We start from the raw sequence: 1,153,433 nt of genomic DNA, 5'->3' as shown, positions 1-1,153,433 counted from the left end.
TTTCAATGCTGAGAAAGAGAGGTGTGGTAGCTGTGTTAGTCCACTCTTAAAGGTTAGAAATCAAACAAAATAAAACATGGAAAAGAAAATAAGATGATACCTTTTTTATTGGACATAACTTAATACATTTCTTGATTAGCTTTTGAAGGTTGCCCTTCTTCGTCAATGCTGAGAAATAAATGTTAACCCAAAATAATATAAGGGGACAGCCTGTTTAGGGGTCCTTTTACTAAGGAGTGGAGGAGTGGCCTAGTGGTTAGGGTGGTGGACTTTGGTCCTGGGCAACTAAGGAACTGACTTCAATTCCCACTTCAGGCACAGACAGCTCCTTGTGACTCTGGGCAAGTCACTTAACCCTCCATTGCCCCATGTAAGCCGCATTGAGCCTGCCATGAGTGGGAAAGCACGGGGTACAAATGTAACAAAAAAAAAGGTGTGCTAATGGATTTAGCGCATGCTAACAATTTGCGCGTGTAAAATGCCACACAGCCCATAGTATACCTATGGGCTGCATGTTCTTTAATGCACAGTAATTCATTAGCATGCAATAAATCTATTAGCACACATTATAAAGAAAAAAAAAGTACCGCTTCTCGGACTAATGCTGTCTTTTGAAATGAATGTCGTCCAACGGTAATAGGATGCATTCTGCATATGTAAATGATGCTGAAACTTGGGCATCAAAAATAATGCCTGCTAAGTGCTGCTTTATAAACAGCGCTCCAAACAGCATTTAATTCTGGGATCCACAAAGATTTACACAAACCGAACCCTGGTGTTAGCCCCCATGCACAGATCCCCCAAATTCTATAACACAGCATGCAAATCCTAAAAACATCCCCGACCCGCCCATGCCCCTCCCATGGTCACGCCCCCTTTTTGGATCCATAGTGAACGCTCTTTCACGAAAGAATGCATGTGCAAAGATGCCTGCATGTGCATCTATTGGGAAAGAGCATGGACTATGTTCAAATAGCACACACTCTTTTAAGGATAGCACATACAATATCCCCCGGATTCTGTATATCGCGCCTAGTGTTCTGTTCCAAAATCCAAGCATATTCTATAACAATGCGAGTAACTTAATTGGCTTGACAAGATAATCAGTGTTGATAACAGCACTTAACAAGCAATAATGAGCACTCAATTGCAATAATTAGCATTTACATGCACAACTCGCTAACAGGCAGATGATCAAAAGCCCCGCGCTGTTCCAAACAGTGCTGGAAAAGCGCAGGGCACTATTAGACCTATGATCAGAGATAATGCATGCAAATTTAAGCAGCACAATTATCTCTGATCATGGGGTAGAAGTGCAGGAGAATTGTGCCTGAGCATGCGCTCAGCACAATCCTCCCACATTTGTTTGACAGGTCTGGGCTGGAGACCAATGAAAAGAGAAGGACGTCCATCTTTAAATCGGAAGATGGACGTCCTCAACTGCCCTGTTGCAGAGATGGCCAAATTTCAAGGGGGTGTCGGAGGTATAGCGACAGGGCAGTTGAGGACATCCAAATTTTTGCCGTTTCTGCAATGAGCAGTTAAGGACATCCAAAATTGGATGTTTCTATGAGAAAGAAATCTTTCTCACAGAATCATCCAATTTTGGACGTCTTTAACTGCCCATTGCAGAAACGGTGAAAATTTGGACGTCCTCAACTGCCCTGTCACAGAAACGTCCAAATTTTGGACGTCCTCAAATGCCCTCGCTGGCAGGTTTGCTGTAGGGGGGAATGGGGGCTTGTCAGCATGTAAATGCATGCTGGACAGGGCTCACCATTCCTCCCCAATGATCTGCAAACCCTAACGCCAGCTCGGAGCTGGTGTAGGGTTTGTCGCAACCAGCAACCTAATCTTTGGCACGCTGGACGCTGATCACTTAACCTCCATTGCCTGCTGCATTGAGCCTGCCATGAATGGGAAAGTGCGGGGTACAAATGTAACTAAAATAAAAATAAATAAATCATTGGTGATGAATGCGCTAAGCCCTGTTTAGCATGCATTAGCATGCTACTTGTGCAAAGAGCCCTCGAGCACATTGTTTCATGCTCTCGAGGGCTCTGATGATGGGGCGGTAGCAAACACTGGCGCTAGTATGTCGCTAACAGCCTCTATCGCCGGCGTTTGCTTTTGATCATCTGCCTGTAAGCGTATTCTGTAATGCAGAGCACATAAATTCTAATGCATGCAGCCAAAAGGGGTGTGGTTATGGGCGGGAAAATGAGCATTTTGTGGGCATTCCAAAATTTACACACACTGTTATAGAATATGCCCCTCTGTACCTAAATCTACATGGCACTATCTATGCCATCTTTTCCTTGGTGTAAATCAATACATGTAGTTCTAGACGTTGGGATATCAACTAAGCGTATTCTATATACCACGCCTAAATCTAGGTACCACTTAAAGAATACGCTTAGGCAGAAACTTGTTCCAGGCAGATTTTTCATGTGCCATATATAGAATCTTGCCCTATGCACATCGTGTGCACTCTTAAAAGACATTCACTATCACCCACACACAAAACAAATGAAGATGAAACGAAAACTTTCTGTGGCTTCTGGCTTTAGGCTTCCTCTTTGAAATGAAGCAATAAGGGTGATACCATCTGGAGGCATGAAACAATCACCACCTTTCTGGTTATTGCTTAAGTATTAGAAGTTATTCTCTTAAAGGTTAAGTAGTGCCGTAGCGAGGGTGCCTGACACCCGGGGCGGGTCGCCGCTGCACCCCCCCCCGGGTGCAGAGCACGGAGCCCCCCCCTCTGGAGCGCACCCCCCCCGAAATGCACCCTACCTTTCAGCGGGGGGCAGGACGGAGGGCCAATCTGCCCCCAGTGCATGTCACTGGGAGCTGCGTCAGCTCTGCTGCTTCCCTGCTTTCTCTGCCCCGGAATAGGAAGTAAACTGTTCCGGGGTAGAAAGAACAGGGAACCAGCGAGCCGACACCCCCCCCCCCCAGCGCGTGCACCCGGGGTGGACCTCCCCACCGCCCCCCCTTCCTACGCCACTGAGGTTAAATATATATTGATCTATCCTTATAGGAAAATCATTTATAGTAAATACCAATGACATCAGAATTTCACTAAGATTTTTTTTGGAGATGCTTCTTCTAACTGATTTTCTTATAAAGACGGATCAGAATGTGTATTATCCCTTTTTCTATATTATATTCTTGGACCGAATAACATTTGAATAATCGGATACCTGGTACCTCTGATATAATTTATTTACGTGAACGTTTGAAGCCCAACGGTTCTTTTGTCAGTGTCTCTGAATAATAAAATTATACAATAGAAACTCTACTAGTTATTTAGCAGTTTGAGTTAGAGATGCCTACAGTTGCTTGTCTCTTTGACTATTAAGAATCTTTTGATTTTAGACCCTAGAGACAGGTCTTTGACTAATCCTTTGATAGGTATTTTCAAGGGCACCCCGGTTAGTCTTTGTTAGCTAATTGGTACTCCACTTTGCAATCTGTCCTCCCCCAAAAGACCAAAGGTCACCAATTCAGTTAATCTAACAGAGTTAATGAGTTATTTAACATCTCTGCTGGTTCCTGATGAAGTGTTAATCTGAGCTCTCTGATCTCTGTTTAGCATTTAGAGAAAACTTGAAGGAAGTATTTTTGAAGCTGGAGAATTGTTGGGACTATCCAGCAAATTCCTAGGGGTACATGCAGAAAGCAATGCTGTAGAGCTGTACCCTGTCTGACAGGCAGATGATCAAAAGCAAACGCCGGCGCTAGAGGCTGTTAGCGCCATACCAGCGCTGGCGTTTGCTACCGACCCATGATCAGAGCCCTCGAGCGCGTGAAACAATGCGCTCTAGGGCTCTTAGCGCAAGTAACATGCAAATGCATGCTAAACAGGGCTCTTAGCGCAAGTAGCATGCAAATGCATGCTAATCAGCGCTTAACGCATTCATCCCCAGTGAACAGCGACCAGCACGTCAAAGATTGGGTCGCTGGCCGCAACAAACCCTACGCCAGCTCAAAGCTGGCGTTAGGGTTTGCAGATCATTGGGGAGGAATGGTGAGCCCTGTCCAGCAGGCCCCCATTCCCCCCAACAATGCAAACCACCACCCCCCCTGACGATCCCACCCCCCTCAAAGGTTCAGGGAGGGCTGGAGATCCGGTGGGTCTCCAGCCCCCCCAACCCCCAGCAAATGGTCCCTGGTGGTCCAGTGGGTGCCGACCAAGCCCTCCCCCAGCGACAGGGGGGCTGGAGGTCCGCTGGACCGCTGGTCCCCCCTCCCCAACCCAACCCTCAGCCTTGACAAGGGTCCCTGTGTAATGGACCTGTCACTCCATCCGCCGTCCGCCCCTCAACCTTGGTTAGAGGAGGGATGCAGCCTGCCTCCCTCCTCTTCCTTCGACACCGCAAAATGGTGGTGCCCAGCCCTGCTCAGTGCATCCCGGGATGCGCTGGGCAGGGCTGGGCGCATCAAAGGAAGAGGAGGAAGGCAGGCTGCGTCCCTCCTCCCAACCAAGGTAGGGGGGTGGGCAGGCAGAGAGGGAGGGTGGGTGGTGGATGGAATAACAGGTCCATCACACAGGGACCCTTGTCAATGCTGGGGGTTGGGTTGTGGAGGGGGACTGGCGGTCCAGCGGACCTCCAGCCCCCCTGTCGCTGGGGGAGGGGGCTTGGTCGGCGCCCACTGGACCCACCGGATCTCCAGCCCTCCATGAACCTGAGGGGGGGATCGTCGGGGGAACCGGAGGTCCGCCGGACCTCCAGCCCCCATTGCTCAGGGCAGGGGTAGTCAGGGCCTGGTGGTCCCATAGACCTCCAGCCCCTGTGTTTCACAGGTTTGGGCTTTTGGTAGCCCAGACCTGTCAAACAAGTGTGGGAGGATTATGCTGAGTGCATGCTCAGGCACAATTCTCCCGCACTTCTACCCCATGATCAGAGATAATTGCGCTGCTTAAATTTGCATGCATTATCTCTGATCATAGGTCCAATAGCGCCCCGCGCTGTTCCAGCGCTATTTTAGAGTGCCGTTTGGAACAGCGCGGGGCTTTTGATCATCTGGGCATGAGTGTGTAGCTTCTACTGCAAAATTAGTGTAAAAATATATGTTGATGTTGCAGTAATCAATGAGCATGAAAATTGCTGCTGTGTTAAAAAAGTGTATACTGTCAGAAAAGAGGATGGGATTTGATTTACTGCCTTTTTTTGAGTTGCAATCAAAGCAGTTTGCATTACATTACATGTAATGCTTATAGTATATACAGGTACCTGGAGCAATGGAGGGGTAAGTGATTTGCGCAGGGTCACAAGGAGTTGCCATATGAATTAAACCCAATTCCCCTGGTTCTCAGACTGCTGCACTAACCATTAGGGTATTCCTCCACTCTGGAAAAGTAGTGCATATTTTGCCAATAATCTATAGTTTATTGCTAAAATGTCCCCCTTCCTGTCAGTGCATGAGCATTGATTGACTTATATACTGACAGGAAGGGGAACATTAAAAAAAAAAAAATGTTGCCGGATCTATATTCTCCCCAACACCACAAAATTGCCTGGTAGTCTCGTGAATCCCCTTCCCTCTCTCTCCTGCATCAGAACCCTACCTACAATACACAAAAAATCCTGGTAGTCTAGTGACCCCCTACCTGTTATGTTATGCCAGGTGTTGAAGTCCGTCTATACCTTTATAGTTCAAGGGTGCCATACTTTGTATTGTTTTTGAATATTTTTACTGCTGTAATTGCCTATTGCTCATGTTTGATCTATTCTCACTGTACACCGCCTTGAGTGAACTCCTTCAAAAAGGTGGTAAATAAATCCTAATCCTAATCCTAACGATGGATTCCACAAGACAAGAGCCAGACCAATTCATCAGGGAATTATAAACAAGTTATCAAATGGAATACCCTCCCCAGACCTATCCGATCAATCAGGAACTATCTACCCTTCCGGAAATCACTGAAAACCCATCTGTTCAAGCAAGCCTACCCAAATGAACCAAACTAATCCTATGAAGCCATTTACCCAACACTTGCACATCTTTACTTATCTATATCTTTTATTATTCTCTATACTTAATTTATATTTCCTCTATCAAGTTTCACTATCAATAATCTGTAAACCCTATTACTATGTAAGCTGCATTGAACCTGCTTTGAGTGGGAAAGCAAGGGGTACAAATGTAATAATAAGAATAATTATATATATATATATATATATATATAAAAGGTAAGCAAATCACATAGGGGTCTTTTTAACAGGTGCACTGAAAAATAGCTTGCAGTAGTGTAGGCATGTGTTTTGGACGCATGCAGATCCATTTTTCAGCGCACTAGTAAAAAAAATGCCTTTTTTTACTCAAAATGGACATGTGGCAAAATGAAAATTGCCATGCATCCATTTTGAGTCTGAGACCTTACCGCTACCCATTCACTTAGCGGTAAGGTCTCACACGTTAACCGGGTGGTAATCATCAATGCATGTACAATGCCAATTACCGTCCGGTTAGCACCGTGTGCCAGAAAATAAAATATATTTTCCAGCACGCGTTGTGGATGCACGTAAAAAATGAAATGACTACCCGGGTCACGTGGTAGCCGGGTGGTAGTTCTGAATTAGTGCACGTTGGGCACAAGTTGGTGCCTACATGGCTTAGTAAAAGGGCCCCATAGTTAAACAATTGAGAGACCAAATTTGTGAAAGAGAAAAGTTTTAAAATTCCTTCTGAACAAAAAATAATGTCCACAAAATCTTAAAGAAAAAGGAAGCTGATTCCACAGCTTGGCCATTTGATACTGAATGTAATAGAAGTGTTGTCTAATTGATTCTAATTTCTTAAACATTGGAAATCTTTAAAAAAAGATTTCAAGTTTTTTATATTTCATAGCTAACCCCTGCAATAGGGTTACTAGATCCAGTGTGTTTTTTCTAGCAAAAAATGTGCAGGTACTCAAATGCCAGGCTGCCCTTCAGGGGTGGGGTGTTCACTGATGGACCCACCCCACAATAGCCAGGCAACCAGTCACAGAATGTATGACAAGGCAGAATTGGTGTGTAGAGCCTGAGCTCTTTCATTAAAACGTGGGGACCATGGGTCAAATTTAGCAGACAATGGAAAAGGTGCCGGTACTCAGTACCCGCAAGTACCCCCTCAAAAAACAGCCCTGACTAGATCTGACAGGTAGAGGTGATCTTCACAGATCAAAAATTCTGAAAATTGTAACATAGTTTAAACTGTATTGTGTGGCTACAGGAAGCTAGTGAAGTTTGGAATTTAAGTGAATCATATTTAGTCTAATAGCTGCATTCTGAACTAATTGTAAACAATTAATAAGTGATTTAGAACAAACAACTAGGATGAGATTACAATAGTCAAGTCTTGATAATACTAATGACTGCACTAGGACCTAAACACCTCAGGTTTAAAATACTTTCTGGTGGTTCTTAATTTTCTTAATATGAAAAAAGATGTTTTTATAACTGATTATAAACAGCACTGCACGGTCAGTAAATGATCTACTTCCAACCCCAGAATTTTGGATTGAAGATCCAGAGGGAAATTGTTCCCTTTTAGGCCTCAATGCTCAAAGCTTACCATGCTTGCAATGATTTAAACTGGTTGCACGTTATTCAGCATATAATACACAAAGGGGTTCTGCGTCGTTTTTAATATTTGCGGTAGCAGCGACTGATAATTCAATGTAAATCTATTACAACGATCTCATTAGTATCAAAATGAACATTCCGTGTGATGCATATGAAAGAGCACCTACCTTTAGTATTCAAAATGTTCCGGCAGGTCTGGAGCTGTCATTCCATGAGGACAGGTCATAAGTCCCTGGCAGAAACAAAGCAGCAACATTCCATGCCACTAATCCCAGGGCAAGCAGTGGCTTCCCCCATGTCTGTCTCAATAGTAGACTATGGACTTTTCCTCCAGGAACTTATCCAAACCTTTTGTAAATCCAGATACACTAACTGCCATTACCACATCTTCCAGCAACGAGTTCCAGAGCTTAACTCTTCTTTGAGTGAAAAAAACATTTTCTCCTGTTTGTTTTAAAAGTATTTCCAAATAATTCCGTTGAATGTCGCCTGGTCTTTGTACTTTTTGAATGAGTGAAAAATTGACTTCCACCTGTTCCACACCACTCAGGATTTTGTAGACTTCAATCATATCCTCCCTCCCCCCCCCACCCCTCAGCTGTCTCTATTCCAAACTGAACAGCCATTACCTCTTTAGCCTTTCCTCATATGAGAGGAGTTCCATTCCTTTTATAATTTTGGTTGTTCTTCTTTGAATCTTTTCTAATTCCGCTATATCTTTTTTGAGATACAGTGACCAGAATTGAATGCAATGCTCAATGGGAGATCACATCATGAAGCGATACAGAGGCATTATAATATTCTTGGTCTTATTTTGCATTCCTTTCCTAATATTTCCTAGCATCCTGTTTGCTTTTTTGGCTGCCGCCTCAAACTGGGCAGAAGATTTCAGCGTATTGCCTACAATGACACCTAGATCTTTTTCTTGGGTGCTGACTCCTAAGGTGGACCCTAGTATCAGGTAACTAATTGTGTCACTTAAAAAAAAAATCTTTTGTAAGAGATGCTTAATTTGATAACTTATTATGCTTGCTTTCTGCTCCCTTAAAAACTCTCTGATTGCCCCTGATATAAAGTCTTTGACCATTGGACTTTGTCATGTACTAAAGTCTCTGATGCCCTCTTAAAAATGAAAAGTTAAAAATTAAGGGCCCGATGTTCAAAGTGATTTAAGCAGGCAGGAGATATTCAGGGCTAGACGCACTAAACCTTAACGACCCTCTAACAACCCTTTAACGAAGGAAATTCCTAACCGTTGCATGCATTAAAGGCCTTTTTCCTACGAAGCAAGCAGCTAACGAAAACGGAATGCAAAGGAGAAACTACCATTGAAATGTGGACAATTCGGAATGCACTAACCATACCGATGATTGCAACGAATCATTTACCGTCAGAAATTTTACGTGTGCTCAGACCTGTCGTTAAGGCCCCCTGCACCATAAAAATCCAAGCCAGCATGTTTAAAAAGAAAAGTGAGATACAAACACAAACACCTGGCTTTCCGCTTTGCCCTGCATCATTACAAAACAAAACATACTGCTTCTCCCTGCAGCTTAAAAATCCTGTCTCTCCCCTTCTCCAACAGCCAATTTTCCCAGTACTGTAAACAAACTGCAAAGAGGTCTTTTGTTACAAAAGGGGATTTACGAAGGTCGTTCTTTTTAGAGTTATCTTCAACTGCACTCTTCTGCTAGATCAGACAGCTAAAAGGCTTGCAGGTCGGGATCCCCCCCTCGCATGCCCCAGTCTGACGTAAGCAACCTACCTAGGTTTATTAGGTTTGTGGCTGCTCTGCGCATGCTTAAGGAGCAAATTAACGATGGGGATAACGTACGCTTGATACATTGTACTTTTCAATACCGCACCGAACATTTCTGAGCTGTTTTTTTGTGCATTCTTTGTTGTTTCAAATTCGTTAAGCACTTTTACGATTTAGATTTTTTAACGTTTGGTTGATGCATCTAGCCCTCAGTGACACTAAAGAGGGCAGGGCCAATGACTATCATCTCTGACCACCCATGTCAAAAGCGGGCAGGTCAATGGCAGTACAGGAGGCAGCACTGGGGAGGAGCCATGCTTTTCAGATGCCTGCAATATTTATTACTGGGACCCGTATAAATATAAGTACATAAGTAATGCCACACTGGGAAAAGACCAAGGGTCCATCGAGCCCAGCATCCTGTCCATGACAGTGGCCAATCCAGGCCAAGGGCACCTGGCAAGCTTCCCAAACGTACAAACATTCTATACATGTTATTCCTGGAATTGTGGATTTTTCCCTAGTCCATTTAGTAGTGGTTTATGGACTTGTCCTTTAGGAAACCGTCTAACCCCTTTTTAAACTCTGCCAAGCTAACTGCCTTCACCACATTCTCCGGAAATGAATTCCAGAGTTTAATTATATCCTAACTTTGGCTGGCCTAGCTATGAGGGTCCCGACATTGAATATCTGCCAGGACGTGTAAAACTATTTTTTGTATTTAGCTCCCAAATCCCTCAAAAAGCCCCGTCCTTTCTTCCCCTCCCCCCATCCAGAAAACGACTGGATTTGTGTGTGCAATTTAAGTCGCGCAATTTAGAATCCAGGAGTTTATGTCCAATAAATATAGATGTTTGATCACTTTTGAAAACAGAATTTATAAAATTAACCAGCAGAGGTCAGCAAAATCATGAAAAAAAAGACGTACTCATCAAGGTTGAAGTAATATTTTGTTTTATTTTTCTCTGTCACATCAGTAGGTGAACAACCTCACCCCCAAAACAAGATACATAATTTACAGGTTTGAGGAAAGAAAATATTGTGTCCTATACATTAAATTGTATCTTGCTTTGGACTAACCTGCTCTTACTTCTATCCTTTCCTTTGTTTTATTTGCTTATGAACTTGCACATGATACTGTGTGGACAATAGGGCTGGTAAAAAGCATTTTTGCCTCCCTACAAAGTGTAAAAAAAATTGCTGCCTCTTCCCCCCCCCCCCAACACTGAACTGTTCACCTGCTCAATGTCTATTGATTCACATGCAGCAGAAGTATAGTACTGCACTTGTACAAGTCAATGTGAGACCTAAGTCTCCCATAACATGCCTGTGAAAGAAAGAGAGAGAGAGAGAGAGAGAGAGAGAGAGAGAGAGAGAGAGAGAGAGAGAGAGAGAGAGAGAGAGAGAGAGAGAGAGTGTTGAGGAAGCACAAGTGGTTCACACATGCACTCTTTTTGCAAACAGTCTCAAAAGAGTGTGTGGTATAATCTGCAAATGAATTTTCAAGTTTTTTAAAACTCGTTTTCATATGATAACAACATGCAAGGATACGGAATATGTTGTTGACATTTACCATATCATTACAAATGAATGCCCACCCCTACTATTTATGCGTTCCAGGGAGGAATTCCAGACATTAAGCATGAAAATGAATGGACATAATTGCCTATATAGCCTGCCTTCAACTCAGCTGCAGCAGAGCTGGAAGCATGTGCCAAGAATTGATGTGGAATAGGTACAGGGGTGCAAATCAGAGACAAGCCAAAGGAACAGGGTAGAAACTAAATGGTTTATTCTAGGAGCCACACACAGGTGCATGTCATGGACTGAGCCTGGAGAAAGGCAGTAGGACTCAGAAACCAGGGCCCTGATGTTCAGAACTCTGGCACTATAGTGAACAGCGCCCACCTCATATGGCAGGAACAGCGCAAAAATGTAGCTCCCCAATGTTCAACGATAATAACATGCAGTTCACATGTGAGCCGTGAGACTGAAAGTAAGGAGGAAGAATGTGCCTGGCACTTGTGTACAAGAGTTTCACGGTAAGCACAGCTCTTGTGTACATGCGCTGTTCTATTGCGCCTTTAAATATAAGCTTTTTAAATGTTTCAATGTTTTTTTTCACTTGGAAAGGCTTATATTTAAGTGCAGAAAACAGGTGCCGGTGTGTGCTTTCACTTTTGGGTTTGCCTAGACTTGCACACATTTGTTTCTCAGTACCAGTGCTTAGAGGCTTGCACGGGCTTCCTTCTGCTTCCAAAACAAATCAAAACCAGCAGATTTTAAACAGAAAATCATAAGAAATCTTCTCGTCAAACCCCCCAATGCCAGTTCCAAGCTGGCGGTAGGTTTTCAGGGTTAAGAGCAGAGTTTGTTTGTGTGCTGCTCTCTGAGCACTGGGAGGGCAAAGCAAATGATCTCATTAACATCCACTTGACTACATTTAAATATGATTTGTGGCCATCTTTGGCATACATGTTGTTTTCTGCACTAAAGCTCTCTGAATATTCTACGCAGATTAAGGCTGGCACTAATCATCCCTAACGCCGGAGCTAGGTTCTGAGCATCGGGGCCCAGGTGCAGGAGGTGATGATCATATAGTCTTTACTCTGGCAAAAGAGTCCACATAGATCCCAGGGGTTGTTCCCATATTGAGGTGTATGAGCTAGCGCTATATAAATGCTATTAGTAGTAGTAGTAGTAGATAAATCCTCCCTCTGCAGAGCTTAGGAGAGAAGCGCTAGGGGGTGACGGGGTGGCTAGGGGTAGGATTTATATGCCGTCATCTACTATGTTACTATGTTAGAGTGTGCAAGAATGAAGATATGGAATTGTTTGAAATTTGAAAAATCCTATAGATCAGCAACTCAAATTTAGCCCCTCAGCCACAGAGCCACACAAACACTGATTGCGAGTATATTTTTTTTAAATGCTTGCTGTACCTTTTAAAAGAATATGTATATTCAGCACCACTATCCAAATAGGCTAGCCCATGGCAGCTATCCATATGATATAGCAGCTGTAGCTCTACTGCAAAATTTGCGCTCCACAACTTTCCCACAATGCTATAAGCAATGAGTATTGCAAATAACTCTTGTTAAAATCGAGCAGTAATCTACAGTTCATTGCTAAATGTCATCTTTCTATCAGTGCCTGAGCAGTGATTGTCTCAGGCACTAGACTACCAGGGACCATTGTAGAAAGCAATCTGGGGCAGGGTGGTCAGGTTGGAGGGAGACAGGAGACGCTATTAGGTATCCATTCCTCTCAACCAATTCTTCTATGCTGCTATGGACCTGGAAAAAAGTTTGCTGCTGCTGCACAATCCGTGTTAAAAACTTTTTTTTTAATTGCATGACTGTGGTTAGGGTGGTGGACTTTGGTCCTGGGGAACTGAGGAACTGAGTTCGATTCCCACTTCAGGCACAGGCAGCTCCTTGTGACTCTGGGCAAGTCACTTAACCCTCCATTGCCCCAGGTACAAATAAGTACCTGTATACAATATCTAAGCCGCAATGAGCCTGCCACGAGTGGGAAAGTGCGGGGTACAAATGTAACAAAAATAAAAAAAAATAAAAGATTTGATAATGAGCACATTACAATGCATTTTGTTGGCTTCTGCATGAGTTAACACCCACTGTCAGTGGCGTAGCAGGGGGGGGGCTGCCACCCGGGGCGGGGCGGTTCACCATTGCACCCCCCCTGGGTGCAGCACAATGACACCCCCTCCCCCCGACCAGCTCCTGCACCCTACCTTTAAAAAGAATATCGGGAGGCGAGGCGTAGTGCCTCGTGCCTGCCCTGCACGTAAAAGAATTGTAGACCGTAAGGCCTTCTCTGGCTCTGTCTGTCCCACCCTTGCGGAAATAGGAAGTTGCGTCAGCGGAGGGCAGGACAGATAGAGCGAGGGAAGACCCGACGGTCCACATTTCTTTTACATGCAGGGCCGGCGCGAGGTGCTGCGGCTCGCCTCCCCCCCCCTGCTACGCCACTGCCCACTGTAAAACCCACTTTCTGTATTGCTTGGCCAGTAAAACCCAAAGTATAACCGCAGTAATGCTTTCTGCACAGGCTTCTCTGCAACATCACACTTCCCTTTTTATACTCATACCCTGCCATCTATTGGTAGAAACTGATAATGTCTCCTTACAAACGATACCTCATTGTTATTATTTATTTTATTTATTTATTGCATTTGTATCCCACCTTTTCCCACCTATTTGTAGGCTCAAAGTGGCTTACAGAGTGTGGTTATGACATAATCATTTCGTGTTAACAGGTACATTTCTTATAGTTAGAATGTTGGCAAGAGAAGATAAGCATAGTCGTTTCATGATGACAAGTACCATTCTTGCTGTTTAGAGATTGGGTAGGGGGAGGATAGGCGGGAAGTGTTAGGTAAGTTAGAGGTGAGCTGTGGTAATTGTGTTAGCTGTACCACAAAGGGACACATTGTATTATGTGGTTTCTTCTTAATGATGCTTCATTTCTCTATGAATTCCTTTGTAGGGAATATAAACAACATTTTCTGAGCTTTATACTCAGGAAAAATGGTGAAGGCTATAGACATGCTGTGCAGTGACTGTGGCACTGTGAGAGACAGCTTATCTTGCTGTTGGAGATATGGAACACCTAGAGCCCTGAGCAGAGCTGCAGGAATAGTGAGGATCTGTGTGTTACAGAGATACTTGTGTCATAGCATATGGTTACAGAGAATGGTGCATTGTAAAGGCAGCCAGCCCCTATACTCAAGTGGCCTAGTGGTTAGGGTGGTGGACCTTGGTCCTGGGGAAGTGAGGAACTGAGTTCAATTCCCAGCACAGGCAGCTCCTTGTGACTCTGGGCAAGTCACTTAACCCTCTATTGCCCCATGTAAGCCGCATTGAGCCTGCCATGAGTGGGAAAGCGCGGGGTACAAATGTAACAAAAACAAACTCACAAACCTGAAGATGTAGGGCCTGAAGTGTGCCCACTAATTTTGCTCTCTTGCTCCCTGTCTTCCGCATGTAAGCTTCCCAGCCTCCCAAACTGTAGTGTAGCCAATTCTATATCCGCCGTATCACTGAATAAGAACTCTTGCCATTTTCATTGAAGCCATTCCTGCACCTCCATTTTTAGTACTAGACTCCTGTTTGGATTTTCTCCCTTGTCTTCTTGCCAGTGCCCCGTCACCATGGCATAATCTGAAATCCTGATTGGATATATCCATAACATATTCCAGCTTCCCAGGAGGCCCTTTCTTACAAAAATATAGTACAATCTAGACTAAGAATCCTAACAATGTGTAATCCCCACATCTTGGGTTCATCTCCCTCCATGCATTAAAAAAGAGGGAAAGTTATCAACATGGCCTACTGTTAAGATGGTTATTTTACCACAAGTCATGATATTTTAGCACATAAGAATAGCCATACTGGGTCAGACCAATGGTGCATATAGCCCAGTATCCTGTTTCTAACAGTGGCCAATCCAGAAACCTAAACAGTAGCAACATTCCATGCTACCAATCCCAGGGACAAGCAGTGGCTTCCCCATGTCTTTCTCAATAGTAGCAACAACAAGGAAACAGCAGAAGATACCCCCTGAAAGAACCAACCAGAACAAAAACACACAAGAAAGGGTGAATGATCAAATAAGTTCCAACACAGGGGTATTTATTAAAATAAACTCAAAACACATATGTATAGGAAAGATTCAACGCAGTCCTGAGTTTCAGTGTTCGTGCGTGCATCAGGAGTCTGAATACTTCAAAAGGTGAATCTAAATGTAATACACCAGATGCAGTCAATTAATTAATGCAACAATTGACTACCAAGAAGAAATCCTTAATCACTGGGAATAGCATAAACCGTACACCATGGTTTACATGAACCTCCAGAAATTTGTCCTAACCTTTTTAAAACCAAGATATGCTAAGCGCTGTTACCACATCATCCAGCATCATTTTCCTGATTGGATTATTTAATTCCCCCCCTTCAAATTCTATGTCGCTATCTCACAACCTTGTAAACCCATATAGACTTATCATCATCAACCTGCTACCCACTTTCCTTGGAATACATTGAACAACCCTAAAGGAGCATCTCACAACTTGTTTTCTACACATATCTCTCTCATCATTCATTTCCTTCCCTCCTTCATCCCATCTATTCCAACACCACAACAACTTCCCTTCCCTTTCTCATCCTCCTCTACCCCCTTACCCTCTCACTTATATTCATGCTTTTTACGACCACTTTCCCCTCTTCAAGGCACACATTTCCCACTCCCACATCATTCTAGCCACTCAAATCCCCCGATTCACAGCCAAACACAAGTATTACATATAACCAAGCATCAGCTATGAAATACCACTTCTGATTTTTTTTAATTAGTGATGTCAATTCCATAAACACTAACCAGTCAATATACAGTCCATGGTGGTCAGTGTTTGTAGTGTATGTAGGTCAGTGTATGTAGGTCCCAGTATAAGTGTTTTTGGCCATGTTCCAATCCCCCTTCTGATCCTCCCTCCTACCCCTCTCCCCAGAACAGCATACCCCGTCCAGATCGCCTTGTCACTCCTCTGAAAAAACATTTGGTGCAATCCTGAGTTCCCCCATACTTGTAGGCTCCTCCAGGCCTACCTTGATGGTCCTTGGTGGTCCAGAGGGGAAAATGGGTAGGAATGATGCCCACTCACTCCTGCCTGTTCAAAGTGGCTGCGGTGACTTCTTGCAGCAGCCTTGCTTTGCTACCCAAATACTGTGAGGCTGCTGCTAGAGGTTGCAGCAGCTATTTTGAAAAGGCTTCCATGCCAGGCATGAGCAATTGGCCATTGCTCCTGCCTGTATGCCCCACTGAACCACCAGGGACCATCAAGGTCTCATGCCTGCATTGGATTTTCTTCAGAAGGTGGGAGTGGGAATCGGGATGGGGGTTCTACAGTTCCAAGGGGTGGGAGGGGGAATTGAAAGGGAGGTATGCTGTTCCGGGGAGGAGGGTGGGCAGGAGGCTGGATCAAAAAGGGGTTATGCTGTTCTGGGGGTAAGAAGGGGGATCAGAAGGGGAGGAACAGCTTGAATTCCTCTGCTGTTAAACAGAGGTAAACCATTCACTGGGAAATATTCAGATCAGTTCCCGGTTACTTCCACAGCTAAAATTAGGACAGTCTTTTTGCTGTCCTAACTTAGCCACTTACAGTTAGTGGTCTGAATATGGCTGCTAGCCAGCTCTGTTCAAGCTCTGCCCACAGACCACCTGGGCATGAACTGGACAATGCAAGGATGGATTTGTGGTGATATTCAATGGCACTCTCTAATTAAGCGCCACTGAATATCAGAGCTGAGGTGGACATAGGTGATTTAGCTGGATAGGAGTCTCTCCTGCCCGGTTAAATTGCTTTCATATCAGGTGGTGAGTCTCTTCTTGACTGCATCACCTCTCCAAAGTACTCTCAAGGGGATCCACAGTTTGCTACAGTATTCTCAGGGCTTAGTGACATTTCAGGTCTCTGCTTAGGTGCCTTGTGCTCTGGCTTTCCTGGAGTCTGCCTCTTCAGAGTCACTTGTTTCAGGTTTCCGCCTCATTGTTCTCTTGCTCTGCCCTTTGTTTTCTCACTGCTGAATATTCCCTGGGCACCTCTGATCTGAATTTGAATCCTTTTTCCCTTTGATCTGCTTTGACTCTCTGAGGGTTAATTTTTGTTACAGATCCCATCTCCCCTTGGCCTAATTGACCTGAGCACTAGTTCCTACCACAGACCAACCAATCCTTTCTCCAACAACTTCCGCTTATATATGCAATAGTCCTTTATGTTTCCTAATCCTCTCAGGCCAAGATGCATCAACCGTACGTAAAAAAATCTAAAACGTTAAAGAAGTTACCGAATGTAAAAAAACGAAGAATGCACAAAGGATAGGGAATGCAAATGAGCTGTTCGTTGCAGCTCACTTGCATTCATTAACCATTCGGTAAAAACGTGCGTAATCGGCCCGAAAGGCATGCGCAGAGCAGCCAAGCGTTATGCTGGCTGCTCTGCGCATGTCCCAAAACATCAAAACAAAAACAAAAAACCCCAAAACACGTGTGTTTCGGGAGGGGGCAAAGGCGCTTGTCAGGAGCGTCCTTTATGAGTGTCCTTGCCCTCCCCCACCGCCCGAGGTCGCTGCTGCTCTCCACTTGCCAAAAATCCAAAGTTTAAGCTGCCCCAGCTCGCCCCTCCCTTCCTCTCTTCTCTTTCTTCCCAGTTCCGCCGCCCTCCCTGAAGTCATCGCCGCCGTTCCCCCCCCTCCACCGGTGCCCCCCTCCTTGTTACCGGGCCGTGCAGTGCCTCTCACCTCTGTGTGAGGGCGCTGCACGGGGAAGAACAGCTGATCGTCTCCTCTGCAGTGTTCGACATCCCTCCTCCCTCCTGGGCCCATCCTCATCTGGTTACGTCAGAGGAGGGCGGGCCCAGGAGGGAGGAGGGACGTCGGACACTGCAGAGGAGACGATCAGCTGTTCTTCTCCATGCAGCGCCCTCACACAGAGGTGAGAGGCGCTGCACGGCCCGGTAACAAGGAGGGGGGCACCGGTGGAGGGGGGAACGGCGGCAACGACTTCAGGGAGGGCGGCGGGGGCGGGGCGGAGAATAGCAGGAGGCGGAACTGGGAAGAGAAGAGAGGAAGGGAGGGGTGAGCCGGGGCAGCTTAAACTTTGGATTTTTGGCAAGCGGGGAGCAGTGGTGACTTTGGGCGGTGGGGGGGGGGGGCAAGGACGCTCATAAAGGACGCTCCTGACGAGCGCCTTTGCCCCATCCCGATCCTTTTTTTTCTCCTCTTTTTTTAAAATGCAGGGGGAGCGGGGAGCAGCAGGGACCTTGGGCGTCAATAAAGGACACTCCTGACGCCCTTTTTTTCCCCCTCCCCGATTTTTTTAAATTACATTTTGGCAGCTGGGCAGCTCTAACGAGAGGTACAGACCTCCGTTAGATTTCCTGCGTTTTTCCTGCGTTAAGGCAATCGGACAATGTTAGTGCATCTTGTTACAATAGGGTTGGTACATGAATTGCTCATCTGCATTCCATTTTCATTAGCTGCTACCTACGTCAGAAAAAGGCCTTTAATGCATGTCACGGTTTAAAACTTGTTCGTTAAAGGGTTGTTAAAGTTTAGTGCATCTGGGCCTCAGTGCTGAGATCCAGGAAGATTCAAAATGCCATATTATCATATTGTCAAACTTTTAATTGGTGTGCTTTTCTCAAAATGTGATTAGTTTATTGAAACCTTAGCAGCTTCAGTATCAATGCCTTTAGAGCACATTAATATCTGCTCATAAGAATAGCCATACTCCCAATGGACCCTTTCAATTTCATATTGTGGAAGTGCTTCAGTTTCTGGAAAGCAGGAAACAAAATAATTTGGGCACTAACTTGAGGTGTCTTTTCTGACATTCCAAATATACAGATATTAGATCTGCAGGTTTTTTTCCCCCCAGTTGCTCACCCTATCTGCTAACATTTCCAACTACTTCTTTCACATTTCCTGGGCTTTTTCTTATAGGCCCACTCCTTTTCCAACTAAGAACTTTTAGTTTTCACTGATTCTATTCTACCTGAAATACATTCCCACTTTCCATCAGTTTTTTTTTCTTTTTTTTAAATCTAGATCTCCTTCAGCACTCTATCTCACACCCTCTCATTGGTAGACCCAGATTCAATTGTTATTACAGCCTGCCCTGCGCGAGGTGAGTCTCTTGAATTGTGTGCACTGTGCTTCCTCACAGACTTCTGGGCTTTCATTGCATAAAGGGCTATTATAGTTAATGTTTGAAATCTCAATGCAGCACCAAATTCAGTGTTGGGGGTATTTAACTTGTGTTGCTGAGTTGGAGAATTCAGAGATTCCCCCCTCTCCCAACTCCTCTGGAAGTTCCTTTTCCCTCTTCTTCATCTTCCTCCTCATTACTATTCCTTCTCCTCCTCTTCTCTTTCATCTTGTGATTCTGGAGCAGCTGTTAGAATGAAGACAGGTTTTATGGAAGGGATACACAGCAGGGCTTGGCAAGTTGGCAGAGAGGAGTAAAAGCACAAATTAACATATGGAGGAGGGGTAGCCTAATGGGTAGTGCAGTGGACTCAGAATCAGGTTTGATTCCCACTGCAGCACCTTGTGATTCTAGACAAGTTACATAACCTTCCATTCCCCCAGGTACAAAATAAGTACTTGTATATAACATGTAAATTGCTTATTTATTACACTTGATATACTGCTAAGGGTCTGCAGGTATACATCTAAGCGGTTAATATAAGCTAAAACAAGCAGGAGAGATTAAGGGAAGGAGAGGGTATATGGTGAGATATTTTTCTCAGGGATCATACTGTGATTGTTTGCAGCTGGTACATTTACAGTCAGGTGAATCTTGGGCACTTACCATAGGCATGTATTATAATCTGGCAGCTTCAATGATGTGGAAGGCTGTGCATGTTGTTAATTCCTAGCAAGAAAGGCTTTTGAAATATAACAGATTGTATATCTTTGACCAAAGGAGCATTAAGCTGCTGCTCTGCATATGTGGGTATAGTTTCTTTAGATGGATGTGTAGCTGAAACATTTACAGTCAGATGAATCATGGGTACTGTGATACAGTGGCTTAGCTAAACAAAAACAGAACCTTGCTTTTGGGCTGTGCTCTATATACATTATAGATTTCTCTCTCTTTTTGGGAGATACTCCTCACATCACTAGTGCGGAAGATCTCACAGTTCTGGACAGTTTTAGAAGATATCACTTGCTATATCTGGTAGTAACACTAGAGGTCTCTGCATTCTCTTTGTATTTTGCATAGTACATGAAATAAGGCATTTCTATATCTCCAGTGCTGCACTACATGTAGATTCTGGTTTATTGAAGTTTCCAGTTCATTTTATTGTATGCATTCTTCTAGTACTAATTTGTGGAGGACTAGTCTAGTGGTTAGTGAAGCAGCCTGAAAAGCTGGGGAACTGTGTTCAATTCCCACTACAGCTTTGTGACTCTGGGCAAGTCATTTAACCCTCCATTTCCCCAGGTACAACATAAGTACCTGTATACTATATGTAAACCACTTTGATTATAACTACAGAAAGGCTGTATATCAAGTCCCATTCCTTTTATATTTGATGAGGGTCTGTCCATATTCTGACCTAAATTGAAGTATTCTGCTAGCTAGTACTTTCTGTGTAGGGATCTATATCATTCCAGATTGTGTTGTTTTTTCCCCAATTAGAGAGATACTAGTAAAAAAAGGCCTGTTTCCGAAACCAATGAAACGGGCGCTAGCATGTGGCTGGGTCGTGGGTAATCCTTCCAGCTGGGCCGCAGCTTGTCCTGTTCACCCACGTCCCAGATGGTGACGGGCACGTTGTTTTCCGGCTCCTCTGACTCCATGTCAAGCGAACCAAAATATAGTCTGTGCTATTGGCCCTCTGGCACTCTTCAGTACTGGCATTAGGCATTTAAAAATTTCTCCCCCCCCCCCCCCCGGTCTATTTTTGCAGATATCCACAGCAGGAATAGTCTTCTCTCGTTCCAGCGGTGGTTCTGTGCTCTCCGTGCTGCACAGATAATGAGCCATTCTGCTGGGGAATGCTCCTCCCTTATTGTCACGTAGTTTCCTCTGATTGGTCCATCTTACGTTGCCTAGTGTTGCCTGGGAATGGTGTTGTGATGGTCCTTTGTGTTTCAGAATGTTGAGGGTGTTTTTTCTGATTGGTCTGTCATGCGAGGGCGGGGCAGAAAGACATGGTCAGTGTTGTGGCTTCACCACCATGAATCCATGAACCCTTCAGTGAGTGACTGAGTGACTTCAGAACGTTGTCTTCAGAATGTTGAGTGTGAGTTTTATTATAGTAGATTAGTGTTCTATTTACTGGGGTAATATTTGCAGTTTTATACTGAGGGCGGGGCGGTCCACCCCAGGTGCACACTGCAGGAGGGGTGCAGGGAGGAGCTATGCGGCTGTTGGCTTCACTGGTTCCCTGCTCCCTCTGCTGTTACTTCCTGTTCTGAGCCGGAGGGGGGGGGGGGCTTGGAGGTTATGCACCGGGTGGGGGGGGGGGGGGGAATGGATGACGCTGCACCCAGTGGAACACAGTGGCAATCCGCCCCGGGTGGCAGCTGACCAAGGAATGCCACTGAATATTTGTAATGCTCCTTTTTGTAGGCTTTATGACCAACTGCAGAGGGGTGTACAATAATGGGAAGTTGCCCTAATCGCCAAACAGTCCTGCACCCTTAGGGTTACCATATTTACAGAGACCAAAAAAGAGGATACAAAAAAATAAAAATGGTTGCTACCTTTGCTAAAGAAATATTTAATTGTAGCAAATATGTCAATAGCTTTACGTTAATGAATACACATCAAACAGTGACTGACTTACAGTATAGCAGTAGACAAAAATCTATTTATCAAGCATACTTATCAAAAGAGTGGATATCCCTCAACAATTTTGGCTGTCTTCTGAGATACATGTAAAAGTATTTGCAAGACATATGCTTTAAGTTGTGCTCATAGACACCCTGTATAAGAGGATTGGGGAGGCTAAGCCTCCCCTGCTCAACCATGACTTTCTCCTCCTCCCTGTCAACACTTGCTCATTTGCCAAGTCACTGCCATCCACCCACTCACTTCTTTGCTTACTGTCCTGCCCTGTAGAACATCAATGATACCTAATTTTCTCATACCTCACACTAAACACTATCTGCTTTTGTCTTACTTAGATTGTAAACCGCACTGAACCCTGGAAAGGGGATATTAGCGGTATACAAGAATTGATTTGAATTTTTCTTCTAAAAAGTCCAAATTGGTATTTTCAAAATCTATTTTGCAGCCATTTATCTATGCAATTTGTCTGCAGTGCATCCAAACTACAAGGGGGCGTGTCAGTGGTGTTTCAAAGATGGGATTAGGGCATGTCTAAGGATGTTTTACAGCCATAATGGAACAAAACAGGCCTAAAACTAAGATGTTTTGGTCTAGACCTGTTTTAAAAATGAATAAGACACAAAAGGTGCCCTAAATGACCAGATGACCAATGGAGGTCATCTGGTCATTTGGAGGTCATCTCTCCTTTTCTGCTCATATCCAGCAGATTGCCAAGACCTGTCGTTTCTTTCTTTACAACATCCGTAAAATCCGCCCCTTTCTTTCCGAGCACTCTACCAAAACCCTCATCCACACCCTTGTCACCTCTCGTTTAGACTACTGCAATCTGCTTCTTGCTGGCCTTCCACTTAGTCACCTCTCCCCTCTCCAGTCGGTTCAAAACTCTGCTGCCCGTCTCATCTTCCGCCAGGGTCGCTCTACTCATACTACCCCTCTCCTCAAGACCCTTCACTGGCTCCCTATCCGTTTTCGCATCCTGTTCAAACTTCTTCTACTAACCTATAAATGTACTCACTCTGCTGCTCCCCAGTATCTCTCCACACTCGTCCTTCCCTACACCCCTTCCCATGCAATCCGCTCCATGGATAAATCCTTCTTATCTGTTCCCTTCTCCACTACTGCCAACTCCAGACTTCGCGCCTGCTGTCTCGCTGCACCCTACGCCTGGAATAAACTTCCTGAGCCCCTACGTCTTGCCCCATCCTTGGCCACCTTTAAATCTAGACTGAAAGCCCACCTCTTTAACATTGCTTTTGACTCGTAACCACTTGTAACCACTCGCCTCCACCTACCCTCCTCTCTTCCTTCCCGTTCACATTAATTGATTTGATTTGCTTACTTTATTTTTTGTCTATTAGATTGTAAGCTCTTTGAGCAAGGACTGTCTTTCTTCTATGTTTGTGCAGCGCTGCGTATGCCTTGTAGCACTATAGAAATGCTAAATAGTAGTAGTGGAGGGAATCGAGTGACCCCAATACCCCTCCCAGTGGTCACTGACCCTCTCCCACCCCCAAACATGTGAATAAAAATAAGACTTACCAATCTCTATGACAGCCTAAGATGTTAAAGTCAGGTCTATTAGAGCAGCATGCAGGTCCCTGGAGTAGTGTAGTGGTTGGTGCAGTACTTGGTGGAGGACGCACATCCCTATCTCTCTCTACCTCTCACACTTGTGGTGGAAATTATGACCCCTCCCAAGTCACCAAAACCCTACTGTACCCACAAAAGGGTACCCACTTTATCCATAAGGACTGTTGTAGTGGTGTACAATGGGAAAGGGAAAGCGGACTTGATATACCACCTTTCTGTGGTTTTCGCAACTACATTCAAAGCAGTTTACATAGTATATACAGGTAGTTATTTGTACCTGAAGCAATGGAAGGTTAAGTGACTTGCCCAGCGTCACAAGGAGCTGCAGTGGGAATCGAACCCAGTTCCCCAGGATTAAAGTCCACTGCACTAACCACTAGGCTGCTTCTCCACAGGGATGCAGCAGGGGCTTGATATACCAGTGGTGCAGTCTAAACAATTCCACCTACTGGACTTAAAACAGCTTGTCTCTTGAGAAACCGCAGCGGCAATTTTTGTCCAACTATAAAGGTAATGCCTTTCTGAGTTTTTAAATTGTTTGTATAACTGTGTTTGCATTTCTGTTTCTCCTTTCTACACAACTTAAAGCAAATATGAACCAGATTGTTGTCTGACATATTTACTGTTACAAAGCAAATTATAGAAGGAGAAGTAATGGAAAACTAAATTTATTGGAACTAGAGAATTCTGTAAGGTGTCAAAAATAGTTGAAATTATGTAAAAATCATCAAGAATTAACACCACATTTGAAATGTTCTGCATTGTTAAATTAGGATGATTATGTACTTTTTATCTTTCATACAAGTCTAATTTGTCTTTCATAAATGAAGTTGTGTCCATATAATGATTTTCTTGTGGTACTTCCTGTGCACAGTTGTTTAATTCAGTAAGCCACAACGTCAGAGGTTTAAAATTGTGCTTTGAATTGTATGTAGTTAAGCGAGCCAGTCCAGTGTACATCCACTGTTGTTGTGGACTCTGTGACTGTCTCCAAAAGGCCTTTGCTATATTATAATTATAACCTTTTTGAGTTTTCTTTCCCTTGACCTCTCCCAGGGATGGGAGAAAAGTGCCAGGTGTGTTGCTTGCCTTGGTGAGATCCCCCAAGCAAACAAGCCAGGACTGGAAACTTCTCTAGGAGGCCAAAAAAGGCTGTTACAGTTCATAGGAGCCAACTTTTCAAAATTATTTGGGGTGCTAAGCCCAGTGGAAATAACCCTTCCCTAGACACATACAAGGAAATTTCTAAATATTGGGTGTGCTCAAGCACCCACAGAGTCGGCTTCTATGTTACAGTTCATACACACTCCTTCTTGAATAACTGAGACCACACGCTAAATGCACTCTGAACCACTTTTTTGTTTTACTGATATACTTCAATTCAAGCCAACCAGGTATTTCTTCAACAGAGGCAGGCAATAAACTTATGTACAAGTATAGATGTGCCAATTCCTCAATGCAGACAATCTTAACTCCACAGAGAAACCTGACTGTTGTTCACAGATCACATTTCTACTACTAAATACATCTAGTGTCAGTGCTGATTATAATAAGGGAACCACACTTTGGTGATCTCTCTCTTGTACCTGGGACTCTACAGATGGTCAGTCTCCTGATGGCAAGAGAAAAGCTGGGGGGGGGGGGGGGGGGGGTCCTCTGGTGTCTGCCAGGGCAATGCTCTATGGTGGTGTAAAGGTTCCTTTCCTAAGCGTTGGGTAAAATACATAGCTGGATGCCAAGCCAGTAAAAATGGTAAAAGTCAAGCAGCTTTCTTCCTTTCCTCCTAATTCTATTAAGTGGTCAGGGGCTCTTCGATGCCCCTGGTTTATCCAGACTGTAGGACAGTATCTGTGCGATGACTGAAACCGGACAGCCTTAATCCAGCTAACAATTGTTGTGCTGCTGTTGGCTCAAAGGCAAATAGGTCTGAGGACTTCCCTAGCTGTGAAGGTCCTGGCGGGAGGGACAAACAAAAAACAAAAGGTTTGAATTTTGTTCTAGGTTTTATAGCCCTGCAAAGTTCCCGCCAAGAAAAGACTCATTTTATTATAATAACTGACTCCTTTACTCGAATATTGTGTTCAATTCTGGTCGCCGCATCTCAAAAAAGATATAGTGGCATTAGAAAAGGTACAGAGAAGGGCGACAAAAATGATAAAGGGAATGGGACGACTTCCCTATGAGGAAACGCTGAAGCATTTAGGGCTCTTCAGCTTGGAGAAGAGACGGCTGAGGGGAGATATAATAGAGGTCTATTAAATAATGAATAGAGTGGAACGGGTAGGTGTGAATCATTTGTTTACTCTTTCCAAAAATACTAGGACTAGGGGGCATGCGATGAAGCTACAAAGTAGTAATTTTAATACGAATCAGAGAAATCTTTTCTTCACTCAAAGTGTAATTAAACTTTGGAATTTGTTGCCAGAGAATGTGGTAAAGGCGGTTAGCTTAGCGGGGTTTAAAAGGATCTGGGCGGCTTCCTAAAGGAAAAGTCCATAGACCATTATTAAATTGACTTGGGGAAAATCCACTGCTTATTTCTGGGATAAGCAACATAAAATGTATTGAGCTTTTTTGGGAGCTTGCCAGGTATTTGTGACCTGGATTGGCCACTGTTGGAAACAGGATGCTGGGCTTGATGGACCTTTGGTCTGTCCCAGTGTGGCAATACTTATGTACTCCTTCCTCCTAATAGGAAAAAGAAAAGGAAAGAGAGAGAATCAGAGCTGTAATTCTGTCTGTGACAGGTGATGTTACTGTATACATAATTTGTTCTCTAAGGTGTCCTTTTACAAAGACACGCTAGCGTGCGCTAAAAACGCTAGTGTGCATTTCTGAAAGACCCCCTAACTGACTGGGTCTGTGAGAATTTTTCCAGCACCATCAGGAATGGTGTAGCATGGACAACATTTGAAAATGCTAGTTTTCTTTTATTTCACGGTTAGGAAAATAGACAAGGTAAAAACAAAAGTTTAGTGTGAAAAGGTCAGCCAAGATTGCAGAAAAGGTTGCATTGATGAAAAATTCATGGAGCCAAACAGCTATGTTGAAAATGCTAAAAAAAAAACTATCTATAAAAATCTAATGAGACGGAGGAGAAAAGACAAGGAAGCTTGATTCAAAAGGACAAAATCTGTGCTCATTTTTTTCCATCACAGAAGAAATATCTGAATGTTGTCATGCACAAAAACAAACTGAAGGTCTCTGCAAGGTGGCTGTATGGGAAATTCTACATCTGGAAATGACTTCTAGCCGTTGCAGAAATTCTCTGGAAGGTGTTCCATGTTACTGCTATTGGATGACATCACCCGTGTGTGTGTCACTGGTCTTTCTACTGCTTCCTCCCAGCGTGTTAAATAGTTCTCCAGAACGTCGGTCTCTTAAAAAAAAACGGTTCAGCGGGAAGTACATTTTTAAAACTGACATTTTTTATCGTGATTTTAACATGGTTCAGTTGTTTTCTTTTATTCATTTTTATGATTACCCCTTGTATTTTATGATCAGGGTGTTCCATGTTGCTGCTACTGGATGGAGGAGAAGGAAAAGTGGGAACTAAGGCCACGGTTTCCAGAAACTGGAACACACAATGTCTTGAACTGAAACAAGATTTTATTGAAAATCAAAAGCGACTCAACACTCTTTAGAAAGACCATTGGTCGTGTAAAGGTACTCAATGCTGGTACTGTTACACGACCAAAGGTCTTTCTAAAGACCTTCTCTGTGCTTATTACGATTCTCATGATTTCAGTTGTTAGACGTTTTGATTCTATTTTAAAGACAGACTCCTGATGCAGGCCCTTCGGTCGAAACACAACGTTGTGTTGAGTCGCTTTTAATTTTCAATAAAATCTTGTTTCAATTAAAGACATTGTGTGTTCCAGTCTCTGGAAACCATGGCCTTAGTTCCCACTTTTCCTTCTCCTTGAGATACCTCTGTGGGACCTTCTGAGCTCTCCACACACGTGGATTCTCTTTGGCTGCTCCTGGATGACATCACCCATGTGTGTGACTGCTCACCTTAGGGCCCTTTTTACCAAACTGTGGTAAAAGGGGGCCTCCGGTGGCATCTGTATGTGTTTTTGATGCACACCGAGGCCCCCTTTTACCGCAGCGAGTAAAAGGCTGGGTTAAAAAAAAACGGTTATGCGGTAAGTGAACCACTTGCTGAGTGGCCATTGGGCTCCTGCACTAACCTGGCGGTAACTGGGCAACGCACGGCACTGCCCAATTACCACTGGGTAAGCCCTGGTGCTACAAAAATACAAAATATTTTTGTAGCACTGGAAATGGTGTGCACTGAGAGTGGGAACTAGTGCCAAGCTCCTGTGGTAGCTCATTGCCGTGTGCCAACCCTTTAGTAAAAGGGTCCCTTAGAGAATTAAGTACTATTGGGACAATTCTATAACTTGGTGCCATGATTTAGGAGCCAAAACAGGTTGCACTTAGTGCCAATTCTATAATTACTTCAGGGCATATAGAATACTAAAATAAAGACATATTGGAACAACAAAAATTATGCATGCCCACTTATGGTAGGTCAATGACTGGCATAAGTTTGAGCACCTCAGTGTGCCATGCTACCTGCACAACTGACAGTATTCTAAAAGTTGTGCTTTTGTTTCCAACACACCCATGGCTCGCCCATGCTCCACCCAATGTATATCCCATCCCCCTTGCAGTTAACATGCTAAATAAGTAGATATTTTATAGAATAGCGCTTAGCACTTATGTACATAAGAGCTAGCATTTTATAAAGTACATGAGTATTAGGCATGTAGAATCATAGATATTCTGATTCTTCAAAAAAAATATGTAAAACTCAATGTTTCAATTGATAATCTTCTGTATTTCCAAAAGAGAAGAAAAAAAAAAAGGAGCAAGAAACAAAACCCAACAAAATACAAGACAGGTGAATGACATCTTTTGCCCAAGGCAGTTTATGTTTATGATTCTTGCACATGGCCAGTATTTGTAAGATTTAAATTATGAATTCCTTGTTAGTTTATAGAATAAGATAGCATATGGGAATATTGCAAAATACAGTATATATTTTCATAAAATAATCATTAAATAGTATTGCATCTCTTTCACACTGACTTTAAGGAGAAAAAAATACTCTCTTTAACCTAACTGCATATCATATTGCTGCAATGATAATATAGCCCATTTGATATAGGATTGAGATCTTCAGTTCAATATCACTTGAGGCTCATTTTCATCAACAAAATGAGGCCAATTTTATCCACTAAACTTTAGATTTTGTTTAGAGCAAAACCAACAGATAAAACAAGCAATTACTGAAATGTTGCTTTCATTCTGCGCAACGTGTCTTGAATTCTTCTAGAATGTTTTTCTGCTGTTATCTGATAGAAGTTGGTATTGTTCTCAGCAGCCAAGGCAGATATGTCTGCTTCACTGAAATGAGCAAACCTTTTTTTGAGATAATACTGAAGCTCAGGATCTGGAGTCAATGAATAGGGAAGTTCTTGAAAAGCATGAACTTGACTCACAACCTTTGCAATATTCCTTCATGAAAAAAATAGAAAGGAAAGGTTAGGCTTATGTTGAATTCTCAGTAATAAAATATATAGACATTGATATTCAGCAGCACTTATCCAGTGGTACATGGATCACATCCTATGGCTGCCTTATATTCACATATTCAGTGCCAGAATCTGGGTATAGCCTGGGTATAAATTTAAACAACACAGTGTTTGAAGTCAACGCTGACTGCACTATTTAGATAACAGGAGGAGGGGCACTGAATTATTTTGGATGCCAAACTGATTTTGTGCTGTAGTGGTTTTTTTTATTTACTCACCTGATCATAGCCCCCAAAAGCTAGTCACAAGATTGTGATTATCAAAGCTAATTTTATCTATTTATGTAGCAAAACTTGATGAACAGTAACAGGAAGTGGAAAATAGACCAGGCTTACAAATGAGGAGATTTCTAAGGATGGTAAAACATTTATTGGTGAAGACTCGACACAGAACTGTTTCGGCGGTTAGCCTGCTTCAGGAGTCTTCATATAGTGTATGTAAAAACATCAAAAGGTGAACGATGGTTGATAAGAGACAGCTTGCTGACGCTGCACTTCTTAATTCTCTACAAAGGTCTTTTTCAAGACCAGATTTTCTCATTAACTTTTATCACAGTATAAAGGCAAAGGAAAAAGCCTCAGAGCCCGACCTCTAGCCCGAAAAGGGGGGGGGGCAGAGAGTCAAAATTCCCCCCCCCCCCTTGCCTCCAAGGGGGAGCCTGGCTTGGGCCCAGCGCCGGCAAGCTTCTTCCTACTTCAGTCTGTCCTCTCCTGCTCCTGTGTGCCGCCCAGGACCCAGATGATTGCATTACTGCAATATTGCGTTAATGCAATCATCTGGGTCCCGACTTCCAGCACGAGCAGGAGAGAACAGACCAAGGAGGTTGGATGAAAACAGGAGATGGGAATGACGTCAAAAGGTTGAAGCCAATTAGGTTAGTCTCTCTTTTGCCTTCCCTGCGCAGCAGTCATCCCACAACAAAGGAAACAAACCTATGAGCTGCTGTATCCACATTGTGGTTCTTTATTACTCAGTAGCATTTTTATTTGATCCCACTTATATTTTCAAACATGCCAGCTTGTGCAGTGGGCAGGGGCGGTGCTGTGATTGGGAAGGGGGCACGGCAGTCCAGTTCTGCCCCAGGCCCAGCTGTGTCTCTTCGGTGGCCTTGCCTCCAGCATTAAATTTTAGCAAATTTTTATGGGCAATTACTTCATAAAACCTCCCCATGAATGATTCACACTCAGCTCTCTGCAATGCAGAAATTACAGTGAAAAAAATCATTAGAAACATAACATCTGTTTTAACTGAAGATTCGGTCCCAGCGACAGTGTCCAGCGTTTCGCTGCACTGCTGCTTCAGGGGTTACAGGGATCAATCTTAGCAATCACTGCTGTAGTCAGTTCTTCATTCTACACCCTTCATCGTATTTGCTATGTTCTCCCCTTTCTCCTATCCTCCGCTATTCACACTCTGCTCCTTGCACTGGTCAAGCTTTCTGCGATCCATGACTGGCTTTGGTCTCACAGGCGCCGAACACTTCTGAGATTTCTGGGATTCGCCAATTATTACAGGTAGTTCAATCAGGTAGTACCTTTGTCGACTCTCACTCGGAAGGAGGCGAATCTTTGAGTCTGGCCAACGGAGGCGGTAGCTGCATTTGATCGCCTGAAGCAGGCCTTCATGACTGCCCTAATTTTTCAACAACCAGATCCAAAAAAGCATTTTGTCGTTGAGGTAGATGACTCCAACATAGGGGCCAGCACCATCTTATCCCAGGATGATGCTAACGTTAAACTGCTCCCCTTGTGCTTACTTTTGCTGTAAGATCTGGCACCACTTACTCGAGGGAGCCAAGTACCAATTCATCGTACTGCTGTACCTCCAAGAAGCATGTTGACTTAACCCACAACAAGCCCAATGGTCCTTGTTCTTCACCCACTTTTATTTTCAGCTGCTCTTTAGGCATGCTGAGAAGAACAGCAAGGCAGAAACATTGTCTTGATCTATGGAAACCACAGAGGAGACGTCTGACCTCCAGCATGTCAGCGTTTCGCTGCACTGCTGCTTCAGGGGTTACAGGGATCAATCTTAGCAATCACTGCTGTAGTGAGTTCTTCATTCTTCACCCTACACCCTGCCCAGGTCCTGACCGCTACTACTGTGCCAGTTCCCCCGGCAAAACAATAGTGCCCAGATGACTCTGGAAGGCCATACTTAAGTGGGGGCAAGACTCTAAAATCACCAGACACCCTGGGATTCGAGGCACCACCAAACTGATATCCTGCTCTTATTGGTGGCCTAGTCTGAGGAAGGATGCAAAATAATTTGTCATGGCCTGTCCAGTTTCTGCACACCAGAAACTATCTCATGCCCATCCATGGGCCCTTCTGCAACTGCTTCCAACACCTGAGAAACCTTGGACACATCTTGTGATGGACATAGTCACGGATCTCCCTCTCTCTGACAGGTTCTCCACAATCTGGGTGGTGGTGGACCATTTCTCAAAGATGGCTCACTTTGTGCATCTCTATGGATTCCCATCAGCCACAGCACTGGCCCATCATTTTCTGAAGGAGATTTTCCACCTTCACGGGCTGTCTGAGTCCATTGTCTCTGACCAAGGGGTCCAGTTTACCTACAGGTTCTGTTGGAGACTCAATAGTGCACTTCATGTTAAACTAGACTTCTCATCTGGATACCACCCACAGACTAATGGTCAAACTGAGAGAATCAACTACATTTTGAAAGCCTTCTTGTGTGTCTATGTCTCCACCTTACATGATGACCGGACATGGCTGCTACCCTGAGCAGAATTCTGTCAAAATAATCACGCAAGTCCACAGGAGCCTCTCCCTTCTGGATAGTGTTTGGTCAATAGCCTCACGTCTATCTTAGTACGCCTTGCCACAGATGTTCCTGCAGTCAAGGAGACAATCACTTCCCTCTCCCAGATTTGGAAGACAACACATCTCTTAATCCAGGTTGCCCAGAGGTACAAGCAGAAGGCTGACAACAGAAGACGTCCTGCTCCCCGCTTCTGTATAGAAGACTTGGTCTGGCTTTCTACATGGAATCTATGCCTCAAAATCCCATCGGTCCAGTTTGGTCCCTGGTTCATCGGTCCAAATCCGGTGCTCCATCAGGGGGGGGTCCAGTCACCTACCAGCTGAAACTGCCTGCTAACCTACAGATTCACAACACCTTCCATGTTTCCCTGTTGAAGACAACCAAGGCTCCTCCTATACCTCTACCAGTCGACTTAGTCCCCAATGCAGAATATGAGGTCCAGAGTTGCAATACCTCATTGCCTGGAAAGGCAACAGACCAGAAGAAAATTCCTCGGAGCCAGGTGACCAGGTCCATGCCCCAGCCCATTTCCACCGGCGTTATCCATGGAAACCTAGACCTCATATGGAGAGGACAGGGGCCTTGAGGGGGAGGTACTGTCATGGCCACTGCCATGTCCAGACTGTGGAGAGGACTACAATCCAGTTGTGTGGCCACTCTGAGGCCAGTGTCTCTTGGGTAGGGGTCCACATAGCTACTTGGGGGCACTGGGTTCTCAGCATCGCAGGATGACATTGTGGTGGCTTGGGTCATAGGCGTGCATATGTACCCCCCACCTCCACATCCTTTTATGCAGGATGACTGCCTCCAGTGCACTCTGACGACATCTGTGCATTTGATGATTTAAGCCAGTCAGCCCTCACCTCATTGCCTTCGCAATGTTCTAACTTGCCTGATCTGTGTGTTGCTTGGTCTCCAGGAGCCTTGGTTCCAGTCTCAGTCCCTGACATTCCTGCTCCAGTTCTTGTCAAGCCCAGCCCATCTTGGTTCCAGACTCAGTTCCTGCTACTCCTGCTCCAGCCCCAGCTCTGACTGCGGAGCAGGTGGGGGAAAGAGGGGGTGGTGGTTGGGAAGCGAGGATAGGGGAGGGCAGACTTATACGGTCTGTACCAGAGCCGGTGCTGGGAGGCGGGACTGGTGGTTGGGAGGCGGGAAATACTGCTGGGCAGACTTATATGGTCTGTGCCCTGAAAAGGACAGGTACAAATTCAATTCAAGGTAAGGTATACACATATGAGTTTGTCTTGGGCAGACTGGATGGACCATGCAGGTCTTTTTCTGCCGTCATCTACTATGTTACTATGTTACTATGTTCCAACTCCAGTTCCAGCCAAGCCTGCCTTGGTCCCCTTACTGAGGCCTGTGGCTCCTGCTCCAGTTCCAGATGTTCACCTGGTTGCCTGTGTTTGCCTTCAGCTCATCTGTGTCTCCAGTGACACATCTGCCATTAGCCTGAGCCTCCTGGTCCTCAGGTTAGGAACTCAATGGTGGCCTAAGAACAACAGGCTGCAGAATCCTCTTCTTCAACACTGTCAGAACATGGACATGTTCATTCTACATTATGCTGTTGTGTGGTAGAACATATAACTGCAGATGTACAAAACCAACACAGTGCAAGCAGTTCTGGATATTCACCCTAGAGACTGAAGAACCAAACAGGTTAAATCAAAAACTTGAGTGGAATAGTTTCTACTACAGAGATTGTGGTAATATTGAAAGTCAGTCTACAAGTCGAATAGAAGAGCTTCTAGTAGAGGAATTAAGATAATGCCATGTATGCATTGCACACATGATATGCTATCATATCATGGGTCAATTTAAACATTTAAAATGCTCCTCAGCCATGTTTTGAAAGGAAACTGACACCATATTGATGTGGTTCAATTTTCAAGTGAACAGTAAGTTTGACACATAGTTTTTTAAATGGTTAAAAGCAAGAAAGTAGTGGTTTAAGTTTATCTTTTTGTTATTCAGTGAATGCAGTGATCACTAAGATTGGTTCCTGTAATCCACTGTCACTGGGATCGAGTCTTCAGTTAAAGCAGATAAGCTATGTTTCTGTTTCTAATGACTTTTTCACTGTAATTTCTACATTGCACACAGCTGAGTGTGAATCATTCATGAGAGCTTTTTATGTCTATGAAGTAATTGCCCATAAAGCCTAGCTAAAATTTACTGCTGGAGGTGGGGCTCTGAGGCTTTTCCCTCCGGCTTAGTGTTTAATTTTCACTTTAGCTCTGTCACTGCATTGTTGTATTGAGAATGAATATGGGTAAATTAATAAGCTCTGTCTATCTTGCTTGATGATATTGTGAGAGTTTTGTTGGTAGACAACCCAGCCAAACCAGCTTTAACTTGGAACAGCAGACTAAGATAAAGATTAGAAATGGAGAGGGAATAATACTGAGCCTTTTGGAAAGCCACACTGAAGAGAAACCAGCTCAGATTCCTCACCCTAAGAATACTCAAGAAAATACCACCCCAGTCTATCCTAAGTACCATGTCTCTTTAATGACAAATGATAAAGGCATCAAAGGCCAGGGACAAGTCCCAAAAAAATCAACAGCATATCTTTACTCTTGTCCAAGCCACAATTGAATATCACTCAGGGGTACTAACACAGTGTTCATCCCATGATAACTCCAGAATCCTGATTGTCTTAAGCTAAAGCCACTCCCCTTTTCCAAAACTCCTCTAGTTGCTTATACACAAACTTTTCAGTAAACTTTCCCATAAATGGGAGCTCGATAGATTGCTCATTACTTTTAAGGACTAGCTACACCATTGTCTTATTTCATACCACTGGAAACTGTCTCTTGCTTAGTGATGCATTCACAATCTGCAAGAGTAAAGTAGAGGTTGTATAAATTTGCCTTTCACAATATGAGGGTGCATACATACTTTCACTTCCAGTGAACGGAGGTGTCTCTTGGGGCAGGGTTGAGGACAGGTTTGCGTTTATGTGCATATGTTTGAGAAATCAAACATCTGTATTTAATTTGTCACAGAAAAACTGTGCACAACAAATAGTAGATATAAATGTGTGCTCACAGCTTTCCAGGGATATTTTTCAAAGTGAAAGTATGAGCATGCTTTTGCTTTTGACAATCTGGCAGGTCTGCACAGTGAAAAGTACCTGCATAATAACTAATGCAGACAATTATAATATCCCTGAACTGCATTAAGTTGATTCATTATTTTACTGAACTTAGGGGGTCTTTTACTAAAGCTTAGTTTGAGTTATCTGCAGCAGGGCCCATTTTATTCCTATGGGTCCAGCTGCAGATAACACAAGCTAAGCTTTAGTAAAAGACCCCCTTAAAAAAAACAAACAACAACAACAAACCAGGAATATTACCTCAGTTTAGTCCACTTAAAAGTACCATTGACCATAGTAAATCCCCCAGTTTCAAGCTGCTGGATGTGCATTGCTAGCAAATGGGCTGAAGGAATTGTGGGCAGTGTTTTAAATTTATCACCTTTCATCAAACACAAGCTGTCACTTTTCAGAAACACCTATTATAATTTACAAAGGAAAATGAATACAGAACATGTTAGAACAGAAATTACATAGAAAATGATCGTTTTGTTTCTTTCAGTTATATATTTAAAAAAAGGAACCTTTCAAACAATAAATTATTTTATATTAAACACGAAAAATGAAACCTCAAAAAAGCAGTGGATACAAATTTTTCAAAATCGTTTACAATATTCAGCAGCCTTTCTATATGTTTAAATTAAAATTTGGCTAAATAATTGTAGTGGTGTGGATGCTACTAAGAAAAATAACTGGACACATCTCGAATGCTTATGAAGAATGATGCATAGAAAAGGGAAGTGATCATTACAGCTCCATTCTTGAAGGGGCACAAGTACCAGTTGAAATATTTAACTTGCTTTTGATTCAAGTACTTTGCCTGATATTTTGAAAAAGTGCTATTTTTATATAGGTTGTCTAGTAGTTTCTGAGTTATTTTTGTTAATTGGTTTATTGATGGGAATTGTAGGAGGTGAAAGGCTTTTTTGTTATGGCTTTTCTAACATTAAAATTAGAAGCTGTCTGCAGGATTAGCGATCCACTTTGCAATCACTTCATAGGCTAGCTCACTAATCAGGGGGTTGGATTAAACTGAATTACTTGATATTGGTAGGAAGGGAAGCATAGTGAAGTGATAAATTGCTAATAATTTGTGAAAATAGAACACTTACATAAATATCAGTGGGAAGCTTGATTAGTAAAAGGGGCCCTTGGTTAGAAATGGTATGTGTGGGAGACGACAAAGTGTAGTGATAAATAGAGTTCATTATGAGTAAAGGAGTTTTCCCAGTCATATGCAAATTGTTCGCTAGCCTGGTTCTTTTCAACATTTTCATAACCAATATTGTAGAAGGGCAATCAGGAAAGGTTCATCTCTTGGTAGATGACACCAAAATCTGCAAAAAGGTATACACCCTAGAAGATATGGGAAATATGAGGCAGAATCTAACAAAGTTTGAAGAATGGATAAGAGCTTGGCAGCTAAGATTTAATGTTTGGCTACAAGCACCCATGAGAACAGTACAGTAGAGGGGGTGTTCTTCTGTACACAAAATAAGAGTTGGATCTGGAATTGATTATATCTGATAATATTAACATACTCCAAAAGGTTGATAAGGCAACAGCAAAATCCAGAAGAATGTTTGAGTGCGTAGGGAGAAGAATAGCCAGCAGGAAAAAAAAAGAGGTAATAATACATTTGTATACATCTCTGGTGAGTCCTTATTTGGGGTATTATGTACAATTCTGGAGCCACAACTTTCAAAAGGATATAAACTGGATATAGTTAGTTCAGACAACAGCTATTAAAATAGTCAGTGGTATTTATCATAAAGCACAAACACTCTTCAGTATATGGGGACAGACTCCGAAGCTTACTGCACCCTGAATTCTAAGAAGCTCACAGATATATTATAGGCTTCTTAGCACATGCTAATATCTGTTAGTGCATGCTAAGCTCTAGTAAAAGGGCCTCTAAATGATCTACACATTAATACCAAGGAGGAAAAGGCAGGATGGGGAGGTATGATAGAGACATAGAGGGAGATGCCAAGTTGGAGATTTTGGGACAGTGCTGCATTTCCTAGTGCATTATGGGACTTGCAGCACTTATTTCAATAGGCAGGCTCAGGCACTAAAAATCCCACGCTGCTTTGGAATGTAAGTTCAAAACTAAGACTGGCCAAAGGCTCCAGTCTGAAGCTGGGTAGCTTGGCATATTTGGGATAATGCTATAAACCTTTATCTAGATATAAAATGATTTTTAAGTGGAAAAGGCCTTTTATAAAATAAGTTCATGCTTAAAAGTAAAAGAGGTGCAGGCCAGTGCATATTTATAGAATGGATGTGCTCAGGGGAGGAGTTAGAGCAAAGCATGGGCAGAGTCACAATTCATGAACATAAAGTATACATTAACATTTCAGTGGTGTTCCTAGCTTGTTTGTCACCCGGGCGGGTCATCGCTGCACCCCCCTCCCCGGTGCGTCACCCTCCCCCCCAGGGTGCGCCACACCCCCAAAGCGCATCACCTGACATTTCCTCTCAGCAAGGGTGTGCGCGGAGTAGGTACGTGGCTGTCGGCTCTGCCAGTCCCAGAACAGGAAGGAACGTTAGAGGAGGCAGGGGACCGGTACAGCTGACAGCTGTGTGCCTGCTCAGCGCACCCGCTTGATGCCTGCACCTATGGCAGACCGCCCCCATTGCCCCACCCTTGGTACACTACTATAACATGTACAACTGTGTGTCTTCAATCTTTCTGCAGGATTTGTGCCTATGTGTCTTATACAATAGGCTCCAAATAGGGACCTTCCTGCTCAATTAACCTAGGTGTTCTATTATAAAATTACCCTCTTAAAAACTTTGACGATATAAACACACAGGAGGCAGGCTTCTTGCAACAGAAAGAAAGCTCTGGAACAGGGGTGGGGGAGGGGGTCATAGGATGAATATAAAAGGGGATAGACTAGGAAACTATTTCTTTACAGAAAAAAAAAACAGTAAATTAATGGAACAGCCTCCCTATGGATGTGGCAAAGACACAGATAGGAGATAATTCTATATAGATCCCCTAAAGTTAGGGACTGGGATGATGTGTGCTAAGCATGAATTCTATAATGACAATTGCACTCACAATCGCTTTGACAAAATATTAGAGAAAGTCCATAGTTGCACACCTAAGTTGAAGCACCTATGACAGCTCAATAGCTGGTGTAAATGCACACACTTAAATATAGGCAGTTAAGTACCTAACTGCTAAAATTCTATAAGATATGTGCATAAGTGCATATTCTGTAAGATATGTGCATAAGTGCTAGGTATGGCCCCAACCTGTCCATACCCCCTTGCAATTACACTCCATGGATTTTGCGTGTGCAATTTGCAGAATCCTAACAGAGAAGTTATGCATGTAACTGCTAATTAGTGCAAATTAGCGGCAACATAAATTATAACCAATAATTGGTAGTTAATGCTAATTAGCAGCTAATTATATTAAGTGATACAAATTTACATGCTAAGCATAAAATTGGGCATGACGTTTATAAAATTAGGGGGATAGTATCTGAATTCAGGAAGCATGGGACAAGAACAGAGGTTTTCTTAGAGAGAGGAAGGGATTGCAGAGCTGTGCCATTGGATAGGTAGTTCTCAACCTAGTACTTAGGACATCCACAATGAATATGCTTGGAATAGATTTCCATACACTATCTCTATTGTATACAAATCTCTCTCATACACAGTGCTTTTTTTGTGCCGGTACGCATCGGTACAGTGTACCGGCACCTTTTTTCACCTGTTCTAACTTACAGCTGCACTGGTGCTCTCTCTCGCCGCTGCCTCCGCCACCAACGATTGCTGTCCTGAGCTTTTCTCCCTCCCGCCGCCTGCCTGCCTACATACCTACGTGTTCCGTTTTTTTTTTCTCTTCGGCAGACTAACAAGAGGCAGGGTTCCACATTCAGGTGCCTGCCCTGCGTCGGCTCACGAGTCCTTTCTCTCCTCTGCGCCCCTGCGGAAACAGGAAGTTGCAGCAAAGGGGCGGGACACTGCAGAGAGAAAGAAGCACTGTAGAGCCGACGCAGGGGAGAAGTATAGCGATGCTGGTAAGGGAGGGATGGGGTGCAAAAGAAAGACATGGGGAGGAGGGAGGAAATTTTCACCTGACCTGGGCATGGGGTGGGAGCGCAGGACAGAGACATGCTGGACTCTGGACTCACAATGGAGATTAAAAAAAGCGGAAGATGGCCGACGGGGTGAGCCTGAGCCCATCACACTGGCTCTTTCAAAAAAGATATATTAGAAATAAGGAGCTGCCTATGCCTGGTCAATCTGTAAAAACTTTAAAGCTGTTCCAGTTGGATAGGCTGTGCCTTCAAAGGTGGAGCAGATAAGATTTTTTTTTAAACTTATTGGACACCTTTTTAATTTATTTGAAAGCTTCCCAAAGAAACAGCAGTTATAAACTCTGTATTTTGTGCTCATTTTTCTACACTGTCCTATACAATACAGATGGCAAAACTTTTATGAGACTAGCCTGTTTCTTGATGGGTTCATCTTAACTATTGTTGTAATATGCCTTGGGAAGCCTGTCATTATAAATATTGGAAGTAAAATTAAACTCTCCATTTATTGGGACACTTGGAATCACATCTTCATCTGGACATGGAGTAAGAGGAAAGCAGGGGAGAGAGAATTGCTGGACGTGGATGGAGGGGAGGGCAAGGGAGAGAGGAGAATCGCTGGACATGGAGGGGAGGGCAGGGGGAGAGGAGACATGCTGGACATGGGTAGGGGAGAGAGGAGAATCACTGGGCATGGGTGGCTGGAGGGGGGACAGGGGGAGAGGAGGGTTGCTGGACATGGATGGAGGAGAGGGCAGGGAGAGAGAAGAAATGCTGGACATGGATGGAGGGGAGGGAAGAGTGAGGAAGGAGATGAGATGAGGGAAAAGGAAGAGAGGAGAAAAACTGCACATGGATGAAGAAAATAGGCAGAAGCTGGATCCACTGGACAGTCAAGTCTGCGGAGTAGGACCCAGCTTTTACTTACGGATGTAGGGCAAGAAATGAAGAAGAAAGGTGGAAAGTAAAGAAATAAATGGAAAGGAAGCCCTGGAAACGGAGTTAAGAGGACAGATAGCAGCAGAATCAGATACTAGGCCAGCATGATCAGAAAAACAGTCATCAGACAACAAAGGTAGAAAAAAATCATTTTATTTTCATTTTAGTGTCTGGAATATGTCCTATTTGAGAATTTACATCTGCTGTTACAGGTCTAGTATCCCACGGGGGATACTGGACCTGTAACACCTTACAGAAATTATTTATAATGAATAAAAATCACAATATTTTTTTCTCCTATACTAGTATAATATTTTCAACGATGTATGTTTATATGCGCCATGGCTGGTATAAGGGGTGTGGTTAATGTGGGTGTGGCTATAATAGGGGTGGAGCCATATGTGGTGACCCCGTCCACAATGAGTACCAGCACCTTTTTTTCTACAAAAAAAGCACTACTCATACATCTTCATTGTGGATATTCTGGAAACCTGACAGGCTGGGTATGTCCAGAGGCCTGGGCTGAGAATCACTGCTGTATGATCTTATTCTGCCTTCATGCTCTTTTTTTGTAGTTTTTGTACTTAAAAAATATATATATATTTTATCAAGATTTTGGCTTGAATATGTTATTCCACTTTCTCTAATTTTTGTATGTCTTATATATAAAAAAAGGGCATTTCAAAAACTACCCAATGTATAAATGTTTATGCGAGAGGTCTCTTGGTCATATTGAGGGCTGGCATTGCTGCAGCAGGAGCAAATGAGCAGCGCTCCCTCTCCACCAGACCCCAGGAAATGGGGTCATGGAGTGTAAGGTGTTGAAACTGTGTATATTGGGGAGGAGGAATAGTCTCTTTGACCCTTCTGCCATTAAGGAAGGAGTCTTTGGGTCTGGGGGGGGGAGAGTAGAAAACACCTGGTGGGTGCATGCCCACCACAGAAATCGAAAGGGGGACTGTATCGGGAGTGAGTCCTACAGGGGTTCTTCTGTCAAGGGGGCCGCCACAGGAGGGGGTGATGCTGTCTTGGGAGGGGGGTTGCTGACAATTTTACAAAGTTGCTACTAGGTCTATGTGTTTAGGGAGAGGGGCAGGAAGCTTCATTTGTTTTCCCCATGTGTAGTTTTGTCATATTGCTGCTCCTTCTGGATGTGGAAAATCTGGGACATGCAGACCTACTTTTATTTTACAAGAGGATCTATGTTTAGCAAAGTTTCTTGTAAAATGTTGTAAGAATGGCACACATCTTGACTTCCATGTGTGATTTCTCCTCTCCACATCTTTTCTAAGATGATGATCTGTGTGTATCAGGATAGCATAATCATAAAAATGGTACATTATAAAATGTATTAACACAGATAGCTTTATGTCTAATGTATAGAACACTAATTACAATGATCTAGAGACATTAAAAATGCTATACCTCAACAGCCTTGAGCTCTTTCAAAATTTCAGATACTTTTGAAGGTATATTTTTCCAGACCTTTAAAGAGTGAAAATAAGTTTAGGTAATACTTTGTGAGGTAAACTCATGTATGTGTCATAAAATGCTATATGGTCTTGAAAAAAGGAACAAAATGTTATAACTTACAGGTAACTGTCGGACTATCAAGTTTTCCAAGCCTTTCAAGATTTGAATAGCTGTGGCAAAATTTCTTTGCTTATAACAACATTTTGCAATAAGAAGGAATTTTGCTAGTAAATTTGCCTGTAACTAGAAAAAAAAAGGTTTAAATTACATATTTTAAAAATATATTCCTAGAGATTGTGTTGAGGGACAGAGAAGAAAGTTTATTAATAAAATAAAAGTTCTTGTTACTGATACCTCTACAAAAGTATTAAGCACAAAAGTTATTCACCTGCAGCTATATACAACACCAAACAAATTACATTGGCACGTAATGCACCTTTTGGAGAAAATTTCATACTCTTAAGTTATTTAGAAATGGTACTTAGATGAGATTTATGTAAACAGTAGTAAGAATACACTAAAAGTTATACAACAGCTGTCTGAATGGTACACTGGTGAGGAGCAGAAAGCAGTGTACCTTTCATGTAAATACTAGTGTGAAAGGCCCGTTTCAGAGAGGAATGAAACGGGCGCTAGCACCGCTTCCCCCCCTCCCCGATGTCTGCGCTGCCACTGTCCCCCTCGCCCTCACCAAGTCGCCGCCGCTACTCCCCCCTCTCCGTGCGGCCAGCAACTGTCTCCATCCACAGAGGCGGCACGGCGGTCCAAAATCTTCAAAATCAGCATCAGGTGTTGTGTGTGTGGCGAAGGGAGAGGCAGAGATGCAAGTCCCTGGTGTTGCTTTAAATGTAAAGGGAGGGTTGCCAGATGGGAAAATTTTTCCCAGCCCAAAACCAGCCCTAAACCCGCCTGAAGTCAAACCCCGCCTCCCAGGTCACTAACCCCACCTCCCTCGACACTAGCCCCACCTCTTACATCACTAACCCCACCCCTTATGTCACTACCCCAACCTCTTACGTCACCAAACCCCGCCCCTGGCGTCACCCCTGACGTCATTAACCCCGCCCCGATGTCAACCCTGCCCCTGAAAAGCTTCTATTGGATCAAATTGGACCAATAGAAGGCCCGGAAAAGCTTCTATTGGACCAAATTGGACCAATAGAAGCCCGGAAAAAAGCACCCAAACCCGCACAGCGGCCATGGGGAAACAGCCCAAAAAACTGCACCCTGCGGCCGCCGAAAATTTCCTGCCGCCGCTCGCGGAAACCCGCCCAACTGGGCGGGAATACCGCCCACCTGGCAACCGCGGGAGGGAGTGGTTGACCTTCCCTGCACTAATTTTCTCTGACACTGCAACTGAGAGGAAGCAGGGGGGGAGGGGAGCAGGCCCAGCAACACAGTCAGCAGGAGAGCAGCAGATTGGAGCTTGGGCTTTGAGATCCTCAGCCATGCCCTGACAATACAGCAGGGGGTGGGGGGGGGGGGGGGAGGGGAGCAGATCGCAGCTTGCTGGCTATGTTTCCCTACTCCTTACTCCTGCCTGTGATTCATGAAACCGGATATCTACACCACCATGCAAAACGGAAGTGAGGCTTCATTAGAACATTGGTGGTGCCTTTTATATATATACATGTTAAAGGCCTGTGTAGATCACACAGCTATGGTGTTAGCTGTGTGCATCCCACCAGAAGAGTGTCAGGGTAGTGAACCCATACCTGACCTCCTAGCAGAGACATTACCATAGGGATCTACACAACAAGTTGTAGTGGGAGAGCATTTAACCCCCACTCAGAAACAGCAGCTAGAAGCAGTACTACAAATGTATGTTGATGTGTTTTCTACTAAACCAGGAATTACTCATTTGGCTAATCACAATGTAGGCACTGGTGATCATAAACCACTGAAGCAGAGTGCCTATTGAATATCTACTAAGGTGGAGAAGCAAATGAAGCAGGAGACTGATGAGATGCTAGCCCTAGGTGTCATAAAAAAAAATCTCATATCACAGTCCCTGAGCTTCTCCTGTAGTGCTTGTTCCTAAGAAAGATGCAACAATCCGCTTCTGTATGGAGTACAAGAGGCTTAACATATCTGACACCTATCCGATTTTCAGGATGGATGAGTTGCTAGACGACTTAGCTGAAGCCCAGTACCTGACCACAGTGGACCTTAGTTGAAAGTACTGGCAGATTCCCCTAACAGGTGCTGCTCAGGAGCGATCAGCATTCATTACCCCATTTGGCCTTTATAAATGTACTGTGATTTATTTATTTATTGAATTTGTATCCCACATTTTCCCACCTCTTTGCAGGCTCAATGTGGCTTATAATATATCAGGAATGGTAGAGATAGATTAGGAAATAGACATTTCGTGTAGCAGAAGGATGTTGGGTAGCATTATAGTAAGAAATCATGATAGTAATAAAAGAAGCAGATATTATAAGACAATTCTGAATATATATGGAGGAGTTGTGTATATTCACATTTGTTGGTCTTTTTGGTATGCCTTATTAAAGAGATGGGTCTTCAGTAATTTACGGAAGTTCGTCAATTCGTAAATCGTGTTTAAGTTGCGCGGCAGTGCGTTCCATATCTGTGTACTCAAGTAGGAGATGTTTGACGCATGCATTAGTTTGTATTTTAGACCTTTGCAGCTGGGGAAGTGAAGACTAAGGAATGTGTGGGATGATTTTTTAGCATTCCTGGGTGGTAAGTCTATCAGGTCTGACATGTAGGCTGGGGCATCTCCGTGAATAATTTTGTGCCTTTTGGAATGAAAAATTCCCCTGGTACATTCCAGTACTTGGTGAATTAGCTGTTAGATGGAGTCCAGGAGCATGCTGGGGCTTATCTTGATGACACTGCTGTGTATAGTCAGACTGGGATGATCACCTGATCCATTTAAGCTGGGTGTTAGATTGGATCAGGGAGGCCCGCCTGATCATCAAGCCCAGCAAATGTCAGATGGGGATGGCAGAAGTGCAATACTTAAGGAAGCTATACCTTAGCCAGGTAAGGTGGAAGCTATACAGAACTGGCCTACACCCCAAACCAAAGAGCAAGTATTGGCCTTTCTTGGGACAGCAGGGTATTACAGAAAGTTTGTGCCTCACTATAGCACTATAGCCAAGCCACTGACTGACCTGACTAAAAAGAGATTGCCCCAAATCATTACCTGGTTGCCAGAGTGTGAAGCAGCCTTCCAAGCATTCAAGACTGCATTGGCTACAGCTCCAGTACTCGTTGCACCTGATTACCAACAAAGGTTTGTGGTACAGACTGATGCCTCAAAATATGGTATTGGGGCTGTACTCAGTCAAGTGACTAGCAGAGGGAAGGAGCACCCCATTGTTTATCTAAGTTGCAAGATCCTTGACAGGGAGATAGCATATGCCACTATTGAATGTTTGGCCTTAGTGTGGGCCTGTAAGAAAATGTAACCATACCTGTATGGGCAAGACTTTACTGCTATCACAGATCACAATCCATTGGTCTGGCTTAAAAGAGTCTCAGGAGAGAATGGGAAGCTACTGCAGTGGAGCCTGTCCCTGCAGATGTACAGCTTCACCATACAGCACCAGAAGGGCAGTGAACATGGCAATGCTGATGGACTGTCCAGGAAGGAACAGCCAGTACTGCCCTGACACTGGACTGTCAAAATCTGACCAGCGGACTGAAGAGGCCTCAGTCCGGGGTCTCTCTTAAAGGGGGAAGGTGTGGTGAAACAGGGGGTTTTCAAGCCTAATTGTAATATTTTTATACAGTGCATGTCTCTTGTTTGGCCAGAAGGTGGTGATTGTTCTGTGTTTTAAAGCTGTTGCAGAGAAAGCCGTTTTCTTTTTCAGTTTAGCCCTGTGGAAAGGCAACCTGCAGTGCCATTGGTCAGATACTTTAAAAATTGGTGCTATCACCTCTGATTAGTCCTGGAGTTCAAATCCAGCGAAGAGGTACTAGATTTTCCCCAGTCTCAGACAGGGAGTGCAGAGAATAAACATCTCTGCCCTGAGGCCCTGTTCAAGAATTGTGAGCAGCTATTTTTCTGAAATTCCCCAGGTGCTACCCAGGTAGTGACAAAGTGCTTAGATAGTTTTAATATTGAACCTTATTCCCTGTTATTGCTTGTTGCTTTCCACTTGTTTTATATTGTCCACTGTTCTATTTCTGTGTTAAAGACATTAGTTTATTAACTCTGATGTCTTGGACTGACTAAGAATCCTGGTGGTTTGTGTTTTGGGGTTGTGAATGCTTTCTACGAACTGTGGGATCCCTGAGAGTGTGGCCCCAATATCCTAGAAATCATCGGGGAATAACTTGAGTGGGAGACTCACCCAGAGACAAGTGGGACCTAGTCAGTGGGAGGAGGGTGTCAGTATTGAGCACATGCACAAGTGCTGGGGACAGACCCTCCAGGAAGCCACAGGGTTAGACCCAGGTGGGTGATAGGTGTTTCGTGACAGCCGCTTTTTGTCCATTTTTCTTTGAAAATGAGCCCCCTTAATCTCTTATCTATTTTAATGCATATTCATCAATCTAATTAGTTTTTGTTATTTATGTTCATCTTTATTAGGAATATACATTGGGGTAGGTATTCGGCTAGTGGCAGTCAGCGTTTTTTTAAAAAGCTGACCATGGCAGGCTAAATCAGCCCCAGATATTCAGTTCCAAGCCATATGAGCAGACTTATACGGTCTGTGCCAGAGCCGGTGGTTGGGAGGCGGGGATAGTGCTGGGTAGACTTATACGGTCTGTGCCAGAACCGGTGGTGGGAGGCGGGGCTGGTGGTTGGGAGGCGGGGATAGTGCTGGGCAGACTTATACGGTCTGTGCCCTGAAGAGGACAGGTACAAATCAAGGTAGGGTACACACAAAAAGTAGCACATATGAGTTTATCTTGTTGGGCAGACTGGATGGACCGTGCAGGTCTTTTTCTGCCGTCATCTACTATGTTACTATCCAGCTTATAATCGAAAGACAAAAACGCCTATATTGCGACCTAAATCGGGAGATAGGCGTTTATCTCCCAAAAACGAATAACGCGGTATAATCGAAAGCCGAACTTGGACGTTTTCAACTGCACTCCATCGCGGAAGCGTACAAAGTTGACGGGGGCGTGTCGAAGGCGGAACTGGGGCGTGGTTATCGGCCGATCAGAGATGGGCGCCTTTCGCCGATAATGGGAAAAAATATGCGTTTTAGCGAGAATTTAGGGCACTTTTCCTGGACCCTGTTTTTCCACGAATAAGGCCCCAAAAAGTGCCCTAAATGACCAGATAACCACTGGAGGGAATCGGGGATGACCTCCCCTGACTCCCCCAGTGGTCACAAACCCCCTCCCACCACAAAATATGCCGTTTCACAACTGTTTATTTTCACCCTCAAATGTCATACCCACCTCCCTGGCAGCAGTATGCAGGTCACTGGAGCAGTTATTAGGGGGTGCAGTGGACTTCAGGCAGGTGGACCCAGGCCCGTCCCTCCCCTACCTGTTACAATTGTGCTGCTTAATGCTTATTAGTCGTCCAACCCCCCCAAACCCACTGTACCCACATGTAGGTGCCCCCCTTCACCCCTTAGGGCTATAGTAATGGTGTAGACTTGTGGGCAGTGGGTTTTGAGGGGGATTTGGGGGGCTCAACACACAAGGGAAGGGTGTTATGCACCTGGGAGCTCTTTTACCTTTTTTTTTGTTTTTGTAAAAGTGTCCCCTAGGGTGCCCGGTTGATGTCCTGGCATGTGAGGGGGACCACTGCACCTCGAATCCTGGCCCGTCCCACGAACAAATGCCTTGCATTTATTCGTTTTTGAGCTGGGCGCTTTCATTTTCCATTATCGCTGAAAAACAAAAACGCCCAGCTCACAAATTGTCGAATAAAACATGGACTCTATTTTTTTCGAAAATACGGTTCGGTCCGTCCCTTCACGGACCCGTTCTCGGAGATAAACGCCAATGGAGATAGACGTTTTCGTTCAATTATGCCCCTCCACGTGAGCTCTGGCACTGAATATCTGGGGTTAAATGGTACTGCCCTGGCCACAGGAACTTATGCAGTACCTGGCCGATATTCAGCCAGGGTCTGCATAAGACAGTTATGCAGGCCCCATCTGAATATCGACCAGGACCCGCATAACCTTAAAAAAAATTTTCCCTCCCCTTGAGACCTCTAAACCTTCTGAAGCAGCCCATTTCCTTCCCTACCTAACTCCCCTACGATCTTGATAGGCCCCATCAGGCCTACCTGTAGCTCTGGTGGTTCAGTGGTAAGTGAAGGAGACAGGAGTGAAGCCTTCTACAAATAGCTGCTGTGATCTTTTGTGGTAGCTCGTGGTACTGAATATTGCCAGTACTTGCATAACCTCCGGCTCCTTCCCAGTGCCGCCCATTGTATTACCCCACTTTTAACATGGGTGGCCAGAGACAATATTCAGTGGCACTGCCTGGTTTGGTGGCTCATCACGATTTAAGCTGGCCAGAGCCTCTCCAGCCTGCTTAAATCGCTCTAAATATCGGCCGGATTGTTTCTAGTCTATGGTGAACTGAAGTCATGTGACCAGCATCTGGATAGATTCTACACATATTTTTTATCAAAATTTTTATGTGATTTTGTTAGATGGCATGATTTGATGTTTATATATATATATCTGCTTTTTTGTGGAGGTTGCAGGTGCTTTTTTTGTGGAGAGTTATCAGGTCTATATATTTGTTTTTATTTAATTTGTGTGGTGTTGTAGGATGGCATGATTTCATATTGCCACTTTATTTTTACAAGTGTTCCCCGTTTTTAAGGCATGGATTGCCTTTTTGTGGCTTTTCAAGTCACCTAATCTTTTACCTTCTTAGGCCATAACGTACCTAAGTTATATGTACTAACAAGGTTGGTTGATGACTATAAGCTGAAGGTGCTATTTGTGGTGAGTTCTTGTTTTAATTTTGTTTTTGAGAATGAAACAAAATTTCTTACTAAATGCTATCATTGTTTTCGTTCCTGTGATACATGCTGTTCAACCATTGCATAGTTCCTTATGTTTTGACAGTTCAAAATTTTCTGCTTTTTAAATTTTATAGGGCCCTTTACCAAGCTGCGGCAAAAGGGGGCCTGCGCTGGCATCAGCGTGTGTTTTTCATGTGCGCCGAGGCCCCCTTTTACCGCAGCGGGTAAAAGGGAAGTCTCTCTTTCCTGCAGGAAATGGCTGTGCGGCAAGTAAAGCACTTGTTGCGTGGCCATTTCGTGAGGAAGTACTTACCGCCACCCACTGAGGTGGCAGTAAGGGCTCCCACACTAACCTGAAGGTAACCGGGCAGTGCACAGCACTGGCTGATTACCTCTGGGTGCACTCCAGCACTACAAAAATATATGACGGTGCACTAGGGGTGGGAAGTACCACCGGGCTGCTGTGGTATTCCAGAGGTACTTCCTGTGCAGTAAAAGAGGCCCTTAGTCTTTTTAATTTAATGTAAAAATGTTTCTATGTACATTCATTTATTACTTTGCAATTCCTATATCATTTCTTTCTTTGGGTTCTTAATTACTGTTAAGTATATTTTATACTGACTGTAATCTTTTCTTTGACCCTAATCCAGCCCATATCCGAGTGAAACATGTCCAACTTAGGATTTAAGTTTTATGCTTGCCAGTGATTTATTTTGTTGATATGCAATATATTGTTGAGTTTATCAATTGGTTTTTGGTGATCTACTCTGTTTTTGCAGCAGTTGTCTGTGGATCCCTGCCTCTCTGGTTGTGCTGTTGCACTTAATACATGTTATCATAATATCCAAACCTGTTTGAATACCATTTAGCAACAGTGCAAGAAAATATTTAATTATGGATAACTACATGCCTGTAATTCACCTGTAATGCTCAGTTTCTCACATTCAGTTTAAAAATATGAAATACATAGCAATAGGAATATATATGATGCAAACCTTAGAAGTATGACTTGTCACAATTTCAGCAGCAACCCATTTACTGACATTGTCTTCATATCTTAAAATTTGTATAAGATAATTATCTTGGATGCAGTCTTGCACAAAGAGGCTATACACTTCAGCTGGTAATGCCTCACTACGAACAGTTCTGTGGAAAGGATAGATATATGATCCAGCAATGAAGACATTTTTTTGAAATTTTTTTCTTTTATACGCATCTGATATATTTGCTGCCCTGAAGAACTGTCAGGACTTACAACTCCAGACCTCCCAATAAATTTCCCAAGGTAAATGTAGGGGCTGCTTCTGTGCATCATTGGGAAAACAGCTGTGCATTGCTTTGCATGCACATTTGTATAGAATTAGTTCATTATAATAGCTTTGCATACAATTTTCATGCATGTCTCCCTGAACTCTGTGTTCTGTAAACCGGCTAGAATCAGTGTAAAACTCACGTTGCTGGCACATTAGGTTTTGTGCATCTGCTCATATGTCACAAAAAAGGTGTCCTAAATGATGAGATGACCACTGGAGGAATTAAGGTATGGCCCTCCCTTACTCCCCCAATGGTCACTGACCCCTCCCATCCCCAAATATGTGAAAGAAATAGTACTTATCTGCATCTATGACAGCTTCAGATGTTATGGCCAGTCCTATTAGAGCAGCAAGCAGGTCTCTGGAATAGCCTAATGGTCGATGCAATGGACTGTAGAGAAGGGGACCCAGGCCCACATCCTCCTCTAACTGGTACACATATGGTGGAAAGTGTGAGCCCTCTATAACCAACTTACTTATAGGTGACACCTGCAGGCATAAGGGCTATTGTACTGGTGTAAGTAGGTTTTTGGAGGGCTCACCATACAATATAAGGGGGTAACCGTGAGATGTGTAACTGGGACCTTTTATGTGAAGTACACTGTGGTGCCCCCTAGGGTGCTCCACTGCTCTTCTGGGAGGTCTTTATGGCCAGTCTACTAAGAATATTGGCCCTCCCATACATCCCAATTGCTTGCTTTTGTGCGTTTTTCTCTTGGACTTTTTTTTTTTTTAATGGGCTTAAAAGACAGACACACTGAGCACAACTACATCTAGCAAATGGCCATTTTTGAAACAAAAAGTACATACATAAGTACATAAGAATTGCCACACTGGGACAGACCAAAGATCTATCAAGCCCAGCATCCTGTTTCCAACAATGGCCAGTCCAGGTCACAAGATCCTAAAACAGTACAATACATTTTATGCTGCTTATCCTAGAAATAAGCAGTGGATTTTCCACAAGTCCATTTTAATAATGGTCTATGGACTTTTCCTTCAGGAAGCCATCCAAACATTTTTTAAACCCTGCTAAGCTGACTGCTTTTACTACATTCTCTGGCAAAGAATTCCAGAGTTTAATTACACGCTGAGTGAAGTAAGATTTTCTACAATTCATTTAAAATTTTCTACTTTGTAGCTTCATTGTGTGGCCCCTAATCTTAGTAGTTTTGGAAGTAAACAAGTGATTCATGTCTACCCGTTCCACTTCACTCATTATCTTATAGACCTCTCTCATATCTCCCCTCAGCCAAAATCAGATTTAGATGTCATATCAAAAATGCTCCTCAATATTTCTTTTCTTCAGTAGTGGCTTTGTTCTTGTAACCCTTCCATACAGGTCATAAAAATGGAGTAATTTTTGAAACTGATAGTCAACATTTTCCCCAGTCTCAGCCATAGGCCTGTGATTCATTTCAAAGCTTAGACCTCACAGTAATAATCTTTAGCATTTTCCTTAACTCATAGCTACTGACTTCAAAGGGGGAAAATTGATCTTGGTAAATACCAAACTATTTCCGCTTTACAATGATGTACCTAATAATGCCTCAAGGTATATTCAAACACACTGAATTTTTCTAATAGCCTTCCCCCAATCTATAACCTATGAATAACTTTATCCCAGGGTTCGTTCAGCAGCTCCTTGTTTGGCATGTGTACACCTTTGTCTCATACAACAGAAACAGCCTGATTCTTCATTCAGGAGTATTCTAATCACCTCAATTAGTATTTAAGATGGAGTAGCTTAATGGTTAGAGCAGTGGGTTACGAACCAGGGAAGACCAATTCAGATCCCATTGTGGCTCCTTGTGATCTTAGGCAAGTCACTAAACCCTCCATTGCCTCCAAAACAGGCTCTGTAAGCTCTCCAGAGACAGCAAAAAACCTGCTGTACCTTAGTGCAACTCACTTTGAGTTACAACTGAAAAAGGTCAAAAGCTAAACTCAGAATTTCATCCCTCTCATCCCCTTTACCATGGGCTTGTGAAAGAAATGGAACTAATTTGGCTTCGCTATGATAATGGGTGTGAAGTTTTCTGCAATAAAGACTTATTGGTTTCTTATTATTTACTACTTTTTAAATATTTTAAATAACTGCTCATTCATGCTGAAACTGCAGATCAGTGAAATAAATTCCTAGCTTTATTACATTCTGAACTGTACTTTCTAGATAGCAGACTATGAAAAATGTACAAGGATGTAATAATTTTCATAAGGCATTGTAAGAACATAAATTGCCTGGAAAAGCATAAAACTAATCAAGCATTTAAATTTTCTTACCTTTGAAAACTGAGCTCCAGACAGGGGCGGCCCATGGCAATCTGCTACCCGAGACAGGGATGAAATAGCACCCCAGCATCATGCCCCCCCCCCCAGCCACAGTCTAGCATCTCCCCCCCCCCCCCCCCACAAGCCTACCTTCTTTTTTTGTTGCTGTTATTTTCATAAATCGGAGGTGGCAGCGATCCCCATATGCTGGCCTGCTTGCGCGAGGTGGGCCACAGTAGAGGAGACATCAATGATGGTGGCAGGACAGTGTACGGAGATCGCTCCTGCTGCTGACTTTTGAAAAACCAAGAAAAGGAGGTAGGCTGTGGAGGGGAGTTGAGGAAGGAAGGAGTAAAGATGCCTCTCCATAATTAGTGCCGCCTGAGGCCCCCGCCTCAGTTGGCCTAATGGTAGAGCCACCACTGGTGCCAGATATTTTATTGAAAATTCCAACATAAAACAAAACAATATTTCAGACCACAACAAATTGCTTTATATATTCATCCAACTTACATTTTTTTTCACATTTTCTTAGGGGCCCTTTTACTACAGGGTTTCTGCATGGCAACCCAGAACTACCACCGGCCCAATGTGGTAGTTCCACCTCCAGCGTGCACCATTTCCAGTGCTAGTGGAAATATTTAAAAAATATTTCTGCAGGTTACCCAGCGGTAATCGGGAAGCTTCATGCGGCCATTTCACTTTTGGTTATTTTCACCTGCTGCGATAAAAGGGGCCCTGGCGTGTGGCAAAAATGGCCACTGCCACTAGTGCAGGGCCCCTTTTACCGTAACTTAGTAAAAGGGCCCCTTAGACTCTAAGTTTAGAAATCATACATCTTGGTGCTACCCATGGCATGTCCACATATTGTTTTCTTTCACTTTTAGACATAATCTTTTTGTGAGCAAATTGTTTATCCTTGAATTTTAAAAGTATTAATTGTATATATTTCATTATAAAAGAGCATCAGTCAATTATTACATCACAATATAAACTTACTTTGTGGCAGTGGTGGCTCTGTCTTTAACACCAAGAGACCTTGAATTTAAAAAGTGTACTGGATGGCATTTTTGGAACATTTTCTAAACACAAAAGTCATGTATTAGATTCTTTGAAGACTGGGTCTCATATACTTCCCTAAGATTACTAGAAGGTATCTGTATATATATTGAGAAAAAAAACAATTTGCAATTAGGCTGACAGATAAAAATCAAATATCATAAACTAATAAGTGTTCCCGGAAAAGAGGGGAATAGACAATTGGATAATATCATCCGATGATGCCAACACAAGCATGTTTACAGTCCGATCGATATTCAAAGTGATTTAAAAGGGCAGAACCTCCTGCCTATTTAAATTGATTGTGCCCACCCAGCTGCCAATATTCAGAGACACTTATTCAGACAGTTATACTCATGTCCTTTTGCTGTCCAAATGGCTGCTGTGCGATCTGTAGTGGCAGTCTCGTGAGACTGCTGCTGGAGGTCGCAGCAGCCATTTTGAGATTAGAGCTGGCATGTGCAAATTAGGAAAAAAATATTTGTAATAAGTGTGGTCACTAGATGGAGGTGTAGAGAGGGAGCCATTCACTTCCTGCTACTCCACCTGGGGTTTTATTTTTATTTTTTTTTAACAGGCTATGTCCTTCACAAAATGATGAGCCAGGCATGGGGCTCAACATTCATGTTGCTGAAGCCACAAATTCATATGTTTCTGGCTGCAGCAATCCACAAAAGTTACCATGGGATTCACCAAACTATGGTACTCAGGTAGCTTAGTATGGTGACTTGTGGTAAAACAGTACCAGTAATGTAATATTTTACTACAACTTAGTAAATAGGGACCTATGCTACTTATTTTTATTTCAATAAATGGTTAATAGGTTTTACCTCTTGTAAAAGTGTAAGTTGATTAGAAAGTTGCAGTACACTGTATTCATTTATGAAATAAGAATCTCTTTCATAGACTTTCACATAGGATCTTGAAAATCCTTCTATAAATTTGGGGTAGCATGGCCTTGATAGAGCAGATGCAATGGTATACTTCTTTTTCTTCTGATGTGGTAAAAGGGAATCATTTTCGTTGAAGTGTATCCAGTTAAAGCTCTGTGAAATGAAAAATCAAACCAAATGGATTCAGTTTCAACAGACTGAATCTATTCATATTAATATGTTATATTCAAATAATTTATCTGATTAACTTTGGGAGTTAACTGGATAACACATGATTGTTACATTTCCCGGGCCTTTCATTTCTTTTAATTTAATCAAACAACTCACTGCTGAGTTAAAATTGAACCTGTTAAGTTAGGAGGATTAAGGAGTATGCTAGGGACATGCCCGTAAGTTAACTGAGTAGCACCAATTATTCAGTGCTAGAAAATTAATGCTAGCTGGTTAAGTCTGCCAATATAGATTGCAGCTTCAATTTAACCAGATAAAGATAATCAATTCATTTTAATCTGCAGTAGTCAGTAGCAATGACTTCACCAGGTATCTGATTGAATAGCCACGCAAAGATAGCTGCCAGAAAAGTTTTCTGGTTATTTTTAATCAAAATAGCCTGTTGAATATTACCCTTTATATATCCTTTTTAATCTTCTGGAAAAGATCTTAAGGTAGGCCCAGAAAATTAATAGTTTTCTTTATACTGCTTAATCTACTATTGCAAGAATCTCCTTATACTTAAAGGGGTGAATTCCATATATGAGGCTGCAAAAAGATATCTAATATAATAAAACGCACCCTCAACGTTCTGAGGACAACGTTCTGTGAAGCCTTGAAGCCTGAAGCCTTGAAGCCTGAAGCCTTGAAGCCATCTGACGTCACTCCCAGGCTGAAGGGTTCGCGCCGGATTCGTGGTATGAAGCCTTCAAGCCAGCCAGCCGTCTTTGCCCCGCCCTCGCCTCAAACCAAACAAATCCGGAAGCGAAGCGTCAGGGAAGGAGGCGGCGCTCCCGACGTCTAGCCTTCCCTTCGCTGTGTTCCGCCTTCAAAAGAAGGCGGGAGACAGCGAAGGGAAAGCAAGACGTCGGGAGTGCCGCCTCCTTCCCTGAAGTTTCGCTGCACGAACCGCCACGGAGGTAAAATTAAAACGAAGAAGAAAAAAAAAAGGGATGCATGGATGCGAAGGGGGGGACATGGATGCGAAGGGGGGGTGGAGAAGAGGGCGGGCCAGGCTGGGACATGGGAGAGAGAGGAGCATGGATGCGAGGGGGGGGGGTCATGAAAGGGAGAGAGGGGACTTGCTGGAAAAGGATGAATGGAGGCGGCAGGGGACAGAGGAGCATGGATGGGCATGGAATGGGAGGGCAGGGCTCAGGGATAGAGGGGAATTACTGGAAATGGATGAATGAAGGGGCCAGGGGACAGAGGAGCATGGATGGGCATGGATTGGGAGGGCAGGACTAAGGGAGAGAGGGAAATTGCTGGATAGGGATGAATAGAGGGGACAGATGGGCATGGATGGATATGGATTGCATGGCAGGCCTCAGGTAGAGAGGGCAATTGCTGGATAGGGAAAAATGGAGGGGCCAGGTGACAGATGAGCATGGATTGGAAGGGCAGGACTCAGGGAGAGGGAAATTGCTGGATAGGGATGAATGGAGGGGACAGATGGCCATAGATGGATATGGATTGCAGGGCAGGCCTCAGGCAGAGAGGGAAAATGCTGGATAGAGAAAAATGGAGGGGCCAGGTGACAGAGGAGCATGGATGGGCATGGATTGGAAGGGCAGGACTCAGGGAGAGGGGAATTGCTGGATAGGGATGAATGGAGGGGACAGATGGGCATGGATGGATATGGATTGCAGGGCAGGCCTCAGGCAGAGAGGGGAAATGCTGGATAGGGAAAAATGGAGGGGCCAGGTGACAGAGGAGCATGGATGGGCATGGATTGGAAGAGCAGGACTCAGGGAGAGGGGAATTGCTGGATAGGGATGAATGGAGGGGACAGATGGGCATGGATGGATATGGATTGCAGGGCAGGCCTCAGGCAGAGAGGGGAAATGCTGGATAGGGATGAATGGAGGGGCCAGGTGACAGAGGAGCATGGATGGGCATGGATTGGAAGGGCAGGACTCAGGGAGAGGGGAATTGCTGGATAGGGATGAATGGAGGGGACAGATGGGCATGGATGGATATGGATTGCAGAGCAGGCCTCAGGCAGAGAGGGGAAATGCTGGATAGGGAAAAATGGAGGGGCCAGGTGACAGAGGAGCATAGATGGGCATGGATTGGAAGAGCAGGACTCAGGGAGAGGGGAATTGCTGGATAGGGATGAATGGAGGGGTCAGATGGGCATGGATGGATATGGATTGCAGGGCAGGCCTCAGGCAGAGAGGGGAAATGCTGGATAGGGATGAATGGAGGGGGCAGGTGACAGAGAAACATGGATGGCCATGGATTGGGAGGGCAGGGCTCAGGGAGAGAGGGGAATTGCTGGAAAAGGATGAATGGAGGGGGCAGGGGACAGATGGCCATGGATTGGGAGGGCACGGCTCACACTCTCTCTCTCATATACAATGTCTTTCTGACACTCACTCTCACACACTCTGTCTCACACTGTATCACATTCACTCTCTATGTGCCACACAGTCACTCACACACTCGCTTGGTCTCATACACACACTCTCTCTCACACTGTGTCTCACATACACACTTGCACACACTCTCATTCTCACACACACACTCTCTCACAAACACACTCACACCCAGACTCACTCTCTCTCTCACACACTCACACTTTCACTCTGACTCTCAAACAGTCACTCTCACATACACTCTCCCAAACATACACACTCCAAGGAAAACCTTGCTAGCGCCCGTTTCATTTGTGTCAGAAACGGGCCTTTTTTACTAGTTCTATAATAGTTTATTATGTTTAGAATTTAATATACCTCTCAAACTAGCTGGCAGACCTGAGCAGTGTACATAAAATAATACAAAGTCAAAAGCAAAGTGGGAAAGGAACTCCAATGTAAGATAGGAAAGATACTCAACATTCTAATATATAAGCTAGGATTGGAAGCAGCACAAAAAAGAGGGATGAAGTGGCAAGGAGGGGAAGGGGAAAAGGAACAGAAAGGTAGAAAGTCAGTGATAACTATGTGAGTATGTCCAACATCATGTGGTCATGTTGCAAGCTTGGTGATAAAGTCAAGTTTTTAGTGCAGCCTTGAAATTTTTGAAAGATGGTTCAGCCCTGATTGAGAGTGGGTGAGAGGTTCAGAAAAAAGGGACAGCAAAGAAGAAGGCATGGTGATGGGTGGATTCAAGTTGGGCAGATTTTGGACCTGGGAGTACTACGCAGAAATTGTTAATGGAGTGAAGTAAGTGAACTGGAGAACAGGGAATAGTCAAAGATGCCAGATAGTCAGGAATACCCAATCTAAAGGCCCTGAAAGTAAGTGTGAGAAGTTTGAAAATGATTCGCTGTTCTATTGGTAACCAATGGAATTTTTGCAAAACGGAGGTGACGTGATCAAATTTCTTGGAATGGCAGATCAGTTTAATAGCGGTGTTTTGGACTGACTGGAGTTTCTTTAAGTTAACGTGAGAGCAACTGAGATAGATAATATTACAGTAGTCTAGTCTTGAGACTAGGAAGGATAAGATCCGGGAATGGAAAGTGTTCTGATCAAAGTAACGGCGTATAGAACATAGTTGGGGGAGCACATAGAAACTGGTTTTAGATAGGTATGATACTTGAGAGGAAAAAGTATGATACTTGAGGGGAAAAAGTCAAATGGGAATCCAGGATGACCCCTAAGTATAGGAAAGAATCAACTGGTGAGATGGGTGTACCAAAAAGAGTCAGGGTAAATGTGGGGATAAGACGACTACCTGAAAAACAACAAGACATGGGTTTTTGTTTAACTATAGTCTGCTCTGTCCTGAAGAAGACTACGCTAGATCCCCGAGTTCCTGCAAACTATCGGCCAGTTTCAAATTTATGCTTTCTAAGATATTAGAAAAGGTAGTTTATCTGCAATTATCCTCATTCTCTGATAAAACTCTCACTTTCCACCCAAGTCAGTCTGGTTTCTGGGCTCACCATATTATGGAAATTGTTATGATATCAGTTCTTTCTGAAATATATTCCCATCTGGATAAGCATAAAACAGTCCTAACCATTTCTGTTGATCTCTCTGCTGCCTTTGACCTGATTGATCCCAATTTGTTACTCTCACAACTTTCCTTTCTTGGCATTTCTGAGGTAGTCTTCACTTGGTTCCAATCTTTTCTTACTAACTGGTCCTATAGGGTTCTAACCTCTGGATCTTCTACTTTGCCACATTTACTATCTTGTGATGTTCCTCAGGGTTCAGTACTGCCACTCCTCCTCTTCAGCATTCCTGAGTCCACTTGCTGCTCTCATACAATCCATTGGTGTCTCCTTTCATTTTTATGCTGATTGACATCCTGCTTCTATTTCCCATGAGCTCATCTAATTCTGTTCTAAGGCCACTGCAAAACTGTCTATTCTATAGGCAGTGCTTAAAGTAAGGCACAGTTTATAGAATAGAGCTTAAGCCCGGGGATTGCACCTAATTTTATTCGCGGCCATTTGCCCTATTTCCATGCCCTTTTTACTCATGCAGAAAATTTAGGCACAGATTCCACACCTAAATTTTCATGCATAAGTTCTAATTAAATCTAATTAGTGCCAATAATTGCTTGTTAAAAAGCCAATTATTGGTGCTAATTAGCTCATTATTCAATTAAAAATGCACACACAAATTGGGTGTGTGCCCAAATTTGCACATGCAATATTTGGCAACTTTTATAGAATTAGGGGGAATATGTATGGCTTACTTGTACTAAACAAAGCATAGCATATCTCAATATCAATTGTGATGGTTATGTTAAAAGGCTCTATTTACCTGGGTAAATCAGAGCTGTTTATCAATAATAAAGTCTCTTTGTAGAGAGCAGGATAAATCAGCAATACAAGTGGGTGAAATTATCTGATGGCAGTGGATTGGAACTAGAGAGTTGCAGGGGGACAGAAATCCAACCCGTCCCCATTCATCCCCGTAGGGAATCTAACCCATCCCCGCCCATCCCCGTGGGGAATATAACCCATCTCCGCCCATCCCCACGGGGAATCTTACCCGTCCCTGCCCATCCCTGCAAGAATTTAAGCTGTCCTCACCCACAAGAACTTAATGGTACATTAAAAAAATTCCCGTCAGCTCTCTCAGTCTCTGGGTTTGAGCCGCAGCACTGCAGGCAAGGAAGGAAGTTGGAACACTCTGGTGTGCACATATAAGACTTCTCTGATTCACTGGCACTGTGTGCTAAGAGATCACCACATGCATGCGCCAGTAGGTCAGGTGACATCTGATGCTCATGCTTATGTCACAGCTGAGGTCTGCGCATCAGCCCGGAAGCAGAGAGGATTAATAGTAATAGTAAATGACAGCAGATAAAAACCGGATCAGACTATCCAGTCTGCCCAATAGTCACAATCATTATCAATTCATGATTAAATCAACAATGACTGTGATATTATATATGTGATTATGGTCTTTCTGTGGTGTTTCTGGGACATAGACCATAGAAGTCCGCCTGGCCCTATCCTTATGTTCCAACTGCTGGAGTTGCCCTCAAAGCCCACTCCAGCCTATTCATCTTCTCATTTGCGGGACACAGACTGTAAAAGTCTGAGCAGAACTGTCCTCATGTTCCAACCACTAAAGTTGCTGTCTAAACCCTTTCCAGCCCATCCAAAACCAGATTGCCATATATGAGACACAGACCGTACAGGTCTCCCGGTATCGGTTCTAGTTCATCACAGCCAGAGTCACCATGTAAGTGTCACACGACACATCCACACACATGCAGCCATTTAAGTTTAGGTTTTTTATAACTTCCATTTTCTAAATAGAGATCCTCTGTGTTCATCCCATGCCTTTTTGAATTTCGTCACCATTTGTATGTCTACCACCTCCTTAATGGAGGCTTTCCACACCTGTGCTGTTAAAGCAAGGAGGAGGAGGAGACAGCACTCAAAGAACTTGGTACTCGGTAGGTGAGAGGCTGGCGCAAGTGCAGCATACACTTCCATGGGAACCGCACAGGAACTGCTTCCGTCCCCACGGGAACCCCAAAGGAACTGCTTCCGTCCCCACGGGATCCCCGCAGAACTGCTTCCGTCCCCACGGGAATCCCGCGGGATTCCCGCAAACCCCGTTCCCGTGCAAGTCTCTAATTGGAACACCTCTTTCAGAGATAAGAAAGATCCAGATATCTTTCTAAGCATGCATGGGAGCTGCTGTGCAGGCACCTCTGTGTTGCTCACTTAAGTGTAGCTGCGTACGCCTTGTAGCGCTATAGAAATGCTAAATAGTAGTAGTAGTAGTAATAGAGATGTGCAGACAGAAAAATTTGTGTGTTATTTATGGGATGTTGGTTTTGATCAGAGTCTAAGAATTTTTTGAGATGGGATGTATGCCATCAACAGGGCATACTCTTTCTGAAGAATGCATACTCCTTGCAAAACAGCATGCTCTATTGACAGCATACGAAAAAAAATGTATGCTTTTTTTTCTGTGATATAAATGATATCATGATATAAAATGACAAGAGAAATATTGTTGATATTCCTTGTCATTTCAAATGAATTCACATCCCTTAAGTACAACCTCCACTCATTTTCTTCAGCTTTCCCCCCTTATCATCCTCTATTACCTTCCTCATCCCCACAGTGATCTTTTTTTCTTCCTTCCTTCCCTGCACAGAACACTAATATCCTTTTCCTCCACCCAAAAAAAAGAACAAAATATATTACTGAGAATATATGACTGGTCAAAAATATACTTTAATTGTTATAAAGTAAAATAATTTGCATTATTTAGTATACAAATCTATGCAAACATGCCACAGAATTGCTGCACACATTTTTAGAAATTTGTTTTGGGAGGGGGGTTAGTCATCAAGGTGTTTTATGGCAAATAACATGCTTTATTTGCCAAATAACACTTGTTAAGAGGCACTAACAAGCATTCTATTACCGTAGCATACATTAGTTTAAATTACTATGGTGAGAGGAAGTGAATGGTATAGCGCTAAGCCTGTTATGTCAGAGGCTGAGTCAGAGAGGCGGGGCTCAAGCAAGGAGGTGTTAAATTCCCTGAGCCAGAACAGTTCAGGGAGGTCCCAAAGCGAGAGGCTTACCAGGGTGAGACCCTGAGGCAAGAGGGCTCTGGATGGGAAGGATCTTTGCCCTTAGAACCTTCTTTTTCAGAGACCTCTTGACTCGGAGTCTGAGCCTGGGAAGCCTCTTGCTTTGAGACCTCCTTGAACTGTTCTGGCCAGGGCCGGTCTTAGGCAGAGGCGACCAAGGCGGCCGCCTAGGGCCCCGCGCCTAAGGGGGCCCCACTCTGCCTCCGCTCCGACCTCCGCTCGCCTCGGACCATCCGTCCGCATCATTCATGATGACCCCGCGGCTCGGCCACTCCACTTCTAGGGAGGGGAGGTTTCATGATAGCATTGTGCTTATTATTTCAATCAGTTTTTTTGTACAAGTTTAGCTTCATTTGTCTTTATTTGAAATTTCATAAATAAAAAAAATTTCTAAAAATGGAATAATCTTATCAATGGGGTGGAGCTAGGATGGGGGCGGAGCTAGGGCGGGGCTAGGATGGGGCCCTACCAAATTGGTCTGCACAGGGCCCCGCACTTGCTAAGACCGGCCCTGGTTCTGGCTCAGGGAATTTAACCACCTCCTTGCTGAGCCCCATTCTTCTAACTCAGCCTCTGACATGACTATTACTACTACTACTTAACATTTCTAGAGCGCTACTAGGGTTACGCAGCGCTGTACAGTTTAACAAAGAAGGGCAGTCCCTGCTCAAAGGAGCTTACAAGCTAAAGGACGAAATGTCAAGTTTGGGCAGTCTAGATTTCTGAATAGAGGTATGGTGGTTAGGAGCCGAAGGCGACATTGAAGAGGTGGGCTTTGAGCAAGGATTTGAAGATAGGAAGGGAGGAGGCCTGGCGAATGGGCTCAGGGAGTTTATTCCTGGCATGGGGTGAGGCGAGGCAGAAAGAGCGGAGCCTGGAGTTGGCAGTGGTGGAGAAGGGTACTGAAAGGAGGGATTTGTCTTGATAGCAGAGGTTACAGGTAGGAACGTAGGGGGAGATGAGGGTAGAGAGGTAGGGAGGGGCTAAACTGCAACCTCAGTGAGGGAGTGTTTTTTGGGACACCTACTGCTATACCATTCACTCCCTTACACATGGGTTATGTAGTAATGAGAAGCAACGTATGAAAATGCATTCAAAACAGCTCATTACTATGTTCACCACAAGACACGTTATTCCTGGAAAAATACTGCCAGCAAAAAGCAAAAAAAATGGGGTCTACTCCGGATGGGGAAAGCTCTTCAGGGAGTCATAGAATAAGCATAAAGGAAGCAGTTTGCATGGTTTTATCATAATTGTCTTCCTCATGTACTGCAGGAGTCAATAACTAGTTGGTGACTCCCATGGTACATTTAAGATGCGGTAAAAGCATGACTTTCACTGCACCTTAATAACTCTTGTCACAAAATTGTATAACTTTGCTATAGAATCTATCCCCTGAGATGACATAGGAAAGAGAAGGCTGTGGTGATAACCCTGAATTGCAGTAGGTGCAGATCTATTTTAAAACTGTGCATAATAAAGGTGTCATAGTAGAAAACACAAACCTTTCTGGATATATTATCTTCAGACAACTTTGTGCAAAGTGAGTGTAAAGATTTTGTATCTTCATCATCCTTCTGTTGAACAAAGCTGAGACAAGAAGTAAACTCATGTTTTCTGCTAGCAATGTCTTGAAGCAACGATAACAGCTGTTCACCATGATTATCTTTTGGAATTTGCTAAAAAGAAATTCACAGTGATAATATGTAACATACTATTGTTGTACTGTGAGCTAGTAGTGTACAAGCTTTGCCATTTTTAAAGACCTATTTTAAATAGGTCATGCATGTGAATTTTTACTTTTTATAATTCCTAGAGCCAGAAAAATGAATAACCCAATTTGTTGGGTTATTCATTTTTCTGGATCTAGGAATTATAAAAAGTATTGCTGGCTTGAACTGATCAGATGAACTCAACTCTGAGACGATCTGGCCCCCTCCTCCTCTTTCACAGGCAGATGATCAAAAGCAAACGCCAGCGCTAGAGGCTGCTAGCGCCATACTAGTGCTGGTGTTTGCTACCACCCCATGATCAGAGCCCTCGAGCACGTGAAACAAGGCACTTGAGGGCTCTTAGCACAAGTAGCATGCAAATACATGCTAAACAGGGCTTTTAGCACAAGTAGCCTGCAAATGCATTCTAATCAGCGCTTAACGAATTCATCCCCAATGATCAGCGTCCAGCACGCCAAAGATTGGGTCGCTGTCTGCGACAAACCCTACGCCAGCTCCGAGCTGGCGTTAGGGTTTGTAGATCATTGGGGAGGAATGGTGAGCCCTGTCCAGCATGCATTTGCATGCTGGCAGGCCCCCATTCCCCCCTACAGCAAACCTGCCAGCGAGGGCAGTTGAGGACGTCCAAAATTTGGACGTTTCTGTGACGGGCAGTTAAGGACGTCCAAAATTGGATGTTTCTATGAGAAAGACGTCTTTCTCATAGAAATATCCAATTTTGGACGTCCTTAACTGCCCATTGCAGAAACATCCACATTTTGGACGTCCTCAACTGCCTCGTCGCTATACCTCTGACACCCCCTTGAAATTTGGCCATCCCTGCAACAGGGCAGTTGAGGATGTCCATCTTCCGATTTAAAGATGGATATCCTTCTCTTTTCATTGGTCTCCAGCCCAGATCTGTGAAACAAGTGTGGGAGGATTGTGCTGAGCGCACGCTCAGGCACAATTCTCCCGCACTTCTACCCCTTAATCAGAGATAATTACGCTGCTTAAATTTGCATGCATTATCTCTGATCATAGGTCTAATAGCGCCCCGCGCTGTTCCAGTGCTATTTTAGAGCGCTGTTTGGGGGGAATGTTTGGAACAGCGCGGGGCTTTTGATCATCTGCCTGTCAGAGCAGTGTTGGCTGAGACAAAAGAACTGTTGAGTGGTCATCCACTACCTAACAAAAGAAGACTGGGTTGGTACAGCAGAGTTAATTACTTCAAAAGAACCTGGGTGTTACAAAAGACCCTGAAACTCCCAAACAATAGCCGTCTTCAAGCACATTTTGGGAGGTATATCTCAGTGCCATTTTTTAAAGTGCTGACCCTTGCTGGCTAAATTAGCACTGGATATTTAATGCAGTGCCATATCCAGACACCGGCACTGAATATCTGGTGCTAACTTAAGTTGTACTGGCCTCCGGCACTTATGTGGGCTCCAGCTGAACATCAGCTGGGATCTGCATTACTTCTGTATTCCAGTCTACCCCCCCCCATCGATTATAATACTTCCATCCTGACCCCCCCTGCCAACTGCAACCCACCTCCTGAACTTCCCCTGAGATGCTCCCCCCAAAGATTAGCCCACCCCGAGATTCCCCTCTGCTAGATGCCCGTGAGATTTGCCCTGAGAAAGACACCTCCAGATAGCCTCCTCCCTCTCTAGACCAGTCCCCCCCAGGACCTAACTATTATACCTGGTGGTCCAGAGGGGGTCTTCCAGGCAGGAGCATCCCCATTCACTCCTGCCCCTAGTGGCCGCATGGCTTAAAATGGCAGCCGTGAGCTCTCTAGTGGAAGTATCATGGTACTACTGATAGAGGTCAGCCATCCATATAAGGGCTTCCTATGCCCTTATATGGAAGGCTGACATGTAGCAGTAGTTCCGTGATACTACAGCTAGAGATTGCAGCGACCATCATAAGCTATGCGGCCACTAGGGGCAGGAGCAAGTGGGGATCACTCCTGCCTGGAAGACCCCCCTCTAGACCACCAGGGATAATAGGTAGGCCTGGGAGGTGCCTTTTTGGGGTTGGTCCTGCGGAGGCCACCTCAGGGAGGGGGCATCTCAGGCAGTCAGAAGGCAGGTCACAATTGGGCAGGGGGGGAGCAACATCATTGGCTGCTACCTGGAAATTATGTGGGTGCCAGCCAATATTCAGTGCCAGCATCCACATAGCTAGGCAACCAAAGTTAGAACTGTATTTATATGGTCCTAATTGTTTGCTTAGCTATGCAGGCACTGGCACTGAATATTGCCAAAACCTGCATAGTTCCCGGCTCCTCCCCAACTCTGTCTCCAAAATGCCCTTCTCCTGATCACTTTTAAAATGGCAGGCCAGAGCCGATATTCGGCGGCACTGCCTGGTTAGGTGCTACTGAATATTGGCAGCTGACCCGCTGAGCATGATTTAAGCAGGCAGTAAGTGCTCCCCCTAAAATGGATGCATTGCAAGTGCTTCACTTGCTGCACGGCCATTTCTTGAAAAAAAAAAAACCCCGCTGTGGTAAAAGGGGGCCTTAAGCGCGTGTCAAAAACATCCAATTTGCCGTAGCTTAGTAAAAGGACCCCAATGTCCTTTGCCTGTATTTCCACCATTTAAATGAGCTTTTCTTGAGGTCCAAAGTTCATGTTTTTCCTGATTTTTCTAGAGATACATAAAAGCAATGCCAGGAATTCCTAGCACGGTGGTCCAGAGCATGAGTTTTGTGTTGTGATTTCCCTGTCAATGTGCTTTAAATTATGAATCTAAAAAATATTTTTTTCTTTGACTCAAAACAGCTCTTGGATTTTGATTGTGCTAAAGAAGAATTGAGAGTTCACATTTAAACCCTCACTGCAAGGACTGGCTGGATAAACTGATCAAGAATTAGTGAAGTCTTTGCCGATTTATTTTCTATTTCAATTTAGTAATTTCCTTATTTCTTTACTCATTATTTCCTATTATTAGTAGCAGTGCTTTTTTTGTGCCGGTACGCAACGGTACGGCGTACCGGCACCTTTTTTTTTTGCTCCCCCCGCCCCGTGCGTCCATGTCCCCCACGTAGTGCCAGCCCCCATTTCCGGCCGCTGCTGCTTCTCCTGTTGAGCAGCAGCGGCCGCTACACAAAGAAAAAGATTTTTAAAAAAAACTTCAAACCTGGCTGAAACGCGGCACCCCGGCACTGTAGACAGCCATTAGGCATTGGCTGTTGCCCCGCAGCCGCTCCTCCTCTTGCCTCTACGTCACTACGCTCCTCCGGGGTTTTCCTCCAGGGGCAGTGACGTAGAGGCAAGAGGAGGAGCGGCTGCGGGGCAACAGCCAATGCCTAATTGCTGTCTACAGTGCCGGGGTGCCGCGTTTCAGCCAGGTTTCAATTTTTTTTTTTAATCTTCTTTTTCTTTGTGTAGCGGCCGCTGCTGCTCAACAGGAGAAGCAGCAGCGGCCGGAAATAGGGGCTGGTGCCGCGTGCGTCGCGACTTCGCGCCGTTCGCGGGAAACTTGGCAGGGAGAGGGAATCCAACAGAGGGAAGGATTGGGGAGAGAGAGAAAGAGGGAAACCAACAGAGGGAAGGATTGGGGAGAGAGAGAAAGAGGGAAACCAACAGAGGGAAGGATTGGGGAGAGAGAGGGAAACCAACAGAGGGAAGGATGGGGAGAGAGAGGGAAAAACAGATGGAAGGATTGGGGAGAGAGGGGAAAAACAGATGGAAGGATGGGGAGAGAGAGGGAAAAACACAGATGTAAGGATTGGGGAGAGAGAGGGGAAAACAGATGGAAGGATGGGGAAAGAGAGAGGGAAAACAGATGGAAGGATGGGGAGAGAGAGGGAAAAACACAGATGGAAGGATTGGGGAGAGAGGGAAAAACAGATGGAAGGATGGGGAAAGAGAGGGAAAACAGATGGAAGGATGGGGAGAGAGAGAGGGAAAACGGAAGGATAGGGAGAGAAAGAGGGAAGACGCTGGATGGAAGAATGCAGAAAGAAATAGGGGAGACACTGGAAGGATGGGGAGAGAAAGCAGAGCTGCTGGATGGAAAAGGGGAATAGAGAAAGACTGGAGAATAAGAGGAAGGGGCATGGGGAGAATAAGGGTGAGGAAAAGATGAAAAGCCACAGGTAGATGAAGGAAATTAAAGAATGGATAGTAAGAATGAATTAAATCTGGTCAGAGAGAGAGCCTGAAAAATATTGAAGAAAGCAATGAAAAAGGAGACAAAAATGACAAATGGCACAGAAGAGTTAAGCGAAAACAAAGAAAGGAGAATCACAGACTGGGACCAATATGGAAAGAAAAACAGTCACCAGACAACAAAGGTAGAAAAAAATCATTTTATTTTCATTTTAGTGTTTGTAATATGTCCAATTTGAGAATTTACATTGGCTGTCTTATTTTGCACTGGGTATACTGGAGCTGTAAGAGCTTACAGAGATTATTTATAATGAAAAAAAATCACGTTATTTTTTTCTCCTATAGTACTGTAATATTTTCAATGATGTCTGTTTATATGCGCCATGGCTGGTATAGGGGGTGTGGTTAATGTGGGTGTGGCTATCATTGGGGTGGAGCCATGTGTGGTGACCCCGCCCATAATGAGTACCGGCACCTTTTTTTCTACAAAAAAAGCACTGATTAGTAGACATAGTTATATTGATATTTCAGATCAGATGTTGTTCTTAAAAACTTACCCCCCCCCCCCCCGTTTACTAAGCCGCGCTAGCTGCTGGCGATACGCTAATGCCGACACAACCCTTTCACTTTGAATGGGCTGCGTCGGCATTGTCGTGTGGCAGCCATTAGCACGGCTTAGTAAACAGGGGGTTATTTTCTTTAATTGCCTATGTTGCAGTAAATGTTTCAGTGATTATTATTCGAAAAGTTCAAGAATTAAAATTAAAAAAAAGAGAAAAAAATAAAGACCAATTTTCTGACAGTTATCTGGGTAACTTTCCAGCTTATTTTCGAAGGAGAAGGGTGCCCATCTTCCAACACAAATCGGGAGATGGCCGGCCTTCTCCTAAGGCCGGCCAAATCGGTATAATCGAAAGTCGATTTCCGGCTTCAACTGCTTTTCATTGCAGGGACGGCCAAAGTTCAAGGAGGCGTGTCGGCAGTGTACCGAAGGTGGGACAGGGGCGTGGTTAAGAGATGGCCGTCCTCAGCCGATAATGGAAAAAAGAAGGGCGGCCCTGACAAGCATTTGGCCGACTTTACTTAGTCCCTTTTTGTTCACGACCAAGCCTTGAAAAGGTGCCCGAACTGACCAGATGACCACCTCCCCTTACTCCCCCAGTAGTCACCAACCCCCTCCCACCCCCCAAAAAAACATTTTTTTGCCAGCCTCAAATGACATACCCAGCTCTATCACAGCAGTATGCAGGTCCCTGGAGCAGTTTTTAGTGGGTACTGCAGTGCAATTCAGGCAAGCGGACCCAGGCCCCCCCCCCACTACCTGTTACACTTGTGGTAAATGGAAGCCCTCCAAAACCCACCCAAAACCTACTGTACCCACATCTAGGTGCCCCCCGTTACCCTTTAAGGGCTATGGTAGTGGTGTACAATTGTGGAGAGTGGGTTTTGGGGGGGTTTGGGGGGCTCAGCACACAAGGTATGGGAGCTATGCACTTGGGAGCAATTTGTGAAGTCCACTGCAGTGCCCCCTAGGGTGCCTGGTTGGTGTCCTGGCATGTGAGGGGGACAAGTGCACTACAAATGCTGGCTCCTCCCATGACCAAATGGCTTGGATTTGGCCGGTATTGAGATGGCTGCCATTAGTTTCCATTATTGGCGAAAACCAATGTCAGCCATCTCTAAGGGCGGCGATCTCTAAGGGCGGCCTAAATATTGAGATTTGGCCGGCGCCGACCGTATTATTGAAATGAAAGATGGCCGGCCATCTTGTTTCGATAATATGGTCGGGTACGCCGCTTTACAGGGCCGTCATTAGAGATGGGCGCCCTCGTTCGATTATGCCCCTCTCTAGCTGGTCAGCACTGATCTGCTAAAGTTCATCTGCACCCCAGGAACACCCCCTTCGCTGCTTCTTTTATTTGGGTAAATCTTGTGATTTTCCTAGACAAATCTTATCCAGTGAGACAAGGGAAACTTCAAATGAAGAAGTTTGTCACCTATTGGGAAAACATTTCCAACAATACAATGAGCATGCAGGATTGTTGAAGATAAAATTTAAATAAGGAATGAGTTAATAGTGCAACTTTAAAAAAACCCCCTTTTTTCCTCAATTTCTGCATGAAGTAATAGTTACCGTGGAATATATAAACTTTTCCACTATATCTAGGAGATCAGGGTTTGCAGTAAAGTCTACAGTACAGCAGTCTTCAATCCAGGCTTGCAGTAGATAGAGTGTTCGATTATATATTTTGGCAAAGGTAGATGAAGAATCCAAGTTTTCACTATAGATTGAAAAAAGAAAATAGATTGCAACTTAGAAACATCTTTCTACTTTATTAACATAAACAGATTGATTTATGAATGCATTTTATGACTGTATTCTTCAAATATGTCTTGTATTTATAATTAAAATAGTATGTTTAATAACGCTGAATACTAGACATAGACTAGAAAACTGCAACATGAGATTGTGATCCATGTGTATTTCCCTGTGGGTAGGGTAATGGATTGATGGATGGAAGCAATCTAATACAATTATATTAAAAGTTGCCACAGGATAATTTTATTTTGTTACCATCCCTCTTCCTGAGCACAGTGACCATCCTACAAAGTACTAATTTGTTATAGTTGTAGCCCGAGTACCTTGGACTGGACACTGAATTTAGGTGAAGCTTGACAAAAATACTAAACTTGCTCAATCTATTCAAAACAGATGTGGGGAATTTTTAAACTAATTTCAACCAGAGTGATGTTAACAAGGACGTTATTTTATTTGGTTTCCCCAAGTAATTTGTGACAGAATTAACTCAGATAAAAGGGATGCTGATGTATTAAAGTGCAAGAGCTGGTACTTGCACAAATACTAATACATACAGTACAATAAGTGAAGAAATAATCAATAAATAATTTTTTTACATATAGATAGAATAAATAGCTAAAACTTTGTTAAAATTAAGCTCAGCTGAACATTTATATAAACAAACTTTTGGTTAATATGTTCTTTTCAAAAGCTAAAGGGCTTAGCAACAACTCAGAAGAAACAACTTAGTTTTTGAGAACAGCATCTACAGGACAAAGAGTCAGGTAAATAAATATATGTGTTTATCTGTTAATGCTTATGTAAAGCTATTTAACTTTTACTTGTGCTTCAAATATAGAAATTGATTCTTTGCATTTCCCCCTCCTATACAGAGGAAGATTACCCCCAGATTCTATATAGGCTGCCCAAGGTTGGGTGCTCAAATGTAGGCACGGAGCCCAGATGCACACACAAATTAATTAGCCAATTGGGTGCTATCAACCAATTATCAACATTAATTGGTACCTTATTGGCACTAATTTGGATTTATGTATGCATCTGCCTATGAGCTATTCTATAATGCTGCACACCCAAAGTGTTTCATGTTCAACTCAAAAGGGGGTGTGGCTATGGGCAGGTCTGGGGCATTCCAACTATTTAGGCACAGTGTTATAGAATACCGGGGTTATACACTCAACTTGCACGCCAGGATTTACACCAGGTTTTATCCGGCATAAGTCCTCATGCCCAAAGTTGGGTGTGGCTCTAAGTACTATTCTAAAAAGGGTACCCAGCCTGGTGCACCCTTTACAGAATAGGGCTCAGTACTGATTTTTCCCGGCCCCTTTATTTGAGCACCATTTAGTGTGTCTGAAGATATCTAAAGAACTCTCAGTGCTAACCTCAGAAAGATTTGTATTTGTTTACACCGGAGTCTGCAAATGCCTCTCTGGTACTATGTAAGCCACATTGAGCCTACAAATAGGTGGGAAAATGTGGGATACAAATGTAACAAATAAAATAAATACATAATTTTCTCTCTCTCTCACTTTCTGTGAAAAGTCTTATCTGTAGTCTTCTTCATGTATTTGCTCTTCTTCTTTCTTGCAGTGGAGATCAAGGTCTTTTTCCTTTTCTCCTTTCTTTCTGTAGTATCTACTAACCAGACTGTAAATAACTGAATAAAAAAATACTAACTCCCTTTTCTTTAATTATCAAGTTCTTTCTAGATGACATAAAAAAACATTACCAATTTTAGTGGGCATCACCTCTGCAGCTTTCTAAAGTTAGTTTTGGGAGCGTATGTTTTCTGGTGTACCTGGAATTTGTCCTGTCAGTCAATGGCTTTCTGTTTTCTTTTCTTTTTATATATTTGTGAAATTTTGAAAATTGCTTAGATATGGGATTTCCCAGAATTTGGAGATTCATCAAATCATTAGTACACATAAATATTATCCCTGTCTAGGTTTTCCCTAGTCTATCACTTTATTCCTTATTCTAGAAGGACTTGTCCCTGTAGTTTTCACACACACTTTCACCTAGGCTATCCTTGACACATAATCCAAGGCCTTTTCAGCCAGACATCATTTGTAGTTTCCAGATTCAAGATGTGTTTTCTCAAATCCGTCTCACCCAATATTTTGCCTAAGCACTATTCTGTAAATATGCACCCATCTTGCACAGTGTATATTTGCATGGGGGTGTTTCCAATGGTGGAACATGGGCTGGACATAGGTGGAGTTCCCACTTATGCATATAGCTCATATAATACTGTAAGTTATGCCTGTCACTGCCGCATTAAGGTGTTTGTATTTACACCAGCTCTATGGCTGGCATAAGAGCATATAGCTAAATGTCAGTAGGAATGTTGATAGCATTATATAATGGAATCTAAGTTTTGTCTTAAGATAGGCTTCTACTGTGTATCACTGGGGCATCTAAATGGAGGTGCCCATTTATAGAATTGCCCTCTAGGGATACACACTGGCTGAAATTGTAGCTAGAATAAAGCCATGAACATTTATGCCTACTTGGGAGGTGACATAAATGCTTGAATAAAAATCTTGACTCTACCCCAGAACAGGACTACATGCGGGTAACATAGAGCTACCTGCCTTCTTGGCCCTACATGCATTTTTATATGTAACCTATAGAGTAACTTTTTAAAAGCCATTTTAAGTTCAGAAAAAAATAAAGTTACCAAATGTGAATATATTAATGGCTTTTACGAAAGATGCTTGCACATTTCCATTCCACCCCAGTTCTGCTCAAACTATATTCCTGGGACCCCTTATGTACGTTATCTTCCGGATTCTATATATGGGACCCAAAGTTGCGTGGCCAACTTTGATCACGTTTCCGAGATGCGTGCGTAAATAAATTGGATAATGAGCTCTGAACCATCAATAATTAGGTGCTAACAACCAATTATTGATGTTAATTGGCACTTATAAAAATTCACGTGCTATTGTATAAGGCACGGCACCTAACTCCCATGTCGCATATCTCAAAAGGGGATGTGGTCATTGGCATGTCAGAAGTGTTCCAAAAAATTGCATACAGAATTATAGAATACTGCCTTAACTGTGTCTAACTTGGGTGCTGGCATTTACACAAGGTTTCAGCAGGCATAAGTCTGGTGCCCAAAGGATTAGACACAGGATCCACGCTAAATGTTATACTATTCAAGACCAGAGGGAGGAGGACAGCAGGACGAGAAATATCATTGAAGTAAATTTTATTCTTCAAGACCCCAATGATATTTCTGATCCTGTTGTCTTTTGTTGCAAGAGCTCTGCTTATCACACTACTCCCCCTTCTGGTATCCATTGATGTAGTAGCATATAGTCCTCTCCCATTCTATATACGGCTCCTGTTTCAGTGTCATTTACTGAATCTGGCCCTAAGTGTATAAATATGCCCCATCTTGTCAGCACGTATATTTTTATGCATATCTTTGACAGTGCAGTTTTATAAGAGCAATGATCTTCATGTAAAACATGATTCATATGTATAAAAAAAACCTAATAAAATTGTCCTCAAAGGTCTTAAGTCCAAATCTTTCCCCAGCTCTACCCTGGAAATACTCTGCTCATCGGGGGTAGTCACAAACCCCAAGATTCTATATATGCACCTTATTTTCTGCATGGAAATCGAAGCGTATTCTATAACAATGCACGTAACTTAATTGTTTAACTAGTTAATCAGTGCTGTTAACTGGATGTTAACAAGCAATTATCAGCACTAATTGGCATTAATCAAGATTTATGAGCACAACTCACTAAGCATATTCTGTAATATGGTGTGCGTACATTCTAAGCTGTATAGTTGAAAAGGGGGCATGGCCATGGGTTGGGCATGGGTGTTTCTAAAATCTATGTGTGTTGTCATAGAATACACCCGCTCTGCGCCTAATTTAGGTATCAGGATTTATGTCAAGTAAAACATGGCATAAATGGAAACAACTAGATTTGGTCATGTAGAGAGGCACTCAGTGTATTCTATACTGCATGAAAATTTAAGCCTATTCTATAAAATTTAGACATACTATACAGAACACGCCTAGGCATATTTTTTTCCATGTGGAATTTTCAGGCATCATATATAGAATCTAGCCCAAAATGGCATTGTATACTGTATATACTTTTACCCATATATACAATAAACAATTTTATAGAAAGTTATTTCTGATTTTTATGCATTTGATGGGGTTTATAGAACATTGCTCCTCACCCTTAAGAAAAGTCCCCCTCTAGCTAACCTGGGCCACCTTAAGAGCACACCTCCTCCCTTGATTCCACCCCGGGAAGGAAGTGTGCCAGAAGGGGTGGTGTCAAGACCCGGGAGTTTAAAAGGCAGGACCAGGATGAGGTTAAGAAGGCCCAGGGAATGAAAAACTGAAGCCCCAGCATACATCTTCCACTTCTAGCTGTTATGATCTGATTGAGGTACGCCAATATTTTATTTGAAGAACTGTGAACCTTGTTCTGAGGTCTGGCTGGAGCCAGACCTGGAAATACAAAGCAAGGAAGAGAGAAACTACAAACTGTGTTTAGGCTGTGGCTGTCACAGGCCATAGAATGTGTTTTGGGCCCTGTTGGCCACAGGACCATGCAAAATCTTTTCCCCCTCTTAAGAATTTACCTTTTTTCTAGGCCTGTGAAGGAATAGGCCTCAGATTTAAGTTAAGAAAGCACTTATTTCATGTTTACAATCTTGTCCGGCTGTGTTATTGACATGGCTACTCCATAACCCTTGCCCAGGGTCTCACAATGCATATGAATGCCGTTTAAAAATTACCTCCCAGTTCCCAACTGAATTTTAGTTTTTAGATCTCAGTTTTAATGGGTCATTACTTTCTAGTCAGAGAGTTTGAACCATTTAACCCCATCAAATAAAAAACACACAGATTCTAGATGGGGCTTTGGATTATGATCTAAAGTTTTTATTTTATAGCCAACCTCTAGTAGATGCTAACCAAGAATTGGAATTGGTGATGTCATACTTACCTTGATAAAGCACGCTTGGCTCTTTCAATAAGAAACTGCAAAAAACCTTGCTGTGTACAAAAATAACGGAAAGTGTAGAGGAACTGTTGTACATAACCTTCTAAAATAGCTGTTCTGTGAAATGTAAGAATAATTTGCATGTTAAAGTAAAAAAAAAAGAATTAGTTTCATTTTCATCCATTTGTTTCTTTTAGTGCTATTCTTATATATATTTTATTCATTGCAAATTGCTCTGAAATAATTTTTTTTTCATCTAGCGCGGTATATCAAGTTCTAATAAACTTAAACCTATACCTAATATGTACTATGTGAAAACATCTCTCATGCATATTCAGTGTTGATATCTTCAGAACAATTTAGGCTGTTATATTCTTAGCAATGAGTTGAGATCCACTGGAGTAAAGAAGTAACATTTAGCCAAAAGGGTAGTAAACATTTATCACTATCATGTTAACCAAGATCCTTATGCAATACTAAATGTATATTTTCTTATCTATTTCCACTATTCATGATGTAATGTAAGCCACATTGCGCCTGCAAAAAGGTGGGAAAATGTGGGATACAAATGCAATAAATAAATAAATAAACATTCCAAGGCCATAAATAAACATTTCCTAGTAGAGTAACTGCATAGCAATCACAAGTGCCCAGAGACTGTACTCAGATGCTTATGCTTCAGCCACTGGACTATTACTTCCAAATACTTGTTGAGAGGAGGTGGACATCGTCAGCAAAGAAGAACAGGCTTGATCCTAGTGACTCAACCTAGGTGGCTAATGGGCTCAGGAATAAGTTTGAAAGCATGGGACCTATTTACTACTAACACATATTAACAATGTTAGCATGTGCTAATATGATAATGCACTCTAGTAAATCTAGTCGTTAACAGGGAATATTTTATATTTTAACAGGGCACTTATATTTATATGCATCTAATGTGCATAAATCTACATAATTCTGTAATTGATAAGCATAGCTGCATACATATGCGCATAAATGTTAATATTCTGCCTAACCGCTATTCTGTAACAGTGTGCCTAAGTGGCATATCATGTAAATACAAATGGTGCATACACAGGGTCAGAGTACGGGCAGGACATAAGCAGGTGATTTACAGAATTCCAAATGTTATTGCATTCCCACCACATTTAGGTGCCTGCAGTTATGCCAGCTCTATAGCATCAATACCAGGTTAGGCTAGTATTTTATAATGGAACCTCAATGCCCAGGTGTCATTATAGTAAAAACTTCTCACTGCATGGCATCAAGGTACCTAAATGGAGGCACCCAGTTATGGAATTGCCCTCATATTGGTGATATGGCAGAGCCTTTGAGAAATATTGTGGGAATTTTCCATATCCTGACCTGAACCTCTTCATTCCTCTTTCCGTGTCCTTTTTAAAATTGGACTCCAAGTACAGTGGAAGAATACTGATCTTTGTCAAAATAAATACGCCAATGTGTATTACTTGTTTTCAAACACAGTTGAAAGAACTGGAAAACACAAATGGGGCCGATATTCAGACCGCAGGAGTTAGACCGGCTAACGCGGACCCCAGATATTCAATGCCAGGCTGTTTCCGGTGACCAGCATTGAATATCCGGTTAGTTTTGGCTGGTTTAAGGATAACTGGCTATGTCAATATTCAGACTTTGCCAGTCATCTTTACACAGGCCAGATATAGCTATGTGGTTTAAGTTAGGACAACCCTTTGCTGGACTACATATATTTGTATAGCTATGCAGACAGTTGTTGAATATTGCCAACTATCTGTAGAGTAAGGCAGAATACCCACACACTATCTCAGCATTACTTGGATAGTGCCAGGATAGGCTGTAAGAATATTCAGTGGTACTATCTGGACAGTGCCACTAAATGTTGATGAATAGGGCACTTCCTCGTAGAAGGAAGATAACCAATAGGACACTGTCATACCAGGGTACAAATTATATCACAGTGACAGGGTGGATTGAATTGGTGGAGAGGTAGCATTATACGTTAAGGAGGCCTTGAAACAAATAGACTAAAAATTCTGCAAGACACAAAACACACCCTGGAATCCCTATGGATAGAAATTCCATGTGTAAAAGGGAAAAGGATAGCAATAGGAGTGTACTACCCTTCACTTGGCTGGGATGAACACACAGATGCAGAAATGTTATCAGAAATTAGGGAGGCTAACAAACTGGGGAACACAATAATAACGGGTGATTTCAATTACCCGGATATTGGCTGGGTAAATGTAACATCAAGAGGTAAAATTCCTTGATTAAAATCAAGGGCTGCTTTATGGAGCAGCTGGTCCAGGAACCAATAAGAGGGAGCACAATTCTAGACCTAATCCTTAGTGGAGTGCATGATCTGGTAAGGGAGGTAATGGTGTTGGGGCCACTTGATAACAGTGATCATAACATGATCAGATTTGATATAATCTCTGGAGTAAGTACACACAGGAAATCCAATAAGTTAGCATTTAACTTTCAAAAAGGAGACTACAATAAAATGAGGAGAATGGTAAAAGAAAAACAAAAAAACCTTCTTTTTGTTGGAGGGATAAAGAAGCCTGAGGTGGTGACTTTGGAAAGCATATGGTCTGCACTTCGAAAGTTGGAAATTTCTGTCAGTGAATCTACACAAGTACTGAGAATCTTTATCTAAAGGACTGGAAGGGACTAAACAAGAGTTTGCCATATAGATGAAGGATGTTAAACAGGAATTGAAAACTGTAATTAAAGATAAATTGATTTTACATCAGAAGATAGAACAATTTTCAACCGCAGGCTCAATTTGTGTTTACAGAAGTTTCCTAAGCCCTTGGGAATGTCTCCGACTGATGTCTTTAGAAGATATCTTATAGAAGTTTAAAAATTTTCAACAGAGAATATGCTTCTTGTGAACAGAATTTACTTTTTACCATCTAAAAGTCACCAAAGGAGAAAGAACAAGGGCAAGAAATTCAGGATAAAAACCAAGGACAGTTAAATATATCCGAGATATTGGAGTCATTTTTATCTGAAGATACTGATAGAGCTACATTAATAATATCTTTCGGATTTGAACAGGATTTGAATACAATAATAAACTTTTTTTTTCATAACTGCCAAGTGCTGTTTTATGGTAGTAAAATACGGATATACCCTGATATTGCTAAACAAATTTAGGTTCGCAGTAAAATGTTTTTGGCTATGAAACAGGAAGTATTATTAATGGGAGATACTTTCTTACTTGCATATCCTTGTAAATGTTTAATTAAATATCTTGGGGCAAAATATGTATTTTATGTTCCTGACCAGCTAAGAGCTTTACTTGATTTATAAATGACAGTATTATATAATTTGTTGATGCCCTTCAGGGTTTTGAAGTTTGAAGATTAAGCGGCTTTCCAGTAATAGGATTGCTATTAAGAAGACTTGGTTTAGATCATGTTATTGCTTATACTTGACACTATTTCTTTTAAAGGAACTCCTTATCCTTTAATTAAGTTCACTCCCCCAGATTTGTGGTGGTTCTTCACATGTATTTTTGTTTGGAATATATTCTTACCTGTATTGCCAGTTCCAATGTTGTTTGTAAATTATTCATGGAAGTTATAAATAAAGGAAAAAACAATTCTAAAGAACAAAATTACAGATACATAGGTATGGATTAACGAGATACAGCCAACATGGATTTAGTCAAGGGAAATCTTGCCTCACCAATCTTACGTTTCTTTGAAGGGGTGAATAAACATGTGGATAAAGGTGAGCTGGTTGATATTGTGTATCTGGATTTTCAAAAGGCACCTCATGAAAGACTCCTGAGGAAATTAGAAAGTCATGTGATAGGAGGTAATATCCTATTGTGGATTAAAAACTGGTTAAAAGATAGAAAACAGACAGTAGGGTTAAATGGTCAGTATTCTCAATGGAGAAGAGTAGATAGTGGGGTCTGTGCTGTGACCGCTGATTTTTAACATATTTATAAATGATCTACAAATGGGAATATCTAGAGAGGTAAAGAAATTTACGGATCACACAAAAGGGCCCTTTTACAAAGGTATGGGAGGGCTAATGCGTGGGTAGCATGCGCCCAATTCGCATTACCGCCGGGGTAGCATGCGCGTCTGGCAGTAATTCTGAATTTGGCACACGCCAAATCCTGCGGTAGAAAATAATTTTCTATTTTCTACCACAGGGAGTGTTCCCAGCGGTAACTGGCAGCGAGCGCATGGCTAGTTTTAATATTTGCGCAGGCCTACTTCCCGGCCCATTAAAAAATAGCCTTCTTCTTAGCTGTTGTAAAAAATGGCCCAGTGCGTGCTTAAAAGACATGCCCAAACTACAACAGGCCACTTTTTACCATGGGTTTGTAAAATGATGCCAAAATTAGTCAAAATTGTTAAATCACAAGAGGATTGTGAAAAATTGCATGAGGACCTTATGAGACTGGGAGACCGGGTATCCAAATGGCAGATGGCATTTAATGTGATCAAGTTCAAATTGATACATGTGGGAAAGAGGAACCCAAATTATAGCTACGTAATGCAGTGTTCCACATTAGGAATCACTGCCCAAGAAAAGGATCTAGGTGACATCTTTGATATGTTGAAACCCTTTGCTCAGTGTGCAGCGGCGGCTAAGAAAGTAAATAAAATGTTAGGAATTATTAGGAAAGAATATAAAACAAAGATGAGATTGTCATAATGCTTTTGTATCACTCCATGATACAACTGCTCTTCGAATACTGTGTGCAATTCTGGTCACCGCATCTCAAAAAAAGATACAGTACAATTAGAAAAGGCACAGAGAAGGCAGCAAAAATGATAGAGGATGGGATGTCTTCCCTATGAGGAAAGGCTAAAGCGGCTAGGGCTGTTCAGTTTGGAGAAAAGACAGCTGAGGAGAGATATGATAGACGTCTATAAAATAATGAGTGGAGTGGAACGGGTTTATGTGAATCACTTGTTTACTCTTTCCAAAAATACTAGGACTAGTGGTCACGCAATGAAGATACAAAGTAGTAAATTTAAAACAAATTGGAGAAAATATTTCTTCAATCAACGTGTAATTAAAATCTGGAATTCGTTGCCAGAGAATTTGGTAAAAACAGTTAGATTAGCGAGGTTTAAAAAAGGTTTGGATACCTTCCTAAAAGTAAAGTCCATAAGCTATTATTAAGATGGACTTGGGGAAACTCCACTGCTTATTTCTAGGATAAGCAGCATAAAATGTATTGTACTGTTTTGGGATCTTGCCAGGTACTTGTAACCTAGATTGGCCACTGCTGGAAACAGGATGCTGGGCTTGATGGATCTTCGGTCTGTCCCAGTATGGCAGCACTTAAGTACTTATGTACTAATGCTGAACTATCCTTCTATAAACATGTTCATTTTAAGAGGCGGTGGGAGAGTTCCTTTACAGTTCTGGCAAGATCTGGAATGGCCTTCCCGTTCTGATTAGAACATTATCTTCTTATCTGCTTTTTTGAAAGACTTTAAAGAGCTACCTATTCCAAAAATTCTTGCTAAAATAAGTGTTAATGGATAATCTATATAGAGTTGTTTGTAGCTCACAACTGAATGCGTTGATCCTTCTGCCCAGTGTGTGGTAGCAGCCAAAAAAGCAAACAGAAAGCTAGGAATTATTAGGAAAGGGATAGAAAATAAGACAAAGAATATTATAATGCCTATGTATCACTCCATGGTGTGACCACACCTTGAGTACTGTATGTAATTCTGGTCACCATATCTTAAACAAGATATAGCAGAATTAGAAAAGGTTCAAAGAAGGGAGACCAAAATGATTAAGAGGATGGAATTCCTCTCATATGAGGACAGGCTTAAGAGGTTAGGATTCATCAGCTTGGAAAAGAGATGGCTGAGGGGGGATAAGATAGAGGTCTACAGAATACTAAGTGGTGTAGAATGGGTTAATGTAAATCGATTTTTTTTACTCTTCCAAAAAATAAAAAGACTAGGGGACACTCAAGGAAGTTATATGGTACTATTTTTAAAATGAACAGGAGAAAATATTTTTTTAACTCAATGAATAGTTAAGCTCTGGAACTCACTGCCAGAAAATGTGTTATCAGCGGTTAGTGTATCTGGGTTTAAAAAAAAGGTTTGGACAAATTCCTGGATGAAGTCTATAGTTTGCTATTGAGATAGACATATGGAAAGCCACTTGCTACTATTTGGGATTCTGTCAGGCACTTGTGATCTGAATTTTTCTGACCCAGTATAGATATGTTATGCTAAAGCCACTTTGAACCCTTGAGGACTAGGAGGGCTATAAAACCTCCGAATAGAATATTCTGTCAGAAAAGTAGACACCTACTTTTCAATATAGAACAGGCTTAAAATAGGCACCATATACAACAACTGCAATAGGTTCCCTGTTATAGAATTACCCTCTGAAAGCGTAAAGTACGTTGTGTAGATCAGTGAAACAAATCCTCCTTTAATACATTTTGAATTGCATGTTCTGACAGTAGGGTATGAAAAATGTACCAAATGTATGAAACATAAGTTACAAGTATTTTTGGTAGAAAACCAATGTCACTGACATGCATTTCATCTTTTGTACAATATATTGTACCTGGTGTACAAATATGCCATTAATCCTAAAGGTGTCCCTGCTTGTAGAATCTTTGATTTGGTGTGCTTGTCACCTTTATGCTCTCTCACGTTGCAGAAAGTCAGTAGTGATTTCTCTTCAAAATGGTTGTACTCCATTTCACATCGTGTTGACATATTAATTACTATAGGAAGTGCACATTGGTCAAGTCCCCACTGCTCTGCGTCTGTTACCTATTTAAAAAGTTAAAAATATTATATTGCAGATATAGAATTGTTTCCTACCTGTAATACATGTTTTCCATTGACAGTATGATTGATTAGACTAGGGGCAGACTGACAGTGATACGTGCCCCTGGGCAAATAAGGGTCAAAGGCCCCTAACCACCTATCAAAAGTGATTAAACTAGATGGAGGCTAGAGGAGAGTGGGCCCCTTACTGATGGACCCTCAAGTGCTGCTCTACTGTTCCAATTGTCAGTCCATCCCTGGATCAGAAACAGAAGTGGGTGATGTCAGAATGGAACAGTCTTCCCAGAGCTCAGAACTGATATAAAGTCTCTCTCACACACAGGGGTATCCTCAGTCCCTCAGGTCCCAGTGATCAAATTCCTCACGCTGTTCTGAACAGCGTCGAAAAATTTGCTCCAGAACAGCGCGGGGAATTAAAGCCCTGATGATCAAAACTAATAGCATGCAAATTTATGTGCGCTATTAGTTTTGATCATCCTGTGGGAGGATTGCACCTGGGAGTGACAACTTCTACTGAGCCTGTCAGCTGTCTGGTTCTGAATGGCCGAGATGTAACTGGCTTGAATTTGTATGTGACTGTAAATCACAAATTTACAGTCACATATATGACATAAGCGAAGGGAACCTGTTCCCCTGTTAGCAGAAATACACAGAGAAGTTGCTGCAATGTCTGTGCTGACAGAATAAGAGGATGTTCAATGTACTGTCCAGTTGGAGTCTCTTTGAAAGCATAGGAGGCAGGAGACAGCTGTGTAGATCTGTGCTTAGGAATAACACTTTAAACTACAGTATATCTATGTTGAGGTGATTGCGCTTGTCTAGCACTTTAGAAAGAACTTTTAAGGGTTTCTTCACTTCAGGCCTGTGCAAGCATACAGAAGATGACAGTGAGGATTCCTGACACTTCTGCTTTGCGGCTGGGCTCTTTGAGATTGTCAAGGATGATCTACTACAGTGCATAGAGTCAACCAATTTCCACATAGATTATCTCCTTTCCTCTTTCTGGACAAGCAGGAGTCTGTTCTCTACCTAAAAGCAATTGTAGACTCAGGTGGTCCTTTTGGATTCAAAGAGACATCACAATCAGGGATGATTTAACCATTCATGGGGCCCTAGGCAAACTTTTATGGATGGGCCCTCCCCAGTCCAGCAGCATTCTTTTCCTTCACTTTCCACCTTAGCAGCCCCCCCCCCCCCCCCACCACACACACACCCAGTCCAGTAGCACAGCTTCCTTATCCACATGCCGGTCTAGCAAAACAAGGGGGCAAAATAGTGCAAATTTGTGGGATTGAGTTGTCCATGGCTCTGTCAGTCCCATCCCTTCAGACCTGATTTCCTGTTTGAGGGTTGGGACCAGCAGGACCATCGGTGGCACTGGACATCAGGTCTGCACTTTTACACCATTTTTTGTTTTGTCAGGATGCAGCAGGGCTTGTGGGAGTGTCTTCAGCAACAGACTGGCTAAAGCAAAAAGTAGGGCTTTGAACTAAACTTGCTGGGGTTGGGTAATAAAAGCCCCAAAGCCATAAATAACCATCAGGAAGGTAGGACATCAAATGCCCCTATGGAAGGGGAAATAAAGAGTAAAACCTGGAAAACCATGTATACCAATGCCCGCAGTATGGGAAACAAACTTCTAGATCTAGAGGCAACAATGATTGAAGCAGATTTGGATTTAGTGGCGGTCACGGAGACGTGGTTCATAGAGAACCATGACACAAGATTGCTATGAAAGGAGAAGTAGTACTGATAGGTAATTTTAATATGTTGGATTCAATTGGGGCGTTCCTGCTTCGGGGTCGTCTAGAAGCAAAGGGATCTTGGATTCCCTACAGGAAGAATTGTTTCAGCAGTGGGTAACATAACCGATGTGGGATGGAGCTATTCTGGACCTGGTGCTTACAAACGGAGAGAATGTTTTTGATGTCACAGTGGGAGACCATTTGGCATCTAGTGATCACTGAATGGTGTGGCTCAATATTAAGACAGAGCTTATTCGAGATTGAAGGTCCTGGATTTCAAAAGAACTAACTTTGCCGAGATGGGGGAATTTCTCAAGGATGAGTTAGCAGGATGGGAACAGCTGAAGGAAGTAGAACAGCAGTGGACAAGACTGAAAGGAGCTATTTTAAAGGCAGCTAACATTTACGTTAATAAATTACATAAAGGAAAGAGGAAAAGAAGGCCGCTTTGGTTCTTGAATGTAGTAGCCAAAAAGGTAAAGGAAAGGAGATTAGCACTCAGAAAGAAGACAGGCAAGAATACCTGGATAAGCTGTCAGGAAAGCAAAGAGGCAAATGGAAGAAAAGATAGCTAATACAGTAAGATTGGGGAATAAGACGTTTTTCAGATATGTAAGCGACAGGAGGAAATGCCAAACTAGCATTGTGAGGCTCAAAGCAGAAGGGGAAGAATACATGGAAGCTGATGAGGATAAAGCTGAACTGCTTAACAATTATTTCTGTTCTGTGTTCATGGTTGAAAGGCCAGGGGTAGGACTGCAGAATACAAATGCAAAAGGGGTTGGATATATAATAGACCAAGACCCGTTCTCAGAGGACAGTGTTCATGAGGAGCTAGCTAAACTAAACTGAGCCAAAGCAATGGGACCTGATGGGATACATCAAAGGGTGCTCAAGGAACTCGGAGAGGTTCTAGCGGCTCCGTTGACTGACCTCTTCAATGCTTTCTTAGAGTCTGGTGTGGTCCCGGAGGACTGGAGAAGGGCGGATGTGGTCCCTTTACACAAGAGTAGAAGTACATTTCTTTGGAATGAGAAGCATCAAATGCATCAGTCTCCATGGGTCCCACTCCATTGATAACATCCTTATATTCAGAGCAAGTTCCATTTACTACTACCCTCTGTTTCCTTCCATTCAACCAATTTTTAACCCAGTCAATTACTCTAGGTCCCATACTGAGGGAACTCAGTTTACTTATGAGTAACCTGTGCAGAACCGTGTCAAAGGCCTTGCTGAAATCCAAAAACACTACATCAGACCCGCTCCCATGACCAAACGTTTTGGTCACCCAGTAAAAAAAAATCAATCAGATTTGTCTGACATGACCTGCCTCTAGTGAAGCCATGACGACTCGGGTCCTACATTCCATTCAGTTTGAGAAACCTCACAATTCTCCACTTTAGAAGCGTTTCCATTATTTTAGTCACCACCAGGTCAGACTGACAGGTATGTAATTCCCAACCTCCTCTTTACTTCCAAGGCCACTGGCACTTCAAGGACACCAGTGACCTTGGTGCTTTGGTGTTCTTGATGCAATGTCAGATGATGTGCACTGTCTATGTGCCTGGCCTTCATCTGACATTCATTGTAGAAGTTGAGGAAGAATCCATCCTCTTCTTTAGGAAGGACTCATATGATGATCAGTCTATGGCTTCTATCGATGCTCAGAGTTGAGGGTAAATAGTGCACTTGATAGCTGCTACCAATGTATCCCAGTATCTGATGTATCTCTGGGACCCATGGAGACTGGCACATTTGATGCTTCTCGGTCCAAAGAAATGTGCTTGCATTGCTTTTTTAAAGTAAGAAGGTTTCTTTTAAACACTGATGAACATAATTTACAACAGGAGGGATCATTTTCTGTCCCACTTATGGATTTCCCTAATGAACCTGGTCCTGTTACGGGTGCCAGGGAATTTTTCTCTTGGATATCTCATCCAGAAATATAGCCACTAGAAAGCCAAATGACTTGATTTTGAAAATACCCAACAGGAGCCAGAGGCCCTCACTGAGGCCTACATGGGCAATGTGAAAAAAAAAATAAAGGTAACTTGGAAAAAATTGAAAACCTAGGGGTTGATTTTCAAAATGATGTATTTATTTTTGTTAATCACCTTTATTAAAGTTTTAGGAACCAACGTACAAAGTCAAATAAGCACACATAAACAACGCTAAAATAAAACATCCCCAACTACCTCCCACAAGTGGTTAAGAGAGTCCAAAAAGCAAATGACTACCCATTATAACACAGAAAATAACAATACTGGAAAGGTGGTGCCTAGCTCCAAGTATCAAGATTGCAAGGTACTTAATAGTCCACTTTGTAATCTGGCTGTCAAAGAATCTAGGAATGGAGGTCACACTTTGATAAAGTGAGCTATCTTTTTTTGCGTAGTTCCCATAATTGAGAGGTGCTCCATACGGAGCGAATGCTGCACTTGGGTTCTCCAAAATGACAGGGGAAGAGGCTCAGGATGAAGCCACTGCTGCAAAATGCTACATTTCGCCATCAGACAACATTTCTCACAAATAACACCTGCTCCTCACTGGGCAAGTCCAAGTCATCATCTAGATCCAACAAACACAACTTTGCAGACTTCGGCACAGTATGTTGAACAAGTTGCTCAATATGGGTCCAAAGCTCATCCCAAAAATTGGCAATTTCCGAACAAGACCACTAACAATGGTACCTTCTTACTCATGTAACCCTTAGTTTGTTTGAGATTTACTATAGAGTGAGCCCTGAACAGCAAGTTATTTAGGGAGTGACTGGAGGACCCGGGAGGAGCTCAGAAGTTATAAAAGGGAAGTTGAAGGGGAAAGGATTGTCCTTGGTTGCCTGAGATCTGAGCTACCTACAGTCCCCTGCCAAGTGACCCACTGCAATAAAGGGGGGTCCTGTAGTGCCAAACCCAGTGGATTGGGTTCACAAAGAGTAAGCTGTCACATTGCATCAGCCATTTGAGGAGCAAGAAACTCAGCAGATTGAGGAGTCCGGCTGTAACCGGGGCTTGGGTGGAATGCAGTCTACCCATAGCTAAGGTGAGACTTTTGGGGTGGCACCCGAAAGGACAAGATACTTATAAGGAGTCTAGCTCGGATAGTATTGAAGTACATCGGGAGAGCGAAATCCGTTCTGGGGTTTAATCAGGTCATAGGTCAGGCATAAGGATTTTGCACATGTATTAATCCAGAAAGGATATTGTTTTGTGATTATCTTGGAAAGTACTACTACTACTTATCATTTCTATAGCACTACTAGACGTATGCAGCGATGTACATTGGACATGAAGAGACAGTCCCTGCTGGACAGAGCTTACAATCTAATTAGGACAGACAAACAGGACAAATAAGGGAAAGCAATTGTGAGTGCAAATGCAGTGGAAATCATCAGTTATCCAGTTCAATAAATGTTCCAGTTTTTCTTATCCTCTGTCATGTGTCTCCTGAGTGGATGAACTGATGGGACCCAGACATAAGTGAAGACCAGTCTCTTGAGCCCCCCTAACCCAGGATAGTAGGCTTGAGTTACACTCTTACTTAAGGCAATTTGGCGATCTAATAGGTCATATTTTATGCACTCAGATGGGACTCATATATAGTCAATATAGCACTTTATAATGAGTTTCTCGAAAGGAGACAGATTCAGTCAATTCCAATGCCCCAGACACTCCTTCCTATTCAAAACGATTTAAACGGCCAGGAAAGGCTCCTGGATATTTAAATTGCTTGTCTGGGGCTAACCAGGCATATTCAGTAGCATTTAACCAGATAGTGCCGCTGAATATTCCTGGTTAGCGCCCAAGACAAAGCCACCTATTTTGTAGGCAGTCCATGGGTAGAGTTGGCACTTATCCAGTTTAGTGCTGATATTCAAAACTTAACTGGTTAAGTTAACTCGTTACATAAGACTGCACAAAACACAGTCTTATCATTATCCGGTTAAATGCTGAATATCAAAACTGGATAACTTTTTCTGGCTACTTAAGCCTGGGTGTTCAATGCCAGTGTCCTGGCATTGAATATTCAGGAATAATGCTGGTGATAGTGAAATGAAATGCTGACGAAAGAAGGCTAAATATTTACTCCGTAAGACACCGACGGGGAATAAGTACTGCGTGACAGTGAAACTACATGAGAAAAACTTACAAACAGTGGGTTAGTGTTGAATGTAAAGAAAATTATTTTCCTCTATTTTGAGGAACTGAAAGAGCGCTTGAAAGTAAGACTGATGGTGGATGCAGTGAATAATTCCTAGGAGGAGACAATAAGATCTTTAGGGGTAATATTGGAAAGAGGGGACACTGGACAGAAAACACATGTTGAGAAAGACATATTTAAAACTGGCTGATTAAAAGACTTTGTCCTATTTGGAGAGGACAACTCTGTGGATATTAGTTCAATCAATGTTAGGTTACTGCAACACATTACATATGAGGCTACCTGGTAAGTTTATTAGACAGCTCCAAAGGGGTCTTTTTACTAAGCTGCAATAAGCACTAACACATGCTTACCACAGCTTAAAATGGCATATAGAGGGGTGTCCTGAGGCAAATGTGCACGTGCTACCCTATTTTTTTATTTTTTTAGCTGAGAGGGCAAATCTGGGGGTGGAGAATGGGCATTTCTGTGCTAATCAATAAGGGGTCTTTTTACTGAGCTGTGGTAAAAGGGGGCCTGCACTATCATCAGTGTGTGTTTTTGACATGTGTCGAGACCCTTTTTTACTGCAGCAGCTAAAAGTCTGTCTCTTTTTTTTTTAAGAAATGGCCCTGTGGTAAGTGAACTGGAACCCACACGTAACAGAGTCCAAGCACAAGGGCCACAAGGCTAAACTGAAACCCAAACAAACAGGAAGAAAAGGGAAAGGAACAGAACAAGGTCCCCTAAGAGAATACTAACCAGGCATCACATGCTGCACAAAACACAGCCACAAACGTAAGGTCAAAAGACCATGCACGCAGGCACAAACAATAACTAAAGGGTTAAAGGCAACCCCATGCAAAGAGATAGCTCACACTGAGCCTGAAAGCACAGTCAGACGAAAGAGCAATGCACAAAGGCTCAAACAGTAGAATCAGCAAGTAAAGGGTTAAAGGGAACCACACAGAGAGACAGCTCAGGAATGCACTAGAAACCACAGCTAAATGGAAAAGCAGCTCACACAGGTTCAAACAACAGATTCAGCAAGTAAAGGGTTAAAGGGAAACCACACAGAGTGTCAGCTCAGGGCTGTGCTAGAAACCACAGCTAAATGGAAGAGCAGCTCACACAGATTTAAGCAACACATTCAGCAAGTCAAGGATTAAAGGGAAACCACACAGAGAAACAGCTCACAGCTGTGCTAAAAAGCACAGCTAAATGGAAGAGCAAGTTCTCATAGAGTCAAACAGCAGATTCAGAAAGTAAAGGGTTAAAGGCTAACCATATAGAGAGAGAACTCACACTGTGCCTTAAGCACAGACAAACTGAAGATCAGAAGGTAAACTCACAGCTGAGGGAATTAACACTAGAGCGTCCTATATAAGAAGAGGTGGGCTTAAATAGGGTCTGACATCTGACATCATCTCCCTCAGATGTCAGTCCAATCCCTGACATAGCCAATCAGGATCAAGACCCTGTCACTACAATGTTTGTCCCAGTAGGATCACAACAGGCCATTAAATCAGAAAATGGAAAATCGGATATTTTCCGGCTGCAGTAGAACTAGCCTTAGCACAAGAGAATGCTAAGGCCACTTTTTCCCACAGCTCTGTAAAAGGGCCCCAAGTGATTCAGACATGACAGTTAGATTACTGAAGAGAGTTTTAAGCCTTTACTTGGAAAATTGAACAGACTCCCTGTGAAAAAGCAATATTTATTAAAGATTATGGTAATGACATTTACAGTTCTTCAGATTAAAAACTTGGTTATATGAAAAGATAATTATGATGAAATAAACCAGGCAAAAATTCGCTTTTCTCAAAGGGCCATCTTCTGGTAATTCCTACAGTGATTTCTAAAATGAGAAATAAACATGAGAAATGAAAATAAACCTACCTGTAGACATTTCTTAACCAGTTCAAGAAATAGAACCTTTGATTTCATTTCTTCAAGTTGGCCTTTCAGTTTGACCATTGTAGATCTTACCTCTGTAACTTAAAACACATTATATTTATCATTAAATTATATCCACAGGCAGCTATTTATATAAAATTAATAATAAAATTAAATTTCCTACTTACCTTTGTTTCTTCTTTCTTTCTGCATCAACTTTTGGTAAAATTTTACAGTCTTTCTGTAATTCTTTGTCTCAATCATTAGCTGTTGTTGAAGCTCCTAACAAAAAGTATATATATATACATATATTAAAAAAACATTGCCTGTTTAGAATGAAGCTCTGTATTTATGTAGCTTAGATTATACTAAAGAAAGAAACATTAACTATACAGTTATGGAAAATAAGAGCTGCAGAAAACAAATAAATTTTTCCACTGGCACAAAATGTGAAGAAAATCTTGATGAATCTGATTCTATGATTTTATTACAAAAGCTACAATTTCCTGAATAGCAAAATTATCAAGATTTTTAAGATTGTTCTAACAAATATAGTGCTATATATTCCAAAGTGCTTATGGAGATAGCAGTGGATGCTGATCACATAAATGATTTTAAAAAATGTTGGCAGATTAGATAACGTTTTACTATCCAAGTCCATAATAACAGGGAGCCCACCCATTATAGGTGCTGGTTATGGTGCCTTCTTTAAGCCTGTTCTATAAAGAAAAATAGGTATTCACTTTTCTTTATAGAATACTATAGCAAGAGGTTGAAAATGCATTTACATTTTAGGTGCCATCATTCCAGCCCTATAGCTGGTGTAAATGCTTACATCTAGATGCTAGCACAAATAAGTGTAAAGGATAGAACTCTATCATTTAAGCATGCACCTGTGTACTGTGATCATGCTCTGTCCAAAACACATGACCACTGGCAAAGTACATACAAGAAATCATGATGCATACTTTCTGCTAGTTAGAATTTTATACAAGGCTACTTACATTCATAAATGTCTAGCAACACCCATTTACATGCCTTTGTTACCTAAAACTAGGTGGCTCCTTATAGAGTTACCCCCTACCTGCCAGATTCTATACAGCACACCTAGCATTCCACTCGAAATCAAAGCATATTCCATAACAATGCACATAACTTAATTGGCTTAACAAGCTAATCAGCGTTGATAACAGCGCCTAACAAGCAATAATAAGCTCTAATTGGCAATAATTAGAATTTACACACACAACTCGCTAAGTGTATTCTGTAATGAACTGCACCTAAATTCTAATGCGCAAAGTTCAAACAGCCATGGTTATGGGCGGGGAAATGGGCATTTCGTGAGTGTTCCAAAATTTATGCACGTAGTTATAGAATATGGCCAAGTGCGTGTAAATCTACGTGCAGGGATTTATGTCACATTTTTGTTGGTGTAAATGGAGGTGCGTAGTTTTAGGCCCTGGGATATCAACTAAACGTATTCCATATACCATGCCTAAATCTAGGTGCTGCTTATAAGAACATGCTTAGCTGGAAATGTTTACCATGCGGATTTTTAGGTGCCTTATATAGAATCTGGCCCAATATGGCCAAAGTTATCTATGTTAAGCTGAGGTGGGACTTGGGGCACTCTGAGGCCAGGGAGATTAGAGAAATGAACCTAATATGCAAAAGGGCTTAATGGGGAAGGTGAGTCTCCTACATGGTTAAATCCCTCTGAGCTGGCCATCAGCTAATATTCATCAGCATTAAGCTGGTAGTGCCACTGAATATTGCCTCTGACCACCATGGCACTGTCCAGTTCATTCTAGGGCAGTCTGGGAGCAAAGCTTGGATGGAGTGGCATGTAACCAGTTAGCAGTGATACTCAGTCCGCTAACCAATTAAGTAAGTGTATAAAGCTAAATCAGCAAGAAGACTATTCTGACTTTACCTGCTGAGCTAACTTGGCATCAGTCTGAATATCATCTGGTGCATTGTTAATTTCCATGTAACAGCGCATACTGGGATACTCAATGCCAGAGCCTGGATATGGCCCGGGATTGAATATTCAGGCTTTATTCGGCCCATGGCTATCAGCTGCTTAAAAACGGCCCACCAGTGTTTCCATATATCCCATTTGCACTTTGCTTTATTTTAATTGATTCTGCTTTGTTGTGACCTCTGACTTGTCATTAGCTCTTATTTACATCAGTATGGAAGTAAGGATGGTAAATTCACCACTGTATTTTTTTTGCAGCATAGGAAGTGAAGGTAAGATTGCTGTTATACCCTCCTTGCTCCTTTTTAAACATATGTGAAATGCGAAACACCTTGGATTATTGGGCTTTCTACTAAAATTGTTCCTTCATTTCAGCAGTTTAAACCTGTAGGTGATACTCTGTAGGACCACCTTCAGGGTATGTACCTTTTGTTTCATATTTGCTTTGCCAGTGTACTTTTTTTTTTATTTATATACTTTGTAGTGTTTTATGCACTTCTTAGTGACTTTTAATTTCTAATATATAGTTCCTTTCTATATATGGAATGTGGAGTTTTTATTATTAATTTTTTATCATTATAATTTTTTAAATTTATGTTTATTGACAGATATTGATGCCCCTGATGCAGCCCTGTTTAAGGTGAAACAATATCTTGTAGGGCTTTTTTATGATTTGATTTTTATATGTGTGGTGAATAAATTGGACACTGCTTTTTCACCTATAATCCACTGATTACTGGCAAGAGTTGTAAAAACCTGGAAGTGCACTAGGTTTATTTCTGTTTTAAAAGATGTTAGCGGGGATCCAAAGCACCGTGTCATGGATATAGTAAAGGTCCTTTTGGATTTCTTTTGTAGCATGTATAATTCAGAAAGCCATGGATGGCTCCGCTCAGGAAAAGACTATTTGATGTCTTCTTGGCTTCCAAGTCTGACTTGTGAAATGGTAGATCAACTGAACGTGCAGAATCAGGCAAAATAAATTAAAAAAGCAAATTAAAGCTGGGGAAATTTTAAGACTCTGGGTTCCGATGGCTTCACTTTTGAATTTTAGCTCTGTGGCCCTCTGGAGGCTTATTATACAGCAGCTATACAAGGCTCTTTCCTCAAGTTCTAATGATGCTGCCATCACATTAATACAGAAACCAGGTAAAAACCCACAGGTGCAAGAGTCATATAGACACATTTCACTTCTCAATGCTGACATTTCGATCCTGGCAAAAATATTAGCAGAACATCTCTCAAACTATTTGGGGGAAGAACAGGTAGGCCTCGTTAGAGACCCACAGTCAGTTCTTGCTAGCAATGGAAAACTGCAAAGGAAACTCCAATTCAGCATTAGTAGTGGGCTTTGATGCAGACAAGGTCTTAGGGTTAGCTGGCCTTTTACAGATACTGACCCAGTTGGGCCTCCATGGTTGGTACTTATAGGCACTCCAAACACTTTACCATGAACTTTAGGCGTCTCTGCTTGTTAATAATATAAAGACAAAACTATTTCCTATCTATCAAAGCACAAGTCAGGACTATCCCTTGTTCTTTCTCCTTTTTTAGAGCCTCTGCTAAAGACATATTAAAATAGATCCTGCTATAACTGGAGTCTCTTTTGGTAATATCAAAATTAAGGCTCTGGAATTTGTGGATGACATCTTAGTTGTCCTTACCAGCCCACAGGCATTACTTACCAGAGTTTTAACACAGATGGAAATTTTTAGCAAGCTGTATAGGGATTCAAACTTAGGGTCCTGTTTACTAAGGTCTGCTAGCGTTTTTAGCGCATGCTAAAAATTAGCGCATGCTAACCATGTAGGCGCCCATAGGAATATTATGGGCATCTACGCAGTTAGTGTGCACCAATGCTTAGCGCAAGCTAAAAACGCTAGTGCGCCTCTAGTGTGGCTTAGTAAACAGGGTCCTTAATCTTCATAAGTCCTTATGAAGATTAAGGACCCTGTTTACTAAGCCACACTAGAGGCCTTAGCATTCCTGGTGCAGCATGAATTGAGAGACACCTGAAAAGGAGATTTTCCTCTGGAATGGTCTGAAGACTCCTTAAAATATTTAAGTGTAGAAATAACAACTAAATTTATCATGGCTTTTTTCACTCAATTTGTAATCATCATTTCAGGACACTAAGATCAAATTACAGACTTACTCTATATCCCTGTTGGGAAGCGTTAGTCTTGATAATATGCTAATTATTCCCAGGCGGTTATATTTTTTTCCAGATGCTTCCCGTATTTTTATCATCAAAGGATGAGAGGATAATAAGATGCTTTGGGATTAGTAAACGTAGGGTAAACGAACTAGATTGCCCCTATTTAAAGAAGCAACATCCAGGGATATGGGTGGTCTTGGCTTGCTTGCCATTTCAATGTAGCTAGTCAAATACGACATATAAATGATTTGTTTAGGGGCACAACACAATTTACTGTTACAACAACAGAAATTAGTTTGATCCCCCAAATTCACTTTATTTATATCTTGTATGCCCCAATAAAGATGCTTCCTAGCTGCTTTAAAGAATATGTTATCTAAAAACCACTGCATCAAGCTTGCAGAAGGCTATGTAAGCAACATTAGTTCTTGCCCACTACCACTGCTGCCCATTCAGGGTAAAACGTTTTTTCCTGGTATTGATAATGTGATTTTCAAGCCTTGCAGACATATTGGAATTCAATATTTATACCATGTGTTAGATGATGATGGCCATCTAAAGAGCTTCCAGACCTAGAGAACTAATTTTCAAATTTCCACCTGAGACATCTTTGCTTACATGCAGCTAAAAAATTATCCCTGGGATTCTATATATCGTGCCGAGATTTCCGCATGAAAATCAAAGCATATTCCATAACAATGTGCATAACTTAATTAGTTAACAAGCTAATCAATGCTAATAATTGAATGTTAACCAATTATCAGCACTAATTGGCATTAATTAGAATTTATGTGCATTACTTGCTAAGCATATTCTGTAACGTGGTGCATGTAAATACAAGTCACCGAGTTGAAAAGTGGGTGTGGTCATGGGCATGGAATGGGCGGGTTGTAGGCGTTTCTACAATCTACACGTGTTGTTATAGAATATACTCGCTCCGCACCTAATTTAGGTGTCAGGATTTATACCAGGCTTTATTTGGTGTAATTGACTGTGACTAAATTTAGTCACGTGGACTGGCACTCGGCTTATTCTATAAAGTACCTCTACATTAAAGTGTATTTTATAGAATACACTTCAATTCCTGGATAGAAATCTCAGCACGATTATAAATTAGGTATGAAATAGGAGCATCTGTCAACATTTTTAGAGGCTCTCTGTTACAGACTGACTCCCAACAAGACTAATAACTCCTTCACTTCAGAAATTATCCAAGCATCATTGTTAACATATAACTGACATACCGACTGTAATTTGGGTATTAGATACCAAACACAAAATTACGCATGCATAATAATTCTAAATAAAAACTAAAAATAATCAAAATTTGATACTATTTGGTTCAAATGATAACTAGCATATCTAATCGGGTATAAACAAATATTTCTTAAAACTGTGAACACTTACTAGTTTCTTGGCCCTTATGTTTGCTGTTTCATTTTCCTTCTGAATGCCAAGCTTATTTATGTAACTTTGAACATCTGGATGAAAACACTGAGCACCATAGAAAGCACTTCTCCAGCCAGGGTTGCATCTATAAATATCAGCCATACTGTAAAACATATCTTCTGTATGTTCTTCAATCACCGCTGTAAAATCTGGCCCGAGACAGAAACCCTCAGCTTGTAGCAAAGTCCATTTATCAGAGTGCTCTTTTGTTTCCGTTCTTAGTGGAGGATGTTGAGGTCTGCATTCCTTTTCACAGCTGTCTGACAATAACTTCTGCAAGTCCATTTCTTCAAAACGTGAATCAATAGTAGGTGTTATCTCAGTGTCAGATGTCATCTGTGTTTTTTGTCCTTGAAAAAGTAATGAAAAGCCATATGGAGCACACACAAACACTAAACTCATCCTCCCATTAGATTTAAATGCCCCGATTACAGACCACCTATATCTATGGAATGAGATACAACCTAAGAGGAATTTGGATGTCAGTTGTCAACCAGAGCCTACAGAGAAGATCCTTAGTTTCACTAACTTGTGTGCTATTTTACTTGCAGCTCTATTTACTGACAAAGCTACTGAATTGAAGTAAAACCAAACATGACATATATAAACTATAATTGGCAAGTTATAATGGTTAGAAAGCATGGATTTTCAAATACATGCATAGAGCTGTACCAAATATGAGTAAAGCGAATGCTACATACCTGTAGAAGGTATTCTCCGAGGACAGAAGGCTGATTGCTCTCACTGATGGGTGACGTCCACGGCAGCCCCTCCAATCGGAACACTTTACTAGCAAAGGCCTTTGCTAGTCCCCGCGCATGCGCGGCCGTCTTCCCGCCCGAGACCGGCTCGTGTTCGTCAGTCCCGTATGTAGCAAGACAAAACAAGGGAAGACACAACTCCAAAGGGGAGGCGGGCGGGTTTGTGAGAACAATCAGCCTGCTGTCCTCGGAGAATACCTTCTACAGGTATGTAACATTCGCTTTCTCCGAGGACAAGCAGGCTGCTTGTTCTCACTGACGGGGTATCCCTAGCCCCCAGGCTCACTCAAAACAACAACCATGGTCAATTGGGCCTCGCAAAGGCGAGGACATAACTGAGATTGCAGCCTGGAACAGAACAAACAGGGCCCTCGGGGGGTGGAGTTGGATCCTAAAGCCCAAACAGGTTCTGAAGAACTGACTGCCCGAACCGACTGTCGTGTCGGGTATCCTGCTGCAAGCAGTAATGAGATGTGAATGTGTGGACATATGACCACGTCGCAGCTTTGCAAATCTCTTCAATAGTGGCTGACTTCAAGTGGGCTACCGACGCTGCCATGGCTCTGACATTATGAGCCGTGACATGACCCTCAAGAGCCAGCCCAGCCTGGGCGTAAGTGAAGGAAATGCAATCTGCTAGCCAATTGGAAATGGTGCGTTTCCCCACAGCCACTCCCCTCCTATTGGGATCAAAAGAAACAAACAATTGGGCGGACTGTCTGTTGGGCTGTGTCCGCTCCAGATAGAAGGCCAATGCTCTCCTGCAGTCCAATGTGTGCAGCTGACGTTCAGCAGGGCAGGAATGAGGACGGGGAAAGAATGTTGGCAAGACAATTGACTGGTTCAGATGGAACTCCGACACAACCTTTGGCAAGAACTTAGGGTGAGTGCGGAGGACTACTCTGTTGTGATGAAATATGGTGTAATGGGCCTGGGCTACCAGGGCCTGAAGCTCACTGACTCTACGAGCTGAAGTAACTGCCACCAAGAAAATGACCTTCCAGGTCAAGTACTTCAGATGGCAGGAGTTCAGTGGCTCAAAAGGAGGTTTCATCAGCTGGGTGAGAACGACATTGAGATCCCATGACACTGTAGGAGGCTTGACAGGGGGCTTTGACAAAAGCAAACCTCTCATGAAGCGAACAACTAAAGGCTGTCCTGAGATCGGCTTACCTTCCACACGGTAATGGTATACACTGATTGCACTAAGGTGAACCCTTACAGAGTTGGTCTTGAGACCAGACTCAGACAGGTGCAGAAGGTATTCAAGCAGGGTCTGTGTAGGACAAGAGCGAGGATCCAGGGCCTTGCTGTCACACCAGACGGCAAACCTCCTCCATAGAAAGAAGTAACTCCTCTTAGTGGAATCTTTCCTGGAAGCAAGCAAGATTCGGGAGACACCCTCTGACAGACCCAAAGAGGCAAAGTCTACGCTCTCAACATCCAGGCCGTGAGAGCCAGGGACCGGAGGTTGGGATGCAGAAGTGCCCCTTCGTCCTGTGTGATGAGGGTCGGAAAAGACTCCAATCTCCACGGTTCTTCGGAGGACAACTCCAGAAGAAGGGGGAACCAGATCTGACGCGGCCAAAAAGGAGCAATCAGAATCATGGTGCCTCGGTCTTGCTTGAGTTTCAACAAAGTCTTCCCCACCAGAGGTATGGGAGGATAAGCATACAGCAGACCTTCCCCCCAGTCCAGGAGGAAGGCATCTGATGCCAGTCTGCCGTGGGCCTGAAGCCTGGAACAGAACTGAGGGACTTTGTGGTTGGCTCGAGATGCGAAGAGATCTACCAAGGGGGTGCCCCACACCTGGAAGATCTGCCGCACCACACGGGAATTGAGCGACCACTCGTGAGGTTGCATAATCCTGCTCAACCTGTCGGCCAGACTGTTGTTTACGCCTGCCAGATATGTGGCTTGGAGCACCATGCCGTGACGGCGAGCCCAGAGCCACATGCTGACGGCTTCCTGACACAGGGGGCGAGATCCGGTGCCCCCCTGCTTGTTGACGTAGTACATGGCAACCTGGTTGTCTGTCTGAATTTGGATAATTTGGTGGGACAGCCGATCTCTGAAAGCCTTCAGAGCGTTCCAGATCGCTCGCAACTCCAGAAGATTGATCTGCAGATCGCGTTCCTGGAGGGACCAGCTTCCTTGGGTGTGAAGCCCATCGACATGAGCTCCCCATCCCAGGAGAGACGCATCCGTGGTCAGCACTTTTTGTGGCTGAGGAATTTGGAAAGGACGTCCCAGAGTCAAATTGGATCAAATCGTCCACCAATACAGGGATTTGAGAAAACTCGTGGACAGGTGGATCACGTCTTCTAGATCCCCAGCAGCCTGAAACCACTGGGAAGCTAGGGTCCATTGAGCAGATCTCATTTGAAGGCGGGCCATGGGAGTCACATGTACTGTGGAGGCCATGTGGCCCAGCAATCTCAACATCTGCCGAGCTGTGATCTGCTGTGACGCTCGCACCCGCGAGACGAGGGACAACAAGTTGTTGGCTCTCGCCTCTGGGAGGTAGGCGCGAGCCGTCCGAGAATCCAGCAGAGCTCCTATGAATTCGAGTTTCTGCACTGGGAGAAGATGGGACTTTGGATAATTTATCACAAACCCCAGTAACTCCAGGAGGTGAATAGTCATCTGCATGGACTGCAGGGCTCCTGCCTCGGATGTGTTCTTCACCAGCCAATCGTCGAGATATGGGAACACGTGCACCCCCAGCCTGTGAAGTGCCGCTGCTACTACACCAAGCACTTTGTGAACACCCTGGGCGCAGAGGCAAGCCCAAAGGGTAGCACACAGTACTGGAAGTGACGTGTGCCCAGCTGAAATCGCAGATACTGCCTGTGAGCTGGCAGTATCGGGATGTGTGTGTAGGCATCCTTTAAGTCCAGAGAGCATAGCCAATCGTTTTCCTGAATCATGGGAAGAAGGGTGCCCAGGGAAAGCATCCTGAACTTTTCTTTGACCAGATATTTGTTCAGGGCCCTTAGGTCTAGCATGGGACGCATCCCCCCCGTTTTCTTTTCCACAAGAAGTACCTGGAATAGAATCCCAGCCCTTCTTGCCCGGATGGCACGGGCTCGACCGCATTGACGCTGAGAAGGGCGGAGAGTTCCTCTGCAAGTACCTGCTTGTGTTGGAAGCTGTAAGATTGAGCTCCCGGTGGACAATTTGGAGGTTTTGAGGCCAAATTGAGGGTGTATCCTTGCCGGACTATTTGGAGAACCCACTGATCGGAGGTTATGAGAGGCCACCTTTGGTGAAAAGCTTTCAACCTCCCTCCGACTGGTAGGTCGCCCGGCACTGACACTTGGATGTCGGCTATGCTCTGCTGGAGCCAGTCAAAAGCTCGTCCCTTGCTTTTGCTGGGGAGCCGAGGGGCCTTGCTGAGTCGCACGCTGCTGACGAGAGCGAGCGCGCTGGGGCTTAGCCTGGGCCGCAGGCTGTCGAGAAGGAGGATTGTACCTACGCTTGCCAGAAGAGTAGGGAACAGTCTTCCTTCCCCCGAAAAATCTTCTACCTGTAGAGGTAGATGCTGAAGGCTGCCGGCGGGAGAACTTGTCGAATGCGGTGTCCCGCTGGTGGAGCTGCTCTACCACCTGTTCGACCTTCTCTCCAAAAATATTATCCGCATGGCAAGGCGAGTCCGCAATCCGCTGCTGGATTCTATTCTCCAGGTCGGAGGCACGCAGCCATGAGAGTCTGCGCATCACCACACCTTGAGCAGCGGCCCTGGACGCAACATCAAAGGTGTCATACACCCCTCTGGCCAGGAATTTTCTGCACACCTTCAGCTGCCTGACCACCTCCTGAAAAGGCTTGGCTTGCTCAGGGGGGAGCGCATCCACCAAGCCCGCCAACTGCCGCACATTGTTCCGCATGTGTATGCTCGTGTAGAGCTGGTAGGACTGAATTTTGGCCACGAGCATAGAAGAATGGTAGGCCTTCCTCCCAAAGGAGTCTAAGGTTCTAGAGTCCTTGCCCAGGGGCGCCGAAGCATGCTCCCTAGAACTCTTAGCCTTCTTTAGGGCCAAATCCACAACTCCAGAGTCATGAGGCAACTGAGTGCGCATCAGCTCTGGGTCCCCATGGATCCGGTACTGGGACTCGATCTTCTTGGGAATGTGGGGATTAGTTAGAGGCTTGGTCCAGTTCGCCAGCAATGTCTTTTTGAGGACATGATGCATGGGTACTGTGGACGCTTCCTTAGGTGGAGAAGGATAGTCCAGGAGCTCAAACATTTCAGCCCTGGGCTCGTCCTCCACAACCACCGGGAAGGGGATGGCCGTAGACATCTCCCGGACAAAGGAAGCAAAAGACAGACTCTCGGGAGGAGAAAGCTGCCTCTCAGGAGAGGGAGTGGGATCGGAAGGAAGACCTTCAGACTCCTCGTCAGAGAAATATCTGGGGTCTTCTTCCTCTTCCCATGAGGCCTCACCCTCGGTGTCAGACACAAGTTCACGGACCTGTGTCTGCAACCTCGCCCGACTCGACTCCGTGGAGCCACGTCCACGATGGGGGTGTCGAGAGGTAGACTCCCTCACCCGCATCGGCGAAGCTCCCTCCGCCGACGTAGTCGGGGAGCCTTCCTGGGAGGCGACGGCAGCCGGTACCGCACGCGGCACCGACGCCGGAGACCTCACCTCGGGCGATGGACCAGCCGGCGCCACACTCGACGGTACCGGTGGCGCAAGCACCGCCGGTACCGGAGGGGTAGGGCGCAACAGCTCTCCCAGAATCTCTGGGAGAACGGCCCGGAGGCTCTCGTTCAGAGTGGCTGCAGAGAAAGGCATGGATGTCGATGCAGGCGTCGACGTCAGAACCTGTTCCGGGCATGGAGGCTGTTCCGGGCTGTCCAGAGTGGAGCGCATCGACACCTCCTGGACAGAGGGTGAGCGGTCCTCTCGGTGCCGATGCCTACTGGGTGCCACTCCCTCGGCGACCCAGAGCTCTCGGTGCCGACACGGGAAGGAGACCGGTGACGATGCTTCTTCGACTTCTTGGGACGAAGCATGTCACCGGAGCTTCCCGGCACCGACGAGGAGGACGTAGAATCCAACCGTCGCTTCCTCGGGGCCGAGGCCGAAGGAGGTCGGTCTCGGGGGGGCTGTACCGCAGGAGCCCTCAGGGTAGGGGGAGACCCACCCGAAGGCTCACCGCCACCAGCAGGGGAATGGAGAGCCCTCACCTGCACTCCAGACGAAGCACCACCGTCCGACGACATCAGCCGACGAGGTCCCGGTACCACCGACGTCGATGCAGCTGTCCGATGTCTCAGCGCCGATGCAGAGGGCCGATGCCTCGATGCACTCGATGCACTGGCGGCCGAGGATGAAGCTCTGGACGCTGAAGACGTCGATGCACTCGATACCCCCGGTGCCGATGCCGACGAAGAGCCCGAGAACAAAACGTTCCACTGGGCCAATCTCGCTACCTGAGTCCGCTTTTGTAAAAGGGAACACAGACTACAGGCCTGCGGGCGGTGCCCAGCCCCCAAGCACTGAAGACACGACGCGTGCCTGTCAGTGAGCGAGATGACCCGGGCGCACTGGGTGCACTTCTTGAAGCCGCTGGAAGACTTCGATGTCATGGGCGGAAAAATCACGCCGGCGAGATCAAAAGTCGAAATGGCGGAAAAGGCACCCGAAAAACAAGGGGAAGAAAACTTCGACCCGAGGCCTAAAAGCGGCCTACCCCGACGACGAAAGAAAACTTACCGGGGCAAAAAAGCTGGAAATAGCGGGGGGAAAAAAGACTAAAGAGTCTCTTTCCACACACAGAATGGATTTTTTTTTTTTTTTTGAAAACAACACGAAGAACGCGCGAGGTCGACTTTGCGGGGCACGACACGGCGAAAACATGACCGTACCGAGCGCGGACAAAAGAAGACTGACGAGCCGGTTCGGGCGGGAAGACGGCCTTTGCTAGTAAAGTGTTCCGATTGGAGGGGCTGCCGTGGACGTCACCCATCAGTGAGAACAAGCAGCCTGCTTGTCCTCGGAGAATGAAAAATAATATTCAGCCAAATAAAAATACTGAATACAAATAATGGGCATTGAGCTTTAACATAGCCAATAATTAAAGAAGCAACGTGAAATCAGAGAGCAAGTGCTTATTTCAAAGGATTGAGCACAGTAGCGCCCCGGATTATTTGTATTTGAATTTAAATCACTATTCAGCCGAATACGAATAATGAGTTCAGGGCACTATTAAGGGCTGAATTGAATATGAATATTTAGTACAGCCCTCATAGGAAATGTTGCAGAATTCCATGAAACACGTGGAGGGGCATAATCGAACAGGGAACCCAAGGTTTCCTGGGGCTGTCCTTGCAGGACAGCTCCGTGAAGGGGCGGGGAAACCCGTATTATCGAAACAAGATGGGCGTCCATCTTTCGTTTCGACAATACAGTCGGGGACGCCCAAATCTCAACATTTAGGTCGACCTTAGAGATGGTCGTCCCCGGTTTTTGGCGATAATGGAAACTGAGGACGCCCATCTTAGAAACGACCAAATCCAAGCCATTTGGTCATGGGAGGAGCCAGCATTTGTAGTGTGCTGGTCCCGCTCACATGCCAGGACATCAACCGGGCACCCTAGGGGGCACTGCAGTGGACTTCAGAAATTACTCCCAGGTGCATAGTTCTCTTACCTTGTGTGCTGAGCCCCCCAACCCCCCCCCAAACCCCCACTCCCCACAACAGTACACCACTACCATAGCCCTAAGGGGTGAAGGGGGTCACCTACATGTGGGTACAGTGGGTTTCTGGTGGGTTTTGAAGAGCTCACATTTACCACCACAAGTGTAACAGGTAGGGGGGATGGGCCTGGGTCCGCCTGGCTGAAGTGCACTGCACCCACTAAAACTGCTCCAGGGATCTGCATACTGCTGTCATGGAGCTGGGTATGACATTTGAGGCTGGCAAAAAAAAAAAAATTAAGTTTTTTTTTTAGGGTGGGAGGGGGTTGGTGACCACTGGGGGAGTAAGGGGAGGTCATCCCCGATTCCCTCTAGTGATCATCTGGTCAGTTCGGGCATGTTTTTGAGGCTTGGTCGCAAGAAAAAAATGGACCAAGTAAAGTCGCCCAAGTGCTCATCAGGGACGCCCTTCTTTTTTCCATTATCGGCCGAGGACGCCCATCTCTTAAGCACGCCCCAGTCCTACCTTCGCTACATTGCCAACACGCCCCCATGAACCTTGGTTGTCCCAGCGACGGAAAGCAGTTGAGGGTGCCCAAAATCGGCTTTTGATTATGCCGATTTGGGCGACCCTGAGAGGACGCCCATCTCCCGATTTGTGTCGGAAGATGGGCGCCCTTCTCTTTTGAAAATAAGTCTGATAGAGGCTGCTATTACCGCTGTGCTTATGGAAAGTGAGTTGTAGCTGTGTATATAGGGTATCTTTTTGGTGTATTGGCTATCTGATGTATCAAGGGTAGATTCCTTTTCAATTGCTAAGGTTTGATCAACAATGGAATTGTCCCAAAGAATATTTTGATTATGTGTGATTTTACCTTGCATGCGGGTGATCAGTAAAAGCCTAGGGTGTGGAGAGTTTTTTTTTTACATGCAAGTTTGTTTTAGATGCCAATTTGGCTTTTCCCAAATTGTTGCTACCCTTATGCATTCTGCAGGTCATATTCTGCACCTGTGGTATCTGAGTATTACTTTGGTCTCTGAAACTGTATGACAGAGCCCAGTTCAGTTCTTTCCCGCTTCTAACTCTCTCTAGATAAAGGCTAGTTCCAGGCAGAAGTCTCAGGCTGATTTGAGCCAGTATACAGTAGGGGAATAAACATGCTGTCCCTGATCTTTCACACACAAGCTGGAAGGCAGAAACTGCAGTATGTAACAAGTCCATAGTTTTCTTCAAACAGCAGTATCCAGGCTAGTTTGGTTTAACTTAGCTTAGTTCTGTGATGCACACAAAATGGTAGCCCAGGGCATGCCCTATAGGACTAAATGATCTACCAGAACACTTTGGAAATGATCAAGTGATGAATAGGGTGGTTAAAGGCAAAACCCCAAAATGGCAGAGTCAGAAAAGGAGGAAAGAGGTTTAGGAAGCAGTCTGAGAGTCCCAAAAAGGACTAGATGAATGGGACAGGGAGTAGAAGAGAGATACTCAACTTCATGGATAAGTATAGAAAGAGAAGCCTTGATAAATAAACTACTAATAGAAGATTAAAGCAAAAAATAGGTTTCACCTCTGTTGCCAAGCTGTCAATTGGGCATTATATTGATGATACTGGAAATAATAATAAGTTTTGAAAAACACTGAACAATAAGGTGAAAGGTGAAATAGAGGCTGGGGGTATGGGAGAACTTGAATGCACTTCCTGGACCCTGAGATGGAAGAGGTACAGATCATTGGTTACACTATAGAGGGAAAGGAAAGGAAGAGTTCCAGGGCTATGGGAGGAATGTGAATATGCTTGATATGGATGGGCCTCTGTATTGTGGGAATGGGGAGAGGTAACGTGGAGGGGCATAATCGAACGGGGCGCCCAAGTTTTCCTGATGGCGTCCTCGGGAAGTGGCGGGGAAACCCGTATTATCGAAACAAGCTGGGCGTCCATCTTTTGTTTCAATAATATGGTCGGGGATGCCCAAACCTTAACATTTAGGTCGACCTTAGAGATGGTCGTCCCCGGTTTTCAGCGATAATGGAAACCGAGGATGCCCATCTCAGAAATGACCAAATCCAAGCCATTTGATTGTGGGAGGAGCCAGCATTCGTAGTGCACTGGTCCCCCTGACATGCCAGGACACCAAACAGGCACCCTAGGGGGCACTGCAGTGGACTTCACAAATTGCTCCCAGCTGCATAGCTCCCTTACCTTGGGTGCTGAGCCCCCCAAAACCCACTTCCCACAACTGTACAACACTACCATAGCCCTAAGGGGTGAAGGGGGGGCACCTACATGTGGGTACAGTGAGTTTCTGGTGGGTTTTGAAGGGCTCACATTTACCAGAAGGGGGGGCACCTACATGTGGGTACAGTGAGTTTCTGGTGGGTTTTGAAGGGCTCACATTTACCACCACAAGTGTAACAGGTAGGGGGGGGGTGGGCCTGGGTCCGCCTGCCTGAAGTGCTCTGCACTGAGGTGCCCAGTAAAACTGCTCCAGGGACCTGCATACTGCTGTCAGGGAGCTGGGTATGACATTTGAGGCTGGCATAGAGACTGGCAACAAATATTTTTAAAGTGTTTTTTTTTTGGGTGGGAGGGGGTTAGTGACCACTGGGGGAGTAAGGTGAAGTCATCCCCGATTCCCTCCGGTGGTCATCTAGTCAAGTTCGGGCACCTTTTTGAGGCTTGGTCGCAAGAAAAAAATTGACCAATTCGGTCAAATGTTCGTCAGGGACGCCCTTCTTTTTTCCATTATCGTCTGAGGATGTCCATGTGTTAAGCACTCCCCAGTCCCGCCTTCGCTAAGTTTCCAACACGCTCCCAGGAACTTTGGTCGTCCCAGTGAGAGAAAGCAGTTGAGGACGCCCAAAATCAGCTTTTGATTATGCCGATTTGGGCGACCCTGGGAGAAGGACGCCCATCTCCCGATTTGTGTCGAAAGATGGGCGCCCTTCTCTTTCGAAAATAAGCCTGACAATAGGAAACATTAGTTTGATTAATGACTTAGGGGGGTCTTTTACATAGGCGCACTGGCATTTTTAGAGCACGTTAAAATAGGTGCGCGCTAAATGCTAAAGACACCCATAGAAATACATTGGCATCTTTAGCGTTTAGCGCACGCCTATTTTTAATGCGTGCTAAAAACGCCAGTGCGCCTATGTAAAAGATCCCCTAAGGAGGAGATTAAATTTGGTTCAATCAATGTGAGTGGGATAAACATACCATAGAAGTGGAGTCAATTCTATAGGGAGAAAAGGAATCTAAAACTGGGAGTTGGTTTTAGGAAACACAAACCTCTAATTGCTACAGAAATACAAACCTCTAGTGGTCTATAAGCATTTCCCTGTGGGCATCCTTGCAGCAAACAAAAGGGAGAAAAAAAGTTTTTGTTGTGGGTATCATATTTAATGGTCCAGATATAAGAAGGGCTATGGGATAGGGGGTGGTACACTGTGGTTACAGCCTTAGTATATGATCAAAAGTGCAAAAAGTCTATGGAACACAATTTAGTAAAGGTATATGTCCCCAATGCTGCTACTAGAGAATACTGGAGGAACTTACCAAGAAAATGTAGGGATTGGCAGAGAGGAACCTAATTATTGGGCAAGACTTTAACATTACTTTGCACCGCACTGTGAATAATAAGGTTTGTGGGAAGCATACAAGCAGTAGAAGCAGAGCTCAGCTACTGTATATATTGATTCTCTGTACTCAGCTTGGTGGATGTTTGGTATTATTATTATTATTACATTTGTATCCCACATTATCCCACCTTTTTGCAGGCTCAATGTGGGTTACAATTCATCGTGGATACTGGAAATAGAAAAGAATGTACATTTGGTTTTACAGCAAGTTTTGGGTACATGATGGTGAAATACATAATATTGGAAATAGAAAAGAGTATACATTTGTTTTAGCAGAAGTTTTGGTTACATGATGGTAAAATACATGATAGTGTTAAAGCCATAGACATTAGGTGCATGATAGTGTGAAAGCAGAAGACATTAAAGGACATTCCTGGGTATCTTAAAGAAAGTAGAGTTATGTGTGTTGTTCTTTATGATATATTTTGTCGAAGAGATAAGTTTTCAGGAGTTTGCGGAAATTGGTCACTTTGTAGACCGATTTCAGGTTACGTGGCAGTGAATTCCAGAGCTGTGTGCTTGTATAGGAAAAGGTTGATGAATGCATTGATTTGTATTTCAAGCCTTTACATTTGGGAGGATGAAGATTGAGGAATGTGCGGGAGGATTTTTTTGCATTTCTGGGTGGTAGTTCTATTAGGTCTGACATGTAGGCTGGGGCGTCGCCATGGATGATTTTATGGACCAAGGCACAGAGTTTGAACGTGATGCGTTCTTTGAGTGGTACCAGATGAACCCAATAGAAAGGGATTATACTTTCTACTCAGGGGTACCTTGTCCTACTCTAGGATTGATTATTAGTTAGTGGAGGAAAGTTTACTGCAGTGGGTAAGAGTTCTATTACCTGGACAGCCCATGCCCCGGTATGGTTTGAGATGGACATGGGGAAAGATAGATTTGAGGAAGGGAAATTAGAGTTTACTGAATGAATTCAGATGAATGATAATGGAGAAATGAGCCCAAATACTATTTAAGAAACTCTAAAGGTTGCAATATGGGGTAAGCTGATAGCAATAGCTGTAATAAGTGTTAAAGAACAGAAAGCTTGAGAGGGAACATAAAAAAGTGTTTGGCTCCAAGGAAACCTTACACTGCCAGAGAAGTAATCTTCTGCACGTGGAACCACGGGGGCTAAACTCCAAGCTTGAATGGTGCAACTTCAATTAAAAAGAGTTTACTGGCCAGGGGATAAAAAAAGTTTATTTCAGATGTGATTGGTTGGGCTGTTTTTTAGCATCTGATGTCATTTTATTTATTTATTGCATTTGTATCCCACATTTTCCCACCTCTTTGCAGGCTCAATGTGGCTTACATTACATCATGAATAGTCGAAATATATAAGAAAATATACATTTAGTATTGCATAAGGATCTTGGTTAACATGATAGTGATAAAGCAGGATAGTAGTATAACAAGCAAATATCGTAAGGCAAGTCTGGATATATGTGTAGGAGTTCACATTTGTTGATCTTCGTGGTATGCCTTGTTAAAGAGATAGGTCTTCAATAGTTTGTGGAAGTTAGTTAGTTCATAGATCGTTTTTAAGTTGCATGGCAGCTTATAAAAATGGGAGCCATTGAGATTGTGCCTGGAGTATTTGCATGTGGGTATACGGTTTGTTTTTAACGTTTTATTTTTGAGTAACTATTTGTGCTGTGATCCTTTTGTTTTGTTTGCAGTTTATAATCCACTTACCCTGAAGCAGCAAGTCAAAATGCTGCCCATTGTTGTTCCTTGAGTATCCTCAGAAGGTATCACAGCACATTTAAGTGTTGGTGTATTTTGCAACGTAGATAAAAAAAAAAAAAGATATGCAGTATGGGAGGTTTTTTCAACTGAGGATGACAGTTAGAGCTCTGTTGTTATAACAAGAACACTGTCTCGGGGAACTTGTTGAGGCCTTTTCTTCTCATTTGCATTTTTTTTATCTTGTCTTCTTCAATGCTGATTGCATGTATTAGTGTAAGTACTGAAGTTTATGTATACTCATGTTGTGAGGATTTTTATTAGACTTTTGTACATACAAATTTGATTCCTCTAGAAATCCCAATGTTGTGATGTATTTTGCAAAAAAAAAAAAATAATAATAATAGACCCTTGCTAGACAGTTGCCTCACCGAGTTCCACAAGTGAACGCTCGTGAAGAGCTGGTATGTTTGGATTTTGGCAGCGAGTATAGCGGCCTGATACACCTTCCTCCCAAAAGAGTCCAAGGTTCTAGATTCTCTGCCTGGGAGCGCCGAGGCATAGTCCCTAGTACTCTTGGCTCTTTTGAGAGCGGAGTCCACCACCATGGAATTGTGAGGTAGCTGAGACCTCATCAATCCAGGTTCCCCGTGGATCCAATATTGGGATTCAATCTTTTTCGGGATCACGGAATTAGACAGAAGGAACGACCAGTTTCGCATAAGGACTTCCTTCAGTACATTATGCAAAGGAGCCGTTGCAGCCTCGAGCATCTCAGACCTGGGCTCATCCTCAACCTCCACAGGGAAGGAAATAGCCGCTGCCATTTCCCGGACAAAGGAGGTGAAGGATAGACTCTCCGATGGAGAAAGTCTCCTTTCTAATGGAGGGGAAGGTTCATAAGGAATCCCATAGGACTCGTCAGAAGAAAAGTACCTGGGATCCTCCTCTTCCTCCCACGAACGCTCATCTTCAGTATCGGACAAAACATCCCTCAGAGCAGTCTGAAACCGAGCCTGCCTAGATGCCGAAGAACAGCGTCCTTGATGGCGGTGCCGAGAAGTCGACGCCCACCTGGACTCCGATGAAGCTTCCTCCACCAACGTCAAAGGGGAGTCGACCTGGGTGGCAGCCGATGCTGTAGGTGGCATCGAGGCCGGAGACCTTACCAAAGGCGAAAGGCCAGATACTGCTGTAGCAGACAGTATGGAAGGCGCAAGCACCCCCGACACTGAAGCAGACTGGCGCAGCAACCCTTCCAGAAGCTCTGGAATCACGGCCTTGATGCGCTCGTTGAGAGCCACCGTCGGACAAGGCTGCGGGGTTGGTAAAGGAGCCAGTGGCAGAATCTGCCGAGGCTCAGGAGCAGGTAGCGGGCTGCTAGACTGATGCATCGGCACCTCTTGAACAGAGGAGAGCGATCCTCTCGGCGCCGACACTTCTCGGGTGCCGAATCCCTCGATGCCTCTCAGCTCCCGGCACCGTGTGTCAAAGGAGAACGATGACGGTGCTTCTTCGACTTCACTCGATGCCCGTCGAGATTCCTCAGTACTGATGAGGAAGACGTGGAATCCTCAGGTTTCCTCGGGGCCGGGTCCAATGAAGGTCGGTCCCGGGGGGCCTGCATAACAGGAGGCCTCGAGACAGGTGGAGACCTACTCGATGCCTCACTGCTCCCACCATGAGATGGTCGTTCCACAGCCATTACCTTCGCTCCCGAAGTCGATGCCGCCGACCTCGTTACCGAAGTCGACGTCGAAGGACTGGACCGATCCCCAAAAAGCTTCTCGTTGGGCTTCTCGAGACACTTGGGTACGTTTCTTCATGCAAAGACACAGACTGCAAGCGGCTGGGCTATGGTCGGGCCCAAGGCACTGAATACACCAAGCTTGGGTGTCAGTACCCGAGATGGTCCGGTTGCACTGAGTACAACGTTTGAAGCCGCTGGGTGTCTTCGATGACATGGAAGGAAAAACGGCTTCGGTGAAATTAAACGATGCGATTGTGCCAAAAAAGTAAAGGGCACAAAAGGAGAAAATCCCGACCACGTGACCTAAGGCCGGCTGCGTCGAAACGAAAGAATACTTAGAAAGTGCCAAAAATACTGGGCTTTTTTTTTTTTTTTAAAGAAGAACGAATAGCTCAATAAAAGAAAACAAGAAATATAAAAAGAATTGTCAGACTCTCTTTCCTGGGCCAGCGAAGCAAACAGGAAAAAAACCTCTTCACCTCACCGCGGATAAGAAAAAACTGAGAGGGAACGCTCACGTGACGGGCGGGAAGTCGTGCGCACAGTTTGCGCGCCAGAAGGCTCTAGGAAAACTTTTTAAATTTTGCTGTAGAAAAATTTTGCCATTTCCTGGGCCGCCGTGGACACCGACCCACATGTGAGAACAAGCAGCCTGCTTGTCCTCGGAGAAATATATATACACCTTCTCAATATTTAATCACGGCAATCAGCAGTTTTTAAAAATGCCAGCCATTGTGATTAAAAATAATCCAGATATTCAGTGGCAGTACCCAGATTTTGGTCTAAATTGAATATATGGATTCAGTACTAATCAGTGGCATATACAGTTAGCAGTGATAAACAAGCCACTAACTGGATACCTAATTGGATAAAGTTAGCATAGCTTTTTTTGTCCTAAATTCATCCAGATTAGCAGTCTGAATATGTCTGTTAAACAGATAATCTCTGGCTCCACCCAAACTCCACTACCCCTTCCTCCAACACCCCAACATTGAGGCAGTCAGAGGAAATAGTAAATGACATTATTCAGTTAGTGTCACTGAATATTCCACTGCCTGGCACTTATCTGGCTAGCAGCACCTTCGAAGAAGATAAGCTTCTTTGAATATTGGTTCCCTAGTTTTCATAAATACCTGGATTTAAATTAAATGATTTTGGTGAGCCATCAGTCTGAAATGACACAACAGGCAGAGGGAAGGTAATGCACACAGAATCTTCATGTTGCACCAAATTTAGCTGTGTACAGTTTGACTGTTTTTCAATCTTTTTAGGTTTTCTTGTTTTTTTCCTAGCAGAAGTGTTATTTCTCTTTAAATTCTCTGAAGTATTGATCAGTGTAGAAATATCTTTGGATATCCTGAAATTGAGAAACGGAAAGAATAGTTAGCATGCTCATCAAATTTAATAGTGTTAATGTCAATATAATCTGAAATCTATATTCAAATTATTGAAGAGCTAAAAAGTATATGGCACATTATTTTCAAATGTGAATCAATAAGAAGTAATTAAGCACCATGAACATAAGCATTAAAACTCAGACTAAAATCCTTTTACTGCATGAGCCAGTAAAATTGCAACGTTCAACATAAACATCATTTAGGGACTTTTTTACCAAGAGGCAGTAAAAGGAGGCTTGCAGTGGTGTTGGAGTGTGGGTTGCTGCGTGCTGAAGCTACCTTTTACCATAGTGGGTTATCAATAGAAATCAAACAAAATAAAACATGGAAAAGAAAATAAGATGATACCTTTTTTATTGGACATAACTTAATACATTTCTTGATTAGCTTTCGAAGGTTGCCCTTCTTCGTCAAAGAGCATTTTCCAAGTCAGGGCAGTAAATGGTGAGCAGTAATTTACTGTAGAGCCCTTACTGCCTCTATTTAGGAGGTGGTGAGGGCTGTAGTGATAACCCAGAGGTAACTGAGCAGTGCACGGCGCTGCCTGATTACCACCGGGCATGTCTACTCCCTGCCCACTGGTGCTAGAAATAAAAACTATTTTCTAGCACCAGAAAAGGCATGTAGCAAAATTGGAACTACAGCTGGGCTCCTGGGTGAGTTCAGCGATAGGGCCATTTTGCTGCATCCTAGCCTGGCATCAGCCCTAATGCCCATTGATTAAGGGCCTCCTTAATGTGGCATGCAATAAATTTTAACAGTAACATGCACAAGATAAAAATCTGTCTAGTACATGCTAACTGCCTTTTGTAAAGCTGTGTACTAACCTGCTCAAAATGAAAGGGTGATTTAGTGCAGGGAATTTTCTGTCTTACAGTACAATGCAGAAGGGGCCTATGAGGCTCAAAGTCCCCCCCCCCCCTTCCAACCAACACCAAGAAAAAAGGTTCTCCCAGCTTTCATCTTCAAACTACATTGGCATCAAAGTAAGGGACTTCTGAAGCCCAATCTCTTCCATACTTCCACATCCATGGGAAAAGGGACATCTGAAACCCAATATTCCCCCTGTGCCACTTCCCCCCTCAAAAACAGTGCTAGCTGATATCATGCACTGAGATGCCCTAATACAGGAGATTTGAGGGCTGATACAATATAAGTGGTATAGATACTGAATAGTAGTAGGAGGACACATGATAGGGTTGTGTAATTTGTAAAACATTAGATTAAAAAATCATTTCTGCTTTAAAGCATATGGTCGTCCATGGAACGTTTCTAAGCTACTACGAGTGTCCTGGATGGGCTGTATAATACTGAGAGTAGAAACTGGAGACTGCTCAATTTCCAGGCTGTGAGAGTTAAAGAATTCAAGTCTGGATGAAGAAAACAGTTCTCTTGTTGAGTTCAAGGGTCAAGGACTTGATATACTACCTTTCTGTGGTACAACCAAAGTGGTTTACATATTCAGTGCAGGTACTTTTTCTGTCCCTACTAGGTTCACAATCTAAGTTTTGTACCTGGGGCAATGGAGGGTTAAGTAGCTTGCCTAGAGTCAAGAGGAGCTGCAGTGGGAATTGAACCCAGTTCCTCAGGATCTCAGCCCACTGCACTGTCCATTGGGCTCCTCCTCCTCCTCCTCCTATTATCAGCAAAGGGAATACAAGTAAACAGTGAAGAGGTAAAACTACTAAGCTGTTGAGAAGAGGGAACCAGTTTTGTCATAGACTGTAGGGCATTATGAGAAACATGGTGCTTCAGCTTTACTGGAACTTTTGCAGAACTCTCGATATGAAAGAAATGCGAGAATAAGCATAGAGGAACAACTCAATTCATGGAATTGGCAGGACATTTCACAACTATTCGTGGCGGTGGTGGAGGGAGTACAAATCAGGTAACAGAGAAACTTTGCTTTCACCTTGCTGGTAAAATAAAGATGATTCAAGGCATTCTCCATTTCTGAAAAAGGGAACTCAGAAGAGTTGCATCCAGAGATAACTTGCGAGAATGAAGCTCTCTGCTGAGTTTGTTGGCTAATTGATTCAGTGGACCAGAGATGTAGGTAGCCTGCATCTGGATGTGACTGGCTCTGAAAAAGTCCCAGATTCAAGTTCTTCTCAGAAGAGGTTGAGAGATCCTGGCACTCTTGCTTTTTTCACACAAAACATTGTCATTCAGGGGGTCTTTTACTAAAGTTTAGTTCGTTATCTGCAGCAGGGCCCATTTTATTCCTGTGGGCCCTGCTGCAGATAACTCGAGCTAAGCTTTAGTAAAAGACCCCATCAATGTCTGAATAAATACAGAGAGATCATGAAGAAAAACTCACAGGGTATAGAAGATTGAACTCAGACCTAAGTGGTTGATGTGATGAGTTGTCTTGTATCTTAATCACATTTCTTGTGAAAGTAGATTTTTGAGATGAGTTCTTCACCCTCAATTTGAGACATTTTCAGGACCAACAGGTATTGCTATAGCACACAGGGGGTGCCAACTGCTAGGTTGGATTTGTGAGTCCACTAGAGTAACATGGTGGAGCTGAGAGGGCAGTTAATATATCGAGAAAATAGGTTGGAGTGCTGATCCCACTGGAATTTGAGACCTAATTGAGTAAGTCACGTTTTTAATTGGGCTAAGGGGTTGACATAAATAGCCACTACCATGTGCCCCAGCTTCTCTGACGGTGACCTTATCTGCTGGCAGTATGACATGAAAGTGAGCTACCAGCATCTAGATCCTGTCCTCAGGAGGAAGAGCTTTGGATTGGATAGAGACCCAGATGTTGGTTGGATATACCGTGAATGTACTCCTGTGTTTTATGTTATAAGAAAGTACCTTGAGTAGAAATATTGACAGGAATATCTGACAACCTGCACTGGACATCTTCAGGCAAGCTGGAAGTTAGAAACCATGCCAGACATCTAATTGCAATTGCAGAAGCGAAAATTCTGGCAAAGGATTCTAAGATATCATGAGCTGTTCTGATAAGGTGAGACAAACTAATTGGCCTCTGCTAGTATAGAAGCTAATTGGGTTGAGCTTGTATAGAAAGAGCAGGTGAAAAAACCTGCACTTTCTGAAAGTTGATATTTATGTATTAAACCAGACGGAGCTGATGGGTAGCAATTCAAGCAAAGAGCCTAGCTCCTTGGATACTAAGCTTATACTGTCTGGGTCCCATATGTAGCAATCCAGTTTAAGATGGGCTGGAGAGGGCTTTGATGGAAACTCCAGTAATTTGGAACATGAGGACAGTGCCAGGCAGACTTTTACAGTCTGTGTCCTGCAACTGACAAGACAGATATACATTGGCTAAAGTAGGTTTCGACAGCAACTTCAGTAGTTGGAACCTAATGACAGGGCCAGGTGGACTTCTATGATCTATGCCCCAAAATGCTAAAGAGAGACAATGATCAAGTGAACGGCCATCGAGAGACAGAGCTGGGCCTGGGGCAAGGCCGCCATAGCTGTTGCCCCCCCCCCCCTTTGGACACAGCCACTGACCCCCACTTAGGATACAGATGTTGCTGCTGCCGCCCCTCGCTCACTCAGGCCACTACCGCCTGTCCCCTACATTCTAGCGTCAGTGCATCTGTTCCTCCCCAGCCTCCAAGGGGGCCCGGTGCTGGAGTTGGTCTCTCTCATGCTCCTGTGTGCTGGGACCAGGTTATTGCGTTAACGCAGTCACCCAGGTCCCGACAGGAGCAGGAGAGAGACAGACCCCGGCGCTGGGCCTCGTCCCCCCTCTCGGTAGCACTAATCAAGTATTTTATATCACATTCATTGTTGGTTTAATTATGACTTGAGAATAAGTGTGACTGTTGGACAGATATGTTTGCAAGTCTTTGGTCTAAGGAGCCAGGGAAGATGTGATAGAGGTCTATAAAATAATGAGTGGAATGGAAAGGGTGGGCATGAATCATTTGTTTACTCTTTCCAAAAATACTAGGACTAAGTGGCATGCAATGAAGCTATTAAGTACTAAATTTAAAACAAATCGAAGAAAATATTTCTTCATTCAATGTGTAATTAAACTCTGGAATTCGTTGCCAGAGAATGTGGTAAAAGTAGTTGCTTAGAGGATTTAAAAATAGGTTTGGATAATTTCCTAAAAGAAAAGTCCATAAGTTGTTATTAAGATAGACTTGGGAAAATCCACTGTTTATTTCTAGGATAAGCAGCACAAAATCTGTTTTACTCTTTTGGGATCTTGCCAGGTACTTGTGATATGGATTTGCCACTCTTGGAGACAGGATACTGGGCTTGATGGACTTATGGTCTGTCCCAATATGGCAATGCTTATGTTCTTATGGAAGGACCATTCAGGTCTTTATCTGCTGTCATTTACTATGTTACTATGGTATCTCAAGGGCAGCTAGGGAATTATCCTTTTTTAAAGATACTAAAATCTTTTTCATTCAGGCCTTCTCAGTGGTTTTGCAACAGAACTGACATGGCTAAAAAGATTAAAAAAGAGCTTCTTAAGCAAAGGATTCAATATACAATGCTTTTGTTTCCTGCACAATTTAGAGTCTATCATAATGGCAAGGAAAATATCTTTGATTCTGTGAAAGCTGCTGAACAATTTCACAAGTTGGTGGATATTATTTCCTGATGTCTGTCATGCTACTTAAGTTTGGAGGAAAGCTTTCCTGTGGGTATTGGCTGCAGGAGCAATTTTCTTCCTTGAATTTCCAGGTTCCTAGTCTGGCTCCATGACTCCCATACAGCTTCCTGTTGAGCTTTTGTACGTTTGTGTCTTGTGATTGTGCTTTTCTGTACTCACTGAAGTTCTTTCTGGTCTGTTTTAGAATTGTAAGCTACCAGAATCTTTTTGGTAAAGCAGAATATAAAATTTAATACATCATAACTGTAAATGTAAATTGTAAATGTCTAGGTACCCTTCTGAGAACAAGATTAGAGAAATTTCTTGAAGAAAAGTGTTTGAAATGCTGCTTTTCTTTGAATTATTTATTATTATTTATTTTATTTATCACATTTGATATACTGCTGAGGCCTTCACATAGGTATAAAGTGGTTAACAAGTACAATTTTCTATACAGGTACTAGTACTACCCCCAATGGCCTAACAATCTAAATAATATATATGGATTTAGTATTAACTTTGATCAATAATGACTTTTGTTCTTCATAATTTTCACAACTACACCAGTTACTTGGTCAGACCATCATCTGATCACTTTTTTTATTCAGTTGTCTGCTGCTTCTTATGCAGCTTCTACTTTGGCGAAGAAAGACTTTAAATATTCAGATCTGGACAAAGCTTTTCCTCTTTTTTCATTTTTTCCTTCAGATTTCTCAGAAAAATCTCTGGAGGATCAAGTGTCCCTTTGAAACTCTGCCCTCTCAGCTATATCAGGAAAGGCTGAAGTGGCTAGGGCTCTTCAGCTTGGAGAAAAGACAGCTGAGGGGAGATATGATAGAGGTATATAAAATACTGAGTGGAGTGAATCACTTGTTTACTCTTTCCAAAAATACTAGGACTAGAGAGCACGCAATGAATATATTAAGCAGTAAATTTAAAACAAACTAGAGAAAATATTTCTTCATTCAATGTGTAATTAAACTCTGGAATTAACTGCCAGAGAATGTGGCAGTTAGCTTAGCAGGGTTTTAAAAAAAGGGGTTGGATAGCTTCCTAAAAGAAAAGTCCATAAGCCATTATTAAGATGGACTTGGGGAAAAGCCACTGCTTATTTCTAGGATAAGCAGCATAAAATGTATTGTACTGTTTTGGGATCTTGCCAGGTACCTGTGAACTGGATTGGCCACTGTTGGAAACAGGATACTGGGCTTGATGGACCTTTGGTCTGTCCTAGTATGGCAACGCTTATGTTCTTATATATTGTACTTGGGGCAATGAAGGGCTAAGTGAATTGGATAATACGCTAGTTTTTCTAGAGGGATGAGTGTTTTTGTTGGAGAATATTATAACTAAATCCTCTCTAATTATGGGGCCTTGCACTATGATTAGCATGTGGGTTTCCCCGTGCACTGAGGCCACTTTTAGCATGGCTGTAAAATGGCTGCATTTCCATTTTACCCATTAATGGCCAGGCACTAATTTCCAAATTAGGATGTGAGCCCTTACGGATACCTATTTAGTAGGCAGAAAAGGCTTACGTGCTAACCATGCATTAATTGGTTCATGTGCGGCAAGGTAGCTGCACTAAATGACTAGCGCTGGGCATGCCTACCTCTCTGCCCTCAAACACGCCCCAGCGTGCGCAGATGCCAGAACTACCACAGGGAGCCAGAGAATGCACCACGGTACTGAATTTTGGCACATGGGAAGATGTGGTAGTGCATACCGCTGCTTAGTAAAAGGACCCCTATATTTGTTATCTGATTACTTTATTTTCCATCTATTGTTCTTTCTGTCTTTTTTCTCAATAATGGGGCTAAGTGATTATATGGCTTGGGGTTGGGTGTATCACTGCTGAGTGGGCCTCAGCCCAAAGTGGGTGGACCTTGCCCACCTGTGACTATACCACTGATTTCATGTATTTATTCATTGAAAATACTCATTAAACAGCAAGTTGGTGGATAAGACTGCTGCTGCAAATTAATTGGATAGATTTAAATAAAATTAGTCTCCTGTTATTTCTCTTCCACAGCTAAGCGTTTCTCAACTTCTGGTGCAAAGGCTTCTATGGTAGCAAATAGTGACCAGTCAAAAGAACAGTGGTGGATATAGATGTATGGGAAGTGATCACCTGATCATTGAGAGACAGGCTATTTTTAAAGTAGCCAAATGAGAAAAAGTAAGGAGACCTTCCTTGTGAGAAAGGATAATTAAAAAATATATACAGAACAAAAATTTTTCCTTAATTAAACTGGGATTTTTTTTCTGATATATGGACTGCTAATATAGTGCAATCCACTTAAGTGCAAGGGTCTGGGACCAAAGAAATACATGCAGTTAACCGAAGTGTGTACTTAACCGTTGTGACCCAAAGAAGCTTGACATCTGATAAACATATGTACAGTACTGTTTATTATACGTACAGTATACAGTCTCCGTTAACTGACGTTAGGCATACTTGAAGTAATCAATGATAGTCCTCTGTACACTATTGTGTCTGTGAGTTCCATAGACTACATCTGCCAGACGGTAAAAACTGTCATAGCACTGACATCCAGTGGCCTCCAGATAGGCCCGACAGTGTTGAGACTCTCCAGTGCTCTTGCAAAAGTGACAGGAAGTTGTTGAATTTCGTCAGCATGTGCCTCACTGCTCATTTCATCATCTGTTTCATCATTTATTTATTTGTTACTTTTGTATCCCACATTTTCCCACCTTTTTGCAGGATCAATGTGGCTTACATAGTACTGTTAACGGCGTTAACCGAATCTGGTCTGAAACAAATAAGGTATGAACAATACAAGGTGATATTGTAATAGAGTGAGGTACATGTAAGGTAGGTACAGTTGGGGGGCTAATTAGAGAGGGGGAGGAAGAGTCCAGTAGTGTCCATTACGGTCTTTGGTTACAATTGTGTCGCAGATATCCAGGTATTTTTATGTTGGGTCGGTGGGGTATGCTCTTCTGAACAGGTCTGTTTTTAGTGCTTTACGGAAGTTTAGATGGTCGAACATAGTTTTTACTGCTTTTGGTAGTGCGTTCCATAGTTGTGTACTTAAGTAGGAAAAGCTGGATGAATAGGTAGATTTGTATTTGAGTCCTTTGCTGTTTGGGTAGTGGAGGTTTAGGTATGCTGTTGTCAGTTGTTTGTAGATCGTAATCAACAGCTACGTAGTGATGAAACTCCTCTTCAGTAACACCGGCTGGGATGTCAATAGCCTGTTCATCTGATGCATTTGCAACAGCTGCATCTGTTTTGTCCCTCTCCACATCCTTAACAAAAGCTTGCCCGCTTGTAGCAGTTCACAATGGTTGCCTGTGTAACATGATTCCAGGCTTCTTTCTGCATATGTAGGGAATCCAACAGTGATAGATTACAAGCCAGTTCAACAGCACGTTTATCCTTGCAAGTCTGGTCATCCATAACGCTCATCAGACGATGTAGCACAAGAGCCTAATAACGTTGTTTGAAATTGGCTATTATGTCCTGATCCATAGGTTGGATCAGAGAGGTAGTGTTTGGTGGCAGGAAGACCACCTTGACGTTAGACAGCCTGACATCATCACTGTGTGCAGCACAATTATCACAAAGCAACAAAATCTGATGCTTTTGTGCCTGCATTCTACTTCTTTAGCCACTGCTTCCAAATTTCCCCAGTCATCCATGAATTTGCATTAGCCTCGTATGACACAGGAAGTCGCTTAACATTCTTGAAGCAACGGGGCTGTTTGTTCTTTCCAATGGTTCTAACTTCTCACCCCCATCCATATTGCAGTAAAGGAGGATCGTCAGTCGGTCCTTCGACGTTTTACTTCCTGTAGTTTCAGCTTGTTTGAATGCAAGTGTTCCATCAGGAATCACTCGCCAGTAGAGACCATTTTCATCAGCATTGAAAATGTCACAAGATGCAAACTTGTTCAAGATGGTAGGAAGAACTGAAAACCCAATTTTCAGCACCAAAGTCATCAGCGTCTTGTTTTTCCCATGCTGTTTCTTTAATTTTATGTTGTTCCTCTCCTTCCATCTTTCCAACCATCCAACAGTGGCTTTGAATTCAGTTAGTCCAAGACTTTCAGCTACCTGATTAGCTTTCTCCATAAGCAGTAGACCACTGACAGGAAACTGTCTGCTCCTGACTTGAGAAAACCACCGAAGAGCATCTTCTACATCCTCAACTTTTCCTGCCCGTTTTCGTTTCCTGTGTGGATTTGTATTGTTTTGCCAGTCTTCCAGAAGCTGATCTTTCTTTTTCTAATTTTTTAAGAAGTTCTATTCGTTCAGCCAGTGTTAAAGTCTTACAGTTGCGCGATGACGATGATGACGACTCCAGTGTACACTCTAACAACTTTCTTTCGCTTATTCTGCCTGTGGCAGTTAACCAATGAGATTTCAAATTTACCGCCCCTTTGTCACGTGCCAATTGGCTTCCATATTCCGTATGTGCGCTTTTGCGGAGTCTTTCCTGCAGAGCAGCGGTCTTAAACCATGCATATAAGTGAATCTTACACTTATCAGTAGTGCGCTAAACCGAAGTTTGTCCCCATAGAAATTGATGGCGCCAAAAATGGGACCGAATTACAGCATGTAGTTAAACAGAGCATGTGCTTATCCGACGTGCACTTAAATGGCGTGCACTGTATTGATGTTTCTTTATAAACAAAACATTTTTTATTTGATGTTTCAAATGCAGATTTCTCACTGATAGTGGTAATTCTCTAAAAACAACACGTGCCCTGGAGAAGAATGACAGAGTATGCGACAATGGAAGGGAGATACAGCTACAGCAAAGGTATACAAAGTAAAATGCCAACTGATGAGAAAAGATGCTACTTAATACAGGTTTTAAATATAAATATTGTAAATAACAAAAAACACTTACCCAACTGGTGAAAGAGTTTCCCCATTTACTACTGTGTAAAGATTCTCCAGTAATGGTTCATCCCAATAAAGGTCACAAAACTTCTCAGATACTGCACCACAAAATGTACCAAACTGAAGACCTTTTAAGGCAAAAATGTATTCACCTAATACAAAAATAAATAATGTAATATTAATTTCCTGCAGTCTACATTAGGGGTGGGCATCTGTGGCCCTTGAGGCACAAATGAATACATTTTCAGGATATCCCGAATGAACATGCATAAGATAGATCTGTATGCACACCATGTTAAAAATATGTCAATCTTCTCCATGCATATTCATTGAAGTTATTCTGAAAGCTTGACCACTACGTGGTCCTCAAGGGCTGGAATTGACCAATCCCGATCTAAACCAAATATATTATTACAGAGAAATATATCCCAAGATGTTATTATGATGGCTGCCCTCTACTCTCAATATTCAGTATGCTCATACTGGACTACAAAAAGCACACTAAGTGGGCCTTTACAAGATGCGCTAGCTTTAGCAAATGCTAAAAATAATCATGCACCGAACGCAAGAGATGCCCATACATTCCTATGGGCATCTCCAGTATTTAGTGTGTGCTAATGATTATCGTGAGCTAAAATCGCTAGTGTACCATTGAAAAAGGACCCCATAGCTTTAGTGTGTTAACAGCTACTGTATCTGCTCGTGTGCTATATGGCTGACACTGAAAGTTTCTCTTGATGAAGCATATATTGTGAAATGGACAGCTCAGTTGAGATAAAAAAAAAGGTTTTGCGACTTTGTATAGAAAGATAAGTGTATACTTGCAAGATTTACCCCCTTGTTTACTAAGCTGCGCTAGTGGCTGCCGTGCACTAATGGTGGAACACATGATGTGTGCTAGCAGTATCAAAACTGTGATGGAAGAGTAGCATATACTGGTGGAGACAGTAAAGTAAAGAATGTGGGATAGTGAATAAATAAAGGAAAGAAACAAAAAATGACAAATAATAATGTTAATGTAAAATGAAAATTTGCACAAACAATATAGGAGCTCAAAATCATGGACACACTTCAGGTGAGGAGGAGGAAAAAAGCCTCGAGGGCCTCCTAGGTTTTTTAATAAATAACCTTAAAGGAGCGGGACTTCCTCATCATAGGCAAAAACCTCCATTATGTAGTGTGTTAACTATAAACTTAATAAACAGCTTGCTTAATGAACTGCTCAAAACACTGAAAACATAACTTTGTCAGATGGTCTCTGCAAGATGTTACAGGATCTTGACCGTATGCAACAATGGAAGGGAGATACAGCTACAGCAAAGGTCCAGTTTTGTAATGTAAAATGAAAAGCCAGTGAGGAGCCACAAATTCCACCATTTTTCTACAATTTTATGCATCACTATTATTTTTAGACCACAATGGTTTTTTTTTTTTTAAAGATTTACTTCTGAAGACTTTGTCCACAAGGATTTTTTGGACACTCTTACCGAGGTTAGTACCCATATCACTTATCTAACATACATACACCTATGCTTTCAAAAATATACAAATCCATATATACATACATCATTTATATCTTCTTTGAATCCTGTTCATACAATGTTGTACATTAGCATGTTTTTTTCCTTTATTTATTTTTTAACCATATGTCATATTCTGCAGTATTTTGTCCTTTGTTTAGATTTTCTGTTGTCTATACCCTCTTTTTACTAATTTTATCACTTTATTGCAACTTTATTACACTTATACATTTACCTTTTATATGTTTCCTTTTGTTTAATTTTTAATTAAGATGTTTTTATCTCTTTCTGTATTTGTGTAGACTCCTGAAGAAAGCAATTTCAGTGTTGAAACATGGTACCATGTTGAGTCTTCTTTTAATAAATTTTATTTCTACATTGGGCATTCTTGGTCTGTTCCTTGAAGAGCCTGATTCTGTTCCCACTCTTCTCCTGCTCCTAAATTAAAAGCATAATCTATTTTGGAGCATAGAATATGCTCAAAATTTAGAAGCATAAATCTTTGTAAAATAAGGCCCAAAGCATATTCTGCAAAGTGGTGCAAGTAAATTCTAATGGGTGTTGCTGAAAAGGGGACGTGGCTATGGGCGTGGAATTGGTGGGTCCTGGGCACTCTGGAAAACTACGTGCAGGGTTATAGAATAAACCTGAAACCTGCTCCCCGCCTAACTTAGGTGCCGGTATTAACACCAAATTTTACTTGGCGTAAATGGCCGTGCCTAAAGTTAGGCGTTGTCATGGCCACTCAGTATATTTTATATAGGCTTACTCTATAATGTACACTTAAATTAATGTATATTTTATAGAATGCACTTAGGTGAATTTCATTTTGGCACCACATTTTTAGGCATGATATATGGAATCTAGTCCTAGATGGATAGATTTTCTTGTGTAACTCACCAAAGATTTTTTTACTTGGTAATTGTTTGTGATCTCTTCTGCTATTATTTGACTGGTGCTTAAAGTTGGGTGCCATTTGTCGAATAGTGCTTAGCGCTGGGATCCACTCCCAACTGTAGGAATCAGGATTTATACCAACAAACCCTGGTGTAAATCCTTGTGCCTAAATTAGGTGCGGATCTCCCAAATTCTATGCCACTGTAAATAAATCCTAGAAATGCCTCTGACCCACACATGCCCCTCCCATGGCCATGTCCCCTTTTCAAATCCACACGGAAAAGTTACATGCACGTTTTTATAGAATAGCAACTATAAAGATGCAGGTGTAAATTCCAAATTATTGCTTGATTTTTAATGCTGAATTATCAGTGCTAATTGGCTCATACTGCACGCTCAGTTTGAGCATGCGCTCAAATTTGTGAGCACTAAATATAGAATTAGGAGGATTATGAGGACTAAAATTAATCTGTTCCCATTTTACACAAAACTAATGGCCTGCCTATGCAGGGTCCATCTGTAAGAAGTCTAAAGTTGTTCCAGTTGGATAGGCAGTGCCTTAAAAGGTGGAGGACAAAAGATTTTGTAAAACTTATTTGACAGTTTTCATTTGAAAGCTTCCCATATGTAGATACAAGTATTATGAAATAAAAATTGAATAGCACTAAAACAGCTTCAAAAATTATTGTAGCTGGCAGAAACTGCAGTAACAAACTCTATTTTGTGCTCATTTTTCTACACTGTTCTATACAATACAAATGGCCAAATTTCAGTGAGGATATCCTGTTTTCTGATGGGTTCACGTCATCTTATCTGTTATTGTAATCTACATTGGAAAGCCTTATAATATACCACTGCATTCCACAAAAAATGTTATCTCCTGTTCTCAGTCTAACCTCCTTAGTCCCATGGGGTGCTGGCTCCCCTACCTTCTGCAGTCTATCTCCCCCCCACCCTGTTTCAAACTGGGGGCTCCTTACCGATGCTGTGGTTCTGAGATCTAAAAAGAAAAAAGATAAAGCTGTTGGTACAAAGCCACGTGCTGCAACACTGACAGTGAGGCTCTGCTGGAACTACAGCAGGACATTTGTCACAGGGCAAGGTTCTGGCAAGCCTCACTGTCAAGTGTTGCAAGCACAGGGCTCTGTACCAGCAGCTTTATCTTTTTAGAGCGTGCAGCGGTGGACACTAGACCACCAGAGTGACTGTAATGTGTAGTGGTGGCGGCTGTGGCGGGCAAAGGCAACTGGGCAGGGCCCCTGGACCCTCGGGTACTGCCCAGTTGCCCAAATGGTCAGTTCGCCCCTGCCACTGACAAAGAGGAGTCAAGAAGCATGCCCAAACTCTAGACTCCCTTTCAACCTTTAAAATGTTCCTGTCCTCACCTCAGTGATATTGGAATGAGGAATCTGTCTTATAGAATACAATGTAACATTCTCATAAACAATTACAAGATCATCAAAAATTTTCCAAAATATAAGAAGAGGGTTAAAAATGAAGGAAAAGGCCTCAAAAAGCTTCCAGGTACTTCCCTGCTGAGCTTTAGTTTGCTCAGAATTGTTATGTATCAGCTGCTTTACTAGAAACTGATTTAATTTCCTGTATTTGCAGTTTATTAGTATTTCTTTCAGATATTCATCTTTCCCTCAACTTTTCAATTTTTTTTTGTCTTGAAAGAAGTCGTGTTTCCTCTTTTTAAAAGTTCATTCCTGATGCTGGAATGCTATGGGTCACAAACCCCATTGTACAGACACTGTCACACTATACCTAAAATTGTGCCCAGAAAAAAAGAATCCCACCATCATTCCAAGCCTCTAGCAGACCTTCCACTGGGCTTTGCCTCATCTCGAGTCCATTCCAGGTTGCCCCTCTTTTTTCCCTTCTTTCCACCCTCTTCCTGCTGGCATCACTCCTCTAACTCTTCAGCCCCTCCACCACTAGTTCTTAATTTGCACAGCTCAGGGACATTTATCCCTTTCTGCAGGAAGGCTTGAAAAAGCTCTTGGGATTGCCTAAGGTATGTCTTGATAGCCATGATAAAAAAAAAAGACCACCCATTCCTGTAGAAGGAATAATGACAGTCCAGAGAAGTTGTCGTATAGTGTCCTGCAATTGCTAAGACCGACTCTGCAAACACTGTGGGAACAGCTGTGAGAGGCCAGAAGAAGGAGGAAGGAAAGGCAACTGGAAGAAGTACAGATTGCTAGTCCAGAGTTTGCGCTGCCTCAAGAGCACTGTGAGTTGAAATCTCAAGTGCAGATAATGATGCTGAGACTGAAAGTGTCAGGTCAGAAAGAGTGTAACCTGACCAACACTGAGGAGAATTGTCAATCTGACACCCCAGAGGTGTGGGTGACAGTTAAGGCTGCCCAGTTGTGGTGTGAGAGTTGTGGTCTGAGGTACTTCAGGGAGATGATGGCGGTGCTGTGGAGAGAAAAACAAACAGACATCACTGTGGATAGTGACTGTCCCCAGAGTCGAGCACCTGAGGATGCAGCTCCAGAGTGGGAGATGTTAGGCTGCCTGGCCAGGAGGGCAGGGCTCAACAGTGAGCAGGAAGTAAAAGCCCAGAGACGCGAAGAGTGGCCCATCCCAATGCTGGAGGCCAAATGAGTGAGATTTTTCTCACAAGCCCCAGCCATGTCTAAAACTAGTTTTAGCAGATGCACATTCCAAAAACTGACATATTCCAATCAATAAATAGAAATAAAACTGTCTACCTTTGTTGTCATAGATGCAAAGGGTGACCCATCCAGAAGAGTGATATCTACCACCCCAATAAGTGAAACTGAATGTCAGTGAGTGAGGTTTTTCTCACAGTGCATTCAATCTATAAATCTGAAATGGCGGTGAAGGGACTGAAGTCCAAGGAAGGGCTGCTGGCTACACTTATTGAAAAGTAATGCCTTTATGTGTCTTCATGGATGACATATTATAAATTTTAAACACAGTTTTATTTCAAATACTTAACATTAAACCACATACAAACCTATGGAGACAATTTAACTGTATTTAAAGATCCCTCATCTGGAAGTATCTCATGATTTAAACTTGATCACACAAATGTTTACTATAAAGACAACTATCTCAACACACAACAGATTCTGCAACAGTTTCTAAAACCCTGTATGACAGACTAAAATTAGATTAAACCTTTGGCGTCACCTCAGTAAGCCCAACACATAATCCCTCTCCCACAAAACACTATACAGAAACTTGTGCAAGAACACATTCAGAACCTTACCATACTTTAACAGTACTAGCTCCCAAGACTCAAAAAGGTACAACCTTACACATGAAAAGGCAGCACTGTAAATACTATACCATGCCCTAAAATACCAATACACTACCTATTGAAAAAACAAATACAAAACACACACGACTGCAACAAGATCTCTACACAGGTACCTCATGCTAGCAGAGTACTATACCTTATTGCAGTGATTCCCAAACTGGGTTCTGCAGAACCCTAGGGATCCTCAAAATCTCTTCCTTAAGAAATTAGATAGTAGAATCTGTTTGTATCAACATATAAACGGTTTACATAAACTGAGGGTTCATCGGTGTATGAAAATATATTTTAGGGGTTCTGCCACAGTAAAATGTTTGGGAATCACTGCCTTAGTTGGACACAAAAACCCATTGCTTTTTTTGTGCCGGTACGCAACGGTACGGCGTACCGGCACCTTTTTTTTGCCCGCCCCGCCCCCCCCCCCCCCTTGCGACACTCCGGGCGAGTCCTGCACTTAGTTTTTTTTTTTTTTTTTAAGACTCAGAACGTGCGAACGATGCAGCCGGCAGCGATTGAAAGAGGCTGTCTGGGCTGGCGTCTGCGTCGGAGCTTCCCTCACCCTCTGCGAGTCCCGCAAAACAGGAAGTTGTAACAACGAAGGCGGGACTCGCAGAGGGTGAGGGAAGCTCCGACGCAGACGCCAGCCCAGACAGCCTCTTTCAATCGCTGCCGGCTGCATCGTTCGCACGTTCTGAGTCTTAAAAAAAAAAAACTAAGTGCAGGACTTGCCCGGAGTGTCGCGGGGGGGGGGAACGATTGGGGAGAGAGGGAAAGAGGGAAAACAACAGAGGGAAGGATTGGGGAGAGAGAGAAAGAGGGAAAACAACAGAGGGAAGGATGGGGGAGAGAGAGAAAGAGGGAAACCAACAGAGGGAAGGATTGGGGAGAGAGAGAAAGAAGGAAACCAACAGAGGGAAGGATTGGGGAGAGAGAGAAAGAAGGAAACCAACAGAGGGAAGGATTGGGGAGAGAGGGAAAGAGGGAAACCAACAGAGGGAAGGATTGGGGAGAGAGGGAAACCAACAGAGGGAAGGATTGGGGAGAGAGAGAAAGGGGGAAACCAACAGAGGGAAGGATTGGGGAGAGAGGGAATGAGGGAAACCAACAGAGGGAAGAATTGGGGAAAGAGGGAAACCAACAGAGGGAAGGATTGGGGAAAGAGGGAAACCAACAGAGGGAAGGATTGGGGAGAGAGAGAAAGGGGGAAACCAACAGAGGGAAGGATTGGGGAAAGAGGGAAACCAACAGAGGGAAGGATTGGGGAGAGAGGGAAAGAGGGAAACCAACAGAGGGAAGGATTGGGGAGAGAGAAAAAGAGGGAAACCAACAGAGGGAAGGATTGGGGAGAGAGAGAAAGAGGGAAACCAACAGAGGGAAGGATTGGGGAGAGAGGGAAAGAGGGAAACCAACAGAAAGAAGGATTGGGGAGAGAGAGAGAAAGAGGGAAACCAACAGAGGGAAGGATTGGGGAGAGAGGGAAAGAGGGAAACCAACAGAGGGAAGGATTGGGGAGAGAGAGAGAAAGAGGGAAACCAACAGAGGGAAGGATCGGGGAGAGAGGGAAACCAACAGAGGGAAGGATTGGGGAGAGAGAGGGAAACCAACAGAGGGAAGGATGGGGAGAGAGAGGGAAAAACAGATGGAAGGATTGGGGAGAGAGGGGAAAAACAGATGGAAGGATTGGGGAGAGAGAGGGAAAACACAGATGGAAGGATTGGGGAGAGAGGGAAAAACAGATGGAAGGATGGGGAGAGAAAGAGGGAAGACGCTGGATGGAAGAGTGCAGAAAGAAATAGGGGAGACACTGGAAGGATGGGGAGAGAAAGCAGAGCTGCTGGATGGAAAAGGGGAATAGAGAAAGACTGGAGAATAAGAGGAAGGGACATGGGGAGAACAAGGGTGAGGAAAAGATGAAAAGCCACAGGTAGATGAAGGAAATTAAAGAATGGATAGTAAGAATGAATTAAATCTGGACAGAGAGAGAGCCTGAAAAATATTGAAGAAAGCAAAGAAAAAGGAGACAAAAATGACAAATGGCACAGAAGAGTTAAGCGAAAATAAAGGAAAGCAGAATCACAGACTGGGACCAATATGGAAAGAAAAACAGTCACCAGACAACAAAGGTAGAAAAAAATCATTTTATTTTCATTTTAGTGTTTGTAATATGTCCAATTTGAGAATTTACATTGGCTGTCTTATTTTGCACTGGGTATACTGGAGCTGTAAGAGCTTACAGAGATTATTTATCATGAAAAAAAATCACGTTATTTTTTTCTCCTATAGTACTATAATATTTTCAATGATGTCTGTTTATATGCGCCATGGCTGGTATAGGGGGTGTGGTTAATGTGGGTGTGGCTATCATAGGGGTGGAGCCATATGTGGTGACCCCGCCCATAATGAGTACTGGCACCTTTTTTTCTACAAAAAAAGCACTGCAAAAACCTCAAATAGACCCTCAACAAATATGAAACAAGGGACCACATATCAGTAATAGAGGTATGAAGACATGAAACTAAACTGGAAACATAAGGAAGTCAGATTCTGCACACAGCAATAATAAGAGACAGAAACAAATTGCAAGATACCAGATATGGGCATTTTTCAATGACATATTCCAATTAATAAATTCAGAATAAAATATTTTTTTCTTCCTCTGTTGTCTGAGAATTTTATTTTTCTATTCGTATTGGTTCCGGTGTCTCTTTTCTGCTTTTTTCCTGTCTCTGCAAGGTCTCCTGTCCTTTTGACTTTTCTTCTCTCTCCATGTCCTCCATCCATCTTTCCTCTACATTCCTATCCGTCCAGCATTTCCCCTCTGCATCCACCTCTATACCTCCCCTCCCTTCATGTTCAGTATCTGCCCTCTCAGTGTCCTTATCCTCTGTTTTCAGCATTTTTCCTCTTCATCCCTATCTTGACTTGTCCTGCAGTCTATATCTCTTCCTCTGTGATCAGCATCCCTCCCCCCCACCCCGTGTCCCTATTTCCTCTCTGTTCTGCTTTGCTCATGTCCCTTTCCCTATGTTTCCTCCATGCCCAATATCTCTTTTGTCTTCCTGTCCCTTCTCTCTTTTCCCTTCTTGTTTACTCTTTCCATAAATACTAGGACTACGGGGCACGCAATGAAGCTACAAAGTAGTAAATTTAAAATGTATCAGAGAAAATATTTCTTTACGCAATGTGTAATTAAACTCTGGAATTTGTTGCCAGAGAATGTAGTAAAAGAAGTTAGCTTAGCGGGATTTAAAAAAGGTTTGGATAGCTTCCTAAAAGAAAAGTCAATAAACCATTATTAAAATGACCTTGGGGAAAATCCACTGCTTATTTCTAGGACAATCAGCATAAAATGTATTGTACTGTTTTGTGATCTTGCGAGGTGCTTGTAACCTGGATTGGCCACTGTTGGAAACAGGATGCTGGGCTTGATGAACCTTCGGTCTGTCCAGCCCAAAACATGCCCAGATGGTGTCCCCTTGCCATATGGATGTAGTCCAGTTTAAACAGCCATATCCTGGTTTTATAAAATCATGATTTGGATGTCCATGTAATAAGAACATCTAAATACTGGCTTTCAGACATCCAAAACAGGAATACAGCTTCTAAAATAATCACCATAGTGTCTGAATATTTCTGCCATACATATAGCAACCATTGTGCATGCTGTCCCACATATACAGCTCCATTGCCTATCTAGATTGTTTCGCAGAATATACATGATGTTTAATTATTGTGGCTGCTGTTTTAAACAAACGCTTACTATAGTGATTAAATATAGACTTGCATCTCACTAGGAATAAAGTTCTTCAAATATTCTTTCATAATTGTTGCTCTTAAACCATGCATATATGTATATAAATTTTAAAATGTAGGCACACTCAAATGGCACTGAAATATAAAAACATGCGCTTACCCATAGCAAGGTCTTCTACACCATTCTCTAAATAACCATCAAATGCAAATTCTTCTTGTATTAGTTGCACTACTTTCTGTACAGATGAGCAAATTGTTCTTTTTTGTTGTGATGCCGGTTCTAAATCTGAGGAACACTTTATGTTTGCATCCATGGAAGATGAGTCCTCTGGAAAAGACATGGCAATACCCAGCTTCTCTTTCGTTACCTCAGCTGCTTTTCTGTTCATTTTACTGCTGTTATTAGTTGCATCACAAGATGAATCATTTTGTAAAACAATTATATTTTTTATGCTCTTCTCTTGTCTGGCAGTTGTTTGGTTAGAATAAGAATTATTTTTATAACTGATATCACAGGCATTGTTATGTAAAGAACATGACAGGACTTCAGGTGGATTACAGAGCCATTCACATGCATTTTCTGTGTGAAAATGTAAACTTAGTACTTGCTTTGGAAGTTTTTGCACCTCTCTCTTTGGGTCTTGTTTGAGAAGGAAATTATGTGGGAGAGGTGTATTGAGTAATGTAGAACAAACTGAGGAGCTTGAAGATGATGCTGTTGAAATAATCTCTTTTTGGTCAGACAAAGGATTTGAAATTGATGCAGAACAGGCTGTAAATGACAGAACATTGTTTGGAGTCTGTCCTTTCAATGATGAAATGAAGGAATTACTCATTGAACTTGCAGTTTGTTTCTCTTTCTGGGGTGGTGGAAGATGTGCAGCTTCAGAATGTTCCTTAACAGCATGGTTTTCAATGTCAGTCACAGATATTGATTCATTGTTTTTCACTTGTATTTCATTGTTTACAACTTCTCCAAATTGCTCAGAAGATGACATTTTAGAGTCCTCATGTTTGTTTCTAAAAAGAATAAGATATTTTATAAGGAAGCTGCTATTTAAATACATCTCAACTTATTCAATTGTTTATTGTAGAGCAAAAGCCTCTAATGGTACCTTCTGATATCTGTATTTTGCATTAGAATAATAGGTTTAAAATATGTTGCTGGAGAGGTAAATGTGGTTGGAAGTGTAGAAACTTCATTATTCAAAGAAGACTGACAGGGCACTGGTCCTTTAACAGCTATAATCCTCTTTTTATTAGTAACAGGTACAAATCCTACAAGTAAATACAAAACATGAAGTCAAAAACACACATATCAACATCAATGTGGCTTATCAAATGTTATTAAATCTTCTAATTAAAGAGAACTGATTATTATAGATCAGTGTTTCCCAAGTCCGGTCCTGGTGTACCCCTTACCAGTCAGATTTACAGGATATCTACAAGAGATTTGCATATAATGGAGGTAGTGTATGCAAATCAAGTACATGCATAGTCATTGTGGATATCCTGAAAACCTGATTGGCAAGGTATACTCCAGGACCGGACTTGGGAAACACTGTTATAGATTACAATCTGATATTTACCTACAATAGATTCCAAAGATCCTTCTTTGTTATGTTTATCTGACAGCTCTAAAGAAACACAGTCTGGAAGGGCTGCATCTTCATTCTCACGTGCCTAAGTTAAAAAGAAAAGCTACTTAACTCACAAATGAGAGGAAAAACACACAAAAATTACAAGAAAATCTGTAGCCTCAGGGGGCAGGATTAAGCCTTTGGTGAAACCTTAGGCAAACAAGTACATTGTTCTACCTGCCCTGCCCCAAGTAAACTCCCACCTCACTCTTCACCTCCAACCCTGCCCAGCATCATCCTTTTCTCTTTCCTCCCCTCCCCCATCCAGCATGCATCTTTTTTTCTCTCCCCTCCACTTTGGTCTAGCATCGCCGTTGGTGAGAAACTCTCATTAATTTGGTTTCTCACAAGCTAGCTCTTTGTCCTGAGTGGGCAGAAGGAGAGAAGGCACAGAAAATGTTACAGTCCATATGCCTCCTGCCCTGGTGACCATGGATGAGGCAATATTAGCTAACCCAGAGCAACAGCTACCTACCTTACTCCCAATGCAACAGTTTTGGTAGTCGCTGCCTTGTGTAAGAAAATTTATGTGTGTACTTGATAACATCAGATTGTAGCAATGTCGATGGCCCTACATAGCAATGTGACTTCATCAACATGTGTATATTGAAGAGGTCACATTGCTGTGTTGGGCTGTCGGTGTCGCTACAACATGATACCAAGTGTATGCATAAGTTACTTTACATACGGTGGGCACCACTGGAGCTGTCATACCAGGGAGCTTGGAAGTTAGCTACTGCAGAGATGCCAAGGGTGACCCATTCCAAAGAGAGATATTTACCACGAGTGACACTGAAGGCCAATAAGTGAGATATTTTCATGGGTCCTAGCCATAGAAACATGACGGCAGATAAGGGCCAAATGGCCCAGTCAGTCTGCCCATCCTCAGTAACTATGTTGAGCATATACTTTTTAAATATTGAGATATTCAAATTCTTTTTTCTACCGTTGATCTATGGTCAATTTATTCTTCTAATCATGTTGATCGCAGTCTCTACTTTCTCCTTTCCTCTGTTGTCTCTTAACTTTCTTTCTAGGGCCTACCTGTGCACTTGGCATTTCTTTTCTTTCATGACCACCATTCGTCTTCATTTTCCCTGTCCCTATCCTCCCATCTCCTCTCTCTCTATCCCTATTCTTACCCAGTTTATATCCCTTCCCTCTGTCCAAGCACTGCCCCTCAAAGCCCCTATCCCCTCATGTGTCCAGCATCACTCCTGTGTCTTTATCCCCCCTCCATGTGTCCAGTATCACTCCTCTGTGTCCTTATCTCCTTCCCCATTTTCAGCTTCACCTCTCGCTCTTCTATTCCTCCTGCATGCCCCCCCCCCCAAGGCCAGCATCTCTCCCTCTTTTTCCCTTCCTCCTGATCCCCCTTCCCTGGGGATCCAGCATGTGTCCCTCTCTCATCCCTTCCCTCCTGTCCCAAACCCTCCCCGTAGGTCCAGCATCTCTGCCTCTTCCTCCTTCACCAGAAACAAGAAATTGTGTCAGCGGAGGCAGAGGGACAGCTCTGGGCTGGCTGTAGGCGGTGTGCATTTAACCATGCTGGCTGCAAAGAAGTTTAAAGGATCATTGGGTGAAGGAAAGGGAGGAGGAAGAAATACCAGGACTGCAGGGGAAACGAAAAGACACTAGACCTGTTTGGGATGGGGGGAGGGGAGAATAGATGAAGAGATTCTGGAATTGAGGAGGTGGGATGAATAGAACAGTAGGGGGGGGGGGGGGAAGGAGACATATGAACCTTACAACCTATGAAACTTTGTAAGTCTAAGTGCTTTGAAAATGAGCCTCATGCTGAAACTAATAAAGTGTACATTTTTTTTAAAATGGGGCTGGATTAAGGTATTGCACTGGGTCCCCTGCCTTAAACTCTCCCTGTGTGGCCCAATTGCTTATAAAGCACGATTGACTATTACAACTACCACAACATAGAGATCATATAAAAATCATTAATATTTGCACATTGCATACCAATTTTCACAAAACTGATCTGATCCAAACATAATAGATTAAAGATTCTATAAAGGCCTCATAAGAAATTAACTCATGTGAGAAGAACTATCTGAGAATTATACAGAACACTTATGTGCCTTAATCATAAAATCATTTTATGAAATATAAATAATTTTATAGAAAAATTTAAAAATAGTTATCTGTAAACTCAGATAAGCCAAACAGACTGCATTTTGGACACACCCCCACCCCTGATATTCAAAGCTATTTAACTGGCCAGACATGGCCACTGACCAGTTAAATAGCATATCAGCACCTATCTCCTGCTACATATCCATGGTTAGAGGCCAGTAGCTAACTGGCTATATCGCACGACATAGCTGGTTAGGGGCAGATATTTAGCTCTTAACTGGTTAGGTTCAGTGGTTAAAATAGGCTGTATGAATAGCAGGCCTATCTTTAACTACAAAAAAGTTAACCAGTTAGTACAGAATATCAGTATAACCGGTTAACCTTTTAGCAGTTAAAAAATCCCTGGATATTCAATGCTGGTCACCGGAAATGGCCTGATATTGAACACCCGGGTTTAATGCCGGCAGTGGACATATATATGCCTCACAAAGGCCTCAAAACTATTCCAACAGAATAAAATGCAATGCAAATAGTATTATACACTGTTAACTGAAAAAGATAAAAGGTAATACCTGTTGATAGGCACATCTACTCAGCTGTGACCAGATCTCTTTGCTTTTTATACCTTGCCGAGATAGATATTTTTTGCATATCTGAAAGCAAAAATAAACTACCTTAGGAAAAGAACAGAAAATGTAATTAAACATAAAGATATAACAATTGTGGTACACTAGAGCTGTACCAATTAGCATATTTTACTATTTAGCCAAATACGAATAATGAAAAATATTATTTGACCAAATACGAATAATGAGCATTAGGCTTTAACGTAACAAATAATAAGAGAAGCAACGTGAAATCAGATCACATGTTTATTTCAGTAGGATTTAGCACAATAGAGCCCTGAATTATTCATATTCAAATTTAAATCACTATCTGTGATTTATAAATGACCTAGAGATGGGAGCAACTAGTGAGGTAATTAAATTTGCTGATGACACAAAGTTATTCAAAGTCGTTAAATCACAGGAGGATTGTGAAAAATTACAAAAGGACCATACGAGACTGGGAGACTGGGCATCTAAATGGCAGATGACGTTTAATGTGAGCAACTGCAAAATGATGCATGTGGGAAAGAGGATCCCGAATTATAGCTGCGTCATGCAAGGTTCCACGTTAGGAGTCACGGACCAAGAAAGGGATCTAGATGTCGTCGTTGATGATACGTTGAAACCTTCTGCTTAGTGTGCTGCTGTGGCTAAGAAAGCAAATAGAATGTTAAGTATTATTAGGAAAGGAATGGAAAACAAAAATGAGGATGTTATAATGCCTTTGTATCGCTCCATGGTGCGACCGCACCTCGAATATTGTGTTCAATTCTGGTCGCCGCATCTCAAAAAAGATATAGTGGAATTAGAAAGGGTGCAGAGAAGGGCAACGAAAATGATAAAGGGGATGGGACGACTTCCCTATGGGAAAGGGCTGAAGCAGCTGGGGATCTTCAGTTTGGAGAAGAGGCGGCTAAGGGGAGATATGATAGAGGTCTTGAAGCGTCTGTTTACGCTTTCCAAAAATACTAGGACTAGGGGGCATGTGAAGAAGCTACAATGTAGTAAATTTAAAATGAATCGGAGAAATATTTCTTCACTCAACGTGTAATTAAACTCTGGAATTCGTTGCCAGAGAATGTGGTAAAGGCGGTTAGCTTAGCAGAGTTTAAAAAAGGTTTGGACGGCTTCCTAAAGGAAAAGCCCACAGACCGTTATTCTGGGATAAGCAGTATAAAATGTTTTGTACATTTTTGGGATTTTGCCGGGTATTTGTGACCTGGATTGGCTACTGTTGGAAACAGGATGCTGGGCTCAATGGACCTTTGGTCTTTCCCAGTATGGCAATACTTATGTACTATTCGGCCAAACACGAATAATGTATTCGGGGGCCGAATCAAATATGAATATTCAGTATAGCCCTAGTAGTAACAGAACACATTGTGTTCATGACAGCTTTTCAAAGGTACACACAGCAGGCACTTCTATTCATTCTTAATAAATTACTTCTACTGCAAAGTGATAATTTAGGGGGAAACAAGAGCTTGGTTTCTGAACAGAAATGCAACACATATGGTGCTGTGCTATATTCCTATGGCTGAGATCTAAGATTCATGTTTATATTTTCTTGCTCTGGCACAGAAAGTCCCTTATAAATTCACACTTTTGTGTCCAGTTCATTCTGCTGGTTGATGAAGAATTGCCCAGCCAATAAAATGAATAGATAAAACCCTTTCTAAAATATGTGCAAGCTTACCTGTTAAAAATGTATATCAATATAACACAACAGAAAGCAAATCTGGACTCTAATATGAACTTCATAAGAGGAACAAGTTGTTTCATTAATTTATTTATTTAAAACGCATTATGTACCTGCTCCTTCAATCAAGTCCATTGAGGATGGTGTACAAGACCAAAAAAACAACAACAGAAAACGGATAAACTAAATCATATTAAAAGATAAAAATGATAAAAAGAATAAAACATCAACAAGAAGCAAAAACTACTTCAACCTTTTCAAAGAGCCAGAAAATTTTATCTTTCAAATGTTCAGTGCCAAAATATGTACCAGTATAAGGAAATAAACTAAAATCTCAAGTAATTTATTCCACCACTCCACTGCAATTATTCTAAAGGCCTTCCTAAGACAAATTTCCTTTTTATTACACCTTTAAAAGGATAAGCTAACAACATTTCTCTGAGAAGAGCATAAAAAGTGACTGATGTATATGCTAAAACAATAAAATAGGAGTCCAGGTTTTTATTACTTTTAAAGTCAGAACTAATAATTTAAAAACAGAACATTTTCTAACCAAGAGCCAGCATAGCTCCTGTAATAAAGGTAACACACTTGACCTTACTTGACCAGTTAACTATCTAGCAAACAAATTTTGCACAACCTGAAGTTTACTAGCTAACTAGCTACCAAACCCACATACAACCCAATACAATAATCTAAAGAGCTTAAAATCACTGACTGAAATACTGTTCTAAACAAACTTGGTTCTAAAAATGGCCATAATGTTTTTACTGTGCCCAATTTGCTATATACCTGCCAAATTATATACAAGGAAATACTTTATCTCTCGATTTAACCTGAAGACATATATTTTGCCATTCCATAACACTAAAACAAAGAACAGTAGATTTAGATAACAGTCCATTCTAATACACTCATTACAAACTAGAAAGGACCGACTGCTCCTGATAACCATCACTAGGTAGTAAAAAACTGAATATTATCTACATAAGCATAAAATGACATTGATCCCTCCTTCCTATGCTGACTTGAATCTCAAAATGGCTGTCGCGACCACCTGTGGCAGTCTCACGAGGCTGCCACAGGAAGTCATGGCAGCCATTTTGACTACAGAGCTAGCATGAGCAGGAGCAATCGGGGATGATTCCTGTCTCTACAAGAAAATTAGCCCACCATGGTTTGTAAGGTAGGCCAGGTGAGGCCCATTTTTATTTAGGGGCGGGGCAGAGTGGATCTCATTTTTGTTCAGAGGGGGATGGAGTAAGGCCAAAGTAGAACTTGCTTTTGTTCAATGGGGAGCAGAGTGGGGCTCACTTTTATTCAGGAGTGGGAGGATGTTGGTACCACTATTGGTTTCGGCTTCCGCTTCAGCTGAAAACAGAGGCGTATTTCAACTGCAGATTGTTTCAGTTGAAACAGAAAAAAAGAAAAACAGTTGCAGTCTCCCTCTAGTTGAGATCTGATATTGGGATGTAACAGTGTTCCCTGTTCTTGTACAGCTAGCATTGGAAAACCTAAGAACATATAAGAACATAAGCATTGCCATACTGGGACAGACTGAAGGTCCATCAAGCCCAGTATCCTGTTTCTAACAGTGGCCAATCCAGGTCACAATTACCTGGCAAGATCCCAGAACAGTAAAACAGATTTTATGCTGCTTATCCTAGAATATGCAGCGGATTTTCCCAAGTCCATCTTAATAATGGCTAATGGACTTTTCTTATAGGAAATTATTCAAACCTTTTTTAAACTTTGCTAAGCTAACTGCTTTTACCACATTCTCTAGCAATGAATTCCAGAGTTTAATTGCTCATTGAGTGAAGAAATATTTTCTCCAATTCATTTTAAATTTACTACTTAGAAGCTTCTTTCCATGCCCCCTAGTCCTAGTATTTTTGGAAACAGTAAACAAGTGATTCATATCTACCTGTTCCACTCCACTCAGTATTTTATAACTATATCATATCTCCCCTCAGCCATCTCTTCTCCAAGCTGAAGAGCCCTAGCCGCTTTAGCCTTTCCTCTTAGGGAAGTCGACCCAATCCCTTTATCATTTTTGTCGCCCTTTTCTGTTCCTTTTCTAATTCCACTATATCATTTTTGAGATGTGGTGACCAGAACTGCACACAGTATTCAAGATGCGGTCACACCATGGAGCGATACAAAGGCATTATAACAATATCAGTTTTCCATTCCTTTCCTAATAATTCCTAACATTTTATTTGCTTTCTTAGTCGCCGCAGCACAATGGGCTGAGGGTTTCAATGTATCAACAATGACACCCAGATGCTTTTCCTTGGCAGTGCATTGGAAAGTATTCAGAAGTCTCATTGGACTTCTCATGGAAAGATCCATCAGAAGACGGAATCTTACCTGCCTTGGCCAGTATTGCTCTATAAGAATCATGGTTCCTTGATCTTCTTTCAGTTTCAGAAGTCTTTGTTGCAAGGGAAATTGGAAGATAATATGCATACAGAACACGCTCTCCTCAATGAAGACAGAAGGAAGCATTCCGAGGTTAGTCTGCCATGTGTCCCATCCTGAGGAACTTAGTTGTTGAATGGAGTGGTCGACAGAATTATAGAGGGGGTGCCCCACTGTTGAAATATCTAATGGGTAACTTTGTCACCCACAGATCACTCATGTGGGAAAAGTACTTGACCAAAATTTTCTGTTAGCATGCTGTCCTTGCCTGTCAGATACGGCATATAACCTTGAGAAACATTCCATGAGAAATGGCACATTTCCACGATCTGATAGTTTCCCAATACAGGGCTTGTTCATGTAGAACATGGTTACCTGATTGTTTGAACTAGGATAACCTTGTTGGACAATCAATCAATCTCTGAAAGGCTTTAGAGCATTCCATATTGCCCTTATTTCTAGGAAGTTTATCTGATGTTTCTACTGAGCAGACCACACACCTTGTATATCAGCTCCCCAAACCAGTTTGGATACATCTGCTGCAAGAGTTTCTTGAATCTAAGCAATTTGGAAGAACATTTCTTTCATCAGATTGGAATGATCTGTTCACCAGGAGAGTGAATCCAGTAGTGGACTGGTGACAGATGTTATATTGAGAAAGTTCCCCAGTCAACAAGGTCCATTGGGCCTGCTTCAAATGAAGGTGTGTCAATGGAATTATGTGCATTTTGGAGGCCATGTATCCCAGCATTCTCAACATTTGTATAGTTGATACTTGCTGACTCTCCTGAATCGGGCTTTAAAGTTATAATCCTGATATCAAAAAACATAGGCTAGTTGGATATTTTGGACAACAACCGAAACAGTTTTGGTGACTGCCAACATAATTATGCAGTTTGCTGGTAAGACATCCACTGGGCATTTTTAGAGTCACTATCCAGTTATGTGCAGGTACAAAATTCCCAGTTAACCCTGGACAGGTGATTTAAATGGCCAGGAGCCTCTCCTGGCAGTTTAAATTGTTTTGAATATCGAGTCCTATATTAACATGCCAATAGCTAGCAATCAGTGGTCGTAGGAGCCAAATTTTACAAATGATTTGTGTGTGTTGGGTGGGGGGGGGGGGGCCTTGACTGGGTACAATGATGAAGTTTGCTCAGTTGGGGGTGTTCAGAGCTGGCCTCTATGCCTGTGGTATAAATTCTGCTCAAACAGCCCCTTGCAGTGAAGGGGGTCTGAGCAAGAAGGGTGCCTGTCAGCTATCAACCCAGAAGGAGTGGATCAGATCTAATGGCTGGTGGTTATCTTCAGGCTATAATAGTAGTAAGACTGAAAATCAGTGTAGGACCTATGAACTAGCATGCATTTACACATCCTCTGGTAGCTCCATCCTTTCCTCCCACAAAGACTTCCTGTTAATAAAATACAGTCACTGCATAGGTGGCAGCTTGCAGGGTCTATGACAATTTTCACCCTTATTGTTACTACTGTTGGCTCTCAGACCAGTCATGAGGAGGGCAGAGCAGATCCTGGATGGGTAACATTAGAAGACAGCATGATGACTACATCACTACTGGTTTAGTTTAGACCTGGGCACGAGGGTGGGCCAAAGGCTTCGAGAATTTTTACAAGGGATGTCCACGGTCACGTCTCAACATCTAGCTTACATAAAGCTTTATTATCGCTTCGTCCCCCCCGTAACTATGAGGCACTCAAAGGGGCATGGAGTAGAGAACTGGGGTATGAATTGAAGGGAGTAAACTTTGCAAAATTGATAAAAGACATCCCAAAGCAAGTAGGAGGGGCAGAGCTCCAATATAGGATAATACATAGGGGATATATATCACAAGCACAAGCAGCGAGAGCAGGTTGGATATCAGATGATCAATGTCCCAAGTGTAAAAGAGGGAGCAACACCTTTTTGTATGCATTTTGGAGATGTGACAGAGTTAAACAATTTTGGAGTTTATTTCATAAATATTTAGAGAAACTTTGTGGCCAAAGAATAACCCCTTCATGGAGAGGAGCACTATTAAATAAACAGGAGGCATATGGGATTTCAGATAAGCAGTTGCGTCTATTATTGTGCAAGGCCTATGCAGTGGGGAAAAAATGTATACTCAAACACTGGATGCAAGAGGAACCACCCTCTTATTGGTATTGGAGAAATCGATTCCACGAGTTAATGCTCTGGGAGGCTCGTGCAGCCCAGGGCACTCCAAAGAGAAGAAAGCTCTTTATTTCTGTTTGGAACAATTATCTGCAAAATATTTCTCAGAAAGCAAGAAGTGATGTGTTAAACAAAATATCTATATTATAGATGAAGGTACAAGGGCAATGGAAGTGTCAGTAAATTTAATTGGAAAGGAAGGGAGAGGTACCAACAAGATAGGGGTGCTAGCAGGCAGGAGGTGAAATAAACAACCAAATAGAAGGTCAGCTATGGAGTACCCTACAGCTTAAGATAGGGAAGGGGAGCGGAAGGGGAGTGAAGGGAGTAGATATCATGAAGTACAGAGATGAGCTTATAAGGTAAAGGGAGGGAAGGAGGGGACGTAGACTTAGAGAGGACAATATTAAACAAAGCACAATATGTGTTCATATTTGAACTCAATACTTTATTATGTAGTTTTTCTTTTAAAAAATAGGAGTACAATCATTTTGTTTAAAGTTACAAAGGTTGGGGGGGGGGGGGGAGAAAACTGTAAAACAACTTTGATGATAGAAGTTAAGGATTTACTCATTTAAGTATGTTATGTCAGGTAAATCATCATAGGTTGAATCTTGTGTATATGCATAACATGCTGCATCATCAATAAAAAATTGTTGAAATATAGAAGACAGCATGATGGAGAGGACCCAGGGCAGGAGGGATAGCAGCCAGGACGAGGTCATGGTTGGGTGGAAGGGTATGGGGGTAGAATTGGGAAGAGGTCATGGGACATTTGAAAGACAGGCTGGAGAGGAACCAGGAAGGGGCCCATGCATGAGATGGTAAGAGAGAGAAGCACTATTCCCTCTAAGCTGAGTGGAAGTTCACCACCTACAGTGGTGCAAATCAGGGGTGCTGTTTCCCTATCACATTTTCAATAGTGAAGGACAAGCAAGCTTTGCAGGACTCCAGAGAACTTGCTTGTCCAAGGTGATTGAAAACACTGTATTAGAGTGCCACACCCCACTGGCAGCAATGCAGTTGGAGGACTCCTGCTCAACTTAGAGGGAATAGTGAACCCTGGTAGGGGCCATGGTCAGTGAGAGGGTAGGAGGATGAGGATGCTGGAAGAGACCATGGGGTGAGGTATGATCAGGGCTACTGCTAGATATTAGCACATGGTTCCCATTTAAGGGAGGGGGGAATAGTTGGATTTTACCTGTTTGACCCAGAGACGCAGGTCAAAACATTGAGGACTTCCAGCAAAGGGAGAGAAGATCTTGGGCAGACAGAGCACAGCTGGAAGCAGGTCACCAAGTCCCACAAGATGAATCCTCCAACTCCACTTTCTATTCAGCTAAAGAATCGGTTCACAGCCCTGGAGGTAGAAGAGCTAGAAACATCTAAAAACAGGATGAAACCATGACCAAAACTGCCATCGCAGCCGGAAAATTTGCCCAAAGAAAGCGAAAGGTAGTGGTGGTTGGAGATTCACTTCTCAGGGGTACCGAAGCGCCCATCTGCCGGCCAGATATGTTGTCCAGAGAGGTGTGCTGTCTGCCTGGTGCCAAGATTCGCGATATTGTGGAAAGATTGCCTAGACTCATCAAGCCTACGGACAGGGGATGGGTATAAAAGGCCATGAAGCCATAATTAACCCCAAGGAAGGTAGGACATCTTATGCCTCTATAGAAGAAAATATAAAAGAGTAAAATCTAGAGAGCCTTGTATACCAATGCCCTTAGTTTGGGAAACAAACTTCTAGATCTTGAGGCTACAACGATGGAAGCGGACTTGGATTTAGTGGCGGTCACGGAGATGTGGTTCACGGAGAACCATGACTGGGATTTTGCTATACCTGGCTATAATCTATTCAGGAAGGACAGGGTAGAAAAAAAGGGTGGAGGTGTGGCATTATATGCTAAGAATGATATCCAAGTGACAGAACTGCAAGACATGTGGGGTAGGGAAGAAGCGCTGTGGGTTAAACTGGAAAGAGGGAAAGGAAAATTGTATCTATATCGAAGTGATATACAGACCACCCTCACAGTCAGAGGACATGGACAGGGACTTAATTGAAGACATCTGCAAGATAGCTAGGAAAGGGGAAGTACTACTGATAGGTGACTTCAATATGCAGGATGTTGATTGTGGTGTCCCGGCTGCAAGGTTGTCTAGAAGCAAAGAGATCTTAGATTCCCTACCTGAAGAATTGTTCCGGCAGTGGGTGGCAAAACCGATGCGGGATGGAGCGTTCTGGACCTGGTGCTTACGAATGGAGAGTACGTTTCTGACGTCAAGGTGACGGACCATTTGGCATCTAGTGATCATCGTATGGAATGGTTCAATATTAAAACAGAAGAGATGGCTCATTTGAGATTGCAGGTCCTGGATTTCAAAGGAACTAACTTTGTCGAGATGGGGAAATTTCTCCAGGAACAGTTAGTGGGATGGGAACAGCTGAAGGATGTAGAACAGCAATGGACAAGACTGAAAGGAGCTATATTAAAGGCAACTAACCTTTATGTTAGAAAATTACATAAAAGTAAGAGGAAAAGAAGGCCTCTCTGGTACTCAAATGTAGTAGCTGAAAAGATAAGGGGAAGGAGGCTAGCCTTTGCACGTTACAACACGTCTCAGAAAGATGAGGACAGGAGAGAATACCTAAATAAGCGAAGAGAAGCTGGAAAAGCTATCAGGAAAGCGAAGCGGCAAATGGAGGAAAAGACAGCTAATACGGTAAAATTGGGGGACAAGACCTTTTTCAGATATGTAAGTGACAAGAGGAAGGGCCATAATAGCATTGTAAGGCTCAAAGCTAAGGGAGAGAAATATGTGGAAGATGATAAGGATAAAGCTGAACTGCTTAACGATTATTTCAGCTCTGTGTTCACAAATGAAAGACCGGGGGTAGGGCTACAGAAAACAAAGGCTAAAGGCGATGGATGTATGGTAGACCAAGACCAGTTTACGGAGGACTGTGTTCGTGAGGAGCTCGCCAAACTAAAAGTAGACAGAGCAATGGGGCCTGATGGGATACACCCAAAGGTGCGTAAAGAACTTGGAGAAGTTCTGTTGGCTCCGCTGACAGACCTCTTCAATGCTTCCTTAGATACTGGAGTGGTCCCGGCGGACTGGAGAAGGGAGAATGTGGTTCCTTTGCACAAGAGTGGAAGTAAGGAGGAGGTTGGGAATTACAGACCTGTCAGTTTGACCTCGGTGGTGAGTAAGCTAATGGAAACGCTTCTAAAGAGGAGGATTGTGAGCTTTCTTGAACTACATGGAATGCAGGACCCGAGGCAGCATAGCTTCACTAGTGGCAGGTCATGTCAGACGAATCTGACTGTCTTCTTCGACTGGGTGACCAAACAGTTGGATGTGGGAGGGGCGCTTGATGTGGTATACTTGGATTTCAGCAAAGCCTTTGACACGGTTCCAAACAGGCGACTGATAAATAGAGTGCCCTCGGTATGGACCTAGAGTAATGGATTGGGTTAAAAATTGGTTGACTGATAGGAGACAGAGGGTAGTGGTAAATGGAGCTTGCTCTGAAGAAAAGGATGTTGTCAGTGGAGTACCGCAGGGATCGGTCCTAGGGCCGGCTCTTTTTAACATCTTTGTGCACGATATTGCGGAGGGGCTGTCTGGTAAGGTTTGTCTCTTTGCGGATGATACTAAACTCTGCAACAGGGTGGACACCCTGGAGGGTGTGAATGACATGAGGAAGGACCTAGTGAAGCTGGAGGAATGGACCGATATTTGGCAACTAAGGTTTAATCCCAAAAAATGCAGGGTCATGCAAAAATCCAAGGGAACGGTACAGTATAGGGGGTGAAGTGCTTCAGTGTGCGAAGGAAGAGCGGGCCTTGGGGGTGATTGTATTTGATAACCATAACGCTTTCAAACAGGTAGAAAAAGCGACGGCCAAAGCCAGAAGGATGCTTGGGTGCATAAAGAGAGGCATGACCAGCAGGAAAAAGGAGGTGATAGTGCCGTTGTATAAGTCTCTGGTGAGGCCCCATTTGGAGTACTGCGTGCACAGTTCTGGTGACTTCACCTACGGAAAGTTATAAACAGGATGGAGTCAGTCCAGAGGGCGGCTATGAAATTAGTAAGCAAAAATTATAGGGACAGGCTTATGAACCTCAACATGTATACACTGGAAGAGTGGAGGGAGAGCGGAGACATGATAGAAACGTTTAAATATCTTAAGGGCATTTATGTACAGGAATAGAGTCTTTTTCAAATGAAGGAGAGCTCTGGAATTACATGCTACAAAATGGTCTCTTCCCAAAAGATAAAGGAAATATCCTACTCACTCCTTTACCGAAAGACGAAAAGAAAAGCACAAGTGACTTAACCAACTACCGACCAGTAGCATCTATTCCCCTGATAACCAAACTTACGGAAGGCATAGTGATGAAACAGCTCACAAATCACCTAAACAAATATTCAATTCTTCATGAATCTCAGTCAGGATTTCGATTGAATTACAGCACAGAAACAGTACTAGTAACTTTAATGAATAAATTTAAACAAACAATTGCAACTGGCAAGAATATACTGCTCCTACAATTTGATATGTCCAGTGCCTTCGACATGGTTAACCATGGAATATTATTGCACATCCTGGAATACTTTGGAGTTGGAGGTAGTGTACTTAACTGGTTCAGAGGATTCCTGACAACAAGGTCATACCAAGTAACAACTAATGGGTCGACATCAACCCCATGGATACCTGAATGCGGAGTTCCCCAAGGATCGCCTCTCTCACCAACCCTCTTCAATCTAATGATGATACCCCTTAGCCAAACTACTAGACAATCAACATCTCAACCCATACATATATGCAGGCGATGTCACGATTTATATCCCATTCAAACATGACCTAAAGGAAATCACCAATGAAATCAACCAAAGCTTCCAAATCATGCATTCCTGGGCGGATGCATTTCAGCTAAAACTCAACGCAGAAAAAACACAATGTCTCATACTCACCTCACAACACAACACAAACAAATTCACCACCTTAACCACCCCAAACTTTTCCCTCCCCATCTCAAACAATCTGAAAATTCTGGGAGTTACTATTGACCTAAATCTTACACTTGAAAATCACGTGAAAATGAAAATGTTCCACTCCATGTGGAAACTCAAAAGAGTAAAACCTTTCTTTCCAAGAGCCATCTTTCGGAACCTAGTACAGTCAATGGTATTAAGTCACCTGGACTATTGCAATGCACTGTACGCTGGCTGTAAAGAACAAGTCATCAAGAAACTTCAAACAGCCCAGAACACCACAGCCAGACTCATATGTGGTAAAACAAAATATGAAAGTGCAAAACCCCTAAGAAAGAAACTACACTGGCTCCCTCTGAAAGAACGTTTCGCGTTCAAGATATGCACGATTGTTCATAAAATCATTTACGGAGATGCTCCGACCTACATGCTAGACCTCGTTGACCTACCACCCAGAAATGCTAAAAGATCTTCCCGCACCTTTCTCAATCTGCACTTCCCCAGCTGTAAGGGATTAAAATACAAATTAGCACATGCGACCAGTTTTTCTTACATAAGTACGCAGCTGTGAAATACACTTCCAACCCATTTGAGAACGATCACCGAATTAAGTCATTTCTGCAAATCTCTGAAAACTCATCTCTTTAACAGAGCCTACCACGAAAACCCATAACTATTATGCAACATCTACTCACTCAGAATGTATCTTTCTATAACTATCTAACCAAATCCTCCTGTTTCCTTGATTTCTTTGTAACACAAATTGTATTCTCTACCCTGGCATGGCGATGCCATAACAGGTCTTTGTAAGCCACATTGAGCCTGCAAATAGGTGGGAAAATGTGGGATACAAGTGCAATAAATAAATAAATAAATGAAGGGGCATATGACAAAGTTAAGAGGGAATAGGCTTAGGAGTAACCTAAGGAAGTATTATTTCACAGAAAGGGTGATGGAGGCATGGAATGGCCTCCCAGTGGAGGTGGTGGAGTCTAGGACTGTTCCAGAATGTAAAAAGGCATGGGATAAGCATGTGGGATCGCTTAGGAACAGGAGGTTACAGAGGATGGGCAGACTGGATGGGTCATTTGGCCTTTATCTGCAGTCATGTTTCTATGTTTCTTTTTTTTTTTTTAACTTTATTTTAGTGTATAGACAACTTAGAAATACAATCTTTGACATCACTTTATACATCCTAGAGATATCCCCTTTCCCTTCCCTCCTCCCCTCTCCCCCCCCCCCCCCTAGTCTCTTCATAGTTCTATGGATCTCTGTGGATGTTTCTATGTTTCTATGAAAAAACATGGATTTATTTAGGTTCACAGTGATAAGAACAGATTATGCAGAAAGAGCTACTAATATAAATACTCTAGGAAAGATGTATTAAAAGGTTTGCTCTAGTGTTTTATCCACTGAAACCACTCTAATATTCTCACTGATAAATGTACAACAACTTGAGCAAACATTTATCCATTAATCTTTCAGAAATTACATCAAAGTTATGTCTGTCAACTTAATTATCTAAAAATACTGTACTTAGGATCATTACTAATGTCAGAGAACTATATATTGGATCATATTAGTGGCTCCATGTACACTTGTCATTTATTTTTATTGGCTAAAAATAATTACCTGAAGTGCTTCAGCTACAGATGGCCTATCATTGGCATTCTTTTTTGCCATATTCAGAAGAAGTCTCTTTAATTTCTTAGGTAAAGAAAGCTTATGATCAGGTGAAGAATTATATTTTGCTGCTGTCCATAAAATGGCTGCTACACCATAAACACAGACCTGTTAAATTAAAATGTATACACATTATTTTGCAAATGTCTATAACACCCCCTCTCACACACAAATCCTACCCTATATTCATCTAGCTAGGTCTGTCATATTTACAAAAAGCTAATCGGATTGATTCAGTTAAGAATAAGAATAGCTATACTAGGTCAGACCAATGGTCCATCTAGCCCAATAACCTGTTTCCAACAGTGGCCAATCCAGGTCACAAGCACCTGGCAGAAACCCAAATAGTAGCAACATTTCATGCTACCAATTCCAGTGCTGCAGTGATTATTCCCATACATGGGGCCTGAATTCCTGGAGCTGCAGAGGAATTCTGTCAGAACTGTTACCTTATTTCAATGATTCTCAACCTAGTACTTGGGACCACTGTTAGAGGGAACAGTACTTGGGACACATCTAGTCAGTCAGCTTTTCAGGACACCCACAAAGAGAAAGTAAGGTTAAATGGCCATTTTTCTCAATGAAGGAGGGTGAATAGTGGAGTGTTGCAGGGTCAGGTGCTATTTAGCATATTTATAAATGATTTGGAAATTGGAACGACGAGTGAGGTGATACAGTGTGCAGATGACACAGAACTATTCAAAGTTGTTAAAACACATGTGGACTGTGAAAAATTGCAGGAAGATCTTATGAAATTGGAAGATTGGGCATCCAAATAGCAGACGAAGTTTAATGTGGACAAATAAAAAAGTGATGCATATTGGGAAGAACTATCCAAATCATAGTTACCTGATCCTAGGTCAGCACCCAAGAAAAAGATCTAGATGTCATTGTAGACAATTTGCTGAAATCTTCTGCTTAGTGTGCGCCGGTGGCCAAAAAAAGCAAACAGGTGCTAGGAATTATTAGGAAAGGGATTGCCAAATCGTTCATCTCACCTTGAGTGGAGTGGAGGAGTGGCCCAGTGGTTAGGGTGGTGGACTCTGGTCCTGGGGAACTGGGGAACTGAGTTTGATTCCCACTTCAGGCACAGGCAGCTCCTTGTGACTCTGGGCAAGTCACTTACCCCTCCATTGCCCCATGTAAGCCGCATTGAGCCTGCCATGAGTGGGCAAGTGCGGGGTACAATTGTAACAAAAAAAATATCTCAGGTTCAAAGAAGAGCGACCAAAATGATAAAGGGATGGAGCCCCTCTCACATGACTAATGACTAAATAGTTTAGGCCTTCTCAGCTTGGAAAAGAAAGGGCTGAAGGGAGGTCTACAATACCCTGAATGGTGTAGAACAAGTAAGTGAATTGATTTTTTACTCTTTCAAAAAGTACAAAGACTAGGGAACAGTCAATGAAGTTACAAGGAAATACTTTAAAAACAAATAGAAGGAAATATTTTTTCACTCAATAGTTTAGGAGGATGTGGTAACAGTAGTTAGTATATCTGGGTTTAAGTTTTGGGACAAGTTTCTGGAGGAAAAGATGTGTAGGAAGCCACTTCTCTCCCTGGGCTCATAGCATGGAATGTTGTTACTATTGGGATTTCTGCCAGATACTTGTGACCTGGATTGGACACTGTTGGAAACAGAATACTGGGCTAGATGAACCACTGATCTGACCCAGTATGGCTTTTCTTATGTTCATTGTGGATATCTTGGAACCTGACTGGCTGGGTGTGTCCTGAGGACTGGGTTGAATACCCCTGTGTTACTTTATTGATATGGCACCACATTTCATTAAGTCATACTTCTTTCTAACACACCTTTTACCATTAAAAACTATCCACTATGAACTACATTTTATAAAAAGACACCTAGGCTAAAAGACCAAAAATGTGGCCATTTTAAACCTATTTTATTAAGGCAACACAATGCCTTTTTAAAATAGGTTCCAATGTCCAGCCCTAATGAAACACAAATGCCAATACACAAATTTACACCTGCTCTGAAAAATATTTCATATTAAAATACACATTTTTACATAAAATACATGTTCACATCGCAGCTACTACTACTTATCACTTCTATAGCGCTACAAGGCATACGCAGCGCTGTACATCATACACGAAAAGACAGTCCCTGCTCAAAGAGCTCACAATCTAAATAGGACAAACAGGCAGAACAGCTAAGAGGTAAGGGATAAAAGGTACAGGGCAAGTGAGTCGTGGCGATGTCTTCTGGAACGCCTACATTCAGATGAAGTAAAATAGGGGCATTTTCTATGTGTGTACTTTTTATGCACACAAGTGGCTGCTCTATTTTATAAAAGCTCTCTTATATGCATAGAACATGTTTTACATGCAGGAAAAGCATTATAAAATTGTGGTCAGAGAGAGTGATATAAAGACTAGAGGCACAAGACTTATTGGAGGTAATTCTATAAAACATTTTTCCGGGTAAGACTTTGTTTGGAATGCATAAAAAGGCATTCATGCAATTACCTCAGAAATTACATATGCAAAAGTACATGATGTGAAAAGGAGGTGCATACTTTTACATGAACACCTGTATGTTTGCTCTGGGGTGGTCTTTGGGAGTCATAAAGTACACACTTTCTTTCTGAAATATGCACAGCGAAAATGTCCTTGGCTTCAATCTTGCCACAAACGTCTGCCATTTTACTCTTAACATTTTATAAAAACACATAGGGGTCAATATTCAAAAGGGTTTAACCAGGCACAAGAAGCTCCTTCCTTGTTAAACCCTGCTGAACTGGCTGGCCACCGATATTCAGCAGCACTTACCACTGAATAACTGCACTAACTGGCCATTCCCTAACTGGGTAGGTTAAGAGTAGTCTGGGGGCAGATCTTGGGCAGAGCCAGCACTTAGGCAGTTTACGATAATATTCAGTCCTCTAACTATTTAAGCAAATGCATGATGACAGCCAGAAAATAGGTCGTCCTATGCACCAAGTTATGCATATCAGCCGAAGCCTGGATAACTTCCAGGTCAATGCACATATCCAGATATTCAGTGCTGGGGCCGCACACGACCCAGGATTGAATATTCGGGGTTGGATCAGCTTGCGGCTGGGAGTGGTTTACAAGCTGCTTACTACTGAATACTACCCCCATAAGTGCCTCTATACAGTAGGCTAGAAATGAGCACCTTCTTGCCATCTCAACTTAGATTACCTGTTCTAAAATTACCCCCTCAAGGTCTTTGAGTGCTGATTTACATTAGGAATAAAGGTGAACTATACACTGTACAATAATTTACAACATAAACTTTCATTAAGTCTAACAGAAAAGGACTACACCCAAGGGAAGCTATAATGACCAGCATGATATACAACCATGCAAAATACTCCCAAAAAACCAAAATCGTCCAGAATTACCTTTTCAGTAACCAACCCTCGTTCTTCAAATTCAGGAGCCAAACAAAATGAATCGCAATATTCTAAGAAACAGAAAATATGGTGTTATTCTCAACCAACATGATGGAAACAAAGATGACAGACTGTTATCTTACCTGCATCTTCAGAAACAGAAAAGAGAACTTCTCCACTGGAGTCAATCATCACAGCATCCAGGTTTAAATAAACTGTAAATAAGCCAAAACAAAATGCTTCCTTGTAATTATTATTGCTTGAATCATGTGTGCTAGTAGTAGTTCTATTAAGTATTGTAATCACATTGACTAGCATCATACCTTCATCATAGCAGCAGTAAGACCATCTCTGCAATTTCATGGTTTTAATTTAAAGCACTGATCATAAAATGCCAACTATAGATTGGTCAAAAATGTTATCGGGTCAATATTCAGAAAGACATATGTTCACTGGTGGTCAAAGAATGCATAACTCCACTATCCATAGATTTTCAGACCTAATGTGGTGGGCTGAAAATCTGTCTAGCTGATCTGCCATTATCCATAAATTGGAGGGGCAGAGTTAGGATGGAGCAAGGATGGCAACCTGAATCTATCCATATGTGGAAGTTTCAGCTACTATACAAATAATTTATGTCTTGTTTAGGCCTGCTATCAAATAGTTAAAAGAGCAATTCTATAACTAGGCGCTCACAGTTACACACCTCTTGTGCACATAAATACAAAGCATTTACGCACAAAAGCACTCTAAATGTCTAGACTCATATTTGGGAAAGCAAAATACAAAAGTGCTAAACCCCTACGAGAAAAACTACACTGGCTCCCACTTAAAGAACGCATCACGTTCAAAATTTGCTCCCCAGTTCACAAAATCATTCACGGAGATGCACCAGCCTACATGTCAGACCTTATAGACTTACCACCCAGGAATGCCAAAAGATCATCCCGCACATTCCTTGATCTGCACTTCCCTAACTGCAAAGTTCTAAAATACAAATTAATGCACGCGTCAACCTTTACCTATTTAAGCACACAGTTATGGAACGCACTGCCGCGCAATTTAAAAATGATCTACGAACTAACGAACTTTCGCAAACTACTGAAGACCCATCTCTTTAACAAGGCTTACCACAAAGATCAACCAATGTGAATATACGTAACTCCTCCACACATATTCAGAACTGTCTTATAATATCTGCTTGTAATACTACTATCATGTCTTATCATTATCATGTTACCAAAAATTCTTCTCTAACACTAAATGTCCATTTTCTAAAATATTTCCATTACTCATGATGTATTGTAAGCCACATTGAGCCTGCAAAGAGGTGGGAAAATGTGGGATACAAATGCAATAAATAAATAAATAAATACATTCTATAAGGGTGTATGCCATTGTTATAACACATAACTTCAAGGGACCTACATGTGGGCAGAACATGGGTGGGACATGGGTGAGGCTCCCACTTACACATGTAGCTTACAGAATACACTAAGGAGGGAATTCCATAAACAGTGTTCAAAAATGGGCGCCAAAAAAAAAATCAGTGCTATTCTATAAAGGGTGAACTGATTCCAGCACCTAACTTTGTGCACCAGACTAAAGCCTGTTGAAACTTGGTGTAAATGTTGACGCCCATGTTAGGCATGCTGACCCAGAATACTGTAACTACACATGTCATTTTTTGGAATGCCCCTGGCACGCCCATGCCCTTCTCATAGCCACGTCCCCTTTGGGATACATGCTATAGGAGTTAGGTGTCCTGCTTTATAGAATAGTGTGCTTGCAGATTTGCGCACAAATTTTACTAAGTGCTAAGTAACATCAATAATTGGATGTGGCACCCAATTATTGATGGTTAAGAACTTGCTAGCCAATTAATTTGCACACACATGCGTTGTATCACTCCATGGTGCGACCGCACCTTGAGTATTGTGTTCAATTCTGGTCACTGCATCTCAAGAAAGATATAGTAGAACTGAAAAAGGTGCAGCGAAGGGCGACGAAAATGATAGCGGGGATGGGACGACTTCCCTATAGAAAGACTAAGGAGGCTAGGGCTTTTCAGCTTGGAGAAGAGACGGCTGAGGGGAGACATGATAGAGGTATATAAAATAATGAGTGGAGTGGAACAGGTGGATGTGAAGCGTCTGTTCACGCTTTCCAAAAATACTAGGACTAGGGGGCATGCGATGAAACTACAGTGTAGTAAATTTAAAACAAATCGGAGAAAATGTTTCTTCACCCAACGCATAATTAAACTCTGGAATTCGTTGCCGGAGAACGTGGTGAAGGCGGTTAGCTTAGCAGAGTTTAAAAAGGGGTTAGACGGTTTCCTAAAGGACAAGTCCATAAACCACTACTAAATGGACTTGGGAAAAATCCACAATTCCAGGAATAACATGTATAGAATGTTTGTACGTTTGGGAAGCTTGCCAGGTGCCCTTGGCCTGGATTGGCCGCTGTCGTGGACAGGATGCTGGGCTCGATGGACCCTTGGTCTTTTCCCAGTGTGGCATTACTTATGTACTTATATTTAAAGGACATGTTGCAATTCCCTAATCCTGACAATATACATAAGTGCGCAACTATGGAACGCACTGCCTAATGTTATAAAAACAATGCACAACCTAATAATCTTCCGAAAACTACTGAAAACCAACCTGTTCAAAAAAGCATACTACAATGATTCATCCTAAATACCAGACAACGAAATATCAACAAAACTAAACAAAGCCGAACCCCAACATTGGACTACCTTACCTATTCAGACATTTGTAACGCGCTATGCACCACCACCTTTTGTCCATACCCTAAATTAACTTTCTATATTTAACTGTCTAGTTACCTTTTACTTTACTTTATCATCTACGAACTTTAATGCAATACCAACTTGTAATTTATGTTATCATCCATGAATAACAATGCTACACCAACACTTTGTATCTCCCAGATCCGGAAAGGGTGACCGCCATTACAGCATAATGTAAATCATTCTTTCATCCATGAACATTACTACAATATCACCTTGTAATCTACCTTATAACGTTCATGTTATACCACTCTGTACTTTTCAGATCCGGAAGTGGCGACTGTCACTCCGACATTATGTAAGCCACATTGAGCCTGCAAATAGGAGGGAAAATGTGGGATACAAATGTAACAAATAAATAAAATACAGGTTTTGAAATTATATTATCTTCCTAAAGCTGTTAAAGAAGTCAGAGAGGAAATGCAATTGATGTAACAAATTCTCCAGACAGTTTAGACATCTCTCAATTTTTGGAATCATCACAGGATGTCATTATCAAGTAAGCTACTTTATTGATAGTACTTCAGTCAGAGGAACAGAAAGTGGCAATTCTGAGAGCTTATTTTCCTTAAAAAAAAAAAAAAAAAAGAATCTTTTATTCTGTGGGCACATAATTTCCTTACTTCCAGATGACTCTAAGCCAACACAATTATAAAGGAAAGCTTTTTTGCAATTAAAGTCTAAAGTGTTGGCACTAGGAGCTACGTTTTTTTTTTAAATTTCTTTGTACCTAGTGGACCATGAAAATAATCATTATATTTTTTGGACCCCTTACAGTTTGAGGGTTTCATGACTGGTTTCCCATTCAGAAGACAACTGCACTTTGGGCCCAAGGACCTCTGTGGAGCTTTTTACCAATTTCACAGATCCTTGGCACTGTCCCCTCATGGCTGAACTCATAGGGGACAGTTTTATAAAGACTTTTTGTGTGTATGTGCTAGTATACCCCTGTGTACAAGTACGTGAGAAGAAGGTGCACATTTTTACGCAACCTAGATGTATGGGGGAAGAGTTTGGGCAGAGCATGGGGAGAGTCAGAAAGCTTTATCTACATGTAAAGCCTCTTTTACATGAATAAAAAGGACTTTTATAAATTGTATGATGGCATTTGTGTATAAAAAGTATGTGCACGGAAAGTATGGCCCTATTTTACACAATTTGTATTTAGGCATTCCTAGAAACAGGGTTGAAATATATGTGTCTTTTATAACATATGTGTGCACATGTATAGAATGCACATACATATTTATACCAACTTTGAAACAGGTGTAAATGTGCATCAGCATCTGTGTGCTACAGGGGCTGATTCTAGGTGTCTATTTTATAAAGATATGTAGAAGGGCACTTTCGATATGATGTCTAAATCCAATTTTGGACGTTTTGCTGAAAACATCTAAAAATCAAGTAGTGAAAATGACCATTTCCTAGATGTTGTTGTGATTAGGACGTCTTTTTGGACCGTTTTCAAAAAAAAAGAAAAAATCCAAGTGAAAAACACAAAAACTCAAGCCATTGGGACATAGAAATAGCCAGCTTTCCTAGTAGACTCGAAACACAGCCATCCCAGCAGAGCAGTGGGGCATCCTAGGGAGCACTGCAATGGAGTTTACATAAAAGGTCCTTTGGTACACATCTCACCATTACCCCGTTATATTGTATGGTGGGTCCTTCAAAACCCATTAAAAACCTACTGTACCCAACTATACACCACTACAACAGTCCTTATGGCTGCAGGTGTACAATAGGGGTTTTTGTTTTGGAGGGGGGCTGACACTTTACACCACAAGTGTAATAGTTAAGAGTGGATTATTGACCTGTGTCCCCTTCTCTATGGTGCACTGCACCGACCACTAGGCTACTCCATAGAGGCTCGCATGTACTGTTTCATTTACATCTTTGCAGTGTGGGAGGGGGTCAGTGACCACTGAAGGAGTAAGGAGGTGTTATTCCTTTATTCCTGCAGTGGTCATCTGGTCATTTAGGGCACTTTTTTGTGGCTTATTCATTAATAAAATGTCTAGCTTATAGCCCTAGATATTTTTGTTTTCTTCCATTATGGAACACCCAGATCCCGCCCTTAAGACATTCCTGACATGCCCCCCCTTGTGATCTGAACGTACTTCTGATGGACTTCATAGAAAAATGTCTAAAAATTGGTTAGAAAATACCCATTTGGATATTTTTCTGAGAAAAACGACCAAATGCAGATTTATGCCACTTTTTGGACGTCTCTCTTTTGAAAATGAGCCCCATTGACACCAATATTGGCCTCATAAAATAGGCCTAAAATACGTGTCAGAGTGAAAATACGTCTACCTGTTCCAACACTATCCATATGGTGGAGGGAAGGAACAACAAAAACATCCATATAACAGCAATAGTAAGGCACTCTCCGGATAAGCAATATAGCCAATATTCAGGCTGCAGCAGTCAGCATTTTTTCAAACTCTGATCATCGCCGGATTAGCCTCAGATATTCAGTGCTTGGACATATCCGGGCACCAGTACTGAATATCAGGGGCTAAATCCAGTGGGGCTGGCTGCTGGAGCTTATGTGGGATCTACATTACTAGATTTTACTTTTTAAGTGGCCCTTATTCCCCTCATGGCCCCACAAAAGAGCCTCGATCCTTCCTATCCCCTCCCCCCAGCCTGTGAGAATCAAATCCCTCAGCCCCTCCCCCACAATGGCCCCCCAATTCCCACGGTCCAAACAGCCCCCCTCCCTGGCCTATCCAATCCTAGCAGGGGTGATGGGGGCAGCAGCAAAGCCCACTCGCTCCTGCACTTTGCAGCTGTCCTAAATTCACCCGCTTAGCTATGCAGGTCTCAGCACTGAATATTGCTAGCTCTCGCCTAACCAAGGTCTGCCAGGTAGCTCTTGCATAACCCCCAGCTCCTTCCCAACACCATCTGCTCACTTTTCTGGGACCATCCAGAGCCAATATTAAGTGGTACTGCCCAGTTTAATTCTGCTGAATATTGGGGGTTAGGTAGTCATAGGCGTTTTAAGCAGGCAGGAGCCTCTCCTGCCCACTTACATCACTTTGAATATCGGGGGAAAATGTTTAGTTATGGCCTTTCCTATAGTACAGCTAAACTAAATGAATAGCAGCAGCAACAGTTACTGCATTACATATGCATGGTTGGCTTTTAAAAGATAACTGCTGCCCCTGGATATTATTCTCAGTGTGTTCAACAACCTTCTTACTTTAGGAATGCTTCCTATTAATAAATCTAGTTTCATTCCTATGTACCAAGCTGAAAGTGTAATACAAAATAGATCACTGTCAGATTATCCTATCTATTCAAACCTTTTTTTTTAAAAATAAAATGTTCTATCCTATTTCCAAAGGACAGTGTCTACGGCGTAGTCCCAGGATACATGACAGACCTCATAAATCTACCAACCAGAAATAGAATCGGATCATCACGATCATACCTAAACTTACATTACCCAAATTGTAAAGGACTTAAATACAAAACAACTTACGCATCCACCTTCTCCTATGTGAGCACACAACTATGGAATGGACTCCCAAAAGCTGTAAAAACAATCCATAACCACCTAAACTTCAGAAAATCACTAAAAACCAACCTCTTCAAAAAGGCTTACCTCACCGATCCAACGTAAATCCCCACGTTCAGCAACACAGCTCAACCAATGATTGTACTGGACAATATACAATCTTCATGTCAATGTCATACGTCCTTCACAGTGCCTGACACACACCTACCTCATTTGACCACAATATAACCTTGTATTTGTTATCAACCGACTGGCGAATGCCTTTACGGTACTATGTAAGCCACATTGAGCCTGCAAATAGGTGGGAAAATGTGGGGTACAAATGTAACAAATAAATAAATAAAAATGCTCTGTAGAACAAATGCTATATTAAAGGTAATGAGACCTCTATTGTAGAATTCCATGATAGGCACTGTTTGACTATAGATTATACTTTTCCTCCCAATTTCTTTTTCTAACATACTTTATAATACAAACAAAATGATCATATTTTATTAAAATAATAATAATAATAATCTGGCATAGAACCAATTCATTACCAAAGTCTTATTTTTAATCTACATAGATGTTTCAGTCAACATTTTTCATCTTTCTGAGTAGATGTTCTTGTCTTTAAAAGATTAATATAATGGGTTCCATCCATTCTACTAATGTAGCATTGCCCAATGCTAAAAATGTGAAGAAAGATACTGTACTGGTGCATGGGTTAGAAGTAAAGGGCAAGACAAAACCTATACAGATGCAAGTTAGCACATCAAGAAGTGCAGGATAACAACTTGATGTGGGAGCACTGCATCAATGATCTTATAACCAGCATACCAAAAGTGAATTTCAAAATTATCCAGGGACATAAGATATTTTCATACACTTTGGGGTTGGGGGGTGTAATTCTAAAAAGTATTTCCATGGGTAAAAATGCTTTACATGCTGAAATACGCTTTCACAAAATCACCCTCCCGATATGTACATAAACTTGTGCATATACTGAGTTGGGGAAGGGTTAGTGTTTATGCACATAATTTACAAAATATGCATTATCCCACTCATTCTATAATTTTAGCACCTACATGTAAGCTCCATTTAAATGATAAGAATATAGAATACTAGCACTTATGTATGTGAATGTTACTAATCCTAAACTAATCCTATGAACCCTACTACCCAACACATATCCAGGTAACAACAATGACCTAGACTACTTCTCCCACCAAAATTCCCTATGCTTATCCTGTAACCCATCCCCCTCCCGCCTGCTCCACCCCTCTTCCAGTGCTCACCTACCTTTGCTCATACCTCTCCTACTCCCCTCACCCTTGTCCTTCTCTACCTACCTATCTCTTTTGTTATTCTACTATACTTAACTTTTATTTTCTTTATCAATATTCTGTAATCCCTATTACTATGTAAGCCGCATTGAACCTGCTTTGAGTGGGAAAGCGCAGGGTACAAATGTAATAATAAATAAAGTGCGCTGTATGTGCTCAGCGGTATTCTAGAATGTGAGCATGCAGGGTACATGACATGTAACTGCAAGAGGGAGATCACAGGGGGAGGTGCATGGGCAGGGCATGGATGGATCCCCTACTTATGCATTTAAGTTATAGAATACTGGGTATCACTGTTCTCTCTAAGCTGAGTGGATATCCTTTAACTGCATTGCTACCAGTAGGGGGTGGTGCTTCAATACTGTGTGTTAAATTGCTAGGGCCAGACAGAATCCCTGGAGTCCTGCAGAACTTGCCTACCCTTCACTATTAAAAATGATAGTGAAATAGCACCCCCCCCCCCCCCCCCCCCCCCCCCCCCCCCCCACTGGCAGGACTGTAGATGGAGGACTGCCGCTCAGCTTAGAGGGAACAGTGCTGGGCACCCAGCAGCCGATAAAAAAATTCTCACTCAGCACTCAGGATTTTGGTGCCCAAACTTGGGCAACCTCCTTTATAGAATTGCCCCATCCCCCTGGTTCTATAAATGTCGGCAACAATTGCATATGCAAATCTGGGTTTGCTCCCAATTTGTGCATGCAATTTAATTGAATGAGACTGGCAAAAGTCAATCATCAAAAAATGTATAAGGCTTCGATGACAGACTTCAAACAGAACAGTAGTAGAAGCTCAATTTTGTTTTGTAGTTTATTAATTTTATTTTATAATTTTATCATTTATAATTTGTAATTTATAAGGGGTGAAAAAGGGAGTTCAGTACAGGCTGAACCTTCAGCCGAGCACTACTTCAGTGAGTCACAACGCCACAAAAGCGGCTCATATGAGAAGCTCTATACATCGTAGCACACTCACTCAAACTTTCCACCCCAATTTTTCAATTTATCAACAAAAGTGAATAAGTGCCAATATCTAACTAAACACTACAAAAGCTCCATATGGGATTACTACTACTGTTCTGGTGTCAACCAAAAGCCTCAAGGAGGTGTCAAACAAACTTTTGATAACTGCCGGGCTCCCACCCCCAGCAAGCGCCATTTCCGGCACTACAAATACTTTTGTAGTGCTGGTGTGTACCCAGTGGTAATCAGTTACTGCCAGGTTAGAATGGGAGCCCTTTAGTGACGATAAGTGCTACCCCCCAAAATGGCTGCGCAGCAAGTGCGTCGCTTGCTGTATGGCCATTTCTTTAAAAAAAAAAAAAGCAAAACCTACTTTTTACCCACTGCAGCAAAAGGGGGCCTCGGTGTGCATCAAAAACATGTGCTGAAACCAGTACAGGCCCCCCCTTTTGCTGCAGCTTTGTAAAAAGGACCCCTAAATAAGTTGGAAAATTTGTTCATACAAAATAGCAGGTGTAAATGTGTCCTGATACTTTCTGTAGGATAATTTTCAAAGGGAAAATATGTGTGTGCTTTCTGTTTGAAAATTGGTGTAATTTATGAATATATTCAATACATAAATTAGGTGGCCTGTTATAAAATTTCTATCAATATATATTATTTACATTGTGACTTTTGAATAAAATCCGTTAAGTAGACAAGAGGTGGAAATTAAAGTGTACTAGCAGAAATAGTAGCTTAATCTTTCCTAGAAAGAGCTGGGAAATTCGAGTGACATCTAAACACGTAAAGCAAATAAAGCGCTATTCTACAAAATTCCAGAGAAAAATGTGTATGGAGTGAAAACGTTGAAGAAGGCAGGAGTGCGTTGGGGGCATTTAATGTGGCATCTCATTAGCAATTTATTAGCTCTTGGGAACAGATTAGTTCTTTTTACTTTTTAACTTTTGGGAACAGATTAGCTCTAAGTGTTTGCAGATCATCTTGAAGTAAATAAAATAAAAAGCATACAATATACCTAAGCCGTTTAAGGGAATATACATTAGTTTAAGTATTCCTATTCTCTTAGGCCTAGATGCACAAAACTCTAACGACCCTTTAATGACCCTCTAACGACAAAATTTGTGACCGTTGCATGCATTATAGGCCTTTTCTGAAGCCACTAGCAGATAACGAAAACGGAATGCAAACCAGAAACTACCACTGAAATGTGGACAATTCGTTATGCACTAACCACACCGACGATTCTAACGAATCTTTTAACGTGACAAATTTAGCGAGCTCTCAGACCTGTCGTTCAGGCCTCAGCTATCATCTCCCCGCTCCCTCCTGCACCTTAAAAATGCAAGCTGGCATGTAAAAAAAAAAAGTTATATAAAAACGCAAACCGGTAGCTCCCCACTTCCCCCTGCACTAACCAAAACAAAAAAAAAATTCAAATAGATTGGGAGGGGGCAAAGGCGCTCATCAGGAGCGTCCTGTATGGGCGCCCTTGCCCACCCCCCACCCCCCCGAGATCGCCGCTGTTCCCCGCTTCAGCCGGTTTTAATAAAAACAAATCTCCAAATTTTCTCATCCCCGGTCCCCCTCCCTTCCTGTGTTTCCTGTCCCTTGCTCCAGGGCTCCACCTCCCGCCATCCTCCGCCTCCGTCCCCTGGGATCGTCGCCGCCGCTCCCACCCTCCACCGGACCCACCCTCCACATTACCATCCCGTGCAGCGCCTCTCACCTGTATGCGAAGGTGCTGCATAGGATAAAACATCTGATCGCCAATTGCTTCTCCCTTCTCCGACGTCAGTCTGTTGTTCCTGGGCCCAATGGAGGGGGGGCCCAGGAACAACAGACTGACGTCGGAGAAGGGAGAAGCAATTGGCGATCAGATGTTTTATCCTGTGCAGCACCTTCGCATACAGGTGAGAGGCGCTGCACGGGACGGTAATGTGGAGGGGGGGTCCGGTGGAGGGTGGGAGCGGTGGCGACGATCCCAGGGGGCGGGGCACAGGGGCGGAGGATGACGGGAGGTGGAGCCCTGGAGCAAGGGACAGGAAACACAGGAAGGGAGGGGGACCGGGGATGAGAAAATTTTATCCAGCCACCTAAACCAGGATATTCAATGCTGGTGCCTGCATATGACCTAGTATTGAATATTTGGGGATAAAGCTGGTGGCAGCCCCAAAAAAACGCTGACTGTTGGTGGCTGAAGAAACAAGAAGGGACTATTTTAGACGTAGACTTTAGTGAAACACAGGATTTAGTATGAGAGATAATGGTGTTGGGGCCACCTGGCAATAGTGATCACAACATGATCAAATTTGGCTTAAAATAATTGGAGGGAGAACAGTAAGGAAATCTACTGCATTGGCATTTAATTCTCAAATGGGAGACTATGATAAAATGAGGAAAACGGTAAAGGAAAAAAATCTAAAAGTAGCTGCAAAGCTTAAAGAGTTTATATCAGGCATGGATATTGTTGAAAAATACCTTCTTGGAAGTCCAGATAGGCATTGCATGTATTAGAAATAAGTAAGGAAGGCCCAACTATGGCCAGCAGGATTAAAAGGGGAGGTGAAAGCAGCCATTATAACCAAAAGAACATCTTTCAAGACCAGGAAAAAAGGATCTTACAGAAGAAAACAGGAAACAGCATAAGCACTGGCAAATGAGATGTAACATGTTGATAAGGAAGGCAAATAGAGAACTTAAAAAGAAGCTTGCTATAGAGACAAAAACTCAAATACCCCATTGTGAACCCAGAAATATCACACTGTTAAATTGGCACTTGTCTTTGCATTGAATCTGCCTGTATTGTATTCAGAGTTGCCACAGGATGTGTGCAAACCTTAGCTGAACTATCTGAGAACTTTCTCAGGGAAGGCCAAGAAGCGAGTTTCCTACCGGTTTGCTACAGAAATTTGCAATTTACAGAGTAACTCAAGTTATTTGGATTATAAGTAATATGAATATAAAATATAAAATTGATTCTTTTGTCTTATCTGAAGACAAATGACTAAATATGCTGTCTCATGAATGGACAATTCACAATTGTCTTCTATTAACCAGCATATAAAGAACATTTCCTCCAGAAGTCTCTCAGAAATCTTTGTTGCAGAAACATTTGGGTGACCTTTTACTAAGCTGCAGCAGGGCTAATGCGCGGGTAGCACGCACTAATTCGACATTACCGCTGGGGTACCACAGGCGCCCTGTGATAGTTTCGAACTTAGCGCAAGCTGTTTCCAAAGAAAATAATTTTCTATTTTCTACCAAGGGGGGGGGGGGGGGGGGGGGGCGTTCCCAGCGGTAACTGGCAGTGCGGACACATTAACGTGAAGTATTTGATTACCGCTTAGCCCTTACCACCAAGTAAATAGGTAGCATTAAAGGCTCAGACAGTACATTGTTCCGCGTTACTTTTAATATTAGCACACGGCCATTTACCACCCCATTAAAAAAAGGCCTTTTTATCCACTGTGGTAAAAAATGGCCAGGGCTCGCTAATTTCATGCGTCCAAACTAGCACAAGCCACTTTATACCACCGCTAAGTGGTGCCATGACAAAACTATTGTTGTGTTTTGAATGCAATATATATAGTGACAGCTGAAGGGAAACAAAGGATTAAAAAAATACCCTCATGAACAGATCAGAACTGTGCATTTAAACTGCTAAGCTAAAGTAAAACAAAGAAGGATATATGGATAAGAAAGTCATAAAGTGGGTGAAAACATAAAAGACATTTTGACAAGATATCATTTGTTCTGTGAATTTTAAAGAAGTATTTGCTATAACGAATTTTGAATTAACAGAACTGAACATTTAAGGGCCCTTTTAACAAGCTGCAGTAAGCATCAACGCATGCTTACTGCACATTAAAATAGTGTACCACAATGTGCTAAAAAATAAAATTATTTTTTTTCACTAAGGGGGCGTTCTGGGGCAGAGAGTGGGCATGTCTGTGCTAAACAGTACAGCCAGGTTGCAGTGCATTAATTGATCAGCGCAGGATTAGCATATGAGCCCTTATGGCCTACAAAATAGGTGGCGGTAAGGGATCATGCACTAATTTCTTTTATGGCAATGTGCTAATGGCAAAATTAGTGAGTGGCCATTAATAGAAAAAAAATAGGAAAACTGGTCACCTTCCTGCAGCAGTAAAAACAGTCTTAGCGCCCGGGAAAGACTTACATACAGTAAGGGTGAACTAAGGTGACTTTTTACTGCAACTTGGTAAAAGGGCCCCTTAGAAATGGATTTCCTCTTTTAAAAACAATGGAAGCCTGCAGGAGGAGTTTCCTATTTGGTCAATGAGAAAGGCTTTTCCTTTGACTTCTCAGTGGTTTTAGGATCCAAATGACGTATGTTGATAAGAACTCTCTAATTAAGAGAAATGAGGGGACTGGGATGTTCTAGTCAAGGGTTCATTTAAATTTGAGGCTTGAACCGGAACAAAGTTCACATGTATACAGCAGGGGGCAATATAAACCCTGTACCAGAAGTAGAACTATGATACCTTCAGGAATCTTGTCCACAGGTATGGTAAGCCTAATTTCCTAGAACAGAACATGGGACCCTTTTACTAAACCATGCTGATTCCCGGCAGGGACAAAGGGGCGGGGGGGCAGGGGGACAAAATTCCCTGGGTCCGGCCTCCAAGGGGGGAGCCTGGGCCCAGTGCCAGCAAGCTTCTTCTTGCTGCCTGATTGCTTCTGGGTCTGTCCTCCCCTGCTCCTGCATGCCACCCAGGACCCAGATGATTGAATTAGCGTGATATGAGTAGGAGGATAGAATAGGAAGCAGCATGTTGGCGCCGGCTCCGGCTACCCCCCCTTGGAGGCAAACACAGAAAGGTAAGGGGGCGGCCATGAGTGGCAGTGTGAGTGCCGTGGGGGGGGGGGGTGGCTTGTGGCGGTCCAGTTCTGGTCCGGGCCCAACTATTTCTCTCAGCAGCCCCGATTCCCGGCATGGCAAATGCGATGCATATGCTGCACAGCAATCGCTAGCGCGGTTTAGTAAAAGGGGCCGATTATCAGGAAGATCGACAATCCCCCCCCCCCCGAAACTGCACACCTGCCATAAAAACCACTGCACAAGCCAGAGCAGCTCAAATTACAACAGGAAAAAGAAACAGCCTGAAAAACACCAAAAGAGATCCAACAAGAAGCAGATGGAGGAACATAAAAGAACCTCCAAAAATACAAATTAAAAATTATTATCTCCAAAGAGAAAAAAAGCACAGACATTCACTTTTCTGAGGCTGGTAAGAGGTGATATTCAGCAGCACTGCCCTGTTTAGTACCGCTGAATATCAGCAGTTTGGCAGGGACAGGCGATTTAAGCGGGCCAGAGCCTCTCCAGCCCGCTTAAATCGCTCTGAATATCGGCCCCAATAATGATAATAATTTGGATTTTTATCCTGCCTTTTCAAATAATGATCAAGGCAGTTTACAGCATTATTAATAATTCAGGTATAATAAGTCCCTTCTCAGAAGAACTTATACTATAAGTAGGTACCTGAGGTAACTGGGGATAAAGTAACTTGCCTAAGGTCACAGGGCATCCCATGGGGGATGTGGAATTTGAACCTTGCTCGCTCTGGTTCTCAGTCCATTGTTCTAACCATTAGGTCATTCCTCCTGCTCATTCAGTACCAATGATGGGATTCTGGTGCAATGGAATTTCATACACCACTGTCTGGGGATTTTTACTGAATTTAATAGACTATCCCTCACATTGCTCCTGGTCTGGTCCTTATGCCAATGGTCCTAAGACCAGAAGCCAGGTGCAAGGGCTCTTTTGAAACTCATATCATGGGCCCTAAATCCAGCCACCAGGCATCACCCTTAATGATGACCATGACTCACTCCTCCTAAAGACTATGAAGAGTATAATTTTTTAAAGTCCAAGAATCTTTGTGCCATATTAGGACTGGATTCACTGATATAGAAAAACAATAATATACTAAGAGACAGTGGCATACCTCGCATATTTGGCACCCACAGTGGATCATTTTTAACACCCCCATCATGCCAGTTCTCTTCTTGTTCAACCTTCCTCCCCCCACACACACAGTCTGGCAGCTCCTCCTTCTTTCAACCCCCCCCACCTGCGGTCTGAAGCTCCCCCCTGGTCTACCTTTAAATATGATTTTCTTCCCTCTAGAGGCAGTTGGCAGTGCTAGCAATTTAAATAACACTGCCTGCATCGTTCCTAGAGCATTCCCTTTGCCGCATTTTGCCCCAGTAAAAACTGGAAGTGACATCATAGGGGGTAGGATGTACCAAAGGAAAGGCTCCAAGAATGACATTCAGGCAGCGTTAACTGAATCACTACTGCTGCTGCTGGCTGCCTCTAAAAAGCCAAGTTTAAAGGTAGTTTGAGGGGAAGGTTTGAGAGAGGAGCGATCTGCCAGACCGTTGGGGGGGGGGGGGGGGGGGGTTGAGAAAGGGCATTGCTGGCAGATCAGAGGTTGAGAGCGAGAGAGAGAGGGGGGGGGGTTGGTTGCAGCCCCTTATTACCTACACTCGGGATGGACTGCATCTACTGCCCCACCCATGGTAAGCCACTGCTGAGAGATCCTGTCAGAAGACTAAGGAACTCCAGATACCAGCAGAGAGAACCAAGCAAACATGAGAGAGAAGCTCTGACACAGAAACAACAGGAAGACAGAGTGATGGAGGGAAAAACTTTATAACGCCTGACATGGCCTGAAGTAAAAAAAAAAGTATCAATGTGTTGAACAAATAAATGAAAGATATATAAAAATATATACATACATAAATAAAATCAAAATATGTGTATACAAGTATAAAATGGGATGCCAATCTCAAATTTAAAATGAACTTTCATCATGAACAAATTTCCTTTTTGGATCTTAAGATTATCAAGAACAAAAATAGTCTCAAAACCACCTTATATAGGAAACCCACAGACCGCAACACTCTGTTACATTACCATAGTTATCACCACCATTCACTCAAAGCCAACCTTCACCAGGCATGGTGGAAGAATCCACACCATGGCTCACCACACTACAACAAAGCTGTCATCAGTTTTCTCCAGAACAATGCTCCTGACACCAGAGCTCTTTCTTTGAGTGATGCTCCCCTAGAGTCAAATCAGCCAAGATTCTCTGGTGCTTCTGGGCATTTCTATTTTAAAGGTAAGCAAACCCACTCCCATAAGCCTTAAGCTTAGAAGGACACACAGCAAGAACTAGGAGGGAGAGGGAGATGCTGGGAGACTGGGGGGGGGGGGGGGGGGGGGAAGAGATGGAAACAGAGAACAATTCTCCTCTTATTCATCATATATTGGCTGTGGTGCCAAGGGGCATGCTGCCAGGTATCACTTTCAGATGGTCAAACCCCCTCCTAGTCATGGTCTCAGGAACAGCACCTCACCAAACAATGGTGTACAGGCCAGGTCTAGGGTTCCTGGGGAGAACTCCCCTTGCACCGACAGGTCCTTAGACCAATCCCTGATAGCACCTTTGGCCAACGACTTGACCGTGGAGATAAAGGCCATGGCCCATGCATGAGGGAATACTAAAACCAACTTTGAGACCTGTGCTGAAAAGAAAGTTTATTTATTGAGGTCACGACTCGTACTGTTATGACTAAACAGAAGGAAAAGACCTGTGTCTCTCATATGTCCTATTAGGAACAACCTTATAGGAACACCACCACCATTGGTCATAAAAACCCTCTGTATATTTTCAAATTATATTGCATAGCACAGGTTTCAAAGTTGGGTTTAGTATTGCTACATTGAGTTAATTCCTGTTTTTCCATTTTTTTGATTTTGTATCAAATATGAGAGAGTCAGGCCAAACAAACAAAACAAAAGAAATCTTCATTCTGCTGCACCAGTTCATTCGCACCATTTGCTGGAGGCAGAGAAATAATGGCAAGTTCTAGGGCTGCACCACACCTTATAATGGTGATGACATCACTAAATTGTCATTTTTATCTGTCTCCATCATCTGCACTGGTCTCACAGGATACGGACTTGCCAATTTTTCTCTGTACAGAAAGGTACACTAAATAGTAGAGTAAATAGTAGAGTACCACAGTGATCTGTACTGGGACTGATGCTTTTTAACATATTTATAAATATTTTGGAAATGAGAAAAAAGTGTGAGGTTATCAAAATTTGCAAATGACATCAAACTATTGTGAGAAATTTTAAGAGGTCCTTGGGAGCCTAGGCATTCAAATGGTTGATGAAATGTAATATGAAGTGCAAAGTAATGCACATAGGAAAGAATAACCCAAATTATAGTTACACAATGCTAGGTCCCACATTAGGAGTCACAACCCAGGAGAAGAATCTAGGCATCATCATGGATTATACACTGAAATCTTTTGTTCAATATATGGTGGCTGCCAAAAAAAGCAATCAATATTGAGAATAAATCAAGGATATCAGATTGTCTCCATATCACTCCATGGTGCAACCTCACCTTGGGTATTGTGTGCAATTGAGATTGCTGCATCTCAAGAAAGATACAGCAGAATTAGAAAAGGTACAGAGAAGGGCAACCAAAATAATAAAGGAGTTGGGAAGACTCTCCTATAAGGAAAAGCTAAAAAAGTTAGGGCTCTTCAGCCTAGATTGAGGTGAGATATGATAGAAGTCTATAATATCCAGAGCAGAGAGGAACAGAGAATATAAATCGAATGTTTGCTCTTTTACTCTGTCAAAAAATACAAAGACTAGGGGGACATGCTATGAAGTTACTATGTAATGCATTTTAAAGAAAAAGGCGATTTTTGTTTTCACTCAACGCACAGTTAAGCTTTGGAATTAATTATCGGACAATGTCATAAAAGCAGTTAGCATAGCCAAGTTTAGAAAAGGTTTGCACAAGTCCCTGAGAAAAAATTTCAACAGACCATTACCAAGATAGACCTGGGGAATAAGTACCTTGAAACCTAGATACTTTTTGGAATACTGACAGGTATTTGTGACCTGAATTGGCAACTACTGGAAGGAGGATTCTGGACTTGTTGGACCTTTGATCTGATCCAGTATGGTAATTCTTATGTTCTTATGTAGGGGGTCATAGAGGATGTGGGTGTCTAAGTAACCAGATGAAACATCAAGGGAGTGAGAGCATCTGGGGAGGAACAGTGAGGAATGAGAGTATCAAAAGGAATACGAGAGAACTAAATGAGGGAAATGAAGGGGTGTAGCAGAGTATGCGAGTTTCAATGAAGGGGAACAGCACTGGGAGACAGGGTGTTTCAATCCCTCTACTAGATGCCCTTTCTTTTTCCGCCGCCTTATCTTCTATCCCTTTGCTCTCTTCATCTTCTTTCCCTTTTTCCCGTCTTCTGTGCACTCTCCCACCTCTGTTACCCCAACTACCCTGATTTTACTCCGAGTTCCCTTTTTCATCTTCCTCCTCTAGGAACTCACCTCCTTTTTTTTCTTCTCCCACTCTCAAAATTTTTATGGCCCACCTCCCATTTTAGATCTATCATTAAAATTCCTTACCCCCAAAACAAATTGGTTAGGGGCACAGGGACAATTAAAGGGGAAGTGAGAGAATATTGGGATAGTGAAAGAGAGAGAAAGATAGGTAACGAGCACATGCAGAGAGAGGGATAGGGCTGAGTAGAAGGGAAGAGTTTGGTTTGGCCTTCCAATTAAAAAAGGAATTCCACTGTCCCAGTACTGTTAGCTTGATATTAATGAAGATATAAACTCAAAACAGCAAACACATTACCTGGGTAATTTATACATGTCTGCAGAGCATTTAAACATTCATGACATAAAGCCCACAGTTCATACTCCTTTAATGGCCTACCATACCATGACAAAAGATCTTTCAAAGAGATCCACTAAAATATAAACAGAAAAAGAAAGAGGAAATTAAGAAGCATAAACAATTCTATAAACAATATAAATGCACACAATTGTTAACTTAAAAATAGGCAAAGCAATTATTCCAACACAACACTAACAGTGTTAAAAATTTCCCCACTAATGCTCACCAATTATATTTTATGCAAGCAAGTGAAAGGCACATACATTTTATCCTGATATAATAAGCTAGAACTAGGGGATCAATCAATACCATTTTTCAAGATGGCACCACAGAGGCAGAAGCAAATGGAGATGGTTCTTCTCCCCTTAAGGAATCACTGCTTTAGGTGTACTTGTGTAGGGATTGGAGCAAGATGAGGCACATTTAGCTACTGTAAAAGGTGCAGCAGGGCTTCCAAGGGGAAGATGAGATTAAAAAAGGGGAACATTATTTTCTTCAGTTTTAGCCTTGATGCGGTGTCATGGGTTTGGAGCAGGCCACTATCCCATCAGAGACTGATGCCTATCTGGTAGCTATCCTATGATAAGAGGGCAACAGACCCTTTAAGACACTGAGCAAAAAAAGATTTAAGAAATCCATAAAATAAATTTTACATCTCATTGAGATGTAGTTAATTTCTGCATGGCCAGCAAAATTTTTTCACACATCCTTCTCCACAAAATTTTACATTAATAAGCTGCTTTTCAAGACCCTGCAGCTCATTAACGTAGAATTTAAATGAGCTTCCCTAAATTAATTCTTTGCAAGTACCGCACATGACCGGAAATTAAAACAAATGGAAAAAAAAAACTAAAAAATTCCATGGTCAATCTGGGCTTAGAATGTGGGAAAGTCTCTTTAGTAAAAGGACCCCTTGGACTGGTTATTGAAGTTCTGGATCTTTCTCCCACACATTGGACAGGGATAGAATCCTGATTTCAGTTAAGACATGGTCCGGAACAAGCACATATAATTAAAACGAAAACTAATACTCTAAAAGCTCTATTGTGCATACAATGTTGAGGTAGGAATTTGAGTGTCCAGGTCGAGATGTTCATAATTCTCCCAGTATGGCTCTGCCAAGCATTGGGCCTTTTGTTAAATACATACAAGGATGATAGCAATTACACATGTATTTGGTAGGGAGAAGTGACTTCAAGAATCTACATGTGCAGAAATAAGGCATCTTTTAGTATCCTCCATGTATAACTTCTGGTGCTTGTATGTGGAAGTATTCTGGATACGTATATAAAACCAACACCAAGTAAATAGCAAAGACCTGAAACGTAAACTTTTACATTTTAAATGCTAAGGGGTCCTTTACGAAGCTGCGGTAAAAGGGGGCCAGCAGGTGGCAAGCAGCATAGTTAGCTGCTGCTGGTGGTGCTGACCCCAGATATTCAATGCAGGTCTGTATCCAGCGACCAGCACTGAATATCTGGTGTTAAAAGATATGCCTCCTAATTAAACTGCCTATCTTAACCACTCAACTTAACTGGTTTGGCACTGAATATTGGTGCTTAGGTAGCTACATAGCCATCTTGCACCAAATATTAGTGCTTAGCTGGCTAAACATTTTTTAACCAGCCAGGAACCATTTGTGGCCAGTTAAATAGGGCTGAATATCGGCTGATATATGTTTATTCCCACTGTACAATGGGAAATACATATATGGGAGTCCTTTTACCAAGCTGTGGGAAAAGGGTCCTGAGCTAGAGGCGGGGGCTGGTTTTCTCACACGCCAGGGCTCTTTTTACCGCAATGGGTAAAAAGCTCCCAAACACACATGGCCATGTGGTAAGACAATTCTTACTGTGTGGCCATGCAGCGGGAAGCCCTTACCACCACTCACTGAGGTGGCAATAAAGGTTCCTGCGCTAACCTGGAAGTAACCGGGCAGTGCATGGCAATGCCCAATTGCCGCCAGGTTACTGCCACCCAAGCCATTTCCAGGGGATTTCTTTTTCCCCTGGAAATGCTGTATGCTGAGGGTGGGACTACCACTGGTGGCCGCATTGTGCCAGTGGTAGTCCCGGAAGAGCAAGGGGTAAGCCCGCGTTGGGCTTACTGCCACTCTGTAAAAGGGCCCCATAGGCTGTTATTTTAGTGACATGTGTAAATAGCAGCATTTACACATCTATATCACACACATGGAGTTCAACAACATGCAGAGATTTCAAAGGAATACACAGTTGCGGGGAAAAGTTTCCACGTTAGGCTTTATACCTGCTCAAAGGCACACCTAGTTTTTAAACAGTGCTCTTTTCAGAAAGGGCTTTACATGAGAGAATAATGGAGTCATTTGTCTTCATTCCATACAGTTTATTTCTGCCTCCAAAATGAAAACCATGTTAAAATTGTAGCCTCACTACTTAATCGGTGGCACTTTTATGTGTAGCTTTGTAAATTAGGGCACCTACACATGCAAGTAACAAAACTTGTCATTCTTCCACATGGAAGCTGCCAGGTCCATGCAATTCATTTTTTAAACATGCATTGACAGACTCGTTTCTAAAATACCACCACAACTGAGTATGTTCCAATCTGGACAGGACAGGATGCTGAGCTCGATGGACCCTTGGTCTTTTCCCAGTGTGGCATTACTTATGTACTTATGGATGTGTCATTTTTATCTCTATATTCTGTAAAATAAAGGACCCAAAAATTAAATATATATAAAACCGACCCCCCAAAAATCCCCTTTAAATCTGTGCATTCCAGGCTATATCCACAGGTAAACAGCAGCATTCCGAAATCACAATCTACAGATGGACATGATGCTATTTACATATGGATATGCACACAAAATTTCTAAAATAACCTCCAAAATCATCATCTTTCTTTCTTTTTAAGAACTGAGATGAACAACAATGTCACATAAAATACTGGACAGCTGGACAGCTTTGCTTTTGTGTCTGTTCAGCAAAGTAGAAAGAATAAAGCTGAGGTACTGAGGAGACTGCAATGCATGGGAATGGCGACACATCTTCAAAACTTTTACACTTAGTTCTCAGCTCTGGGAGAGCTGTTTTATTCAGAGACATGCAAAGATGTCATCCACTTGTCCGCCTGACTCAATCCTGCTTGTTGATGGAGAATAAGAAATTAGAAAAAATAAACTATGCAAAATGAAAGTAGTAGCACTTTCATTGCCATGCACCACATCATATTTAAGAGCTATTTTAAAATTATAAAATGAGACAATACTTAAAATGAACATGTCTCCATCTGACCTGTTTATATGACTTCAAAACATAAATAAGTTAAAATGCAATAATAAAATGAAATGTCATCTACACAAAAAGCAGAAAAGAAAGTTAAGTGGACCCATATGTGAATAAAAGAAATGGTGGAGCCTCAGAGCCAGAGGGGGAAACACTTTATTAGAAGCCTGCATCAGGAGTCATATGATTGAAAACTACCGTAAACAACTTGATACGTTGATGCAGTGGTAATTCTCAATTTAGATATTCTTTTGTATTGAGTTGTTTAAGGAAGCTTTTAATCATACAACCCCCTGATGCAAGCTATTTGCCGAAACACGGACCGTGTTAGGTCTTCTAATAAACTTGCTTCCTCTGGCTCTGAGTCTCCACCATTTCCTTTATTCCCATCTGCGCCAAATTCACTTTATCTTTTCTGCTGTTTGATTTCTGTTGTTTCCCTCTGACTTGCCTCTTCATCATTTACAACAAGGAATAGGATTAGTAGACTTTTCCTAGTGAATACTTTGTTCAAGCCAATGCACAAGTGAGCATTTCTCAGCAAGGAATCTTTGGACGTAAAATTACTGGATTATGTAGAATTAACATATCAATTCAACATAGGTCAACTGGAAAAGTGAATGCACAAAAGGTATATTTGCTACCTGTTCATTATCATTTATGAGTTCAGATTCTCTGGTTCCATCAAACCTTTGTTTATCACTACTTCTACTCAGCTGTGAAGAGTTATTTTGATGTGCTTTGCAATCCTTTCCACTAGTATCAGTGTTTAATAATGAAAACTTGCAGTTAATTTGAGATAAATTATCCCCTTTCAACAAAATGGAAGTCTGAGCACAGTCTCCTGGAGAAGTACAGTCTTTTCTTAACACCTCTGTCCCAGGAGGTAAATGATCTGCGACTTTGCCTATTACCTGAACAAGGGGAGTTTCAGGAGAAGCAAGGCAAAACTCATCTGTACCACAGCCAGAACAAAACTCTGGTTTTCCTTTCGGAACAGATGGAACTTTTCCCCTAAATATATTAGACAGCTGTGCACATTCGTGACTATCTATTATTTGTGAATTCGGGGAAAAGACCTGGCAAAGTTTTGGTTGACTTTTTGTCTGTAAACAAATATTGCAGAAATTATCATCCTTGCTACTGTCCAGAAAAGGTAAATCTGATGCGGATGGCCAACTCTTTTTAGTGAGCTCTCCATTATCTGATCCAGAGACAGTAGTCAAACTATAGCTTTCTTCTGTATATTTTACAGGATTCTTTGGAAAGGACTGTGGCTTACTGGTAAGACTTTTCCTCAGGAGCCTGCCAAAGTCATGGTCACATTGTCCAGTTTCCAAAACAGAGTCATTATGATTTTCATGAAATAATACAATTTTTTCCTCATTATAATGATTTGTAAACTTTGAAAGAAGTGGAGTTCTTTCATTATCTGTTTTAATTGCAATTTCATTTAAACCATATTTACACTTCCCATCTTCCAGGGTCAAACTGTTCAGACAGCCATTCAGGCACAATTTGGATGCACAATTTTCAGCAGCAAAAGGAATGCTCTCTGCTGTTTTTTCATCTCTTTGTGGTTTAACTTCTGTGTCAGCTTGATACTTTCTTCCTCTCCATGTGTTTTCACATTCATCTAGTTGAAGAAAATATGCATACCAATAAATCAACATAATTGTATCTTATTTGCATATAACTAAGCTGTCAGTTTTGTTTATTTTAAAGTGGAATATTACTGTAATCACTTTTTTTTTTATAAAAATGAATGTACAATTTGATGGAAAATAATGCAGTGAGAGTTACTCCCATTTCTATAGGATTACTAGGGGGTCCTTTTTCCAAGCTGTGATAAGCACTACAGCATGTTTACCACAGCTTGTAAGGGATTCTGGAGGATAGGAGACTTACTCAAATGGACATTTATTTACTCCACCCCCCCCCCCTTTTACCAAGCTGCGCCGCAATGCTGACACAGCCCATTTACAGTGAATTGGATCTGTCGGCAGTACTGCACGAGCAGCCACTAGTGCGGCTTTGTAAGATGGAGCCATAGAGAATAAATTGCAGCTGTTTTTGTTACTGTGAAAGGTTTGGGAGAATCTCCCAGGCCATCTGGTTCAAAAATTAGCATAGGAGTCAACTTTTCATAATTATTGGGGGTGCTAAGCCCAGTAGAAATAACCCCTCCCTGGAAACATACAAAGAATTTTCTCAATATTGGGGGTGCTCAAGCACCCACAGAGTCGGCTCCTATGAAAATTAGTACTGGAAATCAGATGACTCCCACCATGACGGACGGGTGGTTGGAAGTGAGCAAGTGATGCTAGAGTACATGGGAAGCTCGAAAAGGTGAGAAAGTTGTGGGCAACAGTGCTGCTGAGGCATAGGAATCAGAGTTTGCAAATGTGTGAGGGTATTGTGAAGCGCTGCGTACGACTGGTAGCGCTATAGAAATGATTTATAGTAGTAGTAGAGGAATGTGATGATGGGGGAGGGGAGAAAACTAAGGGAGCACCTTCCTTTCTGTTTGTACTGTTCCAGGACTGTATTCATATTCCAAGTGTGATGAGTTTTGTTTCTGATAGGATATTTAACCATTCATTTAGCATATTTGTATTGTACATAGTTACATTCTAGTTTAGGATATTGGATGTCAAAAAGGGTTCGGTTTGGGAATGGATAGCACCTTTGAAGCATTTGGTTGGAGAGAGGCTGTGGGGGGGGGGGGGGGGGGGGCATTATTTGTTTCTTTGGCTGATTGAAGATGATTGCCAATGTAAGTTGTTCTTGTCATCTTAAAACCCAATCAAAAATATGTTTTTAAAAAATGCACTTAAATAATGTTAGGCAGATAAAATTTATTTTCAGAGTCAAAAGAATTTACATAATCCAAGTTGAACTGAATTAATTACAGATAAGGTTTAAATAGATGTTCTTTCAAACTCCCAAATATAAACTAAACATCCACATAAGTATTAGGTTTACCTTGAAAAGCATTTATTGATTCAATAGAGAGCACTCTTCTTCCAACAGCAGATAAATTACAACAAATATTGCACGAGGAGGAACATTTCATTTTTTCTTCACATAACGATATAATGATCTGCAACCAAAAATGACAGATTAAACTAATTAGCTTGTTACTGAAAAGAAAAAATATTCAGCAGCCTCCTTTCTAAAAGGTCTCAGATGACTTCAGTTCACATACACAAGATTCATGCAAATACTTAAAATGTGAAATGCTGCACTTAGCTTCCTAAATTCCTATAGTCGGTATGGCTGCATATGATTATTTTACAGCTCTACTTACAAGAATAGAGGGTAATTTTATAATAGGGACCAAGGCTGTGAAGGCACCTACATGCACATTTTCAATCTATTTTTGAAGGCAACATATGCATCTGTGGGGCACTTTTACTAGATTGAGTTAAACAGGGACACAGCCAGAAATTGATTTTTTTTTTTGGGGGGGGGGGGGGCCCCAGGGGTGGACAAGCAATTTCTCTCAGTTCTGCCCCTCCCCAGCAGTACTGTCCTCCAGCTGAATCATACCTTCGCTAGCATAGATGTGATGTAAATTCTTCTACCTACTTTCTCTGCCAGAGCCCCTGCCCATACTGTCCAAGCAGCCAGCGAAGAAGCCAGCAGGGTGCCCCAGTTTCCAATGCCAGCACTTCCACCCATACTACGTTCAGTGCATGAACTGAGCATGTGCAGAAATGCCAGCACTGCTAGCTGGAGCACCCTGCCAATTTCCTGCTGCTCAGGCAGCATGGGCTGGGGGCTCCAGCAGAGAATGTTTGATTTGGACTTTTGGAAAAAAAACAAAATGTTCATCTGCTACTTTGTGCTGCTTTTTGGATGTTTTTGTCTTTTGAAAATGAGCCCCATAATACTGTAAGTTACTCATGTATCTACTGAATGTAGGCACAAGAATTTACATCACATCTATGGCTGACGTTAAGTGCTCACATCACCTATATTTAGGCACGGGCATTTGTACCATGTTAGTTGATGCAAATGGCCGCACCTACAGTTAGATGCGATTCCCGGGCGTAAGCGCTATGCTATAAACCATGCCTAACTATAAGCACGGTTTATAGAATAGCGCTTTTTTCAGTGCTGATTTAGAATTCAGTCCTTAGCGCTTACATGCGTAACTGGCAGTTGCATGCGTAAGTGCTAATATTCTATAACCTATGTATGCAATTGACGCCTAATTTAGGCAACCAGTTATAGACGAAGGGAACTAATGATTTCAAAATTAGGGTCAATATTAGCAGGCAAATAATATCTGATTAAAGATAACTAGCTATTTTAAAGCAAATATTAGTCTGACTTTCGCAGTTAAGTTGGACAGCTGAATAGGCAGTCCCAAAGATAATCAGATAGGTTATCCACTTAACTGCAGAACAGAGTTTTGTGCTCCAGATTTGATCTCCTAAAGTTACCTGGATAGCCCTGAATATTAGCACATTCAGGTTAACTTTTTGGGATACTTCCCTTCACAAATTATCTTGTGGTACTATAGGCATATTTAAGATCTTGGAAATCTTTACAGAATATATTTCTCTCATATGTGTACAATTTTTTTTTTTTTAATCTTGATTTAGAAAGCACCAAATATAAACAAAATGTGAGTTACCTCAATGTCAGGTCTATCTAAAGGATTCTCTTGCTGCATTTGCTCAAACAAATACTTCAACTCCTTGCAGAAATTTGGCTCCAGCTCGGGCTCTATTCCAAATTCACTTGTTGCTTTCAGTGTTGCACCCAGTGAGTAGATATGAGCCTATATAAAAATGAACATGACTCTTTATTTACACAATACTATGCAGGAATAAAGGAAACAGAGAATAAACAAGGCAGGATCTTTTAATAAAATGGGAAATACAATACAATTTATTTAAAAAAAAAAAGCTCAATGCCCATTATTCGTATTCATAGTCTGCTGAATAGTAAAATATGCTATTCAATACAGCTCTACTAATGGGTATACCTCTAAGCACTAAAGTAAGTCATCAGATCAGAATCACTAGAGCAATGGAGGCTCTTCTAAAGTCTGCATCACTGGGTGCAATTTGCAAAGCAGTGACCTGGTCCTTGCTTCATACATTTTCTTCACACTACTGCTTGGACCAAACTACAAAAAAAGGACAGTAGCATCTCAAGATGCTTTTAGTCAAGCTGTCTGTCTAAATGTGGAAACTCTCACACTGGTTTTTAAGTGAAGGCTGCTTCTAAATACAGAACAGAGTGTAAATTTTATTTTATTTTTATTACATTTGTACCCCGCGCTTTCCCACTCATGGCAGGCTCAATGCGGCTTACATATTGTATACAGGTACTTATTTGTACCTGGGGCAATGGAGGGTTAAGTGACTTGCCCAGAGTCACAAGGAGCTGCCTGTGCCTGAAGTGGGAATCGAACTCAGTTCCCCAGGACCAAAGTCCACCACCCTAACCACTAGGCCACTCCTCCACTGTTGCTACTATTTGAGATTCTGCATGGAATGTTGCTATTCCACTAGCAACATTCCATGTAGAAGTCGGCCCTTGCAGATCACCAATGTGGCCGCGCAGGCTTCTGCTTCTGTGAGTCTGACGTCCTGCATGTACGTGCAGGACGTCAGACTCAGAAACAGAAGCCTGCGTGGCTGCAAGGGCAGGCTTCTACATGGAATGTTGCTAGTGGAATAGCAACATTAACATTCCATCTAGAACCTCCAATAGTAGCAACATTCCACGTAGAATCTGAAATAGGGAAAGGGAACTGGGACTTGATATGCTGCCTTTCTGTGGGGTTTACATAGTATATACTGGTACTTATTTGTACCTGGGGCAATGGAGGGTTAAGTGACTTGCCCAGAGTCACAAGGAGCTGCCTGTGCCTGAAGTGGGAATCGAACTCAGTTCCTCAGGACCAAAGTCCACCACCCTAACCACTAGGCCACTCCTCCACTCCATGAGCTGCCCTAAGTTTGGGAGTCTCCCACCTATGCGCCTCACTTAGTCTTGCTTGTTGGCGGATAAAGCATCGTTGCAAACCCATAACAGATGTTTTCTGCAGACAGCAGGATTGATTAAGCACACAATTTCTCCTGCCCCTTGAAAGTTTACTTATATTCTTGATCTTGAAACAAACTGAGGAGCTGATGATTATTGCAATTGCCATCTACTCAAGATTAAAAGACTCTTTTAATCAAGAAACTTCAGACAGCTCAAAACACTGCAGGTCTTGTATGTAAAGTTCCTCATTATACTAAGGTAACTTCTCTCCTGACTAAATTACACTGACTCCCAATCAATGCCCGAATCTCCTTCAAAATATATGTATTTGTATATGAAAGTTTGTACGGTTTATCACCCAGCTACATGCAAAATTTGATAGAACTGCCTTTAGGAAATGTTTTTCCAATGTTTAGAGATTATCTCATCATTCACTTTCCGAGTTGCAAGAAGATCCACTGCAAATCAATTCACAATGCAAGATTCATCTATCAAAGTACAAAGATATGGAATTCTTTATCAAAACCACTAAGATTGTTACCAATTACCTTAAATTTTGTAAACTGTTAAAACCATTTTTATTTAATAAGTTCTTCACCAATGCTAGTAACTGTTAAACTCATTGGCACATTCGCTATCTTACTCATGTTATCTACAAATAGTGATATTAATTGCACAATTCTAATTATACTTCTACTCTGTTTATTAATTGTAATGCACTGTTATGAATGTTTAATGTTAGCCACATTGAATCTGAACTTGTTTGGGAAAATGCGGGATACAAATGTCATAAATAAATCAAATGAGACCACTGCGTGCAGGAAGACCACATATACTCCAAACTTTGGACCGTTTACTAAGCCGTCCTGGAGGTGTGCCGTTTTTAGCGCATGCTAAAAACGCTAGTGCGCCTGAGTAAATAGGGCCCTTTACGTTCTAAGTGCTAGAACAATTGTTCTGTCTCTGTGATGTGTGATGACATCACCCACTTATGTGCCTGATCAAACTTGCAGACTACAGAGAACATCCGTTACAGGTATGCATTGTCTGTTCTTAGACTTTCCTGAGTGCCAAGATGTTATTGAATACTGTTGTAAACCTGAATTGGCAAGTTTAAATTTAGGTGTGACTATTTTACAACAGGACAATTACAGGCGTACATGGGTGCACCTAAGTGCGTCGTGCAAAGCTTGTAACTTATAGTATTGTATTAATTGTGTGTAAACTGGAGACATGCCCTTGCCTCTCCCATGCTCCTTCTATGTGTACATTCCCTTGAAGTTATGCACTATCATATAGAATAGCAGATAGAGGTGTATTCTATATATGGCACCAAAAAAGGGCTATTCTATAAACCATGCTTAAAGTCAGGCATGGTATAAAGAATAGCACTTACATTCTGGAATCGCAACTAACTTTAGGCCGGTCATTTCCAACAACTGAAACATGGTGCCTAAATTAGGCGTGTATCCCCCTCATTTTATAACAATGTGCGTAAATGTTAGTAACACCTCTGTTCTGCCCTTGACCCTCCCATTTCCATGCCCCCTTTTTGAACTTGCACATAAAATTTAGTCGTGGATCCCGCATCTATATTTATGCACATATATTTCAATTAAATCCAATTAGTGCCAATAATTGGTTAACAAGTCAATAAGCACAAAGGAATCCTGTTGAGAAGGAATGGTTCCGTGGAATCTTAGTGGAGATTGGGTGGTGACGCTGGTAATTGGGAAACAAAATGGGAGCTGGGCAGACTTCTAGGGTCTATGCCCCAATTATGACTGAATAGATAGGGTTGCAAATTTTAAGGGGCTTCGACGTTAGCTCCAGAACTTAGTACAAGAACAGTGCTGGGTAGACAAATCAAACTCGGGTATACATATAAAGTATCACATACCATGTAAATGAGTTTATCTTGTTGGGCAGACTGGATGGACCATACAGGTCTTTATCTGCCGTCATTTACTATGTTACTATGTATTGGTGTTAATTAGCTTGTTATTCAATTAACTTGCATGCACAATTTTTAGTGACTTTTATAGAATTTGGGGTTACTGCACATACATGCACAAGTGTTGCCATTCTGTGCAGTTACATGCACATGGCGAATGTAACAGCATGTGCCCAATTACAGAATTGTCTTTCACATTTGTGTTTTACCTGTGTAAAATTGAAAATTGCTCTCTTAATGTGCACAAAAGTATGAGTGCTACTTTTATTTGCATGGAAAAAGGGGAAGATAGGTCAGAGAAATAAAAGTAAACATAGATGAGATTTTCAAATCCCCATAAATTGAACATAAATTGAACACCGATTTACATCTGTTGAAAAGTAAGTGCAAACCAGCTGAAAGAATGAGAGAGAGAAACTTTGGGTAGGAGATAACTGAAAAAGAAAATGGGTATAAAACCTTGCTGAGATGGTGCTGGACACCAGAATAGTTGGATAAGATATTTCCAGAAGAATAACAGATGCTGGAGAGGCTGTGGGCAGCAGGGAATGCTTTACTACACCTGGTGGAAATGCCCAAACATAAACCTGTTTTGGTGGGAGGTTAAGACCACAATATCAGAAATCTTCAAAATGGATACTGCCACGCTGGGTGAGACTGAAGGTCCACGTAGCCCAGTATCCTGCTTCCAACAGTGGCCAATGAAGGTCACAAGTACCTGGCAGAATCCTAAAGAGTAGCATGATTCCATGCTACTGATCTCAAGGATAAATAGTGTCTTTCCCTGTGTCTATCTTAATAGCAGTTTATGGACTTTTCCTCCAGAAATTTGTATAAACATTTCTGAAGTAAGCTCTGTAAACTGTAAGGCTGTTTACAGCTATTCTGCATGCTGTTTTAGATTCTTTAATTTGTAATTTTTTTTCAATTTGTATTTATTATCTTTTAATTACTTTTAGTTCTTTATCTTTTTTAGGACTGCATTTTGATTAAAATTTATAATTGTGGTTAATCACTCATTCAAAGGTATGTTAATTTTTTCCCCACTGCAGCTCCTTATGAATGGGCTGTTTCGGCATTAGTGCGTGGCAGCCGCTAGTGTGGCTTAGTAAACAGGGGGGTAACTGAGCCGCCTAGAGTCACAAGGAGCTGCAGTGAGGGGGAAAAAGTAACACTTTAATCGCACGATTAAAATTCAAATCTAAACCTTTTTTTTTAATCCAGATATGCTAACAGCTTTTACTACATTCTCCAGCAATGAGTTCTAGAGCTTAACTATTACTTGAATGAAAAAAATATTTTCCCCTATTTCTTTTAAAGTTATTACCATGCAACTTCATGGAGTGTCTTCTAGTCTTTGCACTTTTTTTTTTAATTTATGAGACGTCTTTAAGTGTATAAGTTAAAGGGCACATAACAGGTTACAAAATGCCACCATAACATTACAACATCTTGCCCATGATAACCAACACATGAAATGAGTAGTCCCTCCAACCCATACATAATAATATATGCAAGTTCAGCTTCAAAACTTTTTTGAATTTTTGTGAAAATAAAAGTATAACATCCCCTCCCCACCCCTCCCCCACCCTAATAGCTCAATAAAATTGGTTCATATTTACCTGTTCTACTCCACTCATGATTTTGTAGACCTGTATCATATCCACCCCCCCCCCCCCCCCAAGCCATCTCTTCTCCAAATTGAAGAATCCTAACCTCTTAAGCCTTTCTTCATATGAGAGGCATTCCATTCCCCTTTTCTAATTCAGCTATATCTTTTTTGAGATGTGGCAACCAGCATTGCACACAATAGTCAAGATGAGATTGCACCCTGAACTGATACAGAGACATTATCCACCGGATTCTATATAGCACACCTAGCGTTCCACGCAGAAATCCAAGCATATTCAGTAACAACATGCATAACTTAATTGGCTTAACAGGTCAATCAGCATTGTTAACAGCACTTAACAAGCAATAATGAGCACTAATTGGCAATAATTAGAATTTACACGCATAACTTGCTAAGCTCATTCTGTAACGCATGGCGCCTAAATTCTAATATGCACAGGCAAAAGGGGGTGTGGTTATAAGCAAGGAAATGGGCGTTTCACAGGCATTCCAAAATTTGTGTGTTATAGAATATGGCCCAATGCCCTTAAATCTATGCGCTGGGATTTACGCAACATTTTCATTGGTGTAAATAGAGGCACATAGTTTTAGGCACCAGGATATCAATTAAGCGTATTCTATATACCATGCTTAAATATAGGCGCCCCTTATAGAATACACTTAGGTGGAAATGTTTTCCGTGCAGATTTTCTAAGCGCCATATAAAGAATTTCCCCCCTATATGAGGGCTAACTTAAAGGTAATGCCTCCACTTACATAACTCATCAACAGAAGGCAGCACTGATGCGCTACACATGTTCACTTGTTCTTTGAAATCTCTTCCTTCACCTCAGTTGAAAAGAAGTGTGTGTGAAGAGTTTGTTTCGTTATTGCTTGTGAAATGGAAGCATTCAGGGCCCCTTTTACAAAGTGGCGGTAATCCCAAAACGGGGTTCCCGCTCGCTAAAAAGGAACTACTGCCAGGCTACCGCAGCAGCCCGGTGGTAGTTCCCATCCCCAGCACCATGTGTGTACCTGGCAGAAATCTTGCAGTGCTGTGCGCTGCCCAGTTACCGCCAGGTTAGCGCTGGAGCCCTTACCATCACCTCATTGGACAGCGGTAAGGGCCCCCCCCAAATGGCCGCACGGCAAGTGCTTTACTTGCCATGTGGCCATTTCCTGCAGAAAAGAAAGACCTACCTTTTACCCGGCTGCGGAAAAAAGGGGCCTCAGCGAGCGTCACAACCCTTTTGCCACAGCTTGGTAAAAGGGGCCCTCAGTGTTGAAAAGTCCCTCAAATTGTAATTCACTGTTGCATTCCAAACGTATCAGGAATTTCTCTTACATAGTAACATAGTAACATAGTAGATGACGGCAGAAAAAGACCTGCATGGTCCATCCAGTCTGCCCAAGACAAACTCATATGTGTATACATTACCTTGAATTTGTACCTGTCCTTTTCAGGGCACAGACCATATAAGTCTGCCCAGCAGTATTACCCGCCTCCCAACCACCAGTCCTGCCTCCCATCACCGGCTCTGGTACAGACCGTATAAGTCTGCCCTCCCCTATCCTCGCCTCCCAACCACCCCCCTCTTCCCCCCAACTGCTCCACCACCCAATTTCAGCTAAGCTTCTGAGGATCCATTCCTTCTGCACAGGATTCCTCTATGCATATCCCACGCATGTTTGAACTCCGTTACCGTTTTCATCTCCACCACCTCCCGCGGGAGGGCATTCCAAGCGTCCACCACCCTCTCCGTGAAAAAATACTTCCTGACATCTTTCCTGAGTCTGCCCCCCTTCAATCTCATTTCATGTCCTCTCGTTCTACCGCCTTCCCATCTCCGGAAAAGATTTGTTTGCGGATTAATACCTTTCAAATATTTGAACGTCTGTATCATATCACCCCTGTTCCTCCTTTCCTCCAGGGTGTACATGTTCAGGTCGGCAAGCCTCTCTTCATAAGTCTTGGAACGTAAATCCCATACCATCCTCGTAGCTTTCCTTTGCACCGCTTCCATTTTTTTAACATCCTTCGCAAGATACGGCCTCCAAAACTGAACACAATACTCCAGGTGGGGCCTCACCAACGTCTTATACAGGGGCATTAAAACCTCCTTTCTTCTGCTGATCACTCCTCTCTCTATACAGCCTAGCAATCTTCTAGCTACTGCCACCGCCTTGTCGCACTGTTTCGTCGCCTTCAAGTCCTCAGATACTATTACCCCAAGATCCCTCTCCCCGTCCGTGCCTATCAGACTCTCTCCGCCTAACACATACGTCTGCCTTGGATTTCTACTCCCTAAGTGCATCACTTTGCATTTCTTCGCATTGAATTTTAATTGCCAAACGTTAGACCATTCTTCTAGCTTCTTCAGATCTTTTTTCATGTTTTCCACACCCTCCGGGGTGTCCACTCTGTTGGAAATCTTGGTGTCATCCGCAAAAAGGCAAACTTTACCTTGTAACCCTTCGGCAATGTCACTCACAAATATATTGAACAGAATCGGCCCCAGCACCGATCCCTGAGGCACTCCACTACTCACCTTTCCCTCCTCCGAGCGAACTCCATTGACCACCACCCTCTGGCGTCTGTCCGTCAACCAGTTCCTAATCCAGTTCACCACTTCGGGTCCTATCTTCAGGCCGTCTAGTTTATTTAAGAGCCTCCTGTGGGGAACCGTGTCAAAAGCCTTGCTGAAATCTAAGTAGATGACGTCCATAGCACGTCCTTGATTTAATTCTCCGATTGTCCTTTATGACTTCATCAACCTTTCTCGTGTGAGACTCGTCTGTTGCTGTCCCGACTTGTCCACTTCATTTCTAATCAGACAAATCAGCCTTTCCTGGTCCACAATCTTTACATTTTTTGGTCCAGTGACGCACAGTATTCATATCAACACAGTCATCACCATAAGCAACCTGCATGCAATGGTGGATTTCAACTGGAGGGGCTTCTTCACAGTCAGAAATATTTTTTGTTTTATGTTCTCTCTCTTTTCTAATAATTCCTAACATTCTGAGCAGAAGATTTTACTGTATTGTCCATGATGACACCTCAAGCTTTTTCTTGGGTGGTAACTCTTAATGTGGAACCTAGCATAAGAAAGCAGAAAAGTAGAGAGCGTAAACACAAGCTTCAAGGCAGGAAGCGTTGATCAAATCACCTTTATTGATTTGATCAATACTTCCTGCGATGAAGCTGGTTTGTGATTTCTACTTTTCTGCTTTCTTTGGACTCTCCATAGAGGTGTTTTTCCTGTTTGATGCAGAACCTAGCACACGAAAAGAAGAATATAAGAGATGCCATACTGGAACAGACCAAAGGTTCATCAAGTCCAGTATTCTGTTTCCAACAGTGGCCAATCCAGATTACAAGTAACTGGCAAGATCCCACAACAGTAAAATAGATTTATGTTTCCCCCTCCCCCCAAGTCCATCTTAATAACTGCTTATAGACTTTTCTTTTAGGAAGGTATCCAAACCTTTTTTAAACCCTGCTAAGCTAACTGCTTTTACCACATTCTCTGGCAACAAACTCCAGAGTTTAATTACACATTGAGTGAATATTTTCTAAATTTGTTTCAAATTTACTACTTAATAGCCAGAGATGGGTAGTAAAGTGTTGCTACCCATCTCTAGCTATTAAGTAGTAAATTACAGTACTTAAGTACAATTTTCAGTACTTTTACTTGTAACGAGTTATATTTAAAAAAATACTTTTTACTTGTAATTCATTACAAATAAGCAGTACTTTTGTACTTAGTAACGAAGTACAAAGTTAAGAAAGTTTTTTTTTTTTTAAGTATTTTCCCTGCCTCTGCTTGAACCTGATTGGATACCGCAGGATCGGTATCCAGTTGGAAAATAAAAGGAATGCTGTCTGCCCCACCCTGTCCCCCACCAACGGGCCTCAGTGTGCCCTCACAGAGCCTACCTTTATACACCCTGGTTGTCTAGTGGCTATGCTGCTCTCCACGACACCACTGAATATTCAAAATGGCCACTGAGTCTTGGTGGACATTTTCAACACGTGGTGATATCGCAGAGAGCAGCAGTAGCAGGCAGGAAGGAGTGAGCTTCCTTCCTGTCTCGAAGAGGCCAGCTATGCTCAGCTGGTGAGGTAGGGGGTATAAAAAAAGGAAGCCCAGGGCCAACCAACCAGCCCAGCCAGCCAAGTCAAGCCAAGCCCAGTCAAGCCAGCCAGCCAAGTTCATCCGGTGAGTGGGGGTGGGCTGTTAAAAAGAGGAGGCCCGGGGACAACCAGTCAAGCCCAGCCTGCCAAGCTAGCCAAGCCCTCCAGTGAGTAGGGGGAGGGGGGTTGTAAAAAAAAAAAAAAAGGAAGCCCAGAGCCTGTAAAAAAATGCTGGATAAGACATGGGGGGTCTCCGGTATGTGTGCAGGGGGGAGAGTTTGTAAAAAAGGTGGATGGAGTATGGGTGCGGGGGGGGGGGGGGGGGCTGAAACATTACGAGAGCCGCCCGCAGCAGGACACCTTGAGAAAGAAAAGGAATGGCAGGAAATGTTGGATGCTACGGGGAGGGAGGGAAAGAAAGAAAGAAGCCCACAGTTCTGCCAATGTGCATTGTTTCTGTTTCTTTGGTTTTGCATGTACCATGGCTTTGTAAATGGAGCCCTTAGCTTTCTTTGTTTTCCAATAGGATTATTGATTTTCTTCTGCCCACTGCAATGTTCAGGGGTGCTTTTTTCTAGGAAGGATCTTGTGTAACCCCATGGAAGTTAGCTTTTATACATACTAGATTCTGTGGTCCAACCTGTTAAGAATACTTTTTAGTAAAAAAAAAAAAAAATAGTTTTAAGAGCTGTACTTTATTACTTTTACTTAAGGTTTTTTTTTTTTTGGATAAGACTCTCTCTTCAATCACTGGCTGACTACTTCCGCGACAAGGTGCAAAAGATCAACCTTGAGTTCACTACCAAGCCACCTCCTCCTCTTCACCCTTCAACCCTCTCCCTCAACCAACCAACCCAGACCTCCTTCTCCTCCTTTCCTGATATCTCCGAGGAGGAAACCGCCCGCCTTCTTTCCTCCTCAAAATGCACCACTTGTTCCTCTGATCCCATCCCCACCAACTTACTTAACACCATCTCTCCTACTATCACCCCCTCCATCTGTCATATCCTCAACCTCTCTCTCTCCACTGCAACTGTCCCCGACACCTTCAAGCATGCTGTAGTCACGCCACTCCTCAAAAAACCATCACTAGACCCTACCTGTCCCTCCAACTACCGCCCCATCTCCCTCCTACCCTTCCTCTCCAAGACACTTGAGCGCGCAGTCCACAGCCGCTGCCTTGATTTTCTCTCCTCTCATGCCATCCTTGATCCGCTTCAATCCGGTTTTCGCCCTCTTCACTCGACAGAAACAGCACTTTCTAAAGTCTGTAATGACCTGTTCCTTGCCAAATCCAGAGGCCACTACTCCATCCTCATCCTCCTGGATCTATCCGCCGCTTTTGACACTGTCAATCATGACTTACTTCTTGCCACACTGTCCTCATTTGGGTTCCAGGGCTCTGTCCTCTCCTGGTTCTCCTCCTATCTCTCCCACCGCACCTTCAAAGTTCACTCTCATGGATCTTCCTCCACCCCCATCCCCTTATCTGTTAGTGTTCCCCAGGGATCGGTCCTTGGACCCCTTCTCTTCTCAATCTACACCTCTTCCCTGGGCTCCCTGATCTCATCTCATGGTTTCCAGTATCATCTCTATGCTGATGACACCCAACTGTATCTCTCCACACCAGACATCACCGCGGAGACCCAGGCAAAGGTATCGGCCTGCTTATCCAACATTGCTGCCTGGATGTCCAACCGCCACCTGAAACTGAACATGTCCAAGACCGAGCTTATCGTCTTTCCACCAAAACCCACTTCTCCTCTTCCTCCACTTTCTATCTCAGTTGATAACACCCTCATCCTCCCTGTCTCATCTGCCCGCAACCTCGGAGTCATCTTTGACTCCTCCCTCTCCTTCTCTGTGCATATCCAGCAGATAGCCAAGACCTGTCGCTTCTTCCTCTTTAACATCAGCAAAATTCGCCCTTTCCTCTCTGAACACACCACCCGAACTCTCGTCCACGCTCTCATTACCTCTCGCCTGGACTACTGCAACTTACTCCTCACCGGCCTCCCACTTAGCCATCTATCCCCCCTTCAGTCTGTTCAGAACTCTGCTGCACGTCTCATATTCCGCCAGAACCGATATACTCATATCACCCCTCTCCTCAGGTCACTTCACTGGCTTCCGATCAGATACCGCATTCAATTCAAGCTTCTCCTTCTTACCTACAAATGCACTCAGTCTGCTGCCCCTCACTACCTCTCTACCCTCATCTCCCCTTATGTTCCCGCCCGTAACCTCCGTTCACAGGATAAATCCCTCCTCTCAGTACCCTTCTCCACCACCGCCAACTCCAGGCTCCGCTCATTCTGCCTCACCTCACCCTATGCTTGGAACAACCTTCCTGAACCCTTACGCCAAGCCCCCTCCCTGCCCGTCTTCAAGTCTTTGCTTAAAGCCCACCTCTTCAATGCTGCGTTCGGCACCTAACCCTTACCGTTCAGTGAATCCAGACTGCCCCAATTTGACTGCCCCTATCGGACCGACCGTTCACTTGTCTATTAGATTGTAAGCTCTTTGAGCAGGGACTGTCTCTCTTTGTTAAATTGTACAGCGCTGCGTAACCCTAGTAGCGCTCTAGAAATGTTAAGTAGTAGTAGTAGTAGTAGTACTTTCACTTCACTATTTTTGAAGCCAGTACTTTTACTTTTTTACTTAACTACTTTTAAAAAGTAACTAACCCATCTCTGTTAATAGCTTCATTGCATGCTCCCTAGTCTGAGTATTTTTGGAAAGAATAAACAAACGATTCGCGTCCACCCATTCCATTCTACTCATTATTTTATAGATTCTATCATATCTCCCCTCAGCCATCTCTTCTCCAAGCTGAAGAGCCCTAGCCACTTTAGCCTTTTCTCATAGGGAAGTCATCCCATCCCCTTTATCATTTTCATCACCCTTCTCTGTACCCTTTCTAATTCCACTATATCGTTTTTGAGATGCGGTGACCAGACCTGCACACAGTATTCAAGGTGTGGTCACACCATGGAGTAATACAAAGGCATTACAACATTCTCATTTTTGCTTTCCATTCCTTTCCTAATACTACCTAACATTCTATTTGCTTGGTATTATTAGGAAAGGAATAGAAAGCAAAAAGTGAGAATGGTATAATGCCTTTGTAACTATGATTTGGATTATTATTATACCTGCATATAATAAATGTAAACCACTTTGACTGTACCTCAGAAAGGCGCTAAATCAATCCCCTTACCCTTCTCAATAAGCATCAGTTTACATTTGTCCATATTAAATTTCATCACTCATTTTCACAATAATTTTGATGCCCAGTCTTTCAATCTCCTACAGTCCTCCCTCCTGCAATTTCTCACAGTCCATATGAGATTTAACAACTTGGAATAGTTTTATGTTAATTGCTAATTTAATCGTCTCATTTGTCATTCCCATTTCCAGATCATTTATAAATATGTTAAAAATAACTGATCCCAGTATAGTTCCTTGTGGATCTGTATTGGGAATACTGAGATAGAGCCCGAAGGCAGCTCTAGGAAACATAAGAAAGCAATAGAAGCTTAAAAGCTGTGAGATACGAGCTAGTCTTTTAGTGGAAACACAGGGACCCACCAACCAAAGAACACTAGCTAATGAGATTGAGGAAAATCCTACTGATGGAGAAGCTAACAGCCATGAAGCAAGAAGCCTATGGGAAATATGAAGAGCAATAGAGTACATTATTGAAATATATGAAGAGTGATGTGTTTTCCGTAATATACAGAGCAGGGGGAAAAGAGGAAATAGATAAAGAGGGAGGGGTTATGTGAGGATGGTAAAATTCTATTAGAGCAGTGGTCCTCAACCTTTCTTCTGTTGTGACATACCTGACAGACAATGTTTGCAACACATTGAACACTAAAATTCACAGCTGAACAAAAAAACTCCTAAATATTTCATTGTTCTTTAAAAGGGTGCAAGAGAAACAACATATTCTTAACTAGAATTTACTTTGTTTTATAAACTGTAGTTAAAATCAATGTTATTAAATTTTATTGTATCTCAAAGAAAATTTTATCTTCACTTACTTTATCAGTGAGAAATCTTGGATGGATTTGTTGCATAGAGTTTATCCATTAGGATTGAATGGTAGGCAAATTCACACTAAACTTACTGTCAACATCAATCAACTTTTACCCATTCTAGAGTCTATACAGAGCACAAAAGTATGATGTATCCCCTTACACCTTGTCATACAAAACAAATGTATATTCAGGAGTCAAGTGCCACTTCAGTAACAGCAACATAAAATCCACCTACTACTAGACACTGTGAAGTAACACAAAGCCCTGCAAATATGCTATTTAGAAACTATGGTGTCGTACTGGCCAGAAATGACTCCTGGCCAGTTAAATCACCTATTTGGGGCTAACTGCTAATTTTCAGCGGCACTTAACTAGTTCGTGCCACTGAAAGTAACTGGTTAGCACTAAACTAAAGAGTGGAGGAGTGGCCTAGTGGTTAGGGTGGTGGACATTGGTCCTGGGGAACTGAAGAACTGAGTTCGACTCCCGGCACAGGCAGCTCCTTGTGACTCTGGGCAAGTCATTTAACCCTCCATTGCCCCATGTAAGCCACATTGAGCCTGCCATGAGTGGGAAAGCGCAGGGTACAAATGTAACAAAAAAACCCCTAAAAACTAGCTATTTTGTGAGCATTCCGGAGCTGGAGTTGGTACTTAGCCGGTTAAATGCAGATATTCAGCACTTAACCAGTCATGTTAACTGCATACATAGGACCACATAAAACTCAGTCCTATCTTTATGCAGTATCCCATAACCAGTTAAGTGCTTAATATTGCACTTAAATGGTTATACATTAGCTGGCTCCAGAAACCCGGAAACTCAATACCGGTGCCCAGACATGGTTCAGCATTGAATTTCTGGATTTAATGCAGTCAGCAAAATGCTGATTGCCGCCGGCACAATATCAAGCCCTGCGTTGCAAACAGAATCTATGGACAGCAGGGGTGCAACACTTCTAATTGGGGCTGATGGAATTTTGAGTACCAACTCTCCAGTTCTCTGGTAACCCCAGCTTGCTGACAGATTATTAGGGAAAGCACAGGCTTGCTTCAATACCAAATATTTGATAACACACTTCCTACCTCTTCAGGACACACCAATGTGTCCCGACACACTGGTTGAGAACCACTGTATTAGAGGATATTGGATTTTCTCTTATATACAGTGGTGGAAATAAGTATTTGATCCCTTGCTGATTTTGTAAGTTTGCCCACTGACAAAGACATGAGCAGCCCATAATTGAAGGGTAGGTTATTGGTAACAGTGAGAGATAGCACATCACAAATTAAATCCGGAAAATCACATTGTGGAAAGTATATGAATTTATTTGCATTCTGCAGAGGGAAATAAGTATTTAATCCCTCTGGCAAACAAGACCTAATACTTGGTGGCAAAACCCTTGTTGGCAAGCACAGCGGTCAGACGTCTTCTGTAGTTGATGATGAGGTTTGCACACATGTCAGGAGGAATTTTGGTCCACTCCTCTTTGCAGATCATCTCTAAATCATTAAGAGTTCTGGGCTGTCGCTTGGCAACTCGCAGCTTCAGCTCCCTCCATAAGTTTTCAATGGGATTAAGGTCTGGTGACTGGCTAGGCCACTCCATGACCCTAATGTGCTTCTTCCTGAGCCACTCCTTTGTTGCCTTGGCTGTATGTTTTGGGTCATTGTCGTGCTGGAAGACCCAGCCACGACCCATTTTTAAGGCCCTGGCGGAGGGAAGGAGGTTGTCACTCAGAATTGTACGGTACATGGCCCCATCCATTCTCCCATTGATGCGGTGAAGTAGTCCTGTGCCCTTAGCAGAGAAACACCCCCAAAACATAACATTTCCACCTCCATGCTTGACAGTGGGGACGGTGTTCTTTGGGTCATAGGCAGCATTTCTCTTCCTCCAAACACGGCGAGTTGAGTTCATGCCAAAGAGCTCAATTTTTGTCTCATCTGACCACAGCACCTTCTCCCAATCACTCTCGGCATCATCCAGGTGTTCACTGGCAAACTTCAGACGGGCCGTCACATGTGCCTTCCAGAGCAGGGGGACCTTGCGGGCACTGCAGGATTGCAATCCGTTATGTCGTAATGTGTTACCAATGGTTTTCGTGGTGACAGTGGTCCCAGCTGCCTTGAGATCATTGACAAGTTCCCCCCTTGTAGTTGTAGGCTGATTTCTAACCTTCCTCATGATCAAGGATACCCCACGAGGTGAGATTTTGCGTGGAGCCCCAGATCTTTGTCGATTGACAGTCATTTTGTACTTCTTCCATTTTCTTACTATGGCACCAACAGTTGTCTCCTTCTCGCCCAGCGTCTTACTGATGGTTTTGTAGCCCATTCCAGCCTTGTGCAGGTGTATGATCTTGTCCCTGACATCCTTAGACAGCTCCTTGCTCTTGGCCATTTTGTAGAGGTTAGAGTCTGACTGATTCACTGAGTCTGTGGACAGGTGTCTTTCATACAGGTGACCATTGCCGACAGCTGTCTGTCATGCAGGTAACGAGTTGATTTGGAGCATCTACCTGGTCTGTAGGGGCCAGATCTCTTACTGGTTGGTGGGGGATCAAATACTTATTTCCCTCTGCAGAATGCAAATAAATTCATATACTTTCCACAATGTGATTTTCCGGATTTAATTTGTGATGTACTATCTCTCACTGTTACCAATAACCTACCCTTCAATTATGGGCTGCTCATGTCTTTGTCAGTGGGCAAACTTACAAAATCAGCAAGGGATCAAATACTTATTTCCACCACTGTACATCTTGATGTTGTATTGATAAAGTGATGCTTTATGAAAAGATAAATAACATATTTAGATGTGCCCTTGACTCAGAGTTGACTCCTGGTGACCATACAATGAGGGACCCCTCCTTGTGGTTTTCTTAGCATAATACAGGAGTAAATTACCATTGCCTTCTCTTGAGATATAGAGGGTTAAGTGACTTGCCTAGGGCCGCATGGAGCTGCTGTGGGATTTAAAGCTGGGCCCTCAGGTTCCCAGCCTGTTGCTAGATAGATTTCAATATATATTCTAGATAGCTAGATAGATAGATAGAAAGAAACAGGAAAGAAGTTTTCAAGCTTATGAGTACAAAGTATCTGTGGGCCTGCAAGCTCTGTGACCAGTATCAAAACTGTCCTAATTATTCAGATGCATGAACAGTATTGGTTAGATTTACTACAAGGCACTTTAGTCCTATGTCCATACTTTTCCCTGTGAATAGACCACAAAATTTTCAAAACAAATGTAACCACATACTTTCACTTTGAAAACTACCCGACAGAATTTATGCATGTGCTTCATTACTTTACTGTATATAAAATCTAATACTGTTTTTCACTAAATCAAATATAGCTTGTTTATTGAAATGTTTCAATTTGTTTTCAGTAAAAATATTATTGTTAGTATACTACGATCAATATCTTCATAAAGAATCAATATTACTCACCTCATAGGTGTTACCAGTTATATCAAACTCAGGAGGCACAAAAGCACCTTCAGGGTCATCTGCACAGAAAAACATAATTTAAATTAAGTGAAGTTACTCACCTGTAGCAGGTTTTCGAGGACAGCAGGGCACATATTCTCACATCTGGGTGTCGTCTCAGTGGAGATGCTCCTTGCTATTCTTTTCTTGAAGCCTTTGGGGCAATTGATCACACATGTGAGTGCCTTCTTGCCTACCACCACCACTTGAGTCCAGGGCAGTCTAATAAACTAGCTGACAGAATACAACTCCTAGGGCAGGAGAGCAGGGATGTGAGAACATATATCCTGCAGAACTTGGAGAACACCTGCTATAGGTGATTAACTTCACTTTCTCTGCAGACAAGCAGGATATTTTATACTCATATCTGAGAATCCTTAGCTACCAGGCTGTCCAAAACAAAAAAGGGGGAAATGAATCAGAACACGCTTGCAGCTAGCAAGGCCAAGAACATTTCTTTTTAAAGGCCTGGGGGGAGGAGTTGGATTCTAGACCCTGAACAAATGCTAAAGAACTGTTTGGCCAAACTGCTGTCACACCGGGACTGTTGCTCAACACAGTAATGAGATATGAATGTGTGGGCAGAAGACCACATTGAAGCTCTGCAAATTTCTATGGAGGCTGACCTCAGGTGGGCTATCAATGCAGCTATAGCTCTGACATGAGCTGTGACATGACTCTCCAGATTGCGCATAAGGAAAGGAGATGCAGTCTGCTAGCCAACTGGATAACGTGCATTTACCAATGTCAGACCTATCTTGTTGGGTTCAAGAGAAACAAAAAGCTGGGTGGACTGTCTATGAGCTTTAGTCCACTCCAGATAGTCCAAAGCTCTCATGCAGTCCAAAATGTGACATGAGCTTTCACTGGGTGGGCATGGGGTTTTGGGAGGAATGTTGGCAGAACAATTCACTAAATAATATGAAACTCTGACACCACCATAGGAAACAACTTAGAATGTGTACGGGTTGAAGAGACCACAGACCAGAAACAAAACTTTTCAGATCAAATACTTCATATGGCAGATGAGCAGCAACTCAAAAGGAGCTTTCATCAGTGGGGTGAGTACAACAGTGAGATCCCATGACACTATAGGGGGCTTGACGGGAAATTTAAATAACAGCAAACCCCTCATGAATTGAACTAAAGGCTGAGCAGAGATGGGTTTACCTTCCACACAGTGATGGTATGCACCAATTGCACAGAGATGAACCCTTATGGAGTTGGTCTCAAGGCCAGACTGAGAATGATGTAAAAGGTATTCAAGCAGTTTTCGTGTAGGACAGGAGAAAGGATGTAAGGCCCTGCCCTCCCAAAAGACTCATTCTGAGCCTCCCTCCCCAGGGGCACCGTGGATTGAGTATTGGAGCTCTTGGCTCTTTTGATAGTGGATTTGACAACTATGGATTAATGCGGAAGCCAGAGCTTCTCAAATCCAGGAGCCTTCTGAACTCTATACATGTAGTTGGCCTTCTTGTGAATGGGCTGCACAGAGAAGGGGGGGGGGGGGTCTCCCACTGCTTCATCATCTGTACTGTCCATAGGATGCTTTGTACGAGCACTGTCACAGCCTCCCTCAGTAGGGCTTCAAAGTCAAGAAAGTCAACCATCTTGGCCATGCATGACATCCAATTGAAATGGGATGGATTTAGCCACTACCTGGACAAAATCAGAAAAGGAAAGTTCCTCAGGAGGAAATCTTTTCCTTTCATGTGGTGGAGTGGGGTCTGATGGGATGCCAAGTGAGCCCTCTGAAAGCACCTCTTGCTCCTGATCAGACCTCCAGGAGTGGTCTCAATCAGACACATAGAAGTATTCCCGAGGACAACCTTGAGTCTCTACCAGTCCTGATCCACTGGCCTAGTGGACAGGCACTGGATGGAAGCATCAAGAGATGGAGGTTTTCCTGTGCCCTAAGGAAGCTTCCTCTCCTGATACACTGAACAACACAGTCTCCAGCAGTGCCAAGTCTGACACTCTTCATGGCACTGGCATTGATGCATGGTGAGCAGATGATGTATAAGCCTCCAGTATGGGTTGGGGCTCCATCAGGGCTCGCAAAGATGCCCTCGATGCATTGGCATCAAGCCAAGTGAGAAGGTGCCTAAACTCCTTCCAAGTCATGGCCTGCATCCGCTGTTTGAGGTCTGTATGTAAGTAAGCCTTGGGCCCAGCCACTCTCGGTATGGATGCTTCTCAGGTATAAATGATGTCAAAGCCCTGGTATTCCTAATGCCTTGCCACAGACCGATGCAGATGCTTCTTAGCCTCAGCCTGATTCATAGAGAAGCATCGATGAGGATGACATCAAATCCTTACATGTCCTTGGTGCAGGACTGGAGGACACTCAATGGGTTCTATCAATGCTCAATGTCAATGCAGTGGGATTTTGAAGCATTTCCAGTGTCCAATGCCACTTTGAGAACCATAGAAACCGATGCCTCCAATGCCAAAGTCATGGAACACTTCTTAAAACCACTGGGAGTTTTCTGAGACATTGGAGGAAAAATAGCCAAAGTGAAATCAAATAGCTCAGTTCTGATCAAACACGAGAAATTTATCTGACTGGGTGCTCAAGGCCTAAGAAGGCCAGAGGAGCTATGGAAAATGAAGACAATTTAGAAAAATGATGAAAACTCTAAGAAAATTAAGGAGGAAGAAAGGGAAGCCTGGTTCCACATGAAAGAGAAACAAACTAGCACTACTGAAGAAGAAAACCAGGCAAAGTCGCTGCAAGAGAAAAATCTAAAATGGCATGCTTGAGGGACAGCCAATAAAATGCCCTTTCAGCTCCGTGAAAGAAAATATACTGCCTTTGTCCGCACAGTGGCAGTGGACAGGAAGGCATAGGCATGCATGGTTGATGGTCCCAAAAGCTTTGAGAAAAGAATGCCGAGGAGTATCTCTGCTGAGGGCTCCATCGAATGACATCATCCAGATGTGAGTATATGGTGGTCCTGCTTGTCCTCGGAGAAAATGTAAAAACTGTTTTCTTCTTTTTATACGTATCATAACACCAGGTAACCCTAACCTAGAAACATTGGTTTTCACAGACTTGGAAACAATTTATTATTAATCAAATTTTATCATTGTTCATTTTTTTTTTTTTTTTAATTAGCATGATTTTGAAGGTAAATCTGACTGTACATGAAATAGCATATTACACTCAGCCTTGGTTATAACATGAAAGTAATAGGTCTGGCACAAAAAAGTGAGCAAAGCATGCAGAGTATGGATCAGTGTGAATGTGTACACCTATCTGTGTTTGTATCTGCACTGCAAATGTGTATGTGTGTGGGTGCGCGTATCTGTTTTGTTTGTGTGAGCGGGCTGGTATGAATACTACTACTACTACATATTTCTATAGCGCTACAAGGCATACGCAGCGCTGCACACCATACACAAATGTATAGGTACGTGTGTGTGTGTGTGTATGCATGTATGTATTCATATCTGGTTGGTTCTATGTGTCTGAGAGAGGAGGGCTGTTAGTTTTTGCATTGATCTAACTGATTAAATGAAATCATTTAAGTCTGTTCTGGCAGATGCACTTTGTTCCATGCTCAGAGCAACATTCCTGAATCATGCTTTTAGTGAAGAAACCAACACCTTTGGTTAAACCAGTGGTTCCCAAACTTTTTCAGATCATGGCACCCTTCGTGTCTGAGCAATTTTTCATGGCAACCCCCCTCCCCCCAGCCACACCGATCTCCACCCCCCCATCACATAGGTCTCCATCTTTTTTTCTGCACAAATATAACAGTGCTAGGGTGTCCTTATAACCAGCCCCTCCAAATGACACACTGATTACGATTTCTAACAAATTACTACTCCACCTATGAAAAGTTATTCCATTATTATACTTCCTCTGTGTACCTCTGTATGCTACACAAGCTGGCATGTTTAAAAGTACAAGTGAGATTAAATAAAAATGCTACCAGCAATAAAGAATGACAACGTGGATGCAGCAACTCGTAGGTTGGTTTGCTAGGTTTGCTTGCTTTGTTTTGAATGGAAAGGGGAAACAGAGACTGACCTATTGGCTTCAACTTTTTGACTTCATCCAATCTCCTGTTTTCATCCAACCTCCTTGGCAGAAAAAGCAAGTCCTGAAGGCCGTCCCCAGTGGCCACGACAAAAAAAAAAAAAAAAGCAAGCGCAGGGCCGCAGCAACTTTCAGGCATGCTCTGTCGGATCTGCTGGGTCCTCTGCCCCCTCTGATGTCAACTTCCAGATCCAGGGGCAGAGGACCAGCAGAACATGCTTGAAGGTTGTTGCAGTCCTGTGCTTGCTTTTTTGTTGTTGTTGTTGTTTTGCTGCCACTGCTGTCTGCAGTAGCGGTTCGACCGGTCGCAGGAGGGAGATCGAGATTTGCCACGGCGCACCAGGGTGCAGCGGTGCACAATTTGGGAACCGCTGGGTTAAACTCTTCTGTTAGTATACTCAGAGTCCCATGCAGTGTGAAATACAGCTGGCATGCACCTACCCAACTGCATTTTTCATTTGTGGAGGAGACAAAGAAAATAATATCCAAATATTTCTATCTACTAACTAGCTAGCTACTTACATGCATAAAGACTAATACCAGTTGCACATGCTATAACAGGACTTGCTTATCCACTCTTACTCTAGCTGAGATCATTTTCATGTACCTTTTTCTGACTTGATGGGCAATTTTTCCTTAAGTTAGACCCCCCCCCCCCCCTTTATTTTCTGTCTCCTGTTTCTCTATCTTATCCCATGCTCTATTGAGATGTTTTAATGTGTACTGTGTTAACACTGTAAGACACATGGCGGTGGGAGAATTCATCAAGTAGCGTTATGGCCTTAATGTGTGCTAAAGGAATTAGCGCTCACTAAATGTAAAAGCCCATTCTATACCTATGGGATTTCAGCATACACTAAAATTCCCATAACGCACATTAAGGTGCATTAAAGCCATAATGCTGCTTGATGAATTCCCTCCACACTATGCCATTATGTGTACTGTTATTTGAATATGTTTATTGCTGTGGTTGTTTGTTGCCTATGTTCAGCTTTTTCTTGCCATTCACTACCTTAGCTGAATTTCTCAAAAAAAAAAAAAAAAGGCAGTAAATTCTCTAATAAATAAAACAAACAATTACCATGCTTGCAAATATTTACTGGGATTTTCCTCCACATTCTATATAGTGCGACAGGAGTTGCGAGTGCAAATTAAGTCATATTCTACTTTGCTCACACAACTTAATTATCTTAACAAGCCAATCAGTACCAATAAAGCGAAGATACTTACCTGTAGCAGGTATTCTCCGAGGACAGCTAGCTGATTGTTCTCACATGTGGTTCGACGTTCGCATTGGCCAAGGAATCGGATGGCATTTTGCAAGCAAAATATAAAAAATGTTTTGCCAGAGTCTTCTGGCGCGCCTGCGCGGACTGATTTCCCGCCTGTCGCATGAACACGTTCCCTCAGTTAAATCAAAAGCATAAAAGGAAGCAAATAACTCCAAAGGGGAGGTGGGTGGGTTTGTGAGAACAATCAGCCTGCTGTCCTTGGAGAATACCTGCTACAGGTAAGTATCTTCGCTTTCTCCGAGGACAAGCAGGCTGCTTGTTCTCACATGTGGGGTATCCCTAGCAACCAGGCTCACTCAAAACAATGAACATTGTTCAATTGGGCCTCGCAACGGCGAGGACATAACTTAGATTGACCTGAAACCATAAACAACTAACTGAGAGTGGAGCCTGGAACAGAACAAAAATGGGTATAGGGGGGTGGAGTTGGATTCTAAACCCCGAACAGATTCTGCAGCACTGACTGCCCAAACCGACTGTCGCGTCGGGTATCCTGCTGAAGGCAGTAGTGAGATGTGAATGTGTGGACTGATGACCACGTTGCTGCCTTGCAAATCTCTTCAATGGAGGTTGACTTTAAGTGAGCCACTGACGCAGCCATGTATCTAACATTATGAGCCGTGACATGGCCCTCTAGAGTCAGCCCAGCTTGGGCATAAGTGAACAAAATGCAATCTACTAGCCAATTGGAGATTGTGCGTTTTCCAATGGCGACTCCCCTCCTGTTGGGATCGAAAGAAATAAACAACTGGGCGGACTGTCTGAAGGGCTTTGTCGGCTCCACGTAAAAGGCCAATGCTCTCTTGCAGTCCAAGTTATGCAAACTGCTTTCGCCAGGGCGGGTATGAGGACGGGGAAAGAATGTTGGCAAGACAACTGACTGGTTCAGATGGAATTCCGACACCACCTTTGGCAGGAACTTAGGATGCGTGCGGAGGACTACTCTGTTGTGATGAAATTTGATATAAGGTGCATGTATTACCAAGGCCTGAAGCTCACTGACCCTATGAGCTGAAGTAACAGCCACCAAGTAAAGGACCTTCCAGGTCAAGTACTTCAGATGGCAGGTATTCAGTGGCTCAAAAGGAGCTTTCATCAGCTGAGTGAGAACGATGTTGAGATCCCTTGACACTGGTGGAGGTTTGAAAGGGGGTTTTGACAAAAGCAAACCTCTCATGAAGCGAACAACTAAAGGCTGTCCATAACATACATAGTAACATAGTAGATGACGGCAGAAAAAGACCTGCACGGTCCATCCAGTCTGCCCAACAAGACAACTCATGTGTGCTACTTTTTGTGTATACCCTACTTTGATTTGTACCTATGCTCTTCAGGGCACAGACCGTATAAGTCTGCCCAGCAGCACGTGATGGTTTGAGGGAGGAAGTCGTGTCTTCCGTCTCTCTGGGACTCCCCCTCCCCTTTCGCGGTAAAACCGAGCGATAAAACGCACGAATTGTGCCCTTACCTACGCCTCCTGACGGGGACAATATATGGATCTCTTTGTGACCCGTGAAATGCGCCCAACACCTAGCAGGATGGGGAAAAAACCGCGGAGAAACAGCGCGGCTCGGAGGAATCCAAGATGGCGCCCGCTCCGATGCCCGATCCTCCTCCACAGTTCCACCCGACTCAACTGCAGCAAATAGTTGAAGCGGTTAAGACCGGGCTCGACCCCCAGTTTGCCAAACTGTTGGAACAAATAGCGGGGGTTGAATCCCGGCTGGGAGAGACAACACGCAGGACGGGAGAACTGGAGGTCCGGATGTCTGCAATGGAGGACTCCACAACCGAGAAGGATAAAATAATAGAAAGTTTACAACAAACTTTGAAAGCACAGGCGAAACACCTGGATGACATGGAAAACAGGTCGCGGAGATCTAATTTGAGGTTGAGCGGCATACCAGAAGCGATCCCTGACCGCTCGCTAACCAGCGTTCCAATTGCGTGGGAAAAGACTGAATTTGCATTATCGGACAGCATAGGCCCGCTGTACTTGGAACGGGCACATCGGCTGGGCAGGAAGGCCAACGCAGGGAACAGACCTAGAGCGGTGATTGTAAAAGTCCATAACTTCCTTCATAAGGAAGAAATCCTGCGAGGAGCAAGAACTAAATGGGACACTTTGACTTATGATGGCAACAGTGTAAAGATATTTCAGGATTACTCAGCGGCCTTACAAGAACGTCGGAAGGCTTTTGGGCCCCTGTGCCGGCATCTCGCCGGGACAAATCAGCAGTTTATGCTCTTGTATCCGGCACAGCTGAAAGTGTTGACCTCGGAGGGCTGGAAAACGTTTATGTCCCCTGAGGAGGCCCAAGAACTGTTGCGAGCAGAACCCTCTGCGAGCACGGGACAGAACGGATAAGCCGACCTCGGTTGTGAGGAGGAGACAGGACAGTTCTAGAGGAGATGGCCGACAGGGCCCCTGGAGGTACACTTATGTGGCATTGGGCTCTGGAACGCATGGTATGAATGTTAGAAATTATGAATGTTTATAGGTGTTGAGGCAAAAAGGGGGGGAGGGGGTGGTTAATGGGGATACAATGCACACAGCAGAAACATTGCCAATCCAAATGGAGCATGCCGAGGGTTGCTGTCTTAACACCCATAGAATGAGGGAGGGAGGAGAGACACAGGAGACATGACTGGGATTACAGACAAAGGTAAAGTAGGAGGGACTAAGGACAACTCGGAGGAGGGGGAGCACAGGAGGGAGGGAGGGGAGGAGAGGGAGGGGGAGTGGAAGTAGATGGGGGGAGGGCAAGGATGGAGAAAGGCAAATAATGCAAATTCACAGATCCTCTAAGCTCCAGAATTTGGGACAGATGTATGGAGCTATGACTGTAACGCGCCCACTGGTGGGTAAAGTTCTGAGGTATCAGGTGGGGGGGGGGGGGCGGGTGAGGCTGGGCACCCGAGCCCCTGATAACAGACATGTACACATACTGCACAATACACCATCTGGCGGGCAGGGATGACAAAGGTAACTAGATTTGTGTCCTGGAATGTGGGGGGCATCGCAACGCCGGTTAAACGGACAAAGATACTGCAGGCCTTGAAGAGGCATAAAGCCGATGTGGCCTGCCTTCAGGAGACAAGGCTTACGGCAGAGGAACATAAAAAGCTGCAGCGAGCATGGGTGGGGCAGGTGTTCTCCACCTCGGCGGAAGGACGGAAGAGGGGAGTGGCCATCCTAATTAAAAAAGGGTTGCCAGCAAAAGATGAATTAATAGCGGCGGATCCCCAGGGACGTTACGTGATGATTCACCTTTGGCTTCAAAACAGGGAATTTTTGGTGGTCTCACTGTATGGGCCGAATGACTACTCCGCCACTTTCTTCCAAACTATGATTAAGCACTGCTCCGCCCGGACGTCGCTAAAACTGATGATTTGTGGGGACTTTAATTTAATAGCAGACCTGGAAAGGGACACCACAAATCCGAGGGCGGAACCACAGAGAGGTAACAAGCAGAGAGCACTCCAGACATTTATGCGCACACTGAATCTCGTAGATTCTTGGAGGGCCCTGCACCCAGAAACTAGAGACTACACACACCTGTCAAGGGCACATGGGACAAGCTCTAGAATAGACTATGTGCTGATAGACAGCCTTGCTTTTCCTTGGGTGTGTGGATTGGGAATTGGGCCCACAGAGATATCAGATCATGCACTGGTGTGGGCGGAGTTGGAGGCCCCGGAACACTATCGGGGAGGAAGGGGCTGGAGGTACCCAGGATATTTACACGGGGACAAAGAATTTACACAATTCTTAGCAGCCCAGTGGAGGGAGTATGAGCGATTTAATAAGCAACATGCGGATTGTCCCCACCTCTACTGGATGGCCTCCAAAGTGGTCCTCCGGGGAGCCATAATACCGTTTGTGCAGGCCAGAAAGAAAAAGCGAGCCCAGGCGATCCTGCATCTGGAGTCCCAACTCTGGAAGGCCAAGTGGCAGTATATAAAAACCCCGTCTGCTGTAAATAAGGAGCAGTATCTAGCAGCCCAGGTGACACTTAACACGCTAATTCATAGCCAAACCAAACGATCTCTCCGATACTATAAGTGTAAGCTGCAGAGATTCGGTGACAAAACGGGCATGCTCCTAGCGCGATTGGTGCAAGCGGCAGGCCCTGGAAGAGTAATAACAGCAATGAAAGACCCCCAGGGAGTGATCAAAAATAATAGCGCGGATATAGGGAAGATTTTTCATGAGTATTTTAGTACACTTTATAAGAAGAGGATAGCAGCGGACCCGACTAGCTTGTCCAATTACTTGGAGCAAGTAGGGCTCCCGAAACTCCAGCAGCAACATATAGATATGTTAAATCAACCCATTAGAAGCAAAGAACTACAAGACACAATTAAATCCCTAGCTTTAAACTCTGCCCTGGGCCCGGATGGATTCATGGGAGAGTACTATAAATCATTGCCTAAAGTCGGGTTGGCGGCACTTGGGAACTATCTAGAACAAACGGTTGAGGAGAGGAGATTCCCCCCATATGCGAACGAAGCCCTGATCACGTTGATACCTAAACCAGGGAAAGATGAGGCGTGCCCAGGTTCCTACCGTCCTATCTCCTTGATTAATGTAGATGTGAAAATTTTAGCGCGGATAATGGCCGTACGCTTGGGGTACTTACTGCCGGAACTCATAGGTGAGGAGCAGGTGGGCTTCGTTCGGAATAGGCAGGCGGGCAGCAATGTTCGACGCCTTTTGCTGGCAATGGCACAGTGTCAGACTGAGCAGAGCGCAGCAATGATACTTAGTCTAGATGCCGAAAAGGCATTCGACAAGATAGATTGGGGGTATCTCTTTGGCCTCTTGAGCTATATGGGAGTGCAGGGTTGGTTTGGAGATGCATTGGCAGCGTTGTATAGGGACACCAAGGCAGCAGTCTTGGTGAACGGAGTGAGGGGAAAGCCCTTTCAAATTCATCAGGGGACGCGACAGGGGTGCTCACTGTCCCCCCTCCTCTTCATCTTAGCGATGGAGCCATTACTCCGCGCCCTGCGGGGGGATGGAGGGGTGAGAGGGGTACCCTTAAAGGGTGGTACACTTAAAGCCCTGGCCTTTGCAGATGACTTGCTTGTAGTGACCCAGGAGCCTGAACAATCAATACCCCGGATTCTGGAAGTGATCAGGGAATATGGGGAATACTCGGGTTACACACTTAACATTCAAAAGTCCAAGGCCCTAGAGATTCTACCTGGTGATAGCTTACAGCAAAAGATCCCATTACCAATAGAGTGGGAACAAGAGACAATCAAATATTTAGGAGTCAAAATACCTCGAGATCTCTCTCTAGTGTTCGCCTGGAATGTGAGAAAGTTGCTGAATGATACAAGAGACAGCTTGCAAATGTGGCAGGGCCTCCCCATATCACTACTGGGTAGAATAGCCTTATATAACATGGTAATAGTCCCCAAGTGGGTGTATGTGTTCCAGACCCTGCCACTATATTTGACCAAAGCCGATGAGCATCGACTAAACAAGATTTTACAGATCTTCTTGTGGAAAAAGAAAAAACCCAGAACGGCTATGTCTAACTTACACCTCCTGGTGGAATTTGGAGGCTTGGGCCTGCTGAGTCTGCGCTATATGACAATATCCAGCGGCCTGAGACACCTGAATGATTGGATGAGGCGCAAGCAATACTTTACTCCATCCAGCTTAGAACTATCAGAGATTGAACAGACACACATAAGCTACTAATTACACAAGAAAAGCACAGAAGAAGCTAACCTACTGGACAAAGCACAACTTTTGCCGGCGGCGCAGGCAATCTGGCACTGGCTTTGCCGACACCACCGATTTTCACCTCATACTACTCCATACCTCCCAATCTGCGGTAACCTGGAATTCCGGCCGGGTCAGCTTTACGAGGTGTTTGCCCGCTGGCGGGAGAAAGGGCTGGAGTATGTACTGCAGGCCATTGATGGAGATGGCAGACCGAAATCATGGGCAGCACTCCAGGCCCAATTCTCCCTCAGTTCGTTGGATTGGTTTCATTATTACCAACTAAAGCACTATATAGAGAGCCTCCCGCCGACGGCACTGGCGGAAGATGTCCAAGAGGAGCTAGGCTCAGCGCTTTCCTTGGGGGCGCAACACAAAGTGCCACTAACGTTCTATCATAGACACCTCAAGGACATGGCAAAGGAACCGGATTTTGAGAGACTGTCCAAATTGTGGACCGAGGAATTGGGGACGGAGATTACCGCAGTACTACTGAGGGAGCATCTTACTGACTATCGCAGACATACAGACCAAGCCAACTATTGGGAAGTACAATTTAAGTTTACTCTGAGAGCATATGTGCCTCCCAGGTGGGCATTCCACATGGGAGTATGGCCAGATGGGGCATGCCCCAAGTGCGCTGCAGAGGGCGCAACGCTGGGCCATATGTTTTGGAACTGTTCACGGATTCAGAAGCTTTGGAGAGATTTGGCTAAGCAGATGGCCCTTATTTGGAATGTAAACTGGCAGATGGATGCGCGACTTCTCTTTGGGTATCTGCAAATTTCTAGACCCATGCCAGGGGGGTGTCGAGCCTTTACCATGCGAGCAGTGATGGTGGCAAAGAAAACAATACTGTCGGCGTGGCTGTCCGCAGAGGGCCCAACGATAGCTCAGTGGAGAGGGCGGATGATCTCCCTGCTACGCACAGAACGAATGAGTCTGCGAACTCGGAGACCATCAAGCACCAGGACTTTTTGGAAATGCTGGACGCCATTTTGGCTCACACTGACACCCTATGCCAGAGGGCACATAATGAACATGTAAACTACACAGGCACCAGGCGCTGTTACAGCAGTTAGAGTAAGAGGACTGTGACTAAATGCTGCATTGGGGGGGGGGGAGGGGAGAACTGTAAAAAGTTACGGGAGAGTCATTCAGGTAGACTCGATAGCTGAGAACCATTTGTTGTTGGATGAAGGGTAACGAGTTATACCGGTCAAAACATTCAGTATACAGTGTTAGTTAACTATGCAGACTCATTTGTATGTTTAAAAATATTTTCTGCCTTCTCCAATAAAATTTATGGAACCATAAAGGGGGGGGAAGTGGGATATAAAATGATAAAAGAGTTGATGATAATGATTGGAGAATCAAAATGTGGAAGAATTTCTTTTTTTTTTTTTTTTCTTGTGATCTGAATTTGACTGTTTCCTAAATAATTGTATTGGCTGATTTCTTAAGTCATCAATAAAAATTATTGAAACATAAGTCTGCCCAACACTATCCCCGCCTCCCAACCACCAGCCCTGCCTCCCAACCACCGGCTCTGGCACAGACCATATAAGTCTGCCCAGCACTATCCCCGCCTCCTACCACCGGCTCTGGCACAGACTGAATAAGTCCAGAGATAGGCTTACCCTCTACATGAAGATGAAAAGCACTAATCGCACTAAGGTGAACTCTTACGGAGTTGGTCTTGAGATCAGACTCTGACAAGTGTAGAAGGTATTCAAGCAGGGTCTGTGTAGGACAAGAAATAGGATCTAGGGCCTTGCTGTCACACCACACGGCAAACTTCCTCCATTTGAAAGAGTAACACCTCTTCGTGGAATCTTTTCTGGAAGCAAGCAAGACTCAGGAGACACCCTCTGAAAGACCCAAGGAGGCGAATTCTAAGCTCTCAACATACAGGCCGTGAGAGCCAGAGACTGGAAGTTGGGATGTAGAAGCAGCCCCTCATTCTGAGTGATGAGGGTTGGAAAACACTCCAATCTCCACAGTTCTTCGGAGGACAACTCCAGAAGAAGAGGGAATCAAATCTGACGCAGCCAGAAGGGTGCAATCAGGATCATTGTTCCACAGTCTCGCTTGAGTTTCAGTAAAGTCTTCCCTACTAGAGGTATGGGAGGATACGCATACAGAAGGTCTGTCCCCCAATGTAGGAGAAAGGCATCTGACGCTAGTCTGTCATGGGCCTGAAGCCTGGAACAGAACTGAGGGACCTTGTGATTCGATAGAGTGGCAAAAAGATCCACCAAGGGGGTGCCCCATGCTCGGAAGATCTTGCGGACTATGCCCATGTTCAGTGACCACTTGCGAGGTTGCATTATCCTGCTCAACCTGTCAGCCAGACTGTTGTTTACGCCCGCCAGATAAGTGGCCTGGAGAAACATGCCGTGATGGCGAGCCCAAAGCCACATCTGGACGGCTTCCTGACACAGAGGGCAAGATCCAGTGCCCCCCTGCTTGTTGGTGTAAAACATGGCAACCTGATTGTCTGTCTGAACTAAGATTACTCGGTTGGATAGTCGATCTCTACTAGAAACACATCTGAATCAACACGAACGTACCTAAATCTGCACTACCCAAGCTGCAAAGGACTCAAATACAAATCAACTTACGCGTCCAGTTTTTCCTACATAAGCACACAAACTGTGGAACGCATTAACGAAAGCCTTGAAAACTACGAACGACCACATAAACTTCCGGAAAACACTAAAAACTAACCTGTTTAAAAAGGCATACCCTACCAATCTAACATAAATGCCTGATATCAGCAACACAACAAAACTAAAAGAACGTAATGGACATAAGACAACTCTTCCGTTGTACGATTCCCTAGTGTGGCTGGGCCAAATGAATTTTATCTTACCACAACATCACTTTGTATTTGTTTACACCAGAGTCTGTAACGCCTCTCCGGTACTATGTAAGCCACATTGAGCCTACAAATAGGTGGGAAAATGTGGGATATAAATGTAACAAATAAAATAAATAAAGCCTTTAGAGCGTTCCAGATTGCTCTTAATTCCAGGAGGTTGGTCTGCAGACCTTTTTCCTGAAAGGACCAGGCTCCCTGAGTGTGGAGCCCATCTACATGAGCTCCCCCACCCCAGGAGAGATGCATCCGTTGTCAGCACTTTTCGAAGCTGAGGAATTTGGAATGGTCGCCCCAACATCAAATTGGATTGAATCGTCCACCATTGAAGAGAATTCCGAAAGTTGGTGGACAGTTGGATTACATCCTCTAGACCCCCCGCAGCTTGAAACCACTGAGAAGCTAGGGTCCATTGAGTTGATCTCATATGTAGACGTGCCATGGGCGTTACATGAACTGTAGAGGTCATGTGCCCCAGAAGTCTCAACATCTGCAGAGCCGTGACCTGCTGAGATGCTCAAACCATGGACACCAGGGACAGAAGGCTGTCCGCCCTTGCCTTGGGGAGATAAGCTTGAGCTGTCTGAGTGTTCAGCAGAGCTCCAATGAATTCCAATTTTTGGACTGGGGTGAGATGGGACTTGGGATAATTTATGACAAACCCCAGTAGCTCCAGCACCTGTATAGTCATTCGCATGGACTCCAGAGAACCTTCCTTCGAGGTGCTCTTCACCAGCCAATCATCGAGATAAGGAAACACATGCACTCCGATGCTGCGACTACAGCTAAGCATTTTGTAAACACTCTGGGCGTAGACGCCAGGCCAAAAGGCAGTACATGGTACTGAAAGTGCTGTGTTCCCAGCCGAAATCGAAGATACTTTCTGTGAGCTGGAAGTATCGATATGTGTGTGTAAGAATCCTTTAAGTCCAGAGAGCATAGCCAATCGTTTTCCTGAATCATGGGAAGAAGGGTGCCTAGGGGAACCATCCTGAACTTTTCTCGGATAAGAAATTTGTTCAGGGCCCTTAGGTCTAGGATGGGATGCACCCCCCTCCGTTTTCTTTTGCACAAGGAAGTACCTGGAATAGAATCCCAGCCCTTCTTCCCCTGGTGGAACAGGTTCAACCATTTGGGCCTGTAGAAGGGCTGAGATTTCCTCTGCAAGTTTTGTTACATTTGTACCCCGCGCTTTCCCACTCGTGGCAGGCTCAATGCAGCTTACATGGGGCAATGGAGGGTTAAGTGACTTGCCCAGAGTCACAAGGAGCTGCCTATGCCTGAAGTGGGAATTGAACTCAGTTCCTCAGTTCCCCAGGACCAAAGTCCACCACCCTAACCACTAGGTCACTCCTCCACTCCAAGTACCTGCTTGTGCTGGGAGCTGTAGGACTGAACTCCCGGTGGGCAATTTGGAGGCTTGGATTCCAGATTGAGGGTGTATCCTAACCGAACAATTTGAAGAACCCACAGGTTGGAGGTTATAAGAGGCCACCTTTGGTGAAAAAACATTAACCTCTCCCCAACCGGCAAGTCGTCCGGCACAGACACGTTTACTGAGGCTATGCTAAACTGGAGCCATGTCCCTTGCTTTTGCTGGGGAGCCAGAATGGCCTTAGGTGCACACTGTTGACGAGAACGAGTATGCTGGGTCTGAGCCTGGGCAGGCTGCCGAGAAGCAGCAGTGTACCTACGCCTAGCATAGGAATAGGGAGCACTCCTCTTCCCTCCATAAAACCTCCTAGATGAGGAGGTAGTAGCAGAAAACACCCGGCGGGAGAGAGAATCCATAGCATCATTGTGCTTCTTGATCTGGTCAACTACATCCTCTACTTTCTCACCAAAAAGGTTATCCCCCCGGCAAGGAACATCTGCCATCCGCTGCTGGACTGAATGATCCAGGTCAGAGACACGCAGACATGAGAGTGTCTGTGCATCACTATACCTTGGGCAGTGATCCTGGATGCTACATCAAAAGTGTCGAATATACCCCTGGCCAGGAATTTTTGACACGCCTTCTAATGCCTGACCACCTGGCGAAAAAGCTTGGCCTGCTCCGGAGGGAGTGCATCAACCAAGCTGGACAGATGCGTCACCGAGTTCCGCAAGTGGATGCTCGTAAAGAGCTGGTATGTCTGGATTTTGGCAGCGAGCATAGCGGCCTGATACGCCTTCCTCCCAAAAGAGTCCAAGGTTCTAGATTCTCTGCTTGGGGGCGAAGACATAGTCCCTAGTGCTCTTGGCTCTTTTGAGGGCGGAGTTCACCACCATGGAATTGTGAGGTAGCTGAGACCTCATCAATCCAGGCTCACCGTGGATCCAATATTGGGATTCAGCTTTTTTTCGGGATCACGGGATTAGACAGAGGGAACGACCAGTTTCGCATAAGGACCTCCTTCAGTACATTATGCAAAGGAGCCATTGTTTCCTCTCTAGGCAGAGAAGGATAATCCAGGACCTCGAGCATCTCAGCCCTGGGTTCATCCTCAACCTCCATAGGGAAGGGAATGGCCGCAGCCATTTCCCGGACAAAGGAGGTAAAGGATAGTTTCTCCGGAGGAGAAAGTCTCCTTTCTGGTGGAGGGGAAGGTTCAGAGGGAATCCCATAGGACTCGTCAGAAGAAAAGTACCTGGGATTTTCCTCTTCCTCCCACAAACACTCATCTTCAGTATCGGACAAAACACCCCTCAAAGCAATCCGAAACTGAGCCTGCCTTGGTACTGATGAGGAGAACGTGCAATCCTCACGCCTCCTAGGGGCCGAGTCCGACGAAGGTCGGTCCCAGGGGGCCTGCATAGGAGGAAGCCTCGAGGCAAGTGGAGACCCACTCGATGCCTCACTGCTCCCAGCGCGAATTGTCTTTCAGCAGCCATTACCTTCGCTCCTGACATCGATGCTTCCCTCGATGTCGACGCCGCCGACCTCGGTACCGATGTCGAACGACTGGACCGAGCCCCAAAAAGCTTCTCTCGTTGGCCTTCTCGAGATGCTTGGGTCCATTTCTTCATATGAAGACACAGACTACAAGTGGCTGGGTTATGGTCGAGCCCAAGGCACCTGATACACCAGGCATGGGTATCGATACCTGAGATGGTCCGGTTGCACCGAGTACAACGTTTAAAGCCACTGGGAGTCTTCGATGACATGGAAGGAAAAACGGCTTCAGCGAAATCAAAAGACGCGATTGTGCCTGTTAAAAGAAAAAGGCACAAAAATAAGGGAAAAAAAGCCGGCTGCATCGAAAAAGAAAGGAAACTTCAAAAGGGAGAAAAACTAATTCAAGTAAAGGAACTCTACTTTTTTTTTTTTAGTTTCAGAAACAATAATAAAAGAAAAAAAAATCAAAAACAAAAAACAAAGACTCTCTCCTGGGCCTGAGAGGAACAGCAAAAAACACACTGCACCTCAACACGGAGAAAAAACAACTGAGGGAACGCGTTCACGCGACGGGCAGAAAATCAGTCCGTGCATGCGCGGAGAGCGGTGCACACGCGCCAGAAGACTCTGGCAAAACTTTTTTTATATTTTGCTTGCAAATTGCCGTCCAATTCCTGGGCCGATGCGGACGTCGACCCACATGTGAGAACAAGCAGCCTACTTGTCCTCGGAGAATTGTCACTTTGCTTTGGCATTAATTTGCATTTAGATACACAACTTGCTAAGCTTATTCTGTAAAGTGATGTGTGTAAATTCTAAGATACAGAACCAAAAAGGAGGTGTGGCCATAGGAGTAGAATGGGCGGTTCAAAAATCTATGCAAGCTCCTATAGAATACATCTGGTCCGCGCCTAACTTAGTCTCGCGGACCAGTGCTAGGTGTATTCTATAAACCACGCCTAACTTTAGGCATAACTTTAGGTATTTATAGAATACACCTAGGAATAAAAATTGGCACTGAAAAAAATTAAGACGCCATACATAGAATCTAGCCCTATATGTGTTAAATTGATTCCACAACGTCAAATGTTTATAATTGATATAAAAACTGTAACTTTAGGAATTTGTAAGGAACAGAAACACCCAGCAAATATTTTCTTCTTTCCATTCCCAAAGGAAAGAGGTGAGAGTTTATTAATCAAAGCTGTATTTCTTCAGAAAAACTGATTCCTCTAATGGCTGGCTAGATATTTGAAGACATACAACACAGTTTCCTTATATAACCTTAAAAAATTATACATGGCCTCTGAGGAACAGATACATAATTCCTCCAGACTTTTACTCCTCTGAATATTTTGTACATTATAGAATACAACTCTGTAGGAAAATCTACTAAAAAAAACTTATACAAAGTTACTGTCAATGTAATAGCTACCTGAAATAAACTATACTGATCATTATGTCTTTCAAACAATCAGTTTTTCAAAAATATAATGTCTACTTACCACTGAGTAGCTCCCTGAAGCATACGTTGCCATTGTTGTTAAAAGCCAAAGTATCAGGTGTAATACAAAGTGTTTGGAAGATCGCTGAGTGAGAGATGCTCTTCAGAGAATAGATACATTCGAGGCACACTGCCCAGATTTCCTGCTCAGAAAGGCTGCTGTCTCTCAGTGATAAAATATCAGCAAGAGACACATTTTCCTGTCAAGATATGCAGTTAATAGTTACTCTTTATTTTATGTCATTGGCAGAGAGTTATGTTGTATACTCTATATTGTATTCCCCCAATCTTTTCAACATTTTAAACTTTTCAGTACAAAGTTTTAAAAATTACAGTTAATAAGCTTTCTCCTCTCTTAACTCCAGCTCAGTTAGAATCCATGCTAGAGTCTTAGTACTACCCAGGGATTTCTGTTTGTCAAACCTGAAAAGAGCACCTTACAAGAACTTCCCAAAGTGGTCAGCCCTTTCACTGCTCCTAGTCTGGTCACTACAGCAATGGTGTTGAGGTTGGGAGTCATGCACCAGGGATACTTCCACAATCCATACAATACAATACAACAGTGCATAAATTGGCACTTAAACATTTGTCTTGTATTTCCATCCAAGACCCAATTTACAAAACCTGGGACATGCACATATTAGACCTAAGTGCATGCAAATGGCAAGGGGCCATGGCTTGGGCGAGACAAGGGTTTGGCAAGATCATAGGTATTTAATCCCCATTTCAGAAGATTGGCGTTGAGAGTTACACTTGCTCCCAAGCATGTGTAGGATTTAATGACCAGCTGCTATTGAGCAGCACTCTGCTGGAGGGATTAGAGGAATTGCCCACTTAATCTCTCAGTGGTTTTTGGCTCCCCAAATGCCAAACTGACAAGGTTAGTAGTCAGTGTCACAGCACCAGGATCATAATCGGATATGCTTCCACTCCAGCACATAACCGGCTATGTCGCCATTTTATAACATAACCGGTTATGTGATGGAACATAATTGGAAATATGCTGGCTTTTAATACGATACCTTATATATTTTTTCTGAAATGGATGGTTATACCGTCTGCATTTAATGCATAAACATCTATTTCTCTGTGTATTAGAACACCCTCTAGGTCAGCAGAAACTGGAAACATCCTAACCTGAACATCTTAATTCTGACTTCTGTATCCATTCTTAAATGGGGATGCACATGTGACTTGGCTCACAGGCACATAGGTGCCCTGCTCATTGCTGGGAGGGTCTATCTACTTTTACCGCCACAACTACAACCTGTATGGATAGCGCTATATATATATATATATATATATATATATATATATATAGTGCTATGGTGGTCATTTTAGAAGCACTATTCGTGCTTTAAATGTCCCAATCTCAGCACAATATAAGTTTAAGCAGACAAAACGTATAAGTCAATATTTTACAAAAGGACAGAACATGTTTAAAGCCACAAAAACATATAGGGTTGGCTGGTGCAAACTGTTTAGCACTGGTTCAAGGTGCAAAAAGATTTGCACCCCAGGGCAGTGCTAAATATTTTAGGATAACCTTTGGCACTGCTTCCAGGTGCAAAGCCTCTCCTGCCCACTTAAATCACTTTGAATATCGGCCAGAATGCATTTTGTCCTGGCACCACAAGCGGAGCTAGATGTTTTCTCCTGCAGGCAAATAGTGGACACCAGGGATACGGGCACGTGGACACTATGTATTTATCCTATGGGGACAGGGCATGATGGTTTTAACTTGTGTGAGCCATTGTCACCTTTAAGTACACATTTTCTTTCAGACATTTTACATTACCACATTTTGAGACACCACAGTTGATGTTTTTGAATTCCTTTAGGATGCCTTGGTCGGGGGGGGGGGGGGGTGGAATAGATGTTGATTTTATATTAGTCTTATATATTTATTACTGCAGTTGTAAAATATGTCATCTATAAACGTCTATATGCCGACATCCACAACTTTTCTAAAATGGCGCTGTATACATATAGTTAGATGTATTTCCATGTCAGCTTCCACAGCAAAGGGGTTTTGCAGATGCTGATTACAACACATGTAGGGGCAAAGCATGCACGTGTTTGCCTCTGAGGAGCGTTTTCTGCGCCATAGGCACCCTTTCAGAATGCTATGAATGTCAACGTTTACCATGGCATAGTTCTGTGAGATCTACATTTATGTTCTATATGTTTTTGATGCTTTTTAGACATCTTGGTGGAAGGGAGGGGGCAGAGATATCTTGATTTTACAGTATACTTATGGTGCTCATTTTCAAAGCACATAGACTTACAAAGTTACATGATAACCTATAAGTCTATGTGCGTTGAAAATGAGCCTCCACAACTATCCTGGTATTGCACATTATCGCAAAAACATTTATAATCCCACTTCCATGACTTATCTAAAATAGTGCTGTATATGTGTTCAACCTTCCATAGAGCTCTCATAATTGCCAATATAGAATTCATGCTTAGCATTTTAGGTAATCTGTTGAGAATTACCCTCCATGGGTTTTACCGGGCACAAGTCACAGTCAAATTGTCTCACTGTGCTTCTGCCAAAGCAATTGATATATCCAAGATCAGGCATGTTATCATGTGTCTTTTGGTCACTCAGGCAATCCTCTTTTGTCTAATTCCCTGCAAACAGACTAGTCCAAACCAGATAAGTGGCCACAAACAGTGCTCTTTCTGGCTCATGCTGCTCCCCAACTGATGTGCGCAGACTTGGACATTACGACCTAGTTTCTCTGCACTGCTGGCTATTGCCACATTCTGGGGGACTATGCCACCCTCTGTCCCACTTGTGAAGTCACCAGCCCACTTCGTTCCTGGGTTCACTTGTCATTACAATCCACCCCATCCTCCTTTCACAAAACCCCAATGCAGCAGCTGCTCCTGACACTGTATGAGGTGCGTGTTCTGGTCTGGCGATGTACAATACCTGCTTCTGCATAGGCATCACCTACCCTCTTAGCTTTGACGCATTATCTGGAGGTACTTGAGTGAGAAATTATACCTTTGAGGAATATCCCAGCTAAACTTCATTGGCTTTCAATTGACTGTGTCTTTTTCGCTCTGTGATTCTTGGCTGACCCCAGGTCTAATTCCACTCTCTCTCACTTGGTCCCTGGGCTTCCCCTCACTGTGGTGCTCTCTAAGCCTCAGATGGACACCTACTCAGATGTTAGACACACTTTTCCCATTTGTAAGCACCAGATCCAGCAGCACTCCTTCCCTTGTGGGCTCAACACCATTTCTCTGAGCAGAGTACAAAGGCATCAATAATGTCTCTATTTCTTTCCGATACTGTAGATGGGATTTTCAATCTGCATCTGGCAGGTTGAAATCTCTAAGGAACAGCACCTCCCTTTTCATTCCCAATTTTGGATACCTACAACCAGATCTTTGACAAGCTTCTCTTTTTGTATTGAAGGTCTGTAAGATGACACCAATGAGGTTCAATCTTCTCTTTTTAAGGTGCTCTATATCGCTTCTTCCTTTCCCCAGGCCCGCTGCATTTCAGTCACTTTAATATTGTTTCTCACACACAGAGCTATTCCTCCATCTCTATCCTTCCTAAATGGATAACAGCCTGGTATGGTTGTGTTCCATGGGAGTCACTGAACCTTGTACATCAGTGGTCATTGCTTTTCAGGTACAATTTAATGGCAGGATCATCTTTTGTATAGTTTTTGCTTAGTCTCCCCTTCTACTGGTTGTGGGAGATGTAAATGCTTAAGATGGTTATTTAAATTATTATTTTCTTCCCTGCTGCCACACCTTTGATTTTGCTTGCTTTGGGGGGGGGGGGTGGCTACATTTTAGAACAGACAATCGGAACAGAGATGTCCAGGTAAGACAATCTCAACTTCTAGTGGTATTTGAGAAAAGGATCTGCTATGTAGAGCCTGTCCTAAAACACATCAGACATTTTCTTCTTTCTCCCATTTTGTTTAATGTTTTCTTAATCATCTGGGAAGGTAAATTCAGTCAGAGGATTTATCTTATTACATCAGTGATTATGATGTTCAGCTAATTATCCCAGTGACTTCTTCAGTTACTGAAGCTTATCTTAAATTGAGGAATTGTTTTAATAAGATTTTGGATGGATGAAAGCTTTCGCTTTAAAGTTGAATGTTGAAGAGACAGTGTTATTATAGATTGGGAGTAGAAAACAGCCTATATTGGCAATCAACTCTGAGATAAATGGAACTGTTTTCCCTTTGAATACTTCAATTCACCGTCTTTGGATTTTTATTGACTCAAATTAAGAAATGAATGTTAGATAATACACTTAGAACTGTGTGATTTTCTGCAAAATCTGAAATTATTTTTCTACGAATGACTTACAAAAAATATCATAGCTTCACATACTTTCTCAATTAGGTTATTGTAATGTATAATATTTGGGACTGCCTATAATGTCTCTGAAGGGGCTCCAGATTTATATATATATATATATATATATAATTATTATTATTATTATTTACTCATAAAAATTAGTATAGTAAAGTGATAAAGAAAAACATTAAAATAAGTATGATAAGAACTTAATAAAGAGAAATAAAAATATCACTCAAATCCACTTGTATTGGATCAAAGACTTTCAGGGGCCCTTTTACTAAGCCGCATAAGTGCCTATGTACGCCCAACATGCACCAATTTGGAGTTACCGCCCGGCTACCACATGGCTCTTGTGGTAATTTCATTTTTGGCGCACGTCTGGAAAATAATTTTTAATTTCTGACAAAGGAGGGGTTGTTGTGATTATGAACACAGAGAAATACATAGAAAAGAGAGATAGACAAATCTCACATAATAAATTATTACAAAACACTTAACCAGGATCCAATGCAGGAATAACCACAATCCAGCACAGGAATACACAAAACAACTGAAAAATGTCATCTGCACATCACCAAAATGGATACAATCTCAGCTGTAAAATCTGAACCACATTCTACATGTTACATAAGATATAGAAACCTGAGAACATGGGCAGACTGATTATATCTGATACTGGCACACTCACAGAAAAAAATGTCTCTAACAGAAATGGATCCTCAAGCCCCTAGTGAAAGATACTAAAGAACACAGAATAGTCTACTGCCTGACACTCTCTTTGTCATAGTGGATGTGGAATCACTGTACAGCAACATCCCTCATGAAGGCAATACAACAAATTGTTACAAACACTAAAGACAACTTTTCTGGACCATGAACATAAAGCAGAAACTGATGTAAAACCAACTGAATTCACCCTATCCCACAACTACTTCCGCTTCAATAATGACATCTATTTACAAATACAGGAACAGCTACAGAAAAGAGATTGGTACCACAGTATACCAATCTTTTTTATGTCAGACTTGGCGCAGTCATTCATAAGACAGGGACAAAACAAGTCTTTTAGATATGACCAGTATATAGATAATATCCTCATAATTTGGAATAAAACCTTACCTGTTCAAATGTGTGTTGTTGACCATCCTCTTATTTGGTTAACAGGCCCTGCATGGTGCATTCTGGGTGGGATACAGCATCTAGGGTTAGATGCCGCCATATTTCAAGATGGTGTCACAGAGGCAGGAATGAATGCACATCACTCCTGCTGCGAGGTAGGAGGTCCATTAGACCATCACAGATTTTATTTTGTGTGTCAGGAGGAGAGGGGCCATCCACTAGACCAGGGGTTCTCCACTCAGGCCTCAGGAGACACCAAGCCAGGCAGATTTTCATCATATCCACAATGAATATACAAGAATAAATGTGCATGCACTGCCTCCACTGTATGCAAATTTATCTCATGCATATTCATTGTGGATATCATGAAAATCGGACTGGCTAGGTGTAGAACCCCTGCACTAGACCAATAGGGATTTTGTTTTGGTTGTCAGAGGGAGGGGGTCAGGGAGGTACAGGACACTTGTGAGGAAGGTGGTCAGGGGGCCTTCCACAGTGATCTAGTGAAGTACCGCATTTCATATTAAATCAGCCTCTTCTCCCACGCAGCATGACATAAAACCTTGCAGAACAGCATGATACAAGATATGCCAGCATCAAGTACAGGACCCTATAGTTACCCACATAGAAAAAGCATTCTGAACAAAAGGCTGCTTCTCTACGAATGCAGTATATGTGATCCAGTGCAACAAAAAAAAATGTGAAGAGGGATGCTACATCAGAGAATCAAGCTAAAATCCGAGGTCTCATATCATTCTTTATAAACATAACAACTCATATCACAGAAAACGATAGAATGGCAACTCAATAGGTGAACATTTCTTATAGGAATATCACTCCCATAATGGCCTTATAATATGGGAATTTACTTAAAGTAAACTTCAAGGGCACATAGAAAGGTAAAATTATGTATAATCATACCTGATAATTTTCTTTCCATTAATCATAGCTGATCAATCCATAGACTGGTGGGTTGTGTCCATCTACCAGCAGGTGGAGATAGAGAGCAAACTTTTGCCTCCCTATATGTGGTCATGTGCTGCCGGAAACTCCTCAGTATGTCGATATCAAAGCTCCATCCGCAGGACTCAGCACTTAGAGAATTACACCCACGAAGGGACACTCTGCCCAGCTCACCACCGCCGAAACGGGGGAGGGGAATTAACCCAGCTCATCCCCACACAAGTGGGGGAGGGGAATCCGTCCAGCTCATCCCCGCGGAGCGGGGGAGGGACACCACACCCGCCGATGCGGGGGGGATCTGGCTTATCCTGCAACCGCAACCGCGGGAGGAGCTGACTGACCCTAACACCGCCGAAGCGGGAGGGGTACAAAGCTGCCCTACAGCCGCACGAAGCGGGAGGGAGTGCCGGCAGAATTTATGTCTCAATCCAGCCCCGTAAAACGGGGGGGAGAGGAATGCAGCAGCTCACTGTAACACAAACTCGTCTCAACTCTTGAAGAATCCAAGTGAAAAAAAAACTTGAACACGAAGTCTTTCTGAAGTAACTGAAGACTAAACTTGCACCTGAAATGCAACCAGAATAAAAACAGTACAGATATCTGGGAGGGGCTATGGATTGATCAGCTATGATTAATGGAAAGAAAATTATCAGGTATGATTATACATAATTTTACCTTCCATATCATCAAGCTGATCAATCCATAGACTGGTGGGATGTACCGAAGCAGTACTCACCCAGGGCGGGACATTGAAATCCCTGACCTCAACACTGAAGCTCCAAACCGGGCCTCCGCCCGTGCAGCCACCGTCAAACGGTAATGCTTGGAGAATGTATGAGCCGAAGCCCAAGTTGCCGCCTTGCATATCTCTTCCAAGGAGACGGATCCGACCTCTGCCATCGAGGCCGCCTGAGCTCTCGTGGAGTGAGCCTTCAGCTGGATAGGCGGCACCTTCCCTGCGGCCACATAAGCCGCTGCAATGGCTTCCTTGACCCATCTTGCCACTGTAGGCTTAGCAGCCTGCAGACCCTTACGAGGACCTGCAAACAGGACAAACAGATGATCCGATTTCCGGAAATCATTGGTCACTTCCAAGTATCTGATGATGACTCGCCTCACATCCAGATATTTAAGAGCAGAGTACTCCTCTGGGTAGTCCTCCCTACGAAAGGAAGGGAGACAGAGCTGCTGATTCACATGGAAGCGAGAAACAATCTTGGGCAGGAAGGAAGGCACTGTGCGAATAGTCACTCCTGCCTCAGTGAACTGCAGAAAAGGCTCTCGACATGAGAGCGCCTGGAGCTCGGAAACTCTTCTGGCTGAAGTGATAGCCACCAAAAAGACTGCTTTCAACGTCAGGTCTTTCAGAGATGCCCTTGACAAGGGTTCAAAAGGCGGCTTCTGCAATGCTCTTAGCACCAGGTTGAGATTCCACGCAGGCACCACTGAGTGCAGAGGAGGGCGCAGATGATTAACTCCCTTGAGAAAGCGCACCACATCTGGCTGCGAAGCCAGGGAAGCACCCTTCAGGCGGCCCCTGAAGCAAGCCAGAGCCGCTACCTGGACTTTAAGGGAACTGAGCGACAGGCCTTTCTCCAGACCTTCTTGCAGGAATGCCAACACTGAAGAAATTGGAGCAGTGAAGGGAGAAAGTGAGCCTGCTTCACACCACGCTGCAAAGATACGCCAAACCCTGGCGTAAGCAGTAGAAGTAGAGCGCTTCCTCGCTCTTAGCATAGTGGCGATGACCATGTCTGAGAAGCCCTTCTTCCTCAGACGCTGCCGCTCAATAGCCAGGCCGTAAGACCAAAGGGGGAGGGATCCTCCATCACCACGGGACCCTGATGTAACAGGCCCTGCTCCACTGACAGCCGCAGAGGATCGTCGACTGAGAGCCTGATCAAGTCCGCATACCAGGGACGTCTGGGCCAATCCGGACCCACCAGGATTACCCTGCCGGGATGCTTTGCCACCCGGTCTAGCACCCTGCCCAACATGGGCCAGGGCGGGAACACATAGAGGAGCTCTTGTGTCGGCCACTGTTGGAGAAGAGCATCTACTCCCAGGGATCGAGGGTCCCGTCCTCTGCTGAAAAAGCGCGGCACTTGGCAATTGGCCGATGACGCCATCAGATCTAGGCTCGGCTGGCCCCAGCGCTTCGTGATGTCCAAGAACGCCTGAGCAGATAGTTGCCACTCTCCGGGCTCCAAGGTATGGCGACTGAGAAAGTCTGCCTTGACATTCATGACTCCGGCAATGTGGGCCGCTGAAAGCTGCTCCAGGTTCGCTTCCGCCCACTGGCAAAGATTCATAGCCTCCTTGGCTAGAGGGGCGCTCTTGGTACCTCCCTGGCGGTTGACATAGGCCACAGCCGTGGCATTGTCCAACAGGACCCGTACAGGCTTCAACACCAGTACCGGGATGAACTCCAAAAGCGCCAACCGAATGGCTCTGAGTTCCAGGAGGTTGATAGACCACTTTGCCTCTGCAGGAGACCAGAGCCCCTGCGCTGTCCTTCCCAAGCAGTGGGCTCCCCAGCCCGACAAAGAGGCGTCCGTCGTGACGACAATCCACTCTGGGGTCACCAGAGGCATTCCCGCAGACAACTTGTCTGTCTGCATCCACCAGCTCAGCGCCTTGCGCACTGCTGGGTCCAAGGGAAGGCGCACAGCATAATCCTCCGACATCGGAGTCCAGCGCCGCAGCAAAGAGTGTTGAAGTGGTCTCATATGAGCCCTGGCCCAGGGCACTACTTCCATCGTGGCCGTCATAGAGCCCAACAGCTGCACATAGTCCCAAGCCCGAAGAGGAGAGGCTACTAGGAACTGGTCCACTTGAGCCTGAAGTTTGACAATCCGATTGTCTGGCAGGAACACTCTGCCCACTTGGGTGTCGAATCGAACTCCCAGGTACTCCAGGGACTGAGTCGGGCGCAGCTGGCTCTTCTCCCAGTTGATGATCCATCCCAGGGAGCTCAAAAGAGCAACTACCCGGTTCACAGCTTTGCCGCACTCTGCATAAGAGGGGGCTCGGATCAACCAGTCGTCCAGATAAGGATGGACTTGTACCCCTTCCTTTCATAGGAAGGTCGCGATGACCACCATTACTTTGGAAAAGGTCCGCGGAGCAGTAGCCAACCCGAATGGGAGGGCTCTGAACTGGAAGTGTCGTCCCAGGACTGCAAAACGCAGAAAGCGTTGATGAGGAGGCCAGATGGGAATATGCAGGTACGCTTCCTTGATGTCCAAGGAGGCCAAGAACTCTCCTGCCTTCACTGCCGCTATAACAGAGCGGAGAGTCTCCATGCGAAAGTGCCGCACTTTCAAGGCCCGATTGACCCCTTTGAGGTCGAGGATAGGCCGGACAGAACCTCCTTTCTTTGGTACCACAAAGTAAATGGAGTAACGTCCTTTGCCAAGCTGACTTTCTGGCACCGGAACGACCGCACCCAGGCGGATCAGATTGTCCAAGGTCTGCTGCACTGCCACAGCTTTGACCGGAGACTTGCAGGGAGAGAGTACAAACCCGTCTTTTAAGGGTCGGCAGAACTCTAGCTTGTAGCCGTCTCTGATGACTTCCAGCACCCAAGCGTCTGAAGTTATTGTGGTCCACGCGCCCAGAAACGAGGACAGCCGTCCTCCAATCTGCACTGGGGCGTGGACCAAGGCCCCGTCATTGGGTCCGAGACCCTGGGGGAGGACCGGAGGGAGCACCTCCGGGACGGCGGTCTCTGCGAAAGGAATGCTGCTTGGGGGAGAAATTCCTCTTGAAGGAAGAGGAGGCAGAGGATCCCGACCTGCCCGGGCGGTACCGACGGGCTTCCTGAAACCGTCCTCTGGAGGTACCGGGACGAGTACTAGCCCGAGCCCTGACCTCTGGTAACTTCTTGCCCTTAGACGTGCCGAGATCGGTCACGATTTTGTCCAGCTCGACCCCAAAGAGCAGCTTGCCTTTAAAAGGCAATCTAGCCAGGCGGGATTTAGAGGCGTGGTCAGCAGACCAATGTTTCAGCCAAAGCCACCGCCGCGCAGAGACTGTCTGAGCCATGCCTTTAGCTGAGGCTCTCAAGACATCATACAGCAAGTCTGCCAAGTAGGCTAAGCCCGATTCCAGGGCCGGCCAATCAGCCCTCAAGGAAGGATCCGAGGGGGAAGCCCGCTGCACCATAGTCAGGCACGCCCTTGCCACATAGGAGCCGCAAACTGAGGCCTGCAAACTTAAAGCAGCTGCCTCAAAGGACGACCTTAAGGCCGCCTCCAATCTTCTGTCTTGGGCGTCCTTCAGGGCCGTGCCACCTTCCACCGGCAATGCCGTTTTCTTAGTCACCGCAGTGATTAAAGAATCCACGGTAGGCCACAGATAGGCCTCACGCTCACTTTCAGGCAAAGGATAGAGGCGGGACATAGCCCTAGCCACTTTAAGGCTCGCTTCCGGGACATCCCATTGAGCCGAAATTAAGGTGTGCATGGCATCATGCACGTGGAAGGTTCTAGGCGGGCGCTTCGTCCCCAGCATAATGGCAGAGCCAACAGGGGCTGAGGGAGAGACGTCCTCCGGAGAGGAAATCTTCAAAGTGTCCATGGCCTGTAACAACAGGTTGGGCAAATCCTCTGAGCTAAAAAGCCACGCTGCAGAGGGGTCATCTGCTCCATCCGAGCGGGGATCCGTCTCCTCCAAGGAATCCGCAAAGGACCGTTGGGAGACCTCAGACACGCTGCCCTCATCTACATCGGAGGAGACAAAGTCCTCCAAGGCCTGGGAATCAACCCGAGGACGTTTACCTCTGGGAACCTCAACCTCTTTACCAGACGAGGGAGCAGGGGCAGCGTTTTGCATGAGGAAAGCCTGATGCAGCAGCAAAACAAACTCGGGGGAGAAACCCCCCAGACTGTGCACTTCCGCAGCCTGGGCAACCGCCCTAGACGCACCCTCAACCGGCGCTCGCAAGAGCGGGGAAGAGACATGCTGCGCATCCAAAATGGCGTCCGGCGCGACACTCCGCGAAGGAGCCGCGCGGGAAGAGCGGCGCTTAACTTTAGCCGCTTTTGTGCCGTTGCCCAAATTAAGGGCGTTCATGGCATTAATGTCTCCAACCTCAAGGGCGGCCCACGAAGAAGCCGTCCGAGCCGCGTGGCCGGCCAAGATGGCGGAGGCGAGGAGCGGGGGATGGGCGTTTATGGCGGGAAAAACCGCCACGCCGGAGGAAGGACCGGGACATTCATCGGTCACTAAACTGTCACCCAACAAGGGCGAATCAGGCTGTAAAACCCCCGCATCCCCTCTAGAAGCGCTCAAGCGATCCGGGGAGCGACCCTTTGCGCCCTCGCCCTCCGACGCCATATGCCACGAGGAGAAGAATCGGGGAACCCCCTGCCCGCTATAAAAAGGTAAAAATTACCTGCTTGCCGCTCCGAGCTGTAACGAACTGGTGTCCCAGTGAGTAGCTGCAATGAACGTTTAAATAAACGTCGAAATAAACGCCTTTAAGGTCGTTTAAAATTTTTTTTTTTTTTTTTTTTTTTAACGGAGCCAGCGGGAGGGGGGAGAAAAGGAGGGACCTGGCACCACCAGGTTTGCACTTGCTCAAAAGAGCCCTCAACCCCAGGCACTCAACAAAACCTAAGAATTAGGCTTGGAGGCCTAGCCAGAGCTGCTGCTGTGTGTGACCACCACCTGCTGAGATAGAGAACATACTGAGGAGTTTCCGGCAGCACATGACCACATATAGGGAGGCAAAAGTTTGCTCTCTATCTCCACCTGCTGGTAGATGGACACAACCCACCAGTCTATGGATTGATCAGCTTGATGATATGGAAGGAAGACCTTTGAAATGAAGATGATCAAACACTCTGGAACACACGCAGGCTGCCTTTGAACTATAAATTGTTATTGTTACACAGGAGCGTACCAAGGGCGGGACAGGGTGCAGGCAGAAAGAGGGTGCACGGCGCAGGTCTGCTGTCAGCTCTGCCGGTCCCCTACCCCCTCTAATGTTACTTCCTGTTCCGGGGCAGGGGACCGGCAGAGCTGACAGCCACATGCCTGCTCCGCGCACCCCTTTGCTGGAAGGAAAGGTCAGGAGATGTGCTTTGGGGGGAGGGGGGAGTGTCGTGCACCTAGGGGGTTGATACGCCGGGGGTGGTGCAGCAGCAACCTGCCCCAGATGGCAAATGAGTTAGGAACGCCACTGTCATCACATCACCTCTGTCTTCCCCCCCCCCCCCCCCCTACATCCCCTTTCACTATGCATTCAACTTAAAACCTAGATGAGTCTGTCCCATTTAAATCCTGAATAGATAGTGAAACTTACTCCTACTTTAAAGCAAAATGTAGGAGGGTGTGAAGACAATCAAATGACATTTATACAAACAACTGCCTACTATACAGAATGGGAGTACTTTTTATTCTTTGTCATTTTATACCTTAGCATGCCCTTAAAAGGGTCTTTTCCACCACTCATTTTGTAAGGGCTCACACGTTAATCTCATACTGATCAGTTAGCATGTAGCAACGTAGCAGTGTTGATTACCATATAAACGCCCACTCTAAGCTCCCAGACGTGACCCCGCAGTAAGCCCTTTTAAGCTGCTTATCACAGTTTGGTAAAAGGACCCCTAAATACACCATTATCATAGACTATATGAATTCTCAGTGAAATTTTATCAGTGTGCAATGATCTGATAACATTTATTTTGGGAATTAGCTATGGATTTTACAGAATATAGTACTGAGAAAAAGGCAAAAACAATATACGAAAATATACATGAAAAATGCTATCATGTATCAGGATACAAAAACCACCTTTATGTATCAGGAAAAAAAGATAATAAAAACTCAAATGCTGTATATAGTTAAAAGGGTGATAGCCACTTATAAAGCAAAACCTCATTTTCACAATAAAATATTTTAGAGGTCCTTCTACTAAGCGGCGGTAAGCACTAACGCGTGATTACTGTACACTAAAATGCACTAAGGCATCTTATGGTAGTTCTGAAATCAACACACGCCAATCCCACAAAAAAAATATAAAATATTTTTAATGCAGGGGGCATGTTTGGGGGTGGAGAGCAGGCGTGCTCTAAGCTAATCGGCAAATTGCCGTGCACTGATTAGCGCGAGTTTAGCGCAGGAGCTCTTACCGCCTAGTAAAGAGGTGGTGGTAAGGGCTTCCACGCTAATTGAGAAATGTGGCCATGAATGGAAAAACAGAAATTGCGGCCATTTTCTGCCGCGCGAAAAGTGGCCTCAATGCACGCGAAACCCACGTGCTAAAAATAGCATGGCTAAGAAGAGACTCCTGTTATGGCCACATATGAGCCCTTGCCCATGGCACCAAATCCATTGATCCCAGACCATGGCCTTAGTAAAAGGGTCCCTTAATTATTTCATATTGTCCTTCTTTCCCTTTTTAAATGAAAGATCATTAACATGAAAATACATTCGATTTAATTTTGGGCAGACTTAGTTCAGTTCTGTACAGTTTTTACTGACAATCTGTATCCTTTTATACAAACCCAGTTTGAATATGTCTGCATTTGAAAACCAGGGGAAAGGAAATGGACAACTGATTAGGCATAGCTTGAACTCTGCATGTTAGGCTGCTGCCACCTAGTAACAACTTATAGAATGTCTTAATTGGAAGATACTGTGGCATATTCTGTTAATAAATAGTATGTATATTTTATTAATGTCACATTCCTCGTTATAAAAAAATCTTCTGCCAGATCTTCTTTTAGCTTTAAGAATCACTGTTATGCCTACATGTGATTCTGAATGTGACCAACAGAGCAGAATTCTGATTTACATAGATTTATGGCAATGGAAGTTTCTGGGAATCACAAAAATGTTTTAAACTAGTGCTTATGAATCTTTCTGTAATCACAGCCCTATATTTTGTGATCACAGAAAACATGCAACATCTCCCCCCGCCCTCCCAAAACCTACATTTGTTCCATGTGGCTGTGTCCAGCCCGTCTAATGCAGCGCAGACCAGTGATCCTTTTATTTTTGAGACCCCCAAATGCAAATTTTGTGACCCCATTTGGAGTTGGGATCCACACTTCAAGAAGCACTGCTTTAAAAATCACTTTATTAGGAATTAAGTATAAATGAAATGAGAAGAGAGGACCCCAATAACACACAAACACAAGTGCACAACTAAGGTAGAAGAACCTGATTAAATCATAAATGACATCCACCACAAAGCTGCTGTCGACTACAGATGAGCTGCCTACAGACTCACTGGGAGTTGCTGCACCCAACGTACTAGTGCTCAGCCACACAGCCACCACAAATCGCCATCTGAACCACCATACCTAATACAAGAAAGATTTGCTTGAGATGGATATCAATTCTTATGTTTTGAAAGTTCTTCAGGTCTTCCTTAGGAACAGTAGACCCACATGTGATGGGCAGTGACCAGTATGTCACCTCTGGAATATCAAACAAGGCATCTCTCTCCTCTATAGGAAGAGACTAAGGCTTATCCAAGGCCTTGCCACCTTTGCAGGTCACATTTAAAGCTTCTCACTCTGCCAACACCACCCCACATATAGCTTTATGGAGAAGGACAACTTATGGCCTCTATCCAGAACCAACTCTGCTCATCCTGATGGATGAGACCACCAGCCCAATAAAAAAAAATGACATCCTCTAGGTCTCCGCAGAGCGCAGATGGCCAGGTGCATCATTATAACAAAATCCAGGAAAAAAAAAACTCTTCTCCCCCACTCCTCCCCCCTTCTACCATTCAGGAAGCAAGTGCAGAGGCTCCAAAAACGCCTCTGCAGAAGGTCTGAGAGAACTAAGAAACTCCCCAGGAAACAGTGGGCACATAGTTGCCTGCCTTGAGAGAATCAGCAGATACCTTCCACCTAACTCCTGTGCAGAGCAGCCCTAGCATTCAGCCACTGTGGCTCCCCCAAAGTGGCATCACACTGGAGATAAGCCCCAGTTGAAAAATTGAGCTGCTAGTTGCCACAACCCCCAGAGCATCTACTATAGTCTGCCACCTTCCTCCTACCCAGCCCCAGCCCCTCCCAGCTGTGTCGCCTCAAGCTGTAATTACCTCCCTACAGTTGCCCTCAAAGTGCCAGGGAGCTCTTTATTATTATTGCTATTTTATGGCATACTCCTCTACAGGCCCAGAAAGGAAGGAAAAGACAGCACTGGAGGAATCCAAGCCTACCAGACCTGGAAGACATCTCCTGTTCTGAATTACCAACCCCATTTATTCCAATCAGGTCACTAAGGCAAAACCAAGAAGAAGCTGCTCTGGTCTACAGCCCCAAAAGGCCAACCCTAGGACTGCATCCTTTGGGGGGGGGGGGGGGGTTTAGATTCCGCTCCACCAAAGGAGCAGCTGTGTAGTCAGACCTTGAGTTTTGTGGGGGCCTGAGCCCAAACTGGGGGGCAGGGGAACAAATTTTTGCCCTGCTCTACACTCTTCAAACCCCTCCCCCACTATACCCATATAACTGAGCTGATGGGGGTCTTCAAGCTCCGCCAGAAGTACTCCTCTACCTGTGGCCTAGCCGTTGGCAGCACTTTCCTCTGGCTGCCGCTGTGTCCCCTCCACACCTGTGAGCATGCTCAGTTTTTGCAAAACTGAGCATGCACAGGAGAGGTCCGTCCCCCTGCACATGGTCAGTTTCACAAAAAACAAGCATGCTTGCCGGGGCACAGAAGTGGCTCAGGGAAAGCACCAACTGCCAGGTCTCTGGTAAAGGAGCTATGTCTTCCACTGGTGGGGCTTGGGGCTGAAGATGGTGCCTCAAGTTTTGTGGGGCCTGAACTCAAATTGGTGATGCTCAGGCTCCTCCAGACCAACACCACTACAAAGGAGACATGATGATCTGTCTTGACCTAATAAAGTCAGCCCTAGGACTGCTTCACTAGGAGACCTCCAAGCTCATTGCACCAGTCTATTCAAACATGCGTGGGATAAACATAAAGGAATCCTGTTCAGAAGGAAAGGATCCTCAGGAGCTTAACCGAGATTGGATAGCAGAGCCGGTAGTGGGAGGCGGGGCTGGAGGTTGGGAGGCAGGGATAGTGCGGGGCAGACTTATACAGTCTGTGCCAGAGCCAGTGGTGGGAGGCGGGACTGGAGGTTGGGAGGCAGGGATAGCGCTGGGCAGACTTATACGGTCTGTGCCAGAGCCGGTGGTGGGAGGCGGGGATAGTGCTGGGCAGACTTATACGGTCTGTGCCAGAGCCGGTGGTTGGGAGGCGGGGCAGACTTATACGGTCTGTGCCCTGAAGAGCACAGGTACAAATCAAAGTAGGGTATACACAAAAGTAGCACACATGAGTTGTCTTGTTGGGCAGACTGGATGGATCGTGCAGGTCTTTTTCTGCCGTCATCTACTATGTTACTATGTCTAGGATGTGTCTACCATCTGCTGGACATAGAGGATACTGGCAACTGCCTTGTCTATCCCACTCCTTTCAGCAGTGATGATGTCCCTGTAAAATTATGGTCCCCTGTTTCCATCTGTTAGCAGGATGGCATCAACTAATGAGTGTGGACTGGTCTGGCAGGATAATAAGGAAGCATAATTACACACGTGTTTATGCCCAACCATATGCTGTTCCCCCTCCCCCTATGACCAATCCCTGGACTCCCACAATTCCATAAGTAATAAATAAATAAATCCTCAAACTATACTCATGCTCTGCTGAAAAGAGAAGGGGGCAGCTAGCAGGAAATTTTTTGGTGGAACCAGGGCCCTTGTGCCCCTGCCCTCATTCCAAAACCTATTTCTTAAACGTTTTTTTTTTATATCTTTTATTAAAGCTACACATAGAAACATCTAGTTATTCTCTTCAATGCGCAAAAATATGGCACGCTTCATGAATTAAGACCTATTTTTGATGTGATCATGATTGCTGAGTTTATCAAAATCTTAAGGAAGTGTCTAGAAGTTAACTGAGAAGGATGCATGACTGAAGATTTGCCTCGGGAAGCTAATACCTTTGCACCAGCATGGGTTAGTTAGGACATAAGGCCCATATTATGCGATATTAAACGCCTAATAGGGGCCTGCACTACTGTGTCCGATTCTAGCATTTTAGAAACCCTTGGCCAAACCTGGTTAAAGTTCCTTGCTGGCTGGGGCCACTTGTCCAGCTCATCACTCACCTCATCTTCCAGTAGCGTAGGTAAAGGCTCGAAATCATACAGGTCCTGGTTGTCCCCCTCCTCCTCCTCCTCCTCCTCTCCCATAGTATTCATCACAGGTGACGTCCTCAACTTCCATCTCGTCCGAATGGAAAAGCAGGAGAAAGCTAAGCCCGCTCCTCATCGGTTACAATCATCTCCGCACATCCAAAGCTACTGAATGCTTCGAACTCTTCTTGTTTTTACAGGTTTAGTTGTAATATATTTCCCTCGGTCTCTGCCTCTCTGGGAAAGTTTGTTAAGTGTGCGATGTCATGGCAACAGGACAGCAACGCTCCCTTAGCTTAAGTACAGAGAAGCAGACTGCAGCCTCTCCTCGGCCGGCCAGGTAATAAACTCCTCCCACTCAGCTCAGCTCCCTCCACCGACCCCGGCTAGACGGGTGGGGGCGCATGCTGGCCACAGATCGGTCACTGCTCATTCAGACACACTGTGCTCTTGTGCTTTAAGGAGGAGCGGAGCTGGAGATGTCATCTGACTTTACAGTTAAAACAAAAACCTGCCTCACTCTCTGCCTAATCTCTTGGCATAATCTAACTTTGAAATTAGTTACTAAAGCATGCAAAGAAAAACATGTAACGTTGCATGGTCAAAACAAGGCTTCATTGCCTGCAACATTCCTAAGGTACCAAGCCCCACCTGCTGTTCAAAACGCACTCCTGAGTCCAAAATGACATCCAAATAGTAAAACTCCTCACAGAACCTAATCTGACCTTCCAAAAACTGCTGCAGGACATCCGGTCATGGAAGATGACCAGGAAGCCAACAGGTCCTAGTTTTTGCTACATTTAAAATGTATACTATCAGAACCAATCATCCATCATCTGTAAACAATTATTCAATGCAGATAAATCCACCACTTGGGGAGAAGAGTATCCCACCAATAAAATATCATCCATGTACACATCTCTGCCCTCACTGTAAAGCAGTAAGAAAGACTTGTACCACCATGTGCAGCCCCAGGGTCAGGCTGTCATCCCTCTGCTCCCCCTGCACAGGCTGCTGAAGAGCAAGTGCCTCTACCAAACCTCCAAGTGAGAGACATGTAACCCCAACTCAGCAAGAACCTAGCAATAAATTCAACTCTGGGATATCTCATCCAGAGCTGCTTTTGTTTATTTGGAATTATTTTCCACCTTTTTGAAGAGATTCATCCAAGGGTCCTTTTACTAAGGTGCGCTGAAAAATAGCCTGCGGTAGTGTAGACGCATGTTTTGGGCATGCGCAGAATCATTTTTCAGCGCACCTGCAAAAAATGCCTTTTTAAAATTTTTGCCGAAAATAGATGTGCAGCAAAATGAAAATTGCCGTGCGTCCATTTTGGCTCTAAGACCTTACCGCCAGCCATTAACCTAGCAGTAAAGTCTCACGCTGTAACCGGATGGTAATGACCTACGCGTGTCGAATGCCACTTGGAACGCTCCCAATACGCGCGTCTGAAAATAATTTTTTGGACGCGTGTCAAAAATGAAATTACCGCAAGATCCATGCGGTAGCTGAGTGGTAACTCTATTTTGGCATGCATTGGGTGCACGTAGACGCTTACACGTCTTAGTAAAAGGGCACCCCCAAGATGGTTCACAGCAAGGATGAGCTGAAATAGCCAATAAACCAATAACAACAGTAAAAATATTCAAACGACTGTACATATTATAACATAGTATGCTACTTATAATATTAACACAATATACACATTAAAACATCTAAATAGATGGCGTAGGATGAAAGCAGAGGTGGAACAAATAGACAGATAAGATAGAATAGCAGCAGTTAAATAGAAAATAAGATTGCCTAATTTAAGGGAAAATTGCATGTGGAGTCAGAAAAAGTATATAGATTTAAGTGCTGGGGATCAGATACGTATAGCTACCATAAACCCATAGGTGAAGGAAGTAGGTAAGATCCACATCCTCTGGATTGCTGGAAGTAGGTCTGGTGTTTTTAAGCTGGAAAGCATGGGATTTGGAGGATACGCATTTGCAAAAGTGTCTCCTGAACACTGGGTGAAAAAGAGACAAGGATTTGCACAGGAAATAAGCTGAAGTTGCATTGCGGGTAGTGGGAAAGTTTTTCCAAGAAATGGAATTCTGGGGGATGAAAACCCCAAACTGAGAACCAACATCCTCCCTCCCATCCTAAGGTTCTTCCTGCCCCCTGCTCACCCCTCTCAGCTGCAGCACACTGGAACTGGTGACAGGAACACAATCACCTGAAGAAACACCTTGGTCAGGCACAACCGTACCTGCACTGCTGCACCAATGAGACCTGAACAACAACACTTTGTTAAATCTTTGCTTGTATTTTTAATAAAGTTAGGGGTCCTTTTACTAAGGTGCAGTAAAAGGGTCCATGTGCTAGTGGTGGCTGCCATTTTTGCGGCACACTGAGGCCCTTTATAACGCAGTGCGCAAAAAGACCAAAAAAAGAAATGAGCGTGCAGAAAGATTGCACTTGCCGCGAAGCCATGTGGAGGGAGCACTTACTGCCACTCATAGAGGTGGCTGTAAGGGCTCCTGCGCTAACCCGGCAGTAACCCCCTGCGGAAATATTTTTCAAATACTTCCAGTAGCGCTGGAAATGCCACACACTGGGAGTGGAACTACCACTGGCACCTGCGGTGGGCCGGTGGTAGTTCTTGATTGCTGCATGGTAAGCCCGCGGTGGGCTTACCGATGCTTTGTAAAAGGGCCCTTTAGTGTCTTCCCCTTAGGGGCTAACTTTTCAGAGCCAGTTCTTGAGCACCCCCAATACTGAGCAAACTTTTTAACTATGTAATTTCTATTGGTTTTAGCACCTATGTGATTGGGGGCGCTAAACGCAATATAAGTGAATACTCCCTGGTCACAGTAAAGGAGTTTGCTCAGTATTGGGAGTAATGAAACACCCACAGAGCTGGCATCTTTGGTCTCCCCTACGTTTTAAGCTGTATCGAATGCAGACTTGCCTGTAGGTGAGTAAATGTCCAGTGGGACAGAGTGATGTTGCCAAAACGTTTGGTTTCAATATTGATAGGAAGATTGAGCGGTAGTCCTGGAAATAATATTGTGGGAGAAAGAGATGCACACTTTTGTGCTGTAGGGATTTCATCATAGGGGAATTGTCTTCATGAGCAGTAAAACTGTGAAATATTGTTACAGATGAGGTTCTTTCTATTCTGTTGTATTTGAGTAAATTAAGTGTGAGTTTAGTCCACCATCTGGTGAAGGAATTGTTGATTATTTATTTACGGGAGTGGAGCAGGAAATTTTATTTTTTTGCGTTAAGCTGGAAGGCACAGGGCAGTTGGGTTGGCAGGGTGGAGGGTGCCACTAGGCACCAGGGAAAATGGTTTGAACTGTGGGTTGGGGGGGTCCAGTCATCAGGGAAGGGAGGAAGGTTGCCACTAGACCACCAAGAGGCCAATGCAAGATATCCACTGCGTGTGTATTCATTTTAATGCAGTGAGTGGTCAGGGTTTCCACGCGAGTCAACATCCACTCTGAAACCCTTTCTGCATTGCTAGCCTGTAGTAAAATAATGTTAAATCCACAGTAACCACACAGGAAAGTTTCTGTACCAGCCCCTGGGAGATTAAGAGAGTGACCTCCCCTAATCTCTCCAGAGGAGCGTTGCTCAATAGGAGCCCTTTTCTGAAATATAGACACCCTAAGTACATTCAAGTATTTGAAAGGTATTAATCTGCAAATGAACCTTTTCCAGAGAGGGGAAGGCGGTAGAACGAGAGGACATGAAATGAGGTTGAAGAGGGGCAGACTCAAGAAAAATGTCATGAAGTATTTTTTCATGGAGAGAGTGGCGGATACTTGGAATGCCCTTCCGCGGCAGGTGGTGGAAATGAAAGCAGTAACGGAATTCAAACATACGTGGGATAAACATAAAGGAATCCTGTTCAGAAGGAATGGATCCTCAGAAGCTTAGCGGAGATTGGGTGGCAGAGCCGGTGGTGGGAGGCGGGGCTGGTGGTTGGGAGGCGGGGCTAGTGCTGGGCAAACTTATACGGTCTGTGCCGGGGCTAGTGGTTGGAGGCGGGGCTAGTGCTGGGCAGACTTCTACAGTCTATGCCTTGAAAATGGCAGATACAAATCAAGGTCAGGTATACACATAAAGTAGCACATATGAGTTTATCTTGTTGGGCAGACTGGATGGACCATGCAGGTCTTTTTCTGCTGTCATCTACTATGTAAGTAGCAAGTTTAAATAAATCTCCACATCGAGCTGTTAGGATATAGACATACATGTTTTAAAGCCTCCCTAGTTCCACCAAAAACATGCTCAGATTGTGCCCCATTGTCATTTGCATGTTCTTCAGTTTCAGACTTGTATATCAAGGCTTGGAAAGTTTGGAACTTAGACATTTATGCGTTATGTAGAGGTGAGCACTTTGGGGTCTATTACTAAGTCGCAGTAGCATTTTTAGCTCGTGGTAGAAATAAGCTGGCAGTAAACTCCGAGACGCCCATAGGAATATTATAGGTGTCTCGGCGTTTACCACCAACTGATTTACCATGAGCTAAAACACTACTGCAGCTTAGTAAAAGACCCCCCTTTATTTTTCAAATTTTAAAATATATGTATTTTATTTTTGTAAGCCACAACAAGTGAAATCCATAGTCTCTTGGTATACCACACTTCTAAATTAATAGTCAGAGTGGCTCACAATAAAAAAAAAATAATAAAATTAGAAAAGAGCACTAATATAAAAATAGAACAGACTTGATTCACACTTCCAGAATCAATCAAACAATCAAATCATTATCCTGCAGGCTCAGGGTGAAATCTACCCAGAACAATTAGCCAGCCCAAATACATTTTGGAAAAAATATGCTTTCAGCTTCCCCTTAAACTGCCTAAAAGACACTTCCTCCCTCAAAATCTGTGGGAGCTAGTTCCATAAAAATGGTGCTTGCCAAAAAAAATGCACTCTGATGAGTTACCTGCAAGCAGGCCCAGCTCATTTCAGGCAGGACCAGCAATTGCACTGAAGCAGGCCAAAGTCCTTACTGGGATAAAAGATTGAACCATAGATGCCAAGTATCCAGGTACTCCCTTATACAATACCTTATGTGCCAAAACCAAAACTTTATACAATATCCTATATTCAACAGGCAGCCAGTGATAACAGATATATATATGATCTCCCCACCCCACATCCCCCAACAGCATAATGGCTGCATTTTATAAGGTCCTTAACCTCTTTATGAGGTCACACGCTGTTGCCACATAAAACATATTGGCATAATCTAACTTTGATATTTCTAAAGCGTGCAAAAAAAAAAAAACCCATGTAATGTTGCATGGTCAAAACAAGGCTTCACTGCCCACAACATTCTCAAGGTACCAAACTCCAGTCGTACCACCTGCTGTTCAAAACGCATTCCTGAGTCCAAGATGATACCCAAATAAACTCCTCACACAACCTAATCTGGCCTTCCAAAAACTGCAGCAGGACATCCGGACGAGGAAGATGACCAGTAAGCCAACAGGCCCCTGTCTTTGCTACATTTAAAATTTATACTATCGGAACCAATCAGCCACCATCTGTAAACAATTATTCAATGCAGAAAAGTCCAGCACATGGGGAGAAGAGTATCCCCAGAGGCATAGCCAGGTTGTGATCTTAGGGGGAGCAGACCTTTATAAAATAGGCGCCGGTTGGTGTCAGCTAGACAGCAGTGTCTATGTTGTTGCTCAAGGACTGATTAATACAGGCTGTTTCTGTTGCATCCTGCCTATAAGGAAACAGTAAGTTACATCAGGAGGCAGGACACAGAAGAGGACCCTGGACTGGCCAGAACAGGCAACCTGTCTTCTTAACTACAAAGTAAAAATATTCAAATCATGACCATCACCTCAGGAATAGCACACACATTCCTTCCACTGCTAGACACCTTGTTTAAATCAGATGGGCTTTTGTTTGTGTGATGACTCTACAGGATGTGGAGACCACTAGTCTTCAGCATTTTTATTTTGGGTGACAAGGGCCACCAAAGCTGTAATTCCCTATTGAAAATGCAGGATCTAGCTCTGCTTCCCATCTGCTTCCCCTCCCGCCATGTTGCCATTATCCCCTCCCCCACCTTGAAGGGCCCTGGTAGTCTAGTGGCTGTGGCTTCTTCAGGGATAGGTAATAAACCCCCTCTTTCCTGCCCACCCGCTGCCTCTACTCTGTCTGACGCAGCGCCATGTTTACAAAATGGCTGCAGAGACTTCCCATTTTGTAAACACAGCGGTGCAACCAGGGAGAATTGCGACTGCAGTCACTAGACCACCAGGGCCCCATGGGGGCTGTAGTGTGCTGTGGCAGGCAACCGGGCAGAGCCTCTAGGCCCCCTAGAGCCTCTGGGCCCTCAGGTATTGCCCGGTTGCCCGAATGGTCAGTCCGCCCCTGGTTAGCACCCACTAATTTTTAGCATGTGCTAAAAACACTAGTGCACCTTAGTTAACAGGGTCCAAAGTTTTTAATTTTTGCTATTGTTTAGAGCTATGTTTTGTGGACTTCTGATGCAGGCACTATAGCCGCAACACGGCCTGTGTGGAGTCCTTTTCACGATTGTGTACTTTTCAATGTATTTTCATGCACACTGCTGTCAATAAAAGATTTTTAAGAGACCTTTCTGGCTACACACTGGCCCTTGGTCATCTCTGCTGTTTGGTTGCTGCTTTCTGACCAGTGGAGACTGGTCCTTCTTTTTTGCTTCTCTGAACATTTGTATGCTACACAGGTGGTTGTTCTAGTCTAGTTCATTTTAAAGCCACATAGGTGGCTGTGTTGTCTTCATAAAAAAGGCATTAAACTGGTGTCTTTTTTTGGAGTTCTCATATAGACTTTCATGTTATGAAATTAGCCCCAAGATATCACTATACATACCAACCTGTCAAGAAAGGTTTACAATCTGCCACTAGGTTTCCCTGTACAATTTATAGCAACAACAACAAAAATGAAACATTGACATCTAAATCAGAAATAGCCAGCAAAGCAAGCCTAGGGGTGTGGGCAGCAAGGGTGATATCTTGTGGTAATAGCATGCTGAGCATGCCTCACCGAATTATTTTCAATGCCACTGCATGTGTCTCTGTGTATCTTTGTGTCTCTATATGCATCTATTTATTAGTTAGGCTTTATTTTCCACCTTTTTGAAGAATTCGCCCAAGGAGGTACAAAGCAAAAATAAGCCAGACAGATGCAATACATGACTATAGCAGTAAAGATATTCAGTAACAGTACACATTACGCACAGTATGCTACTTACAAAGTTAACGCAATGCATATTGGAACATCTTAATAGGCAGCACTGGGAGTAAGACGAGGTGAAACATATGGAGGGGCATTTTCAAAAGATATGTTAGAAATTTCAAAAAGTAGCATATTTGGCAACAGTATAATAATGAGTGATTTCAATTACCCAAATATTGAGTGGTTAAATGCCACATCAGGGAGTAGTAGAGAGGTAAAATTCCTAGATGTAATAAGTGACTGCTTCTTGGAGCAACTGGTTCAGGAGACGACAAGAGGGGGAGCTATTTTAGATCTAGCCCTCAGGAGAATGCAAGACTTAGTACAAGAGGTAATGGTGTTGGGTCTGCTGATCAAATTTGACTTAATAACTAGAGTGCAGTCACTAAGGAAATCTACTGTAGCAGCATTTAATTTTTGAAAGGGAAACTATGATAAAATGAGTAAAATGTGTTTAAAAAAGCTGAAAGTCTCAACAGCAAAGGTTAGGAATTTAAATCAAACATGGGCATTGTTTAAAAATACCATTTTGGAAGCCCAGACTGGATGTATTCCACGTACTAATAACGGTGGAAAGAAGAGCAAACAACCACCAACATAGTTAAAGGGAGAAATGAAAGAGGCTATTAGAGCCAAAATAACATCTTTCAGAATATGGAAAAAAGATCCAAATGAAGAAAACAAGAAGAAACATAAGCACTGGCAAGCTAGATGCAAATCACTGATTAAAAAAAGGTTAAAAAAAAAAAAAGATAAACTTGTCTCAGAGGCAAAAACCTCATAGTAATAACTTTTTCAGATATATCAGAAGCAGAAAGCCTGTGAGAGAATCTGTGGGACTATTAGATCATCAAAGAGTAAAAGGGGCATTATGGGAGGACAGGTACATAACAGAGAGGCTGAATGTATTCTTTGCCTCAGTCTTTACTGAAGAAGATGTAAGATATTTGCCTGTATAAAACTAAAACAAGAAGAGAATCACACAGATCCACTTATCAATTCACTAAACAAAGGAGGAAAAAGGACCTCAGACTTTGCAAGATGTTGAAACTGCCACCCTACATTGTGGCTAATCAATACATCTTTAGCATCAACTCAATTAACATAGTAACATAGTAGATGACGGCAGAAAAAGACCTGCACGGTCCATCCAGTCTGCCCCACAAGATAACTCATATTTGCTGCTTTTTGTGTATACCCTACTTTGATTTGTACCTGTGCTCTTCAGGGCACAGACCGTATAAGTCTGCCCAGCACTATCCCCGCCTCCCAACCACCAGCCCCTCCTCCCAACCACCGGCTCTGGCACAGACCGTATAAGTCTGCCCAGCACTATCCTCACCTCCCAACCACCAGCTCTGCCTCCCAACCACCGGCTCTGGCACAGACAGTATAAGTCTGTCCAGCACTATCCCTGCCTCCCAACCACCAGTCCCGCTGCCCACCACCGGCTCTGACACAGACCGTATAAATCTGCCCAGCACTATCCCCGCCTCCCAACCACCAGCCCCGCCTCCCAACCACTGGCTCTGGCACAGACCGTATAAGTCTGCCCAGCACTATCCCTGCCTCCCACCACCGGCTCTGGCACAGACCGTATAAGTCTGCCCAGCACTATCCTCACCTCCCAACCACCAGCTCTGCCTCCCAACCACCGGCTCTGGCACAGACCGTTCAAGTCTGTCCAGCACTATCCCTGCCTCTCAACCACCAGTCCCGCTGCCCACCACCGGCTCTGGCACAGACCGTATAAGTCTGCCCAGCACTATCCTCACCTCCAAACCACCAGCTCTGCCTCCCAACCACCAGCTCTGGCACAGACCGTTCAAGTCTGTCCAGCACTATCCCTGCCTCCCAACCACCAGTCCCACTGCCCACCACCGGCTCTGGCACAGACCGTATAAGTCTGCCCAGTAGTATCCCCGCCTCCCAACCACAAGCCCCGCCTCCCGATCTTGACTAAGCTAAGCCCAAAAGGGCTATTGTAGTGGTGTACAGTTGGGGGTAGAGGGTTTTGGGTGGGATTTGGGGCGTTCAACAGACAAGATAAGGGAGCAGCGGTGAGATTTATACCTGGGAGCATTTATTTGAAGTCCACTGCAGTGCCCCCTAAGGTGCCCCATTGCTCTCCTGGGATGTCTGTCTGGCCAGTCTACTAAGAATGCTGGCTCCTCCTATATCCCAATGTCTTGATTTTGTGTGTTTTTCACTTGGACTTTTCTGTTTTTAAATGGACCAAAATGATAAACACACAGAGCACAAAAACATCTAGCAATTAGCCATTTTTGAAAAAAAAAAAAAAAAAAGATAGATGTTTTTCTGTTTTGAAAACGGCTACATTCCCCACATGAGTTTTGGATGTTTTTAGCAAAATGCCCACGGGGACAATATGCTGAAATCTTCTGCCCAGTGTGTGTCAGATGCCAAAAAAGCAAACAGTACTGTGGCGTAGCCAGACCTGACATTTTGGGTGGGCCCAGAGCTAATATGGGTGGGCACTATGTATATACGTATAAGTAGCATGTCTCAGGACACAGCTAGACTGTTTCCTCTAACAGCTTTCCATAGGAAATGTATTCAAATTCTGGTAGCACCTCAATAATAGCAACACAGAGTACCTTTAAAAAGGCAGCAGTCAATATGCACAACAGCAATATACATCCCATTGGAACAGGCAGACAAGTCAGACTCATAGATCCTGACACAAAGCACGCCAGCAGACTCTCTGACCTGCTCAGTCACAGGCAGAACACAGACCAAACTTAACAATTACAAAATAAAGGACCAAAAATTAAAATTTGTCCTGTAGTCCTTCCTACCCCCCCTCCCATCCATCTATCCCCATGGCCCAGCATCAGCCCTTCTCTTCCCCACCATCCTTCCCATAGCTAGGCAATAGCCCTATCCTACCCCCCACCCCTCCCTATAGCCCTGTCCTATCTCTACCCATTCCCTGCCCTTCCCAATCTCCCCCTCCCCCATCCTGAAGCACAACAGCATTAAATAAAAAACGTTTTGCTTTTTAAGGTCCTGGGCACTGAAGATTGCACCCCCACCCAGAAACCTGCCTACATTAAATATAAAACCTTTTTATTAATTTTAACTAGGCACTGAGCTCACCCCGACCCAGAAACCCACCAATATTAAAATTTAGTGTTGGTGGGTTTCTAGGTGAAGGTGGGCCCTGCCCCTTCATTGCCTAGGGGAAAATTTTTTTCCACCCCCACCCAGAAGCCCACCACACACTGTACATAATATATATATATTTTTTTAAATTATTTTACCTGGGCAGCTGGGCTTGAGTTTTCCAATTTCTTATGCACACCATACACTCAGTGTGCAGATTGTGCTCCGTATGCTGCTAGCTCCTGTGACTGTGGCCACGGAGGAGGGCTGAGGCCTGGGGGGGGGGGGGAAGGGGCTCAACTCAAGGCTGATCCAGCGAGCCAGTGAGGACCTAATAACTTCTCCAGCTACTGCTGGCATGTTGGAGGACACCCAGCCAGCCAAGCTGCACCACTGGCAGCGTCAGATTTTTTCTGTGCATGCCATGGGAGTACGGGGGAGGGGGGAAGCAAGCCAGGCACCCTGAGACCAATGGTCGGAACAGCCTGTGTACCAACATGTGAGCGGCGACGGCGAGCACGCACAAATGTTACTTATAAACCGCATCCACAATCCTTAGCTTTAGAAAGTATAATAGACTGCAGGCCAGCTCGGCTTGAGAACACAGAACTGCAGCAGTGGCGCTAGAACAGCCGACTTCCATTCCGACCTGGATTCTCACTAAAAAAAATTAAGGCAGTTACCGCAGGTAGGAGAGCTGCTGTCTGTTTTTGCTACCAGTGCCGGCTGCCTAAATTTATGTAGCTGCGCAGCGGCAGAACTGACAAGCAACTTCTAGCACCTAGAAGATCCTCCTGATTGGAGGATTAGGACAAAGTGGGTGGGTCTGAACCGAGATTGTAGCTATGCCCCTGGTATTGTGTGGAATTCTGGTTGCCATATATTACAAAATATACAGCAGAATTAGAAAATGCAAAGAAAGGTGACCAAAATGGTTAACTCCTCTCATATGACCAGCACTGGTCTCCGGCGCCGCCACATTGCCTGCCCTGCTCTCTCTTCCCCTCACGTCCGGCATGCTCAATTTCACTAAAAGGAGTGTGCCCGACGCGAGGGGAAGAGAGAGCAGGGCAGGCAATGCAGCGGCGCCACTGCAGACCACCGCTGGATGAAGTCTTCAGCTAGCAGGGGTTGGGGACCCCCACCAGCCAACCAGGAGCCCAGAGCAAATTTGGGGGGCCCAGGCCCCTGTAGTCCCACCTAGCTACGCCACTGCTATCAAGAGGAATCGTAATTGCTCTTAAAATGCATGGCATTCCTTTTATAGATGTATACAAAGTTTTCCTTCCTTTGAAGCATTTAGAGCTACCATAACATTTGATAACTTCTGAAAGAATAAATTTAGATTTGATTGCAAACCAGATGGTATGTGTGTGCGAGTGAGAAAGTATTACTATTGACTCTGTAAACAGAGTTCGCACACAAGTGGCTCAGTATGAATTCTTTTCCTTTTATGTAACAGAATTTACTTATGCTCCATCAATCTATGTAACCTATGTTCTGTGTACAGTTAAAAAAAAATCTTTGGTGTTTGTTTTAGTACCAATTATTATCATGTAATGAATTATATAAACTACTTCAGATCTTTTTTTTTTTTTAGTGTGTTGGATAGTAATATCAGCTTTTAGTCTACTTATGCATTTTATAATCACACACAGTACTTGCCAAAATGGTATTTTGAGAGATGTTCACGGTCTTTAATCTTTTATTTTTATATTTTTAAGCAAGCAGCAGAGATGTTCTATGTTATTTAGTGAAATAAGCTCAGTTAAGTGATAACCAACAGAGTAGCTGGATAGAAATTATACCTTTCTAGAGCTACTGGATGTGTTACAGTTTTGTGACTACCAATGTCCCTCCCTTATGCAGTAAAATAACAAAAAAAAAAGCATTTATACTTCTTAGAAACAATTGCAGAAGAGCAGAAAATGAGAAAGTGGATAACTGAACATGTCTATAGCTCTACAGACAGGCTTTACAAAGATTTTTTCCACAGATGGGGAGTCAGAGCTTCAAAATCCTATTAACACAATATTCAGCAGATGCAATAGCTCATAAGTACATAAGTATTGCCATACTGGGACAGACTGAAGGTCCATCAATTCCAGCATTCTGTTTTCAACAGTGGCCAATCCATGTCACAAGTACCTGGCAAGATCCCCAAAAAGTACAATATATTTTAAGCTGCTTATCCTAGAAATAAGCAGTGGATTTTCCCCAAGTCCATTTTAATAATGGTCTATGGACTTTTCCTTTTTTTAAACCCTGATAAGCTAACCACCTTTACCACATTCTCTGGCAACGAATTACAGAGTTTAATTACACGTTAAGTGAAGAAAAAATTTCTCTGATTTGTTTTAAATTTACTACTTTGTAACGTCATTGCATGCCCCCTAGTCCTAGTATTTTTGGAAAGAGTAAACAAGCGATTTACGTCTACCCGTTCCACTCCACTCATTATTTTATAGATCTCTATCATATCTCTCCTCAGCAGTCCTTTCTCCAAGCTGAAGAGCCCTAGCCGCTTCAGCCTTTCCTCATAGGGAAGTCGAAACAGGGGTGATATGATACAGACGTTCAAATATTTGAAAGGTATTAATCCGCAAACAAACCTTTTCCGGAGATGGGAAGATGGTAGAACGAGAGGACATGAAATGAGATTGAAGGGGGGCAGACTCAAGAAAAATGTCAGGAAGTATTTTTTCACGGAGAGAGTAGTGGATGCTTGGAATGCCCTCCCGCGGGAGGTGGTGGAAATGAAAACGGTAACGGAATTCAAACATGCGTGGGATAAGCATAAAGGAATCCTGTGCAGAAGGAATGGATCCTCAGGAGCTTAGTCAAGATCGGGAGGCGGGGATGGTGGTTGGGAGGTGGGGATAGTGCTGGGCAGACTTATACGGTCTGTGCCAGAGCCGGTGGTGGGAAGCGGGGCTGGTGGTTGGGAGGCGGGGATAGTGCTGGGCAGACTTATACGGTCTGTGCCCTGAAGAGCACAGGTACAAATCAAAGTAGGGTATACACAAAAAGTAGCACAGGTACAAATCAAAGTAGGGTATACACAAAAAGTAGCACATATGAGTTATCTTGTTGGGCAGACTGGATGGACCGTGCAGGTCTTTTTCTGCCGTCATCTACTATGTTACTATGTTACTATGTCCCATCCCCTTTATCATTTTCGGCCCCTTCTCTGCACCTTTTCTAGTTCCACTAAATCTTTTTTGAGATTTGGTGACCAGAATTGAACAAAATATTCAAGGTGCAGTCACACCATGGAGCAATACAAAGGCATTATAACGTCCTCGCTTTTCATTCTTTTCCTAATAATACCTAACATTTTCTATTTGCTTTCTTAGCCGCCGCAGCACACTGAGCAGAGGGTTTCAATGTATCATCAACGATGACACCTAGATCCCTTTCCTGTTGGTGACTCCTAACGCAGAACCTTGCATTATGTAGCTATAATTCGGGTTCCTCTTTCCCACATGCATCACTTTGCACTTGCTCACATTAAATATCATCTGCCTTTAGATGCCCAGTCTCCCAGTCTTACAAGGTCCTCTTGTAATTTTTCACAATCCCCTTGCGATTTAACAATTTACAATTCTCTTGCGATTAACAGCTCAGTTTAGGAATCTTGGTTAGGTTCCTACTTTAGGGACCTATTTTCCTACTTTAGGGATTGCACCTCAAATACTGTGTGCAATTCTGGTCACCACATCTCAAAAAAGATGTAGCAAACTTAGAAAAGATATAGAGAAGGGGGATGAAAATGATAAAGGAGATGGGATAACTTCCCTAGGGAAAGGCTAAAGTGGCTAGGGCTCTTCAGCTTGGAGAAGAAACAGCTGAGGGGAGTTATGATAGAGGTCTATAAAATACTGAGTGAAGTGGAACAGGTAGATGAGAATTGCTTGTATACTCTTTCCAAAAATACTAGGACTAGGGAGCATGCAATGAAGCTACTAAATAGTAAATTTAAAACAAACCGGAGAAAATATTTCTTCACTCAACATGTAATTTAACTCTGTAATTCGTTGCCAGAGAATGTGTTAAAAGCAGCAAGGTTTAAAAAAAGGTTTGGATAATTTCCTAAAAGAAAAGTTCAAAATCCACTTGGGAAAATGAAGTACTTGTTTCTAGGATAAGTATCAGAAAATCTGTTTTACTGTTCTGGGATCTTGCCAAGTTCTTGTGACCTGGATTAACAGGAAACTAGGCTTGATGGACCTTTTGGACTGTCCCTGTATGACGATGCTTATGTTCTTATTAAATGTTAGGCTGAAAATATGTTCATAAATTGATTTTTATGAACTTTGGGATCGATATTCAAAGCAATTTAGTGGACCGGAAATGGCTCCTGGCTGGTTAAATTGTTTGTTCAGGGCTGAACATCACCACAGATTGCTAAACTCAAAGCCAGCTATTTTGTGGAAGTCAGCACTTCTGTGGTTAAGAATCGATATTCAACACTTAATCACCTCAGCTTAATGGTCAAATCAGACCGCATAAAAGTTAGTCCTATTTTTATATGGTGATGGTTATGCAGTTGGACTAGGATGTACAAAAACAGAGTTCAAGTTGTTGAGTTGGGTGTAGTTAGGGGCTGGGTAAAATCCCTGTAGGATGAAAGGTACTCTTTTTTGGCACTCTTTATTTCATTCACTCACAAAATAGGCAGCAGTCTCTGTTTCAACTTGAACTTGCTTTACTAACAGTAAATTGAAAACGAGTTCATAAACTTTGTCAACTTCATCTGTACATGTCAGAGATTTTCAGAAGGTCAGCACAGCTTAATCTCCAAATGATACTGTATCAGGGCATTCATAAGTACATAAGTATTGCCACACTGGGACAGACCAAAAGTCCTTCAAGCCCAGTATCCTGTTTCCAATAGTGACCAATCCAGGTCACAAATACCTGGCAAGATCCCAAAAAGGTTCAGTACATTTTATGCTGCTTATCCCAGAAATAAGCAGTGGTGCCTGGTTGGTGTCCTGGCATATGAGGGGGACCAGTGCACTATGAATGCTGGCTCCTCCCATGACCAAATGCCTTGGATTTGGTCGTTTTTGAGATGGGTGTCCTAGGTTTCCATTATCGCCGAAAACTGGGGACGACCATCTCTAAGGTTAACCATCTCAACATTTAGGTCAACCATCTCTAAGGTCGACCTAAATGTTGAGATTTGGGCGTCCCCGACCTTATTATCAAAGCGAAAGATGGACACCTATCTTGTTTCGATAATATGGGTTTCCCCGCCCCTTCACTGGGATGTTCTTAGAGATGGTCGTCCCCGTTCGATTATGCCCCTCAAAGTGAGCCTCATAAACATTTCTTGTACATAACTTTTTTGTGAGACTCATATTTAGGTACAGAAAAACAAGACCAATGTGTTTTTACTTTCAGTTTTTTTTCTGACATGTGCATTGGCATAGTTTGACAGTTTCATTTGGGGGGCAAAGGGTGGGGCTTGGCACATTAGCATATTCATTTGCATACATACATCGTATACTTATTCATTATAGTTATTCAAAACACACGCACACACACACACGCCTAGAACACTGAATATGAAGAACACTCCTCCCCTCCACCCAAGAAAGCCAGACTCTACAAGCCAGACTCTACAAGCAGTGCAATACTGGTAAGAGAGAATAAAAAATGTTTTTTTCTCCTGTACTCTCCAAAATACAAAACAAAAATTAATAAATAAATGTACATTTCACAAAGCAGACACATCTCAAGCTTTAAAAAATATTAAATAAAAATATTTTTTTTCTTTTCTACCTTTGTTGTCTGAGCACTTTTATTTTTCTGATTGGGCAGGTCCCACTCTTTTCCACTTTCCATGTGTCAATCCTCTAAATTATTTTCCAGGTTGGCTTTTCCATTTTTGTCTCTCTTCTCCGGTTGTCTTCCTTTCCCATTCAATAACCAAGAAGTCCCACTCATCTTCTGCTCTGTTCCCCTTTCCACCAATCCATCTTCTGCTGCTTCTCCCTCCCCCACTCACACCCTCTAGTCCCATTCATCTTTTGCTCCCTCTCCCTCCCCCACCAAGTCCCATTCATCTTCTTCTCTGTTCCCCTTCCCCCACACCCCATCTCATCCATCTTCTGCTCCTTCTCTCTCCCACCCACCCCCTAGTCCCATTCATCTTCTGCTCCTACTCTCTCCCCCATACCCCCTAGTCCCATTCATCTTCTGCTCCCTCTCCCTCCCCCACCAAGACCCACTCATCTTCTTCTTTCCCCTTGCTCCCACACTCCTAGTCCCATCCATCTTCTGCTCCTTCTCCCTCCCACCCATCTCCCTAGTCCCATCCATCCATCTGCTCCCTCTCTCTCCCCCACACCCCCTAGTCCCCTTCATCTTTTTCTTCTCCATCTCCCTCTCTCTTACTCCCCCCCCCCCCCCCCAGTCTCATTTTTTTACCCTTCCTGCCCAGGCCTGTATCTTTCGATTTCTTTCGAGCCCCCCTACCCGCTGCCGCCGCCACCACCACCACAGCACTGGAGTCTTCCAGTGGTGCCCTGTATCCCCCCCCCCAGTCTTCCAAACCCCTGAGCTGATGGCAGCCTCAGTGAAAGCAGCACGCATGCTGCTTTAGACCTACCCCGGAAGTTCTTCTCTCTCCTACAGCTTCCCGCCTACGTGGGAACAGGAAGTTGAAGGAGAAAGAAAGGCTTCTGGGGCAGGTCTAAAGCAGTGTGCATGCTGCTTTCTCTCAGAGGCTGTCAGTGGCTCGGGGGATTGGAAGATGGTATGGTAGCTCTGCTCATTTGGGGGGTCACTGCCCCCTCTCGCCCTCCAAACTACACCCATGAGTGCATAATTTTCTTTCTAACAGTTCTCATGAGGGAAAGTCTATATATGGCACCTTAAAAATTGGTGCAATAAAAGCATGCAGATAATGTGATTCTATAAACTATGCCTAAGGTTAGGCATAGTTGATAGAATACGCTCACATGTTGATCTTGCACCTAAAAATTAGGCGCACCCATTTAGGCCACCTAAAACCAGGGCTAAATACCTGCGCTTAAGTTAGGCACAGATTGTATGTATTCTATAATAGTGTGCAAAGTTTTTTGAAATGCCCTCAACCTGTCCATTCCATGCCCATGGCCCTGCCTCCTTTTTGACTGTGCGCATTAGAATTTACGCACACCATATTATAGAATACACCTAGAAAGTTGTGTGCATAAATTCTAATTAAAACCAATTAGTGCTGTTAAGTGCCAATTATCAACACTGATTGGCTTGTTAAATAATTATGTGCAGAATTTGGTCATGCAGCCAAATTAGTGCACACAACTTAAGGCGCCATATATAGACTTTGGGAATATAAATATATTGTGCAAAAATAAAGAGAAAGTAAAGTTTTCAAACGTAGAATTGCTAGAGTGGAGGAGTGGCCTAGTGGCTGGTTCAAATCCCACTGCTGCACCTTGTCATCTTGGGCAAGTCACTCCATTGTGTCAGATACAAACCTAGATTATGAGCCCTCTAGGGACAGGGAAATACCCCAGTGTACCTGAATGTAACTCACCTTGAGCTACTACTAAAAGGTGTGAGGAAAATCCAATTAAATAAATAGATGCTGTGGGTTAGGTTTTCCACATATAAAGCCCATTTTACATGCAGCAAAGGCCTTTTTTAAAAAACTGTGTGGTAATATATGCAGTGCAACAAAATAGCACATACTTAGATGTACACAGTCCTCGGGATTCTGTATAGGTCATTCAAAGCTGGGTGTGCAATTTTGGGTGTGGATTGCAGATCAACACATAAACTAATTGGCTAAATATAATTGTTGGTGTTAACAAGCACTAATTGGCAATCATTAGTAGTTACGCCTGGATCTACCCTATGCCCTTATTCTATAAACTACAGCTCGTGATAAAGGAGAATTTGTAGGTTTATTGATCAAATCTGGCTGAATTTTATTAAAAAGCAAACATTATTTATTAGCTTGTGTAAATAGCTACAATTCTTTTGCCGTAGTTTAAAAATGAACCTTTACAGCCTTAGAGTATTAACATGTAGGTTTTAGATAGCTTACCAGGGCTTAAATTCTTTGCCATAGTTTAAAGTTAACTGTTGCAGCTTTAGGGGCCAATGTAGAGAGGGACGCAGCAGGGCCATGCATTGATGGCTGAGCACGCAGCTTTTACCTTGAGATTAATGAGGAAACTATTTCATAATAATGCAGTGCGCTAATGAGATGGAAATCCAAAGCATACAGAAATTTTGTGCTAATCAGGGAAAGCCTGATGGACATGTCTGCACAAAGGTTCTGTAATAAGGGCAGCTTCACTGTGCACATACCCAAGGAACATGAAAGTGTCAGTACATATCTGTGCGTGAAGTGTAATGTTCTGCAAATAAATATTAGACACAAAAATTTCTTGCACGTAAAATTTATGTGAAGCTAATATTTGTATACAGGCCAACATTCTGTACAGATGTGTTCTGGTACTTTCATTATCTTCAAACATACATACAGAGCTACTACCTTCCATTCTGTTTTTTAAAGTTGCAGGTACTTGCTATGGTTGCAGAAAAACAAAACTGGAGTAAATCCCCCAAACTGTATGAAATCCTCTCAACTAACCCTTCAATGCTGCCACAGACTTAGCAGTGATTCTCAGTTGTGCATGCATTAAAATACCCTGTTTACTTTCTGTACTGCAGAGAATACCTAATATCATCATTACTATTCATTTAATATACTGTGTGTCATGCAAGTTAAATTCTGTGCTGAACCTCTTTAGGCATGTGCGCTCAATAATGTTAATAGAAAAAAGCACCAGGAACCATTCAAGCGTAGAAAGTCAATAACTCTTATTAATTATTTATTTTGTTTATTGGGATTTCTTAACCGCCTTTATGAAGAGATTCACCCAAGGTGGTGTACAGTAGGTACAGTTTAACATCAAACTTGCAATTTTGTTAACAGCATAACAATAGTAAAATGTACAAGTATAAACATAAATATAATGAAAGAGGAAAACATGAAAACAGCAAATTGAAACCATGAAACAGGATAAAAAAATACATACAGTACTGAAATTCAATAACAGAGATATAATTGATAATAATTCTAATGAAACATCTAATAACACACATTGGAACATTCAAATAACATAGATATGATGCTACTGCTTTTCTACAGTACAGCTGAGGGGCCAAATGCAGATATATATAAGACTTGACACGGGTCCTATCATTAAAATTATCTACAGTACTTGAAGATTGGAAAGTAGTCAATGTAACACAATTTTAAAACAGGGTTCCAGGGGTGATCCAGCAAAATGGCAGACATAAATGTTTATGTTTATTCATTTATAAACCTGCCTTTATCCATGGCGGAGACAGAATAATATACATTAACATACATAATTAATACATATAATAAAAGCAATAGAGATGACAGCAAAACTGCAGCATCAGTCCAAGTAATAATGGGATCACAGCAAGCCATAGGCCTGACCAAATAGGTGGTGCTTCAGCATCAACTTGAAAGAAGAGACATTCCACTGCTGACTCAACATCAAAGGCAGTTATTCCATTTCCAGGGGCCAAAAATTGAAAACGTGCCATTGCTTGCTTGCCCAAGTCATAATGCTTGTAATTGGACACTTCAAGTGAACAAGCATGCAAAGACCACAGGTTTTGATGGCACATACCAGTGCAGATTGTCCTGCAAATAAAAAGACCAATCCTGATACAATCCGAGATGGACAAGTAAAAGCAGCTTGAATTTCATTTGCTGGGCCAGAGGCAGCCACACAATTTTTCAGGAAGGGGTCACATGTTCAGAAGAGGACAGTCCATACAATAATCTGACTGCAGAATTCTGCGCCACTTGCAATGCTTGTAAACAAGAGGCTGGTAGACCAAAGTAATTAATTTAAACCCCTAATTGTACAATTATTCCAATTTCTCAGTTCCATTCTAATTGTTTAATTTCCTTATTACATATTGTAATACTCAATCCTCATTTACTTTGTTATTACTACATAATGTATGTATTTATTTATTTACAACATTTGTATCCCTTTCGTATCACTTTTTGTACTGTTAGTTACAATAAGTTGTTAGCCACATTGAACCTGATCTATTGGGGTAATGTGGGATATAATTAAATAAATAATATTGCGGTAGTTCAAAATCAGTTAGCTTTTACATGCTAGCAGGTCATCTAAGTGCTATTCTGTAAATACCTCCTTCAATTATGTAGTGTGTATTTGCAAGGAGGGCTTACTTAGGGTGGAGTAGGTGTATGACCTAGGTAGGGCTCTCATTTATGCATAAATACTGCACATTATATGCCTGCAACTTATGCCGCTTTATGGCTGGTGTAATTGTGGGCACCTAAATGTTAGGTATGCCAGTGCTGGGCTACAATTGTAGTCTACAACAGGCCCAAGGCACCCTAGATTCTGTTATAGAATAGGCATCTACCATGTAGCCTTGAGGTGCCTAACTGGAGACATCTAGAATTTTCCTTTTATTGGTGACAAGCATTAAGTGATACACATTGGAAAGATAACACAAAAGGAAAGGGCTCTTAGTGTCATTATGGCATATACATTGAAATCTTCTGGTTACTGTGTGGTGGTAGCCAAAAAAGCAAAGAGAATGTTCAGAAGTATTTGGGAAAAGAATAGAGAATAAAACAAAGAATATCATCATGGAGATAATTTTGGGATTATATCCCTTTGTTTAAAGGATCCAGTTAGAGTTTTATAGTGTTTATTCCCATCTTGTAGGTTGTTCTGAACCCATTACATTGGTCAGCTTGTGATATCTGTGTGTAACAGTTTACATGTTTATATATTTATTAAGTTGTATATGACTGACCAGGTCCCTGCATTTTTGTGGTCTTCTGTGATTTACCCTTTATGAACACCTGTGTTCTGCTCTCAGTGCCTTTTGGAGCTCTGTGGTTACTGCCTGCCTCTGGCATGCTGGGAGGAGCAGAATCCCCACCCCCACTCTGATTGCTCTCTTGTGGTAAATTGAGAGAGATGCTAGTTGTACCTAGATCACAGATCCAACATGTAGAGGGCTTGAACTCTCCATGCTGAGGTAGTAAACTGCTGCTTGTTTTAGTAATCCTTAGTAATTTTCTCCTGTTGTGGCTGCTGCTGCTGTGCTGTAGTGGCTGAAGAGGTTATTGCTGTCTCTTGAGATCCTTCTCTCTCGGAGAGGGGCTAATCACAGACACAGGCTCATTCTGTATGTACAGAATCCCCACTCTGTCTCAACGCAACTGTAAAGTGATTGATTTTGGCTTGTCATCAACTGTATTAAATAATGAATTGGATTAAGGATTGGAGTCTATTCTTGATAACAAGCAGCCCCAGGTTTAACTGTCTGAACAGACTCAGTTCATAATACTGAGTTAAGGAACATACTCAGTACATAACACTGGGTTAAGGTCAGAAGATAGATCTTGTAGTTTGGTTGTACATAATATATTTTTTGTTTTATGTACAGAGGATAGAACTGGAACAATAAAGATAGTTGCACTTGTTTCCTGTTTCCCTTCCACCTCCCCTCCCCCACTACTATCTACCTCTCTCTCTCCTCTCTATCTTCTTTGTGATTGAGCTTCCTGGCTTATTTTTAAGTGGAATTCCTTTCTTACTTTTATGCTTAGCCTGTATACCACTCTGCTCTGTTCGTCAGTTTGAAAGGTATAGTACATTTTAATAAACTATAAACTATTGCACATTGAGTCTGTACTGTCTAAAATGTTCCTATTTTTCATGGAGGAGAGAGCATGAACAAGGCATTAAATACTGAGTGGGCCAGTGGCAGAGGCTGTGATTGGAGGGATACTTTCCTTAGAGCAATGAAAGTTTAGAAAACACCAGAAGCACAAGAACTGGCTTATGAGTACTAAGAAAGCGATCGATTACTGGGGCTAGTCTTATGGAGCCCATCTTGCCAGTTCTCTTCCCACAAGCTGTTGGAGGGAGATTTCACAACTCTCCTGTACACCCTCAGGAAGTTACTAATATATGCCTTTGAAGAATGATGGAAAGATGGAGGCTACCTTTTCTGTCTGCCTCTACCAGTAATGTAGATTTTCTGGGGAAGCAGCTTTGAAATTTTAAGAGCTCTAGAAGGAACAGAGGAGAATGCTGAGTGTCGCTTAGAATGGAAGTGAAAAATGGTGGGGGGGGGGGGGGGGGGAGGGAGTCAGGTCTTGTATGGCAGAATGGAAATGTTGAAGATTGAAGTATGGTATAAATTAAAGAACATGCACTTCTTCAGCCTCCCAAGGAACAAGTTTATTTCCATGTATGAAAAGTTGAAAAAAATATCTGGTGGAGGGCTTGAAGATGAAGTGTTTATACTAGTGTTTAATTGGGTGTATTATGTGCCAGGATCCATTTACCAGTGGAACAGCCCTTTCAACCTTAAGTCCACCACGTAGTTTCAGTGTAAGTGAACTATTAAAAACATCTAGAGAAGCGACCTTGAATAGAGCAACTCTGGTTTCTACCTTCAAATTAGATAGTGATTTGGTGCTAAACTTCTTCTTTGAGAATAGATTTTTCTTGTTCATGGTTTGGAGGTGAATGTATTTCCTGATCTTACTTCTATTACTCAATTAAAGTATAACAGGTTTCATGTTTTATGCCCTTAGGCCTTGGCATTAGGAGCTAATTTCTTTTTGAAGTTTCCCTGTGTGTTATTAAGCTTAACACAAATGCGTCTTTACTGACCTGATCAGATAAAGCTATTTTTTCAAAGTAAGACACCATAATGTCATTATTTTTTATGATTAGTGTAACTTAGAGATAGGTGGCATATTGGTTCTAAGCTGCAGCACTATTTTGTTGTTCTTGAACTGCCCCCCAGTTGTGAACTGGAGCTTTCATAGGCCTGTTGTATATTTATATTGTTTATTGCCTTGTTAAGAAATAATGCTTCTCTTTTTTGTACTTTTGGGGAGGGCCTTGCGAATATAATTCTTTTTATTTTGTTTTCATGTTGTCAAAAATAAAAGGGAAATCGTCACTTACAAATGTCGGTATGCAGGAAAGCAAACTCACAGACACAACCATTATATACAGCCAAGCTACAAGGTACCACCCCATTTGCTGTAATCTATAAAACAGGAATATACACCATAACACTCTTAAAACAATCTTTTAAACAAAATGGCTATTATACCAAAATCATCTCTAAGAAAATTGCATCCTCGCTCAAAACACCTAGGGAAAACCTACTACAAAGAAGGAAAGGAAAACAATGGAACACATGTACCACTTGTAGTATCATATAATCCAGAACCAGAAAATCTAGGGGAAATTATAAAAGCTCTTCAATCCCTGTTCCTGGAGGATAAATTAATAAAAAAAAATATTTCCAGCCCCTCCCAATTCTAACCTTCCACCAATCACCTAACCTGAAAGGAAACATTATAAGTAAACTCCAAACATGAATCTGGACTGAGTTCAGAAACACTGCACTGGAGGTCAAGACAGCATTCAAGGCAGATGCTGGAAAGTGAGCTCTGAGGACTCTCTGTGTTGGCCATTCAGTCCCATGTGTGTTAGCATGGGGATGAGGAAGGCAAAGAAGAAATGGAATTCCTCATCTTCAAGGTGGAACTCTCCAGCAGGTCAATTTACATTTGAGGTGTTTTGAGTCACTTCTGTTGTTGAGAGAAAGCTGCTTTTATGGCAGGTTCTAATGTGTCAGACCCAAGTGGTGAGGGTGCTTCATTGAGCCCCAGTCAGAGGATGACCCTGCTATGACCCAAGATTGCTTGAGCTGGAGTACAGCAGTCAGTCTTGGCAAAGCCTATGTTGGTGCAGCTGGGTTCTGGTGTTGAAGGCGCTCCTGCTGTTTTTTCTTCACTTCTGGATAGAGGCCCACCGAATGTTGGTTTTGGTTATAGCACCGAAACCAGCCTTAAATCATTTTTCTACCTGGTTTCGGTTTTGGCCATAAGGTTATTTAAAATTTTGGCCATGTTTTGGTTTTGGCCTGAAAATGACCATATATTTTTGGTGGAAACTGAAATTGTGTGTTTTGTTCTGTTTTTGTCTCCCCTCCCCAGATCCCTGACCATGAGTTACCCCTCCTCCTCACCCTTAGTGCCTCTCCCCCACCTGTAGGCCTCCCCTTGGGCCTGTCTTACAATCCCTGGCGGTCTAGGGGTATTGCTGGGGCAGGAGGGATTCCCCAGTTACTCCTGACCATTCTGGCTTTGCTTTCAAAATGGCTGCCATGACTGGGGCATCACTCCTGCCCTGATTACACCACTGCACCACCAGGGATTGTAAAGGCAGTGCTGGGGGGGGGGGGGGGGGGGGTTACTTTTGTATTCTTTTTTTGTACTGTGATTGCAAGTAATGCAAATATGATCATGCAAATTACTTTATATGCTAGAGTGCTCCAAATAAATGCTTTTGATACAAAATATTTGCAGGAATTTAAGTGTAAATTTGAGATCATCAGGTTTCAGCCAAAGCTGAAACTGAAAACTCAAGTTTGGTTGTATGAATATGAACCTGTGAGGGCTGCTGGAGATTGTCAGAGCTTGCAGTCTGCATCCCTCTGCTAAACCCACAGTATCCAAACAAGAATAAAATAATTTAAATAGTTATAGTTTGCTATACCACCTTTGCTGAGTAGCAGATCAAAGCGGTTAGCAATTAAAAATTTCAATTTTTATAGCAATCAGGGATCCTGCGAACTTGGGAAGGAGGGTTGCTGGGTTATGTCCTTCTGTCCCTAACCATAGTATGTTGGTCTTGTCTGGGTATACCTTTAGACTTTCATTTGCAAACACATGCGTTGACTACCTCATCCATCAGTGAGTAAACTGATTGCAGGTCCGACCATGGGAAAAGGAGAATGATGTCATTGGGCATAGGATAAATATTTGACCCCAAATGGTTCTGGCAGCATTTGTGGTCAAATATTTTCCTGTCAGTGGTGAACTGTTTGCATGATGAAATGTCCATATACATTTAGATTTTCTTTTGTCTAAAGAGGCATCTAATGCTCTTTCTGGATGTCCTAGGTATGTCTGTTCTAGCCAGCTTCAAACAACTTTCCTCTACTCTGTCTCTTTATTGTCTTTTCCCTTTGTTTCTTCTTTTATTCAATATCTTGTGAATGTTAATAAAGTTTCACCCCCCCCCCCCCAGAATTCCAAATAGAAGAACAATGTCACAAAACCTGCAAGATGCCACAATTTATTTTATTTTATTTAAAAATATAGAGCCACCACCATCCACCATACTGGGCACATAAGAATTCACATACATGATTATCAAACCAAAACAAACATGAGACAATAACAAACATACAGCTGTTTCAGAATAATGTTCTTATATTCCACTCTCCAGGGGGAATACAACGTATGGATGCGTATTGAACAAGCTTTAGTGGGGGGGCACTGCTAGGCTCACTTCTGTGACAATCTAGTGGTTTTGAATATGGACCATGCATTGCAGGTGCAGTATTCCCACTTTTAAGGCCATACTGTTATTCCTTATTATTGTCTTATTATGGTTTTTGGTTATTAAAATCTAATAAAAAGATTGTGAATTAAAGGCCATATGGACCAGACCTAAGTATGTACCTCCATACAGTATTCCAGAGTTGATGTTGCACTTGGAAATACAGAGGGAGGTCTGTAAGTCCTGGGGGGGGGGGGGGGGGGGGGGGGGAAGAAGAGACTGAACTACTGGAGGGGGGGGGGGGGGGAAGCATCTGTTAAAAGGATGGCATTTGTAAGCTTTGAGTCCTTAAAACAGTAATTTGAAACCACAAAACACACTATTTTGCCTACTGAAAATCACACAAACCTCCTGAGTACTAAAAATATAAAACAGAGATTAGGAATAATCCCTATTTGTCAGCCTATGCCAGTTCAGGGAACCCATACTGGAGTTGTATACATACCTCCTAATTCTATAATCTTGGGCGCACAATGTTGCGACTACTATGCAAAATTGCATGTGCAAGTCAGAGAAAAGCACCCAACTTAATTGTTTTATGTAGGCAGTAATTGGGGTTTAACTGTCAATAATGGACCCTTAAGTGGTGTAAATTGGCATAATTGGCACCAATTTGCAGTTATGTGCATAACTGCGCTTTGATGCTATTCTGTTAACTTAGGGGTAGACATTCAGCCGGCAGCGATCAGCATATTTTTAAACACTGACTGTGGCTGACTAATTTAGCCCCAGATATTTAGTGCCAGGTCATGTGCAGGCCCTGGCACTGAATATCAGGGCTAAATGGTGCTGCACTGACCACCAGAGCTTATGCAGATCCCAACCCATAATCAGCTGGGACCCAAATGAGATAGTTATGTGAGCCCTGGCTGATTGGACGGGACCCGTATACCTTTAAAAAAGTTCCCTCTCTCTCTGAGCCCCCCCCCAATGCAGCCCGTCTCTTTCCTTGCCCTCTCCCCATCCTGCGCCAGTAAGCACCCCCTGGTGTAGATAGGCCCCAGTCCAGGCAGGCCTACCTCTATCTCTTGTGGTCCAGTGGGGGTGTTGAAGGCAGAAGCACAACCCACTCCCTTCTGCCCCTTGCGGCTGCCTTCAGAAAATGGCTAGAGCAACTGCTCACAGATTCTCGTGATAGTGGAATGAAATATAGAGACAAGCAATGGCAACAGACAGAAGAAGCCCTACTTAAGTCCTTCCTCACTGTAACAATACAGAGAAATAATTACAAGGTGATATATCAGTGGTATTTAACACTAGTCAGGCCTGAGTAATATGTTCTCTAGAGCTACTGGTAGATGTTGGAAGCTATGATGGCACTGTAGAAAGGTTAAGGGCATTTAGGAATATAATCCTCCATTATAAAATGGATTACTAGAGATCATGACAGAACTCTCCAGAGTTACTGAGGGGAGGGTTCTGAGATTGTGGGTGGTAAAGGATCCAGCCCAAGGGGATGGGTTCCTGAGTAAGTTGCAGAGGGAAATGTTCCTGGCCGTTTAATGACAGTAGGGGAGTAGTTAGAGGTACTAAATGATGCTGTTGTTGGGGAGAAGCACAAGTGCTTTGGTTGCCTGAACCCCCGACGGGACCCTTGGAGGAGAGGGGGAGTCCTGGATAGGTTCAAGAAACTAAGGCAGACTAAGAAGGTGGACCAACCGTGACACGAAGGAGTGTTCCCAGGTGGGAAATAGGGGATACCAGCCTGGGAGCAGGAACAGGAAGGAGCCTGTTCCGAGCCAAAGGTGGTAGTCAGGAGAGGTGATCCTTTGGAAGAGGAGAGTGTGGACAGGCAGGGAGGTCTGATCCAAAAGAAGATTGCTTGCTGTACAAATGCTAGGCACAGCCATAGGTTGTAATACCCAGAAGGGTTGGTATGGTCAGGAGAATCTGTAATGTATCCATAGTTTAGGATAATATATCGTATTGGAATTGATACTCCATATCCATAAACGTGGCATCTGGATTTAAAGTTTGCATCTGATATCAAGTTGGATTACAATTGACTGTTTGTTTCATTTGAGAGGATTGAACTGCTGTTGCAGAATCTTCAGTAAAGTTCTGTTTGTTTGCATAACTCTCTGTACTGGAGTATTTTCTTTGAGAGTGAGTGAAGTTATTATTCCCAGACTGGTAAAGGAAAGAAGAAGAAAGTAAAAGAGAAATAAATGCCCTGCTCAAACCCTACGGCCTTCCAGATTTTTATTTGTCACTGGCCTGTGGTGCTCTGCTCAGTGTGTGTGTGATTAGTAAAGCTGCAGTGTTTTGGATTGGATTGTATTTCTTTATGGCCCTGGTCTTGGAGGTGCTGACCTATGACAAGCTAGCTGGTGCCCAGACTGTGCGTGGTGAGACCAGGGTAACAGGAAGATGATCCAGTCCTGAGTTGTGTATTATTGGGGTAGTCCATAAACCACTACTAAATGGACTTGGGAAAAATCCACAATTCAGGAATAACATGTATAGAATGTTTGTACGTTTGGGAAGCTCGCCAGGTGCCCTTGGCCTGGATTGGCCGCTGTCGTGGACAGGATGCTGGGCTCGATGGACCCTTGATCTTTTCTCAACATGGCATTACTTATGTACTTATATATGTACTTATGTACTTATCATGGGACGTGGGCATTTTTTGTTGGACAACAAGATTAAGACAGGGTTAGGGGATCAGAATACTACCTGACTGCAGCTAAATTTGAAATACCAGGTTGGAGGCAGGTGGCAATCCCCAAAGAAAATAGGTCACTTGTGTGACTATGGTAAATCAGAAACAAGGAATGCTTAACACGAGGCAAAAACATGATGGTAAATGTGGAGGCAAATTATAGAAAGGACACAACTCAGATTAAGGAGGTCCAAGTCAGTATGTCGCATATGGATGTCCATTTTTCATGTATTTTAGAACGAAATCTGATGACATACAGCCTGTTCTGAAATATATGAAAAATTAATATCCGTTTTACAAACTGAAACATCCAAACTATGAATAAGGCAAAACAAGGGACATGTATGTCACTGTGACAGCATAAGAACTTCCATATTATAAATGGCTATATAGAAATGTTGGAGTAACCTAATGATTAGAGCAGCTGGTGGAAACCAGAGGACCCTGGTTCAAATTTCACTGCTTCTTTTTGTGATTTTCTTACACTTTTTAAAAATTGAGAGCCCTTCAGAGACATAAAAATACCTACTATGACTTCCCTTACTCCATTCAATGGAGAACTGTTCAATTGGCTAGGGCTATTCAGCTTGGAGAAAAGACGGCTGAAGGGAGAAATGATAGAGGTCTATAAAATAATGAGTGGAGTGGAATGAGTAGACATGAATCACTTGTTTACTCTTTCCAAAAATACTAGGACTAGGGGGCACGCAATGAAGCTAGAGAGTAGTAAATTTAAAATGAGTTGTAGAAAATATTTCTTCATTCAATGTGTAATTAAAGTATGGAATTTGTTGCCAGAGAATGTAGTAAAAGCAGTTAGCTTAGTGGGGTTTAAAAAAGGTTTTGATGGCTTCCTAAAGGAAAAGTCCATAGACCATTATTAAAATGGACTTGGGGAAAATCCACTATTTCTAGAATAAGCAGCATAAAGGGGCCCTTTTACTAATCCGCGTAAGCGTCTACGCGCACCCAATGCACGCCAAAATGGAGTTACCATGTGGCTCTTGCGGTAATTTCATTTTTGGTGTGCATCCAATACGCGCATCCAAATAAATTTTTTTTATTTTCGGACACACATATTGGACATGCGCCAAGTGGCATTTGACGCCACACGTCCATTTTTGGCAAAAATTTTAAAAAGGCATTTTTTTTACAGGTGCGCTGAAAAATGATTCTGTGCGCACCAAAGACATGTGTCTACACTACCACCTGCCATTTTTCAGCAAGCCTTTGTAAAAGGGCCTCCAAAATGTATTGTACTGTTTTGGGATCTTGCCAGGTACTTGTGACTTGGATTGGCTACTATTGGTAACAGGATGCTGGGCTTGATGGACCTTCGGTCTTTCCCATTATGGCAATACTTATGTACTTTTTGTAACCTGGATGTGCCAAGTACCAGGTCTAAGTATGGACACCAGCAGCTGTTGGTGAGAATGCCAACACAGCCCTTTCACTTTGAATGGGCTGTGTCGGTATCACCATGTGTGGCAGCCGCTAGCACAGCTTTGTAAACAGGGGGGTAAGTATTTACAGTCCTCTACATTAAACAAAACAATGTAAGAGGTAGGATAAAAGTGGCTGTTCAGTGTTGAACTTGAAGTTCTCCTCAAGGTCTACCAGGTGGCAGTGGCATTCCTAGGCTGGCTGGCACCCGGGGCGGATCGCCGATGCGCCCCCCCCCCCCCCAGCGAAATTACACCCCCCCGGGTGCATTTTTACCTGCTTGGGGGGTGCCGCGCCTGTTGGCTCCGAGTCCGCTCGTTCCCTGGCTGCTGCTCCCTCTGTCCCGGAACAGGAAGTAACCTGTTCCGCGCAGAGGGAGCAGCAGGGAGGGAACGAGCGGACTCGGAGCCAACAGGCGTGCGGCACCACCCCAGCGGCATACACCCGGGGTGGACCGCCCCCACCGTCCCCTCCTTGGTACGCCACTGCCAGGTGGGTATTTTCCTCTACACCTTCCTTTATACCAGTGCTCATCCTGGAGAGATGGTAACTTCTTTTTCACACATTGAGAAGACTGATTCAGGTACTGTCAATGTAGTTGTTCTCTGGACATTAAAATGCCATTCTCCTTTAGTCCCTCTAAGTAGTGTGTGGAGTTATGAAATAGAGATTCACTTGCTTTCCTCCCCAAGAATGCAAGTGTAAAATAGCAAAATAGATGAAATAACCCACTGCATGGGAGGTGAGGGATGTGCTTAGGTCCCTTTCCACCTTAGCGTTGAGTTTTCTTAGATGTAAAGCAGGGATGCACCTGGCTAGAAGGTCCTTTTCATTATCCTGGATCTATTTTTCTTCCCAATAAATAGACAGTTATCTCTTCCCTTGGAACTTCCAGCTCCTATGTTGATGTTCTCCTTCTCTGTTTGTTTAATGTGAAGCTGAATCAAACCAAGCCACTTGAATTACCATCTTTGTTGAAGTGGCTGAGTTGGTCACAACAGATTGTAGCTCTCAGGCTGAGCTGTGCCTCAGCTGTGGGCTCAGACAACCTCTCCTACTTCCCTGGGTCTTTAGTAAAAGAAAGACCCTGGGTTCCTATAAGCAAGGCCCTTTTATAGTTCCTGCCAGTTTGGAAAGGGGATTCTTTGTTCCCTGGCAGTCTAGCCTCAAATATAACATATTGCAAGCTGGGCTTGACCTAGAGGCAGGGGCTTCAGAATTTTCCTCTTTGTGGACATATACAGCCATATTCTATATATATATGGTGCCTGAAAAATCCGAACAGAGCAAATTTCCGCTGAAGTGTATTCTATAAGTGGTGCCTAGATTTAGGTGTGGTATATAGAATATGCTTGGTTGATATCCCAGCACCTAGAGCTATGTGCATCCATTTACACCAAGGAAAAAGTGGAGTACATACCAGCACATAGATTTAGGTGCAGAGGGGCATATTCCATAACAGTGCACATAAATTTTGGAATTCCCACAAAAAGCCCATTAACATGCCCCTTTTGGATGCACGCATTAGAATTTAGGTGCACTGCATTACAGAATACACTTAGCGAGTTGTGCCCGTAATTTCTAATTATTTCCAATTAGTGCTCATTATTGCCTATTAAGTGCTGTTATCAACTCTGATTAGCTTGTTAAGCCAATTAAGTTACGTGCATTGTTAAAGAATACACTTGGATTTCAGTGCAGAATAATAGGCGTGATATATAGAGTCCGGGGGATAGGGCACACTTCTGAGGCTTCTGCTACATAAGCATCCTTCATTAATGTCATAACTATAATCTAGAAGCTTTGTACGGCCCTGGCCATGTATATCAGTTGCTTCTTTCCTGAGTAGCCATTGTCCATGCAGAAAACAATAGGTCATAAAAAAAAGAGCTTGTGGTTAACTGGCTGCGTTCAGTGACATTTTTGTTGGTATTATTTTTCTCAAAAGAGCAAATGTAAAACATCTAGGCTCTTTGACATTTGGAGCACATATTCAGCAGACACAGAACTGAAACTACTATTGTTGTATGTATTGAAGGATTTATCTATGATATGAGATCATGTACATTTATATTTAATTCTGGCTTCCAAATAGTACTTCTGAGCAAAATATAGCCTATGCAAACAAGGACGTTGGGTCTGATTTAATAAGCTTTCCTTTTTCATAAACACAGAATTTAAGAAAACCTTTAGTGCAGTGGTGCTATGGTTTTTAGGGTTAAGGGACCTTTATGAGGCTGGCAGAGAAAAAGGAATTCCTACAAAATGAAGTGCCTTTATAATGCTACCCCCTCCCAGCCTCAATCATCCCCCTCGGTTCACCTCTACCAGCCTCAATCATTTGCCTTGAGAGACTCAGTCATCTCATAGTCAAGTCTGCTCAAAGCTATACCCCCCCACAACAGACCGGTTGCCCCCTCCCCAGTTTGTCAGCACCACACTTACCTTTTCCTGATTCACGGTATCAGCCCTACTCCCATAACACCACTTCTGACACCATGAGAATCACTGTTTTGAGCTGTGCTGTGCCATGATGCTCATTTTATCAGAACCCACCTAGATGGTAGACTATAGCAGTGTGTGTGTGTGTATATATAGGAGGGGTATGTGAAGGATGAGGGCTTGACAAGTAGTTATACATACAGGTTTTAGGATACTAGCATTCATGCTCCTAATTGTGTAAGTTAGGCACGAGTATTTACACCAGTCATTGAGCTAGCATATGTGATCAGGCCTAAAGTAAAACCAAATCTAATGGAGGATATGAATTGCTTATGAAAACGTATGGGAAAAATCAATAGATTACATATACAAAAAATCCCACAGCTACCGTTTTCAACACAAGTTATTAACTTATTTAAAATTTTAAGTGAAATAAATGTGCTCATAAGCTTCCATTGAACTACCACAAACCAAATGGTCTTAACTCAGTCCACATGTTCTAATCATAGCACATTTATAAACAGTGCTTCAGAGTAAATACATTTTTTTAAAAATCTGAAAAAAAAAAAATCAAAACGTAGCATATAAATATAAATTGTCCTGGGTGAGTCCCTTGACAATTTATATTTGCAAGTTAACCCCCCTGTTTATAAAGCCATGTGGCAATGCCGACACAGCCCATTGAAAGTGAATCGGCTGTGTGGGCATTAGCATGGCTTAGTAAATGGGGGGGTAAGTTTTGATTTTTTTTACAGTTTTTAAAAAATTTATTTACACTGAAGCACTGTTTGGCACAGTCACAATTCTTTTTCTTTATTATAACCCCTCCCTGTTTACTATGTTGCAAAGTGAATGGGCTGTGTTGGCATCAGCACATGGCAGCCACTAACACGACTTAGTAAACAGGGGAGTAAATGTGCCATGTGGACTGAGTTAAGACCATTTGGTCTGTGGTAGTCCAAAGGAAGTTTAATGAGTGCATTTATTTCACTTAAAATTTTAAGTAAGTTACTAACTTGTGTTGAAAACGGTAGCTGTGGTATACACATGCCTAATGTTAGGTACATAACTACAGACTCACACTAGCATTCTATAATGACAGCTGTGCACACAACTTCCATTGTAAAATTTGCACTTAGCTGACATGCTATTGCCTAACTTTAGGCAGTCTATAGAGAATTATCCCCTATTCCTTGGATTTTATATAGGCTGCCAAAAGTTGGGTGCAGATCCCAGATGCATGCATAAACTAATTAGTCAATTAGGTTCTAACAATCAATTATTGGAGTTACTTGGTACTTAATTGGCAGTAATTAGGAGTTATCTCCTTAATTCTATAAAAGTGCTAAAAATGGCACGTTCAAATTTCAGCACAAACCCAAATTGTGCATTCAATTTATTTGAATAATGATCCAATTAGCACCAATAATTGGCTTTTTAATAAGCAATTATTGGTGCTAATTGAAATCGATTAACATGTATATGTGTAAATTTAGGTGCACGATCCATACCTAAATTTTATGCACGCCCCAGAAAGGGTGCACAGAAATGGAAGGGTCATGGGTTTTTTAGGGTGGAGTGTGAGCATGGATTCCAGTTATATGCGCAATTATAGAATAAAGAGGTTCCACGTGTAAATTTAGGTGTGGACATTTGCACCATATTTTCATTGGTGCAAGTGGATGCACCTAAATTTACACATGACTCCTGCACTTAAGTGCTATTCCATAAAAACACACACCTAACTTTTGGTGCAGCTTATAGAATAGCGCTTAAGCATTTCTTGGGTGCCAATGTTGTAGGCATGATTTATAGAATTCACCCTTATATGCGCATCTGCCCTATTATTGTATAATGCGCAGGCCTTAAATTCATAGCATGCAACTCTAAAGGGGCTGTGGTTATGGGAGGGGCAAATTTACAGAACACAGCTTCTAGACTAATATACAGATTGAATAGATATACTAGTGTTCCAACTCATCTAAACAAACTGCACTGGCTTCCCATAGCAGAAAAACTCAGGTTCAAAGCTGGCTGTTTAGTTTTTCAAATCCTATAGGGCTTCACCTCTGAACTGGTCCCCAAATTTAGACATCGTTAAGATCCGCACTAAGTGCCAATTCTATAAAAGTCACTTAGTGCTAAGCAACCTTTTCTGCTTAGTGCAGATTCCCATGCCCAAAGGATGTAAACCCCTGGTCTGATTGGTGGCAATTGGGCACACAAATTCAAGCATTTTCTATAACATCACGCCTAATTTCTGGAAGTGCCCCTGACCCTGTCCATTCAATTCAAATCAATTCTTGTATACCGCTAGTATCCCCTTTCCAGGGTTCAATGCAGCTTACATTCTAGGTGAGACAAAAGCAAATAGTGTTAGTGAGAACCATTAAAGACCATTGGATTAATGCATGAGACTAAAAACATGAAGGAAAGGATACTGGATGGTACTAGGAGGTAGACGTCTAGATGGATTGTTATGAAGTAGTCTTTGGGATGAGAAAGGTATTTAGCCTCTTCCTGAAGTTCAGGTAGTTGTTTTCTATTCTTTTTTTATTTTTTTTTATTTATACTTTATTCAAATTTACATTTATGCAATACAACATAAATCAATCAAGATAAAAATAAAGGAAATTCAGTCAAAACGGAAATTTTCCAACATTATATCGACCACAAATTTATGATCCAAGATCTAGGAAAATAACTAAAATCAAAAAGCAATCAGTTTAAGTGAACAGAGAGAGATGGCGAAAAATTGCAGCCGAATAGCGCTTAATACAGTGCCTTACAACATTAATCTTTAGAGGTAATAAATTCTTGTAGTTTTTCTGGGTCAAAGAAAATATATGATATAGAATCAATGGTGATAAGACATTTACAGGGAAACCTCAATTGAAAAGTTCCGCCTAAGCGGAGAACTATTTCTTTTAATAACAGGAAAACTTTTCTTCTTCTCTGGGTATCCTTGGAAAAGGCTGGGAAAATCTGTATTTTTGACCCAAGAAAAGTGGAGTTCATATGGCGAAAATAAAGTCTCAAGATGTTATTACGGTCTGTTTGCAGTGCAAATGTAACAAGCAGTGTGGTTCTCTCAGTTATGACCTCCATAGAACTTTCCAGGAAGTCAGTTAAATTTGTAGCAGCTTGAGGATTTTGAGGAATATCACCCGTTCTTGCACCAGAAATATATTGTACTCTTATAATAGGAGGGAATCCCTCAGAGGGGACGCCCAATATCTCATGCACATATTTCCTCAACATTTCCAGTGCTGGGATGAGTGGAGATTTAGGAAAGTTAAGAAGACGTAGATTATTTATGCGAATTTGGTTTTCAAGGAAATCTATTTTACGCTGCTGAAAGTTAAAACTTTTCATCAACATTTCTGTTGAAGATTTCACTGCTTTAAAGTCATTGTCCAAAACATTCATTTTAATTGTATGCTCTGCAACTTTAAAAGAAATATCTTTTTGAGTTTGCTTTACCTCTGCCAATTCTCCCGTTAGGATTCGGGCAATCTGTTGTACGTTGGAATTTAGGCCTTGTATCGCTTCCCATAAAACTTCTAAGGTGATAGCTGTAGGTTTTTTCAAATCTCCCAGCACGACAGAGGACGCGCTCAGATTCACTGCAGGCAGTACACTCGCCTGCATCGATGTTCCTTCTGGCGTTGAGGAAGCAGCGGGGTCTCCGCAAACAAGCGCAGGGGACCGACTTCCGGATACCTCACTCCGTTCCACCGCTGAATCCTGCCTCTCTCCTGGCCTTGGGGTACAGCCATTGGGGGAGGGCTCAACGAGGCTCCCTCAGCGCTCAGGTGTGTAAGATTTTCCGGACCACCCGTAGCGAAACCGCCAGCTCCCGGCGTCAGCAATCCCATCTCTGCCAGAGTCATCTGCCGCAACGGAGCTGGTTCCATCCTGCGCGCGGAGACAAGTGCACTGGGTTTACCCTTTCGCTTGCCCATAACGGCAAGCGAATCTCCGTGTGCAGGTTTCAATGGAGGGAGGAGAGAGCTCGGCGCACGTCCGTTCAGCTAGGCGCCATCTTGGATCTCGTTGTTTTCTATTCTGATGGGAATAGGTAGAGAGTTCCATATTTTGACTCCAAGAATGGGGAATAGAAAGCTGAAAATCTTCTGATTTCTAATTGTCTTTTGTAACAGTGATGTTAGCATCAGTTGTTATTTCAGTCTGTTAGACTGAACCAGACATAGCGAAGCAGTCTTCTTAGCACTTACTGAATCCGGTCCCTATATGTCTAAAGTTACAGTTCAAGTGAATATTTCCTGATTTGTCTCAAGTGGCACAAAAACGCAGGAAAGAGTTCTTGGCCATTTCGCTGGGAGTCCTGGCTTTGGGTGCTACATTTATTTTGAAATTTTCTGTGAGATATTATAATTCTTATCAGGGGAAAAATGTCTTGATTTTGAACCCAAACAACTGATTGAATTTTTTGTGGCCAGGGAAGAAATTGGTGTTATCACTAGTACTGTAGTTTTGCCTACAGAATGGCGTGTTCCGGCTAAAGGCAATTATAGCTCCTTGCTGATCCTTTGACAATGTTTTTTTTCCACCTAATTGTTTTTGTTGTTTCCTTTATCTTGTCTCTGATATATTGTGGACTAAATAATGAGATTGTTTCCTTAGTTTTGGTTTATATTTCTTTATTGTAGCATTCCAAGTTTATAGATTATTGTTTGATTGTATTGATAAAAGTATAAATTAAAAACAAAACAAAATGGCCATATCGTCAACCTAGAATGGGTGGCAGAGCTGGTGGTTGGGAGGCGGGGCTAGTGCTGGGCAGACTTATACGGTCTGTGCCGCGGCTGGTGGTGGGAGGCAGGGATAGTGCTGGGCAGACTTATAGGGTCTGTGCCAGAGCTGATGGTGGGAGGCGGGGATAGGGCTGGGCAGACTTATACGGTCTGTGCCAAAGCCGGTGGTGGGAGGCAGGGATAGTGCTGGGCAGACTTATACGGTCTGTGCCAGAGCTGGTGGTGGGAGGTGGGGATAGTGCTGGGCAGACTTATAGGGTCTGTGCCAGAGCTGGTGGTTGGGAGGCGGGGATAGGGCTGGGCAGACTTATACGGTCTGTGCCAAAGCCGGTGGTGGGAGGCAGGGATAGTGCTGGGCAGACTTATACGGTCTGTGCCAGAGCTGGTGGTGGGAGGCGGGGATAGTGCTGGGCAGACTTATAGGGTCTGTGCCAGAGCTGGCGGTTGGGAGGCGGGGATAGGGCTGGCCAGACTTATACGGTCTGTGCACTGAAGAGGACAGTACAAATAAAAAAGTAGCACATATGAATTTGTCTTCTTGGGCAGACTGGATGGACCATGCAGGTCTTTTTCTGCCGTCATCTACTATGTTTACTATATATGTGCTTTTGAATAAAAAAATTCTTAGGGGCTCATTTTCAAGCATTTAGACTTACAAAGTTCCATAAGTTACTACAGAACTTTGCAATAAGTGCTTTGAAAATACACCTCATATGTTTATGCATTTTGGGACATTTGTGAACATTTTAACACTCAAAGCTTTTTTTTTTTACTAAAAAATATTACACTTTAGTATATTTGCCTCTATTTCTTTTGGCCTCAGGCTCTTTTCAAACCACTGTAATTATAGTTGGCAGAGTGCAGCAGGCCATCTTTTACAAATGTGTCAGCTAGGAAATATGAGCCATGAAGATAGGGGTTAAGAATGATATCAAATTCCCTATCTAGAGACAACAATGATAGGACCTGAAAATGGAATTCTATATCATTGCCAGGCTATCAACTGTGATGAATGGAATACACTGTACAAGTTGTGCTTATCTAATCTCATGACAGGGAAGCAACTTTCCACAGCCACAAACACTTTCATTCCCTAAAAGTGCAATTAGTGTGGGGGCCATTGCCAAAAGGTGGGGGGGGGGGGGGGGTGGACATCTCTCATATCCCAAGCATGTCAAGCCCCCGAACCTTTACCATCATTTTCAGACTCACCCTCTAACACTCCATGATGAAACCCACCTACTCTATAACCCTGCATCAATCTTTAAAGATCCACCCCCTGACCTCTATCATAATCTTCTTAACCATCTCTTCTCCAAGTTAAAGAGCCTTTCCTCATAGAGGAGTCATACTATCCTCTGCATCAGGTTGGTCGCCCATTCCTAACTTTCTATTTCTATAGCTTCTACCATACACTGAGCAGAGGATTTCAATGTATTGTCCATGATGATACATAGATTCTTTTCTGGGTGGTGGTTCCTAATGGAATGTGGAATTTAATATCATGTAGCTATAGCACAGATTATTATTACCTATATGCATCACTATGCAGTTCACCCCAATAAGGGGGATGTTTATAAAGCTGTGTACCTGTGCTAATGACTTCCTCATACTAAAGCCAGCTGGTGCAGTAAAAATTCCATTCTAGCTGCTTAGCACAGGTACAGGCAGGATCTGAATAGGTCATGGGTGGAGATGAGGTATGGTCTGGTATGATATCTAATGTGTGGGACATCACCACATGATAAATGTCATGACTGCCGATAGCATAGCTACACTTAATACCACTTCGGTGACAGTAAGTACAGTCACACTATTAGCAGTCCTGTAGTGCAGACACGTCCAAAAAAGAACATCAACCCCCCCCCTTGTAACAGCATCCCCCTGATCAAGACCCCCCTCCACCCATACATCTCTCTGATCAAGGCCGCCTCCAACAAACTCCTCAAATCAAGCCCCTCACCTCAAGGACCACATCCTGTCTCTGTCTCCTTGTTTGGCAGATTAACCCATAGTAGCAGTTCTGCAAGACTACTGCTAGGGTTCAGAGCCACTCCTGCTCCATCCATTAGATGACCAGTGATACCTCTAGTTAGGTTCTGGTGGGTTTGGGAAGGTTTGGGAAGGTTTGGGAGGCGGGGGGAGGTCAGGATATGATCTTTGGAAGGGGTCTTGATTACTCTCTAATGTTAATTCTGAAGTATCATTCTTATTATCAATTTTGAAGTCACTCTTATCTTTAGTATGGAAACAAACAGAGCAGATCAGTAGTAGATATGAACAAATCTTTATTGTAGAGTTTCAACCTAATACAATGCCCGACACAGGCCGTGTTTCACCCGCAAAGGGGCTGCGTCAGGGGCTATGTGGTGTAAGTACTGATCTTCACCACCAAAAAATGAAATGGTGTATTTATTGATTTAAACCATAAAAGATGCTCTCCAGGAGATGGCAGCGTGCTCACACACACATCAATATTGCTGGCTCTATATATGGTGCCTAGATTTGAGTGCCCAAACTTGGGCGCATTTCCAAGATATGCGCGCAACTTAATTGGCTAACGAACTGTTCACCATCAATAATTGGATGCTAACAACCAAATAGGTGGGAAAATGTGGGATACAAGTGTAACAAATAAATAAATAAATTGGCACCAATTAAGATTTGCGGGCGCATCTGGCTGCACACTATTCTATAATATTGGGCACCTAAATCCCATAGTAAGGAGGTGTGGTCATGGGAGGTGCAAAGGCGGGTCAGGGTCATTCTGAAAAGTTGCAAACAGTGTTACAGAATAATAGGTCTCCATGCCCAACTTGGGCACCGTGATTTACACCAGGTTTCAGCAGCCGTAAATCTGGTACCCAGAGTTGGGTGCATGAATTGGTGCTATGGGCCAGATTCTATATTTGGCGCTTAACAAATCCGCTTGGAAAACATTTCTGCTTAAGCATATAAAATAAGCAACACCTCGATTTAGGCGTGATTATATAGAATACACTTAGTTGATATCCTAGCGCCTAAAACATGTGCATCCATTTACACCAATGAAACCATGGCATAAATCCTGGTGCATAGATTTAGGTGCAGAGGGCCATATTCTATAACAATGCACATACATTTTGGAATGCCCATGAAACGCGCACTTCCCCTCCCATAACCACACCCCTTTTGCCTACATGCATTAAAATTTAGACACTGTGTTACAGAATATGATTAGGATGTTGTGCATGTAAATTCTAATTATTGCCAATTAGTGCTCATTATTGCTTTTTAAGTGCTGTTAACAACACTGATTAACTTGATAAGCCAATTAAATTACGCACGCTGTTATAGAATATGCTTGGATTTTGGCACAGAACGGTAGGCATGATATATAGAATCTGGCGATAAGTGCTATTCTCTTCCCCCTCCCACTGCCCTCCTTGTTCCTTATGCCCTTCTCTCTTCTTCCCCAGCCCATACTGACATCAGCTCTAGCTTGTTTTTTGTTGTGTAAACCACTTAGTCGCCTGTTAAGATTCAATTGAGCGGTATATCAAGTGTACAGAACAAATAAATAAATACAAATAAATATAAAAAGTGCAAAGCCTTTATAGTATAGCAGTTAGCACCAATCTTTTCTGGCACCTTTTTGTGAGTTCAAAAATCAAAAATATCTGTTGAAGAGCAGAAATTACCTAGAAACTAATCACAAAACAAAATGCTCTACCCTATGGCCTTAGCCCAACTGCAGTGAAAAACAACTCCCTAATGGAGAAAAAAAAAAACACTGCAACAACAAAACAAAAAAAAAAACCCCAGAGGAAAATCATAAACAATTATGTTAATGCCAAAACTACTGAAAAAGATAATCATCAACTAAATAACATGTGCAGAGAGAAGAAAACATAAGGCTCCATTTACTTAGGTGCACCAAAAAATGGACCTGCGCTAGTGTAGACGCATGTATTGAATGCACGCAGGTCCATTTTTCAGCACACCTGCAAAAAAGGCCTTTTTTATGGTCGAAAATGGACGTGTGGCAAAATGAAAATTGACGTGCACCCATTTTGGACCTGAGACCTTACCGCCACCCATTGACTTAGCGTTAAAGTCCCACGCATTAACTGGGCGGTAATCATCAGCGTGCATACAATGCCAATTACTGCTCGGTTAGCGCCACGTGCTGGAAAATAAAAAAATATTTTCAGGAGCGCATAGTGGACGCACATCAAAAATGGCCATGGTAGCCAGGCGGTAGTTCAAAATTGATGCACACAGGACGCACGTATGTGCCTATGCGGCTTAGTAAAAGGGCCCCTAAGTGATTATGGGGCCCTTTTACTAAGATTCATAGGCGCGTACTTGCATCTTACGCATGTCAATTTTGAACTACCGCCTGGCTACCGTATGGCCCGGGCGGTAATTTCATATTTGGCACATGTCCGCTACGTGTGCTGGAAAATATTTTTTATTTTCTGGTGTGTGGCGCTGTGTGGTAATCAGCATTGTACACGTGCTGGCAATTACCGTCCGGTTAACTTGTGAGACCTTACCGCTAAGACAATGGGTGGCGATAAGGTCTCAGGCCCAAAATGGATACGCATCAATATTCATTTTTACTGCGCGCCCATTTTTGGCCAAAAAAAAGAGGCCTTTTTTGTAGGTGTGCTGAAAAATGGACCTGCGCATGTCCAATACACACATCTACACCAGCACAGGCCATTTTCGATGCACCTTAGTTAAAGGACCCCTTAGCTTCTTTACCCGGGTGGTTATCAAAAATTCAGCCAGAATAAGTTCTGATTACATCTGCTGTAACACCATGCCATTTCCTGTTTTTTTTTTTTTTTTTTTGCTGCAGTTGTTTTTCACTGCAGTTGGTTTCAGAGGTCTTATTGAAACCTGTGATAAAGGGGAAGACCATCTCTGTAGGCGCCCCAGGCTTTTGAAATTGTACATATGATGTCCTGGGTTAAGGCCATAGGTTAGAGCATTTTATTTATTTGTTATTTATATTTTACTCACACCTTTTTCAGTAGTAGCTCAAGGTGAGTTGCATTCAGGTGCTCTGGATATTTCTCTGTCCCAGGAGAGCTCACAATCTAAGTTTGTACCTGAGGCAATGGAGGGTTAAGTGACTTGCCCAAGATCACAAGGAGCAGCAGCGGGATTTGAACTGGCCACATCTGGATTGCAAGACCGGTGCTCTAACCACTAGGCCACTCCTCCAATTTTTGCAATTACCTTTTTGTGAGTGCCATTTACAGACTTCCCTCCTATGTGTGTACTTTTGTCTCCATGCATCATTTGCAGATATATGAACCACAACAAACACCATTTATCATTTCCAAAAACTTTTAATAAACAATTATCAGATGATAAAACCCAATATGGCCATTGTAAAACACTTTAAAATTGAAGATAAAAACAAAGGTACGATATTAATATCTTGCTTTTCAATAAATAATGAAATGATAAACTATGTCCTTTACTCAAAATGAAAAATCTCTCACTGGACTTAACTATAACAAGAATGATAGTTTCCACCAACTTGACTTATGGCAGTAGATGGTGAAACACGCCAATTTAAAAACTTACAACTAGTAACCAGATATATAGGGCTAGATTCTATTTATGGCACCTGAAAATTCTGCATGGAAAAAAATACGCCTGGGTGTATTTTGTAAAGTACACATATATTTTATAGAATAGGCTTAAATTTTGGCACAGTATATTGAATAATTCCAAGTGCCTCTCCACATGACCAAATATAGTCGTGGACATTTATGCCATGTTTTATTTGGCATAAATCCCGACACCTAAATTAGGCACAGAGTTGGTGTATTCTGTAACAATGCACATATTTATTTATTTATTTGTTACACTTGTATCCCACATTTGCCCACCTATTTGCAGGCTCAATGTGGCTTACATATTGCTGGAGGTGCGAATGCAGACTCCAGTGTAAACAAATGCAGAGTGATGTAGAGATAAGATAAGGTTCATGTGGTATAGCCACATAGGGACGTCGTACACGGAAGAGTTGTGGTGTGTCCATGATGTATTTTGATAATATTGTGTCCATACTGTATTTTGGTTTTATGAACAAATAAGTTTTTAGTGTTCTCTGGAAGTGTAGGTGGTCATATATAGTTTTTAGAAATGCCCATGCCCTGCCCATGAATACACCACCTTTTCAACTATGCCACTTACAATTTAGGTGCACCATGGTTCAGAATATACTTAGCGAGTTGTGTGTGTAAATCTTAATTAAAGCCAAATAGTGCTGATAATTGCCTGTTAACATCCGACAGTGCTGATTAGCTAGTTAACCAATTAAACTACATGCATTGTTATAGAATACGCTTCGATTTCCACATGGAAATTAAAGCGCCATGTATAGAATCCTGGGGATAGTGTTCACACTGTAATTTTCATAATAAGAAAGGAGTATTAAATTCTAATTGTTAAACAATGAACCAGATGTATTTAAATAAATGTATGTAAAGAAACTGGCATAGCAATCGATAAATTGACAACATCTAAATATTAATGGATCTTTATACTTATTGCTTAAAAAAAGCATGAAATTATCTTGGAAAATTTAGAATCAACCAATCGACACAAAATATCAAGCAATCCTTACAAGGAGCCCCTGCTGGAGCTATTCAAGAAACAGCAAACAAAAAAGAAGAAATAAACTCCGCAGCAGATACACAAAGAACCAAATTACGGAGGTGGCCAAAGGATTGGAGACTTGAGCCACAGGTGCAAATTGAAAGACCTTTACTGGATAACAACTGACCCTACATATTTGTGTTTCAGCAATGTTGCTGTGTTAACTTGTGGAAAAAGGCTACTGCGTGACTGCATTAAGGGATTTCGTGATAGTTTGCCTGTTTTCATGCATTGAACTGCATTCTACTGAATTGTTCAGAATTTTTCTGTCAGGGGCATGGTATAGGCAGAGAGTAGGCGTGGATGCTCTAACCAGCTAGTTCATTATACTTACCATTACACTTATTTAGGGGCCCTTTTACTAAGCTGCTTTAAGTGCTGAGGCATGCTTATCCCCGGATTCTATATAGTGTGCCAAGAGTTTTGCGTGGTTATGCACTTAAATCTAGGTGTATTCTATAACTATGCACGTAGATTGTTTTAACAAACTGTTAAGCATTAACAGCTCTTAACAAGCAATAACGAGCACTAATGGGCAAAAATTAGAATTTACGCATGTACATTGCTAAGCATATTCTGTAATGTACTGTGCCTAAATTCTAATGCACCCAGGCAAAAAAAGGGCATGGTTAAGGGCACGGAAATGGGCATTTTGTGGGCATTCCAAAATCTATGCGTGTTGGTATAAAATATAGGCTAGTGTGCGTAAATCTACGTGTGGGGATTTACGCCAGCTTTTCATTGACGTAAATGGATGCACGTAGATTTAGTCACATGAACTACGCCTGTGTATTCTAAATACCGAGCGTAGATTTAAGCACAGTATTTAGAATACGCTCAGGTGTGATTGCCTACTGCACATTAATTTTAGGCTCCAAATATAGAATTGGGCCCTTAATGCAGGAAGAATGGCCTAGTGCAGGGTGTGCTACAGCAATTATGCATTATTTTTTCCATTTGCACCTGCTATGCGAGTGGTATTTATTTATTTTCAACTTTGATGGGGCATGTCAGCGGTGGATAATGGGCATGGAGGCACTATTCTAATACACTGATATTACCAGTGCTGTAACTGGTTAGCGCATGCGTAACATGAAGGTGCGCTAAGCCCATTTAATAGTACAGCTTAGCAAAAGGGCCCCTTAACCAGTTAGCTAATGCAGAGTTAACATGGGACCACTTACTGCCTCCTAAATAGGAGACACTAAGGGGTCCTTTTATGAAGCTGTGGCAAAAGGGGGCCTACGCTGGTGCTGGCACTTGTTTTCGATGTGCACCGAGGCCCCCCTTTTACCTCAGTGACTAAAAAAGCAGGTTTCCCTTTTCTTAAAGAAATGGCCGTTCGGCAAGTGGCCATGTTGGGGGGGAAGCACTTACTGCCTCCCATTGAGGAGGCGGAAAAGGCTCCTGCGCTAACCTGGCGGTAACCACCGGGTACACACTGGTGCTACAAAAATTGAAATATTTTTGCAGCGCCGGAAATGGCACGCACTGGGGGAGAGAATTACTGCCAGGTGGTACTTCCCTTTTAGCAAGCGGTAAGCCCCAGATGGGCTTACTGCCACTTTGTGAAAGGGCCACTGAGTGCTTCTGAGAGCAGGTACCATGCATTAATCTGCAATAAAATAAGAGTAGCAGTGCCCTTTCTTAATACAGGGGTCAATAGTTAGCCAGGGGCATCAGCATTTTGCTTACCATTGCCAGCGTTATGCCCAGAAATTCAATGCCGTGCCATGTCTGGGTTTCAGCATTGAATTTCTAGGATTGCAGAGCAGGCTAAAGGGTAGCCAGTTAGGCATGATATTCAACACTTAACCGGCTATGGGGCACTGCATAAAGAAAGGACTGACTTTTATGTGCTCTTACCTATGTGGTGCTCTTGGGCGGTTAAGTGCTGATTATCAGCAACTAACCAGCCAAGTGCCAACTTCATCCCGGAAACACCCCCAAAATAGCCAGTTTTCAGTTTGGCGCTAATCAGACATTTTCAGTGGCAGTAGCACAGAAGAAGCAATTTAACCATCCAGGAGCCATTCCTGGCCAGTTAAATCACTTTGAATATCAACCCCCATATATATGTTTTGGGCTTGCTGCACATTATAATTCTGCTGTATAGTGCATTAGGCCCAAAAGATAATACATTGTTGTAGAAAGGCACCTTTGCTTAAAAAAAACATGATTAAATATAAACATTATGAAATTTTTAGCAAGAAATATAAGAAACCATTAATATTTAAATGTCATTTTTATAATTGGCGTACTTTCACCATCTACTTCTATAAGTCGGGCTGGTGGAAATTATTTTACTTTTTGCTATTGTTATGTTCAGTGAGGGATCTTCCATTTTGAGTAAAAGACATAGTTTATGTTGTTTTATATTGTTTTTTATTTTTTATATTCTTTTTCATGTCTCATATTCTTTTTTTTTTTTTCACAGTTTTCAGTTATTATCTATGAGCACTGTTTTCACGCTAGTGTTTTTAGCACACGCTGACCATGTAGACGCCCTTTGTAAACAGGGTCCTATGTTTGTTTCATTATTCATGGAAAATATTAGTATTGTACCTTTGTACTTATGATTTACAAATGTCAGATTTTATCATCTGCTTTTAACAAAATGGTTTATTAAGGGGACAGTATTCAAAGCGATTTAACAGGGCAAGAGAGCTTCCTGCTCTGTTAAATCACTTGTGCCTGCCTATCCATCAATATTCAACAGTGCTTACTAGGATTGTGCCACTGAATGTCAGCACTAACCATCTCTGCACTGTCCAATTAGTGCTGGGGCGGTCCGTGGGCAGAGCTTGGGTGAAGCCAGTAAACTGGTTACCGGTGATGTTCAGACAACCAGTTAAGTACACAAAAAATGTTGTCCTAACTTTATCCACCTAGCTAAGGGGCCCTTTTACTAAGACGTGTAGGGGCCTACGAGCATCCAACGTGCGCTAAATTGGAACTAGTGCCCGGCTCTGGCACGCCCCGGGTGGTAATTCCATTTTGTATGCTCATCCAAAGGACGCGCTAGAAGCGCTTACCTGACGGTAATTGGCAGTTTACGTGCACTGGTCACTTACTGCCCAATTAGCGCGCGAGACCTTACTGCTAAGTCAATGGGTGGCGGTAAGGTATCAGGCCAAAAATGGACACACGCTGGTTTTAATTTTGCTGCACGCCCATTTTTGGCCACAAGAAAAAAACATGACTTTTTTCCAGGCACGCTGAAAAAAAATGACCTGCATGCGTAGAAAACATGCGCCTACACCAGCACAGGCCACTTTTCAGCGTGCCTTAGTAAAAGGGCCCCAAAGTTTGCACTGGTCTGAATATCAACTGGTATGTTGTTAACCTCTGGTTGGTCACTGTGACCAGATATTCAGTGCCAGAGTCTGGCATGGTCCAGCATTGAATATCTGGACTTAATTCAGCTCAAACCCACTTGGAGTATTGTGTTCACTTTTGGAGGCTGTATCTTGCTAAATGACATAAAAAGATTTGAAGGAGTTCAGAGAATAGTGACGGAAATGGTATGGAGTTTGAGTTGCAAGATGTAGGAGGAGAGATTTGAGGATCTGAACATGTATACCCTGGAGGAAAGGAGAGACAGGGGTGATATGATAGAGGCATTCAAATATTTGAAAGGTATTGATCTACAAACAAACCTTTTCCAGAGACGGGAAGGTGGTAGAATTGGAGGACATGAATTGAGGCGGAAGGGGGGCCAACTCAGGAATAATGTCAAGAAGTACTTTTTCACAGGGAGGGTGGTAGATACCTGGAATGCTCTCCCGCAGGAGATGGTGGAGATGAAAACAGTAACAGAATTAAAAAATGTGTGGGATAAACACAAAAGAATCCTGTATGGAAAGCATGGAACCAGACAAGCTTAGCGGTAATTAGATGGCAACACCAGTAATTTGGAAGCAAAGCCAGTGCTGGGTAGACTTCTATGGTCTGACCATGGCTGAACAGATTCAGCTTCAGTAAGTGGAGAATAGGGGTAGATTGGATGGATCGTACAGGTCTTTATCTGCTGTCATCTACTCTGTTACTATATGTAACCTGTCAGTGGCTTTAAAACCGTTGATAACCTCAGGCTGAATACAATTTCCTCAAACTTTTTGGGCACTTTATATAAAGGAGCTAATTGCTGTGGGTCTTTTTGTAAGCTACTGCACTTGCCTCTCTTTTTTGGTATCCTTAGCAAATATTCAGAGAGAAACTATACAGATATCTTTAAGATTGCTTTACAATAAGTGGATAAGAATGTACCTGTGTACTTTGCCACTGTGTGGTTTGTGAAAATTTCCACCATAGGGGTGTGGTTACCACTGTGGGCTACTGTTAAAACATGTTAGTTTACTATGAACTCATGCTGTTTTACCACAGGTCCCATTTTAGGTAATGCATCCTATGGGCCTTTTCACTAGGATTGTAAACCCTTAACCTGTATATAGTGCATGCTATCAAGCTACTGAGTAATGCGTTAAAGCATTTTGCAGTACTTTGTCTGTTTGCACATGCTAACGTGCGGGTTACCTACTTTTGAAAAATATTTTTGAAAGGGGCATGTCATGGGTGGAGAGTTGGCATTCCTGCATTATCCAGCTAGTATGGTAGGATTAGTGCACGCTAACTGGATAATGCAAAGTTAATACGGGAGCACTTACTGCGCATAAATGGCAAATAAAAAATGCCATGTTAAATCTGGGCTTTGCACATGGTTAAATCCCATTTTAGAACATGTTAAGGGCTAGATTCTATATATGGCACCTAAAAAAAATCATCACTGAAAAATACCCGCATCTATAGAATACACCTTAATCAGAGATTCGTGTGTAAATTCAGGCACAGACATTTGTACCAATGAAAATGTGGTGCGAATACCCTGCCTAAATTTACATGTTGAGCACCATTATTCTGTAATTACATGCATAACTCAAAGCCATGCCCCCTTCCACCCTGAAATGCCTATGACCTTCTCATTTCTGCGCCCTTTTTTGGACCACATGTAACTTTTAGGCATGGATCCTGCGCCTAACGTTACGCATGTTGGGCTTGCTAAAAAGCCAATTAAATTGCACACGCAAATTGGAAATGCATTTAAATTTGCACATACAATTTTTGGTGACCTTTACAGAATCAGGGGGTAAGCCCAGATTTCAGTGCACTTTAGTAAAAGGGCCCCTAAGTCAATTAGGGGTCCTTTTACTAAGCTGTGGGAAAATCCACCCCCCCCCCCCCAAAAAAATGGCCACAGGGTGAGATAACTCTTTACCGCATAACCATGCAGTAGGGAGCCCTTACCACCACCCACTGAGATGGCGATAAGGGCTTCCACGCTAACCCATTATTGCCGGTTTATTGCCACGCAAGCAATTTCTGAGGTTTTTCTTTTCCCCCAGTATAGCACACATTACAATTGTCTACTAAAACAAATGCGTGAAACTAAAAAAAAAAAAAAAAACATTTGGGAAAAAATTGGGAAAAATGAAAACTAATCAAAAAGTCTTTCTGGTCTGCACACATCCCTAGCGTGCACGTCCCTCCCCATTTTAACTCTGTCCTGGAAACAACTCACAATAGACATGCTTTTACAGTTAAAATGACGTTTTGATTATTGCCCTATTTATAACCAAAATAGTATGCAAATATATAGGGAGCTCAACAACAAAAAGACATATTTCTCACATAGCACTCAGCTGCTGAGTTTACTGTGAACTTGTGATCTGAATGAACTTTTCTAAACTTCTACATTTTTCTATAAATATCCTAAACAGTACAGTTTTAAGATTGACATCTGCCTTGCAAATTTCATAAGCTATGCACTGCAACAAAAAGTTAATCAGGGCAACTCAGGGGTTTATTATATACTGTTTCCTGAAGATTTACTCCTGTGAATAATTTTTTACACAACTATTTCACATGAGATATGGATCTTGGAAAATGCCTCTTTATAAATGCATAGACTCCTAGCGTTCTGCTTGGTTAGATGACACAGACCTGTAGTGGGTTCTTTGAAATTATTGTGTTGTGACCTGTTTGCACCCCTGAGTTTCCAGAACAAGGGGAGGGCTCTCTCCTAACCAGTAAGGCAATGGTGGGAAGAGCCCTCTTTTTCAGGGAAACTGGAGTAAAACCCCAATCCCAATCTACTTTTTGATTTGTGCTCCCCTAGTTATTGTTTCAGACAGAAGGGGAAGGACGCTTTAGCTGACCAAGCAATTGTATCACAAAGATGCATATAGGGGGATACCTGGCCCAACGCCCACATAGGAGTTGTGGCTGACTAAGCCAATGTTCCACTGCTAAGAGAGGCGTGAAAGAGTAAGAAAAAAAGGGCAATATCTCTGGAACAGAAAAGAACAGCATAGAACCAATGATCCTGGACAAGAAGGAAATGATACAGCTGATGTCCCCTGGATTTGGGCAAGGAGGGCAAGAAGGCAACAAGGTACCACACATGTGACCATATCTGAGTTCAAAATGTCTCTACAAGGTATTCTGGGGAAAGAGTTACTGAGAGGAGGAGTTTCCAATTTGTAAGGGACTGGGAGAGTCCAAGCGTAACCTAAGTGACTTGGCTGTTCAGCATTTTTTCTACTCTGTCATTATTTGACTTTCAGTAAATGTTTGATTCAGAACAAAGCCTGGTCTGGTCTGATTTATTGGGAAGAGGAGAAGGTACAGAGACTGTGGATTTTAGTGCCAATAGTCCCACAACAAAGACCCAAAGAGTTAAATCTGCAAGCTAGTGTCACCTCCCTCCAATAGAAACTAGCCACTGTTACATAGGATTTCCTATTTGCTTAAATTGCACTCAGTGGGCTGACTGCTAATATTCAAGGGCACTTTATTAGGCAGTGCCGCTGAATATTGGTACTAATTGGCTATCTTAAGGTGTGCAGGAGAGGGGCATTCTGGGGATGGTGTTGGGGAGGAGCCAGAAGATATGTGGGTGTCAGCTATCTTCAGTGCCAATGCCCACTAAGCTTAGCAACTAAATAGGACCACTCAAAAGGCTGTCCTAACATCGGTCGCTTAGCTTTGCAGGCACCAGCACTGAATTTTGGTCAGCACATGCATAGCTTCTGGGAAGTGGCCTGCATCTTTCACCCCTGCTACCCTCCATCCTGACCTTCCCCCAACCTGACCCATTCCGATCCCACACCCAGCTCCCACAATAGGACAAGATCCTCCCCCCCCCCACTTCCCAGTAGGGTCCCCCCTCCAAGCCTACCTGACCATTCCTGGTAGTTCAGTGAGTCCTCAGGGCAGGTGCAAGTGGGGGGCATGTCTTTATCTGTTGTAGGTGCCAGGAGTGGGGATCGATCAGGGGCAGGTCTTGATATGTTGAGAGGCCTGGGTGGGGATCAGAACTGGGGGGGTAGGTAGGGGATGGGAATGTGATGGGGTGAGTGGGGGGACTTGATAGTACCTTATGCAGGACCTGGCTGCTATTTAGCCAGGGCCCGAATAACTGCCTTGTGTAAGTCCTGAATATTGGCCGAGACCAGCATAACAGCTAGCAGCCAACACATGCCTAAAGAGCCTTGGATATTCAGTGCCAGTCCCTGTATAGGTGCCAGCATTGAATATTGGGGCCTAATTCAGCCCATGGTGGTCAGCGTTTAAAAATACACTGACCACTACTGACTGAATGTTGACTCAGTATTCTTTTGTGTGAAATATATAGTTCAGTGTTTGGAATTCCCAATGACTCTCCTGTTTTCTGCTTCACTGAGACACAGGGAAGCAGGATTTGATATTATTCCTTTTGCTAATTTAGAGGCCTGCTGCTTAGGTACTGCAATAGCAATCACTTTCAAAATAAATGTTAAATATTAAAGAAAAAGTAGTACATTTTGCAAACAATGCAAAATATTGTATTTTAGTTGTGAGGCAGTTCAGGTATGTACAGCTTATACATAATAAAGCTTAGACTTTTTTTGCATCAGCTAAAGAAGCAGTCATGGAAAAGTTGTATAGCTGTCATTGTTGGAATAAAACACTCACCTAGTGCATTTCTCATATTAACTGTTAAACGACATACATATGATGAAATGGATATATTACACTGCTGTAGTTTACAATATATATTTCAAATTTACAAAAATACAGAAAAAAAATCTCTTCCACTCAGATACTGAGCATTAACCCTTTGAGTACTAACTCCCACCTGCAACAGTGCAGAACACATTCCTCATTACATGTATAGTTTGAAACATTCCAACAACTAGAGTTCTCATATTTATGTATACTATTTGGAAATACAGTATGATGTGTTATGAATAAGCTGCAAATAAAATCATGATTTCCTGAAGCATGTAAAGATTTTTACATAATGAGCTCGTTAAATGAAAAGACTGGCAATTCATTAAGGGAGTTGCATGACTAATCCTTAACTGTACCATCCTTTACCCAAGCCAATATGAAAGAACAGCAATGAGTTTGCTCTACAGTGCTGTGCTTCTCTTTGTTAATTAGGAACTGTGCTGTGACTGAAGAAAGGGAAGAGAGGATGGGGATGTCCAAGGTGTTGTTGCACTGGAAGATGTGCCATCAGGCTAGTGTTAACAAATCTGATGCAGGTGTCCCATGGAAACAGAAAGGAAAATAGATAGTTGCCTTTGGATATTAATGGGTTTGTGAGGAGCCCAAGGAAAGCCAGTGCTGCAGCCGCTCTAACCTCTGCTCTTCCTTCATTGCTGACTAGTGTGTGTGGGTGTGGGTGTGGGGGGGGGGGGGGGGGGAGTTCAACAGCACAGCTGCATCACCAGCATGCAGGCGCAGAACGTTTTTGCAAACAGATTCCAAGAGTGTATTCTATCATCTGAGGATAATGCTATTTGCCACTGGAACGTCACTGAGCTTCTGCTGCTACACAACCATGGTGAGGTGACCAAGGAGGAGAACTAGAGGCTGATATTGGTTTAGATGAAGTTTGTATGAGCAGAAAGAACAGGGACCAAGACAAATCAAGGGGACTTGGGGTTTTTGGATTCATGCTGTTGGATTTGAGCGGAGAGAGGTTAAGGATGCATCATACTGAATAGTGGGGAGGGAGGACAGATAACAGGCAGAAGCAGGGCCACCGAGAGACAAAGCTGGTCCCAGGGCAAACAATCTTCAGGGCTCCTCTGTCGCCCCCCCCCCTTGCCACCGCTACTGCTCCCCTCCTGCAGCAGCGAATGAGAGAGAGTGCTCTGCTGGCTACAGGTCCTTCTTCCTGCCACGTCCCGCCTCCTGTGAAGCAACTTCCTGTTTCCGCATAGGCAGGATGTGGCAAGAAGGACCTGTAGCCGGCAGAGCAGTCTCTTTTGATTGCTGGCGCGGGGCCCTCCTTGGAGACCAGGCCCGGGGAATCTTGCTCCCCCGCTGCCCCCTCTTGGCGGCCCTGGGCAGAGGGTGTGTTTAGAAAGAAAGGAAGGGGTATTTGGGGTGGGGAGGGAAATAAGCATACCTTAGAGTTCTCTTGGAGAGTTTCTAGATATTGACAAAAAAAGGAACAAAAGAGTGTAAAATCAAGGGAATGAAGCCCTTAACACACAGCGTGCACTAACAGGCTATGGCAGAACCCATGCATTACCTATTAAAAAAAATATTTTCTGGAGAGGGTGTGTCATGGGCAGAGAGTGGGCATTCCTGTGTTATCCAGTTCGCTCATTAGGATTAATGCATGCTAACTGGATAGCGTAGTTTTAACCTGGGAGCACCACGCACCTCCAAAATAGGAGGTGGTAGGTGCTCCTGCATTAATGTTTGCAGGTACCATGCTCTAATGGGAATATTAGCATATGACCTGCAAATATATACAAAACAAAAAAAGCCCTAAAACAGTGTCACATTAAATCTGGGCTTAGCAAGCAGGTAAATCCCACCTTAAAATATGGTAAACCCAGATTTAGCTGCACTTTACTAAAAGGGCTCCTAAATGAAAACAAACTAGCTTGGGGCAACTTTATCATAAACAAATAATAAAACCATAGACCAAACACACTTAAACAATACATAAACCACAGCATCAGCTTCATAGATATATAACTAAAAATATCCACAAATAGATCTAATGCCCAACATGTTTCCGCAATAAGCCTGCCTCAGGAAACTTGACCTTTATATGGCTGATGCTTAATAAGGACAGTCAATCAAAGTAGTAATATGTCAGGCAGTGGAACTCCTTAAGGGATGGCCCGTAAGCAAGGTATGCCAAGCACTTTCGAAGATCAAAGTTACATCACATTCACAAGGCTGAATTTCAGTAATCAACCCATCATAGAGTATAATTGACAAGAATCAAAAAAATCTTTATAGAATTCAGCAGTAAAATGTGGCACAAGCATTAAATTCACCCTTGTGGACAAGCCTGTTAAAGTGATGTACCCATGATCTTCAAAGGTAGCATACCTAAGAAAGGCTAGCTCCTAAAGGCTATATTATTACTTTGATTGGCTGTTCTTGTTGAGCTTCAACCATATGAAAGTCAAGTCCTCTGAAGCAGGCTTATTGCCAAAACATGGGTGCTTGATCTCTTTATGAACATTTTCAGTTATGTATGTATGCATATAAATTGATTCTTTAGATTGCAATTTTATTATTTGTTTATGAATTAAAGTTTTTCATACATTTTCATTTATTGATGCTGTAGACTGTTGCTCTTTTTATGTTTTTTTTTTGGCTATCCTATCTATGCTATATGGGCAGTCTCTATTTGTCTTTATGTCTCCTGATATAGAGACCCAACTCTGGACGTCTGGAAGAGCACCCAGGAGCTCCCAACCCTACTTTCTTCTTTTTTTTCATACAAGAAGAGCACAGAGTGGACAGTAGGAAGGAGGCTAAGGTCACAGCCAAGAGGAAGCTGTCCTCTTACTGCTGCTGCTACTCCCACACCTCCTTCTCTGATTTGTTCTGATCAGCAGCAAAAACCATGGAAAGATTTTCTCAGTTCTTGTTTGGATAGGGAGTGGAGGAAAGGGGGAGTGAAAAGAGCAGGGCTTTTTTTGAGGGGGTACTGAGTACCGGCACCTTTTCCAGTGTCTCCTAAAATTGACCCATGGATCACAAGTTTTAATGAAAGAGCTCAGGCTCAAGACTCCAATTCTGCCTTTGTCATAGATTCTGTGACTGGTTACAGGGGGCCTGGCTATTGTGGAGTGAGTCCCTCAGTGATCACTCCACCCCTAAAGGGTGGCCTGGCATTTGAGTACCCGCACCTTTTTTGCTAGAAAAATTGCACTGGAAAAGAGAGAGCATGAATGTGTGCATATGAAAGGAAGATGGGGAAATTGAGAGTAGGAAGAGAGATGGGAGAGTAAGGAAGGAAAGAGAAGAGCAAGATAGGCAGGAGTGACTGAGGACAGTGAGAGTTGACAGCAAGAGTTATGGGTTCCACATTCGTTCAGTTTGAATTTTCTTATCACCAAACTCCGTCCATTCCCTCATCTTGGCACTGGTAATCACAAGGTTGGATTACTGTAATTCCCTGTATGCTGGCCTCCCACTCCACTTTCTAAAGCGACTTCAATAAATTCAATCTACCGCAGTAAAACTCATACCTCGGGCACACCGTTTTGACTGAGTTACTCCTCTCCGTTTTGAATACAGGCTCCAAGTCTCCTACCGTATTAAACTCCTTATGCTGACCTTCAAATGCCAGAATCCTTCTGCTCCTGCATACCTACATAAACTCTTGATCCCTTACTCACTCTTTCTTTGATCCTCCTCAGATAATTTGCTTTCTGTTCTTTCACCAATGGCTCCCCACTTTCTCGCAAGGCAGCTTTTAGCTACCTGGGTCCCAGATCTTGGAACAATCTTCCCTCATCCCTTAGAGAAGACATGCCCCTTCAATCATTTAAAGCACTTTTGAAACCTTTCTTTTCTCTACTGTTTTTTTCATCTGATTCATAGATTTTCACTCTTTCCCCCCTTCCCAACCCACAGTTGTAAACCACTTAGTCATGTGTATAGGCTCAATTTGTGGTCTGTCAAGTGTCTGAAAATAAATAACAAAATAGAGAGGGCAATAATGTGTAGGATTAAGAAGGTGATTGAGTGTTTTGGGAGAAGTAAAAATGGAAAGAGAAAGGAGTAGGAGGAGGGAGTAAGAGTGAGAAGACAGGGGGAGGAAGGAGAGGATAGGAGAGGAAGCAAGGGACAAAGAGGATTGAGTAAGACAAGATGAGAGAAAAGAGTAGGGAGAGCAAAGATGGAGGATGGGAAAAAAGGGAAAGAAATAACCATGGATGGCAGGAGACAGAGATGGAGAAGGCCTTGGATTGGCAAGGTTGACAGGAAGAGAAAATAGTCAGTGGAAAGAAAGAAGGAGATAATTTGTTTTAATAGGACTATATTATAAATCACATACCCCCAGATTCTGTAAAGTCTTGCACACAAATTTCCAACTAATGCCCACATTTGGGCAGACAAGATATAGAATAGTGGCAGTTGTGTGCCTAACTTGTTAAATGACGTGCCAATTGGCTTTAAATACCAAAAACAGCCCTTAAGTGGCATTAGTTGGTGTTAATTGGCACTAATTTGTAGTTACATGCGAAATTACAGTTTGTTGCTATTCTATAATCTTAGCGCCTAAATGCTATAGCACGTAACTACACTGGGGGCGTATACATGGGTAGGTCATGGGCGTGTCTTGCAGTTGCATGCTAAGTATAGAATACGATGATTTACGTGCGCAACTGCCAACCATTCCTGACATGGCATAAGTGCTCGCGCCTAAAGTTAGGTGCACACATGCCAACTTACCCTTTTCTATAACAGCAATTTTGCATACAGTTGCCATTATAGAATTGGCATTTAGCGCCCATATTTTTTGTGCTCTTTCTTGAATCTGCTTCATTCTTCACAACTAAAATTAGCTCAAATTAAAGGTAAAGAGGGGAGGGGTGTAATTCTGAACATCTGCCTTAGGCAAAGATAAAGCTGATCATGGTTCTAAGTAGGAAAATACCAATTTTTTTTTCAGTTTGTTTTCCTATTCTACATTTTGTTCTCAAATTATTTGATTCTTTCCTTTCTCCTTGGAAAATGACTATTTTCATGCAATGCTAAGTGTAATCTGCAAAAACTCAGGATTAAATATTCAGTGGCAAGACAGTCATGTGACTTTAAACATCTAACAAATGTTTAGTGTTATATGGAATTTTAAAGGCACTATTCATATAAATGCTAACTTTGAAAATTCACAATAACTTTAAATATTTATAATTATAATATTTAAACATTTATAATTATAATATTTAAATATTTAGATCTGCTATTTACCTGCTGTTAAACTTGTGGAGCACTATTTTAGAAAGGATATAGAGTGGGGAATTCAGACATTCAGGTCAGGATATGGAGAATTCCCACAATATTTTATACTAGTAAAAAAGGCCCGTTTCTGACAGAAATGAAGCGGGCGCTAGCAAGGTTTTCCTCGATGTATGTTTGAGAGTGTGTGTGAAAGATGGAGTGTGTGTGTGAGATAGAGAATGAGAGAGAGACAGAGACTGTGTGTGTGTGTGTGTGTGTGTGTGTGTGTGTGTGTGAGAGAGAGAGAGAGTGTGAGAGACAGAGTGTCTGTGTGTGTGAGACTGTGTGTGTGTGTGACAGAGAGAGTGTGATAGACAGAGTGTGTCAGAGAGAGTGTATGTGAGAGACAGTGAGTGTGTGCCCCCCTCTCGCAGGTCCCCCACCCCCTCGCAGGGCCCCCTCCCCACCCCACCCCCACCTCTCTGGTCTCAGGACCCCCTTCCCACCTCCCTCTCACCTGCCCCCCCTCCAGCCATCCAGGTCCAGCGACCCTTCTCTCCCCCTGCCCCCCTGCAGCCACCCATGTCCAGTGACCCTCCCCCTGCCCCCCTCCAGCCACCCATGTCTAGCAACCCTCCCCTTCTCTTCCCCCCTGCCCCCACTCCAGCCACCCATGTCCAGTGACCCTCCCCTCCCCCCACGCATCAAACCCCCTCACCACCCACAGCTGCCACTGGTAACGCTGTCCGGCCGCTGCTGCTTCTCCTGTTGAGCAGCAGCAGCCGTTACAAAAAGAAAAAAAGCAATAAATGTTTTTTAACATCAAGCACGGTACCGCAGACAGCCGTCAGGCATTGGCTGTCGGCTCTGCAGCCGCTCCTCCTCTTGCTGCGCTCCTCCGGGGTCTTACTCTAGGGGCAGTGACGTGGAGGCGAGAGGAGGAGTGGCTGCAGAGCCGACAGCCAATGCCTGATGGTGATTTTAAAAAGCTGTACATGGTGAAAACACAGATGCAACACCCACTTCCCCACCAGGTGTGTGGGCGCAGCTTTTTAAAACTGATGCTTGATACTCCCCCAGCACCAGTTTCTCCCATGCCCCACGGGACTGGAACTCTCCCAATACCTCCGTGGCATCAGAATCTCCCAATCTCCTCACCTAATCCTCCAATACACCCATCCTGGTCTCCCAAGCATCTGATCCCCCTCCCTACTCAAACATCCAGCCTCCCCCACTGCACCCCCAAAACCATCCAATCTCCCCCTCCTTCCAAAGCACCCTATTCCCTCGGTGACTCCACCCCCCCCCCCCCCCGAAAGAAGACTGGCAGTAAGAACTCCCCTAATATTGTGTTAATACTGCTGGAATTGAGGCTTTCAAATAAGGCCAAGATTACTGCTTGGGGTAGTGGTAGTCATTTTGGACCCACAGTCTAAACATAGGGATTGCTCCTATATTATCAGATAACAGCCAGGGTGGATTTTTGTTTTGGGGGGGGAGGGGGTGACTTGGGAGGGTCTTTAGTGCACTCTTTTTTCTAGGGGAGGGGGACTCCTGGGGCAGGGCTGCCTTAGTGATTGCCGGGTCCTATGGGAACCAGTTTGTGGGGGGGCCATTGGCTCTGCCCACAGTCTGGCATTTCCACCTGTCTCTGAACCCTCCACCTGTAGAGGGCTCAGGGTAGTGGCAGAAATTTGCATAGGCCCTCTGCTGCCAATCCTGGAGCCTGCTCTCTGCTGTGTCCCCCCTCCATTGTGAAAGCAGGATGTTACATCAGAAGGGGGTAGAATGTAGCAGAGAGCAGATTCTGGAGTTGGTGGCAGATGGCCTATGCAAATTGTTGCCACTGGCCTCTACAGAGAAGCAAACATTTTAAGATGGGGGGAGGGGGTTCATAGACAGGGGAATATACTGGGGCAGGACTCATAGGAGCATGGGGCTTTATGTGAGCCCCCATCCCTGTTACTCTTGCTTAAGGCTGACCCTGCCTGGACACATCAGGTACTTTGGGGATGTGGGATTCTGGGGAGAACAGGGGCTGGATCTTGGCATTGACACCTGACCCTTAAAGCAGTTAGTTATTTGTGCCTGGGGGACAGGTGTAGATGTCGATATCTAGTTTCTTGTTTGTTTTTCTAAACAGCATGGATCCCCTTGTGAAATCAGGAATCCAAATTGATATGTTAGGCCTGCTCTGCCCCCAAACCATGCACCATTTTTGGACTGATAAATTTGGCTATTCAAACCAACATTTTCTACACAATTGCTGAAAATCTTTTAGGAAATGCACTTCTGTGCCTAGTACTGCTACTGATAACATAAGTGCTTTTGAATATTGTTCTATTAGTGCCTGGTATCCAGATGTTTAAGGTTATGTCAAAACCACTTGTCAAACATTCTGTAAAGGGAAAGAAAGAAATTGGGATTTAATATACCACCTTTCTGTGGTACAATCAAAGCAGTTTACATATTATATATAGGTACTTATTTTGTACCTGAGGCAATGGATAGTTAAGTGACTTGCTCAGAGTCAAGGAGCTGCAGTGGGAGTCAGAGAACCCTATTCACCTAAGATGTCCTGTACTGGTACAACATGAGGATTTCTTTTCAGAGCAGAACTCCCAGCTGGATATTAGTTTTGCCTACACACATAGACATGTGTAAATGACCACCTCATACAGAAAACCTGGGCCTTCCTTTATCTCACCACTTTTCACTACATTGGTCGCAGGATTAGATCATGAGATTGTAAATACAATCCTTTGCAAAGCAAAAAATGGCCTACTTTATAAGAAAATGACCGCAGTCCTCAAAGAGTTAATGATAAAAACTGCACTGCTTGAACAGATGTGCAAAGGTAACTGTGAAACAGCTTACAGATGTGTTCAAAAGGCATACTTTACAAAGTGGAAAACTCATTGAGGCAAATTGCTCTGAGTTTGCACAGTGTCACATACAATGGGCATGGAGTGCATACTCTGCAGAGACGTCAGAGTGAACCTCTACCAAAGCTACCATATAACCTTATACAAAGGGTCGTGTCACTTCACCTAGAACAGTCATGATTTTCATCAGTTCATAATGCTCTAGATTAATACTAGCAGGGTTTTCACAGCCTTTTACAATACTGCTTTTTTTTTTGTTCATTTACACAGGAAACACAAGAAAACAACAAATGATATAGCCTGACATATGTCATGCAAAATACAATCAATACAGCACCACGGATGTAACAGAGACATTACCAAGTACTTCTCTCCAGCAAGAATACAGGGACAATACATCACATGAACTCATAGTCCTTATGTGACTGGCAAATCTTCAGAGGCAGTATCGCTTTTGTAAAAAATTGTAATAAGAAAGGCTATAAAATGTGGTAAGTTTAGTTCTGTTACTTCAGTTCTGATTTAAAACTTATAATGCAGCAATATTTTACTACAAAAATTAAGTAAAGTTTAGGATACTACTATGGATATACAAAAAGCCTTAAAGCTGACCTTAGGTTTAGAAAACAAGAGAAAATGAGTTAAAAGCAAGCACATTTTAAAAACATACTTACTTAAAACAAAAGGATATTGCCTCTTAAAATCGGTATTCTAGCCCAAAGTTTTGAAAAGCTTTTTCTTTTAAATCTTTTATAAAAATACATTTTGTTTCCCTAAATACTGCTATACTTTTTTTTTCTTTTAATTTCCTCATCAATTGAACAGAAGAAGATGTGGTAACTCTAGAATTTGCTGATGTGCTACAAAAACATGTAATGTTAATGCATTAAAAAATTAAATTAAAAAATAATCCTCCATGAGGTTGATTGTGATTTCAGTTAGAAAGCATTCGTTCAAAGATTTTAACGGCCTGCAGTATCAACTACACGGTAGTTTCATTTTTCCAAGGGCCAGTTTTGATGTTTCCTGTACTATCTGAACTGTAGATCATGGCTTCATGCATGTTCCCCTTGAGTAGTCCATTGTGATTAGCTGTATTGAAAGGGTATGATTGTCTTCGTGGATGCATCTCAAAATGACTTGCTTGGTGCACCATGTCAGTGTCTGGCATTTTGGCACAGTTGTATATAACAGTACTTGCATCACTGCTTTCAGGCTGGTTGATGGTAGGATACAGATCACTTTTTGCACAGCAGGACCTCCTGTGTCCTGATTGACCATTGTGTGCACTGTTTGGACTATCTGTGTGTGAACTGTGGATACTCCCATCAATGCTAGAAGGAATATGATAAGCATATTCTCTTTCTGTAGCAGATCTGTGCCGACTGAAATAATGTGGTTTAGTTCTGCTCTTCAAGCACCTGTGAACATGCATGTTAGGTCTGAAAGCCCCTTCGTTGTGTACGTGAATATGTGTCTCATCATTAAGAAGCTGTTCACAGTGAATCTTTGCACAGCATGGTGTAACTGGAGAAAGGCAGTTGACATGGTTTTGGACAGTCTGTAGATTGGTGAGTTTGCAGTGTCCAGTGGGTGTATGGTTACAAGCAGATGATTTATTAGGACGTGGTGAATCCTGAAGAGACATTGTATGAATTTGCGCATCCCCGTTGACATTAACCTTAGGGCGGGCATTTACTTGTACCGAATAGGCATTCCTTTTGGATGGGCAACAAGACCACCAACAGTGCCAAACATCGTCTCGCTTTGCACAGTGATGTATCAAAACAAATAGGCCCAAAGTCACACAAAATGCTCCATAAAGGCAACTAAAAATCATATCTAGGAAGTGTCTTTGAGACACTGCAAGCGCCCCAAAGGCCCAAGTGGCAGCAAACAGAAATAGAGTGAATGCAGCAGCTCGAAGTTGAGCTTTAAACGAATGTTCATTTTCTAGTAGCGAAGCTGAAATCATTGAACATGTGGTCTGGGAAACTGACCCAGAGTCTGGAATATGGCTGTGGCCCATTTCTGAATTGGCCAACCTCTGTTGTTCTTCTGTCCTTTCCTTTAATTCGTACTTGCGTTCCGGATGACGCTTCAACTGAACGTATGTGCAAAGAAAGTAAATGCAGGTCACTAATACAATAAATGAGACTGGTCCGTAAAATGCACCAAGGCTGGGCTCCCAGGCCATCCAACAGCTGAAAAAGGCAAAAGGAAAAATCACAGTGGTAAACAATTATGGAAAAACTAAAGTGCATAACTACAATTGAGAAATGTCAATTATTTCAAGGCATTAGGGTGTAAAACATTTTATATAAAATGAGGTCCATAGTCAAAGGGCTTGTCTGGCTAACTTTTGGAGGTAGTTGCATGACCTCCAGTAGCTGAAATTTCACAACTCTGCCTGCCCGGAGGATAAATTTAAGCTTTCTACACAAATTTTATTTTGCCAAAGAAAGTGGAGCTGTGAGGTGTTCCTGGGGCATGGCTTCACTTTGGCTGGTCAGCTCTGCTATTCAATCTTAGCAGACCAAAGTTCTCCCGATGATTCTGGCCTGTCAAATGACAGATTTTAAGGTTAACCAGAGAGTTTTGTTCCTGTAAACTTCACACATTAGTGCTGAATATCCACATGCTTAACATAATTGTCTCGTTAGTTTTAACCGGATTCAGTCAGCTGTGTACTGGTCTCTGTGTCTTATACTGATGAACCATCATTAATCAACTAATTTCATAGGCAGAATGTATAATGTGGAAAGAGTCCAATTTATTAAACGTTACTGATAGCATGAATGAGACATCCAGGTCGAGACATCTTAATTTCCAGTAGTATTTTATGACAGGCAGAGCCTGTTCTAAAATACACAGAGAAATGGACATTTATGTGACAGTTACTTGTGGCAAGACACCCATTTTAGAATCATAAATGTCGATAATATCAATGGGTCAAAACAGGCATATAAAAGTTTATTTTATGAAATATCAAAATAAACATTTATATGCTGGAATATATCGCCTGATATGAAGTGCTATTTAACCAACCAGGTTAAATCCATCTTGCCCTGAATATTAGCGCTTAGCAGCTAGTCTGGTCATCGGCTATGTCATGCGACATAGCCAGTTAGCGTCAATATTCATAGGCTGACCGGCTAAGTTTAGCGGCCAGATAGACCCGCATAAATAGCAGACCTATATTTGGCTGCTATAACTTAGCCAGTCAGCTAATGAATATCGACGTACGGCGTCAGAAACAGCTGATCACGCCAGGAACTGCATTGAATGAAGGCGCTACTCCGGCCCCGAAGAATTAGATTCTCTTTGGCGGGGCCAGCAAACAACAAGGTATTTGAAGCGGCGGGGCGGGCGGCGACGGCGGGGGAGTGTTGGTGGCGGGAGGGGGGTTCAAGGGGATCGTCAGGGGGGTCGGCGGGAGGGGGGTGCAATGTGGCGTCGGCGCCTGGGGGGGGCGGCAGCGGGAGGGGGGCTAAACAGTGCCCCCCCACCTAGGGCTGTGGCCCCCGCTCCTCGCGAGATCTGGCTATGCCCCTGATGGGAGCTACCTCCCCTAATCCCTGTACTGGAGTGCTGCTCAATAGGAGCACTTTCATGAAATCTAGACATCCTGGGCAGGAGGTGTAAACCTTGATGTTGATCTTTTTGGACACAGACATGGATTCCTCTTCTGAAATGGAGAATATAGGTTTATTTCTTTGGACACACTCAGACCACATCCTGTTGCCAGATACATGTTTTAGGCACGTATTTCCCAGCTTTGTAGAACTGAGATTTAGACATTTATGTAAAATAAACATCTAAGTGCCAGTTTATGCATCCAAATAGTACTTCTGAAATAAGCACTTTAATGTATTTGATAAATGTAAGGTCAGGTACTTCCTGTATCTCACAAGACATAGAAAGTATAGAAGTGAAGGAGTTAATGGTGAGAAATTTGGTCAGACAGTTAGTTCACAGTAAATATTTTGTTTCTCTGTGTTAACAATATGGGAAGATGTTTGGCACCCGACCTCCCCCCAACCTCCCCCCACAAGTCAGTTTACACAGCAGCATTGCAGTTGAATTTTATTAATGAGCAGTAACCGCACAATTTTACCACCCTTTAGTAAAAGGACCCCTAAGTGTCTGACATTCCCCTCCCTTCCTATTTGTAAGAATAAGGAGTTAGCGTTTGAAAAATTATAATACTTACTATGGTGCATTTTCTTTACTCCCATAATTATTGATATTTGTTGCTGCTGTAATTCCACAGATAATTAAAGGAACCCCTCCTCCAATCAGATAAAATCTGTAAACCAAAAATATGACAATTATGACCTCTGATTAATAACAACCTTCAGTAACTTGTGCATATAGCAAGCTGAATGAGTGCAATAAAAGACCTTTTGTTAGGTTTGTAACATTTGCTTGCTATTGTTTAAATATAATCAAGTCAGCCAATATTTATAACTATTTAACGACCAGGTATGGCTCCTGGTCAGTTAAATAGCTTTAAGCCGGCTAAGTGCTAATATTCAGTATGAGATATCTGGCTATCTTAGCTGAATATTTCCGCTTAGCAGCTAGCCTGGTCACTGGCTACGCTGCGCGACATAGCTGGTTACCGCCAATATTCATTGGCTGACCAGCTAAGTTTAGCATCCAGATAGACCCACATAAATAGCAGGTTTATCTTTGGCTGCTATAACTTAGCCAGTCAGCAAATGAATATCAGCTTAATAGGCTATGTTTTTTTAGCATCCAAAAAACCCGCAGAAATTCAATGCTGGTTGCTGGATACAGCCCCGGCATTGAATTTCCAGGTTTGCTGCCAACCGCGGGAGTTAGTTGGGCTCCCTCCTGCGGTCTCACATCCATAATTCCAACATAGCATAGAGCTTCATCAGTATATAAACACAGAGGGGTCAATATTCAAAGTGATTTAACCGGGCAGGAGAAATCACCTGTGCAGAACTATTCTCTGATACTCAGTGGAAATTAACTGGATAGCGCAGATGAATGGCAGAGCTAACCACCTAAGCCCAAACCTGCTATCTAGAGAGTCTTTTACTAAGGCATGCTCACGTTTTTGGTGAGCGCTAAAATTGTTGGCGCGCTAAATTTTAGAGACACCCATACATTCCTATGGGCGTCTCTAACATTTAGCGTGCCCACAATTTTAGCATGCGCTAAAATTGTGAGCGTGCCTTAGTAAAAGACGCCCTTAGTGGGCTGTCTAGCGGTGGAGTTGTCATTTAACTAGTTAAGTGCCAATATTGTGCTATTAACCGTTTATGTTAGATGGCCAAATATGTCCGCATAAATAACTGTCCTATCTTTGGTCAATTTCACGTAACCAGTTAAGGCTGAATATTGACACTTAACTGGTTAAGTGCCGTCTGTCCACACATACCCAGATAGTCAATGCTGGTGCCTGGATATGGCTCAGCATTGAATATCTAAACACAAAGCTGGTGGTGATGAAAAAAACAAAAACAACGCTGACCACCGCCAGATGAATATTTACCCTAGAAGAGCTGACAACCCAGCCTAATGTTTGCTAGAAACATGTGGACGGATATATCATCATACATGTGCAGCCCACAGCAATGCTGCTCTTCTTGTAGCACAAATGGCTAGGACTCCAAGGATGCCACCATAGGGCACAGTGCACATGTGTGTGCCATTGCAGAATGCCTCTTTTCACAAGACGTTTCTAGCTGGGCTTCTAGGTTTGGCACTCTTCACTAGGAAGGCTCCTGCAGTTACTTGCGCAACATAAGAGGTGGTTGCCCTTGCCTGATGGCACTGGTGCCTCATCGAAAGCAGCAAGTACTGGAGTTGCCACAAGTGCCTTGTAGGTGTCTGCTAATTATACAATACCACCATCAGTTCCATTGGATTTTTCCCCTTAAGTTTAGTGCCACATAGGTTGGAAGCCTTCTCACGAATTTTGGATGGATGCAAACAAAGGAAGTGAGGCAATAAAGACGACAAGGATTCCAAGTGTTAAATATACAACCTTTAATCTTATCAGCAAGTCCGATTGTCTAACCCATAACAGATGTGGCTGTGTTTTGGCACGAGTGCTTGCATCAATAGAAAACAATAAAATATATATATAATAAAGATACAAATCATAACACCCATAGACTAAGACTGGCATACAAAAGATATATTATATAAAATATATAAATAAATGAATACATAAAAATGCATAAATACTTGTGTGCAAAACCATATATATATATAATTAAAAATGAGGACATAAATATTTAAATATGTGACAAAATATACAAATATATAAAAAATATATTAAAAAAGTGTGCTAAAATTACATGCAAACAAACATCAGTAGAAAATGAAAGCTATAATGATTAGCTAGTGATCACGAGTACACCATTAAAAAATGTATAAAAGCATGAATGGAGGAGCATAATCGAACAGGGCGCCCAAGTTTTCCTCAGGACGACCATGCAGGACGTCCCAGCGAAGGGGCGGAGAAACCTGTATTATCAAAACAAGATGGGCGGCCATCTTTCGTTTCGATAATATGGTTGGAGACGCCCAAATCTCAACATTTAGGTCGACCTTAGAGATGGTCGTCCTTAGAGATGGTCATCCCCAATTTTCGGCGATAATGGAAACTGAGGATGCCCATCTCAGAAATGACCAAATCCAAGCCATTTGGTCATGGGAGGAATCAGCATTCGTAGTGCACTGGTCCCCCTCACATGCCAGGACACCAACCGGGCACCCTAGGGGGCACTGCAGTGGACTTCAGAAAAAGCTCCCAGGTGCATAACTCCCTTACCTTATGTGCTGAGCCACCCAACCCCCCCCCCCCCAAAAAACCCACTCCCCACAACTGTACACCACTACTATAGCCCTTAGGGATGAAGGGGGGCACCTACAGTGGTGGAAATAAGTATTTGATCCCTTGCTGATTTTGTAAGTTTGCCCACTGACAAAGACATGAGCAGCCCATAATTGAAGGGTAGGTTATTGGTAACAGTGAGAGATAGCACATCACAAATTAAATCCGGAAAATCACATTGTGGAAAGTATATGAGTTTATTTGCATTCTGCAGAGGGAAATAAGTATTTGATCCCTCTGGCAAACAAGACCTAATACTTGGTGGCAAAACCCTTGTTGGCAAGCACAGCGGTCAGACGTCTTCTGTAGTTGATGATGAGGTTTGCACACATGTCAGGAGGAATTTTGGTCCACTCCTCTTTGCAGATCATCTCTAAATCATTAAGAGTTCTGGGCTGTCGCTTGGCAACTCGCAGCTTCAGCTCCCTCCATAAGTTTTCAATGGGATTAAGGTCTGGTGACTGGCTAGGCCACTCCATGACCCTAATGTGCTTCTTCCTGAGCCACTCCTTTGTTGCCTTGGCTGTATGTTTTGGGTCATTGTCGTGCTGGAAGACCCAGCCACGACCCATTTTTAAGGCCCTGGCGGAGGGAAGGAGGTTGTCACTCAGAATTGTACGGTACATGGCCCCATCCATTCTCCCATTGATGCGGTGAAGTAGTCCTGTGCCCTTAGCAGAGAAACACCCCCAAAACATAACATTTCCACCTCCATGCTTGACAGTGGGGACGGTGTTCTTTGGGTCATAGGCAGCATTTCTCTTCCTCCAAACACGGCGAGTTGAGTTCATGCCAAAGAGCTCAATTTTTGTCTCATCTGACCACAGCACCTTCTCCCAATCACTCTCGGCATCATCCAGGTGTTCACTGGCAAACTTCAGACGGGCCGTCACATGTGCCTTCCGGAGCAGGGGGACCTTGCGGGCACTGCAGGATTGCAATCCGTTATGTCGTAATGTGTTACCAATGGTTTTCGTGGTGACAGTGGTCCCAGCTGCCTTGAGATCATTGACAAGTTCCCCCCTTGTAGTTGTAGGCTGATTTCTAACCTTCCTCATGATCAAGGATACCCCACGAGGTGAGATTTTGCGTGGAGCCCCAGATCTTTGTCGATTGACAGTCATTTTGTACTTCTTCCATTTTCTTACTATGGCACCAACAGTTGTCTCCTTCTCGCCCAGCGTCTTACTGATGGTTTTGTAGCCCATTCCAGCCTTGTGCAGGTGTATGATCTTGTCCCTGACATCCTTAGACAGCTCCTTGCTCTTGGCCATTTTGTAGAGGTTAGAGTCTGACTGATTCACTGAGTCTGTGGACAGGTGTCTTTCATACAGGTGACCATTGCCGACAGCTGTCTGTCATGCAGGTAACGAGTTGATTTGGAGCATCTACCTGGTCTGTAGGGGCCAGATCTCTTACTGGTTGGTGGGGGATCAAATACTTATTTCCCTCTGCAGAATGCAAATAAATTCATATACTTTCCACAATGTGATTTTCCGGATTTAATTTGTGATGTGCTATCTCTCACTGTTACCAATAACCTACCCTTCAATTATGGGCTGCTCATGTCTTTGTCAGTGGGCAAACTTACAAAATCAGCAAGGGATCAAATACTTATTTCCACCACTGTAGATGTGGGTACAGTGGGTTTGTGGTGGGTTTTGAAGGGCTTGCATTTACCACCACAAGTGTAACAGGTAGGGGGGGATGGGCCTGGGTCCGCCTGCCTGAAGTGCACTGCAGTACCCACTAAAACTGCTCCAGGGACCTGCATACTGCTGTCATGGAGCTAGGTATGACATTTGAGACTGGCATAGAGGCTGGCAAAAAATATTTAAAAAGTTTTTTTTTAGGGTGGGAAGGGGTTGGTGACCACTGGGAGAGTAAGGGGAGGTCATCACCGATTCCCTCCGGTGGTCATCTGGTAGTTCTGGAACCTTTTTGAGGCTTGGTCATAAAAAAAATGGACCAAGTCGCCCAAGTGCTTGTGAGGGACGCCCTTCTTTTTTTCATTATCAGTCGAGGATGCCCATGTGTTAGGCACGCCCCAGTCCTGCCTTCGCTACGCTTCTGACACGCCCCCGTGAACTTTGGTCATCCCCGCGACGGAAAGCAGTTGAGGACACCCAAAATTGGCTTTCGATTATGCCGATTTGGGTGACCCTGTGAGAAGGACGCCCATCTTGCGATTTGTGTAGAAAGATGGGTGCCCTTCTCTTTCGAAAATAAGCCTGATATAGTACAAATAAATTTAATTGTGAGGTTTGGATTTTTTCCTCTTCTTTTGGACTATCTCCATATGGATGGATATATAGACACACTGATGGACATACTAACACCAACAGAAGGTATCAATTAAGCATAATGGACCTAAAAAGATTATTTCTTAACACAATGGAAACAGATGACCTTGTGCAGCTTGAATGGTGCTTGACCCCGCCACTGACATTGTTACAAGAAATGATTTATCTTGGGGGAAAGAGCTCTAGAACACTCACTACTGTTTATAATTTAAGAGCAGGCGCTGTATTTATAAGTTCTAGGATATTAATTTCTCCACCAATCACCAAAGGTGATAATTGCAATAAATTAAATAAATTAAGTATATATAAAAGATACCATATACTCAGAACACAAAGAGACCGTATTTTTAGCTTCAAAAAGGTTGATTTAATATACAATTGCACACGAGAGGTAGGTTTTTTAAGAGATCTTTACAGATAATCTGTGCTTAAGTAAGGCAAAGTAGCAGGTCTAGATCAAAAGTTATGTTACTTACAAGTCCTTGTTACATAGTATGAACAGCATGAGGTAAGCACATGTTTGCAGAAGAGGAGCAGGGCTTCTGCAGTGAGTGGACCTGAGTTGCTTGCAGCTGAAGAGAGAATCTGAATCTTGGGGAAACAGCTTTTGCTTTTATATCTTGCAAGCTGCAGGAGGATATGATCACAGAGTCCCAGCACCTGCTTCCTGGCTTGCACTGGATAACTTGCAAGGCATTATGGTTATTGTAGTCTGTTCACATGATCTGCATTATAGGTCTCTCCTTTCTGCAGATGTCCTGGCGTCCATTTGTCTGATAGTTGATGGGAGGGGCAGGTATACCTTTGACAAGCAAATGTCTTGTTTATGGTTTCCCCTCTGAAGTCTTTGTTATCAATAGCTGGAGTTATGCCTTTTCCAGACTATCTGTCTGCTGGTGGAGATGTCTATGTGATTCTTCAAGTATCCACCTTAGTCATGCTTTTGTTCAGTCTTTTTAGTTGGGAGGGCAGAGAGAGTTTTATTTCTCTTTGAAGCACAGTACCTTTTTGTCTCTGTTAAGTGTTTGTAATTAACTAGTCCTGCTATCAGAAGTCCCCAGGAAAAGGGGAAGGGGAGATGAAATTCAGGCTAGCTAATCTCAAAGCTGTATTTTTATATTGTTATATATGATCCAGCAAAATATCATGCTACATATTTCAATAATAAACTGATACCATTACAGCTGTATCAGGTTATAATTCTTTCTTGCATATTGACTGTCATCTATGATTACCTTTTGACATAGGTATCCTCTGATCAGGGCTAAATTGAGACTGCTCATTTCTCTGTTACCCAGTGGAGCAGTTTATCTGCTTTCGTGATACTTTTCATGGATTTCACCAACCTCTGCTGACATTTTCTTAAAATTATGCCAGGCATGATTCTCACTATATTTCATCATTCCACATCTACAGTACCTAAACAGTTTTATTTATAGGGTTGCTGTCTACTTCTTTTCTTATTATTCATTATGTTTTCACATTTTTTAATGACATTTCCAAATATCAACCAAGTAAATACATTTACAGCAAGGTGATATAAACAAGTTAATAATAAACATAAAGATCATACTTCAATAATCTAAATATAAAGAAATATCTCCCGTCCACAAAAAATTGACCCAAGACTACAGAAAAGAAAGGATCTAAATGAAAAGAAACTATCAAGAAAGAGAAGATTTTTTTTTACAGAGTATACAGCTATATTCATGAAGAGTTAACACATTTATTTTTTTTTATTCTTTATTTTTATTGCATTTTTTACAACTTTAAAAGATTATTTTCATTCTTCTCTGAGTTATCCAATCAATTGTTCTAGCTATATTTATGTCTTGTATAGATGAATGAGATATGCCAATATAGAGTTATAATAAGGATCAATATAATACAGGGCCAGCTCAACCACAAGACTAGGCAGTTGCCTAAGGCAGCAACTTCTGTTGGGTGGCTACGAACAGCTGCGGGCAATGCAAGCTCAAAGAGAAGTCCGTGCACACTGTTACCTACAGGAAAGGTAGACAATTTTCAAATAGCAAATAATTTTAAGCAAATGGCTTTTGGCAATTGCCCTTATTGTTGTGCCCTTTTACAAAGCGGTGGTAAGCCCAGCGTAGGCTTGCTGTGTGTCAATCTGGAGCTACTGCTGGCCCAACGCGGGCACCGGTGGAAGTTCCACCCCCAGTGCATGGCATTTCCGGTGCTAGCTAAGATATTATACTTCTGCAGGTGCTAATTGTGCAGCGCCGCACGCTATCCTGTTACTGCTGGGTTAGTGCAGGAGCCCTTACTGGCACCTCAATGCTTTGGGATCTTGCCAGCAGGGCCGCCGAGAGGGGGTGGGGGGGCAAAATTCCCTGGGCCCGGGACTCCAAGGGGGGCCTGACGCTGAGGTCTCTTGCCCTCTCCTGTTTCCAGGTCGCCGGTGCCGCAGTCCCCATTCTACACCTACCTACCCTCTGCTCAGTTCTGTCTACCATCCAACCACCTTCATTTAAAAAAAAACCTCGAAACTGGTAGCGCAGCGCCTTCTGTGTAAAAGCGGCGGATCGCCTTGGGTGGGTCTTCCCTCACTGTGTCCCTCCCTCCTCTGATGTAACTTCCTATTTCCGCGAGGTCGGGACACAGTGAGAGAAGGCCCGCCCGAGGCGATCTGTCGCTTTAAACAGAGAAGGTGCTGCGCTGCCGGTTTCGAGATTTTTTTTTTTTAAATGAAGGTGGTTGGATGGCAGAGAGAAGGGAGCTGAGGGTAGGTAGGTGGACACTGGGGACTGCAGCACTGGCGGCCTGGGAGCAGGGGAGAGAGATTGGGAGCAGTAGCGGTTGGGGGGAGGCGGGGGCAGGGGAGGGGCGGCGGCAATCCTTGGGGGGGGGGGGGCTGGGGGCGGCCTTGCCCCAGGCCCGACTCAGGCTATTGGCAGCCCTGCTTGCCAGGTACTTGTAATCTGGATTGGCCACTGTTGGAAACAGGATGTTGGGCTTGATGGACCTTCAGTCTGTCCTAGTATGGCAATACTTATGTACTTAAGATGATGATATGAAATGACAAAGGATTTTGATGGACTCATTTTAGACTTGACAGAATACACATAGCTGTAGTTCTAGGCAGTGTAAAACTGAATTTTCTTTAAAGGAAAGGTTTACTCAATACAAACTAAATTAGTTGGCTGGGTGTCTTGTTATCTAATAGGTTTAGAGTACCAAACAACTTTGCTAGGGTTGTGCCTGGAAGAAAATATTAACATCTCTGTAAGAGCTACGAAGGAATTTTCCTGAAGCATACAAATTGACCTAGGGAGTAACTTAGATGACTTCATAAAATAACTGGATGAAACCTGACCAAAATATATCATACCACCAAAATATTTCCCGGTGGGCAGGCGCTGTACAGTAATTAAACCCAGGGGCATAGTCAGACCTGACATTTTGGGGAGGCCCAGAGTTAACATGGGGGACACTAGGCTGGAACTTGTTTTTGGATGACAGTGGAATACAAGAATGTAAAAATAAAATAAACAAATAAATAAATAAATAAATATAGGCATGAGTAGTGCTTGGTATAGTCCTAAATAATGCCTTAGAGTGCACTTGATAATGGATTTCTAAGTAAAAAGTCTGTCCTGCATCAACATAAACAACACGCACACATATGGAAACCTTGGAAGAACTGACATTTTTAAATGAAACTTCATTATTCCATAACTTAAACTTTACCATTATAGCAGACTTGAGTCTCTCAACAAACGTCACAATATCCTGGAAAATAATTGCTGCAGTGGCACATATCCCTCACCTTTACTTTATAAGAAATACAAAATACCTTATTAAGCTGAATTAATAAAACAAGTCTCTTGTCCCTTCCTCTGGTTCTACTGCTTTCTCTCCTTTCTGAAGCTGATGTGAACCAGTTCAAGTCCCTGGCGTTCCTAACAGTGTTCCTTCCACCCCCTTCTCCTTATGAAGGAGCAGACAAAGGATTGTCTGCCAAATTACTGTGGTGCCCTTTTACTAAGCCACGTAGATGTCTACACGCGCCCAACATGCACCAAAATGGAGTTACCGAAAGGCTACAGTCCTGCTTATAATCGAACGAAAAAAACGCCCAAGAGCCGACCTAAATCGGGAGATGGACGTTAATCTCACAAAAACGAGTAAATCCATATAATCGAAAGCAATGTTTCAGTGCGTCCGTGTCGCTCGTACGTGGACGTAAAAACGCCCAAATAAGAGGCGTGTCGGGGGCGTGTTAGGGGCGGTGATACGACGTGGACGGGTACAACGTATAACGAATAGCGAAATGGCTCTGGTTGAGCGGGAAGATGGGTGTAATATGATGGACCCGAAATAAAAGCGACCAGAGCAAGGGGGAAAGCGTCTTGAGACCCATTAGCGATTGTGTGTAGTTGGAGAGTGGCGATATTGTTGGTGGAAGAGCGGAAGTGGTGGTTGCAGAGAGAAAGCCGAGCGTGTTGAGTACCTGTGACCGTCGTCTGTGTGCCCTGCCTCTTTTTGTGTCATACCCTTTCACCGTTCCTTACTCCTACTCCTTTGCTCCATCGCCCCCTTCCCCTCCCCCTATCCCTCCCCATTCACTCTTCCCACGTGTATACTCTATTCCCTGACCTCCGTTTGTCTCTGTGTGCCTGTACTGTTTGGCGAGTGAGTGGCCAGAGGGCGTGGTGGCTGGAAGTGACAGATCTGTGTGTGTTGCTGTTTGTTTGACTACTAGTCCTAATACTTGCACTGGTGGTGGGGATATGGATGCACTTAATGCACTTGTGGCATGCATGCTACACGAAGAGGCCACCCACCGCAGGAGGTATTCACGGCCCCGAGTGTTTAGGCCCCGCACCACCTTCCTACAACTCACTGACCAGCAGTGTCTAACAAGGTTCAGGTTTGATAGGGCCACCATTCGTCAGCTGTGCGAGCAGCTGACACCCCTCCTTCAGCCCCAGACACGTAGGAATAACCCCATCCCTGCCCACCTCAAAATCACTTCCGCTCTCTCTGTCCTGGCCACTGGCAGTTTTCAATCCGTATTAGCTGCTAACACAGGCCTCACCCAGGCTTCTATTTCACACTGTCTCACCCAGTTCCTGGATGCCTTCATAACTCACACCTCACACTACATCACTTTCCCCACCACCCCCCAGGCCCTGCACAACAACATGGCCGCCTTCTATGCTGTTGCTAGATTCCCCTCGGTCATCGGTGTGATAGACTGCACACACGTAGCCCTCAGACCCCCCCGGGCACACGAAGCCACCTACAGAAATAGGAAGGCATTTCATTCTATGAACATGCAAGTTGTATGTGATGCCCAGGGGGAGATATTAGACGTGTGTGCCAGGTACCCCGGCTCCAGCCACGATGCCTACATCCTACAGCACTCGGGCATCTTCCGCAGGTTCGAGCGAGGGGAGTTCATTGGTGGATGGCTACTAGGTAAGTGCAACATGCATGTACCACCCATACTAGACCTCCTCCACTGGGCAACCCTCCGCCCTGGCTTCCTCCACCACAACCCACTATCCAAATCCCCCCGCCCCCCCTGTACCTGCTCCAAGCGATACACACTCATCTATCTCATTCTGCTTTTCCGCAAAGGTGACCGAGGCTACCCGCAGAGGACATGGCTCATGACCCCCCTGATCCACCCACAACCAGGGCCAGAAGAAACCTACAACAGGAAACATCGCAGCACCCGGGGGATCATTGAGCGCACCTTTGGTTTATTGAAAAACCGCTTCCGCTGTCTGGACCGGTCTGGAGGAGAGCTGCTCTACAGTCCAGAAAAGGTGGCCAAGATCTTTGTGGCGTGCTGTATGTTACACAATTTGGCCCAGCGCAGAGGACAGCCTCTCCCAGAGGAGCCACAGCCACCACCAGAAGAGGCCCCAGATGAGCTGGAAGAGGAGCCCCCTCCACCCCCAGCCCACAGAGCAGAGCTCAATGCCTACCAGCTTGGCGTAAGAGCAAGACAAAGACTCATTGAAACAAGTTTTAGGTGAATGTAAGTGAACATTTATTTTTTACATACAGTGCATATGTGTTTGGTCAACCCCACCACCACCACCACCACCACCCCCCTCCCACACCCACCCCCCTCCCACCAACCCTCACCCTACAGCATGTCCCATCATTTTCCCCTTCCCTTCCCCCGTCCCCTCCTACCCCTCCCACGCCCTTCCTTTGCAGCTGGTGCTGCATGGGAAGTCTCTTCTGAGCTGCTGCTCCCAGTGTCCTCCTCCCTATCCCCACGGCAGCCTGCGGCTTCGGCTGCACCGTGGAAATCGGGCCACCTTCTTGCTTCTAGTGGTCTGGCCACAGGACCCAGAATGGGAGCAGAATTCGCGGGTGCTGCAGGAGTGGGTGCGGAGGCTGAGGAGCGCAATGCCCACCTCTTAGCTGGTGGTTGCTGGTGGTCAGTGGAGGAGGATGTTGATGGCAGGGGCTGCTCCAGCAGCACGGGGGCTGGAGTAGGCGCGGTGCCCTGAGGGCGCAGGTGTTGGATGCTCTGCTCCAGCCGTCTCAGTTGCTGGAGCACCTCCTGGTGGCCTTCACGGTGCGCCTGGAGGAGTTCCTGGTGTGCTCGCTGCTGTGCCTCCAGTGCTTGGCGCTGCAGCTCCAGTTTCTGCTGGCGGTACTCCTCCAAGCGCACGTTGTGGCGGAGTAGCTCCGTGGCCAGCCGCAGGAGTTGCCTCCTTTGGCCGGATGGCCTCTGGCGGGGAGCTGGGCCCTCCTCCTCCTCAACAAAGTCCTCCGGTGCTGGAGGTGCGGCCTCTGCTGGTGCAGGTGGTGGTGGTGGTGGCAGAGGCTGGACAGCTGGTGCAGGTGGTGGCAGAGGCTGGACAGCTGGTGCAGGTGGTGGTGGTGGTGGCAGAGGCTGGACAGCTGATGCAGGTGGTGGTGGTGGTGGCAGAGGCTGGACAGCTGGTGGTGGTAGAGGCTGGACAGCTGGTGCAGGTGGTGGTGGACGCGGAGGATGCACAGCTGGTGCAGGTGGTAGAGGCTGGACAGCTGGTGCAGGTGGTGGTGGATGCGGAGGATGCACAGCTGGTGCAGGTGGTGGAGGCTGGACTGCTGGTGCTGCAGGCTGTGGAGGTTGAGGCTGGACGGATGGTGTAGGGCGTTGGCCTTGCAGGCCACTAGGGCCAGCCTCCTCTGAGTCTTCACCTGTATAGCACAAGAGTGAGGAATAGTGTTGGTGCAAATAACCCACTTTTGTCTTTCAGCATTCATATACATTGGTATGTCCCCCAACCTGATGACCCAGCAAAGAGATGAGATGGTGAGGAGGAATGGAATTGACACGGGTACGAAAGAGAGAGGCCCGCAGGCAGCTGGGTAGAGGTGGTGGATGAGCAGCCAAGAGAAGGACACCACTCACAACGTTGTGCACAAGCTGTTAGTTGTATAATTGTTAAATTGAACAACATTGCAGCATGTGTTGTGTTACTACTGACTTGCTAAACTGCATAGAACTGCTTTATGACCCCCATTACAGGCTCCTTCAGTTGAATGCATGTGGCCCACACTCAGTAGAGCACAGAGGTCACAGGAGGAACTAGGCACAGTTTGGTAATGGGAAAATAGGAGGGAGTAGTAGGGAAGGACGGCCCCCAGAGTTCTGCCACAGTAGTAACCTACACACACCCATAGGAGCCAACTGGAAAGTAGTATTGGGGGTGCTAAGCCCAGTGACCAACACTCCTCCCTGCACAGCTACATGATCTTTCCTCAATATTGGGGGTGCTCACACACACACACAGCACCCACCCTGTCTGCTTGCTCCTATAACACACATGACCACTACCACTACTCAAATAGAGCTTACAATTAATTCTATAAATATGGGCACACAGGACAAGTAAGAGGAAACCCAATGACAATGGTAGGGATAGGGAGTAAGGGTAGAGAGCTAGTGAGTAGGGGTTACCAGGTCAAAACAGCATCATAAAGGTGGCCTGTTAATATACATAAAGACAGCCAGAGATACTCCCCCCCCCCCACCTATCTCCCTCCCTCCTCCTGCCCCCCACTCCTCACCTCCCTCCCCCTGACCCCAACTTCTATAACACAAGTGTACTGCAGCACAACAGATACCCCAACTGCATAATGAAACACCTACCTGAGTCCTCAGCCTGGCCCGAGGTGTCCATGGAGCCAATCCCGTGGATGCCCTCCTGGGGTAGGAGGGAGTACACCATCAGCTCCATGGGTGTAAGGTTGGCAGTGTCATTGCCTGGGGGATTGGCCCCCGCCTTCCTCCGAACATCCCTCCTCAGCTTCCGCCACTTCCTCTTGCAGTCCTCCACGTCTCTCCCAGCATGGAAGACAGCATTCAGGCTGTCCCGTACTGCCTCCCATTCCCGCTGCTTTACTGTTGCTGCCAGCCTCTGCCCTGTGGGAGCAAACAGACTCCGGTGCCGCTGTACAATTTCTTGCACCAGGAGCTCCACCTCTGCCTCGAGAAAATTACCCTTCCGGGTCGGCGGCATGCGTGGTGGCATTGTACCAATGGGATTTTTGAAAATACGGAGTGGGCGTTTATATGGGCGCCAAGAACGCCCATTGAGACGGGGGAATAGGCGATTCTGATATGGGCGTTTCTTTTTCCATTATACACATAATTCCTAAGCGTGCCCAGCTCAGATAGCGATTAGGAACACATGGTTTCGATTATGAGTAGTAAAGTATGGGCGTCTCCACCTGCCTTCCCTTTCTTCATTGCCATTTTACCTGCCATTTCCTGCACTGAGACCTTGCCGGTTGTTCATAATAATCATTTACAGGGTTTTACCCTCACTTAGCATGCTTGGGTACACCTGTGTATTTAGGGGGGGGGGGAATTATTGTTGGCCCTCAGCCACCACGCCTTCCGTTTCCTCTCTTCCACATCGCCTGATGCTCCCTTCCTTTCTCCCATTCTCTCTGCCTGGTTGTAGCAGGCAGTGTGTGGGGGCCACGGATTTGCTACACTCACCCCAAATCATGCACCCCTCGGTAATGGTCATTTCAATCAGGAAGATGTGCAGCTAATGTTCCAGAAGATAAAAGGCGCACTACACAGTCTTGAAACAGACGTTCATGGTAAGCTCTCATTTGTCTGCCACCTCTTCTCTTTGTGCTCATAGTCAAGGAGTGTGCATTCACTGTATGTATGTAGTCTGGAGTCAGATGTTAGGTAGCTCTGTTTTCACCAGGTTCCTGTGCACTGTACTGTGGGGTTGGCAGGTCCTCAGTGGTGTGGGCCAGCTGTTGGAGGTGCTGTATTGGTTCCCGGTAGGTTCCATCTTCCTTGTTTATGTGGTGTACCCCAGTCCCCATTTATGAAGTGGCCACCCATTCTCAAGGTCCATAGGCGGGGGAGGGGAGAATGATTAATGCAATGGATGTGTATAGCACATTATGGAACATCTTCCTAAATTGCTCCATAGGTAGTAGGGTAGGGAACATGCACATTACATTGTTTTTAATCGGTAGCCTGGACAAAATGATCGAGGTGGCTACAGGTAGTGCCACTGAGGCCTATGACGTGGTGGTGAGGGAGAGGGGTGTGTGTACAGGTACCAACCCAAAGTAACTGGTGGTGGCTAAAGCCTGGTGGCTGCTGTGGCCTAGTGGTTAGAGCACCAGCCTTATAATCATAAGGTTGCTGGTTCAAATCCCACCTAAGGCAAGTCACTTCAGGGACAAAGTTTGACACAAACCCAGAATACTTGAATGTAACACACCTTGATCAACTACTGGAGAAAGTGTGATCACACCTGCAAATAATGAGCACCATTTTTATTTGTGCCCTTCCCTAACACAAGTATTACATTGCAACTGTGATGAAGTAACCATCCATCTATTGGGTTTCCCATTGTTTCCCTTTTGCTCCTCAGCATTATATACCATAGCTGATGTATTCAATGTGAAAATATGAGCCAGCTGTTTGTAGGTCCTTCTTGGGCCCCCCCCCCCCCACCCCACCAATGTGGCTTGTGGGTAAGGATATGTGTCCATCAGACAGCAAACACTGTGTATGTGGTACCTGGAGTTATGTGGAAGTGTGTACCTGGCAGATCACACGTGGTACAATATTCATCTCTTATTGATGGCACTCTGTATTGTGGGTCAGTATGGTGGAGGGGAGGGAGGAAGGGAGAGAGAGATGCTGGCTGGCCATTTTTATTCATGAACACAAATATCCAGCCAGCCTCCCCGGCCCAACCCCCCTGCACATATATAGCCATGCAGGTTGGAATGAACAGGTGGCGTTCTGTCTGGCCAACATTCTCAGACATACATCACCTTCTCATTCACACAGCACATTTAATGCTATGCATATTGCTGCCTCCTTCCTCTCAACTCAACAGCACCATTTGGTGATATGTAATGCACAAGGGAGACAAACACACACACACACACACACCCTGATAGTTATATTATAACAAACATTTATTCCCCCCCCACCCCCACCCCTACAAAATAACCCCAACAATGCCCTCCTCCCCCCCACAACTCCCCACACACCCCAACAATTCCCTCCCCCACCCCCCACAGAACCCCCAACATTTCCCTCCCCCCACACACACAACCCCAACAATTCCATCCCTCCCCCCACACACACAACCCCAACATTTCCCTCCCCCCACACACACAACCCCAACAGGCCCCCCCTATTTAAATTAAGGGCGGCCACGCCCTCTTAGTAAGGCCCTCTGTAGCAGGGCAATGAGCAGCCCCAGCAGTACCCTTAGTGGGCCCTGGAGCTGCTCATTGCCCTGCCGTAGGGCTGTCACCTCCTGCAGCAGCTGTTGCTGGCCAACTAGAAATTGCTGCTGGCCAACTATAAGTTGGTGCTGGCCATCTACCAGCTGCTGCAGGAGGCGCACTACCGTAGCCGGGCCAAAGGCTGGAGGTGGGCCAGGGGACACGGAAGATGGCCCAGGGGATGGAGGTGGGCCAGGGGACACAGAAGCTGGCCCAGGGGATGGAGGTGGGCCAGGCGATGGCGCTGCAGGTGGGGAGGGAGAGCCCTCATAAGGAGCTGCAGGTGGGGAGGGGTCCTCAGGAATGTCTATGATGAGGACTCCCTCCTCCGAGTCCTCCTCCTCCTCTTCTCCCTGGTGGCTCGCCTCCTGGCCTGGCTGCTGCTCCTCCTCCTCCTCCATGTGCCCCTCCTCCTGCTCCTCCTGCTCCTCCTCCTCCTCCTCCTCCTCCTCCTGGAGGTGGTGGCCCTCCTCATCCTGCCGCTCAACTTCCTGCTGGTGGAGCCCTGTGTATGTAAAAGGAGTGTGATTGAGATCAGTGCATACACCATGGCTTGCATAGTGCAGTAGCTGGGTGGCGTGAGGCAGGGGATGGGGCAGGGTGTGGTAAGGCGTAGCCTATGACCACGGGGAATGAGCTGCATCAGATGACATGAAACAGAACCCTGGACCCTCCTCTGACACACACCACGCAGGACATGTGGGCATACCAAATTCATTGCTGACCAGCATGTTTGCATTGTGAGATGCAACGAGGGGTTGATGGGCAGTTGTTGTAGGAGTTATTGGGGGGGGGGGGGCAGTGGGAAGGGTGTTGAGCACAATTCTTTTATGTGATTTAGGCCATAACATGCAGTAAAAGTAGGGCCTCAGGCACCTGTACCAGGACACAGTAATCAGCCACCACAATAAGGGGAATAGTAAAGTGTGGCATATCATCTCATTCATCTCGGGGGGATGGTCGGACGTTGCAAGCACGCTCATGGGAGAACCCCTGCAACCTGCATCCTTGATCTGGGACAGATATGGTATTACTAGGTGGCTATTAGGCACATGGGAAGTGATATTGTACAACACATTTGCTTTATTCATGAAATGTATGTAGTAATGTGTACAGGTGTCCTGTTTTTGAATACTTACGGCGAGCCCTGAGGTGCCTTCGCACCGCCCGGATGAGATCGGGCCTCTCCCGCCTTACCCGGCGGAACCGCCTCCTTAGGGACTCGAGGTCCCGGTGGACTCCAAAGCGTCTGTAAGATATAAGTTTGTAGAGCAGGGGTCAGGGGTGTTGGTCCTTTTTGTCCTCTGCACACATTCATTTGCTATTCACATACCAGAGAGAGAGGGTCTACAGTGTTGGGGGGGGGGGGGCACCTCCATTGGTAGTGAATCATAGGAGCCACCTTTTTACCATTTTGGAGGGTGGAACCCCCAGTGGAGATGACCCCTCCCTCCATACATATTTGATATTGGGGGTGGGGTGGTGAAGCACCCACAGCAGCCACCGAGTTGGTTCCTATGCAGATGATGCCAGAGAGGTGGGCATGAGGCCAGACAGTACCGTTTGTATACATTATAATGTATGCTTGTTAAACTACTTTATATGTGTTATCATGACCATGTTATAAAGTATGGTATAGGTTTCATTGGTCTCATGCTTCCACTATTCGGAGGCGTTGTAACCCACTGGCTGCAAAGAGGGGTTGGAAAATGTGGCCTTCACATAACTAACGAAATTTTCACATAACACTAATAGCATAGTCACGATACTAACCTAACGAAATACATTCTTGTAGGGATGTGGGAATGGTGGTCGTTTAAATAACATACAAATTATTAGTGATTGTGCATGTTCCTATATTACTCATGATCCTTGCATGGACACTCCAGTTACTGGTGGTAACATTGATGATGGAGCTGTTATATGTGTAGGTACAGGAGGGGAGAGGGGTTGGGCCATAACCTTACCTTTCTAATCGTTCCCGGATGCGGGACCAGGCTCGCATGGCCTGCAGCCTGGGGGGCAGGTGGTGGTGCTGTATGAAGAGGGTGTGGCGGTGCCTTACGCACAGCCTGACGAGGAGCAAACTCTCCTCCTCGCCAAAATTGGGCTCTCGCCTTTGTGCCATTTTTCCACGTGTTGGAAAAGAAGTGCCTTATATAGACGACCTTGCGTGAGGGACGTCGTTTCATGCACAGCTCCATATATGGATGACCATTCCATATATGGCCCCTATCAGCACGTGGACGCCCTCGTAAGCATAGACGTCTTTGACGTGCACATGCCTGCAGGAGTGTGAAACGTGCCTTATATAGATGAGTATGACGCACCCCACCCGACCCTTTTCACATATACACAATATGCATTTACTGCATGTTCAGTAGGTGTACAGTGCATGCAGATCCGGACATTCAGATGGGCACATATGATGAAAGTATGGGTGGAGCAGCATGATATGTCTGTAGTTGACACATATATGCGTTCCTCATATATTTCCGTACCCGGATGGCCTGAACAACATGTACTGTACTTGCGATACACCTTTGTACATTATTTTACACACCACGTGATTTGGTCATTTGCACCTGCAATAATCGACCATCTTAGGGCGCCCAATTTAGTCACGCTTCTGCGCTCGTCATTTGATTGTTTTCTTACAGGGATAATCGATTATCGAAAAACGCCCACACTATTTTTCCATTATACAGGTCTATTTTTGGACGTTATCGTAAGAACGCCCTAATTCGTACTTGGACGATCTTTCCATTTTGCCCATCAGTGTGGCCTTTGTGGTAATTTCATTTTTGACGTGCGTCTGCTACGTGTGCCCGAAAAATATTTGTTATTTTCTGGTGTGCGTCAGCTACCCGTGACGCGCGTAGGTCATTACTGCAGGGTTACTGCATGAGACTAACACTAGGTCAATAGCTGGCGGTAAGATCTCAGACCCAAAATGGGCATGCACCAACTTTCATTTTGTCGCACTTCCATTTTTGGCAAAAGTTTTTTTAAAAAAAGGCATTTTTTGCAAGTGCGCTGAAAAATGATTCTGCACGCGCCCAAAACACACGTCTACACCACAGGTCATTTTTCAGCGCACCTTAGTAAAAGGATCCCTATGTGAAGTAACACTAAATCCTGTAAAGTAGCTTCTCAGAGCCTATGTAGGAAGCTTAACAGCACCAAATCTGAACACAAAAATATCAGTAACTGTACCTTTAAAAAGGCACCAGTGAATATCCAGAAGTGCAATATGCTTCCTATTGAAAAAGCCAGACAAATCAGACTCCTATGGATTCACGCACAAATTACATGCCAGCAGAATCTCTCACCTTGGTCACTCACAGAACACAGACCAATCCTCACCAATTACAGAACAATGGACCAAAATTAGAAAAGGAAGCACTGAGAAATCGCATTCTCTGTAAGCAGTACAACACAGGAGAAATAAAAATATAAGATCACTTTCTACCCAAAATAAAACCCACAAATAAATTATCTGGATACTCAAGAAAAGTTAAAAACTGTGGGACAACAGTGATTCAAAGCACTTAGACTAAGGGGTCCTTTTAAGAAGGTGCACCGAAAAATGGCCTGCACTGTTGTAGGTATGTGTATTGGACGCCTGCAGGTCCATTTTTCAGCGTGCCTACAAGAAAGACCTTTTTTGGGGGGCCAAAAATGGACATGTGGCAAAATAAAAATTAGTGCGTGTCCATTTTGGGCCTGAGACCTTACTGCCATCCACTGACTTAGTGGTAAGGTCTCAAGCGTTAACCAGGTGGTAATCGTCAGCGCACGTACACTGCCGATTACTGCCCAGTTAGTGCCACGTGGTAGAAAATAAAAAATATTTTCAGCTGCATGTATCGGACGCGCATATAAAATGGAATTACCGCCCAGGGCATGCGGTAGCTGGATGGTAGTCCCAAATTGACATGCATTGGATGCGCGTAGGCACCTAGGCACCTTAGTAAAAGGGCCCCTAACAAAGTTATGTGGAGGCTTATTTTCAATGAACTTAGACTTACAAAGTTCCGTAATAACCTGTAGAACTTTGTAAACAAGTGCTTTGAAAATGAGCCCCATAGTAACCTATGAAACATTAAGTGCTTTGAAAATAAGCCCCAGTGACTCCAGCCAACTTACAGTATTAATGGAACACAACCATAGAGGCATGGTATGGTCGCATTTTCAATATGGTAATACTAGAGCCCAGCTAAGGAACAGGTTATTTTGAGTTAGTCTTCACTGGACTTGCTTTCCTTGTGCCATCACCATCCAGATGGATAGGCATTGTCTTTTTTTATTTATGAATTTTGAAAATAAATGACAAGTAATTTATTACAATGTCATTGAAACACAGCACCATATGAAAAAAATATAAAATATTGGGTACATCCAAAAGTTCAAAAAGGATTAACACAAAATAATGTTTATAACCATTATTTTAACATTCAGAAGTATTAAATTATTCTGCTTCCTTAGACCACAGATTGAAAGGGGGGGGGGGGGGGGTCTTACATATTAGAGAAGATCCTAACATATTCTTAACAAGGTAAAGCCTCATGAAGCTCCAAAACTCATACATTATCAAGCTTTTTAGAATCTAAGAAGACTTTCAGATGGTCAGGCAAGAAAAAAACATATTTTGTTAAACCTAGGCGAATTATACATTTACACGGATAGGCCAATAGAAAAGATCCTCCCACATCCAAAGTTTTTTGTTTCATTTCCAAAAACAATTTTCTTCTCTGCTGAGTAGTTTTAGTGACATCTTGAAACATCCAAACCTTGGCACCAGCAAATAAAGTAGATGAATTTCAGAAATAAAAACGTAGTATGGTATTAAGATCTTGTTCAAAAATAAATGAAATTAGCAGTGTCAATCTCTGCGAGGTAGCATCCAGTGTTTGTTCTAATATTTCCGATATATTCGCCAAATCCAAACTTTTATTTCCAATAATTTCTGGTTCACCTGGAACCTTTTGTTTCTTCTGAGGCAAATAAAACATTTTATTTATAGGGGGAAAAGCATCCTGAGGCAACTTTAATATCTCCATTGCGTATCTTTTAAACATGTCCAACGGTGAAATCCCAGGAAGTTTTAGAAAATTCAAAATCCTTAAATTTAAGCATCTGTTGTAATTCTCAATTTGTTCAATTTTATTGTGTATGAAAAGTTTATCTTTTACAACGGATGCTTTAAATTCGGAAAATTGTTCTGATTCTTGCTGTAAACTTTTTACTTTATCTGAAAGTTCAGCTTGGATTTTTTCCACTGACCCTTGCAATTCCCCCACTTTCTTAGTTAAGACAGTAACCTCACCTCGAGAGGATACCTCCATTTTCTTCAGTACCTGCCATATCGTCTCCAGATTCACCTCCGTCGTTCTTCCAACGTTCCCCACCAAAACTGGGGACTCTTGCTCCAGAAGCTTCCATTGCAGTTCGAGGTTCCATTCGGAGTTCTCGCCTCTCACACTTCTGGTGGTGCTCGATTCTCCCTCTCTCACTGCAAACGCTACTGGAAGCGGAGGAATCTTTGAAGCTGGGGGAGGGGATAATGATGTTTCGTTAGCCCGTAGAGAGTCCTCTTCTCCAGGGCTCTCTACCGCGGGTCCCGTCTCTCTCGTCCCAAGTTGGGAGTCTCCGGCGAGGTATCGCTCCAAGGTCGACTGGAGTGTGGTCGAGAATGAGGCAGGCGGGATTCCCACCCTCATCGCGCCTTTCCTCTTTGTATGCGGCATTAAATCAGGTAATTTAAAAAGAGGATAGGCAGTGTCTTAACATTTATATCCCACATTAACCCAACCAAACTCAGGTTCAATTTGGTTTACATTTGAAATACAGTGAGACAGAATAATAGAATTCAGTTATATCATGGGAGCAAATACATGGATATGTCTGAAACATTTAACAAAGTTGAGATTAGCATATACACCCAACCTGGGCATTTAAAAATATGTCCTTTAAAGATGCCGCATGTTCAGGAATCATAGCCATATGTATAAACATGCACACATTGAAAAAGTAAATAACTTCTACAGAGTACATCCAAAGCTTAATTTTTATTTTCTCATTTCCATCTTCCAAAATTCTAGACAGCAGATGTACAGATCTGCAGGACACAAAGCAGTCCAAAACAAGTAAAGTCAGAAACGACACAGTTTATACCTAATTGTTCAACCACCCTTAGGATTCACCTTTGGGTTTAAAAAGCAAAACTACGTGCATTTAAGGACTAGATAAATGCCCTTAATATATAATACTTGGTAGCAATACTGAAACAATGATGGAATATTCACACAGCAGGAAGCCTGAGCCAACAGATTTATTTTCCACTGAACATAATTAACTTTGTATGAACTTGGTGGTTAACAGTGTGCTGAACTGGACCATTTTTCCACATTCAGACTGACTCTGGACAGAACTTCTGCATGAAGGAACCCTTTCCCTCATTATTCAATATCCCCCTTTGATATAGTAATAATAAAAAAAGGCAAGTGCACTTTTATACTATACTATTGCATTCCACAAAACAAAAGGAGCAAGTTCCCACATGGCATTTTTTTTTTGATGTAGGCACAGGAAAAAGATGTTAAATGCTCCCAGGTCTCAACTTAAAAAAAAAAAAAACACGAAACCACTAACCCAAACAAACTTAACCAAGACCATACTCACACCTCTAAACTACACCCCACAGCTTCAGCACGATGAGTGCTACTTCAAAAAAGGTCCCCACACAAGGACCAGAAAGACCGTCACCGTGCCCACAAAGATTTCAAAATGTGTCGAACCCACAACAACCTCTTCAAAATGCAGTGTCACAAAAATTACTCTAAATTCCCCCCAAAATCAAAAATCTTCAAAATATAATTTCCAATAGAGAAGAAGAAAAAACTTCCCTCCCACCACAAATTATGCATCAAGAATGCCGCCAAACCCTGCTACAACACAATTGGCTAGACAGGAGCCAATCAGAGACCAACATCGGTTCTTGAGCACAACAAAGAAAATTTCAAAATGGAAAAAAAGGGGTAATAAGGGGCTGTTCCTACTCATGTTATATTCACCCCAGGTGAGTCTGGGGCTTTATTCTTTTTCCATCCTTCTGACAGCAACCAGAATGGGTTACAGGATTACATTCATAATAAAATAGTACAACATATAACAAATTAAAATAAAATTAAACAATGTTTCCAGCCTGAGAATTTCCATTTTAACTTATCAAATTGCTAGATTATAACAAGTAAGTTTTAATAGCCTTATGAAATCCCAAAAGATCATTAACATATCTCACAGAGGGAGGAACCTTGTTCCACAACCAGGTCATAAAATAAGAGTAAGCTCAGGAGCAAGCATATTCTAACTGAAAGGATTTGGCTAGAGGTAAAACAAAATGCATCTCACTCTGAAAGGATTTGGCTGGAGGTAAAACAAAATGCATCTCACTCTGAGAACGTAATTATCACTTAGGAGTATAAATTGGCAGCTTATCAGAAACATATCTTGGTGCCATGCCATTGAACACTTTAAATGCCAACAGCAGCATTTTGCAAATGCAACTTTTTAAACTGGAAGCCAATGCAAAGAACAAAGAATTGGATGAGATTTGATCTTGTAAGCTTAAATTCTTTAAAAGTCAAACAGCTGCATTTTGAACACTGTGAACACCCCACAAACAATGCACTGCAGCAGTGGCGTAGCCAGAAGTCAATATTTGGGTGGGCCAACAGGTTGGATGGGTGGGCACTAGACAGTGGTGTGCTGGTAAATGTTTAACAACAGACTCTCTCCCCGGTCCACCTCTGGGCCCCCCCCCCCCCCCATCCACCTGTGCACCTCCCCTCAAAATTGCAGAGCTGGCAATAGCCGGGGAGAGAGCCTGGGGGGTGGGGGAGGCAATGCATTACTCTCTCCAGGAAAAAAAACATTAAATGATCCCAGGTTCCAATCTAATTCATGTTTAATGTGGGATAAAATGCCATAAATAAGTAAATAAATATAAACTTTTAATGTTGAGCACCTGATTCTCAAAGTGGACATGTTCCAATCATTATAATGAAAATAAAATGATTTTTTTCTACCTTTGCTGTCTGGTGACTTTGTTTTTCTGACCATACTGGCCCAGTATCTGATTCTGCTGCTATCTGTCCTCTTTACTCCGTTTCCAGGGCTTCCTTTCCATTTATTTCTTTACTTTCCGCCTTTCTTCTTCATTTCTTGCTCTGGGTCCTCCGCAGACTTGACTGTCCAGTGGATCCAGCTTCTGCCTATTTTCTTCATCCATGTGCAATTTTCTCCTCATCTCATCTCCTTCCTCACTCTTCCCTCCCCTCCATCCATGTCCAGCATTTCTTCTCTCTCTCTTCCCTCTCCTCCATCCATATCCAGCAGCCTCCTCTCTCCTGCCCTTCCCTCCATCCATCCATGTCCAGCAACCCTCCTCTGCCCCCTGCCCTCCCCTCCATCCACCCATGTCCAGCAACCTTCCTCTCTCCTCTTCCCTCCCCTCCATCCACCCATGTCCAGCAACTCTCCTCTCCCCTCCATCCATCCATACCCAGCAATTCTCTTCTCTCCCCTGCCCCTATCCATCCATCTCAACAGCAGCGGTAGCGTCGCGATTCAATTTCAAACACGCTGCCTCCTGCTTCTAACCCGGAAGCGTCTCCTCTGCAGAGGAGATGCTTCCAGGTTAGAAGCACGAGGTAGCGTGTTTGAATCGCTACCGCTGCTGTTGAGAGTGAGACAGAGGGAGGAGGTAGATCGTGGCGGCAGTAGGCAGCGTCTGGGAAGCGCTGCCATCAGAAGGAGGCAGATGCACGATCAGCGCTGCCTGCTCCCTCCGCTGCTGGGTGGGCCTGAACCCAAACTGGGTGGGCCTAGGCCCATCCAGGCCCACCCGTGGCTACGCCCCTGCACTGCAGTAATCAATATGTAAAGTTACATAAGCAAAAAGCAACTGAGCAAACTCAGGGGCCCTTTTACAAAGGTGCGTCGAAAACTGGCCTGCGGCAGTGTGGGCGTGTGTTTTTGCTATTGTACCGCATCTGGAAATGTTGTCTACGGAGTGTTTTGCCCGTGCCAGCGATGGTATATCGGGGAAACTATAAGGAAAATTAAAGGGCGTATTGCACAACACCTGAGTAACATTAGGTTACAGAAAATGGATACCCAATTGATTTCCCATTGGTTATAGGCAGGTCACGGGGTGGACGGCCTAAGGTTTGTGGTGTTAATTGTGCTGAATGGAATGGGAAGGAATTGTGAACGGGAGCTAATTAGAAGAGAGCAAAAGTTGATCTATGATTGGGGGACGGTAGAACCGTATGGTTTGAATAAGGAAGTTGATTGGGCGCTATTGATGACGTTATAAAACAGCAACTTGATCAGTGGGAGGGAGAACATTTAGCGTGATTGGTTATATCAGCCATAGAGCGCTCTCTTGGTGTACCAAACTATGATATGAGGCTGTTGAAGGTATTTATAATATGATATGTTTAATTATGTGAAGAAAGTAAATGGAATGGGAGCAGTGTGTGATGTTTGGTATTTTCAGCAGGTCTCCTGAAGAAGATGATTGAAACACGGCCAGTGTTGAGACTGGATTGAGACCGGATTTGTGTTTGTAAAGAAAGTGAGGGTGATCCAAAACCCGAGGTGGAAAGAGACTGGATTTTTGTCTGTAAGAAGTATTTGGGTTTGTTTACCCGTCAATAAAGAAAAGGCATTTGACAACGAGTGCGCCTCACTTCATCATTGGAATGAGCTTGAATTTCATCACAGGACTGAGTTTGAATTGGTGAAGGAAAAGTTGTTTGCTCATGACTTTACAAGACACACGGAATGGACAGTGGAGATAAGCATGTTTCATCATGATGTATATTTCACAGTGTGGACTTTGAGATAAGTGAATTTGTCATGAGATTTTCCGTCTTGATCTGTTTTGGGGTATTGGGTAATTTGTATGAATGTTATTGAGTGTTTAGGAATAAGAGATGGATTGTGAGTAATAATAAAGAATTGTTATATATGAATATTTTGAAAAGAGTAGTAGTCTAATTAAGAGTAGGCATCTGGAAAAAAGGGATTATTTTAATGGGCCGGAAAATGGATGTGCGGCAAAATGAAAACCAGCGTGTATCCATTTTTGGCCTGAGAGCTTACCGTGGTAAGGTCTCATGTGCTACCCGGCTGGTAAAAATGCAGTGCATGCCAACTGCTGTTTACCGCCACGTAGGTGCCCCATGGTAGAAAATAGGAAATATTTTCTACTTTGTGTTTTCTGTATGTACCAAATCCAGAATTACCATCCGGGGCACGCAGTAGCCAGGTGGTAATGCTGATTTGGCGCCCACTGGACACATATAGGCCCTTTTATGCCTTTGTAAAAGGGCCCCTCACACTGTAAAATTATGAATCCTGTGTAATTGGCATAGATAGTAAAATGAAGAAGAGACCAACCAAGAAATATGGTTACCAAGGGGTCCTTTTACTAAGGCCTGCGGTAGTGTAGGCGCGTGTTTTGGGCACGTGCAGAATCATTTTTCAGTGCACCTGCAACAAATGCCTTTTTTCACATTTTTGTCAAAAATGGACGTGCGGCAAAATGAAAACTGCCGTGCATCCAGTTTGGGTCTGAGACCTTACCGCCAGCCATTGACCTAGCGGTAAACTATCACGTGGTAACCGGGCGGTAATGACCTACGCACGTCAAATGACACTTGGCGCGCATCCAATATGCACGTCTAAAAATAAAAATTATTTTTCAGATGCGCATATCGGACATGTGCCAAAAATGAAATTACCGCAAGAGCCACACAGTAGCCAGGCGGTAACTCCATTTTGGCATATGGGTGCACGTAGATGCTTACACGGTTTAGTAAAAGGGCCCCTCAAAGTTAATCCAGCATCGAGCAAAACTTGTACCTGAGACAATCGTAGGGTTAAGTGACTTGCCCAAGATCACAAGGAGTGGCAGTGGGATTTGAATTGGCCACCTCTGGATTTCAAGACCGGTGCTCTGACCACTAGGCCAGTCCTCCACTCCTTGTTTAGTTTTGAAGTATTTTGATGTTGTAATTTGTTAGAAATGTAAACTATTTTAGTAGGTTTGTTTGACTGAATGGAGGCGTACCAAATTTTGGAAAGCAAAGAAAAAATAAAGGGGCCCTTGTACTATGTCGTGTAGGCGCCTACGCATCCAACTTGCGTCAATTTTGAGTTACCACTCGTCTACCACATGGCCCTTGTGGTAATTTCATTTTTGACAGGCATCCGATACACGTGGAGGCAAATATTTTTATTTTCTGGCGCACGGGTGGTAATCGGCATTTTATGTGCGTTGACCATTACCGTCCGGCTACTGCATGAGACCTTACTGCTAGGTCAATGGCTGGCGATAAGGTCTCAGACCCAAAATGGACATGCGGCAATTTTCAAAATTTTCAAAAGGCATTTTTTACAGGTGTGCTGAAAAATAATTCTGCGTGCGCCCAAAACATGCGTCTACATTACCGCAGGCCATTTCTCAATGCACCTTAGTAAAAGGGCCCCTAAAAATACAGTAGCAAAATTAATTATATCAAACAAAAGTTTGCCTTAACACTGAAAGGTATAGCAGTACACAACAGTGTATAAACAACATTTCAACAACGCCTACCTATTATTGGAAACCATTTCCTATCATCGGTTTCAAGCAAAGCAGGAAAAAAAAACAGTCGTGAAAAAACAGCTTCTGCTGGAAAAACGTCTGTACCAAAAAAAACCCCTGCACACTATAAATAGTGAACGCCAAACCTTTCAATGTGAAAATATATTCTAAAAAGACTGTGCACAGTATACAAAAAAATTCAACACTTACCTTTAAGCTTGATGTTCTTTCAAAAAGCCACTTTCAAAAGATTATTGCTTCAGAAATAAAGAACAGGTATACAATCCAAAACCATGCTCAGTCCATAAACCCCAACAAAGGGCTCTTGTTTTGCAAATAGCTGCATGAAGAGGTACCACTTCAACTGGAAATTTAAATCTAAAGCAATATGGCTTTAAGATGGCGACTGGGTTTAAACAGAATGCCAGCATGCCAGTCAACCAATCAGGACACTCCAACTTTTTAAAGAGTTACAACACTAGAAAAATGCCTGCCATTCAATAGACTTGCTTAACCCCTTAGGTTCCACCGTGCCCAGGCTATAGATACATCATTGCTCCCTTCTTTTGAGAATTTTCTTAACATTACCACCATGCATGGTTAGTTGGATTTGATCAATCACCATATATTTCAACTGCTCAAAGGTATGATGGAGTCAAACACAGTGTTGAACCATAGGCACTTCCAGTTTCTATGGTTTAATACAATGCCGATGCTCAATAATTCTTCTCTTAAATAGATGACATTCATGGACTCACAGGTAGTGAAACATTGCAATTATATAGTCTGATGACCAGTGTTCCATATAATTGAAGGGCCCTTTATAGTAGTCTTACAAATAGAGCATTTTCAACATTTAAAATGTCCAACTCTAGTTTCCCTCTTTTCAGTCCATATATCAGATTTACATAACTGATCGCTAAATTGGAATTCTGTGCATATGAAAACATGCACCTCTGCTGAGCACAAACTTCATGGCCAGATAGCACCAGCCAATGTTGTATGATAATCAGAGCTAATCTAGTAGATAATCTACTGTACTTCAACACAAATATAGGTCCAAATTCCTGAGGAGAAGGACAAGCCATCTGAAGTAACAATCTTGATTATTTAAAAAAAGCTCTTTTGTATGGTCTTTTAACCAGCCATTCAGGATAGCCTCGCTCAACAAATTTACCAGCCAAAGTAGCAGCAAAGACCTATAAAAAAGGATTAAACGCAGTCTAGTTATCAAAGTCCATCATATTCAAGAGTGGAGAAGGCCCATTATTTTATTTCTGCAAATGAATTCTCAAATTAAGTCCCTCAGTTTAGTGAAAAAAATGAAAGTGCATATGGTAATACTTCTGACTTCTGCACACACAATCTGAGAAGGCGAGGGATTGGAGTGAATGAGGATCCCTAGTGGGAAAAGAAGTCTACAGAAGGAGCATATTTATTTCCTTTCTCCCTCCCCCCTCCATCTACACAAATTGCCTGCCAAACTTGGTTTCATATTTCGACAGTTGCCACAGTCATAGGCAGCACCTTCCCTATATCTTCAAGGCAATAGATGCGAATCGTCAGGTAGGTCTCTGGGAACTCTGACATCAATGCACGACCCAGGAGTGCTTTTTAACATCATTGTAAAAATTCTGCAAAATGCAGAGGATTGTTTTCACTTTTTCTGTATTTGGTCTTGAAGGGTAAAAAGGTCATAGAAGTTATGACTGTGCTTTGAAATAGGGAGGGAGAAATCAGTTGGACGTGATCATTAGTTTTCACTGCTGAGAATGGTTTTACTACCTTTCTCCCTATGCCTGTTCTCAAAAATTTCAGAGTGATCACAAAAAAATGCTCATATCCAGACTTATTTTAGACTGGGGCAGCAGCTGTTCCCAGCAGATTAAATAAAGGACATTGTATAGTACATTCTCCTGTATCATTATTTTACTTCTTTCACTTTTTAAATTCTATCTTGTTCTTTTTTTCTTTTTCTATTAAGTTCTATTGAGTCTCATTCCCTGCTGTATAGTTCAGTATCATTGTCTCTTTATATCCATTCTCTCTACGGTCCCTGAAATAATTACTCCCTGATTTCAAACTTTCATGACTTATTATTAACTGGCTGTTTCCTTCTCTATGAAAAGGGTTTCCATTTTTATACTTCCGTTTTGCATTGGCCTAGCTATCACTGAGTAAGTATAGAGTCTGTGGTTTTAATAGACTGCTGCATAACCTGGCAGTCAAAATATTATCTTAGAATCACCTCTTTTTATATTTAAAATGTATAAAATGAGTTAACACATAGAGGGCAATACATGAAGCAGCAAATGGCTTCACAAATGCAATTTCACACATTAAAATGGAAAACAGCAAGCAATCATATCTGCATAAACAAATTTCCTCTTAAGGAGGAAATTTTATATAAGGTACATAATCTGGCTGAGCTCATGCACAAAGTTAGTTCTGATTACACTATAGGTAGCATTTCATGTTATATGTGTAACAGCATTTTTATTATAGGTTTATTGATATCTATATCTATCTATATTTATCTATATCTCTATATCTAGCTGTATCTATTTATATATATATCTATCTATTACTTTCCTGCATGTATGCAACTCACAGATTGATGTACGTTTATTTACTTTCTACATTTGTATGCTTATTTTTTTTTTTAATATATATTCAAAACGGTCAGATTTTTAGCTGTCTTTTTAGTTTCAATAGACTCCTGATGAAGGCGACAGCCCCGAAAAATGGCCCATATTGAGTCCAGATATAATTTTTATCACCTTTGAATCATTTTATTGTGTTATAATTTATTTTTGGTTCCAATAAATAACTACATAAATTGGTTCACCCAGCTGCATCCATTTTGTCATTCCCATTGTTTTTTGTTTGGCTCTACGGGTACTTAAGCATGTAATAGGCAGCTCTGTGCTAGAGCTAAAGGTTCAGCAAAAATACAATCTCTTCCCTACCCGTGACATGAGGAGGATATAGGCTCAGCTGATTCAGGCCTGGCAAGCCTTTATCTGATGGTATAAACAGAGTGCCTCTGGTGGTATAAGTATGAGTTTCTGTCGCGCCCTTCACCTGTGACGCTCTCTCTTCGACCATCTCGTTCGCTGGCTCTGCGAGGGAGGGCGTGGACTGGGAGGGTCAGGCTGGTGTTGGCCGTCTCCAGTGCGTCAGAAGCGTCCTGCCAGCCATCTGGGCTGCACTGGCTCTCCGTTTTTCTTCTGTGGTGGCGGGGGAACGCCGGCCATGTTGGCAGTGCTGGCGTCCCTGAAGATAGTATTCCTCTCCGGGCGCGGAGCCTGAGTTTCCTATAGATGCCTCACTGATGCCCGGATTGGCCGCTTGCGGTTGGTCGCCGCCCTCTTCTGTTGGTCGTCCAATCAGGGATTCTCTAGAGCTGATGGACGGTTCCGCCTGTTGTCAGCTGTTTCCTGTCTTTCTGATTTTGAGAGCTATTTAGGAGCAGCTCTGCGTCACACTTGCTGCTTCGGCTTCTACTTGGGTAAACTCCTGGGCGTGTGTGACTCTGGTCATTTCCTTGTGCTGTTTTCCTGCATTAAACCTTTGCCTGAACTTGGACTGTGATTTTGCTTGCCGCCTGCCTTTGAACCTTTGCCTGGACCTGGACTGTGATTTTGCTTACCGCCTGCCTTTGAACCTTAACCTGGAACTGGCTGTGTCTTTTGCCTGCTGCCTATCCAGAGCTCGGACCGGACCTCCACCGGGGTCTCCTGCCCCGGTTGTTTGGCACAGGGGCTCACATCTTGTTACTGCAGGACCCGACAGATTCTTACTACAGAGAGGTAAGAGCCAGAAAAGGAACTGACTCAGGAGCCAATGAGTAGGTTTTGAGAAGGTGAGTAAAGGATTGTACATCATAGGTAATGATTGTTTTTCTGCCTAAGATGCTGCAGTACAAAGGAGGAAGACAAAAAGCATGTATTGGATAAGAATACCTTTATTTATTTATGCATTCTTGTATTCCACTATTATCCAAAAGCAAGTTTCGGTTCAAAGTGGCTTACAATTTACAGTATGGTTACAGTGTTTTTACAGTTTCACTTAAAGAGGACGTGTGTGGCTTGTGTGGTTAGCTGTAGAAGTTTTTGAAAAGGTGTGTTTTTCTGAACTGAAGGTACTTATAGATGCTCCTTATGGCTTTTGGTAGCGAGTTCCACCATTTTGATCCCATGTAGCTGAATCCTGCTGTGTAGATGGTTCTGTACATTATGTTTCTGCAATTGGGTAGGTGAAGCACATAGCTTCTGGTTTCTGGACTTGCGTTTCTTGGTGTGTAGTGATTTTATTGTGCTTTCCTTACACCCTATATACGCCGCGTTACAGTAGTCTGAGATAGTATCGTTGATTGTACTAATGTTTGGAATGATTGTTTGGGGAAATAGTCTCTTATCTTTCTTAGGGGCCCCTTTTACTAATCTGCGTTAGGCTCTACACGCATGCAGCGTGCGCAAAAATGAGACTACCACCAGGCCAGCGCACCCTCCTGGTGGTAATTTCAGATTTGGTGCATGCCCATAATGCTTGGATGAATTATTTTTTTATTGTCTCCGCTGGTTCTGCTGGTTCTGCTAGTTCCGCTGGTAATCTGCACTTGGCATGCACCAACCGGTCACCGCACGTGTAGCATGTGAGGCTTTACCAGTAGATAAATGGGTGGCTTTAAGGGCTCAGGCCGGTTTGGGGCATATGCTGGTTTCATTTTTACCACAGGCCCTTTTCCCGTCCCATTAAAATAAGCACATTTTTTGTAGATTAGGTATAAACTGGCCCGGCGCACACCCAATACACGTGCCTACACTACTGCAGGCCATTTTTTTTACCACGGCTTAGTAAAAGGACCCCTTAGTTTCCGAAGTGTTCTGACGCATTTTGTTCTAGTAGCTGATATTTGATTGTCCATTGATAGGTGTTTGTCTAGAATGATTCCCAGTATTTTCAGTTGTGTTTCGATTTGGTACGTTTGATTGTTGACTGTGAAATTTTTCTGGGTTGTAGTGCTATGCGGGCTGGATAGTACTAGGAATTTGTTTTTTTCTCTGTTTAGTTTGAGTGCTGAAAGTTGTTGCCCCGTTTTCCATTGTGTCCAGGCTTGTTTTCACTTTGTCCAGTACATCTGTGATGCTGTTTTTGAATGGTATGTAGATGGTGACATCATCTGGGTATATGAAAGAGTTGAGGCTCATTATCTCCAGTTTTTTGCCGAGTGGTGCCATCATTACATTGAATAGTATTGGTGATATTGGGGATCCCTGTGGAACCCTACATTCCTGGTTCCAAGAAGGATCTGGTTTTTAGGAATCTGTTGAACCATCCTGCCACTGCGCTATTCAACATCCTATGTTGTTGAATAGAGTCATTAGTGTTGTGTGGTCGAATTGTAGTAGTAATATGTTCTATCTTTGGCATATTAGGCTTCTGAATTTTGTTATCAGGGTGGTTAAGAGTGTCTTGGTGTTGTGTTATGGCCTGAAACCTGATTGAGAGTTGTGAAGTATTGAGAATTGGGCTAGGTGTTCCATTAGTTGCTGTGCTACCAGTGGCGTTCCTGGCCTGGATGGCACCTGGGGCGGATCGCCGATGCGCCCCCCCCCCCCCCCCCGCTAAATGACACCTCCCCCCCTCCGGCGAAATGACACCCCCCTGGGTGCACGCCGCTGGGGGGGGGGGGGTGCCGTGGCACGCGCCTGCTCCGAGTTCGCTAACTTCGCTCATTCGCTGCAGCTCCCTCTGCCCCGGAACAGGAAGTAACCTGTTCCGGGACAGAGGGAGCTGCAGCGAACGAGCGAAGTTAGCGAACTCGGAGCAGGTGCGCGCCACGGCACTCCCCAGCGGCATGCACCCTGGGCGGACTGCCCCCACCGCCCCCCCTTGGTACGCCACTGTGTGCTACTAGTCTCTCCATTGTTTTGGTCATTAAAGGTATTGATGCCACCGGTCTATAGTTTATGATATCATTGATCTTGCTGGTTGTGTTTTTGAGGATTGGTGTGAGAACAATATTTTCTTTGTCTGTTGGGAATTGACCTTTTGAAAACATATATGCGATGTGTTTGGTGAAGCGTTCACTGAACCATTCCGGTGGGTCTTTAACCATATAGTTTGGGCAGTTGTCCAGCATGCAGTGCGCATGTGCGTATTTTGTCATCAGTGTCTTTATTGTTTTAGGCTGGGTGTTTTGAAGGAGGACCTTATTCTGTCTGCCGCGGTGTGGGTCTCATTTGTTTCACAGTCTTGTAAGAAGTCTAGTATGGATGCTTGAGTGTGTGTGTGTGTATGTGGGGGGGGGGGGGGGGGGGGGGGTTAGGTCTGATCTTGTCTTTGTTATTTTGTTTTCAAAGTATTGTGTGAGCTCTGGTAACCTGAACGTATCTTCACCTGTGGAGACACTAGGACAGTCCAGTTTGATGGGCAAGAGGATTCCTTATTGCTCTTACACTCTATAAATATGTAATTCATTTCAGGAAAAGGCTGGTATGTGCCTCTGTATACTGATCCCAAGGTTTTATGGAAATAGTCTCTGAATCACAGAAAACATGGGCAAAATACAGAGCATCCATACATATAAAGAAAGGAAGGTATGCCAGGCAGTTACAGGGGTCAAAGCCTCTGCTATAAGAAAGGGAAAGGGCATACTACTTGGTTGTTTTAAGGGCATGTTGAAAACATAGGAAAACTAAATATATATATAGGACCCAACTGTTTAGGCAAGGGATCTCTCAGATGTACTCATTCAGAGGGCCTTTAGTAAGCCGTGGTACAATTTTTAGCTCACAGTAGAAAACAACTGGCGGTAAATGCAGAGACACCCAAAGGAATATAATGGGCGTTTCAGCATTTACCGCCAACTGATTTTTACCGCAAGCTAAAAATGCTACCGCAGCTTAGTAAACGACCCCCTCAATGACTTCCAGGGCAGGCTTTGTCCTGGCAAGTCAGCTGCTATCAGAAAGAAGACTATCAGGCTCATTTTTGAAAGAAATGGACGTCCAAAAAGTGACATAAATAGGAAGATGGACGTCCATCTCTCAGAGACGCCCAAATGAGTATAATCGAAACCCGATTTTGGACGTCTTTAACTGAAGTCCGTTGCAAGAACGTCCAAATTTCAAGGGGGTGTATTGGAGGCGTGGTGAAGGCGGGACTTGGGTGTTCCTAAGACTTGGACGTCTTTGACTCATAATCGAAAAAAGCACAGACATCCATGACTACAACTTGGACGTTTTCACCCGGACCTATTTTTATTACGAATAAGGCACAAAAAGGTGCCTGGAATGACCAGATGACCACTGGAAGGAATCGGGGAATGACCTCCCCTTACTCGCTCAGTGGTCACTAACCCCCTCCCACCCTCAAAAAACATTATTAAAAATATTACTTGACAGCCTCTATGCCAGCCTCAGATGTCATACTCAGGTCTATGACAGCACATGCAGGTCCCTGGAGCAGTTTTAGTGGGTACTGCAGTGCACTTCAGGCAGGCGGACCTAGGCCCATACCTCTCCTACCTGTTACATTTGTGGAGGAAACAGCGAGCCCTCCAAAACCCACCAGAAACCCTCTGTACCCACATCTAGGTGCACCCTTCACCCGTAAGGGCTATGGTAGTGGTGTACAGGTGGGGGTAGTGGGTTTTGGGGGGGCTCAACACACAAGGTAAAGGAGCTATGTACCTTGGAGCATTTTATGAAGTCCATTGCAGTGCCCCCTAGGGTGCCCGACTGGTGTCCTGACATGTGAGGGGGACCAATGCACTACAAGTGCTGGCTCCTCCCACGTCCAAATGGCTTGCATTTGGACATTTTTGACCTGGACGTCTTTAGTTTCGAAAATCGCCGACAGTCAAAGATGTCCAAATCTAAGGACGTCCTTGGTATTTTCGAAACGAAAGATGGACGTCCATCTTTTTTCGAAAATGAGTTTTTCCCCGTCTCCGGATTTGGACGTTTTACAAAGACATCCAAATCCCAACTTAGACATTTCTTTCGAAAATCCCCTCTCCATGTGTGCAAAGGGTTGGGGAGGAGGACCAGAGCCACTGCTGGCCACAGAGGACTGTGTGGTAGTATTAAACAAACGGCACTTCTTGTCTGCTGATTCCTTTTCGGCTGGTTTGCCTTTGCAGTCTGAACCATGTGGGGCCCTGCTAGAGGAGTTTGAAAATGTACTTACATTACAGTGGGAGTTTCAACATGCTTGTTTTATTGGGACTCACCCATCAAAAGGTTAAACCTCAGCAACGTGTCATGGTATCTACATGGTTCTTTTACAAATTTTTCTCCTACCTTTATTTCTAGATTGAGGGCCCATAAAAAAGGTTCAACACCTGTGACTCCATGAAGCTGAGTGGTTGAATTAGGTGCATGCTACTCTGAAGATTCATCAAGGCTGCAGACCTAAATCAGGTCTGTGAAGTGGCACATACATTTCCTTATTTGCCTCTTTTATATACAGCCACTGCTGGCCATCTCAATGCAGTACCTCTAAGGCAGTTTTTAAAGGTCTAGCTCTGTGCTTCTTTCAAGGCTGTCAGAATGGCTAATGGACAGGATATTATCAATGTACATGGAAAAGATTGCTTGGAAACATGCATGGCAGAACCTATAGCCAAATGCAAAGAATATTGCTTACTTAAGCATTTTTTGTGGCCTTTCTAAGGAGAAGGAGTTCTAACTTAAATGTCACTCCTAAAAGGTCAGAATACCAAGTGGCCCCAAAGTTGCCAAAGGCACTGTGGAAGAATAGCTCTTCTACAGTAACTTTTGTTGGGGCCAGCAATGACTTGATGCATACTAGAAGGAGCAGCAAATTGTCTGACTGAAGCTGGAAATTTGCTTCCGCTCCTTTAGGAGGAGCTGTCTTCTTGTCTGTCCTATCATGGCTGAATGAGAGTTGTCCTTCTGTCCTATCATCGTTGAATGTCTCCCTTGTCCTTGTTGAATGTGTGTGTTCCTCAAGTCCTGTCTTAGGATATGTCTTATCCTGACTGGCTCTGAGTATGTAAAATATAATCCCAGTCTCTCAAATTCATTGCTAATGCTTGTTTTTATACTTACATCGTGTCAAAGAGTATTTTCTTAGGGGGTTCATAGGTATTTTAAGAAAAAGGATATACAGCATACAATATTGTTTATAACAAATAGTAAGATTTTTGGCACCAATATTTGGATTATTAACTTTTGGAGCAAACGGCACAAATCCCAGCATTTCACATTTCCCCCCTACTCATCAGACAACTTTTATCTGAATAAAAATACATAGAGAAAAGATGGATCCCTATGGCACTGGAGATAAACTGTTTTAAGTTTCAGGTCTCAAACCTCTATATACCAATGACAGACACAGAGGGGCAAAGAGATCTCAGACCACTGAGGGTCAGGGGTTCAGGATGAAGGGAAGCTGGACATGGGGAAGGTCAGGGACACAGAAGAGGTGTTGACCCTATAGGAAATATAGGGACTGGGACACAGAAGAGCAATAGATTGTTCAAATATCTTTTATTTAGATAGATTGTGAAGACACACTTTGACCCCTGAGGCAGGCGCTTGTGCACCGAAACACGGCCCATGTCGGGTCTTTTTCACAATAAAGGACGGCAATTATCTCTTTCTTGAAGGCCCAGTGTTGCTTCTTGTTTTTCTGTTGTATGCTTGTATGCTGTATTACCCTCTCTTTTGTGAATGTGAATATCCCCACTTAGGCATCAGAAAGTGATTTAAGCTGGCATGAGAGGCTCCTGCCCGCTTAAACTCTGAATATCAGCCCATATGCTTTTAAATATTAAACTCTTTTGCAGGTAAAAGTAGGCGCTGATGGTTGAGTTTGTATGCTGTCAGGACTTAGTTTTGCTTTTGTCAAGGGGTGTGGCAGGAGATTGGAGCGGGATCTCAGCACTAGCCCCTATAACAGATAGTAGACCTGATTTTGGGCCCACTATCTGCATTGCTGTAGCCAGGAACTCGCATTGTTCATGGCTTCATCACTGCTAATGAAAGAGCTCAAAAAGCTCTTTATTTTGTGTGTGTGTATTTTGTTTTGTTTTTAAATCATTGTTCCCACTGGACATGCTGGTGAATACCCATGTAAAACATGTTTTGCAAAATACAGGCGAACTGAACACATCATCACCTGGATGACTCAATTTCCCTCCCAACAAATTACCTAAAATCATACTTAATCAGTAACAATATTTTGAAAAGTTAAAATGTTTCTTCTTTTTTCTGAAATCCATTTACAATTGGATAGCTTACTGTTCAGGTACTAAATTCAGAGGTGGGTAATAGGCTGTATTAAGGCAATCTGAAATTCAGTGTCTGTGCCTTCCCTGAAAACGGGATGGGCACAAAGAGGCTTTCTTGCCACAAGCTGAGTCTAAGTGAACTATTTCATGTATGGATGACAGATCTTCACCACTATAATCTCATGTTACCATACCCCTAATCCTTTTAAAAAGGTAGATGCAAAACAGAAAAGGATAAAACAGAAAAAGAAAGGCTGGAGCTGGGCTCAGTACAGCAAGAAAGGACACCAGATATAGTCTCTGACTGTTAAGTAAGGGTTTATATAATATATTGCCGAAAACGTTTGCTGGATGGTGACAGGAGATGTTTAACTCACACCCCCAAGAAACTGGTACCCACGGAATGATTAGTATCATTACAACTATGGAATTGTCCAAGATAATGATTATAAGTGGATAGAGAGACACACATGCAATGATGTGTATAAACTGGGCTGTGCAGAACAGATCACGGGCCTATATATAGAGCTAAGTTTTAGAACCTTACAGTTAAACATCCAGTCAGCTGATGAAATACTGAAGTATTAATAATACCCCATGCATCCAACAGAAATGTATAAAATATAATTAAAACAGAAGAGATGATACAAATAGCTTTTAAAAATAGATGGATGAAATTTACTGTGTGCATATCACCTCAAGCTTAATAAAAGGAAAAAGAAAACCCAATATGGAATTATTTATACTGGGGGCCCTCTTTACTAAGCCGTGCTGTAGGCACGCTAACATTTTCAGCGCACGCTAAAAATTAACACGCACTAATGCTAGAGACACCCATATATTCCTATGGGTGTTTCTAGCATTAGCCAGGGCTGCCGAGGGGGGGGGGGGGGGGGGGGGGGGGGGGACAAAATCCCCGGGCCTTCAAGTGGGGCCTGGCGTCGGGGTCTCTCACTCCTTCTCCTGCTCCCAGGCCGCCAGCGCTGCTGTCCCCGGTCTCACCTGCCTGCCCTCGGATCTGTCGACAGCCCCCCTCCATCCGCCACGGGCCCCCTGCATTCAAATCGGCAGCACCTCACCTCCATGTGAAAGCGGCAGGATCACCTCCCTTTGGGCCCTCCCTCACTGTGCCCCGCCCTCATCTGATGTAACTTCCTGTTTCCGCAAGGGCAGGACACAGTGAAGGAGGGCCCAACGCGAGGTGATCCTCCAGCTTTCACACGGAGGTGAGGCACTGCCAATTTGAATGCAGGGGGCCCAATGGCGGACAGAGGGGGGCTGTCAAGGGGGCTGGGGGTGGGCGGGTGGAGACCGTGGACTGCGGTGCTGGTGGCCTGAGAGCAGGAGAGGTAGGCGACCGTGGTAGCGATTGGGGGCGGCAGCAGGGGCGGCCTTGCCCCGGGCCTGGCTCAGTCTCTTGGCGGCCCTGGCATTAGTGCATGCTAATTTTTAGTGAGTGCTAAAAACACTAGTGCACCTTAGTAAACAGGGTCCTAAATGTTTTGTAGGAAAAGTCCATAGTCTGCTATTGAGATGGACATGAGGGAAGCCACTGCATATCCCTGGGATCAGTAGTATCGAATCTTGCTACTATTGGGAACTCTGCCAGATACTTGTGACCTGGATTGGCCATCATTAGAAGCAGGATACTGGGCTAGATGGACCATTGATCTGACCCAGTATGGCTATTCTTAAGTTCTTATGTACTATATTTAGTATCTATGTAGCTTGCATTAATTCATATATTAAATTTTAGGAAAAATAGAAGGCTAGTAAATATTCCAAAACAAAGTTTAGTGTGTAGCAAAACCCCAAGAATTGTCCCTCTATATTTAAAATGAGGAAAATTCTGGAGTCCCTGTTTCTAATGTGACCTGCAAATGGTGTGATGCAATGAGGATGGGCCTACATGCCCATCACTTGTCGGAGGGTGTATTCTTATAAGATCTGAAAACTATTTAAGGCCTTGTATAGGGGCTGGGGTTTTTTGTTCTTACTTGGAGATATGGAGTGGAGCAATCTGCCTTTCTTCAAGGTTAGCTAGGCCTTGTTCAGGGAAAAAGTGGCCCTAGACCACCTTGACCTAACATAAGGAAAAAAATCTGAAGAGGTACAAACCTAGGACAGGGTTTAGAAAGAAGAACCAGTGTAATATTTGACTGTCCCTTGGGAGATGACTGGGAGCAACACAATATATCCTGGACCAAATTCTTTAAATGGTGTCAAAAAAATTAGCACTGAGTGCTATTCTATAAATGGTGCTCAACGTTTAGGTGCAAAGATTGACACCAACGGAAACCTGGTATCATTCCTCATGCCTAAATTAAGCACAGTTCAGGCATATTCTGTAAGGGTGCGTGAAAATTCTTGGAATATCCATGAGTCGTCAATGCCCCTCTCATGTCCATGTTCCCTTTTCAGATCTGCGCATAAGAATTTATGTGTGCATCTTTATAGCATAGTGCCTAGCAAGATGCACATAAAAATTCTGTTGCCAATTAGCACCAATAATTGATTATTAGCACCCAATTATCAGCTCTAATTGGGTCACTATTCAATTAAACTGTGTGTGGAAATTAGCTGCATGCCCAAATTTGCACACGCAATTTAGAGCACCATATATAGAATCTGGGAGCCTATCTTTATCCCAGGGAAATCCAGTCCGCATTTAAGAGAGCAGAAGTGTTTTCAAAGATAGAACATAGTAACATAGTAGATGATGGCAGATAAAGCCTTGCATGGTCCATCCAGTCAACCCGATAAGATAAATTCATAGCATGTGTTGCAATATAACACATATATTCTTGACCTGTCCTTGCCATTTTTAGAGCATGGACTGTAGAAGTCTGCCCAGCACTGGACATACTCTCCAACTTGTGGAGTTGCTATTGAAGCCCACTTCAACCCATCCAGATGTGTCTAACCATAACTGGGGCACAGACTGTAGAAGTCTGCCTGGCACTGGCCTTATTTCCCAATTTCTGGAATTACTGTCTAAGCACAGTTAAATTCTGTTTTGCTTCCATTCCCTTTCCATATAGGAATCCTTTGTGTTTATTCCACGCATTTTTGAATTCTGTTACCATTTTTGTTTCCACCACCATCTGTGGGAGAGCATTCCAGGTATCCACCAACCTTTCTGTGAAAAAGTACTTCCTGACATTACTCTTAAGATGACACCCTGCAACCTCAGTTCATGCCCTCTATTTCTACTGCTACCCCCTCTCTGGAAAAGATTTGTTTGCATATTAATATCTTTCAAAACTTTAAATGTCTGTATCATATCACCCGTATCCCTCCTTTCCTTTAAGATATACATATTCAATTCCTCAACACTCTTCTCATACATCTTTTGGTCCAAATCGCATATCATCATTGTTGCTTTTCTTTGAACTCTTCAAGTCTTTTTACATCCTTACACCCCCCTTCCTTTTACAAAGCTGTGTTTTAGAAGCTGCTGGTGCGGTAATGCCGACAAAGCCCATTAAAAGTGTTACACGCCCTCCAAGATGAAGTCTAAGGGTTTTGTTCTTACCTTATTTTCTATCTCCTCAATCAATGTAATTTTGAAGATCATTTTCATATTTTTTCTTCTTGGTAGTGACACTGGTTTAAGTTCAAGAAAGTTGCTGTAATTTTTTGAATTTTCTGTGGCACTGTCTTACAGGAGACTATAGCATAGGAGGTCAGTGGCCCAACTGTTTGGGGAGGCTAAAGGGGGCGGGGTTAGGGGTGGGGCTTACATCCATAATTGTCTGACAACACACAGAAAAAAAATAAATAAAAGTAAAATGGTCACAATTAATACCTTTAACAATTCAACATCAGATCCTCCAAATTATTATAAAACCATGTCTGATGTTATGACAAACAAACTAAAATTAATTTAAAGTATTGATGTCACCTTAGTACAACCAACACACAATCTCTCCACTGCAAAACACTATACACAAACTTGTGCAAAAACACACTCATAACCTTACCAAACCATAACAGCACTAATTCCAAGGACAGGACGAGCTACAACCTTATGTGTGGAAAGACAGCACTGTAATTACACCAGGCTCTAAAACACCAATACACTACCTAGTGAAAAAAACAAAACCAAAAGGGCTGCAAATAGTACACGCTAGCAGAATACTGCACCATTATCACACATGAAAAACACATGACAACAGATATGACACAAGGAACTAGAAATCAAACGATATGAAGGCAAAATACTGAACTGGAAAGTAACTTCAAGAAGTCAGACTGGACATGCAGCAATACTAGAGAAATTGAAACTTACATGCAAAATATCACAGATGCACACTTCCAAAAGCTGACATATTCCAATTAATAAATTCTGAATAACATACTTTTTTTTTCTGAGCATTTAGTTTTTCTATTCGCTTTGGTCCCAGTGTCTTCTGTTTTATGGTGTCTTCTTTCCATTTGATATTTTCTCACTCACCATGTCCACCATCCTCCTATGTCCTTATGCGTTCTGTGTACCATCTGTGGCACCCTGTCCCTATCCTTCCTCCAGTTGCAGCATCTGCCCTCAAAGCGTTCCGATCCAGCCCTTCAATTCAGCAGTTTCCCCTCCATCCATATTCAGCATTTCTCCTCTCTTCCCTGCCCTCCACTCCATCCATATCCAGATTTCTCCTCTCTTCCCTCCCCTCCATCCATGTTCCATTTGCATCTTCTTCCTGTCTTCCCTCCCATCCATCCATCCATGTCCAGCAACTCTCCTCTCTCCCCTGGCCCCTCCATCCATCCATATCTAGCAAGTCTCCTCTCTCCCCTGGCCCCTCCATCCATCCATATCTAGCAATTCTCCTCTCTCCTCTGCCCTCCCCTCCATATCCAGTGATTTCTCCTCTCTCCCCTGTCCTCCCCTCCCATCCATGTCCAACGATTCTCCTCTGCCCTCCCTTCCCATCCATGTCCAACAATTCTCCTTTGCCCCTGCCCTGTTCTCCCCTCCCATCCATGTCCTGTGACTTGCCCTAGCCCCCCTTTTCAGCCCCTCAGTTCGAGGTGTAACCCAGCCCCACCTGCCTGTCCTCAGCTCCCCGACAGCCCACCATTCCATTCCTGCCGCAGCCACCCTGCATTTAAATTTGTTATTTTAAGTCGCAGCAGCGGCTCGCCTCCAGCCTTTCCCTTCCTGCTCAATGTCCCGCCCTCGCGGAAACAGGAAATACCTCATCAGAGGAAGGCGGGACACTGAGTGGGAAGGGAAAGACTGGACTTGAGCTGCCGCTGCAACTTAAAATAACAGGTTTAAACGCAGGGCTGCTGCATCAGGAATGGAATGGAAGGCTGTCGGGGAGTTCAGGGTGGGCTCAGCCGGGGGGTGGGGGGGGTGGGGTGGGGGCGGAGGTGGAGGTGGAAGTGGAAGATACAATTTGTTCTTGGCTGTACCTGCGGGCCCACATTGGAGTAGAAAGCAGGCGGGAAAGGTCACAGCTGGGCTCTCCCCAAGCCTCTTATACGGGGCGCCTATGGACTACAAAGGGTTCTGGGGTTTCCAATATGGTACCCTGAAGAAAAGTAGCAGAAGTGACGTCCATCCAGGACCCCAGAAGATTAAAGAAGAAGACCATGAAAAGGAATCTGCTGAAAACCAAATGTCTGAGAAAAAGAAAATGCGACTTTCTTTAAGTTAATCTTTCTGATTTGCATTTTGCTACATTATACCATGGTTGATTTGGGGAATTTTGCTTAATAAAAGTATTCTTATTAACTGGTGGTGGCCTTAGAGCACCCACCTCTCCTCACCCCTACCCCCACCCCTGTCCATCAGAGTTCCTTAAATTTTTGTATTTTGTATTATCATTTTGTACCCTCTGGAGCAATCCTTCAACCTACCATGGGAGAGGGATAAAATGCATTCACGTGGACATCGACAAAATATCAAACAAAAAAAAGAAATTAGTTCAAAGAACTGATCTTCTGCAGGTAAACTATAATTAATGCAAATATATACATAGCACTTTTGTTACTCTTTTGAAATGTTATGGTTTAGCAGCATCATGGCCAATCATCACGGTTAACGTTTTTTATGCATTTGACAGCAGTGCTGGTCTGTTATCTAAAAACTCCATTGCAGCCGCAGCTTGCATCAGTGGGCTTCTCAGTGCACCTTCACAAAGTCAATTATCATCAAGACATTTTGCCTTTCAGTGAGAAGAAAAGCACCATTAACCTATGAACCCTCTTCCAACAAACAAATTGTAATACCTGCCTATTTATGAGGGGTTTATTTTACTGAATAGGAAACTGAACGAAAAGTAATGTAAAGCAAAGCAAAATATAATAACATATTCACATTATAGGTTCCAATATGCTGCCATATTTAACACACAGTTCACACATCTGCATTGCTCTTTCAACACTTAAGCATTCTGGTGTTTTCAAATACAAATTATATATTCTGTTGATTTGCCTGATGCATGTTGCATTAAGGATGACAAAGGACCAAATCAAAACACCAGGAAAAGGAAATATATTTTTGTCTTCATCTGAAAAGGAAGCTAGTGACAGCAGCTTCCTTTTCTGCTTTCTGCATTTGGAACATGATCAAGTTTTAAACCAACTTAATTCTAGATCTCATTGCTTGCAATGTTAATACATATTTTACAGTTAGCAGAGAAACCTCTTCATTTGTGAACACTATAATTGGCTGTAGTTAATATAAGTTTTGTATACTCCATACAAAATATATTTTTCTTGTGTAATGCATGGTTTCTCTTCCATGTGTGAGGTCCTCAAATCAGTATTTCTAATTATAGCCTTAACTATTAGAGAGCTATCCAGTAGAAAATGCCTTTTGTTCTTCATATTTTGCAGGTCTATTTAGCAAATTCTACCAAGCTGTGGTTGCATTCCTTTTTCTAAATCTTCAGGTGTGAGGAGCATTTTAAAGATGCGAAGTCAGTTATACTGATGATTCTTTTACTCTCTATCCCAACAAATGCTTGATTTATTAAATACTGCAGTGCTGTAAATAATTCTAACTGCAGCTCTACTCTGTATTAATTTAAGTGAAAAAGGGCACAATGTAGAATCTTAGCAACAAATAAGAAATCACTCAAATAGAAAAAAAGTATCTGAGTTCTTGCCATTGAGATGCTTTACCCCAGCTGATAGAAGGCACTATAAACCTCATTCTATTTTTTTTTTCATTGTAATAGAACACATGTAATGGGTAATTCTATAAGGGGTCTTTTTACTAAGCAGCGTAAGCGCCTATGTGTGCCAGTTCCAAGTTACTGCCCGGCTACCGCATGGCCTGGGCAGTAATTTCATTATTGACGTGCATCCGATACACGCGTCAGAAAAATATTTTTATTTTCTGGTGAACGGGTGGTAATCGGCATTTGGACACGCAGTGACCATTACCGCCCGGTTAACTTGTGAGACTTTACCACTAAGTCAATGGCTGGCAGTAAGGTGTCAGAACCAAAATGGCCGTGCACCAATTTTCATTTTGCCGCAAATCCATTTTTGGCATTAAAAAAAAGCGCATTTTTTACGGGTGCGCTGAAAAATGATCCTGTGCGCGTCCAAAACACGCGCCTACACTACCACAGGCCATTTTTCAGTGTGCCTTAGTAAAAGGACCCCTAAGAGACTCGAATGTGTGAACAGCATAAAATAACTTGAAATATACATATATGAAAAATAGGCAAAGAGAAGTCATAGAACCTACATTTATGTGATACATGCAGAGGCATTCCTGGATGGGGAACAGTTAAGGTGGTGATACCTCTTTTTACCAGCAAATATACACACATGATTATAACTGCTTTAGCTTTCTAAAATTGTGATTTTCATACGTTTATGACAGACCTGATCGACCTACCAACTAGAAACACATCCGAATCAACACGAACGTACCTAAATCTGCACTACCCAAGCTGCAAAGGACTCAAATACAAATCAACTTACGCATCCAGTTTCTCCTACATAAGAACACAGCTGTGGAATGCATTACCAAAAGCCTTGAAAATTATGTACGACCACCTAAACTTGCGGAAAAAACTAAAAACTAACCTGTTTGAAAAGGCATACCCTACCGATCCAACATAAATGCCTGATCTCTGCAACACAACAAAACTAAAGTACGTAATGGACATAACACAACTCTTCTGTTCTACGATTCCCTAATGTGGCTGTGCCACATGAACTTTATCTCACCACAATATCACTATGTATTGTTCACACAGGAGTCTGCAAACGCCTCTCCGGTACTATGTAAGTCACATTGAGCCTGCAAATAGGTGGGAAAATGTGGATACAAATGTAATAAATAAATAAAAATTAACGTTGGCCATTTTTATGTGTATACTTCACTATTTATATGTATAGGAGCCATGTAAGGCTACTACAATTACCTCAAATATACACACTAGGAACCAGGGGATTTGTAAAGGTAAGGCCTAGAGGGGTTGTTGGGAGAGTAGGGGGGGGGGGGCTAGAAAGTGGGTTTTCTGTTGAGGGGGGATACTGGGAGGGGGTCTTGCTTTGAGGGGGTGACTATGGATGGTGAAGTTCAAGTTGGGGGGGGGGAGGTGGAAACAGCTAATGGTATTGGCCTCAGCTTTTACACCTGCTCTTCCAGCAGGCATTTCAGCATGCCTTGGGAAAAGAGTAAATGTTGACGCATATTTCTCTTGTACAATGGGGTATATATGTCGGTGTTGGTGGCATGCCCTCACCAATCTCCCTTGCTATTTGTGGAGTGGGTCCCGATGTGTAAATGAAGGCTTTCTAAAATAGCCTTTACATGGGTCTGACCATCTACATGTGCAAAGTCTGCTATGCACACTCAAGGATCCTTCCAAAATAAGCGCCTAGCTTGCTTTTGCCCAAATATTTATTTATACCTTTAAAATATTTATGCTGACTGATTCCCATTAAAAAAATGTTTATATATGTGAGTGTAGCTTCTACCATTTTGCCTGGCACAAACATCAGGCTCACTGGTCTATAGTTTTTCATATCACCCCTGGAGCTCATTTTAAAAAACTGAATTATATTGGCTACCCTCATTATGCCATTTTAAATTATATGTTACAGATTACCAGCTAGAAATTACGTTTGAGCTCTTTTAGGATCCTGGGGGTAAATACTATCTGGTCTTGATGATTTAGTACCCTTTGGTTTTTCTTATTTTCTTAGGAGGTCTTTTACTAAAGCTTAACTCGAGTTATCTGCAGCAGCTAAGCTTTAGTAAAAGACACCTTTAATTTGCTATCCTCTAGGGGCCCTGTTTACTAAACTGTGCTGTAGGCGCGCTAGCGTTTTTAGCACATGCTAAAAATTGGCGTGCGCTAATGCTACAGACACAAATAGGAATATATCGGTGTCTCTAGCGTTTAGCACATCCTAATTTTTGCCTGGGTTAAGAACGCTAGCGTACCTTAGAAAAGAGGGCCCTAGGTTTGCACTGATTTGTTTTGGTTGCTCTGAATAATCACTGTAAAAGGTTTCTAGTGTGGATATGATGCCAATATCCTCCTCATAAAGGTCAAAGCAAAGAATTCAGGGGCCCTTTTACTAAGACGCATAAGTGTCTATGCACGCCCACGCGCGCCAAAGCGGAGTTACCACATGGCTACTGTGTGGCTCTTGCGGTAATTTCATTCTTGGCGCGCATCCAATATGTGCGTCCGAAAAATAATATTTTCGGACGTGCGTACTGGGCGTGTGCCAAGTGGCATTTGATGCTCTTAGGTCATTACTGCCCACGTGAGACTTTACCGCTAGGTCAATGGCTGGTAAGGTCTGAGACCAAAATGGACGCGCAGCAATTTTCATTTTGCCGCATGTCCATTTTCAGCAAAAATTTTAAAAAGGCATTTTGAGGGTGCACTGAAAAATGATTCTACACATGCCCAAAACATGTGTCTACACGACCGCAGGCCATTTTTCAGCACACCTTAGTAGAAGGACCCCTCATTTAGGGGGCAGGTTATCAATGTGAATTTCTGTTAAATTAGGTTATTTTAGCACAGGGTCTCATTGCATAAAATTGGACCCTTTTCTAAACTAACCTGACTTCTTGTAAAATAATCTGACAAAACAGCAGCCCATGTTGACCCTACCCCTTGGTTTTTCTCCTCTTACTTTCTCCTCCTTGAACACTCTTTTTACATGTTAGTCATCTAGTGGTCCAACTGACTCCCTCGTTGGATTTTTGTACTGCATATACTAGAAAATGCTCTTGGTATTAGATTTCACTTCTATGCCAGACTTCTTTATTTTATATCTAACTTGCCAGTGCTTATATTCATCCTTCTTTTCCTCTCTAGTGTCTCTTTTTTATTTTTTGAAAGATGCCTTTTTAGCTTTCACCGCTTCTTTTACTTCATTGTGATCCAATATTTTATCTGGTCTTTCAAAATAATGCTGCACTCAAGGCATCTGATATAGCTAGGTTTAAAAGAGATTTTGACAAGTCCCTGGAGGGAAAGTCCATAAAAACTCATTAGTCAGGTAGACTTGGAAAAGCTATGGTTTAACCCTTAGAGTGAGCAATAAGGAATGAATCTACTGTTTGGGATCCTCTGAGGTACTTGTGACATGGAGTGACCTCTGTTGGAGGGTGCTGGGCTACATGTTCTTAAGCCTATTTAAAAATAGAGATCTTTATGTGCAAACAGCATCTGCAAAAATGCAGCAAAATACAAGTAGAATTATATATATATATATATATATATATATATATATATATATATATATATATATATAAGCATGAGAAAGACAATTAGCATAGTTAGGTATATAAGAATTTATGAGGCCAATATTTAAGTGATTTAAGTGGGAAAGATCCTCTCCTGTCCGCTTAAATCACTTACTGCCACATAAATGGAGATATTCAGCGGCACTTAACTGGAGTGCCGCTGAATATCCCCAAAGACTGCCAAAAAGTGGGCAAGTCAGGGGCAGCGCTGGAGGCAGTACTGGAGAGGAGCTCAGGGTTATGTGGGTGCCGGCAATATTCATTATCGGCACCCGCAGAGCTAAGCAGCCTAATTTAGGACATGCTTACTTTTGAGCTGTCCTAAATTAGGCCACATAGCTATGTGGGTGCTGGCACCAAATATCGGGCCAGCACCCACATAGCTTTTTAAAATTATTTTAAAACTAAAATCCTCCCAAGCCCTCCCCCGGCTTCCCTCTTATCCCCCCCCCCCCCATATTACTAAGTCCCTCCCTCCCTTCCCCTGAATGACCCCCTGCCTCTACCCCCCTCCTGATGTCTAGGTAGGCTCCCCCCCAGGTCAACTTGTCTCCATGGTGATCCAGTGAGGATCTTTGAGTGCAGCCCCCTAGCTCCTCTCCCACAAAGCTGGCTTTCAAAATGGCTGCTGTGACCTCTTGCGGCAGAAAGGGGCAGGAGCGAGGGGTCTGCACAGGGCCAGTCTTAGCAAGTGCGGGGCCCTATGCAGACCAATCTGATGGGGCCCCATCCTAGCCCACCCCCACCCTAGCTCCAGGGCCAGCCACCCCTCCCTCCCGGGCCATCCCCAGGGCTCCTCAGCTCCCTCCCTCCCTCCCTCCCAGCTCCAAGGCCTCCCACCCAGCCCCGAGGCCGGTCTCTCTCTCTCCCTCCCTCCCACCCACCCATCAGCTCCAAGGCCCCCCTCCCTCTTTCCCCGCTCCAAGGCCTGTCTCTCTCTCTCTCCCTCCCACCCACCAGCTCCAAGGCCCCCCACCCTCTGAATTTTAAAAGTTACCTCGTTGTCGACGTCAGAGCGGCCAGCAGGTAGCAGCAGCAGTGAAAAGCGTGCGAGCTGCTGGGCGGCACTTCGGGGTCCTTCCTTTCCCTTGCTCAGCTCTGGTCCCGCCCTCAAAACTTTCACTGCTGCTGCTACCTGTCGGCCGCTCCGACGTCGACGACGAGGTAACTTAAAATTCAGAGGGCGGGGGGACTGAAGCTTGGGCGGTCGGGGCGGGTCAACTTCAGGCACGCCGCACGGGGCCCCCTTGAGTGTGAGGCCCTATGCGGTCGCCTCGGTCGCCTCGCCCTAAGACCAGCCCTGGGTCTGCACTCCTGCCCCCAAAGACACCCACTGGACCACGATGGAGACAGGTAGGTCTCGGGGGGAGCCTATCTAGACATCGGGTGGGGAGGGGGGTTCATTCAGGGGGAAGGACTTAGGAACATAGCGGGAGAGTTAGGTAGGAGGCCAGGAGGGGGATCACGAAGGTTCCAGCTGTTATTCAGCTGGGGCCCTGTATAACTGTCTTATGCAGGCCCAGCTGAATATCGGCCAGACCCACATAAGCTCCAGCCAGGGCCGCCGAGAGACTGGGCCGGGCCCCCGCCCCCCGAGGTCGCCACCGCCGCTCCCCCTCCACCCCCTGAGGTCGCCACCGCTCCCCCTGAGATTGCCGCAGCCACTGCTCCCCCCTCCACCCCCGAAGTCGCCGCCGCTGCTCCCCCTACACCCCCCCTGAGGTCGCTGCCGCTCCCCCCCCTCCGTCCGCCACCGGGCTGGGCCCCCTGCATTGAAATCGCAGTCTCACCTCCATGAAAGCAGTGCTGCAGGCAGCAGAACACCTCCCTTCGGCCCTCCTTCCCTCCTTGTGTCCCTCGCGGAAGTTATGTTAGATGAGGATGGGACACAGGGAGGGAAGGAGGGCCGAAGGGAGGCGTTCTGCTGCCTGCAGCGCTGCTTTCATGGAGGTGAGACTGCAATTTCAATGCAGGGGGCAGACGGTCAACGACGGAGGGCGGGTGGGACTGCAGCGCCGGGCCCCCCTTGGAGGCCTGGGCCTGGGGAATTTTGTCCCCCCTGCCCCACCTCTCGGCGGCTATGGCTCCAGCAGCCTGCCTGCCTACACTTAGCCTGCAATATTCACTGCCATTGCCCAGACATGGCCTGTTACTGAATTTCAGGGGCTAATTCAGCCGGTGAAGGCAAGAGTTTAGAAAAATGCTGACTGCTGCCGACTGAATATCGGGGGGGTATATGTTTAGATGCAAGCACTTATCCAGCCATAAAGCACACACCTAGATTCAGGAGATTCACCTGTACATTGTCAGGCTATCTTAATCTTTCTTGATAACTGAAGCTTATTATTTGCATATTTATAGTTGACAGATCAAATTTTAATTCTATGGCTTGACAAGTGCATGCAATTAATTTTTTAGAAAACCCATTAAAACATGAAAACATCTGCCATTATTAAAATATAAGTGCGCTGACTAATATTTCATTAACTATGATAATTATATTTCTCTTTCCCTATGCATAACCTATTAAAAGTGTTTGTTCTGTACACAGGTAAGATCCTAATGTTTACCACTGGGCAAACAGCTGAGATCACCATAAAATTAATAAGTGCCCATAAAATAACTTGTCTTGACAATACAATCAACAAGAAATTACTATGATGTGTCACTCCTATAATCTGATATCTACAGGATCTGGCTAAGAAATAAATGTCACTTTGCAGTGCTTCACTACAGTGCATACCAAGTGGGATACATAGCCTGCTTCCAAATGTAATAGTTTTGCTACATAACATAAGAACATAAGCATTGCCATACTGGGACAGACCGAAGGTCCATCAAGCCCAGTATCCTCTTTCCAAAAGTGGCCAATCCAGGTCACAAGTACCTGGTAAGACCTCAAAACAGTACATTTTATGCTGCTTATCCTAGAAATACAGTGGGGTTTTCCCCAAGTCCATCTTTATAATGGCTTGTGGACTTTTCTTTTAGGAAGCTATCCAAACCTTTTTTAAACCCTGCTAAGCTAACTGTTTTTACCACCTTCTCTGGCAACAAAATCCAGAGTTTAATTACACACTGAGAAGCCAGATCACACAGGTAAAGAGAATCAGAATAAATGTTGTAAAAAGGCATTCAGTTCATTAGTATAAATCTTTTGAGTAATCTACAATCAAAATCTTTCTACTGCAAGAACTTACAGGAGTAAGTAAAATTGTATTAGAATGTTGAAATGTGTATAATAAATTCAATACTAAGTTTAAAAGTAGATGTTTTCTGACTGATTACTGGCTGGCATTTGCATGTGTAAATAGTCTGTTTACAAGTGTAAGTGCCCAATGCATCTCAGTAGTGGAGAAGTAGCTTAAGTGTTAAAGCAGTGGATTGAGAACCAGGAAAGCCTGGTTCAAATCCCATTGTTGGCTCCTTGTGACCTTGGACAAATCACTTAACCCTCCTTTGCCTCAGGTACAAGCTGCAATTATAAGCCCTCTAGGGACAGAGAAATACTCAGTGTACCTGAATATAACTCACCTCGAGCTACAACTGAGAAAGGTATGAACTAATTCCAAATCAATAATTAGTGAGTCCTGAAAGATGTATTTCAGATTTTGGAATGCCAAGTACAAGGTTTTCATGATTTTGGGTGGATTTGTGCTATTGAGGGGGGAGGAGGGGAGGAGGTGTTCAAGGAAGGATAGAAATGTTCCTGATGCTATTAGGAAAGAAGTTTGGGAGACAGGGGGGAACTGTTCTTCATACTATAAGGGGTTTGGGGGAAGAGTTGAAATGCACATATGTGCCTCAAGGCAGATGTAAAGGCCAATGTGGAGACTTTTTTTTGGTTGTCAAATGTATTCCCCTTATAAAATAGGAGATTCCATGTGCAGATGTTCAGCCTGCCCAAACCAAACCTCACCCCATCCATGTTCACACTTAAATTCTGTACATGGTGTGTGTCTTCAAGAGCAAACAGCAGCTTTCTAAAAATGCCATTTGTAGGTGTAACCGATCTGTACATGTGGAGATGCTGCTAAAATAAGGGCCACAGAGTATACATGTACATTTGTACTTGCCTTAGAGCAGGTGTAAATTTATGCAAGAGCAATGAGCAAAGAGTTCTTGGCACCTATATTATAAAGGCACATATGTGCAGTGGTGTGCTGGTAAATGTTTAACAACAGGCTCTCTCCCGGTCCACCTCTGCGCCCTCCCCCTCGTCCACCTCTGCGTCCCCCCCCCCCCCAAATTGCAGAGCTGGCTATAGCCGGGGAGTGAGCCTGGGGGGGGGGGGGCAATGCATTACTCCAGGAAAAAAAATTAAAATGATCCCAGGTTCCAATCTAATTCATGTTTAAAGTGGGATAAAATGCCATAAATAAGTAAATAAATATAAACTTTTAATGTTGAGCATCTGATTCTCAAAGTGGACATATTCCAAACACTATAATGGAAATAAATTGATCTTTTCTACCTTTTTGTCTGGTGAGTTTGTTTTTCTGATCATGCTGGCTGCTATCTGTCCTCTTAACTCCGTTTCTAGGGCTTCCTTTCCATTTATTTCTTTACTTTCCGCCTTTCTTCTTCATTTCTTGCCCTACATCCGTAAGTAAAAGTTGGGTCCTCTGCAGACTTGACTATCCAGTGGATCCAGCTTCTGCCTATTTTCTTCATCCATGTGCAGTTTTTCTCCTCTCTTCCTTTTCCTTCATCTCATCTCCTTCCTCACTCTTCCCTCCCCTCCATCCATGTCTAGCATTTCTTCTCTCTCCCTTCCCTTTCCTCCACCAAAATTCTACTGTACCCAACTGTACACCCAGTGGTGTGCTGGTAAATGTTTAACAACAGGCTCTCTCCCCAGTCCCCCTCTGCGCCCCCCCCCCCCCCCCAAATTAAAGAGCTGGCTATAGCCAGGGAGAGAGCCTGGGGGGGGGGGGGGGTGGCAATGCATTCCTCCAGGAAAAAAAATTAAATGATCCCAGGTTCCAATCTAATTCATGTTTAATGTGCGATAAAATGCCATAAATAAGTAAATAAATATAAACTTTTAATGTTGAGCACCTGATTCTCAAAGTGAACATATTCCAAACACTATAATGAAAATAAAATGATTTTTTTCTACCTTTGTTGTCTGGTGACTGTTTTTTTGATCATGCTGGCCCAGTATCCGATTCTGCTGCTATCTGTCCTCTTAACTCTGTTTCCAGGGCTCCCTTTCCATTTATTTCTTTCCTTTCCTCCTTTCTTCTTCATTTCTGGTCCTCAGCTTCTGCCTATTTTCTTCATCCATGTGCAGTTTTTCTCCTCTCTTCCTTTTCCCTCATCTCCTTCCTCACTCTTCCCTCTCCTCCATCCATGTTCAGCATTTCTTCTCTTTCCCTTCCCTCTCCTCCATCCATGTCCAGCAACCCTCCTCTCCCCTGCCCTCCCCTCCATCCACCCATGTCCAGCAACCCTCCTCTCTTCTCCCCTCCATCCACTCATGTCCAGCAACCCTCCTCTCCCCTGCCCTCCCCTCCATCCACCCATGTCTAGCAACCCTCCTCTCTCCTCCCCTCCATCCACTCATGTCTAGCAACCCTCCTCTCCCCCTGCCCTCCCCTCCACCCACCCATGTCCAGCAACTCTCCTCTCCCCTCCCCTCCATCCACCATGTCCAGCAACCCTACACTCCCCCCTGTCATCCCCTCCATCCACCCATGTCCAGCAATCCTCTTCTCCCCCCCTGCCCTCCCCTCCATCCACCCATGTTAACTATCTCCTTCCAGCCTCCCCCCCAGCAGCCTATGTCAACCATCTCCCTTCTAGCCCCTCCCCTACTCAATGCCAGACATTTCCTGCCCTCTTCCAGCCCCCCCGATTCCCGATCCCCCGCTCCCCAGGTTGTCCATCATCTCCTGTCTGCCTTTAGCTCCCCGATAGCCCTAGTTTCCTTCCTGCCGCCGCCCTGCCTTTAAATATTGTATTTTTCTTCGAGTCGCGGTGCCGGCATTGAAAGCAGCAGGCTCGGCTCCAGCCTTCCCTCGCATGGTTCCGCCCTCTTCTGATGTATTTTCTGTTTCCACGAGGGCGGAACCATGCGAGAGAAGGCTGGAGCCAAGCCGAGCTTGCTGCTTAACTTAAATAAGAGGAGTCTGAACTGTATGTGGAAACAGATAGGGAGCCAGTGAAGTGACTTGAGGAGAGGACTAAAAGCATAGCGACACTGGCGGAATATAAATCATGCAGCAGAATTTTGAACAAACTGAAGAGGAGAGAGATGGCTAAGTGGGAGACCTGTGAGAAGCAAGTTGCAGTAGTCTAAGTGAGAGGTGATAAGAGTGTGGATAAGGGTTCTGGTAGTGTGCTCAGAAAGGAAAGGGCAAATTTTGCTTATATTATTGAGAAAGAAATGACAGGTTTTAGCAGTCTGCTGAATATGTGCAGAGAGCAATCCCCTTTTGGATAGTTATTTCTCAATTGTATCCAGAGTATAGCTTAAAAATATCCTGGAGAACTTCAATTATGTTTCACAATAATAATTTTAAAAAATCCTCTCTTACCTCAAGACAGTAATTGTTTCAAATCCCTAGATCAATACCTATTAATTAGATCCTCAACAAATCTGAATATTCAGTAATAGCATCAACATCTAGGAACTCATCCAAGTCAATTTTAAAAATGCCTAGTGATTTGGCTAAAGCTCTCTCAGACAGAACAGTCTATAATTTAACCATCTTGCCATGAAAGACTTTAATCTAAAATCATCTTTCTTTAGCTCTAGATGTAAGGACATTCCACCCCTCACAAAGTTTTGCTACAAGTCTTTCACAGGATGATCTAATCACCCTGTTTGAATTTGAAGAGCACAAATTGAGGCCCTGATGATCAAAACCTAACGCCAGAGCTAAAAGTGATTAGCGCTGAACTAGCGCTTGCGTCACTATGCTCCAAATGCTCTAATGGTTTCAGTGTGGGTGCCAAAACCATTAGCGCAAACTGCATTTAAATGTATTTTTAAAAAGTCATTAAGCACCCCACACCAATTTCCCCATCCCCCCAAAAAGGCTCTCAGACTTGTTTAGCACCAGAAAATTAGTTCTATGTCTGGATCAGAATAGAAGGGTTGGATGAGAGGAGTGGGTGTCTAGTGGCACTACTTTTCTCCCTCCAACCCAACCCATCTCCCTCCCTCTCCTATTAAAAAAAACCTCCCCAATAAAGTGGCCTCCCCAGCTCTTATCTTTGTCCCCCTCTCTTCTGACCAAAAATGCCCTGGTAGTCTAGTGGCCCTGTTCCCATTTAGGCCACGTCCAGTAGCCCAAACCCAGGCCCCCTAGTCACCATTGGCCTGGTGATCTAGTGCAATTCCACCCCCATCCTTACCAGAGCCCTCCATGCCTCCCTCATAAGAAGCAGGCGCAATGCCTACTGGCTCCCACCTTTGGGAACCATCTTCTTCAAAATGGTGGTGCTCCACTTGGCCTGGTGCATCTTGAATGCACTGGATGTGTCCTAAGCACCATAAAAGGGAGCTTCTTCCTTAAATTGTACTTAATCCTCACCCAATACATGGGGCGAGGCAGGGCACTGCCATTTTCAAGATGGTGGCCATAAGAATCAGAAGCGCTTGGATATCACTCCTACTTCCAACAAAAAGATATGGGGGCGGGTTGGGTCTCCACTTGATCACCAGCCCTGTTTCTGGTCATCGCATCTCAAAAAAGATATAGCAGAATTAGAAAAGGTACAGAGAAGGGTGACAAAAATGATAATGGAGTTGGGACAACTTTCCTATAATGAAAGGCTAAAGCAGTTAGGGCTCTTCATCTTGGAGGACAATTTGCTGAGTGCAGTCATGATAGAGGACTATAAAATACTGAGTGGAGTGGAACGGGTAGATGTGAAATGCTTGATTACTCTTTCCAAAAATTCTAGGACAAGGGGACACGCAATGAAACTACTAAGCAGTAAATTAAAAACAAACCAGAGAAAATATTTCTTCACTCAATGTGTAATTAAACAATGGAACTTGTTGCCAGAGAAATGTGGTAAAAGCAGTTAGCTTAGCAGGGTTTTTAACATTTTTTAGATAATTTACCACAAGTCCATAAGCCATTATTAAGATGGCCTTGGAAAAATCCACTGCTTATTTCTAGGATAACTGTCAAAAAATGGATGGCTAAGTTCCACCTATATCCAGTATATAATACACAACCCACTAGTGGTAGAACATATAGTACTCTGTGCTGGTAATTACTAATTAGTGAAGGGGAAGTCTCAAACGGTCACTTAGGCAATTTATACCACCAAAATGGTGAGCCTATACTTTGTGACTATTTATAATCATCGACTGCCCCCAACCATCCGTAGTGCAAAATTATCAATCAAAACGTGTCAAGTGCTGTGCCCTTAAGCATTTGTGTCTCTATTAGTCTCTGTTTTTATTTTTTGTTTTTATATTTATCTCTGTTAATCATTGATGCATGCACTCTCTTAATCGATCACAAAATCGTAGCTGCAGCACACGTACTAAGATTTCTATTGATTGCAGGAAACAATTAACTTCAATTGGTGTGCAGCCACAGTCTTCCCAGTATCAGGCACATCTCATTCAATGCTTTGCCTTGAAATAAACTAACTGTAGCTGTACATTGCATTCAATCAAATTGAAAACGAATCTGTGTCACTTATCTGTATCCAGTCCCAGGTATACTCGTGATCCTGACAGGGACAGGATAAGCAGCATAAAATTAGTTTTACTGTTTTGGGATCTTGCCACTGTTGGAAACAGGATACTGGGCTTGCTGGACCTTCGGTCTGTTCCAGTATGGCAACGCTTATGTTCTTATTTGCCAGATTGAGAGCTGAATGTTTTTGTTCATTCACTTGTGACATTGAAACTGAACTATTGTAATGCCTTTTATATGGTGTTACCAAATGCTCTTGTCAAACTGTCTACAGCTGATTCAAATTTCTATTGCTAAACTTTAGGCAAGGGCTAGTCTCAGGAATCTTATGTTGCCTTTCCTGGAGGCTTTTTACTGGATTCCAGTTTTCAACTGAACAAGATTCACAGTTCTTTGCCTTGGATACTTTCAGGCTTATTTTTGAAAGAGAACAGCGCCCATCACAAACCCACTGTACCCACATCTAGGTGCCCCCATTCATCCCTAAGGGCTATGGTAGTGGTGTACAGTTGTGGGGAGTGGGTTTTGGGGGGCTCAGCACACAAGGTAAGGGAGCTATGCACATGGGAGCTTTTTCTGAAGTCCACTGCAATGCCCCCTAGGGTGCCCGGTTGGTGTCCTGACATGTGAGGGGGACCAGTGCACTACGAATGCTGGCTCCTCCCACGACCAAATGGCTTGGATTTGGTAGTTTCTGAGATGGGCGTCCTTGGTTTCCATTATCGCCAAAAATCGGGGACGACCATCTCTAGAGACGACCATCTCTAAGGTCGACCTAAATGTTGAGATTTGGGCATCCCCGACCGTATTATCAAAACGAAAGATGGCCGCCCATCTTGTTTCAATAATACGGGTTTCCCCACCCCTTCGCGGGGATTTCCTGCGAGGGCGTCCTCAGGAAAACTTGGGCGCCTCATTCAATTATGCCCCTCCACAAGTCCCAAATAATGCAGCTCAATATTATGTAGGATTGCTTATAATGTGGTCAAGGGTGGAGCCATTTTTTTAAAATTTTTGCTATTACCTATTACACTGTAGACCTGATAAAAGTGGAGTCACTTATAACATAGTCATATATCTTGGACCCCAATGCCAGTTTATATAAGGTCTATAGTGTATTAAATGCAGTATATGTTCCCTCAAGATTTTTCAGGTCTTCTCTTCAATTACTTTCCCTCTCAGTGTCATGGTCTCTGTTTTGCTACACTGTCTCCATCACTTATAAATATGGCTTGACATCTGAAATATCCTCAGAAGATAACTTTAAGAGTGAAGTTATGGTATTGCCACCCCAAACTGTATAATCTACCATTTGAAAGGACATGACTGCCTGCAGAAAGGTCAGGTCACTTCCCATAGGACGCCTGCATTGTTCATGGTACCTGTAGCTGTGGCAGAAATAAAATACAAAAATGTGCCTTAAAATCCAGCCCAGATTTAAACCAAATACCACTGCAAGCAGAGCAGCTTTCTCTACAGGATTCTTCAAGGCTGCTCCTTGGGCACCAACAGTTGGTTTAGCATCATAGACACCTAAAAGGCAAATCTATAAGTAGGTGTCTAAATTTAGGTGCTGATACTGTGGCTTATGCATGTGATTAGCACTAGTAATTGGCAGTTATGCGCAAATGAGCTAGGTAGCATTTGATAAACATCCCCCCCCCCCCGCCACAATATTCAGCCAGCTTCAGGCTATGCGGTGACTGCCTGACCCTGGAGCTCAGACCGGAAATCAATGCTGGCTCATATCCAGTTACTGGCATTGAATGTCCGGATTCAATTCTGACCATGGCAACTTAACCGGCTAATCTGATATTCAGCACTAACCAGTTACGTGCTTGGGGCTTTATTCTATAAAGGTTATGTTCCTAATTTAGGAGCGTAATTTATACTCCTAAATTTATGCTACATCTATGAGCATAATAGGCCCTAAATTAGAAACATAAATTTAGGAGCATAGATTACGCTTGTAATTTAGGGGCATAAATTTAGGAGTATAACCTTTATAGAATAAGGCCCTTAGCAGTTAAAGATAGGCCTGCTATTTATGCAGCCTATTTTAACTGCTACACATAGCCGGTTTGGTGCTGAATATCTGCATCTAACTGGCTATAATTTTATTTATTTATTAGGATTTATTTACTGCCTTTTTGAAGGAATTTACTCCAGGCGGTGTACAGTAAGAATAGATCAAACATGAGCAATAGGCAATTACAGCAGTAAAAATATTCGAACAACAATACAAAGTATGGCATGGTATACTACTTGCAATGACAACACAATATGTACTAGAACATTATTAATTGGTAGTGAAGGATAAGGCAAAGTTGTAACATATAGATGAGTAAGAAAGTAGGAAGAATTAGAAAGTAAAGTGATTGATTTGAAGAAAGTTGCACGTGAGGTCAGAGAGATGGTTAAATATTATCTCAACTAGGGTAGAAGTGGATAAACATGTCCCGCTGCAGTATGTGCACTAACCGGAAATATTCTGGGGAGATACCGGTTATCTCCCAATGAATATCCACAGTTAGGTGCTAAAATGCTATTTAACCAGCCAGGAACCATTCCTGGCCAATTAAATAATTTTGAATATTGGCCAGTCAGTGCCTAAGTGGCTCATTTTCGAATCAGAAAAACGTTCAAATAGTGGCATAAACTGACATTTGAACATTTTGCTTGCCAAAACATTCAAATTGGTATTTTTGACAGCTATTCTACATGTTTTGGTATGCAGTTCGTTTGCAGTGCTTGCAAATCACAAGGGAGCATGTCGTGGGCAGGATTTAGGCATTACTAACATCTTTCTGCCATAATGGAACAAAACGTCCAGGGCTACAATCAAAACGTTTTGGTCTAGACCTGTTTTTAAAATGAATAAAGCACAAAAAGGTGTCCCAAATGACCAGATGGCCACTAACTAGAGAGATTCAGGCATGCCCCCCCTCTTAATCTCCCAGTGGTCGGTGACCCCCTCCCAGCCCTTAAAGATATAAAAGAAACAGTACATACCTGGTTCTATGACAGCAGGTCCCTGGAGTGGCCTAGTGGTTGGAGCAATGCACTGTAGAGAAGGGGACCCAGGCCCATTACCCACTCTATTACACTTGTGCTAGAAAGTGTGAGCCCTCCAAAACTGACCAAAAACCTACTGTACCCACATATAGGTGACACCTGCAGGCATAAGAGCTATTGTAATGATGTATAGTTGGGTAAAGTAGGATTTTAGTGGATTTTAGAGGGCCCATCATACAATATAAGGGGGAAATGGTGAGATGTGCACCTGAGATCTTTTATGTGAAGTTCACTGCAGTGTCTCCTAGGATGCCCCACTGCTCTGCTGAGTTGTCTGTGTGGCCAGTCTACTAAGAATGCTGGCTCCGCCTACATCCCAATAGCTTGATTTTGTGTGTTTTTCACTTGTACATTTTTTGCCCCGAAAACAGTCAAAAAAGATAGATGCACTGACTACAGCAAAATCTAGGAAATGGCCATTATTGAAACAAAAAGATAAATGTTTCCATGTTTTTGAAAATCGCTATATTTCCCACTTAAACGTTTTGAGCAAAATGTCCAAAGTCAGATTTAAATGTGATATTGAAAATGTCCTACCACATCACTTAGCAAGCAACTATCAGGGGGTCTACACATGGGCAGAGCATAGGTGTGTCACCAAACAATGCTTGCAACCTATAAAATACTGTCAGTCACATGTATTGCATGGCGCACATAGGCTTGTCCACTTATGCCAGCCACTGACCTGTCTAAAGTGGGCATATCTACCTTTTGGTGTGCCGTAGTGGCTTTGCATTAGTATTCTATACTAGTTTAGGTGCTCCTTTAAGCTGTTATAAAGTTGACACTAAGGACGTCCCTTTGCGGTGCCTAAAGTACTTATTCAATCACATCCTGGGTGAACCAGTGCATTTGAGTTAAATGGTGTTGTGCAATTACTAAAAATATCGTGAATAAAAGTTGGTCATTCTCTGACCTTTTTTTGTGAGGTTGGTGCCTTCACCGGATATGTAGATATTATATATATATATATATATATATATTACTACTACTTATCATTTCTATAGCGCTACTAGACGTATGCAGCGCTGTACACTTGAACATGAAGAGACAGTCCCCGCTCGACAGAGCTTACAATCTAATTAGGACAGACAAACAGGACAAACAAAAGATAAGGGAATAATAAAGTGAGGATGATAAAATAAGGGTTCTGAACAAGTGAATAAGGGTTAAGAGTTAAAAGCAGCATCAAAAAGGTGGGCTTTTAGCTTAGATTTGAAGACGGCCAGAAATGGAGCTTGACATACCGGCTCAGGAAGTCTATTCTAGGCATATGATGCAGCAAGATAAAAGGAACGGAGTCTGCTGTGGAGGAGAAAGGTGCAGATAAGAGAGATTTACCCAGTGAACGGAGTTCCCGGGGAGGAATGTAGGGAGAGATGAGAGTGGAGAGGTACTGAGGAGCTATATATATATATATATAATTTTTTGTATTTTATCTTTTTCCCCCTGGATTATTTTTATTTCCCCTATATTATTGAGTGATCTTTGCCATATTCAACAAACAGTCTTATTAACCAGGTGCATTTAACTATAATAAAGCCTTTAGAAAAAGCTTTCCCTTCTTTAGTATAATATTTGAACTCTTCATGCAATGTGAAAGCTTACACAAGGTCATTTTAATTACAAAATACTTGATATAAAAAGCTTATAATCTTGAATTTCATGACCAGGTTTACAGTTTTGCTCAAGGTCACATAAGTGGTACGTAGACGAGTTAAGCATGGGTTTCCAGGATTCACAACTCTGCACTGATTGTCAGACTAAACTGACACTCTAGCTACACTGCCAGCCCATATAATGTTAGAAAAACCATTTATAATTCATGATTACCAAAACAAATTAATACAATGAAAGCCAGACATGTTTAATTAAGACAGCTAAACAGGAGTTATGTGACATTTAATAGCACTAAAAGAGGCAGGAAGGGTCTTATTTTTTTCATGTTTTCTTTTCTTAAAAGAAGGGGATAAGACCTTTCTTGAAAGATCTAAAGCCATCAACACTAGTATGCCTTCTGAACAGGTAGCTGGCTGCATTTTTAAGAATCACGGTGCCATTAGTAACTCTTTCATGACAACTTTCTAAACACCATCAACTACACCAGGTCTCTCTAAATACATAGGTGTCATAACTCCTTGGTTTGTCTTATGGCAAATCTAAGTAAAAGTTGACGGAGAAAGTTAAAAAGACACATTTTATTTAAGATTTTGTGAAAAGCGAATACATTGATTCTCTATAGCAACTGCCTTATATTTCCATAATCCCTTGACGTGAAGGGGATAATTTTATAAAATTGTGCACCAGTTTTCATACCCCATTAGATCATTATATAATACAAGTGCAAACTTCCATCGGCATGCCAAAAATGTAACACATCATCAGTCACGCATACCATAGACATGATGTCACTGTTGATGCAGTAGTGCTGCAAAGGCGCACATAACTTTCAGGATTTTGTATGCTATGCTCATCAATTGGTACCCCTGCCCTTGCACCAACTGTGCACCACTCATTGGCACACCCCTAGCACTCAGGGGCCCTTTCATTAAGCAGTGGTAAGCCCACTGTGCGCCAATGTGGAGCTACCGCTGGCCCAATGTGGGTGCTGGTGATAGTTCCACTCCAAGAATGTGGCATTTCCGGCACTAGTGGAAATGTTCATTACTTGGTTACCGTTGGGTTAGCGTGGGAGCTCTTACCCCCACCTGCTGTGGTAAAAAGGGCCTCAGCCTGGGTCTGTTGGTTCTCAATTTTTATTGCAGTAACCACTAGGCTCTGTTAAGAATGTCCATAGTACCTGAATCTGTCAAAGAGCCTGGCATCCCTTGCTGGTTTCACATTCAGGGGAGAGGAAGGGGGACAGCAACTGCTACTACTACTACTGCTACTATTTAGCATTTCTATAGCGCTACAAGGCATACGCAGCGCTGCACAAACATAGAAGAAAGACAGTCCCTGCTCAAAGAGCTTACAATCTAATAGACAAAAATAAATAAAGTAAGCAAATCAAATCAATTAATGTGAACGGGAAGGAAGAGAGGAGGGTAGGTGGAGGCGAGTGGTTACAAGTGGGATTAAGGAAGTGTCGTACCTTAACCCTCAATCAGAGCACCTTTATGTACCCTGGATGTGACAAGTACCAGGACTAAATACAGAGGTCCATCTTTTTAGACATGGACATCTTTTCCTTTTGTGTGATCAGAGTTGGATGTCCATATTTTGGCCTTTCCCTAGTCCCACCTAAAACACGCCCAGGCCACGCCCTCTTGCCATATGGACATACTGCAATATTAGACGTCCATATCATGCCTTTGTAAAATTAGGATTTGTACATCCATGCAATATGGATGTGTAAATGCCAGTTTTCAGACGTCTAAAAGAAGAACAGAGCTTTTAAAATAACCACCATAATGTTTTACAAGGTCTTGGCATACCTTAAAAAAAAAAAAAAAAAAGGCCTTTTCAGGTTAATCTACAAAGTAATCAGGACAAATGATACTACATTTTTTTTCAAAGTGCAACCTGGGCCTCACACCCTGCTAACTCAGCTCCATTGCAGCTGAATCTGAAGTGATTGCTATGTTATTTTATTGTGATTAATATTATAACTGTGTATACAGGTATAGGGAAGGGGAAAATGGGACTTAATATACTGCCTTTCTGTGGTTTTTGCAACTACATTCAAAGCAGTTTACATACATACTGGTACTTATTTGTACGTGGGGCAATGGAGGGTTAAATGACTTGCCCAGAGTCACAAGGAGCTGTAGTGGAAATTGAACCTAGTTCCCTAGGATCAAAGTCAGGAGTACTAACCACTAGGCTACATTCATCTTTCCTGATGCAGGTACTAGCAAATTCTTACAACAAAAGTATGCATATCATTTCAACTTTGAAAATTATCCCATGTAACTTATGCACACATACGACCTCTGTTGTGTCACTATGAACCAAATGAATTGTGTAGTGGAAGGGTTGGTGCATTAAGTGATCCAGGTTTTGTACTGTACCTTGTGATGGATGCTTGGTAAGTCTGGGCATGCCCAGAGTTTGCTGAGTGCTGTGAAAGTGGTGAGCACAGACAGCTAACATGCTGGAGATTGTGCTGCTAGTGCAAGACTTTCATCCAGTTTATAAGCCATTATTAGCGTTAAGGACTTCTGATCTTAGCTTTAAATTGATAAAATACCCCCAATGCAAAAATACTGAAATAGGTGTTTATTTGATAAACACTGGACTAACTCCACCTCACCTAGAAGCCTCTTACCCCTTCCCTGGCTTGTCTTGTATTCCCCACTCAGTGTGTGTGCTTTTTCTGTGCTGAGGACTCCAAAGTGACACAAACATACTGCAAACTTGATTCCACCAGAAAAGATACCTAGCAATAGTTTCTATGGAGCAAAAACACAGATAAACACTGATTCTTGTACTCTCGAAGAATCACTAATTACCTGGGAAATAAACACCTACATTTAGAAGCCCTAATTATACCATTGCTGAAGCCCATTTACTCATGTAAACTGTTATAACTCCTTGGTGGAGCTACTTTACTGTAGAATTCCATTCTGATGGGAGACAAAAGAGTGCTCTGAATTCTGATATATATGAGCAGAATAAATAAATGGGCAAGTGGACTAATACAAAGAGGTCTTAAGAAAAGACATTGGCAGCATTTCTGCAAGGACTATATTGTACAGCATTATAAGAGTTTTAAGTTATTTGAACATAATGTTCCATCTACTCTACAGCTGGCTGTGTCCTCAAATTGGTGTGCTGTGCTTTAAAAAAAAGAAAGAAGTTAACTGTTAACCCGGAAATTCAATGCTAGGTCATTTCCAGGCACTGGCATTCAGGGCCGCCGGGAGGGGGGGGGGCAGGGGGGACAAAATTCCCGGGGCCCGGGCCTCCAGGGGGGGCCCGGCACCGCAGTCCCACCTGCCACCACCACCGGGCCCCTTCCACCCGAACCCCCGCCAGCAGAAGTGCTGTCTTCTGACTCCGGCATGCGCGGCCCACACAGACGCGCTCCTCTCAGCTGATCTTCGCTGTACTCTGCAGGGCTTCTGTGCGGGTGGGACTGTGGTGCCGGGCCCCCCTCAGTGGGGGGTGGCAACAACCTGGAGGGGTGGCAGTGGGGCGGGCCCGGGGGCGGCCTTGTCCCGGGCCCAGCCCAGTCTCTCGGCGGCCCTGCTGGCATTGAATTTCTGGGTTTGCAGACCCAGCTAACACATAGCCGGTTAAGTGCGATATTTAGCACTTAACCGGCTATGGTTTACCACATGGCGATAGGACTGACTTTTTTTTGCTGTCCTATTTATGTGGTTAACTTTGGCCAGTTAAATTCAGAATATCAGCATGTAACCAGCCAAAATAGTTGAGGACCAATATTCAGACCACAGCATACTTCTCGATACCCTGTCCTCACTTGGATTCCAGGGCTCTGTCCTTTCCTGGTTCTCTTCCTACCGCTCCCTCCGCACCTTTAGTGTTCACTCTGGTGGATCCTCTTCTACTTCTATCCCTCTGCCTGTTGGCATACCTCAGGGTTCTGTTCTTGGTCCCCTCCTCTTTTCTATCTACAATTCTTCCCTTGGTTCATTAATCTCATCCCATGGCTTTTCCTACCATCTCTATGCTGATGACTCCCAAATCTACCTTTCTACCCCTGATATCTAACCTTGCATCCAAACCAAAGTTTCAGCGTGCTTGTCTGACATTGCTGTCTGGATGTCTCAACGCCACCTGAAATTAAATATGACCAAAACCGAGCTTCTCATTTTCCCCCCCAAAACCCAGCTCCCCGCTCCCCCCATTTTCTATTTCTGTTGATGGCTCTCTCATTCTCCCTGTCTCCTCAGCTCGAAACCTTGGGGTCATCTTTGACTCTTCTCTCTCCTTCTCTGCTCATATCCAGCAGATTGCCAAGACCTGTCGTTTCTTTCTTTACAACATCCGTAAAATCCGCCCCTTTCTTTCCGAGCACTCTACCAAAACCCTCATCCACACCCTTGTCACCTCTCGTTTAGACTACTGCAATCTGCTTTTTGCTGGCCTCCTACTTAGTCATCTCTCCCCCCCCTCCAGTTGGTTCAAAACTCTGCTGCCTGTCTCATCTTCTGCCAGGTCGCTTTACTCATACTACCCCTCTCCTCAAGACCCTTCACTGGCTCCCTATCCGTTTTCGCATCCTGTTCAAACTTCTTCTACTAACCTATAAATGTACTCACTCTGCTGCTCCCCAGTATCTCTCCACACTCGTCCTTCCCTACACCCCTTCCCGTGCACTCCGCTCCATGGATAAATCCTTCTTATCTGTTCCCTTCTCCACTACTGCCAACTCCAGACTTCGCGCCTTCTGTCTCGCTGCACCCTACGCCTGGAATAAACTTCCTGAGCCCCTACGTCTTGCCCCATCCTTGGCCACCTTTAAATCTAGACTGAAAGCCCACCTCTTTAACATTGCTTTTGACTCGTAACCACTTGTAACCACTCGCCTCCACCTACCATCCTCTCTTCCTTCCCGTTCACATTAATTGATTTGATTTGCTTACTTTATTTATTTTTTTTGTCTATTAGATTGTAAGCTCTTTGAGCAGGGACTTTCTTTCTTCTATGTTTGTGCAGCGCTGCGTATGCCTTGTAGCGCTATAGAAATGCTAAATAATAATAGTAGTAGTAGTAGGCAGCCTGGTTAACTCCTGTGGTTGGTGGTCAGCCCAGATATTCAATGTCGGGTCGTTTCCAGTGACCGGCATTGAATATCCAGTATATTTTTCGCCGGTTTAAACTTAACCGGCTAGGGGGTCCTTTTATTAAAGCGCGCCGAAAAGTGGCCTGCGCTGGTGTTGACATGTATATTGGATGCATGCAGGTACATTTTTCAGCACCTCACCTCGCTCCGTGTGAAAGTGCAGCAGCGGCAGTCTGCAGATCGCCGACTGCCACTGCTGCGCTTTCAAACAGAGCGAGGTGGTGAGGCGCTCTGATTTGAATGGAGGGGGCCCGGCCCGGTGGCGGACGGTAGACGGAGCCGAGGGCGGGCGGGTGGGACTGCAGCGCCTGGCCCCCCTTGGAGGCCCGGGCAATTTTGTCCCCCTGCCCCCCCTCTCGGCGGCCCTGCTGTAATATAATAATTAAGGTTGGTTCTATGATCACATAGAGGTCAATTCCATAAAGATTGCTCAAATCTGGGCACTAAAAAGCAGCATGAAATCTACAACAGCATCAGGGTGCCTATTATAGAACAGAGTGGCATTTACCTGCCAAAATTTACATGCTATCACTTACACCATGTAAAAGGCAGACATAAATGTGAATATGTAGCAGTTGTATGGTATATGGGTTATGCTCTAAGCTTGTAGAATACCTTTAGAACCCACCCAGCAGTTATGTGTGTTGTAAGTGCTAGTATATTCTACATTCTTACACACAAATAGGGCTTACATTTAGGATATTAGAGTTAGAAGGATAGAGGGTCATTTTAAAACAGGACATCTAGGTTAATAGGGCAGGAAGGTGCTTATTTTTTGCTTATTTTATAAAGAGACATGGAGGTGTATTTTCAAAGCATTTAGGTTACTATTGGGCTCATTTTCAAAAGAGATGGACGTCCAAAAAGTGACATAAATCGGAACTTGGACGTCCATCTCACAGAAACGTCTAAATCGGTATAATCGAAACCACATTTTGGACGTCTTTCTCAGAAGTCCGTGTGAAGGACATCTAAACCTCAAAGGGGCATATCAGAGGCGTGTTTAAGGCGGGACTTGGGCGTTCCTAAGACTTGCACGTCTTCGAGCCATAATACATAGTAACATAGACACTCCATCAGCAAACAACCTTGCGAACTACTTCAAAGAGAAAATTATAAAGCTACGAAATACGATACCCATCAACACAAATAATTATGCAAACCTCCTTGAATGTCTAGACCCAATACAAGGGGAATATCCAGCAGACCGATCATGAACCAACTTTGACGTACTATCGACTGAAAACATCTTGCAATCACTTAAAAGATATGCCAAATCGCAATGCAAATTAGACATCTGTCCGAACAACCTTATTAGATCTGCCCCTCAACAATTCATAAAAGACCTCATGAAACACGTAAACCATATGCTACAATGTGGTCTTTTCCCAAAGGACAAAGGAAATATACTACTTACTCCTTTACCTAAAGACGCAAAGAAAAGTACAAGTGGCCTAACCAACTATCGCCCAGTAGCATCTATCCCGCTGATTACTAAAATTATGGAAGGTGCAGTGACAAAACAACTCACCAACCACCTAAACAAATACTCCATTTTGCACGAATCTCAATCAGGATTCTGATCGAACCACAGCACAGAAACAGTACTAGTAACCCTAATGAACAAATTCAAACAAAAAATTGCTACCGGATATAATATACTTCTACAATTTGACATGTCCAGCGCCTTTGACATGGTCAACCACGGAATACTACTACACATCCTAGAATACTTTGGAATTGGAGGCTATGTTCTCAACTGGTTTAGAGGATTCCTGACAACAAGAGCTTGCCAAGTAACAACTAACCCGGAGATATCAAACCCATGGACACCTGAATGCGGAGTTCCCCAGGGATCCCCCCTCTCACCAACACTCTTTAACCTAATGATGATACCCCTAGCCAAGCTACTAGACAATCAAAGTCTCAACCCATACATATATGCAGACAATGTTACGATCTACATCCCTTTCAAAAATGATCTTAATGAAATCACCAAAGAAATCAACCAAAGCTTCCAAATCATGCATTCCTGGGCGGATGCATTTCAATTAAAACTTAACAGAGAAAAGACACAATGTCTGATACTCACTTCACAACACAATACAAATAACTTCACCACCATAACCACCTCTACCTTCTCCCTTCCCGTCTCCAATAACCTGAAAATTCTGGGAGTTACCATTGACCGAAATCTCACACTTGATACTCACGTGAAGAATACAACCAAGAAAATGTTCCACTCCATGTGGAAACTCAAAAGAGTAAAACCTTTTTTCACAAGAGCCATCTTTCGGAACTTGGTGCAGTCAATGGTCCTAAGTCACTTGGATTATTGCAACACACTTTACGCTGGATGCAAAGAACAAACCATCAAGAAACTTCAAACAGCCCAGAATACCGCAGCCAGACTTATATTTAGCAAAGCAAAATATGAAAGTGCGAAACACTTAAGAAAGAAGCTGCGCTGGCTCCCACTTAAAGAACGCATCGCGTTCGAGATCTGCACAACTGTCCATAAAATCATCTACGGAGATGCCCCAACATACATGCTAGACCTAGTGGACCTTCCACCCAGAAATGCTAAAAGATCGTCCCGCACCTTCCTTAACCTACACTTCCCCAGCTGTAAAGGACTAAAATACAAACTAACTCACGTGACCAGCTTCTCCTATTTGAGTACGCAGATATGGCACACACTTCAGACCCACTTGAAAGCGATCAACGAATTAAGTAACTTCCGCAAATCTCTGAAAACCTCTCTTTAACAAAGCTTACCACGAGAACACATAACCAATTATAACACTATACCTATCCACCTTTACTCAGAATGTATCTCTCTATTACTGCTTGACCAATTCTTTCGGCCTCCCCTGATTTATTTATAATACCAACTGTAATTTCTACCCTGGCATATAACAGGGCTTTGTAAGCCACACTGAGCATGCAAATAGGTGGGAAAATGTGGGATACAAGTGCAATAAATAAATAATGGAACAAAGCAAAAATGTCCAGCACTAAAACATCGACATTTTGAGCTGGACCTGTTTTTATTACAAATAAGGCACAAAAAGGTACCCCAAATGACCAGATGACCACTGGAGGGAATCAGGGTTGACCTCCCTTTACTCTCCCGGTGGTCATTAACCCCCTCCCACCCCCAAAAAGTGTGTTGAAAAATATTACTTGCCAGCCTCTATGCCAGCCTCAGATGTCATATTCAGGTACATGACAACAGCATGCAGCTCCCTGAAGCAGTTTAGTGGACTTCAGACAGCTGGACCCAGGCCCGTACCCCCATTACCTGTTACACTTGTGCAGGAAACTGTGAGCCCTCCAAAACCTACCAGAAACCCACTGTACCCACATATAGGTGCCCCCTTCACCCGTACGGGCTATGGTAGTGGTGTACAGTTGGGGGTAATGAGTTTTGGGGGGGCTCAACATACAAGGTAATGGAGCTGTGTACCTGGGAGCATTTTATGAAGTCCACCGCAGTGCCCCCAGGGTGCCCGATTGCTGTCCTGGCTTGTGAGGGGGACCAGTCTACTAAAAATGCTGGCTCCTCCCACATACAAATGGCTTGAATTTGGATGTTTTAGACTTGGACGTTTTTTGTTTTTTTGTTTTTCAAAAATGGCCGAAAATCAAAGACATCCAAATTGCAAAATGTCCAAATCCAAGGACGTCCATGGTATTTTCGAACACAAAAGATGAATGTCCATCTTTTTCGAAAATGGCCTTCTCTCCACTTCGGAATTTGGACGTCTTTGTAAAATGTTCAAATTGTGACTTAGACGTTTCTTTCGAAAATGCCCCTATATGGGACTCAGTTTCAAAAGCTAAAAATGTCCAAAAGGTGTCAAAGCATTATTTGGACAGACTTCTTCTCAAAACGTCCAAATTGGTATTTTCAAAACCTATTTTGCAGACCTTTATTTATGCATTTCCTCTGCAATGCATCTAAATCACAAGAGGGTATGTTGGGGGCATTTTGAAGCTGGGATTAGGGCGGGCTTAGGACATGCCTAACAGTTGGACGTTTTAAAGCCATAATAGAACAAAATGAAAATGTCTAGGGCGAAAAGTTCAACGTTTTGGTCTAGACTTGCTTTTAGAATGAATAAGGCACAAAAAGGTGCCCTAAATGACCAGATGACTCCTCCTTACTCCCCCAGTGGTCACTGACCCCCTCCCACCCAACAAAAATGTGAATAAAAATAGTAATCACCAGCATGTACAACAGCCTCATATGTTATAGCCTGGTCCATTAAAGCAACATGCAGGTTCCTGGAGTAGTGCAGTTCACTGTAAAGAGGTGGACCCAGGCCCATACCTATGTCTCCCTGTTACACTTGTGGTAGAAACTGTGAGCTCTCCAAAACTCACCAGAAACCCATTGTACCCACATATAGGTACCCCCTTCACCCATAAGGGCTATTGTAGTGGTATACAGTTGGGGGTAATGGGTCTTGGGTGGGTTTTGGAGGGCTCAGCAGACAAGATAAAGGAGCAACGGTGAGATGTGTACCTGGGAGCAATTATATGAAGTCCACAGCAGTGCCCCATAGGATGCTCCACTGCTCTCCTGGGATGTCTGGGGGATCAATTTGCTAAATATAGTTGTAAATGTTCCCCATCCCTAATCCTGTTTTAATTTATCCACAAGTTGAGAAAGTTGTTCAACTTTAGTAGCAAGATTTGTTGTTTCCTTGGTTGATTTTACCACTGAGGAATTCACCCTCTCTATCACCTGCCAAAAGGTATCCAATGTCACCACAACCAGAGATGCAGAAATCCTCTTCTCTATTGATATCACACCTCCTGCTGCTCCATCACCGACAGGAGCTCCGCCGTCTCTAAGCCTCAACTTAGCAACTACAACCAAAACAAGGTCCAGCTTCTCCTCCCGGATAGTGACAGGGCATGGTGGGACATCGGTTGCCGGCAGCGATAGCATCGTGTCATACTTCAAGAGAGCAGAAGCTTCTTCTTCCCGACTTGGGCTTTGCAGATGACCTGCCTTCTTTTGTTGAAAATATGCATTATGATATGAAGGGGCAGACTTTTACATGCCCTGCATTTCGGGGAGGAGACTGAGTGAAGTCTGAGTAGACTGGTGAAGGAGTTGTGTAGGTTATAAAATGCACACCAATGCTCTTACTTCAGTTACAAACATTTGCATCAACTCCCAAGCTGGTGTAAATATATATGACTGAATTTTAGCTATGATTTCTGCTCCTTTGGTATGGCTATTTTATGAAATCACAAAAGCACTTAGGTGTCATTATAAAATAGCTTCAAATTAGGTGCCTACGTGGACCTCCAATCTAGGCAACCCATTATAAAATTACCCTTATGCTGCTGTATGAATGACATCTGGCAGTAGGCCTGTTCAGAAGTTGTAATACACATCTGGAATATCTACTATTTATTGTCTATGGATAAGAATCTCAAGAGGTTTTCAATACACATGATCTTTTCTAGGGCTTGATTGTTATTTCACTTCACACCAGATGTAATTTGAATTTGAAGAATGGGCATGGAGCCTTTGCAATTTGAAACACTTTTCTACCACAGTAACCTTGCCATGGTATTATATGTCAGTTCCTTGCAAGCTAGTACATGAATAACTAAAATTACCATCTATAAAGAACAGTGTAACAAATCTCAGAGGCAAACTCAGGTAATTCTCAATAAAAGTTTTTTTTCCTTACTTGTGAGAAGACTCAATTAGATTGCCTTTTTGTTATTTAAGTGGCACAGAATCTCAAATTCATTCAAATGAAAATGTTAGTATAGAAATGAAATGCTAATACAGAAAGGAGTTCACTCAGTGCTGTTTTGATTACAAAACACACAAGCCATTAGTGTTCACTATCACTTTTTATTTTGCTGCCATTTTTCCTCCCATTAAGGACTTTGCATATTCCGTGCAGCAACTAAAAATCTGCCTTTTGTTTTCAGTTACTAAAGTTTGTTAACATTTAAATGCCTGCATTATTTATATCAAGACTTTAGTAAAACTTTAACATTGTTTATGGGCTTGCATTAAAGCAGAATAATCAGGCACAATACAAATATTTAAATGGGCTGTGTGGTACAATGGGCTGTGTAGCACACAATAATCAGCTAAATTGTATTCATATGATGTCAGTACTTAATGCATGTGGGAGGCAATTCAGTAATGGGGTACTTATATTTCCTCACACATTATGGGCTAAATTGAGTAAATGGCACCCAAATTTGGGCACCGAAAAAAAATGAGCGCTAAGCACTATTTAATAAATGACGTTCCGAGAAGGGCACAATTTATAGAATAACACTTAGTGTCAGGATCTGCACCCAGAATACACCAAGGGGCTCATTTTCAAAAGAGAAAAACATCCAAAAAGTGTCATAAAGCACCATTTGGATGGATTTCTTCTCAAAACGTCCAAATTGATATTTTCAAAAACTGTTTTGCAGATGTTTATTTATGCATTTCATCTGCAGTGTGTCCAAATCAAAAGGGGGCATGTTGGGGGCATTTTAAAGGCAGGATTAGGGACGTTTTACAGCCATAATAGAATAAAACAAAATGAAAATGTCTAGGGTGAAAACGTCAACGTTTTGGTCCAGACCTGTTTTCCTAAATGACCAGATGATCATTGGAAGGAATCAGAGATGACACTCCTTTACTCACCCAGTGGACATTGACCCCCTCCCACCCTCAAAAAATGTGAATAAAAAGAATACTTACCAGCCTCTATGGCAGCCAGTTGGTATTCTATAAAGATGCGTGCATAAATTTTTAATTGTGGATGCAAAAAGGGGACATAGCCATAGGAGGGGCCTGGGCAGATCAGGGGAATTCCTAGAATTTGTGTGCAGAATAGAAAACCTGACCATTTTCAAAACTGCAAAATCTTTTATTTTGAAAATACAATTTGTAACAAGGTTTTGTGCTCTGTGGGTTTGCCTTTCCACACCATTTGGAAAAAAAAAAACATACAAGTGAAAAATGTATAAAATCAAGCCATTGGGATGCAGGAGGGGGGCCAGCATTTTTAGCAGGCTGGTCCCTAGACATCCCAGGAGAGCAATGGGGCACCCTAGAGGGCATTACAGTGGACTCCCTTATCTTGTCTACTTAGTTGCCCCAAAACCCACTACCCTCAACTGTACACCACTACAATAGCCCTTATGGGTGAAGGGGGCACCTATATGTGGATGCAGTCGGTTTCTGGTGAGTTTTGGAGGCTCACAGTTTCTACCACAAGTGTAATAGGAATGGGGAAGTATGGGCACTCCACCCACCACTACATTACTCCAGGGACCTGTATGCTGCTGTAATGGACCTGGCTATAACATCTGAGCAAGATGTGTGTGCAAATGCAAATGGTTGCCATTCAGTACTAATAATGGATTGTTAACAGTCAATTATTGGTGCTAATTGGCTTATTATTCAATTAAATTGGGCATGTGACTATATTTGTGTGCACAATTTGGAGCACCATTTATAGAATTTGGGGGTAAATGTGCAGAATATTGACATTGATGGCACATGTCTGTACACATACGCACATAAATTCAAATATTTACCATGAGTGCTATTCTGTAGAGATGCGCCTGGTAAGCTACATCGTTCTAGTTTAACAACAATTTATGTTGGCACTGTAACTCTCATTTAAGCGACTTAATACACATGTATATACCTATGTCTCCATAATTTCTGGTTATCCATTTGGGATATAATTAAATATATACTACTCACCTCTTATAAATGACATTATTGTTCTCTAGCATTAATGAATACTTCGGTTAAATGGCAGAGAAAATTACTTGATATATTACTTCCTTTAACTATACAAATGATTCTACACAATTGGAAATAAGTGAACTGATAAATGTTACTTATTGGTGGATGACTATTCTTTTGATTCATAGATATGAATGTAAAGCAGCTGAATACACCAACAGGCGTATAATTATAGAGATAATATGGAGGGGGCATAATTGAACGGCGCCGGCTAAATAGATTGCCAGCCATCTATATAGCCGGTGCCGGAAAGCAGTGGCAGAACTGTATTATTGAAAAAGATAGCCGACTATCTTTTGTTTCAAGAATACGGTCAGCATTTGGGCCGGCTTTAGAGATGGCCGGGTTTGGTTTCCAGCCATAATGTACATTGGTCACATTATTGAATAAGGTGAAATTTAAAGATTGATATAAAAGAAGCAAACAGGACACTATAAGCAATTAAAAATATATAAAAAAATTGGTATGGTTGGCAGGGGGCCATCTATGATTATAATTGTCACGTTGTTTAGGCATATCAGATTGGTGATAACCTACTTGCCTTGGTGACTGTATGAGACTCCCCCTTATCACATTTATTTGGTGACCAGTTGACTTCATTTCTACCATTTGGTTGGTTGTCTATATCCTAGAAATAAGCAGTGGATTTTCCCCAACTCCATCTTAATAATGGCTTATGTACTTTACATTTAGGAAGTTATTTAAACCTTTTTTTTAACCCTGCTAAGCTAACTGCTTTTACCACATTCTCTGGCAATGAATTCCAGGGTTTAATTACACGTTGAGTGAAGAAATATTTTCTCTGATTTGTTTTAAATTTACTACTCCACTAATTATTTACTACTCCACTCCACTAATTATTTTATAGACCACAATCATGTCTCCCCTCAGCCGTCTTTTCTCCAAGCTGAACAGCCCTAGTCACTTTAGCCTATCCTTATAAGGAAGTCAACCCATCCCGTTTATTATTTTCGTCGCCCTCCTCTGTACCTTTTCTAATTCCACTGTATCTTTTTTGAGATGCGGTGACCAGAATTGCACACACTATGTGAGGTGTGATCGCACCATGGAGCGATACAAAGGCATTAAAATGTCCCCATTTTTGTTTTCCATTCCTTTCCTAATAATGGCTAACACCCTATTTGCTTTCTTAGCTGCCGCCGCACACTAAACAGAGGGTTTCAATGTATCATCAACAATGACACCTAGATCCCTTTCCCGGTTGGTGACTCCTAATGTGGAACATTGCATCATGTAATTATAGTTTAGGTTCCTCTTTCCCACATGCGACACTTTGCACATACTCACATTTAAACGCCATCTGCCATTTGGATGCCCAGTCTCCCAGTTTTCTAAGGTATTCTCCTAATGTTTCACAATCCTCTTGTGATTTAACAACTTTGAATAACATTGTGTCGTCGGTAAATTTAATTACCTCACTAGTTACTCCCTTCTCTAGATAATTTATAAATATGTTAAAAAGCAGAGGTACCAGCACAGACCCCTGCAGAAACCTACTATCTACCCTTCTCCATTGAGAATACTGTCCATTTAACCCTACTCTCTGTTTTTTAATCTTTTAACTTGTTCTTAATCCACAATAGAACACTACTCCTATCCCATGACTCTCCAATTTCCTCTGGAGTCCTTCAAGAGATACTTTGTAAAATGCCTTTTGAAAATCCAGATACACAAGTTCACCTTTATCCACATGTTTGTTCATCTCTTTCAAAGAATTGTAATAGATTGGTGAGGTAAGATTGCCCTTCACTAAATCCATGTTGGCTTTGTCTCATTAATCCATGCTTTTGAATATGTTTGGTAATTTTATAATAGTCTCTACCATTTTGCCCGGCACCGACGTAAGATTCACCGGTCTATAATTTCCCGGATCACCTGTGGAACCTTTTTCCACGCCCCCTTTTTCAAATTGCACATAAAATTCAATTTAATTAGTGACAATAATGTCTTGTTAAAAAGCCAATTATTGGCGCTAATTAGCTTGTTATTTAATTAAATTGCATATTGTAAAGTGGATCCTCTTTTCTTAGCGGTTGCAGCTCTCCACCACCTGAAGAACCCCTTTCAGTACTGCTCCCTTCTTTCCTCAGAACAATGAAGCTTTTTATAGCCTAGAGGGGGTTTCCCTCCTTCCCTCCTTTGTGGCACCAAAACACAAAACACAGCACAGTTATCGTTCACCTTTCTCAAGCCGGTTAGTTTCCCAGTCTCGGCTTCCACAGCTGCTGCCTCTCCCTCACTCCTGGGGAAGAGTAGCAGCACATAATAAAAAAAAAAGAAAGAAAACAAATACCCTGTTCAGTGTAGAGGGTTTTTCCAAAAACCCCAGTTCACTTTTAGTCAAGCTTTACAAAAAAACACAGCTCAGTCCAGCTAGGCTTTCAAAATACCGTTCAGTTCTAGCCAAGCTTGCAAAAACACAGCTCAGTTTAGTCAGGCTTTCAAAATACAGTTCAGTTCTAGCCAAGCTTTCCAAAATACAGTTCCGTTTAGCCAGGCTTTCAAAAAACACAGTTCAATTTTAGGCCCAAGCTTTCAAAACACAGCTCAGTTTAGCCAGGCTTTCAAAATACAGTTCAGTGCTAGCCCAGCTTCAAAAACATAGCTCAGTCCAGCTAGGCTTTCAAAAAAAAAACACAGTTCAATTTTAGGCCCAAGCTTTCAAAACACAGCTCAGTTTAGCCAGGCTTTCAAACCACAGTTCAGGTCTAGCCAAGCTTTCAAAAACACAGCTCAATTTAGCCAGGCTTTCCAAAAACACAGTAATGGCTTTGCGCGGGCTCAAAGCCTAGGGTCCCACCCTCTTGGTCAGTCATACTCCTACCTGACCTCCTCCCGCACGACCCGGCTTGGCCCCGCTACGTCCTTGGCTTTCGCTGAGCCAGAGCTGAAAAGTCCATTGGCTCTTCCAGGGTGTTCTCCGGTTCAGTCAACTCCATAGGGCAAGGCTCACTCTCTGCCTCTCTCTCCTCAGGAGCCCAATCCATATTCTCCTCGCCCCGCCCTTCCCCCAGCTGCTCACCCTTTCTTTCATTAAAGCTCTTTGGTGGCTCTTCTTTCTCCACCCACCTGTTCCACCACCTCTTCCACCAGGTTGGAGAATCAGCCTTATTCCTTCCCCTGCGGCCCTCCTCTGGAGACTCCTGGGAATGCACATAGTTTCTCTTATCCCCGGTCTCCCTTGGGGCATGCTGGGAGTTGTAGTTCTTTATTTCTAGTTGTTTCCTGGGGAATGCCTGCCTATAACGGGGGTATTCTGGCCTATCCCAGGGTTCCTTTGGGGCCTGTCCTACATACTCTTTACATACCCCCCCCCCCCTTAAATTTCCACCCCCGCATTCTTTTTCCTCCTCCTCCTCCTCCACCCGGGACAGAGCATCAACATTTCCTAAACATCGCCCGGGACGATGCTCCACAGCATATTGGAAAGGCTGCAATGCTAAGTACCATCGCATTAGTCTCCCATTATTATTCTTCATTACATTCAACCATTTCAGGGGAGCATGGTCCGTTACCAACTTAAATTTTCTCCCTTCTAAATAAACACTACACTCCTGCACTGCCCATCGTATGGCTAAACACTCCTTTTCTATGGTGGAGTAATGTTCCTCACGAGGCAGGAGCTTCCGGCTTAAATAAAGCACCGGGTGTTCCTCCCCTTCATGCTCTTGGGACAGCACTGCGCCTAACCCCCTCCCTGAAGCATCTGTTTGAAGGATAAAGGGCTTTTCAAAATCAACTGCCTTCAGCACAGTTTCCTGGCACAGGGCCCTCTGCATCTGTTCAAATGCCCTCAACTCCTCCCCTCCCCACCTCAAGTGGTCCAGATTCTTCCCTCTCAGCATGTCAGTTAAGGGAGTGGCCATTGCGGAAAAATGCGGGATGAATCTACGGTAATACCCTACCATCCCCAGGAATCTACGCAATTGTTTCTTGGTGTTCGGCCTGGGAAACTCTTGGATGCTTTTAACCTTATTCAATAAGGGCCGGACCTCTCCCCTTCCCACATTATACCCTAAATACTTCACCCTGTACTGCGCAAAATAACATTTTTTTGGGTTCAGGGTGAGACCTGCCTCCCTAAAAGCCTGCAGCACTGCCTCTACCTGGTTTAAATGGGTGTTCCAGTCTCCACTATGTATTACCACATCATCCATATAGGCGGCGGCATATGCCCGATGTGGTCGGAGAACCCTGTCCAGCAACCTCTGGCAGCTTGCAGCTGCTGAATTAAGGCCAAAGGGCAATCTTTTGAACTGATACAGGCCTATGGGCGTACTAAAGGCGGTCTTAGCTTGTGCCCCTGACGTAAGGGGAATCTGCCAGTACCCTTTTGTCAAGTCCAGGGTGGTGAGATATTGTGCAGATCCTAGCCTGTCCACCAGCTCCTCAATATAGGGCATAGGATATGCATCTGCTTGCGAGATATTATTAAGCTGGCAGAAATCTATGCAGAATCTCCACTCCCCTTCGGGTTTTGGTACTAACACCACTGGGCTCGACCAGGGGCTATTTGACTCTTCGATGACCCCGAAGTCTAACATTTCCTGGACCTGTTTTATCACCTCCCTCCTTTTCATGGGGGACAGCCTATATGGCTTTTGCCGAACTACTTTACCCCTTTCCGTTATGATGTCATGCTCCACTAGGTGAGTATTTCCCGGGCAGGCCGTCAACACATCATCAAACCCTTTCAGGAGCCTTCCTATCTCTTTCTTTTGTACTTGTGTCAACCGGGGATTAACCCCTGGTTCACCGGGCTTGAAAATATCTCTTATTTGCGGTCCCAACTCTTCTCCCTCCTTTTCCTCTCCCCGGGTCTGAAAGCCTACCCTTGCTACCCAGGGTTTCATCAGGTTAACATGGAAGGTTTGGACCCGCCCCTTTTCGTTCGCCACCTCATATGTAAGAGGCCCAAGTCTCCTCCTCACCACCCAGGGACCCTTCCACCTAGAGGCAAACTTATGAGGATCCTCCGAGATTAGGATAAGGACCCTATCTCCTATTACAAACTCCCTCTCACGAGTACCCTTATCATAATATTCCTTTTGACGATTTTGGCTCTGTTCCAGCATATCCTGGGAATATTCCTGTAACTTATCTAATCTGGTCCTCAGATCCTGTAGGTATTCGACCACTGACTGATCGGAGGTGTCCGGGGGTACCCAGTGTTCCTGTAAAATATCTAAAATGCCCCTGGGCCTCCGTCCAAACATCAATTCATAAGGCGCAACTCCTAATGAGTCTTGCACCTTCTCCCTGTAGGCATATAGCACGAAGGGTAACAGTTGGTCCCAAACCGTCCTATCCTCGCCTAACACTTTTTTTAACATACCCTTTAAAGTTCTATTAAAACGTTCCACCATCCCATTAGTTTGAGGATGGTAGGCCGCTGTACGGATATGTTGTATCCCAAAAGCCTCCCACACTTGCCTTAAGGTACTTGACATAAAGTTGGACCCCCTGTCGGTCAAAACTTCTTGGGGGAATCCCACCTCACAAAAAATTTTTATCAGTTCCCTGGCAATGACCTTCGCTGATATACTTCTCAAAGGAATAGCCCAAGGGTACCTAGTGGCCATATCCATAACCACTAAAACGTAGAGGAAGCCTCTCTGAGATTTTGTTACTGGGCCAATAATATCCATGGCTACTCTCCTCCCCGGTTGTTCCACTCTAGCAAGGGGTTTTAACGGGGCCTTAGGCGGTAGCCGGTCTGCCCCCTTCTGACAGTTGGGGCAGGACTTGCAATACCTCTCCACCCCCCCATAAACTCCTGGCCAATAAAACCGGCCCAATATCTGAGTCAGGGTAGCTTGGGAGCCCTTATGCCCCCCCAAGGGTGATCATGCGCGAGCCTTACTACTAGGGGACGGAAAGCTTGGGGGACTACTAGCTGTCTTCCCGCTTCAGAGTTCTCCCAATTGGGTACCCTGCGATATAGAATGTCCCCCTCTATCATGAACCCCGGGGCTTCCTGGCCCTCCCCTTGTCGGGCCCGTTCCCAGGCATATTCTAAAGTAGGGTCCGTGGCCTGCTCCCTATGAAACTGGGGAAACTGCTCGCTCAATTCTTTCGGGGCCACTGGCAAATAACTTTCTTTTCTTGCTTGCTCCAAGGCCTCCCGTCTACCCCTCTGCTCCTTTTTTTTTTAAAGCTTTCCCCTTTCTCTCTTTTCCCGGCTCCCCTAAAACCTCCCCTTGAAAAGGAAAAATACCTCCTATTCCCTCTTCCTCAACCTCAGGGTCTCGCCGAGCCTGAGAGCGGGTAGTGACCAACACTCTTTTTTCACTAATACACTCGGTAAAGGGGGGCCAGTCCCTTCCCAAAATCATCTCCTGTGGCAGTCTGGGCAGAACGGCAACGGCTATCTCTATCTCCCCTGTAGGCCCCTTCACGTGAACCCTATGGAGGGTATAACGAGTACTGGCCCCATGTATACATTGAATAGCCACTGCTCCCTCATAGGTATCCTTACCTCCTATCCTCCTCTTTCTTATTTGTTCCCATAACCTCCTGGAGATCATGGACTGGTCTGCCCCGGAGTCTAACATGGCTACAATCGGTAACCCCTCAACCTCCACCTTAGCAGTATACCGAGGCCTAAACCCTTGGGCAACCTGCGAGGTCCATCCCTCTCGACCTGGGCAATCCCTCCGGAAATGCCCAGTCTTCCCACACTTATAACAGAGTTTTCCTTCATACGAGGGGGCCTTTTTCCCAGGGCCTGCGGGCACTACAGGCTTTTTACCATCCCAGCCGTAATCTGATTTCCCCCCCTGGGGATCTGTCTTAAAGAGGGAATTTTTGGAACCCCAGCCCCCCCCCCCCCCGGTCGGGGTTTCCCACCCTCCAGGTCGGGTCCTCCCCAATGTTGGGCTTCCAATAACACTCCAACCCGGCTGTCACGGCCTCCACCGTCTTACAACCCCTTTGGACCAATCCTACCCGAATCTCCCTGGGAAGGCCCTGCAGGAACTGCTCCACTACTAATTCTTGAAGAATCTCTCCCGTGGTGTGACGATCAGGTTCCAACAATTTTTTTACCAAGCCCATCAGTCTAGTGGCCAGCGCTTTAGGGGTTTCCCCCTTTTCCCATTTAGTGGACCGAAATTTACGCCTATAAGCCTGGGTACTCAGTCCATACCGGTCTTTAATGGCCTCTCGCAACCTCCCATAGTTAGCAGCGTCCCCAGGAGCCAAGTCTCTAAAGGCTCCTAGAGCCTCCCCAGATAATTAAGGCACTAACCGCATGGCCCACTGCTCTTGTGGCCACCCTGCGGCCACTGCCACCCTCTCGAAGGCGGTCAGGAAATCATCTATATTATCCTGCTCAGACAACTTTCCCCAAGTAAGTGAGTTCAGGGATAAAGGGCCTACCGCACCGCTTCCTCCTGGCCCCTGTCCAGCTGCTCCGGCTCCACCGCCCCTGGGAGCCTCGATCCCTCGCTGGAAAAAGTCCTGGAGCATATTCAGCACCGGTTGTTGCTGCTCTCGTGCCGCCGTCAAGGAGTCTTCCACCATCTTCCCCGTCAGTTCTTGCTGTTTCTGGAACTGCATCATCATCCAAGCGAAGATCTCCTTGGGGTCCATCCTTGCTCCGGAACAGCGACTCCTGGCGGGGGAAAAAAACAGAGGACACCTCCAAGTGCGGTTTCACTACTTATGTTTTCCCCTCTTACTAGGATCCCTTTATTTCCCCCAATCTAGGCCCCGCTTACCGGAACCCCAGACGGGTCTGCGCCTTTCTCAGCGTTGGCCCCTCCGTCGGGCTTTTCTGTCCTGCTGGTCTTGGCCTCCTCGAGCGACAGGTCCGCGAAGCGATCCCACTCCTGACACCAATTGTAAAGTGGATCCTCTTTTCTCAGCGGTTGCAGCTCTCCACCACCTGAAGAACCCCTTTCAGTACTGCTCCCTTCTTTCCTCAGAACAATGAAGCTTTTTATAGCCTAGAGGGGGTTTCCCTCCTTCCCTCCTTTGTGGCACCAAAACACAAAACACAGCACAGTTATCGTTCACCTTTCTCAAGCCGGTTAGTTTCCCAGTCTCGGCTTCCACAGCTGCTGCCTCTCCCTCCCTCCTGGGGAAGAGTAGCAGCACATAATAAAAAAAAAGAAAGAAAACAAATACCCTGTTCAATGTAGAGGGTTTTTCCAAAAACCCCAGTTCACTTTTAGTCAAGCTTTACAAAAAAACACAGCTCAGTCCAGCTAGGCTTTCAAAATACCGTTCAGTTCTAGCCAAGCTTGCAAAAACACAGCTCAGTTTAGTCAGGCTTTCAAAATACAGTTCAGTTCTAGCCAAGCTTTCCAAAATACAGTTCCGTTTAGCCAGGCTTTCAAAAAACACAGTTCAATTTTAGGCCCAAGCTTTCAAAACACAGCTCAGTTTAGCCAGGCTTTCAAAATACAGTTCAGTGCTAGCCCAGCTTCAAAAACATAGCTCAGTCCAGCTAGGCTTTCAAAAAAAACACAGTTCAATTTTAGGCCCAAGCTTTCAAAACACAGCTCAGTTTAGCCAGGCTTTCAAACCACAGTTCAGGTCTAGCCAAGCTTTCAAAAACACAGCTCAATTTAGCCAGGCTTTCCAAAAACACAGTAATGGCTTTGCGCGGGCTCAAAGCCTAGGGTCCCACCCTCTTGGTCAGTCATACTCCTACCTGACCTCCTCCCGCACGACCCGGCTTGGCCCCGCTACGTCCTTGGCTTTCGCTGAGCCAGAGCTGAAAAGTCCATCGGCTCTTCCAGGGTGTTCTCCGGTTCAGTCAACTCCATAGGGCAAGGCTCACTCTCTGCCTCTCTCTCCTCAGGAGCCCAATCCATATTCTCCTCGCCCCGCCCTTCCCCCAGCTGCTCACCCTTTCTTTCATTAAAGCTCTTTGGTGGCTCTTCTTTCTCCACCCACCTGTTCCACCACCTCTTCCACCAGGTTGGAGAATCAGCCTTATTCCTTCCCCTGCGGCCCTTCTCTGGAGACTCCTGGGAATGCACATAGTTTCTCTTATCCCCGGTCTCCCTTGAGGCATGCTGGGAGTTGTAGTTCTTTATTTCTAGTTGTTTCCTGGGGAATGCCTGCCTATAACGGGGGTATTCTGGCCTATCCCAGGGTTCCTTTGGGGCCTGTCCTACATACTCTTTACAATATGCAAATAGGATGCACACCCAGCTATTTTGGGGGGTATTCTGGGAGCGGAGTTGGCACTTGGCCAGTTAAGTTCTGATTTCAGTACTTAACCAGCCAGGTTAACCATATAAATAGGACCACATAAAAGTCAGTACTATCTTTATCACACTTAGGGCCACTTTCAAAAAGGCGCGCTAGCGTTTTTAATGCACGCTAAAAATAAGCGTGTACTAAATCCTAGAGATGCCCATATATTCCTATGAGCATCACCAGCATTTAGCGCACCCTTAAAATGCTAGCGCCCCTTTGTAAAATACAACCTTAACTGGCTATGCATAAAGCCAGCTCTGCAAATCCAGAAATTCAATGCATTGAATTTCCAGGAATAACACCAGCAGAAGTAAAAAAAAATGCTGATCACCACCAGTCGAATAACTGTGAATTACACTCTAGCATCCAAACTGTTAACACATGGTAGCAACCAGTGAAATGGCATCCTTTTTTTTTGAGGGGGGGGGGGGGGCTATCATGGGTTAACTTCTGAAATTACCAGGAACCAACTGCAAAACCTTAACAATGGTTTATTTATTTCTTTAGCACATTTGCTGACTTCCAATCAAATAAAGCTCTGAGGGGTTTATGGGCCCTTTTACTAAGCTGCGGTAGCATGTGCCAAATCAATCCTACCGCTGGAGTTGCGCAGGTGCCCGGCGGTAGTTCTGAAGTTGGCACACTCGGTTTTCCGCGGTAGAAATAATTTTCTATTGCGAGGGCATTTCCGGTGGTAATTGGCAGTGCAGCAGTATTGCCGCACGGTGCCTGATTACTACAAAAGTAGCATGTGAGCCCTTACCACCAAGTAAATAGGTGGCGGTAAGGGCTCAGGCAGTAAATAACCGCACACTTTTAATATTAGCGCATGGCCATTTACTGCCCCATTTAAATAAAGGCCATTTTCCCACTATGGTAAAAAAAATGGCCCAACGTGCACCAATTTCATGTGTCCACACTACTGTAGGCCACTTTTTACCGCAGCTTAGTAAAAAGGTCCCTTAGTGAATAAGGGACTAAGGGCTAGGTTCTGTATATATATAAAATTGTATAAAATTTTGCACCAAGATCTATTCTATAAACAATTCTCAAAGTTGGGTGCCGTTTATAGAACAGTGTTTAGCGCCGTCATCCATGCCCAATTTTAGGCATGAGGATTTACACGAAGTAAAACCTGGTGCAAATTCTCATGCCTTCTTCCTTATTCTATAAAATTCTCACGGATCTTCCTTATTCTATAAAGCTACACCTAAATTCCAGGAGAGAAGGTTTAAATGGGGCCTATGTTCTTACAACTGTAAAAAATACTTAGATAATGATTTGTAGAGACTAGGTATGGCGTGCATTAAGATACATGTCAACATGATTAACAGTTTAACTCAAAAATGCATACAAATATTCCAGACAATGTAAACTGTTTTACCCATAGAAAACATGAAACATATAATATGGAATTGGATTGGCCAGCTAATAACTATGAATAAAAGTACTATTCTATGAAACACAAACACTCTGTCTGATTGGTACTTGTAGGGCAAGGGTATTTAATGTTGGTCCTTGAGGTCCGTAACCCAGTCAGGTTTCCAGAATTTCCCCAATGAATATGCATGACATCTATCTGCATACAATGGAGGCAGTGAATGAAAATAGATCTCATGCATATTCATTGTAGAAGTCCTAAAACTTGACTGGGTTGTGGACCTCAAGGATCGACTTTAAATACCCCTGGTGTAGAGTTTACATTGGTTTGTGGACACAAATGGTAATGTCATTTATCACAAGTAGTCCATACCTGAGCATCGGTTGTTTAGGATAAGGAGGCTGGTCCCCATTCTGGCACTGCTGGGACTTTTTAGTCACCTGTTTATAAATGTTCCTTGCAGTCACTCCAAGCCATAACATAGTGGAAAGTGTGGAGTAATGTAGTACTATGCCAACCTTCAATAATAAAGGTGACAGAGACAATAGTGAGTAGACAGTTATCAATAGCATAAATGTGTGCAGGTATCATTGCTACTGACAGAAAAGAGAATATAAAACAGAGAGGTCAGTATTCACAGGGCCAGATTCAGTAAATGGCACCATTAAGATCTGTGCTGTCAATTCTTTAAAGGCCATTTAAAGGGGGGATTTTATACATATGGTGCCTAAAAACCTGGAGCAGAAAAGCACTATTCTATAAGCTGTGCTTAAAGTTAAGTGCGGTTTATAGAATAGTGCTTTGGTGCTGGGGTCGCGTGTAAATTTAGGTGCGGCCATTTGCACCAACAAAAACATGTTGCAAATGACTGCCCCTAAATTTACATGCGGAGCCCCATTATGTGAATAACACAAAACCACACCTATGCTCTGTCCCAAAATGCCCATGACCCTCCCATTTCCACACCTCCTTTTTTGAGCCACATGTAAAATTTAGGCACAGATCCTGCACCTAAATTTACATGCATATATAATAATTAAATTTAAATAAAACCAACAATTGGTTGTTAAAAAGCCAATTATTGCCACAGATTGGCTCATTATTCGATTAAATTCCACACGCAGATTGAGAGCATGCCCAAATTTGTGCATGGAATTTTTGGCAGCTTTTATAAATTTGTAGAAGGACTTATGCCTGCTGAAACCTGGTGTAAATCCTCATGTCCAACTGATGGCAGGTGGATGCGCAAATCCAAGTACTCTCTACCATCGTGCCTAATTTCTGTGAATGCCACTGACCTGCTCATGTCCCTCCCAAAGCCGTGTCCCCTTTTGAGTGGAATGCTATGATATGTAGGTGTGGATGTGACAACGACTAGGCCAGATGTGTGCACAAATCCAAATTGATGCCAATTAACTCCAATTAGTAATTGTTGACTCATTAATTTGCATATGTATCTACCCTGCGCATTCAACTTTGGGCAACCTAATATAGAATCCTGGGATAAATGTCTAACTTACCTGCTTCCCTATATGTGAAATTTCAGTCACGTTATCCAGGTTCATGGAACCGCTAAATATGCTGCCTTGAACTTAAATGGATAAATTATTGCTTTATGTTTGGACAGTTATTTGTTCCATCTTACTTAAATGGATAACGTTATCTGGATAGTACTGACTATCAGCGTTATCAGCGTAACTTAGTCCCCGCTCATGGAACATTCCCCAGATATCCTCTTTCTAAATGGAAAATTGTGATTACGCATTGAGTTCTCCAACAAAAGTCATATATTCCAGGGCCAGAATTCTTGACCTGATTTATGAGTCAACCACATAATCATTTTGAATATTAATGTCATATTTTCTAAGAACATTCTCTTGATTTTAATGTAATACATGTAGAAATCTGAATTTATAGCAAGCTTTTTAGTTAGTACCAAACACAGACATGATCTTTCATTTTTAAGCTGTTTTATGATGCCACCATCCACCTAAAACATAAAGTAGTAAATATAAAATGTGTGAATCCAAAATTTCTTAGCAGCCAGCCCCATATATGGGTTATAAATCTCTTTCTATTTATTTGATATTCCATGTCGTGAAGAATACTGGAACAGCCAGTACTTGGCTAGTTATGAACACAGAATGTAATGTTAGCTCTGAAGTCAGCTAGAGTTGCAAAGAGTAATAAGAATAATGAGACTTTACCACCAGTGGTTTCAAACTCCTTTTCCCTCATCAAAAAGCACTGATTCTTAAACACAGTTAACTATTTCTGCAGCTCATTTCTAGTCTTCTACAGGTATAGTATCTAAAGGAGATGTGCAGTTTGGCTTTCTGCATTGTCAAATTGTCTGTTGGTGTTTAATAATTTGAACATTTAGTGCCCTATATATAAATATGTAAAACTTGTTGAACTGCTCAGTTGCTTTCATTTTTTAAAAGAATTTCACATTTAGTAACTAATATACAAACCTATATAAACTTTTCAATTTCAGCTATATAAACTATTGTTCATATATTAGAAAATAATTATACAAAGAGCCACCTACAGTTAGGCAACATGTACTTGAGCAAATGCTGGCATTCTGGTCATTTATGCACATATGTGAAGACATGTGCCCTGAGAATGGCAAGGACAAATCAAACTCAGGTATAAAGTATCTCATACCATGTAAAATGAGTTTATCTTGTTGGGCAGACTTAATGGACCATACAGGTCTTTATCTGCCTTCATTTACTATGTTAAATAATAACCACCCTATGCACTATTCTCTAAGTACATATGTAAACATGTACATGCATAAATAACAATCCACCTGCACACTATTTTCTAAGTACATACATGAACACATATGCATACATAGCAATCCACCTGCACACTATTCTATAAATACATAGGTAAACACGCAGATGCATAAATAAAAACAACCTGAACATTATTCTCTAAGTACATATATAAACACACACATGCATACATAACAATCTACATACTATTCTCAACTACATGCATATCTTCGATAGCATATACTTTACAGGTTCACATGGGAGGAGATAAGGTGCAGCATGGGTGGGACACACATTTATGCATGTAACATATAGAATACTGTAAGTTATGCGAATATCTCCCAAATTTAGGTGTAAACATTTTCTCCAGCTCCATGGTTGGTATAAGTGCCCTTGCCTATATATGCAGCCAGTTATGCTAGTAGTTTATAGGACAGGATCCAAATAGGCACCCTCTAAGGGGTAATTTTTCTAAAAGGGCACCTATAAAAATTTCCCCAATGCCCTAGTTTTATACCTACTTTATATAAGCCTAAATCCACCACAAACTATCCTTATGTGTGACATATTTTCAATTAAGTTCTACCTATTTTGGGGGCCCTTTTATTAAAACTCAATGGAAGCTTAATGAGTGCTAACGGACATGTGGTAAGTGCTAAGAAGCCCATTACATACCTATGGGCTTCTTACAAATTAGTATGTGCTAAACTTTAGTAAAATGTCCTCTTTGTGTAACATATATTTGACACATAATTGCTTTTTATATTATTCATTGATTCAACATATTTTTCATAATGTGAAATTATAATTTTACTTTGTACGATTTGTAATCCTTCTGAGTGAATAATAACATTATGATTCTCAACTACTATAAGTATCTGTATTTTGTTATCAGCATTTTTTAGATTGTGCAGTATTTTATTATTCATTTATATGTCATAAACATAAGTACATAAGTATTGCCATACTGGGACAGACTGACGGTCCATCAAGCCCAGCATCCTGTTTCCAACAGTGGCCAATCCAGGTCACAAGTATCTGGCAAGATCCCAAAAAAGTACAATACATTTTTTGCTACATATTCTAGAAATAAGCAGTGGATTTTCCCCAAGTCCATTTTAATAATGGTCTATGGACTTTTCCTTTATGAAGCCATCCAACCCTTTGTTAATCCCCGCTAAGCTAACTGCTTTTACTACATTCTCTGGCAAAGAATTTCAGAGTTTAATTACACGTTAAGTGAAGAAAACTTTTCTCTGATTTGTTTTAAATTTACTATTTTGTAGCTTCATCGCATGCCCCCTAGCCCTAGTATTTTTGGAAAGAGTGTTCCACTCCACTCATTATTTTATAGACCTCTATCATATCTCCCCTCAGCCGCCTTTTCTCCAAGCTGAAGAGCCCTAGCCGCTTTAGCCTTTCCTCATAGGGAAGTCTTCCCATCCCCTTTATCATTTTCGTCACCCTTCTTCACCTTTTCTAATTCCACTGTATCTTTTTTGACATACTGCAACCAGAATTGAACACAATATTCGAGGTGCGGTCGCACCATGGTGCGATACAAAGGCATTATAACATCCTCATTTTTGTTTTCCATTTCTTTCCTAATAATACCTAACATTCTATTTGTTTTCTTAGCCGCCGCACACTGAGCAGAAGGTTTCAACGTATCATCAATGACGATGCCTAGATCCCTTTCCCGGATGGCAGCTCCTAATGTGGAACCTTGCATTATGTACCTATAATTTGGGCTCCTCTTTCCCACATGTATCACTTTGCACTTGTTCACATTAAACGTTATCTGCCATTTGGATGTCCAGTCTCCCAGTCTTGTAAGGTCCTCTTGTAATTTTTCACAATCCTCATGCCTGGGGGGGGGCCGATATTCAGACCTCAAGAGTTACCACAGTCAGCATGGAGCCCGGATATTCAATGCTAGACCATTTTAAGTTTCCGGTTTATTTTTGGCTGGTTTAAACTTAACCGGCCAAGCCAATATTCAGCGATGGACAGTTAAGTTTAAATCAGCCCAAAAATAGACCTGTTATTTCGGTGGCCTAATTTGGCTGTAAACTTAGCCAGCGATGCACTGAATATTAGCAGATAGTTGGTTATATTGCATGATATAACCGGTTATCAACTAAGCACTAACTGGCAATATTCAGAGAGACATGACTGGTGATCTCCCACTGAATATTAAAGGATAGCCAGTTAAGTGCCACTTAACCAGCCAGGAGCCGGGGGTGAAAGAATCATTACACATGCATGGCAATTTTTCTGCTCACAGTTGTTGATGATTATGTACCAGGGGCGTAGCCAGACAACCAATTTTGGGTGGGCCTGGGTCCAAGATGGGTGGGCAGAAGAACTCCATTTGTCCCACAGGTGATTTGGTCTCTCCCTCTCTCGCCTGCATGCCATATGGTCTCTCAAACATCCCCCCTCTCCTGCATACCTTTTAAATAGCAGATTTTCACCGGCAGCAAGCAGCAACTAATACACACTGCTCATGTTGGCCCCAGAGCCTTCCCTCTGATGCAACTTCCTGTTTCCACATAGGCAGGAATACATCCGAGGGAAGGCAGTGGGGCTGGTACGAGCAGTATGTATCAGTCGCTGCTCAATGCAGGCGAAGATCTGCTATTTACAAGGTATGCAGGACGGACAGTCGTTGGGAGTTTTTGGCTGGTGGGGCTTGGGGATCCCTACCAGCCACATCATAGGTGTACTGCTACTGGGTGGGCCTGAGCTCAAAGTGGGTAGGCCTGGGCCCACCCAGGCCTACCCTTGGCTACGCCACTGTTATGTACTCAACATATTGGTGAGTTTCAGATTTCTTTTTATAATCCACGATATGCTTTTAATATTCTATGCATATAATTTGGAAGATGGCACTATTGTGATTGATAAATCAAAGTAAACATCACTAACTCAGCAGATACAAAAAAATAAGAATAATAAATCTCACTAATTGAGATGGCATTTGCTATGTTAGGGGTCCATTTACTAAGCTGCGGGAAAAGGGGGCCTGTGTTGGCATCAGCGAGTGTTTTTGACGCTTGCTGAGGCCCTCTTTAACTGCAGTGGGCAAAAGGCTGGATTTTTTAAAAGAAATGACTGTGTGGCAAGTGAAGCACTTGCCGAACGGCCATTTTGGGGGAGCACTTATCACCACCCATTGAGGTGGCAGTAAGGGCTCCCGCACTAACCTGGCGCACTGCCCAATTATCGCCAGGTAAACACCGGTGTTACATTTTTGTGGCACCGGAAATGGCGTGCACTGGGGATGCGAACTACCGCCAGGCTGCTGCAGTAGCCCGGTGGTACTTCTGGTTTAGCAAGTGATAAGCCCGCGTTGGGCTTACCGCTGCTTAGTAAAAGCCCCCCCCCCCCTTAATACCTAGTAACAAGCCCCATTTTGCATAAGAGGAAGGAATTGGAACATCCAGGTCGGGAGGTTCACAGTTCTCTTGATATTTCACAGAAGGTTCTGCTGAATGCAAAGCTTTTTGCAAGATATGTAGAAGAACATTGGAAAATACATGTGTCTTTGCTGGCACACAGAATGGGAGCAGCAGTTTCACAAAGATAAACAAGGAAGCAAAAAGCAGCATCTTGTGAAGTCTTCTATACATCAGTGCCAACAATTTTACATGGAAGTGGCATTCTTGCATCCTTCAGGCCCAATATTCAAAATGATTTAAATGGCCAGGAGAGGCTCCTGGCCGTTTAACTCACCTGTTCAGGACTAACTGGGTGTTTTCAGTGGCACCTAATCAGACACCTAATACCACTTTAGCACCCAAATAGAAACAGGCTATTTAGGTGCAGCAGTTCTGAAATTGCCAATCTGCACATGTATTTAATCTATATGTGTAAATACCACTATTTATACACAAAGATGCTTCTAAAATGACCTCTAGCCTTACATCATTGCTCTATGAAGTACATAAGTAATGCCACACTGGGAAAAGACCAAGGGTCCATCGAGCCCAGCATCCTGTCCACGGCAGCGGCCAATCCAGGCAAAGGGCACCTGGCAAGCTTCCCAAACGTACAAACATTCTATACGTTACTCCCGGAATTGTGGAAGTGCAGCATGATGGGACAACATTGTACTCTGAAGATCCTTCTCCGGCTTTTTGACAGCCAGATTTAGGGGGGGCCCTTTTACCAAGCCGCTTAGACGCCTACGTGCGTTCAATGCATGTCAATTTTGAACCACTGCCTGGCTACTGCACGACCCAGGAGGTAATTTCATTTTTTACGCGCATCCACTACTCACGCCGGAAATATATTTTATATTCAAGCATGCGGGCCGTAATCGGCATTGTACGCGTGCGCTGATGATTACCGCCAACACATGAGACCTTACCGCTAAGTGAATGGGTGGCGGTAAGGTCTCAGACCCAAAATGGACATGTGCCAATTTTAATTTGCCGCACGTCCATTTTCGGTCCCAAAAAGAAAAAAGGCATTTTTTTACAGGTGTGCTGAAAAATGGATCTGCGCGCATCCAAAACATGTGCCTACACTAGCGCAGGCCATTTTTCAGTGCATCATAGTAAAAAGGACCCCTTAGACATGAATGCAGCAAATCTGAAGAAAAATACAGAAGCTTCACTAAAATAGCCTAATACATGTAGTGTGACATCATTTTCCACTGACCATTTTATAGGGAGTCTGTATGCATGTAACCCAAAGGCAGAAATGACAACTTTCATCAAAGTATATCAGGGTTTTGAAATGAGGGAGTGCAAGCAAATGTGAAAATGCTAAAAATATTATTTGGCATTTTCACATTCAAGTACTGGTAAACTATAGAACTGATACTGATATTTGCTTATATTCTGCAACAACCTTTAAGTTCAGTGCGGATTATATAAATCTAGAGAATTCAGACAAACCTGAAGAATTTACAAGCTCATATAGAGGGACATAATCAAACGCGAACGCCTATCTCCATGGGTGTCCATGTCCAAAAACGGGTACGTGAAGAGGCGGGACAGACCGTATTTTAAAAAAAAATGGATGTTTTTGAGCTGGGCGTTTGTTTTTTATAGCGATAATGGAAACTAAAAATGCCCAGCTCAAAAATGTCCTAATCCAAGCCATTTGGTTGTGGGAGGGGCCACGATTCGTAGTACAATCGCCCCCCTGACATGCCAGGACACCAACTGGGCACCCTAGAGGTCAGTGCGGTGAACTTCAGACAATGCTCCCACATGCATAGCTCCCTTACCACGGGTGCTGAGCACCCAACCCCCTCCCCCAAAACCCACTACCCACAAATGTACAACACTACCATAGCTCTTAGGGGTGAAGGGGGCACCTACATGTGGGTACAGTGGGTTTTGCAGACCTCCCATTTACCAGCACAAGTGTTACAGGTAGGGGGGGATGGGCCTGGGTCCGCCTGGCTGAAGTGCACTGCGGTACCCAGTAAAAGTGCTCCAGGGACCTGCATACACGCAGGCCTCTAGGACTTGTTGCTGCTATATAACATTGGCACACCAGTTGACACCTGAAGACTAATCTCTCCGAAAACGTCCTTTATTGGAATAAGTACGCTTACTCACAGTTAACTGCAGATCAGAGGTTGTGCCCCCACTGGCAACGAGTCTCCCTGGTACTGAGATGAGCAGTAGGTCAGAGCTGGCAGAATGCTGTACAATGCCCTCTTTCAGCCACATTCAAGGTAAGAACTAAGTTCTGTAGCGTGGCTAACACGTGAAAGGGATCTAAAACTGGCTTACAAAAATGGCCACTACCTCATGGACTACCGGAAACAAAACAGGGCACACTCTGACCCAGTAAGCAGGGGGAAAAGCACCATGGGAGTAGAGCCTACCAACTACCAACATCGTGAGCATTTGCCACAAGCTAGTGGAATCACGGAGCCCAATACTCTACACCCACCACAATGCATTGCTGATGTGACTCTGCAGTGCCCTTAACAGAAAAGGTGTCACACTCACCTGAGAGCCACATCAGAACCAGGGAAAGGCTGTCACAGGATAGAACAGATTCTGCTGTCATGGAGGTGGGTACGGCATTTGAGGCTGGCATAGAGGCTAGAAAACAAGTTTTTAAAGTGTTTTTTTTTGTGGGAGGGGGTTAGTGACCACTGAGGGAGTCCGGGGAGGTCATCCCCGATTCCCTCCAGTGGTCAACTGGTCAGTTGGGGCACTTTTTTGGGACCTGTTCGTGAAAAAAAAGGGTCCAAAAAAGAGTGACCCCAAATCGCAGTAAAAACGCCTTTTTTTCCGATTATCAGCTAAAGACGCCCATCTCTCCTTGGCCAATAACCACGCCCCAGTTCCACCTTCACCACGCCTCCAACACGCCCCCATCAACTTTACCCGTTTCCGCGACAGATTGCAGTTGGAAACGCCCAAAATCGGCTTTCGATTATACCGATTTGGGCGCCCAAGGGAGAAAGACGCCCATCTCCCGATTTGGGTCGCAATATAGGCGTTTTTCTCTTTCGATTATAAGCTGGATAATATAACAACACTATCAGCAATACGTGGAGAGGCATATTTGATATGATGGCCAAGTAAGACTTTGGATGTTTTGTGCTTAGTGTCCCAAATCCGAATAGAAAACATGAACTGCAAAACATCTTTTTTTTCCCCAAAATACCGCTTGTAACAAGTTTTTGTGCTTTGTGCATTAATCTTGTCAGGCTATTTCGAAAAAAATACGTACTAGGGAACAACGAAGACAATCAAGCCATTGGGGATGTAGGAATGGACAGCATTTTTAGTAGACTGGTCCCCTAAACATCCCAGGAGAGCAATGGGGCACCCTAGAGGGACACTACTATGGATGCATAAAAAAGGTTTGGACAAGCTCCTGGAGGAAAAGTTCATAGCCTATTATTGAGATGGAAGGCCGACAGTCGCTCAGAAGCGCATGGTTCGGGAGAAGGTATCTTTTGAGGATATCACCCCAATAGGGAAAAAGGGTTACTTGTGAGTAAGGACGACAAAGAAATTATAGAGGATCAGATGGACTTAAATAAAATTAATAATGACCAGACGGAAGACAACATATTAATAATGCCATGTATTAAACGTAATAAAAATCAGAACAACAAGCATGCATTGAAATGTCTATAAGCAAATGCCAGGAGCCTGAGGCATAAGATGGGAGAGCCGGAGTACATTGCACACAATGAAAAACTGGATATTATAGGCATCTCTGAGACCTGGTGGAAGGAAGATAACCAATGGGACACAGTCATACCGGGCTACAAATTATATCGTAGCGATAGGGTGGATAGGATAGGAGGAGGGGTAGCGCTGTATGTAAATGAGAACCTTGACTCAGATAGGCTGCAAATATTGCAGGAGACAAAACCCCGATTGGAATCCTTGTGGATTAAAATTCCACATAAAAAGGGAAATGGGATGGTGATAGGAGTGTACTACCGTCCGCCTGGCCAAGACAAGCAGACGGATGCAGCAATGTCAAGGGAAATTAGGGAAGCGAATAAAAAGGGCAATGTAATATTAATGGGTGACTTCAATTATCTGGATATAGACTGGGTGAATGAAACATCAGTATACGCAAATTTTGGGGTTTTGCCAGGTTCTTGGGGCCTGGATTGGCCGCTGTCAGAGACGGAGTGCTGGGCTTGATGGACCTTTGGTCTTTTCCCAGCGTGGCAGTGCTTATGTACTTATGTACTTATAATAGAATGGTGCTACTAACTGGGTTTCTGCTAGGTACTTGTGACCTGGATCGGCCATTGCTGGAAACAGCATACTGGGCTAGATGGACCACTGGTCTGACCCAGTATGGCTATTCTTATGTCCTTATGTTAAATGTTCCCAGGTATATATCTCACCTTTGTTCCCTTATCTGCTGAGCCATTCAAATCCCTCCCAAACCCCACTATCCCTAACTGTACACCACTATAATAGCCCATATGGGTGAAGGGGCACCTATATGTGGATACAGTGGGGTTTTAGTGAGTTTTGGAGGGCTCTTAGTTTCCATCACAAGTGTAACAGGGAGGGGCAAGGTCCACCTGTCTACAGTTCACTGCACCAACCACTACACTACTCCAGGGACCTGCATGCTGCACTAATAGCAGGAGCGTAGCCAGACCTTGCTGGGAGGGGGGCCAGAGCCCGAGGTGGGGGGGCACTGTTTAGCTGCCGCCGGCCCCCCCTCGAGCCGCCGCCGCCACATTGGACCCCCCTGCCGGCCTGCCGACGATCCCCTTGAACCCCCCTCCTGCCACCAACTCTCCCCTGCTGTTGCCGCCCGCCCCGTCGCCGCATCAGATACCTTTTTTACTGGCGGGGGTCCCCGAACCCCACCAGCTGAAGAGAGTCTTCTTCAGCGCTGGAGTAGCGCCTTCGTTCAACGAGGTTCCTGGTGCGATCAGCTGTTTCGACGCCTTACGTCCTGCACGGGGCTACATGCACGGTGCAGGACATAAAGCATCAAAACAGCTGATCACAGGAACTTCGTTGAACGAAGGCGCTACTCCGGCGCTGAAGAAGACTCTCTTCGGCTGGCAGGGTTCGGGGACCCCCGCCAGCAAAATAGGTATCTGATGCAGCGGCGGGGAGGGCAGTGACAGCAGGGGAGAGTTGGTGGTGGGAGGGGGGTTCAAGGAGATCATCGGCAGGGGGCCAGGGCCAAATCTATGGGGCCCAGGCCCCCTCAGGCCCCACATAGCTACGCCACTGGCAAATAGACCAGGCTATAACCTTTGAGGCTGATAGAGGGTGGTAAGTAATATTTTTCTTCCCCTTTTTATGGGTGGGAGGGAGTCAGTTACCACTGGGGGAGTAAGGGGGTCATCCCTGATTCCCTTCCAGTGATCATCTGGTCATTTAGGGCACCTTTTTGTGCCTTATTCGTTCTAAAAACAGGTCTCAACCAAAATGTTGAAGTTTAAGCCCTAAACATTTTTGTTTTGTTCCAGTATGGCTATAAAACATCCAAGTGTCAGGAACACTCTAAGCCCTGCCTCATCCCACCCACGAAATGCCCCTGACATGCCCCTTGTGATTTGGATGCACTGCAAATGAATTGCTTAAATAGAGATCTGCAACATAAGTTTTGAAAATACCGATTTGGACATTTTTGAGAAGAAATTTATGACACTTTTTGGTTGCTTTTCTCTTTCAAAAAAATCAGCCCTATATGCAACCCCATATTCAACCTAAGTTAATAAAAATATTTCTTAAAAAGAAACGTTTTTAACTGTTTCCTTAAAGCCATCTAATCAGGCATGACTCTGATCCTAGAAACCAAGTAGTGAAATATGTTCTGTATAGTTGTCATTTTGATAAGACCCTCAGCAAAAACCAGCTCTTTCCAATCTTATTTATGTCAACTACTTTGAATGCCAATAAAGAGAAGAAATGCTGTACCTAGCTATGTGCACAATTATTTTGATAATCTGACTTTTATAACAAACAATTCCTGTGGTCAAAAGTGTTTGAAATCACATAAAACTAAATGTACTCCTCTGCACTGAAGACAGCAATCATATCTTCATAGAGTTACATTAACAGTTGCTAAGGAAACAAACTTCTCATTTATTCTCCCACCGTCTTCTTCCTACAGAGTACATCATTAGCTCTTGCATCCTTGTGCTCTCATTCTCTGTGTAGAAACAATGTGCAGCTAGAAATGTCTGCTGAATGTGAATAAACTGAATGTAGCATTGTTTTGTGAAACAAATTGGGTTCATTTTGGATTTGTTGATCATTTCAATAGAAATCAAACAAAATAAAACATGGAAAAGAAAATAAGATGATACCTTTTTTATTGGACACAACTTAATACATTTCTTGATTAGCTTTGATCATTTCAGAAATTAGTCTATATAAAATTTGATTAACAAGGCTAAGAATGACCCCAGGACCAGCCCACACTGACCTGAATATTAATAGGTCTAATAGGGAGATAACAGAACAATCCCCAAACACTCCTGGCCTGGAGGCATCATTTATTTATTGAGGTTCAGCTCACACCTTTTCAGTAGTAGCTCCAGGTGAGTTACATTCATTCATTCATTCATTCATTCAAATATTTATACACCACTTAGACCTAAGCAGTTTACAGTTTTCATTGCCTCACTGATCTACTACATTTCTTTAAAGGGGTGAACAAACACGTGGATAATGGTGAGCTGTTGATATTGTGTATCTGGATTTTCAGAAGGCGTTTGACAAGTACCTCATGAAAGACTCCAGAGGAAATTGGAGAGTCATGGGATAGGACCTAGTGTTCTATTGTGGATTAAAAACTGGTTAAAAGATAGAAAACAGAGAGAAGGTTAAATGGTCAGTATTCTCAATGGAGAAGGGTAGTTAGTGGGTGCCCCAGGGGTCTCTGCTGGGACCGCTGCTTTTTAACATATTTATAAATGACCTAGAGATGGGAGTAACTAGTGAGGTAATTAAATTTGCTGATAACACAAAATTATTCAAAGTCGTTAAATCGCGGGAGGATTGTGAAAAATTACAAGAGGACCTTACGAGACTGGGAGACTACTACTACTATTTAGCATTTCTATAGCGCTACAAGGCATACGCAGCGCTGCACAAACATAGAAGAAAGACAGTCCCTGCTCAAAGAGCTTACAATCTAATAGACAAAAAATAAATAAAGTAAGCAAATCAAATCAATTAATGTGAACGGGAAGGAAGAGAGGAGGGTAGGTGGGCGACTAAATAGCAGATGATGTTTAATGTGAGCAAGTGCAAAGTGATGGATGTGGGAAAGAGGAACCCAAAGTATAGCTACGTCATGCAACGTTCCACGTTAGGAGTCACAGACCAAGAAAGGGATCTAGGTGTCGTCGTTGATGATACGTTGAAACCTTCTGCTAAGTGTGCTGCTGTGGCTAAGAAAGCAAATAGAATGTTAGGTATTATTAGGAAAGGAATGGAAAACAAAAATGAGGATATTATAATGCCTTTGTATCGCACCATGGTGCGACCGCACCTCGAATATTGTGTTCAATTCTGGTTGCAGTATGTCAAAAAAGATACAGTGGAATTAGAAAAGGTGAAGAAGGGTGACGAAAATGATAAAGGGGATGGGAAGACTTCCCTATGAGAAAGGCTAAAGCGGCTAGGGCTCTTCAGCTTGGAGAAAAGGCGGCTGAGGGGAGATATGATAGAGGTCTATAAAATAATGAGTGGAGTGGAACAGGTAGATGTGAAGCGTCTGTTTACGCTTTCCAAAAATACTAGGACTGGGGGGCATGCGATGAAGCTACAATGTAGTATATTTAAAACAAATAGGAGAAAGTTTTTCTTCACTCAACGTGTATTTAAACTCTGGAATTTGTTGACAGAGAATGTGGTATAGGCAGTTAGCTTAGTGGAGTTTAAAAAAGGTTTGGACGGCTTCCTAAAGAAAAAGTCCATACACCATTATTAAATGGACTTGGGGAAAATCCACTATTTCTGGGATGAGCAGTATAGAATGTTTTGTACTTTTTTGGGATCTTGCCAGGTATTTGTGACCTGGATTGGCCACTGTTGGAAACATGATGCTGGGCTTGATGGACCCTTGGTCTTTCCCAGTATGGCAATACTTATGTACGTATACACATTTTGGCGCCTAACTCTCGGCATGAGCACTTGCACCATGTCAAGGACTAGTATTAACATTCATGCCCAAATACTGCCAGTAACGCATGAAATGGCCATATTTTATAGCTTAGCGCCTAATTGCTTGGCATACCCTGAAACATCCATGCCCCTCCTCTATCCACACCCTTCTTGGAATTGAGCACCATAGAAATTAGGCACTAACCTCTGAATTGTACAAATGGTACTTTAAACTGCACATGCAAATTTGGGTGTGCGTCCAATTTGCATGTTCAATTTAATTGAATAGCGAGCCAATTAGTGCCGATAATTGGAATTTTAAAAAGCAGTTATTGGTGCTAACTGACTTTAATTAAAATTTATGGATGTAAATTTAGGCATGGAATCCACACTTAAATTATACATGTGGGTCCAAAAATAGGGCGTGGCAACTGGAATGTCATGGGTGGATCAGAGGTGTTCCTTTAATTTATGCGCTTTCCCCGGGATTCTACATATTGCGCCTTAAAGTCCACTTGGAAATCAAAGTGTATTCTATAACAATGCACATAACTCAATTAGTTAACTAGCTAACCGGCACTGTTAACTGGATGCTAACAATTATCAGCACTAATTGGCATTAATTATGATTTACACGCAGAACTCGCTAAGCGTATTCTGTAACGTGGGCATTGTTATAGAATTCAGGGGATCTGTACCTAATTTAGGTGCGGGGATTTACACCAAGGTTTCATTGGTATAAATGGCCATGCCTAAAAGTAGTCGCAGTTCTCAACGCTAAGTGCTGTTCTCTAAAATGGAACCTAAATGAGTGCCGTTTACAGAATAGTGCTTTTTCGGTGCTGATTTTTTTTTAGGCATCATTTATAGAATTTAGTTCTAAGTTTATAGAATAGGGGCATACATTTGCATGTCAAATTGCAAGCCCGATTTTTAGCACCCTTTATAGAATTTGGGGATATTGATCTATCAAACTCGGGCTTAGTCACAAGAGACTTAATTGTAGAAAACCGTTGTTGCAATAGCTTCCGTATTCATAAAACTGAAAGAAACCATTGACAAGATCCTTGGTTGACCACATGGCATTTAATGTAATAGGTTGAATTATATTGAAAGTAAGCAAGAAGTACTAGAGAAGTACTGTCGGAAACTAAAAGGAGTGGTGTTAAGGAAAGCATGGCTGAGGCGGGGAGAGAAATGTGATGAGTCAAAATAGTATGAGGTGCTCATAGTAAGCTTTTTATAGGATGGCACTGTTAATGCATTTGAGAAATAAGCTTAAGGAATGAATTATCAAAAGGATTAACTCAAATGTAATTAATTTGGTAAAGATAGAGAGGATTTTGTAGTATTAGACATTTCAATAAGTGATGCCAAATTTCTAGAATGAACTATTTCCATCAAGGTGTGATAGTTCATCTATAGCTGACAAGCTTTCAGACTGGTGAAACAGTACAGTCCTTGGCCCAACTATCACATAATGTTTCAATATTTAAATGCAGTGGCGTAGGAAGGGGGGGGGCGGTGGGGTGGTCCGCCCCGGGTGCACGCCGCTGGGGGGGTGTCGGCTCCGTTGGTTCACTGCTTTCTCTGCCCCAGAACAGGTTACTTCCTGTTCCGGGGCAGAGAGAGCAGGGAACCAGTGGAGCCGACGCAGCTCCCAGCGACGTGCACTCGGGGCGGAGCGGCCCTCCCTCTTTGGTAAGAATGCGCTCCGGGAGGAGGGGGGGGTGCGCCGTGCTGCACCCGGGGGGGGGGGGGTGCACAGCGGCGAACTGCCCCGGGTGTCAGCCGCCCTCGCTACGGCACTGTTTAAATGTTAGAGATGAACATGGAAAACAATGTTGGTTTATTTTCAGTTAATTTGTGGCCTCTTCCCTCCAATCTTCAGACTTTGTTTTTCAGTTTCTTCCACACATACAGCATGTTTAAAATGTTCTAAATGCATATTAATTCATAAGTTAATATATGTTAAACTGGTTTAACGCATTACTAAGGGCCCTGATGAAGATAACTCAAGCTAAGCTTTAGTAAAAGACCCCCTAAAATCTTTTAAGGTGAGCTAACAAACTGAGGGGCCCCTTTACTAAAGAAGTGGTGCGCGGCAACAGGCTTGCCGTGTGCTGCGCGCCAATCCGGAACCACTGCCGGGCTACCACAGGAGCCCAACAGTAGTTCCCAGCCCCCAGCACATGCCATTTTCGGTGCTACAAAAATATTTTCTGTTTTTGTAGCACCAGTGCTTACCTGGTAGTAATTGCATAGCGCTGTACGCTGCCCGGTTACTTCCAGGTTGGCACGAGAGCCCTTACTGCCACCTCAATGGGTGGCAGTAAGTGCGCCCATGAAATGACCGTGCGGTAAGTGGTTCACTTCCCGCATGCCATTTCTTTTCCAGATAAAAAGACAGCCTTTTACCCAGTGCAGTAAAAGAGGGGGGGGGGGGGTCCTCAGCATGAATCAAAAACACGCACTGACACCAGCGCAGGCCCCCTTTTACCATAGCTTAGTAAAAGGACCCCTGAATACACACTGATAAACTGAATGGACAATACCAAGCAAAAATCCTTATTAGATATCCCTAGGGCTAACTTGTCTAGTTGTGTGGTCCTGATAGGTGTCTACATTATGAATTTCCTAGCTTTTCCTCAACTCCTACTGTTTGTTACATTTTTTGAGGTTTAGAGGAGTAGGCTAAGGTTACAGCAGTGGGTTGACAGCCAGGGAAATCTGATTCAAATCCCAATGTACTTCCTCATGATCTTGAGTAAACCACTTAACCTTTCTTTGCTTCAGGGACAAACTTAGGAGTCCTTTTACCAAGGTGTGCTAATGATTATCATGCGCTATATGATAAGACACCCATATTTTTATTGGTGTCTTATCATTTAGCACACACTAATCATTAGCGCACGCTAAATCTGTTAGCACACCTTAGTAAAAGGACAGCTTATAAACCCTCTGAGGATAGGAAATTACCCATTGTACCTGAATGTAACTTACATTAAATTACAAATAAAGAACACATGAGCTAAATCTCAAATTCCTTCGGTTTCTCTGTTTTGAACAGCTCTCCAACTCCCTTCTGTGCAATTTCTCCACCAGCTCTTCAAACTCTCTGTAAACCATTCCTTCAAGAACTCTTTAACTTTTCCCTTTATCATTCTCCCCACAGCATCCTCATTTTCTTCAGTATCCTTTCCTCTGTGTTCTAATCTCTGGTCTGTATTCTTTTTCTCTATGGTCCACTTTCTTCCATTTTTTCCTCCTTGACTCAACACTAGTGAAAATACGGACATTAATAATACTCAGGGAGAACTATATCTGTGTCATTTCTCTTCTTCCTATGATTATGGTATGTGCTTCCATTCTACACAAGACGTGTGGGGTTACAGAAAAGAAAGGGGTGTGACCTGGAAGCACAACATTTTATCTATGTTGCTCTGGAAGGAGAATTAGTAAGAGGAGGCTGGATAAAAATGAACCAGGAAGATATGAATCACTTCAGGGAAATGGGGCAAAGTTCAGTGGGTTCTATGCCCTTGTGTAATATTTATTTGGGTACTTGATCTCCAGAACACACCTATAGTCAATGTATATGTGTCCTGAACAAGTGAAGAATGATTTGTATTGAAAAGAGTAAAAAATGGAAAACTGTAATCTCAGCTTGCTATAATTCTATACTTTCTATTTAATATTAATGAGAAAATACAAATATTCCCAAAATGTTTGTGTGTATCCTTAAGAACCTCTTCATCATCTCACAAGCAGCATTCTGAGCCATCTGAAGTGGCAGTTGCTATGGTAATGAGAAATCCTTAATGATTAGAAGATTAAATACTTATTTAAAATCTGCATAACATTAGCTCTTAAACCACATCATTCGATGTGAAAATGTGTAAGTTGCTCTTGATGTGTCACATCTAAACTAAAAACACTTTTTGCCTGATATCACATTTCATATAAAATATAAAGAGTGGAATTTTAGAAAGGACGTCCAAATCAGAATATTAAATGTGTCAATCATATCACCTCTCTCTCTTGTCTTTCTTTCCAAAGTATACATATTTAGGTCTATGAGTCTGTCTCTATATGCTTTATGATGAAGACCACTGACTCCATCCTGATGGACATCCAAGTCTGTACTTCAAATACGGATATAATTTCTCATGTATTTTAGAGCAGGATCTGGCGACATACAGCCTGTTCTAAAATACATAAGAAATGGACATCCAAGTGCTGGCTACATTCAGCATGAATATCCATTTTACAAATTGAAATGTCCAGATTTCCAAGATGGCGTCCTAGGGAGAGGATGCTACGACATTGGCTCCTTATCTGCTAGTATGCCTGGCAAAAAGAAACGGGAAGGGCAGTCAAGAGCTGTTTCTGCGGCAGCTTCGCTAGCTCCTCTCCCGATATCTTCAACAATGGATACTTTTGTGGTAAAGGGCCCATCGTCCATGGATGGTTTGCTGGGGATTACTGGGGGGGGGGGGGGGGTAGAAACAACCTCAAACTCCAACTCCCCTTGAACGTAACATTTTGCTGACCCCTGAGAAGTGGGTTCAACAGGCTAATCCAGCAGCTGTGAGGGAAGTTGATCTTACTTCCTTTCTGAGAGCACTGGGAGGAGAGGTGGAAGTGGGTCTTGGCAGCCCTGCAGAAGCCACACCTGTCAGAAGTGTCCAGTGGATCAATGACCACCTATACATTTACGGGAAATGTCTCTGCCTCTGCTAATGCTGAAGGTGAGAGGGGCTCTCCTATGGAAAATTTGGTGTTTAATCCGGTAAGACATCTGGTCTTGACATTAGATGACTTGTGGTCACTTAGAGGGGCATAATCGAACGTCGCCGGTGAAATAGATCGCTGGAGATCTATTTTGGTGGCGGCGCAACAGCTGGCCGTAACCGTATTATCGAAAAAGATGGCCGGACATTTTTTCTTTTGATAATACAGTTTGGCCCGGCCAAATGCCAGTGTTCGCCGGGTTTGAGATGGCCAGTTTTGTTTTTCAGCAATAATGGAAAAAAATGCCGGCGATCTCAAACCTGGCGAAATCCAAGGCATTTGGTCGTGGGAGGAGCCAGCATTTGTAGTGCACTGGTCCCCCTCACATGCCAGGACACCAACCGGGCACCCAGGTGCATAGCTCCCTTACCTTGGGTGCTGAGCCCCCCAAATCCTCCCCCCAAACCCACTCCCCACAACTCTACACCATTACCATAGCCCTTATGGATGAAGGGGGCACCTACATGTGGGTACAGTGGGTTTTTGGGGGGAGGGTTGGGAGGGCTCAACACTTACCACAACAAGTGTAACAGGTAGGGGGGGGGGATGGACCTGGGTCTGCCTGCCTGAAGTGCACTGCACCTATTAAAAACTGCTCCAGGGACTTGCATACTGCTGTCAGGGAGCTGGGTATGACATTTGAGGCTGGCATACAGGCTGGCAAAAAAGGTTTTTATTTTTTTAGTGTAGGAGGGGGTTGGTGACCACTGGGGGAGTATGGGGAGGTCATCCCCCATTCCCTCTGGTGGTCATCTGGTAAGTTGGGGCACCTTTTTGAGGCTTGGTCATGAAAATAAAAGGACCAAGTAAACCCGGTGAAATACTGATTAACGCCGCTTTTTTCCCATTAACCGCGAAAGCCGGCCATCTGGTAGCCATGCCCATGCCTGCCCATGTCCCGCCTTCGCTACGCCCCGACACGCCCCCTTTAACTTTCGCCGGTTCGGCGACGGGAAAGTGGCGATGGTGTCAAAAAAGCAGCTTTCGATTATACCGATTTCGCCACTTTTGAGAACTCGCCAGCCATTTCCCGATTTATGTCGGAAGATGCCCGGTGATCACTTTCGAAAATAAGCCTGATATTGTGTCACTGGGCTACAATCTCTCTAAACAACTGGTGCTGACAAGGACACTTATTTCACAGTTAGAGACAAGAATTGACACTCAAGAATCACATTTAATCAGCTTGGAATCTCATGTGCAGAAATTGGAAGAGGGACTTTGGTTTGGTTACTAAGGATAATTCCAATTTTCTCACTAACCTCCTCTCCCCCTTTTTACAAAACTGTGCAGTAATGCCAACACAGGCCATTCACTTTGAACGGGCTGTGTCGGCATTACAGCGCTAGCAGCCGCTAGCATGCTTTGTAAAAGGGGGCGGGGGGGGGGGGGGGAGAAGTGTGAGAATTTGGAGAATTCAGTTAGATGGAAGAATCTTTGTCTGATTAATTTTCCAAAGAAACCTGAAGTCTCTCCTCAAGAAATGTTTATGAGATATATGCGTGAGCATTTACAAGTCCTTCCTCAATCTTTTAACTCCCCTCCTTTAAGAAAAAATTGGGGTAGATGGCCATGGTGTCTTGACTGCAATTTCTCAGTATAGTTTGGACTTAACTGCTTTACTGGAATCATCTAAAAAAGAGCTTGTTACACCTGCCACTTTAATAGTGATGTTGGAGCTAGATCCTGACTGAGAGTGGCTAATAAGACTTTTCTTTAGACACTGAAATTTTCCCTTTCTTTCCCTGATTGTAAGAATGTTCTCTGATGTAACGAACGCTACACAGAGGCAGTGTAAGCAGTTTTTGTTGTTATGATCTAGAGTTCTAGATATAGGGGCCTTCTTCTTACTTAATTTTCTTGTAAATACGTATATATTCTTTGATCCTTCTCAGTTAATGATGTTTTTGAATAATAAATTGGTTGAGGCAGGAACCTCTTCTCATCTTGGGCTGGTGCAAGGATAGTGAAGGGAATATAGCCTAGGTCTGTCTCTTTAAAAGGAATATTGTAAAAGTATCCTCTCCTTAGGAAATTTTATTGTAGGTATAGCATTTTGGTAATACAATATTTCTGAGATTGTTTGAGCTCTTGGAATCCCACTTTTGGTGTTCTTGAGATTATTGGAAGTGACTGTTTTGTTTCCTGTGTAATTTGTTATATTTCTATTTTTCCAAATGAGGAAAGGCTGAAAGGCTAGGGCTGTTCAGCTTGGAGAAAAGATGGCTGAGGGGAGATATGACAGAAGTCTATAAAATAATGAATGGAGTGGAATGGGTAGACGTGAATCGCTTGCTTACTCTTTCCAAAAATACTAGGACTAGGGGGCATGCAATGAAGCTACAAAGTAGTAAATTTAAAACTAATCAGAGAAAATATTTCTTCACTCAATGTGTAATTAAACTCTGGAATTTGTTGCCAGAGAATGTAGTAAAAGCAGACCAATAGACCATCTAGCCCAGTTATCTTTCGTCTTGACTACTGCAACCTACTCCTCACTGGCCTCCCACTTTGCCACCTATTCCCCCTTCAGTCCGTTCAAAACTCTGCTGCACGTCTTATCTTCCGCCTGAACCGGTACACTCATATCACCACTCTCCTCAAGTCACTTCACTGGCTTCCGATCAGGTACCGCATACAGTTTAAGCTTCTCCTTTTAACCTACAAATGCACTCGATCTACAGCCCCTCCCTACCTCTCTACCCTCATCTCCCCTTACATTCCTATCCATAACCTCCATTCTCAAGACAAATCCCTCCTGTCAGTACCCTTCTCCACCACCGCCAACTCCAGGCTCCGCCCTTTCTGCCTCGCCTCACCCCATGCCTGGAATAAACTCCCTGAGCCCATACGCCAGGCCCCCTCCCTGCCCATCTTCAAAGCCTTGCTCAAAGCCCACCTCTTCAATGTCGCCTTCGGCACCTAACCATCATACCTCTATTCAGGAAACCTAGACTGCCCCTACTTGACATTTCGCCCTTTAGATTGTAAGCTCCTTGGAGCAGGGACTGTCCTTTATGTCAATTTATGTTAATCTGTACAGGCTGCGTAACCCTAGTAGCGCTCTAGAAATGTTAAGTAGTAGTAGTTATCTGCTTCCAACAGTGGCCAATTCAGGTCCAAGTACCTGACAGAATCCCAAATAACAGCAACATTCATGCTACTGATCCCAGGGACAAACAGTGGCTTTCCTCATGTCTATCTCAATAGCAGACTATAGACTTTTCCTCTAGGAACATGTCCAAACCTTTTAAAAATCTAGATATGCTAATCGCTGATACCATATCCTTCGGCAACGAGTTCCAGAGCTTAACTACTCATTGAGTGAAAAAATATTTCCTTCTGTTTGTTTTAAAAGTAGTACTGTGTAACTTCCATGAGTGTCCCCTACTCTTTGAACCTTTTGAAATAGTAAACAATTGATTTTCGTTTACCCGTTCTACACCACTCAGTATATTGTGGACCTCTATTATATGTCCCCTCAGCCATCTCTTTTCCAAGTTGAAGAGTCCTAACCTCTTAAGCCTTTCCTCATATGAGAGGAGTTTCATCCAACTTAATCATCTTAGTTGCACTTCTTTTCTAATTCTGCTATATCTTTTCTAAGATACTGCGACCAGAATTGCACAAAGTACTCAAGGTATGGTTGCACCATGGAGTGATACAGAGGCATTATAATATGTACTGCAATTTTAGATGTCTATATCCTGGCTTTATAAAATCTGGCTTGAATGTCAATGCAATATGAACTTTTGCAAAGTACAGGAGAAAATACATTTGTTTCTCTTTTACTAGTATTGTACTGCTTATAGAGTCTGGCTTTCTTGGGCCCGGTGTAAAGGGTGGTGGGGGGGGGGGGGGGTCTCCATTTCAGCTTTTGTCTGCATGTTTTTTTTTTTTGTGGTTCCCTATTTTGTATCAGATGAGTGTCTGTCCATGTCCTCCAACTGAGGTAAAGGATTCTGCTAGCATGTAGTGTCTGTACAGGAATCTGTAACAGTCCAGCTTGTTCCAGTTTCCCAGTAGCAGTATATTGGTGTTTTAGGGCCCAGTGTAATATTTACAGCACTGTCTTTTCATAGATGGGTTAAGGCTGTTATGGTTTGGTAAGTTTGGTGCTCTAGGACTCAGTGTAATATTTATATAACACTGTTTTTTCATAGGTGGGTTAGGGCTGTTACAGTGTGGTAATTTTTCTATATAGGTTTTAAGTGTCTTTTTGCAGGGTTTTGTGTTATTTCAAAATGTCAGGACCTATTTGAAAGTAGGATCTGGGGCAAGGGCGGCCTTTGGTGGCCCTTCTCACTCAAATTAGAAATGCTCAGGGCTAGTTGTCTCTACATCCTGTAGAGTCACCACACAAACAGAAGCCCATCTGATTTAAACAAAGTTTCTAGCAGTGGAAGAAGTGTATATACTGTTCCTGAGGTGATGGTCACAATCTGAATATTTTTTACTGCAGTTAAGAAGACAGGCTGCCTGCTCTAGCCAGTCACAGGACCTTGCTGGATCCTGCCTTCTGATGTAACTTCCTGCTTCCTTGTAGGCAGGATGCAGCAGAGGCAGCCTGTGTTAATCATTTACTGGCCACAGCTTCCGCACCTGAGCAAAAACATCAGCCCGCTGCCTGGCTGACACTGACCGGGGCCTATTTTAGAAAAGTCTGCTCCCCCTGATGTCAAAACCTGGCTATGCCTCTGGGTTCACTTTGAACCGAAACTTGTTTTTGGATAATTGTGGGATACAAGAATGCATAAATAAAGATATATCCTATGTCAAAATTAAACAAAAATGAGCAGAAAAAACATGAAAATTATCATGTGCTGATAAAAGTGCACACTCTTTTGAGAGAGGGCATTGTTTGTGTGTGCAGAACCAGTGCACATGCATGCATAGTATGCACGCTTTCAGAAAAAATGCGCCCTCTTTGCACCCTCTTTCTAAACAGTGCACGCTCAATGATTTTGCTTCTGTGACAAAAAAAAAAAATGGCCAAATGAAAATGAATAAAGGAACATTCCCGGAAATGTCATGGGAAGCGACACACAATGAAAATTTTCTGGCTGCCCATCCCTAACAGTCTACTGGTTTGTTTCCCTTTTGCTTTTTATTCTATCCTCCTCCTACTACTACTTAACATTTCTAAAGTATTCCTACATTGTTTAACATGACCTGTTTCTTCCTTTCTATGTATTTCCTGTATTGCATACTTAGAGCCCTGTTTATTAAGGTGCGCTAGCTTTTTTAGCACTCGCTAAAATTTAGCACACGCTAACGCTAGAGACACCCATATATTCCTATGAGTGTCTCTAGCATTAGCGTGCACTAAAAATGCTAGCGTGCCTATAGCTCTGCTTAGTAAACAGGGTCTTTAGATTTTTTTTTTTTCACTGAGCAAGGAGGTTAGAGCACCGGGCTGACAAACAGGGAAGCCTGGTTCAAATCTCGATGTGTTCTCTGTGATCTTGGACAAGACACTGATGGGTCCTTTTACAAAGCCATGGTTAAAAGTGGCCTGCGGTAGTGTGGGCCCGTCTTTTGGGTGCACGCTAGGCCACTTTTCATTGCGGCTGGGGAAAAAGGCAATCTTTTAAATGGGCCGGAAAATGGGCATGTGCAAAAATTCAAACTAGCGCGCGCGCCTATGTAGAGCCTGAGTCCTTACTGCCAGCTACTGACTTAGCGGTAAAGGCTCATGCGCTACCCGTGCGGTAACCATGCAGCATGCGCCAACGTGGCCGCGCTGCTGATTACTGCCGGGAATGCCTCCCTCCCCCCACAGTAAAAATAGAAAAATATTTTCTACTGCAGGATTTGGCACACGTGCTACCCTGATGGCTGTGGCGATTTGGCACACACTACCCATGCGTTAGCCCTCCCGCGACCTTGTAAAAAGGCCCCTTAAGTCCTTAACCCTCCTTTGCTTCAGGTATAAATTTATATTGTAGAACTGCTTGAGACAGGGAAATATTCTATGTAACTGAATGTAAATCATCTTGAGCTACTACTGAAAAGGTGTGAGCTAATGCCAAATAAATCTTAAATTGAATAAATGTAAATGTTATTGTTAGTTCAGATTCAGTTTTACTTACATTCGCAGCTTTTCTTCCATACTCGCACACCTATTCAGTCACACTATACATAAATATTTCATTGCCTTGCTCTTTATACCTGCACATAGTCTTGTTGACATACAACTACATCATTTATTCAAACATACAGCATATATTCCAGGTCTGAAGGAATAGTAAAACACTCAAAACTAGCATACTACACTGCTATCTTGTCAAGCAGAATTAATTCACATCAACTAAAGTACTATCACTGCTGTACTGAATAGAGTTATTTTTCCAAACACAAGCTAATATACACATATATAACTCATATTCCTCCTTCACACTAAACATGTATTTGTGGGCTCAGAAATACTCATCAGCCCACCAGTTTGTCAATATTGCCCATCATTCTGCCAAGAAAGTTGTTAAGTGTATGTTTGATCTCTTGAAAGTTCGCCTTCACTGTGTGAACCTCATTGCAGGTCTTTAGCTTTTGACTCTTGTGAAAAACTACAATTGTTTATAGTGTATTTCCCTTTGATACACTGCTTTACTTGCAACACAACTCAAAGTGGTTTACAGTGTCCGTCTGATTTTAGCACATACGAAGTTCCTTTTTTTTTAAATAGATCAGTGACTTAGGAATTGAGACATCCAGATCAGTCACAGCAAGAGCACCACAATTTTGGGTGGGCCTGAGCCCAAACTGGAGGCCCACCCATGGTTATGTCACTGTTGTGCAGAAGTGTATATGTGCATATATCCTGTGTTAAGCCAGTATTCTATAAATGATAATTGGTGTCTACTTTCCTTTATAGAGTATGTGCCAATCAGTTGCCCTCTGGATGCCTAATTACAGACACACTGTTATAGAATTACTCCCACGATGCCTTGCTTCTCATTTGCTTATTTGCACATTAGAGAATAGGGATGATGAGAATCGAAAGAACTGGAATGAATATGCCTTGTGATTCCTCAAGAACTTTTGGGTGCAGTGAATGCCAATTAGAAGACTGCTAGATTGCTCAATAATTAGACCTGTCATTTTTCCGGTACAAACAATTCTTAGAAAGTAGGAATGAAAAATGAACTGTACTGAAATGGCTGATTAAAGCCAGAAGTTTAATTTATATCTGATTAAACAACAGCAAACTGGCTCATTGTCCTTAGGAAAGGTTTACTTTGAAGTGCGTGATCCTATTGAATTTCCTCAGCCTTTTAAAATGCAAACACTTTGAATTGGATGTTAAAAAGGAACCTTTGGTTACACAGGTTACAAGGATTGTGTTGGCACAATATTCAAAAGCAGTTAGGGGCATGGGCATAGTTTGCGGGGTGAGGAGGCACTGCCCCCCCAAACGAGCTGCCACCCCATTCTCCAATCCCCGAGCCGCCGGCAGCCTCTGCGAGAAAGCAGCACGCATGCTGCTTTAGACCTGCCCCTGGAAGCCTTTCTTTCTTTCTTTCTTTCTCCATCAACTTCCTGTTCCCGTGCAGGCAGGAAGCTGTAGGAGAGAGAAGGGCCTCAAGGGCAGGTCTAAAGCAGCTTGTGTGCTTCTTTTGCTGAGGCTGCCAGTGGCTTGGGGGATTGGAAGACGGGGGAGGGTGATACCGGGCGCCACTGGAAGACTCCGGGGGGGGGGGGGGGGGGATCGGCGGCAGGAGAGAGACACGCCCTAACCTTTGCCCCCCCAAATGAAACTGTCAAACTACACCCATGTTCTGTAACTGTGTGTCATGATTCGATTATAGAATACTAGCACATGTAGGAACACCCACATACACCATGTCAATAGCAGGCATAGATGTGCATGCCTAATGCAGCACTTTCACTTACAAAGAACCAGAGTATAACCTTGAGGAGACAACAGTGGAAGGACTGACCCAGAAAACATATAAAGAAATGTTTGTAAATGAAGGAAAGCCATTAGAGTAGGGGCACTTTTCTCTTTTCTTTTGTTTAGTGAAACTTTAGCAATTTAAATCTCGAGTTCCTGAAGAAGATTCATCGAAACCCTGCAGAGTCGGACTCGCTATGATTCTGCTAAAGAAGGCAACACATCAAGTCATGTAGCGTAGGGGCGTTGGGACGCTGAGACACAGAGAAAATTGAGGTCGATCAATGTCGAGGAATGCAGTACCGGTGTGCTGCCGAATGAAATAGAAAGACGTGGATACGAATTAGAAATCATCCGTGTGTGTGCACACACCCGATAAAATCAAGTTAAGTGCGCCCATAATTAAGGTTTATTATGCTGCGAGTCTGACGTCCTGCACGTACAACGTGCAGGACGTCAGAAACAGAAGAAGGAAGCCTTTTGCGAGAAGAAAAGGACCTCAGCTGGTGGGGGTTGGGGGTCCCTCGCCAGCAAAGGTAGGCGATGGCGGGTTGGCGGTGGGAGAGGGGGTCAAGAGGGTCGGCGGCGGGGAGGGGGGGGGGCAAAGTCCGCAATAGCGGGAGGGGGTTGGCGGCGCCGGGGGGCTAAAATGTGCCCCCTCACCTCGGGCTCTGGACCCCCCCTCCCGCCGAAGTCTGGCTATGCCCCTGATCCGTGTAACTACGTTTAATTTAGGACAGAAAAAGACTGTCTAAGTTAAACTGCATAGCTACATGATAATGGTTCTCCATGGATCTGGGGGCCGTCACCATTCTCCACATACATTCAGCACTGCTCACTATCCAGGTGCATTCAAAAGCCATGGTCAGAGTATTTTTTTCAATACTGGTCACAGTGCTTAAATATATGATATATATTTCGTCAGTAATATAAGGTGATCGGAGCAGTAACTATAGCAGTAGAAACCACCTGCCTTCTTACTTCAGTGGGTGGATCTGAAGCATATAGTTGCTCAGAGGGAGATTGTACATTTCTAATTAGAAGTTAAAGAGTTGATAGTATTTAAAAAGCAAACAAACAGCGCTGAGAGTACAATTCATTCAAATGACTCTTTGTGTCACGAAGTATTTCAACAAAAAGGTACAAATATTCATTCATAGAAGCAGCCACACCATAGTTTTTTCTAACTTAGGGCCCCTTAACCCAAGCTGCGGCAAAAGGGGGCCGGTGCTGGTGTCGGCGCATGTTTTACATGCGCACCGAAGCCCCCTTTTATTGCAGCTGGTAAAAGGGAAGTCTCGCTTTCCTTCAGGAAATGGCAGTGCAGCAAGTAAAGAACTTGCCGCGCGGCAATTTCTGGAAGGGGGAGGAGCCCTTACCGCCACCCACTGAGGTGGTGGTAGGGGCTCCCCTGTTAACCCGGCGGTAACCAGGCAGCATGTGGCACTGCCCGATTACCACCGGGGTACACTCTGGCGCTACAAAAATAAACAATGTTTTGTAGCACCGGAAATGACGGCGCCCTAGGGGTGGGAAGTACCTCTGGGCTGCTGTGGTAGCCCGGCGGTACTTCCTGTATAGTAAACAGTAAGCCCGCGTTGGGCTTACTGCCGCTTAGTAAAAGGAGTCCTTAATTTGGCCCCAATTCTGTAAATTCCTGACCACTGTGAATAGACAAATATATGGGAACATTCAACTTGTGGCATTTTTCTAATGCTACAGAAAAGATCTCTCTGTCCTGCAAACATATATACCCGTGCATCAATTTTTGTTTAATTTCCAAATTTCACAGTATAAAATTCCTTCGGTGCTGGACACCACAGAGAGCTGCAACAGAGTTGTTTAAAAGAATTCTAATTCCAGCATGTGCATCTAAGTAATACATAAATAATAACTAAAGCCAAGGTGTTTCATCTACAATATGTCAATAAACAGTCACTATTTTATAGGAAGTAATGGTGACGGATACTTACAGCTTGACATACAATTGGGTGGCTTATACGATTGATTCCACCAGCAAATACAGTAAAAGTGAGAGCAGTATGGAATGAGAAGTTCAGCAGCATGTGCCATCCTTTCCTGCTGATTCGGATCGTGCTATATGCACACATATATATTAAAAACAAAGCAAAATTAAAAGCACCTTTAATAAATCTTATAACCTGGGTAGTTAAAGGTTTTAAAAACAAAATAAACTAGCATTCGTTTTAGTCACCACTGAAAATGATTTAACCAAAACGTAAGGAAACCTCAAATGGTATATTTCAGAATACATATGCTAGAATTATTTTACAAAGGTTTCACTCAAGCCAAAGTTTTGGATGTTGAAATAGTAATAATACTAATACCTCTACTGGGCTGAGTTAAATCATTTAACTCAAATTAAGGATGTAGGTTGTCATTCTAATTTTTTCCATCTTTAGAAAATGTCAGCAAAATTAGAATAAGGCCAGCATCCTTCATCTGATTTAGCTCAAATGATTACAATTTTTTTTAACTACGTGTGTTAAAAAAGCCAATAACATTTATATTTGACTTAGCAACGTATTTTACAATACAGTTATATAATAGTGACACAATTAAAATCACAAACGGGCATTTTCGATATGACGTGTACATAGGAAAGAAGGTCATTTTCAAAAAGAAAAACATCTATCTTTTTTCAAAAATACTGTTTTGAACAAGGTTTTCTGATTTGGATGTTTTGTTTTTTGGACCATTTTCAAAAAAAAAAAAAAAAAAAGTCCAAGTACAAAACGCACAACATGAAGCCATTGGGATGTAGGAGGAGCCAACATATTTAGTAGACTGGTCCCCCAGACATCCCAGGAAAGCAATAGGGCACCCTAGGGGGCACTGCGGTAGACGTCATAAAATGCTTTCAGGTACACATCTCACCATTGCTCCCTTATCTTGTCTGTTGAGTCCCCCAAAACCCACTACCTCCAACTGTACACCACTACCGTGAAGGGGGCATCTATGTGTTAGTACAGTGGGTTTCTGGTGCATTTTGGAGGGCTTACAGTTTCCTCCACAAGTTGAACAGGTAGGGGGAGGCATGGGCCTGGGTCCACCTGTCTGCAGTGCACTGCACCCACCACTAGACTGCACCAGGGACATGCATGCTGTTCTAATGGACATAAGTACATATAAGATTGCCATACTGGGACAGACCAAAGGTCCATCAAGCCCAGCATCCTGTTTCCAACACTGGCCAATCCAGGTCACAAGGTCACAAAAAAGTACAAAACATTTTATACTGCTTATCCTAGAAATAAGCAGTGGATTTTCCCCAAGTCCATTTTAATAATGGTCTATGGACTTTTCCTTTAGAAAGCCATCCAAACTCCGCTAAGCTAACTGCTTTTACTACATTCTCTGGCAATGAATTCCAGAGTTTAATTACACGTTGAGTGAAGAAAAATTTTCTCTGATTTGTTTTAAATGTACTACTTTCTAGCTTCATCGTATGCCCCCTAGTCCTAGTATTTTTGGAAAGATTAAACAAGTGATTCACCTCTACCTGTTATACTCCACTCATTATTTTATAGACCTCTATCATATCTTCCCTCAGCCGTCTTTTCTCCAAACTGAAAAGCCCTAGCCATTTCAGCCTTTCCTCGTAGGGAAGTCGTCCCATCCACTTTATCATTTTCATTGTCCTTCTATGTACCTTTTCTAATTCCACTATATATTTTTTGAGTATAATATCTGAGGCTGGCAAGTAACGTTTTAAATCACATTTTTAGGTGAGAGGAGTTAGTGACCACTGGGGGAGTAAGGGGAGGTCACCCCTGTTTCTCTCCAGTGGTCATCTGGTCATTTAGGGCACATTTTTGAGCCTTATTCGTTATAAAACCAAGTCTAGCTCACAACATCTATGTATCATCACTTATATCTCTAACTCTGGAATGGTGATAGCCATGACAGAACAATGTAAGCCACATTGAGCCTGCAAATAGGTGGGAAAATGTGGGATACAAATGCAGCAAATAAATAAATAAATAAACATCTTAGTTTTAGTCCTGGACGATTTTATTTTGTTCCATTATGACTGAAAACTGTCCAAGTGTTAGGAATGCCCAGATTCCGCTCTTAACTTGCCCCTGACACACCTCCTTGTGATTTGAACGCACTTCTGGTGGACTTCATAGAAAAATGTCTAAAAATTGGTTTTGAAAATGACAATGAAAATGCCACATTGAGCCTGCAAATACAGTGGTGGAAATAAGTATTTGATCCCTTGCTGATTTTGTAAGTTTGCCCACTGACAAAGACATGAGCAGCCCATAATTGAAGGGTAGGTTATTGGTAACAGTGAGAGATAGCACATCACAAATTAAATCCGGGAAAATCACATTGTGGAAAGTATATGAATTTATTTGCATTCTGCAGAGGGAAATAAGTATTTAATCCCTCTGGCAAACAAGACCTAATACTTGGTGGCAAAACCCTTGTTGGCAAGCACAGCGGTCAGACGTCTTCTGTAGTTGATGATGAGGTTTGCACACATGTCAGGAGGAATTTTGGTCCACTCCTCTTTGCAGATCATCTCTAAATCATTAAGAGTTCTGGGCTGTCGCTTGGCAACTCGCAGCTTCAGCTCCCTCCATAAGTTTCAATGGGATTAAGGTCTGGTGACTGGCTAGGCCACTCCATGACCCTAATGTGCTTCTTCCTGAGCCACTCCTTTGTTGCCTTGGCTGTATGTTTTGGGTCATTGTCATGCTGGAAGACCCAGCCACGACCCATTTTTAAGGCCCTGGCGGAGGGAAGGAGGTTGTCACTCAGAATTGTACGGTACATGGCCCCATCCATTCTCCCATTGATGCGGTGAAGTAATCCTGTGCCCTTAGCAGAGAAACACCCCCCAAAACATAACATTTCCACCTCCATGCTTGACAGTGGGGACGGTGTTCTTTGGGTCATAGGCAGCATTTCTCTTCCTCCAAACACGGCGAGTTGAGTTCATGCCAAAGAGCTCAATTTTTGTCTCATCTGACCACAGCACCTTCTCCCAATCACTCTCGGCATCATCCAGGTGTTCACTGGCAAACTTCAGACGGGCCGTCACATGTGCCTCCGGAGCAGGGGGACCTTGCGGGCACTGCAGGATTGCAATCCGTTATGTCGTAATGTGTTACCAATGGTTTTCGTGGTGACAGTGGTCCCAGCTGCCTTGAGATCATTGACAGTTCCCCCCTTGTAGTTGTAGGCTGATTTCTAACCTTCCTCATGATCAAGGATACCCACGAGGTGAGATTTTGCGTGGAGCCCCAGATCTTTGTCGATTGACAGTTATTTTGTACTTCTTCCATTTTCTTACTATGGCACCAACAGTTGTCTCCTTCTCGCCAGCGTCTTACTGATGGTTTTGTAGCCCATTCCAGCCTTGTGCAGGTGTATGATCTTGTCCCTGACATCCTTAGACAGCTCCTTGCTCTTGGCCATTTTGTAGAGGTTAGAGTCTGACTGATTCACTGAGTCTGTGGACAGGTGTCTTTCATACAGGTGACCATTGCCGACAGCTGTCTGTCATGCAGGTAACGAGTTGATTTGGAGCATCTACCTGGTCTGTAGGGGCCAGATCTCTTACTGGTTGGTGGGGGATCAAATACTTATTTCCCTCTGCAGAATGCAAATAAATTCATATACTTTCCACAATGTGATTTTCCGGATTTAATTTGTGATGTGCTATCTCTCACTGTTACCAATAACCTACCCTTCAATTATGGGCTGCTCATGTCTTTGTCAGTGGGCAAACTTACAAAATCAGCAAGGGATCAAATACTTATTTCCACCACTGTAGGTGGGAAAATGTGGGATACAAATGCAACAAATAAAAAAATTGGACGTTTGTGAGAAAAAACGTCCAAATGCAGATTTATGCCACTTTTTGGACATTTTTCTCTTTTGAAAATGAGCTTCAAAATCACATATAAAATCATCAAAATGATGATGCACAACAAGCCTAAGGAAACCCATTTCACTAATCAAACAGCCATGTCTTCAACTTCTTCCTAAGAATACTTAATCCACAAAATAGGCTAGATATGTCCACACTTCATTAACCTAAATGCAACGCCAAAGTGGAATAAATTGGTTCACTAAACCACTAGCGGTAGGAGGAAAAGATCTTAGACTTCACTAGATAACTCAGCCCTTTTCAATGAAAATGGGTCAAAGCACAAAATATTACTGAAAGAGAAACAATGCATCTAACTCCTTTGAAGAAATTGAACATGTGGGATAAACACAAAGGAATCCTGCTTAGAAGGAGTGGATCCACGGAATCTTAGCGGAAATTGGGTGGTGACGCTGGTAATTGGGAAGCAAAACCAGTGCTGGGCAGACTTCTATGGTCTGTTTCCTGACAATGGCAAGGACAAATCAAACTCGGATATACATATAAAGTACCGCACATCATGTAAAATGAGTTTATCTTGTTGGGCAGACTGGATGGAACGTACAGGTCTATATCTGACGTCACTTACTATGTTACTATCCAGCTTATTTTCGAAGGAGAAGGGCGTCCATCTTTCGACATAAATCGGGAGATGAGTGCCCTTTTCGCAAGGCCGCCCAAATTGGCATAATCGAAAGCCGATTTTTGACACCCTCGACGGCTTTAGGTTGCAGGGACGACCAAAGTTCACGGGGGCGTGTCGGCAGGGTAGCGAAGGGGGGACTGGGGCGTGATTAGGAGATGGGCATCCTCGGCTGATAATAGAAAAGAAGGGCGTCCCTGACGAGCACTTGGCCGACTTCACTTGGTCCATTTTTTCTTGCGACCAAGCCATGAAAGATGCCCAAACTGAGCAGATGACCACCGGAGGGAATCGGGGATGACCTCCCCTTACTCCCCAGTGGTCACTAACCCCCTCCCACCATAAAAAACAGGTTAAAAATACTTTTTGCCAGCCTCTATGCCAGCCTCAAATGCCATACTCAGGTCCATCGCAGCAGTATATTGGCCCCTGGATCAGTTGTAGTGGGAGCAGTGTACTTCAGGCAGGCGGACATGGGGGGAGGGGGATTTGGGGGGCTCAGCACCCAAGGTAAGGGAGCTATGCACCTGGGAGCAATTTGTGAAGTCCACTGCAGTGCCCCTAGGGTGCCCGGTTGGTGTCCTGGCATGTGAGGGGGACAAGTGCACTACAAATGCTGGCTCCTCCCATGACCAAATGGCTTGGATTTGGCCGTTTTTGAGATGGACGTCCTTAGTTTCCATTATCGGCGAAAACCAAGGTCGGCCATCTCTAAGGGCAGCCATCTCTAAGGTCTACCCAAATGTGAGATTTGTCCATTCCCAACCGTATTATCGAAACGAAAGATGGGCGTCCATCTTGTTTCGCTAATATGGTCGGGGACGCCCCTTTACGGGGCCGTCCTTAGAGATGGGCGCCCTTAGAAATGGGCGCCCCCGTTCGATTATGCCTCTCCATGTTACTATATGTAATAGATGTCCTCTCGTTGTATACACAACGACAAGGACATCTGTTAGTTATTTTTGCATTCACTTTCTTCATAGGAATTACGTTGTTTCTCTTCAGTAATAATTTGTGCTTTGACTCGTTTTCATTGAAAAAGGCTGAGTTACCTAGTGAAGTCTGAGATCTTTTCCTCCTACTGCTAGAGGTATAATGAACTAATTTTGCCCACTTTAGAGTTGCATTCAACTTCTTCCTAAACATTAGTTAATCCCCCTCCAACTCCTAGGAAGGAAATTCCAAGTTACTGAGGAAGGTCCTCAAAGAGTACATTTCCACGTGAACCCTTTCCGAATTGCTTCAAACTTGTAGATATCAAACTGCGTTTCGGTTTTAGAGCATTCAAATTTTGAAAATCCAGTTAATAAATTTCAAGACATAAACATTAAGTAAAAATATCACAAATCATGAAGGATAGAATCTAGGTGAGGGGCTATCTAGTACCAGCCCACTTTACAGAACGTTTTGCCATATATTAAAGGTAATTATAGTTTTATAATTAGAACTATGTCATGGGATTTACACATTGGTGTGTTCTCATTCAAGACTGGTTGTGAAAATGAGTTGGATGCTCTCAAATGCCTCCCACAGGCATTACATGCACTGATATTTTATTCCTGGAGACATTCTTCTAAAAACAATTTTAAATTATATGCAAAAAAAGTTCAAATTTCTGCACACAGTATTTTAAAATTCAGCACTACCTCTCCCAGAAAATTTCTATTCAGAAAGGCATGTCAAGGTAGCATGTCTCATCCACTGGAAACTTTGTAAACATTACATAAGCATTATAACATTACTGTTCCAGAAAAGCACTGGGATCATGTCTATAAGAGTTCTATGGAGAATGAAGAGATTATGATTACATGGGACAGCCATGCTTTGCCACCGCAGATCTTCCACCTAGCATCACTGCCTCAACTCTCTCCCGATCCATACTCAACTCTACAGATCCCTCTTCACAGCCCCTGTGCTTTCTCTTTCCTCTCATCCTCAGTTCCACACTGCAGATTTGCTCCTCATATACCCCTGTTTTCTCCTCAGCTGTGTGACTGTGTCCCTAAAGTCATCCTTTCTCCAACTTTCTCCCTCTTCAATTTCAAAACCACTCCGGTACTGGATGCACCACTCATAGTGGCTCTTATCCTCCAGAATCCATCCTACTGTACGATCGCTCTCTCTCTCTTTACCCAAGTCAAAGTCAATCTCTTCCTCCCTAGAATTGACTGCCTTACTCTCTCTCCTTCCCTCTCCTCAGGCTTGATCCTCCATCTAGTTCTCTCTCCCTTCTCAATCTTGATTGTCTTCCTAGCTCCTTTCTTAGGTTTGACACACTCCAGGTCTCTGGCTCTTTCTTAATCCCCAGGCTTAACTGTGTCTCATCTCTTTTCTCTGTTTCCCCCCTTCCCCCTCCCCAGACTGATTTCCTTCTTGGCCTTTACTCTACCGTTCTAGGTTAACACTTTAGCTCTGGCCACAACTGAAGAGCCAGTTATTAACTGCAGTGGCACCTCCTCTTCCTTTTCCTGCCTCCAGTAAGAGAAAATTAGATGCATTAAGGGACCCTTTTACAGAACTACAGAAAGCCCAATGCGGGCTTACCGCTCGCTCTTTCGGGACCGCCGGGCCGGGGTAGTTCTGCCCGAGCACATGCCGTTTCCAGGAGAAAAAGAAAACTCTTGGAAATGGTTTGTGTGGCGGTAACCACCAGGTTACTGCAGGAGCCTTATTGCCACCTCAATGGGTAGCGGTAAGGGCTCCCTGTTGCATGGCAGTTCTCTTACCCACATTGTCATGTGTGTCTGTGGGCCTTTTACCCACTGTGGTAAAAGGGCCCTGGTGTGTGGGAAAAACTGCCCCCACCGCTAGCGCAGGGCCCTTTTTCTCGCAGTTTGGTAAAAGGATCCCAAATGATTCGTTCTTCTCCCATAGAGGCAGTTCTTTCACATACATATTTCTACCTCTCTTCTGGCAGCTAACAAAACTGGTTCTTTGTTTTTATGAGGGCAGAAAGGTAAATTCTGAGCAGCCAGGGAATTCTGCACAAATTTTACATTGCACAGTTGTAAAGAAGTTTCTCAAATTCAAATACAATGGCACTTAGCTGCTTCTTTCCAGTTTGTATAACATTACAAATGTCACATTTGAGGAACATCTATTCAATATTCAGTGAAACAAAATAAACAAAATACAGACAACTAATTTTTAAGTTAACTTTTCCTATAGGTACTCAGGGGTCCTTTTACTAAGCTGCGGTACAAAGTGGCCTTATGAGTGCCCTTACGGTATCTTCCCAGCATGCTGAGGCATTTATACTGCAGCTGTAAAAATGCTTTTTAACAATTTTGCATTATTTGCAATGTACTAATGCTGCCAATAGCATGTGGTCCTTTTTAAAAAATTACTGCATAAGCACTTACTACCACCTATTTTGTAGGTGGTAAGGCTCCTGCATATTTGTGTGGTAATATAGATGCTCTAAATGGTTAGTGCCGGAATGTCCATGACACGCCCCTAAAAAAAAACTAGAAAGCTTTCTAGCATACAGTTAGCATGCCTCAGATTTCAATATTACTGTAGGACGCTTGAATGTGTCCCATGGTAATCCGCACACTTTATAACACCTAAAGCAGCTTAGTAAAAGGGCCTCTCATTTAAAGCAACAGGAATATGCCTTAAAATATACAGTCACAATCATATGGGGAAGCCAAAGGGGGCACCTAGTTAATTTTAAGACTCATTTGAAAACTTTTTTTATTTATGGATGCATACAGCTAAATTATTTTTATTTTTAAGCGCTTGACTCTGATAGCATCCTGGACATCTTCCTCTTTTGTGTTTTCCTTTCCTGTACTTTCCTGTCATGATTGTAGTTCCTCCCTCTTTCCCTTACAGTCATGTTATGATTGCACTCCTCCCTTATTTTTAACCATTTTATGTAAGCCATTTAGATATTGTTTGAGGGGCGGGATATAAGCCTCTAATACTTGAAAACCTTTCAAAGAAATTGCATCCTTGAAATGTTCCCCTTTGATGTGCATCCAAGTACACAATGCTGAGTATGGATTAAGGGCAGGCCCACTAAAGGAGGCAATTCTATAACAAGTTGCTAAAATTTAGGCCCCAAATTTCCATGGGATATAAGCCTATTCTATAAGTACACTTCTATATTCCTCTTACAGCTATCTCCTTTAACACACTTTTTAAAAAATAATTATTTACCCCTTGCTATTATTTTTTATATATTTATTATATTTCACATTGCATAAGTATGTATTTATATATTTTCTATCAGGCACCATTACTAAGCATTTCTATATTTTTGATTTGAATGAGATTTGCATTTCTTTCGTATTCATTTGTTTTGTTCATGTTATGTATTTGTTTTTATAATGCCTAGACACCGTGCCTAAGGGAGGCATTTGTGCTGAAACACAGATCCGTGTTGGGCCCTGCAGCTTTGCTGCATCACCCTTTTGTGGACTTCATACAGCAATCGGAGAAATACTGGTGTTTACTATTCTGTTTGTTGATGAATAAAAAGGATCTTTTATTGATGCTCTGCTTCTAGTGACTCTTCTCTCCCTGGTTGGAAAACCATGGTGCATCCCTACTTTGTTTGCTTTGACTCAGGCCCACCCAAAATTGTGACACTCTTGCTATGGTTGGTGGGTATTCCCAAACCTTGCCAGCTGAAGATTTTCTGTCCTTGGGCAGCCAGCGCTCTTCCAAATGTCAGCCAGCAGCACTTGCCTTGAGCTGACGCTAAGACCGGCCCTTCTGCACATGCTCAGTTTTCACACATGCAAAAGCACTGAGCATGCATGGCCTGCTGACAGCAGCATCAGTTTGAGGCAAGTGCCTGCCGGCTGCCATTTGGAAGAGTGCTGGCTGCTCGAGTAGTAGAAGGAAATCTTTAGCTGGCAGAGTTTAGGGACCCCACCAGCTCAAGTATTTAATATTTGGGGTTTGTGGGCAGGGAGGGGTGGAGAGAAGAGCAAACTGGAGGGGTACTGGGGGGGGGGGGGAAATTCCATGCCCACCCACCTTGGGCTCAGGCCCACCCAAAATTGACTATCTGGCTACGCCCCAGGCCCATACCTATTTGTGTGTATAAGGCCTGCATTAGCCTAATTGAGGCCTATGAACCAAACTCTGAGTGCTACATACCCATCCTGTCATGGATCCCTTTGAGCATTGCACCTGGAATACTGACATCATCCAGTTACAAGTTGTTTGTGAGAAAGAATTATTTGCAGTTCATCCTCATGTGAGAAGTTTGGGGGAGAGAGCTTCACAGAGATACAAAGCGGAGGTATTATTGTTGACCACCTTGTTAGTGAGCTGTCCTGTACAATCAGATAGCAATTACCATCTGACCAACTTAATGGTCCCCATTAACCAAGGCCTTACCTCGTCTACTGTCTGCAAGCAAGACATTTTGGGCCAGCTCATCCAATCAGAGAACTGTTCTACACATGATGCAAAGTCCACCATATCACTGGACTCTTGCTGACAGCTTGTAGACAGAGGAGGGAGCAGGAAAGGAAGAGATGTAAGATTAGAGAGAGCTGAGCTAAGTCGAGAGACAGCAGAGGTTTTGGGCTCTGAGACACCTTTCTGTGATAGGTGTTACTTTACCATTCAACATGTAGTTCATTTGGTAACCCTGGGTGCTTGGGCACTTAGTCCTCATAAATGTACTAGAACTATATGAATGTGCTGTGTACTGAGTAAGAACCAGTACTGCACAGCCTCTTAACTACAACTAAGTATAGTTCTAGAGAACAGCTGTGTATTTTCCAGCTTCATTACTGAGGCAGCCTTCTCCCAAGAGCGCAGACCGAGACACTGCAGAGCAGAGGCATCCTATCTATGTGACCTTGTGCAGTCAGTGGCTGATCCAGGAGCCAGCTATGAAACATTAACTTGGGGTTCATGAGAGGGATTGGTGGACTGTGAGACCTGCCACACTGAGGGAGCCAAGGACTCTTTCGTGTGTATCCCTCAATTCAGGTGAGGAGAGAGGTTTCTTTCCTACGGTTCAGGGTTAGATAGCATGCAAGGATTCTTTGACATGTGATTCCTTACTTTACTTCTGCTGTTTGTCTGTTAGGGAATATTAAGTTTGTATCAGGAATAATTATTAGTTCTACTGCTATTATTATCTCACTGTCTGTGAAAACTACTGAGATAAGTTTTGCTGCTAAGGTTTGCCATACTAATACACACATACATATATATTTTTTATATTATCAATAAACTACAATATATTTCCAAAATGTGGCATTCTTCTCTTATATTGCCAGCAAAACCTACGTGAGAACCTTTTTCTTTGTTCTGAGACCACATAAGGGCAAAATCGTATTTCAAACACAGTAGACAAGCCACAAAATGTAACCTTGAGTAATTATTAGCTAATTAGATTAACAGCTAATCACCTAACTGCCCTACATCTCTCTTTTCTCACTCATCTTCCAATCACTCTCCCTTCTTTTTGTTTCCCCCTTTCACTCTCTCTTCCTGCTTTTTGTCTCTGCCATTCCCAACTCTCTCCTGTTCCTTTCTCATCTCTCTTATACTTTGTCCCTCCTCCTCCTCCTTCTCTCTCTCTCTCTGTTGTGCTCCTCATACCATACATTCCTCTGTATTTCTCCTTGGGCCATCCAGCATCTCTTCTAGGCATTGAAATACACTCAGGTTCTATAGGCACTAACAGCTCTCTTTCTACTTATACAAGATGCTGATCCAGTATTGAGTCTTCTTCCTCTCCTCTCCACCATCAGTCTCTATTTAGTCATTTAAAACTAGCGGTCAAGCACTCAGCCTGATATTTCTTCCCCTGTAGCTTGATGCCAGAGTGTTTAAAAGCATGACCAAGAAAAGAACAGGCTGAGGTATTGTCGCTTATAGTTTGACGTTACTAAAAAGACATCCACAACTGTGAGAAGGAGGAAGAGAAACATGGGCTGATCACCACTTCCATTTTTCAACTGGTCTCACTCCTCCAGAGGTGAGAGGCGCTGTCAGGTCCGTGCAGGGGGGCTCGATACGGAGGGGGGCGGGAGCGACGGCGGCGGGGATGGGAGGGAGGGTGGAGGTTCGTGTGTGCGATGTTCATTTCCAGGCTCCAGTGGCAGCGGCCGACAGTCCGACTCCGTTTCCCTCTCTGTTCCGCCCTCTGACGTCATCACGTCTTGACGCGAGGGCGGGGACAGAGAGGAAAGTCTCTACTGCGCATTTGCAGGTGAGTCGGTCACTTGCCATTTCTATGTTTGATTAGAAGCCCTAACAATAATACATTAGCACACACATTCAACATGCTCATTTTCCAAAAGACAGAGAACATTAAAAAGAAAAACAGCCTCCTACCTGTGGTGCACAATGTAGGTAATAATGGATGCAAATAGGCACAGAGACATAACTGCGGTACAGGCATAAACCACAGGGTGCAAGAACTCCCTGGGTATGGGGGGGAAGGAGAGGGCAGTCTTCAAATCCTGCCAAGAAAGAAAGAAAGCCACGTAAGTACTTAAAGACATCTGCCATAATCTCTGAAGTGTTGCTGTCATTCTTTTAACAGTTCTCAAGATCTGTTTACATATGGCTGTAGAAAAAAAAACATGATTTTTCATCGCATTATCCTCCCCATTATTCCGCATCACAAAGCACAATCCTTATTTAATTATTTTTCTCTCAGAAAAGCTTACCGTGCATTTCCATTCGAGTTTCAACTCATTTATAGGCATGCATTTCTGCATCATTGCACAGTCCATTTCAGTAGTGTGTGAAACTCGATAGGAATGTATTTCAGACTCATTTAGAGAAAGTTAACTGAGCATTACAACTTAGATTGGGTGGTGGGAATTGCTGCGGAGCCGCCATGGCGATTTTGTTGAGCTCCACCAGGAGAGCAGATAAAAGCTGGTGCTTCTCCTTGCTGTTTGTTGCTGAAAGTAGTTGAGCTCAACCTGTCTAAGCTGTCTTCCAAAGCATATATCTCAGAGAAAACAAATGAATTAACCATTATTATAGAAGCCAAACAGGCCTTTAAAGCTGAAAAGTCTTGTGCAAAATTGCTGGTAATGACCGAGAGAGAGTCCTGCAAGTCAGAGGTAGCAATGCTCAAAGAGCTGAAACAGATCTGTGTTCAAAAAGTGGCTGACGTTATTCACTTATTTATTAAATGTATTATTCCACTAGTCACAAAATCTCTGAAGAGCTTTAGGGAGCCTATTTACCTAGCTGTGGGGGTCTTTTACTAAAGCTTAGCTCGAGTTATCTGCAACAGTGCCCATTTTATTCCTATGGGCCTTGCTGTAGATAACTCAAGCTAAGCTTTAGTAAAAGAACCCCTGTGTTAGGTATTTAACACAGGTTTTAGCACGAGTTAAAAAACCTTTAGCATGCATTAAAATTTGCTACTGTGTGTTAAATCCTGTGTTAAACACCTAGAGGGGAATTCTATGACTAGGCCTCTCCAGTTGGGTGCACCAATTCTATAACAGCACCTGTCCACCAAGATGCCATTATAGAATACTAGGGTAAGCCAGCAGAAACATCTACATTTAGACTAAGGCTGCCAACTGGATCCAGATTTGAAGGACAGGGTTAATCCAGTCATGGGTTTACTCTGTTGTATGCAGGGACTTGTAGTTCTGATTTCCCCATTGCTTTCCCTAAGAAAAGCAATGATTACAAATCCCAGCATACTCTAGGGCAGTGATTGCGAACCTTTCAGAGACCGAGTGCCCAAACAGGCAACCCAAAATCTAATTATTTATTGCAAAGTGCCGGTACTAATTATGGGCGGAGTCACCACATATGACTCCACCCCTATGATAGCCACACCCCTTACACCAGCCATAGTGCATATAAACAGACATCATTGAAAATATTATACTAGTATAGGAGAAAAAAATAACATGATTTTCTTCCATTATGAATCATTTCTGTAAGCAGTTACAGCTCCAGTATACCCAGTGCAAAATAAGACAGCAGATGTAAATTCTCAAATTGGACATATTCCAAACACTAAAATGAAATAAAATGATTTTTCTACCTTTGTTGTCTCTGATTCTGCTGCTCTCTTAACTCCGTTTCCAGGGCTTCCTTTCCATTTCTTTCTTTACTTTCCTCCTTTCTTCTTCATTTCTTGCCCTCCACCCATGTCCAGCCACCCTCCTCTCCCCTCCAGCCACCCATGTCCAGCCACCCTCCTCTCCCCCCTGCCTGCCCGCCCTCCCTCCCAGCACCAGGCAGGCCTTCCTCCCACCCAGCACCCAGTAGCACCCAGCTCCAGGCCTGCCTCCCTCCCTCCCAGCCCCCAGTAGCACCCAGCACCAGGTCTCCCTCCCACCCACCCAGCACCAGGCCACCCACCCACCTAGCACCAGGCCACCCTCCCAGCATCAGGCCTCCCTTCCACCCACCCAGCACCCAGCACCAGGCCTGCCTCCCTCCCTCCAGCACTAGGCCTCCTCCCATCCAGCACCCAGTAGCACCCAGCACCAGGCCTGCCTCCCTCCCTCCCAGCACCCAGTAGCACCCAGCACCAGGCCTGCCTGCCTCCCTCCCTCCCAGCACCAGGCCTGCTTCCCTCCCAAACCAACGAAGCACCAGGCCTGCTTCCCTCCCTCCCAGCACCTCCCAGCACCAGCGCTCACCCTCCCTCCCTCCCTCCTCCCAGCACCAGGCCTCCCTCCCATCCAGCACCCAGTAGCACCCAGCACCAGGCCTGCCTGCCTCCCTCCCTCCCAGCACCAGGCCTGCTTCCCTCCCAACCGCCGAAGCACCAGGCTGCCCGCCTGCCCTCCCAGCACCTCCCAGCACCAGCGCTCGCCTCCCTCCCTCCCAGCACCTCCCAGTACCAGTGCTCGCCCTCCTCCTCCGAAATTGAAAAGGCGTCGGCAGCTAGCCTACAGCGAAACGCGGCATGGTCTTCGCTCGGCGCGCCTTTGCTTCGTTTCTGTCTATCAAGCTCTGGTCCCGCCCATGGGGGAGGGAGGGCGGCGGGTGGCCTGGTGCTTCGGCGGTTGGAAGAGGGAGGGAGGGCAGGCGGCCTGGTACTCGGAGGGAGGGAGAGTGGGCGGAGCGGACCGATGGCGCGCGTGCCAAAGGAGAGGGCTCTGCGTGCCCTCTCTGGCACGCGTGCTATAGGTTCACCATCGCTGCTCTAGGGTAAACCCAGGACTGGATCAACCCTATTCTGCAAATCTGGATCCAGTTGGTGGCCTTAAGTTAGGTGTACCTACTTATGCCAGGTCACTTGCAGGCATAAATGGGTGTGTCTAAATGCAGCACGTGTGTGCATGTTACAGTATTGGTGCGAATAAATGTTGGCGCTGCCTGAGCTCTGTCCATGTATATGCCCCCTTGCATTTATGTGTTATATAGAATACTGCTGTGTACAAGCTAGCATTGATGCACATCTAGGGGCCCTTTTACTAAGCCACGTAGGCACCTACATGCGCCCAACGCATGTCAATTTAGAGTTACCACCAGGCTACCACGTGGCCCGGCCGGTAATTAGATTTTTACTCATATCCACTATGCACGCTGCAAATAATTTTTATTTTCTGGTGCGTAGCGGAAATCGAGCAGTAATCGTCATTCTACAGGCGTAGACGATTACCTCACAGTTTCCATGTGAGACCTTACCAAAATGAAGACGTGCCAGTTTTAATTTTGCCGCATGTCCATTTTTAGCAAAAATTTTAAAAAGGCCTTTTTTTTTACAGGCACGCAGAAAAAAGGATCTGCACGCGGCAAAAACACGAGCCTACACTAGCGAAGCCCATTTTTCAATGCACCTTAGTAAAAGGACCCCTAAGTGTCCTTTCGTGCATGAGTGCTACTAGTCTATAAATATACGTACACAAACAGTACTTAATACTAGGCGCACTGTTATGGAATTAGGGAGCTAGAGGACAACTCTATAACGGGGTACCTGCTTATAAGATTATGCTATAAAGCAATGTTTCCCAAGTCGGTCCTGGAGTACCCCATTGCCAGGTAGGTTTTCAGGTTATCCACAATCCCCCTGATATTCAAAACCATTTAACTGGCCAAGAACGGCACCTGGCCGGTAAAATGGCACTTAACTGGCTATCTGGCAATATTCAGCGGGGGACAACTGGGTTATCCCCTGCTGAATATTCCTGGTTAGCATCTAGGAGATAACCAGCTATATCAGCCGATATAGCCGGCTATCCCTGAATATTCAAATCATATCCAGCTATTATGAGTGGCTACAATGGGCCGCTTAAATAGCTGGTATATCTTTAGCCGGTTTAAAGTTAACCGGCTGTCTTCACATATCGATGGAGCCGGTCAACTTTAAACCGGCTAAAACTAAACCAGATATTAAATGTTTGTCACCGGAAACGGCCCGGCATTGAATATCCGGGCTGACTGCTGACCGCGGGAGTTAGCCGGGCTCCCTCCAGTGGTCTGAATATCGGCCCCAATGAATATGAATTGAATTAATTTGCATACATTGCCTGCATTATATGGCACACAGATTTGGATGTACTCCAGAGATGCATGGACAAATGAATAGACTAATGAGCCAATTAGTGTCAATAATTTGATACTAGCAACTGATTATTGAAGCTAATTGGCATCCATTAAAATTTGTGCATGCATCTAGCTGCACACTATTCTACAAGGCATGGTGTCTAACTCTAATACTGTGTAACACAAAAGGGGCGTGGCCATGGGCATGTCAGGGATGTTCTGAAAAGGCGTGCGTGTAGTTATAGATGCTTTTTTTCCGGTGCCATATGTTGAGTGCATTTATAGAATTCCCCCATATTCAATGCTGAATAAAATAATTTTAAATCACCTTATCATAATATACTGAAACTGAATCCAAAATAAGAGAAAAGAAAAAAAACCTAAAAAAAAAATCAAGAACTCCAGAAAAAAATAGTGTGGTAAGTCCACTTTAAAGAACAATAACTAAAAATAAAGCAAAAAAAAAAAAAAGAATGTATAGTGAGACTTTTTAATGCACTAAAATACTTTTTTTATGAGCTTTCAGAGGTTAAAACCTATTTTGCAAGTCATAACAGTATGAGCAAAAGATGACAGTACTAGAATTTAAAGTGAATCATAAAAGCATTCCAATAATAGCACTCTTGAGACTATATCTTTTTGTTTTATTTTTTATGTATTAAGCATAAAATAGACCACAATTGGTTTAAAAATGTGCTTAAACAATGGTGTTTCAAAACATTCTCCTAAGAGAAAACATATATTTCCAGTGGCAACCAATTCCAGAAATAGGGACCTACACATCTATAATTCCACTTGCAACTTTTGGAATGTCCCTGACATGCCCTTGGCCACGCCCCCTTTTGAGATATGCACCCAATTATTGATGGATCAGAGCTCATTATTCAATTTATTTGCACGTGCAATTTGGGTGCCATATATTGCTTCTGAGATGCATGCGCATAAAATTTATTGATGTAAATTGACACTCATTAAAATGTGTGCATGCATCTGGATGTACACTATTCTATAAGGCAAAGTGCCTAACTCCCATGGTGTGTATCTCAAAGAGGAGGAAGCTCAATCAGGGTTACCATTGTTTAGCAAGAACTACATTGTTTCACAGATGGTCTTGTGAGGCCATACTACTTGTACCTTAACTAAATTAAGAAAGACAGGGAAGCCTTTATTTTCCTAGATAAAGATACACAAGTTTTGAAGAAGGAACACAAAATGACAGGCTGCAAAGTAGTGTTGAAGCCTCGCCTCACCCTATGCTTGGAATAAACTTCCTGAGCCCATATGTCAAGCCCCCTCCCTGCCCATCTTCAAATCCTTGCTCAAAGCCCACCTCTTCAATGTCGCCTTCGGCACCTAACCAGGTCACCTCTATTTAGGAAATCTAGACTGCTGCCCCAACTTGATTGACTACACATTTCGTCCTTTAGATTGTAAACTCCTATGAGCAGGGACTGTCCTTCTTTGTTAAATTGTACAGCGCTGAGTGACCCTAGTAGCGCTTTAGAAATGTTTAGTAGTCGTGGTAGTAGTAGTGATTAAAATAGAGGGAAGCTAAAGCTTGTATTCAATTCTAGGGAAGAAAGACTGTTATAATGTCAATACTGTTTGGCTCTGGATTATTTTGTTTCTTGGTTGACACCCTATATACCATCCTGTGCCCTCTCTTCTTTCTATGAGGTACTTTTTGCTTACCCTCAGCATCACTGGTGAAATTAGCTTTTACTTGAGCTACAACTTTTAGCTGTCTGTCCATGCTACTGTGGGATAAATTGCCAGCAAGGGATGTGCAGTATCACAGATATATTTTTGCAAGATTTTCTACGTAGTTGAGTGACGAGGGAAGGTTATGAGATTCTGACTGGAAGGAAGGGGGTTCAGAATATGCTGTTAGAAGTGGTGGAAGGTGTTAAGATGGGCTTGCTAGGGTACAGTGTTATAATATGAAATGTACTAGCCGTTGAGCCCGTAAAAACGGGCTAGTAAAGGAAGGGGGGGTTGAAAGCCCCCCCCCCGGATAAGTTGCCGCCGCCCTCCCCCCGGGGTCGCCTGAGATCTTACTGCCACCCATTGACTTAGCGGTAAGGTCTCACGCATTAACCAGGCAGTAACCGTCAGCTCACGTACACTGCTGATTACCGCCAGGTAAGCGCTACCTGATAGAAAGTGTTTTGCACATGCATCAAAAATGGAATTATCACTTGGGGCATGCGTTAGCTGGCATTAGTTTCAATTTGACGCTTGTTGGACGCATGTAGGCGCCTATGCGCCTTAGTAAAAGGGTCCCATGGTAATTAAAAAAAAGTCTGTCTGCTAATGACAAACCCACTGTTGCCATTTTTGCCACCGCTTAATAAAAGGACTCCAAGGCTGCTATTTACGTATATGCATTGATGTTTTGCAATTACTGCATGATAATAGCTAGTATTAACATATGGTAACTGAAAATTTTCTGTTAACTGTTGAGGACATTGATTGCATTTTTGGGAGGTCTGCCATGCGGTTAACACAGAGATAAAATTACTTCCATTCATCTGCTGATTAATGCAGCAATTAGTATGTGCTGTTAAGGGTGCTGTGTCGTTAATGCATGCTAAAGCTGTGTTGAACATCTAACAAAGCTTAGTAAATAGGTCCCAAAGGATGCAAGCCTCAGCAGTCAGACAGATTTTCTTCGAGCACAAATACTTGATATTATTTCCTAGATAAAGTTTCATTAATTAATTTAATCTGGCATTTATAGCCCACTTTACCAGACTGAAGTGGGTAACGAGGAAAATACTAACCTACGACAACCAAAAATATCACAAATTATATAAAATCTACAACCAGAAATGTCTCCTCACATGTTACAATCATGTCCCTGTGATATAACTCAACAATGAAATGATCAAACAATCTCCTCTTATGAGCATGTTCTAAAATTTAACTCCACAATCAAGGGATCAGCTGTTTGCTCAAATATTGTCTAGCCAGCCAGATTTTATGTGATGTGCAGTTCAACCCCGAGGTGCCTGGTTCAAATCCCACTGCTGCTCCTTTTGATCTTGAGCAAATCACTTAACCCTCCATTGCCTCAGGTACAAACTAGATTGTGAGCCCTCCTGGGACAGGGAAATACCTAGTGTGCTCACCTTGAGCTACTACTGAAAAAGGTGTGAGCAAAATAAATTATTACGTTTCCTATACCGTATCTATTTGCTGGGCAAATCAGAACGATTTACAAAATATAAAAAAATAATAGTAGGAAAAGAACTCCATAAAATTACAGGACAAATTCCATCCACAGCAAAGCACAAAAGATACATAAAATCGATTCTAAGATCAACCAAACCATTTACACAAGATAGTGCAGTATCAGATATTCAGGGGTCCTTGTACTAAGGCACGCTGAAAAATGGCTTGCGGTAGTGTATGTGCAGGCTTTGGGCGTGTGCCGATCCATTTTTTAGCACGCTTGTAAAAAAGGCCTTTTTGACGAAAATGGACGTGCAGCAAAATGAAAATTGCCACGTGTCCATTTTGGGTTTGAGATCTTACCGCCAGCCATTGACCCAGTGGTAAAGACTCACATGGTAACCGGGTGGTATTGACCTAAGTGCGCCAATGCCACTTGGCACGGCTCCGTTACGTGTGCCCGAAAATAAAAAATATTTTTCAGACGCGCATATTGGATGCTTGCCAAAAATGAAATTACCGCAAGAGCCACATGGTAGTTGGGTGGTAACCTCATTTTGGCACACGTTGGGCGCTCGTAGACGCTTACGCGGATTAGTAAAAGAGCCCCTCAAATAGGAAACAGTAAAATGAGTTAAAATGTATTTTCACATTTATTGTTGCAGAGACCCACTGACAGAGATTAAATAGTTGGGGTGAGTTAAATGACAACTGAAAAAAATGTGAGTTTAGGACAGAACAAAAAAAAAGAGTATAACAGCTTTGGAAGTCTCTGATCAGACCATTATCTTCAGCTAATATTATGCAATCAATGTTCTTCTTATATCATAGAGCTGTATGTACTCCTTGGAAAATTCATAGTGGTAAATTAGCAATATCAAATATATGTTGGCATTGTCAAACACATATAGGAACGCTTGTTCAGATGATTTATGAATGTGAAAGATTAAGCCATTCATACAATCTATCTGGAAAGTCATTGCTGCATATTTAAGGTTAATATTCATCTTAATGTATCGTTTGATAATGATCAAATCTTGTTCACCAGATGCTTGTAGACCAGATTGTCATAAAACATTATTTGATATTCTAATTACCGTTGGACAACATATGATACTGGCAAACTAGAAGAATGCCTTGCTGATAAATGAACACTTCTGGTGGCAGTCCGTCGTACTTTATCACAAACTTGAATTGGCTTCTGCATGCCTCACAGGTGCACTCAACAAAAAGACTCTGATATGGTCTCCTCTTGTGGACTATACCCAATCACCATAATGATTAATATCTTTGGTTTATCGTTACTCTTCGTATTATCGAGAAACACCTTTCCATTTGCATAATATTATGTTATACTTTCCTGCTTAAATTCTTCTATTGAAAAATTTAATAAAATTTCTGGGAAAAAAAAGAGTATAAGATCTTTCAAGACAAATTGGATGGGGGGAGTGAATTCCATAGAGCTGGTACAAGAAAATAAAAAGCCGAGTTTCTTGTAGATTCCTACCTAGCTTTAGAGGGAGGAAGGATAACTAGTCTATTGCCAGTTAATGAGCGAAAAGTGCTGGCTGGAGTATACAGAATGGTTAAAGTGTCCAGGTACATAAGGCTTTGCGGCATTTGTGTGAGAACTTTAAATTTTATTCTAAATTCTATCAGGAGCCAATCTAGAGGCCTGGCAGATAATGCAATCAGCAGTATTCTGTAATGTCTGTAAATGTTTTAAGTTTGCATTATTGATTCCAGCGTAGGCAATGTTGCAATAATCATATCGAGTATTGATATATGAATAAAACAAGGAGAAAAGAGTCTAGTATTCCTGATAGATTTTATTTATTTATTTATTGCATTTGTATCCCACATTTTCCCACCTATTTGCAGGCTCAATGTGGCTTACAATACATCATGAATAGTGGAAATATATAAGAGAATATACATTTAGTATTATAGAAGGATCTTGGGTCGCATGATAGTGATGGAACATGATAGTAGTTTACCAAGCAAATAATGTAAGACAATTCTGAGCCTATGAAGAAAAAAGAATCCCGTTTTCATAATATGAGATATATGAAATGAAGAAGAAACGAAAGGGAAGAGTCTATGATAACCCCCAAGTATCTAAGGGTCCCTTTTACTAAGCTGCATAGGTGCATCCTACATGCATCAATTTGGAGTTACCGCCTGGCTACTGCGTAATTTTCATTTTCCTGCGCATGACGGAAACCGCTGCGGTAATCATCATTCTATGCACGTAGATGATTACCACCGCATGGTTACCACGTGAGACTTACGCTAAGTCTATGGGTGGCGGTAAGGTCTCAGACCCAAAATGGACACGCGCCCGTTTTATTTTGCCGCACATCCATTTTTGGCAAAAATTTAAAAAGGCCTTTTTTTTACAGGCGTGCTAAAAATAGATCTGTGCATGCCCAAAACACGTGCCTATACTAGCGCAGCCCATTTTGTGGGGCACCTTAGTAAAAGGACACCTAAATGAGGGTACAGGGACAATTACTTACCAAAAGCCTTCTTAAGCTGTAGTGGATGGGGCACGTAATAAGCTGCATAAGAGTCCTTTTACTAAGATATGCTAATGGATTTAGCATGCGCTAGATGATAAGATGCATATTATATTCCTATGGGGTCTTATCATTTAGCCTCGCTCACATCTGTTAGCATACCTTTGTACAAGGACTCCTAAATGTTATTGTGGTGGTCTTTACTTAACTATCCTTTTTCACTCTTTTCGGGTCCCCTCAAAATGGGCTACAAAGCTTTGGTCCTTGTTTTTTTTCCTGTTTCCTGATTGATATTCTTGTGATTTTGTCTATTTTGAAGCTATTGTATAGCTATAGTCTCTCCTTGATATGCCTTTGTATAAGTGGGATAAGTTTCCTAAAGTAGGTATATATAAAAAAAGAACAGAGCCTGAAGTTGAGTGTGCCTCATACTGCCCTATATCCCCTTAAAAGGGCAATTTTCAAACAGCTCACACAACTATGCATCTGATTTTAAAGTGCCTACTTTACTCAGATTTTCAAAGAGAAACCAGGGTGTGTTTTTACTTTGAAAATTCAGACACAGCTATGCATTGAAATTGCTTGTGCAGTTTGCACTCGCTCTTTTATGTGAGCATCTGAAAGCAAGAAAACAGTGAACGCACTTTGAAAATCTCATGCATGCATGCATGCTATTTTCCTCCTTGATTTAAACATGCTCATAGGAACTCTCCCTTATATGTATGCATATTCAAATGTTTTAATAAGTTTTTAGCTATTCTGAAAATGGTGCTTTTCAGTTTGCCTAACCAAATTGCTTTTGCTGTGTAAGCCAACTTCAAAATTACCCCAGACGCAAAGATATATTTTTTTTACAAAACACTTGCACTAAGTTTTGAAAGATGACATCTAGGTTGAAATTATTCACGTATCCCTTGTAGGTAGTTTGTAGGTAGCTTTGTGTTACACCAGAGCCCTGTGGTTCTGTTCCTTAAACACCACATATAACAAAATGCATGGCTAAAATATTTTCAATTTGTTTTTGAAATTTCAAAACTGTTCTCAATTTTTGGATATTTAGTTCCTGTTGGTTTCACAAATTTAGTTTATTGACTTACATTAAGGGGTGCTTTTACTAAGCTGTTGCAAAAAGTGGCTTTATTGTGCCTTTACGTGGGTCTTTTCCCAAGCGCTAAGACCACTTTTTGCCACAGCTGGAAAATGGCCGATTTTCCATTTCTAATTCAATGGCAATTCGCTAATGTTAATACATAAAACTTATGATAAGGCTTGTGCTATCTAGATTTTATTTTTTGGTTTAGAAGACCTCAGTCCCCCAGAGTTGTGGGCTTGTCTATGTTCTTGGCCTCCACTCTCCTATCATCACCAGTCTTCTTAAAGTTTTTTTATTAATTATATTTTTTAATATTTTATACTACTTTTGTTAGCAATTCAAAATGTCTATCGTAAGATAGTACTTCTTTATATATAAACAAACGTAAGTAGCGCACTTAGCTTGCATAGAACTTTAAGAAGACCGGTGATGATAAGAGAGTGGAAGTCAAGAACATAGAGGTGCCCCACATCTCTGGGGGAAAGAGGGTCTTCTAAACCAAAAAATAAAATTGTAGACAGCACAAGTCTTATCATAAGTTTTATGTATCATCATTTGGGCTTATGCTAATTATTGGAGCTTGGAAGATAGTTTATCGACATACACTCGCTAATGTTGCCATTAGAGTATGAGAAATGAACAAAAATTAGCACATGAGCCCTTACCACCACTTATTTGTCTGTCCTAATTAGATTGTAAGCTCTGTCGAGCAGGGACTGTCTCTTCATGTTAAAGTGTACAGCGCTATGTACGTCTAGTAGCGCTTTAGAAATGATAAGTTGTAGTTGTATGTTACTAAGATATGTTAAATTCCACCATGTAGGATTCCATGGAGAATAATCCCTCACACCATGCAACTCCAAAATAGGCTGGAACCACCTACAACCTATTTGATATGTTTTCCATGTGTTCAGTGTCAAAGAACTCTTAAAAAACTCCTCAAAGACTCCAAGAACATTATCCACAATTCTTTAGCATCTCTGTCTGGGCACAGTCTGTACCAGAGTCAATACTCAAAAATGAACCCACTGTAATGAAAAGAAGCACCAACAATCTTGTTGAACATACTTAGCACATGCTGCACTGCCAGCACCAAATTCAAATGCAAACAGCACAAAACTATCAAGTATAAGAGTTTCACCAACAGAGGACAATGTTATGACTGTTTATTTATTGCCTGCACCCCACACCCAAGTCACTGGTGCTCCAAATGCTCTCCTCAAATCATTAGTGCACCCAAACTGGAAATAAGTCAAGGCACATTCTTATACATCCCTGTCCCACCACCAAATAGGCCAAGGTTGGACACACCCTGCCCTTACCTACTACTACTACTACTACTATTTAGCATTTCTATATCGCTACAAGGCATACGCAGCGCTGCACAAACATAGAAGAAAAACAGTCCCTGCTCAAAGAGCTTACAATCTAATAGACAAAAAATAAATAAAGTAAGCAAAATCAAATCAATTAATGTGAACGGGAAGGAAGAGAGGAGGGTAGGTGGAGGCAAGTGGTTACAAGTGGTTACGAGTCAAAAGCAATTGTTAAAGATGTGGGCTTTCAGTCTAGATTTAAAGGTGGCCAAGGATGGGCAAGACGTAGGGGCTCAGGAAGTTTATTCCAGGCGTAGGGGTGCAGCGAGACAGAAGGCGCAAAGTCTGGAGTTGGCAGTAGTGGAGAAGGGAACAGATAAGAAGGATTTATCCATGGAGCGGAGTGCACGGGAAGGGGTGTAGGGAAGGACGAGTGTGGAGAAATACTGGGGAGCAGCAGAGTGAGTACATTTATAGGTTAGTAGAAGAAGTTTGAACAGGATGCGAAAACGGATAGGGAGCCAGTGAAGGCTCTTGAGGAGAGGGGTAGTATGAGGTAAGCGACCCTGGCGGAAGACGAGACGGGCAGCAGAGTTTTGAACCGACTGGAGAGGGGAGAGGTGACTAAGTGGGAGGCCAGCAAGAAGCAGATTGCAGTAGTCTAAATGAGAGGTGACAAGGGTGTGGATGAGGGTTTTGGTAGAGTGCTCGGAAAGAAAGGGGCGGATTTTACGGATGTTGTAAAGAAAGAAATGACAGGTCTTGGCAATCTGCTGGATATGAGCAGAGAAGGAGAGAGAAGAGTCAAAGATAACCCCAAGGTTTCCAGCTGAGGAGACAGAGAGAATGAGAGAGCCATCAACAGAATAGAAAACGGGGGGGGCGGGGGGGTGGGTTGGGGGGGGGGGGAAATGAGAAGCTCGGTTTTGGTCATATTTAATTTCAGGTGGCATTGAGACATCCAGACAGCAATGTCAGACAGCACGCTGAAACTTTGGTTTGGATGCAAGGTGAGATATCAGGGGTAGAAAGGTAGATTTGGGAGTCATCAGCATAGAGATGGTAGGAAAAGCCATGGGATGAGATTAATGACCAAGGGAAGAAGTGTAGATAGAAAAGAGGAGGGAACCAAGAACAGAACCCTGAGGTACGCCGACAGGCAGAGGGATAGAATTAGAAGAGGATCCACCAGAGTGAACACTAAAGGTGCGGAGGGAGAGGTAGGAAGAGAACCAGGAAAGGACAGAGCCCTGGAATCCAAGTGAGGACAGGGTATCGAGAAGTATGCTGTGATCGACAGTGTCAAAGCAGCGGAAAGATCAAGAAGAATGAGGATAGAATATTGACCTCTGGATTTAGCCAGTAATAGGTCATTGGAGACTTTAGTAAGCGCAGTTTCGGTTGAGTGGAGAGGGCGAAAACCAGATTGTAGTGGGTCAAGAATAGCATGTGAGGAGAGAAAATCAAGGCAGCGGTGGTGAACAGCACGCTCAAGTAGTTGGAGAGAAAAGGAAGGAGGGAGATGGGTCGTTAATTAGAGGGACAAGTAGGGTCGAGTGAAGGCTTCTTATGGAGAGGTGTGACCACAGCATGTTTAAAGGCAGCAGGGACAGTCGCAGTGGAAAGTGAGAGGTTGAGAATGTGACAGATAAAAGGAATAAGAGCAGGAGAGATGGCATTAAGAAGGTGGGTGGGAATGGGATCAGAAGAACAGGTGGTACATTTTGAGGAAGAAAGGAGAAGTGTAGTTTCCTCAATAGTAACTTCAGGAAAGGAGGAAAGGGAATGAGGGGAAGGAGAGAGAGGGGAACAGACTAGTGGAGGGAGAGGTGATGAGGTAGAGAAAGCAAGGTTTATCTTGCCCCTTGAAAATAAATCCCAAACCTGTGGCCTCCAGAAGCATCTGTAAACAATTAGTGATCCTGATTAGACACTGGAGGCTGCTACTAAACCCTCACTACATTAAACTGTTCCAAAAAAAAGTGTTCCTTAACTGGAGATCTTCCCACACTCTATATGGAAGGAAACCTACAGTGTTTCCTCCAAAACCCCTTAACAGCAAGGCTAAATGCGGAGAAAAATCTCAACCCATAAAAATCATCCATGAAGCAAAATTAAATTGCCCCATCACAGTAATATAGTAATATAGTAGATGATGGCAGATAAAAATCTGTACAGTCCATCCTGTCTGCCCAACATGATAAACTCATTACACATGGTAGACTGAATTTCTTGCAAACTCAACTTTGTCTTTGAACAAGCCTTAGCAATAGCCACCCTTAAAGCACATATGTTATCAACAGTTAGCTTGGACTCCCTATAATCGGAATTCAGCTCCACCCCTAAAAATGCAAATCTTCTATTAGGGTCCACTGATTTTTCTTCCTCCAAGTCCTGCATCACCCACCAGAAAACTGCCATTAGATGCTCATACTTTACAGTCCACTCTACTTCCCCCCCCCCCCCAAAAAGCAAAAAGTCATCTAAATAATGCACAATTATATGTAACCCAGCTACCTGCTGCACAGCCCAGTGTACAAAAGAAAGAAAGATTCAAAATAAGCATATAAACCAAGCACCTAAGAGCATGCTCTTATCAAAATTGCATTGCTTTTCAAACTGAAAACCCAACAGATGAAAAGACTAAGGATGCACAGTCAATAAGCAAAATGTGGCCTCAATATTTGCTTTTTGTCATCAATAACCTATTGAAGCAACACGTCTACTACATGATCAAAGGGCAAGTGATTATACTGAATACAAACGATCATCAATAAAAGATTTGATTCTGTAACCCTCTGGGTAAGAAAAATTTTGAAGTAAGCAAAATTTCCCAGGGTCTTTATTCAGTACCATTCCCAGTAGTGATACCACCAAATCATAATAAGATGGATTCTGTAAAGGTCCCCAAATCCTACCTAACTGCAATTCGTTTGCCAAGGATGCATGTACCACCACCTTATAGGCACTAACCAGACTAACCAGTGGTGTATTCATGCAGCAATATGACAACCTTGGACCTGAAAAGGGATTATGGACCCAACTAAGAATTCCTCCCACAGCAACTGCATATTCTTCCGATTCGGATAACCCTGCAAACCATGAACAAAGGGTTCCCAAATTATTGTGGGAGGGAGCTTTTGCCAAGCACTCTAGAGGGACCGGCAATGCTAGCCTACTAAATTGTCCTTTTTCCCATCCCCCCAATGCCAACCCAGTGGATGTCTGGGTGACTGGGTGGGCTCTATTGTTCTGGTTGTACCTATGTTGAAAATGGCATTCCAGGCAATTGCATCTCCTAGCACTAAATGAAAGTAAACTTTAGCAATTTACTCTCATCTCTTTTCACCTGAGACTCCAACATTCCCTCCCAGAAAGACATACAGGCCTGCCTTTCCTGTGCCTTAACTAGGAAAGGTACTCATCATCACCCCCCCCCCACCCCCAGGACATATTCACCTAGGAAATTAGGAAACAAAAAAGACTGTTCTAACTTTATGCAGTGAAGTTAGCCAGGCACCAGTCTGAATATAGACTGGTGCCCGGTTAATCTCCAGTTAGTCAATAATGTCCAATTTCCCCTTCCACCCCCTGGAACTTGAGATGTCCCCACCCCCTACTGACCCCTGGTCCTGCCTTTGTGGGTTCCTGATGGTCAAGGGGAAATGGGCAGGAGCGATGACCACTCACTCCTGCTCAGTGTGGCCTGATCATCAAAATGATTGCTGAGACCTCTAGTGGCAGCTTCAAAGTATTTTAAAGAGAAGTACATACAGTAGAAGTCAAAATTCAAATGTTTACTACCCTTGGTAGTCTTTGAATTGCAATACACTTATTTTACAAGCACACAATTTTTATTTTAACTGAGGTACATAGATTCTGTTTAGAAATTCCTCTTCAGTGCATTTACTAAAACACATTTCATGAATTTCTAAAGCAAAGACTATTAACATATGTTGTTTTCTTGCAGGACTTCATTTCAGAAAGCAACAAACTCATTTGTAGAGTTGATTTATCAAATTCTGCAGATGTCTTATGCAAAGGAGAGTGCTAGGAATGCTTGTTAAAGGTTCTGTTTAGCTTTTTGCTGGTTAAGGAAGACAAACTCTATTTGCAAAACAAATTTTCTAGGTATAGCTATTTGAATCAGAAATCAGAGGCTGGAACTGTAAAAACCAAAAGCCTTTTCTCTGCAAAATGTTTGCACTGGAATGGACTAATGAGATATGTAGCATGATCCAATACAGGGGATGTGACAAAAACATGCTATAATGGAGAAACAAACTAAAATGACTCCCTACCCCATTCCACACCTGGACTAACTCTCCATATATCAAGTAACACATCAGAGAAAAGACCAAGTGAAAATACCTGTGGGGGAACATTTAGCCAGGACAGATAATTGTATCAATGCTCATGCAATCTGAATTATAAATGTGGCCCCTCACATATCCATTTGTCCAAAGGGTACTCACAAACTATTCCAGAAACCACATCCACTCTGCAGGGACAATGGAATACCTTTTTTTTTTTGGGGTGGGGGCAAACTCTGACCCCCAACCCCAGCATTTCCCCTTTCCTTCCTTTCTATTATTCCATGGTCCATCTTCCCTCCCACCCACCCACCTATAAAATGTAGGTGCCTATACACAGATGGACCCTCACCAAATACAGATCAAAGATTAAGAAATTATAAATAAAACAAAATTGAACTGGGAACTCCATGAAGTCCAACTTGGCATGCACCACAACACTGCAGAAATAAAAATAGAAATTCATTCCCTTGACTACTGAACAAAATACAAAGATATCTATGATGTACATTTCCCAAATCTAAATTCTAAATAAAAAAACTTATCTTTTTCTACCTTTGTCTGGGCATTTTATTTTCCAGTCATTTTTCTCCTTTTGCTTTCCTGTCTTTCTGCTAGCTTTTTCAGGTGGCTGTTGTCCATTTGTCCTTTCTTCTCTCTTCTGCCGCCTACTTCCATTCCCTCACAGTTGCTGTTTTCTATTCTGCTTCAAATTGACAAGGAATTCAGTAAAATATATGTATGCAGAATAATTATTGATCTTTCTCTTTTATCTCTTTCCTCCCTTTCTTTTCTGACTTTCTGTCCGCTCAAATTTCACCTTCTTTCTCACCCTCTAGTTCTCTACCTCTTTTTTTTTTTACTTTCTATCAACTTTCCACCTCCTTCTCCCAGTCCCTAACTCTTCCATTTCCCATTGCACCCTTTCCCCAGCTTCCTATTTCCTTCTGTCATCTATTCTCCTTTACCAAATTTCTAACCTCAATATCTAACCTCAATAGTCACAATCTTCCTCTCACTCATCTCCTTGACAATCCTCGTGGCCTCTCTCATATGACCCTATCATGTCCAATATCTCCCCTCTATCTATGTAGCCCAATGTCTCATAACAATGGCCATACTGGGTCAGACCAATGGGCCAACTAGCCCAGTATCCTGCTTCTAACAGTGGCCACAAGTCACAAGTGCGTGGAAGAAACCGAAATAGTAGCAACATTTCCATGCTACCAATCCCAGGGCAAGCAGTGGCTTCCCCCATGTCTATCTTAATAGCAGACTATCGACTTTCATCCAGGAACATGTCCAAACCTTTTTTAAACACAGATATGCTAACTGCTGTTACTACATCCTCTGGCAACAAGTTCCACTATTCTTTGAGTGAAAAAATATTTCCTCATATTTGTTTTAAAAGTACTTCCATATAATTTCATTGAGTGTCCCCTGGTGTTTGTACTTTATGAAAGAGTAAAAAAATGTATTAACTTTTACACTTCTATACCTCTCAGGATTTTGTAGACTTGAATCATATCCCCTCAGCCATCTCTTTTCCAAGCTGAACAGCCCTAACCTCTTTAAATTTCCTCATATGAGAGGAGTTCCATCCCCTTTATCATTTTTATCACTCTTCTTTTAACCTTTTCTCATTCCAAGATATCTCCCGTTCTCTCTACTACTTCTTCTTCTCTCCCAGTTTCTCTCTCTCCTTCCCTCCCATAGTCAGCATCTCCATCTCTCCCCTTCTTCCCCATCCCTCCCATATTCAGCATACCCCCTCTCTTCCTTTCTGCCCCATCCCTCAACAATCAGTATCTCCCCCTCTCTCTTTTCTTTTCCTGCACGCCCCAAGTCAGCACTTCCCCACTCTGTCCAACTTCATGTCTGTCCCTTCACATATCTCCATTTCCCTTCTTTTCTCTGTCCAGAATATCTCCTTCTCCTCTCCCCATGGTCCAGCATCTCCTTCTCTCTCTTGTACTCTTCCTTCCATGATCTGACATCTCTCCTCCCATCTCCTGCTATCCTCCCCACATCCAATATCTATCCCTTTCTCCTCCCTCTTGTCCTTCCCTCCTCCTAGGGTTCAACATCTCTCTCCTTCTCAACCATTATCTCTCTTCCTCCCCTCTGCACTCAGGTTCACCACCTCTCCCTCTCTCTTCCACTCCCACTTCTCCTTCTCACAAACTGGAATCTTGCCTGTCTTTCTATCCCCTTCTATCCTTTGTCCCCTTCCCCTCCTCAGTGTATCTTTAAAACTTTTCTCCACTCCTGGAGGTTGCCAGCAGTGAGCATCAGAGGGAAGGCACTGAGGCCAGCACAAGCAGAATGTTTCAATTGCTGCTTGCTGCTGGCAATCTCCAGAAGTGGAGCAAAATTCTAATGGTACACTGGAGATGGGATGGGGGATGAGATAAGGTTAAAAGATGGGGCAAGATGCTGGTTTGTGGGTGAAAGGGTAGGAGTAGAATAGAAGGAAGAAGAGATGCTAGACCACGGGGGCAGGGGCAGTAGGACAGCTGGACAATCTGTAAAATCAGCTGGACTGGTGTGCTGAACTGGGAAAAGCAAGGTAAACACCTTGCTGGGTAGGAAAGGAACACTTTGGGGGTTCTATGGCACCTGTGACTGCCCCTGTTCTGACACTTCTGCCTCTCTGTTACCAAAACCCAAGGTAGATTCTTTGATGGGAAAACAGATATACTCTTCCTGGCCATAATTCCACAGTCCCTTGACAATAACTGTATTCCACAAGTGAAACCAAGTGGAGGAGTAACCTAATGATTAGCACAGTGGGCTAAAGATCAGGGGGGACTAGATTCAATTCCTACTGTGGCTCCTTGTGACCCTGGGTAGCCAGTTAAGCTTTTGTTGCTTTAAGTTAAAAAGAAAATCTTATGGGGGGGTGCACTGGTGAGCTCTGAGAAAGATGGATGTATGGTCCTTGTGCTCCCGCTTTTACATCTTAGAATCCTGTGATTACAAGCGTCAATTGCATACTCATTACTGTTACCAACATTCTTAGCTGCATCAAGTCACATCCAGCAAGAATCAAATATCAGAAGCCGGTGCTCATCCTTTTCCAGTTTCTAAATGGCAAAAAACAATCTCCCCAATCACCGGAGAAACCGTTGTCGCACATGGAAACTGAAATAACTTTACATTCCATCATGGATGAAATTCTATCCATAAAAGGAATTTACAAGGCAACTTTAATTCTCTAAATGAATTAAAAGAAGAACTTTTGGAGCTCAAATCAAACCTCACTGAAACTTCCTCCCAGATAGAGATTCTTGAAAACAGATGCAACACCAATACCATGGTCATTTCTACCCTGCAGTGCAAGGACAAAGAAACTGATTTACTGCGCAAAGAGATCGAAGACCTAAATAATAGGTCTCACAGGAATAACATTCAATCTAGGAAACAGGGAAGGTGATGAAGGTACTGTCATGATCGCCTACCTCAAAGCCTTATTATCTAAACTTCTCAACATCACATTTGAGAGACCTATGGAGATCAAGAGAGCGCATTGGGTCCCTTCCAAGTGGTCTGACAACCAGAAATTTCCCAGAATAGAATTAAAAATGCTGAGATATCCTGACACTCTCAGCATTCTACAAAAAGTCAAGATTAAAGTGCCCTTATTATTTCTAACTAATATTGGATAATACGTATGTTTTCAATGAAATGAATTGACTATACACCGTATTGGGCTTGAAGAAGCCAACCAGATGATCAATGTGGAATAATGAATTAGATGAGTAATATCTGGGGATAAACAGGTTAATACCATGTTTTTTTCTTCTGTTTACTGTTTAATTGATCTCCTTGTCTTGTTTCACTCTCCCTATTTAGTGGTCTAAGGAAGAGAATAGAATTACCTGGTTGAAATACAGTAATTCCTATATATTACCTTCTCTGTATTTCTGGCAAGTTGTTTTATCACTTGTAAAAATTTAAATGGTTATAAATAAAATTTTTTAAAAAGTGTCCTTATAATCATGAAGAAAGAAAACTGCAAATTGTTCTGGATTTAATCAAAACGATGGTGCAGGAACACAAGAAATTTCTCTCTCTCCATGTTCACTTAAAGTGCATCAGACCCAGTTCAGGCTTTTCTACCCTGGCTAGAATGAGATTTTCTGTTCACAACTCATCACGATGCTTTGATGACCCAGAGACTCTACAATCCTTTCTGGATACCCTTACGACTTAAGTTAAGTTTCAAACATCTCCTCTCCTGAGTGACTCTCTCTTGCATATTGTTATAAATACATTATATTGCATGCAATAGGCAGCAGTTTATCAATGTTTTTACATCTTTCTGTTACACAAACTTGACTTATTTGTAATACAATCGGGCTCATTTTCAAAAGAGAAAAACATCCAAAAAGTGGCATAAGTCTACATTTGGACGTTTTTCTCACAAAAACGTCCAAATCTGCATTTTTGAAAACTATTTTTAGACTTTTTTCTCTGAAGTCCGCCAGAAGTGCATCCAAATCTCAAGGGGGCATATCATGGGCGTGTTCAGGGCAGAACTTGGGCATTCCTAAGACTTAAATGTTTTTCAGCCATAATGGAACAAAACAAAACCATCCAGGACTAAAACTTAGAAGTTTTGAGCTAGACCTGTTTTTATTACGAATAAGGCACAAAAAGGTGCCTTAAATAACCAGACGACCACTAGAGGGAATCAGGAATGATCTCCCCTTGTTCCCCCAGTGGTCACTAACCCCTCCCATTCCCCCAAAATTTACTGAAAAACCAACCTCTATGCCAGCCTCAGATGTTATACTCAGGTCCATTAGAACAACATGCAGGTCCCTGAAGTAGTCTAGTGTTGGGTGCAGTGCATTGCAGACAGGTGGACCCAGGCTCCTACCTCCCCCCACCTGCTTCATTTGTGGAGGAAACTGTGATCCCTCCAAAACTCACTGTACCCACATATACATGCCCCTTTCACCTGTAAGAGCTATGGTAGTGGTGTACAGTTGGGGGGTACTGGGTTTTGGGTAAATTTTGGGGGGCTCAGCACACAAGGTAAGGGAGCAATGGTGAGATGTGTACCAGGGAGCATTTTATGAAGTCCACTGCAATGCCCCCTAGGGTGCCCTACAGCTGTCCTGGGATGTCAGGGAGGCCAGTCTACTGAAAATGCTGGCTCCTCCTACATCCCAATGGCTTGATTTTGTACGTTTTGCACTTGGACTTTTTTTTTTTTTCCGAAAATGGACCAAAAAACAAAACGTCCAAATCAGAAAACATTGTTCGGAACAGTATTTTCAAAAACAAAAGAGCGGTGTTTTTCTTTTTTGAAAATGACTTTCTTTCCTATTTGTATTTTGGATGTTTTTTTGCAATAGAATGTTGTTATTTACCACAGTTGGCTTACTTTGGTATGTATTAACGTTCCTGTTTATAACATGTAATACTTCCAGGATAAATCTCTACAATCACTGTACATTTAGCCACTCTGAATATCTAACACCAATCTAACACTAAGAGCTCTCTTTATATTCTCTTCTTCCCTACAGTCTAAGTTAATATTTGCACACATTTTCAGTCTAATTGCACTATAGTGTATTGTATCTTTAAATATTAAGGGGTTAAACAACCCTATGAGATGAAAAGAAAAACCCTGTCTTCCTATTTCAGAAGTCTCAATGTTGTCTTGATACAAGACTCATCGTAATGATTCAGATAATAAAAGACTTAATGACAACTATATTCCTTGACCGCATACTCTGCTGCCCACCAGAAAAGAAAGGGAGTTGCCATCCGACTAAGTAAAAACTTTCTTGCCACTATTATTCAGCAATGCTCTGATAATAGGGTGAGATGGATTATATTAGAAATAAGTGCTTTCAATACATCCTATGTCCTACTCAACATTTATGGTCCTAATACTGACTCATCTACATTCTTCCAAGGTATCACTTCAGTGCTTGTTCAGACAGGCTCCTCTCAAATCATAATAGGGGGTGATTTTAACCAAATTCAACACTACATTTTAGACAGGTAATCGAAGTGCCCTGCCAGAGAAACTAAGAGGCATATTTTCAAAGCACTTAGCCTCCCAAAGTTCCATAGAAACCTATGGAACTTAGCCTCCCACAGTGCTTTGAAAATATGCCTCTAAATCTACCTTGACCATTGAGCATTTAAAAAGCATGTTTGGCTTCGCTGATCCTTGAAGACTTTGGCATCCTACTGAATGTGAATACATTTACTACTCCCCCCCTTATGTCAGTATCTCCAGGACTGATTTCATCCTAGTCTCCTCTGCTTTATTACCTCAGATCTCAAATGACACGATCCATGGTTTTACTATATCTGACCATTCAGCTATTTCTTTATAGCTCTATATCACACCCATAGCCAACTCCAGACCCCCATGGAGATTTCAGTCCTCTTTGTTTCAGGATGCTTCCTTTGTAGAACATATAAAACAAGTAATTGTTGATTATTTTAATAATAATTCTCTCTTAGATGTTAAAGTCAGCAGCTGTTGGGGTGCTTTTAAAGCCACTGCTCTCAGCAGGTAAAAACAAAGAGTGTATAAATCTCATAACAGAGCTTCAGTCTAATATTAAACACCTTGAGAACCAGTGTATCACCAACCAAAACCCTGCTACATACTCCAAACTACATGATACTAAATGCAAACAAAATTCCATCTTAACTCAAGAAGCTATCTCTTATATCCACTCCCCAAAATCTAAATTCTATACAGAAAACAATAAATCCAGTTATCTCTTAGCCCAATGTCTAAATCAACAGGAAATAGGTCAAGGATTTCCCAAATAAAGACTCTAATACTCCCCATATCACAGACTTGGCTATTGCCCAACAATTTCAGGTTTATTATAAAACATTATACACCTCTGAAATCTCTTTCACCCTCTCACACTTTCAAGGATTTACAAAATCCTTATCCTATCCTTTACCTCCATCCCAACTACTAATAGACCTGGGGAAAAATCTATCCAAAAAGGAAATCTTAGACATAATTAAAGCCCTTCCTAAAGGCAAGTATCCTGGCAATGATGGTTTTTAACACTGAATTTTACCTCGCTTTTTTGAATATGCTTGTCCCTAAGCTATTACAATTATATTTAATATGATACTTAGTGAAAAATCCTACAACGGCTCCTTTATGGAATCTACTACAGAGTCATCCCTAAGCCCGAAAAAGCTCACAACAAAGTTGAAAACTACAGGCCTATATCCCTAATAAACATAAATAACAAAATCTATGCCAAGATACTAGCCACTAGATTACAAACCATTCTCCCACATCATTGAATTGTTGTTTATGTTTTTATTATGTATGTATGTTTATTTTTTCTTTTGTATTTCTGCCTTGGATAAGGGCAGTGTATAAATAAATATTCTATTCTATTCTATTATCCATAGGGACCAAAATGGCTTTATACTCCATAGACACCCTAACAACAATTCAAGGCTGTTTTGGACTATTCAGTCGAATGCCCACGCATTAGATAATTCACTGATTATGATCTCCTTAGATGAAGAAAAGGCATTTGACAGAATTGAGTGGGGCAATCTGTTTCAATCTTTGAAATGGTTTGGTCTTCATAAGAAATATATTGACATGATCACACTCCCCTATGATGACTCTCATGCTGCTTTAGCTGTAAATGGCACCATATCTCAATCATGCTCACTCAAACGTGGCACTAAGTAGGGGTGTCCTCTCTCCCCCCTTTTTATTTAACCTAACTTTAGAACCCCTAGTAATGTCTATTAGATTTAATCTTCATTCAGGAAAACAGCGAAGATGACCCAAAAATGAGTAGACGATGCTTCAGAGGATCTATGAATTTATTGTACAACAACCAAGACTCAACACAGCTGTGTTTCGGCCAATAAGGCCTGCCTCAGAAGTCTCCTGGATTGTTAGCAGTAAAATTCTCTAGGAAATTAGATTGTAGCATCTACTTCAATCAACACATCCAAGGAGTGCAGATTGGTAAAGAGGATTTTAAGCTCTCTATTTATGCTGATGACATCCTTCTTTATACAACTGTAGAATCTCTCTCTTACTTACTTACCTGCATAGAATCCTTTTTTTTTTCCATATCTGGTTACAAAATTAGCTGATCCAAATTTGAAGTTATGCCTCTGTCTTCACATGTTCATAAACACCACATATCCAAGTTTCCTTTCTCATGAGAACCCAATAAATACAAGTACCTTGGAATATGGTATAGTAATTTTTGTTGATCGGACAATACAATTAAATTCCATCGCCCTACTCTCCATAGCCAACTCCTCTTTAGATAAATGGTCTCCCATTTATCTTTCATGATGGGAGTGAACAGAAGCAATTAAGATGGTCCGAACCCCCAAGATGAATTCTTAACATGATCTCTTTCCCTCTTATCCTTTAACATCTATTAAAATGTACTTGGCAAACAAAACTCCCCTCTGCAAAAACGTAAAATGAACAAATGATGATATAAATTTATCTGACTTTAAGAATTACCATCTTGCATTTAGAATGTCTCAAGACATATACAGGTTTCAAGCCATGGATCATTCAGATATCCCCAGATAGCTTGCATTTGACTCATCTCTAGTCTCTCCTACTCCTATCCACCTCCTCTTCTCCATGGACAGGTACTCTTACCCTGATAACTTACAGTTGATTAAAGCCACTGCTTCCATTATAAACACATTTTTAAAAAACTCTAAGATCCTCTAATACCTCACCAAAAGCAATACCCATGTGGTTCAACTCCTCTCTAAAAATTAATAACTCCTACATAAATTGGCCAATTTGGCAAGATCATGGAATATGGTCTCACTTGTGCAAAATGCGAAAATACTTTCTATCGATGCCTTTATGGGTATAATAAAGTAACTTTATTAGATGACCCTCTTGCTCTTGACAATCAGTCGCAAACCCTGGATTTAACATTGCTTTGTCAAGAACTCCTTACAGGTCATAACAAAGCCTCGAGAATATACAAGAAACTACATGAGACTCTAATCAACCCTTGTACCACAATAAAAAGACTGGGAAAATATTTTACAACTTCAAGATGGAGATATGGATTGGCAACTCTTCTAGTGTAGGACTAATCGTCTGACTCTATCTGCTGGAATTACTCAATTCTCCTTTTTCATCCTTCATAAAGCTTATTGGACTCCACATTAATAAAAATTACTAGGAACTCTCTCCCTCCCAAATGTTGGTCCTGTTCTGAGCAAAAATGAACTCTCTCCCAACTCCTATTTTACTATTCTCAACAGGGGTGAACTGACCATTGGGAGAATAGGGTAGTGCCCAAGGGCCATGGAAGTAGGGGCCCCACTCTCCTCCAAGCCTCCATTTAGTTTAATCACTTTGATAGGTAGTTAGGGGTCCATTGCTCTTATTGCCCAGGGGTCCAGATCACTGTGAGTCTGCCTCTGGTTCTCAAGTACATAACTACTGGACTCAGATATAGAATAAAATCTCCAGCATTTTATCAATTCTGGTACCACAATTATTTATAAGCTGGTTATTCACTGCTCCTCAACTCCAGGCTTAATTATTGATGAATTACATGGTAAACTATTGGATATAATGCTAGCACTTGCTATCTACCTTATTGTTCTACAATGGAAAAAATAACTCTAATCTTAACATAAGAATAACCATACTGGGTCAGGCCAATGGTCCATCTAGCCCAGTATCCTGTTTCTAACAATGGGCAATCCAAGTCACAAGCACCTGGCAGAACCCCAAATAATAATTATAGGAACATAGCAACCAAATTAATTAACTTCAATATAAACAACACATAAATTTTTAATATACATCATTATATGCTAAAACTAATTTATTCATTGTTGAACTCCCAAATGAGCTATTCCAAATCCGGAGCTTCAGACCACCATCAACCATTTGCCTCGGACAGCCTAATTTACTTAGGGGTATGTTTACTAAGGTGCGTTAGCATTTTTAACGCACCTGTAAATTTAAGACACATTAAATGCTAACGAGCCTATACATTTCTATGCGCGTGTTACCGCTTAACGCCCGTACACTATTTATGCACGTTAAAAATGCCATTGCGCCCATAGCACCGCTTAGTAAACCTAGCCCTTAATGTAAAAACAATGGGAGAAATATACCAAAAAATTAGCTTGACAAGGACCCACAGTCCCCAGCACAGTAAATAATCTCTGAAGATGGAATCACTGCTTTTGATGTTTGGTGACTGCTTTGTAAATGACCCCAGAAGCAGGTCGCATTCACCGAAATGCCTCTGGATTGTTTGTGGGTGTCAGGTCAGACGAACTCGTCTTCACAGTGCTGTGGGCTGTGCATCCTTTTCAAGCTAAGCAGTCACTGAAGAGCCCTGACCTCTTTAACTTTTCCTCATATGAGAGGAGTTCAATCCCCTTTATCATTTTAGTCACTCTTTGAACCGTTTCTAATGCTGCTGTATCTTTTTTGAGACACAGTGACCAGAACTGAATGCAATACTCAAGGTAAGGTTGCACCTTGGAGCAATACAGAGGCATTATAATATTCTTGGTCTTATTTACCATCCCTTTCCTAATAATTCCTAGCATCCTGTTTGCTTTTTTGGCTGCCGCCACATACTGGGCAGAAGATTTTAGTGGATTGCCTACATGGACATTGTTTAAAATACTATCTTGGAAGCCCAGACCAGATTCATTCTACTCCTCCAAGTCCCCCCACCAATCTCCTCATTCCTCTGTGTGCATGATCTATTCACTTTCCTATCAATTTTGTAGTTCATTTCCTTTTTCTTATTGTTTTTTGAACTATGTAAACTGCTGAAACCTGCCAGTTAGATATGGAGGTATAGCAAATTCAAATAAACCCTAAATCATCAAACATAAACGGCGAGTGACCGTACTCACTCGCAAATGCGCAGTAGAGACTGCCCTCTCTGTCCCGCCCCCGCGTCAATACATGATGACGGGGGGGGGGGGGGGTGTGGGACAGAGAGGGAAACTGCGCGAAGGGGAGGGAACCGCCGAGGTCGCCACCGCTCCCCCTCCCCCCAAGGTCGCCGCCACTGGTACCCCTCCCCCCCCGGAGTCGCCGCTGCCGCCACCCCTCCACCCGGCCCGTCTCTTTGCTATTCAACTTACATCTCCGCAGCAGGCAGATCAGCTGAGCTGCCATTGGCCTTCCTTCCCTTCCCGTGTCCCGCCCTCGCCGACGTTACGTCACACGAGGGCGAGACACAGGCAGAGAAGGAGGAGCTCAGCTGATCTGCCTGCTGCAGAGATGTAAGTTGAATAGCGAAGAGACAGGCCGGGTGGAAGGGTGGCGGCGGCGACTCGGGGGGGTACCGGCAGTGGCGACCTCGGGGGGAGGGGGCAGCGGCGACCCACTAGCCCATTTTAATGGGCTCAACGGCTAGTGAGACATATTTACAAAGGTGGAAAGAAGAGAAAACAACAGTCAGCATGGTTAAAAGGTGAAGTGAAGAAGGCTATTAGAGCCAAAAGAATTTCCTTCTAAGAATGGAAAAACAACCCAAATGAAGAAAATAAGATGCAACATAAGCACTGGCAAGTTAGATGCAAAGCACTGATAAAGAAGGCTAAATGAGAATATGAAGAGAAACTTACCAAATTACAAAAACTGACAGTAACAACTTTTTCAGGTATATCAGTTAGATCATGAAGGAGCAAAAGGAGCACTCAGGGAGGGCAAGGCCATAGCGGAGAAATTGATGAGAAGATGATCAAAAGCCTTGCGCTGTTCCAAACAGCACTCTAAAAATATCACTGGAACAGCATGGGGTTTTACTGCCCCTATGATCAGAGATAATTGTATGCAAATTTAAGCACGCAATTCTCTCTGATCATAGGGTAGAAGTGCGGAAGGATTGTGACTGAGCATATCCTCAGGCACAATCCTCCCACTCTTGTTTGACAGGTCTGGGCTGTCAGAAGCCTAGAACTGTCACACACAGGGGCTGGAGGTCCATGGGACCACCAGACTCCAATTACCCACACCCTAAGCCAAGCGAAACAGGGGCTGGAGGTCCGGCGGACCTCTAGTCCCCCGACCCCTCCCGACACAAGTTCTGGGGGCTGGAAATCTAGGGGGGGGTCTCCAACCCCCACCCCAGCATCCCCTCAGATGTCCCTGGTGGTCCAGTGGACCATGGGTCAATCCCCCCCACCTGGTGGTCTAGCGGCCCTTCCCCACCCCTTGTCTTCAGTTGGAGGAGGAAGGTGGCCTCTCTCCTCTTCTATCAGCGCCACCTTGAAAGCCACATCCCTCCTCCAACCGAAGGTAGGGGGTAGGGTAGGACCGCTAGACCACCAGATGGGGGGGGATTGACCTGAAGCCCACTGGGCCACCGGGACATCTGAAGGGATGCTGGGGGTGTTAGGGGAGCTGGAGACCCACCAGATCTCCAGCCCCCCTAAACCTGTTGGGGGGACCGGAGGTCTGCCAGACCTCCAGCCGCTGTCGCTGGGGGGGGGGGGGGTTGGGTCGGGTCAAGGTTTCTGTAGGGGGGGAAGAGCTGCTGCATTGGGAGGAATGAGGGTTTGCTAGCATGCAAATGCATACTAGAGAGGGCTCACCATTCCTCCCCAATGGTCTGCAAACCCTAACGCCAGCTCCGAGCTGGCGTAGGGTTTGCCACGTCCAGTGAGCCAATCTTTGTTACGCTGGTCACTGATCCTTGGGGATGAATAGGTTTAGCATGGATTTGCAAGCTACTTGTGCTAAGAGCCCTGTTCTGCATGCATTTGCATGCTAGTTGCATTCAGAGCCCACGAGCGCGTTGATTCACGCACTCGGGAGCTCTGATCATGGGGCAGTAGCAAAAGCAGGCACTAGTATGATGCTAACAGCCTCTAGCGCCTGCATTTGCTTCTGATCATTGACCTATGAATGAATTCTTTGCTTTAGTCTTTAAGGAAGAAGATGTAAGAGATCTACTTGTACCAGAAATGGTTTTCAAGCATGATGATGTGGAGGAACTGAAAGAAATGTCGGTGAACCTGGAAGACATACTAAGCCAAAGAGTAGTAAATCACCTGGATCGGATGGCATGCATCCAAGGGTACTGAAAGAATTCAAACATGAAATTGCTGATTTGCTGTTAGTAATCTGTAACCTGTCATTAAAGTCGTCCATAGTACCTGAAGATTGGAGAGTGGCCAATATGATGCCAAATTTTAAAAATAGTTCCAGGGGTGATCCAGGAAATTACAGACCGGTAAGCGTGATGTCAGTGCTGGGTAAAATAGTGGAATCTATTATAAAGGATAAAAGTACAGAACACATAAATAAACATGATTTAATGGGACAATCAGCATGGTTTAAGCCAAGGGAAGTCTTGCCTCACCAATTTGCTTTATTTCTTTGAAGGTGTGAATAAACATGTGGATAAAGATGAGCCAGTTGATGTAGTATATCTAGATTTTCAGAAGGTTTTTGACAAAGTTCTTCAAGAGAGACTCCTGAGAAAATCAGAATCATGGGATAGGAAGCAATGTTCTGTTGTGCATTAGGAACTGGTTATTGGACAGAAAACAGAAGGTAAAGTTGAAATGCCATTTCTCGCAATGGAGGAGGGTGAATGGTGGAGTGCCAGTGCAATAAATACAGTGGGCATGTCTTGCATTTGCCCTATGTTTACCGCCAGTGAGGGTGGCCGATGGTGGCAGCGGTGGGGGGGGGGGTTGGCGGCAAGAGGAGGGTTGAGAGGGACGTTGGCGGGGGGGGGGGGGGGGGTCAAAGTTGGTGGTGGTGGCGGCGGCGGAGGGGGGTCAAAAATGGTGCGGGGGGTTGGCAGCACCGGGGTGGGCTAAAATGTGCCCCCTCACCTCGGGCTCTGGACCCCCCTCCTGCTGAAGTCTGGCTACGCTCCTGGACAGCGTGCATCCATTTTTAGCCTGAGACATTACTGCCACCCATTGACTTAGTGGTAAGGTCTCATGTGCTACCCGGGCGGTAAGCATGCAGTGTGTGCCAACTGCTATTTACTGCCAGGTAGGCACCCTGTGGTAGAAAATAGAAAATATTTTCTAACACGTGTTTTCGGTGTGCTCCAAATTCGGAATTACCAACCGGGGCATGGGGTAGCCGAGCGGTAATGCCAATTTGGCATGTGCTGGATGTGCGTAGGCCCTTACGCACCTCTGTAAAAGGGCCTCTCAGTTTGGCCTATACCACCTATACCCTTACCTTGTGTGCTGAGCCCCCCAAATCCCCCTAAAACCCACTCCCCACAACTATACACCATTACCATAGCCCGAAGGGGTGAAGGGGGGCACCTACATGTGGGTACAGTGGGTTTTGGGGGGGGGGTTAGAGGGCTCCCATTTACCACCACAAGTGTAAGAGGTAGGGGGGTGATGGGCCTGGGTCCACCTGCCTGAAGTGCACTGCACCCACAAAAAACTGCTCCATGGACCTGCATACTGCTGTCAGGGAGTTGGGTATGACATTTGAGGCTGGCATAGAGGCTGGCAAAAATATATATATTTTGTTTTGGGTGGGAGGGGGTTGGTGACCACTGGGGGAGTAAGGGGAGGTCATCCCTGATTCTCTCCGGTGGTCATTTGGTCAGTTGGGGCACCTTTTTAAAGCTAGGTCCTGAAAAAAAGGGACCAAGTGAAGCCAGCGAAATGCTCATCAAGGCCGGCTTTCTTTTTTCCATTATCGGGCGAAGCCGGCCATCTCGTACCATACCCCTGTCCCGCCCTCGCTACCCTACCAACACGCCCCCTTGAAGTTTGGCCAGCTCCACGACGAAAAGCAGTTGGCTCCGGCCAAAACTGTCTTTCAATTATACCAATTTGGCTGGGTTCAGGAGATCGCCGGCCATCTCCCGATTTGTGTCAGAAGATGGCCGGCGATCTCCTTCGAAAATAAGCTGGTTAATCACATAACATTTTTATTAAATTGTACATATTTTCAACTACTGACTGAACTTTTCTATGCAAAAATATATTTTTAAAAAAACAGAGCTACTCTAACCTTTCCCAGCTTCAGCATTAGTATATATAACATTTAGAAAAATTATTTTACATTAGAATCAAAATATCATTTTTATTACATTCATAACAAAAATCTATTTTATTGTATAATCAAAAACTCATTTTCACTACATTCATAACCTCTCCCTTTCTCTCTCTCATACTTCACACACTCGTACTTTGATGCTATACATTGCCTACATATAGCATATCCTTCATGAGAGACTCCACAGGAAACTAAAAATTCATGGGATAGAGGACAGTATCCTATTGTGGGCTGATAACTGGTTTAAAAGATAGAAAGCAGAGAATTGGACTAAATAACCAGTTTTCCCAGTGGACTGAGATAAATAGTGGTAGGCCCCAGACATATCTGCTGGGACACGATCAGTTTATCATTTAAATAAATTATCTGGAAAGAGAGCATAGAATGAGGTAATCAAATTTGCAAATGATACAAAATTATTCAAAGCTGTTAAATACAAGCAGACTGTGAGAAGCTGCAGAAGGATCTTGCAAGTCTGGGAAACTATGCATCTAAACAGCAAATAACATTCACATATGAATAAGTACAAAGTGATACATAGGGGGAGAGATAACTATTAGGAATGCACATTAATTTGAAAATGAATGGTAGGGGGGGGGGGGATCCAAGATGGCATTTGAGCAAGATGTGTAGGAGAGAGCTCCCACTTCCTTAGGTTTACATTGATTTAATATTTTTCCTGTCTTAAGTTTCAATGCCTAAACAAAAAGGGAAGCAGAGGGTTTACCCTGTGGCTGTCCCTGTTACCTCTTTTCCACATCAGACCAATATTGCCACCTTGCCTGGAGGAAAAGTCTGCTATTGAGACTGACATGGGGAAGCAACTGCTTGCCTTGGGATTGGTAGCATAGAGTATTGCATTATTTGGGTTTCTTCCAGATACTTGTGACCTGGCTTGGCCACTGTTGAAAACAGGCACTGGCCTAGATGGAGCATTGGTCTGATCTAGTCTGGCTACTTTTATGTTCTTATGTACCTCCAAAAAGGTGTGAGCTAAATAGAAATAAATAAATCTTGTTAGAACATAAAATAAGGAATCCAAGAATAAATACCAAACATTAAAAATATAAGAAAATTTAATCGAGTAGCAATGTAAAACTAAAGCCCCAGTTTCTTCCTCAAATCCCTTTTCCCACTACTCTTTTCCTAGGATCACTGAAATTGAGAGAAATTGAGGTGGCTGGGGGTTCTACCACTCCCCTTCCTTTTGGTGGATCTTATGTCACTATTTGGGATGTGCATTTAGCTGATGTCAATATCTAATAGAAACAACAGTAAAAAAAAAAAAACCAACATGTCATATTTCATCCATCATTAATAGTGCACATTAATTTTCAATATTGCACACTATGGACTGATTTCTATAAATGGTGCCAAAAAAACTGGCGCTGAAAACATAGTGCTAAACGCTAACTGGCGCTTCAAGTTAGGCGCCTTTTATAGAATATCACTTAGCACTGGGAACTGCCACTACATTTAGACATTACTACTACTACTACTACTACTTATCATTTCTATAGCGCTACTAGACGTACGCATGACTATTTACACCAACGAACCCTGGGAGTAAATCCCAGTGCCTGATTCCCTTTATTGGGCTAAAAGCCCACCTTTTTGATGCTGCTTTTAACTCCTAACCCTTATTCACTTGTTCAGAACCCTTATTTTATTATCCTCACTTTAATATTTCCTTATCTCTTGTTTGTCCTTTTGTCTGTCCTAATTAGATTGTAAGCTCTGTCGAGCAGGGACTGTCTCTTCATGTTCAAGTGTACAACGCTGCATATGTCTAGCAGCACTATAGAAATGATAAGTAGTATTGTACAAGTCCCGTACATTAAAGGAAAGCCCTGATCTGCCCATGACCCTCCCCCCATTTTGGACCTGCACCAAATTTACGTGAGTAAATTTTAATTCCAATTAGCACCAATAATTGCTTGTGACCTCAATTATTGGTGCTAATTGGCTCATTATTCAATGAAATTGCACGCTCAAATTGGGTGCATGGCCAAATTTATGTGCACAATTTTTAGCACTTTGGGATGTGGATTGATTTCACGGTTCCGGGCAAAGCATTCCACAGTTGTGTACTTATGTAAGAAAAGCTGGATGCATAAATTGATTTGTATCTAATTCCATTGCAGTCTGGATAATATAAAGAGAAAAGGGGAAAAACCAAACAATAATTACCCTCAACATTGAAAAACAATGAGGGAGGAGTAAAACTAAAGTTGGCAGCAGAAACAAACAACCTGTTTATTACAGCTTCTAAAACACATAACACAAAAAGCCTGGAAGCATCAGATAAACCTTTTAACAAGCTATTGAATCTCTTATAGCCCAAGCTATTGCTAATCCGAGCTACTTTCAATGCCATCAATCATTTGCCTCCAGAGCTTTCAACAGACCTTTTGCTATACTTTAGAATATAATTTAAATAGCCACGCAGATACAGAGCAAAATGTACATAATCAAGTGTTGCCACACAACGACCACTTAGCTTAAACTACTTCCATGGGCAGTGCACTGAAAAGTTATTGAAAGCTCCCGATGCCTGCTGGTAAGAAAAGGGCATTTTGGTCTCCATAACCTGCTTCGGGGGGATCAAAAGCAGTCACTGATTCCAGGGCTAGCTTCTCCTATCTCTCCTTTCAGCTGGAGTTTGCTTCACTTCTCCTGGTTTGGCCACTGTTGGAAGCAGGATACTGGGCTTGATGAACCATTAGTCTGACCCAGTATGGCAATTTTTATGCTCTAATTCTTATAACAATAAAAAAATATATATTCCACTACATAAAACAGGCTGTGCGTCAGGCACTTAGAATCAGATGTGCTGCCGATGCAAAGTTGCCCCGCTAACCAGGACCCTGAAGCAGAAGAGCGAAACACTGGCTATCGTCGTTCTGGGGCGAGGAGAGCAGAAAACGGCTCAGCACAAGTCCTTCAAGTGCCTCTCATAGATAAATGATTTAATGTTTCATCAAGAATAAATGCCAATGACAAGTTTTGGTGCTTTTCTTATTGTGACTGCTGTGATTGCTGTGTTTGGCAGCAGTAGTTGAGATCTGGACTTTTGTTAATTCGCCATAGCTTTATACAGTATAGACTATACCACTAACAAACACATTTTTGAAAAATCTGGATAAAAAAAAAGATAATAAGGAAGGTTTTTTGCCAATGATGGAAGATTATTTGATCTGTTCAGCTTTGTAAATCGATATGATTTTTGAGCTCTTTGAGGCTTTTCCCTTCCTTATACATAATAAATCAACAAAAACCCACAATATGAACATTTTCATATTGTGGGTTTTTGTTGATTTATTATATTCCACTACATACCAATACTAGATCTGTGCGGATTACAACATTAAAAGAGACTAGGCAACCCTAGGAAATAACATCATTCTGGCAAATAATCATTACCATCTATACACAAGCTTTTATTATTATTACATTTGTACCCCGCGCTTTCCCACTCAAAGCAGGTTCAATGCGGCTTACATAGTAATAGGGATTACAGAGTATTGATAGAGAAACTTGATAGAGAAAATATAAGTTGAGTTGCTGGTATCTGTCCTTTCTGCAGTCATAATGATGATCAATAGAAATTTACCAGTCAATGTTCAGCTGGCAGTGGTAAATGTACTTCTAAATACACACAAACACTGACCAAATTACACCCAGATATTCAATTCAAGGCCTTGTCTGGGTAGTGGCATTGAAAATCCAGGTGAGCTGCGATACTAGGAAGTTATGCGGGTACAGCCAGTATTCAATGCCGCACCTTCATAGCTAACTGGACAAAGCTAGGACTGATATTTGCATGGCCCTACTAGCCTAGTTAGCCATGCAGCCACTGGGATTGAATATCACTGGTGACTTTCAGGAATGCCCTGATGCTGCCCCCAGACTGCCCCAGCACTGCCTGAACAGTGTCATGGAGATCTTTATGTAAGATATGCGTGTATTTACAGACTAACTCTTAAATAGATTTTCAGCATTTATGCAAGTATTTGGCACAGAAAAGTTGGCACCTTATTTATAAAACTACCCCATACGTAGCTTCAAAAGAAAAATGAAGTGGATCAAGTATTAAAACCTAAACCTCGCATCATTAACAATAAATCTAGAGACAAAAAGATTTTGTGAATGCCTCAGAAAGGGAGCAGCATTACAGCCAAGATTCACAGAAAGACAGCAGAAAGCAAATCATACTGGACCAGATTCAGTAAATGGCACCCGAAGTTGGGCACAGAGAAGTTCCGCACGAAGGAGGTCTTTACTATGCCGAAGTAGCATTTTTAGCTCGCAGTAGCAATCACCTGGCGATAAACGCCGAGGCGCCCGTTATATTCCTATGAGCATCTCGGCGTTTACCGCCAGCTGATTTCTACTGCGAGCTAAAAACACTACCTCATCTTAGTAAAAGACCCACTAAGACAGTATTCTGCAAAGGGTGCTCACCCTTGGGATTTGCACCTGTTCCCTGGTGATGTAGATTTTAGAAAAGGGTTCCTTTTGTGCAGCACTATATCAAAGGCTTAAGGGGCCCTTTTACAAAGATGCACTGAAAAATGGCCTGCGGTAGTATAGATGTGCATTTTGGATGCGCGCAGAATCATTTTCAGCACACCTGTAAAAAATGCCTTTTTAATATTTTTTTTTGCTGAAAATGGACGTGCGTTAAATTGAAAATTGCTGTGTATCCTTTTTTGGGTCTGAGACCTTACCGCCAACCATTGATCAAGCGGTTAAGGTCTCACACGGTAAACGGGCAGTAATAGTCTATGCGCGTAAAAAGCCGATTACCGCCCATGCACCAGAAAATAAAAATATTTTCCGGCGAGCGTAGCAGACGCTCATCAAAAATGAAATTACCACAAGGGTTGCATGGTAGCTGGGCGGTAACTCAAAACTGACATACATTGGGCGTGCGTAGGTGCCTACATGGCTTAGTAAAAGGGCCCCTAAGGGAATCTGCCCCTTAATCCCCACTATTCCTTGACCTTCTTTCTCCAAAAGCAATACCAGCAAAGGATATCAAGCTCTGTGACTGCTTTGGCAACACAGATGAGTACGCTTGTAAAATGACTATTATACATGTGTATGCACCAACATGTAACCTGTGCATGTACTGAAATACTGGTACATATATGTTTATGTTGCCGTATTGTGCCTTTTGATATTGTCAACATTAATGCTTGTGAAATGGATGTTCTGGCCAGAGATACATGGTACACGTCTATTCCTGGTTCTATGTCGGCAGATCCTGTTCTAAAATACTAGCAGAATTTGAGATATCCCAACCTTTACATCTCAGTTATGCTTTGTACATCTTTCTAAAATGCCAATCTAAGGGGTAGGTCTACTAAAGAGCATTAAGCCCTATCATGCACTTAGGGCTAGATTTTACATATGCCTGAAAATCCCGCACAGAAAAGAATACACCTAAGTGTATTCCCTAAAGTACGCCTAAATTTTGTAGAATAGGCTTAAATTTCCAAGCGGAATATAGAATACACTCAGCACCTATCAAAGTGACCAAATTTAGTCATGGCCATTTAAGCCAAATTTTACATGGCATAAATCGCGATGCCTAAATTAGGAGCGGAGCGGGTATATTCTATAACAATGTGTATAGATATTAGAAACGCCCATGCCCTGCCAATGGCCATGCCCCCTTTTCAACTATGTGACTTAGAATTTATTTGCAACACCTTACAGAATACGCTTAATAAGTTGTGCATGTAAATCATAATGCCAATTAACGCTGATAATTGTTTCTTAACATCCAATTGACAGCCCTGATTAGTTAGTTAACCAATTAAGTTGAATGCATTGTTATAGAATACACTGATTTCCATGTGGAAATTAAGGCATGGCAAATAGAATCCGGCAGCTAGAGTGCATGAAAATGCATAACGCAAAGTGCATTAAAATGTTTTGTGATAACTTGTTTTCGTGTGCTAACGACACAGATTTTATCTTTTTCGTATTTATTTTCTGAAGGAAGCATGTCAAAGGTAGAGATTGAGTGTGGACATTTACAGCAGCATATCCATAATGTGGGCACTCTTAGCATTTCCTAAATAGGAAGTGGTAAGTGCTCTCCTGTCAATTTGTTCAGCTTATGCACGCTATGTCAACGTTAATGCTATATCTTAACTCTGATCTGCATTTTTGACCTGTCTAGTTTGAGTTTATGTTAGAGGATTAGAGTTTTTATATTAGATTTTCTTATTATGCCTGTGTTTGTTGTAGACTGCCTAGAAGGTTGTGGATAGAGTGGAATGGAAGTTTTTTTAATAAATGATCTTGAAAGAGAAATACTGAAAACTGCCCTATTTCCTGGGTGTGCTAGAAATGGGCTAAGCATGCGGAAAAGTCCCGTGTTAACAAGCACTAAGCCTATTTACTATTTAATTACTTATTGCATTTGTATCCCACATTTTCCCACCTATTTGCAGGCTCAATGTGGCTTACAGAGGTCTGTTATGGTATTGCCATACCAGGATGTCTGATACAATTGTTGATGCAAAGAGATTAAGGATGGAAAGAAGTATTACTAAAATAGGTATAGAGAGATGATTTTCGGATTAGAGTGGATTGGTGAGGTGGTATAGTTAAGCTAGAACACTTTAATAGACATACCCCTAAATGCAACATTATAAATGCAGAATGTCCAACTACTGTTGGTCAATGCTTGAGTGCTCACTGGAAAGAAAATGCCATATGTTTTACAACAGCAGTGCAAATTCATTAGCACACCTTAAATATTTCCTGCTTGCTAAATTAATATAATATTTGTTAACCAATCAATTTGTTGATTTGCTAAATCAATTAACACATGAATGGAGGCTGCTTTTAACTCCTAACTCCACTTGTTCAGCACGTCTGTTTTATCATTCCCACCTATGTAATTCTCTTATCCCTTATTTGTCCTGTTTGAATGTCTTGATTAGATTGTAAGCTCTGTCAAGCAGGGACTGTCTCTTACATGTGCAGTGTACAGTGCTGCATATGTCTAGTAGTGCTATAGAAATGCTAAGTAATAGTAGTAATAGTAGTAGACTTGCTTTTGATGCTGTTAAAATTTATGGGGCCCTTTTACTAAGCTGCGGCAAAAGGGGGCCAGCACTGGCATTGGCGCGTGTTCGCGCGAGGCCCCCTTTTACTGTAGCTGGTAAAAGAGAAGGTCTTGCTTTCCTGTAGGAAATGGCCAGGCGGCAATTAAAGCACTTGCCCCATGGCCATTTTGGGTGGGGAGCCCTTACCGCACCCATTGAGGTGGCAGTAAGGGTTCCCGTGCTAACCAGGCGGTGCACGGCACTGCCGCTACAAAAATATATACATTTTTGTAGCGCCGGAAATGACAGCACAGTAGGGGTGGGAAGTACTGCTGGGCTGCTGAGGTAGCCTGGCGGTACTTCCGTTATAGCGAGCGGTAAGCCTGCGTTGGGCTTACCACCACTTAGTAAAAGGAGCCCTATATGATGAAGGTGGGTACACAGAAGAAAAAATGTGCACTCATTGGTTGCATTGTTTATTGCAAAATCAATAAAGTTTCATTTAAAAAAAAAAGAACAAACATTATTGGGATAAGTCTGAAAATGACCCAAAAATGATACTAAATTCTGTGCCTGTATATCACTTCTTTGCAGTAACACAGCCATTTTGTTTTCAAAAATAATGAAATACAGTCTTTTACAACAAGGGATGCTTCATAAAGGCAAAAAAAAAAAGATCATGAAGAGTAAGATCAAATGAAAACTTAGCAAGATAACATATAAAACACAATATTCTTTTGTTAATTCTTCATAAATGAACTGATGTCATTCTATTCACAACATGCTTTGCTTCCAGTCTTATTTTTACATTCTGAGTAAATCTTGTTGAATAGCTCACTTCTGGTGAGTAATCCTTCAGTAGAAGTAACAAACAAAACATTACATTGTTACTAGATTTATACTCTCAACAAATGATTATTAACATAGCACTCTGGACTACTTTTATAAAGAAAGTTCAAGATCTGTGTTGTTACAAATGTGACCCCTGTCCAAAAAGTGCCCTGCTTAGAGTAATGGGAGGGACTATTTTCAGGGAGGTCACTGAGACAACAGGAGCTGAGACTGCCAGTCTGGTGAGTGGATATGGGAAGGGCCAACCCAGGAGTTAATAAAAGGGACTGTATGGAGAAAATTCTGGTCTTTGGTAGCCCACTCCCGCTGAGACCCTGGGAACCAAAGCAGGAGGATTTTATAGTGGGTGATGACTGTAGCACCTGCCACAGGGCAGAGGGTGCCTGCAGAGTGTTCCCAACTTGGGAATGAATGGGAGTACTTGGGGAAAAAGACACCCCAGGTAGGAGGAGTGGGAGCGAGAGTGCCTCACTTCTGGCAGGACTTTCAACATACATGTGGATGATCCCTGTTCTGGGATGGGAGAGAGAGAACTGAGTTAATCATGTGGAGATGACCAAGAAACTGTAAGACGTCTACGAGGAGATTACCAAGTACCTTGTTCTGATTTGCAAATAGAGGAGATTTAAGATAGAACTGAACTGTGATTTTGAAAGCCCTGATATCATTTGGAGATTATGCTTTGATGTTGTGCCGACCATCTCAAAAGCCCTAAAATGTACAGACTAAGTTGACAAGTTTATGAACTGTTTTCAAGTTTCAACTGTTAAGTATAAACTAGTTTGAAGTTTAATCCAACGACTACTGGTTGTTTTTGCATGAGAGTGGACTCGTGAGTGCCCAGTAAACATATTACTTCACGGCCTGCGAGGATAAAGCCTGGACTCAGCCTGCACCCTGCTCAACATCTGAACTCTGTTTTTGTACACCCTAGTCCTGGGATGCATGACCCAAAGACCTTAGCCAGTGCCTGTGAACTGTAGCAAAACGATATTATTAGTGCAGTGGTCTTAACTAATCTTTAAGTTGGGGTCACTTTTCGGCTCATTTTTGAAAGAGCACGCCCACCTTTCGACATAAATCGGAAGATGAGCATCCTTCTCACGTGGTCGTCCAAATCGGTATAATCGAAAGCTGATTTTGGACGTCCCCAACTGCTTTCCGTTGCAGGGATGGCCAAAGTTCAAGGGGGCGTATCGGAGGTGTAGCGAAGGCGGGACTTGGGCATGCCTAACACTAGGATGTCCTCAACCTATAATCGAAAGAAACAAGAACGTTCCTGACGAACACTTGGGACAACTTTACCTGGTCCTGTTTTTCTTATGACCAAGGCACAAAAGGGTGCCCAAAATGACCAGATGACCACCGGAGACAATTAGGGATGACCTCCCTTTACTCCCCCAGTGGTCACTAACTCCCTCCCACCCTCAAAACCATCTTTAAAAATATTGATTGCCAGCCTCAGATGTCATACTCAGCTCCATCACAGCAATATGCAGGTCCCTGGAGCAGCTTTAGTGGGTGCAGTGCACTTCAGGGAGGCGGATTCAGGCCCATACCCCTCCTATCTGTTACGTTTGTGGAGGAAAGAGCGAGCCCTCCAAAACCCACCACAAACCCACTGTACCCACATCTAGGTGCCCTCCTTCACCTGTAAGGGCTATGGTAGTGGTGTACAGTTGTGGGTAGTGGGTTTTAGGGGGGTTTGGGGGGGCTCAGCACACAAAGTAAGGGAGCTATGTACCTGGGAGCAATTTGTGAAGTCCATTGCAGTGCCCCCTAGGGTGCTTGGTTGGTGTCCTGGCATGTCAAGGGGACCAGTGCACTACAAATGCTGGCTCCTCCCATGACCAAATGGCTTGCATTTGGTCGTTTCTGAGATGGATGTCTTTGGTTTTGATTATCGCTGAAAATTAGAAACGACCACGTCTAGGGACGACCATCTCTAAGGATGACCAAATTTCAGGATTTGGGCGTCCCTGATCGTATTATCGAAACGAAAGATGGACGTCCAACTTGTTTCGAAAATATGGGTTTCCCCGCCCCTGGATGGGGACGGTTTACAAGGATGTCCTCATCAAAACTTGGATGTCCCTTTTGAAAATGCCCCTCTTTGGGTCCAAATGAACTGAAGGAGAGCCGCAACATGGCTGACCAGTGTGTCGAGGACATCTACCCTCCCAGCCCACCTTCAAACTTTTCATTGGGTGTATCTTCAAGGAGGTGGGCATTTCCAAATGCATTCACTTCATCTACTGAGAAATGCCTTCTCCTTCAAGCATGCGGCTTTCCTCCCATTCATTTTCTCCTTTCTATCATGAGCTTGGGTAGAGAGGCAAAGAGTAAGAGAAAAAAAGCCAGAATGATGATGACGGCTGCCCCAGAGATCCTCAGGATCTGCCATTGGCCCCCAGATCTTGTATTGAAGAATATTGCATTAGTACATTCACTGGATACCCGTGTGACTAATATATATTAGTAATTTACATATATAGGAAAATGTCTCTAACATCAATTTATTCCATCTTGAATCTATCCGTATGAAGTAATAAAATACAAATAGAATTCTTCATAACATCTGTACTAAAAGAAAGAAAAATACATTTCCTTCTATAAGGGAATGCATGACAGTTTTAAAAAACTAGTCACCCGATATGCAAAAGCATTTAACCGGCCAGGATCGGCACCTGGCCGGTTAAATGTCCCATAACCAGCTATCCAGCAATATTCAGTGGGGGATAGCTGGCTATCTCCCGCTGAATATCACCGGATAGCGACTAGCAATCCAATATAAGTGGCTATTTGCTCATTTCCAGACCCACTTTTAGCTGCCTAATTATGTGGGATATCTTTGGCCGTTCAGAAGATAACTGGCTACGTCTGAATATCAACATAGCCGGTTATCTTCTAGCTGGCCAAAAATAAACTGGATATTCAATGCCGGTGACCGGAAATGGCCCGGCATTGAATATCTGGGTTTAGCAGTGACCGCAGTGTGAATATCAGCGCCTATCTCTCTAAAGGGCCCTTTTACAAAGATGCAGTAAGCACTAATATGTGCTTACCGCAGCCAAAACAATGGGCGTGCTGAGGCATCCCATGGTAATTTTGGAATGTGTGGTGCTACCCATGTACCAAAAAATAACATTTATTTTTTGGCACAGGGAGTGCACGTCTGGGTGGTGGAGAGTGGGCATGTTCTGCAGTAATCGGTTAGTGCAGCCACATTGTTGCACGCTGATTAGTGCATGCTTAGGGGTCCTTTTACTAAGGTGTGCTAAAAAATGGTCTGTGGTAGTGTAGGTGCTTGTTTTGGCCACATGCAGGATCATTTTTCAGCGCGTCTGTAAAAAATGTCTTGGGGGGGGGGGGCTGAAAATGGATGTACGACAAAATGGAAATTGGTGCGCATCCATTTTGGGTCTGACACTTTACGCCAGCCATTGACTTAGCGGTAAGGTCTCACGCATTAACCGGGTGGTAATGGTCAATGCCTGTTCAAATGCCAATTATCAGTAGTAACCATGAAAAAAAAGTAAAGCAACTGGCAAAGTTATACACATCTTACAACACACAAACACGTATACAACCCCTCCCCCCCACCAGCACACAATCCCCTTGATTCTATAAAGTTGAACTTTTATGCTTAGCATGTAAAGTTGCACACAGAAATTATAGAACAATTGTAGTTATGCACTCATATTTAAAGTTTTAGAAAGCTTGCTCTATGTAACAAATTCTGAATTTGCACACTCAACTCAATTGGTTAACAAGCCAATCAGCACTGATAATTGCCAACAAGCAATTATTGACACTAATTGGCATTAATTAGAATTTACATGCACAACTGTCTAAGCGTATTCTATAAAGTGATGTATGTAAATTCTAAGTCGCATAGTTGAAAAGGGGCATGGCCATGAGCGTGGAATGGGTATAACTGCCTACTACTAAATTTAGTCACACAGATGGGTGCTTGGCATATTCTATAAACCACAGAAATGTAAGCATATACTATAAAGTACGCCTAAATTTAGGCATAATTTATAGAATACACCTAGACGTATTTCATTTCAGCGCCAATTTTCATTATCACCCTCCTTATGTATGTGTATGAATCACCTATATCCCATTTATTAAAATTAGTGAAAAAATATATATATAAACACAGAACTGAATAATATGACAGACCACAAAGACTTAGAAACATGAATTAAGCAGCAAAAATGCCCATCCCTTCAAACTCTAATTTGAGCTCAACATCTGCTCTAACTATTGTTACAAAATTTTAGAACCCCTTGAGGATATATGTTAATTTTTCTTTTTGGAGTAATTCGAGAGACTTGCTTACACCAAAAGATAACCTAATCACCTTATAGTGATGCAATAGAGTGCCTTGCTGCTTGTACGACATGATTGATGAACTTTTTAATAGCTGAGTGAACATAATGGGGTCCTTTTACTAAAGGGTTGGTGCGTGGCAACAGGCTTGCCACATGCCAATCCGGAACTACCGCCGGGCTACTGCAGGAGCCCGGCAGTAGTTCCCACCCCTAGCATGTGCCATTTCTGGCGCTACAAAAATATTTTCTATTTTTATAGCACTGGTGTTTATCCAGTGGTAATCAGATAGTGCCGTACACTGCCCGGTTACTGCCAGGTTACTGCAGGAACCCTTACCGCCACCTCAATGGGTGGTGTCAAATGCTCCCCCCTGAAATGGCCATGTGGCAAGTGGTTCATTTACCGCACGGCCATTTCTTTTTGAGAAAAAAAACAGCCCTTTACCCACTGCGGTAAAAGGGGGGGGGGCGGGGGAATCAGCATGCATCAAAAACATATGCTGACCCTAGCGCAGGCCCCCTTTTACCACAGCTTAGTAAAAGGACCCCTATAGTTCCTAATCCCAGTGCATACAACACTGGTGATAATGAAATATTAAAACCAGAAATAGCCCTAATCTCTCTAGTGTATCTTACTAGTTTAACCTCCTCCCAGACATTTTGTATTTCTGGACATGCCTACCAAATACGTAGGTGTGTCCCAGTAAAACTACTGTATACTTTTATCTGCAAAGTGGGGAAACTGAAGAATTACAGAACATGGAAGTCTATATATATGGAATAGGATGTGTATCATATGGAAATCAAATAGGCCTAAACATGGACAGATTGCTAGTCATTCTCAAGGAAATACACCAGAAGCTCACCATGCTGAAGACAATTCAAAACAGTTTTCATGGGTAAAATGACTTATCTGCATAAATCGACTGTCTGAAAATTACCCACTGTATGCAAGTAAAAGTAAGTTTATAATGCAACAACGTACATGCTTTAACGTGTTACTGAGCATAGGGATTGGGCAGGAACTAAAGTAAAATGAATTTTCCAAAGTTGGTGTATTTCTAATGGGCCCTTTTACAAAGCAGCACTGAAAAGCAGACTTAGCACTTTACGCAGGTCTTTCCCATGTGTTAAGGCCATTTTTACTGCAGCAGTGAAAAGAACAATTTTGGAATTTTTGTAATAATGGCCATGTGCTCATGTTGCAATCAGCACATGGCCACTAATAAAGATTACTATCAGGCTCATTTTCAAAAGAGAAGGACGCCCATCTTTTGACACAAATCGGAAGATGGGCATCCTTCTCACAGGGTCGCCCAAATCGGCATAATCAAAAGTCGATTTTGGGCGTCCCCAACTGCTTTTCATCGCGAGGACAACCAAACTTCATGGGGGCGTGTCGGAGGTGTAGCGAAGGCGAGACTTGGGTGTGCCTAACACATGGGCGTCCTCGACCCATAATGGAAAAAAAGGGCGTCCCTGACGAGCACTTGGACGACTTTACCTGGTCCTGTTTTTCTTACGACCAAGCCACAAAAAGGTGCCCGAAATGACCAGATGACCACCGCAGAGAATCGGGGATAACCTCCCCTTACTCCCCCAGTGGTCACTAACCTCCTCCCACCCTTAAAAAAATCTCTAAAAATATTTTGTGCCAGCCTATATGCCAGCCTCAAATGTCATACTTAGGTCCATCACAGCAGTATGCAAGTCCCTGGAGCAGTTTTAGTGGGTGCAGTGCACTTCAGGCAGGCAGACCCAGGCCCATCCCCCCCTATCTGTTACACTTGTGGTGGTAAATATGAGCCCTCCAAAACCCACCAGAAACCCACTGTACCCACATTTAGGTGCCCCCTTCACCCGTAAGGGCTATGTAATTGTGCACAGTGGTGGATAGTGGGGTTTGGGGGGATCAGCACACAAGGTAAGGGAGTTGTGTACCTGGGAGCAATTTCTGAAGTCCACTGCAGTGCCCCCTAGGGTGCTTGGTTGGTGTCCTGGCATGTCAGGGGAACCAGTACACTACAAATGCTGGCTCCTCCCACGACCAAAGGGCTTGCATTTGGTCGTTTCTGAGATGGGCGTCCTTAGTTTCCATTATTGCCGAAAATCAGAAACGACCAAGTCTAGGAACAATCTAAATGTCAAGATTTGGGCGTCCCCGACCGTATTATCAAAACAAAAGATAGATGCCCATCTTGTTTCAAAAATACGGGTTTCCCCGCCCCTCCACCGGGACATTTTGCGAGGATGTCCTCAGTAAAACTTGGGTGTCCCTATCGATTATGCCCCTCCATGTGAGCCCTTACAGTCATCTATTTTGTAGCCGGTAGGAGCTCACGTATTAAATTACCGCAAGAGCAACGCAGTAACTGGGCGGTAACTCCATTTTGGCGCATATTGGGTGTGTGTAGATGCTTATGCGTCTTAGTAAAAGGGCCCCTGTGTTTTTTCTAGTGTGTGTTGTCCATATGCTAACCTGAAACTTACCGCAGGACACCTGAGTGCACCCCGTGGTAAGCCCCTTTAAGCTGCAGTAAGCATGTGCTAGTGCTTACCACAGCTTCATAAAGGAACCCCTTAGAAAAACATATCTGTTCTAGAATATACAGGTACATTTTTTTCTTAAGAAATTTTCAAAGTGAAATGCAGATGCTTCCACATCTTCCCAAATGAAACAGCACACTTTTTTTTGCCAGTAGGAATGTTTTTCTAATAAACAATTTTATACCTTTTTGCCAGATGGAAACTTAAATAACTAAAAAAACATCATTTCTACCAAAAGCTAGAAAGGTGCACCTGTGACTAATTTAAAATACTGCAGTATTCTCATCCAAAAGTGCTTAATGTGTCGGCAGCACCAGAAGGAATGGCTTAATGTACAAATCCTATCTTTACATTTAGTACGCACAGCTGTTGACATTCTCTTGGTTTCAAATGCTCTACTAAGAGATGTATACCGTCTCTGTACAATTTTAAATGGTGTTTCTCTTGGGGTAATTTTGTCTATTAAAGTTTTAAAACAGACATGGTACAAAGTAAATTCTTTACCAATAAAATTGATGTCTATTTCTGCTTTCCATCTATCTACTAAATCTGCAAAAGTATTGTTGGCATCCATTTGAAGGAAATTGTAAGTTCTGCAAGCCTTTTAGTCAAACAATTTGCACACTGTCCTAGCTATTTGGTTAAAGAAGAGTCTAAGCAGAGATTTCCCCATGGCACAAATCATACTCTTGCTTGAGGTACCAAAACAACTTTTCACCAATTGACCTAGTGCTCCTAAAGCCTTACTGGCTCAAATTCCAAGCTATTACACTGAACTCCGGAGCAATACCTCTAAATGGGCTGGTTTTGTGCAGACTATGACAGTAATGAACCTGATTCAAGCCAGGGTATGTGGACTATGATTTCAGTCTTTCAAATTCATTGCTAACACTCACCATCATATATGCATTGTGCCAAAGAGAGCTTTCTTCTGGTGTTAATAAATTGTAATAGATAGGCAGCCTACTACACTGGCTGCTCTGTGTGAAGCTGGGATTCTTCCACTAGGGAGAAGAGCACCGGTCTGGGATTGCCATGCTAGTTCACTTAGATATATGGAAATAAGAATCAGTAATCGAACTGTAGGAGATACTTTTATACTCGACTAACTTAATGTATCTTTGACAAGCTTTCAAGAGTCATCCTGATGAAGACAGGATAACTTTCAAAAGCTTGTCAATGATACTTTTTATTGGAATAATTTTTATTGGATGTTTTTCTGTTTTGAAAATGAGCCCCTATAACTTAGGGGCTCATTTTCAAAACAGAAAAACATCAAAAAAGCAGTACAAAGCAGCAAATGGATTTTTTTTGGCCAAAATGTCCAAACTGCTAGTTTTGAAACCCATTTTAAGATATTTTTCTAAGCACTTCGTCTGCAGTGCATCCAAATCACAAGGGGGCAGGGTGCGGTGGGACTTCGGCATTCCCAGAACTTGGACCTTTTTGTGCCATAATGGAACAAAGCAAAAACATCCAGGACTAAAAGTTAGACGTTGTGGTCTAGACCTATATCAATCACACCTAAGTCACAAAAAGGTGCCCTAAATGACCAGATGATCACTGGAGGCATTAAGGCATGCCACCCATTATTATCCAGTGGTCACTGACCCCCTCTCACCCCTCAAAGATGTGACAGAAACAGTATATACCAGCCTCTATGACAATGTCAGATATGACCAGTCCTAACAGCAAGAAGCTCTGGAGTAGCCTAGTGGTTGATGCAGTACACTGTAGAGAGGGGGACCCAGGCTCATATCCCACTCTGTTACACTTGTGGTGGAAAGTGTAAGCCCTCCAAAACCCACCAAAAACCTACTGAACCCACAGATAGGTAACACCTGCAGCTATAAGGGATATTGTAGTGGTGTACAGTTGGGTGTAGAAGTTTGGTGGGGTTTGGAGGGTTCACCATAAAATATAAGAGGTTATAAAATATAAGAGGGTGACAGTGAGATATATACCTGAGACCTTTTATGTGAAGTCCACTGTAGCGCCTCCTAAGGAGCCCCACTGCTCTGCTGGGATGTCTGTCTGGCCAGTCTACTAAGAATGCTGCCCCCCCCCCCCCCCATTAATTCCAATGGTATGTTTTTGTGTGTTTTCCACTTGGATTGTGTTTTTTTTTTTTTTTTAAATGGTCCCAAAAGAAAAACGCACTGAGCACAAAATGTCTAGGAAATGGCCATTTCAATACAAAAAGATTAAGGTTTTTCTAGTTCGAAAATGGCCAATTTCGCCACTTAACGTTTGGACATTTTCACTAAAATATCCAAAATTGGACTTAGATGTCATATCGAAAATGACCCTTTTAATGTATCACCTCCAACTTGGTTGTTGATTCTTATTTTGACATATGCAAACATATGCATGTATTTTTGCAAGCATTCAGGTCATGTATGCACATATTTGGTGCAAAAATGTTATAGAATTACCCCCTTCAACCACAATGAGCAGAGGTTGCCAGGGTGCAAAGCTGAGGAAGGGATTGGATTTCCATGCATATTTTTGAATTTTCAAATGTCTGTGTAAATGTTCTCAAAGCTATGAGTACCCTAAGGGGGATGTTATCAATGTGGGCTGTACTGATAAGATGGGTTATTTTCCAAAAGACGTGCTATTTTAGCATAAGGTCTCACCAGAAATGGCCTGGCATTGAATATCCAGCATCACCTTAGACCACAGGAGTTAACCAGGTTAACTTCCACAGTCTGAATATCAGCTTCACTTTATATATTTACATCCTTCTGTTTCATCTCATATGACTTTTGTTGCAGACCCTCACCATTTTGATTGTTTTCTTTCTATACTGTGTGTGGCCTCTGTTTTTGTCTGAGATAAGACCTCCAGAACTGGAGAATGTCAATGACTTATATGGTGGCATTATCACATCTTTATTTCAGCTATTTTGCCTCTTCCTATGTTCTGGCAACTGCTTTATCATACTGTTTTGCCTAAGATCATCAGACACTGTTACCCTTAGATCTTTCTCCTGGTCAGTGCACATCAGTTCTTTACTATCTGGGTGCTACTTCCTCAGATGTCTGTACCCTAAGTGCATTATTTTGAACTATTTTACACAGAATTTTAATTGCCAAGTAGTCAGACACTACTCAATCTTTTTTTTTAGATCACTTGACTTTCTGACTATTCCCTCCAGGGTATATTCACTTGGTTACAGAACATTGTTTTCTGTAAATTTTTTCTCCCAAGACTTCCACAAAATCATTCATAAAAATATTAAACAGAATCAGGCCCAGGACCAATTTCAGGTAATCTTTCCTGTCTATTGCTTATCCAGTGTCTAAGCCAGTCTAGCACCTTGGGACCAATCCCCAAGTTGCTTGTTTTATTTATAATCTTCCTATGTGGGACACTGTCAAAAGCTGCACAGAAATACAAATAAAATTCATCCAGAGAACACTCCTAATATAATCCTCTGATCACCTAGCTGAAAAAATACAGTTTGATACAGTCTCCCTCTAGCAATACTTGCATCGTGCCAAACAGCTTCCTTTTGGAGTTCATAAGATGTAATATATATGAGCAACCTACCAAGGTGTGCTCAGAAGTTGCTTGTAATCAATAATACAATGCATTTCTTCGTACAGAAAGACTTCTTTCTCTTTTGGGCCAGATACTGGACTCTCTGGAGTGGAGGCTAGAATGTCAGCCCAGAGTTGGTTCCTATTTTTTCTTCAGGGAGTCCTGGTCTGGAGTTTCTATAACTAAGCTCTCTGGAGAAGAGACGGGAACAACTATTGAGAGAGGCTGTCTGGTGAAGAAGTAGGAACCTACAGGGCTTGAGTTAGTGGAACTGGTCCCACTGGTGCAGAGATAGGAACAACTAAAGAAACCAAAGTTTCTGGACCTATGAGAGTTACTATGTACACGGCTAGAGTCATGGGTGTTGAATCTTGGGAACAGGAGTAGCAAAAGCCTAGGTAGGACCATCAGAAGTTAGTGTCTTAGAAACAGGAAGCAGTTCAGTGAAGATAGCTGGAGGCAGTTGTAATTTGCAGTAAAATGTCAAGTGCTGAAGTCTTGAAAATAGAAGGAACTGCAGCAGAGTTAACTGAATCTTGTACTAGAATACTGCAGCAAAATTAGTTCAAGCCTAGGAATGGGAGTTTTAGATGCAGTAAGCACTGAAGCCTAGGCTGAAGTCTTAGGAACTGGAGTCTTGGAAACAGGAATCTTTGAAACATAGGTTGAGGCCACAGATTTTGAAGTATTTGAAAGCTATGATGGCACTCCAGACCAGAGGGTCATTGCAGTTACAACGTCCTTCAGATTGCACAGAAGTGAGCTGTTCTTATCTAATAGAAGAGTAATCCAATATAAAGCTTTTTGTTTGAGAAATAGGCAACAAAGCCCATTTTGGCCTTTTCTGGAAGAAACTCTTCTGGGTGTGAAGGGACCACTGTAAATAATTCATAAGTAAACACACTTAGAGGGCATTTTTGAAAGGATGTCCAAGTCTGAATAGAGACATCCAGCTCATAACGTCCAAAACGGACATACATCTTACATGTATTTTCCAACAGGAGGAAATCGTCAGGATTTCCTGTCGAAAATACATGAACATCCAAATGCAGAGGACATCCAGTATGAACAGCCATTTTACAAACTGGAATATACAACATATGAATGGCAAAAAATCAGGGACAAGGATGTCTGTCTGGCAACATTCTTACAAGAATGGCTAATCATCCTTGCAGAGCAGAGGGACAGCATAGTGGTTAATGCAGTGGACCTTAAACCAAGGGATCCAAGTTCAAATGCTACTTTTATTTTGTAATTATGAGCCCTCCAAGAACAGAAAAACACCTACTGTATCTGAATATTCACCACTTCAATAATCTTCAGGCTTGCAGGTGGCTTACATATTTAGGTAGAATAGGTAATTTTCTGTTTCTGGATGGCTCATAATTAAAAAAATAATAAATAAAAGAGTTAAAGTGGGGTTTGAACCTGAGACCCTTAGTTTAAAGTTTACTGTATTAACCACTAGGCCGCTCCTCAAACTTGCTTCCTATTATGCTAAGAATATCTATAATACCTGAAGCTGTCATAGAGCATGGTATCCCCAATCAGTTTCACTTTCAGAGGAGAGGGAGGGAGACAGCAATCAGTGGGGGATTAAGGAGGTGTCATGCCTTAGCTGCTCAATCAAGAATACTTTTTGTGCCCAGGACATGACTTAAACAGGTCTAACTTAGGAAGCCCTTCTTTTTAGACTTGGAAGTTTCTTCCTGTTCAGTAATCATTGTTGGATGTCCTGATTTTGGGTCCTTGTAATCCTGCCAATAACACATCCCCAACACGCTCCCTTGCTATTTGGATGTACTGCATCCTTTTTCTGCCTTTGCAAAATCAGGACGTTTCAAGCAGATGGATATCTATTTGGGTATTTTGAGATGTCCATATGCTTCAAAAATAAGCTCCTAAGGCTTCTTGGTTGCTATTGAATCTTTTAGGGAAAGGCTGCTGAACAGTTCCTCGGGTTTTCCAGGCACAGGAGCTAATGCAGCTTTAACGTTTTAGGAATGATTACACAGAATCTGTAAACTAGATCACTGACTGAACCAGGAACAGGAGTAGGCTTCATAAATGTGTAACAGAGCAGTTGCAATTTTGAATTTCCCACAAGGATTCAGAGTTATAACTCCAGGAAGCCAACAAGGAAAAACAAATTTAAACAAGGGTTCCAGAATAATTTTCCCAGGAAATAAAGATCTAGGACATAGAACACGAAATGTCTTTGTATTAAGTCAATAGATGTAACGGTCAAGAAATCCTGGACAGATTTTCCATTAAGCTCAGGTTTCATAGCGCAGATTCTGCAAGCACTCAACCTGCAGTCAGGCAGGCTCTGTGTCTTACAGCTGGAACTGCTGGCTTTGAAGAGGTAGTGGGAAGAAAAAACTCCAGAAAATTCAAATATGCAGTTTCCTTTCCCTCTTAAAGTGGGGTTTGAACCTGAGATCCTTTACTTTCCTTCTTTCCCTTAGATACAGTTACATTTTATGACGTCCAATCGTTATCCAAGTTTACTATGCACACTTCAACCTTCCCTATTTCAATTTATCATCACAGCTCACCAAAAAGGACATGTCACATCTCAACTTTATAAATTTCTAATTAAATCAACCTTTAAAGAAAAGACAGGTCTTTGTTCAGTATGGGAATCTGATTTACATTGTGTGTTCAGTATGGGAATCTGATTTACATTGTTCTTTTACTAATCATCAATGGAGTACTTTTTGGGCTAAAATAAGTAAACCCATTTCTTCATCAACCTTCCTCCGATCTCTTTTTTTTTTTTTTTTTTTTACATCATAGAGTCTTATAGACTCCTCAAAAAATGAAGGTTGCAGGTCTGTCGAAAGATAACTTATGTTGGTCATGTAAAGAACATCAAGGTACTCTTCTCCATTTAATCTTTGAATGCCATTGTATCAATTTAGTTTGGACCAAAGCATGGCAAATTATTTCATCATATTTAATTTTACTGAAATTATGACTCCTAAAAAGATTATCTTTGGTTCATTGACATTAGATCTTTCTTTAGATGTTTACAAATCTAAACTTTTTGACACATTGATAACAATTACCCTTAAATATGTACTATCCAATTTGAAGGATAATTCACAACTTAATATACATTTTTGGTGGAATAAGGTCTTACAAATTCATAAATATTGTACAGCCAATACTGGTAATTTTTAGATATCTAATCATAAAATTTGGTTAGCTCTGCAACAATTTTTGGAATCAAATCCAACTAAATAGCCACCTGAGCATAATATCTAAATCCCCCCTTTTTTTCCCCTCTCCTCCTAGTTTTTTTCTTATTATTCATTTTCATATAACTTCCATTAAAGTGTATATAAGCTTATTTATCTGTATACGTGTTGTGTATACACTCAATTCAAGCTTTTGAACTACAATATTATTTAATTTTTATCCAGGTAAATGTCTGTTATCATATAGTTTCTCTTATAGAATGGAAGGTATAAAACATTGTATTTTGTATTGAATTTGGATGTTTGTTACCCTTAAAATCTAATAAAATTTATTAAATAAAGAAAAAAAAACCTTAAATTTGACTATCTCCTATTAGCCTTCTTTAGCAGGTGACCAAGGCAATCTAGCAGCACCTTTATTGTGAGGGGAAATGATGGAACATAGGTTGTCACAGGGGGCTGATCTCCTAGTAATAAGCAGTGCACACCAATCAGGTTCAAGGCAGTTTAAACTTCACTAGTCTCACAACACATGGGTTAAATATGCACAGAATTATGGTAAAGTGGTCAAGTTCTTTTCACTCACCCCTTTATAGGAGTCCATGGGTAGGCATAGAACATGAAGCAAATCTATAAGCAGAAACACTGTCAAGAATCCAAGGATACATGACACACATCCAGCTAGAATGGAAACACAGATCCAGAACAAGGGAAAACAATCGCAGGCACAGGAAACCAAGAATCAGGGCCAATTGGAAACTCATGAGGACAGAAAACCAGGTGTGACAACCAGCTGGGAACGCAGGAGATAGACAAGGAACACAGTATCGCATTTAATGATCAGTGCTGGTCCAACATATAAACCCCTGCTCTCCGGGCTAGGACAGCATAGGCCAATCAAAGACAAAGAAACAGACATTAATAGAAACAGAAGGGCAGACCCATTCCAAGAGGAAATACGATATGAGGACACAGCTCCTCCTAAGAGAGAGAGAGAGAGAGTCTCCTGCTTAGTATGCCTATGTTAATCCAGGATGCCTGCTGGCCTTAACATAACAGCAATGTTTCCAGCGGATGAGATATGCCACTTTATTGTGCCTTTCTATATAGAATTGTTCTGCCATCAGAACTTCACGGCTACCTATAGTAACATAGTTGTACGGTAACACAGTAAGAGATGGCAGGTGAAGACCTGAATGGTCCAAGCAGGCTGCCCAACAGTCACATTCATTATCAAGATTTAAATCAACAATGAACATGATATTATATACTTGATCATGATTTTTCTTTGGTGTTTCTCGGACATAGACCATAGAAGTCCGCCCGGCTTGGTCCTTATGTTCCAACTACTGGCGTTGCCGTCAAGAATCTGTCTTGTCATTTGCGGGAGAAAGGCCGTAAAAGTCTGCCCGACATTGTCCTCACAATCCAAATTACTGGAGTTTCCATGGAAGCTCTCTCCAGCCCACTCTAAACCAGATTGCTATATGTGGGACTCAGACCATATAAGCCAGTTCAGCACTTGCCTTAGTTGATGCAGCCAGAGTTGCCATCTAAGCGCCACTTGACATGCATACACATATGCAACCCTTTAAGTTTTATATTTTATATTATTCATTTTCTAATCAGAGATCCTCCGTGTTCATCCCACACCTTTTTGAATTTCGCCACAGGTTTTTTTTCACCACCTCCCTTGGGAGAATATTCCAGGTATCAACCACCCTCTCCGTGAAGAAGAATTTTATGACATTATTCCTAAGTCTACCACCCTGCAACCTCAATTGATGTCCTCTAGTTTTACCACTTTCCCTTCTCTGGAAAATATTTGTTTCTATATTAATACATTTCAAGTATTTAAATGTCTGTATCACATCTCCCCTGTCCCTCCTCTCCTCTAGGGCATACATATTCAGGTCTTCCAGTCTCTTCTCATATGTCCTTTGGCACAAGCCCCATATCATTTTTGTCGCCTTCCTTTGGACCACTTCACATCTTTAGCAAGATATGGCCTCAAAAACTGAACACAATACTCCAGGTGGAGCCTCACCAACGACTTGAACAGGGGCATCAACAACACCTTTCCTCTACTGGTTACACCTCTCTATATACAGCCCATCATCCTTCTGGCTATGGCCACCGCCTTGTCACACTGTTTCATCACCTTCAGATACTCAGATACTATCACCCCAAGATCCATCTCCCTGTCTGTGCATATCAGCCTCTCACCGCGTAGCACATACATTTCCCTTAGATTTCTATTCCTTAAGTGCATCACTCTGCACTTGTTAGCAGTGAATTTTAATTGCCAAACATTAGACCATTCATCTAACTTTTGCAGATCCTTTTTCATGTTTTCCATTCCCTCCAGAGTGTCCACTTTGTTACAAATCTTGGTATCATCCACAAAAAGGCTGACCTTACCTTCGGCAATGTTGCTTACAATTATATTGAACAAAATTCAATATTATTGGCTGCTACAGCCCCTGATAATGCCAACTTGTATGTTGAAACTTTTGAGAAATAGTTTCTATTAGATCATCCTTTCTTAAGTAATGGTTTTCTTGGGAAATGTCATATGGATGATTTATATATATATATATATATATATATATATTTTAAAAACCCTTATAACCCGCTTAACACCTAAGCGGCTACCATAAAAAACATACACAATAAAAACTACAACTAAGTAAAAATACAAATACAGATATGCTGCCACAATCATCTTCCATCATTTTTCTGTGAACAATCATTAAAATTAGCAAAAGCTTGAACAAAAAGCTATGTCTGTAACAGTTTCCTAAATTACAAAACATTTGAACATAAACGTAATTGACCAGGTAAGGTGTTCCATATCAAAGGCCCTGCTCTCAAGAACGCCGAAGACCTCGTCACAGCATAATGTGAGTTTTTACTAAATCCAAAGCTAGTCGCATTGTAAAACCAGACCTTGAAGCCTTATCAGAAGAAAAAACCTTAGTAACAGATTGAGACTCCCATGACACCTGAACATACACAAATTAATGAATAATGGACAGAATTTTATATTGTACCCTAGATTTTACAGGCAACCAATGAAGTAATATGATCAAATTTAGAAACTGCCACAACCATACTTAAACAGCATTCTGCACTACTTGTAGAGCTTTATCCTGACAGCTAGACACACCAAATAAAGGGCATTACAATAATCCAGTTTAGACCACCACACTCCTAATGCTGTTTTACATTTATGGAATGGGGACCATGAAGAGCTAAGTACTTTCTGTAATTGGTTCAATCAATGTGATAAGAATCTCAAATTTCAGGTTATTACCAATGTGACCAAGATTTTATATCTGGCCACCTTAATAAAGAAAAAAAAGAAAGAATAGTTTTGTTGCTACTCTTTTTCATACGTCCACTGATAAAAACAGATTATTACATTACAAAAGCTATCATATAAAAGTTTATAGGATAACCTCCCTGTCAGCTCATTTTTCCAGACTTAAAAGATTACGCACTATACAAGGGGAATATAAAAGAATCAATTGATATGAGAAACGTTTTAGAAAGGAGCTATCCAGAAAAATATGTTACTAGAGCATATCATAAGGCCAAAGTAATCAAAAGGAACTCTCTGCTCAGCTGACCGTCTCCACTTAACGACAAACTTTCTGCTGAGCAGGCTTCTTCATTAGCCTCAAAAAACCTCCAAATGATTAGTTTATTTTCATATTTTTTAATTTTCATATTAAAACTTATTCATGACCTAAATTGTGTCAATCTTTCCAACTATATAGAATGAAGCTGGGACACTTCATTCTACATCTGCAAACTGAAGGTTCTTACTGGTTTGCTCAATAGAGCACCACTGTTTCACACAAAGCTTCCTCAGGAGCAGAACTGTTACTAATACCATAAATGTGTCCCCTCTATGCAGCTTCTTTTTCTAAAGTTCCGCTCCTGAGGAAGCTTTATGTGAAACAGCAGTGCTCTGTTGAGTGAACCAATAAGAACCTTCAGTTTGCAGATAAGTGTTCCAGCTTCATTCTATATAGTTGGAAATATCAATACAATTTAAGTTATGAATACGTTTTAATATGAAAATTAAAAAACATGAAGTAATCATTGGGAGGTTTTTTGAGACTGTGGTAGCCTACTCAGCAGAACGTTTGTCTTTAAGTGGAGACGATAAGCTGAGCTTCTGAAATCTTTTTCCTCCTTTTTTTTATAGAAAGGATTAGACAAAGGTAACTTTGGACTTAGTCATATAGAGAAACTTGAATCTGTTGTATTTGGAATATTCCTTTCAGCATGTTCATAGCCAATATATACCATTAATCACAATAGAGAATGTAATCTTACAGATAGGCGAGTATCCTCTGCTTTATCTCCTTTGTGACAATCTCCATCTACTTTTGGAAATTTCAAATATGGTAACTATTCCTTTGGTAAGCAGATGATAGAGACCAAGACCTTGGGCGCCATACAAGAATGGAAACTGCTGTCTCTTGAATTGCACTACAGCTAATATTATGTGGACATATGTCTATGTAGCTTACTGTGTATTGGTAAGACTGTACATAAATTTCATGTCACGTTGGCCACCTTAACATTGGGCTAGAAATGAGCAGTTATTGCCCCACTCACAATAACTGGTGAAAGAGTCAGAGCTTCAGGCGGATTGGGGAGTCCGGCCCATAAGAAGGATTCAGGGCAGGACATAGCCTGCTCAAGGTCAGGGTGCCTCCTTGTGAGGTACATCTGTGGAAGGTGGACAGCCATAAGGGACTGTGCCTGGTGGTAGCGGAGGGGGGAAGAGCCCTGGGGTTACATCTGGTGAACAGGATAGGCATCGACAGAGGTGTTTGTGAATATGTAAATAGCCCTGACAGAAAAGAAAAGAATCTCCTGTAAATATACCCAAGAAGAAACTGGTGTAGGTGTTTCGCACGGAATGGCAGAAGTATGAGGCTGATTTAAATAAGAATTTATATAAGTGACTGCTATGAAGTTGCAAAATGCCTGTTGTAGAAGTTTCAAGTTTGTTAGTAAATCCTTCGGAGAGCAATGTGGCTGCTGCACTGAAGAGCTGAGTGGAAGTTGAAACTGGAAAAGTGCCTCCCAAACCCCTGGATCGCTACTCCAGACCATTGACCCACCCTAGCTTGACTGTAAGTGGACTAGAAATGAGGTGTGTGTGGTAAGAGTGGCCTGAGAGTGAGTGAAGACTGTGAAGTTTGTGAAAGATTGTTTTTGTGGCCCGGGGCCGCAGCTAGCACATGAGTGAGACACGGGTTACATTTACTTTGTTCAAGTGATTTTAATATTTATAGGGTTTAAAGGGTATAGTGGAGAACAAGTTTTTTACGGTTTTATAAGATTGGTTTAAGAATGGTGGTGTGTTGGGTTGTCTGATAGCTAGTACTATTTATAATTGTTATGAAACTATATGGTATTTATGTTCTTTTGGACAATTTGGCATTTAGAAGGGGTATATGTTTGTACTATAGGAGGCTGGTAGCATGTAACCTGCTTGATTTACAGATTTCATGGATTATTATTTTTTGTGGACCACAGATGTAGAAGGCTGGTACCATAAGCCTGAAGTAGCTGTGAACATATTTTTGGAAGTTCTTTTAGAATGGTTCTGGTCTCCTTTTCATGAAGTTTTGAAATATACCCTCAAATTCTAAAATGGCACCTTAAGTTGTGTGCGCTAATTTGGCTGCATGGCGAAACTGCACGTACAACTTAATTGATTAGCCAATGAGCACCGATAATTGGTATTTAACAACCAATTAGTGGCACTCATTGGCTTTAATTAGAATCTGCATGCACAACTTTCTAGGTGTATTCTATAATGTGGTGTGTGTAAATTGTAATGTGCACAGCTGAGAAGGGGCATGCCCATTGGCATAGAATGGGCGGGCCAAGGGCATTTTGAAAAACTATGTACACTATTATGAAATACACTCAATCTGTGCCTAAGTTAGGCGCAGGTATTTAGGCCTGATTTTAGGTGGCCTAAATGGGTATGCCTAAATTTTAGTCACAAGAACTAAATTTGGGCGTAGTTTATAGAATCTCGCTAAGAGTATGATTTTTTGGCATAGATTTTTAAGACACCATTTATAGAATTTGGTCCATACTGTATATCCTGTAGGTAAGAAATATATATTTTTTTTAAAGGCTGGGATGTTTTTGTTTGTTATTTACATTTATATTTGTGTTTTCTTTTTTTTTTTTGTTCCTTTGTTTGCTGTAATTATTACTTTTGGTAGTTAGAACATAACACAAGAACATAAGTATTGCCATACTGGGACAGACCGAAGGTCCATCAAGCCCAATATCCTGTTTCCAACAGTGACCAATACAGATCACAAGTACCTGGCAAGATCCCAAAAGGGTAAAAAGTTTTACGCTGCTTATTCTAGAAATAGGCAGTGGATTTTCCCAAGTCCACCTTAATAATGTTTAATAACGTCTTACGGACTTTTCTTTTAGGAAATTATCCCAACGTTTTTTAAACCTTACTAAGCTAACTGCTTTTATAACATTCTCTGGCAACAAATTCCAGAGTTTAATTACATACTGAGTGAAGAAATATTTTCTCCAGTTTGTTTTAAATTTACTCCTTTGTAGCTTCATTGTGTGCCCCCTTATCCTACTATTTTTGGAAAAAGTAAAAAAGCAATTCACATCTACCCATACCACTCTACCTCAATCATTTAACCCCTCAGCCATCTCTTCTCCAAGCTAAAGAGCCCTAGCCACTTTAGCCTTTCCTCATAGGGAAGTCGTCTGATCCTCTTTATCATTTTCTATCACCCTTCTCTGTACCTATTCTAATTCTACTATATCTCTTTTTAAGATGCAGTGACAAGAATTGCACACAGTATTTGAGGTGCAGTCGCTCCATGGAGAAATACAAAGGCATTATAACATTCTCATTTTTGTTTTCCATTCTTTTCCTAATAATTCCTAACATTGTATTTGCTTTCCTTAGCCACCACTGCACACCGAGTAGAGGGTTTCAGCATATCATCAATGATGACTCCTAGATCCCTTTCCTGGTTGGTGACTCCTAATGTGGAACCTTGCATCATGTAGCTATAGTTTGGGTTCCTTTCTCCCACATGCATCACTTTGCACTTCTTCACATTAAACATCATCTGCCATTTTGTTGCCCAGTCTCCCAGTCTCATAAGGCCCTCCTGCAATTTTTCACAATCCTCTTGCAATTTAATGACTTTGAATAACTTTTGTCATGAGCAAATTTAATTACTTCACTAGTTATTCCCATCTCTAGATCATTTATAAATATGTTAAAAAGCAGCAGATCACAGACCCCTGGGGAACCCTACTATCTACCCTTCTCCATTGAGAATACTGACCATTTAACCCCATTCTATATTTTCTATCTTTTAACCAGTTCATTATCCACAATAGGATACTACTGTACAGGTCTTTATCTGCCGTCATCTACTATGTTACTATTACCTCCTATTGCATGACTCTCTAATTTCCTCAAGAGTCATTCCTGAGATACATTGTCAAATGCCTTTTGAAAATCCAAATACACAATATCAACCATCTCACCTTTAGCCACATATTTATTCACCCCTTCAAAGAGATGTAGCAGATTGGTGAGGCAAAATTTCCCTTGACTAAATCTGTGTTGGGGTTGTCTCATTAAGCCATGCCTATATGTATGCTCTATAATTTTATTTTTTTATAATAGTCTCTACCATTTTGCCTAGCATCGACATCAGGCTCACCAATTCTGGATTACCTCTGGAACCTTTTTAAAAATTGGTGTTACATGGACCACCCTCCAATCTTTTAGTACCAAGCTTGAATTTAAAGATAAATTACATATTATTAACACTTGCTCTGTATGTTCATTTTTCAATTCTGTCAGTATTTTGGAATATATCCATCTAGTCCAGGTGATTTGCTACTCTTCAGTTTGTCAAAATGTCCCATTACATCTTCCATGTGTACAGAGATTTGATTCAGTTACTCTGGTTCATCAGTACTGAATACCATATCTGACACTGGTTTCTCCCCCACATCTTCCTCGGTGAAGACCAAAGCAAAGAATACATTTAATCTTTCCTCTATGGCCTTGTCTTCCCTGAGTGCCCTCTTACTCCTCAGTCATCTAGCAGTCCAACTGATTCTATTACCAGCTTCTTGCTTCTAATATATCTGAAAAAAGTTACTTTGTGTTTTTTGCCCTCTCAAAGTCTGTCTTTGCCTTCTTTATCAGCACTGTGCATTTGACTTGCCATTCCTTATACTGTTTCCTATTATTTTCAGTTGAATACTTCTTCCATTTTTTGAAGGATTTTCTTTTAGTTCTAATAGCTTCCTTCACCCCACTTTTTAACAATGCTGACCGTCATTTGGCCTTCCTTCCTCCTTTTTTAATACATGAAATATATCTGGTCAGGGCTTCCAGGATAGTGTTTTTAAATATATTTTTGACCTTTGCAGCTGCTCCTCTAAGGTTTTTTTTTTAAACCATTCTCCTCATTTTATCATAGTCTTCTTTTTGAAAGTTAAATGCTAATGTACTGGATTTCCTGTGTGTACTTTCTCCAGAGATTATGTCAATTCTGATCATGTTATGATCACTGTTATCAAGTGGCCCCAGCACCATTACCTTCAGCACCAGATCATGTGCTCCAATAAGGAATAGGTCTAGAATTGTTCCCCCTCTTGTTGGTTAAACAGTTGCTCCATAAAGCAGTCCTTGATTTCATAAAGGAATTTTACTTCCCTAGCATGCCCTAAGGTTTATTATTTATTTGCAAATTTCTATTCTGCCTAAAAACAAAGCAAATTACAAATAACACACACAATATAACAAAAATACATCACTCACAAAAGACAAATCTCAACAAAAAACTGTAATTAAGAAATACATTTCAAGCTTTTTTTAATTGTCTCACCTCATGACAATCTGCACTTTCCTACCACATTCCTCTCAAAAAGCACATCTAAGCAGAACATTTTAACAAAGAAATAAGTTTTCAAGCTTTTGCTGAACTGCCTCAACCCACAACATAAATGCAAGTTTCCTGGCAAATTATTCTGCAATGTTGGCTCTGCTATGGAAAAAGCTGTCGCACATATTTCTGCGTACCTTGCTTTTGTCATTCTCTCAATAGAAAAGATACCAGATAGTCAGAGCAGGACACCATTTTCTCTCAGGCTTTCAGAGACAGAAATGATCCTGTGCATTTTCCTTTGCTTTGGGAAACAATTCTTTTGAATTACAGATTTGAAATTAAAAAAAAAAATCATTCAAAGAGCATCCAGTTCTGTGGCTAAGATTTGTGTCAGAAGCATAGGAATGTTTTACAACTTTTGAAGGGTTTCCTGCTGGCAGCTGCAGGGCAACATTCTCTGTGTCTGCATAGTAGTCTCAAAGACAGTAGTAAAGCAATCTCTAGGAAAGAGAGAGAGAGAGAACTCAGAGACGGAGACATATCTGTGTTATACAGCTTTCTGCAAGATTTCTAGCTCTTGGCTATAGGGCAACACTGTCTAGTAGTCACTCCAGTATATAGGACAGAAAGAGCTGAATGACTTAGACAGCTATCAGTGTATTTCAGGGGCGTAGCCAGACCTCGGTGGGAGGGGGGTCCAGAGCCCAAGGTAGAGGCCGCCGACCCCCCCACGACCGACCCTCCCCTGCCACTTTTGACTCCCCCCTGCCGCCGCAAGGTACCATTGCTGGCAGGGGTCCCAAACCCCCGCCAGCCGAAGTCTTCTTCAGCGCCAGTCTCCAGCGCGTTTGCTGATCTGTACCATGAGTCCTGACATCCTGTATGTTCCTTCAAGTAAAACTGCTTAGTGGAAGGGGCCAGGACTAAATCTGTGGGGGCCCATGCCCCCGTGGCCCCACCTAGCTACGCCCCTGATGTATTTGTCTCATAACTAGAGAGAAAAGATTTGCAAAAAATTCTTTTACCCCCTGACTTCATAGAAAAGGAATGTCTATTACTACCACTACTACTGGGTTATGCAGTGCTGTAAATATGGATAAAAAGTAGACAATCCCTATTCCATAAATCTTATAATCTGGTGTGATCGAATCCTAATACATGGGATTGGTAGGAGTGGAAATGGACATGGAAGCAGAGGAGGGAAGATAAGTAAGACATCTAGGACCAGTGCATTTCTTCTAGCAAAAAAAAGTGCCAGTACTCAAATGTTAGGCCACCCTTCAGGGATGATTACTGAGGGTCCTACCCCACAATAGCCAGGCCCCCTACAAACAGTCACAAAATTTATGGCAAGGCAGAATTGGTGTGTAGAGCCTGAGCTCTTTCATTAAAATCTGGGGCCCATGGGTCAACTTTTTATCAGGCAATGGAAAAGATGCCGGTACTCAGTACCCCCAAGTACCCCCTCAAAAAAAGCCCTGTCTAGGACCAGCAGCAGCACAAGTGCAGAAGAAGAAAAAGAGTCTTCTAGCAGTATAGCCCCCTATTGTCTACCAACCAAGTTAAAGAGAGTTTTATTTAAGAGGAGACTACTAACAGTTGCAGTTTCCATTGCAACTGTGAAGAACAATCATCAGCTCTCATTAGACAGAGCAGCAAAAGAAAGAATCAGTGATGCAGAATGGAGAGCAGGGAGGACAGGAGACTAGCTACAGATAAAGCCAACACAGCACAATAGCCAATGTACCTTTTTTGCTGCTGAGAAGTAAAGTAGAGATTTTTATAAGTCCTCATATGAGGGATTTCCATAAGAAGCATCAGATATTGAAAGTTTCATACCTGAAGAGGGTCTGGAAGCCCTTGTTAAGTATAACAAGATGGGCTGGAGAGGGCTTCGACAGAAACTCCAGTAATTGGAGGGCAATGCTGGGCAGACTTTTACATTCTGTATCCTGCAAATAAGAAGATGTATTTGGACAGGTTGGAGTGGGCTTCAACGGCAACTCCTGTAGGTGGAACCTAAGGACAATGCCGGGCGGACTTCTACGGTCTATGTCCCAAAAATGCCAAAAAGACAATGACCAAGTATTTTATATCACATTCATTGTTGGTTTAATCATGAATTGATAATGAGTGTGACTGTCGGGCAGACTGAATGGACCGTTTAGGTCATAATCTACCGTCATTTACTATGTTACTACATTATAAAGAGGTCAGAGTCATATTGCCAAGAGCACCCCACAGGTAGATGTCCCTGGCCTTCTATCCTTTCCTCAATCCCCATCCTTAGTCTCAGCAGCAGTACCAATAGCAGTAGCCACCCCAAAGCAAGTAGAAAGGAAGCCTCATAATGCCTCAGAGGCATGGAGGGGAAAGCTATAGAAAAATGATAGAGATGTAGCCCCAACATGAATCTACACAAGTCCACATGGAGGACACAGAGTAGTGCTCAGCAGCATTGTCCTAGGATAAGCATCAAAAGCAGTGGCAGAGTACATAAGAAACATGATTGCTCTGGATGACCAGTCCTTGCAGGTGGTTGGGAAAATGAGGTTTAAGAGACTGTAGTATCTCTTACTCCCTAATTACCAAGTACCCTCAAAGACAAGTTTTAGCAGGTGCGTGGCTCTCAGATTATATCAGCAATTATATGCCTGACTGTAGGCAGAGCTGGGAAGGACATAGAGTAATAGTATACACTTCACCAGTGACATCTGGACTAGTTAGAATGCTACACATAACTACCTGTCCCTCACAACACACTCATGGTAGCTGGATGTAGGTTTGTGGAGGGTGCAGCAGCAGCAGAAGGGTATCAGTGGACTCTACTGCACCTCATGGTATGGATGATAGCCATAACTTGCCCCGTATCTTAGCAGAAATAAGGGGAATGCTCTAAGAGTTGATAGCTAAGACAGAGACCAATTACCATGCTTCCTGGATTTTTTGTAATTTGTGGTAGGATAAATATAGTTAAGGTAATAAAGGAAGAAAGCTTTCCTAGTATTAAATAATTTTCATACTTGCTGCATTTGATGGTAAGATACAGTGGTGGAAATAAGTATTTGATCCCTTGCTGATTTTGTAAGTTTGCCCACTGACAAAGACATGAGCAGCCCATAATTGAAGGGTAGGTTATTGGTAACAGTGAGAGATAGCACATCACAAATTAAATCCGGAAAATCACATTGTGGAAAGTATATGAATTTATTTGCATTCTGCAGAGGGAAATAAGTATTTGATCCCCCACCAACCAGTAAGAGATCTGGCCCCTACAGACCAGGTAGATGCTCCAAATCAACTCGTTACCTGCATGACAGACAGCTGTCGGCAATGGTCACCTGTATGAAAGACACCTGTCCACAGACTCAGTGAATCAGTCAGACTCTAACCTCTACAAAATGGCCAAGAGCAAGGAGCTGTCTAAGGATGTCAGGGACAAGATCATACACCTGCACAAGGCTGGAATGGGCTACAAAACCATCAGTAAGACGCTGGGCGAGAAGGAGACAACTGTTGGTGCCATAGTAAGAAAATGGAAGAAGTACAAAATGACTGTCAATCGACAAAGATCTGGGGCTCCACACAAAATCTCACCTCGTGGGGTATCCTTGATCATGAGGAAGGTTAGAAATCAGCCTACAACTACAAGGGGGGAACTTGTCAATGATCTCAAGGCAGCTGGGACCACTGTCACCACGAAAACCATTGGTAACACATTACGACATAATGGATTGCAATCCTGCAGTGCCCGCAAGGTCCCCCTGCTCCGGAAGGCACATGTGACGGCCCGTCTGAAGTTTGCCAGTGAACACCTGGATGATGCCGAGAGTGATTGGGAGAAGGTGCTGTGGTCAGATGAGACAAAAATTGAGCTCTTTGGCATGAACTCAACTCGCCGTGTTTGGAGGAAGAGAAATGCTGCCTATGACCCAAAGAACACCGTCCCCACTGTCAAGCATGGAGGTGGAAATGTTATGTTTTGGGGGTGTTTCTCTGCTAAGGGCACAGGACTACTTCACCGCATCAATGGGAGAATGGATGGGGCCATGTACCGTACAATTCTGAGTGACAACCTCCTTCCCTCCGCCAGGGCCTTAAAAATGGGTCGTGGCTGGGTCTTCCAGCACGACAATGACCCAAAACATACAGCCAAGGCAACAAAGGAGTGGCTCAGGAAGAAGCACATTAGGGTCATGGAGTGGCCTAGCCAGTCACCAGACCTTAATCCCATTGAAAACTTATGGAGGGAGCTGAAGCTGCGAGTTGCCAAGCGACAGCCCAGAACTCTTAATGATTTAGAGATGATCTGCAAAGAGGAGTGGACCAAAATTCCTCCTGACATGTGTGCAAACCTCATCATCAACTACAGAAGACGTCTGACCGCTGTGCTTGCCAACAAGGGTTTTGCCACCAAGTATTAGGTCTTGTTTGCCAGAGGGATTAAATACTTATTTCCCTCTGCAGAATGCAAATAAATTCATATACTTTCCACAATGTGATTTTCCGGATTTAATTTGTGATGTGCTATCTCTCACTGTTACCAATAACCTACCCTTCAATTATGGGCTGCTCATGTCTTTGTCAGTGGGCAAACTTACAAAATCAGCAAGGGATCAAATACTTATTTCCACCACTGTAGTTCCTAGGCCTGAGAAGCAAGGAAAGAAGCAGTCCTATCCTGAAGATAATGATCAAGACATGCCACAAAATAGAAGTGTGTTTCCTTTGGATTTTGAAAGGTAGGCATGAGCAGCATGAGAAACAGGAAGCAGAAGGAACCTTTTTACACCAGCTCATTCAGGATGCTGGCATCAGATGGAATTCCATTTATCTAATGCTGGGGAGGTTAGTGGATGAATAGGTAGCCTGCTATCAGATGCCACTGGAAACCAAGATTGGTATTGAAAGCCTCCTGGGACATCAGGATTCAAAAATATGTCTTGGACCATAGACATTCTGAAGCCCGTCAAGAATGCCATGGAAGAACTGAGTTCCAAGAGTACCCTGGGCCTTGCCATCCCAATAGGGAATATTCTAGAGGTGAAGATAGAGGGTTTTCAGTAGTGACAGGGATTCATAGCAGTGCTTTTAGTGCCGGTAAATTCCTTGAATGTTGAAGTGGGAAAAAAACTGAAACCCTTCACTAAGAATGCTTATATGTTAGCTACTCTCTGTGATCCATGAGTTTATCATTAATCATTTAGGGCCCTGTTTACTAAGCCATGCTAGAGGTGCATTAGTGTGCGCTAACAGTGTAGATGCCCATAATATTCCTATGGGCGTCTATATGGTTAATGCATGCTCATTTTTAGCACGCGCTAAAAATGCTAGTGCACCTTAGTAAACAGGGCTCTTATTGTTTAATATACCACTTCTAAAAGTAGCATACATCAAAGTGGTTTATAATTACAAAAAAAAGGGAAAAGAAATGAACTCCATTTGTTAAATAGGAAAGAACAGGCAAATTGAGAGGATATCCAAACCTAACTAAAATAACCATACTCCAAACAGTATAGTGCTTGACATTTGTCCATCAATTGATTCTCAACCATTCACACAAACAGCAGTGTTCATAGCTCAGATGGTCTCACCTGATACAGGGCTCATGCTATACACTAGTCCTCAACAGACAGTTGTAAAAGATATATTTTTAAAGAAGCGCATAAGAGGGAGTAGGATTTCTCAAGCCGAAGATTCTGTGGAAGGGAATTCTATAAGGCAGGTGAGAAGAAGAAAAATGCTGAGGATCAAGTTGATTCCCACCTCACCTTAGATGGATGGGGGAGGACTAGGCGGTTATTAGTTACTTAGTGACCTGAGAGTCCGAGTAGGTGTAAGAGTGACAAGAGAAGAAAGATAAGAAGGGATAGCAGTGGTAAGGATCTTATGTGTCAATGTGAGCACTTTGAATTTGATCCTGTACTCGACAGGAATCCAATGGAGATGCATAACGAGAAGAATAACATGGTCGTAGTGGGTTGCATGGCAAATAATAGGGACAATGGTGTTTTGTAGGGTCTGAAGACATTTAAGGTTGGCTTTGTTGATATCTGCATAGGCAATATTGCAATAGTCATAGCGAGATTTAATATAACAATGTTGTGGACTGACTGTAATCAATGAAGACAGAAGAAACCTGGGGGGGGGGGGGGGGTACGGGAGAGGGCCGAGTCAATAATAATGCTGAGATATTTAAAGGAGAAAGGAGAAAACATTGTCAATTTGACTGTCAAACAGAATGTTTTGTCAGTGGACAGGGCAATGATCTTGTAATCCAACTAACCACTGTCTTTTCTGAGTTGAAGATAAAATAATGTTCCTTAAGCTATTTCGCAACATCTCACCGACAGTCTTGAAGCAGTTGAAAGTTTATAGCGGTTGGATCAGTGTAGTGAACTTAAAGGAAATCATCCGCATAAGAGTAAGCGCCGATTCTAAATGTCTGGATTAACAAAGCCAATGGACTAACAAACAGATGGGTCCTTTTACTAAGGAGTGCTTAAAATGGCCTGCAGTAGTGTAGATGCGTGTTTTGGGCGCGTGCAGAATTATTTTTTACCACACCTACAAAAAATGCCTTTTGTTTTTGCCGAAAATGGACATGCGGCAAAATGAAAATTGCCGCACGTCCATTTTGGGTCTGAGACCTTACCGCAAGACATTGACCTAGTGGTAAGGTCTCTTGCGGTAATCGGGCGGTAATGGTCTATGCGTGTCAAATTCCACTTGACGCATGTAGCTGTCGCGCATCAGAAAATAAAAGATATTTTTCAGATGCAGGTAGTGAAATTACCGCAAGGACCAAGTGGTAACCAGGTGGTAACTTCAATTTGGCACGCATTGGGCATGCGTTGGCTCCTACGCAGCTTTGTAGAAGGGCCCCAGAGACAGAGAGACTATCAATCTGTAGTGCAACATACTGATTTACTCAAAGGATAAGCTAGTGAGCAAGGTGGAGAACAGGGAGCCTCAGAGGCGCAGTTGCAGTGGAGATGCAGCAGATAAAGTAGGCATGCAGTCAGCAGAAGTGGCAACTTGTCTGCATTGATGTATGGCAAGTTGGGTGGGGTATACAGATTGAGCAGTTTAACTATGCTGTATAGTTACAATGGAAATGCCCTAATTTGGTGTAAATGGTATATGATTTGTACTACTATGATAAAGATGTTGTCTTCTTATTCTAGAAAGGCTCATAAATGATTTTTTAAAAGATTTATTAACTCATACATCCACGAGTAGGACTTCAAATGTAATTTTTAATGTTTATTCATTTAGTTCAATTTCTTTATTATTAAGTTTTATAAAACAGAAATACAGGTAACACTGAACCGTACTCGACAATTATCTAGTAAAGTAGCATAAAACAGTAAACAGAACAGTCTGAGGGGACTTGCATATCAAACATATGAAATAAAGTCAATGATTTTGCAAAAAAGAGTCAATTGGCATCTATACTTGCTTGACTGCAGAGGCATTCAGCCATTTTCAGAGGCATGTATCTCATTTTGTTTGAAAAGGCAAACTGAATTCCAGCAAAAAGTATAGCTCAGTAACTTTGTTGATTTAGGGCCCTATTTACTAAGCAGCGTTATAGGCGCGTTAATGTTTTTAACAAGCGTAAACCATGTACGTGCCAACAATATCCCTATAGGTGTCTACATGGTTAGAGCGCGCTAAAACACTAACACACCTTAGTAAACAGGGCCCTTAGTCTTCATTCTTATAACTAGAGATTTTTTAAAAAATAAATCTCTGTTTAGTGATATTTTAAGCTTATTATCATTTATTGGTATGCATTTTTGAATACTTCAAATTAACAAATACATTTTATAACACTTCATTCCCTTGGCCAGAGCCCCCACACCACCCAGCGGAGTCTACCAGGTTAGAAAAATATGAGGAATAAAAGTAGAAAGGAAAGAAAAATAAGTGGTGGGAAATTCCTTTCAGGACTCCTTATGATCCCTGCCCAGTTTCCCATAGCACCACCATTGCTTCTGCTGTGCTGCCAGCATGGACCACTGTCTAAACAGCAGTGTGTGAACTGTTCTAGGTTCCTCCTCTTCTACAAATTTTGGATCATTAGCCCATGCTTAAGAAGTCCTGTATCACCTCCCTCCCATGAACTAGCATAACTACCCATCTCCTGCTTTATTATTTATTTATTGATTGAATGGGATTTATTAATCACCTTTATGAAGAGATTCACCCAAGGCGGTGTACAGTAGGTACGGTTTAACATCAAATTTACAATTCTGTTAACAGCATAACAATAGTAAAATGTACAAGTATAAACAAAAATACAATGAACGAGGAAACTTGAAAACAGCAAATTGAAACCTAATAATACTTCCATGAAACAGGATCCAAATATACACATTTAGCAGCACTGAAATCTAAATAACAGAGATATAATATGATGTAAGCATAATAGTGATGGAATATCTAATAATCACACAATTAGAACATTCAAATAACATTGCTATGATACTAATGCTTTTCTACAATACAGCTTACCATATAGCTGAGGGGCCAAATGCAGATATATATAGATGGGGACATCTGTATATCTGCTGCTCCTCCTTTCTCTCACCCTACTTATGAGTACAGCTCCTCCTTTCTACAGACCCACAGTCCAGCGGTATCTTACTTCCCATCAGCCGCCCTATTCCTTCTGACAGCAGCTTGACACTGCCCCAACATGTACTTCTCCTATCCACATCTGGACTTATCCCTTTCCTGTTGCTGCTGCTTATTAACAGCGGCTCCCAGGTCGTTTTCCTCCTGACATCTGTACTAGATCCTCCTTCTAGCAGCTGGGGAGACACAGCAGCACTCAGCCTCTCAAGAGCCACTAACAAAAAGATTATAGTGCTTATTAGATTAGACCAATAAACATAATTTTTACATTGGGTGGAAGAGAGTTTTCAGTGTTTTATTATTTTGGATAATTTAGGATTGCACGATATGTTTGAAAAGATAGTCAATGCCAATGAGCTGCATCCTATTCTATTGATCAATAAATCTACTTGCTATATTCACAGTTTCTTAAATTTGCTAGGGCATACCTGTTATCACTGAAATGGACAGATTTTCCTTTTTTGTCTATATCAGTATAAAGAACAAATTTGACTGGAAGTATGATGAATAAAATAACACTACTTGGAGGGGCATTTTTGAAAGAAACGTCTAAATCAGAATTTGGACGTTTTACAAAGAAGTCCAAATTCCAAAAAGAAAGAAGGTCATTTTCGAAAAAGATGGACATCTATCTTTTGTGCTCAAAAATACTTTGGACATCCTGTGATTTGGACATCCTTTTTTTTTTTGGTCCATTTTCGAACAAACGATGTCCAAATGCAAGATGTCCAAAACAGAGGAGTAGTGGCTTAATAGTTAGTGTAGCAGGCTTTGATACTGCAACATGGGTTCAATTCCCACTGCTGCTCCTTCTGACTTTCGGCAAGTCAAATGCACAAGGGCATTTTTGGATTTGACATTTAAGTCTGAACATGGACGTTTACGTCCAAAATCAGAACAGGAAAGGTCATTTTCTACAAAAAAGTCTATCTTTTCCTTTTGAAAATGCTGTTTGGAAAAATATTTTGTGATTTGGATGTTTTATTTTTTGGTCCATTCTCAAACAAATACATCAAAATACAAAACATACAAAATCCACAAGAAAATCCACAATAAAGTGAAACCACTCACATGTTCTAAGTGTGGTAAAAGCTTTGGTTGTAATGTAAATCTCAAAGTGCATCAGAAAGTCCACACGGGAGAGGAACCATTTGCATGTATAGATTCTGGTAAAAGCTTTGGTCAGAAGGTAAACCTCATAATGCACCAGAGAATAAACACAGGAGTGAAACCATTTACATGTCCTGAGTGTGGTAAAAGCTTTGGTTGGAAAGAAAGCCTCAAATGGCATCAGAAAATCCACAAAGGGATGAAACCATTTACATGCACTGAGGAGGTAAACGTTTCAGTTGCATTGGGACTGGTAATTATGGAATGTGCACTCTTCCTATGAAGTATGGAATAATAGCACTCTGGTATTTAGATATATGTAATGAGACCTCCTTTTCATCTATAGATCTGAATTCAAAGCCCAAATCTAATGATAAACAATAGACACAAGGCTCAGATGTTATTAAAAAATTAGAAAGGTTGGCATCAGGTAGAATAGTGGAAAAGTGGCATGCCAGGAAAGCAATAGGGCCTCCTTGGGGGGCACTGAAGTGGACTTTATAAAATGCTCCCAGGTATATATCTCACCATTGCTCCCTTACCTTGTCTGCTGAGCCCCCCAAAACCCCCAACCCCCAACTGTACACCACTACCACAGCCCTTACAGGTGAAGGGAGCACCAGTATGTGGGTACAGTGGATTTCTGGTGGGTTTTGGAGGGCTCACAGTTTCCTCCACAAGTGTAACAAGTAGGAGGAGGTAGAAGCCTGGGTCCACCTGTCTGCAGTGCACTGCACCACTACTAGACTACTCCAGGGACCTGCATGCTATTCTAATTGACCTGAGTATAACATCTGAGGCTGGCATAGAGGCTAGCAATTAATATTTTTAATCACATTTTTGGGGGGTGGGAAGGGAATAATGACCACTGGGAAAGTAAGGGGAGGTGATCCCCGAGTCCCTCCAGTGGTCATCTGGTCATTTGGGGCACCTCTTGTGTGGAGTAGAGCAGTAGCTTAGTAGTTAGTGCAGCAGACTTTGATCCTGGGGAAATGGGTTCAACTTCCAATGCAGCTATTTGGTATAAAAACAGGTCTAGCTCAAAACATCTAAGTTTTAGTCTTGGACGTCTTTGTTTTGTTCCATTATTGCTGAAAGATGTCCATGTCTTAGGAATGCCCAAGTCCCGCCTTGAACACGCCTCCTTGTGATTTGGACATCCTTCTGATGGACTTCAGAGAAAGACGTCCAAAAAGAGGTTTCAATAATACTGATTTGGACGTTTCTGTGAGATAAACGTCCAAATGCTGACTTATGTCACTTTTTGGACGGCTATCTCTTTTGAAAATGAGCCTTATAGTAACATAGTAATTTAGTAAGTGATGTCAGATAAAGACCTGAATGGGCCATCCTGTCTGCCCAACAGTCACATTCATTATCAATTCAAGACTAAATCAACAATGAACGTGATATTGCATATTTGATCATGGTCTTTCCTTGGTGTTTCTGGGATATAGACCATAGAAGTCCGATCGGCTCTGTTCTTATGTTACAGCTACTGGAGTTACCATCAAAGCCCTCTCCAGCCTATCCAAATCCATATTGTTATTTGCGGGATAAAGACCGTAAAAGTCTGCCCGGCACTGTCCTCATATTCCAAACCACTGGAATTTCTATTGAAGCTCTCTCCAGCACACCCTAAACTGGATTGCCATATGTGGGACTCAAGCCAGCCCAGCACCGGCCTTCGTTGATGCAGCCTGAGTTGCCATCTAAGCACCACTTGACATGCAAATACATATGTAATTCTTTTAATAATAAAAATCCCGCTGCCATAGTAATATGGAATCCAGAGTCAAAAGTCTGCAAGCCACAATATCACCCAGATTCTATATAGCGCCCACTTAAGTTACACACACAAATCCTGGCATACTCTGGATTTACACATTCAACTTAGTTAACAAGCCAATCAGTGCCGATATTTTCAAATTAACAAGCAACTATTGACACTAATTGGCATTAATTAGAATTTACACTCACATCTAAGCTTATTCTGTAATGTGATGCACGTAAATTCTAAGTCGCATAGTTGAAAAGGGGACATGGCCATGGGTGAGGAATGTGCAGATCATGGGCATTTCTAACATTTATGCGTGTTGCTAGTCCGCACCTAATTTAGGCATCAGCATTTACACCAAGTTTTACTTGGCATAATTGCCCGCGACTAAATTTAGTCACGTAGATGGGCACTTGGCATATGCTATATAAACCACTTAGAAATGTAGGTGTATTCTATAAAGTACACCTACATTTTGGTGTACTTTATACAATATGCCTAGATGTATTTTTGTTTGGCACTGATTTTTTGGTGTGATATATAGAATCCAGCCCTATATCTGTTTGTTCACAAATATGGTCTATTAAGAAGCAAAAATTATATTACAAAAAATTAGAACATATATCTTACACAGAATTGTGACAGCCACAAAAAAGGTATATTTTCAAAGAACTGAGACTTACAAAGTTGCGTGGAGGGGCATAATCAAACGGAAACGCCTATCTCCATGGGCGTTTATCTCCGAGAACGGGTCCGTGAAGGGGCGGGCTGAACTGTATTTTCAAAACAATTTACGTTTTTGAGCTGGGCGTTTGTTTTTTTTAGCGATAATGGAAACTAAAAACACCCAGCTCAAAAACGTCCTAATCCGAGCTATTTGGTTGTGGGAGGGGCCAGGATTGGTAGTACACTGGCACCCCTGATATTCCAGGACACCAACTGGGCACCCTAGGTCAGTGCGGTGGGCTTCAGAAAAAGCTCCCACATGCATAGCTCCCTTACCACGGTTGCTGAGCTCCCAACCCTCCTCCCCCAAAACCCACTACCCACAAATGTACAACACTACCATAGCTCTTAGGGGTGAAGGGGGCACCTACATGTGGGTACAGTGGGTTTTGGAGGCCTCCCATTTACCAGCACAAGTGTTACAGGTGGGGGGGGGGGCTGGGTCCACCTGGCTGAAGTGCACTGCGGTACCCACTAAAAGTGCTCCAGGGACCTGCATACACGCAGGCCTCTAGGACTGGTTGCTGCTATATAACATTGGCACACCAGTTGACACCTGAAGACTAATCTCTCCGAAAACATCCTTTATTGGAATAACCGCCTTTCCTCACAGTTAACTGCAGATCAGAGGTTGTGCCCCATTGGTACTGAGATGAGCAGTAGGTCAGAGCTGGCAGAATGCTGTACAATGCCCTCTTTCAGCCACATTCAAGGTAAGAACTAAGTTTTCTAACGTGGCTAACACAGGAAAGGGAACTAAAACTGGCTTACAAAAATGGCCACAATACCGCATGGACTACAACAGGAAACACAACAAGGCACACTCTGACCCAGTAGGCAGGGGGAAAAGCACCATGGGAGAAGAGCCTACCAACTACCAGCATCGTGAGACTGTAACACAAGCTAATGAAATCACGGAGCCCAATACCCTACACCCACCACAATGCAATGCTGATGTGATCCTGTACTGCACCCGAGAGCCACATCTGACCCAGGGAAAGGCTGTGAGAGGATCGAACACATTCTGCTGTCATGGAGGTGGGTACGGCATTTGAGGCTGGCACACAGGCTGGAAAAAAAGTTTTTAAAGTGGGTTTTTTTGGGTGGGAGGGGGTTAGTGACCACTGGGGGAGTCCGGGGATGTCATCCCCGATTCCCTCCAGTGGTCATCTGGGCAGTTGGAGCAGTTTTTTTGGGACTTGTTCATGAAAAAAAAGGGTCCAAAAAAAGTGACCCAAAATCGCGGTAAAAACGCCTTTTTTTTCGATTATCAGCTAAAGATGCCCATCTCTCCTCGGCTGATAACCATGCCCCAGTTCCGCCTCCACCACGCCTCCGACATGCCCCGTCAACTTTATTGGTTTCCACGACGGAGTGCAGTTGGAAACGCCCAAAATCGGCTTTTGATTATACTGATTTGAGCGCCTTTGCGAGACAAACGTTTATCTCCCGATTTAGGTCGCACTATAGGCGTTTTTCTCTTTCGAAAATAAGCTGGATAGTAACCTATGGAACTTTGTAAGTCTAAGTGCTATGAAAATGAGCCCCTTATAAGCCTCATAAATTTTCAAAGAATCCAATTTAGGAGCATAACTCTCAAAATTAAGGGGGGGGGGGGGGTCTATTTTATTTATTTATTTAATTAATTAAAGCATTTATATCCCACATTTTCCCACTGGTTGTAGGCTCAATGTGGCTTACAAAGCAATATCAGGACTACAGTACAATAGTACATTAAAACAATACAAACAGTAAATTAAAGCTTGGCATTATATTAAACAGCAGAGTAGTAAAGAAAATAGATTTAAGTGTTTCTGGATTATTTGAAACCAAAGAAATTGATCTGATTATGTTGCATCTGGAGACTAGACCTGTTTGAATAGGATGGACTTTTTATTAAACTGTGGTATGATTTTGTAGTTACTACACTTTAAAGGCAAACATTAACATCTGGTAAGAGCAAAACCCTTGCGGTAAATGTAGGGAGCATTCCTGAATCTGCCCTGCATTTAATGCACAGGGTATGCATTTAAAACATAGCTACTGTGTTACGTGCTTGGGCCGATAATATGGACCTTCCTCTATGGAATAATGTTGGGATCATCCATCCATATTGTAGCCAATTGGTTTTGTGTGCGTGGGGTGGGGGGTGCAGGACAGTTGGAGAACTAATTGGGGGCGATCAGTCGTGACAGCTAAAGTGCAGTACTGGCTTGTGTGCTGTCACTGATGGCCAGTCCTCTGCTCCACCCTGTTATGCCTACTCTCCGTCTCTGCTGGTGATGAGCAGCTAGCAAGGGACTTTGACCACGCTAGCTTTTTTAATGTGCAGTAGGCATTAGTGCTAATGCCTACTGCATGGTAAAACCCACGCTAACTGCTAATACAGCTTAGTACAAGGAACAGCAAAAATCCTTTGAATATTAGAGCCTTTGTTCTTATTTGAGGAGAGCATCCACAACTTTTGCTAATTAAAAACAGAGTCAGATGATGATATTCAGCACACAAACCAAAACGAATGCAAGAGCCGAAGCATTTACTATGATGGGTTCAGTAAATGTTGATGTCTCAACATAAAACTTTATATAAGATTTGTGTTATGGATTTTTTTTAATATATGATTTTTGTATTTTTGAACACTGTCACCATGGGTTTCTTTTGTGTTTGCTGTTAAGAATAAGACATTTAAGTTAACATTATCAAGTTATTCAAGAAGATAAACAGTGTTTACTAGCGCCCATATAGGTTGTTTCTAAAAATATTACAGTTCATTTGGGAGCCCTTTTACTAAGCCACACTAAAAGGGAGTTTCCCATGTTCTGAGGCCACTTTTAGCATAACTCTAAAATAGCCACAACTTCATTTTTTTCCATTAACGGCTATGCGCTAATTTCCCAATTACCACATGGCCATTAGCATGTGAGCCCTTACCACCATCTGCTTACTAGGTGGTAAGGGCTCCCACACTAAACCTGTGCTAATTGGCTGCACGCAGCAATTTGCCGATTAGCACAGGGCAGGCCTACTCTCCACCCTGAAACATATCCCTGCACTAAAAATATTTTATATTTTTTAGCTTGGAATTGGATCCCAGAACTACCACGGGATGACTGAGCATGTCCTGCGGTAGTTCCTTTTAGTGTGCAGTAAGCATGCATTAGTGCTCACCGCCGCTTAGTAAAGGGGACCCTTAAGGAGGTAGTTATTAATGTGTAATAGGCCATAATGCAAGTAATTGGTCCCTTAACATGCACGAAAGAACAATAAAGCGTGTTCTATATTGCGGAATTCATACTAATGAGATGCAAAGCATGTAAATGCATGCAAAACTCCTTATTACTATGTAAATTGTGGTCAATACAACAAGCTATGCTATTCCTGGAAAAATAATGCCCTCTCAATGCTCCCCCCATATTATCACCCCCTACAAGAGCTTCCCCTTTTCAAAAACACCCCTCCTCAACTTCACGTGGAGGGGCACAATCGAAAGGGGCGCAAGTTTTCCTGAGGACGTCCTCATAGGATATCCTGGCGAAGGGGCGGAGAAACTTGTATTATCGAAACAAGATGGGCGTCCATCTCTCGTTTCGATAATACAGTTGGGGACACCCAAATCTTGACATTTAGGTCATCCCTAGAGATGGTCGTCCTTAGACTTGGTCGTTTCTGATTTTCGGCGATAATGGAAACTAAGGACGCCCATCTCAGAAACGACCAAATGCAAGTCCTTTGGTCATGGGAGGAGCCAGCATTCGTAGTGCACTGGTCCCCCTGATATGCCAGGACACCAACCGGGCACCCTAGGGGGCACTGCAGTGGACTTCAGAAAAAACTCCCAGGTATATAGCTCCCTTACCTTGTGTGCTGAGCCCCCCAAAACACACTACCCACAACTGTACACCACTACCATAGCCCTTACGGGTGAAGGGGGGCACCTAGATGTGGGTACAGTGGGTTTCTGGTGGGTTTTGGAGGGCTCACATTTACCACCACAAGTGTAACAGGTAGGGGGGGATGGGCCTGGGTCCGCCTGCCTGAAGTGCACTGCACCCACTAAAACTGCTCCAGGGACCTGCATACTCCTGGAATGTACCTGAGTATGACATTTGAGGCTGGCATAGAGGCTGGCACAAAATATTTTTAAAGTTCTTTTTTGAGGGTGGGAGGGGGTTAGTGACCACTGGGGGAGTAAGGGGAGGTCATCCCCGATTCCCTCCGTGGTCATCTGGTCAGTTCGGGCACCTTTTTGTGCCTTGGTCGTAAGAAAAACTGGACCAGGTAAATACGTCCAAATTCTCATCAGGGACGCCTTTTTTTTCCATTATGGGTCGAGGACGCCCATGTTTTAGGCACGCCCAAATCTCGCATTTGCTACGCCTCCAACATGTCCCCGGGAACTTTGGTTGTCCCTGCGATGGAAAGCAGTTGTGGACGCCCAAAATCGGCTTTAGATTATGCTGATTTGGGCGACTCTGTGAGAAGGACGCCCATCTTCTGATATGTGTCGAAAGATGGGCGTCCTTCTCTTTCGAAAATAAGCCTGATAGGGTCTCTCAGACCAGTTTCTGGTCTTTGGAAATCACTGGGGTCTAGGCAGTATGGGGCAGGAGTGATCCCCAAGTGCTCCTACCCCTGCCAGCATCAGGTTCAAAATGTCACTAGTGACCCTAGCAGTACTTGGTACCATAGGTACGGGTCAAGCTGTGGCAGCTTGATTCCTAACAGTGGTACTGTGAGATCACCATTAGGGTGCCAACTCCAGACTTCGCGCCTTCTGTCTCGCTGCACCCTACGCCTGGAATAAACTTCCTGAGCCCCTACGTCTTGCCCCATCCTTGGCCACCTTTAAATCTAGACTGAAAGCCCACCTCTTTAACATTGCTTTTGACTCGTAACCACTTGCCTCCACCTACCCTCCTCTCTTCCTTCCCGTTCACATTAATTGATTTGATTTGCTTACTTTATTTATTTTTTGTCTATTAGATTGTAAGCTCTTTGAGCAGGGACTGTCTTTCTTCTATGTTTGTGCAGCGCTGCGTATGCCTTGTAGCGCTATAGAAATGCTAAATAGTAGTAGTAGTAGGGTTGCTGGTATCATTTTGAACCCAGTGCCAGCAGATGTAGGAGTGACTGGGGATCACTCCTCCCTTAGAGCCCCTATATCCCAGGGATCTCTAAAGGAAGGCCTAAGGGATCTATGGGAGCATGGTAGGTCTATTTTGAAAAAGGAGGTCTTGGGGGGTTATTATGATACAGGAGGGCATTGGGAGAAGGTTGTGTAATGATTAAGGGGGGGAAGCATTGGGACAGGGTGTGTGATGATGAAAGGGGCTTTTTGGGAGAGGTGTGATTTTGGGAGGCACCAAGAAGGGGACTGAATCCTTAGACTGCCTAGCCCCTTTAAGATGTGGCCCTGGAGCATCGAGCCTCTGCTTAGTGGCCTGATGATCCCAAACAGTATGAATACTGCAACTTGCAAGGTTGATATCCGCTGTATTATTTTTGTACTGCAGGAGTCATTAACCTGTGATATCACAAGTTAGTGACACCCATGCAAAAATAAGGTTTGATGAAAGCCCATCTTTTTCCGAACCTTAATAAATAACCCCTTAGTTCATTGTTATGAAGGATGAAAAACAGGTATTGCTATAATACGTCAAAGAAAGTGACAGAAGATAGACAAAAGAATACACTATTGCATTTATTGATTTATTGGATATGAAATGAAGTACATGTAAATAAATGAACTGGTAAGTTGGGTTGGAAGCAGAGCAGTAAACACAAGGACGCTCTGTTGAACTGACCGCACCTTGTATATAACAGAAATGGACTCAAACAAACTGGATTCCATGAATTAATTACAAGAATCAATACATATGTAAGGAAAGAAGTGCATGTTTCCTTCAAATAAACATATGCAATGCTAATGTGTTTTCACTGAATAGCTAACATTTAACTTCAGGAGGAAGGACTACCAAGTAATAAAACAAATTCCCTGTGCAGGCAGACATGTTGGGTGTGCCACCTGCAAAGCTAACAGGTGTTTAATGAAAGAAATTCCCAAAAATGGTTTCACTGCAACAGTGGCGTTTTTTAAAGGGGGCATGCATCCAAGAAAGTTAATCAGTTTGGAGACACACTGAAATAAAATAAATATGACTTCCCTTCCTGGGGATGATATGTTCCAAAGAGTTTCGTCATGCAAGCAAAATTAGAAAAATAATAGCCCGCTCGAAACCAGAAACTTAGCTGGATAGAAAATGATGGCACCATCATCCATTCTGAAACTCTGAAACACTGTTGTGTGGCAGTTCTGCATGGGGTGAAGAATTTCACTAAACTCTGAGGCAAATCAATTTCTATAAAGTGGATGATAATATCCACATCAAACTACTCATTGTCACAGCCCCTTGCAATGATTGGATGACATCTGTGCTCCATCTGACAGCAGCAGATTGTTATTCTCTGCACAATTCCTCTCACTTCTTCTGTCATCTGTGTTTGCAGTCCTTTAGCAATACACAGAATGTGATATTTACTCAACTATACCGTTTTTTTATTAATGCAAACAAATGACACCTAATATGCAAGCACAGTTTGCATCAACCCTGAACAACCCAGAGAAAAGGCATGAGCTAGCCATTTTACAATGGACTCACCAGAAACCGTTTTTATTTCACTTTGAAACCCAGGTATTCACTTTAATCGGCACGTGCTAGCTAACAAACCTACTTTATCTCTTTTTTTCCTTTTTTTTCACATTTGGCAAATGGTCTGTGCACAGATTAACCTTGTCTTGCATTATAATCAAAATAACTTTCTGTTTGAGACGAGTGCAGAATTACAGCAAGCGTGACTATGAAAAACCAAGAACAGTCTGCACAGAGAATGTCCATTCACATTACATTTGGTAAAAAAAAAAAAAAAGATTGATTATGGTGAATCGGCTCCTAAGTCCCAGACTGCCACTATGACAAAAATGACTTTCTTTAAACAGATGATGAGCTGCTATTCTCCCAGCATTTATTAAATGATTCAACATTGCGGTATGCCTGGCAACTAATTAGTATGATCAACACAGCACCAGGCAGGGAAAGAAGCAGACAATCTTTTACTGGTATACAGAACTACAAACGAGTACACATTTTACAGTTTTTACACTGTTATTTTTGTCATTCCTACACAGAATGCTTTCCCGGTCTGATTGCATTAAAATGTCATTTATAATTTGGCCTGTCTCTCAGTGCTACCTGAAGCTGGCCGCAGATCTATTCACAGAGATTAACTGGTACCTTACTTTTCCTCAGCATGCTGTTATATAAAACAGAAAATCAAAATAAAAGCTTGGAAAGTTATTGGGAACTGTGGGTGGCAGATTTAAGGAACAGAAGAGAATTCATTTTATTTATATTTTTCAAATCAAGTACTCACCATGAGCACAGCAAAGTTACTGAAGTGTGTGCATTTAATGGTGGTAAGATTGTCTGCAGTGCTGATTATGTGGCACCCTTTTCCACACCAGCCTCCATGTCCATTTAGAAGGTCAAAATCCCAAAAGGCTGCAATGGGGTCTGTACCTTGCGCAAAGTGTCTGAGCCCTATGGTCACAGGCTCGGTGAGGTTCCCCAAACTGTACCCATCTGTAAAGCAACGGACTGAATGAGAAACATGGAGCGGAAAAAACCCTTCAAACAGCAGCTGAAGGTAATAAAGACACACTTGGAACGTGCTGGACTGTGGACAACTAAACAATTTCTCGCTTGCTTGAATTAGGTGCAAAGGGAATATTCAAATCCTAAAAGTTTGGCACAGTCTAAATTGATCTGAATAATGGTTGCAGCCTGTTGAAGTGCGTGATTGATTTGTGGATGCTGGTTAAAGCTACATTGATTGTTTAAGATCAATTAGCACTGTTAGAATATTCGAGGGGTGTAAATAAACCCAGATCTGTATTTCTTGGGAAAGATTCAGAAATGTAATAATTTTGTGCTTTCAGAATCTACCATCTGTGCACGTACTCATAGTCACCATTTTGCATTTTATTAAATGTCAATGCAATTGAAAAAAAAACTATGCAGGACGAAAACATTATGAGACATGCATACACATGAAATCAAAATAATATGAATAACTGTACATTAAACCATTTTGACAAAGGTTTAAATACACTTTCCTTAGCTTAGAGGAGTGATTATTAAGCTACGGAACAGACTATTAAACCTGTAGGTATTTTATATCTGCTTAAGACAGTTAAAATTGCCATTAAACTAGCTATAGACAGGGAAACAAAATCCCATTTATGGAAACATGATTTTGGGTACCATCCCATCATATTAAATCAAAATAACCATCCTAAATCTACAAACTGCATATACCAGCACAGTAATTATACTTTTCTTGTAAACAAGTTGGTGTAAGTGAGTTAAACACTGGTATGCATGCATCTACTTGCTCCCATTAAATAGGCAGGAGCACCATAGTGCATTTTACACAATGAAGTGTGGCTTTTAGATTAAAGATAATAATATCATTCAGCCCCTTACCTATTTTTGCAAAGACAGCCGGTGTGACAATGGTCCTACGTTTCCCATCATCTGCAAGATTTGATGAGTTTCCAGTACTAGGAAAGAGTTTTCCATTCCGAAAGACAATAAACCGTAGCTTGTAAGTGGAGTTATCAACAGATTGTAAGGATGAAGACTGAGTGAAGACAGGCTGTGGCAAATGAATTGAAGCTACTGCTACAGCGTTCTATACAATCAGGAGAAGAAAAAAAAAAAAAGAAAGAAAATTTTAAGATGCAAGTCACAACAGGGTAGCTTTCATTATGTTTTTAAACTTGTGCACAAGGAATATAGGCTGCCTATCTTTTTTTCGGCAGTCTAGAAGCAACCATAGAAGCAGGAGCTGTAACCATGGGAATGGCGTTGGAACAGGGCATGTAAAAAGGGAAAACATTGTGATTGCTTGTGTGAATCTATATGGTCAAACTCCCTGCTGCAGCGGGGAGAATGGTTCCTACCGTGCCTGCTACAGGGTCCATAAACACTGCAGATCTGATTTAAAGAGACAACCTCTAGCAGGCTTTCTTCTCCACTCAGATCAACATGCAACTTACCCTTTGTCCAGGGGGAAGCTTAGAAGAGTAATGAGAACACTAAAAGAGCGATTACAACACAATGTGAACCAAAAAGGAAGTGGTTTTAAGCATTTTAGCCTGCATCTTTCTTGAATTGAAAGGGAATATTTCATTCTACAGTGTATTTTAATAAATATGACACAGAAACTCTACCAAAACAAGCACAATTCTGACAAACAAAAATGCTGATATAGGCACTTGGGGGTAATTGTATAAGAAGCCATCTAGTTTTAACATGTGCAAAGGTCAGAATTTTAGTCATTTGCAAACAGAAATGACCTCTTAGAGAATGAGGACTAGAGGAAAGGTGCGTGTTTTGTGCAAGTATGGAGTTTGGGCAGAGCATGGGTGACGCATGCAAATATGCTCATGAATTATAAAATATTATAACTTACCCGCATTCTGCCTACCATCTAGATGTGGTTATTTGTAGCAGCTAAAAAGCTGATGTAAGCAAGCATACCTTAAGTGTAAGCGGTTTTATGCCACTAGCGCTAGTATTCTTACCTTTCTTTCTAGAATAAGCTTAACAAAAGTGCCTTCTTACCCTCTTATCCTAGGTGCCCTGTCATATAATTATCTTATTACCCTCTCATTCTATAATGATTCACCTAAATTTAAGCACCTTTTGTGTCCTTAAATTTATACAATACTGTCATTCAGGTGACAGAAATGTACACTTATGGGTATAGATGACAGGAGCGTGCCTATGCTCTATTCCATATTTACATACTAAAAAGGTATTAGGCCTGATTCTATAACAATCACGCATAACTAATGGACACACCCCATCATCACTCCCCCTTTTCAGTTGTTCAGCTCAAACTACGGGCAGCATTTTAAAGAATGCGGATAGAGGAATGTGCACATAACTCCTAATTAGTGCCAATTAGTGCCAATAATTGCTTGTTAGTGGTCAATTATCAGCACTGATTGGCTTGTTAACCAATTAAGATGTGCGCACAGATTTGCGCACACATCTTTGAACACCATATATAGAATTGGGGGGGGGGGGGATACTGCATAATTATTAAAGGTATATTCACATGGGTGGAAAATAGACAGGGCTGATATTTACACACCCAATTTACAGAATACTGTAAGTTTTCACGTAAATGTTGCATTTAGGTTTTACATTTATGAGAACCATAGAGATGTTATAAATGTGCACATCTGAGTTTTAGTGTTGATGTGGCTTTATGCTAGTATTCTATAAGGACACTTACACGTATAGGTATTTTTATAGACTAGGCTTCATATACCATAATATGGTGGCCTCTCTGTTATAGAAGTCCCTCCTTAACCCATTAGTGCCCAATGTTCCCATATGTGGGAACAAATATGGGAACATGTGGGAACATTGGGCACTAATGGGTTAATGACCACTCTGTGTCACAAAATAGAGGATGGTTCTTAAGGCAATACTGCTTATCCATTATCCTCCTAATTCTATAAAAATTGCTAAATATTGCACACACAAATTTGGTCGGGTGCCTAATTTGCACATGAAATTTAATTGAATAATGAGCTACTTAGCACTGATAATTGGCTTTTTATCAAGCAATTATTGGTATTAATTAGATTTAATTGGCATTTGCATGTGTAAATTTAGGAGCAGGATCCGCGCCTAACTTTTACGTGTGAGTCAAAAAAGGGGGTGTGGAAATGGGAGGGCCATGGGCGAGTCATGGGTAGATTGGGGGCATTCCTTTACATCAGGCTCAGTCTCTGGCTGTCTTCAAGTTTAGGCTTAAAGCCCACCTCTTTGCTACTGCTTTCGACTCCTAACCATGACTCTCTAACTCAACACCCTCACTTATCACCCCTACCCCTGCAATTTCCCCACCCCTAGCTGTCTGTTCATCTGTCCAATTTAGATTGTGAGCTCTGTTGAGCAGGGACTGTCTTTTCATGTTCATTTGTGCAGCGCTGCTTAAGTCTAGTAGCGTTATAGAAATGTTTAATAGTAGTAGTAGTAGTTATGTGTAGTTAGAGAATAAGGGCATCCAAAACCTAAATTGCACCATGTTTTGATTGGTGCAAATGGACATGCCTAATGTTAGGCATGATTCCCAGGCGTAAGCCCTATTCTACAAACTGCGCCTAACTTTAAGGGTGTTTTGTAGAATAGCATTTTTCAGCACCAATTATTTTGGTGCCGTATATAGAATTTACCCCTATAGGTGTTCTCTGAGGACAGAAGGATATCAGCCCTTACATGTGAGGGACATCATCTAACAGAACCTGAGTATGAACCATGTGAAGAAAACTACTCAATGTTTTCAGAGTGCTCTACTGAGAATGTCTGGGATGTCCCTTGTGATGACAGCCACTGTGTGAAGCCACCTGAGTTCTGTATATCGTTATTAAAGGGGGGGGGGCCTCCTTGGGAAAGTGGGAGTGTTTTTTAAGGACTGCTGTTCTCAGAGAACACTGGTTACAGGTAAGCAGCTCTGCTTTCTCCAAGGACAAACAGGATATCATGTCCCCACATATGTGAATCAGTATGGTTTAATTAATTTATTTATTTGTTGCATTTGTATCCCACATTTTCCCACCTATTTGCAGGCTCAATGTGGCTTACATTGTTCCGTAATGGCGATCGCCATTTCCGGAATGAGAAATACAAAGCAGTATTGCATTAAAGTTCATGAGTGACAGAGTAAATTAAGCAATCAAGTATAGAGAATTCATTTTCGTAATGAGAAATAAAGTGGTATTGCGTTAAAAAGTTCATTCATGACGGAGTAACTTAGGCAGTCAAGTATAGAGAGTTTGGTTTTGTCCAGTTCTGGTATGAGTTTTGTTGTCTGGTATTTAGGATGGATCATTGCGGTATGCCTTTTTGAACAGGTCGGTTTTTAGTAATTTTATTTAAAAGTCAATAGCTATGTTTTTGATGGAAGCAAGCCATTTTAAACATTTCCTTTCTTTTTTATGAAAGGAATTTGTAAATTATAAAAATGGTCACTATGGGGGTTGGAGTAATATTCTAAGGGAATCTGTACAATTTAAACTCAAATGTAACTATATCATTTCTTCACTGACCTGATGAAGAAAGGATAACTTGAAAGCTTGTCAAAGCTACATTGTTAGTCCAATAAAAATGTATCATCTACAACTTGGTGGTTGTCCCCTATATCCATATATTCTATGCCTGAAAGAGACCTTACAGGACCTGCTGTTGCATCAGAAGTCCTTATCTAAACAGTAGTAAGATGCAAATGTGTGGGTGGAACTCCATGTCATAACCTTTCAGATTTTTTCCCATACAGGCTGATCTCAGGTGGACCACCAGCTGTGAGTGCTCTGATGTAGCATCCTGATATGCCCCTCCATACTCCATTACTCAGACTTGCTTGGACATATCATAAAGAGATGGAATCTGTCAACCAGTTACACAAAGTCCAACTGATATTCCAAGTGAATTAACTGGTCGGGAACAGCTGCCACGCAGTTCACTCACTTGTATGTAGCTATACAGTAATTTTCAGCAGCACTTAACCAGTTAGGGGCACGGAAAATGATCAGTTATGGGCTTATTATCAGAAGCAAATGCAGGCGCTAGAGGCTATTAGCACCATTCTAGCGCTTGCGTTTGCTACCTCCCCATGATCAGAGCCCTTGAGCACATGAAACATGCTCAGAGGGTCTGAACGCAACTAGCATGTAAATGCATGCTAAACAGGGCTCTTAGTGCAAGATGCTAAACATATTCCTCTCCAAAAATCAGCAAGCAGTGCACCAAACGTTGGTGCACTGTCTGCGGCGAAACCTATGCCAGCTCAGAGCTGGCGTTAGGGTTTGAGGACCATTGGGGAGGAATGGTGAGCTCTATCCAGCATGCATTTGCATGCTAGTAGGCCTCCCATTCCCCCCAATACAAACCCCCCACAGTAACCCCCCCCCCTCAGGATCCCCAATCTCCAGCCAATGACATGGGGGCTGGAGGTCCGGCAGACCTCTAGTCCTCTCGACCACCCCATGACACAAGTTTAGGGGGGTGGACCTCCAGTCCCCCAACCCCCCCCCCGACACAGGTTCAGGAAGGCTAGAGACCCAGTGGGTCTCCAGCCCCCCTAACCTCCCCTAGCATCCCCCCCAAAAGCCCTGGTTCACACCATATGAAGGAGTTTCTGGGTGGGCTCTATTGTTCTTGCCTGCCTGTTCCAAAGGTGGCGGATCTCACATGTCACCTAGATAAGATTTTAAATAGTGCTGAGGAGGAGCCGGCTGTCTTGGTACATGTAGGTATAGCCACGTAATGCAAGGTTCTACATTAGGAGTCACCGACTAAGAAAGGGATCTTGACGTCATTGTTAATGATACGTTGAAACCCTCTGCTCAGTGTGCCATGGCGGCTAAGAAAGCAAATAGAATGTTAGGTATTACTTGGAAAGGAATAGAAAACAAAAGTGAGGACATTATAATGCCCTTGTATCAGTCCATGGTGCAACCGCACCTCGAATATTGTGTTGAATTCTGGTCGCTGCATCTCAAAGAAGATATAGTGGAATTAGAAAAGGTACAGAGAAGGGAGACGAAAATGATAAAGGGAATGGGAAGACTTCCCTATGAGGAAAGGCTTAAGCGGCTAGGGCTTTTCTGCTTGGAGAAAAGACGGCCGAGGAGAGATATGATAGAGGTCTATAAAATAATGAGAGGAGTGGAACGGGTAGACGTGAATAATTTGTTTACTCTTTCAAAAAATACCAGGACTAGGGGACATGCGATGAAGCTACAAAGTAGTAAATTTAATACGAATCGGAGAAAACTTTTCTTCACGGAATGTGTAATTAAACTCTGGAATTCGTTGCCAGAGAATGTGGTAAAGGCGGTTAGCCAGTGTAACATTGTGAGTAATTGGGTTACTCTTTCATACTTCGATTTTTTGAATATTAATCTTGCTGCCATGTTTTGAATGGTCTGTAGCGATTTTAGTATATTTTCTTTGCACCTTACTTACAGTGCATTGCAATAGTCTAGTTGGGACAATATCAACGTTTATACTATAAGACGAAATGATTCTCTAGGAAAATAGTCTCTAATCCTTCTCATTTTTTATAATGTTTTGAAACTCTTTCTAAAAAAATTCCTAGTATTTTTAGTTGTGTTTCAATTGGGTATGTTTGTTATTCGATTGTGAAGTTTTGATAAGTGGGATTGTGGTAGCTAGATAGAACCAGGACTTTGGTTTTATCTCTATTTAGTTTGAGTTTGAAAGTTGTGGCACAAAATTTTCAAAAGGTCCATACCTTTTTTGACCTTATCCGATATGTCTGTGATATTGTTATTAAACAGTACAAGTGACATCATCAGCATATATAAATTAATCAAATCCCATTTTTTCCAATTTTTTGCCGAGTGGAGCCATCATAATATTGAATAATATAGGTGATATTGAGGAACCTTGTGGCACCCCACATTCAGAGATCCAAGAGGCTGAAAACTGATCAGTCATCTTTATAATATATGATCTAGTTCTTAGAAAACCATTAAACCAGGTTGCCACTGCGCCAGTTATGTCCATGTTGTTGAGTAGGGTCATTATTGTGGTGTAGTCTACTAGATCAAAAGTGCTTGATATATCAAATTGTTGCAGTAGGATTTTCTGTCCTAGGCATATAAGTCATCTAAATTTTGTTATCAGAGTAGTTATAACAGTCTCAGTGCTATAGAGTGGCCTGATACCTGACTGAGAGCTATTAAAGGATTGAGAAATGTGTCAAATATTCCATTAGTTGTTCTGCTACTAAACCCTCCATCGTTTTGGCCAGTAATGGTATTGAGGTCACTGGTCTATAAGTTATAAGTTCAATAACCTGCTTATTTTTGAACGAGAAGGCCGGCCATCTTCCGACACAAATCGGGAGATGGCCGGCCATCTCCTAAACCCGGCCAAATCAGTATAATCGAACGCCAATTTTGGCTGGCTTCAACTGCTTTCCGTCGCGGAACCGACGAAAGTTCAAGGGGGCGTGTTGGCAGTGTACCGAAGGCGGGACGGGGGCCTCTATGCCAGCCTCAAATGTCATACCCAGCTCCATGACAGCAGTATGCAGGTCCCTGGAGCAGTTTTTAGTGGGTACTGCAGTGCACTTTAGGCAGGCGGACCCAGGCCCCCCCACCTGTTACACTTGTGGTGGTAAATGGGAGCCCTCCAAAACTACTACTACTACTACTTAACATTTCTAGAACGCTACTAGGGTTACGCAGCGCTGTACAAAACCCACCCGAAACCCATTGTACCCACATGTAGGTGCCCCCCTTCATCCCTTAGGGCTATGGTAGTGGTGTACAGTTGTGGGGAGTGGGTTTTGGGTTTTTATGGGGGGGCTCAGCACCCAAGGCAAGGGAGCTATGCACCTGGGAGCAATTTGTGAAGTCCACTGCAGTGCCCCCTAGGGTACCCGGTTGGTGTCCTGGCATGTGAGGAGGACCAGTGCACAACAAATGCTGGCTCCTCCCACGACCAAGTACCTTGGATGTGGCTGGGTTTGAGATGGCCGCCATGAGTTTCCATTATTGGGGAAAATCAATGGCGGCCATCTCTAAGGCCGGCCCAAATGTTGAGATTTGGCCGGCCCCGACCGTATTATTGAAACGAAAGATGGTCGGCCATCTTTTTCGAAAATACGGTCGGAGACGCCACTTTACGGGGCCGTCCCCGGAGATGGCCGCCCTTAGAGATGGCCGGCCCCGTTCGATTATGGCCCTCTAATTTTACTAGTGGCATTTTTAGGGACTGGAGTAAGTATGATGTCGCCCTTATCATAAGGAAAATGACTATTCGAGAACGTGTATTTTATGTGTTTAGTAAAGCATTCAGTGAACCAATCTGGTGGGGTTTTCATCACATAATTATGGCAGCTATCTAATAGACAATTTGCATGTGCGTATTTTGTCAATAGTGCTTTAACTGAGCTGGTTGTAGGTATTTTAAAGGAGGACTATATTCTGTCTGCCTTGATCTGATCATTGTTGGTGTTACATTTGCGTAAGAAATCTGTGAGGGATGTTTGTGTTTCAGCAAGATTTGATCTTATTTTTATTATTGTTTTCCTCAAAATATTGTACAAGCTTATCTGCTGTTGGTGGTGTTTCAGTTGATGCTAGTAGGGCTTGGATGTTTAATACATTATTCATAAGTTCATACATTTTTTTCATATTAATCTGTTCTGGGCTCACATATGTGATGTAGCATTCTGCTTTAGCTCTCTTTATGTTGTGTTTGTTCGTTCTTATAGCTTTCTTCCAGATATGTCTGATTTGTTTTTGGACCATTTTCTTTCCAGTTTCCTACAACATTTTTTTCATCTCTAGTAGCGCTTTATTAAACCAGGGACATGGTTGTTTTTTGCTCCTTGTTTTCATTTTAAGTGGTGCTATTTTGTTCAGTGTGGTTTTGCTTAGTTATTCAGTTAGTACACACTAATGTCAGCACCAGCTGACTAGCACTTCCACATCTGTTCTCCACCCCTGATACATCCCCTTCCCCCAAAATTAAATAAATACTGCATGGTTAGCACACACAAATGTCAAAACTAATGCAAAACCATTTAATGCATCCTACATTGAGCCATTTTTCCCATATTAACTGCACGTTATCGCTTAATGAATTTTAGTAAAAAGACCTATAAGTGAACTCTCTAAAATCATTTTATTTATTTGAAAAGATTTATATTCCACCAATTCTTTACAATGCAATGTCCTAAGCAGTGGCGTAGCAAGGGTGGGGCGGTGGGGGCGGTCCGCCCCGGGTGCACGCTGCTGGAGGGTGCAGAGAGCAACCGCACGCCTGTCGGTTCCGCTGGTTTCCTGCTCCCTCTGCCCCGGAAAAGGTTACTTCCTGTTCTGGGGCAGAGGGAGCAGGGAGCTAGTGGAGCCGACAGGTGCGCAGCTACTCTCTGCACCCTCCAGCAGCCAAGAATGCACCCGGGGGGGAGGCTTGATGCACCAGGGAAGGGGGTGTCATTGCGCTGGGGGGGGGCTTGATGCGCCGGGGAGGGGGGTGTCATTGCAACTGGGGGTGTGTGTCGTACTGCACCCTGGGGGGATGGACGCCGCTGCACCTGGGGGGGGGGGTACGCAGCGGTGATTAGCCCCGGGTGGCAGCCGACCTAGGATCGCCACTGGTCCTAAGTGGAGTACAATAGGCTAACAACTAGAACATACCAAGTAAAATCAAATTCAAATACATCACCACCGTGGAAAGCAACCTGTGGAGTACCCCAAGGATCACCACTATCACCAATACTCTTCATCATGATGATGATCCTACTGGCAAAGTCCTTATCCAAACAAGGCCTTAACCCATTCTTCTATGCAGATGATGTCACAATCTACATTCCCTTCAGACATGACCTGACTGAAATAACCAAAGAAATAAATGACAGCCTGAACATCATGAACTCCTGGGCAAACTCATTCCAACTGAAACTAAACACTGAAAAAACACACTGCCTTATCCTCTCTTCTCAACATAATAACTTCAAACCCACAACCTTAAACACTCCAGGACACACACTCCCTATCTTAGATAGCCTAAAAATACTCGGAGTAACTATCGACCGCAACCTCACCCTCGAGAACCAAGTAAAAATGGCAATACAGAAAATGTTCTACTCAATGTGGAAACTCAAACGAATAAACCCTTTCTTCCCGAGGGACACCTTTCGCAAACTAGTACAATCAATGGTCCTAAGCCATGCAGACTATTGCAATGGAATATACGTGGGATGCAAAGAACAACTCACCAAAAAACTCCAAACTGCCCAAAACACAGCGGCCAGACTGATATATGGTAAAACACGATTCGACAGCGCTACACTCCTTTGAGAAAAGCTGCACTGGCTCCCAGTCAAAGAACGGGTCATCTTCAAAATCTGCACCTTAGTCCACAAAATCATCTACGGCATAGTCCCAGAATACATGACAGACCTCATTGATCTACCAACTAGAAACAGACTCAGATCAGCATGATCATACCTAAACCTAAATTACCCAAACTGTAAAGGGCTAAAATACAAAACAACTCACGCATCCAACTTCTCCTACATAAGCGCACAACTATGGCATGGACTCCCGCATGCAGTGAAAACAATACATGACCACCTAAACTTCAGGAAATAATTGAAGACCCACCTCTTCAAAAAAGCTTATCCCACTGATCCAACATAAATCCCCACACCCAGCAACACAAGATAATCTATGATCGTACTGGACAATTTATTATCCTCGACCCCATGACACCTGAAACACTTCTACCTTTGACTATAACACAACCTTGTATTTGTTATCAACCGTAATGACAATCGCCACTACGATACTTTGTAAGCCATATTGAGCCTGCAAATAGGTAGGAAAATGTGGGGTATAAATGTAACAAATAAATAACTAGAAACAATTATATGAATATAAACATATGAATCAGCAACCCCGTACATAAAAAAACATGGGGGAAGGGGGAGAAATTCAGTAAAGTTTGCCCAAAGTTGGGCGTGCAAATTTGGGCATGGATCACAGAACCACACATAAACTAATTAGTTAATTAGCTGCTAACAATCATTGGCATTAACAAGCAGTTAATTGGCAGTAATTAGGAGTTACATGTGAATCTACCCTATGCCCTATTCTAAAATTTATGTGGCTAAGTTTCATAGTATACAGCAAGACAGAGAGGGTCCAAAAGTACACAAAGAATAACGAAAAAAAAAAAAAAAAGCACAAAAGGGCCTCCAGAACTGGAACGATGATGCTATCTTTATTAAAATGACCCAACACGCTGAACCTCATTGCCAGCTTTCAAAAGCGTGCAGCGCTTCTGACATTGGATTTCGGAATGGTTTCTTGGCACTAAGCAAGTGTAAGACTCGCAAAGCATTGATTTTGACCCCCTGAGGCAGGTGCTGTTGAACACCGAAACACGGCCCATGTCGGGTCATTTTAATAAAGATAGCATCATCGTTCCAGTTCCTGTCCTTTTGTGCTTTGGTTTTTTTAATTTAAGTTTCATAGTATGAAATTCCAAAGGGGTGTGGCCAGGGGAGGGGCATGGGTGGGTCAGGGACGTTCCCATAATTTAGGCATGATGTTAAAGAATACCTGCATTTGCGTGCCAACTGTCATTAGTTGGGCACCACCATTTACACCAGCCTTTGGTAGGCCTAACTGCTTGCATGCAAAGTTAGGCATAAAGGGCTAGGGGGCACTTTTACTAAGGCGCACCGAAAAGTGGTCTGTGCTGGTGTAGGCATGTGTTTTGGATGCACACAGGCCATTTTTTCCAGCGTGATGACGATTTGCACTACACTGCTTTTTGAAAGTTTTCGGATATTCTGATGATCTCTCTTAAAAAAATTAACCAAAAAACCCCTAACAAATAATTTAAAGTGATTACAGAGTATGTTTAATATCTAATGTTTAGTGTTATATTTGCACTCATTCATAAATGTACAGTGGCTGGGACGGTGTAATTAGTGCATAAATTCCTATGGGCATCTCTACCATTTAGCACACTCTAAAAACACTACCACGCCTTTATAAAAGACCCCCAAAGTTAGGATAGCAGAAAGGCTGTTCTGACTTTATGCAGTGAAATTAACTGTGCACCAGGCTGAATAACAGCAGGTGCGTGGTTAATTTCCAGGTGACTAGGCGCTGCATACGTCTAGTAACGCTATAGAAATGATAAGTAGTAGTAGCAGTAGTAACAGGATATTTAATACTTCTGACCCGCATGACCCGCCATTGAATATCTGGGGTTAGTTTAGCCTGCAGCTGTGAGCGGCTTAGATGTTGCTTACCAACGCGGGCTGAAATTTTGGAGGGTATCTGTTTAAGCAGTGTAAAACACAGCCAGAAAACAACTCCAGTTAAATGGATAGGAGAGGAGAAACAAGAGGGATCGAACAGAGTAACTCAGGAGATAGGAAAAAAAATATCTCTGGTATTACTTTTGCGTATTTTGGTAATGTTGTTTATGACTTGGGGTCTATTGCAACTCACTATTTACATGTTATATGTGTGTTGATTACATTTTACCAATGAATGTTTGATTGCAACCCGCCATGAACCTTGGTGACTCAATGAGAAATAAATTAATTTATAAGTAAATATGAAAAGGGAACTTCAGAATCATGGCAGTCAAGAGTGGCTGCCCTCGTATAGCTGCACCTGACATGGCTCTATGTTTTGTTTAAGAGCTGAGGAATTTGGTGATGCTCTTCTGAATGTGTTTTCTGGAACTTGAGAAGAGCACATAATTGGACTCCTTAGTCTAATTAAACACTGAGTTCTGTGGGTGCAATATCTGAGGGGAGTAATGTTTTTATATATCTTTAGATGTAAATTATATAAAAAAAAAAAAACAACCAATGATGTTATCAGCAGAACATAGCAGTGCATTTTCTTGCTGTGCATGATTCTGAGTTTGCATAACATAAAAAACAGTCATTGCTTGGGAGTGATATGAATGATTTATTATAGGAATCCCGAGTGAATTTATGCTGTTTTTCTGACATACCAAGTCCTTGGGTGGTTTTTAGTTGGAATTGAATAGAATTGCCCAGAGTGTATATGTGTAAAAGTATATTTATTTATTTATTTATTTACATATTTGTCTTACCACCCTTCAATCAGTATATCAATATTAACATATATATCAAATCTATTCTTTATTGACTGCTAAACTCCCCCTTTCAGGGTTCAGTGTGGTTTACAAAAGAATCTAGGCCAAAAGCTTACAATAACAAGCTAAATTACATAATGTAACAATGCATTGTAATAATACAATAAAATTATAAATCAACACATTAAAATTACTACTACTACTACTATTTAGCATTTCTATAGCGCTACAAAGCGTACGCAGCGCTTCACAAACATAGAATAAAGACAGTCCCTGCTCAAAGAGCTTACAATCTAATAGACAAAATCAGATATGTCTAGCAGGAAATAGATATGTTTTTAACTGCAGGGTGGTTTACAATAAGTAGTCCCTTCCCGACATGAGACAAGGACATCCTGTATAACTAAGCAATAAATAGAAACTGAACTGCGTACGACTGGTAGCGCTATAGAAATGATTTGTAGTAGTAGTAGTACACACAAGGAACAAAAATATATATAATTGCACATTTATTTCTTTACTTTTTGAAGAAATTCACCCAAAGCGGTGCATGACAAAAATAAGCCAAATGTAGGCAATACACAATTACATTGGCACACATATTCAAATAACAATACGTATTGGGCGTGATTCTATATATGGTGCCTGAAAAATCCACACAGAATAAATTTCTGCCTTAGCGTATTGTGAAAATGATGAGGCTATTGTGATGACGAAGCTCCCACCTCAGGATCCCACATCCCTCTTTCACTCAGGGTCAGCTGGTTCTCAATATGCAGATTTTATGCAAATTAATCTACTACCCTTTTCTGCTCAGGGTGACCTGCTTCTCAAAAGGCAAACATAGTCAGGTCTCACCAATCAGGCTATTTTCATACACATCTTTATTCCAGCCTCTGGGGCACACTTCTTTTAGCTTAAAACACTTTCACAAGCTTAAACAGTTCTTCCAGCTTAACCATTTCATTTCTTCCTACTCAGTGCAATCTTCCATTTTAAACATTTCTTCTTGCACAGTTCAATATCCATAGATTTCTTCCCCCTGAGCCCTCTCACACAGGCATTTGGGCTCAGTACTAACTCAGTCCCTGGACACACAGTCCCTCCTTGTAGCACACAGCTCTAGACACACAGTCTCTTCATCTTGGACACACAGTCCCTCTTCACTGTTCTAGACACACAGTCTTTTCCTCTGGGACACCCAGTACCTCTTCACTGTTCTAGACACACAGTCTTTTCAGCTGGGACACACAGTACCTCTTCACTGTTCTAGACACCCAGTCTTTTACTCAGTCCCTGGACACACAGTCCCTCCTTGTAGCACACAGCTCTAGACACACAGTCTTTTCATCTTGGACACACAGTCCCTCTTCACTGTTCTAGACACACAGTCTTTTCCTCTGGGACACACAGTACCTCTACCCCCAGTCCAAAGGGCACAGCCAGTACTTCTCATGGGGATCCCTCTGCTTCAGTTACCAGCCCTCTTCTTCAGCTGCTAGCTCTCCTCTCTCCCTCACAACTCAGGTGGGGTCTTAAGTGGTTAATGGCCAAACAGGACCCAGCCCATAACCTGCTGCACCTGTTTCCACCTCCAGGACTCTCCCCGGTCCTAGCGACCTCCAGCTATACCTCCCCTTACTGGCTCCCTATAGTGACTCACTCAGCCCTTCTCCATGGACATTTTAGGGGGAACAGCGCCCTCTAGGGGCCTAACCAGGGTAGGACAGCCTCTTCCTTCTCACAGTATTCTATAAGCTGCACCTAGATTTAGGTGCAGTATATAGAATATGCTTAGTTGATATCCAGTGGCGTTCCTGGGGGGGCTGGCACCCGGGGTGGATCACCGATGTGCCCCGCCCCCCGGGTGCAGCGCCCCCCCGATGCAGCGCGGACCCCCCCAGCGAAAGGACCCCCTCGCGAAGGAACCCCCGCCGGGTGCACGCCGCTGGGGGGTGCCGCGCGCGCCTGTCCTCCGTTGTTCCATGCTTCTTCTCTGCCCCGGAACAGGAAGTAACCTGTTCCAGGGCAGAGAAGAAGCATGGGACAACGGACAACAGGCACGCGCGGCCCCCCCCCCCCCCCCAGCGGCGTACACCCGGGGCAGACCACACCCACTGCCCCCCCCCTAGGAACGCCACTGTTGATATCCCAGCGCCTAGAACTATGCGCATCCATTTACACCAATGGAAACATGGCATAAATACTGGTGTGTAGATTTAGGCATAGAAGAGGAGCATATTCCACAACAGTGCAAGTACATTTTGGATCACCCACGAAATGCCCATTTCCCCACCCATAACCATGCCCCTTTTGGCTCCCTCTTAGGCACTGTGCATTACAGAATACGATTAGTGAGTTATGTCCGTAAATTCTAATTATTGCCAATTAGTGCTCATTACTGCTTATTAAGTGCTGTTAAAAATGCTGATTGGCTTGTTAAGCCAATTAAGTTACGCATTGTTATAGAATACACTTAGATTTTGGCACAGAACACTGTGCAATATATATAGAATCTTGGGGATTATGGCATAATATGCTACTTACAATGACAACATCTTAATAGGCAGCATAATGTCATTTCACACACACTTATCTTCGATAAGCAGAGGCCTTCCTGGGAAATTTGAATGACTTTCGGACTTATACACACACACACTTGGATTTTCAAAAGTATATGTGTACATTTTCTTTAAAATGTTATGCACACTAGATAATGGGGGTGTAAATATGTGAGTGTAGCTTCAGTGAGTTAAGAGGATTGTGTAGACATACTTTAAAAACTGGTGTAACTTAGGGGTCCTTTTACTAAAGTGCACTGAAAAATGGCCTGCGGTAGTGTATGTGCGGGTTTTGGGATAACGTAGAATCATTTTTCAGCGCACCTGTAAAAAAAAGGCCAAAAATGGACGTGCGGCAAAATGAAAATTGCCGCGTACCCATTTTGGGTCTGAGACCTTACTACCAGCCATTGACCTAGCGGTAAAGTCTCACATGGTAACTGGGTAGTAATGACCTACGTGTGCCAAATGCCACTTGGCGAGCGTCTGACGCTACAGAAAAGAAAAATTATCGCACGGCAAAAATGAAATTGTCGCAAGAGCCACGTGGTAGCCATGTGGTAAGTCCATTTTGGCATGCATTGGGCATGCGTAGACGCTTACACGGCTTAGTAAAAGGGCCCCTAAGGCACTAACTTACCGTATAAGTTAGGCAGCTTGTTTCAATATCATTCTCTTCTTAGGTATGATAAAAGTTTTATATCTGGCCCAAGAAAGGTATTAAATATTTACCCTCTACTGAGAACATGTAAAATAAAAGTGAAAAAGAACAGTAGGCCATTCTTTTTGCAGACCCAAATAAAGCCTAATTGGTTTACTATGCTCTCTCATTATTATGTGGGGTCATGAAAATTTTAACAATATCTTGTTAAAGTCATGAGAGTACATCAATATATTAAGGTATAATGGCAAAACTTGCCATTTCTACTTTGCATAAGTAGACTTTCACATACATATTAAAATTGGCCTCATATACAATACAGCTTATTTTTGAGTCCAGTTTATTTCATCAGTTTAAACCTTTTCATCAGTTTAACCTAGACTAACTATGGGGTCCTTTTACTAAGACATGGTAAAAAGTGGCCTGCAGTACTGTGGGCGTATGTTTTGGGCGCACAATGGGCCATTTTTTTTACCGTGACTGGGAAAATGGCTTTTTTTAATGGGCCAGGAAACAGGTGTGCGCTGAAATTAAAACTAGCACGTGCCTATTTATGGCCTAAGCCCTTACCGGCACCCATTGACTTAGAGATAAGGACTCATGCGCTACCCAATTTTTAATCCACAATACAACACTACCTCCTATCTCATGACTTTCCAATTTCCTCTGGAGTCTTTCATGAGGTACTTTGTCAAATGCCTTTTGAAAATCCAGATACACAATATTGACTGGCTCTCCTTTATCCACATGTTTGTTCACCCCTTCAAAGAAATGTAACAGATTGGTGAGGTAAGATTTTCCTTCACTAAATCCATGTTGGCTTTGTCTCATTAATCCATGCTTTGGAATATGCTCTGTAATTTTGTTCTTTATAGTAGTCTCTACCGTTTTACCCGGCACCGATGTCAGGCTCACCGGTCTATAATTTCCCAGATCACCTCTGGAACCTTTTTTAAGAAATCGGCATTACATTGGCCACCCTCCTATCTTCCAGTACCATGCTTGATTTTAAAGATAAATTACATATTACTAACAGTAGTTCCGCAAGTTCATTTTTCAATTCTATCAGTACTCTGGAATGAATACCATCCAGTCCAGGCAATTTCCTACTTTTCAATTTGTCAATTTTTGCAGTTACTGCATATTGTTTGGCTGTTAAACTGCAGTAACTGGTAATTGTTACTGTACTTTATTTAAAAATGCCTGTAAAAGGTGGAACACACAAAAGCCAGCAATGCCAGATGCTTTACACTACATAAAGTGCACATGTGAGTCACTAATTATCAATTTCAATTATCACATAACAATTGCCACCAGAAATGTTCATTTAAAAGTTTAGAATTTTTCCAATTGATCAATATTAGATATTGTGCAACAGTTATCAATATATCGAAGAGTGATTATGATTGTTGATAAGAGTTATGGAAGGAGAGTGAGACTTGAACACTTCTATGGAAGCGGATAATAGACAATTCATTTTAAAAATTTTGCTTATGATGTTCCATATGGAGGACCAAAACTGAAGAATTTGGGGGCATTCATAAATTATATGAATTAAGGTACCAATATGAGAGTGACAATGCCAACGTAGGTTAGAGGGGGCTAAACCAGCAGTATGCATTTTCCTGGGTGTCCAGGAGTCTCTATGGTAAAGGAAAAGCATGGATTGTGAAAAGTTAGCTGCTGGTAGTGGTTTGAGAAGGAAAGGCCAGAGAAGGTCTTTGAAAGAGTCTGGAATAGCAGTGTTGACATCAGTTTCCCATAATTGTCCATAAAAAATAGTGAAATGAATCACTTATGTTTAATGTTATAAAAACCCAACGGGGCCTATTTCACCACACAATAGGCTCCCTCAGGGTTTGCTTTGAAACTCAATGAACTTTAGCAGCTCACAAACTTATAAAGTGCACATATGTTTTGTCTGGTGAATCACTAAAGTTCCTTGAGTTTCAAGTACAGATCTAAAAGTCTGAGGATCTGTATTCTTGGTTGCTGAGGTCCTTTGTGCATTCATTCTATCTATCTATCTATCTATCTATCTATCTATCTATCTATCTATCTATCTATCTATCTATCTATCTATCTATCTATCTATTTGTAATAAGTTTGAGCATATTGTCTGGTAACTTGTGACCTTTTTGTTTGTGCCAGCCTTTACACCAGGTTTCAGCCGGTGTAAATCTGGTGTTCAAGGTTGGCGTTCAGGAATCAGCACTTAGTACCAATCCTTTCTAGTTCCCATATTTGAGCACCATTGCACGTGAGCCCATTCCATGTTCTGCCCAGACTCTACCTATGTGTACACCTATCTGTAAAATACATGCATGTTTCCAGAATAGCTCTTAGGAAGAATTTAGGCATTTACATACTTATGTGTACACCTACATACTTATATAACACTATTCTAATAAATTACACATATAATTGGTGCATAACTGTTAGTATGTACTTTATAGAATTGCCTCATATATGTTTAATTTCCATCCTTTAGCCATTATGGATGTCCTATGTTTACTCTACATCTTTTTTGAATTCTATTACTGCATTTTTTGACTACCACCTCTTTTTTGAGAAAATATTTCCTGATGTTCGGGATTCTTCCTTTTAAAGTTTTACATTATATCCTCTAGTTCTACAACTTCCTTTCCATTAATTCATTTCAGATATTTAAAATACATCTATCATATTTCCCCAGTCCCTTCTCTCCTCTGTGGTTTACACTCACTATTATGGTTGTTTGTCAAACTGCCTTTAGTCTTTCTATGTATTTCTGAAATAAAGCCTCCAAAATAGAATATAGTATTTCAGATAAGGTCTCACCTGCATAGAAGCATTATTACTTGCTTTTTCTGCTGGTTATGCCTCTCCCTGTGAATTCCCATATCCTAACTCTGACTACCACATTATCACTAGATATTTCAATTTCTCCTAAATGAAGCCAACATTTGGACCATATTCTCTTGATTTTGAACTTATGGCCAAAATGCCTTAATTTTACAAAATCATTCATTGCCAATCAGGAGTATAATTATTGCAACCAGTGGAACAAAGAGAGCCTAGAGTAAATGTAGAATTAATTGCTCGTACCATTTTGCTCAATGCTTAATCTAGTGAACATGTACTATCTATTAGCAAGGTCTAAGTGCTTGCCGCTGTGTTATTGTGATGCATGTTCCCGTGCCCAGAACACAAAATAGTATCCTCAAATCACCCCCGAATTTCCATGATCTACAATATTCTAAGGGAGCAATTCTACAATGTGTGCCTGCATTTAGGCACTCTGAGGAAATACGCTAGGAGTCTATTCTATAATGGCACCTGGGCATTACTATAGAATACTAGCATAACCCAGTACATGCCCGCTGTTACACAAGCCATAGAACTTGCATAAGTGAGGATACCTAAAAACAGCAGGGATGTGTGTAACACACAGGGGCGGACTGACAGTGCTTGGGGGCCCCTGGCAGTAAGGGTCATTAAGGCCCTGGTGCCACTGCCCGCCACCCCAGTGCTGCCTTGCCGCCCCCTCCCACACCACCGCTGCCGCCCTCCCCAGTCCTACCTTGAAGAGACTGGTGGTATAGTTGCTTCTTTGGGGGCAGGAAAGAACCCCACTCTTTCCTGCCTGCTATCATTGCTGTGCCTCTGCTGCCGTGTTTTTCAAAATAGCTGCCAAGACTTACTGCAGTAATCTCATGGGTCTTGGCAGTCTCGTGAGACTTCCGAATCTATTGTTAAAACACAGCAGCATCGGCACCACCATGCAGAGTAGCAGCAGTGGGCAGGAAAGAGTGGGATTCTTTCCTACCTGGCAAAGGCCATTAGACCACCAGGTCCTTCAATGTAGATCTGGGGAAGGCTGCATTTGCTGTGGCTGCGGTGGGCAACCAGGCAGAACCTCTGGGCCCCCTAGAGCCTCTGGACATTCGGGCACTTCCAGATTGCCCATATGGTCAATCTCCTCCCCTGGTAACACAGTATTCTATAAGTTACATGTATAACCGGGAGTCCTGCTCATTTTTGTTCTATGTAAGTCAGGTGTACAAATAGAATCCACAGGAAAACAGGAAGAAACCTCTGCAGAGAACAAGGCGCTACACAGAGTAGAGGGTGAGTCAAGACTTTTAAGAAGGGAGTAACAGATGAAAATTCTATATTGAGGCACCAAAGTTAGACGCAACATGATGTTGTTTTGATCCTAGAAATTGCTTGGCGATACTGCCTTCCGCTGACAGCATCATTGGTGTTCATAAACGTATATACTATAACAGGTACCATATACAGTGCAGTAGCTTCAGAAGTTCTGTGACCCATGAAGCAGGCGGCCAGTCCATCAAAACACTGAACCATATTGGGCCTAACTTTGGTGCCTCAATAAAGAATTTTTCATCTGTTACTCTTGAGAGTCGCGAGTCATCCTCTACTCTGTGTTGTGGCATGTAATTTAGGTGTGCCATTACAGAATAATACATGGAGGGGCATTTTCGAATGGGGACGCCCATCTCTAAGGGCGTCCATCTCTGAGGACGTCCCTGCGAAGGGGCTGGGCTTTCCATATTATCGAAACAAGATGGGCGTTCATCTTTTGTTTCGATATGGTCGGGGATGCCCAAATCTCAACATTTAGATCATCCTAAGAGATGGTCGACCTAATTGTTGAGATGGTCGTCCTTAGAGATAGGCGACCTCGGTTTTCGCCGATAATGGAAACCGAGGACGCCCATCTCAAAAATGACCAAATGCAAGGCATTTGGTCATGGGAGGAGCCAGCATTCATAGTGCACTGGTCCCCCCTCACATGCCAGGACACCAACTGAGCACCCTAGGGGGCACTGCAGTGGACTTCACAAATTGCTCCCAGGTGCATAGCTCCCTTACCTTGTGTGCTGAGTCCCCCAACCCCCCCAAAACCCACTACCCACAACTGTACAACACTACCATAGCCCTTAAAGGGTAAAGGGGGGCACCTAGGGTACAGTGAGTTTCGGGTGGGTTTTGGAGGGCTCCCATTTACCACCACAAGTGTAACAGGTGGGGGGGGGGATGGGCCTGGGTTCGCCTGCCTGAAGTGCACTGCAGTACCAACTAAAAACTGCTCCAGGGACCTGCATACTGCTGTGATGGAGCTGGATATGACATTTGAGGCTGGCATAGAGGCAGGAAAAATGGTTTTAATGGTTTTTTTGGGGTGGGAGGGGGTTTGTTGACCGTTGGGGGAGTAAGGGGAGGTCATCCCCGATTCCCTCCGGTGGCCATCTGGTCAGTTTGGGCACCTTTTCGAGGCTTGGTCGTGAAAAAAATTGGACCAAGTAAAGTTGGCCAAATTCCCATCAGGGACGCCTTTCTTTTTTCCATTATCGGCCGAGGACGCCCATCTGTTAACCACACCCCCGTCCCGCCTTCAGTACACTGCCGACACGCCCCCGTGAACTTTGGTCGTCCTCGCAACGGAAAGCAGTTGAAGACGCCAAAAATTGGCTTTCAATTATGCCGATTTGGGCGACCCTTGAGAGAAGGACGCCCATATCCCTATTTGTGTCGGAAGATGGGTGTCCTTCTCTTTTGATTATGCCGCTGTTAGACTCTTTACTGGCAATTTTGCAGGAGAGTGTACACTCACATGCTTAAGTGCTAGTATTCTAGACATGTATGAATGAGAGTGCCTAGATTATAGAACTGTCCTTGAAATGCCTATTATCATGGGAAAGTGTGAACCTAGAAACCAAGGATGCAGCATTTATTTGGAACGAGTGGGTGCCAAAATATGAGTGGGTGTCAACATATGCTATATAGTCCTTCATTACCTTTGTTAATTTAAGTATTGTTAAGAGGTACAGCCATTGTGAACTTGTAACCGGGATCTGACTTCAGGCTTTAGAGTGATAAAAAGTCTTTAAAATAACTATGGACCAGGTTGAATAGGTTTTTTTACTTTGTGAAGGTCAATCTGTTTTCTCTTCTACATTGAATACATCTTTGAAGATAGGGTTGCAGCTATACAGCTGTGTAGAAGACACTTCTAAGAACCAGATGGACTCCTCTTCTTTACACCACTTTGGGCGAATCTATTCATAAAGGCAATTAATAAATCCCAATAAATAAAGAAATACATAAATATATACATTTTGATTCATAATAATATGAAAGTCTGGGCAAATGTCTCTGTTGGCAGGGTCAAATACCTCTTGTTGAACGTACTTCTGACGGACTTCATTGGGAGGCGGGGCTGGTGTTTGGGAGGCGGGGCTAGTGCTGGGCAAGACTTCTACGGTCTGTGCCCTGAAATTGGCAGATACAAATCAAGGTAAGATATACACCTTGATTTGTTTATCTTGTTGGACAGACTAGATGGACCATGCAGGTCTTTTTCTGCCGTCATCTACTATGTTACTATGTAAATAGGTTTCTAAAATACTGATTTGGATGTACTTGTGAGAAAAACATCCAAATGCTGCTTTATGCCACTTTTTAGACGCCTTTCTGTTTTGAAAATGAGCCCAATAGGGTGCTAACCCATGAGAATGCCCACAAGTTAGTACTTATTCCTGCTCAGAAGAGACCCACTTTTTTTCATCTTGCTCTTCAGCTACTTTTTGTAGTAATTGCTTCCTTTTGTCATAGATGTGAACATGTTAATCCCTGCCTTCGCTGTTATTTATTTATTTATTTATTTGTTGCACTTGTATCCCACATTTTCCCACCTATTTGCAGGCTCAATGTGGCTTACATTGTTCCATCATGGCAATCGCCATTCCAGAGTGAGAGATGTAAGTGGTATTACATAGAGAACATGAATGACAAAATAAAATTAAGCAAACAGGTATAAAGAGATCAAATTCGGAATAATAGATAAAATGGTAATGCGTTAACGTTCATATGACGGATTATTGCGGTGTGCCTTGTTGAAGAGGCAGGTTTTCAGTGATTTCCGAAAGTTGGTTAGGTCACGCTGATTTTTCACGTCAAGTGATAATGCATTCCATAGCTGCATGCCTATGTAGAAAAAGCTAGATGCATGTGTTAATTTGTATTTTAGTCCTTTGCAACTCGGGAAATGGAGATTTAGGAATGTGCGTGCTGATCTTTTAGTATTCCTGGGTGGCAAGTCGATGAGGTCTGACATGTAAACCGGGGCATCACCTCAAATGATTTTATGAACCAAGGTGCAGACCTTGAACGTAATACGTCCTTTGAGTGGAAGCCAATGCACTTATGATTTGTTCTGTCTTATTTGTAATTTGGCATTCCCTTCTATACTTTGACCTGGTTGTCAGATAGAGCAGTATATAAAATCTTCAATAAACATAAGCATAAACACTACAAGCTCCACTGTTGCCAGTTTAGTCCCATTTGCCACTGGCTTTAAACTCTAGTCAGCAAGCTATCACTTGTTATTACTGGTCTTTCAAAAATCATCTCCTATGATGTGTTCTTGGTTTTTCAAGGTCAGTTTAAACCTTCATAGCTTCTGGTTTATCACTCTGAGGCTCTGATATAATAAGTCCCGGCAATTTCTGTGCAGCTGATTACTTTTGATGTAGTAGTATTGTAGTGCACAAAAAACCTGTACAAAACAAAAGTAATCCACTGTGCTAAATAGATGGTAACGAGCTTCATATGAAATTACTTTTGACACAGTAAACTGTGCTACATATTAGCATTGGTTTTTTTTTAATTTCAAGATAATGCTGGAACTTTACTTCATATCTGGAGAAGTAAATCCTCTGGCATCAAAGTAAAATTTTAACTCCTCACTAAATTCAATGGAAATTGATTGGAAGTTAAAGAAATCAGCATGGGATCAACAAGTTAGGGACCTGAGAGATGGGATCTACAAATGTTAGCAAAAGTATTATTGGTCCACAGTAGAGGTGCTAGAGGTTTGGCAGCTGCCTGGTTGATAGCCCCTCTGGACTAGGGTGCCTTGGCTTGGCGTGCCTGGCCCAGAGGTAATCTGGCCGAGGGTGTCTGGGGATAGGGGACCCAGGTCCAGGATGTGTGGGCTTGGGGTTTCCCAGGGCTGTGGATCCCAGAAGTCCTGGGGCAGGCAGTCCCTTGACCAAAGTGCCTCTATAGTTAAAACAAATGTTATAAGTTAGCCTCATTTAGATGCTTTTAACACAGAAGTAAAAAAGAAAAGTAAAGTTTACTTCACCGTTAACATTAGTTGTGTTTAGATAAATTACATCTGGTTTAGTACTGCTTTTTAAACTTCTGTTTTATCCTGATGTTTTGCCTCCTTGCTTTTTGCATATAAATAGCATACTTCATTGGAAGAAAAATATAGCATGGAAGCAATTTTTAAAAATGTGCTAAAAATGGAATACTTAAATTTCTGAATGTGGACTCAAATATTTCTGTTTTGGATAAACATTTACAAAGGGTTGAAACTCAAATAACTCCTAAAGGCAACATCTATTTCAGCAATTAAAGACTTTCATAGTCTTTTTTTTAAAGTTAGAAATAATGCAAAATGCTGATAGGGCTAGAAAATGGAATTTTCTGTGTATTTATTTACTTCCTCATGAGATCTTATTGAGGAAATACTTCAAGGAGGTCTTGGGCTTAGCAAATGCCACATCAATATCTCTTTCAAACTGTTATTGTTTACTTGATAAGAAGAAAGTTGCTTCCGGACAGGGGGCAGATCAGTTGGTGTCATCGGTTGATTTGACTACATTTCTTGAAGATACACAGGATATGATACAATCCCATTCCACCCTCATGAGAGCGATAAGGCATTGATTATAAAATATTACTTTACGAAAAGAGAAGAGAGCTTTTATGGGGGCTAAAATTATGATTTTTCTAGATGTGGCTAGGGCCACATAGCTTAGAAGAAAAGACTTTTTGGCTTTGAAACCTAGAATGTTGGCTCTGGGTGCCATTTGTTGTCCTTAAATTTCCAAAGTGTTTGCTTTCCTTTCAGAATAAAGATTATGCTTTGTGGGATCCAATTCAATTAGAGCAATTTCTTAAGGCTTATGAGAAATAAACTGCGGAGGTTTAGAGAGTGAATAGATAAAAAGCTGTTCAATGTATTAGGGATTCCTAATAAATATATCTTTTTCTTTTCCTTTTCATATGTATCACCAGTTCTCATGATGTGGGCTAGTTGTTTTTTCTTGATTAGTTGCATTGTTTATCTGAAAAACTTACTTTGCAATTCCATTTGCTTATCCTTTGCTGTACTGTAATATTGAAATAAAAATATAAAAAGACCTAATGCTGATTTTTTAACAGAGGTTAATTAAGGAATGTCTTGTTAAATTCAGCTCTCTCTTCCATACTGTTTAATTTTCACAATTGGCCTGCTACCATGCATCTAACTTCCCCTTCGTGGGATCTCAACTCTGGAATGCTCTGCCCAGATACATTCAGTCAATTAGTGAATATCTTCCCTTTAGGAAACTATTGAAAACCCATCTATGCAAACAGGTTTACCCGAATGACCTGACATACCATAAGTATTTGTGGAGTGGAGGAGTGGCCTAGTGGTTAGGGTGGTGGACTTTGGTCCTGAGAAACTGAGTTCAATTCCCACTTCAGGCACAGGCAGCTCCTTGTGACTCTGGGCAAGTCACTTAACCCTCCATTGCCCTCTGTAAGCCGCATTGAGCCTGCTGTGAGTGGGAAAGTGCAGGGTATGAATGTAACAAAAATAAATAATCATAAGCAATCCATCTATTTACCAGTTCAACTGATTATTAACAACAACTCAGAAAACATCTCCTACCAACCTTCTTACCCTCCATGCTCTTCCCAACCTCTCCTTTATCGCCCCACCACCTTACCTATCCCTATCCTTTCTCTCACATCTCTTCTATTCCATTTACTCCTTGTTCATTTGTCCTATCACATACTTCCTTTGTTGATTCTGATACTACAGATTGTATTCTCTTGTTACTATGTAAGCCGCATTGAGCCTGTGATGAGTGGGAAAGCGCAGGGTACAAATGTAATAAATAAATAATAAATAAATAAAACCATTGCTCTCATGCGGCCTACTTTTACATAGTGGGGTAGATTTGAGAATGTACACCAAAAATCAGGCACAATAAATATGGGCACATGAAAAATTGCCATTGTAGAATAGAGCATAAGTTGGCATGTAACTTTGGTCATAAGCACTTATGCCATGCCAAAGGCTAGTGTAAATGGTTGCACCTAAAGTTGAGAGTTGTGTGTGTGATAGTATTCTATAACTTACATGCATAGCTGCAAGACATGCCCCTGACCCACCCATGTGCATGCCCCCTTTGTAGTTGCATGCTATAGTATTTAGGTACTAAGTTAGAATAGTGCCTAAGTGCAGTTACATGCATAATTACAAATTAGTGCCAATTAGCACCAATTAACTCCACTTAAGGGCTATAATTGGTACTTAAGTCTAATTGGCACCTAATATAGGGGTCCTTTTATAAAAGCGCAGTAAAAAGTGGCCTGCAGTAGTGTTTTGGACCTCTGCTGAGCCATTTCTTTACTGCATCTGGAAAAAAAAGTTTTTTTTAATGGCCTTGAAATGGACTTGCGGCAAAATTAAAACTAGCGCATACCTATTAATGGCCTGAGACCTTAACGCCACCCATTGACTTAGCGGTAAAAGCTCACACGCAACCCGCACCAACTGCCGATTACCGCTTGGAATGCCCCCTGTGCTAGAACATTATTTTCTACCGTGGGATTCGACACACACCAAACTCAGAATTACCACCAGGCACATGCGTTAGCCCAGCAGTAGTGCCAATTTGGTGCACACAACACACGTGTTAGCCCTCCTGTGCCTTTGTAAAAGGTCCCCTTAATAATTCAGGGGCTCTTTTAATAAGCTGTGTAAGTGCCTATGCATGCCCAAAGCTTGTCAATTTGGAGTTACCACCTGGCTACCATGAGGCCCAGGCGGTAATTTCATTTTTTACGCACGTCCGTTATGCATGCTGGAAAATAATTTTTATTTTCCTGTGCATGGCGGAAACTGGGTGGTAATCATCAGTCTATGCACGTAGACAATTACTGCATGGTTACCGTGTGAGACCTTACCACTAAGTCAATGGCTGGCGGTAAGGTGTCAGACCCAAAATGGAAGCGCATCCACTTTCAGCAAAAATAAAAAAAGGCCTTTTTTTACAGGTGTGCTGAAAAATGGATTTGCGCACGCCCAAAACATGTGCCTACTTAGTAAAAGGACCCCTAAGTTAGGCACACAACTGGCATGATTCTATAACTTGTGCACCCAGAAAGTGGGAATGGCACTTATTGGGTCATAAGTATGTATTTGATATACTACCTCTCTATGGTACACCCAAAGTGTCTTACAAATTATATACAGGTACTTTTCTCTGATCCTAGATATAAGTCTTTTGTGCTTATGAATGTAATCTCCTGGTAAATTGGATTTGTGGGTTTCCCCTGGGGATTACTAGATGGGGGAAGGGATAACAGCATGAGTGAGAGGGTGAAGAACTCAGCCCATAGGGAGGTATTGGGAAGAATAAGTGACAAAGGATATTTTAGCTGAGGTGGATTTTGAAGGTTATAAAAGTTATAGGAATAGAGAGCACATGGTCTTTGGTTGCCTTCACCCCCTCCAGGACCTGTGAGGAGAGGGGGTATCCTGATCAGGCCCAATAACCTAAGGCTGAACTAAGGAGTAGTTGCTGTTAATAAAAGTAGTAACTGTGAGAAGAGCTCCGGGTGGGTAGAAAGGGTTAACCCATGGGAGCAGAGCAGGAAGAAGCCTGTTCTGTGCCAGAGGCAGCAGCTCAAAGAAGTGCACCTCTGGAAGAGTAGGACGGACATGGAGGTCCGATCCTGAGTGGGTCCGGCAGCTGGGTAAAAACCCGACAAGACAGTTTGCCATTGAAGGAGCAGGAAGCCACAGCCTTGGATTGTTCTGCCAGAAAGGATGGGTATCGGAGGACTGATTAGTACTGTAAATAAATATCCTAGGATTTATCAAGAGACTATTAATTCATTAGTTGGAACTCGCACCAAAAGTCTTGAACTGGCACAAAAACCTCTTTCAGCAAAGTGAACTGTATGTTAAAGAAAAGTATGAAGTTTGAACATCTGCCTGTTGCAGTATTACAGTAAAGTTCTAGTTGCATTTAACATAAAACCTGGAGTGAAGAGTTTCATTGTCGTGCGAGTGAAGACAATTCGCTCAAAGACTATTAAAGAGAATAATTAAAAGTGTGGATTAAAAGCCTATGACTTACCAGGATCAAGCCCAGCCCCAGCCTGTGACCAACTCAGTAAAGTAGAACTATTGTTGGTGGTCCTGGTTTCGGATACCTGACCCTAAGAGGTAGCTAGTGCCCAGAACTTGTGGTGCAACTGGGGTTACATGAAGATATCTTGTAAAATACATGCATTCAAGTCAATTTGTTCTGACATCCGTGGAGGGGCATAATCGAAAAGGACACCCAAGTTTTGCTGAGGACGTCCACTCAAAACGTCCTGACGAAGGGGCAGGGAAACCCATATTATCGAAACAAGATGGGCATCCATCTTTCCTTTCGATAATACAGTCGGAGACACCCAAATCTTGACATTTAGGTTGTCCCTAGAGATGGTCGTCCCTAGTCTTGGTCGTTTCTGATTTTCGGCGATAATGAAAACTAAGGACGCCCATCTCAGAAACGACCAAATGCAAGCCCTTTGGTCATGGGAGGAGCCAGCATTTGTAGTGCACTGGTCCCCCTCTCATGCCAGGACACCAACCGGGCACCCTAGGGGGCACTGCAGTGGACTTCAGAAATTGCTCCCAGGTATACAGCTCCCTTACCATGTGTGCTGAGCCCCCCAAAACCCACTACCCACAACTGTACACCACTACCATAGCCCTTACGGGTGAAGGGGCACCTAGATGTGGGTGCAGTGGGTTTCTGGTGGGTTTTGGAGGGCACACATTTACCACCACAAGTGTAACTAGTGGTGGGGTTGGGCCTGGGTCCACCTGCCTGAAGTGCACTGCACCCACTAAAACTGCTCCAGGGACCTGCATATTGCTGTGATGGACCTGAGTATGACATTTGAGGCTGGCAGAGAGGCTGGCACAAAATATTTTTAAAGATTTTTTTGAGGGTGGGAGGGGGTTAGTGACCACTGGGGGAGTAAGGGAAGGTCATCCCCAGTTCCCTCTGGTGGTCATCTGGTCAGTTTGGGCACCTGTTTGTGCCTTGGTCGTAAGAAAAAAAGGACAAGGTAAAGTCGTCCAAGTGTTCGTCAGGGACTCCCTTTATATTCCCATTATGGTTCGAGGACGCCCATGTGTTAGACATGCCCAAGTCCCGCCTTCACTCCGCCTCTGACATCCCCTCGAGAACTTTGTTCGTCCCCGCAACAGAAAGCAGTTGGGGACGCCCAAAATCGGCTTTCGATTATGCCGATTTGGGCGACCCTGACAGAAAGACACCCATCTTTTGATTTGTGTCGAAAGATGGGCGTCCTTCTCTTTCAAAAATAAGCCTGATAGGCACATAATTACACCTACCAATCTTTTCCAGAGTTGGGAAAGCAGTAGAACTAGAGGTCACAAATCGAGGTTGCAGGGGGGGATCAACTTAGGAGTAACACCAGAAAGTACTTTTTCATGGAGAGGGTGATGGATGCCTGGAATGCCCTGCTGCAGGAGGTGGTGGAGGAGAAAATGGCAACAGAATACAAACATGTGTGGGATCAACACCAAGGATTCCTATATGGAAAGAGAATGGAACTAAAACAAACTTAGCAATGCTTAGATGGCAACTTCAGTAATCGAAAATAAGGCCAGACTTCTATGGTCTGTTCCCCAATCAGAAGCATCACAAGCACCAAATGTGCCCTGTGCAACCCAAATGATGTGGTGCACTCCTGCCCCACCCACTTTGGTGACATCAGTGCAAGAAAAGCCAATCGATAGCTTCCTTTGTGCTCTGTGTGGCTGCATCAGCTGCACATAGCTTGCTACCGCCCTGGCACCGATTATGACTAGACAGATCCAGAAGGACTTGAGAGGGGCTTCAATGGCAACTCAAGTAGTTGGGGAACAAGGCCAATGCTGGGCAGACTTCTATGGTCTGTGCCCAGATTACAGCTAGACAGATTTGGATGGGCTTTGATGGCAACTCTAATAGTGGGAAATAAGACCCGTGCCAGGCAGACTTCTATGGTCTGTGCCCCCTAAAAATAGCAAATACAGATCAAGATCAAGTATGTTATATCACATCATTCCATATACCATGAGTTCATCTTGTTGGGCAGACTGAATGGACTGTGCAGGTCTTTATCTACCGTCATTTACTATGTTATGATGTTACATGTTTGTTTCTTCTTTCTGTTGATAAAATAGGCATCACATATGTGCTATATTTGCCTTGGCACCCTGTGATAAAGGTACCATCCTAATGGGATCCCTAGCTCAACATCATGTCAAGAACATCTGGTGCAACTTAATGCCCAGAAGAAAAGAGAGAACTAGTGAGAGAAGTGGAGACTGAGATGGCTGGCCATCATGCAGCTTTGCTATGTCTTTTGATGTTAAGACACAGCCTATAGGACTCTGAATATTGCTTTTTTTCTGGCAATATTATTCACAATGTTTGTTACTTATTTATTCTCAGTCTATTCTAATGAGATATGGAGGAACAGCCTAGTGGTTAGGCCTAGAAGTAAATGGTCACCTACATTTATCCAGATATACTCACTGGTGACAATGGGTAAGTAGAAAGCATGAACAAAATCTTCAGACAGAATTTTCTTTGAGAATGAATACACATTAGAAAGGAAAAGGTATATATTAATAATTTACCCTGTTGTAACTGCTGACTGAATTATTTAAAAAAAAGATTGGGTTGTAGTGCTCCTTTAGTTAGACCTTTGAGACACCCAAGAGCCATATGCATAATGGTCTGAATGTAGTACAGTATTATATTTTTATGAGCAATTTGCATAAGACTAAAGTGTTAATGTTTTGCAATCTAAGTAACTGTAGATTGGTTCTTATAACAGAAATACTGCCCTTTCCAGCTGATGGAATTAGTTATCCCTTAGCAATGACCCATGTTCAATTTTGTTGGTTTTACATTTTAGTTGGAAAATGGGAAAGTAATCATCTATTAAACAATATGGATTATTCATAATATTCTAGCGTGATCTGAAACTGAAATGTGGATAAGACAAATATTCAAGGTCAAGCTGAGGACTTCAGTAGTTATGTAGAAAAGATGAGGAATTGTATGCTTATGTCTCTGTTTATTGGAATTTGCAATACTGCCTCTTGTGGTGGACACATTAGACAGGTTTACAAAGATAATCTAAACAGGGAGACATGGAACTCCAGACCTGATAGAAAGGGAGATGGATGGAGAAAGAGAAAGTAAACACCTAAAACAAGAGAGAAGGACAGGAGTCACGTGGCACATAGGAAACAAAGAGCAGAAAATGACACACCATAGTGCAGGGGAATTGTAGGCAGCAATGCAGCTTTTGTTTGCTTTGCTCCTGAGAAATAAATCAACCAGCTTCACTTACTAATCCATGATGTAGAGCAAACTGATGACTAAATATGTTTAGAAAGAATTTTTATCCAAATCATTTTTACCCAGTTATAATTGGCACTTAAAACGAAGAGTCAGATACACCAAGATTGGAGCTTGGACATGCCAGGTCTACAGAGATTCTACAGCTTTTCATAGCAAAAATATCTTTCCGTATCACATTATATTATATAAGTGAAACTTGCTAGATTTATAAGCAACCAAACGTAGAGTCGGATGCACAGAGATTGGAACTTGGAAATGCCAGTTCTACACAGATTCTACAGCCTTTGATAGCAAGACTATCTTTTCATATCACATAATTTAGTCTTGTCACTTTTACACTTCGCCCCCCCTTTTTGTATCTTATTGTTTAAGTTTTTCATGTGATATTTTATTTGAGTTTAATCACTTTTACTGCATACCCCTACCCCTCTCTATTTATAATCATATGGATATAACCTAGACCTCCTATTACATAAGTACATAAGTATTGCCATACTGGGAGAGACCAAAGGTCTTTCAAGCCCAGCATCCTGTTTCCAACAGTGGCCAATCCAGGTCACAAACACCTGGCAAGATTCCGAAAAAGTTCAATGCATTTTATGCTGCTTATCCCAAAAATAACAGTGAATTTTCCCCAAGTCAATTTAATAATGGTCTATGGACTTTTCCTTTAGGAAGCTGACTAGACCTTTTTTTAACCCTGCTAAGCTAACCACCTTTACCACATTCTCTGGCAACAAATTCCAGAGTTTAATTAGATGTTGAGTGAAGAAAAACTTTCTCCAATTTGTATTAAATTTACTGCTTTGTAGCTTCATCGCATGCCCCCTAGTCCTAGTATTTTTGGAAAGAGTAAACAAATGGTTCACGTCTACTCATTCCACTCCACTCATTATTTTATAGACCTATATCATATCTCCCCTCAGCCGTCTTGTCTCCAAGCTGAAGAGCCCTAGCCGCTTCAGCCTTTCCTCATAACTAAGTCATCCCATCCCTTTTATAATTTTCGTCGCCCTTCTCTGTACCTTTTCTAATTCCACTATATATTTTTGAGATGTAGCGACCAGAATTGAACACAATATTTGAGGTGCAGTCACACCATGGAGCAATACAAAGGCATTATAATGTTCTCATTTTTGTTTTCCATTCCTTTTCTAATAATACCTAATATTCTATTTGCTTTGTTAGCCGCTGCAGCACACTGAGCAGAGGGTTTCAATGTATCATCAACAACTACGCCCAGATCCCTTTCTTGGTTGGTGATTCCTAACGTGGAACCTAGCGTTACACAGCTATGGTTCGGGTTCCTCTTTCCCACATGCATCTCTTTGCACTTGTTCACATTAAATGTCATCTGCCATTTAGATGCCCAGTCTCCCAGTCTCGTAAAGTCCTCTTGTAATTTTTCACAATCCTCCCTCAACATCCTTTTTACTTATTGAAAACCACTTAGATATTTTATATACTTTCCAGTATAACAAATAAAAGTGAACTATGAGCAATTACAATATATAAGTGAAACTGGCTAGATGTATAATCAAATTATGCTTAACGAGGATCTCTTTATATATATTATTTTGTTAATTCACTTCAGTTTAGTGCTGCTATATTATAAGAATGCACGCTAAATTAACAGCACTACATTTTAGGGGTTTTTTTTCTGTTATCTCAGATGGAAAATAGCCCCTTTACTGTGGAGTGGTAAGTTTTTTGCATTTATCAAATCTTTAGTGCAAATCTTAAGGTGTGGTAAGTGCAAAACCTGTGTGGCAAATGCAGGAGACATACAGTAAATCTGCCCTGCATTTACCACACAGAGCACATGGTTACTGTGCAGTCAGTGAATTACATTAGAAGATAGAGTGGATGCACTTATACTATCTGCCAGTGCATGCATTGTGGAGCGACCCAAAACACAGAAATAATATGCTACTGAGTGCGCCCATACATTTTAACTGCCCAAACCCTGATTATACCCACAGGTGCTCCACCATCCCAATGCCAGTTTCTTGATCCTCCAGAACCCCAATCATACAGCTCCAATTCCCATGATCCTGGTCACAATTCCTTGATCCACCACAACCCTAATCATACCCCCTCAATCCTCAATTGCAGCTCTCAGATCACAAGCCTCAACCTAATCACAGAACTGCTCCCATAGGCAAGCCCTGTCCTTGTTGCTAAGCCCTCCCTCATATCCAGGGAACCTCATCCCCCTCCCCCACATATTTCATAGCCCCCCAACCCAACCCAGTCAGTTTCCCACACATTTCTGTAGTGTCTAGTTTATAGGGCAGGTGCAGTCCCCTTCTGTTTCTGCTCTAGAAGAACCTCAGATTCAAAATACAAGATCTGATCCCTAGTTGTACTGTCACAATACTACTGCTAGGTGTCAGTCTGCCATATAATGACAATTGTGTGACTATTGCAAGGAGAACCCAGGGTTTGGCCAGGGAAGGAGCCATACACTAGATACCGGAGAAATGTGTCAATAAGTGGCTGGGTTGGGTCGAGGGATCTGAGTATGCAGAAGGGGGAATTGGGGCCACAGGGGCAGAGCTTAGCAATGAGAGCACGCTTGCTAATGGGTGTGGTCTTGTGATCAGTGGGCTGTGATTGGGGTTGGGGGTGTGATCAGGGAGTTGTAATTCAGGTCCACAGTGGTGTGATTGGGGTTGTGAAAGGCTCGAGGATCTGTAACCAGGCTCTGAGGGATTGATGAGCCCTCTTCAAGGAGAGGGGAGCTATAATTGGGGTGGGAATGTGACCAAGGAGTTAGACTTCAAAGATGGGGCTGCATTATCAGACTACCAGTAGCACAGCTGCATTTACCAACACATGGAAGGTGGCAGTAAGTGCAATCATGCTACTGGCAGGCATGACAGGTAGCATGCGGTACTGAGCCATGTGCTAGCGCTCACAGCTGACCAATCCTCCAATCTGCATGCGTTACACCCACAAACTACCTTACCCATTTTAAGCAGCTAGTATGTGTTTTTACTGCATTGGCTGGTTTTTAAAATGCGGCAGCTATTAGAGTGGATACATGCCAACCTCTACCGTATAGTAAAGCACGCTCTAGGGGATAAAAATTTAAAAAGTTGCTGACATTTAGGTGCCGAGATGATGTGTACTAAGTATGAAGTCTATAACGGCAGTTGTATATGCAACTGGCATTATAGAATACTAGTGTAAGTCTGCAATTATGTGCCTAACTTGAGCACTTATGGGCTGATGATCAGAAGGAAACGCAGGCGCTAGAGGCTGTCAGCGCCATACTAGCGCCTGCATTTACTACTGCCACATGATCAGCCCCCGAGTGCATGAAACAACGCGCTCGTGGGCTCTGAATGCAAATGCATGCTAAACCTATTCATCTCTAATGATCTGCGACCAGTGTGTCAAAGATTGGGTTAGGGTTTGCAGACCATTGGGGAGGAATGATGAGCCCTGTCCAGCATGCATTTGCATGCTAGCAGGCCCCCATTCCCCTCAATGCAGCAACGCCTCACAGGAATTGACGACCCAACCAACAACCCCCCCAGGAACCGATGACCTGACTAACGAACCCCCCCCCCCCACCAGCGACAGGGGTCTGGAGGTCTGGCGGACCTCCGGTCCCCCAACCCCCTACCTGACACAGATCCCTGGTGGCCCAGTGGGCCACAGTCAATCCCCCCACCCCCTACCTTAGGTTGGAGGAGGAAGGTGGCCTCTCTCCTCTTCCTTCGGCGCCACCTGCAAAATGGCAGTGCCCAGCCCTGCTCAGTGTATCCTGGGATCACTGGGTGGGGCTTCATACCATATAAGTCTCCCTTATATGGTGTGAAGCCCCACCCAGCCATTCCAGGATACACTGGGCAGGGCTGGGCACCGCCATTTTGCAGGCTGCACCAAAGGAAGAGGAGGGAGGCCCCCTCCTCCTTCAACCTAATGTAGGGGGTTGGGGGGATTGATCGCAGGCCACTGGGCCACAGGGACTTCTTATAAATGCTGGGGGGGCTTGGGGAGGCTAGAGACCCACCAGATCTCCAGCCCCCCCTTAAACCTGTGTCGGGGTGGGGGTCAGGGGGACTGGACCTCCAGCCCCCTGTCGCTGGGGAGGGGGTCGTTGGTCGCCCACTGGGCCACCACAGACTTCTTATGAATGCTGAGGGGCGGTTAGGGGGAGCTGGAGACATATCAGATCTCCATCCCTCCCTGAACCTGTTTCTGGGGGGGGGGGGGTCGGGGAGACCAGAGGTCCAATGGACCTCCAGCCCCCGCTTCGCCTTGCTTGGAGCAGGAGTAGTTGGGGTCTGGTGGTCCCATTGACCTCCAGCCCCTGAGTTTGACAGGTCTGGGCTTTTGACAATCCAGACCTGTCAAACAAATGCGGGAGGATTGTGCCTGAGCAAATCCTCCCGCACTTCTACCCCATGATCAGAGAGAATTATGTGCTTAAATTTGCATGCAATTATCTCTGATCATAGGTGTGGTAAAGCCCCACATTGTTCCAGCGCTATTTTTAGAACACTGCTTGGAACAGCGCGAGACTTTTGATCATCCTCACTTTATGCCAGCTCAGTGGCTGATGTAAATACTTGCACCTAACTGTAGACAGTTAGGTGTGTAAATGATAATATTCTACAACCTGTGTGCATAATTGTTTGATACACACCCCACCCACCCATGCCCTTTCCAGGTCCACATCTCCCTTGAAGATGCACACTCAAATTTGATTGCACAATTTATAGAATAGCGACTAATGGCAGCTACGCACATAACTGCTAATTTTAGCCAAGTAGCACCAATTAAGTCCAATTCTAACTAATAATGGGGAAATGGGACTCGATATACCGCCTTTCTGAGGTTTTTGCAACTACATTCAAAGCGGTTTACATATATTCAGGTACTTATTTTGTTATTAGCTGCTAACTCCAATTAACAGCCAATTATTAAATTTAGTTACACACACAACTAACCTTATTCATTAACTCGCACATGCAAGTTTGCCGCTAGTTGGAAATTTGAGTATGTGCGCTTACTGAATCAGGGGCATAGCCAGACCTCGACGGGAGGGGGGGGGGGGGCCAGAGCCCGAGGTGGAGGACACTGTTTAGCTGCCTCCCCCACCGTTGACCCCCTCCGCCACTGCAACCGCGACCCCCCCCCACTGCCACTGCTGGCGTCCCGCCCCCTGCCCCACCGCTGCATCAAGTACCTTGTTTGCTGGCGGGGGTCCCCAATTCCCGCCAGCCGAAGTGTCTTCTTCAGCGTCGGTCGATTCCGGCGCCTTCGTTGTGTGATCATCTGTTTCTGATGCCTTACATCCTGCACCATGCATGTAGCCCAATGTAGGATGTAAGGCGTCAGAAACAGATGATCACACAACAAAGGCGCCGGAGTCGACCGGCGCTGAAGAAGACTCTTCGGCTGGCGGGGATTGGGGACCCCTGCCAGCAAACAAGGTACTTGATGATGCGGCGGCGGGGCGGGGGGTGGGCAGCGGCAGGGGGGGGTCAAATGTAGAGGGGGCCAGGGCATAATCTGTGGGGGCCCCACGAAGCTACGCCCCTGTATTGACTAAGGAAGCAGGTGCTTAATGCAGCTTAATAAAAGTGCCCCCAAAGTGTCTCTAATAATTTCATGTTGTTTTAAACTGATACACATTCTCAGACAGTAATGTGCTTGAATATTTTATTGCCTCAGTCTTTTGATTTTCAGGAAAGGTTTGGCAGAAATGTACTAAGTACCTATTTACAAATTAATGCTAGAACTGCATAGCTCTGTTTTTAACAGATGCGTCAACAGAGTAGAACATAGAATTACTTTAACTTCTTCCCAACCAAATCTTACTACAATTCTACAATATTTAGTTAATGTCACTGTTTTATTTCTATTCCTCTCTCATTTCACAGTTTTAAGATAAATGGTCTGATGTCTTGCTTTATAGTGCCATAAATATATGTGATAGAAAAATCAGTTTATTACCTTTACTGAATTATATCATCTTTATTTAAGTCAATGCAATTTGACGCTATTTTTTTTTAATATGCATACTATGTTACCAACATTTGATATGAATAACACTAGAAAAAAATCACTGGGTAGCTTTCCTTGCATTGGATTTATAGCACCTTGTAAAGTAATGAAGTGCGTACATCATATGTGCCTGTAAATAATGTTCATGGTTTCATATTTATCAGCATGCCTAACATGCTCAGTTCCCTTGTTTTCTCATACATAATAACAATCAGAGCTCCAAACAAATAATACTATCTGAAATCTTTGTGTTTTTCAGCTTAATGCATTGTTTATATTTCCACTCATTGACAAAGCATTTAAATTCATGGCATGCTGAAAAGGGATGACAAATTTCATACCGAACCATTCATGGGGGTTTTTGTTCCTCAAGTTTACTGAGAATGTCAGATCTCTTATGACGCCGCTAAGGACTGTGCTAATGAAACATGATGACGTGTTTGAGGTACTAGGCCATCAGCACTCATATTGTTTGTAACCTTGATGTGGAAAACGAACGACGCTTGTAGCTGTGGAGCATCATTGCTGTGTTAGCGTTATTCACCAAGTGGAATTAAAAGCTGTATTACCGTAGCCATGACAACCAGTTGTCTCCCGCATACAGCATCAGTTTGAAATTGTGCAGGTCATTCCTAACAAAGATTTAAGCCAACAAATGTATTCTTACCCAGAGGTGGAAATCTGGTTTTGGAACAAAGGGATGCAATTACAACCATGAACAAATATTTTACTTTTATCCATATAGTCAATCTTAAAAGAGTTCATAGAACTCTAATTTCCTAATTTAAGTATGACACAAATTAAATAAAAACAGAACCCTCTCTAATCAAAGAGGTTAGCAGTAGGCATGTTCAGTACCTACTGTATGTTGGGCTGGATTCCCTAAAATTAGAAGCTTAGAAAAATTTCTGTTAGAAGGGTATTTGTAGACTTTGACAAATAGAAAGAATCACACTGTACTTTAAAGCAGTGTAGCTGCAAGGTTCTCTGTGTCTCAAAAAGGCAATTAAATCCCTCTTATGAGATGTAACAGAGCCCTGTAAGGCATGCATGCCAGTCAAAAGCTTCAAGAGGAATAGAAAGGGGCGGGATGGGCCAGCTCAATCAGAAAATAACCTTTTGCTTCTGTCTAAACTGAGAATGGAATTGAAACAAATTGTTTATGACTATAGAATCCAATGCAAGATTAACAGATCTTATCACAGTTACTACAAACTTTTCTAATCAAACTTCTTTAGCTTCTTCATGCAGTGTTTGGTCTTTGTTTTTATGTGTTTGCCTTCACTGATTGGTAAGCCTTTGCAGATTTCCTGCTATCATCTTATTCTTTCACTAGCTGTTCCTTCTGGCATGTTTTGGTCAATTCTTAAGCTTTTATATCTCTTTTACACATATCCTTGAACCTCAAATAATGTTCTTTTACCAAGAGGGTAGACTTCTAAGCAAGATCGAGAAGTATTTGTTTGTGGAAAGGGTGATTGATGCACAAAATGGCCTTTGGGCAAGACGATGGAGCTAGAAACTGACAGAATTCAAGAAAGCATGGAATAAGCACAGAGAATTCCTGCTATAGTTATGCAGGAGTGTCAGGAAAGCCAAAGATCAACTGGGATATATGACACTGCAGCAGAAATAGAGCTGTCCAGTCCAGATGAACATTGAGTTCTTTTTCTACTGTCATATTCTATGAGTTGCTGGTCCAGTATTCATTTGTTGTCAAAGGGTGGGCTGGTAACAAGGTAGGTGATATAATGAGTATTATGAGTATTATGAAGGTTAAGCACCAAGCTCTGACTAAGACTAGATCCCTGCCAGGACAGATTCATGAGCATATGACTGTTTTTATGGTAAAATCAGCCCTTTGTATATTCACCTGCCATTCAGTGGGCTGCTAAATTGAGTCCAAACATGAATCACATACTTATTTTTGCACATATGCCATTACTGAGCTAAGAAGCTAAACATCAAGCCATAGACAAATATCCATAACTGAAATAGTTACAATATATACAGTATGTGGGGAGATTTGAAAGGCAAAGTTCTGGAACAGGGAGATTTATAAACATTTCATACTGCCTTGTTTTCTTCTCTAGTACATGGGTGGTATACAAAGTATTTAAATAAATAAATAAATAAATTACAACATTTATGCAAATCCTTACCATGCAAACCCATTGTACTAACTCTGGGAGAGGGCTGAGAAGCACTGGTCTTTGCATTAGCCCATTAGTGCTCAATGTTCCCATAATAAGCCATATGGGAACAAATTGATTTGTTAACTTTGGGCACTAATTTAAGCACATTATTAAATATTAGAGATGGCTTTTCCTTATAGAAAATGAGGCAGATGATGGAGTCAGATGCTGACCACAAGCTCTCAGTTTATTTGAGTGCCTAAACATTTTTTGTTCAAATTTCTTATAAGTGCATACGCATATGAATTAACACATGTAGAATCAATTTATGTATGCAAAAATATTTTTGTACACTATAGCGGGTACTTTCATAAAGTGGGTACTAACATGCATGTAAAAGATTAGAATAATGCAATATCCCCTGGATTCTATATAGGTCACCAAGTTTGGGTATGCAGGGCAGATACGCATGCAAATAATTTAGTTAACAAGCCATCAATATCACTTATTGATGCCACTTGGCACTACATTGAACTTACGCGTGCATCTACCCGTACACTATTTTATAATGGTGTGTGCCCAAAGTGCCTCGCATGCAACCCAAAAGAGATCATGACCATGGTAGGGGCATAGACGGGTCAGGGGTATTCCAGAACTTTAGGGGTTGTATGCTCACCTAAATGCCAGGATTTATACTAGATTTCAGCAGGCATAAGTTCTTGGCCCAAAGTTAGGCCCAGGAATCTGCCCTAAGCACTACATCAGAGGTACTCAGTCTATAGTGCCCTGTGACAGGGTTTATAGAACACTGCTGCTCACACTTAAGAAAAGTCCCTCTGGGCCAACTTAAGAGCACGGATCTCATCCTGGGAGGATGTGAACTAGGAGGGGGTAGAGCCAATACCTGGAAGTTTAAAAGTTGTGGACAAGCACTGAAGCCCAATTTTACGCTTTTACTGAAAGTGTTTAGCTGCAGTGACCTGGCTGAGGAAAGCCAATTTTTTTTGTCAAGACTTTCAAACTTTGCTGAGTTATGGCAGGAGCCAGACCTGAGTCTCAGAAGACCTGAGAACTTACAGGCTGCGTTTGGGGCAGGGCTGCCCTTACCAGCCTCAGACTACTTGGCATGCTAGCCAGAACACCTACTCAAGACTGTTGCATCTGCAGTTCCTGGCCTGTGAGACAACAGATCCCAGAGCTCAGGTAAATAAAACATTTAATTTTGTAATTATATACCTTGTCTGGCTGAGTTATTCCCAGGGCCACCCCAATTACTTTTGCCCAGGGTCTCACATGCCCTGTATAGAATAGCACTTGGTGCAGATTTTTCCCAGCACCTAATTTTGAGCACCATTTACTGAATCTGGCCTTACATGCACATACATACATATGTGAATGCCAACATTTTGCCTAAACAGTATTCTATAAATCAATTAGAGTAGTCAAAAATTACACAGTGGAGGCAGTAAACTCAAAGATTAGAAAAACCCAGCACCGGACTAATGATACTTTTGAAATTATGGAGCTTATCCAACTGACCTCAGCAGTGACTCATTTCACACTGAGACATAGCTCAGTGACTCACCGTGATTGACATTGGTCATTCAACCTTAATTAAACTCTTTAGAAACTTTTTATATTTAGAAATTTTAGTGCTTTTTCAATCTTTATGTAAGAAACGCTACTTAGCTTGTTCAGCAGTTTTTAGTTAAGTACAGTGGCGTAGCCAAGGGTGGGCCCGGGGTGGGCCCAGGCCCACCCATTTTGGGCTCAGGCCCATCCAGTAGCAGCACACCTATGATGTGGCTGGCAGGGATTCCCAAGCCCTACCAGCTGAAAACTCCCCAAAACTCCCTCCTACATACCTTACAAATAGCAAATCTTTGCGAGCAGCGACTGATATATGTTGTGGGGCTAACATGAGCAGTGTGTATTAGATGCTGCTCGCTGCTGGTGAAAATCTGCTATTTAAAAGATATGCGGGGGAGGGGGGTTCAGAGACTATATGGTATACCGGCAACAGAGGGAGAGACCAAATCACTTGTGTGACAAGGTGGAGTTCTTCTGCCCACCTATCTTGGGCCCAGGCCCACCCAAAATTGGGTGTCTGGCTATGCCCCTGGTTAAGTATAGCAGATCCACACCTCGGGAACCTGCTTCAGGGTCTGGTCCTTAACCGCCTTGGTTCAAAATGAAAATGAGTTTTGGAACAAGTAAGAGTTCACAGAAGAGTTTCTTCCTAAATTACTTCAACTATTTTTCAAACATCCTTATGAGGTACAGCTGACCCATCACATATCCACCCAGACAGTGGACAACCTGAGCAGTGTGAGACCCTTTATGTTAAAAATGCTGCAACATACTCAAGACATGGATATCTTTGCAAAAAGCCAGACCAATATCGGATCTGATCTGGAATGAGTCTAGGATTAAAACTGTAACAGATTTTGAAAGGCACACCGCACAATGCAGAAAACAATTTTACAGCATGAGACTCCAGCTGAAGCAGATCGGCACACATTATGGGTTCTTCTACCCTGCTGTGATGAAAGTGACATACCAAAATAAAACGCATCATTTTGATGATCCTAAGGAGATGTACAACGTAGGAGGAGAAAGACTGATAAGTACAGCTTAAGTGAGGCACCTTGGGGTGATAGTATCTGAGGATTTCAAGGTGATGAAACAATGCAATAAGGAAGTGGCCCCTGCCAGAAGGATTCTAGGCTGCATAGGGAAAGGGTATAACCAGCAGAAAAAAGGAGGTGTTGATGCCCCTGTATAAGTCTTTGGTGAGGCCCCACTTGGAGTATTGTGTTCAATTTTGGAGGCCACATTTTTCTAAGGATGTAAAAAGACTTGAAAAGGTTCAAATAATAGTGACAAAAATGGTAGAGGGTTTGCACCACAAGATGTAAGAGGACAGACTTGATGACCTGAAGATGTACACCCCGGAGGAAAGGAGACAGGGGTGATCTGAAACACACATTTCAATACTTGAAAGGTATTAATATACAAACAAACCTTTCCCCAAGGAGGGAAGGTGGTAGAACTAGAGGACATGAATTTAGATTGCAGGAGGGCCAACTCAGGAATAACATCAGGAAGTACTTTTACACGGAGAGGGTGGTAGATGCCTGGAATGCCCTCCCATGAGAGGTGGTGGACATGAAAACAACAACAGAATTCAAAAATACATGGGATAAGCACAATGAAATCCTGTAAGGAAGGCATGGAACCAAACAAGCTTATCAGTGATTAGATGGGAACACCAGTAATTGAGAAGCATAGTGGTGATTAGATAGCAACACCAATAATTGGTAAGCAAAGCTAATGCTGGGAAGACTTCTTTGGTTTGCACCCTGATAATAGCTGGACACATTTATCTTCAGTAGTTCCGGGTAAATTTCTACTGTCTGTACCCTAACCATGGCTGGACATATAAGCCAGTGCCAGGCAGACTTTTATGGTCTGTGCCCCAATTGTGACTGGAGAGATAAGTACATAACATAAGTACATAAGTAGTGCCATACTGGGAAAGACCAAAGGTCCATCTAGCCCAGCATCCTGTCACCGACAGTGGCCAATCCAGGTCAAGGGCACCTGGCACGCTCCCCAAACGTAAAAACATTCCAGACAAGTTATACCTAAAAATGCGGAATTTTTCCAAGTCCATTTAATAGCGGTCTATGGACTTGTCCTTTAGGAATCTATCTAACCCCTTTTTAAACTCCGTCAAGCTAACCGCCCGTACCACGTTCTCCGGCAACGAATTCCAGAGTCTAATTACACGTTGGGTGAAGAAAAATTTTCTCCGATTCGTTTTAAATTTACCACACTGTAGCTTCAACTCATGCCCTCTAGTCCTAGTATTTTTGGATAGCGTGAACAGTCGCTTCACATCCACCCGATCCATTCCACTCATTATTTTATACACTTCTATCATATCTCCCCTCAGCCGTCTCTTCTCCAAGCTGAAAAGCCCTAGCCTTCTCAGCCTCTCTTCATAGGAAAGTCGTCCCATCCCCACTATCATTTTCGTCGCCCTTCGCTGTACCTTTTCCAATTCTACTATATCTTTTTTGAGATACGGAGACCAGTACTGAACACAATACTCCAGGTGCGGTCGCACCATGGAGCGATACAACGGCATTATAACATCCGCACACCTGGACTCCATACCCTTCCTAATAACACCCAACATTCTATTCGCTTTCCTAGCCACAGCAGCACACTGAGCAGAAGGTTTCAGCGTATCATCGACGACGACACCCAGATCCCTTTCTTGATCCGTAACTCCTAACGCGGAACCTTGCAAGACGTAGCTATAATTCGGGTTCCTCTTACCCACATGCATCACTTTGCACTTGTCAACATTGAACTTCATCTGCCACTTGCACGCCCATTCTCCCAGTCTCGCAAGGTCCTCCTGTAATCGTTCACATTCCTCCTGCGACTTGACGACCCTGAATAATTTTGTGTCATCGGCGAATTTAATTACCTCACTAGTTATTCCCATCTCTAGGTCATTTATAAATACATTAAAAAGCAACGGACCCAGCACAGACCCCTGCGGGACCCCACTAACTACCCTCCTCCACTGAGAATACTGGCCACGCAATCCTACTCTCTGCTTCCTATCTTTCAACCAGTTCTTAATCCATAATAATACCCTACCTCCGATTCCATGACTCTGCAATTTCTTCAGGAGTCTTTCGTGCGGCACTTTGTCAAACGCCTTCTGAAAATCCAGATATACAATATCAACCGGCTCCCCATTGTCCACATGTTTGCTTACCCCCTCAAAAAAATGCATTAGATTGGTGAGGCAAGACTTCCCTTCACTAAATCCGTGCTGACTTTGTCTCATCAGTCCATGTTTTTGTATATGCTCTGCAATTTTATTCTTAATAATAGCCTTCACCATCTTGCCCGGCACCGACGTCAGACTCACCGGTCTATAATTTCCCGGATCTCCTCTGGAACCCTTCTTAAAATCGGAGTAACATTGGCTACCCTCCAGTCTTCCGGTACTACACTCGATTTTAGGGACAGATTGCATATTTCTAACAGTAGCTCCGCAAGTTCATTTTTTAGTTCTATTAATACTCTGGGATGAATACCATCAGGTCCCGGTGATTTACTACTCTTCAGCTTGCTGAACTGACCCATTACATCCTCCAAGGTTACAGAGAATTTGTTTAGTTTCTCCGACTCCCCCGCTTCAAATATTCTTTCCGGCACCGGTGTCCCCCCCAAATCCTCCTCGGTGAAGACCGAAGCAAAGAATTCATTTAATTTCTCCGCTACGGCTTTGTCCTCCTTGATCGCCCCTTTAACACCATTTTCGTCCAGCGGCCCAACCGACTCTTTGGCCGGTTTCCTGCTTTTAATGTATCTAAAAAAATTTTTACTATGTATTTTTGCTTCCAACGCTAATTTCTTCTCAAAGTCCTTTTTTGCCCTCCTTATCTCCGCTTTGCATTTGGCTTGGCATTCCTTATCATCTATCCTGTTACTTTCAGTTGGTTCTCTTCTCCACTTTCTGAAGGATTGTTTTTTGGCTCTAATGATTTCCTTTATCTTACTGTTTAGCCACGCCGGCTGACGTTTAGTCTTTTTTCCCTTTTTTCTAATACGTGGAATATATTTGTCCTGAACCTCCAGGATGGTGTTTTTAAACAGCATCCACGCCTGATGCAAGTTTTTTACTCTGCGAGCTGCTCCTTTCAGTCTTTTTTTCACCATTTTTCTCATTTTGTCGTAATCACCTTTTCTATAGTTAAACGCTAGCGTACTTGATTTCCTAGTTTCACTTCCTTCAATGCCAATATCAAAACCGATCATATTATGATCACTGTTATCAAGCGGCCCTCGTATCGTTACCCCCTGCACTAGATCATGAGCACCACTAAGGACTAAGTCTAGTATTTTTCCTTCTCTTGTCGGCTCCTGAACTAGCTGTTCCATGAAGCTGTCCTTGATTTCATCAAGAAATCTTATGTCCCTTGCGTGTACAGATGTTACATTAACCCAGTCTATATGCGGGTAATTGAAATCCCCCATTATTATTGTGTTGCCCAGTTTGTTTGCGTCCCTGATTTCCTTTAACATTTCCGCATCCATCTGTTCGTCCTGGCCAGGCGGACGGTAGTACACTCCTATCACTATCCTTTTCCCCTTTGCACATGGAATTTCAATCCACAGTGATTCCAAGGAGTGTTTTGTTTCCTGCAGAATTTTCAATCTATTTGATTCAAGGCTCTCGTTAATATACAATGCTACCCCTCCACCAATCCGATTTGGATGGGTTGGAGTGGGCTTTTATGACAACTTCAGTAGTTGGAGAATAAAGCTAGTGCAGCGCAGACTTCTACGATCTGAAAATGGCAATGGCAAATCAAGATCAAGTATACATATGTATCACATCATACCTTGGATGGACCATACAGGTCATTATCTGCCATCATCTACTATGTTATGTAAGGCACTTAAAGACTTCATCTGCTCCTCACAGGCTTGAAACATTTGAAGGAAGATGGAAGTGGAGGTTTGCTTTTGCCAGTATTCTCTATTATTTGCAATGTCTCAGTAGCAAGTATGTCTTGCATAGAGGGTGAACTATGCTATTTCTAATCTAGTTTTTGATTATAAGTTGGGTATTGGGTGTTATTCTTTGCATATGTCATAAGACTAGGGTGTGGAGGAGGGATGACTGGGATTTGTAATATTGATGCAGCAGCGCTGGCCAGGGAAGGAAGAAGGGGAAAACATTGGAGGGGGAGTCGGAAGGGTTATGAGAGCTAGTTATATGTTTATGATAAACAGTGAGTGCAAGGGACTATTTCTCCTACTTTGTATGTCTGACATGATGTTGCAAATGATAATTAACTTGTACAGTTGCTGTGGTGTGATAATTTGGAGGGTTCTTTGCTCATGAGTATGACTAATTTAAAGATCTACTCAGTTAAAGTGAACAGGCTCAATCATCCAATTAAACAGAATAAGATACTAGGAGGGGCATAATCGAACGCAAATGTCTATCTCCATGGGCGTTTATCTCCGAGAACGGGTCCGTGAAGGGGCGGGCCAAACCGTATTTTTGAAAAAATGGACGTTTTTGAGCTGGGTGTTTGTTTTTTTTAGCGATAATGGAAACTAAAAATGCCCAGCTCAAAAACGTCCTAATCCGAGCCATTTGGTCGTGGGAGGGGCCAGGATTCATAGTACACTGGCCCCCCTGATATGCCAGGACACCAACTGGGCACCCTAGAGGTCAGTGTGGTGGACTTCAGACAATGCTCCCACATGCATAGCTCCCTTACCATGGGTGCTGAGCACCCAACCCCCTCCCCCAAAAACCACTACCCACAAATGTACAACACTACCATAGCTCTTAGGGGTGAAGGGGGCACCTACATGTGGTTACAGTGGGTTTTGGAGGCCTCCCATTTACCAGCACAGGTGGGGGGGGATGGGCCTGGGTCCACCTGGCTGAAGTGCACTGCGGTACCCACTAAAATTGCTCCAGGGACCTGCATACACGCAAGCCTCTAGGACTGGTTGCTGCTATATAACATTGGCACACCAGTTGACACCTGAAGACTAATCTCTCCGAAAACATCCTTTATTGGAATAACCACCTTTACTCACAGTTAACTGCAGATCAGAGGTTGTGCCCCACTGGCAACGAGTCTCCCTGGTACTGAGATGAGCAGTAGGTCAGAGCTGGCAGAATGCTGTACAATGCCCTCTTTCAGCCACATTCAAGGGAAGAACTAAGTTCTGTAACGTGGCTAACACAGGAAAGGGAACTAAAACTGGCTTACAAAAATGGCCACTACCGCATGGACTACAACAGGAAACACAACAGGGCACACTCTGACCCAGTAGGCAGGGGGAAAAGCACCATGGGAGAAGAGCCTACCAACTACCAACATCGTGAGACTGTAACACAAGCTAATGAAATCACGGAGCCCAATACCCTACACCCACCACAATGCAATGCTGATGTGACCCTGTACTGCACCCGAGAGCCACATCTGACCCAGGGAAAGACTGTGACAGGATCGAACACATTCTGCTGTCATGGAGGTGGGTACGGCATTTGAGGCTGGCATACAGGCTGGGAAGAAAGTTTGTAAAGTGGGGTTTTTTTGGTGGAAGGGGGTTAGTGACCACTGGGGAGTCCGGGGAGGTCATCCCCAATTCCCTCCAGTGGTCATCTGGTCAGTTGGGGCACTTTTTTGGGACTTGTTTGTAAAAAAAAAGGGTCCAAAAAAAAGTGACCCAAAATCGCGGTAAAAACGCCTTTTTTTCGATTATCAGCTAAAGACGCCCATCTCTCCTCAGCTGATAACCACGCCCCAGTTCCGCCTCCACAATGCCTCTGACACGCCCCCGTCAACTTTATTCGTTTCCGCGACGGACTGCAGTTGGAAACGCCTAAAATCGGCTTTCGATTATACCGATTTTGGCACCTTTGCGAGATAAACGTCTATCTCCCGATTTAGGTCACACTATAGGCGTTTTTCTCTTTCAAAAATAAGCTGGTAGGCTTTCTGAAGAAAACAAAGGTAGGCATCAATTTCCTACAGGAAACATCTTAATGAAATGGAAGCAGCTAAGCTGCAGGGAGGGTGGATTAAAAGCTGCCACTTTGCGGTTGCTCTAGACAAGAAAAAGGAGGAATGGCTATTTTTGGTCAGTTACACAGCTAAATATTGTAGTGGAAGAGCAGCGTACAGACTCTACTGGTAGATTAACCCAATTATACATTACTATAGGATCTTTGCAATTAGTTCTGCTGAATATCTATGCACCACTGCAGGCAGGACAGTATTCTTTCAAAACCTGCAAATCCTGATTCTTGAACTTGGAGATCTGCCTATGATTGTGGTTGGTGGCTTTAATCAAACACTAGACCTGGTCTTGGACAACATCTGAGATCTCATGGGGTTAATAAAGATCTGCAGAACTTAATATTTGCTGGAGCACTGTCAGATATATGGAGAATTCCAAACCCACAGGGACAGAAATCTACCTTCTGTTCTCAGGTGCATCAGTTCTTCTCTAGGATTGATTATTTTCTAGTCACTGAAAATTTGGCATTTGTAGTTAAGGATGCAACAATTGATACTATTCTGATTTCAGATCAAGCAGGTAGATCGTTTGATTTAGAACTGAAACCAATATTGATGGCAAAGTTCATGCAAGTATCCATTCTATAGATGACTATTTTGAATTTAATATATTTGCTGAGTTTCCCACACTACATGCTGGGATGCCTTTATGATGACTATTTGTGGTGTAATTCTAGGATATGTCATGCAGCAAAATAAGAAGAGACGAGAAGAACTAGTGTTGATGGAAAACACAGTGGGGGAGCTTGAAAAGAAATTAGTGAACAAATGGGATAATGTGACCCTGAGGCAGCTCATGAAGGAAAAGTATATGTATAATATATTACTGTCTGTTCAGCAATCTTATTATTATGAGAACTACAATAATTTAGTTTAGTTCAAAAATTTAGTTTAATTTATTTGGCAAATCAAATCAAAATCAAAAAAAGAAAAGGAACCACATAATTCCATAGGACAGAAGAGAGAGAGAGAGAGAGAGAGAGAGAGAGAGAAAGAAAGAAACTAGCATTCCAGGTTGGAGAGCCACTGGGTAGCCTTAGCTTCTAGATACTGGGAAGGCCATAGATGGGTCTTAGGGAGGCCCTACAGCATGGATAAATTATTCACTACAAAGTTCAATGGGGAGGGCATTCCACAGGGAGGATGCTACACAGAAAAAAGCTGAATAGTGAGTAAATTCTGGACTGCAGCAGTGAACTGGGGGAAGAGAAAGACAGCAGATCAAGGCCAAGTGCAGAGTCCAAGTGGGGTGTATGGGGAGATGAGAGCAGAAAGGTAGGAAGGAATTCCAGTATAGAAAACCTTGTGTTGGGGTAAGAATTTTGAAATGAATGTGAAAAAGAATGGGGAGCAAGTGGTGATCAGCTAGAAGAGGTGAACCATGATCAGACCTATGTGCGTGGGCAAGTAGCTAGGATAGAGGTGCTCTGGAACATATAGAGGTGCTTAAGGAGAACTTTTGGGAAACCAGAGAGAATGATGTTATGAAAGTCCAAACAGGAGGAGTTCAGAGAGCATAATAAGATAGCACAAGAAGCATCATCCAGGTAGCTACATAAGGAGAAGATGTGGCAAACAGAGTGAAGCAAGATTTGACAATGGAGGAGATGTGTAGACGAATTAAAGCTGTCAGTCAAGTGTCACACCAAGGTATTTTAGGGTGCTTACCAGTCCTAGGGGTGAGCTCCAAAGTGAGGGGACAGAAGAGGGAGAAAAGAGTGTTCTGGTTACCCAGAGAGTGATTGACTTAGAGGGATTCAATATGAGATGGTTTGAAGACAGCCTAGTATCCAGACAAGATTGTAAACCAGATACATTGGGTTATAAGGGTCCTGAATAGAGATCAGGAAGATATCGTCTGCATAGAGGAAAAATACTTGTAGCCTATCTTAAGGGAAGGAAAAACAGAGAAATAATTGCTGCTGTACAGGATGGTCAGGAGAAAATACAAACAGTGCAAGCAGATATATCCAATCAATTTACTTGCTTATATAACACATTGTATGCCTCAGAATGACTGGATACTATGAAGCCTTGTGAGGAATTTTTACATGGATTGCAAGCACCCATGTTGTCAGTTCAGGTAGGGAGGCCTTAAACCAGGACATCATTGATGTGGTTTTAGAGGCTTTGAGAATGCTGCAAAATAGTAAGACACTGGGAATGGACGGGCTTACTATGGAATTTTTTTAAAGTCTTTCAAAATAAACTAATTCTATACTTGGTATCAAGCTGTGCTTGATGGAGCCATCACTAGTACTATGGTAGAGGCGATTATTACATTCCTGCCAAAGCCTGGAAGGGATCCCTTAGAAGTAGATCACCCACTGTCCTTAATTAATGCTAATAGGAAGATATGTACAAATGTATTGACTGTGTGATTGTCAAAATGCCTACACCAGCTGATTAATACTGATCAATCTGGCTTTGTTGATCATTGACATTCAGGGAGTCTCTTACTAAAGCTTAGCTGGAGTTATCTGCAATGGGGCCCTGTTGCAGATAACTTGAGCTAAGCTGTAGTAAAAGACCCCCTTCAGTGAATAATACTAGACTTTGACTGAAATTATGCAAATAGCCAAAGAGATGGACAAACTTTCCTTCTCAGTGGCTTTAGATGCCAAGAAGGTATTTGACAGGGTAGAATGGAAATATATGTTTTGAAAACTGGAATGGTTTAGCCTGGGAATCTGGGACTGAACTTCTGATGTATGGTGCAAGCATTTTATAATGATTCCAGGGTGCAACTGTACTTAAACAATGAAAATGTGGAACCTTTCAGTTTACAGAGAGGTACAAGACAGGGATGCCCTTTCTGACCCCTGTTGTTTGACCTTGCCCTGGAAACATTACTGTTGGCCATTATAAATTATCTGTGTATGCAGGTGATGTACTATTATAATTAACTAAACTGGATGTCTCTATTCCAGCACTATTTATGTTGGTCAACATTTTTGTGTATTTTACATTTATAAAATTAACTGGAAAAAGTTGGAGTTGCATCCCTTTAATTTACACTACACAAAGGAATTTATTGAATCCTCCCCATTTAAATGGCAACCTTCTGGCCTTAAATAATTAGGGATACAACTAAAGACCAATCAGACTGATCCACTAGAGGCCAATAGCAAATGTGTCATATTGAAGGTGAAGGATCTTTGTGGTAAGTGGGCCCCTAAATGGTTGTCATGGTGAGGATGAATAGAAACAGTCAAAATGTCTATTGCACTGGTGATTCTATACTATTTGAATATGATCCTAATATTTTTCTCCAAAGAACTGTATAAGGTGGTTAACAAACTGATCACACATTTTATTTGGCATGGTAAACAACCACGCATAGCAACTGCTAAGTTGCAGCTTCCCAGGGATCAAAGTGGGGTCAACACCCAACTTCTATTATTATCACTGGGCGTACATTGTAAGTCAAAGCATGTACTGGATGTTACCAAATAATGTTATCATTGGAAGAAGACATGCTCACACCAGTGCGACTATGATATCTGATGGACATGTGGCTTCCTTTGCCTATAAGATAGAACTTAATTATGATTGTCATCCAGAGTGCACTAGGGATGTTGGATTCCAAGTTTGAGATAACTATGGCAGGTATGCTGAATTAGCTGCTATGGAACAATCCTCACTTTTGCATAGATGGAAAGAGTTTGTTATGGAATGCATGGATGAACTGTGGAAGATACACAGTTGGAGATGTTACAGAATGTGGGGAGCTCCTATCTTACCTGCAACTTTGTCATCATTTTGGATTACCTTTTGTGCATTGCTTTAAATGACTACAGATGCAAAGTATGGTCCTTAATTGGAACAGATCTGTAGATAAACTAAAAGAAGCCAGTTTGGAGGCTTTCAGGCTTATTTTCGAAAGAGAAGGGCGCCCATCTTTCGACACAAATCGGGAGATGGGTGTCCTCCCAGGGTCGCCCAAATCAGCATAAACGAAAGCTGATTTTAGGCGTCCTCAACTGCTTTCCGTCACGGGGACGACCAAAGTTCACAGGGGCGTGTTGGAAGCAGCGAAGGTGGGACTTGGGCATGCTTAACACATGGGCTTCCTCGGCTGATAATGGAAAAAAGAAGGGCGTCCCTGACGAGCACTTGGCCGACTTTACTTGGTCCATTTTTTCTTGTGACCAAGCCTCAAAAAGGTGCCCCAACTGACCAGATGACCACCGGAGGGAATCAGGGATGACCTCCCCTTACTCACCCAGTGGTCACTAACCCCCTCCCACCCTCAAAAAAACCTTTAAAATATTTTTTTCCAGCCTCTATGCCAGCCTCAAATGTCATACCCAGCTCCCTGACAGCAGTATGCAGGGCCCTGGAGCAGTTTTAGTGGGTGCAGTGCACTTCAGGCAGGCAGACCCAGGCCCATCCCCCCTACCTGTTACACTTGTGGTGGTAAATGTGAGTCCTTCAAAACCCACCAGAAACCCACTGTACCCACATCTAGGTGCCCCCTTCACCCCTTAGGGCTACGGTAGTGGTGTAGAGTTGTGGGTAGTGGGTTTTGGGGGGGGCTCAGCACCCAAATTAAGGGAGCTATGCACCTGGGAGCAATTTCTGAAGTCCACTGCAGTGCCCTTAGGGTGCCTAGTTGGTGTCCTGACATGTCAGGGGGACCAGTGCACTACGAATGCTGGCTCCTCCCACAACCAAAGGGCTTGGATTTGGTCATTTCTTAGATGGGCGTATTCGGTTTCCATTATCGCCGAAAACCGGGGATGACCATCTCTAAGGACAACCATCTCTAAGGTCGACCTAAATGTTAAGATTTGGGCGTCCCCGACCGTATTATCGAAATGAAAGATGGACGCCCATCTTGTTTTGATAATACGGGTTTCCCCGCCCCTTCCCGAGGATGTCCTGCGAGGAAGCCCTCAGGAAAACTTGGGTGCCCCGTTCGATTATGCCCCTCCACGTGTCATCAAGTGACCAACATGGGTCATGAGGCTTCACATTGGTACAAGATTATTATGGACAAGAATAGCACTAAACTTAATTCTTTATTTTATTTATTTTTGTTACATTTGTACCCCGCGCTTTCCCACTCATGGCAGGCTCAATGCAGCGGCCAATGGAGGGTTAAGTGACTTGCCCAGAGTCACAAGGAGCTGCCTGTGCTGGAAATTGATCTCAGTTCCTCAGAACCAAAGTCCACCACCCTAACCACTAGGCCACTCCTCCACTATGTATATACTATGGGGACGTGAATTACAAGCATGAATTATGGAATCTCACTAGAGATGGTTCTGGGAGTGCAGAGTCTGTTGTACCACCTCAACTTCCCTCTGACGGCCTATGCTTTGTAGCAAATAGAGCAAGGTGGATGTCGGTTCAAGTAAGCAAGCTGGTTTCAGAGCTATCTGATATCTGTTTCAGATATCTGCTGGTCTTGTGGAACTCATAAAGGAACACTGTGCCACATATTATTCTTTTGTCTAATAGTGCAGGTCTTTTAGAGTCGTGTATGGAGTGTTAGTCAAAATATTCTGCATATCAAGGCCCCATTAATGTAAGAGAGGATACTTTTCAATATCTTTGAATCAGAATGGAATGTTAAGGAGGACCAAATTGAACTCATAGCTATCACGACAGTGGTTGCAATACAAGCAATACTGGGCATATGGAAGGTTACATCTGCACTTAATGTTCATTTCTGATGGAATACATTATCCCCTGGATTTTATATAATGCACAAAATTGTGCATGAAAATTTGGGTATGTGTGCCCAATTTGCGTCCACAATTTGAGTAACAAACCAACTGGGCAATAATAATTATCGACACTAATTGGCAATAATTAGAAATTACACACATATCTTGCTGTGTGCTATTCTATAAATATGTGCGCATAAATTCATCTGCACAGATCAAAAAAGGTGACATGCTCATGAGAGGGGCATGGGCAGGTCATGGGCATTCCAGGGATTTCTGCACAGTGTTACAGAATATGACAGATCCTATCTGATTTAGGCATGGGGATTTTACACCGATTCAGCTGGTGTAAATCCTCATGCCTAAAGTTAGACGCACCCAACTCAGGGGACGCCGGCTCACTGTGGCCACCGACGGTAGTCCGGCCCTGAGCATGTGCCATTTCTGGGGGAAAAAGAAAACCCCTGGAAATGGCTTGCGCATTGGTAACCCGGTCGTAATCAGGCATCGCCACATGCTGCTCGGTTACTGCCAGATTAGCGTGGGAGCCCTTATTGCCACCTCAGCAGTAAGGGCTCCCTGTCGCATTGCCATGCGGTAAGAGATCTCCTACTGCATGGACATGTGTGATGCGTTTTTTTTTACCTGCTGCAGTAAAAAGGGCATTGGCACGAAGGAAAACGGCCTCCACTGCCAGCACAGGGTCCTTTTTCCTGCGGCTTGGTAAAAGGGCCCCTCAGAGCACTATTTATAGAATAGTACTTAGCGCTCATTAGTTTTGGCGCCATACATAGAATTTGGTCCCATGTCTCATTTCTAGATATTTAGCTAACACTGTGGAATGAACGGGCTGAAGCCCTAAGTTTTTATGGATATGGTTACCGATCATGGAATAATGCCCTGGGTTAAGGAAATTGAAGAGAGAGATAATGTCTAGAATCCATTATATTATTCTTCCCATATACCCCCAGATTCTGTATAGCACAACGTAAGTTGTGTACGCAAATCTGGTCTTCTGGATTTGTGTGTGCAACTTGATTAGTTAACAAGCCAATCAGTGCTGAAAATAGCCAATTAACAAGCAATTGACACTAATTGGCATGTGATGTGCATAAATTCTAAGTTGCATAGTTGAAAAGGGGGCGTGGTCATGAGTATGGACTGAATGGGTCGTGGGTGTTTCTAAAATCTATGCGCGTTGTTATAGAATACACCCGGTTCATGCCTACTTTAGGTGTCAGCATTTACATCAATTTAGGTGTACTTTATAGAATACATCTAGGAGTATTTTTTTGGCACCAAATTTTTAGGCGTGATTTATAGAATCTAGTCCACAATGTAATCAGAGTTGACATAGTGTGGACCCTGACCATATAAAAATCAAAAACACAAAGCAACATAACTTAAAAACAGTACAGGCTTCAGTTGACAACCAGTGAAGTTTACAAATTAAAGTCAAAGCACTCTCCAATCAAAATCAATCGTGCTGCAATCTGCGGCGAATCAAAGCACTACATCCTACACATATGATACTACAGTAATCCATGTGCAACAGTAACAGCTTCTGAACAACTAATTGAAAGACATTTGTTTCAAAACAGGATCTAATTCATCTTAACCTCCACATTAACTTGAAAACTTTTGCTGTCAACAGTTGCACATGTGTGTGAAAGGTTAAATGACTATCCAAAGGTACTCCAGGACCTTCAAATGTTGTTCCAATTTATAATTTATACATTAATTATAAAATGATCTTCTAAACACATCCAGCGAGGATGGCTTATCAATAGAAATTTGATTTTGTCTACATTCAATTTTAACTTCAAAGTTTCCAAACAGTGTAAAGCTGTTTTAACCTATTTTGTAGTTCCTCCTTTCTTGTTGTGTCTGGAACTAGAGAAGGCAACCAATATTGAGGTTGGAGAGGGCACAAGCTGGATGGTGGCAAGGCATTTGCCTACTAAATGAGAGAGAGAGAGAGAGATTTAAAATAAAAGAAGATCTGAGGATAGGGATATGGTAGGGGCAATCCAAAATCTATATATAGCTTCTTTTAAGCATGAATGAATAGATCATTCTCACTTTTGTCATAATTTTTATGAGGTCAGTATATCAATGGTATTTTCATGTAGGGAAGGACTAAAAATGACATAGGTTTTTGAATGGCTTAAATCAACCACATTCATTTTTCAGTACAATACAGTTATCATATTATTGCTACCTAATATGTCTGGGGAATTTGATTTGAATAGATTTTATTTACTCTTGTACACACTAAGCCTACTGATCACATTTTCTTAAATATGACAGATTGCATCCCCTATTTTTCAAGAACAATTTGCACTACTATCAATTTGTAAAATATAGGAGAATTAGTTTTTCCAAAGAAGATTTTAAAAAAATATATCCAGTTGCTTTAATCCTAAAATGAATTCAAATGAATTATCCAGAGAATATATAAGTACATAAGTACATAAGTAATGCCATACTGGGAAAAGACCAAGGGTCCATCGAGCCCAGCATCCTGTCCACGACAGCGGCCAATCCAGGCCAAGGGCACCTGGCAAGCTTCCCAAACGTACAAACATTCTATACATGTTATTCCTGGAATTGTGGATTTTTCCCAAGTCCATTTAGTAGTGGTTTATGGACTTGTCCTTTAGGAAACTGTCCAACCCCTTTTTAAACTCTGCTAAGCTAACCGCCTTCACCACTTTCTCCGGCAACGAATTCCAGAGTTTAATTATACGTTGAGTGAAGAAACATTTTCTCCAATTTGTTTTAAATTTACTATACTGTAGTTTCATCGCATGCCCCCTAGTCCTAGTATTTTTGGAAAGCGTGAACAGACGCTTCACATCCACCTGTTCCACTCCACTCATTATTTTATATACCTCTATCATGTCTCCCCTCAGCCGTCTCTTCTCCAAGCTGAATAGCCCTAGCCTCCTTAATCTTTCTTCATAGGGAAGTCGCCCCATCCACGCTATCATTTTAGTCGCCCTTCGTTGCACCTTTTCCAATTCTACTATATCTTTCTTGAGATGCGGCGACCAGAATTGAACACAATACTCAAGGTGGGGTCACACCATGGAGCGATACATCGGCATTATAGTGTATATAAATGGACATCATATTCTTCTCAGAACTACCTATTAGTTTCTTCAATAGTCAAGAACTCTGTTTCTATCACATGTATTAGTGTGGAAGCACAAAATTTAACTAGACTAGCATTTATTATTCAAAAACATTGGATGTCCTAACTGTGCTGTACACCCTTGTCTGGCAAGTTAGAAGAGCATATTCGAGGAATCGTAATTTAAAAGATATCCTACGCCCATGAGAACTAGAGAATGTAAAAAAAAATATTATCCTGCTATTTTATATGGCCAAAAATAATTGGACTCTTTACATGTGGCTGTTGTTCAACATGTTCTATTACAATAGAGGTTAAATAATTTACAAATCCCATTGACAATAAAATTTATAAGTTGCATCATTTTAACAGCTGTGCAACTAGTTATGGTGTATATGTGATCCAATGTCCATGTGACAAATGTTATGTTGGCAAGACTCCCAGGCAATTTAGATTAAGGATTGCTGAACACAGAAGTTGTTTTCACAAAGAGCAGAAGCTTCATTGGTTCTGCACTGTTTAGAAAGAATGTATTCTTTTTATTCTTTCTTTATTACATTTGTATCCCACATTTTCCCGCATAGCAGTAGGCTCAATGTGGCTTACAGGTTCTGGAGAGGAAAGTACCAACTCCGGGAATATATACAGAGTGGAAAATAAGGTAAGAGTAGGTGCAAAGAAGCTGATAAGGTTCCGGAAAAGAGAATACAACTTTATGCCATGTTCTGTCATGACTGAAACAATTTAATGTGTCTTTTTACTAAGGTGCGCTGAAAAATGGCCTGTGGTAGTGTGGACGCGTGTTTTGGGTGCACGTAGAATCTTTTTTCAGCGCAATTGCAAAAAATGCCTTTTTTTCCATTTTTTTTGCCAAAAATGGATGTGTGGCAAAATGAAAATTGCTGTATATCCATTTTGGGTCTGAGACCTTACTGACAGCCATTGACCTAGCGGTAAAGTCCCATGCGGTAACCATGCAGTAATGACCTACACGCACCAAATGCCACATGGTGCACGTAGCTGCATGGAGGTCTCAGGTTTAGCCCGGACTCCGGTTGAAAAGACTATTGTGCTACTTTGAAGATTTCTCTTCATCATTTTTCAGAAACATTCTGCGAAAGAGACTCCTGATGCAGGCCTAACGGCCGAAACACGACGTTGTGTCAAGTCTTCATATGTCAAATAAACTTTCTCATTTAATGTACATCTTCCTGTCTTTGGTATCCTTGGTCGCTCTCCCACTTTTTTTGTTGTACTGTTGTATCTACCGTGGGGCGGTTTGAGTTCTCCGTCTTCTGGCGGATTTCTTCTTACATATAGCCATGTGGTAACTCCATTTTGGCGCGTGTTGGGCGCTTGTAGATGCTTACGCGGCTTAGTAAAAGGGCCCATAAGTGACTGTGGAAATTTAAACTGCGGTAAGCACTGTGTGCTTAACACAGTAAAAAATGCCTTATTATAGGGCGCTCAGGTATCCCACGGTAATTTTGGAATTGGTGCATTGTAACCATGCACTAAAAAATAGCACTGGGGGAAGGTCTGGGGGCAGACTAATCAGTTAGTACAGCTAGATTAACATCTGCTAACCGATTAGTGTCTGGTTAGCACATGAGACCTCACCGTCTATAAAATAGTTAGCGGAAGGAACTCATGCACTGATGGCCAGATGCTAATGGGAAGATTAGCACGTGGACATTAATGCTGAAAATGGAAAAATCAGCCATTTTACCCCATGCTAAAAATGGCCTTAGCGCATGGGAATGACCCAGAAAGGATGTGCTAAGGACACTTTTTACTGCAGTTTGATAAAGGGCCCCTAAGAGCTTTTGGTCTATTTTCAGATGTGTTATCACAGAATCTCTGGGCTTGATATTCAGTCAGTGGTGCTCAGCATTTTGTAGACCACTACCGATGTTTTGCCCAGAAATGCAGGGCCCTGTTTACAAATGCGCCATTGTATCCAGCGCTACAAATATATATTTATTTTTGTAGTGCCAGTGTGTACCTGGAGGTAAATCAGGCAGTGCGCATCCTGCCCAGTTACTGCTGGGTTAGTGTGGGAGCCCTTTCCACTATCTCAATGGGTGGTGGTAAAGGCTCCCATCTAAATGGCCATGCTGCAAGTGCTTCCTTGCCGCATGGCCATTTCTTTTTAAAAAAAAGAAAGACCTACCTTTTATCCACTGTGGCAAAAGGGGGACTTGGCACATATCAAAAACACGTGCCGATGCCAGTGCAGGCCCCTTTTTGCTGCAGTTTGGTAAAAGGAGCCCAGGGTCGGTCTTAGGAAGGCGACAGGGGCATCACACAGGGCCTCACACTTCCAGGGGCCCTGCAGCGCTCCCTCCAGCTCCCTGCTATTGCCACGATCTGACTCTTTGCCTCTCCTCCCCCGAACCACAGGGTGCCCTCCTGGCACATACCTGAAGTCACCCTAGTGGTCTAATGGAATCTTTGGGGCAGGAAATATCCCTAGTCTTTCCTTCCCACTGCTGGCGCTGACCCTCTTTCTGCCGCATCACTCTTCAAAAATGGCTACTGAGTCTTCCACTGAAGTCTTACAAGGCCGCCATTGGAAGTCTTGGCGGCCATTTAAAAAAAGATGCAGCAGCAAGAGGGTCAGCGCCGGCAGTGGGCAGGAAAGACTGGGATGAGCACTATATGGAATAGCAGTGAGTGCAAAATTTGGCACTCAGATTTGGGCACCGAATTCATCACTTAACTTTGGCCGCAAGGACTTGAAATCTGGTATAAATTCTGGTGCACAGATTGGGTGCAGATCCCTGCTATCCTGTAACACTGTGCACATCTTTTGTGAACACCCCTGATGGACGAATGGAGAAACTCTGGAGGAAGGGATGCAAACCAAAACTGGAGAAGACAATCTCTCAACGTCGGATGAGCATTACGTAAAATGCATACTGCTCCAGTGCATGTTTGATGTCTTTCTATTTATAACTCTGTGAAGCTGACTTGCCTTGAATTGCTAGGACCCCTGAGGAAGGCTCTGTGCCGAAATATGGCCCGTGTAGGGTCTTGAAGTCTACTTTTTGGCAAATAAACTTTTTGTTGCTTTTATTGCTGTTTGCCTTGGTCATTTGGAACTTGCCTCACTCTCACCCCTGTTGGTGTTGCTTGACTCTTTTGTGAGGCTTCTGAGGACTCCTCTTTGTGGTTTTTTTTGATCCACCCATCCCCCTTCCATGACCACGCCCCCTTTTGAGTTACGTGTGGTCCAATTTGGGCACCCACTGTTACAAAAGAGAACATAGCCAAACTGCTGTTCAAATCATGATAAGTGCCAATTAATTGCTTGTTATCTCCAATAATTAAATAATTGATGCCTATTAGGGCACTGATCTGGGATCCCCGCCCAATTCTGGACATCCAAATGTGGGCACCCTTTATAGAATCTGGGGGAGTTTTCACTATTAATAGCATTCATTTAAAAAAAGATTAACCCAAATATTTTCTGACTGCCTATCCCTAGTGTTAATGTGTGTTAGTTTGTGCTAATGTGGCAGTACACTTCAGTAAACTAGACCATATAGATTGTATAGGAGTAGGGAAATACCTTTTGTACCTGAAATGTAACACAACTTGAATTCAGTTTGGAAGGACAAGTAATGAATCCACACGTGCAATTAACAAATTGTACTATTGCTCAGCAGAGTCCAGCACAGTCTTTTTATTAATTCTTACCAATAAAAATCCTGATTTGTTCCTTTGGTAACCTCAATATTATGGCCACATGTACGTTAATCTCATGTAGTAATTTAATACCAACTAATAATAATTTTTTTTCTTATCTTGTTCTGCAGACATGGTCTTTTGCCTTTTTGAGAATAATCAATGGTTTGTACTTTTTACAGGATTGGCAGTACACAAATGCTGGGTTTATGTGAAGAAATGTATATACCTGAGTCAGGTAAATCTTTCAAATGAATACCAGAATTTTTTTTTCCTGAGGAAACATACTGAAATGCAAAATGGTATTTAAAGTGAGTGTAAGAGGCAGGAGACAGTAAGAATTTTTATTATGGGTAAGGAAAGTGAGCACTGATTTATTTCCCTAGAGGATTATTAAACTGGTTATATTCCTGTTAACACAAGATGGCCAAGCAGCAGACACTAGAAGTCCCCTGCTTATTGATAAGGTTCTCAATGACATAAGGCTGACAGCTGGGATGTCGCTGTTGTAAAATACTGAGAACCTGTCTACTTCTGTGAGGGCTTTCAAGCTACAAGGGGATCCTCAACATTTACTTTTGTTTATACCAGAAGGCTGCTGTGGATACCCATAAAATGGTGGGGAAATAGAAGGTAACACTCACCTCTCATTCCAAGACTCTCTGGGGCTGATGCAAAAAGCTTTGCAGTAGAGTTGGCTCAGTACACAGCTCTACCACAAAACTTTAGCTCAAAAACTAAGGAGGCATGCTACGAGCAATGAGCATGCAAATTACTGCTGCATTAAAATTGTGGCTGTAATCCAGGTCTCATTGCAAAATGTTACCCTTTCCGTCAGTGCCTGAGCAGTGATGAGCTGACAGGAAGGGTGACATTTTTAAAATAAACTAGTGCTAAGACGCCTACATCTGAGGTTTCTACTCCCTAAGTGATGCACTTAGGGAGTAGAAACCCACGAGAGACTTATGTGTTAGGCGGTGAGAGTCTGATATGTACTGAGGGGGAGAGAGATCTTGGGGTGATAGAATCCGAGAATCTGAAGGCGACGAAACAGTGTGACAAGGCGGTGGCCTTAGCTAGAAGGTTGTTCAGGCTGTATAGAGAGAGGTGTGACCAGCAGAAGAAAGGAAGTGTTGATGCCCCTGTATAGGTCATTGGTGAGGCCCCACCTGGAGTATTGTGTTCAGTTTTGGAGGCCGTACCTTGCTAAGGATGTAAAAAAAAATTGAAGCGGTGCAAAGAAAAGCTACGAGATTGGTATGGGATTTGCGTTCCAAGACGTATGAGCAGAGACTTGCTGACCTGAACATGTATACCTACTATTACTACTACTACTACTACTACTATTTAGCATTTATATAGCGCTACAAGGCGTACACAGCGCTGCATAAACTTAGAAGAAAGACAGTCCCTGCTCAAAGAGCTTACAATCTAATAGACAAAAAATAAAGTAAGCAAATCAAATACCCTGGAGGAAAGGAGAAACAGGGGTGATATGATACAGACGTTCAAATATTTGAAAGGTATTAATCCGCAAACAAATCTTTTCCAGAGATGGGAAGGCGGTAGAACGAGAAGACATGAAATGAGATTGAAGGGGGGGCAGACTCAAAAAAGATGTCAGGAAGTATTTTTTCACAGAGAGAGTGGTCGATGCTTGGAATGCCCTCCCGCGGGAGGTGGTGGAGATAAAAACGGTAATGGAATTCAAACATGCCTGGGATATACATAAAGGAATCCTGTGCAGAAGGAATGGATCCTCAGGAACTTAGCCGAAATTGGGTGGCGGAGCTGGTGGGGGGAAGAGGGGTTGGTGGTTGGGAGGCGAAGATAGTGGTGGGCAGACTTATACGGTCTGTGCCAGAGCCAGTGGTGGGAGGCGGGACTGGTGGTTGGGAGGCAGGGAATAGTGCTGGGCAGACTTATACGGTCTGTGCCAGAGCCAGTGGTGGGAGGTAGGGCTGGTGGTTGGGAGGAGGGGATAATGCTGGGCAGACTTATACGGTCTGTGCCCTGAAAAAGACAGGTACAAATCAAGGTAAGGTATACACATATGAGTTGATCATGTTGGGCAGACTGGATGGACCGTGCAGGTCTTTTTCTGCCGTCATCTACTATGTTACTATGAGGCAGCACCCGACCTGACTAAAAAAGTAATCCCTGGTGTCTAGTGGCACTCCCATGCACCCAACTCTTCCTACAGGTATCCCTGACCCTCCCCAACTCAAAAAAAGCAAACAAACCATCCACTCCTTGGTCTCTAGTGGCACCCTCCCTTCCCCATGACCCAATGACCCAATTTTAAAAAATTACCCCTGGTGTTTACTGACATCCTTCCACCCACGTGACTCCTCCTGTAGGTACCTCTGTTCTGCCCCCACTCCCAGGTGTCTAGCAGCACTCTTCCTTCCCTCCCCTTGATTCAAAAATAATCCTTGGTGTCTATTAAGAACCGCACCCATCCAGCCCCTCCCACAAGTACCCCTGACTCTGCCCCATTCAAAATACTTCCACTCTTTGGTGCCTAGTGGCACTCTCCCTTCCCTCCCCAGACTAAGAAAAATAATCCCTGGTGTCTAAGAGCACTCATCCAACCCCTCCCCTGGTACCCACAAGCTCCTGTCATACATTAAGAGGCAGGACTGAACCCTCCTGGTGCATCCCCAGGATGCACCATATGGGGCAGGGTGCCACTATTTTTCAAGGTAGCAGCACCTGAGACAGGAGCAAGTGGATATTGCTCCTGCCTCTTAAGGTACTACAGGGGTTGAGGTATCTTGGGGAGGGGAAGGGGGTACCACTAGACACCAGGGATTTTTTTTTAAGTTGGGGTAGGAAAGGGGGTACCAAAAGACACCAGAGAGTGGGGTTTCTTTTTTAGTGGAGGGAAGGGATCAGTTGCAGGAAGGGTCAGGTGGATTAGGGGGTGCCACTAGACACTGTGGATTTTTTTTTAGTCTGGAGATGGAAAGGGGTGCTGCTAGACACCAGGGAGTAGGGTTTCTTTTCTTTTTCCTAAGTTCAAACAACTTTGATGGTGCATTTACACATCATTTACAAGGACCTATCCTTGATTCAGACATTGAACATAACAACACTTTTTCTAGTTGTAACAACATACATCCAATTCAAGTGACTCCTGAAGAAGGACCTTGTGGGCCGAAACACGGCTTGTGTCGAGTCCTGAAAGTTCAATAAAGTGTAATTTTCTACATTATTTGCTGTCCCCCCTTTTTTTTCGTTACCTTTGTTGTGACTGTTTTGGGTTCAAGTAAACACTAGGAATAATTTATTAAAATCGGTTGTCAGGTCAGAGTGGGGAGGCCCAATTTAGAAAGGTATCCAGGGCAGTGTGGTTGGGTTGGAAAGAGAGAATGGGTGGTGGTAGACTCTCAACCAACCCTTCTACATTGCCCCAGACCTCACAAAACTTTTCCTATGGTAGCCACATGGCCAAAACATTAAAACAAAAATTCTATATGCCATAGAATAGCTAAACAGCACATTTGCTATCCCATGGTACAACAGTGTTAAACCCATGGTAACAGCATGGGAAGCTTCCTGCATTGGCTCCTGTCTCTGCAAGGAAGGCAACTGGAGGATAATTGTCTATGTACACTCTCTATTTCACCATTGTTTAAAAAAAACAGTTTGACCTGCACTGTCATAAAAAATTGTAAGCTGAGAACTGTAAGTGAAACTAGTAAACTAGTTGAAAATCATTGTTACACAGTAAGTCTACACAGGTTAGTTGACCAGCCAATTGGATTAGTTAAAGGGATATCTTATTAATTTGTGCTATGTGTGTTGGTTTTATTGTGACCAAGCACTACAGTCACTTTTTAAATTACAATCATTCAGGAACAATTTGTTCATTTGTACCTTTGTTAAAAAATCAGAGAAATTACAGCCAAAAATTATATCTTGAAGAACTCTGCAAATCTGAGGAACCTCATGCATATTCATCAGCTTCTTTTCAGTGATGACATGTGGTTAGAGAGAGAGAGAGAGAGAGAGAGAGAGAGAGAGAGAGTGTTACATGAGCATAGCGAGTTACAGGGACAATTATCATAAGTGAGAATGCTAAAGTAGTATGTAATGTGAGTCCAGGGGCATTTTAAGTGGAAAAGCTATAGTGACTCTGCATACCAAAGGCTATTTAACAGGAATGAGTATCCCTAGGGGGGTGTTTACCATGAATGAAAGTAACATGTAGATTGCACCCTGGAGTTTTTAGTATAAGAATGAGACCCTAATAGTATATCAAAAGAAGAAGCAGAGGGAGAGGAATAACCTCTATGAACCTTGAGTTGTTTCTAAGATTTAATAGTGTCATATGGCTTATTATGGGAACATTGGACACTAATGGGTTAAATCCCTATTGAAAATGCACTTTTTTCAGTTGGCTTTTGATGAAAAGAGATTGGGGACCTGACATTGATTGTGGACACTGTTCCATATTCTATCCCCTTGTCTTCATTTTTTGGTGTGACTCTGCACATTTTTCTTGCGATATATTGTAGCTCCTTTCTGTCTCTTACTAATTTGAGTTTGTAAATTACTTTGGTCTGCGAGTCAGTTGATAGCGATATGTCAAGAATCAATAACCTAACCTAAGCTGCCCTCATCAGAGTTTAATGTAAATGTCTAGGGCAATACTTCTGGTCCTCAGGTGCCATAAGCCAGTCAAACCTGTTGGGCTTTCAAGATATCCATGTTGAACAAGTAGGACTTGCATTTGCATGCACTGCAGCCATTGTATGCAAATATTTCTCAGGTGTATGCACTTTGATATCCTAGGAAACGCAAGTGTCTTGTGGCCTCTGAGGTCTGGAGGTGCTTGACCCTAAGTAGGCATAGTAAGTGACTATTTGGAATTCGCTGCCGGAAAAGGTGGTTAAGGCGGTTAACTTAGCGGACTTCAAAAAAGGGTTGGACGGCTTCCTGGAGGAAAAAGCCATAGAATGTTATTGAATGGACGAGGGAATAAAGCAGTATTTCTAGGATGGGCGGGACAAATTGCTTGTTCTTTTGGCCGCTGTCGGTGACAGGGTGCTGGGCTCGATGGACCCTTGGTCTGTCCCAGCATGGCGATGCTTATGTACTTATGTACTTATCTGCAGAGATGTTCCATGTGAATGAACACAGAAAGGGAGCACAATGAACTGTGCCTACTCGAGCCGATATTCAAAGCAATTTCAGTGGGAAGGAGCCTCTCCTGCCTGCTTAAATCACCTGTCACTGCCTAAGTGGGTATATTCAGTGGCACAACCAAAAATTGGGTAGGTCAGGAGCAGCACTGGGGGGTGAAGCTGGGGGCAGCACTGGAGAGGAATCCAGGATTATGTAGGTGCCAGCTGGCACTTGCATAGTTAAGTGGCTCAAAAGCTGTCCTAAATTAGGCTGCTTAGATATGCAGATGTCAGTACTGAATATCGGACCAGCACCCGCATAACCTTTTTTAAAAATCTGGTTCCTTGAATCCACTCCTGCCCCCCTGACAAATCCCCCTACCCCTCTTCCAAGCTCACAAGAAAGCAAGAAGGCCCAATGCCCCCCTGCCCCAACCCCCAAGATATCCAGGTAGGCGCCCCCGGGCCTACCTGTATCCCTTGTGGTCCAGTGGTGGTTATTGGGGGCAGGAATGCAGCCCCTCATTACTGCACCCTTCCAAAATGGCTTCCACAACCTGGAGTATTGTGTTCTACAGTCTGTGCCCTGAAAATGGCAAGGACAAATCAAACTCAGATATGCATATAAAATATCACATACCATGTATAATGAGTTTATCTTGTTGGACAGACTGAATGGACCGTACAGGTCTTTATCTGCTGTCATTTACTTTGTTACTCATGTAACCTTTCACAGCAGCTCGTGGTACTACTCTTATGTGGGCCCAGGATGAATATCGGCCTGGCCTGCATTAGCTCCAGCACCCAGCCCACCCACATGTAACACCTAATATTCAGTGCAGGTGCCAGGACATGGCTCGGCACTGAATACTGGAGGCTAGTGATGGTTAGTGTTTAAAAAAACATTGACCGTTGCCAGCTGAATATGTCCTGCCTGTGAATAAAATAAGCAACCAATGCCAGGCAAGAAAACTATACAAAATCCTCTTCCAGGATATAAGCATATCACCATAGAGGAGATGAAGAGGTATTCAGCATCACTGTTCAAGGTTAGGTGGCATGAAGTATTGAAGGCAGTGACAAGGCACACCAGGGAAATAATGGCTCTGGATAACCAAACCCTGCAGGTGGATGAGAATGTGGTTTTTAAGAATATATATCTTAGCCACCAATTATCAATTGACCTCCAAGATAACTTTTAGTATGCAAGTGATCACCAGTCAGTATAATCAGTGCCAATTCCAGCTGCAGGCACAGCTGGCCAAGGCAGATGATAGTAGCACAAACTTCATTAGTGGCATCTGGAATAGGATAAAGCAGTGAGGTGAGTGAATCAATAAAGACAATCCAATTGTGAAACCAAGAAAGCTGTAATCCTTAGTAGTATCAATCAGCATCCATGGTACAGAAAACAGACACTGATTGATACTATTAAGGATTAAAGCTTTCTTAGTTTGGCAATTGGCTTTTCTTATTGATTTACTTGCCTCATTGCTTTATCCTGCTGATTGCCATGTGGGGACTTTACCCTTCTCTTATATACCACCTTGGCATCTGGAGTAGTCAGAACACTGCATAAGTCTACCTCTACCTGATGGCACAGTGGTGGCAGCTGATGAGGCAGGAACAGGCTGTCAGTATAGTGGGTGTACACTAGTGGGCATACACTAGTGCCTGGGTATGGGTAGGCTGTGCTGCACATCCCATTGATGGATATCTTAACAGAAATGAGAGCAGTGATGAAGTATAGCATCTAGGTGGGAGAAAGACAACCATGGTTCCTGGCTATTCTGTAGCCTAACAGATGGCAAAAAGAACATGGTTAACACAATGAATGATGGGGACTTTCATGGTATTCAGTGCTTTGCATAGTTGTTGCTCCTGGTAGTCCTGGGAAAACTTATAGAACAAACAGTCTACATTCAGCTCAATGACTGGCTAGATCGGTGTCAGTTTTGATTCAGACCAGGTCATGGAACTAAGACGGTCCTCATATCCAGGCTAGATGATCTTCACACAACCCGAGAAGAGGAATTCACCTTGGTGTTAGTACTGATGGATTTCTCAACTGCTTTTGACACTGTGGACCACAATATCATGCTAGCATGACTGGCAGAAAGAGATATCAGTGGCACAGAACTTGCCTGGTTCAGATTTATCAGATAGGTAACAGTCCATACTATTTGTCAGTATCTCATTGCAACCATGGTGCTGATCTGTGGGGTACCACAAAGATTGATACTACACTTATTTTGTTCAATATCTATCTCAATCCACTAGCTGAGCTGATTTGGGCAATGGATACTCAGTTCTAGATTTGCACGGATGATGTTCAGCGACTCATACCCATTGAACCAGACACCTACAGTCTTAAATAAACTGACTACCTGTTTAACAGCAGTTCAGGAATGGGCTAAAAACAAACAACCTTTCTTGAATCCAAGTAAAACTGAGATTCTATGGGTCCTTAACACAAGCTACTTATGCTATGAGTTTATCTTGTTGGACAAACTGGGTGTACCGTACAGGTCTTTATCTGCTGTTAACTGTTATGTTACTATCCAGCTTATTTTCGAAGAAGGGCGCCCATCTTCCGACACAAATCGGGAGATGGGCGTCCTTCTCCTAAGGGTGCCCAAATCGGCATAATGGAAAGCCGATTTTGGGCGCCAACTGCTTTCCGATGCAAGGATGACCAAAGTTCAAGGGGCGTGTCAGCAGTGTACCGAAGGCGGGACGGGGGCGTGGTTAACAGATGGGCGTCCTCGGCTGATAATGGAAAAAAGAAGGGCGCCCCTGACGAGCATTTGGCCGACTTAACTTGGTCCCCTTTTTTGACGACCAAGCCTCGAAAAGATGCCCGAACTGACCAGATGACCACCGGAGGGAATCGGGGATGACCTCCCCTTACTCCCCAAGTGGTCACCAACCCCCACCCACCCTAAAAAAAAATACAACACATTTTTTGCCAGCCTTTATGCCAGCCTCAAATGTCACACCCAGCTCCATCACAGCAGTATGCAGGTCCCTGGAGCAGTTTTTAGTGGGTGCGGTGCACTTCAGACAGGCGGACCCAGGCCCATCCTCCCCTACCTGTTACACTTGTGCTGGTAAATGTGAGCCCTACAAAACCCACACGAAACCCAATGTACCCACATGTAGGTGCCCCCCTTCATCCCTAAGGGCTATGGTAGTGGTGTACAGTTGTGAGGAGTGGGTTTTGGGGGGCTCAGCACACAAGGTAAGGGAGCTATGGAGCTGGAAACAATTTGTGAAGTCTACTGTAGTGCCCCCTAGGGTGCCCGGTTGGTGTCCTGGCATGTGAGGGGGACCAGTGCACTACGAATGCTGGCTCCTCCCAAAACCAAATGCCTTGGATTTGGTTATTTTTGAGATGGGCGTCCTCAGTTTCCATTATCGCCGAAAACCGAGGTCGCCCATCTCTAAGGTCAACCTAATGCCAAGATGGTCGACCTAAATATTGAGATTTGGGCGTCCCCAACCATATTATCAAAATGAAAGATGGACACCCATCTTGTTTTGATAATATGGCATGTCCTGCTCCTTCACCAGGGCGTCCTTAGAGATGGGCGCCCTTAAAGATGGGCGCCCAGTTCGATTATGCCCCTCTATGTTACAAGCAGTTACATACTTGACATCAAAATTGCATTTGGGAGCTACAAGCTTCCCTTTAATTAACAGGCTGAAACCATGGAATACAATTGGACAAAACACTTATGTTGATCTCCAAATCTAAGCAACCAGTGGTGTGCTGGTAAATGTTTAACAACAGGCTCTCTCCCCGGTCCACCTCTGCGCCCCCCGTCCACCTCTGCGCCCCCCCCCCCCCCCCAAATTGCAGAGCTGGCTATAGCCGGGGAGAGAGCCTGGGGTGGCAATCTAATTCATGTTTAATGTGGGATAAAATGCCATAAATAAGTAAATAAAAATAAACTTTTAATGTTGAGCACCTGATTCTTAAAGTGGACATAGTCCAAACACTATAATGAAAATAAAATGATTTTTTTCTACCTTTGTTGTCTGGTGACTTTGTTTTTCTGATCATGCTGGCCCAGTATCCGATTCTGCTGCTATCTGTCCTCTTAACTCCATTTCCAGGGCATCCTTTCCATTTATTTCTTTACTTTCCGCCTTTCTTCTTCATTTCTTGCCCTACATCTGTAAGTAAAAGCTGGGTCCTCCGCAGAATTGACTGTCCAGTGGATCCAGCTTCTGCCTATTTTCTCCATCCATGTGCAGTTATTCTCCTCTCTTCCTTTTCCCTCTTCTCATCTCCTTCCTCACTCTTCCCTCCCCTCCATCCATGTCCAGCATTTCTTCTCTCTCCCTTCCCTCTCCTTCATCCATGTCCAGCAACCCTCCTCTTCACTGCCCTCCATGCACCCGTCCAGCAGCAACCCTCCTCTCCCCTGCCCTCCATGCACCCATGTCCAGCAGCAACCCTCCTCTCCCCTGCCCTCCATGCACCCATGTCCAGCAACCCTCCTCTCCCCTCCATCCACCAATGTCCAGCGACCCTCCTCTCCCGCCCTGCCCTCCATCCACCCATGTCCAGCAACCCTCCTGTCCCCTCCATCCACTCATGTCCAGCAACCCTCCTCTCCCCCTCCCCTCCATCCACCCATGTCCAGCAACCCTCCTTTCCCCCTGCCCTCCATCCACCCATGTCCAGTGACCCTCCTCTCCCCTGCCCTCCATCCACCCATGTCCAGCAACCCTCCTGTCCCCTGCCCTCCATCCACCCATGTCCAGCAACCCTCCTCTCCCCCCTGTCCTGCATCCACCCATGTCCAACAACCCTCCCTTCCCCTGCCCTCCATCCACCCATGTCCAGCAACCTTCCTCTCCCCTGCCCTCCATCCACCCACCCATGTCCAGCAACCCTCCTCTCCTCCCCCTGCCATCCCCTCCATCCACCCATATTGTGAAGGGGTGGAGCAGATGGAAGTGGAAGGAGAAGGAGTGAGGAGGCTCAAGAGCAAAAGGAGACAGAACAGAGCCTTGCCTTTACTACTTCCCCAGAGAGAGAGAGAAGAGAAAGGTTAGTGCCCCCTGAAAAATGGAGGAGAGAAAAAGACTACACTACCCAGCAGCCCCGGCGCAAGCCCTGGTATAGAGATTACCTTCCCCAGCAGGTCACAGGGGAGAACTCTGACAAGGCAAGGGAGGGGCCCCTGGAGGGTAATCAGGTGAACGAGGAACAGCTGAAAAGTGGGTGGGATGAGGAACTCATGGAATGGCAAGAGGCTGAGGAGAGGGAGAGGGAAGAGAACCCAGAGGAGCCGATGGACCTCACAGCCTGGGCTCATTCCTTAGGAAAAAAGCTGAAAAAGCAGGTGAACTCGTGGTATGGCAGCTGGGTTGCAAGGGGAAAGGAAAAGGGTCATGAGGGAGAAGGGTCAGTGTATTGAGAGTGACCCAAGAAAGGGTGGGACCTTTTTGTTCTCCCTAAAGCGAGTTCAGGCTATTATGAACTGTGTGTTAAAGGTGCTGTTTGAAGAGGGATTATTGACTCCCCCTGTGTGAACTGTTCACAGCGGGAGGAAGCTGGTTGTGGGAAAGTGTTTGCTCAAGCCTGAAGAAGTGGTTTATTAGGAACTGTTTATTGGGACTGTTTGCCAAAGCACCAGGAGGAAACCGGGAGCAGTTTCTTTCTTTTTCTTGTGTTTTTTTTTTTGATTGCCCGTCACAGACATTCTTCCCCTTTTCAAAGGGGAGGGGGAGAAGGAGAGCACGGGGCTGTAGACTGCTTAAGGTGGAACAAACTGAGTTCTGGAAACAGTGGAGTGGAGTTGGGTTTACCCCTGTTGGGCTAGTGCCCTGAGAGGAGAAACAAAGGGATTGTGTTTTGGATGCCTGCTTTATTTTTGTGTTGAAACTGCTGGACTGTGAATACCAGAAGGAAAATAAAGAGACTTGCTGATTTTCTTTTGAGTTTAATTTCTGCAAGCCCTGCCTTGTGGACTACAGTGGGCTAGGAGGTTGGGACATGAATCCTGGTTTGTAGCCGGATTGACCAAGGCAGAGGCAAGATACCGCGGACCCCGGAGGGAGGGACGGATCTTTCACAATGTCCAGCAACCCTCGTCTCCCCCCTGCCCTCCTCCCCTCCAACTGCCTTCTTCTAGCCCCCCTGCTCCCCTGGTCATCCATTATCCGTCTGCCCTCTGCAGCTCTGCTCCCCGATAGCCCTGGTTTCCTTCTTGCGCCACCGCCCTGCCTTTAAAAAATTTATTTTCCCTCGAGGCGTGCCGGCGTTGAAGCGAAGGCAGCAGGCTCAGCTTGGTTTCAGCCTTCCCTTCCTTCGCATCATGGCTCCGTCCTCGCCTGACATATTTCCTGTTTGCGCGAGGGTGGAGCCATGATGCGAAGGAAGGGAAGGCTGGAGCCTGCTGCCTTCACTTCAACGCCGGCGCGCCTCGAGGGAAAATAAAATTTTTAAAGGCAGGGCGGCGGCACAAGAAGGAAACCAGGGCTATCGGGGAGCAGAGCTGCAAAGGGCAGACGGATGATGGACGAGCGGGCTAACAACCGGCTCGCAAGATGCCAATAAATTTAACAACTGGCTCTTGCGAGCCAGTGTGAGCCGGCTCCAGCACACCACTGTAAGCAACCTTCATGAGCTGTGACAACTATGCTATCTCCACGCATCAAGAACACAAGTCTTGCCACAGTGGTTCATGCCATGATAACATCAAGATTGGATTACTGTAACAAACTCTGTATTGTTCTGACTACAAAGGGTCTGTACCAGCTCCAAATGATTCAGAATGCTGCAGTACAATTGATAGAAGGTTGTAAGTGACATCATCACATCACACCATTCCTGCAAAAACTCTCTTGTCTAATCCTCAAGGCCCTTTAAGGAAATGGGCCAGAGTACTTGGAAGTTAAGTCAATATTCAGTGGCAGCAGTCAGTGTTTTGTTTTTTTTTTAATGTGCTGACCATTGCTGATTCAATGCCAAGCCATTTCTGGGCACAGGCATTGAATATCTGGGTTTGACAAGCCAACCTTTGGCTGCTGGAGCTTATACGGGACCCAGCCAGTATTTAGCTAAGGGTCCCACTATTCTGATTGCCAGAACCAACAGGGCAGGAGCAGAAAGGGGACCACTCCAGCCCTGTCCCACTAGCCACCAGCGATCTCCCTGGGGTAAGTCCCTGGGTTGAAGGGAGGTGATGGGAAGGTTGGGAGTTGCGGTGGGTTTTTGGGTTGTTGGCAGATCTTTCAGTTTGGTAAAGGATTAGGGGTTCAGATTCAGTGGGATCAGAGATTGTGGGGGTGGCTGAGATGGGGATCGAGGGATCAGAACCTTGGTAGGGTGGGGAGACCTGAGTGGGAGGAAATGGAAAGGAGGGAATGATCAGATTTGAGGGGAGAAGTCATAGGGATGATCACAGTGGGAAAGGGGTTGATAAGTGTGAAGGGATGGGGAGGCAGAAAGTGGAAGTAATTGGATTAGCTACCTGTAAGCTATACAGATGTTGGCTGATATTCAGTGTCGGCACTCATATTGCTAAGTGGGCATAATTGGAACTACTTTTTGTGCATATACCCACTTCTCTATACAGGCAGCAGCACTGAATATTGCTGGCATCCGCTTTACTGCTGGCTCTTTCCTGACTTTGCTGTCGTAATGCCCCTCTGCAACCAGGTTGTGAAATGAGCAGTTTGTGCCAATATTCAGCCCCATGTGATTTAAGTGAGTAGGAGTCTCTATCGACCTAAGTGTGTCTACTTTTATGGAAACTGTCGATAGGATTCCCAATGGCATAGCCTGGGCAAAGCGAAGGTGGTTAAAATGCAGCTGATCCAGAATTCTGCAGCCAGGCTAATTTTTTATAGACCAAGGTTCGATCGTGTTTCTCCTTTGTTGTTGGAGCTGCGCTGGGTGCCATTTCAAGCAAGGATAGTTTTTAAGGCATTATGCTTGATTTTTAAGTTTTTTTTATAGTAATAGTGCAAAAGATCTTTTATAATCTTTCAAAATTTTACAATCAAGTACTTGGTTTCAGTCTTGTAATTCATTAATCTCTTCCTTCTGTTACACACATCAGATTTAAAGCTATTTTTTCACATTCATTTCATTATCTAGTGGATCAGTTTTGGAGTCGTCTTCCAGTTGGTCTCCGCCTTTTACGACCTCTTGTAAATTTTCATAAGGCCTTGAAGACCTACTTATTTACTTCAATGTAATTAACATTTTATATGCTCTTAGTATTTACTGGTTATTATTTGTAATCCTTGGCGATTGTAATTCCTGATGTTTGTATCAGTCTCTACTTTTTAAGTATCCTGCCTTGAATCCAAATGGAGAGTCAACAGTTTATAAGTCTAATGTAATGTAATGTACTGCACATTTTAGAAAATACATGCACAGCATACACACATATTACTCTTTCTTCAGAGCAAGTATAAATCTGTGTGGGGGTAATTGTACTATATAGGGACATAGGCACCCATGTTGCCTTTACAAAAAGGTGCCTTTGTAGATGTTTCACTTACATGTCCTGGTATAAAATTACCCTCTTTCTGCTTAATTTCTTGCTTTCCTCTACCACAATGGGGGAAAATATGTACTTTAAGTATGTCCAACAAATTTCTTTCTTCCCTTTCTCTCTCAGCCCCCCTGAAAAATCAGAGAACCCAATCACAATCATTGTCCTTTTCTTTTCCACTGCCTTCATATTTAACCAAATATAAAGTAGTATTTTTTTTTAGCCGTCTTTGCATTTAGAACTATGTAAGCAAAAGAATTTAACTTTCATAATCACTGGCTAAGTGTTTTTGTACAAGATTTCATGATTGCAGGTTTTGTCATTTGGACAATATTGGATTAATGCCATTTTATTTTTCCCCAGTGGCCTAAATTGCATGTTGATTTGGAAAACTACTTGAAAGTTCTATCAAGCCTTAGTAAAACGGTTCATCTATTAATTTCTTTTATTCCTCTTACATTTGATAATTGTAACATTTTCAAATTATAATCATAATTCTGCAAGAATACATTTTTTTAAAAATCATGATTTTGAATCCTTCTCACTTAGATGCTCATTGAATCATCCTTACCACAAACTTCTGTGCCACTTACCTTCCAGCAATGGGATTATGACCAAATCAAGTCACTACAATGCAGGGGCGTAGCCAGACTTCGGCAGGAGGGGGGTCCAGAGCCCAAGGTGAGGGGGCACATTTTAGCCCCCCATGGGTGCCGCTGACCCCGCCGCCACCACCACCACCAACTTTGCCCCCCCTCCAACGGTCCTCGCGACCCCCCCTCCCGCCGCCAACCTGCCGTCGCCTACCTTTGCTAGTGGGGGACCCCAACCCCCGCCAGGCGAGGTCCTCTTCTTCCCGTGCAAGGCTTCCTTCTGTTTCTGACGTCGTGCAGGAGGTCAGAAACAGAAGGAAGCCTTTTGCGGGAAGAAGAGGACCTCGGCTGGCGGGGGTTGGGGTCCCCCGCCAGCAAATGCAGGTGATGGCGACGGCGGGAGGGGGAGTCGAGAGGGTCATCGGCAGGGGGGTCCAGGGCCAAATCTACGGGGGCCCAGGCCCCCTGGCCCTACGTAGCTACGCCACTGCTACATTGACTTCCTCACTTCCACACACAGTTCAAACTTCTCTTGGGGCTTCTTTTACTAAGCCAAGTTATGTACTAGTGCTTGATTTCCACTTCTTGAAAGGGCTTACTGCAGGATGTACTGAGGCATCCTACAGTAATTTCCAAAAGTGCGTATGCAAACTACAAGCTAGAAATTTTTTTTTCTGGGAGAGGGTGTACCTGGGGTTAGAGAGTGGGCATTTCTGTGCTAATCATTTAGAGCATCTACATTGTCATGTGCTAACCGGTTAGTGCCTATTAAGGACAATTATTGATTGTTAATCTAATCTGAACATGTATAGATCCCCACAAATTGTCTCAAGACAGATCAATAAGAAAAAGAACAGGTGGACTATAGTTCCCATAATACATTAAGCACGATTTAAAATATAAAAATTAAAAACAAAAAAACATTGTATTAAGCTTTTGAAAGAAACTGATCAAATAACTAGGGGGTCCTTTTACCAAACTGAGGGAAAAAGGGCCCTGCATTAGTAGCAGGGCCAAGTTTTCCTGTACACCAGGACCCTTTTTATCGCAGTGGGTAAAAAGCCCTAAAAACAAAATGGTCATGTGGTAAGAAAACTCTTACCGTGTGGCCATGTGGCGGGGGAGCCCTTACCGCTACCCACTGAAGTGGCAGTAAGGGCTCCTGTGGTAACCCAGCGGTAACTGGATAGTGTGTGACGATGCCCGATTACTGCCAGGTTACCACTGCGTTAACCATTTCCGGGGGTTTTTCCTCCTGGAAATGGCACGCGCTTGACCTAGAACTACCACCGGCGGACGTGTTGGGCCGGCGGTAGACCCAGAATAGCGAGCAGTAAGCCACATTGGGCTTACCGCTGCTCAGCAAAAGGGCCCTTAGGTTTTCAAATGTCACCTGAAGATGAGATAATTATTAATTTCTCTAAGAGTTTGTGGAAGCTTACGCCATAGTTCAGGGCCTCTGCCTACTGTGGATCTACTAGTGGTTGTTTTCTGACAAAGGGCTTCTTTTACAAAGTCATGCTAGCGGTTCCTGCATGGCAAATGAGAGGAAGCCCATTCAATTCATAGTAACATAGTAACATTGTAGATGACGGCAGAAAAAGACCTGCATGGTCCATCCAGTCTGCCCAAGACAAACTCATATGTGTATACCTTACCTTGAATTTGTACCTGTCCTTTTCAGGGCACAGACCATATAAGTCTGCCCAGCAGTATTTCCCGCCTCCCAACCACCAGTCCCGCCTCCCATCAGCGACTCTGGTACAGACCGTATAAGTCTGCTCTCCCCTATCCTCGCCTCCCAACCACCACCCCCTCTCCCATCAGCGGCTCTGGTACAGACCGTATACGTCTGCCCTCCCCTATCCTTGCCTCCCAACCACCACTCCCTCTTCCCCCCAACTGCTCCGCCACCCAATTTCAGCTAAGCTTCTGAGGATCCATTCCTTCTGCACAGGATTCCTCTATGCATATCCCACGCATGTTTGAACTCCGTTACCGTTTTCATCTCCACCACCTCCCGTGGGAGGGCATTCCAAGCGTCCACCACCCTCTCCGTGAAAAAATACTTTCTGACATCTTTCCTGAGTCTGCCCCCCTTCAATCTCATTTCATGTCCTCTCGTTCTACCGCCTTCCCATCTCCGGAAAAGATTCATTTGCGGATTAATACCTTTCAAATATTTGAACGTCTGTATCATATCACCCCTGTTCCTCCTTTCCTCCAGGGTGTACATGCTCAGGTCAGCAAGCCTCTCTTCATACTTCTTGGAACGTAAATCCCATACCATCCTCGTAGCTTTTCTTTGCACCGCTTCCATTTTTTTAACATCCTTCGCAAGATACGGCCTCCAAAACTGAACACAATACTCCAGGTGGGGCCTCACCAACGTCTTATACAGGGGCATTAAAACCTCCTTTCTTCTGCTGGTCACTCCTCTCTCTATACAGCCTAGCATTCTTCTAGCTACTGCCACCGCCTTGTCGCACTGTTTCGTCGCCTTCAGGTCCTCAGATACTATCACCCCAAGATCCCTCTCCCCGTCCGTGCCTATCAGACTCTCCCCGCCTAACACATACGTCTCCCTTGGATTTCTACTCCCCAAGTGCATCACTTTGCATTTCTTCACATTGAATTTTAATTGCCAAACGTTAGACCATTCTTCTAGCTTCTTCAAATCTTTTTTCATGTTTTCCACACCCTCCGGGGTGTCCACTCTGTTGGAAATCTTGGTGTCATCCGCAAAAAGGCAAACCTTACCTTGTAACCCCTCGGCAATGTCACTCACAAATATATTGAACAGAATCGGACCCAGCACCGATCCCTGAGGCACTCCACTACTCACCTTTCCCTCCTCCGAGCGAATGCCATTCACCACCACCCTCTGGCGTCTGTCTGTCAACCAGTTCCTAATCCAGTTCACCACTTCGGGTCCTATCTTCAGGCTGTCTAGTTTATTTAAGAGCCTCCTGTGGGGAACCGTGTCGAAAGCCTTGCTGAAATCTAAGTAGATGACGTCCATAGCACGTCCTTGATTTAATTCTCCTGTCACCCAGTCAAAGAATTCAATGAGATTCGTTTGGCACGATTTCCCTTTGGTGAAACCATGTTGTCTCAGATCTTGCAACTTATTGGCTTCCAGGAAATTCACTATCCTTTCCTTCAGCATGGCTTCCATTACTTTTCCAATAACCGAAGTGAGGCTTACCGGCCTGTAGTTTCCAGCTTCTTCCCTATCCCCACTTTTGTGAAGAGGGACCACCTCCGCCGTTCTCCAATCCCTCGAAACCTCTCCCATCTCCAAGGATTTATTAAACAAGTCTTTAAGAGGACCCGCCAGAACCTCTCTGAGCTCCCTCAGTATTCTGGGGTGGATCCCGTCTGGCCCCATGGCTTTGTCCACCTTCAGCTTTCCAAGTTGTTGATACACACTCTCTTCTGTGAACGGCGCTCTATCCACCTCATTCTCAGGTGTACTTTTGCTAGTCCCTCTCGGTCCTTCCCCAGGGTTTTCTTCAGTGAAAACAGAACAAAAGTATCTATTTAGCAAATTGGCTTTTTCTTCATCATTTTCTACATAGCGTTTTGTTGTATCTTTTAGTCTCACAATTCCCTTTATAGTCTTTCTCCTTTCACTAATACACCTGAAGAAGTTTTTGTCTCCCCTCCTTTCATTTCTAGCCATTTGTTCTTCCGCTTGCGCCTTCGCCAGATGTACCTCTCTCTTGGCTTCTTTCAGTTTCATCCGGTATTCCTCCCCGTGTTCCTCCTCTTGAGATTTTCTATATTTCTGGAACGCTAACTCTTTAATCTTTATTTTCTCAGCCACTTGCTTTGAGAACCATATCGGTTTCCTTTTTCTCTTGCTTTTATTTACTCTCCTTACATAAAGGTCTGTGGCCCTGTTTATTACTTCTTTTAGCCTGGACCACTGTCCTTCCACTTCTCGTATGTCCTCCCAGCCCATCAGCTCCTTCCTCAGGTATTCTCCCATTTTGTTAAAGTCAGCTCGCTTGAAATCCAGGACTTTGAGTTTAGAGTGGCCGCCATCCACATGAGCCGTTACATCAAAACAAACCGTTTGATGGTCACTGTTTCCAAGGTGTGCAGCCACTCGGACATTTGACACACTATCCCCATTCGTGAGCACCAGATCCAATGTGGCTCCCTCCCTCATGGGTTCGTTGACCATTTGTCTGAGCAGAGCACTTTGGAAAGCATCCACAATCTCTCTACTTCTTTCCGATTTTGCAGACGGAACCTTCCAATCTACATCCGGCAGATTAAAATCTCCCAACAACAGCACCTCTCTTTTCTTCCCCAACTTTTGAATATCAGCGATCAGATCTTTATCTAGTTCTTCCAATTGTGTCGGGGGTCTATAGACTTCCTCTCATTTGCCACATGGGAATCACCAGTGCAGGTTTGTAAAAGAAGTCCAAAGCGAGTTAGAAGGAATTGTTAAATGAATGTCCTGAGATGCACATACAGATTTGGTTGAGGAAAACAGAGAGATAAATGAACAAAGGTATTCTGGTGCAAAACCATACAGAATTTTGTGAACAAATGATAAAAGCTTAAACTCGATTCTAGCTTTTATAGGGAGCCAATGCAACCTTAAAAGAAATGGGATGCCATGGTTTATTGGTTTACTCCCAAGGATCAATTTGGCCACAGCATTCTGTACAATTTGAAGTTTATGAAGCTGGTGATATGGAAGGCCTAGAAAAACAATATTACAATAATCTATTTATGACAGAATGGTGACTTGCAATACCAACTGTAGTTGAAATGGATCCAAGAATATTCTACACAGTAATTTTAAGTTAGGAAATGATTTCCTAATAACTCTATTTATGTGCTTTTCCATGTCTAACTTACAGTCAATTGCTACTCCTAGAAACTTGATATCACAGTGAAGAGGAATAATCACATCTGCTAGTGTTAAGACCTTAATTCAAACTTGATGGTTCGTTAACTAATTTAGTTACTCGCATCTTGGATCCACGCCAAAATATCGGTCCCTATAAAGCATCCAGGGGACATAAATCTGTATTCAGTTCTAGTCATCTCTTGTTGAAAAGAATGTGATGGAACTTGAAAATTTAGAAAGAAGGTGAACCAGATTGGGATATCTGTCATGCAAAGTCAGGCAGAAAAATTAAGACTTGTTAGTTGGAAAAGAGAAGAATGAGGCAGCACATGATAGAGTTCTACAATAACCATAAGTGGAATAGAGCAAACTACAAGTGAGTGATTGTTTACCATGTCTAAAAATGCTACAACCAGACAATGAAAATACTATGGTCTAGGTTTGGGATGCCTTTTGCAATAAAATACTCAGGGTTTTATATTTGGCTAACTCCCACAGTCAGTGCTAAACCCAGATAGTCAATGTCAGGCCATTTTTTGATAATTGTGGAATACAAGTATGAATAAATAAAATAAAGAAAAACAGCATATCAGGAAATAAAATTCACACAGTATCTTTATTCAAACAAAACCCGATGTGGTCCACGTTTCGCCCACATAGGGGCTGCTTCAGGGGTACAAAAATAAAAAATAACCAGTGTGTCATATAAACAAACATAGCATTAACAATATACAAATCATAAAACATGCAAAGTGTAGGGAATCCAGATATTGAAGTTTTGTGCACTTACAGCATTTAGGAGGACATATTTCAAGCATAAGATATATTGAGTCATAATAAAAATGATTATAAGTAAAGAAACCAATGTCAAACAAAGACGCAAAAAGTGATTGTCAAGAGCAACCAGTATTCAATAACTTTGCATACCAAATGAGAGAGCTAAAACTATGCACTCAGAGTGTATCAAAATTTCATCTACGTGTCTAAATGACAGCCTAAAAAAAGTCCTGCAACCAAGAATGACAATAATTGAATGTGACAAGGCGACGACCGTGGCCAGAAGGATGCTAGGCTGCGTAGAGAGGGGCATAACCAGCAGAAGAAATGAGGTGTTGATGCCCCTCTACAAGTCGTTGGTGAGGCCCCACATGGAGTATTGTGTTCAGTTTTGGAGGCCATATCTTGCTAAAGATGTAAAAGTGGTGCAAAGAAAAGCCACAAAAATGGTATGGGATTTGTGTTGCAAACCATATGAGGAGTCACTTACTGACCTGAACATGTATACCTTGGAGGAAAGGAGAAACAGGGGTGACATGATACAGATGTTCAAATATTTGAAAGGTATTAATCTGCAAATGAACCTTTTTCGGAGACGGGAAGGCGGTAGAACTAGAGGACATGAATTGAGGTTGAAGGGGGGCAGATTCAGGACTAATGTCAGGAAGTATTTTTTCATGGAGAGGGTGGTGGAATGCCCTCCCGTGGGAGGTGGTAGAGATGAAAACGGTAATGGAATTCAAACATGCGTGGGATAAACACAAAGAAATCCGGTTTAGAAGGAATAGTTCCATGGAATCTTAGCGGAGATTGGGTGGCGACGCCGGTAATAGGGGAAACAAAACGAGAGCTGGGCAAACTTCTACAGTCTACGCCCTGCTCGTGACTGAATAGATAGGGATGGGCTGGAGTGTAAATTTTAAGGGGCTTCGATGTTAGCTTCAGAACTTAGTACAAGAAAAGTACTGGGCAGACTTCTACGGTCTGTGCCCTGAGAATGGCAAAGAAAAAATCAACCTCGGGTATACATATAAAGTAACACATACCATGTAAAATGAGTTTAACTTGTTGGGCAGACTGGATGGACCATACAGGTCTTTATCTGCCATCATTTACTATATATAAGGAATACTAACAATAATTCTGGGACAGGCACCAATATCACAAAGCAGTCTCACATTACGGAACTTCCAAACGCTAATAATAATTTGAGCAAATAAAAGATTAAAAATCCTACCAGCATTCTTGCAACACAGCACACGCCATCATCTCACAAACAGCAGTCCAAATGCTGGGCATGCTGGGTAAATAAGTAAAAGCAAAACTAAAAACTTTCATCAACTGACTAATATAAAAACATCCCAATGTTATTTTTTGTCACAAATTAAAAGGTTAAAAAGAAAATTAAAAAAGTTGAAATTGCAAAAAAATTTTTAAATGCTAAAAAAAATCTTGATTGGAATGTGAATGCATTCCAATAGCATCACCTTCACGGGAAACCATGATAAATCCCTTCAAAACATAATAAACTCATTAAAAAGGATTAGAAACAATATCCATAAAGATCCTATAAAATTAAAGTAAAAATTAGAACGCATGGTATATAGAGCTAATGAATGCTGCTTACTCTTGACAATTACTTTTTGCATCTTTGTCACTATTTTATATTATGGAGGTTTCATTTTAGCTCTCCTTTCTTAACTTTTTAAATTAGATTTTTTGAAGCATGTTTGACACTGGCTTCTTTACTCAGATACGTTGCTCAAGCTATCTCCTTTTTCCATCATCTTTTTTTTATAATGATTCAATATATATATGTGCATGTAATATGTCCTTCTAAATGCTGTAAGTGCACACTTCACTATCTGGATTCCTAACACTTTTGAATGTTTTATGATTTGGATATTGCTAGGTTTGTTTATATGACTCTATGATTATTTTTATTTTTCTACCCCTGAAGCAGCCCTTGTGTGGGTGAAACGTGGACCACGTCAGGTTTTGTTTGAGTAAAGATACTGTGTGGATTTTATTTCCAGATGTGCTGTTTTTCTGTTTTGCAACAAAATATCATTCGCTGATAATAGTGTGCACTGTTTTTTAAGAGTGTACACTATGTGCAAAGATAGTGCACTCATTACAAAACGTTCACTATGGGCATGCATGCACTGTCAAGAAAGAATGCAAGATCTTTGCACATAGGGGGAAATTCTATAAAGGGCACTGTAACTTAGGTGTGATGATGTAGTACACTGAGCACTAATTCCATAATGGCATCTGATCACCCAGATTCTGTTGTACAATACCAGTGTACAGCCACATTTATGGTCATTCAATAGCAGGTATAAAAGCATATGCCTAAATGTAGCACTTTGGCACATAACTTACAGTATTCTACAAATTATGCACATAATTACTGTACCTCCCCCCAATGAGTGCCCTCTTACATTTATGCACTTAACCCCTGAATTCTATATATAGCACACAAATAAACAAGCTAATTAACATCAATATTTGGGTGCAATCAATTATTAATGTTAATTGGCACTAATTAACATTTGCATGTGCATTTGGCTATACGTTATTCTACAAGAGATGGCACCTAGCTCTACTATTGCATAACTCATAAATGGGCATGGCAACAGGCGTGTCAGGGATGTTCTGAAGAGTTGCAGATGGAATTACAGAATATGGCCACAGCGTGCCTAACTTGGGCACCAGTATTTACACCAGGTTTCAGCAGGCATTAGTCTGGCACCTGAGGTTAGGTCTGGGAATCAGCACTAAGCGTGATTCTATAAACAACATGCACTGTTTATAGAATTGTGCTTAGTACTGAATATTTTCAGTGCTGAATTTTCAGCACCATTTACTGAATCTAGCCCTAAGTAAGTTGCATTTTTAAAGTTATAGAATATCAGTTAGTACCCAACAAGCACTTACACGCGAGGCACACCTAGTCCCATGGGGTTTTCAGGATATCCACAACGAATATGCATGAGATAGATTTGCATGCATGCACTGCCTCAGATGCATGCAAATCATGAATATTCATTGGGGATATTCTGAAAACCCGATGGGACTAGGTATGCCCAGAGGACTGGGTTGGGAATGTTAGGACTAAGCTAAAAGTGAATGAATTTCACAGATTTCTGGATGTGATCAAACAGGCTATCCCCGTTGGCCACATGGACAACTGCGCCAGCCACCTCAGGTGTGAAAAATGGGTTAGCTCACTTGTCTGTAAGACCATCTATATGTACAGATAAATGGCAGCATAGTAAACGATGGCAGATAAAAGACCAGCATTGCCCATGTAGTCCATCTAGTAAGGTGGTTAAGGCTTGTAACTGCTGCTCATTGAAGGTTACCACTTCTTTTGTGTAGGGTTGCAACTGCCGCTCCATGCAGATTACTCCCCTCTAAGCTTTTTAGAAGCGTGAAAGTCATTTATGTTTCGCTTTGAGCGGAAATGCTCTATACTTTGATTTCATTATCCCGTGCCTTTTTGAATTCTATCACTGTTTATATTCCCAGCATCTCCACCAGGGAATTCCAAGCATCCACCATCCTTTTCATGAATAATATTTCCTGATGTTGATTTTAAATGTTCCTTCCTTCAGCTACTAAATTGCTACTTACACTAGAAATGTCACTTCTTACACATGGAAATTCCCCAAGAGATGGCATTCAACTTTTGAATAAGTACTTATTCAAAAGTAGAATGCCATCTCTTGGGGAATTTCCATGTGTAAGAAGTGACATTTCAAGTACTTTTGTAAAATGGTTTCTTCTCTTGTCGTGCCACCAAATATAGGTATACTTCCTAAGGTGCAATACGCATTTTATAACAGACTCCATGTTCAGAAGAGCCTTTTCTAAAACACTATCACAGTTCTGCATGCATGAATCTGAAAATCTGTTTTCCAATTTAGAAGCCCCTTACAGATTTAGGCTGATAGTCAGTTGCCACGTAGTTTCAAGCTTCATCCTTCTGCTCTGTCCTGTGAGAAATGTCAGCCCAAACTCTGAATAAAAAGCATTAGCTTGAAACTACCCATGGATTGCACAAAATAGTTTGCTTTAGTGATATAAACTGTTATGAGCTTCCAGTGATAAAGGAGTGTGAAGAAACAGATTCTTCTCCCTACAGACCATGCTCAGTATCAGAAAAGGTATAACATGTTTCTAACATTTTTTTGAGGTCCATATTGAAAGATTCATGAAGGCACAAACTAAATAGTATGAGTCTCACATCACAGAAACAGGTTTGCTGCCTGGTAACACTAGTGTAACCTAGGACCCATTTTAAATAAGTACACTCCAGCTGATATTCAGCCAGGGATGGTCAGTGTTTTTATAATGCTGACTGTCCCAGGCTTGATTAGCCCCAGATATTCAATGCAGGGCCATGTTTGGGCCCTGGCACTGAATATCTGGGGTTAATTTTCCGGATGCTGGCCACCAGGCTTATGCAGGTCCAAGCCGATATTCAGCTAGGGCCTGCATAAGGGATATAATATGAGATAACGACACTGGGCTGGTATTTATTACAGAGATCTGGCTGACAGATCTAGATAGCCTAATCATTTTAGATGTTTGCACTCCCCCCCTTCCCGGGTATGAGATTTCACATTGTGTGCATCAGGGAAAAAAGGGGGTGGGATTGATATTATATATAAAAGTTTTTTTTTTTCATTTGAAATTAGTAGAATCAATTATTGTTCCAGGAATGAAAGTAATGCTGTGTCAGCTAAATGATGATTTTATATCAGGTTCTTTGGTTTCCTATTGATTTATAGACCACCAGGAAACTGGACAGCAATTGAAACCCAGTTTGTTGATTTTATTTCTCAATACTCAGCTACTCTCTGTCATCATTTATTGCTGGGTGATTTAAATTTACATCTAGATAATAACTTGGATTTCATGGTTGATCGCCTGCTTTCTTGTGTAGATTCATTAGAATTTTCTATCAGTAAGCATGAACTGACACATGAAAAGGGCCATGCTCAATATTATCATTCTACTGTCCACACTGGGCCAAGGATGTTCAATTTCTGACCCAGAATGGACAATTATTTCTTGGTTCGATCATTTTCAGGTAGACTTCACACTTTACATTCATCAGTTTAAAAGAAGAAATCAGGCTCAGACTAAACAAGTTTCCAGCGTAACTGAAACTGACCAATTTTGGTCTCAGATTAAATCACAATTGGCCAATACTTGCTCTCATATGAGTTCAATGTTAATGGATTGGAATAATAACACGTTAAAAAGCAATACAACAATTTTCATCCAAAAAACCTAAAGGAAAGGGAAATTTGAAGTCTTCACCTTGGTATTCTAAGGATTCTAAGGAATTGAAATGTCAATGTCATGAATATGAAAGATTATGGTTAAAAACTAAGGATCTGGTAGATAAATTAAATTGGAGGAAACAAGTTGGAGCCTATAAAAATGCCAAAGCAACAGCGAAAAAAGTTTATTTTGGGAAGTTCGAGGAGTTGTAAATCAAAAATGTATGTTCAATATTTTTAATAAACGTATACAGGTATACAGTTTCATTTTGGAGAATAACACCCTTTATGCCCTGGCCTAAACAAGCAGTATTAAAAAAAAACAAAAAACTATATGTGCTTTTAAGCAGGTGTAAATCCTAATGTGGGAAATATACATTTGCCAAAATGGGGAATACATGTATAGACTGTAGTTTCAATATCCCACATCTTCCTCATAACAAAATTAACAGTATCAACATGTGCAACTTACATTGTAACAATACGCTTACAGTTAATAATAAATAACAGTAATCAGCAGTACAACACTGAACTAACACTTAACCATGTGATAAAGACATTGACCCAAACTATATCTCCCAACTTACTCCCTTCTCCATTACCTATCTGACCCTACTCATATCTTCTATTCTATTTTCTGATATATTCTACTTTTACTTTCAATAACAATATTCTGTATTCCCTATTATTATGTAAGCCGCATTGAACCTGCTTTGAGTGGGAAGCGCGGGATACAAGTGTAATAATAATAATAACAGCAGTGAGAAACATTAAGCAATTATATGTGTGATATACATCGAAACAACTGAGCAAGAGGTGCTAATCTAAGCAACTTAGTTCTGCCCAAGCCAAGGCCCTTTGATATTTCTATGTGGCGTGGATCTCCATGTGTAAAACAGTGGCTTTCAGAATGTTTATGTGATATATCCATATGTAAATGTTGCTGTTTACACAAGAATATGTTTCTAAAAAACTGGCCCTAATAAATATTTGTACATACCATGCACAATACTGCTACTCTGGTCTTATTTATTATTCCCAATTTACTTCATTTTCCCCTTCACTTCAGTGCTTCTGGGAAATACAACTCTCTAGCTGGCAGGTCTATAGGTGGAGTGATAGGATTTAATAGAAATATAGGAACAAGCTCTGAACCTTTTTTCAGATTTTAAATATTTTTTAACCTGAATATTCCACAAGCATCTTCAGGCTTTTTGTACTGTTTGCCCTTCTAAGGTCAAAAGTAACTAAGATGACTGGAACCTTATGTGAAAGCAAAAGCAACATTTGGATGCTAGAAACTCTGGTTCTTTCAAATGATGGATTTACAAGTCTTCAAAAATATATTTTTCTGTCTGAAGGGAAACAAAATTTGTAAAAAAAAAGAAATAAAGAAAAAAGTCTTCTTCTGTAGCTATAGTACTTTCCAGCAGATCATAATGCATTCTGAATTCCCAGGGTATGAAATAGCCAGTGTCCATGGCAACAACACTATACTATGTTTGGAATACTGATGTACCCTAGAAGTGTTAATAAATGCTTTATTTGACAAGTTTATTGAACACTAGTATATGTGCAAACAGTGGATTGGTAACTGGTTAACTGACAGGTGGCAGACAGTGGTGGTAAATGTAGTCTGCTCGGAGAAAAGGAAGGTGAGTAGTGGAGTGTCTCAGGAGTCTGTACAGGATTATACATGCTAAGAGTGAATTCTATCACGGCAGTTGTATGTGCAACTATGGTTATAAAATACTAGCATAAGTCTGCATTTATGTGCATAACTATAGGTGTGAGCACTCACATCAGCTCAATGGCTGTTATAAATACTTGCATCTAACTGTGAGCAGTTAGGCGTGTAAATGATAATATTCTATAACCCGCACACATATCTGCCTGACACGTCGCCAAGCCACCCATGCTGCTCTCAGGTCCCCACCCTCCCTTGAAGTTGGAATTTCAAGGGAGGAATTTGAGTGTGCAACTTATAGAATAGCAATTAAGGGCAGTTACATGCATACCCTCGGATTCTATATAGCATGCCTAGAGATCAGCGCCAAAATTGGCGTGGATTTTATAACAGTGCGCATAACTTAAGAAGAAATAATGAGCACTAACTGGCATTGATTAGAATTTATTCTGTAACAATGTGTACCAAACTTCTAACGTGTGCAGGCCAAAAGGGGTCTGTTTATGGGTGGGGAAATGGGCATTTCGTGAGTATCCTGAATTTACATGCCTAGTTATAGAATATGGCCCAGTGAGCCTAAATCTACATGCTGGGATTTACACTGCATTTTCATTGGTGTAAATGGATGCGTATAGATTTAGGAGCTGAAATATCAACTAAGCATATTCTATAATCGGCACCTAAATCTAGGCACCGATTATAGAATGCGCCTAGTCAGCATTAATTTCAGCACAAATTTTTTTAGGCGCCATATCTAGAATCTCCCCCATAATGGTTAATTGGTGCCAATTGACAGCCAATTATTAAATTAAATTATGTGTACATCTGACCTTATTCTATAAATTGTATGCTCAAATTTGCATGCTAGTCTGAAATTTGAACACACAATTTTATAGAATTGGGGAGAATGTGCAGTGGAACCATTATTCTAGTTAATTTCTGCTCAGGTAATTCACTTTTTGGGTGGCCTTTACAGTACTGCAGAACACTTCATGTGCCTCAACATGTCACTCAGTGTCATTTTTCAAGTATGCATTTTTCAAGTATAATTGACGGTGCTACACATGATGGACTAGATTCTGTAAAATGACACCCCAAAAAGTGAGTGCCAATTTTGTTACTGTTTCTAGAATAGCGCTTACTGTCAGATTTTATTTAGTGTGCCTACAGTTCCACACCAAAATCTAAGCAAATTCTATAACTATGCACGTAACTTAATTAGCTTAACAATCTAATCAGTGTTGTTGACAGCATTTAACAATAATGAGCACTAATTGGCAATAATTAAAATTTACATGCACAAATCCCTAAGTATCATCTGTAATGAATTGTGCCTAAATTCTAATGTGCGCAGGCGAAAAGGGGCATGGTTAAGAGTGGGGAAATGGGTGTTTTGTGGGTGTTCCAAAATTTACACACGTAGTTATAGAATATGCCCCAGTGAATTTACATGCAGGGATTTATGTCATGTTTTCATTGGTGTAAATGGACACACATACTTTTAGGAACTAGAATATCAACTAAGCATATTCTACATACACCACACCTAAGTCAGGGCATGGCTTATAGAATACGCTTAGTCGGAAATGTTTACCATCCAGGAGATTTGCTACTCTTCAGTTTGTAGAACTGCCCCATTACATCCTCCAGGTTTACAGAGAATTCATTCAGTTTCTCCCACTCGTCAGCTTCGAATACCATTTCTGGCACCGGTATCCCATCCAAATCTTCCTCGGTGAAGACCGAAGCAAAGAATTCATTTAATCTCTCCCCTACAGCTTTGTCTTCCCTGATCACCCCTTTTACTCCTTGGTCATCTAGCGGTCCAACCAATTCTTTTGCCGGCTTCCTGCTTTTAGTATATCTAAAAAATGTTTACTATGTGTTTTTGCCTCCAACGCAATCTTTTTTTCGAAGTCCCTCTTAGCCTTCCTTATCAGAACTTAGCATTTGACTTGACATTCCTTATGCTGTTTCTTATTATTTTCAGTTGGTTCCTTCTTCCATTTTCTGAAGGATTTTCTTTTAGCTCTAATAGCTTCCTTCACCCCACTTTTTAACCATGCCGGCTGTCGTTTGGTCTTCCGTCCTCCTTTTTTAATACGCGGAATATATTTGGCCTGGGCTTCCAGGATGGTATTTTTGAACAGCATCCGCGTCTGATGTAAATTTTTCACCATGTGCACTTACTGGTTCCTGAACCACATAATATCAGGGTAATTGAAATCACCCATTATTATCGTGTTGCCCAGTTTGTTAGCCTCCCTAATTTCTGATATTTGTACATCTGTCTCTTCATCCTGGCCAGGTGGACAGTAGAACACTCCTTTTCCCCTTTACACTTGGAATTTCAGTCCATGGGGATTCTAAGATGTGTTTCATGTCCTGTAGAATTTTTAGTCTATTCGATTCAAGTGCTCCTTAACATACAATGCTACCTCTCCACCATTTCGATCAGCATCCGCGCCTGATGTAAATTTTTGACCCTCGCAGCTGCTCCTCTAAGTTTTTTTTGTTCACCGTTCTTCTCATTTTATCATAGTCTCCTTTTTTTTAAAGTTAAACGCTAACATATTTGATTTCCTATGTATACTTACTTCAAAGCTAATATCAAATCCAATCATATTATGATCACTGTTATCAAGCGGCCCCAGCACCATTACTTCCCACACCAGATCATGCGCTCCACTAAGAACTAGGTCTAGAATTTTTCCTTCTCTCGTCGGCTCCTGTACCAGCTGCTCCATAAAGCTGTCCTTGATTTCATCAAGGAATTTTATGTCCCTAGCGTGCCCCGATGTTACATTTACCCAGTCAATATCGGGGTAATTGAAATCACCCGTTATTATTGTGTTGCCCAGTTTGTTTGCATCCCTAATTTCCTTTAACATTTCTGCATCTGTCTGTTCATCCTGGCCAGGCGGACGGTAGTATACTCCTATCACTATCCTTTTCCCCTTTACACATGGAATTTCAATCCACAGTGATTCCAAGAAGTGTTTTGTTTCCTGCAGAATTTTTAATCTATTTGATTCAAGGCTCTCGTTAATATACAATGCTACCCCTCCACCAATTTGATCCACCCTATCACTACGATATAATTTGTACCCCGGTATGACAGTGTCCCACTGGTTATCCTCCTTCCACCAGGTCTCAGAGATGCCTATTATATCTAATTTTTCATTTAGTGCAATATATTCTAACTCTGCCATCTTATTTCTTAGGCTCCTGGCATTCGCATATAGACATTTCAAAGTATGCTTGTTGTTCCTATTTACATGATGCTTAGTACTTGACAGTATTAATTTGCAATCTTTTGTCTGATTTTTATTTTTATTTAAGGACACCTGATAATCTACTACGGTCTCTTTTACAACCTCACTATCAGGATACCCTATCTTCCCTGTATCTAGGATTGAACATCTATTTCAGGTGTTACAGGGAATGATTTTGGGCAAACTAAGAAAATTTCTCAAGTATTTTAAATTCATTACCATTATTGATTTGATTGCATGTACCTTTGGAGCTGCAATGATCAGAAAAACAACTCTCAAAGATGCTGACATCTGAGGGCTGAATTAGATCTGGATATTCAATGCTGGGTCGCGTCTGGGCACCAGCATCAAATATTAACGGACCAGGAAGTTATGCAGGTGCCGACCAATGTTCAGTGCCAATAAGCACATACCTAAACAGGCAAAAACAGGATTCCATTTTATGTGGTCCTATCTGCCTGGTTAGGTATGTGGCCTATTGGTAAGTGCAGTGGGTTTTGATTCTGGCAACCTGGGTTTGATTTCCACTACAGCTCCTTGTGATCTTGGGCAAGTCACTTAACTTTCTATTGCCCCAGGTACAAAAACTTTGATTTTGAGCTGTCTAGGGACAGAGAAAGTACCAGCATATAATGTGTACAGTACTGTGTACATCTAGTAGTGCTATAGAAATGATCAGAAATAGTAGTAGGTATGCAGGCACTGGTATTCAATATTACCAGCAATTGTATAACTTTCAGGTCTGCCCTTGCTTCACCCCTGGACCGCTCAGATTGTGCCAGGGCAGTCAGAGCTGATCATCAGCAAACACTTTTAATTGCCACAGAATATTGGCAGCAAATCCAGTGAGATTTAAGCGAGTAGGACCCTCTCCTGCCCACTTAAAAAATTCTGAACATTAACCCTTAAGATTCTAAAAAAAATATTTAAATTATGAGACATTTACAGAAAAATATAAAATCTGTGAAAAAAACAAGCTGCATTAATTGCCTTCCTAAGGTCCCTGTTTACTAAGGTGCACTAGCGTTTTTAGCACGCATTCATTTTTAGGATGTGCTAAAAAACACTAGTGTGCCTACAGTGCAGCTTAGTAAACGGGGCCTTAAGTGGGCTCACAAATCATGATCCAATTGTAGGACCTGCTTAACCATAAAGCAAACTAGGCAGCTGCCTAGAACAGCAACTTATGGGGGTGGGGGTGGGGCAGCAAAGAGCAGCTACAGCCATATCAAAACAATAGACCCCGACAGCCACACAATTCAAAGAGTCACCAATACAGAGGACTATTTGAAAGCTTCTCACTAGGGGTAAAAGTTGGTTCTTTGGATGTGTGTGGCTGTCACGGCATATTGCTTTGATTTGGCTGCAGCTGCTCTCTGCCCTTGGTGACCACTTAGTCTGCCTTATGATTAATTTGGTCCTGTACTAGGTTCCTGATGTATAGAGCTTTGTAAGTGAGCCGCCTTCGTGGCTAGGCTCACTTAAAGTTAGCTTGGCTGAAAGGTTAGACTATATTGAATTCTCTTTGTTCCCATCTAATTATTAGGTGTTTATGGAGAAATAAATTATTTAGAGTGTAAATATATTCTTTAGGCATCTGTAATATTATATTAAAAATTTTTAGGGACTGACTCTTGAGCAGTCTGTTTGTCTCTCCCAATTGGGATTCAGTATTTTTCATATTGTCTTGAAAGTACAGCCAAGATATTGTTGAATTGAGGCTTATGGACACCTGCAGTTCTTCTATGCATGACTATTTTAGACTGTCATTCCATAATGAAACTGTACTATGACTCAATCCTATGCCACTAAGATCCAATTGGAGAGCAGAAGGGATTTGGCCAAAACGAGGCTGAGGTGTATAAATATTTCAACTCTGCCCAGGCTTTTGAATTCAGTTAGAAGTAGGGAGAGAAGGAGAAGCAGAAGTTCTGCCTGTGACTCTGCTCACAGAATATTTTGCTGTTCTCCTGTAGGGATCCCAAAGTGAGTATCCCATCTGGGCTGAGCAGTGGGAGATCGGTAGATGGCTTAGAAGAAGACTAGATGTAACTCATTAAGACAGTGGTTCCCAAACCTGGTCCTGGAGGCACCCCAGCCAGTCAGGTTTTCATGATATCCACAATGAATATTCATGAGAGAAATTTGCATGCTGTAGAGGTAATGCATGCAAACCTCTCTCATGCATATTCATTGTGGGTATCCTGAACACCTGACTGGTTAGGGTGCCTACCATATGGCTCCAGAAAAAGGAGGACGGATTGAGCCAGCCGGGTTTTACTTCCATTGCTTTCAACGGAAGTAATTGAGCCAGCCGGGTTTTACTTCCATTGCTTTCAAAGCAATGGAAGTAAAACCCGGCTGGCTCAATCCATCCTCCTTTTTCTGGAGCCATATGGTAACCCGACCAGGACCAGGTTTGGGAATCACTGCATTAAGGCCCAGATGCATCAAACAAACGTTAAAAACTCTAAAACGTTAAAGTCCCTAACGATTTTTTAAAAATGAAGAATGCACCAAAAAAACAAGTCGCACAAGTTTGGTGCGGTACTGTAAAGTACAATGCACCAAACCTGTGTAATCCCCATCTGTGATCGGCCCCTAAAGCATGCGCAGAGCAGCCAAGCATTATGCTGGCTGCTCTGCGCATGCCACAAATGTCAAAACTACAAAAAAAAACCCCAAACCCAAACACGTGTATTTTGGGAGGGGGCAAAGGCGCTCGTCAAGAGCGTCCTTCACAGACGTGCTTGCCCCCGGCCATCCCCACCCGAGTATGCCAGTGCTCCCCGCTTCCCCCCTGCATCCAAACCAATCATCAATTCAAAATAAAAAGCACAAACTTTGTGGGATTTTAGAAACTTTCAGGCTGCCCCGGAACCCCTCCCTTCCTGTTTCCCAGCTCCGCCTCCCACCATTCTCCGCCCCCCTGAGATTGTGGCCGCCACTCTCCCCCCTCCACTGGGCCCCCTTCTTCCTACCGGGCCCACTTGGGGCGGGCCCAGCAGCAAAGGAGATGCGAAGACAGTGAAGATGCAACAATTCGGCGTTCTTCTTGCCCGTGCAGCGCCTTAGAGAGTTGAAAGGCCCTGCGCGGGCCCGGTAGGAAGGAGGGGGGCCCGGTGGATGCAGGGGGGAAGCGGGGAGCACTGGCATATTCGGGTGGGGATGGACGGGGGCAAGCACGTCCGTGAAGAACGCTAATGACGAGCGCCTTTGCCTTTTTGATTTTATTTTCTTTCCGTTTCTTTTTTAAGCAGGAAAGAGGGGGGGGGGGGGGGAGCCACGTTTTGTGTTTTTTATTTTGTTTTTGTACATGCCAGCATAGAATTTAAGGTGCAGGAGGAAGCTGGGAGATGACAGCTCAGGCCTTAACGACAGGTCTGAGCTCACATAAAATTTCAGACGGTAAGTGATTCGTTGTAATTGTCGGTATGGTTAGTGCATTGCTAATTGTTCACGTTCGAATTGGAAGTGACTAGTTTGCATTCCGTTTTCGTTATCTGCTAGCGGCTTCCGAAAAAGGCCTATAATGCATGCAACGATGGAAATTTTCATCGTTAAAGGGTCATTAAAGGGTCGTTAATGTTTAGTGCATCGGGGCCTAAGAGTTACAACAATGGCTCTACTGAGCTCTTGTTGCGGAAACTTGTTATCCAGCAATGACAATTGGTGATTGGAGTGCTAATTACTAAAGCCTTTGTCTGGAGGATAAAGACCCTAAGGAGCAGGGTGAAGAAAACTACTGGTGGCCAAGGTCTTGTAGAAATTAGTGACTCCTCAGGCTTTACTGCAGTGACACCCATCACCACCTTAACAACACATTATACAAGAGCCTGTGAATTACAGCTAAACACAAGCTCTGTGGTTGTTTCCAAAGTTTACTTCTTGAATCCCTAGTCCAATCACCAAACCCCAGGGGATGAAGGAACATTTTTTTCCACATCCCAGTTTGATTTGATTTTGTGTCTGTGACTTTATATACCACTCATCACATACAGCTAAGTGGTTCCTAATACAAAACATCTGATAACAATCACCAGCATTGTCAAATGCCTCTTGTTCCATGACAGCCATATTATCACTGTCTTGTTGACATTTACTATCAATTTATTTCAGGCAAGCCAACAAGCAGCCACTGTCAGAAATGTGCTCACATTCATGATTGCTTTCTCCTGGTCTTTCTTTATATACCGTATATTAACAGCTGGAAGTCAACAGTATTTATAATACAATTCAATACAATAAAAACTCTTATATTTTAAATGTTGTCCAGTGTGGACTACAATAAAAGAATCTAGAACATTTATATGGAATTCAGCATCAAACTTATTTCCCATGCTGGGGTGCCAAATAAAATCAGGGATAACAAGGACCCCTGAGGAACCCCACAGTAGTAGGGAATGGCACTCTGATATTTCCCTATTCCACACACCACACATTGGAATCTATCTGGTCACAAAGAAAAAGCGGGGATTTCAAATGTCCAAGTCAGAAAGTGCAGAGTTCCCATACTATTTTAAAAGAGGCTCTGCAAACTTGAGGAAGCAGCAATTTGGGAAAGCTGACTAGACACAAGGGACACCCAATGAGCCTGGGGAATTGGTCAGGTGGGGAACTTGAGACCCAATGGCCATTTTTGAGGGCCTGGGCCACTACTATTACTACTACTACTTAGCATTTCTATAGCGCTGCCAGGGTTACGCAGCGCTGTACAAGTTTAAACATGGGGAGGACAGTCCCTGCTCAAGAGAGCTTACAATCTAAAGGTAACAAACTAAGTAGTCAATGTAGGTATCATGAATGGGGAAGGTGGTTATACGCCAAAAGCAAGGGAGAAGAGATGGGCTTTGAGTAAGGACTTGAAAATGGGCAGGGAGGGCGCCTGGCGTATAGGCTCGGGAAGTCTGTTCCAGGCATAAGGTGATGCGAGGCAGAAGGGGCGGAGTCTGGAGTTAGCGGTGGTGGAGAAGGGTACAGATAGGAGTGATTTGTCCTGAGAGCGGAGGTTACGGGTGGGAACATACGGAGAGAGGAGGGTAGAGAGGTAATGGGGGGCTGCAGATTGAGTGCACTTGAAGGTCAATAGGAGAAGCTTGAATTGTATACGGTAGCGGATCGGGAGCCAGTGAAGCGACTTGAGGAGAGGGGTGATATGAGAGTATCGGTTCACGTGGTAGATAAGACGTGCAGCGGAATTTTGGATAGATTGAAGGGGGGATAGGTGGCTAAGCGGGAGACCAGCGAGGAGAAGGTTGCAATAGTCAAGATGAGAGGTAACGAGCAAGTGGACGAGGGTTCGGGTGGTCTGTTCAGAGAGGAATGGGCGAATTTTGCTAATATTATAGAGGAAGAAGCGACAGGTCTTGGCTGTCTGTTGGATATGGGCAGAGAAGGAGAGGGAGGAGTCGAAAATGACTCCGAGATTGCGGGCTGAAGAGACGGGGAGGATGAGGGCATTGTCAACAGAGACGGAGAGTGGGGGAAGAGGAGAGGAGGGTTTGGGTGGAAAGTCAAGGAGCTCAGTCTTTGCCATGTTCAATTTCAGATGCTGGTTGGACATCCAGGCAGCGATGTCTGAGAGGCAGGCCGAAACTTTGGCCTGGGTTTTGACTGTGATGTCGGGAGTGGAGAGGTAAAGCTGGGTGTCATCGGCATAGAGATGGTACTGGAAACCATATGATGAGATCAGCGAACCCAGGGAAGAGGTGTATATCGAGAAAAGAAGCGGTCCAAGGACAGATCCTTGAGGAACCCCAACAGAGAGCGGGACGGGGGTGGAAGAAGAGCCATTAGAAAATACTCTGAAGGTGCGTTGGGAAAGATACGAGGAGAACCAGGAGAGGACGGAGCCCTGGAACCCAAATGAGGACAGTGTGTCAAGAAGTAAATTATGATTGACGGTGTCGAAGGCGGCAGATAGGTCGAGGAGGATGAGGATGGAATAGTGACCTTTGGATTTGGCCAGGAACAGGTCATTGCAGACTTTGGAGAGAGCTGTTTCTGTCGAGTGTAATGGGCGAAAGCCGGATTGAAGCGGATTAAGGACGGCCTGAGAGGAGAGGAAATCGAGGCAGCGGCTGTGGACAGCGCGTTCAAGTAATTTGGAGAGGAAGGGTAGAAGGGAGATGGGGCGGTAATTGGAGGGCCCTGGGGAGGGTTGAGTCTGAGGGAGGCTGTCACATGTCAACATTTTGGTAAAAGGCAGCAAGAATTTGAAAAGGTTCAAAAGTTAAATTCTCAGTACTGGTATATATTTTCACCACTGCTCTGTTTCATTTCAGCTCACACAGTATAAGTCCAGTCACTTCCCAATCGAATCAAAATAAATTCAAATAGGGTACAAGAGAAAACAAAATAATAAAGAGAAATAAAATAGTCAAAAAACCCAAGCCTAGGTAAGTTTACCAGATAAAAATCAAAGGGGTCAATATTCAGCCCTTGACAGTAAGCGTCTTGTAAGCCACTCACAGCTGTAAGCAGAGTTAACCCTGGATATTAAATACCGGGGATGTGTCTGCTGATAGTTTGGATGTTTCTGGTTTGTTGGAAGAACCATAAAGAGAGGAATTAGAGCAACTCTCTTTGTGTCTTTTGTTTTCCCTTCTGACAGGGATTACGTTCTAAGACTCTTTTTCTGACACAGACATACATTATTTCTTGGGCAAAAGATCTGGATTTTTCCAAATCTATATAAGGCCTCTCAGGAGCAAAGGAAGACATTTATTTCTATGCACCAAGAAGTATTGGCTTTGGGTGCTTCCTTTTTGCTAGAGTTTCCTTGTAAATGTTTGATTAGATTTCAGAATGAGCAGTATGCCTTTGTTTGATCCAGTACAATTGCGTTCATTTCTGAATGCTCAAAATACTTCCATGTAAGTGCAAGAGCTTTTGTATTAGTACTCTCTGTTAGATAATAAGTACTTTCCTCTCTTTCCCTTTATGAGTAGTACTCTGTTATTTGCTTTATTAAGTTCTCCCAGTTAACTTTTCTTGGTTATTTTGTTTCTCTCTCTCTCTCTCCTTATGTTGTGGACCTGAATGCTACTAGGATTTTCTTGAGTTGGAATTAAGTGAATTCTATTTTTTCCTTTGTACAATTTCTAGTTTCTGACCAAGGAATACATACTTCAAATGTAAATTTTTGTCTCGAAATTTCAAAAATTAAAATAAAAAATGCTGTGGCCATTTTCAGAAATAAAAAGACAATTTTCTGTTTCGATAATGGCTATATTTCCTATTCGGTTTCTGGACGTTTAGCACAAAACGTCCAAAGTCCAACTTAGATGTCATATCGTAAATGCCCCTTTTTGACACTTAAAATCATTTTTTATGCATGGAGTAAAACTGGAAAATTCATTTTAACATACTCTCATTTTTTCCATCTACCAGAGACTGTTTAATAAATTTAAAAACCTTCATCTTTTCAAACCCCAGCTAAAGTTTATCATATAAAAATCTTTTAAAAAGAGATGGTGACCCTTATTTCACAAGTTAGAAAACGAGTGCACTGTCCTATATTCTGTATAACAATCATCCCATCTTTCCTGAATTGATCTAACCCTATTTTTACTTGTTTATACATAGGGCTTCTGATTTTAGATTTCAACCGATGAACACTAATAAAACACTAGTGAGGCAGAAAAATTTAGATAGGTGTTAGTGGAAAAACATCATGTCCCTGGTACTCTGTCACGCTGGTGGTGTAATTGAAAGGTGGTTAATAAGATTATGTAAATATAAATATAAACCCATTCATTGGCTTGTCTTGCATCCCCCACTCAGTTTTTCTGCCTTTTCATTGCTGACGAATCCTAGGTGACACAAATGTTCATATTTGATTCCAATGGATAAAGTACCCAGCAATATTACCTGTGATTCGAAAGAATTAATAAACACAGATTCTGTGTACCTTCATAGAACTCCTTTAGCGGGAAAACAAAAACCTAAATGTATGATTGATAAATGTCTAAGAATAGAATGTAATTAAGCTCTGGAATTCATTGCCAGAGAATGTGGTAAAAGTAGTTAGGGTTTAAAAAAGGTTTGGCTAGCTTCCTAAAATTGACTTAGGAAAATCCACTGCTTATTTCTGGGATAAGCAGCATAAAATGTATTGTACTGTTTTGGGATCTTGCCAGGTACTTATGACCTGGATTGGCCACTTGGAAACCGGATGTTGGGCTTAATGGACCTTTGTTCACTTATGTACTAACCTTACATACATCACTACTTTCTCTTTGTCATGTTTATTATGGCACACTTCACACTATTAGTATACCTTCAAATTAAGAGCCCCTCAAGCAGCAATTTTAGAAATGACTAATGTATTGTGGTTGGGAAGGAAGGGAAAGAGAATGGATCCACCTAGAAGAATCAAAAGCAGCTGAAAGTGGGGCTGCTTCTTATTTAGGCCCTGCTGTATTTCAGGTCTGCTTTATGCCACTGCTTCAAAAGACCTTACAAGTATGTGTGCTGACCTTGCTTGTTTATGTTTGTGTTTATTTAAAAGTTTGACATGCCGCTTAACTTTATGAGAACAAAGCAATGTACAATTAAAAAAAAAATTAAATATGAAAAGAACTCACTAAAATAAAAGAACAGAACAGACCTACTAGAATCATCAAGAAATACAACCACGTCCCAGCTAAGATACAATTTCATTTTTTTTGCAGGAAAACTAATGCAGTTCCCCTCTCCAAGTGGATATCAAAAGCCTGCCTATGGCAGGTATGCACTTCTTTATCTTCTGAGGCACACAACAAATTAAATAAATAGAAAATACATAATAAATTTTAGGGTTATTGGTGTATTTGCTAGCTCATAATTTTCCCCCAAATAATTTCTAGCATTTAGGGGCAATGCATTTTTGTTTTACGGGCCGAAACTCTTCACCCAACCCCGACCCCAGCTCTGCCCACAATCCCTTTCCCTTAACTACCACTCCAAAGTTGAATCCCCCCTACCTCCCCTGCCATCTAGCATCTCTCTCCTTCCCTACCTCTCAACAGCCCTCATGGTGTCCAGCATCTCACTCCATCTCTACCTCTCAACTCCCCCCTCCATAGTGTCCAGCATTTCTCTCCTTCCCCACCTCAAACACCCCCCTCCAATGGTGTCCAGCATCTCTATCCTTCTTTATCTCTCAACTCCCCCTCCACAGTGTTCAGCATCTCTCTCCTTCCCTACCTCTCAACCCCCCCATGGTTTCTAGCATTTCTCTTTTTCCCTACCTCTCAATACCTTCCATGGTATCTAGCATTTGTTTCCTCCTTTAATTCTCAACCCACCCCCCTTGGTGTCCAGCTTCTTTCCCTCCCCTTCTGTCCCTCCTCCCCACCTCTTCAGCATCTTTCTCCTTTCTTTTATCTCTCCCTCCCTCTCCTCCACAAGGTGTTTTTTTCCTTACCTCCCTCCCCTGAGGTGGCAAGGTTACAATCAGCATAACAGAACAGGTATCTTAGTCAGCCAGCATGGGGCCATGAGCATCTGTGCACATTCAAGAATGTCCTGTTTAGAAGGGTATGTAAGCTGGCAGGCCTTCCACATTTGCAGATGTTCAAGGCCCCAATTATGCAGATTATAGCATTGCCACTCCAGGAAATGGAAATACCGAAATAAAAAACTAAAAAAACATTGGGGAGGGAAAGAAATTTTTGGCAGTGCCATGGCCCCCCCCCTCCCCATTCCAACACCCACGCTGCTATCATTCCAACAGTTCCTTGTATTTCTTTTGGGATGTGACTTAATTACAGCATTGAATACATTCATCAGGTGCTTCTGTTTTGAACACTCCACTGCCTTCTCAAAAGTAAAGACCCAACTGGTAAAAATGTAGAAAGCTTGCACATTAGGCAATCAGCTGGAAAGGATTGCCATGCACTTTATAAAGCTATTAGCTTCACAGTTTTTATATGCAGAATTCTCAGGTTTTGTTCAGAGCCTTTGAAACATTTTATACTGCATGCTAATTTAAATATGTTTGCATAACATTTACTTGTTAAGGAAAACATATACAGGGGTCCTTTTACTAATCTGTGGCAAAAGTGTTTTTGACGCACGCTGAGGCCCCCTTTGATTACTAATTAATTGCTTAGACCTCGTCTATTCCCAGGCTGTTCTACACAGCCTGAGTACTGATGGACTCCACAATCAGAAGGACACTGGGATTAAGTTAATATTAGAAAGTAATTCAAAGTTTATTAGTTACTTACCAAAAACAGAATTAACAGAAGACCATCACAGTGTATCTATCAGTCATTTCTTCTTCCATATTATGGAGAGCAGTGCTCCATGACATACAGCAGGTGCTGTCACAGTTTTCTGTCTTCTCCCCCCAATATCCTAGCTGACAGCCTTTAAATATAATTCTTCTCCCATTGATTCCTATTAACATTTCATTTTCCCACTGGCTATCTTTGCATATCAGCTAGTACCTTCTAGATATCAACATATCAACATCTTTGATTGCAATGATTCTACATGTTCCCAAGTTTCTCTTCAGCGCCCCTCCCCTGGATGTTCTTGCCCTACTTGCTGGTAGATGATCCTTCCACTGCCCAAGGGGTTAGAGTCTGCTCTGGCAAGGGCTGGTGGAGTTTGGAGGATCCAGCTCCCTTCTGGCTTATGGATTGGCCACTGAGAGAAGATGCATAGAGAATCATGGGTTCTCCTCTGTGGTGGTTTCTATGTTTCTCCGCTCCAGGAAGCCCTTTACATCCCTGGCTTACATCAAGGTCTGGTGAGTTCTGTCTCCCTGGAGGGCTCAGATTTATGATATTTTGTGGTTTCTGCAGCTAGGCCTGGATCAAGGGCTGGCTTTGTGTTCCCTGAGGGTCCAGATGGCTATTTTGGACAGCTTTCCTGGGAAAGTGTGAGGTATCTCTCTTTCTCTTTTCATAGAGAGGATGCATAGTTCCTGAAGGTATTGGCTCATCTGCACCCCTGAAATGCCCTTCCTTTCCTTTGTGGGACCTTGATCTGCTGCTTTGGGCACTGTCGGAGGCTCCATTTCAGCCTTTGCTCCATCAAGAACTTGTCTATCAAGACGATGTGTCTGGTGGCTGACACCTGTGCTCGTAGAATCTCTGAGCTGCAGGTACTCTTTTGCTAGGACCCATCTTTCTCCTTCACGGAGGACTCTCCTTCATTTCTGCAGAAGGTGGGTTCTCCATTCCAGTTGAATCAGGAGGTCTACTTGCCCTTCTTTTTGTCATAGGGTTCAGTTCCTTCGATCGGAAGCTCCCTAAGCTAGATATCTTGAGGATGCTGCTCCGGTATCTGAGGGATACAAATTAATTTCATTAATTTCATCATCCCTTTGTGCTTTCCAAAGAACTCCATTTTTGGGGTAGATCTAGGCAGATATTGGAGTCAGCCTATGTCAGCAAGAATCGTCCAGTGCCTCAAGGACTGAAGACCCACTCTACTAGGGCTCAGATACCACCTGGGCAGAAGCCCGACCAGTATTCCCTGAGGAAATTTGTAGGGCGGCAACTTGGTCATTGCTCCAAAACTTTGCTTAGCACTACAGGTTGGACGTGTTGGCCACAGTCCACTCGGACATTGGCAGAGCCATCATTCGGGGGGCATTGTCTTCCCCCACCCAAAAGACTGATTCAGTACATCCCATTTCTGCAAAACAGTGGAGCTGATGCTTATATATCACCTAATAATTTTCTTTTCTTTAGTCAGTGACACTGTTCTATAATCCTGCCCTTGGAAGACCTTGGTCCAGGGTTCTGTGTTTGCTCTGTGCTTTCTTTTCGGTGCTTCAAGAAAAAAAAAAAAAGAAATTCATTTTGTGATTGGCAGGCATATGAGTTCTTGTGATATGGTTAAACCCTGGTATAGGAGCAGGAAAACAATGGGAACAGAATCAGGCTCTTCATGGAACAGACCAAGGATGTCCAATGTAGAAATAAAATTTATTAAAAGAAGACTCAACACAGTACCATGTTTCAGCACTCAAAAAGTGCCTTCTTCAGGAGTCTCGGTAAATGTCTACAAAAAATTCTTGTGGACGAAGTCTTCAGTAAGTAAATCTTTAAAAAAATGTTGTGGTCTTTAAAAAGACCCTTGTAAGTTATGGTGTAGAGTATGGCTTCTCGGCACCACTAGTTTGCAAACTAGTGTATGTTTCTGTGTATGTTCATCTTGTCTTTTGCCAAAGCAGCAACAGCTTCTTGATTACATTGTACATCTTTCTTAACTACTACTACTACTACTACTACTTAACATTTCTAGAGCGCTACTAGGGTTACGCAGCGCTGTACAATTTAACAAAGAGAGACAGTCCCTGCTCAAAGAGCTTACAATCTAATAGACAAGTGAATGGTCGGTCCGATAGGGGCAGTCAAATTGGGGCAGTCTGGATTCACTGAACGGTAAGGGTTAGGTGCCGAACACAGCATTGAAGAGGTGGGCTTTAAGCAAAGACTTGAAGATGGGCAGGGAGGGGGCTTGGCATAAGGTCTCAGGAAGGTTGTTCCAAGCATAGGGTGAGGCGAGGCAGAATGAGCGGAGCCTGGAGTTGGTGATGGTGGAGAAGGGTACTGAGAGGAGGGATTTATCCTGTGAATGGAGGTTACGGGCGGGAACGTAAGAGGAGATGAGGGTAGAAAGATAGTGAGGGGCAGCAGACTGAGTGCATTTGTAGGTAAGAAGGAGAAGCTTGAATTGAATGCGGTATCTGATCGGAAGCCAGTGAAGTGACTTGAGGAGAGGGGTGATATGAGTATATCGGTTCTGGTGGAATATGAGACGTGCAGCAGAGTTCTTAACCTGTTGAAGCTGTGTTGACAATTCTGCTTTAACGTTATCCATATCAGCGGTAAGCAAGTCAATCTTACTCACGAGAGATGAAATGTCCGTCAATGTTTTAGTCAGCATTGCCTGCAATATGGAAAGCATCTTCCATACAAGGTTCAGGGTCACTCAACCTGAGGCCAAAGACTGAGCACGGCTAATGGCAGAGTTCTCAGCAGAATGAGCCACCTCCTACAGTGTTCCAGAAGTGACAACTGCATCTAGCCGAGTTGGCTCCCGCTCCTTGAAGATAAAATTCCCCCCCCCCCCAACCCCGAAAACTCAAAAAACATTTTTATGCAGACCAAGAAACCTCCCTTTCAACTCAGGGATTCAACTATTGCCATACTGCAGCAGATCAAAGTCCATCAGCTCCAGTATCCTGTTTCCAACAGTGGCAATCCAGATCACCAGTATTTGGCAAGATCCAAAAAGAGTAAAAGTTTTCATGCTACTTATCCAATGAATATCCAGTGGATTCTCCCAAGTCCACCATAATAATGGTTTATAGAATTTTCTTTTAGGAACTTTTTAAACCCTGCTATGCTAACTGCTTTTACCACATTCTATGGCAATGAATTTCAGAGCTTAATTACATGTTGTGTGAAGAAATATTGTCTCCCATTTGTTTCAATGTACTGGCTATTAGCTTAATTACATGCCTCTTAGCCCTTGTAGTTTTGGAAAGAGTAAACAAGCAATTTATACTTACCCATTCCACTCAATTCATAACTTTATAGATTTTTTTATTTTTGTTACATTTGTACCCTGCGCTTTCCCACTCATGGCAGGCTCTATGCGGCAGGCAATGGAGGGTTAAGTGACTTGCCCAGAGTCACAAGGAGCTGCCTGTGCTGGGAATCAAACTCAGTTCCTCAGTACCAAAGTCCACCACCCTAACCACTAGGCCACTCCTCCTCATCTCAGCCATCTACTACTACTACTACTATTTAGCATTTCTATAGCGCTACAAGGCGTACGCAACGCTGCACAAACATAGAAGAAAGACAGTCCCTGCTCAAAGAGCTTACAATCTAATAGACAAAAAATAAATAAAGTAAGCAAATCAAATCAATTAATGTGAATGGGAAGGAAGAGAGGAGGGTAGGTGGAGGTGAGTGGTTACAAGTGGTTACGAGTCAAAAGCAATGTTAAAGAGGTGGGCTTTCAGTCTAGATTTAAAGGTGGCCAAGGATGGGGCAAGATGTAGGGGCTCAGGAAGTTTATTCCAGGCATAGGGTGCAGCGAGACAGAAGGCGCGAAGTCTGGAGTTGGCAGTAGTGGAGAAGGGAACAGATAAGAAGGATTTATCCATGGAGCGGAGTGCACGGGAAGGGGTGTAGGGAAGGACGAGTGTGGAGAGATACTGGGGAGCAGCAGAGTGAGTACATTTATAGGTTAGTAGAAGAAGTTTGAACAGGATGCGAAAACAAATAGGGAGCCAGTGAAGGGTCTTGAGGAGAGGGGTAGTATGAGTAAAGCGACCCTGGCGGAAGATGAGACGGGCAGCAGAGTTTTGAACCGACTGGAGAGGGGAGAGGTGACTAAGTGGGAGGCCAGCAAGAAGCAGATTACAGTAGTCTAAACAAGAGGTGACAAGGGTGTGGATGAGGGTTTTGGTAGAGTGCTCCAAGATGAAGAGCCCTAGCTTCATTAGCCTTTCCTCATAAATAAGTTATCCCATTCCCTTTAATATTCTTGTCATCTTTCTCTGTACTTTCTAAGTATGCTACATCTTTTTTGAGAAGCAGTGACCAGAATTGCACACAATATACAATGGTTAATTGGGCCTCGATACGGCGAGGGCATAACAAAGATTGACCTGAAAACAATAGACATCTAACTGAGAGTGCAGCCTGGAACAGACTAAAAATGGGCCTAGGAGGGTTGGAGTTGGATTCTAAACCCCAGATTCTGCAGCACCGACTGCCCAAACCGACTGTTGCGTTGGCTATCCTGCTGAAGGCAGTAGTGAGATGTGAATGTGTGGACTGATGACCATGTCGCAGCCTTGCAAATCTCTGCAATATTGACTGATCTCAGATGAGCCACCGACACAGTGATGGCTCCTCCTTCCTAAATGCATCACTTTGAACTTGCTCACATTAAATTTCATCTGCCATTTGGATGCCCATTCTCCCAATCTTGAAAGGTCCTCTTGTAATTTCTCACGATCCTCTTGTGATTAAACAATTTTGAACACCTGTGCTGTCAGCAAATTTGATAACCTAGTTGTTATTCCTGTTTCCAGGTCATTAAGGGCCCCTTTTACCAAGCTGCAGCAAAAGGGGGACTGCGTTGGCATTGGCGCGTGTTTTTGATGTGCTCTGAGGTCCCCTTTTACTGCAGCAGGTAAAAGGTAGGTCTTGAGGAAATGGCTGTGCGGCAAGTGAAGCACTTGCCGTGGTGCCATTTCAGGTGGGAAGCCCTTACCGCCACTCATTGAGGTGGCAATAAGGGCTCCCACACTAACTCGGTGCTAACCGGGTATACACGAGATATGACAGCGTGCTGGGGTGGGAACTACCACCGTACTGCTGTGGTAGCCCGGGAGTAATTCCTTTTTAGTGAGCAGTAAGCCTGTGTTAGGTTTACCGCCGCTTTGTAAAAGGGGCCCTAAATATGTTATAAAGAAGTGGTCCCAGCACAGGTTCCTGGGGAACCCCACTATTTATCCTTCTCCCTAGTGAGAATACTGACCATTTAACCCTACGCTGTATTTTCTATCTTTTAATTAGTCCTTTATCCTGCTGCATATAATACCCAAATGCTCTTGTTCCTCTTACCGTAGATATAAATAGCATTCTAGTGTATGAATCCTTGGCATTGTCCTTGAGGCCTTTTTGTGTTCTATTCTTTGTTGTATATCATTGCTCATTTTGATATACATCTTATTACTGTGTATCTTTCCTGTGGTAAAATGAAATGAAATATATTTTATTGACTCTAGCTTATCTTGTGTTTATGTCCACTGTCCCATATTTCTTTTTATTATAGAATATTGTTATCCATCCACATTTAATTTTTCTTTAATGTGCTCCAGAATTTCATCCTTCACTGACTAATGTGTCTTTTTTCTGAGGGTTGTATTTTCTTCCAGACGTGCTATAAATTTTGCTCAAATCATTTAGTCATACTTTTTTATTAGGTGGCTTGTCTGTTTAGCAGCACATTGCAATACATTTGAGCTTTAAAAAATAGCTGATTTGCATCTTGAGAGCCCTAAATTTTCAAAATGATCTAGCAACCTAACTATAGAGTTCAGCAAGTAGATCAAAGTCTTTGAGAATTTCTTCTTGCTGAATAGTCTAGGAACTACAGCCTAAGAGCCCTTCATATAGAACTATATGATGCATGAAACTGAGAAGATGGAGTCTTTGAAAGCAAAGGATTATGAACTTGATGTTACAGTAAGACTGGGGTGTTTTAAACTGCTTAGTGATCTTGAAGTGAGGGGCCTAGCTCGTTACAAAGGAATTCTTGCTTGCATCCATTTCTCATTTGGCTCTGCTGTATACTTGATTCTTCACAAAACAACTTTTGATTTGCCATTATATACTAGAAAGCCCTAGTACAGCAAATCAATATGCTTATTTTAGAACAGGGGTTCTCAACCCAGTCCTCAGGACACACCCAGCTAGTCAGGTTTTCAGGATAGCCACAATGAAGTATAAATGAGATAAATTTGCATGCGCTACCTTTAATGTACACCAGGGGCATAGCTGCTATGGGGCCACGGGGGCCTGGGCCCCATAGATTTGGCCCTGGACCCCCCCCCCCCCCCGCAGGCAACCCTCTCAACCCCCCTCCCGCCGCCAACCCGCCGCCTGCTACCTTTGCTGGCGGGGACCCCAACCCCCGCCAGCCGAAGTCTTCTTCCTTCGTTTGGTTTCTGACTGAGTCTGACGTCCTGCAGACTCAGTCAGAAACCAAACGAAGGAAGAAGACTTCGGCTGGCAGGGGTTGGGGTCCCCCGCCAGCAAAGGTGGTAAGCGACGGCGATGGCGGGCTGGGGGGGGGGGGGTTGAGAGGGTCATCGTGGGGGGGGGGGTCAAAGTTGTTGGAAGTGTTGGCAATGTCGGGCCATGGTGCACTGCACTGACCACTACACTACTCCAGGGACCTGCATGCTGCTTTAATGCTGACTCTAACATCTGAGGCTGTCATAGAGGCAGGGAAGTCATATTTTTATTCACAATTTTTTGGGGTGGGAGGGGGTCAGTGACTACTGGGGGGGTATTGGGAGGTCACCCCTGATTCCCTCCAGTGGTCATCTGGTCATTTAGGGCACCCTTTTGTGCCTTATTCGTTATAAAAACAGGTCTAGCTCAAAATGTCTTAGTTTTAGCTTATGTGCTTATGATGGTTTTGTTTTGTTCCATTATGGCTGTAAAAAGTCTAAGTCTTACGAACGCCCAAATCCCACCCTTATCACCCCCCCACCTCCAAAAAAAAAACACCCCATTGTGTTTTGAATGCACTTCTGACACTCTTCATATTGATTTGGACGTTTTTGTGAGAAAGACATCCAAATGCTGCTTTATGCCACTTTTTAGACATTTTTCTCTTTCGAAAATGAGCTCCATAATCATTTTCCAAAGAAATAAATTTCTAATGTCAAGTAACTATTTATTGAAGCTGAAGCTACTATTATTTTACATGTTGACCTCAGGTGCAGTAAATTAATTCCACAATACAACTGTTTTTATGAACCATGATGAGCTATAGTGGTTAAATTTAACTCCTCTAATTCTGGGCTGTCCAAAGTTTGGTGTTACTTTTTGGATATTCAACACTAACTTACTAGTTTAGTCATCCAAAAATATTCCCATCACCTCCTTGAAGTTCATACCATCTTTCCCCCATAAGTTCTATTCAGTACCAAACTCTTTTGCAATTGCCCTAAAGCCATGAAATGATTTCACCAAGCCCTGCTGTGAAAATCAAATCCTTCCTCAGTCTACCAATAAATAAAACAGAGAAATAAAATTAAATTACCCCATGAGGGGCATTTTCGATATGACGTCTACATCCAACTTTGGACACTGCTAAAAATGTCTAAAATTCAAGTGGGGAATATAGCCATTTTCAATACAGAAAAAGTCAATTTTTTTTTTTTTTTTGTAAATAGCTATTTGTAGATGTTTTTGTGCTCTTTGCGTTTATCTTTTTGGTCCATTTAAAAAACAAACAAACAAACAAATAAACATCCAAGTGAAATTCAAGCCATTGGGATGTAGAAGAAGCCAGCATTCTTAGTAGACTGGCCACATAGACATCTCAGGAGAGCAAAGGGGAACCCTAGTGGGCACTGGAATGGACTTCAAATAAATGCTCCCAGGTACACATCTCACCATTGCTTCCTTATCTTGTCTCCTGAGCCCACTAAAACCCACCCAAAACCCACTATCCCTAACTGTACACCACTGCAATAGTCCTTATGGGTGAAGGGAGCACCTATATGTGTGTACAGTGCATTTCTGGTGAGTTTAGGAGGGCTCACAGTTTTCACCACAAGTGTAACAGGTAGGCGGAGGTAGGAGCTTGGGTCTACCTGTCTGCAGTGCACTGCACTCACCATTAGACTACTCCAGGGACCTGCATGCTGCTGTAATGGGCCTGCGTATTACATCTGAGGCTGTCATTGAGGCTGGTAAGTAAAGTTTCTCATCACATTTTTGTGTGGTGGGAGGGGGGACAGTGATCACTGGGGGAGTAAAGGGAGGTCATCCCTGATTCTCTCCAGTAGTCATCTCAGTGGCGTAGCTACAGGTGGGCCTAATTTGGACTCAGGCCCACCCAAAATTGTGGCACGTGCTCAGTTTTCACCCATGCAGAAGCACTGAGCATGTACGGGCTACTGGCAGCAGTGTCAGCTGCTGTTTGGAAGAGCACTGGCTGCCTGAGGAGGAGGAAATCTTCAGCTACTGCAGTTTGGGGATCCCCATCAGCTCAGGTATTTAACATTTTGTGTTTGAGGGTAGGGGAGAGGCAGAATGCAGAGAGCAGAGTGGAGGGGGGCCAGGAGGGACTGAATTCTGTGCCCATCCATTTTGGGCTCAGGCCACCCAAATTTGGCTGTCTGGCTACGCCCCTGAGTCATCTGGTCATTTAGTGCAACCTTTTGTGCCTTATTCATTATAAAAACAGGTCAAGCTCAAAACATTTTAGTTTTAGTCCTTGATGGGTTTGTTTTTATTCCATTATGGCTGAAAAACATCCATGCAATAGGAATTCCCATATTCCGCCCTTAACATGCCACTTGCATGCCCCCTTGTCATTTAAACGCACTTCTGATGGACTTCTTTGAAAAACATCTAAAAATTGGTTTCAAAAATACCAATTTGGACGTTTTTGTGAGAAAAATGTCTAAATGCAGATTCATGCCACTTTATGGACTTTTCTGTCTTTTGAAAATGAGCCCCTACATCTAATAAACTGTGTCACTTAAGAGAATTGGTTGATAAGATTTCCAAAAAGTAGAGACTGGGGGATTTTCACACTAATAGTGTGCAGCAAAAATCCTCACAGCTTTGAACAATAGCAGTGTGAATTATGTATTTTGTGATATCATTAGTTACTGTGGAAAAAAGAGCTTTGTGATCTCTCAATTACCATTCTATCTTTGTGAAGCAGGAGTGCCTCCAGAGACCAGCATTCAGATTAAGGGAGGAATTAATAATGGAGAAAACTTTCCAAAGCTATAAACCCCAAAGCAATTGTGGCCTTTGGTTCCAGCCTCCCTGCGGAGACCTGTGTGTGAAGGAAGACCCTCATCCTTGATGCCCTAGCCAGCTAGTCTCAGCATTTAATATTAGCAGTGCTCTGGTAGCCCAGCAGGCACAATTTAAGCTAAAGAGTTTTCAGTAGCCAAGCAGGAGCAAGAAGCTGCAGAGATCTCTGCCCTGCCCTAGGTGTCTTGGGAACCAGGAGTCCCTTCACTCCTCTGAAAGACTGGTAATTCCAACTGGGCAAAATACAGGGACCTCTTCATCTGGTTATTTAAACAGCAGCAGTTCCCTGGATGTCAGCAATCCAGAGGAATTCCAAATACTATTGCTCCAGCAGCCTATACACTCAGATCTCTGAGGGGTCTTTTTATTAAGGTGCACTGAAAAGTGGCCTATGCTGGTATAGACACGTGTATTGGACGCACGCAGGTCCATTTTTCAGTGCACCTGCAAAAAAGGCCTTTTTTTAAAGTAAAAAAATGAACGTGCAGCAAAATAAAAATTGGCGCATGTCCATTTTGGCCCTGAGACCTTACTGCCACCCATTGACCTAGCGGTAAAGTCTCAGGCATTAACTGGGCGGTAATCGCCAGCGCACGTACAATGCTGATTACCACCTGGTTAGTGCAGCATGCCAGAAATCTCTGGGGTGCATAGTGGTCACGTGTAAAAATGAAATTACCACCCGGGCCAGGCGGAAGACGGGTGGTAGTTCAAAACTGATGCATGTACATGCCTACCCAACTTAGTAAAAGGGCCCCCGAGTCCCTGGAGCAAAGAGAGAGAAAGAGAGAGAGAGAGAGAGAGATCACTAAACTGTATTTTATGAAGTGGAGTGACAGAGAACATCGCTGTTCTCATTGTGGACTATAAAATTAAAATAGATGGATATTGGAGCTAATGTAAATTCTGTAAATAGTTGTATGCTGCCTCTGCTGAGATACTGTCTCATTAACATTATGACTCTAAGTTGCTTCAGTAAAGATTGAATTGGTTCAGGGCACAACAGCTGGTGTAGTCTACATCATTGCTCCTCTGATTCAGCAAACAGAGTTCCCTAATGCTAATTCTAACTATAACATATTTTATGAATTCTCTAAGCCCAATATTCAAACCAAATTATGCATTTTCCAGCAGGCAGCAAATGCATTACTCATTTATCCAGGCTGGATAAATTGGACCATTTAGCATGATAAATGGCCATGTTTTATCTGGATAATATGGGGTTGTGATTGGAGACGGGCAGAGGTGGAGCTGGCAACTATCCATTTTGTGGCAATATTCAGTCACAGCCTGCCAAATAATTGTCTGAAATTTAATGGACAGTTGCCAGGGCAGTCACCACCTATAAGTACATTCAGTGGTGCATCTGAAACAATGTCATTGACTATACATATAAAGTTCAGAACTGAGGATAAAGCTTAAATTTAAATGGTAATGGATACTCTGGGCTGAAAATTAAGGTCCTTTGGATCCACCACATATCCAGAAATGAGAACTGTTTCTATAAGCTTGGAGATAAAAGTGGGATCCATAAATCTAATCTGTAGATCTGTGGCACCTGGAGAAGAGATGTAAACTGCTTTGATTGTAACCAAACCCCATCCCCTTTTTCTTTCTTTGCACTACTGGATCTACATGAAACAAAGGCCTCAGAAGAGTCCTCCCAATGGCTTAAAGGAGGAACATTCTGGAGTCCTAGACAGTGCTCTGGATAATATGATGCAATGGTGAAGGGCATCCCTGGGAGAACAGAAATCCAAATGTCAGATGAAATTCATTGTGGACAAGTGCAACGTGATACATAGGGAGAGTGGAAAGATGATGACCTGAAGCTCGTACGCTCAATGGCCCAGCTATCCTCTGACGCTCTGTCTTTGTTTACTTGAAATTTCCTCTCTGCAACTGCAGTTACCTTGACTAAGAGGAAGGGGACAATCGAGGGTTAGCCGCCGATGACCAGAGTTTTGTCCCCTGTGCAGCAAGTGTGGGACCGCTGCGCGATGAGCTGCCCACAGATGACTGGGTTGGTGAGTCCTTTGATTAACGCTGGCGAAGGAGCGTCAACGCTCTTGGACCTGGAAACAACTTCATCGCTCCCGAATCATTTAACCACCATGTCCAAAGGAGTGGAGGAGTGAGTTAGGAGTCCATGCTGAAACGGAAGTCGTTTACAGCTGAACCCGAGTCGGCGGTGCCACTCCTATGCCCGTAAGAGCTATCAGCTTGGAGTTTTTGGCTCTCGTGGAGGTTACATTGAATATCATCTGGAAGGCACTCCAGGACCTAACGGTGGTAGTAAATAACTTTGCTTCACATATAATCTTATTAGTGAGCTACATGGATAACCTAATCGAACCCTTTGAGAAAGAAAAATTGATACAGCAAATGAAGTTCTATATGTCCTGTGGTGGTTGTTGGTGAGCCCTTGGGTTCCCGGAGGCCTGGGAAGACCTCCGAGGACCGCCGCGCACCACGAATCTTCACCCGCGGCGACCGCCGTTCACCGAGGGTTGAGCCCTCAGCTGCAGGCGGTCAGCAGGACTGCTGGAACCGCGGGGTGACGGTCGGCCTGGCTGGGAGTCAGCAACTCAGTCTCTAGAGGGCGGCTAGCAAGGGCGGCTAGCTGAAGAAGACACAGTTTCTGAAGGGGGCTAGCAAGGACGGCTAGCTGAAGAGGACACAGTTTCTGAAGGTGGCTAGCAAGGACGGCTAGCTGAAGAGGACACAGTCGTTGAAGGTGGCTAGCAAGGACGGCTAGCTGAAGAGGACAGTCTCTGGAGATGGCTAGCAAGGACGGCTAGCTGAAGAGGACACAGTCTCTGAAGGTGGCTAGCAAGGACGGCTAGCTGAAGAGGACAGCCTCTGGAGATGGCTAGCAAGGACGGCTAGCTGAAGGGAACACAGTCTCTGGAGTTGGCTAGCAAGGACGGCTAGCTGACGAGGATACAGTCTCTGGCGTGGGCTAGCAGGGACGGCTAGCTGAAGAGGAGACAGTCTCTGGGGTTGGCTAGCAAGGACGGCTAGCTGAAGAGGATGCAGTCTCTGGCGTGGGCTAGCAAGGACGGCTAGCTGAAGAGGACACAGTCCCTGGAGGCGGCTAGCAAGGACGGCTAGCGAAGAGGACACAGTCCCTGGAGGCGGCTAGCAAGGACAGCTAGCGAAGAGGACACAGTCTCGGGAGGCAACAATTCCGATCCACTGTGTGGGCTTCAGACGAACGAAACGGAAGCACTGGACTCCTTCCGTTTCGTGGTTTAAATCCCCCGCCCGTCCTTCCCCTGCCAGCAGCTGGAGCCAATCCCCCTGGCCCGGGCAGGCACAGGAGGCCTGGATTGGCCAGCCTGCTCGGCGGGCTTTCCTTATTGATGCGCCAATCCGGCGTGAGTAGGCGGGGCTGGCTCGCGGGTCCGCTCCAGCGAGGAGGACGCCGACGCCGGCGCCGCCAACTTGGCCGGCGAATCTCCTTCTCCGAGGCCGGTGCTTGCCCCAGCGGATCGCCGGCCTCGGAGCGGCCCGCGGCAGCGCCGGTCCCGTCGGCGGCTCGTCCCCGCTGCCCCGGATCCCGCGACCTCCGTTGGTCCTCGCCCCCTACTGCGGGCCGCCAGGTAAGAGCCCGGGACGGGACACTATAGGAGTAGGAAACGGTTAAGATTTTGAAAATGATAATAGACCAGAAAGTTGAACAAAATGAATATTATTACAGATGATTAATATCGAGATTGTTGCTTTCCCAGAGTTCCGGGTATGACTCCTAAAGATTTCCTCAGAAATATTTCCTAAAAAATGTTATTTTCCTTTGTAATGATTCCTCTTAGTAATATAAATTATTACTTAGTAATATTAATTCAAAAGGAGTGAAGCCTGTGAAACTGGGATTACCTTAATCAGTGGGAATTGGATTAGAGACTCAAGTATTCGCATTGATAAATAATTTCTGGTTTTAAAATGCCCCATAAACGTAAAGGAGTGTTGAGGGTAGTGCCTCCACCTACCTCAACTCCCTCAACGGGTCAAACTTCGTTGGAACGTTTTTTCCCCGGTACCTCCAGGACTCAGAGAGAGGATCCCGTTGTGGGGATATCCGGAGAAGCGGAAACCTCACCGGGAGAGGAAATCTCCCTATCACCACCATCGCTTTCGCTCGTCCCTCCTAGCCCGATGTCGAAAGTGGCCCTGGTGGGAAACCCCGACGACCCGGAAGGCGGGCCGAAAGGAGCTTCCAGTGAGGACCCAGGAGCACAAACAGCGACTCGTGGACCCATGGGGAATTCACTCCATATGGTACAAACTTCGGAGGTGACCCTGCAAACGTTGAAGCTGATGTTGGACCAAATCACCACAACGATTCAGAAGACTTCAGGTGATGTACTAACTTTAAATACTAAGTTTATGGAACTAAAAGAGACTGTAGACTCTGTTAAAGAGGATATAACTACTCAAGTAAAATCGATACAGAAAGAAGTTGAAGTATTGAATGCCTTTAAAAATACAACGGTGAAAGATTCAACAAATATGAGGCAGAAAATTGAACAAATTGAAAATTTTAATCGGCGCCTTAATCTCCGACTCTTAAATTTTCCATTGGTAGCGGGGCTAACCCTACTTGATACTTTCAAGAAATACCTGACAGAAATTCTTCATTTTTCCCCAGAGGGTATACCCCCGCTAAACAAAATATATTATATTCCTAAGAGTAGAGAAAGAGAAGGAGTGCAAGGCTCTGAAGAAGCTAATCCAAATTTACAAAATATTTCTGACATATTGGAACAATCTTCAGACATTATAGTTAACAGAGTCACAATGATCATATCCCTGGTATTTGAACAAGACTACAATGCTATTTTAAAGCTTTATTTTAGAAATATGAATGTTCATTTCTATGGTTCCAAAATATGGATTTATCCTGATATCACCAAAGCCACACAACAAAAAAGGAAATTATTTCTGACATTAAAACAAAAGACTATAGATATAGGGGCTTCTTTTTTTCTTGCTTATCCATGCAAGTGTGTGGTGAAATTGGGACAAACTAAGTACATCTTTTTTACCCCGGAACAACTAAAATCGTTTGTAGAAATGAAACAAGTGAAATGAAAATGAAAATTACTGGAGAAAAGTAGCTTGAACTATCATTTATTTGCCTCTATATAATCTTCTCTAACTCCTTTACTCCCCCTTTGCCTTTAATTGGGGTCTAAGAAAGGTTGTAATTATTATAATTCTATACTTTATTGTTTTCTCTTATTATTCCATTTTGTTAAATATTTTCATTGATAACTAGATTATGTGAATTCCTTGGAATAATATGACATTGATTTCTACCTGAATTGCTGAACAAGGTTTATCCTTGAAAGTGTAATAATTTAAAATTATAAATAAAGAAATAAAAAAAAAAAAAAAAAAAGAGAAAAAATGAAATTAGGTGTATTATTTTTACTAATATTGGATAATAAGTATGTTTCCAACAAAATAAATTGAATATACACCATTTTGGGTTTGAAGAAGCCAACCAGACGATCAATGTGGAATAATGATTCAGATAAATAATAACTGGGGATAATCAGGTTAATACCACGTTTTTTCTGTTTACTGTTGTTTAATTGATCTCCCTGTCTTGTTTCACTCTCCCTATTTTGTGGTCTAAGGAAGAGGTATAGAATTACCTGATTGAAATAATTGTTGTGTATTACTTTCTCTGTATTTCTGGCAAGTTATTTTATTGCTTGTAAATTTGAATTCTTATTAAAAAAAAAAACCCATTCAAATAGCATAGATATGATGCTAATGCTTTTATATGCAGTTGAAGAGTTAAGTGCAGATGTATAGATGGGGACAAGATGGGCAGTACAGAGCAAATTGGGATAAATGAGTGGCTCAACTCAAGGCATTCCAGTTACAGTAGTGAAAAGGAAAGAAGTTCAGAAAGGTTCCAGATGGGCAAAACACTTTCCAGGCAGATGGACAGATCATCATCACTTGGTAGGAACTGTTATCTGCTGAACCTGTGTGTTGAGATAACCCAGGACAATAAGAGAGAGCCAAATTTAAACAAGAGTGTTGCCTTGGGGCTGTGATGTCCTCAGTTGCAGAAGTCTCTTCTGGTGGCAGTTTGTTCAAAATCAGACTATCTGGGATTTGGGGAAAAGATCATGCCGTGGCTATTTGAGAGTTAAAGGAGGAAAAGGAATGCTGATGGGAATCTAGGGTGTTGGGAATTTGGGAGGGTGGTTAGGTTTATAGAATTTCTCAAAATCCTCGGGAGATGCAAAATGATATTGGGAAGAAAGAGAGGGGAATTTTATTTGTATTTATTATTTACGCTGTAACTTGTCCTTTAGCCTTTTTTATGACCATGTGACTCCTTTGCTCAATCTCCAGTAGGATCCAGTTCAGAATCCTATTTCTCACTCCTAAGGCCTACTATAGTAGAACCTTAGTGTATAGCCTCCTTATTTATCCAAAACACTTGCTCCTTATCACTCCTCTATATCACTTTGGAGCCCTTTTACTAAAGGATTGGAAAACAAAAATGAGGACGTCATAATGCCTTTGTATCGCTCCATGGTGAGACTGCAATTTGAATACTGTGTGCAATTCTTGTCACCGCATCCAAAAAAAGATATAGTTGAATTAGAAAAGGTACAGAGAAAGGCAACGAAACTTATAAAAGGGATGTGACGACTTCCCTATGAGTAAAGTCTAAAGGGGCTAGGGCTCTTCGGCTTGCAGAAAAGACGGCTGAGAGGAGATATGATAGCGGTCTATAAAGTAATGAGGGAGTGGAACGGGTAGATGTGAATTGCTTGTTTACTCTTGCCAAGAATACTAGTACTAGGGGGCACACAATGAATCTACGAATTAATAAATTTAAAACAAATTGGAGAAAATATTTCTTCCCTCAGCATGTAATTAAACTCTGGAATTTGTTGCCAGAGAATGTGGTAAAAGCAGTTCGCTTAGCGGGGTTTAAAAAAGATTTGGATATCTTCATAAAAGAAAGGTCCATAAGCCATTACTAAGATGGACTGGGGAAAATCCACTGCTTATTTCTAGGATAAGCAGCATGAAATGTATTCTACTGTTTTGGGATCTTGCCAGATACTTGTAACCTGGATTGGCCACTGTTGGAAACAGGATGCTGGGCTTGATGGTCCTTTGGTCTGTCTCAGTATGGCGACACATATGTTCTTAGGGTTCTTCAGCATGGAGAAGTGACAGCTGAAAGAGATATGATAGAAGTCTACAAACTCCTGAGTGGAATGGAATGAGCAAAGACAAATTGATTATTTATTCTTTTAAAAAGTATAAATACTAGGGGATACTAAATTTACTAAGTAGTACCTTTAGAACAAACAGTTGAAACTTTTTTTTTTTCAATCAACATGTATGAGAATGTGATGAAAGTTGTTAGTGTAGCTGGGTGTAAAAAGGGGTTGGATACACTCCTGGAGGAAAAATTGATTATTAAGGTAGACTTCAGGAAATCCACTACTTATTCCTGAGGGTAAGTAGTATGGACTATCTACATTTTGGGATCTGTCAAATACTTGTGATCTGGATTGACTTCTGCTGGAAACAGGATACTGGGCTTGATGGATCTTTGGTCTAACCTAGTATGGCACATCTTATGTTCATAGTAAAAAGGGGCAGGAGATAGCACACCGATGCCCAGTATCCCCTGAAGGACACTGTTCACATTTCCCTGAAGGTGATCTGGGCTGGGTTTGACTTATGCTTATTGGGCTGGTAGGGGCTTGAAGTATTGCAAAAGGAGGGCTTCAGCTTTCATGGGGAAGTGAGTTAAAGCCATCACTCAGTAATAACTGTTGATGGGATTCAAACTGCCCAAACTCAAGGTTCCAAACAAGTTATGGTCTTTGGGACTTACTAAGGACCACTGCTGCAATGGCTGCTCCACATAGGAGAGGAAGGTGAAGGAATAAAACATGAAGAAAAGTCATGCCATGGTGTTCCTGGTTGGGGCAGGATATAATTAATTCCAAAAGGGAAAACAAATCTGCTGGGGGAAAACTGGTCATGGTTGGTACAATTTTTAAAGTATATGCAGTGTTGTGATCTCAGGGGTAAAAAAACACTTTTTCAAAATCAGGCCAGTAGAGGGACAGCAGGTTTGTATTCTTGTATCTGATTTGAAGTGTGGAAGATCTATGTGAGACTCTCCCTCTGCCAGTTTCTCTCAATTCCCTGACTCCACCTCTGTTTTGACATGGGTGAAAGACCCCTCACTGCAAACAGAGAGGGGTAAACAATTTTAAAGCCCATTTTTTTGATCTTACATTTAATAGTCCATTGGTGTCTTTATCATGCAATGAATGTTAGGAACAACCTGTTATTGTTGTGTTTGATTCTGAATGCTTGAATAATCTGTCCTTTTAATTGGTTGGCATTCCTTTTCATACTGTTTTTATATTAGACTTCTAAACTGAGTTGACCTGCATGTCAGAAAAGGTGGTATATCATATTTGCCAATAAACATTAACATAATTGTGGCTTTTCCCCAAGTAAGTAACTGTCTACCTAAAGAGGCATTGAAAACTGTTGTTTATATTACATTTTAATATTTCCTTTTGTTAAATGAGAACGAAGTTAGCCAAATGGAAATACAATGCATTGTAAGCTACTCTGAGAGAGAAGGAATATGAGCTGAACAATAGATATTTTAAAGTGAGCTGTGCTTGGAGATCTAGTGATAAGAAAGCACTATTATTTGATTCTATCAGTGCCATTAAGACTAAATGACCAAAAAGATTATAGAAGCAGGCATAAAGAGACATCAGTCTACACAAATGGCTAACATGTCAGCTTATCAAAGAAACTAAACACAAAATGGTGCATCGGTGTATAAGGAAGTATTGAAACAAATATCATAAAATGCAAATGAGATCATATTCATCCCTAGATCCAATCAGATACTACTACTACTACTAATAGCATTTATATAGCGCTACCAGATACACGCAGCGCTGAACACTTGACATAGAGAGACAGTCCCTGCTCAAAGAGCTTACAATCTAGGTAAACAGGGGGGGAGATTTGCTTACAAAGCAGAATTTAATTGAATTCAGCATAAGTAGGCAGAAGTGTTTAATCAGAACACAAAGACTAACAAAAGATAAGTAAAGAAAAATGTCAGTAATGCATTAGCAAAACTGATTGGACAGGGAGTTCATTATATTTCATAGCCATGGTTTCTGTGCGTCATAGATTTTTGCAAATATCCAATATTGGCAATCAAGGGTTTCCTGCTCACTATGGCCACTTTTTAGTGTGGCAGTAAAATGGCCACATTTTTTTTTTGTAATGGCCATGTGATAATTTCCCATTAGCATGTGGCCATTATAGTGGAAGCTCTTACTGCCACCTATTTAGGAAGCAGTAAGGGCTCCCATGCTACCCCTGCACTTATCGGGTAGTGCATAGTAGTGTGCCCACATGACCCGATTAGTGCAGGCACTCTCCGCCCCCAGACATGCCTCCTGAACTGGGGATTAGTGCACACTAAGTGGAACTCTACCACAGGACGCCTCAGCGTGTCCTGCGGTAGTGCTATTTTAGTGTGTGTTAGGCCCTACAGTGCCTTAATGAAAGGGCTCCAAAGTGTCACATGACATCACAGGACAAACATAGGGAGTGATAGTTTTCATAAAGGGTCAAGTATCTGATATACCGCCTTTCTGTGGTACAATCAAAATGGTTTACATATATCACATGCAGGTATGATGGCCAAATTTCAAGGAAGTGGAATGGCATGGAGGAGTGACAGACTGGCCTAGTGGTTAGAGCACAGGTCTGGTCAATCCAGAGGTGGCTGGTTCAAATCCCACTGCTGCTACTTGTGATCCACAATCCAAATAAATAAAGAGGGTGTTGGAAGCATTTTGGACGTTCTCAACTGCCATTGCAAGGAAGGACATCTTCAACTGCCGTCGCAGGGACAGAGGCATAGCGAAGGACTTACTCTTTAAAAAAAAAGTTTGTAAAGTTGTTTTTTTTCGGGGTGGGAGGTGGTTAATCACCACTGGGGAAGTCAGGGGAGGTCATCCCCGGTTCCCTCCGGTGGTCATCTGGGCAATTGGGGCACTTTTTGTGGACTTGTTCGTGAGAAAAAAGGGTCCACAAAAAGCGGCCCAAATTCTCGCTTCTGCCGCCCTTCTTTTTTCCATTATCAGCCGAGGGCGTCTATCTCTCCTCAGCCGATAAATATGCCCCAGTCCCGCCTTCACCACGCCTCCGACACGCCCCTGTCAACTTTGTCCGTTCCTGGGACAGATTGCAGTTGGAGACGCCCAAAATCGGCTTTCGATTATACCGATTTAGGCGCCCACGGGAGAAAGACGCCCATCTCCCAATCTGGGTGGAAATATGGGCATTTTTCTCTTTCGAAAATAAGCTGGATAGTTTCCACATGTATTAATCCATGAAAAATAATGGAAGGGAACGTACCCCCCTCCCCTTTTTCTTTATCGGGCAGTGGGCACACAAGAACTGAGCCATCTTACTGATTCTCTGTTTTATAAATACATAGTTTAATAGGAGGCCTCTGAAGAACTGTGGATGATTTACATGGGTGCAGTTGTGCATAGTTAACCCGCCCTTTGATGTTCTTGCTGTGTAGTGTAGAGATGTAGTATGTACCAGACAACTGTGGAGCTTTGCTTCTGACCTGCCACAATTACCCTCTTCCTGGATGGGCAATAAATCACCTCTTTTCAACTATGTGACTTTGAATTTATGTACACCACATTACAGAATACACTGAGGGGCCCTTTTACTAAGCCGTGTAGGCGCTTATGTGTGTCCAATGTGCGTAAATTTGGAGTTACCACCCGGTTACCGCATGGCCCGTGCGGTAATTTCATTTTTGTAGCGTGTCCACTATGCACTCAAGAAAATATATTTTATTTTCTGGCGCACGGCAAAAATTGGGCGCTAAATCTGACTTGACGCGCGTAGGCGATTACTGCACAGTTAATGTGAGGGACCTTACTGCTAAGTCAATGGCTGGTGGTAAGGTCTGAGACCTAAAATGGATGTGCACCGATTTTTATTTTGCAGCACATCCATTTTTGGCAAAAATGTTAAAAAAGGCATTTTTTACAGGCGCACTGAAAAACGGATCTGTGCACGCCCAAAACACATGCCTACACTAGCACTGCCCATTTTTCAGTGCACCTTAGTAAAAGGACCCCTTAGTGAGTTGTGTGCGTAAATCTTAATGCCAATTAGTGCTGATAATTGCTTGTTAACATTCAAATGATAACGCTGATTAGCTAGTTAACCAATTAAGTTACACACAGTGTTATAGCATACACCGTGATTTCTGCATGGAAATTAAGGTGCAATATATAGAATTTCGGGATATGTGTTTATGTCTCATTTCATATGGCTTTTGATGTAAAACATACACTATTTTGTTTTCCTCACTGTGGTTTCCATCAACACTCTCTACATTGTATTAGCTGCATGACCTCTGGAATTGAACACAATTTGTTTAAGTGTAGCCTCACCAATGACCTATACAGAGGCATTATCACTTTTTTTTTGTCTCTAGCTCTGGCTATTGCTTTTTGCACAGTTTCAACTTATTGAGGTCATCAAAAACTTTGGCCTCAAGGGTTTCTCCTAGTAGATGTATATATAGAAGCTTCACACTCTCCATCAAAACTCTGCTCTAAGATTTCTGTTCCTGAAATTCACTTTTGTGTATTGAATCTTAATATTAACCACTCCTCAAGCTTTCTTAGATCACTTTTCATTCTGTCTACTTTCTCAGGGATATTTATTCTGGGGCAGATATTCAGGCTGCGAGAGCTAACTTACTGGACTTGAATACTGAGGGACAGTGTTTTTATTTTAATACATGTGTAAAGGAGCAAATACTGCCACTGCACACTACTCTCATAATCCTTGTCACCTCTGATGCAGGCGCTGTGCGCTGAAACGTAGCCCATGTGGGCAGTGGCGTTCCTAGGGGGGGCGGACACCCGGGCGGGGCCCGCCCCCCCGGGTGCAGCAACCCCCCCGGGTGCAGCAACCCCCCCAAGCAGCGCGCCCCCCCCCCCGGGTGCAGCACCCCCCCCGATGCAGCGCGGAACCCCCACCCCCCCAGGTGCATGCAGCTGGGGGGGGGGGGGTGCCACAGCGTGCGCCTGCTCAGAGTTCCCTGACTTCGCACATTTGCTGCAGCTCCCTCTGACCTGGAACAGGAAGTAACCTGTTCCAGGGCAGAGGGAGCTGCAGCGAACGCGCGAAGTCAGCGAACTCAGAGCAGGCGCGCGCCGCGGCACCCCCCAGCGGTGTGCACCCGGGACGGACCGCCCCCCCCTTGGTACGCCACTGCATGTGGGTCATTTTCTGAAGACTGTTCCCCAAGTTGTGTGATTAAAGGAATTCTGTCCCTATTTTGAAGGATATTCAGACTTAGCCGGTTATCGACTAATCATACAAAGATATCCCACATATTCACGCGGCCAAATATAGCACCTAAAGTGGAGCTGAAAATCAGTGGATAGCCTGTTATGTCGGCCGATATAACCAGCTATCTGCTAGCCTCTAACCAGTGATATTCAGAGGGTTATCCCCCCCCCAGAACATTGCTAGATAGCCGGTTATGGGGAATTTAACCAGCCAGGCCTGCTGTTTCGGTGGCCCAATTTGCTGAATAGTAATGGATAGCCAGTTATATTACATGATATAACCAGTTAGTTGCTAACCGTTGACCAGGAATATTCAGCGGGAGATAACCGGCTGTCTCCCACTGAATATCCATGGATAGCCGGTTAAGTGCTATTTAACCAGCAAGGAGCTATTCCTGGCCGATTAAAGGTTTGAAAATGGCCATGTTTGCCACTTGATTTTGGGTATTTTCAGCAAAATGTCCAAAGTTGGATTTAGATAGCATGTTGAAAATGCCCCTCCATATATGCTTACCGTTGTTTTTGCATGCTAATCCCATGCTAACTATTTTATTAAAATATTTTTGGAAGGCATGTTCTGCCCCATTTAAATGTAAGCATGTTATACTGTTTATATATATCTGTAACCCAGTTGTGTTGTGAAATACAAGACTGCTCTATTTCCTATAAATTGTAGTTCTGATGCTATTGGCCCCCTTAGAGCACAGTTCCCTGTTTCCATCATCTTGTGGGCTTTTTTTATTGGCTCTGCTCTGGCTTCAAGGCTGCTGGGTAATCAGCTCCCTTCCCGTAGTGCACTTGACGTCTTTGTTTGCGTGCCTTACGTTTTGTAATTCTTCTGCCAAGCTCTGCTCAAACTCCCAGAGGTTCATTGTGTTTTCCCCATAAAGTATTATCACAATTATCACTAGCAAGCCCGTGGCTTAGGGGTTCTTTTACGAAGCTGTGGCAAAAGGGGGCCTGCACTGACATCAGTGTGCGTTTTTGATGCACGCCAAGGCTCCCTTTTACCACAGCAGGTAAAAGGCAGGTTTCCTTTTTCGTAAAAAAAATGGTCATGAGGCAAGTGAACCACTTGCCATGTAGCCATTTTGGGGGGAAGCACTTACAGCCACCCATTGAGGTGGTGGTAAGGGCTCCCACACTAACCCAGCGGTAACAGGGCAGCGCATGGCACTGACCAATTACCGCCAGATACACACCGGCTCCACAAAAATTTAAATTTTTTTGCAGTGCTGGAAATGGCACACGCTGGGAAGAGAATAACTGCTGGGCTGCTGCTCTAGCCTGGCGGTACTTCCCTTTTAGTGAGCAGTACGCCTGCAATGGGTTTACCGCTGCTTCGTAAAAGGGCCCCTTAATTTCCCAGCCTCTGCTGCCCGAGGGTGCTAGATGAAGAACAGACTCGTATCTGCAGGGGCTCTGACTCTCTCTCTTATTAGTTTATTTTCTTTTGTTCTTTTGGATTATTTACATAAAAGAACAATTGGAACTAGAGTTTTGAGTCTTCGCATTGTGATGTTAAAAAAATACTGGTTTAGTCAAACATTATATTAAGCATCTCTATGAAACAGCAGAGGGCAGGTCATGGGCAGAGAGTGGACGCTCCTGTGCTATCCAGCTATGTTATGATCATCAAAGGCTAATTGGATAATGCAGATAACGTAGGGGCATTTATTTATTTATTATTACATTTGTACTCCGCACTTTCCCACTCAAAGCAGGTTCAATGTGGCTTACATAGTAACAAGGATTATAGAGTATTGAAGAGGAAAAATAAGTTGAGTATTATCAGAATGATAAAAAAGAAATAGGTAGGTAGAGATGGGCAAGGGTGAAGGGAGTAGGAGAGGTATGAGCAAGGGTAGGTGAGCATTGGGTCTAGGTCTAGGTCATTGTCGTTGTCTCCTGGATATGTGATGCGTAGATGGATTAGTTTGGGTCATCTGGGTAGGCCTGCTTGAACAGATGGGTTTTTAGTGATTTCCGGAAGGGTAGATAGTCACTGATTGATCGAATAGGTCTGGGGAGGGCATTCCAGAGTTGGCTGCCTAAGAAGAAGAAGTTGGATCCATAATAGGTTTTGTACTTGAGTCCTTTGCAATTGGGGTAATGTAGGTTGAGGTAAGTGCGCAAAGTTACAGACATGTTTCTGGTGGGCAGGTCAATCAGGTTGAGCATGCAGTCTGGAGATTCATCGTGGATGATCTTGTGGATTAATTTAGCCCCTCCTAAGCAGGAGGCGATAAGTACTCCTGCATTAACCCCAGCAGTTAGTGCATGTGCTAATGGATATATTAACACAGGACCTGCATAAAAATATTGCTTAAAAAAAATCTAAAACACACTGTGTAAAATCTTGGTTTAGCGTATGGGAAAATCCCACAGTAAAACATACTAAGCCCAGATTTCAGCGTACTTTAGTAAAAGAGTTTCCTAAATTTGCACTGTTGAGATGGAAAGCTTAATAGGTCTTCACATGGTAAGATCAAGTGAGCTTTGTCCATTATCAATTTCAAACTTTGTCCACATTTCAATTTCAAACAGTGGAAAGGGCTGGCATGTGATATTTTTGTTTCTAGTTGTCAATACATTTTGGTACTTTTTCTACATGTTTCAGTAAAAATAATGAAAACAAAAGCTCTGGGAGATGGAGACTGTGCAGCTTGGATACTAAAAATATTTATTGAAATAACAGATTCTTTATTATCTGACAAAATAGACAACATAATTTTAGTATGTTAATTTTGCTCTTTCAAGTTTTTGTTCCAAACGTGGGAGAAAACATAATCAGCGGATTATGTGGAAAACAGCAGTGTTGTAATTGGAGTATACAGGCCTTTTTTAAATTATTATTTGAATTTGGCAAGGGAAGCCAGCAATATTAATGCAATTTTCAAACTATCTCCAATTCCCAACCCCAGCTATTTTTGTCTTCCCCTCCAGTCCCAGTACTCTTCCCCTTTTCCTACACTAATGTTCTCTCCCTAGGGCATATCTCATCAGCTTCTAACTGGCATCTCAAACCCTAGTACTCCTTCCTTCCCATCTCTTTCTGTTCCCAACCCAACATTTCCTCCCATTCTCCTCCAAGTAGAGGACATTGAGATGTGGGAAATATTTTAACCACAACTGTGCAAGTGGTTGGGGAGTGTGGGTACAGAGCATCAAAAGGGCAGGGCTATGACCATGTGTTTCTCCTGTACTGCTAATGCACCAACACGGATGATAATTGGTTATAGAGCAGAGGTGTGGCAGGGGCCATGGCATAAGCCATCTTGGTGATAAGAATCACTATGGCTCTGAGTCTTCCTTTTCGATATTTTATTTTGTAGAGGCAATTAAGATTGTTTTTTCTTAATTTAAATTAAAGCCAGAGAGTATGGTTTTCTAAACATTCAGCCATGTGAGATTAGTTTATTTAGAGCCTCTTTTACAAAGTAGCAGTAAGCCCAATACGGGCTTACCGCTCGCTAAACGGGAAGTACCTCCGGGCTACTGCAGCAGCCTGGTGGTACTTCCCACCCCCAGTGCACCGTCATATCCAGTGCTACAAAAATATAATAATTTTTGTAGCACCAGTGTGTACCCAGTGGTAACTGGGCAGTGCCACATGCTGCCTGGCTACTGCCATGTTGGTGCAGGAGCCCTTACCGCCACCTCAGTGGGTGGTGGTAAGGGCTCCCTCCCCCTGAAATGGCCGCTTGGAAAATTCTTTACTTCCCAGATGGCATTTCCTGCCGAAAAGAAAAACCAACTCTTTTACCCGCTGTGGTAAAAGGGGGGCCTAGGCGCGCATCAAAAACACGCGCAGATGTCAATGCAGGCCCCCTTTTGCCGCAGCTTGGTAAAAGGGGCCCTTAATTATTTTAGATTTCATGGTGGCAATTCAAAACCCCGATTTAGATACCCCAATGCCATCCACTTTGCGCTAATTCTATAATGGCATCTTGGCACCAAGATTTCATTATCGAATACTAGCATAACTCAGATTTGGCATATCCATGCTTGGGTGCACTCTCTAGCTCCATGTGACTGGCAGGCAGAAGTTGTATGCCAAGTGATGCGTATAATTTATAGCATTCTGTAAACCACACAGGTAACTGGGGGACACACCCATGTGTATAGCCCTTTGCAGTTAGGCAGAACTATAAAGAATAGCGCCTAAAGCACGTGGGCTACTAACTGTCCCTTAATAGTGCCTTTGATGCACGCATGCACGTCATATATGCTTACCTGTAGGTGCTAATTTATAGAATTGCCTTCTATGTTATGTCAAAACTTTTTGTATTAAAAATGTTTTGATATTTTTGATTTGCTTTATGAGTTTTTGTTTAATATGCTTATCTTTGCATTTTTATGACTGTAATATGTTTTTATTATTATTGCTGTATACCATTTTGAAAACATGTTACTGTGATTTATATATCTGTAAATTAAAGAAAATAAATGTGAATAGCTACTACAAAAACATCTTTTAAATGTACAATTTCTAACATATCTTGGTTTTAAGGCAATAAGGGGTCCTTTTACAATGGCACGCTAGGGTTTTTAGTGCGCACTAAAAATAAGCAAATGCTAAATGTTAGAGATGCCCATATATTTCTATGGGCGGAGGTTTAGCGTGGATCGAAAAGTGCTGCCAAAGCTAAGTACTTTTCTTTCTACTAAGTACTATATATAAGCATCTCAAAATTTAAAATTAAGCATAAGGAGAGACTGAGGAATATTGATAAAATAAAAAAAGAGATTTAAAATAAATCGGGTGATCCATGAAGATGTACGCAGCGCCATAAACTGTGGGACTGCTGCTCCCGAATGGGTCTTGCTGTTAAATATTCTGATGATCCCCGTACAAAAAAAAATCGTTTATGAAGCTAAAGATGATGATTGTGTTAAATCGGACTGTGTACTACATATAAGTTGAAGTGTTTGGGACAAATCAATCTGAAAAACATATTTCTATGGGCATCTCTAGCATTTATCGCATGCTAAAACCGCTAATGCGCCTTTGTAAAAGACCCCTTAGAAGATTACAAAGCTTCCATTACAAATTTTATCTAACAAATTAATATTCAACCCTTGTTACTGAGAGGATGTCATCAATTATTCCTAGACAGGCATAACACACATTAACAGGTGTCTGTGATAAGGTTACAGAAAAACTTTTATATTATTTAGCTTGAATAAGAGAACAACTGCAGAAATAATCTGTATAGAGCCACAGAGATTTAAAAAAAAGTACCTTGGAAATGGAAAATGTTTCTACAATATAATACCATATTAATTTCAGTTCATTGCACCAAAATATGAGTTGATGATCTAGATATCTGAAAACAACAAGCAGAGAGAGGAACATAGGCTGATATTGGAAAAATCTAGGATCTCCCTTGCTGGTGCGCCGAAAAGTGGCATGCACTGGTGTAGACACATGTATCAGACGCACGCAGGTTCATTTTTCAGCGCACCTGCAAAAAAAGGCCTTTTTTGGGCTGAAAATGGACGTGCAGCAAAATGAAAATTGATGCGTGTCCATTTTGGGCCTGAGACCTTACCGCCACCTATTGACTTAGAGGTAAGATCTCACGCATTAACCGGGCGGTAATAATCAGCACGTGTACAATGCCAATTACCACCCAGTTAGTGCCGCGAGCCGGAAGATTTCTGGCGTGCCTACTGGATACGGTAGCTGGACGATAATTCCAATTGGCGCACATTGGGTGCACGCAGGCCCCTAAGCGGCTTAGTAAAATGCTTAAATTTAGAGTGCTGTATTTTCAAGGTTTCTAAAAGTAGGTAAAGCTGGAATTGAGGGCCCCGTTTTCCAAGCTGCAGCAAAAGGGGGTCTGCACTGGCATTGGAACATGTTTTTCATGTGCACCGAGGCCCCCTTTTACCGCAGCAGGTAAAAGGGAAGTCTCTCTTTCCTGCAGGAAATGGCGGTGCGGCAAGTAAAGCACTTGCCATGCGGACATTTTTTTTGGGGGGGAGCCATTACCCATTGACCCGGCAGTAACCAGGCAGCACACGGCACTGCCCGATTACTGCCAGGTACACTCTGGATATAATGGCGCACTACGGGTGGAAAGTACCACTGGGCTGCTGTGGTAGCCCGGCGGTACTTCCTGTTTAGTGAGCTTTGGGCTTACCGCTGCTTAGTAAAAGGGGCCCTAAATTAGGTGGTTAATACCAGTTTCTAGTGCTGAGCACCTAATATTGGTGTGTTAACATAGGAGAATCAATAGCTGTCCTAAATGTAGGTTCCCAAATTTAAAACACCTATTTTCAGGCCCTTTTACAAAAGCTTAATTCGCATAGACGTTCGTGTGCACTAAGTGCCACATAGCCCATAGGTATAAAATAAGATGCCCAACATTTAGCATGCACTAATGTCTATTAGCTCGTGCTAAGCATTAGTAAAAGGTCCCCTTAGATTGGCTGAAAATAGACACCTTAATTAATGTAAATGCATGGATCTGGACTATTAAGGTAAATCCTCCAGGGGGTAATGTCTCCAAATGGGTTAATTTATGAAAGTAATGGACCTCATTACATAAGTACATAAGTATTGCAATACTGGGATAGACCGAAGGTTCATCAAGCCCACCAATCCAGGTCACAAGTACCTGGCAAAATCCCTAAATAGTACAATACATTTCATGCTGCTTATCCTAGAAATAAGCAATGGATCTCCCCCGTCCATTTTAATAATGGTCTACAGACTTTTCCTTTAGGAAGCCATCCAAACCTTTTTTAATGGGAATTGGTACCTAAGGACCTTTTTCAGGTTGTTGTTGTTGTTGTTGTTTTTTTTCTTTGCCATTAAATATATCTCTTGATCCCTTATTCTCCTCAGTAAATAACAATCCATGACCACCTAAACTTCAGGAAATCATTAAAAACCAACCTCTTCAAAAAGACTTACCCCACCGATCCAACGTAAAATCCCCACATCCGGCAACACAGCATAACCAATGATCGTACTGGACAATTTACAACCTTCCCTCCCTTCAACCTTCATGGTGCCTGAAACGCACCTACCTTATTCGATTACAACATACCCTTGTATTTGTTCTCAACCGGACTTGGCGTATGCCTTTATGGTACTGTGTAAGCCACATTGAGCCTGCAAATAGGTGGGAAAATGTGGGGTACAAATGTAACAGCTTAACATCCTTATGCTTACGTTGGCTCTGCTTCAACCTCTGACACGGCAGGTTTAGCACCACCTGCCGTAAGGTGGCTAACCTGCAACCTCAGTGAGGGAATGTTCTTAGGACCATCTGCCGCTATACCACTGACTCCCTCACAGAGCCCTATATTTATTGTACACTGCATTGATGAATCTCTCTATAAAGGTGAATAATGAATCCTAACAAACAAATACTATGCTTCTGTTTTATATCAATAACAAAACTCCTCTCATGGGACATAGCTTTATCCTAATGGGGTGATCTTGCCCAAAAAATATAGTTGTATTTCACTTAAGTAATAAAGGTGTTAAAGTATATATCAATTGTTAGATAGCAAAGACATAGGAAAATGATACAACAAGTTCTTCCAAGTATTAGGAATAATATCGCTGACTCGTTTTCTTACTTTAGAAAGTGGATATCAAATGGAATGCCAATTCCGGATGACCTTTGGTGGTTTAGTCATTGTGGCTGGGAACTATTAGGTAAATCACTCTTATAAAAGACTTGGAAGTTGGAAGACTTAATTTAATGTCTGATGTCCATTATAGAATTCATACATGGGGAACTAGGAAAACATCAACAGCTGCTGAAGGAGGAACATATAATAACATAGTGAGGGAAGGAGTGGTTAATTCAGTTACTGTTGCTCTTAATCACAGTAAATTATAATAGGGATGATATTCCCCTTGAGGCAGTCAGCATTTTGTAAGCTGTTGGCAGAACTCAGCCCAGATATTCAATGTCAGGCTATGTCTAAATATTAGAATTGAATATCCAGAGTTAGGCAGTGACATGAAAAGTTATGTCAAGCTCCATCTCTGGCCGTCTTCAAATCTAAGCTAAAAGCCCACCTTTTTGATGCTGCTTTTAACTCCTAACCCTTATTCACTTGTTCAGAACCCTTATTTTATCATCCTCACCTTAATATTCCCTTATCTCTTGTTTGTCCTGTTTGTCTGTCTTAATTAGATTGTAAGCTCTGTCGAGCAGGGACTGTCTCTTCATGTTCAAGTGTACAGCGCTGCGTACGTCTAGTAGCGCTTTAGAAATTATAAGTAGTAGTAGTTATATGGATGCAGAATGATATTCAGTACTGGCCTTCCTACCTGACCATCTAGCTATGCAGGCACTTAAAATATCAGCTCTGCCAGCTTCTTCCTGACTCTACCTCCAGACCACCTGGACAGTGCTGCGGCAGTCAGAGCTATTTTAAGTGCCACTAAGTATTGACCCCAAATTATTTTGGTTATTAAGGACAAAGGATACTTGGTACAATTTAACTTTTAAGAGATGTAGCATTCTTTGTCATGGTATAAAGGTTTCTTAACAAAATAATTACTACAGGAATGGGCATGACAGTAGGAGGGAGGGGTAATGCATGATCAATTATAACCACTAGCATAGTGGAACCATTCTATGACTTCTTTCTATGGTAGTGAGGGTAATTCTGTATTAGGGAATTACAGTAGGTTGTAAAGGCACATATACATACATATTGCATCTATTTTATACAGGCAGCTTATGCCCCTTTGTATCTTTATAATATTGCCCAAGAAAACAGGGAGGCAGATGATTTACAAGATCCAGCACAGCATACAAAAAAACCCCAAATTGCCAGGAAAATAAGGTTTCAAAATTTGTCCAATTTATTCACCACTAATACCATAAATGTATAAATATTTAAAAGCCCGACATGGCCATGTTTTGCCCTTACAAAGAGCTACATCAGGGGCTTCAGATCAAACTGTTAAAAAACACATAAATACGTATGTGTAAATTATAAAAGAAATATAAATATTTATGTCTATTTTATAATTTATACTAATATACTTTTTTATGTTTATTACTTATTATATAAACAAATTCTCAATATTACATGAATCACAATCAGGATTCCGCCCCCTCCCTAGCACTGAAACAGTACTAATTACTCTCCTAGCCAAAATCAAACAGGAAATAGCAACAGCTAAAAGCATACTTCTCCTCCATTTCAACATGTCTAGTGCATTCGACATGGTAAACCATAATATATTACTAAGACTCCTAGATTACTTCGGGATCGGAGGAAATATACTTAATTGGATCAAGGGTTTCCTAACCACTAGAACATATCAAATGAAATCAAATTCAAACATATCATCACCATGGAAAGCAGACTGCGGAGTACCTCAAGGATCACCGCTATCACTGATCCTTTTCAACCTAATGATGACCCAGACAAGTCCTTATCCGACCAAGGCCTTAACCCTTTCATCTATGCGGATGATGTCACAATATACATTCCTTAAAAACATGATCTGACAGAGATCACCAACAAAATTAAGCTCAGCTTGAACATCATGAACTCATGGGCAAATGCATTTCAACTAAAACTCAATACAGAAAAAACACACTGTCTCATCTTCTCATCCCAATACAATGTGAACAACCCCACAAATATAAACACCCCAGATTACACCCTCCCCATCTCAGACAGCCTGAAAATCTTCGGCGTTACAATCGACCAGAACCTTACACTAGAGAGCCATGTGAAATCTACAACAAAGAAAATGTTCCACTCGATGTGGAAACTCAAACGCGTGAAACCATTCTTCCCGAGGGAAGCATTTTGCAACCTGATACAATCAATGGTTCAAAGCCATGTAGACTACTGCAATGGAATTTATGCGGGATGCAAAGAACAACTCATAAAGAAACTTCAGACCGCTCAAAACACGGCAGCCAGGCTTATATTTGGAAAAACGCGATTCAAAAGCGCCAAACCCCTCCGAGAAAAATTGAACTGGCTCCCAATCAAAGAACGTATTGCTTTCAAAGTCTGCACCCTGGTTCATAAAATTATCTACGACAAGGCCCCGGGATACATGACAGACCTCATCGACCTACCAATCAGAAATACAACTGGATCAACACGAATATATCTAAACTTCCACTACCCAAGCTACAAAGGACTCAAATACAAATCAACTCATGCATCCAGCTTTTACTACATAAGCACACAACTATGGAATGCATTACCAAAAGCCGTGAAAACAACGTATAACCACCTAAACTTCTGGAAATCACTAAAAAAACGTACCTGTTCAAAAAGGCATACCTTACCGACCCAACATAAATGCCTGAACCCAGCAACACTAAGAAACCAAAGCACATAATGGATATAACGTAACTCTTCCTCTATACAATTCCCTAATATGTCTGTTCCACATGAACTTCATTCTATCACAACATCATTGTGTAACTGTTTATACCGGAATTGGCGAAAGCCTTTACGGTACTATGTAAGCCACATTGAGCCTGCAAATAGGTGGAAAAATGTGGGATACAAATGTAACAAATAAATAAATAAATAAACAGTTTGACCTGAAGTCCCTGACACAGCCCCTTGTGAGGACAAAACATGGCTGTGTCTGACTTTTAACTATTTAAATATTTATGGTTTTAGTGGTGAATAATTGGACATTTTTTGAAACTTTATTTTTTGGTGATTTGCTTCTTTTTATAATGTGGAGGGCCATTTTTAATATGATGTCTAAATCTGAATTTGGACGTTTTACAGAAAACGTCCAAATTCTGAACAGAAAGAAGGTCTTTCGAAAAAAGAAAAACATCTATCTTTTTTTTTCCGAAAATACTATGGACGTTTTGTATTTTGGACGTTTTGTGATTTAGACTTTTTTTTTGTCCATTTTGAAAAAAAAACCCAACTGCAAAATGTCCAAAATCAAGCCATTGGGATATAGGAGGAGCCAGCATTTTTAGTAGACTGGTCCCCCTGACATCCCAGGACAGCACTAGGGCACCCTAGGAGGCACTGCAGTGGACTTCATAAAATGTTCCCAAGTACACATTTCACCATTGCTCCGTTACTTTGTCTGCTGAGCCCCCCCCCAACCCCCCCCCAAAAAAAACCCACTACCCCCAACTGTACACCACTACCATAGTTCTTACGGGTGAAGGGGGCTACAGTGGGTTTCTGCGAGTTTTGGAGGGCTCGCAATTTCCTCCACCATTGTAACAGGGAGAGGTAGGAGGCTGGGTCCACCTGTCTGCAGTGCACTGCACCCACTACTAGACTACTCCAGGGATCTGCATACTATCCTGATGGACCTGAGTATAACATCTGAGGGTGGCACAGAGGCTGGCAAGTAATGTTTTTCATCACATTTTTTGGGGGGTGGGAAGGGGTTATTGACCACTGGGGGAATAAGAGGAGGTCATTCTTGATTCTCTCCAGTGGTCACCTGGTCATTTAGGGTACCTTTTTGTGCCTTATTCATAATAAAAACAGGTCTAGCTCAAAACTTCTAAATTTTAGTCCATTATGGCTGAAAAATGTCTAAGTCTTAGGAACGCCCAAGTCCCGCCCTGAATGCGCCCCTGAAACGCCCCCTTGAGATTTGGATGTACTTCTGACAGACTTCATAGAAAAACGTCTAAAAATAGGTTTCGAAAATACTGATGTGGATGTTTTTGTGAGAAAAACGTCCAAAAGCTGCTATACAAAGTTACATCTGCTTTGAATCAGCAGTATCTTTATGTGTATAGAGTGAGGCAAAAAAAAGTAACCTCCTAGAGTTTATTTTATGTTTTCTCAGCAACCACTTGGAATTTGAGTATGAAATTTTACAGCTTTATTTGCTGTTAATTTCTCTGTTTATGTGCTGAGTTGAATACAATTATTCTTAAAAATGTTGAAGTTACAGACTTTTTAGCATGACCACCTAGCATTTTTTGCATGTTGAAAAATATTTGCAATGTAAAACTAACATTATTTGAAAAACATAAAGGTGCCAGTTTACTGTTAATGATGTCACATTGTCCCTCTTACTAAGCCACGTAGGTGCCTACGTGTGCCCAACGCATGTCAATTTGGAATTACAGCCTGGCTACCACATGGCCCGGGCAGTAATTTCATTTATTACATGCGTCCACTACAATTTTTATTTTCCGGGACGCAGGCGGTAATCAGCATTTTAACGCGCCTTGACCATTACTGCCCGGTTAATGCATGAGACCTTACCGCTAAGTCAATGGGTGGCGGTAAGGTCTCAGACCCAAAATGGACACACATCCATTTTCATTTTGCCGAACGTCTATTTTCGACCCAAATAAAAGGGATTTTTTACAGGTGTGCTGAAAAATGGATTGCGTGCATCCAAAACATGTGCCTACACTAGCGCAGACCACTTTTTAGTGCACCTTAGTAAAAGGACCCCATAGGCTTTTGTCTGTGGAGCAATGTTGGAGGCCTGTCACAAGCTCCACCCAAAACTTCAATCACCAAACTCAAGAAAGTGCTGCAGAAGATCTGGGACAGCCTGCCACAGGCACTGGACTAGTTGTTTTCACCTACTTTCACTCAAAACTTAGATATGGCTATTAAATGTAAAGCCTAAAGAGAGCATTCATAATGACTGTGAAAGTCTGACACACTATTAATTGTGTGTTCTCTGAGGACTGGGTTGAGAAGCTTTGCTATAGTATATTATGATTTAAGAAACAGTGATAAATAATATGGCTAATAACATGTGGAGGTGTAAAACTAATAACCATTCCTGCATCTTGATGCTCTTTATATGAACTATCACTATGGATATGACCTTGACGTCACACAATCAAATCTAAAAATGTTTCCAAAACATTATATTGCTATTGAAGCATAATAATAATAAAATTATTTGTATACCGCATTATCCACAAGTTCTAAGCAGATAACAATATACATGCATAATAAAATTTTAACACTGAAATTTTAAAAATTGACTAACATAATGACAGCATAGGTATAACATATCTTATTGGATTAAAAAAAAAAGAAGAAGAAACCTCCTCATTAATATACCATCATAAAATATGAGTCTGGAATGCAGTAATGGGGGAATATGGGTGATGCTGATGGAGATCACTAGCAGAGGATTATTGAGTCTGGAAATATGCACAGAAACAAAAAGGAAAACAGCAAAAACTGACTTAGAAGAAACCATAACTTACAAGTGGTCAAGCTTCTTTCTGTATTTGACTCTTGGGATATATCCTTTGCAGTTTAAACCCCCATAAATAAAAAAATATACATAAAACAAACAAAATAAAAAGCAAAACAAAAAAAACTCCAGTTTGACCAGTAGTCTTCATATGCTGTCATCTTCTCAGTTATTTTCTAGGAAATGCTAAAGATATCCTTTGTAACGGCACAGGAAACCATTTTTGCATCTAGAATGCTATTTTATGTATATAAATGGGGGTCTTATAAAATTAGATTGGAAGAGTAGCCTAATGGTTAAAACAGTAAGCAGGGAGACAGAAGGTTCAAGTTCAAATCCCATCAATGGCTCCTCATGTCCATGGGCAAGTTACCCTTTTACTAAGCAGCACAAAAAAGTGGCCTGCACGTCGGTTTCCCACGCTCTGAAGCCACTTTTAACACGGCAGTAAAATGGCTGCAATTTCTATTTTCCCCCTACTGGCCATGCGCTAATTTCCCAATTAGGGTGTGAGCCCTTACTGCCATGGTAACCCCATGCTAATTGGGCGGCGTAAGGTGATTTACCCGTGCTATCCAATTAGTGCATGGCACACCTACTCTATGCCTCCAAACACACACCCCACTAAAAAATTTAATATTTTTAGCACGGAATTGGTGTATGTCTATCCCAGAACAACCGGGGGACGTCTGAGCACATCCAGTGGCAGTGCCTTTTTAGCATGTGGTAATCACACTTTAGTGTTTACCACCACTTTGTACAAGGGCCCCTTTATCCTCTATGCTTTGGATTCAATGCTGAACAGATTCTAGTAGCATTGTCGGTCTGGGACATGCCTCCTATGTTGGGCAGCAGTGACATAGCAGTGTCTCACACTGAATGGAAAAAGGCAGTGGTAAACTACTCCTGATTACGTCAAGAAAACCACAAGGAGGGCCCCTCATTCTGAGGTCAACAGCAGTCAGTTCAGCTCAAGAGCAGATCTGGATGAAATTAGGTCACATCTAAAAGTACACGCAGTTCAAGCCAAGTATGTATTTGTACAGTAAGCATGGGCAAAACCATGCTTCATGCACTATTTTGTAAAATACGCCCAAATGCACATCAACTACATGCAAACATTTACTCTCGCTTTCAAGCAGGCACAAAATTTGTACCTTCAATCTGGGAACAAGTTCTGTAGGATTAGTGCTAGTATTTTGATTTAGCCAGTTGATTTGTTTAGTGATATTGTAATTATTGAGATTCTGGCACAATTTTATTCTTTTTTTGATCAGCCTTGAGCTGCATCTAATAAAGTGGAATAAAAGTGACTATATTAGAAGATTAGGTTATAAAGACATGTGGAGGGGCATAATCGAACGGGGTGCCCACGTTTTCCTGAGGGTGTCCTCACAGGACGTCCTCGCGAAGGGGCGGGGAAACCTGTATTATCAAAACAAGATGGGCGTCCATCTTTCGTTTCGATAATACAGTCGGGGACGCCCAAATCTCAACATTTAGGTCGACCCTAGAGATGGTCGTCCTTAGAGATGGTCGTCCCGGTTTTCAGCGATAATGGAAACCGAGGACGCCCATCTCGGAAACAACCAAATCCAAGCCATTTGGTCATGGGAGGAGCCAGCATTCGTAGTGCACTGGTCCTCCTCATAAGCCAGTACACAAATCGGGCACCCTAGGGGGCACTGCAGTGGACTTCAGAAATTGCTCCCAGGTGCATAGCTCCCTTACCTTGGGTGCTGAGCCCCTCAACCCTTCCCCCCCAAAACCCACTCCCCACAACTGTACACCACTACCATAGCCCTAAGGGGTGAAGGGGGGCACCTACACGTGGGTACAGTGGGTGTGTGGTGGTTTTTGAAGGTCTCACATTTACCACCACAAGTGTAACAGGTAGGGGGGGATGGGCCTGGGTCTGCCTGCCTGAAGTGCACTGCACCCACTAAAACTGCTCCAGGGACCTGCATACTGCTGTCAGGGAGCTGGATATGACATTTGAGACTGGCATAGAGGCTGGCAAAAAATATTTTTAAAGTTTTTTTTTTTTTTGGGTGGGAGGGGGTTAGTGACCACTGGGTGAGTAAGGGGAGGTCATCCCCGATTCACTCCGGTGGTCATCTGGTCAGTTCAGGCACCTTTTTGAGGCTTGGTCGCAAGAAAAAATGGACCCTTTCGGAACCTAACCTTTCGAACATATAGGCTGCCCCAATCTGCCTGACCTATCAGATTGACTGTACATTTGTCTTTTAGATTGTAAGCTCCTTGAGCAGAGACTGTCCTTCCATGTTAAATTGTACAGCGCTGCGTAACCCTAGTAGCACTTTAGAAATGTTAAGTAGTAGTAGTAGTAGTAACTTGGTCGCAAGAAAAAATGGACCAAGTAAAGTCGGCCAAGTGCTCGTCAGGGACGCCCTTCTTTTTACCATTATCGCCCGAGGATGCCCATGTGTTAAGCACGCCCCAGTCCCGCCTTTGCTATGCTTCCGACTTGCCCCCATGAACTTTGGTCATCCCCACAATGGAAAGTTGTTGAGGACGCCCAAAATCGGCTTTTGATTATGCCGATTTGGGCGACCCTGGGAGAAGGACGCCCATCTTCCAATTTGTGTCGAAAGATGGGCGCCCTTCTCTTTCAAAAATAAGGTGCCTATAGGTCCTTATACAATAGATGTCTTTACCCTATTAACCTATGCACATCGTTATAAAATTGTCCTCAGTATAGAGCAGAAACTAGTTATGAATCCAGCCCTATGGCTATTGTGAGAGAGATTTTGAATAAGCTGCAGTGTCTGCGCTTTATTCTGGCTGGTTCCAAGTCTTTGGAACAATTTGCCCATCCAGATTCAAGCAGAACTTTCCTATTTCTGAGATGCTTTTGGGGCCTAGGGTCCAGTGGAATAGTATGGAGAGAAGATGCCTATGTGTGTACCAGTTGGGTGATTGTCTTTATGCTCGATTGCGATTGCTCTCTTGAATGTTCATGTTGTGTGCATTTGTGTTTTCCTATCCTTTCCTATCATTCCTTTCTTTTCTGTTGTTTTTTTTTTTTTTTTTTTTGTAAACTGCCTTGAACTGTTTTGACTTGGCGGTATATCAAAAACCATAACCCATTCACACATGTATACACTGCAGCAAATTTTCAAAGGGAAACCACATGCACATTTTCCTTTTACACTCTTTTTGAAATTAGCAGCCACAAAAGACATGGGGGTTCTGTTTACTAAGCCGCACTAACGTTTTAGTGCGTGCTAATGCTAGAGACACCCATATGGGTGGGTGTCTCTAGCATTAGCACGCGCTAAAAGGTTTGCACGCCTACAGCACAGCTTAGTAAACAGGGCCCGTGCATTGAAAGCATCCATATACTTTGTTTCTGCTAATTATGGGGCCCTTTTACTAAAGCGCATAGGCGCCTATGCGCGTATAACGTGCATCAAATTGTAACTACCGCCCGGCTACCACGTGCCCCAGGTGGTAATTCCATTTTTGAAGTGCATCCAAGTGCATGGCACAGTAATTGGCAGTGTACACATGCTGACGATTACCGCCCGGTTAACGCGTGAGACCTTACCGCTAAGTTAATGAGTGGCGGTAATGCCGAGAATGAACGCATGCTAGTTTTAATATTGCCCCACATCCATTTTCGACCCCCCTCCAAAAAAGGCCTTTCTTGCAGGCATGCTGAAAATGGACCTACGTGCGTCCAAAACACTCGCCTACACCAGCACAGGCCATTTTTCGGCACGTCTTAGTAAAAGGGCCCCTATGAGAGTGGCCGAGGCAAACAAACAAGTGTATATAAGTTTGAAAATGTGCATACTGTTAATCTCAGCTAATCTAAACATGTCCATAGAAGTATCTCTTTCTAATCTGGCTTAATTTATTAATGTTATGGAAGTCAGCACATATTTTGTAGCTGTGCAAAGATGGGTAATTTTCAGTCAACCCATTTGATCTTGGTAAATCACCATTTCCTCAGGTAAATACTACTATTACTGACTTGAAATTGGCCTTCTCTGTTTATTTTTTTTTATTATTAAGTAGTAATAATCAAAAAATAAACAGAGAAGGCTAATTTCAAGTATTCACAAATTTTACAAGCAAATATATTGCTTGTCCTGAAAATAAACTCAAAATAGGAAACTTGTTACAAATAAGAAAACATTACTTAAAGAGAAAACTTTACAGAAACAAATATTCTCTTAGTCCACAATAGTGGGATGCAACAGAAATTACAGAGAGACCAAATTTTAAAGGAAACTAAGGGGCCCTTTTACTAAGCCATGTAAGCGTCTACACACGCCCGAGTGCCAAAATGGAGTTACCGCCCAACTACCACATGGCTCTTGCGGTAATTTCATTTTTGTCGCATGTCTGATACGCACGTCGGACGCGCATCAACTGGCATTTGATGCGCATAGGTCATTACCGCTTGTTTACTGCGTGAGACTAGGTCAATGGCTGGCGGTAAGATCTCAGACCCAAAATGGACACGTGCCAATTTTGATTTTGGGTGGGAGTGCAGGCTTGGATGCTCTTTTGAATGCATTTTTGTGGAATTTTTTGCCTTCTGGGACCATGATGCAGTTTTCATGAAACGCTGGCCAACGTTGGCTCGGGGGCATTTCTGCATCTTTAAATCCCCACCAGATGTGCCTTGAGTTCTTCATTCTAGCCATGAGATAAGTGCCTTTTCCTTGAGCATTGATATGTTATGTAGTTTGCATTTTTGGATAAAGTTACTCTATTTGTGGGAAGGTTTATGCTATTGATGAAGCAAGGTCTTTTTTGACCGCCATAGCTCTGTAAAACTGTGGTTCGAGGTACTTTGAAGCTTTTCCTTCCTAGCTTTGCTTTATAAGATTGTTATACTGGAGTCTCATCTTTTGTGGAGTACTGAGTGTTTTTGCTATTATAAATACACATTCCTGCCCCGTTCTACACAAAACTTTATGAAAGCTAATGCCTACAGATATAAAGCTGTAGCACTGCAGATCTCTTACATTCTGCAGCTCTGGCAAACCTTTACAAGTACAACCAACAAGGTTTGCATGGATGGTATTAGAAGACTTACTCATTGCCTGTAAATAGTGTTTGTGTTGCTGCTTGCCAAAAACTATATAAAAAGGATTTGTACAATTTGTTTTGAAAATGGCCTTGGGCTCAGTTGGCCGTGTATCAGGATTTCATTTGCCAGAAAAGCTCACAATTAGCTACACAGGCTGACTCAGGTTTTTGAGTCAAATAAAGTGAAATGATGGCTCCTATGTAATTACACGAATTTCTGGAATCTAGCTGCTAATAAATAACCTCTTATACCAATCAACTGCTATATTCCTTTATGATTTGTTGTTTTTCCAATAAGATGTACTGATATGTTGAAATAAAAGTTTATAGTAGTAGGGGGGGAAGTATGGAATCAAAAACTCATGTTTTCAAAGGTCTAATAGCTGTGCTTTAATATGCTAATATACAGAGAGAACAATTTTAAAGAAATGTGATCTTTGAAAGAAAATGGAAGCATGAGACATGCTTTGAGATGAGGGGGGTAAGTTTCAGACTGCAGCAGTGAGCAGCTTGTAAACATCTCACAGCCATGCACTAAAATAACTCTCGATATTCAATGCGGGGCATATGCGGCTCCCATCGTTGAATGGCCGAGCGTGTACACTGACCCGGAAGATAACTGAGCACTGGCCGATCGTCAGACAGGTACTCAATTAACTCAATGCATAAAGGGGCCCTTTGACCAAAACGTGCTAAAGTATGTTTTAATGTATGACTTTCTCCATATTTTATATGCCAAATATAATTAGGATTTTTTTCCAGGTCCCACATTAATTTTTCAATTACCATGCGGGGCTTGCCAAAACATAATGCAAGAGCACTTACTGCATCCTATTTAGGAGGCACTACATACTTCCTCATTAAGCCCATGTTATCCAGTTAGTGTGCCAATCAGAGTTAGTATGCACTAAGTGGGTAACACTTCTACATCTGTTCTAACCCATTGAACGCCCCTCCCAAAAAATGTGAAAAAAATATAACATCATTAGCACACACAAACATGCAGGTTACAGCAAAGCATTTTCACATACTTAGGTTAGCGGACCTAATATCACTGCTGACTGGCTCAGTTGTGGCTCCAGCCAAAATCCATCTCCAGACAAATTCTAACCTAGTCGGTTTTCCATGTTAGGTGCATCTCAGTACCTTAAATAGGCACCCCTCATAGAATTGGCCTCATTATGCTACATGTTTAATTATAGCTCATTGAGGGGGAAAGTTACCAATGTGGGCTACTGTTATTGTTAGTAACTAGGACTCAATGCAATTATTAGGCTCTTTGCATAAAATGGGACCTTAAAATAACCCATCTTTATGGTAGCTCACATTGATAACTATGCTCCTACATTTAATAGCATCATTTTAAAGTGCAAGAAAAGCTAACAAGTAGATACCTGTGTATAAGACTCTGGTGAAACTTCATTTAGAATATTGTATACAATTCTGGAGATTGGACCTTCAAAAAGATATAAGCAGGATGGAGTTGATGGCTACTAAAATGGTCAGAGATCTTCATCATAAAGCATATGGGGACAGACTTAAAGATCTCAAGGCAGCAGAGGGGAGATATGATAGAGACATTTAAATACTTATGCGGCATAAATGCACTGGAGGCGAATCTCTTTCAATTGAAAGGAAGCTCTGGAACGAAAGGGCATAGGATGAAGTTGAAAGGGGGTAGACTCAGAAGTAACCTGGCTGAGGAACTATTTCTTCATGGAAAGAGTGGTGAATTCAGGAACAGCCTCCCAGTGGAAGTGGTGGAGAAGAAAACAGTATCAGAATCCAAGAGAGCTTGGGACAAGTACATAGGATCTCTAAGGGAGTGATAGGAAGAGTGGATGGTATGGATGGGCAGACTGGATAGGCCATAAGGTCTTTGTCTACATTTTTCTATGTGTCTATGACATGGACACTCGCAGAGCAAAGTCAAAGTTTGAAACACTAAAGCTGCTATTGCCATTGCTTCTTTCACTCTCTTCCACCCCATTTAAATTTCAGCATGCACAATGCACAAAAACAATACAGTGTATCTAAAGCAATATGCTATGTCAGGTTAGTATGAATAACTTAAGAATCCAATTTGGGCATGTTCAAATCTGCTCACAATCACATTCCTTTCTTGATACTTTAATCTTTCTAGTTCCATTTCTTCTTATGGGCTTAGAGCTTGTTTCTGTAGATTTCTAAATCTCATTTCATCTTATCACTCCAAAAGCTTCAGCTCCATCAATTTTTCTTAACTGGATTTAGATACCACAGTAATATGTTTATTGCAATAAGTCCATACAAATGTCTCTTCTCTACTCTTCAGTCAATAGGGCTTGACTCAGCTTCAAATAATCAAATTGATTAATTCGACTGCTAAAATAGTATAAAATGAATGCCTTTCAAAGGAGAGCAAAGCAGATGAAATTAAACTGTTTTCAGCATGTACTTTAACCCTTGAAGGGGTCTATATACAAATCAATGTTGAAACTGGCATGAGTGGTGCTCATTGAGGGGGAAAGTTACCAATGTGGGCTACTGTTATTGTTAGTAACTAGGACTCATAAGTACATATAAGTACATAAATAATGCCACACTGGGAAAAGACCAAGGGTCCATCGAGCCCAGCATCCTGTCCACGACAGCGGCCAATCCAGGCCAAGGGCACCTGGCAAGCTTCCCAAACGTACAAACATTCTATACATGTTATTCCTGGAATTGTGGATTTTTCCAAAGTCCATTTAGTAGTGGTTTATGGATTTGTCCTTTAGGAAACCGTCTAACCCCTTTTTAAACTCTGCCAAGCTAACCGCCTTCACCACGTTCTCCGGCAACGAATTCCAGAGTTTAATTATGCGTTGGGTGAAGAAAGATTTTATCCGATTTGTTTTAAATTTACTATACTGTAGTTTCATCACATGCCCCCTAGTCCTAGTATTTTTGGAAAGCGTGAACAGACGCTTCACATCCACCTGTTCCACTCCACTCATTATTTTATATGCCTCTATCATGTCTCCCCTCAGCCGTCTCTTCTCCAAACTGAAAAGCCCTAGCCTTGCAATTATTAGTAACTAGGTCTTGCTGATCTGAATATTGGGAGTAGATCAAGAAGATGGCTGATCAAAAGAGGATCTTGTCTTTTGAAGAGTTTGAATATGATCCTTGAGTGGACAATTCCTTTACCACAAGAGTCATTAACTTGTAGTATTGTATTACTGTAAGTTATTGACTTTCATATTTACAGTGGTGGAAATAAGTATTTGATCCCTTGCTGATTTTGTAAGTTTGCCCACTGACAAAGACATGAGCAGCCCATAATTGAAGGGTAGGTTATTGGTGAGAGATAGCACATCACAAATTAAATCCGGAAAATCACATTGTGGAAAGTATATGAATTTATTTGCATTCTGCAGAGGGAAATAAGTATTTAATCCCTCTGGCAAACAAGACCTAATACTTGGTGGCAAAACCCTTGTTGGCAAGCACAGCGGTCAGACGTCTTCTGTAGTTGATGATGAGGTTTGCACACATGTCAGGAGGAATTTTGGTCCACTCCTCTTTGCAGATCATCTCTAAATCATTAAGAGTTCTGGGCTGTCGCTTGGCAACTCGCAGCTTCAGCTCCCTCCATAAGTTTTCAATGGGATTAAGGTCTGGTGACTGGCTAGGCCACTCCATGACCCTAATGTGCTTCTTCCTGAGCCACTCCTTTGTTGCCTTGGCTGTATGTTTTGGGTCATTGTCGTGCTGGAAGACCCAGCCACGACCCATTTTTAAGGCCCTGGCGGAGGGAAGGAGGTTGTCACTCAGAATTGTACGGTACATGGCCCCATCCATTCTCCCATTGATGCAGTGAAGTAGTCCTGTGCCCTTAGCAGAGAAACACCCCCAAAACATAACATTTCCACCTCCATGCTTGACAGTGGGGACGGTGTTCTTTGGGTCATAGGCAGCATTTCTCTTCCTCCAAACACGGCGAGTTGAGTTCATGCCAAAGAGCTCAATTTTTGTCTCATCTGACCACAGCACCTTCTCCCAATCACTCTCGGCATCATCCAGGTGTTCACTGGCAAACTTCAGACGGGCCGTCACATGTGCCTTCCGGAGCAGGGGGACCTTGCGGGCACTGCAGGATTGCAATCCGTTATGTCGTAATGTGTTACCAATGGTTTTCGTGGTGACAGTGGTCCCAGCTGCCTTGAGATCATTGACAAGTTCCCCCCTTGTAGTTGTAGGCTGATTTCTAACCTTCCTCATGATCAAGGATACCCCACGAGGTGAGATTTTGCGTGGAGCCCCAGATCTTTGTCGATTGACAGTCATTTTGTACTTCTTCCATTTTCTTACTATGGCACCAACAGTTGTCTCCTTCTCGCCCAGCGTCTTACTGATGGTTTTGTAGCCCATTCCAGCCTTGTGCAGGTGTATGATCTTGTCCCTGACATCCTTAGACAGCTCCTTGCTCTTGGCCATTTTGTAGAGGTTAGAGTCTGACTGATTCACTGAGTCTGTGGACAGGTGTCTTTCATACAGGTGACCATTGCCGACAGCTGTCTGTCATGCAGGTAACGAGTTGATTTGGAGCATCTACCTGGTCTGTAGGGGCCAGATCTCTTACTGGTTGGTGGGGGATCAAATACTTATTTCCCTCTGCAGAATGCAAATAAATTCATATACTTTCCACAATGTGATTTTCCGGATTTAATTTGTGATGTGCTATCTCTCACTGTTACCAATAACCTACCCTTCAATTATGGGCTGCTCATGTCTTTGTCAGTGGGCAAACTTACAAATTCAGCAAGGGATCAAATACTTATTTCCACCACTGTAACTAAACAGTGGTAAAATACCATATTTCACTGCACCCTGGTGTATAATTTAGGCACAGCCATCTACATCAGTTATAGAACTGGTGTAAATGCTCATGCCTAGATTACTGAAAAACATGTGCCAGTTATAGTATTTATTAATTTATCAGTTAATTGCATGCCCTGCCCATAGTTTACCTAGGCTCCATCCATGTGTATGCTCAACTTCAGTGCAAAACAGAGAACCAGTAGGGAAGGTAGGCTCTTTCCAATCAGTGAAAGAGACGCATAAATGAAAAAAGCAGTTTATTGGTAACATCAAAATATGACTCAACACAGTCGCGTTTCGGCGCCGAGGTGCCTTCCTCAGGAGTCTACAAAATTAAATATAAATATAAACAAGAAAATAATAAACATACATAAAAACAACATGACAATAATCCATAATGAGAACAGCATGGAAATAATCCAAATGTGCTGCTTTTTGGACTTTTTTCCTGATTTGAAAATGGGCCCCTAAATGTTATAACTCTTGATTCTATCTAGGAGGCTGTGACTGATTTGAGCAAACCTTTGCTCCAGCAAGCTAATTCTCTGGCTTCTCAGATGGGACATTGTAAATCTTTTCAGCAAAACATGACTCAAGAAATTGCTTTAGATAAAACTTGTTTAGACAACACCAAACAGCTATTTGATTCAACTGTGTAACTCCTGAGTTGTTCAATTGGTTTAGCACCTTCATTTATTTTGCATTTGTTAGTTTTTCCTGTGCCTGTGAGGAATTTATGTTTAATTGATCAATTTATTCTTCCCTTTCCTGATGCAAGAGAGGTCAAATATAAAAGGATATTATTGTCATCAGTCTAGCCTCTTGACAAGTTCCTTCCACTTGGAAACAGGCAATAATTTTTCCTTGGTTAAAAGATCCTAAATCAGATATGTCATTTGCCAGCTAATTACTGCCCTATCTCTAATATATCATTTCTGGCAAAACTTAGTGAAAAACGTGTTTCTGTTCAATTATCTGTTTTTTTTTTTTTTAATTAATGCCCTACACCCTCGACAAACAGCATTTCATAGCCATCATTCTACTGATTGTACTTTGTTAGACCTTATTGACGCTATTTGGTTATTTCTCAACCATGGTATTCATATTCATACAACACATCAACACTCCCTCTTACTTTGATCATTTTCTTTCTATAACTAATTGAACAGATTGACTGTTAGCCTTGTTATTACTGATACCTTTATATCTCCAAATGTATCTCTGTACCCTGTAATGGTGATGCCATGACAGGTTTTTTGTAAGCCACATTGAGCCTGCAAAGAGGTGGGAAATGTGGGATACAAGAGCAATAAATACATAAATATCCTTCTCATTTCTTTAGATCTTACAGCTGCTTTTGATTTGTGATATCATACTATATATACTCCTTCAAAGACTTTCTGATCTTGACATATCGGATGTGGTTTATTCCTCATTTTCATCTATATATGTCTGATCATATTTTCTGAGTTTCCTGTCCCAATCACTTTCTGAATCTAAAACACTGACCTCAGGCGTGCCCCAGGACTCTGTGCTGAGGCCTATGCTCTTCAATATTTATCTTGATCCTTCAGCGCTTCTTATGTAAACTCTTGATTTCATGACATTCATCTAGTTTGATGATATTTATCTTTACCCTCCAGAACTCTTTTTGTCAGGTATTATGGCAATTGTTTCCTCAAAACATTACCACAGTCCTCTTTTAGCTAATAATAGTCTCAAGCTTAACTCTTCTAAATGTGAGTATATTGTCTTTCCTGGGGAAAATCCCATTCCCTATTTCTCTGTTCCCTTCTACTGGGGGAACTTTTCTCCCTCTATGTCACTTTCTTAAAGTTGGAGTGGTAATAGATGGTTCACTTAGGGGCCGATATTCAGACTGCAGGAGTTAACTCAGTCACTGTTATACCTGGATATTCAATGTCAGGCCGTTTCTGGTGACTGGCATTGAATGTCTGGTTTATTTTTGACTGGTTAGAAGATAATTGGCTGACATTCAGACTTAGCTGGTTATCTTTTAACTGGCCAAAGATATCCCACGTATTCATAGGGCCAAGCGTAGCTGCTAATGTGGGGCTGAAAATAGGCAGATAGCCGGTTATGTTGGCTGATATAACTGGCTAGCAGCTAGTTACTAACCGGTGATACTTAGTGGGAGATAGCCGGCTAATTTCCCTTGTGTGTGTGAGTGAGACTAACGAGTTAGTTACTTCTTCCATTAAAGGCCTGGTTGAACAGCCAAGCTTTCACTTGCTTCCTGAAGTAGAGATAGTCTTGTGTTAAGCGTAGCCTTTCAGGCAGTGCATTCCAGAGTGTGGGGGCTACTCCAGAGAAGGCTCGCTTGCGGGTATCACATTGTGTAATGTCTTTTGGAGAGGGTGTGGTTAGTGAAAGTCCTTGGGAGGACCTTAGTGTCCTTGGTGGTGTGTGGAGAATCATCCTATTTTTCAGGTACTCAGGGCCATTTCCTTTCAGGGCCTTGAAGATCAGACATAGAGATTTAAATTTAGACCTGTATTGTACTGGTAGCCATTGAAGTTTTTGCAAAAATGTTGTGATATGGTCGCGTCACTTGCAACCTTCTATGAGTCTTGCTGCTGCATTCTGAATCAATTGGAGCTGGTGCAGGCCCTTTGTAGTCAGACCATTGTATAGTGCATTGCAGTAAACCAGTCTTGATGTTATCATGGCATGTACAACTGGGATAAGATTTACCTTCTTGATGTAAGGAGAGAGGCAGCGCAGCTGTCACAAATAGTTGAAGCAGCTTTTGAAGGTTGCTTGGATTTGGGGAATCAGAGTAAGTGTTGAATCTAACTGTATTCCAAGGTTCCTGACTTGTGATTTGAGGGGGAGTTCATACTTCCCAAAAGGGATTTTGATGTCAGGTATGTATCCACTTGTGTTAGGGACCCAGAGAAGCTTGGTTTTACTTGGGTTCAGGCAAAGTTTTTTGTGTTTAGCCCATTCTTAAATTGATGTTAGACAGCTAATCAGTTTATTCAAGGCTGTAGGTAAGTCAGGTTCAATGGATATGAGTAGCTGCACATCATCTGCATAGATGTAGAACTGAGTGTCCAATGACCGAATCAGCTCAGCTAGTGGTTTGAGGTAGATTGTGAACAGAATAGGTGACAGTATCAATCCTTGTGGTACCCCGCAGGTCAGTGTCCATGGTGGTGATGAGTTGCTGTCAAACATTATGGATTGTTGCCTGTCTGATAGGTAGGATCTGAACCAAACAAGTACTGTTCCATTGATACCTGTTTCTGTCAGTCGTGCTAGCATGATATCATGATCCGAGGTGTCAAAAGCTGCTGAGAAGTAAAGCAGTACTAACGAGGCGAATCCCTTGTCTCGGTTTCTGTGAAGATCATCTAGTAGGAATACAAGGACTATTTCTGTACCATAACCAGGTCTGAATCCAGATTGACATGGATCTAGCCAGTTTCTCTTTTCTAATCAGTCATTAAGTTGAACATAGACTGTTCTATGGGTTTCCCTAAAAATGGGATTTTCAAGTTTGTCCTTGTTTAACGCATTCTCTTAACTACAACCAACTTTTTTATTTTTTCATTCTTGTTGGCCGGTTGCTTAAAAAAAATACATATTCCCTTGGACAATTCTGATGTCAATGGTGACCGTTGGTTTTGGTGCCAACATATATATATATATATATATATATATATATATATATATATATATATATATAAATAGCGATTCACACCAGCTCTGTTTACTTTCTCAAATCCAGGCTAACACTCACGGTTAGACGCCAGATAAGAGGTAAGATTGGGTGCTTCACAAGAGCTAAGTTTTCTTTTCTGTTCTTTCTTAAGAACTTATCGTACTTTGAGGTCCTTAAACTTTAATTTCAACTTTAACTAACATGATAAAAAGCAATAATGAGCACTAATTGGTAATAATTAGAATTTACGCATACAATACGCTAAGCATATTCTGGAATAAACTGTGCCTAAATTCTAATGTATGCAGTTCAAAAGGGGTATGGCTATGGGCAGGGAAATGGGTGTTTCGTAGGCATTCCAAAATTTACATGCGTAGTTATAGAATATGGCCCAGTGTGCATAAATCTACGTGCAGGGATGTATGCTACATTTTCATTGTGCAAATGGACACGCATAGTTTTAGGTGCTGGGATATCAACTAAGCGTATTCTATATACCGTGCCTAAATCTAGATGCCGCTTATAGAATTCACTTAGGTGGAAACGTTGACCATGCGGATTTTTTAGGTACCTTATATAGAATTTAGCCCTAAGTGCTCCCAAGTCCATTTTTTCAGGTAACGCATGTTAATAGAAACATTAGTGCATGACTTGAAAAAACTGAAAAATTCTTTAAATACTGCCACATTAGAAATGGTCTTAACTCGCAAACATCCTGTGCTAAAACATGCTAAACTCATGTCCTAACACACGTACAACGTGCAGGACGTCAGAAACAGAACGAAGCCGCGCGGGAAGAAGAGGACCTCGGCTGGCGGGGGTTGGGGTCCCCGCCAGCAAAGGTAGCCCATGGCAACGGCGGCGGCGGGGGAGAGTTAGCGGCAGGAGGGGGGTCAAGAGGGTCATCAGCAGGAGGGTCCAGGGCCAAATCTACGAGGGCCCAGGCCCCCGTGGCCCCATGTAGCTACACCGCTGGCATAAAGTAAGGCTACTTTTTACTGCAGTTTGGTAAAAGGGCCCCTTAGATTTTGAGCCTTTAGGAGACGGAGAAAGAGCTTACCGTGAGCTATTACTGAAAAGGCAGGAAATATATTCATAGTAACATTGTATGTGACGGCAGATAAAGATCTGAATGGTCCATCCAGCCTGCCCAACAGTCACGTTCATTCTCAATTCAAGATTAAATCAACAATGAATGTGATATTATATACTTGATCATGGTCTTTCTTTGTTGTTTCTGGGACACAGATAGTAGAAGTCCACCCGGCTCTGTCCTTATGTTCTAACTACTGGAGTTGCCGTCAAACCTCACTCCAACCTACTCGAATCCATCTTGTTGTTTGTAGGACACAGACTGTAAATGTCTGCCTGGCACTGTACTCACATTCCAAATTACCAGAATTTCCAATGAAGCTCTCTACAGCTCATCCTAAATCAGAACAAGCCAGTCCAGCACCGGCCTTAGTTGATAAAGCCAGAGTTGCCATCTAAGCACCACTTGACATGCAAACACATACGCAGCCCTTTAAGTTTTGCTTTTATTTTGTTTCTTAATTAGAGATCCTCTATGTTCAGCCCACACCTTTTTGAATTCCGCCACAGTTTTTTTTCTCCACCACCTACCTCAGGAGGGTATTCCAGGCATCAACCACCCTTTCCATGAAAAAGAATTTTCAGACATTACTCCTGAATCTATCGCCCCGCAACCTCAATTCATGTTCTCTAGTTTTACCATTTTACTTTCTCTGGAAAATATTTGTTTCTATATTAATACCTTTTAAGTATTTATATTAATAATACTGCATACAAGTTGTTCTAAAGGGTAGAACTTTAACTCACTAAATGGACAAATATCCATATGAAACAGGACCAGGAAGGGGAGGGGGCAGAAGCAGCTCTGGAAACTATCCATTTAGCAGCAATATTCAGCCAATAAGGGGCCAATTTTATAATTGGGTGCCTTCATTTATGAGCCCTGATGCTGCATGGTGAAAGCCTATTATATAATGGCATCTAGGTGCCCAAATTCCAATATAGAATACTAGCATAACCCAGTGCCAACGTGTCTTATATTTACATGCTGGCAGTTACACCAGTCAGAGACCAGTTCAAGCTCCTCTTATTGACTTACAAGTGCATTCACTCTGCAGCTCCTCAGTACCTCTCCACTCTTATCTCTCCCTATACTCCTCTCCGGTAACTCCATTCCCTGGGTAAATCTCTTTTATCTGCACCCTTCTCCTCCACTGCTAACTCCAGACTCCGCTCCTTTATCTTGCTGCACCATATGCCTGGAATAGACTTCCTGAACCGGTACAACAAGCTCCATCTCTGGCCATCTTCAAATCTAGGCTAAAAGCCCACCTTTTTGATGCTACTTTTAACTCCTAACCCTTACTCACTTGTTCAGTACTCACCTTAATAATTCCCTTATCCCTTATTTGTCCTGTTTGTCTGTCCTAATTAGATTGTAAGCTCTGTCGAGCAGGGACTGTCTCTTCATGTCCAGTGCACAGCGCTACGCATGTCTAGTAGCGCTATAGAAATGATAAGTAGTAGTAGTGGTCGTAGCACGTAAATGCAGCAGACATGCAGGTAATCTGTATGTTGCACTCATAAGTGGAAGAAAAATCTCTGTCTCGCCTATGCTCCACCCATGTGTACACCCTTCTTGCATTACATGCTATGCAAATTAGGCATGCCATTACAGAACAGGAACTTGGTTAGGGAAGTACATATTGAACTTACGTGGATAAGTGCTAGAATTCAGTGCATTTACATGTGCAGGGGGCATGAAAATGCTGGTAACATATTATAGAATTTCCTTTTTAAGTAAATAAGTTGCCCTTTTAATTTTATTCACCACTTACATATATATTTAGTGGACCTCTTACCTCCAGATATTTAAAACTAACCAGCCAGGAATATCTCCTGGCCAATTAAATGGCACATAGCTGGCTAAATCCCACTGAATATTGCCGGTTAGCACATAGGGCCAGATTCTATAGAAGGAACCTAAAAAATTCACACAGTAACCATTTCTGCCTAACAGATTTATGCAGAGTATATAGAACATGCTTAGTTGATATCCCAGCGCCTAAAACTATGTACGTCCATTTACACCAATGAAAATGTGGTATAAATCCCAGCATGTAGATTTACATGCATTGGCCCATATTCTATAACTACGCACGTAAATTTTGGAACGTCAAAGAAATGCCCATTTCCCCACTCATAGCCATGCCCCTATTGAACTGCATGCATTAGAAATTAGGCGCAGTTTATTACAGACTATGCTTAGCGAGTTGTGTGCATAGATTCTAATTATTGTCAATCAGTGCTCATTATTGTTAAGTGCTTTTATCAACGCTGTTTAGCTTGTTAAGCAGATTAAATTACGCACGTAGTTATAGAATATGCCTGGATTTTGGTGTGGATCTCTAGGCACGCTATATAGAATCTAGCAGTTAGTGGATAGCCAGTTATATCACGTGATATAACCAGCTATCCGTTAATATTCAGCGGATCGCCGGCTACGTTTGGTGGCCATAGTTGGCCGCCAAAATAGTAGGTATATCTTTGGCTGGTTTAAACTTAACTAGCCAATGCTGAATATCAGCTTGGCCGATTGTGTTTACGCCATCCAAAAATAAACCAGATGTTTAATGCCGGTCACTGGAAATGGCAGGGCATTGAATATTCGGGATCAGTGCTGACCATGGCTAACTCCCTTGGTCTGAATATCAGACCCATAGGGCCACTGAATATATGTATTAAGTGCTGGTGCTGAACTTTAATATTGATCCCATTGTTTACTGTAAGGTAGTAAATTAAATATAAATCTGTTCTGTAAGCACAGCATTAGTTATGTTGATTTTTTTTTAAAGTAATACATCACTGCAAATTTCCTGGAGCATTTGTTATAGGCAGGCATCTCATAAATTTAAATAAAGATTTTGTTCCAATAAAATATGCAATGTAAACATTATTGACATGGTTCATTCATCAGACCTTTTGCTATATTTTCCCCAGGTGACACTGAGTATTTCTGCTAGTTATTAATAATGAAGATAATACAGAACGACTTCAGATCTTTTCAGAACTTGGTTGTAAAAGATGAAGGCTACAGGCCTGAAGTGAACACATCAATTCACCACCTGTGGATTTTCAGCCACTATAAGAATAATTCTATAAAGTTAGGTCTCACACTTAGCACTAAGGGCTAGATTCTATATATGGTGTTGAAGACTCTGGCTCTGCAAAAACCCGCTTAAGCATTATTCTATAAGCCACACCTAAAGTTCGGTGCAGTTCATAGAATAACACTTAAGCGTTATGGTCATGCGTAAATTTAGGCATGGCCATTTGCACCAACGAAAATATGGTGCAAATGCTGGGGCCTAAATTTACATGCGGAGCATTCTTATTTTGTAATTATGCATGTAACTCAAAACCACGCCCCCATTCTGCCCCAAAACAACCACTGTCCCATTTCCTTGCCCCCTTCTTTGAGCTGTATGTAAATACTAGGCAGATCCCGCACCTAACTTTACGTAAGTCCCAATTGAATCTAATTAGTGAAAATAACTGCTTGTTAAAAAGCCAATTATTGGCACTAATTGGCTCGTTATTTCATTAAATTGCACGTGCAAATTGGGACCTCACCTAAATTTGCATGCACAATTTTTGGCAACCTTTATAAAATCAGGGGTAACTGTGAATTCTATTTCAGCAAATATGCATGTAATTGCCGTTATAGAATACTAACGTAAGTTGGCATTTTAACTCCTCACTTTAGTCATAAGCACTTATGCCACGTCAATGGCTGGTAGGAACGCTGGCAGTTACACATGTAAATGATAGCATTCTTTAAGTTTACCCCCGGATTCTATATAGCGCGCTTAGTGTTCTGCACCAAAATCCAAGCGTATTCTATAATGACGCTTGTAACTTAACTGGCTTAAAAAGCTAATCAGTGTTAATAACCGGTCTTAACGAGCAATAATGAGCACTAATTGGCAATAATGAGAATATTCTGTCATGCAAAGCACCTAAATTCTAATGCGTGCAGCCAAAAAAGGGTGTGGTCATGGGCAGAGAAATGGGTATTTCATAAGCATTCCAAAATTTACGTACACTGTTATACAATATGCCTCTGTGCACCTAAATCTATGACCCGGCATTTACTCCATGTTTTCCTTGGTGTAAATGGATTCACATAGTTTTAAGCGCTGTGATATCAACTAAGCATATTCTATATACCGCGGCTAAATATAGGCTCCGCTTACAGAATATGCTTAGGTGGAAATTTATTCCATGCAGAGATTTTAGGTGCTGTGGGTCCAATTCTATTTATGGCGCCTACAATTAACATGCATTAGGAATCACGCCTAAGCGTATCCTAAATACCGTGAGCAAATCTATGCGTGGTATTTAGAATATTCTTAGGCATAGTTCATGCAACTAAATCTATGCACGTCCATTTATGCCAACAAAAAGCTGGTGTAAATCCCTGCACGTAGATTTACATGCACTGGGCCATATCTTATATAATAATTTGCACCTCCAACGTTCCATCGCTGTCTGGCTGCCTGGGTTCGTAACATCTCATGATGTCAGTCAGCCTCCAGCGTTCCATTCCCCCTCACTGCCCCGCCCTCGTGTCAAAACGTAATGATGTCAGAGGGCAGAACAGTGAGAGGGAAGGGAACACTGGAGGCGAGCTGACATCAGGATGTTACCAACGGAAGGGAAGCCAGCCAGGCCAGCCAGAAAACGATGAGGTACAAAGGAAGAGAAAATCGCGGCACATCGAGGGGAGGGCAGGGCAGAGCAGAGCAGAGCAGAATCGATGGACATGGATGGGATGGGAGGAGAGGACAGGAGAGAAGAGAATCACGGTCCACGGATGGGAGGGCAGGGAAGAGGAGAATCGCTGGACATGGAGGGGAGGGGATGGGAGGGCAGGGGAGAGACAAAAAAATCACTTACAAGAGAGCCTTCCTAGGGCCCATTTCATTGTTGAGGAAACGGGTTGAGTTCCACTAGTTTTATAATAATATATGTAGATTGTGGAAAGCCCACAAAAAGCCTATTTCCACGCTCCTAACCACACCCCTTTTTGCCTGCATGCATTAGAATTTAGGCGCAGTACTTAACAGAATACGCTTAGCAATGTACATGCACAAATTATAATTTTCTGCTCGCTATTGCTTGTTAAGAGCTGTTAACAATGTTTAATAGCTTGTTAAAACAATTCATCTACGCACGTAGTTATAGAATATGACTAGATTTATGCGCAAAACTGCGCAGAACTCTAGGTGCGCTATATAGAATCCAGGGGTATATGCAGAATCTGCCCCTTAATGTGTAATTACTTGGCATGCCCCTGACCCACCCATGCCTCCCCCATGTGCGCTCCCCACTTGAAGTTACGCTCTAGAGATTTTATGCACAAAGTTTATAGAATACCAACTAATGGCAGTTACACACATAACTGCAAATTAGTTCCAATTAGTGTTGATTAACTTCAATTATCATCAATTATTGGTTGTTAGTGCGAGTTAGCCCCTATTAAGTTACACATGTAACTGTCATTAGTCTATAACCTGTGCTTGCACATTTGCATGCTAAGTGGAAAAATGTGAGACATTACAAAATTAAGGGGTATGTGAATAGCATTGGGTCAAACGTCCATCTAACTGGCCTGATAGTATCTGTTTAATGAAGAAATGAAAGGAGGGTGGAGCTAGCAAATTATCCTGAGACTGAAATCTTTCAGCTGCTATCTAGGTAAACTATTATATACAGCAGCTGCAGTGGTCACTGCTTTCTCAGCAGCCTTTTGGTAAGCCCTAGTAAACAAGCACATTGGGTAACTGATCACAATATAAATGCATTTTAAAATTCCCACAAATGAGGCTCCCTTGGTTCTCACTGCAGAGGAAAACCAGCAGAGGATAAACACAGCAGGTAAGAAATGAAGCATGTCAACTCTTCCTACAGCCTGAAAATCAATACAAGAGGGTGGTAAGAATATACTGAGCAGCAATGGTTTTGACCTACCCCTACCCAATCATTCTTTCTGCCAGCAGATTTTCTATCAGGCAAAACTCTAACTCCGCAGTCACTGAGAGGTCCCCTCCAAAACATTTGTGTACATGCCTAGTTTGCCTATTCATTAATCTTGCCCTCAGTGCATTCCACATATAATCATCACTATTGACTATCCTGTAATGGCACTGAATATATATATACTAGCCTTTAAGCCCGTAAAAATGGGTGAGATTTCCAGCTACCCTCCTCGCCGCCACTCCCTCCCCCCTCTGTGCTGGGCCCCCTGCACTGACCTGACAGCGCCTCTCACCTCCGTGTGAAAGCGCTGCAGGTAGCAGCAGATCGCTCTGCTGCTGCCTGCAGCGCTTCCACACGGAGGTGAGAGTCGCTGTCAGGTCAGTGCAGGGGGCCCGGCACAGAGGGGGAGGGAGCGGTGGCGGGGATGGGGGGAAGGGTGGAGGTTGGTACGCGCGATGTTCGTTTCCAGGCGGCAGCGTCTGACAGTGACTCCGACTCCGTTTCCCTCTCTGTTCCGCCCTCTGACGTCATCATGTCTTGACGCAAGGGCGGGACAGAGAGGGAAGTCTCTACTGCGCATTTGCAGGTGAGTCGGTCCCTTGCCGTTTATATATCCAAGGTCGCCCAATGGTACAGGCTTCCTGGTGTCAAACCAAGGTAGCCTCCATCCAGCATCTCTACCTCTCTCTTCCTCTCCCCTTCCCCAGTTCCAAGATCTGGTATCTCTCCATCTGTCCCCTCCCCTGCATGGGTCCAGCATCACTATCTGGTTCCCCTGGTCTCCAACCTCACAGGGGGGGGGGGGGTGTCGCAAGCACAGGCAGCAATGAAAACAGGCTGCCTCTGGTCGGTTCCACCAGAGTCTTTCCTCTGTCACAGAATGGCTTCCTCTGTTATTGACCTGCTGTGAAGTTGAAGGGGTGGGGGCAGAAAGCGATACCGAGGGGAGGTGATAGGATAGAGAGATGCTGGGTCTATGTGGTGGGAGGGGGAGAGACTATACAGGAGAGACGCCTGATTGGTGGGTCAGAGACCCATACATAAGAACATACATAAGAGTAGCCATACTGGGTCAGACCAATGGTCCATTTAGCCCAGTATCCTGTTTACCAAACAGTGGCCAAGCCAGGTCACAATTACCTGGCAGAAACCAAATTGTGGCAACACTGCATACTACAAATCCCAGGGCAACCAGTTGCTTCCCATGTCTGCCTTAATAGCAGACTATGGACTTTTCCTCCAGGAATTTGTCCAAACTTTGCTCTTGCTGCCCGGAGCTGCTCAGTCCCACTGACCAATGGCCACTGCTCTCTCACTTTCTTGCTCCCACTGATTTCCCTTCCTGCTGGTGAAGCACTCTTCTCTCCATCAAGCAAAGTGCAAGCCATCTGCATGCTAGGAAAAAGCAGGGTGGGGGGGGGGGGGGGGGGGCAGATAAATAGCAAGTGGGGCAGAGCAAGCAGGAAAACTGTGTCTGTGTGTTTATCCAGAGGTGAGGGCTGCACATTGGGGGCAAACAGAGGAGAGTCAATATTAACAATTACAATTACCTACTGCGCCTGGGCGTTGTCAGGGAATAAGGTGCTGGTACGTTGTACCAGTGGGTACCAGCACAAAAAAGCTCTGGTCAGATCAAACCAGGAATCCAGAGAAATAAAGCCCCCCCCCCCCCCCCAACACACACACACACACACACACACACGCATACATACTCAAAAATGAGCCAATAATGCAGTTCTATGGGAAAAGCAAGGTCCAGCAGCTGCAACATATCTTGAAACATGGCAGTTAGAGAATTGCTTCTTTAAATTTTCCTTTCTCCTTTCCTCTCCTTGTGAAAGAGCCAACACAGAACCCCCCCCCCCCCCCCACCACCACCACACACACACATACAAAGATACTGAAACACACACTCAAACAGCCATGTACACACAGCTACAATCACAACACACACACGGGGGTTGCTCAGATACAAGCACACCCACTTAATCTGAATGCACTTTAATAAAAAGTCTCCCTTGTCACTTAGAGGGTCGGCTGTTTTACAGTGACATATTTCTTGACATCTTGGTTGACTTTGCTCTTAACTGTTCCGGTCCTAATAATAGCTTTATCTAAAAACAGGCACAGCTATTGTATAAGTACTGTATGTCCCCAGCTCACTGAAGCTAGTAATTATGGGTGACTTTAGCAAGATATATTTAGCTGTCAGGTCTGTGTTAAATAATGCATGATTACTGATCACAAATAAATGAGCTTATTAGATCAGAAATTTAACATTTTTTTATGTGTGCCAGCCCTCATTTTCCAGCAAAATGTCATTTTATAAATGTGCCTCACTTGTCTAATCTTATCTGTTCTTTTCTGATTAACAACATGTGCTTGCCTAAGAAATCTAAGTTAGGTAGCTGTCGCTCTCGTTCCCCTCCCCCGACAGCTGCATGACCTGCGCATGCTGAATTACTCATTGTGGTTTTTAGTTTTAATTCAGTAGACTCAGTCGAGCTTAGAAAGGCATGGCAGATTTCTATTTTATTCATATCATATAGTATAGCTAGTCTACTTTCTTAAGTTAAAAATTATAAACACAAAAAAAGTAAAAGTTGAAAACATTTATTAATAGAACTACAGCAATTGGTGTTCATTGAGAGGCATTTTCGATATTACGTCTAGGTCCAACTTTAGATGTTTTGCTAAAAATGTCAAAATTCAAGTGGGAAATATAGCCATTTTCAAAACAGACATTTCTTTTTTTTTGAAAATGGCTATGTGCTAGATGTTTTTATGTTCTGTGCATTTATCTTTGGTCAAATTAAAAAAAAACAATCCAAGTGAAAAACACACAAAATCAAGCCATTGGGATGTGCGAGGAGCCACACAGACATCCCAGGAGAAAGGGAAAGGGTTTGGGACTTGATTTACTACCTTACTGTGGTTACAATCAAGTAGTTTATTACATACAGGTATTTATTTGGTACCTGGGGCAAAGGAGGGTTAAGCGACTTGCCCAAATTCACAAGCGCCTGCAGTGGGAATTGAACCCAGTTCCCCAGGTTCTTAGACTACTACAATGAAGCACTGAAATAGGTTTCAAATAAATGCTCCCAGGTACACATCTCACCATTGCTCCCTTATCTTATCTGCTGAGCCCCCCCCCCCCCCAAAACCCAATACCCCCAACTGCACACCACTACAATAGCTCTTATGGATGAAGGGGACACCTCTATGTGGATACAGTGGGTTTCTGGTGAGTTTTGAAGGGCTCACAGTTTCCACCACAAGTGTAATAGGTAGGGGGGCATGAGCCTGGGACCACCTGCCTACAGTGCACTGCACACACCACTAGATTACTCCAGGGATCTGCATGCTGCTCTAATGAACCTGAGTATAACATTAGAGGCTGGTAAGTAATGTTTTTGATCACATTTTGGGGGGATGACAGGGTGTTAATGACTACTACTACTATTTAACATTTCTAAAGCGCTACCAGGGTTGTGCAGTGCTGTACAATTAACAAAGAAGGACAGTCCCTGCTCAAAGGAGCTTACAATCTAAAGGACAAAAAGTGCAGTCAATCAAGATTGAGGCAGTCTAGATTTCCTGGATAGAGGTACAATGATTAGGTGCCGAAAGCAATATTGAAGAGGTAGGCTTTGAGCAAGGATTTGAAGATGGGTAGGGAGGGGGCTTGGCGTAAGGGCTCAGGGAGTTTATTCCAAGCATAGGGTGAGGCGAGGCAGAAAAGGCGGAGTCTGGAGTTGGCGGTGGTGGAGAAGGGTACTGAGAGGAGGGATTTGTCCTGTGAGCGGAGGTTACGGGTAGGAGCTTAAGGGGAGATGAGGGTAGAGAGGTAGTGAGGGGCTGCAGATTGAGTGTATTTGTAGGTTAGTAGGAGAAGCTTGAACTGTATGCGGTACCTGATCGGAAGCCAGTGAAGTGACTTGAGGAGAGGGGTGATATGAGCATATCGGTCTAGGCGGACTGACCACTGGAGGAGTAATGAAAGCTTATCCCCGATTCCCTCCAATGGTCATATGGCTCTTTAGGACACTTTTTTGTGGCTTATTCATTAATAAAACAGGTCTAAAACAAAAGGTCCAACTTATAGCCCTGGATATTTTTGTTTTGTTCCATTATGGCAGAAAAATGTCCAAGTGTTAGGAACACCCAGATTCCGCCCTTAACACACTCCTGTAAGAAAAATGTCCAAATGCAGATTTATTTAGAAAAGGTGCAGAAAAGGGCGACAAAAATGATAAAGGGGATGGGACGACTTCCCTATGAGGAAAGGCTAAAGCGGCTAGGGCTCTTCAGCTTGGAGAAAAGACAGCTGAGGGGAAATATGATAGAGGTCTATAAAATAATGAGTGGAGTGGAATGGGTAGACGTGAATCATTTGTTTACTCTTTCCAAAAATACTAGGACCAGGGAGCATGCAATGAAACTACAAAGTAGTAAATTCAGGGCTTTTTTTGAGGGGGTACTTGGGGGTACTGAGTACTGACATCTTTTCCATTATCTGCTAAAATTGACCCATAAAACCCAAGTTTTAATGAAAGAGCTCAGGCTCTACACATCAATTCTGTCTTGTTATAGATTCTGTGACTGATTGCAGGGGGCCTGGCTATTCCCTCAGTGATCACTCCGCTCCTGAAGAGTGTCCTAGCATTTGAGTACTGGCACCTTTTTTGCTAGAAAAAACACACTGAGTAAATTAAAAATGAATCGGAGAAATTTTTTCTTCAGAATTTGTTGCCAAAAAATGTGGTAAAGACGGTTAGCTTAGCAGAGTTTTAAAAAGGTTTGGATGGCTTCCTAAAGGAAAAGTCCATAGACTATCATTAAATTGGACTTGGGGAAAATCCACTATTTCTGGGATAAGCAGCATACAATGTTTTGTACTTTTTTCGGGATCTTGCCAGGTATTTGTGACCTAGATTGGCTGCTGTTGGAAACAGGATACTGGGCTTGATGGACTTTTGGTCTGTCCCAGTATGGCAATACTTATGTACTTATGCCACTTTTTGGACATTTTTCTCTTTTGAATATGAGCCCCATTACTAACACCAATGTACTTCTACTAATACATATTATAAACATTTACACTTTCTTGTGATGGTGATCTGTTCCTGTTTCTTGTGCTTTGGCTGTTGCAGACCCTAGCCTGTGTTAGTTATTTCTAATATATATATATATATATATATATATATATATATATATATATATATATATATATATAGTCTAGTACAGTTGCACTACCTTACAGTGTTTAAAAGATTTCAGTAAAAGAATAAGATGCCTGTAGTATGTGTGATGTATCCGAAATGCATTTACATAAGCAATGTGTGTGTTACATTAGTGTATGATAGTGATATACCTCCTAAGATAAGGCAACAATGCAGCAGTCATCATTTTATCTTTGGTTGATATAAAAGAGGGTGAAGAGTTTTCCGTGTTGAAACGTATTGAGTTTGATATGTGTATACATAAGTGTAATGTTAGAGTATAAAAGATTATAGTAATACTATGCTGTGTGACATTATCTGCTTGTCAACATCATATTTACTATTGATTGAATGTTTTGATATGTCTAAAGTACAGCAATCCCTTGAAGCCATGCTATATGCAAAGCTGTGTGTGGCCATGACGGACAGGAGAGGGATTAAAGATCTTGCATGAACGCTTACAATGTGTATATTGTTAGTGTATGCATTAAACAAACAATATTGCAGAAGAGGCAAGATGGAAAGGGAAAGTAATATGTTGTACAGACAGTCGTAGGATTTCTGTTAAGGAAATAGGATCTTGGGTGGACACTCATTTATCTCAAGAAGCCATGTCAAATATTATTGTATTTAAAAGGCCAAACTTCTTCTTCCTCCCCTCTCCCCCCCCCCCCCCCCCCCACCAGCAGTGAGAAAACAAAAATAGGTAAGTAACTGAAGAAAGATTAGCTAAAAGGGCAAGATACACGCACTCACATAAGAACAGCCACACTGGGTCCATCTAGCCCAGTATCCTGCTTCCAGCAGTGACCAATTCAGGTCACAAATACCTGACAGAATCCCAAACAGTAGCAAGATTCAAGCTATCAATCCCAGTGACTCTCCCCATGTCTATCTCAATAGCAGGCTATGGACTTTTCCTCCAGAAATGTGTTCAAACCTTTTTTAAAAACAGATACACTAACCACTGATACAATATTCTCTGACAGCGAATTCCAGAGCTTAACTATTCATTGAGTGAAAAAAGATTTCCTCCTGTTTGGTTTTAAAATAGTACCATATAACTTCCTTGAGTGTCCCCTAGTCTTTGTACTTTCTGAAAAGAGTAAAAAAATCGATTTACATTTACCCGTTCTAAAACACTAAGGCACACTAATCAAGAAATGTATTGTTATGTCCAGTGTGTTTTTTCTAGCAAAAAAGGTGCTGGAACTCAAATGCTAGGCCACCCTTCAGGAGTAGGGTGATCACTGAGGGATCCACCCCATAATAGTCAGGCTCCCTGCAACCAGTCACAGTGTCTATGACAAGACAGAATTGGTGTGTAGAACCGGAGCTCTATCATTAAAACTTGGGTTCCATGGGTCAATTTTAGCAGGCAATGGAAAAGGTGCCGGTACTCAGTACCCCCAAGTACCCCCTCAAAAAAAAAGCCCTGGTTATGTCCAATAAAAAAGGTATCATCTTATTTTCTTTTCCATGTTTTATTTTGCTTTATTTCTATTGATTACTTTTTTTTCTGTCCTAACCTTTATGCAGTTACTTAGCAGACCAAAAGTCACCGCTAACTAACAGGCTTATTTTCAAAAGAGATCGCTGGCGATCTCCTGAAACTGGCCAAATCGGTATAATCGAAAGCCGATTTTGGCCGGCTTCAACTGCTTTTCGTCGCAGAGCCTATTTGCTGCTGAACATCAGGTGCCAGCTTGCTCAATGGAGTTTAACCAGGAAGGAGCCTATCCTATCTATTGCTTTGCAGTAATGGCAACGTTGTGTGAGCTACTTTGGGCTTAGTCCATCTCTATAACTGTGCTTGATCGTGTTCGTCTATGGACAGAGCAATCAAAAAGATAAATGCAGCGATTACTCTATTCCAATAGCAAAAGATGCAACACTAAGAAATTCAAGAAACATGAACCTCATGTTTAATTTGTTCATTATTATAATTAATACAATTAAGTTAACTTGGAGAGTGCTCTGGCAACTAATGTATTGGGTTATTAACTTTCACAACGTTGGTGTGTTTTTGTTATAAGATCCATCTTAATTAGTATACAAGCTATTATTTAACAGAACATTGCACATGAAGGAGTTTAGTAATGTTACATCCTTGGCTTATAATAAATAAAATAGTTTGCTAATGCATTTCATGAGATTTAAATGTGAACATCATAGGAATAAAAAGTAAATTCCTGTCTCTTAACCCCCACACATACAAACTCCTACACATGTACTATGCATATGTTGTATGTTTAGAGCTACAAAAAGGAACAGTTTTTCTGTATAGCTCCTGTAGATTCTGTATGGCTTCTATGTTTCAGTAAATTTATACTGGAGAATGTTCAGCTGGTGGTGATCAGTGTGTTTTATAAATGCTGAGCGTCGCTGGCTACGCTAAACCCGGATATTCAATATCAGGCCAAGTACGGACACAGGGTCTAACCCTTAGTAGTATATTCCTGGTGGTTTAGTGGGGTGTCTAGGGCAGGAGCGATCCCCATTCACTCATGCCTCTAGAAGTTCCAGCAGCTAAAATGGATGCCACAAGCTCTAGAGGTAGTCTCATGGTACTACCGCTAGAGATCAGCCTTCCATATATGGACTCCATTTCCATAAACGGCAGGCTGACCTCCAGCAGTAGTATCATGAGACAAGCACTAGAGCTTGCAGCAGCCATTTTAGTTGCTAGGTCCACTAGGGGCAGAAGGGAGTGGGGATTGCTTCTGTCTGGAGACCCTGAGTGGGAGTCAGAATGGGATCAGACTGTGTGGGTGGGGTGGGGGGGGAGGGAGGGAGGGAGGGAGGGGAGCATATCCAACTATCTAAACCACTACTTGGAAGCTATGTAGGTGCTGGCATCAACATATCTAAGAGGTCCTTTTACTAAGCCACGTAAGTGTCTACGTGTGCCCAACGCGTCAAAATGGAGTTACTGCCCAGCTAATGCATGGCTCTTGCAGTAATTTCATTTTTGCCATGCAGCCGATATGTGCGTCTGAAAAATAATTTTTATTTTCTGGTGTGCGCATTTGACACGCGTAGGTCATTACTGTCCGGTTACTGCGTGAGACTTTACTGCTAGGTGAATGGCTGGCAGTAAGGTCTCAGACCCAAAATGGACGCGTGCCAATTTTGATTTTGCCGCATGTCCATTTTGGCAAAAGAAAAAGGCATTTTTTGCAGGTGCGCTGAAAAATGGATCTGCATGTGCCCAAAACACGTGCCTACACTACCGCAGGCCATTTTCCAGCGAACCTCAGTAAAAGGACCACTAAATGACCAAAGTTAAGACTGCTATTTATTTATTTATTTATTTATTTTATTACATTTGTATCCCACATTTTCCCACCTATTTGCAGGCTCAATTTGGCTTACAGAGATTGGTTATGACATAATCATTCCATGATGTCAGTTACAATTAGTAATGTTCAAAGATTAGGTAAGGGAAGAGAGAAGGAAGGTGTTAGGCAGGGTAGAAGGTGGACTGTAATAACTGTGTGGATTGGTGAGGTAGTTTTGTAAAGCTATGGGTTCTCTTTGTAGGCCATGTGGAAGAGATGTGTCTTCAGGGATTTGCGGAAGTTAGTTATTTCGTCAATAGCTTTCCTGCCAACTTAAATCACTTTCAATATTGATCCAATACTTTATATTCATTACTGAGTTTACAAAGGTGAAGACAGAATGGCAAGAAACTAACATGGGACTCAATTCAGGGTCATTTTAGCTGGTTAAAAGTTATTTGGATAAGTTATCTGGTTAGTTGTAACTGAATATTCAGTGACTTATATGGCTAAGTCTGTGGCACTGAACATGACCAGTGAAAGATAATCTATGGCCAGACTTAACCAAATAAGTTTAGCTGGATAGCATAGTATACCCACCTATAATACACTATATTATCAGCCATTTAAATTCAGGCAATATAGCAATATTCCCTCTAAATTTTGTTTAACCCAATTTTCAGTTGGATGGCTCACAAACATTTTGAATAATGTAGATGTGATACCTTGAGTGAGGGTGGGCCTTCACAATAACACAGCCTGGCAAGGTTGTAAACATGAAATAAGTGCTTTATTAAACTTCAGTCTGAGGCCTGTTACTTCACAGGCCCAGGAACAAAGGAAAAGCCTCTTTACTTCAGAGAACAAAATCTTAACCAAGGCCATGGCTGACAGGGCCCAAAACACAGTCTGTAGCTTGTGATTGCCACACACGAGCACCAATCACAGACTGTGTAAGTTTTTGCTCTTTTGCTCTCTCTCTCTCTTTCTTTCTGGGTTTCCAGGTCTTACCCCACCCAGACCTCCGAACAAGTCTTCAAATCAAAAGTTGGCTTACCTCAGCCATGCCACAGTAGCTAGACATATGTCATAAAGGTGTATGCTTGTGCTTCAGTTCTTCCTTCCTTGGACTTCCTTAACCCCAATCTGGCCCTGCCCTTTATATTTCCTGATTCCTGTCCTTTCAGTTCCACCCCTCCTGTTTCACTTCCTCTCTGGGTGTGATTAGTGGTTGTAACATGGTTCAAACTACCTGAGGGATCCTTCTTAATGGTGAGGGACAGTGTAGGGTTACCATATGGCTCCAGAAAAAGGAGGACAGATTGAGCCAGACTGGGTTTTACTTCCATTGCTTTCAATGGAAGCAAAACCCAGACTGGATCAAAGTGTCCTCCTTTTTCTGGAGCCATATGGTAACCCTATGTATACCCCCTCACAATAGACATTTCAAATTATACCTATAATTGGTGTTGCTATAGTTTATAGTTTAGTCAGCACTGCTGAATATAGACATATACAGAGATATCACATTTATATATATGAACATGTGCCAAATACCAAATGCTATATGGCTCCTGGCCGGTTAAATAGCATTTAGCTGGCTGACTGCTAATATTCAGCGGGTGACAGTCAATTATCTCTGCAGAACATTTGCAGTTTGCACATAGCGAATAACCAGCTATATCACCTGATATAGCTGACTATCCACGAATTGGTTGACTAAGTTTAGTGGCCAAATTGGACCACCTAAACAGCAGTCCTATCTTCGGCCGCTATAAATTTAACCAGCCCACTGAATATTCACTTAGCCGGTTAAGCTTCAGCCAGCCAAAAAGAAAACGGATATTCAATGCCACTCACCGAAAACGTCCCGGCATTGAATATCCTGGATCAGCGCCAATCGTGGCACTTTGCATAAGTGCCACGATTGGCACTTATGCAGACTGCCTCCCACGGTCCGAAGAGTGGGCCTTTGCATGTACTGGCCTAATACTGGCACTTCTGGTGCTTATTTTAGAAGCTTTATGCACATTGTAAACATGCATAAACATGTAAATCACATTGTTACAATGACACGTATGCACTTCTAAAACTCAAAAATGTTCATATGGCATTGGGTGGTGGCTTGGGTATGTTTGGGGTGGGACTAGGTCAGGGCCAAAAAAGATAGATGCTAGGTTGCACTAGTATTCTATAAAGGAACATAGGTGCTTACATTCCTGTTCTACAATTGCTCTGCATGTGAGGGTACTTCCATAAAAGGGCTTTTAGGTTAATAAGGCAGAAAGAAGTTTATTTGTGCCTGTTTTATAAAGACACATAAGAATATAAGTGTTGCCATACCAGGACACTGCACCTGGATAAGTTGCCTATACATGTTACATCTTATGAACAGTGGCGATACTAGGTTGGCTGCCACCCGGGGCGTATTGCACCCCCCCCCCCCCCCCCGGGTGAAGCGGCATCCGTCCCCCCAGGGTGCAGCACGACACCTCCCCCCCGGTGCAATGACACCCCCCTTCCCGGTGCATCAAGCCCCCCCCCCCCCCCCCCGGGTGCATTCTTGGCTGCTGGAGGGTGCAGAGAGCAGCCGCGCACCTGTCGGCTCCACTGGCTCCCTGCTCCCTCTGCCCCGGAACAGGAAGTAATTGAGTAAAGTGATATGGTAGCCGTGTTAGTCCACTTTTAAGGTAATAAATAGAAATAAAACAAAACAATCGGACTAACTTAATACATTTTTTGATTAGCTTTCGAAGGTAACCTTTCTTCTTCAGATCAGAAACGAGCAAATGTTGATAAATATCAGTATATATAAGTGAAACACAAAAGCATTCCAATGGCAGTTTCACAGGAAGAGGGTGATGTGGGTACGGTGAGAAACATGGGGAACTGGGTGGATGAGAGACAGGGAGAGATGGATGGTAGATAAGAGGGTGACAAAGCAATAGAATTTTATGGTTTATAATGGGCTTGAAAACCCAGATCTCTCCCTGTCTCTCATCCACCTAGCAACCCCTCACCCCACCCTCTTCCTGTGAGACAGTAATTAGAATGCTTTGTGTTTCACTTAAATATACTGATATTTATCAACATTAGCTTATTTGTGATCTTAAGAAAAAGGGTTACCTTCGAAAGCTAATCAAAAAAGGTATTAAGTTAGTGTATTAAAAAGGGAATCATCTTATTTTCTCCTTCTTACCTACAAATGCACTCAGTCTGCTGCCCCTCACTATCTTTCTACCCTCATCTCCCCTTACGTTCCCGCCCGTAACCTCCATTCACAGGATAAATCCCTCCTCTCAGTACCCTTCTCCACCACCGCCAACTCCAGGCTCCGCTCATTCTGCCTCGCCTCACCCTATGCTTGGAACAACCTTCCTGAACCCTTACGCCAAGCCCCCTCCTTGCCCGTCTTCAAGTCTTTGCTTAAAGCCCACCTCTTCAATGCTGCGTTCGGCACCTAACCCTTACCGTTCAGTGAATCCAGACTGCCCCAATTTGACTGCCCCTATCGGACCGACCGTTCACTTGTTTATTAGATTGTAAGCTCTTTGAGCAGGGACTGTCTCTCTTTGTTAAATTGTACAGCGCTGCGTAACCCTAGTAGCGCTCTAGAAATGTTAAGTAGTAGTAGTAGTTTTATTTCTATTTATTATCTTCTGCCATAATGGAACAAAATAAAAACATACAGAGCTACAAAACAAAAACATCCAGGACTATAAGTTGGACATTTTGGTCTAGACCTGTTTTATTAACGAATAAGCCGCAAAAAAGTGCCCCACATGACCACTAGAGGGAATCAGGGATGACCTCTCCTTATTAACCCCTCCTCCCCAAACATGTGATTAAAAACATTACTTACCAGCCTCTATGCCAGCCTCAGATGTTATACTCAGGTCCATTAGAACAGCATGCAAGTCCCTGGAATAGTCTAGTGGTGGGTGCAGTGCACTGCAGACAGGTGAACCCAGGCCCATACCTGCCCCTACCTGTTACACTTGTGCTGGAAACTGTGAGCCCTCCAAAACTCACGAGAAATCCACTGTACCCACATATAGGTGCCTCCTTCACTCATAAGGGCTATTGTATGGTGTGCAGTTGTGGGTATTGGGTTTTGGGGGCTCAGCAGACTAGATAAATGAGCAAGTTGAGATGTGTTCCTGGGAACATTTATTTGAAGTACACTGCAGTGCCCCTAGGGTGTCCCATTGCTCTCCTAGGATGTTTGTGTGGCCAGTCTGCTAAGAATGCTGGCTCCTCCTACATCTCAATGGCTTGATTTTGTGCGTTTTTCACTTGGATTGTTTTTTTCAAAAATAGACCAAAAAAATTGAGCACAGAGCACAAAAACAACCAGCCAATAGCCGTTAAAAAAAAGAGACATTTTTTCTGTTTTGAAAATGGCTACATTACCCACTTCAATTCTGGATTTAGATGTCATATTGAAAATGCCCTTCCACATGTCTTTATAAAATGCTAGAAAAAAATCCTGTATAAATAATGCTTAGATTGTGGGTACTGATATTTACACTTACTCAGGAGCAGACCTAATTGTTAATGCATAAAGTTTGTATGTAGGCGCGTATTTTATAAAACACATGTAACTCACAACTCCTCCCATGCTCTGCCCATAGTGCTCCATTGGGCAGGCCTCCTCTTCAAATACATGCTGGCTTACATTGCACATGCTTTTAAGCATGACCTAATTTTATAAGAGTCATTTTATGTGCAAGAAAGGTTTATAGGCTTATTCTTTCATTGCCAATCAGTTTTCAGTCAACCGTGTTATCATTTCATTAAGATTTGAAAGCACCTTATAAGTTTGCCCATTGGCACAAATCAAAACAGGAGCAAAAGGCAGGATGTCATCAGCATAGACACAAAAATCTATATCTTGTTGCTGCAGCTAATTATACAGTGGAGCTATACAGATATTTCTCAAACTCAACCCTAGATTAACCATTAAGCAAAATAAGTAGGTACTTAGGGCATCAAGGGAAGGTAGTACCACAGAGTTTTCCCCCTGGCTATCATGACATTAACTCTTTCACTACCATCTGCCACACCCATTATTCAAGATGAATTTCAATGTTTTTCTAATCATTATAAATATATATATGATGTTTGGTTTCATACATGATATTTCTCAGCACTTATTGAATCTTAATGTCTTTTTTGCTAAGCAATGGAAGGGCCGAGGGGCACCATTGTTGGGCTGCTCTTAGGGCATCAATTGGACTGAATCCAGTCCTGCACAAACTGGAAGACAGCACTGACACTTGAGTAACAGCTTGAATTAGACAATACCAGTCAGATAAACCTGTTCTTCCCATAATCTGCTTCTGTCTAGCTGCTAAAAATAAGGCAAACTAGTCAAGTACCACACTATCAACATCTACTGACCTCAACCTCTGCATAACAATAGAAAGGTTGCTATTCAGTGTGGTATAACCAGGCTGGAGAGGCTGTGACCTGGTTAAACCATGCTGACCAGACCAGGAACAGAAATTCTGCAGCACTTAACTGGAGAGTGCTGTTGAATATGTATTCTGACGTACAAAACTCATAGATTTATTTGTTGCATTTGTATCCCACATTTTCCCACCTCTTTGCAGGCTCAATGTGGATTTATTTGAAACATCCAAAGACTCGACATGAATTGTGTTTTGGCCACAACGGCCTGCCTCAGGAGTCTTAGGATGTCTATCAGTGAAATAACCAGTGCATTACAGAAAGTGTGCTTACCTATCGTGCTAGATTTTCAGGGTTAAAGTGTTAGAGGACATCCAGTTGTAAGACTCCTGAGTGGCCTAATGGTTAGTGCAGTGGGATGCAGACATGGGGAACCAGGTTCAATTCTCTCTGCAGCTCCATATGACCCTGGGCGAGTCACTTAGCCCGCCATTGCCCCAGGTACAATATACTACGTAGATTGTGAGCCCATCTGGGACAGTGCATGTACCTGAATAGTTATACATGTAAATAGAAGGTGGTATATCAAAAATTGATAGACTTGTGGCCAAAACACAATTTCTGTTGGGTCTTTGGATGTTTCAAATAAACCTATGAGTTTTGTACATCATCTAGCATTATACCTTTGCTGTATTTCTTATATCATTTTCTACAAAGGACTTTGTTCTTCTGATTTGTGTTCAATATGTGTTCTGACCACTGTGGCACTCAGTGCCGGAATGGTCTGGGGATGGAACTGGGGCAGAGCTAGAATTTATCCAGGCACCATCGATATTCAGCAGCAGTACCCAGATAAAGGATAAGTTACTCATCTGTAGCAGATGTTCTCCAAGGACAGCAGGCCAAGTATTTTCACAACTGTGGGTGATGTGATCCAGATATTTAGTGCCAGTACTCAGATAGGGACCAGCACTAAATATGTGGGTCTAATTCAGCTGGTAGTGGCCAACATTTAAATAACATGAACCAATGTGAGTAATTAACTATCAACACATACAGGGTGAGGCAAAAATTAACCCCCTAGAGTTATTTTGCAACCACTTAGAATTTCAATGTGAAATTTTACAGCATTATTTGTTGTTCCTGTCTACGTTTATGTGTTGAATGGAATGAGATTATGTTTAAATATGACAAAGTTGCAGGGGCTGATATTCAGACAGCGCTGAGCCTAGACATTCAATGTCAGGCTGTTTCCAGTGACCGGCATTGAATATCCGCTTTATTTTTGGCCAGTTCCAACTCAACTAGCCAAGTCAATATCCAGCGCTGCTTGGTTAATTTTGAACTAGCCAAAGATATTCCAGATATTGACATGGTTGCATTTGGCTGGCGATGTGCTGAAAATTGGCGGCTATTTCCGCTGCCTGTCCAGGCTGTCTCACGCTGAATATCACCAGACAGCCGGCTAAGTACCTTTTAACCAGCCAGGTGCCATTCCTGGCCTGTTAAATGGTTTTGAATATTGGCTAGACAAATTATTAGCAAGACCACCCAGTGATTTTCACGTATTCAAAAATGTTTGCATGTAAAACTACCTTTATTTGAAAAAACAACCGGGGTACCAGCTTACTGTTAATGATGTCAGTGATGCAGATGTGTGTAAACATTTAATAATATGACATTTACAGATAATTTCTTTAAAAACATTTTGGATTGGAACGGCAATCACAGGCAAGGTGTCAGTAGCAGACAAAATGATAGTGCAGACACTGACAGGCAGATGATCAAAAGCAAACGCCGGCGCTAGAGGCTGTTAGCGCCATACTGGCGCCGGTGTTTGCTACCGCCCATGATCAGAGCCCTCGAGCGTGTGAAACAATGTGCTCAAGGGCTCTTAGCGCAAGTAGCATGCAAATGCATGCTAATCAGTGCTTAACGCATTCATCCCCAATGATCAGCATCCAGTGCGCCAAAGATTGGGTCGCTGGCCGCGACAAACCCTACGCCAACTCCAAGCTAACGTTAGGGTTTGCAGATCATTGGGGAGGAATGGTGAGCCCTGTCCAGCATGCATTTGCATGCTGGCAGGCCCCCATTCCCCTCTACAGCAAACCTGCCAGCGAGGGCAGTTGAGGACGTCCAAAATTTGGACTTTTCTGTGACGGGGCAGTTGAGGACGTCCAAATTTTGGACATTTCTGCAATGGGCAGTTAAGGACGTCCAAAATTGGATGTCTCTATGAGAAAGATGTCTTTCTCATAGAAACATCCAATTTTAGACGTCCTTAACTGCCCCTTGTAGAAATTTCCAAATTTGGGCCGTTCTCAACTGCCCCGTCATTATACTTCCAATACCCCCTTGAAATTTGGCCGTCCCTGTATCAGGGCAGTTGAGGACGTCCATCTTCCGATTTAAAGATGGGCGTCCTTCTCTTTTCATTGGTCTCCAGCCCCGACTGTCAAACAAGTGCGGGAGGATTGTGCTGAGCGCATGCTCAGGCACAATTCTCCCGCACTTCTACCCCATAATCAGAGATAATTGCGCTGCTTAAATTTGCATGCATTATCTCTGATCATAGGTGTAATAGCGCTATTTTAGAGTGCTGTTTGGAACAGCGCGGGGCTTTTGATCAACTGCCAGTGAATGAACAAGGTTTTGGAGCAAAGGTGATAGACTGATAGTGGCTGCATAGCATCTCAAGAACTGGAAGCTCAGCACTGTGAAGAAAATTTGTCAGCATTCCATTTGACACATTGTTAATTATATTGTTTAAATAATGTTATTTAACTCGAACATTTTTAATGCGCAAAAATTGCTAGGCAGTAATGATAAAATGTTAATAGCAAAAGTATATAAAATTCAAAAAACTGCAAAAAATAAAACTGTAGGGGGTTACTTTTTATTTTTTTGCCTTACCCTGTATAACTGTTGCAGTGATACCTATGAAATACTAAATAATATACAATACCATGCACCTCTATGCCTTTCAAAATTGAACTGAACAATGATAGTAATGTCATCTCAGGACTGTGTTCTAGTCGAAAACCATGCTGATGAGGATCTAATATACCATGGCAAGAGAATGCAATGAAAATATAGAGCATTTCCACTGAAAGCAAACGTTGAATGGCTTTCACGCTTTAAAAAAAGGAATGGGGGGGGGGGGATAATCTACATGGAGCAGCAGCTAAAAACCTTAAAACAAAAGGGAGGGCAACTTGCATGAAGCAGCTAGTGCAATCCTAGTCACCTTTCTGAGTACGCAGAATGCTCCACGCTGGTTTTTATCTGCTATCTTTAGAGTTACAATGTACAAAGTACTGTAACTGTGCAGAGACTACCTATTCCATTAATTTACTAAGAAAAGGCAAATTATAAATTGGATGAAAATTGTTCAGCAAAGATAAATCCACCAAAGATTTTGTTTAAAGGTGTCATATAGCCCTGTGTTTCAAAAGGAACAACCCTCTCACTAAGGGGCCCTTTTACTAAGCTGCCGTAAGCACTAACACATGCTTACCACAGCATTAAATGGCATACTGTGGGATGCACTGCATTCAATGGTAATTTTTCCATGTGTGTACACAAACTATGTGCTGAAAAATATGTTGTTTTTTTTAACAATGGGGTTGGTCATGGGTAGAGAGTAGGCGTGTCCTGTGCTAGTCTGTTAGCACAGCTAGATTGCCATGCATGAGCCCTTACTGCCTACAAAATAGGTGTAGTTAAGGGCTCACACACTAATGGCCACATGCTAATGGGAAAATTAGCATGTGGCCATTAATACCGGAAATAGGAAAATCGGCCATTTTACCCAAGATGTAAAATGGCCTTAGAGCTAGATTCTATATATGGCACCTGAAAAATCCACACGGTAAAAATATATTCCTAAGAGGATCCTCAGGAGCTTAACCGAGATTGGATAGCAGAGCCGGTAGTGGGAGGCGGGGCTGGAGGTTGGGAGGCAGGGATAGTGCTGGGCAGACTTATATGGTCTGTGCCACAGCCAGTGGTTGTGAGGCGGGGCTGGTGGTTGGGAGGCGGGGATAGTGCTGGGCAGACTTATACGGTCTGTGCCCTGAAGAGCACAGGTACAAATCAAAGTAGGGTATACACAAAAAGTAGCACACATGAGTTGTCTTGTTGGGCAGACTGGATGGACTGTGCAGGTCTTTTTTCTGCCGTCATCTATTATGTATTCTCTAACGTATGCCTACATTTTATAGAATAGGCTTAAATTTCCATGTGGTATATAGAATACGCCAAGCACCTCTCCACATGACCAAATTTGGTCACGTCCATTTAGGCCATGTTTTACTTGGCATAAATCCTGACACCTATATTAGGCACAGAGGAGGGGGATTCCATATATGGCGCCTAAAAAATCCACACAAAAAACATTTTCATCTATGTATTCTAGAAGCAGCGCCTTGATTTAGGCACAGTATATAGAATACACTTAGTTGATATCCCAGCACCTAAGACTACACACATCCATTTACACCAATGAAAACATGGCATAAATTCTTTCACATAGATTTAGGCGTACAGGGCCATATTCTATAACCACATACGTAAATTTCAGAATGTCCACGTGTTATCATTCTGCTGGATAGGCAGGGAAATGTTTGGGACTCACTCCTGATTGGCTTGTCAGGGGCTGAGCCAGCAGACATGAGACGCCTGATCCATTTAAGCCTGCCTTTCCCTGCAATCATTGCTTTAGCGTTGATTGATTTGTTTGCTCATCTGAAGCGAGCCTGTGCTTGGGCGCTTGTGTTTCCGTTGGAGTTTAGCCTTTCTCTTTGGTGCTTGTTTATTCTGTGTGTGTGTATGCTGGGCTTTCCCAGCAGGACCTTGATTGCCCCACTTCACCACACCTGGTCTGCTTTCTGCTTCTCAAACTTTGTGCTGTCTGTGGTAAGCTTTTGCCTTGTATGTTCCTTTGTTTGTTTAGCCTTTTCTCTCTCTGTGTTCCCTATGTTGTGCTGAGCTTTGGCTCTGCTCCTTGTGGTTCTGCCTCTGTTTGGCAGTTCCCCTTGTCCCTGTATTTTGCTCTTGTTTGTTTGTTTTAGTTCTCTTTGTTTGCTTACTCTGGGCCAGATGCATTAAACTTAACGAGCCAGCAATGTGGTTTTTAAACTGGTTCTAGCCAGAATAGCGCACAAGTAGTAAACCAGGACATGCACAAAAGGGTTCTCCAAGCCATTTTCCTGTCACGGTAGCAGCTAACGAAAACGGAATGCAAATGAGCTAATTTTTATTATAATGTGAATGCGATGCGATGCACTACCATTTATGACTCCATGCACAAAAGCAATCCCTGCCTTTACCGTGGAAATTTTAGCGTGAGGTGTGGACCTGCTGGTTCTTCATTATTGCAAGTAGGAGAAGGGGAGAAACAAGGCAGGGAAGATGGAGCACAAAAAAAAAATAGTAAAACAGCTTACACGCAGCTTCTTTGCGTGTATGAAAGCCGTGCCACATACGTTTCTTTTTCAAATTACATTTACTGGCAAGAAATTGGGGGGGAGGAGTACTGAAATGTAAAGCATAAAAATAATGATGACTTACCAAAAACGCAAGGAAGTTAAGGGTCCATAAAAGAAACAGTGTCTGTGGGACACGGGCTTGGTTCCACCCCCAGCTGTTCTTGCTGCTTCCTTCTATTGGCCAGCTGACATCCTAGAATGCCCATCTCCCTGAAGATGAACTGTCATTGGCTGGCTGCTGTCCCAACTCCTCCTCCCTCCAGGGCTTCCCTGATGACATTACTTTAGAGCTGTGAACTGATTGGATCCGAACTGCCTGGTGTCCCCATCCACAGAGAGGGGCTAAACCAATTGGACAGCATCAGCTTAGGATGTCCCGCCCACTCATTACTGGAGGGGGACACCAGGAAATTTGGATCCAATCAGTTCACAGCTCTAAAGTGATGTCATCAGGGAAGTCCTACAGGGAGGAGGAGTTGGGACAGCAGCCAGCCAATGAGAGTCCATCATCAGGGAGATGGGCATTCTAGGATGCCAGCCAGCAAATAGAAGGAAGCAGCAGGAACAGCTGGGGGTGGAACCAAGCCCTCATGCTGCTGATTCCTCACAGAAGAGCGGAGAGCAGCAGAGCGAGGTTTTTCTCACTTTTTCCCAGCAGCTGGAGGCAGGGAGCTGCAATACAGGTATGCCCATCCAAAAAAAAAGCGCTTTTGTGTCTGCCAAAAAAAAAAAAGGGTAAATCTACTGCTATCATAGACGCAGCTTGTCTGCGTGTATGAGAGCCGTCTCTAGCATGCGGAGAGCAGCCACGCATAGCAATTGACTGTTCTGCGCATGCTCAGCTCACCGACTTGCTTCCCCCATATCGCATGCAAATGAGCTGGGTCGCAAAAGCAATGAACAGCTCATTTGCATGCAATTTTCTTAGTGAATCACTCTGTGTTTCTAAATCGGTAAATTTTTACCGATTTGGAAACGCAGACGGATCCTTAACAGGACCTTTGTGCATCTGGCTTTCTGTATCCTGTTTCCTGGGAGCATTGTTCCTTTTCTGGTCTGTGTGTGTCAAGGCAGCTTCCTCTGTTTGCTTACACTCCCCTTTACCTTGTTTGCTGAATGGCTCTGCCCTGTATATTCCTTTAGCAATTCCCTTTTTCCCTTGGCTGTTGTGGGGCCAGCTTTGTGTATTCTTATAGGTAATTCTCCCTTTCCCATTGTGTGCTGTATAGTCAGCCTAGTGTGTTCCCTTGTGAGGCTTCCTGTATCTTTGTATGCTGTAGGTGCAGCTTAGTTCCCTTGACTTCTGTGTGGCACAGCCTAGTGTATTCCTGCGAGTGGTTTCCATTTTTCCTTGGGTGCCTCGAGGCACACCTTAGAGTATTCCTTAAGTGGCTTCCCCTTTAACTGTGTGCTGAATGGTTCAGCCTAGAGTGTATTCCCATAGTTGGTTCCCTTTTTTCCTGGAGTGCTGTGTGGTACAAGCCTAGAGTGTTCCCTTCTGGGGCTTCCTGTATTCTTGGTCACCCTGTGGCATAGCCTTGTATACCTTTACAGGCGTCTGCCTCTCACCCCTTCCCTTGTGTCTCTACCCTTAACTGTGTGTGCTGCTTGTGCTCCAGTTCCGTGGGGAACCCTTGTTGTTCTTTTTCCCTTCCCAGAGTGTGACTGGATTCCTGGTTGACCGTGAGGCCCGCTTATAAGTACATAAGTATTGCCATACTGGGAAAGACCAAAGGTCCATCAAGTCCAGCATCCTGTTTCCAACAGTGGGTTCCCGATCAGCCGTGAGGCCCGCCTGAATGTGCTAGCTCCCATTTTCTGGTAGTGCCTGTTGGCTGTTGTGTGTGTGGGGGGGGCTTGGTGATGGGGGTGGTGCGTAGGGCCTGTTCGGTCTACCCTAGGCCTTGGCCTGGACTCAAGGACTCATGTCCCGAATAACACCACGAAACACCCATTTCCCCACCTATAACCACACTCCTTTTTGTCTGCGCATGTTAGAAGTTAGGCATAATGCATTACAGAATATGCTAGGCGAGTTGTGCGCGCAAATTCCAATTATTGTCAATTAGTATTCATTAATGTTTGTTAAGTGCTGTTATAAACACTAATTAGCTTCCTTCACTTAAAATCCCCCCTCCCCTCCTCAGGGAATGCTGCCTCTCAATGCAGCTACATTCAGGGAGGGCAATTTTCACACATAGGGGGCTGAGTCTTTGGAGAATGAACTGAACCCCTCAGCTACACACCCTCCTTCTGGGGATATCAAAGGGTACTGAAGGGCTGTGTGTAACAGAATGCCAGTAACTCATGTCAAACATCTTTTACCTTCCTGACCTCAGTATTAGCACCATACGCTCCAAATCAGTGAATCAGTGTTGGATATAGTAGAAAGGGATTCATATGACCAACCTAACAAGACAAATATTTCCAAACCATCTTAAAATATATAACTTGGCAGCCTGGGACCTGAAATTGCTCTCATCTGGGCAGTACAGTCCAAGGAAATGTCAAAACATGAACTTGAATTATTAAGCTCAATAAGGTTGCTTTAGAACACAAAAGAAAGCCAGAAAGACTATAACTGGTACAAGACACACCCAGTTTTACTCTGGTCAATTATTTCTTTCCATGCAATTATTAGTTAAGCTATAAAAGTAGAAGTTGCAAAGAGAGGATAGGAATCAACGATATCAAAAGTGTTAATTTGGTTCATATTCAGTATGATGTAAAACAGATGTCCCACTTTTGAACAATAAACCCCACATTACACAGGCTTGGGTTACAAAGAAGATGGTAGCAAAGTCTTAGGATACTTGTGGCTTTTGCTGCTGTCAAACCAATAATTCTGAAAAAGTCTGAATTCAATGCTCATATAGTACAGTCCTCTGCTAAAGTACTCATCAGGGCTGCTTCTGCCAAACTACTGATTTGCAGCTGTTATTTCCAGTTTGGTCGGGACAGGGTTAATAAGAAACATATGCTCTGTAAGGGGCACAGACATACCAGGCTGCAAGACAAGTGCCTGTTTACTGCTTCCATGTAAATGTGCCATTGCAAATTATGGGGCCCCTTTACTAAGCTATGGAGGCACCTACGCGCACCCAACATACATCAATTCGGAACTACCACCCAGCTACTGCATAGCCTGGGCGGTAATTTCATTTTTTATGCGTATCCACTAAGCGCACCGGATAATATTCCCCCCACTATGCCAAAAGCGGGTATTGCAAAATTCTATTATTATTATTTTTCACTTAGGTTTCTAGAGGTGTATTCACACAGAAAATTGGGGAAACATGTGAAAGAGAGGATAATATGATGTATAAAGCCTGGCAGTGAGCTGCATTTGCGGCTAGACTCACTGAAGATTGGCTCGATTGTTAACACAGACTATACTGAACTCTCTGTGTACCCCTGTGGAGGAGTGACCTAGTGGTTAGGGTGGTGGACTCTGGTTCTGAGGAGCTGAGTTCAATTCCCACTTCAGGCATAGGCAGCTCCTTGTGACTCTGGGCAAGTCACTTAAACCTCCATTGCCCCAGGTACAAATAAGTACCTGTATACAATATGTAAGCCACATTGAGCCTGCCATGAGTGGGAAAGTGTGGGGTACAAATGAATTAAAATTACATTATGAATTATATTTTGTCTTTCTAGCGGTTCTCGTTTTTGGCATATGCCCTCAGACCCCCCTGTTTGGAGGGAGTTTTTTGTTAAGGATTGACTCTTGGTTTAGGAGTATATTCTAACCTCGGCATTCGCACCTCCACACTCTTACCTTAATTATTGACACCAAGACAGAACTAATTCACAGAACTCTACATTTTATGAAACACAGTGGCAAATGTATTGGCCACAGCTTTATTATATCCATAGCTACAAAACTTATGTAACATTTTCTTAACCATAATGTCCATGTAGCAAAGTCAAACTGCCCAGAGCGAATTTTCACCAAACCACTGGTTAGTCAGTAATGAACCCCCCTCCCCCAACATAGCAAGAAGCAATAATAACCATCGGGGTATGACCCGCAGTGTTGCCAAGTCACACTAATAGCATGACCCACAGTGATGTTGAGTCACACCATCCCTCTTGGTAGTGATGCCCACATGAGTTCCAACTCCATTTCCAACAATCTTTTAACAGAATACTTTGTTTCAGTACAGTATGTGGGCCAAGCATAATTCCCTATAGTGCCTCACAATAAAACTGCAACTGATTCCACCCTACAGGGACACCCTCTCCATCCCCAGAACCCCAAAACCACACAATTACACCCCAGCCTAAACCATCACCCACAACTAACCCATACCACAAAGGAGGAGAACGGGCGGGATTAGCTATAATCCGCTACTCTCTAACCCACTAAACTTCCCCAACTCCTTTCACACAAACCCGATGCTCGACTGCCCACCAAAATTTCTCACTCTTTGATTTGCTTTATGAGCTTGACTCCTTCCCAGCCTCTCACCCTATCCGAGTCCCTTAACAACAGCAACCCTTCCAATAAATAATCCTATTCCCATTTCCTGATGCTCACTCACCTTCCCATTTACTTCCTTATCATCAATATCCGTCACCCCCATTCTCTTCACCTGTCCTATTGTGGATTAAAAACTGGTTGAAGGATAGGAAACAGAGATTGGGGTTAAATGGGCAGTATTCACAATGGAGAAGGGTAGTTAGTGGGGTTCCTCAGGGGTCTGTGCTAGGACCGCTGCTTTTTAATATATTTATTTATTGCATTTGTACCCCACATTATCCCACCTTTTTGCAGGCTCAATGTGGCTTACAGACTGTTATTATGATATAGTCATTACATGATCTTAAATATATTTATAAACTAGTAAAGAAGCCCGTTTCAGAGCAAATGAAACGGGCGCTAGCAAGGTTTTCGTCGCCAACACCCCCCTCCGTCTCTGGGCAACCCCTTTGTTGTTCTGGCATTGCTCTGCCCCCAACGTCATGACGTTTGACGCGAGGGCGGGGCCCGGAGTGATTTCCCCTCCCCCCCCGCCTCCCTGCCTCCCTCCCTGCCAACCCCTTCGTTGTTCTGCCATTGCTCCGCCCTTGAGGGCGGGGCCCAGAGCGATTTCCCACCCCCCTGCCTCCCTCCCTGCCAACCCCTTCGTTGTTCTGCCATTGCTCTGCCATCGAGGGCGGGGCCCAGAGCGATTTCCCACCCCCCGCCTCCCTCCCTGCCAACCCCTTTGTTGTTCTGCCATTGCTCCGCCCTCAAGGGCGGGGCCCGGAGCGATTTTGGTGGCTTCACCACCACGAACCTTCGAACCTTTTTGAAGGAAGTCAGAGCTTGGCTTCACTGACGTCAGTGTCCTCAGAACGTTGAGGGTGAGTTTTATTATAGTAGATGATTTACTACTACTACTACTACTACTTGAAATTTCTAAAGCGCTACTAGGGTTACGCAGCGCTGTACAATTTAACATAGAAGGACAGTCCCTGCTCAAAGGAGCTTACAATCTAATGGACAAATGTACAGTCAGTCAAATAGGGGCAGTCTAGATTTCCTGAAAGGTATAAAGGTTAGGTGCCGAAAGCAACACTGAAGAGGTGGGCTTTGAGCAAGGATTTGAAGATGGGTAGGGAGGGGGCTTGGCGTTAGGGCTCAGGAAGTTTATTCCAAGTATAGGGTGAGGCGAGGCAGAATGAGCGGAGCCTGGAGTTGGCGGTGGTGGAGAAGGGTACTGAGAGGAGGGATTTGTCCTGTGAGCGGAGGTTACGGGCGGGAACGTAAGGGGAAATGAGGGTAGAGAGGTAATGAGGGGCTGCAGACTGAGTGCATTTGTAGGTAAGAAGGAGAAGCTTGAACTGTATGCGGTATCTGATTGGAAGCCAGTGAAGTGACCTGAGAAGAGGGGTGATATGAGTATATCGGTTCAGGCGGAATATAAGACGTGCAGCAGAGTTCTGAACAGATTGAAGGGGGGATAGATGGCTAAGTGGGAGGCCAGTAAGGAGTAGGTTGCAATAGTCAAGGCGAGAGGTAATGAGAGCGTGGACGAGAGTACGGGTGGTGTGCTCAGAGAGGAAAGGGCGAATTTTGCTGATGTTAAAGAGAAAGAAGCGACAGGTCTTGGCTATCTGCTGGATATGCGCAGAGATGGGAGTAACTAGCGAGGTAATTAAATTTGCTGATGACACAAAGTTATTCAAAGTCGTTAACTTGTGACAGGATTGTGAAAAATTACAGAAGGACCTTACGAGACTGGGAGACTGGGCGGCTAAATGGCAGATGACGTTTAATGTGAGCAAGTGCAAGGTGATGCATGTGGGAAAAAATAACCCGAATTATAGCTACGTCATGCAAGGTTCCACGTTAGGAGTTACGGACCAAGAAAGGGATCTGGGTGTCATCGTCGAAAATACACTGAAACCTTCTGCTCAGTGTGCTGCTGCGGCTCGGAAAGCGAATAGAATGTTGGGTATTATTAGGAAAGGTATGGAAAACAGGTCTGAGGATGTTATAATGCCGTTATATCGCTCCATGGTGCGACCGCACCTTGAGTATTGTATTCAATTCTGGTCGCCGCATCTCAAGAAAGATATAGTGGAATTGGAAAAGGTGCAGCGAAGGGCGACTAAAATGATAGCGGGGATGGGACGACTTCCCTATGAAGAAAGACTAAGGAGGCTAGGGCTTTTCAGCTTGGAGAAGAGACGGCTGAGGGGAGACATGATAGAGGTATATAAAATAATGAGTGGAGTGGAACAGGTGGATGTGAAGCGTCTGTTCATGCTTTCCAAAAATACTAGGACTAGGGGGCTTGCGATGAAACTACAGTGTAGTAAATTTAAAACAAATCTGAGAAAAGTTTTCTTCACCCAACGCGTAATTCAACTCTGGAATTCGTTGTCAGAGAACGTGGTGAAGGTGGTTAGCTTGGCAGAGTTTAAAAAAGGGTTGGACGGTTTCCTAAAGGACAAGTCCATAAACCGCTACTAAATGGACTTGGGAAAAGTCCACAATTACGGGAATAACATGTATAGAATGTTTGTACGTTTGGGAAGCTTGCCAGGTGCCTTTGGCCTGGATTGGCCGCTGTCGTGGACAGGATGCTGGGCTTAATGGACCCTTGGTCTTTTCCCAGTGTGGCATTACTTATGTACTTATGTACATACCCTCCATTCTATCCATTCCTCTACCACCCACCCCCACTTCCATTGACAGTATGTGCCTCAGCTGATCAGCCCTCAGTCTTAAGTGCCGAAAGCTCCCTTATGTTCTCTCTGTTATGTAATTTCATGCAGAAGGTTGTTTCAAATTTAATAATGTATACTCAAATTTGACTGCTTTGGATAAATATGTGTCTGCTTTTGATTCTCGTATTACATCTGTTCATGCTGTATCTGCCTCTTTTTATTAAGGATTGCCTAACTATGCATATGCAAATGGAGGCATTTGAGAACAGACAGAGAGAAATTTTACACATATTGAATTTTCGATTCGCACGTCTTTTGTCTGTTGAGATTTTGTTTACAAAATATCTTAAGGAAACTATTTTCATACTAATGCAGATAGTATTCAAGTAGCAAATTATTATTATGCTCCCTTAAAAAAAATAGGTTCCTGCTGGCAAAAAAAAAAGATGCTTTGATGCCTCAAGATAGCATAAATTTAACATAATTTTTAGAGGACTCACGAGATATTTCTACAGGGGCTACCTTTTGAATATCTTTTTTGTCTGAGTCTGATAAAATGCTAATATTGAAGTCTTACCTTGAAATTAAGAATGTTGTGTTTTGAGATTAAAATTTCAGATATTTCCAGATGTTACAAGAGCCGCACAGCTGCATCGGAAGACTTTTCTGCAATTTAAATCTTGAGTTGCTGCTGCTGCTGGTGGATTGTTTTCCCTTAAGAATGTCTAATTACATTGCCAGTAGGCAGCATGGGGTCCTTTTACCAAACTGTGCTAAAAATTGACTGGCACTGGTGTCAGCGCATGGGTTTTCTGTAAGCTGCGGCCACTTTTAGCATGGTGGCATGTAATGGCCACATGCTAATTTCCCCACTGCCACGTGGCCATTACTGTGGAAGGCTTTACTGCCACCTATTTAAAAGGTAGTGACGGCTCCCACGCTACTCCTGCACTAATCAGGTAGAGATGGTAATGTGCCCGCATTACCTGATTAGCATAGACACACCTACTCTCCGCCCATGGCCATGCCTCCCGCACTGGAAAATAGAAAATACTTCCAGTGTGGGATTAGCTCACGCTAAACAGAAAACTGCTGTGGGACGCCTCTGCGCATCCCGCGGTAGTGCCGTTAAAGCACCCAGTAAGCCTGCGTTAGGCCTACTGCGCATTAGTAAAGGGCCCCTACATTTTTTCCTGATCCTTTGCACCTGGAGAGATTCTTGATTGAGCATGAAAACACTGTTTCTATATCTGAGGTGACATATGGAGTTTTTATGAGGGTTAAATGTAATTTATGTGCATCATTTTTAGGTGAGTTTTGAATGCTTTTCATTTCTCCCACAGTTGTTTGTCTTAGTGTAATCCATGCCTTCTCTAAAAGTGGGCTAGAGGGACCTTTGTTCCATTTTCTTATTTCTGTTACTAGAATGCATGATGCTGAAAATCTTATTTTAAAGATTCCATCATCTGGAGGAAAACTTTATAACAGGACACTTAAGGCTCCCTTTACTAAGCGGCCGTAAGCCCAATACGGGCTTACCACTCGCTATACAGGAAGTACCGCCAGGCTACCGCAGCAGCCTGGCAGTACCTTCCCACCCCTAGCATGCCGTCATTTCCTGTACTACAAAAATGTATTTATTTTTGTAGCGCCGGAGTGTACCCGGCAGTAATCGGGCAGTGCTGCACGCTGCCCGGTTACTGCCAGGTTAAAGCGGGAGCCCATACCACCCCCTTAATGGGTAGCGGTAAGGGCTCTCCTGAAATAGCCATGTGGCAAGTGCTTTACTTGCAGCATTGCCATTTCCTGTAGGAGAGCGAGACTTCCCTTTTACCAGCTGCAGTAAAAGGGGGCCTCGGTGCACGTGTAAAACATGCACCAAAACCAGCGCCGGCCCCCTTTTACCGCAGCTTGGTGAAAGGGGCCCTTAAGCAGGTGCCTATTTCACGTCTGTTCTTTAAAGAAAAAAACAGTTGTTTACTTTTTTATAGAATAGTAGTACCAGCAGCAGAAACATGCTTACAGTTAAAGTACCATTTCTTACACCAGCCCTATAACTGGTGTAAATGTCCGTGTCTAGATATTAACTTCAAAATATTCAGAGTGTAGATTGTATCACCAAGTGCTAAACACACCCCTCTCAAATTCATTCAATACGTATGTATATAATAGAGAAAAAGACCTAAAAAAAGCCTGCGGTACTCATCAAACTTTCACTGATAAGAAATACTCCACAGAACCACAGCTCATCATTGGTCAAAAACCTCCAAATTGCTTTTACTTTTCATGCAAAAATGTAGTTGTAGTATTCTATAATTTACATGCTACACCCAAATTCTGCCTATGTGCATGCCCACCAGCAATGTACATATCATCTAAACATGGTGTGTACTTTTCTGCTATATAAAAGGCTTGTAAATGACTAGAATACTGCCATTTATGCAGTGGCGTTCCTGGGGGGGGGGGGGGCGGTGGGGGCGGTCTGCCACGGGTGCATGCCGCTGGGGGGGTGCGGCGCGCGCCTGTCCGTTGTTCGTTCCATGCTCCCTCTACCCCGGAACAGGTTACTTCCTGTTCCAGGGCAGAGGGAGCATGGAATGAACGACGGACAGGCGCGCGCCGCACCCCCCAGCGGCGTGCACCCGGGCGGGGGGGTTCTTTCACGGGGGTGTCCTTTCGCCGGGAGGGTGTGTCGCGCTGCATCCATGGGGGGCGCTGCACCCGGGGGGCGTGGTGCATCGGCGATGCGCCCCAGGTGTCAGCCCCCCTAGGAATGCCACTGTATTCCCTAAAGTACGCTTACATTTTATAGAATCGGCTTAGATTTCTTTGTGGTATATAGAATATGCCGAGCGCATCTCCACGTGACCAAATTTGGTCACGTCCATTTAGGCCATGCTTTACTTGGCATAAATCCAGACCCCTAAATTAGGCACAGAGCGGGTATATTCTATAATAATGCACATAGATTTTCAAAACACCCATGACCCGCCCATTCCACGCCCATAACCATGCCCCCTTTTCAACTATGTGACTTAGAATTTACACGCATCATGTTACAGAATAGACTTAGCAAGTTGTGTGTATAACTCTTAATTAATGACAGTTAGAGATGATAATTGCTTAACATCCAATTAACAGCTCTGATTAGCTAGTTAACTAATTAAGTTAGCGCATTGTTGTAGAAAATGCTTCAGTGTCCACTTGGAAATTAAGGCACAATATATAGAATTTGAGGGAAGTGCTTTAGTATGCAATTACCCAGAAAATATCAGAAAAGCTTTTCCAAAACAAAAAGTCCATTAAATACGACTGCTCAATGACAGGAAAACATGTCCCACAACATTTGCTTAATCAAATGCAAAATTCCATTTCTTGCCAGATTTTAAGGATTGTACTAGGAAACAAATGTTACTAGGTTCTTCACATTGTAATATTTGCCATCGTCTTAGAAAGCCCGCCAATGCTGTTTCTGGGTATCAACAATATCATTTTAGTTGACTGGGTATATTACACAGATTAACCAGTGCTTTGGCCCTCATTTTACAAGTGCTATTCACGTTTGATATGTGCATAAACCGGCACTTAAACATTTATCTTGCATAAACATCTAAGTTCCCATTTTTACAAAGAGGGGATATGCATGTATTACTCCCAAGTGTATGTAAATGAAAGGGAGTATGTTTTGGGAGGGTCAAGGGCACTGCAAGTTCATAGAAAGCAGACACTCGAGGTCCAAGCAGTTCCTTTATTCATACAGATCCAACGTGGCAACGTTTTGCAGATTAAGGCTGCATCAGGGGTAGTAATATAAAACAGCTAGCCAGGGGCATAAAAAGGCTTAGCCCAGATAGCACACCTGATGGCCCATACAGAGGATTGAAGCTGCTGCTCCACTTCTGTGAAGGAACCACTGCTGAAGTCATCTTGGATGATCAGTTGTGCTATCCAGGCTAAGCCTTTTTATGTCCTTGGCTAGCCGTTTTATATTACTACCCCTGATGCAGCCTTAATTGGCGAAACGTGGCCATGTCGGGTCTGTATGAATAAAGGACTGTTTGGACCTCCAGTGTCTGCTTTCTGTTTTTTCTTTTGTGGCTGCTAGACACTCAGCGCCTCTTTGCTATTCCAAACTGCAAGTTCATAGACATTTATTCCCCATTTCAGAAGAGGACTAAATGTCTATGTCCTAAAAGATCAATATTGAGAGTTAACACCTGCTACCAAGCACATTTAGGATTTGGGAAGCAGCTGTTACTGAGCACCATTCCTCTGGATGGATTGGGGGGTGGGGGTTGCCCCCTTAATCCCCCAGTGGTTCTCCCACCTGGCAATGGCAACCGGTCTCTGTGACAGCATTGGGATAATAATGGGTTATGTTTCCAAAGTTGAATGGATAACCAGTTATGTGCCGGCTTCAAACCTGTCGATTTCTTATACATGTATTTTTCTAAAACGGATGTTTATGCTACATGTACCTAGTGTATAAACATCCATGTCTCCTGTATTTTAGAACAGGCTCTACATTGGTAAATTCTGTTCTAAAATATTGACCTGCACATCTTAATTCCCACTTTTACAAGTTGTTTAAAATAGGGCTGTTTATGAATAGCTAGTCTTAATAAAGTCACTTTTTTTTTACAGTTTCACTGCTGGGATCTTGTACATCTTTGATTTTTGTAAGGATCAATACTGCCACACTATAAGTAAATCTGTGAAAACAATAAAATGACCTTTACCGACATTTTCCTTCACCTCTGCAAGTAGGCAGAACTCTTTTTATAGGTATCAAGTATCAATTTTCCTCACATTGATTTATTCAGTGGTGTAATTGAAATTAACAACTTTACCTTTAAACATCTGAATACCAGTTTACAAACTATCTGCTTTCCTCTATAATGTGTTTTTCTATAGGCACAGAATAAGGGTGTAAATAAATCTGAAAATGTTGCACAATTGCTGTGTGCTCTTAAACCTTCAATATTTTATGTGTAATAAACATTATATAAACATTGTTTTATTTCATTTAAAGACCGTTCTCCAGAAATTAACATCAGAGAACCTGAAATGTCTTTTTACTGAACTCGTTCTGTCATTTCTGTTTATACAGAGCAAACCTTTAGTAGGGACCTTACTTCATTATAATCACGTCAACCTTTTACTAATAATAACAAATGAATCTGTTTCTAAATCAAAAGAAAACCATACATAACTTATGTAAATATCTTCTTTTTTTTTTGCCCCTTACCTTAGTGGATAGATCTGCTAAAGTCAGACTGAGGTTGCTTGCACTGCATTTCAAACTCAAATGTAGATCAGCACGATGATGGTCTGCCTTCCAGTCTTCAGCATTATGGATGATTGGTTTGTCTGAATTTGTCGCAATTTTCTGGAACGCAATGCATGTCATTCCCATGAAGTTATCTGATCTGATGATGAAGGCGTCCAGAGCAATATTAAGGGACACCTATCAAAGTAGAAACAGGTACTGCATTAAAGTACTTGATAGAGACTCAACAACATACAAGATGCAGGATGTGTGCACACAACAGGGCTGTCCATAATTTAGTATATCAGTGTAAGATAGACCGGACAGCTGCAAAGGAAATCAAATCAATCCTGCTAGGTCATTGTTTACAACTAGAAGGTTGTTCTCATAATTCAGAACAGTACATGTCTGTTGTACATGTTTTGCTTGTACAATCTATTCTATAGAGAGATAGAAGGGGTAATTTCTATATTGACCTCACAACTGCAGGTACCTTTTACCTATGGACTGTCTACCAATTTAAAAGTGAAGGTGTGCAAAACTGCCCAAGGAAAAAGTACCAGGAGATTTCCAGCTCCGTTTCTTATGGGAACATATTCTAATAGATTCTACTGCATTTAGGAGCCCTTTTACCAAACAACGGTAACAGGTGGCTCATGGTGACATTGGTGCATGGGATTGCCGCATGCCGAGGCCAACTGTTACCATCACTAGTAAAAAGGCCTTTTTTGTAAGGGCCAGTACATGGTCGAGCAGTAATTAAAAAAACTGCCGCATGGCCAATAACTGCCAGAGTCCTTACCACCTCCTATTTAGGAGGCAATGAGGGCTCCTGCGGTAACCCGGTGGTAATCGGCACTGCCCAATTACCACTGGGCACACCCCTCAGCATTACAAAATGAAAAGGTATCTTCTAGTGCTAGAAAAGGGCGCATGGGAGACCCAGAGCTACTGTCGGGCTCCTTATGAGGTCATTCCCATGTGCTGAGGCCATTTTTTTCTGTATGGGTAAAATGGTCGCTTTTCTTTTTTTTTTTTTTTAAATAATGACAATGTACTAATTTTCCCATTAGCACATGGCCATTAGCGCATGAGCCACTTCCATCACCTATTTTGTAGGTGGTAAGGGATCACACATCAATCACATGCTAATCGGTTAGCACGCAGCAATGTAGCTGCACTAACCAATTAGTACAGAACAACCCTATTCTCAACTCCTCAACCTGTCCCCAGCACACACACACAAAAAAATCTACTTTTAGCACATGGGAAGTGCACGCCAGTCACAAAATTAGTACGAGACGCCTGAGTGTGCTCCATAGTAAGGCATTTTATGCTGCAGTAAGCACGTGTTAGTACTTACCGCAGCTTACCAAAAGGAGCCTTTAGTCTTACAGTATGATAAATAATGTAATGAGTGGAGGAGTAGCCTAGTGGTTAGTTCAGTGGCTTGAGAAGCAGGGGAATTGGGTTTGATTCCCACTGCAGCTCAGTGTTACACTGGGCAAGTCACTTAACCCTACATTGCCCCAGGTACAAAGTAACTAGCTGTATATAATATGTAAACTGCTTTGATTGTAATCACAGAAAGATGATATATCAAGTCAAATTCCCTTTCCCTAAATACTTCTGATACAGCCAGGTTTAAGGCGTTCCAAAACTGTAAATGACTACAAGCATATGCAAGGTCTCTAGGAAGATAATTCAAAAATTTAGCTGCAATAAAATGAAAAGAGAACCTAGAAATTAGCTTATATCTAACACCTTTAACTGCTGGAAAATGCATTTTCGATATGAAGTCTAAGTCCGATTTTGGATGTTTTAGGAAAAACATCCAAAAATACAGTAGCAAACACAGCTATTTTCAAACCAGAAAAATGTCCAACTTTTTGTTTTAAAAAATGGCCATTTGCAAGATGCTTTTGTTCTCAGAGCATCTAAGTGTTTTAAGTTGATTGTATTTTGCATAATTCTTTGTCTATTACTGGATTCTTGAATTTTATTATCTGCTTTGAACTTGTCAAAGTATATACAGTATATATTAGTATAAGTATTAATAGTATTATTTCTGGGTGCCTCTGATTCCATTGATATTCAATGCTGGTGTCCAAATTTGACCTAGCATTGAATATCTAGATCAGATTCAACTTGCAGTAGTCAGCATTACACTACCTTATTCTATAAAGATTATGCTCTTAAATTTATGCTCCTAAAATGTATGCTCAAATTTACACTTCTCAATTTATACTCTAAATTACAAGAATATTGTATTTTGGAGCATAGAGTATGCTCGTAATTTTGGAGCATAAATTTTAGAATTGTAAATTTAGGAGCATAACCTTTATAGAATAAGGCCCTAACTGTCTCACATGTGAATAAAGGTGAGCCAATTGATGTGTATCTGGTGTTTGATGTAGTTTATCTAGATTTTAGTACTGTCTGCAATTCTGGTTGCCACATCTCAAAAAAAGATATAGTGGAACTAGAAAAGATACAGAAAAGGGAAATCAAAATGGCAACCAAAATGATAAAAAGGGATGGAACAGCTCTCATATTAGGAAAGGCTAAAGAGTTAGGGCACTTCAGCTTGGAGAAGAGACTGTTGTGGGGAGATACAATAGACATCTATAAAATCCTGAATGGCGTGGAACGGGTAAACACAAATTGATTAACTCTTTCAAAAGTACAAAGACTAGGGGATACTCCATGAAGTTACACAGTAGCACTTGGGAAAACAAATAGGAGAAAATATTTTTCACTCAACTTATAGGAGTCCTTTCACTAGGGGGTAAATGCACTAAGGTCTTCGGAAGAGCCCTTCCCTTATCGATTCCATAGCGAATCGGTAGGGAACAGCCAAGCATCAAGGAAATGGAATGCAAATGAGCTGCTCGTTGTAGCTCACTTGCATTCTCTATTCCCTCGGAAGCCAGTCGGCCGGTCGAGCATGCGCAGAGCAGCCAAGCGTTATGCTGGCTGCTCTGAGCATGCCAAATACATCAAAAAAGGATGTCCCTGATGACGTCTGCCTTTTCCGCTTTGCCTGTGGCCGTCCCTGCGCCTCCCTGTGCCACCCGGGAAAGGAAGACACCGCGCTGCTCACCCCTCCATGGCTTGCTGCAGGAAGGCTCCGATGCGGCTTGGGTTTCTCCCTTCCATGATCCTAACAGGAGAGCGCAGTTGAGGACGTCCATCGTCCACGTCTTCGACACCCGTCCATCTTCCGCCCCTAGGTCTCTCTCAGCCAATCACAGCACATTTAGCTCTTTTTAGAGGGTAGTGGGGGGGGGGGGGTTGGGGGGGGTTGAGTGAAGGACATCCAAAAAGGGCGTCCCTGACAACATTTTTTTTCTTCCAATTCTTTCCTTTGCCCCAAACGAGAGGTGTAGACTTCCTGTTAGGTTTTCCACGGTAAGGGGATTGGAAAACGGTAGTGCATCTCATTATAATAGCCTTGCATTGGTAGTGCAGCTCATTATAATAGCCTTTCGATCATTTGCATTCCGTTTTCATTAGCTGCTACCGTGACAGGAAAATGCCCTTTTGTGCATGTCCCTGTTTACTACTTGCACGTTAAACTGGCTAGAACCAGTTTAAAACCCACGTTGCTGGCTCATTAACTTTAGTGCATCTAGCTCTTGGTGCCATGCAGCTCACAGGTATACAATGGGCTGCACAGTGTGTGAAATCTGGAAGCCTAATTTGAGATCACACAGAGGTCTCAAAAACAGGAGGGGAGGGAGGGAGGGAGGGAGGGGGAGGAACAAAGCAGCAGAGCTTTGCCTTCAGAGATGAGTTGGAAAATGGGATTTCCTTTTGAAGTGGCTGCAGAGAAAAGCTGCTCGGCTGCTGTTTGATCTTACACAGACAACCCCTGGCATTTTTTCTGTCTCACTTCAGCCGTTTAGGGCACAATCTCTCACAGTTGGGGGGGGGGGGGGGGGAGAGACAGCTGTTGCAGGCACAGCCAATGGGGGGGGGGGGGAGGAACAGCCCCCGTACCATTCACACTAGTTCCTTTCTACGGAGGATGGCTTGGAAAAGGGGGAAAAGTTTTATTTATCTATTTTATTGATTTGGATTTTGCTCACACCTTTTTCATTAGTAACTCAAGGTCAGCTACATTCAGGTACACTGGGTATTTCCCTGTCCCTAGAGGACTCACAATCTAAGGGCTTCTTTTACAAAACCGTACTACTGATTCTCGGTGCGGCAAATGAGAGGAAGCCCATTCAATTCCTATGGACGTCCTCTCTTTTGCAGCATGGGAATCACTAGTGTGGCTTTGTAAAAGAAGACCTAAGTTTGTGCCTGAGGCAATGGAGGGTTAAGTGACTTGCCCAAAATCAAGAGGAGCAGCAGTGGGATTTGAATCAGCCACCTCTGGATGTCAAGACCAGTACTCTCACCACTAGGTCACTTTTTATCTAACTATTTCTCTACCTCTGAAAAACAGTATTCACGCTAGTTCTGAGACTTGCAGTCTTAAAAAAATAAAAATAAAAAAACAGCGAGCACAGTTCAGGGGCTTCTGCCTGTGTGTGTGAATAGACTGCTAAAAAGCTGAGAGAAACCAGGGGATTTTCCTTCAGAAGGGCTGCAGAAACAAGTAGCTCAGCTATCCCACTATCCCTGTATATTAAAAAAAAAAACACCACTTTTCCTGCTCATATGTGTTTTAGAATGCACATGCCCAATTTGTGCACAGAATTTAATTGGATGAGCCAATTAGTGCCAATAATTAGGTGCTAACAATCAATTATTGGTGCTAATTGGCACCAAATTTGAATTTGTATGCACATCTATTCTATAAAGATGGGATCTAAAAAGGGGACATAGCCATGGGAGGGGCATGGGTAGGTCTGGGGGTGTTCCTAGAATTTACACAAAGTGTTAGGAATAAAAGAAATCTATGTACTAAGCTCTATTCTGTAAATATTGCCCAAATTTGAGCACTGTTTATAGAATAGTTCTTAGTGCTTATTTTTTTTGGTATTCAAATTTGGTTGCCATTTATAGAGTTTAGTCCCTTACATTTGGATAAATAGGTTTTGTGAGTAGCTCATATGGGGGCCCTTTTACTAAAGGGTTGCCACGTGGCAAAGGGGCTTGCTGCACAGCACCCGGAAATACCACCAGTCCAACGTGGCCTCCAATGATTTTTCCGCCTCAAGCGCATGTCATTTCCAGCACAATGAAAAAATTTTACAGCTGTGCTAACACGGCGGTAATTGGACAGTGCTGCATGTTGCCCGGTTACTGCCAGGTTACCGCGGGAGCCATTACCGCCACCTCAATGGGTGGCGGTAAGGGCTTCCCATTGCATGGCCATGTGGTAAGAGTAATCTTACCTCATGGCCATTTTTTAGGGGTCCTTATATTAAGCTGTGGGAAAAAAGGGCCCTGCGGTAACGGCAAGGGCTGTTGCTCCCATGCACCAGGGCCCTTTTTCCTGCAGTGGGTAAAAAGTCCCTAAAAAATGGCCATGTGGTAAGATTATTCTTACCGCATGACCATGTGGAAGGAGGGAGAGCATTTACACATTGAGGTGGCGGTAAGGGCTCTTTTGGTAGCCCAGTGGTAACTGAGAAGCATGTGGTGATACCCTTTTACAGCTAGGATAGTGCCGTACTACAAATTTAAAATACAATTTTTCTGTTGTGCTGGAAATGGTGCATGCTCAAGATAGAACTACCACCGGCGGCCGGATTGGGCCGCGGTAGTTCCAGGTTAGCCTGCAGTAAGCCTGCGTTGGTCTTACCGCCACTTTGTATAAGGGCCCCTTAGAGGCTTTTTACCCACTGCAGGAAAAAGGGCCCTGGTGCATAGGAAAAATGGTCCCCGCTGCAGCTTGGTGAAAGGATGTGTCCTCTTTGTATACTCTGAATAGCTTTATTTGGGCTGTGATGAATATTTTTATTTGATGAACATTTCCACACTATCTGCTTTCACAGCCCTTGCTATTCAGTTTTATTCTATTTTCACTTTCAAGTGGGCAAAAAGAAAAAAAGAATTTTGGTGAAGCAAGCCTTTTGTGAGTAGATCCTGATGTAAAAGCATGCTCCGCTTACAGTAATGATGATAGGTGGAAATAGATGCTCCAGATAATGTCAGTTTGTTTTATGTTAATGTAGAGTCTTTGTAAATAAGTGTGTTTATATCCTATTCATCTTGTTTTCATCTGTATTTCATGGTCATTCTGTGTCGCTGTCATCTCTTATTCTTTAATAATATATCACTTAGGCAGCAGATTAATAGTCCACTGACAAATCTCTGTTGCAAATCTTAATCTAATGTGTCTAAGTAAAGGCTATTGAAACAATGTCTGGAAGAGTAAAAGTCGGAACCCAGGATTTTCAATCAGGATAAAGCATTTGATATCAAGATTAAGACCTATTGTAATCCTCCTTTGTTAAAGAATACAACATTTGTTGTTTGTAAACTGCCTTGTACCAGGTAACTGGATAAAGTAGTATATAAATGCCTGGTTAAATTAAATTAAAGTTTTAAGAGAGTCAATTCCCTGTTCTTAATTACTGGCTGACTGAAATCTAAATAGAAGTCCCTGAGTATTCCGAAAGGTTGCATAAGAAAGTCTATAGGCATTATTTATTTACAAGATGCACAAACTGCAGTAATTCACATACAGAAAATCATAAGGTAGAGCAAAAATGTCTTGGGGTAGATATCTGCAGCTTGAATTAAAAAAAGAAAGAAAGAAAAATAATTGCTCTGAAAGAGAATGTCATCATCTTCCAGGAGCAGTGACAACAAAAATGACCCAAGGAGCCTGACATTTAAAAATTAAGCAGTAGCTTGTACAAATATAGCACCACCTTTACTTTTACAGTGAAAGTGGGACTGCCAAGGAAAATTATGGGTTTTTTGTATACATATATATATATATATGTTCTTGACGGAAAAACTATAATTTTCCTACGGAGCCATTGAAGAGCAATGAAGAAGCAGAGAAAGTGGGGAAAGGAGATATATGTGGACCTGTAGGTGGTTATTTTATAAATTGCACCTCAGAAGGAGCTAGACATGAGAGCATGTGAAGCTGTGTAATTCGGCTCAGCTGATTACCTAGATAAACATATGCAGAATATATTACATTATATTTTGCTTCTTAGGTAACTCAGATGTAAAAAATAGAGGCTGTAGAGATTATACAAACTATGGTGGTTATTTTAGAAGCTCTATTCTTATCTTGGACATCTGAAAACTGGCATTTAGCTGTTCATATTGCATAGATATCCAAATCGCAATTATATAAAGCCAGGCTATAGACATCTAACACTGCAGTACATTCATTTGGCAAGGGGACATTGGCTGGGCTTTTTTGTGGAATTAGTGATGGGCCAAAATGTGGAATCCAACTCCAGTCACAGGAGGAGAACATACATGTCTAAAAAGATGGAGCTCCGGATTTAGGCTTGGAACTTGGCATATCCAGGTTGAAACAACAAGAAAGTCGCTAAGCAGAAAATTCTGCATTGAAGAACACATGTATGGCTGGTTAGTCTCCCGAAGAAGCATTGGTGAAACGAAGGCTCTCTGTTGAGATAACCGCCAAACAGCCACTGAGCAAAGATAAGTGTTCTCTCATTGTTAGTCTAATCATCACGGATTCAGAGTTAGCAGATTTTTAAGAAATAGGAAAGAAAAATTTCTAATTAAAAAATAAAACAACCAAGAAAAAATAAAGAAAAAATTATCGGAGGGAGGTTTTTTAGACCAGTGAAGAAGCTCACTTGGCTATTCCATGGTTAAAATCTGTGATAGAATGCCGAGTACCTGAGGTCTTTTCCTCCCCAAATTATTTGACTCTAATAAATAAGTAATTCAAGCATAGCTTGCAACGTTATTTAACTAGCATATCTAGGTTACAGAAAGGTATTCTGATTGAGCAGCTGTCCACTGAAGGGATTAAGGTACAACACCTCCTTAATCCCCCAGTGATCGCTGTTCCCCTTCCTCTCCCCTGAATGTGAAACTGGCAAGGGATACCAGGCTCTGTGACAGCTTCAGGTACTATGGACATTCCTAAAAGAACAGCATGCAGGTCTGAGGAGCAGCCTAATAGTTAGTGTGGTAGCCTGGGAGCCAAGGGACCCAGGTTCAAATTCCCACAACAGCTTATTTTATTTATTTATTTTAATTGTGTGTCCTCCAGGAACAAAAGAATAAGTACTTTACCTAACTATTGCACTTGAATATATGACACTTGCAAGCCTGAAGGCTATCAAAGTGGAGTACATTCAGGTACAGTAGGTATTTTCTGTTCTTGAAGGACTCGCAATTTTCAAATATGTATATATAGAAAGAGAGCTGGAAAGGAATTTGAAATGAGTCCCTTGGTTCTCAGTCCATTGCTCTAACCATAAGGCTATCCCTTTGCTCTGCATGGATGTCTGTGTGGCCATTTTAAAAGATGGATGTTCCTATGCTGCTACACAGTTGTCCGTATCCCTTTCTTTTCCTTGTTAATAATTTGGACATTTCAGATTGTAAAATGAATGTTCACGCTGGACGTTTACAGCACATAGACATCCTTCTCACATGTATTTTAGAACAGCCTGTATCCTATTCTAAAATACATGTGAGATAGACGTCCATTTGTGACGTACTGATGTGGATGTCCATATTCTGAGTTGGACTTTCTTTCTATGATGTCCCTCCATATCATCAACTTATCTAGAGTTATACTGTGGCTTGAAGCCACTATATATCAAGGGTCCCAAGTTGGGCTTGATCTTGTATATTAATCAACTCCTTACACACCTAGGGTGAGGGAATCAAAGGAATGCAATTCAGATATAATCAGTAAGAGGACAATAGGAAATGTGGACTATATTTTTCTAGGGTAAATCAATTCCCCATGTTCAGTGATGCCACATCTTTCCCTCCTCCTACTTACTTTCCAAGGGGTCCTTTTTTACTAAGGTGCGTTGAAAAATGGCCTGCGGTAGTGTAGATGTGTGTTTTTTTAGTGCACCTACAAAAAATGCCTTTTTAAAATTTTTGCCAAAAATGGACAAGCGGCAAAATGAAAATTGCTGCGTGTCCATTTTGGGTCTGAGACCTTACCGCAAGCCATTGACCTAGACAGTGCGTTTTTACTAGCGAAAAAGGTGCCGGTACGCAAATGCCAGGCCACCCTTCAGGGGTGGGGTAATCACTGATGGACCCACCCCACAATAGCCAGGCCCCCTGCAACCAGTCACAGAATCTATGACAAGGCAGAATTGGTGTGTAGAGCCTGAGCTCTTTCATTAAAACTTGGGGTCCATGGGTCAATTTTAGCAGACAATGGAAAGGGTGCCGGTACTCAGTACCTCCAAGTACCCCCTCAAAAAAAGCCCTGGACCTAGGAAAAAATAAGATGCTGGAGTTGGAAGCCGCTATTTTGAAAGATAACACTGGCAGGGCAGGAATAAGTGTAGACTGTTCCTGTCCTTTTCAAAACCAACACTAATGGGGTGAGATGTAGTGGATTTGGGGTTCTTTTGGGGGGGAGGGAGGGGAACCTGGTAAGTGAAACTTAAAAATGAGGATAGCATCAGACCTAGTTGAGGGGACTGGGTTTAACTGAAGGCACGTTTATTAAAATGTACATGTCAGGCGAGGGGACAAATGATTAGTCTGAGAACAACTGATTTGCTCCCATGGGCCACAATGAATTTTGTTCAGAGGGGTAGGGGCATGTTGCAGTGCCTTTTAGCGTCTTTAAGATGCAGCTTCCACAGTCTATGTATCACTCACTCTTCTCATGGCAGATTCAGGAACTGATCTGTGCTCTGGAAATCATGATCAGTAATCTACACACTCATTGTATTGATCATAAAAGAACAGGCAAATTATGCCCAAGGTCCTGAAGTTTCACGGGTCACCAATAACAAGGGTCCTTGGAGAACCTGCAGTCCATTTTTTGTACTTCTGATTCACTGCTGAAATAAGTGCATGTATAGATAGTCATTAGAATGCTACTAATTATATGGTTTTGCACACCATCTGTCATTGAAACAGGGTAATAAATGAGGTTAACTGATATGTAGCTAGTCCTGTAATGGGTAGCCCAATAGCAGATTTTTGGCATCCAAACTGCAGGAAAGAGAGCACACAAACAGGTTTAAAAAAAAGAAAAAAAAAGCTGTCGTAATTACACATGAGTCTCTTGTGCTGCCCAATTGTCTCATTACACTTTTGAAATTATGGTAGCATCAACCAGGAAAGTAGCAGTGCTACAAAATCCTTATACACCACAGAAACCCTCACCCTGTATGCGTCTTGCTATCACATATATATTAGATGTATTAGACAGTGAGACACACTAACCAGTGATTCAACAACAGATGCCTTCTGATAGATGCAAATTATATATTATGTCTCATTTTCCAGTGTGACTAATAAATGTTTGCTAACATGTACTATAGACATATGCTCAGCCTTTTGTGTGTGTGTGTGTATCTTGATACTTAGCTTCAAACTACAGAATAATAAAGTGCAATGCAGAAAGTGCCAGGCAATTTGGGGACCCTACAAGAAGGGTGGGAAGTGAGAGAATGGAAGAAGGGAGAAAATTCATAACAAAAGTGAATGTGGAAAGTGCTGACAATGAATAAGTTTGAGGGCCCTTTTGAATACTTGCTTAATCTGGTTTGCCTACTGTCTGCTCTGCAGTCCAACACTACTACTAATCATTTCTATGGCACTACTAGATGTACACAGCACTGTACACATTATCTTCCTGATTCTGTATAGGTTCCCATACATTGCACACGAAAATTTAGGCTTATTCCCAACTTGGGTGTGCAATTTAATTGAATAACAAGTCAATTAGTTCCACTAATTGGCTTTTGAACAAACAACTATTGATACTAATTAGATGTAATTGTGACCAGCATGCACTAGTTAAGTGTGGGATCTGCATCAAAAATTTATGCATGTTCCAAAAATGGGGGAGTTGAAATGGGAGGGTCATAAGTGTTTTAGAACGAACTGGGGGCATGGCTTCAAGATATGTGCATAATTACAGAATAATGGTGCTCCATGTGTGAATTTAGGAGTGGACATATGTACCACATTTTTGTTGGTGAAGGAGCAAAAGGGGCACTCTGGAAGGACAAGGCCATAGCGGAGAGACTGAATGAATTCTTTGCTTTTCAAGTGTGATGATGTGGCAGAACTAAAAGAAATCTCAGTGAACCTGGACGATGTACTTAACCAAATCTATAAAGTAGCAAATCACCTGGACTGGATAGCATGCATTCAAGCATACTGAAAGAACTCAAACATGAAATTACTGATCTACTGATATTAATCTGTAACTATTGTTAAAATCATCTGTAGTACCTGAAGATTGGAGGGTAGCCAATGTAGCGCCGGTTTTTAAAGAGAGTTCCAGGGTGATCCAAGAAATTACAGATCAGTAAGATTGACTTCAGTACTGGGCAAAATAGTGGAAACTTTTATAAAGAATAAAATTATGGAACATGGACAAACGTGGTTTAATGGGACAGAGTCCCATGGGTTCAGCCAAGGGAAGTCTTGCCTCACCAATTTGCTTCATTTCTTTGAAGGTGTGAATAAACATGTGGATAAAGGTAAGCCAGTTGATGTAGTGTATCTAGATTTTCAGAAAGCTTTTGACAAAGATCCTCATAAGAAACTTCAAAGAAAATTAAATTGTCATGGGATAGGAGGCAATGTTCTGTTGTGGATTAGGGATTGGTTATTGGACAGAAAACAGTGGGTAGGGTTAAATGGCCATTTCTCTCAACGAAGGAGGGTGAATAGTGGAGTGCCACAGGGACCTGTACTGGGACCAGTGTTATTTAACTTATTTATAAATGATATGGAAATCAGAACAACAAGAGAGGTGATTAAATTTGCAGATGACACAAAACTATTCAAAGTTGTTAAAACACATATGGACTGTGAAAAATTGCAGGAAGACCTTAGGAAATTGGAAGACTGGGAATCTAAAAGGCAGATAACATTTAATGTGGACAAATGCAAAGTGATGTACAATGGAGAGAACAATCCAAATCATAGTCATCTGATGCTAGAGTCCACCTTGGGGGTCAGCACCCAAGAAAAAGATCTAGGTGTTCTTGTAGACAATACTCTGAAATCTTTTGCCCAGTGTGTGACGGTGGCCAAAAAAGCAAACAGGATGCTAGGAATTATTAGGAAAGGGATGGCAAATAAAACTGAGAATACTATAATGCCTCTATATCGCTCCATGGTGTGACCTCACCTTGAGTACTGTGTTCAGTTCTGGTTGCCATATCTCAAAAAAGATATAGCAAAATTAGATAAAGGGGATGGAACTCCTCTCATGTGAGGAAAGGCTAAAGAGGTTATGGCTCTTCAGCTTGGAAAACAGATGGCTGAGGGGAGATATGATTGAGGTCTACAAAATCCTGAATAGTGTAGAATGAGTAGAAGTGAATTGATTTCAAAAGGTACAACAACCAGGGGACACTCAATGAAGTTACATGGAAAAACTTTTGAAACAAATAAGAGGAAATATTTTTTCACTCAATGAATAGATAAACTCTGGAACTCTTTGCTGGAGGATGTAACAACAACGGTTAACATATCTGGGTTAAAAAAGTTTGGACAAGTTCCTGGAGGAAAAGTCCATCATCTGCTATTGAGACAGACATGGGGAAGCAACTGATTGCCCTGGGACTGGTAGCATAGAATGTTGCTGTATTTGAGTTTCTGCCAGGCACTTGTGACCTGGATTGGCCACTGTTGGAAACAGGATATTGGGTTAGATGGACCATTGGTCTGACACAGTAATGGCTATTCTTATGTTCTTATGACTCTCTTAAGCTTGCATTCTAAAAACCCGTGGTTTATAGAATACCTTTTAAGCTGTTTTTTTTTTTTTTTTTTTGCACCATTTATAGAATTTACCCCATATATGCAGATATTTTCACTGTTCCTAGTGTGCTCATAATCTAAGTTTTTTTGTTCCTGTGGCAATGGAGGGTTAAGAGATTTGACCAAAGTCATAGGGAGATACAGCGGGACTCAAACCCAGTTCATCAGGATCAAAGTCTGCTGCACTAACCATTAACTACTCCTCCACTAACAGTTATGTAATCTTAATTTAAAAGGAATACAATCATTTCGGGGAGTTATAAACTAGGAAGGCAGTAGAAAAACTAATGATATTAAACGTAACTGAGAGTCCATTTTAAAATGAATTTGTTCTCATTTTCTCCTTTCAGCTCAGCCTCATGTAGTCATACACTGTTCATTATACCATGATCTTGTTAATTCACATTACTAAACAGAGAGATGTTTTTTTTTTCATTTATTTTCACTTTGTGATATTTTTTCATTGGCTCTGTTTTGCTTTTCATGTTAAAAAATCTTGTACCTCCTGTTCCTGCTGGACAACAACAAAAAAGAGCCTCTTTTACAAAGCCTCGCTACCGATTCTCGGTGCGGCAAATGAGGAGAAGCCCATTCATTTCCTACGGGCTTCCTCTCATTTGCCGTGCGGGAATCGCTAGCACGGCTTTGTAAAAGAAGCGTAAAGTCAGCTGACCTGATTCTTAATCTTTGTTAATAAGCTTCTTGTGATCACTACCCATGTCCCTTGTGATCTTTCACTATGTTTCCACATTTAACACTATTCATAGGTCTTAATAGGGCAGAGGTGATCCCAGGTCACAACTTCTTCCATAGATGCTGTAATCCAAAAATGATGCAGGATGTGAAGCCATCACAGTTTTCTAAGGGGACATTTGCAAATTAGGCAAAAACATCTGCCATCCTAAGAGGAAAACAATGCAAACTGAGGAATTTTCTGATTTTTTTTTTAACATCAAATGCTCTGCCTGATTTCTTTATTAAAAAAATAGGAGGAAGGGGTTCTTAAGCACATAAGCACTGCCACGCTGGGAAAAGACCAAAGGTCCATCAAGCCCAGCACTCTGTCTCCGACAGCAGCCAATCCAGGCCCCAAGAACCTGGCAAAAAACCCAAATTTAATAACGATCAATGGATCAATGGACTTTTCCTTCAGAAATCTTTCCAGACCCCCTTTAAACTCAGCAAGGCCAGCTGCCGTCACTACCTTCTCTGGCAATGAGTTCCACAGTCTAACTACGCGCTGAGTAAAGAAAAACTTTCTCCGATTTGTTTTAAACCTGCCACATTCTAATTTTTTTTTTTTTGTTACATTTGTACCCCACACTTTCCCACTCATGGCAGACTATGGAGGGTTAAGTGACTTGCCCAGAGTCACAAAGAGCTGCCTGTGCTGGGAATTGAACTCAGTTCCCCAGGACCAAAGTCTGTCACCCTAACCACTAGGCTACTCCTCCACATTGCAGCTTGTGTCCCCTGGTTCTATTATTGTTAGAAAGCGTAAACAAACGCTTCACATCTGTCCACTCTATCCCGCTCATTATTTTATATTGCTGGGATAGTTGTTGGATTCTTTTTTGGTGGCTTTACTAGAAGGACATTTTTAATTAGCTTATTTACTTATTTTAGGGCTCTCTTTTTTTTTTTAAACCTCTAATTCAAAGGGGTGGCAGGCTAATGATACTTATTGAACTCATAGCATTTCTGAGGTGTTAGTTCTGCCCCTATCTACCCCAACTCTCCCTCACATTAGCACAATTGAATAAGATAGAAGTGTTTGGGATTGGTTGGAAGATAAAATCAAGGAGGTAAATAAATCAAATTTTAGTGATCTTTTAAAAGCAAACAAGAACATATATTTCAGGGGCCTTCGATGTACATTTCACACTATGAATGTATATTTTTTAAGTTTGAAGGGATAAGATATACTGCTGCTTACCCCAATAATAGGTGAGCAAGCAATCAGGACTACATACCATACAGGGAATCAGACCAGCGGTATTAGATTTCATATTAAAGAGGATAGCTGTGTTTTTTTTTCTTTTATTTACAGCACAGCTGAAGAAAAGGTGGGGACTTTGATAAATCATTTTCTATTTTTTTTCAACGGGTACTAAAGCTCCAATAACTGAAGTATGGCTGGGAAATCTTGTGTCAACAAAGCTGTTGCCTCTGTCACAGCTTCTGCCTCAGTCCAGACAGACAGTATGATCCAAGGCAAGGGAATGGTTCTGTAATAAACATGTCTGCTGGATGAATCCCTCATGAAGCATGTGGAGGAACTGATAGGGTAGGAAGGATGAGAAGCATCTGTAACAATAAATAATAGACTGATGAAATGTTTTTTGAGGTCTCAAGGATCTGCAGCAGAGGAGAAGAAGAAGAAACTGTATTAGACACAGATTACAGCCCGACCGAAATCAGGATTTTCAGTTTCAGCCAAAACGAAATCTGTGGCTGAAACTGGCTGCTCGGTTTCAGGCGAAACCAAAACTGAAAATAAAACTAGCCCCAGCCCCTGAAAAGCACCCACTCTCTCCCTCTAACCACCCAGAAAGAGCCGCCCTCCTGTACCCACCCTAAGGAAGGCCTACCGTGTTGTTGGTTGCAAGTGAGGGGGGGGGGGGGGGGAAGAATGATCCCCACTCACTCCTGCCCACACCAGCTCCTGCATCAAAATGGCTTCTGTGGCAGTCTCGCAAGTCTGCTACTGAAGGTCACAACAGCCATTTTAAGATTGGAGCTGACATGAGCAGGATTGATCCTTAATAGTTCAGGAGGAGGCACTATGGACTAATCTGGAAATTGAAATGTATTATTTCTAGCTCGGCCTTATCCAGGGTGTGGTAGAAAAGAAACATACGTAATTAAAAACAAGAACATACAAAGGGAGAATGGAAACCTATTTACATTCGTGAGACTTCATAGGCAGAACCAGACAAAGATTTCACTGAAGATATTCACAATATTGCTATGAAAGAGGAAGTACTATTGATATGTGATTTCAGCATATGGGATGTTGATTGGGATATTCCTGCAGTGGTGTTATCTAGAAGTAGGGAGATCATGGATTCTTTACAGGGTGAGATGTTCCAGAAACTAGTAAAGGAACCCCTGTAGGAGAGGGCCATATTGGACATGGTGCTTACAAGTCGAGAGAATTTTCCTGATGTTATAGTGGGTGATCATATGGCATATAGCGATCACTGGATGGTTTGGTTCAGTATTAAGACATGCGCCCACCCTGTCTGGCTCTTGCATAGCAAGCTCTAGGTGTAGAAAAGGTACAGAGAAGGGTGACGAAAATGATAAAGGGGATGGGACAACTTCCTTATGAGGAAAGGCTAAAGCAGCTAGGGCTCTTCAGTTTGGAGAAAAGATGGCTGAGGGGAGATATGTTAGAGGTCTATAAATAATGAGTGGAGTGGAACGGGTAGATGTGAATCGCTTGTTTACTCTTTCCAAAAATACTAGGACTAGGGGGAACACAATGAAGCTGCAAAGTAATAAATTTAAAATGAATCGGAGAAATATTTCTTCATTCAACGTGTAATGAGAATGTAGTAAAAGCAGTTAGCTTAGCAGGGTTTAAAAAAGGTTTGGCTAGCTTCCTAAAAGAAAAGCCAATAAGCCATTATTAAAATGGACATGGAAAATTCACTGCTTATTTCTATGATAAGCAGCATAAAATGTATTGTACTGTTTTAGGATCTTGTCAGGTACTTGTAAACAGGATACTGGGCTTCCCTTCGGTCTGTCCCATTATGGCAATACTTACAAGGTTACCTTCCATAGGACATTCTGCTTCCATCTCTAAACCCTGGGCCATGAGGATACCTTCCAGGTAAGCCCTAGTGGGGTGAGAGGAGTCAAAACAGCTGGAATGGTGTGGGGTGAAGTGGCTCTGGAGGGGGACACCTGCTAATCATTGGGAGACTAATTCGGAGGGGGGGGGTCATACAAACAGGGAGCCTGGTTAAGAAGGGGCTATGCTGATGGAGGGGTCTGGTTTGGAAAGGGGTATGCTGATTGGGAGTGAAATGAGCATATGAACAAGTTATGGTGCCGAATGCTAAGACTTTGTGGCCTTAAGTCTAGAGTTTTGGAACTCGGCGCTAGTTTTCTCTTGAAATTTCCTTATATTTGTTCAATAATATTTGAAAGTAAATCTTACTTATTCTTTGACTCCAACTAGCTCTTTCAAAAGTGTACGTTATAGAGAGTTTCACATAATTTGCAAGATTTTTCACATGTACATTTCTAAAGACAGACAAACAAAAAGGCAACATTTTACTTCAGCACAAATGCAAAATAATGTATTCTTTAAAGTGCAATATCTTTTGTCATGTGTCCAATTGTCTTTGACAAAAAAAAAACATAGAGCACAATTGCTAGAGTATACTTTAGAAGAAAAGTAATATTCCTTCTAAATGTTCTCCCTCCTGAACAGACCTTGAAAATGTGACTACCTTTGTTAAAGCCTGTATACCGCTGGCTAACAGTAGCGCTGTGCTGCGCTCAATGCACTGTACAATCCTGGTACAGGCTTTTGCTTCATTCTGTGCCATCCACAGGACATGGTCATCTGCAGACATGATGTTGCTGGCTATTTCAACAATGGCCTCTCCAAGCTGTAGAAAGAGGAATAATTTCTGCATAAATACATTACGATTGATTTACAAAAACTTATTTACTAGCGTATACAAGTACACCAATATAGAGGGCAATTTCCAAAATGCCACATGTCTGCAAGTCTATGTGTGTTTTTTTTATATGCATGGGGTTTTCATCAGCTTTCAAAGAAAAGTCCACATGTATTTTTTGCTTTGAAAATTGCATTAGGAAAAGGTATGCACAGTGACCTGCATCTAGTTTTTCAATGGGTACTTTTTCTAACTAAGTGGTGTCTTTTACAAAGGTATGGTAGCGTTTTTAGCATGCACTAAATGTTAGGGACGCCCATAGAAATATATGGGCATCTCTAGCATTTATCACATGCTTATTTTTAATGCATGCTATAAACGCTAGCATGCCTTATTAAAAGAACCCCTAATACAATAACTGTAGTTTTGAAAATACAAAGATTCATGTATTGTTGCAATTCCTACCATAACCCTCGAAACCCAGCTGCACCTTGGCAGACTGTGGATAAAAGTACACACATGCAGAAATGTATCCATGCACATGGTGGACAAGTTTCAAATAACCCATTTCAAGGGTAAAGGCTTTAATAATTGCACTTCTCATGTATTGCTAATTTCACTTAAAAGAAGAAACAACTCAGTCAAACTTCATAAACAGTAAAATGACTTCATAATTTATCTATTCCAGTGGTTTTCAACCCAATCCTCAGGGACCATCTGGCGCGCATGTGTGTGACAACAAGCTCCATCTACTGGCTTCAGCCCACATAATGGGCCAGGCAGGCTCATGCCATCTCCTGTTATCAATCCTCCTTGCTTTAGTCAGTATTCTATAAGTTGTGCACCCAAATTCCAGAGCACCCAAATTCCAGAGCATGCAACTTCAAGGGGGGTGAAGACATGGGAGGAGCATGTTAGGCAGTTACGTACACAGGTAGCGATTGAGCCAGCCTGTCATGCCCCTCACTGGTTTCCCTTGGTCTCCAGCAGTCAAGAAGAATATTTTTTGCTTTCTGGAAATCCTGCACTTCCTTTCTAGCCCTGCAAGAAGGTGCTGCCTGATGTCATCACTTCCTGTCTGGTAGTGACGCGCTGCCACTGCCTTTCCAACAGGTCTCCTGGGGGTGCTTAGGATGTGTTGCTCCAACCATGTTCCAGTCTTCAATCCAGCCTGTTCCAGTTCATGTTTTCTGTTGTTCCTGCTTTTTCCTGGCCTTGACTCTGTCAGGCCAGCTCTCAAGGACTCTTTTCAGACTCCATCCTGACTCTTTCAAGATACCCCCAAGGGTCCCTTTTAAGGGCCATCCTCTCATCTAATCCTGGCCTCACCTAGCCTTTGGACTGGGCAGACTGTATCCTGGCTGCACCCAAGGGCTCACCTACCGAGTTGTGACAGATTGCAACGGCCATGAGCTTGGGCAACTCAGCTGCTTTGCAGCTGTTTTAGCAATTGGCTCTTCAACCCCAGCAACTTTCTGGATCTGACTAAGGGCCACCTCCAGGACCTCGTTCAGGAGGTCCAGCTACAATGGACTCAGCCTTGACATTTATGGAAACCCTTCAGGGGGTCTGCATTCAACTTGCTGCGAACCCCGCAGGAACCCCAGTTCTGAACCTCCTCCAGGGCCCATCCCAGTAGTGCCGCCTCCGCCTCATCCTCGAGTCTTGGCACCGCCATGTTTTGATGGGAATCCCAAGGCATTCTGAGGATTTATTACCCAGTCCTTGATGAAATTTGAACTACAGCCCTCCAGCTTTCCATCTGATTGGGTCAAGGTCACCTTTATCGTCTCTCTCTCTCCTTTCTAGGCAAGCGCTGGCTTGGGCATCTCCCCTGTGGGAGCAGAATAACCCGCTTATGTCCAATCTGGTGGCCTTCCTCATGCGCTTCCTGCATGTATTTGATGAGCCAGGGCATCTGTCCTCGGTAGCTTCCGAGCTCCTGCGCCTACGACAAGGGACACTAACTCTGGGTCAGTATGCCATTTAATTCTGGACCCTGGCTTGAGAACTGAAATGGAATCAGGAAGCCCAGTTGGTCATCTCTTGGCAGGGTTTGGCGGGGCACATTAAGGTTGAACTGGTGGGATGGAATATCCCCACCAGTTTGGATGACCTGTTTTCCCTAAGCATCAAGATGGGCATCCACTTTCAAGAGAGGGCTAAGGAACGTGGAGGAAAATGCCTTCCTACATGGTCAATATCCCAGTTTCTGGACCCCACAGACCCCAGATGCTAGTTACTCCTGCTACCCTGGAGGAAGAAGTTCCCATGCATCTTATCATTTAGCACGTGCTAAATCTCTTAGCGCACCTTAGTAAAAGGACCCCCTTGTGCCTTAGTAGCTTGGACACATTATTATAAAATTGCTCTCGTAGTGGTATTGGGAAGCCTTGGAAATGTTCCTCTCTCTCTGTTTTATCTCTTGTTATCTTTTCATTATTATTCTCACTGAATGAATATGTGAGACTTGTTAGAATAGTACCTGACTGCTGTGGAAATTCAACAGTATATCTTTTGATGCTGCAACAATATTCACAAAGGAAGATGCTTTTTGGAATATAATTACTGATATTTATTTATTTATTTATTTTATGTTGTAAAGAAATAAAATAGTCTTTGCAATGCAGACTATCGGAGTACGTTACTATTAATTCCCAGGTATGCATGAGAGACGTTTGCATGTCTACTACCTCCACTGGATGCAAATCTCTCATGCATATTCATTAAAGACATCCTGGTAGTGCATACCACAGCTGAATTACAATTAATCACTCAAAATAAATATTCATAATTTCCACACACACATATTTGTTATTATAGATCTAAGGGAAATATGGTGAGAATGTCTGTGCTGCTGATGAAAGCCACTCAGAGTTTATGGGCAAGAAATGCCCAGAGACCTTAACAACTTGAAATTTCTGCTCTAAAATATCTCAGTGATTAGACCCTTTCTTTATTTTTACTCTTTCTTCATTTTCTGCATTTCTACATTTCCTGTATATGGTAATTCGCCAGGTTAACAGCTCTCAGATTGAATATGGATTTTCTCTTCTTTGGAATAGCAATGAGCATTAATGGAATGACGATTAAGTAATTTAAACCCAGGAAAATATGTAAATTCCTATTTCCTCATTTGCAAATGCCCCTCAGATTTATCTTCTACGTTTTATCAAAAACATACCAGCCAAAAGCATGATGCACAGAGCAGAACCTTTGTTAGCAAAACAAATATGTGTTTAGTCATTCCATAAGCAATAAAATAAAAACAATTTTGGGTTGCTTGATGGCAAAAGAAAGGTCTTATAGTACTGTTTCTATTTTTAAAATCAATACTGTAGTCACTTACAAATTTTCTCTCCAATATTTAAACACTGTGCTTAGTGCTGGATTTAAATGCATTTAAATATATACCCAGATTTTCAATGTCAAACTATACACAGATATTGGCACCAAATATCTAGGGATAGACAACACACTGGGTGCTGTGATACCTGGCTAAGAGGGGTATTTTCGAAAGAAACGTCCAAGTTTTTGTAAAACGTCCAAATCCGGGGGCAGGAGAAACAGTATTTTTGAAAAAAAATGGACGTTCATCTTTCGTTTCGAAAATACTGTCAAAGACATACAAATCCAAGGACATCTTTAAATTTGGACGTCCCTAGATTGGGATGTCCTTGGATTTGGCTGTCTTTGACTTTCAGCGATTTTCGAAACCAAAGATGTCCAAGTCAAAAACATCCAAATGCAAGTCATTTGGATGTGGGAGGAGTCAGAATTTCTAGTGCAGTGGTCCACCTGACATGCCAGGACACCAATCGGGCACCCTAGGGGGCACTGCAGTGGACTTCATAAAATGCTCCAGGAACATAGCTCCTTTACCTTGTGTGCTGAGCCCCCCAAACCCCACTACCCACAACTGTACACCACTACCATAGCCCTTACGGGTGAAGGGGGGCACCTAGATGTGGGTACAGTGGGTTTGTGGTGGGTTTTGGAGAGCTTGCTGTTTCCTCCACAAATGTAACAGGTAGGGGGGTATGGGCCTGGGTCCGCCTATTTGAAGTGCACTGCACCCACTAAAACTGCTCCAAGGACCTGCATGCACTGTGTGAAGAAGGGGATAAGGGAACAGAGAGGGGGGTACTGGCGGAGGAGAAGATAAGGCCCAGAGGAGGGGACAACTGAAATTCTTAGCTCAGGGAGTTCCACATGTCAGGAGAAAGCATACATCATTTTCCCAAGAGGGCTGGAGGCAGGGTTAAAAACTACGATTCCCAGCAGCCCTTGAGGAAGTCTTAGAACAGAATCAAAGACTTCCTATCCCAGCAGTCCCCAGTGGAGCCCAAGGGAAAGGCAGGTAAAGGTGAAACCCAAGACACAGAGGGGAGGCCAGAGCCTCTAAGCAGAGCTAATCAGGGGGAGGAGGATCAGCTGGGGAATGGGTGGGGCGAGGAGCCTATGGAATGGAAGGGGGAAGAAAAGGAGGGAGAAGTGAGGCAAGAGGAGCCAATGGAGATTGCAGCTCTGGCAAGATCCACAAGTAAAAGGTTCAGACAGCAGGTAACCGCTTGGTGCAGGGTCTTGGTAAACAATGGAAGGCAGTGGCTATCGTGGAGGAGCCAGGGAGTGACAGGGTCAAGTGGGAGGAAGTCAGGAGATAGAGCTGGCCAGAGGAGGGAGGGGACCCCTGGGAGCTCTCTGCCTCTGAACTGCTGATGGGATTTCTAAACTGCTTGTTTGAACTGCCTGTTTGGAAGTACTTGTTTTCTTTGAACTGCTTGTTTTTCTTTGTGGAACGTTTTTTGCTTTTAGGATTACTTATTTTGAATTACATCATTGGGACTGCTAAGATTCATGTCCTGTTGGTTTATGAACTGCATTTTTGAAGCTTTGGAGATTCCTGAACTGCTTTGCTTTTGGGATTGCATACTTGAAACTGCTGGGATAATTTCCCTGGCAGATATCTCCGGAGCTGTGCTGGAATAGTACTGCTGACATACCTCAGGTCGGAGGGTACACCTGAAGGATTTCAGGGAGTTGTACCTAAGTGGAATATTATATAGAAAACTTGGGCCAGAGGCCTGAGTATGACATCTGAGGCTGGCACAAAATATTTTTAAAGATGCTTTTTGAGGGTGGGAGGGGGTTAGTGACCACTGGGGGAGTAACAGGATGTCATCCCTGATTCCCTCCAGTGGTCATCTGGTCATTTTGTGCACCTTTTTGTGGCTTATTTGTAAGAAAAACATGTCTGGGTGAAAACGTCCAAGTGTTCGTCATGGACATCCTTGCTTTTTTCAATTATGGGTCAAAGACTTCCAACTGTTAGGCACGCCGAAGTCCCGCTTTCGCTACGCCTCCGACATGCCACCTTGAAATTTGGACATCCTTGCGGCAAACTTCAGTTGGAGACGTCCAATATCGGGTTTCGATTATACCGATTTGGACATCTCTGGGAGATGGACGTTCATGTTCCAATTTATGTTGAAAGATGGACGTCCTTCTCTTTTGAAAATGAGCCTGTAACTAACCCAATAAGTTAGGTCAATTATTTTGTTGTTCCAGTTTACCCAGATAGTTAGCTGGGTACCTGTGCAACAATACTGCATGGTCAGGGGTTATACATTAGAGCTCTTTTCATACCACTGCAATCATGTGTCTTAAATCCAAATGACTGGGATTCCTTCTCAAAGGGGTCCTTTTACCAAGCGGCAGTAAAAGAGGCCCTGTGCTAACGGTGGGGGTTGTTTTTGCCATGCGTTGGGGCCCTTTTTTACCGCAGCGGGTAAAAGGCAGAAAAAAAGAAATGAACGTGCAGTAAGATTTCACTTACCACATGGCCATGCAGGGGAGAACATTTACTGCCACACATTGAGGTGGTGGTAAAGGCTCCTACAAAACCTGGTGGTAACCAGTTAGTAGATGGCGCTACCTGATTACTGCCGTGTTAACACCTGCAGAAATATTTTTTGAATATTTCCACTAATGCCAGAAATGCATCATGCTGGATGTGGAACTGCTGCCAGCGCCTGCGTTGGGCCAGCGGGAGCTCCAGGTTGGCGCATGGTAAGCCCACAGTGGGCTTACTGCTGCTTTGTAAAAGGGTCCCTCAGGGAGCTATGAATGCTGGCTCATTGTGTTTTAAACAGGGGCATAGCCAGACTTCAGTGGGAGAGGGGTCCAGAGCCCAAGGTGAGGGGGCACATTTTAGCCCCCCCCCCCCACCGCTGCCAATCCCCCCGTCATTGCCGACACCCTCCCGCTGCCATTGTCGACCCCGCTGCCGCCGCCACCACAAACTTTGCTCCCCCCTCCCGCTGTCAACCCGCCGTCGCCTACCTTTGCTGGCAGGGGACCCCAACCCCTGCCAACTGAGGTCCTCTTCTTCTCGCAAAAGGCTTCCTTCTGTTTCTGACACCCTGCATGTCCTGCACGTCAGAAACAGAAGGAAGCCTTTTGCGAGAAGAAGAGGACCTCAGTTGGCAGGGGTTGGGGTCCCCCGCCAGCAAAGGCAGGCAACGGCGGGTTGGCGGCGGGAGGGGGGTCGAGAGGGTCGTCAGCAGGGGGTCCGGGGCCAAATCTACGGGGGCCCAGGCCTCCCTGGCCCCACATAGCTACGCCACTGGTTTTAAAATAACTCTCGTTTCTTTTTTTTCTTTTTCTATTTGTTTTCTGATTTTCTCCTTTCCAGTCCACATTTGTAGTTCCTTTCCACTTCGTTTATTATATTTTATTGTTAATCACTGATCAATTCAGATAGGTGGTATATCAATGATGTAATAAAAATAAACATATCCATATAGTTAAAATAATGAGTTTCTTGATAATGTTACTTAAAAATGAAATGATAACATTTAAGGGAATATAAATGTACATGGAAGTAGACTATCGGGCTCATTTTCAAAACAGAAAAACGTCTAAAAAGTGGCATATAGCAGCATCAATATTTTCAAAACCTATTTTTAGACGTTTTTCTATGAGGTCTGTAGAAATGCGTCCAAATCTCAAGGGGGCATGTTAGGGGTGTATTCAGGCCAGGACTTGGGCGTTCCAAAGACTTAGACATTTTTCAGCCATAATGGAACAAAACCGTCCAGGACTAAAACTAAGACGTTTTGAGCTAGACCTGTTTTTATAACAAATAAGGCACAAAAATGTGCCCTAAATAACCAGATGACCACTGAAGGAAATCAGGGATGACCTCTCCTTATTTCCCCAGTGATCACTAACCCCCTCCTACCCCCTACAAATGTGATGAAAAACATTACTTGCCAGCCTTAGATGTTATAACTCAGGTTCATTAGAACAGCATGCAGGTCACTGGAGTAGTCTAGTGATGGGTGCAGTGCACTACAGACAGGTGGACCCAGGTTCCTACCCCCCCCCACCTGTTACACTTGTGGAGGAAACTGTGAGCCCTCAAAAACACCAGAAACCCACTGTACCCACATATAGATGCCCCTTCACCTGTAAGGGCTATGGTAGTGGTGTACAGTTGGGGGTAGTGGGTTTTGTGTGGTTTTTGTGGAGCTCAGAAGGCAAAATAAGGGAGCAATGGTGAGATGTGTACCTGGGAGCATTTTATGAAGTCCCCCTTGGGTGCCCTATTGCTTTCCTGGGATGTCAGGGAACCAGTGTACTAAAATGCTGGCTTCTCCTACATCCCAATGGCTTGCACTTGGACGTGTTTTTTTTTTTTTTTTTTCAAAAATGGACAAAAAAAACAAAACGTCCAAAGCACAAAACCTTGTTAGAAATAGTATTTTCGAAAACAAAAGATAGACGTTTTTCTTTTTTGAAAATGAGCTTCTTTCCTATTCATGTTTTGGACGTTTTTTGCAAAACATCTAAAGTCGGACTTAGATGTCATATCGAAAATGCCCCTCTATGTTACTCAGTCTTGATTCTCAAATCAAACAACATATAAAAAGACTTAAGTGGTTCAGATTAAGTTATAATTGTTTATTACCAAATACACTGACAAAATTTGTTGAACATAACATCCCACTGGAAAAAACAGTAGACAAAATATTCAAAGGGTATATTTAGTCTGCAGCAGTATCAGCTGTTATATGGATAAATGTTGCCACATAACTCTGTATCATCATTTATCCATACATGAAAGTGGTGGAGTTAACTTTTCTGCTGGCCCCCAACCTACCCCTATCTGGAAAGTGGCAAACTTCAGCTACTTTCCGGATAGCTTATGTATAAAAATGATGGCACGGTCGCTGCTTACAGGTATGTTCGATGGCACCATTTAAGTATATAGCACCGCTGAACATGTGAATAAAGAAAAGCGTTGACACCACACTTTTTCTAACAGTCTCTGGATCTTGCAATCTACTGGATATCAGATTCTTCACTCTTTCCCCATCAGTAATTCTATGAATATGATCAGTTCCTCGGTTAATAGGCTTTCCCCATGTAGCAAACTCATTAACTGCCCTATTTATTTATTTATTAGGATTTATTAACCACCTTTATGAAGAGATTCAAACAAGGCAGTGTACAGCAGGTACAGTTTAATATAAAACTTACAATTTTGTTAACAGCATAACAATAGTAAAATAAAGGCTTTCAGGGGTTCCAAATCTGTCCTGGGGAGAATCCCAGACAGTCAGATTTTCAGCATATCCACTATGAATAATCATTCCAAACCCATTCATACACAAATTTAAAATTACAATCTTTATTACAAAATCATGTTCTAACAATTAATAAAATTCTTTGTGTAATGATCTCATAACATCCAACCCCCCCACACACACATTTAAACATACATATACCCAAATGTCCTTCTCCAATAGGAAATGACCCGTGAATTGTAGGAAATGAGGTAGAGACACCGGATGTTGAAGGGCTCTAAGCGGTGTGCCTGACAGAGATTAGAGGTTGTATAAGGTCTTCTGATGAAGCTTTAAGGAAACATGGCCAGTGTTGGGACCAAAAAGATGTATGGGACCAGAAGAATTGTTTAAAGTATAAGTTGGGAGGATGAAGATGATGTCTGATATTCCATACTTCCCCCAATGATCAGTGGTTCTTCTTCAGAGTTTATCGGTATTTACAATGGATGTATTGTTTGAAAGTTCAGCGCTCGTGATCAGGGGTACGCTGTAACTTTGCAAGTTTTTGGGATAAACAAAAGACTTGGAACTTCTTAGTGAGTACATAACAGTCTTCTTGACATCAAACAACAACTATTGGAGGAGGACATTTGGGTATTGTGTATGTTTAAATGTGGGAGGGTTGGATGTTATGAGATCATTAGACAAAGAGTTTTATTAATTGTTCGAACATGATTTTGTAATAAAGATTTTAATTTTAAATTTGTGTATGAATGTGTTTGGAATGTTTGTTTTGGATTTGGTAAAAACACTGTATTAGCCAAGTGATATTAGAATATTGATGCATTGTGGCTAATTATTGAGAATTTAACCCTGAGTTTGGTACCGATGAATAATCATGAGATAGATTTGTAAACCAAGGAGGCAGTGTAAATTGATCTCATGAATATTTGTGGATACCCTGAAAACGTCTCCTAGCTAGGGTTCCCCCAAGACAGGTTTGGGAATCAGTGGCTTGTTAATAGACCCTGAGGACTGGATTCTATAAATAACACTCAAAAATGGGTGCCAAAAATATGTTGGCACTAAGCTCTGTTCTATAACTGACATGCACCATTTATAAAATAGCATTAACCCCCAGATTCTATATAGCACGCCTAGAGATCTGTGCCCAAATTCAGGAATATTCTATAACAATGCACGTAACTTAATTGGCTTAACAAGCTGAGCACTAATTGGCAATAATTAGAATTTATGTGCACAACTCTCTAAGCATATTCTGCAATAAACTGCAGCTACATTCTAATATTCGCAGTTCAAAAGGACCATGGCTATGGGTGGGGAAATGGGTGTTCCATGGTCATTCCAAAATTTATGTGCATAGTTATAGAATATGACCCAGTGCACTTCCAATCCTACATGATTTACTTATGCACTCTTATTTGTAACAATTGTAAAATTATTATTCAGTTAATATGATTGCTATGATATTCTTATGCACCTATCTGTATCTATATTCTGAAATTCTTATTCTATAATGTGTATATGTCGTTGTAACATTTTGTAAGCCACATTGAGCCTGCTAATAGGTGGGAAAATGTGGGATACAAGTGCAGCAAATAAATAAATAAATAAACAAATACATACATACATACTTACATAAATCTACGTGCAGGGATTTATGCCATGTTTTTGCTGGTGTAAATGGATGTGCATAATTTTATTTATTTATTAGGATTTATTTACCGCCTTTTTGAAGGAATTCACTCAAGACGATGTACAGTAAGAATAGATCAAGCCTGAGCAATAGGCAATTACAGCAGTCAAAATATTCAAATAACAATACAAAGTATGGGGGGGGGGGGGGAGAATGGGACTTATATACTGCCTTTCTGTGGTTTTTCCAACTACATTCAAAGCAGTTTACATATCATATACAGGTACTTATTTGTACCTGGGACAATGGAGGGTTAAGTGACTTGCCCAGAGTCACAAGGAGCTGCACTGGGAATTGAACCCAGTTCCTGAGAATCAGAGTCCACTGCACTAATCACTAGGCTACTCCTTCACTTACTTGGAGGGGCATAATTGAACGAAAACGCCTATCTCCTTGGGCGTTTATCTCCAAGAACGGGTCCGTGAAGGGGCGGACCGAACCGTATTTTGGGAAAAAATAGACGCCCATGTTTTATCCAACAATGTGTGAGCTGGGCGTTTTTGTTTTTCAGCGATAATGGAAAATGAAAGCGCCCAGCTCAAAAACGAATAAATCCAAGGCATTTGTTCGTGGGAGGGGCCAGGATTCGTAGTGCACTGGTCCCCCTCACATGCCAGGACATCAACCGGGCACCCTAGGGGGCACTTTTACAAAACCAAACAAAAAGGTAAAAGAGCTCCCAGGTGCATAGCACCCTTCCCTTGTGTGTTGAGCCCCCCAAATCCCCCTCAAAACCCACTGCCCACAAGTCTACACCATTACTATAGCCCTAAGGGGTGAAGGGGGGCACCTACATGTGGGTACAGTGGGTTTGGGGGGGTTGGACGACTAATAAGCATTAAGCAGCACAATTGTAACAGGTAGGGGGGATGGGCCTGGGTCCACCTGCCTGAAGTCCACTGCACCCCCTAACAACTCCTCCAGTGACCTGCATACTGCTGTCAGGGAGCTGGGTATGACATTTGAGGGTGAAAATAAAAAGTTGAGAAACTTCATTTTTTGTGGTGGGAGGGGGTTAGTGACCACTGGGGGAGTCAGGGGAGGTCATCCCCGATTCCCTCCAGTGGTCATCTGGTCACTTAGGGCACTTTTTGGGGCCTTATTCGTGAAAAAACAGGGTCCAGGAAAAGTGTCCTAAATTCTAGCTAAAAACGCATACTTTTTTCCCATTATCGGTGAAATGCGCCCATCTCTGTTCGGCAGATAACCACGCCCCAGTTCCGCCTTCGCCACACCTCTGACACGCCCCCATCAACTTTGTCCGCATCCGCGATGGATTGCAGTTGAAAACGTCCAAAAATCGGCTTTCGATTATACCGCTTTATTCGTTTTTGTGAGATAAACGTCCATCTCCCGATTTAGGTCGGAACTTGGGCGTTTTTCTCGTTTGATTATAAGCAGGATAGTATACAACTTACAATATCAACACAATATGTAATAGAACATTATAATTGATAGTGAAGGGTAAAGCAAAGATGGAACACATAGATAGGTAAGAGAGTAAGAACAGTTAAAAAGTAGGTGACTAATTTCGAGAAAGTTGCACATAAGGTCAAATCAACTAACCATATTCTATATACCATGCCTAAATCTAGGTGTCGCTTATAGAATATGCTTAAGCGGGAATGTTTACCGTGTGGATTCTTTAGGCATCTTATATAGAATCTGGCCCTAAGTGTCAATTTCTATGCCCTAACTTTGGAGAACAGACTTACATGTGGTGTGAATGCTGGCACCCAAGTTGGGTGCGCTGACTCAGGGGTCTTTTTACAAAGGTGTGCTAGTGTTTTTAGCGTGCGCTAAAAATAAGCACGTGCTAAATGTTAGAGATGCTCATGTATTTCTATGGGCATCTCTAGCATTTAGCGCATGCTAATCATTAGTGTGCCCTAAAAATGCTAGCATGCCTTTATAAAAGGACCCCTCAGTATTACATATCTACAAGTGTCACTTTTTGGAATACCCGTGGTCATGCCTCTTTTGAGCCCACTGAGTCCAGCAGCTGGAGCGGTAGCGAAAGCCCTGCTGAAGATATTGAAGGAATGAGTGATAAGCCTATTGACAATGATGCAGAAGGAGCCTGGAGCCTTGACATTGAGCTAGAGGGTTCAGGAGGCCCTTGCTATCTACCATGTGGCGGGAGGAAAATCATCTTATCAGATGAAGGCAAGATATATGGAAGGAATGAATTGATGGCATGATACATCAAACTAAGAATAGGGAAACAGGTGTCTAGTCACATTCAGGTTCCTGCCAGAAGGAAAGCTCGTGATTTTTATTCCAAGCTGAAGGATGAAATGACGAAGGACAAAGCACTCCAGTATATAGCAGAGATGTCATCCGCCCAGATAGTATCAGAGATTTGAATTATGGAAATTAGGTGCCCTACCCTATGAAATAGTGTGCTGCCAGTTACATATGCAAATTTTAATGGATGCGATTAATATCAATAACTGGCTGTTAACACTCAAATATGACATATTCATATATTGTTCAGAACTCAATCAATTAATATGTGCGTACATCTTGGGCTCGCAGACCTGGGCACCATACATAGAATCCAGGGGAAAGCAACTCAGTTTAGCTGTGCATATTCTGCTCCATGTTTTTTTACGCTTTTTAAAATTGCTTTAAAGACCACAAAATTCCAAATATTTTCGGGTGCTCACATAGAAGGGCCCTCAAAGAAATCTCACCGGCTGCTTGCCACACAGGCCTAATCACAGTGGGGGGCTACATTCATCATTGTACCCAAAAGGTTTATGTAAAAAGGGGTCACTACTTAAATCAATTGTAAATAATTACTTATCTTAATATTTTATTCATGTGGAGGAGGTTTCCCAATCCACCAAACATCCTTATAGTATTGTACACTCCCTTAATAGTGGCCACATATGGTTTCACCCCACTCAAGTAACCCTTTTGAGACTTCCTGAAATTTTTACTAGTCAAAAATTCCACCGCTGTTTTTTTTACACAGAGCAAAATGGCAATCCCTGACAATATTTGGAATTTGTGTTTTTTAAAGCAATTCTAAAAAAAAGTTAAAATAAAACATAGGGGCCCTTTTATGAGAGAGCGACTGTGCGCAACCCAGAACTACCTCTGGCTCAATGTGGCCGCTGGCGGTACTTCTGGCTCGAGTGCGCACCATTTTCGGCACACTGAAAAATATTTTTGGAATTATTACCACAGTGTTATCCCGGCGATAATCGGGCAGCACCGCATGCTGCACAGTTAGTGCTGGGTTACCACGGGAGCCCTTATCACCACCTCAATGGATGTAATCTTACTGCATATCCATTTTTCGGGGGAGGGCTTTTTACCCACTGCAAAAATAAGGGCCCTGGCGTGGGAAAAACGTCCCCCATCGCTACTGCAGGACCCTTTTTATTGCAGCTTGGTAAAAGGACCCCATAGAGAATAATATGCACATCTAGACTGTGTTACTTACTGTTTGTTCATTATAATGTCACAGTTTATAAGTTTTTGTTGGTAGTTTTAAGTTAATAGAAAACAGGTGCAGATTTGCTGTAATATACTCCCCTCCTTTGGAGCAATATACGAATATGTAGTATTAACTTTCACCAGATTAGAAAACTACTGTTGAAATCAAAAGCAAATCATACACTGCACACATGAAGTGAAGTTTCAGCCAAGCTGAAAAATAGACCGAGTTGTTTTCTTGCTTTAAGTTTTTACATCTTTCTTTCTAAAGTAACATAAACCTCATATTTTTTCTAAGCCAGAAGGATAAAATGCCATTCTAACTGTGAAATATTAGGATTCTTAAAGAACACTTGGCAGGCATTCCAGGTCTGGCACACAATGGTGAAATTAAAATTGGAAGAATTCATAAAGTAGCACTCAATCCTTAATTATTAGAAACCTCAGAAATAGCAATGCCAAACCAAAAGCAAATAAATGTGGTAATCAGAAGTATCATGTGTTCAAAATTATGGGTTAACAAAGTTGTTTTCAAGCATCTGTAACTAAAATTAGCAATGGAACACTGTCATGAGCATAACCCATAATACTCTGTAAATCAGCTTTTAATTTTTTTTCTTAGAGTCTGCATAAATGTTTCCTGGATTTATTTCTGATCATCTTTTAAAAGCATTTGACTGCTTAAAAGGGGTCACTATAAATAAATGAATATATACAGCTTTCGCTGCTTCCTGAACTCAAAGAGGGTACTTTTCAAAAGCTATGGGTAAATAGGCCATCTGAAAATTACATGGGGTTAGTTCAGGGCAGACACAGTTTCTCATTTTCAGAACTACTCACTCTATTTTCATGGAAAAGTACTTGCAGAAAAGAAAACATATGTGAAAATCTCTGATGCAAAGTCTATGAGTAAAAGTTCCCAAGGATTCTGCACCATCATCATGGATCTTAAGACCTTTTCTCAGTTTAACAATTATTGTCATAGGTCATGAGCAAAACTATCTTCAGGCAGCTGAATAATTTGTCGCTAACCTTGGAATATTAATAGGTGGTTTGAAATGTCTCAGAAATATAGATTGGGATATTTACAGTCCGTGAAGGGTGGTATATATACTGTATCTTGGCTGTATAGCTTTGATATTGGACTATCAAAAGAGAAATAAAATCTTAGAGGTGCTATTCATACAGCAAAAATTGAGTGCTAGTGGAGAAGTATCTTGTGAAACTTGGGTTTTGCTGAAAAACAGTTGTTTCAGAAAGATCTACTGCTATGTGAAATAGTAACAACTTGATAGAAAAATGTAGGAGATAGATCATCATAGTTGCTCCTTTTTTACCCTTCAGTCCATGAAAAGGTCAGCGTAAAAGTGGTCATTTATCTGTGTACTTAGAGGGGTAGTTACAAACGTATTAAAGGAATAACACACAATATTTGCCAAATAACACATTGTAAATGGCAAAATTGTGAATTTAGTTAATGCACATTATCCCTCTAATTCTAGAAAGTTGTGTGCCCAAATCGTGCATGCAACTTAAAAAATAAGGTCAGTTGCACATGTAACTGAATAGAGTAATTAGATGCTAATTGGCCTTAACAACCAATTATTGGTTATGATTGGTGTTAATTAGTGTTAATTGGCAGTTACATGTATTCTGTAAGTTATGCACTCACATTCCAGAGCACACAACTCCAAGGAGTGCATAAACCTGGGAGGGGCAAGGGCAGGTTGGGGGGCCCTTTTACATAGTGGCGTTATTCACACTCCAAGAATGTACCATTTCTAGGGGAAAAAGAAACCCCCAGAAATGGCTTGCACAGTGGTAACCCGTCGGTAATCAGGCATCGCCTCATGCTGCCCAGTTACCTCTGGGTTAGCGCGGGAGCCCTTATCTCCATCTCAGTGGGTGGCGGTAAGGGCTCCCTATTGCATGGTCATGCAGTAAGAGTTGTCTTACCGCATGGCCATGTGAGCTGGGGGCTTTTTTACCTGCTGCAGTAAAAAGGGCCCTGGAGCGTGGAAAAAATGGCCCCTGCCACCAGTGCAGGGCCCTTTTTCCCGCAGCTTGGTAAAAGGGCCCCAAAGTCCTTACCTGTAACAGTTTTCTATGGATAATGACATTATCCCTCTATCGGTAGCTGGAACACTTTACCCCAGCTTGAGATCTTTGAATGCCTGCCCTCCATTTCTTTAATGAACCTATGACCTTTATAACCACTAGTCTGTTCCCAGTTTCACTTCAACCTGGGAAGGGTTATGGGACGGCAACTCTGGCTATAAGATCCTGCTGTCCAAGAACAACTGTTACAGGTAAGCAACTATATTTTCTCCTTGGACAGCCTAGATCCTATAGCCACACTGATGGTGACTCCCAAGTTGAAGGTTGCCACAATTGTAAACAGTACAATTTTTTTTAAATTTCTGAATAGACATTATAATCATATATACAGGTAACACAACAATCTCAAAACTGAAAATCCAAAACTTCTTGTTGAATGTTATAGGATAACTCACAGAAAACATTCTTAAATACCAAAGCCCCATAACTGCATTATCCAGGCAGTAATGTTTTGCAAAAACATGTAGTGATCACCATGTAGCTGCCTTACAAATATCCTACGTGGAAGCATTATTAAATCGTGCCCTGGTTGTCATCAGTGCTCCCAAGTTATGAACTGTGACTTTACCAATTGTAACCATGCCTGCAACTTGATAACAAAATCCTCTACATTTCAAAATCCACAAAGATAAAGTACACTTAGTAACTGGGCAAAGTGTACTCTTTTAATCATATGAAAGAAAAAGTTAAGATGGTCTATTCGATATGTCAGTTCTATACAAATAGATTTGTAAAGCCTTTCTACAATGCAAGGAGTGCAACTGCTTCTGGACTACAGATCTATATGGAGGTGGATAAAAAAAACCTGATAAAATTAATGGCTCCGAGTACAGAAAAGAGAACACTTTGCATTGTCCTTTGATGCAGAAAGATCAATTGATGGAGTGTCCCCATTCTAGAATATGTTCTTTACCACCTTTTCATGCAATGACCATTCGTGTGCATCTAATACTCGACTCAGTTTGTCTCCTAACAGGTTTTGCTTCCCTGGAAGATACCTGGCAATCAGAAACATTCCTTGATGCAGGAAAACTTTCCAAATGAACAACGTCTCCCTCTACAACTAACTGGATCCCATACCGTCCTGTTTGTTGATAATAAAACATTGCTACCTGATTGCCCATAGAAATTTCTACCACCTAGTTTACAAGGTAGCGATGAAACACCTGAAGAGCATTGCAAATTTCTTTTAACTCCAATAAATTTATATGGAGCGTAGCCTGCCATGAAGGCCAAAGGCCTTGAGTTGACATCCCCAGTAAATGGGCTTCTCAATCCAGAGGTGACACATCTGTGAAGCATGGCTCTAGATGAACCAGGATTTGCAGGATTCGCCCACCATGCAATTGCCTTCTTGAATGTATTTGTCAGTCGAACCTGCATGTATGGATCTTACAACCCCTGAGTCCATTGGCACTGTGCAACTTTCACATGCTGATTTTTGTTAATGGCAACATTAGCATATGGCCATTAATTCTGAAAATGAAAAATTGGCCATTTTCCAGCTGTGATAGCACTGGCCTTAGTGTGTGGGAAAGACCCATGTAATGGTGGTTAAGGACACTTTTTGTCGCAGCTTTGTAAAAGGGTCCCTTTAAAAATGAGTAAGTGTGAAATCGATTTAATGCACAAAGCAGGCATTGTTACGTCGAAACACGGTCCGTGTCGGTTCTTTACGAATAAAGGACTCTTGATTGTTCCAGTCTTGAAGGCTTTGTTGAGCTATTTTCCTTGGTTAAATATGTGAATTAACACGTAAAATCAATTTGGGCATGTTAAAAATTTTTTGAAGTGCATTAAAAATTGTTTTGTACGAACATCACTCATGTTTGGGTAACTTAAAACTCCCATTACTACTGTGTTTCAGATTTTTTTTTTTTGGTTCGCTACCCAAAAACAAGAGATACACTGTAAATACCAATAAACTGGGGGGAACCACATAACATACAAGCTATATTTTCTTGTTACAGAGATAATATAATATGTTTTGTTATTATAACATAACTAAACCAGTATCAAACGCCAAATCCTCTTATAACCTACTGCACCAGTGAATGCAATGTTCTACGTTAGGAGTCACTGACCAAGAAAGGAATCTAGGTGTCGTCTTTAATGAGATGTGAAACAAAAAGGTGAGGAGAAACCAAGGAGGATACAAAAAAAAAACTTTAATAGGGTTTCTAAAAAAACAACCTGACACTGCCGTGTTTCTGCCCTAAGGCCTACCTTAGGGGTCTTGAGCAATCTCAGGTGCACTCACGTTTTTAGTGCGTGCTAAAAATAGGCACGCACTAAACATTAGAGATGCCAATGCATTCCCATGGGCATCGCTAACGTTTAGCACGTGCCTATTTTTAGTGCGCACTAAAAACGTGCGTGCGCCTTAGTAAAAGACCCCCTCAATATATGGTGCCTAAACAATTGGCGCAGAAATCAGTGCCGTTTAAGCATATTTTATAAGTGGCATCCAGAGTTAGGTGTGGTATATAGAATACACTTAGTTGGCATCCCAGCGCCTAAAACTACGCACATCCATTTACACCAACGAAAATGTGGTGTAACTCCCAGCACATAGATTTATGCGCACTGGGCCATATTCTATAACTATATGTATAAATTTTTAACCACCCACAAAATGGCCACAGCCACGCCCCTTTTGAACTGTGCACATTAGAATTTAGGCACAGTTCATTGCAGAATACGTTTAGCCAGTTGTGCGTGTAAATTCTAATTAGTGCCAATTAATGCTCAGTATTGCTTGTTAAGAACTGTTATCAACGCTGATTAGCTTGATAAGCCAATTAAGTTATGCACGATGCTATAGAACACGCTTGGATTTTGGTGAGGATCTCTAGGCACGCCATATAAAGTTTGGGGGATTTTGTGCAAAGTGCTGATTTTCATTTGGTCATGGGATATGTCGTTGACACATCCTAGGTCATAGCTAATGACAGTCCATCCCGACTGGCTTCTCCAGTTCTCAGCCGGCTGCTCTAACATGTAAGTCAGTGTTTCTCAAGCCTGGTCCTGGAGTACCCCTTGCCAGTCAGGTTTTCGGAATATCCACAATGAATATGCATGAAAAGGATATGAATATAATGGAGGCAGTGTATGCAAATCAAGTTTCTGCATATTCATTGTAGATATCCTGAAAACCTGACTGGCAAGGGCAACTGCAGGACTGGACTTGGGAAACACTGCACTAAGCTACTACTTCATAAAAGCTTTAAGAGAAATAGTCACTTTATGGAGCACTTAGAACTATTTTGTATACTCATACTAAGGGCGAGCTTAACGCTCCTTTTAAATTTAGGATAGGATCATTAAATTGCTGCCTAATCAAGACAGGCTTCAATCCACTCTGAATTATGATTCAGATTTATTTAAAATTCACATTTATTTGGGTTGGCTTAAATGTATTCACAGATCTGAAATACTGAATTAGAGTGCAAATCTTCAAAATAATGTATAATGTATGATTGTCAAGTCTGCATCTAGTTATAAGGATCTGAATTGGGTGAACAAGGACCTTGTCCCAGTCAATCCAAACACAAACATTTTTCAGATTACACAAGAAATGATAGTGGCCCTTTTACTAAACTGCAGTAAGCAGTAAAGAGGGAATTCTATAAATAGCGCTCAAAAATCTTGCCAGAAAGAAATCGGCACTAAGAATGATTCTATAAAGCGCTTGCGACCTTTATTTAATTATGTATTTGTTACATTTGTATCCCACATTTTCCCACCTATTTGTAGGCTCAATGTGGCTTACATAGTGCCGGAGAGCTGTTTGCAGACTCCGGAGTAAACAAATACAAGGTGATGTTGTGGTAGGATAAGGTTCATGTGGTAGGACCACATAAAGGAATCATACAATGGGAGAGTTGTGTGATGACCATTACGAACTTTAGTGTTGTTGTGTCGCAGAGATCAGGCGTTTATGTTGGGTTGGTAGGGTATGCCTTTTAAAACAGGTGGGTTTTAAGTGTTTTTCTGAAGTGTAAGTAGTCGTATGTAGTTTTCAAGTCTTTTGGTAGTGCGTTCCACAGTTGTGCGCTGATGTAGGAAAAATTGGATGCGTAAGATTTGTATTTGAGTCCTTTGCAGCTTGAGTAGTGGAGATTTAGGTACGTTCGTGTTGATTCAGATATGTTTCTAGTTGGTAGATCGATCAAGTCTGTCATGTATCCCGGTGCATAATCGTAGATAATTTTGTGAACCATAGTGCAGATTTTGAAGGCAATGTGTTCTTTGATTTGGAGCCAGTGTAGTTTTTTGTGGAGGGGTTTTGCGCTTTCAAATCGTGTTTTTCCGAAGATGAGTCTTGCTGCCGTGTTTTGAGCGGTCTGAAGTTTCTTTAAGGTTTGGTTCTTTACATCCCGCATAAATTCCATTGCAGTAGTCTACATGGCTTAGTACCATTGATTGTATCAGGTTGCGAAATGTTTCCCTCGGGAAGAATTGTTTCACGCGTTTGAGTTTCCACATTGAGTAGAACATTTTCTTTGTTATGGATTTTACTTGGTTCTCTAGTGTTATGTTGTGGTCCAGTGTAACGCCAAGGATTTTCAGGCTGTTTGCGACAGGGAGGGTGTTGTCTGGGGTGTTGATAGTTGTGGGATTGTCCGTGGAGTGTTGAGTTTATAGAATGTGTTTAGCACGGATACCCATTCCTGGCGCACTCCATCAATTAATCTAGTTCTGTTTGATAGACAGATTACACCAGTCCCATCATTCAGATATTTTGGAGTCATTATTGACTCAGCACTATCCTTTTCACCTCAGATTTTTCAAGTACTTAAATCTGGTTTTTACTTTTTACGCAGGCTAAGATCAGTCCGTTCCTTACTTGACTCTGATTCTCTTTGCACCCTTCTGTCTACTTATGCCCAATCCAGATACAATTATGCTGGCATTATTAAATCGAATACGGAACAGTTACAAACTCTGCAGAACACAGAGGCGTGTCTTCTCCGCAAGGCAGATTGCCATGACCATGCTTCACCGCTCCTTCAACACCTTCATTGACTCATAAATTTCTACACACTAATGTCCCTGCAAATTTGGCATCCTTGATCATACCATACACTCTTTCACATTCTCTCTATTCTTTGAGAGATAATAGATTGGTCATTCCTAGTCCTGCTAAAGCTAGGTGGGAGTCTACAAGGGTGAGTGTCTTTATCTTCTTGGCGCTTGACCTCTGCAGACTCAGTCCCACAGCACCTTTGGCTGGATACCTCCTACTCTTCTATTTGCAGAACCCTAAGACTTATTTTTTCAACATTGTTTTGTGATCTGATTACTGTTTGTTCCTGTGGTGGGGGATTTGCTTTTAGGTTTCAATGATCTGTTTTTGCTTTGTGTACTTCATCTAAAAGGAATGTTGTAAGAATACTGTAGCAAGTGTGATTGTACTATATGATTGCTCTTTTCTGTTTTTATTATGGAGTTCCTTTCTTATTTTCACAAAATTTTAATAAGTGCAAACCGTCTTGATTTGCATACAAGGCAGGCAGTACATGAAATCAATAAACAATAGATGATAAAGCCATATTCTATAACTATATGCACAACTTTTTGGAATGCCCCTAGTATGTCCATGGCCACTCCCCTTTTTCAATTACGCATTAGTAGCGTTTGGCACCATGCCTTACAGACTAGTGCGCAGCCTGATGCACAAGCAAATTTTAATGAGCGCCAATTAATTACTAATTGGTTTTTATCATCCAATTACTAATAGTTAAGGGTTCATTACTCAATTAATTTGCATGCACACCTTGGGTGCACGTAGAAATCTGGGCACACAAATCTGGTCGCCATATATAGAAACAGGGGGTTACTTGTGAACTAGCACATGCCTTTAATGCACAACTGAGATAACTGTTATCGTGTTCACATGACAGTTGGTGTGCACTAATTCATGTGGTATCTGCATATCATGAATTTTGGCAGGACATGGGTGTGTTATTGGTGTGGAATGGGTGTGAACTGCGCCATGCAATTATCATACACAGTAATTCACTACACACTGTCACTGCTGCAAATAGGAGGCAGACAGTGTATTCACAGTACTGAACATAAAAATATAAGAATAACCATACTGAGTCAGACCGATGGTCCATCTAGCCCAGTACTTGCTTCCAGCAGTGGCCAATTCAGTCACAAGTACCTGACAGAAACCCATATAATGGCAACATTCCATGCTACCAATTCCAGGGCAAGTAGTAGCTTTCCCATATCTATGTCAATAACAGACTATGGACTTTTCCTCCGGGAACTTGTCCAAACCTTTTAAAACTGGAGTATGCTAATCACTATTACCACATCCTCCAGCAACGAGTTCCAGAGCTTAACGATTGGTTGAGTGAAAAAATATTTCTTCCTATTTCATTTTAAAAGTAGTTCCATGTAACCTCATTGAGTATCCCCTGGTCTTTGTACTTTTTGGAAAAGTAAAAAAAATGATTTACTTGTAACCGTTCTACACCACTCAGGATTCTGTAGACCTCTATCACATCCCCCCCCCCCCCCCCCGAGCCAGCTCTTTTCCAAGCTGAAGAGCCCTAACCTCTTTAGCCTTTCCCCGTAAGAGAGGAGTTTTATCCCCTTTATCATTTTGGATGCTCTTCTTTGAACCTCTTCTAATTCCGCTATATCTTTTTTGAAATACAGCATCCAGAATTGCAATAGTATCTGTCTGTTGTCAACGCAGAGTACGAGAGCAATTCTATAACTGAGCACTAAAGTTAGGCGTCTAGAGTCAGTGCGCTGAATGCAAATTCTAAAAGGGCATCTGGGTGTCAAGATTCCATTATAGAATACTAGCGTAAATTGGCTTCTACCCACCTACAATTAGGTGTACCCACTTATGCCATGTCCATAGCAAGCGTAAATGTGTGTGCCTCACTTTAGCAAGTAACTTACATCATTCTGTAAGTTATGTGAATAAGTGGAAGCCCTACCTATACCCTGCCTATGCTCGACCCCTTGCATTTATGTGCTAAGGGGCTCTTTTAGTAAAACGAGCAGGCACCTACGTGCATCAAATTAGAACTACCGCCCGGCTACTGCATGCCCCGAGCGGTAAATCTAATTTTGACGCACATCCAAAATGCACGTCAGAAAATAATTTCTATTTTCTACCGCGTGGCACTAACCATGCGGTAATCGGCACTGAACGCGCGCTGACGATTACTGCCCAGTTAACGCATGAGACCTTACCACTAAGTCAATGGGTGGCGGTAAGGTCTCAGGCCCAAATTGGACACGCAATGATTTTTATTTTGTCGCACGTCCATTTTCGGCCAAAAACACAAACAAAAAAAAGGCCTTTCTTGCAGACGTGCTGAAAAATGGACCTGCGCGTGTCCAATACACACGCCTACACCAGTGCAGGTCATTTTCAGCACGCCTTAGTAAAAGGACTCCTAAGTTGCGCATCATTTATAAATATAGCACTGAGCACCCACGTAGCACTTACACACGTAAATGCACACTTACATAAGTGCTAGTATTTAATAAGTCTAGTGCACAAATGTGCACTTATAGTTAGGCATGAAAGTTATAGAATGAAGCTGTTTACCTGAGCTGCTTGCATTAACACTAAAGTGTAGGCTACTGGTTAGTACACAGGCCTGGGAACCCTTAGAGTCACCAGTTCAAGACCTATTTGGTCTGCCTTTTATGTTCTTAAAGTAGTTAAGTTCTGGAACTCATTGCCAGAGGATGTGGTAACAGTAGTTAGCGTGTCTGGGTTTAAAAAAGGTTTGGACACATTCCTGGAGTCCTTAGTCTGCTTTTGAAATAGACATGGCGAAGCCACTGCTTGTCCTGGGATCAGTAGCAAGAATCTTGCTTCTATTTGGGATTCTGCCAGGTGCTTGTGACCTGGACTGTCCATTATTGGAAGCAGGATACTGGGATAGATGGACCATTGGTCTGACCGAGTATGGCTATTCTTATGTTCTTATAACTGAACAGGCAGGGGCTAGAAACACCCCCAATAATTTATGCAAAGGCTTTGCAGTTACCACATAGTAATTAGTGAACTTACTGCATAGTAACTGCAAAACTTTAAACGGCCTTAAATAAGATGGACTATGTATATTGTACTCAGTTTTCATGTTGCACAGTAATGATTTCTGTCATGCTTAAATCCTCTATTCACAAATGTACAAATATTTGTAAAAATGAGGGCTGCATTTCGATTAAAATTTTAATGACAATTAATCACACAATTAAAGGTATTTTTCCCCCACTGCAGTTCCTTCTGACTCTGGACAAGGCACTTAATTCTCCATTGCCCAGAGTCACAAGGAGCTGAACTGGGAAAATATAAATCTTTAATCATGAGATTAATCGCAATTACAGATTTTAATCAAAATGCAGCCCTAAATAAAGAATAAAAAAGTAATGAAAAGATAAGAAATAAAAATACAAATTGTCAAATTACATACTACGGGGTCCTTTTACTAAGGTGTGCTGAAAAATGGACTGCGGTAGTGTAGAAGTGGGTTTTGGGCACGCGCAGATCCATTTTTCAGTGCGCTTGCAAAAAATATGCCTTTTTTATATTTTTGCCGAAAATGGATGTGCGGCAAAATAAAAATTGTCATGCCTCCATTTTGGGTCTGAGACCTTACTGCCAACCCTTGCCTTAGCGGTAAGGTCTCTCATGTTAACCGTGTGGCAATTTGCCTACGCGCGTCAAATTGGAGTTACCACCCAATTTTCGCCGCATGCCATAAACTAAAATATATTTACTGGCGCGCATAGCAGATGCATGTAAAAAAATGAAATTACTCTGAATTAACGTGCATTGGGTGTGCGTAGATGCCTATACAGCTTAGTAAAAGTGCCCCTAAAGAATCTAAAACAACATGCAGAATAGCTATAAACAGCCCTACAGTTTTCACAGCCTACTTCAGAAATGCAGCCCTAGTAAAAATGTAAGACAATAAGTAGTCATATTAAAAGTGATATCTTTACCAAAGAAACATACATCTTTGACTTGGTCCACAAAAGTAATCAACTTTTCCATCATATCAGCCACAAGAATAATATCCATCTTATCTGCGAAACTGGAGGCATCTCCTGTACAAATGATGAGTTGATGAGCGAATTCAAGGGCAGTGGAACTATTGACAGGCATCTGAAACACATAGCAGTTATTTTTACTAAACACAATGCATTGTTGAAACTACTGTAAATTAGTTCACACTTCATGAATAAATTTGGACCTTCAAGACCCCAAATTACCAGGAACATATCTTCTAAAACTTAAGCATGTAAAACAGGGTGCTATGGATGTAACTCTGCCCTGTGTACTCAATGGGGATTTTAAATCAAGAAAACGTTAAGTGTATAATTTCATTACAAAAGAGGACATACTGGGAAGTTGTACAGATTAATTGCCAAAGATTTATATATATATATATAATCTGATTTTTACAAATGTATGTAATAAATAGAAATAAAACAAAACAGAGAAAAAAAATAAGATGCCTTTTTTATTGGACTAACAACACATTTTATGATTAGCTTTCAAAGGTAACCCTTCTTCTTCAGAACAGAAATAAGCAAATGTTGACAAATATCAGAATATATAAGTGAAGCACAAAAGCATTCCATTGACAGTCTCGCAGGAAGAGAGTGGGGTGGATTAGGTGAGGAACAGAGAGAGCTGGATTGCTGATAAGAAGGTGACAAAACAGAAGAATATTATGGTTTATAGTGGATAGAAAACCCAGATCTTTGTTGAGTCCTGACTGGTGGGTGTCAAAATATTTCATCATTTTGACTTCATTTATGTTCCTGGATTGTCTTAACGTTTCCTTTTAGTATTCTCACCATAAGATCATTGATGTATATATGTGAATGACTAGAATGGGCCTATTTTGCTTGGGTAAAGTTATGCTCGCTATCAGCTTTACAGGGCCAGTTCTCAATCCTAAAATATATGTGGTTGCTGGAAATTATATATTCAACTCTGCAGTTTGATATAGTAATGATTAATTGACCCCTAACCTTGGCACTCCACAGCACTTGCACAAAGTTTATCCCCTAAATAAATAACTTCACCAAGCAACTCCACGATGCAAAATTGGCTGCAGCTCCTTTGTTTAGTTCAACAAAACACACAACTTTTAACTTAAATACATCACAGATGGGCTTCTTCCATTCAGTGAATCACTAATCAGTAGCACCACTTTGTAAAAGTAGCCCTTTGAGCACGGTTTTTTTTAGGTGACATTTATTGAATTTAGTCTTATGTGTGCATTCAGGCTGTTTTGCACAGCACATTGGGGTCCTTTTACTAAGGTGCACCCAAAAATGGCCTGCACTGATGTAGGCGAGTGTATTGAATGCACGTAGGTCCATTTTTCAGCACGTTGGCAAAAAAGACCATTTTTGGGGGCCGAAAATGGACGAGCGGCAAAATAAAAATTGGCACATGTCCATTGTGGGCCTGAGACCTTACCACCACCCACTGACTTAGCGGTAAGGTCTCACGCGTTAACCGGGCGGTAATCATCAGCGCGTGTACACTGCCGATTACCGCCACGTGGTAGAAAATAAAAAATATTTTCTGACATGCGTATTGGATGCACGTAAAAAATGGAATTACCATCCAGGGCACACAGTAGCTGGGTGGTAGTTGCAAATTGACGCACACTGGACATACATAGGCGCGTACATGCCGCAATAAAAGGGCCCCATTATTTCTAGCATGTGCAAAACAGCCTTGGGGGTCCTTTTACTAAGCTATGGTAAAAAGTGGCTTAGATATTCCCTTGCACCGATTTGTCCCATGCGCTCAGTCCATTTTTACAACAGCTGAGTACAAGGACCCTAAGGCTATTTGCATATGCTAAAATTAATAGGCCCCTTTTACCAAGCAGCAGTAAAAGAGGCCCTGTGGTGGCATCACCTGCCAAGGCCCTCTTTTACTGTCACCCAGTAAAATGGAATTTCCGGCCAGGGGACGGAAATGGCCATACGGTAAGTGAAATACTTGCTGCGCAGCCATTTCCCGGTGGAAGGTAGTAACTGGGCAGCACGTGGTGCTTCCCATTTACCACCAGGCACACCCCCACCACTCGTGCTAAAAACAAATATGTGCAGGCAAGAAATTGCACATGGTGGGGGCCGGAACTAGCGCCGGGCTCCCCCGAGGAGCCCGGCGCTAGAGTCGGATCACCGCACATGATTGCTGTGGTAGCCCTACTGTGCCATCGTAAAAGGGTCCCAATGTGCTGTGCAAAACAGCTTCAATGCACACATGCAGCTATTTAAAAAAATTAGCATGTGTGCACTTACCATCACCCATTTTATAAGCGGTAAGGGCTCATGTGGTATTCCTGCACTAAACAGATAGCGCATGGTAATGTAGCTGTGCTAAGTAGCATACAAATACCCAATCTCTGCTCCCAGACATGTCTCCTTACAAAAAAATGTTTAAAATATTTTTTAGCACGTGGTTAGCTTGAGCACATTTGGCATTTACAGCAGGATGCCTGAGCACGTCCCATGCTATGCCATTTTAAGCTGCATTAGGCACGCAATAGCGTCTAATGCAGCTGAGTAAAACAACTCCTTAATGTACACATTACACTTTATTGTAGAAGGCCTCTGATATATGAGTACATCTGAGACACCAGTCATACGTCAAATGGAGAATTATATAAAACACTGCTATGGAGTTATTATTTTTGAACTACTCTCACTCCTCTCCTTCCCATCTATATGTCCCTTCAAAAGAAATCATCCAGACTATCTATTTCACTGGAAATCACATTGAAATCACATTGAAGCAATTATCTTAACCTTCCAAACTCAGCTCTGCTTTGTGTGAAATATTACTGTGCCCTATTGTTGCACAACCAACTAATTTCATTAAAGGTATTCATGTGCCACAATCCAAAATATTGTATGTTAATTTGCATTTTTGTTTAACAGCTAGAAGTACATCACCCTTCCCTCCCCCTCCCCCACACACTATTACGCAATTCCCACCCCAAAATCTGGAGACAGAGCAGAGAAACTGAAACAGGAGGATTAATTTATAGCCACAGCTCCCCTAACTGCCAAATCTTTCAAGCATGAGGAACGTAGGGGCCTGTTTACTAATGTGCAGTACAGTTTTGCACTTAAGATGGGTTAAATTGAAAAATGAATGCACAGTAAATGCAAAGCTTTTATGCTTAGGGGTGAATTCTATAAATTATGCACGTACTGAGCCATATTCTATAACTGCTAATGTAAATTTTGGAATACCCATGAAATGCCCAATACGCTCAGTGAGTTGTGCATGTAAATTCTAATTATTGATTATTAGTGCTCAGTATTGTTTGTTAAGTGCTGTTATCAATGTTGATTAGCTTGTTAAGCCAATTAAATTACCCATCTTGTTATAGAATACGCCTAGGTTTCGCCACAGATCTCTAGGCGCGCTATATAGAATCCGGGGGTCAGTGTGTGAATTAGTATGCGACTGTCATGTTAGGGCAGGAATGATTAGAAAAATAAGACGTCCAAATGCTGCAAATCAATAATACCAATAACACAGAGTAGCATATGTTGAGCCAGTAGCGTAAAAAAAAGAAAAAAGAAAGAAAAATTTATTAAGGTTGTTTGTAATTGATTAAAGTAAAAAAATAAATCTAAAACACTTTATAGCTGTCCATATGTCCAACATGTTTCAGCACCTAGTGCCTGCTTTAGGGGCAGATTAGTCAGCGTATACGGACCATCCATCTAAGCAGTCGCCTAAAACACTTATAAGGTTGCACATGTAGGGGTCTCCAGTCCCTGACATAAACTTAAAATAGGTCCCTGGAGGGTAAATCAGTTATAAATATGTTATTAATCTACCCCTGAAGCAGGCACTAGGTGCTGAATCATGTTGGGCATATGGACCTCTGTATAAAATGTTTTGGACTTATTTTCTACTTTTAAGATTGTTTTTAATTGATTAAAGTTTTTTTTATTAAAAAAAAAACAGCGGATCTCTTTCACCCCTCCTACTTTGACGCAATGGAAGAATCTCATGTATGCACTCCTTACCATGGAGCGTCTTATAGTGGGGAAGGTGGTGTTAAAGCCCAAAAACGTTTTGCTACTCATTGGACTCCATGCTTACAAACTTTTCCAGCTACGATTCGTTCTGCTTTTCTTAATAATATAAGAAATACTTTCAGTTTCTTGTTCAATGGGAACATTTGCATTCTTCTCTGGCAGGGAGGGGATGAGGGCTATGGGGGACTTTTGAAAAGATTGTCATTATTCAACTGATTCTTGATGATAATGCTAGATATGTATTTTATTTATTTATTTGTGACATTTATATCTCACATTAACCCAAACAAGTTTGAGTTCAATGTGGCTTACAACAAACAGTATAGGATACATAACAAAGAATAATGCATAAGAAAGTAATTTGTTGTAAGAATCCAATTTTACAATTCAGTATCATAAACATACTGGGATAACTATGGATGTTTAACATTTAGAAAATCTATTATGAATGAGAAATTGTAAATGAAGCAAAGAGAAAGTTAATGGTAAATAGAGTAATAACCAATTCAGGAAATAATTAGTTGTTTGAGATATGGTTGTTGTTTGTGAGGGTTTGTTTTAATAGGAATGATTTGAGGATTTTGCGGAATTTAGTATATTCCTGTATATTTCTTATTTTGAGTGGTAAGGAGTTCCATCATTTGGAACTTAGCCAGTGATCCGCTGAATATTAACGATATAACTGCTAAGGGCCCACTGTGGGCTTACTGCTTGCTATACAGGAAGTACCACCAGGCTACCGCAGCAGCCCAGCGGTACTTCCCACCCCTAGCGCCGTCATTTCCGGCGCTACAAAAATGTATTTATTTTTGTAGTGCTGGAGTGTACCCAGCGGTAATCGGGCAGTGCCGTGCGCTGCCTGGTTATAGTCGGGTTAACACGGGAACCCTTTCCGCTACCTCAATGGGTGGCGGTAAGGGCTCCCTCCAAAATGGCTGCGCGGCAAGTGCTTTACCTGCCACACAGCCGTTTCCTGCAGGAAGTCGAGACCTCCCTTTTACCAGTTGCAGTAAAAAGGGGTCTCGGCATGCATATAAAACATGAATCGATGTCAGCGCTGGCACCCTTTTGCCGCAGCTTGGTAAAAGGAGCCTTAAGTAAGTTAAGCAAGTATTTAGGTAGAATTTTGGCAGTCATGCATGTACATACACACATCTACTATAATAAAACTCACCCTCAACGTTCTGAAGACAACGTTCTGAAGTCACTTAGTCACTCCCTGAAGGGTTCGTGGATTCATGGTGGTGAAGCCACAACACTGACCATGTCTCTCTGCCCCGCCCTCGCATGACGGACCAATCAGAAAAAACACCCTCAACATTCTGAAACACAAAGGACCATCACAACACCGTTCCCAGGCAACACTAGGCAATGTAAGACGGACCAATCAGAGGAAACTACATGACAATAAGGGAGAAGCATTCCCCAGCAGAATGGCTCATTATCTGTGCAGCACGGAGAGCACAGAACCACCGCTGGAACGAGAGAAGAATATTTCTGCTGTGGGTATGTGCAAAAATAGACCGGGGGAGAGGGGGGAGGAGAAATTTTTAAATGCCTAATGCCAGTACTGAAGAGTGCCAGAGGGCCTATAGCACAGACTATATTTGGGATCGCTTGACATGGAGTCGGAGGAGCCGGAAAACAACGTGCCCGTCACCATCTGGGACGTGAGCGAACAGGACAAGCTGCGGCCCAGCTAGAAGGATTACCCGCAACCCAGCCAGCAGCAAACAGCGACCAAGGAAGGGGGAGGAGTACTCCTTCCCTGCCTAGGAATCGCTGGAGACTGGCTGCCAAACTAACGAAACAACCGCACACCGATGCACCACCTCCATCATTCGAAAGGCATCCACTCTTTCTTCAACAGAAATGCAAACTAATAATACAAAACAAACAAAGAATACATGGTTTCTCAGGCGGCTGCAGGTAACTCCCCACCCCTTCCTCTTCCCCTTTTGCCGAAGCGGCCAAGGACGTGCCCAACCATCCCCAGCCTCAGGCAAGCTGTCTCCCACCTCGGGGATTCCCCGAGCACCCGGAAAAAGACAGCGCTGATTCCTGCAGCACATAAATGTTCCAGCATTCCCCTGCAGCCGGCCTGAAATAGACCAAACATACCGGATCACCCCCCAACGGCCCGAGACCGTGCTCTTCTCCCTTCCGCCAACTTAAAACAACCATCCCCGTCCTCAGGCAAGCCGTCACCCACGTCCAGGATGCCCAGAACCCCAGCCCAATGGAAAAAGATGGCGCTGCTTCCAACAGCACATTTCTCTTCCAGCGTTCCCCTACAGCAGCCCTGAAACGGCCAAAAAATACCGACAGACAAAGAACGTGCTCCTCTACCTTCCGCCCATCTAAAACAACACTGCTGCTTCAGCACAACACAAAAAAAAAAACACCACTCAGCAAAGGCTGACCCCCCTACAACCACATTTACATTTCACCAACAGAAAGACCCCCCTCCACAAACCTCCTTGACAGACAAAACCACACACACACAATACAACAGAAACACACCCTCAAAGCCACACACCAATCCAACCCACTTTGCCAGCACAGCACAGCACATCCCCCAACCCCCAAGCAAAAAACAAAACAAAATAAAAAAAGACACACATCAACAACCTGCACACACACCGCACCCTCACACACACTCACACACACACACACACACACACACACACAAATAACTCTGTGACACATACACACACACACAAAAAAAAAAAGCCACATGCTAGTGCCCGTTTCATTGGTTTCGGAAACGGGCCTTTTTTACTAGTATGAGTATAAAAGCCATCATTCTAACCATTCATGTGCAAAACGGATGCGTAAATGGTGCCTATGTTATACAGTCGCCCTCTTTGGAGCTAATTCTATAAGTGGGCACTTCCTTTTAGGTGCATGAATGCTGCATGGGCCACGTGGGTGCCCAGAGGCTATTATAGACTACTAGTGTAAACCCAGTATTGTGGTGCCTGCAGGTACACCAGCCACTGACCTGGCACCCAAATGCATGAAGGGCATGCATAGCTTACATTATTCTGCAAGTAGCACACATAAGTGGCAGCTTCACCCATGTTCCACACCTAAGTACACCCCTCTTGCATTTAGGTGCCTCTTTTCAGAATACTGACATTTATGCATGCATGTAACAATGTCAGTATTCTGTACATTTACACACCTAACACACATTTAAATGTAAGCACCCCATTATAGAATTGCCTCTGATCTGTTTAGCACAGTTTAATAAACAAGTCCCTTAGCTTCCTTATGAACATAATACAACACAGCACCATCAGATTAAGCAAAGTATACTTAAGGATTTAAAATGGTCTCTTCTAGATAGTATGTAAATTTACCAGACTATAGGCATGAAGAATGCGAGTTACTTCATGTGAGTAAGGACACTCAGAATAGTCTTCTTCAGTCCATTGTCCAGTGCGGTTGCACTTACGCCAAGCTCTTTGCTCTTCAAGTTCTCTTTGGAAAGAAGCTGAGCTAAACCTATACTGTGTACAGGTATGGTAAGCAGTAATCCCAGCCAGAGTTTTAGGCCACCTATCATTAAAAACAAAGCAAAACACATATGAAAACAAAAAGAACAACAACAACATTTAAATTGGGACTTCTATATTTACACTCAGTTCAAAATGTGACTGCAACATGGTAATTTTCTAAATGTGAACAACAAATGCTTTCTTCACCATATCAGAACATGACAAACAATAGCCGCCTGCATAATGGCTTTGAGGTGTTCTAACAATACTTAGGTGTCCATTAACTAAAGGCCATCCATTAACTAAAGGCCCTTAATTTAGGAGCCCTATTCATGTTTTGGGCATTTGAAAAATGCTATTTAGACATCTATATTGCATGGACATCCAAATGTTGATTTAAAAAAGCTAGGATATGGGCATATAAAACTGCAGTGCATCCATGTTGTAAGGGGATATGGTCTGGGCATGTTGTGGGCTGGTCTCAAAGATGGACATTGTTATTTAGACTTGGTGTTCCAAACATCCAGGTTTCAGAAAGGTACTCCAATTGAGCAGCTGTACACTGGAAAGATTAAGGCAAGTCACCTCCTTAATCACCCAGTGGTTTCTGTCCCCCTTTCTTCCCTAAAACGTAAAACTGACAAGGAATACTGGGCTCTGTGACAGTTTCAGGAACTATTGACGGTCATGGTACTAAAATTGTTTACATGGCCTCCAGTTCAAATCCTACTTCAGCACTTTGCAATTGTTTTTTTAATTGTGAGGCCTTCAGGAATAGAAAATATCAACTGTACCTAATGTTTAAGCAACCTGCAAACCTGAAGGCTATTGAAGCAACGTACATTCAAGTACACTAGGCATTTTTCTGTCCCTGGAGGGCTCACAATTTTTAAAATATCATAAAGAGCTGAACTGAAATTGAACCAGGGACCCTAGGTTCTCAGCCCCCCGCTCTAACCATTAGGCTACTCCTTTACTCTATATAGACATCTATCAGGATTATTTTTGAAAGAGAAGGACGCCCATCTTTCGACAAAAATCGGAAGATGGGCGTCCTTCTCACAGGGTTGCCCAAACCGGCATAATCAAAAGCTGATTTTGGGCGTCCTCAACTGCTTTCCGTCGTGGGGACGACCATAGTTCACGGGGGCATGTCATAGGCGTAGTGAAGGCGGAACTTGGGTGTGCCTAACTGACCAGATGACCACCGGAGGGAATCGGGGATGACCTCCCCTTACTCCCCCAGTGGTCACTAACCCCCTCCCACCCACAAAAAACATCTTTAAAAATATTTTGTGCCAGCCCCTATGCCAGCCTCAAATGTCATACTCAGGTCCATCGCAACAGTATGCAGGTCCCTGGAGCAGTTTTAGTGGGTGCAGTGCACTTCAGGCAGACGGACCCAGGCCCATCCCCCCTACCTGTTACACTTGTGGTGGTAAATGTGAGCCCTCCAAAACCCACCAGAAACCCACTGTACCCACATCTAGGAGCTCCCCTTCACCCATAAGGGCTATGGTAGTGGTGTACAGTTGTGGGTAGTGGGGTTTGGGGGGGCTCAGCATACAGGGCAAGGGAGCTATGTACCTGGGAGCAATTTCTGAAGTCCACTGCAATGCCCCCTAGGGTGCCCGGTTGGTGTCCTGGCATGTCAGGGGACCAGTGCACTATGAATCCTGGCACCTCCCACGACCAAAGGGCTTGGATTTGGTCGTTTCTGAGATGGGTGTCCTTGGTTTCCATTATCGCCAAAAATCAGAAACAACCAAGTCTAGGGACGACCTAAATTTCAAGATTTGGGCATCCCCGACCGTATTATCGAAACGAAAGATGGGCGCCCATCTGTTTTGATAATACAGGTTTTCCTGCCCCTTTGCCGGGACATTTTGTGAGGACGTCCTCAGTAAAACTTCGGCATCCCTTTCGATTATGCCCCTCTATGTGGCCATTTGTTAATATGGAAATTCTTATGCTGCTACTATGAAGTCCATGTTCTTTGTTTTGCTTTGTTCATACGTTGGATGTTTCAGTTTGTAAACAGATGTTCATGCTGGATATCACCAGCACATGGATGTCCATTTCTCATGTATTTTTGAACAAGCTGTACGTCGGCAGATCCTGTTCTAAAATACTAGCAACACCAGCAATGTGCTGACCTTGATGTCCTTTTTCTGAGTTGGACGGCTTTTCTAAAATGCCGTTTATCGTATATTATACTATACTATACTATACTATACTATACAGTGCTTCTAGTCCACAAAACACCTAGGCTGACTATTTAACCTATCTGAAAAAATGAACAGGAATACCCCAGTGATTAATAGAAGCCATTCAAACCTGAGATACAACCCCCAAAACAAAAACCTAAACCATCATTTTGTAACAACACATTTTCCTACTAAACACCAAAACAAAATAAAAATTCAACACATTAAATTAAAAAATTTAAAATTAAGTTACCAAAAGCTCTTTCCTATTAGAAATATTCAATATTAACAGACCAATGTCTCTCCAGTGGTTCTCCATGGGGCCCGTTAAAGGGGAGCTCGCCTTCTGCTTGCACCTTATTTGAGCCACCTCCAGCGTCTCACTGGACAGATATGGGAGTGGAGGTTATGTCATCAAGACAGCCAGTCCAAACAGCTCCTCCCACTCTCTGCAGCAATGTTGTGGTAAGATATTATCAAGGCACATGTTATCAGCTACAGAAAATAAAAAAATGCTGAGGCAGAGAATAAAAATGCCAGAGTTTCTCCTCTGGTCTTAGTAGCAGCTTGCTGTTATCAGCACTATTAGCACTATCATGGGGATTTAACATGTCAATGCCTATGGAGTAAGTTTACTAAGGTGCGTTAGCATTTTTTTTTTTTTTAATTTATAGAAGTCTTTATTGAACATTGTTAATCAAACATAAACATTACACATCTCAGCATAGTACAACTAAATGATATAGTTCTGCTACCCCCTCAGGTCCAGAGGAGATTGTGTACCAAACAGTTCAGCCAACCGTATAACAATAGCATGTCAAAGGCTTAGTATACTTCAAACATTTTTAGTTTTACATAGTAACATTCCCCTTCCATTAATCCAAAACCCCACCCCTTATCAAACTCTTCACCTCCCTCTCACCCTCCCTTCCGTCCTCTCAGTCTGCCATCCAATACATTCATTTTCTCTTTATTCCAAACACTTATTCAAAAAGGGGTCCCAGATTCTCTGCCATTTAGGTAGTGTTTTTCTCTTCAGAGCCGTCAATCTCTCCATTTCACAAATGTATCTGAGCTTAGTTATCCATCTCACCATTGGAGGGACCAACGGGGATTTCCAGCTTTGCGCTAGGTTCACCCGGGCAGCATTCAGAGAGGCGCGCACAAGAAGCCACTGGTCTGACGTAAGGCCCTCTGGTCGCCCATCCAGGAGGAAGATCGAGGGATGCCACTGCACAGACCCACCAATCCATACCTGAAGACGTGCCCGAACACCCCTCCAATAGGCTTGCGCTTTTGGCCAAGTCCACCAAATGTGACCCGCTGTTCCTGCCTTACCACAATTTCGCCAACAGTTTTGGGATATTTGGGCATTCATATGGTGTAGCCTAGCCGGTGTCAAGTACCATCTATAAAATACCTTAACAGCACTTTCTTGCAAAGCCACCGCCGTTGAAGATTTCCGGATCTGTTTCTCAAGTGTCAACCAACTAGCCTCTGGTAAGGTAAATTGTAGATCTTGCTCCCACCGCTGTCTATGTAGTATGGGTGGTTTTGCGCAACTCATTTGATAATCATACAGAAAAGATATCAATCCACGCGTGCGCCTAGTATCTACACATATCTCCTCCATCGGGTGAGTATCTCGCTTTAAGCAGCTGCCATAGACAGGCCCCTTCAGAAAATGGTGGAGTTGCGAATAAGCATACCTGTCACCAGACCTAACTCCATAGTCCGCCACCAGATTTCCAAAGGGCAGAATAGTCTCTCCCACGTGCAATTGCCCCAACAGATCCAAGCCTGAGGCTGCCCATCTGCAGAAAACACTGTTACCTATACCTGGCTCAAATAAGGGGTTATCCACAATCGGGGCTAAGCTGGATACAATCGGTTGTCGATCTGGGAACATACAATCCCAGTAGTGGAAGGTGGTCTGGACTGCGGGCGGAAATTTTTCTATCCTTCCTCTATATTTGCTGGGCACTATTGGAAACAGGATGCTGGGCTTGATGGACCTTTGATCTGTCCCAGTATGGCAATACTTATGTAGCAGAAATGCCAAAGAGAGACAATGATCAAGTATTTTATATTACATTCATTGTTGGTTTAATCATGAGTTGATAATGAGTGTGACTGTTGGGCATTCAGGTCTTTATTTGCTGCCATTTATTATGTTACTGTGTTACTATGATATGCAAATGACTGTACAACTATACTTATTTTTTAAAAAGCAGGACTAGAAATAACCACACTATTACTTCTTTCTGGTATCAGGTGAGTTCCCACCTGGACAGTTACCACCCACCAATTTCCCCGAGACAATTCCCACCTAGGACTTCTAATTGTTCTAATCCTGGTAATCTGTTTTATGATTTTTTTTTTCAGAATATTCCCTGCACTTTAGTATTCCTTGACGGGAAATCTGGTGATAAACTACTCTCAAAAATAAGGCCTTCTTGAAACTGGCAGAAAACAATGCAAACTTTGAATAAAGTCCAGGTTTTTCACTCTCCATTTTAGCTGTAATGTCCAGGATAATGTTTCTTTATTCTGTTCTAACAGAAGTCTCCTCATAACAAACATCTGTTCGCTGGTATGGGTACAGTATATCATACAGAAATTTATGATACTTATCTGCAAAGGTGCCAAGAGTGAACATCCCAAAGAGTGAGAGTTTTGAGATGGTATGTCCAGGAGATAAATCTAGAAAGATTTAAATGTAGTATTGTTTTGCAGAAGAAAAAACAGCATAAAATATTTACTTATATTTGGAGCATCTGAAAGGATAGAGCATGGGCAATGTGGGTAAAATTTCTGGCCTACAGTAAATTGCTCTCCACTCAGTGGAAAAAAAAGTACATAGGTTTCAGAACACATGTACTTGTGGGTACATGAAAAAGGGATGGGGGAGGGGAAGAGTCAGCTCTACAGGAAGGTGTCTTCAGATTTCTTCCAATCTGTTGAATCACTCGGCTTTTCTCAGGCTTGTCTTTCATGAAAACAGTGATTCGGATCAGTGCACTGTTTCTCCAGACTGAAGACTTTTCCTCATGTCCCAGGCTAGGGGCTTGGTCCTGCCTGTAGCATTCAGTGACATTTTATGTTTCATGGCATCATTAGCATCTCTCCTCTTGTTTCTCTTGTTCTTTTGTTCAATACTGTTTTGGGGCTTTACACCAATTTCATTCCATACTCAATCTCTTGGACCCTCTGGCTCAAATTAATTTCATCTCTGCAACTATTCTCTCTCATTTAGACTACATGAATGTGGTCTATGCTGGAGTTCCATCCTATCTTCTGAAACATCTTCAGATAATCCAAAACATGGCCATCCACATTTTATCTTATGCTAGTAAGTTTGACCATGTGACTCCTGTGTTCATACAGCACCGCTGATTCAAGTTTGTTTCATTTTCAGTTTAAAGTTTGCTCATTAGTCACAAAGCCCTCTATTGTAATTCTACCCCTTATTTATCTGCTCTTCTATTTCCTTTTGCTACCTTTTTGTTTATCTAATGGTCATTGTCTTCTTCTACCTTTGGTTTCCTCTGCATGTCTGGAGTCCATTAGAAAGTGTGCCTTTCTATTTTTGGATCGCTTCTATGGAACTCACTATGGAGTTTTTCAGAATCCATTAGAAGACAAAAGGAACTCCCCAAATTTCACAGCATATCCATTGATCCAATAAAGTCCTCAATAAATTAATTTGCTCTGAGGGGCCTAGTTATTAAGCTGATTTAGCTGTTTAATGTGAAAATTAATGCACACTGAACAGCTAATGAATATTTGCTAGATGTCCAAGAGAAAAACGCACAAAAATAAACCATTGGGATATATTGGGGGGGGGGGGGCAGCATTCTTAGTAGACTGGGTACAAAGACATTCCAGTACAGCAGTAGGGCACCCTAGGGGGCACTACAGTGGACTTCACATAAAAGGTCTCAGGTACATATCTCACCGTTACTCTCTTATATTGTATAGTGAACCCTCTAAAAAACACCAAAAACCTACTGTACCCAACTGTACATCACTACAATAGCCCTAATGCTTGCATGTGTCACTATATGTAGGTTCAGTAGGAATTTAGTGTTTTTTAGAGGGCTTACATGCTCTACCACAAGTGTACCAGTTAGAGTGGGACATGGGCCTGGGTCCCCCTTCTCTACAGTCTACTGCACTGACCACTGGGACTTTCTTGCTGCTCTAATATGACTAGCTGTATCACAGCCTGGTATGTACTGTCACTGTCACATCTTAGGGGTCTGGGAGGGTGTCAGTGACCTCTTGGAGGACTAAAGGGGTTATGTCTTAATCCCTCCAGTGGTCATTTGGTCATTTAGGGCACCTTTTAGTAACCTAGTCATGATTGAAACATGTCAAGCCAAAAACATCTTAATTTTGGCCTAAACACTTTTGGTTCCTAACCACTACTCAATTCCCCTATCCTTGTTCCTTCTCACCCAGTACTTTCCTCGCCCTTAATTGTCTTGTCTGTCTGTATTTTTAGATTGTAAGTTCTATCGAGCAGGGACTGTCTCTCTGTGTCAAATGTTCAGCACTGTGTGCGTCTGGTAGCGCTATTCAAATGTTAATAATAATAATAATTTTGTTCCATTATTGCAGAAAAATGTCTATCTTTTGGTGCCGTCCATGTACCGCCCATGTCCTGCCCAAAAACACGCACCCAACACACACCCTTGAAATTTGGATGAACTGTGGAGCAAAAATCTAAAATTGCGGTATTGAAAAATCACAACTTGGAAGTTTTTGACAGAAAAACATCCTTCTGCCAACTTAAGACCTTTTTTGGATATTTTTTGGTGTTCAAAACGAGCCCCTTAATGAATATAAGCCAGAAACTTGTAGCTATTTCACAATATAGCATGTTAAACAAGAGTAACCGGAAAAATGTTTCAAACGTGTCATGTGACTCAGTTGCGTCTGGTGATGTATATCCCTCCATGCAGCATGGAACGTTTGGGAAGGATTGCCTTATTATCTTAATTATGTGTTTAGATAAACATTTACCTGAAGTCACCTTTATTGTTGATTATTCTTTCTGCAGGGCAGTAAGGTGCTGAGATTTCTAGTACCACAATCTCTATTTTTTTAGTGCTGCTTCCAGAGGTAGTATTCACTAAACACTCCCATTCTCCTGTTGCACCAGTTTCAATGTTAGACAAAATGAGCTCCCTGCAAAATAAATTGCCCAGTTATGAAAGTTAAAAAATACAACAAAATGAAAGTTTATTCTGGAGAATGGCACTTTAATGAATAATCTGACAACACTCATATCTGGAAAACTGTTAGAAAGTATAGGTTAATATGGTCAAGAAAATTTATATTGCTCTCATAAGCAAAAGTATTGATTGACACGATAATATATCTCATAGGCTATGCAATGGATAACATTCACTCTGTTTTCACACTGTCTCAAAATTTCTTGTTCTGAATTTCTTAGCATGATTTTATAAATCAGTTGTGATGGTTTTATTTTTCATATACCCAGGCAGGATTAATCCTTTGGTGAGCCCTAGGCAAATAAGCATGATGGCCACCCTCTCCCTCATGCTATTATAAATACATTTTAAAAACTTCCACAAATGGGGGCAGATATAGTTCTGACTGCGGAGGAAAACCATGAGCGGAGAAAGCAGTAGGCAAGAAGCACTGCTTGTTGACTGCTCCTGCTGACTGAAGACATCTTACCCAAAATTTTAGTCCTTGTTAAAAACTTCCTTTTCACTGAGGCTTTTAATACTCCCTCCTGATTGAATTACCCCTCTCCTCATGTTTCATAGTCCTTCACACAACTGTTTTAAGAATTGTAAACTGAATAGCCGCTTCCATGGACAACTTGCGGTATAGCAAGCACTGAGAATGAATGAATGAATGAATGAATGAATAAGAATACTGTACAGGGGACAGGGAGAATAGACAGACCTCTGTGGGCACAGCAGCTGACTTACCAGGGAAAAATATGCCTTAGGAACTAGTGAATTAAGTTGATCTGGGGTTGCACATCCTAAACATTTGAGCCTTAGGCATGAGCCTAGATTGTCTATGCTTTAATCCTGCTCTGCATATGCCAAGAAATTACAGGTTCCTCAGTGGGAAAAAAAGTAGACTCTAGGAGAGACGGTTACCTATTGTAGACTGGGAGACCAAGTAGGCAGCTATTTCAAACTGATGTATCTTTATAAAATACTTGCAGGAATTACAGGAAAAATAATGTAATATAAACTGTGACTCAGCCATGGGTCACCCAAACTACACCCTTAAATGCACTGACATTGTGTCGTATAAAGATATACTTGGCACAGCAAATCAGGTTTCAAGTTTATTTATTCTTGAAATACTGCCAAAGGGTACATGCCATCATAGCGGTTCACAAAATTAATAATATGAAAGATATCAGGAAAGGAACTACAATATTGATAGGAAACAAAGAGATAGAGAAAAGCAATACACCTACAGGCAGAAACACACAGTCACAACTTCTTATCCAAGAAAAACAACAGGGGAGCAAGATACTAAAATGTATCCCCATATGCTTGTCTAAACAAGTGAGATTTCAAAACTGCTTTGAATGCTAAATGGGATCCCAGCTGACAATTTTCACAGGGTAGTCAATGGAATCAGGAGGGGGAGCTGGCACAACCAGAAGGTGTTGAACCCCTGAATGTAAATCTCGAGTAGGCAGGTATGACAATAGGTACTGAGACAGAAGTGGCCGTTGGCCAGATATAAGAGTCTTATGAATCAAAGTCAAGACTTTATATTGGACACAGTACTGTACAGGAAGCCAATGTTCCCTTCTTAACAAGGGGGTAACATGGTTGTATTTTATTCAGCAGATAACATGAGGCCTTTTACAGACATATACTATTTATAATATTACTCTCATGGAGGATAATTTTATAGCAGGATGCCTGGTCTAAGAGGATTAATAGGCTTCTACTTAGGTGCTATCTGATAAAGCTCTTATGTGTCTTTATAAACGAAACCAAAGCTTGTAATAGACTCTGTATCAGGGGCGTCCACCCAATTTTGGCCCAGGCCCGCCCACCCAAGCGCACGCAAGTCGCACACTGCAGCAGCAGCCTAGCGTAGCCGAGTGTACAGCACAGACGGCACCCGCTCGTGCTCTAGCTCAGCTGCTGATCTCTCCAGGAGGTTCCTTCCTGCTTCCAGCCCGATTGGCCCGCCCACCACGCCACCCAAGCTTAGCGCACATGTCGCACAATACATAGAGACTGCACTGCAGCAGCGAAGCAGCAGCCTGGCCCTGCCTGCCGTAAGCATACCTACTAGTACTACACGTTGCGGGGGCGGCACCCGCTCAGGGCAGGCTCAGTTGACAATCTTCCACTTCAGGCGCGCCACGGTCGTAGGCTCGCTCGTAGCTGTTCCATTCTACGTGGATGCGACATGACTGTGCGCGGCGGCGGGGTTTCCCCTCAGCAGCCTCGCTTTCGACTCGCTCCTCCTCGGCCTCGGCTCCGTCGTCGGTTTGAGTTCGCTCGGGCATAACTGCTGCACGTGCACGCATGGCACGCAGGGCAGGGGGGTTGACTATTAGTGCGAGCCTCAGCCTGGCCCTGCCCCTGCCCTGACCCCTCCTGAAACGTGGGAATTTGGGAAAGGGAAAGGGAAAGAAGAAGAAGGTTCTAGTTGGAATTCAATCGAGAATCATTCCAGTTCCAGTCCAGCAGCAGGTAATAAATAAATTCTTGTAAATGCTTTTTTTTTTTTTTTTAGTGACATCCAAGTGTGTGTGTGTGGGGGGGGGGGGAGAAGTGTGTGTGTGTGGGGGGAAGAAGTGTGTGCCCACCCACCTTGGGCTCAAGCCCACCCAAATTAGCAAGTCTGGCTACGCCACTGCTCTGTATAACTCTTCCTACCTATGATTCTACTACTACTACTACTACTATTTAGCATTTCTATAGCGCTACAAGGCATACGCAGCGCTGCACAAACATAGAAGAAAGACAGTCCCTGCTCAAAGAGCTTACAATCTAATAGACAAAAAAATGTGTCTATAACACATGAACCTTATTCGACCACAACAACTCTTTGTATTTGTTTCTCTACCGGAGATGGCGAACGCTTCTGTGGTACAATGTAAGCCACCTTGAGCCTGCAAATAGGTGGGAAAATGTGGGATACAAATGTAACAAATAAATAAATAAAATACCAGCATAAGTAGCAGAAATCATGCCTAAACTGCAGGCATAGCCAGCTACACCTGCTCTTGAGCTGGTGTAAATAAATGCACTTAGATAATTCAAGTATGCATGTAGATTGGTATATTTAAATGTTTTTGCAAACACCACCCTTGCTTTGCTCAAACTCTGCCCCTGTACACACAAACCAGCAAAATGTGCACCATCATGTCATGGCATATACTTATCACCAGTCACTATTTTATACGAGGCCACACATACATGAAAACAGCTTTATAAAATTACCTCCTAAAAGGCCAGAATGTTAGTGCTACAGCCTGCCCTTAAAAGTGATTTTAATGAACTTTAAATGGAGTGATGATTTACATTATTGTAGGAATAAAATATTTGAGGACAGTAACTACATTTGAAGCTGTTCTGCATATATATAAATAAATAAATAGACAAACATGACCCGCTCAGCGAAAAGGCACAAATAGTGGGGTTAGAAATAAGAGAGAGAAAGCCTATAAAAGTTTGGAGAGAAAACTTTCATTTAATGAGTGAAGGAGTAGCTTAAAGGTTTAGTACAATGGCCTGAGAACCTGTGAAAGTTGGATCAATTCCCATTACAGCTCCTTGTGACTCTGGACAAATCACTTAACTTTCCATTGCCCAAGGTACAAAATGAATACCTGTATATAATATGTAAACAGCTTTGGATGTAATCACATAAAAGTGGTATATCAAATCCTATCCCCTTCCCTTTTGAAGGTTTTGTCAGTAGAATTTGATGTTTTCCATGTTCTACAGCCTAAATACTGTAAGTACCTAAAGTAGGGTATGTGATTTCTGGGGTTAATTACTTTGTTGATAAAGGGAAAGGAGACTTGAAATATACTGCCTTTCTGAGGTTTTTGCAACTACATTCAAAGCGGTTTACATATATTCAGGTACTTATTTTTTAATCAGGGGCAAAGGAGGGTTAAGTGACTTGCCCAGAGTCACAAGGAACTGCAGTGGGAATTGAACTCAGTTCCCCAGGACCAAAGTCCACTGCACCGACCACTAGGCTACTCCTTCACTCACTTCACATTTTTAAAAAACATAATTAGTCTATACCTGAAATTTTGCAGGATTATGCAGTTGATAGCTCTCTACCTTGTGGTATAAATAAGTCCCATATCCAACTTTTGGTATCTTTTCACTCAGCAGGTCACACACACACACACACACATTATATATATATATATATATATATATATATATATATATATATATATATATATATATATATATGGCCTGGTCACTCAACTCCTTCTGAATCTTACATGCTTGCCAATCTGGCTTCAAACCCTCTTACAGTAAGTCAATGGGTGGTGGTAAGGTCTCAGGCCCAAAATGGATACGAGCCAATTTTTATTTTGACGTATGTCCAATACACGCGTCTACAACAGCACAGGCCATTTTTCAGTGCACCTTAGTAAAACAACCCCTAAGCCACATTGAACTCAAACTTGTTTCAGATAATGTGGGTTATAAATGTCATAAATAAGGGAAACTGAAATATGGAACACATCCTTTCATTGAGCTGTCTTATGGTAAAACATTCTCAATAGGAGTGCATTTTTCCAACCTCCAGAGTTATACTTAATGGACTAAATTCATTACATGACACTGAAAAATTGCTCAAAGTTAGGCATCATTTATAGAATAGCGCTTGCTGGGAACCATGACTACTTTTAGGCATCATCATTGACACCAACAAAACCCTGGTATAAATCCCCAAGCCTAAATTAGGCAGGGGTTCCTTCTATTCAATAACAGCACACAAATTGTGGGAATGCCCCTGATCCACATATGACCCTCCCATGGCCACGGCCCTTATTGGATCCACACATACATTTTATGTGTGGACCTGGCTGCGTAAAGGTACATGCAATTTTTAGCACCATTTATAGAATTTGGGGAAAGGTATGACTACTCATTTCTTGCAGAGAGAACAGAACTTTCCCTTCTTTGCTATGCATGCCACTACACATTTTCTATATCAAAAAAACAAACTGAAAAGCAATAAGCAAGGCCCTTACAAATCTATTCTGTGTATGACTCCTTGTGGCAAGATTTGTTTTGGATCTGATCTCATTTCCTATGTGAAACTAGGGGCAATCATTCACAATTCTTCAGTGTGGGGAACGGGGGATAAGAAACCCAACACGAATGGAACATGAGCAGCATTCACTTATTCAATCAACACTGGAGAAAAGTTTTCAGAATTTGGGGGAAAAGACTGCAGACCATGCTTCAGCCTTAGTACAGACTACCATCAATTATTAATATTAGTAGAAAGAATTTCAAAAATGACCGGATGTCCCCTGAGTAATGGTGCTGCATATAATGCCATCTTTCATGGAGGATAAAAGGTCAGCTTATGGAAAATGGGAAAAATATGTATAAAAATTCAGGCATTTTTAACTAACAAATTGGTTAGTCTAATCCCTGAACAAAATCAGTTGCTAGAACAATTGTGCCTGTTTGCTCCAGATGTGATAAACAAGAGTGGTTGATCACAGGATTTCTAAAATTACACTGCAGAGGCCCGGCACATCTTTTCCTTTTTAAATAAAAATGGACAGAAGCATACAATAGATGCAAATAAGACAAACAGTTCAACTAGAAGCTACCTAAGTGCTCTGAAAAGCTAATGGGCATTATCTCTGTACAATTCTCTTACCGGCCTATAAAACATATTACAACCTGCAAACTGCACACGTGAATGGACTAGATTCTATAAATGGTGCCCAAATTTGGATGCTGAAAAAAATTGAGCGCTGAGCACACTCTATAAACAGCGCTCTGAGCTTGTAGCACCAGGATCTGCACCCATTGTTTGAAAGGACATAAGTACATAAGTAATGCCACGCTGGGAAAAGACCAAGGGTCCATCGAGCCCAGCATCCTGTCCATGACAGCGGCCAATCCAGGCCAAGGGCACCTGGCAAGCTTCACCCATTCTTGCCTCAGGTCCACCTAGTCAGTAGCCCATGAGGCCTCCAAAACTCTTCAGTGGTGATCCCTCACTACTCTCTCTCCCTCTTCTCCACTCATGGCCTGACAGCTGCCTGTCTCTCTGTGGAACCCCCCCTCCCTGATCTACCTCAGAGTTACTGCCGGCAGCAATTCCTATAGGCATCATGTGCCGCTTCTCTCTATCATGTCCTGCCCTCAATGATGTCACTTCTTGTTTCTTTGGTGGGAACATTGTAGAGAGAAGCCTGCAGGGCCAGCGTAGGTTGCCTACAGGAACTGCGGCGGGCAACAGCTCTGAGGTAGGACCAGAGGATGGGGTTCAGAGAGAAACGGGCAGACATCAAGTCAATAGAAACACTATATTGTATGTATGTACAGGGGTAATGGTTGGGGTGGGGGTGTGGTGTGCTGGGGAGGGCCCACCCAGGTTAACTCTGGGCCCAACCAAAATGGCAGGTCTGCTTACGCCCCTGCTGCCCAGAGCGCTGCCCTGCATGCATCCTTCCTGTTGCTGATCTTGGCACCGATTCAAAATGGCCGCCGAGAGTTGAAGTCTCGTGAGGTCACGTCAACTCTCGGCGGCCATTTTGAATCAGCGCCGAGATCAGCAACAGGAAGGATGCATGCAGGGCAGCGCTCCGGGCAGGAAAGAGGAGGCTCTTTCCTGCCCCAAAGGCAGAAGAGGTCACTAGACCACCAGGGCAGTAGTAAGTAAGGGGAGGGGAGGCTAGCAATCTGCCCGTTTGTCCGCCCACCAGCCTGCCCGTTTGTCCAGAAATCCGGACAAACAGGCAGATTGGCAAAACCTGCCCGGTTGCCCGGACATGTCCTCAAAAAGAGGACATGTCCGGGTAAATCTGGACATATGGTAACCCTACTCATAGACAAATAACAAATAAACTGAGTGCCATCTATATGGACCCTAAAGTGACTGACTGGGTTAATAACTGGTTGAGTGGAAGGTAACAGAGGGTAGTGGTAAATGGAGCTCACTGAGGAAAGGGATGTTACCAGTGGTGTGCTGCAAGGTTCGGTTCTTGGGCTGGTTCTTTTTAACATTTTTGTAAGCGATATTGTTGAAGGGGTGTCTGGTAAAGTTTCCATCTTTGCAGATGATATCAAAATCTGCAATTTATTTATTTATAGTTCATTTGTATCCCGCATTTTCCCACACATGCAGGCACAATGTGGCTTACAGAAGAATTTAGCAAAGAAATTACAAATTGTGAAGATGCAGATAAACTGAACAAAGGATATACAAGGGGAGCAATAACCTAACAGCGGAAAACTAGGCAAGAGGGGGAATGCATTGGGGAATATTAGACAGCAGAGTAACTAGGGGAGTACGTTTTAACAAAGACGTATGTTTTCAGCATTTTCTTGAAGAGGGTAGATACCCCTGATGATGTAGATAACATGAGGAAGAACCTAGTGAAGCTTGAAGAATGGTCTGGAATTTGGCAGCATAAGATTTAATACAAAAAAATGCAGGATCATTCATTTGGGCTGCAAAAACCTGAGGGAATGGAACAGTTTAGGAGGTGAAGAAATGTTGTGTATTAAAGAGGAGCAGAACTTGGGTGTGATTGTATGTGATGATCGTAAGGTGGCCAAACAGGTAGAAAAGACAACAGTGAAAGTTAGAAGGATGCTTGGGTGCATAGGGAGAGGAATGGCCAGTAGGAGAAAGGAGGTGCTGATGGCCCTGTATAAGATTCTGATGAGACCTCATTTAGACTATTGCATACAATTCTGGAGATAGCAAAACAATATAAAAAAGATGGAGTCAATCCAGAGGACAGCTGTTAAAATGGTCAATGGTCTTGGTTGTAAACATAGGCGCCCGGTATAAGAGGTTTGGAGAGGCTAAGCCTCCCCTTCTGTGCTCTGAGGGGTTTAAATTGTTGATTTACCTCCATCCTCACAGCAGGAGCTGCAGTGAAAGCCCTCTAGCCTTGTGTAACCAGTTCTAGAAATTGGTTTATGGTTTGTTTACCTTACTGCTGGGAGAGCAAGGGGGGTTGGCTGGAGGTGTCCTGGGTTGCCAGGGAGATATTTAATGAGGATGACTTCCTGACCTGCACTGAGGACAGATAGCAGCAGAATCGGATACTGGGCCAGCATGATCAGAAAAACAAAGTCACCAGACAACAAAGGTAGAAAAGATCATTTTATTTTCATTATAGTGTTTGGAATATGTCCACTTTGAGAATCAGGTGCTCAACATTAAAAGTTTATATTTGTTTACTTATTTATGGCATTTTATCCCATATTAAACATGAATTAGGGTGTTTTGTGGCTCCACATGAGAATTGTGATGATATGATCCCTTGTTTCATATTGTTGACAGTCTGCATTTTCCGTATGGGTGGTATATTGGTGTATTAGGTTCTGCCCAGTGTAATATTTATGGTACAGTAAGGTTCTGAGTGTGTTTTTGCACAAAGTTGTGCATAGTGTTTTGCAGTTGAGCGATTGTGCTTAGAATATGCTTTGAGCAACCACTTTATTATTTGACATATGATACATAACTAATATCTAAATTTAATAAAAGGTATTAATTGTGACTTTTATTTTTTTTTTCTGTGTGTTATCAGACAATTATGGATTTAAGCTCCATCCCTGGCCCCACCCCTAACCCCGCCCCCTTTAACCTCCCCAAACAGTTGGGCCACCGACCGCCTATGGTCGTAAAGCATACTGGGACAAAAATCTCAATATGTATGCTGTGGAAGAAAGGCGGGAGAGGGAAGATATGATGATAAGAGAGGAGGAGGAGAGTCTCATTCAATTGAAAGGAATCTTTGGAATGTAGTGGCATAGGATGAAGGTGAAAGAGGATAAACTGAGAAGTAACCTGAAGAAATACTTCTTCACATGGGGAGACAAAAACTTTATCTCAATTAAAGAAAGACTGGGATAAGTACATACGATCTCTAAGGGCGTGAAAGGTAAAGTAGATGGAATGGATGGGCAGACTGGATAGGCCATATGATCTTTATCTGCCTTCATTTTTCTCTGTTTCTATTCAAAAGAGCTATATATGCATGGTGACAAAAAACATGGAAATGGTGGCTTGAAATAACATTGTTATATGGATGACCTTCAAGTTTTATGTCTGATAGCCGTGAGTGATTTAGCTGAAATAAGCCAGCATACATATTGTTTTGCAGAATAACATGTAAACTGTGGACCAAAAAATACACATGTGGGCTCATTTTCGAAAGAGAAGGGCACCCATCTTTCGACACAAATCGGGAGATGGGCGTCCTTCTTCCAGGGTCACCCAAATCGGCATAATCGAAAGCTGATTTTGGATGCCCTCAACTGCTTTCCGTCGCAGGGACGACCAAAGTTCCCGGAGGCGTGTCGGAAGCATAGCGAAGGCAGGACTGGGGCATGCCTAACACATGGGCGTGCCTGAACTGACAAGATGATCACCGGAGGGAATTGGGGATGACCTCCCCTTACTCACCCAGTGGTCACTAATCCCCTTCCACCCTAAAAAAAAAACTTTAAAAATATTTTTTGCCAGCCTCTATGCCAGCCTCAAATGTCATACCCAGCTCCCTGACAGCAGAATGCAGGTGCCTGGAGCAGTTTTAGTGGTGGCAGTGCACTTCAGGCAGGCAGACCCAGACTCATCCCCCCCACACCTATTACCAGGGCTTTTTTTGAGGGGGTACTTGGGGGTACTGAGTACCGGCACCTTTTCCATTGTCTGGTCAAATTGATCCATGATCCCCAAGTTTTGATGAAAGATCTCAGGCTCTACACACCAATTATACCTTGTCATAGATTCTGTGGCTGGTTGCAGGGGGCCTGGCTATTGTGGGGTGGGTCCCTCAGTGATCACCCCACCCCTGAAGGGTGGCCTGGCATTTGAGTACCGGCACCTTTTTCGCTAGAAAAAATGCACTGCCTATTACACTTGTGCTGGTAAATGTGAGTCCTTCAAAACCCACTAGAAACCCACTGTACCCACATGTAGGTGCCCTTCTTCATCCCTTAGGGCTATGGTAGTGTTGTACAGTTGTGAGTAATGGGTTTTGGGGGCTCAGCACCCAAGGTAAGAGAGCTATGCGCCTGGGAGCAATTTCTGAAGTCCATTGCAGTGCCCAGTTGATGTCCTGGCATGTGAGAGGGACCATTGCACTACAAATGCTGGCTCCTCCCATGACCAAAGGGCTTGAATTTGGTCGTTTCTTAGATGGGCGTCCTCGGTTTCCATTATCACCGAAAACCGGGGACGACCATCTCTAAGGGCGACCATCTCTAAAGTCGACCTAAATGTTGAGATTTGGGCGGCCCTGACCATATTATCGAAACAAAAGATGGCCGCCCATCTTGTTTCGATAATAAGGGTTTACCCACCCCTTCGCCAGGACATCCTGCAAGGACATCCTCAGGAAAACTTGGGCGCCCTGTTCAATTGTGCCCCTCATGCTGATTTCAAAATGATATATCACCAGGTGCACATTTTCTTCCCTAACTTGACTCTGTCCCCTTTTCCCTTCAGGTAAAGAATTTATTTGTTGGAAGACAACTTTGACGGGGATTTTCAAGATCCATTTTTGCATGGTTAACTTACATAAAGATCTTTGAAAACTGTCTCTCTGTGTTTTGTCATTTAGCACCTTATAAACATTCTCTGTAATGCGTTTAGGCCTAACCAAGATATGTTGGCATTTTTGTGGTTAGTATCACCTTATTACCAGAGCCAGTGCTTCTCAGCCCAGTCATGGGGGCACACTCAGCCAGTCAGGCTTTCAGGACATCCACACTGAATATGTATGAGATAGATTTGAATGCAATGTCTCCTTGGTATGTAGATTTCTCTCATGCATATTGATTGTTGATATCCAGTAAACCTAACTGGCTGGGTGTCCCTGACAATATTGTTAAGGAACAATAGGGGGTCCGTTTACTAAGGTGCGCTGAAAAATGGCTTGCACTGGTGTAGATGCATGTATTGGACGTGTGCATTGCAAGTCCATTTTTCAGCGCACCTGCAAAAAGGCCTTTTTTTTGGACTGAAAATGGACGTGCGGCAAAATAAAAATTGGCATACGTCCATTTTGGGCCTGAGACCTTACCGCCACCCATTGACTTAGTGGTAAAGTCTCACACGTTATCTGGGTGGTAATCGTTAGTGCACATACACTGCCGAATACCGCCCAGTTAGTGCTGCACGCCAGAAATTTTCCAGCGCACGTAGTGGACGCACGTAAAAAATGAAATTACTGCCCGGGTGATAGTTCTAAATTGGCGCACATTGGGTACGCGTAGGCTCCTATGCGGCTTAGTAAAAGAGCCCCTTGGTTAGTAGTAGAGAGTTGCACGGGGACAGAAATCTTACCCGTCCCCACTGGAATCTTACCCATCCCCACCCATCACTGTAAGAATTTAATGGTACATAAAAGAAAATTCCAGTCAGCTCCCTCAGTCTCTCTCTGGATTTGAGCCACAGCACTGTAGGCAAGGAAGGAATGGAAGCTGAAACTTGGAACACTCTGGTGTGCACATGTAAGATTTGTCTCTGATTTACTGGCACTATGTGCTGAGAGGTCACCACATGCACGCGCCAGTAGGTCAGGTGACATCTGATGCTCATGCCTGTGTCAGAGCTGAGGTGACAGCAAATAAAGACCTGAATGGTCCATCCAGCCTGCCCAATAGTCACACTCATTATCAATTCATGATTAAATCAATGAGTGTGATAATATATACTTCATTATGGTCTTTCTTTTGTGTTTCTGGAACATAGACCATAGAAGTCTATCTGGCCCTATCCTTATGTTCCAACTGCTGGAGTTGTCGTTGAAGCCCACTCCAGTCTATGCATCTTCTCATTTGTGGGACACAGATCGTAAAAATCTGTCCAGAACTGTCCTTATGTTCCAGCCACTGAAGTTGCTGTCTAAGCCCTTTCCAGCCCATCCTAAACCAGACTTCCATATACTAGACACAGACCATACAAGTCTGCCCGGTATTGGCCCTAGTTAATCACAGCTAGAGTCGCCATCTAAGCATTACTTCTCACATCCACACATATGAAACCACTTAAGGTTAGGTTTTTTTTATAACTTTCATTTTCTAATTAGAGAGCCTCTGTGTTCATCCCACGCCTTTTTGAATTCCATCATCATTTGTGTCTCTACCACCTCCTTAATGGAAAATTTTCCACATTTGTGCTGTTAAAGCAAGGAGAAAAAGGAGGAGGAGGAGACAGCACTCAAAGAACTTGGTACTCGGTAGATGAGAGGCTGGTGCAGGTGTAGCTTACACTTCCACGGGAACCCAGCAGAACTGCTTCCATCCCCGCGGGAACCCCACAGGAACTGCTTCCGTCCCCGTGGGAACCCCGCAGAACTGCTTCCGGCCCTGCGGGAATCCCACAGGTTCCGCGGGATTCCCGCAAACCCCGTTCCCGTGCAGCTCTCTAGTTAGTAGATCCCCCAAGGATAGATGACAGGAGGCTGCTACTATGACATAAGTTCGGTTGCATGTTTCAAACAAATCTGCTTCATTTAGTCTCAGGCTTCAGAAGCACACAGGAACATTACATGCTCCCTCTATCCCGTGTGTGCTGCAAGCCTTGCCAATCTCTGCCTAGCATTTGAGAATAATACAAACTTTTGCTCAGCAACCTTTATGCAGCTGGTTTGGAACAAAACTCCACACAGACCATAATGTCAGCTCTGTTGGAAGATTAATTCTTTCTACATAGTTGCTGTGGATTGTAGCCCAACAGAACCTCGCAATTTAAAATAGCACTGCGACAAGCAGTCTGTCTGAGTCCAAACCAAGCAATTGGGCAACAATATCTCCCAGATGCCTCAGGAGGAGCATTAATCTCTTCCTGATGATTCCCTTGATTATTTGATTGCATGCCATTGGGACTGGCCAAAAACAGTAATGCTTTGAATCTGCATACATCATTTTCTGTTGTTTTAAATCATTTAGTGGGTCTATAGTTCACAGTACAGTGGAGGTCAAACATAACGACATGCCAGCAGTGTCCTGGAATTCTAATATAAATTGTTTACTTCAATGTGTACAAAGGTAGAGAGATTAAAACTGCCCTGCCTTGCACTAAAAGCTACTTCAATTTCGTTATGTCAAATAATGAAATTTCTGATCCCAAGGAATTCAGCTTTAAAACAAAAATGAACCATCTGTTCTCCAGCTTAGTAGGCCATTAGCTTCGTGTTTAAAGTAGCACCATTCAATAAAGACAATTCAGGCGCAGAAATATTTTCTTAACGAGTCAGACACATATTATGTTTATTTTTTCTTAAACAACTATGGGAAATGGATTTTTGCCAGAGATACAGATTCTGAAATGATCATTATGATCCAATTAATTAATTTTCATAGAATCACAGTTCAGCTCATGACCTTTCGTCTTGCATCCATCCTTCTAGAAAATATTAGACCTACTTTCTTATAACAACTGTCTACTTACTGACTTCTTCCATTAACTTGCTCATTCCCAACCAAGCAGAATTAACAATTTAATGTTTATGGGTCCACTAAAAGAATTCAGATCAAGAGGTGGAAAGTCAGAAAGGTATAAAGTAGATGGAAATGAGGCACAAAACCATCCAAATTATTCTTGCCCCATTTTCAAGGTATGGAGTTGCTAAGAGTGGTCTAGGGAGGTAGACTAGGGGACTCATTTTCAAAGCACTTACAAAGTTCCATAGGTTAGTATCCTACTTATTTTTGAACGAGAAGGCCGGCCATCTTCCGACACAAATCGGGAGATGGCCAGCCATCTCCTAAACCTGGCCAAAGTTAAAGGGGGCATTTCGGCAGGGTACAAAAGGCGGGATGGGGCGTGGTTACGAGATGGCCAGCTTCGGCCGATAATGGAAAAAAGAACGCTGACTCTGACGAGCACTTGGCCGGCTTCACTTGGTCCATTTATTTTTAGGACCAAGCCTCAAAAAAGTGCCCCAACTGACCAGATGACCACCGGAGGGAATCGGAGCTCACCTCCCCTTACTCCTCCAGTGGTCACCAACCCCCTCCCACACACAAACATTTTTTTAACATTTTTGAGCCAGCTTCCATGCCAGCCTCAAATGTCATACCCAGCTCCATGACAGCAGTATGCAGGTCCCTGCAGCAGTTTTAGTGGGTGCTGCAGTGGACTTCAGGCAGGCGGACCCAGGCCCCCCCCCCCCCACACCTGTTACACTTGTGGTGATAAATTTAAGCCCTCCAAAACCCACCAGAAACCCACTGTACCCACATGTAGGTGCCCCCTTCACCCATAAGGGCTATGGTAGTGGGGTACAGTTGTGGAGAGGGGGTTTGGGGGGTTTGGGGGGGCTCAGCACACAAGGTAAGGGAGCTATGGATCTGGGAGCAATTTATGAAGTCCACTGCAGTGCCCCCTATGGTGCCCGATTGGTGTCCTGGCATGTGAGGGGGACCACTGCACTATAAATGCTGACTCCTCCCACGACCAAATGCCTTGGATTTGGCCGGGTTTGAGATGGCCGCCATTAGTTTCCATTATCGGCGGGAAACCAATGGCGGCCATCTCTAACGCCGGCCCATATGTTGAGATTTGTCAGGCCCCGACCGTATTATTGAAACGAAAGGTGGCCGGCCATCTTGTTTTGATAATACAGTCGGGTATGTATGCTGCTTTCCGGGGCCGGCCTTGGAGATGTCCGCCCATATAGATGGCCGGCCCCATTCGATTATGCCCCTCTTTGGGGCTCATTTTCGAAAGAGGAAAATGTCCAAAAAGTGTCATGAAGCAGCATTTGGACAAATTTCTTCACAAAAAGTCCAACTCAGTATTTTCAAAACCTATTTTGCAGACATTTATCTATGCAATTTGTCTGCAGTGCATCCAAATCAAAAGGGGGAATGTTGGGGGTGTTTCAGGGGCGGGCTTAGAGTAATGTGCCTTTGCATTTGTATTGACAACACATTACACTAGACGCTAGTCAAGGTTTGCTTGTGGATCTATATTGACAGTACGTTATATAAGGCGCCTGTCAAGACCCCTGATGAAGGCGTTTTAGCCGAAACACGGACCGTGTTGGGTCCTAATAAAGGCTTCTTTTGGAGCATCTTACCTTGATGTGGTGACTGATCACTTGATGCTGGTTCTTTTCCACCCAATTCCTGTTTGTGAGAAGGAACCCAGGCCCATATATCACTCTACCTGTCACACTTGTGGTAAAAAGTGTGAGCCCTCCAAAACTGACTAAAATCCTACTGTACCCAAATATAGATGACCCCTTCACCCATAAGGGCTATTGTAGTAGTGTACAGTAGGTTTTTGGTGGGGTTTTGAGGGTTCATCAGACAAGGTAAGGGGGTAACAGTGAGATGTGTACCTGGGAGCTTTGATATGAAGTCCACAGCAGTGCCCCCTAGGGTACCCCATTGCTCTTCTGAAATGTCTGTGTGGCCAGTCTACTAAGATTGCTGGCTCCTCTTACATCCTGATGGCTTGATTTTGTGAGTTTGCACTTGAATGTTTTTTTTTTTTGTTTGTTTTTTTAGCATGGGCCAAAAGGATAAACGCACAGAGCACAAAACCTAGCATGTGGCCATTAAAAAAAAAAGATAGATATTTTGCTGATTCAAAAATGGCTATATTTCCTATTTGGATTTGGGACATGTGGAGGGGCATAATTGAACGGGGCGCCCAAGTTTTCTTGAGGGCGTCCCCACAGGACGGCCCCGTGAAGGGGCAGGGAAACCACTATTATCGAAACAAGATGGGCGTCCATCTTTCATTTCGATAATACAGTCGGGGACGCCCAAATCTCAACATTTAGGTCGACATAAGAGATGGTCGACCTAAATGTGGAGATGGTCAACCATAGAGATGGTCGTCCCTGGTTTTCGGCGATAATGGAAACCGAGGACGCCCATCTGAAAAACGACCAAATCCAAGGCATTTGGTCTTGGGAGGAGACAGCATTCGTAGTGCACTGGTCCCCCTCACATGCCAGGACGCCAACTGGGCACCCTAGGGGGCACTGCAGTGGACTTCACAAATTGCTCTCAGGTGCATAGCTCCCTTACCTTCGGTGCTGAGCCCCCCAAAACCCACTCCCCACAACTGTGCACCACTACCATAGCCCTAACGGGTGAAGGGGGGCACCTACATGTGGGTACAGTGGGTTTCGGGTGGGTTTTGAAGGGCTCACATTTATCACCACAAGTGTAACAGGTGGGGGGATGGGCCTGGGTCCACCTGCCTGAAGTGCAGTGCACCCACTAAAACTGCTCCAGGGACCTGCATACTGCTATCATGGATCTGGGTATGACATTTGAGGCTGGCATAGAGGCTGGCAAAAAAAAAATTTAATTTTCTTTTTTAGGGTGGAAGGGGAGGTCACCCCGATTCCCTCCAGTGGTCATCTGGTAAGTTTGAGCACCTTTTTGAGGCTTGGTCGTGAAAATAAATGGACCAGGTAAAGTCAACCAAATGCTCGTCAGGGACGTCCTTCTTTTTTCCATTATCGGCCGAGGACGCCCATCTGTTAAGCACGCCCCAGTCCTGCCTTCGCTATGCCTCAGACACGCCCCTGGGAACTTTGGTCGTCCCCATGACGGACTGCAGTTGAGGGCGCCCAAAATCGGCTTTCTATTATGCTGATTTGGGCAATCCTGAGAGGAGGACGCCCATCTCCTGATTTGTGTCAGGCGCCCTTCTCTTTCGAAAATGCCCCTATTAGTGCAAAACGTCCGAAATGCGACTTAGACGTCATATCGAAAATGCCCCTCTAATTAACTTTGTAAGTCTAAGTGCTTTGAAAATATGCCTCTAAGGGTCCAGGTTTGGAGGAGAACGGAGAGAGGTTGTCAGCAGAGGTATTAGCATGGGGAGCTCATGAGTTTCTAGCTGGCATTTTGAAAATGAAAGAAAACAAATAAAATGTAGTTGGTTCCCTTTAATATCCAAAAGAAAATGAAACGTAACAGGAAATTTCATTAAAATTTTCCAGTTTACTTCAAACAGAAGCATATCACTGACCTGAGAAATGAGTGGGACACTGCTACTGACTGAATTCTGCGCCTGGCTAGTGGCTGCATCAGCATACAGAGTCACTTGTGCATTGTTGCCCCCAAAAGTGTGCCATTCTTGGTGGGTGCCTAGCTTGGGTAACTAGTGCGAGGCTGCAGGTGATGTCATTTCCTACCAGTTGCCACTGCTGGTGCCGCCCTCACAATTGTGCCGTTCTGGATGGGTGCGTAGCTTGCTTAGTGCTAGGGCTGGCCCTGCTTGACACTATCAATCACAATGTAAAAATAATATATACAGTAATATTTACCAATAGAAATAAGCTCCTGGATTTTGATAGGACATACAAAAGATCAGGCTACTTGATACAATAGATAGTGTCTACATGTCTCAATCTATTGCATCAAAGATGAAATAAGAACCATAATAAAAAATCAGCACAGCAGAAAACTTGAAATGTTGCAGAAATAATGCCTGTTCTATAAATAAGTTCTATGTGACCTTATTTCACAGTTCAATAATTATGATGTTAGGAAACTATAGTAACAGAAAATGGTTAGAATGGAAAATATAATCGTTCCACAATTTGTGTGAAAGCTTTTTTTGTTTTCCTTCCAGAGAAGAAGATACCTGTAGATCCCATGCAGCGCAGGCCCATAAACATTTGCTGTTCCTTCATCGTGCTTCTTCAAAGGAAAACAGTAAATAGGCCTGTATGGACAGACAGACTACACAAGGTCAAAGGAAAGAGAAAGAAGGAGAAGAAAGGATAGAGGCGAACAAATAAGGAGGAAATAGGTATAAATAGATAACAGAGGCAAAGAAAGAAAAGATATACTTTCAGAGGGATGAGAAAATAATCAAAATCTTGTCATTATACAGTTTACAGTTTTATTAAAAATGTGATATACTGCCCATCATCCACATCTGAGCAGTTGACAATAAATATATAATAAAAAGAAAAGAAAACCTAAAAAGTTACAAAACTCAAGAAGAGTGAGAAAAAAAAGTGTAACACTAAAAATAATAAAGCCAGTGATTCCCGCATGCTATCCCAGAGAAAATCTGAGATGTAACTGTTCTGATACAGTATTCCAGAATGTTGGCACCATCACTGAGAAAATAATAGCTCTAATAGAATCAAAGCACACATGTCGAAATGATGGTACCACCAGCAACTTTTTGTTCAGTGAGCGTAAGGGTGCATAGGGAATCAATAAACGAGACAAATAAAGAGGGTGACCTGGTGGGTAATTTTGAAGGTCAATAAAGCTAATTGAAACCAAATCCCAGCAGAAATAAACAGCTATTAATCATTCTTAAACAAGGGGGCTACATGACCAGATTTATCAGCCATGGAGGGGCATAATCGAACGGCGCTGGCTATCTATATGGGCGGCCATCTCTAAGGCCGGCGCCATAAAGAGGTGTCCCGATTCCGAACCATATTATCGAAACAAGATGGCCGGCCAACTTTCATTTCAATAATACGGTTGGGGCCGGCCAAATGTCAGAGATGGCCGGGTTTGAGATGGCCGGCATCGGTTTTTGCCGACAATGGAAACCGATGCCGGCCATCTCAAACCCGGCCAAATCCAAGGCATTTGGTCATGGGAGGGGCCAGCATTCATAGTGAACTGGCCCCCTGACATGCCAGGACACCAATCGGGCACCCTAGGGGGCCCTGCAGTGGACTTCATTAATAGCTCCCAGTTACATAGCTCCCTTCCCTTGGGTGCTGAGCCCCCCAAATCCCCCCCAAACCCACTCCCCACAACTGTACACCACTACCATAGCTCTTATGGGTGAAGAGGGGCACCTACATGTGGGTTTCGGGTGGGTTTTGGAGAGCTCACATTTACCACCACAAGTGTAACAGGTGGGGGGGATGGGCCTGGGTCTGCCTGCCTGAAGTGCACTGCAGTACCCCCTAAAACTGTTCCAGTGACCTGCATACTGCTGTCATGGAGCTGGGTATGACATTTGAGGCTGGCATAGAGGCTGGCAAAAAATGTTTTTTGTATTTTTTTAAGGGTGGGAGGGGGTTGGTGACCACTGGGGGAGTACGGGGTGGTCATCTCCGATTCCCTCCGGCGGTCATCTGGTGAGTTGGGGCACCTTTTTGAGGCTTGGTCCTAAAAATAAATGGACCAAGTAAAACTGGCCAAATGCTCGTCAGGGCCGGCCTTCTTTTTTACATTATCAGCCGAGGGCGGCCATGTGTTAACCACGCCCCCGTCCCACCTTCGCTATACCTCCAACATGCCCCCTTAAACTTTAGCCGCTCCTGCGATGGACTGCAGTTGAGGCCGGCCAAAATCGGCTTTCAATTGTGCCGATTTCGACGGACTTGAGAGATGGCCAGCCATCTCCCGATTTGTGTCGGAAGATGGACGGCCTTCTCTTTCGAAAATAAGCAGGATAGTTAGAAGCTTCACAGCAGTGTTCTGTATAACCTGCAAACATCTACGGTCAAGAACATGTAGGCCACATACATTACAATAATCTAGTTTATTTATAACCGATGAATGTATAAGAATCATTATAGAGTTTTTAATAATCATGGGACATAATCCATGGATCATGTGCAGGGAAAAGAAGCATTTCTTACTAACATTAAATAGGTGTGCCTTAAAGTTGAGTTTCCAGTCAATGATCACCACTAAACATTTTTTGTGAACTCCACCGTTATACCATATAACCAGCAAATAACACTGGAAAAATTAGACATCACCTATTCTAGAAAATAGCAGACCTTTAGATTTGCCGGGATTTAATTTAAGCTTATTATATCTCAACTGATCCATCACTTTAGTACATTTTTCATTCAATATAATATATCTTGAGGACTATGAACATCAGTAGTTCAAAATCGTCCATGTAAATAAATGGAGTCAACTAAAATGTTTGAGTCAACAAAGCCAGAAGTGCCAAAAAAATCTTTAATAACATAGGTGCCAATATGGAGACCTGAGGTACCCCACATATAAGAGGAAGCAAAGCAGAAGATATATTTTGGCATTGTCTGGCAAAAGTGTGCCCTTGTAAATAAGTTTGAAACCATTCAAGGAAAGTATCAGTCAAACCAGAATCAGGCAATCTACAAAGTAAAAGATTGTCGTCTATTAAGTCAAAGGCTGACGACAAGTCTAAAAAATGAGTAAGACTACCTTATCCTCATCTAAGTTAAGACCGAATGAAAATTAACATGACAATTAAACTGTATAAGAGAACAAAACAAATGAAGAAAAATAATTGACTAGATAGACACATGTGAGTACAACACAAAACAAAATTAAGAGACGATAAAGAGAACTAAGAGAAAACCAGATTTTGCAGGGATAGAGATACACACAGTGTTGAAAGAGACATCTAGATCAGGAACACAGAAGGTTTGAGAGGCTGTTTAAATGACATAGCTTTGTGGGGAAGGCGAGAAGCCTAGATATTGGTTTAAGTATGGGAAGCTGAATGCTTATCTATTCAGAATGGTGTAGGACTTTCTAAAGACAGCAAATTAACTTAAAGAAAGAGGCAATATGCTGCAGACAGTCAAACTGACTCTTGGGATATATCCTCATCTGGAGCACTGCAAACAGAACAGACACACAGGGCAAGACAATTAATCATTATCTTCCATCATCTATTATGTTACTAGATTATATTAAGCACGAAGAATATATGCATAAGCATTATAAGTTATGATAGGGTATTCCCATCAAGGTCCATGTGGACACAAAAAGAAGGCTGACCAGAAAGGAAAATCTGGTATTGATTAATACATTTTTGGAAAAGAGAAAAATGGTACAAAAACTTGCCTTAATGAGAAACCTCACTATGATGTTCTTCAAAAAGCTGTTCCCAGCATTAAGAGGAGCCCTGGGAGAAGGACAGGAAAAATTAAGTCTCAGGAAGAGGGCTAGGCAGGCTAGGTGGAAATCAAGTCTTCTGGGATTTGTAGGTATGGGCACTTTCTGTACAGGAAGAAAGCGTGTCTCATTAGGAACCTTTCCAAGCTGCAGAAAAGGGGTGGCGCTAAACATTCCCAAAATGGAGGAGAGCTAGGTAGTTGGTTGACAACCTTCTCCAGCTGTGGAAAGGAGGGTGTGGCTCCTTTCTTGTTTGGGACAGCCAGTATATTAAAGCAAGGCTCCAAGCAGAAAGGAGGATAGCCAGGGCTTGGCTTGAAAAAAAAATGAAGCTATGTGAACAGGACAGAGAAGGAAGTCCTAGGAAAGGATGTGAAGCTGACCTACTGGGTTGAGAGGAGAAGTGACAGGGAGGTTAGTCATCAGGTGTGCTATCTGCATGGGGGGAAGAGAAGTTAGCCTAGGAACATTCTCTTAAGTAATGCAGAGATGTACAGCTGCTGCCCAGTGGAATAGGAAGCCTGGGATTGGAGGTTCGAGTCCCACATGAAAAGAGGGCTAGCTTTCTGGTAAGAAAGGGAGAAGTGACAAAGGTCAGCCTCCTGATTAATATATTATGTGCCTGTGTGCATGGAGGGAAGGGCATTAGAATAGTGGTTCTTTCTCACAGCACACTGGTAAAGGGTATTTGGGCGAATGGATAAGACACTAGTATCCTAAATCTAGGGTTGTAGGTTCAAATCCCACCCAAACTAGCAAGAAAGCCCTCTAGCCTAACAGAGAAGAAACTGGCATCTTAAGGCTGGGATTCAGAGATCAAGTCCCACCAGAAGAACCAGCAAGGGAAAATAAAGGATATTGCATCAGATAATCCAAAAACATATTAACAAAAGAGAGAAGAAAAGAAACCCGTTTGTGCTGATGGAGAGGAATTCCTTGGGCACAGAAACCTAGAAGGAAGTTATAGAAGGAAAATGGAAGGGGGTTACCTAGGGTTTAAAATGCTTGGTTTGTTTCTCTCTTCAATCCCCAGCTTCTGGGAAAACTGGCACTCTGCTAGGCGTGAGAATGCTCAGTCAAAGGTAAGGCAATTAGTCTTCTGCCCAATTCAGACTTCCGTGTCAGATATAGAAACAGACGCTTTCCTGTGCCCTTTTAAATAGCTGTTCTCTTAAACATAAATCGGCATATATCAGCGACCTTATAACTCTTAACCACTTAGATCTGCTTGCTATTACAGAGACCTAGTTGCTCCCAGGAGAAGAGACTCATTTTTTCACTGTCTCTCACCTAACTTTACAGCAGTTTATTCCTCATGGGTTGGAAGACGTGGGGGAGGCCTGACATTGATTTCCTCAGATTCATTTACTATTAAAGAACTGCCATCACATATTTTGCACTGGAATTTCTAAATTAAACCTAAAAAGACTCCAAACATTATAGAATACAGCAGCACATCTCATCTGCCAGGCAAAGCAATTTGATCATGTCTCTCCTCTCTTACATCAATTACATTGGCTTCCCATCGAATACCATATCAAATTTAAGGGCCCTATTAACTAAGCAGCACTATAGGCATGCTAGTGTTTTTAGCGTGTGCTAAAAATTAGTGTGCACTAACACTAGAGATACCTATAGGAATATATGGGTCTCTCTAGTGCACGCTATTTTTTAGTGTGCGCTAAAAATACTAGCATACCTTAGTAAACAGGGCCCTAAGATTCTTATTATAACCCATAAAGTGTTATATACTTTCTAGCTTACCTTTCATCTCTCATCATCCCATACACCCCCTACGCATACTCTATGTTCTCTTAATGACAGTAGGTTGGTTGTCCCTAGTCCTGCGAGAAAAAAATTGATGTTTTGTGGACAAACTGTATTTCCAGATGTTTCTCTTGCCACACAATTAAAAAGAAAAGTTTTTTGAAACTCAAATCTAAAGTGTTAGCAATCGGAGCCACCTTCTTTCTTAACTTCCTATATAAATGTGTAGTTGAATAATGAGAAACATCGTAGTTTTGTAGATCCCTTATAACTAGAATCTTTTACAGTTGGGAAACCTATTAAGGAAGTAGCAGAATTATTTTGCTTATGTGGTTTGGTGAGGATAGTTAAGAAGTTCTACATTATTATTATTTGTACGTGCACTTGTAATTTTGCATATTTTTTTCCTTGTTAACATATATTCTCTATAATAGGTAGGATGTCCCTCATGATGTGGGCTTGTTTTTAGTACTTTGTAATTTTCTTTGTATTTGTTTATGTAATTATATTAAAATCTTATAAATAAAAAAGGGAATATCCTAGTTTTCTTACCCTCCTGTTTACTAAGCTGCATTAGCGGCTGCCGTGCACTAATGCTGACACAGCCCATTCACTCTGAATAGGTTGTGTCGGCATTGGCACGCAGCAGCTGCTATCACAGCTTAGTAAACAGGGGGGGAGGGGGTTAGTATCTTGGTTTGATCTTACATTTATAGAAAAAGGGAAAGCATCATGTTACTTTCTGTGGATGAAGCTGAATAAATAATGAACACTTGTATAACATTTTGGGAACCTGACTGTTTATTGGGGTACAGGCAGGGCTTTTTTTGTGGGGGTACTTGGGGGTACTGAGTACCGGCACCTTTTTCATTGTCTGCTAAAATTGACCCTTAGTCCCCAAGTTTTAATGAAAGAGCTCAGGCTCTACACACCAATTCTGCCTTGTCATAGGTTCTGAGATTGGTTGCAGGGGGCCTGGCTATTGTGGGGTGGATCCCTCAGTGATCACCCCACCCTTGAAGGGTGGCCTAGCATTTGAGTACCGGCACCTTTTTTGCTAGAAAAGATGCACTGGGTACAGGAGATCAGTTAAGGGAAATGGAGACTAGTTGGACTCAGGGAGGGAGTGCAGAAAAAGCTCTCTTAGCAATCTTCCTTCCAAAACTGAGTTAAAAGGATTTCTGCATTCTTCTTCTCCATTTCATTTTCATAAACTTGTTCTAAATGTTTTATCTAAAAATCTTTTTTCCTCCCAAATTGATTTATTGCTCAAAGCAATTGATTCAAATGCACATCTCTAAAGGCAGACATACATAATCAAGAAATGAGACCTCCAAAGATTATAAAAAAATATGCTTAAAAATATTTACAGATACATCTGTGCCTAGGGTAGGGAAAAATAACCCAACTGTATCCAAAATTTATGTTCCCTAAGAAAAAGCAAATGAAATGTTGCATTTTTGTAAAATGAAACTTTCATGGTGGTCTTTTCCAGAAGGAACCATTCATTTCAATCAAATTCTACAATGCATTACTGAAAGCTCGATATACATTACCGTGTAATTAAACAGCAGTCATGTATTATGCTGTCTTCCACAAATATTCCATTCTCCTCATCAGTTTCTATCAGATGACCATCATGGTACCAATAGATCTGGGTGGTATTGACAGTGTATGTTGCAGTACACAGCAATGGTAAGCGATCACCATGGAAAACCACCTGTCTCTGAGACGGTATTAATTGAAAGAAAGGAAGTTCCAGTGGGCCATCTGCAAATAGGAAATCAAAATATGCTCTGTTTTATGTAGTTATGTTATATGGATTAGATATATGTCATTGACTGTATTTCATAGATACTACTGTAGTGTTTTAGGAAAACCATATAGATAGATAAACCTCTCTGGCTTTGTCTCTCTCTCTCCCTCTCCCTCTCTGGATATCCAGATAGATAATGGTGATGATAATGAGTAAATGGCATTGAGTCAAATCTGAATCATAGGGTTTCTCTGGATAGTTTTCTGATTGAGCATCTGCTTTCTCTGATATGCTTGATTGCTGCTAAGGTGGTACTCATCCCTGTCAAGTTGATCCATCTCTCCATTGGTCTGTCTCTTTTATATTGTCCTTCCACCTTTCCCAGAATAGTATAAACAAGTTATCTATAGATACCTATCAATATTATATATCTATAGAGAGACAAGCACACACACACAATGTTTATTAAACATTTTCATATCTACCCACTGCCTTCCTAAAACACAACAGTAGTCAGTAAGCCGCTTTCCAAGAATAATACATCGATATGCCATATCATAAACAATTCTTTTTAAACAGCTCAGAAATTTCCTCCAGTTTCAATCTGAAATGTTTCAGTTTTAATGATGAGCTACTGTATATCTATACATGTCGAAATATATTCTTTATCACAAAAGAGTCTGCATACATATTGAAATCATATTTCAGAAAACAAACTGAAAGGCCCTAACAGCTGCCAAAATGCAACTGAGTCCATCGTTCAACTTGTTTATTTTTTTTTTTTGTGTTCTGTAATAATATATGGCTTCCCACTGAAGGAAATGCTTCTGAAACATTCATGGTTCAGGATACAATCAGTGATGCCTGTTACTGTGCTTGTTGCAAGTACTGCTGTGCTGTAATCTGTTATTTACAGTGAAATGGCATGTTATTGCTTGAATCAGAGTCACATTTGCTAAATACTTAAGGATGCCCAGCTGTTTTGAAAACTATGCGCTATGATGTTGAGAGTTATTTATATCAGCACTTCAATCTATTCAATGCCCTTAGGGGCACAATATTCTGCCCACAGAGATACAATTTCTTTTCATAAATTTCATGTCTTAATTTTTTTTTTAGTAAACTTTTATTCTGCTACCATTTTTTGCTACATTGGGTCAGCTTTTCCTTTGAGCCTCAAATGGGCTGTAAATGCAGCAGAGGTAATGTTTGCAAAACCAAAGAACTGTATCCCATCATTGTTCAATAGCAACATATAGGGGGATAAATTTATGTTTAAGTATTTTTATTCAAATGATACATAAGGACAATAATAGCAATGGGTACTAACATATGAGACATAGAAAACAATTCAATACCATCATAGCTTCTGATTAATATATTGCATCTCCTTCCCCCTCCCCCAATCCCCACTGACCCAAAACTTTTTCGCCTCTGAAACAAGATCACACTTTTACATATTGAATACTCTGCTGCAGGCCAAAGGTGATAGAGATGTCCAAAATGGTTCACAAGTTTGTTGTAATTTTTTCCCCATTGGCGTGGCTAGATCTCAGGTATCTAGTTTTTCAAATTGCAGCAACTGAATCATTAAGGTTCTTCACTGGAGGGGATAATTTTATAATGTTGTCTTTGCACATATGTACCATCATATGTGCCATGAGATGATAGTTTGTACTTTGCTGGTAAGCTTGAACAGAGGTAGAGTTTGGCAGACCATGGGTAGAGTTCACAAGTACATGCATCGGTTACCAAATATATTCCTTATCCTGCTAGACCAGTCCAGACTGACAGGTTATACCACCCGACCAGCAGATGGAAGCAGAGACTCTAAGTTTTCCAGTGATATTTCCAGTATAAGAAGTGGTGCAGCCTGGAACTTGCCAGAATTCTCTGCCTCCAGAACTAGTACAGCAGAATTCTTCTTTGGAGCCTGACTCCCTAGGGCACAGCCTGTGGCTTGTGCCCATGGTTGAATACGTGGCTGTGTGGAATGGACCTTTGCCCTGACAGAGCTTGGGAACTTTTCCTCCATAGCCCAAATCTTAAACCCTCCAGTCTTGGCTTGGTTTAGCTTGTCTGGCAGTGGTTTTGTGGGGCCATTGGCAAGAGGGGTGAGTAGCCCTTTGCACCTTCCCTTTCCTGCCCTCCCTTCCTTCTGCAGAATCTTTAGGGGGGAAGCATAAAGTATATGTAAGGAAGAAACACTTTGGCTGAATACAGAGCTGTAAAGTTGATTTTAAAGGCCAGTAAATCAAGAAGAGAAGCAAAGATGCAGGACAGGGCCACCAGAGGAGATCTTCCTTAGGTGGAGGGACTCCAGGGTAAGTGTTGGGTACAGGCCTACTTGAGGGAGGGAATCTGATACACTGGGTAGTTGGTGCTGTGGAGTCTGCAAGAGCTGATGTGTGAGCAGTGTGCCTGTCTCCTTCTGCTCTGATTGTGACAGAGAGATATTAAGCATCACTATGGATCATGGCTCTGAGGTGCCACTTTTGCTGGCTTTTGTGTGGCTTGAAAGAGACCCAATTTTGTTGATGTCTGCTACAGGCAAGAATAGCAGCCACACATGGTTCTCATTCAGCATAAGTTGGAGCAGGCTTATCATATGGTAAGCTTGGGGGAGCCTACAGCTTCTAGCTTGGCCCTTAGGAGTTCTGCTGCAGGTTTTGAGCCCTGACTTTTGTAGACATTGGTGGAATGCCTTCAAATGCCTTGGCAGCAGACAAGTTGCATGAGGGGTCTCTATGGGGGGTTTCAGGGCCCTTCTGAGGAGAGCACAAACTGTCATAGCATCCCAAAATGTCCAGTAAATTTACAGATATGGATCTGGCTCCAATTCTGGCCTCTGTCTTGGAACAGAGCTGGGAATGTGGGGAAGCAGATGAGGAGGTGAGTCCCCTAGGTAGTCTCTCACCAGAACTGGGGAAGCTTTCCCCTGAGTAAAGGGATGGATCCCCTGTCATTAGATTGTTCAATCATGAGAAGTTGTCCTCCTTTATAAATAAGGTAGTCTCTGCATTTTGGATTACCAAAGTGGTGCCAGAAAAGATAGCAGATGAGTATCTGTGCAACACATCCAGAACTTTTCTGCTTCCATGGATCTCTCATAGATGATCTTAGCAGGGTGGGAGGTTTCTGAGTTGGTTTTGAAGGGCATAAAGGTAATGAATAGGTTGTATTCTCTTCCTCAAGATCTGGACTAACTTCTCTGCATTTCTAAAGTGGATGCATTGGTGGTGGTGATTACTAAGAAGATCACCATTCTGACAGAAAGTGGGCTGGCCCTGAAGGATTCTCAGAACCAAATAGTAGAGGTTCTGCTCAAGCAAAATGGACTTCTAGGGGTCTGGTTTGTGGTGGCTATGCAGTTGCTAAAGTCCAAAGAGGTTCCATGGTTAACATATATACTATGAGAATATAGGCATGGAGGAGTGGCCTAGTGGTAGAGCACAGGTCTGGATATCAAGAGGTGACCAGTTCAAATCCCGCAGCAGCTCCTTGTGACCCTATGCAAGTCACTTAACCCTCCATTGTCTCAGGTACAAACAGATTGTGAGCCCTCCAGGGTCAGGGAAATACCTAGTGTACCTGAATACAACTCACTTTGAGCTAATACTGAAAAGGTGTGAGCAAAATCCAAAAAAATATGTAAAATATGAGTGTATTTACAGAATAGCACTGTAGGAGTATTTACCTGAGATCTCACCTTTGCTGGTCTTGGCCTATACGTCCATTCTGTTATAACAATATGGATTTTACAGCTTGTGGCCTGTATGCATCAGTAACCATCAGAAACCAGCTTGGTTACAAAAAGGAAAATTACTGCTGAGTATACCATGATGACTTCATCCAAGGACATATTATTTGTTGCAAACTAACCCAGTTATCTCCTGGGAAGACTGGAGCAGAGAGAAACACATGGCTCCAGGAGTATGGGATCAGACAGGGAGGTTTGCATGCCATCGATAACAGTTTCATGGCTACAACAAAGGCTCTCTTCATGACCATGAAGCTGGCTGGACATTATTACACTGTCTGTGATTGGTCCACAGGTATCATCTGACCCATGGATGCCAAAAAGTTGGTCTGAAGAAGAGGAAGAAAAGAGAGAGGACTAGAAGACTGGCAGGCGAATAGAAGTCTCGGAAAGAGCAAGGGACTGATTTCCTAAACACCAGTGAACTGCATACCTTGTAACAAACTCACAAGGCTAGCTCAGCTACAATATACGGCCTTACCTAATGACTGTGTCATCTGCATCCAGAATACAGATCTCGGACTTATTCCTGGACTGAGAGACTCGCTGAGGCTTCAGCTTGAGTCTCAGAGGAGGAATCCACTTCTTTACCATTGGAAGTCTGCCACAGACGGCAAGGTGAGATAACAGGATATACTACCTATGGTCATGGGGATACTTAGTCCTTGGCTTTTGTCTGAGACAGATGGGTTTTATGTCATGACTTATGGTCTGTGAATTTAGCTGCTCTGTATTTTGCATAAGACATGTGGTGTAAGGTCTCATAATAATCATTAGGCTATCAGTATTGTGATTGGTTGTGTAATCACTCATTTAGTTAGTCCATTAGGATAATCATATATCATTATCTATATTTTGGTGATAATCTATTTTTATAGCAAGTTAGTTTGTATTTTGCTTGGCATTTTGCTTCAGAACTATATATATATATATATATATATATATATATATATATATATATATATATATATATATATATTCCATCTGTGGCATTGTTCCTTTTTCCAGCACAGCTAGCTAGCCATTGGGCCAAAGAGGTACGCTTCCCCTAGACACGAGTCCAGAATAATTGCTATTTAGTAGTGTTCTGTCAGCTAAATTCCTGAGGAGTGGCCTAGTGGTTAGGGTGGTGGACTTTGGTCCTGAGGAACTGAGTTCAATTCCTACTTCAGGCAAAGGCAGCTCCTTGTGACTCTGGGCAAGTCACTTAACCCTCCATTGCCTCATGTAAGCTGCATTGAGCCTGCCATGAGTGGGAAAGCGCAGGGTACAAATGTAACAAATATATATATATATAATACATATTAGAAGTTGTCCTCCTGGATATATACCCATACAGCACTTATGCAGAATTTTTGGCATTTATGCACGCATGTGCATACATAAACAAGTATATGTCATTGTCCTAACCATTTGCATGCATAATTGGCACATTGATGCTAGTGCCCACTTTGCAGAATTACCCCCTCACACCCCTTTTATAGCTGTATGTCTACATGCAATGTCCTCATTGCCCCCTTTATAAAGAAGTGCTAAATACACAATCCTTTATATGCATGCGTATGCCATTTTACACACATGCTCGGCACATGGGTTTTGTAAAATTATCCTTTAGAATGGCTAAATAGTGCTGTGTAGTGAAGCTACTTGGCTAGGGAAACAATTTTTAATCCTTGGATATATCCACAAGACTTCTTCATTACCAAGTTAGATCCTTCTGAAAAAGTTCTTTCCCTAGTGCAACGCTGTATTGCAGAATTATTAATACTGTTCATGTGAATTATTATTTAACTTGGTTAAAAACAACTTCCAGCCAGCTGCTGATGTAATATGACCCATGCAAAACAATGCTATGTGTTAACACTACTACCATCATGTCAGTAATTTGCTTGCGGTGAAAATGCCTAATTCAGAACCAGAAGCTGGTGTGTGCAAGACATTTCAGAAGTGGTGCTGAACACTGCTTTTCATTAGAAACCGTTCACTGGTGTTGTGACACATTCTGTCACTGGGGAAATAACTAGTAGAGCATGAAAAGGAGCATCAATCTTTTATGAGTCAATCTAAATAACGTGCATTGTTATGGAAGACATATGACTAAGGAGCTTTACTTAGACAAAAAAAATGGAAGAAATATTCTAAGAATTGAGCATGAAGTGCCTATTTCAATTCTCATCTCTGCCAAGATACACATCCAGCATAGACAGCTATTCTATGCTTAAGTCTGTAAATTCAGTCTATGTAGGAGACTTGAAACAGATGGCAACATTTGCATTGAACTTCTAATAAGTACCAGACAAATGGTGCAACGGGCAATTGTGTGAGGAGGTCCCCTTTGACGATGCAGCCTTTTTTGAAGATGGGACAACATACAGTAGCGGCCATAATGAAGAACGGCACTGGTAACATGGTACATTCCTATCCAGTCACCCATCCCTTCTGGAAAAAAAGGACCTGATTTATCACAGCCCTTGCCTACAGACACAGAAGAGATGAAAGGCTCAGTAAATCAGACCTGAACCATCTTTACTAATTTGAACCCCTTCCAGTTTTCCAACATGTTCAGGCATGAAAACAGTACAAAGTGTTCTGACCAAGCTTTTCAACTAAAAAATGTGAAATACACTCTCTGTAGGTTAAACATAGTTTATAGTTCTATGTCAAACTAGAAGGGGTAGGAAATTCAATGCTGCCTAACTTTAGGCATGCTAGGAATCCATGTTCATATTACTGACGTGTTCCTGAGAGGACAAAAAAAGCATGCCAAAAGATTATGTACTAAATCTGCTCCTGGCTTATAGTTTGTCTGGAGGACAGTTTTATGACACTGAACTCTTACAATTTCTGAATTTTGGGGTTGGCCAAGATACTAAGAACTGTACAAAACCCCAAACCAATTTGGAAGCGAGACTTGTTTAAACCCAACCGAATGATGTATTAGTGATGCATTTATATGTATGGTTTAGCTCATCTGTTTTTCATTCTTCTTGTGTACTTAAAAATGATTTGTAACGTTAATCCTCAGCTGTCTGCTTCTGATAATCTTCTTGCTTTCACATGGTAACTGGAATGAGAAGTGGAACAAGAATTCTTAGCAGCCAAGAAGTGAAGGATTAGACACACTTGTTTCCGAAGTTACAACCTGATAATCCCGTCCACTTTGCTGGTTGCTGTAATTTATGGTGTGTTCCACGTATTTACAAAAAGGACCACCTGTGTAAAGTGCAAAGTGTGAAATCTTGCAATGTAATTCATTCACAGTCATCGGAATTGTGCTTACTTATCTTTTGCTGTTGCATGCTCGCTTATTGTAAAATAAGTTTCTATGTTTGAAAAATATCTGTTGTGTCACAACTGTCTTTATCAGGCATTCTTTTTAGTAAAATATTGCAGGAACACTTTTTCTCCACGCATCCAATTTGCGCATGCAAATGAATTGAATAATGGACCAGTCAGTACCAGTCATTGACACTAATTGGCAATAATTAGAATTTGTGCGCATCTTTTTAGGTGTATTCTATAAAGAGATGCATTTAAATTCTAGTGCGTGGAGCTGTAAAGGAGGTGTGGCCAGGGGATGAGCATGGGCGGGTCAGGGGCATGCCTGCAATTTATGTGTTATAGAATAAGGGGGATTTGCACCTAATTTAGGGGTCCTATTACAAAGGCGCACTGAAAAATGGCCTGCGGTAGTGTAGGCGTGGGTTTTAGACGCGCGCAGAATCATTTTTCAGCGCACTTGTAAAAAAGGCCTTTTTTTTCTGCCTGGCTAACAGGGTTGTATTCACAAAGTTATTCATGAGAAGACACTCCAACTTTGTCCAATTAATATGATCCCCATAAAAACTGAGGTCTCAATAAGATCTAATAATTAGGGGTGTGAAATCTGGAGGCCTGTGAGAAATAAAACAATATAGACAAATTATATAATCCCTGCACCTTCCATAAGTTCCAGTTTTCATGGATAATCATTCCAGCATCAGCATAAAAAGTAAAGAGGACAAAGGACTCCCTTATCTCATACCCCGAGCTAAAGAAAAATGTTGCAGTAGAAGTCGATTTATATAGAGTATCAGGAGTATCCTTGCACCCCCAACACAAGTTCGGAGAAGAAACTCCTTAGCAGTGAGTAACATGAGTTTTATTATAATGTCTCATAACAGAACACAGTCTTAGCACTATCAGTCAATTCAACCCTGCAGTATCTTGGTCAGTGCTTCCAAGACTTTGTCCCAGTAAACCCACTCCACTTTTCCCAGCTGTATCATTCACCAACACAGTCTCAGTGAATTAGTTACTTTTCCCCCAACCCCAACAGTTCATTTATATATTTCCCACAAAACACAGCCTTAGCTTCAGGTGGCAGAATCTCCCTGCAGCATACTGGTCTCCCATCTCCATATATATGGCCTTGTCTGAGAGATCCCCTCTCTCAGGGCCTCCTGGGATATGGGGCATATACCCATATGGTGTTTGGGGGTTTCCTCCCTCCTTTTGTAGCTTAACATTCCTTCAGCTCCGTATGAAGTCCAAAATTGGTTTTCATAAGATTACTAGTTCCTTACCAACTTATAAAGTCCCAAAATTGTCTTCCCATGATGTTCCAGAAAAAAAAATCAACAATAAAAAAAAAATCCAGCTCTGAAGCTTGTATATCCCTGTCTCCAGTGCATACTGACCATCCACTCTGCCACTGAAACCAAAATGAAACAGAGCACTTAGGACAGAGCTCTGCAAGTAAACCAGTGCAATGTTTAGGAACGTATCTCAGTTTCCATCTCTTCCTCTGTGAAGTTAAGGGGAGTTTCCCCTCTATTTCTGTTCACCTGCCTCTGTTATGTCCATCTCCCCAAGCTTCCCTTCACTGCTTGAATCTGGCCCGTCTATGTCCATTGGCTAGAGCTCTTCCTCCCCCTCTGGTTGTTCACACCCTTCCTCTTCCCTGTCTAATGGAGTATTGATAAAGCTCCACAACTGAACAGACCGACACAAAGCCATGTTTTGGCGCAGGTCGCCTGCCTCAAAGAAAATGATAAAGGAGATGAGACAACATCCCTAAGAGGAAAGGCTAAAGTGATTAGAGTTCATCAGCTTGGAGAAGAGATGGCTGAGGGGAGATACTATAGAGGTTTATAAAATACTGAGTGGAGTGAAACAGGTTGATGTGAATTGCTTGTTTAATCTTTCCAAAAATACTAGGACTAGGAGGCATGAAAAGAAGCTACTGAATAGTAAATTTAAAACAAATCAGAGAAAATATTTCTTCATTTAACAAGTAATTAAACTCTAGAATTCATTGCCAGAGAATGTGGTAAAAGCAGTTAGCTTAGCAGGGTTTAAAAAAAAGGTTTGGATACTTTCCTAAAGTCATTATTAAGATGAACTTGGGAAAATCCACTGCATATTCTAGGATAAGCAGCATAAAATCTGTTTTGCTGTTCTGGGATCCTGCCAGGTACTTGTGACCTGGATCGGCCACTCTTGGAAACAAGATACTGGGCTTGATGGAACTTCGGTCTGTCCCAGTAATGCAATGCTTATGTTCTTATGTTCTTAAGTGCTTTCAGTTTGTTCAGTACTGTGCTATCAGAACAGCTCTATGTAAAAAGTAGCATAATTCCAAAAGTTATCCATCCCAAAGCTGAAGAGAAAGATAAATGAAGGTACTAAGGCTTCAAAAACATGGGAAAACAAAACTACATAGGGTTTTTCTGTGGTTCTGACTGTCGGTTATTAGTTATGTACAACAGATAGCAAAGCAAACAGGTATTTTCAATGGAGTATATGTCCTTCATAAACCCCATCTGATCAGGATGAATAAGACTCTGAAGCACCTTCCCCATTACAGTTGTAATTGATCAAGGAAATGGGACAAAAAGTTCTCACACTCAAGCAGACCTCGTCAAGGATTATCACAGCTCAGAAAAATGTACCCTGAGCCCTACCTGTTATGCCAAAGGACTGATACAATTTACAATACAATACAATTCAATTCAAAATAATCTTGTAATCCACATATACCTAAAGGTTCAATGCGAATAACAATATACAAAAATTACAGAACATGCTTGTAACAAACCAGAATTGTATAACATTTAAAAATCTTTAAAAAATTCAACAGGAACCCCATTAAGGCCTAGAGATATGAACAATTTCATTATCTCCTGACTACCAATTGGTGAGTCAAGGTATACAGCGGAGTGGAGGAGTAACCTAGTGGTTAGTACAGTGGACTTTGATCCTGGGGAACTGAGTTCAATTCCCACTGCAGCTCCTTGTGACTCTGGGCAAGTCACTTAACCCTCCATTGCCCCTGGTACAAAATAAGTACCTGAATATATGTAAACTGCTTTGAATGTAGCTGCAAAAACATCAGAAAGGTAGTATATCAAGTCCCATTTCCATTTCCCTTACACTATGAGAATCATCAACAGTCAGTGAAACAATACCGCTAGGTACTTTCTTCACTGTATGTTTGATACAACAACAACACTCTTTGCATATAAGGATATACAGTAGGTAAGAAATTCTGCAGATATTCCTAGATGCACGTACAACTTGAGTTGCAAGCCCTTAACTAACAATAATTGGGTGCTAACAACCAATAATTGCAGTTATTTGGCTCCAATTAGGATTTGTGAGTGCATATGGCTGTGCACTATTCTTATAGAAATGTATAGGCACGTTAGAGTTTAACACGCCTTAAATTTATAGGCGCATTAAAAACGCTAACGCACCTTAGTAAACATACCCCCTAAGTGTGATTCTATAAAGCACATGTGCCCTTTATAGAATTGTGCTTAGTGTCAATGTTTTTGGCTGCTAAACTTTGAATACCATTTGCTGAATTTGTGGAGGCAAAGTGCCTCTGCATAAAGCACTATATAAAGTACTGTAAGTAAAAAGGTATATGGGATTATAATACATGGCACTATCCAGCATTACCAGCCTGACACTGAATGCAGACTTTAGCTGATCTCATCTTTCATGCAGAGGAATATTGTCTAATAAGCCTCAGTCTTGCATATAGATAAGAGAACACAGCCAAGGGTGCCAATGTAAAAGAATAACAATGTTGTTATCAATGCTGATGTAATGGCCAGACCAGCGAAGGACTATCAGAACTTCCCTTGCAGCAGGAGAGGTGCTGTGGCTGGAAAAACACTGCACATTGCTCCTGAAAACCCATTTTACAGTCAAGGTGAACCCTTCAACATATTGCCAGTGAGATAATATTATGGCCTCTCAAGCCACAACTTTTGGGATAAACAAAGTTATTTGTGCAGTGACAACAAGGTCAGAATGCATAACTCTAACCCAGCTGCAGTTCATGATTTCTGTATAAAAGAAGCTGTAGACCTAGGAAAAAGGCTCCCTGAATTACATCTGATCTGAAGTACAGCCTGCTCCGCCATCTAACTGATCTATCTGAGGAACACCTTGCCTACCTACCACGCCTCCTGCCACCTACTGGTCATTCGGGCTGTCTTCATTCAGGTTGTATAAGTGCTGTCATTGCTATTGGATTAGGCACTGGTTGAACTACAAGCCTCTGTTAGGATTTGTGGGTGTGTGCGTTTGCTTCAGTCTGAATAAAGATAAGACCATCCTTTTCATTATTCTTGCATCTCTTTCAGTGTTTATGCTGCTATGTAAATAAACTATGTACTATTTTTATAATATCTGTGAGGTGCTGTGTCAGTCCTGTTTAGTATCAGGACATTAGGATTTGTATCTATAGATAAAAGGGAATGTAATTACCCTCTGGACTCTACACCACCTAGCACCAAATGGTTATAGTGTCATATTACTATTACTACTACTACTATTTAGCATTTCTATAGCACTACAAGGCATACACAGTGCTGCACAAACATAGAAGAAAGACAGTCCCTGCTCAAAGAGCTTACAATCTAATAGACAAAAAATAAATAAAGTAAGCAAATCAAATCAATTAATGTGAACGGGAAGGAAGAGAGGAGGGTAGGTGGAGGCGAGTGGTTACAAGTGGTTACGAGTCAAAAGCAATGTTAAAGAGGTGGGCTTTCAGTCTAGATTTAAAGGTGGCCAAGGATGGGGCAAGACGTAGGGGCTCAGGAAGTTTATTCCAGGCGTAGGGTGCAGCGAGACAGAAGGCGCGAAGTCTGGAGTTGGCAGTAGTGGAGAAGGGAACAGATAAGAAGGATTTATCCATGGAGCGGAGTGCACGGGAAGGGGTGTAGGGAAGGACGAGTGTGGAGAGATACTGGGGAGCAGCAGAGTGAGTACATTTATAGGTTAGTAGAAGAAGTTTGATAGGGAACCAGTGAAGGGTCTTGAGGAGAGGGGTAGTATGAGTAAAGCGACCCTGGCGGAAGATGAGACGGGCAGCAGAGTTTTGAACCGACTGGAGAGGGGAGAGGTGACTAAGTGGAAGGCCAGCAAGAAGCAGATTGCAGTAGTCTAAACGAGAGGTGACAAGGGTGTGGATTAGGGTTTTGGTAGAGTGCTCGGAAAGAAAGGGGCGGATTTTACGGATGTTGTAAAGAAAGAATATTTACAATAGTTTATACTAGGATAACATTCCCAATTACACCCAAAAAGGGGGGGGGGGGGGGGGGGGAGGCTATAAACTGTGTATGCTTCACAAATCCAGTCCACAATATCAAATAAACTAAAATCCTATTTCAGGTAGTACAAAGGAGTTGTGGCATAAAACAAGGAAAAGTTATAAAAAAGGCCATCATTACAAACAACTAGCTTTGTCAAAAAGATGTCAAGGTGTTTTATATTTTGTTGTCTGGTAGTTCCTCCATTTCAATTAGAGTTCAATTAGAACTAGTGCTGGGATCCTAGCACCATCAACCTTCATCTGCAACCAGCATGAGATTTCTATAGACTCCTTCTTCTATTGTTCTTAGCAGGGCTTTTTTGAGGGGGTACTCGTGGGTACTGAATACCGGCACCTTTTCCATTGTCTGCTAAAATTGACCCATGGTCCCCAAGTTTTAATGAAAGAGCTCAGGCTCTACACACTAATTCTGCCTTGTTTTAGATTCTGTGACTGGTTGCAGGGGGCCTGGCTATTGTGGGGTGGGTCCCTCAGTGATCACCCCACCCCTGAAGGTTGGCCTGGCATTTGAGTACCTGCACCTTTTTTGCTACAAAAAATGCATTGGTTCTTAGTCTGGCAATCAAAGTAATGATCCTCAAGTTGTCAACTATACACCAGGGCTTTTCAGAAACTCTATTTCATTTGTTCTAATTTTGGCTACCAGATGTCACCCTTAATGAAACCATTAACTATCTGATTTGAGTCCTTTGTGGAAATTGTAAGGTTCTGTGGAGTGCACCCTATATTTAGGATGCTCTTGGCAACGATGCAGAGAGAAGTAAATTGTTTACTTGGGGGCCCTTTTACTAAGCGTCTACGCATGCCCAACGCGTGCCAAAATGGAGTTACCGCCTAGCTACCATGTGGCTCTTGTGGCAATTTCATTTTTGGTGCGCGTCCGATACACCTATCCAAAAAATAATCAGACACATGTCAAGTGGCATTTAATTCGTGTAAGTCATCACTGCCCGGTTACCATGTGAGACTTTACCGGTAGGTCAATGGCTGGCAGTAAGGTCTCAGACCCAAAATGGACGCACGGCAATTTTTATTTTGCCGCATGTCCATTTTAGGCAACAATTTTAAAAAGGCATTTTTTACAGGTGCGCTGAAAAATGATTCTGTGCACACCCAAAACACGTGTCTACACTACCGCAGTCCATTTTTCAGTGTGCCTTTGTAAAAGTGCCCCTTGGAGCACATGCATCTTTTGTTGTTGTTGTTGTTGTCCTCAAGTGTGTGAGGCTGATGCATGAAGGAGTAACCTAAAGGTTAGAGCAGGGGTCTGAGAACCAGGGAAGCCATGGTTCAAATTTCACCACTGCTTATTGCCATCTTTGCCAAGGAGTTCGGAGGAGTGGCCTAGTGGTTAGAGCACCGGTCTTGACATCCAGACATGCCCAGTTCAAATCCCACTGCTGCTCCTTATGATCATAAGCAAGTCACTTAACCTTCCATTGCCTCAGATACAAAATTAAATTGTGAGCCCTCCATTGACAGGCAAATACCCAGTGTACCTGAATGTAAACTTAGATCGTGCCTTTCAGGAACAAAAAAATAGCTCACCTTGATCTACTACTATTAAAGCAAGAGATAAATCCAAAGCCCTTTTGCAGAAACTTCCCTACCTTGCATAACATTGACATTCGCACATCATCCAGTCCTCATCTTACAATCTATTAATTTATAGATAATAATACCACAACTCATCATTGGAATTAAATTTTGGCCGCAGCTTTATTAACCATATATAAATATATAACTCAATTCTATAACTTAACCTTTACCCAATGCATTAAATTCTTCCATACCAATGTTAGCATTCCCAGAGCGGTTTAACAGTTCAGAGCCATTCGGTAACGAAACTGGCTCTCTGACTTGTCCAAAATTACCCCCTTTATTCTATGTGACTCATGGTGCCATCAAGCCACATCTCACTCGTGGCGGTTCTGCCCACAAGTTACTTTTTCCATCAAAATATCTTTTAACCAATATCCACTTAGGGTGCCTCTTCATCCCCACATATCCAGCTGACTCAAAAGCTGCTACCGACCTCCCATTCCCCACCCAAACTCGCATACCCACCATAAAAATCCCACCAAAATCATTATACAATAAACCCACAACACGTCACCAACTATCCATTGTAATTAAAGACAAACCACACAACACAGGGCGGGTTGGGAAGGGCACAAAATCCTAACCCTTCATCCACCCTCACCTGCTCCTGCCCACCCAAATAATGATTTTAACCCGCCAAAAACCCTTCTGTTTACCCACAACCGTTCCTATGACAACCACCAATCCTCACCTCCCCTTATCATCCAATCACATTCCTCTCCTGTTACTACCCTACCCACACTTCAACATTAACCCTCTCAACTCCTTCTTTCATACCATTCTATCTTTTCCCTACCCTCACCTCTATTAACTATTTATCTCCCTTCCTTCTGGCTCAGTCAATGTTATTGCCCCAACAGTCTAAACTGTAGGGTCTCCTTATGTTACATACTGGTCAATAAAATCGACAATCTTTTTCAAAGATAGAGAACCAGTTTGGCGTTTGGCTGTAGATTTGTCATAAGACCCTTCTACTGCTATTCCCCAAGTCTGTCTAAAGCTTCTCTACCCAAGGCATATAACATCCTACTGTCTCAGTAAGTGGATCAGCACTTGCCAGAGAACCCAATAAATCAGGGTTCCCCCAAGTCCAGACCTGGAGTACCCCTTGCCAGTCAGGTTTTCAGAATATCCACAATGAATAAGCATGAAAGAGATTTGAATATAATAGAGGCAGTATTTGCAAATGTAGTTCATGCATATTCATTATGGATATACTGAAAACCTGACTGGCAAGGGTTATTCCAGGACATAATGGAGGCAGTGTATGCACATCAAGCTGCGGCAAAAGGGGGCTGGCACTGGTGTCGGTGCATGTTTTACATGCGTGCCAAGGACCCCTTTTACCACAGCTGGTAAAAGGGAAGGTCTCACTTTCCTGCAGGAAATAGCCGGGCAGTAAGTAAAGCAGTTGCCGCGTGGTCATTTTGGGGGGGGGGGGAGGAGCCCTTACCACCACCCATTGAGGTGGCGGTAATGGCTCCTGCGCTAATCCAGCAGTAACCAGGCAGTGCACGGCACTGCATGATTACTACCGGGTACAGTCCGGCACTACAAAAATAAATACATTTTTGTAGCACCAGGAATGACGGCACAGTAGGGGTGGGAAGTACAGCCGGGCTGCTGCAGTAGCCTGGCAGTACTTCCGTTATAGCAAGCAGAAAGCCTGCGTTGGGCTTACCGCCGCTTAGTAAAAGGAGCCCTGAGAGTACAGATATGCAGCACACAGTATTACACACAACACCTCATTCATTCCTTCTTCCCCTAGCCTCCTACTTTGAGTCTCTGGTGTGGCTATATGAGTCTTCTCCATGTCTGTACTGCCTGCTCCATGAAGACTGCTGTGCCATACAACATTTTGATAGTGTAGGGTGTGTCTTTGGCTTTCAATGGTTGGTACATACAGCCTTAGAAAGAAAGATCCAAAATCAGGTGTTCTCAAATCTCACCAGCGGGGGCTTTCGCTCACATATTTTTCACATCCCAGCGCTAAGAACTCTGCGTCAATGCAGGTCCTGATATTTTCTACAAGTGGAATATAATGGAGATTTGAATGAAGTCATTTGAATTAAGCTTCATGTGCTTTTGAGTGTTGCGGAGTTCTTAGCGCTGGGATGTGAAAAATATGTTAGAAAGAGGGATGTCATCAGTACTGACCACTCTTCCTTTTAACATTATGGAAGGCCTTCTACTTGTATTTGTTTATGCAGTAATTTAAATATGATAAGTTTATGTAAATAAGTGAAATGTAAAGGACAACAATATAAGGAAATTACAGTATGCAACAATTTATCTCTCAGTGACTCTGTCATTTACCCTCCAATTTTCCTCCCACATGCCTATGAAAGAAAAATGAGTAACCATAATGTGTTAATTTTTCAGAGATACGTCCTCTAAAAACAAGCAAAATGACTTCATAGAGTACCCTTATTTTTCTAGTAAAAAGTAGTAATTATGGTACTTAACACTGAATACAACATAATGAACATCTGGAAAAAAAACTTTATATCCAATAATTTCAGAAAAGAGGGACATGGAATAGAATATAACACGAAACTGCCACAAGATTCATTTAATAATGACTTGGAAATGTTCATATTTCAGATATTAGCAAAGCAGATGGTGCAGTCTCTGTGACTAAAATCTCTTTGTCAGTGGTAAATGATCATTTTTACAATGCATGGCCTGAAAAATCAAATATGAAGTCATGAGTGAAATTAGCAAGTGGCGGCACATGAAAAATTAGAAAGCATGTCAATTTAAACAGGACACTGTCAGATTGGAAAAGCTCCAAAAAGATATATTAATTTTTCTCTTCCTGATTTAACTGTTGATTAATCAAATGTCTTAAAGATAGAATGTTTGAAAATTATTGCATAAACAAAATATTCATTACTGAGATTTATCTCTTTGCCATTACAATCCCTTTGAGAGGATATATCTAAGTAACCAACTATGTTACACATCCAGAAAGATTGAGAAGAAAATCAGATAAAAAAAAAACCCAAACAAACCAACCCTGAATGTCCAGGTCTCTTGTACACAAACAAATTTTAAGTGTGATCATCTTTGTAATGGTAATGCTTTCTTCTAGAAATACAAATGTTAGGTAAGGAGAGCTGGGAAATCCCTTACATCAGAATAAGGTAAGAAAATCAGGCTAGACTAGCTGTGTTAGGAGCACAGAAATTCTACAGTCTAAGCAAAACAATTACAATAACGATGTCCTGAATCTCTGGGGTACTGTAGCATGGACCATCAGGCTGGAACTCTCTTACTAGAAATACAGAATCTAACAGTAGATAAAGACTGTAAGGCTCATCTAATCTGCTCAATTCCCCTTACTTATGTGTTCAATTATTTATATTTGATTGCTCAAGACAGGATTCATGCCTAAGGGTTGAGCTTTGGGTTTCTGGCCTTGCTTCTGCTTTTGTAACATCTGAGACTAGGCATGTCATGGACAGTCTTTTGGTGCCTTGAGTGGCATCATTGCTGGTCAACAAGGGACTTAAAAACAGATATCTTATTGTAGAACACAGTTACGTCCATGTCCCAAGGGGCAGGTCCAAAGGGGAATGCCTCTTTGGAGAGCCTGAGGAGTGAGCAATAGGAAAGTATCTTCAACGAGTGTGTTGGGGAAGTAAAAAACAAAAGGTAACAATGCCTGAAGATCTGCTTTGCCCACTGTAAACAGACCTGTGGATCATCATGTAAGACTATGATAGGAGATGCTGGCTTCCCAGAATTTCTATGTGTTCCTCTCCTGTTGAGATCTTCTTATACTCAGATGGTAGGACCCCCCCACCTCCCCAGACTGTATGTACCACTTTAAGAGCTGGAAGCTTACCCACTGGTTAACATCTCTTATTAATTCCCATGGGGGACTGAATCTCAGAATTCAACCCACTAGAATTTAAGCTCTATGGAACATAGATTATCTTTCTTTTATTTGTCTTTACAGTGCTGTGTATCCCAGCAGTGCTTTGAAAATGATAAGGAATAGCAGTAGTAGAGTAGATGTTCCTTCTCTGTGGAGCCAGAAGTTGAGACTTTTTTACAAATCACTTATCTCTGTTTGTGAGACAGATACACTAATAGCTTTCTGAGTAACTGAGCCCGCTTTCTGTTTTATACTTGTCACTATAACTACTTAGGGCCGAATTTTATAAATGACGCCTTAAAAATCAGCACCAAAAAACCACGTGCTTAGACCAAAATAGCAACAAACATGTAAATGTGTCAGCACAAACGTACGTATATCTGCTTTTTTAGAAACCTACACATCTTTATTTTCCCAAGCTCTCTCAGAATCTTACATCAGTTACCAGTATCATTTGTTGAGGGTACAGGACAAAAATAAATTGATGCATGTGACGTCACTGGAATCGCATCATTATATTGATGGTATTCTTCATATTAGCTTTTACCGTTCATATTCCTTTTTTTTTGGTAGCATTGTCCCTTAAGCTAATACATTTTCTCGGCTGGCCATTCAGATACCATCAACAGTATGACATGATTCCATTGATGTCACATGCATCAATGAAATGCACAAAGTATGGCTATTGAAACACACAGTACCTCTTTTTTCAGCAGTTTTTAGACCCTCTGTACAGCGATTTTGGCTGTAAGTTAGTAGTTTTAGGTGGGCAATCAAGGGTTTTTTTTTGATTTGCTTTCGGTTTTAGCATGTTTAATACTTAATCTTCACACTGTGATAAACAATCTTAAAGTAAATTGTTTAATAAAAAGAAGCTACTATATTTCATTACTACCAGCGTGTTTATCCTTCCCCACATTTAAAATGTTCATATTTTTTCAAAGATTTTCTATTTATAAGTTAAAACTTTCTGGGTGACCCTTGACCTTTTTCAGGTGGGTCATAAATTAGCAGAAAATGCTGTTCAACAGTCTCTTTCATTGCAAGGTGGAGGTGAAGTGCTGCTACTGCTACTTGTCAATACAGTGTCTGTGAGTAGATTATCTTTTTTCTGTAAGGATTTTTCCTCAGACAAACTTCTTTTATCTTTAACATTTTTTCCATCCATTTTTTAATCACATCTAGGTTTTAGGATTGTACTCACATTGATAGGTGTAGACATGGTGCTTGTTTCCCGTGGGTATGTGTTCTTGACAGTCTATCTTTCTTGTTCATAAATTACAATTTACACATTTCTGCAGAATTTAAACCAGCTTTTTATGGGATTTCATATCTTTTATACTTTGTAAATATTAGAACACTAGCTAGTTCCAATGACAATTTATACCACATTGTGTTGAGTGACATGCACACTAAGGACCCTGTTTACTAAGCCGCACTGTAGGCGTGCAAACTTTTTAGTGCACTCTAAAAATTAGCATGCACTAATGATAGAGACACCCATTATATTCCTATGGGTGTCTCTAGCGTTAGCACATGCTAAAAAGCACCCTAGGGGGCACTGCAGTGGACTTCAGAAATTGCTCCCAGGAACATAGCTCCCTTACCTTGTGTGCTGAGCTCCCCCCCAATCCCCCCTTAAACCCACTACCCACCACTGTACACCACTACCATAGCCCTGACGGGTGAAGGGGATCACCTACATGTGGGTACAGTGGGTTTCTGGTGGGTTTTGGAGGGCTCACATTTATCACCATAAGTGTAACAGGTAGGGGGGGATGGGCCTGGTCCGCCTGCGTGAAGTGCACTGCACCCACTAAAACTGCTCCAGGGACCTGCATACTGCTGTGATGGACCTGAGTATGACATTTGAGGCTGGCATAAAGGCTGGCACAAAATATTTTTAAAGATATTTTTTTGATGGTAGGAGGGGGTTAGTGACCATTGGGGGAGTAAGGGGAGGTGATCCCCGATTCTCTACGGTGGTCATCTGGTCAGTTAGAGCACCTTTTAGTGGCTTGATCGTAAGAAAAACAGGACCAGGTAAAGTGATCCAAGTGCTCGTCAGGGACGCCCTTTTTTTCCATTATGGGTCGAGGACGCCCATGTGTTAGGCACGTCCAAGTCTCGCTTTCGCTATGCCTCCGACACGCCCCATGAACTTTGGTCGTCCCCGCGACAGAAAGCAGTTGGGGATGCCCAAAATCGGCTTTCGATTATGACGATTTGGGCAACCCTGTGAGAAGGACGCCCATCTTCCGATTTGTGTCGAAAGATGGGAGTCCTTCTCTTTCAAAAATAAGCCTGTTTGTGTTCATCACACACCTTTTTGAATTCCGTCACCACTTTTTTTCTCCCACACCTCCCTCGGGAAGGCATTCCAGTCATAAACTATCCTCTCCATGAAAACAAATTTCCTAACATTACTCCTAAGTCTACCACCCAGCAGGAGGTTGTAAACTTGTATAACTCTTATATGTACACCCTTGGATACATTATATACTTTGATTCCACTGTTTTATCTTCATTGCTTTTAGCTAATATATATTTTGATTAGTTTCTAATCATTATTACATTACTTCATTTTCCCTACAACATTAGCCATTCATTTTTTCTATTTGATGTTTATTTTATGAGTTTTAAATACCCGACATACATATTTTCATATGTGTGTTTATAATGTATTCTTAATATTAGCTCAATATTTAAAATTGCTTTTATGTGTGTTTTATATACATATTTGGTTTTTTTTAAATGTTATTTTAATAATTATATGTATTCGCTTTCAGATCAGACGATGTAGCCAAAACATGGCCCACGTCGAGTCCATCAAGTGGCTTTGTATTTGTCTATGCTTCTAATGTGAGCAAATGCCAATAAAAGAACTAGTTTTTTTTAAAGATATTTTATCTAGGGAGCAACGTTGGAGGCCTATCACAAGCTCCACCCAAAGCTGCAAACAATCGCCAAACTCAAGGAGGCATTGCAGATGATCTGGGACAGCCTACCATAGGGGCCCTTTTACTAAGATGCGTAGGCGCCTATGCATGCCCAACACGTGCCAATTCAGAACTACTGCTCGGCTACCATGTGGCCCAGGTGGTAATTTCAATTTTTCCGTGTGCCCACTATGCACGCCGGAAAATTCCGGCATGCAGCACTAACTTGGTGGTAATCGGCATTGTATGCGTGCTGATGATTACCACCAGGTTAACATGTGAGACCTTACTGTTAAATGAATGGGTGACAGTAAGGTCTCAGGCCCAAAATGGATGCACGTCAATTTTTATTTTGCCGTATGTCCATTTTCGGCCAAAAAAAAGGACCTGTGCACGTCCAATACACGCATTTACACCAGTGCATTTTCGGCGCACCTTTGTAAAAGGACCTCATATAGACCAATCGACAAGGCTGTTAAGAATTTCCCAAAGTGAATGAAGGCCTTTGTTAAAGTTGGGGGTGGACACTTTGAGCATTTACAGTGACTGCAAAATTCAAAACACTTAATTGTATTGTTTGAATGACGTTATTTTTAATGTGTAAAAATTGCTAGGTAGTAATGTTAAAATGTCAGTAACATCAACATAGCTTAAGATAATTAAATGTTGTTTAATAGTAATATGTAGGTGTAATGATTAACCCCCCCCCCCCCCCCCCCGTTTACTAAGCCTCACTAGTGGCTGCCGTTCACTAATGCCAACACAGCCTATGCATTTTGAATGTGCTGTGTCAGCATTGCTTAGTAAAGGGGGGGGGGGGTGATTAATTACATAGAATTTCTCATTGAAATTCAAAGTATTGCTGAGAAAATGGCAAAAAAACTCTAGGGGTTACTTTTTTTTTGCTTGTAGATTTGTATGTGATATACACATCTAAATGCTGGTCTAAGCACATCCAAATTTCAAATAGGACTTCTAAAATAGCCACTTTAAGCTTGTGGAATTTGTTAATTCATTCAATTTTTTCTTGCACAAGGCACACAACTACAACATTTCAACTTTTCTTCCCTAGAACCCATAAGTTTGCCTCCAGAAAACTTGTGATCCATGCTTGTGTCAACAAGTGGGAACACAAGTGGAGTGGAGAAGTGGCCTAGTGGCTAGGGTGGTGGACTTTGGTCCTGAGGAACTAGGTTCAATTCCTACTTCAGGCACAGGCAGCTCCTTGTGACTCTGGGCAAATCACTTAACCTTCCATTTCCCCGTGTAAGCCACATTGAGCCTGCCATGAGTAGGAAAGCACAGGGTACAAATGTAACAATAAATAAGCATGAGTTAGACCTTGTCCTTAATGTAAGTCACTCATAAAACTATGTAATTTTGCCAGCTGTCAGAACTGTAATTTTATCTGAAGTCAGGTAATGTTTATTGCAGTGTTGTTCCAATGTTACCCATGCCACAGAGAATACCAATGAAAATATAGGCTCATTTGTTTTAATTTGGCATTTTAATGAGTTGCCTTTAAAGGTGTCATGCTGGAAATGTCATGTATTTTTATTGTTTTCTTTTATGTTGTTTGTTTTATTATATTATGTATGTAACTTTGGGAGGATGGGCTAAATAATGGAAGGAAAAAAATAAATAAATAAATTCACAGAACAAAATTTATTAGCCTCTGAAAGTGATGGTAGGGAAAGAATGTTTATCTTTTGCTCATACTGAGATGAGGTTAAAAGTTTTTGATAGATGTAATGCACATTTCTGGTGAAAATGATATATTTCCTCATAGTTAAGCCCTTAATTATTGCATATACAAGCATGTACTTAAATCATGACAGAATATAATCCCTAAAAAAGAAATATGTATTGAAGCATTTCTTTAGTATCTAAAATCACTGTGTATTTTCTTTTTTCACTGGATTTTTTTGCAGTACCCTTTGGTTTTTCCCACATATTTAAGTTTCAAGAGAACCGTCCAACAAGCAAAAAATATAATTAAGTCTGTTGAGTGTTGAACAACTACATGCTGAGAAAGGCTAAGGATGAGCCTTGTATGCCAAGGGTTAGTGGTTGATATTGTATGTTTGGCTTTGCAATGGTTTTCCATAAAGGAAAAAAGTGATTCTTCTGAACAGTTTTGGCTCCAGCTTTTGAATTTTCATCCAGCTCTGAGCTTAAAGACTGGAGGAAAAATGTTAACATATTGTAGGGAAGAGCAAACAAACATATGATATTGATATCTGCAGTACTTATATTTTCAGATCATTATCAATCTTTCTTAAAATAAACTATAACAAATAAGAATGAGTAATATAATAAAAAGAGCATTTTCGATAATATGTTCAAATGGCGAAAAAAACGTTTACTAGAAAACGTTTAAAACGTAACTCCATAATGAAGAGTATATGCGGTCTATGGTCTCTAGATTTTTGATTTCCTGGCATATGTGTATGTAGATCACAGCTAGTTTAGCAAATCAATTTTATTTTCATTAAGGGGCCCTTTTACTAAGCCGCGTAGACACTTACGTGCTCCGAACGCTCGCCAAATTGGAGTTACCGCATGGCCCTTGTGGTAAATTCAATTTTGGCACATGTCCGCTACCAGCGTCTGAAAATATTTTTTATTTTTTGGCACATGTAATGGACACGCACCAAGTGGCATTTGGCACGCGTAGATCATTAGCGCTCAGAACTTTACCGCTACGTCAATGGCTGGCGGTAAGGTCTCAGACCCAAAATGGATGTGCGGCAATTTTGATTTTTGCCGCATGTCCATTTTTGTCAATAAAAAAAGAGACCTTTTTTTACAGGTGCGCTAAAAAATGGATCGGCGTGTGCCCAAAACCCACGCCTACACTACCACAAGCCATTTTTCAGCGTGCCTTTGTAAAAGGACCCCTAAATAATTCCACCATTTCTTCTAGCACCAGTTACCGCATATCTCTATCATCTATCTCCGTGAAGAAGGTATGGAAGGCCATAATCGAATGGGGCCGGCCATCTATAAGGGCGGCCATCTCTAACGCTGGCCCCGTCAAGCAGCGTACCTGACTGCATTATCGAAACAAGATGGCCAGCCAACTTTCGTTTCGATAATACGGTCGAAGCCGGCCAAATCTCAACATTTGGCCTGCCCTTAGAGATCGCTGGCGTTAGAGATGGCTGCCATTGGTTTTCGCCGATAATAGAAACTAATGGCGTCCATCTCAAACCCAGCCAAATCCAAGGCATTTGGTCGTGGGAGGAGCTAGCATTTGTAGTGCACTGGTCCCCCTCACATGCCAGGACACCAACCGGGCACCCTAGAGGGCACTGCAGTGGACTTCACAAATTGATCCCAGTGGGTTTTGGGGGGGGGGGGGGGTTGGAGGGCTCCCATTTACCACCACTAGTGTAACAGGTAGGGGGGTGGGCCTGGGTCTGCCTGCCTGAAGTGCACTGCAGTATCCACTAAAACTGCTCCAGGGACCTGCATATTGGTGGAGCTGGGTATGACATTTGAGGCTGGCATAGAGGGTGGCAAAAAATTGTTTTTATATTTTATATTTGTTTTGAGTGGGGGGGGGGGGGGGTTGGTGACCACTGGGGAAGTAAGGGGAGGTCATCCCCCATTCCCTCCGGTGGTCATCTGGTCAGTTGAGACCCATTTTTGAGCCTTGGTCGTGATCAAAAAGGGGCCAAGTAAAGTCAGCCAAATGCTTTCTTTTTCCCATTATCGGCCGAAACCGGCCATCTGGTAACCATGCCCCGTCCCGCCTTCGGTACACTGCCGTCACGCCCCCTTTCAATTATACTGATTTGGCCGGCTTTAGGAGAAGGCCAGCCATCTCCCGATTTGTGTCGGAAGATGGCCGGCCTTCTTGTTTGACAATAAGCAGGATGGTCTGCACATTCTTTTCCTGGAAGAAATACGGTATTTCATACATTTCATTTTCTTTTGGAAATCTAATTCAATTCCTAATTTCAGATTAACATGCAACTCACCACATGTCAGCTGGCTTTCATTCAGGATATAAAATGCCACACCATGTAGAGCACTGGGGTAAAGACATATGGTTTCATCTTCTATTCGAACAGAGGCATTTGTAGCCCACTGCAAGACCCATTTCAGATTACAGTCACATATAAGTGAATCAGAGTTGAAATGCCTATTGAAGAAAAACGAGACTTCATGATCAAAACTCAGGTTTTCAGTGACTTAAGCTATATAGGGGCTCATTTTCTAAACAGAAAAACATCCAAAAAGCGGCACAAAGCAGCAGATGGATTTTTTTTTTTTTTTTTGCTAAAAAGTCCAAATTGCAAAACCAGTTTTTAAGATGGTTTTCTATGCAGTTCATATGCAGTTCGTCCAAATCTCAAGGGGGCATGTTGGAGGCATGTTTTGGGTGGGACTAGGGCGGGCTTATGATTTAGATGTTTAACAGTGATAATGGAACATTGTAAAAATATCCAGGGTAAAAATTAGGACGTTTTAGGCTAGACCTGTTTCAATACTGACTAAAGGCCCTGTTTACTAGGCCATGCTAGAGGCGCAATAGCGTTTTTAGCGCGCTGTAAGCAGTAGAGCGCGCTAACCGTGTAGATCCCCATAATATTCCTATGGGCGTCTACATGGTTAGCATACCTTAGGAAACAGGGCCCTAAGTGCCAAAAAGTTGCCCAAACTGACCAGGTGACCACTGGAGAGACAAAGGCATGACCCCCTCCCCCATAATCCTCCAGTGGTCACTGACCCCCCCCCCCCACTCTCTATAGAGGTAAAAAGTGACAATACATGCCAGGCTCTATGACAACTTCATATATAATGGCCATTCCTTTTAGAGTAGCAAGCTGGTCCCTGGCTGGTGCAGTGGACTATAGAGAAGGGGAGCTGGGCCCATTCTCCAATCTAATTGGTACACTTGTGGTGGAAAATATGAACCCTCCAAAAACCACAAAATACCTACTGTACCTATATATAGGTGACACCTGCAGGCTTTAGGGATATTGTGGTGGTGTACAGTTGGTTACAGTATATATTTTTGGCTATTCCTGGAGGGCTCACCATACAATATGAGGGGGTTATGGTGACATGTGTACCTGGACCTTGTATGTGAAGTTCACTGCTGTGCCCCCTAGGCTGCTCTGCTCTGTTGTATGAATTCAATAATTATTAATTATAAGACACACTGGACTAAATTCTCTAAATGGCACCTAAATATTAGTGCCAAAACACAGCGCTTAGCTCTATTCTATATATCAACACTTAAAGGGGCCCTTTTACTAAAGGGTTGCCGCCAGCCCAACGCAGATGCCGACGATAGTTCCACCCCAGCAGGCGCCATTTCTGGCACTAGCAGAAATATTGAAAAAATATTTCCTCAGGGGTTACAGAGTGTGGTAATCGGTCAGTGTCGCTCGCTGTCCGGTTCCCACCAGGTTAGCACAGGAGACCTTACCGCCACCTCAATGGATGGAGGTAAGAGATTCCCACTGAACTGGCTACATGGTAAGTGCGAAGTTACCACACAACCATTTCATTTTTGGGTATTTTCACCCACTGTGGTAAAAGGGGCCCTGGTGTATGGCAAAAACAGCCACTGCCACTAGCACAGGGCCCCTTTTATCGCAGCTTAGGAAAAGGTCCCCTTAATTAGCACTCTTTATAGAATAGTGTTTGAAGCTAGGAACTGTGACTGCGTTTAGGCACGATCGTTTATACCAGCGAAACCTTGTTGTAAATCACGAACGCCCTTTATTCTATAACAGCTCACGTAAATTAAAGGAATGCTACCATGGCTGCACTCCCTTTTTGACTCCGCACATACCCCCAGATTCTATATTGCACGCCTAGTGATCCATGCTGAAATCAGCTCAGATTCAATAACAATGTGCGTACATAAGTACATAAGTATTGCCATACTAGGAAAGACCAAAGATCCAACGATCCCAGCATCCTGTTTCCAACAGTGGCCATTCCAGGTCACAAATACCCGGCAAGATCCCAAAAATGTATAAAACATTTTCTACTGCTTATCCCAGAAATAGTGGATTTTCCCCCAAGTCCATTTCATAACGGTCTATGGACATTTCCTTTAGGAAGCCGTCCAAACCTTTTTAAAACTCCGCTAAGCTAACCGCCTTTACCACATTCTCTGGCAACGAATTCCAGAGTTGAATTACACTTTAAGTGAAGAAAGATTTTCTCCGATTCGTTTTAAATTTACTACATTGTAGCTTCATCGCATGCCCCCTAGTCCTAGTATTTTTGGAAAGCGTGAACAGACGCTTCACATCTGCCCATTCAACTCCACTCATTATTTTATAGACCTCTACCATATCTCCCCTCTGCCGCCTTTTCTCCAAGTTGAAGAGCCCCAGCCTCTTCAGCCTTTCCTCATAGGGAAGTCGTCCCATCCCCTTTATCATTTTCGTTGCCTTTCTCTGCGTAACTTAACAAGTGCTGATAACAGCACTTAACAAGCACTAAATGGCACTGATTAGAAGTTAGACACAAGACTCGCTACGGGCCCATTTTACCAAGCTGCAGCAAAAGGGGGCTGGCGCTGGCACGTGTTTTATACACGCGATGAGGCCCCCTTTTACCTCAGCTGGTAAAAGGAAAGTCTCACCTTCCTTCAGGAAATGGCCATGTGGCAAGTAAAGCACTTGCTGCGCGGCTATTTTTTGGGGGGAGTCCTTACCGCCACCCATTGAGGTGGCGGTAAGGCCTCCCACATTAACCTGGTGGTAATCAGGCAGCGTGCAGCACTGCCCTATTACTGCTGGGTACACTTCAGCGCTACAAAAATAAATACATTTTTGTAGCGCCAGAAATGACGGTGAGTTAGATGTGGGAAGTACCACTGGGCTACTGCAGTAGCCCGGCGGTACTTCCTGTATAGCGAGCAGTAAGCCCACATTGGGCCTACCACTGCTTAGTAAAAGGAGCCCTAAGGGTATTCTGTAATGAAGTGCACCAAACTTTTAATGTGTGCAGGCAAAAAGGGTCATGGTTATGGGCGGCTGATGGGCATTCCAAAAAATTTGTGCATAGTTATAGAATATGGCCCAGTGTGCCTATTTATTTATTTATTTGTAGCATTTGTATCCCACATTTTCCCACCTATTTGCAGGCTCAATGTGGCTTACATTGTTCCGTGATGGCGATTGCCAATTCCAGAATGAGAAATACATAGTTATATTGCAGGTGACAGAGAGGCATATTTTCAAAGCACTTTGGGAGGCTAAGTTCCATAGGTTTCTATGGATCTTTGGGAGGCTAAGTGCTTTGAAAATGAGCCCCAGAGTGGATTAGGCATTCAAGTAAAGAGAAATCATTTTCATAATAAGAATAAAAACGTATTATATTAAAGTTCGATCGTAGTTGAATAATTTAAGCAGTCCAGAATAGAGAGTTCTGTTTTGTACAGTTCTGGTATGAGTTTTGTTGTCTGGTGTTTAGGATGGATCATTGTGGTATGCCTTATTGAACAGGTTGGTTTTTTAGTAGTTTTTGGAAATTAGTTATGTCGTGTATTGTTTTTGTGGCTTCTGGTAGTGCATTCCATAGTTGGGTACTTATGTAGGAGAAGCTGGATGCATATGTTAGTTTATATTTTAGCCTAAACCTATGTGCAAGGATTTAAGCCAAGTTTTAGTTGGTGTAAATAGATGCACATAGATTTAGGCACTGATATATCAACTAAACATATTCTATATACTGAGCCTAAATCTAGGCACTGATTAAAGAATACGCTTAGTCAGCATTGATTTCAGCGTTGATTTTTTTAAGAGCCATATATAGAATCTCCCCCCTAATATGTGAATCCAGCTGCTTAAATTTATGCCTGTAATTTTTAATTAATGCCATGTAACACTGACAATTGATTGCTAGCATTCAATTATCTGCGCTAATTGGCTCATTCAGTTAAATTGTGCAGACAATTTTAGAGACTTCTATAGAATTTGGGGGATTGTGATCTTGTTTGTGAGAAACAAGCTAGATGAATACAAACATTCTTATAACTGGACATCATTCATCAAAATACAAATTCTGCAAACTTTCTACGTCTGATAGGAGGGGTGTTTGGAAGGTCATGAAAATCACAAGCCCACAACACAGCTTCCCGCTCTTTTTTTTGCAACCAAAAATCATTTTTATGGAAGAGGAAAAACAACAGCTTTCTCACAAAAACATTAATTATACTAAATTATAATCACTTACATATGGAAACAATTGCTGTATAAAACTTTATATGTGTTCTACTTACACAACTTTAAGAAACACGAGCTCAGAAAAAAGTCCAGGCACTAGAGTTGAAAAAATATTCCCTGATAAATTCCTGAAATACAAAAAAGCCATCACGAAATGAACAATGGAAGACATCTGAAGAAACAACTTATACAATCTCTACTTTCATGAGCATCATTTTTCCTTCTTATATTTATCCAAGAAAAGGTACCACAATCTGCCAAGAATCCATTCTTCAGTGGAGGAAATAGGATTGTTGGCTGTTACAATTTTGAACTAAATAAATAAAACATAGGGTACAAAGAATTACTTCACTTCTGAATAGACATTTTTATTACAAACTGCCCGTGCCAACTTTACTTGACTGTGAACTGCAGAGATATTGTATGTCAAAGAAAACAGTTATTGCCCTGCAACAAAAGGTAAGAGGACCATTATCAGTAAGACCTAATGGAAAATTCATATTTCACCCATTCCTTAAATCATGTAAATGTTATGTCATGTCATATGTGATTTACATACTTGCTGTACCACATTAAAATACAGAATTACCACTGGTGAACTGCTGTCATGCAAGGTTAATGTGTCCAAATGCAACCCCACCATAGTTTGTCCAATATATTTTATTTATTTAGATTTTGCTCACATCTTTTTCAGTAGTAGCTCGAGGTGAGTTACATTCAGGTACTCTGGATATTTCTCTGTCCCAGGAGGGCTCACAATCTAAGTTTGTACCTGAGGCAATGGAGGGTTAAGTGACTTGCCCAAGACCACAAGGAGCAGCAGTGGAATTTGAACCGGCCACTTCTGGGTTGCAAGAGTGGTGCTCTAACCACTAGGCCACTCCTTCACTTCATATGCAATCTTTATTCTGCATTCTTCACTTGCAACTGTCCTTTCCATGAAGAGACAGAATTCATGGAACACTAATACCATAACATTATGTTAAATACACCAAACAACCTTCAACCCCTGTATTTATATTATGATCTTAAAATCTCACATGCTCCTTCCAGACTAGCCATCAAGCTTAAGGACATGGACAACTCATCTGTCAAACATAAGGACTCTTATCGTTATATCACTTTCCTTGTATATTCAGCAACATAGTCCTACTGTGCACAAATCAATGGATACATCTGAAGGCAAAAGTGTGACTATTATAGTCACTCACATTTCTTGTCCCACCCCTAAGGTCTTTTGTTTAGAAAAAGAGTATAAGAGTCACCTCACCTATAACTTGACAATGACACATTTCAGAAAGCCTCTATTTACATGTGGAGATCCACCACACAAAGATTTCAGGAAGGTAAGTATATGTGGGCCGCAGTAGTCATCCTGTGCGGCTCCAGTTAAATGAACATAAATCTCATATTTTTACCAGGAACATTCAAACCCCTTTAATGCAACACTGGGCAGATTTTCAACATCAAGTCACAGATATTGTATGGAGAGTTATTGACATAGAGGGGCATAATTGAAAGGGACGCCCAAGTTTTCCTGGGGACATCCTCGCAGGATGCCCAAATCCTGCCTTCGCTACGCCTCCGATACACCCCTGGGAACTTTGGTCGTCCTCGCAATGGAAAGCAGTTTTCGATTATGAGGATTTGGGTGACCCTGGGAGAAGGACGTCCATCTCCCAATTTGTGTCGAAAGATGGGCGCCCTTCTCTTTCGAAAATAAGCCTGATAGTGTAAGGAGGGTGGGAGGGTGGTAATTGTGATACAGTTTTGAATTATAATAAGCAGAACTGGATATATAGGCTTAATTCATTGAATCCATTTAGCTTAAATGCTGAATTAGAATGGATGTCATTGGTTAGTCCATCTAGCTCAATATCCTATTTCTAACAACTGCCAGTCCAGGTTATAAATACCTGGCAGAGTCCCAAAAAGTGTCAAGATTCTATTCCACTTATGGGATATCTCAAGGATTGGCTTTTCCTAGTTCTAACTTAATAACGGTTTATGGATATTCCTCCATGAATTTGTCTATATAGTTTTTTTTAAACCCATTTACATTAACTGCTTTTACCACTTGCTCTGCTCATTTTCAAAAGTTATCGCCAGCCATCTTCCTACACAAATCGGGAGATGGCCAGCGATCTCCTGAACCCGGCGAAATCGGTATTATCGAAAGCTGATTTTGGCTGGGTTCAACTGCTTTCCATCACAGAGATGGCGAAACGTTAAGGGGGTGTGTCGGTAGGGTAGTGAAGGCAGGACGGGGGTGGGATGGAGGCATGCTCACAAGATGGCTGGCTTCACCTGATAATGGAAAAAAAAAGCCAGGCTTGACTAGCATTTCACCGGCTTTACTTGGTCCCTTTTTTGTCACGATCAAGCTTCAGAAAGGAGCCCCAACTGACAAAATGACCACCGGAGGGAATCGGGGATGACCTCCCCTTACTCCCCCAGTGGTCACCAACCCCCTCCCACCAAAAAAAAAAACAACAAAAAAACTTTTTTGCCAGCCTCTATGCCAGCCTCAAATGTCATACCCAGCTCCCTGATAGCAGTAAGCAAGTCCCTGGAGCAGTTTTTAGTGGGTGCAGTGCACTTCAGACAGGTGGACCCAGGCCCCCCCCCCCCTACCTGTTACACTTGTGGTGGTATATGTTGAGCCCTCCAAACCCCCCAAAACCCACTGTGCCCACATCTAGGTGCCCCCTTCACCCCTTAGGGCTATGGTAATGGTGTAGAGTTGTGGGGAGTGGGTTTTGTGGGGGATTTGGGGGGCTAAACAACCAAGGGAAGGGAGCTATGCACCTGGGAGCTATTTTTATTTTTTTTTAATTTTTAGAAGTGCCCCCTAGGGTGCCCAGTTGGTGTCTTGGCATGTCAGGGGGGCAGTGCACTACAAATGCTGGCTCCTCCCATGACCAAATGCCTTGCATTTTGCCGGGTTTGAGATCGCCAGCATTTTTTTCCATTATGGCTGAAAATCAATGTAGGCCATCTCAAACCCGGCGAACTCTGACATTTGGCTGGGCCCAACCGTATTAGCGAAGAAAAAGATGGCTGTCCATCTTTTTCGAAAATACGGTTGGCTCCGCCCGCTTGCAGTGCCGGTGCCAGAGATGGCCGCCCATAAAGATGGCCGGCACCATTCGATTATGCCCCTCTATGTAACTTTATGGAGTATCCCCTAGTCTTTGTACTTTTCGAAATAGCAATTGATTCATGTTTACCAGTTCCACTTCTTTCAAGATTTTATAGACCTATGTCTCCCTTCAGCCATCTCCTCTCCATGCTGAAGAGCCCTAACCTCTTTAGCCTTTCCACATATTAGACTCTTCCCTTCCCCTTAATCATTTTGGTTACCCTTCTCTATACCTTTACCAGTTCTGCTATATCTACTTTGAGGTGTGGCAACCAGAGTTGCACACAATACTTGAGGTGCGGTCTCACCACGGAACAATACAGAAGCATTATGATATTCTTTGATGTATTCTTTATTCCTTTCCTAATAATTTCTAACATTCTGTTTGCTTTTTTGGCTATCATCACACACGGAGCAGAAGATTTTAACATAGTTTTCATGACTCCTAATGTGGAACCTAGCATTATCATATAACTATAATATGGATTATTTTTCCCAATATGCATTACTATTCACTTGTCCACATTAAAGTTGAACGCCCAGTCTTTCTATCTCCCAAAGTCCTCCTGGAATTTCACTCAGTCCACTTGCAATTTTGCAGCTTTGTACAGTTTTGTGTCATCTGGAAATTGTTCACCTCACTCATTGTTCCATTTCCAGGCTATTTATAAATATGTTAAATTCCCGTATAGTTTATTTGCTCCTCCAAAATCAAATTAAAATTGCAGCCTCACTGCCTAATTGGTGGCATTTATGCATGCAGACTTGTAAAACGGGACAGTTACTTGTGTAAGCGGTACCACTTCCATATGGACATTATAAAATTGTCATTTCCATGTGTAAGTGCTGACAAACCCACATAGAAGATGCTGGGTATGTGAATATGTGTTTGCAAAATGGCTGCTCCTGCTGCATGTGTCAGCAAATATATGTCCACTCTTGCAAGTTACTTTAAAAAAAATATTTATTTTTTATTTATAACATTTACATCCTACGTTATTCCAAAAACAAGCTCGAGTTCAATGTGGCTTACAGTAGTATGATGAAGTGGCCGAGAGCAACAGATTAGCAAATAAATTACAAGTATTATACATATTGATAGATTTGCAATATAGAAAAGAGACAAGTTTATCAACTGGTTATTGTTATATTAACTAATGTAATGAATTCTGGAATGAACTGGTGAAGAAATGAGTTTTTAACAATTTTCAGAATTGTAAGATGATTCTTATAGATTTTGGGAGAGAGTTACAACATTTGGTTCCAAAATAGGTGAAATCAGCAGAAAGTACTGATTTATATACCACTTTTTTTAAATTTGGTGGATGAAGTATGAGAGGGTCCCTGGTTCCAAAAAGGCTTTATGTGAAGATATTTATATTAACTAGTTCATATAATCTAGAGCCAGTCCATGCAATATCTGGAATATAAAGGTACATACCTTGAATAAGATCCTGGCTTTAACTTAAAGCCCACCTCTTTACCACTGCTTTTGACTCCTAATCACTACTCACCTCTTTATTCCCTTACCCTTAATTGTTCTGTCTGTTTACCTGTCATCTAGATTGTAAGCTCTTTGAGCAGGGACTGTCTTTTTGTGTATGGTGTACAGTGCTGCGTATGCCTTGTAGCGCTATAGAAATGATAAGTAGTAGTAGTAGTAGTAGTAGTAATGGGGAGCCAATGTAATCTAATTAATAAAGGAGTGACTCACTCAAAACAGGGTACTTTAAAAATAAATTGAGTAGATGTTTTGTACAGTTTGGAGCCTTTTTAGGACCTGCTCCGGAACAGTGGAGTATGATAGAAGTATTTACCTGGAACTGAGAAGTGATCACTGCTGGTTACCTCACATGTTTCTCTCTTTTTCCCTATGCCTTCCAACAGTAGGAGCTATCTTTAGGGCCAATTGTGGCTTTCTCTCCCACTCTGGGGCAATCACAAATTGTCTCATATCTCCAGGCTTAGCCTCAAAAAAAGTCTCCCTTGAATTCTTTGGCTCTGGTGCTGGGAAAGGCAGACTCAGCATCATTCAGCAAGCAATATCTTTTACATCCTTTCCCATGCTCCTCGTGACAGGAGACCTGATGGATTCCATGATGCAGTGCGAATGTCGGTGTCTCCTAAGATGGATGCAGAAGTTGGAGGGCAGAGAGGTGTATCATGGAGAACTGGCAGGAAGAGGTCGAAGGAATGTCCCAGAGTGAAGGGAGCATGCAGGTGACTGGTAAAAACATAGCAGAGAATAGAGTTGGGGATTTGGCATTTGAGGTACTGCTTACAAGTGAGAGGTTGTCTGTACCTATGGTTCCCCTTACTCCCTTGTCAAGGCTTCCTGAGATTATTGTACATTGGAAACAATTTGGACTGCATTGGTAATATGTATGAATTGTTTCAAATTACAACAAAGGATATTACTGCACTTAAGAGTACAACTGAGAAGTTGGACCAAAATCAGAATATTTATCTGGCTGGGATAGAAAATAAAGTGGCTTTCTTTTTTTATAGTTCAACATTTTTATTGGTGACAAAACGTAAAACAACACATGTCCAACATTGTACATTTACATATTCAGCTAAACATGTACATCTTCAAAACATAAAGTGGCTTTTTTTTTTGGACGATATTAAACAAGTCCAGATTAAACTTAATAAGGATAAAATATTAGCACACTGGCACTTAGAACAACTAGAGAATGGACGTAGAGGCCTTAATTTAAGATTTTTGAATTTCCCAAAGCCTGTGGGCTTATCCATGTAAGAGACATTTAAGAAATACTTGATTGAAGAGTTGAAACTTTCTGAGTCCAGAATACTACCATGTAGTAATATTTATTATTTGCCCAGAAGGAGGACTAGGACTACTACTGCCTCTCTCTCAGGATGTCAATATGATTATGAAGTTGTGCTTTTGTTGCTCTCAGATTTTGTTCCTAGGCCAGAAAATTTGTGTATTTCCAGATGTTACTAAAGAGGCACAACAGCAAAAGAAGTTGATCTATCATTACATCAAGAGACTGAAGCTCTTAGGGCTTTTTGCACTTTGCTATCCCTGCAAATGTGTGGTTAAAGTATTACCCATTATCTTTTCTTTGCCACTGAACAGTTAAAGAAAATATATATATTTTTTGCAAAGTAAGGGACCCTTTTACTAAGCCGCGTAGGCGACTATGCAGGCCCAACATGCACCAATTTGGAACTACGACATGGCTACTGCATGGCCCCTGCAGTAATTTCATTTTGTATACGCGGCCAGTAAGCCAGTGCTAACCAGGCGGCAATTGGCACTGTACATGCGCTGATGATTACTGCCCGGTTAACATGTGAGACCTTACTGCTAAGTCAATGGGTGGTGGTAAGCTCTCAGGCCCAAAATGGACATGCGCCAATTTTCATTTTGCCGCACGTCCATTTTCAGAAAAAAAGGCATTTTTTGCAAGTTTGCTGAAAAATGAACCTGCGCGCATCCAATATATACGTCTACACCAGCACAGGCCACTTTTCAGCGCACCTTAGTAAAAGGATCCCTAAGAGTAACTGATGCAGTGATTTCTGATAATTATCCAGAGCAGTGAAATGTAGTAGCCATAACATGTTAAACCTTTCTGTTCTATTATTTTCTTGTTAGCACTGTCTCTCTATTGTGATCTTACTTCATATTCTGTCCCTGTTATTATATAGGGTCTAAGAAGGTATTGATATTCCAGATTTTACGTATGTATTTGTATTGAAATATTTCATGCAATTATTTCTTTTGGATATTATTATACCACATGTCTGTGGTAAGGTTTATTTGTTGGAAATTACAATTCTGATCTCTACATTCTATGTAACAAGGTTTACTTTAGTACTTAGGCCCCTGATTACAAAGCCACACTAGTTGCTGACATTGTGGCACTTCCAACACAGCCCATTCACTTTGGGACCTGTATACTAAGGCGCTCTAGCGTTCTTAGCATGTGCTAAAAATTAGTGTACTCTAACGCTAGAGACACCCATAGGAATATACTTCTACTTGTTCAACAATTTTCTCACCTCTGCAATAAAGCTGCCTCTCTTCAGATTTCTACCTCCAACCACTGATACAGCTCTCAAAATTATGGAGTCTCTGTACCCTGAGGCAACACTTCTGAACATCTGACTGTGAGTAAATTATCTGTGTTTATTCAATAAAGGAAACTTCAGAAAATGAAGAGACTTCAGGTGTGTGCTGGTGTGCCAAGGTTATACTTCAAGATATTGAGATTTTACAGATAACAAGTCTTAAGAGGCTTGACAGGAGTGGCCTAGTGGTTAGCGCACCAGGCTTGCAATCCAGAGGTGGCCATTTCTAGTTGTCAGGCAAGATCCTCACTAGATTTGTCCATTTAAAATCAGTGTAGCATTTAAAAACGAGATTTTAAATCAGCTACAGTGTAAGTTTTTAAAGAGAAAAATGTACCAATCTACAGAACTGCCAGAAGCCCTCTGAATTTACATCAGTGAATCAAAGACAGTAAAATTCTGTCTTTTGGGACAGGCCAAGTAGACATGCAGTATCACAAGAAGAAAAGTGAAAGTATTTAGGCAAAATACTCATAGGGTCACATTTTATTGTGTCATGATACTTTGTATCAATGTGCAAAAGTGCTATTTTAAATACACCAGTTATATGGCTTTGAAGAGCCAAGGAAACAAACCTAATCTCAAACAAAAATCCCAGTGCTTGCAAAGTGCTTGTTTCAATCTTTCATTACTTTTTTTTTTATTTTCATACAAGTAGATTTGTAATAAAAAAAAGTGAAAGATTAAAATAAGTGCTTTGCAAGCGTTGGGATTTTTGTTTGTGATGAGTTTTTCGCCTCTGTACTGAAGATCACTTCCACTAGTGTAAGCTTGGATTTAAAGGAAACAAACCTAGAATCTCACATTCTTAGGGGTCCTTTTACAAAGATGCACCAAAAAGTGGCCTGTAGCAGGGGCGTATCTGGACTCAGGCGGTAGGGGGGGGCCAGAGCCAGAGGGAGGGGGCACATTTTAGCCCCCCCCGGCGCCACCGATCCCCCCCCCCCCCGCCATTTCCGGACCCCCCCCTCGCCACCAATGACACCCTCCCCCGCTGCTGTCACTTACCTTTGCTGGCGGGGGACCCCAACCCCCCGCCAGCCGAGGTCCTCTCTTCCATGCAGGCTGCGCCGCTGCAAGTTTCAACGCTTCCTGTTCTTCTGAGTCTGACGTCCTGCATGTACAACGCGCAGGACGTCAGACTGAATTCCAAATTCTGAGTCTGACGTTCTGCACGTTGTACGTGCAGGACGTCAGACTCAGAAGAACAGGAAGCGTTGAAACTTGCATCCTGCACGGAAGAGAGGACTTCGGCTGGCGGGGGCTTGGGGTCCCCCGCCAGCAAAGATCGGCGACGGGTTGGTGGCGGGCGGGCGGGAGGGAGGGGGAGGTGGAGAGGGTCTGTGATAGGGGGGGTCCAGGGCGAAATCTGCGGGGGCCCAGGCCCCTGTGGCCCCACGCAGATACGCCCCTGGCCTGTAGTAGTGTGGGCATGTGTACTGAATGCGCACTGGATCATTTTTCCATCACATCTGGAAAAAAGGTGTGTTTTTTGGGGCCGGGAAATGGATGTGTGGCAAAATTAAAACCAGCGCGTGTCTATATATGGCCTGAGCTCTTAACGCCACCCACTGACTTAGCGGTAAGGGCTCACTCGTTACCTGTGCGATAACCATCCAGCGCGCACCAACTGCCGATTACCGTCGGGAACGCCCCCGCGGTAGAAAATAGAAAATTATATTCGGCGCGTGGCAAATTCTGAATTACCGCCAGGCACATGCGCTAGCCGGGCGGTAATTCCAATTTGATGTGTGCTGCACACGTGTAGGCCCCCCACGAGCCTTTGTAACAGGGCCTTAGTATGGTTTCATATAAAAAATTTGAAAGTTATCAATATCTAAAAGCATGTGTCTTGATCCATTCATGGTAAATGTGGAACATGAACTATGAGGATCAAAGTGTCTCCATGAAAGTTTGAAAAAAAACTTTGTTTGTTGTTAAACCTGCCCTTGGCAGATAACTGACAATGTCAAGGTCCCCAGCCAACATCACTCCATTCTCTTTACATTAGTATTTGCAGTGCATAATTCAGATGGTACAATTTGCAGTGCTTGCTCAAGGCTTTTAAATAAAAAAAAAAGAATGCTTTCTAGCATCCAGTCCCTCTAAGAATAGTTTCATGTATGGCATTTTCATTGAAGGAAGTATTAACATTTTGCTCCTGCCTTTCTTTGTGCACTGAGACCTCCTTGCCATTAAACTTTGTGCATGCTGCTGGCCTGCATCAACAAAAGGAAAGTCAAGTCTAAATTCTGCCTCTGATAGAAATAATCATATACCTGAAAGATATCACTAATACAAAAGAAGTAAACCTGCTTCCATGGAATTAAACTATAGTGCTGGATTCAATAACATGTCTCTGCTCAGCCTTCCCCTTTGCCTCAGATTAAGACCCTTCAATTGACAAATTGAAATCATTGCTTAAAGCTTTTTATTTCTCTGTAGCCTTCCTAACTGCATTGAATAAAATATTCTTTGGTCTTGCCTTTCCGTTCCATATTTGGCTGGACCTGCAACTGAATAAAGAATAAAACACTTTTAAACTTCTTTTCGTGACTTTCCTACCTTAAATGGACTCCGGTTTATAAATGGCACCCAAATTTGGGCGCTGAGAACAATTAGCGGTAAGTGCTATTCTGTAATCAGTGACAGGATCTACATCTATTTTGGGTGCGAGGATTCACATCAAGTAAAACCTGGTGCAAATTCTCAAGCTTAAATTATGCATGGAGCTCCCTTACTCTATAAAACTGCGTGTAAATTCCAGGATTACCCCCGATCCACCCATACCCCTCCCATGACCGCACCCTCTTTTCAGATCTGTGCATAACATTTATATGTGAACCCCAGCACCTAAAGATGTGCACACAAATTTCAATTAATGCCAATTAGCACTGATAATTGATTATTAGTGCCCAATTATTGGTGCTAATTAGCTCATTAATCAATTAAATTATACATGCAAATTAGGTCATGTTGATATTTGTGTGCACAATTTTGAGCACCATATACATAATTAGTCTGTATATCCTTGCCTTCTTCTTTCTTCTCTCACATATAAAGCTGCATTGTTCTTTGGTGCTCTGTATGTTTACTTCCCTCCCCATATTAGAGAAAAATGTAAACTGCTTAGATAGGGCTAGATTCTATATATATGGCACCTGAAAATTCCACGTGGAAAAAAATATGCCTAGGCATATTCTCTAAAGTATGCCAATATTTTATAGAGCAGGCTTAAATTTCTGTGCGGTATATAGAATACACCGAGCACCTTTCCACGCAACTAAATTTAGTCTTGGCCATTTACGCCATGCTTTACTTGGTGTGAATCCTGATGCCTAATTTAGGCACATAGCTTTTTGAAATACCCTCGCCCAACCCATGGCCATGCTCCTTTTTCAACTTAGAATATAAGCACACCACATTATAGAATACACTGAGCGAGTTGTGCACGTAAATCTTAATTAATTATTATTATTATTTGTTGCATTTGTATCCCACATTTTCCCACCTATTTGCAGGCTCAATGTGGCTTACATTGTTCCGTAATGGCGATCGCCATTTCCGGAATGAGAAATACAAAGTGGTATTGCATTAAAGTTCATGAGTGACAGAGTAGATTAAGCAATCAAGTATAGAGAATTCATTTTCGTAACGAGAAATAAAGTGGTATTGCGTTAAAGTTCATTTGTGATACAGTAACTTAGGCAGTCAAGTATAGAGAGTTCGGTTTTGTCCAATTCTGGTGTGAGTTTTGCTGTCTGGTATTTAGGATGGATCATTGTGGTATGTCTTTTTGAACAGGTTGGTTTTTAGTAATTTTCGGAAATTAGTTATGTCGTTTATTGTTTTTGTGGCTTTTGGTAGTGCATTCCACAGTTGCGTGCTTATGTAGGAGAAACTGGATGCATATATTGATTTGTATTTTAGTCCTTTGCAGCTGGGGTAGTGGAGATTCAGAAATGTACGTGCTGATCTTTTAGTGTTCCTGGTTTGTAAAGAGTGGAGGAGTGACCTAGTGGTTAGGGTGGTGGACTTTGGGCCTGGGGAACTGAGGAACTGAGTTCAATTCCCAGCACAAGCAGCTCCTTGTGACTCTGGGCAAGTCACTTAACCCTCCATTACCCACCACATTGAGCCTGCCATGAGTGGGAAAGTGTGGGGTACAAATGTAAAAAAATAAGTCTATGAGGTCTGACATGTAGACCGGGGCCTCACCATGAATGATTTCATGGACCAGGATACAGATTTTGAACTCAATTCATTCTTTTAGTGGGAGCCAGTGTAGTTTTTCTCTTAGGGGTTTGGCGCTTTCGTATTTCGTTTTTCCAAATATGAGTCTGGCTTCTGGGTTTTGGGCAGTTTGGAGTTTCTTGATGATTTGTTCTTTGCATCCAGCATAGATTGCATTGCAGTAATCTAGCTGGCATAGAACCATTGATTGTACCAGGCTGCAGAATATTTCCCTTGGGAAGAAAGGTTTTACTCTTTTGAGTTTCCACATTGAATGGAACATTTTCCTTGTTGTATTTTTCTCATGGCTTTATAGTGTGAGATTTAATGCCAATTAGTGCTGATAATTGCTTGTTAACATCCAATAAACAGTGCTGATTAGCTAGTTTACCAATTAAGTCATGCACATTGTTATAGAATATGCTTAGATTTCTGTGAGGAAATTAAGGCGCCGTGTATAGAATCCCGGGGATAAAGACTAACAGCTGCACATACTTGCTTATCTGCTCTTATCTACTGCTGTTTAGCGGTCATTGAATATCAATAGTGACCACATAACTCCCAGCTCTGCCTAAACTGATCCCAAGCACCCTGGGGCTGCCCGAACAGTGCCGTGCTGGTTACAGAAGATATTCAGCAACACTACCTAGTTTACTTTTACTAAGTGGCGATAAGCCCAACGCAGGCTTACTGCTTGCTATACTGGAAGTACCGCCAGGCTACCGCAGCAGCTCGTCAGGTGCTACAAAAATGTATTTATTTTTGAAGCGCCGGAGTGTACTCGGTAGTAATCGGGCAGTGCCATGCGCTACATGGTTACCATCGGGTTAATGTGGGAGCCCTTACCACCACCTCAATGGGTGGCAGTAAGGGCTCCCCCTCCCCCCTGAAATGGCCACGCAGCAAGTAAAGCACTTGCCGTGCGGCCATTTCCTTTAGGAAAGCGAGACTTCCCTTTTTACCAGCTGCGGTAAAAGGAGGCCTCGGCACATGTGTAAAACACGAGCCAACGCCACTGCCAGCTTGGTAAAAGGTGCCCTAAAAGCACCTGAATATCCTCTCCTGACCTGGTCAGCATGATTTAACTGGGCAGGAGACTCTCGTGCTCCTTTTTCTTCTAGATTATTGTAGTTCTTTTCCTTGCTTTATTTATTATTTTTGAAATTGGACGTGAACTGCTTTGATAACATTACTGTAAAACAGTATATTAAGTCTGAATTAACTTGAAACTTAAATAATTTTGAATATTGGATCCTTTGTTTCTCTAGCTACTTTTTAGATTATGGCTATAGAGGACAGACATAGCAGCTGTGCTTCTCAAAAGAGATATGAAAATTATTTAGTATTCTGTTTAATTTAAAGTAGCTATTTGAGTTTAATATTAAATGCCAGAGCTCCCTGCCCTGGGATGGCAGCAGGTCTCTAAAGCATTTTCTGCAGATCAACTGAAATTTCCTAAATCTGAAAGGTTTGGGTTCTGTAATAATTGGTGCAATATTAACGGATCCTTTTACAAAGCTGTGGTTAAAATGTGGCATGCGGTAGTGTGGGCATGTGAAATTGCCGCATGCCGAGATCACTTGTTACTGCGGCCGCAATTTCCATTATTTTAAATGGAAGTCATAAATGGCCATGCACTATTAAAAATATTGGTGCATGGTAATTTACTGCCTGAGCCCTTACCGCTACCTATTTGGTAGGTGGTAAGGGCTCATGTGCAAATCCAGCGGTAAATGGACAGTATGTGGTGATGGCTGATTACCGCTGGTCACACCTACATCGCAACCCCCTACGCTAGAAAATAGAAATATTTTCTGGCATAGGAAACACCACGCAGCAAACAAAAAACTACTGCAGGGTGCTAGGGTGCCCCACGGTATTGCTGTTTTCCTGCTTGCTACCTGCACAATAGCCCTGCTGAGGCTTAGTAAAAAGGCCCCTAAAATTGTTCAAAGGTGTTTATTTTAAGGTGCCATATTTGCCCCTCTTCTGGCCATAAACCTATTGGGCCTAAAAAACAGATGAGTCTATAAAATAATGAGTGGAGTGGAAAGGATAGATGTGAAGCGTCTGTTTAGTCTTTCCAAAAATACTAGGACTAGGGGGCATTCAATGAAGCTACAAAGTAGTATATTTAAAATGAATCAGAGAAAAGTTTTCTTTACTCATTGTGTAATTAAACTCTGGAATTTGTTGCCAGATAATGTGGTAAAGGCGGTTAGCTTAGTGGGGTTTAAAAAAAGGAAAAGTCCACAGACCATTATTAAAATGGACTTGGGGAAAATCCACTGCTTATTTCTGAGATAAGCAGCATAACATGTTTTGTACTTTTTTGGGATCTTGCCAGGTATTTGTGACCTGAATTGGCCACTGTTGGCAACAGGATGCTGGGCTTGATGGACCTCTGGTCTGTCCCAGTATGGCATTACTTATGTACTTATGTACTTAAGCGGTCCACTACTTACAAGTCTTTATTGTAGAGAGCAGGTAAAAGGACACCTGACATGTACTGGTGGTTACACCACATCCTAGTTCTCCTATCTTGGGAAAGTGAGAGGATACCTTCTTGAGGTATTTTATCGCCCCTGAAGCAGTGCTGCTGGGCAAAATACAGCTGTGTTGGGCGTCCTTTTACCTGCTCTCTACAATAAAGACTTGTAAGTTTCCCTTACCTGCAGCTGGATTTGCAAGTGCGAGCGGTCACCAAGCGGATGTTCTACGCAATGTGGAAACTGCGGCGCATTAGGTTTTGTCTCACCAGAGAGCTCTTCCGCACTCTCGTTCACTGGTTAGTTCTATCTCACCTTGACTACTGCAGCACGATTTACGCAGGCTGCCAGGAGCAACTACTGTGAAAGTTCCAGACTGCCCAGAACACTGCTTCAAGACTCATCCTGGGCAAATCGCGCATGGTTCCCGCGCAGCCTTTACGCCTCAATCTACACTGGCTCCCAGTAAGAGAGCAAATCGCTTTCAAGCTCTGCACCTTAACGCATAAAATTATTTAGGGTCTAGCTCCGGAATACATGATTCCTTTAATAGACCTCCCACCTAGAAATGCCATCAACACAGCCCGCACCTATCTCCAACTTCATTATCCGTCTTGCCGAGGTGTCAAATACAAGCTTCTTTTTGCCTCTACTTTTCACTATTCCAGCCCGAAGACTTGGAATGCTTTGCCTCTGAACCTAAAATCTCAATCTGATCGTCACCTTTTCAAGAAGATGTTGAAAACGTTCCTTTTTGAAAAAACTTACTCCATTAATGATTATGCTGTTTAGTCACCCTAATTAGTGTTCTCTCCTTATTCTGCTGTAAAATTCATATGTTTTACTTCTCTACTTTTGTAATTCATGTAAGCCACATTGTGCCTGCATTTGTGGGAAAATGTGGGGTATAAATGAACCATAAATAAATAAATCTTCCATAAACCTATTGGGTACAGAGGAAAGACACAGCGCTCACAGACAAACCTAAACTGAAAAGGCCCTAGGAACTGTTATTCACCAGAGAGCCACAGTATTTGCAAAAGTTACAGTTAATATGTTTTCAATTTCTTTGTGCTATTGCCATCTTTTAATATTTGCATTTAGGGGGTAATTCTATAACATGGTTCCTATGTGGTGCTTATTCTATAAAGAAAACTAAGCACAAGGATTCCTTGATGGAATACTAACATAATTGGATGCATATGCATGTACTCAGTTAGATGTAAGCAATTAACACACCGGATATAATCCAAACTTACTGTCTGTCCCTCTGATCCCATTCTTACCCATCCACTCAGCACTCTCTCTCCTACCATCATTCTTTCTGTCATATTCTCAATCTTCCACTTTCCACTGCAAGTGTTCCTAATGCCTTCAAACATACTGTGGTTACATCACTCCTTAAAAAATTTTCATTGGACCCTACCTGCCCTTCCAACTATCGCTCCATCTCTCCTTTTCTTGTGCAAGCTACTTGAACATGTTCTCCACTGTTGTCTTGACTTTCTGTCATCTTAAGTTATTCTTAATCCACTACAAACAGTCTTTCCCCATCTACATTCAACAGAAATAGCCCTTGCTAAAGTCTCCAGTGACCTGTTCCAGACCAGATCCAAGGGTCTGAATTCTGTCCGCTTCCTTCTCAATCTATCTGTTGATTTTGTCACTGTTGATCACCATCTACTTCTTGATAACGCTGTTCTCATTTGGATTTCAAAGCTCTGATCTCTCTCAATGCACTTTTATTGTGTGTTCTGGTGGATCCTCCTCCACTGCTATCCCACTATCAGTCAGTGTACCTCAGGGCTCTTTCTCGGGACCTTTTCTCTGTCTATATTTATTCCCTTGGTGCTCTGCTCTCCATCTTTATGCTGACATTCCCAAATCTATCTCTATACACCAGAAATTTCAGCAGGAATCTAGGCCCAAGTCTCAGTCTGTTTGTCTGACATTGCTGCTTGGATGTCTCATCGTCATCTGAAACTGAACATGACCAAGACTGAGCTTCATATCTTTCCCCCTAAATCCACCTCTCCTCTCCCCTCATTCTCTATTTCTGTAGATAACACTCTTATCCTCCCTGTCTCGTCAGCTCATAAATTTGGGGTCACCTTTGACATCTCTCTCTTTCTCTGCACACAGGGTGGTTCAAGGCATTATGCTGCCTGAGACAAGAGATGAGATGGCACCCCTGGCCTCTCTGGTGTCCCCCCTCCCCACGCACCAATCTATAATTTCCCAGATCACCTCTGGAAACCTTTTTACAAATTGGTTGTAGAGGGAGGAACACAAGGCTCCATCTGAACACAGAGTTATATATTTCCCACCAAAATTTTAAGCTTCAATTCTTTTGGGCCACTTTCCCAGAATAGACCACCCTTATTTAGATTTGATTGGCACCTTTCTAGAGCAGGGGCCTGGAATGTTCTTCCTGCAATTGCATAGGAAAGCATATTTTGGCAGCCTTCTACGTGAGGATAAGTCGCTGCTGTCTGGAGTGGACCCCGATCTCTGGCCTGGGACTGAACCTCAGTAGAAGTGACTGCATGGAATCACACGTGTTAAGCAGTTGGTTACTAGGAATATGCAGAGCAAACATTTTTGTTTTGCTTTGTTTCCCATGATGTTTATGAGAATTTTCATTTTGTTTGTTTTTTTATTTTATTTTTTCTTTATCCAAGCAATATCATTAGTATTTAACACATGTTGCGATATTTGATTTACATAATGAGATGTTTTGCATGCTTTGCAACTCATTATTATTTAGCCTGTGGTACCATGAAACAACGGTCTATGTTAAAATGACTTACAATTTTGCAGTTTAATTCACAAAGAGCATAAATTGTGTAATATTCCCTCAATGCACATTGGTAACAAACCCCCTTACAGTCCTAAATCTAGGTATTTAGAAGCAGCAAACGTCAGCATTCAAAATTCTAGGTGCCTAACTCTTAAAGGGGCCTTTTTATTAAAGCTTAGCATGCACTGACAGTGCAAAGTTCCACATGGCCCATAGGCATATAATAGGAGGTGAAGCATTTAGCATGAACTAATTCTGTTAGCACACACTAGGCTTTAATAAAAGGACCCCATAGTTAGGTGGTTAGACCTTTGGAAAACTGGCCTGTATGCTATTTGATCATGCTGTTATAATGTTTCAGTGCAAATCTCGCATTCACCAAGCCTCCATTTTACTGAAGTGTGCTAGTGTTTTTAGCATGCACTAAACGCCAGAGGAATATATAGTTGTCTCTAGCATTTAGCACACACTAAAACTTAGCATGCACTAAAAACACTAGCACACCTTTGCAAAAGGCCCCCTTAATACCCATGGAGATAAATGCCTGTAATAAAAAGGATTTTAGAGATTGCTTTTCAACTCTATCTGAGTGACCGGCAGTGCACTCGCTCATTAAAATGATTGTTTATTCTGTTTGTATGAAAGATAACCAAACAAACAAACAAACAAAGCAAACACTGGGCCTTCAGGATTGAGAAAAATATAGTTCTTTATTTATAATGGAGACCCGACACGGTCCGTGTTTCGGCGTACGAACGCCTGCATCAGGGGTCAAGGGACTCCTATAGGTCAGCAAGATAATAAGTTGACAGAGATGTGGAATAAACAATCAGGTTATATTACCAGAAGTGGCGCGCGGACGCTCGCTCTCATCCTCGCCTTCCCCTAGTTACCATTACTGCTCATGCGCACAAGGTGCGCAGGGGAAGGCGGGGATGAGAGCGAGCGTCCGCGCGCCACTTCCGGTAATATAACCTGATTGTTTATTCCACATCTCTGTCAACTTATTATCTTGCTGACCTATATGAGTCCCTTGACCCCTGATGCAGGCGTTCGTACGCCGAAACACGGACCGTGTCGGGTCTCCATTATAAATAAAGAACTACATTTTTCTCAATCCTGAAGGCCCAGTGTTTGCTTTGTTTGTTTGTTTGGTTGCTTTTGTATGCTGTATTCCCTCTCTTTTGTGACTGTATGAAAGATAAGACATAGCTCTAATTAATTTGGAATGTGAAAAGAGAGGTGGAGCCTATTTCAAGTTCAGACTGGCCACCTGGACTGAGAAACATGTGACCACATTCCCACATTATGGCTTGTTTACCTAAACAGAGAAATTCTCAAGCATTCTGTAATTTTCCTTAGCTCTGAGCATGAGTTCTAAGCCTAATAAAAATGGGGGGGCCTCTTACAATGAAGCTGAAAGCTCATCTATGGGTGGACGCACCACGTAGAACCAGACTCCTGGTCAGACTCCGGCTTCGCTGAAAAAGGGGCTTCTCTCAGCTGATATAAAAAGCCTGGATGATGTAATGATCAGTGATGGATGTGTGTATATTATAGTGTATTATTTCTTCTTTTCCTGGTCTAGAAACTCCTAGCTTTGCTTGGATGTAGTGATGTAATGATTGTTTCTTTTTAACTATAGATAGGTATTGTTTCTTTTCAGTTATATAGCTTAATCATTGTGTATACATCTTAGTCATTGTGTATCTTAGACAATAATGAACCTCTAATAAAAGACTCATTTACCTAATACGAATCCAAAAGAATCCACAGTAATTATTGAGTAGTCTGTGTCAGTGAGGCAGGCTGTAAAACCAGTCAGAACAATGCTACAGATTAATATTTGTATTTATTAATCTCAGTCTACTTATCATAGCAATTACATAGGAAACATTACACGAACCTTGAGAGAAATGGTTATAAATTATAAATACTGGGAAAAACAAATTATGAAAAGAAGAAATGGTATAATCAGACAAGGAACATAAAAATTTTCATAAGAAAGTTTTAATGGCTTATTGGTGAAATTCCAGCAGTTGAAATGTACATATAATTTACTTTGTTGTCACTGAACTAGTAATATATTATTTCTTTAAAAAAAACACATGTGGGCTTCTTTTATCTCACTAAGCAAAAGCCAAAAAGAACAGAGAAATGATATTTAGCATAAAAACCTCACAGGGCAGGATAACATATAATCATTATGAAATTGTTAAAAAATTTTGACATTTTTATGCTGACTCGTATAAATCTGAAATGATTCATAAGCCTACTCTTGTATAGGATTTTTTGGCAAATTTCTATTGGAAAACTTTATAATCTGGAGAAAGCAATACAGTGTATTGGATGGAGACATAACAGAAAAGAAAAATTGTTCATTCTTAAATTTACATAAAGGACCTAGTAGAGACAGATTCAGTACTGAATTCTTTCAAGCATTTAGTTACAACTACTTAAGATAAAGCAGAAGAATTATCCCTAGAGATAAGGATTATAGTACTCAAGAAATTGGACAAGGACGTAGTATTGGTTCAAAGCTGTAGGCCCAAGTCTCAACTGTAAAATTTAGGGATATGTTTTCATTAGAAATAAAACAAGAAAGCTCATGGAAATGTTTTATATTGTCTTTTTTCATTTTTAAAGCAAAAATAAAATTTTGTTTGTTTCATTTCCTTTTAAAACTTAAGGTACTTCACAGCAACATCCCCTAAATCCCTTAGTCCCTCATACCTATCTCCCACATTCTTCCCAGCACTGAATCTTAGCTGAGAGTAGAAAGGGGGGACAGGAGTGATCTCCAGTAACTCTTGGAGGGGCACAGTCAAACGGGGCGCCCGAGTTTTCCTGAGGACGTCCTCGCTGGACATCCCGGCGAAGGGGCGGAGAAACCCGTATTATTGAAACAAGATGGGCGTCCATCTTTCGTTTCGATAATACGGTCAGGAACGCCCAAATCTCAACATTTAGGTTGACCTTAGAGATGGTCATCCTTAGAGATGGTCGTACCCGGCCCATCTCAGAAACGACCAAATCCAACCCATTTGGTCATGGAAGGAGCCAGCATTTGTAGTGCACTGGTCCCCCTCACATGCCAGGACACCAACCAGGCACCCTAGGGGGCACTGCAATGGACTTCACAAATTGCTCCCAGGTGCATAGCTCTCTTACCTTCGGTGCTGAGCCCCCCCCAACCCCCCCCCAAACCCACTCCCTACAACTGTACACCACTACCATAGCCCTAAAGGGTGAAGGGGGGCATCTACATGTGGGTACAGTGGGTTTGTGGTGGGTTTTGAAGAGATCACATTTACCACCACAAGTGTAACAGGTAGGGGGGGATGGGCCTGGGTCCACCTGCCTGAAGTGCACCGCACCCACTAAAACTGCTCCAGGGAGTTGGGTATGACATTTGAGGCTGGCATAGAGGCTGGCAAAAAATATTTTTAAAGTTCTTTTTTGAGGGTGGGAGGGAGTTAGTGACCACTGGGGAAGTAAGTGGAGGTCATCCCCGATTCCCTCCGGTGGTCATCTGGTCAGCTCGAGCACCTTTTTGAGGCTTGTTTGCAAGAAAAAAATGGACCAAGTAAAGTCGGCCAAGTGCTCGTAAGGGACGTCCTTCTTTTTTCCATTATCAGCCGAGGACGCCCAAGTGTTAAGTACGCCCCAGTCCCGCCTTCGCTATGCTTCCGACACACCTCCATGAACTTTGGTCGTCCCTGCGATGGAAAGCAGTTGAGGACACCCAAAATCGGCTTTCGAATATGCTGATTTGGGCGACCCTGGGAGAAGGACGCCCATCTTGCGATTTGTGTCAAAAGATGGGCGCCCTTCTCGTTCAAAAATAAGCCTGTTGGTGTCATATTCTCAAATGGTTCCAGCTGACCTGAGGCCAAAGCATTATGAGCGCAAGATAAAATTCATGAGTGCACTGTGGCAGTCATTAAGAGGTAATGTATAAAGTAGAGATCTTTGATTTTTTTTTTCAAGCAGTGTTAGTTTGTCAAAAATAGAAGAGTTCAATCTGACAACCAAGACCATCACTAGAGAGAAAGCGGCAGACACTTTGTCAACCTTCACCACCCTTCAAGCTGGTTCTCTCCACTCTCCAGTTTTCTCATCTCCTCTTATACTTTCTCTTGAGTATTATTGTTTGTGGTACCACAAACAGTTCTGTTTTCTACCAGCACTACATAGTTTGCAGTAAGTTTGAACTGTATGGCGCTTTCTTGGTCATGTGAGACCAGAGTGAGATTTGGGCAGTACATAGCTCAAACTCACTGAGAGCTCATGGTACAGATATTAACTAGAATAACTATTATGGAGGTATGTGAGGAGTAAGTCTGAAAAAAATATAGGTGGGGGAGGGATTGTCTACTGGGGAAAAGAGAATAGTTGTGGGCCATGAGTGGCTTGTGGGCCTTGCAATGAAGAAAAAATTTTTCAAGGGATTTACCCATGCAAAATGGCCCATGAAGACTGTGTTGACTACTCCTTGGGGAAATGAGGCAGGACTGGAGGCAGGGCCAGGGCAGGTCAGTTGAGACATGTGCCGTGATTTAACTATGAAATTCTGCTATGGCCTTTATACCACATATGTTGCGGCTACAAATCTGGAAGGTAAAAACATCTCTGTAAATAAGTTTTGGAAAGTATGAGAAGCCTTTTGGAAAGTGGTTGTCGACCTTTTTGAAGAGATGAGGAGTTGGGTGGAGGTGGGTTAGACTGAAGTTAGGGAGGGGGAAAGGGAGGGGGACAGAGGTGAAGAGTGGAGGGGGTGAAGAAGAAGTAAGGGTGAGTAAACATAGATGAGGACAAGATGAAACTTTTGTATTTCTGCTACTGTCTGAACTAAGTGGATAATGTATATGGATGGTTAAACTGTTCAAGTGATATTGCATTGGTACAGTTGTCTCCATAAAAATTGTAAGGAAAAAAATCCTCTAGTGCTGGCTTCAGTGTATTTTTGAACAACCTTCTGTAGGTGCCATGAATTCATTCTGTGGGACCTAGGAACTTGAAGACTCATGAATTCATAGTACCCAAAGACCTTCAAGTTCAATGGGGAGACTCAAAATTGCACACAAAGAACATAATTTTATAATAAAGCATCTCTTTTATAAGGGTTAGTGAGCGCCAACTTAGGCACTATTTTATAAAGACACATATATAGAGGGGTTTTTCAAAAGGAAGTCCAAGTCAGAATAGTGACATCCCAAAATAAACATCCATCTCCCACGTATTTTTTGAACAGGAAATATGTAAAGATTTCCTATTCAAACATACCTGAGATGGACATCCATACACTGGAAATATCTAGCATGAATATCCATTTTTCAAACTAGAACATTCAAATTATGAACAGCGGAAAGCAAGGGACATGGACGTCTGTATGACAGCATTCTTTACAAGTGAAACATAAGCAAGTCCACGCTGCATTTATCTCCTATCGAGCAGCCAGTATTTGAAATTCTCTACCAAGTGGTGTTAGATTGGAAGCAAATTATTTAAGATTTAGGAATAAATTGAAAGCTTGCTTATTTACTTGATATTTGGGTAATTAAATTCAGAACTTTTTGTATTTCTGTAATGATATAGTTTGTTGGTTGCTCTTATTTTGTAATTTCCCAGTCTGATTGACTGGTTTTGTTTTTATTGTAATCCGCATTGAACCAGGAGGAAATTGCGGAATATAAATGCAATAATTGCAATTGTAATTCTTTGAAAACACAGAAATCCACGTAGAACAGAGGGGCAGCCTACTGGTTACTGCAGTGGACTATGCACCAAGGGATTTTGATTCAAATCCCACTTTAATTCCTTTAGGGGTCCTTTTACTGAGCCATGGTAAAAAGTGGTCTGCCGTAGTGCGAACACATCTTTTGGGCACATGTTGGGCCATTTTTACCACATCTAGGAAAAAGGGCCTTTTTTAAGGAGCTGGAAAATGGATGTGCATTAAAATTGAAACCAGCACACATCCATTTTCGGCCTGAGACCTTACCACCACCAATTGACCTAGCGGTAAGGTCTCACATCCTACCCGCGTGGTAAGCATGCAGTGCATGCCAATTACTGTTTACTGCTGGGTAAGCGGCCCGCAGTAGAAAATAGAAAATTTTTCTACCGCGGGATTCAGCGTGCATCAAATTTGGAATTACCCGCCCGGCTCACGCACTGTACATGCGTAGGCCCTCCTAAAAGGGCCCCTCATTTTGTAATTGTGAGCCCTTCAGGAACAGCAACATATCTACTGGACCTGAATGTACACCACTTTTTTTTTTACTCACTTCTTTTTTTTTTTTTTTTAACTCTTTTTATTAGCAAATAGAACATAATACAACAGCACAACAACCAACTGGTGTAACAGAGCAAGGTAACACTACAGTACTTATACATGTTTCCTATATGGTCCACTCATTTTCAATTTTCAATAACCCGCCCCTTCCCTCCCTCCCTCTGTTAACCATATCTGTAAGCCTATTCGGTGACTGTTCCTGAAATTGTTTCCATAGATTACAACAGATGTTTGATTTCACTCAATTCTGTTGAGAGAGCTGCATGCATTCCCAGGCAGCCATCTGAGACATACTTGCAGTCCACTACTGAAAGGTTAGGGGGTCCTTACCCACCCAATGTTCAATATAACCCTTTTTTGCCAGAACCAGGGTCAGTAGGAGAAACTTCCACTGGTGCACTAATAACCTTTGGTCTGCCAATTCTGCATCAAGTCCCAGAAGGAGAATCTTGTAAGACCACTTATACAACACTCTCTAAACACTCTCCAAACTAGTGATCACTCCAGACCAATAATGCTGGAGCGTAAGGCATTCTAGAAAGTGATGCACTAAGGTGCCTCTGTAGGGACAAAGCATGTAGCACTACATTGAAGCACCATTCTATATTGTGAACCTGACTTTTCATAGACTTTCATAGCCCATGTCAGTTTCCATGCAGATGGTTATTCCTGTAATAGGCCTCAAGCACATTGCTGGCGCATCAGGCTAACAGAGGCAAAACAACTGTTCATAACAATTTTTGTTTACTGTGCTGGGGACCTTCATGGACAGGAGGAAAACATCTATAACATCAAGAGCCGGGTCCTTGGGCACCAAAGACATAACACTGGAAGACCTCAGGCTTTGTTATTCTAGTCAGCATGGCACCACACACACTCTTTTCATAAGCTAATAGCTAGCTGGATGTTATCTTGGGCAGTTCACGTGAGAGCTGCTATCAGCTGGTCCAAGTCACATGATAAAGGCTCATTAAAGTTATGTGGTCCCCTGCCTGCATGCTCTCCTGCCTGGGTAGAGCTACCATCTTCTGACCAGCCTGAGTTCCCTGCTGCTGCCTTGCCTGATCATTAGGTGAAACCCACTTGCCAGCCTCTGTCTTCAATCCCTGACCTACAACAGATCCACCGTGAGTATTGTCATCTGTCAGGTTGAACTGCTTCTTCCTTAGTACTTGGGGTGTCAAGTGTCATATAAATTCCAGGATTAGGGGCTAGTGTGTGTTATCTTTGCCTTGACAGGTACAGGAAATCATTGTTCTACCATCAGTGTGGGTGATTCTGCATAAGTATTGTCTCTGATTATATTTGCTGCCATTATCTCTAATAGAACAGCTTTTCTATTTTTCTAATACTTAAGCCTTGTGTCCTTTGCTCTCAGAGTTTATAATTTGGACTGTTCTGAATTTGTATTGCATGAGTGGGAAGTTTGTGATCTAATCCCAGAGTACTAAATTACCATTAATTGTCATATTTGTACTTCCCTCTCTTTGCCGGTCCTCTAACGAGGCACAGTTGTTGTGTTTAGTCCCCACACCGCGGCCCATCCCACACTTAACACAACTATCAGCCTCCCAAATACCCATGGATTTTCCCTTACATTTGGTGACATAGGCATTATGAAGAATTTTGAATTGGATCTCATTTAGACTCACTGGGAGTAACTTGAAAAGCTAAGATAAAACTAAGAGACAGCTCTTTCTCTATTGACCATATCTGGTCAACATTTACCCCCCTCTCCACTGAATCAGTTACAAAAGCAACTCATAGGTTTGCCAACACCCACTGCAAACTGGATATATGTCCCAGTCATCTACTCAAATCCACCCCCGACCACTTCATGGCAGACCTAACATCCCACCTAAACTTCAGGCTACAACAAGGTCTATTCCCCGAGGAATATGGTAACATCCTACTCACCCCAATACCTAAAGACGCCAAGAAAACCACAAATGACCTAACCAATTACCGCCCAGTTGCGTCTACCCCATTAGTAGTCAAACTGATGGAGAGCTTGGTGGTCAAACAGCTTACGGACTACATGGACAAGTTCTCAATATTACATGACTCACAATCAGGATTCCGCCCCCACCATAGTACTGAAACTGTCCTAGTCACTCTTCTGGCCAAATTCAAGCAAGAAATAGCCACAGGTAAAAGTATACTTCTCCCCCAATTTGACATGTCGAGCGCATTCGACATGGTTAACCACAATATACTACTAAGACTCCTTGGCCACTTTGGGATTGATGGAAATGTACTTAACTGGATAAAAGTTTTTCTAACCACCAGAACTTACCAAGTAAAATCAAACTCAAACATATCACCACCGTGGAAAGCTACCGTGGAAATCACCATTATCACCAATACTCTTCAACATGATGATGATCCCACTGGCAAAGTCCCTATCCAACCGAGGCCTCAACCCGTTCATTTATGCAGATGACGTCACAATCTACATTCCCTTCAGTCATGACAGAAATATCCAATGAAATCAATGATGGCCTGAACATCATGGAATCCTGGGCAAATTCATTCCAACTGAAACTGAACACTGAAAAAACACACTGCTTCATCCTCTCATCTCAACATAACAAGTACAAACCCACATCCATAAACACCCCAGAACACACCCTCCCTACCTCAGACAGCCTCGAAATACTCAGCATCATAATCGACTGCAATTTGACCCTTGAGAGCCAAGTAAACTCCATAATAAAGAATATGTTTTACTCAATGTGGAGACTCAAACGAATAAAACCTTTCTTCCCAAGGGAAATGTTTCAAAACCTAATACAATCAATGGTTCTAAGCCATAGAGACTACTGCAACGGAATCTATGCAGGATGTAAAGAACAACTCACAAAAAAACTCCAGACCGCCCAAAACACAGCTGCGAGGCTGATATTTGGTAAAATACGCATTGAAAGCACTAAACCCCTCCGAGAAAAGCTACACTGGCTCCCAATCAAAGAACGGATCATCTTCAAAATCTGCACCTTGGTCCACAAAATTAACTACGGCGTAGTCCCAGCATACATAACAGACCTCACAGATCTACCAACCAGAAACAGAATCGGATCATCACGATCATACCTAAACCTATCTTACCTAAATTGCAAAGGACTGAAATACAAAACAACTTATGCATCCAGCTTCTCCTACTTAAGCGCACAACTATGGAACGGACTCCCAAAAGCAGTGAAAATAATCCATGACCATCTAAACTTCAGGAAATCACTAAAAACCACCCTCTTCAAAACGGCTTACCCCACCGATCCAACGTAAATCCCCACACACAGCAACACAACATAACCAATGATCGTACTGGACAATGTACAATCTTCATCCCTTCCATCCTCATGGTGCCTGCTACACACCTACCTCATTTTGACCACAATATAACCTGTATTTGTTATAAACTGACTGGCGTACGCCTTTACGGTACTATGTAAGCCACATTGAGCCTGCAAATAGGTGGGAAAATGTGGGGTACAAATGTAACAAATAAATAAAAAAAATAAATAACTTACCTCCCAACTGTGAGCTCCACATCACAGTTACTTGTGAGGAAAAAAGGGAATGGTCTTTGCTTGCTACCCAAGTTGTACCACACCACCAGTTTATTATAACACACAGGCATCTGCATAAAAATGGTGTCTAGTGTAGTGAAAGAGGGATATCCAGTGTTTGGGTACTTCAGGGAGTGAATGTAATGCCTAAGTTGAAGGTAGGAGAAAAAATTCCTCTTTGATTGACATGATTTAAAAGAAGGAATATCACCTAATCCCAAGGCCACCACTTGACCCACATATCTACAACTTCCTTGGAGCCACTGTCCAAAGGGGGACCTATCCTGACCTACAGAGAAGTTTGGGTTATTCATAAATTCCAAGAAGGACCCACCACTCACCCCCCCAATCTGGTCCTCTACCACTCCCAAGCTATCTTCAAAGGGCGCATTAAGAGTGATAAACGTACCCTCTGTCCTTTAGAGTGAATGGCATTAAATATTGAGTATGGAGAGGCATCATCTGACCAATCGTAATCTGGTGCATATTTGTAAGATCCAACATAGCACAGCTGCCACATTGTGAAGTAAGAGATCAGGAAAGTTGACCCCCCCCCCCCCCCTCAGTCTGTGCCTAGTAAGTTTATTATAATCAATCTGTGTCCATAGGTTCTCAATAGGAATGAAGTCACCACCTCCCAATATGCCATTTCATCTTTATGTGTGATCCAAAGGGACATCATTTGGAGAGGGTATAGCAGCTTTGGAAGAAGAACCGTCTTAACCAAAGTCACTTCTCCTAAAAAGGAGCTAGGCAAATCTTTCTACCTATGTCAGATGGTCTTAATTGAATCCAATTTCTCCCTAATATTTTTCTTATAAATAGTAGTGATGTTCAAATGCAGATACACCCCCCAAATATTTTAAGGATCCTCTGGACCATGTCATTGGAAAAGATGGGATCTGTTGACACATAATTTTCAGACACTGCTTTGGCTTCTGATTTCTCAAAACAAATTTTAACCCCCTGCAGGGGAGCAGCCATTTCAGTAGCAGTACAGCTATCACCAGTGTGTTTTCCTGAAGAAGCTACCGTGAAACAGGTCCGTCGGGAACCACACTGTTCTGTGCTGGGATATCATGGCTTCTATATGAACACTGCATTACCCAGAAAAGTCCCGAGCTTTTTTTGTACTTTTGTTGCGGGATTACACTAGTTGGGCTTCTGTGTCAACATGTAAAGAGAGAATTTACATGTTGACATGTTGGGATCGGTGATTACTTTTTCACTGTGTGCCTCAAAGTTATGAGAAGAAGAACTTTATGTTTTTCTTGCCACAGTATGATGAGATCCCTTTCCTCCTTGAACTAGAGAGTGTTGTTCAGTCTTCACGTTTGAATTGTGAGTAGTGTCATAGATTAGTGAAGCGGATCCAAGTGAGTTTATACTGAGAGTAGATAGTGGGCAAGTCTGTGCTAATCAGTTAGTGCATCTATATTACCACACACTGATTAGTGCAGGATTACTGTGTGAGCCCTTACTGCCTACAAAATGGGTGGCAGTAAGGGCTCACGCAGTAATTGTTTTTAATAGCCACTTCCTAATAGCGACATTAGTGCATGGCCATTAATTGAGAAAATCAGCCATTTTACTGCTGCAGTAAAAATGGCCTTAGTGTGCTGGAAAAACCCACATAAGGACATGTTAAGGCCACTTTCTACTGCAGCTTAGTAAAAGGACCCTTAAGTGTGGTATGAAATTTGTTTTTGTATTGTTGTAAGCCACTAAGATATGCTTTTGCATCTTCTGCAGTATATATACCAAGCACTTGTAATAAATAAAATAATTAAAACTCAAAATCCAATTATGGATAAATTTAGCAGCCTAAACTTTTTTCTCTTCCTCTTCTCTTTTCTCTCATCATCTTTCCTGACTTCAGAATATTCTTGTTCCTTAAAGAAAAGAGAAAATATCTACATATTTCCCTTGTTTAATCTTCTATTTCAACTTCAAAAGCACATGAGTCCTTAGCAAAGTAGACACATGAAAACTATGGCTATCCTGGCCTGCCACATAACATGCACTACTACCCTTCTGACACAAAAAGCCTGTTCCCGTGACTAACTGGCTGAAGACCTAAATCCTACATCAGACTCTGAATATGAAGAAATACCGAAAGAATCCACAGATTCAGAAGATTCCCAAACTCTCTGGAACTCTTGTCTAATATCCCTATGCTTATACTTCTTCAAATCCAGATGTTTCATAACCTATCACAAGTTATGTATAAATTTATTAACTTAAATGCTTGTGCAAACCCCGTTTACTCTTGCTCCTTCCCTTTCCACCCCTCCATCCTAATTTAGAAATATTAGAAAACAAACTATCACCAGTCCTGTCAGAAACGCCATCTTCAAACTGTCATCCAGCTCTGTCCCCTTAACTTAAAAAAACACCTTCAGCTCTTTTGTAGTTTCTTTTCACGGTGATATGGTTTTTACTTATTCCTATTCACTGTTATATATCTAGCAATTATCTTGCTTACTAAATGTTACTATACTTATTTTTTATTATTTTATGTAGCATAAAATACTTTTTGTCATTCTGTATAATGTATCATCTCTCACCATGTATATTGCATGATTATCTTTTCACTAACTTTTAATTGATATGCATGCAATAATAATTTCTTCTCTAATCATGATTTTAGGATGAGACACATAATTGTATCGTAAATGCACACATTATATGTCTGTCACTCCTCTATATACTGATATTATTTTTGATACACTATTTATTTATGATTTTAGAATACAGTAATATGAAACACCATGTCACCGTTGGTAAAATAAAGATTTAGGGCCCTGTTTACTAAACTGCACTATGGGCACACTAGCGTTTTTAACGTGTGCTAAAAATTAGCGTACGCTAACACTAGAGACACCCATAGGAATATTAGGAAACAGGGCCCTTAGAGACTCATTTATCCATTTTACATTGTAATTGTTTTCAAATATCATATTTCTTTTGTTGTAACTTTGATATGACTCATGATTGTACGTATATCTGTTTTATATGATATGCATACATAAGGGCATGTTGTTAGGCATTTAATACAGACGATGCATTCCTATTTTATGTGCACGTATACCAGCACATGTATTTGATTGTATGTTATTTTATTATTTAATGTTTTTAATGTATATTTTAGATAAGTTGTTTCTTATATTGCCTTTATGTTCTTTATTAGACTCCTAAGGCAGGCATTGTTATGCTGGAACATGGCTTGTGTCAGTCTTTCTGAATAATGGACTCTTGATTGTTCCCAGTCTTGAAGGCCCTTATACTTGTTTGCTTTTGTGGGTAAATAATGTTCCATCTCTGACCCTATTCAAATCCAGACTAACAGTCCACCTTTTTGAGATTGCCTTTAAATCTTAACCCCTTATTCACTTAGGGGTCCTTTTACTAAGCCGTGTAAGCGTCTACGCGTGCCCAACATGCGCCAAAATGGAGTTATCACCTGGCTACCACGTGGCTCTTGTGGTAATTTCATTTTTGGTGCACGTCTGATATGCACACCCAAAAAATAATTTTTATGTTCAGACGCACGTATTGGATGCGCGCCAATTAGCATTTGACGCGTGTAGGTCATTAATGCCCGGCTACCGTATGAGACTTTACCACTAGGTCAATGGCTGGCAGTAAGGTCTCAGATCCAAAATGCATACGTGCAATTTTCATTTTGCCACAAGTCCATTTTCGGCAAAAATTTCAAAATGGCATTTTTTGCAGGTGCACTGAAAAATGATTCTGCGCGCGCCCAAAACACATGTGTATACTACAGCAGGCAAGTTTCAGCGCATATTAGTAAAAGAATCCCTTATTTAATATCCATGTTGTTTTAATTATTCTCAGAAATTCCCTACTCGCTTGTTCTGCTTGCCTATCTTGAATAGACTGAAAACTCTGTTAAGCAGGGGTTATCGCTTACATATTTGTGTACAGCTCTGCATACATCTGGTAGCATTATAGAAGTTATAAATAATAGTAGTAGGATCTAGATTCAAATATTGCTTTTGAATCAGCCCCACTACAATGCTTTTTTTGTTAATCTGGAGTTGTACAACATTATGAACCCATTTTAGATACATCTATCTGTGAAAAGTTAATCTCCATCCAATGTACAGTTGGTGATAAGCTGCATGCAAAATGACTTTATCTGGAGTCCAGAAATTTCAAATGAAAATCAGAAGAAAAGTTAATTACCTTCACAGTTTCCCACCTGGTTATCCTGATTTCTAATTATATGAGAGCATTATATGACAAATTCAAATCAACCTTCTGCTTTCAGCAAGTTAATCACTGGTGTGTTAGAAAACAGTTGCGTACTCACAATTTGTGGAGGCTTTTGAGGCCTATGAACATTTCTGGAAACAAACACCCAATTCTGTTATTGGACAGATCCCTGAAAAGTAAAAAGGACACACAGAAAATATATGTTTATCCTGATAACGTGATACATCTGTTCCACGTTGAAAAGAAATGAAACAATCGAGCAGGTCCCTGAAGCACTTTCAGTGGGTGCAGTGCACTTCAGGCAGGAGGATCCAGGCCCATCCCCCCCTACCTGTTACGTTTGTGGAGGAAACAGTGAGCCCTCCAAAACCCACCACAAACCCACTGTACCCACATATAGGTGCCCCTTCACCTGTAAGGGCTATGGTAGTGGTGTACAGTTGTGGGGAGTGGGTTTGGGGTGGGGGGGTTGGGGGGCTCAGCACACAAGGTAAGGGAGCTATGTTCCTGGGAGCAATTTATGAAGTCTACTGCATTGCCCCCTAGGGTGCCCGCTTGGTGTCCTGGCATGTCAGGGAGACCAGTGCACTACAAATTCTGGCTCCTCCCACGACCAAAGGTCTCTCCTCCATCGGGATGTTTTGTGAGGATGTCCTCAACAAAACTTGGGTGTCCCTTTCGATTATGCACCTCTAAGTGCCACTTGGCGTGCGTAGCTGATGCGCTCTAGAAAATAAAAAATATTTTTCAGGCGCGCATAGTGGACGTGTGCCAAAAATGAAATTATCGCAAGGGCAAAGTAGTCGGGCGGTAATTCAGAATTGGCGCACATTGGGCGCATGTAGGTGCTTATGCAGCTTAGCTAAAGGGCCCCTGAGCATTGCTTTCTTTACCCATAGCTTTCAAACGTGCATAATTTGAAGCTTTACATGCTTTTTTCCAAATAATGGTTTATAGTTTACTTTATTTGATATATGGCTTTTCCTACAAAATAACAAAGCAGTGTACAATGATACATCAATCATAGAAAATAATGAAAAGAATACCAATACAATATAGGAAGAGGAAGAGAAACGCGTGTCCTACGCACGTCAATTTTGAACTACCGCCCGGCTACTACGTGGCCCGGGCGTTATTCATTTTTTACGCATGTCCAGTAAGCGTGCTGGAAATTTTCTGGTGTGCAGCCCTAACCAGCCGGTAATCTGCATTTAACTTGCATAGACCATTACCTCCCGGTTTATGCGTGAGACCTTACCACTAGGTCAATGGGGGGTGGCGGTAAGGTCTCAGGCCCAAAATGGATGAGTGCCAATTTTTGTTTTGCCACACATCCATTTTCTGCCAAAAAAGGCCTTTTTTTGCAGGTGCGCTGAAAAATGAACATGTGCGCGTCCAATATACGCATCTACACCAGCACAGGCCATTTTTCAGTGCACCTTAGTAAAAGGACCCCTGAATGTATCTTCTCCAAAAAGCTAAAGTTGATATGATGGTAGTCCTCAGAGTATGTGGTGGGTTTATGGAAAAGAGTAACATGCCTCTCTGAAAAAGGTTTGTAGGACTTGAGATTAGAAACAAAATATGGCCTCATGTGGAGAAAATAGAAAGGAACACCAGGGACAAGGGCAGCATGGAAAAAGACTAACTGGGAGGTGAGAATGACCCAAAGAGATCAAGGGAACAGAGAAGAGAGAGGCTTGTGTTGAGAATCAACCACAAGTGAGTGGGAAAGGAAATTTGAGGCACTGTTCTTAATATAATGCTTCCAGATGCTTCAAAGCTTGACCCTTTCTCCCAGAGAAGCAGCTATTTATTTCATAATAGTACAAAATAAAAAGCACCATAACTTTATTTTCCTAGTGCAGGTGCTGTGGTTTTCAAGCATAATTTCAGAATCAATTGTACCAAATTTCTGTACTCTACGGCAAGCATTATAGATAGAGAAGTATACTGCTGCCAAGTGCTGAAGTACAGTTGAGTTTTTCAAAGAGCCAAAACATGTCAAAACAGTACTTATTCAGGTACCGGAGCTGTAATGCAGTAGTGTGACACTCTTCTGATTTTATGTATTTAATTTCATCCACATGCTGAGATAGGAGATGGAAAATGGATGTGACACGCTCCAAGATACTGATTATACCACCTAGAAAGCTGTTCGGCTTTAATATGTAATATGAACAACAGCCTCCTGCATTAGATAGAAAGAGATTGAACAGGAGACTGATAAAATCTTGTGTGTACACCTGCCAAACGCTGCAGCATGCTACCAATTCAGCGAAGGAGCAATAAAAGCAGGCTCTAAATATGACAAACAAATAACCATTAAGGAGCACCTGTCTGAGCAGGGAATTGGCAGGATGTGATAGGGAAAGGTGAGATGTCAGTGAAGGAAAGAAATACTGCAGAATAAAATTTTAATTCTGGAGCATACAAGATATCCTAATCATGTCCATTTTGTAAAGTGCAAACACGGATCTGTGATCAATCCATTTAGCTGTTTGCTGTACTCATCTTTCTGTAAATCTTCAGAGGCTAGAGAAGCCATTCTCTGCTTCCATCCCCTTGTCCACCCCAGCCCTTCCACAAATTATGTTTGATCTATAGGTTGTAAATTTTATTCTGTCATGTTTGATATACATCTTTTAATTATCCAACTGTATGCATTAAAAATAAAATCTTGCAAAGCCCAAATTGCCAGTCTTAGGTCTTTGGAGTCTGACATTGAGGTATCTTTTCATTTGACAATCATATTTCACTGACTTAACCAGCCACATACACAGAAATTCTATAAGTGGGTGCATCCTTTTAGGCACCCTGATGCCATACACTGACAGCCTATTCTCTGATGACATCTACCCATTCTTCATCGGCGCATTTATTTGACATTCCATCATTTCATCTGATTAGACTGGAGGAATTTAGAGCGAGAATTTTTTTTGTTGCAGGTCCAAAACCGTGGAACGAAATACCGCCTCAGGTTTGCATTTTGAGGTCGATGACAGTCTTTAAAAAGGCCTTTAAAACGATTCTTTTTAAACAAGCGTTTGATGTTGAGCTTATTTGTATCACTCCTGCGTAATTTGGATTGTGACATCCAACAAAATAACCACATAAGAAAACTCGTTTTCCTTTTCTTTGTAAATCGTTGGAAAATCACAAAGACTCCTGAAGCAGGCGCATAGGTGCCGAAACACAGCTGTTGTGTCGAGTCACTTGATGTTCTTTAAAAAAGACTCTTATTGTATATACGTCCTCCTTGGTCATTGAAAGGGCCAGATCATCCTACTCCTGTTTTTGCTGCGACTTATATTTATTCAGTTCAGCGCTAACCAGTTATTTTCAGCTTCACTAACCAGTTAAGTGTCACAACAAATTAGTGGTTAGCCCCAAACAGGTGATTTAACTGGCCAGGAGCTGTTTCTAGCTGGTTAAATCACTTTGAATATCGACCCAATGATGTTTCCCCTCAATCTGAGCGCACACTTTTAAAGTGCAATACTGCATTTCACAGAGTGTGAATCAATTGGATGATCTGGATCACCTATGCCTTCACAGAACTTTAAATCAAATGAAATAATCTGAACTTCTCCTCATTTATTATTTAACTGTCACTGCTTGTTAGCAATTTGGTCTCTGTGGCTCATCTGCTGCACTACTTTTTCCTGAATTTTATTCTGCTAATGTTTCTCACAGAAGTGACAAGCTCTCATTCTGAAAACAGCTGGATCAGCGTAAACATGTCATTACTGCCAGGGCTGAAGCCATTTCAAGTTCCAAATAACAAAACCTTCCCAGATTCCAAACAGCTGCTATTTAAATGCAATATCTAAGAATTACACCCATGCACAGCATAATTAAAAGGTTTGGGGTCATGCTAATGTCAGGACTGAGTTCATGACCTTTTCTGAGCTTTTCTGTTGACAATGTTTAACAGTACTAGCACCTGGAATAGAATATCAAATATCAAAACATGTCTCATAATCCACTAAACAGCTATAAACCGCTAAACTTCTAGCAAAGGCTAAAAGTTTCTGTAATGGTACACAGGCTGAGAAAATATAGAATTATTTTAACTTTCTGTGGATTCAATACACATATAACACAAGTCTGAATGGCTGACTTGAGACACAGACACTAGGAGCAGAGGAAAGAAACTATTTTAATATATAACAATCTTATTGCCCCCTCCTAGTTTCCTTTTCCCTCTATAGGCTCCTTTCAAGCCTCTATCTTCCCATTAGGACTCTCTCAAACCTCCTCCATTTCACCTTCTTATCCATCTCTCAGTCTCCATGTTTGTCCTTTCATCCTCACCAGCTTCCATGTTTTATTCTCATCACATCCTTGGAAGGACAATTGAAGAGCATGACACAGATGCAGTGATAAAAGTATTAATGCAATGCTCCTGTGGATACCAAAGTACACATCTGAAGAAGCTGCTCTCTGCTTTTCCAATGCTACACAGACCTGACAGCTCAGAGGCTTAAACTAGGACAAAGCAGCATTAGACAAAAAAAAAGGTAATGCAAAAAAGGTATCCTGTCTCTTCCTACCTGCCATGCCTTGGAACACCTTAAATAGAAAAGTGTTTGAAAAGGAAACCACGTGCTTGGCTCTGGGATGACGGCTTAGAAACATAGCTCCAGCCACAGATTGAATTATTAAGATTCCGGCCTCTCTTCTAATTTTTTTTTTCTTAGCTGGGAAGTTGTGACAGTTTCTGGACTGTTATGGCTTCCAAACTTCTCAATCAGAGGCGCCATTGGTATTACTTTCAGCCACTAAGGGGCTCATTTTTGAAACAGAATAACGGTCAAAAAATGGCACAAAGCAGCATTTGGATGTTTTTTTCCCTAAAATGTCCAAATCGCTATTTTTGAAACCCATTGTAAGACGTTTTCCTATGCAGTTCATCTGAAGTGCATTCAAATCACAAGGGGGCATGTTAGGAGCAGGATTTGGGCGTTCCTAATACTTGGACATTTTTCTGCCACTGGAGGGATTTACTCTCCCAGTGTCACTGACTCCCACCAACTCCCCAAAAATGTGAAAGACACAGTACATACCAGCCTCTATGACAACTTCAGTGAAGCGCTGCGTACGACTGGTAGCGCTATAGAAATGATTTGTAGTAGTAGTAGTAGTAGTTATGGTCAGTCCTATTAGAGTAGCAAGCAGGTCCCAGGAGTAGCCTAGTGGTCAGTGCAGTATACTGTAGAGAAGGGGAGCTAGGCCCATAACCCATTCTAACTATTACACTTGTGGTAGAAAGTGTAAGCCCTCCAAAACCCACCAAAAACTTACTGTACCTACATATAGGTGACAATTGCAGGCAGGCATAAGGGCTACTGTAGTTGTGTACAGTAGGTTTTTGGTGGGTTTTGTAGGGCTCCCCATCAGTGGCGTAGCTAGGGTAGTTGACACCCGGGGCCGGTCATTTTTTAACACCCCCACCCCCTGAAATCCAGTACTAGGCATACCGAGAATACAAAACACTCAGGACCTATAGAGCAATTCTACCATACCATAAGCAGTAATTTGTACGAGTCACACAAGGAAAAGGAAAGCATCTTAAACACTACAGTGAGCACTAGAACATCAATTCACCTATTGTAAAACGAAAACAGACAGATTAGTACAGATCGTCGATCCTGCACAGTCAATGCCAACCGAAAGCCATGTCTTTTTCACAAATAGATATACCCTAATCCACTATAGAATAAGTAATCATAAACTTTCTATTTAGACAAAAATTAAACTGAACCCCCAAGATGCCAGACTCTGCATACAATGCAACACCACAGAAACAGAAAATGTCCTCTAGTACTGTGCAAAATATAAAGACAGCAGATGTAAATTTGAAAAAACTAACAAATACCAATCACCACTTTACAAATTAACAAATAGAAATAAAACAAATAATATCATTTTATTGGACTAATACATTTAGCTTTCAGAGGCCAAAACCTCCTTCCTCAGGTCAATTCAGTATAGTACTGTTACAGTGTCCTATCCTGACCTGAGGAAGGGGGTTTTGTTTTCCGAAAGTAAAATGTATTAAAATTAGTCCAATAAAAAGATTACCTTATTTACATGTTCTATTATAAACATTTATTAACACAGCTACAATACTACTTTATCCTAAAGCAAAAAAATAAAAATATATATTTACAGTTCGTTGTCTCTGGTTTCTGCTTTCCTCATCTTTTCACTGTCTTCCTTCTATCCAGCGTCTGTCTTCGCTCTCTCTCTGCCATCCAATGTCTGCCCTCTCTCTCTTCCATCCACTTCTGCCCCTTCCATGCACCATCTGCCCCAGTCTGCCATCTCTCTCCCCCCCTTCCATCAACATCTGCCCTCTATCTCTGTCCCTTCCATCCACCATTTGCCCCAGTCTGCCCTCTTTCTCTCTCCCCTTCCACCCACCATCTGCCCTTTCTCTCTGCCCCTTCAATCCGTCTGCCCTCCCTCTCCCATCCGTCCAGGGTCTGCACTCCCTCACATGCCCCCCTTCCATCCAGGATCTGTCCCCTTTCTCTCTGCCCCCTCTTTTCAGCCCCCAGTTCCAGTCCCCTTCATCCACCACATGCCTTGCATCCCCCCCTTTCAGCCCCAGCCCCATTCTCCCACCTGCCCCAGGCATGGACCCATTTTCCCTCCTGCCCCCATGTCAGACCCCAGTTCCAGCTTCAGACCCCTTCTCCCATCTGAGCACTCCCCTCCCCCCCCTGAGCACCCCCACCCTCCCCAATCCCCTTCTCCCCTCTCTGAGCAGCCAACTGAGCTCCCCCACCCTCCCAAATCCCCTTTAAGCACCCCTCTGAGCTCCCCCACCCCTCCCCAATCCCCGTCTCCCCTCTCTGAGCTCCCCACCCTCCCTAATCCCCTTTTAGCACCCCTCTGAGCTCCCCCACCCCACCCCTCCCCAATCCCCTTCTCCCCTCTCTGAGCTCCCCCACCCTCCCTAATCCCCTTTAAGCACCCCTCAGAGCTCCCCCACCCTTCCCCAATCCCCTTCTCCCCTCTCTGAGCTCCCCCACCCTCCCTAATCCCCTTTAAGCACCCCTCTGAGGTCCCCACCCCTCCCCAATCCCCTTCTCCCCTCCTTGATGCTCTCCCACCCTCCCTAATCCCCTTTAAGCACCCCTCTGAGCGCCCCCACCCCATCCCCAATCCCCTTCTCCCCTCTGAGTCCCCCCCCTGAGATCCGTTCTCCTGCTGCTCCTACCCTGTCATGCCTTTAACATTTTTTTTCGAAGCGCCGGAGAGTGGCAGGCAGCGCGCCTCGCGTCTGCCCTGCTAGTAAAGAAGATCTCGCTGACGTCGTCGCCCTTCCCACATTGAGTCCCGCCCCCCTCTGAGGCAACTTCCTATTACGCAAGGGCGGGCGGGACTCAGTGTGGGAAGGGCAATGACGTCAGCGAGATCTTCTTTACTAGCGCAGGGCAGACGCGAGGCGCGCTGCCTGCCACTCTCCGGCGCTTCGAAAAAAAATGTTAAAGGCGGAGCAGCGGGAGCGGAGCACCCCCCCACCCGATGACACCCGGGGCGGACCGCCCCCACCGCCCTGCCCTTGCTACGCCACTGCTCCCCATACAATATAAGAGGGTAGCAGTGAGATGTGCACCTGGGACCTTTTATGTGAAGTGCATTGCATTGCCTCACAGCTCTGCTGGGATGTCTGTGTGGCCAGTATACTAAGAGTGCTGGTTCCTCTTACATCTCAATAACTTGATTTTATGAGTTTTCCACTTGAATGTTTTTTTTTTTTAATGGTCCAAAAGGATAGATGCACTGTGAAAAACAATGTTTAGCAAATGGCCATTAAAAAAAAAACCAATGTTTTTCTGCTTCAAAAATGACACTGGCTATGATATGTTCCAAATAAACCTACAGACCACCGCCAAAGTTATATTGGAAGTTGCTGCTTTAACTTCTTATCGCAATAGCACCAGTGGTTTGAGAAATTTGAGGATTGCATTTCTTCACAAGACCGCACCAGGAGTATTGTGTTCAGTACTGGTCTCCGTATCTCAAAAAAGATATAGTAGAATTGGAAAAGGTACAGCGAAGGGCGACGAAAATGATAGTGGGGATGGGACGACTTTCCTATGAAGAGAGGCTGAGAAGGCTAGGGCTTTTCAGCTTGGAGAAGAGACGGCTGAGGGGAGATATGATAGAAGTGTATAAAATAATGAGTGGAATGGATCGGGTGGATGTGAAGCGACTGTTCACGCTATCCAAAAATACTAGGACTAGAGGGCATGAGTTGAAGCTACAGTGTGGTAAATTTAAAACGAATCGGAGAAAATTTTTCTTCACCCAACGTGTAATTAGACTCTGGAATTCGTTGCCGGAGAACGTGGTACGGGCGGTTAGCTTGACGGAGTTTAAAAAGGGGTTAGATAGATTCCTAAAGGACAAGTCCATAGACCGCTATTAAATGGACTTGGAAAAATTCCGCATTTTTAGGTATAACTTGTCTGGAATGTTTTTACGTTTGGGGAGCGTGCCAGGTGCCCTTGACCTGGATTGGCCACTGTCGGTGACAGGATGCTGGGCTAGATGGACCTTTGGTCTTTCCCAGTATGGCACTACTTATGTACTTATGTACTTATGAAGTACATCACCGTTTGGCCACTGTAGATGGCCTACAGCACGATTTGGAAGATACAGAGGGGCATAATCGAATGCGAATGCCTATCTCCATGGGCGTCTATGTCCGAAAACGGGTACGTGAAGAGGCGGGACAGACCGTATTTTCGAAAAAATGGACGTTTTTCAGCTGGACGATAATGGAAACTAAAAACGCCCAGCTCAAAAACATCCTAATCCGAGCCATTTGGTCGTGGGAGGGGCCACGATTTGTAGTACACTCATCCCCCTGACATGCCAGGACACCAACTGGGCACCAAGAGGTCAGTGCAGTGGACTTCAGACAATGCTCCCACATGCATAGCTCCCTTACCCTGGGTGCTGAGCACCCTACCCCCTTCCCCCAAAACCCACTACCCACAAATGTATAACACTACCATAGCTCTTAGGGGTGAAGGGGGCACCTACATGTGGGTACAGTGGGTTTTGGAGGCCTCCCATTTACCAGCACAAGTGTTACAGGTAGGGGGGATGGGCCTGGGTCCACCTGGCTGAAGTGCACTGCGGTACCCACTAAAAGTGCTCCAGGGACCTGCATATACGCAGGCCTCTAGGACTTGTTGCTGCTATATAACATTGGCACACCAGTTGGCACCTGAAGACTAATCTCTCCGAAAACGTCCTTTATTGGAATAAGCATGCTTACTCACAGTTAACTGCAGATCAAAGGTTGTGCCCCACTGGCAATGAGTCTCCCTGGTACTGAGATTAGCATAGGTCAGAGCTGGCAGAATGGTGTACAATGCCCTCTTTCAGCCACATTCAAGGTAAGAACTAAGTTCTGTAACGTGGCTAACACGTGAAAGGGATCTAAAACTGGCTTACAAAAATGGCCAATACCTCATGGTCTACCGGCAACAAAACAGGGCACACTCTGACCCAGTAAGCAGGGGGAAAAGCACCATGGGAGTAGAGCCTACCAACTACCAACATCGTGAGCATTTGCCACAAGCTAGTGTAATCACAGAGCCCAATACCCTACACCCACCACAATGCATTGCTGATGTGACTCTGCAGTGCGCATAACAGAAAAGGTGTCACACTCACCCTAGAGCCACATCAGAACCAGGGAAAGGCTGTCACAGGATAGAACACATTCTGCTGTCATGGAGGTGGGTACGGCATTTGAGGCTGGCATAGCGACTGTAAAAAAAGTTTTTAAAGTGGTGTTTTTTTGGTGGGAGGGGGTTAATGACCACTGGGGGAGTCCGGGGAGCTCATCCCCGATTCCCTCCAGTGGTCATCTGGTCAGTTGGGGCACTTTTTTAGGATCTGTTCGTGAAAAAAAAGGGTCCAAAAAAAGTGACCCAAAATCGCGGTAAAACGCCTTTTTTTTTATTATCAGCTAAAGACGCCCATCTCTTCTCAGCCGATAACCACGCCCCAGTTCCGCCTTCACAACGCCTCCGACACGCCCCATCAACTTTATCCGTTTCTGGGACGGATTGCAGTTGGAAACGCCCAAAATCGGCTTTCGATTATACCGATTTGGGCTCCCACGGGAGAAAGACATCCATCTCCCGATTTGGGTCACAATATAGGCATTTTTCTCTTTTGATTATAAGCAGGATAGCCAATTGCATGAGGCACAACAATGTAAACATTTTGGTCTGCCTGAATCTAGTGAGAGCATGGGCATGCTGACCTTTTTTATAGCCACATTAGGCCAGACACAGAGACACACATTAACATCCTTATCATTTCTGGCATGACACCACTTACAAATTCACCACGCTTATGCTTACCTCTACACCAGCTAGAAAGTTCATGTGAACTATTGGTGTAGTGTGTTAGCTCTCTGAGATGCCACACTGGGATCTGAGCCTTCCGTGTCCTCTGTTTTTTTTGTATCCCCTATATCCCCTTTTGTGTCTCTATGGCAAGTGTCATTAACATTGGCAGGAGAAAAACAAAATGAAATCATCACTGGTGTCCCTTCAGAAGCAACAAGGTGCATTCTATAATGGCCTTGATAAAGTAATAGATGCAGCTGTGTACTCTTCAGAGATAGAGGAGGGATTAAGTAATGAACCAACCAACCAAGCCAATGAAGGATAACCATGGTCATCTACAAGCATACAATGGAAGTGCCCTATCATAAAATATTCCATATCATGAAGATGTCCATGGCTTCACTGTGGAAGTCACTGGTTCCAGCAGCTACTCAGTTAAGCTCTGACTCCTAAATCCAGACCAATGTGTGCTCATGCAGGTAACGATCACCATTTGTATTGCCAGTAGGTGATGGTCACAGGATAAAGAAGAAATTAGATTTTCTTATTAAATAGCTTCCAGGAACCTTAGAAAAATTAGATTTGCAAGGGTGCAATCAAATCTACACGAAAGCAATACCTCCCAGCATATAAGGAAAATGAACTAATAGATATTAAATAGTACCATGTCTTCATCCTAGTCTGGATTTAATCTTCACTTATTGATTACTTTTACTAAATTTGACTCTAACAGTAAGCAAACTATCTGCTTTCCAGAGACCATCCCATTGCCATGGCTTCAAATCAATGAACATGGTCTTCTTCCATTATCATTTATGATTATCTGCAATAGCCTATCCACAAGTTTCATTCCACCTGAATGGAAGTATGCCATCATCCATCCAATCCCTAAGAAGACCAACTGTGATACAACTATGATGTCCTACTATAGACCTGTATCCAAAGTCCCTTCCTCTCAAAACTACCTGAGAAAATTGTGTTTTAACAACTTCAGCATGTGGACGCCATATACAGAGTGAAGGAGGGAAAATGTGGGTTACTGTCAACAAAAACCAGAGCGCACTGAAATTCATTTGTTGGTTAGTAACTGGGACTGACCAGGTGAAGGAATGAAGTGAGTACATCATTCTGGCTCAAAATACTGCTGTTTCAAAAGCCCAGGGACATTTTCAGTAATGTTTGGTGTGATCCTTACATCTTACAATCCATTTGATTGTTTTAGATCTCAATTTCCTTTTGCAGCATCCAGTGTACTGCATCCCTGTCAATCCAGGCTTAGGCACACAGTTCCAAGACTGTTATTATTTCCCTTTTGAATGATTTGCATGCAAATTTGGACAGGGGAATTTTGCTGGTATCTGTTGATCTCACCACTGCCTTTATATCTGGTGGACCATGCCTTACTTCTTTCTAATTTCTGCAGTAGGCCTTAGTGGGATAGTCCTACAGTGGTTCACCTCGTTTTTTCATTTCTCACATACCGCATCTTCTCTGTTTCATTGTCCTCTTCGATCTCTGTGCCATGCCCTAGGGTTCAGTACTCGCACCCTTCCTCTTCAACATCTTCTTCATCCCCTTATCACCTTAATACAAGATCACTCAATCTCAGCATACATATATGCTGATGATATCCTTCTTGTCTCGTATCATGACCACCGTTCCCCCAATTTTTCCCTACTTTAATCATGTCATATCACTGTTTGGTTACAGGCATATCACCTCATTCTTAATCTAGAAAAATCTCTTGCCATCTATTTTATAGGCGGTAAGGGCTCATGTGCTAATCCTGCACTAATCAGCAGCACTGGCAATTTGCTGATTAGTGCAGAGCACACCTACTCTCTGCCCCCAAATACACCACTAGCAATAAAAAATATTTTACATTTTTTATGGTAAGATTGGCAAGCGGCAATCGCAGAACTACCACTGGATGTCTGAGCACGTCATGCATTAGTGCTTACTGCCATTTTGTAAAAGGACCCCGAGTTTGTAAAAAAAGGCTAAGCAACCTGCCCGAAACCACAAGGAGCAGCACTGGGATTTGAACCCTTGTTCTACAGCTGCTCTTACCATTAGGCTACTCCTAAAGTAGTAATGGGAGGATGGTTTAATATTATGCAATAGCCAAAGGTATAACAAATCATTTAGAAGACTGTCCCTCTAAATCTAAAATGTTGCATGCCCAAATTTCTGATTAGCATGCAAATTTGTATGTGCAATGTAATAGATTAATTAGATGCTAATTTGCTATAACAAATTCTTGGCTATAATTGATATTAATTGACCCTAATTAACAGTTAAAGACGTTAAAGATTCTGGTTCGATAGTAGTTTAGCCAGGGGTGTCATCATTAGGTTGAATATGGTTGGTGAGAGGGGGATCCCTGTGGAACTCCGCATTCAGGTGTCCATGTAGCTGAAGTAATCGAGTTTGATGTCACTTGATATGAGCGTGTGGTTAGGAAGCCCTTAAACCAATTTAGAACATTGCCTCCGAGTCCGAAGTATTCGAGGATGTGTAATAAGATTCCATGGTCGACCATGTCAAATGCGCTTGACATGTCGAATTGTAACAGTAGTATGTTGTTGCCATTTGCTATCAATTGTTTGAATTTGGTCAGGAGCGTAACTAGTACGGTTTCAGTGCTGTGATTAGAGCGAAATCCTGACTGAGAATCATGTAGTATTGAGAACTTGTATAGATACTCTGTGAGTTGTTTGGTCACCACTCCTTCTGTTATTTTGGTGATTAAGGGAATAGATGCTACTGGTCTGTAGTTCGTTAGTTCATTAGCATTTTTCTTTGCGTCCTTGGGAATGGGGGTAAGTAGGATGTTACCCTTCTCCCGTGGGAAGAGGCCATTTTGTAACATGAAGTTCATATGATTTGTTAGGTCTGTTATAAAGTGTTGAGGGGCTGACTTCATGAGGTTGTTTGGGCATATGTCTAGTTTGCAGTGAGATTTGGTGAATTTTTTAAGTGTTTGTGAAACAAGGTCTTCTGGTAGTGTAGTAAATTCAGTCCAGATCCTGTCTGCTGGGTAGATTCCAGGGTCTGGTTCTAGGCACTCTAGGAGTGTATTGTATTCGATTGGGCTGACAGGTATTTTGAGTCGCAGTTGTATGATTTTCTCCTTAAAGTATTTCGCCAGGTCGTCGGCTCCAGGTGTGTCTTTGTTGTTGTTAGTGACTGGAGTGGTGTCTAATAGTTTATTCACAAGTTGGAAGAGTTTGTGTGTGTCTTTGTAATTTGGTCCGATTTCAGTTTTGTAGTATTGTCTTTTGGTTTGTCTTATGGTATATTTGTATTTCCTTCGGAGTTGCTTCCAAGCGTTAAGAGCGGGTTCGTCTTTCTTTTTGTTCCATGCATGTTCTAGTTTCCTGACTTGTGTTTTGAGTTTTTTCAGTTCTTCGTTGAACCATGGTATTGAGGTTTTTCTGTGCGATGTTCTGGTTTGGATTGGAGCAATGTTGTCTAGTATCGATTTGCATCTATTGTCCCATTGTGATAGGAACTGAGTTGTGTCTGTCTTTATTGTCCATCCGTCAGTATAGATCTGTTGCCAGAATATAACCGGATCAATTTTTCCTCTTGTGGTGTAAGTTCTTAGTGGTTGTTTGCTAGGTATGTCTTTCATTCTCCATTGGAGGGTGATATGTGCTTTGTGATGGTCTGACCACAGTATGGGTGACCATTTAGTGTTGGTTAGTATAAAGTTTGCATCACGGACAAATTTGTGTGTTATGATGTCTAATGTGTGTCCTTTTTTGTGTGTTGGTTGCGTGTTTGAACCTTGTAGATCCCATAATTGTAGGAACTCGTTGAAGTCTCGGGTGCTTGTTATGAGTAGAGTCTCGGGTGCTTGTTATAGTTCCAAGCACAACTGCCATTACTGAATCTGCACTTGGCACCTAATTTTAAGTGATCTATTAAGTGAAGAATTACCCCTATGTATTTCTATCTTTTCTGGTTCATCTCACATAGAAGAACTGTATCCTAGAAAAGCCAAAGTTGTGCTTTTATTCTGTCATATCATATTTTTTCAGAATTAATATGTTAATATATATGCTGTTAAAATCTTGAACAATGGAACATTTCAAGCTATTTCATGAATGTATTAGCATATTTAACATGCTCTGTGATGCTACTGCAGGATGAATTAAAATCTCCTAAAATATTTTCTTAAAAACAAGTTTGAGGAAAACAGTAAAGTGAGTTATTATATGCAGAGGAATAAAAATAACTACATTGTACAAGAAGAGTTCTAAGACCTGGAACTGAAGACTTCATATCATTATTCTCTGATGAAATCAAAGAAGGAAAGCTAAGAACACTAAAATGTAATACTTACAGACGCTTCAGTTCTGAGAGTCCATAAAAGGCCCCTGGCTCAATGGTGCTAATCAAGTTATTCTTCAGATCTCTAGAGATAGAACAGTGGATGCAACAATTAATTATCAGGTTACGCATTAATGCTATAAGCAAACCACAAGAAAAAAAAGAGTTCACATTTTCTTCATTATACACTTTCTTCTCCAGCAATACCACAGTAACAAATTACATGAGGGAGTCAACCCTGCTACATTATGAGGGGGAGACAGTACAAGTTTACCGAGGTGAAACAACTAATTCTAATATGGATGTGATGAAATTTAAGAAGAAATTAAAATAATCCCCTGGAAAATATATGTAAAGTCATTTTATAAACATCTTGAATGTGTAGAACAATGCTTTATGTGCTCAAGTAAACACTTGCACAATTGCCAGGGGTTATGCTGTGTAATTGTAGCCATCAGAAAACACAGGTGTGAAAGCTATTTCAAATCTATTTTATAAAGACAATAGGCGCCTATGCACCTTTATAAAATTACCGTGCTAAACCCATAGAAAATCTGACTAAAAACAAGCCACAGGCATTTAAGCCTGCTCAGAAGCATACTCTTCATGTGTGTACTTGCTACACATGTATGTAGTTCCACAATTTTTTAAATGCCCTTGCCTGTACGTAAAACAGGCTTTACATGCAGAGCAAACCTTATAAAATCACCCATAAGTACATAAGTGTTGCCATACTGGGGCAGACTGAAGGTCCATAAAGACCAGCATCCTGTTTCCAACAGTGGCCAATCTAGGTTATAAGTACCTGGCAAGATCCCAAAACAGTAACATACATTTTATGCTGCTTATCCTAGAAATAAGCAGTGGATTTTCCTCAAGTCCATCTTAATAATGACTTACAGACTTTTCTTTTAGAAAGTTATCCAAACCTTTATAAAACCCTGCTAAGCTAACTGCTTTTACCACATTATCTGGTAACAAATTCCAGAACTTAATATACATTGAGTGAAGAAATATTTTCTCCAATTTGTTTTAAATTTACTACTTTGTAGCTTCATTGTGTGCCTCCTAGTCCTAGTAGTTTTGGAAAGAGTAAACAAGCAATTCACGTCTACCCGCTCCACTCTACTCATTATTTTATAGACCTCTATCATATCTCCCCTTAGTCATCTTTTCTCCAAGCTGAAGAGTCCTAACCACTTCAGCCTTTTCTCATAGGGAAGTCATTCCATTCTCTTTAGCATTTTTGTTACCCTTCTCTGTACCTTCTCAAATTCCACTATATCTTTTTTGAGATGCGGTGACCAGAAATGCACACCGTATTCAAGGTGCGGTCACACACAAGGAGCAATACAAAGGCATTATAACATCCTCATTTTTGTTTTCCATTTCTTTCCTAATAGCACCTAACATTCTATTTGTTTTCTTAGCCACTGCTGCACACTGAGCAGAGGGTTTCAATGTATCATCAACGATAACACTTAGATTCCATTCCTGGTCAGTGACTCCTAACGTGGAACCTTGAATCACTTAGCTATAGTCTGAATTCCTCGTTCACACATACATCACTTTGCATTTCCTCACATTAAACACCATCTGCCATTTGGATGCTCACCACCTTATATTTGAAAGAGGAAAAACGCCTAGATTTCGACCCAAATCGGGAGATAGACGTTTATCTCACAAAAACGAATAAATCGGTATAATGGAAAGCCGATTTTGGACGTTTTCAACTGCACTCCATCGCGGAAGCGTACAAAGTTGACGGGGGCGTGTCGGAGGCGTGGCGAAGGTGGAACTGGGGCGTGGTTATCGGCCGAGGAGAGATGGGCGCCTTTCGCCGATAATGGAAAAAAAGTATGCGTTTGTAGCTAGAATTTAGGGCACTTTTCCTGGACCCTGCTTTTCACAAATAAGGCCCCAAAAAGTGCCCTAAATGACCAGATTACCACCAGAGGGAAACGGGGATGACCTCCCCTGACTCCCCCAGTGGTCACTAACCCCCTCCCACCACAAAACATGATGTTTCACAACTTTTTATTTTCACCCTCAAATATCATACCCACCTCCCTGGCAGCAGTATGCAGGTCCCTGGAGCAGTTGTTAGGGGGTGCAGTGCACTTCAGGCAGGTGGACCCAGGCCCACCCCCCCCCCCCCCACCAACCTGTTACAATTGTGCTGCTTAATGCTTAGTCGTCCAACCCCCCCAAACCCACTGTACCCACATGTAGGTGCCCCCCTTCACCCCTTAGGGCTATAGTAATGGTGTAGACTTGTGGGCAGTGGGTTTTGAGGGGGATTTGAGGGGCTCAACACACAAGTGAAGGGTGTTATGCACCTGGGAGCTCTTTTACCTTTTTTTTTTTGTTTTTGTAAAAGTGCCCCCTAGGGTGCCCGGTTGGTGTCCTGGCATGTGAGGGGGACCAGTGCACTACGAATCCTGGCCCCTCCCACGAACAAATGTCTTGAATTTATTCGTTTTTGAGCTGGGCGCTTTCATTTTCCATTATCACTGAAAAACAAAAACGCCCAGCTCACAAATTGTCGAATAAAACATGGACGTCTATTTTTTTCGAAAATACGGTTCGGTCCGCCCCTTCACGGACCCGTTCTCGGAGATAAACGCCCATGGAGATAGACGTTTTCGTTCAATTATGCCCCTCTCAGTTTCCCAGTCTCGTAAGGTCCTCTTGTAATTATTCACAATACTCTTGCGATTTAACAACTTTGAACAACTTTGTTTCATCAGCAAATTTAATTACCTCACTACTCCACTAGTTACTCCCATCTCTAGATCATTTATATAAATATGTTAAAAAGCAATGGTCCCAGCACAGACCCCTGGGAAACCCCACTATCTACCCTTCTCCATTGAGAATACTGACCACTTAATCCTGCTCTCTCTTTTAACCAGTTTTTAATCAACAATAGAACACTACCTCCTATTCCATGACTCTCTAATTTCTTCTGAAGTCTTTCATGGGGTACTTTGTCAAATGCCTTTTGAAAATCCAGATACACAATCCTGCTTATAATCGAAATAGAAAAACGCCTATATTGTGACCCAAATCGGGAGATAGACGTTTATCTCACAAAAACGAATAAAGCAGTATAATCGAAAGCTGAATTTGGACGTTTTCAACTGCACTCCGTCGCGGATGCGGACAAAGTTGATGGGGGCGTGTCGAAGGCGTGGTGAAGGCGGAACTGGGGCATGGTTATCGGCCGATCAGAGATGGGCGCCTTTCGCCGATAATGGGAAAAAAATATGCGTTTTTAGCGAGAATTTAGGGCACTTTTCCTGGACCCTGTTTTTCCACGAATAAGGCCCCAAAAAGTGCCCTAAATGACCAGATGACCACTAGAGGGAATCGGGGATGACCTCCCCTGACTCCCCCAGTGGTCACAAACCCCCTCCCACCACAAAATATGCCGTTTCACAACTTTTTATTTTCACCCTCAAATGTCATACCCACCTCCCTGGCAGCAGTATGCAGGTCACTGGAGCAGTTATTAAGGGGTGCAGTGGACTTCAGGCAGGTGGACCCAGGCCCATCCCCCCCCCCCACCTGTTACACTTGTGCTGGTAAATGGGAGCCCTCCAAACTGCCCCTCAAACCCACTGTACCCACATGTAGGTGCCCCCCTTCATCCCTTAGGGCTATAGTAATGGTGTAGACTTGTGGGCAGTGGGTTTTGAGGGGGTTTGAGGGGCTCAACACCCAAGGGAAGGGTGCTATGCACCTGAGAGCTGTTTTACCTTGTTTTGTTTTTTTTTGTAAAAGTGCCCCCTAGGGTGCCCGGTTGGTGTCCTGGCATGTGAGGGGGACTAGTGCACTACGAATCCTGGCCCCTCCCACGAACAAATGCCTTGGATTTATTCGTTTTTGAGCTGGGCGCTTTCGGTTTCCATTATCGCTGAAAAACAAAAACGCCCAGCTCAAAAAAAGATAAACGTCCATGTTTTTCGAAAATACGGTTCGGTCCGCCCCTTCACGGACCCGTTCTCGGAGATAAACGCCCATGGAGATAGACGTTTTCGTTCAATTATGCCCCTCAATATCAACCGGCTCACCTTTATCCACCTATTTGTTCACGCCTTCAAAGAAATGTAGTAGATTGGTGAGGCAAGATTTCCCTTCACTAAATCCATGTTGATTTTGTCTCATTAATCCATGCTTATGTATATGCTCTGTAATTTTGTTCTTTATAATAGTCTCTACCATTTTGCCCGGCATCGACGCCAGACTCACCAGTTTGTAAATTCTTGGATCACCTCTGGAACCTTTTTTAAAAATAGGTGTTATATTGTCCACCCTCCAATCTTCTGGTACCATGCTTGATTTTAAATATAAATTACTAATTATTAATAATAGTTCTGCAAGTTCATTTTTCAATTCTGTCAGTACTCTGGGATGAATATCATCCAGTCCAGGCAATTTGCTACTCTTCAATTTGTTAAATTGCCCCATTACATCCTCCAGGTTTACAGAGAATTCATTCAGTTTCTCCGACTCGTCAGCTTCGAATACCATTTCTGGCACTGGTATCTCTCCCACATCTTCCTCAGTGAAGACTGAAGCAAAGAATCATTTAATCTCTCTGCTATGGCCTTGTCTTCCCTGAGTGCCCCTATTACCCCTCGGTCATCTAGTGGTCCAACCTTTTTGAAAGTTAAGCACAATAGTTCCGGTCTAGCTCAACCATTTCCAGCGTGCCAGGATATATGTTTTTAATTAATAGCGTAGCGCTAACCCGGCAGTAATCGGGCATCACCATACGCTGCCCTGTTTCCACATGAACCCTTGCTGCCACATCAATGGGTGGTGGTAAGTGCTCCCCCCTCCCCTGCATGGCCATGTGGTAAGTGTACTCTTACTGGATGGCCAATTTTTTTAGGGGCTTTTTACCCACTGTGGTAAAAGGGCCCTGACATGTGGGGAAAACGTCCCCTGTTGCTACTACAGGGCCCCTTTTCCTGCGGCTTAATAAACAGACCCCATTATGAGCGCTGTTATCAAGCAGACCTTGCACCATTACTTCCTGCACCAGATCATGTGCTTCACTAATGACTAGGTCTAGGTGTTTTCCTCCTCTTGTTGGTTTCTGTACCAGCTGCTCCATAAAGCAGTCCTTGATTTTGTCAAGGAGTTCTACTTCCCTAGCATGCCCTGAAGTTACATTTACCCAGTCAATATCGGGGTAATTGAAATCACCCATTATAATTGTGTTCCCCAGTTTGTTAGCCTCCCTAATTTCTGAAAACATTTCTATATCTGTCTGTTCATCCTGGCCAGATGGACGGTAGTACACTCTTATCATTATCCTTTTCCCCTTTGCATATGCAATTTCAATCCATAGGGACTCCAAGATGTCTATTTGATTCAAGGCCCTCCTTAGCATACAATGCTACCCCTATACCAATTTCATCCACCCAATTACTACAATATAATTTGTACCCTGGTATGACAGTGTCCCACTGGTTATCCTCCTTCCACCAGGTCTCAGAGATGCCTATTATATCTAATATTTCATTTAGTGCAATATGTTCTAACTCTCCCATCTTATTTCTTAGGCTTTTGCTCTCCCATCTTATTTCTTAGGCTTCTGAGGAACTTTCTTAAAACCTTTCTGAAAATCTAGATATACTACATCAACCAGCTCACCTATATCTACATGTTTATTTGTGCTGTCAAAGAAATGAAGCAAATTGATGAGGCAAGACACTTTTGGCTGAAACCATGCTGACTCTGTCCCATTAAACCATGTTTATTTATGAGTTCCATAATTTTATTCATTATAATAGTTTCCAATATTTTACCCAGGACTGACAACAAGCTTACCAGTCTAATTTCCAAGATCACCCCTGAACCCTTTTTAAAAATTGGCATGACATTGGCAACCCTTCAATCTTCAGGTACTTCGGACAACTTTAATGACAGGTTACAGATTATTAACAGCAGATAGTACATTTTATGTTTGAGTTCTTTCAGTACCCTCAGATGCATGCCATCTGGACCGGGTGATTTACTACTCTTTAATTTGTCAGTTTGGCTTAGTACGTCCTCCAGGTTCACCAAGATTTTTTTCAGCTCTTCCGCATCATAATCATCCACTCTTTGCTGCCGAAATTATTCTCAAACCATGAAAATTAATGGAGTGCATTTCTTCCTGAAGCAGCGAACTCCAGCAAAACAAGGTGCTCTTGTAGAAGATTTTGCAGTTTTTTTGCTGGTTTGAGAATAATTTCAGCAGCAAAGAGTAGATGGTGACATCGGTGAAAGTTATTAGAAGACATTATGGGATTTTGATGTCTATTGTCGGATAAGTATTAATGGTGCATCATTCAAGGGATTTTCTATAGTATAAGTCTGCCATATGTTTTTTGAAATTAAGATTGCTTATTTAGATTAATTGAGCACTTTCTCTCATAGTTTCATATTAGAAATTAAATCGAGGGGGAATTTTTGGAACCAATGTTTTTTCTCTGTGTGAAAGAATTTTTTATATCGGTTCTTTTTTTTTCCCCTCTTCATTTATTGTAGAGGCCAGTGATAATACCTTGCTCCAAATACAAATACAGAGGTACAAACATTCAGTATTGAATTGCCTCACTGGGAAGCTTTGAGGTCTCTTTTGTTTAATATATCTTTAAGGAAACTGTGAGAGATTAATTGCTTTATATACAAGCTATAAATAATTTGTAGCATTAACTATTAAATTATGCCATCTCTTTGGTCTCAGATAAGGAAATAGAAAAATGATATCTGTGAAAAAATTTATTTGACAGAAATGCCATTTATTTTTGCGTGTATGCTATGGACAGCCGGCAAGCAGTAAGATTTGTTTTATTAGAATGACATACCTCCTGCAATATATCTATGTAATACATACTGACAGAATGAACAACCAGTATGGAGGGTAAGTTTACTCATAGTAATCTGAAAAAAGACAGCAACTATAAAAGAAGTTATATATTAGTGAAACTATCTTGCTTTTTTATTGCTGTGCCAATCAGTTTATCCACCCTGATCTGAGCATCACTTTCTCCCAACTTTCAATTCTAATCCTGAAAGGCAGAACAGAATCCCCTGGATTCTATACATGGTGCCCAAATTTGGGCACACTCCTGAGATATGCACAATGTAATTGGCTAACAAGCTGTTAACCATCAATAACTGGATGCTAACAACCATATATTCAAGTAAATTGGCACCTATTAGGATCTGTCAGTGCATCTGGCTCCTAAATCCCATAGCATGCAACCCTATGGCCATGGGATGGCATGGGGTATGGCCATGGGAGAGGCATGGGAGAATCAGGGATTTTCCAAAATGTTGCATGAAGCGTTATAAAATAATGGGTCAGTGTGCCCAGCTTGGGCACCAGGTTTGCACAAGCATATCTGGCACCCAGAGAATCAGCGCTAAGGGCTATTCTCTAAAGGGCATGAGTCCTTTGCAAGATAACATATACTCAGTTTTTGCCAGTACCCATTTATAGAATTCCCCACAATCCCACGGATTCTATATAGCGCGCCTAGAGATCTGTGCCGAAATCTAGATATATTTAGTAATAGTGTGTGTAACTTAATTGGCTTAACAAGCTAATCAGCATTGATACCAGCATTTAACAAGCAATAATATGCACTAATTGGTAATAATGAGAATTTACGTGCACAACTCGGTAAGTGTATTCTGTAATGAACTGTGCCTAAATTGTAATGCACACAGTTCAAAAGGAGAATGGCTATGGGTGGGGAAATGGGCATTTCATGGGCAGTTCAAAATTTATGCACATAGTTATATAATATGGCCCAGTGTGTGTAAATCTAAGCGCAGTGATTTATACCATGTTTTCATTGGTGTAAATGGAGGCACGTACCTTTAGGCGCTGATCAACTAAGCGTATTCTATATTCCGAGCCTAAATCTAGGCACTGCTTATAGAATATACTTAGGCGAAAATGTTTACCGCGCAGATTTTTTAGGCACCTTATATAGAACCTGGCCCAATATGTGCAGTTCCTTATAGTGCCACTGAAGAAATTCTACCTTGAGCAAGGTCTGCATCTCAAAATCCCCCCAAAGTCTGAGGGCCAGTTAGTACAGTGGTTTTGGCCATCATTCCTCAACTTCATCAACATAGCACTCTGCGCTCAAATCTAATCCTTCACTCCTAAAGTGGAGGAGTAGCCTAGTGGTTAGAGTGGTGGACTTTGGTCCTGGGGAACTGGGTTCGATTCCCACAGGCACAGGCAGCTCCATGTGACTCTGGGCAAGTCACTTAACCCTCCATTGCTCCAGGTACAAATAAGTACCTGTATATAGTATGTACGCTGCATTGAACCTGCTATGAGTGGGAAAGCGCGGGGTACAAATGTAACAAAAAGAAAAGAAATACTAGGCCCTTTCAGGCTGCTGGACTCTGTGTAAAAGTAGAATGACAGTATAAAAAGATCATATGGCTTATCCAGTATTCCTGTAATGCCCCCTTGGTTTCAGTGGCTCTATTTCTCAGTGCAATAGCTTAAATAGCCATTGATCACAGTGGTAGCGGTTTGCAGGTTCTCTCTGAGAAAAGGCTTACTTGCACTCAAGCGTTACATTCCTAGAAAGCCAGTGTTGTATTCAGAAATGTGTCTGCCCTTGCAACCATGAGTCAGAAATCTGGACATCTTTTTTTTTATTCCCGACAATACTTTATTACATATTACTTTTTGCCACAGCTCTTAAGTTTTTCCAAGGGCAGAACAAAAATGAGTAAACAGATGTGGAACCCTAAAATTCTCAATTTTAGAATTTGGTCATGCCTCTAAGGTACAAAATTCAAAGTAATACTAGGTTGTAATCTATAAACTCCTAGTCATCTATCAATTTCAATTACATTTTTTCCTTCTCTCAGGTTTTCTCTTCCCAGCTCAACATTTAAAAGGGTGAGGCACAGGACTATGTACAGGTAAGGACTCAGTTTTATAACTACCCAGCCAAAAAATTCAGATATGTACTTGTTACCACTTTGTTGTCAATAAAAGCTTCCTTTATTTCCTTCAAGTATCAGTTACTTTGTGGTAAATTCCCTTTTTTTCTATGTCTGCTTCTTTACAGGTTAATTACTGCCCAAAGCAGCTAACCCTCCCATTTGCAGTTAAGGACACACATTGTAGTGTTTCGCTTTTACAGCAAAATAGCCTGAGTACTCAGCTTCATAAAAACAGAAAAATCTAAAACACGTGTGCACACTAAAATAAAGATATAACAAATAAAATCTTCTTTCTTCACCAGCTTGAAGCTTGCTTATGGAGGGTACCATAGGAATCAGAAGGTGCCAGGAGCTGCAGAAAACAGGAACAGGAGCCAGGAATGCAGAGGTGCCTACTGCCTTACTAATAAAAAACAATAAGAGAAAACCCTTTCTCCCTGTGTAGTGCCTTGAGTATGTCCTGTCTCCCCAGAAACTATTTGTAGCTAGCTTGCCAAAGAAAATAAAAAGATACGCATATGCTCCTATTTCTGCTCTGACGTGGCTGAGCAGCATTTCTCCTGGGCAAAGAAAGGGGTGTCCCTGCTCCCAACCCTACAACTTCCACTTGCAAGTACCTATATCTACTAAAGGGGCTGGCCTGTCCCAAGACTATGCTTTGCCACTGCTTAAAGCAAGGCTACCAAAAAGTAGTGCAACACTGCTCATAAAGGAGGCCCAAGGGATTTGCCAATGGAGAAAACTTCTGAACTACTTTTTTTCCTTGACAAAAGACCTAATCAGGCCCAAGGCCTGACTTTCCTGCAGCCACTGCCCACAGCAACCTCACCATCCCAAAGCTAATGCCCAACTTCTGTCCAGCTGCCCAATGGGCTGTGACAATGGGACCACTCTGATATCATTCCTTACCCCAACAGCCAATCAGCTTCCAGTTTACAAAACTTACAGTTTCTCTCAGAACTACAGTAGCTTGTAGTTCTCAGCACCATTTTGAACCACAAAAACCCCATAGACTATAATAGAAAAAAAGTCAAGTTTATATTTTTAACACAAAATTAATGTCAAATATCACTAAATTCCCTACCCTAATATGCTACCCCTGTATTAAAACCCCTACAGTTTAAAATGTTCACAGTAAACGATTCTCCAGACATCATGCACTTTCCTTATAAAACTCCCAAAATTACCAATAAAATTCCTTCAAAAGCATGTAAGCAATTCTCAAAAATTCCCCTTTATTGACTATAACTAACAGGATTCCCAGAGGAGCATCCTAAGATTTGCTAACCCTCCAAACCCGAAATCCCCATTCTACAGGTAAAAAATAAATTTTCTTTGAGTCCACACCCCCAATGCACTCCCAAGGGAAGTCCTCATAGACCCCTACCACTAAAAAAAATCCACTTAAAATTTTCCCTGGAGCCCTGTCAAATGCGGCCCAAAAACAACATCTAAAAATTAAAATAAAAACATGAAAGATCCAAGGGACTACTTACCTGGCTCCCCTAGTGCTGGCAATGCCACATCTCCCTCCAGATCTGGTCTGGATGGACCCTGTGTTGCTCTGGGGAAACATCTGCAATTTTCTACAGAGTACCGCCGGTAGGGTTACCATATGGCTCCAGAAAAAGGAGGACAGATTGAGCCAGTCTGAGTTTTACTTCCATTGCTTTTAATGGAAGCAAAACCCGGACTGGATCAATGTGTCCTCCTTTTTCTGAGGCCATATGGTAACCCTAGCCGCCGGGCAACCTAACAATTGAGGCCCCAGCTTTGGCTTTGGCCTACCCTGGGATCCGGAGACACACCGAGCATGTGTATTTTCCTGCCGGACTGCCTCCTGTCTCTCCTGCATTCACAAGCAGTGTGTGTCCGCAATTTGGAGCCCCCTGCAGCCCTGGACTGACTTCAGACCTGAAACGGGTCCCAACGGAACATGTTCACCCTGGATCAGCCTGGGACCCACCAGCAACCCCCATGGAGCCCTCACAGATCCCCGGAGCCTTCACAGCTTCCCCTGGCAGTTAAACCAAAACCCTTTTATTTATTTACATTCTCAACTAAACCAACAGCCCTCTCTCTATAATCGCTTCTTCTTTTCCCTCAAGGATCCTCAATGCTTGTCACATGATTTCGTGACTTCTGGTTTTGTCCTTTTTTCCACCACCTCCGTGGGAAACAGGTCTACAGAGATATGTCTCTTTCTGCAAAAGACATATTTCCTTAGATTACTCCTGAGTCTACCTCCTTTCATATTCATTGTATAACCCCTTGTTCCAAAGTCTCCTTTCCCGGAGCTGCCAAGAGGGAAATTTCTAAGCCATGCCCCAGCTCTGCACTGCTCTGCCCAGCCATGCTCAGCTTCATCCTACTGTGCCCAATCATATCCCCAGATCCACCCATTCCACCTCCTGTTTCCACCCCCTGACAGACCTTAGCTGTGGCACCAACAAGCCACTTCCTCCTCAGGCAGCAGGAAATGCTTTAATAAAACTTCATCTCTTGCTGCCATGTTACAAGAGCTGTGAGATTTTGCAATTCTTATTGCAAGACTGGTCCTGCAGCAGCAGGAGATGACATCTTATTAATGCATTTCCAGTGGAAGGGGAGGCCACTCAATGGGAGCTCTTAGTTCCCCATTGGGAGTGTGGGAGACTTAGCACATCTGCTTTCCATCGAAAAAAGGTTTGACTCCCATATATTTATACCTTAGAATTATTTAAATGCCTCTACCACATCTCCTCTATTTTGCCTCTCTTCTAAAACCTTGCTAAAATCTAAGCACACCACATCTAGCACTTACCCCAATTTAGTTTTCTGGTCACCTAGTCAAAGAAATGGATCAGATTCATCTGACAATACCTACCTGTAGTAGAAACATGTTGCCTCAGATTCTGAAGTCCACTACATTCCAGAAATTGCACTATCCTCTATGTTAGCAGCGTCTCCATTAATTTACTCACAGTTAAGGTCAGAATAACCAGTAGTTCTTAGCCTCTTCCTTATTTCTGTTTTTGTGGACACAAACCAGATTTGTTCATCTCCAGTGCTCTGGAACTACTACTGAATATTGAATCTTCAAGCAGGTAGAGTTTGGTGTTACTATCACTTTCTCCGGCCTACCATCCCCTTCCTTGGTTCCTACTTGCCTTTGCTCTCTCTTCCTCCCCTACCTCGGTTCCCTTCCCTCTCGCCTCCTTTATTTTAGTTTGTCTTGTTGTGAGTGCCCTAGTTTGATTGCTTTACACTCTTTCCTATCAATATTATGGTGTTCCTTTCCTAACTCTTATCGTTTGTTTTCAGATTGTAAACTGTTCAGTTCTGCGAGTCAGCTTGGGCAGTACAGCAAGTTTTAATAAACTATAACTCTTGGATGTATCCCATCTAGCCCATCATTTTGTCCATTTTTTGTTTAATTAGCTCCTCATGAAAACAGTCTTCTGCAATTCACTCACGGTCTACCTCAGTTCCATTACCATTTGAGCCTGTATTCTACAATTCTACTCCAGACACTTATTTAGTGAGCTCCAAACAGAAATATTTTATTAAGCAATTCTGTTTTTAACTCAGTAGTTTCTATATATTTCTCTTTTTTGTCTTTGAGGCTCACAAGGCCACTTTTGCACTTCTTTCTGTCACTAACAGGAAGTCTTGTCAGTGACAGAAAGAAGTGCAAAAGTGACCTTGTGAGACTCAAAGAACAGGAAGCCTTGTCACCCTTAAATGTCTGCACCTAGGTGAGCACTAGAATGTGTATACATTATAGTATTTAATAATTTATGCATGCACCTGTGAACACTGCCCAAACTCCATTTATGTGCATGCCCACCACAAAGGTACAAAATCATGATACTTTTCAGCTAGTTGGTTTTCAGAGACAACATTTATGCGTCTAAATATCTAGAATACCATCTTTTATTCAACTTCTTGCTGCCCACGGCTAGGCAGCTCCTTAAAGAATTATTTCCATAAAGCATGGATATGAACAAATTTTCAGTAAACACGCCGGGCTCTTGAATGGGAAGGACTTCCTGGGTGATAAATCAGAGCCCTCCTCTCAGACCATGGATCAGGGACCGGATCAGAGCCTAGATCCCAGGCTGGGGCTAGCTCTGAACCAGAAAGAACTGTTGTAACCCAATACTCTGGGGAAGTTTGTATTTATTCTTAGAGTCCCTGTTACTTGAGAAATCTGTGCTTTGAAATAAATCTCATTAGAATCTCAAAACAAATTGCTATTTTACATAAAACTTGCTTGGAACTTGGCATTGATTTAGCATGGCTTTACACTTGTGCTAAACTGCTAGTGACTATGTATGTTGCATATTAAAATCCTGCCAAGTGAATGCGAAATGATCGTGAGCTGTAGTGACTTAGCCTCTTTGAGTAATCTTCCTACCCACAAAAAGATGGTACCATTGTTCTAATTTTTATTAGCACACTTTCAAATCTTCAACATTATCTTTACAAATGAAGGGACCATTTTACTAAGCTGTGTTAGGTGTTAACACACACCTAAAGCAGCTTAAAATGGCCTACCGTGGGACGTGCTCAAGCATCCTGTGGTAACTACTAAATGTGCACGCCCTAAAACATAACTTTTTTAAGGGGGGCATATCAGAAGCCGTAGAGTGGGCATACTGTGTGAGCCCTTGCCGCATACAAAATGGGTGATGGTAAGGGCTCACACAGTAATTTTTTTAAATGCCTGCATGCTAAAATGGCATCATTAGTGCATGGGCATTAATACACAAAAAATAGAAAATCAGCCTCAGGGCGTGGGAAAACCCCACGTAAGGGCATGCTAAGCAGTGGCATATCAAGGGCGGGGCAGTGGGGGCGGTCCGCCCCGGGTGCACGCTGCTGGAGGGGTGCAGAGAGCAGCCGCACGCCTGTTGGCTCCGCTGGTTCCCTGCTCCCTCTGCCTCGGAACAGGTTACTTCCTGTTCCGGGGCAGAGGGAGCCAGCGGAGCCAACAGCCGCGCGGCTGCTCCCAACAACCCTCCAGTAGCGTGTGTTGATGCAGGGTATGCTGATGCATCAGGGGAGGGGGGTGTTGATGCTGTGAGGGAGGGGTGTCGTGCTGCACCCGGGGGGGGGGGGGCGCAGCGGCGATCCACCCCGGGTGGCAGCCGACCTTGGAAAATATAGAGATAGATATCCATTGCTATGATAGCAGTGATTTGTAGACTTCAATGATATCATTTAAGTTTCCCGCAGTCAGGAGCATTCTTAAGCAGCACTAAGGTCAACAGAAGTCAAAATTGGATTTAGGAAGGTTTCAACCTGATTTGAGTGTAATGAAATTTTCTGGTCACAGTCTAATCTTCCCTTCCCGCTCTTCAGACATTCTGATATTACTCCTCATTCCCACTAACTATAAACAACCTTTCTGTGGCTCATACCACTGTATCAGTACCCATTTGCCAAATCCTTATAGGTTGCTCTTTGGGGGAAAATTTCCGTAGCATTGTTTCACAAAATTATTTCTTTTTTTCCCCCTTTTTGTGGAATTCTTTCTCTGATATATAGAAGTTGCAGGGAATTGAATGCTTGATCAAAAGATGGGTTATTTCAAAACCATGCAACCCAATTATTTTGCAGTCTTCTGCACATTTTCTTCCCCCCCCCCCCCCCCGATTTTTATCTGTCCCTTATTTGACCCTGTCAAAATGAAAACAATGCAAATTATAGCTACTGTTCCAAATTTTGGAATTATGATAGTTAATTATAAGCATCTGTTCTGGCTAGAGTAGTGTCATTTGTAATGTGGGTATACACATCTGTATCTGACCCTAAATAAAATCCAAACTTTTACTATGGTGACAAACCTATAAAAAGCTGTGCAAAGACAATTTTAGCAACAAGAAAATCCATATTCTATTTTGAAGCTACTTGCAAATGTGGAAATGGTATTAGAATATGCATCGCAAAATGTTATGTATAAAATGATAGCATTATTATATCACAGAGAGGGTCCAAAGTATAGAACAAAGTCCCAAAACACAAAAAGAAGCACCAAGAGCCTTCAGAAACGGGACACAGTTAATTGTAAAACTTCAAAATCATTCTTCCATAATGGACCCGACAGGGGCCATGTTTCGGAGCACAGCACCTGCGTCAGGTGTCAGATGTGTTCTAATCTGAGATAGATTTTGTATGCAGCAACAAAACTTCCTCCTATGCACTTTAGGAGGTAATTGCTTGGCACATTAGGAACAAAACCAGTCCCCTCGTTCTTTAATAAGTGTATCCATTTGCAAGGGAATAGTAGTGTGTGTGTGTGTGTGGGGGGGGGGGGGGTCGGTGTCACGTATGTGAATGTTTCCTTGTCTGTGCTCACCTCGCCCTCTGGTGGCCAGAACCGATGGCTGCTATAAACTGTCACACGTTCCAGACTTCAGCCCAGTCCGGTCTGGATCTTCCAGGTTGCCAGACTTGCTTCTCTTGTTTGTGCCTGAACAGCACCCGTAGCTGCCTTGTGATTCCTGCAGCTGAACTTCAGCAGCTGATGGGCTTTATTAATCACCTGGAAACTTCTGTGTTTGCCTTTGCATCGTCGAAGGTCCCTGGTATGTGGGTGTGTTCTGTGCACTTCTGCCTAGTCCAGTTTTAGTCTGAGTTCTTGCCTGGTTCTAGTTTGTTTGTGTGTAGTTACCTTTGGTTTTATTTGCTTAGTTCCTTGTCTTGTTTCTGGTCTGTATTTCCTTGTCTTGTGTCTGTGTTCCTTTTTAGTGGCTGCTTGGCAGCTTTTAGTCCTGACTCTAACCTGTCTGTGTTTCTGTCTTAGTGGCTGCCTAGCAGCTTTTAGTCCTGACTCTGTTGTGTGTTTCCTGTTGGTATCCAGTTTCTGCCCAGTCCAGTAAGTCCTGCCGGCCGCCTGCACCCAGGGGCTCAACTCCTGGGGAAGGGCGGTCAAGTGCAGGTGAAGTCTAGCTATTTCTGTCAGAGTTCTGCCTTGTCTCTGGTGTGGGGTGGTTTTGCCTGCCACTGCCGCTCCTCGGCAGTGGCCCAAGGGCTCACAAACCTAGTTTCTGCCTTGAAAACCTGACAGGGGGACATAAACAAAGCACTCTCCCTATCCTCAACACATCATTCACACATCCACCTCCCAATACAATGAAAGGATCCTCTCTACTCCCTGATTTCCTCCATACTTTACCGAGACTTTACTGTTGATGCAGTGGGGAGCAGAAATGATCATCAGTTGCATCGACCCTGTTGAGTGCCCAGGTTCAACATACTACTACTACTACTACTACTTAACATTTCTAGAGCGCTACTAGGGTTACGCAGCGCTGTACAATTTAACAAAGAGAGACAGTCCCTGCTCAAAGAGCTTACAATCTAATAGACAAGTGAACGGTCAGTCCGATAGGGGCAGTCAAATTGGGGCAGTCTGGATTCACTGAACGGTAAGGGTTAGGTGCCGAACGCAGCATTGAAGAGGTGGGCTTTAAGCAAAGACTTGAAGACGGGCAGGGAGGGGGCTTGGCGTAAGGGCTCAGGAAGGTTGTTTCAAGTATAGGGTGAGGCGAGGCAGAATGAGCGGAGCCTGGAGTTGGCGGTGGTGGAGAAGGGTACTGAGAGGAGGGATTTATCCTGTGAGCAGAGGTTACAGGCGGGAATGTAAGGGGAGATGAGGGTAGAAAGATAGTGAGGGGCAGCAGACTGAGTGCATTTGTTGGTAAGAAGGAGAAGCTTGAATTGAACGCGGTATCTGATCAGAAGCCAGTGAAGTGACCTGAGGAGAGGGGTGATATGAGTATATCGGTTATGGCGGAATATGAGACATGCAGCAGAGTTCTGAACAGATTGAAGGGGGGATAGATGGCTAAGTGGGAGGCCGGTGAGGAGTAAGTTGCAGTAGTCCAGGCGAGAGGTAATGAGAGCGTGGACGAGAGTTCGGGTGGTGTGTTCAGAGAGGAAAGGGCGAATTTTGCTGATGTTAAAGAGGAAGAAGCGACAGGTCTTGGCTATCTGCTGGATATGCGCAAAGAAGAAAAGAGAGGAGTCAAAGATGACTCCGAGGTTGCGGGCAGATGAGACGGGGAGGCTGAGGGTGTTATCAACTGAGATAGTAAGTGGAGGAAGAGGAGAAGTGGGTTTTGGTGGAAAGACGATAAGCTCGGTCTTGGACATGTTAAGTTTCAGGTGGCGGTTGGACATCCAGGCAGCAATGTCAGATAAGCAGGCCGATACCTTTGCCTGGGTCTCTGCGGTGATGTCTGGTGTGGAGAGATACAGTTGGGTGTCATCAGCATAGAGATGATACTGGAAACCATGAGATGAGATCAGGGAGCCCAGGGAAGAGGTGTAGATTGAGAAGAGAAGGGGTCCAAGGACAGATCCCTGGGGAACACCAACAGATAAGGGAATGGGGGTGGAGGAAGATCCATGAGAGTGAACTTTGAAGGTGCAGTGGGAGAGATAGGAGGAGAACCAGGAGAGGACAGAGCCCTGGAACCCAAATGAGGACAGTGTGGCAAGAAGTAAGTCATGATTGACAGTGTCAAAAGCGGCGGATAGATCGAGGAGGATGAGGATGGAGTAGTGGCCTCTGGATTTGGCAAGGAACAGGTCATTACAGACTTTAGAGTGCTGTTTCTGTCGAGTGAAGAGGGCGAAAACTGGATTGAAGCGGATCGAGGATGGCAAGAGAGGAGAGAAAATCAAGGCAGCGGCTGTGGACTGCGCGCTCAAGTATCTTGGAGAGGAAGGGTAGGAGGGAGATGGGGCGGTAGTTGGAGGGACAGGTAGGGTCTAGTGATGGTTTTTTGAGGAGTGGCGTGACTACGGCATGCTTGAAGGTGTCGGGGACAGTTGCAGTGGAGAGAGAGAGGTTGAGGATATGACAGATGGAGGGGGTGATAGTAGGAGAGATGGTGTTAAGTAAGTTGGTGGGGATGGGATCAGAGGAACAAGTGGTGCATTTTGAGGAGGAAAGAAGGCGGGCGGTTTCCTCCTCGGAGATATCAGGAAAGGAGGAGAAGGAGGTCTGGGTTGGTTGGTTGAGGGAGAGGGTTGAAGGGTGAAGAGAAGGAGGTGGCTTGGTAGTGAACTCAAGGTTGATCTTTTGCACCTTGTCGCGGAAGTAGTCAGCCAGTGATTGAGGAGAGAGTGAGGGTGGGGGGTGGGAGTGGAGGGCACTTTGAGGAGGGAGTTAAGGGTCGCGAAGAGACGACGAGGGTTAGAGCTGAGAGAATTAGTCAATTGGGTGTAATAGTCCTGTTTGGCAAGGAATAGTGAGGACTGGAAGGAGGATAGCATGAATTTGTAGTGAAGGAAATCTGAATGGGTGCGAGATCTCCTCCAGAGGCGTTCAGCAGATCGGGTGCAGGAGCGAAGGTAACAGATGCAAGGGGTCAGCCAGGGCTGGGGATTAGTACGCCTTGTGGGACGGGAGGTGGATGGTGCAAGGGTGTCCAGAGCAGAGGAGAGAGTGGCATTGTAAGCGGAGACAGCCTCATCCACAGACTCGGAGGACATGATGGAGGGGAGGAGATTAGAAATACTAGATGATAAGGTGGGAGGGTCAATAGCCTGGAGATTCCTGGAAGTAGTGGTTAATGTTGGGCGGGGCTGAGGTGGAGGGTGAAGAAGTGTGAAGGTGATCAGGTGATGATCAGAGAGAGGAAGAGCTGAGGCGTGGAAATTGGAGGGTGAGCCAGAAGAGGAGAGGACGAGGTCAAGGCAATGGCCATCATGGTGAGTAGAGGTGGTGGAACACAGCTGGAGGTTGAAGGAGGATGTTAGAGTGAGGAACTGAGAAGCGTGAGAGTTGGACGGGTCATCAACGTGTACGTTAAAGTCTCCGAGAATGAGGGATGGAGATGAGGGTTCAAGAAAAACAGAAAGCCAGGCATCGAAGTCGGTGAGGAAGGAAGAGAGGGATTTATCAGGGGGGGCGGTAAATGACTGCCACTCTGAGTGGCAACGGGTAGAATAGACAGATGGAGTGGACTTCAAAGGATGAGAAGCAGTGAGACTGTGGTAGGAGGAGGGGTTGGAAACTACAGGAGGGCGAGAGTAGTAACCCGACGCCTCCTCCGCGGCCAACTAGGCAGGGAGTGTGGGAGAAGAAATAGCCTCCATGGCATAGAGCCGCAACTGAGGCAGAGTCATCAGGGGAGAGCCAGGTTTCAGTTAGGGCAAGCAGGTGAAGGGAATGAGAGATGAAGAGATCGTGGGTGAAGGGAAGTTTGTTGCAGACCGAGTGGGCATTCCACAGTGCACATGAGAAGGGGAGGGAAGAGGGGGGGAGGAGGGGAATAGATATGAGATTGGAGACATCCCGGAAATGTTTGCATGACATCTGTGTCCCCTAGCAGAAGTCTTTTACTCCTCGTTTGAAAGATTGACCACTAGTGATAGTACCACAAGACTATTGGTGAAAGGTACCATATTGAACCCAGACACCTGATAGAGCAGGAATGATTGAGGATTGCTCCTTCCCTTATATGTAAGGTTATCCCCTAGCACTAGGGGTCATCAGTGCTATTTTGATACTCAGAGTCAGATGGGGAGGGAGAAGAGGGGGACTATTCCTGCTCTGTTCTACTACACCATTAGAGATGACCTCTAGGTAATTCCCAAAGGTGGCTGGAGGGTCTAGGAGGTGGAAGAGGTTAGGTTTGGGTATGTGGGAGGGAATTTGAAGAGGAATGGCTTGGGGAGGGGGATCACGGGATGCCTGATTGATGGACGCTGATTGGGGGGGTCAGATCGAGGGATACCTGATATTGGGTGCCTACATCACTTTAGGACATCCTGAATGTCCCTGACACTGATCTTGAGTGGCATACACCTGTCCTTCCCTTCTGAAATGGCAAATACATGTTAATTTTGCACTTACCCTGGCCCTGCTCTTTTCCTGCCCAAACCCACCCTCTTGTCAACTGCATGTCTTGCCGATTTAGAAGAATCAATCCTCCCTTCCTAAAATTGGTTGCTGAACAATTACCATACATAGACATTTTCATAAATGGGGCTTCTAAAATAAGGGCATAGTTTTGGCAGAATAATGTTATACACATGTCTGGTAGAAAGATGTCCTAAAGTTATCCATACAACTTTATCTGGATTAGTTTTTGGTATGCTGGTTCACTAAATATCATCCCCTTGATTTTTGCAATATTTTTGTAGTCAATGTATTTCTTAGTGATGTTAGAATAAGAATTAATAAAAGTGTAAAAGATGATAACATTTGAAAGTTTAATCATAGGTACTTTCAAAATATATCACAAATTGCATAGATTCTTTTTAGCATTTGTGTCATAAAACTATATTTCTGAACCCATAGTTTTGACAGGTTTATTAAAAATATGTAATTTTAGTGTTCATTCTCCTGACAAGTAGACACTTTTTGTCCCAGGTTGCTGAAAACCAGTTTACTGACTAGTCCTGTTCATTCTGTATCTTTAATTAGTGCAGCACTGTGTGTCTCATAGGTGCCTTTTCCCTAACTATATTTGTAAGGATGTTCCACCAACTCTAGCTCTCAGTTTCAGACCCTGACATTGAGATATGTTTCCATAAAACTTACATCTTGTAAAGAGAAGACATGCATGTTTAAAAGCTGTTATTATTGGTGACACACTTTTCCAAAATGTTTTCTCTTCTGCAATCAGTCTAGGAACAGATGCAAAATCCCAAGAAAATGTATTTGATATTGTGAGGATATTGTCAGTTTCTATATAATTTGACTTGTTCCTATTTACTGTAGGGGTACTAAAGCTTAGGTCGAGTTATCTGCAACAGGGCCCACAGGAATAAAATGGGCCCTGCTGCAGATAACTCGAGCAAGCTTTAGTAAAAGACCTCCTATGGTGGTTATTTAGAAGCTTGATTCCTGGTTTGGACATCTGAAAATGGGCATTTAGATGTTCACATTGCATGGATGTCCAAATCCAGATTTTATAAAGCCACGATATGGATGTCTAAAACTGCAGTATATCGATATAGCAAGGGAGCGTGGTCTGGGTGTGTTGTGGGCAGGACTAGGGAGGAACCAAAAGATGAACGTCCAATTCTGATTGCAGAAGGGGAAGGATCATCCATGCCCAAAAAGATGGATGTCTGTATTTAGATTTTGCACCTCCAGATTACAGAAAGCTGTTCCAATTGCACAGTTGTCCACTAAAGGGAGTAAGCAGAGTCACAGTAAGTATTTTTTTGCCCCACAAGACCCAAACTTTTTAAAAAAATATAGATATGAAAATTACAATGAGCTACAGTGGTATTTGAACTAGCATACTCTGGTTCTTAGTTGGTTGCTGTAACCATTAGATTACTCCTCCACATGTCAGTTTGTGTGGTCATTTTATATTATGGATGTTCCTATCTTGCCACAAAGATGGCCATACCCCTCGTTTTGCCCCATTCATAGTTTGAACATTTCAGTTTATGAAACGGATGTTCATGCTGGATGTAGCCAGATCTTGGACATCTATTTCCCATGTATTTTAGAACAGGCTGTATGTCAACAGATCCTAAAATAGATGGAAAATGGACGTCCATATCTGTCGTACAGACTTGGATGTCTGTATTGTGAGTTCTAATATGCCACATCACACAAATAATCTGAGGCCCAAAGCCAAACTTTGCCTGTCTTCTTATACATAACTAGGCCAGCAGATATATGGCCAATCTGCTGTTTTTTAAATGAGGAATTTTTAAAAGTAAGTAATGAAAAAAGAAAGACATACTAAAAATTGGTGTTACACCCATGGAATCTATCTGTGTAGTCAGTGAGCAGTTCCTTTAGGCACGTAGCAAAAATTAGTTCATATGTCAGGACTAGAACCTCTTTCTCATCACCAAAGAGATAAAGAAAACAGAAACAAACCTAGGAACATCTAATACAACATCTAGAATAACAGGAACGTAGTAGGGTATTTCATAAAATAAGATCCCCCTTAGGATTTCTTAAAAACATTTTCAAAGTAATCTAGCTTAGAGAAAGGATTCCATCTTGCACACTGCACAAAGGTTTTTTATCAACTGACTAGTGGTTGAAAGGGATCTGCCAAGCTCTTATAGGGACCTCAATCTAAATATCTCAGAAATCATAGTAGAGGTTATACTATCAATACTACTACTACTTATTTCCAAAGCATTACTGAGTAAACAGCAAAGATATATAAACAATAGAGAGAGAGAGTACCTGACTCATTGAGCTTACAATCTATTCTGATTACCGCATAATGCTTGGGATGGGTAGGTGTAGAAATGCAAACCAACCACAAGGTGGAAAAAACAAGTCCAAGTGACCAGCCAGAACACAGAAGTAAAAGCTCCAAAGTTTATTGGGACCCTACACAGTCCATGTTTCGGCAACAAGCTTTACTTCGCTGTGTTCCCCTTTTGACGGATTCAGCATTACTATACTTGTGCTTTTCCTAGCACTCACAGATAACTTGACGTCCAGCAGAGGATCTAGTGACCCCTGAAGAAGGCTTGTTGCCGAAACACGGACCGTGTAGGGTCCCAATAAACTTTGTTTGGAGCTTTTACTTCTGTGTTTTGGCTGGTCACTTGGACTTGTTTTCTTCCATCCTGTGGTTAGTTTGCTTGTGTTACTGTGGAAGGAGTGGACCACCCCCCCTTTCTCCTTTGTTTCCATAGATGTAGAAATGGTCATAGAAGGAAAGAGAGTAAGTGTAACCCCTTGCTATATTGTGACCTATGAATGGAGCCCTGGGTTGGAGGAGCCCAAGAGGGAAAAGTCATGAGTCCATCTAACACTTCTGAGTGCCCTGATTTGCGGAATATCAGTATGGGGTAGAGCTGGTAATTATTATATAAGGGAGGACAATATTGTAGAACTTGTCCTTGGTGACCTGTGTTTGAGAACTTCTATACCCTGCCAAGTGGCCCAGTGGAAAGAGAGAGGGGATACCTGTTGAGCCAACCCTGACAGTAGAGCAGAATCAGGGTCATTGCTGTTAATCTTCTTAGCCAACAGAGGAGCCGAACTGTGGGCTGAGATTGGGGAGTCTCACCGCAAACCAGGGTCAAGGGTAGGTTGCTGTCTGCCCGCGGCTGGTGATTTCTTTCAGGTGAAATCCCTGAAAGACTTGGACGGTAATGCTGGAACCAAATCTCCAATGGTAATGGTTTTACCTCAGAGAAACTGACTGTGGGGTGTTATCTGGCTACAGGTTGGGCATAAGGGTTTTGCACACATGCATAACTCAAGAAGGAAAAGTTATCTGCTCTTGTGACTGCAAGATCAAGGTTGAGATGCCATCATAACTATATGCTGAGCACTATCATATCAACCATTACTTGGTCCCACAGCAGCTCCTTGTGACTCTGGGCAAGTCACTTAACCTTCCATTGCCCCTGGTACAAAATAAGTACCAGAATATATGTAAACCACTTTGAATGTAGTTGCAAAAAACCTCAGAAAGGCGGTATATCAAGTCCCATTTCCCTTCCCCTTAAATACAGTTCAGTTCATTTTCGTGGCTCTCTTGACTATTGTGTGGCTTCCGGGTTGGAACTGGAGGGAACCTGAAGTGAGCTGTTCACACCCAGTCTCCCAAACCCCAAGGTAAGCTCTTGGAGAAAACTAGAGAGCCTAACCTGGCTAAGTGAGAGAAGCAGGTTACATAAGGCAGATGAGAAATCAGGTGCTAGCTGCAGCACAAGTGCAGAACAGACAGGGCATTTTAGGAGTATGGTGGCAGCTGGATGAGATAGGTGCAGACTAGGTATGGGGGAGTACTGGTGGTCTATGTTAGTCATACCTGGGTCTTTATCTTAGCAGAAATAAGGGAAATGCTAAAGGGCTGGCAGATAGGCCAGAGACAGACTATCATGCTGTCTGACTTTTTTTTGTCACAGAAATTTGGATGAGGATAGTTAAGGAAGTAGAGGGGGCTTTCATAGTACTAGATGCTTTGCACATTTGCTGCATTTGGCTGTAAGAGATTCCCTATAGCTTGAGAGCAAAGGCAGTGGCAGCCTTTTCTTGAAGCTACTGATTGAGAATTGCCAAAAAGAGGCAGGTATACCATTTGCCGAAACATGGGATCGTGTTGAGTCTTTTATATCTGGTCATTGGCAAAAAAGATTTTATCTACTCCGCTTTTGGCGTCCCACCAGGATTGGTTGCCCCACGTCTCTTCCCTACTCCTTGGACAGCATCCTCCTTCTTAGGGAATACTTCTTGGTATCATAGGCGCTCGGTATAAGAGGCTTGGGGAGGCTACGCCTCCCCTGCTGCAGCAGAATGGATCAGCTGTGGAGTCCCGCTGCTCCGGGGGGGGGGGGGGGCTTAAATTGTTGATTTACCTCCATCCTCACAGCAGGAGCTGCAGTGAAAGCCCATCTCTAGGCTTGTGTAACCAGTTGTAGAAATTGGTTTATGGTTTAATTTGTTTACCTTACTGCTGGGAGAGCGGGGGGGGGGGGGGGGGGGGGGGGGGGGAGGGTTGGCTGGAGGTGTCCTGGGTTGCCAGGGAGATATTTAACGAGGATGACTTCCTGACCTGCACTAAGGACAGATAGCAGCAGAATCGGATACTGGGCCAACATGATCAGAAAAATCACCAAAGGTAGAAAAGATAATTTTATTTTCATTATAGTGTTTGGAATATGTCCACTTTGAGAATCAGGTGCTCAACTTTAAAAGTTTATATTTATTTACTTATTTATGACATTTTATCCCACATTAAACATGAATTAGGGTGTTTTGTGGCTCTACAAGAGAATTGTGTTGATATGACCCCTTGTTTCATATTGTTGACGGTCTGCATTTTCTGTATGGGTGGTATATTGGTGTATTAGGTACTGCCCAGTGTAATATTTATGTTACAGTAAGGTTCTGAGTGTGTTTTTGCACAAAGTTGTGCATAGCATTTTGCAGTTGAGCGATTGTGGTTAGTATATGCTTTGAGCAACCACTTTATTCTTTGACATATGATACATATCTAATATCTAAATTTAATAAAAGGTATTAATTGTGACTTTTATTTTTGTGTATTTAATTTTTTCTGTGTGTGATCAGACAATTATGGATTTAAGCTCCACCCCTGGCCCCACCCCTAACCCCGCCCCCTTTAGCCTCCCCAAACAGTTGGGCCACCGACCACCTATGCTTGGTGTGTTTGGTCTTTATAAAAGGGCCACTAAATGAGGAAGAAGGTTGCCTTCCTGAAGCAAATAGTAGTGACTTCACCTTCATTGCTGAGCTACAGGGACACCATCTTATCCTTTTCTGGCACAACATTTCTTTTTGGATGAAAATATCCAGAGCCATTGTAATTCCCTTTTTGACCGTGAGTCTTGGGGGGGGGGGGTTATCTTGGTGGTAAAGAAAGCTTTATTATTTGAATTTGGAGGAGGTTTTTATTATTGGTGTTGGTATGCTGATTAAGGCGAGGATAATGTGAGTTATAACCTGGTATGCAGGGAACAACCTGCCGCCACATTAACAGCTGTTGAAGTGTTTCCCAATCCAATTTTTTTATCTTCCTTTTCTTTGTCACTAGAGCTTTTCCCAAAATATGAGGTTTCCTTTTTGTTGTTGCTACTGTTTCTCATTTCTCCCCAACATATGACAGCATGCTATTACTGCTGTGAGCTGCATAATTAGTACATTAAGTAATGTCACTGCCAGAGATTAGTGTCTGCCAGCATATGTAACTACTAACAGCATGTCTCTCTTTTATCGTATAACATCAGAGAGAAGGAAAGTAAGAAACAACGGACCTTGTTTACAAAAGCGCACTAGGGTTTTTAGCGTGCGCCAACCATGTAGACACCCATAAGAATATTATGAGCATCTACATGGTTAGCGTATGCTAATTTTTAGTGCATGCTAAAAATACTAGTACATCTTTGTAAACAGGGCCCAATATTTGTGACTTAGGACAGTTTTGCTGGCAATCCACTGGCACTGGCTCTTTGAGTAATATTGTACCTCTGTGAATAAAGCTTAACACATCTGGCCCATAGACTTCCTCTAAGCTTGCAGCTACACAATGGGCCTAATTCACTAAGAGGCCCTTTAACTAAGCTGCATTATCACACCTAATGCAGCAAAACATGGAGTGCTGCGGGACACGCAAGTGTCTTGCAGTAACTTTGCAATCTGTGTATGCTAATCACGCTCTAAAAAAATGTTGCTTAATTTTTTTGAGGGGCCGTGTTGGGGCAGAGAGTGGGCATTCCTGCACTAACCAGTTAATGTATCTACATTACTGTGCGTTAACTGGTTAGACTACGGATAACTCATGAGCCTTTACCACCTACAAAATGGGTGAAGGTAAGTGCTGCTACGATAATTTTTTTAAAAATTGGCCACATGCTACTGGCATCATTAGTGCATGGCCATTAATATAAAAAATAGAAAACCGATGTGGTAAAAATGGTTTTTGGCACACCGGAAACACCTGTGGAAGGGTGTGCTGAGGCCTATTTTTACCACAGCTTAGTAAAAGGACCCCTAAGATGTTTCTCTCAGTCTGCATCAAGATATAGTTTAAAAAAAAATTGAAGTTAAAAAAAAAGACTGTTGTAAAACAGGTGCCAGCATTGTCGTTAGTACTTTAAAATTTATTAAATCTAAATGAGAGGTGGAATATAAGTATAACAATGATGGGCCAATTTTTAATCCAGCATAGCCACAGGCTTGCTTATTTATTTGTTAATTTCTTTCTTTATTCTTATTAATATACTGCAAATCCAGGATCCCTCCCTGCAATATAAAAAAATAACAGACACAAAGAATAGCACTATACATCCCCTCCAAATTGTCACCCCCAAGGAGAGTACCACACACAACAAAACAAAACAAAAAAAACCAACAACAACAATATCAGCCTCCAGTATTAAAAGTATTCTGAAAGAAGAGGTCAGTTTTCAAAATGATTTAACTGTGCAGGAAGACCTCCTGTTTGCGTTTAGTTGAACCCTCTTAGTAGTATAGATGTTAGCAAGTTAGCACCTAGTCTGAGAAAAGTTAAACTTTTAGGGGCCCTGTTTACTAAGACACGTTATAGGAGTGTTAGCGTTTTTAACGCGCGTTAGCCACAGCTGTTAATGTGTGTGAATGCCTTTGGCGAGTTTGGTTACACAACAGTCCCCTGAGTGGATATCTCCCGACTGCTTTGAATATAAGTGTCGTTCAAGGAACCATTGCATGACCCCTGATGTAGGCGTTTTATTAATCAGCTATACCCATAGATCAGGATCAGATTTATTCTAGGTCTTGCTTTACAAGATTAATCTATTGAATTAGGTCTACAACCAACCGGTACATCAGGAAAAAAAAGTACCCTGAAGGAAAAAGCTCAGTCGCTGAATTTCAAATAGTCAGATACATACATTGAATTCCACCCACACAGTAAATCGTAACAGGTTCTCAGTTCTTACCCTAAAACTACACATTAACTACCTACCCCCTATATCCCATAGAACAGGAGTAGGAGAAATAAGAGGTAGTTGTGTGACAGGCTACATATTTAATTATCACCTCAATCTACATTACCCCAATTGCAAAGGGCTCAGATATAAAATCTATTATGGATCCAATTTCTCCTTAGGTAGCCAAATCTGGAATGCCCTCCCAAGACCTATCAGATCAATCAGTGACTATCTACCCTTCCGGAAATCACTAAACACCCATCTGTTCAAGCAAGCCTATCCAAATGACCCAAACTAATTGTATGAATCCTACTACCCATCACATAGCCAACGACAATGACCTTGACTATCTTTCCCACCAAAATTCCATATGCTTATCCTGTAATCCATCCCCCTCCTGCCTCTTCTACCCTTGCCCACACATCTCCTACTCCTTCACCCCTGTCCTTCTCTACCTACCCATCATTTTTGTCTATTCTGTTATATTTAACTTTTATTTTCTTTATCAATATCCTGTAATCCATATTACTATGTAAGCCGCATTGAACCTGCTTTGAGTGGGAAAGTGCGGGGTACAAATGTAATAATAATAATCACAAGTACAACAGCCCCTACATTTGGAACTATGGTAAAGAAACAAAGAACCCCTAAAGCTACTGCTTTCAGTACAGCTTCTACCACTGTCAAGACCAAACCCTTGGACCAAGACAAGATTCTGGTTTCATGTGATAAATGTACATACAGTGGGGGAAATAAGTATTTGATCCCTTGCTGATTTTGTAAGTTTGCCCACTGACAAAGACATGAGCAGCCCATAATTGAAGGGTAGGTTATTGGTAACAGTGAGAGATAGCACATCACAAATTAAATCCGGAAAATCACATTGTGGAAAGTATATGAATTTATTTGCATTCTGCAGAGGGAAATAAGTATTTGATCCCCCACCAACCAGTAAGAGATCTGGCCCCTACAGACCAGGTAGATGCTCCAAATCAACTCGTTACCTGCATGACAGACAGCTGTCGGCAATGGTCACCTGTATGAAAGACACCTGTCCACAGACTCAGTGAATCAGTCAGACTCTAACCTCTACAAAATGGCCAAGAGCAAGGAGCTGTCTAAGGATGTCAGGGACAAGATCATACACCTGCACAAGGCTGGAATGGGCTACAAAACCATCAGTAAGACGCTGGGCGAGAAAGAGACAACTGTTGGTGCCATAGTAAGAAAATGGAAGAAGTACAAAATGACTGTCAATCGACAAAGATCTGGGGCTCCACGCAAAATCTCACCTCGTGGGGTATCCTTGATCATGAGGAAGGTTAGAAATCAGCCTACAACTACAAGGGGGGAACTTGTCAATGATCTCAAGGCAGCTGGGACCACTGTCACCACGAAAACCATTGGTAACACATTACGACATAACGGATTGCAATCCTGCAGTGCCCGCAAGGTCCCCCTGCTCCGGAAGGCACATGTGACGGCCCGTCTGAAGTTTGCCAGTGAACACCTGGATGATGCCGAGAGTGATTGGGAGAAGGTGCTGTGGTCAGATGAGACAAAAATTGAGCTCTTTGGCATGAACTCAACTCGCCGTGTTTGGAGGAAGAGAAATGCTGCCTATGACCCAAAGAACACCGTCCCCACTGTCAAGCATGGAGGTGGAAATGTTATGTTTTGGGGGTGTTTCTCTGCTAAGGGCACAGGACTACTTCACCGCATCAATGGGAGAATGGATGGGGCCATGTACCGTACAATTCTGAGTGACAACCTCCTTCCCTCCGCCAGGGCCTTAAAAATGGGTCATGGCTGGGTCTTCCAGCACGACAATGACCCAAAACATACAGCCAAGGCAACAAAGGAGTGGCTCAGGAAGAAGCACATTAGGGTCATGGAGTGGCCTAGCCAGTCACCAGACCTTAATCCCATTGAAAACTTATGGAGGGAGCTGAAGCTGCGAGTTGCCAAGCGACAGCCCAGAACTCTTAATGATTTAGAGATGATCTGCAAAGAGGAGTGGACCAAATTCCTCCTGACATGTGTGCAAACCTCATCATCAACTACAGAAGACGTCTGACCGCTGTGCTTGCCAACAAGGGTTTTGCCACCAAGTATTAGGTCTTGTTTGCCAGAGGGATTAAATACTTATTTCCCTCTGCAGAATGCAAATAAATTCATATACTTTCCACAATGTGATTTTCCGGATTTAATTTGTGATGTGCTATCTCTCACTGTTACCAATAACCTACCCTTCAATTATGGGCTGCTCATGTCTTTGTCAGTGGGCAAACTTACAAAATCAGCAAGGGATCAAATACTTATTTCCCCCACTGTATATTGAGTCCCTCGTGAAAGTACAAGAACTAAGAGAAGAAGTGGTAAGACTAAGAAACATCTGGAACAACCAGAAATTTGACCCAGAGTCGCAGGTCAAAACATTGAGGACTTCCAGCAAAGGGAGAGAAGATCTTGTGCAGACAGAGCACAACTGGAAGAAGGTCACCAAGACCCACAAGATCAATCCTCCAACTCCACCTTCTATTCAGCTAAAGAATCAGTTCACAGCCCTGGAGGTAGAAGAGCTAGAAACATCTAAAAAACAGGAGGAAACAATGACCAAAAATGGCTTCACAGCTGGACAATTGGCCCAAAGAAAGTGAACGGTAGTGGTGATTGGAGATTCACTTCTCAGGGGTACTGAAGCACCCATCTGCCGGCCAGATATGTTGTCCAGAGAGGTGTGCTGTCTGCCGGGTGCCAAGATTTGCGATATTGTGGAAAGATTGCCTAGAGACTCATCAAGCCTATGGACCACGCTCCTATGCTATTCATCCATGTTGGCACAAATGATACAGCTAAGTTTCCTACTGAACGTATCGTACGAGACTTCGAGGCTTTGGGTCAGAGGGTGAAGCATCTAGGTGCGCAGGCGGTGTTCTTGTACTAAGTTCTGAAGCTTATACTAAGTTTATTTTATTTATTTATGGCATTTGTATCCCACATTATCCCACCTCTTTGCAGGCTCAATGTGGCTTACAATTCGTCATGGATACTGGAAATAGCAGTGAAGATACATTTGGTTTACAGAGGGTTTTGTGTTACATGGTGGAGAAATACATGAAGGTATTTGTTCTGAAGCTAATATCAAAGGCCCTTAAAATGTACACTCCAGCCCATCCCTATCTATTCAGTCATGATCAGGGCATAGACAGTAAAAGTCTGCCCAGCTCCCATTTTGTTTCCCAATTACCGGCGTCACCACCCAATCTTGGCTAAGATTCCACGGAACCATTCCTTCTAAACAGGATTTCTTTGTATTTATCCCACGCATATTTGAATTCCATTATTGTTTTCATCTCCACCACCTCCCGTGGGAGGGCATTCCACATATCTACCACCCTCTTCGTGAAAAAATACTTCCTGAAATTAGTCCTGAGTCTGCCCCCCTTCAACCTCAATTCATGTCCTCTAGTTCTGCCGCCTTCCCGTCTCCAGAAAAGTTTCATTTGCGGATTAATACTTTTCAAATATTTGAACATCTGTATCATATGTCCCCTGTTTCTCCTTTCCTTCAAGGTATATACAGTGGGGGAAATAAGTATTTGATCCCTTGCTGATTTTGTAAGTTTGCCCACTGACAAAGACATGAGCAGCCCATAATTGAAGGGTAGGTTATTGGTAACAGTGAGAGATAGCACATCACAAATTAAATCCGGAAAATCACATTGTGGAAAGTATATGAATTTATTTGCATTCTGCAGAGGGAAATAAGTATTTGATCCCTCTGGCAAACAAGACCTAATACTTGGTGGCAAAACCCTTGTTGGCAAGCACAGCGGTCAGACGTCTTCTGTAGTTGATGATGAGGTTTGCACACATGTCAGGAGGAATTTTGGTCCACTCCTCTTTGCAGATCATCTCTAAATCATTAAGAGTTCTGGGCTGTCGCTTGGCAACTCGCAGCTTCAGCTCCCTCCATAAGTTTTCAATGGGATTAAGGTCTGGTGACTGGCTAGGCCACTCCATGACCCTAATGTGCTTCTTCCTGAGCCACTCCTTTGTTGCCTTGGCTGTATGTTTTGGGTCATTGTCGTGCTGGAAGACCCAGCCACGACCCATTTTTAAGGCCCTGGCGGAGGGAAGGAGGTTGTCACTCAGAATTGTACGGTACATGGCCCCATCCATTCTCCCATTGATGTGGTAAAGTAGTCCTGTGCCCTTAGCAGAGAAACACCCCCAAAACATAACATTTCCACCTCCATGCTTGACAGTGGGGACGGTGTTCTTTGGGTCATAGGCAGCATTTCTCTTCCTCCAAACACGGCGAGTTGAGTTCATGCCAAAGAGCTCAATTTTTGTCTCATCTGACCACAGCACCTTCTCCCAATCACTCTCGGCATCATCCAGGTGTTCACTGGCAAACTTCAGACGGGCCGTCACATGTGCCTTCCGGAGCAGGGGGACCTTGCGGGCACTGCAGGATTGCAATCCGTTATGTCGTAATGTGTTACCAATGGTTTTCGTGGTGACAGTGGTCCCAGCTGCCTTGAGATCATTGACAAGTTCCCCCCTTGTAGTTGTAGGCTGATTTCTAACCTTCCTCATGATCAAGGATACCCCACGAGGTGAGATTTTGCGTGGAGCCCCAGATCTTTGTCGATTGACAGTCATTTTGTACTTCTTCCATTTTCTTACTATGGCACCAACAGTTGTCTCCTTCTCGCCCAGCGTCTTACTGATGGTTTTGTAGCCCATTCCAGCCTTGTGCAGGTGTATGATCTTGTCCCTGACATCCTTAGACAGCTCCTTGCTCTTGGCCATTTTGTAGAGGTTAGAGTCTGACTGATTCACTGAGTCTGTGGACAGGTGTCTTTCATACAGGTGACCATTGCCGACAGCTGTCTGTCATGCAGGTAACGAGTTGATTTGGAGCATCTACCTGGTCTGTAGGGGCCAGATCTCTTACTGGTTGGTGGGGGATCAAATACTTATTTCCCTCTGCAGAATGCAAATAAATTCATATACTTTCCACAATGTGATTTTCCGGATTTAATTTGTGATGTGCTATCTCTCACTGTTACCAATAACCTACCCTTCAATTATGGGCTGCTCATGTCTTTGTCAGTGGGCAAACTTACAAAATCAGCAAGGGATCAAATACTTATTTCCCCCACTGTATGTTCAGGTCAGCAAGTCTCTCCTTGTACGGTTTGCAACGCAAATCCCATACCATTTTTGTAGCTTTTCTTTGCACCGCTTCCAGTCTTTTTACGTCTTTAGCAAGATACGGCCTCCAAAACTGAACACAATACTCCAAGTGGGGCCTCACCAATGACTTGTAGAGGGGCATCAACACCTCCTTTCCTCTGCTGGTTATGCCCCTCTCTACGCAGCCTAGCATCCTTCTGGCCAAGGCCGTCGCCTTATCGCATTGTTTCTTCACCTTCAGATCCTCTGACACCAACACCCCAAGGTCTCTCTCTTGAGTCGAGCTTAATAATCTCTCCCCTCCTATCCGGTATCTCTCTTTTGGGTTTCCGCACCCCAAGTGAATCACTCTATACTTCTTGGCATTAAATTTTAACTGAAAAAAACTCCTGGGGTAAATAAGTTTGTTCGGTTTCTAGTAGCTATTTCTAAATATCATACACAGAAACCACTCAATCCTTTTTTAAAAACAAACAATTAGTGTCTGTCGTGCAATACACATTATTTTTTTCTTTTTTATGCTGATAGTGCTCAGTAGGAGGGGTCACAGGATCGTCTTGCAGTATGTTACTGCTAATACCCCTTAAGCCATCATAGCAATCCTGCCTGCCTACCGCAATATCTTCAGAGCTAGTCGTTATGTTAGCAATGTTCTAAAATTTCCATAAAAGATGGTTCTACTTAGCTCATTCAGGAGTTCACTGATGGATCCGATGTCCTGTGGGAATCCCCATCCATGTAGTGACTTTTAAAAGCGTAACCGTAGTGCATACTACTCCCTAAAAACGGGATTAAAGTCCATCGTTCCAAGCATGTGTTGTTCCAGGTTCCCTACATGCTGGCATGTTTCGCCATATCGGCGTCCTCAGGGGAACACTACGTCATCTGTGGTAGGACTTGACAGCTATGCTGGTATCATAAGATTCAAAAAGCCAAAAGGGAAATAAAAACTAGTAGAATATTGTCTCACTAAGAATAATTCTCTGTTGCTCTTCTAAGATGGCGTTCCTCTGGTCATATGACGCTGATCTTACAACCGGAAATGGAGCTCAGTCTTTTAAATAACTGGGACATGTCTCATTTACATAAATGGTAATACATCAATTTGGAATAAAAAAAAGACTCAATCATCCTTAAAGAGAAAAGGCTCAACATTCTTAAAGAAAAGTCATCCACTCTAACTGCATGCTAACTGGATAATGCTGGTTTAATGTGGGAGCACTTAGCCCCTCCCAAATAGAAGGCAGCAAGTGCTCCCATGTTAATTTATTTTATTTTTTTTGCAGGTGCCAACTTTAATGGTGCAGTAAATCTGGACTTAGCAAGCAGAAAAGTCCTGCGTTAGAAAGCGCTATGCCAAGATTTCACCTCACTTTAGAAAAAGGGCCTCTTAATGAACCGATAGATTTAATCATTTCAAAGACATTTACTTTTCTATAAAGAAATCTGCAATTCCTTACTGATCAGCCAGTTTCTTAATTGTGAGTTATATCACAATAAAAATGAAACCCCACGAGTTTTAAGCTAAGTGTTGTAATTTGAGCAACAATATTGAAAGAGAAAAAGTATTAAAGAAATACCTAATGTTTTATCTGAAGCACATTTAGGTGCTGGTATCTAGAACAGTAAATTCAAAATTGTTTTCAGTGTGGAAAGAGATATATAAAAACAAACATAAAAAACAAAAAAATATATTGGTTTAAAGATTTGAATTAATTATAATGACTGCGGGAGGAATATAGGAGGTTTTTGACCAATGATATGACCATAGTCCTAAATGAGCAGGCATTAAGCTTGAAAGTTTGCTGTCTTGCAAGGACATTTGAGGTCTTTTCCTCCTTCCTAGTAATAGGTCATTGCGTGACTAATTATATGCAGAGATACGTCATTCAATTGGTTTCTTCAGCTTTATATGGAATCCAGAACTATTGCCAGCCCAACACTTGTGCCAGTGGTAGTTCCACCCCTAGTGTACGCCAGGGATGTAGCTATCATGGGGCCACAGGGGCATGAGCCCTCATAGATTTGGCCCTGGACCCCCCTGCCGCAACCCTCTCGACTCCCCCTTTCTGTCGCCAACCCTCCCCCGCCTCCGTCATGTACCTTTGCTGGCGGGGGACCCCAGCCCCCGCCAGCCGAAGTCCTCTTCTCAGCCGTGCAGCGTTGCTTGCTGAATGATCTGATCAAGTTTCTGTGCGTGCATCTGACATCCTGCACATTGTACGTGCAGGACGTCAGACGCGTGCACAGAAACAGATTCAAACTTGATCAGATCATTCGGAAACGTCATGCGTCCGAGAAAAGGACTTCGGCTGGCGGGGGTTGGCAAAGGTACGCAGTGGGAAAGGGTTGGCAGCGGGAAGGGGGGGTCAAGAGGGTTGCGGCAGGGGGGTTAGCAACGCCGCGCGGCCGAGAAGAGGACTTTGGCTGGCGGGAGTTGGGGTCCCCCGCCAGCAAAGTTACACGTCGGGAGAGGGTTGGTGGTGGGAAGGGGGGCCGAGAGGGTTGCGGTGGCAGCGGCAGGGGGGGCTAAAATGTGCCCCCTCACCTCGGGCTCTGGACCCCCCTCCTGTCGAAGTCTAGCTACGCCCCTGTATACCATTTCCGGTGCTGGGGAAATAGGTAAGTGTTCTCCCCGCATGGCCACGTGGTAAGCGGAATCTTACCAAATGGCCATTTCTCTTTCATCCTTTATACCTGCTGCAGTAAAAAGGGCCTCAACGTGCAGCAAAAATAGCCGCTGCCACTAGCATGGGGCAATTTTACAGCAGCTTAGTAAAAGGGCCCCTGTGTGTGCAAATTTAGGTACATGTCCAATTTCCACGTGCAATTTAATTGAATAATGAACCAATTAGCACTGATAATTGAGATTTTAATAAGCAATGATGTTAAACTGATTTAATGAAAATGTACGCACAGGATCCATGCATACATTTTACATGTGGGTTAAAAAAGGAGCACAGCCATGGGAGGGTCATGGGCAGATTGAGGACTTTCCTTGAATTTATGCACATTGTTATAGAATAAAAGTGATCTGTGCCTAATTTAGATGTGGGGATTTACACCGAGGATTCATCAGTGTAAATGGTCATGTCTAAATATAGTCATGGTTCCCAGCGCTGAGCGCTATTCTATAAATGGCACCTAATTTTATGCACCGATGATAGAATATTACTAAGCACTATTTTTTCAGTGCTGATTTTTTAAGTGTCATTTACAGAATTTTAGTTCTTAGTGGATACTGCACACATGTGGAAGAAGGATTTGTGGTCTGATGAATCCAAAACACCTCTAGAACCTTTTGGTTTTGATGGTAAGTGATACATGTGGCATAAAACAAATATACCATCCCTACTGTAAACCATGGTGGTGACAGCATTATGTTGTAGGGATGCTTTGCAGCAATCCCGGGGGGCAGGGAAATATAAAAATCAAAGAAAACATGAATGGTGTCATGAATTTACCCACAGGATGTCCTCAAGTGAGAACATAATAACATAGGAGATGACGGCAGAAAAAGACCTGCACGGTCCATCCAGTCTGCCCAACAAGATAACTCATATGTGCTACTTTTTGTGTATACCTTACTTTGATTTGTACCTGTGCTCTTCAGGACACAGACCATATAAGTCGGCCCAGCACTATCCCTGCCTCCCAACCACCAGCCCCGCCTCCCGCCACCGACTCTGGCACAGACCGTATAAGTCTGCCCATCACTATCCCTGCCTCCCACCACCGGCTCTGGCAAAGACCGTATAAGTCTGCCCAGCACTATCCCTGCCTCCCAACCACCAGTCCCGTCTCCCACCACCAAGAAGTAAGCCTTGTTTTCCTCCTGCCTTTTTAAATCATCCCTAGTCACATCCTGATAATGAAAGTTGCTCTGATTGGTTCCCTGAAGCCATTTAACCCAAGAACGCTCAATCTGCCTTGCCCTTTGATAGGTCTTAAATTTGAGTTCCTGGGTGTATTACTTCTTTTATCTGTCTTCTGACTCTTGCTTGTCTTCTACTTCTGAACCTGTGCCACCAACCTTGACTAGTGTCTAATGCCTGACTACAATTCTGTCTGTTGAGTCAGCACTGTTTATGGCTCCATGGTGTTGACCTAGCTTGTCCAATCAAGTTCCTGATTCTTATTTCTGTGCTCCTCTAGCTTCCTATCATCTGATAACCGGTGACTAGCACTAACACAGAGAGAAACACCGTGGGCTTGTACTTTAAGTCCTGCTGAGTAACAGAAGGCTGAATCCAAAGGGAAGTGCAGCTATTAAAGGTGAACACTCAACCTAGGCCAAGTGATCCATTGTGTTGTCATCCATCATGTCAAATGATGCAAAGTACAGGCAGATCCTGGAGGAATATCTGTTCCACTCTATCACAGATCTGAGAATGGGGAGAAGATTCATTTTTCATTAGGATAATGATCCTAAGCACAAAGTAAAAACAATGGAGTGACCCAGCAAAAAGAAAGTGGATGTCCTTTAATAGCTGTGGCAAAGCCCAAACCTAGATCTAACAGAAAATGTGTGGTAGTCCATAAACTATTCTCAGCCAACTTGATAGAGCTGAATAATGGGTAGAATCTGCACCATCCTACAATGCAAAGTTGGTAGAAATTTAATTTTAAATGGCATGACTGATATTGCTGAAAAATAGGCTTCCATTGATTCAAGGGGTGTGGAGACGTTTTCAATCCTGTTTGGTTTTATTCTTAATTACTTAATTAGAATTAATTTCTTAATTACATCAAAAATGTGTAGCGCATGTTGTGTATGTCAGTGAAACAAACTCATAACTTCAGTGCACAGCAGAATGTGAAAAATGTCACTATTGTGTACAAGGCACTGTATGTACTAAAACAGATTTTTAAATGTATTTATTGTGTTAACTAATGATTATCAGGTTTTAACTGCATGCACTGTCATCAAGGATCACTGTTGATCATCAATAAGCATGCAGTATGAAAGAAAATTACAAACGTGTGTGGTTTGTCCTTCAGCAGAAAGAACTTTTCATGTAAAAAGCTAAAGGTTAAACAAGTTTTCTAGAAGACTCATACATCTGTCACATCTTTGGCTACTATCTTTCCAATGCTGTGTAGGAGGGACAAAAATATTCCGCCTAACTGGAGTACATATTTATTGCAGGCACAGTTCAGTCCTCTGACTTTTAGGTCAGTCTTTGGTAATTTCCAGAGTACTTTGGTGGAAACTGATAGAGTAATATACTTTAGAGTAGATATATGACTAAGCCTAGAGACAAAGCATTTGGAAAAACAAGCAGCTGAGAAGAATAAACCAGCCTGCTTGAATCAAGATGTAGGAAAACAAAATAGGATACATAAAGGACAGCCCTGGACTGCAATACAGGAGAAAAACTGAACTCCAGCCACCGGCCAAGTGGTCACACTCTGAGGCTTACAAAAGAGGACAAGCATAAAGGAAACAAGGAGAAAGGTGTACTGACTTATTCTCCTGGAGAAACAGTAGGAAAGGAGGACCTGAGGGAATTTATAAATTGCTTATATTTCAATGAATCCGTAGCATACAAGTTAACACTAATACAATATAATGAGATAATACAATACATTTTATATACAGTACTATCATAAAATAAACATTAAAACTACAACTAAATTAAAAGTAGATATTTCATCAGTCAAAAAAAAAAAGCAAATACCCCTTACTGATACATACTTATTTTGAGCAATAAAAAGCTTTAAAATCTGCTAGTAAGTATGTTCTCAATTTAAAATCATTTAAAGCAATCATCATAAAGCCATGTTTTCAATCTCTTCCTACAGTTAAGTATAAAGTTTCTAGCTTAGGTTCTACTGGAAAATTGTTCGACGTGTAATACCCCATGATATGGGTATTACTATAACAGCACAGATACATTTTTCCAGAGGCCCTGGGGGGAGGGAGGGCCCTGCCAGTGGACTGGAGAGTGAGAGTTGGAGGCCAGGTAAAAGAGGGGCCTCGGTGAGGCAAACTGCACTCTGATGACACTGCAGGGCCCCTTTTACCGCCACTTGGTAAAAGGGGCCCTAACTTAGCCAGTTAGTAGACCAAAAATCAGCTCTCTCAGCTCCTGGCCTACCCCCAACTTAGCTCAAATGTGAAGGAGATGTAAAAAAGCACAACTGGCATACATTCTGACCAAAGAATAAATCATCAGAGCTCACGGGGGCTGGGCTGCTTCATCATTGGCAAACACCCCTGGGCTATTAAACAGTTCAATACCCTGTATGTACTTAAATTTTTCTTTTTTTTCTATTTTACTTCTCATGCGAAATATGAGTATATACAGAGTTTAACTTGAAGACTTGAAGACTACTTAGCTTTACAGGGGTCCGGTCTTTTCTTTATTTGACACTGAGCGCGACCACGACCAACGGTGGCCAACGTTTCGTCACCTGCTTCAGGGTCATATGGTCTGCGTCAATCTACAAAGGAGATCTAACTCTGGATGATTCGGTTTTGGATGCTAAGATATTTGAAGAAGTAAAGACATCTGGGGTTATGTTTAAATGAAAGTCCAGTATGAATGCAAGCTGATTGATCAAGCCAACTTTTGGCGTCTGACGTAATAGAGCATTTAAACCCGAGAGGCCATTTTTATTCCAAGCTGGTCCGTTTGAGCTGGTTGTTTTCTTAGCTGAGGTGTCTGTAAAAAATGTTCTTTAAGTGAGATAAGTATTGCGAAGTTATGCCAAGTTTTAAGTTTGGCTTTTAATAAAATATTCTCTCCTTTGTAGATTGACGCAGACCATATGACCCTGAAGCAGGTGACGAAACGTTGGCCACCGTTGGTCGTGGTCGCGCTCAGTGTCAAATAAAGAAAAGACCGGACCCCTGTAAAGCTAAGTAGTCTTCAAGTCTTCAAGTTAAACTCTGTATATACTCATATTTCGCATGAGAAGTAAAATTAAAATAGAAAAAAAGAAAAATTTAAGTACATACAGGGTATTGAACTGTTTAATAGCCCAGGGGTGTTTGCCAATGATGAAGCAGCCCAGCCCCCGTGAGCTCTGAATATATAGAGCCGGGGGCTTCTAGAGGCAACACCTCTTTAATCTAATAATTTATTCTTTGGTCAGAATGTATGCCAGTTGTGCTTTTTTACATCTCCTTCACATTTGAGCTTGTTATATAGACAACGGAGTAAGAAGGAGATAGCCTTCAGAATTTACTATAATTGACTGATTACTACCCCCAACTTAGCCAGTGGCCAGCTCGCTCAGGCTAGTTAAACCCTTTTGAATATCAACCCCTCCATATTTAAAATGCAAGATATAACAAAGTCAGTTGTTTCATTTGGAAAAATCCTACAAGCACTAACTTGACTCTTTCTATTTGTACTACATGAATGGGACGGGACACAAAGGACTAACACCTCATATACCAATTATCTCGAAAAATAATATTTATATTTGGACGCGCATATCAGATGCGCGCTAAGTAGCATTTGGCATGTGCAGGTCATTACCGCCTGGTTACCATGTGAGACTTTATCGCTAGGTCAATGGCTGGCGATAAAATCACAGACCCAAAGTGGACGTGCGGCAATTTTGATTTTGCTGCACGTCCACTTTCAGCACAAATTTTAAAAAGGCCTTTTTTACAGGCGTGCTGAAAAATGGATCGATGCATGCCTAAAGCCTGTGCCTACACTGCCACAAGCCATTTGTCAGCGCGCCTTTGTAAAAGGACCCCTAAGTTGCATTAGCCATAATTATCACACCAGGATTAATTTTTGCTAAAAGAATATTTGATTGAACAATTTGCTTGTCATTTTTAGCTGCTTGTAACAGGTGGTTGAGAATAAAACCCTAATTATAGCATTCAGTGTGGAATCACCAGTTAAACAGAACACGGTCTACCAGATCGTTTTTCTCTTTTTCCTATGGGAAATATCCATCCTAAACACAGCCCATAAAGAAGAAATACCACTTAGTACTTGTGTATGAAAACACAATAATGCTACCCACATTTGTGCTTCATCTCCCAAGAGGATCAGCACGATGAAGTGCACAGTAAAATAAATAAAATAAAAAAAACATTGGCACAATAGCTGAGTTCTAAGGACAAACTATTGGTTTTAGAAAGAGTGCATAAAAAGTTTTGGATTTTCTTCTTGAGGACAGTAGTAACACTTTATAAAACAAATTTTCTATGCTGGATACTATTCCTTGCCATAATCTGACTCACAGGATGAATTAGTCTTGTTTTTATCTAGATAAGGACATCTATTAAACAAGACTTGAACGTCAGACAAACAAAAAATAGTTGAATTAAAATTTTGAGCAAAGGTGGAAAATTAGCATTAAATATTTTAATTTCATTCTGTTTTTCACAGATTGCATGGTATAATGATAAATAATAAAGAAAGAATGTGGCCTCTACTTCTATCCCTTGCTCTGCTAATTATGGGGTCCTTTTACTAAGGTGACCTACAGAATTTAGCATGTGCTAATTATTAGCATACGCTAAATGATAAGATGCCCATTATACTCCTATGGGCATCTTATCATTTAGCATGCACTAATCATTACAACGTGCTATGTCTGTTAGCGCACCTTAATAAAAGGACTCCTACATCTGCTTAACATTTTGCTATAAATTGATTTTTTTATTCATTAGCACAATAAAGGGCATATTTATTATGCTGCTTTAAACAACTAGCGCTGATTTTACTGCACAGTAGCTGTTAGCACAGAATTTGCTAATGACTACTATGAATTCAAACCAGCCAACACAATTAAAAAAAAAACAAGGTTAGCTTCTCAACACTGGTAGGGACAGGTTGAGGGTATGATGGGGACAGAGTGGAGGAGTGGCTAGCTGGGACAGCTAGTGCATAGGTCAGTACTGCAAACTAGATGTCATGACTGCCCACTGTGTGGCTGCACTTAATGTCACCTCAATGAGCAATTGCCCTTATATGGAAGAATGACCCCTCCCTAACGGTAGTACTGCAAAACTACTTCTGGGGGTCAAGAAGGCCATTTTAAAAGCCGGAACCAGATGGGGCAGGAATGGAGGGGACTACTTCTACTCCATGCTACTTGACTTGCAGGGAAACCCAGAATAAGCCCTGAAGGGTCAGGAGATCCTGCTAGAAGGGGTTGGGAGGGATTTAATGTATGTGGGTGTATGATTGGAGAAGGCCTGGATGCAAGGAGAGATCATTTGGGGACTCCATGTGGTAGGTGGGGTCTTGAGGTGGGGAGTGGCCTTCATCAGAAGCATCTTGATCACCTTGATCGGGGGGGGGGGGGGGGATATTGGTCTGGAACTCAGGTTGTGCCAACACTTCTGCTCTTTTTTAAAATTTGGGCTGGCACCATGTTAAATGCCCCAGCACATAGCACAGGTAGATTTGTCTGCCAGGTCATGTAACAGTGCCCATTTGTTTAGTGTCTGCCCTCCCTGTGTGTTAAATGCAGAAGAGATACTGGGCACGTCCCCTGCAGGTATCGTACAGGCTTTGCACCTATTGTACCTCAACTTTTGCATTTCAGGTGCAGTAAGTGCAAAAATATAACCCACTTCAGTAAACATGCCCCTTAATACAGTACTTTTTCTACTCAATGCCTCAATTCATTTCTCCTTGATTGAATGGATTGCACTGCAATAGTGCTTCATCTTAGACAAAGCACTGCTTGTGTTCATAGATGTTATTGCTTATCTTATCTTTTTCAGCTTCAGTAAATCTGTGGCCTAATTTACCTATGAACCATAAGCACATACCAAAGAATCTACTTACCAAACGCATCAGAAAGAAATGCTCAAGCAGTTAGCTGAACTATTCATGTAATTATTCTTTTGATTGGCGTGCAATTTTTGTTGAGAAATAAGTTAATAAGGTTGGGTATTCAGCAAAGAGCATACTCAAATGGCTGGAGTAAGTGTACAACTCAGTCAAAAGCGTGACCATTTGTTTCACTTGCTTTTAAAACAGGGTCCTCCATATTTTCTAGAACAGTTTAAAGGATAAAGAATGGTACATGATATCAGGTTCCTCAAGAGTCTTCAATTTACTTGCAAAGGCCAGGGGCAACCCATGAACAAAGCAGCTATAAAAACTCACTTGCATTCCTGCACAAAAGATAACTGCTTTTCTGATGGGATAAATCTCATTCCATAATATCTGTTGGCCAGTGAATAGACAGACATCACACTACACACCAGAAGAGGAGAGAATATTTAGACAAAACTTGGGTTTCACTTTTCTAGTCTTAAGAAGGGTCATTTTCAAAGCCATTGCCATAGGCAAATCACTCATTTTGAATAATGACAATAGCCTTTCTGTGGAAATTTCTTCAGTAGGCCACCTACTGTAAGCGATGCACATTATTTCAAGCAAATACAGAAGTACTGATTTTCTAACAGAAGATATTCAGAAAAAGTGTCTGAACATGAAATTAATTGCCTGTTGAGAAATGTTACAGAAAATTGCGCACATAAATGACATATCATTTATATTAATGCATCTTAAAAATTCAATTTGTCTACATAAATTGATAACATGCTTCTGGAATCCCTCTTTTGAATGCATCTTAGGACCTTCTTAGGCATATGTGCAGTCAAAAATAAGTTTGGGCTTTTTATTTGTTCACATTTTTTTCACCTATTCAGTTTTTAAAGCACACATTTGGGGGAATTCTACATATGGGGAGGGGATTCTATATATGGCGCCTAAAAAATCTGTGCGGAAGACATTTCCGCATTAGAGTATTCTATAATCCATGCCTAGATTTAGGCGCGGTATATAGAATACACTTAGGCAGAAACTGTAGTGCCTAAATCTACGCACCTCCATTTACACCAATGAAAACATGGTGTAAATCCCGGCGTGTAGATTTAGGCACAGAGGGCCATATTCTGTAACTACACGTGTAAATTTCAGAACGCTCACAAAATGCCCATTTCCCCACCTATAACCACACCCCTTTTTGTCTGCATGTGTTAGAAGTTAGGCGCAGTGAATTGCAGAATGCATGCAAATTCTAATTATTGCCAATTAGTGTTCATTATTGATTAAGTGCTGTTATCAATGCCAATTAGCTTGTTAAGCCAATTAAGTTACATGCGCTGTTATAGAATCTGCTGGATTTCAGTGCGGATCTTGGAGTGCAGATCTCTAGCCATGTTATATATAATTCGGGGGATGGTGCTATTTCTGCGACAGACTTTCAGCATGGAAAATCATTATAATGGATCCAAGGTGCTGAAATGGGGCAGAAATGGCAGACCTGTGCAAAAACATATTTACACACCCATTTATAGAATTGTGCCTATGTGTTTCCATGGTGATCTGCAAAGGGGGTGTGGCCATGGGAGGGGCATGGACAGAATTTGGGGATCTGCGCCCAACTTGCGCACTGGGATTTACACCTGGTTTCAGTTGGTATAACTCTTTGCAGCCAACACTGAGCTCAGATCCTGACATTACATACTATTCTATAAAGAGAACAGATCCCAGAATGCCCATTACTGACCACCATTTAGCACTGATTTTTTTTAATGCCAAATTTGGAATGCCATTTACAGAGTCTAGCGCACTGTGTATAACAACTTAAAAATGTATGCAATGGGTTGTAGGTATGTACTCATACAAGTGATTTGCACACACGTTAAGGGCACGCTAATGCTAGAGACACCCATAGGAATATAATGGGTTAAAAAGTTAGCGTGCCTACAGCGTGGCTTAGTAAACAGGGCCCTAAGTATTTAGGTACCCAAATAAACCAAATGCATGCTCATGAATGCATAACCCTATGTTTGATGTAATGTAACTAAAAAATATAATACACATGGAGGGGCATTTTTTAATATGAAGTCTAAATTCGATTTTGGACATTTTAGGAAAAATGTCCAAATATCCAGTAGCGAACATGGCCATTTTCAAACCAGAAAAATGTTCACCTTTATGATTAAAATTGACCATTTGCTAGATGTGCTCAATGTGTCTATCTTTTAGGACCATTTTCGGGAAAAAAAAAATCCAAAGGAAAAACACACAAAAACAAGCCATTGGAATCTATGGGAGTGGGGGCAGGATTCTTAGTAGACTGACCACACAGTCATCCCAGCAGAGCAGTGGTGCATCCTAGGGGGCACCAGAGTGGACTTCTGAAAAAAGGTCCCAGGTATACACCTCACCATTATACCCTTATATTGTATGGCCAGCCCTCCAAAACCCTGCTATGCCCAACTGTACACCACTACAATATAGCCCTTATGCCTTCAGGTGTCACCTGTATGTAGGTACAGTAAAGTTTTGGTGGGTTTTAGAGGGTTCACACATTCCAGAACAAGTATACTAGTTAGAGTGGAATATGGGCCTGGGTCCCCTTCTCTACAGTGCACTACACTGACCACTAGGCTACTGCAGGAACCTGCTTGATGCACATCAGAAGCTGTCATAGAGCCTATGCACTGTTTCTTTCACACCTGAGGGAGTAAGGGGGTTTATGCCTTAATCCCTCCATTGGTCATTTGGTCATTTAGGCCACCTTTTTGTGACTTAGTTGTGATTGAAACAGGTCTAGACCAAAATGTCTAACTTTTAGATCTCGGCATATTTGCTTTTTTCCATTATGGCAGAAAAACATCCAAGTTTTGGGAACACCCAAATCCCACCCCCACATTCCCCCTAGTGATTTGCAAACATTGCAGAGAAAACCATCTGAAATCTGAGTTTTGAAAATCACGATTTGGATATTTTTCAGAAAAAAAACATCGAAATGTCACTTCCGCTTTTGAGACATTTTTCTCTTTTTAAAATGGACCCCATTATGGACTCATTTCTGTAAATAGCACCCAAAATTGAGTGCCAAAGAATGTGCGCTAAGGACCAGATTCTATATACACAGTGCCTAAAATTAATGTGCACTAGTCAATTACGCAGTGCGTAAATTTACACACATTATTTAGAATACGCTTAAGGCATAGCTCATGCAACTGAATCTACAAACATCTATTTACGCCAATGAAAAGCTGCTGTAAATTGCTGCACATAGATTTACTGGCCCATATTTTATAACAACGTGTAGATTTTGGAATGCCCACAAAACACCCATTTCCACACCCATAAGAATGCCCCCTTTTGGCTGTCCACATTAGAATTTAGGCACAGTACATTACAGAATATGCTTAGCAATGTAAGCGTGTAAATTCTAACTTTTGCCAATTAGTGCTCGTTATTGCTTAAGAGCCGTTATCAACGCTTAACTCCTTGTTAAAACAATTAATCTATGAGCATAGTCATAAAATACACCTAGATTTAGGTGCAGAATCGCGCATAACTCTAGGCGCGAGATATAGAATCTGGGAGTAAGTGCTATTATTATTAATTACATTTGTACCCCGCACTTTCCCACACATAGCAGGTTCAATGCAGCTTACATAGTAAATAGAATTACAAAGTCTTGAAGGAGAATGTTACAAGTTGTAGTAAACATAGTAGTAGTGGGGTCTATCAACAGCCCTGTTAGTTGGGTGATGTTTATAGAATAATGCTTAGTACTGGGATCCGAACCCAATTTTGGGAATGAGGATTTACACCAACTGAACCCTGGTGTAAATCCCTGCGCCTAAATTAGGCGTGGATCCCCTGAATTCTGTAACACTGTGTACAAATCCTAGAACCACCCCTAATCTGCCCATGCCCCTCCCAAGGCTACTCCCCCTTTTTGGATCCAAGTGTAAAAATTTACATGCACATATAGAATAGCGACTACACAGATGTGCATGTAAATTCCAATGATTGCTAATTAGTGCCAATGATTGATTATTAGCATACAATTATCGGCTCAAATTGGCTCATTAAGCAATTAAATTGCATCCACATTTGCACTTGCTATATTTAGAATTAGGATGTACTTGTGTAGCTTCTAATTTTATAAGCATAAGCCTGGTTAAGCTTTTGAAAATGTCTCTCCTTTATATTTCTATATAAAAACAGTTTAGAACCCATAGAAGGGCATTTTTGATATGACATCTAAGTCCAACTTTGGACGTTTTGCTAAAAACATTGACTCCCTCTACATCAACATCCCTCAACTTGAAGATCTGTCCAGAATTGAAAAAACACTCCAAAACAGGGACACACATAGACGGATTGCAAATCAGCTCATTCTAACTTGTGCCACCATTGCTCTGACCAAAAATTATTTTTGTTCTGAAAATACCTTTCATCAACAAATCAAGGGCACTGTTATGGGGGCCTCCATGTCCCCAAATCTGTAAACGTATACGTTGGAAATGTTGAATACACACATCTTGATAGTAATCTGTTTTCCAAGTACATCAAAATTTATAAGAGATATATTGATGATATATTTATGCTGTGGCAGGGAGATACTGATACCCTTATGTCTTTTTACCATTGGCTAAATATGCAAGATCCGAACCTTAAATTCCAGATGCAATACGGTAATGCTCAGGTCAATTTTTTTGGATCTGTCCATCACCAAAAATAAATATCTCCTTAATACCACAGGAATGCCTTGTTACATTACACCAGTTATCATAATACTGGTTTGAAGAAGAGTCTACCACTGCGCCAGTTTCTCCATCTTCACTGCATTTGTTCTGATTTTGATGATTTCAACAAGCAGAAATATGACCATCAGATTTCTCAGCAGAGGCTATCCAGATGAACACATGAGAGTAGGTTATATGAAAGCATTAAAAGAGGACAGACACTGGCAGGTTACTGTTGGGTTAGCACAGGAGCCTTTACCACCTCCTCAGCGGGTGGCGGTAAGTGCTCCCCCCACATGGACCTATGGTAAGTGCAATCTTACCGCATGGCCATTTCTTTTTTTGACTTTTTTACCTGCTGCAGTAAAAAGGGCCTCAGCATACAGCAAAAGGGCCTCAGCATGCAAGGCAGGCCTCTTTTACCGCAGCTTAGTAAAAGGGCCCCAAAGTGCTTTAATTGCAAAGCCTGTGTGGTAAATGTAGAGCAAATTCCCAACATCCGCCCTGCTTTTAACACACAGGACAGACCCTTATCACATGTGCCCATATTCCATGCCTTGGCAGATAAAGTAGGTGTACCCAGTGGTGTGCTGGAGCTGGCTCTGTTGTTAAATTTTTAAAGCTCTTGCGAGCCGGTTGTTCTGGCAGGCAAGCCGGCTCCCAGGGGTGGCGCAACCCGGCGGTCATTGGCGCCCCGTATAAGAGGCTTGGAGAGGCTAAGCCTCCCCAGCCCAACCGTAGGTGTACCTGGATAATCAAGACTGTGCTGTATATGTAATTTTCCAAGCAGCTGGGACTATGCCTGATTAAAGTGATGAAATCCATGCAGAAAAAAATACATCTAGGCGTATTCTCTAAAGTACACCTAAATTTTATAGAATAGGCTTAAATTTCCACAAAGTATAGAATACGCAAAGCGCCTCTCCCTGTTTACTAAGGTGTGTTACAATTTTTAACGTACCTATAATTCTCTCTCTCTCTTAGGGTAGAAGGGATAGGATCATACAGAGCAGTTTTGACATTCATTGTTTCAAGTGCCCTCTGAATTTGAGAAGCAGGGGGATGACATAGTAGACCTTTAGCTGTAGTCTTAGAGGGTATTAAAAAGGACAAGGGCAAGTCTCAGTCTAACGTAAGATGAGAGCAATGATTGAGTTGCTCAACATTTAGCTTACAGATGGAAAGGCCTTTTATAAAATGTATTAGGTCATAAGTTAGGTTAATAAAATTAGAGGCCTAATATATACACACACACATTTTCATGTCCTTTCGTTTCCTATGTCCTTTACAGGAATTTTCTTTTCTTTTCTTTACATTCTTTTTTATTTTGAAAGCAAAATTGTTTTTAATGTGCATTCTTTGGAAAGAGTTTACACGTGTTCTGGATAGAGTGTGAACTATTTACAATACAGTGGGGGTGGGGGGGAATGCACTTTGATAAAGCAGGGTTGCTTGTTGAGTGGTTCTAAACCTCTATGATTTTATCGTACAATAAGTTTCCTTATAATTCCATTTTTTCCCATTAGTGCAAAGAACATCTGTTTTAAAGAAGGACACAGTTTTAATTTGATATGAATAGATAAATTGTGCAAGCTGTCTATGAGAATGCTTCTGTATTTAAGGATTGTGCTATAATCAACACTGTGTGCAGTGTTCCAACTGGTAAACATAAGTTGTCCCCATTCCGGAATAGAATTTAATGAGCTGCAACACTCGTGAGGTCTAGGAGAATGGGGTTAGTATGTATTGAGCTGGAGCCAGATATGGAAAGACATTGTTTCTGGGCTGCCCTTTCCCACCACTTATCAACAGAAGATGGGCTGAGAGCAGACTATATACAACAGTGCATAGCTGGGAAAGACTGTGCCTAGTGGTTAGTGCAGTGGACTTTGATCCTGGGGAACTGAGTTCAATTCCCACTGCAGCTCCTTGTGACTCTGGGCAAGTCACGTAACCCTCCATTGCCCCTGGTACAAAATAAGTACCTGACTATATGTAAACCGCTTTGAATGTAGTTGCAAAAACCTCAGAAAGGCAGTATGTCAAGTCCCATTTCCACTTCCCTTTTAAAGCTGTCCCCGAGAGTCTTAACCCTTAATACAAGAACGCATGTCTGAAAAGTCAAGCGAAAATGTAATGCCTCTGTATTTTTGATTCTGTAAAAGTCAGAATTATAGGTGAATAACAATTATATGATTTGCAGAATATAAAACACAATTACTTCAAAAATCGTAAATAAAATGCACTCTTGTCGGAGTGAAATGTAATGTAATGTTGTTTTGGGGATGGTACAATTCTGCTGGTGATCCAGTACTCACTACAAGTTGCAATAAACAGGGAAAATATTATATAATAATTTATATAATATTTACAGAGTTATGCTAAAAATCAGCAACAATACACAAAAACCATTAAATACATAGTGCAATATCAAATTATATCAAATGTGTTACTATAAAACTACAATAAAGTACAGTGTTTCAAATATAATATTCAAAATGTACTTAAGTAGAAATGTCATAATAATAATAATAATAATAATAATAATAATAATAATAATAATCACAACAAGATTACACTCCACATGGATAGTGCTGCTGAAATCTCCCTCTAACCACTCCAGCACTATCTGTAGCTGCCGTAGCAGAGTGAGGACACTTCACCCAGCTACACAAATAACAGTGATGTTCAGCCAAGCAGTTAAGACAGTAAAAATTCCACCCTAACTTAAACCACAAAGTTATACCTTTTGCATCTGAATATTGCTTCTGTATATATATAGCTCTCAGCAACGGTTACTCCCCATATATACCCAATGCTGTCACCAATTCTGATAGGAGTATTGAAAAAAAAATATATATTTTTTTTCTTTAACACCATGGCCATCATTAAAAAAAAAAAAAAAAAAGCACTAACTGGTGTGTTTGAATATTAAATGCTATTTTTTTTACCTAATGTTAAAACATTATTTGCTATCTTTCCTGTTTTATCTTCCCCCCCTCCCCCCATAACAGCTTCAGTGACAGAAGATACGTGACGATGCTGGAGTCTAAACCCATGATTTAGTGGCATTTATTTTCTGAAGGAAAAATATACGTTCAGACATGCTGCAGTGCAATGTTCCTTCCTGGAGGAATACTGAAATGATACAGAAAATTATAGAGGAGGTTGCAAAACTTTGAGTTTAGCTTCTAAAAGCAGAGTTGAAAAAAAAGGGGGGTATGTATCAGTTTTGAAGCCAGCTTTTGGGAGGGGGGGGTGGAGAGAAAAACATAGAACAAGATCTATGAAAGAATTTTTGGCATAGATAGATAGAGGCTGTAGCAACAGTAGTAAGGCTATTCAAGGTTCAACATGAAAGATTTGCAGAAATACTGACATATTATATTCCCATAACATGAGCTCTGTGTTAAAAAGATCATTACCATAGGCAAAGAGACATGTTTACAAAAGAATGCTAAGTATTTTCACCTAACGTGGGTTAAGAGTCATAATTAAGCCACCTAAGTGTGATGAATCTGTGATAATTGTTGGGGGGCGTGTGTAGGATTCCCCCTGCAGTTTTTACAAAGCCATGTACCCTAGTGCACCTTAAGCCTTTAGTGTCCAATGTTCCCATCAATATGTTCCATATGGCTTATTACGGGAACATTGGACACTAAAGGGTTTTAATTTCAGGCTATGAACTCCAATGCACCTAACACCACCTACCTCGCCTTTGTAAAAGACCCCCCTGAATGCACATGTGTCAGTTAACCTGTCCGACCCATTAGGTGATGACTGCAACATGCAGACCATGCTTAATCTATGCCTATGCTCCACCCAGTCCCTGCCCCATCCCATACTAAGCAGTCAGTGCCAGATTTTTAGCTCAATGGGGGGGGGGGTCTTTTAAAAAAGCACGGTAGCATTTTTTTGTACATGCTAATAATAGCACACACTGAACGCAGACGCCCATAGTAATATATGGGCGTCTCTAGCATTTAGCATAAGCTTATTTTTAGCGTGCGCTAAAAACACTAGTGCGCCTTTGGAAAAGGACCCCTGGCTGTTTTACCAAGGGTTAGACACTGATGCAAGTTAGTGCTAACAATGCAAACTAAAATCCATGCTAAAAGCCTAGCACTTCTTAGTAAACAGGCACCAAGTGTCAAAGGAATTTTCTTGAAAATAAAGCATTTGAGATTGAAGACAACAATGGAGATTCCTTGCTCACCTTAAATATACACCACTGTGTAAAATAAACCTATGCACTAAAGGCTGCTTTTACTAAGCAGTGGTAAGCCCAGCGGGGGTTTACCGCTCCCTATAAAGGAAGTACCACCGGGCTACCCAGCATGCAATTTTGGGCGGCCTTTACTGAATCAGGGGGTTAGTGCATAGAAAATGCAAAATGACCACAAAACTCTTTATTCCGTTTCGCAGTTATTGTGTTCTTGTGCTGTAAAAGGGCCCCTTAATAAGCGATCCCACATTAACTCTGAGTTAGTAAAGTACACAGTAAGTGCAGCGCCTTAACAGCCATATGCCTTCCACGCCCACTTCTGACACGAAAAGCATTTATGGGGGCATTTTATATATGGCACCTAATATTAGGTGCTACTTCCATGCTGAATTTTTGGCATGGATGCAAGGTGCTGAAACGAGGCAGAAATGGCAGATCCACAAGAAAACACATTTACTCAAGCATTTATAGAATAACGCCTAAATGTTTCCGTGCGGATCTGCAAAAGCGGGTGTAATGATGGGACAGACATGGGCAGGTCAGGAGTGTTCCCTTAATATGTGTGCAGCATTGTATAATAGTGCAGACCTGCAGCCATTTGCATGCTGGGGATTTACACCTGGTTTTAGTTGGTGTAAAGCTTTGTGCCCTTACAGAGGAGAAGTCTCCCTGAGTTGGAAGATTTGCTGCTATCTGCATGACTGTCAATTCCTGCTGTTTTATTCCAGACTAACAACAAACAGAGTATTAGGTGCAAGTGCCCTCTGGGACCCTAATAGCTATAGCCCCTGATACAGCTTTTATGAAGGTGAAAAGTGACCATGGCGGGCATTGTATGTTTTAAAGTTGGAAGAAAACCCTTTTAAATCGGAGGACCTGTACTCTGCTTTTGTGGACTTTTGGGAATTGCTGGCAGATTACTGTTTCCTCTTCTGGACTACTATGTTACAGGATAGTGCAAATCTGCACCCAACTTGCATGCTGGGATTTATACCTGGTTTCAGGTGATGTAAAACCTCATGCCCGAAGTTCAGCGCAGATCCTGTTGCTATGCGCAATTCTATAAAGGACACCCATCCAGGTACACCCTCTACAGAGTACCGTTCAGTGCCAATTTTTTTTCATTTATTTGACTATAGCCAGCACCCATTTACTGAATCCAGCCCTTAACGCATACTTTACCACACAGTAACTGCTAAATTACCGCAAAGCCCCTTGTGGCGGCTCTGTATTAGCAAGTATTGCATAATAAACCATACATTAACCCCCAGATTCTATATAGCATGATCTAAGTTGTACGTGCAAATCCGGTTGTAGTCTGGATTTGCAACTGTAACTTTAACTTGTTAGCTAATTAAGTTACAGTTGCAAATCCAGACTACAATCAGTGCTGATAATTGCCAATTAACAAGCAATTGACACTAATTGGCATTAATTAGAATTTATGTGCACAACTGTCTAAGCATATTCTGTAACATGATGCGTATAAATTTTAAGTCACATAGATGAAAAGGTGGTAGTGCGTTAATGTTCATTAGTGACAGAGTGATTGAAGCAGTCAGGTATAGAGAGTTCGGTTTTGTCAGGTTCTGGTAGAGTTTCGATGGATCATTGTGGTATGTCTTTTTGAACAGGTTGGTCTTTAGTAATTTTCGGAAGGTTATTAAGTCGTGCATTATTTTTATGACATTTGGTAGTGCATTCCATAGTTGCCTGCTGATGTAGGAGAAGCTGGATGCATATATTGATTTATATTTAAGTCCTTTGCAACTGGGGTAGTGGAGATTCAAGAATGTGCATGCTGACCTTTTTGTGTTTCTGGTTGGTAAGTCTATGAGGTCTGACATATATGCTGGGGCTTCGCCGTGAATGATTTTATGGACCAGGGTATAGATTTTGAATGCAATTCGTTCTTTTAGTGGGAGTCAGTGTAGTTTTTCTCTTATGGGTTTAGCGCTTTCGAATTTCACTTTTCCAAATATGAGTCTGGTTGCCGTGTTTTGGGATGTCTGGAGTTTCTTAATGATTTGTTCTTTGCATCCGGCGTAAATGGCATTACAGTAATCTAGGTGGCTTAGCACCATTGATTGTACTAGGCTATGGAACATTTCTGTTGGGAAGAAAGGTTTCACTCTTTTGAGTTTCCACATTGCATGGAACAAATTTAGGTGTATTCTATAAAGTATGCCTAAATTTAAGCGTACTTTATAGAATACACGTAGGCGTATTTTTTTTGGCCACCAATTTTTTAGGCGTGAAATAAAATCTAGTCCTAACTGATTAATGTTACCTTAAAAAAGAGCCCTATATTTTTGTTTTGAAGTGAAATGAAACAAGACAGACTCCCTTGTTCTGTGCATTTTTCATTTAATTTTAAAATGAATGAGCATTCCTATATATTTTAGCATACCATTCACAAAGGAAAGAACAGCAATGTCTAAAACTAATCTGCTCTTTGATAACATATTGCCAGTTTTATGGACTATGAAAATTTACTTTGAGGCAGACTTTCCATAATATGAAGTCTTTCTTTCACATTTTTTCCTTAAGACTTTTTTATACATCCTTACTCAGCAAACATATTCATGAAAACAGTATTTAAAAAGCAATACACTATGCATCCTTGCCAACATGGAGGCATGTGGAATGCAATGATTACATTTATTTTTATACCACTCTTCATTCAGGTCTAATCAAATATGGATTAACAGATACTTCATAGCCAAAAAGACTGTTTATAAAATCAGATTTAAAAAAAAGCTGAAGAAGAAAAGCCTTAATCAGTGAAAAAATAACTTCTTAGATTTTTTTTTTACATCAGAATAATTAAGACTGAGCTTTAAAAACAGCTTGGCAGATCCAAACAACTACTTTATATTGTGTTTTAGGAAAGAAAAATAATCTTCACTAAAGTTTTGAGTGAAATCTGATTATTATTTTTCCACCTGACATACCTACCAAAAATGTTCATCATCTATAGGACCTTATTAGTCTACTATATCACAAACCAAAATATAGGACCCTGTTTACTAAGGGGGCCCTTTTACTAAGCTGCATAAGCGTCTACGCATGCCCAATGTGCACCAAAATGGAGTTACTACATGGCTACCGCATGGCCCTTGTGGTAATTTTATTTTTGGCATGCATCCGCTACTCGCACCCAAAAAATATTTTTTTTTCTAGCGTGTGTCAGCTACACGCACCAAATGGCATTTGGCATGCGTAGGTCATTACCACCCAGTTACCGTGTGAGACTTTACCGCAAGGTCAATGGCTGGCGGTGAAGTCTCAGACCCAAAATGGATGTGTGGCAATTTTGATTTTGCCGCACGTCCATTTTTGGCAAAAATTTTAAAAAAGGGCTTTTTTACAGGTGCCCTGAAAAATGGATTGGCGTACACCCAAAACCCACACCTACAGTACCGCAAACCATTTTGCAGCGCTCCTTAGTAAAATGACCCGTAAGTTCCTCTAGATGTTTAAGATGGGAATTACTGTATGCTAGTAGCATGTATCCACTTTAACTGTTATTATGGGGGCCCTTTTACTAAGCTGCAGTAAAAAGTGTCCTGCAGTAGTCTGGACATGTGAAATCGGTGTACGCTGGGCCATTTTTTACCGCAGCTGGGAAAAAAGGCTTTTTTATTGGGGCAGTAAACGGTTGTGCACTAAAATTAAAAGTAGTGCGCAACTATTTACTGCCTGAGTCCTTACCACCACCCATTGACCTAGCGGTAAGGGCTCATGCGCTACTCGCGTGATAATCATGCAGCATGTGCGAATGTGGCCGAGCTGCCGATTACTGCCAGAACGCCCCCTGTGGTAGAAAATAAGAAAATATTTTCTATCACGGGAAACAGTGAGGTCCTTTTATGAAGCTGCAGCAAAAGAGGGCCTGCGCTGGTGTCAGCGCTGATGCCCCCTTTTACCGCAGTGGGAAAAAGGCAGTTTTTAAAAAAAAGAAATGGACATATGACAAGTGAAGCACTTGCCGCATGCCCATTTCAGGTGGGAGTACTAACCACCACCCATTGATTGCACCCTAGAATAGATAACAGGCTGCGGGTCTGGATTAGAAGTTTGGATCTGGTGGATTTATGGCGAGCCCTGCACCCACAGGAAAAATATTTTATTTATTTGTTACATTTGTACCCCACATTTTCCCACCCATTTGCAGGCTCAATGTGGCTTACATAGCGCCGTGGGGCAAAGCCTCCTCCAGTTAAGAAAACACATACAGAGTGATGTTGTTAAATGAAATAGATATGTACAGACAATTAGGAAGCATAGAGAGGAAGGTTATGTAAAGTTCATTAAGTTCATAGCACGTTTGGGTCTATTTGAGTTGTTGGATTCAGGTATTTAAGTTGGATCAGTAGGATATGCCTTTTCAAACAGGAAAGTCTTTAGTGATTTCCGGAAGCTGAGGTGGTCGTTCGTAGTTTTCACGGCCTTTGGGAGTGCATTCCAGAGTTGTGTACTTATATATGAGAAGCTGGATCCATGAACTGATTTGTATTTGAGTCCTTTGCAACTAGGGTGGCGGAGATTTAAAAAAGAACGTGATGATCTGATTGAGTTTCTGGTTGGTAAGTCTATGAAGTCAGACATACATCCTGGGGCATCACCATATATAATTTTATGAACCAGGGTACAAATTTTAAAAGTAATGCATTCCTCTGATTGGTAGCCAATATAATTTTTCATGAAGGGGTGTGGCCCTGTCGAATCGCGATCTTCCAAATACAAGTCTGGCTGCCATATTTTGAGCAGTTTGAAGCTTCTTTATAAGATTTTCTTTGCACCCAGCATAACTTCCGTTACAGTAGTCGGCATGGCTGAGGACCATTGATTTTATCAGATTGCAAAATATTGCCCTCGGGAAGAATGGTTTCACTCTTTTAAGTTTCCACATTGAGTGGAACATTTTCTTGATTGTGGAATTAACTTGGCTCTCAAATGTAAGGTTCCTGTCAATAATAACACTGAGGATTTTCAAATTATCTGAAATAGCAAGAATGTAGTCTGAGGTAATTAGGTTCAAGGGAATATTTGAGTTGTAGTGGGATGAGAGGATGAGGCAATGAGTTTTATCTGCATTTAGTTTGAGCTTGAATGCATTTGCCCATGAGTTCATGGTTTGCAAGCCGAGGTTAATTTCGTTGGTGATTTCTGACAAATCATGTTTGAAGGGGATGAATATTGTAACATCGTCAAAGCGACGAAACAGTGTGACAAGGCGGTGGCTGTAGCTAGAAGGTTGTTAGGCTATATAGAGAGAGGTGTGACCAGCAGAAGAAAGGGGGTGTTGATGCCCCTGTATAAGTCATTGGTGAGGCCCCACCTGGAGTATTGTGTTCAGTTTTGGAGGCCGTATCTTGTTAAGGATGTAAAAAGAATTGAAGCGGTACAAAGAAAAGCTACGAGAATGGTATGGGATTTGCGTTACAAGACGTATGAGGAGAGACTTGCTGAACTAAACATGTATACTCTGGAGGAAAGGAGAAACAGGGGTGATATGATACAGACGTTCAAATATTTGAAAGGTATTAATCCGCAAACGAACCTTTTCCGGAGATGGGAAGGTGGTAGAATGAGAGGACATGAAATGAGATTGAAGGGGGGCAGACTCAAGAAAAATGTCAGGAAGTATTTTTTCACGGAGAGAGTAGTGGATGCTTGGAATGCCCTCCCGCGGGAGGTGGTGGAAATGAAAACGGTAACGGAATTCAAACATGCGTGGGATAAGCATAAAGGAATCCTGTGCCGAAGGAATGGATCCTCAGGAGCTTAGTCAGGATCGGGAGGCGGGGCTGGTGGTTGGGAGGCAGGGATAGTGCTGGACAGCCTTGAACGGTCTGTGCCAGAGCCGGTGGTTGGGAGGCAGGGCTGATGGTTGGGAGGTGAGGATAGTGCTGGGCAGACTTATACGGTCTGTGCCAGAGCCGGTGGTTGGGAGGAGGGGCAGGTGGTTGGGAGGCGGGGATAGTGCTGGGCAGACTTATACGGTCTGTGCCCTGAAGAGCACAGGTACAAATCAAAGTAGGGTATACACAAAAAGCAGCAAATATGAGTTATCTTGTTGGGCAGACTGGATGGACCGTGCAGGTCTTTTTCTGCCGTCATCTACTATGTTACTATGTTACATAGATGAAGGGATTGAGGCCCTGGATGGATAAGGCCTTGGCTAGTGGAGTCATCATTAGGTTGAAAAGGATCAAAGGAGGTGCATGACTTGGCAATACTGCAGGTTATACCTGGTTAATCTTCAAGTGCCAGTTTACTCTGTGACCGTTTAAACTGGATGGGTTTGAAAATGAAAACTGATTGTACAGATAATGAGAATGGTGTGTTGTAAGTTTGAAATTAATTTGAATTGATAAATAAAACTGCGGCTGGCTGATGTCACTAAATTAGAGTACTTCATTTATTTTGATTGCATACAGGTATGGATGTGAGCTTGCGAATGTCTATGTTAATGCAGTTTCACAATAACATAATCATTTATTCAAATTTGTAAAGCAAAATGGAAAGAAAAGGAGAAAACAACATTCTTTTTACAAATAAAGAATAAAATTATGTAATAAGTAAAACCTAATCAACTTTCTATTATTACAGTTCACAAAACGGGGATGCTAAGCTACATCATGAGAAACTATAGGCAAATAAATGGCATAAAAAGCCAAGAAAAAAGAAAATATCTTCTATAGTCAATCACAAGTTAAAGCGGGGATTTAAGACAGCTCTAAAGAGGGAAAAACTTGTGGCTCTACATCAGGGGTGAAATCGTGGGGAATTTCCAAATCGGAAAAAAAGTCAATTGTGTTGTGGTTTAAAAAACATATATTTTACATTGAAACAAAAAAAAATAGGGCTGGATTCAGTAAATGGCGCCCAAAATATGGTGCCGAAAAAAATCAGTGCTAAGCACAATTCTATAAAGGGTGCTGTCACGGAACGTCTAGCACTCATCTGGGGTTAACTCTGCAGCCACCTGGACGGTCTGTCCCTAGCATGGCTGAGGCCTGCCTGCACCTGGGCACATCTTCTATACTAGCACCCTCCTCCCACCATCTGGGTCCCACTTGCCTTATTCCCCGGTGATTTCTAGGTTACTGGGGCCACACTCTCAGGGGTCCCACAGTCCCTGGTAAGCACCCACAGACCCAACACACAAACCACCAGGATTCTTAGTCAGTCCAGAACAACACAGCCAATAAACTAACAGGTTTATTGTCACAGTAGAACAGTGAAAGCTTGAAAAAACAGGTGAAAAAAAAGTAAATATCAATATTAAAACTACCACTTGTTACTAACTGGGTAGCACCTGGAGAGTTTCAGGAAATTAACCTGAACATGTATACCCTGGAGGAAAGAAGAAACAGGGGGTGATATGATACAGATGTTCAAATATTTGAAAGGTATTAATCCGCAAACGAACCTTTTCCGGAGAGGGGAAGGTGGTAGAATGAGAGGACATGAAATGAGATTGAAGGGGGGCAGACTCAAGAAAAATGTCAGGAAGTATTTCTTCACGGATGCTTGGAATGCCCTCCCGCGGGAGGTGGTGGAAATGAAAACGGTAACGGAATTCAAACATGCGTGGGATAAACATAAAGGAATCCAGTTCAGAAGGAAGGGATCCTCAGGAGCTTAGCCGAGATTGGGTGGCAGAGCCGGTGGTGGGAGGCAGGGCTGGTGGTTGGGAGGTGGGGATAGTGCTGGACAGACTTATACGGTCTGTGCCAGAGCCGGTGGTGGGAGGCGGGGCTGGTGGTTGGGAGACGGGTATAGTGCTGGGCAGACTTATACAGTCTGTGCCCTGAAGAGGACAGGTACAAATCAAGGTAGGATATACACAAAAAGTAGCACCCTCAATGGGTGGCGGTAAGTGCTTCCCCCCCATATGGCCACATGGTAAGAATAATCTTACCACATGACCATGTCTTTTTTACGGACTTTTTACCTACTGCAGTAAAAAGGGCCCTGGTGCACAGCAAAAATGGCCCCTGCTGCTACCGCGGGGCCTTTTTACTGCAGCTTGGTAAAAGAACCCCTAGGTGCACTGAGGCCATATTCTATCATGTTGCATGCAACTTTTCAGAATTCCCCTGACACGTCCATAGCCAGGCCCCCCCTTTGAGTTATGTGCTAGTAGAGTTAGGTGCCATGACTTATAGAATAGTGCACAGCCAGATGCATGCACAAATTTAAATGAGTGCCAATCAACTTCAATAATTGGTTGTTAGCACCCAATTATTGATGTTCATTGGCTCATTATTCAAGATGTACACACACAAATTTGGGTGCGTAATTCGGAATGCCATATATAGAATCTGGGGGATAATACATTTGCAAGGAAATTTTAAATTAAACTGTGCCTCTAACTGAATAACCCATGGCCTCAGTAGCAAGGACTTCTCTGGATTTCTGTGGCACGAGCAGGGAAGAGGGTTGAGAAGGGAAGGGGGAGATACCAGACCGGGCGCAGGCGGGGGCGCAGGTAGGAGACAGCATCTGATCCCTGTCTCAGGCAGAAGATTCCCTTGGACCGCCCCAGCACGAGCCATTTCTGTGTACATCCACAGTTTAATATTACAAAATGACTTCTGTCAGTATCTGAAAATCCTCCTCAGAATCATGTCTCTATCAGAAAACTTTGCAAAAAATGCTATTAAAGTAGCCACTTGTATATTCACTTTTGACTGTCCAAGACCAGAGAGTCTTGGGTGGAGCATGAGCAAGGCATGTACTTATACCTGTAATTATAGCATTCTATAATTTAGGCATGTATCTCCGCGTAACCCGAGTCTCACCCGTTGTGCTAGCTCTAGCCCCAGGCCACAAAACAAACTTCACAGTCTCCGCTCACTCGCAGGCTACTCTTACCACACTACACACATCCAATAAAGTCCACATACAGTCGAGCTGGGAGTGGGTAAATAGTCTGGAATAGCGATCCAGGGATTTGGGAGGCACTTTACCAAGTCTGGGTTCCACTCAGCTCTTCAGTCAAGGAAACACACAGCACTCCAAAGGCTTAAAAACAAACTCAAATTTTATTGTAAGTTCTGCAGATGGCAACTTGATTTACTTGCAACACAACTGATTGTAGCACTCTGTTATAACTTATTCTCCAACTTCTTTTGTTCTGTGGGGAACACCTATACCACTTTCTTCATGGGTGTATGTACAGGGATATATCAGGGCTATTTACATATAGACAAGCGCTCCTGTCCCTAACCTGGGAAGCAGTGTTAAATCCCAAAGGCTGTTTACTCCTCTTTCAATGGGTTTATCTCTAGTGAGCACAGACCCCTCACTGTCTGACCCTTCTCCAGCAGTGATCCCTCTCTAGATTCACCTTGGACCTGGGACTGAGCTCTCCCTGGCTCCAATCCCACTGCTCCCGGGCTGGGACCCTCTTCTGCCCACCCGTAGCACTTGTAATTCTCCGGTTGCCACTTGGTGGAGTAGCCCCCTCTTTGTCAGCCAAAGATTACACTCCTTCCAACAGGACTCCCCTCTCTCCTCCAGATCTATTGGCAGGTGATTTTTCAGACAGCCAAAAAACCATGTGCTCTCACACGCAACTACTTTTAACTCCCAACTCCTCCCAGAACTGTCACGCTCCAGAACATGGGCACTATTTTTCTGCTTTTTATTCCATAACACTCCCATGGGCTGGGCTTACTCCACCCAGGGACCTCCAAGTCACTCTCTACAGGGGCTTACTCTTTTCAGTAAGCCCTATTTAACCAGGGATTACATCCGAAATCTAGACGCGAGCATGTATACCAGTTCTACGGTTGATATAAGCACTTATGAATAAACACATACGTGTGTATATACCCAGTTATACTAATTCACTAGCATACTGGGCATCCACTTTATTTATTTATTTATTATATTTGTATCCCGCACTTGCCCACTAAAAGCAGGCTCAATGTGGCTTACATAGTAATAGGTAACTTTCCATTACTGAATAGTCTCCAATTAGGCACCATCTAGGCCTCTAAATGTAGGTGCCCCTTTAAAGAAATGCCCTCTTTAAGCAAGATAACAGTCTGAAATCTAATACTACTACTACTACTTATCATTTCTAAAGCGCTACTAGACGTATGCAGCGCTGTACACTTGGACATGAAGAGACAGTCCCTGTTCAACAGAGCTTACAAATCTAATTAATACAAAGAATGTAGGTTCATATCAATGTCATTTTAAAATATGCAGCATAGCAGAGCTTATTAAAACACAATCTCTTAATAGTTCAATCTCTTGTGTAAACATCCTTGCTTCAAAATAGTCTTAACGCCAACTAAACCCGAAAGCTCAATTAGTAGCTCAAGTTTCTGCAACATTAAACTATCTCTTCCAAAAATATTGATGTAACAAATCTTCTGGGAGACATTTTTTAGTTTCTTTTATACAGAGTACTAACAAACACCTGATTTATATTCATAGAGTTTCATGTTTCCAGGAAACAAAATGTAAGAGAGAAGAAAGAACATGCAAATATGATTTCTATTAAGTGCTATCATTTAGCAGAAGTCACACAGAATGGGCATTAAAGGCCTCTTTTATCAAGCTGCGCTAGCGGTTCCCATGCAGCAATGCCAACGAAACCCATTCAAAGTGAATGAGTTTTCTCGGCACTGCCAAACAGGGGTCCGCTAGCGTGGTTTGATAAAAGAGGCTCTTAATTTAGCTGGCTTATTTGAGACACCTTATTTATTTTGAGGTCAGGTTCTCATCATTGATTTCTAGACTAAGTTCTCTTGAAAGACTGGAACCTAAAGATCTGTGTATACTAATATATTAGATGACATAATGCATTAGTGAGAATCCAGAAACAGGCAGAATTCTCATCTGCCACATATTAAAAGAGCTCTTCGAAGAGATGGTAACCAGAAGAGCCTTGAGTGCCTCTTCACAAACTCCCCTGTTTACTAAGCCATGACAGCGTCTGCAATGCGTTAATGCAGACACAGCCCATTCACTTTGAATGGGCTGTGTAGGCATTGCCACACAGCTTGGTAAACAGGGAAGGAAAGTTTGGCAATGACTTCTATACCAGTGGGATATACAGACCATTGGGATATACAGTAATAGTGTCCAGAGTACAGCACTCCAGAAATGCAGTACATTATCTTGAATAGCGTCAAATAATGCAATACGTACCATCAAAAGTTACATTTTTACAAAATCCTGAATGGTGTAGAATGGGTAAAATTGAATCGATTTTTCACTCTTTCAAAAAGTACAAAGACCAGGGGACACTCAATGAAATTACTTGGAAATACTTTTAAAACAAATACGAGGAAATATTTTTTCACTCGAAGAATAGTTAAGCTCTGGAAGTCATTGCTGGAGGATGTGGTAATAGCAGTTAGTGTATCTGGGTTTAAAAAAGGTTTGGACAAGTTCCTGGAGGAAAAGTTCATAGTCTGTTATTGAGATAGACATGGGAGAAGCCACTGCTTGCCCTGGGATTGGTAGCATGGAATGCTGCTACTATTTGGGTTTCTGCCAGGTACTTGTGACTTGGATTGGCCACTGTTGGAAGCAGGATACTGGGCTAGATGGACCACTGGTCTGACCCAGTACGCCTATTCTTATGGTCTTATATTCTAAAAGGATCCTAAATTATATGGCGGTAATATACAGCTGGTGGCTGCCATTTTGTAAAGGCAGCCACTAGGGGCAGGAGCAAGTGGGCTTCGTTCCTGCCCCCACCATTCCCAATGGACCAGCAAAGGGTTTCAGGAAAGCCCAGATGTTATGAGAAGAAGCTTGAAGACTTGAATATGTATATCCTAGAAGAGAGGAGGAATACGGGAGTTATGATATACACATTTAATATTGGAAGAGTATTAAAATGGGGAGGCTATAGAACAAGAGGGCATGAAATATTTTTCACATATAGCATGGTGGATTCCTGGAACACCTCTCTTTCATGGAAGGTGGTGGGGACAAGCATTCAAGGCATGGGATAAACACAAACCAGTCGATATTCAGCATGTGTTAACCAATTAGGAATGGCCACCAACCAGTTAACTCGCATTTTGGTAGATAATTGGTCATTTTCAGTTGCATTTAACCTATCGCCACTGAAAATGCCCATTTAGCATTGATAATAAAGCCAGCGCTGATGGGAGTGTTCCAGGGGTGTGACCGATTTAGTCCCAATATTTGGAATTTAACCAGCCAGGCTTAGTGCCCAAATAAGGCTGAATAAAAAGCAGAAAACCAATTTCACCATTGAGCTTGAATAAAAAGCAGACCTACCTTTGTCCGCTAAGCCATAGCTACTTATCGACTTAACCGGTCATGCACTAACTGACGTGGAAAGACCCGGATATTCAATGCCGGCTATCGGAAACAGTTTGGCATTGAATATCCGGGGTTGAATGCCGGCAGGGGGCAGTCAAAGCACTGTCCACAGCCGGCTGAATATCAGGCAGAAAGGATTCGTGTATGGCAAGAAAATATGATAACAGTACAGAGCATTTCCACACAAAGCAAAACTTGACTTTCTCACTTTAAAAAAGCATAGAGGGGGTAACCTGCACACAGCAGGACAAAAAATAAATATGAATGTCCCATTTCAGAAGGGGAGTGCTTGTCTATGCCCAAAAAGATGAACGTCAGGATCTGCACCTCCTCCCCAGGACGTCTAGATTTCAGGAAAAGTCCTTGTTTTGTTTAGCATTCCACTAGAGGGATTCGTGAAGGTAATCTATTAATCCTCCAGTGTTTCTTGTCCCCCTCCCCAAAAAAAGTGGTACTGGCCCAAGGATAGCGAGATCTGTGACAGGGACAGAAGATATCAATGTGAATGGTTCTATAATGGCTATCATACACATGTAAGTGCCAACACATAAACAGGAATGTTCTGAAATACCAGCACACTCATGTTTATGTTGCAGTGTTGTGCCCATTGATATTTGTTTGGTTCTGAAATGTATGCTCCTTCTGCATTTAACTGGCGCATTAACCTCCATTTTACCATGTATCATAGAACAGGCTCTACACTGTTAGATTCTGTTCTAAAATACTAGCAGAACGGAACATCCCGATACAGACATCTCAATTCCAGTGTACATGTTCTTTCTATCATGCAATTTTGTAAGTTTAATATTTTAATATAATGGGAGATTAGATTAGGTGTTGTGTTTGTTTTAATGTTTTGTATGTCTATGAAAATATTTCTTGTGTTTTCTTATAATCTATTGAGGATTTTAGATCAAAGGAATATAAAAGCATTTAAAATAAAGAAGTAAATACATTCTTCACATCCCATACATACCTCATGTTCTTCAGTCACAAAAACCCCATTTCCCTTTCAACAACTTCCCCACTTCCCTAGACCCTGTAGTGACAAATTCTCGAACACAGCCACAGACCTCTTTCACACAACTAATTCCTCCCCTACCTCAGCTGATTCTCACCTCTCATTCTTATCTGCAGTGCATTTTTTCTAGCGAAAAAGGTGCAGGTACTCAAATGCCAGGCCAGGGGTGGGGTGATCACTGAGGGACCCACCCCACAATAGCCAGGCCCCTTGCAACCAGTCACAGAAACTATGACAAGGCAGAATTGGTGTGTAGAGCCTGAGCTCTTTCATTAAAACTTGGGGACTAAGGGTCAATTTTAGCAGACAATGGAAAAGGTGCCGGTACTCAGTACCCCCTCAAAAAAAAAAAAGCCCTGCTTATCTGTCAGTAGGAACAAAAGAGTAGCAGTTCTCTCTTTCCGCTCTGCTTTCCTGTGTCTGACTATCACTATGAACCACATAGGATACAGTACAGTCATGTGGTTCACAGGTGGCAGAGAGAACTTGGCTTGAGAATCTACTGCTCTCCTCCTGCTGCCAATGGATTAGTGCAAGAATGGGAAATTGGCTAAGGGAGGAAGAAGGGAGGGTGTCAGTTCTAAATGTGCTGCCAGTCAGCTGCTGACCACTCAACCAGCTCAGTCCTTGCTCTCACACAGTGATGGAATCACTGAACATCAGAGGCCCTGGTCCCAGCTATGTTACGGCCGTGGGGTGCAGCCTCCAGTCTTATATGGCTCAAAACAATAAAAAGACAATACAGAGTCTGTTCTTCGTGAAAAAAAAATGATATAATGTAGAACTCTTACAAACATATTCCTTCTGAAAAGAGAAACTGTCTTCGTGTGGCTAAATGGCTATAATCCACATTTTGCAATGTACTGTGAACTACAATCACAAATGCATTGCACTTTTGGGTATTTTAATTGCTTAAGGTCTATGTTGGTATTTCACAACATAGACATACATGAGCTGGCAAATGAACACTTATGCCCCTTTTTTTCCCCATCCATATTCTGGAATTTTAATGTTTTTATTATCTTATTTTGCTTTGTTTTGTTTTGTTTTTTTTATCTAAAATGGGCATTCCTGCTGCACATAGCTAGAACATACATTTCCATTTCACTATTGCTTTTAGAAGAGGCTGGGGAGGTAAAATTCCTAGACATAATAAACATAGTAACATAGTAAATGACGGCAGAAAAAGACCTGCATGGTCCATCCAGTCTGCCCAACAAGATAAACTCATATGTGCTACTTTTTGTGTATACCCTACTTTGATTTGTACCTGTCCTCTTCAGGGCACAGACCGTATAAGTCTGCCCAGCACTATCCCCGCCTCCCGCCACCGGCTCTGCCACCCAATCTTGGCTAAGCTCTTTAGGATTCATTCCTTCTGAACAGGATTCCTTTATGTTTATCCCACGCGTGTTTGAATTCTGTTACCGTTTTCATTTCCACCAACTCCCGCAGGAGGGCATTCCAAGCATGACTGCTTCTTGGAGCAACTGAACCAAAAACCGACAAGAGGGGGAACCATTTTAGATCTAGTCCTTATTAGAATGCAGGGTATAGTATGAGAAGTAACAGTGTTGGATCTACTACTACTACTATTACTATTAAACATTTCTATAGCGCTACTAGACTTACGCAGCACTGTACAAATGAACATGAAAAGACAGTCCCTGCTCAACAGAGCTTACAATCTAAATTGGACAGACGAACAGACAGCTAGGGGTGGGAAAATTGCAGTGGTAGGGGTGATAAGTGAGGGTGTTGAGTAAGAGAGTTATGGTTAGGAGTCAAAAGCAGTAGCAAAGAGGTGGGCTTTAAGCCTAGACTTGAAGACAGCCAGAGACTGAGCCTGACGTACTGGCTCAGGGAGTCTATTCCAGGCATAGGGATCTGCTGGGAAACAGTGACCATAACATGTTCAAGTTTGAGCCAATATCTGCAGTGAAGCCGCAAAGCAAATCTAATGTAGCGGCATTTAATTTTTGAAAAGGGGACTATAATAAAATGAGGAAAATGGTTAAAAAGAAGCTAAAAGGATCAGCTGCAAAGGTTAGGACTCTAAATCAGGCCCAGACCAGATGCATGTCATGTATTTACAAAGGTAGAAAGAAGAGAAAAAGACAGACAGCGTGGATAAAAGGTGAAGTGAAAGAGGCTATTAGAGCCAAAAGAATGTCCTTCTAAGAATGGAAAAAGGACCCACATGAAGATAATAAGAAGCAACATACAGTAAGCACTGGCAAGTTAGAGGCAATGCATTGACAAAGAGAATATGAAGAGAAATTTGCCAAAGAAGTAAAAACTCACAGAAACAACTTTTTTAGGTACTACAGAAGCAGAAAGCCTATGAGGGAATCTGTGGGACCGGTAGAACATGAAGGAGCAAAATGGGCACACTGGAGGACAAGGCCATAGTGGAGAGATTGAATGAATTCTTTGCTTTGGTCTTTACAAAAGAAGATATAAAAGTTCTTCCTGTACCAGAAATGGTTTTCAAGGGTGAGGATGCAGAGGTACTGAAAGAAATTTCAGTGAATAAAACTTCAGAACACATAGATAAACATGATTTAAAGCGATAGAGTCAACATGGATTCAACCAAGGGAAATCTTGCCTCACCAATTTGCTTCGTATATTTGAAGGCATGAATAAACATGTGGATAAAAGTGAGCCAGTTGATGTACTGTAGTGTATCTAGATTTTCAGAAAACCTTTGTTAAAGTTCCTCAAGAGAGACTCCTGAGAAACTTTAAGAGTCATAGGATAGGAGGCAATGTCCTGTTGTGGATTAGGAATTGGTTATTGGACAGAATTCAGAGAGTAGGGTTAAATGGCTATTTTTCTCAATAGAGAAGGGTGAATTGTTGAGTGCCACCGGGATCTGTACTGGGACCGGTGCTATTTAACATATTTATAAATGATTTAGAAATCAGAATGGCAAATGAGGTGATTAAATTTGTAGATGACACAAAACTAGTCAAGGTTGTTAAAACACATGCGGACTGTGAAATATTGCAGGAAGACTTTAGTAAATTGGAAGACTGGGCATCCAAATGGCAGGTGAAATTTAATGTGGACAAATGCAAAGTGATGCACACTGGGAACCTGATGCTAGGGTCCACCTTGGGGTCAGCACTCAATAAAAAGATCTAGGTGTTGTAGACAATATGCTGAAATCTTCTGCCCAGTGGGAGGTGGTGGCCAAAGAAGCAAACAGGATGTCAGAAATTATTAGGAAAGGGATGGAAAATAAGACCAAGAATACCGTATTGCCTCAGTATCGCTCCTTGGTGTGACCTCACCGAGTATTGTGTTCAGTTCTGGTAGCATATGTCAAAAAAAGACATAGCAGAATTAGAAAAGGTCCAAAGAAGAGCGAACAAAATAATAAAGGGGGTAGAACTCCTCTCATATGATGAAAGGCTAAAGAGGTTAGGGCTCTTCAGCTTGGAAAAGAGTCTGCAAAGGGGAGATATGATTGAGGTCTACAACATCCCGAGTGGTGTAGAATGAGTAGAAGTGATTCGATTTTTTACTCTTTCAAAAAGTACAAAGACTAGGGGACACTCAATGAAGTTACATGGAAATACTTTTAAAACAAATAGGAGGAAATATTTGTTTACTCAAAGAATAGTTAAGCTCTGGAACTCATTGCTGGAGGATGTGGTAACAGTGGTTAGCATATCTAAGTTTAAAAGAGGTTTGGACAAGTTCCTCGAGGAAAAGTCCATAGTCTGCTATTGAGATAGACAAGGGGAAGCCACTGCTTTCCCTGGGATTGGTAGCATGGAATGTTGCTACTATTTGGGCTTGTGACAGGTACTTGTAACCTGGTTTGGCCATTGTTGGAAACAGGATACTGGGCTAGATGGACCATTGGTCTCACCCAGTATAGCTATTCTTATGTTCTCTATGTCAGCAGATATTGTTCTAAAATGTTAGTGGAACTTGATATATATATATATATACTGTATATATATATAGATATATATATATATATATTTTTTTTTTTTTTTTTTTTTATACCGCCTATTGCATTTTGATGATATTATGTATACCACAACTGAATCAATAAAATTCCACACACTCTGGCTATTTTACCTGTGGGAAATGTGCAATTTTGGTCTATGCTTTAGAGACAGGAGAAAAATACCAGAGGTGGAGGAAGAAAAACACCACTACAATGAACCACAGGAAAAAAGGAAAGTAGAGTATCTTATGACACTTCCAACACAGAATCAAGAAGGCATAAAGTCCAAATGAATGGAGAATTCATTGTACTGAGAATACCTCTAAGACACCTTTGAGTCTTAGAGGTGTTCTCATTGCAATAAATTCTCCATTCATTTGGACTTTATGCCTTCTTGATTCTGTGTTGGAAGTGTCATCAGATACTCTACTTTCTTTTTTCCTATGCTTTGTAGAACACAATTATATATAATATTCAAAACTTGGGTACAGGCATTCTTTAAGTGTCTATTCAGACTGGGATACAGCTCAAGTAATTTATACTCTATTTTGCCCAGGTGGATTGATTTACATAAGTAAAATTACTTGCAAAATTAAAAAATGGATTACTAAACATTTTAGCTGAATTAGACAAATTCAATCTGATACACCATTGGTGAATCATTGCATACAACATTCAAACATGATGAATCTGCATGCTGTTAACATCTCATTATTTTTAACTAGACAAGAATAATGTTGGATTTTTAAATGGCAGGATGTACAGCTACAAGACTTGAATAAGGATAATGAATGGCAGATGTTTTTGTGAGAATACTTTTTAATCTTTTATATATTTTTGAAGGTACTCTGCCTGCATGTCTTGACTGGATGGTTGGTATAGACTTATGGTTAGGGTGGTCCTAATATTGGCTACTTATGGTTTTAAAGGTCTTTTTATAATATGGTTACACCATAACTGGCTGAAAAACTTACATTGTGTTGGATGGGGCACAGTTCATCAGTTGTATGTCTTCCATCCATCGTTTTCTTTCTTTCATTTTTGATGTTTGTGGTTTTTGTTAACGTAGATATACAGACGTCCAAATCGGTTAGACGGAATCGGCGATCGGCAATGCAGGCAGTAGCAAGCCGTTTGGGGAGCACTGCCCCCCATCACCCCCCCCCCCAAACTATGCCCATGCACTAAGCTAACCGCCTTTACCACATTCTCTGGCAACGAATTCCAGAGTTTAATTACACGTTGAGTGAAGAAACATTTTCTCCAATTTGTATTAAATTTACTATTTTGTAGCTTCATCGCATGCCCCCTAGTCCTAGTATTTTTGGAAAGAGCAAACAAATGATTTATGTCTACCCATTCCATTCCACTCATTATTTTATAGACCTCTACCATATCTCCCCTCAGCCGTCTCTTCTCCAAGCTGAAGAGCCCTAGCCGCTTTAGCCTTTCCTCGTAGGGAAGTTGCCCCACCCCCTTTATCATTTTCGTCGCTCTTCTCTGTACCTTTTCTAATTCCACTATATCTTTTTTGAGATGCGGTGACCAGAATTGAACACAATATTCGAGGTGTGGTCGCACCAAGTACCAATACAAAGGCATTATAACGTCCTCACTTTTGTTTTCCATTCCTTTCCTAATAATACCTAACAGTCTATTTGCTTTCTTAGCCACTGCAGCACACTGATGACAGGACATATGACTGTGAATAGATGTCGTCCCCTCAGTTATACAAATTTGAACTGTGCTGGTTTTTCTGACCTCGATACAGTTAATAATCATTGTTGGAACACACATCTTAGAAGAGTTTCATATTAAGGATTATTGAGTAGCCCCTGACGCAGCCCTGCTGGGTGAAACACAGTCTGTGTCGGGCAATTTATATTTTAAATGCAATTTTATTAATAAAGCTTGTGTACATCTACTACTGATCTGCTTGTTGTCTTCCACTTTGGAGTTTACGGATCGTTTGCCTTGCTGTTTTCTGGGACCATGCATAATATCAGTGCATTAGCTGAATGGCACTTCCATGCCCATACTCCATCCCTGACATGTCCCCTCCCCAAAAAATTTAAAAAAATTAATATCAGGCAATTAGGGCCAGATTCTATAATATGGCACTTAAAAAAATCCACATGCAAAACATTTCCATCTAAGTGCATTCTATAAGAATTAGGGGGCCTTTTTATTAAGCCTACTTGTGCCCAACATGCACCAATTCGGAACTACCACCTGGCTACTGTGTGGCCCAGGTAGTAATTTCATTTTTTACGCGTGACGGAAAATATATTTTATTTTCTGGCACATGGCGCTAACCGGGCAGTAATCGGCATTGTACACGCACTGATGAATACCACCCGGTTAACACATGAGATCTTACTGCTAAGTGAATGGGTGGTGGTAAGGTCTCAGGCCCAAAATGGATGTGTGACCATTTTCATTTTGCCGCACGTCCATTTTTGGCCAAAAAAAAGAAGCTGTTTTCGAAGGTGCACTACAAAATGGACCTGCGCACGCCCAATACATGCATCTTCACCAGCGCAGGCCACTTTTCAGCGCACCTTAGTAAAAGGACACCTAGGTGAGGTATATAGAATATGCTTAGTTGATATCCCTGCACCCAAAACTATGCGCCTTCATTTACACCAACAAAAATGTGGCGTAAATCCCTGCGCGCAGATTTACATGGACTGTAAAATGTATTGTGTATTTCTTGAAGTATATTTCTCTAGTTTGGCCAGCAGGTGGTGCATGTTTATATTTAAAACTGTTACAGAGGAATGACCATTCCTTCTTTTAGTTAGCACACAGATAAAGGAAATGCTTGTAGTGATGTAATCTGCTATTTTTGAAATTTGTTTTTCTGAGCACTGATTGGCCCAGGAGCTCATTTCATTTGGATTGCATTGGCTTTTGCTCCAGTTTCAGCCCGGTAGAAGAGAGAGAGAGAGAGAGAGAGAGCTCTTTGCTAAAACCCTATAAAGCAGTTATATTTGATAACTGGTGAGCAGCTATATGTCCTGATTTCCACAGGTACTTTCTAGAAAGTAAACAAATGTTTAGTTAGTGTTATAATTGATCCATATTTCAGTTACCTGCTATTGTTTGCTAATTGCACTTTTTATGTTACACTGTTCAATTTTTAAGACAATAATTCTCAGTTTATTGCCTCTTTGTCTGGACTAATAAGGAATCCTGTTGGTTTGTGTGTTGGGTGTGTGAGTGTTTTCTGGGAACTGTGGGACCACTGGGAATGTGCCCTCCAGTAACCTAGAACTCACTGGGGATAATTTGAGAGTGGGAGACTCACCCAGAGGCAGTTGTGACCCAGTCGGTGGGAAGAGGGTACTAGTTTAGAGCACAAGCAGTAGGTGCAGGCAGACCTGAGTTGTGCTTGGGATAGACCCTCAAAGTGGCTGCGGGATAACCCCAGGCAGGTGACTAGGCATTTCATCACACCCTAGACAGACTATAGATCAATCAAATGAATTACCAACCACTGTCACACCCTCTAGTGTTATATAACATTGTATCTAAAGAACAAGACTGTATTCACACAGTGTCCTACCTATAATACTGTACCATTTTTGTCCCACTAATGATGTAAACCTCACTGAACCCTAAATAGGGGATATTAGCGGTATATAAGACCTGAATTGAATTGAATTTTTTCTTGCATTAAGCTGCGTTAGAGCTTAACACAGCTTAGTAAATAGGCCCTTCAATTCTTTGACATAGTTCTTTACTGCAAACTTTCTACACATCTTTCAAGCAGATTATTTCCTATCAAAAGATGCAACCTGGAGTGCTACAAAGACAAAAATAATGTATACACGCATAATACTGAACAGAAAATTACAAAACATGATACTGGAAAGTAGCAAAATACATAAAAATATGTTAAATGTGCAGCCCATTTCCAAAAACAATCTGCATTTCTGATCATCAATCAGGGAATATTAAGATCAATCTGATTTTGTCTCCAAATTGAATTTTACTAATCTTTGAAGCATTTGGGTGCATTAAAGCTAATCTTGTAAGGGTAAATTTTAAGGGCTCCTTTTACAAAGCCACGCTAGCAATTCCCATGTGGCAAATGCAATGAAGCCCTTAGGAATTGAATGGGCTTCATTGCATTTGCTGCCCCAGAATAACTAGCGTGCCTTTGTAAAAGGAGCCCTAAGTCATTAATCTCATGTCATGCTCTTCTAATTAAATCTAGCCTGCAAACAAAACCAATGTGACATGACACAGTAATGATAAAACACAATTATTTATGACTTTTTTGATAGAGGAAAGAAGAACAGAAATCTAGTAAAAGCTATCCACAGTGATTCTAACCAGCCATTGATGAGTAAATAATAAAAGAAAGTCCAAAATGCCCCATCGAGTCTGCTCAGGAAGGTTGCTGGGATTGTACCTGCTGCACAGTGCAAGTTACTTTCCCTATGCTTGTGTTTCTGGGGTTGTACCTGCAGTGCAATGGAGATTACTTTCCCTATCTTTTGGGGGGTTATACCTACTATGCATTGCAGGTTGCATTATTTTCCCCATGATTTCTTAGAGGTGCAAAAGTCACTACATAGCTCTACATTTATTAAACATGTTGTGGCCATGACCCCGTTATCAACAGCCACAGAAAGCACATGATCCCTGGAGGGCCCTCCCATGTCACAATCCCAAACACAGTTTTCACAACCCATTTGGAGTTGTGACCCATAGTTTGAGAAGCCTTGACATAAGTAAAGTGCTCTATGCTTGGTTTACATCCTCTTTCCTTTTAGAAATCCACTGTTTTTACTTCCACCATTTCTTTTGGAAAGGCATTCCAGGTATCTACTATCTTTTCTGTGACAAAAATGTTTCCTGATGTTGCTTTTGACTCTTCCTCCTTATAGTTTCATATCATGTCTTCTGGTTCTAGAGCTTAATGTATGTGAAAGATCTGATGGTATCCTTTTAGATGGAGCAAATGATGTCTATCTTTTATGCTGAGAAAGACAAAGTCAGAAGCAACAAAAAGAGATACCATCATGGAAGGAACATCTGAGTTTGCTAAAGCAGCACTGAACTAACTCTGTTTTGTTAATCCGATTCTAGCAAACACATGTTCAGGAAAAGTCGTTCCAAGCAGAAACTTTTACTGTAGACACCTTGGCATGCACAGTGTGCCCTGGCATGTCTTGTTTCAGTTGAACTAGGTCTGTATCAAGGGAGAAGCATCTAATGGATATATCTGAAATACAACAATAATACAGCTGGCAAATATGAGCTGTAAAATTGACTGCTCAGCCTTTTGACGCTTCAAACAACTCCCAAATGCCTGTCAGAAGACTATGTTTAAATACTTGCTCAAATAATGATGAAGCTCTGCTGGAGATATGGGATACAACCTAACAATCGGTGCATTACTAGGAGACATATAAACATCTTGATGGCTTCCATCATGTTGAGCCATAATGTGACAGCAATTTGCAAAATAAAAACAAACAAAACCATGGAATACAACTGACAACCAGTGGAAAGAAAAACAGTAATATCCATTTCATTATTGATTCCAAGGGGCTCTTTAGAAAAATTGCAAGTTGTAAGTCACTACTCCACAGGCCAATTGTTGGTTGCGTAGTTGGTTTAAATGTGATGTCCTACAGCTGATGTCTCTTGTCTTGAAAACAGGAATCAGTTCAGCCCAAAACATATTGCATGTGCTAAAACAGTTCTAAATCTTTCAATCTTAATGTACAGCCCTTTTTGTCACATCTGTATATGATTTGAGGTAGCCAGATTCTATCGTACAAATTACTGACATGGTCACATCCAAGGGGGGGAGGGGAATTCTAAAACTTGGCACCTCAAGTTAGGCACCTCAATGCTGCTTGCTGAGCTCAAATTTTATAACTGCATCTTTTTTTTTTTTTGTTACATTTGTACCCCGCGCTTTCCCACTCATGGCAGGCTCAATGATTCCACATATACACCCCCTGCAGTTAATATACTATGGGGCTCGTTTTCAAATTAGAAAAACCCCCCAAAAAGTGGCATTTTCTACAAAGTCCATCAGAAGTGGGTTCAAATCACAACGGGGCATGCCAAGGCTGTGTTAATGGTGGGATCTGCACGTTCCTAACACTTGGGACATTTTTCTGCCATAATGGAACAAAACAAAAACATCCAGGGCTATAATTTGGACTTTTTGGTCTACACCTATTTTATTAACAAATAACTACAAAAAGGTGACATAAATGACCAGATGACCACATGAGGGAATCAGGGATGACCTTCCCTTACTCCTCCAGTGGTCACTACACCCCTCCCACCACCCCCTCCCCAAAAATGTGATTAAAAACATTATTTACCAGCCTCTAAGCCAGCCTCAAATGTTATACTCAGGTCCATTAGAGAAGCATGCAGGTCTCTGGTGTAGTGTAGTGATGGGTGCAGTGCACTGCAGACAGGTGGACCCAGGTCCATACCTCCTTCTACCTATTACACTTGTGGTGGGAACTGTGAGCCCTCCAAAACTCACCAGAATCACACATATAAGTGTCCCTTTCACACATAAGGGCTATTGTAGTGGTGTACAGTTGAGGAGTAGTGGGTTTTGGTTTTTAGGGGGGAGGGCTCAGAAGACAAGATAAGGAAGCAATGGTGAGAAGTGTACCTCCTTCTCCTCCTACTACTACTAATAATAATCATTTCTATAGCACTACTAGATGTATTCAGCACTGTACACATTATATGATTGTAAACTCCTTTAGATTGTAAGCTCTTTAAGCAGGGACTGTCCTTCTATGTTAAATTGTACAGCGCTGCGTAACCCTAGTAGCGCTTTAGAAATGTCAAATAGTAGTAGTAGTAGTAGTATATGTAGGTACTTTGTCCCTAGAGGGCTCACAATCTCAGTTTTTGTACCTGGGACAATGGAGGGTTAAGTGACTTGCCCAAGGTCACAAGGAGCTGCAGTGGAAATCAAATCCAGGTTGCTAGGATCAAAGCCCACTGCACTAACCATTAGGCCACTCCTCCCAAATAAATGTACCTGGAACCATTTATTTGAAGTCCACTGCAGTGCTATCTAGGGTGCCCCATTGCTCTGTGTGGCCAGTCTACTAAGAATGCTGGCTCCTCCTACATCCCAACAGCTCGATTTTGTGCATTTTTCACTTGGATGTTTTTTTTTTTTTTTTACAGAAAATGGGCCAAAAGATAAATGCACAGAACACAACAACATCTAGCAAGTAGCCATTTTTGAAAAAAAAATCAAAAATAGACATTATTCTGTTTTGAAAATGGTTATATTCCCCACTTGAATTTTGGATGTTTTTAGCAAAACGTCATATCGAAAATGCCCCTCCTCAGCACTTACATGATCTGCTTTAGAATGGCTTGTAGTGTACTTGCATGTGAACGTTCCAATCAAAGCACCACTTATAGAATATCAATGCCAGAAAAAAAGTCCACAATAAAGGAGAGCATAATAAACAGAAGAAAAAAAAACATAAAAAGTCTAAAGACAATTATTGCAACATACACTGCAGCCAAGGAGACTTAAAAGGAAAGGCAGATATCAGTGGACCTCAGGACCCCACATTTAATCTTACACTTAAAAACACAGATAGATGAGCTGGCTTAAATTTTAAAAAAGCATATTTTATATTTTATACACATTATACACTATACATTTGCATAGAGTAGAGTAGTCTAGTGGTTACAGCACAGAACAGATAACCAGGGAAGCCTGGTTCAAATCCCACTGCTGCTCCTTGTGATGTTGAGCAAGTTATTTAACCCTCTATTGCCTCAGGTACAAAGACACAGAAATACCTAGTGAACCTGAATATAACTTACCTTGAGCTATTACTGAAAAAGGAGAGCCAAATCCAAACAGAATATCCACAATGTAAGGCGGGGAAATGGTTTGTCTTTTCTGGGTGACCTCAGGCAAAATTCTTAATTTTAAATTAAAGAACTAAGGGGTCTTTTTACTAAAGTGCAGTAAGTTTTTGCACTTCCTGTGCTTTAAGGAAAAAATTAATATGCAGTAACTGTAAAGTTTGAGTGGTAAATGCAGGGGGCGTGCCCAGCATCTGCCCTGCAATTACTGAACAGAACAGAAAATTACTGCAGGGGTATTACATTACATGTCCCAGCAATTAATGCAAAAGCATCCATGCTATCTGCCCAGAGATATAAGCTCAATGCTCAATGCCAAAAAAAACATGCAATTATAAGTATCACTCATGGTACCACTAATATTCCTCCTCCCCCTCTCTGATTTCCCACAGAACCCTCCTTCTGAATCCGATCTCATCCCCCTTCAAGCCCCATCCCTGGTGCAAAGCCAATCTCACATTTTGCTAAGACAACCCTTCTCCCACCCTCTGGACCCCCCGATCCTCCAACTACCCCAGGGATCTATCCATGAGAAATTTCCCTTGCCCTCTAGTGGCACAGGACATAAGTAGTTCCTTTCCACTCCTGCCTCAATCCAGGTTCCAAAATGGCGCCGATTTGGAGATCTGACCCTCAAAAAAGCCCTTATCACCAGAGTATGACCCTTCTCCCACTCCCTGACCCTCCAGGGACCTACTTGGAGGTCGCATTGGTGATCCGGTGGGCCCGATTAAGAGCTATCCCTCTCTGCTCATTCCCAAGTCTGCGCTAGGATCCAAAATAGTGCTGATGAGCCCTAGAGGTAGTATTGTATTACTACCGCTAGGAGGCAACCTTCAACTTCACTCAGGGGCACTTTTATAAAGGTGTATAAGGGCCTACGCCAGGGGCGTAGCTACGGGTGGGCCAATCTCAGCTCAGGCCTGTCCAATTTATCCTGATAAGTGCAGGTTATCAGTGGGAGTACACAGCCTTTCTGCCGCAACTCAACCAAACGATATTAGGCAGCCCACACTGCAGCTGGAAGCTCTCCTCTGGTCCTCCTCCTATAGTACCAGCCTTGTTTTTTTTTAGTGCTCCGAAGTTTAGGTCCTGATCCAGAAGTCCGTTGTACATTGGCTGTTCTAGCATGGCGCCACACGCCTACTTCCCTTCCTCCAAGTCCGACCATCTGGTTTCACTCTGTCTTGTCTTGCCTGACACTCCCCCCCACCCCAAGCACACAAAGGCACCGCAGTGGCGCATTGGAAGTCTGCTGGCTGCTGCCAGTGTTGTGGCTCCTCTACAGTGCCCTTGCTGGATCAGGATCAGACTTTTGTTGATCCACCTCAGCACACCCTTGTGGCCCCACAACAGGCACAGGAGCCAACACACATGGAGCACAATGCTCAGTCTCTGCCTCCTGCTACCAAATGCAAGCCCAGCTGTCTACGGCCAGGTATAATACAAATATTTTAATGTGTACTACTACAGTGTAAAGCTTGCTGGTGGTGGGCTTCTGGGTGCCTGTTAAAATTTGAAAAAGTTATATATATTTTTCATGTTGTGAGTTTTTTGGTGGGGATATTCTCGGCAGTGCCCAGGTTTAAAATAAAAAGTTTTAAACTTAACATAGGTGGGTTTTTGGGTGGAGGTGGGCTCTGCAGTGCCCAGGACATTAAAAAAAAACCCAAACAAACATAAGGTCTTATTTTTAATGCTGGTGTGCTTCAGTGTGTGGAGGGGGGAGATGCCAGACCATGGGGGGATGGGTAGGGGTAGGACAGAGCTGACACTGTGCTACAGGGAGGGGTAAGGGGTTAGGGTAGGGCTGATGCCTACCTATGCAATGGTTGGTGGGGAAGGGCTGATGCTGGGCTACTGGGATGGATGGGGGGTAGGGAAGGGAAGGCAAGAGCTGATGCTGGGCTACAGGGATGGATGGGAGGTAGGGAAGGGAAAGGCTGATTCGGTGCTATAGGGATGGATCGATGGGTGTAGGGAAGGGAAAGGTGGGGAAGGGCTGATGCAGGGTTATGGGAATGGTTAGGGGGTAGGAAAGGGAAAGGTTGATGCCAAGCTACAGGGATGGATGGGGGGTAGAGAAGGAAAGGGCTGGTGCTGGGCTACAGGACAGTTTTTAATTTTTGGTCCTTTATTCTGTAATTGATGAGGGTTAGTTTGTGTTCAGCATGTGACCGAGTAGGTGAGAGATTCTGCTGGCTTGTGGTTTGTGTGGGGATCTATGAGTCTAGCCTTTTCCAATGGGATACATATTGCTGTTGTGTATATTCCCTACTGCCTTTTTAAAGATACTGTTATTCAAATTGGTGTTAAGGTTTGCAGGATAGGCTGCATAGACTTATGTGTGGTCAAGTTTATTTTGCCACACGTCCATTTCCAGGCCCAAACCCACCCTTTTTTCCAGATGTGCAAGAGAACTGGTCCAGTGTGCGTCCAATACACATGCCCACACTACCGCAGGCCACTTTTTGGTGCACCTTTGTAAAAGGGCCCCTCAGTATTTTATAGCCCTCTTGCATATTTCCAAGCTGAAGAGCCCTAGCCTCTTTAGCCTTTGCTCATAGAGAAGTCATTCCATCACCTTTATCATTTGGGTTACCTTCTCTAATTCCATTCTTTAGTGAGGAAGTCATTCCATCACCTTTATCATTTGGGTTACCTTCTCTAATTCCATTCTTTAGTGAGGAATTTCAAAGTTTAATTACATGTTGAGTGAAGAAATATTTTCTACAGTTTGTTTTACATCTTCATTGCATTCCCTCAGTCCTTGTACTTTTGGAAAGAATAAATAAGTAATTCATGTCTACCCATTCCACTCCACTCAGTATTTTCATAGACCTCTATCATATCTCCCAGTTGAAGAGCCCTACCTTCTGTAGCCTTTCCTCATTGCCCTTCTCTGTATATTTTCTAATTCTACTATATCTTTTTTGAGATGGGGTGACCAAAATTATACCTAATATTTGAGGCATGGTTGCACCATGGAGTGATACAAAATATTCTAGTTTTGTTCTTCATTCCCTTCCTAATAATTCCTAGCATTCAATTTGCTTTCTTTGCCACTGCAGCACACTGAGCAGGTGGCTTCATTGCATCATCAACAATGGCACTTAAATACTTTTCCTGGGTGGTGACTCCTAATGTGGAATCTTGCATCATGTAGCTATAATTTGGGTTCCTCTTCCCTACATGCCTCACTTTGCACTTGCTCACATTAAATTTCATCTGCCATAGGGATGCCCAGTCTTCCAGTCTCATAAGGCCCTCTTGAAAGTTTTCACAATCCTGTTGTGATGTAACAACTTTGAATAACTTTGTGCCATCAAAAAATGTGGTCCTCTCACTCCTGTTTCTAGGCCATTTATAAATGATAAATAGGTTAGAAAGCAGCGGTCCTAGCACAGATCCTTCAACTCTGCCAACACAGTAGGGCTTTCAGTTCTCTCTGAGTCTCTGCTATGTTTCCAAAAGGCACAAAGCCTAATATAGTGGCCTCACCAATGCAAGAGCATACAGGGACCACAGTGTCTTCACCTTGTGCTGACTCTTTCATATCACTGAATGGCTCCTGAGCTTGCAACTGTCTATGCGTCAAACCCAAGGCAGGTTCCCTTGAGTATCTCCGGTCTTTGGGGCCAAGAGAATTCTCTGGAGCTTGGGAAGCCACCAAGGAACTTCCCTATTTGAAGCCTCCAGCATCTCAACCCACAAAACAAAAATGTCACTGTTGCTAGGGTCATTCCAAACAAAAGAATAGGTCCCAGGTCAGCTAGAAAGATACTGATTTTGCCCTTCTGTTGACCAAATTTGCAAGGTTAAGAAAAAAAAAAAAACAGCAGCAGCAGCAGCAAGGAGTGCTATAAGAGTTTTCCACTAGGGAATTGAATTAATTTGAAACATTTATTTATTTATTTATTTATGACATTTATATCCCACAGTATTCCCACCCAAGGGCAGGCTCAATGTGGCGTACAATAGTTAATAAGCAAACAACAGTACAATATACAAGGTCACCAGAGGAAGAAAGAAATAACAGTGGAGGAAAAGGGTGAGGGGGGAGTTGAAAATTATCACAAAGAGATCCGTGAGCTAGGAAGGCGTGGCACCAGAAGGGCTCACAGCATATGCTCTGCCGAAAAGGAAGGTCTTGAGTTGCTTCTTAAAGGCTGGGTGATCTGGAATGAGTTTGACCTCACGAGGCAGACTGTTCCATAATTGAGTGCTGAGAAATGGGAAAGAGGAACCATAGGTGGTCTTATATTTGAGGCTACGAGGTGTTGGGTATTTGAAACATGAGAAATTAGATGAAAAAGATTTTTTTTTAATAAAATAAAATTTCTGTAACCTATATAAAAACTAAACAAAATGAAAAGTGTTGAGCTGCACACGCCTAATGTCCACCATCCTCTTCCACTTTCCTCATCATATCTGCAATACTATTTTTCTTTACTTCATGTAAATGTGTGCCATCAGATCCCAGTCTTCTTTATAGACTAAGGGAAACCCATACCACAGTTTTGTCATTTTTGCAATTTTGCAAGTTGGCAAAGGATAGACACCTTTCTGGGCTGCACCCTGCTAAAGTAGATAATGACAACATGCCTACTTTCATGAAAGTGAATAGAGAATGTAATGAACATACTGTTAAAGTGCGTACTTTGGTAAAATGGATGATGCATTTTCAAAGTAAAGTGCATGAAAATAGCACATAAATGATGTATGATTTCTTTTATGAATTGGGCTCTGTGTGACACAAGACAAACAACATAGCAAATCTGAGAGAGTTCACAATTTAAGCTCAATCATTTTCTGAGAACTTTTCAATGCCTCTTTTCATTAGAGATAATTTGTTTCCATTTCCTCTTTCAAGGATTCAAACATTTTGATCTAAAACAATTTATATCTTCAAAATAACTTTTAAAAAAGTAATCCTTCTCTATTCTCATTTGAGCATTGTGAAAACAAAAGCAAGGAAATAATGCATTCAAAAATTTAACAAAGCAGAATCAGGAGTATAGCCTAGAGATCCCTGGTCTACCTTAAGGGTCACATCAATCTTTATCCCACATTAACAGGAACCTAATAGTAACTTAACTGGAAACCTAGAATAGAGGACAGGCACTAGGGGAGAAAGTTAAAAAGTAAGACCCAGAGTAAAGCATGGAGACTACCTTGAAACAGCAGCTTGCGAAACATGGATCTATGTCGGTGATATTGGGTCTCCACCATATACTATCTACTGTGGCTGAAAAGCTAAGTACTAACTTGGAATCTAAAGATAATAAGAACTATGGAAAAATCAAGATAAATGGGATAAATGATATAAATGAATGTTATGAAGAAAAAATAAGTAAAAACTTAAAACTTGGGATTGATGAGGATTGTGATACCGTCTCTTTAAAAAATGCTTGGCTCATAATATTTTTAGCCATTATAGAGACAGGTACACTGGTCTGATGATCCTATTAAAGCGCCTCTGATTGCTAAATTGTAATAACGATGTAATTGATGTGAAGTTGAGTATTCTGAAAGTGATTGACTATACACTCCCTTCACTACTCTAATTGGATGTATGCCTGAGTACTATTGTGATAGTATTCATATATTCCTATGGGCATCTCTAGCATTTAGTGTGCACTAATCATTAGCACACTCTAAAAACACTAGCATGCCTTTGTAAAAGACCCCTGAATTCTTTACAGGTCAACAATTAAAACTTGAAACCCCTGAAGCAGGCAATGAGTGCCAAAACACGGCCCATGTCGGGTCAATGATGTACAACATCATTTATACTACTAATTAAAGGACATGTTCTGGATTTGAAGGCTCCTGGTACTTTTTGCATTGTATCACTTGCTTTGTACTTTGTATCAAACTCTGTTTGGTCATACCTTGTAGTTGCCAGAACAGGGGAGAGCTTTCCAGTGAGATCATGATAGGACCCAACAGTTATCTGGGTCTTTGGTTTGCTAAGCCACTGCACCACTGAGGTGCATGTCTAGGGTAGTCTAAATCAGCACCCCAGAAGAAGAGGGAATTTGTGGCCGCTAACAGAGAAGTGAAGGAATAAGAGAAAGAAATCATTTATGGAATATTAAGAAGCAGCAGGGAGCTCCTGATCCTGAACAAGATGGAGAGAATAAAAGGAAGACCAAGAGATGCCACATTACTGCATCTGTGATGACATCTGAGTTTAGACTCCAGCACTATGAGGTATTCTGAGGAAGAAGATAGAGAAGAGGGGTTCTTCACCTAAAAATGAGAGTTCAAACACAACCTAAGTAAACTGTAACTGTTTTTCTACTCTGTCGGCATTTGATTTTTGTCAACAACAATTTATGATGTTTAATAAATCCTCTGTTCAAAATTATGTCTGGCCTGGACTGATATATTGGAAAGGGGAAGGTATGGAAAAAATGTATTTTTTTGCCAGTGGCCTCCCTGTTTTACTGGTCCTCACCTGAAACCCAGAACACATTCCCAGAAAGTTACCTCTCTGAAGTTGTATCCTCAGTCTTCCATACAGATGAGAACTGCCACTGCAAAGCTTTGCAGCATGGTAGAGGTTACACTAGTTTTCCCTGTGAAAAGTGTCCAAAAAATATCTATTTTTATTTGTACCTACTTTGAAGAAATCACTAGTAAATCCTTTTTTTTTATTTCAATAGCCAGAGTAAAGAATTGCCTTGTTCAGGCGTGACTGGATGACTGATAGAAGATTCCAAGGAACATGAAGACAACTTTGCAGCAGTGCGTTATACGAAGTGCTTGTCAAGGTCTTTGTGATTTCAATCAATTGACTATCTAATGCTCCATCAATCGATATATTATTGAACATCCATCGATTGACCCCTGAAGAAGGCTGATATAGCCGAAACACGGACCGTGTTGGGTCATAATAAAGGTTTTTCTGGAGCATCTTACCTTTGTGTGTGGCGACTGATCTCTTGATATTTGGCACTCTCCACTCCATTTTTTTTGTTGTGTTCGACTGCTGTGGAGAGTGTGAACCCTGCTCTGTTTTTCTGTGTGTTAACCAGACAATACATCACTAATGGAGCTTCGATCTTCTGGATTTTTCAAATATAATTTATTTATTTTTACTAAAACTTGATATACTGCCACTCGTAATAATACATCGAAACGGTTTACAACAATTAAAAATTAGTAGAGAAAAAAATTAATCTAAACAGGAAAAGTAGCTAAGACAGCCATGTCTTAAAGAGAGTTTTGAATGGTGTGTGGGAAAGTTTTGATCTGATTGTCAAAGAAAGGTTATTCCAAAGTTTGTGTGGTGCATAAGAGAAGGCTGTCTCCCAGGTAATGCCTAAACGGATTTTCATTGGTAAGGGTAAGTAAAGCAGCAAGTTTTGGGGCGAGCGAAGTGTACGGGATAGTATGTATGGAATAAGAAGGGAGGACTAATAATCCGGAGCAGTTGTAGCAAGTTCTTTGTGTACTAGAGTGAGAAGTTTGTGAATTTATGTTCCACCATATGGATTTTAAAATTAATTTTCCCAACATACAATCTGTAACATGCTAGTTTTTGTTTTGCAAATACAAAGGAATGAGTGGTGATGACCATAAAACAGTAAAAGGTCTTTATTCTATATCCATCAGAACAGCTCTGGGACCTGGCACGGACCATGTTTCAGTAACAATGCCTGTATCAGAAGTCCAGATATCATCAGATTATTGGTGCCAATCTAATGCTCCTCCTGTACTGATCACTGCTGCAAGTCCAAGCCTGCTCTATTTCTTGCCTCTCTCCTACACAATGGTGGCTATAGCTCTCCTGTGCAGCACACTGATTGAACCATTTGGTATAAAAGATTTCATAAAACTGTTATCACCATATTTAAGCAGTGAATAAAGACTGAAAGAGGAGTTAATTGTATTAACCATGATGCAGCAAGTTTTTTTTTTTTTTGCTAAATGAAGGTTTCTGTGTAAGAAGATATGTATTGGGTGTGTACATTTTTTGGATTTTCTATATGATATATTCAGTATTAAATGGAAAATTAATCAATTGATGGGTATATATGGACAAAATGTAATAAGAGGAGTTTTTTTAGACTGATGAATGAAAGAAGTTGCCTGATGAGGTTTGTTTGTTTGTTTTTTAATGCTGCAAGGGTTTGTACTCTGGGGTCTTTTTCTCCTCTTTAAGATAATATTGAACAAATATTATGATATAATTTTTTTGTTTAAATTAAAGAGTAATGTAGTTAGCAGTGCAGTATCTTGGTCCCCTAATAGCAAATACAAATTTTTGTATGGCAAATTCAAAACAAGCTCATTGCTGGCTGACCATTTTGAATAACATTGAAACTGCTGAACAATTCAGATGATTAGATATCGGAATCAATAGCAAAAGTTACAGAATCATACCAACAGTACAAAGAGTGATTTTATTATTATAGGCGCAGCATAGTCGCATTCATTATCAATACATGATTAAAGCAACAATCCAACCAGATTGCTTATTAACATTTTACTCTCTAATTTCAACCTTAAGATGCCTTCCTCTCCCCCATAGAGATACACTGTATCCAACTCATAGTATATTGTATAATATAAATGCAATATAATATATACATATTTGATCCTGACCAGTCTGCCATTTTTGGGATAAACAGTAGAAGTCTGCCTGGCATTGGCCAAACTTCCCAGCTATCAACTATTGGAGTTGCAGTTGAAGTACACTCTAGTTCATTCTAATCTATCTTTTCAATTTTTGGTACACAGACCATAGGAGTTTTCCTAGCACTGGCCTTACATCAATTATTGGAATAGCCATCTAAGCACCCCTCCTGCCCATCATAATACATCAACAGCCATGATGTTATTTAAGTCTTGTTTTGATTTCATCTTTTTTCTATATAGGGATCTTTGTTTATCCAACCCATGTTTGAATTCCATGTCTATCCCATGCATGTTTGTGACCTATATTGGCTACTGTTGCAAAAAGAATACTGGACTTGATAAACCTTTGGTCTGACCCAGTATGGTAATTCTTTTGTTCGTAACTACTTCCTAGCGAACAACAATAGAATGGTCCAGGCACCTCTCTTATATATAGTTAATTTATATAAGAGCCACATAGTAAACATGATTATGCCAGCAATGTTGTAGCCTGTTGTGTGTGCTTACTGACTGCTATGGTGATATGCCAGACTGTATGCAATCTGCAACAACTTGAAAAACCATGAAACATTTTTTTAATGAGTTCATTGCAATTATCACAGTAACTATAGGACTCATTTTTGAAACAGGAAATTCTTCAAAAAAAGTGTCATAAAGCAGCATTTGGATGTTTTTCTTGCCAAAACATTCAGATCAGTATTTTCAAAACTCATTATTTAAATGTTTTGGTATGCAGTCCGTTGGCAGTGCATCCAAATCACAAGGGGGCATTTCGGGGGCAGGATATGGGTATTACTAACACTTGGACTTTTCTCTGCCATAATGGAACAAAACAAAAATGTCCGGGGATGCAGTCTAAATGTTTTGGTCTAGACCTGTTTTTATAATGAATACGACACAAAAAGGTGCCCTAAATCACCAGATGACCACTAGAGGGATTAACTCATGATCCCATTACTCCCCAGTGGTCACTGACTCCCTCCCACCACCCAAAGATGTGAAAGAAACAGTATATACCAGCCTGTATGACAGCTTCAGATGTTATGGCCAGTCCTATTAGAGCAGCAAGCAGCATCCCTGGAGTAGCCTAGTGGTTAGTGTAGAGAAGGGGGCTCAGGCCCATATCCTACTCTACTTGTTACAATTGTGGTGAAATGTATGACCCCTCCATAACCCACCGAAAACTGTACCCACATATAGGTGATCCCTTCAGCTATAACGGCTAGTGTAGTGGTGTACTGTTGGGTACAGTAGGTTTTTGGTGAGTTTTGGAGGGCTCAGCATACAATATAAGGGGGTTATGGTGAGAATGTTACCTGAGAGTTTTTATATGTAATCCACTGAGATGCTCCCTAGTGTGCCCCACTGCTCTGATGGGATGTCTGTGTGGCCAGTCTACTAAGAATGCTGGCTCCTCCTACATCCCAATGGCTTGATTTTGTGCATTTTTCACTTGGTCATTTTTATTTTTTTTTTGAAAATAGACCAAAAAGATAAACAAACTGGCCCTGATATTCAAACCACGGTAGATAACTGGGCTGGCTCCCACAGTTGGCGCTAAACCCGGATATTCAGTGCAGGTCCATTTCCAGTGACTGGCAGTGAATATCCAATTTAACTTTCGCCAGTCCGATTTTAACCAGCCATGCTGAGATTCAGTATTGACCGCTTAAAGTGAGACAAGCCAAAGCTATTCCACCTATTATGGCAGTCAAACTTGACCATGCTCACTTTAAAAATTGGCAGCAAAAAAGTGGACGACAGACCTTAAAGAGGAAGTGACAGAGACGCTGTTTACAGGATTCTTGAATAGTATACGGAAAAGTGCCACGTTCCCCCGTGATTGGGAGTTGCAGTACAGGTTTGCACTGAGACTTTATGTGGCGCCTGACCGAGCATACAAGGCAAAGTTCGGAGCCTCAGGGGCATGTTTGAAATGTGGCCAAGATCCAGCTACATTGAGCCATATGTTTTGGACATGTCCGCAGGTGCAGAGCTTCTGGAGAGCGGTGATAGGAGCTACTGAGAAGTATTGGAACTGTGCAGTGCCTGTACAACCCTTGCTCTTATTCGAGGACTTTAAAAACGTGGGCCGCCGAGTTGCGGGCTTGAAGGGATTCTTACAAAGAATGATGTTGCAGGGGAAAAGAGTACTACTGACAAACTGGAGAGAGAGTGCAAGACCAACTTTGGCCCAATGGAGGGTACAGATGATAGAGATGTTGAAACTAGAAAGGCGTGGAGTACAAGACTTTGACACAGAAGCGGGTAAACACCTGACAAGTATTTGGAGTAACTTTTGGGACACTCTGCAGCCAGCAGCCAGGAGGAGACTACTTAATTGCTAATTAGATATGTGAGACTTTGGGTAGACCCTGCAATGCCTAGGAAGCCACTAAACTGAGGAGTAGAGGAGGGAGGGTGGGAGGGAGGGGTGAGAAGAGAAGGGATAGCAGGGAGGGGGGAGGGACAGGGATTGCTGGGGTAATAAAAGTTGTTAAAAGTTGTTAAAAGAAATAATCAGACAATACGTTGACAGTAGTAGTTATCAGAAGTTAACATGCGGTAATACCTTGAGTTGTAATATGACTACAGTACATGAATGTATTTTGTTTAATAAAAAGATTTAAACATAAAAATTGGCAGCTAGCCGGTCATAACACCCGATATAACCGGCTAGCCTTAAGCCACTAACCCCCGGATTCTATATAGCATGCCTAGAGATCGGTGCTGAAATTGGTGCGGATTCTATAACAATGTGCACAATTTAACAAGCTTAAGTAGCTAATGAGTGCTGATAACAGCACTTAGCAAGCAATAATGAGCACTAATTGGCACTGATTACAATTTAGGCGGACAACTCACTAAGCGTATACTGTAACGATGTGTGCTGAACTTCTAATGTGCGCAGGCAAAAAGGGGTATGGTTATGAGCGGGGAAATGGGTGTTTTGTGGGTGTTCCAAAATTTAGACGCCTAGTTATAGAATATGGCCCAGTGCACCTAAATTTGCACACCGAGATTGGTGTAAATGGCACGCACAGATTAAGGTGCTGAAATATCAGCTGATCGTATTCTATAATCGTTGCCTAACTTTAGGTGCCAAATATAGAATATGCATAGTTGGCGCTGATTTCAGCGCCGATTTTTAGGTGCCATATATACAGAATCTCCTCCTAAGTGGCAATATTCAGTGCCGGATAGCCACTTAAGTGCCGTTTTAGCGGCCATTTTCATTTGAATATCGGGCAGTCGGAGCACAAAACATCTAGCAAGTGGCCATTTTTGAAACAAAAAAATAAACATATTGCTGTTTCAAAAATTGCTATATTTCCTATTCAAATTTGAGATGTTTAGAGCAAAATGTCCAACGCCGAATTTAAACATCATATTGAAAATGCCCCTCAACATCAGTCGAAAACTTACTCTAGTTTTTAATACTTAAAACTTTGCAAACCCACTATTATTTGCACATAGTTTCGAAACCCAATGTTTGCTAAGTCGTTCCTTTATTTTAAACCCTACTGTTAATATATGCAACTGTCAAACAAATCTTAAAGTATAGTAGATATGTTGGGTTGTATATATTGAATCCTAGTGACAGCTGGATGAATGCATCAGCTTCTACTTTTTGTATCCTATAAAATATTTGCCAAAACTGGCAGGCATGGTGCCCACCTGACTCTATTAGGTTTGCATAATAAATGACTAGATGAAAAATACATTTTTCTTGTTTGCAGAAAATATCTGCTGTCTAAACAAGCTGTTCGTTTTATGCTTTCCAACATATGGAATGTTAAAAATGATTAAGGCAAAGGTATCTGTGTCTGTCCATCCATCTGTCTATGGGTAAAATACCTCTCTAGATAAAGGACAAAAAGTCATCAAATTTGTTTATGTTTATTAAATATTTGATATATTGCCTTTACTACATAGTAAACAAATTGGTTTACAATATAAAAAACCACATAAAAATCTACAAAGTGGTTTACTTTAAAAACAACATAAAAATATAAAATATGAACACAGAAGGAATGACTTCCTATATAATAATTTGCACCTCCAACGTTCTACGTCTGGATGCCTGGGTTCGTAACATCCATAATCACTCATTGCCCTGCCCTCGCGTCAAAACGTAATGAAGTCAGAGGGCGGAACAGTGAGAGGGAAGGGAAGCCAGCGCCAGCCAGCCAGAGAATGTTCAGGTACAAATCGAGGAGAGGAGAGAATTGTAGGAGAATCGACCCCCTCCCTACCCCCCTCCATTCCAGGCCCCCCCTCTCCTCTGAGTTCCAGGCCCCCCTCCCTCCCTCTCCTCCGAGTGCTAGCCCGACCTGCGCTGGCCGCCCTCTTCTCCCAGTCCTTTGCCTGCTCCTCGCCTTACTGCGTGCTGCCCAGAATTTAAAAGTTCTTACCTCGGGGTCCGGCGGCAGCAGTGAAAGGCGAGCAGGCACGGCGCTTCAGCCTGCCTTCCCTTCTCTTTCAGCTCTGCCTCTGGTCCCGCCCTCATTTCCTGTTTCCGCAAGGTCGGGCTAGCACTCGGAGGAGAGGGAAGGAGGGGGGCCTGGAACTCGGAGGAAAGGGGAGCCTAGAACTCGAAGGAGAGGGGAGCCTGGAACTCGGAGGAGAGAGGGGGGCCTGGAACTCGGAGGAGAGGGGGCCTGGAACTCAGATGGGGGGGAGGGAGGGGGTCAAGTTGGAACTCGGAGGATAACCTTGTTTGCGCCCGTTTCATTTGTGTGAGAAATGGGCCTCTTTTACTAGTTGGTTTATATTTCCCATCGTTTTCTGTGCCACAGGTTTATTAAAAAGAAATTCAAAGCACACCAGGATAAGTTGCCTATACATGTTACATCTTATAAACTCCAGAAAAAAGCTCTCTTTGGCACAATGCAAGTACTACAGTAATACTGTGTGCATCTTTAATGAACACCCCAACTCGCCCATGCCTCTCCCAAAACCATGCCTCCTTTTGAGTTGTGTGCTTTACAATTTGCTCATGGATCTTTATGGAAGTTGGCCAGATGCACGTGTAAATCTAAATTGTTGCCAATTTAGTTGTGTAATCATCTCAGGATAGCATGCAAATTTGCTTGCATAAATTTGTACACCATTTATAGAATCCAGGGGAAACTGTATATCCCCCACTCTCCCCTCCCCCCACACTCACACCCACTACCTCCACATATGCTCCTCCCCCATCTACACACATATCTATTTATTTATTACTTTGATTTATATGCCACATTTCTAAAATAGTTCAAAAGTAGATTGTAACAAGTAAATATAAAACATAAGCCACACATACACTCCTCCACATGCCAAGACACACAAACTCCCATGCTGACTTGCTTAGAAACACGGGACTGTGTCAAGTCCTTCGACCATCGGTTGCTACAGAATCCTGATACAGTTCATATTGACAATAAAGACATTTTATCTACCTTCAAGTGTGTTCCTTGTATCCTATTGGAAGACCAGACGTCCATCTCTACTTTTTTGCCTCGATTGCTTCCATAGGGTTGGGCTGTCCTCTCTGCTTTGTGCTATACACACAAACTCCTACGCATTTATCCCCACACCTCACGCTCATTCATCCACATTTGCATCCTATATTCCTACACACACATCCACAATATCCACACACAGAGACTGATAACATACACATCTGAGATTTATCACTGTTCACATATATGTATGTGTGTGTTTGTATGTATGTGTACCCTCCTCCATGCTTTTGAAGCTTAAATTTTCACAGTTATGTTTTGTGGTAACTGAGCAAATGGGGGCCCAAGACTGGGCATTTTGAACTGCAGCACTTGCAATATTTTGTAGCATCTGCCTTCTGTAACCACTATACCTACAGTCTGACACATACACTGACAGAAATGGAAGAGACATACACATAGCCACCAAGGTGCCTTCCAAACTGCTTTCCCCCCTTACTCCGTACTTTCCATGCTTGTTTACTGGGAATTGATAGCCTGCCCCCTTTAAAAAAGATTGTTTATATCATTGTGGTCCCTGTGTAAGGAAATGTAGTTGTCAAGGTAAATCTAGCAATAAAGCAGGTAATGAAGATTCCTTGGAGTGGAAGTCACACTGCAAGGCTGGTTGCTAAGCAGCATTTACTCTAAACTTATCCTGGCGTGAATGCAACTCAGACATGAATAATCTGTGATTAAAGGTCACGTTAGCTGCAGCATAGAAAGAGGGAGGTCAAATAATGTTCTTAATGCCATTCAGATGAATTGAAAGTCTGTAATTCTGCCTTTTAAAATGGAATGCACCCAAAAATGTACTATATTGCAATCAGAACCTCTCTTTGTTTCCATGGCTTTCAAATCTAGTGAAAGTAGAAATATTAAGATCAGAATGGGAGAGCCTTTTTATTATTATAATTGCTTTTTATCAATATTGATGCTTGGTTAAAATCCATGCCCTGTGGGCACCTCACAATTCCCCCAACTAATTAAACATTCAGAGTAACTTTGCAGAGCATGTATTCATTATAAGATCACTAAGGGTCACATATTAGTAAATGAAATACTGCTGAAAAGAAATGCGAACTTTCATCTGCAGTGTCATCTCAACCATATCTGTTAGTTAGAGGGAAAGACAATGGTGACAAACGGACCTTTTTAGTAAAGTGCATTAAGTTGTTAACAGGTGAATTAGCATGCATTAGCAGATATCACGATTTGTGAATGACAACTGTTATCATGGTGTTTGCACGCACTAATTCATGTGTTAAGTGCTTTTTGTATTATGGAGCAGGAACTAAGCAGGGTATGGATGGAGAATGGGCATGGATAACCAATAGCATTTAGCACAAGCTACATACTCCACACTTGTTCTCAATTGTGCAGGTAGTAGCATGGCTTCACTTAGCCGCACTAACTGTGACCAGGTTCTATGTGTGCTAATGCATAGAACATGCTGAACACGCCCTCAGCAATTAGCACAGAGCCTTTGCACCTAATGCACACTTATCTTTACTATTAAGGCACATTAAGAGCAAAAGATTTAGCACATTTTAGTGCAAGACCCCCAAACAGTACAGGTTTATTTGCTTTAAATGAATCTTTAGTTGTAGTCCACATCATTGGTTTGATATATACTAACATCCCAGCTCCTGGTTTCTAACATCTGTTTTTTCAGTTCTAGAATCATGATAGCAAAAAAACAAAACAAAACACACAGACAAACAAAATAATAACCTGGCATCGTACAGAAGAAAAGTTTCAAGTTTACCCTGGTAATTAAGTAGTTACCCAGGTAAGATGGTTAACTGAAAACTGTCTTCCACACCACAATTAATAGTACTTCCTTAAGATGTAAGGATAGGATTGTAGGGAGGGATGAGCCAGCAGACAGTGCATGAGGATTTAATTTTGAAAATCCCAGGCCCACTTTAATATGCCAGCTTTCCGTCTGCATTTATCTTTCCGCTCCTGGATTTGGGATATTGTCTGCTGTTTTTTCATTGGTGAAGGAATTTCTGGATAACAGGACTTTTTGCTATATTATAGTTCAGGAACAGGGGCACTGGATCTAATTATTATTATTATTATTTTTATTATTATTGTGCTGAATGTTACCATACAGTACATTAAAATCTTTGGCCACATTGTTTGCTAATATTTAAAGGAGGTTAGGATTTGCACTGCCCCTACAGAAGGGAGTTAGTCAAGTCTTGGAGCAGGTCTAAATTCCAATGTCCAGGTTTCTCCATGCAGACATGCAAGCCCTACATGAAATAGGGTATAGTTTAGTTTAGTTTATTTAATCTTGATATACCACATTTCATAAAATCAAAATAGTTTACAAAACAATAAAAATAACAAAATGAAAGGAAAAAGAAGAACAACTCATGATAGGAAAGGGTAAAATAAAGTTGAGAAACAGCAAAACAACTACACCCCCCCCCCCCCCCCCCCACACACACACACACACAGAAACTCAAATTCAAAGGGCGAACATAGCTGCCAAACCTGCTAGGTCGGAACATCACAACTCAAGGCTGGAGGAATAAGTAATAGTGTATAAATGGGTCTTTAAAGTGATTTTAAAGCATCAGTAGGACTGTTCACTATGAAGGATAAAGCATACCAGAGAGTTGGATTTAAGGAGAAGAAAGCTGAATGACTGGTGGATTTAAGTCTGGTATGAGCAACAGCAGGGGTAGCCATTTGATTCTGATTTGATGATTGTAGAGAACGTATCGGACAATAGGAAATGGTCAAAGAAGACAAATACGATGAGATCTGTATATAGTATTTTATGTGTCAAAGTCAAAATTTTATATTGTATTCAGAAAGTGAAAAGAAGCCAATGATATTGTTTAAGTATTGGAGATATATGATCACATCGTCGAAGACCTATAGCCATTTTCTGAACCATTTGTAACCTTTTAGCTGAAAAGATGGTAAGCCTGTATAAACAACATTGTAGTAATTGAGTTTCAAAATAACTAATGCATGTAAAAGTATAGAAAATGCTTCATTATCCAGAAAAGGACAAAGAATACAGATTGAATGAAGTGATGAAAAACTAGATCGAACTACTGCTGAAATTTGAGTGAAAGTAAGATGAGAATCAATGATGACACCTAAATATTGAAAGAATCAACTAATTTAAGTGGAAAACCATGAATAGAAAGGGTTATGTCCAGTGCCTGTATATGCTTAGAAATCTAAAGTGCTAACCCCCAGATTCTATATATCATGCTGGGATTTCCACACAGAAATCAAAGCATATTCCATAACAATGCGCATAACCTATTTCTTTAAAAAGCCAATCAGCGCTGATAATTGCCAACAAGCAATTGACACTAATGGGCTCATTTTCAAAAGAGGACACCTATCTTTCAACATAAATCGGAAGATGGATGTCCTTCTCTCAAAAACGTCCAAATCGGCATAATCGAAAGCCGATTTTGGGTATTCCCAATTGCACTCTGTCGCAGGAACAGCCAAAGTTCAAGGGGGCGTGTCATAGGCGTAGCGAAGGCAGGACTTGGGCGTGCCTAACACTTGGACATCCTTGATCCATAATCGAAATGTTATGATTGGGGTCTGAACCAGGGTTACCATACGTCCGGATTTCCCCGGACATGTCCTCTTTTTGAGGGCATGTCCGGGGCGTCCGGCGGATTTTGCCCCCGCCCACGTTTGTCCGGATTTCTGGACAAACGTGGGCGCGGGTGCGGGCAGGCGCGTGCGTGCGGTGGGCGTGTGGGCGGGCGATCGGCACGTGGTCTCCCGTCCCCTCCCCTCCCCTTCCTTACCATGTTCCCTGGTGGTCTAGTGACGTCTTCGGGGCAGGAAAGAGCCCCCTCTTTCCTGCCCGGAGCGCTGCCTCCCCTGTCTATCATCCTTCTCGGTCTGGCTGGGGATTCAAAATGGCCGCCGAGAGTTGAACTCTCGCGAGGCCGCTTCAACTCTCGGTGGCCATTTTGAATCCCCAGCCATACCGAGGAGGATGCAGCAGGCAAGGGCAGGCAGCGCTCCGGGCAGGAAAGAGGGGGCTCTTTCCTGCCCCGAAGAGAAGACGCTACTAGACCACCAGGGCTAGACAGTAAGTGAGGGGGGGGTATGTGATGGGGGGGAGGGGACTATGTGACGGGGGGGGGGATAGGGGCGGAACCCGGACCTGAAGGGGGCGTGGCAGGGGCGGGGCATGAGGCGGGGCGGGGGCGGGGTAGGGGGCGTGACATGTGTCCTCTTTTTCAGAGGACACAAAATGGTAACCCTAGTCTGAACCCCTCTCAAACTTACCTCTTTCCTGGGGGTCAGCTTCTTAGCTGGCTTCTGTTTCTTTTCTCTGTCCTTTCTGAGCTGGCTCTGTCTCTCTGTGCTGGCAGCTTCCAGCAGCATGGGGTTAATTGTTTTACTTTACTACAGCTGTGTGTTGCCTGAGTTGCTATACCTCTCTTTGGGTGTACTGGCTTCAAGTGTTTCACGGTTTTGCATTGGTGTGGGTTGGGCCTCTCTGGGTCAGTGTGCTTTTGCCTAGGTCTAGGGAGTATGACATCATCAGGGAGGGCCTTGATAAGGAAGTGGTGTTGTTTCCTTCAGGGCCTTTGCAACGGTGGTGTTTGCTTTAGGTAGGGTGGTGCAGTGTGCACTTCTGACGTTGTGTCTAGTTTCCCTGCTTGCTCTTGCTAAGGTCCAGATTAGTGTTAGTGCAGTGTGCACTGGTGACTGTGTGTTTAGCTTTCCTGCTTTTCCCTTATGGTTCCCCTGCTTTTCCCTCTTGGTTTTGGAAGCATTGCTGTGTGTAGGGCTTTGGAAGCTCTGTTGCTGATAGAAGTACTTCAGGGTTTGGTGGTGTTAGGAACACTGCAGAGTTTGCTGTTAGAAGTACTTCTGGTGTTTGTGCTATTGGGAGCATTGCAGTCTTTGCTGTTGGTGTTTGGTGCTTTAGAAGCACTTTTGGCTTATGTGTTAGCTTCACTGCTTTTTCCTTGTGGCTCCCCTTTCTTTCCTTTTAGTGCTAGGAGCTCTTCTGGTTGCTTGCCAGAGTAGTGCTTAGGAAGCACCTTGTTAGTTGTATCTAGCTTGCTAGAGCAGTGCTTAGGTAGCTGGTTAGTTCTGTGTTTAGCTTATTAGTGTAAAGCTCTGCTTGTAGCTTGGTGCTTAGTAGCACCTGTGTTAGCTTTGTGTTTAGTTCCCTGCTCTGTTATTAGTTTAGGGCTTAGGAAGTCCCTTTCTTGAGCAGGGCTTAGGAGCTCCTGTTTAGTATAGGGCTTAGGAAGTCCTTTTGTCAGTTTTCTGTTAGGAACACTCCTGCTGGTTTAGGGCTTGGGAGCACATAGATCAGTTTAGGTTTAGGAGCACTTCTGTTTCCAGTCCTGGTCCCTATGTCATCCGGTATCCAGTAAGTCCTGTCGGCTACTCGAACCTAGGAGCTCAACTCCTGGGGGGCTTAGTAGCTAAGCGCAGGTGAAGCTGTGCGGACCAGTCCAGTGTGCTCCAGTCCTGTGTCCTCCAGTCCAGGGGACCAGTCCAGTGTGCTCCAGTCCAGTGTGTTCCGGTCCGGTGTGTGTTCCAGTCCGGGGGATTGCAGTCCAGTGTTCCAGTCCTGGGTCCTCCAGTCCGGGGGATTCCAGTCCATGTGTTCCGGTTCGCTGGGCAGTGCCTGCAGTCCCTGCCGGTGTGCTTATCCAGTGTTGGTTGGTGGGTTTTGCCTGCTGCTGTCGCTCCTCGTCAGCAGCCCAAGGGCTCACGTTTGCTCCAGAGCCCAGCCCCGCGGGCTCTGAACCTGAGAACCTGACACGAAAAAAAGAAGGACGCCCCTGACGAGCACTTGGACGTTTTCACCCGGACCTGTTTTTCTTACGACTAAGGCACAAAAAGGTGCCCAAAATGACCAGATTACCACCGGAGGGAATCGGGGATGATCTCCCCTTACTCCCTCAGTGGTCACTAACCCCCTCCCACCCTCAAAAAACATCTTTAAAAATATGTCGTGCCAGCTTCTATGCCAGCCTCATATGTCATACTCAGGTCCATGACAGCAGTATGCAGGTCCCCGGAGCAGTTTTAGTGGGTGAGTGCACTTCAGACAGGCGGACCCAGCACCATCATCCCCCCCACCTGTTACGTTTGTGGAGGAAACAGCGAGCCCCCCAAAACCCACCACAAATCCACTGTACCCACATCTAGGTGCCCTCTTCACCCGTAAGGGCTGTGGTAGTGGTGTACAGTTGGGGCTAGTGGGTTTGGGGGGGGGGGGTTAAGAGGCTCAGCACACAAGGTAAGGGAGCTATGTAGCTGGAAGCAATTTAAGCCCACTGCAGTGCCCCCTTGGGTACCCAGTTGGTGTCCTGGCATGTCAGGGGGACCAGTGCACTGCAAATGCTGGCTCCTCCCACGTCCAAATGGCTTTCATGTGGACGTTTTTGACATAGACATCTTTGGTTTTGAAAATTGCCGAAAGTCATAAATGTCCAGATCCAAGGACGTCCAAATTTAAGGATTTGGACATCCCTGACAGTATTTTTGAAATGAAAGATGGACGTCTTGTTTCGAAAATGCAGGTTTCCTCACCCCTGGATCGGGACGTTTTGCAAGGACGTCCAAATTGAAACGTGGACGTCCCTTTTGAAAATGTCCCTCTAATTGGTATTATTTATAATTTACACACAGAACTGTCTAGGCACATTCTATAATGTGCTGCATATAAATTCTAAGTCACATAGTTGAAAAGGGGTGTGGCCATAAGCGTGGAATGGGCGGGTCATGGTCATTTCTAAAATGTATATGCATTGTTATAGAATATACCCGGTTCGCGCCTAATTTAGGCATCGGTATTTACACCAGGTTTTACTTGGAATAACTGCCCGTGGTTAAATTGACTTGCATGGACGCTCGGCATATTCTATAAACTGCATGGAAATTTCAGCTTATTCTATAAAGTGTGCCTAAATTAAGATGAACTTTATAGAATGTGCTTAGGTGAATTTCACTTTGGCGCCGACTTTTTAGGCGTGATATATAGAATCTAGACATGTCTGTGTTGTTGTCCTTCCCAAATCAATTCATATGCCTGCCCTTCCCACATCCCTTTGCCATTTAGACATAGTGAGCTCCCACAAGTCTGAATGGCCCCTGCTTTAAAATTGTATTTAAATGTCTGGTCATCTCCAGACATTTAAGGCGGCCATTTACACATGTGGATGCTTCTGAAATAACCACCATTGTAAATAACCCAGATGCAATATTGATAGATTTACCTATTGCCTGCCTCTGCCACATTAGGCTCAATATTCAGACCGTGGAAGGTAGCCGGGCGGCCTTCCTCGGTCGGCATTGAGCCCGAATATTCAATTCCAGGCCATTTCCGGCATTGAATATCTAGGTGTATTTTAGCTGATTTAAATATAACCAGCCAAGCTGAAATTCAGCACTGGCCAGTTAAGTTTAAATTGGCCAAAGATATACCTGCTATTTTGGTGGCCAAATTTGGCTGCCAAACTTAGCCGGAATCGCACTGAATATCGGTGGATGGCTGCTGATATCGTGCAATATAACCGACTAACTGCTAAGCACTAACTGACAATATGCAACAGGAGATAGCCATAGCCGGCTATCTCCTTCTAAAGATCGCCAGATAGCCGGTTAAGTACCATTTAACCAGCCAGGTACTGTTCCTGGATGGTTAAATGGTTTTAAATATCGGTCGGATTGTGTGTAATTGCCTGAAATGACTTGATTTGTGTAAGCAGTTGGTTCAGAACAACTGAAGAGTTTTATTGAGAAATGGAAAATGTACAGACAGAGTGAAGCCGCTTACAGCCTCCCAGAGGATTCAGGACCCGGCCCTGGTCCCAATCTATAAATAGTGTTTATGTACAGGGATTACTCTAGTTCTGGGTACACAGTACAGTATGTGACTGCCTACCAAAGACTAAAACCCCAGGTTACACATGTGTAGTTTCACAGTTATTTATTGCCCTTAGTGACAAGAATTGACTCACCTTTTTGGGGCACTATTCACAGAAAACCAATAGAAGCTTATGTAGAAGCCATGTCTATATGTCTGTTTGTCTTACATCTTTATTCCTTAAGAAGCATCTGTCTTGTGTATTTATTCAGCAGAACAACTCTGCCTGAAGTTTTCATGAGATTCTCGACCACCACCACCAACTGAAGAGGAAAATCCATGAGGCAAGATGGAAAGAAAGAAAATGGAAGGGGAAGGAAGTAAAGTAGGGTGATAGGAGCTTGAAAAGAAGGGAACAAGTGAGAGGGAAAAAAGAAAAGGGAAGAGATGAGATGGGCTGTACATGTATAGCTTGGAGGTATATCTCTGTTATACATTGGTATACTGCCACTCTTCCAGGGTATATGCACATTTAGATATGACTCCATGCCATATGCTTTATGATGACTGTTATAAAATCTTCTGTATCAACTGTAACACCCCACACCCATCCTTTGTGCTCACTCCCCTGCACTCACTGCCTTGCACTCACCTCCACTGCCCACTCATACCCCTTGCATTCACTCCTACTGGACTCTCAAGCACTTCCACCCTCACACATCCATACTCACATACCCCCAGTTCCACACAATGCCCAGGTAGTTACTCACTACCCACGCAATCACACATTCATTTACAGATATCCACCCTACCCACTCACTCAGCAAAACACAGTTTTGTGCAATGCTTGAGGCATATTCTTATTCAACTTGTTTGGTGTTTAATAAAGCATGGCCTTCATTTCTAAGTATTACATATTCCAGAAACACTGAACAATTGAAAACTGTGTGAAAATACAGCTATTGATTTACATAAGAACACAAGAATAGCTATGCTGGGTCAGGCCAATGGTCCATATAGCCCAGTATCTGTTCAACAGTGGTCAATCCAGGTCACAAGTACCTGGAAGAAACTCAATCCCAGGGCATGCAATGGCTTCACCAAGTCTGTGTAAATTGCCTTCATGGAACCATATCAAAGGCCATGCTGCAATCCATAAATATCACATCTAGCATTCTTTCCAATCCAGCTCTGTAGTCACTGAATGAAACAAATTGATCAGATTTTTTGCACATGCTGCCTCACATCATGTAATCCATTGCAGTCAGTCTGTTCCATCCGTATTAGATTATAAACCCTCTGTGGACAAGAAAGTACCTGAAGGTACTTTGCCTTAGCTACTATTGAAAAGACATAAACTACATAAAATCCAACCTATTCTCTTTGTAATAACACAAAAATATTAAACACAACAGGTTCCATGAGGAAATCCAATAATAATTCTTCTTTCTTTTACCATTCTCTTCTATTGCCCATCACTCAAGCTGATTCTAATTCAGTTTACTATTTGAGAATCCACACCTAGGCTGCCTAGTTTATTCTCATTTTGCTCATATTATTAGCTGATATTAAGACAGCAACAGATGAACTGTGACCTTTAAATGTCACTAGAAAGGTAATTTAAGTGACTCAAACTTGCTAGCAGAACTGAACCCTCATGAAAAAAAATGTCTCCATATTTTAATCAATATTTTTATATTACTCTTAATAGGGTGTTTGTGAAGGAGTTTAGGTGACCTCATTCCTATGCCAGAGCTGAGTTTCTATCAAGGCAAATTTGGACCCTATTTTCATGTACTATAATCTATGCTTTACATTTTGACTTTACATACAAACATAGAACATGACAGTAGGAAATGACAATATGGCATATCCAATCTGCAATCCGAGCTAACTGCCTAGTATCTACCGTCTCTTCCTAGTCCTTAGAGATCCTTGTTCGGTTTTCTGCAACTGTCCTTATCGCCACAAACCTCTACTAGGAGGCTGTTCCAAACATCCATGACCTTTTGTACAAAGAAATATTTCCTTGCATTACCCAGTAGTCTACTTCCTTTCACGCATTTTATGGCCCCTCATTCCAGAGTTTTTTTTCCATTAAAAGAGGCCTATCTGTAAATGTATAGCTTGGAGGTAAATGTCTATTATACATTGGTATACTGCCACTCTTCCAGGGTATATGCACATTTAGATATGACTCCATGCCGTATGCTTTATGATGACTGTTAGCCATTTTTATAAAATCTTCTGTATCAACTACATCCAGTTTATATTATTTTGTAGGTGTAATCTCCAGAATTATACACAGTACTCTAAATGAATTCTTACCATAGGCTTCTGCAGAGGCAATATTGCCTCGTTTTTTCACACTGGTCTTTCTTCTTCCTATGCACCCAAGCACACTTATGACTTTTGCCACTGCCTTATCTACTTGTTGGACAATCTTTAAGGTCACCAGAAATGATCATCCCCAAATCCTCTCTTACTTTAACCTCAGAAGAAATTCACCCTGTATCCTGGGTTTTACCTGCCAAACTCTAAACCATTTCTCAAGCTTTGCTAAATGCCTCCTCATGTTTTCTATGCCTTCTAGGAAGTCTGTCCTGTAGCAGATTTGGGCATCTTAAGTGCAAACATTTCTTCCAAATATTGCTTCCAAAACTGTTGAAAAGACCCGGACCTAAATTATATCCTTGTAGCACACTGCTGGTAACACCTCTCTCTCTGGAGTGAAAACCATTTACTGCTACCCTTTGTCACATCTTACTCAACCAGTCAGTCATTTTTGGGCCCATACCAAGAACACTCATTTTGCCCAGAATTATATACATTGCGTATAGATTTCTATGCGGAAAACAAAGCGTATTCCATAACAATGCATAGAAGCTAATTGGTTAAAAGCTAATCAGCGCTGATAATTGGATGTTAACAACCAATTATCAGCACTAATTGGCATTAATTAGAATTTATGCTCACTACTTGCTAAGCATATTCTGTAACTTGGTGCACGTAAATTCTAAGTCACATAGTTGAAAAGGGGGCATGGCCATGGGTGTAGAATGGGTGGGTTGTGGGCATATCTAAAATCTAAGTGCGTTGTTATAGAATACACCACTCCACACCTAATTTAGGCATCAGGATTTACACCAGGTTTTACTTGGCATAACTGGCTGCGACTAAATTTAGTCACATGGACCGTTGCTCAGCGAATTCTATAAACCGTGCGTAAATTTAGGCTTATTCTATAAAGCACTCCTAAATTAAGGTACACTTTATAGAATATGCTTAAATGAATTTCATTTTTGCACCAAAGTTTTAGGCATGATGTATAGATCTAGTCCTTTATGTGTAAATTCCCTTTGTGGAACCACATCGAAGGTCGCACTGAAATCCATGAATATCACATCTATTTTTCTCCACTGATCCAGATCTGTAGTCACTGAGGGGCCCTTTTACAAAGGTGCATAAGGGCCTATGCACGTCCAGGGTATGCCAAATCAACAATACCGCCCAGCTACCATGTGGCCCTGGCGGTAATTCCGAATTTGGTGTGCACTGAAAACATGCGGTAGAAAATATTATCTATTTTCTACCGTGGGGTGCCTACCCAGAAGTAAACAGCAGTTGGCACATGCTTATTGCCCGGGTAGCACATGAGACTCACCGCTAAGTCAATGGGTGGTGGTAAGGTCTCAGGTCAAAAATGGACGCAAGTTGGTTTTCAGTTTGCCGCACGTCCATTTTCCGGCCCATTAAAAAAATTGTTTTCCAGGCGCGGTACAATAACGGTCAGGTGTGCTCCAAAAACATGAGCCCTCACTGCCGCAGGCCAGGTTTTGGCGCACCTTTGTAAAAGAGCCTCTGAATGAAATGAATTGATCAGATTTCTTACACATCATGCAATCCATTGCTTTCCAGAAACTGTAGCATCCTCTGTTTTGGCAGCGATTCCATTAGGTCACTCACCAAAGAGTTCAGATTAACTAGTTTGTAGCTCCCATTCTGTTCCTTACTCCCACTTTTATGAACAGGAACCATGGCCACATGTCTCCGATCCTCCTGACTCTACTCCTGACTCTAAGGAAACAGATAAAAGGTCAGACAGCAAAGCTGCCAGAACATCCCTAAATCCCATTAATACCCACGGACGTATCCTATCCGGCTCCACTGTTTTTTCTATATTCTTTTACCTAGGTCCTCACAAACACAAATTCTTTGAGGCATACATTCCTACACACTAAGGCCATTTTTACCACAGAGATAAATTGGCAGCATTTTATATTTTCTCTATTAATGGCCATGCCCTAATTTTCCCATTAGCGAATGGCCATTATTTTGTATGCGGTAAGGGCTAATCAGTTAGCACGTGGCAATATAGCTGCGCTAAATGATTAGCGCAGAACATTCTTACTCTCCATCCACAGAGCTAATAAATACATTCTATTTTTTAGCGCATGGGTAGCGTGTGCCACTACCAAAACTACCATGGGACATCTGAGCGCATCCCACAGTAGGGCGTTTTTAGTTGCAGAAGCACACGTAACTACTTACAGCAGCTTAGTAAAAGGGATTGTTAGATTGTGAGCCCACTAGGGATAGAGAAAGCACCTGCATATAATATAATATATATATAAACCGTTTTGGTTGTACCACAGAAGGGTAGTATATCAAACAGGGGTGTAGCCAGACCTCAATGTTTGGGGGATCCGGAGCCCAAAGTTTGGCCCGCATCCCTGCCGCAATCCCACATACCTTGGCTGGTGGGGGTCCCCAACCTCCGGGCAAAAAATAGTAGAGGAACAAAAATGAAACCTCTTACAGATGGTGTCAAAAAAACTTTTATTTTTTTTGTTCCTCTTCTGTTTTTTTGCCTGGTGCATCCTATTCATGGAGTTTTTTCTCCTGGTCCTAACCCCCCCCCCCCCCCCCCCCCGCCAGGTAAAGCCTTTCTCCAGTGCTGTTCTCTGCACATTGCCTGCCCTGCTTCCCCTCACGTGTGCATGCTCAGTTTTAGCAACTTTGCGCATGCTCAGTTTCACTAAAACCAAGCATTAACGCGATGTGAGGGAAAACAGGGCAGGCAATGCGCAGTGAACAGCTCTGGAGAAAGGCTTCAGCTGGCGGTGGTTGGGAACTCCCACCAGCCAAACCAGAAGTCCCGGATCCAATTCAGGGGGTTGGGCCCAGGCTCCCAAGCCCCCCCCCCCCCCATAGCTACGCCACTGATAACAAATCCTTGAAAATAATCATAACTATGATATGCATGTATTCACAGAGTAGCACATAGGTGTGTAAATGCTAGTACATAACTGGTATGTAAATGTTAGCACACACTTCATAAATTTAACCCCTTTGAGCCTACTGCTGGGCAGCTGCCCTGGTACCTCCCAGGTTGTGTACTTCTTCCTCACATAGGCCCTTAGATCGCAGTTTATGAATCAGTTTTCTTGAACAGAAACTCAGTCTTCATATGCCTAAAATAAGGTCAAACCCTGGAAAATACCAGACACATGGATTACTAGTCAGGATAGTTCAAGGATCACAATGTACGAATCACCCACCATCTAATATTACCCAGGCCCCAATGTCAACAATGCTCAGAATAATGTAGGAAATAAAGATTATAGCATATCATGAGCAAAAATAGTGTCGATTCTGGGAAAGGAGTCCCTTAGGAAGTAAGATCCTGAGAAAATGGTTTCTATAACCTTTGAAACAGTAAAACAAACAAATTATGATATTTATCCTTACTGTGCCAAAAAATATCTTTTATAAATATCTGTGGCAAAACATATGCAGTTTATGGAGAAATGAAATCAATATACAGTATCATGTGTAACTACTAAAATGTTACACTTGAGTCTTAGGTATTTAAATATACACTTAATATTTACTCATAGCTTTAGAAACCAGATATGAACATTCTTCTACAAGAACAATTTCTATATTATTCTTCCAAAATGTTGCCGAGAGATTATTCTGCTGAAACAATTGTACAATTTTTTTCTGATAACATATCCTAAAAAAAACCCACATCTTTTATTTAAAAAAACTGGTTAACATTCTTTTGTTCTTCTGTAACCTCATATAATTATATGAGGAATGTCATGTAGGTGACACTTCATCTAGTTATCTGAACACATTCTGCCTCTGTTCTTGCACAGTCTTGACTTTTGGTTTTAGCAAAACAGAATTTTAAACAGCAAGGTATAAACAAATATTACTTAGGTCGCTTAAATGCTTACAAACAAAATCAATCCTTTGGTTTAGAACTATTTTAAAATGATTGCATTTTACTGCATCACCATGGTGATGTCACTGTAGGAATTTTGGGACCATTTTTAAATCATGCTCAAATTTTCAAAATATAGAGGTGGGTGCATACTTCGTAGCTAATTTTCAAGGGGAACTTCCTAGGTAATTTCTTTAGAAAAGGTTTGGACAATTTCTTGCAGAAAAAGTCCATAGTCTGCTATTGAGACAGACATGAGGAAGCTACTGCTTCCCCTCGGATTGGTAGCATGGAATGTTGCCATTATTTGGGTTTCTGACAGGTGCTTGTGACTTGGATTGTCCACTGTTGTAAACAGGATAATGGGCTTGATGGGCCATTGGTCCAACCCAGTATGACTAAAAGCACCTGTGCATTTTGCACCTGCCATTTATTCAGGTGGTAGAAGGGAGTAAAATAATATAGTTATCTTTAAAAATGCTAAGTGGCCCTTTTACTAAAGCTTAGTGCCAGAACCGGTTGGGAGGCGGGGCTGGTGGTTGGGAGGCAGGGATAGTGCTGGACAGACATTTTTACGGTCTGTGCCCTGAAGAGCACAGGTACAAATCAAAGTAGGGTATGCACAAAAAGTAGCAAATATGAGTTATCTTGTTGGGCAGACTGGATGGACCGTGCAGGTCTTTTTCTGCCGTCATCACCTATGTTACTATGTTAGTGCATGCTAACAGAATTAGCAAATGCTAAGAAGCCCATAGGTATATTATGAGCTTCTTATTACCTAGCTCATGCTAATGTATGTTAGCACATGCTAAGTTTTAATAAAAGGCCACCTAAGTATGTGCATGTTTTCCTCTCCAACCTGAACACAGTCCTAGAACACTTCAGTTTTAACCTAGCTAATGGTATCATGCTCTGGAAACCCATAAACAGAGTAGGGTAATTTTTAGTCAAGCCAATTTCCCTAAATAAATCACTTTTTAAAAAATTTGGATTTAGCTCACACCCTTTTCAGTAGTAGCTCATGATGAGTTACATTTAGGTACACTGGGTATCTCCTGGGTCCCTGGAGGGTTCAAAATGTAATTTTTTTTGTACCTGATGAAATGGAGGGTTAAGTGACTTGCTCATGATCACAAGGAGCAGGATTTGAACTTTGCATCCCAGGATATCAAGTCCAGTGCACTAACCACTAGGCCAGTGGTTCCCAAACCTGATTGTAGAGGCACCCTAGCCAGTCATGTTTTGGGGATATCTATAATGAATATTCATGAGAGATATTTGCATACACTGCCTCCAATGTATGCAAATCTCTCTCACGAATATTCATTGCAGATATCCCAAAAACCTGACTGGCTGGGGTGCCTCCAGGATCAAGTTTGAGAAACACTGCACTAGGCTACTCTTTCCCAAATAAGCTGTTTATCCAAATAACTTTGAAAATTGCCCTACCTCATGTCGCATAAGAAGATGAGTTCTGCATTATCACATTACAGATGAAAATGGTGTTATGCAAAGGGGCTTATCAAGGGAACCTTGACAGTTACTTGGATCAGTTCATCATTTTGAAAATCTACCATTGCTAAATGTATAAGCTTTAGCTGGACAGATCAAAATACTATGTCTGGGAGCATGCTTTCCCTTTCTATTTCTACTTCATTGAAGTTGGGAAATAAAACTGCTTCTCTAACCTGAACATGAGATCTTCCTGAAACATTATCTCCTTTACAAGCTTACCAAGCCTCATGAGAGATCCACATTTCCAGACAGAACCCTTCTGACCATGGTGGCTAACAGTCCATGTAGCAGACTGCACCATTTCACAACTGGCTGGCATGAATGTGATCTGAGACTATGGTTCTTATTTTAGAAGCCGTATTTATAACTTACATGATATACATCTAACTAATAAACAATGAAAATCCAATTTTAGACAGCTAAGATTTACACATGTAAATTTGCAATATGTACATATGGCAAGGGGGCATATTTTGGGCCAGAACTAGGGCAGGACCAAAAACTACATGTCTACTCCCCATTTCAGAATGGGAATGCATGATTACGATGACAGATGCTTTCAGGTTTTGTAAAAGCACTCATTTTGGACAATGTTCTACTGTTTCCCCCCCCCCCCCCCCCCCCCCCAATTGATAGTGGTTCTGTTCGTAATTGGAAGTACTTAGACATGGGGGTTTCCAAAATGGCACACACTCACATCTATGTGTCAGCATTTACACATCTAGGTTCTAAATTACCAACGTAAGGGGTATAGTTATCAAGGTGGGCTACCATTAAGACATGTAATTGTATCACTAACTCATGCTATTTTATCACAAGTCCCATTTTATCCAATGAGACCTTGCTACTATTAACTAGGGTTAACAGTAAAATAATATGTCTTAGTGGTATCCCATTGATAACTACACCCTTAAATGTAGTTAGACATGAGTGTTGCTTAGTTGCTTCCGTTGATGTTTAAGACATTAACAATTGTAAAATGGTTCCTCTCGTCATATGTAACAGGTGCATATATGTACACTTTCTGCATGTATTTTAGAAAAGGCTCTTCATTGACAGATCTTTTCTTCAGCCACACATAACAAGTTGGCCATCATGTATATATTCCCAGTCTATATACATGTTGGCTCCTTTGGTCAATGATGAGCTTACTCTAACCCCTTCTTGAGCCTTTTCTTGTTATGTGCCTCCTCTGTGGAATATGCTACCAGTCACATTACGTAATGCAGATGACGGTGATTTTTGTAGGTTTTTAAAGGCCCATTTATATTGATGTGCATATCTTTTTTAACCTTTTGTTAATTTCCATCTGTTTCTTCTGAATTTGTGCATTATTATGATTTTGTTTATTGTAAATGTTTGATTATACCCCACTTTGAACCATGGCGATTTGGCAGCTTATACGTTTTGTAAATAAATAGAGAACTACCAGCATCTGACATGTCTCAATCTGGATGTCTCAATTTCATTTTCTACCTTGTATCTAAAATGGAGCCCAATAGGTCTCTCCCAGGCATTGGAGAAGTATACATACAACCATCAAAGCTTAATGTGGCCTCATGATTTCAGATGGTACCTGCTTGACCACCAATCCCAAATCCTCTTGACAAACCTCCAGGGCCACAGAGAACAAATCTCAATGTATAATTAAGCTCTGGAATTCATTGTCAGAGAATTTGGTAAAAGTAGTTAGTATGGTAAGATGTAGGAAAGGTTTGGAATAAGAAGCATAAAATCTATTTTACTCCTTTGGGATTATGCCAGGTAACTGTGACGTAGATAGACTATTGGAAAAGGATAGATAGATAGATAGATAGATAGATAGATAGATAGATAGATAGATAGATAAAAGGCCCTTTTACTAAGGTGCAACAGGCACTAACAACTACCTACTGCAACAAAAATAGCCCAACACAGGATGCACTAAAGCATTCTACATTATTTTTGCCATCTGTGTGTACTAATTTTTTCTTATTTTTGGAGGGGCGTGCCAGTGGTGGAGAATGGGTTTGGATGTGCTAATCAGCTAGCACGCTGTGTTAACTGGTTAGCAAGTCCAGAATACAGGAGCCCTTAGTGTCTCCTAAATAGGAGGTGGTAAGTGCTCCCTAAGTAATTTTTTTTAAATGACTGCGCACTATTGCTAACATTAGCACATGGCCAGACATAAAACAAATAGAAAAAAGCCCTGTTTGATGGCTACACTAGAAATGGGCTTTGTGCGCGAGAAAGGCCCACGTAAGGGTGTAATAAGCCCTTTTCTTAGTGCAGCTTACTAAAAGGGCCCCATAGTGATTTGTTCTGAAATTGAAGGGATGAAGACTTTGAGGGGAGAATCCTAAGGCTCACCTTATGTTTAACCATAGTAGCAAGTAGGTATGCAGGCAAAATATGCACAAATGATCAGAAAAGGCTCGGGCATCGTACTCCTTCTGTCAGCTGCTATCTTATGCCACAGACTTTGCCTTTTAACAGTAAAACTTAACAGAGAAATAAGACAGAAAAACAGCAAGGAATTATTGCATGCTAAATATTAGAGTTGTGAAGAAGTAAAGTAAGAAAGTGTAGATAAAACTAGAAAGAAAACTGAGAAACTGAAGATGCAAATTTCTCAAACATCTTGGTTTATTTAACTACTCATTTGACTTGTCAGTATTAAAGATTTTCTGTCAGCTTAGCTTACTAGACTTTACAGTACCACAAACTAAAGGATAACAATGACGCGGTTACATATGGTCCCATGTGGTATCACCAGGAAGCAGCCTTTTCACTGACCTTTCTTGATGTGAATAGGGCTTCTGCTTCTACTGCCGGCTTCCCACTTCTAAATTTAAACTAGACTGATCTTTTTCTCTCTTACTACAGCATCAGGAAAGTAAAGCTAAAGATAAAGAGCAATACAAAGGGACAATGCAATAAAACCTACACTAAAAATGTGCTAATGAGCAAACTATTACAGTTTAATGTGTATAATAAAATAGAACGTATTGTGTTACGTAACAAATTACACAATAGCATAACTTCAATAGTATGGCTAAAGTACTAACAATAACATCCCCCCCCCCCCCACCCCCATATTCAGTGCTATTTAACTGGTCAGAAATGGTCGCTGACCAGTTAAATAGTAATTTTGCAGCTAACCGTGAATATTCAGCGAGCGATAATCAGTTATCTCTTGCTGAATATTTGCGGTTAGCATGTACCTCTGAACAGGCTATGTTGCATGACCCCTGATACGTCCACGGCCATGCTCCTTTTGAGTTATGTGATAGTAGGAAGAAACACAAAAAGAGGCTCTTCAAGTCCACAGCAAGATACAGACGCAAACACCAAAGTGTCCAGAAGATTGCTTCTAGTAGAGTTAGGTGCCATGCCTTATAGAATATCATGTGGCCAGATGCACTTGCAAATTTTAATGAGTGCCAATTAACTTCAATAATTGGTTGTTACCACCCAATTATTTATAGTTACTACTACTACTACTACTATTTAGCATTTCTATAGCGCTACAAGGTGTACGCAGCGCTGCACAAACATAGAAGAAAGACAGTCCCTGCTCAAAGAGCTTACAATCTAATAGACAAAAAAAAATAAAGTAAGCAAATCAAATCAATTAATGTGAACGGGAAGAAAGAGAGGAGGGTAGGTGGAGGCGAGTGGTTACAAGTGGTTACGAGTCAAAAGCAATGTTAAAGAGGTGGGCTTTCAGTCTAGATTTAAAGGTGGCCAAGGATGGGGCAAGATGTAGGGGCTCAGGAAGTTTATTCCAGGCATAGGGTGCAGCGAGACAGAAGGCGCAAAGTCTGGAGTTGGCAGTAGTGGAGAAGGGAACAGATAAGAAGGATTTATCCATGGAGCAGAGTGCACGGGAAGGGGTGTAGGGAAGGACGAGTGTGGAGAGATACTGGGGAGCAGCAGAGTGAGTACATTTATAGGTTAGTAGAAGAAGTTTGAACAGGATGCGAAAACGGATAGGGAGCCAGTGAAGGGACTTGAAGAGAGGGGTAGTATGAGTAAAGCGACCCTGGCGGAAGACGAGATGGGCAGCAAAGTTTTGAACCGACTGGAGAGGGGAGAGGTGACTAAGTGGGAGGCCAGCAAGAAGCAGATTGCAGTAGTCTAAACGAAAGGTGACAAGGGTGTGGATGAGGGTTTTGGTAGAGTGCTTGGAAAGAAAGGGGTGGATTTTACGGATGTTGTAAAAAAAGAAACGACAGGTCTTGGCAGTCTGCTGGATATGAGCAGAGAAGGAGAGAGAAGAGTCAAAGATGACCCCAAGGCTTCAAGCTGAGGAGACAGGGAGAATGAGAGAGCCATCAACAGAAATAGAAAATGGGGGGAGCGGGGAGGTGGGTTTGGGGAGGAAAATGAGAAGCTCGGTTTTGGTCATATTTAATTTTAGGTGGCGTTGAGACATCCAGACAGCAATGTCAGACAAGCACGCTGAAACTTTGGTTTGGATGCAAGGTGAGATATCAGGGGTAGAAAGGTAGATTTGGGAGTCATCAGCATAGAGATGGTAGGAAAAGCCATGGGATGAGATTAATGAACCAAGGGAAGAAGTGTAGATAGAAAAGAGGAGGGGACCAAGAACAGAACCCTGAGGTACGCCGACAGGCAGAGGGATAGAAGTAGAAGAGGATCCACCAGAGTGAACACTAAAGGTGCGGAGGGAGAGGTAGGAAGAGAACCAGGAAAGGACAGAGCCCTGGAATCCAAGGACTTGTTATTCAATTAAATTGTGCGTGTATCTTGGACACGCATACAAATGTGGGCATGCAAATCTGGGAGTTATATATAGAATCCAGGGGAGAATGTCCAACAGAACATTGCCGTGGTGGGTTTGCAGTTTGTGTTACCAGTCTTCCTTTCTATGAAGGAAGTGTGCAAAGGAAGAAGGTTTGAAAGGAGGTGCTAGACCCCAGGGGGAGGGGTGGAGAAAAGCGATAGGAAGAGATAACGGAGAGGAGAAAGAGAATGAATGCTGGTCAGGTGGAGAAGGGAGAGAGAAAGAGAGAATGCTGGATGGGGAAAGGGAAGACAGGAGATTATTGGATGAAGGGGGGGAAGGAGGAGAGAAGTGGAAAATGCTGGACCATGTGGGGGCAGGGAGAGAGAACAAGTAGGCTGATTCTGGAAAATAGAAGGGCAGGGAAGGGGACATCATGTTACAGGAAATCTGTTGCAGTGTCTGGAGGAAGAAATCGGGGGTGGGGAGGTGGATGTCACTGGCAAGTGCTGGGTTTGGAGAAAAGGCATGCTAACCTGTGGGAGAAAAAAATTGAAATATGCAGTGTATGACTTTCCTGCTTATTTTCAAACGAGAAGGCCGGCCATCTTCCAACACAAATCGGGAGGCAGCCGGCCTTCTCCTAAAGCTGGCCAAATCGGTATAATTGAAAGCCGATTTTTGCTGGTTTCAACTGCTTTCCGTCGCAGAGCCGGCGAAAGTTCAAGGGGGCGTGTTGGCAGTGTACCGAAGGCGGGACAGGAGCATGGTTAACAGATGGCCGACTTCGGCCAATAATGTAAAAAAGAAAGCCGGCCCTGACGAGCATTTGGCCGACTTTACTTGGTCCCTTTTTGTTCATGACCAAGCCTCAAAAAGGTGCCCCAACTGACCAGATGACCACCAGAGGGAATTGGAGATGACCTCCCCTTACTCCCCCAGTGGTCAGCAACCCCCTCCCACCCAGCCTCAAATGTCATACCCAGCTCCATCACAGCACTATGCAGGTCCCTGGAGCAGTTTTAGTGGGTGCAGTGCACTTCAGGTAGGCGGCCCCAGGCCCATCCCTCCCTACCTGTTACACTTGTGGTGGTAAATATGAGCCCTCCAACCCCCCCCCCCTCAAACCCACTGTACCCCCCTTCATCCCTAAGGGCTATGGTAGTGGTGTACAGTTGTGGGGGGGATTTTGGGGACTCAGCACACAAGGTAAAGGAGCTATATTGAGATTTGGCCGGCCCCGACCATATTATCGAAACAAAAGATGGCGGGCCCTCTTGTTTCAATAATACAGTCGGGTATGCCGCTTTACGGGGCTGGCGTTAGAGATGGCCGCCCTTATAGATGGCCGGCCCTGTTCGATTATGCCCATCTTAATCTACTTTAAGACAATGTGGGGCCTACTGGGGCCTTGAACATAGCTGAGCAAGAACAAAAAACACATACGTAACAGCCCTCTATTTTACTATACATTTACACAGAAATTTTAAGGAGAAAAGAACACTTAATTATGACACTCCTGGTCTTAACAGTAGAAATTCTTTATGTCATCTCTGAGGCCCCAATGCTAGAAACTATTAGCACTGAACTAGCGCCTGCATTGGTGAACACAGAATACTCAAATGCTTACCGCAGTTCTGAGCATCAGGGCATGAGTATCTTTCATGATATCTGGAAACATTCTAATTTTCAAATTTAAGATTAGTTCCTCTTGAAATTTGAAAACATAAATCTGCAATAACCAATCTCTATCTGATTTTAAAGCTAAGAAGAATATGAAAGTAGTTGGAGGCCACTATTGTATCAGAAGTACCTAGTATATCAGAAATACTTTACTATACTATACTATACTAATGAAGTTTTCTATACTACTATTATTCCAAAAGGATTCAACACGGTTTACAACAAGCAAAAGCAGAAAAACTCCAACAGTAAGGAGCATGAATAAACCAAAGCTCTAGTCAAAATACAAATGAAAACTATTGTTCAAAAAGATACCTTTTTAACAACTTTCTAAAAGAAAAATAAGAAGGAAATAACCTCAAATTCAAAGGTAATTTATTCCATACTCTTTCCCCAACAGCTCAACAATAGACTTCCTTCAAGGATGGGGAAGTCATTGCCAACCCAGGCAGCACCCAGAAAGGAAAGGGAGAGAAAAAGGGAGAGAAAAGACAAAGGGTAGGATTCCTCAAGTTTGTGAAAGAGGGCAGTCTTATTCTCTGGATAGGCTGCCCTTAGCATTTGTGGGGGCCCTGTGTGGGCTTTGCTCCCCTCTCAGGATTGTGTCCTGGAGTCCTGCCTGGCTCACACTTGGAATAGTTGGCACTACTTCCATATAATGCATGTGAGGAGGTGAAGCCCAAAATGCAATAAAACAGTGGTAGCCCTCTGAGAAATGCAAAACCAAAGAGTGAGGAGAAGTGAGCGGGAGGAGATGCAAAGGCTGGTCTGTAGTGCAGTTGGGGGAGAATAGAGCATCAGTGCCGAGGAGTACACTTACCAAGGGGAAGGGGGGAGGTAGAGAGGAGACAGAGAAGGAGATGGAGATAGAAAGGGAAAAGAAACTTTTGGTCAGTTACCAGTTGCAAAAATGATTCAGTTAAGCACAGGGCCCCTAGGAACATGGGGCCATGTGTGGCTGCCCCTGTTGACCCTGGTTAAGACTGGCCCTGGCTTTGGATTCCTGGGCAAGTTCTGGAAAACTTCCCTACCTTTCCACAGAAGCAATGCTTTGATTCCTTCATGAAGTGGAGGTGACTCATGATAAGTTGCACACATGAATTTCACCTGGCCAGTCATAAAGGGCCTGGGAATACAATAGCCCAAATTTTAGAGAAATTTGATTGGCCTGCTTTATACAGAGAAATATAGGACTTCTGCCCTTTATGCCTATCTTGCCAGAAGGTGACAGAGCATATCCACCCTTACTACCACTACCCATAGTAGGAGAACTACTGGCTCAAGTGGCAATGGATATCATAAAACCCCTAGATAAGAGCCAGAGTAAGTATATGCACATTTTGTTGGTGATGGATCATACAACCCATTTCCCATGAGCCTTTTCCCTTCAGACTATGTCAGCTAAGGCAACTGCCTGGGTATTAATAAAATTATTTTGTCAGGTAGGATTTTTATGAGAGGTGCTCACAGAGAGAGGCACCAACTTCCAATCTATCACCCTTCGGGATTTGGCATCTGCACTCTGCTGCCTATATTCCTCTGTCAAATGGGTTGGTAAAGCAGTTTAACCTAACCCTGAAAAATATGCTGAGGAGGGGATTGGATAGAAATGTAGGGAGCTGGGGGAATCTGTTATTACTTATTCTGCATGCAACCCATGAGAGGTATTTCAGGCTTCCCTAGAAATAAAACAAAATAAAACATGGAAAAGAAAATAAGACGATACCTTTTTCATTGGACATAACTTAATACATTTCTTGATTAGCTTTCGAAGGTTGCCCTTCTTCATCAGATCGGAGATAAGCAAATGTTGGTAGATGACAGTACATATAAGTGAAACATCAAAGCATTTCAGTGGCAGTCTAACAGGATGGGGGTGGATAGGTGAGAGACAGGGAGATATGCATGGAGACAGGAGGGTGACAAACAAAGTAGTACATTTTTATGGTTTGGTTTATAATGGGCTAGAAAACCCAGATCTTTGTTAAGTCCTGTCTGGTGGGTGTCAAAATATTTAATCATTCTGACTTCAAAGGTCTTACATTCCTGTATTGTTTTAAAGTTCCCTTTCACGATTCTTACTATGAAATCACTGGTGCAGTGTTCTGGTTTTGTAAAGTGCTGCCCCACAGGCATGACATCCTGGCTAGCACTGGCATTTTTCATATGATGTCTATGTAAATTAAATCTTGTCTTTAGCATCTGGCTTGTTTCTCCAATATAGCACCCTTCATCACATTTTTTACACTGAATGATGTATACCACATTGGAAGATGAGCATGTAAAGGATTCCTTTATGTTGAATATTTTTCCTTTGTGAATGACTGTGGGGTTCTGTGAAATGTTTTGGCATAGTTTGCAGCTGGATATATTGCAATGATGTGTGCCATTCTCTTCTTTTTTTGAGTCTGTGTTGGGAGCTTACGTCTAATTAGCTTGTGTTTTAAGTTGGGTGGTTGTTGGAAGGCCAGCACTGGTGGGGATTTCGTAACCAACTTCTGAAACAGTTCTCCCTGTAGAGAATCCAGGATCTCCCTACTTCTGAACAACCCTGCAACAGGGATGCCTCAATCAATATCCAGCCTATTGAGATCACCTATTAGTAGTATTTCCTCTTTCATAGCTATGTTGTGTATGTCCTCAGTCCAATCTCTGTCTACCTCCTCTGCCTGTGAAGGAGACCTGTTTATCACACTAATGTAAATGGATTTTCTATTCCCTTTTTCCAGATTAATCCATAGTGCCCCTTCTTCACCCCATAAGTCCTGCAATTCTGTTCATTTAAACTTGTCTTTAATATGTAACACCACTTGTCCTTGTTTTTTTCCCTACTTTGTCCTTCCTTAATAGATAATAGCCTAGTATAACGATATCCCAGTCATAATTCTCCCTGACTCACATCTCTATAACCACCTCTAAATCCAAGTCGGCCTCTTCCATCACAGCATCTAGATCCAGAATATTATTTCCCATACTATAGGCATTAGTATAAATAGCTTTCCAGAAGTTGCTCTTTTTTTTTTTTTGCCCATTTGTATAAAGATATGCCAATGTTTTACTTGCTTGAGGGCTCTTACCCCTAGGCTTTGTTCACTCATACCCAACAATTCTAGTTTAAAGCCCTTTTCAGTAGGTTAGCCAGTCTGCTGCGGAAGACACGTCCTCCCTTCTTTGATAGATGGACACCATAGCCCATGGACCATCATCCCATGGTCCAGGACGCTGAAACTCTCTCAATGACACCATCTGCAAGCCACAAATTCATCTCCAGGAGGCAAGCTTCTCTGCTTTGGCCTTTACCCTCGACAGGGAGGTCTGATGAGACTACCACTGACATACTTATCTGTTTCACCCTCTCTCCTAGAGCAAGGAGTCAATTTTTATATGTTTAGTGAGATACCTAGCAGTATCATTCATGCTATCCTAACATTATCCAGGTATTTATTTGGGTACCAGGCTGAAAATCACTGGTCTCTGGATAAGCCCCAGTGGTCACAATATGCTCACATATTCATAGCTGGTATTTGGGTATGACCTGGTGCTTAATAACTAGATGCAAAAAGCTGAAGATGGCTGGCATTTTAAACAGTACTGATCACCGTTGTCTCAATATTGCATAAAAATGTGTCATTACCTGAGTTATTTATTCAGTGCGCTAATCTTTCTCTCTTGTTAGGGTTTACATTAGGAAAGGGGCTCTCAACCCAGTCCTCAGGACACACCAAACCAGCCAGGTTTTCAGGATATCCACAATGAATATATATATTACTGAATGAGATCAACTAGATTTTAGAGGTTACCAAATATTTACTAAATACACCTTTAAGTAACTACTATTTCAGCATTATAATCAAAAATATTATGTTTTTGTTTTTTTTTCATATGCTATTAGCACATTTTATCAATTTTCATCATGAGCAATATCAACTCTTATTTCCCTCTACCATATTAACATTCATACACTCATTCATACTATACCTATCCACAATACCACACTGCACTGATTCATTTCAACTTCAGGACCATAGCTTAAACATGAAATAACATTCTATTCATATAATAACCAGATGGTATATAGTCTCTTTATCAATGAATATGTATGAGATATACTTGCATGTCCTACCTCTATTCTATGCAAATCAATGTCATGCATATTCATTGTAGTCTCCTGAAAACCTGACTGGCTAGGTGCGTCCTGAGGACTGGATTGAGAACCCCTAGATTGGGATGTAATCATGTTTTGAGTATCAATTGTGTTAAAATACAGAGAGGCTCATTTTCAAAGCACTTAGCCTCCCAAAGTTCCATAGAAACCTATGGAACTTAGCCTCCCAAAGTGCTTTGAAAATATGCCTCAGAATAACCTAAGGGGATCAAAAACATGTTCTCAACACTATACCTGCACAGAATTACACCTGATTTGTTGTTCTCTTCCATCTGACACACTCTATTCTCTTCTTTTAAGTAGTGCACCCCCTCTTTTTTTTTTTTTAGAAGGAAAGATAGAATAAAAGAATATGAAAGAAGCAACTCAGTGATCTCAGGGCACACGGGAAAACACACATAATTGGACTAAGCAACAGCTGAAGGTAATTTAGCATTTACACAAATAAATTATCCTTTGTAAACTGAAAACAAAGCAAATGAAATGCAAAATAAAGTTCATGTGTACATGATAATATTGCTTCCAGCTCTATGTACTTAAGTGCATTGGAATTTTTATAATCCTGCTATGTGGAAATATAGAATATAATCTAAAACTACACAATAATAATGCAGTTGTTTATAACTTCAGTGCTGATTGAATTAATATCAAAGGCTTATAATTTACATTAATGAATATTCATAACCTAGAAATTAGACATCCAGCGAGCATAAGCAAAGTAATGCAAACAAAACATGATGACATTATGTGAGTTAAAGATGTTGCAGACAAAATCAAAGAGAGAAAAATGCTCTATAGATTTCTGCATTCATGAAAGTACGGAAAATTTTGCCCAAGCTACCCCTGCATTTTACGGGCGACCAAGGAAGATGGGAGCCCACTTACAACCACTCTCAGATCTTGTGGCCTTTTCTGGAATTGCTACTTGAGGGCCCTTAATTTGAATTTATGCTAATAACTGTATCATTCCCAGTTTATAACATCAGGATTTACTTAGTGCAGTGGTTCCCAAACCTGATCCTGGAGGCACCCCAGCCAGTCAGGTTTTCAAGATATCCACAATGAATATTCATGAGAGAGATTTACATACAGTGGAGACAGTGCATGCAAATCTCTCTCATGAATATTCATTGTAGACATTGTAAAAACCTGACTGACTGAGATGCCTCCAGGACCAGGTTTGGGAACCACTGACTTAGGGTATTCTTCAGTATAAGTAGCAGATTGCAGAAATTCATGACATGAGAGTATATACCAGCACAGGGATGCAGACTGGCATAAGAACATAAACCCCCAAATTCTATAAATGGCACTCAAAATTGCATGCACAAATTCAGGCGTGCACCCAATTTGCTCATGCAATTTAATTGAATAATGAGCCAATTACAGGTTTATTTTTGAAAGGGAAGGACGCCCATCTTCCGACACAAATCTGGAGATGGGCGTCCTTCTCCCGAGGTCACCCAAATCGGCATAATCGAAATCTGACTTTTTTGCGGCCTCAACTGCTTTCCGTCATGGGGACGACCAAAGTTTATGGGGGGCGTGTCGGCAGTGTACCGAAGACAGGACAGGGGCGTGGTTAAGAGATGGGCGTCCTCGGCCGATAATGGAAAAAAGAAGGGCGTCCCTCACGAGCATTTGGTCGACTTTACTTGGTCCCTTTTTTTTCACGACCAAGCCTCGAAAAGGTGCCCAAACTAACCAGATGACCAACGGAAGGAATCAGGGATGACCTCCCCTTACTCCCCCAGTGGTCACCAACCCCCTCCCACCCCCCAAAAAAATTAAAAAACATTTTTTACAGCCTCTATACCAGCCTCAAATGTCATATCCAGCTCCATCACAGCAGTATGCAGGTCCCTGGAGCAGGTTTTAGTGGGTGCAGTGCACTTCAGGCAGATGGACCAAGGTCCACCCCCCCCCCCCCCCCCCCCACACCTGTTACACTTGTGGTGGTAAATGTGAGCCCTCCAAAACCCACCCAAAACCCAGTGTACCCACATATAGGTGCCCCCCTTCATCCCTAAGGGCTATGGTAGTGGTGTATAGTTGTGGGTAGTGGGTTTTAGGGTGGGGGGCTCAGCACTCAAGGTAAGGGAGCTATGCACCTGGGAGCAATTTGTGAAGTCCACTGCAGTGCCCCCTAGGGTGCCCGGTTGGTGTCCTGGCATGTGAGGAGGACCAGTGCACTATCAATGCTGGCTCCTCCCATGACCAAATGGCTTGGATTTGGTCGTTTTTGAGATGGGCATCCTCGGTTTCCATTATGGTCGAAAACCGGGGACGACCATCTCTAAGGTCGACCATCTCAACATTTAAGTCGACCATCTCTAAGGTCAACCTAAATGTTGAGATCTGGGCGTACCCCACCATATTATCAAAACTAAAGATGAACGTCCATCTTGTTTCGATAATACGGGTTTCCCTGCCCCTTCGCCGGAACGTCCTTAGAGATGGACACCCTTAGAGATGGTCGTCCCCGTTCGATTATGCCCCTCTTAGTACCATTAATTGGCTGCTAACAATCTTGGCAACAATTTGAATTCACATGCACATCTTCCTAGTTAGTATTCTATAAAGATGCAACTTTTAAGTGTAGATCTGGAAAGGGGGTGTGACCATGGGAGGAGCATGGGGGGGGGGGGGGGTTAGGGCATTCCTAGAATTTATAGAAAGTGTTATAAAATACGGCAGATCTGTGCCTAATTTAGGCACGAGGACTTACACCAGTTTTCACTTGGTGAAAATTTGGGCACAGATCCCGGCACTAAGCACTATTCTATAAACTGCACCCAACTCGGAGCGCCATTTATAGAACAGCGCTTAGCTTTCATTTTTTTAATGCCCAAATTTGGGCGCCATTTACTGAATATTGCCCCATAAGGGTCATCATACCGGGCCATAAAAAAAGACCATCAATCCTAGCATCCTGTCTCCAAAATGGTCAGTCCAGGTCACAAGTACCTGACAGGATTCCAAGGAGAATATGAATTCCTTATCTCTGCTTTGACCAATAGGAAATAGTCTACTCTATAGGATTCTACCCTATTTTTTAAAAATATAATGGTGCAGCAGCAGCTGGCCCAAGGCTCTTATATTTCCTCTTGAATTTTTTGTCAAAATGTCGCTGAAGTGCAAAGATAAAGTGAGATCTTAGTCCATTTTATCTCCAATGAGTCAGAAAAGATCAAAAACTTTGCTGTCTGCCTCAGAAGTCTGTTTGGGAGGATGGCAAGTTGACTTCCACTGCAGCAACAGGAAGGGCTAATGCTGCTGGGCAGGGCCACCGAGAGACTGGGCTGGGCACGGGGCAAGGCTGCCCCCGCCCCCCGAGGTCGAGGCCGCCGCGCCGCTTTCCCCAGTCTCTACCCGCCCACTCCCGGTCCCGTCGACAGCCCCCCTCCCTCTGCTACCGGGCCGGGCCCCCTGCATTCAAATCACAGCGCCTCACCTCCATGTGAAAGCGCAGCAGCAGCAGATCGCCTCCCTTCGGGCCTTCCCTCCCTGTGTCCCAACCTCGTCTGATGTAACTTCCGCGAGGGCGGGACACAGAGAGGGAAGGCCCAAAGGGAGGCGATCTGCCGCTGCTTTCACACAGAGGTGAGGCGCTGTGTTTTGAATGCAGGGGGCTTGGCCCGTTGGTGGACGGTCAACGGAGCTGAGGGTGGGCGGGTGAGACCAGGGACTGTGGCGCCAGGCCTCCCTTGGAGGCCCAGGCCTGGGGAATTTTGTCCCCCCTGCCCCCCCTCTCAACGGCCCTGCTGCTGGGAATAGAGTTATTTTTAAGGCTACTTGCGCCCAACACGCATCAATTTGGAGTTACCGCCTGGCTACCACATGGCCCGTGCGGTAATTTCATTTTTGCGCGCGTCTGCTACATGCATCAGAAAATATATTTTATTTTCTGGCACATGGTGAAAATCGGGCGGTAACTCCAATGATGCGTGTTACCGTTAAGATCTGAACAAGGGATGAAGGGACTGGACTTTCCTAACGCATTGTTTACTTTTCTTGAACCATATGGATCGCTATCCTACTTAGTAGGAAAGAAGTCTTTGTCTTTGAACACACCAGACCCATAACGCAGGCGCTGTACACCAAAACACGGCCCGTGTCCGGTCCATATTGGAAAATTGACAGTTATTAATAAAGAACCATGTCCCATTTCTGAAGGCTCCTGGTGCCTTTGTGATATTTTGGACTTTATTTTGTACTTTGGACCCTCTCTGTACTGCTTTCTCAACAGCAATAATCGAACAGGAAGAAACTTCCAAGTCTGAAAAGGACGTTTGTATTTAGACCTGTTTCAGTCACATCTAGGGTACAATGAAGTGCAATTGAAGGGTAATTGAGCAGCTGACCACTGGAGATTTAACACATGACCTCTCAAGAATCCCCCCAGTGGTTGCTGTCCCCCTCCATCTCTCCTGAAAGTGAAACTGAAAGGGTATACCCAGTGGCGTTCCGACCCTAGCTGACACCCGGGCCGGATCGCTGATGCGCCCCCCCCCCCCAGCAAAATGACCCCCCCCCCCGTGCACGCCGCTGGGGGGGGGGTGCCGCGGCGCGCGCCTGTTGCCCTTTCTCAGTCCGATTTCGCAATTCGCTTGTGTTCACTGCTCCCTCTGAGTCTGCCCCGGAACAGGAAGTAACCTGTTCCGGGGCAGACTCAGAGGGAGCAGTGAACACAAGCGAATTGCGAAATCGGACTGAGACAGGGCAACAGGCACACGCCGCGGAACCCCCCCAGCGGCGTGCACCCGGGGCGGACCGCCCTCACCCCCTTGGTACGCCACTGGGTATACCAAGCTCTAGAGGACAGCAGCATCAGGTATTATAGAATTTCTGAGCAAACAGAAGGCAGGTCTGAGGAGTAGCCTAGTGATCAGTACAGTGCCCTATAGAGCAGGAGATCACAGTTCAATTCCCATTTCTGCTCTCTCTCTTTGTTTTTCCTTTAAATTGTGAGCCCTTCAGAAACAGACATTATTTTTATTTTTTTTTTATTACATTTGTACCCCGCGCTTTCCCACTCATGACAGGCTCAATGCAGCAGACAATGTAGGGTTAAGTGACTTGCCCAGAGTCACAAGGAGCTGCCTGTGCCAGGAATCGAACTCAGTTCCCCAGGACCAAAGTCCACCACCCTAACCACTAGGCCACTCCTCCACTCATACATATACCTACTGTATCTAAATATTTGACCCTTGCAAGCATGCACACTCTGGAATGCACTACCTGAAAGGCTCTGCTTAACACAAGACTATCTCTACTTCAGGAAGCAGGTGAAAGCTTCACTCTTCAACCAGGCCTTTAATGGAAGAAGTAACTAACTTGTTAGTCTCACTCACACACACAAGGATTGACTCGGGCTGCACATACTGCAGCGGGACATGTTTATCCACTCCTACCCTAGCTGAGATAATATTTAACCATCTCTCTGACCTCATGTGCAACTTTCTTTAAATCAGTCACCTTACTTTTTAATTCTTCTTAATCTCTTACCTATCTATATGTTACATCTTTGCTTTTCCCTTCACTATCAATTAAAATGTTCTATTAAGTATTGTGTTGATATTGTAAGTAGTATACCATGCCATACTTTGTATTGTTATTTGAATATTTGTACTGCTGTAATTGCCTATTGCTCATGTTTGATCTATTCTTACTGTACACCGCCTTGAGTATACAGTAAGAATAGATCAAAAAGGTGGTAAATAAATCCTAATAATAAAAAATAAATAAATTAAGGCTATTTAGGTGGTGTACAGTCAGGTACAATAGGTATTTCCCTGTTTCTGGAGGGCTCAGCATTTAAAAGAGTTGTAGAGGGAAATGAACCTGGGTTCCCTGGTATGCAGTCCACTGGTATACAGTCTCCCCCCCCCCCCCCCCGGGCAGTCATCACGCTGCACCCCACATACACACACACTCGGGCCGCAGCCCCCGATCTGTCAAAAAACATCAAAACTCTCAACCTGAAAACTAGTGCAGTGAACAGGGAGCCCAAGTAGGCAGAGACACCTTCCTGCGCACCTTGTCTCAATTTGCTCAACACTCCACTCACAAGTTGCAACTTCTAAAGCAACAGCCTCACTAAAGCTCTTCCCAGTCTGCCATCACCTGGAGCAAAGGGAGGTGCGTGTGCTCAAACAGCTAAACTGTTGTGATACAGCCACCTCCCAGCGCGCAAGCTCTCCAGTTTACATCAACTGGTCACCTGCTCAGTCTGGTGGGGTCTTGCGATTTAGAAAGAAGGAAGAGATCATTCCTAGAAATGACCAACCTTCTGCCTCTTTGAAAACTTGCAGATACCAGGCCCCCCCTTTGGAGGCTGGACCCAGGGAATCTCTCCCCCCCCCCCTCCCCTCTCGGCAGCCCTGCTACCTTGCAGGCATAGGAAGATACTTTCTAGCATTAAAACTGTAACTTAAAAAAACAAACAAAATGTAGTTTTGATATGGACAGGAAAAATAACAGACCTTCTGAATTACCAGTAGGCTAAAAGGCAAGGATCAAAAGACATACAGAAAGAACAAAGATGTCTCTCATATGAGGTATAAGGATTACTATTAATCCCTTTTAGGCTGTTTATTATATTCATCACATAATTTATTTCACTGATGCTGAAAACAAGAATTATGTTTGCAGCAGCTACTAAATATCTAAATATATAAATCTAATAATGTGCAGTCCATGCAATGTATAAGGAGAAACAATACAATTACAACATAGCAACACTGGGTGATAAATGCTGTGCAGCCAAATGACAGGTGCAGTAATGAGTTTTGATGCAAAGGACATTAAAGGAAACATTTAAGAAGTGGAAAAGCCTGCAGAATACAAATCAGAAAAGAGATCTGAGAGCTAAGACAGCACAGAATTAGAAAAGAAATAAGAGGCGCTTTGTAGGATATAATGTGCAACATTTTAAATAAATACCAATCACATAACCAATGCAGACAGAACACCATTAACAGCTGCTACTGGAATAATTACCACCAAGACCGTTCCAAACAATGGGGACCTTTTACTAAGCTGCGCTAAAAGGGGCTATGCGCTAAGATTAGCACGTAGGTTTCCCTGTGCAATGAGGTCATATTTAGAACAGCTGTAAAATGGCCGCATTTCCATGTTTTCTATTAATGGCCTAAGAACATAATCAGGGTACAACAGGGAACTCCCTCTATGGAAATCCAACAGGTATGGCAAAGGAGTAGAGGATGATGTGGAGGTGCATAATCAAAAGGGACGCCCAAGTTTTTCTGAGGACGTCCTCGCAGGACGTCCCCGTGAAGGGGTGGGGAAACCCGTATTATCGAAACAAGATGGACATCCATCTTTCGTTTCGATAATATGGTCGGTGACGCCAAAATCTGGAAATTTAGGTCGACCTTAGAGGTGGTCGTCCTTAGACTTGGTCATTTCTGATTTTCGGCGATAATGGAAACTAAGGATGCCCATCTCAGAAACAACCAAATCTAAGCCCTTTGGTCTTGGGAGGAGCCAGCATTCGTAGTGCACTGGTCCCCCTCACATGCCAGGACACCAACCAGGCACCCTAGGGGGCACTGCAGTGGACATCAGAAATTGCTTCCAGGTGCATAGCTCCCTTACTGTGTGTGCTGAGCCCCCCAAAACCCACTCCCCACAACTGTACACTACTACCATAGCTTTTAAGGGTGAAGGGGGGCACCTAGATGTGGGTACAGTGGGTTTCTGGTGGGTTTTGGAGGGCTCACATTTACCACCACAAGTGTTACAGGAAGGGAGGGAATGGGCCTGGGTCCGCCTGTCTGAAGTGCACTGCACCCACTAAAACTGCTCCAGGGACCTGCATACTGCTGCGATGGACCCGAGTAAGACATTTGAGGCTGGCATAGAGGCTGGCAAAAAAATATTTTTAAATAATTTTTTGAGAGTGGGAGGGGGTTAGTGACCACTGGGGGAGTAAGGGGAGGTCATCCCTGATTCCCTCCGGTGGTCATCTGGTCAGTTTGGGCACCTTTTTGTACTTGGTCATAACAAAAAAAGGACCAAGTAAAGTCGTCCAAGTGCTCGTCAGGGACACCCTTCTTTTTTCGATTATGGGTCGAGGATGCCCATGTGTTAGGCATGCCCAAGTCCCGCCTTCACTATGCTTCCGACACGCCCCTGGGAACTTTGGTCGTCCCCGTGACGGAAAGCAGTTGGGGACGCCCAAAATCAGCTTTCAATTATGCCAATTTGGGCGACCCTGGGAGAAGGATGCCCATCTTCCGATTTGTGTCAAAAGATGGGCGTTGTTCTCTTTCGAAAATAAGCCTGAAATTGACTTCCAAGCTGGGAAATGACCCAATATGGGGCCGTGTTTCGGCAGTCGCAGTCACCTGCCTCAGGGGTCACAAATAAACACTGCATTCATAAAAAATACAAACAATAATGTATTACAGGCATATAAAATAAATGCAACATCAAGGAAAATAAAATGAGATGAGATAAAATAAAAAAGAATAACAGTGAACTGCACTAAATGAAAATCCAAAGCACTATGAATAAAGACTGGATACTGGCAGTATATAAAAGACTAAAAACATTGGTACAATATAACTTTGTATGCTTGAAAAAATATAACTTAGTATGCACAAAAATATCTACGGGGCAAAACAGCATGATGTACAAATATATGTCATGGTAATATTACACTCAGAAAGGCACAGACAGGTAAAAGCATACCTCTAAACAATAACAGGAGTGGAGGAGTGGCCTAGTGGTTAGGGTGGTGGACTTTGGTCCTGAGGAACTGAGTTCAATTCCCACTTCAGGCACAGACAGTTCCTTGTGACTCTGGGCAAGTCACTTAACCCTCCATTGCCCCAGGTACAAATAAAGTACCTGTATACAATATGTAAGCTGCATTGAGCCTGCCATGAGTGGGAAAGCACAGGGTACAAATGTAACTAAAATAAATATTGAGACTGGTGCAACAGCTAGATGTTCCTCACTCTGGGGCCTTCTTTTACTAAGCAGTGGCTAGTGGATGTGTGTTTTGGGCGTACACCGGGCCTTTTTTTTTTTTTTTTACTGTGGCTGGGAACAAAGACTTTTTTTAATGGGGCAGTAAATGGCCATGCACTAAAATTAAAAGTAGCACATGGCTATTTACTGCCTGAGTCCTTACCCCCACCCGTGACCTAGCAGTAAGGGCTCACGCGCTACACACGCGGTACTCATGCAATATGTGACAATGTGGACACGCTGCCAATTACCGTCAGTAATGCCCCCTGTGATAGAAAATAGAAAAAATATTTTCTACCATGGGAAACAGCGCACGCTAACTTCAACATTAACGCTGGGTGGGCATGCTAACCGGGTGTTAGTGTCCATTTGGCCTGTACTACATCCACAGTAGCTCTATCGCCTCTTTCTAAAAGGGCCCCTTCAATGTAGACTGAGCCAAAGACTCAAAAGTAAAAGAACCCTAAAAACAGATAAAAACATTTTTTAAAAATTCAGATAAGAAGGTAAAACCAGTTAAATGTATAACCAGTTATGACATAGTAACCGATTACATATAAATAATGGTTCCAATAATGGTCCCAATATAGGCCTCTGAGCAATGCTTCCTCTAAGGAATGATAGCTTGTGTGTAAAGGTTTCAGCCTATGTGCAAAAATTTCCAATTTGTGAGCAACTGCGTACAATGAAAATATGAGTGCCTCTGGCCAATTGATTTGATTTACTATAGTTATAATAGCTTTTACAGGACAAACTAAAAAGATACTGGAGTATATGAGCTTTTGGAGACTACATATTTCATCTTCACCTGAAGAAGGGACCTCATATAGTCTCCAAAGTTTGTATATTACAACCTCTTTTCTGGTATAGTTCTTTTATTGATTATCTAAAGAAGCTCAACAATAACAATAAAAAATAACACAACATATGTGAACAGAGATATAGAGTACAAAACTTGAAACATTAATAAATACACTAATTTGAGATAACTTATCAAGTATCTTACATTTTATGTATAAAATAACTGTGTAGTGGGTAATAAGGTTCCAATAGTCATTCATATTTCCTGTATAATATCCAAACTCTTTTTTTCAGAACCTATAGAGACCACAGATGTCTCCAGGATTAATATGGCTACTAAAATTGGATAACCAACCCAGAAACATCTGGCTGAGGGTGCCCATTGTTACCCATCTCTTTTCAGTGCATTGTGTGAGGAATAAAGGAGCCCCTGATACAGGCTTATTGCTGAAACATGTCAGGCATTACAAGACTCTTTAGAGGCATTCAGACTAAAATTATTTTAAAGACTGTTTTTGGATTGTGTCCCACAGGTCAGTGAATCACACGGTAAATAATCCAACAACATGCTATTTTATAGAGGCTTAGGGGCCCTCTTACTAACCTGCGTAAGGGCCTATGCACGTACAACACGCGCCAAATCAGCACTGCCACCCGGCTAGCGCATGAGCTGGGCAGTAATTCTGAATTTGGCGTGTGCCAAATCGCGCAGTAGAAAATAATTTTCTACTGCAGGCCGCTTACCTGGCGATAAACAGCAGTTGGCATGTGCTGCATACTTACCGCGCGTGTAGCGTGTGAGAACTTACCGCTAGGTCAATAGGTAGCGGTAAGGTCTCAGGCAGAAAATGAACATGCGCTGGTTTCAATTTTAGCACACGTCCATTTTCTGTCCCCTTTAAAAAAAAGTCCCTTTTTCCAAGACGCAGTAAAAAAATGGCTCAGCACGCACCCAAAAGACATGTTCTTAATACCGCAGGCCACTTTTTACTGCAGCTTAGTAAAAGGACTACTTAGTAAATAGGGGCCTTAGTTCACGTTTGCCTATTTACTATTGTCAGTTCCTGGACAGTTCACTTTCATCTTCTGTACTGAGGGGCTTGCAGCCTGTGTGAAGCCTGACATCACTGCATCCACCCTATTGTTTTTCTTGTTGCCAGCCTGTCAGTTTCAACTGATCAGCAAACATTATCCCCTGTCTCAGCAGGCACTGTATTCAGCAGTCCCAGCATGTCTGACTTCCTGCCAGGATGCCAATAAACTTACAAACTAAGGAGTTAATTTACTAAAGCAACCCACTGTGTTAATGTGCACTAACAAACTTCAGTAAATAGGCCCCATTCACTGTAATGAAAGATGCATTAAAATCAGCTGTTAATATACTGTAAGCTATAGCAGCTTAGGGGAGACTTCATCAAGTGGCGCTATGGCCTTAACGCATGTTAAAGGAATTCATGTGTGCTAAATACTAAAAACTCATTCTATACCTAGGGGCTTTTAGCATTTGGGGCCAGATTCTATATAAGGTGCCTAAAAAAATCCACATGGAAAACATTTCTGCCTAAGTGTATTCTATGAGCGGCGCCTAGATTTAGACACGGTATATAGAATGCACTTAGTTGATATCACAGCACCTAAAATTTTCCCTTACCCTTTTACGACATTAATTGTTTGTTTGCTGAATTGTTGTATGTTTTTATACACTGTTGTACGCCACATTGAGCCTGCCCATGGGTAGGAATATTGTGGGATATAAATGCTATAAATAAATAAATAAAAGTAGGAACATCCATTTACAACAATGAAAGATGGTGTAATTCCCTGCACGTAGATTTACTCGCACTAGGCCATATTCTATAACTGTGAGTGTAAATTTTGAAACGCCCATGAAACACACATTTCCCTGCCCATAACCACGCCCTTTTTGAACTGCTAGTTGCAGTACATTACTGAATACGCTTACTGAATTGTGTTCATATATTCTAATTATTGCCAATTAGTTCTCATTATTGCTTGTTAAGTGCTGTTATCAATGTTGATTAGCTTGTTAAGCTAATTAAGTTATGTGTATTGTTATAGAATACGCTTATATTTTGGCGCAGAACGCTAGGCAAGCTAGATAGAATGTGGGGGGTTAGCGTGCACTAATTCCCTTAACATGTGTTAATGTGTGTTAAAGCCAGAATGCTTGATGAATTCCCCAATTAGTAAATCAGCTCCCTAAATAAGTTCTTAAATTAAGAGAGAAGGGTGAAGACAAGCCAGAATGCAATAACCTCAAGGCATGCATCATTTTATTTTTAACAATCCTGAAGTGTCTGTCCTAATGGTTCTTCTCATTTCCTTCTCTGCTTTGCTGCCTGTAGTATTTTGATATAAATCTGATTTGATGTTGAGTAGCAAATTTAAACCATGCACAGTAGTCCTTTCAATGAGGAGTCTGCGGTAGTAGCAATTAGCAGAAACCTAAGATTTCAAAATATTCCATTTCTAGACAGACTACTACCAGGATCAGCCTAATATTCTTTTATTTCAATATCTGCTTCATTTCAAACTGTTTCATATTAAGGGGCCATTTTAGAAAGGTGCGGTAGGGCTTCTGCAGCAATGGCGTGCGGCAAATCGGCCCTACCGCTGGAGTCCGATGGTGATGCCAGTGTGTGCCGCATACTATTTCCAGTGCTCAGGCTTACCTGGCGGTGATAGGGCAGTACCGTGTGCTGCCCTATTACTGCTGGGTCAGCATGGGAGCCCTTTCCACCTCCTAAATAGGAAACAGTAAGGGCTCCCCCAGGAAATGGCCGTGTGGAAGTGCTTCCCTTACCACATAGTCATTTCCATTTTTGAAAAAAAAACATCCTTTTACCCACTGCAGTAAAAGGAGGCCTCAGTGCAAAGCAAACCCATAAACCAATGCCACCGCAGCTTGATAAAAGGACCCCTAAATCCTACTTACACTATCAGAGTTAATTAAAAAAGTATGAAAAGTCATAACGCTCTTCAGTTTTAACTAGGAAAAAGAAATCATTCCCATGTACATGTGGTTTAGTTGCATTTCTTGATATTCCACTTTTCAGACTAATTTTGGACATGACAAATGATAACATAAAAGGACAAAAGAAAAAATTACAATATTATCAATTGCTTAGAGAGAACAAAGGGTGCAAAGAAGGGTGTTAAAATATTTAGGAAGAGAAGTTATCATCACGAGCTATCATTAAGACGTATTATTTTACTGTTAGGCCCAGTTTTTAGTAACTAGGTCTCCTTGCATAAAATGGGACCTGTACTAAAATGGAACACATTAGTAGTAAAATAATACAGCTTGACAGTAACCCACATTGATAACTTCCCCCCTAAATAATAATTTTAAAAAGGGAAGAGGAAAACTGGATCAGGTCATCAAATTTAATGTAATCAGAATCCTCAAGGTCATTATATTCCAGTGACAATAGATATTTTCTTAAATTGAGAATGATTGGTTTTGCAGCCAGGGGAAAAGGAGTTCAAAACATTGGACCCAAAGTATGACAAATATTACTGTCTTGTGTATTCTAAGTGATAACACAAAACTATTCAAAGTTGTCAAAACACATGCGGATTGTGAAAAATTGCAAGAAGACTTTAGGAAGCTGGAAGACTGGGTATCCAAATGGCAGATGAAATTTAATGTGGACAAATGTAAAGTGATGCACATTGCGAAGAATAATCCCTGATGCTAGGGTCCACCTTAGGAATCTGCACTCAAGAAAAAGATCTAGGTGTCGTAGACAATACACTGAAATCTTCTGCCTAGTGTGCAGTGGGGCCAAAAAAGCAAACAGGATGCTAGGAATTAAAAGGAAAGAGATGAAAATAAGACCAAGAATAGTATTTTGCCTCTGAATCGCTCCATGATGTGAACTCATCTTGAGTATTGCATTCAATTCTGGTCTCAAAAAAAGATATAGCAGAATTAGAAAAGGTTCAAAGAAGAGCGTTCAAAATGATAACGGGGATGGAACTCCTCTCATATGAGGAAAGGCCAAAGAGGTTTGGGCTCTTCAGCTTGGAAAAAGAGACAGCAGAGGGGAGATATGATTGAGGTCTACAAAATCCTGAATGGTGTAGAATGGGTAAAAGTTAATCGATTTTTTTACTCTTTCAAAAAGTACAAAGACCAGGGAACATTCAATGAAATAACATGGAAATACTTTTAAAACAAATCAGAGGAAATATTTCAAACACTTTTTTAATTTGGAAGATAGCAGCAACAGGTTTCAGACATCAAGTGTATTCTATTAAGACTAGCTCAAAATCAACATACATCCATTAGAAGACTCCTGTGGAAGGCCTTCTTAGGCCGAAGCACAACTCGTGTCAAGTCTTGGATGCTATAATAAATACATTTATTTGGACATCGTCTGCTACTCTTTTCTTTGTCACCCTTGCTGTGTTTGACTCATTTGCGTGACTGCAAGGGTTACTGTTCTTCTGTTTTGTTGCCGTGCTCCTAAAACTTGGACATTTTTCTGCAATAATGGAACCAAACAAAAACATCCAGGGCTATAAGTTGCACATAAGTGCCCTAAATTATCAGATAACAACTGGAGGGAATCAGGGATGACCTCCCCTTACTCGCCCAGTGGTCTCTAACCCCCTAGCACCCCCCCCCCCCCCCAAAATGTGATTAAAAACATTACTTACCAGTCTCTATGCCAGCCTCAGATGTTATACTCAGGTCCATTAGAGCAACATATAGGTCCCTGGAGTAGTCTAGTGATGGGTGCAATGCACTGCAGACAGGTGACCCACGCCCATACCTCCCCCTACCTGTTACACTTGTGGTGGAAACTGTGAGCCCTCCAAAACTCACCATGTGCTTGAGATAGGTACCAATTGCAGTGGAAAGGAAAGGTGCTAAAAATAAAAACACACTGTATAAATCAATGGGCACAGAGTGGTAGTACAGCTGGATTAGGTTTCCAATAAGTCTGGAGATGACACAAAGTTATTCAAAGTCGTTAACTCACGACAGGATTGTGAAAAATTACAGAAGGACCTTACGAGACTGGGAGACTGGGCGGCTAAATGGCAGATGACGTTTAATGTGAGCAAGTGCAAGGTGATGCATGTGGGAAATAAGAACCCGAATTATAGCTATGTCATGCAAGGTTCCACGTTAGGAGTTACGGACCAAGAAAGGGATCTGGGTGCCGTCGTCGATAATACACTGAAACCTTCTGCTCAGTGTGCTGCTGCAGCTAGGAAAGCGAATAGAATGTTGGGTATTATTAGGAAAGGTATGGAAAACAGTGGTGAGGATGTTATAATGCCGTTGTATCGCTCCATGGTGCGACCGCACCTTGAGTATTGTGTTCAATTCTGGTCGCCGCATCTCAAGAAAGATATAGTAGAATTGGAAAAGGTGCAGTGAAGGGCGACTAAAATGATAGCGGGGATGGGACGACTTCCCTATGAAGAAAGACTAAGGAGGCTATGGCTTTTCAGCTTGGAGAAGAGACGGCTGAGGGGAGACATGATAGAGGTATATAAAATAATGAGTGGAGTAGAACAGGTGGATGTGAAGCGTCTGTTCACGCTTTCCAAAAATACTAGGACTAGGGGGTATGTGATGAAACTACAGTGTAGTAAATTTAAAACAAATCGGAGAAAAGTTTTCTTCACCCAACGCTTAATTAAACTCTGGAATTCGTTGCCAGAGAACATGGTGAAGGCGGTTAGCTTATGGCTAGCCGTAAGGTCAGAGACCCAAAATGGGCGCGCAGCAATTCTGATTTTGCTGCACGTACATTTTCGGGGAAAAAAGAGGCCTTTTCACAGGTGCGCTGAAAAATATTCTGTGCGCTCACAAAACCTGTGCCTACACTACTGCAAGCCACATTTCAACATGCTTTTGTAAAAAGACCCCTAAGGGTGTCTTTTACTGAGGCACGCTCACGTTTTTAGCGCGCGCTAAAATTGTGGGCATGCTAAATCTTAAAGACACCCATAGGAATGATTTGCCGTCTCTAACGTTTAGCGCACCCACAATTTTAGAACACGCCAAAAACGTGAGCGCGCCTTAGTAAAAGACTCTCTCAAATTTGAGAACTGCAGATGCTAGCATGCATTCAGTTTGGAAACTGGCTCTGAGAGTGTGAAGTCCACAACTGTGCTTCTTCGGGGGCTTGAGCTTTCAGCTCACACCATGGGGTAATGACAAGGAGGTGCCACTGAAACATCCCTCAGAAAAGCCAACTGCCAGTCTGTGCAGTGTTGATGTAACCTGGCTGACCAGGTCCTCTGATGCAGGGGCCGTAGCCAGACTTCAGCGGGAGGGGGGTCCAGAGCCCGAGGTGAGGGGGCACATTTTAGCCCCCCCCCCCCCCCCCCAGTGATGCATCCCTCCCCCATCCCTTTCGCCCCCCCTCCCGCTGCTGCCACCAACCCTCCCCGTCACAGACAGGTACCTTTGCTAACGGGGGTCCCCAACCCCCGCCAGGCGAAGTCCCCTTCAGTGCCGGTCTCTGAGTCCGGCACGTTCACTGATCTGGATTCTGACAGTCAATTGCGTCAGGACTCACAGAAACAGAATTCAGATCAGTGAATGCGCCGCACTCAGAGACCGGCGCTGAAGAGGACTTTGGCTGGCGGGGGTTGGGGACCGCTGCCAACAAAAGTACCTGACAGCAGCAGCAGGGGAGGGTTGGCAGTGGCAGGAGGGGGGAGGTCGAATGTGGCGAGGGAGGGTCGGCGGCAGGGGAATGAAAGCAGGGGGGTCAGGGCTAAATCTGCAGGGGCCCATGCCCCCGTGGCCCCACCTAGCTACGCCCCTACTCTGATGACTAGACTGTTTCCAGCTATAAATCAGGCACTGCAGTTGTTTTTCAAATGTTCCACTAGTAAATCTAGCTCATAGTTTCAAACTAGCATGCTGAATATGCAGCTGTGGTGGAAAACTAGGTTATTTCCTAGGGAGCATAAACATGTATCCAATAATCACGCCATATATCCTATGTGGTTTACAGCCAATAATGTCAACATATAATGTAACACAGTGTGGAAGGGACAGGGAATTCTTTATAATATGAATGTGTAATGGGAAAAGCAAGTTTGCTGACACAAGGGAGTAAAACAGAACACATCGTGTTAACAAATGCATTAGCTGACAGTAATATATTCATGAAATTAAAATTATTTGGGCCCATCGCTGCCAATAACTGAGTGAGAGTGATATCCAAGAAGGCAGATACTCTGTACAGGACATGTGTTAGAACTGGCTCTGGTTAACTTTTATGTTTTTGCTTTCCATTGGTAGGGAATAATTCTCAATCTTTCATCACTTCTGATGTATGGATTTCAACTAAAGAGGAAATTCAGTGCTTGCCTGGAAGTGATTAAAGAAACACTCTGTCCAGGAAGTGCCACAGAAGTGCACACTGTCAGCACAGAAGAGATAGGAGGAGCAATAGAAAATATGGCATTTTTCAGTTAGTCCCTTCTCAGCAGAACTAACACAGAGAGGATTTCTTCTCTCATGCATTCCCCATGAGCAACAGCATAATAGTGGCATAGAGTTTAGAACAGCTGACTGTGGAGCAGAGAGACCAGAGTTCAACTTCTACTGACACTCAAAGCCAGATGCACAAAGGTCCCGTTAAGGATCCGTCTGCGTTTCCAAATCGGTAAAAATTTACCAATTTAGAAACACAACGGGATTCACTAAGAAAATCGCATGTAAATGAGCTGCTCGTTGCTTTTGCGACCCAGCTCATTTGCATGCGATATGGGGGAAGCAAGTCGGTGAGCAGAGCATGCGCAGAACAGTCAATCGCTATGCGTGGCTGCTCTGCGCATGCTACAGGCGGCTCTCATACACGCAGACAAGCTGCGTCTATGATAGCAGTAGATTTACCATTTGTATTTTGATGGCAGACACAAAAGCGCTTTTTTTCGATAAGTTTAAACTTATTGAAAAAGTGATAGAAGCTAAGTTAGAATATATAGTTTTGCCAATTTTTAAATAACAGAAGTAAATATACTATTGTTTTTTTTTTTTTTTTACTATTATGCAGACCTCCTAGGGATTGGTGTGCTATGATCATTAGTTATTATTCTTTATTTTTTGATAAATTGATAATTTTAGGTGACTTGAATCTTTATTTAGAAGATGATTTTAATATAAGTACATAAGTATTGCCATACTGGGACAGACCGAAGGTCTATCAAGCCCAGCATCCTATTTCCAACAGTGGCCAATCCAGGTCACAAGTACCTGGCAAGATCCCAAAAAAGTACAATACATTTTATGCTGCTTATCCCAGAAATAAGCAGTGGATTTTCCCCAAGTCCATTTTAATAATGGTCTATGCACTTTTCTTTTTCTTACTTCTGTGAATTTACAATTATGTTCCATAAGTATAACACATGACAAGAATAATATGGTAGATTTGATAGCACATTCTAATGACAATGGCCAAAAACCCTTAGTTGGTAATACTTCTTGGGAGCCAATTATCTGGTCAGATCATTATATTGCTAATTTCTATGTTAGGGTACCAGACAATCTAAATGTAATTCATAATAAATTAGATCTAAGATGGGAGGTTATATCTCAGAAATAGCCAGTTAAGGATTTATTTTGAATGAGGTTATTGAGAAAATGAAGTTTAATCTTTCAGAAATTCATATTGGGCCTTATTCTATGAAGGATATGCTCCTAAATGTACGCTCCTAAATTATAAGCATAACCTATTTTGGCACATAGATTAGGCTTGTAATTTAGGAGCATAAATTTAGAAGCATGAATTATGCTAATAAATTTAGGAGTGTAAATTTAGGAGCATAACCTTTATAAAATAATGCCTCTTATGATTCAGGTATGGAATTCCACTATTCAAATATGGTTTACTGAGGCCATTAACACTTAAAAGGAAGTGTAGATCTCATGAATGACAATGGAGGAAAAAAATGAGAAAATAGCATTTATCAGAGTTGGAAGGAGAGTATTAGGCAGTAAAACAATGCAGACAGGGAGATGAAAATTCAATATTATGATAGAAAGATAAAGGAGGCAGATAATTCATCCAAGATGCTTTTTAAAATTTATAAGGAATTGACTTATATAAGAACTTCAAATTTGTTAGAATCAACACAGCCTTCTGCAGATAAACATTTATTTTCAATTTGCCTCTACATTGGATATCCTCATAGGTTGGTCAGTGCCAGTGCTATCCAGATAGAGGCAATATTGAGCCTGGATAACTTCTGGTTCCATCCTCACTCCACTCCTGTACTACATTTGCACGATCTGGATAGTAGCTAGGTGATCTGTAAGAATAGTCAGTGGTAGTGGTACTATCAGGGGTGGACTGACAGTGACCTGGGCCACCCCTCTCCAACGATGCACACTGCCCCTCCCCACCCCCGCACTGCCACCCCCTCCCACACACTACAGTCCCTCAAGCCTCAGTGGGCTCTTCCCAGTCCTACCTTGAAGGGCCCTGGTTGTCTAGTGGTTTCTAATTTGTTAGCATCAACACAGCCTTCTGCAGATAAACTTGCCATTTATTTTCAATCAATTTTGCTCCACATTGGATATCCTCATAGGTTGGTCAGTGCCAGTGCTATCCAGATAGAGGCAATATTGAGCCTGGATAACTTCTGGTTCCATCCTCACTCCACTCCTGTACTACATTTGCACGATCTGGATAGTAGCTAGGTGATCTGTAAGAATATTCAGTGGTAGTGGTACTATCAGGGGTGGACTGACAGTGATCTGGGCCGCCCCTCTCTACCGATGCCCACTGCCCCCTCCCCACCACCGCACTGCCACCCCCTACCACCGCAGCTGCCAGCCCCTCCCACATATTACAGTCACCCGACCTGGTGGTCTAGTGGTTTCTCATTTATTAGAATCAACACAGCCTTCTGCAGATAAACTTGCCAATTATTTTCAATCAAAAGTGACCAATATTTCAAATTCTTTTTTTTCTAACTCTCGAGATTTTGATAAAATCTTAACTGAAAAACAATATGATGAGAAGATACGAATACCGATGGATAGGAGGTGTGATAAATTTCTCCCAGTTACTTCTGTTATCTCGAAGATTTTAAGATGAGTGGCGAAGAAAGGAAGTCCATTAGACCTTTTCGTTTCTTTTTTACTTGGATTTTTTACCATCTGAAGTGTTAGACTGTGACATGGTTTCTAGAACAATGCCCCTCACCTTTAAGAGCAGTCACTCTCTAACAAACCTAGGCCACCTTAAGAACTCTGATTCCTCCCTGGGAGGAACTGAGCCAGGAGGGGTGGAGTCAATACCTGGGATGTTTAAAAGACAGAGCCAAGCTGAGGGTAAGGCCACCCATGGAAGGAAGGACTGAAGCCCCAGCATACACCTTTACTGAACACTTCTGACTGCTGTGATCTGGCTGAGGTAAACCAATCTTTTATTTGAAGAATTGAGAGCCTTCTTCTGTGGTCTGGCTGGAGCCAGACCTAGAAATACAAACAGAGAAAGAGAAAATCTACAAACTGTGTTTGGGGCGTGGCTGTCTCAGGCCACAGACTGTGTTTTGGGTCCTGTAGGCCACAGGCCCATGTGAACTCTTTACCCCCTCTGAAGATTAGAAGCTTTACTTTTGTTCTAGGCCTGTGAAGGAACAGGCCTCAGATTTAAGTTAATAAAAGCACTTATTTCATGTTTACAATCTTGTCCAACTGTGTTACTGACAGGGCCACCCCATACCCCTCGCTCAGGGTCTCACAAACTGATTAACAAATTTTGTTAATATTGCATTGAAGAAGAAAGTCTATCCCAAGGAAACTGCATCTACAGTGCTTACTCCAATTCCAAAGAATATAGAGGGATAACTATAGACCAGTTGCAAGTGTTCCTTGGTTAGCTAAACTTCTTGAATTAGTTGTTAACAATCAATTTGCATTATTTTTAGAGGACTCCATATATTTACATTCAACTCAACATGATTTCCATCCTGACCATGCTGATTGTACTCACAACCGAAATAAGGAAGATACTAGCTATGGGTAAAGAAGTGGTACTTTTGCAGTTTGACGTCTTGGCAGCATTTGATGCTGTGGATCATGGTTTGTTGCTAACTAGGCTGAGCAAGATGGGAATAGGAGGATGTGTACTTACCTAGTTTAAAGCTTTCTCTAGGGAATAGGCAATATAAAGTTCTTAAGAATGGTGAGACCTCTGCAGGTTGGATATCTAGTTGTGGTGTTCTGCAGGGGTCACCTTTGTCGCCCCAGCTGTTTAATGCTTATATGAGCCATCTTGGAAATTATCTGCAACCTAAAAACATCTTTTCTTTATATGCAGACAACATAATTGTGTTGTGTACTGTTCAAAATTTGCTTATTGACACTTTTAGGATGTTGAAATCTAAATGGTTGAAGATTGGGCAACAGCAAATTTTCTCCAACTAAACACTCAAAAAACAAAATTACCCCACACAAATTCATTTGACTGTATTAACCTTTTTACTCACAACTGACTTGCTATTTTTATTATACATAGAGTTGAAGTGAACCATAGCAATTCTGCTTGTTTGTTAATTATTGTTTTTTTTCCTTTTTATTACCTTGGCCTTTTGCCACTAAGGTCATCTTTATAACTTGCAGACTACGTTATTTTTTATGTACAGTACTTTATACAAATGTTTATAAATAAAAATATACAAAAAAAACCCCAAATTACTCTGGTTTGATGATCAACAAAATGTTGCCTTAGAAGAATTGGTTCTTCCTTCAGGATCATCCTTACAATTTGATAGTAAGTCCAGAGTACTGGGGATAATACTGGATTCTAAGCTGTCATATGAATATCAAATTAATAGCTTGATAAAAAAGATTTTTTTGAACGTAAATTGAGAGTGATTAGAGCCTTGTTAAATCTGGGAAGTTTCGGGATTATTGTCCAGGCAGTTCTTTTACCATTTTTAGATTACTGCAATGCATTATACTGTGATATAAATAAATAACAGAGGAGACTACAGCTCCTACAAAATATCACGGCCAGGTTGATTTTTAGAATGAGTAAATACAGTGAGGTAACCCCTCTTTTTAAAAAATTACAGTGGTTGAAAATAGAATCGCATATTTACTTTAAAAATCATCTATTTGATTTATTAATATTTCAATGGATTGAATACAGACATGATTGGAGATCTATTATTATTTCCAAAAAAACAGATTAGGATTGAGAAATTCAAAGACACTGCTGCTTAATCTTTCTTCAGTCAGAAAGCATTATGGGAGCATTCTCTTTCATTTCAGGGTGCAAGATTGTGCAATACTTTACCTCTTCAGATGTGTTTAATCAGGTCCTTCTTTCTACTTTATAAATAGTAGAACTCAGGAACTTTGGGATTTAGGAGTGAAGGGGTGATCTCTCCTCCTCTTGACCCATGGCAACAATAGAAAGATGTTAGTGTGTGTCCTGGAAGGAACTGTACTGAGAACCAACATATCCTGAATGTTCTAGAGCAGTGTGTAACCCAGGTCTCGCACCCCGCCACTAGCTAACTTGCTAAGTTCCAATGTCCGATCCAGGTCACCAAAAGATTTTTTTCTTCTCTTTTCTCACACCACTACATTCGCTGACTTCACATTTCCCATACTATACAGTCCTTTCTTTCTAGTTGAGCTTGGGTATAGGTCAAGGTCTGGAATAGTGATCTGGTAGCAATGGGGAATGAAGTCGGGCTTCAGAAACGGGTCTCTGCCAGTCCTGGGAGCAAGCGTCCCCACTCCCACTCCAAAGAACCACACAGTACTCCAAGGATTGTGTCTTTATGCAAATTCAACTTTGCTGAACTTTTTGCAACCGGCAGGTAAACCATTTTATAGCTTCTTCTGTACAATCAACATTTAGTTTCAACAGTCCTCCCATCCATTCAAGATTGCGTGATAGAACCTCATTCACTTGTTTCTAACTTGTTTCACTGAGGGGCCCTTTTATTAAGCCTCATAGGCACCTATGCACACCCAACACATGCCAATTTGGAACTACTGCCTGGCTACCGCGTGGCACGGGCGGTAATTTCATTTTTTACGCACGTCCAGTATGCAAGCTGGAAAATATATTTTATTTTCCGGCGCGCAGTGCTAACCGGGCAGTAATCAGCATTATACGCGTGCTGACGATTACCACCTGATTAATGCGTGAGACCTTACCACCACCCATTGACTTAGCGGTAAGGTCTCAGGCCCAAAAATGGACGCGTGCCAATTTTCATTTTGACGAACGTCCATTTTCGGCCAAAAAAGGCCTTTTTGCAGGCGTGCTGAGAAATGGACCTGTGCACGTCCAATACACACGTCTACAACAGTGCAGGCCATTTTTCGGCATACCTTAGTAAAAGGACCCCTTAGTAAGCCCACCAGTCTTTTACCCGCCCCTTCAGGCTAGCAATAATCCAAAGCTGCTCCTGATGCTCCTGATCACAATCCAGCTCTTACTCAGGTACAGACCCTTTTGTCTGTCCTCCTTCCAGCAATGCATTTTTCAGAGCTGCATCCTGGCCTTGGACCTGCTTTTCCTGCTCTGGCTCCTGCTCTTGGGCTGGGTTCCTCTTACCCACCAGGAGCTCCTCACTCCTTCTCAATTGCCCCTATTAGGGCAGCAACTGTCCTTAATTCAGCCCCGGTTTATTCTGCCACTCCAGGACCCCCCCTCTCCTCCAAGGGTCCCAGCGGGGGTACAGTCAACGAAAGACCCTGTGTTCCCCTCTGTAATCCCTTTTATCAATCATTACTCACTGGCACATTTCCTCTGCAAGTTATTCCAAAACCCCTTAGTCTGGATCCTCACTCCTCTTACACCTACATAAGTACATAAGTACATAAGTAGTGCCATACTGGGAAAGACCAAAGGTCCATCTAGCCCAGCATCCTGTCACCGACAGTGGCCAATCCAGGTCAAGGGCACCTGGCACGCTCCCCAAACGTAAAAACATTCCAGACAAGTTATACCTAAAAATGAGGAATTTTTCCAGTCCATTTAATAGCGGTCTATGGACTTGTCCTTTAGGAATCTATCTAACCCCTTTTTAAACTCCGTCAAGCTAACCGCCCGTACCACGTTCTCCGGCAATGAATTCCAGAGTCTAATTACACGTTGGGTGAAGAAAAATTTTCTCCGATTCGTTTTAAATTTACCACACTGTAGCTTCAACTCATGCCCTCTAGTCCTCTAGTCCTCTAACTCTTCTGCCAGTGACTCTGGAGAGTTCTAACTATACCTCATAGTAATCCCCATTATGATGGGGGATTGGAAGTGGTTCTCAACCCAGTTCTCAGGACACATCTAGCCAGTCAGCTGTTCAGGATACCCACAAAAAACAGGCTTCAGATAGATTTGCATACACTAGAGTAGAGCATGCAGATTTATCTGAAAACTTAACTGGCTGGGTGTATTCAAAGGACTGGATTGAGAACCCCTGTTCTAGAGTATCTATATGTAATAGCCAGATAGCATAGTAGTCTGTTGAAAGGTACATTGTTTAGAGAACTGCATGGCATCCAGATCTTACATCGAGACAATGAAGGGATAAAATGGGACATCAAGCAAAATTTTGGAACTGGAGTTTGTTCTGAAAATCAGGAGACCATGTAATTTTTATAGAAGCAGGCAATAAGCATTGTCTCCAAGGTCTGTACTATACACTTTAGGGTTTTGCTGACCCTTAGCACTATTACTACTACCACTTCCTACACCCCTTCCTCAACTCACTGCCTAAGAAATCTGGATATGCCCTAGGTTGAGGGCTTAGTGTAACATCTCAGCAAGCTATTCCTCATGTCTCAGCCTCCACCGTACAGTGAAAGTTGCAGAAGCAGAGCTCTAGGACTGCAAAATGATGCTTTCCTTATGTGACCCATAACTGTATACATCTAATGCAGCAGACAATATGGGTACTATGGCCCATCCACCATAACACAATGTGATCCTCAAAACTTTGCACCCTCTAGAATTTTGCCATCTTAGGCATAGATCTAGTACAACTGTGCAGAAATCCAAACCTGGTCCTATAGAATTCAGATGCATTGTCAATCTATAATTTCTACTGCACAATGCTGAGTTTATCAGCACCCATTCCTTCAAAAAGACATATCCTTGTGTCCTTCAAAGGAAACAGTGTTTGTCCACTTTGAAATTGTTTTGCTTATTTTAGTTCTTAACTTGTTAAAATAATAGAGAATTATTTCCATTTGCTTAACTTTCTGAAATTCACCTTCTTTTGTGTTCTGACCAAAAGAAGCTTGTCAAGAAGCATGTCCTAACAGTTAAACTACCTTAAACTGTTTAAATATGTGTTCCCTATCTTTTGATGTTTTCTAAAGCTCCATTTCCAGTATCAGGAGTGTTTAACTTTAAAAGAAGATATTATTATACTCACAGTTTCTCCAAGGACCTCATGCCAAAGAAAGAGTCCCTTTTTATCAGCAAAATCTTGTTGTTACTCAGAATTCTGTGAAGAGACAGAAATGTGGTTAGCTTGCCAGATATTATGATTATTGAACTGAATAAAAATGTAGAGCTCATCAATATTCAATGATGGATATATAATCTGAAACTTCTAACATAGTCATTTTCAAACCATAGTTATATTCAATGACATTATCCATTTAGGTAGTGCTGCTGGATGTTCATGCATGACTTAAAAATTCGGGTTGGATATTTTAGTGATGTGTGGTATTTGTGTGGGCCACCTAGATGTACAACATATTGAGTCAGTTGCTCCTGCCCCTGCTGGCTCTGCAGTCAAAATGGCTGCATTGACTTCCTGCGGCAGCCTCATGACAGACATTTTGAGACTGGAACCAGCAGGGGCAGGAGCAATTGGGGATAGCTCCTCCCCCAAAGAGGCCACTAGCCTATAGGTGGTGAGAGGGTGGCACAGAGTGGTTGTGGGGGCGGAGAAAGAAAGTTTGAGACAAAGCCAAAGCATGGCCGAATCCGGGCACCAGTGGTAGTTCCAGCCTTAGCGTGTGCCATTTCCCGCACTAGGGAAAATGTGGCCCAATTTTTTAGGGCGGCACTAACCCGGTGATAATCAGGCAGCGCCGTGTGCTACCCTGTTACTGCCAGGTTAGAACAGGTGGCAGTAAGTGCTCCCTCCTGCATGACCATGAGATAGGAGCAATCTTACCGCATGGCCATGTTTTTCAGCCTTTTTACCCACTGTGGTAAAAAGGGCTGCAGCACGAAGCAAAAGCAGCCACTAGCGCACGGCCCTTTTTACCGCAGCTTAGTGAAAGGGCCCCTAAACATATTAGTGGCCAGTTATCAGTGAGGATTAGCTTGTTAAACAATTAAGTTGCATGTACAAATTAGCTATGCGCTCTGATTTGCGCATGCAACTTTTGTCATCAAATACAGAATCCGGGGTATATGTCTAAGTGGTGTTTCCCCTTTTTGAATAAATTACTTTTGGTGCATAACAATTTATAAGTCCAAAATTATCTGTTCAACTGCGGTGGATTTAAAAAAAAAACTTATATGGTTGGTGCCACCGCTGACTGCATAAGTGCTTTTTAATACCAACCCTGAGTAATTTAAGAGCACATGGCATGCAAAAACATAATTAAAAGATACTTATGGAAAGAGATCCTATGAAATACCAATCATGCAATTCTATGTTTCATTCCCAGGATTTATAGCAGCAAATGAAACAGATTAAACCAGAAGCAGGAATTTGACGCTTCAGTGCACTAATAACTAATATTTTGAACAGTATAAAGGTCTTGTTTATTTAGCAAGAGATTCTATGGGGCCATTTTACTGAAGCGTGGTATTGTTTGCACACATCACAATTGAACTAAAAAAGTTAAATTTGCTGACAAGTTATTCAAAGTTGTTAAATCGCAAGAGAATTGTGAAAAATTACAAGAGGACCTTACGAGACTGGGAGATTGAGTGTTTAAATGGCAGATCGTGTTTAATGTGAGCAAGTGCAAAGTGATGTATGTGGGAAAGAAGAACCCGGATTATAGCTATGTAATGCAAGGTTCCACGTTAGGAGTCACGGACCAAGAAAGGGATCTAGGTGTCGTCGTTGATGATACGTTGAAACCTTCTGCTCAGTGTGCTGCAGCGACTAAGAAAGCAAATAGAATGTTGGGTATTATTAGGAAAGGAATGGAAAACAAAAATGAGGATGTTATAATGCCTTCATCGCTCCATGGTCCAACCGCACCTCGAATATTGTGTTCAATTCTGGTCACCACATCTCATAAAAGATATGGTGGAATTAGAACAGGTACAGAGAAGGGCGACGAAAATGACAAAGGGGATGGGACGACTTCCCTATGAGGAAAGCCTAAAGCAGCTAGGGCTCTTCAGCTTGGTGAAAAAACAGCTGAGGGGAGATATGATAGAGGTATATAAAATGAGTGGAATGGAATGGGTAGACGTGAAGTGCCAGTCTCAAATGTCATACCCAGCTCCATGACAGCAGTATGCAGGTCCCTGGAGCAGTTTTAGTGGGTGCAGTGCACTTCAGGCAGGCGGACCCAGGCCCGTCCCCCCCCCCCTTACTGTTACACTTGTGCTGGTAAATGTGAGCCCTTCAAAACCCACCCGAAACCCACTGTACCCACATGTAGGTGCCCCCCTTCACCCCTTAGGGCTATGGTAGTGGTGTACAGTTGTGGGGAGTGGGTTTTGGGGGCTCAGCAGCGAAGGTAAGGGAGCTATGCACCTGGGAGCAATTTGTGAAGTACACTGCAGATTGCTAGCCTCCCCTTACTACTACCCTGGTGGTCTAGTGACCTCTTCCGCCTTCGGGGCAGGAAAGGGTGCCCGGTTGGTGTCCTGGTATGTCAGGGGGACCCGTGCACTACGAATGCTGGCTCCTTCTACGACCAAATGCCTTGGATTTGGTCGTTTCTGAGATGGGCGTCCTCGGGTTCCATTATGGCCGAAAACCGGGGACGACCATCTCTAACATTGACCTAAATGTTGAGGTTTGGGCGTCCCTGACCGTATTATTGAAACGAAAGATGGACGCCCATCTTGTTTTGATAATACGGGTTTCCCCGCTGATTCATGGGGACATCCTGCGAGGACGTCCTCAGGAAAACTTGGGTGCCACGTTCGATTATGCCCCTCCACATAGACTCCAGGGGTAACCCTCTAATTCTATACAAGTCAACAAAAACTGCACATGCAAATTTGGGCACACACCCAATTTGCGTGTGCAATTTAATTGAAAAATGAGCTAATTTGAAACAACAATTTACTTTTTTAAAAGCAATTATTGGCACTATTTAGATTGGCATTTATGCACATAAATTTAGGCAAAGGGTTCACACCTAAAATTTACGCATGATCTGAAAAAGTGAGTGCGGAAATGGGAGGATCATGGGCATAATGGCGGTGCTCTTAAAATTTGCGCACATTGTTATAGAATGGGGATACGTGCCTACCACGTTTCAGTTGGTACAAATGGCCCCACCTAAAGTTAGGTGTGATTCTGGGGCATAAGCACAATTCTATAAACTGCACCTAACTTTAGAATAGTGCTATTTTTCTGTGCCAATTTTTTGGGTGCCATATATAAAATCTAGACGTGAGCGAAATTCTATAATCTTAGACTGCAACTTGCAAATGCAAGGAAGGTATTCACTTTACCGGGTCATGGGTGTCTCTCAAAATTATGCATGCGTGTTATAGAATAGTCTCCGTTACACAGTAAAGTGCCGCATTTATGCCTCCCATCAATATAGCATAAGTGGATGAACCTAAATATTTGTGCATATTTGTCAACTTACACTAGTACTCTATAACTGAATCTGGGCACACAGATGCCGTAATAGAATTTGCGCTTACCCCCAGATTCTATATAGCGTGCCGAGAGATCCACGCCAAAATCCAAGTGGATTCTATAAAAATGTATGTAACATAAGCTAATTTGCATTGAGAACAGCCCTTAACAAGCAATAATGAACATTAATTGGCAATAATTAGAATTTGTGTGCACAAATCGCTAAGCATATCCTGTAATGCACTGCGCCAAACTTCTAACATGCAAAGGCAAAAAAAGGGCATGGCTATGGATAGGGAAATGGGCGTTTTGTGGGTGTTCCAAAATTGACATGCGTAGTTATAGAATATGGCCCAGTGTGCATAAATCTATATGCCAGGATTTACGCCACCTTTTCATTGGTGTAAATGGATGCTTGTAGTTTTAGGTGCTGGGATATCAGTTAAGCGTATTCTTTATACCGCACCTAAATCTAGGCGCCTCTAGTCTGCATTGATTTCTGCGCCGATTTTTTTAGGCGCCATATATATAATTTCCCCATTAGTGCCTAGCATTTAGGCCCACTTTATAAAATTGTCCCCTATATGTTGCTACTGAATAATGTCTATAACTCCCTTTCCTCTATATCCCTCCCTTCCCAGGATTTTTAAGAATATTGCTGACAATTCTGGTGTAGAAAGCTAATTCACCTTCCAAATATATATATATATATCACAGTCAGGATCAGTGTAACCCCATCATTGTGTTTATAGGACATTATTTCTTAACATGTCCATTAAACAACTTTGGCATGCATGCTACCAGAGATGCCAAGTTACCCAGTTCCAGGCTGGATGTTTTGGGCCAGTCCTAGATTTCTAACCACCCCATCCTGGTGCATTATGGAACATGCAGCACTAATTTCAATGGGCAGGATCAGGCACTACAACTCCCACACTGCTTTGGAATGGAAGTTCAAAACCAGGACTGGGCCAAAATCTCCATCCTGGAACTGGGAACTCTGTGGTACGCTGTAATTCATAGGTATCTTAGTTCCCTTTAGTCATTTCCTTTAAGTATAAAGGAGCAAGCACTGCTACAGTGGTTTTGGCCTACTCTAGATGTATTGAAAGATGGAGCCTTCTGGTTGTCTGAGGGACAGTAATTGATTTATAAGTCTGTAGATGCGCCACTGCCTCTTACTCCTTCCAGACTCAGTTCAACCACAAATCTTTGGCGATTCTGTTCATAGAAACTACTATATATCAAATTATTTTTGTTTTGCTTTATTGGTTTTCCTGTCCTCTACCTAAAATCAACAAATGTAGAGCTATCTATAGATCTCAGCAATTATTTTAAATTATTTCAATAAGATCTTTGGCCAGAAAGAATATTTTTAGTAAACAAATATGTTTATGCAGCAAAGTTAACATACATAAGAACATAAGCACTGCCATGGGACAGACTGAAGGTCCATCAAGCCCAGTATCCCGTTTCCAAAAGAGGCCAATCCAGGCCACAAGTACCTGGCAAGCTCCCAGAACTGCAAAACAGATTTTTTTTTTTTTTTTTTTTGCTGCTTATCCTAGAATATGCAGTGGATTTTCCCAAGTCCATCTTAATATAATGGCTTATGGAGTTTTCTTTTAGGAAATTATCCAAACTTTTTTTAAAGCCCTGCTAAGCTAACTGCTTTTGCCACATTCTCTGGCAACAAATTCCAGAGTTTAATTATTCGTTGAGTGAAGAAATATTTTCTCCGATTTGTTTTAAATTTACTACTTAGTAGCTTCTTTGTATGCCCCCTAGACCTAGTATTTTTGGAAAGAGTAAACAAGCAATTCACGTCTACCTGTTCCACTTCACTCAGTATTTTATAAACCTCTATCTTATCTCCCCTCAGCTGTCTCTTCTCCAAGCTGAAGAGCCCTTATCCTTTCCTTATAGGGAAGTTGTCCCATCTCCTTTATCATTTTTGTTGCCCTTCTTTGTATCTTTTCTAATGCCACTATATATTTTTTGAGATGCGGTGACCAGAACTACACACAATATTCGAGGTACGGTCACACCATGGAGCGATACAAAAGCATTATAACATTTCAGCTTTGTTTTCCATTCCTGTCCTAATAATTCCTAACATTCTATTTGCTTTCTTAGCCGCCACTGTACATTAAGCAGAAGGTTTAAACATATCATCAATGATGACACTTCAATCCTTTTCCTGGGCAGTGACTCCTAATATGGAGCCTTGTATCATGTAACTATGGTTTCCCACATGCATCTCTTTGCACTTGTTCATATTAAACGTCATCTGCCATTTGGATGCACGGTCTCACAGTCTTGGATAAAGGTGAGCCAGTTGATATTGTGTATCTGGATTTTAAGTACATAAGTATTGCCATACTGGGACAGACCAAAAGTCCATCAAGCCCAGCATCTTGCTTCCAACAGTGGCCAATCCAATGCGGTAAGAATTCTTTTACCACGTGGCCATGTTTGGGGCTTTTTACCCATTGTGGTAAAAAGGGCCCCGGCACGTAGGAAAAACAGCCCCCACTGCTAGCGCAGGGCCTTTTCCCCACCGTTTGGTAAAATGACCCCTGAAACATTTACCCCAAACTTTCAGGGCCACAACATTTTTTCATCCAAAATATGCTTGTTACATGTTTGAGCGCATTATTGAAGTTTTAAGGTGTTTAATACTTGAGAGGCTGATGAACTGACCCATGGAGTTTTCCGTAGGTTTTGGGAATTTTCATGCAAAAATTACCGTATTTTTCGGACTATAAGACGCACCGGACCATAAGATGCACCTAGGTTTTAGAGGAGGGAAATAGGAAAAAAAAATTTTTCCTTTTTCCCTCCTCTAAAACCTAGGTGCTCCGATGCGTCTTGTCCGAGTTTTGGATCGCCCTCCCCTACTTACGTGACGCGATGTTCCCTGGTGGTCTAGAATCTCGGCGGCCATTTTGAATCTCACCGAGACCGTCAGGAAGCAGTCAGGAGCACGGAGAGCAGCGCGCTGGCCAGGAAAGAGGGGGCTCTTTCCTGCCCCGACGTCATTAGACCACCAGGGAACATCGCGTCACGTAAGTAGGGGAGGGCGATCCAAAACTCGCTACCTTCGGACTATAAGACGCACCCCCCATTTTCCTCCCAAATTTTGGGGGAAAAAAGTGCGTCTTATAGTCCGAAAAATACGGTAGTCAGTGATATAAATGAGTTAGGTAAACTCTTGGGCAAAAACTTGCCATTAAGTGTGTTGCATGTTTTTGCATCATACGTGACAGACCATGCCAAAAGTTTACTAGAGAAGTAGATAGCATTTTGTGAACTTTTTTTTAACAGGATGGAACATGCAAAAACATGCAGACTGCCAAAATGTTGGCATTTTTGTGTATTTCCAGGTGTTTTGCGCACTTTTTTATGCAGTGTGGCTTTCTGCAAAAAAAAAAAAAAAGATGAAAAAATTACACTTTCATTTGGGCATTTATAATCCGCTTAACAATCAGGTTCAAGGTGGAGAACAATCATACATTAAATGCAGGCACTTTCTCTGTCCCTATAGTGTTTCCAGTCTAAGGGGGGTCTTTTACAAAGGTGTGCTAGCATTTTTAGCAGGCGCTAGTGATTAGTGCACGCTAAATGCTAGAGACACCCGTAAAAACATATGGGCATCTCTAACATTTTGCACACACTTATTTTTTAGCGCATGTTATCACACCTTTGTAAACGCTTAAGATTGTACCTGAGGCAATGGAGGGTTAAGTGACTTGCCCAAGGTCATAAGGAGCAGCAGCAGAAATTGAACCCAGGACACCAGAATCATAATAGCCCTAACCACTAGGCCACTCCGCCACTCCAAATCATCTTCTTAGGGGCCTTTTTATCAAGCTGTGTTAGGATCTAATGTGTTCCTAATGAAGCTAAACATGGAGTACCGTGAGGCACGCTCAGGCATCCTGCAGTTACTCTGAAATGTGGGCGTGCTAACCATGTACTAAAAAATTTCTCTGTTTTTTCTTGAGGGGCATGTGAGGGGCAGAGAGTGGGCATGCCTGTGCTAACCAGTTAGCACATTTACATTACCACGCGGTAACTGTCCAGCACAAGGGGTCCGAGTGAGCCCTTACCACCTACAAGATGGGTGGTGGTAAGTGTTCATGTGGGAAATTTTAAAGGTGGTCACACTCTACTGGCAACATTAGCACATCGCCATTAATAAAAAAAAAAAAATAGAAAATTGGCTATTTTATGGCTATAGTACAAATGGTCTTAATGTGCAGGAAAGACCTGCGTAAGGGTGCACTAAAGCCTCTTTTTCATATCTTAGGAATTTCATTGTAACTATTGATTGCCTGGGTATTGAAGCTGCACTCTAAATGCAGAAAGTTAAAGAAATAACACGTTTCTTCATGTAACAAATGTCTGGCGCGATCAAGGTCAAATATCTTGAGGTTTCATTTACTTAGCCAAGGGCCATTGCATTTTTCTCCTTACAAAATATTGACTGAAAAGCTAAAACACACAATATATATATATATAAAAACAAATGCTATTCAGTCTGGTTTTCCCATACCCTGTTTTCACTTAATAGATATTGATTCTGAGCATTGCTGCCTATTATTTATCTGATCTTTCTTTCTGACTAATCTTTGCTACAGATCTTGGAAGTGTGAAAGCCTCTGTTAGATGATCTGAGCTTACTTCATAATTTTTTGCCTCTGGAGGAAAATGTGTATAATACCCCTGACTCTATATATGGTGCTCAAAATTGAAAAACAGAAATTTGGATATGCATCTAATTTCCATACACAATTTAATTGAATATTGAACCAATTAGCACTGCTAATTGGATGCTAACAATCAATTATCAGTGCTAATTGGCAACAATTAGAATTTATGCATGCATCTTGCTAAGCGTATTTTATAAAGATGTGTGTGTAAATTCTAGTGTGCAGGTCTGAAAATGGAGTGTGACCATGGGAGGGGCATAGGTGTGTCATTGGCATTCCAAGAATTCACACAATCCACACCTAATTTAGACACAGGGATTCCCACCAGGTTTCAGCTGATGTAAATCCTTGCACATAAATGCTAGGCATGGATCCCTAGTGTTAAGCGTTATTCTATACACTGCACTCAACTCAGAGCACAGTTTATAGAATAGCGCTTAGCACTCATTTTTTCAGCACCATATATAGAATTTGGTCCAATGTGTACTAAGAGGATGGAATATGAAATGGACCAAGCATCTGTGTTTAAGAGTGTGTGCAAAATGAGAGTAAGTGACAAAGCCAGGTGGAAGGAAGAAGCTGAACAAAACAAATGATGAGAGGAGTGAGGGGGGTGACAGGATAACTGGTAGGAAGGGAGCAGTGGCGTAGGAAGGGGAGAGCAGGAGGGGCGGTCCGCCCTGGGTGCACACGCTCGGGGGGTGCCGGCCCCGCTGGTTCCCTGCTCTCTCTGCCCCAGAACAGGTTACTTCCTGTTCCGGGGCAGAGAGAGCAGGGAACCAGCGGGGCCGACGCAGCTGCGAGTGACGTGCACTCGGGGCGGACCGGCCCTCCCGCAGGTAAGAATGCAGTCCGGGGGGGGGGGGGTTTGCGCTCTGGGGGGTGTGCAGCAGAGGGGGGTGTCGCGCCGTGCTGCACCCGGGGGGGGGGGTGTGTGCAGCGGCGACCCGCCCCGGGTGCCATTAGCCCTCGCTATGGCACTGGAAGGGAGTTAGCAACCTCAGCAACCCAAACCACTAGCATCATGAGTAGCAAACAGCCCAGTGGCATCCTAATCCATATCCCAGGTCTGGATTTCAGCATTGACATCATAGCAACTGCCTATGATGTGATATAACATGCAATAGCAGCTAAAATTGTGGCAGGAGGAGGAGTGGCCTAGTGGTTAGAGCACCAGTCTTACAGTCCAGAGGTGGCCAGTTCAAGGCTCACTGCTGCTGCTTGTGATCTTGGGCAAATCACTTGGCCCTCCATTGCCTCAGGTACAAACTTAAATTGTGAGCCCTCCTGGGACAGAGAAATATCCAGTGTACCTGAATGTAACTCATCTTGAGCTACTAATGAAAAAGGTGTCAGCAATTTTGATCTGTCTTACCATTTTGGGGGTACAGCATAGAAGCTTGCCCGGCACTGGTCTCATTCCCTTCTACTGGAGTTGCCATCAAAGCCGACTCTAACCCATCCAGATTTGTCTAGCCATAATCAGGCGACAGACCATAGAAGTTTGCCTAGCACTGGCCTTGTTCCCTGACTAAGTTACATAGAGGGGCATTTTCGACATGACGTCTAAGTCAGACTTTGGACGTTTTACACTAAACATCTCAAATCCAAATAAAAAATACAGCCATTTTTGAAACAGCAAAACAAATTTTTTAGAAAATGGCCACAAGCTAGATGGTTTTGTGCTCGATGTGTTTATCTTTTTGATCCATTAAAAAAAAACATTCAAGTGCAAAACACACAAAATCAAGCCATTGAGATCTTAGTAGACTGGCCCCACAGACATCCCAAGAGAGCATTGGGGCTCCCTAGGGGGCACTGCTGTGGATTTCATATAAAAGCTCCCAGGTACACATCTCACTGTTACTCTCTTATCTTGTCTGCTCAGCCCTCCAAAACCCGCCCCAAACTCACCACCCCCAACAGTATACCACTACAATAGACTTTATGGGTAAAGGGGTCAACTATATGTGGGTACAGAAGAGTTTTGGTGAATTTTGGAGGGCTCATACTTTCTAGCACAAGTGTAACAGGTAGAGTGGGATATTGGCCTGGGCTCCCCTCGCTACAGTGCACTGCACTGACCACTATATTACACCAGGGACCAGCTTGCTGCTCTAATAGAATTGGCTATAACATCTGCAGCTGTCATAGAGGCTGGTAAGTAATATTTTTATTCACATCTTTGGGGGTTGGGAGGGGGTCAGTGACCACTGGGGGAGTAAGGGGGTCATCCCTGATTCCCTCCAGTGGTCATCTGGTCATTTAGGGCATTTAAATATAAGAAAAATCACTGGAATGCATTAGGGGCTTATAACCCATTTAGTTATGTTTCCACAAATGAGAGATCTGCATGAAACAAAATATTTATTTTTATTATTTTGACTTATAAAACCACTTGTCCCTGAAACATGCTCAAAACAGAATAATCTTTTTGTGTATCTAAAATTTAAACTTCCACAAAAGAGATGAGATGAAGATGTGATTCCATGTGCCCCAATGAAAGGAGAGTTTTATTTTATTTCCATTTAATTTCAATATATTCTATCTTTATAACACCAGGCTTCCCAAGGCAGATTACAACAATTAACACAAACATATCAGGAAACAGAATATTATCACTGAGATTTGCCATGTATTACTGTATTTGATAGAATTGTATAGAAAAATGAGCACAAAATGCAAAGTTTATTACTGCTGTTTCTACCAGCTACAATAATTTTCAAGCTGTTTTAGTGATATTCAATTTTATTTCATAATATGTATATCTAGATATAGGAAGCTTTCATATAAATAAAAAAAGTTATCAAATAAAAAATATACATATAATCCCTTATCCTCCACTTTTTAAGGCACTGCCTATTCAACTGGAACATTTTTAGACTTTTTACAGATAGACCATGCAGTCTGTTATATTTTAATAAGCCTTTGCTTGTTTTTCAACAGTGTTTGCCTTTGTATTGGGTAAACAAAAACGGAGCTTCAGCTCCCATAATGGGCTGGATAGGCTCATGTCGTCTCCTGTTCTCAATCTAACTCCTTGGGAATTATCTTGATTTCTCAGCACTGCATACTCTGATAGTGAAGTGCATTTGTTTTCAGGCAAATGGCAAAATACAATAAATACATCCATTTTTTTATTAGTTTGCCTCTAAACTAACCAAATGGGCATGGGCACTGAATGAACTGAAAATCTAATTTATTTTCAATAACTATTGTGGTCTATGAGGCCAGGAAAACAACACTTATTTTTGCTGGGTTGGTTAATTTGAGGGTTATTGGGGATCAAAACAACAACTCATGGAAGTGAAGGCTAGAGAATTACAGCTGAAATCACAGGCACTGCACAGTCAAGCTAGCCTGTACCAAGAAAGATGAGCCGATAATGGAGTTTATTGGCGCAGCATTTGACTCCTAATCAAGGACATACCATGCTGGTTCAATCGGCTTCTATGATGGTATTTATTGCTTCCTACTACCCAGAGGATAACTAGTCACTGGCTTCTAGCATTCCTGAGTAGCTTCTGTGGATTTTACTGTAGGCTTCTAGCCTCTGCTCCTGAGAAGACAGGACCTGGCAGGCATTAAGCATGCATGGATGCTGAAGGCCCTGCACTGGTTGCAGCAGCTCTGGTTTAGGGTACTGTCAGAAAGCGCTATGTTGAGATGCTAGAAAAGTGGGGGACAGGGAGAAAAGAATGGAGATGTTGGACATCCTATAGAGGATTAGGAAAGGGGAGATGCTGGACCCATTGGGGGGGAGGGTTGTAGGGAAGGAGAGATGCTGAACACCTCAAGGTGATAGTAGAAAAGTGTTGGTAGGGAAGGGGAGATACAAGGCATGAGGGAAATAGCAAAAGGTAGGGGAGATGTTGAGCATGAGGGAGAAGAGCCTTGAGCTGCCCCTGGGTGGGTGGGGGGTACATGGCTGAAGGTTTATCTAAGGTGCCACATACCCTTGGGCTGGCCCTGCAGAGCATATAGACTTTAATTAAAAAGATACATTGATGAAGTGTTATGCATATGACATATGAAAAATAATTACTTCTGATGGGGTGTTTGTTCTGGGCTAAAATATTGTTTGTTTGAAACATACAGTGCAAATGCCCACTAGAATAGTATTCTGTAAAGGGTGCTCTGCACAGTTTGCCCTTTACAGAATACTAGCTTGGTGCACTTCTTGCACCTAACTTTGGGCGTGAGCACGTATGCCTGCCAAAAGCTGGTTAAAATACTCACACCCAACTGATGGTACTTAGAGGCACAAATATAGTAACATAGTAAATGACGGTAGATAAAGACCTGGACGGTCCACCCAGTCTGCCCAACAAGATAAGCTCATTTTACATGATATGTGATATTTTATATGTATACCTGAGTTTGATTTGTCCTTGCCATTCTCAGGGCACAGACCGTATAAGTCTGCCCAGCACTCTTCTTGTACTAAAAGTTCTGAAGCTAATGTTGAAGCCCCTTAAAATTTACTCAAGCCCATCCATATCTGGGCCTAGTGGTTAGGGTAGTGGACTTTGGTCCTGGGGAACTGAGGAACTGAGTTCAATTCCCACTTCAGGCACAGGCAGCTCCTTGTGACTCTGGGCAAGTTACTTAACCCTCCATTGCCCCATGTAAGCCTGCCATGAGTGGGAAAGTGTGGGGTACAAATGTAACAAAAAAATATATATCTATTCAGTCACAATCAGAGCATAGACTGTAGAAGTCTGCCCAGCTCCGGTTTTGCTTCCCAATTACCAGCGTCTCCACCCAATCTCTGCTAAGATTCCGTGGATCCATTCCTTCTAAACAGGATTCCTTTGTGTTTATCTCATGCATGTTTGAATTCCATTACCGTTTTCATCTCCACCACCTCCAGCGGGAGGGCATTCCACGTATCCACCACCCTCTCCATGAAAAAATACTTCCTGACATTACTCCTGAGTCTGACCCCTTCAACCTCAATTCATGCTTCTATATATAAGATTCTTTCCTTCTTCATCTATTCTGTTTCTCCCTCACTGTTCTGTTTTTCCTAGTATTCTATAACATCATGCCTAATTTGTGTGAATGCCCTTGACCCAGTCATGCCCCCCCCCAATGGCCATGCTCCCTTTTGAGTTGCGTGCTATGAAATTTAGGGGGTTGGGGGTAGAGGGAGTGGGTGCTTCCACCAAGGTAGGTGGGCAGGGCTTCAGGTTGGAGGAGCCTAAGCTGGGGGACCTGTTCTATTGACCTGGGAGCATCGGGCTGCAGCTTTGTGGCCCAATGCTCCCGGGCTGCAGGAATAATGCCACTTGTGAGGTGGCTCACAAGCATCGTTATTCTATTAAAATGGGATTCAGGAACATGTAAGACTGGAATCTCGCAGGTTGCTGAATCCCAAGGGAAATCAAGGTACAGTAAAAAGCAATCGTTTACCACATCTTGATGAATTCTCCTCTCAAGCTCACAGGAGATTATTTCTGCAGATTGGGCCTAAGGTTTTCATCAAAAGTGCTTCTTTCTTTGTGAAATTTCCATGCAAATGCTTGGTAATTCATCTTTGAACCACTTTAGTTAGAAAATTCATGCAGGACAAGGCCAGAGTTGTGTAATTATATTAATCTTTTCAGTTGATTTTTTATACTGTTGGGGTGGGGATTTGGGGGCTTGTATATAAGAACTGGGTCCTTCTCTTCATGTGGGTTTGATTGATTTTTATTATGTTAATCCTTTTTGCTTGTTATCTATGTTAATTATTCCTGATTGAGATTTTTCAGATATTGATCTGTAAAGTTATACAATTTAAATATTTCTTTTCCTTGTTTGTTCCTTTTATGCCATCTCATTCACTTTGTTCTCAACATGCAAATCCCTACACAGATTCCCCTATAAGATGATCATGCCACAAAACTATTAGGTATTTAACATAGTAACATAGTAGATGACGGCAGAAAAAGACCTGCACGGTCCATCCAGTCTGCCCAACAAGATAACTCATATTTGCTGCTTTTTGTGTATACCCTACATTGATTTGTACCTGTGCTCTTCAGTGCACAGACCATATAAGTCTGCCCAGCACTATCCCCGCCTCCCAACCACCAGCCCCTCCTCCCAACCACCGGCTCTGGCACAGACCGTACAAGTCTGTCCAGCACTATCCCCGCCTCCCAACCACCAGCCCCGCCTCCCGATCTTGACTAAGCTCCTGAGGATCCATTCCTTCGGCAAAGGATTCCTTTATGCTTATCCCACGCATGTTTGAATTCCGTTACCGTTTTAATTTCCACCACCTCCCGCGGGAGGGCATTCCAAGCATCCACTACTCTCTCCGTGAAAAAATACTTCCTAACATTTTTCTTGAGTCTGCCCCCCTTCAATCTCATTTCATGTCCTCTCGTTCTACCATCTTCCCATCTCCGGAAAAGGTTCGTTTGCGGATTAATACCTTTCAAATATTTGAACGTCTGTATCATATCACCCCTGTTTCTCCTTTCCTCCAGAGTATACATGTTTAGTTCACTCTGGAGGAAAGGAGAAACAGGGACTATCTTTTTTACATTGCCATATTGGGTCAAATCAAAGCATTCTGTTTCCAACTGTGAGTAATCCAGGTCACAAGTACCTTGCAGGATCCCAAAAAGTGGCAAGATTCCATGCTACAGTATTACCACCAGGGATAAGCAGTGACTTTCCCCAAGCCTACCTTAATAACAGTTTATTGACTTTTCTTCTAGGAACTTGTCCAAAGCTGCTTTAAACCCAGCTACACTAATTGCCTTAGCACATCTTTTGGCAATGAGTTCTAGAGCTTAAGAATGCATTGAGTGAACAAAACATTTTTCTTGGATTTTTTTTTTTTAATGTACTAATTAATAACTTCACGGTATGTCCCTTAACAGCACATAGGGGCACTTGGACTCTTTTTTTTTTTTTTTGCTATAATGTCCAAATTGCTATTTTGGAAATCCATTTTTAAGATGATTTTCTATGCAGTGCATCCAAATCACAAGGGAGCGTGTTGGAGGTAGGATTTGGGCATTCCCTAAACTTGGATATTTTTCTGCCATAATGGAACAAAGCATGGTCTATACATGTCCTAAATGACCACTAGATGGATTAAAGCATGTCTCCCCACCCCTTACTCCCCCAGTAGTCACTGATCCTCTCCCACACTCCAAAGATGTGAAAGAAACAATACATACTGTACAAGACTCTATGACAGCTTCAGATGTTATGGCCAGTTCTACTAGAGCAGCAAGCAGGTCTCTGGAGTAGCCAAGTAGTCGGTGCAATGCACTGTAAAGAAGGGAACCCTGGCCCATATCCCAATCTAACTGTTACACTTGTGCTGGAAAGTGTGAGCCCTTCAAAACCCACCAAAAACCTACTGTACCATGCAACCCAAAAATCCTTCTGTAACACCAAATGCCTATTCTCTTCTTATTTCCACTATCCATGATGTATTGTAAGCCACATTGATCCTGCAAAGAGGTGGGAAAATGTGGGGTACAAATGCAATAAATAAAATAAAAATGTAGGTGACACCTTCAGCCATAAGGGCTATTGTAGTGGTGTACAGTTGGATATATTAGGTTTTTGGTGGGTTCTGGAGGGCTCACCATAGAGTATAGGATGGTAATGATGAGATGTGTATCTGGGACCTTTTTATGTGTAGTCCCACTGCTCTGCTGGGATGTCTGTGTTTCCTTTCAACTAGGAATACTGGCTCCCCAATATATCTCAATGGCTTGTTTTTATGCATTTTTCCCTTGTACTTTTTTGTTTTCAAAAATGGTCCAAAAGGTATGCACTGAGCACAAAAACATCTAGCAAATAGCCATTTTCGAAACATGAAGACAGACGTTTTTGAGGTTCAAAAATTGCTGTTTGCCACTTGATTTTTGAATGTTTTCAGGAAAACATCCAAAATTGGATTTAGACATCATATCGAAAATGCCCCTTTAAATTGACCTTAGGACTGTGTTCTATAATCTCAGGGGAAGAAATCTCTTCTCCCCATCATTTTCACTTGCTGACCTGAACGTGTATACCCTGGAGGAAAGGAGAAATAGGGGTGATATGATACAGACATTCAAATATTTGAAAGGTATTAATCCGCAAATGAACCATTTCCGGAGATGGGAAGGCGGTAGAACTAGAGGGCATGAAATGAGATTGAAGAGGGGCAGACTCAAGAAAAATGTCAGGAAGTATTTTTTCACAGAGAGAGTGGTGGATACTTGGAATGCCCTGCCGCGGGAGGTGGTGGAGATGAAAACGGTAACAGAATTCAAACATGCGTAGGATAAACATAAAGGAATCCCGTTCAGAAGGAATGGATCCTCAGAAGCTTTGCCAAGATTGGGTGGCAGAGCAGGTGGGGGGAGGCGGGGCAGGACTTCTACGGTCTGTGCCCTGAAAATGGCAGATACAAATCAAGGTAAGGTATACACAAAAAGTAGCACATATTAGTTTATCTTGTTGGGCAGACTGGATGGACCATGCAGGTCTTTTTCTGCCGTCATCTACTATGTTACTATCCAGCTTATTTTCGAAGGAGACGTGCGGCCATCTTCTGACACAAATCGGGAGATGGGCGCCCTTCTCGCAAGGCCAGCCAAATCGGCATAATCGAAAGACGATTTTGGGCGGCTTCAACTGCTTTCCATCGCAGGGACAGCCAAAGTTCAAGGGGGCGTGTTGGCAGTGTACCGAAGGCGGGATGGGGGCGTGGTTAAGAGATGGCCATCTTCGGCCGATAATGGAAAAAAGAAGGGCGTCCCTCACGAGCATTTGGCAGACTTTACTTGGTCCCTTTTTGTTCACAACCAAGCCTTGAAAAGGTGCCCGAACTGACCAGATGACCACCAGAGGGAATCAGGGATCACCTCCCCTTACTCCCCCAGTGGTCACCAATCCCCTCCCACCCAAAAAAAACATATTAAAAAACATTTTTTGCCAGCCTCAAATGTCATACCCAGCTCCATCACAGCACTATGCAGGTCCGTTGAGCAGTTTTTAGTGGGTACTGCAGTGTACTTCAGGCAGGCAGACCCAGGCCCACCCCCCGCCCCCCACCACCTGTTACACTTGTGGTGGTAAATGGGAGCCCTCCAAAACCCACCCGAAACCCACTGTACCCACATCTAGGTGCCCCTAGTTACTTTTTAAGGGCTATGGTAGTGTTGTACAGTTGTGGGGACTGGGTTTTAGGGGGGCTCAGCACACAAGGTAAGGGAGCTATGCACCTGGGAGCAATTTGTGAAGTCCACTGCAGTGCCCCCTAGGGTGCCCAGTTGGAGTCCTGGCATGTGAGGGGGACCAGTGCACTACCAATTCTGGCTCCTCCCACGACCAAATGGCTTGGATTTGGCCGGTTTTGAGATGGCCGCCCTTAGTTTCCATTATAGGCGAAAACCAATGTCGGCCATCTCTAAGAGCGGCCCAAATGTTGAGATTTGGCCGTCCCCGACCTTATTATCGAAATGAACGATGGCTGTACATCTTGTTTCGATAATAAGGTCAGGTACGCTTCTTTATGGGGCCGTCCCTAGAGATGGGCGCCCTTATAGATGGGCGCCCCTGTTCGATTATGCCCCTCCACGTTACTAGTTTTCCAGACCTGCTTATGGGTGTCCGAAGCCGATCTTGCCAGATCCTGAATCTTCAAAATATTGCATGCAGAAGTATGACACAAATTTTATCAAATACCTGCTATCATCTTCTGACTTTGCTTTAGCATGCATTTTGTTATATAGAAACTGTTTTTTAGTGTGTACTAAATCGCCTTACTGTGAACACTAATCTTTACTGCATAGGCCCCTGGTTATAGAGAACTCTATTTGAAACCAGGTATTTTCCTTGGAACAAAATATATTATCCCTTCAGTATCCACACTATGTTAGCTAGGTTTCTCCAATATTGCACTTGGATGGTATGAAAGGCTGTTAGATCAAAATAACAATAATAAGATCATAAAATCCTTTCATAAATCATTTTGAACACAATACAGTTAACTGAAAACACACTGATGTGCATGTTTATTCAAACCACCACAGGCCAGGCAACATACCAAGATGCCTCTTTTTTGCAAGTACAATACTGGAGCTTGTCTTGTTCAAGTTTTTGAATCTGAACAATCCATAAAACTGCTCGTTGGCTTACTTGTCTGGTATATACTGTTAAGTGGAGATTAGTGTATGGGAGAAAGGGAAACAGGATGGGACTTGATATACTGCCTTTCTGTGGTTACAAAGAGGTTTACTTATTATATACAGGTACTTATTTTGTACCTGCGGCAATGGAGGGTTAAGTGACTTGCCCAAATTGAAAAGGAGCTGTAGTGGGAATCAATATCTTCATCATGGAAGGCTGGCATTTCCCAGTGTTTGTAGCATGTGCTTGCGACCACAGGGCCAAAACTGAGTAAGCTAAAACTACAGGAATTAAAGCATTGCTAGAAAATTCCCAGCACTTCTAAAAGAATAATTGTGTCATCTATTCTGTTGACCTACCAATGAAAAACTATTGAACCAGATTACATGATTAAGAAAGAACGCCCATCCACAAACCTCCAAGAATCTAAGGGTGGAATTCAGTAAACGCTGCCCAAAGTTAGGCACCGGAATCTGTGTTCAGATATCGGGTATTCCTTGTAGAGCGCCCTTTGCACCTAACTTTGGGTGCTGCACTTAACACTTGCTGAATTCTAGTGTAAATGCTAGCAATCATCTAATTAAAATATTATGTTTGCTCCCACAGTCCCTCAGTTCTTAAATTCTCAAATCCAACCCTTCATTTCTACTACTACTACTACTACTATTTAGCATTTCTATAGCGCTACAAGGCGTACGCAGCGATGCACAAACACAGAAGAAAGACAGTCCCTGCTCAAAGAGCTTACAATCTAATTTCAATCATTTTTATCTCTTAGTGTCCTCAGTTGTGCACATTACCAAGATTACTGAATGGCAATGGTTCCTGCATACCTTTCTTCATCAGTACACTTTATCCACCCTTTTTTAAAACTTATTTAGCACTATTCTTCACTTTTATATTTTTTAATTATCAATACTCATCTTTGAAAAATGCACATGGATGGAGGAACAATTTATCATCTAGACAGTGGTCAGCTTTAAAAGCTTTGTGTGAGGACTCTAAAAATATAATTTTGAAAGCTGATAAGGGTGGGGCCACAGTTGTTTGGCAACGAGAGCTGTACCATTTGGAGGCTACTCAACATTTGCAGGACTTAGCAGCATATAGAGTATTGCCTGGGGACCCCATGGAGGGTTTGCAAATGAGAATTAAGGAATTGGTAGCCCAGGCAACAAAAGAAAATATACTGACATCAAAAGAGAGTAGGTTCTTGATTGAAACAAATCCACAGACACCTAAGATCTATTTTGTTCCAAAAGTTCATAAAGCCGTCATGAAACCACCTGGACGCCCAATAGTGTCTACAAGATCATCTGTGCTGGAGCCCTTGTCGAAATTTATTGATGTGTTTTTGCGGGAGCAGGTAGTACGGATGACATCATATCTTAAGGATTCTGCTCAATTCCTGAGAGAGATTGAATTGGTTGATGGACTTACAGAAGACACTTGGTTAGTGACTTTGGACATTGTGTCATTGTACACTCGTATACCTCAGATGGGGGCTATGGATGTTATACAAGAAGCTTTGGATTTGCGACAAGGACCCCAGAGGATACCATCTGAATTTATTATCCAACTAGCTGAGCTAGTCATTCATCAGAATTATTTTTGGTATCAAAAGCAATATTATCAACAGATTGAGGGAGTGGCGATGGGGGCCACAGCGGCACCCTCAATAGCGACATTGTATATTGCAAAGATTGAGGAGCAGCAAATATATCTATCTGAGAAGTTTAAAGGGGTGGGGTTATGGAAACGATTTCTCAATGATATATTTTTCCTATGGACAGAGTCAGAAGAAGCTTTAAATGAGTTTGTGGGATGGCTGAATACCTTGGATGTGCATATAACTTTTACTAAAACAGCCAGTAAAACAAGTCTTGAGTTTTTGGATATTTGGGTGTTTAAGGAGGGGGGCAGGTTGTGTACTACTTTATATAGAAAGCCTATAAGTAGGAATACATTGCTTCAGTTTGATAGCTGTCACCCATAGAAACTGAAATGCAGTTTGCCTGTTAGTCAGTTTTTGAGGGCACGTCGTTTGTGCTCAAGTTTGCAAGAATTTATGAGACATTCCCAAGAGTTGAAGAGCAGATTCTTGGATAGAGGCTATCCCAAGTCTGAGATAAAAAAAAGCTTATCTGCGAGCACGGTTTGCTCAGAGACCATTGTTGCTGCAGGAGAAGACTGGGGTGGAACAAGAACTTCTGACATGTGTACTTCCATATACGAATATGTCCCAGAAGATGGTTCAAGTGATAAAGACGCACTGGCATGTGGTGCAGCTGTATCCATGCTTCCAGAACCCTCCCTTGATATCCTTCACTAGAGGCAAAACTATTGGAGAGTGGCTAATGTCCAATAGATTCTATGAGCCACGAAAAAGAGATGATAATGGACACCAGAGTATGTGTGGAAGATGCCAGTGGTGTCAATTGGCAATAATTTGGTCTGAATGGAATGCTCCAAATGGCAAGAGAATACGTGCTCGAGATAGGGTGGACTGTGAAACCAGAAATATGGTGTATGCGATTGAATGCCCCTGCAAAATGATATATGTGGGGAGAAGTGCACGTCCTATTAAAATTAGGTTAACGGAACATAAATCCCAAATTGTTACTAATAATACCTAGGCTCCTTTAGTGGAGCACTGGATGGAGAAGGGTCATCAGGTGGCAGATATGAGGTGGAGGGTGCTGGAGCATGTAGATGAAAGGATGGAGGGTGGATCAATAAATAAAGTTTTAAATTTTAAGGAGCAGTGGTATATATTTACTTTGCAGTCAGTGACACCTTTGGGCTTGAATGCAGAATTGGAGTGGGCATCTCTTATATAGGTGGTGGTAAATTTCAGCAGCTTTACCCTGTTAGGAGCCGGGAAGAAGAGAGCTGACCTCAGGTTTGATAGATTACAATAAGGGGTTAGAGAGATGCCTTGGCCATCTTTGCAAGGGGAAGATCCTTTAACTGTAGAGCAGAGCTGGCGCTAAACGGCAAAGGGTGAGTGAGAGGTTTTAGAACGGTGGGGTGATGTGAGCAGTTAAATATATGTCTCTGTCACCATATCGTTGAAGTTAATTTTTGTGTATGATTTTTTGTAGGGGGCAGTCCTTGAAGCAGCCTTGTTAAGGGCGAAACATGCATGTCGGGCAGTAACATCAACCCCTGAGCTTGATGTATTTTTCAAAGATGAGTATTGATAATTAAAAAATATAAAAGTGAAGAATAGTGCTAAATAAGTTTTAAAAAAAGGGTGGATAAAGTGTACCAATGAAGAAAGGTGTGCCATTCAGGAACCATTGCCATTCAGTAATCTTGGTAATTATTCAATACATTATCATTATTGTTGTTACAGTGATTAACATAGTACATGCCAAATGTATGTAGTGCTTCACAAATACATTACAGAGCAATTCTGTATGTGGGTGCCTACTTTCAGGTATCTTGACATGACACAGTGAGAGCCTATTGTATGACATCTGGAAAATCAGGTACTCTTAGGGAATAACAGCGTACACTGGCATTAGCATTCCTAACTCATGCTACACTGACTTGGGGAAGGAAACATAGCTTTGCCTACTTTATTTCTTGTCTATTAGATTGTAAGCTCTTTGAGCAGGGACTGTCTTTCTTCTATGTTTGTGCAGCGCTGCATATGCCTTGTAGCGCTATAGAAATGCTAAATAGTAGTAGTAGTAGTAGTAGTAGTAGTAGTAATGTGCACAACTGAGGACACTAAGAGATAAAAATTATTGAAATGAAGGGTTGGATTTGAGAATTTAAGAACTGAGGGACTGTGGGAGCAAACATAATATTTTAATGTGAGTTGTTTGAAGCTCCACAGTAATTATACAGAGAAGGAAGCCATTGTGATTGTTTCATACAGCGATCATCTAATGGCAGTTAGGCGTATAAATGACCCTATTTTATAACATTTGCCTAATTTCTGGGAACACCCCTGACCCACCATGCCCACTTTTGAGTTGTGTGTGTTATAAAATTTAGGGTAGAACTGCACATAAACCCAAATGACTGCTAATTAACACCAATTGTTGATTGCTACTGGCTCATTGACCAATTAGCTTATATGCAGATCTGGGATCCATGCCTAAATTTGTATGCTCAACTTTGGGCAACCTATACAGACTCATGGGGGATAGCATCTAACTGTAGCTTCCTAATGAAGCTAGATTTGGCCACTCCGTGTGGCTAGATTTTCAAAAGGGTGAACCAAGTTCCTAAATCTATAGCTGTGCAAATAAATCATTTTGAAAATCTACCCCTAATTGTATTTTAAACTTAGTCTATCTGGAGAATGAGGAAGGGGTAGAATTTTCAACTGGTTTAGTAATAAACCATTATAAGAATGAGTATTCTGCCCCCATATTCATGGAGGTCCCAGAAAACAACAAGGCAGACGATCTGCAAAATCCAATGTGGAAAACAAACCAGCAGATCAATATAATATCCAAATAAAGTTTTTTGGATATTATATTGATCTGCTGGTTTGTTTTCCCCATATTCATGGAGGCAGGGGTGCAGTGTTGTGCATATTGAAAGTATCAAACATATAAATGGCAAGAGGCGTACTCACTCGCAAATGCGCAGTAGAGACCCTCTCTGTCCCGCCCCCGCGTCAATATGTGATGACGGGGGCGTGACAGAGAGGGAACCTGCGCACCTGCGAGTGAGGGAACCGCTGTCGCCACCGCTCCCCCCCCCCCAGGGTTGCCGCTACCGCTCCCCCCCACCCACCCGGAGTTGCTGCCGCCACCCACCCTCCACCCAGCCCGGGTACCTGGCTTCACTATTCAAACCGCCGGAATGCAGCACACAGCTCATCTGAGCTGCCGTTGGCCTTCCTTACCTGCCTGTGTCCCACCCTCGCCGACGTTATGTCACACGAGGGCGGAACATACGCAGAGAAGAAGGAAGGCCGACGGCAGCTCAGATGAGCTGTGTGCTGCATTCCGATGGTTTGAAGCCAGTTACCCGGCCCGGGGGGGGGGGCGGCGGAGGGGACTCCGGGGGGGAGGGGCGGCGGTGACCTATCCGGGGGGGGGCTTTCAACCCCCCCTTCCTTTACTAGCCCGTTTTTACGGGCTCAACGGCTAGTTATTTATATTTATTGCATTGTCTGTGTAATACATAGCACTGTGTATTTGGGCTCCCCCCCCCCCTTTATAGTTTCCAGTATCCTGTGATTGACTCCTTGTAAGCTTTCCCTGTTGGCTCATAGGTCTGATCAAGGGCCAGCCTTCCCTCTCTGCCTCTGTGGGCTGTGTGAGAGCCCAGTCTTCCTTGCATGCCTTGGTGATCAGCAGCTGTTCTAGGGGCTGATCCCTCCTTAATCTATTGTAATTCCATCAAGATTTTTCAACATCTCCCCAAGTCATTTCCTATTTATTTTCCCTGAGTTTCTCCTCTTTATTCTCTTAAGTGTTACATAGCTTTTCCTCTCAGTTGGATTGAGGTTCTGGCCATCTCCTTGCCTCTGGGGTGGCTAGATACAGACTCTATGTGCAGAAGGCAACAATTTTCTTCTAAGCAACTGAACTGTAAAATGGGATTTTTTTTTGTTTATTATGAGTACTACTAGTAAAAAAGGCCCGTTTCTGGGAGAGATGAAACAGGCGCTAGCAAGGTTGTGGTGTGCAGCGACGCTCGTGTCCCCCGGCATGTGCAGCCTCCCCAGCCATCGCCACCCATCATCAGTGACCCAGCTTTCCTCCAACCCCCGGTTTTGGTGTGCAGCGATCCTCGTGGGGGCCGGCGTGTGCAGCCTCCCCACCCATCCGCACGCATCGTCAGTGACCCAGCTGTCCCCCAACCCCTGTGCAGGCACGGGGAGATTGCGTTTCCAGCTCCGGCACCCCATCCGCACGCATCGTCAGCGACCCAGCTGTCCTGTGGTCAACGACCCACCTGGCACCGCCGCCCAGCGACCCAGCTGGCCCCGAAGCCCCCTCCAGGCACCTGCGCGCTGTGTGATGCGGGTCCCGTCTGAACCATGGCCGCCAAGGGGCAGGGGGAGATCGCGTGTGCTCGTGGACTGTGCTCCGCCCTCGTCATCATCACGTTCTGACACGAGGGCGGGACAGAGGACGCCTCACAGTTCCGGTTTTGAGCCATGGGCAAAAAGGATATCTCTGGCGCCTCACACTTCCAGTTTGTAGGCTTCATTTAGAACGTTGGGGTCGCGAATTATGTCCGGAAGGGGTGTGGCTGAGGGCGGGTCTATGAGTGACAGTGAGTGGTGCATGAGTGAGAGTGAGTGAGCTGACAGCCTAGCCTTCACTGTTTGTTTCCCTCCCACAGAGTGAGCTTCAGAATGTCTTCCAGGTGAGAATTATTAATATAGATAATAAAAAAAGATTTGCTTAAGAATTGAGAGTCTATTGGTAAAGCCTCTACTTGGGTTGTTTTAAATGCTGTTTAGCTACACTATAATTTGCCTAGAACAGCACAATGAGAGTCCCCTTTAAAGTAAAAAAACAAAACAAAAACATATGAATCCCTTCCCTTTATGCTTCCTCTGGCTGAATTTGACAACCAATATGAAATGAATTTTAAGATGGTGTTTACAAAGTAGTTTTGACAGAGGGCCTTAGGGACAGCTTAAAAAGTACAATTAGCTACTGTGTCTAGAAAAATCAGCATCTGGAGATTTACTGCCATCCTGCAAGGTTAACAAAATGGTTCAAGCAGCACAAACTGTGATTACAGACATGAAGGTAACCTGAAAAGTACAATCACATTCTGCTCAAGTTTATAGAATAGTCATGCTCCAGAATATTAGAAAAAAAAGAATATCTGTATGTTGGAAGAATTCACACGTTTCTTATTACTTAAATGCTGCTCTTATGTGGGTCGCAATATCCTTATAATCTCTAAATGAGCTTTGCAGCTGGGATGTCACAAGACAAAAAGTACATTTTTGCAGATGTTCACCACTAACCTATACTTGTATCTGCAAAGTCTCAGAGGAGACCGTAGGGAAAAAAAAACAAATATGTCACCTCTAAGCACATGATAGCAAAACACAGACACATCAAAATGTAGCTCTCAAGATAAGTTATGACCTTTAATATGTTTTCTGGGATGCAAGGATAATGTTTAAACATCCATGTTAATGTGCGAGCCTAATACATCGCTCCAATTTACACATTAAAAAAGCCTATTACGAGTGTAGAAAGTGACAGAGGAAATCTTAGCAATGAGGTAGATGATTAGATAGGGATACTTAGGACTAAATGTACTATGCAGTTTCCTGTTAGACATAGGGGGAATTCTTTAAAAATGTTAGTCTGCCTGCAAAGACAATTTCACAGGCAGAAAAGGTCTTTTATAAAATTGGGTGTTGGCAGACTCCTTTATAACCATGTGCAGTGACAAAATGGCACATATTTATGTGTGCACCATATCTAAGCATTCCTAGGATCCAAACTGCACCCCCAGAAATACTTAAAAGTGGTAGTGGCATACCCAAAGGGAGAATGCCCCCCCACCCCACACACACACACACAAAATTAGCCATCTCCCTTACTGTGACTGGTGGGATTCCAGAGCCCTGCTAGCTGAATACCATGTCTTCCTCTTTCTCTGGTCCAGCAGCCAACTCTTCCAGTTCTGTAGATGGAAGCAGTGTCCCCGAGCTGCTACCACTGCTGAGTTGCCAGTGGTGGCCTTCCCTGTGCATGCTTGGTGTGCAGGGGGCTGGCAATGGCGGAAGCAGCTTGGAGTTGCTGCCACCAGCTGCTTAGCTTGGAAGTTGGCTGTCGGAATGGAGAAAGTCTTCAGCGGGTGGGGCTTGTGGATCCTCAGCAGCTCAGGTATGTGCATTATGCATTTGGGTGGGGGGCCTGGGCTGGGCAGAGGATGGGGAAAAATGTGATGCCCACCCACTTTGTGCACAGGCCCCCATAAAATCAGTTGGCTACACCGCTGGTTTGGGTGGAGCACAGGTGGCATTGCAATGTATGGATGTATTTAATAAAATAAAGTATATTCTTTGAATAATGCAGCTACAGAGCAGGAGGAAAAACTGTATGGGTTAGCATTTCCGCGCTACAGGAGATGGTTCTAGGCGCCTCTTTTATCAAGGCGCATAAGCACCTAGCACTGTTCCATCTAAGCTGAGCGGGAATCCTCCAACTGCACTGCTGCCATTGGGTGGTGGTGTTTCAATATTGTGTTTTCAATTGCTACGGACAGGCAGGTTCCCTGATCCTCACTATTGAAAATGTGATAATAAAACAGCATCCCCCACTGGCAGGACTGTTGGTGGAGGACTCCTCATCTTAGAGGGAACAACAGTGCCTAGGTTGCCTTTATAAAATAGGATTAACTTAAGCACCTTTTTGGATTTCTTACATACTTGTGCTTGTCATAAAACACAATAGCCACCCACCAGGGGTTACCCCGCGGCCACTTAGAGGATCTATCCCCAGCACAGCTCAGGTCCATCTGTACCTGCCACTTGTGCTCTACACTAGCACCCTCCTCCCACCAACTGGGTCCCAACCGCCTCTGGGCGAGTCTCCCACTCTCAAATTATCCCCAGTGATTTCTAGGTTACTGGGGCCACACTCCCAGTGGTCTCACAGTTCCCAGAAAGCACTCACAGACCCAACACACAAACCATCAGGATTTTTTATATCAGTTCAGACAGACAGACGCAATAAATAATTATTTATTGTCTTAAAAACTGAACAATGAACAAAAATTGTGCAATCAGCAAAACAGTAACAGGTAACTGAAATTATAAAACTAAACATTTGCTTACTTCCTAGAAAGTACCGGAGGAAATCAGGGCATATATCTAATCAGAGAGCTTCAGCAAAGATCTCTCTCTCTCTCTCTCTCTCTCTCTCTCTCTCTCTCTCTTTTCCAGGCTGATACTGAAGCAACAGCCAGCATCTGCTGGGTAATTTCAAACTCCAGGACAATCAGAGCCCACAGCAGTCAAATTTCAAATAAAAACTAGTTACATCACTACAAGCACTTCCTATTATCTGTGTGCCAACTAAAAGAAAGAGAAGTCAGTCCTCTGTAACAGCTTTAAGCATAAACATACACCATCTGCTAGCCAAATAGGAGAAATACACTTCAGAACATAATGCAGGAAAATATCCAATACTAGTAAAAAAGGCCCGTTTCTGTTAGAAATGAAATGGGCGCTAGCAAGGTTATATTGATTAGTTGTTTTTTTGTTAACCAAATAGTTAATATTAAAGTATTGTAATGAGATGGAGTAATAGTAAAGGGTGTATAATGAGGAAGGAGGAGGCCCTGTGTAGGGCCACAGGTGCGGTCATTGTGAGAGAGTGTTTGTGAAAGAGTGTTTGTGAGACAGACTGTGTGACTTCGATAGTGAGTGTATGTGAAGACTGTGTGAGTCTGATAGTGAGTGTGTGTGAGAGTGAGACAGAGGAGTTCCATGACCCCCTCCTTCCCTTGCTGTCCTTCCGTCTGATGTCAGAGAGTGTGTGTGCAGGACCACAGGGGCGGTCATTGTGACAGAGTGTTTGTGTAAGAGTGTGTGTAAGACAGAGAGACAGACTGTGGGTGTCCAATAGTGAGTGTGTGTGAGAGAGAGAGACAGAGAGATTGAAAGAGTGTGTCTGTGTGTGTGTGATAGAGACTGTGTGTTTGTGTGACAGAGAGATACAGAGTGTGTGTGTGTGGAACGGGTTTCCATGAGCCCCTCCTTCTGTTGGTAATTCCGTCTGTTGTGAGAGAGTGTGTGCTTGCCGGACCACATGGGCGGTCATAGAGACATTGTTTGTGTGTGTGTGTTAGACAGAGGGAGAGAGTGTGTGATTCTGAGAGTGAGACAGAGTGATTGAAAGAGTGTGTGTGTGTGATAGCGTCTGTGTGTGTGATTGTTTTGTGGTTGCACAGCGTGTTGGCAGTCCTTGTTGCTGATTTGTGCCTCAGTATTTTTTGTGAGGAAGCGAGGGCGCATGCCAAAGATTTATTAGGAAAAAGAAAATAAGGACCACAAACATGTTATTTCCTTGGCCCAGATCATCTGTTTTGGCTGTACCGGATTCTCTTAGGCCATTGTCTGCTTCCTGTGCTCGATGTAAGAGTGTGTGTGCAGGACCACAGGGGATGTCATTGTGACAGAGTGTTTGTGTGAGTGAGAGTGTGTGTAAGACAGAGAGACAGACTGTGTGAGTCTGATAGTGAGTGTGTGTGATGCTGTGGCTTCCAATCCCTTCGTTTGCCTCAAACATTGTCTTGCAAGGGGAGGGCGGAAACAAATTCCCAAACTCTGAAAACACACATTTTAAAGGCCCCCCCCCCCCCCCCCCCCCACAAATTGCTGGGACACCCATAACCCGGTGGAAGGACTTCTGCATACCCATGTCCTGGGAGAAGGGAAGGACATGTTGTTCCTAGTAGTGTTTGGAGTCTGTGCGTGTCCCAAGCGGCTGTGCAGCTGAGGTGGGGTGGAAGGTCTCACGAAGGTGGATCGTGTGTCCCATGCAGCTCTGCAGCTGAGGTGGGGTTTGGGGTGGAAGCTCTCACGAAGGTGGATCGCGTGTCCCAGGCGGTTCTGCAGCTGAGGTGTGTTTTGGGGTGGAAGCTCTCACGAAGGTGAACCGGATCCAGGCCTCGCTCTCACCCCCGGCATTTCCTTCCTCGACCTTCCGTCACCATTCTGTTTCTTTCTCTTTCTCCCTCCCTCAGCCTCACACCATCCGCCGTCAAGAGCGGCTACTGCGACGCAGCTAGCGCCTTTTGCGTAAGACCACCATCCAGCCAGAGACACTAAGTCAGGCCATCTGCTTAAAGAGGCTTGGTGAATGACCAACTCGGGTGGGGAGGGAGGAGGAAGCGCCAGAAGCTCCGCCTTTTTCTTGCTTAGAGGCGCAGTCGCGTACGGCCTCTGTATGCACCAACGCCATCTGCGTAAGGAGGCTTGGTGAATGACCAAGTCGGGTGGGGAGGCTCGCTCAGAGGCGCAGTCGTGTATGGCCTTTCTACGCACCCGGTGTTACTGTAGTGCTGTGGGAAGAGGTTGTCCGTGCTAGCGTCGTCATACGAGGCATAGCCAATCAGCAGAGCGACACTGTTGCCGAGTGTCATTGCTCCACCCTAAACGTCATTATGTTTGACGCATGGGCGGGGCAGACACTCATGTTGAAAAAGTGGTCTCTGCCGCCTCACTTTTAGAACGTTGGGAAAGTGAGGCTTCATTAGAACGTTGGAGGTGCGTTTTATATAGAGAGATATTTTACAGGCTTAAAACACATTTTTTCTTCACAGTCCTGTTATAAAATCAGATCCAAAATGGTAAAAAAAACTCTTTAGTACATCAGGCCTTTATCCTCTAATTCTATAACAGGGTGCCTAAAGTTAGGCATCAATGCCTGGATTCTATATATATGGAGCCCAGGTTTAGGTGTGCTTATGAGAAGTGCATGCAACTTAATTGGCTAAAGAGCTGTTAACAATAACTGGATGCTAACCACCAATTATTGAGGTTAATTAGCACCAATTAGGATTTGCCCGTGCATCGGGCTGCATGCTATTCTATAACACTAGGCTAAATCCCATAGTGTGCAACACAAAAGGGGTTGTGGCCATTGGAGGGGCATAAGGGTAGGTCATGGGCATTTCAAAAATTTGCGCTTAGACCATGTTTTACTTGTAGTAAATCCCAACACCTAAATTAGGCGCAAATCGATGTATTCTATAATAATGCACATAGATTGTAGAAACGCCCATGCTGTGCCCATGGCCACACCCACTTTTCAACTATGCAACTTAGAACTTACACACACCACGTTACAGAATATACTTAGTGAGCTGTACGCGTAAATCTCAATTAATACCAATTAGTGCTGATAATTGCTCGTTTACATCCAGTTAACAGCACTGATTAGCTAGTTAAATCATTAAGTTACACGCATTGTTGTAGAATACATTTCGATTTCCGCACAGAAATCAAGGCACGATATATAGAGTATTTGGGGATTGTTCTATAGAAAAACTGACATTTTATTACAGAGAAGTTCCCAGAGCATAGTGTGATTGGAAAGGGGTCTCATTAGAAACAGTCTGGGTCAATATTCAAAACAACTTAAATGGCCAGGACAGGGCTCAGCATTTAACTGGTTAGTGCTGCTGAATATCAGCACTGACAGAAACTGAAAGCCAGCTATTTTTTTTGGCTAGTCCGAGGGCGGAGTTGGCACTTATGCGGTTAAGTGTCAATATTCAGTACAGCCAAATCAAATCAGTCTTATCTTTAAGCATTGTCGCTTAGGCAGTTAAAAGCTGAATATCGCACTTCACCGCATACGAGATAGCCAGCCACATACACCCAGATATTCAATGCTGGTGCCTGAACATGGATCGGCACTGAATATCAGGGGATAACACAGCAGTAGTTATAAGAACACTTGCTGCCCCCAGCAGAATATCCACCTCTGTATATTGTAAATAAGAGGGTGTTTTTAAAAAATCCGAGGCAATTATTCGCTGGAATATGAACTTGCAGAGTTGTTCTGATGATTTTACAGAGAAAAGATTGCTGGACAGAAAAGGAGGGGAGGGCAGGGAAGAGAGGAGAATTGCTGGACATGGATGGATGAATGGGGGTAGGGGAGAGAGAGGAAATTTGCTGGATGTGGATGGATGGTGGAGAGGGCAGGGGAGAATGGAGAGTTCCTGGACATGGATGGAGGGGAGGGCAGGGGAGAGATGAGAAATGTTGGACAAGGAAGGAGGGAAGGAAAGACAAAGGAAGGAAATGTGCACAGATGGAGTGGAAGGGAGAGAGGAGAAATGCCAGTCATGGATGGAGGGGAGGGAAGACAGAGGAAGTAGATGCACATGGATGGAGGGGAGGGGAGTGAGGAGAAATGCTGGATATGGATGGATAGGGAAATTGCTGAATTGGAACACTTTGAGGGTAGATGTTGAAACTGGAGAAAGGATAGGGCCAGGGCTATAGATGGTAGACAGGACATATAAGGACACAGAAGGATGGTGGACATGGTGAGAGAAAAAATATCAAATGGAAAGAAGACATTGCATAAAACAGAAGACACTGGGCCCAAAGCTAATAGAAAAACTAAATGCTCAGACAGCAAAGGTGGAAAACATTTTTTATTCAGAATTTATTAATTGGAATTTGTCAGCTTTTGGAAATATGCATCTCTGATATTTTGCATGCAAGTTTCAATTTTTCTAGAATTGCTGCATGCTGAGTCTGACTTCTTGAGGTAACTTTCCAGTTCAGTATTTTGCCTTCATATCTGTTGTGTCATGTGTTTTTCATGTGTGATCAAGATGCAGTATTCTGCTAGCGTGTAGTATTTGCAGCCCTTTTTGTTTTGTTTTTTCTTTCACTAGGTTGTGTGCTGGTGTTTTAGAGCCCGGTGTAATTATAGTGCTGCCTTTCCATGCATAAGGTTGTAGCTCGTCTTGTCCTTGGAATTAGTACTGTTATGGTTTGGTAAGGTTAGGAGTGTGTTTTTGCACAAGTTTGTGTATAGTGTTTTGCAATGGAGAGTGTGTTGGTCTTACTGAGGTGGCACCAAAACATCAGAAAGGGTGTAGAGCCTAAATCATGACACACTACCTCTTGAAGGATCTACATATGGTCGTTAATAAAAGGAGCTCATTGTGAACACTATCCACCCTAAAAGGGTGTTTTGTGGCTCTGCATGAGAATTGTGATATTATGATCCCTTGTTTCAAATTGTTGACGGTCTGCATTTTCCGTATGGGTGGTATATTGGTGTATTAGGTTCTGCCCAGTGTAATATTTATGGTACAGTAAGGTTCTGAGTGTGTTTTTGCAAAAAGTTGTGCATAGTGTTTTGCAGTTGAGCGATTGTGCTTAGAATATGCTTTGAGCAATCACTTTATTCTTTGACATATGATACATATCTAATATCTAAATTTAATAAAAGGTATTGTGACTATTTTATTTTTACTTAATTTTTTTCTGTGTGTTGTCAAACAATTATGGATGTAAGCTCCGCCCCTGGCCCCACCCCTAACCCCACCCCCTTTAGCCTCCCCAAACAGTTGGGCCACCGACCGCCTATGAGTGACAGCTGTGATTTCATAGACATCAGCCATTTGAAGTTTTTCACTGCCCTGTTGGAGAATTGAAGTGGAGGTGATTGAAGCAGATGTTGCTGCCCAGGTTAGTACAGGTAAGCCGAAGACCTCTCCTACCTATAGCAGCAGTTATTCAGCAGGTACACTTTGCCACTAATGCCAGCTCTCTCATGTATGCTCAGTTCAGGTCAACTGAGCATGCACAGGAGAGCCAGCATTAGCAGTAAAGAGTGCTGGTCTTCTTGGCATCCCCACCAACTCAGGTATTTATATTTTGAGGAGCTAAGGGTGGAGACCAGGGGTGGAGAAGAGAGAACTGCATTCACATTCTCCTTGGGCTAAGGCCCACCCACAATTTGATGTCTGGCTATCCCACTCAAACAGCAATTGCAACCCTAAACAAATGTATGGAGCTAACTAGGAAGGTGCATCCATTTAGAAAAATAAAAAATGCACAAAAAAGCTTGTTTTGGTTCATTTCAAGTGAAACAACATAACAACCAAACTCCTGAAATGTCTACAACCCTTGCCACCTTACTGGGCAAAAAGGGCATTCTGAATGTAATCCCCCATTTTATGGGGATTACTGAGAGAATGTCCCCTTGAGAGTAACTGGGAGGAGTGACTGAGATGTCCCGGGGTGAGAGAAGGACCAGCCCAGGGGGAGTGGGTTTGAAATAAAATGCAAGGGAAAAGAGATTACCTGAGAGAGAATAACAAGGAGGGAGTAGATTCCAGGGGGATAAAAGGTTGGAATTATGCCCAAGAGGGGGTCTTTGGTTGCCTGACAGTCCCCTGTCAAGAGACCAGGAGGTATAAAGGGCATGCGCTAAAAATTAGCATGTGCTAATATTAGAGACACCCATATATTCTTATAGGTGTCTCTAGTGTTAGCACATGCTAATTTTTAGCGTGCGCTAAAAACGCTATCTCATAAGTACATAAGTATTGCCACACTGGGAAAGACCAAAGATCCATCAAGCCCAGTATCCTGTTTCCAACAGTGGCCAATCCAGGTCACAAATACCTGGCAAGATCCTAGAAAAGCTCAATACATTTTATGATGCTTACCCAGAAACAAGCAGTGGATTTTCCCAAGTCAATTTAACAATGGTCTTTGGACTTTTCCTTTAGGAAGCCATCCAGACCCTTTTTAAACCCCGCTAAGCTAACTGCCTTTACCACATTCTCTGCCAACGAATTCCAGAGTTTAATTACATGTTGAGTGAAGAAACATTTTCTCCGATTCATATTAAATTTACTACTTTGTAGCTTCATCACATGCCCCCTAGTCCTAGTATTTTTGGAAAGAGTAAACAAACGGTTCACAGCTACCCGTTTCACTCCACTCATTATTTTATAGACCTCTATCATATCTCCCCTTAGCCGTCTCTTCTCCAAGCTGAAAAATCCTAAATGCTTCAGCCTTTCCTCACTGGGAAGTCGTTCCATCCCCTTTATAATTTTCGTCGCCCTTCTCTGTACCTTTTCTAATTCCACTATATCTTTTTTGAGATGCGGCGACCAGAATTGAACACAATATTTGAGGTGCAGTCACACCATGGACCAATACAAAGGCATTATAATGTCCTCATTTTTGTTTTCCATTCCTTTCCTAATAACATCTAACATTCTATTTGCTTTCTTAGCCACCGCAGCACACTGATCAGAACATTTCAATGTATCATCAACAACGACACCGAGATCCCTTTCTTGGTTGGTGACTCCTAACGTGGAACCTTGCATTACATAGCTATAGTTTGGGTTCCTCTTTCCCACATGCATCACTTTGCACTTGCTCACATTAATCATCATCTGCCATTTAGATGACCAGTCTCCCAGTCTCTTAAGGTCCTCTTGTAATTTTTCACAATCCTCTCGTGATTTAACAACTTTGAATAACTTTGTGTCGTCAGAAAATTTAATTACCTCACTAGTTACTCCCATCTCTAAATCATTTATAAATATGTTAAAAAGTAGCGGTCCCAGCACAGACCCCTGAGGAACCACACTATCTACTGTTCTCTATTGAGAATACTGACCATTTAACCCTACTCTCTGTTTTCTATCCTTTAACTAGTTTTTAATCCACAATAGGACACTACCTCCAATCCCATGACTCTCCAATTTCCTCTGGAGTCTTTCATGAGGTACTTTGTCAAACGCTTTTTGAAAGTCTAGATACACATCAACCGGTTTGCCTTTATCCATGTTTGTTCACCCCATCAAACAAATGTAATAGATTGGTGAGGTAAGATTTCCCTTCATTAAATCCATGTTGGCTTTGTCTCATTAATCCATGCTTTTGAATATGCTCTCTAATTTTGTTCTTTCTAATAGTCTCTACCATTTTGACCGGCACCCACGTCAGGCTCACCGGTCTATAATTTCCCGGATCCCCTCTGGAACCTTTTCTAAATATCGGCGTTACATGAGCTATCCTCCAATCTTCCGGTTCCATGCTCGATTTTAAAGATAATTTACATATTACTAACAATAGTTCCACCAGTTCATTTTTCAATTCTTTCAGTACTCTGGGATGAATACCATCTGGTCCAGGAGATTTGCTACTCTTTAATTTATCAAATTGCCCTATTACATCCTCTAGGTTTATAGAGATTTCATTCAGTTTCTCCGACTCGTCAGCTTCGAATACCATTTCTGGCACCGATATTACTCCCAAATCTTCCTTAGTGAAGACCGAAGCAAAGAATTCATTTAATCTCTCTGCTATGGCTTTGTTCTCACCTTAGTAAACAGGGCCCAAGGTCCTTTTACTGTATAGACAGACAGAATTTTCAATAAGGTTTCTCCACCTATGACAAGACTACTTGCAAAATATGACATTATATAAAGTGTAGCAGAAGCGAGACAGGAAAGAACTTAAAAAGCATGTTCTGCTACTCTGGAAGAATATATAAATGTAATATTTATATAACTGCTATCTACTCATGTTCCTGATAATAAGCATGTGCTTTGTGTACTGACTTGTTAAAATCATTGAAACTACATTTTTGAAAAGAAATTTCAGATTTAGCTCATTGTGAGTAACAATCTAAGGTGGCAATTCTATAAAGTCGCCAAAATATAGGCACCACAAAGGGTGCACATAACCCCAGTTCTATAATGGCATTACGGTGTGTCTAACCCGTTATAGAATACTAGCGCAAAGCAGCCTTGGTGAGCCAATTTCTTGGCATGACTGCTTAGGCCATGTTAATGGCAGGCATAAGTTGTCACACTTAAATGTGTATAATTCCTAGTATTCTTTAAGTTTCACGTGTTGCGTGACCCATGCTCCACCCACAGGTATAGCCTACTTGCAGTTGCACACTAAGGGGTCCTTTCCCCAAGTTGCACTAAAAAGTGGCTGGCGCTGGTGTCAGCACATGGGTTTTCCATGTGCTGTGGCTACTTTTAGCAGAGGTAAAATGCCCGCAGTGCCACACTTTTTTGTAATGGCCATGTGCTAATTTCCCCATTAGCGCATGGCCATTACCACAGGAGACCTTACCACCACCTATTTAGGAGGTAAAGGCTCCCATGCTAATCGGGTGGTGCGTGGTAATGTGCCCACACTACTATATCAGCACAGGCACGTCTACTCTCTGCCTATGGGCATGCCTCCCACGCTGGAAAAAAATATATTTTCTAGTGTGGGATAAGCGTGTGCTGAGCGGGAAACTACCATAGGATGCCTCCGCGTTAGGCCTACCGCACCTTAGTAAAAGGACCCATAAGTGACATGCATGCCATTTTTACAGAATAGTGTCTAGCACTTGTGCATGTAATTACCAATTAAGGGCACCAATCTCACACATATGTGCTAGTATTCACATTGGCACACAATTGGCACCTTAGTTTAGGTGTGCCTTATAGAATTGCCCTTTAAGATTGTACCTGAGGCAATAGAAGTTAAGGGGGTCTTTTACTGAAGAATAGCTCAAATTATCTGCAGCAGGGCCCATAGGAATAAAAAGGGGACCTGCTGCAGATAACGCGAGCTAACCTTTAGTAAAAGATCCCCTTAGTGAAATATGGAAGTTCAGAAAGAGTGGTAGTGGGATTGGAATCTTGGCTTCCATGGTTTTCAACCCATTGCTCTTACCATTGGGCTGCTCCTCCACTCCAGTAGATGGAGCTAAATTTAATTGAATGGAGCATAGCTTTCAAATGCTAGATAGAGCTGTCCTGAGTTCATTTGAAACAAAAGTGTCACCTGGAGATTATTTGTAGACCCATATTTCTACATGCCAGTTTATAAGAAATTGACCAGTCTCACTCCCTTAAGATGGTGAGGTTTTTCTCTGTATGTATGATCTACACCTGCAACCTACAAGCCTACAAGTGAATGGGTAGCCACAGTTATTCTCTTTTATTTGTTGTTTCCTGACATGCAATTAAATTACGTTGGTTTGCACTATCAAGTATACTTTGCATAATGGAAGAAAGTTAATGATTTCAGACTTGAAAGATCCTATTGCATTATTGTTGTAGCAGCATTGCTTCAAATAAATCTGATTGTGAAAAATTATAGTAATTACAGAGTTCTTCACAGAGTTATTGTTCAAGCAAGCTTGAATTGCTATGGTTAGCTGAAAGCTAATAAACTGAATTTACAGGCAGTAAACTGCTTATGCATTCTCAGATTGGCGGCTGCAGACCGTCTTTCCCAAACGACGGAAAGATTATTACTATATGCCTCAGTCCTCACCGCTGACCTGTACCCAGAGCCTCACCATTTTTTTTTTTCAAAAGGCTAATATGATAAGGGCTAGCAAATGTTTGTAGATTCCTCTTGATTCTACCCTACCTCCTCTATGTTTCTGTTTAGGCATTTGAATGAAAGAAATTGACTACTTTACAGAGCAGTTTGCCACACTTTGAAGGCATAGACTTTGGAAAAGAGAGGCACCACTCTACCTTGGAAGCCCTTTAAACATGAGAATGTGCTGAACCACAGTTCAGAAGACTGCAGATGATTACAATAACAATAAAGGCCTTCAAGAAGCTAAACATTTCAAGGTGTAGCAGCACAAATTTATTAATAATCTGAATACTGATGAAACATTTTCTGAAAGCATGCTTATGCTACAGATAATATTAAAGCAACAGAATTGCAAGACTTAAAGGAACCGTGAGTTAATCTGGAATATTTATATATACATGCATCCTTCACAGGCAGGCTTGTTGTGTTAGCCTGCCTGTCTATTCCTCTATACTTATTTGTTTGCTTATTCACCAACAAACAGATGCATAAAGACTAAATAACAATAACGGGGAAGGAACAGTGAGCTGCAGGATGATGGAAAGGACAGGCCCTGCCACCTAAATAGTGAAGAATCTGGCAGCAGAAGCAGCACAATGGGAGGTGCCATGAAAATGGAATGGTGAAGAGGCCAAGATTTAAGGATCTGGTCAGTGAAACATAACATAAGAATAACCATACTGTGTCAGACTAATGGTCCATCTAGCCCAGTATCCTGCTTCCAGCAGTGGCCAATCCAGGTTACAAGTACCTGTCAGAAACCCAAATAGCAGAACACCCAGAAAGGCTTAGTCTTATCACTTCCCAATTTCTTCCTGAACCCCTAGCCAAACGTTAGCTGAAGAAGCTCTGAAGAACATGTCATCTCTTCATGAGGGCCAACCCAATGGTATCTGACATCAGGGACAACAGAACATCTCTTTGCTTGGTGGGGCCAAGTTCTACACTAAGACCCCGTCCCCACGACCAAACTCCATGCCCAGCTCTCATCATTGCCAATGTATCTTTATAAATGTGAACACAAAACTTGAAAAACTGCAGGTAAAATGAACCTGCACGCATTTACAGCCACTCAGTAAAGCGAATGCTACATACCTGTAGAAGGTATTCTCCGAGGACAGCAGGCTGATTGTTCTCACTGATGGGTGACGTCCTCGGCAGCCCCTCCAATCGGAATCTTCCTAGCAAAGTCCTTTGCTAGCTCACGCGCGCCCGCGCGCACCGCGCATGCGCGGCCGTCTTCCCGCCCGAAACCGGCTCGAGCCGGCCAGTCCAGTATGTAGCAAGACAATACACTTCAAGGGAAGACACAACTCCAAAGGGGAGGCGGGCGGGTTTGTGAGAACAATCAGCCTGCTGTCCTCGGAGAATACCTTCTACAGGTATGTAGCATTCGCTTTCTCCGAGGACAAGCAGGCTGCTTGTTCTCACTGATGGGGTATCCCTAGCCCCCAGGCTCACTCAAAACAACAACCATGGTCAATTGGGCCTCGCAACGGCGAGGACATAACTGAGATTGACCTAAAAAATTTACCAACTAACTGAGAGTGCAGCCTGGAACAGAACAAACAGGGCCCTCGGGGGGTGGAGTTGGATCCTAAAGCCCAAACAGGTTCTGAAGAACTGACTGCCCGAACCGACTGTCGCGTCGGGTATCCTGCTGCAGGCAGTAATGAGATGTGAATGTGTGGACAGATGACCACGTCGCAGCTTTGCAAATTTCTTCAATGGAGGCTGACTTCAAGTGGGCTACCGACGCAGCCATGGCTCTGACATTATGAGCCGTGACATGACCCTCAAGAGCCAGCCCCGCCTGGGCGTAAGTGAAGGAAATGCAATCTGCTAGCCAATTGGATATGGTGCGTTTCCCTACAGCCACTCCCCTCCTATTGGGGTCAAAAGAAACAAACAATTGGGCGGACTGTCTGTGGGGCTATGTCCGCTCCAGGTAGAAGGCCAATGCTCTCTTGCAGTCCAATGTGTGCAGCTGACGTTCAGCAGGGCAGGAATGAGGACGGGGAAAGAATGTTGGCAAGACAATTGACTGGTTCAGATGGAACTCCGACACGACCTTTGGCAAGAACTTAGGGTGAGTGCGGAGGACTACTCTGTTATGATGACATTTGGTGTAAGGGGCCTGGGCTACCAGGGCCTGAAGCTCACTGACTCTACGAGCTGAAGTAACTGCCACCAAGAAAATGACCTTCCAGGTCAAGTACTTCAGATGGCAGGAATTCAGTGGCTCAAAAGGAGGTTTCATCAGCTGGGTGAGAACGACATTGAGATCCCATGACACTGTAGGAGGCTTGACAGGGGGCTTTGACAAAAGCAAACCTCTCATGAAGCGAACAACTAAAGGCTGTCCTGAGATCGGCTTACCTTCCACATGGTAATGGTATGCACTGATTGCGCTAAGGTGAACTCTTACAGAGTTGGTCTTGAGACCAGACTCAGACAAGTGCAGAAGGTATTCAAGCAGGGTCTGTGTAGGACAAGAGCGAGGAGCTAGGGCCTTGCTGTCACACCAGACGGCAAACCTCCTCCACAGAAAGAAGTAACTCCTCTTAGTGGAATCTTTCCTGGAAGCAAGCAAAATGCGGGAGACACCCTCTGACAGACCCAAAGAGGCAAAGTCTACGCTCTCAACATCCAGGCCGTGAGAGCCAGGGACCGGAGGCTGGGATGCAGAAGAGCCCCTTCGTCCTGCGTGATGAGGGTCGGAAAACACTCCAATCTCCACGGTTCTTCGGAGGATAACTCCAGAAGAAGAGGGAACCAGATTTGACGCGGCCAAAAAGGAGCAATCAGAATCATGGTGCCTCGGTCTTGCTTGAGTTTCAACAAAGTCTTCCCCACCAGAGGAATGGGAGGATAAGCATACAGCAGGCCCTCCCCCCAATCCAGGAGGAAGGCATCCGATGCCAGTCTGCCGTGGGCCTGAAGCCTGGAACAGAACTGAGGGACTTTGTGGTTCACTCGAGATGCGAAGAGATCCACCAAGGGGGTGCCCCACACTTGGAAGATCTGGCGCACCACTCTGGAGTTGAGCGACCACTCGTGAGGTTGCATAATCCTGCTCAGTCTGTCGGCCAGACTGTTGTTTACGCCTGCCAGATATGTGGCTTGGAGCACCATGCCAAGACGGCGAGCCCAGAGCCACATGCTGACGGCTTCCTGACACAGGGGGCGGGATCCGGTGCCCCCCTGCTTGTTGACATAGTACATGGCAACCTGGTTGTCTGTCTGAATTTGGATAATTTGATGGGACAGCCGATCTCTGAAAGCCTTCAGAGCGTTCCAGATCGCTCGTAACTCCAGGAGGTTGATCTGTAGACCGCGTTCCTGGAGGGACCAGCTTCCTTGGGTGTGAAGCCCATCGACATGAGCTCCCCATCCCAGGAGAGACGCATCCGTTGTCAGCACTTTTTGTGGCTGAGGAATTTGGAAAGGACGTCCCAGAGTCAAATTGGACCAGATTGTCCACCAATAGAGGGATTCGAGAAAACTCGTGGACAGGTGGATCACGTCTTCTAGACCCCCAGCAGCCTGATACCACTGGGAGGCTAGGGTCCATTGAGCAGATCTCATGTGAAGACGGGCCATGGGAGTCACATGAACTGTGGAGGCCATGTGGCCCAGCAATCTCAACATCTGCCGAGCTGTGATCTGCTGGGACGCTCGTACCCGCGAGACAAGGGACAACAAGTTGTTGGCCCTCGCCTCTGGGAGATAGGCGCGAGCCGTCCGAGAATCCAGCAGAGCTCCTATGAATTCGAGTCTCTGCACTGGGAGAAGATGGGACTTTGGATAATTTATCACAAACCCCAGTAGCTCCAGGAGGCGAATAGTCATCTGCATGGACTGCAGGGCTCCTGCCTCGGATGTGTTCTTCACCAGCCAATCGTCGAGATATGGGAACACATGCACCCCCAGCCTGCGAAGCGCCGCTGCTACTACAGCTAGGCACTTTGTGAACACCCTGGGCGCAGAGGCGAGCCCAAAGGGTAGCACACAGTACTGGAAGTGGCATGTGCCCAACTGAAATCGTAGATACTGTCTGTGAGCTGGCAGTATCGGGATGTGTGTGTAGGCATCCTTCTATGTTTGTGCAGCGCTGCGTATGCCTTGTAGCGCTATAGAAATGCTAAATAGTAATAGTAGTAGAGCATAGCCAATCGTTTTGCTGAATCATGGGGAGAAGGGTGCCCAGGGAAAGCATCCTGAACTTTTCTTTTACGAGATATTTGTTCAGGGCCCTTAGGTCTAGGATGGGACGCATCCCCCCTGTTTTCTTTTCCACAAGGAAGTACCTGGAATAGAATCCTAGCCCTTCTTGCCCGGATGGCACGGGCTCGACCGCATTGGCGCTGAGAAGGGCGGAGAGTTCCTCTGCAAGTACCTGCTTGTGCTGGAAGCTGTAAGACTGAGCTCCCGGTGGACAATTTGGAGGTTTGGAGGCCAAATTGAGGGTGTATCCTTGCCGGACTATTTGCAGAACCCACTGATCGGAGGTTATGAGAGGCCACCTTTGGTGAAAAGCTTTCAACCTCCCTCCGACTGGCAGGTCGCCCGGCACTGACACTTGGATGTCGGCTATGTTCTGCTGGAGCCAGTCAAAAGCTCGCCCCTTGCTTTTGCTGGGGAGCCGCGGGGCCTTGCTGAGTCGCACGCTGCTGACGAGAGCGAGCGCGCTGGGGCTTAGCCTGGGCCGCAGGCTGTCGGGAAGGAGGATTGTACCTACGCTTACCAGAAGTATAGGGAACAGTCTTCCTTCCCCCGAAAAAACGTCTACCTGTAGAGGTAGAAGCTGAAGGCTGCCGGCGGGAGAACTTGTCGAATGCGGTGTCCCGCTGGTGAAGAGACTCTACCACCTGTTCGACTTTCTCTCCAAAAATATTGTCCGCACGGCAAGGCGAGTCCGCAATCCGCTGCTGGAGTCTATTCTCCAGGTCGGCGGCACGCAGCCATGAGAGCCTGCGCATCACCACACCTTGAGCAGCGGCCCTGGACGCAACATCAAAAGTGTCATACACTCCTCTGGCCAGGAATTTTCTGCACGCCTTCAGCTGCCTGACCACCTCCTGAAAAGGCTTGGCTTGCTCGGGGGGAAGAGCATCAACCAAGCCCGCCAACTGCTGCACATTGTTCCGCATGTGTATGCTCGTGTAGAGCTGGTAAGACTGGATTTTGGCCACGAGCATAGAGGAATGGTAGGCCTTCCTCCCAAAGGAGTCTAAGGTTCTAGAGTCTTTGCCCGGGGGCGCCGAAGCATGCTCCCTAGAACTCTTAGCCTTCTTTAGGGCCAGATCCACAACTCCAGAGTCGTGAGGCAACTGGGTGCGCATCAGCTCTGGGTCCCCATGGATCCGGTACTGGGACTCGATCTTCTTGGGGATGTGGGGATTACTTAATGGCTTGGTCCAGTTCGCAAGCAATGTCTTTTTCAGGACATGGTGCAAGGGAACAGTGGACGCTTCCTTAGGTGGAGAAGGATAGTCCAGGAGCTCAAACATTTCAGCCCTGGGCTCGTCCTCCACAACCACCGGGAAGGGGATGGCCGTAGACATCTCCCGGACAAAGAAAGCAAAAGACAGACTCTTGGGAGGAGAAAGCTGTCTTTCAGGAGAGGGAGTGGGATCAGAAGGAAGACCCTCAGACTCCTCGTCAGAGAAATATCTGGGGTCTTCTTCTTCTTCCCACGTGGCCTCACCCTCGGTGTCAGACACAAGTTCGCGGACCTGCGTCTGCAACCGCGCCCGGCTCGACTCCGTGGAGCCACGTCCACGATGGGGGCGTCGAGAGGTAGACTCCCTCGCCCGCATCGGCGAAGCTCCCTCCGCCGACGTAGTCGGGGAGCCCTCCTGGGAGGTGGCCGCCGTCGGCACCGCACGCGGTACCGACGTCGGGGACCTCACCCCGGGCGATGGGCCAGCCGGCACCACGCTCGACGGTACCGGAGGCGCAAGCACCGCCGGTACCGGAGGGGTAGGGCGCAACAGCTCTCCCAGAATCTCTGGGAGAACGGCCCGGAGGCTCTCGTTCAGAGCGGCTGCAGAGAAAGGCATGGAGGTCGATGCAGGCGTCGACATCAGAACCTGTTCCGGGCGTGGAGGCTGTTCCGGGCTGTCCAGAGTGGAGCGCATCGACACCTCCTGAACAGAGGGTGAGCGGTCCTCTCGGTGCCGATGCCTGCTGGGTGCCGACTCCCTCGGCGACCCAGAGCTCTCGGTGCCGACACGGGGAGGGGACCGGTGTCGATGCTTCTTCGACTTCTTCCGAAGCATGTCACCGGAGCTCCCCGGCACCGACGAGGAGGACGTAGAATCCATCCGTCGCTTCCTCGGGGCCGAGACCGAAGAGGGTCGATCTCGGGGGGGCTGTACCGCAGGAGCCCTCAGGGTAGGAGGAGACCCACCCGAGAGCTCACCGCCACCAGCAGGGGAATGGCCAGCCCTCACCTGCACTCCACTCGATGCACCACCGTCCGACGACATCAGGAGACGAGGCCCCGGTACCACCGACGTCGATGCAGCTATCCGATGTCTCGGCGCCGATGCAGAGGGCCGATGCCTCGATGCACTCGATGCACTGGCAGCCAAGGGTGAAGGTCTGGACGCTGATGACGTCGATGCACACGATGACCCCGGTGCCGATGCCGACGAAGAGCCCGAGAACAAAACGTTCCACTGGGCTAATCTCGCTACTTGAGTCCGCCTTTGTAACAAGGAACACAGACTACAGTTCTGGGGACGGTGCTCGGCCCCCAGACACTGAAGACACGAAGAGTGCCTATCAGTGAGCGAGATTACCCGGGCGCACTGGGTACACTTCTTGAAGCCGCTGGAAGGCTTCGAGGTCATGGGCGGAAAAATCACGCCGGCGAAGTCAAAATCCGAAATGACGAATTTGGAACACCAAAACTTTAAGGGAGAAAAAATCTCGACCGAGGCCGAAAGAAGGCCTACCCCGACGACGAAAGAAAACTTACCGGGGCAAAAACTGGAAATACGGGAAGGGAAAACGAGACCCCAGGGGGTTTTCGGAGCACTTCCCGACAAATTTTAGAACTTTTCGAAGAAAAACACGGCAATATAAAACGGACGCGCGAGGTCGACTCTCCGGGGCTCGACACGACAAAAAACACAGCCGTACCGAGTGCGGACGAAAGAAGACTGGCCGGCTCGAGCCGGTTTCGGGCGGGAAGACGGCCGCGCATGCGCGGTGCGCGCGGGCGCGCGTGAGCTAGCAAAGGACTTTGCTAGGAAGATTCCGATTGGAGGGGCTGCCGAGGACGTCACCCATCAGTGAGAACAAGCAGCCTGCTTGTCCTCGGAGAATAAGAATAAATGCATGTGTGTTAAGGGCTAGATTCTACATATGAAGCCTGAAAATTCCACATGAAAAAAATTAGCTCGGGTGTATTTTCTAAAATACACCTAAATGTTTTATAGAATAGGCTTAAATTTTTACACGGTATATAGAATACGTCGAGTGCCTCTCCATGTGACTAAATTTAGTCACAGCCGTTTATGCCATGTTTTATTTGGCATAAATCCCAACATTTAAATTAGGCACAGAACCCTGGATTCTATGTAGCACGCCTACAGATTTGCGCTGAAATCAGCATGGATTCTACTACAGGCATGCAACTTAATTGGCTTAACAAGTTAATCAGTGTTGATAACAGCTCTCAACATGCAATCATGAGCACTAATTGGCACCGATTAGAATTTACATGTACAACTCACTAAGCATATTCTATAAAGAAGTACACCAAACTTTTAAGAAGTGCAGGCAAAATAGCCGTGGTTATGGGCGGGGTAATGGGCATTTCATGGGTGCTCTGAAATTTACGCGTGTACTTATAGAATATGGCCCAGCATGTCTAAATCTATGTGCCGGGATTTACGCCACATTTTCATTGGTTTAAATGGATGCACATAATTTTAGGAGCTGAGATATCAATTAAGTGTATTCTATAATTGGCACTGATTTCAGCGCTGTTTTTTATTAGATGCTATATATAGAATCTTCAGAGCGGGTATATTCTATAACAACACACATAGATTTTAGAAACGGCTACGCCCCGCTCTTGGCCACACCCTCTTTTCAACTATGCGACTTAGAATTTATGCACCCCACAATATAGAATATGCTTAGTGAGTTGTGCGTGTAAATCTTCTAATGTATGTATTATTGGAACCACTTAGATTTTAAGGTGCCATAAAAATTTTAAAATAAATAAAATACTGCTGATAAGTGCTTGTTAACATCCAACTGACAGCGCTGATTAGCTAGTTAACCAATCAAGTTATACACATTGTTATAGAATACACTTTGATTTCCACATGGAAATTAAGGCACAATATATAGAATCCGGCAGTATGTATGCATGTTGTTATTTTTATGTATGTTTTTATTGTAAATCGCTTAGGGCCCTGTTTACTAAGGTGTGTTAGTGTTTTTAGCGCGCCTACACTTAGCATGCACGCTAACCATGTAGGCGACTATAGGGATGTTGTAAGCATGTACCTGGTTAACGCACGTACATGGTTAACGCACATTAAAATCGTTAACGCGCCTATAACACTGCTTAGTAAACAGGGCCCTTAGTGTTAAGCGGGATATAAATTTGTAAAATTAAAAAAAAATGTCAAAAATATGCAGGTGCATGCAGATTTAATAAACAATGCATATAGTTTGCGATTCTGCCTGCACAGCTTCTAAACTACACTCCAAAACAACTATACCTGGGTCAAGTAAGTGTGCTATGAAGTGAAGAAGAAAAGAAAGGAAGGGTGAGGAACAACTATCTCCCATACCCTGTGTCCCAGACACCCCCTCCCCTAGTCACACACATACCCACACCTCCCCAGACACACGCACATACCTCAACACTCTCCACAGAAAGAAACATACACACTGCACCACACACACCTCCTTTTCACACACCGTCTGCCATCCTAATGATTAAATACTCTTCACCATGCCATTCTTCATAAAGTCTCCTCCTGTCCAGACATGTCTGCTTTTTTTAACAAAGGAAGGGGAAATGTGCCATTGTGTCATACTGCAAGTGCAAGTGTGTACTTTTCAATTCATTGCAATTGCGGGAAATTAATCCCCCGAGTGAAATGTGAGCTGTTTCAAAACTGTGCACTCACAGTGACTTTTGCATTTCTTTTAGTCCTATTCCTGCTCAAATAAATATGAGGTGTACTAGTTACTGCAAGTTTCCTCAAAAGAAAATACAGTTTCTTATTCAATATTTTCTTATGCTCTGGAAATGACTTCAAAAGGTTATTCTTATTTTTTATGAAAATAAAACTAGACTTCTTTTCCATACTTTCTATGGAATGTAATGTTAGTGACAGCTTGCCAGCTTCTTAAGTCTCATGTATGTTTTCCCTCTTTTTCCAGGAACAATATGCTGAAATTCTTGAAACCTCTGCTGAACTTGGGAGGTACTGTGTCAAGGCAAAAATGTTGTGAAAACTATGACAGCTGCTTCTTTATCTCAAAACTCCTTCAAGAGAAACTTTTCTGTTTCCAGCCTGGCTTAAATGTTCAGATCTCTGAGTCTTTTCATTAAGATGTTCTCACATGGAAAAGAGAATTGCAATTGCAGTTCTGGCATCTAGAAATTCATGGATCGATATCCAAAAACTCTGATCCACATAGGGGCAATTCTATAAAGGTTGCCCAAATTTGGGCGCCAAAACGATGAACTCTGAACATGAATTCTACAATGGCATTTGTCCACCCGGATTTTGTTGTAGAATAGAGTGTAAGACAGGCATAAATATTAGTGTTCAAATGTTGCATTTTAGCGCATAACATAATATTTTATGTTACCAATGTAAAGGGCCCTTTTGCTAAGCTGCATAAGAGCCTACGCCTGCCCAACACATGCCAATTTGGAGTTACCATCTGGCTACTATGTGGCTCTTGCGGTAATTTCATTTTTGGTGCACATCCGTTATGCACATCTGAAAAATCATTTTTATTTTCTGATGCACGTCCGCTACATGCGTCAAGTGGTACTTGGCGCCAAGATTTCAGTGCCAAAATTTGTGCATTGAGCACATTAATTAGCTTATGAGCCAATTAATTGCAATTAATTGACGTTAACAATCAAGTTTGTGCATGCACCTCCCCACACCCAATTCTGTAACCCCATGTGCCTAGATCAATTAGTGCACAATTTAAAAGGTGGCATTGCCAGGGGAATAGCAGAGGCATTCGAAAAAATTGCATGCAGGGTTATAGAATAACCCCATTCCCACGCCAAAATGCCCAGAGTTGGGCATTGCCATTTACACCAGATTTCAGCTGGCATAAATACCGGTACCCAACCTTTGGCATGGAAATGGGCTCTAAGCTAAGCGTTATTCTATTAACAGCGCTCAACCCAGAGTGACGTTTACAGAATACAGCTCCATGCCAATTTTTTCCGATGCCAAAATCTTACAAATGCACAAATGGCACTGAATTCTATATATGGCAAAATAAAAATCATTGCTGAAAAAAGTGCCTCCATACTAGTGTTGTTCAATTTCTCGGCAGCCTTTGACACCATGAATCATAATATCATGCTTACAAGACTGGCAGAAACAGGTATCAGTGGCACAGTATTTACTTGGTTCAAATCCTATCTGTCAGAAAGACAACAAACAATTCTGTTCAGCAACAGCACAGCATTACCTTGGGCACTGAACTGTGTGGTGCCACAGGGATCCATACTGTCTCCCATTTTATTTAATATCTACCTCAAGCCTGTGGCTGAGCTACTTCGGTCAATGGACACAAAATTCTACATCTATGCTGATGATGTGCAACTACTCATACTCATTGAACCAGATCTACCCTCAGCTCTGAGTAAACTGACTGCCTGCCTAACCACAACTCAGAAATGGGCAAACCACAACAAACTTTGCCTGAACCCAAATAAAACAGAGATTCTTTGGGTGCCAAACACAAGTGGATAAGTACCCAGCTTCAAAATACCTTTTGGGAAGTATGAACTCCCCCTAAAATCACAGGTCAGGAATCTTGGGATTCTGCTAGACTCATCACTCACTGTGATCCCACAAATTCAACCTTCAAAAATTGTCTCTATCACCTATGGAAGCTACGAAATCTCTCTCCATATATTGAAAAGACAAGTCTGACCACAGTGGTCCATGCCATGATAACATCAAAACTAGACTACTGTAATGCCCTGTACATTGGCCAAACCAAAAAGAGCTTGTATCAGCTCCAACTAAAGCACAATGCTGCGCTGTAAGTGGCGTGACCACATCATACCCTTCCTGCAAAAGCTACACTGGCTACCAGCACCTTACAGGGCTAAATTTAAAACTGTCTGATTTTTAAGGTCCTCAGACAAAATGGGCCAGATAAGTTAGCCCTTTACACACCTTTAAGATTCTTAAAGTCTTCTCAAGGATCATCACTATCTGTACCCTCATCAAAAGAAATTCTACGATGTGATACTCGCCAGCAAGCCTTCTCAGGAGTAACCCCATGCACTGGAATTTACTCCCAGAAGGGCTACATATAACTCAAGATGACCTCTTCTTTAGGAAGCAGGTGCAAGCCTGGATCTTCTCCCAAGCCTTTAATATATAGGGTGACTGTCTATATACTCATTCTGCACCTAGACTAGTTTACTACACATTGAGGGGCATAATCGAATGGGGCGCCCAAGTTTTCCTGAGCATCACCCCCATTGGCAGCAATGAAGTTCGAGGCATCCCACTCATCTTAGAGGGAATAGTGTCGTACAGACACCATGAATATGCACAGCCCAAAAACCATTTGGTTCATTTTCATTTATGTGCTAACATTTATATGCCATGTGCATAAATGTTCAGAATAATAGCACATATGCACATACAGGCTGGATATATAAATATGTGCATATCTGTGATATATTTTACAGGTGGGTGTGCACACGTGTGGACTGGGCAGAGTGTGGGTGAGAAATATATTTATGCATGTACTGTAACTTATACAATCATTTACAACTTATATCACCAGCTCTTCTTTGATCTTTGAATGGCCACAGATTGGTTCTTCTTGCCCCATTTCAGGGACATTGGGAATCCACCCATAGTAGCACCTTTCAGTGGAATAATTTGCCTTTATTACTCCACACGTAGTTATCTTACAAAAGATTCAAGACTACACTCAAAACTCACTTTTTTAAGATTGCTTTTAATCTTTGAGGAACTTAATTCATTATCCCCTGGATTCTATATAGTGTGCTTAGCATTCTGTGCCAAAATCCAAGTATATTCAATAACAAAGTACGTAATTTAATTGGCTTAATAAGCCAATCAGCATTGTTAACAGCACTTAATAAGTAATAATGAGCACTAATTGGCAATAATTAGAATTTATGCACACAATTCACTAAGCGTATTCTGTAACGCACTGCGCCTAAATTTTAATGTGCACAGGCAAAAAGAGGTGTTGTAATGGGCAGGGAAATAGGCAATTTGTGAGTGTTCCAAAATTTATGTGCATTGATATGGCCCTCTGTGTCTAAATCTACATGCCGGGATTCATGTCATAGTTTCATTGGTGTAAATGGATGCTTGTAATTTTAGGCACTAGGATATTGACTGTGTATTCTATATACCGCACCTAAATCTAGGCACTGCTTATAGAATAAGCTTATGCGGAAATGTTTTCCACACTGATTTTTAAGTGCCATATATAGAATCTGGCCCTATATGCTAGTTTTTTTTCAGTGGGCTGTACTAGAAGATGGAGGGTGCCTACAGTAAATCATCTTTGGTTTTAATTATACTTGTGATCTTGATTGTGTCTTTCCTGTTGTAAATGGTGTTCTTTTCTCCATTTTAATTTATTTTAATGTACTGTACACTGTAAAGACTTGTCCCCAAATTAGGTGGTACAGGAACTTTGTTATAAACAATAAACTTAGGAATTTGCTCTTACACCAGCCATAAAGTTGGCGTATGTATGTATGCATCTAAGCACATATACGAGTATATACCTGGTTATCTTACTATTCTATAAAGGAAAATAGGGACCAGACAGGCATCCTTCAGGTATTCGAAGGTACTGCCATGGAATTGCCCTCTTTATGCATGCTAGAACTTTTTCACACTTGAACTGATTTATGTGTGTTAATTTCTAGATATACATGAGTTCAAGTAATTTGCATGCACATAAAATTTTTTGGTGCCCAAACTAAATACGCACTCACAAATTAACATCCTTATCAGATACTCCCCCAATCCCCAAAGAAGCATTGCTGAGCAGCATCCATTCCCTCAATTTGACAGTTAGAGGAAAGGGAAGTGCACTGGGACCTGACTTACCTCCAAGCATCTACTTTTTTTCCCTGACCGTGCTGTTTGGATCTCTGCCCACAAAACAGCGTAGGAGTACAAGAACCATGTAGCTCAAACTCACACAGAACCTTAGAGACAGCAGAGGCTGGGCAGGGAGCCAACAAGCAGAGAGCTGGACAGTGTGGTGAACAAGGCCCTTAGGGCAGGCACTTCTGTGACTGAAGAGAAAGCTGTCTGTAACTACATTTGTTTATAATTACAACATTTCAGAATCATTTTTCTGTACTGCTCTGAAACTTCCCATCTCTATTTCATTGTTGTATGTCTTGGCTACCTGTATAACTTCATAGAAACTAGTCTACAAAATACTATAGGATATTAAGTATGCTGATTCAAAGAGTAGACCTCTTTTTTCTTGTACAAAGCCAGACCTCTTTTTTCTTGTACAAAGCCAGGTATACATTTTGGGCCAAATTCTATACATGGCACCTTAAAATTCAATGCCAATAAATGACACACTTAGTACGATTCTATATATGCCTAAAGTTAGGCATAGCTTACAGAATATGCTTAGCGGCCACTCTTGTGACTAAAATTAAGATGTACTCATTTAGGCCACCTATAACCAGGTCTAAATGCCTGCGCCTAACTTTGGGTGTATTCCATAATAGTGCAAATAATTTTTTGAAATGCCTATGACCCGCCCATTCCACACCCACAGCCATGCCCACTTTTCAGCTGCACGCATTTGAATTTAAGTGCACCCCATGTGTGCGTAATTCCTAATTAAAGCCAATTAGTGCCACTAATTGGTTGTTAAGTACCAATTATCGGCGCTGATTGGCTCGTTAATCAATGGCTGTCTGGCTAAATTAGCCCGTTCAACCTAAGGTGCCTTTTATAGAATTTGGGGGGTTGTAAACATACTAATTTTAAAAACTGTCAGACAGATATTCAAAGCAATTTAAGTAGGCAAGAGATATGGGTTTTTCCTGATTTATTTTAAACTACACAAGATAGAAAAAAGTTCCTTATTACAACCCAAGAGGCTAAATCTATGGGTATGCAAATTGTAATTAGATTTCCTTGTAAATATGTTGTAACATGAGTCCCAAAAATATGTATTTTTTGAGCTTTTGCAATTTTCATCTGTCCAAGAAATAAGACGAAATTACATTCTCATAAGGGCCCACCAGTCTCTGTTGGAACTACTCAGGCAATGTAACTGGTAGGAGACTATATAGTTGAAAGTTTATGGGCCCTTTTACTAAGCCGTAAGCTCTTGGGAGCTGCTCAGGGCAAGATGGAAAGCCAAAGGCCTCACAGTGAGGCCTGAGGTCCAGCAGCAGAGTGGTCCTTGTGAACCAGCTCAGGTCAAGACCTTTGGGGGTGCAATCAGTGCCCAAGGCCCAGTGGCAGAGAGGTTCCTGGGGGTGTGGTTGGCACCTGGAGTCCAGAGGAGACAGAGGGCCCCAGGAGTGCAATCAGCACTTGGAACCCAGTAGAGGCAAGGTCATCCAGCTAGCAACTAAGTGCAATCAGCACTCGCGCTCAGCAGCAGAAATTGGCAAAGCCAGACAGATTCAGCTTCACTGGATGTCCAGCAGCCACTGGTCCAGAGCACTCCAGCAGGAGGGTGAGATTTGTTGGGGAAGAACAAGGGGAAAGACTCAGAGAAGGAATAAAGGGGACATAGGTAATACTGTCACTCCACACAAAGACTTAATAAACAAACGGGGAGGTGTTAAAAATTTACTACGTTGGCAAGAAAACTGATTGGTTTCAAAGGTATTGGTTAAAGACTGATTGATATGTTGTTCATTGAATATCATTCACGCAGAAGGTTTAATAAGTTGATTATCACAAGTATTCCTCAGTATCCAATATCATAATGTTTTTATACAGCAGAACCTGTAAATAGTTCAATAAACTGTTGAATATTGTAGCCAGACATGTTCACAGCTTCCGTCTTGGGTTTTCCCTTGGGTTTTCCCTGTTAACACTTTTCCTCCCTAGGTAGATGTACCAGGCACCAAATGCACAAGTGACTGATGGATCTTGCTCGAGGGAGACCCAGGGTTGTCCACAAGGAAGCATTACATTTACTATGTGAGGCACTTAAAGCGTAATTCTATAGCAGTTCCTATTTTTAGGTACCAGGAAGACACCTGTTTGGACCCTATTCTATAAAGATATGCACCTATATTTTAGGTGTGACCATAGAGCTGATATAGATGTTCATACATAGATTGCTTAAAAAAAAAATAGTACACAAATTTATGCCATGATTGTGTGCCCCACCCACATTCTACTCAGACGCTGTCCATGTGAATGCCTATCATCAAACTATGTGCCATCGCATTTAGATGCTAGTTTATGGAATATCACATAGCTGGGCTATTGGCATTTACATATATATTTGCTGGAATTCTGATCATTTACATACATTCTTGGTAGACGCCATGTATAGAATAATCCTCTTAGAGGAGAATCATACACTGTGTGGAGTATATTGTTTTGTTTTTTTTTGTGTGTGTGTGTGTTACTAAAATAAAAATCAGACAGATAAGAAATTATAGTTTGCCATCCACTGGAATGTTTTCAACAACATCCTCAACTATGTAACTTTTAGGATCATTTCTTCTATTCAGATATCTATCATGATTGAGGTTTATTGATCTTGAAGGAGATGCAGCTATGCTCCAAAACAGCACCGGCACCCCTTAAATCTTCTGGCTGGAAATTAGAGAGTGACTACTGAACCGTCACAAGCTATGTTCCACAGAAAGCGGGCTGTAAGTGTGAAAAATGGAAAGGCTTTATTTTACCGTGAATCCTCTGAGGTAAAACTACATCCTTCTGTCTTATCTATCTAATAAGGACTCTGGAAGGATCGAGTGAATAAATGAGTGTCTTCACAGAAAAACTGCCTGCTTCAAATAAACATTCTTATGGTCAGCTCGAGCTTTTTTCCTCAGGGTTTCCCAAGATTGATTCATCTTTGACTGGTGTGACAGTTCATTGACTAACTCCAGTCACCGAGGCATTCGTCCTAGGAATGGAAAAGATAAAAGGTCTATCTTTTTGAAGTTTATATACTTTTGTAATGAACCTATGGGAAACAATTTCACAATCAGTGACAACTCATTCCTCTTTTATCATTTCCTCTGTTGCAGGTTTTATTTAAAAGAATCTTAAAAGTTTTGGAGTATCCACTAGACTAGAATTCCCTTAAATCCCTGGGGATTCCTTCATTTTCTGTGGGTTCAAAGTTAATCAAACATGTTTCAGTTGTAGATAAAGTCATCGTGTGTCATGAGATCTGCAGACCATCAATTGTTTTCTAGGTAGTGACTTCTTTTATTAGACCAAAAAATGTGATTGTCATTAGAACCATTCAGCAACATCCCATAATGTTTGAATTAATCACAGACTCATTCTAAAATAGATCTTCATGGGGCATATGTGATTTTCCTAAATACAATTATTTTTATTCACTGACCTTAGTGCCAGATATACTAATGGATGCTTTATAAAGCCTTTTCCATATGTAAAGCATGTTTTATATGTGGAGAATGACTAGAAGGGTGCTTTCAGCACTAGATTGAGGGCAGATAACAGCTGCTGAGACAGCTTACAGGCAGCTAGCTTGGAAATGGGGGGGGGGGTGTTGAGAGGGAAGGGAGAAAGTGGGTTTAGAGAGTGGTTAGGTTTATTAATAGGAGGTTAGGGTGAGGAGGATGGTAATAGGGTAATGGGAGGAGATGATTGGTAAAGGGGATTCTCAAGGCAAGGGGACTGTATGGCATTGAGGAGGGAGGTTGAAGGGTTTTGGCGGGCTGTGGTCATTGTGGGTAGGTCAGGCGGTCATGAGGGAAAGGGAGGGTGTAGAGAGGAATTGAGATTTCCTGCACTCCCTCCCAGGTCAGGTCTGAGAAGAGGTAATTTTTGGGGTATCTGAGGGTGGGAATGGGGTGGTGTGAATTGGTAAGTTGGGTTGCTAGGGTGTGGGAATGGTGGTATGACCACAACTTATATGGTGCAGAAAAGGGAAGCAATACACTGGGCTTGGTTAGAGGAGGGTTGAAGTTGGGGGAAAAGGTAGAGGAAATTAATGCTTGCTGCTTGTGTGCATCACCACCATGGGTACATGTGGTGCTGTGTGTTACTGTTAGCCTCGTAATGGTGGATAGGATGGTTACAATTGCACGTCCATTTTGGGTCTGAGACCTTACTGCCACCCATTGACTTAGCAGTAAGGTCTCATGCGTTAACCAGACAGTAAAGGTCTACATCTGTAGAATGCCTTTTACCGCCCAGTAGCGCCGCGTGCCAGAAAATAAAAAGTATTTTCTGGCGCGCATAGGGAATGTATGTCAAAAATGAAATTACCACCCGAGCCACGTGGTAGCCAAGCGATAATCCTAAATTGCTGGGCGTTGGGCGCATGTAGGCGCCTACGCAGCTTTGTAAAAGGGCCTCTAAGTTTGAAGGGGGCAAGCCAAAGTGACATTTCTACACATCATGCCCTCTATATGACACACTCTTCCCCTCTCCACCCCCATTTTTAAATTAGCAATATAAGACACCATGGTCTTCTATGCATAAAGCACCATTTCTACCAGGTAAAAGCACCATTATAATTGATAGCATCATTCAATAAATTCTTCTGTGTGGCGTGAAGTCTGGATTCCCTACAGGATTGAACAGAATCTCAATATAAACTCTGCACCTCCAATTCAGTATCACAAACTCCATGTTTCCCAGCAATGGAGCTATCCTTCTTACAACATGCTACTCAAAAAAAATATTCTGTGATTATCATCTCAGGAGCAGCAGATGCTCCTTTCACTGTCAGTCAGATGGGTTTTTGCTTGTGTGCTGACTCTACAGGATGTGGAGACCATTAGTCTTGAGCATTTTTATATGGGTGCCAAGAGCTTGCTTTCTAATACGGCCAGACACTTTTCAAAATAACACAAAGTCCTGCAAAGACACATTCAAAACCTACATAGCAAACTTACCAAACCATAAGAGCCCTAATCCACCTATGAAATGTCAGAGCTATAAATATTACACTGGGAACTACAGCACGGATATACATTCTACTGAGAAACTAGAACAAGCTGAACTGTTACAAATTCCTACATAGACACCACGTCATAGCAGAATCCTTCACATCAGTTCCACATGCAGATCACAGATAGACCAACACCATAGGGGACCACCAAAAAACATGCACAAAAACTGAAATGGAGACACCCTCCCTCCCCTCCGCCCAAGAAAGCTATAAGCAGGACAATACTGGTAACATAGAAACAAATGCATTTTGTCCTGTACTCTGCTAAACAGAAAAACAGGAAAGATGTGGACACATCCCAATCCTTAAAAAGTATTAAATAATATTTTGCTTTCTACCGTTGTTGTCTGAGCTTTTTATTTTTCTGACTGAGCTGGTCACTGGTCCCAGTCTCTTTTCCACTTTCCTTTTGTCAGTCTTCTCCCAAATTATTTTCCAGGTTTGCCTTTCCATTTCTTCTCTCGTTTCTTGTCTTCTTTTCCTTCTCTACATCTGTCTGCCACTGATTTCTCTTTTCATGCTTTTTTCCATCTTTCTCTTCTTTTCATTTATATCTGCCTATTTGATCTTCCTCTCTTTCTGCCTTTCTCTCACCCTCTTCTTAGTCTCCTCCTTTTCAGCTCTCATCTACCTACCAGCTTTTCCCATCTCTCTTTCATCCCCTTTCCAGTACTCCCATTGCTCCTTCTGTCCCTCTCCTTCCCCAGCTTCCTATCCCCCCTCCCCATCTTTCACCCACTCCCTAGTCCTCCATTTCCATCATCGGTACTCACCATCTCTACCCTCCACTACCTCTCATCCCCTCACTAGTCCAGCTCCAACCTTGTCTCTCTTTCCTTCCCTTGCCTCCAGGCTATTCTGTCTCTTACCATCTACCCCATCTCCTATTGCTTCTCTTTCACCATCATTTTAGCCCCATTTTCACATTCATTCAATCTCTTCAGAGACCCATCCACTTCATCTAATAGACCTTCCCAATACCCCCATCCCTTTTCAATTCTTTTCATCCTCTCTCCTGCCTCCCAGGTCATTTGCATTAGGTCTCAACCTTTCCCCACTCTTCCTCACCTCTCTCTTACCCCCCTTCCATTTCATTCATCTTCCCAACCCATCAACACCCCCCCCCCCCACACACACACACACACACACACACTCATACCTATCAATTTCCAGGTCTTCTCTAGCCCTTAAAACTCTCTTTCCATCTTTCCCATCCATAATCCCCTACTTTACTTCCCCCCTCCAAAAAAAAAAACAAAATTCTCCCACACAATCACCATGTCCCAGTCATCTTCTGCTTTGCCCTCCCCCCACCACCAACCCTGAGTTCCATCCATCCTTTGTTATGTTCCTCTATCCCCACCTCTGGGTCCAATCCATCATTTGCTCTGTTCCCTTACCCCTCCCCCTCCCCCCCCCCCCCCCGGGTCCCATCCACCTTCTGCTCTGTTCCTTTACCCCACCCCCACCCCTCTGTCCCATCCATCTTCTGCTCTGTTCCTCTACCCCCACCCCCTTTGTCCCATCCATATTCTGCTCTGTTCTCCTACCCTAGAACCCCTGAGTCCCATCCATCTTCTCCTATTTCCAAGGTTTCTGGTCCATTTAACATTTCTTCTCCCTGAGTCCACAGTCATTCCCTGTATGTCCCTGTATTGACATCTCCCCTCTGTCCCTGTCCCTAACCCTATCTCTCCCCCATGTTCAGCACCTATCCTCTTTGTCCCCATACACCTACCCTTGTGCCCAGCATCACCCATCTGTGTCTCTGTCCCTCTTCATGACCAGCTTCTCCCTCTCGTCTGTTCTCCTGCACCTCCCATCCCAGGGCCAGTATCTCTCTCACCTTGCCCTCTCCCTATAGTTCAGCATCTCTCTTTGTCTCTCCCCCACCTCCCCACCATCCACTCTCTCTTTTCCCTCTGCTCACCCCTTACTATCCCAGCATCTCTCTCTCTCTCTCTTTCTCTCTCTCTCTTTCTCTCTCTCTCCATCCTCCCCTCTTTCCCTCAGTGGCCACCAGCATCTCTCTGCTCTCTTCCTCACTCCTTCATCTGATCTCTCCGTTCTCTCCACCCTATCCACCCCTGTGATCAGACATCTTGTTCCTCCCTGCCCAAGCCTCCCACCCACAAGTTCAGCATCCTTATTCTTTCCACTCCCCTGGCACAGCTGGCACCTGCCCACCACTCCCCTCCTTTCCCCACCCCCACGGCACCCCCAATCATTTGGTACATCACCGGCAGTGTCAGCCACCCAAGCAGATCACCGTCAGCCAGTGGTCTGCTTGGGTGGCTGACACTACCGGCAACATCAGCCATTTAATCACCATATGCGTATTTTATGCACTAATTTATCAACAGCAATTCATAGCACCAACACAAATAAATATAGATATGAAGGGCTAAGCAACATTCATTTATTACAGAAATTTATATCTCATTATTCCATTTATGCTTAAAGGCGGTCAGAGAGCTCATCTAGTAAAACCATTAAAAAAAGCAAACATGATTAACGTAGAACATGTCTTTTCTCTTAAAATAAATGACTGAAGGAATATACTATAACATAAATAAAGACCACACGTCCTAATGCAAGAATCAGTGTGCCAAATTAGTTTGGAGGATATTATACGTAAAAGAAAAAGCTATTTAAAATGGAGCCTTAAGGACGGAATGTACTGTACTGCTAAGTTTAAAGAGTAACTTTAAAGACCAAAGAATGTATTAACATTTCAGTCAGACAGCAAACAAAGGACTCTAATCCTACACTGAATTTCACATGGCCATTACAAAAAAAAAAAAGACAATGCTAAGTGTTATACAGAGCTGCTCAGTCAAGGCATAGCTAAAGCATTGAAATGAAAGTGTAATAAAGATAAAGGAGCCCTTGCAATAAAATTTGCTGGAAAATAGTTCAAATGGGATAAACAATAAAACAACTATTGCCCAATATTCAGGCAGAGAAGCTCAGTGATTTTTAAGACACTAGCCATCACAGGCAGAAGTTGAACCAGATATTCAGTGCTGGATGTAATCCAGACACCACCACTGAATACCCAGATCCTGCCTGGCTTCCAGCAGTTATCCAGTTGTTAGCCGATATTCAGACCGCTGCCCTTATAATAGGGGTGGACTGACCATTAGGACAATAGGGCACTTTTTATAGATGCTTAGGGGCACATGACCCTTATTGCCCAGGGGATCTAGATCACTGTCAGTTCACTGTCAGACTGCCCTTACTATATAAAGGCAGTTAGGGCACCTAACTTTTGCTGTCCTGCCTTTATTTGGTTACTTTCCTGGTTAGTGGATGGAAAATCCAGACATTTCTTCTCCCTGATAGTGCTGCAGTGGTCTCCCTGGATTTTTCAGCAGCAATAGCGCCCACATTCTATAAATGGTGCTTTAAATTGCGCAGGTGTCCAATTTAATTGAACAATGAGCCAATTAGCACCATTAATTGGGCCCTATCAATTAGTGGTGCTAATTGGCATTAATTAAAATGTATACATGGATAAAAAAAGGGGGCTCGGCCATGGGAGGGTCATGGGCGGATCAGGGGCATTCCTGCAATTTATGCACATTTTATAGAATAAGGGGGATCTAGGCCTAATGTAGGTGTGAGAATTTACACCAGAGTTCAGTTGGTGAAATTGGTCACGCCTAAAAGTAGTCGTGGATCTACTACTACTACTATTTAACATTTCTAAAGCGCTACTAGGGTTACGCAGCGCTGTACAATTTAACATAGAAGGACAGTCCCTGCTCAAAGAGCTTACAATCTAATGGACAAATGTACAGTCAGTCAAGTAGGGGCAGTCAAATTGGGGCAGTCTAGATTTCCTGAAAGGTATAAAGGTTAGGTGCCGAAAGCAACATTGAAGAGGTGGGCTTTGAGCAAGGATTTGAAGATGGGTAGGGAGGAGGCTTGGCGTAGGGGCTCAGGAAGTTTGTTCCATGCATAGGGTGAGGCGAGGCAGAATGGGCGGAGCCTGGAGTTGGCGGCGGTGGAGAAGAGTACTGAGAGGAGGGATTTGTCCTGTGAGCGGAGGTTTCGGGTGGGAACGTAAGGGGAGATGAGGGTAGAGAGGTAATGAGGGGCTGCAGACTGAGTGCATTTGTAGGTAAGAAGGAGAAGCTTGAACTGTATGCGGTATCTGATCGGAAGCAAGTGAAGTGACCTGAGGAGAGGGGTGATATGAGTATAACGGTTCAGGCGGAATATAAGACGTGCAGCAGAGTTCTGAACGGATTGAAGGGGGGATAGATGGTTAAGTATGAGGCCAGTGAGGAGTAGGTTGCAGTAGTCAAGGCAAGAGGTGATGAGAGCATGGATGAGAGTTCGGGTGGTGTGCTCAGAGAGGAAAGGGCGAATTTTGCTGATGTTAAAGAGGAAGAAGCGACAAGTCTTGGCTGTCTGCTGGATATGCGCAGAGAAGGAGAGGGAGGAGTCGAAGATGACTCCGAGGTTGTGGGCAGATGAGATGGGGAGAATGAGGGTGTTATCAACTGAGATCGAGAGCGGAGGAAGAGGAGAAGTGGGTTTTGGTGGAAAGATGATAAGCTCGGTCTTGGCCATGTTCAGTTTCAGGTGGCGGTTGGACATCCATGCAGCAATGTCGGATAAGCAGGCCGATACCTTGGCTTGGGTCTCCACGGTGATGTCTGGTGTGGAGAGATACAGCTGGGTGTCATCAGCATAAAGATGATACTGGAAACCATGAGATGAGATCAGTGAGCCCAGGGAAGAGGTGTAGATTGAAAAAAGAAGGGGTCCAAGGACAGATCCCTGGGGAACTCCAACAGAGAGCGGGATGGGGGTGGAGGAAGATCCATGAGTGTGTACTCTGAAGGTGCGGTGGGAGAGATAGGAGGAGAGCCAGGAGAGGACAGAGCCCTGGAATCCAAATGAGGACAGTGTGGCAAGAAGTAAATCATGATTGACAGTGTCAAAAGCGGCGCATAGATCGAGGAAGATAAGGATGGAGTAGTGGCCTCTGGATTTGGCAAGGAACAGGTCATTACAGACTTTAGAGAGTGCTGTTTCTGTTGAGTGTAGAGGGCGAAAACTGGATTGAAGTGGGTCGTGGATGGCCTGAGAGGAGAGGAAATCAAGGCAGCGGCTGTGAACAGCGCGCTCAAGTATTTTGGAGAGGAAGGGTAGGAGGGAGATGGGGCGGTAGTTGGAGGGACAGGTAGAGTCAAGTGATGGTTTTTTGAGGAGAGGTGTGACTACGGCGTGCTTGAAGGTGTCAGGGACAGCTGCAGTGGAGAGAGAGAGGTTGAGGATATGACAGATGGAGGGGGTGACAGTATGAGAGATGGTGTTAAGTAAGCTGGTGGGGATGGGATCAGAGGAACAAGTTGTGCATTTCGAGGAGGAAAGAAGGCGGGCGGTTTCCTCCTCGGTGATATCAGGAAAGGAGGAGAAAGAGTTGGTTGGTTGGTTGAGGGAGAGGGTTGAAGAGTGAAGAGGAGGAGGTGGCTTGGTAGTGAAGTCAAGGTTGATCTTTTGCATCTTGTCGTGGAAGTAGTCAGCCAGTGATTGAGGAGAGAGTGGGGGGGGGGTGGGAGCGGAGGGCACTTTGAGGAGGGAGTTAAGGGTGGCGAAGAGACGACGAGGGTTGGAGCTGAGAGAATTGGTCAATTGGGTGTAGTAGTCCTGTTTGGCAAGGAATAGAGAGGACTGGAAGGAGGATAGAATGAATTTGTAATGAAGAAAATCTGAATAGGTGAGAGATTTCCTCCAGAGCCATTCAGCAGATCGGGTGCAGGAGCGAAGGTAACGGATGCAAGGGGTCAACCAGGGCTGGGGATTAGTATGCCTTGTGGGATGGGAGATGGATGGCGCGAGGGTGTCCAGAGCAGAGGAGAGAGTGGCATTGTAAGCGGAGACAGCCTCGTCAACAGACTCGGAGGACATGATGGAGGGGAGGAGATTAGAAATACTAGAGGATAAGGTGGGAGGGTCAATAGCCTGGAGATTCCTGGAAGTAGTGGTTAATGTTGGGGGGGGGGTGAAGAAGTGTGAAGGTGATCAGGTGATGATCAGAGAGAGGAAGAGCTGAGACGTGGAAATTGGAGGGTGAGCCGGAAAAGGAGAGGACGAGGTCAAGACAATGGCCATTTTGGTGAGTAGGGGTGGAGGAGCACAGCTGAGAAGCATGAGAGTCGGATGGGTCATCAGCGTGTATGTTAAAGTCTCCGAGAATGAGGGACGCAGATGAGGGATCAAGAAAAACAGAAAGCCAGACATCGAAGTCAGTGAGGATCCCGGCGTTAAGTCCTGTTCTATAAACAGCACCTAACTTTTAACGCAAAGCACTATTTTGTTTCAATGCCGAACTTTCGGCAACATTTAGAGAATTTACCCCTATCTGGTTATGTGTCACTGAAAATCTGAGGACCATCTGGTCAGCGTGTTTTAACTGAGCAGAAGCCACTCCTGCCCAGATAAGGGGTCCTTTTACTAAGGTGTGCCAAAAAATGGCCTGAGCTGTTGTAGGTGCATGTACTGGACACGCGTAAAAAATGGAATCACTGCCCGGGGCATGCAGTAGCCGGGCGGTAGTTCCAAATTGACACACGTTGGATGAGGGTAGGCGCCTACGCACCTTTGTAAAAGGGCCCCTTCATGATTTTAAATAACAGGCACTTAATTTGTATGATAAAACATCACTTAGCAGAGTAATGCAGTACCTTTTACCACTTACTCATAAAATATTTGTTATAAAAGCATGATGGACCCATACAACTATGCTGTGAACACCAGATATAAGCTAATGAGGACAGTAGCAGGAAGAGTTATCTGCTAAACATACAGCACTATTATTATTATTTATTATTAGCATTTGTAAAGCGCTTCCAGATGCACACAGCGCTGAACACCTGACACAGAGAGAGACAGTCCCTGCTCAAAAGAGCTTACAATCTAAAAAATACAGACAGAAAAGGATGTGAGAGCCATTAACAAAGATAGAGAATGGGGGAAGAGGGGAGGTGGGTTTTGGGGGAAAAATGAGAAGTTCAGTTTTAGTCATGTTTAGCTTCAGATGGCATTGAGACATCCAAGCAGCACTTCTGTAAAGTAACACACAAGACTAGGTGCCACACAACTGCATATGTTACAGAATACTTGCATATACGCAGGTAGAAGGTGCCACTAATTGGGATTCATCCGCATATGTACTGGCCAGGATTCTGTAACATACATGGCAATCCTTTTAACACATATGTGAAAGGGCACATACAGTATATGAGGGCCGAGCTTGGGTGGGCCATAGGTGGGTCTCCTAGATATGCGTGTAACTTACAGAATATTGGGTCCTAGAAAACAAACGGGCAGGCGATCTGCATGAGCCAAGAAGGGCAACTAAACAGCAGCTCAACAATTTAAAAAGGCTCCAGCAATGTAAATGGGTCCAAATTTATTCACCACACATCCTATATAATAAAAAGCACCTCCAACGTTCTGAAGCTGACTCTGTGGCACTTAAACCTTGAGGCATTCGTGCTCTCCATCTCATGAATTGACGTCAGTACTTCCTGGTACATCACCAGAGACACTGACCAACCACATGAAAGCAGCACGAGGCACACCAACGGACTGATGCACACTGCCACAGACCTCCCTCTCCTGTCCGACTTCAGACACCCGCCCTCTCCTCTCCGACTTCAGACCTCCCCCTCCTCCCCGACCGACTCCCTCCCGAATCGCCATGCCGCTACAAAAAAAAAAAAACAATGCCGGCACTTACCAGCTGATCCCCCCCTGCAGCATAGCACTGGCAGCCGGAGCCAAGGGAAACGCTCTGGCTCTGAAAACAGCAGCAGTCAGTCAGACAGGAACTAACTCCCTAACTCTCCGCAAATTCTTTGTTTAAAATAAATTTTATGGTTCACAGATTTTTTTTTCAAAGTGAAGAGAGAATGAGAGAGCCAAGCAGAGAGCACAGAATCCTGTCAGATGAGAGTACAGGGTGAGGCAGGGACCTTGCAGGAAGGTATGCCCCCAAAGGTGACTGAGGGAGGGAGGGGGAGGGCGACCCTGGAACTGAGAGGTAGGGAGGTCCTGGAACTGGGAGGGAGGAAGGGAGGGGGGAGGGGAACCCTGGAACTGGGAGGGAGAGGGGGAGAAAAACCCTGGAACTAGGATGGAGAGGGGGGAGGGACGACCCTGTAACTGGGAGGGAGGCAGGGGCCCTGGCACACACTCTCATTCTCACAGACACACTCTCTCTCTCTCTCACAGACACACTCGCACCCAGTATCACTCTCACTCTGTCACACACACACACTCACACATTCATTCACTCTCTCTCACACACAGTCACTCTCACACATACTCTCTCAAACATACACACTCCGAGGAAAACCTTGCTAGTGCCCGTTTCATTTGTGTCAGAAATGGGCCTTTTTTCCTAGTAACAAAATAATACATAAATAATTAAAAGCCCGACACGCACTTGTTTCTCCCTTTCTATGGGCTGCATCAAGGGCTGTAAAAAAACCCCAGAAAGAGTATGCCACTCTTGTCACTCAAAAGGTAAAAAAGCCAGAAGGTATGTTCCATTATTAGCACCTAATGGTGTGGAGAGAAGCTACTTTGGGAGCAGAGAGTAGATGTGCCCAGTGCTATTCGGTTACACAGCTGCATTGCTGCGTGCTAACCAATTAGAATGTGATTAGCGTGGGATCTCTTACTGCCTTCTAAATAGGTGGCAGTAAGGGCTCCCACGGTAAAGGTCACACGCTAATTGGGAAATTAGCACGTGGCCGTAAATACAGAAAATGGGAAATGCGGCCATCTTACAGTCGAGCTAAAAGTGGCCTCAGTGTGCGAGAAAGCCCCATGCTACTAATGCCACAGGCCACTTCATTTGATTTCATTTGATTTATTGACTTGATATATCACATTACACAAAAATGCACCAAAGTGGTTCACAAAATTAATAAAATAAATAAACTATAAACAATCAAGTACATAAAAGCATCAAACCAATCATAGAAGTTACAGAAAGAAAATATAACAATAGGCTGTCCAAATAAATCTATCATTTCACTCAAGTCCTTAACATATAGATCAAAGTCTCATTTGTAGGTATCATCACGGCTTTTTTTGAGGGGATACTTGGGGATACTGAGTACCAGCACCTTTTCCATTGTCTGCTAAAATTGACCCATGGTCCCCAAGTTTTAATGAAAAAGCTCAGGCCCTATACACCAATTCTGCCTTGTCATAGATTCTGTGACTGGTTGCAGGGCGGCTGGCTATTGTGGGGTGGGTCCCTTAATGCTCACCCCACCCCTGAAGGGTGGCCTGGCATTTGAGTACCGGCACTTCTTTCACTAGAATAAACGCACTGGGTATCGTTGAAGTGTATAACCAACATCAAGGGGTCCTTTTACAAAGCGGCAGTAAGCCCAATGCCAGTACAGGAGCCCTTATCGCCACCTCAATGGGTGGCGGTAAGCACCCCCCCCCCCCCCCCCAAATGGCCATCTGGCAAGTGTTTCACTTGCCGCACGGTCATTTCCTGAAAAAAACAAAGACCTACCTTTTACCTGCTGTGGTAAAAGGGGGCCTTGGCACGTGTCAAAAAACACACGCCAATGCCTGTGCAGGCCGGCCCCCTTTTGCCGCAGTTTTCTAAAAGAGGCCCTTAGAATGACTTGATCAGAATAGAAAAAAACTTATGAAAAAGTTTAAACAAACTTATAATATTCAATACAGACATTTTCAATGTAATACAACCAATAGATTGGAACATGAAACTGAATCATAATTCAAAATGGAGGTAACTGGAATAAGAATAAATTTGGAATAAAATTGTTCCATAGTAGGTATAATCTGAAATCCAAAATACTTTGTAGTATTACGCTCCATTATGTATTAGAGTAGCGCTGAAATTGTAATGCTGAAAATTAATGCAACTTAGTAAAAGGGCGTGAAAGTTTCCTTTTTGTACCTACTTTATACCTATATATCTAAGTTTTGGGAAGAACGCAATATTTTTATTTTACTCATTGACTGAACTTTGACTATGAGGTATATGTATTCACTTTCTATAGATTATGACTAAATTTAACATTTTATCACTAAACGTCAATAGTATCAACCATCCAATTAAAAAGGAAAAACAAATTCAATGTATATCAGAAAACAAAAACCTGACATCATTATGCTACAAGAAACACATTTGTCATCCTCTGAATATTCTAAATTAAACTTTAATTGGCTATCTAACCATATTTTTCACCTGCCCTGCATCAGGGGTGTAGCCAGACTTCGGTGGGAGGGGGGGTCCAGAGCCTGAGGTGAGGGGGCACATTTTACCCCCCCCCCCCGCCAGCGCCGCCGACCCTCTCGACCCCCCCCCCCCCCGCCGCCGCCAACCCGCCATCGCCTACCTTTTCTGGCGGGGGACCCCAACCCCCGCCAGCCGAGGTCCTCTTCTTCTCGCAAAATGCTTCCTTCTGTTTCTGAAGTCCTGCACGTGTACGTACAGGATGTCAGAAACAGAAGGAAGCCTTTTGCGAGAAGAGGACCTCGGCTGGCGGGGGTTGGGGTCCCCCGCCAGCAAAGGCAGGCGACGGCGGGTTGGCGGCGGGAGGGGGGTTCGGGCGGGTCATCGGCAGGGGGGTCCAGGGCCAAATCTACAGGGGCCCAGGTCCCCCCCAAGCCCCACATAACTAAGCCACTACCCTGCATAAAAAGGCAATAGAAGAGCCCTACACTGGCTTGTTAAATAAATTCAAAATTATTAAAGTTGTAGAAATTGTCCAGCAGACCTCAGCAGTGATTCATTCCACACTGGGTCACTGCCCATTGACTCACTACAATCGTTATCGGTCTTGCAACTTTAATAAATTCTTAGAAACTATTTATAATTTTATAGTTTGACTAAATCCATGGCTGAATTTGCTACAATCGTGAGTAAATTAGAAAAAATTGATGTTTTGTTGGAGAAAGTTAAAAATGATTCCATTGCTCAAGCTCAACAAACGAAAGAAGTAGTGGATGATTTAAAATCTTCAGTTGAAGTTTTGATGAAAGATAAACAACTAATTCACAAAAAAAACTGAGTTAATGGAAAATCATAACAGACGTTTAAATCTTAGGTTTTTGAACTTTCCTGTCTCATCTATGTTAAAGCTGTTTAAAGCTTATCTTCAAGAAGTATTACAGATTCCTCCTACAAATATGCCCCCATACAATAAGATTTATTATTTACCTCTTAAAAGAAATTTGGATCTCGAAATAGTGAGAGTACATGGAAATATTCAAGAACCTCATAATTTGACTGCATTCCTTGAAGATTCAAATTTGGAAATAACTAATCGAGGGACCTTATTAGCTCAATTTGTCTTTGAACAGGATTTGAATCATGTTTTGAAATTATTTTTTAAAAATTCCTCAAAACTGTTTCATGGTCAAAAAATATGGATTTACCCGGATGTAGCGAAAGTAACTCAGGAAAGAAGGAAACAATTTTTGTATTTAAGAAATGCTACTAGAGCTTTGGGGGCAACTTTCTTGTTGGCTTATCTCTGCAAATGCAGGGTGAACTTTCAAGGGAATAAATATATTTTCTATGATCCTTCTCAGCTCCAAACATTCCTGGAAGCAAAAAAAACCAAACGGCCGCCCATCTTAAAGAAACATCTAATATCAACTAGAAGAATTATATATGTGAGGAAGGTTAAGCCGATTTATTCATGCTATTGTGGTTAAAAGAATCTCCTTTTGTTTTCTACCGCCCCTCCTTTTGTGATTGTGGTCTAAGGAAGAATGATAATTGACTATCTGTTTTGATAGTAAATGTTTTCTTTGTAATATTACTATAATAATTGTTACTTTCTGTGTTTCTTTGCAAGTTTATGCAACTTGTAATTATAAAAAATCAATAAAGAAATTTAAAAATAAAAAAAAATAATTTCATAGTTTTTAATTTTTGAGAAGTAAAAGCTACTTAGCTTTGGGGCCCTTTTACTAAGCCGCATAAGTGTCTACGTGCACCAAAATGGAGTTACTGCCCAACTACCGCGTTGCTCTTGCAGTAATTTCATTTTTGGTGCGCATCTGATACGAGCGTCTGAAAAATATTTGTTCTTTTTGGGCACCCGTAATGGACGCCCAAGTGGCATTTGACAAGCATAGGTCATTACCGCCCAGTTACAGTGTGAGTCTTTACCGCTAGGTCAATGGCTGGTGGTAAGGTCTCAGACCCAAAATGGACGCATGACAATTTTCATTTTACTGCTCGTCCATTTTCAACAAAAATTTTAAAAAGGCCTTTTTTACAGGCGTGCTAAAACATGGAATGGCGTGTGCCCAAAACCCGCACCTACACTACCGCAAGCCATTTTTTGGCGTGCCTTTGTAAAAGGACCCCTTTGTTAACAGATTTAGGGCCCTGTTTACTAAGCAGCGTTGTAGGCGTGTTAACATTTTTAACACGCATTAACCATGTATGTGCGTTAACCAAATACATGCCTACAGTATCCCTATAGGCACCTACATGGTTCACCTACATGGTTAGCGCATGCACTAAGTGTAGGCGCACTAAAAACACTAACACACCTTAGTAAACAGGGCCCTTAATCAAGCATGAACGTACCCACACTGGCATGGTCTATGTTTTGGGAACCTGCTTCAGGGTCTTTTCCTCAAACTCCTCAGCTCATAGTTATTCTAGCTGACCCCTGGAGAATTTTAAATCCCACTGGTAGAGAATACATGTTCTATTCCAATCCTCATAATAGTTACAGTTTATTGGTTATTGTTTATAGGTTTTTCTATACTGACATTGTTTGCATAGCAAGGCAGATCAGTTTACAATATAAAAAACAGGCAACCTAAAGGAACTCCATTAAAAATAAAGGAAAGAGGACCAAAACACATCATATAAACAAGAAAACACAAATCAATTCCTAATTACAATCCCCAAAAAGACAACATAAGACAACATTCATGCATAAACAGCACTCACAGCCCTATTCTAGGACTGATTATTTTTTGGTTTCCAAGAAATTAATCTCCTAAATCCTGAACGCAAATATTCTCCCCATTTTTATATCAGACCATGTTGCCATCAGCATTGATATTCAGTTAGATAATGAATTAACAAGTAAAACTCAGTGGAGATTCAATGCCTTTATATCTGATCCAGACTTTATTAATCATATTCAACTTATTTCATCACCCTGCATAATAAGAGTCTTAGCTATTGTTCTTGGAACAAGAAAAATGATAATGTAAATCCTCATGCCTAAACGTTAGGCATAGCTCCTGGTGCTAGGCGCTATTCTATAAATGATGCCCAACTCAGACCACCATTTATAGAATAGCGCCTATTTTTTTCAGTGTCAGTTTTTCAGCACCATAAAGAGAATGTAGCCCTACCTCTATTAATAACTCTACAATGAAGATATGTACCAAACAAGCAGAAGGCTTTTTACTAACTTTTTTGAAAATCTGTTTCAATCTGAATTCCACTCAACTTCTGAAGAAATTGATTCTTTCTTAGAAAGTCTTCCCCCCTCATCCAACTGATAAACAACAATCCTTGCTGGGAGGAAAAATTCCAGAAAAATTGCATTTAAATCTTCCATTAAATCTTTGCTGGTTATCATTAAGGGGTCCTTTTTACTAAGCCACGGTAAAAAGTGGCCTGCGGTAGTCTAGGCACGTGTATTGGGCACGCACCAGGCCAGTATTTACCGTATCTACAAAAAATGGGGGGTTTTAATGGGACGGGAAAAGGGCCTGCAGTACAAATGAAACCAGTGCACGCCCAAAACCGGCCTGAACCCTTAACGCCACCCACTAATCTAGTGGCAAAGGCTCAAGCACTACACGCATGATGACCGTTGGCGCACGCCAACTTCCAATTACCGCTGGAACCGGTGCGTGTACAATGAAATAAATAAATAATTCATCCAGGCATTATGGGCATGCGCCAAATGTGAAATTACTGCCAGGAGGGCACACTGGTCTGGCGGTAGTCTCATTTTGGCATGCACTGCACGTGCACAGAGCCTACCGCGGCTCAGTAAAAGGGTTCCTAAGGTTCCAGGACCAGATGGTTACACCTCCAGAATTTTTAAAAACCTTCCATAAATTCTTCTCTTCTTTATTAACTAAATATCTTCATCAATCTCTTTCTAACTAATGTAGTTTTGCAAATGCTACCATTGCATTGATTCTTAAACCTGGACGACATCCTACTTTAATGCAAAATTACAGGCCAATACTGTATCTCTGTTAAATTGATTATAAATTTTTAACTAAAACTTTAGCTACTAGGCTATCCAAAATACTAACTGTATTATTCATCCCAATCAAGTTGGTTTCATGAAAAATAGATATATTGGAGCTAATCTCAGACTATTTTATGATCTTAATTATATTGCCACTAATAAAAAAGAATCTTGTGTGGCCCTATTACTAGATGCTTAAAAAGCCTTCGACAGAATAGGATGGCCTTTTATTTTTATAATATTTTTATTAATAAGACAAATACACAATCAAATTTCCTGCTCAATGGCCTTTTCATTTTAAAATCATAAACTGATTTAATCTAGGAGATGATTTTTCAAGTTGGCTTAAAATCCTTTATCATTTGCCAACCTCAAGAACCATGATTAATAATAGCATTACCAACCCAATACAACCTAAAAGAGGCATGAGACAGGTTTGACCTCTCTCCCACTACTCTTTAATCTGGCTTTGGAACCGCTACTATTGGCAATTAGGCAGAATTACATTATTATGGGGATAGCCACTACTAACACTGAGGGCCCCGTTTACTAAGCCACGCTGTAGGTGCGTTAGCATTTTTAGCACACGCTAATGCTAGAGACACCCATATATTCCTATGGGTGTCTATAGAATTAGCGCATGCTAAAAACGCTAGTGCACCTTAGTAAACAGGGTCCTAAAAAAGTCGCTGCCTATGCAGAAGATCCCCTTCTGTTTCTTTCCCAGCCAGAACTTGTTGATTACAGTAAATAATTTCTCCACTTTCTCAGGATACAAAATAAACTGGGAAAAATCTGAAATCATGCCAATGAATCAATATACTACACAATATAATATTGGAACACAACTTTAAATGGTCCCCAATTAAATTAAAACACCTAGGAATATAGTGTAAAAGATTTAGAACAAACTATATACATTAATACTAAAAAAAAAAAAAATTGACCATCATTAATGAAGCTACCACAAAATGGTCACCCTTTAATCTGTCTTGGTGGGGTAAAACTAGAAACAATCTCAATGGTACTAACCCCACAGATTAATTATATACTGATGATTCTACCTGGACCCTGCTCTAAAGAATTTTACAAACAAATTGATTCAAAACTGTCTAAATTCTTTTGGAAAAACAAACCTCCAAGGATGGCCTTGAAAAAACTTAGGGGGCCTTTTACTAAGCTGCATAAGCGTCTATGCGCACCCAACGTGCACCAAAATGAAGTTACCGCACGGCTACCACATGGCTCTTGTGGTAATTTCATTTTTGGCAGGCATCCGATACGCACATCCGAAAAATAATTTTTATTTTCAGATGCGCACCAAGTGGCACTTCACGCGCATAGGTCATTACTGCCCAGTTACCGTGTGAGTCTTTACCGCTAGGTCAATGGTTGGCGGCAAGGAGGGGCATTTTCGAAAGGGATGTCCAAGTTTTGATTTGGATGTCCTCGCAAAATGTCCCGATCCATGGGCGTGGAAACCCGTATTTTCAAAACAAGATGGACGTCCATCTTTCACTTTGAAAATACCGTCAGGGACGTCTAAATCCTTAAATTTGGTCATCCCTAGATTTGGTTGTCCTTAGACATGGACGTTTCTGATTTTCGGCGATAATCAAAACCAAGAACGTCAATCTCAGAGATGACCAAATGCAAGTCATTTGGTCATGGGAGGAGCCAGCATTTGTAGTGCACTGATCCCCCTGACATGCCAGGACACCAACCGGGCACCCTAGGGGGCACTGCAGTGGACTTCATAAATTGCTCCCAGGTACATAGCTCCCTTACCATGTGTGCTGAGCCCCCCCAAAACCCACTACCGCCAACTGTACACCACTACCATAGCCCTTACGGGTGAAGGAGGGCACCTAGATGTGGGTACAGTGGTTTTGTGGTGGGTTTTGGAGGGCCCGCTGTTTCCTCCACAAACGTAACAGGTAGGGGAGGGATGGGGCTGGGTCCGCCTGTCTGAAGTACACTGCACCAACTAAAACTGCAACAGGGACCTGCATACTGCTGTCACGGACCTCAGTATGACATCTGAGGCTGGCATAGAGGCTGACACAAAATATTTTTACAGATGTTTTTTGAGGGTGGGAGGGGGTTAGTGACCACTGGGGGAGTAACGGGAGGTCATCCCCGATTCTCTCCAGTGGTCATCTGTTCATTTTGGGCACCTTTTTGTGCCTTAGTCGTAAGAAAAAGAGGTCCAAGTGAAAACGTCCAAATGCTCGTCAGGGACGTCCTTCTTTTTTTTCATTATGGGTCAAGGACGTCCAAGTGTTAGGCACGCCCAAGTCCCGCCTTCGCTACTCCTCTGACACAACCTCGTGAGCTTTGGCCGTCCCTGCGACAGAGTGCAGTTGGGGACGTCAAAAATCGGCTTTCGATTATACCAATTTGGACGTTTCTGTGAGGACGTCCATCTTACGATTTGTGTCGAAAGATGGACGTCCTCTTTCGAAAATGAGCCCGAAGGTCTCAGACCCAAAATGGACCTGTAGCAATTTTGATTTTGCCGCACTTCCATTTTCAGCAAAATTTTAAGAAGGCCTTTTTTACAGGCACACTGAAAAATGGATCAGCGCGCGCCCCAAACCCCCGCCTACACTACCAGAAGCCATTTTTCAGCGCACCTTAGTAAAAGGGCCCCTTAAAGCTTCTAAGGATAAGGGTGGTATTAACTTTGCTGATTTCTGTTTTTATCACATTGCTTCTTTGCTTCTATACAGTATCAATTGGTTAACATAAGATATGTTTTTTGAGGGTGGGAGGGGGTTAGTGACCACTGGGGGAGTAACGGGAGGTCATCCCCGATTCTCTCCAGTGGTCATCTGTTCATTTTGGGCACCTTTTTGTGCCTTAGTCGTAAGAAAAAGAGGTCCAAGTGAAAACGTCCAAATGCTCGTCAGGGACGTCCTTCTTTTTTTTCATTATGGGTCAAGGACGTCCAAGTGTTAGGCACGCCCAAGTCCCGCCTTCGCTACTCCTCTGACACAACCTCGTGAGCTTTGGCCGTCCCTGCGACAGAGTGCAGTTGGGGACGTCAAAAATCGGCTTTCGATTATACCAATTTGGACGTTTCTGTGAGGACGTCCATCTTACGATTTGTGTCGAAAGATGGACGTCCTCTTTCGAAAATGAGCCCGAAGGTCTCAGACCCAAAATGGACCTGTAGCAATTTTGATTTTGCCGCACTTCCATTTTCAGCAAAATTTTAAGAAGGCCTTTTTTACAGGCACACTGAAAAATGGATCAGCGCGCGCCCCAAACCCCCGCCTACACTACCAGAAGCCATTTTTCAGCGCACCTTAGTAAAAGGGCCCCTTAAAGCTTCTAAGGATAAGGGTGGTATTAACTTTGCTGATTTCTGTTTTTATCACATTGCTTCTTTGCTTCTATACAGTATCAATTGGTTAACATAAGATATGTCAAAAGAACAGGAATTCAAATGGTTGCAACTTCAATGGGAAATGTCATCACCACTTACTTTACATTTACTCCCAACTTATATAATATCTCCCAAGGTCATAAATTGTATTAGACAGTCATAAAGCCTTACTATTATTAGACAAATGTCTAAAAACTGGCATAATCCCAAATTTTAAAATTGATCACTCAATTATATTTTGGCCTCTTTGGAATTCTCATGTAAATCAGTTCCCATCAGTAAAAATAATCCTCTCCAGTCTGTTACCAGGAAGAGATAAAAAGAACATTATTATTCCATATATTATCTGCATAACTGCTCTCAGATACCTACCACATCAATGAGATGAACACTTCTATGATCAAATACATTTCAATACGTGGGAAGTTAAAATCAGCTGTCTCCCCCCGCCTTATTCACCCTAGGCTGCAATCTACTTCCCACTCAGCTTTCTTCTCTCCAAGTCCTTCCTTATGGAATGCTTTGCCTTTTATTCTTCGCTCTGAGCAATCTTACCAGCAATTTTAAAACCTCCCTGAAGACCCACCTTTTCACTGAAGTCTTTTTGTAGGCCCACTTTTCTAGCAGCTTGGTCGGTGTTCTCACAGTTTTATGCTTTTCCACAGCTATCACTCTACTCTATTTTCTACTTATCATTATTCTCTATTTTCTTAAATTATCTGGAGTTCCTAAATCCCTCAAAGATACAGCTCTAGGCCACAATACTTCCCCAAAACGCAGAAAACGTTACCACCCAGAAAGGAACAGGAAATGGCCAAAAGCAGCAGCAGAGCCTTCTACAACTGAACATCCACCATCAGAATGATGTAGAAACATACATCCAAGACTCAGAATCACCATATCAGGAGGTTTCCAGGAGACCAGAAATACATCAGAATCTACAATGATGCCACATCAGTACAGAACAAACCAGAAACCCAGAGACATCCCATACAGAGACTATCAAGTGAGTAGAACCACAACACAACTTCCACTGATTCAGGATCAACACATGATATACCATAGACTCAACAGCTCCCACTTCCAAACATACCAGAAAAACAGAGACCAGGAACTGAATGGCATAAAAGCAATGCTAAATATGTTATGTGAGAAACTCTAAGAATCAGATACTGCTGTCAATTGATGTGTAACAAATTTATTCCTAAACATTTGTACATCTTGTTACTATTACCAATGCATGAATCTGAGATGGTTGCATTTCACAGCCTGTCATCAAAAATAGTGTGCCGCTGTACAACCACATTGTATAATCTAATACCAGCCCCATAAAATGAAATCTCTCTCCATTACTAATTGGAACAGGGTCTGGACATGGAAACAGACACCCAGATTTAATTGATAAGATGATAAACGATGACATGATCATACTACAGGAAACCTGGCTTGGCAAAGACTCAACTACAGACTATTCCAGAGGCTTCAAACAACTGTTAATTTCTCTCACAAAGAAGGTAATAAATACAAATAAAACAAAAACAGAGAAAAGAAAATATGATACCTTCTTTTATTGGACGAACAAAACATTTTTTGATTAGATTCTGAAGATAACCGTTCTTCTGATCAGAAATCACCACATCACAGCCCGTACCCCCACCTGCCTTTAAATTAGCTATGAGACACTACAAAAATAAGCTCCCAGAGCCTTCTATGTATAACCCTTCCCAGCCAGATTCAGCACCCAGTAAAACAGCCATTTGAATTAATAGCTTTATTCTGAAAATTCTATTACGTGGGAGTGATGTTTGGATTCTCTATAGGACTGGACAGAATCTCAGTAAAAACCCTGGACCTCCAGTTCTGTAATATAAACTCATATTCCCTGAAAGTGGGAATGTGCACAGCCAAAAATAAGTTTGGTTCATTTGCAAATTTCCACATTTTTCCTGATCTTTGTATGCTGTTTTCCACATTTATCCACACCAGTGTTTTTCAACCTGTGTGCCAAGGCTGCTCCCCAGGTGTGCCACGGAATCTCCGGGGATCCCAATAACATAGTCATCGCTATGGGATGGCGAGTGCAACCCAAAAAAACTGCCTTGCCACCCCAAAATCCCTATGGCAGTCCGGCATTGCCTCCTTTACCTCCTTTTCTCATGTTCCCTCCTACAGGTCTGGCATAGTTTTCCTACCTCCTCTGCTCCCACAGGCCTCCATATTTGCAGTGTTAGCCAGCACTGCCAGCAATGATTACAGCAGGCTCTCTCTCTGGTCAGCCCCAGGGTCCCTCCCTCTGTTGCAACTTCCTGTTGCCGCGAGGGAAAGGACATGGCAGAAGGAAAGCTTTAGGCTAGCCAGAGGGAGCTAGATGTAATCGCTGCCAACACTGCCAACTAATGATGAACATCTGTAGGCCCATGGGGAGGGGGGCAGTAGGAGGTAGAAAGGCACGCCAGACCCACGGGGAGAGGGGGAGAAGCTGCACATGGATGGAAGGGAGAGGGGAAAATTCTGCATATGGATGGGAGGGAAGTGGGGGATCCACATGGATGGAAGGGAAGAGGAAAAAATGCATACGGATGGGATGGAAGGGATGGGAAGTGAATGGAAGGAAAAGGAAAGGAAAAATGTACCTGCTGTACACCGCCTTGGGTGAATCTTTTCATAAAGGCAGATGATAAAGTGTGTGTGGGGGGGGGGGGAGGGAACACACATAGATGAAAGGGAATGGAGAGGGAAAATGCATATGGATGCAAGGGGAGGGGAAAATGCTGCAAATAGATGGCTGGGGAGGGAAGTGGGGATGCACATGGACGGAAGGGAAGAGAGAGGTAGTATTTTAGAAAAAGATCTGCCGTTGTAGAGCCTTTTCTAATATAAATGCAGAAATGGACATGTAAGTGCTGACTACATGCGGTAGAAGCATCAATTAAAATATCAATGGAGGTAACAGAGAAACATATGTCTAAGGATCAACACTTACACATGTATGTTTACTTCAGACATGTATATCTACATAAGTGCTGACACAGACATGTATGTGTGCCACTGTAGAAACCTACATATCTTTATTCGCTCAATTAAGAACAGAGCCCGCATTCATTTGGTAGAATCAATTTAGAGGGGTGGGAATTAAGTGGGCAGTTTCTCCTAATTCCTCCTTTATAGCACTTCCCAAAATGCACACTTTCAAAAAATCATAGACAGCCTAATGTTCAGAACAGTGAGCATTCCTCTTCTGAAACAGGAAATACTGTACAAGGGTATATTTTGGCCCCGTCTTAATCCCATCCTAGTTCTGACCTAACCATGCCCAAGCTCATACCCCTTGCCACATGCAAATTGTAAATCCTGCCTTTCTAAAATTAGGGTTTCTACATTTGATGTGCATATGTAAATACTGTTATTCACATATGTTTCTAAAATAACCACCACAGTCTTTACGCCTATGATGCTAATCAGGCAGCAAAAAGATTTGAAAGCAACCTTCCACAGAGATTTATTTATTTATTGTATTTATATCCCACTTTATCCCAAAGCGGGTTACAATGTAAAAATATATAATTCAAAACCAACACTAACATAACAGTACAATAACATAAAACCATTAAATTTAAAATCTAACATTTTGCTGCTAGCCTTGAAAAAAGTCCATATCGAGTTTGAGATTAGTCATCCCCAAAATGTTTCATAAAAACAAAAGTTTTAAAATGTTTATTAAAATGTGATCTATCAGAACACAATTTCAAATAACCAGGCAATTGATTCCAAAGAATCGCCCCTGCAACCAACTTTCTTTCGAGTATCCGCCAATTTACAAATCAGGACACTGGAGGACATTATATTCCTATGGGTGTCTCTAGCGTTAGCGCATGCTAATTTTAAGCATGCACTAAAAAGTGTGCGCCTACAGTGCGGCTTAGTAAACACAGCCCTCAATTTGCTGTGCTATGGGGATAATTCTCTATGGAGTCGCCTGGTATTAGGTGGTAAGAAGTGTGTAAATAGCCTCTTATAGAATACTGATTAGCAGAAAAGTGTGACCCATTTTTAGATAGCATGCACTTTGCTGGTGGGCATGCATATGGGCTGTTTGGGTGAAGCATGGTAGAGTGCACAATTACATTTGTAAATTATATGTAATTGTGCATAAGTACATAAGTAATGCCACACTGGGAAAAGACCAAGGGTCCATCAAGCCCAGCATCCTGTTCACGACAGCGGCCAATCCTCGCCAGGTGCCCTTGGCCTGGATTGGCCGCTGTCGTGGACAGGATGCTGGACTCGATGGACCCTTGGTCTTTTCCCAGTGTGGCATTACTTATGTACACTTATATGTTCAACACCATTGCCAGATTATTAAATGCTTTTGAACATCAAGACAATAAATTATAATTTAATATTTGTGGTAGCACAAAAAGTTACGTTACACATTTTGTTCCACATGGACAACTGCAGTATCTTTCTGTGTGGACAGCTGTAGCTTACTGTAAAGATAGCTATTTAATTTCCCCTCTGATTCTAAAACTGTGCAGCCATTCGATCACTGAATTGGATGCAAAGTAGCGGCTTTAATTAAATCATTTATAATAGTGATCTGTGTCCTAATGAAAAGAAATATTTTCTTTATTACACCAAGCCATTTAAAGCATAAGTTGAATCAAACTGAGCTGTATGAAGAAACAGTCTGATTGGGAAAAATTGCATTGCCTAGGGCTACACTTGTCCTATTGAACAAGTGACATTACTTTAAACATTGGCTTTCTGGCACAGTAAAAATAGCTGTAATCAATCATAGGCACATGTCCATGCAAAGGGAAAAGGAAGAAAGGAACCAATAGGGTGTATTGAATATACTTTGTTCCGTCTATTGGGTTCAGTACACTTTCCATTGGAGACTGGAGGACCAACACACCATGGTGCATTTCCTGTCCCCTTCCCGGTTCCAGCATCCCTCCCCTTTCTCCCCCCACCCTTCCTGGTTCCAGTGTCTGTGTCCTTTCTCCTTTATTCCAGTCCAGAGCTTGTCCCCTTTCTATGAAGCACCTATCTCCCTCCTTGCCCCTCCCCACCATGCAGCACCTGTTTCCTTCCTTGCCCCCTCACCATGCTGCACCTGTCTCCTTCCTTGCCCCCCCCTCCCCCATCATGCAGCTTCTCAGTACCTCTTTGTCCTTCCCCCCACACCAATCCAGTACCTCTCCTCTTCTTTTAAATGTACATCTTACCATGATCTATGCAGTGCTGGTACTCAGAGCAGCCTGCATTGGGCCTTCCTTTAGCAAGGCAGGGCAGGATCAGGGTTGCCAGATTTAAATAATTTTTACCACCCCAAACCAGTTCTAAACCCGGCCAAAACCGCACACCCCCGCCCCCGACGTTCACAGCTCCACCCCCAACGTTCACAGCTCTACCCCCACGTTCACAGCTCCACCTCCTACGTCACCAGCTCCACCCCCTACATCACCAGCTCCACCCCTTACGCCATTAACCATGCCCCCCGCGCCATGAAAACCGCAGCCGAAGAACAAAAGACAACCCGCCCAACCGAACGCGAAGCCGCCCAAAAAACCACAACCCGCAGCAGTCAAAAATTTCCCGCAGCAGGTCGCGGAAAGCCGCCCAATTGGGCGGGAAAACCGCCCATCTGGCAACCTTGGGCAGGATGCAGCTGAAGGAAGGCCCTGAGTAGCAGGCTGCTTCAGCCAATCCCGTGACCTTCTTTAAGCAAGGGTGAGATGCAGCTGAAGAAAGGTCCTGGGGGATTGGCTGAAGCAACCTACTATTGCTAAGAGTGCCCGCACTGTTCAGATTGTGGCAAAAAGAACTTTTAGAAGAGGTATTTGAATACGGGTGGCGGGGGAGGACACTAATGCGTGAGATCAGGCCCCTTATGTGTGTGAGCTGAAGAAGGGGCCTGATTGTGTGTGTCACACGCTAAATGCATTTGACTTGGTGTGTCTGCTAAAAGGAAGAGGGGAAGGAAAATTTAGTAATTCAGCCTTTTACTTGTAATGAAGCAGCATATAACAAGGCAAAAGTATTTAAAACCACCATTGCCAGATGGCAAAAATTTTTCCAGACCAAAAGCAGCCCAAATGTAGCCCAGATATACAGTGGTGGAAATAAGTATTTGATCCCTTGCTGATTTTGTAAGTTTGCCCACTGACAAAGACATGAGCAGCCCATAATTGAAGGGTAGGTTATTGGTAACAGTGAGAGATAGCACATCACAAATTAAATCCGGAAAATCACATTGTGGAAAGTATATGAATTTATTTGCATTCTGCAGAGGGAAATAAGTATTTGATCCCTCTGGCAAACAAGACCTAATACTTGGTGGCAAAACCCTTGTTGGCAAGCACAGCGGTCAGACGTCTTCTGTAGTTGATGATGAGGTTTGCACACATGTCAGGAGGAATTTTGGTCCACTCCTCTTTGCAGATCATCTCTAAATCATTAAGAGTTCTGGGCTGTCGCTTGGCAACTCGCAGCTTCAGCTCCCTCCATAAGTTTTCAATGGGATTAAGGTCTGGTGACTGGCTAGGCCACTCCATGACCCTAATGTGCTTCTTCCTGAGCCACTCCTTTGTTGCCTTGGCTGTATGTTTTGGGTCATTGTCGTGCTGGAAGACCCAGCCACGACCCATTTTTAAGGCCCTGGCGGAGGGAAGGAGGTTGTCACTCAGAATTGTACGGTACATGGCCCCATCCATTCTCCCATTGATGCGGTGAAGTAGTCCTGTGCCCTTAGCAGAGAAACACCCCCAAAACATAACATTTCCACCTCCATGCTTGACAGTGGGGACGGTGTTCTTTGGGTCATAGGCAGCATTTCTCTTCCTCCAAACACGGCGAGTTGAGTTCATGCCAAAGAGCTCAATTTTTGTCTCATCTGACCACAGCACCTTCTCCCAATCACTCTCGGCATCATCCAGGTGTTCACTGGCAAACTTCAGACGGGCCGTCACATGTGCCTTCCGGAGCAGGGGGACCTTGCGGGCACTGCAGGATTGCAATCCGTTATGTCGTAATGTGTTACCAATGGTTTTCGTGGTGACAGTGGTCCCAGCTGCCTTGAGATCATTGACAAGTTCCCCCCTTGTAGTTGTAGGCTGATTTCTAACCTTCCTCATGATCAAGGATACCCCACGAGGTGAGATTTTGCGTGGAGCCCCAGATCTTTGTCGATTGACAGTCATTTTGTACTTCTTCCATTTTCTTACTATGGCACCAACAGTTGTCTCCTTCTCGCCCAGCGTCTTACTGATGGTTTTGTAGCCCATTCCAGCCTTGTGCAGGTGTATGATCTTGTCCCTGACATCCTTAGACAGCTCCTTGCTCTTGGCCATTTTGTAGAGGTTAGAGTCTGACTGATTCACTAAGTCTGTGGACAGGTGTCTTTCATACAGGTGACCATTGCCGACAGCTGTCTGTCATGCAGGTAACGAGTTGATTTGGAGCATCTACCTGGTCTGTAGGGGCCAGATCTCTTACTGGTTGGTGGGGGATCAAATACTTATTTCCCTCTGCAGAATGCAAATAAATTCATATACTTTCCACAATGTGATTTTCCGGATTTAATTTGTGATGTGCTATCTCTCACTGTTACCAATAACCTACACTTCAATTATGGGCTGCTCATGTCTTTGTCAGTGGGCAAACTTACAAAATCAGCAAGGGATCAAATACTTATTTCCACCACTGTAGTCCAATTTTAATATAAATATTAATAAGGTCAATGTGAATATTAATAAGGTAACCATAATCATCATAAACAGAGTCAGCAGCAGCATAATCAGAATTAGAATCATAATTAGCATTATCTAAGGCAGTGTTTTTCCAACCAGTGTGCCACAGCTGCTCCCCAGGTTTTCTGTAGCGGTTGGCGGCAGTGGGCAGCGATTGATAGCCTGTTCGTGCCAACCCCTGAGTCTTCTCTCTGATGTAACTTCCTGCTTCCGTATTGACGGGAAACAACAGAGAAAAGGTTCAGTTTGGTAAAAGAAGGCTGTCTGAAAAAAGGTGAGGGAAAAACAGACCGGCTAAATTTCCCGGTTTGTGTTCCCCAGATACCATGAGGAAGTTAATGGACCCTTCATACTAAATGTACTTTAACTTGGTCATACATTGTTATCTGGTTCAATTACAGTGAGCCCTTGGGTTTGTGTTCCTGTGGCAGTTTGCTAGTTCTCATCCCAAATTTTAGCCCGATTATTACATAGTGAAAATTGTGTGACATTCAAATTGTGTCCATTTGGTATGATCTCATTACTTTGTCATTATGGAGGTAGTTCTATAAATGTGTGCCTGGTGGGAGCCTATTATAAAGGAATTTGAGCCAGTGGCGTAGCCACAGGTGGGCTTGGGTGGGCCAGGGCCCACCCATTTATGGCTCAGGCCCACCCAAAAGTAGCACATGCTTAGTGGTAACTAGTGGGAATCCCAAGCTCCGCCAGCTGAAGATTTCCCCTGATGGTAACGAAAACGCTACTATCCATGACACCCGGCACCTGCTCATGCTCAGTTTTCAGTGCATGCCTGCTGCCAAGGTGGAAAGAAGCATTTTCCCACCAGCTGAGATCTTTTTTTTGGGGGGGGGGAGGGGAGAACACTTGGTGCCCATCCAATTCTTGCCTAGGCCCACCCAAAATCTGTTGTCTGGCTAGGCCCCTGATTTGAGCCTATGAACCTACAGATCAAATGCAGTGAAGGGATGTGATCACCATCAGCACTGTGGTGGTGGTGGGGGGGGGGGGGGGGGGGGGGGTATTCACTCTTAAATTGTTGCTTTTGAATGCATATTATGTCCAGGTAATTTCGATATCTTTGAAGTGTACTGTTGCCCTTTTGCCAACTTGTCTTCAATAAAAAAAATATTCAACTATTAAGATAGCACAATGATTACAAATTTAATTATTGAACTTAAACACAATCTTAATACTCATTTGTTAAATGATTTTTAAAAATCCTAAAAAGACAATTTTTGCGCCTTGTCAGTGTGCCGTGAGATGAAAAAGGTTGAAAATCACTAAGGGTTTGACAAGTTCATGTTGCAGAAATTACAGTTACATTTGTTTGTATTTCATAAGACGACTGGAGTGCAGCGTGATCTGGGGGAGTGAGAGCGGGTGTCCCTGAGAGAAATGACACCCAGACATTACTGATATACTCCCAACACCCCGGATCTCTATTCTGGAACACTGACCCACTCCCAAGTTCAAAAGGTGGAAACTGTGACTGAATGAATGGTGAGCTGAGTGGAGAAGAGAATAGAGCATGTGAGAGAAATAAGTTTTCTCGGTGACCCGGGTCCAACCTGAGCTAGTAAGGGGTGAAACCCGGGTTATATAGCGTTGGTTGTCACATGCAAACTCCTGCAGGATCAGACTTCCCTGTCTGACCTTACTTCTAGAGATGCACTTCCCTGAGCAGCACCCTCTGGCCTTGAATAGGCTCTTCCCTGTTCCTTCTCCTGGGCTGGGTTCCCCTTTACCCACCCAGAGCACTCCTTTCCAACAGTTACTGCCTTTGGCTGACAATAACTCCCCCTTCAGATCAGCCTTAGGTTACAGAGATGGGCAACGGAAATGATAAAGGGGATGGGAAGACTTGCCTATGAGGAAAGGCTAAAGCTGCTAGGGCTCTTTAGCTTGGAGGAAAGACGGCTGAGGGGAGATATGATAGAGGACTAAAAAATAATGAGTGGAATTCAACGGGTAGACGTGAATCACTTGTTTACTGTTTTCAAAAATATTAGGATTAGGGGGCACACAATGAAGACACAAAGTAGTAAATTTAAAACAAATCAAAGAAAATATTTCACTCAACGTGTGATTAAACTCTGGAATTCGTTGTCAGAGAATGTAGTAAAAGTAGTTAGCTTAGCAGGGTTTAAAAAAATGTTTGGATAGCTTCCTTAAAGAAAAGTCCATAAACTTGGAGAAAATCCACTGCTTATTTCTAGTATAAGCAGCATAAAATATATTGTACTGTTTTGGGATCTTGCCAGGTACTTGTAACCTGGATTGGTCACTGTTGGAAAGAGGATGCTGGGCTCGATGGACCTTCGGTCTGTCCCAGTATGGCAATGCTTATATTCTTGTTATTGCCTTTCCAGGACACTCCCTCTCCTCACGGGTCCTGGCGGAGACAGAGGCAACCAAAGACCTTGTACACACCCCAACACTAACTTTTATTAACTCCTAGCTCCTCCCCCCTTACCACCCACACCTTCAGACCTCTCCCCTCAGAAACTCTGGAGAGTTCTCTCATATTCTTTAGTAATCCCCATTATAATGGGGGATTACACTCTCCCTTCAGTAAAGAAGAGATGACTCCTATTTCCATCACAGGAAATCACCTTCCCTTGTTCACAAAGGCCAACTTTACTCCCCTCAGGGATCACTGAACACATTTTAACAACAGCAACATTTTATTCAAACACAATTATCATTTTGCTCAATACTTTCTCTTGTTACTGTCCCAAACATTTATTCAAAATGTTTGTGCCTTACCTTAACATTATGCACTCCCACAGTTTACCAGCTAATCTGTGTCCCTTCTTTCTTTTCCCAACAGTTATCATTTCCCAATTATTTTCTCAGGATCCCTCTCTTTTTTACCCTTCAAGTCAAGACACGCAGATGACTGCAAAGCAGTGCCGTAGCGGGGGCGTCTGGCACCCGGGGCGGGTCGCCGCCACGCACCCCCCCAGGTGCAGCATGGTGCCCCCCTCGGCGCGCACCCCCCTCCTCAGGCACGCACCCCCCTCCTCAGGCACGCACCCCCCCCCCCCCCGGAGCGCATTGTACCTTACTTTGGCAGCAAGGGGCGGGTGGGCCGATCCGCCCCCGAGCCCACGCTTGGACCTGCATCGGCTCCATTGGTTCCTTGCTCTCTCTGCCCCGGAACAGGAAGTAACCTGTTCCGGGGCAGAGGGAGCAAGGAACCAACGAAGGCAACACCCCCCCAGCGGCGTGCACCCAGGGCGGACCGCCCCACCGCCCCCCCCCCCTTCCTACGCCACTGCTGCAAAGGGTGGCAACCTGCTTGAACTTTACTCTGTTAACACTCATTCATTTAATTTTCTCAGATTCAACTTCCATTCTTCTTTATTTAAGACAGTACACCCAGGCAATAGCTAGGGTGGTAACCTGCTTAAGCATTTTTTCCCCTGTACACTTCCACTCATTCCACAATTAGCATAAGTCAGGATACCTTGGATCTGGCAACAGTAGCAACTTGCTCAGCCTTTACACTCCCCCCCCCCCCCCCCCCCCCCCCCCGCAGGGAACACAGTTTACTGAACCTACACTTTATTACCAACCCATGATGTTTCCTTTTTCCCCTTGGTAATCAAAGAGCAAACTTTATTAACAAATAACCAAACACTTTATTCAACATCATTTTTCAAACTCAAACCATTTGTTCATATCACAAATGATAACTCAACCCTATCCCTTTCCAACCCTTTGAAACATAATCCCCTTTTTTCTCCAACCACCATCCATGTCTCCTCATCTACCCATTAATATTTTCCTTAACAAACATTTCTTTTAACATAATTCGCAGGCATGAAATGTTACTCTGATTCACTTCAACAAAAATCACAGACCCTGGGTCTTTCCGATCTAGTGTCCTTACCCGTACTACTTTTCCAAAGTGTCTATCTACTTTTCTCACCTTGGGGGAGCTTCTCACCTCACCTCACCTCCTGCTTTCCCTCGTTCTGTCCAGGGCTCCTCCAATAGTTCCTTCGGTACTTGGTTTCCTAGCCAGCAGCCAGCCACCTCCTCAGGTCTCAGCACAGTCACCACTTCACCTGCTGGGCATGTGCAGATGTGGTGGCTTCTGAGCAGGCAATTGACCTCTGAACTCCTTACCATCCACTCAGATGCACGGGGATGTCTAGGTCTATTTACCTCATAGCCAAACACAAGTACTCCAACATGGTGCCAGGTTTTGAAAGACTCCAAGTCATTGGGCACTTTTCATACAATGCACTTTTTTTTCCCTTGCAGGGATAGTCCAACACCCGGCATTCTCTCCAAGTTCTCCCGAAGAGATTCCGGTACAGGGTTCGCTGCTCCAAGGGCACCACAGCTTAATGGGAATTAAACTTACCTTTGAGAAGCAATTCTGCTTGCTGTGAAAGAAAGAAACAAGCTCAACAAATTCCAGGTTATTAATTACAGTCATAATAACTCAAAAAGATCATTCATTGTACAGAATTATGCAGGCCCTCTCATTCATATATGACTAAAAATTATGTATCTATGTTCAGTGTCTTTAGTGAGTATTGTTTTTTTATCTTTCTCTTTTCAAATGATCTGGTGATGTTATAAATATGTCAATATTTTTGCTATGGTAACAAAGCATAAAATGACTGATCACCTAATAGCAAACAAAGCTTGCCTCTGTTTTATTGCAGGCATCATCAACTCTTTATTGCCCTTTAAGGTTTTACTTCCAGCTGTGGACTCCAGCCCTCTTCCTACTTGGCTTTTAAATCTTTTGAATTCTCATTTAAAACAGATGAGCAAAATATTAAATCACACATTATTTGATTAGCTATATTCCACCAAAATATTTTAAAGCTATTACATTGGCAAGTTTTGTATTATGAATACATATAGCTTGATCATATTACTTTGTTGTGAAGTTATGTGTTAAATAACTTTTCTGTTGTTTGCCATACGTGATAATGGAGTTGAAAAAACTGTAAGACCATATCTTTCCAATCTTATTTTGGGTGAATAGGGTATTTATAATTAGCTGTATTCTTCAGACATATTATAAAAAATGATTCCATATATCATTTTTAAAATATTGTATTTTGCTGCAAGGCCGAATATATAAATAAACCAGACAAGCTACAGCTTAGGGTCTCACATTACAACAGGGTCTCATGCTTCACTAGCATGGAAAAATATTAAACCTAAAATCTACTTCCTACTTAATCGAGGGGGCCTCTTAAATGTTACAGCTTAGGGGCCAAAATACACATATATCCAGCCCTGGCTGTAAGTATGAGTAAGATACATATTATTTTAACAATTTGTGACTACCATACATACAGCAGAAGCATTTTACCTTGTCTAGGACCAAAGGTATAAGACAGTCATCTTCACATTGTATTGAGAGGGGAAGTTACTAAGTTGCTGTAAAATAACCCATCTGTGCCCCTGCCATGGCCATGTATTGGGGGAGGTGCCTGCAGATGCATGCCCTAGAGAGGCATGTCCACCTTGACATTTCTTTTTCCTCTCTCCACTCCCTTTCCAGTCCAGCATCTCCACCCCTGTCTTGTCTTCCAGTGCAGCATCTCTACCCTTCCCTCACCGTTTCCAATTCAGCCATTGCCACCACCCTCTCTCCTCTGTCATTCCAATTCAGCACTCACCAATTTTGTCCCACCAATTCAGCTATCTTCCCCTTGTGACATGTACTTACAGCTGCCATGGGAGTGGGACTCAGCAGAGACTCACAGCATGCTGTAGTGGAGGCTCCACTTCATACTTTAAAAGCTAACACCAAAAGGAAAGAGCTGGGAGCTGCAAAAGGAGGTTTGAGGGGAAGATTGACCCCAGAGGAGTAGTAGCTAAAGGGGGAGATGCCAAACAAATAAGGCACCTTTTATAAGGCACCTTTGTCCCTTTCACTAAAATCAGAAACAGAAAGTTGCCAGATGGGCAGGAGTTGGAGACAAGGGTCCAAAATCAGGGACAATCCCCCAAAATACTTGCAAGCACTGGTGTTATGTCCTCTTCCTGCCCAGGGCTACTGATGGAAGGAATGTCTAACATCTAAACCTCCCCCTGATACTATGGGCTGCCTCCTGCTGGCTCCCTTGCGTGTATTTCCTCTACATCTCCTCCATCTGTCCTGCCGCAGCTTTGAAGTCTTCATCTGCCTCTTCATTGCTATCTTTCTCTCCAAGGAAATATGTTGGGATTCCAGATGCCACTCTCTCCAGCTTTGGGTCCTTGATGGTACCAGGTCATGGTGGAGGCAGCTGCTTGTTGGGCTGCTGAGAATGGAAGGGACCAGCCTTCTCATCCCTGCTGCCCTCCTCACTAGTATAAATGAGTATAAATGAGATGTATCATTGCAACCTCTGTAGGATAAAGATAAGTAGGACATTGTTAAGGATAGAGCTGTTGGCCAGAAATGGCCCAGAGTGGATTCTCAATAGCAGATCACAAACATACCATGCTCAGTGACCTCTACAATGGTGGCCTGTGGCTAGTACCTGTCGCTTCTTCCTCTTCAACATCAGCAAAATTCGCCCTTTCCTCTCTGAGCACACCACCAGAACTCTCGTCCACGCTCTCATTACCTCTCGCCTTGTTTACTGCAACTTACTCCTCACCGGCCTCCCACTCAGCCATCTATCCGAACGCTGCCGCACGTCTTATATTCCGCCAGAACCGATATACTCATATCACCCCTCTCCTCAAATCACTTCATTGGCTTCCAATCAGATATTGCATACAATTCAAGCTCCTCCTCCTTACCTACAAATGCACTCAGTCTGCGGCTCCTCACTACCTCTCCACCCTCATCTCCCCCTATGTTCCCGCCCGTAACCTCCGCTCACAGGACAAAGCCCTTCTCTCAGTACCCTTCTCCACCACTGCCAACTCCAGGCTCCGCTCATTCTGCCTTGCCTCACCCTATGCCTGGAACAATCTTCCTTTACCCATACGCCATGCCCCCTCCCTACCCATCTTCAAATCTCTGCTTAAAACTCACCTCTTCAATGCTGCCTTCGGCGCCTAACCGCTTGAGAAATATAGAATGCCCCAATCTATCCACCCTATCAGATTAACTGTTCACTTGTCCTCTAGATTGTACACTTGTCTTTAGATTGTTCTCTTGTCTTTTAGATTGTAAGCTCTTTGAGCAGGGACTGTCCTTCTATGTTTAAATTGTACAGCGCTGCGTAACCCTAGTAGCGCTTTAGAAATGTTAGTAGTTAGTACTTCCCTTTCCATGGGAATGAGGGCTATGCAGCTGCCAGGACCCTAGTGATGTTGAGCAGCCCACAAGTCTCTCCATTACTTTTGATGTCCTCAACATTGCAGTTTTGATAATAAATGACACTGAGGCAGTGGAAAATGCAGGCCGATGGTAGACATCTTAATGATGCCTCTTGGGTCCTTGCTGTCCACCTTCATATAGGGCTACTTGTGCTGTCAGGCTGCACCACATATATACAGTGACAACATGTGGGCACTTGTATTTGGGCAGGTGAGGTAAGATGTACCCTTTTGAGTGCTACTGGGTCATATGTGCCCTGTTTACATGTGATGTCCTCTCTTTATCCCTTTTCCAGCCCCAATCCTATCCTGTTCTGACTTCTGGTGATATGTCTCTGGTCCATCTGCCAATCAAACTCATGTATACCAATAGATTCAGGCACATCTATTTCCCTTGCATATCCTAACTAGTGCTTTCTGCCTAGCTCTGACCTTCTGTTGCAGCTTACGAACACAATTCCAATCTATGGAATCTATGCCCTGCTGAAGTATGGAAGGGTACCCCAGCAGGGGGGAAAGGGAGGGGTTTCCACAATAAATGTGGTCATTGTTCAGTCTGTGAGCTAATGTTGGAAGTTTCTCAGTTTACGGATACTAACTCAGGCAAAACTATTCCATTACGAGGTTGCACAATTTGTGATTCTAGTAATGTCATTTATTTATTAGTTTGTCCCTGCAATCTCTATTACATTGGTCAGACACCTAGACTTTTGAAAATGCAACTTATTGAACACATTCAATGTGTGTCAGCTCAAAAAAATGTTGGAACCTTTAGTACCTCATGGTACTGAACTGAATCATTCTTTTTCTTCTTTTCACTGTTTGGTTTTGGAACAGCTGATTATAGGTGATCACCATGGGAATATTTGCTGCAGGTTACAGCAGAAATAGCAGCGCTGGATTTTTGAACTTTAGACTGTGGTTCCGCGGGGTTTGAACTCCACGTTGGAATGGAAAGCATTTCTATAACCTGATTGGTGGATTAATTTGAAGACATCATAACGCGCTTTTTTAAAATGTTGGCGTTCAAACTTGCATGCATCCATCTTGAAGCAAGCAGTGGATGTGAAGGGCTGATCGTATTCCGCTGATGGCGCCCTTTGGGAGAAACAGGGTGCTCCTGTTCGGATTTGATTTGATTTTCCAGTGAGTGACAGATGAGTATTTTGGTTTCTATTTGGTTGCTGCTGCTATTGCTGAACTGTCATTGGTGACCTTTTGTGACTTATTATATTGCCCTTTGGAAGTTATATTGCCCTTCGGAAGTAATATGAACATTGACCTATTGTAATGCTGAAAAACTTTTCTTATATATTTTTAGTGGAGTTTTTTTTTCTGACTTATGATTAATGGTGATTGTGCCTATTTGGACTATTATTAGTTGCTGTGGCATGGCTCCTTGCTAACTGAGGTCTTTTTTCTCCACTTTTTTGAAAATGTAGCGATTTCGGTATCACAGTATATCAGAGTGGAGGATTCAGTATTTTGGTTTTAAGACCACTCTCTTTTGTGTATATGCCTTACAAATCATTGGACCCAATGTAGAACCACCTGAGAAGGTAAAGAGCTGCTTAAAAGGCAACTTGATCTTAGGGTTGTAAGCTTCCTTAAGGGCTGTACCATCATCCACCAGAATGGTGTCATTTTGGTAACCGCTATCACTACACCATCAACCTTGGGGACCTTGAACAACCTCTCCAGGTCATTCCAAAGAGGGGGAGAAAACTTCTTCATCAATCTCATCCTGTTGAGAATCAGCTCTGGCCCCTCCATTCTGCCATCGCCAACACTGATAGAGCTTTGTGGAAGGAAAATACTTTCAGAAGCCCCTTTAGGCATCCAAAATATGGTCCCTCTCCAAAATGGACTCCGCCACTACTGAGGGAATCATAAAAATCCCCAAAACATGGTCTATGAGAGAGGACAACTGCTCTCAATGAAACAAGGGTGTGAGGATGAGACCATTCCAGAATCTGGAGGAGCCCCTAGAAGGGACCCCTGCGTAGGAAAATTGATACAACCCCCCAATAATCTTCTTCAAAGAAGGAAGACAGAACCGTGGACAGGCCACCCACTTGGCCCACCTCCAGGGACTGTGGCCATTTTGTCTGGAGACTACAGGTCCCTGGGGGCCCTGAGGACCTAATTCCTTTGATAGCTCCCCACTGACCATGCACTTGGAACTTTGAAAGCACCTGCCTAAAACACTAAGAAAGGGAAGGGGAGTTATCAATGTGGGTTACTGTTAACCCCAGTTTTTAGACGATCCTGGTCATTTAAATCACCTGTCCAGGGCTAACCAAGCATTTTCATCAGCACTTAACTGGTTAGTGCCACTGAAAACAACCATTTAGCGCCCAAACTGAAACCAACTATCTTGTGGGTGTTCCAGGGGCAAAGTCGGCACTTAGCCGGTTAAGTGCCGATATTCAGCACTTAAACAACTAGGATAACCTCCTAAACAGGACTGCATAAAATGCAATCCTATCTTTATGCAGTTCTTCATAGCCAGTTAGGTGCTGAATATCGAATTTAACCGGCTATGCTTTTGCCGGATCTGTATACCCGGAAATTCAATGCCGGAGCCCAGATGTAGCCCTGGCAGTGAATTTCTGGGTATAACGCTGGCAGCATCCACAAAACGCTGATTGTCCTCGGCTGAATATCAAGTTGTACATTTAGTAGAGCATGCTATGTTTTTCCATGCTAAGAATGAGCTGTCATGTTGCAAAAACATAGTAAATCCTATTTCATTGCATGTCATTAACAAACATGGCATTTTGGTATTGTTTTCTTTTGTTGACAGTGCGTACTCTTTGCAAGCCATTGTGTATGTACAAATTAATGCTGGATTTGCTCTTTCTTTCTCCAGGTCATTGTAACTGTTTCAAGGCTCAATACAACATTTTCACCCTTTCCCCAAGCATGGGCCTTTGACAGAAGCAGACAATAAAGGCACAATGGGACTAGGGAAATAGAATTATGCCTCTCAACCCTCTGTCTAGAGACACACCTAGCCAATCAGGTTTTCAAGATTACCACACTAAGGACCCTGTTTACTAAGCTGCGCTAGAGGTGCGTTATTGCGTTAGTGTAGGTGCCCACATTATTCCTATGGGCACCTACACAGCGCGCCCTAATTTTGTGCACGCACCAAAAACGCTAGTGCACCTTAGTAAACAGAGCCCTAAATATACATGCAATAGCTTTGCAGATACTGAAGACCCAGTGTATGCAAATCTATCTCATGCATATTCAGTGTGGTAATCCATACAACCCAACTGGCTAGATGTGCCTGCAGAAGAGGGTTGAGAAGCACTGAACTAGAGGAAGATTCATTTTTATAAAAGGACTTCTTAAATTCACAGCATAATTCTCTAAACATATAAACTCTACTAGATTTATTGGGCACTCTTGGTTTAGTACAACTATGTTTTATCCTGTAGGCTGCCATTTCTAAATACTGTATATGTCAACTGCAAAGAAATAAAACTGTAAGATAGTTTGGGATGCTGCAATAGCTGCTGAAATTAGAACTCAAATTAATGGATCGTGACAAGAAATTAAAAGAATGAAAATGTACTCTATTCCTTATAAAATGGTACTTAAAAGGAAAGACAACATCTACAAACCTTGAGTGAGTTACTCAGAACCACAGCACTGGAACTTGGGAAACTGTTATTTCAATTCAAACCACAGCAAGTAATGCAATAAACTTTAAATGTCTTTAAAAAAATCTTAGCCTTTAAAACCATAGAAGGTCAAATCAAAATGTTTCCTCACTGAGAAAGAACCAACAGCACAGTCCTAAAGTACTGCTCTATCTCATTTACTTGAGAGCAAACACTCATTTCTGTCACATGTGAGGGTCTCTCACTGAACTGGGCTGCACAGGGCCCCGCAATTGCTAAGACCGGCCCTGAGTATCCACTTACGGAGCAAAAAAGGAGCAGATCACAAGGGTAGAAATAAAAAGTCCAATTTATTCACCACACATATATGAATCATAAATTGTAGAAAAGGCCTGACAAGATCTTGTTTCACCTTAACCAGGGTGCATCAGGGGCTTCAATGACAAAACTGCCAATAAACATAAATACAAACATGTGTTATTAAAAGTACCAAAAAAAACCCCAACTTAAAGCAGCAGTCAAAGCAACATACCAACTAGCTATATATATAAAAAAAGAATATGCTACGTGTAAGAGCCACTTAAAAGATGCTAAAAATTAAATATATGCTGTTAACAAGATTGTACGTTTGATCATAAACTGTACCTACTGTATACTGCCTTGGGTGAATCTGTTCATAAAGGCAGTCAATAAAGCCCAATAAATAAATAAAATTGATTAACAAGCCGATCAGTGCCAATAATTGGTACTTAACCAAGTAGTAGAACTAATTGGCTTTAATTAGAATTTATGCTCACAGCTTTCTAGGGGTGCATGTAAATTCTAATGTGTGCAGCCAAAAAGGGGGGCATGACCATGGGCGGATTGTGGGTGTTTCAAAAAACTATAAGCTCTATTATGGAATACACCTGATCTGCACCTAAGTTAGGTACAGATATTTATGTCTGGTTTTAAATGGCCAAAATAGGTGCACCTAAATTTTAGTCATAAGAACAACGTGTGAGCATATTCTATAAACTTCGCTTAACTTTAGACATAGTATAGAGAATCATGCTACGCACACATTTTTTTTGGCAGTGATTGGCCCTAAGCACATCTGAAGGGGCATTTTCGACACGACGTCTAAGTCCAACTTTAGACATTTGCGAAAAACGTCTAAAATCTGAATAGGAAAGAAGTTCATTTTCAAAAAAGAAAAATGTCTATCTTTTGTTTTCGAAAATACTGTTTCTAACAAGGTTTTTGCTTTGCACGTTTTGTTTTTTGGTCCATTTAAAAAAAAAAAAAGAAAAAAGTCCAAGTGCAAAACGTACAAAATAAAGCCATTGAGATGTAGGAGGAGCCAGCATTTTTAGTAGACTGATCTCCCAAACATCCCAGGAGATAAATGGGGCACCCTAGGGGGCACTGCAGTGGACTTCAGAAACATGCTCCCAGGTACACATCTCACTGTTGCACCTTATCTTGTCTGCTGAGCCCCACCAAACCCACCCAAAACCCACTGCCCACAACTGTACACCACTACAATAGCCCTTATGGGTGAAGGGGTCACCTATATGTGGGTACAGTGGGTTTCTGGTGAGTTATGGAGGGCTCACAGTTTCCCCCAACAAATGTGACAGGTAGAGGGAGATAGGGACCAGAGTCCCCCCACTCCATGGTGCACTGCACTGACCACTACACCACTCCAGGGACCTGCATGCTGCTCTAATAGACATGGCTCTAACATCTGAGGCTGTCATAGGCTGCTAAATCATATTTGTATTCACGTTTGTGGGGGGTGAGAGGGGGTCAGTGGCCACTGGGGGGTATTCGGGGGTCACCCCTGATTCCCTCCAGTGGTCATCTGGTCATTTAGGGCACCCTTTTGTGCCTTATTCATTATAAAAACAGGTCTAATTCAAAATGTCTTAGTTTTAGTCCTGGACACTTTCCATTATGGCTGAAAAACGTCTAAGTGTTAGGAACGCCCAGATCCCACTCTTAACACACCCGTGACACTCCCCCTTGTGACTTAAACACACTTCTGATGGACATCATAGAAAAATGTCTAAAAATTGGTTTTGAAGGTATCAATTTGGACGTTTTTTCTGAGAAAAACATCCAAATGCAGATTTATGCCACTTTTTGGACATTTTTCTCTTTTGAAAATGAGCTCCTTGGTCACCCAAGTGTCCATATAGCAGGGGCGTAGCTAGGTGGGGCCACAGGGGCATGGGCCCCCACAGATTTAGCCCTGGCCACCCTGCTTTCACCCTCCCCGCCGCCGCCAACCTTCCCCTGCCACATTCGACCCCCCTCCCACCACTGCCGCCGCTGTCAGGTACCTTTACTAGTGGGGGTCCCCAACCCTCGCCAGCCGAAGTCCTCTTCAGCGCCGGTGCATTGCTGATCTGGATTCTGTTTCTGTGAGTAGGAACGTGCAGGACGCCAGAACTCACAGAAACAGAATCCAGATCAGCAAACGCACTGGACTTGGAGACCGGTGCTGAAGGGGACTTTAGCTGGCGGGGGTTGTGGACCCCCGCTAGCAAAGGTACTTGGCGGTGGCGGGGGAGGGTTAACAGCAGTGGGAGGGGGGATCAAAAGTGGCAGGGGGGTCGGCAGTGCCGGGGGGCTAAAATGTGCCCCCTCACCTCAGGCTCTAGACCCTCCTCCCGCCGAAGTCTGGCTACACCCCTGCCATATAGAGTAGTCTCTCACCCTAAATGGAGGCGCCTGTTTCTAGAATTGGCCCCTTAGCAGCAATGTTCAGCTACTAAATGGATAAGTTATGTGTTTAAAGTTAGGCCTGTTAAATGTAAATCTATAAGCACTGTCATCCTCGGTGGTTATACAGTTGTGCCAGATGACAATATTTTCAGTGGTGCAGTTAAAATCGGATATCACCACTGAATATATGAATAAAGTTTAGTTAACTATACATGCTGGGTAGCCCCTTTGAATTGTGGTCTCTAAATCTTTACACATAGCACATTATTCTTAGTAGGGCTGTACTGAATATTCATATTCGATTCCGGGGCTCTACTGTGCTAAATCCTACTGAAATAAACACTTGTCTCTGATTTCGCGTTGCTTCTTTTATTATTTGTTATATTAAAGCTCAATGGTCATTATTCGTATTCGGTAATTGTATTCAGTCAAACAGTAAAATATACTAGTCAGTATAGCTCTAATTCCTAGTATGTAGAAAAATCCCTTAATAGGCATGTTAAACTTTATTACATACCCTCCTAAGTCTTTGTCTTCATCATCTTATGTGTGAGGGTGTTAAACATTAAATATATTCTCCTTCAGTTACTGTAACACTAACAGAATCCAGACAACTAAATCTATTAAAAGTAAATTTAGCATAAGTGGAAAAAAGTAATGCGTTTCATGTGTAGTAGTTTAAAGTTATGATACCAAGGATATTCTGAAGAGTGAAATTATATCCAAAAATAGTATGAGATCGTTTGTAACATCAAGGCCTGGATTGTTTCTTCACTAGTACTTTAACAATGTAAATACACCAAAAATAAATTATTTTTAGCCCTAGCACATACTCTGGACTACGTTTCATAGCAGGATGCTAATGTTTTTAAAGGAGAACGTGCATAATTGGAGAGTGAGATTTATATCAGAGAATCCTGGAACTTGTGCTGTCTTTGTGAGACAACTAGAACTGTGCAAACATACCCTGTTTTGGCAGTAGTAATAACACTGTGCTTTCTCTTTATAATCTTTCATTTTCACTCTGCAAGAATTCTGATATGTTAGAATATTATAAAGTTTGATAATCCCACTTGCTCTAAGGACTCTTTTACTAAGCTGTGGTAAGCGCTAGCAAACACCTAGCACACCTTAAAATGACTTACCGTGGGACATGCTCAGGCATCCTAAGATAAGTTCCTAATCAGTGCACGCTAATCTGGGCACTAATAATGTTTGGGGGGGTTGCAGAGGGGCCTGTCTGGGGCATGGGCATAGCCAGACCTGACATTTTGGGGGGCCCAGAGTTAATATGGGGGGGGGGGGGTACTAGGCATATAGGTGTGAGTAGTGCTTGGTATACTCCTAAATAATGCCTTAGAGTGCACTTGATAATGGATTTCTAAGTAAACACTCTGTCCTGCATCAACATAAACCACATACACACTTACGGAAACCTTGGAAACACTGACATTTTTAAATGAAGTTGCATTATCCCATAGCTTAAACTTTGCCATTAGAGTAGACTTGAGTCTGGTCAACCTCTCAACATCCTGGAAAGTAATTACTGCAGTGGCACATATCCCTCAACTTTGCTTTATAACAAATATAAAATGCCTTATTAAACTGTATTAATAAAGTCTTCTTGTCCCTTCCTCTGGTTCCACTGCTTTCTCTCCTTTCTGAAGCTGATGTGAACTAGTTCAAGTCCCTGGAGTTCCTAACAGTATTCCTTCCACCCCCACATCTCCTCATGAAGGAGCAAACAAGCAAAGGATTGACTACTGAATTACTTTATGAAGTAACATTAAATCCTGCAAAAGAGCTTCTCAGAGCCTAAGTAGCAAGTTTAACAGCACCAATTCTGAACACACAAAAATCAGTAACAAGTCAGACTCCTATGGATCCATACATTTTTAATACGGTAATACTGTAGCCCTGCAAAGGAACAGATTATTTTGAGTCAGTCTTCACTGTACCAAACTTGCTTTCCTTGTGACATCACCATCCAGTTGGATAGGCAGTGCATTAAAAGGTGGAAGATAAAGGATTTTTTTTTTACATTTATATCCCATATTGTCCCAAGTAAACTCGGGTTCAATATGGCTTACATGTGAAAATAGAGAGAGACAGGAAATCTTGCCTGACCAATTTACTTCAATTCTTTGAAGGAATAAACAAACATGTGGACAAAGGGGAGCCGGTTGATATTGTGTATCTGGATTTTCAAAAGGCGTTTGACAAGGTACCTCATGAAAGGCTACAGAGGAAATTGGAGGGTCATGGGATAGGAGGAAATGTCCTATTGTGGATTAAAAACTAGTTGAAGGATAGGAAACGGAGAGTGGGGTTAAATGGGCAGTATTCACAATGGAGAAGGGTAGTTAGTGGGGTTCCTCAGGGGTCTGTGCTAGGACCGCTGCTTTTTAATATATTTATAAATGATTTAGAGATGGGAGTAACTAGCGAGGTAATTAAATTTGCTGATGACACAAAGTTATTCAAAGTCGTTAACTCGCGACAGGATTGTGAAAAATTACAAGAGGACCTTACGAGACTGGGAGACTGGGCGGCTAAATGGCAGATGACGTTTAATGTGAGCAAGTGCAAGGTGATGCATGTGGGAAAAAAGAACCCGAATTATAGCTACGTCATGCAAGGTTCCACGTTAGGAGTTACGGACCAAGAAAGGGATCTGGGTGTCGTCATCGAAAACACGCTGAAACCTTCTGCTCAGTGTGCTGCTGTGGCTAGGAAAGCGAATAGAATGTTGGGTATTATTAGGAAAGGTATGGAAAACAGGTGTGAGGATGTTATAATGCCATTGTATCGCTCCATGGTGCGACCGCACCTTGAGTATTGTGTTCAATTCTGGTCGCCGCATCTCAAGAAAGATATAGTAGAATTGGAAAAGGTGCAGCGAAGGGCGACTAAAATGATAGCGGGGATGGGACGACTTCCCTATGAAGAAAGACTAAGGAGGCTAGGACTATTCAGCTTGGAGAAGAGACAGCTGAGGGGAGACATGATAGAGGTATATAAAATAATGAGTGGAGTGGAACAGGTGGATGTGAAGCATCTGTTCACGCTTTCCAAAAATACTAGGACTAGGGGGCATGCGATTAAACTACAGTGTAGTAAATTTAAAACAAATCGGAGAAAAATGTTTCTTCACCCAACGTGTAATTAAACTCTGGAATTCATTGCCGGAAAATGTGGTGAAGGCGGTTAGCTTAGCAGAGTTTAAAAAGGGGTTGGACGGTTTCCTAAAGGACAAGTCCATAAACCGCTACTAAACGGACTTGGAAAAATCCAAAAATCCCAGGAATAACATGTATAGAATGTTTGTACGTTTGGGAAGCTTGCCAGGTGCCCTTGGCCTGGATTGGCCGCTGTCGTGGACAAGATGCTGGGCTTGATGGACCCTTGGTCTTTTCCCAGTATGGCATTACTTATGTACTTATGTAATTATATAATGGGAGCAAATAGATAGATATGTCTGAACCATTTAACAATGTTTCAGATTAGCATATATACCAAACTGGGCATTTAAAAGCCTGTCCTTTAATGATTCTGAATGTTCAGAAATCATTGCCATATGTATAGAGATGCACACACCAGAACAGGCATCCATACACACTGCAAAAGTAAATAACTTCTACTGAGTACATCCAAAACTTAATTTTTATTTTCTCATTTCCATATTCCAAAATTCCAGATTGCAGATGTATAGATCAGTAGACCCCAAAGCAGTCCTGAGCCAACAGATTTATTTTCCATTGAACATAATTAACTTTGTATGAACTTAGCAGCTAATAGTGTGCTGAACTGGATATTGTTGCCATATTTAGACTGACTGTACAGAACTTCAGCATGAAGGAAGTCCTTCCCCTAGCGAATTATTCAATACCTGTGAAATAGTAGTAATAAAAAAGGCAAGTGCATTTTATAATACACCACTGCATTCCACAAAACAAAAGGAGCAGGTTCCCACAAACCATCTTTTCCTTTTGATGTAGGCACAGGAAAAAAAGATGTTAAATGTTCCCAGGTGTCAACCTAATTAATGATTTTTTAAAATTGTACTTATAAATAGTAAGTCTGATTGTTATGCACCTGATACTCATAACATGATATCTGTTTTGGTGGCCCTTTATTCGGTGAAAACATCTCTGCATGAATACAGGAAGTCCCTATAACCAGCCCCTCCAATGGACACAATGACTTACATTTTAGAACTAATTACTACTCTAACAAATGAAACCAATATTTCCTCTGTGTACATTCATATGCTGCACAAGCCAGCATGTTTGAAAATATAAGCAAGAGCAAATAAAAATGCTACCAACAATAAATAATGACAACATGGATAGAACAGCTCCTAGATTTGCTTGCTTTGCTTATTTTATGGTGAACGGGGATGATGGCTGCACAGAGAGGGAAAGGGAGGCTAACCTCATGTGCTTAAGCCATCATGCATCTCCTTTTCTCAATCTAAATTCCTTGGTCAGCTCTCTCCTACTCGCTCCCTTCTGGCTCCTTGCACCTCTGCCCTTCTTCAATTTATTGGACTGCCAGCAGCATCAGTGAGGTAAACACACTGCCTTCAGTGGCCCCAGAAGCTCTCCCAAAACATAGGCACTTGTCTGGCCAACAAGGTTGGGGGGCCTGAGGCTGGAATGGGGGGGTCTGAGACCCCAAGGCCCTCCATAGCTACGCCACTGATCTGGAGGCAGCGAGTGGGTATTGCTCTGCTAATCATTTAGCACGGCTACATTACAACACACTAATCGGTAAGTGCAGGATTACCACGCAATATCCTCTCACACTGAGGATTTGTTTCCAGGAGCTACTGCCCAGGAGGGAAGGGTTAGAATGGCTGTTGTAGTTGGTGATTTATTAGGCATGTAGATAGCTGAGTGGCTGGTGGACATGAGGATTGCCTGGTCACTTGCCTGCTTGGTGCAAAGGTGCAGACCTCACACATAACCTAGATAGGATTTTAGATAGTGCTGGGGAGACATGTGGGTACTAATGACATAGGAAAATGTAGGAAAGAGGTTCTAGAAGCCAAATTTAGGCTCTAAAGTAGAAAGCTCAAATCCAGAACCTCTAAGGTAGCATTTTCGGAAGTGCTACCTGTTCCACGCACAGGGCCCAAGAGACAGGAAGAGCTCTGGAGTCTCAATGAGTGGATGAGGCAATGGTGCAGGGCCAGGGTTTTAGATCTGTAAGGAACTGGGCAACATTCTGGGGAAGGGGGAGACTAGTCCGTAAGGATGGGCTCCACCTTAACCAGGGCGGAACCAGGCTGCTGGCATCGGCATTTAAAAAGGAGATAGAGCAGCTTTTAAACTAGTACCTGGGGGAAGGTCGACAGTCATTCAAAAATGCATGGTTTGGAACAAGGTATCTATCAAAGCTATCACCAAATCAGGGAAGATAGTGTATCCCGATAGCAAGTTTGCAAAAGAGACCATAGTAGATCACGTGTTCTTAAATTAAAATCAGACAAAAGATTGCAAATTAACACTCTCAATTACTGAGGAAGATGTAAATAGGAACAACAAACATAGTTGCCCAAAGCCTAAGAAATAAGATGTTAGAATATAATGCACTAAATGAAAAATGATATATAATAGGCATCTCTGAGACCTTGCGGAAGGAGGATAACTAGTGGGACACTGTCATACTAGGGTACAAATTATAACATAGTGATAGGGTGGATCGAATTGGTGGAGGGGTAGCTTTGTATGTTTAGGAGGGCCTTCAATCAAATAGATTGAAAATTCTGCAGGAAACAAAACACATCTTAGAATCCCTATGGATTGAAATTCCATGTGTAAAGGGGAAAAGGATAGTGATAGGAGTGTACTACCGTCCACCTGGCCAGAATGAACAGACAGATGTTTAAATGTTATCAGAAATTAGGGAGGCTAGCAAACTGGGCAACACAATAATAATGGGTGATTTCAATTACCCCGATATTGACTGGGTAAATGTAACATCAGGGCATACTAGGGAGGTAAAATTCCTTGACAAAATCAAGGACTTCTTTATGGAGTAACTGGTACAGGAGCCAACAAGAGAAGGAAAAAGTCTAGATCTAGTCCTTAGTGGAGCTCATGATCTGGTGCAGGAGATAATGGTGCTGGGGCCAGTTGATGACAGTGATCCATGTCAATGTTGAACAATCATTGGCAGGAAGTCTGAGGCTTTTTCATCTTATGTGATGAAATATGTTTTGAGATTTTGTTTCATGCTCTGTATACTTATATTGCTGGAGTTTTGTAGGTAATTGTATGACTGTACTTATAACATGCATGAAAGTATATGATGGATGAATAAGGTGCAATGTTCAGGAGCATGGCACTGGAATTATTTGTTGTTGCTTAGATACTTTTCTCCCCTAGTTTATTGTTTCAGAACTCTGCCTCTGTTTCAGTCACCTACATCTCAGCAGCTAATTACATACAAGGGCTGGCAATACCCAGCCACATAACGTTCATACATAGTGGTATGTGAGCACATTCCAGCTGGCACATCATTTTTCATGGACACACAAGGCTGGCACCATTAGCATTTTCAAACTTCATGAGACAGCCATATTGATCCCAGGGAGATGATGCAGGGTTTTTGTACTTGGGATAGATAGATAGATAGATAGATAGATAGATAGATAGATAGATAGATAGATAGATAGATAGATAGATAGATAGATAGATAATTACCAAGGTTGCACATGTTATTCTATTGCAGTGTTCAATATTTGGTTTCTAGTAAATTCTACTTATTTATACAAATAAGGCTAGTGATGCACTTGTCCTTTTATTACTGTGCTAGCCTGAAGCACCAGTTATCTGAGGCATGACCTTTCAAGGACAAGGGTCCATTTCATTGTATGCAGAAGTTCAACTTAAATGTTTTGTTAAATACAGTCTCATTCACAATTGATAGTGTTCTAAATGAGGTTAGATACTCTACCACAGAATATCTGGAAGTTTTGAGGTCTTGAAGAAATCTACTTCTTGATCCACTGCATTTTTCTTTTCAAAGAAAACGCTTGTATAACAGACCAAGGCGCAGAAATTTCTCAGTCAATAAAGCAAGACTTTTAGTAATTGTTTAACATTTTTACTTCCACACAGACCAAATTAAGGACCTCATTTTAAAAAAGATGCACAGAACGGCAGTTATCTGTGCTTTGAAACACTAGCATTGAGTTTGCCTTCAAACATATTTATATTTCTTTTTTCTTTAGTATAAAGAAGAAGTCAAAGCCCCATGTCTATCCAGATGAAAAATCTACAATTCAGTGTGTGGGACTGAAGGACTTCTATCTGGTTCGGAGACAGTAGCATGCTGAAGGAGGAGACAGAGCATTTCACTGAACATGGCAGCAGGAGGAGGTAAGCTGTTGCCACTTTTTGAAATGGAAGTGTCTTTGAGCCCTGTCCCCCATGGTCTTTGGGCTAGCAGTATGTGAAGGATCCGGATATTGGAGTTCTGCCTCTAACTGTAACACCTGGTGAGGTGCAAGACTCAGGGAAATCTCAGTTGGAGACGAATGATCGATGCTTCCCTACCTGCCTTGAAAATGTCAAAGGAACCTACAGCACATTGTGAACAACATCAGCCAGTGAGCAGTGCAGAAGAGGTCATTTGTGGTGTTGCATTGATTCAGTCACCAGGGAGAAGTGAGGGACAAGGGTTAATTTTACTTCAAATGATGTAATAAGTTCTGAAGTTCCAATAAATAGACCTAAGATTATCAATCTGTGAAAAAACACTAGCCACTATTTCTGGTCACATATTGCAAATTTGTATGCAAAACACTTCTTATTCTGAAGTGATAAAAGTGTAGAGAGAAATTAAACATTTTCATAACAGTGTCCACTATTAAACAAACTTTGGAAAAAATTTGAGATACTCGCGTGTTTCCTAATTAAAAGGAACCTTTTGCTTCAGAATGAGATTGACGCATTGGAGAATGTGATGAGAAAGAGGAGTATTTGCCTCATAAAGTTTTCTAGATTTAAAAACTATTTTCTCATTGGATATGTTAAAAAAAATGGTTGATAGAAGTCCTAAAGATTCCAGAGAAAGCTTGCCCTATGGTTTCCAAGGTCTATTATCTGCCACCATTTAAGAAAGAGGGTCAGCCATCTTTGGACATTGCAGTCTTACATACTTATTCAAGTCATCTATAAAGGAGAAAGGTGTCTCTGCTATTAGTAGCTTCCCTGGTTCTTCGGTATGATTGTGAATTCCTATTAGATCTTTTACCACAAGAATGACTTGTTTTATTATTTTAAAGTATATATATTTCCAGATGTAGCCAAAGCCACCCAAGTTGAAAGAAGGGGATTTTTTCTTAAGTGACCTCAGGTCCTGCAGTTGGGAGACCTTTCTGGCTTAAATTTGCTTTTAATATGAAATTAAATAAGAATCAGTACATGTGTGACCATGCTTTCTTAATTCCTAATCTTAAGCTCGTATATACCCCCAGGTAATTTTATAACTACATGAACAAAGTACTATTCTACATGCTCAAATGTTGCTGTAAAATTCCACTTACATACATAATAACTAAATAAATGACAGCAGATAAAGACATGTATAGTCCATCCAGTTTGCCCAACAAGGCAGCCAGAGTTGTATGTGCTGTTCTGTACAGGTTTCCCCTTACCCCACCCCCACTATGCCCTGTTTAATGAAGGTCATTAAAATTTAGCTTTGATTCCTTCCTCTCTCTCTCTACAGGGATCCACTAAGTTTATCCTACATTTTTGAATTCCAACCCTGTTTTTCTCTCCACCACCTCCCCATGGACAGTATTCCAGGTATCGATCACCCTCTCAATGAAAAAGTATTTTCAGATTTTACTCCTTAGTCCAGTGGTTCCCAAACCTGGTCTTGGAGGCACTCCAGCCAGTCAGGTGTTCAGGATATCCACAATGAATATTCATGAGAAAGATTTACATGCAGTGGAGGCAGTGCATGCATTTCTCTCTCATGAATATTCATTGTGAATATCCTGAAAACCTGACTGGCCAGGTAGTCCCTGAGGACAGAATTGAAAACCACTGCTCTAAATCTATTGTTACCCGATCTCTGAAAAAGATCTGTTTATATGAATACTTTTCAAGCATTTAAACATCTGTATCTCCCCTGTCCCTCCTTTCCTCTAGGGTATGCATATTCAGGTTTTCAAGTCTCTTCTCATATGTCTTGTGGCACAAACCCCATGCCATTTCTATTGCCTTCCTCTGAACTGCTTCAAGAATTCTTTATGTCCTTAGCAAGATATGTCATCCAAAACTGAACAAAGCACTCCAAGTGAGGCTTCACCAATGACCTATACAGGGGCACCAATACCTCCTTTATTCAGATGGTTGTGCCTCCTTCCATGTAGCCTAGCAGCCTTCTGGCTTTGACCACCGCCTTGTCCCATTGTTTCACCACCTTGAAATTTCTACATAAGTTTGCATTATTGATAATATAAGTGAAAGAATAAAGACAAAAGCATGAACTTGTTCCCTTACTTTTTTTTGTTTTCTAAGTCTCCTTTCCTATATGCAGTAGTAACCCCTTCATTCTATAAGAGGTTACCTAAATTTAAACACCTTATACACACTTAAATTTGTAGAATATTGCCACCCATGCAGGTAAGTGTACGCTTAGACGTGTATACTGTAGTAGCACACCTAAATGGCATTCTATAATCCTGCACTGTGGCAGACTGCAATTAGAAGGGTGTTGAAAGGGAAGAAGAATGTGCAGGGGTTAGGAGGTGACCAACATTTAATGGACACATCTTATAAAATAATGTAAATATATTTAGTTGCTAACATTTACACAAGTCATAGAGCTCTCATAAATGTGGGTACCTCAATTTTTCTGTATGTTCTTATAGAATATGCTCACTATGAATGATAATTTGGTGTCTAAATGGTGGTGCCCGGTTTTCGAACTGCCTCATAAATGTCATGTATATTGTGTTTTCTTGCGAATACATGAATGCATCTATAATTATGTCCACTTGTTTTAAAAGTTCTTTCTGTGTCCACTTTCTGGGTTAGATGTGAGATGTTGCACTACACTGAGTTTGACCGAAGTTGCCGGCATCTAACATAAATATTAGGGTTTTTGTAAACTGCTAAATCCTTTAAAAGTTTCTGCATGCTTATAAATCCAATTGTGTAAATATCTGAAAATGTTCACTTGCATGTGTCATCAAAATGATGACATATAATACTTCTTTGTGCCCAGCAGAGAGTCTCTAATTGCAACACTGAATACAAGTTGTAAGTTCTATATCACTGTTAATGATGCTTTTTGACATTATAGTTCTGTGACCTCTGCTTTTTTATGACACAGTTTATTTTGCATATACTCTCTATTCATGTTTAAAAGACATGAGGCCCTCACATTTTGGAGGGATTGTGATGGAGTGTACAGGAAGTTGCCAGTTCCTCTTAACAACATCCCCTTACAAGGTCACATTGAAAGGCTGGACCCTGGAATACTTAGTAGGGAGGGCATGGTGCACTCAGGGCAGTTAAACCCACAAAAGGGAGACAAGGCAGGAAGGCCCAGGGAAGGAAGGAGCCACCCTCCAGCATATGTAGCTACCATATACGGGTAAAATACCAGCAGATTCCCAAGGTAGGAAAAGGGGCTTTGTCTGAACTTTGGAAAACTGAAGTTTTGTGGCTTGCCTGTTTGTTACTGCTGAGTTTAAGCTGTTTCCCTGTGCACACTGTGAGGTTCCTGTGCCTGACAGGAATCAGAACTTTGTTTTTCTTTGTTGGAGGACTACAGTTAACAACATGTGAAAGAAAGGAAAACTATCCTTTAAATTTGATCCGGCTCAACTAACAACATTTCTTACTTGAAGGCAGAATAGGGGCATTTAAACATCTACCCATTGATTATGTTTAAACGCTCTCAAACACTGACCTGTTATCTTTACTAGCTCCATCCTGATAAAAATACTTCAAATATATTCCATTTCCAACACCTTGTTTCCAATTGTGGACTTGAGCATGAAGTTAAATGTTTTTCTTGCAATTTATTTTTATTTTCCTTATATCAGTTTTGCAATGTATTGCTTTTCAAACAAGTATGTACTTGATTATAAAGTGTAAAATCTTAAAATAAAAATTAAAAAAAAAAAAAATTATAAAATAAACAAAACTTGTGTTCACTTTTTACCCACTGTTTGGCTATGTTTTGTGAAAGCCCGCTATCATAGGGAATTACAAAGAATAATATAGGAGTTGTGTTGCCAGCATGAGACAAAGCAGTACTGTGGCCCATTTGAACTCATGCTACTAAGCTGCCAGCAAGAGATGAGGTGGTACAAACCTGCAATTGTTTACAAGAAGGAGAAGATAGCTTATAACATTGAGGCCTCCACTATTCTTTCCTAATATTCCAATGATACACTAAAATTACAGATACTTTGAATTGGATGGTCTTACAGAGAAATGGGCTAGTACATCAATAGGCTTATTTTCAAAAGAGAAGGGCGCCCATCTTCCAACACAAATCGGGAGATGGGCGTCCTTCTCTCAGGGTCGCCCAAATCGGCATAATCGTAAGCCAATTTTGGGCATCCTCAACTGCTTCCAAAGTTCATGGGGGCATGTCGGCACCGTAGTGAAGGCAGAACTGGGGCGTGATTAAGAGATGGGCATCCTTGGCCAATAATGGAAAAAAGAAGGGCGTCCCTGACGAGCACTTGGCTGACTTTACTTGGTCCATTTTTTCTTGCGTCCAAGCCTCAAAAAGGTGCCCGAACTGATCAGATGACCACCGGAGGGAATCAGGGATGACCTACCCCAGTGGTCACCAACCCATTCCCACCCAAAAAAAAAAACTTAAATTTTTTTTTGCCAGCCTCAAATGTCATACCCAGCTCCATGACAGCAGTATGCAGGTCCCTGGAGCAGTTTTAGTGGGTGCAGTGCACTTCAGCCAGGCAGACCCAGGCCCATCCCCCCTATCTGTTACACTTGTAGTGGTAAATGTGAGCCCTCCAAAACCCACTGTACCCACATGTAGGTGCCCCCTTCACCCCTTAGGGCTATGGTAGTGGCATACATTTGTGGGAAGTGGGTTTTGGGGAGCTCAGCACCCAAGGGAAGGTAGCTATGCACCTGGGAGCAATTTGTGAAGTCCACTGCAGTGCCCCCTAGAGTGCCCAGTTGGTGTCCTGGCATGTCAGGGGGCCCAGTGCACTATGAATGCTGGCTCCTCCCATGACCAAAGGGCTTGGATTTGGTCATATTTGAGATGGGTGTCCTCGGTTTCCAGTATGGCCGATAACCGGGGACAACCATCTCTAAGGTCGACCTAAATGTTGAGATTTGGGCGTCTCCGACCGTATTATCGAAACGAAAAATGGACGCCCATCTTGTTTCGATAATACAATACAGGTTTCCCCGCCCCTTCACAGGGCCGTCCTGTGAGGACGCCCTCATGAAACCTTGGGTGTCCCGTTCGATTATGCTCCTCCAAGTCATCAATATTTACCTATGGACAAGTGGACTAAGCAAAAAGCCAATGAATTGCGCAGATTTTTGCACTTGATTAAACGGGCCTCCTCACTAGCCACATGGGCAACTGGGCCAACCACTTCAAGTGTAAAAAATGGATTAGCTCACTTGTCCGTAAGACCATCCAATAGAGTTGTATACAGTGATGCTAATAGATCTAAAGAAACCCATCTCACCAGGTCTAAGCCTAAGAACATTGGGATGGTGGAAGCAATACTAGAATAGTCTTTGTCACTTTTGGTGAACTGAGTGTAAGCAGTAATGTGGAAAGATACTCTGATGAATTTCATTCCTTTGAAGTGTGGGGTAAACCAAGAGTCTACAATCACTACTACTTTTCAGTATTTATTTAAAATCATTTACTCAGATATTTCAGATATAGGGTTAAGCATTTCTTCATGATGATGGATGATCATCTGTTAGAAATAAAGGATCAGGTGAAGTGCTTAGGAGTGGAACTAGACATTGATTTGAATATGGGAAGGTAAGTACAGCCATTTTGTATAGTTCCATCAATGACAGCTACATCTTTTTCTCCCCTTTTTAGAACAGAAAACTTTTGCCTTGATGCTGCATGTGATAATGATATCACAATTAGACTACCGTAACATCCAGTTTTAGTCTACCAAAGACGGTAACGAAGAAGCTTCAATTTATCTAGAACATAGCCAGGTGGCTAACTGTATTAGGGTGGCAGAGCTCTATTGACTTCTTGTAGCATGTCAGATTTGTTTTAGGGCCCTGTCTTTGACCACGCAAGTTTTATATAGGTTAGGTCTACAGTATTTGAAAGAGGAATGGAAGGTTGATGCATTAAACCATATTTTGCAGTCACAGGTTCGTTTGTTATTGGAGCTTCCTGCTTCAGTTCAAAGGATAGCAGCAGCAGCTAGAGGTAAAAACCCTTAATCTTACCGTTCCTCGTGAATGGAATAGATTACTGGAAGATATTCGGCCAGAACAGTCAGTAGGGGGCTGAAATGTGTTTTGAAGATTTATTTTTTAAATCAGTGTATATGGGTAAGACATTGTGCTTTCTTTTGTTTAGGAGTAGGGTTTTTATTTCTTAACAGTAATTTGTGAGCTGGGTGTTTTTTCTTTTGTTTGTTTTTTATTGCTACCATGCAGCTTGTAAGTCAATTTAACTGACTGATGGGCCTATGCTCAAAACCTAACGCCGGTGCTAGAGGTAATTAGTGCTGGTATTAGGGTTCACAGAATGTTCAGGAAGCACTAACCGCTGGGGGAGAACTGCGCGCCAAAGATTAGCGCAAATGGTATGTAAATGCAGGGGGTCTTTTACTAAGGCGTGCTCACATTTTTAGCGTGTGCTAAAAATAGGCGCACGCTAAACGTTAGAGACGTCAATGCATTCCTATGGGCGTCTCTAATGTTTAGCGTGTGCCAATTTTAGCGCGTGCCAAAAACGTGAGTGCGTCTTAGTAAAAGACCCCCTTAATGAGGTGCTTAGCTATTCCTTCCCAATGCTTAGAAACAGTGTACAAATGCAACACTGCCCTTACCGCTGAAAGCTTAACGCCAGCTGATAACATCCCTTATTCTGCATGAGTCAAAGCTGCTTCTTTTAATTTAACATCAAACACTGCCCCCCCCCCCCCCCCCCCGCTACTAAAGACAGAAGACTTATGAGGCTGGGCTGAAAGTAGTTTCCATTCAGTAATAATATGATATTTAATAATAAAAGTTAACAATATAATAAAATGACATTTTGCATCTTGGTCCAATAAAAGAGATTACAATTGTCAAAATAGTGGCTGGTTTTATTCTGGTACCAGCACGGAAACAGCAAAATAGAAACCCAAACTGTAATGACTAAGTGATTGCATTGCAGAAGTTTGTTTATGCAAAGGGTAAATAATGCCAAAGTAAAACAAACAGCATATATTACTTTAGAAAATATTGTATTAGCATGAGTGCCAGTTTGAATTTAGAAATTACACATGTGAAAAAATAACTTCATGGATAGGAATGGTAAGGAGGATAACTTTGCACAGGTTGTCTGTAGAAAATAGACTTTTTGATCTGTGTATTTAAAGTACACCAGTACTTTTCTAAAAGGCTGCATATTTGCTAAGACTTGTATGAATACATAAAGGGGCAGGGTAGAAGCCTATTCTATAAAGGAACATAGGTGTCTATTTTCCTTTATGGAATATGATCATTTGGTGCCTAAATACTGTTGTTCTGTTTTAGAACTGCCTTCTAAATATCTTGTATGTTCTGTTTTCTTGGGAATGTATGAATGCATCTGTTGTTATGTCCACTTGTTTTGAAAGTTCTTTCTGTGACCACTTTCTGGGTTAGATGTGAGATCTTGCTCTGTACAAACTGAAAGGAGGGTGGGGGGAGGGTTAAACTGTGAAATCCATTACAAGTTTCTGGATGCTTATAAATTCTATCGTGTAAATATCTGAAAATGTTCTTTTACATGTGTCAAACTGATGCCCAGCGCAGAGTCTCTAATTTGCAACAATGAATACTGCACCAAATTTTTGAAACTTCTGTGCTCAAATCTGCAAAATTCTGCATTGTTTATTTGTATTCCATTTGCACAGAATTTCCCCATTATAAGGCCTGTCTTTTCCCTTCTCCCTTCTCAGGCTCTGGTCTCCCCAGTTCTACCTCTCACTCTGCAGTTCTCTCTCCCTCTAATTCCCAGGAAGACCCCTCACTCTGCCCCCAAAGTCTTCTCCTACATGAAATGCCCCCACCTCTCATTCTCCTCCCCCCCAGTGCACTTCTTTACCTCTTATTCTTCCTTTCACCAAGCACACGCCCCTAAATCACATTCTTTCTTCTTCTCTTCCTAGCTATCATTCTCTCTCCCACCATATCCATGGCAAACCCTTAGCTTCTTCTGTCCCCCTCCCATCCCCAATATAGACAGACTATCAGCTTTTACTGTCCTCCATCCCCATCCCCAGAAACCCCAGGGCACACTCTCAGCTTTCACTGCTTCCACCCAGTGGGGCCACTGGGAAGCCTTGGGGGCCTGGTCCCCTCACTTTTGGCTCGGGACCCCTTTGCTTCCTGGCTGACGAGGATGCCAAGCCTCATGAGCTGAAGACCTCTCCTGCCTGACTTGCACCTCCAGCAGCACTTATTCATCAGGCCCGCTTCATCGCTAATGCCGGCTCTCTCACTCATGCTCACTTCAGCTCTGAGTATGCATGAGAGAGCCAGCATTAGATATGAAGAACCTGCTGAATAAGTGCTGCTGCAGGCATGACTAGGCAGGAGAGGTCTTCAACTGGCAGGGCTTGACATCCAAGCCAGCTCAGGTATTTATATGTTGAGGAGCTGATGGCAGAGACTGGGGAAGGGGTGAGGGGAGAGAATTACATCTACCTTGGGCTAAGGCCCATCCAGAATTGGTCCTCTGGCTACACCTCTGCCGCCACCCCCACCCCCGAAACCCCAGGGCATGCTCTCACTTTGCTTTGCTACTCTACTCCCCCCTCCCCATGGTACACTCACCTTGCTTTGCCCCCTTCCATCCTCCCCATGGCACATCCAGCCAGCATCTGCTTCTCTCCCCCCCTCCTCCACAGAGATCATGTGACTGGAGAAGGAGGAGGAAGTGAATCGCTGAATATCTGGTCACTTCCTTCTCGTCTGCTGGCTTAGACCTGACTGTGTTTATGAACCGCACAGTTCACATATACAGTTGGGTCTAAATTGGCAGAGGAGGAGGAAGTGACCCGATCTGCAGCAGTTCACTTCCTCTTCCTTCTACCAAGCAATCTCTGTGGTGGAGGGGGAGAGAGCAGCTGATGCTGACAGCTTCTCAGAATTCATAACAGCAAGTGCGGAATTCTGCATGTTCTGCAGGGGTGGAGAATTCTGTACAAATTCTGCACTGTGCAATTGCGCAGAATTCCTTCAACAGTAAATATGAGCATAACAAGTCAGATGCATACCTATGTTTTAGGTAGAGGCACTTAAAACTTGTGACTAAATTCAGAAGATACACACATAACTTATAGCATTTTATAAGTTACACATGAAAATGTGTGCCCTGCCTATGTCCCACCCAGACTCTGCCCATATAAATGTCCATCTTGCACTTACACACTATAGGTGATATACATACAGATATAGAATAGTGCATAACTCAGCATTTTGTACATATCTGTACACATAAACCCACATAAAGCCATCAAAGAAGCATGTATACTTTATAAATGAAGATATTAAAAGAAAGTGGCATTACTAGGGGTTTCTTAATAGGTAATGCTACATTACCATACATTCACTATTCTGCGCATTCATCAGCTCCCATCTTGACTACTGTAATGTGGTTTATGCAGTTATCTCTAAATGCAAACTTAAAAGACTCCAAACCCTCCAGAACACTGTGGTATGTGTTCTATATAATACAGAGAAGTCCTTTTACAAAGGCATGGTAGCGTTTTTAGCGCACGCTAAATATAAGCGCATGCTAAACGTTAGAGATGCCCATATATTTCTATGAAGTCGGCAAACGGCACCCTTATAATTTCAAATAGTGAAGGGAGCATTCAATTACTCTTTATATATACGCTCAACCTCTCTGCTAATTTATCTCTGAATGTATACAGGTCTATGTGATCAGACAGTCATAATAGGATCATCAGATCAACGTATCCACCTCTTAATTGGCTAATACATTTCTTCATGAGCCAAGCATATTTATAGAGGGGATACCATAATCCTCATTAATCTGATTCATATTTTTTATATTTTTAATCTTTTTAATCTTTTTTATATATAGTTTTAGTCCATTAATTGCCTTCATAAACATTTCCAAACTTCTTCTTAATCACAGTTCATTCTATTCCGTATGCATGGCACCCTTATAATTTCAAATAGTGAAGGGAGCATTCAATTACTCTTTATATATACGCTCAACCTCTCTGCTAATTTATCTCTGAATGTATACAGGTCTATGTGATCAGACAGTCATAATAGGATCATCAGATCAACGTATCCACCTCTTAATTGGCTAATACATTTCTTCATGAGCCAAGCATATTTATAGAGGGGATACCATAATCCTCATTAATCTGATTCATATTTTTTATATTTTTAATCTTTTTAATCTTTTTTATATATAGTTTTAGTCCATTAATTGCCTTCATAAACATTTCCAAACTTCTTCTTAATCACAGTTCATTCTATTCCGTATGCATCAAACTTGTTCAAGAGTTAATACTTATAAACTAAGTATTAACTCTTGAACAAGTTTGATACATATGGAATAGAATGAACTATGATTAAGAAGAAGTTTGGAAATGTTTATGAAGGCAATTAATGGACTAAAACTATATATAAAAAAGATTTAAAATATAAAAAAATATGAAAGGGATTAATGAGGATTACGGTATCCCCCATATATTTCTATGGGCATCTCTAGTATTTAGCTCGTGTTAATCATTAGCATGCACTAAAACCACTAGTGCACCCCCAAATTGAAGAGATCACATCATCCCCTCTTTAGAAAATTTTATACTGATCTACCAGGCTACTTAGCCAAACTGACAATTCCTTATTCTCCCACTTGACTACTACATTCAACAAATGATCATAGACTTGTTCTCCCTAGTCCCTCTCGAGCATATTTGGAATCCACGAGGAAAAGTGTTTTTTATTTTCTGGTCCTCTTCCTGTGGAACAGTTTACCCCTTTCACTAAAATCAGAAACCACATTTAGGGACCCCTTTACAAAGGCACACCAAAAGTGGCCTGCAGTAGTGTGGGGGGGTGTGTATGGATGTGCACTGGACAATTTCTCCACTGCATCTGAGAAAGGGGGAGGGGGTGTTTGGGCCGGGAAATGGACATGTGGCAAAATGAACACCCACACGCATCTGTTTATGGCCTGAGCCCTTAACGCCACCCATTGACTTAGCGGTAAGGGCTCATACGTTACCCACGCAGCAACCGTCCAGCACGTGTCAACTGCCGATTACTGCCGGGAACGCCCCAGCGGTAGAAAATAGAAAATTATTTTCTACCGTGGGTTTTCGGCATGCGCCAAACTCGAAACTACCGCCAGGCACATGTGCTGGCCAGGCGGTAATGTCAATTTGACGCGCACTGTACACGTGTAGGCCTTTACATGCCTTTGTAAAAGGGTCCCTTAGTAGCTTCAAAACCGGTCTGAAAACCTACCTTTTCCTTAGTTATAAACTGATTTCCCTAGTCTACAGATAATTACTGCAGTCTGTTAGCTTGATTAACATTAACAAAATGAACAGTGGATCCAAAAAATTCCTCTCTCAGATGGTGTTTCTTGAACAAAGTCTTTATTCAAATCTGTAAAAATTGACCCGACACGAGTCATGTTTCGGCCTTAAAGGCGAACCACGTTTGACAGTAAGGCTGTGAGTTGCAGCACATCAGATGTGATATCTCATATAGTTTGACAAACGACTGAGAGACAATCGTTTTGTCAGATAATTATTGTATCAATAAATCAATAGACCCCTGACGCAGGCCTTTAAGGCCAAAACACGACTCGTGTCGGGTTGATTTTTACAGATTTGAGTAAAGACTTTGTTCAAGAAACACCATCTGAGAGAGGAATTTTTGGGATCCACTGTTCATTTTGTTTGGCTTTCGTTTCTCCTGTGGAGAGGTCACCTTCTGTACATGTTAGCTTGATTAGCATAGCAGAATGATTATTTTATTGACTTCCTCTTATTTCTCTCTCTCTCTCGCTTTGCTTTTGGTGACTGCGTCGTGTGATCGATGAATCCTGTTCTATATTTTATGAAGTTTCTTCTTACTTTTGATTTTTGATTGTTCCTCACTTGCTGTGTATAAGGGTGATTTTTTTTTCAAATCAAAATAAACAAACTGTAAGACATGATTGTACTATTAGCAAATTTTATAATCTTTTCTATTAAGAAGCAGTCCTCCAGCCTTTTGTAAAGGGTGGTGGTTTTGAGTGCCAGAGAAGTGAGCACAATCCTCTATCAAGCTCTCCTCCAAACCCCATATCCAATGTGACAAGTTATGTTTATGTGGGGGGGGGGGGGAGGCAGGGTAATTGCATGGGCAAATGTCAATGGGAAAATTACCTGAGTTATACATATTGTTCTAAAACACCCAATGCATGTCTAAACCACACCCCTGGTCATACCTCCTTTAAATCTCTGCATGCTGCCACGTAGTCACCTTTTCTAAAATCATGTCTTACATGGATTTGCCGATTTACATGTGTAAATTCACTTTTCAGAGGGTAAAAGGAGACAAAGACAGCATACTAAAATCTTCCTAAATACCTATTTAAGTCAGTTTATACATAATTCTGGTCCCCAAACCAAATTTATGGTATATATTACAGTGTTCCCTGATACTTGCTTGGTATCTTTAAATCCAAAGTTATAACGCATCTGCTTGGGATCTTTCTCTAACAGCTAATAAAACTGACTGGAGGGGGAAATGGGGGTTTTTTTTTCCAATAAATTCCATCCAGCTAGGAAACCAAATGTAAAAACACACTGGTCTCTCAACTAACTAGTAGACCGATAACTTACAATCCAGCACAGCCTACATATGGAAAATGCATTTATGACCGCCAGAAATAATGTAGCAGCAAACCACATTAAAGCATGTGAACCTCTCTTTCTCCCTTGGACACACCTAATTTATGGCATGTATTTTCTTTACTAACACCTATAGCTGGAGTTGTAGCTATCATTATTTCCAAAGTTTCTTCTAAATATCTATGGGGGAGGGGGGGAAGTGCTGAAGTAAAGGAAACTGCCTGGTCTTCCTATGAACCTTTATTGAATACTTCCAGACCTAAGCACACCACATTTAACATCTGTGAAGAAATGTCAACTGTACACCGTCTAGAGTGGCATGCATTTCCATCATGGAAAAAATGCATATAAAACAAAGATTATAGTATTCTGAAATGTAAATTGTTGCACTTGAAAAATTATAAAAATGAAAAAAAAAATCTTGCTGGCAGGCCCCAATCTGAAAAAGTTTCTGATGATTTTGAAAAAAGAAAACCTGAAAGCAAAGACAGTCCAGGCTTCTAGGTGAATAAAGATACCAGAAAGTTAAAAAGCATTGTTTATGCTTTCGATTACATTAAAACAAATGAACTCTCACTAATAAATCAAAATAACATCATATCTTCCTCAAACATGCGTTTAGCTACATATTTATATAAAATTATATTAAATACCCAAGCTCCTATGTTTTTGAATACCTAAACTAGGGGTAATTTTGTAAATGGAAGAACCACCTCCAGCACCCCCCCCCCCCTCCCCCCCCCCCCCACACACACACGTGATTAGACATTTTTTGTTTGCAACAGCTTAAGGTTTTGGACGCTCCTACCAGTTTCCCCTACAAGGCAGAAACATACTTCATGAGTTTGTTCAAGGTTCGCCTCTGTTAACTCTTTTGGGAAATGTGGAATGTTTTGCTTCTTAAATAAAACAAACCACAGAAGTAAACTTTATGTGAGAGCTGAACAGCTGTCTGAAAACTTACTTCATAACTTGCTTCAATTTTACTTAGCTGAGCGGTAGGTGAACAATGGAGAGAGCACATCTGTTTAGTTACTAAGATATAAATCTACTGAGCGTATCCTGAGTGTGGGATTTAGAGTGGAAATGTTCACACAGCTGGAGTGATTGGTGTTTCTCTTCACCTTCCTAAACCAGTTGGTCGTTAAATTAAGAGCTCCACAGAGGTAACTGGAAATGAATGAAATTATTAAGGGGTAATGAATAGACATCAACGCCACATGACGGGGCGAGAGAGATCTAATAAACAACCCTTCCTTACAAAAAAAAAAAAAAAAACAGGCATGTCAAGTTCGGTTTTGTGATATACTGGGCGCCTTCGAACAACGCTTTACAGTGACATTGGATTACGATGTAGCCCTCTTCTTTCTCCTTGCATTTTAAAGTTTAGACCAGAGGTGTAGGTAATGGCAAATTATTTGTCTAGCCTGATTGCTTCTATTGCACCAGACAGGCAGGGCCCTTTCTTAAGTGCTCCACACTTCTAAGCAGATACTGTATATACATGTCTGCTTCCAATATTTTATTATACGTATATGCCTTGTACTATACGTATAATAAAATATTGGCATTCTGTTCGTTTTATCTAAGCATTGCCTGTTCTATGTAACTGAGCCAACTAACCCGTTTCAGCGCGGAAGCCACTCCCTACTTCAAAAGTAAAAGAACCACCACGCAAAAGCATGCACTTCTTATCAGAGGATAATGATTGACAGGGCAAACGGAATGACGCTTCAGACGTGGACCTGCTTTCTGCTGTTATGTAGGTTGCTTTCAGTCAGTGCATTGCATTCAGATTTGTTGTCAGGATAACTGCCCATCATGGTGCAATCGATTTTCTTATTCCATGGATTTTTCATAACTGTGCATAAAACACTGTCGCATGAACAGTGCAGTTCTTTCAGTGGGTAAATCATAACATACCACACTTTTGATTGCAAACGAAAAGGCGATCATTATGTATTACCATACATATTGTACTTGCGTGGGGAGGGGAAGGGGACTGAGGTGTTTGGGGAACTCAAAGGATTGCAGCATGGAATGTGTAATGTAAATAATTATGTTCATTTTTTCATTGTGCAGTGGGAGCAGTTTCCTAACCTGGCACGGGGACATTCAGATTTAAAGCATAACACTGAAGAAGTTTAAATACCCGCAAGCTTCGCTGCCTGTGATCAGATAGTCACTGATTTTAAGTCTGAAAATTTCAGTTTAACATAAATAACACATTTCTTTCCTGTCGTCGGAATACAACTCAAAGGAGAGAGAGATACTTACAGGGTAACTGTCCTGTTAGGCAGCAAAGTGGGCTGTAAAGTTTCCACTAACTCTCCTCCACTGCAAATCACTTTGATGCGAATAGTTTGCCTCTCAGGTCCCTTGGAGCGCTCAGCAGTGCACAGGCAGCTGTCAATGATCAGGTTCGGGCAGTTTCTGTTGCTGGAAGAGCCCCCTGCTAAAGCCGCGACTAAGCCAACTAGGCAGAGCAACTGCATGGTGATGACCCCTGCCCATTACTTATCTTATCCAAATCCTTGGTTTTCTGCTGCTGCAGGGCTGCAAAAACCAAACATTTCCCTTTAATGACAGCAGGCAACTTGTCCTGGGAAGCCCAGTGCCTGCATAGTACAGTGAGGAGAACGTCGAGGACGACTGGCAAGAGGCTGGAGCTACTTTTAAGTTCAGACCGGTTAAAAGCTGCAGCAGTCGGGTTTTTAGCTTGTTTCACTTCCTTCAAATCTCCAGAGGAGGACAGGCCAGTCTCGCAGCACACAACGAACCCTTCCTCTGCTCCTGCTAACCATCAAGCAGTCAAAGTCCCGGCAAAGACATCCCAATAATTAAAAAAAAAAAAAAAATCAAAGACAGCAGGAGAGCAGGGGGTCCTGCCGGCCCGGGGTCTGAGTGCTTCCTCCAGTGTTGAGAGAGAGGGTGATCCCGAGCAATGACGTCACTCCGGGGTCCGCCCCCCCCCCTTTCCTGAGGGTCTCCTCTACCCACCTTCCCAGCCTGATTGAACTTGGAAATATTCACGTGCTATACACACACATAGGAATAAGCACCGTTCACAGCCCAGATCTCTCCATGCCTACTAGCTGAAAAGTACACAGAAGCAAAACTTTCAAGAAGTAAGACATCAACTAATCGTTAATGCCTTTAATTCCTGTCTCTTGGTTTTATTCCGCCCGCAGGCTCTGTCTCGCTGCACAAAAAAAGAGCACCACTTAACATTTCTTCTCATCGCCTTGGTACAAGACTTCTATTCAGGATTTGCCTTTTCCTTATCGGGAATATATGTTTTCTTCTCTCTTATCTTAAAGAATCAAAACTTCAGATCACTGTAAGTGCATGGAAAAAAATATATTGTAAATAATAAAATAGCTCGGATTGCAACGCATCTGTTCCTACTTAATGATTTTTTTTTAAGTTATACAGAAGATTAGTATTGCTATTTTAAAAACAACACACTCATAAGGCTACAAGCTATCACTTTTCAGAAACTGAAGTTTGGATTAAAAATGCAGCTGGCTGGAAATGTGAGAACCATAGGAACTCAGAACCAGGCAAAAATTCAGCCCAGTTACAGAGAATCTGGAGAAAATCAAACAGCTTTACTGTAGAAATGCTGATTCATGGGAGCCCTCTTTCAATCAGATCCCTGTGAACTGGCCAAAAATTGCTCAATTGTTTTTGAACTTTTCCTAAAAAAAAAATAAAATTCAATTTTGGTAACACGGGCAGTGTAAACCTCCCATCCCCTCTTTCCAGCCCCCCAATACAAGATATAAACCAGAAATTCGTCATGGCATCAAAAAAACAGCCCACAGCCTGAGACCATAAGGTGCAATTCAATCATTGCAGTGCAATCCTGACCTAACCCCAAACTAGGATTTCCTCTATCATCTGCTGCCCAGTGCAATTTAGCTGGGCAGCCAGTACACACCACCAAACTGCCACACAATTTGCTAGCTAAGCTGGCTCCTTTGCAGAACCTCACTGCAGTTCCAAGCTGAAAGTCCTTCTCCACCATAATTGTTTCTGAGCACCAGGAGTGACTTAGTGGTTAGTATACTGGCCTTGATATCCAGAGGTGGCCAGTTGAAATCCCACTGCTGCTTCCCATGATCTTGGCCAAGTCACTTAACCCCCCATAGCGGGGATGGGACGACTTCCCTATGAAAAAAGACTAAGGAGGCTAGGGCTTTTCAGCTTGGAGAAGAGGCGGTTGAGGGGAGACATGATAGAGGTATATAAAATAATGAGTGGAGTGGAACAGGTGGATGTGAAGCGTCTGTTCACGCTTTCCAAAACTACTAGGACTAGGGGGCATGCGATGAAACTACAGTGTAATAAATTTAAAACAAATCAGAGAAATGTTTTCTTCACCCAACGCATAATTAAACTCTGGAATTCGTTGCTGGAGAACGTGGTGAAGACGGTTAGCTTAGCAGAGTTTAAATAGGGGTGTCGGTTTCCTAAAGGACAAGTCCATAAACCACTACTAAATGGACTTGGGAAAAATCCACAATTCCAGGAATAACATGTATAGAATGTTTGTACGTTTGGGAAGCTCGCAAGGTGCCCTTGGCCTGGATTGGCCGCTGTCGTGGACAGGATGCTAGGCTCAATGGACCCTTGGTCTTTTCCCAGTGTGGCATTACTTATGTACTTATGTACAAACCTAGATTATGAGTCCTTTAGGGACAGGGAACTACCCAGTTTACCTGAATGTAACTTACCTGGAGTTAGTACTGAAAAGGTGTGAGCAAAATCTGAAATAAAATAAATAAATGCTCCAAGGTGGACCCTTCTTCCAAGCTACAGTAAACAGTACCCTGCAGTGGTGGCCATTTTTGCTGCACAGGTAAAAAAAAAGGCAGAAAATCAACAAGGCCATGAAGTAAAATTGCATTTACCTCATGGCCATGTAGGGGGAAGCACTTACCACCACCCACTGAGGTGGTGGCAAGGGTCCCTGCGGTAACCAGCAGCAACCGGGCAGTGATTACCTCTGAGTCAGCACCATGCTAATAATTACAGGAAATTTTTCTGTAGTGGCGGAAATGGCGCATGCTCAAAGCAGAACTTCTTGCCACACTGTCCTCATTTTGGTTCCAGGGCTCTGTCCTCTCCTGGTTCTCCTCCTATCTCTCCCACCGCACCTTCAAAGTTCACTCTCATGGATCTTCCTCCACCCCCATCCCCTTATCTGTTGGTGTTCCCCAGGGATCTGTCCTTGGACCCCTTCTCTTCTCAATCTACACCTCTTCCCTGGGCTCCCTGATCTCATCTCATGGTTTCCAGTATCATCTCTATGCTGATGACACCCAACTGTATCTCTCCACACCAGACATCACCGCGGAGACCCAGGCAAAGGTATCGGCCTGCTTATCCGACATTGCTGCCTGGATGTCCAACCGCCACCTGAAACTGAACATGTCCAAGACCGAGGTTATCGTCTTTCCACCAAAACCCACTTCTCCTCTTCCTCCACTTTCTATCTCAGTTGATAACACCCTCATCCTCCCCGTCTCATCTGCCCGCAACCTCGGAGTCATCTTTGACTCCTCTCTCTCCTTCTCTGCGCATATCCAGCAGAAAGCCAAGACCTGTCGCTTCTTCCTCTTTAACATCAGCAAAATTCGCCCTTTCCTCTCTGAACACACCACCCGAACTCTCGTCCACGCTCTCATTACCTCTCGCCTGGACTACTGCAACTTACTCTTCATCGGCCTCCCACTTAGCCATCTATCCCCCCTTCAATCTGTTCAGAACTCTGCTGCACGTCTCATATTCTGCCAGAACCGATATACTCATATCACCCCTCTCCTCAGGTCACTTCACTGGCTTCCGATCAGATACCGCATTCAATTCAAGCTTCTCCTTCTTACCTACAAATGCACTCAGTCTGCTGCCCCTCACTATCTTTCTACCCTCATCTCCCCTTACGTTCCCGCCCGTAACCTCCGTTCACAGGATAAATCCCTCCTCTCAGTACCCTTCTCCACCACCGCCAACTCCAGGCTCCGCTCATTCTGCCTCGCCTCACCCTATGCTTGGAACAACCTTCCTGAGCCCTTACGCCAAGCCCTCTCCCTGGCCGTCTTCAAGTCTTTGCTTAAAGCCCACCTCTTCAATGCTGCGTTCAGCACCTAACCCTTACCGTTCAGTGAATCCAGACTGCCCCAATTTGACTGCCCCTATCGGACCGACCGTTCACTTGTCTATTAGATTGTAAGCTCTTTGAGCAGGGACTGTCTCTCTTTGTTAAATTGTACAGCGCTGCGTAACCCTAGTAGCGCTCTAGAAATGTTAAGTAGTAGTAGTAGAACTAATTGGCTACCAATTAAAGAACGTATCACTTTCAAAATCTGCACAGCTGTTCATAAAATTATTTATGGTGAGGCACCGGGATACATGACAGACCTTATCGACCTGCCAATCAGAAACACCACAAAATCTGCACGATCATACCTTAATCTCCACTACCCAAGCAACAAAGGACTCAAATACAAATCCACCTATGCATCCAGCTTCTCCTACTTAAGTGCACAACTGTGGAACGCACTACCAAAAGCAGTAAAAACTATAATCGACCACCTTAATTTCCGGAAAGTACTAAAGACAGAACTGTTCAGAAGAGCATACCCCACCGACCCAACATAAAATACCGGACACTTGCGACACAATGTAACCAAGGACCGTAATGGACATTACCTGACTCTTCCTCCCCTCTCCCTCTCTAAGTTCCCCCAATTGTACATAGCTCACATGTACCTCATTCTACCACAATTCACTTTGTATTCATTCAAACCATGTATTTGTTCAGACCGAAATCGGCTAACGCCGATAACAGCAATATGTAAGCCACATTGAGCCTGCAAAAAGGTGTGGAAATGTGGGATACAAATGCAACAAATAAATTAAATAAATAAAGCACTACCGCCGGCAGCCACGTTGGGCCAGCAGAGGTTCCGGGTGGGGTTGCTGCGCGTCAAATCCTTTGCCGTATGGCAACCCTTTAGTAAAAGGGCCCCCCAAGTGCACAACAAGAATCCAGGTGAAGGAGCCATGCAACACCCCCTCCTGTTTGATGCTCTGACTACAGTTCCATTACTGAGGAGGAGGCTCAACCAGCTAATGAGACCTCTTACCCCAAAGGGAAAAGGTGTTATGCATAGCTGATGCCATGTGAGTCTTTAACCCTGGCTAGGGTTAGTGCAACTACTTACCCCAAAATCCCCCAGTGCTGAGGCTTGTTTTGCTAAATACAGTTCCATAGCACCCTCATTCTGTAACTGGTCACCTAGACGTAGGCGCCATCCCCTGGATTCTATAAATGGTGCTCAAATTTATGCACGCAAAATTGCACACTATCCTGAGATGTGTGCAACTAAATTGTTTAGCAAGCTGATTAGTACCAATAATTGGGTGCTAACAATTATTGGCATTAATTGGCAACAATTTGGATTTGCACATGCACCTTGCTAAGCGCTATACTTCTATACAGCTATAAAGATCCATGTGCAAATCTTACAGCACACAACTCAAAAGGGGACATGGCCATAAGTACATAATTACATAAGTATTGCCATACTGGGACAGACCAAAGGTCCATCAAGCTCAGCATCCTGTTTCCAACAGTGGCCAATCCAGGTCACAAATACCTGGCAAGATCCCCCCAAAAGTACAAAACATTTTATGCTGCTTAACCCAGAAATAGTGGATTTTCCCTGCAAGTCCAATTTAATAATGGTCTATGGACTTTTCCTTTAGGAAGCCATCCAAACCTTTTCTAAACTCTGCTATGCTAACCACCTTTACCACATTTTCTGGCAACGAATTCCAGAGTTGAATTACACGTTGAGTGAAGAAAAATATTCTCCGATTAGTTTTAAATTTACTACTTTGTAGCTTCATTGCATGCCCCCTAGTCCTAGTAATTTTGGAAAGTGTAAACAGACACTTCACATCTACCCGTGGTAGGGACATGAACAGGTCAGGGGCATTCATAAAGATGTGCGCGGTATTACTGAATACCAATGATCTGCGCCTAACTTATGCGCCATGATTCACACCAGGTTTCAGTCGGTGTAGAGCAGGTGCGGACTGACCATTCAGACAACCGGGCAATGCCCGAGAGCCCAGACGCTCTAGGGGACCTAGAGGCTCTGCCGGATGCCCGCTGCACACTACAGCCTTCCCCGATCCTACCTTTAAAGGTGCACCACTGGTGATCTAGTGGCCTGTGTGGGGGGGAACATGTTCTTTCCTGCCCGTTGTGCTGCTGCTATTTTCCCTGCCCAGCACCGCTGTACTTTAAAAATGGCATCCCAGACTCCCTGTCTCAGGAGGAGTTTATGATAATATCCACCAGTCTTGAAAAGAGGCAGTAATGAAACAGGGGATCCCTCTGTTGGGGTAATGACGTGTGGCCACTACCTGTGTTTGGATTCCAAAGTCAGCGCCTTCCCAATTGAATTAAGGCAGTTTATCTCTTGTCCAGAGGAAGAAGCTAAGTGACGTTTTTTCTATGCATACAGGTGAAAAAATGTTAAAATAATAATAATATATAATATTCTATTCTTCTATATTCTATTCTCCACCAATTAAATATAAGGTAATATGATAAGAATAAGAATCTAATATAATAAAACGCACCGTGAACGTTCTGAAGACAACGTTCTGAAGTCACTCAAACACTTTCTGAAGGGTTCGTGGATTCGTGGTGTGAAGCCACCCAGCCGTCTCTGCCCCGCCCTCGCGTCAAACGTCATGACGTCGAGGGCGGGGAAAAAAACGGATCGCGAGGGCAGAAAAAAACCAACCAAACTGATCGCACCCACGCACGGTGCGTTTTAGTATATTAGATTTACCTCCGTGGTGGCGGTTCCGGCAGCGCAGCGTCAGGGAAGGAGGCGGCGCTCCCGACGTCTCTAGCCTTCCCTTCGCTGTGTTCCGCCTTCTTCTGACGTCAATGATGACGTCAGAAGAAGGCGGAACACAGCGAAGGGAAGGCTAGATGTCGGGAACGCCGCCTCCTTCCCTGACGCTGCGCTGCCGGAACCGCCACCACGGAGGTAAATTTAAAAAAAAAAACAAAAGAAAAGAAAAGGGATGTTGGGGGGATAGAAGAGGGTGGGCAGCAAAGTTGAACACTGGGAGCAGGAGGGCAGGGGAAAAACGACAGCATGGATGCGAAGGGGGGGGGGAAGAATAGGGCGGGCCAGGCTGGGACATGGGAGAGAGAGGAGCATGGATGCGAGGGGGGGTCATGGAAGGAAGAGAGGGGAATTGCAGGAAAAGGAAGAATGGAGGGGGCAGGGGACAGAGGAGCATGGATGGGCATGGATTGGGAGGGCAGGGCTCAGGGAGAGAGGGGAATTGCTGGAAAGGGATGAATGGAGGGGGCAGGGGACAGAGGAGCATGGATGGGCATGGATTGGGAGGGCAGGGCTCAGGGAGAGAGGGGAATTGCTGGATAGGGATGAATGGAGGGGACAAATGGGCATGGATAGATATGGATTGCAGGACAGGGCTCAGGGAGAGAGGGGAATTGCTGGATAGGGATGAATGGAGGGGGCAGGTGACAGAGGAGCATGGATGGGCATGGATTGGGAGGGCAGGGCTCAGGGAGAGAGGGGAATTGCTGGAAAAGGATAAATGGAGGGGGCAGGGGACAGATGGGCATGGATTGGGAGGGCAGGGCTCACACTCTCTCTCTCATATACAATGTCTTTCTGACTCTCACTCTCACACACTCTGTCTCACACTGTATCACATTCACTCTCTATGTGCCACACAGTCACTCACACACTCGCTTGGTCTCATACACTCACTCTCACAGAGAATCTGTGTCTCATACACACTCTCTCTCTCGCACACACACTCTCTCTCACACTGTGTCTCACATACACACTTGCACACACTCTCATTCTCACACACACACTCTCTCACAAACACACTCACACCCAGACTCACTCTCTCTCTCTCTCATACACACACACTCACACTTTCACTCTGTCTCTCACACAGTCACTCTCACATACACTCTCCCAAACATACACACTCCGAGGAAAACCTTGCTAGCGCCCGTTTCATTTGTGTCAGAAATGGGCCTTTTTTACTAGTCTACTATAATAAAACTCACCCTCAACATTCTGAAGACAACATTCTGAAGTCACTCAGTCACTCATTGAAGGGTTCATGGATTCATGGTGGTGAAGCCAGAACACTGACCATGTCTCTCTGCCCCGCCCTCGCATGACGGACCAATCAGAAAAAACACCCTCAACATTCTGAAACACAAAGGACCATCACAACACCGTTCCCAGGCAACACTAGGCAACGTAAGACGGACCAATCAGAGGAAACTACATGACAATAAGGGAGGAGCATTCCCCAGCAGAATGGCTCATTATCTGTGCAGCACGGAGAGCACAGAACCACCGCTGGAACGAGAGAAGAATATTCCTGCTGTGGGTATGTGCAAAAATAGACCGGGGGGGGGGGGGGAGAAATTTTTAAATGCCTAATGCCAGTACTGAAGAGTGCCAGAGGGCCTATAGCACAGACTATATTTGGGATCGCTTGACATGGAGTCAGAGGAGTCGGAAAACAACGTGCCCGCCACCATCTGGGACGTGGGCGAACAGGACAAGCTGCAGCCCAGCTGGAAGGATTACCCGCGATCCAGCCAACAGCGACCAAGAAAGGGGGAGGAGTACTCCTTCCCTGCCTAGGAATCGCTGGAGACTGGCTGCCAAACTAACAAAACAACCACACACCGACGCACCACCTCCATCATTCGAAAGGCATCCACTCTTTCTTCAACAGAAATGCAAACTAATAATACAAAACAAACAAAGAATACATGGTTTCTCAGGCGGCTGCAGGTAACTCCCCACCCCCTTCCTCTTCCCCTTTTGCCGAAGCCACCAAGGACGTGCCCAACCATCCCCAGCCTCAGGCAAGCAGTCTCCCACCTCGGGGATTCCCCGAGCACCCGGGAAAAGACGGCGCTGATTCCTGCAGCGCATAAATGTTCCAGCATTCCCCTGCAGCCGGCCTGAAATGGACCAAACATACCGGATCACCCCCCCGACGGCCCGAGACCGTGCTCTTCTCCCTTCCGCCAACTTAAAACAACCATCCCCGTCCTCAGGCAAGCCGTCACCCACATCCCCCAACCGCCAAGCAAAAAACAAAACAAAAAAAGACACACATCAACAACCTGCACACACACCGCACCCTCACACACTCACACACACAAAATAACTCTGTGACACATACACACACACACACACACACACAAAAAACCACATGCTAGCGCCCGTTTCATTGGTTTCGGAAACGGGCCTTTTTTACTAGTATGTAAGAAAAGGGGGAATTAAATACTATATTTGTCGAATTACATTAACCTGCACTGTAAGGTTTAAGGACATTTGCTCAGAACATAAAGACCATATATTTAACTTTGTGTATTTACAATACAGGTTATGTAATAATGTTACAAGAGAGAGGCAGTTTTTAAGGAATCTTTCACAAGGGAAATGTGCTTTTCAAGATTAAAAAGTCTGAATTATAAATTAAGCTGGATAATTATAACTCACTATCATGCAACACAGGCAGTGCACATGCTTATTGTTGTCATTATACCATTCCAGTTTTTGGAATTGTAAGGTTATGGATATAGATATGGGACTTTATTATTGAACATTAAAGAACCTCTGTTTTTTTGCTACAGTTTTTTCTCCAATAGGGAGTTTTTTTACACAGTGGTTGGTTTTGGAGGATTCATGAAACCTATGATGATGAGTCCATTAAAATGTAGCCCATCTCTGTAGGCACCCTGGATTCTTGAGGTTTCTTTTGTTTAAATTGAATTATTTGTTCACAGTGACAATCCTAGGTTGGCTGCCACCCGGGTTGGATCGCCGATGCGCACCCCCCCTGGGTGCAACATGACACCACCCCCTGGCGCAATGACACCCCCCCCTGGGTGCATTCTTAGCTTCTGGGAGCAGCCGCGCGGCTCTTGGCTCCGCTGGCTCCTGCTCCCTCTGCCCCGGAACAGGAAGTAACCTGTTCCGGGGCAGAGGGAGCAGGGAACCAGCGGAGCCGACAGGCGCGCGGCTGCTCTCTGCACCCCTCCAGCGGCATGCACCCAGGGCGGACGGCCCCCACCGCCCTGCCCTTGGTACGCCGCAGTTTGTTCATAATGTCCCTGTTCCATCACCTTATAGTAAGAGCAATTTTTGAGGTGTAGTTTCTTTAAAAATATGTCAGATGTAGGCAGAAAGTCAGGCTGTAGTGCACTATATGCAGATGGTGCAGTCGCACAGGGCAGAAGGGAGGTGGGGCTTCAAAATTGCATCCCAGATCATTGTCTCCTCTGCTTGGCCAAGATGCAGTGAGTGGAATAGGTTCACTAGGGGGCGTGTCACGCGGGGCATGTTTCCAGCTTAGGATCATCCCGGCAGAAAGATGCAGAATGGAACAGAACAGACTGACATACAGGGAAAGGGACATGGGACTTGATATACTGCCTTTCTGAGGTTTTTGCAACTATATTCAAAGTGGTTTACATATATTCAGGTACTTATTTTGTACCAGGGGCAATGGAGGGTCAAGTGACTTGCCCAGAGTCACAAGGAGCTGCAGTGGGAATTGAACCCAGTTCCCCCAGGATCGAAGTCCACTGCACTAACCACTAGGCTACTCCTCCACCTTTTCCCATACAGACAAGCAGCCTTAGTGAAATGCCTGACAGAAAAACCAAGTCAGCAGGTGTGCCTGTGAGACAGAATATAGTAACATAACATAGTAGATAACAGCAGATAAAGACCTCAACAGTCCACCCAATAAGATAAACTCATAGCATGTGTTGCAATATAACATATATATTCTTGATCTTGATCTGTCCTTGCCATTTTCAAGGCACAGACTGTAGAAGTCTGCCCGGCACTGGTCTTATTTTCCAATTACTGGAGTTACCATCTCAGATTCACTAAGTTTTGTTTTTCTTCCATTCTCTTTACATATAGGAATCCTTTGTGTTAGTGCCCCACATTTTTGAATTCTGTTACCGTTTTCACCTACGTTTTGAATTCTGTTACCTTTTTCATCTCCACCACCTCCTGAGGTAGGGCATTCCAGGCATATACCACCCTTTCCCATGAAAATGTACTCCCTGACATTTCTCCTAAGTCGACCCGCCTGGAACCTCAGCTCATGTCCTCTCCCTTCCCCTTCTCTGGAAAAGATTTGTTTGCTTTTTAATACCCTTCAAATATTTAAACAGTTGTATATCCTATCCCTATCCCTGCTTTCCTGTAGGGTGTACACACCCAGTTCCTCAAGTCTCTTTGGTCCAAACCACATACCATTTTTTGTTACTTTTCTTTGAACTGCTTCAAGTCTTTTTACATCCACAGCAAAATACGGCCTCCAAAACTGAATGAATACTCCAATTGGGGTCTCACCAATGACTTGTACCGTGGCATCAACACATCTTTTCTTCTGTTGGTTATACCTCTTTCAGTGCAGCCTAGCATCCTTCTGACTATGGCCACCGCCTTGTCACATTGTTTCACTACCTTGAGATCCTCAGATATGATCACCCCAAGGTACCTCTCCTGTGCTTATCAGTCTCTCACCTCCAATCCAGTACGTCTCCTTTGGATTCTGCATTCCAAGTGCACCACTTTGCACTTCTTTGCATTAAATTTCAACTAAAATTACTAATTAGGGGATAACTTTTTTAATTCCAGTGTCACTTTTAATATCTAATGCACAAAGGTTGTGCAGTTTAATATGTAAAACCAGTTGTTTTGTATTTAAATACAGGTGGTGCAAGGTGAGTGGAGGAATGAATGTGTGAGGTTTTAACATTAGGTAGCAGTGCTGGTGAGGTTAGTGGGCATTGCAATACAATAAAATGTTTTTGTGATATGAAAAAAATACTGGAGTCTTTGTGTATTAAATTTCAACTGCCAGTCCTTAGACTATTGTAATTTTCTCGAGTTTTCTGTTCTCTTCAGGATACTCACTCAGTTTGTAATCTTTGTGTCATCCACAAAAAGGTAAACTTTTCTTCTTAACCCTTCAGCAGTATCGCTCATAAATATATTAAGTAGAATTGGCCCCAGCACTGATCCCTGAGGTACTCCACTGCTCACCTTCCTTTGCTCCAAGCAGGTTCAATTTATATTTCAACTCAAATAACATTAATTGTGACACCACCACTCTCTGTCATCTGTCAGTCAACCAATTTCCAATCCAGTTTGCCATGTTAGGTCCTAAATTCATACCACTCAGCTCTTTCATGAGTTTCCTGTGAGGAACCGTATCACAGGCTTTACTAAAATCCAAGTAGATTACATCTAACACGTGTCCTTTATCCTGTTCTCTAGTCACCCAGTGGAAGATATCAATCAGATTCATTTGGCAGGATTTTCCTTTGGTAAAAGCATGCTTCCTTGGATCTTGAAGTACATTTGATTCTAAGAAGTTCACTATTCTTCAACTCAGTTTACATTAGTTTTCCAACTACCAAAATGAGGCTTACTGGCCTATAGTTTCCTACTTTTCCCTGACCCCACTTTTGTGAAACGGGATCACATCCAATCTTCAACAATCCCATGGTACCCCTCTTATCTCCAAGGATCTATTAAATAAATCCTTAAGAGGTTCAGATAGGATCCCATCTGGCCTCATGGCTTTGTCTACTTTCAATTTTTTTAAGTTGTACATATTTTCTTTTGTGAATAGTGCACCATCTATTCCTTTCCCATATATTCCCCTGGCAGCTAGCTGTGGTCCTTCTCCAGGATTTTCCTCCATGAACACAGAACAGAAGTATTTGTTTAGCATGTCAGCTGTCTCCTCGTCACTCTCTATATAGCGAGAAGTCGGCAGCTTTCAGTCTTACAATTCCATTTTTAGCCTTCCTCCTTTCCCCAACATATCTGAAAAAAATTCTTGTTGCTTCTTTTAATTTCTTTAGCCATTTTTTCTTCTGCCTGTCTTTTGGTAACCATATTTCCCTGTTTGCTTCTTTGAGTTTTAGCCAATAATGTTTTCTGTGCTCCTCATCTTATGTTCTTCTGCATTTCTTGGAAGCTGCCTCTTTTGCCTCTTTTTTAATCAGCCACTTCTTTGTTGAACCATATAGGTTTCCTTTTTTTTCTCTTGCTTTTGTTTGCTTTCCAAATATAAAGATCTGTTGCCCTATTAATAGCTGTTTTCAGAAGGTGAGCATGGAGGGAAGTACATAGGAAAGTTCACATTGCGGGCAGAAAGAGAAAGAGAGCAGGGAGTGCAGCAACAGCACAGAAGAGTAGAACAGAGATCCAAAGACAACTGAATCACAGCAGAGCCTGGGAGTCATGCTCAGCTAAGAACTGCAGTCAGAAGCTAAGCCCCTGAAGGATAAAGGAAGAAACACCTCAGATTATGTAAGCTAACACTGCACCAGAATAAGAAACAGCCTGACTGCCTGGCAGTGGCGTTCCTGGCCTGGATGGCACCCGGGGCGGAGCGCCGATGCGCCCCACCTGGGTGCAGCGCGCCCCCCTGCTAAATGACACCTTCTCCCCCCTCCGGTGAAATGACACCCCCCTGGGTGCATGCCGCTGGGGGGGGGTGCCGCGGCGCGCGCCTGCTCTGAGTTCACTAAACTTTGCTTCGCTGCAGCTCCCTCTGCCCTGGAAAAGGAAGTAACCTGTTCTGGGGCAGAGGGAGCTGCAGCGAATGAGCAACGAAGTTTAGAGAACTCGGAGCAGGCGCGCACCGTGGCACCCACCAGTGGCGTGCACCCGGGGTGAACCGCCCCCACCGCCCCCCCCCCCCTTGGTACGCCACTGCTGCCTGGCAAAGAAGAGCCTGTCAGTGTAGAAAGAGCAGCCATCAGAAGCAAAGCCAGGTTGACGGCGCAGGGAGAGAGAGAGCGGACTTCCGCCAGCGCACATTTTCAGTGCTTCCCGTCGCAGGGATAACCGAAGTTCATGGGGGTGTGTCGGCACCATAGCGAAGGCGGGACTGGGGCATGATTAGGTGATGGGCGTCCTCGGCCGATAATGGAAAAAAGAAGGGCGTCCCTGACAAGCACTTGGCCGACTTTACTTGGTCCATTTTTTCTTGCGACCAAGCCATGAAAAGGTGCCCGAACTGACCAGATGACCACTGGAGAGAATCGGGGATCACCTCCCCTTACTCCCCCAGTGGTCACTAACCCCCTCCCACCCTAAAAAAAAGTCCACTGCAGTGCCCCCTAGGGTGCCCGGTTGGTGTCCTGGCATGTCAGGGGGACCAGTGCACTGCAAATTCTGGCTCCTCCCATGACCAAAGGGCTTGGATTTGGTCGTTTTTGAGATGGGCGTCCTCGGTTTCCATTATGGCCGAAAACTGGGGTCGACCATCTCAACATTTAGGTTGACCATTTCTAAGGTTGACCTAAATGTTGAGATTGGGGCGTCCCCGACCATATTATCGAAATGAAAAATGGACGCCCATCTTGTTTCGATAATATGGGTTTCCCCGCCCCTTCGCCGGGACATCCTTAGAGATGGGCGCCCTTAGAGATGGTCTTCCCTGTTCGATTATGCCCCTCCACATGTTAATTTTGTAGCCAGTTGTCAAGGGCCAAGAAGTCATTGTGAGCTGAACTGTTGGATACCTGTGAACAGAGGCCATTGGAGTCAAGTAGAACCCCAGAGAAGGACAGACTGTGCCATGTGCCTGGTGGTGAGACTACTATTTACATCCACACATATACTGGCTATTGTTCACCATAACTGAACTCAGCCTACAGGGTTGGTGGATAGTTCAAAATATGATTGACAGAAGATCCCTGACTCAGAGGGGAAACACACAAAAGAGTTCTATTGGGCTTTTCAAAACCAGAGGTTACTCTGCTTAATGGCATTCACTGAGACTGCAGAGAAAAAAAAAAGTTGCTCGCTGGTTAACTGAGGAAATTCTTGTATTTGGACATATTGTTAAGACTGAGAGCTCCTTTTACTAAGCTGTGGTAAAAAAAAAATGGTCTGAGTGCACCCTTACACAGGTCTTTCCCATGCACTCAGGTCATTTTTATGTCAGCTGGAAAATATCTGATCTTCTATTTTTTATATTAATGGCCATGTATTAATTTTGCCAGTAGATTGCTGCCATCAAAAAATATTAGTGCGTGAGCATTTACTGACACCTATTTTTGTAGGCAATAAGGGCTCACATGCTAATCCTGAACTAATCAGTTAGCACGCAGGAATGTAGATGTGCCAACTGATTAGCGCAGAAAAACCCACTCTCTGCCCTGACACACCCTCTGCACTAACAGATGCAATTTTTAGCTCGTAGTTTGCATGTGCAGATCTAAAAATCACCGCAGGATGCCTGAGCGTATCCCACGGTAAGTCATTTTAAGCTGCGGTAAGCATGCATTACTGTAGTTTTGGGATAGAACCCCCGGGTAATTTGATCCCTTGGAATTTGATGCATGGATGCCAAGTTACCCAGTTCCAGGTTGGAGATTTTTGGCCAGTCTTAGTATTGAAACTTACATCCCAAAGCAGTGTAGGATTTGTAGTGCCTGATCCTGCCCATTGAAATCACTGCTGCCAAGTCCCATAATGCACTGGGATGGGGTGATCAGACATACAGGGCTGTCCCAATCTCTATATGTGCCCTTTTTCCCCCTGTTACCTCATTCTCCCTCAGGGGCCCTTTTAAGACATAAGACATAAGCGTCGCCACACTGGATCAGACCAAAGGTCCATCTAGCCCAGCACCCTGTCTCCAACAGTGGCCAATCCAGGTCAGAATCACCCGACAAGATCCACGGAGCAAAGCATTTTGTACTGCTTGTACTGCTTGTTCCCTACTTCCATTTAATAACATTTTATGGCGCCTAGGCGTGCCCAGCACGCATCAATTCAGAGTTACTGCCCGGCTATTGCGTGACCTGGATGGTAATTTTGTTTTTTACACGCGTCCGCTGGAAAATAATTTTTATTTTCTGGCGCATGCCGGAAACCGGGCAGTAATTGTCATTCTACACGCATAGACAATTACCACACGGCTACTGTGTGAGACCTTACTGCTAAGTCAATGGGTGGCGGTAAGGTCTCAGACCCTAAATGGATGCGCGCCAATTTTTATTTTGCTGCATGTCCATTTTTGGAAAAATGGATCTGTGCGCGCCCAAAACACGCGCCTACACTAGTGCAGCCCATTTTCCAGCGCACCTTAATAAAAGGACCTATCAGTTACCACCACAATAATTGTTAGAGCATCTGTGCATTAACTGTGTACACTAATTTACTAAATGACACCCTTTGTTTTATAACACCAGAATGCAGTATTGCTGGTGGACTATTGAGGATGCAGAAGTTTCTAACCATCAAATATGTCTGTAATCTGAAATGCTACAAGGAAAGTGACATTTTCAAAAGCCTGAGTAAATGCCTATTTACATAGCTAATTTTGCTGTTTGAAACGATGTGCAGGGATCAACAATTTGCATACTTTTACACTGGTATGGATAGGTTACACCTTCAGATCCATGCATGTTATTTCCAAAGGAAAAAGTTCCAGTAGAAAAAGAATGTGCAAATCTTTTTGGATGTCATATCCTGAGACACATTTTCTCTTTGGAAGTACCTATAAACTTTGCATCAGTGTTTATACAATGTTTAACATTAGTAAAGCAAGACATAGAATACGAAGCTCCAGGCATACTCATATAATAGTGTAACCAATAAAGTTTAATTCTTGCCTTAATTTAATTATACCTGCTCAAATTGAATTCAGAGACTCAGGCATTCAAAAAATCAAGTCACTCATAGACCAAAGGAATGTTCAGTTTCAAAGAACCCTATGACCAGATGTTTGTATGGTTTTACCAGGTGTAAATTAATGACTCCCCTTCACATGATTATGGAATGTTAAACCTGAATAATCCTTGACTGCCACAGAGTTAATTAATTGTAAACAATACAGCAGTCTCAGCTACTCACCAAAGAAAATCATAGCACCTGTCTACGGTAGAGATTAGTACTGTCGCCTCAATGCAAATTACATTGGTTGCTATACATCTTTCCTATTAAAGATAACTGAACATTGATAAGATAATAGACTTTCATGAACAAGTGGATTTTAAATTAACTAAAATCATTTTTCAGGTCATATAGGCTGATTTCCTTACAGATGACTATTTGGCCTGTGAGACTTCTTTTTTGGCTTGTCATCAATTGTGAAATCTGTGTTTTGAGTACAAAATTAATTTATTGGATTGCATTTTTAATCATTTTCCATTTCTGTTTTATGCTTCCTATTTATTTATTTTCCACATTTCTATACCATTTAAAACAAAGCAGTGTACAAACAACAAACAAAACAAAAATACGTAACAAAATCAATTAAGAACAATACAATCATTAAAATGCATGAACAGAAAGTACTAGATCAGTTGACATCATGTCATACTGTTGTTTAAAAACTGCGCAAAATTATCAGCAAATAAAGAGGTCTTTAAAAGTCGCTTAAACTGCAACCTCTGCACATAAACACAATTGTCTGTTCAAGGAGTTCCAAACCCCCGCTATAGAAAGGGCTGTAAGCTTAGTTTCATGATATCTAACATGAGCAGCTACATCAAGAGAGAGACACATAGCTGTTTCTGATCTCAAACTCCTACAACGATGGTACACTTCAACAATCTTTTAAGTAGTATGGAGCTGACAAGTATATTGTTTCATGGACAAAGCTAGAACTTTAAACTGGACCCAAAACTGAATGAGCAACCAGAGGAGTTGTTTCAAAATAGGGGTGATATGATATGAGTAACCCTAGCCATACCAGTAATCAACCTCGCAACAGCATTTTGTATCAACTGTAGCGCTCGAATCTGGACTTACACATGCCAAGATAAAGAGTGTTGCAGTAATCCAAATGCGACAAAACCTGGCCTAAATCACTCCACAAGAATCATACAGGGGCAGTATAGGTTTCAGTCTATATAACAGCTGAAAGTGAGCAAAACATGTCTGAATCACATTCACTACTTCATTTTTCATAGTCAGCCCTGAATCCAATGTAACACCCAACAATTTTATAACTTTTTGAACTGGTATTCTTGTTTCTTTCAAGTTCAGAAATTGCAGTCAAAGTTCCTCCATAGATTTACCCACAATCATCACTTCTGATTTTCCCATATTCAATAGCAAACCATGATCATACATCCATCCATTGATCTCATCATATAAAACTACAACTGTGTCTCAAGATCGACACCCCAAAAAGTAACAGGGGAGAAAACTGTATATCATCTGTAAACAGATGACAGCTAACTCCTAATCCCTGAAGAACTGTACCTAAGGAGGCCATATACACATTAAATAACAGGGCAGACAAAGCAGACCCCTAGGGAACTCCTCTATCCAACAAAATCTCCTGAGAAACCTGACCCCCCCCCCCCCACTCTGCACACGCAAAGACCAAATAGGAGACAAACTAGTCATACACTCACTTGCTCATTCCCAGGCCACTCGATTTGGATAATAACAACTGAATATTAACAGAATCAAAAGCCCCAGCTATATCAAGGGACACCAGACAAAAAACACATATTCTGATCAAAACCTTTCCTCTTCTCATCCACAGTGGCTAACAGAAGTGACTCAACCCCATGAATTTGGCGAAAACCGAATTGACATGCATCTAAATAAGACTTGTCAACAAAAACTTTTAGCTGACTTAACAGAACTTTCTTCAATACTTTCCCCCATAAAGGCACAACCAAAATAGGTCTAAAATTACTCATAACATCCAACTCCTGTTTCTTCAACAGAGGTTTAACTGTTGTTTGCTTACAGCTATCTGGGCAAACGCCTGCAGCTAATGACTTATTTACAATAGATGTTACAACTGATGCCACCGCATTTGCTAACTGCCGAATCACACCCAAAGAACATGGGTCTGAGAGAGACCTTGTAGGAGTAACCTTAGTGATAACTGTACACACCTCAGCCACATCGAGGTAATCAAATACAGACCAAACACCACACCAGCTTCTCCAACTTGCCCAACAGCAATGTCTCTACCCAACAAAGACACACCCTGAGATCTTAACTTATCAGTCAAGAAAGTTGTGTATTCATCTGCATCTGGCGCAACATCCATACTCAAATTCTGATTACCATCCAACAGAAACTGAACCATTTCATACATATGAGGTGGAAAGAAATGCATACTTTAAACAGAAGATCGAGGGAGTGTGGAATAGGCCTCGATCTTCTGTTTAAAGTATGCATTTCTTTCCACCTCATAGAAAGCAAGATATTCTTACAACCAGATCTTCTAACTCTCCAAATCATCACTATCCACTGATTTTCCCCATAACCTCTCAGCCTAAGCTCACGTTTCACCTGCACCACAGCATCTGACCTCCAAGTACAAATTTTAAAAACTTGTTTCAATTTCAGCTCTCTTACTGGGGTCACCACCTCAAGTGCTTGAGTTAAGGATGCATTCCATATTTCAACAGCCTCATCTAATGTAGATAAATCATAAAAAAAATAACTGTGACAACCACTGTTTAGCCAAATCCACAATATCAAAATGTGGGCAAACAACAATCTTCTGATTCCTACTCCTCCTGTGTCCATCCTACCACCTCTACATAACTCATACAAAATGTCAATAAAAATGATCTGACCAGCAAACTGGCCTAACCTCAACAATACCACACCAATTAGCCAAAGAAACTGGAGCTAAAAAAATCAAGTCCAACACATGACCTGCTTGATGTGTAGGCATTTTAACTATCTCCACCACCTGAAAAGCTGACAAACAATGAAAGAGAACATGGTCCCTCACTAAAAAGGCAGCATCATCATAACAAAAATATACATTAAAACCATCCCACAAACACAACTGCTCAAAATCCACAGACAGCCCCATTAAAAATTCCAAAAACAGAAACTCATCCATTCCACACACTCCAGGAGGTACATACACTACACATAACACCATATATTTATTTTGAATCACAACACATTCACCCAACTTATTGACCTCTATTCCCACCAAAACAAACTCCAAAACCTCCCTAAAAAAGCTACAACCCCATCACCCATCTTCCTAAAATGGCATGCCCATTCCGATTTATACCCAGCTGGACAACATTGCCTGACAGAATCTTGATCCGACATATACAATCAAGATTCAGACACATACAACAAATCATAACAATCCACATTTAACAAATTATACACTACCTCTGCCTTATTCTTTACAGATCTAGCATTAATATAGTCCACTTTCCGACTACGGGAACTATGCAGTGTCAAAAACAGAATCTGAGTTATAAGTGGCACAGTAGCTTTACTCTGCACTACCATGAATGGCATGCAAATTCAACTTCCAAACCCAACTTCTGCTCATCAGACCATTAGAGACTTATGATTCTATGGAGGAACATTTGTGGCAACAGCTATAGGTGGGCCAGTGGAATTGCCATGGGTGGGTAGAGGCCCATCCACTTTGGGCTCAAGAACACTTAAAATTGGTGCACCCTTGCTGTGGCTAGCGGGGATCCCCAGACCCTGCCAACTGAAGACCTCTTCCTGGTCAGAACCCTTCCAAGATGGTAAGCCAGTGGCAGTGTCTCCGAGCATGTGTTGAAACTGAGCAGTGTCCCCGAGCGGTCGCTCGGGGACACTGCTTCCAGCTGCCCAGTTTAGAAGAGTTCTGGCCAGGAGGCGATCTTCAGCTGAGGAGGCTTGGGGATTCCTGCCAGCTCATGTATTTATACTTTGAGTTTGGGGGATGAGGAGTGAACAGAGAGCAGAAGAAAGGTGGGGCAGAGAGAACTTTTCATGCCCATATACTTTGGGCTCAGGCCCACCCAGGTGACACTGGAGTAGGATTCAGACTACAAGTCTTTGGGTTTTGAAAAAAGCTATGTTCTATCACCCCTCACCAAGGCCTATTGCAAGGATCTAGAGGGAGGATGGTTGTGCTTAACTGGAAATAACTCCTAGCAGCAAGAAACATTGGAGTACACACATCCACAGACAGATGAAGATCCTGTAAGTTCAGATATCAAGAAAGATGAATCATACCAAAACTCCAGTTAATAGCTAGAACCTTTCCTTGAAAAGAGTTATTCATCTTCAGCCCTTTGTGTTCTGTTTATGTATTTTGTGATGTCAGCACCCAAATCAAAAGCCTAAAAATCAACATCTGTGAACATCAACCTTCAAAGTCATTTACTCAAGTGAATTAGACTGGCCAAAGGTAAGAATAGGCTTTTAGATTTTTAGCAGGTTTTCACAGGTAAGTATTCGGGAAGAAACTGTACAATATTTGTGCATTTGGATTTCCAAATCTACATATAGTGTTTTGACTCTGTTCCTTCATCCACAGAAAGAGGAAGATCCTGTATGCATGTAATTAAAGCTACCTAATTTTCAAAGTACCTGGGTAATTTCTTTTTTAATATTAGCACATGTAATTTACAACTAAGTGGCCTTTAAAGAATTGCATCCATAAGGCATAAATATATCAAAAATGAAATACTAAAACTATACAAATGAAATGTTACTAAATATCCATGGTCCTGCCATGATATTAATATGCTATACAGCAAACAAGGCTTGTTTTATGTTGCAGTACCAGCCTGGATCCCCCACACATTCTCCTGTTCTGCATACATTTCTTGCCACTTAGGATCCTTCTTGTTTATCTCATATTTCCTTGAGTTTTGTAACAGTTTTTCCTCTACCACCTAAACACATCCATCACATTGTTAAGATACCTTGAACTCTGTGACTTAATTTATAACAGGCACCTAAAGAAATGTGATGTTGTGCCTATTGGTGCTGTCCGATTCAGTCAAAACATTTTCGATTCAGTACGATTCGATTCTTTCAAAAAAAAATTTTTTTCGATTCAATTTTATTTGATTTCACTTGATTGAAATAGTGAGGCACACATGCTAATATTATAACTCACAGGGTGAAAAAAAAAACCAGGCAGCAGCAATTGAACAAAGGCAAACTTTAGTGTGTGTGAGCACGCCATGCAGTGCTACATCATGTGGAAAGTGAAGTTGGGTTAAGTCCTACATCTTCCCGTTTTTATTAAGACAAATCATTTTGCCCACTTTGGCTGGCTTCAGACAACTGCGTCTTGCAGCTATTATTTGTCCAGCAGCAGAAAAAATTCTGAGAGCACAGAGGTAGTTGGCTTACACAGAAACATACTGTTCTCCAGCTGCAATTGTTGTGGCTTCCTCAAAAGCCTGCAAAACATCGAATTTTTGGCCAAGATCATAGTCATGTTCGGCAGATGCACCTTTCTTTGTGATTTTATTGCTGCTGCTCAAAGCTAAACCAGTGGGTTGCTTGCCCCTGAAACATGTTCAAAACAGAATAATCCATTTGTGTATCTAAAAGGTAAACTTCTACAAAATAGATGAAGATGTGATTCCATGTGCCCTAATGTAAGGAGAGTTTAATTCTATTTCCATTTAATTTCAATATATTCTATCATCTTTATAACGCCAGGCTTCCCAAGGCAGATTACAACAACAGTTAAGATGAACCCATCAGGAAACAGGACCCATCACTGAAATCTGGCCATCTGTATTGTACAGAAGAGCAGTGAAGAAAAATGGGCACAAAAACAGAGTTTATAATTGCTGTTTCTACCAGCTACAATAATTTTTAAAGCTGTTTTAGTGATATTCAATTGTTATTTATTTTCTCCTCCACCTTTTAAGGCACTGCCTATCCAACTGAAACAGCTTTAGGCTTGTTACAGATGGACCAACAATACAGAAGCAGCAGCTCATAGGTTTGCTTGGTTTTGAGTGTATGGCAATGATGGCTTTGCCAGGGGAGTGGAAACGGTGATTAACCAAATTTTTTTTGTTACATTTGTACCCTGCACTTTTTCCCACTCATGGCAGGCTCAATGTGGCAGACAATGGAAGGTTAAGTGACTTGCCCAGTCACAAGGAGCTGCCTGTGCCGGGAATCAAAGTGAGTTCCTCAGGACCAAAGTCCACCACCCTAACCACTAGGCCACTCCTACAGTGGACTAGATATGCTCACTTCCACTCCTATTAAACCTCCTTGCTTGGCTCAGCTGCCAGTCCAGTCCCCTGATGCCAGTTCCTATGTACCTTTGTAAAATAAGCATCTAGAAGCTGCCCTAGTGATATGCAAATTTAAATGCACTGATTTACACTAGCTCTTATGCAGGCATAAATATGTGTGGACACTCACCTCTGAATTCTATGTAGGTCACCAAAACTTGTGCACAGATCCCAGATCCACATACAAAGTTATTAATTTATGAGCTGTTAACCATCAATGTCATCAGTGGAGTGCCACAGGGAACGGTCCTAGGGCCGGCTCTTTTTAACGTCCTTGTGAGCGATATTGCGGAAGGGCTGTCTGGTAAGGTTTGCCTCTTTGCAGATGATACTAAACTCTGCAACAGGGTGGACACTCTGGAAGGTGTGAATGACATGAGGAAGGACCTAGCGAAGCTAGAGGAATGGACCGATATTTGGCAACTAAGGTTTAATCCCAAAAAATGCAGGGTCATGCACTTGGGTCACAAAAACCTGAGGGAACGGTACAGTATAGGGGGTGAAGTGCTTCAGTGTGCGAAGGAAGAGCGAGACTTGGGGGTGATTGTGTCTGGTGATCTTAAAGTTTTCAAACAGGTAGAAAAAGCAACGGCCAAAGCTAGAAGGATGCTTGGGTGCATAAAGAGAGGCATGACCAGCAGGAAAAAGGAAGTGATAGTGCCAAATGGTGAGGGCCAGTTTGGGGTACTGCATGCAGTTCTAGAGACTGCACCTACGGAAAGATATAAACAGGATGGAGTCGGTCCAGAGGGCGGCTACGAAATTAGTAAGCGGTCTTGAATGCAAAAATTATAGGGACAGGCTTATGAACCTCATCATGTATACACTGGAAGAGAGGAGGGAGAGAGGAGACTTGATAGAAACATTTAAATATCTCAAGGGCATTTATGTACAGGAAGAGGGCCTTTTCCAAATGAAGGATAGCTCTGAGGGGGCATATGAGGGGGCATATGACAAAGTTAAGAGGGACTTGGCTTAGGAGTAACCTAAGGAAGTATTATTTCACAGAAAGGGTGGTGGAGGCATGAAATGGCCTCCCGGTGGAGGTGGTGGAGTCGAGGACTGTTCCACAATTTTAAAAGGCATGGGATGAGCATGTGGGATCACTTAGAAACAGGTAGAATTGGGGGGTTACAGAGGATGAGCAGACTGGATGGGTCATATGGCCTTTATCTGCCGTCATGTTTCTATGTTTTTATAAATATGTGTGGACACTCACCTCTGAATTCTATGTAGGTCACCAAAACTTGTGCACAGATCCCACATCCACATGCAAAGTTATTAATTTATGAGCTGTTAACCATCAATGGGGTCCTTTTACTAAGGTACACTAATGGATTTAGTGCATGCTAATGATTAGTGTGGCTAAATGATAAGCTGCCCATTATATCCCTATGGGCATCTTATCATTTAGCACATGCTAATCATTAGCATGCACTAAATCTGTTAGCGCACCTTAGTAAAAGGACCTCAGTCATTGGTGTTAATTGGCACTCATTTGGCTCTGCACCTTATTCTATAATATGCACATCTAAATTTCATAGTGCATAACTGATAAGGGGCGTGGCCATGGGAGGGAGATGGGTGGATCAAGGGGCATTGCCAGAAGTTAGGCACCATGTTATAGAATACAATGAATTGTGTGTCCAACTGCCCTAAATTGGGTGCTAGCATTTACACCAAGTTTTGGGAGGTAACGTGGAGGAGCATTTTCAATTTGACATCCAAGTCTGACTTTGGACGTTTTGCACAAAACTTCCAAAATCTGAATAAGAAAGAAGGTAATTTTTGAAAAAGAAAAATGTCTATCTTTTTTTTTCCAAAATACTATTTTGAACAAGGTTTTGTGCTTTGGACATTTTGTTTTTTGGTCCATTAAAAAACAAAAAACAAAAACAGAATAAGTGCAAAATGTAGAAAACCAAGCCATTGGGATGTAGGAGGAACCAGCACTTTTAGCAAACTGGTCCCCCAGACATCCCAGGAGACCAATGGGGCACCCTAGGAGGCACTTCTGTGCACTTCATAAAAATGTTCCCAGGTACATATCTCACCTTTGTTCCCTTATCTTGTCTGCTGAGCCCTCCAAATTCCATTCAAAACCTACTGCCCTCCACTATAATAGTCCTTAAGGGTGAAGGGGGCACCTATATGTGGGCAATTGGAGACTTTGGGAGGGTTCACAGTTTCCACCACAAGTGTGACAGGTAGAGGGAAATAGGGACCCAAGTCCCCCACTCCATAGTGCACTGCACTGACCACTACACTACTCCAGGGACCTGTGTGCTGCTCTTATAAACCTGGCTATAACATCTGAGGCTGTCATAGAGACTGGTAAGTCATATTTTTATTCACAGTTTTGGGGGGTGGGAGGGGGTTAGTGACCACTGGAGGGTATTGAGGGGTCATCCCTGATTCCCTCCAGTGGTCATCTGGTCATTTAGGGCACCTTTTTGTGCCTTATTCTTTATAAAAACAGGTCTAGTTCAAAATGTTTTAGTTTTGTTTTGTTCCATTATGGCTGAAAAACATCTAAGTCTTGCCTAATTTTAGGCACCATGTATAGAACTTCCCCCTCTATGCATGCGCATACATAATTTATAAAATATGCATATATATCACAATTCTATCCAACTTCTTTCCCAGGAATGCCTACAGTATGTGTGGTACACATATTAGTACATAGACTAGTGTACTTATAAGCACATATACAGCTGTGTGATTTTAAGAAAAAACAACTTTCCCACATGTTAAACAGTGTTTAGACATAAAAATGGATTTCTAAAATAAGACTCTCAACTGGATCCAGATTCGCAAGAGAGGGTTGATCCAGTCCTGGATTTACCCCAGTACATGCTGTGACTTGTAGTCTTGCTTTTCTTAAGGCATGTAATGAGATAATCAGAACTACAAGTCCCTGCATGCAACAGGATAAACCTGTCCTGTGAATTTGGATCCAGTTGGCAGCCTTATTCAAAATTCTAAAATGACCTTAAATGTCATCGTGGACGGGGATTTCTCCTGAATGAGTATAATATTAAGGGTTTCTTCTTAATTGTTTTTTTTTTTCCGTTTGGATAGCTCTTTGTTAAGTCTACCCTTTCCCTTCTTTTGTCTTGGATTGTAGGACTTTAGATTTATTACTGGCCTCTTCCAAATCTGAGGTCAAGGCAAGTTACAATCAGGTAAATGAGTGCTTGGTGAGATAACAACTTTTCCTTGCTTCTTTGGTGATGATACTTTTCTACAGCCTCAAATGCTTGCTGGAAAGTAACTTACAGCTGCTTATAGAAACACCATCCTGTAGCGAGTAAATCTTTGACCTTATCAATGGCATCTAATCAATGGTCTTATCAATGGCACTTTGGAGGGTTTGTACAGTTTGCTCTGTGCTGCACAATGTGTCTATCAGACACAGTGGCGTACCAAGGGGGGGGCAGTGGGGGCGGTCCGCACCGGGTGCACGCCGCTGAGGTTACTTCCTGTTCCGGGGCAGAGGGAGCTGCAGCGAACGAGCAGAGCTAGTAAACTCGCAGCAGGCGTGCGCTGCGGCACCCCCCCAGCGGCATGCACCGGGGGGCTCTTTCGTGGAGGGGGTCTTTCGCCGGGGGGGGGTCCATGCTGCATTGGGGGGGTGCTGCACCCAGGGGGCGGGACGCCGCCCCGGGTGTCCGCCCCCCTAGGAACGCCACTGATCAGACATCACTTGTCTCTCCCCAAAGAGAAGCCAGAGTAAGGAGCAAAGAAGCAAATGCTAGGGGAAAAGAGAGCATCTAGGGTGACCTTGAATAGAAGTCTAACTGATAGTTTAGCAACACAGTTAACTACTTGTACCTCATGTAATACATCAAGAAGCTATCTTGTCCTTGCGAGAGGACATAGAGTTTTATTGCAGAGTCCTGTTCCCAGTCTCAATTTTGTCTAGGGATGTACAGGCCAAAAACTTTTGTTTTGTTTAGTTTCTCATGTTTTTACAGGACTTCTTTTATTTATTTATTTTTTTTTATTTGGTTTGTCTCGGACATTGTCCTAAACAGTTCACCCTATTGCTCAGATAATGTGTCCTATTGCTCAGTGGTGTACCTGTGGATAAATAGTACACATTATTGAGCAATAGTGCACACTATAGGGTCCTTTTAAAAAAAATGCAATAATTTATTGCATTTTCCAGAAAAATATTTACTTGTGGTACCTACAAAACCATTGAAATACATGCAGAGGATGTGGCGAAGGGTTACCACAGAGGCACTGCATTGCAAGCAATGCCAGATAGCTCAGGAGCACCCATACTATCAGACACCATATGCAATGTGGTGTGGGCTCAGACTAAATTTAAATAAATGCTGTGCACTAAACCACAGCTGCGCACCCTACCCTCTCAAACACATTCTCCTTCAATGTCCAATCCCCCACTCCTGCCTAAGACACAGAGACTCTGTCCCTTGATAATGTGACATATCTCCCCCCCCCCCAACCCCTCCAGAACCTACCCAGGGTTTCTTCATGGATCCTACTGTAGCCACTAGCAGCAGGGGCTCCTCTCTGCTTTCCCTTAGGTTAGTGGCTTGTCCAAAATGGTACCAGCCCCATATCGGTAGTCTTGTGGTACTACCATTAGGGGGCAAGCACCATTTTGGAGGAGGTGCCGACCCTAGCAGCAGTGGAGAGGGACTGCTGGTGCTACTGGCTACAGTATTTAATATTTAGCTGACACTTTTCCAGTGGTAGTTCAAGGTGAGTTACGTTCAGGTACAGTAAGTACTTCCCTGTCCCCAGAGGGCTTACAATCTAAGGGCCCCTTTTACTAAGCAGCGGTAAGCCCAACATGGGTTTATCACTCACTAATAAACTACCCAAGACCCTGAAAACCACGGACAACTTAACCAACTTTCGCAAATCTTTGAAGACATTTCTCTTCAACAAAGCCTACAAAAATAATCCTTGATGAATCAAACTACAAATCTTTGAAGACATTTCTCATCAACATAGCCTACAAAAACAATCCTTGATGAATCATACTACTCCATACATCACCCAAACGCTCTAAAACACTTCGACACGACCTTACCTTCTAATTAATTCCTCTTGTACTTCCAATTTATTACCGACTGTATCTAATACTATGTAATGATCATACCAAATTAACACCCTGTAAGCCACATTGAGCCTGCAAAAAGGTGGGATAATGTGGGGTACAAATGCAATAAATAAAATAAATAAACAGGAAGTACCACCGGGCTACTGCAGCAGCACAGTGGTACTTCCCACCCCTAGCGCGCCATCAAATCCGGTGCTACAAAAATATATTTATTTTTATAGTGCCAGAGTGTACCCAGTGGTAATAGGGCAGTGCCATGTACTGCCCGGTTAATGCCGGGTTAGTGCGGGAGCCCTTACCGCCACCTCAATGGGTGGTGGTAAGGGCTCCCTTCCGAAATGGCCATGCAGCAAGTGCTATACTTGCGGCATGGCCATTTCCTGCAGGAAAGACAGACTTCCCTTTCACCCACTGCAGTAAAAGGGGGCCTTGGTGCGTGTGAAAAACAAATGCCAGAGCTGGCCCTTTTTAGCTGCAGCTTGGTAAAAGGGGCCCTAAGTTTGTATCTGAGGAAATAAAAGATTAAGTGGCTTGTTGAAGGCCACAAAAAGTGTCAGTGGAATTTGTGTCAGTAGGAACTATAAAGACCTCCAGGTAGGTCCTGGGGGGAGGGGGGGAATCAGGGATGGAGAAAGGGTAGGGTTCTTAGGGGGTGTTATGTCATGGGGTGGGATTACATTATCAAGGGGCGGGGTCTCTGGACATTGGGGGAAGTATCAGAAGGGAAATCAGACATTGGTAGAAGGATTTGGAGGCCAGGGGCTATGCCGCTATGGCACTTCAACTTCAGCAGACAATAGTAAGAGGATTACCATACAGGACTCCAAGATGTAAATCACCGAACATATAAAGAGGAATCCAATAAAACTTATATGGAAATATTATGTTTGATTTTAACAAAATATTTCTAAAAAGCAAGGAAAAGACCTCAAAACGCCCAACCGCTTACTTTCAGTTTTCTGCGGCTTTAACTGGGGGCGTGGTGTTCATCACTGGTCATAAAAACCTTGCTTGGAAAGAATTATTTTAACTTTTAATTTATTTCCAAATAGATTTTAACAATTTTGCTCTTTTTACAAGAAATTGTTTTTTTTAATATATTGACAATATCAATGCTAACTTCAAATTTTCTTTGGTTCATAAAAACCTTCACTGATTCTCATGAAGTGCTCTAAAGCAGCTTTACAAAGATAAAGATAAAGTCAAGCACTTATCTGTTGCCCGATGGTGGCCCCATCCATTTCGCTTGTGGGCTTTTTCAAGGGCTGTGCTTCGACAGGGAAAGCATTGAGAAAAATTTTTTCCTCTCTCTTGATCTGACCATAACTTAGTGCTGCTGTTGTAACGTGAGGTAGGCGTTAGCACAGGTCCATGCTAAGATCTACTGCATGGTAAAACCTACGCTAGCTGCTTAGCGCAGCTTAATAAAAGGCCCCCCATTTGAGTAGTAGTGCACTACTGATAATATAGAGGAAAAACTGAAAATTCTTGTTCTTTTATTTCCGGTTAAAACATGCAACTAATTTAGCAGGATTCAACGAGGTTAGGACACGTTCGTAAAAAATTATTAGCCAGGTATTCTTGGGAGAGCCATTGCTCATCCCTGGAAATGAGCTATGAGAATTAGATCTACTTTTTGGGATCTGCCATGTACCTGTAACTCAGACTAGAGGCCGATCGTGGTTTGACTCAGCATAACTTTTCTTATGTTCTTATGTCCTTGACAAGAATGATATAACTAATGTGTTACAAAAGAATTTTCTAAAGTACTTATCAAGGGATTGTAGAAGGATATGAATGGGGCCAGAGGGAGTTGTAAAAGAGGATGGAAGACAGTGCAATTTGTTGGTAAGGGAGCTATGTTTTCCTAGAATATCTGCTCATGTTATAGCTGGAGATAAATCAGAAGGGGATTTTTTTAAAAACCTTTTTAGCATATATACACCAGAAATCATTGAACAGATGGTATGTGAGTGTATGGTAACACTGCAGATATTTTTAAAGATATGTTTCTTTTCATTTTAGATCTTTTGTTATGACTTCTGTACCTGAACTACAAGCTTTAAAAAAAACCCAGAAAAAAACAGACCAGATTAATTATTTTTCAATATGGGTAAGTGTTGCTTTTGGCTTCATACACTTCCTGTACTGCAGCACCAATATTTAGGACATGTATAGTATTATTTCACATCATCAATTTCAAATGTGCCCAGTGTTATTCATGTGAACTTAAAGCCTCAAAAATAGTATGGAGAGTAGAGAGTAAAATGAAGAAAACAAGACATATGAAATGCAGAAGCAAGCTTAAAAGTTGCAGGAACTCAAGCAACATACTTCTGTTGCAAGATACAACATCCCTGGAAGTCACTTTAGTAACTCAGATTTCAATTCATTTATTTGCAAGCCCACCCAGTTGACCCCGTGTACAATCTGAGGCATATCACTAGATTTGGCAGGACTAAGCCCATAGTCTTCCATCATATCCCTAAACTGTACGTTCTGTTCCCCTGGTACCATTGTGTTTATGCTTGTTGCGAATACAATAAGCCCTTTTACTCTGAGAATGTGAGTTTCCAAATGTATCATTTTTCCTTCTGAAAAACTCATATTTCTGCACAGAGTTTACTGCAGGTCAAGAGTGTTCCCTGTGCCCATCTGTTATATTCACTGTTCTAGACACAATGTTAGCTCTGTAGATCCATAATAACAATTCTAATTTATATTAGGGTAATGCTTTCTACCTATGCAAGATCGTACATTTTACAGTATTTTAGTAATGGAATAAATATTATTCTCAATCGAGATTGAATAAGTAGTGCCATGGGGGAAAGAAGTGTCAATTAAGAAGACCAGTTGATACGCCAATAAAAAACAAGATGATAGACAAAGAGCAGATGACTCATAAATGTGCAGACTTATGTGGCGTCTTTTCCAGGTTAAATATGAACTAAGCAGACATTTTTTGTCTCAGAAAAGTCCATCTTCAGGATTACCCACAGAAACATGAGCTCTAGTGTAAACAAACAGAATTTACAATGACATCGCATGAAAAATATTTTCAATCATAAAAAAAGCTAAAACACCAGGCTTTCAACTTCTTGCAAAAATGCAAGTAGTTGCTTTCATCTCTCAATTCCTAGGACAACATATCACATACAAACCAACAGTTAGAGTCCACCAGACACAGTGCTTTATTCTTTGCTGCCCCTTTTCACTGGATTTCTATGCCCCTTTCTAGCCAAACTGAACTCTCTCTCTTAAGAAGTTTAAAGTCGCTTTGAAGATGTGGCTCTTCCATCAGACTTTCAACTCTACCTAGGTTTTGGTTTGCTCCTCTATTACCCCTACCCTACCCCTCTTGTGTCATCCCATTTTTCCCCCTTCTTTGCTTTGTGGACTTTATTCTTTGGTTTGAATGCTAACTTTCCTATCTAAAATTGTAGTTCCTTTCCTTTTCTGATTTTATGTGAATTTTTTTACCATTGTACACCACTGTGATCTGCAAGTTAGTTAACGGTAGTATAGCAAATATCAATAAATATAAAAATAAAAAGTCCAAAATATCAAACCGCTGCATTCCTTGTACCAAATAGACTGATCTCAGTCAAGAAGAACAAACTTAGCAGTCCCCACTGTGAGGATCTCAACGAACATCCTGCCTCATCCTAAATCCAATGCACTGCTAGATTGCATGGAACCACTGTATAAAATGAATAATAAAATGAATTCATCACTTTAAACTTACACATCTAAACCGATCTTTCAGTAGTGTTCCTGTGCCTATCTGTGCCTACAGTATTAAAGATTCTATTAAGTTACTGGGTATCATCCTAGATACTGATCTTTCCTTTCCCTCCATACTTCAATAGAGAGGTGTGGTAGCCATGTTAGTCCACTCTTAAAGGTTATCAATAGAAATCAAACAAAATAAAACACGGAAAAGAAAATAAGATGATACCTTTTTTATTGGACATAACTTAATACATTTCCAACCTTCGAAAGCTAATCAAGAAATGTATTGTTATGTCCAATAAAAAAGGTATCATCTTATTTTCTTTTCCGTGTTTTATTTTGTTTGATTTCTATTTATAACCTCCATACTTCTAAGCTAGTTCAACAGTAATTTCTGGTGCTCAAAAGGATTCGCTCCCTGAGGCCTTATCTAAACAATCAAGCACTCTGTACTTTGATTCATGCTTTGGTTTTAAAATTAATTGGATTACTGCGATTCCTTCTTAGTGGCCTATCTTCCTACCAACTGTGTCAACTTCAGCTTCTTCAAAGTACTGCTGTGAAGCTTCTTTATAACACTAGATGCTCATGTCTCACCATTAGTCTTTGCACTTTTCAGATTCGGTTCAAAATTCTACTCCTAACCCACCATGTCTATTACATTAACATTCCCTTGTATCTGGCCTCCCTCTTAACTCCTTATCAGCCATCTCATTCTCTTAGGTCTGCTAACACTAATTTGCTTGTGATCCCTACTATTGCTCACCTGCAACTTGACTAGTTCTGTGACACAGCTTTGTGTTGCTCAGCATGCTCTTTCTGGAATGCTCTCCCACCTGCTCCATCTCCTCCTAACCTACGTTTAAAGTAGCATTTGCCTTCTTTAAGCCCTGATTCCCCCCCCCCCCTTTCCTCATACTGCCCCTACCCTAGTTGTTTCTTGATGCTTCTCTGGTTTTATTGAGTATATGCATTTTTATTGCTGCGCAATTTTCAAATTTCCTCCTCTTGTACTTCTCACATATTTGGTGTTTTATTTCTGCTGAACTATTGGTATGTGTAAACCACCTTAATATCTCTTGGGGGGGGTTCCTTTTAGTAAGCTATGGTAAGCACTTGTGTGTGCATACTGCAGCAAAAAAGAGCTTACCATGGGGTCCACTCAGGTAATTTTTGCATGTGCGCATTACCCATGTGCTAAAAAATCAAATTTCTTTCTTAGTGCTGAAGGCAGGTCACAGCAGAGATTAGACATGCTCTGTGCTAATCAGTTAGTGCAGCTACATTGCTGCGCACTAACGATTAGCATGTGGTTAGCATGTGAGCCCCTACCGCCTACAAAATAGGTGTTGATAAGTGCTCACACACTAATGGCCATGCACTTATAGGAAAAAATTAGGGCTCCTAGTACTATGCCATGGTAGTGATTCCCGCATGGCAAATGTGACGGAGCCCATAGGAATTAAATGGGCTTCGTCGCATTTGCCATGCTGGGAATCACTAATACGGCTTAGTAAAAGGAGCCCTTAGTGCCTGGCCATTAATGCTGCAAAAAAGAAAAATCAGCCATTTTCCCCATGTGGTAAAAATGACCTTAATGCGTGAGCACACGCTAAGTCCACTTTTTACTGCAGCTTAGTAAATGATTTGATGGTATAACAAATATACAAATAAATAAATAAGTCTCCACTCCTGGGAATGTCGATGCACACACATTAAAAACTATGCACTATCCCCCTGATTCTATATAGCGCAACTGCGCATTCAAATCCAGTCATATTCTGGTTTTGCGCACACAATTTAATTAGTTAACAAGCCAATCAGCACAGATAATTGCCACTTAACAATTATTGACACTAATTGGCATTAATTAGAATTTAATGCAGAACTGTCTATGCGTATTCTATAATGTGATGCACATGAATTCTATAGTTGAAAAGGGATGTGGCCATGGGCATGGAATAGGCAGGTCATGGGCGTTTCTCACATCTATGCGCATTGTTACAGAACACACCCAGTCCATACCTAATTTAAGCATCAGAATTTACACCAAGTTTTATTTGGTATAACTGCCCATGACTAAATTTAGTTGCGCGAGTGAGTGCTTGGCGTATTCTATAATCCAAGCAGAAATTTAGGCTTATTCTATAAAATACGCTTAAATTTAGGCATACTTTATAGAATAGGCCTAAGAGTATTTTTTTTCAGCATGGATTTTTCAGGTGCTATATATAGAATCAAGCCCATGAGGGTAATTTTCTAAAATTTATTTATTTAGATTTAGCTTACACCTTTTTCAGTAGTAGCTCAAGGAGAGTTACATTCAGGTACACTGGATATTTCTCTGTCCCAGGAGGGCTCACAATCTAAGTTTGTACCTGAGGTAATGGAGGGTTAAGTGACTTGCCCAAGATCACAAGGAGCGGCATTGGGAGTTGAACCGGCCACCTCTGGATTTCAAGACCAGTGAGGCACCTTTGTTTTCCTTATTTTATAAAGCCACATATGCACCTATGTGTCTTTATAAAATACCTAGTACTGCAGAAATCACACCTAGATTGAAGGTGTGGCCATTATGCTTGCCTGAGGGCAGGTGTAAATGTTAGCATATACTTTAAGCACATACATACATATGTTATAAAATACTGTTCATGTTCTACCCAAATGGGTACAAGTACTGTACAAGCATGGATCAGCTTGCACTGTGTGTACTTTTTAGGCCATTTTCATACTTAAATCAGTGTTTTACCTGCAAAACTGGTTTATACAAATACTCTTCACAAGTCAGAAGCATATACTTTTATGCATATATATACTCTTGGGCAATTTTAAAAGCAGGGCCAGCATTACTGAGGTGTGAACAGCCAAGCTAAAGAAGACACGTCCAATGGAAGGCTTTGGGGCCCCCTCTCAAATTTCAGCTCTGGACCCTAGCATGTGTAACACCAGGCCTGTTAATGAGTGCCTATTTCTATATATAAAACACTGCTTTACTTACAAAGAGGCTTATACATTTACCTCCTATTGGTTAATTTATCTCGGCTCAGGACTTAGAAAAAAATTTTATTTTAACGTTTTATTTTCAGGCAAATACAATAATTGCAGTTCACATTCCAGAGCAGTTGCTAGAAGGCCTTTACACTTCTTGACAAGTCTGAATAAACCTCCTTTCTGCATGGTTTTAGATCTTCACCTGCCCTCTGATGAGTAATATGTTTTCAGCTTCATTACAGTACATATGTTTCTCATTATCCTTTGTCAAGCATATGGTATAGGGTCATTCTGCTGACATCATCAACATCTGGGAATAGTGTAGAGGAACACCTCTCATTCCCTTAATGCTGTAAAACTGGCAGCTTATTTGCTAGACTACATATTTGGCTTCAGAAGCAGAAGTTCAAATTAAGGGACCTCAGCAAAATATTAGAAAAATAATGGAAGTGTTGCTGAAGGAAAGGATAGTGAAATTTCTGGAACCAAATGGGTTATAAGATCTAAAGCTACATGGTTTTACCAACGGTAAATCATGCCAAACAAATCTGATTAAATTCTTTAACTGGCTGACCAGAGAATTAGATCGAGGACATATGCTAAACGTAATCTACTTGGATTTCAGCAAAGCCTTTGACATGGTTTCTTATAGGAGGCTCTTGAATAAATTCGACAGGCTGAAGTTAGATACCCAAAGTAGTGACCTGGATTAGAAACTGGTTGACCAACAGATGCCAGAGGGTGGTGGTTAATGATATTCACTCAGATGAAGAAAAGGTGAGAAGTGGAGTGCCTCAAGGTTGGGGTGCTGGGTCTGATTCTATTCAAAATATTTATGAACAACATTGCCAAAGGGTTAAAAGGTAAGGTTTGTTTGTTTGCGGATGATACCAAGATTTGCAACACAGTGGACACACTGGAGGGAGTTGACAACGTAAAAAGGGATCTGCAAAAGTTAGAAGAAAGGTCTTATGTTTGACTGTTAAAATTTAATGCAAAGAACTGCAGAGTGACGCACTTAGGGAGTAAAAATCCAAGGGATCCATCCATATGTGCTAGGAGGTGAGAGGCTGATATGCACAGGCAGGGAGAGGTATCTTGGGGTGACAGTGTCTGAGGATCTGATTTTTTAATATATATCGGACTAAAACCTTAAAATACTGACATTTTCATGATTTGGACTAAGGAAAAAGAGACTCTCAAACAATTTTACACTTCCTTCAATACATACCATTCTACAATCAAATTCAAAATTGACTACTCCCTAGAGAAAGTCAACTTTCTAGACACCTCAGTTTCCATCAGCAATGGCTATATACAAACAATGATATACAGGAAACCTACAGAGAGATGCAGCTATCTCTACAACTCAAGCTTCCACCCTTCACATACAAAAAAATCAATTATACACAGTGAAGTCACATGATGCCACTGTAACTGCTCTGACCAAAGGAACAGAAATAAACACCTCAAAATTCTGACTGAATCCTTCAAACGAAAAGGATACAACCCCAAAATAATCTCCTAGAATATTGCTTCTTCCATTAAAATACCATGAGATAACCTACTGCAGTACAAAGAGAAGAAAGCCACAGCGAGAATCCCCCATTTAGTGACATACAATCCAGAGCTAGAAAAATTGAGAAGAATCATAAAAGATCTACAGCAACTACTCCAGGGGGATGAATTACTGATAGAGTTATTCCCAGTCCCACCATTGCTGGCCTTCCAACAGCCACCTAATTTGAAACAGAAATTAGTGAAAAGCAAACTCCCAACATAAGCTCAAAAAGAAGAGACACACGTCCCTGCAGTATATCTAGCTCCAAACTGTGCCAACATATCTCACATGGGAAAAACATTCAGCATAAGGGGATCCTTCACATGCTCGTCCTCAAATGTGGTACATATCATTCAATGCAAAAAAATGTGTGAAGAAGGGTACTATGTTGGAGAAACAAGCCAGATGCTAAAGACGAGGCTCAGTTTTCATAGACACAATACTAAACATTCCAGTGCCAACCAGAATGCCACCTCTGTAGGACAGCACTTTGCAAAACCAGAACACTGTATCAATGATCTTATGATAAAAATACTGAAAGGAAATGTTAAGACAGTCCAGGAATTTAAGACCTTTGAAGACAAAATGATGAAATATTTTGACACCCACCAGACAAGACTTAACAAAGATCTCGGCTTTCTATCCCACTATAAACCATAAAATTATAATGCCTTGTTACTCTCCTATCAACCATCCATCTCTCTCTGTCTCAGGATGGTTTAGGGGACAGTGGGGTACCTGAGCCAAGCATTCCATTGAGTGGGAGACCCCTGGACCTGCTGGCAGTCACAGTTGGTGGGCTCAAAGAAGCTCAGACCCTGTGGGGTGCCAGGGTTGGTATCAGTTGCCTGGATGGGGTGTTTTGGGAAAGTGTCTCTCAGCTAGTAATATGGTGAGGAGAGGGAATTGTTGGTTGGAATTGCCTACTTAAAGGTAAATTCTGTACAGGTCACCTAAAGTTAGGTGCTAAGATGCTGCATGCTAAGTATGAATTCTATATTGGTAATTACACGTGTAATTGACATTATAGGATACTAGAGTAAATCACCATTTATATGCCAACATTTAGGCATGACCACTTATACCATGTCAATGGCTGGAGTAAATGTCTGCAACTATATGTAACAGTTGTGCACATAACTGTCAGTATTCTATAATCTTAGCGCATAAGTGCTGGGTATGCCCTGACCTACCCATGCTCCTCCCACATCCACACTCCCTTTGCAGTTGCATGCTATAGAATGTGCGTGCTAAGGTTGGAAAATACTGTGTGCAATTATGCGCATAACTGCAAATTTGTGTCAATTAGGGTCAATTAATTCAATTCTCACCAAGTATGGATTGTTAGTGCCAATTAGCAGCTAAATTTGTCAATTAAATTACACACATAACTGTAGGTATTCTATAACTTTTCCCCACCTCTGTATTTGGACGTTTTACAAAGACATCCAAATCCCAACTTAGACGTTTCTTTCGAAAATGCCCCTCTATGTGTCTGAAATATACCTCTCCAGAAATTAGGCAAAAAAAAACGGGCCCAAGTATTTGCCTAATAGGTGGGTTTTCAGAAGTATTCTGAACTCTGAATGAGAGTGCAGCAGTTGCAAACCTACGGGAAGTGACTTACAAAGAAAGGGTCCAGAAACCGAAAACATAGTTTTCCTAAATGTAGCCAAACTAAAGGCATCTTCTGTACAGTAGGAACAATAAGGAGGTGTTGATCTGAAGAGTGGAGTGCCCAAAAAGGGGGGAGGAAGGTAGTAAATATTGTGACAAAATAGGGGGTTGGTCAGAATAAAGAGTTGTGGATTAAAGTTAATACCTTGTATTGAATACACATACTCACAGGGAGCCAATGCTTCTGTCTTAGGAGAGGAGCGATATGGTCATATTTCCGCTTACCAGTGACTAATTTAACTGCCATGTTTTGTATTACTTGAAGGTGCCGTATTTCTTGCTGATGCAAGCCATTAAATAATGCATAGCATTAATCAATGTTAGTAAGGACTTAGTGGTCCTTTTATAAAGGCACGCAAAAAAATGGCTTGTGGTAGTGTAGGCACGGGTTTTGGGCACAAGCCGATCCATTTTTTAGTGTGCCTGTAAACAAGGCCTTTTTTTGCTGAAAATGGACGTGCGGCAAAATCAAAATTGCCGCGCGTCCTTTCTGGGTCTGAGACCATACCGCCAGCCATTGACCTAGCGGTAAAGAATCCGGGCAGTAATGACCTACATGCGTCAAATGCCACTTGACTCACGTCCGTTATGCGTGCCCAAAAATAAAAAATATTTTTCAGACGCGCATATCGACGCGCACCAAAAATGAAATTACCGCAAGAGCCACACAGTAGTCGGGCAGTAACTCCATTTTGGCGCGCATTGGGCACGCATAGACGCTTATGTGGCTTAGTAAAAGGGCCACTAAGGCAGGTATAATAAGTATAGAATGAGAGGGTTAGTGCTGGTGTGGCTCAAGTATGCCCTCGCTGTTTTCTGTCTTAATAAAGCTGTGGCCAAAAAATTTACCAACCAACTCTAGTCAGTCTGTTCTGTCCTGGAAATAGGGGGAGAGAGGGGTTGCAGGGAACCTTGAGTATGGCAGGGGAATCCCATATGCCAGGCCCCAGTGTTACTAATTAGACATTTTATTTAACTTTTCTTTTACAGTGCATTCCATTCAACATTGATCTCATCATCTGACTCAGTCCCCAGCGTCCTTTCTTCCAAGCCCAGTTTACATCCTTTCCTTTCTTCTCTCACTCCCTCCCCCATCATTTTTCCTGTTCATGTCCCCTTCCTCCTCTCCAAAAGTCTGTGCTTCAGCAGTCTGTGGTTTTTTTGTCCTGTCCTACATAAGGTTAGACTACATAGCAACACAAGTTCTGTGTTATACTGAAGCCAAGGGCTCAGATCCAATAGGAACTACTGGTTACTTGCCAACTCTTATTCAATACTTATTTTACATTCTGTTTTATCCTTGTAGTTCTTTAGTCCTCTAATTCTGTTCTAAATTACAGTCTACATATTCCCTAAACATTGCTTCTGATGACTTTTGCACTGTCCATTTAGAACACCCATTATGTCTACCACTGAGGATGTGTGCCTGGGAATCAGACTTTTAAAGCATGCCCTTTGGATGACTTTTCTCTGCTTATTCCATCCTAGAAAGATATTGCCATTGTTTTCAGTTTTAAGCATAATGTTGGATCGCAAATTGTTTCAGTGACTGTGATTGGGTTGTTATGAAGATATCAATATATATTCAAATTTTGTGTATTAAGCACTTCCTTTGAAGTCTATTTTGGGCAACAGGTGTTATCAAACAGTCTGAAAAAGCAACAGGATGGGATTCTATTATACTTTCCGTATTAACTCAAAGTTGTCAAGAATGGATATTGAAAATACTATCTTCCTTTCAAAAAGAGAAAAGCTATGAAATCTATGGAAGTATTATTTTTTTTGTTACATTTGTACCCCATGCTTTCCCACTCATGGCAGGCTCAATGTGGCTTACATGGGGCAATGGAGGGTTAAGTGACTTGCCCAGAGTCACAAGGAGCTGCCTGTACCTGAAGTGGGAATTGAACTCAGTTCCTCAGGACCAAAGTCCACCACCCTAACCACTAGGCTACTCCTCCACTCCAATGCAAGCAGGGTTCCAGTTTCTCCAAATAGTCTGAATATTTCAGAATTTTTGGAAACATCTCAGGATTTGGTGCTACACTTCTGGTTTCATTTGTGTTTGAGAATGACAAAAATTTAGCTCTTAAGCTATTTTCCCACCACTGTTTAGAACAATTTATGGGTCAAAAAATTTGGTGTTTTTCTGACGTGGGGTGGGAGACCCAGGAACAATGTAAGTAATTCTTGGCTCTTCGCCCATGTATATTACAGAATAATGGTGATTTTTTTTTCCATTGTTTTCCTTCTAAATATATGCCTAAAATTTAAAATATGAGATATATTTTCTATGTCCCTTTACAGTTAAAGAATTTTCTAGATAATAAGTTTCCAATTCAATTGGTTAATAATCCTTCAGTATAGAATAGACTTTTCGGGCATTGTATTAATTTTTTCTTTGTATTTCTTATATATTTCTCTCTGTGTTATTTGAGTGCTCACCCTCTTTGTTTGAGGGCTAAGATTGTTCCTAAGATTATTGTTTCCTTAATGTACTTTCTTTTTTTTCCTGCATTACCTGACTTCCTGCACAGCCTGACTTACCTACAGCTTTGAATAAACTGATTAACTGTCTAACATCAATTCAAGATTGGGCTAAACACAACAAACTCTGCCTGAACCCAAGTAAAGCTGAGCTTCTCTGGGTCCCTAACATAAGTGGCTACATACCTGACATCAAAATCCCTTTTGGGAAGTACGAACTCCCCCTCAAATCACAAGTCAGGAACCTTGGACTACAGTTAGATTCAACACTTGATTCCCCAAGCTGATTCCCCAAATCCAAGCAACCTTCAAGAGCTGCTTCTACTATTTGTGACAGCTACGCTGCCTCTATCCTTACATCTAGAAGTTAAATCTTATCCCAGTTGTGCATGTCATGATAACATCAAGACTGGATTACTGCAATGCACTATACAATGGTCTGACTACAAAGGGCCTGCACCAGCTTCAGTTGATTCACAACGCAGCAGCAAGACTCATAGAAGGTTACAAGCGATGTGACCACATCACACCATTTTTGCAAAAACTTCATTGGCTACCAGTACAATACAGGGCTAAATTTAAAACTCTATGTCTGATCTTCAAGGCCCTGAAAGGGAATGGCCCCGAGTACCTGAAGAATAGGATGATCCTCCATACACCGCCAAGGACACTAAGGTCCTCCCAAGGACTATCACTAACCACATCCTCTCCAAAAGACATTACATGATGTGATACCTGCAAGCGAGCCTTCTCTGGAGTAGCCCCCACACTCTAGAATGCACTGCCTGAAAGGCTGCGCTTAAGATAAGACTACCTCTACTTCAGGAAGCAGGTGAAAGCTTGGCTCTTCAACCAGGCCTTTAATGGAAGAAGTAACTAACATGTTAGTCTCACTCACACACACAAGGAGTGACTCGGGCTGCACATACTGCAGCAGGACATGTTTACCAACTCCTACCCTAGCTGAGATAATATTTAAACATCTCTCTGACCTCAGGTGCAACTTTCTTTAAATCAGTCACTCTTCTTACTCTCTTACCTATCTATATGTTACATCTTTGCTTTACCCTTCACTATCAATTAAAATGTTCTATTATGTATTGTGTTGACATTTGTAAGTAGTATACCATGCCGTACCACATATTATTATTTGAATATTTTTACTTCTGTAATTGCCTATTGCTCAAGTTTGTTCTGTTCTTACTGTACACCGCCTTAAGTGAATTCCTTCAAAAAGGCAGTAAATAAATCCTAATAATAAATAAATAAAATAAATTGTATAAATATTTAGGAACATTGTCTATAATTTCTGTTGCAAGTTTATTACTTGTATATTTTATTAAAACTTTAATAAAATTAAAATATTTTTTTAAATGGATATGGAAAAGAGACTTGCAACTATAGGGATCTTAAGCTGAATCTCGGCCCAAAACTCTATGTCAGAATCCATCATTCAAGATCAACATAACGGGTCTTTTCGCTCATTGTAATAACTATTATTGTACCAAGGTAGAAATTATCCAAAGATGTGAAATGTCAGGGGGTTGACATTCATAAAGATTCATGCAGTTAGTGTAGGAGTCAACCACATAATCTTTTTAAAGTAAAATCCCAAGGTAACTATTGCATAAGTTTTGGCCAGATATCTTGAGCAGGTATTACAGAGGAGGTAGGTCAAAGCCAAAAGGTATAGGATAGTGCTAATATTAAATGCTATCCTCATTGCTTGTGGAGGGCAATTTTACAAAGCTGTGCCTAGTTTAAGAGGACAAGTAGGTACCTGCTTAAGTGCTATGTTATAATGAGACATTGGCATCTACGCATCTGTATAAAATTCTAGCTTAAGCAGCAGAAATTGCACTTACAAGGGTGAAAATGTTCATGCCTAGATTATTTAAATATGTGCACAAATTAGCATTTTTTTATCATCTAGGTGCATACTTGTGAACTCCACCCACATTATACCCAAACTCCACCCCTATGCATGCCTACGACAAAGTATGTGCCTTCATGTCAATGTATATACAGTGGGGGAAATAAGTATTTGATCCCTTGCTGATTTTGTAAGTTTGCCCACTGACAAAGACATGAGCAGCCCATAATTGAAGGGTAGGTTATTGGTAACAGTGAGAGATAGCACATCACAAATTAAATCCGGAAAATCACATTGTGGAAAGTATATGAATTTATTTGCATTCTGCAGAGGGAAATAAGTATTTGATCCCCCACCAACCAGTAAGAGATCTGGCCCCTACAGACCAGGTAGATGCTCCAAATCAACTCGTTACCTGCATGACAGACAGCTGTCGGCAATGGTCACCTGTATGAAAGACACCTGTCCACAGACTCAGTGAATCAGTCAGACTCTAACCTCTACAAAATGGCCAAGAGCAAGGAGCTGTCTAAGGATGTCAGGGACAAGATCATACACCTGCACAAGGCTGGAATGGGCTACAAAACCATCAGTAAGACGCTGGGCGAGAAGGAGACAACTGTTGGTGCCATAGTAAGAAAATGGAAGAAGTACAAAATGACTGTCAATCGACAAAGATCTGGGGCTCCACGCAAAATCTCACCTCGTGGGGTATCCTTGATCATGAGGAAGGTTAGAAATCAGCCTACAACTACAAGGGGGGAACTTGTCAATGATCTCAAGGCAGCTGGGACCACTGTCACCACGAAAACCATTGGTAACATGTTACGACATAACGGATTGCAATCCTGCAGTGCCCGCAAGGTCCCCCTGCTCCGGAAGGCACATGTGACGGCCCGTCTGAAGTTTGCCAGTGAACACCTGGATGATGCCGAGAGTGATTGGGAGAAGGTGCTGTGGTCAGATGAGACAAAAATTGAGCTCTTTGGCATGAACTCAACTCGCCGTGTTTGGAGGAAGAGAAATGCTGCCTATGACCCAAAGAACACCGTCCCCACTGTCAAGCATGGAGGTGGAAATGTTATGTTTTGGGGGTGTTTCTCTGCTAAGGGCACAGGACTACTTCACCGCATCAATGGGAGAATGGATGGGGCCATGTACCGTACAATTCTGAGTGACAACCTCCTTCCCTCCGCCAGGGCCTTAAAAATGGGTCGTGGCTGGGTCTTCCAGCACGACAATGACCCAAAACATACAGCCAAGGCAACAAAGGAGTGGCTCAGGAAGAAGCACATTAGGGTCATGGAGTGGCCTAGCCAGTCACCAGACCTTAATCCCATTGAAAACTTATGGAGGGAGCTGAAGCTGCGAGTTGCCAAGCGACAGCCCAGAACTCTTAATGATTTAGAGATGATCTGCAAAGAGGAGTGGACCAAAATTCCTCCTGACATGTGTGCAAACCTCATCATCAACTACAGAAGACGTCTGACCGCTGTGCTTGCCAACAAGGGTTTTGCCACCAAGTATTAGGTCTTGTTTGCCAGAGGGATCAAATACTTATTTCCCTCTGCAGAATGCAAATAAATTCATATACTTTCCACAATGTGATTTTCCGGATTTAATTTGTGATGTGCTATCTCTCACTGTTACCAATAACCTACTCTTCAATTATGGGCTGCTCATGTCTTTGTCAGTGGGCAAACTTACAAAATCAGCAAGGGATCAAATACTTATTTCCCCCACTGTACCTTTACTCCAGTTGGAATTTTATAACAGGTCTTTTACATGCCACACATGCAGGTGTAAGTGCATGTGTGGCAACATATGTTCAAAATAGAGTTTAGAAAGTTATCCCTATATGTTTAGTAGGACTATAGACATAGCTACCCTAATTGTGAAGCCTTCTCTGCATAGAACTTCTAGGTAGAAATTGGAATGTCCAGTTCAGGATATTTATAGTTCCATGAATATTTTACAAAAAGACTCTGATGAACACTAAGCAAGACATATATATATATATATATATATATATATATATATATTTGCCAGCATATAAACAAGCAAGATGCCAGAACAGTAAAACAGATTTTATGATGCTTATCCTAGAAATAAGTAGTGGATTTTCCCAAGATCATCTTAATAATGGCTTATGGACTTGTCTTTTAGGACGTTAGCCACACCTTTTTAAATCCTGCTAAGTTAATTGCTTTTACCACATTCTCTGGCAATGAATTCCAGAGTTTAATTAATTAATTAATTTATTTGTTACATTTGTAGGAGTCTCCTATATTTTTGTGTGTGATTACATTTGTATCCCACATTCTCCCACCTATTTGCAGGCTCAATGTGGCTTACATAGTGCCGGAGATGCATTCGCAGACTCCAGTGTGAACAAATACAAAGTGGTGTTGTGGTAATAAAAGTTCATGTGGAGCAGGCAACGGAAGAGTTGTGTTATGTCCATCACGTGCTTTACTTTTGTTGTGTTGCAGAGATCAAAAGCTATTAGGTTGGGTCGGTAGGGTATGCCTTTTCAAACAGGTTGGTCTTTAGTGATTTTCAGAAATTTAGGTGGTCGTATGTTGTTTTCAAGGCTTTTGGTAATGTGTTCCACAATTGTGTACTTATGTAGGAAAAGCTGGATGCGTAAGTTGACTTGTATATGAGGCCTTCGCAGCTAGGGTAGTGCAGATTTAGATATGTTTGTGATGACTTACTTAGATGTGTTTCTGATTGGTAGGTTGATGAGGTCGGTCATGTATCCTGGGGCTTCTCCGTAGAGAAATTTGTGAACCATGGCACAGATTTTGAAGGCAATATGTTCTTTGATTGGGAGCCAGTGGAGTTTTTTACGGAGAGGTTTTGCGCTTTCAAATCGTGTTTTACCAAATATCAGCCTAGCTGCCGTGTTTTGGGCAGTCTAAAGCTTCTTTAGGATTTGTTCTTTGCATCCTGCGTAAATTCCATTGCAGTAGTCTACGTGACTCAGTACCATTGATTGTATCAGGTTGCGAAATATTTCCCTCAGGAAGAATGGTTTCACACATTTGAGTTTCCACATTGCATGGAACATTTTCTTTGTTGTGGATTTCGCTTGGCTCTCTAATGTTAAGTTGCGGTCTAATGTAACGCCGAGGATTTCCAGGCTGTCTGAGATAGGGAGGGTGTGGTCTGGGGTGTTGACACTTGTGGAGTTATCTGCACTGTATTGGGAGGAGAGGAAGAGACAATCCAGCTTATAATCGAACGAGAATAACGCCCAAGTTCCGACCTAAATCGGGAGATGGGCGTTCTTCTCACAAAAACAAATAAAGCGGTATAATCGAAAGCCGAACTTTGGACGCTTTCAACTGCACTCCGTCGCGGATGCGGACAAAGTTGATGGGGGCGTATCGAAGGCGTGTCGAAGGCGGAACTGGGGCGTGGTTATCGGCCGAACAGAGATGGGCGCCCTTCGCCGATAATGGAACAGTTTTGAGCTAGAATTTAGGACACTTTTCCTGGACCCTGTTTTTTGACGAATAAGGCCCCCAAAAGTGCCCTAAATTACCAGATGACCCCCAGAGGGAGTCGGGGATGACCTCCCCTGACTCCCCCAGTGGTCACTAACCCCCTCCCACCACAACAAATGATGTTTCACAACTGTTTACTTTCACCCTCAAATGTCATACCCTCCTCCCAAGCAGCAGTATGCAGGTCCCTGGAGCAGTTGTTAGGGGGTGCAGTGGACGTCAGGCAGGTGGACCCAGGCCCATCCCCCCCCCTACCTGTTACAATTGTGCTGCTTAATGCTATTAGTCGTCCAACCCCCCCAAACCCACTGTACCCACATGTAGGTGCCCCCCTTCACCTCTTAGGGCTATAGTAATGATGTAGACTTGTGGGCAGTGGGTTTTGAGGGGGATTTGGGGGGCTCAACACCCAAGGGAAGGGTGCTATGCACCTGGGAGCTCTTTTACCTTTTATTTGGTTTTTGTAAAAGTGCCCCCTAGGGTGCCCGGTTGGTGTCCTGCCATGTGAGGGGGACCAGTGCACTATGAATCCTGGCCCCTCCCACGAACAAATGCCTTGGATTTATTCGTTTTTGAGCTGGGCGATTTCATTTTCCATTATCGCTGAAAAGCAAAAACGCCCAGCTCATACCTTGACGAATAAAACATGGGCGTCTTTTTCTTTTAAAAAATACGATCCGCCCCGCCCCTTCACGGACCCGTTCTCGGAGATAAACGCCCATGGAGATAGGCGTTTCTGTTCCATTATGCCCCTCCACGTGTTTTTTCTTTGTTGAGTTTTAGTTGAAAAGCATTTGCCCATAAGTCCATGATGTTGAAGCTGAGCTTGATTTCGTTGGTGATTTCTGTCAGATCATGTTTGTAGGGAATGTATATGGTGACATCGTCTGAATAGATGAATGGATTACACGTTGAGCGAAGAAATATTTTCTCTAATTTGTTTTAAATTTACTGCTTAGTAGCTTCACACATGCCCTGTAGTCCTTGTATTTTTGGAAAGAGTAAACAAACGATTCTTGTCTACTTGTTCCACTCCACTCAACCATCTATTCTCCGAGTTGAACAACCCTAGCCTCTTTAGCCTTTCCTCATAGGGAAGTCATCCCATCCCCTTTATCATTTTTGTCGCCCTTCTCTGTATCTTTTCTAATTCCATTATATCTTTTTTTAAGACGTGGTGACCAGAATTGTACAGAGTATTCGAGGTGCGGTCGCAGCATGGAGCAACACAAAGGCATTATAATATTCTCATTCTTGTTTTCCATTCCTTTCCTAATAATTCCTAATATTCCAATTGCTTTCTTAGCTGCTGCTCCACACTGAGCAGAGGGTTTCAATGTATCATCATTGATGACATCTAGATCCTATGCTGGCACTTATATGTGTAAGAGCCAGATGTATATACTATAGGTGCCAACTTTGTGGGTGCTTGAGCACCCCCAATATTGAAGAAATGTCTTTACTGTGGCAAGGGGTCAGGCACTCGTGTTGTGTTTAGCACCCCCAATCATTTTGAAAAGTTGGCTCCTATGGTACATACAAGAGGATCCAACTGGAAAATAAGATAATTGAGGTATGCACAATTACCTCGTCAATCACTGGTGGAAATCCTTGCTCCAAATAAATAATTGTGCCTCATAGCAGGTGTAAATGTCAATGGGGAAAGTTTTAAAAACATATGCTTATTCTCATTGTAAAATGAAAATGTATGTTCTGTTCCACTAGCTGGATCAGGTCCTTCAGGGAAAAGGAGATTAAAAATTAACCCATTTGCAGTGGCATAGCCATGGGGGTGGGGGGTCTCCCTGTCCCCTTGCCCCTTTCCCAGTTTGGGTTCAGTCCTCCTTCAAACCTGCAGCACTTGTGAAATGGCTGGTGGGGATGCTGAAGCCCTAGCCAGCTAAAGAAATTTGTTGCTGAACCACTTCCCTTCTCTTCTTGCAACTGCAGAGAACAGGAAGTTGGTGGTGTGCCTCCAGCCTCCGATGCCAGGACTTCTCACACAAGTTCTGTTCACACAAGAGCTGAGCATGCTCAGAGAATTCTGGAGTCAATGACTGAAGGCACACTGCCAACTTCCTGTTTCTTGCAGCAGCAAGAAGAGGAGGAGGGCAGAAATTTTCTTTGGTTGGCAGAGCCTCAGCATCCCCGCCAGCAAAGGTATTTTTAACGCGACAGGGGTGGGGAGAGAGAGGGAATTCATTGCTCCCCCCCCAAAAAAAAAAAAACATTGGAGAGC

The 1,153,433-nt window shown here is 42.7% G+C and overlaps 2 protein-coding genes and 1 long non-coding RNA gene across 3 annotated transcripts; all 3 read right to left on the bottom strand.

The window, feature by feature from the left end:
* Positions 1-28,232: 28,232 nt before the first annotated feature.
* KNDC1 (kinase non-catalytic C-lobe domain containing 1) lies at positions 28,233-228,910 on the bottom strand. Its single transcript, XM_030202996.1, has 30 exons — positions 228,608-228,910; positions 211,040-211,238; positions 192,660-192,718; positions 176,102-176,248; positions 174,442-174,559; positions 172,101-173,092; positions 168,152-168,266; positions 149,942-150,013; positions 149,808-149,869; positions 146,365-146,523; positions 133,403-133,483; positions 130,692-130,776; positions 130,218-130,380; positions 129,263-130,122; positions 119,648-119,792; positions 109,907-110,130; positions 94,248-94,639; positions 88,890-88,983; positions 88,705-88,802; positions 80,691-80,902; positions 74,115-74,228; positions 68,941-69,088; positions 62,476-62,649; positions 53,672-53,887; positions 52,782-52,864; positions 49,194-49,344; positions 41,391-41,513; positions 41,223-41,282; positions 35,062-35,219; positions 28,233-28,836 (listed from the first exon to the last, which is right to left on the bottom strand). Exons 1-30 carry the CDS (start codon positions 228,698-228,700, stop codon positions 28,605-28,607), a joined length of 5,829 nt encoding a protein of 1,942 aa, XP_030058856.1. The 5' UTR covers positions 228,701-228,910; the 3' UTR covers positions 28,233-28,604.
* Positions 228,911-289,615: 60,705 nt separating this feature from the next.
* ADGRA1 (adhesion G protein-coupled receptor A1) lies at positions 289,616-1,105,940 on the bottom strand. Its single transcript, XM_030202995.1, has 19 exons — positions 1,105,376-1,105,940; positions 988,476-988,547; positions 846,479-846,550; positions 831,834-831,905; positions 800,919-800,990; positions 796,648-796,811; positions 771,667-771,880; positions 747,303-747,467; positions 739,930-740,128; positions 732,489-732,638; positions 707,456-707,617; positions 690,072-690,290; positions 501,992-502,199; positions 500,880-501,088; positions 419,086-419,213; positions 407,197-407,320; positions 378,528-378,673; positions 292,847-292,942; positions 289,616-290,837 (listed from the first exon to the last, which is right to left on the bottom strand). Exons 1-19 carry the CDS (start codon positions 1,105,591-1,105,593, stop codon positions 289,616-289,618), a joined length of 3,912 nt encoding a protein of 1,303 aa, XP_030058855.1. The 5' UTR covers positions 1,105,594-1,105,940.
* On the bottom strand, positions 1,079,897-1,090,890 carry LOC115470093. The gene is made up of 3 exons (XR_003942122.1): positions 1,090,880-1,090,890; positions 1,082,566-1,082,571; positions 1,079,897-1,079,977 (listed from the first exon to the last, which is right to left on the bottom strand). It is a non-coding gene; the product is annotated as an uncharacterized LOC115470093 (long non-coding RNA).
* Positions 1,105,941-1,153,433: the final 47,493 nt, after the last annotated feature.

This window comes from Microcaecilia unicolor, chromosome 5, assembly GCF_901765095.1.
Source record: "Microcaecilia unicolor chromosome 5, aMicUni1.1, whole genome shotgun sequence".
Classification (NCBI taxonomy): domain Eukaryota; kingdom Metazoa; phylum Chordata; class Amphibia; order Gymnophiona; family Siphonopidae; genus Microcaecilia; species Microcaecilia unicolor.
Note: the sequence above shows the minus strand (reverse complement) of the source record. Positions and strands in the feature narration are given on the sequence as shown.

Bases quoted from the DNA above. Each gene is read 5' to 3' on its own strand.
- KNDC1 (XM_030202996.1), bottom strand. From the start codon at position 228,700: ATGAATACTATGGGAGAGGAGGAGGAGGAGGAGGAGGGGGACAACCAG. The intron at 192,719-211,039 runs GTAAGTAGACAT...TTTTCTGTGCAG, and splicing joins CTTCAGGGAGCTACTCAGTG to ATGACCCTGAAGGTGCTTTT. The intron at 49,345-52,781 runs GTAAGTTTATAT...TCCTTTCCACAG, and splicing joins AGAGCCACCACTGCCACAAA to AACTGTTCGTAGTGAGGCAT.
- ADGRA1 (XM_030202995.1), bottom strand. From the start codon at position 1,105,593: ATGCAGTTGCTCTGCCTAGTTGGCTTAGTCGCGGCTTTAGCAGGGGGC. The intron at 800,991-831,833 runs GTGAGTACGCAA...TTTGTATTTCAG, and splicing joins CTCAAAAGCCTCCACAAATT to GAATTTATCAGGGAATATTT. The intron at 690,291-707,455 runs GTAGTCACATTT...CTACTTTGATAG, and splicing joins GTATACAGGCTTTAACAAAG to GTGTCCCTTAATATTGCTCT.